The sequence below is a fragment of the Mesoplodon densirostris genome, chromosome 3 (genome assembly GCF_025265405.1).
Source record: "Mesoplodon densirostris isolate mMesDen1 chromosome 3, mMesDen1 primary haplotype, whole genome shotgun sequence".
In the NCBI taxonomy this organism is placed as follows: domain Eukaryota; kingdom Metazoa; phylum Chordata; class Mammalia; order Artiodactyla; family Ziphiidae; genus Mesoplodon; species Mesoplodon densirostris.
In genome coordinates, this window is record NC_082663.1 from 67,393,219 (window position 1) to 68,546,651 (window position 1,153,433).

General features: G+C 38.0%; 5 protein-coding genes, 2 non-coding genes and 4 pseudogenes across 15 annotated transcripts; 7 read left to right on the forward strand and 4 right to left on the reverse strand.

The window, feature by feature from the left end:
* The first annotated feature begins 188,365 nt into the window (after positions 1-188,365).
* LOC132487261 (U6 spliceosomal RNA) lies at positions 188,366-188,472 on the forward strand. The gene has a single exon (XR_009531556.1). It is a non-coding gene; the product is annotated as a U6 spliceosomal RNA (small nuclear RNA).
* A 68,196-nt stretch (positions 188,473-256,668) lies between these two features.
* Positions 256,669-256,964, forward strand: LOC132485290 (cytochrome c oxidase subunit 6A1, mitochondrial-like; annotated as a pseudogene).
* Positions 256,965-322,482: 65,518 nt separating this feature from the next.
* TMEM167A (transmembrane protein 167A) lies at positions 322,483-356,473 on the reverse strand. Its single transcript, XM_060093115.1, has 4 exons — positions 356,364-356,473; positions 335,874-335,983; positions 331,218-331,252; positions 322,483-323,463 (listed from the first exon to the last, which is right to left on the reverse strand). The coding sequence occupies exons 1-4, from the start codon at positions 356,364-356,366 to the stop codon at positions 323,393-323,395; spliced, it is 219 nt and encodes a 72-aa protein (XP_059949098.1). The 5' UTR covers positions 356,367-356,473; the 3' UTR covers positions 322,483-323,392.
* LOC132487308 (small nucleolar RNA U109) lies at positions 334,107-334,241 on the reverse strand. The gene has a single exon (XR_009531594.1). It is a non-coding gene; the product is annotated as a small nucleolar RNA U109 (small nucleolar RNA).
* Positions 356,474-356,652: 179 nt separating the features above from the next.
* On the forward strand, positions 356,653-747,720 carry XRCC4 (X-ray repair cross complementing 4). Of its 5 annotated transcripts, XM_060093118.1 has the most exons (9): positions 356,653-356,771; positions 383,570-383,718; positions 390,976-391,151; positions 486,126-486,292; positions 493,292-493,444; positions 494,324-494,430; positions 544,498-544,645; positions 609,815-609,897; positions 637,086-637,203. In XM_060093118.1, the coding sequence occupies exons 2-9, from the start codon at positions 383,580-383,582 to the stop codon at positions 637,112-637,114; spliced, it is 1,002 nt and encodes a 333-aa protein (XP_059949101.1). In that variant the 5' UTR covers positions 356,653-356,771; positions 383,570-383,579; the 3' UTR covers positions 637,115-637,203. The 5 variants fall into 5 exon arrangements, with proteins under 5 accessions (XP_059949101.1, XP_059949103.1, XP_059949100.1 ...); XM_060093120.1 differs by lacking the exons at positions 609,815-609,897; positions 637,086-637,203 and adding an exon at positions 745,256-747,720; XM_060093117.1 differs by lacking the exon at positions 609,815-609,897 and having other exon boundaries at positions 637,086-638,817.
* On the forward strand, positions 573,955-574,623 carry LOC132485796 (ATP synthase subunit a-like; annotated as a pseudogene).
* On the forward strand, positions 574,628-575,403 carry LOC132486223 (cytochrome c oxidase subunit 3-like; annotated as a pseudogene).
* LOC132485292 (large ribosomal subunit protein eL34-like) lies at positions 597,643-598,066 on the forward strand. Its single transcript, XM_060091797.1, has one exon. It carries the CDS (start codon positions 597,682-597,684, stop codon positions 598,033-598,035), a length of 354 nt encoding a protein of 117 aa, XP_059947780.1. The 5' UTR covers positions 597,643-597,681; the 3' UTR covers positions 598,036-598,066.
* A 1,461-nt stretch (positions 747,721-749,181) lies between the features above and the next one.
* On the forward strand, positions 749,182-871,589 carry VCAN (versican). 3 transcript variants are annotated; one of them, XM_060093121.1, is made up of 15 exons: positions 749,182-749,677; positions 761,147-761,222; positions 773,046-773,423; positions 776,832-777,006; positions 777,090-777,217; positions 791,657-791,950; positions 799,034-802,015; positions 821,056-826,290; positions 829,868-829,981; positions 832,197-832,310; positions 837,218-837,376; positions 838,627-838,709; positions 863,813-863,957; positions 869,287-869,469; positions 869,616-871,589. In XM_060093121.1, the coding sequence occupies exons 2-15, from the start codon at positions 761,153-761,155 to the stop codon at positions 869,741-869,743; spliced, it is 10,188 nt and encodes a 3,395-aa protein (XP_059949104.1). In that variant the 5' UTR covers positions 749,182-749,677; positions 761,147-761,152; the 3' UTR covers positions 869,744-871,589. The 3 variants fall into 3 exon arrangements, with proteins under 3 accessions (XP_059949104.1, XP_059949106.1, XP_059949105.1); XM_060093122.1 differs by lacking the exon at positions 749,182-749,677 and adding an exon at positions 750,730-750,835; XM_060093123.1 differs by lacking the exon at positions 799,034-802,015 and having other exon boundaries at positions 749,191-749,677.
* A 13,697-nt stretch (positions 871,590-885,286) lies between these two features.
* LOC132486784 (small ribosomal subunit protein uS19-like) lies at positions 885,287-885,728 on the reverse strand (annotated as a pseudogene).
* Positions 885,729-915,668: 29,940 nt separating this feature from the next.
* On the reverse strand, positions 915,669-989,453 carry HAPLN1 (hyaluronan and proteoglycan link protein 1). 3 transcript variants are annotated; one of them, XM_060093126.1, is made up of 5 exons: positions 989,020-989,453; positions 949,954-950,079; positions 929,240-929,608; positions 921,281-921,583; positions 915,669-919,244 (listed from the first exon to the last, which is right to left on the reverse strand). In XM_060093126.1, the coding sequence occupies exons 2-5, from the start codon at positions 950,051-950,053 to the stop codon at positions 918,955-918,957; spliced, it is 1,062 nt and encodes a 353-aa protein (XP_059949109.1). In that variant the 5' UTR covers positions 950,054-950,079; positions 989,020-989,453; the 3' UTR covers positions 915,669-918,954. The 3 variants fall into 3 exon arrangements, with proteins under 3 accessions (XP_059949109.1, XP_059949107.1, XP_059949108.1); XM_060093124.1 differs by having other exon boundaries at positions 915,670-919,244; positions 929,240-929,611; positions 989,020-989,451; XM_060093125.1 differs by lacking the exon at positions 989,020-989,453 and adding an exon at positions 969,837-969,890 and having other exon boundaries at positions 915,670-919,244; positions 929,240-929,611.
* Positions 989,454-1,153,433: the final 163,980 nt, after the last annotated feature.

Here is a 1,153,433-nt window from a genome sequence, read left to right on the forward strand (position 1 = left end):
TTTGGTGAAATGTTATGGAGAAAACTATATTTACTAAGATTTAATGGACTGAATTTTAGTAAAAAAATTATTTTGCACTAGAAACACATTTATCCCGAAGTATAAAACAAACTTAAAATATGTATGTGATCCTGAAGGCTGATGAGTGCTTTAATCTGAACAATTTTATGATTAAATTTTCACTTCAAATTAAAACAGGTATTCATATTTGGACTTAGAATCTGGATACCGTTTATATTGGCTTGAAAGCAGGGAGTTAAAAAAAAACTAGTTTCAGCAAAACTGTCTCAATCAATATGACTCCCAATATGGTGCCAAATATACTGTAAATTCACAAATAGTTTTTTTTTACTTTAAGTGTTCTTTGAATGTTATGTAACATCGTGGTCCCTTTTCTCTGTCTTGTGCATGTTTCCTTTATTTTCTTTTATTAGTAAGTCCATCTCCTTCTCTCAAACCTCACCCCTGGGATGTCCAAGAATCCCTCAGGGTGCTGGCTCAGGTCTTAGAGAGGGTCACCCTCACCTTGGTGCTGGATCCAACTTCAGCTAGGCCAGGGAACCTAGGAGGCCGATGAACTTCACAATCGTCTCTAGAGATAGTTGCTTCAGAAGGAGCTGCAGAAGATCTCAGGTCAAACTCATGGAGTTGTCCATTATCACCACTAAGACCACTTTTAACACTGTCTCCTATTAGACCGGAAATGCTGACCCAGGGGCTGAGCTTTCTGGTCCAGTGGTTGCCACTGAGGCTGGTGTAAATTCCTTCTCTTGAGACAGTGCTTCAAGAATGTGATACTGGCCTCGGGCAATGGAGTAGCTCTTTTTATTTGATAACACAACGATATTCTCGCTGGCTGCCTTGGGTGTTGGAACATGTTCTCAGGGCTAGTAGTTTATAAATGTGGGGTATCCATTCCACTTTGGTCCTCCTCACCCTCACACTGCATGAACAGTCAGCCTTTATTCCCGTCTCTCATGGGGATTTTATTTCAGGGCTCTCATTACCCTTCCCTGTCACTTGCCATTTGTAAGGATTATCTCATTTCACCTTGTTAGGTTTCAGTATAAATCTTTTGAATCTTTATAGAGATATATCAACCTTCTGCCCAACAACCTTCAAGATCTCCCTCCAACATGTACAAAATATCAGTTCTGCCTCCCTGGATTAGCCTCTACAAATATTTTCATTGAAGCAATTGTTTTCATAGAAAATACTGTATTTCATGAGCTTTCCATTTATGAAATTACAGTGTTTTAGGTTTTGGATAATGATCAAGGCTCAATTTAAAATTATCTGAAAGAATAGTAATTTAGTAGAAATGATCTTCATTTGAAAAAGTGTGATACCCTTTTAAAAATTCTTAGTTTGTCTCATTGAAGAAAATTGTACAATATATTCTGGAAAAATATGAAACCTAAATACTCATGAAACTGTACTTTATCACATTTCATGCAATAGCTTTATTATTTTACTTTTTTTCTCATTTGCTATGAGGATGACAAAATGAATATAAACAGTACTCACAAAATTTGACATGTTCACTTTTTTGACCTTCAAAAAAATCAGATAATACATGATAAATTTAAAAAACTAGCTCTGCATTACATGTGGTCTATTGGACACAAACCAAAATCAGTTGATGCTTTTGACAGAAAGGAACTGCAGACATAAGCGTACGGTAGGAGGCTCTCTGAGTGTCGTGGGCTGGAGGGGATGGGTTAGGAGTAGGTGACTTCAGAGTGACCATGGGTGAAGATGTGAACACTTTCCTTCCCATATGACCCAAAAAGATAGATGGAAGGCTGTTTGAATGTAGTCTAGCTTTGGATGATTTAAGATATATGATATCTTAAATATCATATATCTTAAACAAAAATATTGAACAATATTTTCAGAGAGTAGGGAACAGAAAAACATCTCCAGTTTAGTCTTTGACTCACCCTCAACGAGTTTCATGGCCATGACTATGAGATATTATAGCAGTCAAGGGTTTGGGACATCTCAATACCATGGGGTTAAAGTCAGCTGTCAGTAGGTATAAGCAAAGTCAGTATTCAAAACAGCACTTTTCATTAAACTAAGACAAATTAAAAATATGCATGCTTTCTTTCCCTTGAATAACACATTTGTAAAGAATTATTGGGCAGACCCTTTGAGGGAAGGGAACATCAAGCATTGCGTTATCTCAGGGATTTGGGGAAAGATTAGTTCAGTCAGGTTGTTGGAGGTGTCAGCAGGGGAAGGAGGCTGACTTTCACTATCTCTGGTTCTTCTTGATGGATATGTCATCATGGACTCGGAGTGATTAATTGGAGTGATTTTCACCTCATATTTCTTTGACTCCTTGCACTTGGGCACAATTTTACTGATTACTCTTGGCTCTGTGACAGCCTAAGATAGTTTAACACTTCAAAGGCACAGCCATTGGAATGGAACCCTGTTATTTTTTAATAGGAAGGGGCCCTAGTCATTGTTTAGAGCTTTACCTTTACTTTAGACCTAAGACACATACAAGTTACTTGTTACAAGGATAGCAGGAACAGCTAACATTTATGGGCATTGTGATAAGCAAATAACATGGACAATTTCATGTAATCCTCACGATGATCCTGTGAGGTCCCCAAAGGATCATCATCCTATAGTCCCCACTTTACAGCAAGAAAACTGAGGCACAGACAGGTTTAGAATCCTGCCCAGAGTCACACAACTCAAAAGAGTAAAAGTGAAATTTGATCTAAGTAATCTGGCTGCAAAGGCAAAAGCTTAAATCTTATATCAATACTATACTGCCTTTTTATTTTATGCAAAATATTACATGGCAGATTAGTGCAACCCAGGTTGTCTGCCTCCCAGTCTTCTGCTATTAATCATTTGATTGAGCAATGGTAATAGCCTCCAGTTTTAAATATATTCATTCATCTATATTATATATACACACACATGCACACATATAATCAGCAGTCCTTACTTCATTGTCTTGCCCCTTTCCTCTATCTTTCTTTCTTTTCCCAGCTTTACTGAGATATAAATAACAAATAAAATTGTATGTATTTAAAGTGTACAACTTGGTGATTTATGTATATATTGAGAGATAAAGTTACCACAATCAGGTTAATTAACACATCCATCACATCATATTGTTATGTTTTGTATGTGTGTGGGATGAGAACACTTAAGATCTACTCTTTTAGCAAATTTCAAATATACAGTACAACATTATTATAGTCACCATGCTGTACATTTTGTATTTTCCTAAAGACCTTTGCCATGAGTTTAATTTACTCACCCTAAAGAATTTTATACAACTGTTAATGTAAGTAACTGTTTGCAAACTAGGAGCATCTTTTTGTCCTTCCCAACCCCAATTCCCATATGTGAATTCTTTTTCCATTTGTTCCCCTTTCAACAAAAGGCTGTTTCTCTTCTGTATATTCCCTTGTTGATCAATTACTCTCCGTCAGTCCAAACACAAAATCCCACACTCTCCCAAGTACCTCTAGCAATTGATTTTATTTTTTGTCTTACTTATGAATTTATCATACAGAAAAGTGCATACACATAAGCTCCTTGACAGATTAATTACCATACAATGAAGCCACCCTGGTCAAGAAATCAAACATTGCCAACACTCAGAAGCCCTTTGTGGATGCTCCCTCATTATGCGCTCCCACCTCCCAAAAGGTAACCTCTATCCTCAATGCTGTGTTGTTTATTTTTTTTAATATGTAGTTTTACCAGCTATGTATGCATACATTGAGTTTAATTCGACCAGTGTGATTCTCATTGTCTTCCTCTTCTCTTCATCTCCTTTAAGATGTCCTATGTTCTTCTTCTTGTCACCTTCACATTTCCAGTACAGAAACTCTCTGTTTAATCTTTGCATCATGCATATTTGTTCCACAGTTTAATCAAAGTTTTCCCTCTACCATTGCGGTGTACATTCATCTCTTGTGAATTCTCTGCTTGCCTTTTTCTTTTATTCATTGCTTAATTTTGTCCTTACATCTCATCATTCCCTAACATCATGAAAAGAAAGCAGAAATTCAGAAATGTGTTAGGGAAGGAGAAGTGGCAGGGTATGGCACTTAACTGTTTCTTACCTTCAGAGATAAGCACTTGAGTGTGGATTCCACACTTGGTGAGCTCAGATCTCCAAAAGGCTGCATGTCAGCTGCTTGCACTCCTCCACAAAGAGCTGAATCAGTCCTTCCACACCACCCCACCCCATGAAAAATCCTAATGGAAAACGGAACACGTAACACATAGAACAAAACCTGGGATCTCTTTGTGCTTATTAGAAAAGGCCTATGATCTTCCCCATCCAAAAACATTTCAACATTGTTTCATTTAAAGAAAATGACTATGCAGCTATCCCAAATCATGTTTTGAAGACCATTTTATGATCTGGGGGAAGTGCTCAAATTTCAAATTTTTTACAGTCAGTAAAAGAGCAGGACCCCAGACTCTATACAGAGCATAATCCCAATTTGGTGAAATAAATGCAAGGGGAAGAAATGTGGAGGAAAATATTACAAAATATTACTGTATTTATCTCTGGGTGGTGGTGGGATTCTGAATTATTTTTTACTTTGTTCTTTACATTTTTCTGGATGTACAGGCTTTTCTATAAGGAGCATGTTACTTTGAAACCTGAAAAAAAATGTTATGTTAAAAAAAAAAAAGGAAAGAAAATTAATGACCTCATCAGGTAGTTTTCTGCATATTCTCTGACAAAAAGAAACAAACAAAAGCAAATCCGGGGAGAGTTATACAAGCCTCAGTGTTTGTCTGAGTCAGAGCCCTGCTCTACAGTCATCATGGACCATCGCCCCCCCAGCAAGACAAAAGAGTGCCGCCCCGGAGAACGAAGTCCCAGAGCTGTCTGGGGTCTTGACCTGGAGGAGATTTTGTTTTGATTGCAGACATTTAGGCTGGCACTGCTTTGCCCTTCCTGTTCCCATTCCTCAGGTGCCTTGATCTGGGCACTTTGGGGTCGTACTCAGCACCCAGACTTCTAACCTTACGTACCCCTAAGTGTTTCAGTAGGACCTGGGATCCGCGTTCCCCTGGTGAGTGAGGAGGCCGGGAGAAGCAAAGCGCTGCCTAATACTGCGGTCCTCGCCACCCCACACCTGCGTTCTCATGCCTGTGGGGGACACGTGGGACACCAGGGCATAGGGCGTGGCTGATTAAGGACACCCACTCTGTGGGTTCCTTTCTTCCTGCTCTGAGCTCGCCCCCCGCCCCGTACCCCCAATCGTTGGAGACTGCAAAACGATGGGCAGCGCCAGGAAGCAGCTAGAAATGTTGGGTCTCCGTGAAAGTGAGAGTTTGGGTTGCAAAGTTAATTGCAGTTTTCATCAGGATAAAGATATCCAGATGTGAGAAAGAATTAAGTCCTTGACCGTGCCATGGAACAGATGACTGAGCTAAAAGAAACATTTATTCTATGAAGGAAGAAAATGAATACACCTGCATTACTTTCTGTCTATTCTCATGTTTCTCAAATTAAATTAAACCATCAAACAGGTTATACTCGCTAAGGGAACAAATGCAATACTTTACTCAAGAGTGTTTGATGTAAATTTCTTAATGAAGGAAGGATAAAAATACATTTACATGATATTTATGGATGTTGTAAGCATTGCAAGGGCTTACACAAAACTTCTTATTTCCAAACCTATCATATAAATGTGCTGAATCCATTCGGTACATTTTATCCATAGAACATTTGTGAGAAGTTATGAGAACAAGTTTCAGGTGAGGCTTGTATCTCATTACTTTAAAGTAGTACTTTATAAGATTTTTGACTGAATCGGAGAATTCTGGAGTTGGATCTCAAGGTTGAGATCATGTAGTTAATTTTTTATATGAAAAAAAGAAACACCGAGGTCCAGAAATAAATATATATACATACCCATTACATATATATGACTTGAAACCTAAATTGAAGTTTATGGATTTTTCTTCACATTTTAAAATATCCTACAAGTTCAATGCTCTGTTATATCAATATTAATATTTGTCAGTTAACTAGTTGGTAGATTTTTAACCATGGCAAAAAAATAATATTAAGCAAGAGAAGTAAAAGGGGCTAAAAGAAAAAATATCTATCATGAAAGTGGAAACCATGGCTTGGCATATGAAGGAAATAATATGTTTTTATTGCTACTAGTTACACAGCATAATTTTTAGCAGTGTTCTCATCCCAGAGGACAGAAATCACCATCACACACTAAATAAAAGCATGGGCTGTGGATTTAGAAAAGACAGAGGGATGAAATTTGGGCCAAGTCTACAGTGAAGAGGTTCAAATATCTTATAGAGGATCAGACCAAACTGGTCTTTCAGAATTTGGGACAGTTTACTTTTGGCAAAGTCCAGTTTCCTGTTCACAAGAGCAATGGCTTCAGATTATTTTTTGAACATCAAACAGGCTTTTTTTTCAGGACCTCATTTTGATGAGTTCTGATGGGTAATCAGAAATACATGGATTAACTCTGCTTTCAAATAAACATGGGTTTAGCAATTAAAGAGAAGAAAGCTTGGCCCAGTGTGCTCTGAGTCATGCCAAACTCTAAACATGGGACTCGGCAGTTCAGGGTATGGGATGAGAACATGTGGTTGAATTAGGCCTCCTCCAGTATTATCTTAATAACCTACAGGTCACCCTATTTTGCTCAGGTCTATCCTGGAGGATGAGCAAACTCTTGGTGCCAGAATATTAGGGACTGTCCATCAATAGCCAGCAACACTTGTGTGGCAGAGATTCAGGTGACTGATCCTGTGCCACCAATTCTTTGGGTTTAGATGTGTTCCCACAAACCTCATTAGCTTTCCCTTCACATGACAGTACAGCGTGGTGGACGAGGGCATGGTTTCTGGAACCAGATTCCAATCCCAGATCATCTACTTCCTACTTATGTGGCCTTGAGCATTTTATTTAACCTCTCTGTTTGCTTACCTATTAAATGGGAACAATAATACTGCCTGTTTTATAGGGTTGCTGTAATGATTTTATGAGGTAATAAACAAGTGCCCAGTAGATGTAAGCCGTTATTGGTATCTATTTAAATTCTGAGAATTTGACTAAAATTTTTCAAAAATTTTGTCTCAGGCTCTTAAGAACAGACATGGATGGACCTAGAGATTATCATACTAAGTGAAGTAAGCCAGACAGAGAAAGACAAATATCATGTGATATCATTTATATGTGGAATCTAAAAAAAAATGATACAAATGAACTTACGTACAAAACAGAAATCAACCCACAGACATAGAAAAAAAAAACTTATGGTTACCAAAGGGGAAAGTTTGGGGGGAGGGATAAATTAGGAGTTTGGGATTAACATACACACACTACTATATATAAAATAGATAACCAACAAGGACCTACTGTATAACACAGTGAACTATATTCAATATTTTGTAATATCCTATAAGAGAAAAGTATCTGAAAAACTATATATATATATATATATGTATATATATATATTTTTTATATATATATAAAACTGAATCACTTTGTTGTACACCTGAAACTGACACAACATTGTACATCAACTATACCTCAACCAAAAAATAAAATAAAAAGACTAGACAGCACCGTTAACTCTAATGATGTGATACTTCCAGAGAGAGCTGGACTAGAAAAGCGTTAGCACTTTGAAAGGTCACATTTGATAAGAGACAGATATGGGAATGCGGCTATTCTCAGCACTCCTGGGTAGGGATTTACATTCTTCAGGAAGAAATCAAATTAACTAGGTTTTACACTGTCAGCAAAAATATGGATAATGAGTTTAATAGGAGGAAAATATGGATTTTTCTTAAAGGCTGGTCTACATTAATAAAGTAGATGCTTGATATGCATTTAGATAAACATTTCCCAAAGTTTGTCCTATGGAACACCAATACTATAAGATGCACCTTGCAAAAAGGGTTCTATGGTCCAGTACATTTGGGAAATGATGATTTGCACTATGCCACTATTATCCCACCTTAAAAATTCAAAAGGTACCTTAGCTTATGAAAGTCTCTGGTTAGTTCTGCTGTAAAGAAACCTATTTAACTTTAACCCAACATTTCCCAAAGTTATCTGACTGCAGATCCCAGGGGAATTTTCCATGGACCACACTTTGAAACATGCTAATATATATATCATCTAAGGAAACAATCATGGTTTCATTGTGCAAACTCAGGTGTACTGGAAGATTGGATTTCTTCAAAATCTTGCATATTGCTACCTCAACTGTAGGCTTTAAATCATTTAGTAGAGTGAACCTGCTTTGTTCCACCAGAAATCTGTGACTTAATCTGTCTTTCTTCATCTGAAGTTACAGAGAAACTGAAATTTCTGCAGGTAACTTCCCAATAGCTGCATTTCAGTACTTTTAGGTTCACTTAGATAAACATTCTTTCTCCACTGTGTTTCCTTAGCCTTTGAATTAATTGGGAGCAAGGAGTGGCACATTCAGACTTGTATGGACTGGACAGAGAGCTAGTGGGTGGAGATCCACTGGAATTATGAAACCAAGGCCATGATTTGAATAACAAAGTGCCAGACTCTCAGTTACTGGGAAGAAAGGCTCTCCCTCCATTTACCAACTGAGCAGATGGGATTCATCCCTGGATGAGACACTTTGAGGACCCCAGAGATGAGGGACAATCGCATCTATCACATGGCAGAGATGCTCAGATTTTTTTTTCCCAGGCCCTACAATCAGTGCCAGAGTCCTTGGGACAGGAAACAGCAATGAAGACCAAGTCAAATTCCAAGCCTCTCAGAATATCGGAATAAAGTGCCCTGTTTTTAGTCCTAGTCTGTGGATTAACAGCTGGGTGTGGCATTGGTGGAGCACAGACACAGACCTTCTTCTTCACTCTGTTTAGAGCTGGGGCTGTGGGGTGGGAGAGGGAAACACCAGGCTATTCACAGTGGAAGAGCAGCGCTTTACAGATGCTCATGTCTTCTCCAAGCTGTGGCGATAACAAGGGCAATGGTGTCTGGGGTCTCTAGGAAGTTCTTGTACTCAGTCCACAAGGAGGTTGTATGGGGGATAGTGACCCGGCATCAGGACCCCCGTGAGGAGGAACAGTACTTGAAATACCCTTGAGGCTTTTTATTCTTGCTGCAGCACTGCTGACATTCTGCCTTCTACCCTCCTTACATGTGAGTTTGTTTTCCCCACCAACTGCACGTGCCTTAAGATTAGACCTGGATTCTTCGTGTAATGCCTGCTTCTCTGCACACAGTGCCCTTCACAGAAGCAAGTACTCAAGCAGAGACATATAGATTAAGTCCATATCTCAGATCTTTCTTTAGCTTATCCTGGATGAGGCAGCACAGCCACTAAGAGAGTAAGACTGGCACCAATACAACAGTAGACCCTTGCAAAGGAGCAAGAGAAGGGTGTGGCACTGAGTGAAATGTGGCAGGTGGATTCACATGTGGCAGGAACGGGGTGCCAGTCATGCTTGGCAGAAGGTGAGACCAGCTGCAGGAGGAAGGATGTGCAGGGGTCCTAAATCAAAGCCTCATCATGAAATAATTCACCTTGCTTTTGTTTTGGGGTACTCTCTTATTCCAGAGATTAATGGGAACAAAGTGAACTTCAAAGTTCCACGTGTGTGTGAAGGCCTGCTCTACTACATATGAACTATGTTCAAGGCACTGCAGTGGATTCTGGGGCTCAGGCACAGTTCTTGCCCCTGAGGATCTCAGAGTTCAGGAGAGGGAAGCAAGACAAGTAAATGGTGGAGGCACGTAAGGAGAGGGCAGATCTGCTAGAGTGTACAAGGTAGAACAAGCCCTATGAAACTCAGCTTTTGCTGATATTAGAAAACTAGTGGCTAATCTAAATGATTACTAGGTAGAAAGGGCATGGTAGCTAGAAGGGACCTCATGAATGAAGAAAAGGAGGTGAACTACAACCATGGGTGTTTGGTGGGGATGACAAATAGTTGAGAGGACCCAGAGCATGAGTGGAGACGTTGGCACAAGACTGTAAAAGTAAAACAGAGGCAGGTTCCTGGAGGTCCTTGTCTACCTCCCTCAGGGAGGAGTGGAAGCATCTGACCACCTTTCACCTGGATCTGCAATGATTCATATGTGAATTTTTAAAAGACCACAGAGCTACAGAACATATAGAGGGCTAAGACTGCAAGACTAGAACAAAGAGATAGAAAAATCTGATAATAACTGCTATAAGAGAGAAGGGGGTCATAAAAGGATAGCAAGAGGGAAAGCAAGGAGAACCAACACAGAAACATGAAGACGAAAACATCAGAATGTACCTTCCTATTGGTGTCTTGGCTCCAGAGTCTCTCTGATCAAATGCCATCTCTTCCAGGAGGACACCCTTTCCTTGACCACCCTTTCTAAGACAGTATCCTCTACCTTGGTCCAGTCACCTTCTGTCCCTTATCTTACTGCATTTTCTTCACAGACCTCATCACTCCCTGGGGTAACATTTGTATCTTGTTTATTGCCCATGAGGGAGGGACTTTGCCTTTGTCTCTGTATTCTCAGCAAAGAGAATTGTGCCTGGTAAGGATAGATACATAATAAATACGTTGTGTAAGAATGAATCGAGGACAATGGGGTCATTCATTGAGATTCCCACTAGTAGAGGAGTAAGTTTTTAGGAGGAAATGAAAAGCTTAATGCTTGACATACTGAGTTTGAGAGGAATCATCAAATACGTATTTGTAGGAACAATGGAAGTGAGACCTCCCTCCATGAGCTATGGAGTGTGGAGAGGGCCATCATAACAACAACAACCACAGCTAATGTTTATTGAGCGCTTGCTATGTGCCAGAAACTATTGTAAGCACATTGCTTATGCTAATTCACTTAATCTTCACAGTAGCCCTCAGAAGGAGGTACCATTATTATTCCCACTTTATAGCTGAAAAAATAGAGGCTTAGAATGATTTCTGAAACTCCTCCAAGGTCACACAACTGAGAAGTGATATAATTGGATCTCTTAATAACACAATTATTTAAAAGTTGGACAGCAGACTGGGAACTGGTGAAGAATACTGGAAGAAGGAGGCCAGAGACATTAGTGGACAAGAGAGTTTAAGAAGGAAAAAGATGACATTATTAAATGCTGCAAGATGACAAAGGAAAAGAGTTCTTTAGTTTGGAAGTTTCATTTACATTTTTCAGAGCTTTTTCAGTGATATTTTCATCTGAACACACCAGGTGTCAGTGGTTTGAAGAGTGACTGGGAGGTGAGTAAGTTGGTCTCTCAGATTATTCTTCTGAGGAGCTTGGCTGTAAAGGGCTGGAGAGAGATGAGGAAATAACCAGAAGTAGACACAAAGTAGGAAGAGAATTTAAAAATAGATAATATAGATATTATGGGCTGCGGGGGGAAGAAAACAGAGATGGAAAGAATGAAATTACAGGAGAGAAAACAAAGTGCTGGTTTTGAAAAATGTGAAAAGAGATGGGACAGAGAACACAGGTGTCAGAGAGATGACAATCAGGGGCTTGGAAAGTGTGGTTCAAGACATGGCAGAGGAAGCTGGCCAGGACCATGTAAAAGGACTGCAGGTTTCTGGACTTTCAAATAAATTTAGATGATACATTTCTCATGGACTCCGTCTATACGTGTGTGTGTTTGTGAGTACATGTGTGTGCTTACACAATAATACTTAGCATTCTGTGAGTGGAAACTAAAAGGTCACTAATGAGATTGAGCCAAAGTGGAAGGCAGAGTGGCAGGAGGATCCTGAGGGTTCTGGCTGAAGTGATGCAATGGGGCCTTTGAGAGTAGAGAAGGAAACAGCCATGGGGAGGGTTACGGTCAATGAAAAAAGAGAGGAGGAGGCTTTGAAGATCTGAGATTGGAGAGCAGTTGCATTGGAATCGAGGGGGTGAGATTGCTGGGGCCCAGGACTGTATTCAGGGACCACTAGATGGAGCAACCCTAGGTGATGATGGGGCCCGGGAGGGGTTCATAAGGGTGGGTGGCTGGGGTGGAGTGCAGGTGAAGGTTGTTGGTTTCAGGAAGTGAGAAGCTCTGCGGGTGGGTGATGGACGTGTCACTCACAAGATGGTGGATGCTGTCCAGTGATGGCAGGACTTGGGGTGGAGAAGTGGACAGTGTATTCCAGGAATGGGTCTCAGGGGTGTGTGGGCTTGGGAGGTGTGTAGACGACATAACAGAGGCAAGATGAGAGGAATGGCTGGGTGACACAAGCTGCAAGGCAGAGAGGTCTTTCTACGAAGGAAAAAGGTTAACGTCCTGAAGGTGGTAAACGGAGGAATAAGCAAATTCTGGAAGCCATTTCCCCATCCTAGCTATTGCTTCAAACCAACTTAGGTACCTCTTGATTCTGCTCGTTTTAGGACACTCTAGATATACCTAAAAGAACCAGCCTTATGCTGCTGCTCCACCCCCTCCCCCCATCCACCTTCCGCCATATTCCACCCCCACCCCCATCTCCCCACCAGGGGTCACTTTCTTTGAGAAAGATAATGAATGCAGGTTTTCCAGTACAAGTGTCTCCAAAGAAGGCTAATATTTTAAGCTATCGTTGACTATGAACTGAGGTCTGATCACCTGTCCACTCAGCTAGGCAAGAACCTGAGAGACGAGAAATTGAATGAGATTTGCCAGAGAGTCTCCAGCAAAGAAAAGTTAGGTGCAGAGCACCTTCCTCTGGCTTGTGCCGGTGATCCAACCTGTAAATAGGAATTCTGACCCTGCAGCGTGCATGGGCTACGTGAACGCCCGTGGGAAACTCAGGGGCACTGGACAAACAGGTGACAAGTGGTGCTGCCCTGAGCCTGAGATGGATGCTCAGGGCCCTAATGGCAGGGCTGTGCAGAGACCTGGTTCCCTTATGAATATAATCTTCATGCTGTTTTTATCCTTTCTCACTCTTTTAACTTGTTAAAAATAGGAACAGAGTTATCTTTGCAGATGAGGCAGCACAGATAAGGAGGGACTGGGAAGGTTTTGTTAAGTCCCTATTTCTGTGTGTCTTGTTTGATGGGAGACAGGGCTCTAGGCTAGTCTTGGTTCTCCACCTATGGCTTTCTCTGAGCAGAGCTTCCTGACCCTGTGACTGGGCACTTCAGCAATGCCATTTGCAGTGAGCCCAGAGAGGCAGTGTGCCAGCCTGGCAATCCAGTGGGCTCCAGCAAACAAACTATTCTCCTCCATCGGTAAACTGCTGTCTTGTCCTCCATCCCTGCTCCCAGACAGAAATGGGGAGAGTCAAACCCCAGTGCCAGTGTTTGCAAAGGTGCTATGCAGAGCTGTAGCTGGATTGTAATGGAGGAATGAAACACACAGAGGTACTGAAGCACAAGTGTTCCTGGGAAAGAGTCCACCCAGAGACAGCAGAGAAAACGGCTCTCTAAATGTGCCTTCATTATCCCAGGTATTTTAGTGGGTTATCTCAAAACAGGTGGCAAAGCAAATACATAACTTCTGAGTGCCTGATTTTATTGGGTGACAAAACATGCTGGGTAGTGAAAAGTGCCTTGGGTGGTTTGAACACTGTAGACACATACCACAGATAGTTTGGTCCTAGTTTTTTCCCAGATGTACAGACTGATTGTTCACAGGGGGAGGAACTATGGATACCCAATAGTTGAGCACTGCCTGCCTTTTCAACTCTTGGAGACCTAGCCATTGATTTTGATTGGGGTCTCCCTCATCATCTTGATGAACCGTGAACTAGTTCAGCAGTCAGCCCTTCATATTTTAAAGAGAGCTCTCTCTCCAACAGGTGGGTCCACATATTCACAGGTCTCTCTGTTGCAGACAAAACAGGTCCGATTTCAAGTCTCAAGCCAGAAAAGGCCATTGTTATTGCTCTTACTGCAGGGGAATGGGGAAAGGAAAGGAAAAGCTAGGTAGAGGAACGAGCTGGCTGGCCGCAATCTCTTCTTTAAGGCTTCTCTTTAGTCCTGCTAAATTCGCTTGATGTTTGTTCATTCTGAAGGTTTCATATTTTGTTCATATATGCATTTAGTCACAACGAAGGCATTTTTCTCTTTCATATAATGTGGAACATTAAAAAAAAATAAGAGTCTGGTGATGCACTGGGGAGGTTTTCTTTTCCTAGTGTGTGGTTCTTGGCCCAGAGTGTATAATGGTTGGAAAAAAATCAACACAAGGCTGCTCTGTACAATATTATGTCTCTGGAAGAGAGTGGTTTGGAGGGTTTTATGGAGCACGGATCCTAAAGGTAAAAGCCTTTAACGAGTCGCAACTTAGAGACTGATGAAACCTTACATTCAAACCTTAGATAAATAAACTAAAAAATTTCCAAAGGAGAGCAAGTCACCAAGTGTTCATGTTTGATTTAGATATTGCATTTAACTATTTTCCAAGTTTGATATATTCCCCTTTTTGGCAAGAAATTAATAAAACAAACATACATACATGTTGGTAATGCATGTCTCTTATTGATGTAATATCTTACTATTAGGATTTTACTATGTCCCTTCTAAAACAACTTGTCACTCTTCAGTTTTCCCCAGGAGCATTGGGGAAAGACCATCAGGTACTGTTTGCTAAAGACTCTTTGAGCAACCCTCTCCATTAAACTTCTCTGCCTTTTATATTTACTGGTCTTCACTGACCCCGTATCTTGGGTTTCTTTCCCCTTAATGACATCACTTATATTCAGAGAATTCCGTAAAGCCCATCACTAGTCTGAGGTAAGGAAGGCTTAGCATGCACTTACGATTTTACATATACCTCATGTTTTAATAAAGGACTGAGGCAGAAGTAACAGATTCTAGGGATGTTGCTGGCCCTCTGTAAGGGATCTTAGTGCAAGGGCGGGGATGTGGCGAAGAGGCTGCAGCACTCGATTCTGAGGCTAAATTGGCAGAGTGCATGATTACGCCTGGCTTCCTTAAGTGCTGTCTCTGCAAAGACAGGGATTTATTGTAAGGAACTTAGGAGTCATCCCTGACTCCTCACTTTGTCATCATCCCCTAACATCCATTCATTTCCAAATACTGATTCGTCTAAAATATTCCTTGAGCCCAGGCCCTTTCATCCCCCCGCTTTGCCACGCTGAACTGCTTCTAAGCTGGATTGGCTGCCTTTGGTTGCCTGCCCTTTCCAGTCCATTCTCTGCTCTGTCACAATGAAATCTAAGTCTGATCACATACCCTTCCTGAGGAAACACGTCCGTGGACCTCCCATTGCCTACTGAATGAAGAACAAAATCCTTACAGGGCCCACCAGGCCCCAAACGATCTGCACTGCACCCACCTATAGCCTCATCTTTAATTAGAAAAAAAAGTAAACCTAATGAGAGAGAGAGAGATGTTTGGCTAACAACAAACGTGATATTTGCTTGACGTACAGTGCAGTCAAAGAAACAAATAGATGCAAACACAAGTAGACATTTTAGCATAAACCCATGTAGTTCCAGGAACAAGGCTAAATTTTTTTCCCTCCCAATCTGCCTTCTCCCTTCCTTTTACTTTCAGCTCCACCCTACAATCTCAGTTTGGGGTTCTTTCAGGGTCCATGTAAGGTCAGCAAACTGTCTGCACCATGAATGGCCAATAGAAATACAATGTGAACCACATACACCACCTTACATTTTCTAGGAGGCATATTTTAAAAAGTAAAAAGAAAGAAGTGAATTGAACACATTTCATTTAAATGTAATCATTTCAACATGTAATCAATATAAAAATGATTGAGATATTTTACATTGATTTTTTTTCATTCTAAGTCTTTAAATATCAGTGTGTGTTTTACACTTAGAGCTCATCTCAGCTTGTACCAATCTCATCTCAAATGCTCAATCAATAGTCAGATGTCTCATGCCCACGCTATTGGGCAGAGCATGCCTAAGTCATTTATAGAGCATTGCAGGTTGGCCTGACATAAATTCCCATTCTTCACTTCTGTTTTTAAATATTCTGTGTTTTACGTTCTGGGTATCTTTATAAGTTAAGACTATACCTCTGAGATTCAGGAATTAGGGTTGTTCCCCTAGAGGGCTCTGGAGCAGTATTCTTCCTTCTCTCCAACAAAATGGCCCCCAGATTCATTGTCCATCAGTCATTTATTTTGACAAGTCAGAGATTCCTAATATAGGGTCTGAAGTAATCACCCTAATTTTAGTTGCCCTCTGAACATCTGCATTCCAAAGTATCCAAGCATTGATGCTCATCCAGTGAGTGAGTGACTTAACAATGACTTGTCTACAAAAGGTATTCATGGTTCCTTATAAGAATCCTAAAATATGGAACTAGAAGGGATCATGATTATTATCTAATCCAATGCTGAGTTGTTAGGCAGCTTGATGAGGGAAATACAACCTAATAGTAGTAAGCACACATCTAGAACTTAGATTCCTGGACTCTTGGACCAGTGTGTATCCTGTCCATTACTTAGCATGAATATTGATGATTCACAGTCAGGACTCTGAGACCCAATGAACAGTGTTCCCATCAAGGGCCATACTCCTTGACTTCCTCTCAGCACATGATCAGTGAATGCAAATGTCATCTGGGTTAAATAGAAAGGCTGTGGGTAACACAGTATTAAGCCAACTATGCCCAAAGCAGCATGTCTTTTGGTATAGCTGAGTCAGGTATGTAGCCAGTCGTAAACCAAAATGAGGCCTACAGATTGTTGCTTTTCTTGAGATAAAAATGCTCTTTTCTCACGCACTCTACTACAGTCTCTTTCTCCCACTTAGTTATGAGTGAAGAATCTCTATATACAATGACAGGATTCCTTTTGGTGAGACTAGCTGCTGCTCAACCCATGAACCACCGCCAATATCCTGGTCGGAGAGCGAGAACCACTCAGCTACTTACATTCAATTTTTGCTTTTGTTCCAAGCTGCTTTTCTCTGTTTGAAAAGCACCAGTCCCCTTATTTGTTCCACTTTGTAGTAATGTGTGAAAAGTGCCATCATTACTGGCAATAGCTTCCCGGGAGCTTTTCTTATCCTGGTTCAGCAGTTGCATGTTAACTAATCTGAAAATTATTTCCATGTTAAGTTCTCTTTTATGTTAAAAATAATAAACAATGCAGCCTGCCTAGGAACTATTTACTTATTTTTAAGCAGGCTTAGTGGACACAGGATCTTGAAAAGATGTGAAAAGTGCTCAGTCTATGCCTGACTTATTCTAAATCATGAAGTGTGGAGAGCGCACTTAAAGAACTCAGACCTGAGCTGTGAGTTAGACGTGTATCTCCCATACAACATAATTGTAGGGTCTGAAAGGCGCGGGTTGCCTCTGTGGAAATACCTTGGAGAATCACGCGGGAGGTTTCTATAGCAGTGCTCTTTCCTGCAGCATGCCAGCGAGGCAAATGGCAAAGGAGGCCTGGGACATTAAACCATGAAAAGTCATTAGCACTGTCCTCTAGGCCAGATGCTTTTCAAAGATTGCAATGAAGATTTCTCCCAAAGAAGATTGTCTGGTGATTGACTATTTGGCCACTTGAATAATTGCAAACTCATTTCCTTATGAGCATGGTTTCCTTTGGGTTGGCTCACTTGGAATCCTAGGATGTCAGGATCTTACCATCGCTGATGGTAAGAGACGAACACGAGGTTTTATGACTTGAAAAGGGTCACTCAGCTGGGACTAAAACCCAAATCTATTCCTAATAGTTCCTCAAAACCAGAGGGCCTGGTGTGTTGCAGTTTGTTTTATTAACTCATTAAGAGAGCTGCCTCCTGGTGGAAATGTCAAAAGAGAATATACCAAATTCTTCTCTCTGGAAAACTATCTAAATACATAGTAGGCATTACTTCTAATATCTACAGTCTCCATTGAATGTAACAGAATACACACTTAGTATTTATATTAATTCTGGTTTTAAGCCTTCCCATCTTAGAACATAGGTAAGCCATTGGAACCAATGATGAGAAAACAGGTTATTCCCCGTCCAGCCACTCCAACCCAGGGATAAACTAGATTTGAATAACAGTGACAGGGTAGAATTTCCTTACTCACCTCCTGTCTAAAAGAATGTGTGGGGACTTCAGCCTCTTTAAATTCCTCCCAGTTAGCTTAAGAAATCCCTTGAGCTTATTTCCCTATGTGATCATGTAAACAATATTGCTGGCCAGTAGGTGGAGTCTTCCATTTTCTCCGGTATACACTTAAGGATGCTGTTCTGGTACCTCATAGAGAGGTAGCCCTTGCTTTCTCCCATCTGTCTGTTAGAGTAATGTTGAGCTCTCTGAACCCCATCTGATCCTCCTTGATGCATTATGACCTGTGGGACTCCTAATCAACTCCAGACGTAAACCAGACAGACTAGTCAGGCTTCTGTGCCCTCTCCTGCTTTGCATCTTGTGTTGGGTTCCCTAAGTCCTGGTTCGGCATCCTGCTGACGTGAAGAAAAATTCTCTATCCTAACTCGTCATACACTATTCCATGGTCACAAGGCTGGGCTCCCTCATGCCGTCAACGTCATACAGTGAGCTTAGGGAAATTGCATATTCGCTCCTGCTGCTGTCCTCTGCCTTTCAAAGGCTTCATCGTGTGGGACTGTGGCACAAAGCTGAAGTGGAGGAAAGAGCTAGAGGGCAGTATATATCCCAGTTGTGCTCACACCGTTGCCCTTGGTCCATACTTGGGTGAATCACATTTTTCTGTCCTTAGGATATGTTATTTCACATGGGGCTCTTCGTTTCCCCAGGCAGACATTGTCTTTGAGGCCCCATGCACGGTGCTCAGACAGATGTGGATTTATACGATGCACGTGGCTCAAGTCCCTAAGATGAGGATGTTTCCTTCTAGAACAACAGAAAAATGCATTTAATGTAAACGAGTTTCTGATTTCTACCAGAGTTCAAGACACAGAGAGACTTTTTGTCCTGTAGTTAATTTCTTTCGGTTCACAGTTATCCACAAAACTTGTAGTCAATAAGGTACTGTTCGTTGTACCACGTATGAACCATGGAACATTGTAGTCACTGGTATGCTGGTAAATTATCAGCAGCTACCTCTGGAGAGGACAAAAACCCTGATTTGTAGCATTTGTTGATTTCCCTGGTGTAAATACTCCCACCAGTGCCAGTTTTAAGCCACCAAAGTAACATCACTGAAGGTGGAATTGGGAAGAGACATTCAGGACCACACCATTATATAGTATTTTCACCACGTACAGTCAATAGTTATAAATAACCTCAAGGGCAGAGATATTAATAAAACGTAGTAAAATAATTAGGAAGTGGTGAATTTTGAGTATTTGTTACCTTTGCTTTGAATATAATTTATTTAATTGTAAATTTATATAACTTTTCAATAATGGCTGTGTTGAATAAGTGCTCACAAAATTTTTGAAAATTTAACAGTCGGTTCTTACAAGCCAGCACAGCCTGGCTCCAGCCCTCCGCTGGGTGTAATATAATGAGGCGAGTCTAATACTAATCTTCCAGAGCTGTGTGAGCTAGCACTGCAGATTGTCGTGAGGGAAAAATGAATGCATATGAAATAAAAATGTCTAGCATAACGCCTGGCACATTGGGGCTCAATAAATCCTGGGTGAGACCAGAATAGTCTTGGATAGTAGAAGAGGCAGGAATTAGTTTGGTGCACTGAAGCAAGTCAGAGCTTTCATCTTAATAATTCTGAGACTGTGTGCATATTGTGTCCCGCTCAGGGTGGATCAAATCCTGCAGTTAGAGACCGAGAAGGAGAAAGAGAGAGACCAAATGACATCATCTTGCTTATGCTCCTCAAATGGTCCTCATTAAGTTGACTGCACAGACTATAAAGAGGGATTTTAAGAGCCTGGAAAAGTTGAAGGCAGACAGTCCCTTGTTCAGAGGATGAAATGGGGGTAAACCATAACATATGTATCAAATAATATAGTCTTTGTTTTATGTAAAATTTATTTTCTTCCCTCCCCTTCCTGGACATGGAAGAGACCTAACTTGAGGTCAGTTCTCAGTACCCTTGAAAGCTGAAGAAAGGGCAGGACTGATTTGACGGCTTCTCTGGCAGGCACACGGCTGGAGTCCACTGCACAGTGGCAGCCTCGCCAGTTAAATTACGAGGGCTGCTTTGATGAGAGGATGTTTCGTGCTTTATGAGGCTGATAGCATTCAGCGTTTAAACCATTAAATTTGCATCTGGGAAAGCCTTGGTCAGGAAAAGGTAAAAAGGTCAAATTTTCATAATGGCTTTCAGAGCCAAAATGGTATCTTTCCTGAGGGGCTGGCTGGAAAACATTCAGCTTTTTGTTGTAATAGAGGTCTTGCTTAATTGAAAACCAGTGAGATAAAGAGATCTTTTAACAGGATGCTGGATACTTAATACTTAAACTCATTGACAGATATTTTCCTACTAATGATTGGGACTAGTGGCTAAATATGGGGCACTGCTGTAAACAGAATGAATCTCCACGTTTAAAGTTGTGAGGATCTATTCCCCTGAATTCATCTTCATTGATACTGGCAAATTAAGCAGAGAATTGCCACACCTCCCATGAACTTAGTGCAGTGTAGAATCAGACTTAAAGTCAGATTTTCCAAATTGCTTTAGATGGAACCCCAGAATTTAGTAGGGATTTTGTAATTTCATTGTGCCAATGACAGCTTATTTTATTATTTTTTGTTTGCTTGTTTTTTGGGGTTTTTTTTGCGGTACGCGGGCCTCTCACTGCTGTGGCCTCTCCCGTTGCGGAGCACAGGCTCCGGACGCGCAGGCTCAGCGGCCATGGCTCACAGGCCCAGCCGCTCCGCGGCATGTGGGATCTTCCCGGACCGGGGCACGAACCCATGTTCCCTGCATCGGCAGGCGGATTCTCAACCACTGCGCCACCAGGGAAGCCCGACAGCTTATTTTAAAATGATGTTTGCTGCCCTAATAGTTCTTAATTCTATTTCTCCCAAGAGCAGTTAGTTCTGCTATAATGTGACACGTGCATGCCTTAAAACCACATGCTATGCAAAATCATTTAACAGAAACCATAGAGCTTTGACACCAAAGCATGAAACACAAAAGGCAAAATTGACTGAACCTCATCAAAGTGAAAAACTTTTGATCTGTGAAAGACCCTGTTAAGAACATGGAAAGACAAGCTACAGACTGGGGAAAAAATTTGCCAACCACGTAGCTGACAAAGGACAAGTATCTAGGATATATAAAGAATTTTAAAATCTTAACAATACAAAAGCAAACAAGCTAATCTAATTAGAAAATAAGGAAAAGACATGAAGAGACATTTTACTGAAGAGGATATACAGATGGTAAATAAACACATGAAGAGACGTTCAACATTAGCCCTTAGAGAAATGCAAATTAAAATCACAAGAAGATATCCCCAAACCTGTCAGAATGGATAAAATAAAAAATGGTGACAATATTAAATGCTGGCAAGAATGTGGATTAACTGGGTCACTCATACCTTGCTAGTGGGAATGTAAAATGGTACAGCCACTCTGGAAAACAGTTGGACAATTTCTTAATAAAGTAAGCATGCAAATTCCATACAGCCCAAAATTTACACTCCTGGGCATTTATGCCAGAGAAATAAAGACTTAGGTTCACACAAAAACGTTTACATGTATGTTCATAGCAGTTTTATTTGTAGCAGCCCAAAACCGGGAACAACCCAGATGCTCTTCAACCCTCAATAGTTTGTGGTACATCTGTACCATGGAAGGCTCCTCAGCAATAAAAAGGAATGAACTACAGATATATACATCGTGAATTGCCAGGGAATTACGCTGAGTGGAAAATTTCAATCCCCAGAAAGTGATATACTGTAGATTCCATTTACATAACACTCTTAAATTGACAAATCCATAGAAGTGGAGAACAGATTAGTAGTAGCCAGGCATTAAAGATGAGGAGGGAGACCAAGAGGAAAATAGTAGTATTTATAAAAAGGCAACAGGAAGGATCCCTGTGGGGATGGAATCGTTCTCTAACCTGACTGTCTCAATAACAATATCTTGATTGTGATATTATACTATCGTTTTGCAGGATGTTATTATTGGGGGAACTAACTAGGTAAAGGATACACTGGATATGTCAGTATTTCTTACAATTGCAAGTGAATCTACAATTATCTCTAAAGACAAATGTTTAATTAAAAAAATGACAAGGGTACTTTTAAAGAATAATAACCTTATAAAACTGGTAGCACAGTTTTACACCGTGTTTAAGAAATACATAAATACCATGCTAAACATGGCACTTTACCTTAATGAAGAGCTGAAGTTTGCATGTGGAAGTAGGCTTTGCAGGGCTTGCAGTTGTGAGTTACTGTGATGTGGTGGAAGGAGGGTTGTTACAAATGGGATGAAGAGTTATAACACCAGATGCATTGGTGTGGCTCATAACACACGCAGTGAACTGAAGTAGCTGGTGATGTTTGAGACCTGAGATGTTGCACGTATGTGTTTTGTGTATTCCTGCTCGTCTCATCATTGAGCTATGTACAGTTTTCTGTGTTCACCTACTGTTTCTTCCAGTCAAAATTACACATAAACACAAAATCTATGTTATCCTAAAATTGTTTCCTGTTATATCAGTTGCTTTGAAACAAATTTGCATTTTTCAAAACAAGAATTAGAGCAGACCTGATTGTACATTCAGTAAACAAAAGTGATGGTATGTCCAGATAATTATTGGAAAGGGAAGAAAATCCGACTTCAAAATAGATGTCATCAAAGATTTCAGAGACTTTGGGTCATGTTGATCCTACATGTATTCCTTTCTACAACTGGAAAGTATGTTAAAATTTTGGCAAGATTTGGTTCTCTGTGTTTCTCCAATGTAAATTGATTAAACTTAAAAATAAATAAAACCTTCTAGATTTTGACTTAAAGACAGCATTAGGGTGGCATCAGATGTGAGCTAAAAGGAAATAACACAGTTTGAGAAAAGAGATTGGGCATAAAATATTCTTTTTTTCTATTTTGTTTATCTTACCTTTACTTTGGTCTAACATGTAAGGGAGAGAAAAACATAGATGTGGTGAAAAATGATAGCTTTCTTTTAAAGGAATTTGAAATTTATTATATTTTGTTATTAAGAAGTATTATACCTAATGAAGTAGATGGGAACATAAACAGATTGAATATTAGAGCACATTATTACAGAATAGAAAATTGAGCCCATGGTTGATTGGTTCACTTAGGTAGAAACAGAGTCCTAATAAAACAAAGGCCATAAGTTGGAGTCCTATGGCCAAGTTAACTGTTTATTTCTGTTGATACAGATGGCTCGCCTAACCAGACCTGCCATCTTGCAATACATCCTATTGGTCACAGAAGAAATTTATGAAATTATACATTGTTCAAATCTGTTGAGACCCTATTGCTTATAGATCAATAGTATAAAGGAATTTTAACTTAGATACCTAGGCAATGAGGCCGCCCATGACATTACTATAATCATGGATTTATTTTTGTATAACTGGTCTCAGAGCTCAAACACTGAAATATTATGTGGTGATACACAAATTATGGGGAGAAAAGCACCAGATGATTTTCTTGTTCCCAACTTAAAGTTAATAACCCCCAGAGATAGTGGGATAAGAAGCGGTTGTGGAGAAAAAGTCTGAGCTGGATGTTGAAACATTAAAAAAGATTCAGTTTTCTAGATGTGAGAAGATGATGGTAACAATGACAAAAAGAGGGAGATACATGTGGGTAGGTTACGCTCCAGAAGAGGAAGACACCACGGGTAAAACTCACACTCTTTCTCAAACCCAACTGTGAACAATAAATTAGTGAAAAACTGAAGGGAAAAGCTCTCCATTTTTAATAAAACAGAGAAATAACCACAACCTCAAACCACAAATTGTAAAGCAAACCTTCCAAATACTGAGAAATCTACACCAACGAAAACGAGAGGGAGCTGAGTGCCCAGACAAACCTTTTCAAACATCAGGCAGGAGACAAATTTCCTTAGAAGTCAGCGTTACGGTCCTGAAAGGCTCAGCCAATGATCCTTTAATTAAAGGGATAAGAGCTCCAGACTGTGGGCCAACCTAGGGGAAGTAAGAGTATTCCTTATAGACAGCTAGCTCAAATAGCTCAGAATGGCCAGGAATTACGTCTGCTCTAGCCTCTTAGCCTAGGTAAGTGATAGGGCAAAGAGGAAACAATCTGGCATTTGAGGGATTGTACTGTGAAGAACACTGGATTTTTGAATGCCAATCTTGAAGGAAGAGAAATACGTACCCAGATAAGAAGAGAAACAGACACGATGAGAAAGTGTCCAATATAAAGCTGTGTTGTAGAGTTGTTCATCTGTTTATTCAAATAATATTGAGAACCTTCTTTGTGCCAGAACAACTGCTCTCTGTTGGAGAAACATCTCAACCCTCACAGAGTCACCTTCCAGGGATGAAGTTGCATTCACATTCCCAACTCAAGAACACTCTTCATGACACTATTCTTTTTTTTTTTTTTTTTAATTTATTTTTGGCTGCATTGGGTCTTCGTTGCTCCATGCGGGCTTTCTCTAGTTGCGGCGAGTGGGACCTGTAGTAATCCTGTAGTCCTGTATTGGCAGGTGGATTCTTAACCACTGTGCCACCAGGGAAGCCCCATGACACTACTCTTTAGCAAAAAGCTGGCTCCATTTAAAAATGAGTAATCATTAGAAAAAAATGAAAATGGATCATACACATGAAAAGTGAGTAAAAATAAAGCAAAGAAAGAACTTAAACAGCAGGTAAATGAAGAATATTATCTTTTTATTTTTATCACTATAAATGTTAATTTCACATCAATAAAATAAGAGTATGTTTTTAATTCCCAGGGACCAAAAATGAAGATGGAACTGAAAACCTCTTCTAATGCTAAGGCAGCCCTAAAGGTGTTTGCCAGTACCAGAAACGCATGGCCATCGATTTTAACAGCTACGTACAGGACAGAAATAAGGCATTAGGTCTGTGCAAGGTGGGGATTAGAACTAAGAATGCTATAGGGTAGGCAATAAAAATTTATGCTTTTTTGAAAAGGGAGACAATAAATTAATTTGTCTTTACAGTGAAAAAGAAAGAAATTCTCTCCTGAGAATTTGTAACTGGAGACCAGCCATTATGTGAGTTTGGAGTTTTAAATTTGGACTACCTGTGCAGTCCAGGAAACCTAAAATAGGAAATTAATTTAAAGTGATCATAAGTGTTCCAGAGTCACTGGAAGAAACCAATGCAAAACTTCTCTGGAGGAATGTCTCTGCCGCTTAAACCCTCATGACTCCCACAAACATAGATTACCAAACTAGGAGCATACACTCAAATTATAAACAGCAAAACAAACCCCACAAATTAACAGAAACAAGTAAGGAATTAAAGCTCAAAGGACTTCAAATTTTGGAAGTATCATGTAAGAAACATAAAGTGATTATCTTTAAATATATAAAGAAATGAGTGAATCTAAGAGACTATGAGAGCAAATTAGAAATGAAATGAAGAGTTTAATGGACAGGTTAAATAGGAGACCAAATACAATTAAAGCAAGGAACAATAAACTGGAAGATAATTCTGAGAAAATCATGTGGAATATATGTCAAAGGGAAAGTGAGGGAAAACATGAAACTGAGTTAAAGAAACATAGGGAGGGTGGTAAAATGAGAAACTCAAAATCTACCTAATTAGATTCTTAAAATGAGAAAATGATAGGAGCCAATGTTAGAGATAACTGCCTAAGAAGTTTATATAACTCAAGAGAAACATCAATCCAAAGATTCAGGAATCCCAACAAATCCCAGGAAGAATACAGTAAAAAATACATATCTACACACATTGTTGTGAAACTGCACAACAGCCAAACCAAACTAAAGATTTTGAAAGCACTTTGAGAGAAAAGAAACATTATCTATAAAGGAAAGAGACACTGATGGCTGACTTCTCAACAGCAATAGAAGTTGGAAGATAGTGAAATAATATCTTCAAAATGCTGCCAGAAGAGTATTATTAGCTTGGAATATTTTTCCTAAAGAGCAAAATAGTCCACTTTCAGACAAATCAAAATGGAGATTAGATTACTAATGGACTTTCACAACAAAACCTTCTATGAGATGTACTTCAAGAAAAAAGAAATTGAACCCAAAAGTCCTCAGAGTCAAGAAGGAAAGATGAAGAAAGACATTTTAAACATGTAGGAAACTCCTCAAAAATATGAAGCATATAAAATAATAATGATTTCTTTAAAACAAGAGTTTAAGTATAGAAGCATAAATAACAAGATGGAAGATTAAATTGGACTTGTGGAATTTGTGTTCCAAGGTTTCTGTGTTGTATGACAGGGAGGTAAAGATGATTAACTTAAAAAATCACTACAACAGTGTTAGGGAGTACCAAACATGAGAAGACTCTGGAGGGTGGAGAGAAGAAATCATGCCAGCTAGGGACCTTGGGATCGTTCTTATTTTTTTTTTTTTTTCCTGCCTTTTCAATTGGCAGATTTCATGCTATTACTTGATTGAATACTTTTTTCTTTCATTTGTTCTTTTTTCTAAGAACAACAATGTATACATTGGTATTCTTTTTTTCTGCTTTTCATCTTTTTTAGAATCACTTTTATATCTTTTTCTTTTCCATTTTATTTTTATATAATTTTATGAAACTTTTCTATCTCTTGTTTACCTTTTATTGTTTTTAATGTAGCTTTCATCTGTTGAGGTTTTCTTTTTTTTCTTCTATTCTTTCCTGAGCTTTAACTATTTGTTGGTCTTCTCCTGATGTTTTATCATCTTTTCTTTAACCTTTTATATGATTTATTTGGGATCCTTTTTTTTTTCCAAAGGCCATGTTTCAATCTCTCAGAGAGTATGAGAATGATATAGATGCTTTCTCTTTCATATAAGGTTTTCATGTCCTTCTCCTTTGAGGTGTGTGTGTGTGTGTGTGTGTGTGTGCGCGCATGTGTATGTTTCTGTGCTCCTTTCTCATCTTTGGACCCAAGTAACTATATTAAAGTTAGTATTTGCTGATGAATAGTGTGGGGAGGGTTAGGACAGGGATCTAAGTCCATATGAGGCTTCAATTCAGGTTTGTTGTCTCAAACATCTTTCAAAAATTTGTTATTCTCTGCCATAGAGCTGCATATTCAAATCACTAATCAACATATGAAAAATGTTCAACATCCTTCATTATCAGACAAATGCAAGTTAAAATCACATTGTGATACACATCCACTCGAATGGCTATGATAAATTGACTGACATTATTAAGTGTTGGAGTGTCTGTGCAGCTACTAGACTATCATATACCATTGGTGGGAAGGATACATTGATGCAAATGTTTTGGAAAATGGTTTGGCCACTAAAGTTAAATATATATATATTCCCTGAGCTATACCAGCATTGATCTGAGTGTTATTATAATGATGGAATAGAGAAAGTCAAGGTGAAGAGTGGATTTAACTGTTACACCAATCTTATTCTGAGCAGTAAAGTATTAACACTTTATAGAGTAAAACACTAGTTTCTTATAGGAAAAAATTAGTATCAAGTTGATACAACAAAAGATACAGAAATAATAAACTTTTGGGTAGATAATTTCTTTATTCATGGAGTCGTTCTACAAATATTTGTTGAGATTTACAATGTATCCCCCAGTACAGTTGCCATTACCAGGAGCTAACATCTGGTAGTAGGAGGTAGCTATATAAACAAACACAGTGAAGTGTTGTGTAGTCGGGATGGATGTGTGCACACTTACAGTGAGGGCACAAAGGAGGAAGTGGTTGGCTTTACCTGAGACAGTCAGAAAGGGCTTCATACAGAAGGTTATCTTAAGCTGAGTGTCTGTGTAATCATTATTGTTATTGATATTATCATCATTATTAAAGCATATAATTTAGAAAGTTATAAGCATGGCAAAAATTACAAATTAATAGTGATAAAACTTGTATTTTTGATCTGTAGAGCAGCATCATACAATGGTAAAGAACAATAAAGAAAGCTTAGGAGAAAAAGAAAGAGATGGATCATTTTGGGGGGTACAAGCTTCTAATCATTACTTTTTACCCTTGAGTTTGTGTTTGTTGACTGTGATTCCAGTGACTAGGCACTGAAACCTGACAGTTTTTCAGGACTGCCCCTCCCCCTGTCCCCCTCCCCCATACTCCTTTCGTCAAAGCATGAGTAGACCCAGTGTACACACCTGTGAGATCAACTTTCCAGTCTAAATATCTTACATAAAAATCTTTTGAAAGCAACAGGGTGCACTCACTTAAAGCTTGAGGAATGGGAGCCAATTTTTAATTTGTTCCTCCTGTTTGCTGAAAATATAGTATTTTTCTTTCAAAGACTTTATTAGAAGCCTGGTTTTCTTATGGGAACACAGACAAGCAATTTACGGTGATAAATTAGTGATGATGGTTAGAGTCAAGAGTTTCTTCAGTTATTAGAGGTTTGTACTATTTTTCAAAAGCATTAAATTTGCACAAAGATTTCAAATTTTAAAGGAGCCGATTCCATAAAGAGAAATAAGAGCAGTTAATAATGACAGTCATGATGACAACAGGGACAATGATGACTACTACCATACCTCACAATGTGCCAAGAACCATACAAAGCATTTTGCATATAGATTCTCTTTTAAGGGTAAGTGCAAGTGAATGTCAGAGTCTTATTAGAATTATGTCAGGAAGTCTATTGTAAAAATGTTGATGGCAGAAGAAAAAACTTGCTTTGGGTTATTTTTTGAAGCCATAAAAGCAAAGGAAAAATAGGCCTGCTGCCCAAGGACAATGGTACAATTTTGGAGATACGAAAAGCTGAACTCCACATTCTATTTTGCTTCTCTTGTCCGTCAAGAAGAATCATCTATAGATGGAAAACGGTGAGATGAATATGAATAAGGGGAAATAAGCCCATTAAACACAAAATGATTCTAAAAGTGGCCCTAACAGCTCTAAAGGAGTCTACCTAAAGACCAGAATAAATTCAACCACAAGGTACAAAAAGAACTTTCAAAGGAGAGCAGCACCAATCTTGGAATACAGAGGACTGCTGAGAGACCAGGGATGTGTGTGTGTAACTCTGCTATTTTACAACAGGAGAAAAGTATACTCCATGAACTGCTTTGACAGCCTAGATTGTAAGAGAGATTATTATATTTTCTTGATTTTAAGTCACACTTTTCTTTTTTGCACATTAACATTTTGGAAAATGAGAGGTGTCTAGTAACCAAAGACAAAGTACACCCTCAAGCCACCAGGCCCAATATAGATTTTTAATGCCTACAGATGCATTAGTGATGATTAGTTACCACGTGTTCTTCTGTTAAGTTATTTGCATTTAACATATATGGTAGATTTGAACTCAAATTTGGTTCCTTTTTTGTCATATAAAATATCTTACAAACCATTTTGATCTATTGGAATGAAAAGCTATGGGGCATACAGAATATATATTACAAAGGAACGCAATGATGACTGGAAGGAATGGTCATGTTTTCTGGAATAGATCATAGAATTTTCTAAGTTCAAAGTGTTTCTTGCGCAGAATCTATGTGATGTCCTCTACCTGACAAAAACTTCAGAGTGCATTTTTAAATTTTGTCAACAGCCAAGCCTAAAAGTAACAAGAGATCAAGACTATGAGTGTGGGTTGTGAAAGAAGAGTATTATGGCAAGCCAAAATTATTCAAAAGAATTCTTAGCTTCTGAATGTAAAGAAGGCTGAGATTTTTTGAAAGTAGTATATAATTATAGGGTAACTATGGGCTAGTTTTAATGAAAGACAAAAATAATGTAATTCCCCCCAAAATATACTATTAAATTGATGTAATTTCTTATCATTCTGTTATATTACAATTAGATAATAATGGCATTAAAGATAAACCCTAACACTTAGGGTTAAATGGTTTTAGACAAAGGGGCCAAGAAAATTCAATGAGGAATTTTCATAAATGATGCTGGATGCTGGACAAAAAGGTATCTATATGCCAAAAAAAAAAAAAAAGAATTTAGACTCCTTTCACCTTACACAAAAATTACCTCAGAGTGGATCATCGGCATCCATATAAGAGTTAAAACTATAAAACTGTTAGAAGAAAACACAGAAGTAAATCTTTATGATCTTATGTTAGTCAATGACTTCTTAGACATGAAACCAAAAACCCAAGTGATAAAACATTGATAAAAGGGACTTCATCGGGGCTTCCCTGGTGGCGCAGTGGTTGAGAGTCCGCCTGCCAATGCAGGGAACACAGGTTCGTGACCCGGTCCGGGAGGATCCCACATGCCGCGGAGCGGCTAGGCCTGTGAGCTGTGGCCACTGAGCCTGTGCATCCGGAGCCTGTGCCCGCAACGGGAGAGGCAACAGCAGTGAGAGGCCCGCATACCGCAAAAAAATAAAATAAAATAAAATAAAATAATAATAATAAAAAAAGGGACTTCATCAAGTTAAAAACTTTTGTGCTCCAAAGGATACCACCAAGAAAGTGAAAAGACAGCCAGCAGAATGTGGAAAAATATTTACAAATTATAGCTCTGTTAAGAGACTTGTAGTTAAGATATATGAGACTCAAAACTGAACAATAAAAAGGCAACCAAATTTTTTAAATGTACAAAGGATTTGAATAGACATTAATCCAAAGAAGATGACTAATTAGCAAATGAAAAGATGCTCAACATCATTGGTCATTAGGGAAATGCTGATCAAAACCATGTGATACCACTTCATACCCACTAGAGTGGCTATAATAAAAAGTGTTGATGAAGATGTTGAGAAACTGAAGCTCTCATCCATTGCTGGTGGGAATGTAAGATAGTACAGCCACTTTGGAAAATAGTTTGGTCGTTCCTCAAAATGTTAAACATAGAGCTAAATATGACCCAGCAATTTTATGCCTAAGTATTTACCCAAGAGAAATGAAAACATATCCTCACATGAAAACTTGTACACAGGAGCATTATTCACAACAGCTAAAAAGTGGAAATAACCCAGATGTCTATTACTTGATAACTGGATAAATAAAATGTGGTATACCCATAAAATGGACTCTTATGCAGCAATAAAAATGAAGTATTGATACATGTACCACATGGAAGAACCTCAAAAACATTAAATAAATTTTAAAAAGCCAGTCACAAAAGAACACATATTGTGTAATGCCATTTAAAGAGAGTGTCCAGAATAGGCAAATATATAGAGACAGAAGGTAGATTTGTGGTTGTCTGGGGCTATGGAGAAGGTGAATGGAATGGGGCAGGGATGGGGAGTAACTGCTAATGGGCACAAGATTTCCTTGGGGGATGGTGAAAGTGTTCTAAAGTTACATTATGGTGATAGTAGTATAACTCTGTAAATATACTAAAAATCATTTAATTGTACACTTTAAAAGGGTGAACTTTGTGGTATATAAACATATTTCAATAAAGCTATGTTTTTAAAAGGCATTAAAAGTGAATAGTTTTCAAGCAAATTGAAAAGAAACCAGAGATCACAAGCGCCTGGACTGAGTTTACTAAAAGTAGGTCAAATTCCATTTTTCACAGGTGGGGTTACTCATCTACTAGATTGAGAAATGCCATTAACCTAGTGTATCTGAATTTTATTAAGGTATATTAGCAAGGTCTCTCATAAAGTCCCATTTGACAATTGAACAATTTTGGGAAATCAGACTTGAAATCATGGAGAGTTTGATGGATTCATAACAGAACAAATGTACAAAAAAGGGCTGATTGAGCTTCCCTGGTGGCGCAGTGGTTGAGAGTCCGCCTGCCGATGCAGGAGACACGGGTTCGTGCCCTGGTCCGGGAAGATCCCACGTGCCGCGGAGCGGCTGGGCCTGTGAGCCATGGCTGCTGAGCCTGCGTGTCCGGAGCCTGAGCTCCGCAACGGGAGAGGCCACAACAGTGAGAGGCCCGCGTACCGCAAAAAAAAAAAAAAAAAAAAGGGCTGATTAATGAATATATATCATTGTGAGAGGGATACTTTGTTGTGAGTTGCAGTATTATGTATCAAATATTCTGATTAGCATTTTTATCAATGACTTGGTATATGAATGATCGATGAGAATAATCATTTATTGAATTCTAGCAGCAAATGCTATCACTGACAAAAGATCTCAATACATTTGCTAATATTTATCTGGATACACCTAGTAAAAGAAGCAAGAGGAAAATGAAACAAAAGGCAAGAAATATTTCCTGGGATGAAATTTTTATAGCTTATCATGTATTCATATGTTCCAAGTAACTATAAATGTTAAAATTTAGAAAAATGGGTTCTCAAGTTAGCTACTTATTTTTCTCCAAAGTTCCCCCAAATTTCAATTCTGAACTGAGTAGCTAAAGCCACTGGGTGGTACACACATACTGAACAACATTGCTAGTCTTGGCCAGTACAGTCCCCCATGGACTAGAGCTGAAAGCCGGCCATAAAGGGTAGTACTGGGTTATGTTTCCAGACATAGAATCCACTTGCTAAAGCAAGAAAAGGCTAAGAGACTCTTGGGGAATTAACATCCTAAAAGAACCCATCAAGTCAACCCTCTGCTCTTCCAGCCAGTTTGAAACAGAACTGATGATTCTGTGCACATGTTGTCCTTCTGGCTTGCACGTTGGCTGCTCCATCATATTTACTAAAGGTGGAGAAACCAAGTACAACATGTTTTGGATACTAAATACCTGGTGTTCTGACATACTTTCTGGATGAGCCGTGAGTTAGTGGGTTCCTCACAAACATTGGTCTGTTCACTCATTGTTTACTGGGAAAGATGTTTGCTCTACTCTCTCTCTCTCTCTTTTTAAAATTGTTTGGTTAGAACAGATTTTTTCTTTGGACCTTTTGAATGAAGTTGGAAGTTATGGTTCTGCCAAAATGCAGGTTGCAAGGCACCTCTAGGTGACCTAAACTACTACACCAAGCATGAATCACATGCTTTCAACATTTTAGCAAGGGTCTTTCAAATACCAGTGTCTGTCCTATTCTCCAATGAAATAGATACTTGATGCTTTTCTCCCGGGGCTTCTCTCAGCAACCTACTTCCACAAACAATGCAAAGCAGAAAAGTGGTGGCATTTAAAAGGATGAATGCTGAAGATTACATTTCTCCTCTAAATAACATATACTATGTGAGGGCTTTAATAATTAATCTAAATTATTCATAACATAGTCATTTCTACCTAGAATTCTCTGATAACATCTCTTTCCTCAGTCATAAAATATAATTTAGGTCAAACCACATGATTGCCTTGATTTGGATATGGGATTACTTTGCCTTGATTCTAGAGTTTTCAATGATTCTAGTAATCCTAACAATGCATACCATTTATAGAGAAAAGTGCCAGGCAGTTATGCCAAATATATGCCGTGTAACGTGTCCAAACTTTTAGCATTTCTGGAAGATAATTATTACTGTTCTCATTTTCTATATGAAGGTGTTGGCACTCAGAGTAATTAACTCATGCAGACTCAAAGCTAGTAAGTGGCAGAGTCAAGATTTGAACCCCTATTTGTCGGGCTCCAGTCTATTACTCCCTCTTCTGAGTTGGGTAAGGCAGTCCCACATTCCTTTTCTTTCAGATTTGCAAGGCTTTGTTGTTGCTGAAGTGGGAATATGTAGATGATTATGTAGAGTAATGAATATTAGGTGAGAAAAGAATATTCCACTCAGGGGTGTTAACTATATGTGATTTTAAACCTTCATTTTATAAAAGTTGTAATTAACCCATCTGTTTATTCATAGCACAGATTATTTTCTTAGTCTAAACCCCTACCATTTTTCTACCTATATTAAGTCCTGAGTCTTAGTTTTTGATTTGATATTTTATTATCTTTTCTCCTTACTTATTCTAAACTATACATTGAAAAATAATTTATTTCTCTCATTTATTTGTTATCTCCAATTTCATATTTTTCTCAGACAATTCACACATGAGAAGAATATTGTGGACCACTAATATCAGAAAAGATAAGACTACCAAAAAAAGAATAAAAAACGCAATCCCTCCCCAAACCTCTATGTTCCTATTCATTTGTCCTGTCTTTTTTTTTTTTTTTTTTTTTTGTCTAGCAAGACCCATAGCAGAGATATTACTTCTGTCCTATTTGTGTCTTATAATCAAAGATTTAAGAAGTGCTAGAGCTGCAGTATTTTGTAAGTAAAAAACAAAAAAACACAAAAACTTGATACAGAGGAGGGGAGTAATAAGACCAATTTATGTTTTAGGAAGCATATTCTGGAGATATAGAGCATATTTAGGAGATCATTGTAATAGTTTAGACAAAAGCCAGTGAGGTTTGAACAAAAATAGAGGGGATAGGTGATAGAGGTATCAGATATGGAAGCTGTTAAGGAGATACTATCTACTGAACTGGATGAATGATTGTATGACAGGTATGAGAAAGAGGAAATGTTCTAAAGTGCTTTCAAAATGAAGAAGAGTAGGTTTAGGAGGAAAGGTGACACAAATAGATTTTTTAATCTATTTGCTTATCACTCTACCATTAGACTGTAAGAGTCAGTAGGACACGGACTTAATTTTGTTTAATGCCTGACGTTTAATAGGCACTCAATATAGGGTAAGTTTAGTTTTGGTTATGTTGAGTTTAAGGCGTTCGTGGGTCATATAGTTAGAGATGTAAAGAGACTAGAAGAAAACAACTAAAATACACTTGTAATTCACTCTGGTTGTTAGAATTATGATAATTTTCAATTTATCATTTTATTCTGAGTACCCCAAGTTTATTTTAGTATTTTATTTTGAATACCCCAGATAACTACAGTGAATATACATTTTTATTTTAAGAAAAAGGTAAAGCTTATTTATTGTTTCAAAAAAGAATAAGACTGGACAGACAAATATGAAACCATCAAGGCAGCCTATAGGGACAAATAATATATATCAAAGAAATAGCTAGAAATTTGAACAGCAAGTTTATACTAATTTATATTCCAATCAAAATTTTGATAGTGCCTGTGTCACCACACAATAGAGCACAGATGTCATAGCTTATTTTCAAATTTCATATGCTCCTTTATTATTTATTAGGAGGATCAGAGTTCAGAGCTAAATCACCTGGTCCTAAAGACTAAAAAAGCAAATAGCTGGTAGCATCCCTTACCCATCAGCTCCACTCTTAACATTATCCACTTATCCTTTTGTTTTGAGTTTCTGAAGTCTTTTGTTTTAAGGCAAAAGAGGTCACTATATCTGCCTATAACTGCTGTTAGTTGTCTTTCAAACCAACCTTTTACAGAAAAAATTTTTATAGCAGGCAGACTATTTTACAACAAAATGAAATATGAGGGAAATGAAATAAGAGCCACACATATAAATTAGATGTACATAAAACAGTTCTTTGTTTTTGTCTTTCCAGCCAGTGAAACTTTCAATTGAGTTTCTCTAAAACAGAAAGGGTAAGACCTAACTTTATATAAGTCAGTAAGGCTGCTTTTCACGGCAGCGTAAAGAAAGAAGAGAAAAAAGGCCGAAGAGATTTCTTTCAAGAACCATAAGAAACAAAGAATTAAAGGATGTTTAGTACCATAGAAGAATGGAAGAACTGTGATGCATTTGAGGAAACAGGAAAAAAAAAAAAAAGATTTAGCAAGGAAGAGAGTAGGTACAAACAGAGCAGACATATTTCCTCCTGGTTAAAACGTAAAATATTAAGTATTCATTGCAGACAGCAATGAGAGCAAAGTGAAGAGATGGAGAAGGAAAAAAAGAACAAAGGCTGTCAAATGTTATATCGTGTTTCCTGTCATTAGCTTGTAGGATTTTAAACTCTAACCAAGTGCATGATACTCTGTATGTGTCTGTAATGTGGACACACACATTTGATATTTCTGGAAAACTTGACTTTTACTATCGACACTCTTCCTCTGCAAGAGGTTTCTTAGATGCAGACGTATTTTTAGTGAGATATGACAGATTAATGATGTACCAAGAACTGAGAATAAAAGATCTAAACGGTTTCTAATGTCCCAAGAAGAGAAGAGGAAAAAAGATTACTTTGGGGGGAAAGCACAAAATTCAAAACCATCCTCATATTTCAACATTCAGAAAGAAGTTCAAAGACGTTATCAAGTGCCCCCTTCAGTATTTTACTGTGGGCATCTTCATTATAAAGTCACTAAGAATGTCATAAATGCCAAGTGTGAAAGAACATGATGTAAGGTTTAGAGACTGGGGAAATTCTTGAGTTACTTTTCAAAACCCATGTAGAGGGAAATAGTAAAAACTGCTGGCTGGAATATGTCATGACGTCAAGGATGTATATCATTCATGTATTTATGAGCAAAGGTGTTGCTAGCTAGGTCATCATGCACAAGAGACATGGCAATGTTACAAAAGTCAGCTGTGGACCAGTTTCTAGGCAGGTTTGAAGTATTTATAGAAGAATATAAATATAAGTAATAATTGTGACCAGGAGAGACTAGTATAAACCATCAATCACAACTCTTTTTCATAACAGTGAAAACCTACGGAAGATATATTTGCCCTTAGATACTCATCATAAATTTGGGTTTTACATGCACTTAATTTGACTTGTGCAAAATTTAAACATTTCAGTTATAGTCAACAGTGGCACACTATAACACGGAGAAAAATGTATATATTATATTATTTGCTTGGTAATGGAGTTTATATTTATTCCAGAAGAAAAGGAAAAATAGAAACAGTAATTAGGGTGAGACAAACTGTGAGAGAAATTGACAAATGCAGGAAAGGTGGTACAAGATGGCATTCAAGGGCAAAGTATGCATACATTAATGTATTATGATGCATGAAAGTTACTGGCCTAGGTTGTGAATTATATTATTAATAGCTTGCTAGACTCAGTGGCGATGATCTATTTATGTGTACATGGGTGTGATAAACTGATATCATTAATGGTCTCAGGTCTTCACCCTTCCCTAGGTCCCTGTCCTTTGCCGTGTGACTTTGCATGTGGAAGTGAAGTATATATCCTTGCTTCTTGATTCAGGCCCTCAGCTATGTAACTCACTTTGGCTGGTAGGATTTAGAAGATATGACCAAGCAGAGACTTGGAAAAGTGTTGGCATATTTCTGCTTGTGCTTTCGTCCTCTGCCATCACCATGACGACAACATGTCTGAGCTAACCAGGATGATAAGATCCATGTGGAGTAGAACTGAGTCATCTAAGTCACTCTAGCCACAGCCATTAGATCAGGCTTTAGCTAGCCAACCCTACACGTGCAAATGAACCCTGCCTGGATTACAGAGATGCTTAGCCGCAGGCCCTAGATGTGTGAGCAATTGATGCTAATTGTTGTATGCCACTGAGGATTTGTGATTGGTCATTATAGGGCATCTTTGTGGCCATAGGAAAACAATTCAATGGGCAAGATGATTATACTTGTAATATCCAGGGCAGCCAAATGATTTCTTATGGATAGACAGAGTGGATCATATACTTTCGGTTATCTGTCACTCCTAAGATTTGTTTTGAATAGTGGGAAATGATCAAGTTTTCAAAGACTTTTGTAAATGTCTTCCCTTGTAGAAATCAAATATTTAAAATATTTTATTAAATGTATTAAGAACTAATGTTAGCCATCTGGCCCTCTATTTTGAAGGAAGAATTATAAAAAATAGAAAAGACCCCATAGAAATTTTCAATTTCTATGTAGAACAAAAATTAAACATAATTTTTATCCATATCTATTTTCCAAAGGTTTATGTGCCTTACAATAGTTAACACTGTTAAGTGCTTACTGTGTGCAATATTTTAAGAGAGGTACTAACACTATAATTTACAGTGAGAAAACTGAGACCCAGAGAGGTTAAGAAACTTGTTCAGAATCGCTGAGCTAGGAAGTGATTGAACTAGGACATAATAAACCTCCACACTTAACCACCACACTTCACTAGCCTGAAAAATAGGGAATAATTAAGTGCTAGATTTGGCAATACACTTGTGGTTTTATTTTTAAGGCGGTATTTCAGTGTAAATGTATTTTAATCATTTATAAGTGCCCAATACTTGTAATTGCTTTTCTATTCAATAAAGTGAAAAGAAAGAAATGTAGAATAAGGCATTTGGACACCTGCTGCTAGTTCTAGCACCTTTATTTTTAGATATTTTTACACAAATTAACCACTTTTGTCTTCATTTCCATCATATACATAACTGGGGCAATAGCTTTTGATTCATTAAAAAAATAGTGCTTTGCATTTCCTACATTAAAATACAGAATAATTATCATTGTTATTTGTTGCATTAATACTTAAGAGATGGTAGTGATGGCAGTCACATGATGTCTAATCACATGATTCTGCAATGTATTGATAGAATCCTGATCTATTGATGGTACCACAACCATCAGTATAGATGCCAAGACCCTTTGTACATAGTGTCCCCAATCCTAGGCTGATAATAACCATGCTTTGCCACTTCTAGGCAGTCAGGACTAATACCATTTAGCTTGCAAAAGAGCTATGCCTAATGCAGGCAGAATATACCACTAATTTTTTTGGGGAAAAAAAAGGTTTTTATTGGAACTCATCTTAACATCAGATATACCTGGTGTTGGTTAGAAAGAACCATTTGTATATTTGATATTGATGGTCCCAAAACCAAACAGTGACTGGACATGATGGGGAAAGATGTTGAGAACAAAAACCTGATTTTGGAGAGGAAAATAAAAGCCAGTCAGATTCAGTGAGGATGCCAAACCTGGTACAACAAAATCCTTTTACAAAATATAAATTTATTATGAAAACCTGGAATTATAATCTGAGAAAGGGAAAGAAAGATAAAACAAAGCCAGCAGGAAGGAGGCAGGAGGAGGGAGAGAGGGAGAAAAAGAAAACAAAGGGGAAATGAGAGGAAAAAGAAAATATAGCTGAGCATGACAGAAGTGCAGAAACTTACCTGCCCAAATGGCATTAAAGCCTTGCTATGTAATCTCATCATAAAACAAAGCATGCTGGAATACAGTGCTCTACCTCCCATCCATTACACCACTTTTAGTTAGTTACTATGACTAACATTAAACCCATAAAACTTGTGTTGGCTGCACCTCCAACTACTGCAGAGAAAGGTTGTAACATGGGCTATGCTTGTCTTGGGTGGATCCTGGCATTGTAGAGACCTAGAAGAAAAAGGTGAAAACATCTCACACTGTTCTTAGGCAATAGCTGGAGAAAATGAATGATACAGACCATGAATTTTTACTACTCTTTCAAGAAGAGTTTTTCTAAATGTGTTCCTGTTATTCTTAAACAATGTGAAAGATCACATAGTGGAAAAATCATAGGTCTGAAGCAGAGGTTCTTAACTTTCACTATAAGTCTATGGTATTCTATTCTGGCAACCCAAGCTGACTAAGACATTGATAGTCACAGGAACTAGGAATACCACAGAAATTTGTTGCATACATTTAAAATGGAAAGAAATGTTTAGTTACAAATTATAAAATAAAGATATAAATTGGTTTTCCTATCCAAGTTCATGGATCTCCTGAATCAGAGTCATAAATCTAGGTTTCAATAAGGGCTCTGTCACTTACTGACTGTGCAAACTTTGTCATTTTAACTTTCCAAGCTGGGATTTTTAAAATCTGTAGAATGAGGGCATGAATATATACTTTATAGTGTTGTTTCATGATCAAGTGAGATAATAAAGATGGAAAAGCTTCATAAACTATAAAGCGATAACAAAATGTTAGCTAATTTTATTTTGTTTTTTTATACTTGCATCATTAAAACAATTTTAAATTTGGCTTGGATTCAAGCCAAATTCAATAAGGTTGGAATCCAATTTGTTCTCTCCTGAAGTCAAATGATTCTTCAATCTCCCATCACCTTCTATGTAAACAAAGGAATGAAAAAAAAAAGATGCAAGAAAAAGAGTTGAAAGAAGCTAAATAAAGTAGAGCAGGATCTAGTGAAAGGAGATTAACTGAAGCTAGTTCTCTCCTCTCTTCATTTTTTAAATGAAGTCAAACATTCATGTAGTCAAGTGCACAAAATGCACAAATTTTAGGATTATACACCTTAATGACGTTTTACTTATCTACAGACCTGGGTAACTACTACCTAGAGCAAATTAAAAACATTTCCAGACATTCACAGAAAGGGAGACAAGATGAAAAGGCAGAGGGCTATGTACCAGATGAAGGAACAAGATAAAACCCCAGAAAAACAACTAAATGAAGTGGAGATAGGCAACCTTCCAGAAAAAGAATTCAGAATAATGATAGTGAAGATGATCCAGGACCTCGGAAAAAGAATGGAAGCAAAGATCGAGAAGATGCAAGAAATGTTTAACAAAGACCTAGAAGAATTAAAGAACAAACAAACAGAGATGAACAATACAATAACTGAAATGAAAACTACACTAGAAGGAATCAGTAGCAGAATAACTGAGGCAGAAGAACAAATAAGTGACCTGGAAGACAGAATGGTGGAATTCACTGCTGCAGAACAGAATAAAGAAAAAAGAATGAAAAGAAAGGACGACAGCCTAAGAGACCTCTGGGACAACATTAAACGCAACAACATTTGCATTATAGGGGTCCCAGAAGGAGAAGAGAGAGAGAAATGATCCGAGAAAATATTTGAAGAGATTATAGTTGAAAACTTCCCTAACATGGGAAAGGAAGTAGCCACACAAGTCCAGGAAGTGCAGAGATTCCCATATAGGATAAACCCAAGGAGAAACATGCTGAGACACATAGTAATCAAATTGGCAAAAATTAAAGACAAAGAAAAATTATTGAAAGCAGCAAGGGAAAAATGACAAATAACATATAAGGGAACTCCCAAAAGGTTAACAGCTGATTTCTCAGCAGAAACTCTACAAGCCAGAAGGGAGTGGCATGATATAATTGAAGTGATGAAAGGGAAGAACCTACAACCAAGATTACTCTACCGGGCAAGGATCTCATTCAGCTTCAATGGAGAAATCAAAAGCTTTACAGACAAGCAAAAGCTAAGAGAATTCAGCACCAACAAACCATCTCTCCAACAAATGCTAAAGGAACTTCTCTAAGTGGGAAACACAAGAGAAGAAAAGGACCTGCAAAAACAAACCCAAAACAGTTAAGAAAATGGTCATAGGAACATACATATTGATAATTACCTTAAATGTGAATGGATTAAATGCTCGAACCAAAGGACAGAGACTTGCTGAATGGATACAAAAACAAGACCCATATATATGCTGTCAACAAGAGACCCACTTCAGACCTAGGGACACATTCAGACTGAAAGTGAGGGTATGGAAAAAGATATTCCATGCAAATGGAAATCAAAAGAAAGCTGGAGTAGCAGTACTCATATCAGATAAAATAGACTTTAAAATAAAGAATGTTACAAGAGACAAGGAAGGACACTACATAATGATCAAGGGATCAATCCAAGAAGAAGATATAACAATTATAAATATATATGCACCCAACATAGGAGCACCTCAATACATAAGGCAACTGCTAACAGCTATAAAAGAGGAAATCAACAGTAACACAATAATAGTGGGAGACTTTAACACCTCACTTACACCAATGGACAGATCATCCAAAATGAAAATAAATAAGGAAACAGAAGCTTTGAATGACACAATAGACCAGATAGATTTAATTGATATTTATAGGACAATCCATCCAAAAACAGCAGATTACACTTTCTTCTCAAGTGTGCATGGAACATTCTCCAAGATAGATCACATCTTGGGTCACAAATCAAGCCTCAGTAAATTTAAGAAAATTGAAATCATATCAAGCATCTTTTCTGACCACAACGCTATGAGATTAGAAATCAATTACAGGGAAAAATACATAAAAAACACAAACACATGGAGGCTAAACAGTATGTTACTAAATAACCAAGAGATCACTGAAGAAATCAAAGAGGAAATCAAAAAATGCCTAGAGACAAATGACAATGAAAACATGATGATCCAAAACCTATGGGATGCAGCAAAAGCAGTACTAAGAGGGAAGTTTATAGCTATACAAGCCTACCTCAAGAAACAAGTAAAATCTCAAATAAACAATCTAACCTTACACCTAAAGGAATAGAGAAAGAAGAACAAACAAAACCCAAAGTTAGCAGAAGGAAAGAAATCATAAAGATCAGAGCAGAAATAAATGAAACAGAAACAAAGAAAACAATAGCAAAGATCAATAAAACTAAAAGCTGGTTCTTTGAGAAGATAAACAAAGTTGATAAACCATTAGCCAGACTCATCAAGAAAAAGAGGGAGAGGACTCAAACCAATAAAATTAGAAATGAAAAAGGAGAAGTTACAACAGACACCACAGAAATACAAAGCATCCTAAGAGACTACAACAAGCAACTGTATGCCAATAAAAAGGACAACCTGGAAGAAATGGACACATTCTTAGAAAGGTATAACCTTCCAAGACTGAACCAGGAAGAAATAGAAAATATGAACAGACAAATCACAAGTAATGAAATTGAAACTATGATTTAAAATCTTCCAACAAACAAAAGTCCAGGACCAGATGCCTTCACAGGTGAATTCTATCAAACATTTAGAGAAGAGCTAACACCTATCCTTCTCAAACTCTTCCAAAAAATTGCAGAGGAAGGAACACTCCCAAACTCATTCTATGAGGCCACCATCACCCTGAAACCAAAACCAGACAAAATACTACAAAAAAAGAAAATTACACAGCAATATCACTGATGAATATACATGCAAAAATCCTCAACAAAATACTAGCAAACAGAATCCAACAACACATTAAAAGGATCATACACCATGATCAAGTGGGATGTATCCCAGAGATGCAAGGATTCTTCACTATACTCAAATCAATCAATGTGATACACCATATTAACAAATTGAAGAATAAAAACCATATGATCATCTCAATAGATGCAGAGAAAGCTTTTGACAACATTCAACACCCATTTATGATAAAAACTCTCCAGAAAGTGGGCATAAAGGGAACCTACCTCAACATAATAAGGGCCATATACAACAAACTCACAGTGAACATCATTCTCAGTGGTGAAAAACTGAAAGTATTTCCTCTAAGATCAGGAACAAGACAAGGATGTCCATTCTCGCCACTATTATTCAACATAGTTTTGGAAGTCTTAGCCATGGCAATCAGAGAAGAAAAAGAGATAAAAGGATTACAAATTGGAAAAGAAGAAGTAAAACTGTCACTGTTTGCAGATGACATGATACTATACATAGAGAATCCTAAAGATGCTATCAGAAACTACTAGAGCTAATCAATGATTTTGGTGAAGTAGCAGGATACAAAATTAATGCACAGAAATCTCTTGCATCCCTATACATTAATGATGAAAAATCTGAAAGAGAAATTAAGGAAACACTCCCATTTACCACCACAACAAAAAGAATAAAATACCTAGGAATAAACCTACCTAGGGAGACAAAAGACCTGTATGCAGAAAACTATAAGACACTGATGAAAGAAATTAAAGATGATACAAACAGATGGAGAGATATACCATGTTCTTGGATTGGAAGAATCAATATTGTGAGAATGACTATACTACCCGAAGCAATCTACAGATTCAATGCAATCCCCATCAAATTACCAATGGCATTTTTTATGGGACTAGAATAAAAAATCTTAAAATTTGTATGGAGACACAAAAGACCCCGAAAAGCCAAAGCAGTCTTGAGGGAAAAACACGGAACTGGAGGAATCAGACTCCCTGACTTCAGACTATACTATAAAGCTACAGTAATCAAGACAATATGGTACCGGCACAAAAGCAGAAACATAGAGCAATGGAACAAGATAGAAAGCCCAGAAGTAAACCCACACACCTATGGTCAACTAATCTATGACAAAGGAGGCAAGGATATACAATGGAGAAAAGACAGTCTCTTCAATAAGTGGTGCTGGGAAAACTGGACAGCTACATGTAAAAGAATGAAATTAGAACACTCCCTAACACCATACACAAAAATAAACTCAAAGTGGATTAGAGACCTAAACGTAAGACCAGAAACTATAAAACTCTTGAGGAAAACATAAGAAGAACACTCTTTGACATAAATCACAGCAAGATCTTTTTTGATCCACCTCCTAGAGTAATGGAAATAAAAACAAAAAGAAACAAATCGGACCTAATGAAACTTAAAACCTTTTTCACAGCAAAGGAAACCGTAAACAAGACGAAAAGGCAACCCTCAGAATGGGAGAAAATATTGGCAAATGAATCAACGGACAAAGGATTAATCTCCAAAATATATAAACAGCTCATGCAGCTCAATATTAAAAAAACAAACAACTCAATCCAAAAATGGGCAGAAGACCTAAATAGACATTTCTCCAAAGAAGACATACAGATGGCCGAGAAGCACATGAGAACCTTCTGAACATCACTAATTATTAGAGAAATGCAAATCAAAACTACAATGAGGTGTCACCTCACACCGATTAGAATGGGTATCATCAGAAAATCTACAAACAACCAATGCTGGAGAGGGTGTGGAGAAAAGGGAACCCTCTTGCACTGTTTGTGGGAATGTAAACTGATACAGCCACTATGGAGAACAGTATGGAGGTTCCTTAAAAAACTAAAAGTAGAATTACCATATGATCCAGCAATCCCACTCTTGGGCATATACCCACAGAAAACCATAATTCAAAAAGACACATGCACCCCAATGTTCATTGCAGCACTATTTACAATAGCCAGGTCATGAAGGCAACCTAAATGCCCATCGACAGATGAATGGATAAAGAAGATGTGGTACATATATACAATGGAATATTACTCAGCCATAAAGATGAATGAAATTGGGTCATTTGTTGAGATGTGGATGGATCTAGAGACTGTCATACAGAGTGAAGTAAGTCAGAAAGAGAAAAACAAATATTGTATATTAACGCATATATGTGGAACCTTGAAAAATGGTACAGATGAACTGGTTTGCAGGTCAGAAATAGAGACACAGATGTAGAGAAGAAACGTATGGACACCAAGGAGGGAAAGCAGCAGGGGGTGGGGGTGGGGGTGTGATGAGTTGGACGATTGGGATTGACATGTATACACTGATGTGTATAAAATGGATGACTAATAAGAACCTGCTGTATAAAAAAATTAATTAAATTAAATTAAAAAAAATTTTTTTCCATATGCCAGATGTTTCCTTCATGCCTTTCCCAGGCTTGTCCAACCCTTACCCTTGAGATAACCACTATTCTGACTTGAACACCATTGATGATTTTGCCTGTTCCTGAACTTCATATAATGAATCATATAGTATGTAGGCTTTTATGTCTAGCCTCTTTGCTCAGTGTCTGTGAGCTTCATCCATTTTGCTGCATGTTATCCATAGTTCATTGCTTTTATTTCTGTGTAGAGTCCCTTCACTTTTAGCACTGGTTTCATCTTGCTCAGAATCCTACTAATTCAAGTTATAATCTGTGCCTCCACTTTAGAGATGGTACAAATATGTTGACCAGTTGCCCTCTTAGAAGAAATAGTTTCCAAGACAGCTCATAATTCGCAGATCTTTCCAATTCGGGAAGAAAACTCTTCCATTTCTTGTGGGTATACTTTCTTTCTCTAGGTCTGGAATGCATGAAAACATAAATAATCTATAGTGTGAAACAAGATAATATGAACATTTTTGTGGTCTTTTCTGCCACCATCTTTGAGCAATTTCCCAATAGACCAAATCAACATTGAATCAATAATGACCATTGTTATAAATTAAAGGAAAAAAATCCAGATCTAACATTCACAATAGAAGAGCAGAAAATCATCTGAGACTCTAATACAAACCTCTTCGGGAATTTGTGAGTATAACTCTGGTTCCATCATATTAAAGATTGTTATGCTTACAGAAAAACTGAGACACTGGGATCTGTTTGCAATTACCAAATCAGAATGCAATTAACTAGTCACTGGGAACAAACAATGGTGTCTTTAAATGCCCTTTTGGAAATGTAGAATTGGTAACGGGGATCAGGTTCCCGAGGTTCGGATGTTTTCACTTATGAGTCTTCCTATAAAATATAGGTATGAGGGCCACTGTGGTAGTTTGTCTTAGGAGAGAGAGAGAGAGGGAGAGAGAGAGAGAGCGCACGCGATGGAAAACACAAAGTAAATGGCACTTCCATCTGTGTATTGGAGCTTCTCTTATTCTCAGAACACTTCAAAGGAAACTTTCCCTCCATCCCCTGAGTCATTTTGTTCTGACCTCACTTATGTATAAATACATTTCAACCTAAGGATTGAGGTTTGCTGGCACATGATCTTTTTTCCTTGTAAAATTATTATAGGAAATGTCTCTGATACAGCTGAGATGGGTAATTCAGGTTGAAAAAAACTTTGCTGCGTATGGAAATAAGAATATTTCATTTTTCTTTCTATAGCAGCATAGCTGACAAGATAGAAACGTTCATTTTCCCCTTTCTGTTTTGCAAAAGCATTTCTCTAGTGTATGATTTCCTAAACATTTGTTTAGGAAATGTGTGTTAGCTAATGATGTGTGTTAGCTATTTGATATGTCTCCCAAAATCGGTCTTTAGTCAGCTTTGGGCTCTAGCTTTTAGTGGAGAGCTAAAGCATTGAAATAGATACGTAATGGTAGCAATAATAAAAACAAAATAATAACATTTTCATACTTCCAATACTTACCCATTACAAGGGACTTTAACTCAGTGAAATTAATATCCATTTTCTTTATATTTCTCCTGATACTGTACTGATAGAGGTGGAAAAGTGTAGTACAATTGTTTAAAGTTGAGCAGGAGAAGAAGCAGTGAAGAGCCTGGATGATCCATGAGCTATTTCTCAGACTCAAGTTTGGTTCACTAATGGCCCTATAATGATGATCTCAGAGAGGATCATGGGAGCTGTGAAGGATTCCCCCGAATTCAGTTGACTTCTGAGGCTTATGTTCCACTCACTCAGGAACAGTGGGTTAATTGAGCCTAGGCACTTTATGCAAAAAAGTAGAAAAAACAATTATCTCTAAAGAGTGCTTCCTCAGCAAGAAGAAAGAAAGCAAGAAATCACTCCTAGTGATTGCAGGCCTGGGGGGAGAGTACAAATAGAGTATCTATACTGTTTCTCTAAATACTTAAACATGATACATCAAGAGAAAATACTCAAATAAAATATCCTAGCCTCCTACCTTAACAAATGTACCTTGATAACAAGCTGGAAAACCAGGTTAGAACTTGACCACTCAAGACTCCTGAGTTCCCAGCTGGCATGTGGCATATAAGGGAGGCTGGTCCAGGCTCTGCCCACCTCTCCCCATAACCCAGTCCCACTTCTCCTTCAAGCCCAGCTCCCTCCGAAATCTCAAGGTTTCTCATGGGTTCACGGGCAGACAAGCCCTCTGGTCCAAGCTCCATCCACAACCCCTGCAAACAGTCATCCCATGGCCAGCCTCCAGGCCTAGGGGTGTGTACATTATTGGCTCAGAGGGCCTCCCAGGAGATCAGACCTGCAGAAAGTGTGGCTCAGGTCCTTCAAAAAGCATTTGGGGCCATTTGTGCAGTGAATACCAGGGTCCATGTATCTACAGCATAGTGTAGAAACAAGGGGAGGGCCCTGGGTGGGTACGCCCCTCAGCCCCAAAGAAGCCTCACCCCACTGGGAGAGGCATGACTGCAGGAGGCCAGGGTAGAGCCCTTTACAGAAGGGGCCCCCCTTGCTTGGGTCTAAGACAGTACTGAATAGCTGCTCTTGATTATATGTTAAAGGATGTCAGACACTCGCCAAAGTCTGACCCTTAATGTACCAGGGACTGTGCCAGATACTGCAGATTCAGAGATGAATCAGTTACCACCCTTGAATGAATTATCCTCTTGTGAAAAGGCTACTGTGAAATGCAAACATTAACACAGGCAGAGAGGGGAGTTCCTTCCTTTCCCAGGACCACTGTAATGTGACTTTGCCCCTAAGATGGGCTAATTGTTCTATTTAATGGGTAGTACTGAAAGCCAGACCCTGGTCAGCACGGCCACTGATTCACATTTTCTGAGAGATATACATGGTCAGGTAAACAGCTCTTGACCTAGTTCCTGCTTCAGTCCTGGCCCACTGCCTGCTCCCCTCCCCTTCCTCTGACTGCAGTTTCCTAATCACAAACTGAAGAAAAGGGACACTCCCCTGCCAGCCAGTGCCCAGACTAACCCATCCGCAATTTAGAATCTTCCTGAACAGTAGACACACACACCAGGGCTCTCTCCTGGCCTAAACCAGAAACCAGGGGAGGAGGCGTCTGGGTTTTGATTTTTTTCCCATCCCCCAGACCCCCAGCTAGATTATCTGAATAACCAGAGAAACTTAGAAGGTGAGACACTTTGCTGGACTACTTGCCCTGTCCCGTTAACAAATTGAGGTCATAATAAAAAGATTGTATTTGAATAGAGACCTAAGGAACCTAATAACCAGATGAAATGAATCTTCTTGGATCCTAGATTTGACAAACCAGCTGTAAAAGTGTTTTAGAAACAATTGGGTAAATGTGAATGTGGTCTCAGTATTGATTGAAATGAAAATTTATTAAAAGGGAAAGATGGGGCTTCCCTGGTGGCACAGTGGTTGAGAGTCCGCCTGCCGATGCAGGGGACACAGGTTCATGCCCCGGTCCGGGAGGATCCCACATGCCGTGGAGCGGCTGGGCCCGTGAGCCATGGCCACTGAGCCTGCGCGTCCAGAGCCTGTGCTCCGCAACGGGAGAGGCCACAGCAGTGAGAGGCCTGCGTACCGCAAAAAAAAAAAAAAAAAAAGGGAAAGATGGAGATCAGTGATTGGGAAAAAATCAAGTTGGCAAAAAAATAAAAATAAAAAAGTACAACACTTGCAGAAATATCTGTAAAGATATGCTTAAGAATTTACAGTAGTAATCACTGGGTGGTGGCAATGTGAAGTTTTTATTTTTTTCTAATTATCTACAATGTCTGCATACTTCTATAATAAAAGTATTATTTAAAAATAATTAGAAGTTGTAATATTATATTTTTCTTTTTTTAGAGAATTACTACATACCTCTCAGCCTATTCTTTCAGACTAGCTCAGACCTGGTGCAGACCCCAGAGCAAGTTGTGATCTAAAAATCATGCATTCCCACAGGTATTCACAGGCAGAACCACATTAATCTTTTACCCCAAGTTTATTGAGTTAAGGTTAATGTTATTCCTTTAGCTTCCACAGAAATGAAATGGAAACATCCATTTGAAGAATGATTTAAAAAACTATAATAGAAGTCATTTTCTATTATTTCATGTGGTATCTCTTCAGTAAGTACCTAATTTATGAATTCTTTCTGGAGTTCAGTGCCTGGAAAAGAATGTTTTTCCTTTTATTAATTCTTTTTCTGGACAAGAGAATTCTATAATCTATCAGGTTTTCCTGTTATCTTGGCTGCTGGGGAACTCAGATGTAAATTTAGCATGTAATTACATTAGCTAACTAATTACCTCAGAACTCGCAAGAGTCATCTATTTTCTCATTACATTTCATTATTATTTCATATAAATCTATTTTTAAAACAATTCTAATTGCCCTTTTCTGTTCATATGATCATTTTCTACACCATTTGAAATTCATCTGGGGAGAAGGTAGACTATAAATAAATAATAGGACTGCCCTACAGATCTCTGTAGAGCCTGCAGGCAATTTAACAAGTAGTAAATAGATAGTGTTTTAAAGCATCTTCCCAGCCTGACACTCGCCTCACTTTCTCTGAGTTGTGAGGCCCCTGGGGATGGACCTCCCCCACCCCAGCTGCAGTTATATAACTGGATTGGATGGACACATGACCAGATCCAAGCGTGAGAGACTCTATTCTGGGCATTTGGAATTGATAAAGTGAGTCTCTCTGGTCTTGCTTCCTTACTCAGGATGCTGTGAGGCATAAGTAAGCTAACAATTAAAACAGTGTGTAGTTGTCTCTTTTTATCTTTGAAAAGAAATGTAACTTAAACAAATCGTGTTGAATCATCTTATTTTGCTTTTTCTAAAAGATGTTGGAATTAAGAGAATATTCTAAGTTCTGGAACCAAAGACAATCAAACACAACAGTACACTGTGCAGTGTTTCATGAAGCACCCTTAGTGAGGTGGGAGGGGCAGGAGTGAGGTGGCCATCATCATCACTTGGGCATTGAGGACCAACAGCACATTTCATTCCTGCATCCCCCAGTTCCCTGTAGACGAGGAAGATTTCAGGAAAGTTTGTTTTTTAAAGGCTACTGATAATTCTCAGGCCTGCCTGTATCCCTACTTCTTCCAGGAATGAACAAAGAAAGGATTTGTGTCCTTTTTAGTGATGACTATCCCACTGAGCATCATTGCAAAGGTAATGGTGTATGTGCAGTACAACAAAGTCCCTGCCAGGGAAGTGTACTTACTTCCCTACATATAATGATCATTTTCAATCAACTCCACCTTTGTAGTTTCATACAGCAATTTTTGTTGTTGCTGGTGTACTATGTGGCATTCAATGCACTGTGTCTCCAAGTTTCAGTTTATTATGAGCACCGGAGTTGTTCCCCCAAAACTAGGAATTACACCAAATCCATGTTTTGTCTCATCAATTTGCTCTCTCTAACTAAGTGGGTTAGAATAAGAGTTCTCTCTTCTCCCACCAGAACTGATTAGGTTAGTTTTCAATAAACGGTCACTGATTTCAGTTGAATTAAAATTAAGGTCACACTATTTTAAGTGGCATGAGATTGCAGCTTGTTAAATAAGTTCCTTCTGGTTTGGAAGGGTCAATGAGTTTCTCAGATGAGACAGGCTCAGTGCTCTTACAACTAAAATGCCCTGAATAGAGCAGTGAGAGGTGGCTGGGATAGTTAAACCTCCACCAGATCAAGGACCTACTGTGAATCCACTGTACTATCCCTCCCAAACCCCCAACTCAAATTCTCTGCACAGATTTCTGATCCCTCTATTTTCTGATTTTCACATGTCTGTTTTAAAAAAAAGTGATGTATTCTCAAAACAGAAACAGATGTGAGATCCAATTTCTTATTGGAAGTGACAAAACATATAAAGATTTGGCAAGATATGTGTTTCACATATTTCAAGATTTCAAAAATAGTCATCAAACAAATGCAAGAAGAGTTAGATAGCAGGGTGGTCTTTCTCTGGTTTCTTTGTTCCTTTTTCTAAGATTCCCATGATGGCCTATTGTCAATAAGATATGGAAAATACAGAAATGTCTCATATATAACAGAAAATACATACTATTAAAGTAATGATTCAAGAGAAAAAGCAGTAAATGTTCTCCTAGTTTTAAATAACTGAATATAATCATTTCTACATTTTAACGTGACCATAAACTTTCATCAAATCACTTTTAACCAAATGAGCTTTTTCTATCAAAAAGAGAAAAAGCTCAGAAATGAATAATTTTGCTCATTAAGTTCTAAGGGCAGTTGCTATACAGAGCCAAGAAGCAGGTGTAATAGCCTCTAAGAAAGAAAGGTGTGAGGAGGAGGCACACCCTGATGAGCACGTGTGATTGTGATAAGTGACTAAGCTTGCATTTATACAGCACCATTTCTCAGCATTTATACAGCACCATTTCTCAAGGGAGGCAATCAGTAATATATTTGCTACAGTGCAGGGCTCTGCTGTAAAACCCATACTAAAGAGAAATGATGTGGCTCTTTTTAAAATAAAGGCATTTGGGTCTGATGAACACTTATCTAGTTCTTACAATGTACCAGGCATCGGGCTAGATAAGGAATTCTTGCTGTGATTTAACTTTCACAATAACTCTCTTTGCTATCACTACCTCAATTTTTGTAAATGGGGAAACTGAGGGTCCAGAAAAATGACTCAGTCAGAGTCACGTATTTGGTGAATTGCAGAGCCCGGATAAGAATGCAGAACTTTCTGGGGCTAAAGTTGTTTTCACTCTACCCCAGTTAAATCAAGGGAAAAATGCTACAAATTTTCAGGGATTCTTATATTTGAAAAGCACTTAAAGTTTGCAAATTAGTAGGACTCTATGGTAGAGATGAAGAAGGGTTTGCAGAGTTTCAGGGATGTGCCAAGTCTGCATGGCTTGGCCGCTTTGGGGGACTTGGTTTAGTGCCTGACACTCTAGTCAAACTCAACCATAGAAATGTTACTGCATGTGTCGCATGAAAAATCTGTTCTCCTTAGAATAGTTGTCTTCCAACTGTGTCTTGAGGAGCCTGAAGACCACTTCAGAGAGTCTCAGGTGGGCGCCTGGGAGAGAAAGGAAACAGCAGCTAAAGAACAAAGAACTGGGGTGGAATCCATGCAAATAGGACTGTAAGCAACCTCTCCCCTTTAATTGAGGAGGCTTGATTTAATTTGCTTTGTATATTTATCTCCCTCTTAAGACTTTGCTTGAAGAAAAGGGTTCTGTGGCCTTAAAGTGTTTGAAAACTAGATATTGCATCATTTTAAAGGTTTTGTACATTATGTATCCAATGCATTTAAGGAACCCAGTTAAAACCAGTGATTATGAAATAAACAAGAAAGGAAGGTGGTGCAGAGTGTTTAAGAGTGCATACGGTTATGCGCTATTCTTCATGGATGTCACAGTCGATACTTACCAGATGGTTAATGTTTACCAGTAAGCAGAAAACTAACCAACTCTGTCCATGTTGAGGCTTCTGACATCAAACTTAATAGATGTTCTTAACGGGAGCCTTGTTAGTGTCCCAACAGCTGTCTGTGGAGCCTGAGGAAGTGAGCACGACACTGGTGGTTAGACTTCCAATTTTTAGAGTCACTGTGAGTCTTAAAAGTGAGTTGTGCTAAGATTTCTTACAGAAGGAGACAAATAAATAGATCTCATTGTAGACACTCTCTCCCAAATTATCAACCACTTGGGGATATTCACACACACGCGTACACACACACACACACACACACACACACGCACACCCTGTTCTTCTTACGTTGCTTCTGAGTCTATGCTCTAAAGAATTTTGTGCATACCGTTAGTGTAACCCCTACTATACAGCTAGTGGTGTCTGTGTCTGTTTCTCCCACGGGCCTGTCTGTTTCTCATAAAGATCAAATATTACTCATTGTAATCCCTGGAGTTGGCACTGAGCATGGCACACAGATGCTTAATGACAATTCTTTGAGTATTAAAGACTATATTAGAAAAAAAAAAGAGGACAGAAACATATCAACTCTCATTTGATCCTTGTTAATACAAAGAGAAAGAAGGTTTATCTTCAGGTCTTGAAAAGCAGTATGCTGCCTTACAACTTGACTATTATTCATAATTATTCCAATTTCAAAAGTATCTACAATTAGGAAAATTGGTAATGGAGTTAGAAAAATGCCAATTTCTTTTTCTGCAAGACATTTTGCATTAGCAAATATAAGTCTCAGAAGACTAGGTGGAAAGAATGTGTATAATCTGACTTTGTACCTTCCAAAGTCAGTTCGCATAATGATGCCTTTTTATAACAAGGGTGTTGACTGTTCTTTGCAGGAAGAAGAGTATTGGATGAACTTCCAAGCTTCCTTAATATCAAAATCAAAAACTATCCTGACTGTTGTACACTGGTTCTCTGTCATATTTCTTTTACTTTTTCTCAATTTTAATTGGGTTGAAGTAAAATGGCGTGGTTTCTATCTTGTGTGACTCAGAGTTTTCCCATTGACAATCCAGGCCAGTCTGAGCTCAGGGATGGGAACTCATTCCAGGGGACGGCTTTCCTTCTTTGGCACCCAGAAAGGCTAGTTGAGTCTGCTGAGAACAAGGGCCCTGGGACATGATCCTGAACCTTCCAAAGTTCTTACTCCTGAAAGGGGCCTCTCAGCTGCTACAGGGGCCATTGTGACCATTGCTCTATTCTGCTCCAGCTGCCCTTGGCACCTGCTTTATTCCCATGTTTAAATGTCCTTCCCCACTTTCCTCTGGGAGTTGAAGGAAAACATGAATACATCTACTTCTGAGTAAGTTGAAAGGAAAGATGAGAGACACCCTATTTCAAGGTATGTGTACCTCTCTGTGTCTTGACTAATCTTTCTTCTTCCTTTTTAATATTTACAATTGCATCAACTTGGCTCCGGTAGTTCAGAGTTCACCTTACACACTGTTCTCAGGAATGCTATTTTTTTTCATTTGAAGGTACCTGAGGCAAATGAGGTGGCTTGAATCATGAAGCACCTTGTAACTCCCCAGTTGGGTGGCTGGGACATGATAAGGGAGGTTTTAACAGCATATTCTGGAACAGAAGTTCTCAAGCTCGGTGGCCCATGAAGAGTGCCCCCTGCACATCTGCCCAATTCTCTACAAATCTCTGAGTGTGGAACCAAGGCATCAGAGTTTCTTAAAAGTTCTCCAGGGGATTCAAAAGCATGGCCAAGCAGCCACTGCTATAGAGAGAGAGGTATGATCTTTCAAAAATGGTGATTGGGGGTAATCCATTAAACACATTTTATGGTTTGCTTCTTGATGCTGTAATAGGCATCTTTCCATATCCTGAATACAGAAGTCCATCCTTTACGAATCTAAGTCACCACAAGAAGATTTGACTAAGCCAGATGGTTTTCTTTCAAATTTAGGTACATCATGTAAACAGCACAAAATTGAAACACTGTTCTCTCAGATGAACTCAGAGACCGATAATACATCTTTATGAGCCAGGAGTACTACAATTTAACATTTAGAATTCATTTTCACTGCCATTCAAAATAAATTGCTCAATCACTGATAATTCTAAATTCTTGACTCATACTAGATGATAGAAAACAAACGTGGGTGTCTGGTTCCCAAAAGCTTTCTCTTATAACCCAGTTTCTTCATTCTTTCCCCTCCTGTCAAAATTTGGTGTGAAGGATGAAGATTTATAAAGAAGTGGGTCTAGAAAATCTAATGTCAGTCCAAGAGCCATGTATGTTTTGAAATATCAGTGTCTTCTGTCATGGTTTTTAGTTTTAAATTCTCAGTCAGTGTTTTAAAAGGCATAACTCATTTAAATGGCCAAATGTTTCTCTTTTCAACCAAGCCCAGAAATATTTCTTTTACTTTTTGGAAACAAACAGGGTAGGGATTCTTGCTGCTTAGAACACTTCTTGCTGGTAGAAAGGGAAGGCCTCTGTGTTTAGAAGGAAGTGAAGAAAGATCTCAGAGACATGATGTCATAGAGCAGTAAATTAGGGAAAAAAAGGAAAAAACTATTTTCAGACATCATTTAAAAAAGAGAAATAGGCTAAATTTGCTTTGTCAGATTTGATGGACATGCCATAAGCGGAAAGCCAGATTTCTTTTCCTAGAGAACAAGGATTAGTCTCTGGTTGGTAGCTACATTCTGTGAAATACCTTTCTCTTTCTTTAAAGTGTTTAAGATTGGGTGTATGGCCTATAGTCTGGGCAGGGCATTGGGAGGGCTGCCTCACTGATTACAAAGGCTCCATCAGTATCTACCCAGTGACGTTATCTTTACAGTGGTGGGAAAGGACACTGCTTTCTCTCCTTTGGAAGCTGCGTGAGTTAATTAATTAGTCTGATAAACCTATGTTACTCTTATTTTCCACAAGAGAAAGGAGGGATAAATCTAGAAATAGCCTCAAAACTGTGCTGAGGGAGCTTCTTTCCTCCATACCCAGACAAAGCGAAACGAAGGGAAGTGAGCCCTTCTCTAGTTCAAAGAAATGGAATATGTTCCCTTTTATAACATGAAACATTTTTATTCCTTCCTTTCAGGAGAAGTTGGAAATCAAAATTAAGGTCACAGGGCCTCTCTGTTTCTGGTGTTGATTATGAACATAATCAAGATCTAATGCCACTGAGAGAAAATCCTTCTGTTAAATTCAGGAGGGCTCTGCGTAGAAGGAACCTCTCTTTGCTCACTCATCTTTAGACACCTCTCTCTATCACGTCAGCCCTTTCGGAGAACTTTGTGACCGTGACAAGGAATCTCTGCATTCCTGTTACCATTATTTAAAGTACTTTCATTTATAAAATGACATGGTTTGACTTATTTCTTTCAATTTGATTACTAACCTTCAGAGTTTACCAAAACTATAAGTAGTAGGTTACTTACTAAATTAAATAAGTCTTACCAATTTTAAGGAAAATCTGATTGCAAGAATAAATATTTAATATATATAATTAGCACTTTCCTATAGGTATTTGACTAGGCTCTCAAAAGATGTTTGTTGGTTAGTGGTTGATTGATAATAGGTTACCAGTTGAAATAAGACAAGGACAATTCTCTCTAAATACTCAGTGAGATACTTTTGAGTCTATCTGAACAGCATACATACAAAAGGAATGAAGAATGAGCCAGAATAAGATTTTTGCACCTGAGCTGAACTCCAAGAACTATAGCCCATTCCTGGACCTTAGGTGTATTGATGATGAGAAACAGGCCTTGAACAGGGAGTTGAAGAAATTCAAGTTCAAGTGGTAGAGAAGATAGATGGTGACCTAATCGGGGTCAGGGGTCCAGCTTGGGGTCTGAGATAGCCTTCCTCATGGGTGCACCACACCAGCCATCTAGCTGCTAGGTGCAGGGAGCATGGGAGCAGTCACATGTGATACTTTCTTTCATTTCTCTATTGAAGGAACAAAACAACAGCAAAGTTATTGTTGTTTTCTGAAGTTAGTTTGGGGAGGATGGGAAAAAACATAAAACTAACACATGCTTTTTGTAATAATTCCAACAATACAGACATGTTGTATAAAGAAAATGTTAATGTCTCACCAAAGCTACTCCATTCCAGTAAACAATGTTATCAGTCCAGTGTGATGATGTCTTATCCACCTTTTCCTATGCTCTTTATAAATATATACAAACACATTCTCACATAAGTCTTCTCCTCTATTATTTTTTTTTACAAGCATAGGACCATAACATATATATTGCTTTGCAAACATTCTTTTTAGTAATTACATGATAAATTATAGTATGAATGTCCCACAGTTAGAAGGGGGTGGTGGTCCTTTTTTTCATGGAGGATAGGGGCACAGAAGTTGCATTATTGGGACAAAGAATTATTATGTTTAATAGATACTTTTCAAATATGATTTTTATATGCATTACATATATTAAAATTAGCACAATGAAATAGAATGTCTCCATTTCTCATTCAGTAAGGTAAGGAAGTACATAAAGTGTGTAAGTTCTCAAGGTCTTTATCTCTACTAAAGACCTCAAAAGATGATGATGATGATGAGTGTGTGTGTGTGCGTGTGCATGAGTGTGTGTGTGTGTGTGTGTGTTGTATGTTAAAACAAGTCTGGCTTAATAGAGCTTGACCTGGGAAGTTATGGAATTCCTGTAGTTATTTTGTCAGTCAAGTTTCAATCAAAGAAGTAGAACCACTAAAGTATATTAATAGATCTATTGATATTTTATCTATCTATCTATCTATAGCTATATCATCTATAATTATAGATATCAATGATATAGATATTAATACAGACTTTTAGAGTGATCTGATCTTACACAATCATGAGAGCTGGTTAAGCACTCTCTATAATGCCATTGTCCTTGCATCTGATGCTAAAGCCTGAAGTCTGCAGGGCAGGCAGCAGGAAGGGAAATGGGGAAGAGCAAGCGCAAGTTGGAATATATGAGGACACACACGTCGGTTTTCATTGTCTCTGACCTTGCTGGTGTGTGTCCCACAGAAGCTGGGGATCCTTTGTCTTGAAAGTAAACATAGACACTGGCCCAAGAATCAGAGAAGCTGAAGAAGTTCCAGAGAAGGGGGAGCAGTTGCAGTCTCCAAATCCCAGAGAAGAATCTCTCATGGGGTCCACCTTAATGGGAAATGGACAGGAAAGGCAATTCTGGGAAACGTATTTCAGCCTAGCCAAGTTAACACTATGGTTATTATGCAAAAGGCTATAATAACGTCTCTAACCAATCCTCAGTATTCCAGCAACATTCTCATTTGGTTTTCTGGCTAGCCCCCAAGAAATTTTTTAGTGATCTAAACTAGAAAAAACATTCCCAGAAAGGTGAGATTGTTGTGACACAAACTTGCACATGGGCACACACACACACACACAAACATACACACATTCTTTGATTATGATTACTGCCAAGGTTCCTGTTTTTTTTTTTTTTTTTTTGCGGTACACGGGCCTCTCACTGCTGTGGCCTCTCCCCGTTGCGGAGCACAGGCTCCGGACGCGCAGGCTCAGCGGCCATGGCTCATGGGCCCAGCCGCTCCGCGGCATGTGGGATCTTCCCGGACCGGGGCACGAACCCGTGTCCCCTGCATCGGCAGGCGGACTCTCAACCACTGTGCCACCAGGGAAGCCCCAAAGTTCCTGTTTTAATGTCTAATTCATCTAAGTTTCTACTTTCACCATACACCCTGATTTCTATTATTCTACGACACCAATAAACTCCTGAATAATATAATTTCTGTGTCATCTGGAAGTTAAAATGTCATCATTTATTTTTATGCTTAAAATATGGTAAAATGGGCTTGAGGGAAATTTTTGGCTTTTGTCCAAAATATGCTAAAAGCAACTGCTTGCTGTTTGTGTTGTGTTGTGGTGTATTCATACCCTGTTGGACAAACTGTATGTCTCCAATCCATCAGCATTTTGGATAGAAGAGTATCAATCTTGTCTTATGATGTCAATAATGTCTTATTGATGGCAACATTGTTTCACTTCAGTGAGTCTTGATTCAAATGATTCTTCTGTCTTTTACGATTAATACTACTTTTAGCCAAATGTATCTTTGTTTTTGGATCAGTAACATAGGACATGTGTAAGTGGTTTTGAAGACGCAGGAAGCTAAAATCATAGAAATCCTTACGTGTTCCCTTTGGATGTTAGCAGAAGTATTATTGAACCCATACCAAGTGTGGTTGTGTTTATGAATGTCAAAGGGATTTTCTTTTGTATTGAATTAATGGTCTTTTTGACTTCCTGTCTTCTCATCCTCTATTGCCCACACTATACATTTCAGCTGAGATCACTTAAAAATATAGATAAACTCTTTCCCACCCTGTGTTCTGGGACCGATACTTTTCTCAGTCCTTCTAGACTAGCGCAGGTGAGGTGGCATCTAGTCAACCTTACCAAGTCTTGTTTAGACCTCATGCTCTTTTTTTCATTTTTACATAATATATAGTTATTATTTAAAATGCAAGACAAAAATGACAGCTTATTCCAGCAGAGAGAGCATAAGTGTACATTGGGAAAGATTTGGCAAATATCTCAGTCCAACTGCATAGGAAAAAGGCAATGATGGAACAAGATATTAAAAGAAAAATAGACCTTCTGCTCTCAGAGCTCCCACTCCTAGGCCATGTGTGGGAGAAGCTTCCTTTTTACCAAAACGGCTGGTAGAAAAAAGGTCCCAAAATATGGTATATGAATCATATGGCAAACTTTATAAATTTTCAGATCTCTAAGTCCCATTCCAAAAGTTCTTATTACCAGGTCTAGGGTAGGACCCAGGAAATAGTAAAGAAAACTTTCTCAGCTCTTTGAATGAATAGCTGGGTAGAGAGACAACTGACATGTTCTGTTGGTAAAGCAGCATTTCTATAGCCTCTGTTTTCTTTAGAGACTTACTTTCCAAGTAGAGAAAGTATCATTCTTGACCAGTACACTGTTGCTTTCTCCTGTTTTGATCAGGATCAGTCTTATTGGTAGAGAGTCAATTTCGTGCCTCTGTGTTGTGATTTTCTCCCATTAACTTGGAACCTTTACTAAAGTTTTATTATACTTTACAGACTAAGTTTAGATATGCAGGGGGGCAAGCCTTGCATTTTCCAGGACTTCCAGGGTTGCAAGTGACAGAAAACAACTCTTATTCACCTAGAGATCGTGAATTGGCTCCCAAAACTAGGAAGTCAAGAAGGGAGCTGGCTTAATTCATTGCTAGAAATAGAAATGTAGATGGTGTTGCTGGGGCCCTCTCTCTATCCATCCCTTGGCTCTGCTGCTTTTTGCCATGATGGTTGGATTGTCCCCCTCCTGCTGTAGCCCTCCCTATGGGGGCAGATGACATCCACTGGCACCTTGAGCCCCAATCTCTCCCCAGTCCTTATTTGTCCTTTGTATTGACAACCAAGCATTTGAATCCCAGTTTTAGAAAAAAGAATCTTTTCATATTCTATGTTCTTTATGCTTTGGATGGGAAGAAAAAGGAATAAAAATAGGCTTCTGAATTTAAGAAGAAAGATCATGAATATGACAAACTGCCTTCTTTATGAATTAGACAAAATACTACTTCTTTTGCAATCTAGGTAAGAAGACTGAAAATGTTATCAAATATATTATCACTGAACATTGCAATATCAGCTTCTGAGAGTAAAATTAAAAATCATTTTTATTAATTTTTAGGTAATTAGAGCAAGAAAGGAATTATAGTCGGGACCTGTGTTTTCTTAGAAAAACAAATTAGTGAGATGAAAATGTAGTATGTTTAGGCCATGAAAAGAGGTAAATCTACTTTACATCCACAAAGTGGCATTTCTCTTTCCCTTTCAAAAATGAGTCTTTTTCAGCTGCAAAGACCCTCTTCCCTCTGCAAACTGATATGATAAATGGGAATATGAAATCACTATAGAAGTAGAATTATTATTCCTGTTGTGGGATCTGCTTTTCTCTAAGGCATCATAACTCCATGTGGAGGAATTTAGGATTAACACCACTGGCCTCTCTCTGCCCCTCCCTTACTCCTGCCCAGGGGAGGAGGAGAGACTGCACAGGGCCTCAGAGCTTCTGGGTTGGCTCATCAGATCACCTGGTCCATGCTCCGCCATGTTCTCTGGAGCCTTCACTTCATGGGAGACCTGCAGCTGCTTGGCTCTGTCGGAAACTTTTGGAGGTGTAAATGCTGAAATATAAAATCACAAGCCATCTTGGCTGCAAATCAAAAGTCACATTGTCCAGTTTATCAGTAACAAAAGTAATACTTTGATCTCCATCTGTCTGACTCTTGGTTCTGTCTCTCAATTCTGCTTTGGAGTTCAGGTAGCAAAGAGAAGGATGCTAGATACTGATCCCCTAAAATCCCAACAATATTGTTATCATAAGCCACAGTAAAATTCATAAAATAAAGGACCGTGTCTTCTAAAGTTGTTTTTCACAGTAGCAAGTGTATGAACACATACATACAAATGGTGTTTGAAAGTGCAGTTTCCAACACCGAATTGGAACAGATGCCAAATAGTTTTCCTCCCTATGCAGCCAAAAGAGGAGAGTAACTCAGGCTAAAATCCAACATACATTTCCAGTCTCATGTGGGACTGAGACAACCAGAAACTGCCACTCACTTTCTGCTTTGCTAATATAATGTAACATATCTTACATCTTTATTTTTCTGAATAATCAGCTTATAATTTGACCAATCTTTAAAAAATCAGAAACATTTTTCTTTTTGTTTTATTCTAAATTCCCACTTCAATATATAAACTCCAATTTGTCCTGAAAAGGAGAAAGAATGTATTCCATTTGACAAATTGCACCGCTCCCTCCTCCCTTACCTATCTCCCTTCCCGATTCCTTGTAATTCAGTTTGCTTTGCAATTGAAAAGAAAATACCAGATCCTCTAGATTTTTGGGTGTGATCCAAAATTGCTTTCAAGGATCCCGCTGGTTCTTTTGGTGAAGGAAAATCTCAGTAGATTACCTGACTGAAATAACAGGACCCCAAGAGAATTGGGCACTAAGCAGTGGTGCTTAGCTGCTGAAGTGAACTGGCTTAGTTACTTAGGAAACAATGCAAGATTTAAAAGTAATAATTACACATAAGAACCACTCCTCCCATTTGTTTTAGATTGTTTTTCTTTGTTCTCCTAAGTTGCTTAGATTTGGTCCACTTCCAAGTCCATTTAGAATTCTAGACTCTGGTAACGGAAAAGCCCTTTAATTCATCACATCCATCCCTTGGATAACTCTTCATGTGTCGACTCAGACAGCTTAGCTGTACAACTAACACAGCATCACATACAAAGCCGACCAGAAAACAAACCCACCCATGAGCTTCCTTTTTAGTATTACTTGTTGATTTTCTCACTAACACTTGGCCGCGAGAATTCATAAGAAAATCTTTGAGAAGTCAGAAGTTTTTGTTTGGTCATTAATTTCAGCATGAAAGAAGAGTATAGAGAAAGCAGCAGAATCTGGGTAAATTTCCTTCTTCTTGATTCATAGTGCCTGAATAAAATGCATACAAGTTTACTTCTAGAAAGAACTCAGCTAGCACAATTAAGCTGACCAAAGAAAGCAGCTTTAATACGCAAGAATTGCCTCCAGCGTTTCACACCCCTCATCTCTTCCATCCCATTAATTCTTTGCCCCTGGATGTTTTTCTTCTCTGAGGAGAGTTTCTGACAGCTGAGGAGTGGGGAAGAGGGAAAGTTCTCTCATCCAGTGTTGGGAATTGAAGAGCTACTGGTGAGTCTTGAGTGCCTTTGGGACACAATGGCCTCAGTTAGCCAGCTTGTTAGAGTTGCTGTATTTATTTCTTCTTATTCATTGTACTTGCTTGGCCATCCTTTTAGCCTTTTAGTGTCTCCTTCTCCTTTGTGCTTGTTAACATCCTGCACAGCACACCCATGGATAGAGATGATTAGACAGCACAGTCTAGGCTGACGGTAATGGAAAAGCAACACTATCTAAATTCCAAGTCCCAGCTGCATCTCCAAAATCCAGTCATGTTGACTATCTTTTGTGGTTTTGCTACTTTAGATTGATTTTAGAAAGGGACTTGGCCAAAGAACCATTGTTACTCAAGAACTTCTTAATACGTGATGTGAACCATTTTGAAAATCCTAAGTTTCTGGGACTTGGCTTCTAGGTTGCCACCTCTGAGATGTGCTGTAATTACAGAACATTCCACTATCAACTAGAGTTGTCCCTTCAGACTGCACAAACCCCCTCCAATGTTTCACATAGAAATTCCTGGCCAGAGGTAAAAACAGCAAACAAATACAGTCCTTATCTTCTGATACTGGTTAGTTTGCTTCCAGTCCTCCTGTCCTATGAGAACCTCTGCCTTTCTCCTACTTCTTGTGATTAATCACACACACACAGACACACACACAGACACACACACACACATACCTCCCTGGAAAAACAGTCGTGCTGTTTTCCTTTCTCTGAGGCTAGTCAGTGATAAGAACCATATTTGAAAGCCAAATAGTACAAAGTTAACCTCCCTTATGGCTAAAACACAAGATGCTATTTAGAAAAACGTTGATCCAATCACCTCTGGCTCTGTTAAATAAGGGATCCCTAATGTGGCCCATGATCAAACTCACTTCCTCGTTAAGAGCAGGAGCATAGGAGAGACAGAGCCTCCTTTGTTTAACAGAGGCTGTGTGAACTCTGCCACGAGTCCCCAGACACCCCTAAGTCCTCTGTTCTGAACGTGTAATTAATTCTTAAGAAACCAGGTACCACAGCAGTCGTGGCTTGACAGTAGATTCATTCAGCACCAGCCAGATGTGAAGGGCTTTCAAAGGGACCAAAAGGCGAGCCTATTGCCTGGGGAAGCTGGAGATGGTAGCCTCTGGTTTGCAGCCTTGCCATCACCTGGTAATGCCATTTCTAATGTATTTCAGTTCACTCTTAAGAGTCACAGATGGTTTTGCAAAACCAAAGGTTATTGATTAACCCAGAATGAGTAGGAGGTCCCTATCTGAGTTCTTATATTTTTCAGCCTAAAATAACTTAAAAACCACTCAGTAGGAAATCCTGACATTAATCATATATTACTATTTTTTGTGCTGTTTTTCAAAGATGGTAATGAGTTATTTTCAGGGATTAAAGGAAAGACACTTTCTTTTAAAAATTGTAGGTTCTTTAGAGAATTTGCTTCATGGAGAGGAATCATAAGTTTCCTCTGGGGAAACTCCATCAGAGTGTCACTAGATTCAGTTCTATTCAACCTCTATCAGCAATTAGGAAGCTATAGCAATTTCCCCCTTTTTTTTTTTTTTTGGCAATTAGAAATGACACAAATACTTTGAAATACTTAATGCAATAAGCTAATTTGGAATGAAAAATTATCTTGACATTAGAATCAACAAAACAGACTTTATCAGCAATAAATATGTACACTTACATTCAGGATTTAAAAATCAATTATGCAAGAACAGGATAAAGGAGGCTGGGTTTCTTAGAATTCATATGAGTAAAAATCTGGGGATTTTACTTTTATCGAGTAAAATTCACTAAGAATTGGCCATATGGTTTGGCTATGAAAAAAATCTAACATAATTTTGGACTACATTAATAAAAGGTCATTTGTACATTAGTCACATTGTATTCTGCCCTAGCCAGAGAATATCTGCAGTATTATACAAAACTTGGGACATTGCATTTTTAGAGTGACCCAGCTTGTCCCGAAGGTGCAAATGGCAAGGAATTTGGAAACTTTGTCAGATTGTGTTAAATAAACTGAGTAGACATCTTCTAATACAGCCTCCTAACTGGTGTGACAGCATCCATGCCCAATTATCATTTATCTTTGGCTGTAATATGTTCAGTTATAAGGAGCTCATTACTCTACATTGTTGGGCAGCTTCCAATTTTAAAGTCTTTTCTAACTCTGCCTTCTGTATTGCACTCTTAAATCCTAGATTATTAGTAATCTATTTCTCCTGACAAGCCGTTATAGATTTTGAAAGCCTGTTATGACTTTTTCAGAGAATTTAAAGAAATTGTTTCTTTCCCTCAGAAAAATGAACTTGTGAGAAATCTTATCAATACAGTAATGAACAAAGATGTCTATCAAGTATTTAAAACACGAGGATAGGTAAAGATTGTAATTCTCATAGGTTGTTATAATGTTTGATAGATAATCAAGCTCTTTAAAGACTTCTTCACCTATCCTTATGTTTTGTCCTTTGAGACCCTGGCCTGAGCTTTAAACATTGTTAGCAAATTTATCAGATGTAGTGACCTTGAATTACTACAGCATTCTCCTCGGAGGTCATCTCTCTAGTCAATTTCATGATGCAAGTGAGCCACAGCTGGTAGTTTGGGAATGAGTTGATTTTTGTCTTTAGGAATATTTGGGAATATGACTGATGAAAGTAGTAATTTACTGTTTTAAGTTGGCCCTAACTACTCTTTACTCTTTACTCCGCTAAAGACTTACCACGAAATGGTGAAGAAAAACTATCGAAGATAATAATCTTCATGTTACACTTGTTCTTAATTATTTAAAGTCTGTTGAGAGAGAGAGAGATTGGTTGATTCAGACAGTCTAATATCAAGTCACATAAAGAAGGAAGAATGGGCAAGAGACAGGAGCTAAAGGATTCCGAATTTGAAGCAGCACTAATAACCCTAAGTATTAATACCAAGCTTGTTTACAAAACCTCACATATCAGCCACTCTCTGTTAAGTTTTACATCTGCCTCTGACAAAGACAATGATCTAGAGGGTAGTCTGGAATCTTTGGACTTATTTCCCCAAAGGTGATTTTTATCCAATGCTCCTTCACACTCTTTACACAGCGTCTGATTGTTCCAGGTAGGATTCTCTTCAGTCCATCTCTAACAAGAGCAGAAAATATGTCCTTGGCTTCCAAACTCAAGGAGACTAGTACAGAGAAATTCTGTTTGCTTTCATTTTTGCTAAATCTTAGTGGTAAGAGGCAAATTTCAGGGTCCCCTGAAGTCTATTTGAGAACTGAGGATGTCCCCATGTGAAATGTCCCCATGCACAAAAAAGGCTCTGGGTGATAAAGAGAAAAGAAAGGAAGAGAGAAAAGGAACCACACAGGGACTTGATGCCACTTGGATGGGAGCGCAGACAGGCAGTAGCTGAGGGGGAGGCCGTGGTTATTGCCCTGTTAGCAGGTCCCTCTGAAAATCCATCATTAGAGGCGAGTCCTGAAACAAGGTGTGGGAACTGAGAAAAGGAAAAACAGGAAATACACACCAACAATAAAAAGTAGGCTTTTTAATGAAAAACATATCTATAACGTCCAAAGATTCAGCGATGAGAGATGCCAAATTCATGGAAATATTTATTAGTGAAGTGAGTGAGTTCATGTTCCTTAGGATGATCTCTTTCCTCTCCTCAAAGAGAAGAATAAGGAGAAAATGCACAGAATGAAAATTTTATCCATAAATATATAATCCTATGAAGTATATTTCAAAGCATTGTACAGAATTAATATCTTTGCTACTTCCAATGCTGCAGTTAATTAGCTCAGCCTATGTGGAAAAATGAAAAATGAGAGAACAATGAAGTAAAGCAGGTGCCAAAGGATCCTGGAATGAGAACAAAGACAAGGAAATGAGACAATTAGCAGCCATAGAGCAGTAATCCACAGGCAAATTTCCAGGAGACCTTTATGGTGGGTAATTCAGAAATATTTATTCAGCATTTATTTGTTTAAGACTGTCCTAAGTACTGAAAAAAAAACTATCTAAAAATATGTACAAATAGGTAAGAAACTAAAGAACAAAATAAGGCCATTTGTTTCCAGTAATGAATGTGCACATGAATGAAAAAATTGTGTGGGTGAATTTGGCGTAGACATGGAAGGATCTAGAAATGATATAAATGTTCAAGGTTCTGAATTGCATTTCAGAGACCCTGATAGTAGAAATCATCTAGAAATGAAAGAGATTCTTTCCTTCTACTTTCTTTTCGATCTGCGTGTGAAGAACAGGGAGCCTTTGTTACATCGCCTCATATACTCAGCACGTAGATGGGGAGCATCCTGGGTGACTTAGGATGGAACAACCTCTGGGGTCACCAGCCACTCCTCTACAAAATGACACTTAGAATACTGTCACCTTAAGTGTGGCCTTTGCACTCTGATGGTTATTACAGTGGTTCTAAGAGAGCCATTAATGGTTTTTTAAGCTTTACATATACATTAAATAATTCTTGAACAACCTCAAGTTTAGGTTCTTTGCCCCCATTTATATCTCACAAATCTAAAGGAAAGCGACAGAAAAGCTTTCCCCATATTGGGAGTGCCAGAGTGACTAGAGGAAATGAGTCATCAAGATAATTTATGATCTTTCCCATAAGTTGCAATGCACGAACATAGTAATCCTTTGTTATCCATCCCCTCAGTGACCAGACTCCCAGACCTTGATAGAACATAATTAAAATAGGATTTCTGTAGACTCAGGCTCTGCTGCATATCCCAAAATGGTTTTACCTCATTGAAATATACACATTTAATAATATTTACTGTTTTTTACTTTCCTACTATATAATCACATTAAGCTAGCCTCAGTAAGAAATTGTTTTTTAGATGAATGAAATAAATTTCATGGTTTCTCAGAGCTTATGATCTATAGGAGAAAAAGAGAAGCCCCCCTGAGAACCGGAATACTCAGTAAAGCGTGCTAGGAGTTACAGGAGAGGCTCAAAGTATTGGAGGAGAGAGAGAATTTACATTCAAACCAGGGGTGTTTGTTCAGTTGTGGTATTTTAAGATTTGAAGCTTCTGGATCAATGTGTAACTTCTAATGAGGTATGGGTTTTAAAACTCTGGTTATTTTTGAGACTCTCTGGATAGGAAAGCCAAAAGGATGCTCTTCAACTCATTTGCAGGAGGTAAAATGTTTAAGAAATCTAAGAGATGGTTAAAGTCCTATATTTTAAATAATAGTTTTATATTTTCATATATTTGTAAAATTTCACTTTGAGTGTGTTTCTAGGTTTATCACATATTACCTTAAATTTTCCCCCACCCCTGAAATGTGATTTAGCCTGATTGGGTGTTGAGGGGTATCCTCCAGGCCCAGAGCAAGGATAGCCTTTCACATCCGGTCTTCTTATAAACACCCTATCATAAAGCACTTATCCTTAACACCTTGGAAAATTGGGTAAGGCCAAGCCTTTTGTCTGCCACGTTATTTATCATGTAGATGTAGACCATTGACAATTCCAGACACCACACAGGGGCAAAGAAATTTCTAAAGTAACACATCAACCTCCCTCTTGAACATCAAACTCTATTCTGTGTGGGAATATTTGCTGAGTCAAACTCTGGTTTGGTAAAAATATTTTCTTGGGTGGATCCAACTCAGCGCTTAAAAAAGTTATCTGACTCATGAAGAACACATTGCACATTGTTTAGTCCTGGATATGCCAGCCCATTACCTACCCTCCTGGAGACATTAGACCACATATCCGCACATGTGCACATGCGTGGTCCATGAGGTCAGCTAGCAATTGCTCATTGAAATACTAGGTGCGTTTTCCTAAAGTTTGAGTATTAACTAAATTATGTAAAAACCATAACGATTTAAAATATTTTCTTCTAGACAATGCAGTCCAATTTTTGGTTTAGAGAGTATGGTCACCATACAGTGTATATACAGTGATGCTGCTGACCCACCTTCAGTATGGCATATAAATCTTTGCAGTTCCCTAGTGATAATCTTGCCAACTTAAATGTCTGAGTAATAAATTAGTTAGTGAGATGCCTGGCTAGATTTTGCAACATTTGCTTAGCAAAATGGGTTGGAACCAAGTTATGGCCCTTTTAGGGAATAATCCAGGCAAAAAGGAGTATATGCTTTCTGAAGATGATGAGCTGAATGATAGGGAGAGAGTAAGATGCACAATAAATCCCAAGTAGAACAGAGATTCCAGAAAAAAAATAAGTGCAATCACAATACTATACCTCCACTTCTCTGTCTCTCAGATGTTTCTAATCTCTATTCTGTAAAAGGTTTTCTAAAATGTGATTCGCTTAAGGCACACAATTTGTGCTTCTATGTGCTGCTTCCCACGTTTGGCACTTCTATTTAGAAAGATTTCTGCAACATGTGGGATTGATTTTTAAGTTGTATACAGGTATAAAAAGAATTGGTAATTAGCCAGGGTGTTTAATAAACATAGAAACACCTAGACCTGATCATTCCAGTCTTAAATCTAATGCTACATTAGTCAAATTAACAAATTATTAATAATTATTTCCTTCCTTAAAGGGTGATGTGGCGTAGAGGAAGCAGAATTAATCTTTTTAACAGTCTACTATAAGTTATGCAGTTTATGCACAATAAGTGACTTCTGCTTCATGACAAATGCTATTCTTAGCATTATTTTACTAATGAGAGAAATGGAGACTCAAATTAATAACTAGCCCGAGGTCACAGAACTAGTAGTCAGCAGAGCTAGAACTTGAATTTTGGTAGGCTGCAAAATCCAGGCTCTTTTTAAAACACTAAGCTGCCTGGATCAATTGAATTGATATTACCTAAATGAAGATATTGATTGATATTGCCTAAATGAAGTTGAATTGATATTGCCTAAATGAAGAACAGTAAACCAAAAACATAAAACCAAGGAAAGATGGGAATATCCCTGTATGATCCAAATTTATTGTTTCTTCCTGGCAGCTATAACTATAGAATCCCTGGTGCTCCTAAGCACTCGAAGATGAATGCATAAGGTATGAAAAGTCTTTGCATTGAAGAGCTAACTGATCAACTAATCATTCCAATATGTAGTCTATGGCAGCCTCCAGTGCACTGTGTGGCCGGGGGAAATGAGATATAAAGGAAAGTACCACGGCTTCTTTTATTGGACTAGAAACATAAAAGAGGGGGTTAAGCAATAACACATATGAACATTCATTTGCAATTACCTCTCTTCTAACTTAATGTAGGGCCTTGGGTCATTTGATAAACTAGCAGTTTGGGCAATTCAAGGCATAATAACTTCCTCTCTTTTCATAGATCAGAGTCAGAGAATAACTCTCCCAAATCGTGCATTCCTAGAGGTCTCTACAATAAGCTTTTGGTGCTAACCAGTCTGGGATTTTTAGCCTTCTAAGTGACCTTCTAACACTTTCCTTCAAAACCTCATGCTTGTGGTTTGCTAAATCTTTCATGGGTCTTTTCATTAGGAACTGCTTCCTTTTCCTTATTTTGCATTGCTTCCCCTTGTTAATGGCAGTACTAAATTTACCAGTTGGGAATCTTCTTAAAGACAATGTGGAAATCAGTATTGGGAATTGAAATGAATTTCCAAAATGTTTATGTATCCAGATGAGTCCAAAAAGCCCAGTTAACAAAAAATGTCTCTGAGCTGTGGAACTGAATGAAGTACCATCCAACTTATCTCTAGTCATCATTTACAGCATTGTTAATATCAGGGGGAAAAATGTATTCCCAGTTCTATATTTATTTACTTAGTTAGTTAGTTAGTTATATAAGATATACTCATGAATGCCTTCTAAGGGCCAGGTTAAAGGGTAAGTGAATACCATGAGCTGCTCATGGAGCATTCAGTCTAGCCAATTAAACACATTAACACACAAACACAAGTGTGATAAGGGAAAGTACAGGATGCTGCTGAATACAAGGCAGGGGCATGTAACAGCCCAAAAGATGAACAGGAATAAGCAGGTGAAGGTGACAAAGAGGAGGAGACAGGTCACAGGAAGAGGGAAAATGTGTGGAAGATGAAACAGGAAAGAACACAGTTCACTCAAAGTGCTTAAAAAGCTGAGCAAACTGGAGCTCAGTCTAAGAGGGGGTTAGTGACCGGATGAAGCTGGACAGATGGATGTGGGTTGGGCCTCAAGGGGTTTAGGAACAAGTGAAAGAGTTTAGACTTTGTCCCAGGGAAAAGGGAAGAGTTAAAGTAAGGCAATAGCTTTGTCGTATATTCTTTTTAAGAGATGCTTGTCAAACTTGGGAGTGCATAAAAATCATCTAGAGAACTTTTTAAAATATAGTTTCTTAGTCCCTACTTACAGAGAGTATGAATAGTGGTCCTGAATGGACTTGAGATTGCTGGTCCAGGGACCACACTTTGAGTGGTCCTGTTTTATAGCGTTCGCTCTGACACTTTGTGGAATATGTGGGAAAAGGGCGAGACTGGGAATAAAGAGCAATCAAGAAATTCAAACTGTCATTTATTTGTTGGTTCATTCACTCATTCAACAAGTGTTTATTTTGGAACAGTCCATGCCAAATAGTAAACACAGGTGATATAGAAGTGAAGAAAACAAAATCTCTTTTCTCATAGAGCTTACATTCTAATCAAGGAAACAGACTCCCCCTGCAAAAAATCTGATAAATAGATAAACTATATGAGTTGGTGATTAGTGCTATGAAGAAAACTAAAACAGGATAAAGGGAACAGGGAATGGTGGTAGGGGGGTGATGCTATTTTAACTAGTGTAGTCAAAAAAGGTCTCCCCGAAAATGTGACATTTGAGTGGCGATCTGAGTGAAGTAAAGAAGCAAGTCGTAGTTGAAAGGAAAAGCTTTTCAGGCAGAGGGTTAGCGTGTGCAAAGGTCCTAAGTGGGAAGGTCTGGGGGGAGGTGTTTTGGGGGAGGAATAGCTAGAATGTCAGCAGGAGTCAAAGAGGGAAAGATGGGCATCAGAGGTATCAGCCAAGTCTGGGAGGCAGGAGACTGTGGTAGAGATTTTGGATTTTCTTTTGAGAGAATTTAGAGGTGATTGAAGGGGTATAGGTGTAGAGAGTTTGTTGTTCAATGTTTGAACAGAAGGAAAATTGCTAGTAGCGGTCACTGTGAAGAATGGGGAAAGCTGAGACAAGGGAAACATAGCAGGGCTGCTGGGAGTGCTTGAGGATGCTGTAGTGAGTTTAAGGTGCCCATCGATGTGGTTGTATGATTTTTCTCCAGCTGCTCCAGGTACAGGTGAAGAGAAGGGTGGCAGATAGATTAAGTATTTTGCAAGGAAGATGATATAATTTAAAAATGAGAAACTACAACAATAAATAAACTGAGCCGATCTCACCATGGAATATGACAATTTGTGACTTGTGTATTTTATAGATATACTTTCCTAGATGAGCATATTATTCAATGATTCCAATCTTCTGAGTGCTAATATTCACTAAACATATTCACTAAGTGCTAATATGAACACTTAAAGGCTTTTCCTAAACAGCACATCATCCAAAAGTAACTTAGTTTTGGATATCACTGAAGTTGTATCCTTGCTGACATTTGAGTGTAAGGTCTCCATGTTAAGCCCACCTATCAAGCAAAATAATGAACATACCTTTTTAAGGATGTGGAAGATGGAAAGAATACTGTGTCTTCACTCTATCCTCCTGCTTGGCTGATCTTTTAGTTCTGATTACATTGAAAAACTGATGCAAGCACCCCCAAAAGCTGATGATCTCTAAGCTTGCTTTTAAACACCATCCAATCAGCAGAAAGATAATGGTTTTGGTTTAAAAGAAAGCAGTATCCAATTCCAAAAAAGCTGGAGTAAACAACCATCTCAGCCTCACAATACTGAGGGGCGTGTGTCAGGAAGCACGGTGGTGGGATGCGGTAGTAGTGGCTTGGGAATCACATAAACTGTGTCTTTGCTACTTAAATCTGTGCCACACTGGGCAAGCCACAGTGGCTTGTCTAGATCTTGACTTTCTCATCTGTTAAAATAAGGGTGGTTGTACCGAGATTGTAATGTGGTTACAAAAAACAACATGTAAAAAGCCTAAAGCTAACAGAGTGCCTAGTTCATGGTAAAGCTGCATACATTTTTAGCTGCCATTATTTTTTTGTTGTCTTGATTAACGAAGAACTTAAAAGATGATGAAAAAATGAGTAGGAATGTGAATGGAAGATTTGTGAGAAATAGCCTATATTGAAGGCAATTGAGAGATGGATGAATGAGGACATTTACATTATCAAAATTGTGAAAAAACACATTCAAAACTTACTTAACATTGTTGCACTTTGAATACTATAATCAATGAATATTGATTCTACTGGGAAATAGGCATTTGATGTACTTTTAAGTAAAAATTTAAATTAAAAATTAGGATACAATTAATAAATACAGTAGAAACTTTGGGTTACATTGCAGTAAGTGCAATAAAGGAAATCACTCATAATCCCAGTGTCCAAAGAAGATGATCAAAGTTTTGGTGTATATCCTTTAAGCCTCTTACAAAATATACATCAATAATGTGGTTTATAAACAATATAACATTATCTTAAAATTAATTATGGCAATGATAGTGGTTTTATAGTAATGAGAGGTTCGATATCGTATCCAAGACAAAAGCCCATTCCATTGATTTCTTTTCTTACTGTTTATTCCTACTCAGTCAGAACTTCCTAACTCACAGTTATTAAGAATGGGACTAAGTGTTTGATGATTTTCTCAGATAACTCTGGATATTCAGATGAAACAATGACCCAGAAACCATGGTGCCAAGAGAGTCCAGACAATAGTCCAATATCAAAGTGATAAAAGCTTGCAAGATGAGAATGGCACCAGCATTGTTGAAAAGTTCAGTGGTGATTATCCCCAGCACACATAGTAGGATATACTGTTAGACAACTGGGCTCCCTGGTAGCAATGTGGGTAAGAAGATACTAATATAATAGAGGTCATATAGAGACTTAACTACCAGAAACAAGGTGGGTGCAAGTACAGCACTGAAAGGCAAGGTTAGAGGGGGTTATGGAGATAAAGAGAAGTTAGCATACCTAGCAGCAAAGTGAATGGAAAGGCAACAAGGATATTAATCTATACAATAAAAAGAAATGAAAGATAGATAGGATTAGATGGCCTGAGGGCAGCTGTCCAATAAAAAGTTAAGGTCCATTTCCCAGTTTTAGAAACTGAGCTGTTTTGGGGCTCAGAGCTCACTGACCATAGGATAAGGTAGGTCCCCAAGAGGAAGGACTGTGCAACATAACAGAAATACATAGAGTAACAATCCCCCAAGACCCTTCTCAAAGGAGGCCATTTACTCATGTAACTGTATTGTGAGAAAAGGAGAATACTCAGATGTTTTGAGGTCTGCTCTAACAGAGTCCAGGTTGACATCAACATCAAGGCACATAAAGCATCAAGACGGAAGGTGGCCCTATTCAAGGGCTTACAGAGTGTTCGATCCACTGACATGGCATCCTAACTATCATCCCATCAGACCAAGGATCCCAATTTAAAATAGAAAAGGGGAGGCAGTAGGCACATGCCTAGGCGATTCACTGATCCTACCCTATACTGTAGCACCCAGAAGTTGCCAGCCTGATAAAACAATGGAATGTCCTTAAGTTGGTGTAGGTGAGATCGAGTTTGGAGATGACACCTACTAGAATGAAGTATTATCCTTTAGAACAGAATATACCCCAAATTGATGACTATTACATGATGCTTTGTCCCCATGCAACCAATTCATGGTTCCAGGAATTAAGAGCAGAGCAAGACTGGCCCTACTTACTGTTGTGCCCAGAAACCCACCTCCTACGTGGCACAGGGTTCCCAAGCAAGCAAAAGCAGAAGTTGCAAAGACTTAGTAAGACTTAGGTCCGGAGCTGACACCATGTTGCTTCTGCTATATTTCATTGGTTAAAGCTAATCACAGGGCTAGTCCATATTCAACAGGTATTTACTGCCTTTCCAGAGTAGAAGGGGCTCAAGGTAGATAGCTTGCCATCTTGATGCATCAGGTCCCCTGATTATCAAAAAAACTTTGGACTGTGTCCAGCTGTTGTCAAAATATTCAGGTATTTCCCTTTCCCAGAATGCAGTCATATGAGTACACTGCCATGGGCCCCGTTGGGGAAGAATGAGGGGATTACTACTCTACATACTTATTATGGTGTTGAGGGGGCTTCCTACTGGGAACCTGGTTTGAAAATGTTGTTCTCTTTGGGGGCAACCAAAGGGCACAACTTCTAGGCCACTGGGAACCACCACTGTCACAGACTACAACACTCCGAAACAGCTCATTATTTCCCTTGGGTTTTCCATGGGAACCCAGGCTGTATCCAATTCCAAAGGTAGTGCTTCACTTGCCTTTCTATACCGTGTAGGAAAGCACCTCTAGCGTGAAGGAAGTGTGGGCTTCCCTTCTGAGCACATACCTGTTGTCTCCAAGGTAAGGGTTATAAACTTGGAGTTAATTAGTATGAATATCCTAGGCCTCTTCTTATGTGATCCTGTATTTCTGCTTTAGGGTCTTATTCGTGTTTTTGTCAGATTAGTGTTTTGTCAGATTTTTGTCGGATCTGCAGATCATTTAATAGTCCTAATACCTATCTCCTCTGGCACTTTACTTCTCTCTCCCATTTTTATTTATTAATATTTTATAGGCAGGTAGAGGAGGGAAAATCAGGAGTAAATAGTTTTCTGTCTTCATAATTAAGGATGAGTTTAATTCAGTCATTTGGAGCTGGGGTTGGTGAGGGGAGCCATTAGGGAGAGGAGAGGATGAGCAACATAATTAAGAAACTTTTCAAATTATGCACATAACTCTCTGGTGAGTTGGTAGAGAGGGGAAAGGGAAAAGTTTGAGGACCATCATCAGTACTTTTTAATGGAGAACATATTGCAAACATAATGCTTACTTTCCCAAAATTTATTGGGAAATGGGGAATATTCATCCTTAATTTTTATCTAAACCTTAATTCAACATTTACAATTTTTAAATTCTTTTTACTCACAATGTGTTTCACAGAATCTGACCCTTAGCAGTTAATATGAGCTATCATTGCTTTTTGTTGCAATTTTTCTTGTGTCTGTACCTACCTAATAGGTAACATAAAGTAAGTGATACAATTTCTGGAAATTTTGAAGATAGAAAGTTATTTAGAGAGAAAAATGAAATTTGATGAAAAGCCAAGTATTTTCAGCACTCTCTCCATGGCCCTCTTTAGATATCTCATATCCCTTTGTTTCTGATCAAGTAGCTCCCTCTTTGACTTAGGCAATTGTCCTTTACAAGGTGACTTGGAGGCCAAGTGATACTCTGGGTCAAATTAGCATTTAGTGAACTAGAAGTTTCTGCATACCACCACACTAGCTTGAGGCTTTGATCATGCTAAAAGCCCATTGTCCTAAGTCTGTCAATGCACCTCCGCCAGACCCAGAGTGAGAACTGTCTCCTTGGCAGTTCAATTTCCAATTGTAAATTCAACAATAAAAATAAACATGTAATATGAGCTGACAAATGGTTGATAAAATATGAAAATATGCCGGCCGGAGGAAGATGGCGGAAGAGTAAGACGCGGAGATCACCTTCCCCCCCACAGATACATCAGAAATTCATCTACACGTGGAACAACTCCTACAGAACACCTACTGAACGCCGACAGAAGACCTCAGACCCCCTAAAAGGCAAGAAACTCCCCACATACCTGGGTAGGGCAAAAGAAAAAAAGAATAAACAGAGACAATAGGATAGGGACGGGACCTGCACCAGTGGGAGGGAGCCGTGAAGGAGGGAAGGTTTCTACACACTGCAAGCCCCTTCGCGGGCGGAGACTGCAGGTGGCGGAGGGGGAAAGCTTCGGAGTAGCGGAGGAGAGCACAGCAACAGGGGTGTGGAGGGCAAAGCGGAGAGATTCCGGCACAGAGGATCGGTGCCCTCAGGCACACACCAGCCCGAGAGGCTTGTCTGCTCGGCCGCCGTGGCGGGCGGGGCTGGGAGCTGAGGCTTGCGTATCGGCTTTCAGTCGGAGCGCAGGGAGAGGACTGGGGCTGGCGGCAGGAAGAGAGCCTGAAGGGGTTAGTGCACCACGGCTAGCCCGGAGGGAGTCCGGGGAAAGGGTCTGGAGTTGCTGAAGAGGCAAGAGTCTTTTTTCACTTTCACTTTCGTTTCCTGGTGTGCGAGGAGAGGGCATTAAAAGGGCTGCTTAGGGAAGCGCCGGAGACAGGCGCGAGCCGCGGGTAAGGCGTGGACCTCGGAGACGGGCGTGGGCCGCCGCTGCCCGCCGCCGCCGCGGCCCGCCGCCGCCCACCGTCCGCCGCCGCCCGCCGCGGCCCGCCGCCGCCGCCGCCGCCCGACGCGGCCCGCCGCCGCCGCCGCCGCCGCCGCGGCCCGCCGCCGCCGCCGCGGCCCGCCGCCGCCGCCGCCGAGGCCCGCCACCGCCGCCGCCTGCCGCCGCCCGCCGCCGCCGCCGCCGAGGCCCGCCACCGCCGCCGCCTGCCGCCGCCCGCCGCCGCCGCCGCAGCCGCGGGGCCTGTGTGCGAGCGCGGGTCACTGTCCGCCCCGCCTTCCGGGGGACCTGTGCACCCCGCCACTGCCGGGGTCCCGAGACCCGGGGACGGCTTTCCCGGGAAAGCGCACGGAGCGCCACGGGCTGCTGCAACATCACGCCGGCCTCTGCCGCCGCAGGCCCGCCCCACACTGCGCGACCCTCCCTCCCCTCTGCATGAGTGAGCCAGAGCCCCCGAATCAGCGGCTCCTTTAAACCCGTCCTGTCTGAGCGAAGAACGGACGCCCTCCGGCGACCTACGCACAGAGGCGGGGCCAGGTCCAAGGCTGAGACCCGGGAGCTGTGAGAGCAGAGTCAGGGAAATCTCTCTGTGCAGCCTCGGAGGCAGCGGATTAAAGCTCCACGGTCCATTTGATGTGCCCTGCGTCTGTGGAGTGCATGAATGGACAGCGAATCATCCCAAATTGAGGAAGTGGACTTTGAGGACAAGATTTAAGACTTTCCCCCCTTTTCCTCTTTTTACAACGAATTATTCCAAAGTAAGGAGGTGGACTTAGAGAGCAAGATTTCAGACTTCTTGCCCTTTTCCTCTTTTTACAACGAATTATCCCAAATTGAGGAGGTGGGCTTGGAGAGCAAGATTTTTGATTTTTCCCCCTGCTCTCTTTTTGTGAATGTGTATGTGTAATCTTCTGTGTAAGATTCTCTCTGTATAGCTTTGCTTCCACCATATGTCCCAGGGTTCTATCGGTCCGTTTTTTTTTTTTTTTTTTTTTTTTCAATAATTACTTTCTAATTTTAATAATGCTACTATATTTCATACTTTATTCTATTTTACTTTACCTGCTCTTTCTTTTTTTCCTACCTTGCCTTCCTCCCTCCCTCCCTCCGCTCTTCCTTTCCTTCTTTCTTTTTCTTTCCTCCCTCCCTCCCACCCTTCTTCTTTCCACTTTCTTTTTCTTTCCTTCCTCCCTCCCTCCCTCCTGTCTTTCTTTCTTTCTTCCCTTCCTCCCTCCCTCCTTCCCTTCTTCCATTCACTCTTCCTTTTGCTTTCATTGCCCCCTCCCTCCCTCCTTTCTTTCCTTCTTTCTTTCCATCCTTCCTCACTCCCTCCCTCCTTTCTTTCTTTCTTCCTTCCTTCCTTCCTTTCTTCCCTTCTTCCTTTCTTTCCCTCTCTCTTTCTTTCTTCTACTAATTCTTTCTTTCTGCTTTTTCTCCCTGTTATTCTGAGCTGGGTGGATGAAAGGCTCTTGGTGCTGCAGCCAGGAGCCAGTGCTGTGCCTCTGAAGTGGGAGAGCCAACTTCAGGACACGGGTCCACAAGAGACCTCCCAGCTCCACATAATATCAAGCAGCGAAAATCTCCCAGAGATCTCCATCCCAACACCAGCACCCAGCTTCAGTCAACGACCAGCAAGCTACAGTGCTGGTCACCCTATGCCAAGCAACTAGCAAGGCAGGAACACAACCCCACCCATTAGCAGAGAAGCTACCTAAAAACATAATAAGGCCATAGGCACCCCAAAACACACCACCAGACGTGGACCTGTCCACCAGAAAGACAAGATCGAGCCTCAACCACCAGAACACAGGCATTAGTCCCCCCCACCAGGAAGTCTATACAACCTACTGAAACAACCTTAGCCACTGGGGTCAGACACGAAAAACAACGGGAACTACGAATCTGCAGCCTGCAAAAAGGAGACCCCAAACACAGTAACATAAGCAAAATGAGAAGACAGAAAAACACACAGCAGGTGAAGGAGCAAGATAAAAACCTACCAGACCTAACAAATGAAGAGGTAATAGGCAGTCTACCTGAAAAAGAATTCAGAATAATGATGGTAAAGATGATCCAAAATCTTGGAAATAGAATAGACAAAATGCAAGAAACAGTTAACAAGGACCTAGAAGAACTAAAGATGAATCAAGCATCGATTAAAAACACAATACATGAAATAAAAAATACTCTAGATGGGATCAATAGCAGAATAACTGAGGCAGAAGAACGGATAAGTGAGGTGGAAGATAAAATAGTGGAAATAACTGATGCAGAGCAAAATAAAAAAGATTGAAAAGAACAGAGGACAGTCTCAGAGACCTCTGGGACAACATTAAATGCACCAACATTCGAATTATAGGGGTTCCAGAAGAAGAAGAGAAAAAGAAAGGGACTGAGAAAATATTTGAAGAGATTATAGTTGAAAACTTCCCCAATATGGGAAAGGAAATAGTTAATCAAGTCCAGGAGGCACAGAGAGTCCCATACAGAATAAATCCAAGGAGAAATACACCAAGACACATATTAATCAAACTGTCAAAAATTAAACACAAAGAAATCATATTAAAAGCAGCAAGGGAAAAACAACAAATAACACACAAGGGAATCCCCATCAGGTTAACAGCTGATCTCTCAGCAGAAACTCTACAAGCCAGAAGGGAGTGGCAGAACATAATTAAAGTGATGAAGGAGAGAAACCTGCAGCCAAGATTACTCTACCCAGCAAGGATCTCATTCAGATTTGATGGAGAAATTAAAACCTTTACAGACAAGCAAAAGCTGAGAGAGTTCAGCACCACCAAACCAGCTTTACAACAAATGCTAAAGGAACTTCTCTAGGCAAGAAACACAACAGAAGAAATATACCTACAATAACGAACCCAAAGCAATTAAGGAAATGGGAATAGGAACATACATATCAATAATTACCTTAAATGTAAATGGACTAAATGCTCCCACCAAAAGACACAGAGTGGCTGAATGGATACAAAAACAAGACCCATATATATGCTGTCTACAAGAGACCCACTTCAGACCTAAAGACACATACAGATTGAAAGTAAGGGGATGGAAAAAGATATTCCATGCAAATGGAAACCAAAAGAAAGCTGGAGTAGCAATTCTTATATCAGACAAAATAGACTTTAAAATAAAGACTATTAGAAGAGACAAAGAAGGACACTACATAATGATCAAGGGATCGATCCAAGAAGAAGATATAACAATTGTAAATATTTATGCACCCAACATAGGAGCACCTCAATACATAAGGCAAATACTAACAGCCATAAAAGGGGAAATCGACAGTAACACAATCATAGTAGGGGACTTTAACACCCCACTTTCACCAATGGACAGATCGTCCAAAATGAAAATAAATAAGGAAACACAAGCTTTAAATGATACATTAAACAAGATGGACTTAGTTGATATTTATAGGACATTTCATCCAAAAACAACAGAATACACATTTTTCTCAAGTGCTCATGGAACATTCTCCAGGATAGATCATATCTTGGGTCACAAATCAAGCCTTGGTAAATTTAAGAAAATTGAAATTGTATCAAGTATCTTTTCCGACCACAATGCTATGAGACTAGACATCAATTACAGGAAAAGATCTGTAAAAAATACAAACACATGGAGGCTAAACAATACACTACTCAATAACGAAGTGATCACTGAAGAAATCAGAGAGGAAATTAAAAAATACCTAGAAACAAATGACAATGGAGACACGACAACCCAAAACCTATGGGATGCAGCAAAAGCAGTTCTAAGGGGGAAGTTTATAGCAATACAATCCCACCTTAAGAAACAGGAAACATTTCGAGTAAACAACCTGACCCTGCACCTAAAGCAATTAGAGAAAGAAGAACAAAAAACCCCCAAAGCTAGCAGAAGGAAAGAAATCATAAAGATCAGATCAGAAATAAATGAAAAAGAAATGAAGGAAACGATAGCAAAGATCAACCAAACTAAAAGCTGGTTCTTTGAGAAGATAAACAAAATTGACAAACCATTAGCCAGACTCATCAAGAAAAGAAGGGAGAAGACTCAAATCAATAGAATTAGAAATGAAAAAGGAGAAGTAACAACTGACACTGCAGAAATACAAAAGATCATGAGAGATTACTACAAGCAACTCTATGCCAATAAAATGGACAACCTGGAAGAAATGGACAAATTCTTAGAAATGCACAACCTGCCAAGACTGACTCAGGAAGAAATAGAAAATATGAATAGACCAATCACAAGCACTGAAATTGAAACTGTGATTAAAAATCTTCCATCAAACAAAAGCCCAGGACCAGATGGCTTCACAGGCGAATTCTATCAAACATTTAGAGAAGAGCTAACACCCATCCTTCTCAAACTCTTCCAAACAATTTCAGAGGAAGGAACACTCCCAAACTCATTCTACGAGGCCACCATCACCTTGATACCAAAACCAGGCAAGGATGTCACAAAGAAAGAAAACTACAGGCCAATATCACTGATGAACATAGATGCAAAAATCCTCAACAAAATACTAGCAAACAGAATCCAACAGCACATTAAAAGGATCATACACCATGATCAAGTGGGGTTTATCCCAGGAATGCAAGGATTCTTCAATATACGCAAATCAATCAATGTGATACACCATATTAACAAGTTGAAGGAGAAAAACCATATGATCATCTCAATAGATGCAGAGAAAGCTTTCGACAAAATTCAACACCCATTTATGATAAAAACCCTGCAGAAAGTAGGCATAGAGGGAACTTTCCTCAACATAATAAAGGCCATATATGACAAACCCACAGCCAACATTGTCCTCAATGGTGAAAAACTGAAACCATTTCCACTAAGATCAGGAACAAGACAAGGTTGCCCACTCTCACCACTCTTATTCAACCTAGTTTTGGAAGTTTTAGCCACAGCAATCAGAGAAGAAAAGGAAATAAAAGGAATCCAAATTGGAAAAGAAGAAGTAAAGCTGTCATTGTTTGCAGATGACATGATACTATACATAGAGAATCCTAAAGATGCTACCGAAAAACTACTAGAGCTAATCAATGAATTTGGTAAAGTAGCAGGTTACAAAATTAATGTACAGAAATCTCTGGCATTCCTGTACACTAATGATGAAAAATCTGAAAATGAAATCAAGAAAACACTCCCATTTACCATTGCAACAAAAAGAATAAAATATCTAGGAATAAACCTACCTAAGGAGACAAAAGACCTGTATGCAGAAAATTATAAGACACTGATGAAAGAAATTAAAGATGATACAAACAGATGGAGAGATATACCATGCTCCTGGATTGGAAGAATCAATATTGTGAAAATGACTCTACTACCCAAAGCAATCTACAGATTCAATGCAATCCCTATCAAACTACCACTGGCATTTTTCACAGAACTAGAACAAAAAATTTCAAAATTTGTTTGGAAAAACAAAAGACCCCGAATAGCCAAAGCAATCTTGAGAACGAAAAAAGGAGCTGGAGGAATCAGGCTCCCTGACTTCAGACTATACTACAAAGCTACAGTAATTAAGACAGTGTGGTACTGGCATAAAAACAGAAAGATAGATCAGTGGATCAGGATAGAAAGCCCAGAGATAAACCCACGCACATATGGCCAACTTATCTTTGATAAAGGAGGCAGGAATGTACAGTGGAGAAAGGACAGCCTCTTCAATAAGTGGTGCTGGGAAAACTGGACAGGGACATGTAAAAGTATGAGATTAGATCATTCCCTAACACCATACACAAAAATAAGCTCAAAATGGATTAAAGACTTAAATGTAAGGCCAGAAACTATCAAACTCTTAGAGGAAAACATAGGTAGAACACTCTATGACATAAATCACAGCAAGATCCTTTTGGACCCACCTCCTAGAGAAATGGAAATAAAAACAAAGATAAACAAATGGGACCTAATGAAACTGAAAAGCTTTTGCACAGCAAAGGAAACCATAAACAAGACCAAAAGACAACCCTCAGAATGGGAGAAAATATTTGCAAATGAAGCAACTGACAAAGGATTAATCTCCAAAATTTATAAACAGCTCATGCAGCTCAATAGCAAAAAAACAAACAACCCAATCCAAAAATGGGCAGAAGACTTAAATAGGCATTTCTCCAAAGAAGATATACAGACTGCCAACAAACACATGAAAGAATGCTCAACATCATTAATCATTAGAGAAATGCAAATCAAAACTACAATGAGATATCATCTCACACCAGTCAGAATGGCCATCATCAAGAAATCTAGAAACAATAAATGCTGGAGAGGGTGTGGAGAAAAGGGAACACTCTTGCACTGCTGGTGGGAATGTGAATTGGTACAGCCACTATGGAGAACAGTATGGAGGTTCCTTAAAAAACTAAAAATAGAACTACCATATGATCCAGCAATCCCACTACTAGGCATATACCCTGAGAAAACCATAATTCAAAAAGAGACATGTACCAAAATGTTCATTGCAGCTCTATTCACAATAGCCCGGAGCTGGAAACAACCTAAGTGTCCATCATCGGATGAATGGATAAAGAAGATGTGGCACATATATACAATGGAATATTACTCAGCCATAAAAAGAAACGAAACTGAGCTATTTGTAATGAGGTGGATAGACCTAGAGTCTGTCATACAGAGTGAAGTAAGTCAGAAAGAGAAAGACAAATACCGTATGCTAACACATATATATGGAATATAAGAAAAAAAAAATGTCATGAAGAACCTAGGGGTAAAACGGGAATAAAGACACAGACCTACTTGAGAATGGACTTGAGGATATGGGGAGGGGGAAGGGTAAGCTGTGACAAAGCGAAAGAGAGGCATGGACATATATACACTACCAAACGTAGGCTAGATAGACAGTGGGAAGCAGCCGCAGAGCACAGGGAGATCAGCTCGGTGCTTTGTGACTGCCTGGAGGGGTGGGATAGGGAGGGTGGGAGGGAGGGAGATGCATGAGGGAGGGGATGTGGGAACAGATGTATATGTATGACTGATTCACTTTGTTATAAAGCAGAAACTAATAATAAAAAAAATAAATAAATAAAATTAAATTAAAAAAAAAAAATATGAAAATATGCTTGACCTTTCTCATAATAAAATAAATGGAAATTAAAACTATACAGGACATCCTTTTTTTTTTTTTACTATTACATAAGCAAAACTTTTAAATATTCCTAGTAAACAATGCTGAATAACCTATAGAGAAATAAGCATTCTCATATATTGTTGACAGGGGCTTACCTTGAGTAATTTGAGATCCAACCATTATTTTTAAAGGCTTTCTTTGTTTTCTAGAAAATTTTCAGAAGGTGTTACTCTTCTATTATGTAGAGTATTCTAAAGAGTTGTAATTTTGCTATTTGATAATTTTATTCTGTAGGCAAGTTTTTCATAAAAACATTCCTATTGCCTTGGCAATATACATTGTTTGGGTAATTACTCTATAATAAAATCTTGAGAAAAAAATTGGAAAGTTTTAGAAAATCATACCCAGCATGATTTCTCTTCTGCCTAAAATGACCAGATATCTTACAACTAAATGTGTGTTGATTTACTTACTGATTACTAGTCCAAGAATTCAATCAATATTTTATATACCTTCTCAACATTTCAAGATCGGTAGTGTTCACATAAAAATCCATATTTCTGGCCATACTTAAACTCAGTCTGTATATTTCCATGAGAAATCAATGAATTGGAGCTGAGGTGCAGCTGGACACTTTAGAAGGAGCTATACTCTTTGAAGGGACACAATCCCACCCTGCCCAAGTTACTCTTTTATTGTTACCTACATGTCAGTTTATGGTGCACTTTCAGATTCCTACTGCTATTTACTGAGAGTTTCTCAACCTTGGCACCGTTGCTATTTGGGGCTGGATAAGTCTTTGTTGTAGGAGCTGTCCTGTGCATTGCAGGATGTTTAGCAGCATCCCTAGCCTCTTCCTGCTAGATGCCAATAATGCCCTCTCACCCCCAAACTCCATTGCAGCAACCCAAGATGTCTCCAGACATTGTCAGTGTCTCTTGGGGGGCAAAATTGTCACCAGTTGAGAACCTCTGGCTTAACTACAATCAAAACTGCAGAAAATATGACAGTTTTAATAAAACATACTTTTCAATTTACCTGTGGATACATGGTCAACCCACTATCTATCTAATATTTAACCAGTTGCAATGCAGTAAAAACAACTGTATTTTGAAAGTGATTTCTGCTAGGATCAATAGTCTCTTTCCTTACTTTACCTTAGATCATGCTGCTTCAGATGTTTTTAGCCATGGTTTATGAATTATGCTTGACATCAAGGTTCAGATTATTAGGTTAAGTAAAAAGCAATTTGAAAATGGTCCAGTGGTGGCAAAAATAAGATGTTTATGCAGGAATGTAAGTGACATAGGATCATAAGGTTGTAAAGAGTCAGCAGCAGCTGTTTTGGGAGAAAGTTTGACTGCGTATCAATTAGGTTCATTAAATGGATTTCCACCTCAAATTCGAATTTGCCTAATCCTGTTCAAATCATTATTCATCTCTGACAAGATAAAACAATTACTAAAGAAAGAAGGTCAAAAAATTGTTTTTCTACTTAATCTTTCTGCGTTTGGATTTAGACAAGTACAGGATAGTCAAAGCACTAAGCTAGGGCACCTCCTTTCAAGGGGCCGATGGTGGGGGAGAGCAGGAATGCGGTGTAGCTGATTCACTTTGTTATGCAGCAGAAACTAACACACCATTGTAAAGCAATTATACTCCAATTAAGATGTTTAAAAAAAAAAAAGCTTTAGTGATGACACTGTGGTCCTCCCCTCCCAATTCTTTTGAAGGAATTTAAGAAAAAAATACAGAGTGAAGTAAGTCAGAAAGAGAAAAACGAATATCGTATATTAACGCATATATGTGGAACATGGAAAAATGGTACAGATGAACTGGTTTGCAGGGCAGAAATAGAGACACAGATGTAGAGAACAAATGTATGGACACCAAGGGGGGAAAGCGGCAGGGGGGTGGGGGGGGAGATTGGGATTGACATGTATACACGAATATGTATTAAATGGATAACTAATAAGAACCTGCTGTATATAAAAAAAAATAAAATTCTAAAATTCAAAAAAAAGGAAAAAAAGGAATTGCCACCTAGTATTGGACAGTATCCTCTTGTGGCTTTATCCTCTTAGACTCAGCCTGACTACAGTGCCTGCCCTGCCTACCTCATAAGGAAATTTTCCACACCCACGGTCTTTTATGCCTGGTTAGCCCTGATTTGCATTTCCTGAAAAACCTCGCTAACAACCCCAGCTGATCAGAGGTGGACATGTGACCCAAGCACATCCAATTCCTGACAGGGGATTATGACATTGTTCCGGTCCTAAAAAATGAACTAGACCAAACATATTTCGTCTTGAGGATTTAATCTAGGAAATATACATAGGAAGTTGAAGTTAATATACTACATCGAGAAATTGGCCAAGGGGCACAGTGAGGGTGTTAAGATAGAGCTGTAAGGCATCATGCCAAATTAATGTTATGAATAAGAAAAACATCTATGAGTATACAGAAACTGAAATATAGAACAATCATATTCAGAATAGAAGAAAAGAATAACTCACTTCTTGACTAGCTATTTGGGAAAGAAAAAACTATTTTTGAATTTCCACCTCTCTCCTTTCATTAGAATTATTTGTAAGGATTCCAGCAAAAGGTAATATTGTCAAGTATGTCAGTTGTGGAATCAGGCAGCCTGGGTTCGAATCACAGCTTTACTATTTAGTAGCTGGAGTTTCATGGTTGTACAAATTACAAAACTCTCTGTGCTGCAGTTTTCTCCTTCCTCACAATATGGAGAGAATAAAGCTGAAAGGAATCATTTTAGAAATAATTTTCTTCTTAATGAGTGGGTTTTTGCATATGCTTACCTTCTTTTGTTCCAAGCTCTCAACGTTGTCTGCGGCCTTCTGTTTTCTTGTTACTTTTTTAGTTCCTGAGAATGTTAAAAACAACAACAACAGCAAAACCACCACCCATTGTGAGCTAGTCACTAGCTTAGGATATTATACCTTCCTGGGAGGCTTTTGGGCAAGTCATTACTTTCTAGGATACTAACTGCTCAAAACATCCCAGGTCCCTACACAATATAGCTCCACCTTTTCCAGGTTTACCTCCTTATTTCTTTTCTGAGATAATCACAGTCCTGAAACATTCACTGATTTCAGATACACCTCTCTCATTGCAGGCTGGGCAGTATGGGAGGCATTTTCTAAGATGGAGATGAATATGCTGGAAGGTTAGCAGGCAGCAGTCTTAGGATCAATGACTGTAGAAGGGGAGGGAAGGAAGCAAGATGAGCAGAGAAAGAAGCAGGGCTACAGAGCAGATCCAGCAAGGCCTGGGCAGGCCCGACGGGGGACATGGCAGCCAGGATAACCCTTCAGAGATTTCCCAAATCAGAGCAAGGGGACGAGACCTTTATACCCACGCTCACCCCATTGACCAGTTTTAGATGTGGGCGACCCCTGGAAGGGACAACTCTCATCAGCTGAATCAGCCCCCAGAGAGGCCCCACAATTGAGGTCTATTTGCAGGCAGCATCCCCAGCAGTTGTGAAAATACATCCTTCAGTCCTGAAAGGGAATCTTGGGGGGCATAGTCCAGGGTCCCAAACAGACCTCTGCAAAGATAAGGATATTGAGACCAGAAAGATCCAGTCTAGACTGTATCAGACAAGGTCCATATCAGTGTCACCAGCTGGCTTGTGACTCTTCAGCAGGTTTTCTCTTGCCCGTGTAATAAAGTACAGACTCTCCTACTTGGCAGCCAAGCCCCACTGTAGACCTTTCTCTCTCTCTCCTTCCTTTGCAACCCCCAAACCACTAGAATACTTTCTCCTGGGCTCATGTTTCTTCCTCTGTATGGAATACCCTTTGACAATCCAAGCTGTGTCCACCCTGGAAGCCTTCCCATTCGGTCCTTCACTGAACACTCACCCCAGCCTTGGCTACCAGTTCCTTCTGTGGCACATGTAGATAGTTCCATCTGCTCCATTCATCTGGGCCCTTGAATGCACCCTGCTCTGTGTAGCCATACATCTGGGCAATGTATCTATCTTGCTCTGCCTGTGAGATATTAAGCTCCTTGAGGCATGAACTATGTGTGTAACATCCAGCCTAGGGCCTGGTGCACGGTGCTCATCCAAAATACATTTACTCCTCAAACCCTGACCTACTTCAGATCAGCTGTGTAGAAGAAAAAAATCCTTGCTTCTTAAAAATGCTCATGAATGCCCTCCCTGAGCTCTCCTCATACCTGGGTGCCCCTGCTTCAAGAAGAACTCATAAGGCACTGCTTAGTAGACAAAAAAAAAAAAGACAAATAAAAGGATGAGGGCCCCGTTCAGATGTCCTCCTCACTCAGAGCATACTTCAGGACAGGAAATAAAGACTTCCTGCCCATTCAAATAGCATTATTTCTGTGTAAGCTTATCTACAGCCATGTAGAACGAAATACACACAAAGTGAGTTAATCATATATCGTATGAATTGGTTAAAATTGAGTTCAAGGAAATCAGAAATTTTTGAAGAATAACAAACTTCTGAAATTCACAGTCATTTCCTGAAAGTACAGTCTGGTAAAATTGGCTTATCACCTCACTTTTAATGCACATATACGATTTCCTTCTTACAACATTTCCCAAAGGGATGAGAAAAAAAAATATTTCACAACTAGGGAAGTTTTATAAGAGGGATTATCTATATTTCCTGAATAAGAAGACTTCTCCCTCTCCAAGCACACCTGCAGTTCCTAATAACCGACTTAATGCAGTTTTCCTCTAATTGAATCAAAATTGGCAATGAATGTTGTATATGTCTCAAAAGGTGAATTTTTCAATCTCTTATTTACTGGTTCATGAAACTGGTTCCCTCTAGTTTCCCAGTCTGGAGGGGTGGGTTTGCAAGGAGCAATTAGGGATAAGATAGCCAAAGAAACACAAAGTCGGTTGAAAAAAGAAATCTGTGTGTCTGGCTCTCTCTATGAATTATGACTATTCAAGGGGGAAAAAAATCTGAACCTTTGCCAAAAGGCTGGCGTGTAAAGGAACAGCTGGAGTTTTCTGTTAGGGGTTACAATGCATTGCTTGTTCCATAAGGGGAAAAGGGGATCACTTACCACAGAGACTACACATCGCATGAGACACTGGTACATCTCTACCTCGTGAAGAATTTTCTTCAAAGGAAAAGAACTAAATATTTCAGGAAGGTCATTGGAGATCTTTGGGTACAGACATGCTGACCTTCCTGGTAGAAATTTGTAGCCTTTGTGATGTGCAGACTCCGTCTCTATAGATGCCTTCATGTGCTATAACTTTTATATAGGATGTATTGTTTAAACTGCCAACCCTAGTTTCAGTTCTTTTCAAGGCTCAGGAAATTCTAAGTGAAATAAAACCCTATGGTATTTTTCCTTGGTTGAAATGCAAATAACATTTTGAATAAGAATGTAAACAAGCACATAAACACGGCACCAAGTTGGAACCTTCAATGGGACTCTAAAATTGAAATGTTTTAAACAGCAAAATACAAATGAGTGATGAAGAATGGGGAAAGAATGATAACCACATTTAAAAATCTATCAGAGAAACCAGAAACTCTGCCCCCACTGTGTTATGTCCCTGAATCTGTGCTCACAGTAGGTCTATCTGTTTGTTTATCAGCCCTGAGAACAGTACTAATCAGTGTAGGTTAAACTCAGAAGAACAGTTCTCCCCACCAGGGTCAAGGCAGAGACAGAGAAAGAGTCACATTTTTTCTAACACTACTTCTAAACAAACAAAAAGCTTTTTAAAGACTATTGGGCAAATCACGTTCAATGAGCTGTGATCAGTTTATTACATGTATTTGGGGTTAATTTCCTAAATTTCTAAAATCAGTGGAAGAGTCAGACTCCATCTTGCTGGTTGAGCATATTAATTTTAAAATTTATCTTTGACTTGCTTTAGGAAGTCACATGTTTAGATATTCATAATATCTATGGAGAGAAAAAGTAGAACTGATGAATTTAAACCAAAGTTGAGGGGTTTTTTTGTGGGGGGAGGTCTCAAACAAAGGGGAGCAGGTTTCCAGGATTCACTGTAGGAATCCTCTATCAATAGAAGGCTTAAGGGTGGAGCATACACCAGCCCTTGTGTCTTCTTGGATCATGGTCTCAACAATAAGCTGCACCAATGGGCCAGGGATTGTTCAGATTCAGGGGCAACTCTGAACCATTGTAGCAGGGAATATGCCACCCACTTGTCATTAGAGAACCCCTCACATATAATTTAGACGTCTGGCATTTGGGGTGAGACTTCAAAAGAAAGAAGTAACTATAGGAGACATGAATAATAGTTTCCAAAAAGGTTCTAGTTGCCTGACGGATTCCTATCATTTAAAATGTCTGTTGGCAGGTATACTGAATAAAAAGGATTTCTTCTCACCAGGATTTTACAAAATTGTTAAATGCTCATATTAATGTTAAAAGACTTGAAGGAAAATAAGAGGAGCCCACATTTTATTTTATGCTCTGTTTGCTCAGATCACATGTTAATGTTTCAGAAAGTAGCTTATTACCATTTCTATTAAGGAAGTCCCTTTCTACTTCATTTACCCGGTTGGATTTCTTTGTTATCCCACTGACAAAAGGAGTCTGTTTAGTACTTTTGTCACTGACCTTTTATCTTTGTTCATAGTTTACTCTATAATATCTTATGTGAGACTATGTATTTTTTAGAATGGGTAATGTCTGTAATCTTTTTTAATACCATACAAAGAAAAAAAGGAAGTCCTTAGTAGTAGAACTGTAGTTTTCGATCACATTTCCTTTTTTAAGCATCCTAATTTTTTAAATTGTGGTGAATACATATAACATAAAATTTAACCATATTAACCATTTTCAAGTATATAGTTCAGTATTAAGTATATTTCACAACATGCAACCAATCTCCAGAACTTTTTCATCTTGCAAAACTGAAACTGTACCCACATTCCTTCCTCCCTCCAGCCCCTGGTGACCACTATTCTACTCTCTGTTTCTATGAATTTGACTACTCCAGATATCCCATATGAGTGGAATCCTACAGTATTTGTCTATCTGTGACTGGCTTATTTCGCATAATACAATGTCCTCAAGGTCCATCCATGCTGTAGCATGTGTCCAAATTTCCTTCTTTTTTGAGGCTGAATAATATTCCATTTTATGTATATACCACATTTTGTTTACCCATTCATCTGTCAATGGACACTCAGGTTGCTCCACCTTTTGGCTATTGTGAATAATGCTCCCATAAACATAAATGTACAAATACCTGTCTGAGTCCTTTCAATTATTTTGGATATATAAGTGGAATTGCTGGATCATCTGGTAATTCTATTTTTAAATTTTGAGGAACCACCTTACTGTTTCCTACAGCAGCTATACCATTGTACATTCTCTCTAACAATGCACAAAAGTTCCAATTTTTCCATATTCTCATCATCATGTTATTTTTGTTTATATGATGAGCCATCCTGATGGGTATGAGGTGATATTTCACTGTAGGTTTTATTTTCACTTCCCTAATAATGAGTGATAGTGGACATATTTTCATATGCTTGTTGACCATTTTTATATCATCATTAGAAAAATATCTGTTGAAGCACTTTGCCCCATTTTAAATTAGGTTATTATTTTTTATTGTTGAGTTGTAGGACTTCTTTATATATTCTGGATATTAATCCCTTATCAGATAGATAATCTGCAAATGTTTTCTCCCAGTCTGTAAATTGCCTTTTCATTCTGTTGATTATATCCTTTGATGCTTTGATATAGTTCAGTTTATTTACTTTTATGTTTGTTGCCTGCAGCCATAGTCAGTCAATTGAGATTTGTACATTGTGTAGAGACTTACTAGATTTCTACATCCATAGTTGAATTTAATGCTGTTCCCATTTGGCAATAGTTTCTAGTAATTTTTCAAGTTTTTAAGCTTGATGGACAAGATGATGACTCTATCCCTTTAAAGGGTTAATTACGTTGATGAAAATACAGAGATTAGGGTGTATTTAGAGAACTGCATTTTTTTGTCCAGCCAAATTTATGCTACTCGTTTTTTTGCAGTGAAAGACTGAAGGGATTTTTCATTACTATATATTTTAGCTCTCTCAAGCATAGTAAAAAGGGAGAACTGATGCTTTTAACGTATAATCAGAAACCTATGCATTAGAACCCAACAGAGAAAAGCAAAAGATATTGTTCCTACAATATGTATTGTAACTACAATTAACACAACCTGCCTTCCTCCAAAAACCAAATCTTTTGATCTTCACTGAGACCAAACAAGAGTTTCTTTGTATAGTCTTAAAAGTCCTGAATGCTGAGAAGCTAACTCTGGGGGATAAAATATTAAAGAAGCTCTGTTTGTGTTAAGAGAGCTGTTGCTCAACATTTGTGCAAGACTTAGTTACTCCACTTTAGTGAAAGTAGTACTGTAGGATTGTAGTTTCCTGGTGGAAAATATGGTAGCAAAATATCAATAAAAATTATATGCATTTACAGGTAAAGGGAGAAAGAGCAACAACAACAAAAAAATACAAACACTTGTTATTCTTCTCAAATAGCTACCATTAAATTTTTCTTTTGCTTTTTTCCCCTCCATTTGATTGTGACACATGTTGAACTAATGGATCTACGGTGTGTAGCATTTATTGTTTTTCTTTACAAATCTGTATTTAAGCAGTTAGAAGTATTTCACTTTTCTTTTTTCTATGGTAATTCAGTAATTACTAAAATAGATAAAGTTTAAGGTCCACAGCTATCTGCGTTATTCTCTGTCTCTCATAGCAGACAGATTCTTACAGGTCAAATCTGAATTTGGTCTTTGTAGAAGTTTTAAGACCTCAAGGCTGTCTCACACTTGCTGTCATTTGCCACTTTTGACTCTCAACTTACTGGGAGAGGGTACATTTCTGCTGGTCATGGACAACTTTTTGTTCTCATATACCTGAGATTTATAAGGACCTGAGTAATGTCATGATAACTGTATGTCACCTCTCGAGATGCAAATCTGGTTGGATGATGCCTCTATGGCTTTTTCTGTGAATACTTGACCATCTATGGAAAGGCAAATTGGCTTATTACATTAAAAGGAATATTTCTTTTCTCTTTCTTTTTTTGTTACTTTGATATTAATACTCTTATTTTTAGTTTTGGAAGGCGAGTAAGTGTTACAGTGAGGAAATTTAGAAATAAACAGAAGGAAAAAATAGAAATAAAAGAAATGATGAAGAGTTAAGAGAAAAAAAGGAGAATGATTAGGAGGAGGAAGTTGGGAAGAAAAGAAAAAGTACAACAGAAGATTTTGATCTGCCCCTCTGCTAATTTCCTACAGTTTGGGGATTTATACTGTAATTATTATTCAAATGACCTTACACATTAGTATGGTAAAATGAAAAGAGTTGATTAATTGGGAATTCAAGCTAAAGGAGCCTTTGAAAGAACCTCATCTAGCTTAGCCCCACAGTTGCTGGGGAGGAAACCACACTGTGAAATGGTTTCGCCAAGTTCTTCCTGGTCATTAATAGTCGAACTGGAGTTAGAACTAATGACCAAGTCAGTATTATAAAGCGACCAACTCAAAATTTAACAAAGACCCCCCCCCATACATTATACACGCATAATTCATGCCACTGCAGTCTGTGTGAATCCTGCCCTAGGTGCTGTGCAACACAATGGAACTGGGTCAGAGGCCCTGGAAAAGGAATCAGAAACAAATTTAGGCCCTGACACAGTAGGCACATCTGTTCACTTTTCTGGTCCAAATATAAGTGTTGGACTGATGACTTCTAAAGTCTTTTCCAGGTCTGAAAATAGATTTCTAGGAATATATCCTCATTCAAACTCACATGGAACTCCCCACATGCTCAGTCCAGGAGCACTTTTCCCAGAGCAGTATTTGCCTAGTGGATCTCATCAGCACACAGCCTGCAGTGTCAACACAGTCAGCCTGGTTGGCCAGTCAGGTGGGGATAAGCTTTGCTATTTTACTCACTTTGAAACAATCAGAGTTACACTCTTCATCATCCACACCACCCAAGTGTGTATTCCTGATCGGGCCAAAGTTGTTAAATGGCTCAAAGGGGAAGGAATTTTTTCTTTTTCTTTTTAAAATTCTCAACAGAGAACAAAGTGAAGGATATTAGAAGACCACACACCCACAACTCCTGCGCTAGGCTCTGTATGTCATCCTAGGGAGGACAGGTCCCTCTTTCTCCAGCCCCCCAAAATCTAAAAAATAAACCTTAAATTTGTACAGCATGAAGTTAACTCCTTTGCACTGTGGAAAGAACCTCAAAAATAGACTTGGTTTACTGAAGAACAAAAGAATGAAAACAGACGTTAAGACTTTTGTAAACAGTAGAAAATGGTCTACAGATGGATGGATGGATTGCCATAAGAGCTGATGTACTTGTAACTAAGTGGAGGGAGCATACATCCTGTTTGGCCTGGGACAGTCGTGATTACTTCTCTTATCCCAGTGTAACTAACATCAGCACCTCCTTTCACTTCAAAAGTGTCCCACTTGGGACATAAAATAGCATGGTCATCCCTCAAATAGGCCACACTAATGAAAGTAAATCTTCCCCATTCCAGGAGGGAAGGGGACCGCTCTCTTCAAGGCTCTGTTTCAAGGTCCTCACCTTGAATTCTAAATTCAAGAACATTGGCCTCCTGTATATCCATTACCAAGTTGATCCTCTCACTTCAGTTGCCTATCTGTCTAACCATGAGAAAGCTATTTGATCATACTTCTGGCTGATCCTACCCTTATGTTGGTCCATATAAAGGCAGATTGCCAAAGGCAGCATCTTCTGAGCCGTGTGTCATAACACTGGGAAAAGACCTTCTTCTCTGTTGAGAAACATTGGCTCTCTACAGCTTAACAATTTAGCCCTTATTCTCCCCTTTATGAAGGAGAGTGTGTTAACTGTTAACACGTGCCATTTGCCAGCACCAATAAGAAGGAACAGTTTCATACTGGAACACAAAAAATTAAAAAGCTTGCTTGTGGGCAAGAGAAGTAGACTGTCAATACATTGTGTGTTTTTACAAACGTGAGCCAAAATAAATTTTCAGATGTTTTCTATGGATCATGTGACTGGGGAGAGGAATTGTTGTCGCTGGGCAAGACAGGGCTTCTAGCATCATCACGCATGTGGAAAGTCAGATCATCGCACTGGGGCTTCGAACCAGGAAGTGCTGAGCATCCCATGACACAGAGAAACACATGTGGATGAACAGGGCATCCTCCGTTCCCCGTAAATCCAGATACATCCTGGGGAGCAAAGGGAAAGGAGATGAACCATCCACAGGAGGCATATTTATTCTGCAGCTCCCTCTTTTTTTTTTTCTGATGGTTGGTTTTAGTTTTAATTTTTTAGAAGTATATGGTGAATAACCTGGGAAGATTCATTTTTGCTTTACAGTGTCTCTAAACAGGCAGATGAGATGTCTCTGCATTAGACAATAATCGTATCAGCTGTATCCTATGAGAAGAGCAAGAAGGATAAGATGTATATGACCTGTGATCATGTGTACAAGGAAAAGAAATCTCTTTTTTAATTTTTGCATTTTTTTCACCAGAAAACACTAACTGGAAATTTAAAGTGACCGTGTCTTACTCTGGGAGATTTTTTTTTTTTAACAGAAGCATTAATAAGGTGTTTTAAGACCTTTCAAAGTAACAAAACCAGAATAAATAATTCACTTGTTTTTAAGACAACAAATGTTAGTGTTATTATTAATAATGTTAATATTTAAGTAGAAGAAAAAAGAAGCCATTTATTATAAAAATATTTTAGCAAACTCAGACTTAGCTTTCTGAAAACACCACTCCCCAGTCAAGCTTATTCATCCTATCTAAAATTCTTGTTTTGTTTTTAAGAAATTTCTCATCATCCATATCCCTGAAGCCATGTCTTTCTATAATATTCCTTTGACATTTAAGTAAAGCTTTCCTTCCTAGTTCTGGAAGCCATTTCAGCTAACCTCTGAACACTTTTAAAATCACAAAAGGAGCTAGATTGAACTAAATTGTGTTCTTTTTTGACTTAAGGTAGATTCTGTTCCCTCAGTAGTTATTTAGCCAATAGTTCCCAGGGAATTTTCCTAAGATATAAAGTGAAGAGAATCAAATAGGAGACCCAGAATATTTGTACATAACTTTGGCATTGTATTTGCATAGACCTCCATGGAGCATGAAGTTTGCTTTCTGCCTAAAAATATTTGTTTGCTATGCTTGAGTTAATTTTTTTCTCCCAGTATCATGTCTTATCCCTCTTTGTACTCATTGCATCATTTATTAAAAATATTTATTGAGAGCGCAGAGCCTCAAATGCAGACAGCAGAGCAGCAGTGAGGAGGAAGCGAGAACCCAAGTCCCTCATGGGCCCCACACGGAGCTCAGGACCCCCAAAGAGGCAGCGGCAGGAGCGCACGGTGTACACCAAAGAGCAACTGGACGTGCTCAAGGAATACTTCCAGAAGAATGAGTACCCTGGCGACCAGGCTCAGCCTAGAGGAGCACAAACTGCAGGTGTGGTTCAAGAACCGCCGGGCCCAGCGCTCCCGGCTGCAGCGACTGGCCAAGGGCCGAGGCCAGAGGGCCCGCGATGCTCCCACGGACCCCGGAGCCCCCGGCGCCCCGGGCCCCGCGCCTGCCCCTGTCATTGCCGCTGCCGCCGCAGTTGCCGGCCCCGCATTCCCAGACGGCCCGGGATTCCGCAGGCCCCCTCTGCCCAGCCCCGCGGGGATGCTCCCAGCGCCAGAGCCCAGCATCTCCAGCCACAGCCCGGCCATGTGGGCCCCGGCACAAGGCGCCCAGGCGCCCGTCCAGGCTGCTTCAGCCCCGGCCCCGGCCCCAGTCTGGCCTCTGGACCCCTACGCCCCCAACTTTGGCCCAGATCCTTTTCCAATTCCAGTGATATTCTCACGCCAAGACCCTTCCTTCCCGACGTCTGGATACCAAACAGAAGATAGCTTTGTGGATGAGAACGACTTAGGCCCCGGCCGGTTACTGACTTTATAGGGTCATCTGTCCCCGCAAAGTCCTGCAGATCCCGCGAGGCCAGAGAGAACTAATGCGTTATGGGCGCAGATGCGGGAAGTGGTGGCCGCTTGTCTTCACAGCTGGTTACTCTCAGCCACTTGTCCGCACCTCCCTTGATCCAGCCTGGGGAGGGGGCATTTTTGTGTCACTGTGAGGCCATCAAGGGTCGCGCAGCTCTGAATGTCCCCCTCCCAGTTAGTATTTGGGGAACACGTGGGCATTTCTGTCAATGCCTAAGTCAGAGGTGGAATTACGTTCGCAGTGTACATTTTGCTTTCGTGGATGCTCCCAAGAACTTTCTATAGGACCTTCACCAGCCTCGCAGTGAATTTAATTAAAATCGTGTTAAATCTTTAAAAATATATATATATATATTTATTGATTATAAAACTGTCCCATAAATTGACTAATGAGAATAAATAGGTCTAAGCAGTCCTTGGGAGCATTTTCATCATGAAAATGATTTCAACTTTTGAAGGGTTTTTTTTTTCTTTTTCCATTTTTGCTTCAATTTTTGTTTTTGTCCATTAAAGAGAGTATTCCAAGTAGGATGCTCTTAAGTGACATTCTGGGGGCAGGTCACTGCTCACATTTTTTTTAACTTTTTGGTTTATCAAGAAAAAAAATCTAGAAGTGAGAGAACCAAAAGAGAGGAAAATGGCTTAGTTAGAGTCAGTGGAGAGTCTTTGAGGCATGCGAGATCATCACCTCGTCTCTGGGCTCCCATGTTCCCTGAAGCATGCCCTCTCTCGGGGCACCCGTCACCATCGTTCTAGCTACTCCTTACATGACTATTTCCCTCATCTTTTAATGGTTCAGTTGCTTTAGAAAAAGATCTTCCCTGAGCATATAAATGGAAAAATCATGAGGTCCCACTTCTCAAGATGTAATGACTTACTAGGATTTATAAATTTTTCAAAAATGAAATAAAAACCTGCAGATCCAGGCTGCATCATTGTCTCTTTTGCTTACAGAAGAGACTAGAAAGATTTGATGCCTAGTTCTTATTAAAACATCATACTGTTATAAAAATCCTTCTTAGCTGTACCAACTATCTGTAAATTAGATGCTTTCTTTGCCTTTAAGGCTGAAATAGCAGTCTTACTTTTCATACTGTTCTGTGCTTAGCCTTACTTGAAATAAAAATCATGTCCAATTTTCTCACACATCAGGTTTCTTCATATGTGAAGACATTTGCTTTCTTACTTCAGACCAATGATCTGATTACTGTCCTTTAAAAAATAATATCTTGGAGGGTTAGGGTTCATCAGTATTTATGTTCCATTTATTTGCATTCTATCCCTTTGAGAAAATGGCAAATCCCTTTGGTATGCCAGCAGGAGAAGGGATGTACTTACATACAAAAGCAGAAACAACTTTTGTTTTTAACAAATAATTTTTTTCATCCAGTTCAAACAAGGATTTCTGTACAATCTGTCAGTTGATCTTACCACACAGTAAAGCTGACTCACCTGTTTAATTGACAGGAATCGGGTTTGAATGGGCTTGGATTTTTTTAATTTTTATTTTAAAGAAAAGAACTCAGCCTCCAGGAATACCATTTTAAAAATCAGGGCTTAATTCCTCTTCAGAATTACAATTACTCAACTCTTGTGCCTTATTCATTTTTACATAGTAGTTTTCTAAATCGTTTGTTAACCATTTTACAGCCATTTTACAGATTCATGATGAAATGTATTAGTCTCAGTATATATTAGTGAATAGCTACTTATAAGTACTAATCAAAATGAAACAACCTAGCACTTGAATATTCATGCAGAGTTTTATCTACCGGATAAATTATGGTCACTTGGTTTGGCTGGTCTAGTATCTTAGGCATTAATTGCATAATACTCACCACTTTCTCCAACTCAATTTTGTTGAGAATTTTGTTGTGTTTAAAGGTATCCTTAATTAATACATAAATCCCAGTATAAAATGAGAGATACTAATCAGTACTGGAAAGACATTTTTCTAGCGATTATAATTTTTGTTGTTCATATGTTCTGTATTGATGGAAAAAAGGAAGCTATCTTCTGCATCTAAAGCAAAACTTATTTGTTTTTATTTTTGACAAAAAATTCTAAAACCATAGTTCCTGATAATACCAGAATCACTGAAGTTTTGATCAGACTTATAAAGAGAAGCATAAAAACGTTTTTGTAGTTTTTACAGAACCTTTTAAAAACTTTTCTCCTTATCAGTTTGATGATGATGCATCTTGGTATAGCTTTCCTGTTTCTTGTGCTTGAGGTTTATTGAGCATCTTGGATCTGTGAGCTTATAGTTTCATCAGTTTTAACAATTTTGCTCAATTATTGCTTCAAATAGGTTTATATCTCACCCCTTTCTTTCCTCTCCTTTGGGAACTCTAATTATATATATATATATATATGGTCATTTGAAGCCATCCCACGGATCACTGATACGTTGTTCTTTTTTGTTGTTTACACGTTTTCCTCTGTGTTTTTTCATTTTACTGCTCTGTCTTCAAGCTTTGTAATCTTTTCTACTGCAATTTTTGATCTTCTGTTAATCTCATGCAGTGAATTTTTTTTAATCAGACGTAGTTTTCATCACTCTAAGTTAAATTTGGGTTGTTTTTATATTCTTCAGTGGATGGAATGCAATTATAATAATAAATATTTGAATGTCCTAATCTAATTCCATCATCTTTGTCATCTAAAAGTCAGTTGCAAATGATTGGTTTATCTCACTATTTTTCTTGTTTTTTGCATACCTTTAGATTTCAGACACTGTGAATTGTACTTAGTTGGGTGCTGGATATTTTTGTATACCTGTAAATATATATATATATATATATTTTTTTTTTTTAGCAAGTGAGAGTGAATGGTTTCTCACTTTTCCTCTCCAGAACCTGCTGGCTCTCCTGCTGAATGTGTGAGCACTGCTTAATGACCCAGGGGGGACTGCCCCACTGGGGTAAAGGCTTTCATCCAGCTAAGCCTTCCTGATATAATTATTTGGAGAAAGTGGGTAGCAAGATTTGAAAGTGAATTCTTCACTGCAGAATATAAACCAAGTAAGGATAAACACAGCAGTTACTACATGACTTCCAAGTCTCATAAACAGAGTTCTCAGAGCCTAGGCCTCCAGAATGAAAACTGGTATTCTTTTATTTATTTATTCAATAAAGTCCTATGGAGACTACCAGGAGTTAGATAGTCGGGTTCCAGGGGTTCAAACAAGAAAGACTTGAGCTCATAATCTAGACAAAGGCCAGAGAACACATCTAATACAGTATGATAAGGGCCAAGTATGGCAGATACAAGGCCACATGGAAGCAGAGGAGAAGCACTTGTTTTTGTTTTGTTTTGTTTTGTTTTTTACATCTTTATTGGAGTATAATTGCTTTACAATGGTGTGTTAGTTTCTGCTTTATAACAAAATGAATCAGTTATACATATACATATGTTCCCATATCCCCTCCCTCTTGCGTCTCCCTCTCACCCTCCCCATCCCACCCCTCCAGGCGGTCACAAAGCACCGAGCTGATCCCCCCGTGCTATGCGGTTCAGGTAGTTTCTTCACACACATGCCCCAATCAGTACTCGGCTGAATGCTCCTTTGCAGATCCCTGGACATCTATCTCCTGGGCAGCTATCTCCTCTCTGGTCCTCGGCAATCTCAAGGTACCTTGGCTTCCCAGACTCAAAGCTGCCTCCTCAACACATGAACTCGCTGAGCCCTGCCTAGCTTCCCCCTCCTTTCCTGTGGCCTGGAAACTTTCTCCAGGCAATTGTAGAAGTCAACTGATGTGTTTTCCATGTCTGAGAGATCCTTCTCCACACGATGCCCAATGTTTTGAAAGTTGTTGTTTCCTATATTTTGTCTGCTTTTCTAATTGTTTCAGGCAGAAGGGTAAATTCAATCCTTATTCCTCCATCAGAAGCAGACTTTACAGGATGAATTTTAAAACAAAATTGCTTTATGTCAGCCCCTTAGCTCCAAATCTCCAAATAGTTTCCCTTGCAACACTCTTTGCCAAGGTCCACAAGATTCTCCATGATCTCATTACCATTCTTACTCCACTTGACTCTCATTAGTTGTCTGGCTTTTCTCCCAATATGCCAAGCTTGTTCTTGCCCCAGGGCCTTTGCTCTAGTAGACGTCTCCCCCTGGAACACCTTTTTCTCATATTTTCCGATAGCTGACTCCTCTTCACTCAAGGCTCTACTCAAAAATAATCTCCTCAACAGGGCCGTCCTATCTAAAAGAGTTCTGAACCTTACTTCATTGTATTTCCTTACACTGCTTTATTTTTCTAATGATCCCTTATTCCTGAAATTATATTATATAATTCTTTGCTTACTCACTTATGGCTGTTTCTCCTATAAAATAAGGGGAATGACTTTTTCTTATTCACTGCTTTATCATTGCCTGGCACTAAGTAAGTGCTCATTACAGATTCATTGCATGTGTGGATGGGTGGATGGATGGACATAACCTCGGAGTTAAAGGGTAGCAGAGGATCTATATAGGAATTTAGGTACTGATTAACATTTCAAACAACTCTTGTGTCATCAGCTGGTATAGGTGGCTGGAGAAAAAAAAACATTTTTTTGGTAGAAAATGGAAGCTAAAAAATTGCTCTCTTCTTCTTGTTCATTCAGAACAAGGAAATCCACAACCCAGCAGTCAGAAAATGCAAGTGGTTAAAGGTTTACTCTGATGACCTCCCACCCCTTATTTTTCTTCCTTTTCTTGTTGCTTCAGCTGTTGTTTCTCTTTCATTTTGTCTGACAAAATCCTCTCTGTGGCTTGAAAGGCAAGTTCCCTGCCCCATGATGGCTGCATTCACGGTTCTTTTGTCTTAAGTCATGTAGGGCTACTTACTTTTGCCCTGTATGGCCAACAGCCCCATTCCTTTGTGGAGACTGACACAACTTTGTCACTTTATAAGGCATAAAGATAAGTCTTCAGCTGCAGAGGACACATCCTGCCAAAACTCCTATACCATCTTTCAAAGTCATTTTTAGGAACACATTTCTTTCCACTAATATATCTATCACACATCTTCAGCTTGGCCGAAGTCATTCTGTCACTTGAGCTTGTTACTGAAGTGCCAAGCATCCTCAAAAATAGCATGTCCTACACCATGGTTTTAAGATACAAATTGGATAAGTTGATATTATTAAATACGATTAGAACTGATGCAGTAGATATCTTCTCTGAATGTTAAGTATAAAAGTCTAATTTTTTTTTCCAGATGAAAACAATCCTACTCGGAAATGAATATGTGGATTTCGTCTATGTCCCTCATTTATAAATATACACATTGGTAAAATATTACAAATTACTTCCTGGGGGAAAGGGTCTCTCACTCCCCACCCCAAACTCTTGAGAATAAACTTAAATTTAGTGACTTACCAAGTTATGCATGGATATCCTTGCCCTAAAATATTGCAATGGGAGGGGAGGGGAGACATCTGAGGAAAGAACATCTAATTCTGGGGGGAGAGACAGAGGAGCTGAATTTGCAAATTAAGATTTCCTGACTTGATAAACTCCTACTTCCATGATGGTTATAGATGATCACATCATTTCAGGAATATTTATGATTGAAGTTGTTCATGGATTGATTTGGGAAACTAACTGCCATATATATTGATAATACTGTTTCTATAGGAAAGTGTATTCTGAATTACAAATAACCACCTTATAGCTAAGCTTCTTTTTTTATAGCTAAGGTTTTGAAACACAATTTTCTATAATTTGGGGACCCTCTGCATTCAGGGAACAAAAAGACGTAATTGCCAGTAAGTGCCTCTAGTGGGGAAGAGAATGATTCACTCCCCTAGAACAAAGTAAATCCAAAGAAGGAATAGGTTGGTCTTCTTTCAAAAGAGAAACTTCTGGTAGAGTAGAGAGTGTGAATTAGATCAGGGGACCTGACTCATCATCCCAACTCTGTCACTCCTAGCCTCAGTTTCCTCATCTATCAATTCATGACATTAGCCTTGATCTGTTCTTTGATTCTTAAAGATTGAAGGATCGGAAGAGTGGTTGCATGTGGCCTTGTTGCTACACTGAATCTTGTGACCACTGAATCTTGAGTCTTCCCAGTGTCAGGAGTGGGACTGCCAACCTACAAGTCCCTTGAAGTCAGCAGTCTGCAGCAGTCATCCACTGGAACCAGCTCTAGGCTAAATTGAAGAGACGGCTAACTTAGTCTTCATTCCCTCTTCCCTGCTCTCATCCTAGTGCCGTCCTTCTTGGTGCCCTAAGACTTCCTCTGACTTTGTGGGCTTCTCTTCCTCTGTTGACACCCATAAATAATGGTTTAAATGATGAAAAAGGCTCCATACACTCCTTTCTGGAGTGTGTGCTTTATAACAGAGGACAAAGCCTCTTATTAAGTCAAAGGAATTCATCCCTAAGTGTTGAATCTTAGGCATTAATGTGTTGTTTTGGGAGAAGCTCAGGGGAAAGAGGATTTTTTCAGCACCTAAGAAATCATACTGCATAAATAACCGATTTATTCTACTAGCTTTTCAGAAGTTGATGGTACAGTAATGGTTTTCAGCTCTCTCTGCACATTAGAATCTCTGAGTTTTTAGAAAATATCTGAGGACATAAGTCCTGCCCACAAAGATTCTGACTTATTTGTTCCAGGGTGGAACCTGGGCACTGGGGTATTTTTAAAACTTTGCAGGTAATTCCAGTGGGAGACCAGGATTGAAAGCCCTTCTTATACAGGTACAAAAGCCCCTTTGCCCTTTCCTCCAGAGACCCCTTCTTTCCCATTCCCCCTGGCCCTGCCTCTAGGCCTCTAACAGGCCTGACAGTTCACCCCTCTCTCACCTCTGCCTCCTTGCTCCACAGGGCTGAGTGGGCCAGGGTGTCCACTCACTGCCCCAGGATGGAGGAGCAGCACTTCCCTGCCTGGAAAGGGGGTTTCTCTCAGAGGAAGATGTCAATGGGGCCCCTGACTTGCCTCCTATGTGGGCCTGAGCAGGTGGGCCCTGGCCCACTGGGGAGAATAACATGCTCCTTATTCTCTAAGATGATTTTTCTAGTAGATGGACTTACAAGGGGAATTTTCTGAACAATTTGATCAAATTACAATCTATTTCTGCTCCTGTAAGTACCACAAATCAATAACAGCAGTTTCTATTGCAAGTTAGTGAGTTTGAACACTGGTATTAATGTTTTATGTGCTGAGAAATCTGTACATTTACTTGGAGTCTTTTTCTGAAAACCTTGATCACAGCCTTTTTTCTGTGAGCTCCTAAGAAAGCCATGCACAACTGATGGGCAGTTAATTGAATCAGTGAAGTCTCCCAATTCTATAGCCCTTGATTAATTAATTATTTTTGCAGAGAACTGGATCCACTTAGGCTGGTCTCTTAATGGTTCTCAATTCTGACTGCACATGAATCACCCAGAGAGATTTTTTTAAAAATATCTAGGCTCTGTACAGAGAGGAAAGAAAAACCCTCTGAGGATAGGGCACAGAAATGGTACTTATGAACTGTGCCCCAGGCCAGGAGATTTTAATGTGGAGCCAGGGGTGAGAATTGCCACTCCTCCACAGAGCTTAGCAAGTCGTTTTGGGGACAAGTCCACCGCTGCAACAAGTCTACTCAAACCTGTTCCACACACAGGTGAATTCTCTTCTGAGGTGCGATGTTTGGTTTGGTTTGATTTGTAAATCCTATAATGCTGAATTTTGAAGAATGATGTTGACCAGAAGCAAATGTAAGCAAACCTTTGGGAATCATCTGTTTTTCTGTATTTGAGGAGCTGTTTTATACATAATGTCATAAAAATTATAAGTATTTTTGCTTTTCCTGCCCAACCATGCATTACGGAACTTTGCAAGAAAGAAGCTGGCCCATCGTGAGGATAGGACATTTCTTTAACACTTCTGCAACACGAGAATACTGGAGCAACACAGTGACCTCCTTTCCCCTGGACAGCAGAAGGGAGAAGGGCATCACCTGTGACTGGACACTAGAAGGGACTATCGGAGGAAACTTTCTGATATCAGAGATTATTTGGGGGAGGAATTTTTTTTTTTCTGTCATGAGAAACTGGAGTTTCCTTGCCTCTGGCATTTAGGAGAGCCCTTTAACTTCCTATACTAAAACTTTGGACAGTAGGATCTGAATGCTGTCTTTACCAGCCTTGCTGTAAATGTCCTATATGATCAAACGGTAATTTTCTTGGGATGAAGAAGAGAACATAATCTGATCACTCCTGTTTCCAGCGAGGCAGCCAAACAGTGTGTTAGGGCCCACAATAGGGAATATGTGCTCTGCAAAGACACAAACCAAATTTGATTTTCTAGTTTCTGTGGAAATCTAAAGATGACATTTAGCAACTACTTCTAGTTGGAATCTTATTCTAAGTAATTGTAAAAAAAAAAAAGTACACATAAAGTTTACATATATATGTGCATATGTGTATATGCCATTTTTGACAAAGAAGAAGAAAAACACTGTCAAGAAGAATGATGCTTAAAACATGTCAAGACAATTTTATCAAATAGAAAATAAAAGAAAGGGAGGAAGAGGGGCTTCCCTGGTGGCGCAGTGGTTGAGAGCCCGCCTGCCGATGCAGGGGACACGGGTTTGTGCCCCGGTCCGGGAAGATCCCACATGCCGCGGAGCGGCTGGGCCCGTGAGCCATGGCCGCTGAGCCTGCGCGTCCGGAGCCTGTGCTCCGCAACGGGAGAGGCCACAACAGTGAGAGGCCCGCGTACTGCAAAAAAAAAAAAAAAAAGAAAAAAAAAGAAAGGGAGGAAGAGAGGGAGGGAGGGAGGAAAGGGAGAGGGAGGGAAGGAGGGAAGGAGGGAAGGGGGAAGGGAGGAAGACAGGAAGGAGAAAAAGAAAGGGAAAGGAAGGGAGGAAGGAAGGGAAAGGAACAGAGGGAGGAAGGAAATCCTAGACTGTGAGAACCTGTCTGTCCAGACCAGCCGTATCCATCCAAGCCCTGTGAGGATGCTGTGAATTCAGAGTGATGATGACGTAGAACAAGGGTGGAGTCTGGGAGATCTCTTTCTGTCCTTTAGCATCTGTATGACCCCAGGCAGGTCTTTCTTCACCTCTGAGGGCCCCGCCTTCTGAAAAAGGACAAAATTTCCTTTGAGTTCTGAGATTTCCCAGGAAGAGGAATGAGGGGAAAAGTGCCATCTGAAGGCAAAAGGGAAATTTGTTGACAAAATTAGAAACATGCTAGTCAAATTTCAAACAAGTAAAGGCAGTAGCATATTATAAGACAAGGATGTATTCAGGCTCCCCCCATTCCTGATGTATTGACGTGAGTGATATCGGGGTATTTCAGGTTTATTTAAACAGAGAAGCTCTGCTATGTGCAACTGTATTGCTTATCAGCAGCCTGCAGAGTCCCAAGAAAGGAATGTTTTGAAAATATGGAAAAGAAATGTCAGGGGCAGAGTCTACCTTTTTGACCCTGAAACGAGATTGCCCTGTGTTCTCTGGCCATTTTTAGGAATCTGTGTTAGTAAATGGAGGCCACAGCATTCAGTTTTGAGGAAGGTGGGAACTTGTACCTCTTCCTTTCTCCTTCTGTGTCAGACCTTCTAGGGGAGGTTCTAGAATGATTAGGCTTTTTCCAGTATTAGTACGATGGCTCTAAAATCTAATCATTATTTAAAATCTGCTATACTGACTAGGTGTGAGTTTGGGAATATATAGCACCTGAATACCTAGGCGCGTCCTGCCTCACCAAGGAGACGCTGTTATGGAGACAAAGTGCTAAGCTTTCAGCCTTTAGCAAGGATGAAAAACTCCACGCAACCCGTTCTGTTCATCTGAGGTTTATAAGGCTCTTGCAATAATTAACGGGCGAGCCAGTTGACTTAGTGAGGTCTGTCCTCCTGGGAATTTGGGAAGCTGCCCACAAAACACTGGAGCTTTCTGCCCAAGCAGAGGATTACATCCTGATCCTTGGGAGAGACCCTCCCATTTGTCCTTTGAAGTGACTGCTTCTCTGCAGGTGTCAAGTAGCTAGCATCTTGGGGCTGGCTTGCAGATTTGGAGCTTTCTGCTAAGTACTCTCAGCAACGCTTCTCCACAGGTCTTTGGGAAATTTACTTAGTAATCCCTTAAAAGCTTTATGGATATCAGAGACAGTTCTGAAAGTAAAATCAAAGAAGGCTGCCCAGCACTCTCATTCCTGGCTTCAGTTTTTTTAAAGGTGGGGTAGCCCAGGTAAGGCCTGGAAGCCGACTACCTCCTCCTATTCACACATTCAGCACCCTGCCTGCCTGTTCCCAGTCAAGCACATGGGTCGTAAGTGGTCGTTCTTTGTTAAATGTCCCATACCAGGATTTACTGCACCCAGGAAGAGGCAGTAGGGGTGTGTCCCATTCCTGCAGCCGCCTTGGCTGACATCCCTAGCTCAGCCTGGGGCTCCAGGACCAGCTGTTCCACCAGAGCCAGCCCCAGGTGTTCACTTTTCCTGTTTCCCCTTTCTCTCCCCAGCAGCTCTTTCAACCCCCTCTTAGTCAGGAAAGAGACGTGATAGCCCTATTTGCCTCTGTGTGTATTTAGGATATTAGTATTTTCCATATTTTCTGATGATGTCCATTAGTGCTTTGGCAGGCAGGGCAGGACGAGGGGCCATGGAAGGTCACATCGCGACAGGATTCTTTGCTTCCTTCCCCAGCTGTCACTTTTTGAAGTTTAACTTCATTGGTTGTGCCCCTTTGTTTAGCTGTTTCTTTCAAAAATTTTAAAACTTCACCAGACTTAAATTTTATTTAAAATCTGTACATGACCAATTAATTATATTCATTTTACTTCATAGTACAGAAGGTAGATTTTTTGATGGTTCTTTATTTCACCAGTTTTGGTCAGAATAATTGTTAAATATTCTAAAAATGTCTAAATTTTTTTTTTGGTTAACAATAGACAATTTTATTTTCAAATAAGACTTGTTTGGTTTCAAGTCCTTGCCGTGTGACTTTGACCAAACTACTTCACCTCTGTAAGAGTCAGTTTCCTTAACTTTAAGAACTGAGATAATAATACCTACAGTCAGTGTTGTAATGATTGCATGAAGTAATGGTGTCCAGCTTTCAGGAGAACACCCGATCTATGGTAAAAAATCCATAAATGATAGTGGCTATGAGGATGATAAGTGAATGCTCTTTGTGCAGAGGAAGGCACAGGGTAGGTGGTAGAGGAGGAAATCAGTGTGTTGGGAATATGCAAGTTTGGAGCACACATGAAAGCAACAAAAGGAAATACTTTATTTAAAGATTACAGTGATAAGCAACAGAAAAGAGCTCCAACAATATGTATAACCAGTAGTGAGATAGGCTTTGCTGACATGTACATCACATGCCCAAACAAACACACACTCATTACCTCTCACCCACTTGCATATGCACACATATACATATAAAGTCACATACACATACCACATCCATGTACATACTCATCCACATACGATCATTTATGTATAGATATGTATAATGCATGGCTTGGAAAGCTATTGATAGTAAGGCTTTTATTTATTTATTTATTTATTTTCCTTTTTGCAGTATGCGGGCCTCTCACTGTTGTGGCCTCTCCCGTTGCGGAGCACAGGCTCCGGATGCGCAGGCCCAGCGGCCATGGCTCACGGGCCCAGCCGCTCCGCGGCATATGGGATCCTCCCAGACCGGGGCACGAACCCGTATCCCCTGCATCGGCAGGCGGACTCTCAACCACTTGCGCCACCAGGGAGGCCCGATAGTAAGGCTTTTAAAACTATGTGTTTAGCGTAATCAGTCAACCTGTCCTAGTCTTACTGCCACAAGTGTCCCTGGCTGTTTCCAGCACAATTCTATCCCAGATACGGGTCATTCACTTGACTATACATTGCATTGTCCTCGTAAACAAGCTTCTTTCCTTTCTGTGGCCCATGTGGTCTCTGTGGTCTTCTATTTTTTAATCTGTTAAAATACTTTGAAGTTCAGCTTTGTGGATTTGACATCCAGCTCTCACTGGAACCTAGTAGTGGTTTTCTATCTCTGGTTTATTGCTGAAGAGTGATCAAAAAGAGAAAGCATTAAGGCAAGGTCACTCCAATACACTAAAAAAGAAATATATCGATGGCGAACATTCCAAGGCAAAAAAAAAAAAAAAAAGAGGGCTCTCTCTCTTTCTCTCTCTCAGGGTGATTTCCTGTCTCTGTCCTGTCTTAGAAAATGAACTATAATTCTCTGAATTATTTGCCACATTACTTACTTTATCAACCATGATATTCCAATCTTTCTATCTGCTTGTAATTAAAGAGAAGAGTCTCTGAATGTCACCAGGACACTGGGGTACAGGCAATGGGACTTGTAAGCTGCTGTAGAAAGATTTTGGTTAAAATTTCCTGCTACTTTAAAACTCCACTACTCAAAAAAACAAAAACAAAAACAAAACCCATCTAGTAACACTTTACCCCACAAAGCGCTGCTAAACCTGCAGATCTGTGCCAAGCTGCTAACATGAGTATCTGTTCAGACAGATGATGTTTGTACAATCTGTCAAGCATAAAACCTACCTGCGAGTACAATATAGGAGAAGATGAGAGGGGAGAACTGATTATTATGCTCAGAAATGCTTGGCGATCCAAGATAAGAGTAAACACATCCAAATACAGGATGGTCGTGTTACCAACAGAGAGGGCATTTGAGAAGGGTTTGTGCACATGAATCTCCAAAGTAACGTGTGAAGTTTCCCCTGACAAATAGTGCTGTGGCACATGGTTTTGCGTCCTGCATGCCTGCTGTGGGCCAGCACTACTTCTTAATCTGCTTGGTGTGGATACAATCTATGAAGGTCAAGTGGAGGCAGGCAAAGACGAATACAAGGTAAATGTAGTCAAGACCAACCTGGTGCCTTTGCAAGCTGCTTGGGTACAAGCCTCACCAGAATGATCCCTGGAAACAAACCTTTTGGGGCTCTGAGGGAGCTGTGGATGGATGCAGATTCAACCCTAACAGCACCAATTGATTCCTGGGTTATGGTTGAGAAAGCAAAGAATCTAATGCAGAAGCACTTTGTAAGCACATCAAGGAAAGAAGATAAAGGAGTTTATAAGAAACCATTTTCTCTATGCGTTAAGAACAGCGTAACTCCAGACCTGTTAAGCATAGCTCTCTCAAATTCCTAAAACAAAAACAATCTTATCAAGTCTGATCAATTACCATCTGGTCTAGAATATCTCTATGGGACACCTTTTAAAGAGGGCTTCCTAGGGTATAGACCCATGAGGCAATCAATTGTTGTCACCAGAGCACCATTACAGGACATGAAATGTGACAACTTCTGAATCTTAGCAATAATTCATTTTCTCCTCACTCTAAATGAGGTCAGTGAAAAGCCGATACTTGGGCTGGGCCTCAAACCGTCATTTTAATAAAAACATATATGTAACTATATATGAATGGGAGTTGACAACCTCAGGGCTCTGGCCCTCTGTCAGTTGGCTCCCCAAATCACCTCTTTGGGGAACCCTTGAGAAAAATCCTATCTATGACAGACTTGCTGGCAAGGAAGAGTGGTGCAGAAGAGAGACCTGGAGTTTAATAGCAAACTGTGATCTTATTTAAGTAAACGTGTTCATAGATTATAGTCTGGATATGGGATTAAAAGGTGATGTGAATATAGTGATTCCTTTGACTTCAACAAGTCCATAAAATTTAGAAAGAAAAAAAATTTAATGTTGTGGAAAGAACTGGACACTGGCATTCTCATCAAGCTTTTGCCTCTAAGAATTATTTGACACAGACTAAGTAGTGCAGCCTCTCTAGAAGCCTGTCTTCACACCTATAAAACAGTGGGATTGGCTGAGAAAACCTGTAAGGCTTGCCAGTCACAGCCACAATAACTTAGAATTCTGGATTCCAAGTATATGGATGAACATTCTTCTGAATTTCCCCAATATGTTGCCTATTCAGTACATTTTGCACCGATAATACTTTGAAACTTTATCAAGTTCAAAATTTCCTATTCAGGCAGAAACTAAAGAATAAAGAAACATTTACAAAATTCCTCTTTTAGTCATTATCTGGCATTGTTTTATGCCATGTGGACAATTTTAACCACTTAAGAATGATACCTTTACTCCATAAATATTAAATGTGATACTAATCCATTGTAATACTAAGTGCCAAGAGTCACAGATAACCATGCTAGTACAAGTTTTCTGCATTATGGTGAGAGAGATGGATTATACAGCACAATGCACTGGGGATATGAGGAGAACATGGAATTAGTAATAGTGTTTGTGTCGCTTTATAACAGCTTTTTGGTCTTTTAACAAGAATCCTGCCATGTGTGCCCTTTAGTGCTAAAGACTTTGCTCAGTGGCTATCATTCCACTGCATTTTGCCCAGCATTGATATGTATGTAAAACATACAAAAGGATATCTAATCATTCTTTTGTAAAAGTATCCATCCTTTTGGGTTTCTCTCTGGGATTGGACTGACCGTGAAGTCAGAAAACTCATAATAACGCTAGTGTTCCGAAAATACAATGGTGTGTCTCCAACCCTAAATAAATTGTAGAATGATGAAACACAATCCCATTATTCCATTTCTTTACATATGTGTCACTCTCCATTAGGTCATAAAATAAGGTTGCAAATTTAAATGTCTCAATGGACAGGGAAAGAGTGAATGAGTGAAACAGCTAGGATTAATATAATAGGGAATGATGGGGAGTGAAGAAAACTGGAAAGTGTGTACCACAACCTAGAGAATGCAAATGAACTTTCTAAATGAAATAAAACAAAACCCCCAAAAAACTATGGGGCCAAAAACTTATGACACAGTTCTTTCCATGGATAAGCCACTAAAGTGGATGTGGACTCTTCAAGGTGGAGGAGGGTAAATACTAGTGACTGGCCGAGGTTTAGAAGAGTTTGCATGTCAAGGAGTTTCCTGGTTCCCTGTCTAGCAATATGTTCTACTGCCTAGGGGAGTAAACCACTGCTAATTGCCCTTACTTAAATTTCTATTATCTGAGAAAACAGGAAACAATTTTCATCCCAATACCTAATTGCGCACAGATTAATTTTACTTCCATAGAGAAAATCAAGTGAAGATATGATTCCTCATAAGTGCTATATGACTCTGCTTGACACCATACAACAGCTCTTTCTCATTAAGCAACAGGCTTAAATTCAAAATTTTAAAATATCAACAACATGTTCACATTTTATAGGCAACCATTGCACATCATGTGTCTAATTGGGATCTAAATTTGTGGCCCGTTGTCAGATAATCTCCTCACTAATGCTCACAACAAGTCTGTTATAGGATTTATTCATTTTGACAACATTACTTTCTTGGGTGTTTTCACTTTCTTTGTTAGGGGTCTCGCTTCAAACTACATTTGATGGAGTACGTGCTAAGAGAAATACAAGCCAGAAGTTAGAGCAATGCCACCAGTCAGATGTTGCTCTGAGGAAATCAAATCTTAGAACTTCCAAAGGAAATGTGAAGAACAAACAGTGCTCGTAAACTCTCGTTACGAGCTCGTTAACCCCAGAGAAGACTATGATGAGTGAACTCTGTTAGAATTTTAGATGATGCTAATGTCATTTGAAGCATCTGCTTAGGTAGGCAGTGAAGTGAGGAGATTAATAATACAGGCTCTGAAGTCAGAGGGCTTGGGTCAAGTCTAAGCTCATACTTAATCACTTAAGACTCAGGTTCTTCATCTGTAAAACTAGCTGCCTCATAGGCTTGTTAAAAAAATCAAGTGAGAGAATTTGCAAAGGATTTAGTGTCAATTCTGACACATAGTAGGACTTAATAAATGATAACATATACTACTATTAGTATTTGTCTGAAATTAAAGCAAGAAATCAGATGGCATTTAATTATTTTTGGGTCATAAAGAAGCTTACATTCTACTATTCCTTATGCTGATTGTTTAAAAACTTCAACATTTGTATTATATATATATGTGTGTGTGTGTATGTATATGTATATATATATTTATATATATACACACACAGACACACATATAGCAGTTTTTGTAAGATTATAGTTAAAAAATGATCATTTTACCTAGACTTACAATGGTGAGGGAATTATCTCCATGCAAACTCCATCAGCAGTGTTGGAAACTATGGCAAGAAACTAGTGTAATTACTACACATTCAAGGCCCTGCATTCTTCTTATTCAATTACTGACTTCACTGAACTTTCAGATTCTTATTCAAGCATGGTGAAGAGAATATAGTATGTTCAATCTCTAGTTGAGTAATTATAAATAATTAAATCTAATTAAACCCTCATTATGCATAGAGAAAAGCCTAGCATTTCCTTGGGTCTTGAGATGTTCATGCAGTCTCATGACTAGCTCGGCTGGCTGTACACAGCAGCACAAAACCTGACTTGATAAGAAACTTAAAAAATCAGCAGATGCCAGGAATTCCCTGGTGGTCCAGTGGTTAGGACTCCGCACTCTCACTGCCAAGGGCCCGGGTTCAATCCCTGATCGGGGAACTAAGATCCCACAAGCCGTGTGGCATGGCCAAAGAAAAAGGAAAAAAAAAAAAAAAACAGCAGATGCCACTAACTCACTTGTGCCCTTGAACAAGTCACTCAGATTCTGTTAAGACTTAACTTTCTCACCTACATAGCCTGGGGTAGGGCCAGTTCCTTCCAAGATTTCTTCCAGATTTCAAAGTCTGTGCTTATATGTTCACCTGCTCCACCTTTTTCATATCCCAACATAATTTAAGGAGAGCAGCACATTCCCATCATAGGCAGTGGGAGAAATCCTAAAATAGGAGGATAGGTGCCGCCTACTGGAGAGTATCAGAATTGCTAGTGGGGTAGGAAAGGGGAATTTGTGGTTTGAAGAAATCCCACCACCCCAAGGTAATCTTTCAATGCCCTACAAGAGGACTTTACTTCCCTCTTCTCCACTAACTGACTTACCCTAACCATCCAAATATTAAATTTTAAAGCTTATATTATTTAGAAAATCTCTAATCCAGGGGTCAGAATGGGGTGGCTCTCAACCATTAAGAGCCTGTATTTGTACTTTATACAGTCAGTGTTCTTAAGACATTTGAATTAGTTGTCAAAACTTACAATTCAGGAGAATTCACAAAAATCTGAATTTCTGGTTTCCTTTGGAAATTCAGGCGATCAGGCTACACTAGGCTCATGTTCCTGCAGAGCAATAATTGACTGCAGCAGAGAGGTAACTGAATCTCCCTGCCCTCCCACTGTCCACAGCCCTGCCACCTCCCATGACCTGCATAATGTTTATCACTCTGCATTGTTCTTTTTCTCTTCTAGTGGAGAAACATTTCTCTATACCCTAGCTCTATCGAAGGTAGGCCGAGTAAAGATAGACCATGCTTTTTACAACCACCCTGTTTCATTCATTTATCATCAGTGTGTCATCTTATTTGACCCTGTACTACAACCCCTCAGTTTGTTTCCCATGGACTGGCCAGTCCAATATCAATTTTTTTTCAGCTTTGTCCTTTTGAGAAATACTTATTTGACCATTTTTTACTTATATTCATACACTCTCAAGTTGATTGCCATATTTTTCTTTCCTTTAAATCCCATTTAACAAAGTATATTATTTGTACAGAAAAGCACACATATCATATGTATGTAATAGAACAAAATTCACAATGGACACAAATGCTATAAGGTAAATATAAGAAAATATAAGCAAGAACTTCATATAGAAGATGACAAAGTATCTATGAAAGATATAAAATATCTAATTATAAGGAACAATATGCCATATTCATAAATAAGATGCAATAATATAAAAACATCATTTAGCCCAAAATTCATTTATAAAGTCAATAAAATTCCTCCCAAAATTTAATATTTTTTGGTGAAACTTAATAAGATGATTCTAAAATTTACATATAAGTTTATAAAGGCCAAATCTATTGAAGAAAATTTTCAAAAAAGAAAAATGTAGAAGGACTTGTCCTAAAAATTTCAGGACTTTAAGCTATGGAAGTTAATATGATAAAGTATTGAAACAAGAATGAAAAAACAATACATAAATTGATACATCTGCGTTCCTAGTTTCTATATTATGGTCTCCAAATATAATTTCCTACTAAAATGAACCAGGGCTCCTTAGAGAAATAGCTGATTCTAGGTTTGAAGTAATACATTTATAAGATGGTCTAAAATATCTTGTCATCTCCAAAGCAAGGAAGCTCTCAAAACTACTAAAATCATGACAGAAGGATTTAGGAGCCAACTTAAAGAGGTTCCCACAGACCAAAGATAATCTGAGTATCAATAAGAATGACAGTAAAAATGATTGAAGTAAATATGTATATATCCTTGAGATCACAGTGATACTACACAACAATAACCACCATAACACACCTCACTCATCATTTTTAGGGGACGCTACAGAACCAAGTCATTTTGCCAAGTAGTATATAAAGGTAAAGAATCAAGCATTTATCCTGACTTTCCAATAAAAACAATAACTCAAGTGATCCAAATAGGTGATGAGAATTTATTTTTATAAAAAGTTTTCAGCTAATAAATGAAGAAGGAATGACAGAATTAGAATATCACTACTTTGTAACCCTTGTGGAAATAATTAATCTAGGCAATGATTACTAACATCACCGAAAGCAAGCAATGAATGAATCAATCAATAAATGACATGGCTTGCTTCCTAATAGAAGTACATGTCTCAAAAGTACCTGTGGGAGTTTTATACATAGAGGTGACTGAGTGAGGACATGGAGAGGCTTAAGGCATTGAAAGGAGAATTTTATCATTGATACTTACATGTCCCAAGAGGAGGGGGCATGCCATGCACTCGGGGTCATGTTGGGGAGCACCAGATTTGGTCAGGAGGCAGAAGGGACAAGGGGAAAGCATGGCCCATGGACTTCATTGTGTTTTCTGGTGGGAAAGCAAGAGAAACAGTTTAGGATTGGCTAGTTTGAATAATGTTGGCAGGCTCTGGTCTCTAGGGGTCATCTTTAGTTGTCCAGTACCTGGCCCTGGTAAGCAGGGATCTTGCCTCCTGGAATGTAAGGGCCAGATAGAGGAAGTGGTTCGGAGTCTGGGCTCTGAACTGGCTGGTATATATATGAAAGTCCTTTGCTATCTGTAAGGATTGGCTAATGCTGGGAGGGGCAGCCTCTCCCCAGTCAGCAAGGCCACAAATAACAGAGCATCAGGAATACAGAAAATAGGAAAAGATAGTTTATACAGTACACACTGCCGCATATGAAATATTATTGCCTCCAAATCGAACCTGAAAGGTATAAACCAGCACACACGAAGTATTATTACCAAAAACAATTAAGCTGATCAAGATTTGAGACCTGACTGCCAATTTAAAGGATATAGATTGCAAAGAAGAAATTGTTAAAGGACACCCAAGGATACATTCAGCAAAATCCAAACTATAGGAAACTCTGTAAGACAGATAACACTGTTTCTTAAAAAAAAACAAATTGTGAAAGTAAATAAATAAATAGGAGAGGGGGACATATAAATTAAGAGATCACACATCAATCAATTGTAATGTTTAGATCTTATTTGGATCCTGATTCAAATAGACAAACTAAAGATATACAATACAATTGGGAAAACTTGAACAGGAATTGGATATATAATATTAAAAGTTTTCATTAATTTTTTAGGTATGATAATGATTTTGTAGTTATTTTTAAAGAATCCTCCTATTTTAGAGACACAGGCTGAAATAGTTACATATGAAATAATATTCTGTCAGTGATTTACTCCAAAATACCCAATGGTGGAAATGGGGTAGGTGTATAGGGAGTGGGTGCATGCCTGAAACAAGACTAACCATCAGTTGACCATTGTTGAAGCTGTATGAAATGAACATCAAAGTTCATTATATTATCTTTCTACTTTTTAAATATGTTTACATTTTTTTAAATTTATTATTTATTGGCTGTGTTTGGTCTTCCTTGCTGCGTGCGGGCTCTCTAGTTGCAGTGAGTGGGGGCTACTCTCCATTGTGATGTGTGCGCTTCTCATTGCGGTGGCTTCTCGTTGCAGAGCACGGACTCTAGGCATGCAGGCTCAGTAGTTGTGGCTCACGGGCTTAGTTGCTCTGCAGCATGTGGGATCTTCCCAGACCAGGGCCTGAACCCATGTCCTCTGCATTAGCAGGCAGGTTCTTAACCACTGTGCCACCAGGGAAGCCCTATGTTTACATTTTTGCATAAAAGTTTAAAGTAAAAAGCTTAAAAAATAAAAAGCTGAGAAATTGAAATCTGACAATATCCAGTTTTGCAGGGGTGTAGAACACTAGGAGTATAAATTGATCCATTGACTGAATCAATTGGTAATTGTGAGGACAGGGGTACTCCATGACACAACATATCTGGTAATTGTGAGGACAGGGGTACTCCATGACACAACGTATCTGGTAATTGTGAGGACAGGGGTACTCCATGACACAACGTATCTGGTAATTGTGAGGACAGGGGTACTCCATGACACAACGTATCTGGTAATTGTGAGGACAGGGGTACTCCATGACACAACGTATCTGGTAATTGTGAGGACAGGGGTACTCCATGACACAACATATCTGGTAATTGTGAGGACAGGGGTACTCCATGACACAACGTATCTGGTAATTGTGAGGACAGGGGTACTCCATGACACAACGTATCTGGTAATTGTGAAGACAGGGGTACTCCATGACACAACAGTTCCGCATCTACTTACTCCAGAGAAATTTTTCACCTATACATGGGAATAGACACACAAGATTGCTGTTACTTGTTGCCAAAAAAAGAAAAAAAAGGAAATAACCTAAATGTTCATTAACATTTAGGAAAAGATAAATGAATCCATGTAAACAAAAGATACACCACAAATTTAAAAGACATGAATGAGAGCTTCATGCATCTTTCAACTCTTTTGAGTTGAAAGAAAGCAAGTTGCAGAATAATAGGTGAAATATAATTTACACATAGCTTATATAAAGCTTAAAAACAAGCAAAATTAAATGGTATCATATTTATGAACAGATAACTAAATAGTAATAATATATGAAATATATGTTGGTCTGATAAACTCCAAATTCAGGACAGTAGTTACTGCTGGGAAGGAAGGAATCAATACAGGATCTTGGAGAAACCTCTAGGAAACAAATAAATAAGTGATACTTTATCTCTGAAACAAAAATAAAACTAAAGCAAATATAGTAAATTGTTAAAATTCACTAACTCTGGATGGTGGCTACTTAGTGTTTTTCTATATTATTTTCCATAGTTGCCAACATGTTTTAAGTAGTTTATCATCCTAAAATAAAAATGGTGGTATGGGGAATTCCCTGGTGGTCCAGTGGTTAGGACCTGGTGCTTTACTGCTGGGGCTGAGGTTGGATCCCTGGTCAGGAACTAGGATCCCGCACACCACACGGTAGGGCCAAATTAAAAAAAAAAAAAAAATGGTGGTATGTTCTGTGTTAATAATGCAAGAATGGAATGTTGCAGCTGTTTCAAAATTGCCTTTAAATAAATTAATAATTTAAGCCAAGGTGAACACAGTAATCGGTCGAGGGAATTGAAAGTTTGAACCTCTAGGGTATTAAGTGAGTGTTGTGCTACCCAATTGGCCTCATAGCAAAGGTTTAGCTTTAACTGCTATTGAAAGGGGATAAACATATATCATTATACTAGCTTCTATTTTTAGTGCATACAATGAAGATTAGCTGTATTCCTTCCCTTGGCTTTTGAAAATCATTGTTTCCACTTGTAATGTAAAACTTTTTTTAGTACTAGCTTGGCTTTGTAGGGTGACTGCATTATTAGATGCCTCATATACACAAATGCTCTCTCCTAATACATTTTAAAGAGCCCAAATGAGACATTCACTTTTTCTTTTTACACTGCATTTGAAATTAGGCTGTAGAAAACAGACAACTTAGTGATGACTGTCTCCAAATACTGAAGGCAATAAGGAGCTGCAGAACAATCCGCTCCTTGTTAGTTACAATGGTTTCTTTCCAAATGAAAAAGATATTTTAAATACTCAGAGCTTGGGTTTTTTTTTTTCCTCCCTTTCAATCTTATTTTCTGTCTTTCTTTTTTGTCATTAGTATTGTCCTAGAAAGGAGGACCTGTGACATCTCTTCAATTCTGAGAAAGTTTCATTTAATACTATAGCCGTATTTTACCGTTCTCAGTTGGCACTTAGCATGTTCACTCTCACAGGAAGCAAGGTGTGAAATGTACTATAGAGCTGTCCCATATGCATGACTCCACAAAGATGCCTTCTGCTGCACAGCTGAAGCCTGTCAGCAGTATCTTTGGGGTGCAGCAGTAACAAGTAGTGGTAAATGGAGACAGAAGGCTAGCCTCCGAGCACTACAAACCCTCAGTGTCCGAGGGGGGCTATTATTTGTTCCTTGTTAAGAAAGCAATAGAGAGATTCCAATACACTTCGTAGAATCCCTGAAAGAAAGCTTAGTCAAAAATCTCTAGGATCCCTGCCTCCTTAATTTCAGGCTGGTAAAACAAGAAAGACCTAGCTCTCTGCTCAGGTGAGTGATGAGATGGCACAATTACCCAAGGGTGACAGGCTTGGAGTAGACATCACTTTTATAATGTTGGAAAATTGTACATGGTCTTCAGAAGCAAGACCCGATGTAGATGTGTGTGTGTGACATATGGGGGACATTAACCCAGTGCTCTCCTGTTCAGACAATGATGCAGAACAAAAATGTAACAGAAAATCACTCAGGTTTGGAATGAATCATCAGATTCTACCCTCCTTCCTTTTCTTATGGGAGCACGCCAGGAAAATGGCCTCAATTATACAGGGAGGGAGAATGTGAAAGACTAAAGCTGTGCTTAAGTCAATGCAAAGACTATCATATTTTCCCACTCTCCTCTGTTGCCCTTTCATCAGATTTCCTTCCTACCTAAACAGGGACTGAAATGGAATAGATACATGAACTCTTTAGTTTCTTTTTGTTAATCTGTACTTTTGCCTTCCATTTTATCTTCCTTGCTCTGTTCTCATCCCTTTCCTATTTTTCTTTCTCCTGCTTCTAGCTTGACATTCATAATAACCTTTTCATTTGGTTTTTACCCCAAACCACGTTTGCATATTTGTTCTTATAACTTCTGGTTATTGCAGTTGTCATAGTTCTTTGCTAGCTGTTTTCTCATCTTGTAACAGCTTCATCATAATTTGGATGTCTTCAACAAAATACATAAACTCACTCTCATACAAAACCACAATTTTTGAAATTAATCCAAAAAAATCATAGTATTTCATAAAATCCCCAGAGTTAATGGGTCAGTAAATAATCATAGGTTGTCTCCAAAAAAACCCCACAAAAAACCCAAAAAGTATTTTTACCAAAGTGAACAGAAAATACAAATGTTCCCTATGAGACTCTGAAAAATATATGAATAATTAATTCCTGTGAACAAAATTCTCCTCCCATGGTTGCGATTATTTTGACTGAAATCTTAAGATTTATTTCTGAGTTTTTCTTGAGTCTACAGAGTCTACCATCTAGTCCTAGGGGTCACAGTTTGTAACAGTTCTTGGAATAACAAGAAAATCACTGCATATGTTCAGCTCCTCTTTGTCTCTGTCAATGAACTTTCATTGGTCTAATATTTTGTCAACAGTTCATCAAGGTAGTGAATGAGCAGTCTGACAGTTCTATCTCCCAGGAGCACCATTTCCATCTGTGAGGTCTTCCAGTTGTCTCTCCACAGAAGAGTGAATGCATAGGATTGTTTTAGGGGCTGGGTGGAGGAGCATAGTCCTTTCATCCTCAGGAGTCTAATCCAATCATGGTAACAGGCCCAGGTCATTTATTCTTTCTCAGAATGTGTTTACAGAAGAATTTTTGTTTGTCTGCTCAAGCTCAGTTAGTTATGTAATGGTATGGAGCATTTAGCATCCAATTTTTGTTTCTGAAGGACTGACCAAGTAAGCTGACCAGACTGGAACCACATCTTTCTCATTGTTATACCTCCAGGGTTTAGCTAATTTAACAACACAATGTAGCACTTCACAGACATTAACTCATTTCATCTCCACAGTAGCCCTGGGAAATAAGGCTATTTCTTTGAATTTATCCCCCTTTTAAGGCTGAGGAAGCTAAGGCACAAAGATGTTCAGTGACCTTACTTAAGGTCACCACAGCAAGTAGTAGAAATTGGCTCCAAGTCTCCACAATTATGATGCTAGTTTATATGTCTCTGCTCTACTGCTTTTGGTGCTTCTACGTATTCAGTATAAGTCTATGGATGAGAGAACAAGTAGAAAAGAGAAAAGGAAGAAAGAAGGGAAGGTGAGGAGGAAGCAATTTTAAAAATATATGAATCTCTGGCTTCCCTGGTGGCGCAGTGGTTGAGAGTCCGCCTGCCGATGCAGGGGACACGGGTTCGTTCCCTGGTCCGGGAGGATCCCACATGCCGCGGAGCAGCTAGGTCCGTGAGCCGTGGCCGCTGAGCCTGTGCGTCCGGAACCTGTGCTCCACAACGGGAGAGGCCACAACAGTGAGAGGCCCGCGTAACGCAAAAAACAAAACAAACAAACAAACAAACAAAAAAAATATATATATATATATGAATCTAAAAATATTATTAATGATTCAGGGATAAAATTTGGATCTGAATTCCCTTGTTATTATGTAGCACCAGCTGGAATAAATTTATCTTTTTAATATATTTTGATAGCTAAAAAATATAGGTAATATTTATTTAAATTTTTTTTATTAAAAAAATTATTTAAAATTTAAAGCATAATACAATGAATGTCCACAAAGCTAATACTCATTCAGAAACTAGAATGTAAGTCTACCTATGTGTTACTAACCTACCTCATCTCATTCCCCTGGGAAGAAGTAACAGCTAAGTGAATTTTGTGCTTATGATTCCCTTCCTTTTTTTGTATAGTTTTATCACCTATATAGGTAGGCTGAGCAATAGATTGTTTAGTTTTGCCTGGTTTTGAGCCATATTAAAATGGTATGATACTGCATAAAATCCTCTATCATTTGCTTTTTTCCCTTCACATTCTACTTCTAAGATTCATATACGTTAACTCTTCTTTATAAAATGTCCTATAGTTTTCAATGCACTTTATGTAAATTATCTCATTTGATTCACATAAAAATCTATTGATAATAGATAGGTTGGTCTAATTTTTCCTATTCCTTTTATAACAATAGTATCAAGGACTACTCTGGCAGCCACTAACAAACCCAGATTTTTAGCCCAGCCACCATATGCATCAAGACCCACAGGTCAATTTGGGTGCTAAGACTTAACACAAACAGCAACACTACAAGCCTTCGTATCAATGAATATGTTTGAATGCTTGCAATTGTGAATTTGCTTTCCATGTGGTGTGGGTGTTCCCACATAATACTGCGAGAAAAAAAAGTAAAATGAGTCAACGCCCTTTTCTTAGGACTTCTTGGAATTTCATCTGATCTCCATATGTATGGCACATAAGTAAAGGTTTGTGTTCATTCCAAATATGACTGTCATGTCTAGTTCACCATATCCAATAGGATATGGTAAATAATAGCATATGTAAATTCCAAAATAATATATCTGAGCGAAGATTCTGTCTTCTATTACCTTCCAAATATCTTTTACAGACATTCTTGCAGCTGCCTGGCAAGCACGTGAGGCAGGAAAAGACCTGACGTTCCTGTGGTTGTCATGGCTTTTGTGTTACTTATTACTCAGTGATGTGCTAATATCTACTTTACAAAATAGTAGCAGGTCAGCGGAGAAATTAGAATTTTGCTTCCTACATGAAATGTTCAAAACAAATATGCCAATGGCCCATGATACCTGTGAGAAGATTAAGAATGCAGAAAACTTCTGTCAACTAAATTGAAAGGGTGCTAAATCCTCTGGTGGTTTCCTCCATGACATTGGATTAACTGATATCTCCCTGTCTAATGTGGTATATTTGACACAACACTGATGCTTTCTTCATGAGTTTTGACTAAAGTTATGTTTTTATAGGGGGATTCATTAATGAATTGAAGAAACTAACAGGGCAATTCAAAGCACCCTTCCCTGACTATTGGGAAAGGGGTGAGAGGTAAATTTTCCACATAAACTTTTCAAGTTTGTTCTTGTTCGTGGATTAATTAACTGCCTAACCACAAAAAAAAAAACAATTAGCCATTACATGCATATATGAGAAGCAGTGTATTCTGTAAAAATAGTGAGAATTGACTTGTGCTGAGACTAAAACAGTTACCATCCTACAGATAAGAACAAGTTGTCCTTTTTTTTTTTTTTAAGTTGTCCTTTTAAGTAGCCAAAAGAACTGCTCCCCTTTGAGTTTATATGACTTAAGAAAAAATGCAGAGCAAAAGTTGTTTCCTTTTGCCTCATTAGCCTACGGCACAGCAAGGAAGTTGAGGGCACTTGATTTGGAGTCAACCAGACTTAGGGTCAAGGCTCATCTTTGCCACTGATTAAATTTGGAGCTTAAGAAAATTACATAAGCTCTTTGAACCTCAGTTTCCAACATCATCAAATGGGGATATTTTAAATGGTCTTTATTTCATAGAGTTGCTCTATGAGGTAAAGCAGGTAGACCAGCTGACAGTGCCTGACATATAGCAAGAGCTTCCTATAATAGCGTGTCCTGTTGGGTGATGAGATCATCCTGCTCATTTAAAGAGTTCTGTCACACTTGCCATTCTAGGATAGTGCTTTCCTGCAGATGAAGTGCCAGTGGCCACACTCTTAGACATCATTTTGCATTTGGTTTCCATGTGGCCCCCCAGCTGGAGCAGAAGGACAGGCGTCAGTGCTCAGCAGCACCTGGGGAACAGCAGGTTTGCACTAGGGTTGCACTTTCTCTACTCAGCCATCTGAGGGGCCGGAAGGGTCCCTGCAGCCTCCTCTCCAGCAGTGTGACCCCTATGGAGAGTCCGTATACACAACCCAATTTCATTCTGCTTCCACATGGTGATCGTTGTTCCTTTCTAGGGCTTCGTGTTTTCTTTCTTACCAAGTCCTTTTCATGTTGAAGTTAGTCAAGATGCACCTCCACAGCAGGTGTGCTCTCCCCTCCTGATGAGTATCTACTTCTTGTTTTCATCCCACATGGTCAAAGCTGGTTGTTTTGTGAAACAAACAGGCTAGGCTAGAGTGAGGGCAAACAGGCTGTGTTCCCACTCAGTGGGTGGCATCTATAAAGGAAAGTCCCACGTTCGGTACGCTCTCTTACCCAATGACTCTGTTTGAAATGGTCAAGAAGAGCAAAGCAAATCTGGACAAAAGGAATAAAGTTCATGCAAGTGAGATTTGCTGGTTTTGATCACAGCCCATTCTGTCTCAGAAACAAAACTGAGCATGGTGTTTTAAAGACAAGTCATTTGGAAACTGTAATCAAGTAGCACAAATGTACTTACAATATGGAACTGAAGTGAGGAGTTCCATTCTGAAAACTGAATGATTCCAAGGGGCTTCCAATGACTGGTATTTAACTAAAACATGACAATTTTAGCTCACCACTGAATAATACACACCACAGGGAGGCAGAAGATAAAAAGCAAAGGAGAGGGGGACTTTCAGGTTCAGTTCAGGAATGGAAACCATAAAGAACAAGGGTAGAGTGGAGAAAAGAAAAACTGAAGGACAATGTTATGGAGTGTATTGAAGGAGCTATATGTTTAATGAGAAATGGTCATGCTCTGAGTTAAGAGTTCTCTGAACTCTGAAGTTCTCTGAAGTCTCAAGATTCCTCCTTGTTCGATGCTTCCCATAGGCAGTCAGCTGGCAACTTCCTAGGTTGCATGTTCCTCTCACAGTAGTTTCATCTTTGACTGTTTGGCTTATCATTTCTTTTTCCCAATATAGTTCTTGTACATACTGTCATTCTTGATGTCTATACAGTCAGCTGCATTGATTGAGACTGACTAGGATTTTCATCTTAAGCAGATTTTAAACTCATTTGAACATATTTCCAATTGAAATTATTTCAGTGCATTCTAGTACACTTTTTTTTTTTACTTTTGAATTTAATTTTATAAGAAATAAATTGAACTGTGGTGGTGGTTTTTTGAAACTGGACACTAAAAGGGTGAAATTTACTTAATATCAATTATACTTCAAATTTTAAAAAGCTTTAAACAAAGAGAAGTAAATGTTGCAGAAGTATCTGCTAAATTAGAGTGCAATAGATAAGCAAAACAAGTTGGGTATAGTATACTGAAGCTTAGAACATCATGAGCCCTAGATTTTAGGCCTAGCTATGCCACTAATTAACTGTGGGGCCTTGATGTGCAATTTAACCTCTAAAAACTCGGTTTATCATCTGTAAGATGAAGGGCTTATCCAGATTAGCATTTCTCAAAGTAGCATTTGGCAAAATGCTAGTTCTTCAGAATGTTTGGAGTTTTGTGTAAAAAAAAAAGGCGGGAGGGGTGGGATTCCTTTGTCAAATAAATTTAAGAAGGGTTACATCAAACAAAATCAAATAGGTTTATTTGGTGCTGGACTTCTCATGCTTTTTGCCTATATACAAAATGTGTACAAAATTCCCTAAATGTATTTAATCATCATACCCTTTATCCTCTCCACCCCAGCCTCCAGCATCTAGTGTATAAACTTTGGGAGACACTTACTAAACCCTATTATCTTCTTGACAATTGTTCTGATAATTTTCTCAGGCAATAATTTTACTGTAACACTTAAGTTCAAATATAATGAAGCATCAAGCAAAATGAAGTTATTAGTTGCTTATTATAATACAGTGATTTGTCACAGGGAATGAATAGTCAGGACCACACTTCATGTTGCATGTGTAGACACAGACATGTTCAATGTATTCATCATATAAATACATTTCAGGTTTGCCCCAGCATCTTTTGAGTGATTTCTATGTAGAAAGCAGGCTGAGGCTAGCAGAAATAAGAGATAACAGTACAAGTATGGGCAGAGTCAAACCAAAGTCTATTGGAAAATATAAATAATGGTAGGCCTAAAAAATGTTTGAACTCTGTTACAAACTTGAATCAACTATTTTCTCTTTCCTCTCCAACAATTGTAAGAGCCAAGTCACAGTACAAAAGAGATCTCATTTTTAGCCCTATTCTGGGAGCCCCTATACTTATTGTTGGGGTGCAAATCTGGAAATGGGAGGATCTTTTTGAACTGAATGAACTAGATAAGCAGTAGACTGTTTTTCCACACTCTGATCAGCAGCCCAGCTTTATGCAGTAGTGCTTCTAAGAAAAAGCTCATCTTAACTTTCCCAAAGTTTGTTTGGTATATATCAAATTATTTATATGCTGTCAAAAATTGGCTGAAACCCAGTTATTCACAGCTATCCACAATTGCTAGAAAACTTAGCATATAATGTTCCTGTGGCCTCTCTGCCTTTCTATGAGGAACTTATCTAGTTATTAATGGTTATTGGCCTCTTTTACCATTCTTTTGCAACAAAATCCTTCTGGACAGCACAAATATAGAAAATGTAAATAGGTCCCATATAATAAATGACTACTTTTACAATAGTTTGACTATATGCTGTATACGATGAACCCCAGCAGTCTTCTCTCTTTCCTAATTTTATTTATTAGCAAGAGTGGTTGCTTTTCTTATGTTACCAGAAATAATACAGAATTAAGCAATTCCCAACATATATTTCTTATAAGTTAAATCCAAATAAAAACCTTGCAATTAAATTAATGGCACCATTTTCTTGGAAAAAGGTTGAACAAATGCAATGAGGAAAATATGAAGTCCTCAGTCAGAGTTGCAGAAAATAAAATTATGGTATACACAATTGGAAACAGAAGGATAACAGAAGTTTGTGGCCCCTCCAAGGCAAAATTTCAAGAGTGACCTCACTGGTCCTTTACTTGAGAAAATAAACCAATTTAGGTGTCTTCTCCTTCACAATATTAGAGATACTTATGTTTCATTTAAGCTTAAGAAGAAAGGAGGAAAACACAAGCAGATATTATTGTTTTCTCCTGTATATTAGAGCAGTGTTTATCCATCAGCTAGTAAATAACTAATTTTTAACAGTAGGATGCTTCTTTCTACTACTGACTATACTTATGCTACTATACTCCAATCATCCTGTAAGGGAATCAGAAGTACCGATGGGGTCACTAATAAACCTCTGTAAATACCTTAAGTTGATATAACTCAACTTTGAATTAGTGAATTATAGTCTCACCTTCAGTCCCTAAACTATAACCTTTAACCTTTCCATAGTCTGCCTGGTCCCAGATGCTCCTCAGACCACTTGGGTGAAAACTGCTTTCATAATTGTAATATTTCTATACTTAGTTTGATATTGCTAACAAAGAATCAGATCTAGAGAATTAATACCATTAGCTTCTAAGACAGAGACATCAATTCTTGACCTAAATGTCAATAGTAAAAAATCTCATGGGATAATAAAATTGTATGGGCCTTTAGATTTTTTTGTTGTTGTTGTAATTTCCTTCAGTCCAGATATTTACAAAAGACCTTAAAAAGTAATATATTTGATTTTGGTTATACAAGATGGGTAAGTCCGAGAGATCTACTCTATAGCATAATGCCTACAGTTAACAATACTGTATTGTATACTTATAAATTTGATAAAAAGATAGATCTTATGGCAAGTGTTCTTATCACAATAATAATAGTAAGTAATAAAAGGACAGGAGGAAACTTTTGGAGGTGACGGACGGATAGGTTTATCGCATAGATTACGGTATGGTTTCACAGGTATATACTTACCTCCAAACTCATCAAACTGTATACATTAGTCATTTACAGCTTTTTGTATGTAAATCATTCAATCAATCAATCAATCAATAAGCAAACAAATAAATGGAAGAAATTAATTTTTAATAATAATAATATATTTGAACTTCTTCAAAAATAAAATAACTGCCAGTTATATATATCTTGTTCCTGTTCTGCAAAGAAAAAAGACTGAAAATGTTACTTGAAAGTTTCCAGCAATACATTCAAGGTACATAGTAAGAGATTTTAAATGCTTATTGAATTGAAAGAATATCAGCTAATAAGTAATAATTTGTTACACAATACCTACTAATCCCAACACTCAAACGTTGCCAAAACTAAACTATGGGCTGAAAAGTTTCAAAAAGCTTTAGGACAAAATAGGAACTGGGCTTTCTTCCTATTGCAGCAGGAAAACAGACATAATGTGTCCCAGCCACAGGGAACATTTTACTGTCCAATGAGTCTTCTACCTGCTATTAAATGCCAGCAAATTCTTCCCAGAGGGGGAATCATGGACATTTTCTGTATTTTGGGACAGAGCAAGATGAGTCTGTGCTCTTCATACCCTTGCCTACATGTCCCTACTATGTGCTAGGACAGGACTGCCATACTGGGTGACTGGAAAAAGGTGATGAGCTACATTTGAGGAGCAAGAGAGAAGATGCTCCTGGTCCTAAAATATCATCCTTCCACATTTCCCAAATGGGTGTCCTCAATTCCTATATTACTGCTTCATGCCGAGACCTTGAAGACTGTTAAAATGAAAATATTTGGGTTTGCAGCACTTTGGCAAATAGGTTTGACCCCATTTGATTTCTCTGATCAAGTGGCAGAGGCTGTCTGTAGTGTGCTGACCACCTCCAAACTCAGCAGAAAATAATTCTGTTTTTGATTAGCGATGTCTGCTATGAACACAGAAGAAGAAATCTGTAACATGTAAGCTGAGTATTTCCTGACCCTGTTGTTTCTGCCACCATTATCTTGATTTTCCTTTGAAGATTCACTTCTTCCCTAACATATCCATTTGCATTCTAAAATATTTGTATCTCTGTTTTTTAACACATTAAAATTCAGATCAGTTTGATTAAACAAGAAATGTGTCAATAATCATAGGTGTTCCCTCCTGTCAACCACGTAGGCAAGCTATTTGCTTGGTGCAGAGAAGGGAGATTTGCTCTAACTTCAGTCCTATAATAAATGCATTGAAGATGAAAATTTTGCGTTGAATCATACACTTTGTGAAAACGTTCAGCAGTTAACAGAGCATTTTGCTGAGACAGAAAGAAAGAAAGAGAGAAAGAAAGAGAGGAAGAGAGAAGGAAAGAAAGGAGGAAAGGAGGAAAGAAGGAAAGAAAGGAAGAAAGAGAGGAAGGAAGGAAGGAAGGAGATCAAAATATATTTCAAGCCAGTACAGGGTTGTTCAAGATATTTTAAAAGTGGTACAGAATTACATAACAAAACAATATATGTGTGTGTGTGTATATATATATATATATATATATATATATATATATATATGATATATGAGATAATCTGCAGCAGCAAATTTTTTTCTGAAAAATTAAAGAAGCTGTTTAAAAAGAAGGGCTATCTACCAGTGCAAGTTTCTAATACTGATGTGCTTGGTTTCTTCTGCGAAAGGATGTCTTATTTGATTTAATGTACTCCTAAAATACACTTACTTCCATGTTTATCTCTTTTTCTCTAACCATTTTTTCCATGACAGTTTGATCTTGCTATCTATGACACTTTTGAAGAAGTAAGTCCAGACTTTGTCAAAGGGGTGTTATATATCCTTTTCCATAAGAAAATCTTTGAGACTTTCCTAATAGAGCTTGATCTTGGGATCCATGCTTTCAAAAATGAGTTTAAAGATTTTCTTTATTGAGCTATTTATTTCCTCTGTAGCACTTACCTCAATCTGTAATTATTTTGTTATCTGTTTCCCCGTTCTTTGTCTACCCCATACACTACATGAGGGCAGGGACTTGTCTGTCTTGTTCACTGCATCTCCAATACCAAGCAGAGTGTCTGGCACAATAATTATGTGTGAAAAGGATGATGAATGAATGAATGAAGCTGATGGTGATAGAACAGAATACAGGTGCTTTTATTTTGCAAACAGGTTTCTTCAACAATTTAAATGGGAAGATCCTAAGTAGAGCATAGGAGTCTAGATTCCTAGGCCGCCACTCCCAGTGCATCCCTGCCATTCCTGGAATAAGGGATTATGAGCCCAAATCAGGTTTTCATGCCTCTGTTGGTCCTGACCCTGCCTGGAACCTTTATTCAGCAAAGCAAGCTATGGCACATTATCTTCTCATTGTTTTACCATTTGAGTCTACACAAAAGTTTGGGCCTTTCAGTTCTCTGCCAAGAAACAGTCTCTACACCATTCATAACATCTGGCCTACAGCTTTTAGTAACCCACAGGATGGCTTGACATAAGCAACAGCTAATTTCATATTATGCAAGGTTTTGGTAATATTAAAAAATGAGATAATATACATGAAAATGCTTTATAAACTATAAAACCCTATACAAATGAAATAGATAATGATCATGATTATTACTATGATCATTGTTGCTTTAGCTAAGACAGAAACCTCTTTGAAAAAGCCTTTTCACATTCTGTTCTTTTGGCTTTTAAGAAATATTGAGCTACATGCTTTCAAGGACATTGTTTCTTGGCATTAAAATAGAAAAAAAAATTTAAATCACATCAACACTTCCAAGTGCTATGTTATAAAAAAGAAGAGAAAAAACAAACAAAACCATTTCCTGTTGACTCAGATCCACCATTTATCCAAAATGTGGAGGACAGGCAATTCTGGGTAGTTTACATTTATCGGGCATATAACGTAAGGTTTGAAATATACTTTCATTTCCTACCATGAAGAATGAGGCTGATTCTCTTTTTACACAAATTGTCTCCTTATCCTGCTTCACAGAAACTATCTCCTCAGGGAAGAGACCTCGCTATGCGAATCAACACAACAGTATCTCAGATCACATCAGACTCATCATAAGAGAAATAGAAGTTGCCTTAAGTGTAACCTGAAGCATATCAGAAAGGTCCCCTAGACCCAAAGTCTCTACCTAGAGGTCTAGCCTTGAGTTCTGAACAGATGGAATAATAATCCTAGTCTCCCTGACTACTTTCAACTAACAAGCAAAAGTCACGCTAAGCAAATGGGAGTACAAAGATAAATACATACAAACATGCTTCTTTAGCATACAAACTGAATTACATGTTATCAAGAGAGCTCGCTGAAAAAAGGGCAGTATCAGAAAGGGTCTTGCAAACAAATTCATCTGTTTCACAGCTTTGACATTTGCTGTTCAAGAACATTCAGCTCTCTCCCACTACCCTGAGTAATATCACTATTTCCTAATAATCCAGATAAAATAAAATGTAGACCAAGAGTCCCTGAAAGCCCATAACTACTAAATAAATGATATAACAGGATTCTGAATAAGTTGATAGAGATGTCAAACATGAAACATACTTTCATGAGGGATTGTACTAGAAAAAATCTAGCTCATTAATTTTTGGACAAGCCAAAGCACTTTTCAAGGCTTATTTTTGCCACATCAGTTTCTCTTTCTTTAGCTCCCCTCTAGTTATGAAGAATCGGAGGGGAAAGTAATGAAATCTATCTCTGGTAAAAGGCATCTAATTAAAGAACCTCAATATTATTTACAAGCATTTGACACTGACTTGAGGTTTCACTGATGATTGGACTGGAAATTGGCATTTGTGAAGAAGCTCTTAAAAATATGTATAATTTAGCTTTGGTAGTTTGCTTAAAGTAGAGGTTAGGCTCTGCCAATGACCATTCATGAACCTCTAGGAGTGGATATTCTTTTGGTGAAAAGGTAAAAAATAAAGACTCCTTTTTCCTACCAAGGTGCTAATTATCCTTAAGTTTATGTAGCTCTGACTGTTCATGGGAGATCTTTATAATTTACTACTGGGTAGGTTCTCTCTGTGAAGCTTCTTTTTTTTTCCCTTGAGAGAAAAAAAATTTTTTAAACTAACATCCTTGCAAATTGGATAAGTGTGGCATTACAGTGGTTTGCAACCCATTGATAGAGGCCCATATACTTTGAGCTTTAGTAACAGCATTTGAAAGAGAGATTAAAATCCCCTTAACCAGCAAGCATTCACTTTCTAAAAGTTCCTATTTCCAAGGCATGAAAGCACTGCATTTTGAAAGCCATGTAAGTCCAAGCAAAGCAAAATGTACCTCTACACAAATGAGTTCAGTGGTGGTCAGGGCTTTCAGAAAATGACTTTTTTTGAGGCTGTCTGCCAAAAGAGCTGGCCCTTCACTCAACATCACAGCGTTCTTCTGCCATCATGGTAATTACACATGTTGCCAACCCAATTAAGATTGCATGGGGAGAGATGAGTATTCATTGTAGCCATTTCACTTTACAGTCAGTGGTAAATTCTGTGAGAAAACTTCATCCGGTGACTTTCCCATCCTCTTGGAAGGGGGGCCCTTGGTAGTCAGCCAGAAATATGCAAACCTATCAATATAATTCATGCTGCTTAGGGGTTCAAAAAAACAGATATTTCCCAAGGGCAAATTAGCCTTTGGCATTGGAGCTCTAGATTATTTATCCACTCAGGCACATCTATACAATGAGAAACAACTGCCTAGAAAGGCAATAAAATGTTGCATACAGTTCCCAGGGGAAGGCCTGCCTGATGAAGCATTTAATCAAGTAGGTCACAGAGCTGTTTGCCTTCTGCACGTGCAGGGGAGATAGGCAGTGAAGCTGGTTGAGAGGAAGCCATCTAGCCCAGGGCTTGATTTTCTCCACAGGGCTCCTCAGGCCAAGTCCCAAAAGTCCATCTTCAGGCTCTTGAGGGGGTGTTTCCAAGCTCAGAATGTCAGCTCTGCTTTCTCAGAAAACTCAGGGCAGGAAGGTGTTTATTCTCTTACACTCTTCTTGAACTTTCAGACTTGTGGTCAGAGCTTCTTGCTCATCATTTTGAGTGCTTTAGTTTTCTTTCCTCAATAATAATGTAGACTACACAAAGGCAGGATGATGACATGTCCCCCACAGCATCTAAAAGAGTGCTTAGATGGATAATTGGTTCTTGAAAAATATGTCTCGATTGGTCTATTTGTGGCTCCTCACCTAAACAAAATTTTTATTTGGAAATGGGAATACCCCAGTCACTTACGTAAACACTGCCTTCGCTTTCTTTTGATCTAAGCTTTTCCCTCAGCCCCTTCCACCTAATGGTTCCCTACTCTAAAGTCTCCTGGGTCCAAAATTTGCTACTTAAAAAATTTTCAGTGTATAGGTTTTCAAAGTAACTATGCATCAGAGCAAAAGCACAGTATCCATTTATCTAATAGTATTTTGCATTATAAGAATACAAAGGAAAAGACCTTCCAGAACTCTAGTTGATCATCTCTAGAGGAGTATCTGTACAGATTATCTGGCCTCCTTATTCAGGAAGCACAAAGAACCTTTCTTTATGTATTTGAGTATTATGGATGCATTTGTTTGTATAAAATGGGCAGGCTCTACAATGAGTTCTAGTGCTAACCCCCAGTTCCTCTTCACTGTAGAACTGCTGATGACTCATTTGGGGTCTCTGTGCACTCAGACATAACATAGGATAATTCCAGCTGTATTTTGGTCACATTATTTAGCTTTGATATCTCAAGTTTCCAAATCTGTAAAATGGAAACAGCGATAGTACCAGTTCAAAAGGCTGTTGGGGAGATTAAATGAGTTAATACATGTAAAGCACTTACTGCCTAACACTTGATGTGTACTCATCAATTAATAGTTTTTTTTTTCTTCCAGATTTAGGGATGTTCTGATGTGTCCTAGTAAATCTTGTCCCATATCAGCTAAGAGTAGTAGGGAGATGCCTCTTAATTTGGGATTCTTAGTGCTGAGTCCTTGACCTTTTATCATATACTTGTTCAAATGACAGGCTTCAAGTGATGACTCTATTTCTACGACCTCCAGATTATAACTTAGATTGAGAGATTCCTAAGGACACAAACTCTATCCTAAATTTCTTTGTATTACCCACCATGTCTAACACAGTATGTCACACAGAGTAAGAGCTCCGTATTTATTTTTTGTTGATATTTTTTTCTGTTTCTTCCTCTCCCGTTGTCCAAGGCTGATTATGGCAGTGTTCCACTCTTCATTCTCTTCTGCACCATGTGTGTTTTGATCTGTGAGGGGTTACAGAGCCTGTGAAGCATAAAGCAATGGGGAACTTAACACATCAGTAACCAAACATGTGATCCTTGCCAGAACTTTTGCTCTTTAGATGGAAGAAGGGGCAGAGATTTTTTTGGACAGATTTGTGTCCTGGGTCATGTTATTTGTGGGCTACTGGTGGGTTACTTATGGGCAGGCATGCTGATAACATTGGAAGGCAATACAAAATTTTCACCAAAAATCAATTGAAGCCAATATGAGAAACATTGATTTTGATTGTAGCAACTTTGGCTACAACAGTGGGGGAGACAGTCCATAAAGCTGTGTTTATGAGAAATGCTCCACCATGTGAATGAAATAATGGATGAAAAATTCAAATTCACTGGGATAGACTCCTTTCCACACATTCTTATGTGGTCCAAGTACAAAATACCTTTATTCTCACCTATTCATTGCACCTTTGAATACAAATTCGATAGTGAATTGACTTCATTCTCTCCAGAGGAACTGTTTCCAGTGCTAAAAAATTCAACCACAAAAGAAAACCCTTGTAGAGGAATTTCACTCCAGTGGGAAGAATCAACCCCCAAGCTACCAGATTGTTTTTTCATGAACTTTTTGGAAAGTCCCTTCTCTTATTTAGTCCCTTACCTCCCCATTCAGCCTAATCCCCTTATTTTAGTTTCCAGAGTTATCTTGTGATTATTATTAATGTTATTAACATGCTATTTCAGACAGCCTACTCTCCGGTCCATAAGAGTGAAGCATACCCTTTCTTTCCATCTACTGGCAAAAGACCTCTCTTGTACTTTTTTTTTTCTTTAAGTTGTGACTTTTCCTGGCACTTTGGTTTCATCTCATTTGTTCTGTGACCTGTGTACAAGGCATGTCTTTTTAGTTGGAAATGAGGTAGGGTTTTTGGTGATCACTTATGCATGTTGCCATTTTCCCTTTGTTTCTCTGCCTACTCCGTTCTAAACCCCTCACATGATAAGGTGAACTCAATTGATTTTGAACCAGGTGAGAATTGAACTTTGGACTAAAGTTTTAAACAAATGGGTTTTTCGAGTGAAGAGCTTTAATGGTTTTTGCTTTAAAATTTTGCTCTTTTCAGTCATGTACCACAATGTTCATTGCAGCTCTATTTACAATAGCCAGGACCTGGAAGCAACCTAAGTGTCCATCAGCAAATGAATGGATAAAGAAGATGTGGCACATATATACAATGGAATATTACTCAGCCATAAAAGGAAACAAAATTGAGTTATTTGTAGTGAGGTGGATAGACCTAGAGTCTGTCATACAGAGTGAAGCAAGTCAGAAAGAGAAAAACAAATACCATATGCTAACATGTATATATGGAATCAAAAAAAATGGTTCTGAAGAACTTAGGGGCAGGACAGGAATAAAGACGCAGTTGTAGAGAATGGACTTGAGGATATGGGGACGGGGAAGGGTAAGCTGTGAAAAAGCGAGAGAGTGGCATGGACATATATACACTACCAAACGTAAAATAGATAGCTAGTGGGAAGCAACCGCATAGCACAGGGAGATCAGCTCGGTGCTTTGTGACCACCTAGAGTGGTAGGATATGGAGGGTGGGAGGGAGACGCAAAAGGGAGGGGATATGGGGATATATGTACACGTATAGCTGATTGACTTCGTTATACAGCAAGTAACACACCATTGTAAAGCAATTATACTCCAATAAAGAGGTTTAAAAATTTTTTTTTGCTCTTTTCAATGCTTTTCTAAAACCTGGATGTTGTTTATCATTAGTAGAGGGCATTTGAACTGCATGACTAAAAAGATATCAACTATTATTCAGTGTGTTACATATTTTTTAAACACATAAAATCAAATCAGAATTACTTGTTCATTAGTTGGTGACTTAAATTTGCACTATAATGAGAAGAATTTCATGCTATTGTCCAGCATGAATTACTGAGGCAATCTCAAATAAGGAAATCTTCTTCCATTGGTCTGAACATCAGAAAAGGGGTAGTCATGTATCACACTAGTTTCTGTGGCTGCCAAAGGGGTCAGGAAGATCCTTCATGATGTGGGATGAAGGCAGTGATAATTGCAAGAAACAGAGTCTCCTTAATTTCTGGAACCTAAGACAAACCAGAGAGAAGGTTCCTGAAGGCAGGGATGAGATCTTTCTTTCTCATCCTACAAGCCCTCTCTTTCCCACCAGAATCAATAAGAGGGAATTTAAAAAGTCTAACATTAAATCTGAATTGAATTTTTAGTTTCAGTTAGAGTGAAAGCCTTTCAAATCTCCTAGAAATAATCACTAGGCAGTTGCTCCCTCCCCACCATAGCAAGTTACTTAATCTCTGTCTCAGTTTCCTCATCTTTGAAAGCTGTATAGCTTACCTCCTCCACCATCTCTCACATACCCAAACAAAAATATCAGTCCTGCTTGTTACTCAAGCTGTACAGCTTTGTATCTTCAATGTAGGCTATTTCTACACAACTAAAGTGTAACAGAGAATTGAAAGTAGTATGAAGAATTGAAGTCTCAGGCCCAGTATCACTCTTGCAACACTCGGAGAATGACTATCTTTTGAATAGCTGTTTAAGTGCCCTGAAACTAGGCCCTGTGGTAAAGAGAGAAGTAGATGGTATAGGTAATATACCTATACCATGATATAAGTAATACTACTTTACAACCCATTTGCTTCAAACTTCACTTCACTTCACACTTCACCCCAAGTTCACTAAAATGACTTGTGCTAAGACCAGTATCTTCCTAATTATCAAATCCAATGGAAAGCCAAGCTATTCCCATTCATTATCTTAAGTGACCTCTCTGGAGCATGTGGCACTGTGAAAACGTGGCCCACTCTCTTTATCTTGACTCTTTTCTTCTTTTTACTTTGGAGAGATATTATAGAAGAGACAAGGGTACCAAGTCTGGAATCACATGCCAACCCCACTACTAGCTGGTACTCTTAGGCATGTTACTGGGCCTCTCTGTGCCTCGGTGTTCCCATCTTAAAAATGGAAATAATAGAACTTACTTTATAAGGTTATTGTGTTGGTTGAATTAACTGAGCACAGTGCTTAAAAAGAGCTCTCCCACGTAGTAGATTCAATAAATATTAGCTTCATTATTGATAACACTGTTTTTCTTAGCGTTCTTCCTGTTCTGATCAGTCTCATGGTCTCCTTCAGGGGAACTAATTCCTTCGCCTAATCCCATAAAATCAGCATCCTTGTCATTCTTGCTCCACACACTCAGCTTACATGATCTCATTCACCCCAAACCTTCACTTACAATCAAGAGGTGAAAGCCCCTTCAATCTCAGTCTCCAGCCAGGCCTCTGAAGCTCCAAGCATATCTCCAAGTCTTTACTGTACAATTCCCCTTGTTTGTATTGCGGAAATCCCAAACGAACTTTTTGGCCAACCCAATGCTATCAGTACCTCAGATTTAATATGTCCACAGAGGAACTCATCAGCCCCTTTACAGAACTTTAACCACCAGAGACGAGGCTGTTCTATTCAAAACAAAATGGGCAACATGGGACGGGGCAGGGGCTTGGCGGGTGTGTGTTGAATGTTGACCGTTCTCCGGCTCAGTTCCAGCACAGGGTGGGCAAAGAGACTTCAAACCAAGAAGGTAGATTTGGCTCAGATTTTTATAAACCTTGCTTATAATTCTGAATCCCATTCCATAGGGAATGGGGGATCATTGAAAATTTCCGATTAGAACAGCACCTAAAAATGTGATCGCATGTTTCTAGCTCCCGTGTCAGCTATTAGACTCTAATGATATCATGGATGACCTCAGTCTCTTTCTCTGTCTTCTATGTACCTCTGTAAAGAGCTTCCTGCTGTCAGATTTTCTCTGAGTGAGCTGAAAATGTTTAATATGTGAACACGAATCCTTTCCACCATGGAAACTTGAAGACCAGCTGCTCGGGCTCCCTGCCTTTTTCTGAAATCTCTGCTGAAATGAGATTATCCAGTTGCAGTTGCAGGACATCAGGCCACTCTGATAGTTGTTGTTTCATGGCCTTTTAGACTGCACTATTTTAACTTGTACCTAGGAGGGTATTTTTCAGATTTCCTGAGTTATGATAACAGTTTAATATTAGATATCTCAATAGATGGTAGATTCTGATTTCTTTACTATCCATATATTCATGCAGCAAAAGACCAAAGGCCAGGGCCCAAACTGGTTGCTCACTGGTAATAATTTAAGCTACTCTAGAGAGTTAGCAGGGCAGCCAGACAACTCACAGGAGAGGCCCTCAAAGCATCTTTGCTTTATCTGGTAAGAAAATGTAGCAAGTCAAAGAAGATATCCTCACTCAAGACCATCACCTAACACAGTGCAGGACAAAAGAGGATCACAACCACACCAGGTTTGGATGGCATGGAGCATCCACAGCCAGGAAGAGAAATTTCTGACTGTTATATGCCAAGTACACAAAAATTACTCAGGAGGAACGCTGTTATTCACACCATTTCATTCAATATCTATTAATTTAGCACCTACTATATACCAATACAAGGCACTCTTCTAGATTCTGGGAATGTTCCAATAAACAAATAGACAAAAATCCCCATACTCGGGGAACTGACATCCTGTTGTACTGAGAAGGAATTTGAGACATAAGAGAAAGTTTGGTTGGAAATGTTTGCTTACTGTTCTTACTGAGACCAAATTTCTTAATTGTACATCTATGCTCTAGTGTTAAAACAAATAATAAAGCACACACACACACTGAGATGTATGCCTATATATGTATATATTCATACATAATCATATATATCAATATAATTAACAACACCATTCCCCTCACCCCACATGTATTTTTACAAGTAAGAAGGTATTCTCTCAGATGGTGTCACAGTTGAAAAGAAAAGCAGATGGTGCTTCTGGACGAGGCAGCTTGCTTGCTGAAATGTCATGGATATACAGAAATAAAACCGAAAATGAAAGGCAAGAAAAATTCTCATTTGAATAACGAACTATCTCATGTTTCCTCAGAGCCACGTAGCTCAGATAATGAAAAGAAACACTCTCAGACCCTTTGTTCTGCGTGTACAATAAAACTCAAACCACATGTCTGTCATGTAACAAGCCACTCTGGATAATTTCTTGAAGAATAATAATCACTATTTGATGGGACTACTTGTAAAATCCAGAAGGTACACCAGAGAAACTGGCACTCGGAGTAAACCATCCAAGGGGTAATTTGTGGGAACAAATGATACACCGAGTATTGCATTTGAACTTTGAAACAATCACTCACACACAAAAGAAAACTAATGTCTGAGCCCGCTCTCCACCCCAGCTTCCTGTCACTGTTCATTTTTCAGTGTTCCCCATAGTTGAAGGAAGCCCTCGGGACTCATGGCAGCAGATAGTTCAAAATGATGCCTATAAAGCTTTTATAATTATTATTATGTTAAACACATAATTTGGTGGCTTTGTTCTGTGACTATATGTGCTTATTTCAGCCTTATAATAGTTGCCAGATTCTGCTGCAGGATTTGTATCCTGCAGTGAAACACACAGACCAGGGGTTCTTTCCTCTGCACACACAGTTCCACCAGCACTAGGCACACAAACAATGCCCATCACTGTCTTCTGGGAGCCTTGTCCAGACCTGAAGTGACAAAAGGGAGTGACTTTGGACAAATCAACAGCATGTAATTACAGGTGAAGAGTTGGGCTTTACTCCCTTGAAAGGTCTTTGAGGCCTGGGATAAATTTTGACTCAACACCAGTTCAGCTGGTTTTAGGATCAGTTGTTTACTTAAATCTGTAACATCCAGATTTTACACAAGCCAAGAGACCCACCCTCAGAGCCTGCCCAGAGTGTACTGTCTTCCAACTACCTTCTGGGGCAGGGAAAATCCTTCGGGAAAGATGAAATGAACGATACTTGAGATGTGACCTTTAGCACTGTCAGGGTGGACCAGAACCAAGCGGTTAAGGCCCCTGGGATCCCAGTGATGTGGAAGAGGAGCCGACCATTGTATAAACCCCTCTGATTGCCGTCCCCCCCACCCCACCCCACCGGCTTCCTCCTCCCAAAGCTGCTTCTGGGAGCAAAGCAATTTGCCTGCTATTTGGAAACAAACCACCCCAGGTCTGAACAGACAGAACACACATTTCTTTTACGGAGAAGGTGAGATACCCTGAAAGCAATGTGAGCCAGCAAGGGAAGAGGTTTGGAAAATTGATTGAATTGTTTTCCCTTAAGAGTTATTTGATTGAATAGTGAGAGGCCAATTGTTAGGATTTGAAAACAATTCAGAAGCTGTAGAAATCCTTTGATTGTAACCTCCCTTGCCCAGACTTTGGTCTCATGAGAAAGAAAACGCTCCACAATTAGACTCAGCAAATAATGGCTCCACGAAGGTTCTCAGTAAGGGCAGATGAATCAAAGTCAACAGGAGGCAGCCGATAGCAGTGCTCTGAAGTCTGACAAATCCTGGTTTTAAAAATCAGGCCTCTCCTACGTTGTGGAGAAATCGGACAGCATATTGACCAGGTGGTCACAATTAAAATATCAAGGAAGGGCAGACAGACTTTGGTGCCTCTGGGTGTCATATCCTGAGAAGCACACGACCTCATCTCGGTAGTCGTCTGAACAGGACATACATAAAGTTGACTCTAATCATAAGGAAACATCAGAAAAATAATTTTGGAGCACTTTATTTAAAAGGGAGGAGTGAGGCTGGAGGCTTCACAAATGACAATGTGATAAAAGGCAATGAAAGGATAACGTGATCTTAGACTGGCTCCTGGATGGAGGGGGAAACGCTATAAAGAACACTGTTGGGCTAATTGAAACATGGAAATATTAATTAGAGATTAAAGTATCCAATGTTAAATGCCCTATTCTGGTTATGTAAGAGAATGTCCTTGTTCTTAGGAGATACACACTGAAGTATTTAGAAGTAAAGGGGCATAATATATGCAACATATTCTCAAACAGTTCAGAAAAAAATATACATATATATGAGAGAGAGAGAAGATGGGACAGAATGGAGGAGGAAGAGAGAATGAGAAAGGAAGGAAGAGAGGGAGGGAGGAAGGAAGGAATTAAGGAAGGAAGGAAGAAGAGAGGGAGGGAGGAAGGAAGGAATTAAGGAAGGAAGGAAGAAGAGAGGAAGGAAGGATAGGAGGACAGGAAGAAGGGGAAAAGTAACTGGAGCAGAATATGAACAATAGGAGAATCTTGGTAAATCATATAGCGATGTTCTTCGTACCATTCATGCCACTTTTCTATAAATTGAAATTAATTCTAAATAAATAGATTTTTTTAAAAAGCTTTTAGGATGTATACCAGGGTGTCCTTTAAGAGAAGGCAAATTGGTTCCTCTATTTATGTGTTCTAGTTTATTTCAGAATCTTCTCAGATTAAGGGTGATTAAATGATGAAGGAAAATATACATGGCATCCAGGCATTAGCTAAAACCTATATGAAAGGTTAAGTGAGTCTATTTTCTGATTATAATATTTGGTTAAGAAAGTATTTGAAAGACATTTAATAATTTTTTAAAACAAATCAGTAATACTATAATAGAGCATTTAGTAAACATAAATCAGTTTCTAAACTTAAAGAAAAAAAGCAGCCTCTTCAGCTTCTTGTCCAAGATACTCAACCTTTCTGGGCCATGGTTTCCTTAGAGTAACATGGAAAAAAATGCTACCTCGACTTCTCCTAAGGTTTACATGAGATAACATATGTATCGGTGTACATGTTTTACTGTAACTAAAAACATGACTCAAACTAGTTTAAATAGTAAGGGAACTTATTATCTCACAGAAGAAGGTGTTCCAGATCAGGATATTGTCTCAGAATAAATATGCTGAACTTACTCTACTCCCTCTTTTCATGTCCTGCCCGTGTTCCCATTGGTTAGAACCAACCGGAAGCCAGAGGACAAGACAACCCATCCATACAGGCGCAGACAAGTCGGTCTTTCACAGCAAAGAGAAGGGTGAGAAAAGTAGATGATGGCTATGCAGGGTGAAAGGAGGATATCTGCCCAGTGCAGTTTAGGTTTGGTTGATTGATTTAATGACTGTGGCATCAAGGATCTAGATCCTTCCATTAGATCCTTCTAGATCATTCAGAGTCTGCCACCCCGAACTTTGGCTTCTTCCCCCCCAAAATGGAAAAACTCATTACTTTCAGTCAGATTTCCCAGATTAGGTCTCATGCCCAGCCTAAATCCAATGACCCATTAGGTGAGTGCAATGCTCTGATGGGCTTAAACCTGGGTTTTCAGAAGCCCCTACAGGAGAGAGAATGGAATTACTGTGATGGGATTAGCCTGTTTAGAAACCATTCCTTTGTTGCTGCACAAAGGAAGGGGTTGGAATGGAGGTCAGAGAGTTAATCTCAGTGTCTACTATAGATGTAAAGCACCCCTACAATTCCTGGCACTGAGTGGATGCTTAATCATTTTTTTTTTTCTTCCTGCTGGGCAAGGCCCTCTGCCAAGCACTTTTCTTTCTTTCTTTCTTTTCTAAGATTTATTATTTATTTATTCTATTTCTTTACTTATTTTTGGCTGTGTCAGGTCTTAGTTGCGGCACGCTGTGTCTTCACTGTGGCGTGCGGGCTTCTCTCTGGTTGTGGTGGTGGATTTTCTCTTCTCTAGTTGTGGCGCGTGGGCTCCAGGGCATGTGGGCTCTGCCCTTGTGGCTCAAAGGCTCTTTAGTTGAGGTGCACGAGCTCAGTAGCTGTGGCATGTGGGCTTGCCCCGTGGCATGTGGGATCTTAGTTCCCCGACCAGGGATCGAACCCACGTCCCCTGCATTGTAAAGCAGATTCTTTATCACTGGACCACCAGGGAAGTCCCCAAGCACTTTTCTTGCTCCTAAACATTCTGGGCATTAGAATGTGACACATAATTTCTCTTTTTAGAGGATTTGCGATCCACATGAAGGAGATGAGGAATATGAACATAAAAAATATATAACCGAAGAATATCAGTGCAAAGTGGTATATTACTAGGGGCACTGATTTGGGGCATTTAGAATAGTGGTTTCCATGACATGGTCTCTTGTAGACGGGTGGAAAGAGTAAAGCATTACAAGAGTTTGGGAATCCAAGTGCTCATCAAGCATTAACCCTAGGTTTCAGGCTGTATGTGTTAATAGAATAAATATACACCCCGAGTGCACTCACATTTCTTGGTGGTGGAGCAGCCTTCAGCAGTCTCCCCTGCAAATGGGTTGGGTGGTCTAGCACCACCAGTCCCTTACACACCTGGGCTTTTGTTAGCCACAAGCGGAGCATGGCAGCCATGCTCTCCAGCAGCTGGCTCCTGGCTACTCCTTAGACGAGTGTTGGTGCTGCCTGGATCCCCCTTCCAGTAAAAGTTCCTGCAGAAGTGACAAGTACCCTGGGGAGCCATCCCTCACCACCCAGTTCCCCCCAAGGCAGGCCCTGGTGAGCCAGCTTGTCTTTGGAAAGTCCACTCTCCCCTCCTGGCCATGGTGTTGGAATCCCCAGAGCTCTCAGACTCTCCCCAAGGCTCTAGTGGCATGATCCTCTGTGAACTGGCTGGGGAAGCCAAGAGGAAGCAATTGGGTGGCTGGCAAGACACAACTGCAGTCACCAGCCTTCGTGTCAGAGGCAACAGAGCCCTAGCTAGGCAGGCCGCAGTGAGCACAGAAGCAGTTGGGTTTCTTTTTGCACCAAAACACCAAAAATGGGGCTTCCCTGGTGGCGCAGTGGTTGAGAGTCCGCCTGCCGATGCAGGGGACACGGGTTCGTGCCCTGGTCCGGGAGGATCCCACATGCCGTGGAGCGGCTGGGCCCGTGAGCCATGGCCGCTGAGCCTGCGTGTCTGGAACCTGTGCTCCACAACGGGAGAGGCCACAACAGTGAGAGGCCCATTTATAGCAAAAAAAAAAAAAAAAAAAAAAAAACCACCAAACATGAAGTCAAGAGTACACCACTGTTACTACCCAAGGCTTTCCTTATGCAACCAGCAGAAGTAAAATAATAAAATAAAAATATTATCTGCTGGTATTTGTGAAATGTTAGATACAAATTAAAGTATTATTATATTCATGGTAGCTTTTTGCTATTATGTATTTCACTCAAAACTAATATTAAATGAACAACCATTGTCGTAACACATCCCTGAAATGCTTTTCATGCTTATGAGATATCAAACTGGAAAAAGTTGAGACCCCTGATTTAGGAGTTCTTAGTTGCTTTTACCCTTAGTTGTTTTACCCTCCTCCTCCCAGCACACGTTCCTTGTCTTCCTATGGGAATCATACGGGCTACTTCATTCTTGTCATGCTGTTCTGTGCCCCGTGAACTTTCAGCTGGAGTTTGTATTAAAGAAAGTACTGAGGAAAGGGAGAGATGTGCCTGGCAGGAGAAACTGACCCTTTTATAAGCTTCTGCTACCAGATCCCACTCACTTTGGCCTGGGCTTCAGAGCATCCACTCTACTTTCTGGACACAAAAGTGCTCTGTCAGAACTCTTGGGTTGAAGACCCATCTTGCCAAGGAACTATTTTCCACTGACAAATCAAGAACCACATGTGTGAATTTTCTGAGGAAGAACATCTATTTTCCCTCATTTCCCATGCTCAAGAGAGCAATGTAATATTTTTCCTGTAGAGACAGAATTTCCTCTATTTCATTCTCTCTAGGGGATTTGAAATTAGATAGACTTTTTCCAAATCCTAACTCTGTATTTACTAATCGCATGACCTCAAGCTGTATTTTACACATCAGTAAAAATGGCTTATGGTGAAAGATAGGATATTCATCTTTACACCATCAAATACATATAGGAAGAATTCAGTAAACTGTTGAGTGTATGAAAAAATAAGTAAATAAATTCCTAAACATCCCTATCCCAGCCAAACTAGACCATGATCTTCTTTAAAGCCATAGAAATAAAACGTTAAGTGGCAAGTACAGCTGGAATGGTCTTGGGTGATCTGGAGAAGACATTCTCTTAATTGGAAACCTCTGGCTATTCCATTCTTGGTATATATCCCAAGGAGGTGCTCACACAGATCCAAGAGGACTTGTGCAAGTATGTCCACTGCAGCATTACATGTGGTGGCAGAGAGCTGGGGCGACATGGGTGCCTATCACTGGGAGTGTAACTGTGAAAAGAAATGGATTCAGTATACACATGGCAACATGGATGTATCTTAAAACAATGGTGCTTAAGGACAAAAGTAAAACACAAAGCAATTTACACACAGGCACACAAAACAGCTATAGTCATTTTGCCAGGAAAACATGCAAACGAAAGATTCACAATAAAAGCCATTGCCTTTCTTTCTTTCTTTCTTTCTTTTTTTTTTTACTTACTTTCATGGCAGGCAAGGTGTAAAAGGGGAAAAATCAGTTTTATTAATCAGATGTTACAAAAACAATATACTCCTTTTCACACAAGAATAAAAAGCAGGGGCTTCCCTGGTGGCACAGTGGTTGAGAGTCCGCCCGCTGATGCAGGGGACACCAGTTCGTGCCCCGGTCCAGGAAGATACCACATGCCGCAGAGCGGCTGGGCCTGTGAGCCATGGCCGCTGAGCCTGCGCGTCCGGAGCCTGCACTCCGCAGCAGGAGAGACCACAGCAATGAGAGGCCTGCGTACTGCAAAAAAAAAAAAAAAAAAAAAAAAAAAAAAAAGAATAAAAAGCAAATCCAAGAAATTAGTTTGTTTAGTATTTCTTCAAATCACTTGACATTGGCAATAAAACATTAGCTGAGCTGGTATCTATTATAATTATGCATGCTGATGTATGTTATTTCTTATTCCATGGAACACCTGGCAACTCTCCAGAAACTCTTGGTCTGTTATTATATTGTAATATTCTTCAATACAGAGGAAAACTTTTTTAAAAAAATTTTCCACTTTTGTTTGATATGATTTCCCATGCCTTTCATGGACCTTGGTAATGTTCCAATACTTTTCTAATCAATCTAACTTTGTAAGTTGTCAGAACAGATTTCCTTCCCTAAAATTTCTATGACACTATACAATTAATATCTTTTATACATAAATCCTTCTATTGTTTTTTCTTTGTATTGTTTCCTTTGTTTCTTGAGAGTCATTTTTTAAAGATCTATTGAGTTATCTCCAATTTTAAAAGCTTTATTAAATAAAGTAGCTCTAGAATTCTATTTTCAGAAAAACTGAATCTGTAAAATCTTTTTCACAATTTTCTATCATGTTCCTTGGGGTTTGTGACTCACTTCATTTGAAAAGTTTCTAAAAAGAGGGGTGTTAGAACTTTGAGGAGTATGAACTGTTTTGATTGAACTAGTTGGCAAATTCAGTCACATAACCAGAGAATTCTGATAAGAAGTTTGATGATTATGGGATTGTTTTGTTGTTCTTTTCATATATTGAGTGGCTGCCTTCATGAGTTTACCAAAACAGAAGTTTTGTTTGTTATGTTTTTGCCTCATTCTAGTCCATAATCAAAAACTAACTATATCGAACATAAAAGTAAAGATTAAAATTAAACAATAATTGTAACTTGATAAATGAAAGTTCCTTCTTCATGTAAACAGTTTACAAATCTCTCATGTTCAGAAGTTGTTTTCATTGTCTTCTTTGGCCCTTAGCATCACTGACATAAAAATATCACACTGCACAAGCTCTTTAATCTATCGACATAATATTGGCCTCCATTCCTAAAGAAAATCCTCTCTATGGTTTCTGTGGGTCATTGGATTTGATAATGTGAATAGAAAAATAACAATTGCCTGAAAACAGAATATAAGGGCTGCTTATGGTGTATTAAAATAATAGATCAGTTTATTGTCATTGGTTTGTTTTGTAGATTTTGGGTTTGTAATTGCTGTCATCCTTTAATCTCCACCTGCAGTGCAGTGTAATTTAGGAGTCACTGGATGTTGGTTCCATGTGGCTCATTTATGTCCCTGCTACTCAGTGTGGTCTGGGGGCCAGCAACATCAGCATCTGCTATTGTTTTTTGGTTGTGCAGACTCAGGCCCCAATATGCACTTGAATAGACTCTCCAGATGCTTTGCGTGCACTTGACAGCTTTGACCTTCTAACTGGCTTCTTCTTGCATTCATGCATGTTCCTAACATGACTTCAGTTTCTGGGATGAATTACTTGTTTGTTGCTTAATGAAAATGATTATAACCCCACCAGCAATACTGTTTATTTCTGTGGACTTCTTTTTCACTGTAAGCAGTAACACAAAAACAAACACATTGACTTTCTTCCCCAAGTTAATTAAATCAGCAGAGTCCCATTTAAATGCCCTTTACCTGAAGTTCTGTCTTTAGGAACTGCCCTTCTCTAAGATGTGGCCTCACTAGCAACTCAAAGCTCACCTCAAACATGTCTGTTAGCAGATGTTAAAGTTATAAAAACCAAACAGTAAAAGTGGGTCAAGGAAAGAATGCCTGCAGGAAGGAGGAGTGCTTCAGAATGCTCTACTCATTCCCCCTTTGGTCCAAGGGGATTTCGCAGGTATCTTAAAGGCAGAAGGATCTGGCTACTGCAATTTCTGCACAATAACTCTCCTTTGCTCCTTTCTTGAATTTAGCTCAGCAGTTCACAAACTCTAATGTGCTGAAGAATTACTGTACAGCAATCTTATGCAATAATATACATCTTGGCCTCGATGGCGTAGTGAGGAAATTTAAGGGTGGGTTTGACTTCCTGAAATTTTTATCTTATGTAGTCATTTAAAACCTAATCTCCATATAAAATGGGGCTGTACTTTATTGTTTTAAACATCAATAACTGAAGTTCCTGAAGTGTTTGTATCATGTGATTAAATATTCAGAATTACTAGATTATTTTGGCATCAATTTACCAATTTTTTAAAGTACATATGTTATGTAGGTAAAATAATTGATAATTCGGGGAAATGCTCAAATGTTAATAATGGATTATCTGAGTGGGATGTAAAAATAACATTATGTAACAAATTAAAGGTGGAAAAACTGTCTGATATTCACCACATAAAATACTATTCCTCTTTATATAATGTTACCTTAGCTGTCCAACTACAATTAAGATTTGAGCTGCATATTATATTTCAGTATTGTATTAACTTTGTGTGTTACTGATTGTTCTTTCAAGAACATACATTGGAGAATATATGCAGAATTCTATATATTGTTTGCATCTCTTAAAGATCCACCAACCATTGGGACATTGGGAATATGTCAGAATGGGTATGTGCTGACCTTGGAACCACTTACCTTTGTGTTACTCCTGTACATGCCATGTGGGGAAAAAAGGACTGAACATTAAAGAGTATGTGATTGACTGAGAACAGTAGAGACCAGCCAAGTCAGTGCTCATGAGTTAGTAAAAATCATAGTTATTTTGCAATATGAACCTTTCTGTTAATTTGGGTTTAAGGCTAAAGAAGCATTATATAAATACATTGACGTTAGACTGCTGACAAAGTAGAAATGTTTTGTTATCTGAAAACACCACAGACTATTTCTGAAATGTTTAGACTTTGGCATTAACCAAATGTACTTTCCAAGTACCTTTCCCCTATTTATAAATATGAATACATATAGTCCATATGTTTCTGATTAACTTGCAACTAATTTATCAAAATTGGCAAGACCTATTTGCTAAGCACAAGGTCTAGGGAGTCCATGAAAAAAAAAAAAGAAAGTTTTTTAAAATCTTCCTTTTGGATTCAGTTAATCCAAAGGGGATTCAAGCTCTGATTATGAGAGTTTATTAAAAGTTGAGAAGCCACTGCATGTTTCTTTTCACTTTATTTTTTTCAAACTTTAAAAAAAATTATTTATTATTTATTTGGCCGCGCCGGGTCTTAGTTGTGGCAGGCAGGTTCCTTAGTTGTGGCTCATGGGCTCTTTTAGTTGTGGCTCGAGGGCTTCTTAGTTGCTGCTCGCTGACTCCTTAGTTGCAGCATGAAAACTCTTAGTTGTGGCATGCGTGTGGGATCTATTTCCCTGACCAGGGATTGAACCCAGACCCCCTGCATTGGGATCGTGGAGTCTTACCCACTGGACCACCAGGGAAGTTCCACTTTATTTTTCCTATCTTATCTCCTTTGCCATTCTGAGAGGTCCCCAATTCTCCTATTGTTTGCTTTGCTCTCAGGATAGGTGGGACATGTCCATTAACAATATTAACAATGATAAATCCCCAAAATGTGTATTATGAATATGAATGCTTTCATCCCCCTTGATTCTTATTTTCCAAAAGAAAAAAGTTATTTGGAGTCAACTGTATAATAAATTCAGCACATGTGCTTTGAGTTTCTTCCATACTTAACTGATGGTGTGTTTCAGTCTAGATGTTCTCCACTTAAACATTCCCTAAGACCCAATACAGAAGCTAAGTGTGCATATTAGCAATGGAACAGCTGAATATCTACACGTCAATCTATCTGTTAATTAATCAGTTAAGAAATATTTCATATTATCCAGTCTCCCAAATGTGCTTTATCATAAGACTTACTTGAGCACTTCCTTAACATACAGAATCCCAGGTCCCTGCTCTGGAAGCTGTGGAATGGGTATATTTAAACAATGCCACAGAGTGATTCTTGACAATCTGGTCCCCAGAGACACTATGCTGGTTAATTATGCTGCTATGAAACAGAAGTTCTCAAAAGGCCTTGATTTGGGGTCATTTTAATCTTTTCAATGAATATTACATTTTAAATGTACAATTATATGTGATTTAGTATTTACATATCATAAGGCCTTTCCTATTAATATATTTATGAACTGGAAGATTTCCTGTATCAGACCGCTTGTCTCAATTTTTCCTTTGGAAAAATGATCAACATAATATTAAGTATAGTCTTTTTCTTCAAGAAAATTGAAGAAGCTGCTTAGACAGGGGACGTAATATGATGGTGACAGCCACAAACTAGCTTTGTGATTTTGGACAAGTTACTTCATGTTTTTGAAATTTATATTTGGCCACGAAGGCAAATATCAAAATTAGAAATGGAGTTGCATATACTTTGAAAACAAAGTAGCGCTATGTCATTGTTTTTACTTTATTTGGTCGAAGTATTTATTTTTACTTTGTATTTTAGGTAACATTAAAAGAGTGGTAAATGTGTAAGTTTACTGTTATAAAATGGGGGACATGGATTAAAACAGGTTAAGTATAGGTTTAGGCAGTGCATTTGTTTTCTATTGCTGTGTAGCAAATTATCACAAACTTAGCAGCTTCCAGAAACACATTTTATGTCATAGCTTCTGTGGATCAGAAGTCCAGGTATAGCTTAGCTGGCTCTTCTGCTCAGGATCTCATCAGTCTGTAATGCTGAATTGATTTGGAGCCTTGAATAGGGAAGAATCTGTTTCTAAGCTCATTCACATTGCTGGGAGAATTTATTTTGCTTTGGTTATAGGACTGAGGGCTCTTGCTTCTTACTGGTCATCAGCTGGAGGCCACCCACAATTCCCAGCCCTCTCCATTGGCAGTTTATACCATGGCCATTTGCTTTTTCAAGGCCAGCAGGAGACTCTCTCTCTCCAGTTCACTAAGATGGAGTCTCATATAACAAAACAATCAAGGAGTGACATCCAGCACCTTTGCTGCATTCTGCTGATTAGAAGCAAATCATAGGCTTTATCTGCTCAAGTGGAAGGAATTCTACTAGAAGCATGAATCATGTGGGTCACCACGAGTGGGTCCACTTCAGGGGTGTCAACTAGATGATCTCTTGAGTAAGTTATTTACTTAGAAAATAGTGTGGCTTGAAATATGGTCCCTAGGGGCATCCCTGGTGGCGCAGTGGTTGAGAGTCCGCCTGCCGATGCAGGGGACACGGGTTCGTGCCCCGGTCCGGGAAGATCCCACATGCCGCGGAGTGGCTAGGCCCATGAGCCATGGCCGCTGAGCCTGCGCGTCCAGAGCTTGTGCTCTGCAACGGGAGAGGCCACAACAGTGAGAGGCCCACGTACCGCAAAAAAAAAAAAAAAAAAAAAAAAAAAAAAGAAATATGGTCCCTAGACCTCATACTTGAGAAGCTCCTGAACTGCTTTCTAAAAATGCAGATTACTAGGTCCAAAGCCATACCTACTGAATCAGAATGTCTCGGAACAGGTTGAGGGAATCCTTGTTTTTCACAAGCTCCCAGGTTATTCTGATGCATATTAACATTTGGGGACATTATGATTCCTATGATTCTGTAAGTTAATTGTGGAAAAGTAACCTTTAAAAGGCAATGAGGATACCAAAGAAAAAATAAATTGGACTTCATTAAAATAAAAACGTTTGTGTTTCAAAGGACACTGTCAAGAAAATGAAAAGACAATTCACAAAATGAATAATGTACCTAATAAGGATCTATTTTCCGGAATATATTCTTACAACTAAAAATTCTTACAACTCAAGAAGACAAATAACCCAATAAAAAAGGGGCAGAGAATTTGAATAGACATTTCTTCAAAGAAGATATAAGAATCTTTCCTTAGGCATGTGAAGATACTCAACATTATTAGTCATTAGGAAAATGCAAATCAGAACCTCAATGAGATACTACTTCACACTCATTAGGGTCTTAAAATAAAAAAGATGAACAATAACAAGTGTTGGTGAGGACATGAAGAAATCGGAACGCTTGCATATTGTGGGTGACAAAGACCCCCTCCTTGATCAGACTTAAGTCAGGCTCCTCTGAGCCCTCATCTCCACTAGACATCATCCTTGGCCTGCCCATTCTTGGATTGATGAGCCCAGTTCAGCAAGAATCCTGCCAAGACAGTTTAGCAAGGATTACCCACCCTGATACCCAACTCAGATCCTCTTAATGATTTTCCATCCACCTACTCTCTCACCCTGCCAGCTGTCTGTAAATTCTCAGCTGTTCCTGTTATATCTGGAGTTGAGTTCAATCTCTCTCTCCTGTTGCAATAATTTTGAATAACTCTTCCTTGCCTATTTAACTCCATCCAGTACAATTTTTATATGACAATGGTGAAAATGTAAAATGGTGCAGCTATTTTGAAAACAGTTTGGCAGTTCCTCAAGAGGTTAAATATAGTGTTACCCCGCAATTCCATCTCTAGGTATATATCCAGGAGGACTGAAAAGATACCTTCACAAAAATAATTTGCACACAAATGTTCATAGCGTATTCATAATAGCCAAAAAACAGAAACAACTCAAATGTCTATCAACTGATGAGTGGAAAAACAAAAGGTAGTATATCCATGCAATGGAATATTGGTCATCCATGAAAAGAAATGTAGTAATAGATGTTAAAACATGGATGATATGAAGACATTTTGCTTAGTAAAAGAAGCCAGGCATATAAGGCTATATATAACATAATTCCATTTATATGAATGTCCAGGAGAATCCATAGAGACAGAAAGGAGATGAATGACTGTCAGGGCTGAGGGAGGAGGGGATTGGGGACTGACTGCTAATGGGTACGAGGTTTCTTTTCAGGATCATGTAAATTCCCTGGAGTTAGATAGTGTTAATGATTGTTCAATCTTGTGAATATACTAAAGGCCACAGAATTTTACACTTTAAGAATGTGAACTTTACGGTATATGGATTATATTTCAATTTTTTGAAGTACATTTTAAAAAGCAGTGAGGAAGAACCATCTTCTGAATGAACTTGCCTCATGTGTGTTTGTGTTGTGTGTATGTCTGAGTGTTGAAAATGAATATTCATTATGAGACTAAAATAGAAATACTGAATGTTAATATTTCAAACAAGTACACTATCAGAATCCCTTCTCTTTTCCCAATCGCTATACCTAACCTTACATTAAGCTTTTAAGGATTTGTCATCCCTAAATAATCAATAGAAAAGACACAGGGAACTAATATGTGTGAATGAACCTTTTCTGCATCACATTATCAGAGATACACACATCTTCTCAGGTACATAGCTTATCTCATCTGTGCTTCTCTCAAGCTTTATGTTATCCAGGAAAGGGGGAAAAAAGAGGAGGAGGGGAAGGAGGAGAAGCAAGCAGAGGGAGAAGGAAAAGAGATCAAAAAAGAAAGGCAGAGGAGAGAGTCATCGACGTGCATCCCCAAAACTAAGCTTTCTGGCTTCGTGCTTTGAAGCTACTGCTGGTTTTCTCCAACACCTTCTTGAGATTAGGCATTTTGGCTGCAGAGCATGTTATAATACCTTCCATAAAACATTCTGCAATATTCATTTGTAGCTGTTGAGTTACATAGCCAGTAGTTTGGAAGGAGAGAAATAAACCGGAGAGAAATAAACCAGAGAGAAATAAACTGCTTTGCATAAGAAAGAAACAGGAAACTCATGGGTGAGAGACAAGCAATTAAAACAGCCTAAGGAGGGGTGGGAGAATCTATTTAAAAGACAGGGTCCCAATAAAATGGTGAGATGTCCGGCTCCGCTCCGCGGCAGGGATTAGCCATTGAGAATGAGGAGGGACTTTTTAAGAACAGGATTCTCTAATACAATTGAAAGTCACTTTCTGAGTGGTGCTATAGTAAATACCACTTGCTTTCCCTCAAAGTCTGCTGAATGCACAGCCTTGTGCATGTAGTAGTGTGAGGGGTGAATAAAAGCCAGGGGTCAGGGAGAGACTCCAGTATACAGGTGAGGCAGTGTGTGGGTTGCAAATGAACTGCACATATAATGAGGTGAGAGAGTAGGGATGTGTAAAAAGCAGGAGATAAACCTGATGAGGGGATATCTTGACTGTATCAGAAGGACCCCTACATTTCCCAGTCTGTGTTCTGCTCAGCTTTCTTCTCAGAAGAGATGGTAATAAGGCCTCCTATGAGTCAACAAAGAGTAAAACTGAAAATATTAAGCTTATATGTTTCTTACCCTTTGGACCAATTGTGATTATTCCTGGTCTGATCTTGAGTAAGGACTTGTAAGAATTCAATGTGCAGCTTGTCACATACAGAGAATGACCCAAGTCCCTGCTAAAAGACCGGGTTTGAGCCAGAACACCCTAGCCTGCCCATCCAGCCATATTCACTGGGCAACTACAAAGTGTTTAATGCCTTGATCCATGTTTTGGCATGAAGATCAATAAAAGATGGTCTCTGCTATTAAGGAAATAGCTGATCTGTGTTTAAAATGCAAATATAACGTTAATGGTGCTCAAGTACAGTGCTACTCAGAGTGTGATCTGAACACCACTGCTAGTCCACAGATGTTTATTGTTTCAAGATAAGTACAGAAATTGAAAGTAAGTGTTTAAAACTTTTATTGTACATTGACAGAATAATTTTGTATCTGTTGAATCTAATGATTAATAATTGTGATTTTATTATACATCTTTTTATTTCATTTTTCTATGAATTGATTTGTATTGTATTTTACAAAATTATTAGTCCATGATAGATTGGAGCTAAAAAAATACTAGTCCTTCACCACTGATACTTTGTGAAATTCTGTTCTAAAAGAGAGATGTGGGATGCACTATAAACTTTCCCTGGAGAGTCAGGGTAAACCTCCCAGAGGAGATGATTCTTCAGGAGAAACCTCAAAGATAAATAGATTTGTCAGGCAGGAGAGGGAAGAAAGGCATTGCAGGAAAGAAGAAGTGCCTATACCAAGGTAGAGAGTCATCAGACAGCAAGGTGCTCTCAGAGAACTGCAAGTATTTCAGCATGGGTGCTGGGTTTGGGGGCAGGGGAAATTACCAAGATGAAATTGGAAAACGGCCTTATACCTAAGTTTGAATTTCATATTGCAGGCAATGTGTGAGGTTAGCAGGTAAGAAATATAGCTTGGCTTAGTCTGCTTGGGCTACCATAGCAAATTACTATAGGCTGGATGGCTTAAACAACAGGTGTTTATTTCTCACAGTTCTGGAGGCTAGGAAGTCCAAGATCAAGGTGCTAGCAGATTTGGTTCTTGGTAATAGCTTTCTTCCTGGCTTTCAGACCACCGCCTTCTCACTGTGTCTCTACATGGCAGAGAGAGGAAGCTAAGGGCACTAATCCCATTAAGGGGGGGTCCATCCTCATTATCTCATCTCCCAAAGGCCCCACCTCCTAATACAATCACATTGGGGGTCAGGACTTTACACATGAATGGGGGTGGGGGGCACAAATGTATCTCCAAACATTCAGTCCATAACATAGCTAATGAGTTGGCCATATCTTATTAGAGTAGTAATTGTACATCCAGAAGAGCTGCCCAGTAGGCAGCTATGTATACCAGCAAGGTACACTGCAGAGACTCAGCTAGGTTCAAGATTCGGTTTGTAAAGTCATCAACCTAAAGGTGATAGTTAAAGCCAAGGAAGCACTATGATGCTACAGATAAGAAATATAGAGTGAATAACGAAGAGGGTCAAAAACCATGGCAGCTCCAAGGTGCAGACAGGGAAAGAGGAATCTGCTTAGAATTCCATAACACTCCGTCAGAGAGGGAGGAGGAGAATGGGAATGCAGAGTCAAAGAAGCAAAAGAGAATTCCAAGGATGGGGAAGGGCTATTCAGGAAGCACTAAGAAATTGATGTACCCCCAGTGCCTCCTATTGGCTGGCCTTGTTGCTTAAAATTTCATCATCTGATCATCCCAAATGATGGCAACCTGGTGGTGGAAAGAGACAAGAGTATCTTGACTCGGCTTAGTTTCAGTTCAGACTTTGCTACTTATTGTGTCACCACCAGCAAATCATTTAGCCCCTCAGAACCATAGTGTGGTCATCTACAAAAATCAGGATACTGGGCCTCCCTGGTGGCGCAGTGGTTAAGAGTCCGCCTGCCGATGCAGGGGATACAGGTTCGTGCCCCGGTCTGGGAGGATCCCATATGCCGCGGAGCGGCTGGGCCCGTGAGCCATGGCCGCTGGGCCTGCGCATCCGGAGCCTGTGCTCCGCGACGGGAGAGGCCACAACAGTGAGAGGCCCGCATACCGCAAAAAAGAAAAAAAAAAAAATCAGGATACTATTGGATTGGCAAAAAAGTTCATCTGGGTTTTTCCATAAGATGTTATGGAAAACCCCGAACGAACTTTTTGGCCAACCCAATATTTCTAGCCACGTCTTCTCCTTCATGGGGTTGTCAGTATTGAGTGAAACCATATGTGTGATTATTAAAATGCTATATCTGGGGGCTTCCCTGGTGGCACAGTGGTTGAGAGTCCGCCTGCCGAGGCAGAGGACATGGGTTCGTGCCCCGGTCTGGGAAGATCCCACGTGCCGCGCAGCGGCTGGACCTGTGAGCCATGGCCGCTGAGCTTGCGCGTCCAGCGTCCAGAGCCTGTGCTCCGCAACGGGAGAGGCCACAGCAATGAGAGGCCCGCGTACCGCAAAAAAAAAAAAAAAAAAATGCTATATCTGCAAAGTGATAATATTTTAAAAGTCTCCTGCTAAGCTGCAACATCTTAACTGAGAAGAGTTAATCCATAATCATATTTATGGATAATTAGTTCTCATCAGCTTCCTCTCAGTGATGGAACATATGCTTAGGTGATCATAGGAAATGTCCACGGCAGGAAATACAAAGTTGGGCATCAGAGGGACACTGCAGAGATGGATGACAACTAAGGACAGGGGCTGTTGAAGAGGAAAATTGTCCTGGGCCAGAATCACTGGGAATAGAATGGGTCATGAATTCACAGCATTCCAAAGTCCCTGCAATCTGGTGAAAGGACAGGTGGTCCTTTGAACTTAAGTTTTAAAGTTACATTTAAAAGGCACATGCAGTAGAATAGGCCGTTTAAAAGAAATAATAGCTTAACTGTTGGCACAATTACCAGCAGGTTTTCTAGTGTTAAGTATACATTCTGAAAATAGAAAGGCCATTTCATAAAACTTCCTCTCTAGCCAAACAATCAAAAGCAAGTGTTAAAACTCTCAGACCTTTGGATGACAGAATTACTGAACTCAGGGAGGAGATATATTTCTTACCCTGGGACCTCTAAAATTACTGGTAACATGACTATGGAAAACGTGTGAAACAAAAACACCAACTTCAGACAACTTTAGTTCCCAATTTCCCCATGAAGAATATCAAATGTTTTAGACTTACTGGGCCAAACATATGCTCAAGTTAGGTAAAGAGAGTGTGTTATAATATTTTTCATTTCTCTTGCTGTGCATTTATTGTTAATATATTACAAGGAAAATGAAGGTGATAAGTTGACAAAATACAGACTAGATGTCTTGATGGTCAAATTTAGTTCTGATTAAGGCAGCTGCTATTAGGGAATTTCCCATAAAGGGACTTAAGTCTTCCAGCCTTGGGCTTAAGGAGAAAGGGAGTTATTGATGTAGAGATAAATGAAATAAAAGAATAGGGAGATGCCCTGCCAAGTGAAAGATTCTAAAGGGAGACAACTTTTCTTGAAAGCATGTATTCATTCATAAAACAAATCCACACTACAATTATTAATTAGCCCTTTTATGTGCCATACATGTTGCCAGTGCTGGGGAGAGAGCAGGAAGAACTTGGAAGGGGCCCCTGCTCTTATGAAGTTCACAGTATAGTTGGGAAGACTTAGATCAATCAAGCAATTAAACAAAGCATCACCTAACTGGACAGACAATGGAGTGTTGGATGGAGATGAATGAAAGGTCATTTGAGGCTATGGATACTGTTAATGTCTATAGCATCCCCTTTCCCTCCGATTCCTATTTGCCTCACACACTGTGACTCTGTTCCAGCCTTCCTTTGCTTTTAACAAAAAAATCTGAAAGGTTGCATGTCAGAAACCGAAGAAGCTCCTTGGCTCAGCATAGAATCAAGTGCAAGTTCCCTCACAGCAGCCAAAGTTCAGCCATCAAACTAATGACATGCGTACTACCTATTGTGCTTCATTGTAATTAACCTAAATGGTTCAGGGAAATCACTTTAACTTGTATTATGCCGACAGACTCAAACTACTTTTTTTGCTATTTTTCTCTTTACCTTTTAGTTTAATCTTGTCTGTTGTTGACATCATAGATCATGCTAGGAGACATCACTGTTTCTCCAATTTGCTACTGTCTGAAATTCCTTCCAAAATGATAAGAGAAAGGAGTGGTGTCTTGTATCCCATCAGCAGGGCTGGAATGAGTGACGTTGAAGAGTCAGAGCTCCATATGCATGGGCCCTTCCAAGCAACTTTTTGTATTTGTAATTGTGTATTCTTTTTTCTTGAAGAGTGTCCCCAAAACCTGGATCCACCCTCAAACAAGATTCAAACTAAAAAAACTATATGCCCCTGAGAATAAAAAATGTTGACTAAAGTATATTCCTATCATATCAACGGGGCATCACAATAAAAGATGTATTTGCAGGTGGGTCAGTACTGTCCAGGGAGGGAGGAAAAGGTATAGAAATAAACTTTACTCGTCTTCTTTACTCTTGCTTGGGGTGGACACTGTTCAAACATTCAATAATTCAACAAATAGTTATTGTGTGCTCACTCTGTGCCAGGCAGTGTCCTAGAAAAGTGGGATTTATCAGGAAAATGAAACAACTAATAATACCTGACTTGTAGAGCTTACGATCTAGCAAGGGAAGACAGACAATAAACAGTAAGCATAATAAGTAAACATCTATTACCTTAGAAGGTAATAAATACAATAGGGGGGAAAGGTAGAGCAGGATAAGGGAGACTGAGAGTGTAGAGTGAGAAAACAAGTTCCACACTGATAGGAAAAGACTGGTTATTTTTGTAGCTCTAGTAACAAGACAACTTCAGTGAATCAGGACAACTCACCTCTTTGAACACACTTTTACAAGCCAAGCAATCAGTGTCAATCCCTTTCTTCTAAAAGTCAGCCAATCAGAAAGGAACGCGTTCCAAAAAATCATACCTCTGAGTGCCAACCCACCAATCAACAGCAGTCTCTTGGAGTAATCTTTCTTCTACCAATGAATTCATGCCTCTGAAATTCTGCCAATCCTTAAACTTCATGTTTCCCAAAACTTTATGTAAGATTAACGTAACAGTCTGCTCTCTGCTTTGCTTGGAGAAGCTGTGGGTGATCTGCATAGCGCTCTCTGACCATAGTAAGGAAAACAATTGAGCTTTGTCTTTTTAATCTCTGAGCTGCTAACGAATTGATGGGTAGACAGTATCGGGTGGTGGACAATTGGACAGAGTAGATCCCATTGAGAAGATGACATTTGAGCAAAGATAAGAAAGCTAGAGAGTTGGCCAAGTGAATAACTGGAGACAGTACTAAGAAGGGATGAAAAAGGAGTTCACTCTTCCCTAGATCAGTTCCTGAGTTCTTCTCAGCAGGAGGTTAATGTTTAAAAACATGGACTTTTTAATGACATGGTTCTTACATGCAAGCTTACTACACTACTTGGTGTTTAATCAGAGAAACAGGAATCTATTCCAATATTGAAAGAAAAATTGACAGTGCTAGACATATTGAGAGATGGGCTGTGGGTCTCCAAAAAGGTAACTTCTTGAGGATTTTCATGGAAAATTTGATTATATCTAAATATCACTTTACTTACTGATTTTCAAACCTTATCATCAAGTAACATGCAATTCCATTTGTATGGAGACATAATGCTGCTAACACTATATTTCAGATACTATTAAGTAAGTTAATTTATTTAATCCTCATAATAACTCTATAAACTTATATGATGCATCCCTATACACATACATAAAAATCCTATGAAGTTTTCATTTTACTTATGAAGGAACTGAGGAACAGAGAGGTTTAGCAACTTACCAGTGTTACACATGTGGTAATAGCAGAGCTCGGGTTTCAGACCCAGGGAGTCTGGCTCTGGAGTCTGAACTTCCACAAGACTAGGATATACTACTCTCTGAATGCTTTTATGATTAAGTACTGACTTTTGCAAACTCAAAAATGGTTACTTTCTTGCAAGCAAAGGCAAAGTGTCTTCTCACCAGGCAATCTGAAGTCATGAATTCACTGTGTAGCCAGAAAGGTTAAGTGTTGAGAGAGTCAAAAGAAATGTAGAATGTACAGACCCCTGATGTTTAGAAAAAATGAAACTCTCTAAGACAATAGAGAAACCTTCCTTGGCCTCTCCAAGTACACCGAGGTAGCATTTTCTGGGAATTAATCATCTGCTCATTCACCATTCTCCATGCCCCTCTGCACATGCTGCATCCACCCTGCCCCTCCAGAATGGGAGCATCTGAGAAGGTAGAAATCTGCTGTCTTCCTCATAAAATCCTAGGTGCCTAGTATGGGGCCTGGCACAAAACAGAGTCTCAAAGTTGTTTTGAATGAAGTAATTAAATGAATGGGGAAAAAAAGGAATAAAATTGTCATTTACATGATGATTGACCTTTCTGTTCTTTTTTATATCTGTGTATGAGTCAAACATGCAACCATATATTATTCAGTAACCTTGAGGCTGCTGCTTGTCACTTTCATGGAGCCCCAGGTAATTATGCTGTCCTGAAAACATCCATTACTTATGTAAAATCTTCAGATGTTTATCTCTAGGGGCAGTCAACTTTAGGTGACCTAAGGCAATTTTTGGAAGCAGTAGCTACTAAAACTAGTAGAGAGTGGTTGCTCTCTTTTATGTATATGGTAAATTTGCTGTCTTTAGTGTTGCCTTCAGAATAAGAGAAAGTATGCGCTTTTAGGCTGAAGAGTAGAGATAATGAAATGGTGAGGAAAAGGCCAAATTCTTTGCTGGCTTCTAATGATTAGCAATAAAGACAGTTAAAGTTCAAGGGTGTGCTGTCTGAGGCAGAGTTTTTCACCTCAGGGCAATCTTTGCTTCTTTGTGAAACCAAACTGCCTAATTGGTACCCTCCTCTGGGTCCCAGGAGCCCTGTAAGTATCTAGGGCTCCCAGCTATCTAGCAATAATGGGGACAAGAGGGGAATAAATTATCATTAAAGACTCATTGTCCTCCAAAGCTGGGAGTTTCAGCATTTGAAAACATCAAAATGTGCTAGGTCATTTAATAATTCACTTCCTGAAGCGCAATCTAATCTTAATTGAAATGTATGTTCTAATTAGCACTTTGTGGGAAACCTAAAATAGAACCACACTTCTAAAGGTATTTCTTTGAGGAAGCCTGGCTTTAGTTTTATTGAACAGCTTTCCCTTCATCTTCATAACTTTGTAGTTCACATAGGTTTTATAAAGATAACTTTATTTTATAAAGTTTATTTTATAAATCTAAGGTGGGTTTTTTCCTTAGGATTTGTTCTCTCTCAGAATTCAGATGCCCAGCTCTGGAACAGAAAGTGAACATGAGTGCTTTGCAGATGATTTTTACTTATACATATGGCTATTATGTTGTACATTTTAAACATTATATTTAATGCAGTAAATTCAAGTGCTTTCCATATATTTTTTTTCCTCCAACTCCATGTGGGTTAGTTCTTCCTCTACTATTTCATAACCTTGAGGGATATATTAATAGGCCAAAGAACGACCACATACCAGCTTCAAATTGTATATAGTTAGGACTCTCTTGGCTGCAAGTAACACAAGACAGCTTAAACCATTAGGACAAATATTGTCTCATTAAATGGAAAGTCCAGAGTCAGGGCAAACTCCAAGTTTGATAAGCAGCCCAACAATGTCACCAAAGCCCTAGGTTCTTTCTTTCTCTCCTCTCTACTTAATTCAGTGTCAATGTCATCCAAAAGCTGGTTCCTCTTGTAGTACCAAGAAGGTTGACAGTGTTAATCAGGCCTTTATTCTTTCTTATTCTTGTCCAGCAGGAGAGAGAAAAGAGAATCTCTGCCCACAAGCAAGGTCTCTGCTGCCAGCCTGGCTGGGCAATCTTAGGCTCCAGATGAATTATAGTTTCCAAGGAAATGTAGTCAACTTAGACCTTCAGTGACCAATATGGTGGCCGCTAGTCACATATGGCTACTGGGCACTTTGAAATGTGGCTGGTCTAAGATGATATGTGCTGTAAGTGAAAAAGATACACTGGATTTCAAAGACTTAATATCAAAATTATATCACATATCTCAATAAGTTCTATATTGATTATATATTAAAATAATGTTAGATAAGATAAAATACATTATTAAAGTTAATTTTACCTGTTTATTTTTACTTTTTTAAATAATGTGACTACTAGAATATTTTAAATTACATATATGACTCTGTATTTCCTTTGGACAGTGCTAACTAATCTGGATTCCGCCTGGGGGGTGGGGAGGTGGGCAGGTATACATTAAAACAAAATTCAGGGGTCTTTTAGAAAAAGAAAGAATTGGTGTTCAGTAAACATATGGCCTACTACATCTGGAGAACTATTTCTTTAATTACTCTCGCTGTTTTTATTCTAATTGCTAATTGGTGGCTAGAGGATATAGGAAAATCAGTAGCCAGAGGTGGGTTTCATTTGGGACATGACAGTTTTCTCTAAGCATTCCAAACCTACAACCACTGTCCTGTCCGGGAGTTCCGAGAGAGCAGAGATTTCAAATACTCTTCCTCATTTACCTGCAAAACCACTTACATGTGGGAACAAAACTGGATTGATCTCATAGGCTTGAGTTCTCTTTGACTACTGATGCCGAAAACTCGGCCTTTGTGCACCAGTGCTGAATTGAATCTCAGAGATAGAGTTTGGGGTGAAGTAACAAAGAATATCTTTATTGCTTTGCCAGGCAAATGGGGGACACAGCGGGCTTGTGCCCCACCCAGAGGGTATTTGGTGAGGAGTTTTATCATGATGGTTCCAGGGTGGGGTTTCTGATAAGGATCAGGGTGTGAGCAGGGCCTGCACTCCTTTAATCTGTCCTCAGGTGGTCTCCTGATGAGCTTCTCTGGTTCCTTTAATCTGATCTCAGGTGATCTCCTGCTAAACTTCTTGAAGTTATCAAACTGTGGCCTTCTCTGGAATGAAAAATGCTAACATCTTCCACTTAAGTTTAAGTTCTGTAGAAGAGCTCAGAGATATTGTTATGTGTATCCCTTGAGGCATAACCAGGACCCTTCCACAAGGCTGCACTATTGTTTCTTGACTGTTCCTGCCTTGTCTCTGCATCCCCTCCCTTCCCTGATTAGCAACAGTTGGAATCTGCCTTTTGGAACTCAGGGAAGGTCATGGAGGCTGGAGTCTATTCCCTACAAACAAGAAATGGGAGGGCTACCCTGGTGGCACAGTGGTTGAGAGTCCGCCTGCCGATGCAGGGGACATAGGTTCGTGCCCTGGTCCAGGAAGATCCCACATGCCGCGGAGCGGCTGGGCCCGTGAGCCATGGCCACTGAGCCTGTGCGTCCAGAGCCTGTGCTCCGCAGCGGGAGAGGCCACAACAGTGAGAGGCCCGCGTACCAAAAAAAAACAAAAAAAGAAAGAAAAAAAGAAACGGGAGACAAAGAAAGGCTCCCAAGCCCAGAAGCCCCACAGAATCCTTCTCGGTTTCACTACTTAGGCCTAAACAATTTTATTTTGTTCATATGCAGTATTTATTGTTATTAAAGCTATATGTAACAGCAGCACCAACTGCATAACATTGATTAAAATGCTGTGGGGACAGGAAAATCATTGATGGGTATTGCTTCCTGCTTTTCTCCTCAGCACTATTTCTCTTTCTCCCCTTCTGTTTTCTTTCTCACGCTCATAGGTAGAAGGGTTCTTTTCCACACTTACCTTATTATGAGGTTATCCTTGTCTCTCTGACAGCTAATTGCACGACTGTTCTAAGAACAAGGATTCAAAAGAATTTGTAATCAGGAGAACTTTAGAAATTGGCAAAGAAAAATCAGTGTGAATTCTCAACAAATTATATGTTATGGTCAAGATTCTCAGTCATAAAGTGAAAACACTTCCTTTGAGAAAATTTCCCCTCTCTCTTCATTCAAGAAGTGCACATGGAGCAGAACTATATTCTCTTTTAGAGTCAACTATACCCAGAGCTGACATTCAGCTGGTGCAGCATACAGCACAGGCTATACCATGAGCTACAATACTGAAGTATTTGTGTAGTAATCAGTAAGTAACCATGGCCTCAAGCCCCCAGATGCCCTTTTTGCCACCCTGGCTCTCCTGGCCTCTCCCCTGCAGCCGTGTTTTTTTTCAAAAAACATAATTAACTTCCAAGATTAAAAGAGACCTAGTTAACCATGAGCATATAAATGCTGTAGACTCAGGTCATGAGGCCATAATGCCTGGGTCACTCTTCGCCTAAGAACTTCCTCATAGAGCAGGCAGACAGCTGTAATTAGAAGGAAAAGAATCAAGTTCTACAAGTGTGCATGCCAACCTAAGCCTGCAAAATGATGGCCAGCGTCCCAACCATACTTTAGCTTTAAAGTTGGATTGAGAATGAAGCAGCTCTTTGTTAAAGCCAAAGTAGAACAAAGCATTTTTTTAAAATCATGCTTGACGTAGATAACAAAAGAAATAAATCCAAATTATAGCATGTGGTTGACCTTTTTTGGAGTGGGGGTGAGGATGGAAGTTGTTGAATGTAGACTTTCCAAATGCATATTTGTTGCTTAGTAATATAAGGAGCAGCTTTTTACTAGGGGGGAGGAAGATGCAGGTGGGGAAGGCTTGAATCTGCTTTCAATAGGAACAGACAGGATGTATCTTCTCTGACCTCTTGCTACTCTCCTATTTATGTCAGGCCTTCTGGGTGATTGTGCTCAGATTCTTATTTAAATCCAATTAAATCTGAGACTTGAGTAAACACACATGTATATCATCCAGAAGATAGTATTAAAGGATTCTGCACTTAGGCCAGAGCAGCTGTATCTTTTCTTCTATTTAAGATTTGTTCTTTTTCTTGGGATCTTTGGGGGAAAAAATTGGCAGTAAATATTGGGGGTTTTAATTTCATACAAAACCAAAGTGTTGCTCTTTTCTGGTCTTTCCCCCTTTTTGATCTAGGCCAGACTGATTATATTAAAACAGAGTCTGATTGGGTCTCCCTTTTCAGAGTCTCCCCATCACCCACAAAATAAAATCCAGCCTCCTAGGGGAACTTCAGATTCCCTTTATGTTCTAGTCTCTCCTTGCCTGTCTAGCTTTATGTCCTGCCACTTCTCACATAGAATATTCCACCAAACCCAGACTCTTGCAATTTCCCCTGCTCAGAGCTATTTCATACCTGCATGTTTTACCAGCCTCGTTTATCTTACCCACATTATTACCATGTGTGTTTGTGTGTGACTGATCCTCATCTAGCTGGTGAGCTCTGTAAGGGATGGTCCTCCCTCCTAATTGCCTTATACTCCTCAGTGGGTAGTACAGTAACCAGTACGTACATGGTTGATGTTCTGTGAACGTCTAATGAAAGAATAAGGCATCATGTTCCTGAGGTATAGGAGCCTGTAGACACTTTCATTATTATTGGATAGTTTCTAGAAAGAAGATGATTGAGGGCTACCTGTGAAGGGCAAGAGTTTGAATTTACGATACTTGCTTACTCGCTTTGTGCCAAAGTAAATGATAAAAGGTCATCAGAAACTCTAGGACTTTATCTGGCATACAACTGTTTTGCACTTCATGGACATGGATGTGGAGGGTATCAATTAATCAAGAACTAAACTGGGAGCATAACCATCCTGAGAACCAGCTAAGTGACCTTGGGCAAGCTGCTTAATCTCAGTATCATCTAATCTGTAAACTGGGAGCAATGATAGACTATTTGCATTCCCCACCTTAGGTGGAGGTGTTAGAAAATGAGAGAATATAATTTTTGTGGACATTTCTGAAAATGTAAATAAGGCAATTCCTAGCAAGGAGTGATCTTGCCCCACCCCCCAGAGGATCTTTGGTAACGTGTGGAGATATTTCTGGTTGTTGTAACTGTTACTGGCAGCGGTCACTGATGCTGGTAAAAAAAAAAATCCACAATTCACAGGACAGTCCCCGGACTCTCAAGAAATAATTACCAGGCCCCAAATAACACTAGCTCTAAAGTTGGGAAATCTCTATGTAAGGGGCACTGTGACATTTCTTAACATTTGGTTCTGTTAATATTTTTTCTTACATCTTTATTAAAGACAACAAAGGATGACAATAGTACTTAAGTTTTACCAACTGTAACTTGGAGACACGCTGGATTTATTGAATTGTAGATTGTCAACATGCCATTCTCTGCCACCTTGGTTAACTAGCTGCTATCATTGAGCCAGGTGCTATTCTAAGCACTTTACCTGTATTAACTCATTTAATCCTCACAACAACCCTATAAGGTAAATAATTTATTACCCCTATTTGACAGATGAGGAAACTGAGCCAAATTGACAAAGCCGGGTTCGAACCCAGTCTTGCTCCAGGCATCATGACAAAGATTCAGCAAAGACTAAGTCTCTCCACCCTCCACTACGAGTATCTCACTTCTGGTCTTAATTTTTTTTTAAAGCTTGTGTGATTTTCTTTTCATTGTCACCTTTGGCAGGGAAATTAACTCTGGTTTCTCAGGTCTTCTTAACGGAGGACCTACTGGTTTGAGGTGCTTGACTAACTGGAGAGGAAAACGGCAACAGCATGGAAAAGGACATAAGGAAACAAACCTCTGAAGAATCTGGGATTTGAGCCTGGCAGTCTATGGAAAAGCACTTCATAAGTGGCAGGGCAGTGGTTTTCAAACTATAGCATATTCAAGAATTACCAGGGGAGCTTGTTAAAAATGCTGATTTCCCAGCATTACCCTAAGAGCTTCTGAATCAGAGGATCTAGGAGTCTCCCAGGAATCTGCCTCTTTAACAAGCTCCCACGTGAGCCTGATGCAGGTGGTCCAAGCGCACGCCTTGAGAAACACTCTGGTATATGTAGGGCTTGGGGACAAGCACTAGCTGATCCCAGAAGAAGATTTGGGTTTGCCTGCACATTAATTCAAACCACCTGCGAGGGAGCATATTCGTGCTGTTCTGGTCCTGTAATTCGCTAGCTTTAGGCCAAGGAGGTTGATTGAGAGGGCAGGGATGGGGAGGACGGAAAGGAGAAGAAAGGAGTAGGGCAATTACAACCACTTCCAGGGAGGTGATTGTTTCCCTGCTGACAGAGAAGGAGCTGTCACTGGAGACCCTTCTTCCTTCAGTGTCCCCCTAATTGGCTGTTGTGACTATCGTTCTGCCCCAAGGGAGTTTAATAGAATCAAGAAGAGAGAAGAAAAGGATGCCAAATAACTTGGAGCAGGAACAAAAGAGGAACGGGGCTCATTTCCACCAGCATGGAGAGAAGCCCTGATTTGTCCCTTTCCCCAAGGTCCTCTTTCACACCATCTCTGTCCGAGACCTTTCCCCTCTTTTTTCTTTTCTCCCTCCCAGGGACCAATAAATGCAGGTTGTCTGGACAAGCAGAGCTTTATAATTATACAGGGAAAAATTCCGATGGCCCAGAATTCTGCCATAAAGTCATGTTGTGCTATTGCAGCAGCAAAGCCGGGGATGTTTTAACCTTCTCGCTGAATCACATTGCTTTGGAGATGAACACCAGGCAGAGGCTTTTTTATTCTGAGCGTCTTTTCAAGAGATCAATTGAGTTATTTTTATTTTAATATCTGAGCAGTATATGACATGCGTTAACAACGTAGGCAACTTCCCTTTCCCTGAACTGAGTAACTTAAAGCCATTTCAGCAATATAGTGTAGCATAGTGATTAAGATTGCCTGGCTTCATTCCTAGCCCTGCAAATCCCTGGCTGTGTGACGTTGAAGATTACTTTACATCTCTAAGTTGCAGGTACTAATCTGTAAAACTGAGATAATAATAGGACCCCACTCTCAAAACACACAGGCGCGTGTGCGCGTGCGCGTACGCGCGCGCTCGCGCGCGCACACACACACACACACACACTTCAGTGGATTGTTGTGACCACCAGATGAGACAGTATATTTAAGATATTCTTCCTCTTTCACAATAAACCCACCGTGTTTGCCTCCATCATTCAGCTTGTTTTCCCTGAATTATTAATGTTTGATATTTTAAACCCATCTCTGGACAAAAATCAGCAGAAAAACATAAGGAAAAGAGAAACAATGAGAAAGGTGTTTCCACTCTCTTCGCATTGAATTTCAAATTGTGAGCTGGACAACAGATGACTTCCATCCGAAGGGAAGTACACAGAACTTGAGAAGCAGACAGAGGAGAACAAGATAAATCACTCAGTTGCCTACCACACACATCGTGAGATATTCAGTGTGGATTAGAAGTTTCTTACCAACAGTTTGGCCTCCATTTCTTGAGTGGTTTTATATTTCCAGACTGCAAACAAATGATTATATGTGTGAAAAAAATATGTAATAGGCTGGAGGACAGATTCAAGTGAGCCAGAAGACCAGGGGCTCTGGAGTTGCAGCTCTCTGCACAAGAAATCCTCTGAGTACAGAGTTGCCGCCAGGCATCTCATTCACGGGCAGCTTCCTCCCGGTGGTGGCTCTTGAGAGTAACAGCCCCCAGTCAGTGTCGGGGTTAGCAAGCAACTCATTCCCACTTCGACATTCCAGGAGAGAAAGTCTTGATTTTAAAAACAAAAGAAAACCGAAAAACCCTGCTGAGCAGACTTAATAATACACACACACACCCTTCTCCTTTAAGTAAATTAACCCTTGAGGTATTGTACCTTTACCAGATAGCACAACCTCCTGGGGAAATCGAGTTAGAAAGCAAGCTGCAATTTTCCAAAGTAACTTCAAGCACTGTCCTAAATTACTGCTAATAAATTTTATTTTAAAGTGGAACCTCTTATAGTGAATTATATCATATGCCTCATCTCTCAATTGGGTGCCTGAATGAAAAGCAACTATCATCATCTTAATAATAGTTTTAGGCACTCAATTAGCCAGTTTTTACTTTTGGACTTAAAGTTGCGCTATTTTTGTGTGTGTGTGTATTAAACAAGTCATACATGCTTATGGCAAAAATTATTACATTTAAAGTAGTTAATGCACAGATGATAACAATGAATAGTTGACTGGATCATGAGCTTATTTTAAGAATTATAAATAGATCTGTACATATTTGCATGTTCCCTACATACCCCCTTAGGAGGACACAACAAAACATTTTTGTGTTCTAGTTCTCACCTTGATTAGCGTTTATTAAGCATTGATGTGTGCAGAGCACTGTGCTAGACTCCAGGGTTGAAGCGGGAAAAGGAAGAAGAGACACCATGTAATGGCATAAGGTCCAACCACTCTAGGAAGTGTACATTTCAATGGAACAAATAGACTCATGCATAGATAAAGCAAGAGGTGGTGGGAAGAGGAATGAGAAAGCTCTTACTTATGTCATAATAATTGAAATTCCTAGCTTCAAATAGCCAAGTGATAGCATCACTGTTCTAACCTTTCCCAGGATTGGGCAGGAGAGCAGTACAGAGGGAGTGGGAGAGAATTAGAACTCCCAAGTAGAAATGAGCCTGGGTCTGACAGCAGGCTGTACCTTCTGACCTTTTTCACATCATGGTATATTACGTAAAAAAAAAAAACAAAAAAAAAAACACACAATTTCATTTTTACAACGGATCAAGGCAAAAGGACTTGTGTTGGAGGAGAATGAGGCACCAATGACCCAGGTCTTATCCAGCTGCTTCCAAGTCACCTCTGGAGCCAGACATACCCATGGGAAGCCCTGCACATTCAAGACATGCTGCTTACATGGCTTTGCCCACTGGGGAGCCAGAATCTTCAGCATAACATGAAGGAATGTTGTCCCTACAGAGCTAACTATGGTCTGTGGGATGTAGTGTGCTTAGCAAGGCAAACTGAGCTGGGATGGAACCCCAGCCTGAACACTCACTAGTTTACATGACCTTGGGCAAGTTAGCTCACATCTCTAAATTTAGGAAAATGTCTAAATTTAGGGAAATAATATGTAGTGCCCTGTTGAACCATGTTGGGGCCTGAAACAAAAGGAAGAATATACCCTCCTACATACACTTATCAAAATACCCTTCCATATTTTGAATCAAGTAGAAAAAGTTAGCAGAAGCTCTCCAGCGAAAAAACATGCCTTTTAATAAAGCTCTGTGTTGCCCAGTCCACTCACGCCATTACTAACTCTAATCAAGTGGCTGGTGGAGGACATGCTGACTGGGAATGACTGTTGCTATTGCATAATAGTACAGGGTTGTGAGACACAACCTGAAATTTTTATTTTTAAAAAAATTAAAAAAATTTTTTAAATTTTTATTTCAAATTATGTTTTATTCTTCATGGAGTTTTTGTATTAGTTTTGATTTTTAAAAAATATTACATGAAAATATTTTGTTAAGTACAGAGTTTTTTGATGCCGCTTTAAATTTTGCTTCTGTAGTGAGTACATCACCTGCCTCATCGTGGTCCTGAAAATAGGGACTTTGAAAGACTATTATAATTAGGAGTAAAGACTGTAAAATACCTTCACAAAATCAGTACTTAAAAAGAGTAGCCATTGTGCTTGTATTTCTACAAGACCTGCAGAGACTCCTGTAGCTATCACAGGACACATTGGCTGGGAATCCCTGAAGCAGCAGTGTGAGGACCTGCAGCTTAGTCAACAGCCTTGAGAAGATGGTCAGTGAATTCTGTGATCAGCCCCCAGACCCTTCTCATCAAGGAAGTGTTGATGATTCTTAACCAGAACCTGCAGGAGATGGGGTTTGGACCAGCTGGGATTTCTCTTAGGTTCTGGGGACTCTCTTGTGGATCCCAAGCTGCACGTACACCTGTCACTTTACACCGTAATGATTACACTCAGAGAGCTCTCAGTCTTCGCACCCAAAATAGTCTTAAGTACTGAGTTACCGGTAGACGTCTATAAAAAGCTCTGCTTCTCTCCTTCACATTCAGCAGAATGCAGACGGCCTGCTTGACTGTGCTGTAGGCCTTCTGTCTCTCCAGCTAAGTAACTCTTCTCTCTGGCCCAATATTGGGTCTCAGTGACAGACCTGGGGATTTTAAATCCCCCCTTGGCAGGAGGATCAACTCCCTGCTAGGAGTCTGCCCCAAAGCCTTCCCTGTTAGCAGCACTGGGCCTCTTCCTCCTCAGCAGGGGCAGCAACTCAACAGCTCTCCTGTCCAACCACTTCCCTTCTGATGGCTGCAGAAAACAAACCGACGCGAAACATCACTTACCTCTGCCTCTGAGAATATAGTTTGGGGGATTTGATGGAAAGCATCGTAAAAGCACCAGCGTGCAGTTACATTCAACAAACACTGGAAAATTAGCACACTGACTGCCTCTAACTACCTCCACTTATTCTCTAACGTGGTGTCTAGCCAAACAGTTCCTGGGTAACTTTGCGATATGCTACTTTCAGCTTAAGAAAGCAAACAAATAGGTACTTTAACTTTTCATTCCCTGGGTTGTTTGCAGAGGGAAAAAAAAGAAAAAATCAACCTACTCAATACTGAAAAAATTTTAGGCATCAAGAGAAAGCGCTTACCAAAGGAAGGCCTTGACAAAACGTAATATCTAGACACAACACAGGCCTTCTCGCTTCTGATGCGTTTGCAGCCTAAATAGTAAAATATGCTCTTTCCCATTTCACCTTCTTTCCTCAGAGATCAGGTGGACAAACAGCCCATCACCAACAGTTATCACACTTTGTCTGTCCCGGATGCCAAAGGCTCTGTAAGCAGAGAATGAACAAATGTGAAATAAATGTTAGCTGCTGATTTCATTCTTACTCAGAACCGTCCCTCTCTCACTTCTGAGTCACTATGGAGCTCTCAGATTTGCCTCAATCGGACTCATTTTACACTCTGGCTTTTCTTCGATCTGCTTTTTTCTCTTGGTGTGCAGTAAAAATAAAGTGCACTACAAGATGGTGCTGTGTTCTGCATTTGCTTGTTTACATTTTAATTCCAATTCCTTTATTATTTATTCTCATTACAAAGGCAATCTATGTGCTATAAGCTATTCCAAAATAGAAAGATAGAAAGAAAAAAGTGGAAAAAATCACTGATAATCTCATCATCAAAAAATAGTCACAAGCAACATTTTGATGTACCTTCTTCCAGATTTTTCCCTGCCTCCCCTTCCTTATTTATTTATTCTCTATCCATTTTTCTTCCCCTGCTTATTTGAAATGCTAATTATATTACATAGCAAATTCCCAACGATTTGTCAGTGTGTTTTCTAGACTCTATCCCAGTGATTTTTTTGTACTGACTCAGAGTTCTGAGGGCTCTTCAGAGCCTTTGGGGTGTGGGCAGGAAGCACATCCGTCTGCTGAGAGCTGGAGGTTCTGGGTCTCCCAGTCCCCTTTTACCAGACCGATTTTTTTTTTTTCCCAGACATTTGGGCTTGTGTGTGAGATTTTGTTAGAATAAAGAATTACATGGCAAAACCAAAATCAAATTCAGACTTCACGTATTCTGCTCCATTTTCCCATCAGGGTAGACTTTGATATAACGCTTTAGTAGCAGTCATTTTGGTGTGACTGCATTGATGTGACAATTTTGAAGTTAGGATGTCCCTCTATGGCCTAAAAAGCAATCATTCCGTGGATAACTCATCAGTGAGTACTGTGTGAAATAGACGTCCTCACCAAATTCCTGAGCCATCCCTGGGCACAGTTGTCCTTTTCTGATGTCCCCTGTTGGTGCCTCTCTCCATCCCAGGGAAAGAAAAGAGTTCTCACAAGGTCTCCATTCATTCCTGGCTGCTCTCCCCTCCCATTCGTGGTGATGTGAAAGTTGGACACACCCCATAGCACTAGAGGCCTCCACAGTGGCTGAACCTGACTTGCTACCCAGGGACTACCCACCTGATACACTAGTTTTCTTGCTGTAGTAACTGCCTCCATGTACAGATGGGACTACGGGGCCCCAATTGCTCTTTGTCTGTCTTCATAGGCCAGGGACAGCTCACCAACCCCATTGTCATCCCCTCCCCCCTCACATTCCCTCACTCGCTAATGAAACCTCTCAATGTCTCACTTCTGCTCCAAGACTAACCATTTCCCAGGATTACTGAGAGTAGGAAAGGACCCACTTCTATCAACCAGGATGTGGTCTTGCCTCATGACCAAGAAGGAAAATAACAGACAAGTTTTACATTGGTATATATTATATATTTAAAGTGTGGGTTATCTGTCCTACTCGTGACTACTTTGTCACATAAGCAAAGTAAGCAAAAAGTTTGTACATTTTCTGAGAATTTATTTGTATATTAAATGGTCTGCCTTTCAATACTTTCATTTCTCTATTTACTATGGCCTTTTTCATGTACATTCAATTAATAAGTTATTGAACTCTTTACTAATGGCACTTATTTGAAGATCTAAAAGATATACACCTCTTTTTGTAGACTTCCTCCTTATTCTAAATCTATCTAAATCAACATAAAGTAGATACAAGAGAGTATGTATGAGAAGGGGCGGAGGGGGACTCAGACCTAACACTAACATTTATACAACGCCTCAATGATATATGTGAATTATATGAAATTTATAAATGGGGTTAGAAGAATAGGATTAATATATTTGGGGAGGCTGGCTTATAACAGGCTTTTGAAATATTTTATTGAATTCATATGACTGTAAAATTAATGCATATGTAATTTTTAAAATCCCAACAGTGTAGCACTGAGTAAAGTAAAAGTTCTTCATTTTTGGTGTAAGGGTTAGAGATAGAATAAGGGTAAAATGTGTCTTTGGTACAAATTTCTTGGAAATAAAAGAAAAAAAGTAGGATCACTTTTGTAGGATCATCTTGGTGTGATTATGCAAGAATATTTCAGATTGAAGGTCTACACCAAAACCACACAGTTTTCATTGCTGTAGCTTTATAATACGATTCAATATGTAGCAGGTCAAAGACCCACTAATTACTCTTGCCCCCCATCCCCCCGCCCTCAGGATTTTAGTGATGACTCTTACTTGTTTATTGTTCACTTAAGAATCATTTGGCTAAGAATCGAATTAAACTTTGACCTTACAGAAACAGCATTTTTAGCAGCTAAGAGACATGACAATATCTAAAGTCCTAGTCTTTCAATGCAACACTATTATAGGCTATAGGCATTTTGCTTCTGTGAGCATCACCAGAAACTATCTTGACCTTTAATGCTTAACATTTGTCCTCATGATAAATTAGAATTTGTGAACACAGTTGGTGGTTCTTTCTATTTTTACACAGTTTTTCCCCCGGGGAATGTTTCAAAGAAGTGAGCGTGTTGTCCTGATCAATTAGCACTTTATTGGCACCTAAGTGCAGCTCTGCAGCTCTCTTAACAGGAATCGTAGGGTATAAACTTGGTGGGGAAAAGAGGAGGAAGAAACTTCACATTACAAAGTGGGAAGTGATCTCTTGAAGGCTAATTTTGTTTTTCCTGCAGGTTGCTCTTTGTAACTTCAGAAAATTTATTCAAATGTATCTATACACACAGTTTCTAGGTGACAACACAAACGTTTCCCCCATTCCCCTTCCTCTTCTCCTTTATCTTATGTTCTTGTAGGTTGTGATGAGCAGAGACTCACTCAAAATACTCAGGTTATTGGATTTTATTATTTTTTTTGCTGTACGTGGGCCTCCCACTGTTGTGGCCTCTCCCATTGTGGAGCACAGGCTCCAGACGCGCAGGCCCAGCGGCCATGGCTCACGGACCCAGCCGCTCCGCGGCACATGGGATCCCCCCGGACCGGGGCACGAACCCGCGTCCCCTGCATCGGCAGGCGGACTCGCAACCACTGCGCCACCAGGGAAGCCCTATTGGATTTTATTTTAAAGATATATGGGAAAATGAGGACTCTTTAAGCTCTTTCAGGTTACAAGGAACAGAGAACCTTGCGATGGCGGTTAAATATAAGGATGCCCACTGAAGTAAGAATAACAGGGGGAAAAAAAGAGTTTTATATTGGCATGTATGACATATTTTGAAGTGTGTGTTAGCTGTCCTACCTATGAATATTTTGCTGCGTAAGCAAAGCAAGCAAACAAACGAAAACATGAATTTTCTGAGAATTCATTTGTTTATTAAATGATCTGCCTCTCAAATACTTTGATTTCTCTCTTGACTTTACCATGGTTTTATTCATTTTTACTCAACTAATAAATTGTTTGAATGTTTACTAATAGCAGCTGCCCATTCAGGCCTCAAGGAACTAGAACATGTTCTAAAACGGCATCAGAATATAATGCTTCCTACTGTCATACGTCCTTCTAATAGGTCTCAAGTTATCTCTGCTTTCACTTCTTCTGAGAATTCACTTCTGACCAGCGCTCTCTACTCTTCTTTTTTTTTTTTTTTTTTTTTTGTGGTACGCGGGCATCTCACTGTTGTGGCCTCTCCCGTTGAGGAGCACAGGCTCTGGACGCGCAGGCTCAGTGGCCGTGGCTCACGGGCCCAGCCGCTCCGCGGCATGTGAGATCTTCCCGGACTGGGGCACAAACCCGTGTCCTCTGCATCGGCAGGCGGACTCTCAACCACTGCGCCACGAGGGAAGCCCAGCGCTCTCTACTCTTATCCTCTTTGCTTGTGAGCACCTTCTTACTCCTGGTACATGGCATCTCCCTATTGCCTCCTTTCTCTGTCTCCCTCAACCCACGCTACTCTACTCTGCCAAGTCTCTCTGGATATCTGGCGTTCAAATTCACCCAGAGGGAGAATCTGATTAGTTCAGCCTGTCACAATCCTTACTAAAAAGCTTTTGTAGTAGCCTCTAAACGGACTGCTTTTGTATCAGGCATCAGTCCCTGGCCCAGTTAACTGTGACCAGGGCAGGGTCACCTGGCAGAAAGCATGAGTCTCCATGCCAGGGAATCCCCCTGCAGCTGCTTTTCTCTGAAAGACATAATGCATATGACAGGCCTTCAGAGTGGAAGGGCCTGGTTAGTATGGGAAAATTTTAGATTTCTATTCATGCTCACTAAAGGGGTCAACAGTTATACGGCCACAAATACAGGTCTTGACATTGGTCATTGAAATGATAGAGCACCACGAATGCAGCTCAAAGTAGCACATGTTGGCAGCAAAGATTTCTTGGCCTTTACCACTCAAATACAGCAGTGAGTGATTCCAGCCAGAAAGGCATAGCTGATGGGGAGTATGGTATGTGATCTAGATTTCCCCAATCATACCAGCCTGGGGAAAGGACATCAACAGCAGCAGCCAAATAGCATTTGTCAGAGTCCATCGTTTTGTGCTCAGAAGGAACTGTTTTTTTTCACCAATGGAGCTTGCATTTCCCGGAGGGTTTCTCTCATGTGCTAGCAGAAATAAGCCTCTGGACTACTGTGGCGTATTTGAATTCTATCCCTCTTTTGTCGTGACTCCTTGTGATGAAGACCCTAACTGCAGCTGATGCCAAGAGTAGCAGCTGTGCCGCCTGCCAAAACCACCATTGCAGCTGCTTCTGCTGCTGCCGCTGCCTTCCAAACAGAAACTGCTCCTGCCTGCAGAAAAAGATGTCACTATATCCACACCAAGTGTAACTCTGCCCACTGTAAAGACATGGCAAACAGCCACAGCTGCAGCAAACTCCACTTGCACTAATGTTGCTGCTTTCATTGCCAGAAATGTTGTCACCACCACCAGTGCCACTCTTGGTGTCTACGGGCCAGATGCCTTGCACTCTTAATGTCCCAGAGAGATGTAAGAAAAAATAGCTTTTTAACTTTTACTTGTTAAGTAAAAGTAACTTTTACTTTTACATTCAAATTTTATCCTCCATAAACTTGGCCATGAGTCCATAGGAGCTGGGCCAGGGCATAATCTAGGTGACAAATTGTGTCCAGAATCATCCCTCCCTTCCAGTATCAGCTCACTGGCTCCTCTCCATCTCCTCATTGCTTTGGGATGAGTTCTTTCCCACAAACTTCTTGGTGCCTCATGTGTATAGGAGTACGATCGGCCTCAGGCAGCCCACAAGCTGCAGAGTAATTAGCCACTTCAGGGGAATTAGCTATACCTTGTTATGTGATTAAGTAATTTAGAGATCACCCAGACTAAATGATATAGTCTATAAGCATGTGTTTAAGGAGATTAGGGGATATCTTAACATATATGATTGATGTGAACAAGAATTCGAATTTCATCAGCTGTATTCTTCCCAGTCTACAGAAAGAAAGAGAAGGTAGGTGGTCTCCCTGCATTACAGAAATGGGAAGACCAAGATGCAGAATTTTTGCACTTATTCAACATCTTTCAGAGGAAGAAGACACTGAATCTGGCAGACAAAGATATCCCAATCATTACGAATGCGTAGTCTATTTTAGCATAAAAATATCTTCTTCTTCACCATAGCCTGAGTAAAATATCAATACTTCCTCAAGATTATTCAAGTATTTGCTCTACTTCTATGTTCATCAAGACATTCTTGTGGACTATTAAATACATTCACTTTGAGCATTAATAAATTTGGGACTCTGCAGGGAAATCCATCCTCATGTTTAGTGTTGGACACAGTATTAGTTTTCTGTATAATATTGAGTAAGTGTACACTATACTTACTGACTATATCCTACTTTAAAGTTTTAGAAAGTTACTCAAACTAAACTCTTTACTGCGAATTACGGGCACTCTTGATTCATAAACATCGTTATCTCCCTAAATTCATGTTCTTGTATATGATGCTTATTTTAAATGGGAAATTAGAGAGACATCACTTAGTTTCTTTAAAAATAATAATTTTTCTGAAACTATAGAGAATGTGTCTTTTGTGAAAAAAAGTATTTATGCTGTCTTTTTATTTCCCCTAGGGCTATTAAACACTGTGTGCTAGTCCTTTATCAGCAGTGTTTATACTGCATGATTTTGTTTATTTAGATGCTTGTATAGAGTGTAAAATTATGGGTTTGGTGGTTTGCAGCTAAAATTTGCTTCCCCACTTCCATTCTTGCTTTTACTTGAATTTTGAAGGTTGTTGTTTTTTTTTTTTGGTATCTTTTGTTTTCCTCTGTAAAGCAGATAAAGAGTATGTAAACTCCCCAAGGAACTCTCTGCAGATTGATAATTGGGGAGAATTCCTCTCCATTTGGGAGGTGCACAATTTTCAAGTCCAGTCATATAAAAGGAGTATAGCTTGGGTCAGGCTGGGAATTGGCCTTGTAATGTCTGTAGCTTTTCCAGACCAGGGTAGTTCTTCTGCTTGCCCTTCACCTCTCCCAGAAGAGATCCTATTCTCTTTTTAGTTTAGGAAGCAACTTAGGAAGGCTGATTGGCTCAAAGCTGTGGAGAATATCAGTTTTCAGTTCATTTATTCTTTACATGAGTCAAATATAAGCCTACTTTGAAAGAATAATCTAGAGCTGAGTTGTTCACCTCTACTCCTTTAAATGGGTATTTGCTATGCACCCTCTGACAGGGGAACACCGGCCTTGGTCAACTTCTTAGATTGTTCTCAGCTCATCCTGATTTTGTGACTTCTACACTCTTAAGTCTCATGGACTCTTCGGAGCTAAAGTCAGTTTGCCTTTCAGAAGTCTACATGAAGTTACAATTATTGAACCTAACTCAATCATGCACAGCTATACAACATCAATTATATTAGTTTTTATTTTTGTTTTATTTTGTTTTGGAGGGCTAGGAAGGTCTGTTTTTTGTTTTTGTTTTTTGGTCGCAACTAACAGAAAATCAACTTGAACTAAGCCAGGCAACCAAAATAGGAAAGGGGATTTATTGGTTCATGGAGACTAAAGACTGAAGAAACAGAAAGGATACAAATGCATCTGGGTCTTAAGTCAACAGGAAACCTCCATCTGGATTTTGCAAGGTCTCTCTCATTCTCATTCTCTCTCTCCCACTTTCCCTCTCCATGACTCTCCTTGGCTCTTCTCAGGGAGTTGCCTTCATTCTCTTTCATGGAAGTCTTCTCCATGGGGCAAGAAACCACTGATGGCTTTTCATTTCCCTGTGTGGTTCCTATATACCAGAGAGGGGTACTGAGTCTCTTCTTGGTGATTAGCATTGCTCAGGGAAGAGTTCGGAATGGCTTAGCTGGGAAGGTGCCCACCCCTGGACTAATCAAAGGACTAATCAACAGTACTGCTTTGTAAGAATTTGGTGGTTTCCATGGGAACCACGGGTTAGATGGGGAGGGAAGGAAGGAGGAGGAACAAGTCCCCCAGAAAGAAGGGGAGGAAGGGTGCATGGTATCCACAGAAAGGAAACAGTATATGCCCATTTGAGAAATATGGTATAGCTGTATGGACACAAGGTTATTCCTTTTCCTTATTGGAGTAAGCTGACGTATGTTTATTTGTCACTGCCCCACATTCACTCCCAAGATTAGATTTTCCCCCTTTGCAGTATGTGGGAAAAATAGGCTTATTTGTATGTACTTAACAATAATTAAGATCTTTTTCGTATTGTGGGATAAGTTATCTGATTAAATTCAACTTTTTACTTCATGAATTTGTCAGCTGATTGGTTGATTCTGCATCCACAAAGGAGTTTGAAGTGGGTTAAAGGAAACACATTCAGACTCCTTCCATTGTGTGTGATATGCCGAAAGTAAAACAAATTTTCCACACAGCCAGTGCTGAAAATAAACTATGATTTCAATCGCAGAATCAAAGAGTCATCCAGAAAACCACCCTTTAGAAGTCTCATAAAACTGACATTTGAGTTACTTTTTATTTTTTTCTGACTTTAAAGGTTATGTAAGCATTGTGCAGCTCATGGCTCATCCAAATATTGGACAAAGGAAAACTTCAGAAATCTCCCAGGAATTTCCTCTGGTTGTAAATTAATAGAAAGGATGGAATTTTTGACAGTCAATGGATAAATTTAACAAATGATTACTCATTAAAAACACAAACAAAAAGAAACCAAAGCCACCCTGGCTTTGAGCATTGGCCTCACTAGCAAGATTTTTTTCCCATTTTCTTCCCCTTTTGCTCTTATTTAGATGGCTTTAGAGCAAAATGCACTGTTGGAAATTGAACAAACCAGTTATCTCTGAATACACTTCTTGCTTCCCTTTTCCCAGAATCCATCTTTGAATGCATACTTGCAGAAAGGGTCTGTCTTGATAGGCAGAAGGACATTTTCCACCAGAGGGCAATTTGGCAATACTTCAGCCACGCAATCTACAGACACTTACTGAAAGCCTACTCGGTGCCAGCGACAGTACTAGGTGCTGGGTTACAGCACTGAACAATCAGGATAAGGACCAATCTTCATAAAGTGCATAATATTCTCCAGTTTCTCTTCTTCCTCCTGCCATCAAAGTTCTGTCCTTGAATTTCTCTTTTTACTTGATCTCCTTTGATCATCACACGTAATGTTCCAGTTGTATAACTTCCGAATCTATAGCTTTGTGTGTTAAATAGAGTCCCATAGATCTAATGGCACGTAAAACTTGTCTGTATTTCTGGTTACCACCTCAAATTCAATATGTCCTGAAAAATGAATCATCGCCATCTGCCTTCAGTGTCCTCCTTCCTCCACTTCTGATCATTTCAGTCCCATTATTGCCACCCCATCACTCAGACTTAAAATCCCAAACGTTATTGCAATGGGTTTAACAGGTCTTTGGCTCCCAATATTTCCTCTTTCTTTGATCCAGATTAAATTTTGATGTCAGAGGAAAATTCATGACGAAAAACCAATCATTAACTCTGATCACATAGGAAAGAACTTAGTAAATTACAAAAGTGTACCATGTTAGTTCTTTTCCATGTTCGTTATCATGTTACTACTCAGCTGAGGAGTTTTCAACAACTACCTACACTTCTCAAATTCTAAACTCTTGGACTGGACATTTGAGACCCTATAAGATCTACCCCCTGTCTATTTTTCATACTTATCTGCCTTCGATTTTTCTGTGCATTGTTCACTGTTCCTTCACAGCCACATTGAAGAGCCTCGTCACGCATGCTTTTCCTTTGTCCTGGAACACACATCTCCCAGTCCGTCCCTTCATGTCTCTCTCCTTGTGACCAACAATTGAACTCTGCCAGGAGGAGAGGCCCTAACGTGGGAGTAACGGGATTCCACAGGGCATAGGATAACTGTGACTTCATGGACCAGTTAATATAAACCTTTGTTTGAAAATGCCAGGCATGAAAAGCTACGAAGAAGTATTGTAATTCAGGGAGGGAAAACGGGCAAAAATTTTATGGGGCTTGAGCAGTAGGACGACAGTCAGCATATGCTACTTTCAGAAGTGGGAATAGAGGGACTGATCTTGGAGTCTGGGTGTTTGGACAGTCTGGAGTTTTGATATCAAGAGCTGTGGGGAGGATGAGTTAGGGGATACAGTCATTTGCAAGGGGATATAGGGGTGGGGAGGAACAGCTGCAGGGACCCAGGACATGTGAGAACTGCCGTGGAAAATTCTCAAGCCTCAGGTCCTTCTGGGTCTCTCCCAGTAGACTCATATCTACTCCACTGTGGATTTACCCTAGATCGGAGAGCTAATACGGCCTCCTCTGAATCATATAAACTGGCTACAAAATTTTCAGTAAAGAGAAAGATGAATAAATTAAATTCTACCCTTCTTTGTGTGTGTGGTTCATTTAACTTGCACAAAGAACAACTGAAATCTGGAAACTTCCCAAGGACTTATTGTTTGTGCTTGTCAGCACACCTGAGTAAAATCAAACTCCTAAGAATTATCTAATCTAACTTTACAGGTGGCTACAGGGAGGAATAAATATCTAAATGCTTAGGGGCAAGTCAAGTGTAAAATATGCTTTGTGAAAATGCCTGATGAATTATGACATGATATGCTTCATTATAATAATGAATGATCTGAGAGTAAAGGACCCTCGGGCTTTTGAAGCTCATTGGTGTCAATTTGGGGAACAAGGGTAAAAGATTTAATCTTCAAGCTTTGCTGTTACGCTTTATATTGGGGTCTTTTTAGAAATGTTTATGATTGTTATTCAATAAAAACAACAAAAAGTAGATCTGCTATAGAATTTTTATATGAAAAATTATCAAGCTATAAATTTATCTTGTGATATTTAGTCTATGCCAACTCAATTTTGAAAATAAATATAGAAAAGTTAGAAGTTTATTTCTTGATTATTCATATCAACTTTCCATTTGTAGTTGTGACAGATTTCTCAAATTTGGTATTTCTTACACCGAACTCCTGATCTCCCTCCACCAGCCTGATCTACCTGAATACATACATGTCCAGCTCAGTAAATGGCGACTCCATCCTTCCAGTTGTTCAGGCCATGATCTTGAAGTCACCCCTGACTTCTCTCTTTTTTATATCCCAACGTTCAAGTGATCAGCATATTCTATTGATTCTATCTTCACAATAGATCCAGAATCCAATCAATCACTCCTCATGTCCTTCATCATCACCTTCCTGGTCTAAGCAACCATCATCTACTGTTTATTGCCGTAGCCTTATCCTTCTTTCGGCTTTCCTGCTTCACTCTTCTTCCATATAGTCTACTCTCAAAAGAGCGGCCAGAGTGATCCTCTAAAATCTCACATTCTTCTGCTTAAAACTTTTCAATATTCTCCCATTTCTCCCAAAGTAAAGATCCTTCAAAGTCTCTCAGAGCCTCCAAGGCCCTGCAAAATCTACCCCCTTATCTCATATCCTGTTTACCTCTCTGACCTCACCTCCTGGCACTCTCTCCCCTGCTGAGCTTCAGCCACATTATCTTCCCCGCCCTTCTTCCATTCTCAAGGTGCTAGTGGTAGCCTCTGGGACTCTTCCCTCCAACGTGAGTTTTCTATTCCTGACCCCATAGGAGCTGCATCCCCTGCATAAGAATTCCAGCCTTGAAGCTAGCAGTGGACAGTCATCAGGAGAAAACGGTTCCTACCATACTCCTTTAAATTTCTTCTATTGAAGTCACATGTTTACTCTAAGTATGAAGAACAGCTAAATCATACGTGATGGAAAGAAAAGAAAGGGAAGATGAGGAGACCTAATGGAACTATAAATTTATGAGAATGGAGCCTTAAGCCACAGCTGAGATTAATTCCCAAAGTACTTCATATTATTTTATATTCTTACTTTTCATTAAAACGAGAAATTTCACATGAACATTTCTGTACCATTTAGAAGAGAGACATGAATATATAAATGTGCAGACTGTGGTTCCTAGGCACCCAACTAAAGCTGCCAGAGTGGGTTATCTTCCAGATTCTGAGAAACACTGGTCAGCTTTGGAAGATAGAAATATTTCATCATTGATACCTCTAGCCTAGGCAAACAACTGAATTAAGATTATGAATTTTAAGGTCCTAGACACTGACCGAAGAATAAAGGAAATGAAAAAGCAAAAAAAAATGCATGTTCTATGAGGTCCAGATTAAGAAACATTGATGAAATTGACAAAGCAAGCCTTGCTCTTTTTAGTATGTATTACACATTTTCTTAATAAAATAAGACTGTCCACATGATTCATCTCAGGTTTCCAGCACTGACTGCAAATATGTTCATCCTTTGGGAAAACAGGAAAGGATATCTAATGATGCAGAAATAGTCATAGAGCAGCCAGGAAAGAAAGAGACCAGAAGGAGAAGCGCGGACTGGATGGCAAAAGCTACACCCAAAGAGCTTGAAGTCAGCAATCAAACACCTCCTCAAACTATGCTTGACGATTTCAAGGGCTGGGGGAAATAAAAGAGTAACAGACATTGAACCTCACTCGTTTTTCAGATGTACTGTGATTTTTGCTTGACTTCATCAGTAAAAGTACGCATTACCTTTGTCTTTTATGGTCAATTCCTAGACTATTTTAAACTGATCAAATTTTGTCCAGAAACTGGCATTCTTTTCCTATGATTTCCATATTTTCCAGACTCCTGGAGTTTCCTGAAATTCCTAGCAAGAATTCTAGATATCATAGTGTTAATTTTACTTCTTGTTAAAAATATTTTGCTCCCACCATCCATCCCAAATCCCCTTCACATTCCTTTTTTTTACTTGTTTGTTTTATTGAGTTTTCGGTTTTAATAGACAAATAAAATTTTAGGATATTGAAAGGTAAAGATATTTACCTTCCTTGATTCCTGAATAGATACACTTTTATCTATTTTTTGGTTCTTCTGTTGTTTCTTCCTGTATCTCTAGATTATAAATTTACCTGCTAGCTTTTGATTTGTTCATTATAGTCATAATCTGCTATTAGCTTCCTGCTATGATGCATTATGATTTAACACATTTACATAATTATATTGCCAAATTTTATTTTTCTTTTAGTTTGCCTTTGTTGTTTATTTTTGTTTCTATCAACTACAAACAATATTCTTGACTCTGCTTCACTACTGTTCTTCCCCACTTTCAACCATCTGTACTTATTATACATGTATATTGTCAAATTTAATAACATTTCATTTTGTTCTGTGTCAAGAAATACTTCTATTTTTTTAATATATGGTTTGTTATTGTTTGGCTAACACCTATTGAGGACTTTCTATGTGTTAAACACTGTTACAAGTGCTTTGTGTAAATTAACTCAAGCCTCACGAGACTATAAAATAGATAACTTATTATTTCTATCCTACAGAAGGGAAATTGGGTAGTATAGAAATCAAGAAAATTTATAGATTCATATAGCCTGTAAGAAATTTAGAGATGGTGCTCGTAACAGCTGTGTAATACTGTCTCTTTAGGTTGTCTGTTCAAGTTGAAAGTCATTAACCACTATTTACATTCTAATAAGAAATCAAATGGAATCCATGGCAATGCCAAGTAGTGTGCTAGGATTATACTTAGTTTCTTATCTGGTCTGTTTTCTTAGAGTTCCTAAGTGCTTTTTTTTTTTCTTACTTTACCTTCCTTTTCTGTCTCCTAAACTGTTTTAGGATCTCAGGAGTAGTATTAAATCTTTTTTTCCTTTGATACCTTTTCCCAAGCCTTCCATTATTCTGCTCCAAGTTGTTCTGATTTGTCTCTAGGATGGATCATCACAGCCCCCCCACAGATGACTGGATCATCTGTTTGCTAGATCTCATCTCTTCTTGGTTTACTGTCTCATTGTGCTATAACATATTCTCAAGTAATATCCTAAGAAATAGGATAGTATCTTTCAGGGGATGTACATTTTTGAAGGTTTTAAAAATGTGTCCTTCTTTGGACAGTTGATTTGACTGCTTTTATGATTCTAAGTTGAAAATAATTTCCATTCAAAGCTTTGAAGGCTCCATTACCTTCTAGCATTCAAAATGGTTGACTGGATAACCAATGCCAAGCTTAAACTTATTATTTTTGTTGATATGCTCTTTCTTCTCCTTGAAAACTACTAGGATAGTCTGTCTCCATGGTATTCTGAAAATCTATGACAATATGACAATTAATCTGGGCTGTAATACGTGAGGCACTCTGGATTCACTGGACTTATTTAGTCTGAAGACTTTTGTCTTATATTCTAGGAAATCTCTGTTTTTGTTTCCTCCCTTCTATCTTTTCTGTTCTCTTTCTAAAATTCCTATGAACAGGCTGTTGAGCTTTTGAATAATTATATATGTGAATATATATCTTAAAGCTTTTTTCTCTTATTTTCTTTTTAGCCTTTTGATTTTTATTCTAGAAAGTTCACTCAATACTCTCTTTTAACCCTTCCATTTTTTTGATTTTCTATTTTTTAGTTTCAGACAACATATTTTTAAGTATCTAGGGATCTCTTTGGTCTCTGGTTTTTATTTTTCATTGCATCCTGTTTTGTTTTATGGATGCAGAGTCTTCTCTGATTTCTCTATATTAATTAGAAGTGTTTGGGTTTTTTTTTTTTGAATTAACTCTATGTCCTCTAGGATCATGTTTTCCTGTTTGTTAATTTTGATCTTTCTCTTTTTTTGTTGCAGGGTTTTCTCATGTTCAGTGTCCCTTGTTTTTCATTTATAGTTAAGCACGAGGCCACAGAAGAGTCAGTCTCTCTGGGGTGAGTGGGGCTAGTCAACTGGCCAGCTCTCACACTAGGGGACTCTAAAATGACAGAACAGAGGCATTTGCTCCAGTGCCCTTCCTGGCTGTCCTGGTTCTCCTTAGATTGTTCATTCAATACGATGGGAAAAGATCTTCCTCCTTTTTTCATTGGTGGGTTTGTTTGTTTAAGGAGTGTGTGCCTAGCTTCCAGGAGTGCTGTGTGCAGGGGAAGGGAAGGCTGCAGCAGGGTAGTCTATATTCTGTACTTCAATTCACTCCCTATTCAGTGCCCCCTGCTTCACCCCTACTCTCCACTGTCCCTGTGATTCTACGAGCCACATTCTCTAGTGCTGTGAGAGCTGATGAGTTTCCATCTGACCTGCAGCTCTCCCCTCCCCTTTCAGGCTTCGGCCTTCTCTCCTCCACATCAACAAATCCCAATCATCCTTGCCCTTCCAGGAAAGTATTGAAATGTCTATTCCGATGATGGCTCCCTTCCCATTCTCTTCAATGTTGAGAGTTTATACTTTCACTATTAATGTCAGACCCTGCAATCTTCACTAACAGAATGTGCTAAATGTTGTGGTTTGGCTATTAAGACATTTTATGTCGGCCCTTTTTTCTCAAAATATACCTCTCTTCAGCCTTGCAGGACTGAAGATATTCCTTTCTGGTTCTTCCACCACAGTGTAATGAAACCAGAAGTTCTGGAGTGAGCCTTAGTTTTGGGTGTTTGGGGGAAGCTCTGAGTGACTAGAACATGCAGCTGGGGCTGGAAGGACTGCTTTTGCTGGAAGCACAGAAGAGGCAAGCTGTAGTCCATCTCAGTGCTGATAGATGTCTCTGCGTGACCTATTTCGAATATTCTGCTTTGGTAGACATTTTTGAAAGACTTACTTGATAATATATTAAGTCATTAACTAAAGTTGAGAGAGTGCCGTATCAAGCTACTGAAGTGTTATCATCAAGTTCTGCTACTCGTCACGTGCAAGTAACTGTGTGTGTAATAGTTATAGGATCAGGACGTTGCTGACTCCTACTTTTCCATGGTGCAATAGGACGGAAAAGCCTCCTGTGATGTACGTCCACAAGAATGCAGGTCTCTGTGGGCGCTCATGCAATAAAGTCATGTTATGTCACTTTTAAACTTCCCATAAGGAAAAGTATGTATTTCTAAGTTAAGCATCTATCCCAGTTCAATTACCAGTTCAATTACCAGTAAATTACCAGTATGATAAGTGCCCCCCAGATACTATTAGAACTGTTCATTTTTAATGTGCAAGTTTATAAAACGTCTTGAAGCGTGATTGTGTCCCCTTGGCCAAAAAGCTCTGAGTTCCCTGCCCATGCCCCACTTTTACATTAAAGCTGCCACTCCTTGGAAGATAAGTTTTCCCAATATGAAAGAATTTTGAAATTCTAGTGTGTATCACCTGATGAGTTTATTAAAAATACAAAATTCTGGGCCTTGAGCTCAGAAAAACTGATTCAGTAGATGTGGCCCAGGAATCTGCATTGAATAAATTGTGCAGGTTATTCAAATGCAGGAGGTATTGAACCTTCCTTTGAGAATCACACTCTGAGGCATAGAGGAGAAAAAGGCAGATTAATTAGCAAGCCAGTGTCTTTTGATAAATACTTTAAGAGGAAACAGAGTAGAGAAAATCAGTATGTAAAGGTCTCTAAAGGACCTGAGTCCCACTAGTGCTAAATAGATGGTAATTCTTCACATTATACGTGTAAATGAACCAAAAAGATACGGAAATCATTATCAGGTTAATTTCATTTTTTAAAGAAAAACTCATTTACTTAGGTAAAGAACTTTTAGTTATCAAAATGCCAAACTTTGAAATGACAGTATTTTCATTCGCTTTGTGAAACCCTAATTCTACAGAATCATGCTTCTTCAGCATACAGGATTGACTTGTGTCTCCCAAACACAGAAGACACACAACCTCAACCTGCCCTTTTAAAATAAATAGCAGTTTTCATACTTGTCTCTTCCCAAGAATATCTCTTAGTCTCTGAACCTCTATGTGTTTGTTCGTTGTGTCAGGGCAAACCTCAGGCTCAAAGACAAAAGTGAACAGGTGAACATGTTGAAACTGGAGGCCTTTCTTTGCTGTCAACTATTTCACTCAGAGGAAAGATCACCAAAGGGGGATAAATGGTTGAAGACAAGTATTCAGATGAAGTCAGTATTACATTCAAGCCACTCTATTCTTTTTTTAAAGAACCTGAGCTATTTTTCACTATGTTATCATAAATGTAGGCAGGTAGAAACCTGCAGACTCAAACTGTGAGGGAAGTAAAAGTGACAGAAGTATTTGTTAGATACTTAAGTAGCTTGGCCCATCTTCCTCTAGTGTATATCCACCAGACAAGTAGTTATGATTGCTTTACAGATATCAAATTCTTCAGGAAGGTGACTCACTCTGATTGAAAAGCCTAGCATGATGGGGCCCAAAATAACCATGGCCAGATGCCAAGTGAAATTTCCCCTAAACATGACTATCTTGCCCATTTCCACAATCCCAGACAAGGGTTGCTTCAAATCGATTCACCACCCACCCCATCCCTCTACTGGTTAGAGCAAAAGTCCTTGACTTACTTTCCCAGTCCCCTAAATTGTCCCTTCTAGCCTGCATTTCTCATCTGGCTGTAAGTTTGTGGCCAGTATTTAGTGGCTGACCTGTGGACGGACTTAGCAAAGCTCAGATCTGCTCATCTTGCAGTTTTAAAGATATTTTGATTCCCAAAATGATTAGCTTCTTTTTATACATAGAAATGTCCTCAATTACGAGGCTCGTCACACAAGAGGGAGGAGAAAAGAGAGAAGGTAAAGGGAAAATAAAGGGGTCCCTGGAAGATGTCTGCTGTGAGCCAGCACTGGTTCTGCCTATGAACCCTTCACCCTCCTCCTTCAATAGGGTTTGGAAATTGGTACAAGTCTTTCCATTCTATTATTTACCTTGTGATTCAGATTTTATTTTTTTAAAAAAAGGATCAGTTTACCTATAACATATTGTGACCAAAAATAAAACTAAAATCAAGAGAAGTTTGCTAGTTGACTTATATTTTATAGGGTGATGAGAATATACTAAGCCTTATGCCAAGTGAGTATCAGTGTTTCAACCATCTTCATTAATTAAAACTGCATGTACTGATGGCCCATTCTGTGCCAGGCACTGAGTTGAAATAAAGGTCCCACTGTGCTCGCTTTGGCAGCACATATACTAAAATTGGAAGGAAACAAAGACAGTTAGCATGGCCACTGTGCAAGAATGGCATGCAAATTTGTGAAGCATTCCATATTAAAAAAAAAAAAAGGCAGTCCCACTGATCATTACATACATATCACCCAAACTTAAAAAAAAAAGGCAGTCTTAATTTCTACATGCCACTTGAGTTTATTTATTTTAATTTTTATAAAACAGTTTTTCATTTCTTGCCCTTTATTATCACTAAAGAATATTTTCTGTGTTTTCAAAATCTTCTATGATGGTTCATATGTCATCAGTCCTCAAACTGTGGTTGGTACACGCTGGGATGGAACTGCCATCCAGGGGCTTAGAGTCTGGTTGGTGAGAGAGATTAATCAAAATATGATGATCTAATGCAGTAACCATGTCTGTGATCCTAAGTTGAGATTTTACCTAATAAGTAATAACAATAATTACTTCCTCATTTTTTTCCTGGGTACTAATGATCAACTTTAGAGAGATGCTATATTAATATAGTAACACAAAACACTCAAAATATTTCCATTAGATTTTAAGTTTTTTCTTTTAATTACAGTAGAACATAGGTTTAGCTTTCTTCATTTCACAATACTTTAAATTATAATACATCTAATGAATGAAAGCAGGTGGTTCTCCCTGGCTCCGTGATTGAGTTTTCTGGGCCCAGGAGTAGAAACAGGCTACCCTGTGCAGACAGCTGAGAGCACCACAGCAGGTGAAGCTGAGAAGAGGAATTGAGGAGATAATTAGGCCTATGAGAGTGAACCAAGTAGTGTCAAGTAAATAATTTAATTCCATCCTTTTTTCATTAATATTAAAAAATTAGACAAAAGGGGAGTTTTGGCTGTCTCCTTCTGGTACCCATAAATTACATGTGTAGCATTAAAAATGTCAGTTCCTGGTCTAGGTTTTTAAAAAGTAGCTCAGGGATTAGATTAGCCATAGGAGGTCTGAGACTAATACCTAGGATTCTGACTCCTAAGGCGATGTTTTTTCACTACCATATACAATAGCCTGATCGTCAGCAAGAGATATCTTGCTGAAAGGGACTTTCTTATAGGACATAAAGGCGACTAATGATCTATTCTGGAATGCCCAGCAGAATCCTTTAGCTTTAGTCTTCAAGATTCAAGTGTGAGCAGCTGTCATAAAGAGCGAGTTCTCAGCAGAAACAAGGGCATGGGCACAGGGTGAGGTAGTGGTGGGAGGGGTAAGGATTGTCTCTTCTCCCCTGTCCTGCCCCAGGCCAAAATGTTCCCTTGACTCTCATTTCAGAATCACAAGTCAGAGGCAGCACTTGTAGAATGGCTGGATATTCACAAAAGCACTGCTCTTCCTTTCAGTACCCATCCAATCTGAAAACCAGAATGATTGTAATCTTTGATCTCTGGATTCAGCCACAGGGTTTAGAAACAGATGTACATGAAGAGAGACGCTGAGCTGATCAATTATTTTTCTAAGTCATTTTCTAACAGTCATATGAGAAATCCCATGACAAAACCCGACACAATTTAAACACAACTTTAAAAATTGCTTTCAGATATTATTATAAAAACACATCAATAATTAGTCGATAAAACTAACAATGTAATAGGGAGGTCAGAAATTGAGTTTTTACAATTAATAATAGAAATCACAGAAAACACACCATTCAAAGAAAATAAGTGCTATTTAACACGTTTTTCTCCTTTTCTGGAAATGAAGGATGACAGTCTCAGAACTTCAAGAAGTAGAGGTATTTCTGTGAAAAGCAATCAATTAGATGGGTCAAATGAAGCTATCAATCATTTACATCTATGTATTCCCATTAACATTTACAATCTGATCAAAGTTTTGGCTCTCCAGCTGGTCCCCATAAATTATATTCACAACACCCCAAATTTGTAAAGTGTTCAGTCTCAATTAAAAATAATTTGAAATTAAATTGGCAAGGGTGTGGTGGGTGAAGATTGAAATGCAAAGCAGTGCAGGCCAGAGGGTAAAGTTAAATTTGAACCAAAGCCACAGCATCTTGTTATAAATATGCTTAAAATGTAAAGTCTTTGTCTTTGTCAAATGATGTGGGAAACTGAGAAAATTCTGTGGGGATAATTAAAAGAAAGTAAAGAGAAATCCAAAGTTACCTTTGATTTGAGGTATTCAGAAAATTCAAAACCAAAAAGATTTTTGATTTCGTTTTGGCTTGAATTATCTAAACATAATTGCTATGCATTTCTCCACTTCAGTTATTATGTTTCCCTTAGAATAAAAGATAAAAGGATACTATTTAGAAGCATGTTTGTTGAACAACAGCTAGAGTGAATTAATAAGTATAGTCTATACAAACACATAAATCCCCACAATATTTCCTTTCTTCTTCTCACTTCTTTCTTGAGAATATCTGGAATTTTAATTGCCAATTATTCTTTTTTAAAGTAATAGAATACTATTTACACTTAACTATAAGTTCTATAGTTTTCCTTGCTCAATTATTATTTTTTAAACTCATAGTTTTTCTTATACTCATTTTTTTATTTTGCTGTAGCGTATCCCCTAGAAATTCTTTCTGAGAAATTCTGTGGGTGGTAAACTTCATGACTCCTTATAGGTCTTAGTATTAGTTTGCATTCTTGATTCAAAATTATTTTCCCACAGAAATCTTGAAGAAATTGTTTCACTATTTTCTTGCATTCAGTGTTGCTGATGAAAAGTCAATAGAACATATTGATCTAGCACAAAGTAGGTAGATTCTGGAATTTAAACAATGAAAGAGATAAAGGAGTTCAGCGTTTTTACAGTGAGTGATTAATCTGAGCAAGGAGTGAAGGGTGGACAAAATGGGGGTGATGAGAGTTTGAAAGTGGTAGGATCAATGGATTGGACTTTTTGACAAGGTCAAACGATAGATGGAGTGGGCATACAGAGTAGGTTTGATGATTAATTTTATGTGTCTATTTGACTGGCCCACGATGCCCAGATATTTGGTCAAACGTTATTCTAGATGTTTCTGTGAGAGTGTTTTTGGATGACATTCACATTTAAATTGGTAAATTTAAGTAAAGCAGGTTTGAGTAAAGCAGATTGCCCTCTGTAATGTCTGTCAGCCTCATCCAAGCAGTTGGAGGCCTTTGGACTTGAATTGCAACATCAGCTCTGCCCTGGGTCTCAAATCTGCCAGCCTACCCTGAAGATTTTAGACTTGCCAGTCTCCATAATTGCATGAGCCAGTTCCATAAAATCTCTCTCTCTCTCACACCTATCTATCTATCTATCTATCTATCTATTTATCTATCTATCTATCTATGTATCCAGGTACTGTCGATTTGGTTTCTCTGGAGAACCCTGACTAACACAATAGGTGAGCTGGAAGGAAGCACAGAAAGTCATGGTCAGAAGGTAAAATTGAGGATTTCTGATTGAATTATCTGAATAAATATATGTAATCTCTGATAGATTAAAAACATTAGTGAAAGTTTTCTAAAATGCTTAACCCATTCACAGGGCATTAATAAAGCAGCGGGAGTGTTTAGTTATATGCAGTATCCCATTTCCTTAGGATGTACTTAAGGTTAAGCTCTGTTCTTGAGGTTATACTTCAGATGATAAAAATAAATAATAGTAAGAGTGATCATGGTGATGACACTGGTAGCAATAGTGATATTAACAGCTAACAATAACAAGTGTTTTGTCTATGTCAGGCTCTATGTTAAGCACTCCAAGTGTCTTACTGCATTTAAACTTCACAGTAATTATGAGATAAGCACACTAGTGCACACTAGTTAGCATTATTTTAGAGATGAAGAAACTGAAACATATAAAGGTGAAACAAATTATCTAAGACCATATAACAACTAAGGGGCGATGTGGTCCTGGAAACCAGATCTGCTTTATCACTCCACTTACCTCTTTGTATATTTAACTTGGACACTAAGGTAGAATAATCTAGAATCACTACCTTATTCTTCTTCCCTTCCCCTCTACAATATCTTGCTCACGTGTTATTCTGTCCTCAGTCTTCTTCCTGGACTCTAGTGAGCCTGTGTCACTAACTAGATGCTCATCCCCGGGCAATTCACATCAGCCATGCAGACCTCGCCGTCTCATTCTACAATGTGAGGCTATCTTGGCCTCTGTGCCCCTTCTTGCCCCTCATCTTGTGAGCCTGTGCATTTGCCTAACATTTATTTCAGTAGCTGTACTTGTTTTCTTTCATTGCGTAACAAATCACCACAAACTTAGAGGCTTACTACAACACAAAGTTATCATCTCAGTTTCTGTGGGTCAGGAATTTTGGCACAATGTAACTGGTTGCTCTGTTCCGGGCCTTACAAGACTGAAATCAAGAGTCACCTGGGGCTGTGAGCTCATCTGAGGCTCAGGTCCTCTCCCAAGCTCACCAGTTGTTGGCAGAATTCCGTTCCTTGTGGTTGTAAAGTCCCTGTTTTCTTGCTGGCTTGTGGTCGGGGATCATACTCAGCTTCCAGAGGCCACCTGCACTTGCCTGACATGTGGCCTCTCTGCAGTTTGTGTTTTCGAATCCACCAGGAAAATCTCTCTGATGTGTCTCTCTGTCTTCTAGAACCTCTATTAATAGGGCTCATCTGATTACATCTGACCCACCCACACTCAAGGAGAGATTTTTTTTCTCCAAGCAATATGATTTAGAGGGCCATCCATTCTGATACATGTTGTTTTTGCTCATTTATTTTTTAGTTGCTATATTGAATCCCATTGTATGAACATACCAGTCATCCTTTGGATCTTAGTTCACATATTTCTTCAGGAAGGACTTTTCAGATCTGACAAACTCCCCCCAACACCTCCTTACCATTTAAATAGATAGATAGATATAGATCAATCAGGTCCCCTAATGAGGCACTCTCATAGCACTTGGTAGTTTTCTTTGTAATGCATTTTTACTACTCATCATTATTTGGATTACTTGGTTAATTTCCCTCTTCCCCACCAGTTCATAAGCCCCATGAAAGAAACAATCATGTTTATTTTGCTCACTATCATGCCCTCAGTTCCTAGCATGAAGGAGTTCAATACATATTTGTTAAGACTGTTCTGGTGCAAACATTTCTAACAGCTTGGTTCTGATAGAATTATATGGCCATGGGCATTGGTGAAATGTGGAAGAGAACTTCAAAGTCAAATCCTCTGTCAGTGAGAGCAGGAAACTGGAGGTTGGTGCACACAGGGCAACAGACTTTGGAGCTGCAATAATGCTGGATCCCTGCAGTGGAGGGACAGTCATTGCTTCTCTTTTCTCCATCAATAGAGAATTGTGTGTTTATGGGGCTCAAGGTTATTTTCTTTTGAGAGAGTTAATTGATGGAAGGTTAAATAAAGCCACAAGTTTTTACTTAAAGAAAACAGAGAAAATGAAGAATTATTTTAATTATGAGCAATGTGTCAAAAGAAATGTTTCCAAAATTAATCTTTTCTGGGAGTGTAAAAATTCTTCCTATAATTCATTTTAACTCCTCTTAAAAAAGGAGGGGGCTACATTCTACCCAATCCTTCTCTTGTAGACACACACACACACACACACACACACATACACACACTGTTCGGTTAGCTCCTGCTCAGATTACAACAAACAACATGAATTAATTACAGGCATTAAAGCTTCTCTTTCCAAGGTGTTTGCTTTCCAAAGATTAGTTTTTTCCGTGTTAGCTGCAGGAGGTACCCCTTTATGGTTAAAGAAGAGGCTCATTCTGGAAAGTGACTATAAAAGCCTTAGCACTGCTCCCCTCCTTCAAAATACCCCAAAACCAAGAGGTCAAGGGTCAGAAATGTTACACATCCAATTGTGTCTTTTAAAGACAGCTCAACTGAAATTCTCCTGGAGAAAGAGAGCAGAACAATCTTGGAATGGCTTGACTGTTAACATTTGTTCTTAATATATCAAAATTCTCCTACTCCTGTTCACAGAGTTTCTGAGTATTCTCTGAAACCTTTTCAGTTGAAAATCAGTCCAATCCCAGTAGTATGGGAGGATTTAAAAGAATGGAGAAGGTGTTCCATTGATTTCTTTTTTCCCTTCAATGTAGATTAGTGAGAACACTCTAAGACGTTGTTTCTTACAGGTCAGGGTTTGTTTGTTTGGTTTTTTTTCCTTCTTGGTCTCCCTAAGGGGAATGTGTTGGTAGGGGAGGAATTGTTGAAAAACAGGAAGGAGGAAGCGAAGTGTGGGAAGAGAAGGATCTAAGATTGAAGATGTTAAGTGTAAAGTGAAATTGTCAGGATTTAAGTAGCTTCATCTAACTAACCTGCCATGAGCTCTGTGTGGTGACATTATAATGGTCCTGCAACCTGAAACCCAGGAAAGGCAAGGAAAAACAGGGGGAAATTTGAGGTTTCCTATACAATAAATTCTGGCCAAGAGCCAGAAGCTTTGAGGGTTTTGCAGCCATTTTCAGACTGGTCATGTTTCTTTTTTGTTTTAACTTTACACTCATGCAGATTTTCTGGAAGTTCAAGGAGAGAGTTCACAATGTATTGGCCTTGGCTTCAGTGATTTGTGATAAACAGTAACCTTTTGCAGAGTTTAACAGCGGTGGGACAAAGCACACCGTAAAGAATACAGGGTAACTTCATATAGTATTAAGGAGTCATTGACATAAAAGTCCATGAAATGTTAGGTCTGTGAACAATGGCAGAGCAGAGTAGCAGAAAAACAGTTACTGAAGATAAGTGGCTAAACCTAACGTTGGATGTAAGGCAGGCAGCAGGGGATAAAATGTCAAAAGAAGCAGGTCATAGATCTCTATCTCTTGTCTCAGCAGAGGAGGTCAACCAGATGTATAAAAACAACTAAGGATTTGGAAAGAGAACAGCGGGTCCTTTCCTTCTCCCCACATGCAAGGGAAGTGGACATAGTTTTAAGAGAAATAAGTGAGGAATCGATATTCCCAGCTCCCCACATACCACCCCATTGTACTGACACTGATGATTTGCTCGGGGTCAGATGAATATCTTTAGAGGCTCTTAACATGGAAAATATTATGAGGTCCTTCCCACTGGCAATTTAAAACAATACCTAAAGAGTGAAACACAACTTGTAGGAATGCTGAAATTAAAATAGCCTCTTTCTAGATCTTTTTTAGTAAGAAAAATAGCTTTACTGAGGTGTAACTGACATACAATAAACCAGATGTTTTGATTGCAGGATCTGGCTGAGTTCACTGGAGCTTGACTTCTCTTATTGGTGTGGGGTTGGTGGCTCAGCTTTGTTGTTGCCCTGGACCCACAGTGAGTCTGCTTGTTGGTTGATAACCCCCTGGACTCCTTCCAGGTCCAAACAGGGGCTGGAGAAGGCAGAGGGAGAGGACCGGGGCACAGGAACAGAGCTTACACTGGATAACTGTGGAAAGCCTTCCAGAATCATCTTCCCTCTGAAGTGGCTGCTGGTCCCAGGCCTCAGCCCTCCTGGCCAGTGAGGAGGGTGTGAAGCAGTCCTCTTCCCCACATGGGCTGGGCTGCTGCATCTGAGGTGGTGTGAGCGAGGGGAGAGCCCTGACAGTGCCATGGTGGTCACTTAGCAGTTGAACTTCCAGGCTGCAGAGTCAAGCCACTGAAGGGAAAATGTCTGTACTTGAAGTAATCATAGGCTTTCTCCTCTAATACCAGCCTGTCCTGCCAGAGTGTCAGCAGCACAAAGGGCCCCAGTATTCTTCCTCCATCACAGAGTACATGGCACATCCCCCTGCCGCTTGGCTCCCAGCTCCCTGTCTGGACAGGAACACAGCTGGGCTTTCATCTAATAAGGGGTGGATTCAAGCTGATTACTTTTGTTTGGCCTTCACTGAAGACAACAGAGCAGGAGGCATTTTACATTTGTCTTGTATTCGAAGCCCCAGTGCAGGATGACTCAAGAACATTTTCTTCTCAGAGCAAAGGCTGCTAGTGAAAAATCACATTAAGAAAATGCTCAGAATTTTGTACAGAAGGCATATATTACTTGCATCATCAGAAAAATAAAACAGGATTAATTTAAAAGAGGCAGAAAGAGAAAATCATCTTAATATTTTCAGTAATTGTCCAAAAGATAAATTGCTCTCTTTTCCTTACTCTCTCCTTGGCAATATCCTCTACCCCCATGGCCCCAACATTCACCCATAGGCTGATGGTTCCCCAAATCTATATCCTCAGCCCAGTCTTCCATATGAACCCCAAACTCATATGTATCCAACTGACTGCTTGTTGTCTCAATATATAAATATATCACAGCTTCCTCAAACTTAACACTTGAGACACTGAAATTCTTTCTTCTTTCATGACCTTCCCCAAATCCTCACCTCCTTCTATATTCTTTCCTTATTTATCATGCACTCAATCAATAATCCAGTTGTTCAAGTTATCCTTCTCTCCTTTTTTCATTTCCCTTTATCCTAGCATTTCCTATATCCCATCAATTTTCTCCTTCTGGTAAAATTATACTTTCCTGTATAATAATACTGACACTTATTTAGCACTTGTGTTGTTCCAGATACTATTCTAATTGCTTTGTATGTATTAATTCATTTAACCCTCACAATGACTCTAAAAAGCAAGTACTATTTTAATCCCTATTTTACAGCTGAGGAAACTGAGGTACAAAGATGTTATATAACTTGCCATATAATGTCATACAACAGGTAACTAAAGGAGGAAGGGCTCAGACCCAAGTGAGTAACGCCAGGGCCTATGCTGTCAATCCCAGTGCTGTTCTGCCTTCTCAAATTATTTATTATATACATTATATACATATGTATTTACATATACACACTGCTCTCCGTCCTCACCACTTAGATAAAGCTCTGACCATAATGTATCTGAATGATTCCTCCTCCAGAATTAAGTTCCTAAACCACAAATGTGCCACACTCCTGCTTAATCTCAATGGATTCTTAGGAATGATTCTCAATCATTTTCTCAGATGGTCATTCTCACAGATGTGTTGCTGAATTTGAGGCAACATGCACGTGTTTTGCCTTATTGGTTCACCAGGGCTAATACTGTGGCAGTGACACCTATCACACAGAACACTGAATTGGGGTGATCATGAAATGATGGAGAAGGGGTGTGGGTTGCTAAGTAGCCTAGAGAAATGTTAAGTTGGGCCAAGGAAAGCACATGTCCACGGAACACGAGTGAACTTTTCCATCTTTGTATAATCAGGGCAGGATGCAGTTCTACTCAAACCGTTGGCAAAAAAGATCTGCCATAAATATGGATACAAGTTCATTTCTCTCAGGTGCCACCAGAAATCCAGTGTATAAACAGATGTGAGAAACTCAGACCTGTTAGGAAAAGCAAGTCTAGAGGATAAAGTTCAAAGTCCTTCTCACATCGACAATGCCATTTGTCTATTCTCTGGTCCCATCTACCATCACCCCACTTCTCCCTTCACCCCAAACTCTGCTCCAGCTTTAAGGACATTATGTCTGAGCACACATTCCTCCTTCATGCCTCCCTGCCTAAAGTTTCTATCTCCTCTGCCTAGACGGCCCTTTCTTGGCTTTCTGGAAGGTGTGTTTTTGTTTTTTAGGGCTTCACTCAAAGATCATCTCCTGTGCCTCGTCTACGCTTTGCACTGCGTAGATAAGCTACTATTCTCCCCTATACTGTGTTCATATACTCACCTAAATCAAATTCTATTACAGTGTTTCACAGAACATCGTAATCGTTCATTCTTATGTCTCCCTCACTAGACCAGTAGCTCCTTAAAAGTAGGGTCTTTGGTCATCTTTATATAGCAATTCCAAGCATACTGAATAACATATTGTAGATGCCCCATAAATACTGGAATGAAGGAAGGTACACTGTTTCTAAACTATTTAGTGAATCAGGTCACAAGTGTGTTGTTTTGGCTGAAATGACCTGTATAGCACATTCTCTTTGACTTTATCATTTTTATGCTACAAAGGAGAAAACACCAGAAAGCTTTATTTCAGCTAGTTGTCCTTTTTCCTCAAATAACATGGGAACACCTATTATAAAAAGTGCCAGTAAAGGGCCAGAGATGCTTTAATGGATTCTGAGGATGAAGGAAGGGAGTTTCCATGTGCCAGCAACTTAATATTTTCCTGCTTCAGCTGTCCTGCCAGAGACTATAATTCGGGAACTGATCTCAAGCTGAGCAGAGGAAAAAATTAGTTGCCTAATGAAAATGGCCAAATGTTATCAACAGCTATTTTGTGAGAGGAGATGTGTCAGGAGCCATCCCCAGGTAAAATGGACTTCTGCTGAATTCCAGCCATCTGCAGGCTTATGAAGCCTCGCAATACATCTCCTGAGGGAGCCTTTTCAGTTTTGTGCTTTTTCTGATGCTAAGAAATCAGACCCTTGTGATTTACTACAGGGCAGTTATAGGGATGAAGTCACCTATTTCCTAGGAAATCTAAAGACTGAAATGAGAAATTCAGAAAATAAAAATCTTTTCTATGTTAGAAAAATATATATCAGAAAGCTTGAAAAGTAGGAAAAAAATAACTGCGCTTAATAAAATGTAGAGTAACGAGAGTCTGAAAATCCTTTAGTTTCCAGTATATTTTTTAAATATCTAACCTATATTAGTTTTCTTTTTTGCCTGGGGAATTACAATATTGTGACTGTGTAAAAGAGTATCATTCTAAATAAATATTGTTAATTTCATTGAATATATCTTTGAAGGTTTAGTGTTTTGATGTTTGAGGTCTCCATAGCATATTATAGAGAAGGAATATAGCACAGAAGAAGTATTAAAGGGCTCCAAGTAAGAAATGCTAGTCTGGCTTTATCATTTACAAATTCTGTGACCTTGAGCAAGTCATTTAGTCCCCGCAAAGTTTCAGGTACTTCATCTATAAAATAATTTTTTGATAGTGTTTTAAAATTAATTTATTGAATTTATTCATTTCTGGATGCACTGGGTCTTCATTGCTGTGCGTGGGCTTTCTCTAGCTGCTGCAAGCGGGGGCTACTCTTCGCTGCAGTGCACGGGCTTCTCATTGTGGTGGCTTCTCCTGTTGCAGAGCACGGGCTCTAGGCACGCGGTCTTCAGTAGTTGTGGCTTGTGGGCTCTAGAGCACAGGCTCAGTAGAAGTGGCGCACAAGCTTAGTTGCTCCGCGGCATGTGCGATCTTCCCCGACCAGGGATCGAACCTGTGTCCCCTGCATTGGCAGGCGGATTCTCAACCACTGCGCCACCAGGGAAGCCCCTATAAAATAATTTTTAAAGATATCCCTACCATTCCACTCCCTATGTTCCTATCTCAGCTCATAAGGTGGAAATTGACCAGTACTTCTCACCTCATAGGCAATTCTTTGAGGCCAAACACAACTATTTTCTCTGCATTTTACTTTTCCTTCCCATGAGAGGAAGAAGTGATGTAATTGATTGATGCAATTAGGGAGAGTCTAATATCTATTAGTCTTGGTTTCTTTTTTGGAAGGGATAATGCCTTATTTTTTTCTGTTTAAATGTGGCCACTTTTTCGAGGTGGAAGGCTATTATCTTTGTTTTCAGTTGTTTCAGAATCAAGAAGAGGGGATGTATAATTAACTGGTAATCTCCAGTGATTCCCAACAATAACACTTGTGATGTTAGTTGCAGATCAGGAGGGCCGAACGTGCAGCAAACCTGCCATTGCTCTAAGGACTCGATGGAAATCCCAGTGATTTTAAGATATCATACAGCAGTACAAAAAAAATTTAATCTTATTAACAGAGAAGATAGTGAGGGGTTAGAGGTGGTAACATTCAGAACAGAGACTCTAACAAATTTTTGAAAATCTGAAAGGGTATAAAAGGCAATTGACATATGAAATAGAACACAGCAAAATGCAGGTCCAAATCCACTAATCCCAGACTGCAGTGGAGATGGAAGTGGGAGTCAGTTTTCCCACTGGAGGCCCCAGGCTGAAGGTGGCAAATAAGGAAGAGTGTGGGAGAGAGAAACAGAGCAAACAAAGATTTTCTGGAGGTCTGTGAACCAAATCACTGCCCAGTGTACCTCTCATCTCTCCTTCCTCGCACCAAAAATAGAAGGTCAAGTAGCCTAAATTGCTTGAACTGCTAAGGCTTATGTTGTGGTATACAAGTTTGAAACCTCTTTGTCCTAGCATTTAGAGAAACCGCAGCCTATCAGCTGATGTCCAGATCACTCACCCTGAAGCAAATCATTTTATTTGACACACCCTTGTCCACATACATAAAATTGTCCGTCAAATTTCAATGTAGTGGAGGGTACTTTTTGGGAAAAAACCTATTCACATACCAGCAGATGACACTTATACCAATCACTTAAAATAAAGAGCCTCATTCTTTTTTTTTAATAAATTTATTTATTTAATTTATTTATTTTTGTCTGCATTGGGTCTTCATTGCTGCACATGAGCTTTCTCTAGTTGTGGCGAGCGCGGGCTACTCTTCCTTGTGGTGCGCAGGCTTCTCATTGCGGTGGCTTCTCGTTGCAGAGCATGGACTCTAGGTGCGCAGGCTTCAGTAGTTGTGGCACACGGGCTCAGTAGTTGTGGCGCATGGACTTAGTTGCTCCGCAGCATGTGGGATCTTCCTGCACCAGGGATTGAACCCGTGTCCCTGTATGGGCAGGAGGATTCTTAACCACTGCACCACCAGAGAAGTCCAAGAGCCTCATTCCTTATTCTTAAAGTGATTGAATAACAAAAACTATAGGAAAACTAGAAGCACAGAAGAAAAAGGACAAAATAATAAAACAGAAAAATCAACTTGGCAGAAAACAGAAGAGAGTTTAATAACAGCACTTGTATAGCACTTATTTGATGTCAGGCATTGTTTTAAGGACTTTATATATATTAACTTACGTATTCCTCACAACTACCTTGCCAAGTATGTATCATCACCATCCTCATTTTACCGGTAAGGAAACTGAGGCACAGAGAAGTGCAGTGAGTTCCCCAAGGGCATCCAGCTGGTACATGGTGGAGGCATGATTCTAACAGGGGAGCCTGGCCCCAGAGTTTGCTCTCTTAATCAGTCTGCCAATTCTAATTAATATCCTACTGTGATGTGAGAAGACATTATATTCATGTAATAACAATAGAATGCAATATTTTAAGGGAATCTCCCTAAAAGTTGTTTAAAGATACAGAGGCAATCATGAGCAAGAGATACCATAGCTCCAATCTATTTGCCTAATTATATTCACAAACTGAATGTACAGACATTTTAGAAAAATTATGAAGTATTCTATTTAAACCATCCTACACAAGTGGAATCCATCCTAATATGGAAAGGTTGCCACAGAAGGAAATTCCACAAATTTCCTTTGTAAACCTTTGCAATATTTAACAACCCATATTATTAAGAAATTCTTCTTATATCTAACCTAAATCCCTCTCGCTACATTTTTAAACATTTCCTTGTTTCCTTATTTGGTGGAGATGGAGAACAGCTGGCCAGCATTTTGCATATTTCACCTTTAGGCCAAAATAATGACAGTTGTTTTAACTCTTCCTGGAAGGCTGTGCTCTCTATCCCTTTATTCCATTTTCTTAGATCTCTTCTGAATCCCCCTTCCATCTTCTCTGCATTTCCGATTCACCTTTAGGGCCCGTCTGGGAATTGAGCAATGCGAAAAAATTAACTCAGTCCTTTTTCAACATTATCAACACCAATTTCTAATTTGTAAACAACACTGTTAGAAGTACTTGAATTCATACTGAGTCATAGTGAGTAAGTCACATCCTGAGAACACTGATAATGAAAGAGAAATTATACTGACGCCTCCAGGACATGGGAACATTATTAAGGGGCAACACGGACAAGAGGGCAGCAGGAAAGAGCAAACCGTGGGTGTAGAGCAAGGACAATGAGTTGTGTTGGATGGGGCTCTGCTGAAAGTGGGAGCAAAGCTACACTCCTATGTCCTGGGTGTGTGTGCTTAGGGAGGGAAGCTCTGTGTGTGGTGAGGCAACTGGGTCACTTCCCCGGGGTGATAGCGTCTGTGCACAGCAGATGGGAGCTGGCAGAGGTGGGATGAATGAGCCGTTTGAATGGGACACACCAGTTCTGAGGATGACTCTGTCTTCCGGCTGCCAAGGAGAGGGCTCTGCTGCTCTGATGGGGTGAGAGCAGGTGTAGACGGTGGTGGTGTGGAGAGACTCGGATCAGCCAGGCGAGGGCCTCCGTGGAATCCAGGACCACTAACACCTTGTGTTTGCCCAGGATGGCCAACAAAGCACTTCCACATTCTTGATTTATGTCACACTTCGCCCTGTGATGTTAACAGGCCACACATATTATCACCGCTCTACTGGGAAAGAGAGGCACGCACAATCACATGACCAGAAAAAAAGGGAGGAAAGCCCCTTGCCTTTTTGCCTCCTCCTCTGGTGCTCTTTGCTCCACACCACCCTACCTTTCCTGCAAGAGTTCTCAGGGCACGTATCAGTGAGCATTTTGTTGAGATTCTTCTACAAGGAAGAGGGTGCTGCTTAATTAGCTAAAGACTTCCGGTACCTGAACCCAAGATGTGCAGAGAGCATGCTCCATAAACACTGAAAGGAGGTAATAACTAATATGATGAAATGGCAAGGAGGAGGAAGTTGTTTCATTGGCATGTTGAATGGTAGCCTGTAGACTCCCCCAAACAACTGATTACCCTCAGGAGACACCGTTTACTCTGGTTCAGGATTGGACAAAGCTACCTTAACCACTGTTATACTCCTTGGTGAATAAACACTGAACAGAAAGAAGACAAGTTCCTTAAATACATGTGCTCTTTAATCATATAAAAGAATATATTCGAAGAATTATTAACGTTATTTCCTATTCACAGTACCCTAAAACCAAACATTATCCCCATCAGGGTAAGCTGTGTACATTGAATTGTTCATCAGTCAAGTAAGAACTGAATAGTCTGTTGAAACCAAAGCAAAATTAGTTTTTTTTTTCCCACGGTAAGAAAAGGCTTCTTCTTCCCACTCCCAGAGTTTCCACACAGATTAGAGAATGGTCTATTTTATTTTAACAAAGCTTTTGGCAAAATGTTAACCAGCCACAAATGTGGCCTCCAAGCCCAGGAACCAAAGAAACTGATACTGTTCCTTTGAGAAATACATAGTTTGTCCAACAGATGAGAGAAAGTAGAAAACCCTAGTTTGTAACACCTAGTAAATTAGTAAATCCAACTATCCCAATTATAGTGTGAAATTTCTCATAAATCAGCTGCCATTAAGTCACATTACACAATATCACTTTTTATTTTTACCATATTTTGTCATGCTTCCCAATATAAATTAATGGCTAGCTTAGTGTGCTCAGTTGTTTATTCATTCAATACTCTTACAGGAATAGGGAAACATTCAGCCTGTACAAGTCAGTTAGACCACATGCAACCGCCAGTAAAGAGCAAGACAGATACATCTGGCCCCTGCTCCACAGGGCAGTCATATAGGTGGCCAGATCCAAATCTTCCTGACCAATCAGAAAGAACAGCTATTAGATATCTTGGAACCAACCATGGAAGTATAACTATGAGCAATAGAATAGAAAACTCATTCTAAATCCCATGAGGCTATCCATGGAAAAGTACAGAAATTTTTTTGTTTTGTATTTGACTTCATAGTTCTGCCATTTTAATCAAAAATGTATTCTTGGTCCTAGGAATATAACTTCTCTAAATGATATTCCTTATTCTGTACAAATGTTCTTTATGTATTCTGATTACTGTAGGCTTAAAACTTCAATCATGAGATGATGGTGTTTATGGTGGTTTGTGGACCTACGTTCTCCATCTCATATATGTCTGAAGAATATTCAGTCTTATTTGCTCAGGGCATCAGTAGTTATAATCTGTCTACACAGTGTATCAAAGCATTCATTTATCTTAGTTCATGGTGTAAATAAGGCCAGGTAGTATATTTGGTCCCTCTAAGAGTCATGCATTTTACACAGTGACAAACTGCTGCTTGGTCACCCTTGAACAGACCACAAAGGGAATTGGGCATCTTTGGATGGTTCATTCCAAGACCTATTGCCTGCCAATGAAAAATGAGCTCTTGGGAGCCACTAAATGTGGGTTCTGTTCCATTATGTTCATCTGCAACCTTCTAATCTGCTTGTGTAGCCATTGAAATGTTTGCCCATTTCACACAGCCAGTGATCCCAGAGAGAAGGCCCTTGGAGGGACCAGGAAATCAGTGTGGGTCCAGAGCTTCCACAAAGAGCCATCTTCACTGGCTGCACCACTCCTCTGTCCTGGCCTGGACTGGGTACCCTCTTTTGAACTCAGGCTGGGATGGCAGAGTTTCTCATCCCCTGTGATCATTTTTCCACACAGCTTTTATTAACTGAGCAGAGCAGAGAAATGCAACTTGCATTATAGCCAAACTAATATGTGGTAGAAATTCCCTGAGGGATTAGGGTGAACATACTGTCCCCTCCCTCTGAGAGACAAAGTCAGGAGAGTGACAAATCTGAGTTCTGCTTCATTATGCAAAATATACAATCCCCAAGGGCTTTATCTGAAAGGAATCTAAAGACTAATGAAATATAAAATTCCACCCTATAAATGAAGAAACTGACAAACCAAGAAGTTAGCAAAGTGATTAATGTAGGTCAGTGGTGGAATAATGTATTAGCTTCTTATTACCATGAGCTTAAAATACAAATTTATTTTCTTAGAGTTCTGGAGGTCAGAAGTCTAAACTGAACTAGCAGTGTTGTGTGCCTTCTGGAATCTCTACAGGTGCTTTTAGAGGCTACTGGCATTCCTTGGCTCATAACCCCACAGTCCCTCTTCAAAACGAGCTATGTAACATTATCAGGTATCTTTCCTCTCTGACCTCTGCATCTCTTGTCACCTCCCCTTCTCTGAGTCATCCTCTTACAACGACCCTTATAGTTAATAATCTCCCAACTCAAGATCTTTAACTTAATCATGAACGCAAAGTTTCTTTTACTGTGTAAGGTAGTATATTCACAGATTTTGAGTATATGGGGTGGGGGTCGGGGGGGAGGCAGGATATTATTCTGTCTGCCACAAATAACAACCAAAAAGTCTAAACCTCATTAGTGACTAAGGATCTAGCAAATACATGTGTTAATTTTGTTTTAAAAAGTTTAATAATTATTTACTAGATCTGGGATACTGTGATTGACAAGCATGGCAAAGCAAATAATAGGCCTGAAATTCTCTTTATTTACTTTGCAAAGGTATATTTTAAATGTAATTCGCAAGTAGAGAAGCCTTCTTAAGATCCTTAGAAAGAAAAAAAATTAAGAATAAAACTGTGCTGACATATAGGAAACAAAGACCTCATAATCCCAATATTTTAAAAAATGATCTTACAAATCAAAAAGAATGGGATGAACAACACAATAGAAGACATGGATAAAATGAGCAATTTACATAATAAAACACACAAATGGAAAATGCATATATAATAAGAAATCCTGTTTTACTTCTCAGATTGGCAAGATTAAAAAGATAGGTGATAATAATCTTTACAGTGGCCTACAAGGCTTGCATGATCTGCCTCCTCTCCCTCTCTGATCCTTCTCTCTCCCTCTCTGATCTGATCTCCTCCTCATCTCCACCTCACTTGTTTGCTCCATCCAAAAAAAGATGCCCTTTCACACACTGTAATAAAACAACCTTGCAATATCTACTAAAACTCAAATCTATATACCATTTGACCTAACAATGCACTTATAGCAATTTAACTTTCATAAATATTTACACAATGAGGTTGTATTACAAAAGTGTAACTAAAAAAACTTCCCTGGTGGCGCAGTGGTTGAGAGTCCGCCTGCCAATGCAGGGGACACGGGTTCGTGCCCCGGTCCGGGAAGATCCCACATGCCGCTGAGTGGCTGGGCCCATGAGCCGTGGCCGCTGAGCCTGTGTGGCCAGAGCCTGTGCTCCACAAAGGGAGAGGCCACAACAGTGAGAGGCCCGCATACTGCAAAACAAACAAACAAACAAAAAAACTTGGAAACAACCTAAATGTGCCTAATAGAGATTTGGTTAAATAAATTAATGTAGGTTCATAAAACAAAATACTATGTGACAACTAATTTGAGTATGTGCATGTGTATGTGTGTGTGTGTAAAATATTTCTCAAATATACCGACACGGGAAGATTTCTGAATTGTGTCATTTAAGATAACTAGTAACGTGTCTATTTTTGTCCTTCAGGCTGCTGTAACAAAAACATCATAGTCTGGGTGGCTTATAAACAAAAGAAACTTATTTCTCACATTTCTGGAAACTAGAAGTCTAAGGTCAGAGTACCAGCACGGTTGGGTTCTGGTGAGAACCATCTTCCAGGCTGTAGGCTGTCCGTCTTCCCATTGTCTGCTCACACAGTGGAAAGAGAGATGAGAGAGCTCACTGGCATCTCTTTAATAAGGGCACTAATCCCAGCTATGAAACCTCTGCCTTCATGACCTTTTTACCTCCCAAAGGCCTCTCCTCCTAATACTATGTCATTAGGGGTTAAGATTTGAAATTATGAATTTGGGAGGGGTACACAAACATTCAGTTCATAACAATGTATGTTATGTATTATATACTTATTCATTATACTTTGTATTACTTATAAAACAACTGTATCCTAATACACGTCCTTTCCAAAATACCTGAAAATGGCTGTAAGAGGAATGAATATTGTTTTCCATTTAGCTGATTATTGACATATATAAACTGTCTTAGTCCATTTGAGCTGCTCTAACAAATTGCCACAGAATGGGTGGCTTATAAACAACAGAAATTTATTTCTTACAGTTGTGGAAACTAGAAGTCTGAGATCAAGGAGCCAGCATGGTCAGGTGAGGGCCCCCTTCTGAGTGGCTGATTTATCATCATATCCTCACATGGCAGAAGGGGCTAGAGATTCTCTGGAACCTCTTTTATAAGACACTACTTCTATTCATGAGGATTCCACCCTCATGACTTAAGCATCTCCCAAAGGCCCCATCTGGTAATACCATCACATCACTTTTGGGGATTCGAATTTCAACATGTGAAGTCTGGGGGGACACACACATTTGCACCATAGCATAAACCCAGAGGAAACATTTCTTCAAATCATTTTTTTAATTCTCCCTTCTAGTCAGAGAGAAAAGACCTAGCAAAAACTGGCTTTGTCAAAATATTGGAAAATCTCATTCCTTGTAGTCTCTGTTTTAATAGTCAAAGTCACCACCGTCTGTTATACACATTATACTCAAAGCCCTTTGGATGTTTTCATTACATTACGTATTACATAGAGAAGACTTAGGCATCCTTAGAATTTTTATAAGCATATGTTCTTCCTTCCTTATGAGGAAATGTAGATCTCATTAAAGTAAATTTTTCTAAAATGAAATATTTTAATATATAAGCTTAGTAAGACTGCATCTGAAAGCCACAACTTTTGCTACAATCTTACGTATGACCAAATTGACCTACAGCAAATTTTACTAAAGACAGAGCAATAACAACTTTGTCTTATTCTTTAAGAAAACTCAAAGACAGTGGTCTTTGTGTAATTTCTTCTAGTTTTCACATGTATATTATTTTTGTTCTCACTAAAATGGTTTCTAATCATTAGTGTCACCAGTTAAAATTATTTTAAATAACCAAATTCTCTATTTTTACCTTTAATGGAGTCATTTCCAAACAATCATTTTCAAGGTTGTTTTTAACTTTTATTTTTCTGCAAATCCATACATGCAATGTTATAGACAATTTCCCTCTGGACAACATCCTCCTAGCCATGCATGTTCAGTTTGTTCTCAATGTTCTACAAAAAAAAAAGCACTGTGTAAGGTTAAGTTGAAGCAGATTAAATTTGAATTAGAAACACTTTTGTATTAACATGGAAGTGTTAGTCATATTTCCCCCTTCTACTCTTGGAAATCAAAAAGACAAGAAATATAAAAAGAACCCACAAACTCCATTTTGGCAAAACTAGGTAGCAGATTTAAATTACAGTCTCAAAAATAAATGTGAAGGCTACCAAAAGCAGCCAAGACCAGGCAGAAGCCACACATAAAACATGAGGAAAATAGCAAAGAGAGTCACAAGATGATCCAATGGCAGCAGATTTCAAAAAAACACACTTCCTGCAGGCGAGAGGTTCATTGAGAGGTGAGGAAGCTGTATCCATGTTGGCAGCAATGGATGTAGGACCTGTGTGAGTAGGGCTGGCAGCAGAAGTCTTCATGAACACAGTTAATTAGAGAGAAGCAGAGAAGGCGGGGTTACATAAAAAACACCCAGCTAAGCCATATTAGAAGGAAGAAGTCTGTCTCTGAGGAAGCAGAATAGGAGAGAGCACTGCATTAGGAAGCCTGAAAAGCTACAGTGGTGTTTCTTCTCCTATAGGAGCTTTCTATGAAAAGTTGCTCAGGAAAATTCAAATTGTTCATTAATAAAAGGAGTTGATACAGTATTGATACAAAGGTTACATAAGAGAAGATATGGAAAATAGCACTAAAACCTTCAAGTACGAGTAACATTCGCCAGAAAATGTTGCCACAAAGCAAATGAAAGTTGTAGCCAAATATTTCATTGTGAATTAAAAAATTTAATAGATCAGTTTTCTCTATAAAAGAAAATCATAAAGCAGAAATAAATAAGTAAATAATAAAGATATGGAAGACTGAAGTAACATGATAAATAAGACATCTCGTCAAATCAACTGATAAAGTGATATATGCAAGAAGAAATTTCTGACTATGGTAAACAAATGACTAACCTTTCTTTATATCATTTAAACATTTTTTCAAACATCTGTTTTATTCATTAGATTATTTTGTTTTCTCAACAAAGAGAATTATTTTTAAATAGTTAATATTTCTCTTTGGTTTACCATCACTTTGAGGAATTTGGTGCACCTAGGTCAGTGTTTCTTGAATTTCAGTAATATAACATTTTAAATGAAGAGAAAAGTTCTTGAAGCATTAATGTTAACTATAATTTTTATTATATTTTTTAATTGTACATATACCAAAAAATTAACTGTAAACTTGTCTCACAGTTGTGCTACAACTATAAAACCAAAGCAGACAAATCGATGTAAACAAAATTACAAACATGAAGAAGTCAAAATTGAAATTAACAGATTATGTGATAAAGTACATTGTGTGGAAATGAAGTCACCATTCACAAGACCAGTAGAGAGTTCACATGCCAACACCTCTGTGTGCCTTTTGAAGATTCAAGTCTCCTTCCAAGTCTTTTTCAATTTCAAATTATGCCTAATGATGTAATTTGTTCTTTACTTAGTGGGAAGCCATCATTTCTAAATTAAGTAATCTTTTGTTCTCTTTCTAACTAGCACACAACAATGACAACGTACTTTTTGGTACCAATAAGAAAGTTGAAAAAAATGCAACTGTAAGCACTAAAATCAGATGGTGCTATTCAGCTATAATCATTCAGAATAGCAAACTGAGCTTCTACTAATTTTATTTTAGCGTTTTGTGGAATACAAAACAGAACTTTGAAAGTTATTTTTAGTGTTCTTTCAAACCCCTGTTTGAGAAACATTATTCTAAATTTTTAGAAACCTAAAAATTCCCTATAACCATCTTTAGATAACCATACTTGGTATGTTCTTGGCAAGCCAAGTGTGATTTTATAACATCCCAGAATTCTTGCTGCCTGAGTCTCACATTACACACAAGAGTACTGTTTTGTGCCCTCGTTAAAGGACTTAATATCAGTGTGGAAATCTCAGGAACTTAATGTTTCACCTTTTCTGAGAGTAATAAAGACTCCAAAAACTCAGGGTATGATTCTTTAGATTTAAGGGGGAGTCAATTAGAAGACTTCAAGATTCCAGAATACATAGTTAGGGGTCAGAGTCTGAACCCAGTGGACAGATGGAGAACTTTGGAGCTGGGAAAAAATGAGAACATTAAGAACTATAAAGACATATAGTTTTATCTTCAGTACATATTACATACTATAGATGTAGAAGGGGAGATATGCAAATAATCAGTGATAGACTCAGAGTCACCCCCAAAAATAGATTGAGATTCCACCAGTCTCTTCTCCAAGCACTGAGGCTATAGAGCCTCTGGGCTTTCACAAGGTGCCCTCCACATAGAAAATTCCCCTGGATACAGGAACTCACAAATCACTTGCTGGTCACCGTTAAGTTTTCAAAGATGCCTCTTTATGAGAATTATCATGCCCTCTTCTTTACCTCCCATACTTTCTCTGTCCACTTGTTCTAGAAAGAACTGTTCTGGAAGTCCCTTCAAGTTACTGTCTTTTCTGAAGGAAAATGGATAGCAGCAGGTGCTTGAGAGGTGTTTTCCCCATGAGAATAGATGGGAAATATTCCAGGTCTCTCTTCAAAACTATAATAGAATTAAGTTAACATTTAAGGCGTGACTAAGAGCTATAGGCAGAATCAACTAGTTCTTGACCATATTCTACATGTGCTTGTAATGGACTATAAAAAAAAAAAAAAGTGTGCTCAGGTTAAGAGTTCCAGGAACTGGTTAGTCACAGTTTTCCATGCTTTGTCATGGAGAGCACTTTTAAGCAACGAGAACAAATAAAAATACTGATCCCAAACCATATTGTTTTTATCATAAAAATATGGTAAAAACAGAGCCAGTGCAGTAAAAGTGAAATAACTATACAAATGTTATCATGCGACTCTGGTTTATTGAAGGAAAACCTCAACAAAACTATCATGTCTAGATCCAGCATCTAGGTCTCCTAGTCATAATGCACTATAACTAACAGAAGTGAGGGTTTATTCCTGCATTTGCTTAAATTTGCTATACTAACTTAGCTTTTTGTTTTTTTTAAGGGTGTATCAAAATAGGTTTACTCCCTTTGGGCTTTATCTCCAAATTATGGTATTTAGTTCAGTGCTATACCCAGCCTATAATACACTAGCAATAACGTGTGATGTACTGCTAATATCCTGGAGAATTCTACTGGCTGTGTTCTTGAAGCAATGTAGCAACTTAGCACCATGCCTGTTGAATAGTTATGGATCACACGTGGGAGCAAATATTATCCTGTTACCTTTTGTTCTACTTTAGGTTTTTTCATCATGATGTCTCAAGAAATTTTACTATGAACTGCAAGTTTTCTTCTTTTCCTATTCTAGATGAGGAGATATTGTATGACACAGGTGTTTTTAGATGCATAAGTACACACATATACTTCTCATCGCCACAATCATTTTAACTGTCTGGACGGTATACTACCCCTGCACTTTACTCTTGGAAGTGGTCCTTGCTAACTAAGAAAATAGCTTTGGTTCATGTATTAGTCTGCTAGGGCTGCCATAACAAAATACACAGACTAGGTAGCTTAAACAGCAAAAATTGACTTTCTCACAGTTCTGGGGGTTGGAAGTTTAAGATCAAGGTGTCTGCAGTATTGGGTTATCCTTCGGCCCTTTTCCTTGGCTGGCAGATGGCCATCCTCCTGCTGTGTCCTCGAGTGGTGTTCTCTGTGCATCTCTGGTGTCTCTTCCTCTTTCTGTAAAGACACCAGTCCTGTTGGATTAGGGCCCCACCCTTATGACCTCATTTAACCTTAATTACCTCTTTAAAAGCTTTATCTCCAAACACCGTCACATTGAGGGTTAGGGCTTCAACATGTGAATTGTTGGGGGCATACAGTTCAGTTCATAACAGTTCATAATCTTAAAGAGATAATGGGCTGGTGTCTCAGTAATAGATAAAAAACAGTCACACATTTCTCCTCTAAAGTCTCCAGATCTTTTCATGATATGTATAATCTTGACCCCAGGGTACCGCATCACATCATGTGTCTTTCCAACCAACGTTATAATGGACACAAACATTTCCAGATGTTCACTGCTGGCTGAATCAGCCTAGAGCTGGATTCATGAGCCCTTTTCATGCCAGAGATTGGAGAAATAATTCTATTCTCTGCTCCAACTGGATCAATGCATAAGTGGCTGGAGTTATTTCAACTGGTATCATTTGATCTAACCAAAAATTAAAATATGGCCTCATGAAACAAACAAACAAGCAAAGAAAGTTGAAACTATTCAGGTTAGAGGCTATAGACCACTTTGACAGCATGATCTCTGCTGGAAGGAATGCTCAGGCAAGCAGATAGAGCATCTCTAATTATGAGGGTGTTATAATATCACTGTCCTAACAAGTGTCCTTTAAGTTAGAACTAGAAAGTCTCCTCCTGTGAAAATGGAAAGTTTGCTGGGATTATTAAATTTTCATAACATGGTAGAGTTAATCCACTTGTTCTAGAGGGCAGGGACTGGGTAAAACATGAAGACAAGGATGAAATCACTCAGTAGCCTGACTGAAGTCAGGAGAAGAAATCTGTGCTCTAAAATAAAAAATTTTCTCTGAGTACCAAAAAAATGTAAACTCTGTAGACTCCTTCTATCCCTTGTCAAAGTCCACTGGAAGATACACAGTGGACAGACCAGGTCAGGAAAACAGAAAAGAACAAAGGCAAGACTTCAGTTCCTCTTTATTAACCACCTGAGTTTCATTTTGAAGTAGAAGAGAAAAGGAACCTCCTCCAAAACAATTTCACCATTGTCGGTTACTCTTCAGATCTCAGCCTGATTCCCTCCTCAGTTCTCTGAATCAGAAAAGAGCCACATAAGACCATGAGTGCAAATAAAATCACACAGACCAGTAGGCTGAATGTTGATTTGGTGTAATTAGGCAGCCCCGAGAGCTCTCAGTAGAAACTGCTTTGATTTTTGACTTTTAGAAAGTTGTTCTACCAGAGGATTATTATGGTAATTGAAATTAGGAATAGAATTATGGTTGGACCCTAAATAACACGATGTGGATGCTAAAGCTGGTATTTAGCTGTTACACTGAACAATTTGGAACAATGGGAGGGACAGGGTGTACTCGTGAGGGCTCTAATTTTAATTTTGGGATTGCCAATTTGTTAGCCTTTCACTGTTTCCTTAAAGGAAATGCAGGGTCTAAAGGAACTTGTTCAAGACCTATATTTAAGTAGAAAATTATGAGCTTCACTTCCTAAGGAGGAGATATTTAACGTTTCCTTTCTTTGAGGGTAGTTCACATTCACAGTTCTCAAAACCTCTGCTACAAAATGAGAGATACTCTACGATGGATCAGTTGTAAGAGCTCATTACTTTGGGAGCAATCCGTTTTACAAGTGTTTGTGTAACCCATTTTTCTGCAAAAAGGGTGTACGTAGGGGTGCTACTATAAAGACATGATTTATAGGCAAATGTATGATAGAAGATCAAGACTAAAATTCGCTTGTCATAAAGCATAATTCTGACAGTTAATTTGCTCTTATCTTCATCTGCAGACATTTGAATGAATGTATATCAATGGCAAAGAGTTGTTATGTATCTTCATTAGATGATAAAGAGGATTATTATGATAATTGAATTCAGGAGTCACAAAGAATCAGATTAGAAATTAGAGTCACAAGGAGCAAATCAGTGAAAAGTAGGGAATATTTGTTTTGAAAAACAGAATAGGCGTGGCCTGTTATGTTTTCCCCAAATTGACAGTGCATCTCACTTTTGTCCCTACCTTTAAAAAAAAAAAAATGTGATATTCATACACAACAAAGCTAGGGGAGAGTCCTTGTTATCTCAGCCTCTGAGAGAGAAGCACTATTAACAGTGCAGTGTGTTATTTTTTCAAATTTATTTTATGTATATACTATCATATTACTATTGCTGTAAGAATGGGAGTATATATAGTACATGTTGCTCTGCGATATTTTGTCACTAAACATATCATAGGTGACTTTCTATGTCATTTAATGAGAGAGAAATGTACAAATCACAGACATGTGCTAATAAATACATTAAAAGTTTTTGGAACAAACAGGAAACTATAAACTGTGCTTTGCTCTACAAAGTGAAAATAGAGATGAGGACAGTGACCGCAAGACTTTTAATTCTCCATTTTGTTTTCTTTTAAATTATTAAAGTTTTATTTATAACCATGAATTATTTTTATCATAGAAAGCTAGAAAAGCAAGTGAGCAAGAAAGAGAAAAAGAGAAAGGCTAAATTTAAAAGGATAAAGTAGAAAAACAACCCAAGTTTCCTAGTTGTAATTTTTGTACTAAAAAAAATAATGAAAGATCAAATATTTAATCTATTAAATCTTTGGCTACTTCTAGAAAAGTCCATAAGCAGTAAAATTTTATCCAAACTCCCAGCGCAAATCGTTAGCTCTGGTACAAACCAAATCGACACCCCTCTCGTCCTCTGAGATGTGTTTTCATCGTGAGCTGCCCAATCTTGCTTTATTCATGTACTCTCCATGACAGGGAGGGATAATTCTAATACAAAGCATTGTTTTTTTGTGGCCAACCTAACTAATGACTCTAATGAACAGAAGGCCCAGTAAATTCCCTGAGAAGTTTGATTTCTACAGCCTACTTTTGGGTTCTTTTTTATTCCAAGGTAATGCCTGGACCCAGTGGAGGGAAATCTTTGTTTATTTCCTTTGATCTTACTAAGAGCTCATTTAAAGCAAAGGTCCCAACTGGGGACCTGCACGTGAGGACAAATATACTAAAAAGTATGATTTCTTGGCATTGCACATCTTTCCGGTACATTGCACAGCGTCTCCTCTATGAAGACTCCAGGGAGAAATTTCCTTCTGGTCTCAAGAACAGTTGAAAGCACCTGAGCAATTGATTTGTTTTTACATTATGGACAATGTGGATTTTCCAATAAGGCCTGTTTCTGGTTTTTATATTATTTAAAATATGTAACCTAGATGTCCCTAGATCACACTAGCCTAGGGGCACAAGTGAGTCACATTAAGATTAACTCCCAAATACTACTGGCTGATGGGCCTCAACCCATTGCAGAGAAGACCCCATGCTCCAAGCATTTCTGCATATCCCTCAGGGGGAATCACATGTGTTTACATTCATTGATTTTTAAGTAGAAGAAACCAACTGTGTTAATTTAAGCAAAGAAAAACAAATTTATTGCAAGCATTAGGACATGACCCGTAGAACCTAAGGGCAAGAATGCATCCTTGCCTCAGGAAAGACTGGAACCAGAGATTCCAGTGTCATCAGGATGTTTCCTCATCTCTGTTTCTTGCTGCCTAATATTCTCTCTCTCTCCCTCTTGCTCTCTCCCTCCTCCGCCTCCAACCCCTCTCTTTCTCTCTCTCTCTCTCTCTCTCAGCTTCTCCTGCTGATCCAACTCAGTAACAGAAAATAAAGACAACTGAGGGCTCCCAGGTTTATATGATGCGCGTCCAGCTACCTGGAAAGAGACTGAAAAATATTTCTGGGTCCCTATTCTGAATTTCTGGGGAAGGGATTGAGAGCTGATAGTCACAGCTTGAAGAGAGTACTCACCTTTGTTTGCTCCAGCCCACTGTGGCAATGGTGACAAGGACATGTGGCCTTGCAATGGCCTTGTGGCTAGGTGGGTGGGAGGGTAATTCCCAGAGAAGGGGATGAGCAGAGCTACGCTGACAGCAGAAGAGAGCTTCGGGGGGAAAGAGACTGCCCTCTGGATATGGTCACCCACCCCCATGGCCCCAGAGTGAGCTGCCGGGCTCATGCAAAACTCTGCTCTGCATTGCTCATCTGATCCAATTGCTGAGCAGTTTTAAAAGAGATTTTTTTTAATGAAAGCAATATTTACTGAAGATGTGACCTTTGATACTGCTGATTGGTGAAAAATCTTTCTGGAAGAAAATTTGGAAATAGGTATTTAAGAGCCTTAAAATGCAAAGATCTTTTGACCCATTTCTGGAAATTTATCTAAGAAAACAGACAGATATATGTAGAGGTTTATCACATAACGAAATTGTTTATGGTGGAAAATTGATATGATGTTAAAGTGTTATAGTAGTTGGATAAATTATAGCACATTCGTTTCATGGACTATAACATCCATCTAAACATACAGTATATTTATTAACCTGGAAAGATGGTTGTGTATAATAATAGATATGAAACAGAACAGAACACACAGCACAAAGTTAAATAGTCATTTCTGGTTGAGCAAGTATAGTTGATTTCTATATATTTTCTCCAGATTGGTTTATTTATGTTTTCTAATTTGTCCTCAATAATCGTGTCACTTGTATAATATTTTTTTAAGCTTTTGAAAAATCACACTAGTGATACAAGTTTTTTCAACACATAAACGTTACCCCAGCATTAGAAATAAATGTTTGTACATCCTTCTTTAAAAAACAGAAAGGACAGCTCTCATAGTTATAGAGACTATGCTATGTAGCCCTCTGTATATTAATTTCATAGTCAGCATTCAAAAATAGAAGAAGGACGTGAGAATAAAGAAAAACTGCACAGAGATCTAAGGAAAAAACTTCTCTCTTTAACACCTTTGTCAGCTCTCCATCCTTCCGTGGTTCTCCAGCAGGGGTGGTACCACTCCTAGGGGCTGTTGGGAGATATTGGGCAGAGGACATTTTTGGTTGTCCAGGGACTAGTGAGCATGACTGACATTTAGTGGGTCGAGGGAAGAGAGGCTGGCTACCCTACAAGGCTTGGAAAATCCAGAACAAGAAAGACTTGTCCTGCTCAAATGTCAATCACACCCTCCACTGAGAGACCCTGCTAAACTAAACCTCTCTGAACAAAATCCAAGGCCTTCACTCGCTAACCCCTGCCTATTTTTCTAATCTCCTCTCTCCCAGCTTCCCTTCCTGTTTTATACCCTGCTCTGTCCCACTTTAATTCCTTTTTCCTCTGTCCCATGCCTTAACCATATCAAATTTCTGGCAATTCTCATAGAGTGCCAAGAAGTATTATGCTTCTCAGCTTTCATTTGGTTTAGATTATTTGCTCTGCCTAGAATACTCCTTTCATAAAGTCCTACTTATTCTTGAAGATTCAGCTTAATCATCTCCTTTGTGGAGCCTTTTTTTGGATCATAATTCTTCCCCTTTTTTGCCCTCATTGTTACTTCTGTGCATCGCTATTGTAACACTTAAAACACCATACAGTATTTCATGTCCGTATTCTCCTACTAGAGGTACAAGTTCCTTGTGGGCAAGGAGGGAATACTTATTCATGGCTTAACCCCAAACAAGAGGAAAAAAATCTCATGTTGCTCAACAAATGCTTATTAGCTGGGAGAAAAAAAATGGAAATCAGCTTTTCTTTCTGTTGCCATTGAAAAAAATAGAAAATTTATTCAATCAGTAAAAAAAAAAGGGTTTGATTTCTGCCTCCAAATTATTTTCCATTTCAATAAAAATAATGTTGACATCTGCTTCATTACAATCACACAAAATGATTGGGGGAAAAAAAGGCAAGAAAATATATTTATTGGCTCCAAATGTGTCCAAAGGCTTAAATGCTAAGAAATCCACATTTGTGTATGGTATGTGATATATATGTGTATCATTCTATTTGTAGTACAGTTTATTCTATTATAATGTAGACCTGCTGGCAAATGCAAAGCAAGTTTAGGCTAAGAAGAAATTCCAATAATCTTTATGATTGAAGTTCAAGGAACTCCGAGGAGATTCATTTTTACTGACAGTTGCCTCTTTTTGCTTACAGAACATATGCTATGTTATTGTGATCACTGAATTTAGGGAACTGAGCTATAAAAACATACTGAGCAAATTAAAATTAAGAGTCAGGGTCCAGGGCTTCCCTGGTGATGCAGTAGTTGAGAGTCCGCCTGCCGATGCAGGGGACATGGGTTCGTGCCCCGGTCCGGGAGGATCCCACATGCCACGGAGCGGCTAGGCCCGTGAGCCATGGCCGCTGAGCCTGCGCATCCAGAGCCTGTGCTCCGCGACGGGAGAGGCCACAACAGTGAGAGGCCCGCGTACCGCAAAAAAAAAAAAAGAGTCAGAGGCCAAAGACAGTGATCTCACTTTTGTTTTATGTGTCTTGATCTTTAAGGTTAAATGTTTTCCCCCTTCTATTAATATAAAGTGTTTAGAAATATATTAGTCATTTATTAATAGGGCATCTATTAATTATGTTCATATTTTAGGAGACAAACACTGTTCTCTATTCTAATTAACAACTTGAAGCAATTAAAACATCAGATTTGTGAAGGGTGTCATAACCATCTAATGTTTCAACTGGCTATTTTATTCCACATCAGACACCAATCTTCCCCCTTGAAAATGATATAACTCCAATGTACTAAGCACTGTGTATATTACTGTGGCAGAAGCAAAAAAATAAGAATCTGAACGCTCCCTTCTAACTGTTCAAACTTTAGTAGAAGGAAGAAAATATACACATAGATAAAGTAAAAAGAGTAATGACAAATCAGAGGAGAATCTTCTGGTTGCAGGAAACGTGAGAACATCTGAGGTAAAAATTGAAAGGTGGATAAGTTTTGGACTGCTTCATTCATGTGGATGAAGACTATGACAGATTCAAAAGAAACAGTCCTTGCAATCATAAAGATTTCACAAATAGTAAATTATTTTATTTGAAAATTAGGATGTATCTGTTCTTTATTTTTAAAATTATCAGTAGGATTTTTGCTTCAGGTCAACATGGAATAACAGGGACTGGATCTACCCTTCTGCCTGAAACAACCAAAAATCAGAAAATACCTGAAACAATGGTGTTGAAGACACTGAACATCTTTCAATAAAATACAATGATTCCTGAGAGATGGGAAAGAAACAAAGTGAGCAAATTGCCCCAGTTTACTGCCAGGGACCACAGCACGAAGAAGGAGAACTTGGGTGGAGTACTGCAGATTCCCTGAGTTGAGGGAATAATGATGAGAGTCTGGGGAAATAAAAGCAACAAGAGCTTGAAGGACAGAAAAACAAAGGAGAAAATTGCACAGAAAAAGAACCCCGGAGGCTCTTCAGAGTATCTCCACTGAGTATTTAACAGAGTATTGATAAGTGCATGCATGAGGAAACCACCCGGAGCTAGGGAAAAAACTACCCCCAAAATAAAAAAGAATAGTACATGGGCTCACACAGGGCAAGAAGTATTGTCTGTCCCACCAGTCATACAGAAAAAACTCATAATTCAGAGGGCATCACAGAATACTTAGAATAGTCTTACTTCATGAGTGAACAATCAGTCCTAGTTTAAACATGGATCTAGTGCTGTTAACAAATCTTAAAATCAAGACCCAAAGGGATCATACTGTTTCCTAAGTAACTTAACAGCACCCCAGAACAAACTTCAAGAATATTCATAGGGGGCTTCTCTGGTGGCGCAGTGGTTGAGAGTCCGCCTGCCGATGCAGGGGACACGGGTTCGTGCCCCGGTCCGGGAGGATCCCACATGCCGCGGAGCGGCTAGGCCCGTGAGCCATGGACGCTGAGCCTGCGCGTCCAGAGCCTGTGCTCCGCAACGGGAGAGGCCACAACAGTGAGAGGCCTGCGTACCGCACAAAAAAAAAAAAAGAATATTCATAGGAATATAAAAATGTCTAAAACCAAATGCCAACTTGACCTAATTAATATATGTGAGATGTTGCTAAGGAAAATATATACCCCTAAATGCCTATATTAGAAAAGAAGAGAGGTCCATCTTGGAAAAAGAAAAGCAAATGAAACTTAAAGAAAGTGATAAATAAGAGAGTATGAGAGTGGAAATCAATGAAAACCCAAAGCTAGGTTTTTAAGGTTTGTTTGTTTTTTTTAGGAAGATCAAGAAAAGTGATAAACTTCTATCCAGACTGATTAGGGAAAAAAAGAAAATATAGATATTACTGATACAGATATTACCAATATTCTGACAAGATTTGCTCTTTTTTTCAGTGAAACTGTTACTTCTTACTTGGTAGTAAATGCTAAATGATCTTTGAACACAAGTATTTTCCTACTTGTCTTGCCTCTTATTGAAAACAGAAATGTCTTTACGTTTGTGTGTACGAAAAACATTTAAAATATATAACAGATTATCTTATCAAAGAAACTGAAATCTCCCAGCACCAGGAGATTATGTCTGAAAATGAAACTGCTTATGACTACCATCATTTCAAAAAATAATTGCTCTTCATCAAGTGACAGTAGTTGAAACCTGATTTTTCTTTGAATGTACATATGCTTTACCTCAAAAACCTGTGACATGTTGCTATGAATTGAAGAAAGTCTTTAAGTGCTCAGACCTCAAGTATAAAAATATGTCCACATTTTCCTCTGATCTTGAAGATTGACCTGTACATCTTCTAACTGTGCTCTAAACATTTCTATCCATATTTGATTGCTCCAAAAAAAAAAGAAACCCTCTGAGATTAGTTAAATAACAGGCAATCTGTTTAGGGTTTATTTCTGTCTTTTGGGCTTTATCAGGATGGAAGAAGCTTGTGATGTAAATTTCTCAAGTAAATATTCCTTGATTATCAAAATGAGATTTCTCACCAGCATTTTGCTTTTAACATCAGAAAGAAAGATGAAGGGAAGAAAGGCGATGTTTATACAGGGAAGCTGGGCAGTTGTTCAAGAATGAGTTCCAGATGCTATGGCCTTGAAGACCTTGGCTTCCATGGAAGGCCTTATGTCTTTCATGGTATGAGAAGCTCAGGAGAATAAATTTCCTTTCAAAACCAAATAACTCAATCTCTTCAGTAGTTGCAGCTTGATGGAAGAGGGTTTATTTACCCTGTCAGGTAATGTCAATACACCTAACAGGACCATGGTGCAGGCAGGTTATCGGAGAAACTGGAACATCTCCAAGGAATCTAGATGTATATAATATCAATTTATTATAGATTCTGCTGCTATTTCATTCATGATGCTAATTTATCACAATTCAAAAGAATGAGAAGTTTTCTCTAAGCTTATGTATGAAAAATGGGGGACTTCCCTGGTGGCGCAGTGGTTGAGAGTCTGCCTGCCGATGAGGGGGACACGAGTTCGTGCCCTGGTCCGGGAAGATCCCACGTGCCGCGGAGCGGCTGGGCCCGTGGGCCATGGCCACTGAGCCTGCGCGTCTGGAGCCTGTGCTCCGCAACGGGAGAGGCCACAACAGTGAGAGGCCCGCGTACTGCAAAAAAAAAAAAAAAAAGGGAAAATCCAGACTTTTTTGGATGATGTAAATCTTCAAAAAATTTTTGAAGATGTTTTCCTTAAAGAAGAGTTTAATGGCTCTATAGGTGCTTGTTAAATAAAAGATTATAATAGATACAAACACATTGAAAGACTTAATCCTATGAGAAACTTTCTGTGAATTATATCTTGTCTGCTATGAATTTTGTGTACATTATTAGGTTTAGATGAAACATTCTTTGTGTGACTCTATAATTTTGTTAAGAAGAAGGCTTTCTGTTATCAGTTTTATAGACCTGCCAAATCATGACAAATGTACTGAGCAGTAACTGTGTGGAGCACTGACCCTTGAACTTGTAGTTCATCCCTCATCTCTCAGTTTCCACCACTGCTCCCTGACAATCGATTCTCCAAACAAAAACAGTCAGAATGATCTTTTCTAAATGAAAGAATTCATATCTTACTTCTGCTCAAGACCCTCCAATAGGTTTCCATCACATTCAGAATAAAACCCAAACTCCTTATTGTAGCTTTAGAAGTTTTTCATATTCTAGACCCTGCTTACCTGCCCCAAAGTCCTTTCATTCTTCTCCCCATTCACTCACTCTGCTCTAGCTACCTGCACCCAATCAGCAGTGGGAGCAGAAGTTTCCATTTTTTGTGTGCAAACATGGAGACTTGGTACATATTGCACATTAACAAATAACATACATTGAAAGGAGTTATTCTGCAGGTATAGAATTTAAATATCTCTGGAGAGCATTCTATCCAGCTTTTCCTTCTAGGTATGGACAACGTACACTCTTACATTCATTTCCTCTTTATAGATCATTGTTATGATGGGTCCTCTGAAGAAGGAGATAGAGGGAAGAAGGAGATAGCTAAAAGTCCTCCCTCAAAACAGTTTTTAAAAATTGGTTTATTTCTTATTTCATGTTATATAGATCTCTTCTCAATGGTTTATGTCTACCTTCACAGATTGAGATTCATTCCATAGGGGGATGGAAATAATGATTTTGAGAAGCCTGGCCACATTACTCTCATATTATTTACATTTTGACTGGTTTGCGTTTGCTTACATATGGGGCCAGGAGGGGAAGGGGAAGTGTCAATTTGCCTTTAGGTTCATTTCTTCCAACTGCAGATATGAAAGATACCTGTCTCCACATTTGTATTTTAAGATGATCTGTTTTGTTATTTTAAGTTTCCTATACATTAAACAGCAAACTCCATTTTTCAGTTCAGTCTCCACCACCACTTCCAACTGTTGATTATTGGGCACTTGCTTAGAACTGGAATCTGATCTACGTGGTTTAAATGAAGCAGCTCACAAGTGTCCTGAAAGGGCAAATCGTGGTGGCCCTTTTACACTTGAGGAAACTGAGAGTTTAAGTGGTTTATCCAAATTCATGCATCCTATAAATACAACTGGACTGAACAACCAGGGAACTTTCTTTTGTCTTGGCTGGTAAAGTATTTGTGGCTGGTTAACTGGTTACCTAACAGCTGGTTAGAGGCTAAAGTTCAGTGCTAATGAGTTGAAAGTCATAAACGGGAAGTTTAAGTGCAGGCTTTCCTGTGATTCATAACTGAAAGTTCAACATTTAACCCTAGACAGTCAACATATACTGTTATTCACAAGGAGGACAGAGTGAAGGGTGGGTGGCTTAGTGTAATTCCATCACAAATGCAGGAAGCAGTACTCAGAAAACATGTTTCCTGATGAATAGCCAAAATCATCCTCTTTTTCCAAAAGCAACAATAAGTTACATTTAAGCTAGGAAATCATCAATAGTTTTCACTCTAATAGCCAGGCAATGGAAAAACCAGAGAATGGTTGAGCTGGATGCTACCAGCAGATCTCTCTAGTACAATCCCTTCATTTGACAGATAAGAAAACAAATTAAAATTCAAGAGCAGGGACAGGGGCAGGGATTACTGGATTATTTCCCCAATGTCTCTAAACCAGAAGTACAGAGTGGAGAGTAGAACTTGATTTCTCTGACTCTTGGTTTATGGTTCTTTCTACCAAACTAGGGAGAAGGTATGCTGCAGCCCCAGCCTGAGCCTGAGAGAAATTATTTTCTGGCTACCTCCTGAATGTGAAGAACACATAACTAACCTGCCTCCAGATGTAAAAGAGAGAATGGAATGCATTGTTTCCCTTAGGGGATGGCCAAATCAAGAGAACACTTTTTTTTTTTTTTTTTTTGATTCCCATTGAAAGCCTTTAGTTTTCCCTTAAAGCTTATTGAAATTTACATTTCAAATTTTCCTTTTTTTGCCTCATTAGTTCCCTTCTTCCTCTCAGAATCCTAAACCACACCATTCTCTGTGAGCAATGCTCCCAAGGTTGTCTTTCATGGATAAAACACCAACCAGCCTCTCCTAATGTCTGTGGGCACTTCAAGAACAGTGCCTGTTCCTTGTAGATTTCTTCTCTCTCTTCACATAGAAAATAAAAGAAATTTTCTAGAAAGAGATTGACTTTCATAGAAATACTGATTTCTAGCATATGTCTCTCTGTGTAGGTAAATTCTCCTTTCACCTTTAAATTGTGTAACTTGGCAGGATGTTGACAAAATAACAAACATGGAGACCAGGAAATTGTATAGAAAGAAAAATAAAGTAAAATAGGAATCTAAATATTTAGTATACATATATGATTCACCCTGTTTTCAGCCAGAGTCAACTTTTTATTCTTTGACTAAATTGAAAACAAGTGAAAAGAAAGCAATGTGATGGTGTAATACAGTTAATAAAGTCTTTTGTTTATATCACCATCACACTTTAAAATTATACTTTCTAAATTTGACTTCACATCTCCATGATACCTAATGAAAGCTGTAAATCAAGTAATTGTGTAGATTTTATTCAGAATTATAACACTGTACTCTTAATATTACTCATATGCTTAAAACAACTATGATGGAATTCTTTGTGATTTATTTAGACCAGTGGTTCTCAAATGTAGTGAGCATCAGGGTCACTGAGAGAGGGCTTGTTAAACACAGATTGCTGGGCCCCCATCCCCAGATTTTCTGATTCAGTAGGACTATGTGATATCTGAGAATTTTCATTTGTTAAGAAGCTCCCCGGAAAGGCTAGTCCTGCACATTTTGAGAGCCACTGATTTATACCAATACAAGTCTGAAATTCTTTCTTTATGTTGGTGTAAAGAGACACCTTAACACAAAAGCAACCTCAGACACAGACCATTTGGCAAGAATCAGATTTGGATTTTTCAAGTGTCTGGAGAAAATGATTGTGGACAATTTCACTTTGCCTCTTTTCAGCAAAGTCTCTTCATCCAGGTGAGCCTCAAGTGACTCCCAGCCAGACTGTCATATCTAACTCCAAATCCTAGGGTACTTGGAAAATACAATAAAATGTTTGTAAATGCAATTGATCTTGTGAATACATAGCAAGTGTCCTTAGAAACTAGCAGTTCATAGATCAAATTATGTAAATGCTGCTCAATGTTCATAATGTGCAAATGAGAAATACTGAAAGAAAGAAGCCCCACTCAACAGTTTGGTTATTAGGAACTACCTGGGTGGCACCCTTCATTCAGCCTTGTTCTCATCCTGAATGAAGTCAGTCCCTTTGCCCAGTAGTCAAAACAAACATTAGCAAGACAAGAAAAGAAGGAAACAATGAGGAAAGACGTAAATAATTACCTTATAGCTACTTGTAACATTGCTGCAGTTTTTATGCACAATAGAAATAGTCCCAGTTTTTCTTCCATTAAAAAAAAAAAAAAGATCCGAAGCATAAATATAAGTCGTGCTCATTTACTTCCTCCGTGACAGAGTCAGCTTCAACAACACAGCTGGCTGAGATTTATTGCACTAGACAACTGTTTGAGATCCATGGAAGCCGTTTGGGGAGCAGATAAGCACAGCCTAACTAGAGAAACACTAGGTTTACTTCGGTGTGGTCTGGTTGGTTACTCATTCTTCCTGGACTATTTCCTGAATGGAAGTAATCTATTTTGCAGTGGGTCTGAGTACCTTTTGTGAGAGACACTCTATGTTCTGAACCGTAAGTGGGAACTTCAGGCTTCACTGCCATCAGGCCTCCCCTGAAAGGCCAGTAGAAGCTACGAAAGGACTTGATAATTTAAGATGAAAAGGCATGATTATGAGTCTCAAAACCCTAAGTGCCAAAAAGCATTTAAACAGAAGACTGACAGGCTTGTCAAGCAGTAATGCATCTGTATTTGCATCTGACCTGAAAGCACTTTCAACATATGCAAAGAAAAAAAAAATCAACTGAAGAAAAGTTTTTTTGGAGCAAAAGGTCACCCCAGCTCTTCAGCTGTCACCCCAAATTAGACGTTGTTTGGAATAGCTCTGTCTTTAGGGTTATTTATTTGTTTTCTTGAAGGATAAAGTAAGAGCAAGAGGGACAAAAAGAATGCATTTCATGTCCTTTTAACTGCAGTGAATCCACAGGCACTGGTTCAAAGATGGAGACTGAGCTGTCTGTCAACTTGGGTAGACATCTCCTTTGTCAACACTTTTGTCACCAACTTCCGTCTGGTCTGCTCGTAGCATTTGTAATCATTTCCTAGTATAAGGGGTTGGAAAAAGGTCTCAGTTTCATTACATCAACCATAGGTCAAAGTCTCCGTTGATAAAGTGTGGATAGTAGAAGCCAAAAATATTTTAACCTTGGACTTTTAATTTTGTTCCAGCATAATAAACCTATGTATGAAATCAATCGAATGGGTCTTGCAAAGCCCTATGCCAATTAGAGAAAAAAAATTAAACGTTTCTCTTACTGTTATCTGCCCATTATTCTCAACTGTCATTGTGTCTGTAACATAATGTGGATTCACTGGGTTTAACTAGGAATTTGAAGGTAACCTTATACACTGTATATTGTAAATGTTGTAAATTGATCAAATATATATGCCTTTGAGCATATATATTTCTCTTAAGAAAGAGAACTTTAGAGTAATTTTACACTCTTTTCCAGATATGCTTAAGTCCATTTTCTGTTGTAATTAACATAAGGAGAGCTCTCTTGAAGCTATTTACAGAATGCAATGTCTCTAGGGGTTAGTAAATTGCATGCTTTTGAGGTAATTTCCTAAGGAAGAGGCTTTTATACCTTACGATGAAATCTCTTGGACACCTCCCATGGAGCTACAGTTGACTTTCATATACAACATAATGACTACATGTCAAAGAAAGAGTGAAAAACTGTACGTCTTCAAAGAAATAGGAGCCCATAAGCTTGCTTTCTTTCTTTCGACACATTTAACATACAGTTAGCCCACAAAGACATTTGAAAATATATTTTCTTTTGCAAAGATGGGTGATTGTTTTCAACATTACAAAGCAACTGTAGCTTCCTTGTTTAAAATGTTTTGTTTATTACTGTTTTGTCGGGGAAGAAGAAAATTCTTCAACAAAGTAAGGATTTTGTAAAAATATAGACCTTAATGAAAAATCATATTATGTTTTATGAAGAAAACAAGCAAAAAAAAAATCTCTTGGTCAAAGTTCCCAGGAACTTAATAATTATAGGCTATAATATATATATATATATATATATAATTTATATATATGAGCCCAGATCCTATATATCAGAACTTTAGAAATCTTAGACATTCTTCGTATTTTCAACTAGCATCATGATGCAGCTCTGTCCTATCTTCTATCTGTCCTTTCTGCAATGCTTTTTAATTTATACTCATTAGTATAAATGAGTGTCACTGCTATTCATGAAATGTTTCAATATCTGAGGGTAGCTTAGTGTAGATACATATATATATATAGTTATATTACAGGTCTGAGAGGGTTTTGTTTTTGTTTCTTTTTTTTGTTTTTTTTTGCGGTACGCAGGCCACTCACTGTTGTGGCCTCTCCCGTTGCAGAGCACAGGCTCCGGCGTGCAGGCTCAGCGGCCATGGCTCACAGGCCCAGCCGCTCCGCGGCACGTGGAATCCTCCTGGACCGGGGCACGAACCCACATCCCCTGCATCAGCAGGCGGACTCTCAACCACTGCACCACCAGGGAAGCCCTTGTTTTGTTTTTTTAATTACTGAGCTGTTCTAAGCATAACCAAATACTGTAAAAAAAGGTTTTAAGAAATAAATTATCCTGCTAAAAGCAATTTATATAAAAATATAAAATATTTTGAATGACCTTGCTCAATAGTAAATATTTCTAGCCATAATAGAAGCCAAAGAAATAATCATATTTTCTTGGGAAATTAAGTCAAAACAGGATAGGTTTTAGCTTCCTGAAGTTTAAAAAGAAAGTTATATTTGGGAAACTGGGCATCATAATAATATTATATTAACTTTCTGTAGTGCTTTTTGAGTTTGCAAAACACTTTCAGATATATTACCTTTTCTATCTTCAAAATAGCTTCATGAGACAGACAGTGCAAGTCATCATTTTCCAGATTGGGAGATTGATGCCCAAATTAGTTACCTGTCCAGGTTTATGCAACTCTCAGCCATGCCTCTGATTCCAGCCAAGTCATGGTGAACACGAGTATAGATTTTGACCCACTTCCTTCTGCCAGTGCCCATCCTCAGATATAAGCTCCTGAATGCTAGCTTCCTTCCAGGGGCTTCTCTGTCTCTCGTGTGGGATGTCCATTTCAAGGGAGTCCACGCAGCATTGAGTTGAGCCACCAGAAGCATGAGGGAATAAACACCAAGTGGGGCAATTCTCAAAAAATGGGGGAAGGCAGACAATGGATAAAGCCTCTTCCTTTCATGCTCTGTGTAGACAACTCTGAGAAGCCTTTTAGAAGGAGTTTTGTGTGAGCCTTTATAAGGCTCCTGAGAAGACCAATGCAACATAGCATTCTCCAACACCCTTAGAATAGCATTCTCTCCTTCCATTTCCCCTTTGTCTGGTCTCCAACTTCTGTTCACATCCCCAAATAAACTACCCTGTCTCAGACTCTGCTTTCCAGAGAGGACTCAAGTTAAAATAGTCACCTACATAGTCAGAGTAGGTAGTGGGAAGTAGTACAGTTTTGGACCTCAAGAGAGGAGTAGACATTTGAGATACGTAGTTGGAAATAATTGTTTATTTAGTTTAATTGTTTAGTATGTAGGGAATTCCCTAGCAGTCCAGTGGTCAGGACTCCGTGCTTTCACTGTTGAGGGCTTGGGATCAATCCCTGGTTGGTGAACTAAGATCCCGCAAGATGCGCATCTTGTCCAAAAAAAAAAAAAATAGTGTGTAAAGCCTTAGGAATACATGGTAGAAGAAGAGAAAGAAGAGGGAGAATCCTGAAAAGAGAGAAGAGCTACAGACAGAACGGTAGGGAAGAGCAACATCAACAAGATACATAGAGGAAAAGTATCTAGCAAAAGAGAAAGAGAAAGAATAGTCAGGGAAGTAAGAAAACCAGAAAAAGGTAGTCATGGAGGCCAAGAAAAGAATTTCTACAAGGAGCCATTTTCCACCTGGTTCAGTGCTGTGTTCCAAGATGCCCAACATGAAAGACTAAAGAAAAGTAGGAAAGATACAGAAAGGGGAAACAGTGTGCTATACTGGACACATGTTTGGTTTTTGTTGCACTACAGAGTATAGCACATGAGCACACAGACAATTCCAGTGCTTCTTCCCAGTGGCTGGTAGATGAGTTTCTAATTGTGACCTCCTATAACCTCAAGCTGAAAAACACACTTCACAGTGGTTATCTCTATGTATTTTCCTGAGTATGCTTTACAAAATAAAATGCCAATTGTCCAGGGAGCTTATCATCCTATCTGAATAACCATAAAATGATCTAGAATACCATAGCAAAATAATTTTTCAAGATTATTAGTTTTCTTCTTAAAAGCATTTGCTGCAATCCTACATGTGTGTATGTGTCTGTGTGTGTGCATTTAAAAAGTTTGGAAAAACATATGCCAACATAACAGTGGCAATCATTGGGTGTTGGGATTACTGGAATATTTTAGGTTTTTTTTGGGGGGGGTGAAGTAGAAAAGAATAGCTTTATTGCTTTGCCAGGCAATGGGGGACACAACAGGCTCATGCCCTTCAAAAACTGTGTGTCTCAACCAGAGGGAATTTTTTTTTTTTTTACATCTTTATTGGAGTATAATTGCTTAACAATGGTGTGTTAGTTTCTGCTTTATAACAAAGTGAATCAGTTATACATATACATATGTTCCCATATCCCCTCCCTCTTGTGTCTCCCTCCCACCCTCCCTATCCCACCCCTCCAGGCAGTCACAAAGCACCGAGCTGATTTCCCTGTGCTATGCGGCTGCTTCCCACTAGCTATCTACCATACGTTTGGTAGTGTATATATGTCCATGCCTCTCTTTTTTTTTTGCTTTATAACAAATTTAATCAGTTATACATATACATATGTTCCCATATCCCCTCCCTTTTGCGTCTCCCTCCCACCCTCCCTATCCCACCCCTCCAGGCGGTCACAAAGCACCGAGCTGATCTCCCTGTGCTATGCGGCTGCTTCCCACTAGCTATCTACCTTACGTTTGGTAGTGTATATATGTCCATGCCGCTCTTTCACTTTGTCACAGCTTACCCTTCCCCCTCCCCATATCCTCAAGTCCATTCTCTAGTAGGTCTGTGTCTTTATTCCTGTATTACCCCTAGGTTCTTCATGACATTTTTTTTCTTCTTAAATTCCATATATATGTGTTAGCATATGGTATTTGTCTTTCTCTTTCTGACTTACTTCACTCTGTATGACAGACTCTAGGTCTATCCACCTCATTACAAATAGCTCAATTTCGTTTCTTTTTATGGCTGAGTAATATTCCATTGTATATATGTGCCACATCTTCTTTATCCATTCATCCGATGATGGACACTTAGGTTGTTTCCAGCTCCGGGCTATTGTAAATAGGGCTACAATGAACATTTTGGTACATGACTCTTTTTGAATTATGGTTTTCTCAGGGTATATGCCCAGTAGTGGGATTGCTGGGTCATATGGTAATTCTATTTGTAGTTTTTTAAGGAACCTCCATACTGTTCTCCATAGTGGCTGTACCAATTCACATTCCCACCAGCAGTGCAAGAGTGTTCCCTTTTCTCCACAACCTCTCCAGCATTTATTGTTTCTAGATTTTTTGATGATGGCCATTCTGACTGGTGTGAGATGATATCTCATTGTAGTTTTGATTTGTATTTCTCTAATGAGTAAAGATGTTGAGCATCTATTTAGGTCTATTTAGGTCTTCTGCCCATTTTTGGATTGGGTTGTTTGTTTTTTTGTTATTGAGCTGCCTGAGCTGCTTATAAATTTTGGAGATTAATCCTTTGTCAGTTGCTTCATTTGCAAATATTTTCTCCCATTCTGAGGGTTGTCTTTTGGTCTTGTTTATGGTTTCCTTTGCTGTGCAAAAGCTTTGAAGTTTCATTAGGTCCCATGTGTTTATTTTTGTCTTTATTTCCATTTTTCTAGGAGGTGGGTCAAAAAGGATCTTGCTGTGATTTATGTCATAGAGTGTTCTGCCTATGTTTTCCTCTAAGAGTTTGATAGTTTCTGGCCTTACATTTAGGTCTTTAATCCATTTTGAGCTTATTTTTGTGTATGGTGTTAGGGAGTGATCTAATCTCATACTTTTACATGTCCCTGTCCAGTTTTCCCAGTACCACTTATTGAAGAGACTGTCCTTTCTCCACTGTACATTCCTGCCTCCTTTATCAAAGATAAGGTGACCATATGTGCATGGGTTTGTCTCTGGGCTTTCTATCCTGTTCCATTGATCTATCTTTCTGTTTTTGTGCCAGTACCATACTGTCTTGATTACTGTAGCTTTGTAGTATAGTCTGAAGTCAGGGAGCCAGATTCCTCCAGCTCCATTTTTCGTTCTCAAGATTGCTTTGGCTATTTGGGGTCTTTTGTGTTTCCATACAAATTGTGAAATTTTTTGTTCTAGTTCTGTGAAAATTGCCGGTGGTAGTTTGATAGGGATTGCATTGAATCTGTAGATTGCTTTCGGTAGTAGAGTCATTTTCACAATGTTGATTCTTCCAGTCCAAGAACATGGAATACCTCTCCATCTGTTTGTATCATCTTTATTTTCTTTCATCAGTGTCTTATAATTTTCTGCATACAGGTCTTTTGTCTCCTTAGGTAGGTTTATTCCTAGATATTTTATTCTTTTTGTTGCAATGGTAAATGGGAGGGTTTTCTTGATTGCACTTTCAGATTTTTTATCATATAGGATGCCAGAGATTTCTGTGCATTAATTTTGTATCCTGCTACTTTACCAAATTCATTGATTAGCTCTAGTAGTTTTCTGGTAGCATCCTTAGGATTCTCTATGTATAGTATCATGTAATCAGCAAACAGTGACAGCTTTACTTCTTTTCCAACTTGGATTCCTTTTATTTCCTTTTCTTCTCTGATTGCTGTGGCTAAAACTTCCAAAACTATGTTGAATAAGAGTGGTGAGAGTGGGCAACCTTGTCTTGTTCCTGATCTTAATGGAAATGCTTTCAGTTTTTCACCATTGAGGACGATGTTGGCTGTGGGTTTGTCATATATGGCCTTTATTATGTTGAGGAAAGATCCCTCTATGCCTACTTTCTGCAGGGTTTTTATCATAAATGGGTGTTGAATTTTGTCGAAAGCTTTCTCTGCATCTATTGAGATGATCATATGGTTTTTCTCCTTCAACTTGTTAATATGGTGTATCACATTGATTGATTTGCATATATTGAAGAATCCTTGCATTCCTGGAATAAACCCCACTTGATCATGGTGTATGATCCTCTTAATGTGCTGTTGGATTCTGTTTGCTAGTATTTTGTTGAGGATGTTTGCATCTATGTTCATCAGTGATATTGGCCTATAGTTTTCTTTCTTTGTGACATCCTTGCCTGGTTTTGGTATCAAGGTGATGGTGGCCTCGTAGAATGAGTTTGGGAGTGTTCCTCCCTCTGCTATATTTTGGAAGAGTTTGAGAAGGATAGGTGTTAGCTCTTCTCTAAATGTTTGATAGAATTCGCTTGTGAAGCCATCTGGTCCTGGGCTTTTGTTTGTTGGAAGATTTTTTATCACAGTTTCAATTTCAGTGCTTGTGATTGGTCTGTTCATATTTTCTATTTCTTCCTGATTCAGTCTTGGCAGGTTGTGCATTTCTAAGAATTTGTCCATTTCTTCCAGGTTGTCCATTTTATTGGCATACAGTTGCTTGTAGTAATCTCTTATGATCTTTTGTATTTCTGCAGTGTCAGTTGTTACTTCTCCTTTTTCATTTCTAATTCTATTGATTTGAGTCTTCTCCCTTTTTTTCTTGATGAGTCTAGCTAATGGTTTATCAATTTTGTTTATCTTCTCAAAGAACCAGCTTTTAGTTTTATTGATCTTTGCTGTCGTTTCCTTCATTTCTTTTTCATTTATTTCTGATCTGATTTTTATGATTTCTTTCCTTCTGCTAACTTCGGGGTGTTTTTGTTCTTCTTTGTCTAATTGCTTTAGGTGCTGGGTTAGGTTGTTTATTCGAGATGTTTCCTGTTTCTTAAGGTGGGATTGTATTGCTATAAACTTCCCCCTTAGAACTGCTTTTGCTGCATCCCATAGGTTTTGGGTTGTCGTGTCTCCATTGTCATTTGTTTCTAGGTATTTTTTTATTTCCTCTTTGATTTCTTCAGTGATCACTCAGTTATTAAGTAGTGTATTGTTTAGCCTCCATGTGTTTGTATTTTTTACAGATCTTTTCCTGTAATTGATATCTAGTCTCATAGCATTGTGGTCGGAAAAGATACTTGATACAATTTCAATTTTCTTAAATTTACCAAGGCTTGATTTGTGACCCAAGATATGATCTATCCTGGAGAATGTTCCATGAGCACTTGAGAAAAATGTGTATTATGTTGTTTTTGGATGGAATGTCCTATAAATATCAATTAAGTCCATCTTGTTTAATGTATCATTTAAAGCTTGTGTTTCCTTATTTATTTTGATTTTGGATGATCTGTCCCTTGGTGAAAGTGGGGTGTTAAAGTCCCCTACTATGAATGTGTTACTGTCGATTTCCCCTTTTATAGCTGTTAGTATTTGCCTTATGTATTGAGGTGCTCCTATGTTTGGTGCATAAATATTTACAACTGTTATATCTTCTTCTTGGATCAATCCCTTGTTCATTATGTAGTGTCCTTCTTTGTCTCTTCTAGTAGTCTTTATTTTAAAGTCTATTTTGTCTGATATGAGAATTGCTACTCCAGCTTTCTTTTGGTTTCCATTTGCATGGAGTATCTTGTTCCAGCCCCTCACTTTCAGTCTGAATGTGTCCCTACGTCTGAAGTGGGTCTCTTGTAGACAGCATATATATGGGTCTTGTTTTTGTATCCATTCAGCCAATCTGTGTCTTTTGGTGGGAGCATTTAGTCCATTTATATTTAAGGTAATTATCAATATGTATGTTCCTATTCCCATTTTCTTGATTGTTTTGGGTTCGTTATTGTAGGTCTTTTCCTTCTGTTGTGTTTCTTGCCTAGAGAAGTTCCTTTAGCATTTGTTGTAAAGCTGGTCTGGTGGTGCTGAACTCTCTCAGCTTTTGCTCATCTGTAAAGGTTTTAATTTCTCCATCAAATCTGAATAAGATCCTTGCTGGGTAGAGTAATCTTGGTTGTAGGTTTTTCTGCTTCATCACTTTAAATATGTTTTGCCAGTCCCTTCTGGCTTGCAGAGTTTCTGCTGAAAGATTAGCTGTTAACCTGATGGGGATTCCCTTGTGTGTTATTTGTTGTTTTTCCTTTGCTGCTTTTAATATGTTTTCTTTGTATTTAATTTTTGACAGTTTGATTAATATGTGTCTTGGCATATTTCTCCTTGGATTTATCCTGTATGGGACTCTCTGTGCCTCCTGGACTTGATTAACTATTTCCTGTCCCATATTAGGGAAGTTTTCAACTATAATCTCTTCACATATTTTCTCAGTCCCTTTCTTTTTCTCTTCTTCTTCTGGAACCCCTATAATTCGAATGTTGGTGCGTTTAATGTTGTCCCAGAGGTCTCTGAGACTGTCCTCAGTTCTTTTCATTTTTTTTCTTTCTTCTGCTCTGCAGTAGTTATTTCCACTATTTTATCTTGCACGTCACTTATCCGTTCTTCTGCCTCAGTTATTCTGCTATTGATCCCATCTAGAGTATTTTTAATTTCATTTATTGTGTTGTTCATCATTGCTTGTTTCATCTTTAGTTCTCCTAGATCCTTGTTAACTGTTTCTTGCATTTTGTCTATTCTATTTCACAGATTTTGGATCATCTTTACTATCATTATTCTGAATTCTTTTTCAGGTAGACTGCCTATTTCCTCTTCATTTGTTAGGTCTGGTGGGTTTTTATCTTGCTCCTTCACCTGCTGTGTGTTTTTCTGCCTTCTCATTTTGCTTATGTTACTGTGTTTGGGGTCTCCTTTTTGCATGCTGCAGGTTCGTAGTTCCCGTTGTGTTTGTTGTCTGTCCCCAGTGGCTAAGGTTGGTTCAGTGGGTTGCGTAGGCTTCCTGGTAGAGGGGACTAGTGCCTCTATTCTGGTGGATGAGGCTGGATCTTGTCTTTCTGGTGGGCAGGTCCACGTCTGGTGGTGTGTTTTGGGGTGTCTGTGGACTTTTTATGATTTTAGGCAGCCTCTCTACTAACAGGTGGCGTTGTGTTCCTGTCTTGCTAGTTGTTTGGCATAGGGTGTCCAGCACTGTAGCTTGCTGGTCGTTGAGTGAAGCTGGGTGCTGGTGTTGAGATGGAGATCTCTGGAAGATTTTCGCCATTTGATATTATGTGGAGCTGGGAGGTCTTTTGTGGACCAGTGTCCTGAAGTTGGCTCTCCCACCTCAGAGGCACAGCACTGACTCCTGGCTGCAGCGTCAAGAAACTTTCATCCACACGGCTCCTCAATTTGGGATGATTCGTTGTCTATTCATGTATTCCACAGATGCAGGGTACATCAAGTTGATTGTGGAGCTTTAATCCGCTGCTTCTGAGGCTGCTGGAAGTGATTTATCTTTCTCTTCTTTGTTACCACAGCTCCCGGGTCTCAGCTTTTGATTTGGCCCCGCCTCTGTGTGTAGGTCGCCGGAGGGCATCTGTTCTTCGCTCAGACAGACAGGACAGGGTTAAAGGAGCAGCCGCTTCGGGGACTCTAGCTCACTCAGGCCGTGGGGGAGGGAGGGGCACGGAGTGCGGGGCGAGCCTGCGGCGGCAGAGGCCAGCGTGACGTTGCACCAGCCCAAGGCGCGCTGTGCTCTCTCCCGGGGAAGCCGTCCCTGGATCCCGGGACCCCGGCAGTGGCGGGCTGCACAGGCTCCCCAGAAGGGGGGCGTGGACAGTGACTTGCGCTCGCACACAGGCCTCTTGGCGGTGGCAGCAGCAGCCCCAGCATCCCACGCCCATCTCTGGGGTCCGCGCTTTCAGCCGAGGCTCGCGCCCGTCTCTGGAGCTCCTTTAAGCAGCGCTCTGAATCCCCTCTCCTCGCGCACCAGGAAACAAAGAGGTAAGAAAAAGTCTCTTGCCTCTTCGGCAGGTCCAGATTTTTTCCCGGACCCCCTCCCGGCCAGCCGTGCCGCACTAACATCTTCAGGCTGTGTTCACGCCGCCAACCCCAGTCCTCTCCCTGCGCTCCAACCGAAGCCCGAGCCTCAGCTCCCAGCCCCACCAGCCCCAGCGGCTGAGCAGACAAGCCTCTCGGGCTGATGAGTGCCAGTCGGCACCGATCCTCTGTGCGGGAATCTCTCCACTTTGCCCTCCGCACCCCTGTTGCTGTGTTCTCCTCCGCGTCTACGATGCTCCCCCCTCCGCCGCCCACAGTCTCCGCCCGCGAAGGGGCTCCTAGTGTGTGGAAACCTTTCCTCCTTCACGGCTCCCTCCCACTGGTGCAGATCCCGTCCCTATTCTTTGTCTTTTTTTTTTCTTTTTTCTTTTGCCCTACCCAGGTACGTGGGGAGTTTCTTGCCTTTTGGGTGGTCTGAAGTCTTCTGCCAGCATTCAGTGGGTGTTCTTTAGGAGTTGTTCCACGTGTAGATGTATTTCTGATGTATCTGTGGGGAGGAAGGCGATCTCTGCGTCTTACTCTTCCGCCATCTTCCCCGGAAGTCGAATTTTTTAGTTTTAAAAAATATTTTTATTTATTTAATGAGATTTGTGGGAAGGGTATGTTTTTCTCTTAGAATTAATACAAAAACTATAAAAAATTTTTTAACCTAAATTGAATTATGTAAAAAATGTTTCCTTCATAAATTGTTGGCTACTTAAACCATCTCATCTTCAATATGTTGTCAACTCTTCTATTTGCAGCCCAGATAACTGGGGTTTTCTTCCAAAGCAGTTACCTGTAGATGGAGGTAAAAGTGGTACAGAAATGTCTCCCTGCTGGCTTAGTGCAAATAGATAAAGGAAGGAAAACTGCACACTCATGCAGTTCTTGTTTTCTGTGGATTAAAAGATATTAGTCCTTATTGTAAATATCTGGGACATCAACTGTGTATTAATTTTCCCCTTTAAGGAGAGGTGTGAAGGGAAACTCACAAAATTTAATCCTAAAAATGACCTAATTCTGAATCAGAGGTATTCTTCTTAGAAAGTGATGGTTGGATTTATTTTGTGTTTTTGGTTTTTAAATTTCATTTCATTAGGCTAACAGATGTGTCAACTTTCATGCTATCATTTGAAATACTGAATGGATTCAGCAGAAGTTAGTTGATTTTCTCTGATAGGAACCTGAAATGTTTTCTCTTTTGAGGGTTTGGAATATATAAAATTGATTATAAGAAGGAAAATTCTTCAGCAAAAGGCTTTAATTTACAAGAAACAACTTGCATCTCCAAAGATATAACTTTGAACCCTGCTGAAGATTTGGTGTTGGGTGAACCCTGACGGCAATAAGAGTCTTTCTGGTTTACTGTGCAGGGCACAAAATCCCTTCCATCAGTGGTTTTCAACTCCTCAAGGTTAAAAACTCATTCTACCAAAACTAAAAAAAAAAAAAAAAAAAAAAAAGACAAAACTCTCTGTAATAGCTGCGATTAGGGAAATATATAATGTAAGAGAGCTATTATAAATTCATTATGTCTTTGAAATAAATGTTTTATTTTAAAAAATTCCATCAGCATCCACACACATTCGAATATATGTCATTTATCTGGGAGTCTAAACAAAGAAAGCATCAAAAGTGGAAATTTCCAATTTTTCTCTATGACCATAATTTTTTTTAAATCTCCATTATAATAATTGAAGGACAATTTGTTATAATGCGTAATATTCAAGGAAGACATTGTGCGGTAGGAGCAAATGAGCAATATTGACAAATGTGGTATGATTCAAACAGGTGAAATGCCCACACATTGGTCTTGCTGTTTGTATATTTTGGCAAATAACAAATGTTTTAAAGATTTAAACTGCAATGGTTAAAATGCTTATTTTTATGCATCTTCTTTCTTAATATATATAACAGAAAGAAAACCCAAAAGAATACATCCAGAAAATTTGGAGTATACTTGTTTTGAATTGACGTATCTAAATTTTGGTAGTCATTAATTTGAAAGTGGTTATTTCCATTTAGTCTGAATAAACACCCTTCTACTGGGAAGATGTATGTGGAAGGGTAATTTTTTGAGATCTTAGCATCTGTTTTGTTTACTTTTTGATCTTTCCCTCCCCTGCATTGTGATGATGAAGCACAGTGTATCAGTAAAGACCATGAGTAAGAACTCTCAGTCACAGTGCAAAGTGAAATCACCACAAAAGCTTACTGATTGGCTTCCCTAGAAAGTCCAAGCATGGCTAGAACCTAAGCTCAAATGTTGCTAACTGTCTCTGCCTATCTCTGCTCTGCTTTTCTTTGGACTGTTTCCATTGTTTTGTGGGCTCCCACCCCAGCTCTCAGCAGCTCCAGAAAAAAAGCCTCTATCCCCATAGTTTCATCTATCCTAGATTGGGTCTTACTGGCCTGGCTTGGGTCTTCTGTGCATCTCTTATCAATCACTATAGTTAAAGGGATAAAATACTCTTATTGGTCAGGATTGGGTTATGTGTCCAGCTCAGCAAAAATTCTTCCCATATAAGCCAAACAAACTAATAGTGGGGAAGAGTTGTATTCCCCAAGGAAACCAAGGTACTGGTTACCAAAATAAGGAAAAGTTACAGGGCAGACAAAAGCAAATATATTCAAATCTCCCTGTCTCAGGAATTTTTACAGAGATGAAAGCAGATGTTGCTTGAAGACCACATTCCAGCAGGTCCTGAGCCCTTAGGGATCCAGGCAGCCTGGAGCCAGAGAGCAGTAAGCCTTGCAGGGAGACCAGTGAGAAATGCAGGGGCCTCCTCAGGCTTTGGTGCTACACAAAGACTGAGGACTCTGATACAACCAAGGGGAAGGAAACCCAGTGATGATTATGACAGAATTTCCCATCAGCCTAGTATGTTGGGTGCTTGGTATTTGATGACTAAGATTTATGTGACCACCCATATTATTCAGGAAACAGGAAGTACTTAGAGCATATGGACTCATGCCATCTTTGACAAAACTGACACTCTAGGAGCCTGTGAGCTCTGGGTTGGAAAGTAAATTCCAGATCCACTTCAACAGTATTATGCATAAACACACTGTTGTGAAACAGATCTCCAGAACTTTTTCATTTTACAAATCTGAAACTATACCCACTAAACAAAAACTCCTCTTTTCCTCCTCCAAGCCCCTGGTAACCACAATTTTACTTTCTAGTTTCATTCCATTTGTGATTGAAAAAAAAATACTTTGTGTGATTTTAATCTTCTTGAGTTTGTTAAGATTTGTTTTGTGGCCTAACATGTGGTCTATCCTGGGGGATGTTCCATGTGCACTGAAGAAGAATGGGTATCCTGTTGTTGGATGGAGTGTTCTGTATATGTCTGTTTGGTCTAATTGGTCTTTCCTATTGTTTAAGTCCTCTATTTCCTTATTGATCTTCTGTTTGGTTGTTCTAATTAACCTTTATAAGTCTCAGTTCCTCATCTGTAAAATGATGAAAAAAGCAGTACCGGGCTTCCCTGGTGGTGCAGTGGTTGAGAGTCCGCCTGCCAATGCAGGGGACACGGGTTCGTGCCCCGGTCCAGGAAGATCCCACATGCCGCGGAGCGGCTGGGCCCGTGAGCCATGGCCGCTGAGCCTGCGCATCCGGAGCCTGTGCTCCGCAGCAGGAGAGGCCACAACAGTGAGAGGCCCGTGTACCGCAAAAAAAAAAAAAAAAAAAAAAAAAAAGCAGTACCTACCTCACAGGTTGATATAAGGATTAAAAAAGCTACTCCTCATTAAGTGTTAATACTTGACATGTAGTAACTGCTCTTTAATGTCAGTTACTATTATTAATCCCAAAGAAAGCATGAAAAGGTCAGAGTATATCCATCACCATATTTCACACATCAGTGCAAGATGCTTAGCCAAAAGACCAAAAGGTCCAATTAGTTGAATTATTGAAGGACAGATTTGCCAAGCAGTGGAAAAGAGGAATATTACAAATTTCATTTGTATTTATTGTAACCCAGTTGTCAGCTGGATGCCTTCCTACCTCCACCTTCAGCCATCTACCAATCAAGAAGTCTTCCTGCTCTCACCTATATGCTCTCATCACAAGATTTAGGAATACTTGACATAAACTCCTAATTTTCATGACCCAGAAGGGTCCAGAGCCCTCCCCATACTTTCTACCGATTTGTAACAATTTGAATTCTAATATTTTCCCTGAAACTGTATAGGATGCCTTGTTTCAGCCTCTGCTGACCTAGATCCAAAATTCAATTTCTTAGCTGATGTCCACAAAAGATCAATTTGAGCTAACAATTTCATGCATTCTAAAACGTTCCTAAAGTTTCACAAGGTCATGGGAAGAGGTCACATCCCACTCTGCCATTTTCCTAGACCTACCCTGTTCATTCTCTCCTTCCTTTGCTCCAACCGCTCTAGAGTAATAAACAATCCTTACTCATATCCCTTGGAATGAACTTTTTACTTTCAAGTACAATTATCAAGATATATTTTCCAAGCAAATGTAGTTTTCTTATTGAGGAATTCTATTGCAAATGTTAGACAACTAATATTTTTAAGCCCATGACATTCAGTTAGGCTCCATTATATACTCCCATTCAGGAGACAGAAACTGTGCCCATTCTTCATAAAAGTTATAGAGCAGGAGCGAGACCTTTTTTTTTTTTGGCCACACTGCATGGCATGCGGGATCAAACCCATGCCCCGTGCAGTGGAAGCGTGGAGTCCTAACCACTGGACCACCAGGGAATTCCCAGGAGTGAGGCCTTGAGCAGAAATGCTACCACCTAATCTACTGCAAATGAAATAACATTACATGACACTGTACCAATAATGAACACCAAGAGTGTAATGAATCTGCAAGAATTTTAAAACGAAATATTACTATGTTTAAAACTCCAAATTATTATGACTATCTAAGTGTTTATAATTGCAGACTTACTTTTATCTCTATTTTCAATGCTGATATTTTGTATAATTTGTATATATTTCATTAAACTCTGGGGATTGCAACTAAGGCAAAGAACGTGATTTTCTGGTCTATAGGAGATTAAGATTCCTTCAAATTATCTGTGTTTCCAAGAGAAGATAACTCTGAGATTACAAAAGTATTTACTTAGAAAGTTAATAATAGATATAAACTCCAGGAAGGCAGAAACTTTTGTTCACTAAAGTATCCCAAGCTCATAGAATAGCATCTGGCAGGAACTCACTTCACTTTGGAAAAATTAATTAACATGTAATAATTTATAGAACTTCATTTATCCAACTTACATTTATTATGTGCCTATTTTATGCATGGCTGCTTCTAGGTGAATTAGACTTTCAATTTATCCAATTTTATTTTTAAGGTCCCCAAATATTGAAACTTCCATCACTTTCTTAGAGAGATTAACAGCTCTTATACTTAGGAAGCTTTCCCTGACAATTAAATATTTTATTTTTCTTTTTATTCTTTCACACAGCTCAATCCTTCAACTTCCTTCTCAGGTGATCTTTGCTGGCCTATGCGCAGCATCTTTTCTGTACAGTATGACTTGTGCTAAACAAAGCATCATGTTCCAGATGTGAACTCTTGAGTCATTTTGCAAGGAGCTATCAGTTCTCTGTTAAGCAAAATAATTAAGTGTAGTTTTTTGTGGCATTCAATTTTTATATTTTTATTGACATAATTGCTACTGAAAATTACCTTTCCTTTTTTCCCTTCATTTGGAACTTTTTCAGGATGACTGTGTTTTCATCAGTATATTACTAAAGCTAATATCTAAAAAACTTCTACAGCTAACTTTGAGAGTCATTTTACCTACATTTTCTCATGTAATTCTCACAATAAAATCTCAGTGATATAAATATTATTATTATGGCCATGATACAGGTGGAGGATGGGGTCACATAGCTATATTGAACTGAGATTTGAATCTGTCTGTTGTGACTCAAACTCTTAACTACTCTGCTATTGTTGTCACATGTTAGATCGAGTTTATTTACACTTAACTACTTTTGGTTTAATATTTAAACTTTCCTTAACTACTTTTGGTTTAATATTCAAACTTCTGTGCTTATTGTTGGTCTATATCTCAGGACAAAATCTTGGGATGGAAAGGTTCTTATTTTTCTCCACACTCGGTACAATAATACACGTTCAATTTGGAAGTAGATGTTTGTTGGTAGCCTATCAGGTATCCATTCCTGTCTTTCCCCTTCCTAAGAGCAACCAGATTTTCCTCTGGGGGATCAATCTTCCCCCATTGTGCAGCAAGCATATGGTTTGAATGGAACTGACCCCACTTCCTGCTCTAGGTGTGGACTGTGATATCAATCCACCTGTTCATCCAATCCCTGATGGTTGAGGAAGGAACAGTCATTTAGATTAAAGTCAATCAGAACATGGCATTCATTTGACTTCAGAGACTGGTTTAGCTTGGTCCAGGGTGAAATTCAGATGTTTATGATATGGTGGAGGGAAGAAAAGCCCTCTCTCTTGCTTTGGATAGTGTCATGAATGCTAGTGAGACCTGGAATTGCTGCAACTGTTTGGTTATCATGATGGAGGCCAGTCTAGACAAACCAATGCATAGAGTGAGACTGAGCCAGGTGAACTGATGGGAATTTCAGCCAACTTCCTGCTTAAACCATGACTGAAGCCTACTCTGTACAGATGAACTAATAGTTATATATGCCAATAAATTTCTTCTGTCTTTTGTTGCTTGGAACTGACATCATCCAAACTGATAGAACTACTCTCATTTTTATTTCTTCTTAATTTTCCTTTTCTGTTACTTGACCAAGAAGTTTCTCTCAAATTTCTACTTTTGAAGGATATATTCTGTGTTGAACTTTGTCCTTGGAAGCCCATAAATTTTAAAAACTCATTTAAATTAGTTTCTAGATTTCTCTAATTTCCTAGTCATTTCCTTTCTTGGTGCTTTATTCACTTGAAATCCTTTCCCTGAAGCCCATTTATTAGTGTACTGAATTATCACAGTTCAAGGTCACCATAGCAAAGTTGCCTCTTAACTTCACATTGCCAATCAATTAGTTCCTGCCAGTAAGCTGTAAATATAATATAAATATTCCTGTCAATAAGCTGTGGATACAGTATGACTTTGCATCCATTCAGAACACAAAAACCATATAATCTTAGTGGTGGAAGGAACCTTAGAAGTCATCTAATCCTGCTTAATTATTTTACAGATTGGAAAATTAGAGCCAAAAGAAATTAAATGACCTGCCTAAGGTCACACAGCTAATGGTAGGTCTCCTGTGATTCCTGGTTCTTTCCATTAAATCATGCCCCCCCATGTGCAATGAAGCCTACCAAAATTAAATAAATATAACCCAGTATTTCAGGAGACTAGTATAATTCCATAATGTCTCATGTAACCAGTGTGCCATAAACCTTGGAAGCAACATAAGAAGGGCACTGAATTGAATTGAATTGGTTTTCAAGTCTCAGTGGAAATTAATATAGTTTTCTGTGGTTAAAATTCTATTTGAAATTTGACAATCACTGAAGATTGATTTTTAATACATTTTGGATCATAAAGTTGACTTCTTAATGCTAAAAAATTTCACTGAAGATACAATGTAGATTGTTTTCATAAAACAACAGAAATATTAAGTATGAAAGAACATGATTTTGGGTGGACTCTTCTTTCCCTACTTGAAGACAGCAATATTTATATATTAAAATTATTTTTCACATACTTCCTATAGAGCAGATACACTCCTCTGTTGTTCTCCTCATATGTAGCATGGCTCTCATCAGAATCAGCCTGGGACAGTTCTAAAATTACAGATTCTCAGATGCATCTAGAACCAGAAGCTCAGAAGGAGAGCTCAGATATCTGTATTGTTTTAAAAGTTCCTCTGGTGATTCTGCTAGTTGGTCAAGTTTAAGAAGCACAGCTCTATAGCATTCTATAAAATATGTGTCTAGAAATGTTTTACTGTAAAAACAAACAAACAAAAAAACTCCAGTGTACAAACACACACACTCATTCTGTGAACAGTGGATGATGACTACAATACTTAACAAGATAAATAGTCACATCTTCTGTGTTGGTGAAAATAAGCATGCAAAAAAAAAAAGCCAAATTTCATTGACTCCAAGATACCATTGACTGTAAGATGCACCATTATTTATGTACCACTTGGGGGAAAGGAAAGTTACTAAGCTGACATGCCATCAGTTGTAACATGCCTTGTGATTTCAGAGATGATAAAAAACATGCATCTTAAAATGGATGAAGTACAGTAAGTTCTACTCTTGTAATTGGAGTTATAATGGTGCCCGCCAGGTTGAAAGTGAATAAAAGAGGGAGATTAACTTCTAGAATATTAGGATAAGGGGAAACCATATTAATGATCCTAGCAATGCTACTAAGAAATCTCTGTGGATCTTATATGCATCAACTTCCAAGGCTTTTCTGATAACCAGAAATCCATCCTGCTGAGATATGAGCTCCCATGACATCTTAGGGAGCTTTGGTTAAAATTGATGGTGGAACAAGGCCCTTCATCTACAGATCTGACTTGATGCACACCACCTCCACCCACACCCTGCCCCCCACATTCTTCTCAGAGGGGTCACAGAGAAGCAAAGTACTGAAAGCAGAACATGCAGAAGAAAAAGAAAGTGACTGTTCATAAGGGTGGCACTCAATTTTTATTGTGCATTGAGGTGAGAGAATCAAATTTTAAAGGGTTTCATATTATTGTTGCTTGGACCAAAATTGTAGTTGTATTTTCTGTTAGGCTGCTCAACTTGGTTCCTATAGCCAACTCTAGAAATGCTTTTAGTTTATCTCACAAAAGAAAAGCCAAGATTTATTGAAAGTCTTTGGTATTAATAGGTGAATAGTGACTGAAAAGTATGGACTGAACTTATATTCTAACCAAAGTAAACCTCTTATCCTTCTCCCTCCTTGATATTCATTGTAAATAATGATGCATTTGGATTTATCTGTCTTCAAAACTACCCATACTAATTTCATGGACATAATATCCTTCCTTGTTTATAATATTAATGTCATATATTTTAGCATTCCCTCTGGCTGCCCTGCTAACTCAGTTTCCTTTGGTCCTGAGGATACCGCCTCCCTTTATGCTGTTGGCTTTTCTTAAGTGTGCCTTAAGAAAAGGATTTTTTTGGATTGTGCCTTTATGTTTACCATTGGGAGTCCTTATTAGATTGTCTTGACACATCTATTCATGTAGTTTCTTTGGGAGAATGTGGGCACTGCTGTTGCAGCTTGCATGCCACGCTGCTTTTAGTGAGAAAGGGGGTAGGGCAAGATATGCCACTAGGCAGTAGCTGTTTTCGTGATCTGGGGTGATTCCTCCTTTAATCAGAGTGCCCGTTTTCGTTGTCCCTAACTGGAGGCAGACTTTAGATTTTGTGGTCCAAGGTAGGAACATGAATAGAGCTAAACATTCATTTCTACTCCTTATGACTGACTCCAAATAATGATCCTATCCAATGTCCCACCTATGCTTGGCTTCCTCTCACTCTGTCTGTGACCCACCGCTAGTGCTCCTCTGCCCACATCCTGGCCCACAATTTCTCAATTTAACTTGATGTCATCTGCTTTCTAACATTCATGGGTTCATCACAGGTTTCAGTCATCTGAGTTTTATGTCTTATTTTCATGAGCAGCTATATATTTATGCATGTTGTGTGTGTAATTTTAGAGGTTTGGTGAAGGAGGGTTGAATGTCAGTTTGCCAGATTGGAAGATTGGAGGAGGGAAAAAGTCAGGGTATTTCCCTTCCGTTTCGTCTGTTTTTTTTTTTTGGCATCTCTAGCAATAGTTCTGTTTTCTCTGCGGCTTCAATACCAATTTACCCCACGTTTAAGGATCCCAGACCAAGGCTAGACCAATAGCTGTATGGTTCTACCCTCTAAGCTCTGTTCCCAGAGCTTGTAAATAGTGGTTTCCTGCTATCGTATGCCTTTTATTTCTCTTAACATCTCCTCTTTTCCTTTCTACATTTTGATTGTGTGGTAACCAATCACCTGTACTAAATTCCTTTCATTTAAAAGGCCTGGGACTTTCCTGGTGGTGCAGTGGTTAAGAATCTGCCTGCCAATGCAGGGGACATGGGTTCAAACCCTGGCCTGGGAAGATCCCACATGCCACGGAGCAACTAAGCCCGTGCGCCACAACTGCTGAGCCTGTGCTCTAGAGCCCACGAGCCACAACTGCTGAGCCCGCGTGCCACAGCTACTGAAGCCCGCATGCCTAGAGCCCATGCTCTGCAACAAGAGAAGCCACTGCATTGAGTAGTCAGCTCACAGCAACCAAGAGTAGCCCCCGCCTGCCGCAATTAGAGGAAGTCTGCAAGCAGTAATGAAGACCCAATGCTGCCAAAAATCAAAAAATAAATAAATTTATTAAAAATAAATAAAATGCCTAGAATAGTTTGTTTTCTTGCTAGTCCCTAAATGATAGAGTAGAAGACCAAAGCACCTTCTCAATCCACCATCTTAAAATAAACATTTAGAAATGTTAATAATGTTTTAAGAGCACCGTTGAAATGCTATTTAAAATCATCTAGGAAACCACAGATCTATTTTCTGTACCAGGTCCACAACTCCCTAGCTGAGTAATTTGACAGAGCAGTTGGGACCATTCTGGTCCTTACATAGGCTGCCATTTCCAGGCATACCTGCAACTGTGCTTTAGTGACAATGATTATTATTTATCTAATACTGTTTATATCCATTTTTAATTTGCAACCAGAAGAACTGTTTTCAACCTGCACTGCACCTGTTTTTATGTTCAAAAGAATTTTGATGTCAACTCCAGCCAGCTGATGCAGTTTGGTGTTGCCATGCTTGCCATGAAAGGCATTACTTCAGCCACCAAAAGCCTTTAATTGTCTACATATTTTAATTTCTTTGGCAAGCACTTTGCCCATTTAACCCAAGAAATCAAAATTCTTGTATTTTCTTTGTCCAACGAGAATTTCCTCCCTGCATTGTCCTTGTCTCATGGCAAGTGAGGAAGAGACGGTTACCAAGGAGCCACTGTATGCAACTCATATTTCTCCAAGGCCCTTTTCTTCTCAAGAACCATCAGTAGCTCTTCTCCCAATTTACTCCTTGCTTTCAATTAAAATTTTAGGTTTAGATCAGTAATTACTTATTATTTTATATAGAATGATTTAAGATTACCCATTAACAAGTTCAGCATGATGGGTTTTTTTGGGGTTTTTTTTGCGGTACGCGGGCTTCTCACTGTTGTGGCCTCTCCTGTTGCGGAGCACAGGCTCCGGACGCGCAGGCCGAGCGGCCATGGCTCACGGTCCCAGCCGCTCCGCGGCACGTGGGATCCTCCCGGACCAGGGCACGAACCTGTGTCCCCTGTATCGGCAGGCGGACTCTCAACCACTGCACCACCAGGGAAGCCCAGCATGATGTTTTTTAACAAGAGATTTTTACAAGGCCTAACTTCTTTTTTTCTCATGAATATTTATACCTCTGAGCTAAACACAAGAGCTTTAAGTCATCCAGGTGATGATTTGTTCACAGGTAGTTGTAATTAAAGCAAATCTATTTTAAAGTGACCTTCCATATGTGGACACATCTTGTACCTGAATTATAAGCATTCATTGTAATTGAATAGGACAGCTAAAATTTTCAGTTTGGATCTTCCTTCTCTAAATTTCTAAAGCAACTCAGATTTTTTTATAGGCCCTGAGAAACTGCAGTTTGATAACCACATAGCAGCTTTTGAAAAAATAGGCCTCTGACAAAGCAGATTCCAAACACAGTTTCACTAGACTTTTAAGAGGACCATCATTTCTTTGTCAACTCACACACACACACACACACACACACACAAAAACTCAGTCTAAAATATTCCATAAGCGTAGACCCTTTGAAGATGGATGAAGAACAGCTACAAGGCAAGAAAACAAAGTTTTCATTTCTTCTGGAACTTAGAATAGCTGCTTCTTCGTTCTGCACAATCTCACCCACTAGTAGTTTCACCCACTGGTCTGACTGAGGCAAAATAAGTCATAGGCTGTATCTCAGCTATTTGTTCTGACGGTCAATGTCTTACTTCTCAAACAAGCTAAAATAAGGCACCATGAACTCTCTACAAAGGAAGTAGACAATATATATCACCTCTATACTGGTTTACTCACCCTTCCCCAGATTTCCATCTGGAAGCACCATTTTCAAGCAAGCATCACAAATATGTGGAGGGCCAAATTGGCTGGCTGTGTAAGTACTTATGCCTCAGAAAACCCTTTTATTCATGGCAAGGCTGGATTCCACTGGGACAGCCAATGTGGGCACATTTAGCCTTGGCTTTTAGTCCTGGCTCATTCCTTCCCTCCTGAGTTTCTGAGCCACATATATTTTAATCATTCCAGCACACTGATTCATTGAAAAATAAACACTGAGGCGATAATTAATTAGAAAGGCTGCATATTCTTCTCCTACAGCAAGTTGAGTCTCTTCCTGCCAGAAATTGACTGTCAGGAAAGGAGGTGTGTAATATCCTTATGTTTTGGTTTACATTGGTTCATTTTTCATCAGATCCTCCAAGCTTTGATACCTGTGGCTTAATATTCATAACATTTTGCTTGGATTTTTGACTTTATTCAAAACCCGTATAACTTCCACAACCAATTGAGACAAACCAGATGAATGATTTCAACCACATCCACTCATCAAACCAATTTGTTGCTGTTTTCTTAGGTTTCTGATTCCCCCATCTGTGTGGCTTGGTTCATGTGAGGCCAAATTCAGAAATGGGTGGGAACATATTGCCTAACTAAAGGAGTGTTAATCATTTCCACTAATAGAGGGAACCTTTTTATTGCTACTTTACTGATGGAATCTTTCCCCCAAGGCAAGAAACAATAACAAAATCCCTCCTACCTTCCTATCTCAAAAGAATTATAATCTGTCTGGGAAACAGCCATCCCCAAGAGATGTTTATTAAATGCCCTCAGGGGGTGGTACTCCTCTGGAAATAAGCAGCAGGTCAGGAAAGAGTAAGCACTGCACTTGGAGGCTCTGGGTTCCAGTTCTGGTCTGCCATTTATATCCGTTCTAACCTTGGAGAAGAACGGTCATCATTTACTGAACAGCTCAAATTTGCCAGGTATTTTCCATCCATTTAAAAAATGTCAATAGGGCTTCCCTGGTGGCGCAGTGGTTGAAGGTCCGTCTGCCGATGCAGGGGGCGTGGGTTCGTGCCCCGGTCCGAGAGGGTCCCGCGTGCCGCGGAGTGGCTGGGCCTGTGAGCCATGGCCACTGGGCCTGCGTGTCCGGAGCCTGTGCTCTGCAACGGGAGAGGCCACAACAGTGAGAGGCCCGCGTACCACACACACACAAAAAAAGTCAATAATGCTACAATAATGATTAAACCCCCATTTTATAGACTAAAATGAAGTAAGGCACAGAGAGGTTCAGTGACCTGCTCAAGTACTAATAGCTAGCTAGCAATTTGCAGAGCCAGGAGCTAGCCCTGGGTTTGATTTTTCAGACTCCAAAGCCTACTGCCGCTTCACTATACTATGACAAGTAATTTTCCTTTGCTGGGTTTTAGTTTTGATTTATTTTAATCTGAAAAAATAAGATGATTGGACTAAAATTTAAAAACCCCTTTGAACATGGATACCATATGGTCCTATAATTGAGCCTAAGCTTTAAACGTGTAGAGATTATAGTTTGGTTCAGTTCAACCCAAACAATACACATATTTATAAAATAAATTTGGGCGGCAGTGGGGAGGGGTGGTATGAGATTAAGGGTCTGGTATTAATCTGGGAAAGCTTCCAGCCTAAAGGGTTTTCATCTGGTACAGGCAGGAAGAGACACGATGTAGGATGGCAGATGGGAGGAGGTCAGCTCCAGCCTCCAAGGGTCTCTGGGCAAACGCGGTCGGGGAGGATTCAAAGTAAGAGAACATTAGCAGGTCTGACTGGCTGAATGACAGACTCTCTGGATCAAGGCATCCATGCTGAGGAAAAGGAAAATGGGTCCTTTACTCAGTATTCTTCCCTCCATGGGAATTCAATAAACATTATTGACTGACTAGCTGAGGTGAACTGAACTGCAGAATTGCTTTGAAGCCCATAGTTACAAGCTATAATTGAGAAACTGTCAAGAGATTCAAATTCATGGAAAACCAGGAAAGAATAATGTTTCCATGTTTCAGAGCTTGCCAAAATATAGTTCCCTTTCTGCTGTTCATTTCCTCCCCGGCTTCTAATTCATTTTTTAAAACTTTTCCATCAAGGAGAAGTCTATTTTGTAACTATGCATAATTACTGTTTAGCATCTTTCTTTCTTTTCAAAATGTTGAGAACTGTAACTTTTCTAGTACCCTAGGGGGAAAGGGGCACTAATTGTAAAGACTGTTCTATTTGTTTTCCCTGATAAAGGACCCTATTAAGAAAGGAATACTAATATCCACAGGATCACTAGCTACAAAATAACCATAAATAAATGCAGGTTGAGAACTATAGCCCAACTCTGTACAGTGAGTTCTTCCAGTCTTTTTCCTCTAACACTGTATTAATCGTTGGCTCCTGAGTGGCTTGAAATATGCGATCTTTGAACCTATAAAACAATCATATATACTATATGCCAGGCACCTTTTGCTAGACACTTTATGTATATTACCTTTATTTATTTATTTATTTATTTTTTGCGGTACGCGGGCCTCTCACTGTTGTGGCCTCTCCCGTTGCGGGGCACAGGCTCCGGACGCGCAGGCTCAGCGGCCATGGCTCACGGGCCCAGCCGCTCCGCGGCATGTGGGATCCTCCCGGACCGGGGCACGAACCCGCGTCCCCTGCATCGGCAGGCGGACTCTCAACCACTGCGCCACCAGGGAAGCCCTGTATATTACCTTTAATCTTTGAAGCAATTCGTTAAGGAAAAGGAAATGTCAGGGCAGAGTAACATGCCCATGGTGGTAAAGCCAGGTCCCAACGCTGGTCTTTTTTTTTTTTTTTTTTTTTCTTTTTGCGGTATGCGGGCCTCTCACTGTTGTGGCCTCTCCCGTTGCGGAGCACAGGCTCCGGATGCGCAGGCCCAGCGGCCATGGCTCACGGGCCCAGCCGCTCCGCGGCATATGGGATCCTCCCAGACCGGGGCACGAACCCGTATCCCCTGCATCGGCAGGCGGACTCTCAACCACTGCGCCACCAGGGAGGCCCCCAACGCTGGTCTTTTTGACGTCAATCCCTTTCTCCTTCCCCTCTGTACCTTACAGAAGACAGGTATCGACCAGCAGGTACCTGTGCTTGTCCTTCTGACAAAATCACTGATGTGATCTTTAATCATTCTTTCAGAGTATCTTTGGACTAGTCCTTTACAGAATCATGTGAAATGTGCCATAAACACAGCCACTTATACCCAGATATGTCCCGCACCTTGGTCTGGAAGCAAATTTTCCATTTTGAAGTTAATGGGTGAAATTTTAAAGAAAGGGCCTAGGTGTGAAGAACTGTTTACCAGAAAGTTAAAATTACTGTTTAAACAGACCTCTTCGTTAAGCGATAAAGGCAAACCTTGGGATGGGTGAGATCCTGCTACATTCTCATGCAGGTTAATAATTGCCTTACAAACGAGCACAGCACACGGACACTCAGTTGCTCCAGGTCAATTTCCTGCAAAGATAAACAATGACATGGGCACTACTAAAATCAAATGCATCTGCTTAAACATATATGCCTATATGCCCATAAATGTGTACATATGGTATATTAGGATGTTTTCATTCGACAATTTTTTAATTAATAAAATTCACTCACAATTTGACTCTCTAAGGAAAACCCAATGATTGATCATCTCTTAGGTTATCTAATTAAGTAGGTCTAAATAAAAGTTTGCTTTTCTCAAAGGATCCATGTAATATAAATATTAAGAAAAGTACAGAGTGGATTTGTCAGCTAACTCATCTTAAGTGAAGGAACAAGAGGTCTTGGAAATCACAATGATGTGTTCATTTCACTTTGTTGAATAGAAATGATAGATGCCATGGCAATTTCAACAAACAAAGCTAAGGAAACACAGTGTGAGGGCAGCCCATGAGGAAATTAGTAGAACATGGAGAATAAGCTTCTTGATCTACTGATTTTTGATCCATTGCAATTTATTATGTATCTTCATGCTCTTTGAATCTGTGATTCTCTGTGAAAGTTGTTTCTTTGTTCTTAAAGCAGAAGTTAGGTGCAAATACTAGGAATGAGACAGAAGTAAACCGATGTGGTTAGCCCATGAGCTCAGGGCTAAATCCCAAGCTATAAGTTTTTCAAGTCAAAACAAATGTGTAAACTAAGAAAAATGTCTTGGTAAATGCCACCAACCCAGCTATTCCCACAGGCACTCAAAAAGCCTCAGCTACAAAACTACTGTGGAAGAGTTGAGTATTTGGAGACATTAGCTAGGATAGCCTCAGTCAGCAGATAGCATTTGGATCAATAATCACTCCAAAAATTATCACTCCAAAAGCAGTCAAAGGCTTCTTATTGTTTACGTTAGATTTATTTGTGTATTTGCGCACTTACTCTTGCCACTAAAATAGCAAGTCTTTTGTTCAAAGTAGAAAACTGCCATTATTTTATTTATTTCATGCCTTCATGATTAATACATTGTCCTCCTTCTATGGCACCACTAATAAACTTGGTATGTTCTTTTTTGGCAAATTCTTGAAGATAAAAATTCAATAAAGACAGAAATGTTAAATATCTTGAAATCAATTTGGACCATTTTTCAGTTCTTTTCTCTATAATTCCTCCTTTTTAAAAAACACGCAAAGTTTAGACTCAGAAGAATTTTATTTTCAAATTCCAAAATTTAATTAGAAAACCTTACTTATTAAACAGTAACTGGATATCAGTTTAGAACCATTTTCTCCCAAAGGGCTGGCAGTATACGTGGGAGTCTTCGAAATTTTCTGGCACATCTAACACCTAACACCTTTAGCCTTTCCTTTCAGGGGAAGAACTTGCCCATAGAACTGTTTCACTACAGTTTTATTAAGCAACTAGTGACAAATAATATTTTTATATCAACCCAGGGAGGTAATCTAAGTACCTTAAATTATTGACTCACTGTTCTGAAAATGTTAAACATATATTGCCCTCATGTTTTAAAATGTATCCTAAGAAACAGACTTGCCTGGTCATTGCAGTGGACAATCTCTAGAGTGTGGACCACATTCACAGAAGTAACTGATATAATTGTCTGATATCTAAGTTATTGGTAACCTCCACCAGTAGCATACAAATGAACTTATTTACAAAACAGAAATGGACTCACAAACATAGAAAACAAACATGGATACCAAAGAAGATGGGGAGGGGGGAGATAAATTAGGGGGTTGGGATTAACATATACACAATACTATATATAAGAGAGGTAAACAACAAGGACCTACTATATAGCACAGGGAACTCTACTCGTATCTTGTAATAACCTATAATGGAAAAGAATCTGAAAAAGAATAGATAGATAGATATGTATAACTGAATCACTTTGCTGTACACTTAAAACTAACACAACATTGTAAATTAACTATACCTCAGTTTTAAAACTGTAATTATAAAGAAGAAGACCAAACCTTCACTTTATGGTACTGGATTAGGCACCACACAATCATGCGCAATAGACACAATCTGTTCCTGCCACTAGCTCCAAAAATAAAAATGACTGTGTCTTCATGTTATCACATATAATGTATGTTAATTCCATCAATGTGATTTGAGTCCTGATTTCTAGTCTGCCTTAGTATAAGAAAAAAAATGAAAAAAAAATTGGGTTGACCATAATTCTTTTCAGGGAAGACACTGAAATTCTTCAGAAAAACTTTCATAGACTCTTGGGATTAAAGGTACAAGTAAGGCTGCTCTTCAAACTGTTCTGCAAGACCAAGTGGAAGAATTTCCTGGTTATATCAGAGAGGTATGGACAGGAGTGGAAATTAAAGGAAAATGGAAGAAGAGGAGTAAAAAGAGTGCTAACAAAATTCTGTCACTCCACAGTGAGACCCCATTCACCTAATATCTTCCATAAAGTTACAGAACCCCAAGCTGCTTCAGTTCATGTAGATGAATCAGTAAATTTATTCACTTTTTAACTTAGTTATTAAAACAGGTGACAGGAGGGCAGCTGGGACTGCAGGTTTTAACAGAGAAGTGAAGTAGACAAAGAAAGAGGAGATAAACTTTAAATCAAATTTTACTAATACCCCAAGGGGAAAATAGGCCCCAAATGGAGTGTGGGTTGCATACGGTTTTTCCAGACCTTTCCAAACACTGTGCAGTGAGCTTCCCAAGCACAATAGTCTCATACTGTATATAGAAAACTATCTCCTGAAGGACACTGCTGTTTGCCCTAGTTTCATATGAACTTTTTTACTGACTATTCCTATATCATATAGACTTACCTTTTATGCCTATAATCCTGATATTCTTCAATTAGATTACAGCAGAGTTATGGACAAATAGAGGTATTTCAGGTGTCCCTTTACACACAGATTTCAAAATAATGTACATCTTTCAAAATGTTTAGAATTTATCATGAATTACATATTTTCAAGGTATGAAGATGAAGTAAATTAAAAATTCTCTTTATGCTATTACCATGTGGCAATCCCCACATGGGGGCTGATAAATAGAAATGCTTGTCACCCTTTTTGAATGATATGGGGAAATTAGTCTTGAATAATGCAGATTATTCAGGGTAATTGGGAATGTTTCTTTGGCATAGAGTATGATCACCCTGCTGTTAAAGAGATTGGAAAAAGCATCAGAGAGTAGCTGGCATGAGATATGGAACTTGAATGACAGGACTATAACAAGCAGAAATGAGAAGATATCATTTAGAAAGAGGGAAGACACGGGGACAAGAAATCAGATGTGTTTGGGGGAAGAGCCTACAGTCCCATTCATCTGTAGAGTGAAGTCCAGAAGTCAGCCTTGGGAGCCAGCTCTTGGCACAAGTGTCAGTGTTCTCATGATGGAACAGTGGTCAGCTCCTTCACTGAGCTTTTTATGAAGCAGGCGTTGACAAGAGGAAAGCAGAAAGGAAGAAGTTGGAAGATGCTAAGTGTTGACTACAGCTGGCAAATGGGTGTGATTGGGATCAAAATTATTAATGTATGACTGTTGCCAGCCTTTCCCATCCACCGACTGGCTCAAGAGGAGTCTTGCTTTTCTATGCCATTTCTTCCCTTTCTCCAGCCACCTAGGAGGCCCTTGCCTTGTCAGTTTCATTCTGTAGGTTCTCACAATCAAGAATGGAAAATAGACAAAAGAGCACATAATCAGAGAGGCAACAGAAGGCCTGTGCCATTGTTATTGGAATATAAAGGAGTACAGCAATCTTCAGGAAAACCCAATACACAAGCTGAAAACAGCTTTCTTTTTCTGTTTCTTTTTCTTTTTTTAATCCAAAGCAAAGTTAGATAATAAGAACCAGAAGTTTAAGGAATATCCTCTGCAGGGGGTAGCTCAGCACCATTGTAATTTAGACATAAATATAAATTATATTCATTGGTTAGTGGGATCAGGGCTATTATGGTAGGCATAAATAACAGACTGGGGAGATTTTGCTAAATTAGACAAAGACTAGGGAGACATTGAGGGCTCCTGAACAAGGTGGTGATGTGATTAGTATTCTTCTTTAGGAAAAATTATCTAACAGCTTTATCCACATAAAGGAGAGAGGAAAAAATTTGAAGACAAGTAAAATCAGATAGACTTTGCAATATGCCAGGTTAAAGGTAGTGAGGAACTAAAAGAGGAGAGTGAGGACAGAAAAGAGAAGATGGCAAGGTATTTGGAAAGCAAGCTCAACAGTACCATGATGAGAGGAAAAGGAAAAGAGATAACAATTTGAGGTTTCAGGCCTCAGAAATTGAGGGAATAGAAGTGCCATTAACAAAAGTGAGGATACCAGAAGGAAAAGCTGACTTCAGGGCAGACATCGTTAGGTCAATTTTACATACATTGTTTTTTATGTACATCTGGGTGAGAATGTCCCATGGACAAATGGAAATGTAAGCTCCAAGAGGAAAGGCCTGTGTGTGCCTTGCTCCCTTTGCCCCATGGTATCTCTGAAGCCCAGCATATAACAGGTGATCAATAAACACTGCTGAATAAATGAAGAATGAAAGTCTACCCAATACTCTGAGTTCTTATGATACATGATTACAATTTTTCATGCTTGTTTCTCTTTATTTATAGATTCTGCTTTATACACATGCGTCTTAGATCTCCATTTCCGAGTGCCCTCAACCCTTGTTTGTTGAATTAATGTTAGTAGATACTCTTTAATCGTAGTTTATGTACAACCCCATTCACAATTCTCATCTGCTTTTAGCATATTCAAATAAGATAAAACTCACTAAATGCCATATTAATATAAATAGAGAAATATACATATCTCTAATACTTATTTTAAGGAAAGAGCAACAGATATAAATAACTACAGGTATAACTACGTAAATAACCATCAGCATTTTATCTGGTTATTCTGTTTGGTTAAGAGCCTACTTGAAGTTGTCAACTATTACATTTCCTTTCAACTACAAAGAGCCTGAAAGGGCTTCCCTGGTGGCGCAGTGGTTGAGAGTCCGCCTGCCGATGCAGGGGACACGGGTTCATGCCCTGCTCCAGGAAGATCCCACATGCCGTGGAGCGGCTGGCCCCGTAAGCCATGGCCGGTGAGCCTGCACATCCGGAGCCTGTGCTCCGCAACGGGAGAGGCCACAGCAGTGAGAGGCCCGCGTACCGCAAAAAAAAAAAAAAAAAAAAGAGCCTGAAAAAGACTGTTGGGCAACAACTTGGAAAAGACTATTTAAAAGGTAAATATGGGTCCTGGTCGAAGATGGCAGCGGCAGCTGGAGCCCGTGTTTCTGGGCTGCTAGGTCGTTCCCGGCTGTTGAGCCAGCCTATGTCGAGTGGCGCCCACAGCGAGGAGGGCTCAGCTTGCATGTGGAAGGCCCTCACCAACTTCGTGGCGCTCCCCACGGTGGGAGTGAGCATGCTGAATGTCTTCTTGAAGTCACACCACGGAGAGGAGGAGAGACCCGAGTTCATCGCCTACCCCTATATCCACATCAGGTCCAAGCCCTTTCCCTGGGGAGATGGTAACCATACACTTTCCGTAACCCTCATGTGAATCCGCTTCCAATTGGCTATGAAGACGAATAAAGAGAACCTGGACCACTACCCAGTGAAGACCACAACACTGGTTTGGACCATTACTCTGCACACATGGACCAGAAAATTGTACGGGACCTTAAGCTCACCTCCTTGTATCCAGTGATGACCATTATACTTGATGACCATTATACTGATCTTCTGTCCCTTTGCTTATGGCTTAAATAAATAACTTAGTCACGAGCTGAAAAAAAAATGTAAATATGTTTTAATTTCATGAATGGCTGGAGACTCCCTGTACTCAGCAGTAACATATGACTCACATTTGTCCATGGCACAAACTTGTAGAGCAGATACAGATCACAAAACTGACTGTCTCACAAGGCTCCTGTGATACAAACTTTTCCCAAGGTCCTCTCTCTCCTCCTGCAGTGTGTGAGGGCCTTCATAAGGAACATGGTGTTTCTATTTCAGAAAAACTGCACATCCCATATTCTATTTTAAAGGATTTGACAATATATGAGCAGTGTATATATTTATATTGAAAAGGTCTCTTTGGTCATTATGGATGATTCACTGGAGATGTTCCTCATAAGCATGGATTTTAATCTGCAGTGATTCGCCTTACCCCTTGGACTGAGATGGCTTCAGAAAGTTAGATTTTTTTTTAAAAGGCAAACCTTGAAAACAACATCTGGTGTTGAGTTCAGAAATTAGAACCAGATATGCTTCCTTATCCATATTTCGGTTCACATGAGTAGGCTGCCAGGATGGTGAAAGGGAAAAGGTTTGCGAATTTAATTTTTGTCTTGTTTTTAAAGAAATAATAGAAATATTTTAATGCTCAAAGTAGTTATGGGTCTTTTTAAGTATACAGACCATCCCTGAATGTACATAAAGAAATATTAGAATTAATATAAATTTTAGGTAATAGTTAGCATTGTAACAATTCACATTCAAAGGATTCGCCAAGGGTTTCCTCTAAGTAACAAGAGCCAAACAGTATAAAGGCCTCATAGATTGCTTTTAAAACCAGTTTTCCAAATAATTTATGGTATATGTGTTCCCCCAAAAAACTGAGACAGCAAATAACTATTTGATTCAGCTATATTTCGAGCATTAGTATACATCCCATTCAGAATGTCAACATGAAAGAGCAACTAGAATTTTTGTTTTCTAAAACTTCAACAATAACTAAAGGTATGCACAGAAACGTTGGGGATGGTGATTAATAGAATTCTAATTTGGGGTTTACAATTTACCAAGCACTACAGAGCCTATTTTATTTTGCCTTTATAATAAGCTTAAAGTAAACCAAGCATATATTGTTATTTCCATTTAACAGATGTTAAAATTGAAATCTTCAAACATAATGTGTTACATAGTTACTTTCGTAGATCCAGTAAGTACTAGAACCTAGATCATCTGTATCTTAGAGCTTTTTCTATTATTTCATAATACCTTTCTGCATGATGAAAATCCAACAAACAGTGTCCCCAGTTGGCTGGTATTTGAAACCTTGGTTTTAACTGCACTCAATTCTAGAAAAATCGATCTGAGTGAAACATCAGCATTAAAAAACAGACATACTAACATTGCACTTGGAATATCTGTGTGATAAGGAATCCATTAGATCTGGAACTTATTACTTTGACAGGATATCTCTATTAGTGAATTTTTCTAATTGACTTTGTAAGTATGATTTTTATCTTCTACTTTTTTCAATTGTTTTACATGTAAGTTTCTCCATAATCTTTCCATTTCAAGCAATTCTACATCATGAAAATATGTCCTTTGTTCATCCAAGTGTAGAAAGGGTATAAAATTGTCTAATGCATATGCTACATCAATAAGATTTATTTTCCTTTTTTGGTGGGGTGGGGGTGAAAAGGCATCTTTTAAATTCTGCTCTACATCTTACAAATGAGAAAATTGAAATGGAATGTTTCCCTTTTTTAAAATAGGGTTTTTCTTGGTGGCATAGCCCTTTGGCTATTCTGTTGAGGTCAAAGTCTTATTCCAGCACTAGATTATTGGGTTTCCCAAAATGAGCATGACCCCTGGGACATTTTGCCTTTTTCTTACTCCCTCCCCAAATAACGGATAGTCAATCCGTCTCTTTATATGAGATTAATAGCAACAACAACAACAATAATAGATGTCTTTAATTATAAAATTTAGTGTTTCCAGGTGTGGAAAAACAGTAAGAAAGGATGAGAAAATTACAAAATAATGATAATGCATACTTTTTTTTGTACTTTATAGTTAATACAATTTGGCTGATTCCTCAAAATCTATGATGTAGACAGTGAAATTTTTATTCTTTCTGTGCTCAAGAGATAGAAATAGGGGCTCAGAGAAGATAAATAAGGTGTGCAAGCTGATATGCTCAGTAAATGGCAGAGGTGGATTAAGAATCCAAGCAGCTCTGCTCTGCTACTGATTTGCAGTGTCTATGCTACCAAGTTCTCTAATTCTGAAACTACATTCACTTTGAGTAGCCAGATGAGACAAGTGCAGACTGGTCTGAAATTCAGGAGCTCTGAATTCCTGTCTCCACCCCATTTGGCCTGATTTAGTATTCTCAAGTAGCATGACATCACAGTTAAGTGCATGGGCTCCAGAGGCACCCAGACCTGGCCTTACATCCCCATTCCTCCACTTAGCATCTCAAGGAAGCTTCACAAGTTAGTTTCTCCAAGCTTTAATTTCCTCATCTGTGAAACAAAAATTGTTATGAAACTTAAATATAACAAATGTAAAAGTCTTGGCCACAATAAGTATTGGATAAATCATTGCTACTAGCACTTCACTTTATGCTGATTTCTCTTTTCCCATTAATACATATATTTCTTGGAGGAAAGAAAGTGAAAACCCATATAGGTTTCATCACACACAAAATGCTGACCACATACAGAGAGCCCTCCCCCAGGCACTTACGTTCTACCTTGGACACCTTGGAAGTATTGCAAAGGTTCTTGAATACAGATGTACAAGAATAATTTCTTTGAACTGAATAAGTAGTATGTCTTACAGAGCTATGTGACTCTATTTCTTTTATCTCTAGGGTTTTGATCTCATAATAAATAAGCTGAAAATTTACTAAAAAGCTTTATTGAATTCCAGTATAGATTTTCTTGATCAACAGATGGTTAGAGTATTACCATAATTGTAGATGGGGTAGGAAAGCATTGCTTTGTGAAAATATCTGACATTATTCAAAAGGGATGGGAATCAATGTTAGTTTTCAAACCTCAATCAGCATGAATTCATAAGTATTTCTAAAATCAGATGGTACAATTTGATACTGATTCCTAGAGGCTAAAGGATTCCTTTTAATTTATGGCTTGGATTCATTTCCTTGAATGTATCCCAACAACTAAAAAAAGATCATGTTTGATGAAATAATCATAGTTAACAATGAATGCCCTGTTTTTTCCTTGTCTCCTTTTAATTCTGTTACCATTCCAAAAATATAGGATTGGAAATCAGTAGTAATAAATGTAAAGGTGAGAAACTCAATTATAATTCCAAGGGACTCATTCAAAGACACCCCAAAATCTTTACACAAATATTAGTGTTGATAACTCCATTAATATACTTATGTACATAAATTCAGAGTATTTCTATATCATTTACCATGTTCTCAGTCACAAGTAATAGGAAGCTCAAAATGGATTAAACATTAAGGAAACTATTGGCTTTCATAGCTGGAAATTCAGAGGTAAGGTGAACTTTGGAGGAGGCATTATCCAGTGGTTCTGGTTGGGTTCCCTGACAGTTTTCTCTGCTCTGTCCCACTCCTCAGGATGGAGCAGAATAGCTTCAGAAGATACAAACCCCACAACAGCAAATGACCACAGCCAAGAGAAGAAAAAAGTAGCTTTCAGAACTCTCTCATAAAAGAGAGAGAACTTCTTTCTGAATCCCCCCAAAATTCCCCCTCAAATGTGTTTGGTTGAAATTGAGTTGCATGCTCATTTTTATTCCAGTGTTTGGGGTGGTAGAGTGATGGAATTATGGCCACTCAAGGTCAACTTTCCCTGAGGTACTTGGCTGTGTAGTAAAAGGGTAATGAATGAAACAAAACTGAGATTCTCTTGGGAAGGAATAAATGGAGAATATGTACCTCTACATAGGCAACGATCAGTGTCTTCTGCCTCTTTCAATATCTACCCATTCATTTTTCAAAGAGGTATTAACTGAGATAGTTAACAATATCTACCCATTCATTTTTCTAAGAGGTATTTACTGAGATAGTTAAGATCCTGAAACAAAAATACTCCTGATATACTCTTGGAAGAAAAGTACAAATATTTTAAGTATTAAATAAATTGGCTTGAGCTATGAAATTCTTTTTTTTTTTTTTTTTTTTTTTGCTGTACGCGGGCCTCTCACTGCTGTGGCCTCTCCCGTTGCGGAGCACAGGCTCCGGACACACAGGCCCCGCGGCCATGGCTCGCGGGCCCAGCCGCTCCGCGGCATGTGGGATCCTCCGGGATCGGGGCACGAACCCGTGTCCCCTGCATCGGCAGGCGGACTCCCAACCACTGCGCCACCAGGGAGGCCCTGAAATTCTTATATTGCTGGCAAGCAACCATGTCACAAGTCATGGACAAGATTAAACTTTAAGTTTAATGGCTGGGATAATTCCAAGTATAAGAAAGGAGCACACTGCAAATATGTTTCATGCTCATACAATGGTGCATATCACCTCTTAAAAATGTAAACCAGAAGATTTCATGCAAACTAAAACACGTTTTCTCATAGAAAGCACTCAGTTTTGGGATAGGCATTCAGGAGTGGGATGGTATTAAGATTCATATAGTGCCAGATGCTACTATGATCCACAAATTAATTTTAACCAGTGATCTGTCCAGAACCCAGTAACAAAAATACTTCCCTGGAAATGAGATTTTACTTAAAAAAAGATTTATATATGACTGTTAATGTTTACCACGATTTTTAAAAATGAAAAATGAAGATTTTCAGAGGTCTAATGAAGCCAAGAGGAAAATAAAGACTTTCTGGAACTGGTGTTTTGGACAGTGTTGACTGCATCAAAGGAAATTTTTTTTTATTTTAGAATTTCTTTTTATTCATGCCCTATAATTATTTTTAAAGCACTTACAAATCTCTTCCCCCAAAAAGTTTGGGCTTTTCTTTTTTTTTAATATATATATATTTTTTAATGTGACTTTATTTGGAAATAGGGTCTTTTAATCTATTTAATTTATTTATTTTTGGCTGCATTGGGTCTTCGTTGCTGCACTCAGGCTTTCTCTAGTTGTGGCGAGTGGGGGCTACTCTTCCTTGTGGTGCACAGGCTTCTCATTGCAGTGGCTTCTCTAGTTGTGGAGCATGGGCTCTAGGCGCACGGGCTTCAGCAGATGTGGCGCTTGGGCTCAGTAGTTGTGGCTCACGGGCTCTAGAGTGCAGGCTCAGTAGTTGTGGCACACATGCCTAGTTGCTCTGCAGCATGTGGGATCTTCCCAGACCAGGGCTCAAATCTGTGTCCCCTGCATTGGCAGGTGGATTCTTAACCGCCGCACCACCAGGGAAGCCCTGGGCTTTTCTTTAAAACTAATTTAACTTTGAAAAATTATTGTTTATATTAATTGATTAAGTATAAAATGGATACTATACCCAGAAAGAATTAAAATGCATAGTCCTGCCCTCAAGAATTTAAAATCTATTTGAGGACATCAATCCAAAAATATAAGAAACAATTAATAAACAAAAAATGATAGCATTTAATTAACCACTAAATTGTGAATTAAGGCATAGTCATATAGAAAAGACCAGATGAGGAAAATCATGTACTTCAGAGAAGTTGCAGAAGCCTTATTAACATCATACTAACATCTATTGAATACTCACCATGTACCAGATATGTTTAATAACATATCATTTAATCCCACTACAACCCTATACATTCCAATCATTATCATCAATATTTTACAGACAAAGAAATTAAGGCTTAGAGAGATTAACTTGCTCAAGTTGAAAAGTTAGTAAAAAGCAGAATTGGGAATTGAGCCCATATAGTCAAATCCTACCATGTGGTTACTTAGTTACTAAGGTATTCTGCCTCCATGGAATATGACAAACGTGGTGAGCACTTTCAAGACTTAGAGGTCCTTCTAAATCAAGGAGGATAGAGAGAGGTATTTTAGGAAGGAGGACCAACACCATTGAAGGCATAGTTGCTGGAGTGTCCATGGTATATATTAGGGCCCTTAAAAGAAACTGCGCAGACTGAGTCTAAAGTTTGAACCAAGTCAAAGAGAAGAAAAGGTTGGACAAATTCAGTGGAGTTGGGTTACAGAGATTAACAGAGGCATTGATGGTTTTACAAAACAATTTCTCAATATAAAATAACCATTTGAGGGACTTCCCTGTTGGCGCAGTGGTTAAGAATCCGCCGGCCAATGCAGGGGACACGCGTCCGAGCCCTGGTCCGGGAAGATCCCACATGCCGCGGAGCAACTAAGCCCGTGCACCACAACTACTGAGCCTGAGCGCCACATCTACTGAACCCCACATGCCTAGAGCCCGTGCTCCACAACAAGAGACGCCACTGCAATAAGAAGCCTGCACACCGCAATGAAGAGTAGCCCCCGCTCGTGCAACTAGAGAAAGCCCGTGCACAGCAACGAAGACCCAATGCAGCCCAAAATATAAATAAATAAATAAATTTATAAATAAAAAATAACTGTTTGAACTCTTTCCTCCCCTCTCTTTCTCTTCCTCAGCTGCATCTTCAAATTCCAAAAAACTTGAAATGAATCACCAGAGACCACCCAACATCTTTCAGACATTTAGATTAAACTCAAAAGCATAGAAGTGTTCTTAATAGCTAAAAGGTTAATACTTTTCAAATCCTGGGTCAGCCTACCCCAGAGAGAAAGCAAGAGACATCCTGGTGACCTGGAAAGCCCCCAGGCCCCCAGGTGACCTTCCAGGGATGCTCCTCCACATTCCACATATTTTGCAGTCTAGCCTTGCCTTGTCAGTTCGAAATGGAATGTTTATAAATACGTGGTTAATCTCTGGGCTAAAAACTGGCCATTGTGATTGCCTCAGGGAAAGATAGCTGGATGGTTGGGGAACATTCAAAGAGAAGAGACTTGCTTTCCTTCTCCCTACCAACCCCTTGGATGTTTTCAATTTTGAAGGCTATACATGTTTATGCAATATGTTTATTGCAAATGAATTAACTTTTTAGTGGCCTTTTTGCCTGTCTCAGAATGCATTCAAAGCACAATTGCCAGCCAAGTTCCCAAAAGCACAGTTCCCATCACATCCTGCCCCATCCCAAACCTTCAGTGCATGCCCATTACTAATAATAACTAACTCACAAGGTTCACAAGAATTGATTTACTGATATCTTTTATGTTTCACACCACACTTTGAAGTAGGTTATGCCTCATATGACAAGTAGTAAAATGGCATGTAGTGAATTTAAAAGATTTGTTCAGGGTTACACAGCTAACTGGTAATGCTGCTGAGACTTGAGCTTTTAATACATGCCACTTTCTGTGATATCATGCAGCCTCTCACATACAGCATAATCAGATCAAAACTCTTTAGCCTACCATTGATTTCTAACCTTCCTTGGAAGTTTTCTCATGCAAATCCCCAACACCTATCCTTTGCTCCAGGTAAACTAGTACTTAAACACTGGTTCCCCAAATACCTCTCACTCTCCTATCACTGTATCTTTTCTCATGTTCTCTCTTTCCCCTTAGAATGTCTCCCCACTTCATTTGTCACTGAAAATCTTCCAGTTAACCACAAATGGTCCCCCTTAATGCACCTTTCCCAGAATCCCCCAGTTTTCAATTATTCTCTTCTCAGTACTTTATTATATCTCTCACAAAACTACATGTTAGTCTTAAATTGAGTTGAATTGGTATTTGTCTTAACCTCACTACAAAACTAAACGTTGAGAACAAAGATCATTGCTATCCATGTTCGTTTTTCCAAATATCTAGGAAACTATTTTCACTTATTAGAGGCTCAGAAACATTTGTTGAATTCAGTTTGATAACTGATTTTTCTGGAACACCAGGGGTGCGTTGTAAGATGAAGCAAACTTTGGAGAGAACCCAGAAACTGATTTTACAGTAGAGATCACGAACTGGTAGTTTGTGACACTCTGAAAGACATGTGTGTTGTTAGCACAGGGTTTGTTTCTTTGGGGGTTTAATTTTTTTTTTTTTTTTCTTTTTGCGGTATGTGGGCCTCTCACTGTTGTGGCCTCTCCCGTTGCGGAGCACAGGCTCCGGATGCGCAGGCCCAGCGGCCATGGCTCACGGGCCCAGCCGCTCCGCGGCATGTGGGATCCTCCCAGACCGGGGCACGAACCCGTATCCCCTGCATCAGCAGGCGGACTCTCAACCACTTGCGCCACCAGGGAGGCCCGGGGGGGTTACTTTTTAATTTGAATTATTTGCCAGCATTTAAAATCAGAAGATCTCATGTAAAAATCTAAATTTCTAGCTTTTCTTGAAAATGGGAAAATCTAGCAACACTGAGCCTGCTCTACCACATGACAAAATTGGCTAGAGTTGGTAAAACCTGCCCGTTTTCAACAAGGTGCAGGCTGTCTGGTGTGCCACAGCCCACCATTCATGGTTGTCTCACACCGAGGGGGCTATACTGATTTGTGATACCTGTTGGATGCTATACATTTACGTTTGCAATTCCTACCAGAAATGTTGATCCTTTTTCCTTCAGAAAAAAGTCCCTAAGGCTCATTACCTCTACCCAGAGCTCTACACCTATTTCAACAATGGGCTGGTGAAAGCAATTTTCTCAACCATCTTTGAAAAAGTAGCTTACCCTCCTCATGTAGGAAAACCTCAAGGAGAAGTTAAGTCAGTTGTTACATTCAGGTGTATTAATGGAAATACAGAGAAATTCTATACACAGAAAGAAAACTGTCATTTGAACTACAGGATGTCACACTGAGACATTGCCAGGGAAGCTATTTACTAGTGTCCCACAATTAGGGGGGAGCAGAATACAATGCAGGTGACAGAATCCCATAGCAAGAAGGGATCTAAAGAAAGGCAATCCAATGCTTTAATTATTTTTATGACATTCCTACCAAATTGATTATTTATATCTTCAGCTCTCTGATGAGGGTAAGCCCATTTAAATTTTCACAATTTGTACTTCAAAAGCATTCTTTTTTGCATGTAAGGAAAAGATGATTTATTGTAACTTTCCCTCATTAGTCCTTCATTTACCCTCTGGGGTAACAATAATCACATGTGACAAACTTTTTTTATATTTAAAGACAATGGTCATAGTTGCCTCAAAGTCTTCCATTCTTCAGGTGAAACACATTTGGTTTCTGGTTAGTAAGACTATTCACCCCCTGATTATTTCTTCTCTGGTTCATTATATTCCATCAAAATTCTTGGCACCCCAAACTGGCCAGAGCATTACAAGTATTGTCTGGTCCAACAGAGCACAGCAGAGAATACTGAATCACTTTGTTACAATAACTTTATTTATGCATTCTTGAAGTTTAATTAGTTGTTTTGGCAGCTACAAATCTCTGTTGACTCACATGTGGTTGCAGTCAACTGGAACCGAGTTGCACCACCAAGTTCTGTTAAAGCTCATCTTCACCATCGTGTGCTTCCACAATTAGCCTTCTGGACTTCATATTTATCCCCATTAAATCTCATCATGTTTATATTGGCCCATTATTCCAACCTGTCAAGGTCTTTTTGGATTTGATTCTAGAACTCTCTCTCCTTGATTTCTATCTCTGAAAATTTCATGTGTAGTCAATTATTTCCTCCAAGTCACTAGAAAATAAGCAGAGCAGGAAAGGACTGTGCTTCAGGTCCTCCTTCCTGGTTTCCATATTCAAGCTGGTCCCTCAATATGTTTTGAGAAGAGCCATTTACCTGTCAGTGATCCACCCAACTCTATTGTTAGTTTTCTTTATCTGTCTTTAAGAATACTATGGGAAAAGAAATGTTGAATCCCTCAAGTGCACATGCATACACAAAAATATATACTTTCCTCGGGAGAGGATTCATAGCTTCCACTAGATCGTCAGAAAGTTTCCTGACATAAAAAAGATTAAGACCCATTAACTTATTAATTCTCCAGATACACAATATATTAAAATAGTTCTATTTTTTAAATCTCTGATGATCATTATTTATTGAGTGCCTACCTTGTGCCAGGAAAGCTCTAAATATTGAGATATCAATGTGAACATAATAGACCAATCCTCTGCCCTCATGGAGTTTACATTCTAGTGAGGCAGAACGTTGACCATAATGACCAAGATTAATAAGGAAGCCAATAGTATGTTTAATAGTAATTAGTGCTAAGGAACAAAAATAATATAGAGTGAGAGGATATGAAGTGTTGAGTGAGAAGGCTGCCTCACTGAGAAGATGACATTTGCATAAATACAGCAGCAAGTGCAAGGCACCCTGTTAGCAAAATTCTTAGTCTACCCAACGAACAGCAAAACTGCAACAGAGTAAGCCAGGGGAAATAGTAGAGATGATTTAGGAGAGGATTGTGGGTAGGGAAGCCAAAATATTTCTCCGACTTGGAGGGAGTTTCCCCTTAGGGTGCAGCTAGAAATGTGGGAGAGAGGTTTTTTAGTTGTCACAAGGACTCCGGGACCCTACTGGCACTTAAGGGGAGCAGAGGCACTCTGTGGGACTCTTTTGTATGGTGGAAAGCTGTTTTGCCCATTGACAACAATGGACTTTACTCCAAATGAGATGGGAAGCCATTAGAGATCTCAGTGCAGGAGAGTGAGTGGTCTAACATATTTATCAAGGCTCAGCGTAGCCGTCATGTTGGAGATGAAGAAGACCACAGCAGAAGCACAGAGACCAGTTAAGAGGCTGTCACAATAATCCATGTAAAAGATGATGATGGCTGAACCAGGGTGGTAGAAAGGAGGAGATGACAACTGGTTGGATTCTGAATAACTACTTAAGAGTGAGTCAACAGGTATTGCTGATGCAGTAGAAGTGGCGTGAGAGAAAAAGAAGAGTAGAGGATGAATCCAAGATTTTAGGCCTGATTAGTATCTATCATTTGGAAGGATAGAATCGTCATTTGTGGTTGTGATGGAAAACTCAGAGGGAACACAATTTTGGTTGGAGGCAGAGGGAGTAGGAAGAAAGGCCACATGGCATAGCCACTTAGACTGATGGATGAATGCAAGTATATAAGGATATGTATTGTATGTAGATACAGTTACAGAGAGATAAAGATACAGATATGAGTACTGACACAGAAAAAATATAGAGATGGGGATGTAGGAAGAAATCTAAAAGAGACCAAAAATGTTAACACCAGCTATCTCTAGCTTTTTACTTCATACGAAGATTTTTCTCTTAACATGTTTCCTAGATTATTTACATTAAGCATGTCTTAATTTTGTGAAATGTAAAAATTTTGAATATCTACAACACTCATTTATGAAAGCAACAGAGCTCTGATGTGGTTTTTCTTTTCAGTAGACTACTCCTCCCTCTCCAACTGCTTAGGCATCAGTTAGCAATGGACTCCCCACTTGCGAGGCCACTTGTAGGGATTTTAAATCTCAGCCTTACTCTACTGTGGTCATTATAACCATGCAATACATTTCCAGACCCCCAGGATTTTCATTTCGATGAGAAACGGTGGAATTGTTAGCAGCTGGATCCTCTTTGAAGGAGCAAGGCACACATATTTATAGAGCTTTGGAGGATTGTAGGAGGAGCGAAACAATTGTCACTCAGGTCCCCTTTTCTGGCAGCACCTCAAAGGTTACCAAGTGAGAACAGCAGTGCCCAGCTGCCCTGAAAATCCAGAGAGAGTGAAATTTAAAACTTGAATTGCCTCTCTCTTCTCATTATGTATTATTTGTCAATCATGGATAAAAAGTGGTTTTTGCCCTCCAGCTGCTAGCCCTGGGGTGCACATATCACTCAGTGGTGCCACTTTCTTGTGGAACATTGCAAGAAAAATCAATGATTACACCTTTCTTTGAAAGGAAATGTGGTCTTTCTTTTCCTCATTTTTTTTTCTTTTTTCATTTTAACCTGATGGCTTAAACTAAGAAGGCAAGTCACTTGGAAAAATATAAATAAACTTTGTTGTTATGGTGATAGACATCTTAGATATGGAAATAATATGTATTAGAACACATACACTTTCCTTTTTCCTATTGGAGCCAACATGTCTGAAATGTACTGAATGACTACAGCCTGGTGGGAGAGGGATACTGTACTCCTTTGTACCGGACCTTGCAAGTGAGCAATAAAATGCACATTATCACTCTGTATGAAATTCAGACCTTTAAAAATAGATTCATTTTGATGCCCGCCTTTCAAGCTTGTTTTACAACATCAAAACACATCGCCCTCATTTGTACATTTCACTCATGTGACGATGGAGTGCTTTTAAAAATTTTTTAGCACCATTTTAGGACTCAGTAACTTTTTATTGTGCTCTGCAGGGAGTGAAGATACAAAGCTCAAATACGTTTTCAGTTGATGTGATAAATACGCATTAAGCCATACTGTACACAACTTTCTGTCTAATGTTCTTAAACAAAGTACCAAAGCATCATCTCAGTTATTCAAGCACATTCAAATAGGAAACATTAGCATCTGTTTGTTTCTAAAATTTGCACCTTTGGCTTGTATAAAGGAGAAAAGTCCCAATAGAGGCAATGCTGAACTTTTTAAAAGATTTATTTAGTCAGGAAAAGGACACTAAAGGCATCAGTTGTCACAGTTTTATTCTTTTGTAAGTTAAATACCACTCACCAAACAATTCAAAATTGTGGTTAAAAGTACACATTTTATAGGTGAATCAAAATGCTAACATAATTGATAACCTACAATGAAACAGATCCTGTTAAATTAAGATAAGACGATATGGTCTCCCTCTCATTCTTTTCTTTTTGTCATAATTCCACCTAGGCACAGACATTGATGCCAACTGGAAAAATCCAATAATGGAAGCCCCAGCAGGTTCAGCTTCCCCTTTCATGCTCTAATTGACATGGAAATGTGAGGTGATCACATATGTCATAAATTTTACAGAATGTAGGTTTGGGCAGTAAGGACAATCCAATAGTTTGGGCCCACCTATTTCTTCAAGCTTCTTATTTTCTGTGGGCAGGATATGCACCCTGCAGTAAGCTCAGGTTCAGATGGAACACACTGAACTGACTGGGTTTCTGGCCAAAGCTGTGCATTGCCATGGCATTTCATATGGTTTCCACCTGAGTACTGAGGATGTCTGTCTGTACCTATGAATGTATGTATGCAGGCTGCCACCTCAGCTGGTTCTGATTTACACCTAATTCTCTACAGGATCCCTAGAAGTGAACTTTGGTGAACTTTGTACAAGTTTGACCTTCAGAACAGACCTGAAATCCCAGTTTTGTCTGGGATTCAATTTCAAAGTGAGGACATCTTTCCAAGTTACATGTTTCCAACTATTGTTGATTATTTGGCCCCAGTATCTATCATGTTTAATATTGTACATTACTGAATATCTAGACAGTGTTAAAGAACTGGAACTTAGAGGACCAGCACCATGGAATGGGTGGTTGTAGAACACCTACAGTTTCAAAGTGTGTCTCATTAAAGAAGCTTCCAAATACGTGAGGATTTTGTAGTGGTCCTTGGCAACAAGTATCTACTAGTTGCTTTTAATGATCCTCTTTTTCTCTTTATATCTCTTTACTCTTCCCAACTGACCCATCAAAACTGAGATAATAAGTCAACCAAACTGAATGCTTGCTCTTGCTTTGTTGATTGTCTCTGAGTTCCCAATTTTATGCCTTTGTTCTCCTGTCCTTTACATGGGCTACCTTTCTCTTTTTGCCATGTGTTCATAACCTCACTAATCATATGGCTCCATTTACAGCCTCTTCATCCATGAAGACTTTCATGACCCTGTCAACTGGAAATAATCCTTCCTTTATCTGAGCTTCCATAACTCTGATGGAGTGGTATCATCATCATCATGTATATACATGTATTATCTCCCACACTAGACTATAAGATGCTTGAGGGCAGGACCAATTTTTTAAAAAATTTTTTATTGAAGTATAGTTGATTTACAATGCTGTGCCAATCTCTGCTGTACAGCAAAGTGATCCAGTTATACACATACATACATTATTTTTTTAAAATTATTTTCCATTATGGTTTATCACAGGATTTTGAGTATAGTTCCCTGTGCTATACAGTAGGACCTTGTTGTTTATCCATTCTAAATGTAATAGTTTACATCTACTAACCCCAAACTCCTAGTCCATCCCTCTCCCTCCCCCCTTCCCCTTGGCAACCACAAGTCCGTTCTCTATGTGAGTCTTCCTATTTTGTAGAGAGTTTGATTGGTACCATATTTTAGATTCCACATATAAGTGATATCATATGGTATTTGTCTTTCTCTTTCTGACTTACTTCACTTAGTATGATAACCTCTCATTGCATCCACGTTGCTGAAAATGGCATTATTTCATTCTTTTGTATGGCTGAGTAGTATTCCATTGTATATATGTACCACATCTTCTTTATCCATTCATCTGTTAATGGACATTTAGGTTGTTTCCATGTTTTGGCTATTGTGAACAGTGCTGCTATGAACATAGGGGTGCATGTATCTTTTTGAATTATAGTTTTGTCTGGGTATATTCCCAGGAGTGGGATTGCTGGATCATATGGTAATGCTATTTTTAGTGTTCTGAGGAATCTTCATACTGTTTTCTATAGTGGCTGTGCCAACTTACATTCCCACCAACTGTGTAGGAGGGTTCCTTTTCCTCCACACCCTCTCCAGCATTTATTGTTTGTAGACTTTTTGATGATGGCCATTCTGACTGGTGTGAGGTGGTACCTCATTGTAGTTTTGATTTGCATTTCTCTAATAATTAGTGATGTTGAGCAGCTTTTCACATGCCTACTGGCCATCTGTATGTCTTCTTTGGAGAGATGTTTATTAAGGTCTTCGAGGGCAGTACTAATTCATCTTCCTATCACTCAATTGTTAGAAAGATGATAGAGTCACTCAAATGATTTGTTGAAAGAATAATGAATGAATAGATAGATGAATATTCATTATATTCATATATAAAGGACAGGAGAACTTAAATACAGGCAATAAGTATCATAAGAGAAGGCTGCAGTGATAAGAAGTATTTAAAGAGGAAAGACATTTTCAGGGACCTCATTGCTCTTGTGTACTGTCTAGTTAGTGCCAACGTCACCACCACTGTGAGCCTCAGAAGGACAAGCACCTCATGGTCCTCATTCAAAGCTACATCCCCAGTCCCTAAGCCCAGAAACTGGCATATAACAGACACTCAATAAATGTTTTTTTTTTGAATGAATAACATGTTGAATTTTTAAAAGCAAAGACTCTTTATATAATGTAAGCCTCTGGGCTAGAAAGAGAAATTTTAGGGACATCAGAAGGAGAAGATTTAAAAAACACACACAAAAAAAACCCCTAAAGCATCTTAAGGCAAAAAACTAAAAATGTTCTCCCAATATCTACCTGTCTGACCTTGTCTGAGCCTCCTTGAGCTTTGAGTTCTCCCCCTGTTCAATGTCAAGTTGATGAGACAGCCACAAATGATAAACTCAACCACTCTCTGTGTAAACTCAACCACTCTCTCATTAGCCCAGAAACAGATTAAAAACTGATACTGGCTCTTGAGAGTTCTTCTGTTGAGCACTCTCTTATTTCAAGAGTAGCTCCAAATTTGATAAGATCCAAGCCTTTGGAGGAAAGATTAGCATCAAGCCCAGTGGGGATTTTTAATCACATTAAAACAAGATAACATGTTATCTGAGAGAAAATTAATCCTCACATCTAGGCCATGTTATTTATGCAACTTGACACATGGGTATTCTTTTAAATAGTTATCTGGTCCATTTCATTTCATAGACTTTATTGCCTTGACACCTAAATATCTTTAATTTATGAGCATTTAAATGTTTCTTGATTAAAATAACTAAAAATTTTATTATTTCTTGCTTCATAAAATAAGTCATATAGTCAAACTCCTAAAGAGAGCATGTTGATATCATATTTCCAGGTTTATAACATCAGGTAACCAAAACTGACAACATAAACAAATTCATTTAGTTCTGCACTTACAACTTAATATTAGTTGGAAGAGATCTACAGAAAATTACCTGGTGGCTGGTGCTCATTCATGAAGTGATGAAGAAAGGTGGATGCATGTTTGAATGAACTTTGTAAAACAACTAACTGCTTGTTTTGGTATCATATCCTACTTCAAAGTATGCAAAACCTTTATTTATTTATTGAACTAGCTATTCACAACTCTTTCCACAAATGACTTTATTTTTTTTAACATCTTTATTGGAGTATAATTGCTTTACAGTGGTGTGTTAGTGTCTGCTTTATAAAAAAGTGAAACAGCTATACATATACATTTATCCCCATGTCTCCTCCCTCTTGCATCTCCCTCCCACCCTCCCTATCCCACCCCTCTAGGTGGACACAAAGCACCAAGCTGATCTCCCTGTGCTATGAGACTTCTTCCCACTAGCTATCTATTCTACATTTGGTAGTATATATATGTCCATGCCATTCTCTCACTTCCTCCCAGCTTACCCTTCCCCTCCCTGTGTCCTCAAGTCCATTCTCTACATCTGCATCTTTATTCCTGTCCTGCCCCTAGGTTCTTCAGAACCTTTTTTTTTTTAGATTCCATACATATGTGTTAGCATACAGTATATATTTTTGTCTTTCTGACTTACTTCACTCTGTATGACAGTCTCTACTTCCATCTACCTCACTGCAAATAACTCAATTGAGTTTCTTTTTTATGGCCGAGTAATATTCCATTGTATGTATGTGCCACATCTTCTTTATCCATTCATCTGTCGATGGACACTTAAGTTGCTTCCATGTCCTGGCTATTGTAAATAGAGATGCAATGAACATTGTGGTACACGACTCCTTTTGAATTATGGTTTTCTCAGGGTATATGTCCAGTAGTGGGATTGCTGGGTCATATAGTAGTTCTATTTTTAGTCTTTTAAGGAACATCCGTACTGTTTTCCATACTGGCTGTATCAATTTACATTCCAACCAACAGTGCAAGACGGTTCCCTTTTCTCCACACCCTCTCCAGCATTTATTGTTTGTAGATGTTTTGATGATGGCCATTCTGACTGGTGTGAAGTGATGCCTCATTGTAGTTTTGATTTGCATTGCTCTAATGATTAGTGATGGTGAGTGTCCTTTCATGTGTGTGTTGGCAATCTGTATATCTTCTTTGGAGAAATGTCTATTTATGTCTTCTGCCCATTTTTGGATTGGGTGGTTTGTTTTTTTGATATTGAGCTGCATGAGCTGCTTCTATATCTTGGAGATTAATCCTCTGTCAGTTGCTTAATATGCAAATATTTTCTCCCATTCTGAGGGTTGTCTTTTTGTCTTCTTTATGGTTTCCTTTGCTGTGCAAAAGCTTTTAAGTTTCATTAGTTCCCATTTGTTTATTTTTGTTTTTATTTCCATTTCTCTAGGAGGTGGGTCAAAAGGATCTTGCTGTGATTTATGTCATAGAGAGTTCTGCCTATGTTTTCCTGTAAGAGTTTTATAGTGTCTGGCCTTACATTTAGGTCTTTAATCCATTTTGAGTTTATTTTTCTGTATGGTATTAGGGAGTGTTCAAATTTCATTCTTTCACATGTAGCTCTCCAGCTTTCCCTGCACCACTTATTGAAGAGGCTATCTTTTCTCCATTATATATACTTGCCTCCTTTATCAAAGATAAGGTGACCATATGTGTGGGGGTTTATCTCTGGGCTTTCTATCCTGTTCCATTGATCTGTGTTTCTGTTTTTATGCCAGTACCATACTGTCTTGATTACTGTAGCTTTGTAGCACAGTCTGAAGTCAGGGAGCCTGATTCCTCCACCTCTGTTTCTCTTCTCAAGATTGCTGTGGCTATTCGGGGTCCTTTGTGTTTCCACACAAACTGTGAAATTTTTTGTTCTACTTCTGTGAAAAAGGCCATTGGTAGTTTGACAGGGATTGAATCTGTAGACTGCTTTGGGTGGTATAGTCATTTTCACAATGTTGATTCTTCCAGTCCAAGAACATGGAATATCTCTCCATCTGTTTGTATCATCTTTAATTTCTTTCAGCAGTGTCTTATAGTTTTCTGCATACAGGTCTTTTGTCTCCTTAGGTAGGTTTATTCCTAGGTATTTTATTCTTTTTGTTGCAGTGGGAAGTGGGAGTGTTTCCTTAATTTCTCTTTCAGAATTTTCATCATTAGTGTATAGGAATGCAAGAGATTTCTCTGCATTAATTATGTATCCTGCTATTTTACCCAATTCATTGATTAGCTCTAGTAGTTTTCTGGTAGCATTTTTAGGATTCTCTATGTATAGTATCATGTCATCTGCAAACAGTGACAGTTTTACTTCTTCTTCTCTGATTTGGATTGCTTTTATTTCTTTTTCTTCTAGGATTGCTGTGGCTAAAACTTCCAAAACTATGTTGAATAGCACTGGTGAGAGTGGACTACCTTGTCTTCTTCTGATCTTAGTGGAAATGGTTTCAGCTTTTCACCATTGAGGACCATGCTGGCTGTGGGTTTGTCATATATGGCCTTTATTATGTTGAGGTAAGTTCCCTCTATGCCTACTTTCTGGAGGGTTTTTATCATAAATGCATATTGAATTTTGTCAAAACCTTTTTCTGCATCTATTGAGATGATCATATGGTTTTTATCCTTCAGTTTATTAATATGGTGTATCACGTTGATTGATTTGCATATATTGAAGAATCCTTGCATTCCTGGGATAAACCCCACTTGATCATGGTGTATGATCCCTTTAATGTGCTGTTGGATTTTGTTTGCTAGTATTTTGTTGAGGATTTTTGCATTTGTGTTCATCAGTGATATTGGCCTGTAGTTTTCTTTTTTTGTGACATCTTTGTCTGGTTTTGGTGTCAGGGTGATGGTGGCCTCACAGAATGAGTTTGGGAGTTTTCCTTCCTCTGCTATATTTCAGAAGAGTTTGAGAAGGATAGGTGTTAGCTCTTCTCTAAATGTTTGATAGAATTCACCTGTTAAGCCATCCATTCCTGGACTTTTGTTTGTTGGAAGATTTTTAATCACAGTTTCAATTTCAGTGCTTGTGATTGGTCTGTTTATATTTTCTATTTCTTCCTTGTTCAGTCTCAGAATGTTGTGCTTTTCTAAGAATTTGTCCATTTCTTCCAGGTTGTCCATTTTATTGGCATATAGTTGTTTGTAGTAATCTCTCATGATCCTTTGTATTTTTGCAGTGTCAGTTGTTACTTCTCCTTTTTCATTTCTAATTCTATTGATTTGAGTTTTGTCCCTTTTTTCTTAATGAGTCTGGCTAATGGTTTATCAATTTTGTTTATCTTCTCAAAGAACCAACTTTTAGTTTTATTGATCTTTGCTACTGTTTCCTTCATTTCTTTTTCATTTATTTCTAATCTGATCTTTATGATTTCTTTCCTTCTGATAACTTTGGGGTTTTTTTTTTTTTTGTTCTTCTTTCTCTAATTGCTTTAGGTGTAAGGTTAGGTTGTTTATTTGAATTGTTTCTTGTTTCTTGAGGTAGGATTGTATTGCTATAAACTTCTGTCTTAGAACTGCTTTTGCTGCATCCCATAGGTTTTGGGTCATCATGTTTTCATTGCCAATTGTTTCTAGGTATTTTTGGATTTCTTCAGTGATCTCTTGGTTATTTAGTAGTGTATTGTTTAGCCTCCATGTGTTTGTATTTTTTAAAGATTTTTTCCTGTAATTGATATCTAGTCTCATAACTTAGTGGTTGGAAAAGATAGTTGATATGATTTCAATTTTTTTAAATTTACCAAGACTTGATTTGTGACCAAAGCTATGATCTATCCTGGAGAATATTCCATGAGCACTTGAGAAGAAAGTGTAATTTGATGTTTTTGGATGGAATGTCCTATAAATATCAATTAAGTCAATCTTGTTTAATCTGTCATTAAAGCTTGTGTTTCCTTATTTATTTACATTTTGGATGATCTGTCCATTAGTGAAAGTGGGGTGTTAAAGTCCCCTACTATGATTTTGTTACTGTCAATTTCACCTTTTATGGCTGTTAGCATTTGCCTTATGTATTGAGGTGCTCCTATGTTGGGTGCATGTATAATTATAATTGTTATAACTTCTTCTTGGATTGATCCCTTGATCATTGTGTAGTGTCCTTCTTTGTCTCTTGTAACAGTCTTTATTTTAAAGTCTATTTTGTCTGATATGAGAATGGCTCCTCCAGCTTTCTTTTGATTTCCATTTACAGGGAATATGTTTTTCCATCCCCTCACTTTCAGTCTGTATGTGTCCCTAGGTCTGAAGTGGGTCTCTCGTAGACAGCATATATACGGGTCCTGTTTCTGTATCCATTCAGCCAGTCTATGTCTTTTGGTTGGAGCATTTAACCCATTTACATTTAAGGTAGTTATTGATATGTATGTTCCTATTACCATTTTCTTAATTGTTTTGGGGTTGTCATGGTAGGTCTTTTCCTTCCTGTGTTTCCTGCCTAGAGAAGTTCCTTTAGCATCTGTTGTAAAGCTGGTTTGGTGGTGCTGAATTCTCTTAACTTTTGCTTGTCTGTAAAGGTTTTAATTTCTCTGTCAAATCTGAATGAGATGCTTGCTGGGTAGAGTAATCTTGGTTGTAGGTTTTTCCCTTTCATCACTTTAAATATGTCCTGCCACTCTCTTCTGGTTTGCAGAGTTTCTGCTGAACGATCAACTGTTAACCTTATGGGTGTTCCCATGTATGTTAATTGTTGTTTTTCCCTTGCCGCTTTTAATATTTTTCCTTTGTATTTAATTTTTGATAGTTTGATTAATATATGTCTTGGCATGTTTCTCCTTGGATTTATCCTGTCTGGGACTCTCTGTGCTTCCTGGACTTAATTAACCATTTCCTTTCACATATTAGGGAAGTTTTCAACTACAATCTCTTCAAATATTTTCTCAGTCCCTTTTTTATTCTCTTCTTCTTCTGGGACCCCTATTATTTGAATGTTGGTGCATTTAATGTTGTCCCAGAGGTCTCTGAGACTGTCCTCAATTCTTTTCATTCTTTTTTCTTTATTCTTCTCTGCAGTAGTTATTTCCACTATTTTATCTTCCAGGTAATTTATCCGTTTTTCTGCCTCAGTTATTCTGCTACTGATTCCTTCTAGAGAATTTTTAATTTCATTTATTGTGTTGTTCATCATTGTTTGTTTGCTCTTTAGTTCTTCCAGGTCCTTGTTAAGTGTTTCGTGTATTTTCTCCATTCTATTTCCAAGATTTTGAATCATCTATACTATCATTACTCTGAATTCTTTTTCAGGTAGACTGCCTATTTCTTCTTCATTTGTTTGGTCTGTTGGGTTTTTACCTTGCTCTTTCACCTGCTGTGTATTTCTCTGTCTCCTCATCTTGCTTAACTTACTGTGTTTGGGGTCTCATTTTCACAGGCTGCAGGTTCGTAGTTCCCATTGTTTTTGGTGTCTGCCCCCAGTGGCTAAGGTTGGTTCAGTGGGTTGTGTAGGCTTCCTGGTGGAACAGACTGGTGCCTGTGTTCTAGTCGATGAGACTGGATCTGGTCTTTCTGCTGGGCAGGACCACATCTGGTCGTGTGTTTTGGGGTGTCTGTGACCTTATTATGATTTTAGGTAGCCTCCCTGCTAATGGTTGGGGTTGTGTTCCTGTCTTGCTAGTTGTTTGGCATAGGGTGTCCAGCACTGTAGCTTGCTGGTTGTTGAGTGGAGCTGGGTCTTCGTGTTGAGATGGAGATCTCTGGGAGAGCTTTTTCTGTTTGACATTATGTGGGGCTGGGAGGTCTCTGGTGGACCAGTGTCCTGAATTTGGCTCTTCCATCTTAGAGGCTCAGGCCTGACACCTGGCCAGAGCCCCAAGACCCTGGCAGGCACTCGGCTCAGAAGAAAAGTGAGAGAAAGAAAGAAAGAAAGAAAAAGTTAATAAAATAAAATAAAATAATTAAAATAAAAAATATTATTAAAAATAAAATATATAAAAGTAATTAAAAAAAGAAAGAAAGAACAACCAAACCAAAAAACCAATCCAACAATGATAATAAGCACTAAAAACTACACACACTAAAAAAACAAAAACCAAAAAATGAACAGACAGGATCCTAGGACAAATGGTAAAAGCAAAGCTATACAGACGAAATCACACAAGGAAGCGTAAACATGCACACTCACAAAAAGTAAAAAAGTAAAAAATATACATATATAAAAAAGGAAGAGGGCAACCAAATCAATAAACAAATCTACCAATTATAATAAGCTCTAAATACTAAACTAAAATAAACATAAAACCAGAAACAAATTAGATGCAGAAAGCAAACACCAAGTCTACAGTTGCTCCCAAAGTCCACCACCTGAATTTTGGGATGATTCATTGTCTATTAAAGTATTCCACAGACGCAGGGTACATCAAGGTGATTGTGGAGATTTAATCTGCTGCTCCTGAGGCTGCTGGGAGAGATTTCCCTTTCTCTTCTTTGTTCGCACAGCTCCTGGGGTTCAGCTTTGGATTTGGCCCCGCCTCTGCATGTAGGTTGCCTGAGGACATCTGTTCCCTGCCCAGACAGGACAGGGTTAGAGTAGCAGCTGATTAGGGGGCTCTGGCTCACTCAGACTGGGGGGAGGGAGGGGTACTGTATGCGGGGCAGGGCTGCAGCAACAGAGGCCAGTGTGACGTTGCAACAGCCTGAGACGTGCCACGTGTTCCCCCTAGGAAGTTGCCCCTGTATCACGGGACCCTGGCATTGGTGGGCTGCACAGGTTCCCAGGAGCGGAGGTGTGGATAGCGATCTGTGCTTGCACACAGGCTTCTTGGTGGCTGCAGCAGCAGCCTTAGCATTTCATGCCCGTCTCTGGAGTCCGCGCTGATAGCCGCAGCTCGCGCCAATCTCTGGAACTCGTTTAGGCGGTACTCTGAATCCCCTCTCCTTGCGCACCCTGAAACAATGATCTCCTGCCTCTTAGGCAGGTCCAGACTTTTTCGGACTCCCTCCTGGCTGGCTGTGGCACACTAGCCCCCTTCAGGCTGTGTTCATGCAGCCAACCCCAGTCCTCTCCCTGGGATCTGACCTCCGAAGCCCGAGCCTCAGCTCCCAGCCCCCGCCCGCCCCAGTGGGTGAGCAGACAAGCCTCTCGGGCTGGTGAGTGCTGGTTGACACCGATCCTCTGTGTGGGAATCTCTCTGCTTTGCCCTCTGCACCCCTGTTGCTGTGCTCTCCTCCGTGGCTCCGAAGCTTCCCCCTTCTGCCACCTGCAGTCTCCGCCCGCGTAGGGGCTTTCTAGTGTGTGGAAACCTTTCCTCCTTCACAGCTCCCTCCCAGAGGGGCAGGTCCCATCCCTATTGTTTTGTCTCTGTTTTTTATTTTTTCTTTTGCCCTACCCAGGTACGTGGGGAGTTTCTTGCCTTCTGGGAAGTCTGAGGTCTTCTGCCAGTGTTCAGTAGGTGTTCTGTAGGAGTTGTTCCACATGTAGATGTATTTTTGATGTATTTGTGGGGAGGAAGGTGATATCCATGTCTTACTCCTCTGCCATCTTGAAGGTCCCTCCCACAAATGACTTTAAATGGATTCTTCCCTGATATGATTTCATTAGAAGTGAAAGGGAAAGTTTACCATTATTTAACAAACTTTACCTGGTTAGTGAAAATGAAAAGTATAAATGAGATTATAAAGAGAGAGTTTAAGATATGTCAATACCTCAAATACCTTTAACAATTTAATAAATATCATTCATATATCAATTACCTAGCCAGGAAACATTTCTCAATCACTAATATTAAATGAAGCAAGTACAGCCAAAAGCTGTTTAAATCCAATAATATGAAAATTAACATTATTACATTATAACCAAATTACATCCAGTGAACTACCAGTTATTCTTATTTACTTATTATAAAGAAAGCTAGTCCCAAAAGCTCTCTCTGTTACCTGGGTTGTTACTATTTATAACTGTAGCAATCAAGTTCCTATAAAGTCACTTAAAGCATATTTAATATCACATTCTCAAACTAAAATTTTACAACATCAATTACCAAAAAGGTGAGAGTACAAACAAATTTATTTAGTTTAGTCACTTATTTTACTTTAAAATGTTCTACTTTGTGTGTGATATGCATTCTAGCAAGCTACTCATAGGATGCATTCTAATTTTCAGATACAAACTACAAAGGCCTGCATAATTACATTTCTGATTTGGACTAATGCAGTAAAACAGTTTCAAAATTCTGATAAGGAAAGCATTCACTCAATATTTTAGGTAATCATTAATTTTTCACCTGAAAACACAAAGTGACTACCTCAATGATGAGTTCAAGCTTAATCATAGGTTCCAAAGTGTTACGTTGGTTAAAACATGACAAACAACCACAAATCAGCATTTCTTTTCTACCCTCACTTATTCATGGAAATGCTATGACCAGGCTTAAACTACACTATCACATATTCCCTCTTTTTTGAAAATTAAAACCAATAAAGTAGGCAGAACAGGCATTCTCACTCCATTTTACATATGAGAATTTTGAGACTCAGAGATCACACAGTTGGTAAACAGCAGACCCAGAGAGCCAGATTGCTGGGGAAAGAATTTGCCAGCAAAAATTAATGAAGCATTTTGCATTCAGGTCAATCATAACCACTAGCTCTTCATTTCCTATATTTTTTCCAAGAACCCTTATTTGCTTTCCTATGGATCAACCTAATTTGTTTCTACTCTACTCATATAGTAGCATGTCTACTATATGTGATCCATTTATTCCAGTCAGATTTCTATTTTCCATTGTCCTTGGACTCAAGTGTTGGTATCCTTAAACAGTTTTGGGGTTTTTTTAGGTTGTCAATCAAAGGTCTTATAAGTTTTTCTACCTTTCAAAGTACCCTGTACCTGAGAAAAATTAGAAGAGCAGAAATAAAATTCAGCCAGGTCAAAAACATATCTTAAGAAGAAATTTGCCTTGTGTACTGCCATTTACCAAGTACTCACTTGATTCCTACCATGTATCTGACAATGATTGAGGGAGTCATTACCTAACAAGGAAGACATATAATAAGCCAAAGATGACTACATGTACCATGGTATGTGCTCTAATAAAAGCAACAAGTTAGAGAGCTTCTAGGAGGGCGTATGTAACACTGGGGGAATTAGGGAAGGTTAATAGAGAAGGGTCATTGAAAGATGAAAAGGAATGAGCAAAGAAGGCCAATCCAGGTGAAGAAGAGAGTTGCCCAACCTGGTGTGGCACTTTTAAGAACCTGCCTCTTTCTGGCAGAATGTGATGTGTCCCACAGTGTAGAATTTCCCATTGCATGCTCAATTTTACTAAACTTTTCTTCTTGAAACTCCATTTTTCACCAGCTTTGTATGACCTATCTGCTACCATTCTATACCTTGGCCTCTACCCCATTGGCTCGATAAAGGAGCCAATCTGTCTTACACCTTGACCCTAGCAATGGTTCATATCTCAGCATAATTGTGGGAAATTCTTGGACAACACCACCTCCATTCAACCCAAAGTCTAGCACCTTCCAATGATTCATAGCTCCTTAAATCACTTCTCTATCAAGTCTGCCTCTTCCTCCTGGGCAGGACCTGAAAAATGGTGGGAAATCACAGGATATCCTCCAGAGACAGACAAAAGTTGAATACAGCTAGAAAATGTTTGGGAAAAAACAAATACTAGAGCTAGAAAAGTAAAAACAACAACAGTAATAAAAATTTTCAAGCATTGAGCAGCAGCTATCTGTTAGGCATCATGTCAAGAATTTTTGTGTTATCTAATTTAATCCTCATAACAATTTCACAAGGTAGATCCTCTTACTTTCTCTATTTTACACATGAAGTGACTGAAGTTCAGAGTGGTTCAGTAATTCCTGAAAATCACACAAATGGTAAAGGAAACAGTCAGGCTCACCCACACTCCAGAACCCACACTCTTAAGCTATATGCCTCCCAAATGTAGATCGGGTTAGCTTGTAAAACCCCATTTCATGCTTCATTAAAAATCTGAATTTGATTCTTATGCAATGAGCCATTGAAGGTTTTTAAGCAGTGGTGTGTTTAGACTTGAAATTTAGAAAAGGTCATTCTGGGGACATAGGATAGGATAGAGAGAATGGAGAGAGTTCAAAGAGCGCTGCAGGACCCCATGGTGATGAAATGAGGCCCTCAACTTGTATGGTAGCCATGGCAAAAGGAAGTGACAAGAAATATTTGAGAAGTAACTTACCATGTGTGAATGGATGAGGAAGGGGAATCAAAGAGCATTCCAAAGTCTTTCATCTAGCTGGCTATTGGTGGCTGCGAACAGTATCAGCAAAGAGAGAGAACACAGAAGGAACTGGTTTAAGAGACAGGATAAGGAGTTGTATTACAGCCCACCACCAGACACACTTCCCTCCATGATCAAGCTTGCTTGATCCAGATTGTTCTTCCAAGTCAATTTTATAGCTGAAATTTTTTTTTAAAAAGTAACTTTCTTGGAGATCTTTCAAAGAGTATAAAATCCATGGAGACTAAGAATTTGTGGACAGTCTGTTCTGATGGGTCTGGCTTCACATTCCCTTCCTACTCCGTTTTCTAGAATATTTGTAGGCACCACAAAGAGAATCCACTACTATCTTCCAAATCAGCATCCAAGCCTTACAGGAAAAAGCCCACCCAGCAGGTTTTTAATTACCTCTACATCTAACAACCCAAATATCTTCATTATCTTCTCTTTTTTTTTTTTTTTTTTTTAATACCATGACTCATCAGACCACCAGGTAAAAAGCCTCAGGTCAGCAAGCCAGCAGCCAGGGAGAGCACAGAAAGGAGAGAGAATGGCTCTTAAAGTCTCTCACTTCAAAAAGCTTTTGTAGCTTATTCTTGCAGAGCAGAAAGCAACTTTTGAGTAGTCCAATTTATTGAGATACCACAAGGCTGACACAGTTGAAAATCAGTCCTAATATGAAAATATAAATTGGCTTCTCATGCTGAGACAAACATTTCCACAGAGCCAAATATTTCATCACAAGAACTAAAGCCTCTGTCTTAGTTCTAAGTCATGTGTCAATAAGAGGGTTGCTTATTTTTTAAACCTTGTGTCATGTGACCCAACTGCACCATCTATAATGATTTTCTGGAGTGAAACAGACAACCAGGACCCTCTCTCAAACACAAATACTGAGGCCAAGTCAAATCAGCAGCTGCTCTGTTTCTGAATGAGCTGTTGTAATTTAAACGTCTCATTCCATTGGGAACTAAGGGAGGTGACATAACCCAGAAGAAGCTCGGAAGTGAGAGTGTTTGTGGGGGTGGCTGAACTATGTGACCTTTAAGGTCACCTTTAAGGTCTGCCCTCCAATTCTGTCTTCAGGAGTCAATGAATGTACTTCAGGAGTTTTTGGTGCTCAGGACAAGCTCCTTGAGATTTTAATTTGAAAGAAAAAGAAAAGTGAGGTTACAAGTAGGTGGATATGATGAAAGGTTTTTCTTTACATCACCTTCCACAGAAAGTATTTTTAAGTAGCTAGTTAAACAGTGGATGTCTATTATGCTCTGTATTATGAGAAAACAGGAAGTTCGTTTTCTTGGACCAAATCCATACTACAATGAAGAGTGCTTGAGTAGCAGTAACGGGCAGAGATCAAGTTGATTCTAGGACTTTGCTTTAACTCAGCTAAGACTATCACTAAGCACTCTCTGTATTTTATTGTTTAAAAAACAAAATAGAGATAGTTAAAATGGACTTGGAACATGATACACAGACTGTCACTTCAGTATGTGGTCAAATTTTCTCATGAAAGGTGGATCTCAGTTTTTATTCTAAATTGTACACTGAGTCCATTTTTCTGTTTACTAAATGGTATCATTCAGTTAGCATTCAATAATGCCTAATTTAAAAGATCATATAATTAGCTCAATAGATGCAGAAAATCATCTGACAAGATGATAAGATTCAACACCCTTTCAGGATAAAAATCTTCAACAAACTAGAAATATCATGTAGTCTTAAAAAGAAGAAAATCCTTCTCGTTTGCAATAATATGGATAAAACTGGAGGACATTATGCTAAGTGAAATAAGCCAGACACCGAAAAATAAATACTGCATGATCTCACTTATATGTGGAATTTTAAAAAGTCAAACTCTTAGAAGCAGAGAGTAGAATGGTAGTTACCAGAGGATGGGGGTGGGAAAAATGCAGAAATGTTGGTCAAAAGGTACAAAGCTTCAGTTATGCCAAATGAGTACATTCTGGAGATTGAATGTGCATCATGGTAACTATTGTTAAAAATATTGTATTGTACACTTAAAATCAGCTAAGGGAATAGATCTTAATCTTTCTCACCAAAAAAAAAGATAACAATGTGAGGTGATAGGTATGTTAATTAGCTTGATTGAGTGTGGTAAACATTTCACAATGTATACATTTATCAAAACCTCACATCGTACCCCTTAAATACTTACAATTTTAGTTTGTCAGTTATACCTACATAAGGTTGAAGAAAATAATGGAAAGAATGGCTAATATACTTCCACTTAGAATTTGGCTTGTTGTATTATATTCCAGTTTGGGGAGGAGGGTACAGTATAAGACATAACTCTTCTAATTGACTAAACATTCCAAGCAGGGTTTTTACCATTTATTTTTAATATTCTTTAGAGAAAATTTATCAGCATGATCTTTTGGTTGGGCCAAGAGCATTTTACAGATTTATATTCATTACATTGAATAGTAGTATGTACAATAAATATCTTAGAAATTTTCCAGCTAGTTTAGGCCTCTTATCCTAAAGTTAAGATTGCTATCAAAGCTAACATTTATGGAAAGATCATGATGAGATTAAGAAAGTATTGAGATTCTGTCTTTGTAAAAGCATATAAGGTCCCTGGGTATAAGGGTCTAATTATCATGGTATAAGGTCATGTGCCATATCCTAGACCTTACCATGAACTCTGAATTTATGTCTCAAGTGATATATGGTGCTAATTTCAATTCCAAAGGATCTAGAAGTTACTCATATTTAATCATTTATGTTATATATTGAACCAATTTCTCACCCTCTATGAGAACTGCCTGGGATGTTTTATGAGCCTGAAATTCCCCCATAGGCCATCTAGTGTGTATCCAAGTGTTCTGTGTTACTTGGATCAAAGTACTCTATTTACAGCCTTTGGAATACCACACAGCTTCCAGTGATTTCTGACCTTCTGTGGAAGTTTGGATATGGGAGTGCTTGTCAGATTTGTCTAGTGGACACCGCCTAGACATGGGGTCCGGTCCTCCTCTGTTCTTGCCCTCCCTTGACCCCCAAATCCAGGATTGCTGGCAGAGTAGTTCATACATAGCTCAGCTTGGAAGTGGAGCACACCCATCCAAGCCTTAAGGACTGCTTTCAAAATGACATTTTGAGAGTAAATTTGGGAATCTTCTCAGGCCTTCAGCTGGGACTCTTTTCCAAACTAGTGCTGCTGCTTATTTGGTGCGCTCAAATTGGAACAATTTCTCAGGTACTCTGAGGCTGTCTTTGACCGTGAGGAGAGAAGCAGAAATGAAACCACTGCCTCCACTGATCTCAAAGACAGAAGTATCCTAACCAGCAGAGATGATTCAGCCATACCAATCTCTTCCTACTTCTTCTGGCCTCTGATCGGCTTAGTCTTGGGTTCTGGTTTTTTTTCTTGTTTGGGCTTTGTTTCTATTTTCTAGCTCTCAACTTAGCTTGGCCCTTGTTTTTTATTGCTTAAATAGAGCTGTTTAAAGAACACTGATTAATGGATTAATGTGAAACTGGAGGGAGCTTTTCAGAAACCTGTGCAGAGTATCCTTTGCCCTATTGTCATATTCACCTATTCCAATGGCTTGGATAAGACATTATGCTTGCCAAAATTTCAAACTCTACATGGTAGAATTGATATTAATATTCTTTATATTTATTCAGGGCTTTGCTGTTTTAAAAAGTTTCTGCATATAGTATCTCATTTGATTCTAGGAATGATGGGTGCAGATGATAAGATAAATTTCAGTTCAGTATGAAAGACAGCTTTCCATAAATTGACCTGTCCAAAAATGAAACAGCAAGCTTCAGAAAGAAATGAATTCCAGGCAGTGGAAATGTTTGAGTAGATGGTAAACAGTCAACTCTCAGGGATTTTGTAAAAAGATCCTTGGTTTGGGTGAAATCTTGGATTAAATGACACTGTGATGAGAAAGAGAGAAAATGAGAGGAGATACATATTAATTCAAATATATTGTCTCGGGAGAGAGAAAAAAATGAGAACACAGGCTACAGTTTTCTTAAAATCTTTGGCTAGATTATAGAACTCCCAAATACAGCTTTAATATAGCACATGTAGTTGAGCAATTCATCATTTTTTAGGTTTTGTTTCAAAAGTTCAATAAGAATCTGAAATAGTATAGGCTTAAATCGTGGTCTCAGGATTACAACAGGGATGTGTGATTTACTTCTCCTCAGACCAAAATGACCTAAAACTGAAGAGTTAATGGGAATATCTGAAGGGTTAAGTGTAAGTGGGAGCAAGATGCATGTGGAGACTGAAGACACTGCCCGGGTACAGATAGAAGGATGGGGGTGGGAAGGTTAGCTGGCTGTGGAAAATGCTGGGGTGGCCAAAATGAAGAGAGTAGAATTACCAACCCAGCATAGGGCAGGGCTAGAATGAGGTCACTGCCCTTTTGAATAAGAAGCAAAGGAATCAAACAAACAGCAGAACTGGTTTGCATTAGTGCTTCCATAGTTGGAAGAAATGCCTCCCTTCTTCACTCCAAGACCAGCTCCAGTGGAATGTTTTAGTAAAATATTCACTTGGCCTAGTCCAATGTTACCTTAAGAAAGAAATCTTTTTGTAAGTTCTTAGAAAAAAGTTTTTAATGATTTTATGGTACTGGGACGGGCAGGTAGGGCAAGGGACCAACACATTTTCCTTTCTATTTTACTGAGGTGATTTTTTTGGGGGCGTAATATACTATAATGTAACATAAATAACATTAAATTCAAATCACTTGCTGTCTTTCATATCTGACTCACATCACACACAAAAAAAGATTATGAAAAGTGTTATTTGCTTGGCTTGGGTACATTTTCTATCCTACACCTGGATTGCCATTGACAGGAATGCCAGGCTAAAGATGCTCTTCAAATTTTACCATGTGTAAATGTGTAACTTGGAAAACGTTCAGGATAGTTGCTCACTTTTTTCAGGGGAAACTGATTATAAATTACTAACAATGCTTTATAAAATGATAAGTACCTAGCAATCAGATCTTGTTGTTTTTGTTTTGTGTTTTACCATTCTCCAATAAAAGAAACCAGGGCTGCTTGGAGGAACATCTGATTCTAGGACTAGGACAGGAAATATATAAAATGATCCTGGAACATAGTGCCAGAAAGTAAGGAAGTTCTCAAAAACAAAACAAAACAAAACAACAAAACAAAAAGAATCTAAAAAGACCACAATGATGGGGGGGGGGATGTCAAAGAGATACAGGCACCAACTGAAAGCTTCCCAGTGGCCCAGCCAAAGCGGAAATGATTTGAGCAGCCAAGTAAATAAAGTTGTATTGGATAATAACCCAAAGTATAAAGTAAATATTAGTGAGTCCAGACAGCTATAAGAAAATAGGATTGGTTAAAAAATAATAATAAATTGGGTAAAGAGACAAATCTTTCATGCAAAAATAATTCCAAATAATTTATGTAGCTATTCTGCCCTCAGGGAGGTGGAGCATAATTCCCTACTATTTTAGTTTGGACTACACATAGTAACTAACTTCCTGCCCAAGTGTACTGTATGGAAAAGGTAAAAAAGAGAAGCTTTAGAGTGTAGAAATCTGACAAACACTGCCTGAACCAAGTGGTCAAGGTTAACATCACAGTCATAAGTCATATGCATAGTGTGTGATGAGAAGGGCACTTTACATGTGTGCTCTTCCTCCCCCAAACTCATAAGCTCAGTCTAATGATGAAAACAAAAATCAAAGAAATCCCAACTGAGAGCCATTCTACAAAATGCCTGACTAGTGCTTCTCTGAATTGTGAATGTTTTTAAAAACAAGAAAAGCCTGAGAAACTGTCACAGCCAACAGGAGCCTAAAGAGACATGAAGTCTAAATGTAACGTGGTAGACTGGCACAGAAAAAGGACATTAGAAAAAAACTAAGGAGATCTGAATAAAGCATGGACTTCACTTCATAACAATGTATCACCATTGGTCTATTAATTATGACAAGTGTACCATACTCATATAAGATATTAATATTTGGGGAAACTGGGTTCGAGGTGAATGGAAGCTCTCTGTACTATCTTTACAATTTTTCTATAAATCTAAAAATACACCCCAAATAGCTGGAATTATGCTACACTAAAGCAATTTCTCTGAGATGATTTTTGCTGCCATGAAAAACCACCTACCGAGATAAGAAGCTTTCTTGACTTTTCACGCTTATTAGCTTGAAGATTACATGTAAGAAGGGACGCTGGAAACCCACTTCTTGAAGGACTTGTCAGTGAGAAAATTTAAATGTATAATGAACTATGTGCCACTGTGTAGAGCACTTATACCAGCGCTTTTATGGGTTTACCTCTGAAGTGGAGATGTCGCTGCTTTCATATTCCACTTGCAACATTTTTAAAAGCATGAAAGTGTTCTAAGGCAGTAGTATCCATATTACAGCAAAGCAACCAGTCGAAAAATAAAATAATGACATATCAGTTGTTTGGACTGTAGAGGCTATCAGACAACCAGGGCGAACAATTAACAAGAGCCCGCTTAGTTTGCTAAATGTAAATTTCTTCTTGAAAGATGAGTGAAGAACAGGCTTCAGCTGGTATGGAAGGCAAATATGTGTGCTTTTTCATTTCGAACAAAATTTTGGCTTTTAAATTATTCTTCCTTGAGTGCATTATCTTGAGAAGAAAGAAATGAGAGCCACACAGAATGTTTCAGTTTTACATAGCAACATAGGTAGATCTGATCATAAAATTTCTAAATTTAATTAAAGTTTATCACTGTAAGCAAGATAAATCAATTGCCAATAAATATGGTCACCTTCTGCTCTGAGAGGCTCTTAGCCAAAAGGAGAGAAAGCCCTGTCTTTTTGTGGAAGAGCCTTGGGAAAAGAGGTTCAGTGAAGAATTTGTCTTACTCTGATGGGTAGAATTGAGCATGAGACGTGAGAAGGGGACAGCATAAAAACATAATTTATGTTACAATTTATAACCTGACTATTCATACAATGGCATCTACACTGGCACTGCAGGAGATTCATCTTGAAATTGTAGACAGGAGCCCAGTAACCAAGACTAGCAATCTATGTACCTAACACACACAGGTGAGAAAACAGAGGCACAGAAAGCCCAAGTTATTTGCAATCATACAGTCATGCAGGGGGTCCTGGACTGGGGCTCTGTGACCTTGGGTCCTTCCTAGGAACGATCCCTGCCTCTTTTACAAATATCAACCTCAGCAGATAGACCTAACTAGTGTTCTGGGAGGCTACAGAACACCTAATGTCAGGTTAAAAAAAACCTGCTCACAAAGTTCAGGTTGATTGATCCTGATTCTTTTCTTGAAGCAGAAGGAAGAAAAGATGCTCCTACCCTTTCACTGTGTCTCTCGCTGAGACCTCAGAGTTAGGAAAGCTCTGTCTGAATGGTGTCACTCTGCCTCAGAAGTTCAACTTGATCAGCTCATATACCTATGCAAACCCCACCAATCTTCTGAAGCAATCACACGAGGGAGTCTAGACATGTTCTGATGCACACGAAGAGCAGGAAATGTGTCCTGCGCATCTCAGCATCTGTGCGGGATGGATACGCTCACTGTCTCTGGCAGAAGCCAGCTCAGCGTGCCCCCTTGATTCCAGCTCTGAAACCCAAGTCCTGTGTTAAGGGCCAGAGGAGGGGGGCTCCGTGCTGCATTAGGCCAGCCCTGCCGTGCACGGCTGGAGGAGCACATCAGTAATAATTTAGCACTCAGCAGCTGCAAGAGCAGGGGTCCCTGCCAAGTGCCAGTCTTTGATTCTCCTCTCTACCAGGCAGTAGCTAGTTCATTTCCTGGGCACCCAGCCACATTTCAGAGAGAGCAGACACACAGCCCCCTGAACAAGTAACGGCTATGAACCAGCCTGCACCATTAACAGTGTTGAAGAATTGAGCTATTAGCCATAACTAAGAGGATACGGGGAATGATTCATTTATAGAATTGTAGAGTCAGTAAAAATGTAAAAAGTTCTAAATAAACGCATTATAATAAGCAGAACATGATTTAGAGCCCCAGCTTACAGGGTGGCTTCTAAGGTAAGATCCAGTTTTGTTTACATGGATTCTGGAGCTCAACTGGTTTTATAATTAAAAAATAAACAATCCACCGTTTCCTGTCAGATCCCAGGGTGGTTCCTTGGAGTCAAAGGGGCATCAGTCATTCCAAACATAAGATAATCAATGGGTAGGAGTATGTATGTGGGAAGTAGGGTTTATGAAACAATGGCTGCCTCGGCAGTGTGTGAAAGGCTCCTCGAATTACCACTGCCCAACAGAAAATCTCATTCATATCTTCCCTAGTTTTTCACCATCAATCTCATCTAGATCAGATCTATGATTTCAACATCAAGTCCTGTTCGTGGTGGCATTATTGCAGCACTCTGTTTTTATTGGAAATGGCAGCTCTTATTTCAACAGACCCCCTGGCTTCTGTTTGTGGCAGTCTGGGTTTGTGTTCGTTGTCAGCCTAAGGGTTAAAATTCATTTTAAATTACAGCATGATGGATGCAATCCTTCTTTTCACTTGCTTCAGGAACCATTTGGTAATTTGCATTTAGAGTCACAGACTCTATTTGGGTTTAAAAGCAAATTGTATTACAATTAGTCTTTTTTTTGAAGGTACAAGGAAAAATAAAATCATTATTTAATCGACAGTGAGCTAACCTGGCGTGTTGCTGAAAAGTTTTTGAATACTAACGATAAGTTAATTCTGTAATTTAAGATAGATGACAACGCAATTGCAGTCACCATGTTTTGAACATCTGTATGCATATTTTTTCAAGAAAGAAAGAACCTTGAATCATCCTGGCCTTAACCCCTTAGAAGTCCTAAGGGATGCCTGAGCCAATTAATAAGGAGCCCCTTCACTTGAAGTATTTGAAAAGCCAACATTTGTGGTTAACAGGGAACATCAGTTAATCACATATTAGGGATGATTCCTTTGTTCACTGTATAAAAGTGGTTTCTAGCAGATATTCTTATATTCCCATACACAATATTTATCTTCTCAAAGCCAAACAAATTCCAACAGCCAATGTGACCTTTAAATAGTATTTTTTTCTGTCTCTTAGAAAACAATTTTAGGGGTTTCACTATATTAGTGGGATTTTCCCCTTTTTTTTCTAGTCTTCAAAAGATTTTACTTTCATCTTCTTTTGCTTTCTCTCCAGCTACAAAATGTGCTCATTACGGGCCTGTCTGCCAGCTACAAAAGGGAGGAGACTCCTATTTCAGCAGGTCTGAATCTCAATAGCCACTTTCATCTCCCGAGAGTTCAATTCTGCTCTATTTAATAAAACCCAACACTTCAGTTATCAGAGTCATTAGGAGGAAGCAGGATTGGAAGAAGGAAAGCCTTCATTTATTTCAGTGCCATATATAATTACACCATTTATTTCCCTAATGGGGTCTACACTTTTCCACTACCTTTTTTCTCCTTTCAGAATATTTCTAAGGAAAGCTCATCATTTAGAAAACAAAGACTAGGCAGTAACAAAATTTTAAAAAACACTCCTTCAGAAACCAAAGTAGTTCTAGTACCAGGCAGTTAACACCAAGTAAGTGCCAGGATGCTATTCATCCCTAAATAAACCAAACCCCCCTGAATATCATTGTCACTTTGTTTATTGTCTTTTCCCTTCAACTAAGGTGAAGTATTTTGATGAGCCAAGTTTTCCCTATGACACAGAATAAAAGGGATTTAAGTTTGATAACTCTAAAGGGCTACAAGTCTCTGTGGACTGCAGATATGACCGATAAAAGTTACAAAATGCATCTCCTGAAGGTGCAATCAGAAATCCAGTATTACATTAGCACATGAAAACCAAGCTCAATTAATTAATTATTTCTAATCATCCATCCTTTGTTTAAGAAACTAAAAGTTTCTCCACAGAAGATATACAGACTGCCAACAAACACATGAAAGGATGCTCAACATCTTTGCTCATTAGAGAAATGCAAATCAAAACTACAATGAGATATCATCTCACACCAGTCAGAATGGCCATCATCAAAAAATCTAGAAACAATAAATGCTGGAGAGGGTGTGGAAAAAAAGGAACACTCTTGCACTGCTGGTGGGAATGTGAATTGGTACAGCCACTATGGAGAACGGTATGGAGGTTCCTTAAGAAACTACAAATAGAGCTACCATATGACCCAGCAATCCCACTACTGGGCATATACCCTGAGAAAACCATAATTCAAAAAGAGACATGTACCAAAATGTTCATAGCAGCCCTATTTACAATAGCCCGGAGATGGAAACAACCTAAGTGTCCATCATCAGATGAATGGGTAAAGAAGATGTGGCACATATATACAATGGAATATTACTCAGCCATAAAAAGAAATGAAATTGAGCTATTTGTAATGAGGTGGATAGACCTAGAGTCTGTCATACAGAGTGAATTAAGTCAGAAAGAGAAAGACAAATACTGTATGCTGACACATATATATGGAATTTAAGAAAAAAAAATGTCATGAAGAACCTAGGGGTAAGACAGGAATAAAGACACAGACCTACTAGAGAATGGACTTGAGGATATGGGGAGGGGGAAGGGTAAGCTGTGACAAAGTGAAAGAGCGGCATGGACATATATACACTACCAAACGTAAGGTAGATAGCTAGTGGGAAGCAGCCGCATAGCACAGGGAGATGAGCTCGGTGCTTTGTGACCAACTGGAGGGGTGGGATAGGGAGGGTGGGAGGGAGACGCAAAAGGGAGGGGATATGGGAACATATGTATATGTATAACTGATTAAATTTGTTATAAAGCAAAAAATAAAAAATAAAAAAAATTAAAAAAAAAAGTTACAAAATGCATCTCCTGAAGGTGCAATCAGAAATCCAGTATTACATTAGCACATGAAAACCAAGCTCAATTAATTAATTATTTCTAATCATCCATCCTTTGTTTAAGAAACTAAAAGTTACAATTAATTGAAAGTGCAAAATATCCTGAAAATTATCTGTTAGGTCTATAAGGAAGTGGTTTTCAATGGTTTTCCACCAAGGTCATCCATATCCTGATTCCCCAGAGTTCTGTGAGCTATGAGATAAGCCATCAGCTCTTCCTGATTGATATTAATTCAGATGATTTAAAAAATGAAATCACATCATCCTAGAATTTTTTAAGCAGAAAAAAACCCCCAAACCCATATAGTTTGGAAATTGCTAACCTGGAGCTCATAACCTCCTGAATATATAAGCATAATTGTTTATAGGTATGTGCATACTTTTGGGAAGAGGATCCTTGGGTTTTGTCAGCTTTCTTAAAAGATTTATGACCCAAGGAAATGTAAAAATTATTAATCTAGTTCATTCTCCATCTCTGCAAGAACTTGCTATATAATAAAGCTGTATTTTTTTTCTAATGTTCTGAGCTAATCCATGATTGATGATCAATCTGCATACTGTCAGCCAGAATTGTGTAATATTCTCCACATACAGTTGTTGGTTCAGTGCATTTAATGAACAGAATCAGAAACTTTGCAACACAAAGCAAAATGTGCTCTAACTTGCCCTTGGTCTCCTGGGTCAAGAGCTTTATTATAGTCGTATAGATTAATCTGACAATTTTCTTTCTTCAGAAATCATTGCTGGTTCTTATTCAATCTCTCTATAAAATATAATAAAAACTAATTTTTATACCTTTTTCATATTTTTTCAAAGCCTTATAAAGGTATGCTGAGCTATAATTTCTAGTCTTGATGGACTGAAACTGGAAATGTGAATTTCATTGAGGAGTGAACTGGAAACCTGTAAAGATTATGGATGACATGTGCACCATATGGAAAACATTGTTCAAAATTCAAATTGTTCCTTTCAAGTGTCTCTCACATCTCAACATGGCTTTGTTTTTCTAACATAAAAAGGTCAGATCCCTGGTATGAGGTGTCTTTTGCCTAGATTTGACATCCTGCAGCACCAAGAATCTTTTTTTGTTTTGTTTTTCTACTACTTTTCCTGGTGTTAGTTTACTCCTCATCTCTTCCCCACCTTCCGCATCGCATGTATTCTCCCCTTCCTACTCAGGCTTACCAACCAGAAAAAGAAAATAAAACTTGTAATGTCATGTAAAAGTAGACCAAAATGAACTATCCTAACAATTATGTGAAAAACAACAAAATCATAAGTCATTACAATCTATATAGTAAAGCAAAAGTCAAAGACTCCCAGGCATCTGAAAATGAAAGGAAGGGAAAATCTTACTTTTTAAATTTATGTGAAATGTATGAAGACAGAGAAATAGATTTTAACTGGTGGTCACAAATGGTGGTGGTTTCCTCTAGATTTACTCAAGAAAAGGCTACATGTCTGGTTTAGCTGAAGCTAGTTCCCTGGCAAGAAGAAAATGGAGTTATAAGTGCCTCTACTTTGTATAAATGTATACACTGATTTCAAAACTGATGGTGTCCATGTGTCACTTTCCTTTTTCAGTAACACTTCCATGTATCTAGCTTACAGAATTCAGAGTCATATCACATGAAAAGGTCTAACCCTGGTGTCAAACCATCTAAGTCTTAGACTAGAGCCACCACTTACTAACACTGTAACTCGTCTCTTAATCTCCTGAAGCCTTCATATATTTAGGTACAAAATGGGGATAATAATAGCAACTACTTCAGACTTTTTGTGAGGTTTTAATAAGATCATGAATGTAAAGCAAAATGTCTGACACACTCAAGTTTGCCATAAACATTACCATTATTAGTACTGTTATTTTTATTATTATTAAGTTCCGTGCCTTGTGCTCTCATTTCAGAAAACAAGCCACAGTGCCCTTCTCATTGGGATTCCAACGTCATTCAGATCATTTTCATCTTAACATCCTTCTATACCAGTGGTTCTCAAACTTCAGCCTGCATCAGAGTCACCTATCTGGCTTGTTTAAAAACACAGATTTCTGGGCTCTGTTCTCATTGTTTCTAATTCAAAAAGCCTGGGTAAGCCCAAGACAGCATTTCTAACAAGTTTCCAGGTGGTAATGATGCTGCTAGTCATGAATCATACTTTAAGCACCAATGCTTCTATATCAGGGTTGGCAAACTTTTTCTATAAAGTACCAGGCAGTAAATATTTCAAAAGCAGCCCTGGACAATACATAGATAAATGACTGTGACTGTGTTTTGGTCAAAGTATATTTAGGCACAGTGATACCCTGCATTTTATATAAGGAACTTGAGCATCTGTGGATTTTGGTATCTTGGGGGGGTTGTCCTGGAACTAATTCCCCCGTGTATACAAGGGATGACTGTACTTGTATTTTATATAATTTTTATTTCATGAAATATCATTCTTTTTAAAATGTTTTAGTCATTAAAAAAATTTAAAAAACATTCGTAACTTGTGGGTCATATGGAAATAGACTAGGGGCCATTTTTGGCCTGTGGGCCATAGTTTGTCAATCCTTATTCTATGGAGACCCAAGTGCTCTTTACCTGCCCAGTCTGAAGCAGAGTCATCGACCTTCCTCCCTGGCTCAGCCTGAGCCTGGTGGTTTACTCACTACCAATTGGCATCTCACCAGCAGGTTGGATAAATTACTGGTTTTTTAGCCTGCTCACTACTGCCCTTCCTAGAAAGTGCTACTTCTATTACTCTAGCTTATTAGCTGCAGCTTCGGCCTCTCAGAGCATATACTTCAGTATGTGTAGAGGAGTCGGTTGTCTCTCCAGTGCTGATATCCCTCGTCTTCTAACAAGTTTACACTAATTTCCTTTAGGGTGTGTACTTAATTTCCTCCACTGGTAATGGCCCTGTGATTTGGGTAAGTTAGGCCAATCAGAGCATCTGATTTCCCCTGGTCATGGTGATTGGTTTAGGACCTCATTCTGGCCAATGAAACATGAAAGGACTTTTGCTGGGGAATCATGGGAAAGGAGTTTATCCACTCTTCATCAGGAGCTAAGGAAGAGGTCCTTTCTTTCCCTGTGTACTGCGTGGTAAGGAAGCAAATTCCGTAATTGCTGTAGCCATTAATGTTATTATGAAAGAAATAAGGGTGAGGCAAAAGCAAAAATATAGAGGATAGAGCTGAGAAAACTATATGTAAACAACCAGAGTCTTATTCACAGTTCGTGATCACACTTCTGGATCAAGCCACATCTGAATCAATTGGATTACTTATTAACTGTGATTAAGGTTTTTTATAAGATTCTCTGATTTAAGCAGCCATTGAAAAACTTCATCAATTTTTCCCCTCCTCTTTTCTCTTATGGGATATACTTCAATTAGGCGTTACACCCAGGGGTAAGGGATAAAAGAACAAGTAATTAAACCGTTGCTGTAATCTTAATTACCACTAATTGAATGAACCCTTGGTGTGGCAGAATAAGATTGTTTCTTGCAGTCTTTTTTATCAAAAGGCTATTTGATGGAGTGGATGGATAGTCAAGGCAAAGCTGGCAGGAATTATAAATATTCTTTGATTCCCTTTCTCATTTGTTTCTCATTATAGAAAGATGACCTATGACTTATTTAGAAACATTTGGGTATCTTGAGGCATATTCTAAGAACTCTCCTTATTATAAGACTTGAATATATACAAAGTGCTTGAGAAATAAGAAGCATAATTATGACTAGAGTCATAAGTAGCGTAGATACCACTTCAGTCATGTCTTATGTTTTCCAGTGTTTAAAAAGATCAGTTAGCTGTTGTTTGACTTCATCTGGGTGTCCCTGTCCTTGTTAGAAGATGGGAAGCATTCAACCAGCCACCTATTCTGGAGGATGTTATTAGAAGGAGCACTTGACAATGAGCTCTTCCTGGATTCTTTAGTGGGTATAAAATAACACTGCGTAATTGTGAGAGTCTGTGGGTAACTTGCATGTCCTTGAACCCCAAGAGGAATGTGTTGGAATAGTTATTTTAGTTTCAAACAACAGAAACAAAATACAGCTAATTTAAGCAAAAATAATGATAATATTAAAATAAAAGGAGTAGGAAAGTTACTAGAAAGCTTTTGAGGGTTTTCATGAGGATCTCACCAGAATGCTGCCATTAATGCACCTTAACTCCACTTACTCCAAGACTCACTGTCTCTCCAAACTAGATTTCAGATACCTGGGGGAAAGAATCTGGTAGTCTCTCCTAGCCAGGTGTCATCCACACCTGGAAAATTCAGCCCTTTGTGGGGTATTCCCAGAGAAGCAGGAAAACTAAGCTAGGCTGGCAATCAGAAAGGGTCTAGCTCAGGAAACTTGTATCAGGTACACATCACTCAAACTCACCTGATCTTTAGGAAAATGCCCGAGTTGGGGGCAAAGATCTAACTTCCATAAGAAGGAAGAAGTCTATTTCTTGTCGAATTCAGTCAGACTTAACATGTTTGGTTTTTTGTGGGGGTGTTTTTGTTTGTTTGTTTTTGTTTATTTTGCTAAGGAAAAATTCAGTATTAGGCATACATCTGCATTTTGATGGCCAGGGCACAGCCTGTTCCTCATTGCCTTGGTGTTCAGTACCTCATGTCCATTGAACTGGCAGAAAGATAGAAGCTGTTTAAGATGCTCCTTAGGAAGTGGGTGATGTTAATGAAAGTTTTGAGCCTATTTCTTACCTAGAGAAATCAGTATAATGTATGGTCATCAATAGCAATAGCAACAGCTACTTATTTACAAATTGACCTCTCCATGAGTCACTTTTGCTATACCAGTAGCAGTATAATATCTGGCCCATCTCTAAGCCTAGCAGTATTTTCTGGTGAATGACCCTGTAACTCTCTCCAGCAACAAGCTAGGTGAACCTAATCTGATGGTGGGGAAATGCATCTGAACTCAACTTCCCATGGGAACTTGGATCTGCAAAGTCTCCAGGAGCTGAACAGCTATCTCTTATTATTGTCCTAAACAACTAATGGCTTATTTTGCTTGGCAGCTGAGTCCAAATCATGTGTTCCTCCAACTAATGTTACTTTCAAACCTGACCTATGAGAAGGAAGAGCAACAGGGGTCAAGGTCCATTTCCTGGAGCACCCTTTATATTAGCTATGCACCAGCCCAAACATGCCCCCCTGAAGGATGTGGGGTAACTAGTTACCCATGGACAGCTCACATTTCTGCCTCTACATTCTTGTCTTCACCAAGTAATACCACTTGGGTTAACTCTAAACTTTTTGCCCAACACATAGATATGCCTGAAGTTACATTCAAGAAAGTTGTAGAAGTCAAGAGACTAGAGGTAAAATCAGACTAGATTTGCCCCAGATTTGTTTTCGTTTCTATAACGGTGCTATCAACCTAATGATTGTTAAAATTCTTAAGAGAAAAGTGGTGTTTGGCAGAAGATTTCCCTGCTTTTTTTTAAGGAGTTTAACTTTTGCTCCTGGGATATGTGCATGTGCAGAGAATTGAACACCTTCATAAATGAGAGTGTTCCTTTCTTTCCTTGTCACATATATTTACTTCCAGTAAATCACTTGGGGTGTGAGGATGAGAGAAGAATAGCATATTGATTCAGGGTTCTATGTAAAGACAGGACAAAGGTCTTACAAGTATGATCATCTCATTGTCATTATTCTAGAGAAAATGATGTTTTTTCCTTTTTCCTACATGTAGCCCAAATCTCCAAATTCCTACTCTGATTTAGTCTCCACTTTCCAGGTATGCCACTTCTTTACTGTCTACTGAAACTCCATGGAAGGGAATGGGAAAGCATAATGACTGGGCACTTTTGATAGATATTTGTTGCTTTGATACCTGCTTAGCATTTGAACCCCCTCCCGGTAGGTCCCTTACTCCCCTACGGAAGTAGAAAGGACCAGATAGTTGCTCTACTCATCTGCATGGCAGCCAGGGCACTATCAGAAGACCTAAACTTGACCAGTAGTAATTGCCACTGGAATAAATTGAAATATTAGCCCCAATTCTTCATCCCATCCTGTGTGTGTGACTTTTGCTATGTCACTTCACAGCTCTTCTCATTAGAGGTGGAATGTTTTTTGTTGTCCCCTTGACTTTGGGCTTGCCATGTGACTTGGATTTGCCAACAGAATGTTAGTAGATTTGATGTTGCAGAAATTTGAAACATACTTATACAGTTTGGCTTGCCATCTTGAACTTCTGCCATCACCGTGAGAAGAGATGTCAGGCAGCTGACTGATGCAAAAAAAAAGAGATAAGGAGTTTTAGTGGAACCCAACTTGAGGTTTGGAGCCAAGTACAGCCAAGTATAGCTTAGATCAGCTAACCCCCACCTCACCCACAAATGAACAAAAATAAAATACTGTTATTTTAAGCCACTGAATTTCGGAGTGCTTTGTTATGCAGCTCTGGTGTGGGAACAGTTGACCAATACACTCAGCTTGGCACTTTGAATCTATAGCCCATGATGCAAAGGAACAGACACTGAAGAATTTATCTCCTCCACAGAGAGACTGTATTCAGGGACAAGTGATGAAGTGCTGAGGACAAGGCTCAGTGTGCAACCAGGGCATTAACTTGGCTAAGATTTTGGCTACCCAGCTTCCCTCTGTTCTTGTTTGATTTCCTTCCCTGGTTTGTTGGTCTTCTCGGTTATTCTATGAGATAACTAATATCCTTCCAGTGAACTTATTTTCTGCTTAACTAGGTTTGGGTCAGTATGTAGTGTTTGCAAATAAGAACCTGTCTGAATCAGCCCTTATATTTCACTGGAAGTGGAGGATATGGAAAAGCAGAGAGTGAAACTGGCCAAGAGTGGAGGAAGCAGGGACATTAGTTCATGGGTCCACAGTTCTGATGGCAGGGTGTGGAGAATTTCTGCATAGTGTAAGGTGGGGTTTTTATTTTATACTTCTGAGAACTTTCAATGATTCCCACTTTCACATAGAGCATGTGAGTAATGGGGTCAGTGAGTAGGCTTTCTTTCAAAAGGAGTGATCAAACTTTTTCAGTCAGTAAACTATGTTCATCAACAATCGTAAAACTAATAAATTATGTCTCACTGACACTTCTATTCCTTATGTAATTGTGTTTTTTTCACATCTTTTTGGAGTATAAATGCTTTACAATGTTGTGTCAGTTTCTGCTGTACAACAAAGTGAATCAGCTATATGTATACATATATCCCCATATCTCCTCCCTCTTGAGCCTCCCTCCCGCCCTCCCTATCCCATGCCTCTAGGCCATAAAAGAGCATTGAATTGATCTCCTTGTGCTATGCAGCAGCTTCCCAGTAGCCATCCATTTTACATTCCGTAGTGTATATATGTCAATCCTACTCTCTCACTTTATCCCAGCTTCCCCTTCCCCACCATGCCCTCAAGTCCTTTCTCTATGTCTATGTCTTTATTCCTGCCCTGCCACTAAGTTCATCAGTACTGCTTTTTAAAATTCCATATATATGTGTTAGCATACAGTATTTGCTTTTCCCTTTCTGACTTACTTCACTGTGTATGACAGATTCTAGGTCCATCCACCTCACTGCAGATAACTCAATTTTGTTCCTTTTTATGGCTGAGTAATACTACATTGTATATATGTGCCAGATCTTTATCCATTCTTTTTTTGATGGACATTTAGGTTCATTCCATGTCGTGGCTGTTGTAAATAGTGTTGCAATGAACACTGTGGTATATGTATCTTTCTGAACTATGATTTTCTCAGGGTATATGCCCAGTAGTGGGATTGCTGGGTCATATGGTACTTCTATTTTTAGTTTTTTAAGGAACCTCCATACAGTTCTCCATAGTGGCTCTATCAATTTACATTCCCACCAACAGTGCAGGAGGGTTCCCTTTTCTCCACACCCTCTCCAGCGTTTATGTTTGTAGATTTTTTGATGATGGCCATTCTGACTGGTGTGAGGTGATACCTCATTGTTGTTTTGATTTGCATTTCTCTAATGATCAGTGATGTTGAGCATCTTTTCATTTATTTTTTGGCCATCTGTATGTCTTCTCTGGAGAAATGTCTATTTAGGTCTTCTTCCCATTTTTGGATTGGGTTGTTTGTGTGATATTGAGCTGCATGAGCTGCTTGTATATTTTGGAGATGAATCCTTTGCCAGTTGCTTCAGTTGCAAATATTTTCTCCCATTCTGAGGGTTGTCTTTTTGTCTTGTCTTTGCTGTGCAAAAGCTTTTAAGTTTCATTAGGTCCCATTTGTTTATTTTTGTTTTTATTTCCCTTACTCTAGGAAGTGGGTCAAAAAGGATCTTGCTGTGAGTTATGTCATAGAGTGTTCTCTCTATGTTTTCCTCTAAGAGTTTGATAGTGTCTGGCCTTACCTTTAGGTCTTTAATCCATTTTGAGTTTATTTTTGTGTATGGTGTTAGGGAGTGTTCTAATTTCATTCTTTTACACGTAGCTGTCCAGTTTTCCCCACACCACTTATTGAAGAGGCTGTCTTTTCTCCATTGCATATTCTTGCATCCTTTGTCAAAGATAAGGTGACCATATGTGCAGGGGTTTATCTCTGGGCTTTCTATCCTGTTCCATTGATCTATATTTCTGTTTTAGTTCCAGTACCATACTGTCTTGATTACTGTAGCTTTGTAGTGTAGTCTGAGGTCAGGGAGCCTGATTCCTCCAGCTCTGTTTTTCTTTCTTAAGATTGCTTTGGCTATTCGGGGTCTTTTGTGTTTCCATACAAATTGTGAAATTTTTTGTTCTAGTTCTGTGAAAAATGCCATTGGTAATTTGATAGGGACTGCATTGAACTTGTAGATTGCTTTGGATAGTATAGTCATTTTCACAATATTGATTCTTCCAATCCAGGAGCATAGTATATCTCTCCATCTGTTTATGTTATCTTTGATTTCTTTCATCACTGTTTTATAGTTTTCTGAGTACAGGTCTTTTTCCTCCTTAGGTAAGTTTATCCCTAGGTATTTTATTCTTTTTGTTGCAATAGTAAATGGGATTCTTTGCTTATTTTCTCTTTCTGATATTTTGCTTTTATTGTATAGGAATGCAAGAGATTTCTGTGCATTAATTTTGTATCCTGCGACCTTACCAAATTCATTGATTCATTCTAGTAGTTTTCTGGTAGCATCTTTAGGATTTTCTACGTATAGTATCATGTCATTGGCAAACAGTGACAGTTTTACTTCTTCTTTTCCAATTTCTGCTCCTTTTATTTCTTTTTCTTCTCTGATTGCTATGGCCAGGACTTCCAATGCTGTGTTGAATAATAGTGGTGAGAGTGGACATCCTTGTCTTGTTCCTCATCTTAGAGGAGATATTTTCAGTTTTTCACCATTGAGAATGATGTTTGCTGGGGGTTTGTCATATATGGCTTTTATTATGTTGAGGTAGGTTCCCTCTATGCCCACTTTCTGGAGAGTTTTTATCACAAATGGGTGTTGAATTTTGTCAAAAGCTTTTTCTGCATCTATTGAGATGATCATATGATTTTTATTCTTTAATTTGTTAATATGGTGTATAACATTGATTGTTTTGCATATATTGAAGAATCCTTGCATCCCTGGGATAAATCCCACTTAATCACAGTGTATGATCCTTTTAATGTGTTGTTGGTTTCTGTTTGCTAGTATTTTGTTGAGGATTTTTGCATTTATGTTCATCAGTGATGTTGGTCTATAATTTTCTCCTTTTTGTGATACCTTTGTCTGGTTTTGGTATCAGGGTGTTGGTGGCCTCATAGAATGAGTTTGAGAGTGTTCCTCTCTCTTCAATTTTTTGGAAAAGTTTGAGAAGGATAGGTGTTAACTCTTCTCTAAATGTTTGATAGAATTTGCCTGAGGAGCCACCTGGCCCTGGACTTCTGTTTGTTGGAAGATTTTAAATTTCAGTTTCAATTTCATTACCTGTGATTGGTCTGTTTATATTTTCTAATTCTTCCTGGTTCATTCTTGGAAGGATGTACTTTTCCAAGAATTTGTCCCCTTCTTCCAAGTTGTCCATTTTATTGGCATATAGTTGCTTGTCATAGTCTCTTATGATCTTTTGTATTTCTGTGGTGTCTGTTGTAAGTTCTCTTTTTTCATTTCTAATTTTGTTGATTTGAGTCTTCTCCCTTTTTTTCTTGATAAGTCTGGCTAAAGGTTTATCAATTTTGTTTATTTTCTCAAGGAACCAACTTTTAGTTTTATTGATCTTTGCTATTGTTTTCTTTGTTTCTATTTCATTGATCTCCACTCTGATCTTTACGATTTCTTCCTTCTACTAACTTTGGGTTTTCTTTGTTCTTCTTTGTCTAGTTGCTTTAGGTGTAAGCTTAGATTTTTTATGTGAGATTTTTGTTGTTTCTTGGGGTGAGTTTCAATTGCTATGAACTTCCCTCTTAGAACTGTCTTTGTTGCATCCCATAGGTTCTGGAGCATTGTCTTTTCGTTGTCATTTGTTTCTAGGTATTTTTTAATTTCTTCTTTGATTTCTTCAGTGATCTCTTGGTTATTTAGCAATACGTTGTTTAGGCTCCATGTATTTGTGTTTTTTACTGTTTTTTTTTTTTTTTTTTTTTTACTGTAACTGATTTCTAATCTCATAGTATTGTGGTCAGAAAAGATGCTTGATACAATTTCAATTTTCTTAAATTTTCTTAAATCACAAAGGTTGATTTGTGACCCAGGATATGATCTATTCTGGAGAACATTCTGTGTGCACTTGAGAAGAAAGTGTATTCTTGTGCTTTTGGGTGGAATGTCCTAAAAATATCAATTAGGTCTATCTGGTCTATTGTGTCATTTAAAGCTTGTGTTTCATTATTTATATTCTGTCTGGATGATCTGTCTGTTGGTGTAAGTGGGGTGCTAAAGTCCTCCACTATTATTGTGTTACTGTAGATTTCTCCTTTTATGGCTGTTATCATTTCCCTTATGTACTGAGGTGCTCCTACGTTGGGTACATAAATACTTGTAATTGTTATGTTTTCTTCTTGGATTGATCTCTTGATCATTATGTAGTGTCCTTCCTTATCTCTTGTAACATCCTTTATTTTAAAGTCTATTTTATCTGATATGACTATTGCTACTCCAGCTTTCTTGTGATTTCCATTTGCATGGAATATCTTTTTCCATCCTCTCACTTTCAGTCTGTATGTATCCCTAGGTCTGAAGTGGGTTCCTTGTAGACAGCATATATATGGGTCTTGTTTTTGTATCCATTCAGCCAGTCTTGTCTTTTGGTTGGAGCATTTAATCCATTTACATTCAAGGTGATTATCGATATGTGTGTTCCTATTACCATTTTCTTAATTGATTTGTGTTTGTTTTTGTGGGTCTTTTTTTCTCTTCTGATCTCTGCTTAGAGAAGTTCCTTTAGTATTTGTTGTAAAGTTGGTTTGGTGGTGCTGAATTCTTATAGATTTTGCTTATCTGTAAAGCTTTTGATTTCCCCATTGAATCTGAATGAGATCCTTGCTGGGTGGAGTAATCTTGCATATAGGTTTTCCCCTTTCATCACTTTAAATATGTCCTGCCACTCCCTTCTGGCTCTCAGAGTTCCTACTGAAAGATCAGCTGTTAACCATATGGGGATTCCCTTGTATGTTATTTGTTGCTTTTCCCTTGCTGCTTTTAATATTTTTTCTTTGTGTTTAATTTTTGGTAGTTTGATTAATATGTGTCTCAGTGTGTTTCTCTTTGGGTTTTTTTTTTTTTTTTTTTTTTGCAGTATGCGGGCCTCCCACTGTTGTGGCCTCTCCCGTTGCGGAGCAGAGGCTCCAGACACGCAGGCTCAGCGGCAATGGCTCACGGGCCTAGCCGCTCCGCGGCACGTGGGCTCCTCCCAGACCGGGGCATGAACCTGCGTCCCCTGCATCGGCAGGCGGACTCCCAACCACTGCGCCACCAGGGAAGCCCTCTCTTTGGGTTTATCCTGTATGGGACTCTCTGTGCTTCCTGGACTTAATTAACTATTTCCTTTCCCATGTTAGGGAAGTTTTCGACTATAATCTCTTCAAATATTTTCTCAGGCCCTTTCTTCTTCTCTTCTTCTTCTGGGACCCCTATAATTTGAATGTTTGTGCATTTAATCATGTCCCAGAGGTCTCTGAGACTGTCCTCAATTCTTTTCATTCTTTTTTCTTTATTCTGCTCCTTGGCAGTTATTTCCACCATTTTATCTTCCAGCTCACTTATCCGTTCTTCTGCCTTAGTTATTCTGCTATTGATTCCTTCTAGAGTATTTTTAATTTCAGTTATTTTGTAGATCATCACTGTTTGCTCTTTCATTCTTCTAACTACTTGCTAAACGTTTCTTGTATTTTCTCCATTCTGTTTCTGAGATTATGGATCATCTTTACTATCATTACTCTGAATTCTTTTTCAGATATGTTGCCTATTTCATCTTCATTTATTTGGTCTTGTAGGTTTTTACCTTGCTTCTTTGTCTGTAACATATGTTTTTGTAGTTTCTTTATTTTCTTTATTTATTTTTTTTGATGGGTGGGGCTGTATTCCTGTCTTACTTGTTGTTTGGCCTGAGGCCTCCAGCACTGGAGTTTGAAGGCAGTTGAGTAGAGCCAGATCTTGGTGCCGAGATGTGGACCTCCGGGAGGCCTCACTCCGATTAATATTCTCTGGGGTCTGAGGTTCTCTGTTAGTCCAGTGGTTTGGACTCAGCGCTCCCACCATAGGAGCTCGGGCCTGACCTCCAGACTGGGAACCAAGATCCCGCAAACTGATAAGAAATGGTGTGAATAATTTTTCTCCACTGTAAGTATAGCTTATTGTCCAATATGCCAGCCACTAGCCACATGGAGCTATTCAGCATTGAAAGGTGGCTAGTTCAGATTGAGATGTCCTTCACTCTGTTCAGTGGCCACCAACTGGATCCTTAGTTTCACTTAACTTCTTGGAAAACGCATGTTGTTGCTCACAAAGAGAACAGGAGGGCGTTGAGGAAATGTATCACTTCTAACTGTGCTCCTGACACTGGAATCCCTGCCTCACCCCATGGGCAAGCGGCCAAGCAGGCCCCTTATCTAATTGTTAATACTTAGAGGGCTTTTTGATATTCTAAGAACTCCTAGTGAGGAAGGTGGAATAAATCATTAAGTGAGAAGGAAGGCTTCAATCATTAGCCACAACTCCTATATTATAGGCTTCTTCAACATGCCATTCATTAACCTGGTTTCAGTAATTAACAGAATTATAGAAAAATGTTTTAAATGTCCAAAGCTATACATAACTGCTACAAAATCATTCATGCTCAGATTTTCTTACTAAGACTTGTCAAGTGCTTCATTTTTTCAAAAGCCTGAAAGTATACATAATTGAGTGGTGTAATAAATACTAAATTCTCTAGTATTGTATTAAGTATGTAATGTGAATGGAGATATGTTTGCCATTATTTTCATAAACCAGAGAGTCAGGAAATTTTATAAAGTTGACATCTTTGTGTCATGTAATTGCAGATAGATGCATATAATTCCATTTAAGATAAAAAAGAATTGAGTTTCATCACTTAAAAAAAATAAATTCATTTACTTAGCATGAATTTTACATTCAATGCAAGACATTTATTTCTGGAACTTGGATCACACTCACTGTGTTGTATATGTAAAACCTTCATTGACTAGTATATACATTTTAAGTTTATTATCTTTTGCCTTTACACAAAACCCTTGGCAGACTAGTCTTAATGCATACATGTTGGAGATAACTGAGTCTGTTTCTTGTCAGTTCTAAATTTAAATGATTTACTTTTCTTGATGGTTGAAAATGCTTGAAGTTGGGGCATTAGGGGGTAAATTCAGGCAATTTGTGCTTCTTCAAAGAATTTAGGATTTACATGATAGATGAAAGGTTACTAAATACTGTTCACATTCTGGATTTAGAGAGGCAAATAGGAGTGCCCATCCTTAAATATATTAACTTCATATGAAACATCTAGTTTGAGAAAATGAGTGTGGGAGGAAGTGGGAAAAAGGGAAGATTAGAGCAACATATTTGGAGAGAAAATGACAAAGACCTTTTATATTCTCATGGGAATGAAACAAAGAGGGGAAAAATATCAATAAAGCAAGTTGCAAAGAAAGTTTGATGGCCTGAAAATAAAAGCATGAAGAAAAAAAGTAGAGCATGAAATTCAAATGTACATTTGTTGCCATTTATTTTATCATGTATGTTTACCATAAAAATGCAGATTTAAAAAATAAAAGGAAAGAGAAAAACACTGTCATTCCTACCCCTAGAGAAAGTCATTCTTAGTATGTTGGTATATATTTTTACAGTCTTTTCCTAAAAATGTGTGTGTGTGTGTGAGCACACACGCACATACACACTTACACGTAGAGGATTTTTTACACTAAGGGATCTCATTCTATCAAGTGTTTTGTAACATATTTCATCACTTAATATATTGTGTGCATCCTTTCATGTCAAAAATCGACTTCAATATAAATACACTTAATGGCTGCATAAATATTCCATTTTGTAGAATAAACAAATAAATGAATTCTATCAAAATATTCTGTAAATTGATCCCTCACAACTTCCATTATTAAAATGGAGCTACAGCCCCCCTACTCCCTGAATGACTGAAAAACTGTGGAAGCAGAGGCATCAGTAGGCTAGAGTGCTGTTGCATACAGGAGTGCTTTGCTTAGTCTGAAGGATCTACAGCACTCCCACAGCCTCAGCTCACTGTTCAGTTTCCTGTGTCTGATGTTATTCAGTCTCTCTCACTTCCCAGATGCCTAATTTCTTTTGCCCAGCCTGGGGAACATCTCTGTTTTTCTCAGTGTCTTGCAATGTTTGATAGAACTGGATTCAAATATGGTACTTCAGTGGCTGATTCCCCCATCTAATGCATGCACGTGCTTCACTGAAGACTCATGGTCTTGGGGGAGGGAATAATTTAAAATGCATCATGATCAACTCTAGAGAAAACTGATAAAATATGAATGTTAAGCTTTTTAAGGGTGTGATTTCAGTTTGCAGGTAGAGGTGAAATGGAGAGATATTTCCAAGTGCCCTTGAAATAATCAGAAATAAGCAGTCAACTCTTTTGCATACATGTGCCTCTTATCTTGAACAAGAGACCTGTTCATGCAGACCTAAGTGGAACTTTGGAATATCCATTTAACTTAGGTACCTGTGTAATATACATTAATCTTAGAGGACACTGATATGATTTGTGCCATGCTGTCCTTTTAAATATGTCATTACCAAAGTGGAAACAATATACTTATCCAATAACAGTCTATGGGTTAGATAAATTATGTTGTATTCTATAGCAGAATACTCTCCAATTATTTTTAAATGGTATAATAGCAAAAATCTATAATTTATGTAAAGATGTTCATGATGTATTTTTTTATGTTTTAATTTTTTATTATTATTAAAATTTTTTTAATTGAATTTTCATTTTATAGTTGATTTACAATGTTGTGTTAGTTTCAGGTGTACAACAAAGTAATTCAGTTATACATATACATATATTTATTCTTTTTTTAGATTCTTTTCCTATATAGGATATTACAGAATATTGAGTAGAGTTCCCTGTGCTATATAGTAGGTCCTTGTTGGTTACCTATTTTATATATATTAATGTGCATATGTAAATCCAAAACCCCTAATTTGTCTCTCCCCTGACCTTTTCCCTTTGGTAGCCATAAGTTTGTTTTCTATGTCTGTGAGTCTGTTTCTGTTTTGTAAATAAGTTCATTTGTATCATTTTTTTTAGATTCCACATATAAATGATACCATATGGTATTTGTCTCTCTCTCTCTGACTTACTTCACTTAGTATGATAATCTCTAAGTCCATCCATGTTGCTGCAAATGGCATTATTTCATTCTTTTTTATGGCTGAGTAATATTCCATCATATATATGTACAACATCTTCTTTATCTATTCTTCTGTTGATCGACATTTAGGTTGCTTCCCTGTCTTGGCTATTGTAAATCATGCTGCAATGAGCATTGGGTTGCATGGATCTTTTCAAATTATGGATTTCTTCAGATATATGCCCAGGAGTGGAATTGATGGATCATATGGTAGTTCTATTTTTAGTTTTTTAAGGAATCTTAAAAATTCCTTAGTGGTTGTACCAATTTACATTCCCCACAACAGTGTAGGAGGGTTCCCTTTTCTCCACACCCTCTCCAGCATTCACTGTAGACTTTTTGATGATGGCAATTTTGACCAGTGTGAGGTGATATTTCATTGCAGTTTTGATTTGCATTTCTCTAATAATTAGCAATGTTGAGCATCTTTTCATGTGCTTTTTGGTCACCTGTATGTCTTCTTTGGAGAAAAATCTATTTAGGACTTCTGCCCATGTTTTGATTAGGTTTTTGTTTTTTTGACATAGAGCTGCTTGAGCCATTTGTATATTTCAGAGATTAATCCCTTGTCGGTGGCTTCATTAGCAACTATTTTCTCCCTTTCTGAGGGTTGTCTTTTGATCTTCTTTATGGTTTCTTTGCTGTGCAGAAGCTTTTAAGTTTAATTAGATCCCATTTGTTTACTTTTGTTCTTATTTTCATTACTCCAGGAGGTGGATCAAGGAAGATGTTGCTGAGATTTATGTCAAAGAGTTTTTTGCCTATGTTTTCTTCTAAGAGTTTTATAGTGTCCGGCCTTACATTTAGGTCTATGATCCATTTTGAGTTTATTTTTGTGTTTAGTGTAAGAAAATTGTTCTAATTTCATTCTGTTACATGTAGCTGTCCAGTTTTCCGAGCACAACTTATTAAAGAGACTTTCTTTTCTCCATTGTGTATTCTTACCTCCTTTGTCATAGATTAATTGACATAGGTGTGTGAGTTTATTTCTCGGCTTTCTGTCCTCTTCCATTGATCTATATTTCTGTTTTGTGCCAGTACCATACTGTTTTGATGACTGTAGCTTTGTAGCATAGTCTGAAGTCAGGGAGCCTCATTCCTCCAGCTCTATTTTTCTTTCTCAGGATTACTTTAGCTATTTGGGGTCTTTAGTGTTTTCATACAAATTAAAAAATTTTTTTTTCTAGTTCTGTGAAAAATGCCATTGGTAATTTAATAGGGACTGCATTGAATTTGTAGATTGTCTTGCGTAGTATAGTCATTTTGACAATATTGATTCTGCCAATTCAAGAACATGGTGTATCTTTTAATTTGTTTGTGTCGTCTTTGATTTCTTTCATCAGCATCTTATAGTTTTCAGAGGACAGATCTTTTGTCTCCTTAGGTAGGTTTATTCCTAGGTACTTCATTCTTTTTGATGTGATGGTAAATGGGATTGTTTCCTTACTTTCTCTTTCTGAACTTTAATTGTTAGTGTATAGGAATGCAAGAGATTTCTGTGTATCAATTTTGTATTCTGCAACTTTACCAAATTCATTGATTAGCTCTAGTAGTTTTCTGGTAGCATCTTTAGGATTTTCTATGTATAGTGTCATATCATCTGCAAGCAGTAACAGTTTTACCTCTTCTTTTCCAATTTGGGTTCCTTTTATTACTTTTTCTTCTCTGATTGCTGTGGCTAGGACTTCCAAAAGTATGTTGAATAAAAGTGGTGGAGGGGACATCCTTGTCTTATTCCTGATCCTAGAGGGAATGCTTTCAGCTTTTCACCATTGTGAATGATGTTAGCTGTGTGTTTGCCATATATGGCCTATATTATATTGAGGTAAATTCCCTCTATGCCCACCTTCTGGAGGGTTTTTCTCATAAATGGGTGTTGAACTTTGTCAAAAGCTTTTTCTGCATCTATTGAGATGATCGTATGGTTTTTATTCTTCAGTTTGTTAATATGGTGTATCACATTGATTGATTTGCGTATATTGAAGAATCCTTGCATCCCTGGGCTAAATCCCACTTGATCGTGGTGTATGATCCTTTTAATATATTCTTGGATTTGGTTTGCTAGTTTTTGTTGAGGATTTTTGTGTCTATGTTCATCAGTGAAATTGGCCTGTAATTTTCTTTTTTTGTGGTATCTTTGTCTGCTTTTGGTATCAGGGTGATTGTGGCCTCATAGAATGAGCTTGGGAGTGTTGCTCCTGCAAGCTTTTGGAAGAGTTTCAGAAGGATAGGTTGGAAGGATAGGATAAGATAGTTTCAGAAGGATAGGATATCAAACATTTATCTCTTCTCTAAATGTTTGATAGAATTGGCTTCTGAGCCATCTGGTCCTGGACTTTTGTTTGTTGAAAGTTTTTTTTAATCACTGTTTCAATTTCTGGTGGGCAGGGCCATGTCAAATAGTGAGCTGTGAGGTCAGTAAGGCTCTAGACAGCCTGTCTGCTGATGGGTGGGGCTGTGATCTTATCCTGCTGGTTGTTTGGTCTGAGGTATTCCAGCACTGGAGCTTGTAGGCTGCTGGGTAGGGCCAGGTCTTTATGCCAAAATTGCAACCTCTGGGAGAGCTTACACCCATCAATATTCTCTGGGGCCTCTGTCACCAGTGTCCTTGCTGCCCCAGTAAGCCACAGCTGATCCCCTCCTCTCCAGGCAACCCTCCAAGACTCATAGGTACGTCTGGCCCAGGATCCTATGGAGTTACTTCTTTTTGCTGGGTCCCAGTGCACGTGAATCCTTGTGTGCACCCTTCAAGAGTGTATTCTTTGTTTCCCCTAGTCCTGTGGAGCTCCTTTACTCAAGCCCTGCTGGCCTTCAAAGCCAAATGCTCTGGGGGATCCTCCTCCTGATAGCAGATCCTCAGGCTGGGGAGCCTGACATGGGGCTTAGAACTCTCACTCCTATGGGAGAACCTCTGTGACACAATTATTTTCCATTGTGTGGGCCACCCACCCAGTGAGTATGGGATTTGATTATATTGTAGAAGCACCCCTCCTACCATCTCGCTGTGGCTTCCTCTGTGTCTTTGGGTGTAGAATATCATTTTTGTAGGTTCAAGCTTTTTTCGTTGATGGTCGTTCAGCAGTTAGTTGTGACTTTGGTGTTTTCATGAGAGGAGGTGAGCTCAAATCCTTCTACTCCGCCATATTGTCCAGGAATCTCCCATGATGTACTGATAAACAGGGAGGCTACAAAATAGCATGTGCTATTTTATAAAAATAAATTGTATGCTTTATCTTTACATGGCTATCATTGCATGAATATCTTTACATGAATTATTAATGGTGGTTGTTTTAGACTGATAGGATTATTGGAAACTTCTATTTTTTTTCTTTTTGTGTATTTGTATTTTTTAAGTTTTCTGTAATTCATAGATTTCAATTTTGTAGTGAGATAAAAAAATTTGAAGGGGCTCATTATACCATCTCTCAAGCAGATGGCTTGTCATTCAGAGGTTGCCATTCTCTTAAAAGGCAGAATCAATAGCAGAAATTAGAAGTATCTCCTGCTGAGTGACTCATACTGTCCTAGGGTGATGAGAGGTAAGGGGCAGCTACATTAGCATGTTTCCTTGGATTATCATGAGTTAAAAACATTTGGACAGCAGAGAGTAGGGGGAAATGATTAGCAATTCAAGGCCTAAAAGTTATTTTCTTAATATTTTTTTCCTCCTTCTTTTCTTTCAAGTTGATGTGGACATTTCCCTTTGCATGGTGTAGCTAATGGGTGAGCTGATTCTTGCTGATATTCATAGAATAGGTTAATCTCAGGATTAGGTTTAAAAAAAAAAAAAGGAGCAACAAGCACATGCTCCCTGAATATTTCCTACTGAAATAACCACTGTTCAAATCACAGAATGTCTCCTGTAACTCTTTAAAATGATTGAAGTGAGTCCTTATAGAATTTCTGGCAAGGTGAATTCCTGGGTACATTTCACAAAGTAGAATTTCCAACCACAGTGGGATTTCCAAGAATATGTCTAGAAGAAAACAAATGAATCTTCACTCTCTAAGAGCTCTTTTTCTTTGTTTAACCAACTGCTGAGAAATATAAGTGGGGGCCAGTGAAGAACAGCTTGTGCTATAAATACGGGATAGTCATCGGTTTTTAGAGCTGGACAGGCTTTTAGAGATCATCTAACTCAAATCTGAGAAAGATGAGGAGACTCGCCCCAAAGTTTTGTATCTATCATACAGATGGCGGCTCCCTTCTCACCACTTTCCCATTATATACGTGGAAAAGGAGGACTGCATTCACTTTCTTAGGCTGAAGCTCTGTTCCTTACTCATATTTTCTCATTATGCCTTTTGGCATTTGTGCCGCAACTGCAACTACATATGCTTCAGTAGATGGAAGAAGTGGGAGTAGGATTTGTAACATGAGCTATACCTAGATTATGTGGACGAGAATATTAAATAGAATGTACTCAGAGATATTTGTCCCCTTTCAAAGAAAATTAAGCATAAGAATTCAGTTTATTTCAGTTTTAAATCTCAGCAAGTTTATTCTCTGAGAGCCAATTTCTCTAGATTTCTGTGACATTTTCAGATGGAGCAGAAAAAGTCCCTATGGAATAGATTAGAGAGTGTTAATATGCTTAAGTAGAAAGAAAACCTCTATAGAAGAATTAGTGCACGTGACTAAGGTTCTGTGAAGTCTGCTGATTGTACCAGCACCAGCTCACCAGTACCTTCCAATGACCACTTCTTTCCTTGTAACTCCATTGGGTATGATTCAGATTGACCAAGATCATCTATCATTTCGTTGGACTTCTTCACAGCCCCTCTGCTTCCTAGCTGAGTTATTTATGTAACATTATTCCACATGGGAAAGTCCAGCTGTTAAAGTTTTAGAATCGGGAATAAGAACAGATTTTTATTAGATCTTTCATCTTGTCTACAGTGTTTTTCTTGGTTTAAATAATGATAACAGCATGCTAGCACCTCTGCCATAACTCACTCTCCTGTACGTGTCTTTGGAGGGGAGAATGCCCTTGTACTTCTGGAGTTCCAGAATGAGGCTTATATAAAACTGAATCTGAAATCAATGTGTGGGATGGTATAGTCACCTGGTGAGTTTGAACTCATATGCCTGGGGTAGGCACTGCAGAGGTAAAAATGATAGAACTAAACTACAGATTGGCGGGAGCAAGGGAGGGATATGAGAGAGAGAAAAGAAAGGAGTTTAGGGGATTAGGAAGTTTCTATCATAGAAGGAAAGTTGTACTGTTTACAACAATAAGGAAACCCAGACAGAAGCAGATTTAGAAGGGATAAACAGTTTTGTTTGGCATATGTTTTTGACTTGCTGGGAGGCGATCCAAGTGGGTCTTTAAGAAGATGTGATGCCCTTGTGTCAGCTTGGTTAGGCCATCCTACATTTCCCAGAACTCCATTTCCTCTAAGGTTTGGTTAGAGTGGGCCACAGGAGAGTCTCATGTGAAATTTGAGGGCAAAGGTGCAGCAACCACCGTTTTGTTAGCTCACACATGTTGTCCCAGGTGTGCTAAACTTTTTAGCATGAGGCAATGGCTGGGCCTATAACTATTCCACTTTCTCCTTCAGTTTCTCTAACCCTTGGCCAGATGTGTGTTTAGCTCCAAGGTGAAGGGCACTGGCTTCTTTCTGCAGGACGTCCACAGCACCAAGGTCAGAGCAATAATAACTGATGGGTTTCAGTCCATCCTGAAGCTTCTAGCCTTTCCTTCCCAATTACCTGCCCTGTGGATTTCAGTTCCAATACGAGATCCAAGGACAGCCTGATAGACACTATACCTGCTCCAATTTTGCAAGCAGGTATTGACTCATCCTTTGCATGAGTCTGCCAGTCTTCTCTATGGCTCAAAGCACTGCATAATTTGGCTTATTTTTCTATCCAACTTCTACCATTCTTTGTCTTATTTAGTTCATGCTTGTTTCCTATCAACTTCTCCACTTCAAGTCCCAAGCTCTTTCCCATCTCTGGGTTCTCAAGTATGCTGTTCCTTCTGCCTCCTGGCTCATGCTCTTTTCGTCTGCAGGTCTTAGCCTAACCCATCAACTTTATGGACTGGCCATCTCTGACCACTCCATCTAAAATCATCCTTTGTTTGGTGTCTTCAAGGTCCTTACTAGAAGTTGTGTATGCCTATCTAATTATTTTGATTAGTTGGTCTTCATTAGACTCGAGGTTCTGTGACAGGAGGAGCTGTCTTGTTCCACATTGTATATGCTGATGCTGGCACTGTATCTGGCAAACAGCCAGTTCTCAAAGGATTCTTCTAGAAATAGAAAGGAAGATGTGGAGGAACCTACTTTGTGGGACAGCCATGTCAGAGGGATTAATTTTACATTCCTTGGAGGCATAAAGACTATCCTGAATTCTACCCTTATTTCTGTTATTCATGGCAAGTCAAATAATTGCCTAGGGATTCAGGAACCATCTCAATAGTTTCCTATGTCCAATTTCTGTCTTAACAGATTCAATTACGCCTCTTTGAAAGGATGCTTGTGATAGTAATACTTAAAAATAAAAACAACTAGGATTGGAGTTGCCAGTAGTATGAATGCAGTTTGAAGTTATGGGTTTTAAGTTCTGTTACTGTATGTTATTTTAGCTTTGATTCACTTAGAGCTCAAAACAGTGACCCATTAATAGAGATCTGAATGAGGTTTAGATTACATACTCATAAAACTAACTTTTCTGAAAACTCATCTAACTTTATTACCCTATATTTTGTGTTCCACAGCTCTTTTAATTTCATACTGTAAACTTCTTAAACATATTTTATAAGTCAAAGTACTCTCATCACTTTCCAAGATTTAATAGAGGTTCCTCCATTTGTGAATAACATTAGCTAAAAAGCAGGCAAAGAATAAACAATACTTTTATTAAATAAAATCAAAAGGAAAATCCTATCTTGTTTTTCTAAGGCCCTAATGAAATGTTATTGAAAGAGTATTCTATCTTCCTTTCAGTCTCCAAGATCAAATCTTTTGGTGTTACCCTGAGTCTGCAGATCATTTTTCTTTAAAACTTCACTACTGCAAATATTCCTTCTTTGATGCCAGCCTTCTTGAAATCCTTCATGCCTTAAATGTGTCCTTATTTCTTTTTAAGCAGTCTAATATCTTTGCACATTACTTTTCCAGCATTTAGCCTACACATACTACGTGATCAAAAGTGTTGAAGTGGCTCATAAATTAGACGTTTTTGGCAATTTGGGTACAAACCTTCGATTACTACACATTTGCTCCCAGGCTACCTCCCTTGCCAAATAAAGCTCAAACAGTAGTGGTGTCTGGGTATTTTGAAATTCCTGAGTGTTCTCATCCTCCACAAAGTGTGTGTGAAGTGACGTACCCTATTTCCAATATTTATGTTTCTCTCTCTTTTTTCCTCCCAGCAAATCTGTTATGGTTCAGGATATTAATGCAAACCCTCCGAATAGAAAACAGACTTTGCTTTCCTACTGTGTTAAACTAATGGTCTCAGGCAAAGCCATTTTGAATTCTTTTGATCTAAGTTAGAAATCAGAAACTTGGTAATTTTTCTCTATAGTCTCACATCAACTCGTAGTTACAGTGGAGCAGTGAGGGAGGTTTATAATATACACTGAGGATACAACTAAGATACTGTTTTTCTATTCGTATATGAAGTACTTTTTTTTTTTTTTTTTGCGGTACGCGGGCCTCTCACTGTTGTGGCCTCTCCCGTTGCGGAGCACAGGCTCCGGACGCGCAGGCTCAGCAGCCATGGCTCACGGGCCCAGCCGCTCCGCGGCATGTGGGATCTTCCCAGATCGGGGCACGAACCCGCGTCCCCTGCATCGGCAGGCGGACTCTCAACCACTGTGCCACCAGGGAAGCCCTATGAAGTACTTTTTGAATTCAAAACTCAACTAAAAATATAGTTGTTGCAATTCACTTAGTTAAGTCAATTATTTCCGGTAACAGGTCTAACAAATGTTTGTGTGTTAACTGGGTGCTGGGAAGATAACAGTAGAAAGACCATGCTACCCAAAGCAAGGTACACAGTACATGGTTTTTTTTTCCATATTTCTCAATAAATGGTATAAATTGGCTGAATAATCTCACTCTGATGGTCACTGCTCACAGATTTTGATAGCTACTTGCCAGAAGGCTTGGGCATCTGAAGGCTCTCAGTTGAGGACAAGTTGAAAGTCACTGTCAATAATTAATTGTTGGGTTTCCCTGGTGGCGCAGTGGTTGGGAGTCCGCCTGCCGATGCAGGGGACACGGGTTCGTGCCCCGGTCCGGGAAGATCCCACATGCTGCGGAGTGGCTGGACCCGTGAGCCATGGCCGCTGAGCCTGCGCGTCCGGAGCCTGTGCTCTGCAATGGGAGAGGCCACAGCAGTGAGAGGTCCGCGTACCACAAAAAAAAAAAAAAAAAAAAAAAAAAAAAAAAAAAAAAATTAATTGTCACTTGTACTCAGAATCAGATTTCCACCATCTCTGGAGGGAATTCATGACTTCACATCTAAAGCAAGTCATTAGACTCTTGAAGGCTCACTCAAAGAAACAGCAATATAATAGATTGAACAGCTTTAAGATGTAAAACAATATAAAAATAAAACTTCCCCAAACCAACCTTGACCAGCCATGAATTAAAATGCAGGTAAAACAAACAGAAACATTTCTCTATTCCCATCTTACTCAAAACATGGCAATTTCAATACTCTAACCAACCCCTAAAAAACCTTTCACTCATCTGACAATAAGACAAAACTAGGAGGCTCTTGCAAGTTCATTTTGATTTTTATTACATACCACAGACGTATGCACTAACCATAGAGTAGGATGATTTTTTATATTCTCAAGACCACAGGAAATATATTTCCACATACCCTTTTTTTTTTCTGATATTGGAGTGGCATTTCAGATAACCATTTTGGGACTGGTTGAGGGCAAAGTAAAAGAAACTGTGGAAGGCAATGTATAGATTACATAATCATGAAGCTATTTTTGGAAGCTAGTAGTAACTTATTGAGAATAACAGGGCTGTGCAGTACTCACAATGCTGATATTATACAAGTACTTATATTTTGTTCATCTACTGTTACTGGATACCAAAGAAAGTAAAGAGGGGTCCCTAAGAATCTTCCATTCTCGTTTTCAGTTTCCTATGATCCAGTATTTCTCAAAGGCTTTGAAAGGAGCACATGTCCTTGTTTATTAGAAATCTTTTCTGTGCACCCTGGAAATGTAGAAATTGCAACCACCTTCGCTTCTTATGCACATGCGTGCTTTAACAATCCTGACTACTTCTGGCACTGATAGAGTATGAGCTACTCAGAGTTCCTGAAAATACTTGACCTGACTGGTAAGTTACCTTGGCTTTATGCTATGCAGGTGCCTCTGGAGAGGAGAGTAATGTATTCTTGGTCCAAAATAAGGTTGGCATGGATATATTCAACCTTGTTTACACATACACCAAGGGAGGATTTTATTTTTATTCTTGAATTTTTTTGTCAGGCAGTAGGAAGCATATTCAACTTCAATTCTGAGGTAGATAATAGATGGAAATGAGAAAAATACAAGACCCTCTAGGATCTAACCTCTCTCCACCTTTCTAGGCTTATATCGTAGTGTAGTTGACCCTTGAACAATGTGGGGGTTAGGGGCGCTGACCGTCTGCGCAGTCCACACTCCAGGGATATCCTACAGTCAGCCATCCATAAGCGAGGTTCCGTAGCCACAGATTCGACCAACTTGGGATCGTGCAGTACTGTAGCATTTACGATTGAAAAAAACCCAACATATAAGTGGAGCTGCACAGTTCAAACCTGTGTTGTTCAAGGCTCAGCTGTACTCCCCAAGTGGCTGGCACGACAAGCTAGGTACTGATGGTCCATAATATACCCCTGGTGCTTTTGCATATTGCTCTTAAATTCAGCTTAAGCCTTGCTTCTCTGGAAGGAAGTTCATACCCCTGACTGAGCTGTCACCTTTTTATTTTCTTCTAGAATCCTGGTGTTATCTCAAAAATAAATGCTATCATATTGCACTTCATATAAAATAACCTAATTTCTCTCTCACTCACTACATTATGAACTGCTAGAGGGAAGAAAACCGTGTACTTGTGTTCAGTGATAATAGATTGAATGTACTCTCTTAATGCCTCTTAAAAATGCTGAGGGCTTCCCTGGTGGCGCAGTGGTTGAGAGTCCGCCTGCCGATGCAGGGGACGCGGGTTCGTGCCCCGGTCCAGGAAGATCCCACGTGCCGCGGAGCGGCTGGACCCGTGAGCCGTGGCCGCTGAGCCTGCGTGTCCGGAGCCTGTGCTCCGCAACGGGAGAGGCCACAGCAGTGAGAGGCCCGCATACCACAAAAAAAAAAAAAAAATGCTGAAATATAAATATTCTATTTACAAGTGGTAGGTCTTTTTCACAAAACCAGGCAGAGATCTTTTTTTTTTTTTTGATGCGGGTAGGAGTTAATTAATTAATTAATTAATTATTGCTGTGTTGGGTCTTTGTTTCTGTGCAAGGGCTTTCTCTAGTTGTGGCAAGTGGGGGCCCCTCTTCATCGCGGTGCACGGGCCTCTCACTATTGCGGCCTCTCTTGTTGTGGAGCACAGGCTCCAGAAGCACAGGCTTAGTAGTTGTGGCTCACGGGCCTAGTTGCTCCGAGGCATGTGGGATCCTCCCAGACCAGGGCGCGAACCCGTGTTCCCCTGCATTGGCAGGCAGATTCTCAACCACTGCGCCACCAGGGAAGCCCCGAAATCTGTTCATTTTTGATTTTGTGAACTTGAAAAAGTTACTTCACTGAAATCTCAATTTTGTGCTAGGTTAGAACTAGACTGATCTGCATTTTACTAAGATGATGGTGTCTATTACAAGTTACATATTACTACTTTTCCCAGCATAGGACTGTTTTGAATCTGACGATGTAAGAACATTCAGGATAGTAGTGTCTGGCACAGCAGCATAGGCATTAACAAAATACTGGACTTGAATCTAAACTTTTTTAAGCCACAGAGGGAATTCAGCAGACTATGTCTTCTTTTGATTGAACATCTTTTAAGACTGCCTGGAAAGAAGGCATGCTCCTGCCATTGGCAAAGCTGAGGCCAATCAGGAACTAAACATCAGCACAAAACAAATTCCAGGCAAGATGAAATCAAAAGATTCTGGAGCCAGGAAGGAGCTTAGGGAGGGTATTTGAATCTAGCAAGCTGTGGACGTTAGTGCCCATCATCCCATCTGGCCCTGCACCAAGACTATGTGACAGAGGCCGTCCATCTGATGTTTAAATTGATCCTTAGTCCTCTTCTGCATCTTACCACCTCACCAAGACCACAAAAGGAATATCTGAATATTCTGTGGGCTTAAAACTACCTACACCACCCTTTGGGTTAGAGAAAAGGATTTAGTGGTAACTCTTTGGAAAAAAAATACATTAAAGAAAATGCTCATTGCTTTTCTTCACAGGATCTTGTGTCTTTCACCACCTCCCAAAGAGCTTGTGTTTCAAAAGGTCAGAATGTCTGGGGTCAGAAATAAGCTGCTTCCCCTTCTGTTCAGCATCTACACACAGTAAAAAAATGTTTATGTTGCCACAAATTTTCCAAAAAAGTACTTCTTCCTCTACTTTCCACCGACCTCCTCTGAAATGCCAACTTAAAAGAAATGTCCTAGAACTGATTATCTAGAATAGTCCTCCCTTTTTCATATTAGATTTGTGTTAGTATATAAAAAATCAGTTGATATAGCTTTTGGAAAGTCTAGTTGGCAGCAGAGCTGGACAACAGATGGCCACTCAAGAAACTAGACCCAGAAAGGTGACTTATTCTGCACGTATATGCTGATAAGAATCCTATTTTGGTGATACCCTGAAAATCCTTGACCTAATGCAAAGCCCAAGAGACAGTGCAGAGTAGGAACAATTATCATAACCTGATTAACCCATTTAAGGCAAAATATACCATTTTAAATCAGCTATAGATAAGCCAGAAATGTACAATAAACAAATATACTGACAGCCAAACAGCAGCTTTTATCTTTTGCAAAAAAAAAAGCAGGCAATGTGTAACAAGATTTTCTTAGATGTTTCCTAGAATTCTAAGTACTTTAAAGTGGTCCTAAAAATAGGTAACTTTTAGTTCCATACTTTGTTTCTGCAGAAACAGCTACTGGAAGGCTCGTTTAAAAATAATTCTAAACAATTTTTTTTCTTAAAAAAAAAGTTTATTCTTTTTATCTTTATGGGGAATTAACAGCTGACAACAATATCTAATTAATACTATGTATAATGGGCAATTTTTAGTTAAGAAGTTCTCCTTCGCTTTGAAACTTTAACTGAATTTTGGAATGTTAACCATAAATGTGTAATAACGGCTCTACTACAAAATTTATGCCACATTTCCAATGTTTCTCTTGCCTCAGTGAAAATTACTGAAGGTCCTCCTTTATCATCAAAGCTCAAAGACATTTATGCCATGGCATACGGTAAGTAGATGTGAAAACTGTTTATCATCATGTAGTAAGTTACACAAGATTCCAGTTCAAGTTGATAGACAAAACACAAACTAGATTTAAAGTGCTGTATTAAAAAACAAAAACACAGTTTGCATTTTGGGGTAATTAAAATGTAGAGACCTAACACTAAAAAGAATGAAAAACACGTGTAAGATTATCATTCTGTTTAGCTCTTTTTTACTCTAAGCATGTAGTCTTATTCCAAAAACAACAGTTAGCTGGTCAAATTTATGCTTAAGACATTGATCCATATACTTAACCAGAGGTTTCAGAGGCGATAACACCAGTCAGGTATTCTGAATTCTTTTATGTTAAATAGGAACATTTTCTCAATAGCACTCTTAAGTCACTTCTCATTTATCTTCCTCCTTAAGAACTGCATAGGCTTGTTTTAAATAGTTTAAATACCTGTAATAAACTACAGTTTGCTAACAGTAGAGGTACTCTGGTTAATGCTCAAAATGATGTGGCCAGAGGAAAAGCAAGCATTATTAAATATGAAGGCAGTCCTTTCCAACACGAATTGAACCTTTTTTTTTTTTTCCAATAAAAAAGCTAGTCCAAAAAGTCTCATTCTATAAAGATTTATCGTTTCCAAATCACGGTGAAAGGAACTTAAGTAATTTACCAATTTTGTTTTCTCTTATATGCCTTAAAGATACCTCACTAAAAACTGGTATCTGACACAATAGAATGACATATGCAGAATGTAATATTGTAGTGACAGTACTGAGGTTGATTGTTACAGACATATTTAAACTCTGAGTATTAAATGGTTACATCCTAATTATTTATATAGAACATTGGTCCAATAACAAAAATAGAGAACAGCAGCTGAAAATTTATCTCATTCAATGTTCAGAGATAAAAGGGTTAAACATTCTTTCCATTATTTTCTGCAGATAAGTCCTTTTTTTCATATTTAAATCTGATTGCAACTGAATTCTGGCATTTTTCCAAGCTACTGTATGAAGAGGATGCTGAAGGCCATCACAATACAGCATACCGCAACATAAGGACTCTTCCGTTCACCTGTTGGAAAAAAGGTAGATATATTCACGTTGGTTAGCATAAGGTTATTACTTACTACAGGAAAGGGGCATACAAAAAACCAAGATAAAATTCTTGCCTATGAAGCCCATATATTTAGGGGCAGGGGTGGGCAAAACAAACTACATGCAACATAAAAATGAGTATACTCCAGAATGAGCTAAACTATACTGATCTATTTCTAAGACCACCTCCTTTTCATGCCTTTAGAAAACCCTTCATGAGCCATTTCAGTGTCACTGCATAAACCCAGATATTAAAAAATATAACACAGAGTGTAGGCTAAAGAGCCAAATGAAATTATCTTAAAAACTCAATTAAAACCAAAGAAATATTGCTTGTTTTTTCCCTATAAAAAAGGGAAATTTCCACCTATAAAAAGAAATTCAACATACAGTTTCTAGCCATACTTTTTTTCTTCATTGATAGCAATTCATGACAATTATAAGGGGTAAAAAATAAGCATTCCTAGATGAAAATAAACAGAGGGTGTTCAATCAAACTGCATTTACAAAATCAACATAATGTAGAATGTTTAATAAAAACATATCAGAGAAAACTAAACTATTTCTGAAATGGATTTCATATTAAATCTTTTACAGTATAATTACTCTGGGTTAGAGATGTAGAACTTAGAACAACCACTTCTGTATTAGTCAATTTTCACATGTGTTTAAGGAGTGTTTGTTTATACTCAGAGACTTTCCTTTGCATGAAGTAGATCTGGAGTTGGCTTGTGAAACTGTCTTATAAACAGAGATCCTGCAATTGTGAGCTAACTCAAACTCATCTTGTTCTTTCCTGTTTCTTCAGTAATTGCAAGGCTGCACAAAGCACCAGGCATTTTTATGCTTCCTTGAGGGCACGTAAGAAAGGAAGAAGGAAGGAGAAAGAGTGATGTGCTACTTCTAGGAATAATCCTGGGTATGTACCTGGTTCCTTTACAGAGATGGTTTATACTCACCTCACCTGTGTTTTTTTATGATGTTTAAAATAATCTTTTCTAGTAACTAAGTTCCGTATTTCACTAGCAAGTTCAGTTAACTACTTCTGGAAAATGTCAATCTTGACCACTCTTATCAACTAAAACCTTGAAGGTCACCTTCATTTTCAGAGCTTCCTCACTGAGATCATAGTGATACAGTCAAAAAATTTGTATCTTTGTTCAATGGTAATATTCACAGAAGACATTATACACATACAAATAAAATAAACATTTGGTGTTTTTCTGAAAGTTTTTTTCTATCTGTAGACATTTAATGGCCTGCATTCCAGCTAAAGGAAAAAATCTAGAAAGTGAGAAAATACAGTGTTTTTACAATATTATCTCAACTGGAAAAAAAAATCTTTTGAAACTAAAAAAATACCGTGGTTCCTCATTTTTTTAGCCATGCTGATTCTTTCAGGGTAAAAAACTCAAGTTATCCAACAAAACAACAACAACAACAAAACAATCAGACCAAAATTTCTGGGAGATCTCATAAGGAAGCCTGTCACTCACCATAGGGCTAGATACTCTCACTGTCTAATATAGTCTTCTTAAACACTAAAAGAAGAAACTAATATTGTCCTAAATTTTCCATCTGCTGGAAATTAATTTTTGAGGAAGTTCTTCTCTTCCTCATCCTCCAACTTAGAATGCTATAATTTACATATGGGTTTCATTTTCCCGTTTTTAATTTTCTTAAAAGAGACTGCCATGTGGTAGAGGCTAAACATCTTTGGTTGAACTTGGGTTAGAATGTTACTTCTTGTCTGGTCTTAGGTCTCTATAAGTGAATGTGAAACAGTTGCTGTAATGTGATGTGTAACATGATAAGATGATCTGGCTGGGCCTTTTCCCATTAAAACTGTTTCCTTTCTTTGTGGATATATTCTGTGTCAAGATAAGAGAGGAGCATGTGGTTGAGAAAGCAGCATATCACCATCAACATTTTCTAAACCACTTTGCCAAAATGAAAAGCTAATGCTTTCCACATAATTGGCAAAAATGAATAACTGAACCATTTAACCTATGGTATTCATATAGTCAAGACAGGAAAATGGAAATACATGGGCAAACAAAAAAAGGCAGTTTATAATTAGACATAAAAATAGGTAGTACTATAGGATAACATGAAGAAAGCTATAAACTAGATGTCTGAAAACTTTAGCTATACTTTCAAGTAAAAATTGTGAACAAAAGGATCACCTGGATTGGCTACTAAATGGAGTTGTACATCGTTTTCTAATTTATTACACAAAAGGTGGATTTAAAATATCTTAATATTTTATTCATGAGCTAGCAACTTTAATGTTAGTATGACTCTAATCCAGTGATATTCTCTACTCCCTCAAACTGTCTTGCTCTTCCATATGTTCTCTCTCTTTTTTATTGAAGAAAAGTTGATTCAATGTTTCAGGTGTTCAGGAAAGCGATTCAGACACACACACACACACACACACACACACACACTTATACATATACTCTTTTCCAGATTCTTTTCCATTACAGGTTATTACAAGATATTGAATATAGTTCCCTGTGCTATATAGTAAGTAGGTCCTTGCTATTTCTATTTTATCTATAGTAGTGCGTATCTGTTAATCCCAGTTTCCTAATTTATCCCCTCCCCTTGCCCCTGCCTTTCCCCTTTGGTAACCATAAGTTTGCTTTCAATGTCTATGAGTCTATTTGTTTTGTAAATAAATTCATTTGTATCATTTTTTTTTAGATTCCACATATAAGTGAGATCATATGATATTTGTCTTTCTCTGACTTAATCTCTAGATCCATCCATGTTGCTGCAAATGGCATTATTTCACTCTTTTTTATGGTTGAGTGATATTCTATGACTGCAATGAACATTGGGGTGCATGTATTGTTTTGAATTATGGTTTTCTCTGGATATATGCCCAGGAGTGTGATTGCTGGATCATATGGTAACTCTATTTTTAGTTTTTAAAGGGTTCTCCATAGTGGCTGCACCAATTTACATTCTCAACAACAGTGTAGGAGGGTTCCCTTTTCTCCACAACCCCTCCAACACTTACTATTTGCAAACTTTTTGATGTTGGCCATTCTGACCAGAGTGAGGTGATACCTCATTGTAGTTCTGATTAGCATTTCTCTAATAACTAGTGATGTTGAGCATCTTTTCATGTGCCTGTTGGCCATGTCTGTATGTCTTCTTTGAAGAAATGTCTATTTAGATCTTCTGCCCATTTTTTGATTGGGTTGTCTCTTTGATACTGAGCTGTACAAGCTGTTTGTATACTTTGGACATTAATTCCTTGTTGGTCACATCATTTGCAAATATTTTCTCCCATTCCATAGACTGTCTTTTCGTTTTGTTTATGGTTTCCTTTGCTGTGCAAAAGCATGTAAGTGTGATTAGGTCCCATTTGTTTATTTTTGTTTTTGTTTCCATTACTCTAGGAGTCGTATACAAAAATATATTGCTGCGATTTATGTCAAAGAGTGTTCCGCCTATGTTTTCCTCTAGGAGTTTCATAGTATCTCTTAAAATGGATTAAACAACTAGATGTGAGTTTATTTTTGTATGGTGTTAGAGAATCTTCTTAATTTCATTCTTTTACATGTAGCTGTCCAGTTTTCCCAGCACCACTTACTGAAGAGACTGTCTTTTCTCCATTGAATATTCTTGCCTCCACTGTCCTAGATTAATTGACCATAAGTGCGTGGGGTTTATTTCTGGGCTTTCTATCCTGTCCCACTGACCTATATGTCTGTTTTTGTGCCAGTACCATACTGTTTTTATGACCATACCCGTAATAGTCTGAAGTCAGAGGGCAAGATTCCTCCAGCTGTTCTTCCTTCTCAAGATTATTCTGGCTAAGCGGAATTTTTGTGTTTCTATACAAATTTTTAAATTATCTGTTCTAGTTCTGTGAAAAACACCATTGGTAATTTGATAGGGAATGCAACTGAATCTGTAGATTTCCTTGGGTACTATGATCATTTTAACAATATTGATTCTTCTAATCCAAGAACACGGTGTATCTTTCCATCTGTTTGTGTTATCTTCAATTTATTTCATCAGTGTCTTCTAGTTTTCCGAGTACAGGTCTCTAACCTCCTTAGCTTTATTGCTAGGTATTCGATTCTTTTTGATGAGATGGTAAATGGGGAAACTACTAGAGCTCATCAACAAATCTGGTAAAGTCGCAGGATACAAAATTAATATACAGAAATCTGTTGCATTTCTATACACTAACAAACAACGAAATACCAGAAAGTGAAATTATGGAGACAATCCCATTATATTCTCTCTTTGTAGTTTACGTGAGGTATTATTACCAGCCTGTTCCTTAGCGAGATTACTTTTTTCCTTGAGTGACCTGGACCTTGAAGCAAGGAGTTTGGTGTATATATATTTACATTTACCATTAGCTATCAGCATTAGCCCTTGAGGGTGCTTTTTTGTCTCGTTCTCTCCCTCTTCTTGGTTACTTTTGAAGGGCTTAAGATTTCTTCTGTTGTTTCAGGGTTTGCATTGGGACTCTGCAAATGTGAACTAAAAGCATCAGAAAATACTGTCTCTTGGGGAGATTGGCCAAGATGGCAGAGTAGAAACACCCGGAGCTCACCTCCTCTCACAAGCACACCAAAATCACAACTATTTGCAGAACAACCATCAATGAAAAAGACTGGAACCTACCAGAAAAGATCTTCTACAACCAAAGACACAAAGAAAGAACCACAAGGAGACAGGTAGGTGGGGAAGACTAGCTGTATAGTCAAGTCCCATACCACTGGGTGGACAACCCACAAACTGGAGAATAATTACATTGTAGAGATTCTCTCAAAGGAGTGAAAGGTCTGAGCTGAACATCAGGCTCTCCAGCCTGGAGGTCTTGCACTGGGAAGATGAGCCCCCAGAGCACTGGCTTTGAAGGCCAGTGGGCCTTAATTTCAGGAGTCCCATAGGACTTCGGGGAGAGAGACTTCACTCTTAAAGGGCACCCACAAAATTTCACACATTCCAGGACTCAGGGCAAAAGCAGTAATTTGATAGGAGCCTGGGTCAGACCTACCTGCTGGTCTTGGAGAATCTCCCAGAGGAGCAGGAAGCAACTGCAACTCACCCTGGGGACACAGACACTGGTGGCAGCCATTCATAGAGTTACTTCTACCACGGGGACACTGGTGCTGGCAGGTACCATTGTGGAATCTTCCCTCTAGCTTATTAGTGCTAGGACCCAACCGTGCCCTGGCCCAACAGTCTGTAGGTGCCAGTGCTGGGACACCTCAGGCCAAGCAACTCACTCAGTGGGGATAGAGCCCCACCCATCAGCAGACAGGCTGCCTTAAGACCCCCTGAGCCCACAGCTGCCTCTGATCATGGCCCTGTCCAGCAGGGTCCCAGCACCCAGTTCCCCAACCAGTGGGCAGGCACCAGCCCCAGAAACTCCTGGAGCCCAGCCCTGCCCTCAAGGAAGCCTGCTCTAGCCTCTGGACCAGCCTCATCAGGTGGCAGACACCAAATGCAAGAAAACCACAATCCTGCAATCTGCAGACAGCCTGCCCACACCCCTCAGTAGGCCAGACCCTGCCCTGGGACCAGTTGGGACATGGTCCTGCCCACTAGCAGGCCAACACAAGTTTCAGGACACCCTGGACTCCATACAAAACTGTGTCAGGATCCCCTCCCCACCCCCCTCAGTGGTGCTGGGAAAACAGCTACATGTAAAAGAATGAAGTCAGAATAGTTTCTCATACCACATATAAAAATAATCTCAAAATGGATTGAAGACCTAAATGTAGGACCGGAAACCATAAAGCTCCCAGAAGAAAAACTAAGTGGAACACTCTTTGACATAAATCATATTTTTTTTGGATCTGTCTCCTAAAGCAAAGGAAACAAAAGCAAAAATAAACAAATCAGACCTAATTAAACATAAAAGCTTTCACACAGCAAAGGAAGCCATCAGCAAAACAAAAAGACAAACTACACAATGGGAGAAAATATTTGCTAATGATATGACTGATAAGGGATTAATATACAAAATCTATAAACAGCTCATACAACTCAACATCAAAAAAACAAACAACCCAATTAAAACTGTGCAGAAGACCTGAATAGAAATTTTTTCAAAGAAGACATAGAGATGACCAACAGGCAGATGAAAAGATGCTCAACACTATTAATCATCAGGGAAATGCAAATTAAAACCAAAAATGAGATGTTATCTCACACCTGTCAGAATGCCTATCATCAGAAAGAACACAACAAATGTTGCTGAGGATGTGGATGGTGGTGGGAATGTAAATTGGTGCAGCCACTGCGGGAAACAGGATGGAGGTTTCTCCAAACAGTAAAAATAGAGCTACCATATGACCCAGCAATCCCACTCCTGGATACATATCCGAATAAAACAAAAACATTATTTTGAAAAGATACATGCACCATAATGTTCAAAGTAGTATTACTTACAATTGCCATGATATGGAAGCAACCTAAGTGTCCATCAACAGGTGAATTGATAAAGATGTGGCGCACACACACACACACTCTCTCTCTCTCTCTCTCTCTCTCTCTCTCTCTCTCTCTCTCTCTCTCTCTGGAATACTACTCAGCCATAAAAAAGAATGAAAATTTGCCACTTGCAACTACATGGATAGACTTGAGGTTTTTATGCTAAGTGAAATAAGTCAGACACAGAAAGACAAACACTGTATGATATCACTTATATGTAGAATCTAAAAAATAAAACCAAATAGTGAATATAGGAAAAAGTAAACAGATTCACAGATCTAGAGAACAAACTAGTAGTTACCAGTGGTGAGAGAGAAGGGGGGAGGGGAAAGACAGGAGTAGGGAGTTCAGAAGTACAAACTGTAATGTGTAAGATACATAAGCCACAAGAATATATAGTACAACACAGGGAATGTAGCCACTATTTTATAATAACTATAAATGGAATATAACTTTAAAAAATTATGAATCACTATGTTGTACACCTGTATCTTATGTAATATTCTACATCAACTATACTGCAATAAAAAAAGAATACTGGCAAATAAAATGCATTTTAATTCATTTACTTACCAATCAATCATTTGAGAGTCTACTATGTGCTGGGCACTGTGTTAAATGTTATTATATACATAGTGTTATGGGACAATGTATAGTATATATTGTTATCTAACCATAAACACAAACACACTTAAGGTGCTACTAATCTTATTATGAAAAGTTAGAAGATATCCACATTTACACAAAGCTCAAGTATGACCACATACATGGATTCAAAAGATGAAATAGTTCATGTTTTCTAAAAGCAACCAATAAGATTCTATGACCTAGCAGAGGGCGATTAGATGGTTGCTCAGCAAGCCTTTCATTAAATGGAAAAATCATCCTGTTATCAAAATGGTACACATTATACAGAATTGCATGCTCTATACTAAAGTATGTATGCATAAAACTATACATATTTGTCTGAAATCTCTCCAAAACCAGGAATGCATAGTATTTGATATCTGAATTAGAGAGACTTTTGTCATATTTTCCATCTCCCTGCTAATGAAGTATTATGAGCTATCTATGAAGTCTAGTTTTAAATAGTGTCAGGAAAAGAGTTAGGTGGAACTCTACAAACTACTGCAAAATGCACATAGTTGGGAAGGCTGCACTTTAAAAACTGACATTTGATTTGTTTGAACACAACAAGTAAATTGGCCAATAATTTACAGATGAAGAAGTGGAGAGGGATTATAGATAGATACTCACCAATTCTGGCACACTTCCAAAATATACCCAACAACCTGCAAAAGAATAAAAAAAAGTAGCTACTGTTTACTGGGAAAGGTGAATTATTCAGAACTATATGGAGAATTTATTATATACTAGTATTTTAACTGCTGATGCTTTGCTTTAAACTGAAATGTAGTTGATGTTGAGCCACCACTTATGGAGAAAAGCAGGACACAATAATAGCTTATCAACCATCAATGTATAGAAACTGTCAGAAACTGAACATATGTTGCGTCACAGGTTAAGCCCAAAGTAAATTAATGTGAGAGTGGCAAAAATTTGCACCAGGGCTTACTATCAGAAGATTGATTCAGTCAACTTCAAGTGCTTTACCTTCAAAAGCAGAAAATACATATGCCCATTTAAATAAATGTTAACTTTGAGAAAACAGTAAATGGGAACAGTTGGTTCTGGATAAATTTTGACATTAAAAAATAAAACTCATACTGAAAAAACTTACTTCTTACTGAATATAGTTCTTTATTTAAATGATCTATAATCATGAACTCCAATGATAGCATTTACATAACTATAACATTAAATAAGGAGGAATACAAAAATATGAGCCTATATTTCAGTGTAATATATTCAGTATAATATAGTTCAACATATATATTTCAATGTAAGTGGAAAACCCTAGTTTCATATAATTGTATATGAAATTAACTAAATATGCCATTTAAAACACATATACTCTGGAAATAAGAAAAATTAGACTAATGTGTCCATTTCAGTTCTATGAATGAATATATTATGAATACATATTATATAGATATATCACTTATTTTGCATGCATTAAAAAATACCAGCTTAAAAAAAAGGACAAGTCATTCAATGAATAGAGATATTTTGAAAAAAAAAAACACACTGTAGACAACTATTTTGTTGGTGTGACAAAAGAATAGAATTATAGTTACACATGGTTACAAATCAAGATAAATTAACATTACTTATTAGGACTGGTATAAGAAAATCATAATGTTTAAATTACAGGGAAGGGCCTCCCTGGTGGCGCAAGTGGTTGAGAGTCCGCCTGCCGATGCAGGGGATACGGGTTCGTGCCCCGGTCTGGGAGGATCCCATATGCCGCGGAGCGGCTGGGCCCGTGAGCCATGGCCGCTGAGCCTGCGCGTCCGGAGCCTGTGCGTCCGGAGCCTGTGCTCCGCAACGGGGGAGGCCACAACAGTGAGAGGCCCGCATACCGCAAAAAAAAAAAAAAAAAAAATTACAGGGAAATTTATAATTTTTTTTTTTTTGCCCAAAGAGATGGCTGGCAATGAATCGCTGTATTTGAATGGTTAAGACTGAAAGAAAATGCTGATTTAATTAAGTTCTATACACTTTCCTCCTTCGAAGTGTACAGTAAATTCCTGACATCAAAGCAAGAAGTCTCTTAGTACAGATTAAATGAAACGGGCAAAAATACAAGTTTATTGTGAGGGATGGGCATTCTGACAGGTGAAACAATTTTCTTCTCATAGGAATAAAAAGGACAAAAATCATATACATTCTTGAAAGCAAAGGATCAGGGCTAGATTGTGCCTAAGTTCAACCCTACTTAATTGGTTGCATAACTGTGGGCAAGTTATTTTACCTCTTTTAATCTCTTTATCTCATCCTCATAGGGTTGTTACAAGGATTAAATGAGTTATTACACAGAAAGTCTTTAGAATAGTGATTAACATGCGCTGTGTTCAGTATTACACAGGCTAAAGGTGTATGTGACATAACTCCAGGTATCACTTAAATTGGCTTACATTTCATCAAAAAATGAAAGACAACTGGTTAGTGATCTGCAAAGCCCTGAATACTTGATTCTAAAAGTCTATGGATTATAAAATGCATTACTGACTTAAAGCTTCTCTGGCTGAGGTACTCAGAGGCAGGACACCTGAAGTTCCTCTATGCTTAGGGCCCCACAGAATAATCTGAAACCACATGACCACAGTCAAGGTCTTTTCAGGTCTTATAGTCTAGAAATAACTAAAAGCCTCATTAGGAAATTGGTATAACACACTTAGCATATTGAAAGCTATTTAAATGAAAAAAATTTCCCAACTTGGCAACTTAAGAGATTAATTGGTACTGCTTTGGCCTTTTTCATGTATTTCTCTAGCTAGACATTTCTGTAATATCCCAAATGCTAAAAGGAACTTTCTTAGCTGGTAAAAACCAATGCAGATATGCTGCTTAGTTTCTATGGATATAAGCCAATAAGTGTATCTGCTGATAAAACTATTAAGTCTACGAAAATATGAAGCAAGACAAAGTAGCAATCTTTCTTTGCTGCTTTTTAGTTCTATATTATTTGAGGCAGCAAAAAATTAATTTGTTATTTTCAACAGTGAAGTTATCAAGAACTCATTTTATCTAATTGGTCCAGATTATCTTCACTTTAGCATGGAATACTCACTATAATGAAAGGAAAGCTTATTTTTTTTAAATTTATTTTTTGTGGTACGCGGGCCCCTCACTGTTATGGCCTCTCCCACTGTGAAGCACAGGCTCCGGACGCGCAGGCCCAGCGGCCATGGCTCACGGGCCCAGCCGCTCCGCGGCATGTGGGATCCTCCTGGACTGGGGCACGAACCCGTGTCCCCTGCATCGGCAGGCGGACTCTCAACCACTGCGCCACCAGGGAAGCCCGGAAAGCTTATTTTGAGTCTCATAAAAATATGTATTACAACAGAACAATGACCAGTAAAAATTTCTTCTACAGAAAATACTTCACATGTACAAGTCAAAATAAAAGGGGCTTAACATTTATATAAATAGAAGCAAAGTTTTTAAAAAAAGCTTTGAAACTGTTGACTATATCATTATATATTTTAAAATGTGAAAATAGGCATGCTATTTCTTTGGTTTTTATGTAGGAGAAATATACTACTACTCAACCTCTACTGTAAGGTTGGCAGCCCTGAGAACTCCTTTTTTAATGTAGCATGTTATGGATGTATTCCTGCTTCCAAAGGAATGAGGAGCAGACATTTCCACATGCAATCTACTTTTTTTGTCACAGCATCAGAAAAGTACAAATACACTGTTCTGCCACTATGAGATTATTCTTCAATGACATAAACACTTAAATTCCTTATTAGACATTATGTATTACATTAGAAATCTAAACTAATGATCAATGATACTGTTTACTGGATTCTACCATATGCTTTAACTATAAGTTAATCGTTGGGGGTTGCAGAGGAAGGGTAGGAGGAAATAAAACTGGCTGGGTAGAAAGGCTTCAGGCACAACTAAGCAACAAAGAAGATTATATAATTTCAACAAAGGGACAAAGTATTGAGTGCTGAGTTCAGAGAAAAAGGTGGACTGATGAGAAGATAATGTCTACAAGGAAGTGAGGCATTGTCAGAAAAACTGATGGACAAATAACATTTATTTTCACCTTCAGTAGGTTAAATAAAATCCCTCATGCCAACAGAGACAGACAATCAGTTTATTGGAACAGGATTATAGATTTTCATTATTCAAAACTGGTTAGGGGTTCTATTTATATCTTTATAGACGTTCAAACAAACCTATGTAATAAAAAGAAAGGAACAGTAACAAAAGCCAAATGATTTAGATAATAGGATGTTTGAATAAATGTTAATTATGGCTCCAAAGATATAATAGAGTTGAACGAAAGAGAATTATTTCCTCTCATGGTTGAGTATCTACTACCTGGCCTTTTGTAGGGGCTTTTTATTAGTGGAAAAGCAGAGTTTGACCTTGCAGGATCTTAATTTGGCCCTTTTCCTTTCATCAAAAACAAAAAAGGTGCTGGAGATAATTAATTATTTGTATGTGAAGTATTCTACTATTCCATCCTATTATTTCTTAAGATGATTAAGTGAGGTACAGGATCTTACCACAAAAGAATTAAGACAACTGTGAATTCAAGAAATTAATAAATCTGTAAGGCAAAGAAAGTCTGCATAGTTTTCACCACATGGTCTCTGTTTTTTTACATACTTGTCCTTCTGGTTGAACTCAATATGCATTTCTGTATTAGGAACATGGCACTTAAAAATTTTAAGTCTTTGTGGTGTCATTTTAAGCTTAAATTTTTTGGGGGTGTGAACATATAATTAAAAGTGATATGACATGCCCAAGACTTAATTTTCATTACTTTTTAAAGTAAGCTAAATAAATTTCTCCAAAGATGTTTGCTTTATGATACAGATGAGGAGCCTATATGATTAGACCAATCTTGGAATGAAGAGGCAATGTCTATATTATTATTTTTATGGACACAGTGCTAATAAGATGTTTAATGCTTTCAAAATATGATAACCGATTTTACTAATATTCTATTAAATACTAAGGCCAAACACTGTCTTTGAAAGTACTAAATTGTAGCTTCAATCTCCGAAAAAAATCTATCACATCTTTTAAAATACACTTTTTTTTTCAGTCCAACACATTTCAGGTCACTTCTGATACTTATATTTTTATTTAGTGAGCTTCTGTGAATATAAAGATTTGGATTTTTTAAAATAGGGAAAAAATAATATAAAAAGTTATTACAAACTAAATTACATACAGAAATTAAATTATTTAATGACTTTCAATAACTGACATTCAATATCTCTAAGAACTAATTTGGGTGATTAGACATTATTAGTGACATACCCAGTTTTATTCCTGTCCAGGAGGCTGGGTGCCAAGGATCGGATATAAGCACAGGTACATATAAGCAGCAAGATTACAGTCAACAGACTCTGAAAATTGAAAATGGCAGACTAAAAAGAGAAAAAGAAAAATTAATGTCACAAGATAAACTGCACAGGTAAAAAATGTCAATTTCATATTAAGAATCATACTTTTTTCTTCAAAAAGGCAAACAGAATGACATGTCTGAGAACACTTTAAAAGCAAAACCACAAGGTATTTTGAGAGCATACTTTCGTCTCCATTCTTTGGGCTAAGGAATTCAGAAGATGCAACAAAAATTCTAAATTCAAGAACTTAAAAACACTACCAAAAATGTCATGAATCCAAAACAGCTCACCAAAGCTTAACCAATAATTAATAGAGATATTATTCTAGGATCCCAGACTACTAGGCAGGACATGGGGTCTCCAAGCTCTGCAAGTAAGCTGGTTATATGACCTCAGTTGACTATTGGCCTCTCTAAATCTCTGTTTCACATCAGTAAAACTGGGTGAAGAATGGGGAGACAGACTCAATGCTGGCTCAAGTTTCTTTAAATTCTGAAATTCTTTTAGAATAAGAATGCTTTAAATTTAAGTAATCATGTTCTATTTATTGACTAATACTACTAGCCTATTAGGTTTTGGTGAAAGAAAAGAACTTGCTCATTCACTGCTGAATTTTTAAAGTTATTAAAATAAAATTTAACACAGGATTCTGTTCCTGAAGAAAACTGTTATATGTTTATCACAATACTCATCCCTGAAGAGTGGACATTGTCTATCAACTCTGAATCTCCAGCACCTGACTATGTGCCAGCCGCACAGTGGGAGCCCAATAAGAGATGACTGAATAAAGAAAACAATTTTTAAAAAGTGCAGGAATACTACTGTATGTATAATAAAGAATAACATTTCCATTATATACAGGCAGCTAAAATATATCAATCTCACACAGTAGCCAGCAATATGCTTATTTAGTAAATTCAGAAGTACTTCCCGAGGGGGATCACGATGGCAGAGTAGGAGGATGTGAAGCTCACCTCCCCCAACAAACACATCGAAAATACATCTACATGTGGAACAATTCTCACAGAAAACCAATGGGAAATGGGCAGAAGATCTATACAACCAAAGCTGCAAGAAAGACCTCCATGTAAGTAGGTAGGACAGGAGAAGAAAAAAATGGATCAGGATGGGACCTGAGCCTCTGGGGGGGATGTGTAAAGGAGAAAAGGTCCACACAGGCAGGCTTAGGGAGACCCCTTGCCTGCTGGGACAGACAGAGGGGCTAGAGAAGCCTGGACTTTACTTGAGAGGAGTATGCGCAGGCTGGCTTGCTAACAGTCACGGTGGAGGGAGACTGGTGCTGGCACCTGTACCTCACCACACTTCCCAATCAAAGTGTGAATCTGGTGGGGCTACAAATACCTACAGCAGCTAAGCAGTGAATCTTGGCAGACAAACCCTAGGGAAAGACTCCATTTAGCTGCAAGGAGCTAGTCCTGAGGGTCTGGGGTGTGGTCCAGGTCTAACAACAGAGCGCACTGTCCCGATGTCAGCACTCCTAAGGCGGGGGTGGGGGGAAAGGGGGTGGGTCTGGGCTTTGTCAGCAGCACCTGGTGGAGCACAGAAAGGCATGTATCTGGTACAAAGCCTCTTGGGAGGAGTACTCAGTGCTCCAGTTCTGCCAACCCCACACCTCTGCTTGGAGTTGGATCTGGGGTGGACAGGTCCTGGGAGAGGCCTGCCACAGAGGCCGTCAAGGTCCCAGGCAGCAGCCCAACCATCTTGATTCATGCAGCCACAGCACCCTGGCCCCCAGCGCCAGCCTAGTCCATACCACAGCCTAGCACTACATCTAGGACGAACACAATGGAAAAAGGGAAGCAACTTTGGACTGCATGGGAGGTACATAGGTTCACCGTGACCACATGGGCCTCACCTGCTTCAGCGGTCACCTCCTTTGGGACAGGGAACACACTCAAGGGCAATGGAGCCTCATCAAATCCAACCCTCAGGGCTTCTACTCCAACAACTGGGGAGGAGGCCCTGACTCCAGCAGGCCATGGAGCAATGAGGGGGCTCTGCCTAACACCCAGTGCAGGCCCTGGACACCAAAACACCAATCACATCCCCATCAAGGGGATGACAGCCAGCAGACTCTGGGGAGAAGAGGTGGCTGGCATCCATACCAAAACCAGCCCTCACACCAAAAATACTGGACTCACACAGAGTACATATGATGCTCCCACGTTGAAAACACCCCTTCAAGACCACAGTAGAAAACGTTTCTCCTAAATTCAGACAGAAGTTAAGCAAAATGAAAAAGGAGAGAAGCTACTCCCAATTAAAAGAACAACAGACATCCCCTGAAAGAAATGAAGCAGACCTCACCAGTCTCCTAGACCCTGAGTTCAAAAAGAAGATCAGAAAAATGCTAAAGGAATTAAGATTACCAATAGAAATGCAGACCACTGTAACAAGGAACTAGAAACTACAAAGATGAAGCAATCAAAATTAGACAACTCAAGTGCTGAGATAACAACCAATCTAGAGCAATCAACAGCAGACTAAATAACACTGAAGAACAAATAAGTGATCTGGAGAACAGAATGATGGAAATCACTCAATCAGAACAGCTAAAGAAAAACAAAATTTAAAAATGAAAACAACTTACGAGATTTCTGGTATAACATTAACCATACTAATGTTCACATTACAATGGTCTCAGAAGAAGAGAGGTAAAAGGGGATTGAAAATTTATTTGAGGAAATTAGGGCTAAAAATTTCTCAAGCCAAAAGAAAGAAACAGATATCCAGGTACAGGAAGCACAGAAGGTCCCCAAAAAGATGAACCCAAACAGACCTATACCAAGACATATCATAATTAAAATGGCAAAAGTTAAAAACAAAGAGAGAGCTCTAAAGGCAGCAAGAGAAAAACGAAGAGCCATATACAAGGGAATCCCTATCAGGCTATCAGCTGAATGAATTCTCTGCAGAATATTACAAACCAGAAGGAAGTGGCATGATATACTCAAAGTCCTGAAAGGGAAAAACCTGCAACATACTTTACCCAGCAAGAATATCATTTAGAATAGAAGGAGAGATAAAGAATTTCTCAAACAAGTAAAAACTAAAAGAATACAGCAATACTAAACCTACCCTAAGGTCTCCTCAAAAGAGAAAAGTAGCAAGAATTTATACGAAAGTGAAAATTACAATAGGAAAGGCAAACATATAAAAGGATTGAAGATCATTTAAATAAGACATTACATTGATTAAAAACAAGAAGGGACTTCCCTGTAGCGAAGTGGTTAAGAATCCACCTGCCAATGCAGGGGACACAGGTTCAATCCCTGATCCAGGAAGATCCTACATGCTGCGGAGCAACTAAGCCTGTGTGCCATAACTACTCAGCCTGCACTCTAGAGCCTGCATGCCACAACTACTGAAGCCCACGCACCTAGAGCCTGTGCTCCGTGACAAGAGAATCCAACACAATGAGAAGCCCATGCACCGCAACAAAGAGTAGCCCCTGCTCACTGCAACTAGAGAAAGCCCACGTGTGGCAATGAAGATGCGATGCAGCAAAGACAAAAACAAAAACAACAAAAAAAAAAACTGTAAAAAGCAAGTAGAGATAGTTATGGATCAACATACTTGAAAACCCAGTTCACCACAAAATAAAAAACATACGATAGATTCACAAAAATCAAAAAGAAAGGAACTCAAGCATAATACAAAAGAAAATCATCAAACCACAAAAGGAAAAAGAAGAAGAAATCAACAAAGAAGTACAAAATTAACTGGAAAACAAGGTTTAAAATGGCAATAAGCACATACCCATCAATAACTACTTTAAATGTCAATAGACTAAATGACCCGATCAAAAGACACAGAGTGGCAGATTAGATAAAAAATAAGAACCTACAATATGCTACCTACAAGAGACTCACTTCAGGGCTAAGGAGACACAGACTGAAAGTGAGGAGATGAAAAAAAATATTTCAGGCAAATGGAAATGACAGTAAAGTGGTGGCAGCAATAATCATATCAGACAAAGTAGACTTAAAGTCCATAAAGAAAAAGGACATTATACAATGATAAAGGGATCAATACAATTAGAGGATATTACACTCATTAACATATATGCACCCGGTATAAGCACCTAAATATATATCAATAGAATACTAACACATAGAGGGAGAAACTGGCAGAAATACAATAATAGTAGGAGACTTTAACATCCCACTGACATCAATGGACAGATCTTCCAGATAGAAAATCAGTAAGAAAACAGATGTCTGAAATGACACAATAGACCAGTTGGACTTAATTGACATCTACAAGACACTACATCCCAGAAAACCAGAATACACATTTTTTTTCAAGCGTACATGGAACATTCTCTAGGATAGACCACATACTGGGTCACAAAACAAGCCTCAACAAATTTAAGAGCATAGAAATTATTTTAAGTAGCTTTTCTGACCACAATGGTATGAAACTAGACATCAACCACAGGAAGAAAAATGGGAAAAGAACAAACATATGGAGACTAAACAACATGCTACTAAAAAAACCAATGGGTAGGGGCTTCCCTGGTGGCGCAGTGGTTGAGAGTCCGCCTGCCGATGCAGGGGACACGGGTTTGTGCCCCAGTCTGGGAAGATCCCACATGCCACAGAGCGGCTGGGCCCGTGAGCCATGGCCGCTGAGCCTGCGCGTCTGGAGCCTGTGCTCCGCAACGGGAGGAGGCCACAACAGTGAGAGGCCAGCGTACAGCAAAAAACAAACAAACAAACAAACAACAAAACAAAACAAAACAAAAACCAATGGGTAAAGGATGAAAAAAGAAAAAAAATCAGAAAATACCTTGAGACAAATGACAATAAAAACATAACTTTACACAATCTATGGGATGCAGCAAAGTTGTTCTAAGAAGAAGTTCATAGCAGTACAGGTCTTCCTCAAGAAATAAGAAAAATCTCAAACAAACAACCTAACCTACTATCTAAAAGAATTAGAAAAGAACAAACAAAACCCAAAGTGAGCAGAAGGAAGGAAATAAAGATGAGAGAAGAAATAAAGATTAAAAAATCCCCAAACTAACAGAAAAGATCAGTAAAACGAAGAGCTGGTTTTCTGAAAAGATAAACAAAATCTACAAACTCTAGCCAGGCTCACCAAGAAGAAAAGAATGGGCCCAAATAAACAAAATAAGAAATGAAAAAGGAGAAATAACAATTGATACCACAGAAATCATAAGAGAATACTATGAATAACTATATGCCAAGAAATTGGACAACCCAGAAGAAATGGACTAGTTTCTAGAAACACACAGCCTGCCAAAATTGAGTCAAGAAGAAACATAATTTTAACAGAACAATCAAAGTGAAATAGAACCTGTAAGAAAATACTCCCTGCGAACAAAAGTCCAGGGCTGGATGGCTTCACTGGGAATTTCTACCTAACCTAGAAAGAACTTAAACCTATCCTTCTCAAACTGGTCCAAAAGGTTGAAGAGGAGGGAACTCTACCAAATTCATTCTATGACGCCACTATCACCTTGTTACCAAAGCCAAAGACACTACAAAAACAGAAAATTATAGGCCAATGAATATAGATACAGAAATACTCAAAATGTTAGCAAACTGAATCCAACAATACATTAAAAGGATCATACACCATGATCAAGGGGGATTTAGCCCAAGGATGCAAGGCTTTAACAGTATCCACAAATTACTCAATGTGATATACCACATTAGCAAATGGATGAATAAAAATCACATGATCATCTCAATACATATAGAAAAAGCAAACAAAATTCAACATCCATTCATAATAAAAACTCTTGTGAAAGTAGATACAGATGAAACACATCTCAACACAATAAAAGCCATTTATGACAAACCCACAGCCAACAATACTCAACCCTGAAAAGCTAAAGGCCTTCCCACTAAATTCAGGAACAAGACAAGGATGCACACTCTCACCAATTCTATTCAGCACAGTATTGAAAATCTTAGCCACAGCAATCAGACAAGGAAAAGAAAAGGTATCCAAATTGAAAGGGAAGAGTAAAACTGTCTCTGTTTGCAGATGATATGATACTCTATTTAGAGAACCCTAAAGTCTCCACACAAAAATTAGCAGAATAAATGGGGCTTCCCTGGTGGCACAGTGGTTGAAGTCCACCTGCTGATGCAGGGGACAGGGGTTCGTGCCTCGGTCTGGGAAGATCCCACGTGCTGTGGAGCGGCTGGGTCTGTGGGCCATGGCTGCTGAGCCTGTGCGTCCGGAGCCTGTGCTCCGCAACGGGAGAGGCCACAAGAGTGAGAGGCCCACGTACGGGGGAAAAAAAAAAAAAAAAAAAATTAATAGAATAAATGAATTCAGCAAGGTAGCAGGATACAAGATTAATATACAGAAAGCCATTGCTTTTCTTTTCACTAACAATGAACTATCAGAAAGAGAAAGTAAAAAAACAATCTTGTTTAAAATCATCTCAAAAAGAAAAAAAAAAGGAAAACCCTAGAAATAAATTTATCCAAGGAGGTGAAAGACCTATATGCTGAAAACTAAAAAACACTGATAAAGAAAACTGAAGATAACTCAAAGAAATGGAAAGATGTCCCATGCTCTTGGATTGGAAGAATTAACATTGTTAAAATGGCCATACTACCCAAAGCAATCTACAAATTTAATGCAATCCCTATCAAAACACCCATGACATTTTTCACAGAACTAGAACAAATAACCCTAAAATTTACATAGAACCACATAATTCCCAAAACTGCTGAAGCAATACTGAGGAAAAAGGACAAAACCGGAGGCCTAACACTTCCAGACTTCAGACAATAGTACACAAAGCTACAGTAATCAAAACAGCATGGTACTGGCACAAAAACAAACATACAGATCAATGGATAGAACAGAAAGCCCAGAAATAAAACCACACACCTACGGTCAATTAATCCAGAACAAAGGAAGCAAGAATATATAATGGAGAAAAAACAGTGTCTTCAACAAGTGTTGTTGGGAAAGCTGGACAGCTACACATAAATCAATGAAACTAGAATATTCCCTCACACCATATACAAACTCCAAATGGATTAAAGACCTAAATACAAGACATGACACCATAACTCCTAGAAGAAAACATAGGCAAAACATTCTCAGATATAAATTGTAGCAATATTTTTTTTAGATCAGTTTCCCACGGCAAAAGAAATAAAAGCAAAACAAACAAATGGGACCTAATCAAACTTAAAAGTTATTACACAGCCAAGGAAACCATCAACAAAATGAAAAGACCACCTATGGAATGGGAGAAAATATTTGCAATGGATGAGACCTACAAGGGGATAATATCCAAAATACACAAACAGCTCATACAACTCAATATGAAAAAAACAACCCAATCAAAAAATGAGCAGAAGACCTAAAACTAAATAGACATCTCTCCAAAGAAGACATTCAGATGGCCAATAGGCACATGAAAAAATGCTCAACATCACTAATTAGAAAAATGCAAATCCAAACCACAATGAGATATCACCTCACACCCATCAGAATGGCTCTCATCAAAAAGTCTACAAATAACAAATGCTGGAGAGGGTGTGGAGAAAAGGGAACCCTCCTATTCTGTTTGTGGGAATGTAAATTGGTGCAGCCAGTATGGAAAACAGTATGGAGTTTCCTTAAAAAAGGAAAAATAGAGCTATCATATGATCCAGCAATCCCACTCCTAGCCATATATCTGGAAAAGATGGAAACTCCAATTTGAAAAGATAGATGCACCCCAGTGTTCATAGCAGCACTATTTACAATAGCCAAGCAATGAAAACTAGTCAAGTGCCCAACAACAGTGGATTGGTTTAAGAAGATGTCACACACACACACGCACAAACACACAATGGAATATTACTCAGCCACAAAAAGAATGAAATACTGCTATTTGCAGCAACATGGATGAACCTAGAGAATATCACACTAAGTGAAGTAAGTTAAAGACAAATATCATATGACATCACTTATACGTAGAATCTAAAACATAATACAAATGAATCTATATACAAAACAGAGACAGACTCAGAGACACAGAAAACAAACTTATGGTTGCCAAAGGGCAAAGGTACATGGGGAGGGATAAATTAGGAGTATGGGATTAGCAGATGTAAACTATTATACATAAGAGATAAGCAATAAGGGTTTATTGTATAGCAAAGGGAGCTATATTCAATATCTTGCAATAACCGGTAATGGAAAAGAATCTGAAAAAAATATATCTGAATCACTTTGCTGAACACCAGAAACTAACAGAATATTGTAAATCAACTATACTTCAATTAAAAAAAAGTATTTCTTGTAAAGTCAGGAGTTAGACAAAAAATAAGAGTTGTAAAAAAAACTATTTTAAGGTGAAATTGTTACTTGCAAATATAAAGTGTTACCTGAAAAGCCCAAAAGAATCTAGTGAAAAATGATTACAGACCATAAGGGAATTAAAATTGATTAAGGTGGCTAGGCACATATTTAAAATACTTAAATCAACAATCATCAAAATTACAGTATCAATTTTGAGAAACAAAATGGAAAAAAAGGACTCCATTTATAACAGCAATTAGAACAAAACACTAAAATATATAGGAATAATCTTAACAAGAAATCTGTAATATTGGCATCAAAGGCCAATTGACAAAGCCTTAAAAAATACTGAAGCATACAAAAGTAGAATGGAGTGGTATGCCAGGTTCTTATATTGAAAGGCAATACTGTAAAGCTAATCTATAAATTTAAAATGAACCCAACTGCAACAAGTTACTTTTGTTGAAATTGACAACTGATACTGAAATTCATATGGAAAAATAAGTAAGGAAGAATAGCCAAGAGATCCTAAAAAAAGAATTAGCTATCAGAAACTGTCATAATATTTTTTAACCTTTTACACATTTAATGATTTTTATTTGCTAACTATTCAAAACATTAAAAAAATTATACATGTTATTTGCCAATATTTTAAGGACAAAAAAATGCTTCTGTACAATGCTACGTGATGGAAAAACATGATTTCACAATCGGTATATCTGTAGCTATGTAAACCTTTATGCAAAGAGAAGACAATGAAGTGATTATCACTGGAAGGTTTTCAACCTAATTATCAACTTTTCTGGATTTCTCAAATTTTCTAAGTGTTACGATTATGGTCTGAAGAAGGTAAAATTGATTTGTAATTACTATTTTAATAACTGTTCTCTGTGCAAATCATTTCTTCATGGATATAATAAGGATAAAGTTTAATATTTCTTTTTTTTTTTTTTTTTTTGCGGTATGCGGGCCTCTCACTGTCGTGGCCTCTCCCGTTGCGGAGCACAGGCTCCGGATGCGCAGGCCCAGCGGCCATGGCTCACGGGCCCAGCCGCTCCGCGGCATATGGGATCCTCCCAGACCGGGGCACGAACCCGCATCCCCTGCATCGGCAGGCGGACTCCCAACCACTGCGCCACCAGGGAGGCCCTAATATGTCTTGTTTTTAATTGAACTGGATTTTAACCTTGCATCTGTGAAAGCAAGTAATATATACTTTTAAACTTGAAATAAATCAATAAAGGAAATGGTGATCAACTCTAGAGAGAAATCATAGTATCTCACAATGCTTATTTTTAAAGGTCATATTTTGAACATGTATATGAATCTGTCGATGAATAGTATTTGATAATAATCTAATAAAATATAAAGCACAGGTTTCCTCCTAGCCAACATAACTAAACATGTATTTGATATCTACTTTGTCTGGAGCATGAGGGTAGACACTGGATTAAAAAAAGTACATAGCAAACCAGGAGACAAGATGGTGGAGCAGAAGGACTTGAGCTCATGTACTCTCATGAAAACACCAAAATCGCGACAAACTGTTGAACAACCCTCGACAGAAAAGACTCCAATCTACCAAAAAAGATATTCTACATCCAAAGATGAAGAAGCCACAATGAGACAGTAGGAGAGGTGCTTTTGGCAGGTGGGCGACCCACAAACAGGAAAATACTTATATTACAAAGGTTCTCCCACAGGAGTGAGAGTTCTGAGCCCCACGTCAGGCTCCCCAGCCTGGGGGTCTGGCAGTGGGAAGAGCAGCCCCCAGAGCATTTGGCTCTGAAGGCCAGCCCGGCTTTAATGTAGGAGCTCCACAGGACTGGGGGACAGGACTCGACTCCAGGAGGGCAAACACAAGGTATCACGTGCACTGAGACCCAGGGCAAAGCAGTGACTCGATAGGAGCCTGGGTCACACCTGATTATGAGGATTGGAGGGTCTCCTGGGGAGGCAGGGAGTGGCTGTGGGGGCAAGGACACTGCTGGTGGAGGCCCAGGGAATACCCACTGGCTGCCATGTTGGCCTCAGCCAATGGCCTGAAGGCTCCAGAACTGGGATGCCTCAGGCCAAACAACCAACAGGGTGCGAACACAGCCCCACCCATCAACACACAGGCTGCCTAAAGCCTTACTGAGCTCACAGCCAGCTCTAAACACACCCCTTGACACGGCCCTGTCCACTAGAGGGACAAGACCCGGCTCCACACAACAGTAGGCAGGCAACAGTCCATTCAACCAGAAGGCCTGCACAGACCCCTGGACCAACCTTACCCACCAGGTGCATTCCTATACACTAATAACGAAAGATCAGAAAGAGAAATTAAGGAAACAATCCCATTTACCATCGCATCAAAAAGAATAAAACACCTAGGAATAAACCTAGCTAAGGAGGCAAAAGACCTGTACTCTGAAACCTACAAGACTTTGATAAAAGAAACTAAAGATGACACAAACAAATGGAAAGATATACTATGTTCTTGGATTGGAAGAATCAATATTTTCAAAATGACTATAATACCCAAGGCCATCTATAGATTCAATGCAATCCCTATCAAATTACCAATGGCATTTTTCACAGAACTAGAACAAAAAAATCTTAAAATATGTATGGAGATACAAAAGACCCTGAATATTCAAAGCAACCTTGAGAAAGAAAAACAGAGCTGGAGGAATGAGGCTCCCTAACTTCAGACTCTACTACAAAGCTAGTCAACAAAACAGTATGGCACTGGCACAAAAACAGAAATATAGATCAATGGAACAGGATAGAAAGCCCAGAGGTAAACTCATGCACCTATGGTCACCTAATCTATGACAAAGGAGGCAAGAATACACAATGGAGAAAAGACAGTCTCTTCAATAAGTGGTGCTGGGAAAACTGGACAACTACATGTAAAAGAATGAAATTAGAACATTCCCTAACACCATACACAAAAATAAACTCAAAATAGATTAAAGACCTAAAGGTAAGGCCAGACACTATAAAGTCTTAGAGAAAAACATAGGCAAAACACTCTGACATAAATCATAGCAATATCTTTTTGGATCCAATTCCTAGAGTAATGGAAATAAATACAAAAATAAACAAACGGGACCTAATTAAACTTAAAAGCTTTTGCACAGCAAAGGAAACCATAAACAAAACGAAAAGACAACCCACAGAATGGCAGAAAATATTTGCAAACCAAGTGACTGACAAAGGATTCATCTCCCAACCTAAACATCCACCAACAGAAGAATGGATAAAGAAGATGTGGTATATATATATAATGGAATATTATTCAGCCATAAAAAAGAATGAAATGCCATTTGCAGCAACATAGATGGGCCTAGAGATTATCATACTAAGTGAAGTAAGTCAGACAGAGAAAGAAAAATATAATATCACTTATATGTGGAATCTAAAAAGATGATACAAATGAACTTATTTACAAAACAGAAACAGACTCACAGACTTTGAAAACAAACTTATGGTTACTAAAGGGGAGAGGTGGGGGGGAGGGATAAATTAGGAGTTGGGGATTAATATATACACACTACTATGTATAAAATAGATAATCAAGAAAGACCTACTGTAAAGCACTAGGAACTCTACTCAATATTCTGTAATAATCTATATGGGAAAAGAATTTGAGAAGAATGGATATATGTACATGTATAACTGAATCACTTTGCTGTACATCTGAAACTAGCACAACGTTGTAAATCAACTGTACCCCAATATAAAATAAATATTAAATTTCAAAAAAGGACACAGCATGATTCCTTCTTTTCAGTTTATAGCTGACAACAAAAATAACTGATATTCACGGAATTCTTTTTTTTGGTTATCCTATCTATCCTCATATTTGAGGCAGTTGTTATTAATATCCTTCTTTTATACATGAGACAACTGAAGCACACAGTAGTTATAATCAAGTTAGAATATTAAACTTTAAAAACTCAATAGCAACTCATAGCATATGTAAATGATAAGTCAGCAATGCTCACAAAAAAAAGAAAAAGAAAAAAAAAAGGTCATTTTCCCAAAGAAAGGTCAGGAGAATCTTCAAGGAGAAGGCAGGAACTGAATCAAGCCTTAAACGGCACAGTCACATGGCAAAGAATAGAGAGCAGGCTCCAGAGGAGACAAAAGCATGGAAAACGTCCCCACAGAATCAGGAATTCGCAAGTTCAGGGAATAATGAGCAGACTTATTGTTTTAAGCAAAGGATTCACTTAGTTAAGTGGTTGGAAAAGAAATTTGCAAAGTAGGTTTATCATCTTCCTAATAGAGTATCTAAATTCATGATTTTGCAATGTATACTTTTTTTATTCCTTGAATGTCTTGTTAAAGAAACATGCTTACATGCTATGTCTGGGATTGGTTTCTAAATAATCCAGTGTGTATGGTGGGAGGCGTGGGGCTGATGATGTAACACTAAGTATCTGAGACTTAGTTACACTCTTCTTTCTTCCTTTGTATGTTTGAATTTTTTCAAAATAAAAGATTTTTAAGAGGCACTTAAAAACATACTATTATTAAAGAAGTGGGGTGTGTATATCTGTGTGTGAAACCGTTTACAACTGAAAACCATTTACAAGTATGCACTATATGATACATACAACTTTGTTCCTGGGGTTTATAGACCCTTAAATTTAAACAAATAACCTTAGGTGGTACAGTCTTTTAGATGTACTCAGTCTCTGGTCAAGAGTGTTTCAAACTCACGGACACTAGCCTACCATTGCTCAGCCTACCTAAGCATTCCTCTTAATGCTTAGCATCTGTTGCCCACTGATAAAATTTTAGTCTCAGAGTTAAAGGAAACAGATGTTACTGTCCTTTAGAAAAATAATTGAGATTTTCAATACGAAAATGTTATTAAAGGGAAGGGAGGAAGCTAAGAAGCAAGCAAACATTCGATCACAATATAGAGGGTAAGATGATTAAAAAAAAGGTGATAAGGGAAGTAAAATTCATTTACTATGTTTTTTTCTCAGATCCTTCAAATCATGCAACCTTTTTCAAGGTACTCTGTGTTTTTGTACATGCTATCTATTTTTTTCAACCTTTTGGTCTCAACTCAAGAGTCACCTCTTCTGAAAAGTGTTCCTTGTCCCTACTCCCCACACCAAGCAAAGTCTGTATCTTTGTACACCTATGTGTTACACACATACCTGCCACCCACCAAATTGTAGTGTAATTGTCTCCTCTATTTTATTGAGGTTCTTATCAATCCCCTGTGCCTATTAAACAAAATAGTGCACAGTAGTCACTGAAAAATGCTGAACTAACAGGAACTTGACAACAATTGCAAATAATGAACATTTCAACAAATTCAAGAGAACATTTTAACAAATTCAAAAGCACACTTAGATTACAAATTAACAATGCATGCTATGTTTTCTTTAAGAGAAACCTCCACACATTGCTTTGCATGTATATTTACTTGTCTGATATTTTGGAAAATTCAGAATGAAGAAGCAAATATATTTATGTTTATGGTAAGGGACCAGGCTGTAGGGTTTCTCCTCAGCATCCAAATCTTTTATCACTAACTGGAATTCGAGAAAGTTCAATTGAGCAGCCAGCCTCGAGGTGCCTGCATATGGGAGTGTGTTTTTCTGAGTTCACTTAATTTGTAAGAGAGACACCCTCAAGAGTTCTGGATGCCTGAGTAGGCAAGCTGGCTGGCAGAAAATTCTTGGACCTGAAATAGTTCTCAAACCTAAGGTTTACCTAATTTTCATCGAGTACACCCAGTGGCAATGCCCTGTGACAATGCCAGGGAGTATACAATGGCACGCTATTCAGTTTAATAAATTTAGCTAACTATTAAATAACACACATTGGAACTAAGGAGTTATAAAACACAAGACAATGTGTTTGTTCTGGAGGCTGTAGGGAAGAATCTCTTTTCTTGCCTTTTCCAGCTTCTAAAGGCTGCCCGATTCCTTAGCTTTGTGACTTCCTGATCACTCTGACCTTGACAACTTCTTTTGTTACGTTATGACTGTCCCGCCTCCCCCTTACAAGGATCCTTGTGAATAAACTGCCCCGTCTCCCCATAATTCAAGATAATCTTCCCATTCCAAAATTCTTAACTTAATCACACATGCAAAGTCCCTTGTGTCAAGTAAGATAACATATTCACAGTGTTTTTTTTTTTTTAAAAACGGGTTGGGGAGAAGGGCATTGTCTACCACACCTACATTTCCTTTTTATAAAGAGGTATCCAGTAACATTCCCTAGACTCAGGGCTGCCTGTAGCAACTTCTGGAGCACATCCTCAAATACAATCAGAATGGTAACCTTTGGGGTCCTGGAATACAGGAGCCCTGCCCTGACCCTAACTGGCAATGAAAATCCCAAACTTTTTTTCTCCAAAGGCCCCTTTTACTATCCCTCCATATTCCAGACCCATCATACTACTCAGAGCTGATTAGAGCTTCTGATATGCTTCAAATCATTGTACTAAACTAACTTATCCAAACCAGAGGAAATACACTTAATGACTCAGTCACTTTGTATAATCAATCTGAAGTAAATCGCAATTTGTTAGGCCACTGAAATAACAAAAATAATTCAGACTTTCAGTTGGTCACCACTAGATCAAACTGTTCATCAATGAAAGAGAGATTGGCCAATGCAAAGCTTAGTTTCCAAACATGAAATAACCTCTAGTGTTGACACATCTCTTTAAAATTCTCTGTTCTCAAGTCAATTTGAAAAGTTAGGAATATTTATTTCAGATTCAATTTCTATCATTTTATCTATAAAGATATAATTTCTTATTTTCAGAGTCATTCCTGAACGTTAAAACTATACTAAGTATGGATATAAGGGCAAGAATTCAATACAGAGTTTTGTTTTTCGCTGTAGAAATAAAAATGCTTCTAAGTAAAAGAATACCCAAAACATTAGGAACAGAGGAAAAAACGGCGAAAAGATCCAAGCAACAGAACATAACAAATAAGGAAACATTGAGAAAAGCAGAAGAAATACACATATTGATATGCTAAACAGTGCTCTGCCCAAGATGCTAAATGACTGGTTTCTAACTGTACTTAATTGGCAGAAAGACTTCGACTAAGCCTCCAGTATATTCATTAGTCCTGGATCACTTGAGCTTCATGGAGCTTATTTACTTATTTTTAGGATTAGCAACACAAATTATTTAACCAATGTATTGATTAAGGCCCGTTTTTATGCATAACACTGTCTAGGAGCTTCAAATGTTGACTATGTGGGAAATACACTTTTACTGACATATTAACTAATTCTTCCAGTTTAACTGAATACCAAAATTTTCTAAAACTGCAAACACTAACAATTTTACTTGTTTTAAAAACCTACTGTTTTTACACAAAACTAAAGTCACTGATCCCTTTCTGGAGGTGGAAGGAAACCCAGAAATGACATTCCTGACCTAATTGTGATAGAAATTATACAGCACTGGAAAAGTGGGTCAGCATTTTATCATTTACAAATCTAGGTGAGGTCAGCATTTCCCAACTAGTTTCTACTTGTAAATTCATATGCACCACTATTATCCCTTAAAATGGAGAACGTGGAAATACAGGGACAAATGTAAGGTAATATGTGAATGTGCAAAGACACCCAACACCCCGTGTGCCCAAGATAAGTGACCACAGGTGACTGAAAAGATTTCTAATAACACACAGAAATATTAACATTTTCTTTTGCACCTCAACTCTATTCTCCACTGGCAACATTGGTGGTCATTTGTGCCTATTTTCATCTCATTGTCATGGTACCTAGAGTGCATTTGCTATATTTGTGCTGCTTAATTTGAGCTATTTTATGGACACCTCACATCTAAATATAAAGCAACAAGAGTGTCACAGGTATTAACAAGAGAAAGCATACATATAACTATGATTAATAGTAGACCTAAGAAAATGAAGATGTAAATGCTTCACATGTCCTTGATAAATTGATAAGATAATTGATAAGAGATAAGATAATTGATAAGAGAAACTATTCTGAAGGAAAAGTGCAAATTCTGCTATGAAAAAAGTACTCTGATCATGCAGTCAGATAAAGACAAAGAATGACAAAATGGAAAAACCTGCAAAAATATCAAGTCAGGGTAGGAACCCTGGCTACTCATTAGAATCACCTAGAGCTTTTAAAAACAATCAATGCCCAGAAATTTGGACTGAATTGGGTGGGCATATAGTTTCTCAAAGTTCCCTGGGAGTTTTTACTTGCAGTCAAGGTTACAAGTCACTGTGCTACAGAAGACCAGCATCTACTTCAGATACCTACCTATTAGCCTGAGGTAGTAGTTTTCAAAGTGTAGTTTATGGAATCTTTTCATGGGTTTATGCCGTCAAAACTCCTTTTATAATGCTAAGAAAATAACCTTCCTTTCTACTGTGATGTCATTTGTATTGATGGTGCAAAAGCAATAGTAGCTACAGAATTGTCATCTTAACAAACTCCCTCCACCCTCAACCACTGAGGCATACAAACACTGCTTTTTCTCTTGAATTTCCTGTGGAATTATCGGCATTGTTGTATAATAAAAAGGGCTCAAGGTTTGGTGACAAACAGAGCTGTTAAGTTTAAATTTGAGCTTCACTATTTATCAGCAGTATGGTCTTGGGTAAGACACTTAATCATTCTGCGCCTTTTTCTTCATATGTACACTGTGGCCAATAATGTAAGTTTTCAATAAAGCATTGTATGTAAAACACATGACAGAGTAGGTGCTTAATCAATATTTCCTTGCAATCCAACCAATTATCTAAACTGGAGTTGTGCTTCACCACTCCTTACTAAGCACCATCAAAATGATTTTATTTATCCTTATCTTTCAAACCTAACTACTATTGTCAAGAGTTAAGGCATTCAATCATCTACTATCACTGTATTTGTTTCTAAACTAGTCTTCCAGATTTTAATCTTCTATGTAAATAGACCCTGCACATTGTTACCAGTTGGTTTTCCAAAATGCACACCATTCTTTTCCCTGCTCAAAGTCTTTATCAGGTACACAAACATCATCAAAATAAAAAGGCCTTGAAATGACTTCAAGATCTGGCCCCAATCTTTCTAGTCTCATCTCTCATCATTTCACTGCTTAACTCCTGTTCCTGCCAGTCCCCAAGCAACTATTCGACTTCATGCACTTTGTGTCCATAACTACCATTTCCTTTATCTGTCTGAAGGATAGAAAATGCTTTCCCAGCTCTAGCTAATGATTCCTTCCCTAATCCCTACTCACTCCTTAATATACAGGTCAGAGTGTTACCTCTTTGGGGATGTCTCCCCAGCAGTTCTGAGCCACAATTACTCTTTGCTCTGTTTCTAACATATTTCCTATGTATCTCAGCTACAAGATGAGGGAAACTATCTCACACCCTTTCTCTGATATTTGATTTAACTATAAAATGGGGGCAATAGGTCCTACTTTGCAGGGTTTATGAGCATTAAATGAATACATCTGTAAGTCACGTAACACATCAACAGAGGAAGAAATGAAGACAAACTTCCTCAGGTTGATCAAGCAAAGGCTGGGCACTGGGAATGATTCTAACCCTGTTTGGCTCAGTCTAAAGCCCATGTTCTTTCCACCACACATGTCGTCTCTCTACGTCCTAGCAGCTAACACATAAAATTTACTTATTTAATACTCGCCCCCACTGGACTGTAAAATCCTTGAAGACAATGAGCACGTTTTACATGACTTTGTATCCCCAGACTCTCATTCATTTGAGTACCAACTCTGACACTGTGATGTAGAGATTAAAAAACGCAGTTCCTACTTTAAGAGCTCTGCCTAGAGAAGGGAAAAATATAGGCAACACTTTACTGCTGTTTTCTATGCAAGAGAAGCACTGGGGGTATATACATGGAGTACAGATGTCCAAATAGATACCTAAAAGGAGCAGAAGAAAACAGAAGGTACAGGGAAGCCTTCTTGGGAAGAGACGAAATTAAAAGTATTAATTCATAAATGATATAATTATCAGACTGTTTATGCTTTGATACTTGTAAATTATTATTGCTGATAAACATTTTATGGTCTTCAAATGCATTTTAAAAAATGGATTCATTAAAATACAGTAATTCAGATTTAAGTCATTATCACTGGGCTACCTCACAAATATACCAAGTGTAGGTGGTACAAACTCAAAAAGAAACCTCATTGTGTAGCTCTTCCAACTACAATGTACGTTTTCTGAAATGTGGACAACTTAAGCTCACAGGAACAGGGCAGGAATGAAAAATTAACCACCGGGCAGTTGTTTCTATTTTCCCCCATGTCTGATTGACATGTTATATCTGATAGCAACAAATCATTACGACATATTTTATCCTCAGTTATGTTGTTTTTATTAACAACAGCATGAGGACTTCTGGCATCTGAACATTAAAATAAGTTTGAGTTCTGGCTTCACTACCTACTAGGTGTATAACCCCAAGCACGTCAGTCTCCTTGTGCCTGACTTCCATTGCCTGCAAACATATATTCAGTTTCGAGCCTGAAATAAGACAGTGCTTATAAACTGATTTTTCAAATGCAGCCTGGCACATAGCAAGTGCTAATAAACGAGAGCTATTATAGTTACTTTGAAAAAACAAGTATGGCCAGATGATTCAAATACTATTAATCTTAAACACAGTATGTCTTGCTTCTAGATAGCACATAAGACAGTAAGGTGATGAAAAGAATAATCTATCTCTGACTGTACTATGAGCAAAATAGCCCAACTTCAGCCTCGAAGAGCATATGCAAGAATTAAGAGTAACAGTCTCTCTACTCTTTTTGAATTGAAAAAGGAACCACATTTTCTAAGTTAAATAACCGCTCACTCATGACACAAGTGTATCCGTCCTATCATGTGGTAGGTGGAAAAAGACGCTGGCCAAGGAAGGAATAACCCGCTAATAAACTGCCATCTCATCTATAAATGGTAAACTTCTCCAGGGAAGACACTGTGACTTATGCCCCAGCTATAACCAAAGTAGCTGGCATAAAGCAAACAACAATTAATGAGTTTTCGATTAAATGTCTAAGGGTTTTGTGCTGTATGGGATTCTGCAGGAACTTCTGGGAACACAAGCTCAGCAACTTTTCACTGTATAAGAGCTTTTTTGTCATGGTTGCTTTTGATACCATAATAAAAGGCATGCATCTTTTCCCCATAAATATGCTCATAAACGCAAATCTGGCACATGGACCTCATACATTCACCTCGAGGCCTGGTGTAGAGGCTGTTGGCATTTACCGTAACAAAGGTGAAATGCCTGCAGACATAGCTTGGGAGATTTTTGCTATTACTACTGATTATTACATCTGTCCTCTGCCTATGCTGGCTTTATTTTTCTCAACCTGGAGACGTAAGCATTTTGCGAAATTTTGTGACTTATTTCAAGCTTTTCTAAAAGGCCCAAACTATTAAAGGAATCTGCAATAAGACAAAGTAACACATAAAACCTTCCTAATGTGCGGAAGGGGAGGAAGGCCCGAGGCCAGACACACTCCAAGCACATTAAGCTCCTAGAAGAGAAGCCACCTCCGCAGACAACTCCAATCATTAAAATATAGCTCATAAAGTAGCATCTCTAAAGTTGAAAGAATGGAGTTGGAGGGACCCAAAAGGCCACTAATTCAACATGTGAAAATTAAGGTGTAGCACTTGGGGTTTATTTGACAGCAGGGAAATAAAAACCTGGATCAGGCCCGCAGAGAGATAAGGCGCCGCAACATAACAAGCGCAAACCCGGGCAGCACTAATGCCTCAAAATGACCACAAAGAGTCTAAGTAACTGATGGGTTAAACCAAACCAGCGCACTTCTTCGAAACAAGTCAGGAAAGTGGCCTCGGCGTGTGAGGAGGGGTTCCGCGGCCCCGGGGTCTTTCTTGGGCTGCCGGCCCTGGTTCTCCCTGGTTGGACGTGGAGGGGCCACATGGCTCCCGGGCCTGTGCATCCTCCGAGGCCCGGGAAAATCAAGTTAGTGACAGGGTTCCCTAGCCGGGGACCCGGGATCGCCGCCCAACCCTCCAGCCCTTGTGCGGGCCCGCAGCCCCTTCACAAAGCTCAGCCGCGACCCCAAAGCCCCGGTTCTTACCATAGTGAGGCCGGCGAAACACCAGCCACATCACCCTTCCGGGCCCTGGGCGGAAGAGGCGTGCTGGCCCGACTTGCCTTTCTCGCTCCTTCCGCGGTCTGGTTGGGCCTGTCAGGGTACCTCCTCCTGAGCCGCATGTCTCAGACTCTACGATAGGCTCCTCTGTACCGGAAAGGGCGGGGTTTAAGTGACGTCATTCAGCCCCGCTGAAGTAAATGACACTCTCATTGGCTGCTGGTCGTCTGCCTGTGGGAGCGGGGCTTTTCGAGGAGACCGGAAGTGGAATTACTGACAGGTAGGGTCCTGAAGTGGCGACTGCCTCGGTAGTCCAGTTCTTTTCTTTTTTAGCTTTGTAGAACTCCGCAGCGCGCAAATTTTTTCCTGCTTGGATTCCCCCGCCTACGATGTGTAAGCTTTTGGCCCTTCTGTTTATGGACTCTTCGGGAACACCTGGGTTCCCTGGGCTTACACGCAGGGCGTTCATCTCCTGGGCTCCCTTCTCAGTTTCTCCCTTTGCACCTGAGAGAGATTCTTTGGAATGTAAAGCGCCTTTGAAATGCCCTGTAAAGTTGTGGGATTAGGAGGACACTTGAATTCGGTGGGTTGTGTTGAGAAGGTGTTGCATCATTTCTCTAACATTGGCGTTCTCTCTCTTCCAATCCCCAGTTTTTTGTAAATTGTAAATGGGTTCCATCTGGGGCTGAAACGTACTAGGCCCGTTGGGGTCAGGAAAGAACTTTCTGTGGTAACAAATGGAAAGGAACTGCGTTTCCTGAGTTCAGTAGTTGATTAGGTACTTCAGAGAAGGAGTCCAGCTGTAAGATCAATAACATGCCAACTTTTTCTTTTAATCAGTAGTATTATTATTTAGCTTTCTCTAATTTTAATAATCCCATTAGATAAGACTCTATTCCCCCCCACCCCGAGATTCTTTTTAAAATGTTATCAGTTTTTTAACGCTTTGACTTAAAGTGGGGTAGAGAAAAAGAGGAAAGGAAACTCACATGAGGTGTTGATTTATGTGCTGTTCTTGGCCAAACTATGAGACCCTTCTATATTTAGGGCAACACAGTGATTAGAACATTTGGGTTTCTCCTGTGATTACATCGTTGGCTACAGCCCAACACGTTTTCTTTTTTGTTTTTTAACCATAACTAACTTTACTTTTGAATCTATTGAATTGTTAAGAGTTGGTCAAATACACAAATTTAGCAAGTATTTAGCTGAGCTTTATTCATGGGATCATGAGAGTGCAGTAGAGGAATAAAGATGGCCTGTTCCTTCCAGAAATTTAATGGGCATGGGGAAGAGAAGAATAAGAAATGTATAAAAACGTACTGTACCCTCCTCCTATCAAAAAACAAGCCATAGTGCTCTGGCTTGTGATTGCTTTAGAGTATACCTTGCAAGTCTTGCCATTCAAATTAAATAACCTTGGCTTAGTTATGGGAAATTATGTTGTGCAACTCATCAAGCTTGGCTTCTAAAGTAGTAACTGTGTCTGCAGACATTTTGCTTTCATGTGAAGATTGTCTTCATCTTTAGGAACGCTTAGGGTAATATGTAATACCTGAAGTGCACCAGGAAACTGAAGTTGTTAGAGATCACAATTTACTATATTTATGGATTTGAATTAATTTTAGGCCATGGGCTCTTATGTACTTCAGTTTCAAAATAGGAAAGAACAATGTCAGTTATTTTAAAGTTACCCATAGAGGAGCCCACATAGCAATAGATAAGGCTGAACATACGTAAATGTGTAGTTTGTTTTTCATGTATCACAGCAAACAAAGTTAATCTGATGTGTGGCAAGATCTCTAGGGAGGTGGTAATTGAGCTATATGGTCATTAAGCACATAAACTCCCTGCTCTTGGTTTTCACTGCCAGTGAACTAATGTAAGTACTATCTTACATTGCCGTTTCCAAAGTCTACTTTCCATAGCTCTGCTATGGATTCTCATTTCAAACTATCTTGGATCATTTTCTTACTTACTAAAAATGAAATCTGACTCTATCATTTCCTTCTTCAAAAATTATTGTCTCTCCTGCATCCAGAAGAGTATTTTAAACTTTGGTTTCATGGGTTCAGTAGGATTGTATGCAAAAATAGTATGTATTTATGTTTTTCTGTGGAGAGAATGCATAGGCTTCCCCAGTTATTGTAAGGATTAAATGAGTTATTACAAGTAAGTCATCTAGCCAGGTATTTGACATACACTAAGCACTCAGTAAGGGTTGCCTGTTGTGTGCCTGGCTTGCTTTCTTCACTAAATTAAAAACTCTTTGAAGGGAGGGATAATGGTGGAGGGCTGATTGACTTGCATGTTAAGCACTCAGTAAAAGGTTTTTTAAATTAATGGTTTTTAAAATTAAATTGGTATTGCTTTTATACCACCAGACCACTTTCTTCCCTCTTCTCTTTTTACTTTGTGTCTAGTATTGATAGCGTTGATTATTTCCTTTTATCTGACTTCCTTTTTTCCCCCTCATTCAATGATATTCACATATGTTAGAAGACAATGGTTTTACTTAACTCGTTTTCTTTGATCCTCAACTAGTCTCCATAGACTGAGGTTGAAGTTCTTTGTTATCTAGTGTTCGTCTTTGTCCTTTTTTTCTCCCTCTTTTTTTTTTTTTTTTTGCCGTACGCGGACCTCTCACTGCCGTGGCCTCCCGCGTTGCGGAGCACAGGCTCCGGACGCGCAGGCTCAGCGGCCATGGCTCATGGGCCCAGCCGCTCCGTGGCATGTGGGATCCTCCCGGACCGGGGCACGAACCCGCGTCCCCTGCATCGGCAGGCGGACTCTCAACTACTGCGCCACCAGGGAAGCCCTCCCTCTTTTTAAATTCTCTTTCCCCATGGCTCTTAGATTAAGACCCATAAAATTTTGATTGACCTGCATGTTATTTCTTTCACCTTAAGAAATGCTTCTTTTAACTTTTCTCTACTTCCAACCCCATTTATTTGCTCCTCTGAGCAAAAATCCTTTAAGGAGTTTCTATGCCCCAAGTCCCAATTTCCCTTCTACTGTTCTTTCTTGAGATCCCTTCAACATGGCTATTGCTCCCCCAAATGCTCTTGTTAGCGTCAGCAGTCAGTCTGAAACTGTGAATTGTTCATTTCCATATATCATTGCTATTTCTTGTCTCCAAGCCTTTGCTCGTGCAGCTTCTTCTACCTGGAATGTGTTTCCTTGTCTTTTTCCTTCCACTCCTAAACCTTTTCCACCTTTTAAGATTTATATCAGATATAACTCAAGGAAGCCTCCCCTGAAATTTCATGCTGGTTAACGTGCTACTTTTCAGACGAGCTCCCACCCTGCCTCTGCACTTTACAAGCTTGTATAATAATCCTCTTTGGGTGTTTCTATCTCACCAGAGAGCTGGGGATATATCTTACTCATCTTTGAGATATGAAAGCCTGGTACATAGGATGTAGTCAGTGAACATTTTAATGCATTAATGGCATGTCCAAAGTCACTCAGCTACGAAGCTATAGAGTTTTGATTTCAATCTGGGTCTTCTGAGTATAAAATCAATGCTTTATTTGCAATACCTTGCTTTCAAGAAAGAATGTGGCTATCTTCAAGCTAGTTCTTTTTGTACTAGTAGGAGGTAATTAATGCATTTTATAGCCCTGGGCAGTTTGTTCCTTGTCCTTTGTGAAGCTGATGAGAAAGTGAGTTGTGTCTCTTTCTAAAACACTGGCAGAAATCAGTGAACAGAGGGTTATTATAGTCAGCAATTTTTTTTTTTTTTTTTTTTTGCGGTATGCGGGCCTCTCACTGTTGTGGCCTCTCCTGTTGTGGAGCACAGGCTCCGGACACGCAGGCTCAGTGGCCATGGCTCACGGGCCCAGCCACTCCACGGCATGTGGGATCTTCCCGGACCAGGGCACGAACCTGTGTCCCCTGCATCGGCAGGCGGACTCTCAACCACTGCGCCACCAACGAAACCCAGCAAATTTTTAATATTGATAAAATTGGGCTCTTTCTAGAAAAAAAAACACCACTGAGACTTTCGTTGCCCAAAAGAAAAAATCTGTGTGAGATTTCCAAACTGTTGATGAGGCATTCATGCTTTTACTAGATGCCAGTATTGCCAATAGCTTTAAATTAAACTTTTGCTTTTGTGCTATTGGGAAATCCCAGGGTATTTACAAGGTAGTGCACAGATTTTCTCCCAATGATGGAAATTTGCTCTTAAGATTGAGTTAATGATGGTTAGTTTGTTAACATGATTTCTGATACTTGGCACAAAAGTTAGGTACACCAATTTTGCATATAAAACACTGTTTAATTCTAGATAATGAGCCAGACTTTCCAACTACCTTTTATGGCAGGCATTCTAGATTCAAACTTCTCTCTGAATATCATCATCATTGTTGCAGTCTGTAAACCAATCTTTTATAAATTTGTCTAGCTTTTAGGACTAACAAAAAAGGAAATAATTTAATTCGATAAATTCTGAAAACGCTTCGGCGGCTTTCACCCTTAGCAGTGGGGTTGAAAATGATGATCAGGCTTGGAATTGCTGCAGTCAAAAACAAGTATTACTTGGAGTACACTCCTGAATTTGTGCCTTGTTTCTTTGAGCGTTACTAACCCTGCAGAAGTGACCAAAATGTTGAAATAAGCAAGGAGTTCAGTCTGGTCTTTGTGTGAGAGGATGCTATTAGCTTACTTGTAATTTTGTCGGAACAGTTAGTGAGAATTTTATTGAACAAAGAAAGATCTTGCTCAGTTGGAACAGAAACAAGTGGCTGCCAAGAAATAAGATGCAGCCATTCTTGAAGAGACTCATCAAAGTGTCCTGACAGTATAAATATTGACATGCCGAGATATGTCAATATTTACCATAGAATTTGGAAGTTGCCAAGTTCCTGTTTAAGAAATGTGACCCTAGCATTGAACACAGTATATCAATAAATAAGGAGCATGTCCAAATGAACAGCTGCTCAGAGAAAATCTCAGAGAAAATAGGATAACATCTGTCTAAACTTTAGGGCACTTCAAAAGTTAAATTTTAAAAATTTATTGATGCTTCTTTGGTAATTTTTAGGTAGATACATGTATAATATAGTATATTAATATAGTTCTATATGTAGGTTTAACTTAAGTGTTTTTTAAAAAAATTACCACATGGTTGCAATTTATAACTTTGTAAATTAGTGGTGCTGTGATACTCATCTCTAAAATGAATAAAAAATAAATCTTGCCATAATATTGTGTTTAAGAACCAACCTCTTCATTTTAAGCATTATTCTTACAGGAATTGGCTCGTCATGGCTTAGATATTACTTTTGGGAACCAAAAGTTTGTGCTCTGAGAATTTAGCAATAGAGAAAACATAAGCTTCTGAAGTTTAACTGTAATGAAGAAATTTGTCCTGGTTATTATCTGAAAACTATGTCTTAGAAGAAAATCTGTAGGGTAATGAGCAAGTAAAGTCAATATGTTTGGTTGAGTATCACAGGTCACCACTGTTAATTCCCATATGAATATCACTGTAATATAACAGAGCACTTGGTGAAAAACAGATGTTTGAAACCTTTATATCAAGTCATTGGAACCACACAAACAACGTGACATCTATTTTGCAGACTTCTAGAAGGTTAAACTTAACATTCTTAGAATAATAATAGTCCAAGCAGTCCTAGAAGAGCATAAACCATGGGTATTGGGACTGGTCCTCTCATTGCTTCTCTTTTCTGATAGCAAAGATTGATTTTGTACAGTAATCTAATCATGTTACCATATTGTAATGTTATGTTTATATTGTGAACAGTGAATCCAAAGTACAATTGAGGTCATATATTCTTGCAGAAGCTACATTTGTTTCTATAAATAACTTGATAAACATGAAGAAACAGCTTTGCTTAGAGGTTCATAAAAGGCTTTTGATCTATTTTCAGTGTATTAAAGACAGAAGCAAAAACACAATTTTAAAATTTAAATTGACTGGATCCCTCTTTTGGGGAGGCTTTGCCAATATTTTGAGGTAAGATGTTGAGTTTTAAGGAGAAAACATTAGAATATTAATTAGTGATTTTTAAAACTTGGGAAACATTTTTTGCCCTGTAACGAAGACTTGAACCTTTGTTTTGAATAGACGTTTATGATTTTTTTTCTAGAATCATTAGCGCCTTATGCAAAATATTTACCAGTTGTCTTCTTGAACCACCTGTTTACTGGTTATTTATTATGTAGTGACAACAAAGTCCCAGTGTTTTTGAAATGCCATGTGTTTTGGATTTGATAAGAACGGAAGCATATAAAGCTGAAAATGTAAAACCTCCTGTTTGGTATTGAATATTATGTTTAATAGAGTGTTTCCCAAAGTGTGTACTTATACCACTGATGGAGTATATACATTTGCTTACTTACAACTGTTTTGCACGTACTTTGAGATAATTCACGTAACCAATGAATGACAATGAAGATTCGTCCTGAAATATGCCTGATTCCAAAGACTGACACAGGTAGCTTAAGGAAAAAGGAATTTCTTGGCCTCACACCTAAAACATTCACAGTTAGATCTAGATTCTGGTGCTGCTGAAATCAGATCTGACCTGCTGGCCACCCCTCAGTTCTACTTTCTGCTCTCTTGGTTTTGTTCCCAACAGCTCCAGTCTTACAGCGTCGTAACACCAAATCCAGTAGAGAAGAGTATCTATCCTTTATATTCAAATAAAAGTCCTGAAATTGAGCCTTACTGGCCTTAGTTGTCCTAACTTGAATCACGTGCTCATCTTTGAATCAGTTACTGGGGATTAAAATGTAATGTTGGTTTAGCCCGGGTCTGTGTTCTGCTGGAACTTGGGGCCAAAAGTCAGCTTGCTCATAGCCTGTGGATAAGAATAGCAGATGTGAGGCGGGGGGGGGCGTCACTCGAAGTTTTATTGCTACCAGTAGGGAGTCTGTATTGGGTAACAAAAATCAACAAATTCTCTCTAAATGTTGGGTGAATGAACACTTTTAACCTGAATTGTGGTGGGGCATGGACCAAGACACTGATGGCATTCTCTGACCGATGTTTAGTGACAGCTAATAACACAGAGCTCTTCAGTTGAGAATGGAGGAGGAAAAGTATAAACTAGAGTCATTCCAATTGGTACAGATTAAATGAGTTCAGCCATTTAAGTTAGAATCGTTTATTGATTACGAGTCAGGAACTATAATAGGTATTTGACTTATATTGGTTAGATAAAAAAATCAAAGATGTCATGAGTCTAATGATGTGCCATAGGATGGGAAATTTTGGAAAGTTTCAGTACAATTATTACTTCTGGTTTCTTTATTGTGGATATTCTGTGCAATCTTTGAATATACTTGTGATTCATATTGAATATTTTGTTCAATTAAAATTTTTTACACATTTTGGCCTTAAGACCAAATTACTATTTTTTTTAAAATGTTTGTTTATTTTATTTTATTATTTATTTTCTTTTTATTATTTTTTGGCTGCGTCAGGGCTTAATTGTGGCACGCGGGATCTTTGTTGAGGCATGCAGGATCTTTTTCGTTGTGGCGTGCAGGTTTTCTCTCTCTGGTTGTGGTGCGTGGGTTCCAGAGTGCATGGGCTCTGTAGTTTGCTGCATGCGGGCTTTAGTTGAGGTGTGCGAGCTCAGTAGTTGTGGTGCATGGCCTTAGTTACCCTGCGGCATGTGGCATCTTAGTTCCCTGACCAGGGATCAAACCCACGTCTCCTGCATTGGAAGGCAGATTCTTTACCACTGGACCACCAGGGCAGTCCAAAGACCAAATTATTAATGTATAGCTGATAAATATTGAAATAATTTAGGTATTTTTATTATCACCTTTTCAGTTGATTATACAAAACAGATTTTTTATCCTTAGTATCTTTGATTCATTATTGTATAATAAAATTCAACAATGCATTATGCACTAGTATCCCTGGTGTAATGTTTATCAGATAGGAGTATTTACTAGGACCAATAATGAGTTCCATACTTCTTTAGATAGGCTCCTAAATTTTGAAGTATTAAATTATATATGTAAGAATAAACTTCTAATAGACGACTTTTTCTTTTTTACAGAAGTACCCTATACAAACAATTATCCTGATGGTCAAAGAACACTTTTTGAAAACACTTTTCTTTTTCTTTTTCTTTTATTTATTTTTTAACATCTTTATTACAGTATAATTGCTTTACAAGACTGTATTAGTTTCTGCTTTATAACAAAGTGAATCACTTATACATATACATATATCCCCATATCTCTTCCCTCTTGCATCTACCTCCCTCCCACCCTCCCTATCCCACCCCTCTAGGTGGTCACAAAGCACCGAGCTGATCTCCCTTTGCTATGCGGCTGCTTCCTACTAGCTATCTATTTTACGTTTGGTAGTGTATATATGTCCATGCCGCTCTCTCACTTTGTCACAGCTTACCACTTTTCTTTTTATACATTTTATTATGGAAAATTTCAAACATATGTAACAGTAGAGAGAATAATGGATTCCTATTATCTAGCACAACAATTATCAACTCATGGCCCATCTCATTTCATTTATATCTTACTCAAACTTCACTCTTCTTTTCTAAATTATTTTTAAACAATCCCAGACATCATATCACCTGTAAATATTCTAACATGTATCTTTAAAAAGTAAGGACACTGTAGAAAACATAACCACAATTCTATTAACATAGCTTAAAAAATTAACAGTAATTCCCTAGTACTACCAGGTACCTAATCTGTCTTCAAATTCCTCAAATTACTACTTCATAAATTTTAATATTTTGTTGGTTGAGTCAAGATTTAAATAAGGTCTTTAAATTGCAGTTGCTTGTGGCTTTTAAGTCTCTTTTAACTTAAATAGTCCAACCCTCCTCTCCCTTTTGCACTGAAGTTTACTTGTTGAAAAAACTGTTAGTTGCCCCATGAAGTGTCCCACTGTTTAGATTTTGCTGATTGCATCCCTTTAGTGCCATTTAACATGTTCCTTCATCCCTTGTGTTGCCTATAAATTGGAGGTTTGATCTGATTCTGTTGAATTGTTTTTTTTTAGCATGAATATATCATAAGTAATGCTATGTAGAGTTTTATGGCTTTTACCAAGGCAACCAATGGGTTATGAGTTCTTTTTTGTATTGGTTAAGCCAGTGGGTTTTGAATTCTTTTCTGTTTATATCTCAAAATACAGTAAGTTTGACGTTAAGACAGAATTTGTATTAGGAAATAAAAGAAGTCAGGATGTGGGGAAAGGGAAGAGGAATACTTATATATATAGATATGTTTACTGGCCATAAATTTGTCATTACTGTAGTAACTCTTCACTTCTCTAATTTTAAAACAAGTGATGTTAGGAGTTCCTGTCTTGAGCCATATAGACTCAAAGAATGTTTTTCTTTAGAATTTCATGAGTTCTCATTAGTAGAAGAAGGATTGGCTCTATACTTTGAAAATTCTGTTTGTGGTTAGAATAATCTAAAATAAAGCAGTTGTTTGTAGAGAAGGTATGGTAAAGTTGTATAAAGAACTTACCCTCTACTATTTGAAGTCTGTACCTGGGTTATTTTGGGTTATACATCAGGTCATGATTTAGATTTGTGTTAATACATTGTGATACTTTGTTCATAGGTTAAGAAAAAGCAATTCAGTACCTTGATAGTTATAAAATGAGAAAATTCAGAGAGAGGCTGAGAGCTAAGAAGTAGAGTTAAATATGAGACTCATAAAGAGGCTGTCTAGGGTTGAGACACTTTTAAGGCAGTGTGTTGGATAGACCTAGTTTTGAATACACTTCTATCTTTACTACACCTTGCTGAATTTCAGTTTTCTTGTTTTTAGAATGGTTCTGAAGATTAAAACAATATATGTAAAATTCTCAGCACAGTTCATGACATATGCTCAGTTCATTTTTGTTCCACTCCCTCACTGACAGCCATATAGCTTGAGTTTTTAGGATAAATTAATGACTTAATAAAGCTCTATCTGTATCGTACATTTTAATTAGCTATATATGTACCTTAATTTTTGTGCTTATCTAGTTGTTTTTGTTCTCAGATTATTACCACCCTCTTTTTCATTTTGTCCCGAGTCTAAGAACCTCCTTAGATATTAAACCAGATATACCTGAACTGAATGTTTTCATCTAACTCTCTAACCATGATCTTCATGTCCTAGAATAGTCTAACTTGATTGAATCTTATTGGCCATCAGTTAAATAGATACCTCTATTACAGATAATTTCCAAACAAGGTTTAACCAAAAATTAGGCATTTCCAAATAACACCAGTTCTGTAAAATTGGTCATGGTCATCATTTGTCTATGTTTTCTGAGCAAGCAAGATACCATACTAAAAGACACAAAAAATTTAATATGATTTTGTTTTTGAAAATTTGATCATTTATTTTGATGTACGTCTTTATTTAGTTTGGAGCTAGGTCCCTTTTTATAATGAAAAGCATTTATATCAGTGGGCATCTTCCTGGATATTTTGTGCTATGTTTCATTGGACATTCTTGTATCTTGGCCAAAGAGGAGTATTCATGCAGGAAGAATTGAATTTACTAATATGCGTTTCACTTGTTAATTAAAGATAATTTTCAAGGCATTGGATTACATTGTTGTTGTTTTTAGTGAATCTACGAGTTTATTATTGGAATTTTATTTTATAAACATTGGATTCCTCATATGGACATACTCTTAATATCTCTTGTTTTTGTTTATTTTGGGCCTGTAAGTTTTTTTTTTTTACATTATAAAATGTAGCAACTTCATATATCATCTACCATGTATTTAAGGTATCTCCTCCTTACTTTTTTATTATTATTTTAGCTCCCATCTAGCAAAATTATATACTACCTTGTATTTTAGTTATAATTTTGTAGAACTCTATTTTGTCGTGTTCTTGTAACTGGATTAAAAGCTCCTGAGGGAAGGCATCATTCCTTTTTTTTTTTAATTTGCTGGTGTTCTTATTGAGCACAAAGTTTGCACATAATGCTTCCTCAGTGAATGTTTGACTGGTAATGGAGTGGACTTTTTTTAACTGGCTTTCCTCAAATTGATATCAGTTCATTATTTCAATTTATGGAAAGTTTTGGTTTTGTTCTATGTACTAAGTGACTCTGAAACTAACTTTACTTTGAATGGCTTTTCAGATCAGCTCTTTAAATTCCTCATTGCAAAATTAAACTTACTTCTCTTCCACAAAGTAGCTTCATTTGTTACTAAATATTTTATTAATTCTTTGGGGAAAGTGTTTGTTTAAAAGATAATTATTTCTAAAGAATGTGATATTTCCAACTTCTTCCTAATGAGAAAAATCATCATTGATGACTCTGTAGTTTGAATTTTGTTGATGACTTTAATTGTTTTATAGGATGAACATCTCTGATTCAGTGCTATTTCATAATCTTTTTAGGATTTAGTTTCAAAATTGATGTTTTGTTGTAGTCAGAAAAAGACAATGGATTGATTAATCTTTCTGATTAATATGGTAATGCAAAGAGGCTCTTTCTTAGCTATGTGACCTTATTTTTTTGCTGCCTGCTACAGATATTGGCTGCCAGACACTGCCATTCCACACTGTAGAAGCACAGCCTCCAAAATTCTGATACCTTAATAACAAATGACTTTTAATCTAGGTTAACTTCATTGCTTGCTTTATTCAAATGTTGTAGAAGTCAAACCATAGGAAGTCAGCAGAGTGGTACTAGAATTCTGAAGCTGTCAAAATTCCATTTCAGAGTCAGAAGCTGTATACTCTAAACTCACTGTTGAGTGATTCAATGGGCATAATTCAGCTCAGGCCCTCTTCCATCAGGAGGAAGAGCTGGAAGAATCTCTCTGAACACGATGATCCTGATATCTTCTCTATATTAGACCTTCTTTCTTTTTTCCCCAGTTGGTGAATAAGATGATTGACAGCTGGGATCCTTGGAGGCTGATTCTAACTGCTTTCAATGCTTCTGGACCTTGAAAGGATGGATAGATATTCACAGGTATAGACCAGAGGTAGATATTTTAGGAGAGGGAATAGCATAAGCAAAAGGGCAGTTGCAAGGGTGGATTCAGAATTCCTACTCAGCCTTTAGGTCTTAGATCTCATTTCCTCTAGAAAACTTCCCATGACTGTCAATCTGGGTGTGTCTGATCTGGGTTCCCCTCTTGCCTCTTACTGCCTTTTTATGGCTCTTAACCTCAATGTTTTGTAACATGTGTTTATTTGACTTTCTCTTCATGAGAGTATAAATGTTCTGAGGTCAGGGGATATGTCTATTTTATTCATAGGTCTATTCTCAGCACCTAGCATAGTACCTGTTGTCTGGCAGGATCTAAATAAATATTTATACATGACTCGTCATATTTCAAAAGTCACTTTTTTTGTGAGAGGCCAATCTGGGCCTCTTTATCCAGTGACATTAGAAAAGACCAGATTTCTCAGGTAAAGTTTCCCTATTCCAAGAGCTTGGGGACAAAAGAATTGATTTCCGATTTAGTGGAGGATATACACCAATAGCCTTAAATAAAGCTGGACTAAGGCTATTTTGTTTGGCACATTGGGGTGTTTTCCAGCACCAATAACCAATTCTCCAGTTCTCCAATACCAACTAGGTGTCCGAAAATTCAATTTAATTCTTACACTGCCTACCTGGAGTTAGTGTCAGTTTCCATAGGTTAAAGGGTTCAGTCCCACAAGACTGCTGTCACTTCAGATGCCAGTTGCAGGTCCCGGGTCACCCATACTTCTGACCTGCTATAAATTGGGGGTTCCCATGACCATCTCCTCAGATTTGATAATTTGCTAGAATGGCTTACAGAACTCAGGAAAACACTAAAACACTTTACTTTTTAATTTACTGGTTCAGTAAAAAAGATACAGCTGAGGAACAACTGGAAGAGATGCATAGGACAAGGTATAGGTTAGGGTGCAGAGCTTCAGTGTATTGACTGGGTAAGCCGCTCTCCCAGTACTTAGATATGTTCACCAACCCAGAAGCACCCCTCCCCCAATTTCTTTGTTCCAGAGTTTTTTTTTTTTTTTTTTTTTTCTTTTTGCGGTATGCGGGCCTCTCACTGTTGTGGCCTCTCCCGTTGCAGAGCACAGGCTCCGGATGCGCAGGCCCAGCGGCCATGGCTCACGGGCCCAGCCGCTCCGCGGCATATGGGATCCTCCCAGACCGGGGCACGAACCCGTATCCCCTGCATCGGCAGGCGGACTCTTAACCACTGCGCCACCAGGGAGGCCCTGTTCCAGAGTTTTAATTGAGCTCAATCTCCAGTTCCACACTCCTCTCTGGAGTTGAGGTGGGGGTGAGGCTGAAAGTGCCAACCCTTTAATCTTTCGGCCTTTCTGGTGAACAGCCACATCCTGAGGCTATCTAGTGACCCCACCCTAAGTCAACTCATTAGCATAAACACTGGTATGATTGAAAGGGGCTCTTCATGAAAAACAAAAGACACTCCTGGTGTTAGGACTTGTACTCTTCATAAATTGTACAAGGCTTGATTTAAATTTTAGGGATACAAAGTTTCAATTCAATTTGAGAATGCATCACATAAGGGGACTCAGAATTGAATCTTTTCTTTGATCTTGGAATCTCCTCCCACTAGAGTTATCCACAGTATGTTCAGGGATGTGTTTGAAAGTGACTCAGACTCAGCAATTACAGCATGGGAGATAAGTGTGTAATTATTCGTCCAGTTAGGTATGTTAAGTAATCATGTGCCATTTATAACTTAGTATAATTTGAACCATGTGAAATTGCCATTTTTTTATAGGTTAAAAAATGTGAAATATTGGCAATTTCATATGGTTCCTAAATTCTTTTGTTTGGCTGAATTAGGTAGGGTCACCAGTTGAGGATATGTTGTAGGGTTTTTTTTTCAGGGTTAACTCTCATTTGTACCCCAGTCTTATCATTCATCCCCTTGTTTGCCATTAGAAAATAGGCAGATAAATGGGTATAGTTTTAAGTAAATGGTGGATTTGTGAATGGGGGAAAAGTATAGTACAAGTCTTGTTTCTTTTCCATACAAGTGCTTTTAGTTACATTTCAGTTCTGAGCAGGACATTTTTCTAGTAGAAGGGGCTTGAATCTTTTGATCTTTTTGATCTGGCCACCCAAGATGTCTATTCTCTTGATCTGTACATCCCCTGCTTAACCAGTGCCTGCTTCACCTACACCCTCCTCACAGGACTGACCTTCTTACATACGTGCCCCTGCCCCAGCTAGTGATTGTTCACATCAAGGGTCAGTGAGGGGCCTGTGCCCCTCTGCTAGTTTCCCTGGTAGTTGAGGAGCCCACCTGATGTCAGTTCCCCCTGTAACTGGGAACTTCCCCCTTCCCACCCCCCTGGAGCGAAGCCTGCCATCACATCCTGCCTGCTGTCTGCCACACTTGGTGAGGTGTTGCTCCAGGATCTTGCTTCAGACATGTAAGCTCCCCTTATACATTAAACCACTCATGTCTCTGTTACTGACTCCAGGCTCTTTCTTCGGTCTTGAAGCTGGGCAAGTACAGGCCTTGCAGGCCTGCATGGTGTAGCCCAACAACTTTGTGTAAGCTTAACTGATGGTGTTTCATAGGAACCTCTTCACTCTTTCTGAAATTAAAATATGAAAGAGGGTCAAAATTTTGAGGCTTAAGAAATCATAATTGTTAAATTCTTAATGAAAAAATACTGTTGCTTAAGCTAATACTATATTTGAGGTACTATCTTCTTCATTTCTGTTAAGTGTCTTTCTCATAAGAAACTGCAATCAGAATGGAAGTATTGTTGTGAACATTTAGAAAGTTTCCAAAATGTTAAGTATACTCTCATTCTTTCTGCCAAAGTTGTTTGTAATCAAAAGTGTCCATTTGATGAATATAAAGGAAATCATAGTCTTGGAACTTTGAGTCCAATTCTAGGTGTTAGATTTTATGTGGGAAATTTATTCAGGCCATTTTATTGTTTTTTAATACTTCATTGGGTAAGAGAAAAGAAAGGAGAGGAAGTGGAATTTGAACAAATCACTGAAACTAATGATTATTAATGGTGTTTGTAAAAGATAAGCAGAGGAAATGAGCAGTAATATGATATTTGGAATGCCAGCAGCTGGCATTCCATACTCATAAGAGATAATTGAAAATAGTCTGTAACCATGGCAAAGATACTTTAGGTTTAGACTTATTTTATTGTTCTAATGCTTTATTCCTGAAGCATCAGATTGTTTATTTAATGTCTTCTTTGAATATCAGCTGTATATTACAAGTGTTTGAACAAGATTATACCAACAGTCTTAATTATATTTTGCTCTTAGGGTAACCAACCATCCTAGTTTGCCTGGGGTTGTTGAGAGATTTCCTAGGACATGGGACTTTCAGTGTTAAAACCGGAAAAATCTCAGGCAAGCCTGGACAGATGGTCTCCTTACTTTCATTTCAAATTTAATCGAATGGAGAAAATCCTGACATAATTAGAAAGGTATTTAAGAATCCTGTAAATTCTTTACCCTTAACGTTTAGAAAATTCTAACTTGAAAACATTATTTCAGGAAAGCATTTCTTCTATAGAAGGTTAGTTTTGTTTTAATTGCTTTGGAAATTTAAAGGTAAATTGATTTTGTGGTCATTTTTCAAAAAGACCTTAATTTACCCTTTGGTCACATAGATAACAACCAGCAAATCGACATGCTATTAATAATGAAAATGCTAGGAATAAATTATTAATTAAAAAATACTCAGTGTGGGAATTTTGATAAGATAAACAGGAATAGTCATTGCTTTTAAGAAGTTCTGAACAAATAAGAAAATAGTCTTCTTTTCTGAAATTGTTATATGATGTTTGTCTTAAACGTAAGTAGCTGAGCGGCTGTTGTATAAACCTTTCTTTCCTTTTTATATATCCTTGAAGTTTTGTAACATGATAAACTTTTAAAAATTTATCACACTTTTGGTTTACAATTTATATTTTTTTCTTTTCCTCGTTTTTAAAAAAGGGAAGGTCAAACAAAATAATGTGATCAGGAATCTAATTACAGACTATTAACAGCATGTGCATGTGCTAATCTTTATTCTGAACTCACTTTAGTTATCAGCCTACTTTTCTCAACAAGGGGGCACTTAAGTTAATTGCTTCATTAGAAACATGCTTTTACCCCTTTCTGATCCATAAGTACGACTCCTTGGCAGAGCTGCAGAAGTTTGAACACCTGCAGCCCAAGCATCTTGAAAGGAAGCCATAACTCACTATAAAGGAAAATAAAAGAAGCTCAAGTTCAAAATGGTGTTATCAATGATACAGTGTTGTCACTAACTTGAGCTGACCTAAGAGAATTGGCTTCTGCATTGCTTCTTATCAGCATCCAAAAGGGCATACAAAATTCTTTGTAAACTAATTTAAAAAGTGTCTTGTTTATTCAGAAGCAACTGTGAATGGTATTTGTTCAGAGTCTAGATCACATCAGCCAACAACTTATTTCTCTTCTAAGAGAGAAGCCAAGTATCAAAGACACAAAGTACTAAAGATAAGCTTCTCAATTCTCAACTGTTCTGAGCTCTCAATAAAGCTACTGATGTACAAATTGGGGTGGGACCCAACTGTTTCCACCTGCAGGCTTGTCTTAGATCCTTGGCTCTGGCTCGAGAGGTGCTGATACTAGTCTGACCTTTAGTGCCCTTAGAAAACAAAACACAGGCTTTCTTATGGCCCTAATCAATCATTCCTTCTGAAGATTCCATCCCCTTTCTTCAAGTACTAGTCTTGGGGCAAAAAACCCATGGCTGACTATTCCTATTTACAGTGCTGGTGAAAGCAGAGATCCTTGATTCGCTCTTAGGGAATCTTAAAAGACATTATAAGTCATCCTTTTTCCTGTTTCTATGGTGGAGTCTTAGATGATTTGTATTTGATATTTAATGAGAGTGTGACCTCAGTAAGTAAAAGAATGAAGTGCTTTCAAAACTGGTTCAAATAGTATATTATCAGGAAATTAAGACTCAGTTGATATAAAGAAAACATTTATAAGGCTATTGAGGTATAAAATACTTACAGGATACTGAGTTGTCACATTTGAGCTATTAATATGTTACGTTCCTAAGTGTGGCCAGCAGGTAGCATCCAAAATTTCAAATCTGAGTTAACTAGAATAGAATCTTTAAAATAAAATCATTTAGTTTCTGTGATGAGTATCTAGAGTTAATCAGAAAATTGGAAAATATTTGAAACATGAATAATTCAAAGATGTTAGAACTAATCTGACCCCTAAATGTCTTTTTAACATTATTATGACTAAAACCTTTTGTATCATTGTGAAAGTAGGATTTACTGATAGGTATCTGGAATATTGAATTTCAAATTAACTTGTTTCTATAATTAGAAATTTGTCACTTGTTTCAAACATGCTAAGAAATAACAGTGAAACCAATTGCTGTTTTAGAGTAATTCTAAGTTTCATTAATGCTAAAAATAGCCAGGATTCTTCAGGCACATTTAAGAAAAAATAATCTGCGTAAGTGTGTGTGTATCTTTGTGTGTGCATATAAATTCTATACAGGCAAAAAACTTCATCAGTAGTTTCTATTACATTCTTCCCTCCCAGAATTGTGGTTTTGGGCCCATTAGAATTATGTAAGCCTATAAGTATGTCTTTTTCAATGATTGGCATAGAAAAACAGTAACACATATTTTCCAGTAATTTTCGAATTTAAGAATTGCAGACCATGTGGGTAATTTACTGCATGTTAAATGTATTGACTAATTGATCTAAAGAAAATATTTACAAGTGGATGAAGCATTTCAGAATTAAGTACATCTAGGCAAAGAAGAGCTCAATGTAGGAAAAATTTTTGACTAAGTGAAATATTTAAAAATAATTATATTTTTTCAGTGATTATGATGTAGTCAAATCTACAAATTTCATATTTAAAAATATTAACATAATTGATGTGGCTACAAATATGGTTATTTTAAACTGTCTTTTTCTTCTGGGAAGAAGAATAATTTTCTGAGTAAACTTTAGGTAGATATTAGAATGATTGATAACTTATCAATTTAGAGGTATCTTACACTTTTTTTTGGAATTTTTGAATTTTATTTATTTTTTTATACAGCAGGTTCTTATTAGTTATCCATTTAATACATTTTAGTGTACACATGTCAATCCCAATCTCCCAGTTCATCACACCACCCCCCCACCCCACATTGCTTTCCCCCTTTCGTGTTCATACGTTTGTTCTCTACATCTGTGTCTCAGTTTTTGCCCTGCAAACCGGTTCATCTGTACCATTTTTCGAGGTTCCACATATAGGCGTTAATATACGATATTTGTTTTTCTCTTTCTGACTCACTTCACTCTGTATGACAGTCTCTAGATCCATCCACGTCTCAACAAATGACCCAATTTCGTTCTTTTTTATGGCTGAGTAATATACCATTGTATATATGTACCACATCTTCCTTATCCATTCACCTGTCGATGGGCATTTACGTTACTACCATGACCTAGCTATTGTAAATAGTGCTGCAGTGAACATTGGGATGCATGTGTCTTTTTGAATTATGGTTTTCTCTGGGTATATGCCCAGTAGTGGGATTGCTGGGTCATATGGTAATTCTAGTTTTAGTTTTTTAAGGAACCTCCATACTGTTCTCCATAGTGGCTGTATCAGTTTACATTCCCACCAACAGTGCAAGAGGGTTCCCTTTTCTCCACACCCTCTCCAGCATTTGTTGTTTATAGATTTTCTGATCATGCCCATTCTAACTGTTGTGAGGTGATAACTCCTTGTAGTTTTGATTTGCATTTCTCTAATAATTAGTGATGTTGAGAAGCTTTTCATGTGCTTCCTGGCCATCTGTATGTCTTCTTTGGAGAAATGTCTATTTAGGTCTTCTGCCCATTTTTGGATTGGGTTGCTTGTGTTTTTAGTATTGAGCTGCATGAGCTCTTTATATATTTTGGAGATTAATCCTTTGTCCGTTGATTCATTTGCAAATATTTTCTCCCATTCTGAGGGTTGTCTTTTCGTCTTGTTTATAGTTTCCTTTGCTGTGCAAAAGCTTTTAAGTTTCATTAGGTCCCATTTGTTTATTTTTGTTTTTACTTCCATTACTCTAGGAGGTGGATCAAAAAAGATCTTGCAAAAAAAAAAAAAAGATCTTGCTGTGATTTATGTCAAAGAGTGTTCTTCCTATGTTTTCCTCTAAGAGTTTTATAGTGTCTGGTCTTACATTTAGGTTTCGAATGCATTTTGAGTTTATTTTTCTGTATGGTGTTAGGAAATGTTCTAATTTCATTCTTTTACATGCAGCTGTCCAGTTTTCTCAGCACAACTTATTGAAGAGACTATCTTTTCTCCATTGTATATCCTTGCCTCCTTTGTCATAGATTAGTTGACCATAGGTGCGTGGGTTTATCTCTGGGCTTTCTATCTTGTTCCATTGATCTATATTTCTGTTTTTGTGCCAGTACCATATTGTCTTGATTACTGTAGCTTTGTAGTATAGTCTGAAGTCAGGGAGTCTGATTCCTCCAGCTCTGTATTTCCCCCTCAAGACTGCTTTGGCTATTTGGGGTCTTTTGTGTCTCCATACAAATTTTAAGATTTTTTTGTTCTAGTTCTGTAAAAATGCCATTGATAATTTGATGGGGATTGCATTGAATCTGTAGATTGCTTTGGATAGTATAGTCATTTTCACAATATTGATTCTTCCAATCCAAGAACATGGTATATCTCTCCATCTGTTTGTATCATCTTTAATTTCTTTCATCAGTGTCTTATAGTTTTCTGCATACAGGTCTTTTGTCTCCCTAGGTAGGTTTATTCCTAGGTATTTTATTCTTTTTGTTGCAGTGGTAAATGGGAGTGTTTCCTTAATTTCTCTTTCAGATTTTTTGTCATTAGTGTATAGGAGTGCAAGAGATTTCTGTGCATTAGTTTTGTATCCTGTAACTTTACCTAATTCATTGATTAGCTCTAGTAGTTTTCTGGTGGCATCTTTAGGATTCTCTATGTATAGTGTCATGTCATATGCAAACAGTGACAGTATTACTTCTTCTTTTCCAATTTGTATTCCTTTTATTTCTTTTTCTTCTCTGATTGCCGTGGCTAAGACTTCCAAAACTATGTTGAATAATAGTGGCGAGAGTGAACATCCCTGTCTTGTCCCTGATCTTAGAGGAAATGCTTTCAGTTTTTCACCATTGAGAATGATGTTTGCTTGGGTTTGTCCTATACGACCTTTATTATGCTGAGGTAGGTTCCCTTTCTTCCCACTTTCTGGAGAGTTTTTATCATAAATGGGTATTGAATTTTTTCAAAAGCTTTTTCTGCATCTGTTGAGATGATCATGTGGTTTTTCTTCTTCAATTTGTTAATATGGTGTATCACTTTGATTGGCTTGTGTATATTGAAGAATCCTTGCATCCCTGGGATAAATCCCACTTGATCATGGTGTATGACCCTTTTAATATATTGGTGGATTCTGTTTGCTAGTATTTTGTTGAGGATTTTTGCTTTTGTTGAGGATCTATGTTCATCAGTGATATCGGTCTATAATTTTCTCTTTTTTGTGATGCCTTTGGTTTTGGTATCAGGGTGATGGTGGCCTCATAGAATGAATTTGGGAGTGTTCCTTCCTCTGAAATATTTTGGAAGAGTTTGAGAAGGATAGGTGTTAGCTCTTCTCTAAATATTTGATAGAATTTACCTGTGAAGCCATCTGGTCCTGGACTTTTGTTTGTTGGAAGTATTTTAATTTCAGTTTCAATTTCATTACTTGTGATTTGTCTGTTCATATTTTCTATTTCTTCCTGGTTCAGTCTTGGAAGGTTATACCTTTCTAAGAATGTGTCCATTTCTTCCAGGTTGTCCTTTTTATTGGCATAGAGTTGCTTGTTGTAGTCTCTTAGGATGCTTTGTATTTCTGTGGTGTCTGTTGTAACTTCTCCTTTTTCATTTCTAATTTTATTGATTTGAGTCCTCTCTTTTTCTTGATGAGTCTGGCTAATGGTTTATCAATTTTGTTTATCTTCTCAAAGAACCAGCTTTTAATTGTATTGATCTTTGCTATTGTTTCTATTTCAGTTATTTCTGCTCTTATCTTTATGATTTCTTTCCTTATGCTAAGTGGGTTTTGTGTGTTCTTCTTTCTCTAGTTCCTTTAGGTGTAAGGTTAGATTGTTTATTTAAGATTCTTCTTGTTTCTTGAGGTAGGCTTTATTGCTATAAACTTCCCTCTTAGAACTGCTTTTGCTGCATCCCATAGGTTTTGGATTGTCGTGTTTTCATTGTCATTTATCTCTAGGTATTTTAAAATTTCCTCTTTGATTTCTTCAGTGATCTCTTGGTTATTTAGTAACATATTGTTTAGCCTTGATATGTTTGTGTTTTTTACGTTATTTTTTTCCCTGTAATTGATTTCTAATCTCATAGCGTTGTGGTCAGAAAAGATGCTTGATATGATTTCAGTTTTCTTAAATTTACTGAGGCTTGATTTGTGACCCAAGATGTGATCTATCCTGGAGAATGTTCCGTGTGTACTTAAGAAGAAAGGGTAATCTGTTGTTTTTGGATGGAATGTCCTATAAATATCAATGAAATCTATCTGGTCTGTTGTGTCATTTAAAACTTGTGTTTCCTTATTAATTTTCTGTTTGGGTGATCTGTCCATTGTTGTAAGTGAGGTGTTAAAGTCTCCCACTATTATTGTGTTACTGTCGATTTCCTCTTTTATAGATGTTAGCAGTTGCCTTATATATTGAGGTGCTCCTATGTTGGGTGCATATATTTTTATAATTGTTATATCTTCTTCTTGGATTGATCCCTTGATCTTTATGTAGTGTCCTTCCTTGTCTCTTGTAACATTCTTTATTTTAAAGTCTATTTTATCTGATACGAATTTTGCTACTCCAGCTTTCTTTGATTTCCATTTGCATTGAATATCTTTTTCCATCCCCTCACTTTCAGTCTGTATGTGTCCCTAGGTCTGAAGTGGGTCTCTTGTAGACAGCATATATATGGGTCTTGTTTTTGTATCCATTCAGCGAGCCTGTTTCTTTTGGTTGGAGCATTTAATCCATTCATGTTTAAGGTAATTATTGATATGTATGTTCCTATTACCATTTTCTTAATTGTTTTGGGTTTGTTTTTGTAGGTCCTTTTCTTCCCTTGTTTTTCCCACTTAGAGAAGTTCCTTTAGCATTTGTTGTAGAGCTGGTTTGGCAGTGCTGAATTTTCTTAGCTTTTGCTTGTCTGTAAAGCTTTTGATTTCTCCATCGAATCTGAATGAGATCCTTGCTGTGTAGAGTAATCTTGGTTGTATGTTCTTCCCTTTCATCACTTTAAGTATATCATGCCACTTTCTTCTGTCTTGTAGAGTTTCTGCTGAGAAATCAGTTGTTAACCTTATGGGAGTTCTCTTGTATGTTATTTGTCATTTTTCCCTTGATGCTTTTAATAATTTTCCTTTGTCTTTAATTTTTGCCAATTTGATTACTATGTATCTTGGCATGTTTCTCCTTGGGTTTATCCTATATGGGACTCTCTGCGCTTCCTGGACTTGGTTGGCTATTTCCTTTCCCATGTTAGGGAAGTTTTCGACTATAATCTCTTCAGATATTTTCTCGGGCCCTTTCTCTCTCTCTTCTCCTTCTGGAACCCCTGTAATGTGAATGTTTTTGCATTTAATGTTGTCCCAGAGGTCTCTTAGGCTGTCCTCATTTCTTTTCATTCTTCTTTCTTTACTCTGTTCCGCAGCAGTGAATTCCAGAATTCTGTCTTCCAGGTCACTTATCCGTTCTTCTGCCTCAGTTATTCTAATATTGATTCCTTCTAGTGTATTTTTCATTTCAGTTATTGTATTGTTAACCTCTGTTTGTTTGTTTTTTAGTTCTTCTAGATCTTTGTTAAATATTTCTTGCATCTTCTTGATCTTTGCCTCCATTCTTTTTCCGAGGTCCTGGATCATCTTCACCATCATTATTCTGAATTCTTTTTTGGAAGGTTGCCTGTCTCCACTTCATTTAGTTGTTTTTCTATTTTTCCTTCATGCAGTAGAAATCTGTCTGACTTTTCATCTTGTCTCTGTTTCTGTGAATGTGGTTTTTTTCCACATGCTGCAGGATTGTAGTTCTTCTTGCTTCTGCTCTCTGTCCTCTGGTGGATGAGGCTATCTAAGAAGCTTGTGCAAGTTTACTGATGGGAGGGACTGGTGGTGGGTAGAGCTGGCTGTTGCTCAGGTGGGTAGTGCTCAATAAAACTTTAATCCACTTGTCTGCTGATAGGTGGGTCTGAGTTCCCTCCCTGTTGGTTGTTTGGCCTGGGCGAACCCAACACTGGAGGCTACTTGGGCTCTTTGTTGGGGCTAATGGCTGACTCTGGGAGGTCTCATGCCAAGTAGTACTTCCCAGAGCTTCTGCTGCCAGTGTCCTTGTCCTCACGGTAAGACACAGACACACTCCGCCTCTGCAGGAGACCCTCTAGCACTAGCAGGTAGGTCTATTTCAATCTCCTATGGGGTCACTGCTCCTTCCCCTGTGGCCCAATGCACACACTACTTTGTGCCCTCCAAGAGTGGAGTCTCTGTTTCCCCCAGTCCTGTCAAAGTCCTGCAATCAAATCCCACTAGCCTTCAAAGTCTGATTCTCTAGGAATTCCTCCTCCCATTGCTGGACCCCCAGGTTGGGAAGCCTGACATGGGGCTCAGAACCTTCATTCCAGTGGGTGGACTTCTGTGGTATAAGTATTCTCCAGTTTGTGAGTCACCCACCCAGCAGTTATTGGGTTTGATTTTATTGTGATTGCACCCCTCCTACCTTCTCACTGTGGCTTCTCCTTTGTCTTTGGATGTGTGGTATCTTTTTTGCTGAATTCCAGTGTCTTCGTGTTGATGATTGTTCAGCATTTAGTTGTGATTCCGGTGCTCTTGCAAGAGGCAGTGAGAGCATGTCCTTCTACTCCACCATCTTTTTTTTTTACGCGCAGGCTCAGCGGCCATGGCTCATGGGCCCAGCCGCTCCGCGGTATGTGGGATCTTCCCAGACCGGGGCACGAACCCATGTCCCCTGCATCAGCAGGCAGACTCTCAACCACTGCGCCACCAGGGAAGCCCCCTACTCCACCATCTTGAACCAATCTCATTAGACTGTTAATTTTAGATTTTTTTTCTATCATTCTGGAAGTTTCTCTGCTTCCTTGTGCTTTTTTCTGTAAGATAGTACAGCTCTAGCCTTCTATGATTAAGCATGCCTCTCATCCCCCAGAAGATAGAGAACTTAGTTTTGTTTTGTGAAGATCTGACAGAATGAGTTGTTTTGATTTTCATATTCATTTGTTAATTGAGAAAAATATGATGCTTTATTTAGGAGAACATAATAGTTTTAAATTGAGAAAGCAAATTAAAATGACTTAAAAATTTGGCTTTTATTAAAACTTAGTTATCAATGAAATGTCAGTTAATAATTTACCTTTGGATTGTCACAACATAGTATTTATATTGGTCATAAAACTTGGAGGCAATTTTATACTCTTATCTTTTTTAGGATCACCTAGTAAGAGATTCATGCTATGTGATTGAAGAATAATTCTCTCTAGTTTTTCATCTTTGAAGTGTGTGCTTTGTTCCGCATTTTGACTTTTTATAATGTTTTTTCTTTGCATATTTGTAATTTTTAGGGTATTCCTTTAGTTTTGTTAGCATCTATAGCTTAAGTATCTCTTAATTAAATGTACATGGGCAAAGGATATTCCAGTATTAGAAAAAATATAGTTTTTTGCTTTGAACTAAATAATACGTGGCATATTGCAGTCTGGTAAGTTTGAGGTCAATCTGGGCAAGATTCTAGAGTGAATTACTGGAAGAATAGTTTTTGAATTAATAGAAAAATAACCTGTAATCATTAGAAATGAGAGTGGGATCACTAAGAAAATGTCTGTCTTAATTTCTTTTCCCTCCCCTCCCCTCCCCTTCCCTTCCCTTCTTTTCTTTTTTTTTTTTAATAGCACTCCTAGACTGCCAGAGTAGGTAGGTTTTACGAAGGACCATCTTGATATCCTTGTGACTTAAATGGAGGTATCAGCAGTACACCCACCTAGTAGTAGTGATTGATGTCTAAGAGAGGCTTGTTTCTAATGGCAGGCCACAGAAGTCTATGCTTGAGCTTATTCTGCCCAACATTTTACATAAATGATTTAATACTCAGAAGGGAGGTTTATTAAACTTTTAAATGGCAGGGTCAGCAAGGGATTATAAATGTGCTGGATCACAGTAACAGAATCACTATTCAGTGTAACCTTGACAAGCCAAATGTATAATATTTGAAATTGCTCACCTGCAAAGAATGAACAAAACAAAAATTGAACCTTGTACACATATTCGGTCACATGATTTATGACAAAAGTAACAGCATTGCAGTAGGAAAGGGTAGTCTTTAATAAATAATACTTGGTCAATTTGATATCCATTTGGAAAAAATATATTTTGACCCCTCCTGACAATTGATGTACAAAAATCAATTCCATATGGATTGCAGTTCTAAATGTGAGAGGTACAATTATAAAGCTCTTAGATAAACATAGGAGAACATCTTGGTGACTAAAGAGTTCTTAAGTAGTACAGAAAAAGTATAACTATAACATACAGATTTTGATAAATTTTAACTTCATGAAAATTGGAAACTTCTTTTCATCCAAAGATACCATTATGAGAATGAAAAGATAACTTACAGAATGGCAGAACTGTACATATATCTGTAAAAGGATTCATAATCCAAAAAGTAAAGAACAAAACAAAAAGAAAATAATATATCAATAAGAACGTCAATAAGAAAAATACAACTGAATAAAAACATTGGCAAGATTTAACAGATACTCCACAAAACAGGATGTTCAAATGCACAATCAAGATATGAAAGGGACTCAACATCATTAATCATCAGGGAAATGTGAATAAACCATTGTGTAATACTACATACCCACCAAAATGGCTAAAATTAAAAAGATGAGAAATGTTTGTAAGGACATGGAGTGATCAGAACTGACATACCAAGTGTGTAAATTGGTGCAAACCTTTTAGAAAGTTTTTGGCTGTGTACTACTAAAACTGAACATATGCATATCCTCTGGTCCAGAAATTTCACTCATGGGTATATACTCATAGGTATATGCCCAACAGAAAAGCCTAGATATTGCTAGCATATTTATGGAAGCACTATTTATGCTAGTCAAAACCTGGAAAGTACTCAAAAACCTGTCGCTAGTAGAATGGATGAATAAATTGTACTATACCCACATAATGGAATATTATACAACTATGAGCATGATCTACAATTCTAAGAAGCATTTCTCAAACGTAATGTTCCATAAAAGAAGCCAGACACAAAATAAAATGTGCTGTATGATTATATCTACATGAAAGTACAAAGATACTCAAAATTCTAATCTGTTAGGAAAGTGGTTATTTGGGGACACAGTGACTGGAAAAGGGGCGTTGTGAGAATGAGTTCTGGGGTGGTAATGTTCTGCTTCCTGATCTAGGTACTGCTTACATGGATTTGCTCAATTATAAAACTTCCAAGTTAGGTTTTAGATATCTGTACTTTTGCCTGGATATGATACTTCAATATAAAGTTTTAAAAATGCAAAAAGTTTATTAGCCTTAGGCTCTAATAGCTTGATATAATCCATCTCCATTACAGGGTACTTCTATCTCAGTGGACAGAGTGAGTCCTGGGAACCCCTTTCTTAGAGAAGATGTGATAGGTATTGCCAACTCTTGGGTTCTGAGATTTTCTTTTCCAAATCTTTATGCTACTCTCCTTTTTCATTTACACAGTCTTTCTCCAGACAGAGACTAAGAACTTGATCCAATTTATCCTCACTAATTATAATCAGATTCCAATCCTGAGATTACTCCCAGATCACTCACACAAGTTCTTGTGACCATTTGTCGTAGAGAAAGAGGCTTTGGGGAAAATGTGATCTTCATATTGTTGGAGATGGTCATTTTTATTCAGCTACACAACTTGGGCAAATCATTTATGAGCCTCTGCTTTCATCTGTAAAAATTGTGAATCAGTATTGAACAGAACTGTGATTTACTGAGTTTGATGGTTGGCTATTATATAGCTTTTTGTTTTACTTATTTCCTTGGTGCTTTGTATAGCTGAGAGACCAGTACAGAAAGCATCATTATTTGATAGTCACAGTTTCCTGCAAAAATATTTTTTTTCTTTTATAACAGGTGATCAGAAATGGAGAGAAAAGTAAGCAGAATCTATCTTGCTTCTGAACGTGATACAATTCATTTTCTACAAGTTGCTTGGGAAAAAACACTAGGATCTGGTTTTGTTATTACACTTACTGATGGGCAGTCAGCATGGACTGGGACAGGTAATGTTAAAAGCGAATTTTTTAAAGAAAAATTTCAATAATGTGCTATTCTTCAGTCCTCAGTGATACTTCAAATTAAAGTGTTTCTTTAATAGATATTGGTTAAGAGGAACATGATTGCTTTTACTTGTTACTGCTGTCTGATTTACACACAGATTTGTAATATTAATATTATTTTCTGTAAGTAATTAATAGAAGGATAGAGAAATAACCATTTGAGTCATAGTTCTTGGAGTTGGTCAGAGTTTTTAAAATGATCTCTTTATACAAAACATAAATAGTACTTTTTATATGTATCTTTTCTTAGGACCCCAGGGAAATATTGGGAGGCACAGGAAGGTGGATTGGCTGGGCCAAGGCTTGGGAGAGTGGGGTGATGGTGGTTTTCTTTTTATTTCATATACTTACATTGTTGAATTATTTTCCAGTGAACATGTACTACATTTGTAACAAAATGAAGCAGAACTAGTAGCCTAAAACTTTGTAAACCAAAGTTCAAACCCATATATGGGATTTTGGCTGTTATTTTATGAAATAGACTTTTGCTTTTTTTATCTTTGGTAATAATCTTTTTAAAGAGGTTAATGACCCTGAAATCATTTATGGAACATTGCAGGTATAAAGTCAAAATATCTAGAATTATGTTTTACTCATATAGCAAAGTTTTGTTGATAATATACTTCTAAAGTGTTTTATTGAAAGATTTAAAAAGCTATTTCTACAGTTATGAAATAGTCATTTCTAGAGTTATGTTGTAAATGATGTTTTAGGTAAAATAATTTTGTCATGTTAATTTATGTGCTATTTGTATCTTCTATCAACTTTTGAAATATTCCCCTAAAATTTATTACTGTAATAATTATTATCACCTTTTAAAATCACAATACATTGTGAAGTTTTGTTTTCTTCTTGAGTATTACAAATTCTGTTATACAACATAGTCAAACTGAATTTGTACTTACAGGGTTTTGGTTTTTATTACTCATTTTTTTATGACAGAGAATGAGGAATGGTAATATAAGTATTACTGTAAAATAAAGAAATTTCAAGGATAATGTTTGTAGTACCTGTTATGGTATCTATTTAAGCTGTAAATTTCTATGTAAGATAATTCAGTTGTTGGTTTGTTGTTGCAGTGCAGAACTGGAGGAAAATTTGTCAGGTTAGCTCTATGTATGCTGGTGAAGGTATACCCAACTGACAATAACTCTGTTTTGGGGTAAATGGTACACAGGGTTGAAGACAATGGCAGTAGGCTAATGCCAGTTTTCAGGGAGAAAAGAACAGTTCCAACAGCACAGCCCAGGAGGCAGGTCCTAGGTGATGTGGTTGGTTGTATGTAAGGAATTTATAACTTAGATATTTCCAATTAACCAATAGTTTATTCTGTATAACAAGAAGTTATGGTCAGACGGATGACCTTGAGGTATTTTAAGAGCCTTAATTATCAAAGAAAAATATTAAATTTTGATGTAGTCAGTAAACCTCATTCACCAAGACAAAGAACAATATTACGTTGTTTGAATTTTTTTTTATACCATTAAGGACTGGGAAAAGAAAAAGAATACTGTGGTTAACTCTTAAATCTTAATTTAACCAGAAATTTAAATTAACTTCAAATTTATGGAACGTTTTGTTTATGTCATACAAAATGTGCTGGCAGTTGTTCTTAATATTGTTAACATGAATATTGTTTCACTAGCCTACATTCATTGAGAGCAAAGGACACATCTGATTTGCCAACCACCGTTCATAAGTATTTCTATCAGTACATAGGACATACATGCCTTGATGGATATTCTCTGAAAGAAAAAATGAAAGGATGCCTGAAATATATAAAATTGGTTAGGAAAAAGAAGAAAGTAAACTACTCATTTTAGAGTTAGCATATATTTTAATGAAAACTCCAGTTTCATATTTACTTGTTGGCATTGATCATAAATGCAGTATGTTTTACCATTTGTTTTTCAGCTAATGAAATTTAGTGTGACAAAAATGTGATATCAAACTTCTGTATCCCTTGGTGGATTGTTAATATTTTGGCTTCCTGTACTGAACAAGCTTTCAAACAGAAAATTTTATAGTACACTGGATCTGGTCATTTATTTTCAAAGATAATGAAGTTTTAAATCTCACAAATGTTTAATGCCTTTTATTACTCACTTGTGTGAATTTCAGGGACAAAATACGTAACCAAATAATATAATATTGTTTCCATGTTTAGTTAAGTCTTATACATAAATATAATTTAGTTTGGCACTTTATAGATAGACAATAAAATAATTAAGAATATTGAAACAATTAAATAATTGAAACATGAAAATGAATTTCCTTCCTATACCTCATCCTGTTTTTTGTACAACTTTTTGATTTCTTCAACCTTCAATTTGGATAATTTTTTTTCTCTTTTCATTTGAGTGAAATTAAAAGGATGTGGGGTTCCTTTTAATCTCCCACACACTAAACTCACTGATTTCTTTTCCATTAGCAATGTTTTATCTAATGAATGTTTTGGGGTCTAATTATCATGTGGTCTATCATCACTTCAGCATTATAGAGGATTGTATCACAGGATTAAGTCACAAAGTGGGTTAATGATCGATGACTGTTATTTGACTTTCATAAGAATTGCAGTCAGCGGTAAGAAACTTATATCACCCATCTCTGGAGTAAAGTTCATTGAAGAGTAAATTAAACTTTTTAATGCATTTATTATCAAATAATTATATCCACCTATATTTGTTCTAAACACTGATATGTTTGGTGACCTATATGGAGATTATGTGACAGAGCTCAGTAGAAAAAGGATTTTTAAAGAATGAAGTAGAAAAGTGGGTCCGTGATATGATGACTTATTAAGTCTGTGTGTCTTCTCAGCTCTGACACAAACTTAGGATATGCAGTCTTTTGGTTCATTATACATAAGGATCCAAAGTAAAGAATTTTCTTTCCTTACTTATATCTTCACCTACCCACAAATGGTGTTAAAGTGATGCTTTCTTGGATCCTATCTATCCGAGAACAATTCCTTGTTTTTTGGTCATCTTGGCCTGCTCACTTTTTATGCCATATTATGTTGCTCATCTGTATCCTTGCTGAATTTTATTATTTCCATGGCTTTTATCCGTGGTCACTGAAGTTTTTAAAGGAGCTTTGACTGCTTACAGCTGTGCTTCCTGCAGCACAAAATTCAAAACCGGTGACCAACTTGTTTTTCTAGGATTGAAGTTCTAAATAGGCAGTCAGAATTTCATATTGACTGTTATAGGAAATGTTCAAGTAAATTTTTCTTCTTAAACTAATACCTTTTTTTTTTTTACAAAACATATTTTTTAAAGGAGAGGCATAAATAGAAATAATTTCCTTTCACATGTTTTTTTCCTGTCAAGAATGAAATATTTTGAAACACTAACCAATGCAGCATTCATAGATGGAGTAACATACTAAGAGGGTATCTGAAAGGTTATCTAAGATGTCAGCACTTGAATCAAGGCTCCATAAGCCTGGCATTTTTGTCTGTCTAATGGTTGTGTCCCTCGTGCCTAGAATAGTGCCTGGCACATAGTAGATTCTCATTAAGCATTTTTGGACTAAATGAATTGAATCAATAAATTCTATTAAATATTTTCAGACAGGCATCTTTTCATTGTAATGAAATTTAGAATACTTTTTACTAGATGTTCTATCAGACATACTTTATTATTTTTTAATTTAATATTTATTTTATATTGGAGTATAGTTGATTTACAATGTTGTGTTAGTTTCAGGTGTACTGCAGAGTGATTCAGTTATACATATACATATATCCATTCTTTTTCAGATTCTTTTCCCATATAGGTTATTACAGAATATTGAGTTCCCTGTGCCATACAGTAGGGCCTTGTTGGTTAGCTATTTTATATATAGTAGTGTGTATATGTTAATCCCAAACTCCTAATTTATCCCCTCCATCCCACCTTTCCCCTTTGGTAACCATAAATTTGTTTTTGAAGTCTGTGAGTCTCTTTCTATTTAGTAAAGAAGTTCATTTGTATCATTTATTTTTTTTCATGTTTTCTTATAAGTTTTTCTATAGTTGCATTAAAGATAGTTTCTACAGATTATTTCCTATTTCTCTGAGAAGTAATTTCTCTCTCTCTAGGTACTTATAACTCTTCAAAATTATCCAAACACAAAATATGAAATTATTCCTCAGATAATATGCATTTGCCTTCTTACTTTTATGTTTTTTCAGAAGAGCTAGTAGGGTATTTGAAAGGTCAATAGATTTGATAGTGGTGATCATCTTAAATATGCATATGCTTCAGAGAGAGAAAAAAGTATGTTGAAGTATTTTAGAAGCTGTAAAATTACACAAGAATATTTTTATTCTTACCTTTTTTCAAAGGCTGTGTTGAGACTCATATTTCAGTATTAGAATTTATCAAAAACTGATCAGGAAAAATATATGGATGCATTCCCAGACTCTCTTCCTCATTGCCTGTCATGGGGCTTCCAGACCCTTGATAGCACATGGACCAATGTTATGAAAAGCTGTTATATATATATATATATATTTTTTTTTTTTTGTGGTATGCGGGCCTCTCACTGTTGTGGCCTCCCCCGTTGCGGAGCACAGGCTCCGGATGCGCAGGCCCCGGATGCGCAGGCCCAGCGGCCATGGCTCACGGGCCCAGCCGCTCCGCGGCATATGGGATCCTCCCAGACCGGGGCACGAACCCGTATCCCCTGCATCGGCAGGCGGACTCTCAACCACTGCGCCACCAGGGAGGCCCCTGTTATATTTTTAGGGATTCTTTTTTTTTTTTTTTTTTTTTTGCGGTACGCGGGCCTCTCACTGCTGTGGCCTCTCGCATTGCGGAGCACAGGCTCCAGACGCGCAGGCTTAGCGGCCATGGCTCACGGGCCCAGCCGCTCCGCGGCTTGTGGGATCTTCCTGGACCGGGGCACGAACCCGTGTCCCCTGCATCAGCAGGCAGACTCCCAACCACTACGCCACCAGGGAAGCCCTTTTAGAGATTCTTTAATCAAGATTTTATTGTTTCTATATTATTTCATACCAGTGTGTTTTCTTAATATTATGGAAGTAAATAATTTAGCTAATGTCCCATATCTCTGCTTCACCTCAAACCAGAACAACCAGAGAGATATAAGTATGACCCCAGTTTTACCACTTACCTACTTCATGACCCTAGATCATTACTTGATCTCTCTGAGCCTCACTTTTATCATTTGTAAAATGAGAATATCTATCTTTCAGTGTTGTAAGGAATAAAATAGATAAATGTAACCTTTAAGTAAAAATGTATAGAACCCTATGAGTCTTTCATCATCATTTCCTGAGTTGATACAGGAAACCACCCAACCATACGTACATTCCAAATAAATATTAGATTAAATCTTGTAATTTTAAAAGCAAATAAAGAGACACATTGCAGCCTTTGAATGTAAGAAAGGGAATCCCCAGGTGCCATGTGTGAAGAGGTATCTGAAGACCGAAGTGGTTAATGGGAACTAAAGAACTATAAGTTCATGGAATATCTGAACTAGTTACACATCTAAGTGACTGTGGTTGTAATACCTGAGTGGAGTGGCATGTTGAGACTGCAGGCCTCTTAAGGAATTTCTTTATCTCTAAAGATAAAGAAAGTAACCTGGAAGTGATCCTGTTAGAAAAATCTTTAAAAAAACAAACAAAAAAATTACTCTGGCTTGGAGATGTAGAATCAGAGTAGTCACGAAGGGTTATGAGTAAATTAAAAGTCCTAACAGAAATCAGAATCCTGTCTGTGTTATATAAGTGTGAGGGTGGGGGGTTTAAATTTGAGCTCTCTTAAATTTGCCACAAGTGTAAAAACCAAGTGAAGAAATTAACTTTCAAAACTGGACCAGAACTGGTGAAACCTGTAGGGACTACAAGAAAGGCCAACCAGCAACCTTCATTTAAAGCCTTAAATGAAGGACTTCCCTCCTGGCACAGTGGTTAAGAATCTGCCTGCCAAGGCAGGAGACACGGGTTCAATCCCTGGTCCGGGAAGATCCCACATGCTGCGGAGCAACTAAGCCTGTGCTCCACAACTACTGAGCCTGCACTCTAGAGCTCATGAGCCACAACTACTGAAGCCCGCGTGCCTAGAGCCCATGCTCCACAACAAGAGAAGCCACTGCAATGAGAAGGCCACACACCACAACGAAGAATAGCCCCACTCACCACAACCAGAGAACAGCCCACGTGCAGTGAAGACCCAACGCAGCCAAAAATAATAAAATAAAATAAAATAAATAAATTTATTTAAAAAAATAAATAAAATAAATAAGTAACATCTTAAATGAAGACTTTCTGCTGTCCAGAGCACTTGATACTCTGGCTAGAGGAGAGTCATGTTCACACCTCACAAAGCAGGAAAGGAAAAAAGGCAGAGCAAGAATGTGTCAGCAGCTAGAAGAAATGGCATTCATACCCTAGGAACCACGCAAAGAGAGTGATCTGAATGAGATCTTAAATATATTTAAATCCTTCAAATATTGAAAATAAGGGTGTGGCAAGAACAAGATATTATGAAAAAGAAACAGAGGATATCTAAAATTGAACATGTAATTATTGAATTAAAAATCTCTATGGATGAGTAAAACATCAGCTTTAAATGTACCTAGATGAGAGAATTGGAAGACAGATATATAATATAACGCAAGCTGTAGAGGAGACAATAAATATTAATTCCCTTCCCTTTCCTTCCTCATCGACTCCCTTCATCTACTGTTTTTATTGTTGGCACATAATTAGATGAGAAGAATGAACTCCATTTTTAGTTTAATTTGACTCTGCCCATGTGAGTGAGAAATAGACTATAGACTATTTAATCTCTTTAATAATTGAGGCAAGGAAGAAAGATGTTTTAAAATATTGAGCTTACTAATCATTATAGGAAATAATTGCTATGACCTAAGATCAGGTGCACAAGATGGTTGTTTCTTTGGTAACTTATAATCCATGTATTTGATCTGAGGACAGAGAAAGAACACAAGGAGTCTAATGCTTTCTGATGAGATTTGAGACTAAATTAATGTCTCAAAAATTGCTAGTTCAGTTAAAAGGTATAATTTGACTTAAAAATGTGTGGTGCAGACATTGATTTTACTTTTTGTTTAAATTTCTGTTACATAAGTAATAAATTAGTAGCAACAAGTAAATATGTTTATTCTTAGGTTTAGAATTTATTTTCAAGTAAATAAGGCTTTTATTACTGTTTCTCATAGTTTGTGAATCAGAGATTTCCCAAGAAGCTGATGACATGGCAATGGAGAAAGAGAAATATGTTGATGAACTGAGAAAAGCATTGGTGTCAGGAGCAGGACCAACTGACACATACAAGTTTAATTTTTGGAAAGAGTCTTGCCACTTCTCCTTTGAGAAAAACTTGAAAGATGTTTCAGTAAGTAAAACTTTCCATAATGTTATAATTGGTAAAATGTTAGAGAATACTTATTGAGAAATTATTTAAGTAAGTAGCATATTATTCCCAGAATAGCTCAGAAACAAAAGTTTAAAAAGTACTTGGTTTCCAAGTGGAAGAATGCTTCAAAGTTATATCATTAAATGCTTTATATTAATGGATTGTGAAAAAAATTATTGGAAAATATATTTCATTTTTAATGCTTTAAGACTAAGTACTATTGAGATAATTACATGAATGAGCAGTATGAAAAGTGGCGTCAGAAGTTTTAGACCGTGAGACAAGGCTTACTGAAATGAGTTTGGGGAAATACTGATTTTTGAGAAAGAAAATAATATATTTTTCTTTTAATATTTAATAATTATAACCTATTCTTTTTTTTTTTTTTTTTTTTTTTTGCGGTACGCGGGCCTCTCACTGCTGTGGCCTCTCCCGCTGCAGAGCACAGGCTCCAAACGCGCAGGCCCAGCGGCCATGGCTCACGGGCCCAGCCGCTCCGCGGCATGTGGGATCCTCCAGGATCGGGGCACGAACCCGTGTCCCCTGCCTCGGCAGGCGGACTCTCAACCACTGCGCCACCAGGGAAGCCCTAACCTATTCTTTATTAGCATGTATTTGCAATTACAAAATTATATAGATAAGTGTAGTAAGACATTTGATTAGAAATTAAGGTATTTTATTTATATTATCAAAGTTAGAAGTATTAAAATAGAAAGAAATAACTTTCAACCCAAGCTTTCTTAAGTTTAGTTATTGAACAGTTTGTGCTGAAACTAAATTGAGTTTAAAAAATTCTTTTTAAAAAAAAAATCTTTAATTCAGAATGATTAAAGGGATTTCACCAATTAGAGAAACATTTGAAGCAACAGATGGAATCATTAATTTGAAATATATATTATCCTGTATAGACTAATACAGAGAGCCTGGCTTCAGTAATTATTTCTGAAAAATTTAGAATTATTCTGAATTGTTTAGAAGATACATACTTACAGTACTTAGCTGCCAATTTATGTAAGTTTCAATAAGCTGAGGTTCTTAAGATGATAATTTAAATTAGGGTAAGGTTTGAACTGACTATTGAAATTTTGTTATTTATCACTAAGTGCTCTTTCCTGTGGCTCAAGTACAATCAAATGATGTTATATACTATGGAACTGCTGACTGTTTCTTCTAATATTTTGAAGCAGATCATTGTCAAATTGGTTATAATGCCATTTCCCACTCAACAAGCATATGTATGAATGACTAACATTATTTCATGCCTCCAGTTTCTGGTTTTCATATGTTTTGTGTACACTGGTGCATAACAAATTAAGAGTGTGAGAGTACTTTTGAGTACTTGAAAGGCTTTTGGTATCTTTGACATGGTGAAAAGGAGGATTTGGATGGAGTACTTGCCATGCTTAGCTATACATTGGAACTTGCTGCCTTGGTGAAGAAAGTCCTCATGACTTCAGTTGTTTACAATTGGCTTGGCATGTATCAGACTCAAAAACCGTGACAATAATCCTGGAAGATAGCTTGCTTACTACCCTGATATTAATCAACTTTATCGGAGCCAAAGGCTTGAACCACTAGCTTTTCAACAGGTTTTCTCAAAAAATAGAAACAGAGTAAGAGATTCCTAGTAAGGCAAATGAGTGTTGGTTCCCTAACAAATATGCCCTAAAGCACTACAATGCAGTTTAGATACCTGCCTCACTATTTATTCATTTATTAATTTGCCTATGAGAAAAAGAAAGGCTACTTTCAGAATGGTTTGATGAGGAGGAGTTCATGACTTGGCTTACTTGAGAGATATTTTTGGATGTTTGAATGAGATAAAACTTTCAGTATGAGGTGCTACAGTCAGCCTTACGGATGCAGATGAAAATCACAAGTTTATTTGGCCAAATTTCCGTGGGAATCTTCTAGTGCTGTAGGATGTGCTTCTGCAAATTGAATTTTAGAGTGACAGTATCTTTTAAATTCATCTGCTGGCAAAAATATGCAGACAGTTGGAAACATGGCAGAATACTTTTTAAGGCTAATTTTGCTTTGGATAACCTAAAACTTTAAAAGGAGTTTGTAATCCATTCCTTGATGACACAGATGTCTGATTGTTGCCAAAAATGACCTCTTACACTTAGAAGAAAAGAATAAACATAGATTCACCTCAAAAGGTTATAGTGAATTACGTTCTGTTGTTGATATAAGGTTACTCTCCCATGACAAAGAATATTCCATGAGTTCTAAGTACATTTGCTACCAGTTTCATACCTCTTAGAGTCAGGGTTTTTGGGCATTTGTTGTCATCAATTCAAGAAGTTTTATCTGTCTAATTCTGTGTTGAAGATCGCTGCATAATTTGAACATTTTGAGTATTCAAGTCATATGACTTATTTGAAATTTACATTTCTATCAAAATTTTTTTTCCTATTTTTATTTTTTATTTTTTTGCCGTACGTGGGCCTCTCACTGTTGTGGCCTCTCCCGTTGCGGAGCACAGGCTCCGGATGCACAGGCTCAGCAGCCATGGCTCACGGGCCCAGCCGCTCCGCGGCATATGGGATCCTCCCAGACCGGGGCACGAACCCGTATCCCCTGCATCGGCAGGCGGACTCTCAACCACTGCGCCACCAGGGAGGCCCCCTATTTTTAAAACAGAAGTAACTACTAATTTTTATATTCAAGAAGACCTGTTTTTTTTGAAATATTACCTTGTGTTTTAATTGTCCATTTCCAAAGCAATGAAATATTTAATATGTATAATGTATATGTTGATGTTTATATACATTTTTTGAGGGATGGGTCCATAATTTTCATGAGATTGCTTTTGAGCTCATAATACTCAAAATTTCATTTTTGCTCTCATTGGCTTTTCCTTACAGATAACATAGACTTTTAATTTTAGCTTAATTCTCATTGGGATAAATGTTGAATGGCCAGTTGGACGCTAACTCTTTTTCTCCGTACAGTACAAACCTCTGGGACCCTTCCTGCCCCATCACCAGGACACTTCAGTTGGCAGTAGATTGTTCTGGATGACAGCATACTCTAGTACAAGCCCTTAGAACTCATTATCTCTTCACTATAAGTACTGTCGCCTACTCAAGAGATTATCATGTACTTTGTGTCACCGCTTTCCCTCTGCCTTTCGCAGTTCATATGGATTTTGCAGTATATACTTTGTCATGCAAATAATACATCTTAATTAAAAATGTCTTCCTCTTCTTCTCTCATAATTTGCTCTGTTCTTTCAGAAAACATTTTCATTCATGAGCCATGTATAAAAGACCTAATTTTTTTTGATAAGAGTAACCCTGGGGGGAGACAAAATACCTGTATGCAGAAAACTATAAGACACTGATGAAAGAAATTAAAGATGATACAAACAGATGGAGAGATATACCATGTTCTTGGATTGGGAGAATCAATATTGTGAAAATGACTATACTACCCAAAGCAATCTACAGATTCAATGTAATCCCTATCAAATTACCAATGGCATTTTTACAGAACTAGAACAAAAAAATCTTAAAATTTGTATGGAGACACAAAAGACCCCGAATAGCCAAAGCAGTCTTGAGGGAAAAACATGGAGCTGGAGGAATCAGACTCCCTGACTTCAGACTATACTACAAAGCTACAGTAATCAAGACAATATGGTACTGGCACAAAAACAGAAACATAGATCAATGGAACAAGATAGAAGGCCCAGAGATAAACCCACGCACCTATGGTCAACTAACCTATGACAAAGGAGGCAAGGATATACAATGGAGAAAAGACAGTCTCTTCAATAAGTGGTGCTGGGAAAACTGGACAGCTACATGTAAAAGAATGAAATTAGAACACTCCCTAACACACACAAAAATAAACTCAAAATGGATTTGAGACCTAAATGTAAGACCAGACACTATAAAACTCTTAGAGGAAAACATAGGAAGAACACTCTTTGACATAAATCACAGCAAGATCTTTTTTTTTTTTTTGCAAGATCTTTTTTGATCCACCTCCTAGAGTAATGGAAGTAAAAACAAAAATAAACAAATGGGACCTAATGAAACTTAAAAGCTTTTGCACAGCAAAGGAGACTATAAACAAGATGAAAAGACAACCCTCAGGATGGGAGAAAATATTTGCACATGAATCAATGGACAAAGGATTAATCTCCAAAATATATAAACAGCTCATGCAGCTCAATATTAAAAACACAAACAACCCAATCCAAAAATGGGCAGAAGACCTAAATAGACATTTCTCCAAAGAAGACATACAGATGGCCAGGAAGCACATGAAAAGCTTCTCAACATCACTAATTATTAGAGAAATGCAAATCAAAACTACAAGGAGTTATCACCTCACAACAGTTAGAATGGGCATGATCAGAAAATCTATAAACAACAAATGCTGGAGAGGGTGTGGAGAAAAGGGAACCCTCTTGCACTGTTGGTGGGAATGTAAACTGATACAGCCACTATGGAGAACAGTATGGAGGTTCCTTAAAAAACTAAAACTAGAATTACCATATGACCCAGCAATCCCACTACTGGGCATATACCCAGAGAAAACCATAATTCACAAAGACACGTGCACCCCAATGTTCATTGCAGCACTATTTACAATAGCTAGGTCATGGAAGCAACGTAAATGCCCATCGACAGGTGAATGGATAAGGAAGATGTGGTACATATATACAATGGAATATTACTCAGCCATAAAAAGGAACAAAATTGAGTTATTTGTTGAGACGTGGATGGATCTAGAGACTGTCATACAGAGTGAAGTAAGTCAGAGAGAGAAAAACAAATATCGTATATTAACACATGTATGTTGAACCTAGAAAAATAGTACAGATGAACTGGTTTGCAGGGCAGAAGTTGAGACGCAGATGTAGAGAACAAACATATGGACACCAAGGGGGGAAAGCCACGGGGTGGGGGGTGGTGGTGGTGTGCTGAATTGGGCAATTGGGATTGACATGTATACAGTGATGTGCATAAAATTGACGACCAATAAGAACCTGCTGTATAAAAAAATAAATAAAATTCAAAAATTAAAAAAAAAAAAAACAGTAACCCTGGGTTCATAGTTTAGTTTGCTCATATGTCTGTTTTCTCATCTATAAAGTTTTGAAGTGATTTCTTGGATTCATTCCAGGTCATCTAACATACTGCAGTTTTATGTTTCTAAAAATAGTCCTAATGAAGGAAAGCCATGAGGTTTGAAAGAAAATTAAACATGATAAGCACACATACACACACCCCCACACACACTATAAGCATACACATGAAAATTGGCTTTAGGTTTCTATTAGAATTAAAATAAAGTCTTTTTGCATTTCTCTCCTTTCCTCTCTCCTGACCCCACCAGCAGATATTGGCTTCGGATACAGTTAGCCTGAAAATTTGATGACTTAAATAGCATGGAGGTTTGCTTTTCTCTGATGTAATGATCCAAATAGGCAGGCCTGGGTTAATAAAATGATTTTATGATGCAGGGGCCCAGGCTTCTTCAATCGTGTTGCTTTACCATTTTTAACAAGGAGTTTTTATCTCAGTGTTACTGTTATGCTCACCTTTCAGGCAACAAGACTGAGTTAAAGAGAAAATAAAGCACACATGCATTTTCTTTGACCATCACTGTAAAATTGCATGCATTACTTTTGCTTGCATCCCATTGTCCAGAACTGTCACATGGCTTCACCTAGCTGCAAGGGAATCTGTGAAGTGTGATCTTCAGCTGTGTCCTATGCCCAGAAATTTTCATTACTGTGTAAAAATGGGAAGGTGGATATTGAGGGACAAGGAGCAATCTCTGCATGTTACAGTTTAGGAGAGATTGAAGTGTCATTCAATCATTTAGAAGGGTTTACTTTTATTGTTACAAGGGTCTTTCTCTAGAATTTTCATTATAGATAATTGTTTCAGTTGTTTAAAAAATGTTGCAACATATAGTAAGATATAGGTTAGTTTGTATCTTACTATATATCATAACTTTTTTTAAGTGGAAGTTAAAAAATTTCAATCAACCTCCCTACATTTATTTAACTTACATTTCTCAGATATAGAAAAATGAAGTAAAATAAGTTAGCCCAAAGCAGTCAAAGTTGTTTTTAAAAACAGCAGTCTAGGGGCCTCCCTGGTGGCGCAGTGGTTAAGAGTCCGCCTGCCGATGCAGGGGATACGGGTTCGTGCCCCGGTCTGGGAGGATCCCATATGCCGCGGAGCGGCTGGGCCCGTGAGCCATGGCCGCTGGGCCTGCGCGTCCGGAGCCTGTGCTCCGCAACGGGAGAGGCCACAACAGTAAGAGGCCCGCATACCACAAAAAGAAAGAAAAAAATAAAAAAATAAAAAATAAAAACAGCAGTCTAAAATCCTATATTATTGCCATGTGTCCCTGTGGTTTGGGGGACTTTGAAATCAAATGGGTATTTCCAGATGAAGTATCAGAATTGGAGCTTTTGTTATGGTACTCTGCCAAAGAGTTTGTCAAAAATAGTAATGATTTTCAGGTTTGTGGGAGTATGGGTTGCAAATGTGTTGCTTGAATGCCTCAAAAAGAAATTGTAGTATTCTTTATTTCCATGATAAAAGTATTTGTATACATACGTCTGCCATTTTTGTATTAAACGCTTTATAATTCCTGACCTTTTGGAATGTGGGAACTAAATCAGTAATGTAAGTGGTGCAGAAGTCCTGATCAAAGTATATGTTTTGTAGCTAAGTCATGGAAAAGACTTTAGAATTATTACTTAAAAAAATTAATTTTTAGTTATACAGTTTTGTATTTGAGAACTCATTTTCCTTTTCTTTTTTCATATTGCTCTGCTTTGATTTAAAGTGTTTTCTTCTTTTATAAGAAACACCTCAGTCATTATATTTTAATTTTTTCAGTTATTCCAGGATTTTTCAGAAAATAAACAACTTAGAGCAAAAACAGAAGTAGGAAGTAGCATGTAAAAACTATGCTCTGAGAACTTGTGAGTATTAATATTAATATTTGCTTATTATTTTTCAGTTAATCTCCTTTTCAGTTCACATGTACTCTCGCTTCATCATGTGGCGTTGGCATCGTCACTCTCTGTATGTGAGGAAACAGTTGCTAAAAGCATAAGCAAGTTCCTAAGGAAAGCACAGGTAGTAAGTCAGGTAGGGTAGAATCCAGGTCTCTGTCAAAATCAAGTAAAATTATTGTTGTTGTTGTTTAGGTGTAGTGTACATACAATAAAATGTACCTATGTAAAATTCAAAGTTTTCATTACTCTAGACAGTTCCTTTGTGCCTCTTTGAGGTCAATCCCCAATTAGCCCCTTTCTTCCTCACTCTGCTTACTCTCCAGGCTCCAGGCAGCCACTAAACTTTTAAATTTATTTGGACTTATACTGAGGCTCCAGATATAGTCTCTCTTGTTCAGTGGTCTTTGAACACTTGAAAGAAATGTTTATTCTGCTGTTGTTTGGTGGATTGTTCTATAAATGTCAGATCAAGTCAGTTGAGCTTGTTTAAGTTTTCTATATTTTTGCTTATTTTCTATCTACTTGTTGCACCAATGACAGAGAATGTATTCAAATCTGTAACTGTAATTATGGATTGGTTTATTCTCCTTGAAGCACAATCAGGTCTTGCTTCATGTATTTTTGAATCTTTGTTATAAAGTGCAAAACATTAAGGTTTGTCTTGTCCTCGTGATGATTTGACCCCTTATCATTATGAAATGACCCTCTAACACTTAAAATTCTTTGATCTAAAATCCACTTCCAGCTTTCTTTTTTTTTTTTTTTTTTTTTTTTTGCTTTACATTATTTTTATTCTTTACTCAATTTAATTGCTTAAAAATTTAAACAACTAAGGAAAGAATGTGATATAAAGTTACTATGACAGTATATTCCAGAGCCAGTTACTGACATTCTTGATGATAAAATTAAACAATATTTCCACAATAGTCTTATGCTCTTGTCTTTTTGGTAATCATGATTTTCTCAAGATTTTTGGAAGCAAGTTGTGCCAGGAATAGCAGATGAGTCATCACAAACACAAGTGACCTAGATTATTTCTTAACACAAATTTTCTTTTTCTCCATTGACTTGCTGGTGTGAAATACTAGTTGTAGGCAACCATATCATTTAGGGCATTTCCATGCTATCCAGCAGAATTCCCTTTTAAAACATGTTTTAGAGGACTCAATTTTTTTGTGTTTTTGAGGCACAAGAATTAAAGCTGCCTCAAAATCATAGAACCTGTTGAAGCTCAAAGACATAAAACTGTCCTCAGCTCACTGATGATTTCATGTGTATGATTTTAAAATTTCATTAAAACTGGGTAAGCAAGCTTTATCTTTTCATAATTCACCTGACTTTTTTTGACTGAAAACTTGCCTGGAATCATGTTTGTCCCATGGAACGAGCAGTCAGTACCATCCACTCTCAAATAAATTATCCAGAAAATACTGAAAACAGTGTGAACCAATAATCTGTTAGCCCAGAGCAATTGCAATAAATTTTCAGTAAGAAAATAATAGTTATAAAAATTAAATGTAACCTGAAAGCTCTTTTGGAAAATATTGCAAAATAAAAAATCCTTTCCATCTCTTTCCAAATACCCAGTCCTAAGGAAAACCATAGAGGCAGGATATTTATATAATGATTTCTGTAAATTATAATTATATCACTATTTCCAGAGCTATTTGTTTTTGGATGCAATGTCCTATAAATATCAATTAAGTCCATCTTGTTTAATGTATCATTTAAAGCTTGTGTTTCCTTATTTATTTTCATTTTGGATGACCTGTCCATTGGTGAAAGTGGGGTGTTAAAGTCCCCTACTATGATTGTGTTACTGTCGATTTCTCCTTTTATGGCTGTTAATATTTCCCTTATGTATTGAGGTGCTCCTATGTTTGGTGCATAAATATTTACAATTGTTATATCTTCTTCTTGGATTGATCCCTTGATCATTATGTAGTGTCCTTCTTTATCTCTTCTAGTAGTCTTTATTTTAAAGTCTATTTTGTCTGATATGAGAATTGCTACTCCAGCTTTCTTTTGGTTTCCATTTGCATGGAATATCTTTTTCCATCCCCTTACTTTCAGTCTGTATGTGTCTCTAGGTCTGAAGTGGGTCTCTTGTAGACAGCATATATATGGGTCTTGTTTTTGTATCCATTCAGCCAGTCTGTGTCTTTTGGTGGGAGCATTTAGTCCATTTACATTTAAGGTAATTATTGATATGTATGTTCCTATTCCCATTTTCTTAATTGTTTTGGGTTCGTTATTGTAGTTCTTTTCCTTCTGTTGTGTTTCTTGCCTAGAGAAGTTCCTTTAGCATTTGTTGTAAAGCTGGTTTGGTGGTGCTGAACTCTCTCAGCTTTTGCTTGTCTGTAAAGGTTTTAATTTCTCCATCAAATCTGAATGAGATCCTTGCTGGGTAGAGTAATCTTGGTTGCAGGTTTTTCTCCTTCATCACTTTAAGTATGTCCTGCCACTCCCTTCTGGCTTGTAGAGTTTCTGCTGAGAGATCAGCTGTTATCCTGATGGGGATTCCCTTGTGTGTTATTTGTTGTTTTTGCCTTGCTGCTTTTAATATGATTTCTTTGTGTTTAATTTTTGACAGTTTGATTAATATGTGTCTTGGTGTATTTCTCCTTGGATTTATTCTGTATGGGACTCTCTGTGCCTCCTGGACTTGATTAACTATTTCCTTTCCCATATTAGGGAAGTTTTCAACTATAATCTCTTCAAATATTTTCTCAGTCCCTTTCTTTTTCTCTTCTTCTTCTGGAACCCCTATAATTCGAATGTTGGTGCGTTTAATGTTGTCCCAGAGGTCTCTGAGACTGTCCTCTGTTCTTTTCATTCTTTTTTCTTTATTTTGCTGTGCAGCAGTTATTTCCACTATTTTATCTTCCACCTCACTTATCCGTTCTTCTGCCTCAGTTATTCTGCTATTGATCCCATCTAGAGTATTTTTTATTTCATTTATTGTGTTTTTAATCGATGCTTGATTCGTCTTTAGTTCTTCTAGGTCCTTGTTAACTGTTTCTTGCATTTTGTCTATTCTATTTCCAAGATTTTGGATCATCTTTACCATCATTATTCTGAATTCTTTTTCAGATAGACTGCCTATTACCTCTTCATTTGTTAGGTCTGGTGGGTTTTTATCTTGCTCCTTCTCCTGCTGTGTGTTTTTCTGTTTTCTCATTTTGCTTATGTTACTGTGTTTGGGGTCTCCTTTTTGCAGGCTGCAGGTTCGTAGTTCCCGTTGTTTTTGGTGTCTGTCCCCAGTGGCTAAGGTTGGTTTAGTGGGTTGTGTAGGCTTCTTGGTGGAGGGGACTACTGCCTGTGTTCTGGTGGATGAGGCTGGATCTTGTCTTTCTGGTGGGCAGGTCCACGTCTGGTGGTGTGTTTTGGGGTGTTTGCGGACTTTTTATGATTTGAGGCAGCCTCTCAGCTAATGGGTGGCGTTGTGTTCCTGTCTTGCTAGTTGTTTGGCATAGGGTGTCCAGCACTGTAGCTTGCTGGTCGTTGAGTGAAGCTGGGTGCTGGTGTTGAGATGGAGATCTCTGGAAGATTTTCGCCGTTTGATATTATGTGTAGCTGGGAGGTCTCTTGTGGACCAGTGTCCTGAAGTTGGCTCTCCCACCTCAGAGGCACAGCACTGACTCCTGGCTCCTCAATTTGGGATGATTTGTTGTCTATTCATGTATTCCACAGATGCAGGGTACATGAAGTTGATTGTGGAGCTTTAATCCGCTGCTTCTGAGGCTGCTGGGAGAGGTTTCCCTTTCTCTTCTTTGTTCTCACAGCTCCTGGGTCTCAGCTTTGGATTTGGCCCCGCCTCTGCGTGTAGGTCGCCGGAGGGCGTCTGTTCTTCGCTCAGACAGGACAGGGTTAAAGGAGCAGCCTCTTCGGGGACTCTGGCTCACTCAGGCCGGGCGGGAGGGAGGGGCACGGAGTGCGGGGCGAGCCTGCAGCGGCAGAGGTCGGCGTGACGTTGCACCAGCCCGAGGCGCGCTGTGCGTTCTCCCAGGGAAGCCGCCCCTGGATCCCGGGACCCCAGCAGTGGCAGGCTGCACAGGCTCCCGGAAGGGCGGTGTGGACAGTGACCTGCGCTCGCACACAGGCTTCTTGGCGGCGGCAGCAGCAGCCCCAGCGTCCCACGCCCGTCTCTGGGCTCCGCGCTTTCAGCCGCGACTCGCGCCTGTCTCTGGAGCTGCTTTACGCGGCGCTCTTAATCCCCTCTCCTCGCGCACCAGGAAACCAAGAGGGAAGAAAAAGTCTCCTGCCTCTTCGGCAGCTCCAGAGTTTTCCCGGACTCCCTCCCGGCTAGCTGTGGCACATTAGCCCCCTTCAGGCTGAGTTCTCGCCGCCAGCCCCAGTCCTCTCCCTGCGCTCTGACCGAAGCCCGAGCCTCAGCTCCAGTGCCGCCCGCCCCGGCGGGGGAGCAGACAAGCCTCTCGGGCTGGTGAGTGCCGCTCGGCACCGCTCCTCTGTGCGGGAATCTCTTTGCTTTGCCCTACCCAGGTATGTGGGGAGTTTCTTGCCTTTTGGGAGGTCTGGGGTCTTCTGCCAGCGTTCAGTAGGTGTTCTGTAGGAGTTGTTCCACGTGTAGCTGTATTTCTGGTGTATCTGTGGGGAGGAAGGTGATCTCCGCGTCTTACTCTTCCGCCATCTTACCCGGAAGTCTATCCAGCTTTCTTTTGATAGGAGTTAGCATGGCGTATCTTTTTCAATTCTTCTGCTTTTGACTATTTTTGTCTTTATTTAAATTGGGTTTCTTTTAAGAAATATATAGTTGGATTTTGCTTTTTTAATCCAATCTGGCCATCTGTGTCTTTTAATTGGGGTGTTTAGGGCATTTACAGTTTATGTAATTATTGATGATGGTTTTAAAATCTGCTGTCTCTTTCTGTTTCACCTTATTTCCTTGTTTCTCTTATTGTGTCTTTTTTTGGACTACTTTAGTATTTTTTTATGATACTATTTAATCTTTTTGGTTGGCTTATAACCCATTTTTATGCTATTTTAAAGTTTGCTTTAGAGTTTATAGCATGTATCTTTACCTTATCACAGTCTACCTTGAAGTGATATACTGTTTTACAGATAGTTTAAAACTCTTATAGCAATATACATTATATATACACACACACATTATACATCCATTTTTTCTCTCCTGGCCTTTATGTTATTTTGGTCATACATTTTACTTCTATTGATATGTATGTTATAAACTCCACAATATAGTATAATAATTTGTGTTTTTAACAGCCAATTAACTTTTAAAATCTATTTTGAAATAATTTTAGACTCACAAAAAGTTTCAAAAATAATACATAGAGTTCAGGATACCCTGCACCTGGGTTCCCCAATGATAACAATATATAACCATAGTACATTATTAAGAGCAGGAAATTGACACTGGCACAATATTATTAACTAAACTACAAACCTTATACAGATTTTGCTACTTTTTACAAGTAATCTGTTTTTTTGTTATGCTTTTTTGTTTCATTTTTGTGTGTTTATAGTTATATGAATTTTATTACATGTATGGATTCATATAACCACTACCACAATCAGGGTGCAGAACTGTTCTGTTATCACAAAGAAACCTCTTCGGTCCTTTGTGCTACCCCTTTATAGTTGTACCCGCTCTCCAATGTAACCCTCAGCAAACACTTATCTGTTCTTCATTACTGCGCTTTTGTCATTTCAAGAATATTACATTAATGAAATCATACAGTATGTAGCCTTTTGCGATTAGCTTCCTCCACCCACTGAGCATAGTAATGCCCTTGAGAGACATTCAAGTTGTTGCAAATATCACTAATTTATTTTTATTTATTTCTGAGTAGTCCATTGTATGACTGTATCAGTTTGTTCATCCATTAATGACTTAAGAACATTTGTGTTATTTCCACTTTTGGGCTATTACAAAGCTGCTTTAAACATTCATGCATAGGTTTCTGTGTGAATATAAGTCCTCATTTCTCTAGTGCAGAGATTGGCAAACTATATCCTGTAAATCGGCTGCCCATTTTGGTAAAGTTTTACTGGGACATAAGTGTGCCCATTTGTTTGTGTATTGTCTGTGGCTGCTTTTGTGTTATAATGGCAAAGTTGAATAGCTGCAACAGGACACTGTGGTGTGTAATGACTAAAATATTTACTTTTGGTCCTCTTAGAAAGAGTTCGCTGATCTCCGCCTTAAGATAAATATCTAAGATTGGGAATACTGGGTTGTGTGATAAGTATGTGTTTACCTTTATAAAGAAACTGCTAAACTGTTTTCAAAATTGGGTGTACCATTTTATATTCCTACCTGAAATGTATGAAAGATCCACACTCTTTCCAGCACTTAGTGTTGTCTGTATTTTTTATTTGAGCCATTCTAATAGGCATGGTATGTATGGTACCTTATTGTGGCTTTAATTTCTATTTCCCTAATGGCTAAGGCTGTTGGTTTCATGTGCTTATTTGACATCTGTATAACCTTCTTGGTGAAGAGTCTTTTCAAATTTTACCCATGTTTTTAGTTGCATTGTTTGCATTTATTTATCAGATATGTGATTTGCAAATATCTTCTAGTCTATCATTGGTATGCTCTTTTTTTTTTTTTAAGAGAAATTGCAGAAGAAACCAGAAGTTTCTAGGAGGTTGAAATGAGGGTTTTTTTTTTCTTTTTAAATTTATTTATTTATTCATTTTTGGCTGCATTGGGTCTTCGTTACTGTGCGTGGGCCTCTCACTGAGGTGGCTTCTCCTGTTGCAGAGCATGGCCCTAGGGCGTGAAGGCTTCAGTAGTTGTGGCTCACGGGCTCTAGAGCGCAGGCTCAGTAGTTGTGGTGCACGGGCCCAGTTGCTCCGCGGCATGTGGGATCTTCCCGGACCAGAGCTCGAACCCGTGTCCCCTGCACTGGCAGGTAGATTCTTAACCGCTGCACCACCAGGGAAGCCTTGGTATGTTCATTTTATTAATAGGGTCTTTTGTAGAGCAGAAGTTTTAATTTTTGATGAATGGTCCAATTTGTGGATTTTTTTTATTTTTATGGATTATTCTTTGGTGTCATGTGTAAGGACACTTTACCTATCCCTAGGTCATGAAGATTTTCCATGATTTTCTTTAAAAAAGTTTTATAGTTTCATGTTTTACATTTAGATCTGTTATCTGTTTTGAGTTCACTTTTGTTTAGGTTAAGGTTCATTTTCTTGGATATAAATGTCCAGTTGAACTAAGACCATTAGTTGAAAAGACTCTCCTTTCTCCATTGAATTGCTTTTGCCCTTTTATTAAAAATCATTGGCTGTACTTGTGTGGGTCTATTTCTGGACTCTGTATTCTGTTTCATGAATCTATATGTATATCCCTCCACCAGTACCACACTGTCATAATTACTGTAGCTACATTATAAGCCTTAAAATTAGGTTGTGTAATTCCTCTAACTTTATTCTTTTTTCAATGTTGTTTTAGATAATTTAGTTTCTTTGCCTTTCCAAATACATTTTAAAAGCAGCTTTACTCTATTTACAAAAAAACCACAATTGAATCTTCTAGTCCATAAGCACAGTATTTTTTAGATTTTCTTTGATATCTTTCATCAGTATTTTGTAGTGTTTATTAGCACACAGATCCTGTACGTGTTTTGTTAGATTTATTTCTAGTTGTTTCAGTCTTTCTGGAATTATTATAAATGGTTTTGTTTTTTTAAATTTGAGTTTCCAATAATTCCATTACTCATATATAAATATAGTTTATTTTTTTGTGTTGACCTTATAATCCCCAACCTTGCTAAATTTCCTTATTTGTTCTAGAGTGTTTTGTTGTTGTTGTTTTATTATATGTGTGTAATTTTGTTGGTATCTTTTACTTATATAATAATGTCTGCCAGTGGGTATAGTTTTATTTCCTTTTCTCCCCCCCAATCTTTATGCCTTTTATTTCCTCTCTTTGCCTTATTTCACTGGCTAGGACATGAAACTACTATGTGGAATTTTAGTGGTGAGAACAGAAATCCTTGCCTTATGCCCCATTTTAGGGGGAAGGCATTCAGGCTTTCACCATTAAGTATGCTGTTAGCTGTAGTTTTATTTTTCAAATGCTCTTTATCAGATTATGGAAATTTCTTTCTATTCTTAGTTTGCTGATTGGTTTTATTATGGATAGATATTGAATGGTCTTAAATGCTTGTTTCTGTATCAAGTCGTGGTCATATGAGTTTCCTTTTTTAGACTGTTAATATGGTAGATTACAAAGATTGAGCTTTTGCCTTGAATTCCTGGAATATACTTGATCATGGTGTATGTTTGTGGTACTGGGGAGAAGAGTGCCACCTGATTAGTGCAGGGTGAGAATGGCTGGATGTTAAGTCCCTGCCCACCATTTCCATGGCCACAGCCCCAAGCAGAGAGAGGAAGGGACTTCACCTTCTGAGTTCAGGGTGAGGGTGGTAGACTAGGCTCCACCTACAGCCTCCTGTCTTTAGTACAGGATTGGGATCAGGATGGGGATAGGCATGTTTCTTCTGGGTTCTTAGCCTGAACTGAGAGGGGAAGGGTTTTAGGCAAAAGGCTTCTGCCTTTCCTGGCTACCCTTTTCTACTTACCACAGCCAGACAGAAGTAGTTTTTCTTTTTGTTTATTTGTACCCACTGGTGTTTTCATGTTGCAGGCTTCTTTAATATCCAGGTTGGATATATGAAAGTCAACAAAACAAAACCAACCAGGGAACTTTCTGCCAGTCTTTCCTCAAGTTCCAAGGTTCCTAGTAAATCTGCTTTCTTTTCTCTACCTTAAAGAATCTTTTAATAGTTGCTTTAGGTCTTTCAGGATTTTTGTTTGTAATTAGTGAGAGTAATAGAATGTAGTGAGCTATCTCCATCTTGTCCAGAATCAGAATTCTGAGTTGTCTTTTAAAGTGATTTAAATATTTTGAAAGTCTTCTATATTTACCCACAAATTTACCTCTTCTGGAGCAATTCATTATTCTGTGTAGATCCAGTTTTCCATGAAATATTATTTATGTTCTGTCAGAAGGACTTTGTTTAATGTTTCTTTTCATGAAGGTCTGCTTGTGATGGATTCTGTCAGGTTTTGTGAATCTGCAAAAGTCTGTATTTCACTCTTCTTTTTAAAAGATATTTTCACTGGGTAGAAAATTCTAAGTTAACAGTTTTTTTCTTTCAGTACTTTAAAAATGTTGCTCTATTGTCTTCTGGCTAGTCAGTTGTCACTGTTCGTATCTAAGCAATGTGCCTTCTTTCTCCAGCTTCTTTTAAGATTTTTCTCTTTATCACTGTCTTTGAACAATTTGATTATGATATGCCTTAGTGTAGTTTTTTTATCTTTATTGAGCCTCTTTGATCTGTTAGTTTATATTTTTAGTCAGTTTTGGAAAAATTTGGTCATTATCCAAATAGTTTTTCTGTTTCCCTTCCTTCCTGTTTGGAGACTCCAATTATATATATCAATACATGTATATTATGTTGCTTGAATTTGTTCTATAGCTCCTTGAGCCTCTTTTCTTTCTTCCTTTCTTTTTTTTCTCCCCATTTTTATTTTTGAATAGTTTCTATTGCTCTGTCTTCATATTCACTAGTTGTTTCTTTTGCTATGTGTAATATGCTGTTAATTCCATTCAGTGTATCTTTTATCTCAGAAATTGTGGTTTTCATCAAAGTTTGATTTACATCTATTTAATGTCTTTTCTAACTCTTCTTACCATGTTTCTTTTACATTCTTGAATATATGGAATAAAATTATAGTCACTTTCAATGACCTTGTCCATTAATTTGGTAACCTGTATTATTTTGGCATAGGTATTGATAGATTTTTCTGCCCTATCATATTTTCTGTGTTATATTTTCCCTTTTTGTTGCATGCCTGCTAATCTTTGATTGGATGCCAAATATTGTAAATCTTACTTGGTGCTGCATATTTTTGTATTTCTATGAACTTTTGTTTTGTTCTGGGACACAGTTTAAGTTACGTTGGAACAGTGTAATCCTTAGGGTCTTGCCTTTTAAAGCTCTGTTAAAGAGGACCAGAACATTTATTTTAGGTCCAATTTTACACCCTATTGAGATAAAAGACTTCCAACTCCCTTATCTGATTCCCATTCTTTCTACAGAGGGTAGTAAAATGAAGAATTTTGCGATTATGTGTAGCATGTTAGCTTTGTCTGTCAATTACAGTACCTTAAGTTAGATCACATGTTGTGATAATGTCTCTTAGATTTGTTGCTTATTTTGCCCCTACAGAAACTTTTAAAATTTGAGATGGTATTTCCCCCCTGGGTAGGATGGCATGGTCTTCTAGGTATCATGATGCATTGCATCATGCCATGCACTTAAGACACTAAGGTTAGGAAGAAGATTATCAAGACACCCGAGTTGTGATAATCTTCATTATTTAGTTACTTTTTTTGAATTTGGATTTTCTTTTAATTCTCATGACACTCCAGCTTTAACTAAGTCATTAAGTTATCATCATTTAAAATTTGAGTCTACTAAGGATAAAGTACTTAAGGTGATTCTAGGCCTTTGACATTCTCACTTCAGAATTTTAAATTTGCAAAATATTTTTAGGTCACCTACATTCTTTTTTTTTTAACATCTTTATTGGAGTATAATTGCTTTACAATCACCTACATTCTTAATACTGTTTTAAATTATTGCATAGAAAAAATTAAAATTAGTTATACTTAGACAACTTGATTTTCTGAAGCTATAAAGACCTATGGTCTTCTTTATCAATTTAATCAAATTACATTCAGTTGTTTGTTTTCTTAGATAGGCATTGCTTTTTTATTTCTAGAAGAAAATTGTTTATTATGAAATTCAGTCAAGAATCAGATTTTCATTGACTGTTACTATCCTGAAATTGTAGGTAAATAACCAATTGAGAAAATTAATAGAATCTAAAATATTTGAGGAACATGTAAAATCAGATGGTAATGATGATGATGAAGGTGGTACATACTTTTGTATTAGCAGGAAAATTTGTGGAACATAATTGCTAATTAAGTTGATATTAAAACTAGGTATTTTAAAAATGAATGCAGAACAGAAATCTTTAATGTTGATAAAAAATCATAACTAATGTAATAATTAGACCACGTAGGATATTTCAGTGGTTAGGTTTGGAAGAGATGCAGTGTAGTATAGCTGTATGTACCTCTTCAAAAAATATTGAATTTAGGAAGTTAATAGAGAGAGAAATACTGTTCAAATGACTTTGAAACTATTATACATTTTTTAAAGGCTATACTTTTATACTTTAAAAATTCACTACTGGGGCCTCCCTGGTGGCGCAGTGGTTGAGAGTCCGCCTGCCGATGCAGGGGATACGGGTTCGTGCCCCGGTCTGGGAGGATCCCATATGCCGTGGAGCGGCTGGGCCCGTGAGCCATGGCCGCTGAGCCTGTGCGTCCGGAGCCTGTGCTCCGCAACGGGAGAGGCCACAGCAGTGAGAGGCCCGCGTACGGCCAAAAAAAAAATAAATAAATAAATAAAAAAAAAATTCACTACTAAAACAGTTTATAGCCTACTGCACCTATGTAACCCATTCTGGACATGCTACTGTCCCATTGCCTGATGACCTGATTTGGATCTCAGGTGTGAGACTGTGGGCAGCTTATTCAGTTGTTTGTCCTCAGTTTTTCTCTTGTAATTCAGAAATAATACTAATACCTGACTTAGTGATTGTAAGGATTTAATGAATTAGTGTATAGGTGTGTGTGTGTGTATACTTTTTCTAGGACAGTTCTTGCTTATAATAGGCACTTTATAAATATTTGTTGTTATTAATTATTTACTTGGGTGTCTCTTCCATTATACAGTAAAATCCTTGAGGGCAGTGACCATGTCTTAGCTGAGTTTGAAATTCCAGCAAATCTGGATGTCTTGGGAGTGACCTTTTGTTGAGAGGAAATGTGGCATAATGGAAAGAGCTTGAGATCTTGTCTTGAGTCTTGTATCTATTTCTAATTATATGGGTTTCAGCAAGTCATTTGTCTTTATTTAATGATGAAAAAACTGAGTTCATATAGGCTAATAATGAGAACACCCAGAGTTTATGGCTGTAGGCAGTAAGATTGATGTGTGTGTGCAGATCTTTGTTAACTGTGAATTGTATGGTTTGTGACCTGTCCCATCAGGTTGATGCCTTGTATTCAGAAGGGCCTCCAGCATATACTTCTGATATTATCTATAAATGGGTTTATACACATTGTCTTAGCAGATATTCTTTATGCCAGTTTAAAATTTTATCCCATTTCAAGCTATATCATTTGAAGCACACTATAAATAAAATCAATTTAAATATGATGATATAATTTTTGTAATCTTGATTTCACTTTTGATGTGTCTGGAGATTAAAAAATTGGGAGTGACGTAGAACTCCCTTGACCTCAGAGAAGCCTTGTTAAACACATGTTATTGTTATACTGTATGCTCTATCAGATGTAAGTATACTGGTGGATCCAGAGCTTCGTTTTCTCTGTTGAATTTTCTGGTATAGTAACATAACATACGTTGATTAAAATTGGCCCCATAGTAAATAATTTTTATTCAAAACAGGAAGCATGCAAAAAAAAATTGTTTAAAAAGGTATACCATTATAACAATTAAAGATTAATTGCTTTATTTGTGCAGCTTCTGGAGAGGGTGTGATATTTCTGGCTACAAATGATCCAAAACCAGTCCAATAGTGGAGATATGCCCATGTGACTAGAACGATAGTGGTGGATTATAATGATGTTTTTCCTGATTTGTTATGGTTCTTGATCAATTTATATCTTTTGACAGCTATCTTTTTTAACACTTTAATTTTAGACTTATAGAGAAAGTGGCAAAAATACTAAGGAGAGGGACTTCCGGGTAAGATGGCGGAAGAGTAAGACGCGGAGATCACCTTCCTCCCCACAGATACACCAGAACTACAGCTACACGTGGAACAACTCCTATAGAACACCTACTGAACGCTGGCAGAAGACCCCAGACCTCCCAAAAGGCAAGAAACTCCCCACATACCTGGGTAGGGCAAAGCAGAGAGATTCCCGCACAGAGGAGCGGTGCCGAGCGGCACTCACCACCCCGAGAGGCTTGTCTGCTCCCCCGCCGGGGAGGGCGGCGCTGGAGCTGAGGCTCGGGCTTCGGTCAGAGCGCAGCGAGAGGACTGGGGCTGGCGGCGAGAACTCAGCCTGAAGGGGGCTAATGTGCCACAGCTAGCCGGGAGGGAGTCCGGGAAAACTCTGGAGCTGCCGAAGAGGCAGGAGACTTTTTCTTCCCTCTTGGTTTCCTGGTGCGCGAGGAGAGGGGATTAAGAGCGCCGCGTAAAGGAGCTCCAGAGACGGGCGCGAGTCGCGGCTGAAAGCGCGGAGCCCAGAGACGGGCGTGGGACGCTGGGGCTGCTGCTGCCGCCGCCAAGAAGCCTGTGTGCGAGCGCAGGTCACTGTCCACACCGCCCTTCCGGGAGCCTGTGCAGCCTGCCACTGCCGGGGTCCCGGGATCCAGGGGCGGCTTCCCTGGGAGAACGCACGGCGCGCCTCGGGCTGGTGCAACGTCACGCCGACCTCTGCCGCTGCAGGCTCGCCCCGCACTCCGTGCCCCTCCCTCCCGCCCGGCCTGAGTGAGCCAGAGTCCCCGAAGAGGCTGCTCCTTTAACCCTGTCCTGTCTGAGCGAAGAACAGATGCCCTCCGGCGACCTACACGCAGAGGCGGGGCCAAATCCAAAGCTGAGACCCAGGAGCTGTGAGAACAAAGAAGAGAAAGGGAAACCTCTCCCAGCAGCCTCAGAAGCAGCGGATTAAAGCTCCACAATCAACTTGATGTACCCTGCATCTGTGGAATACATGAATAGACAACAAATCATCCCAAATTGAGGAGCCAGGAGTCAGTGCTGTGCCTCTGAGGTGGGAGAGCGAACTTCAGGACACTGGTCCACAAGAGATCTCCCAGCTCCACATAATATCAAACGGCGAAAATCTTCCAGAGATCTCCATCTCAACACCAGCACCCAGCTTCACTCAACGACCAGCAAGCTACAGTGCTGGACACCCTATGCCAAACAACGAGCAAGACAGGAACACAACACCACCCATTAGCAGAGAGGCTGCCTCAAATCATAAAAAGTCCGCAAACACCCCAAAACACACCACCAGACGTGGACCTGCCCACCAGAAAGACAAGATCCAGCCTCATCCACCAGAACACAGGCAGTAGTCCCCTCCACCAAGAAGCCTACACAACCCACTAAACCAACCTTAGCCACTGGGGACAGACACCAAAAACAACGGGAACTACGAACCTGCAGCCTGCAAATAGGAGACCCCAAACACAGTAACATAAGCAAAATGAGAAGACAGAAAAACACACAGCAGGAGAAGGAGCAAGATAAAAACCCACCAGACCTAACAAATGAAGAGGTAATAGGCAGTCTATCTGAAAAAGAATTCAGAATAATGATGGTAAAGATGATTCAAAATCTTGGAAATAGAATAGACAAAATGCAAGAAACAGTTAACAAGGACCTAGAAGAACTAAAGACGAATCAAGCATCGATTAAAAACACAATACATGAAATAAAAAATACTCTAGATGGGATCAATAGCAGAATAACGGAGGCAGAAGAACGGATAAGTGAGGTGGAAGATAAAATAGTGGAAATAACTGCTGCACAGCAAAATAAAGAAAAAAGAATGAAAAGAACAGAGGACAGTCTCAGAGACCTCTGGGACAACATTAAACGCACCAACATTCGAATTATAGGGGTTCCAGAAGAAGAAGAGAAAAAGAAAGGGACTGAGAAAATATTTGAAGAGATTATAGTTGAAAACTTCCCTAATATGGGAAAGGAAATAGTTAATCAAGTCCAGGAGGCACAGAGAGTCCCATACAGAATAAATCCAAGGAGAAATACACCAAGACACATATTAATCAAACTGTCAAAAATTAAACACAAAGAAATCATATTAAAAGCAGCAAGGCAAAAACAACAAATAACACACAAGGGAATCCCCATCAGGATAACAGCTGATCTCTCAGCAGAAACTCTACAAGCCAGAAGGGAGTGGCAGGACATACTTAAAGTGATGAAGGAGAAAAACCTGCAACCAAGATTACTCTACCCAGCAAGGATCTCATTCAGATTTGATGGAGAAATTAAAACCTTTACAGACAAGCAAAAGCTGAGAGAGTTCAGCACCACCAAACCAGCTTTACAACAAATGCTAAAGGAACTTCTCTAGGCAAGAAACACAACAGAAGGAAAAGAACTACAATAATGAACCCAAAACAATTAAGAAAATGGGAATAGGAACATACATATCAATAATTACCTTAAATGTAAATGGACTAAATGCTCCCACCAAAAGACACAGACTGGCTGAATGGATACAAAAACAAGACCCATATGTATGCTGTCTACAAGAGACCCACTTCAGACCTAGAGACACATACAGACTGAAAGTAAGGGGATGGAAAAAGATATTCCATGCAAATGGAAACCAAAAGAAAGCTGGAGTAGCAATTCTCATATCAGACAAAATAGACTTTAAAATAAAGACTACTAGAAGAGACAAAGAAGGACACTACATAATGATCAAGGGATCAATCCAAGAAGAAGATATAACAATTGTAAATATTTATGCACCAAACATAGGAGCACCTCAATACATAAGGCAAATATTAACAGCCATAAAAGGAGAAATCGACAGTAACACAATCATAGTAGGGGACTTTAACACCCCAGTTTCACCAATGGACAGGTCATCCAAAATGAAAATAAATAAGGAAACACAAGCTTTAAATGATACATTAAACAAGATGGACTTAATTGATATTTATAGGACATTCCATCCAAAAACAACAGAATACACATTTTTCTCAAGTGCTCATGGAACATTCTCCAGGATAGATCATATCTTGGGTCACAAATCAAGCCTTGGTAAATTTAAGAAAATTGAAATTGTATCAAGTATCTTTTCCGACCACAGTGCTATGAGACTAGATATCAATTACAGGAAAGGAGCTGTAAAACATACAAACACATGGAGGCTAAACAATACATTACTTAATAACGAAGTGATCACTGAAGAAATCAAAGAGGAAATTAAAAAATACCTAGAAACAAATGACAATGGAGACACGACGACCCAAAACCTATGGGATGCAGCAAAAGCAGTTCTAAGAGGGAAGTTTATGGCAATACAATCCCACCTTAAGAAACAGGAAATATCTCGAATAAACAACCTAACCTTGCACCTAAAGCAATTAGAGAAAGAAGAACAAAAACATCCCAAAGTTAGCAGAAGGAAAGAAATCATAAAAATCAGATCAGAAATAAATGAAAAAGAAATGAAGGAAACGATAGCAGAGATCAATAAAACTAAAAGCTGGTTCTTTGAGAAGATAAACAAAATTGATAAACCATTAGCCAGACTCATCAAGAAAAAAAGGGAGAAGACTCAAATCAATAGAATTAGAAATGAAAAAGGAGAAGTAACAACTGACACTGCAGAAATACAAAAGATCGGGGCCTCCCTGGTGGCGCAAGTGGTTAAGAGTCCGCCTGCCGATGCAGGGGATACGGGTTCGTGCCCCGGTCTGGGAGGATCCCATATGCCGCGGAGCGGCTGGGCCCGTGAGCTATGGCCGCTGGGCCTGCGCGTCCGGAGCCTGTGCTCCGCAACGGGAGAGGCCACAACAGTGAGAGGCCCACATACCGCAAAAAGAAAAAAAAAAAAAAAGAAATACAAAAGATCATGAGAGATTACTATAAGCAACTCTATGCCAATAAAATGGACAACCTGGAAGAAATGGACAAATTCTTAGAAATGCACAACCTGCCGAGACTGAATCAAGAAGAAATAGAAAATATGAACAGACCAATCACAAGCACTGAAATTGAAACTGTGATTAAAAATCTTCCATCAAACAAAAGCCCAGGACCAGATGGCTTCACAGGCGAATTCTATCAAGCATTTAGAGAAGAGCTAACACCTATCCTTCTCAAACTCTTCCAAAATATAGCAGAGGGAGGAACACTCCCAAACTCATTCACCTTGATACCAAAACCAGACAAGGATGTCACAAAGAAAGAAAACTACAGGCCAATATCACTGATGAACATAGATGCAAAAATCCTCAACAAAATACTAGCAAACAGAATCCAACAGCACATTAAAAGGATCATACACCATGATCAAGTGGGGTTTATTCCAGGAATGCAAGGATTCTTCAATATACGCAAATCAATCAATGTGATACACCATATTAACAAACTGAAGGAGAAAAACCATATGATCATCTCAATAGATGCAGAGAAAGCTTTTGACAAAATTCAACACCCATTTATGATAAAAACCCTGCAGAAAGTAGGCATAGAGGGAACTTTCCTCAACATAATAAAGGCCATATATGACAAACCCACAGCCAGCATCGTCCTCAATGGTGAAAAACTGAAACCATTTCCACTAAGATTAGGAACAAGACAAGGTTGCCCACTCTCACCACTCTTATTCAACATAGTTTTGGAAGTTTTAGCCACAGCAATCAGAGAAGAAAAGGAAATAAAAGGAATCCAAATGGGAAAAGAAGAAGTAAAGCTGTCACTGTTTGCAGATGACATGATACTATACATAGAGAATCCTAAAGATGCTACCAGAAAACTACTAGAGCTAATCAATGAATTTGGTAAAGTAGCAGGATACAAAATTAATGCACAGAAATCTCTGGCATTCCTATATACTAATGATGAAAAATCTGAAAGTGAAATCAAGGAAACACTCCCATTTACCATTGCAACAAAAAGAATAAAATATCTAGGAATAAACCTACCTAAGGAGACAAAAGACCTGTATGCAGAAAATTATAAGACACTGATGAAAGAAATTAAAGATGATACAAATAGATGGAGAGATGTACCATGTTCTTGGATTGGAAGAATCAACATTGTGAAAATGACTCTACTACCCAAAGCAATCTACAGATTCAATGCAATACCTATCAAACTACCAATGGCATTTTTCACAGAACTAGAACAAAAAATTTCACAATTTGTATGGAAACACAAAAGACCCCGAATAGCCAAAGCAATCTTGAGAACGAAAAACGGAGCTGGAGGAATCAGGCTCCCTGACTTCAGACTATACTACAAAGCTACAGTAATCAAGACAGTATGGTACTGGCACAAAAACAGAAAGATAGATCAATGGAACAGGATAGAAAGCCCAGAGATAAACCCACGGACATATGGTTACCTTATCTTTGATAAAGGAGGCAGGAATGTACAGTGGAGAAAGGACAGTCTCTTCAATAAGTGGTGCTGGGAAAACTGGACAGGGACATGTTAAAGTATGAGATTAGATCACTCCCTAACACCATACACAAAAATTAGCTCAAAATGGATTAAAGACCTAAATGTAAGGCCAGACACTATCAAACTCCTAGAGGAAAACATAGGCAGAACACTCTATGACATAAATCACAGCAAGATCCTTTTTGACCCACCTCCTAGAGAAATGGAAATAAAGACAAAAATAAACACATGGGACCTAATGAAACTTCAAAGCTTTTGCACAGCAAAGGAAACCATAAACAAGACCAAAAGACAACCCTCAGAATGGGAGAAAATATTTGCAAATGAAGCAACTGACAAAGGATTAATCTCCAAAATTTATAAGCAGCTCATGCAGCTCAATAGCAAAAAAACAAACAACCCAATCCAAAAATGGGCAGAAGACCTAAATAGACATTTCTCCACAGAAGATATACAGACAGCCAACAAACACATGAAAGGATGCTCAACATCTTTACTCATTAGAGAAATGCAAATCAAAACTACAATGAGATATCATCTCACACCAGTCAGAATGGCCATCATCAAAAAATCTAGAAACAATAAATGCTGGAGAGGGTGTGGAAAAAAGGGAACACTCTTGCACTGCTGGTGGGAATGTGAATTGGTACAGCCACTATGGAGAACGGTATGGAGGTTCCTTAAAAAACTACAAATAGAACTACCATATGACCCAGCAATCCCACTACTGGGCATATACCCTGAGAAAACCATAATTCAAAAAGAGACATGTATCAAAATGTTCATAGCAGCCCTATTTACAATAGCCCGGAGATGGAAACAACCTAAGTGTCCATCATCGGATGAATGGATAAAGAAGATGTGGCCCATATATACAATGGAATATTACTCAGCCATAAAAAGAAATGAAATTGAGCTATTTGTAATGAGGTGGATGGACGTAGAGTCTGTCATACAGAGTGAAGTAAGTCAGAAAGAGAAAGACAAATACTGTATGCTGACACATATATATGGAATTTAAGAAAAAAATGTCATCAAGAACATAGGGGTAAGACAGGAATAAAGACACAGACCTACTAGAGCATGGACTTGAGGATATGGGGAGGGGGAAGGGTAAGCTGTGACAAAGTGAAAGAGCGTCATGGACATATATACACTACCAAATGTAAGGTAGATAGCTAGTGGGAAGCAGCCGCATAGCACAGGGAGATCAGCTCGGTTCTTTGTGACCGCCTGGAGGGGTGGGATAGGGAGGGTGGGAGGGAGACGCAAAAGGGAGGGGATATGGGAACATATGTATATGTATAACTGATTAAATTTGTAAAATAAAAAAAAAAATACTAAGGAGAATTCCTGCCTATCTTTTACTCTATATTCCCTAATATTCACATTTTGCATAATCATGGTACAGTTATTAACAATCAAGACATTAACATTGACACAGTAATCTACAGATCTTATTTGAATTTTCCCATTTTTACCACTCTTAGTCTGCCCTGGCTTCCATAACAAAATACCATAGACTGGTGGCTTACACAGCAGAAATTTATTTCTTACAGTTCTGTAGGATGGGAAGTCCAAGATCAAGGAACCATCCAGTTCAGTTCTTGGGAAGAACCTGCCTCCTGGCTTGCAGTCGGCTGCCTTCTTGCTGTATTCTTACGTGGTGGACAGAGAGCTAGCTCTAATCTCTTCCTCTTCTTTTTTTTTTTTTAAATTTAATTTAATTTAATTTTTTTATATAGCAGGTTCTTATTAGTTATCTATTTTATACATATTAGAGTATATATGTCTTCCTCTTCTTATAAAGTTACTAATCCTATCAGGGGACCCTGCCCTTGTGAATTCATCTAAACCAAATTACCTCCCAAATGCCCCACCTCCAAATACCATCACATTAAAAGGGGTTAGGGCCTCAATGTATGAATTTTGGGGAGAAACAAACATTTCAGTTCATTATGCTCACTAAAGTTTTTTTCCTGGTCCAGAATACAAGTGTCTCACATTGCATTTGATGGTCTCCATTATCTTTTAGTCTGTGAAAGTTCTTCAGTCTTGGTTTTCCTACCTTTGAAGAACACTGGCTGGTTATTTTGTCTGATGTTTTTTCATGGTTAGGTTGAATTTATGGATTTCTACAAGAATATCAATGAAATGATGTTCTATCCTTCTCAATGCAACATATTATGAGGTACATGTTATCTATCTGCATTATTACTAGTGATATTAACTTTGAATACTTGATTAAGGGAGTGTCTGCCAGGTTTCTTTCCACTGAAAACTTGCTATTTTTTCCTTTTGTTGTTAATAAGTATCTTGTGTTTAGGTAATTTTGAGAATATACAAATATCCTATTTTTCATCATAATTTTACCCACTAATTTTAACATGCATTGATGATTTTTGTCTCCAACAGTTATTAGTCTGATATATCTAATTATGATTTTCTAGTTTCATCATTCCTTTACTTCATTAATTGGAATTCTTCATTAATTGGAATTCTCCTGTAAGGAAAAGCTGTTTCTTCTCTTCCATTTATTTATTCAATTATTTATTTATATGAGTGTATAATCTTATGAGTACATTTATTTTATTCTGTGGGTTAAATTACTCTCATTATTTGTTGCTCAAATTGTCCTCGATTTTGCCATTGGGAACTTCGTCAACTTTCAGGTCTTTGAGATATGTCTCCATTACCTTGAGCCCTTCCTGACTTTCTGGCACTGCAAGATGTACCAGGCTCATCTTGTCTTTCCTGACTCAGCCCTGGAATCAACCATTTATCCAAAGAGCAATAGTTCCTTTTATTTAAGATTACATTTTATAATCAACATCTGGATACTAGCTGGGCTTCTTGCTACTGCGGTGCCATTGCTTCTGGGTCCTCTCAGTGGACTAGCAGAGCTAGCAAATACATGTGTAAACTTATAAATATATGTGCACACATCTGCATTTCTCCATTTGTATATATGTTAAAAGCCTTTAGTTCAACCCAGTGTCACAGAGTTTATGCTAGCCTTCCCCTCTTGCTTATTTGCCACTTCCTCTGGCAGTGAAAAGTCTGGCTTTCATTATCCACAATATGTTTACTTATTTACTCAGTCCTAGTGTAAATGTAAAGTAGTTTCAGAGTTGTTTACTTATATCACAGTGAAAAACAAATTTTCTAAATATAGTGCACTATTTGTATATAGTTCTTTTTGTCTTTATCCTTACAATGTACATTTAAAATACGATTTTCCAAAATGTCTTAAATTAGTTTTGTTCCTTCCCATCCTTTCAGTGTTCCTATTCCATTTTGGGTTCAACTCACATTCTGATTGATATTATTTATTTAGTTTTTGGGATGTGAACAATTGCCAAGAATCAGCTATATACAAAGGTATATTCAGAAAAGGGCCACTTCTCCCTCATCCCTACTACCCTCTTCCCATTCCAATACTTTTTCCATTAAGTTCCCAGCAGCTCCTCTAGGTAACCAAGCTCATTAGTTTCTGGTTTATATGTCCCGTATTTCTTTTGTATAAATGAGCATGTATATTTTTTCACATTTTATTCTTTCTTATATTAAGTGTAGTATGCTGTAAACACTTTTTTTTTGAATTTTTTATTTTTTCACATAACAACGTTTCCTGGAAATCACTCCATGTCAATTCATAAAGATTTTCCTCTTTCATCTTTACAGGCACTTCATATTCCATTGTGTGGTAATATAAAATTTTCAACTTCTCTCATATGTATGAGCATCTAAGTTGTTTCCAGTATTCTGCAATTCAGAGAGTGCTGCAGTGAATTATCTATGTATTTTTGCATTGTTGGGGGTTTATCTTCAGGGTAAATTCCCAGATGTGTGATTGCTAAAAAATAAGTGCATATATTGTTTTCTTAGATATTGCCAAATTCCCCTCCAGAAGAGTTGGACCAGGTTGTATTACCATCAGCAACATATGAAATTGTCTGGTTCCCCAGAGCCTCACTAGCAGAACATACTGCTATACTTTTTAATTTTTTCCAGTCTGATAGGTACAAAGTGGTACCTCAGTGTTAATTTGCATTTCTCTAATTTTGAATGAATTCGAACACCTTTTTATATGTTTATGGGTCATTTTTGTATCTTTTTTTTATATATGGTCTGTTCATGTATTTTACATTTTTTTCTGTTGGATTTTGGTCCTTTGTACTTGAAATGTTAAGAGGTCTTTCTGTGTTAGAGGCATTAGCCCTTTGTGTGGGTATTCTTTTAAAGTGTTGCAGTGAGATTTATTCAGTCAGTGTGCTTCTTTGGAGTTAAACTTCCCAAAATATTAATCTGAAACAGATAAATATATAAATAGCCTTGTGCTGAAAAAATAATGCTATTTCAATCTCTTTGTGACAGAAATGAATCAGATATTTTGATCACCTCTGTAAGGCCCTTGTTATTCTCTAAATACCTCTTACATATACTATCTTATGAAAAGTGCATATTTTTGTGGGTATGTGGAAATGCCTTATTCTTCAAGAAGTTTTCACTTACCTTCTTTTTTTTTTCAAAACTGGTGTCACCTTTCTTGTTATTCCTATAGGTCATCGAATTATTTCGTAATTCGATTTACACTGAGTTGAGTTCAATTTATAGCTGCATAAGGTCTGGGACATTGTAATTGTCATATTTCATTATTTTACTGTGCTTAATAATGAGAATGACCTCTGTATGCCATACATTATGCCACATGCAACCCTGATGATTTTATGAAATAGGTCCTGTTTATTCTCACTATTATGGATGAGGAAACTAACATTCAGTTGTGTATTACTTAATTCGGAGCCAAATAGCTAGTGAGTGGCAGAGTTAGTGACTTCAAAAGCGTGTGGGCTAATTACCATGCTCTATATAATATCTCTTAATTTTGGATGTAGTTAATGTGCTCAAATTTTTATTGAATTGATTTATTAAAGTTCTAAGGCATTCACTATATTCCAGGTGTAAAGTTGGGAGGGCCTTGGCTAAAGGAGCAGCAGTAAGTGAAAAGAGTCATGGCAAGACAAATTGCACATCCACATGCAGCCAGTATATACTGAGCTTATGTTGCCAAGTTTGTAAGGATCTTTGAAGTTTTGTCAGGGTAAGCTTCCTTATTTTTAAAGAAATTATCATTAATTTTGATTACACTGGTAAAATAGCTCATTCTGTACATGGCAACTGGGTAGATGACATCCCTGAGATGCCCATTTCCTTTGTATGTTGTTTCAAAATTGTTATTTAGAGATCCCAGCTGTGATTTTATTTTTATTTCTAAGTGCTAAATGTTAGACATTATTAAAATCTCCTTCAGATAAATTACTTGTTCAAATAATTTTTACAAATCCTGTTTAACATACATTTTTTTCAATAGGTTTGCTTGTCTATTTGGGATACATTACTTTTGATACAACTTCATTTATATTATGTGATCTTTTACACTTCATACCACTTAAATATAGAGATTCAAATAGTTATCAGTGACAGAATACTTTTTGATGAAAAGTGACAACTTTTTTTCATGTCATTTTACAGCCTCCTTATAACCCTGTGGAATAGGTATGATTATTTGTTAAGGTGATTCAGAGATTAAATGGTTTACCTATTCCAGTGCTGTTTTGATTTTTGGAGAATCACTTTTATTAGTTTTTTTTTTTAAATTTACTATTATACTTAGGTATAGTAAAGTCTGTTGAACATTTAAATTAAATGAAAATATAGAAATGTAATGTAAAACAGCTGTTACTTAATTTTTGGGGGGGAATAGCTGTTACTTAATTTTAAAGATATTCAATATAAGTTAATATTACAAGTTCACTCAAGTTGATTAACTTTTCCTCTTAATTAAAAAAAATATGACTGCTAAAAGCAAAAATTTTAACTTTATACTGTGGGATTGCTATTTACCATTTCTTTTTGCTCCTTATTCCTTCCTGCTGATCTGTATTCTTATCTGGTATCATTTCCTTTTAGCCTAAAGATGTTGCTCTAGCATTTTTTGTAGTGTAGGTTTGCTGGCAATGAGTTCTCTTAGTTTTATTTTATCTGCAGTTGCCTTTATTTTGCCTTCAATTTTGGAAGATCTTTTTGTTGGGCAAAGAATTCTAGATAGACTTTTGTTGTTGTTTTAGAAATTTCAGTGTGTTAATTTTCTGTTTTTCAACCTGTTGTTTCTGATGAGAATTTAGCATTCATTTGAATTATTGTTCTCCTGTTTATAATGTGTTTTTTTCCTGGCTGCTTTTAATAGTTTCTCTTTATAGTTGGTTTTAAACAATTTGACCATGATATGCCTAGGAGTGGAGTTTAAAATTACTTCACAGGGGTTCCTGAGTTTCTTGAATCTGTAAGTTTATATCTTTCACTAAAATTGAGAAATTCTGGGCCATTATTTCTCAAAAAAGTTTTATTTACTGTCATTCTCCTTCTTCTTTCCTTCTGAGACTTCAGTTAAAGGGTCCTGAGCCTCTATTTATTTAAAAAATCCTTTTTCTCTCTGTTCTTCAGATTCAATCATCTATATTGATCTTTCTTCAAGTACATTGTCTCATTTTTCAATTCAATCCAGTAGTTTTTGAATTTAATATTTTTTATTTGTAATATTTCCTTTAGGTTCTTCTTTATAACTTTTATTTTTCTGCTAAGATTCTCTACTTTTTCATTTATTATCATCATATTTTACTTTAAATCCTTGATCATAGTTATATTGGCTGACTTAAAACCCTTGTCTGGGGCTTTGCTGGTGGCACAGTGGTTGACAGTCCGCCTGCCGATGCAGGGGACGCGGGTTCATGCCCTGGTCCGGGAGGATCCCACATGCCGTGGAGCGGTTGGGCCTGTGAGCCATGGCCCCTGAGCCTGCGCGTCCGGAGCCTGTGCTCCTCAACGGGAGAGGCCACAACAGTGAGAGGCCCGTGTACCGCAAAAACAAAACAAAACAAAACAAAACAAAACCCTTGTCTGCTAATTGCAACATCTGGATAAACTCATGTCAATCTTCATTGATTGTATGTATTCTATTTTTAATATGTTTTTGTTTCTTCATTTGTTGAGAACTTTCAGATTTTGTCCTGGACATTGTGAATGATACATTGTAGAAAGTGGATTCTGTTAGACTCATTTGAAGAATATTGAATTTTATTTTTGCCTGTTTGTTTTTTAAGTCATTTAACTTGGCTGTACTCCAACTTCAAATTCTGTTTCCCATGTGGTGGGTGTTAGCTGAAATTTCAGGTCAGTTCTTTTAACCTTAGGAAGGCTGCTTGGAATCTTTGTCTTACATACTTGTTTTGAGGATTAGCAAGAGACTTGAACAGTTTATCCATAGAATTTATTTTTATTTATTTATTTATTTTTTTTGCGGTATGCGGGCCTCTCACTGTTGTGGCCTCCCCCGTTGCGGAGCACAGGCTCCGGACGCGCAGGCTCCGGACGCGCAGGCTCAGCGGCCATGGCTCACGGGCCCAGCCGCTCCGCGGCATATGGGATCCTCCCAGACCGGGGCACGAACCCGTATCCCCTGCATCGGCAGGCGGACTCTCAACCACTTGCGCCACCAGGGAGGCCCTATCCATAGAATTTAGAGCTTCCCTTCTCTGGTTCTCTACAGAATTCTTCCCCTTACTTTCTTGCTGTGGTTTCCCTGGATTCTGTCTTTCAATTCTATAGGAGAGTAAGACTACTGTTTTCTATTAAATTTTAACTGCTCTTCATGGCAGGGATTGGGGTCCTAACTCAGGCCATAAAAATGAGAATCTTACTCAGTGCAGTTTCCTTTTTTCCAAATTCAGCCTGCTTTTGTTCACTTTCCTGTGCCTTCAGTTCTTTTTTTTTTTTTTTTTTTTTTCTGAACTATTTTATTCAGAGTTTATAATTGTTATCTAGGGTAGGGTTGGTTTTATGGGAACTATTTGACCATGACTAGAAGCAGAGATCTGTACTTAGCTTTTGAGTTCTCCAGTCCCTTATGGTCTGTGGCTTTTCTCCATATTTCAAAAGAAGTATGTTTATATTGTTGAACTTTATGCTTGTTCAGAAATTGGTGCTCTGGCCTAATTTCTTAGAATCAGTCTCTCTGCTGTCCTAGTTTATGCCTTGTCTAATTAAAGTCATGCCTGTATTTGAAAAGTGGACAATTTCCAGGGAAAGTGAGCAGCTGGTATTGACACTCAAAAGAGTTATGAAATGAAAGTAAGCAAAGGGCCAGTTCGGCTGAACCTCAGGAAAAAATATCTAATGGTGAGATTTGTGAGACTAAACAATCTGGCAAGGGGACTTTCTCTGAGCTGTTTCAAACTGAATTGGAAAAGTCAGAGGAAAAACAAGTAATCAGCCCAGGTCATGTATTGGCTGATGGACAGTTTATATGATCTCATAGTTACCTTTCCTAGTGGCTATTTGACTGTGTGGTCATTATCAAGAAAGCCTTTTAGGTTTTATTTTATTAACATGCGTGTCTGCATTGGAGTGACAAAATGGATTCCTCTAAAAAGTTTATAATTGATAGTAAAAATTCTCCTGGAAAGGAGGAAATAGTATGATATTAATTTTATATGTTCTTTATATAATTTTTTGATATCAAGGACTTGAACTGTTTATCATTGTATTCCCAACACCCAGGATAGTGCCTGGCTCATAGAAGGAATTCAATAAGTATTAGTATCCTTTGTGCTTTTATTATGCTTACTAAAAAACAACCTAATCTCAAATGAATGTCAGTTATTGAAAGTGACAATTAAATTTGATGTTTTCTATTATTTCTCTTAGTCTTCTCTGTTTCTGTTTCCAACCCTAAGTCCAGAGGCCTGAATTTAAGATGTTTAGGTGTGCTTTGTAGTTTTGGTCACAGGAAAAAACAAAAGGTTAATTTTGTTGTAACTGTGAAATGCACTGTAGGAAAACAGAAAATCAAAGTTTTTTTTTTTCTGGAAGAGAGAGTATTAAACAAAGTGGTTAACGGTACCAGATATGAAGTCAAATAGTTCTGACTTTAAATTCTGGCTACATATTACACTCGCTTGTGACCTTTGAAAACTTCCTTAACCTCTCTGAACCTCAGTTTCATCATCTTTAAAAAATGTGGATAATTAATACCTATTTCATGTAGCAGATGAGAGTTTAAGATGAGATTATTGTATAAAATGATTTAGCATCATACCAGATACATGATAGACACTCAGTAAAAGCTGCTATTTTGTGGCGATTCTTCTATTCATCTTAATCTTCTTTGTAGTTTCTTCTTTCTTGCTTTTTAGGTAATTTTATATTTTAACATGGGACCACTTACTTGCTCTGTGACCTTGAACCTTTCTAGTTTACTTTTGATCCTCAGTTAAAATGTTTATGAAATGAGGAATTGAATTAACTCAGAGTCTCTCCCTTGTGCCATCTCTGATTGATGGGAGCTTCTTGGAGCTCTATTCTTCAGAATACTCTGGAGCTACTTTCATGGTTCACTAGAGGACATCCTGTAATGATATGAATCTGAACCAGATTTGACATCACTTATCTATTCATAGGCTCAGTCTTCAACTTCCAGTAAAGGAGAATGTAAAACAAGTCCTTAAAGACATGTTTATGTAACTTTACATTTTTAAAGACAAATACTTATTGAGTGCCTGCTTTATATAATGCCTTGTGTTAGGTGCTTACTTTGGGTTTGTGAGGGGTGAAGATATCAGTGAATAAATGACTTTCTGTGGAATAGATAGCTTAATTAGGACATTCAGTATAATAATAATAAAGAAATTATAGTAAAGACACAAGAAAATAAGACACAAAGAAAGACACAAAGACACGAAGAAATTGTATTAAATGTACTCTAAATAGATATGCTTTTTAACAGAATATTTAACAAGCTGTAAGAACTTTAATTCCTACCAGCAAAAACAAGAGTTTATGATATTTTATTTTTTCAGTGTTGTACAGTGAATAGCCCTATCTAAAACAAGAAATTTATTATTAAATCAGAATACTAAAATATAGTGCATTTTGTATTTAATTATCAGATCATATAGTTGATACGTCAATATGACCATATTGATTTATATTTTTATTTCCTAATGGTTTCTGCAGCCAGGCAGAGATTTGGATCAACCCATTGATGGTTCTTTTTGATGGATCTTGAAATGTGAGAAAAGTCTCCACTTTACATAGTATTCTGGTATTCATAGAGTTTATGTTGGGCTCTTGTTCTGTTTAGTTAATCAGGGTTAGCATGTATTCTTCAAATGACTGAAACACATTGAAATGTGTTATATTACCTTACTCTTGGTCTACAATATTTTAATTTTTATTTTTTTGAGATATAGGAAACATGTAATGAATGTGTCATTACATGTTACATTGTGTTACATGTTATACTTTAATAGCAGCATAATGATTAAAGGCAGCTTTAAAGCAAAATGAATAATTTATTCAACACAACAAGAAACTCCAAATATTTTTAGTATTCTAATTATAATTCTTGTTCTCCTTTCAATTTTTTGAAGCAGTGATCAAAGAAGTTGCATTTCTGTGTGATTCAGTATTTTGAAATATTTAGTCCCAACCAAAGTAATATTTCATCAAAAGAGATGGTGTTGTTAGAACTGATTTATAAATGCACTGATATGCTAATCCTCTAAGCTGCTATCTGGCAGGTTGTAAATGTTTTATATAGGAGCACTTTTTTTGGGTTTTGATTAGAGTGAGCAGAGGATGTTGTTTATTTCTATTAATGTAACAGTTTGGTATACTGTGGCTAAACTGACTGCAGTGTCAAAATGGACCACCCACAGAGAGTCCAGTGAGGGCTTACTGAGGATTGGCTGCTTAAACTGCTGCCACTTACCCAAATAGCATTGCTGATTCTGTGACTTAGTGCTTGATCTAAGTTAGTGATTACTTAGAAATGAATCTTTCCAAGTGCCTGAACTGCTGATATTCTATATTAAAAAATATAGGAAGAATCTTCTTTGGTATAAATCTAAAATCTGATAAGTAAATTGAATCTTCAAATTGTGGCTATTCTCTTAAATATTAGCATGGAAAACATCTTATTATTTTAAATAATGTCTAGCTTTCTATATAATGCTATCATTCTTCATAAAATATTATATTTGTATTGTCTGTCTCTGTGTTTTGCCACTACAGTGGGATTTTTGAGAATATTAAAAAAGCAGTTATCTCTCTGATACTAATTTTATTTGGTGTCCTTGAATGATGCACATTCATAGCAGTCTACCATAATGAAGTAAGTGTTTTACTTTGCAGGAGAAGCCTCTTGGTGTTAAATCTTCCTAAGAATGATGTGGTAGATCAGGGTTTGAATGGTAGTATAACTGTTTGGTCTGAGGATATAGTGTTTGGAATAGCAGAGGTCACTTGGAGTTCAGAGTGTTTCTTAGGTAATTTAACTAACTGCTCAATTAAGGGAAAAAGGCTTGCTCTAAGATGAAGTTGTTTTTATTAGTCACAGAAAATATAGGTACAATGAAGATATTTGTGAGTATTTACTACTTACTGAGGGTTTAACATAAGTACACACACACACACACACACACACACACACACACACACAAGTCCTCGCACTGTTGGTATATGAACAGTGAGAAAGATTATTGGACTTGTGCGCTATGAAGTTTTTCCAAAAATTACTCTGTGCTCTGTCACACAGCTATAAACTAGTGTGAAGGATTTCTAGGATTTAGTGTGGTTGGAATTGTTACTTTCATGATAAACATAAACCTAATTATTCAGGGAATTGGGTGTTTGTATAATTCATAGTCTGCTGGTCAAGAGAATTTTTTTATATTGAAATATATGTCATATAAATAGAGCTTGTGTGTTTTTTTAATATAGTAAGTTTTAAAATAAGATTTGTTTAAAATAAAAACAAAATTCCTACATAAGCATTCTTATGTAAACATAAGCATATAGCACTTTTTAAGTGGTTTGTTTGTCTATGGCCCTCAATGTAGAGAGTGGTAAGTTAAGTGAAAATGAGTTAGTGTAAATTATGGTAATTTATGTTACAATTATAGTGGAGTCTTGAATGAGGGCTAAGTTTTAAAATCAGTTCCTAAGGTAATAGTTGAATGTAATAAAAATTACCCTCGAAAGTCCTTTAAATTGGTCTTAAGTATAACATCTATGGCACTATCTAAAATAAGTCCAGCATAGGCAGTTTTTTCCTCTAGTGATAAAAGATATTACTGCTTCTTTCACTGGCCACCAGGTAAAGTAGTAAAAGCTACCTTTAGTTTAGGTACTTTGTACCAAAAATATTTGTTTGTATTTTTTTACATAAGCACATAGAGTTGATTTTGCGTATCTTAAGTATGTGTATGATGTAACTTCACAGTATTGCTTGTGGTGATAGCCTAAGGTAAGTATTTATAAAAAGTTGCCAAGAAGAAAGGAACATAGAGGAGCTACAAACAACAGCCAGAAAACAATTAATAAAATGGCAATAAGTACAAACCTATCACTAATTACTTTAAATATAAATGGACTAAATTCTCCAGTCAAAAGACATAGGGTAGTTGAATGGATTAAAAAAAGAAGATCCTGAGCTTCCCTGGTGGCGCAGTGGTTGAGAGTCCGCCTGCTGATGCAGGGGACACGGGTTCGTGCCCCGATCTGGGAAGATCCCACATGCTGCGGAGTGGCTAGGCCCGTGAGCCATGGCCGCTGAGCCTGTGTGTCCGGAGCCTGTGCTCTGCAACGGGAGAGGCCACAACAGTGAGAGGCCCATGTACTGCAAAAAAAAAAAAAAACAAAAACAAACAAAAAAACCCCCTGCTATTTGCTGCTTACAAGGGATTTACTTCAAACCTAAAGACACTAACAGACTGAAAGTAAAGGGATAGAAAAAGGTATTCCATAAAAATCGAAATGAAAAGAAAGCTGCTTTGTTAATACTTATGTCATAGAAAATAGACTTCAAAACAAAGACTGCAAGAAATGACGTAGAAGAGCAGCATAATGATAAAGCAGTCAGTCCAACAAGAGGATATAAAACTTGTAAACATTTATACACCCAACATAGGAGCAACTAAACATATAAAGCAAGTGTGAACAGAAATAAATGAAGAAATAGACAACAATATAATAATAATAGGAAACTTCAGTACCCCTCTTACATCAATGGATAGATCACCCCGACAGAAAATCAGTACGGAAACACTGGCCTTAAACAACACATTAGGGCTTCCCTGGTGGCGCAGTGGTTGAGAGTCTGCCTACCGATGCAGGGGATGTGGGTTCGTGGCCCGGTCCAGGAAGATCCCACATGCTGTGGAGCGGCTGGGCCCGTGAGCCATGGCCACTGAGCCTGCGTGTCCGGAGCCTGTGCTCCATAACGGGAGATGCCACAACAGTGAGAGGCTCACATACCGCAAAAACAAAACAAAACAAAACAAAATAAACAACAACACATTATATGGGATTAATAGATATATGCAGAACATTCCATCCAAAACAGCAGAATACGCATTTTTTTCAAGTGCACGTGGAGTATTCTCCAGGATAGATCACACTTTAGGCCACAAAAAAAAAAAGAAGTCTCAGTACATTTAAGAAGACTGAAATCATATCAAGCATCTTTTCCAACCACAGCACTTTGAAACTAGAAATTAATTACAAGACGAAAACTGGAAAAAACACAAAATATGGAGACTAAACAACATGCCACTGAACAGTCATTGGGTAAACAAAGAAATAAAAGAGATCAAGAATACCTTGAGACAAATGAAAATGGAACCACAACTTTCCAAAATCTATGAGACACAGTAAAAGCAGTTCTAAGAAGGAAGTTCATAGTGATATTGGCCTACCCCAAGAAACAAGAAAAATCTGTAATAATCTAACTTTATATTTAAAGGAACTAGAAAAAGAAGAACAGATAGAGCCCAAAGTTAGTAGAAGGAAGGAAATAATAAAGATCAGAGTGGAATAAGTGAAATAGAAACTAAAAGTAAAAAATAAAGAGATCAATGAAACTAAGAGCTGGTTGTCTAAAAGATAAAATCGACAAAACTTTAGCCAGACTTATCAAGAAAAAAAGAGAGAGATGCAAATAAATAAAATCAGAAATGAAAGAGAAGAAATTACAGTCAGTACCACAGAAATACAAAGGATCATAAGAGAATACTATGAACAATTATATGCCAAAAAATTAGACAACCTAAAAGAAATGCATAAATTCCTAGAAACATACACTTTTCCAAGACTGAATCATGAAGACATAAAAAATCCAAATAGACCAATTGAATAAATAAAATTGAATTTTATTTATAATAAAATTGAATCAGTAATCAATAAAACTCCAACAAAGTCCAGATCCACATGGCTTCACAGGTGAATTTTACCAAACATTTAAAGAAGAGTTAATATCTATTCTTCTCAAATTATTTCATAAAATTGAAGAAGAAGGAACATTTCCAAACTCATTTTATGAGGCCAGTATTATTCCTGATACCAATACCAGACAAAGACACTACAAAAAAAGAAAATTACAGGCCAATACCCTTGATGGAAATCAATGCAAAAATCTTCAACAAAATATTAGCAAACCAAATTCAACAATGTATTAAAAAGATCATCCACCATGATCAAGTGGGATTTATTCCAGGGAGGCAAGTATGGTTCAACATCCACAAATCAGTCAATGTGATACACCACATTAACAAAACAAAGGATAAAAGTCATATCACCATCTGAATAGTTGCAGAAAAAGCACTTGATAAAATTCAACATCTATTCATGGTAAAAACTCTCAACGAAGTGGATATAGAAGAAACATAACTCAAGATAATAAAGGCTATACATGACAAACCCATAGCTAATACACTCAGTGGTAAAAAGCTTTAAGGTTTTCCTCTAACATCAAGAACAAGACAAAGATTCCCACTCTGGCCACTTTTATTCAACATAGTATTGGAAGTCCTAACCATAGCAGTTAGGCAAGTAAAAGAAGTAAAAGTCATCCAAATTGAAAAGGAAGAAGTAAAACTATTACTGTTTACAGGTGGCATGACACTGTACATAAAAAACACCAAAGACTCTACCAAAGATATGATTTGAACTAATAAATTAATTTAGTAAAATTGAAGGGTTTAAAATTAAGATACAGAAAACTTGCATTTCTATATACTAACAGTTATTAGAATGAGAAATGCAGAAAACAATCCCATTTATAATTGCATCAAAAAGAATAAAATACCTAGGAATAAATTTAACCAAGAGGTGAAAGACCTGTACCCTGATAACTATAAGACATTGATGAAAGGAATTGGAGGTGACACAGATAAATGGAAATATATACTGTGATCATGGATTGGATGAATAAATATTGTTAAAATGTTTATACTACCCAAAGCAGTCTACAGATTCAATATAGTTCCTATCAAAATACCCATAACATTTTTCACAGAACTAGAACAAATAATTCTAAAATTTGTATGGAACCGCAAAAAGATCCTGAATAGCTAAAGTAATCTTGAGAAAGAACAAAGTTGGAGGTATCACATTCTCTGATTTTAAACTACACTACAAAGGTACAGTAATCAAAACGGTATGGTACTGGTACAAAAACATACATGTAGATTAAGGGAAGAGAAATGAGAACCTAGAAGTGTAAAATGTTGCCAATATGTAATCAGAAGAGCTTGGGCTTTGGTGATAGATAACTCCCGTTATCTATCACCAAAGCCAGCCCATTCACTCAGTGTGTGGCCTAGGGCATTTTCCTAAACTTCTATGCATCAACCTACTTACAATGGGAACAGTAATATTTCTCTGATAGTGTGTGAAAGTGGTCTAGTAATAAGTTAACAACAACTACATTTCTGTTTTCTTTTTCTATTTCCCCATGAATGTAACTACAAACACTTTTGAAAAGTAACTAGAATTACATTGGTTTTTTTAAGTGCATCTAATTTATAAAGACTTTTTAAAGCCAAATAATTTGTTATTAGTCATAACACATTCTGTATCCCCTTCCTGCTTAAAATATTTTAACAATTCTCCAAAGTTTTCTGATAAAACTCAAGTTTTTATCATGGCACATGAGGCCCTTCCTGATCTGGTGTTCTCCAACTTTCCCTGTCCACTTTCACGAAGAAACTCTTTCTGCTGGTGCTGCTAGTTCTCTCACTATCCTTATCCTGACTAACTGCCAGCACTTTGACACTTATCAACATATGCCCCTTGGTTTCTCAAGTCATCTCATCTCCACCCTGTCTTCTCTTACAGGTCTGAATTCTATTCCTTCTATGTATTTCCACAACACCCTGTATGTTGACATAGGTATTGTAAATATTTAACCTACCTCTTAAATGCTGTGCTTTACTTTATTTGAGGTTGTGGACCATGTATACACAATACGCAGCATAAGTATGTCAGATCATTAACCAATCTTTGGCTCAATTAAAATGTGGAATTTTGAAAAATAGAGAAGAGTTTATTTGAGCACTGCTCTGTTCCTTTGAAATAGTTTTTGAGACCCACAGTTTTCAGTTGCACACTAAACTGTGAATTTTTTATGGACAGTCAAGATTCCAACTATATCGTATTTTTATGTTACAAACTGAACATCGTTGCTTTTTGAGAACTGGTGGTTTCCCATGAACAATACAATGGGCTTGAAAATGTCTTCTATGCTTTACTCAGAGGGTTTATCACCCTTTTAATTCTATTGGCATCAGAAGACAAAATAATCATCATCAGTAGTCAATTTTTGTCTGAGCATCTAGACATATTAGTCAGAAGCACTTGTGAGAAACTGGTGCGCCACTGTAATTAACTAACTGGGTGTTGCATGGAAGCAGTTGGCAATGTCACAGTCAAGAAATTTCAACTGTGATAAATCTGCAGAGTGGTTTGCTTGTAAATATGGGTGCTATTTTAGGAAAAAAATTGAGAACTGCTTTTCTAAATCAATGTTCAACTAGTCTGTTGGCCAGATACCGCCTGTCTGCTGTTTTTTTAAATAAAGTTTTATTGTAACATAGCTACGCTGATTTGTTTCCATATTGTCTGTGGCTGCTTTTGTGCTACATGGCTGAGACAAATCATTGCAACAGAGAACTGCATTGTCCTCAAAGGCTAAAATATTACTATCTGACCCTTAGCTGAAAAAGTTTGCTGACCCTTGCATTAGGTATTTTGCCAGTTTTACAGTTTGACAAATGTAGAGTGAGAAATTTATATATACATACTCTAGCAAGGAAAGTAAACTCCCTCAGATGCAGGTTAGTAAAATGAAACCTACTTTTGGTTTTTATTATATCTATTAAAAGTATACCTTTGGGCTTCCCTGGTGGCGCAGTGGTTGAGAGTCTGCCTGCCGATGCAGGGGACACGGGTTCGTGCCCCGGTCTGGGAAGGTCCCACATGCCGCAGAGCGGCTAGGCCCGTGAGCCATGGCCACTGAGCCTGCAAGTTCGGAGCCTGTGTTTCACAACGGGAGAGGCCACAACAGTGAGAGGCCCGTGTACCGCAAAAAAAAAAAAAAAGAAGTATACCTTCAAAATGTAAAAATCATGACTCTCCTATAAATATAAAATGAACCCATAAAAATTTCTACTTATTAATTAATGAGGGAGCCTATGGTAAAAATATTTCAAAGGAGAATATTATATATATGTGTATTTAATCAGTAATTCTGAAATAAATTTACTAATCCACATAACACTGCATAATATTTTATAGGGCAATGTAATATTTGGAATCATATTTTCTATGGGTGAAAATGAGTGTATTTGTTCCAGACAAAACTCATTTCTGTGTACAAAATCATTAGCACTGTCAGTTTTCTATAACTTACCAAATTATAAAAGAGCCTTGTCTAAGACAGTTATGTTTGTACACCTCTATAGAATCAGATAACTTGGAAGGCTCTCTAGAGAACATCCCGCATTCCATTGAAAAGACTGGGAGATATCTCTTTGCCTATTTCAAAGTCTTTAACAATTTTCCCAATCAAATATAAGCCAGTTAAAAAATACTTTGAAACAATAAAAATGTAGGAATTAAAATAAAAAATAATGCTATTAACTGTTGTTCCAAAGAAAATGAAATACTCAGGTATAAACTTACTAAAACATGTACAGAATCTATATCAGAAATCAAAGAAGATCTAAATCAGTGGAGAGATATATTATGTTCATGGATTGGAAGACTACGTAGTAAAGATTTCATTTCTCTCCAAATTGATCCGTAGATTTAATTCACTTTCTATCAAATTACAGTAAGTTTTCTATAGACACTGTCAAATTTATAAATTTTATTCAAATGGAAAGGCATAGACCCTAGAATATCTAAACAATCTTGACAAGGAAGAATAAAGTGAGAGGAATCACTCTACTTGATATGAAGGCTTGCTATAGGCTACACTAATCAATACAGTATGGTGTTGGCAGAGACATAGACACAGATCAATGGAACAGAATTGAGAACCACTGAAAGACCCACACAATTATGACATTGATGTTTTCAAGAAACGATTTTACTTTAATTCATTAAGTGTTGTAATCAAAGTAGATATAAAGTCCTGAGACAGGAATTATCAGGGAATGGTCAACTGTGGGTCAAGCAACCAGGAAGTGCCTCAAGAGGTGAGCATAGTAATTAAGATGGCTCTGCTCCACTTTGCATCATTGTTTAAGATTTATGCTAATCTAAAATTAGCATAAATTAGACTTTTTTTTTTTTTTGCTCTGGCTCTCCTTGAGGAAGATGGTGAAGAGAAGTGAAGTGGCTACTACTACAGCCACCTGGGACTGCTCCCCAACCTTATTTTTTTTTTTTCCAACTGATTTTGATAGAAGTGCAAAAGCAAGTAAATGGAGGTAGGATAGCCTTTTCAACAAATGGTGCTGGAGCATCCATAGGCAAGAAAATGAAGCTCAACCTAAACCTCATACCTTATACAAAAATTAACTCAAAATGGATCACAGGTTTGTTTGTTTTTTTTGCGGTACGCGGGCCTCACTGTTGTGGCCTTTCCCATTGTGGAGCACAGGCTCCAGACACGCAGGCTCAGTGGCCATGGCTCACGAGCCTAGCCGCTCCGTGGCATGTGGGATCTTCCCAGACCGGGGCACGAACCCATGTCGCCTGCATTGGCAGGCGGACTCTCAACCACTGCGCCATCAGGGAAGCCCCGGATCACAGGTTTAAATGTAAAACATAAGACTATATATATTTAGAAAAGGTGACATAAGGAAAAATCTTTGGGATATTTTTGGGATCTAGGTATAGGTAAAAAGCTCTTAGACTTGATGCCAAAAGCATGATTCATGAAAGGAGAAATTGTTAAAATGGAACTTAAAAAAACTTAAAATATTTGCTTTGCAAAAGACCTGTGAAGGGCTTCCCTGGTGGTGCAGTGGTTGAGAGTCCGCCTGCCGATGCAGGGGACACGGGTTCGTGCCTCGGTCCGGGAAGATCCCACATGCTGTGGAGCAGCTGGGCCCGTGAGCCATGGTCGCTGAGCCTGCGCATCCAGAGCCTGTGCTCTGCAACGGGAGAGGCCACAAAAGACCTGTGAAGAGGATGAAAAGACAAGCTATAGACTGGAGAAAATATTTGCAAACCACATTTCCCACAGAGGACTAGTGTCTAGAATATATAAGGAGCTCTGAAAATGCATTAGAAAAAACACAAATGATTAAATTATAACAATGGGTAAAAGACATGAACAGACATTTCACTGTTCTGTTCACTGAAGAAAATATTTAAGTGGCAAATAAGCACATGAAAAGATGTTCAACATCATTAGCCATTAGGGAAATTCAAATTAAAACCACAATGAAATATCACTGCACACCTATCAGAATGACTCAAATAAGAAATAGTGACAGTAGCTGATGCTGGAGAAGATGTGGAAAAACTATCAGGTGCATTGCTTTTGTGAATATAAATTGTCACAGTCACTCTGGAAAACAATTTGGCTGGTTATTATGAAACAAAACATACACTTATCACATGACCTACCAATGATACTCCTGGACATTTATCCCAGAGAGATGAAGACTTATCTTTACACAAAAACTGTTCAATAATGATCATGGTAGCTATGTTCTTAGCCAGAAACTGGAAACAACCCATATGTCCATCAACAGGTGAATGGTTGTACAAACTGTGGTACATCTAAAATGGAGTACTACTCAACAATAAAAGTGAATGAACTATTCCTATACACAGCAACTTGGATGAATCTCAAGGGAATTATGCTGAGTGAACAAGGCCAATTGCAAAATGATGCCATTTATATCAAATTCTTGAAATGACAAAATATAGAGATGGAGAACAGATTAATGGTTGCCAGGGTTTAGGGACAGAGCAACACGAAGGATTCTTATGGTTGAAGAAACTGTGGTAATGGAATGTGCTCTTGATTCTGGTGATGGATACAGGAACCTACACATAAAATACCAATACTTAGAACTTAATATACACACAAAAATGAATACATGTAAAACTGTAGATATCTGGATGAGTAGAGTATAGCAGTGTCAATTTTCTGGTTGTGATATTGCACAATAGTTTTCCAAGATGTTACCATTTGGGAAAATGGGTAAAATCTACAGAGGATCTCTTTGTACTACTCCTACAACTGCATATGAATCCACAATTCTCTCAACATTAAAAATTTAATAAGGGGGCTTCCCTGGTGGCGCAGTGGTTGGGAGTCCGCCTGCCGATGCAGGGGACACGGGTTCGTGCCCCGATCCCGGAGGATCCCGCATGCCGCGGAGCGGCTGGGCCCGCGAGCCATGGCCGCGGAGCCTTTGTGTCCGGAGCCTGTGCTCCGCAACGGGGGAGGCCACAGCAGTGAGAGGCCCGCGTACAGCAAAAAAAAAAAAAAAAAAAAAAAAAAAAATTTAATAAGAAGAAAAGAACATGGATCTTTCCAGAACATTCTTTTAAACTTAAAACAGTTATTTAAAATAAATATGTTTGAAGCCCTAGAACAATTGTACTTCTATATACAGGTAAATATTCTTAGGTATTAAGTTTAAATTAGGAAGGGGGGAATCTCTTAGTTCCTTAAAATTAAACAAACGTGGATATATATTTTTTAATTTGAATAATTAGAAATCAATATTTATCATTAACAGCAGTGAAATTAACATTTTTAATCTTTTATAGTTTGGTAACAGCTAATTCATTACTTTAGTTACCAAGAACTATTGTATCATTTAAAAATTGCTATAAAATATTAGTTATAAGTTAGTATGTTTTGTACTATATAGGCTTAGAAAATAATAAATAATTTTAAGCCATTCTTATGGAATTATAAGTAGTTCTGTGACTACCTGGCTAACTATAGCTCCATTTTAGAGTACTCCTTGGGATCAGTCCTAGTGTCTGTAGTGACAAAGTGCTTTAGCAAGGGAAATGATGCATATAGAAAATATTGTAGTTATGTATGGATTTGGATAATTTCTACTGAACTGAATGTGTATTATAAAACTTGACTGTTTTTATTCCACATTAAACCACATATTCAGGTTACATTATTATGTACTGACATCTAATTTTTTCTTTGAGTGAGTTCCTGACTTTTCCCTAGTGGTGCAATTTCAGCCGAAATGTATTAATCGGAAATAACAGTGCACATAGACCCTTGGTAATCAAAATGGAAAAATGTGTGTCACTGGTTTTAAATGAAGTTTTTTTATTGTTCTTAATAGAAGCACAACTAAAATGAAAATAGCTTCCTTCATTTTTATACTAACTGAAGATTTTATAGCTTTCTTGGAAATAATTTCTGTTCATCAGCTTTTAGAGTTAGATAAAAAATAATATACATTTAAAAACTTTTCATTGATGAGATTTTCTATAAACCTTCTACAAAGGAAAAGATAATTACTTTTGGATTCAGTTCAGTGACAGTTCTTGTTCTTCATATATCACTTTTTTGACAGTAGGTAAACCTGGTATACCAGGAAGAAAGCCACCTGCATACTAAATATCATTCTGGTCTCTCATCTTATTTTCTCCAATGTGACAGTCAGTGGCTATACTATTCTTATAAAACGCTATCTTGTGAAGAAAATACTGTCATGATTATGATATATATTTTCCATAGAGTTCTGAATCTAATTTCAAGACACTGTTTATTCTGAAAAGTAAAATACACATTAATGATTGTTTTAATTTTATGAAGACATTTGGTATCTTTTCCATGTTTGCCTGTGTCTAAAATTTATAGTTAGATACATAGATACAGATATATATAGATATCTCCTTGCTACTTTACAATACAAGTTTTTTGCATATAGTAGGTATTAGTTTTCTATGGCTGCTGTAACAAATTACCACAAACTGGATGGCTTAAATCAAATTTATTCTCTCACAGTTCTGGAGGCCAGAGGCCCCAAATCAATGTGTCTGTGTAGACAGGGCCATACTCCCTCTAGAGGTTCTGGGGGAAAATCTTTTCCTTGCCTCTCCCAGGGTTTTTTTGTTTGTTTGTTTGTTTGTTTTTCCAGTTGAAAAAAACTTGTGGTGAAAAATCATGTAGCTAGTTAACCTCTAAAGTCTGACTGTACGATCAATTTTAAATGCTACAAAGAAGTCTGATTGGGTTTGTCAGCTCAGGACCTTGGATGAGCTACTTACCTCTATATGCCTCACTGTCTTAAAAGGTGGGGATTATAGTAGCACATATCTCTTAGGCTAATAGGGAGAATTAAATGAGTTAATTCATAATTAACTGTGAGCTATTATTATAATTATTATATGAAATGTACACAGTTCTTAGGGATCTACCCTCCCAACTAGAACATAAATACCACGAGGACAAGAAATTTGTCTTGTTGGTTGCTGGGACTCCAGAAGCTAGAACAAAACCTGACACACACTAGACCCTCAATAAACACACCTTGTTATGTTGTCTTTTTCCAGCTAACCTATTCTTTTAAAATCAACATTATTAACATTTTTGAAATTTAACTTTTATCTGCATATGAACATCTAAATACATTTACTACCTCCATCTGTGTCAGAGTTTCTCAGCCTAAGCACTGCTGACATTTTGGGCTAAATAGTTCTTTGCTGTGGGGGTGGTGGGAGCTGTTGTTGTAGGATGTTTAGCAGTATCTTTTTTTTTTTTTTTTTTTGCGGTACGCAGGCCTCTCACTGTTGTGGCCTCTCCTGTTGCGGAGCACAGGCTCCGGACGCACAGGCTCAGTGGCCATGGCTCACGGGCCCAGCCGCTCCGCGGCATGTGGAATCTTCCCGGACCGGGGCACGAACCCGTGTCCCCTGCATCGGCAGGCGAACTCTCAACCACTGTGCCACCAGGGAAGCCCTTAGCAGTATCTTTGACTTCTACTTACTAGATGCCAGTAGCAACTTCCCAGTTGTGACAACCAAAAATGTCTCCAGACATCGCTAAATGTCCCTGAGGGTCAAAATTGCTGCAGTTGAGAACAACTGACTTTAATTCAGATGTCTCTCTCTAGCTGGCATTTCCCTTCTCAAATGTCCTGCTTGACCCCAGGAAGTCTTAGTCCCACTAGCTTCCCCTCCTGCGGCTTCCTAGAAAGTTTCTCACACATTGGCACGGTCCCCTGCCTTAGTTCCCTATGTGATAACCAGTATGCTTTACAAGGAATTACACAGAGAAAACCACTGAGTGCTGAATATGGCTGTTCTGAATTATCACATTGCAGGAGTTAACAAAAACAACAAAAAAAATGGTGAAATACATGTAACATAAAATGTACCATCTTAACCATTTTTAAGTGTGCAGTTAAATGACATTCACATTATTTTATTTGCCTTTTCTCGCTTTTATAGCTGCTGTTCCTTGTCTTGTGGCCACATCACTGTAGTTTCTGCCTCATCTTCATCTCACCTTCTTTGTGTGTGTACGTGTGTGTGTGTGTGTAAACTCCCTCTCTCTCTTATAAGGAGGATAAGCTCTTTCTCTCAAGACCTCTAACTTAATCACATATTTTGCCATATAAATTAATATTTACAGGCTCCAGGGATCAGGAAGTGAATATATTTGGGGGGAGCCCATTATTTGAGACCATCACAGTAGACATTCATTAAATATTTAATTATAGACAAAATATGGAGTTACTTTTAGGATTATTTTATGTAAGTGATTTCTTTACATATCAACTTTACAAATCAACTGGACAAGTCACGAGGTAACTACAAAGTGCCTCTTGGTCCCCTACAGGATATGGCTCAAACTTCTTCACATAGTCTTTAAGGTGCCTGTTACTTGGCTTGTGTCTTCATCCCCCTTCATCTCTAATCTTTCCCAGTATTATGGATTCTTATATATCCAGATAGATGCATGTGGTCTACCCAGAAACTACTCTGTTATTTTATTCTGTACTCTTGCTGAAGTTCTCAACTTATCCAGAATTCTCTTTTTTAGCCCTTCATGCATTCTTTAAAACAAATAATTCTTAGGTTTAGGGCTGAGAAACAAGGAAGAAAATGGATATAATTTAAACAAGCATATCCAGTATTATAATAATCACACATTTGGAAAAGTAACAGTTTGTTTCTTTGTTTTAAATTTAAATTACCACAGTTTATTTATCCAGTCACCTACTGAAGGACATCTTGGCTGCTTCCAAGTTTTGGCAACTATAAATAAAGCTGCTATAAACTTATGTCCACACAAAGACGTGAACAGGGATGTTTATAGCAGTTTTATCCATAATTGCCAAAACTTGGAAGCAACCAAGATGTCCCTCAGTAGGTGAATAGATAAATTAGCTGTGGTACATCAGATAATTTAATATGTTGATAATGGGGGAGGCGATGCATGTGTGGGGGGGTAAATGGGAAATTTCTGTACCTTCCTCTTAATTTTGCTGTGAACCTAAAATTGCTCTAAAAAAGAAAGTCTTAAAAATTTAATTTCTAAAAACAAAGCTTGTCAGATCTTGCTTGCTAAAAGTATGCTCAAGATTTGATTCTCGATCAGACCTCCTTGGGGGAGTCCTCATTAAACTCTAAAGAGAACCTTGATGTATTTCTAAAGAGGGAAAGGATTAAAATACTTTAACAAAATATTACTTTTGTCACCTTTAGACAGTTAACAAAATATTACTTTTGTCACCTTTCCCTCAGTTCCTACATTCAAGCAAGTAGTATACAAAACTATTAATTGCTCCATACATACCTGTCACCTGCCAGTTGTATTTACTAGCCTAAAGGGGTTTCATGTGATCTTACATTATGTGAAATTGGAAACTAATAAGTTAGATGTAAAGTACAAAATAAATGTTTATTGAGTCTCTAACTCTGTCCTCAGTGGATTTCATTCCAGCAGGTGAAGATTCATTTTAAATTATCCTCTTCTAGAATTATTTAGAGTTGAAATCAGGAAGCAGCTCTTAGATGATCATAGTTTAGGCCTTTTTCTAATACATCAAAAAATGAACCTAAAAATGCTGTTCAAGCTGTAAGAATAGACATGATTAGAATATGATTAACTAATAGTAATTTAGCATGTAGAATGCTTTAAAATCATTTACACAATTTGAATGTCAGTATTCATTTTGGTACCAAGAAAAACTTAAGAAAAGTCATTTTCAACACAATGATTTCTTTCAAAAATCATTTAAAAACTAGAAACTTCTAGGATATTTTGTTTGAAACTTTTATTTTAGCTGTTTTTTCTCTAGCTTTATACAGGCAATATGAACTGTAATCTTCATTTTTTTTTTTTTTTTTTTTTTTTTTGCGGTACGCAGGCCTCTCACTGTTGTGGCCTCTCCCGTTGCGGAGCACAGGCTCCGGACGCGCAGGCTTAGCGGCCATGGCTCATGGGCCCAGCCGCTCCATGGCATGTGGGATCTTCCCGGACCGGGGCACGAACCTGTGTCCCCTGCATCAGCAGGCGGACTCTCAACCACTGCGCCACCAGGGAAGCCCTTCATTTTTTTTTACATGTTAATTTTACTCTCATTAGTTAAGTGCTTTCTGGAAATTGGTAGCTTTAAAATGGAAGAGTAAATTAAACAAGTTATTATAACTGATAGGTCAGTTGTGAATGAAATATGTTCAGTGCCAGAGAACTCTTAACTATTTTATTTCAAAATTTTTAGAAGGGCAAACTGGAAAGGATATAACCTTTCATTCTGAAATGAGGTCTTCAAGCATCATTTATTTACAAGTATATTCTTCAGGGAATGTAACCTATCTTCTTTGCCTTTTGACAAACAGTTGAAAATTTAAGACATTCATCAAAGCAATTCCCCGGCCAATAATGGTCTGGTCCAAATGGGATTTTCTCAAGTGCTTTGTCTGGGCTAGTTCTCAGATGTGATCAGGCTTAAGTGAAGGGGCGTTCATTGCATACCTAGGGAGATTATTGCATCATTTGATAGACTTCACTTTAAGAAAATGTTTTGCTTTGTTCGGATTTATATTGTTATTGTAGTCATGCCCTTTAAGCCACTTCTATTTTTTCCTTTTACTCATCCTCTTTTTTGCCCCTACTGCTATATTTACATTTGTTTCAAGGTGATTTATTCATTGTATAGAAAGCAAAATGTCTTTTATGGAATGATTCACATAGTACATGTGAGTCTTAGGAACTGAATTTAGGTTTCTAGAGGACCTAAATGCTAGTAATAGTAATTTCTACATATTATTGTTTTTAAATTATGTGTACTTATAGTATGTTTCATAGATCTTTTTCAGCTATTCTTTAATAAGTAAGAACTTTTATTTTTTGAATTATTTGAATGTTTTATATTTAGGAATACTCATACCTCTTTTGATACATGGAATACAAACATGGAAGAGAAGGGATTATGGCAGAATTACTGAAAGTTTCCTAAACAGGCATACATAATGTTATTTAATTTTGAGTATGTATTGTAAAATCATATTATTACTATATAATATAATTATGTAATTATATTATGAGTTTGTGCTAATATCATCTAAAATAAATGAACAAATATAGTTACCATTGTATTTTTGCTTGTGCCAAATGTACATTTTGTATAGTTGAGTAAATAATAATTACATAACAGACATCTCAGTCCTAGTTACTGTATATGTCTTTACATTGTGTATTTCATGTAATAGCTTATTTCTGGCTGAGGGTTTTATGCACTTTGATTTCTTTTTGTCTCATCTTTCTAAACATTGTTCTTTTCGTGGATAATATGGGGTACAAGTAGTTTAAAAAAACTAACTGTGGGCTTCCCTGGTGGCGCAGTGGTTGAGAGTCCGCCTGCCAATGCAGGGGACACGGGTTCGTGCCCCGGTCCGGGAAGATCTCACATGCCGTGGAGCGGCTGGGCCTGTGAGACATGGCCGCTGAGCCTGCGTGTCCAGAGCCTGTGCTCCACAACGGGAGAGCCCACAGCAGTGAGAGGCCCGCGTACCGCAAAAAAAAAAAACAACAAAAAACTAACTGTGTGTTCTATTATCTTAGTGTTTGTAGTGTAATTAGAAAAACTTAATAAAAACATTAAAACTAAATGATAAAATTCTCGATGAAGACTATGACTAAAGGCCTATAGCTCTGAGTGTATCCTTGGTATTCAAGAATTTACATTGTTGTGCTTCCAAAATTTGTGATGTAAAATAATTTCTTTCTCAAGGCACAAATTCAAATCCTGTATACCGCAAAGGATCTTCTGTGGAAGTTAAGTCACTAAGTGAGAGAGTAAAATTGATAAATTGATAACTCAAAACAATTTTGTCTTTTTGCAACCCACAATGTTATAAACAAAAACTATTATGAAGTAATAAAACTATTTCTTTGTGAAAATCGTTATTCACAAGGAAATGAAAATGTGCTAGTGATGAACTGGCATTAAGAAATAAAATGTAAAAAATAAAAGTTAGGCAAACTGAGCACTACCATGTGAACATGCCATTTATTGCTTAGGCTATGGTAGTTATTCTTTAAAAGGTTACAATATTTCGTGAGCATTAAAATATTAATATATTCTCAGTGATATACTTTTTTTTTAACATCTTTATTGGAGTATAATTGCTTTACAATTGTTTGTTAGTTTCTGCTTTATAACAAAGTGAATCAGTTATACATATACATATGTTCCCATATCTCTTCCCTCTTGCGTCTCCCTCCCTCCCACCCTCTCTATCCCACCCTTCTAGGTGGTCACAAACCACCAAGCTGATCTCCCTGTGCTATGTGGCTGCTTCCCACTAGCTAGCTATTTTACGTTCGGTAGTGTATATATGTCCATGCCACTCTCTCACTTTGTCCCAGCTTACCCTCCCCCCTCCCCATATCCTCAAGTCCATTCTCTAGTATGTCTGTGTCTTTATTCCTGTCTTACCCCTAGGTTCTTCATGACCTTTTTTTTTTTTTCCTTAGATTCCATATATATATATGTGTTAGCATACGGTATTTGTTTTTCTCTTTCTGACTTACTTCACTCTGTATGACAGACTCTGGGTCCATCCACCTCACTACAAATAACTCAATTTCGTTTCTTTTTATGGCTGAGTAATACTCCATTGTATATAGCCACATCTTCTTTATCCATTCATCTGTTGACGGACACTTAGGTTGCTTCCATCTCCTGGCTATTGTAAATAGAGCTGCAATGAACATTTTGGTACATGACTCTTTTTGAATTATGATATACTTTAAAAATAATCAAAAGTCATAACTGAGAAATACTATCATATACATCAAATTAAGTTCCTTAGTGAGATAATACTTTTAGGTAGTGAAGAGGTCTAAGAAATTGATGAATCTTACTTAAAAATTAGTTTTTATTAGTTGAACAAGGAAATGTTGAAACTAGGGAGTATCTCTCAGATCTATGTCTTAAACATATCTAAAATCAAAATCCTCAGTATTTATTTGGTAAAATATTAATTATTGCAAAACCACCTATTTTAAGGTACATATAATCTTCAATATGAAATATATCACTAATCTTATGGCAAAACTTTTGGTTATTTAACTAGCTGGAGATATATATACACACATATGTATTTTCTCTTCCTTTCTTTCTAATAAAATTTATATGCAGTGAAATGCACCTATTTTAAACATACAGTTTGATGCCTTTTGAAGATGTATACACCTATGTAACCACCACCTCAATCAGGGTACAGAACCTTAACATCACCTCAGAATGTTTTCTTGTGCCCCTATCCAGTCAATCCCCAGCCCCTATAGGCAGCCACCCTTCTGATTTCTCTCAAGGTAGATCAATTTTGCTTGTTCTTGCACTTCACATAAATAGAATCATACAGTATGTAATCTGATATGGCCAGCTTCTTTTGCTCAGCATACCATCTGTGAGATTCATCCAGTTGGTGCCTGTATCAGTAGTTCATTCCATCTCATCATTGAACAATACTGTGTTGCTTTCATATACCAGAATTTGATTATCCATTAACCAGTTGTTGGACTTTTACATGGTTACAGTTACAACTAGATTTGGTTTATCTTATTTCTTTAATTGTTTTTTTTCTCATCAATATTTTTAGAGCAGCTGTAGGATCACAGCAAAATTGAGAGGAAATTACAGAGATTTTCCGTATATGTATAGCCCTATTCCCACGCATGTACAACCTCTTCAGTGATCAACAACCCCATTTGTTACAATCAATGAACCTTCATTGACACATCATTTATCATCCAAAGTCCATAGTTTATGTTAGGGTTTAGTCTTGGTGTTATACATTTTGTGGGTTTGGACTAATGTATAATGACATGTATCCATCAATTACAGTATCATGTAGAGTGTTTTCACTGCCCTAAAATCCTCTGTTCCTCTGCCTACTTATCCTTCTCTCCACTTCAGTCCCTGGCAACCACTGATCTTTTTATTATTTCCATGGTTTTGCTTTTTACAGAATGTCACATAGTTGGAATAATACAGTATGTAGACTTTTCAGATTGGCTTTTTAAATTAAGTAATATGCATTTAAGATTCCTTCATGTCTTACACAGCTTGATAGCTCATTTCTTTTTAGTACCAAATATTATTCCATTGTCTGGATATACTACAGTTTAATCATTCACCTACTGAAGGACATCTTAGTTGTTTCCAAGTTTTGGCAGTTATGAATAAAGCTGCTATACACATCTATGTGCAGGTTTTTTTTGTAGATAAAGTTTTCAAGTCCTTTGAATAAATACCAAAAAGTGCAGTTGCTAGATTGTGTGGTAAGAGTATGTTTAGTTTTGTAAGAAACCCCCAAGCTCTCTTCCAAGGTGACTGTACCATTTTGCAATTCCACCAGCAATGAAAAAGTTTCTGTTGCTCTATGTCCTGTCAGCATTAGGTGTTGTCAGTGTTCCAGATTTTGTGCTTTCTGACAAGTGTGTAGCGGTACCTCATTGTTGTTTTATTTTGCAGTTCCCTGATGACATATGGTGTGGAACATCTTTTATATGCTTATTTGCCATCTGTATATCTTCTTTGGTGAGGTGTCTGTTAAGGTCTTTCCCTTATTTTCAAATTAGGTTGTTTGTTTTCTTATTATTGAGTTTTAAGGGTTCATTGTGTATTTTGGTTAACAGTCTTTCATCATATTTGTCTTTGCAAATGTTTTCTCCCAGTCTGTAGCTTGTTTTTTTATTCTCTTGAAATTATCTTTTGCAGAACAATTTTTTGTAATGAAGTTCAGTTTATCATTTATTTCTTTGGTGGATTGTGTCTTTGGTGTTGTATCTAAAAACTCATTGCTGTACCTAAGGTCATCTAAATTTTCTTCTATATTATCTTCTAGGAGTTTTATAGTTTTGTACTATACATATAGTTCTATGATCCACACTTTGAGTTAATTTTTGTGACGCATATAAGGTTTGTGCCTAGATTTTTTTGTGTGTGTATGGACGTCCAGTTGTTCTAGCATGATTTGTTGAAACCAACTGTCTGTGCTCCATTGTTTTGCCTTTGTTCTTTTGCCAAAGATGTTTTTCATTAATTTTTGAATGTCAGAGACTATGTTTATTTAACCACTGTTCCTCAAACATTTCCATTCAATTATTCTTTTTGGCTAAAGGGAGTGAGCTGGATGTATGGCCTATTAGTTAGCATAAATGCAAAATTTCCTTGAAGTGTATTGCTTTAAATATTTCATATGATGCTTTCTGTTAACATGGCAGAAACTCAGTATAAATTCACAAAGTTAAGAAGAATAGCAGAGGATATCTAAAAAATAGATCAGCTCGGTGCTTTGTGACCACCTAGAGAGGTGGGGTGGGGAGGGTGGGAGGGAGACACAAGAGGGAGGGGATATGGGGATATATGTATATGTATAGCTGATTCACTTTGTTATACAGCAGAAACTAACACAACAATGTAAAGCAATTATACTGCAATAAAGATGTTAAAAAAAAGAAATATCTATACAATTTTTGAAGATGGGAGACAAACAATTTGTAACTCAGTAAGTGGAATGGAAAAAGGGTCTAATTCTTTTAGGAGAGGTTGCTACAGAGGCAAACAGATTCCTAAACAGAAAGCCTCAGGAATTGGAGGTATCAGTTATATACCTCCAAAGCTAAGGGTATAGAACACTGTTAAAATCATGATAATTTGTTTAAGGCTAATAAGGGACACTTAGACCACCCAGGTAGCCATGCACCTAATTTTTCCTCTTCTCATTCTCAGAAAAAAAAAAAAAATCTGGGTTTACAGACACCAAACAAAGCTGAAGAAAGGTTGAGTGACTTTACTAAAAACATGAGGATTAAATGAAAGTCTCCATAATGAACACTGGGAACAGGCTCCCTTCCCTTGCTTAATTGCAAGAATATAAGCAGCCAGTCTTATAACTCCTAAGGACAAGGATGAGCTGATCAAGAGTAAAGACTCGGATATCGGCAGATGGTGGGGGGGGGTCTTTGAATACAGTGACTCTGCATGACCACACTATACTGAGGCCTCCCTATACAGAGATTACAATCAGGTTTTAGTTTTTCACTGTCAAATACAGATGGCTAGCAAAGATTGCCAGACATTGGGGGAAATCCTGTAATATAAAACACAGTGATCAAATCAAATAAAAAATATAAAACAACTTTGAATAAACAGAGATACTGAAGGGGAAAGAATAAATTTCTAATAACTTATAATTAATATGTTCAGATAAATAAGAGAAGTTTGCATTAGTAAGGCAAAGATAGGATATATGCTATTAAAACAGAGCTGTCAGAGAAAGGGCAAAGGGTCTGGGAAATTAAAATAAGTTTTAAAAAATATTAGAATAGTGGAAGATAAACAAAGGCAGTCTTCTAGGAAGTAAAATTATAAGAAAAAGAGATTAACGAAATGGGAGAGGAAAGAAAATTTGATCATCAATCCAGGAATTGCATTCTCTAGTAAGGGTTCCAGAAAGAAATAAAGAGGAAAATGATAAAGAAAAAGTTAATTTTTTAAAATACATTTATTTATTTATTTTTGGCTGTGTTGGGTCTTCGTTTCCGTGCGAGGGTTTTCTCTAGTTGTGGCAAGCGGGGGCCACTCTTCATTGCGATGCGCGGGCCTCTCACTGTCGCGGCCTCTCCCGTTGCGGAGCACAGGCTCTGGACGCACAGGCTCCGGACGCGCAGGCTCAGTAGTCGTGGCTCACGGGCCCAGTCGCTCCGCGGCACGTGGGATCCTCCCAGACCAGGGCTCGAACCCGCGTCCCCTGCATCGGCAGGCAGACCCCCAACCACTGCGCCACCAGGGAAGCCCCGAAAAAGTTAATTTTTAAAAGACAAAATACAAGAATATTTGTTGGATACGTGAGACATATATAACATATATGAAAGTGTCCAGCACAATGAATGTAAAAAGACCCATACCAGCTCACATATCATTGTGAAATTTCAAAGCACCAGTAATATATTGATGAGCGCCCAAAAATCTGGAAAAGGAAGAAAATAGATAGAATAAATATACACTAAACATTGGGAATGAGAAAATATTTGTAATTCTCAATAGCAATACTGGAAGCTATCAAGAAGTAGACCAAATTTTGAGGGACAATAAGGTTTAACCAGGAATTCTTTCATAACCAACCAAACTGTCAGTTGTCAATAAGGATACTTGCAAATATTCAAGGTCTCAGAAATTTTATCCAACAAAAATTCCTTCTCATTAAGTTTCTTAAGAGTGTGTTTCACTAAAACGGGAGTACACCAAGGAAGAAGGAAAATACAGGTAATTACATCATAAATAGATATCCAAAGAGAGAAGCAAAGGGAAAGATAGGTTGATGGTGATGGGGTAAAATCCCAGGATAACTGCTTTGTTTCAGCCTTAGGGAGTAACCACCTGAGAGTTGACAAGATGATGGAGGGCTTTAGGAAGGTTTTACCCAGGGGAAAATGTATTGCCTAATTAATGGTTGTCCATGTTGAGAGACATTTATAACTCTGTTGGAGACTTTGGGGATGAATTAGTGATAAGCATGTAGAATACAGGTGCAAAAATGAGGCAATAATTAATTCAGAGAAAACAAATAAAGTTGACCCTTGAACAGTGTGGTAGTCAGGGGCACTGACCTCCTACCCAGTCAAAAAATCTACCCGGAATTTTACAGTTGGCCCTTTATATCCACAGTTCCTCTGTATTCTCGCTTCCTCTGTATCTGCAGCTGTGCATCCCTGGATTCAACCAATCTTGGATTGTATAGTACTATATAAGTGGACCCATGCAGTTCAAACCTGTGTTGTTCATGTTAACTGTTGCTGTACAAGAAAGAAAATAATAAAACATAGTGTATTATGTAGTTCAGCCATGAACAGTTTTACACATTGCATCATTATGTAAACACTGAAATGATTTATTAAGAAGTTTAACTGTGGTGAATGAGTGGAAGCAGAGAAAATGAATTAGGGGTGAAGAGTGGTAAAAAGAGTTAAATTCACATCTTGCATAGTGAGGAGATTGAAGAAAGACTATAAAGGAAATAATTAGTGAATGGCTAAAATTGGCAAGTTGTGAAAAGTAGCTAAAAGCATGAAAAGGGATGCTTCTCTGGAGCTGGAATCTGGGTGTGGGAGTGGAATGGGGCTTTTTCAGAATAAATCTTGTAGAACTCTTTGACTTTTTAAATTACATGTGTGCATTATTTTGGTTAAAAATGGAATTAAAATATGCCCATGACTTCAATATTCTCTTCCATATTGTACTTGTAATAGTTTTAATATTAATAAAAATTTCTACCTCTCAAAATGCCTGAGTTAAGTGTTCACTGGATGTGCCAGCTGAATATGTGGATTGCTGTGCCCACTTCCTTGGACCATAGCCGCATGCTTCTAATACGATATAAAACCTAGTCTGAGAAGTATAGATTTAAATTTTTTTTACATAAAAATCGTGCTGTGAACATTTAAGAACATGAATACATTTTAAATAAATAAAGTTATGATAATGGCCACTAGTGCACAAATGAAAGCTGTTAAGAAAAACACAACACCCCCAAACTTCGGATATTCTGTGATTGAAAACAGCAATCTTTGTTTTGAAATTTGTTGTCCATCCAATCTGCTGTTTATCAAGAACCTACATTTAGGTGGATAGTACATTGTATGGTGAAGAGTTTGCTTATTCAAATACTATTTGGAAGTTTTTGTAAATAAAGATATGACTGCTTTATAATAATCTCATTGTATTGAGGAAGCACTCCCTAAATCTAAGTGCTTATGTGGGATTTTTATCTCTTGAAAACAAATTGAGAAAAGCTGACTGTATTCAATAACTTTAAATTTGTGAAACCATGGGATTTCTATCAAGTAAAGGACTAGGACATCATCTTCTGTAACAATCTGTCATGCTTCTGGGCTAGGAATAAATCCATGACAGGAGATGGATTAGATGATCTAATAGTTATTTTTCCTTTTAAAAATTCTTGTTTTCTTTTTAATAAATTAAGAAAAACAACCACCCCTCATATGACAGGGATTAGATCTCCTTCTAGATTGTGAAAGAATTATTGTCTATATTTTAGAAACAATATAAGAGGATTTTATATTGATAATTAATGTAAAACCATTGCCAACCTATGAAAGAGACTTTATCTTGAATGTATTTAAAAAAATAAACCAATAAAATTTACCTAATATACACAAAATAACAGTTACTTCATGCAAAGATGATAGTAATGTCAAATACTGTAAAGTATTTGTAAATCCTGTAAAATACTGTAAAAAATGAATTTTGAGAAACAAAAGAGGAAGGTAGGGGGAAGTAATTTATGATTGGGCAAAGACAACTTGATGTTTGTCTTTTATGACTCATAATGAATATCACAAATTTGTTTTTCATGAGACTGGCATATTAAGCTGGAGAACTGTAATAGATTTTAATCGTAGGAGACAGAAGGGAATGTTGCCCAGTTTTGCTGAGAGAAACTGTGCTTTTTTCTTTAGTTATGAAATAGAAAATAGGATAATCATAAAGAACTAATCTTGTGTGTACAACATTGAGCAAAAAGTATTTATTTTTTAATTCTTATAGTTATGTTCATTCCTTTCTTAGTTTTCTTATACCGCTCACCAAATTGCATTACTTCTCCAAGTAAAGGTATATATACTTCTCCAAGTAAAGATATACTTCTCCAAGATATATGCCACTATGACACAGACATCCAAATTAAGAGAAGAAGACAAAGTATTGAGTAGAGTTCCCTGTGCTATACAGTAGGTCCTTATTAGTTATCTATTTTGTATATAGTAGTGTGTATATGTCACAAACTTAGACTTTTTTTTAACATCTTTATTGGAGTATAATTGCTTTACAATGGTGTTAGTTTCTGCTCTATAACAAAGTGAAACAGCTATACATATACATATATCCCCATATCCCCTCCTTCTTGCACCTCCCTCCCACCCTCCCTATCCCACCCCTCTAGGTGGTCACAAAGCACTGAGCTGATCTCCCTGTGCTATACAGCTGCTTCCCACTAGCTATCTATTTTACATTTGGTAGTGTATATATGTCCATGCCACTCTCTCACTTCATCCCAGCTTACCCTTCCCCCTCCCCGTGTCCTCAAGTCTGTTTTCTACATCTGCATCTTTATTCCTGTCCTGCCCCTAAGTTCTTCAGAACCTTTTTTTTTTTTTTTAGATTCCATATATATGTGTTAGCATATGGTATTTGTTTTTCTCTTTCTGACTTACTTCACTCTGTATGACAGTCTCTAGGTCCACTCTAGGTCCATCCACCTCACTACAAATAACTCAATTTTGTTTCTTTTTATGGCTGAGTAATATTCCATTGTGTATATGTGCCATATCTTCTTCATCCATTCATCTGTGGATGGACACTTAGGTTGCTTCCATGTCCTGGCTATTGTAAATAGAGCTGCAGTGGACATTGTGGTACATGACTCATTTTGAATTATGGTTTTCTCAGGGTATATGTCCTGTAGTAGTATTGCTGGGTCGTATGGTAGCTCTATTTTTAGACAAACTTAGACTTTTTTTTTTTTTTTTTGCGGTACGCGGGCCTCTCACTGTTGTGGCCTCTCCGTTGCGGAGCACAGGCTCCGGACGCACAGGCTCAGCAGCCACGGCTCACGGGCCCAGCTGCTCCGCGGCATATGGGATCTTCCTGGACCGGGGCACGAACCCATGTCCCCTGCATCGGCAGGTGGACTCTCAACCACTGCGCCACCAGGGAAGCCCCAAACTTAGACTTTTTGATGATATTTTCAAATAAGAGTTTACCTACAGTTCCAGAGACACCCTGACAGGATAAAAAAATAATATTTTTTTATCTTACTTCTTAAAATTTGAGTCCCATTGTCAGATTAGATCACCTATATTGCACTATAAATATTGTTTATTATTGTAAATGCATGATTTTATTATGACTAGACGTGCATAGAATTTTATATTAAACCATTGTAAAGGCACATAATTTTATGTTAAATCAATAATTTGTTAAATGTAAACATTTAGAAGAGTTCCTTATATTTAAGACTGTGTTTAATATTTCTCATTTTCAATATGTCGTGAGCTAAAATTTTAAAAATAAAAAAGAAGTGGAAGTGGCTCTGAATCTTATCTTCCAAATTTTACCCTATTTCTGAAATTAAATTAAAAAATTAAGCTTATTAAATAATTACATTTCTGAGAGCCCTGTAAAAGACTAACTTTTAATGATAGGGTATGCCATTTGAATTGTATCAATCAGATAATATTAAATTATTTCAGGGAACACAAAAGAAAAAGCTTAAGGAGCCTATGCTTGTGATTGTACAGCAGTCAGCTTTCAAATTCATGATCAAACACATAAATCATATTCTATAGATCTTTGATGCATTATTATTAATTATAATTATGTATGTGCAGTGTCTATTTGGAAAGTAGTCTAATCAATTCTGTTTCATTTACTTGTATTTCCTTGAAACGTTCTAGTAATAGCCTCTTTGTTCCAAGTTATCAAATTTTTTATAACCAAAATTAGATATTAAGTATGTGTAGTCAGCTATCACCAGTGTACCATATAGGATGATTGATAACTTTTGTTTATATTATTCTGTGAAGTTCTTTTGTTTATTATTACTTCAGATAGTGTTCTTTCAGAATTCTAATCAGATGGCATTTTCATGTAGGAAGTCAGATTGCCTGTCATTAGAGTGTTCCTGCTTTTCTTCTCAGTGTATCTTCATGACTTATCTTTTGGTTGTTTATAGACTGCTATCACCTCAGTGCCATAAGAGATAGTGTAGACCTCTATGTCTTTTGTCCCCCCACTTAAGAAGACCAAATATAAATTTGATTACTTGGAGACAATTATTTTTAAATTTTGTCACATGATAGTCTATAAGTTGTCATTTTTCAGGCACTTAATATAGCATTTATATGAGCTAGGATTGTTATAAGTGCTATATCAGCTAATTTAATAATAACAACTATATGCAGTTGATACTATTTATTTATTTATTTATTTGGCTGCATGGAGTCTTAGTTGAGGCACACTGGATCTTTTAGCATGCAGGCTTTTAGTTGTGGCATGTAGGATCTAGTTCCCTGACCAGAGATCGAACCCGGGCCCCCTGCATTGGGAACACGGAATCTTAACCACTGGACCACCAGGGAAGTCCCTTGGTTGATACTGTTATCATCCCCATTTTACAGATGAGGAAGCTGATACACAGAGAGGCACATAGCTAGTAAATGACCATTGTGCCCTCAGTTCTTTTTATTTTTATTGGATGAATAATAAGAAATTTTTTTTTTTTTTTTTTTTGCGGTATGCGGGCCTCTCACTGTTGTGGCCTCCCCCGTTGCGGAGCACAGGCTCCGGACGCGCAGGCTCCGGACGCGCAGGCTCAGCGGCCATGGCTCACGGGCCCAGCCGCTCCGCGGCATATGGGATCCTCCCAGACCGGGGCACGAACCCGTATCCCCTGCATCGGCAGGTGGACTCTCAACCACTTGCGCCACCAGGGAGGCCCAGAAAATTTTTTAATAGTGTTTATTTTTACTTGTTGACAGTTTGCTTTATTTATTTATTTATTTTTGGCTGTGTTGGGTCTTCGTTTCTGTGCGAGGGCTTTCTCTAGTTGTGGAGAGTGGGGGCCACTCTTCATCGCGGTGCGCAGGCCTCTCACTATCGCGGCCTCTCTTGTTGCGGAACACAGGCTCCAGACGCGCAGGCTCAGTAATTTTGGCTCACGGGCCCAGTCGCTCCGCGGCATGCGGGATCCTCCCAGACCAGGGCATGAACCCGTGTCCCCTGCATCGGCAGACAGACTCTCAACCACTGCGCCACCAGGGAAGCCCCCAAGAAATTTTTGACCTTAAAAAGCGTCCCTATGATTACAAATCATACCTTTTAATAGATAAGAATAAAAACAGTATCTGGTTAAAGAAGTCTAAGGAATCCCTTTAATACTTATTAATATACTCAACTTCCATTTATTTTATTTCAATTCAAATCAGTTGCATTTTTCTAAGCCTCAATAGAATTATGTGCTAGTAGAGCCCTGGGTTGCTCCAGGTTACTCATGAAGTACTGTTCTTTCCTTCACTAAACATATTTGTTCATTTGTCTTTTCTATTAGAAGTATAAAGAACTTTAATAAGTAGACTATATTTTCTATATTGTCCTTGAATCTGGATTCATAATTTCATGTGAATTTGCTACTTTTGGCTTACTTATACCAGCAACTGTTTTGTACTCTTACCTTAAATTCTAGTTTGGCATATGCCTTTAAATCTTAGTCTCTATGAGTAGATATTGAAGTCCAATGCTTATGTAAAATTTAAGTTCATTTATTTTCTGCAGTGAGGATGCTAATTCCCTCTTATGTTGGGTTACCCTGCTTGCTGTTGTCATTTTTAACTAAATAGCTATGGACTATCCGAACTTCGCATGGCTAAGCATTAGTTGATCAGGGGAAAAAATTAAATTAAATTGCGTTTTATTTCCTGTCTTATCTTTGGATTTCTATTTTAATGACAATCAATTTGTAATAGTGGAGTTTATGGAGTTTACCAATTTCAGTAAACTCACAACCCACCTCTTCAGCTGCTTTGATTATTGAAAAAGGAAGGAAGAAATATATCTGGAAGGCTTTTGATTAACTCTTAGTTATATACCTACTAAAATGTATCACACATTTTGCCACTGGGACATTTTATAGCTGTCTCCTTTTTGTTTTTAATACACTTTTTTCCCCATGTGAAGACATCTCTGAAGTTACTGGGTTTCTAGAAACATAAATAGAGAACAGATGGCCACTCACACCTTATGATGAATACAATGGGGACAGAGGACTTTCATCACGTCATGGGCAACATGCTAGCTGTCATGTGGTGGACATCTGTGACTGAAATAGTCCCTGCTGCTGTTGTGGAGTCTCTCAGGTCTGGTGTCAGTCCTTTTTACAGTAGCTTATTTTCAAGCAATTGGGTTTCTCAGTTGTTTATTAGTCTGAAAAAAAGAAAGATAACTCTGAATAAATAAGAGTTAGGAAGTGTCCCAAGTAAAGTTGTTTTTCTTTTAGATTGTCCTGTAGTTCTGCAAACTGATTCGTTAATGTTGACTGATATCTCATTACTCATCAGCATTGCCAAATTTGGGAATTGAATTTCATTAATGAAACGATCTTAATGGACACATTGCTATACTTGTATACCTGTGGACAGAGCACTGTAAAACAAAATAAAGCATTGCAATTTAGATTAACTCAGGGAGAAGACCAAAGGTAAAAGTTAAATCATGAATTATATCAGTAGGCTTCCAATATTTATAACTTTAATATCCAAATCATGAGCAATCCCTAAAGGTCTATGACAGGACAGAAATGATCAGTAATTTTCTGTAACTATGAATTTTAATTTTTCATCGCAGATTCTTAGATGGCAGAGTTTCCTCTTTATCCACATATAATATGATATTTTGTTACAGTAGCCTTTGAAGTTTCCAAAACATTGTGTCTTTATGGAAAAATGGTCATCAGATCAGAAGGAAAATTTTGGTGAATATTGAAAATGCTCTTAACTTGTAACAAAACATATCTGAAACACACCTCCTGAGAGCAGTGTGGCTTTGAAAATGTTAGGAGCTATTAGAAAGGTTTATGTTTTGTAAATGTGAATTCCTAAGGTCTTAGAAAATCTAACCATCATGTCAAAGGTCTTGTATGAAATTTGTAAATAAATGGTATAATAGAGGGCATTAAGGTTCTTAAACAAAACAAAGCAAAAACAGAGACAAAACCAAAAATTACTGGTTGTTAACTTAAAGGATAAGTTTTAAAAATTACCTGATTCTTAGAAAGAAATTTGAACTATTTGGAAGTCTTATCCACTCTAGTGACCTCTATATAAGAATTTACTAAACAGAAAAAAATCTCAGTTTTATACTATCTAAAGTACCATGAAATTTGAAATTGTAGAATATATAGTAATTAATTTTATTCTGTCAGCAGAGCCTCTGAGTGAATTTCACATATTTAAGCTGTTCTTCAGAGAAATTTTTGTTACACATGTTTTACAGTAACATTTTCAATAGATTATTCTTTGGAAAAGTCAAAAATCATTACTTTTTAGATAGTATGAAGATTAAGGACAGGAAATTTTAAAATTTTACACTTTGGTATATATTTTGGGCATGTAACATATTATATTAAAGTATTTCCGTTAAAAAAAATTCTTTCAATCTCTCATATTTTCTCCCAAGCTAAATAAGACTGCATCTATGAATCACATTGATTTTATTTTGTTAAAGACTGTAAGAAATTATTAGGAGTAAACTCATAATTATAGCTGGCAATATAAAACTTGTTAGGAATATGAATTTGCTTTATGGAGGATGTATAAGTTATGATTGTATATCGTTTGATGTGTTTATTTTGATATGTTTATTTAATTTTAAATAGTAATTAAAATTGTTTTTCAATGCTCTAAATAATGTGAAATGTTAAAGAAACTGTTACCTGATTAGGTAAGGGTTTAAGATAATCCTATTATACAATAAAATAACATCCTAGAACTTTAAAACTTTGAACAAACATGCAGAATTAGTTACCATTTTTCAATTCAAAATGAAAACAAATGTGAAAGTTTCCTGATCCAGGGAATAATGAAATAACCCTCCTTTCTAAATAGGTATAACCTCTGAAAGTAAAATTAGTTTCTGTGAGGAGATATTCTTTCTGAAAAGTCTCTAGCATTTCTTGAGGTGAAATACATGTCTATGATTAGGGTCTGGACATAATTGATTTTATTAGATTTATCTTAAAATATTATGAAGAAGACACTATGGAATTAGAGGATTTTATGTTCTGGATAGAAAACTGGAATCGTGGTAATACTGCATGTTGAAATCGCTGAGGACAATGATGCATAATCCTCAGGCCTTTTGTAAATCCAAGTGGACAGAGAACATGACCTTCTTGTCATTCACATTTGTGCTGAGCTGATCACTCAATAAAATACCAAATGATATTCATGAAAGTAATGTGAGTGATCAGAAAATTGTTATATGGATTTCTAGGACTGACCTATGATATAAGTCTCCATCCCATTCCAGGTACATAGAAATGCTGAGACATGAAAAGAGGGGTGAAATCTCCAGGGGACAGAAATGAAAAGATAACTTGAAGCTGGAGTTTTGCTGCATTGGCCAGAGAGGTCATTTGGCCAGTATAGTTCTAGAGACTTGAATTTAATGTCTACATGGTGATAGGATACTAGGGATTCACTGTGGGAGGCAGGGCAAGGGTGAAAAGGAAGGGAGCCTCTTGTGCACATGTTTAAATGGAATCAGAGTTTATAATGTCCCCACAGCACAGGGATCCCAGGCCAAGAGTTTGTCATAAATAATTTCTCAAACTCTTGCAAAAGCAAATGCTAATCTATATAGAAGCTAGTGCAAAGCCCATGCAAATGGGAATCTTATGAAGAGAATACCCCTTCTGAAGACGAGTTCAAAATAAAAAATTACAGCCCACATGAATCATCTAACATGACTAACATGATACAGTCAGCAACCACAATAAAAAGGGCAGTTATTACCATGAAGTATGAAATAATATAAAAAAGTAATATAAACTAAGCATATTTTGAGTGATTAAGCATATTTTAAAGGAATATGAAACAATAAAAGGGAGCAAAGGAAACATAAAGACATAGAAAATAGAGGAACAAAGTAAGATGGTAGAAATAAACTGGTAAATCAATTATGTGAATATTAACTCTCTTAATGAAAGAGATTCTAGATTCTACAAAATGCAAAATCCAACTTTATGCTGTTTATAAGAAAGACATCTAAAACATAAGGATCAAAATGATTGAGAAGAATGATAAAAGTAATGCACCAGACAAATATTAATCAAAATATAATTTATGAGGGAATTTTATTATTATACCAAAAATATACCTGAAGCCAATAAGTGTTGCTGGGAATAGGGAAGAACTAGAAAAACATAATAATTCTGAGAACCTGTATTCAACAGACAACATAATCTCAAAATTCATAAAGTAACAATTAATTGACTCAGTTACAAGTTGAAATTTAAAAATCCAAACTCATATGGAAAGTTTTTAAAACATCTCTCTCAAAAATCAATATATTAAGCATATGAGAAAACAGCAAGAAAACAGAAGACGTGAACAGTGTATTTTAACAAGATTACTCGGATGGGTGGATGGATGGATGGATGGGTGGATGGGTGGATGGATAGATAAGCAGATAAGTAGATAGATAGATAAATGGATAGATGGATAAATAGATCTATCTAAATGTGTAGATGGATAAATAGATCCCTTTATCTAACATTAGAGAATATACACTTCTTTTCAATCTTACTAAAGCATGACAATATTTAACTATGTACTAGGCCACAAGGGACTAGTAAACTAGAGAATCAACATGCAGTTCTAGTTTTCTATAAAGAGTTAATTACGAAAAGATTGTCTCTGCCACAAATATAAAGCATACACATATAAGAAAATTCATGGGCCAGAGAAGCAATTTAAAGAAAGTTTATGTAATATTTAGAATTGAACAGCAGCCAAAACACTGCATATCAGAACTTGAAGCTAAAGAGTTAGCATAGTTTTTAAACGCATATTTTAGCAATGATTGAAGATTGATGAGCCAAGCTTTCAATTCAATGCCACGCGATCTGAGAAGCAGGGTGTACAACAAAGAGAATCCTCAAGATGATGCTGAAGGGAGATCCAGGATGACTGCACTACAGTTGACTTAGAGAGCATACGTCCATCTTGGAGTAGTGGTTGGTCAGAGAGCCAAGAGGGATGAATCTGAGGGGGCTGGTAGTGGGTGTGATTATTTGTTGTGTTGGATTGTTTTGAGTTAAGAGTTGAAATTTGCCAAACGTAAGTTGTTTTTAATATTTCCCCATTATCATTTAACATCTATTTTATCCTTCCATTTTTTTAAAGAATATGTTTCAGATTTATCTTCTAATGTTTTGTAAAATAGTCATTTTTTCATAGTTCATTTCCTTTTTAAAATTATGGATGATTTTATGTTGTTTGACTAAGTTTAAAGGGAAGTGCTTTTGTTCGGTTTAGAATATATGCTGACTGGATAGCAAAGAATACCACCTTGAAACTGTTCATCTGAGGACAACTCTAAATTTTAAATACTATTTTCTCAAAGATTGATTTTCTTATATTCCTTGATTTGGAGTAGACTTTCACTTTTAATCTAGAGGGAATTGTTTTGTTCTCTTTAGGGAAAGAGAGTTGAACTTTTACAAGAGGATTATGAAACACGAAGCGAGTGCTGTACTTGCTAACATAAAATGAACAAAATGGACACATCATGTCACGGGCTGCTTGTCTCCCTCAAGAGACAAAGACTAGGCCAATCTGGGCTCTCCTTCTATGAAGTTAGAACAGCTGGAGTTTGACATTTTTCTTCTCTAAATCTAAAGACTGGATAATGTTCATATTGGATCTTACTTGTCTTTCCCACTTTTGGTCTCCTGTGTTCTTTTTGGCTTGGGATCTTGGTTAGTGTGCAGGATAAGCTTGAGAAAAAAAAAATCCTTCTCATTTCAGGATGAAATATTTAAAATAAACAGGCTGTGTGTTTATTACTGTGGAAACCAGACAGTAAGTATGACTGTAAACAGAGTGATTTCAAAAGACTAAGTGATTAAATGCCAACAGGACTGCAATAATGCTATCATTCTTTCATAGCTTTTATTTCTACCGTAATTATTGAAATGCTTTCTGAAATAATTTTATGAAACTTACGTTAACCTTTTGTCATACATACATGATTTTTTAAAGAGTTTTAGAAGAAATGTCATTTATTTTACTAAATGGAGAAACTTGAAGTATACTTGTTTTCAGCAATTATGATGGCTAGACTCTTCTGAAAGTGTTAACTTCTCAGGAATCACTTGATAACATTTTTCATGTTTGTTAACCACCAGTGAAATAGTGATTTTGTATCTTGTGAGTTTGCTGCATCCATCTGCTTTCTTCTCCAGTCTTTTCATGGGAATGCATTCTGAAAACCTAGTTGTAACTGTCCAACTCCTCTGATATATAACTTAAGATTTTATGTAACACAGGTTATTTCTCATTCTAGTGAATCATTTTGTGCCTGATAGGACATTTGGGTAAAGCTTAATGAAACCAAAGTTGCTAGAAAATGAATTCGGCTTGACTCACTCATGGTAGTTGCACCAGCCTTATCTTGAATCAGTCCCTGTTGTTTCATTCAAAAAAAACTGTATTTTCTATATACTAAGTACATTAGTTTTCTATTGTTATATAACAGATTGTCACAAATTTAGCAGCTTAAAGCACCATCCATTATCTCACAGTTTCTATAGGTCAGAAGTCCAGCCATGGCACAAGTGGGTTCTCTGCTCAGGATCTCACAAGTCTGAAATCACAGTGTCAGCCAAACTGCATTTTTCACCTGGAGCTCAGATTCCTCTTCCAAGCTCAAGTGGTTGATGGCAGCATTTATTTCCTTGCTGGCTGTTAGCCAAGGATTGTTCTCAGCCCCTGGAAGCCACTCTTAAGGCTCCCTCCATCTTCGAATCCAGCAACAGAGAACTTCCTTCAAGTTGACTCCTTTCTCTTCACAAAGATCCCAGTCCATTTTGAGGGCTCACATGCTTTGCTCAGGCCCACCAGAATAATCTGTCTTTTTAAAAGTCAGCTGTGCTATATAACCTAACCTAATCATGGGTGTGACTATCTCATTAAATTCTCAAGTTCTCACGCAAAAGGAGAGGATTACACGGAACATGTACACCAGAGGACTGGAATCTTGAGGTGCATCTTAGAATTCTGCCTACCATTAAAATAATAGAGGCTGTTAGGTATGTATTTCTTCAGTTTCTTTTTTCTATCTTCATCTGTGTCTGTATTCTTTTCTTCCTCTAGTTTCAGAAAAGGAAGACTCTTTATTTGAAGTTTAAATTCTTCCTTCCTGGTCTTTCCCACCCCTCCTTGAATTTGCTCTATTAGACCTGCATGTGTTCTCACCCTCACACTCAGCTTTACTCTTGTATTTTCATTTCTCCCTGTCTATTTGCTCCTTCCCTTCAACTTATATGTTGCGTGGTCCTCAGTTCTCTTCACTCAAGTGAATCTGACTGCACTTTTCTATGGCTCAGGTTTAAGTCCACTATCTTTTTTGAAGGAACTTTTCCAAACAGCTGATTTTCCTGTCTCTGGTCCTCCCTACTCTCATCTACTACCAGAGGGACATTCTAAAATGCAAATCTAATCACACTATTCTGCTTAAAAATCAGTGGAAGTCCCACCTTGTTGCCTTTACCAGAGGACCACATATGGACTACAGACAGGTTATGTTTGGCCCTTATATGCAGAAAACACTTTAAACCAGTTTCCAAGAATTTAAATCAGGAGCTTATACCTAAAAATATGGATTTCTGGCCTCTCTTGAAAAATTAGAAATCTGAGTAGTCTGGCCTACATTTCTACAAGGCAACTACTCCTTCCACTGTTACTACTACTAGCTGCCCCTGTAGGTGGGAAATGCTCTGTATAGTTTTGCCAACCCATCAACTTTATTCATTTACTTTACCTGCCTAGCCCCTGAAGACAGTGACTTTACAAGCCCTGACCTAGAGAATAAAGACTAAATGTCTTAGCATTTATCATTTTTCGTAACATCATTCCATTCATAATTTTCAAATCACGTTGCATCTTAGTTGACTGATTACGTTTCAGTTTCTCCTGCCAGATTATGATTTCCATAAGGACAGGAAGTATGCTTTGTTTATGCTTTCACTCTCAGCCCCTAACAATTTCTAACACATACCAGGAACTCAGTGAAATTGATTTAAATGGTGCTGATTGTACTTTCACACTTACATACTGATTTTATGTGTCCATATAAATTGCTAAAAAGGCAATACAGGCAAAAGTAGGTATCAACTCTCTAGCACTATTGGAAAATCTTAAAGCATAACTTTATGGTCTACCAAAAGTGAATCAATAGAGTCATTTTGACTGACAAAGAATAATCCATTGTAATACTGTTATAGTGGCAGTGGTGGTGGAAACCCTTCAACATTTTCAATGTCTTGTTCCTTTTATACTTTCATTGGAGTATAGGAATTTGGACTCCCCTGACGGTGTTGTATGTTCAGAACATAGAGAAAATAGGGCTTCCAGTTAGCTCTTGTTCCTTTCTCTGTAAGATACTGAAAGGCTTTCTCTTTGTTTACATCCATCAATCAATAAATATCTATAATTTTTCGAAGTAGGTTTCCTAACCATTGCTATTCATTAAAGAGCATTTTAAACTATGATTTTTTAAGGTGTTTTGAGAATGATGGTTTTGGTTATTGGAGGTGATTAATAGAATTTCCACTGTAATTCTTTATGATTGGATTAAAACATGAAAATGTAAATGGGATTATTGAACATACATAAATCTAGAAGGATGAAGTTTGTAGTGCTTTGTGTACTTAAATTTTCTTGTTAGGGTTTGTCTGCAGATTTTAGTTCTGTTTTTCAGAAATGTCATATTGAACTACTTTAAAAAAATCTTTCTCTCCAGTATCCCACAGAAGCATACTTGCATGGAATTAGAGGTAGATACTCATGTTAAAAAGAATCATAGATTGTTGTTGGCAATGAGAGGGAAATCATATTTAATCCAAGACAGGGTGGTTCCTCTAGGTTACTCACTGATGAGACAAAAACAATGGAAAAATTTGCATCATTGCTCTTTTTCTCCCTCTCAGTAAAATTGTGAACAAATTCTTTTTGTGATCCTGTTTTTGTGTTGATCTCACAAGTTGAAAACATTCTGGACTGTTCCCTATTTCAATGGTAGTTCACAGTGATGACGTGAATTGTCTACAAGAAATTGTTTTCTGCATATGTTCCAAAAACAGTCATTATTTGCGATATTCTCTGGTTTTATTTTTAATATTGTTTCAGTATTTCTTTATTTTGTTATTTATAATGTTCAATCAACACTCATTAAAAAAACCCCAAAAACCTGGATAAAGGTAGTGCTTACCCACTTCACGTTTTTTAATTTTTTTAAATTGAATTGACCAAAAGATAATCAGGGCACAGTGGGGAAATTTAAGAAATGAGTTATCTTTAGGACATAACCATAGGCACTATAAGACTGAAATACTACCTGTATTAGAGTTTTCCAGAGGAAAAAAAATATATCTCCTATGTAAAGTATCTATCTATATAGATACAGATATCGTAAGGTATTGGGTCACACAGTATGGAGGCTGAAAAGTCTCACTATCTGGAGACCCAGGAAAGCTGGTGGTGTAGTTTAAAGGCCTGATAGCTGGAGAGCTGATATTGAATTTCCAGTTCAGGTCTGAAGCCCTAAGAACCAGGAGAATCAAGGGCAGGAAAAGATCCATGTTGCAGTTCAAGTTGTCAGGTAGAGAGTGAATTTAACTTTCCTCTGCCTTTTTGTTCTATTCTGGCCCGCAGCTGTATGGATGGTGCCCGCCCACAATGGGGAGGGCAATCTATTTGACTTAGTTCAGTAATTAAAATGCTAATCTCTTCCAGAAACACCCTTACAGACGCACCCAGAAATAATGTTTAACCAGCTCTCTGGGCATCCAAATAAAATTGACACATAAAATTAATCACCACACTAGCTATTGCCAATCTTGATATTGAGAGTCTGATTATGGTCCTATATATTGATATCGTCCTTAAAATTTCACACTGCTACTATAATCCCCAAAATGTACCCATCTATTCTGAGATTGATGAACTTGTGAAAAACATTGAATATAATGAGCATTTTTAAAAATTGAAGTATAGTTGATTTACAGTGTGTTAATTTCTGCTGTACAGCAAAGTGATTCAGTTGTATATATACATATATATATTATATTCTTTTTCATTATGGTTTATCACAGGATATTGAATATAGTTCCCTGTACTATATAGTAGGATCTTGTTGTTTATCTATTCTATATATGATAGCTTGCATCTTAATGAGCATTTTTAATAACACTTCTCATATTATATAACAGGTACCTTTTTATAAGAGTCTCTTTGTGGGCAGGAGCACTGTATTATTTCTTTGTACCTTTGATATATATATATTAGTATTTGGTGAAAAATTCCTTTAAACTGTTAGTTGGGTTAAAAGTGTGAGAATGAACAATTCTTTGAAGTTACATATTAATTTTTCTTTTTCTTTTTGAATGTCACTCATATATTACCTGGGAATTAGGGTAAACAGGTTGGATGATAGTATTATTTCAAATTTTTGAAGTTCAAAGATCAAGGTCACAGCTTGTTGGCAAAGCAACCTCATCCTAGACGATAATATTTATATTTTGTATATCTTGTTCTGGAATTTAAGTACCAAGAATGCGGATAACATAAAGAAGAGAATTTCAAATTTTAGAGCCATTTTGTGACACATCCCGTTTTTCTTCATATTTTTAGCTTCAGCCAAAAGGAAAATATACATAGGAAGAAAGAAGTGTGTTAAGAAAAACCAGAATTCAAATCTAATTGTCAATCTTTGATATCACATTTAGGTCTAAGAAATGGCTATTAAAACCAATTTAATTGTTACATTTGACAACGTCAAAATTGTAAAGTAGACTTTGAATTTATGCTCAATAAAAACAGTTGCGGGCCTCCCTGGTGGCGCAGTGGTTAAGAGTCCGCCTGCCGATGCAGGGGATACGGGTTCGTGCCCCGGTCTGGGAGGATCCCATATGCCGCGGAGCGGCTGGGCCCGTGAGCCATGGCCGCTGGGCCTGCGCATCCGGAGCCTGTGCTCCGCAACGGGAGAGGCCACAACAGTGAGAGGCCCACATACCGCAAAAAGAAAAAAAAAAAAAAACAAAAAAAAAACACAGTTGCTACTAAGATACAGAGTTGTTAAAAGTAAAAATCTCAGTTAAACAAATGCTAAACAAATAGGAATTTACATTTCAGAAAGCTATTCCAGTAGATATTCAAGTTCAGAAAATCTTTCTAGATTGCAGAGTCAAGGTGGCCAGATTTCTTAAAATCATTAAGAGGAGATCTACACAGATGACCTTTGAGGGTGGAAGTATATTAGGTGTATCCATATGGATGAGAGTATTTTGGTTAAGGGGAAGATAAGGGCAGAATAAAAAATAGCCTTTTTTAGCCCCCCAATAATGCCTGGTTTCTATTTCCTATGAGACTAATGTGCAATGAACTAAAATATTAGCTCTGTCCAGTTTAGGAAAACAACCTAACCTTATGGGAGCCATCTTCTATTTATTTACTTAAAATTACTACTTCCGTAGTGATTCTAAGGAACATGGAATGTGATGATTGCTGTCACTTAATATATAGAATCCCTTTGGGAAGAGTTTAGGTCAAATCATTTCAAAAGCAGTTGGCCATCCCCATGTAACTTTCTTTGGCTTATGCATTGGCCCAGTTAGCAATACTTCAGTGGCAAATTTGAGTTTATCCAAAGCATGAACTTGTAAAAAAGCTTGCCATGAACTTCAGAAGTGTACTTACCCAGTTTAAAAATTAAATAAACCTGTCAGAGCTCCCTTTCCAATGAGGAGCTCTGTATGTGCACACCAGGCATTATGGCCTCCTTCTTCAATTTATAACCAAACACTGATTTATAAAATTAAGTCATGGTAATTTTTAAAGAGTCTACATTCTGTGGTTTTCTGAACTGGCTTATTAAGGGGAGTGCTTTTTTTTCTCCGTTAGTATGTTGTAACCTTGACGATAAGTGCCAAAGCGTTTCTCATAGCTAAATATAAACCTTTGATCTGACCTTTTGAGTCAACAATCAAAGAAAAATTATTCTTTAAAAATTTTATGATGGGCCTCCCTGGTGGCGCAGTGGTTAAGAGTCCGCCTGCCGATGCAGGGGATACGGGTTCGTGCCCCGGTCTGGGAGGATCCCATATGCCGCGGAGCGGCTGGGCCCGTGAGCCATGGCCGCTGGGCCTGCGCATCCGGAGCCTGTGCTCCGCAACGGGAGAGGCCACAACAGTGAGAGGCCCGCATACCGCAAAAAGAAAAAAAAAAAAAAATTTTATGAAATATTCATTTTGTGTCTGACATTATTTCCCCATTGGCTGTGACTTTTCATGTAACCATATATCTCAGTATACACGGTATTTTCAGAATGCCACCCTCCCTTCCATTGCTCCCTCACTTGAGTTTTAGAGATTCATCCCTTAGCACCCCATTGAATGAATGGAGATTACTACATTGTCAAAATACAATAACTGCTATACCATTTGGACATTTTTGGCAATGGGTAAGTGTTCTCATTTGAGATTGCTTCATAAGAAACAGTTCACAGAAGTGGAACTACAGTATGCCAAAGCAGTTGATTTCTTTTGGACTTAACTAAGTTTCTGGTTTTAATATTTGCTAACAGCAAGGTGCTATTATATGTAACATGACTTATTTACATAATTACCACAAAACACTTGGTATTTCATCTAGTAATGACATTATTTCATTGAAAACAGTAATTTTACTACTGCAATATTTTGACATTTTTGTCTGGCTACATTTACACTTTGAGCTTTTAAAGGCTGAAAATTCATGGTTGTAGTATTATAGTTTGTATCAATTTTTCTAAAATTAATCTACTAACATTGTAGGCCTTATAAAATACTACTACCCTCTTTACATTTATGTAAAGCAGATATTCTATCTGATTCATCTTTCCGTAATGTAGATTGCCTTGTACATATACATGGTAGGAACTAAAGAAAGAATATTTAATTGAATTTCAAGTCTTCATGTAGGATTCTACAGAAACTTATTGACCATATTTCATATATTCCTTGTACTACTTTAGTCTTAGATCCAGAGCTCAAAATCTGAATTTATTACGATTAGCCCCAGAGAAATATAATTTGATTTATTTCATCACATTGAGTGGTGAAACATATTCTCTGAACATGTCTTTATTATTTTGAGGACATTAATTCATTGACTTCTGGTATCCAACATTGCCATGGAAATCCAGTGCCATTCTAATTCCTTATAACTCATTCACAAGTAACCTATTTTATTGCTCTGTAATCTCTTAGGATTCTCTTTTTGTCCCATATGTTCTAAAATTTGATGATGCCTTGCCTTGCTATGAGTCCTCTTTTGATTAAGAGTGCTGGGACCTTAGTAGACCCTTTCCATTTGGAAATTTAAATCTTTCAGTTCATGTATTTCTTCTGCTTTTTAAATTCCTTCTCTGTTTTGTTGTCTCTTTTGGCTAATTCTATTATGTGGATTTTAACTCATCCTGTACTGTACTGATCCTCTCATTTTCTCTCCTATTTTCCATCTATTTACTTATTTGTGTATGTGTGTGTGTGTGTGTGTGTTTAGCCCAGAATTCCATTCTTTGACACCTCAAGTCAGGAAGAGAGGACTCTACTTGTTCTACATGAGCTCTAGGACCGGACAGTGCCATGTGAGGAACAGTCATACAAACATGGATCTCACCCTATTTGAGTACTTTCTAGTTGCTGCCTGTTTTCTGTCATTCTTCAGTCCTTGAAATAGGATTTTGTTTCTTGGGTGTTCTTTTTTTTTTTTTTAAGTGTGGGGGGGTGTCAGAGTTTATAATTGTTATCTCCAGGAGGGCTTAGTCTAATACAGCTTACTTTGCTATTAGCTGAACTAGAACTATCTCAATGTTAACTTTTAATTACATTTTTCTTTGTGAGAAAATTCAGTTCAATGCATGGTTACCCTCCAATTGTACTCTCCAATTCTTCTCAATCTCATTAAAAATAGTTGTTAATTTTTATACTTTACAGGCAGTTTTCCTATTAGGTAATTATCACCTAAAAAAAACTACCTTGAAAAATTTAAAATGTTTTTTAGACCAGTAATTTCTTTTTATCTTGTCTCTATGTCAATAAAGAAATAAAGTAAATATTACTAGTTTTCTATATAAATATTTTAGATTGGAAGTTGTTTTTTAGAGATCTGCCATTAAATTATAATAAGTATGCTTGTTAGGATTCTTAGTAAATATATTTGGATGAAAATCCTGACAGAAGAATTTTTTTTATTATTATTTTTTTAACATCTTTATTGGAGTATAATTGCTTTACAGTGTTGTGTTAGTTTCTGCTGTATAACAAAATACATCAGCTATATGCAGACATATATCCCCATATCCCCTCCCTCTTGCATCTCCCTCCCACCCTCCTTATCCCACCCCTGTAGGTGGTCGCAGAGCACTGAGCTGATCTCCCTGTGCCATGCAGCTGCTTCCCACTAGCTATCTGTTTGACATTTGGTAGTGTATATATGTCCATGCCACTCTCTCACTTCGTCCCAGCTTACCCTTCCCTCTCCCCGTGTCCTCAACTCCATTATCTACATCTGTGTCTTTATTCCTGTCTTGCCCCTAGGTTCATAGAACCTTTTTTTTTTTTTAGATTCTATATATGTGTGTTAGCATATGGTATTTGTTTTTCTCTTTCTGACTTACTTCACTCTGTATGACAGATTCTAGGTCCATCCACCTCACTACAAATAACTCATTCGTTTCCTTTTATGGCTGAGTAATATTCCATTGTATATGTATGCCACATCTTCTTTATCCATTCAACTGTCGATGGACACATAGTTTGCTTCCACATCCTGGCTATTGTAAATAGAGCTGCAGTGAACATTGTGGTACCTGACTCTTTGAATTATGGTTTTCTCAGGGTATATGCCCAGTAGTAGGATTGCTGGATCATATGGTAGTTCTATTTTTAGTTTTTTAAGGAACCTTCATACTGTTTTCCATAGTGGCTGTACCAATTTACATTCCCACCAACAGTGCAAGAGGGTTCCCTTTACTCCACACCCTCTCCAGCATTTATTTGTTTATTTTTGGATGATGGCCATTCTGACTGGTGTGAGGTGATACCTCATTGTAGTTTTGATTTGCATTTCTCTAATAACTGGTGATGTTGAGCATCTTTTTGTGTGTTAGTTGGCAATCTGTATAACTTCTTTGCAGAAATGTCTATTTAGGTCTTCTGCCCATTTTTGGATTGCATTGTTGTGGGTTTTTTTTTTTTTTTTTTTTTTTTTTTTTTTTGCTGTACGCGGGCCTCTCACTGCTGTGGCCTCTCCCGTTGCGGAGCACAGGCTCCGGACACACAGGCTCCGCGGCCATGGCTCGCGGGCCCAGCCGCTCCGCGGCATGTGGGATCTTCCGGGATCGGGGCACGAACCCGTGTCCCCTGCATCGGCAGGCGGACTCTCAACCACTGCGCCACCAGGGAAGCCCGGGTTTTTTTTTTTGATATTAAGCTGCATGAGCTGCTTGTATATTTTGGAGATTAATCCTCTGTTGGTTGCTTCATTTGCAAATATTTTCTCCCATTCTGAGGGTTGTCTTTTTGTCTTGTTTATGGTTTCCTTTCCTGTGGAAATGCTTTGAAGTTTCATTAGGTCCCATTTGTTTATTTTTTTTTATTACCATTTCTCTAGGCGGTGGGTCAAAAAGGATCTTGGTGTGACTTATGTCATAGAGTGTTCTGCCTGTGTTTTCCTCTAAGAGTTTTATTGTGTCTGGCCTTAATCTTTAATTATCTTTAATCTTTAATCTTTAATTAAAGACCTTAGATCTTTAATCCGTTTTGAGATTATTTTTGTGTATGATGTTAGGGAGTGTTCTAATTTCATTCTTTTACATGTAGCTGTCCAGTTTCCCGAGCACCACTTATTGAACAGGCTGTGTGTTGTCCATTGTATATGCTTGCCTCCTTTATCAAAGATAAGGTGACCAGAGGTGCATGGGTTTATCTGTGGGCTTTCTATCCTGTTCCATTGATCTATATTTCTGTTTTTGTGCCAGCACCATACTGTCTTGATTACTGTAGCTTTGTAGTATAGTCTGAAGTCCAGGAACCTGATTCCTCCAGCTCCATTTTTCTTTCTCAAGATTGTTTTAGCTGTTTGGGGTCTTTTGTGTTTTGATACAAATTGTGCAGTTTTTTTGTTCTAGTTCTGTGAAAAATGCCATTGGTAGTTTGATAGGGATTGCACTGAATCTGTTGATTGCTTTGGGTAGTATAGTCATTTTCCCAATGTTGATTCTTCCTATCCAAGAACACAGTATATCTCTCCATCTGTTTGTATCATCTTTCATTTTTTTCATCAGTGTCTTATAGTTTTCTGAGTACAGGTCTTTTGTTTCCTTAGGTTTATTCCTAGCTATTTTATTCTTTTTGCTGCAATGGTAAATGGGAGTGTTTCCTTAATTTATTTTTCAGATTTTTCATCATTAGTGTATAGGAATGCAAGAGATTTCTGTGCATTAATTTTGTATCCTGCTACTGTACCAAATTCATTGATTAGCTCTAGTAGTTTTGTGTTAGCATCTTTAGGGTTCTCAATGTATAGTATCATGCCATCTTCAAACAGTGACAATTTTACTTCTTCTTTTCCGATTTGGATTCCTTTTATTTCTTTTTCCTCTCTGATTGCTGTGGCTTAACCTCCAAAACTATGTTGAATAATAATGGTGAGAGTGGGCAACCTTGTATTGTTCCTGATCTTAGCAAAAACAGTTTCAGTTTTTCACCATTGAGAACAATGTTTGCTGTGGGTTTGTCATATATGGCTTTTATTATGTTGAGGTAAGTTCCCTCTATGCCTACTTTCTGGAGGGTTTTTATTATAAATGGGTGTTGAATTTTGTCGAAAGTTTTTTCTGCATCTATTGAAATGATCATATTGTTTTTATCCTTCAGTTTGTTAATATGGTGTATCACATTGATTAATTTGCGTATATTGAAGAATCCTTGCATTCCTGGGATAAACCCCACTTGATCATGGTGTATGATCCTTTTAATGTGCTGTTAGATTCTGTTTGCTAGTATTTACTTGAGGATTTTTGCATCTATGTTCATCAGAGATATTGGCCTGTAGTTTTCTTTTTTTGTGACATCTTTGTCTGGTTTTGTTATGAGGGTGATGGTGGCCTCGTAGAATGAGTTTGGGAGTGTTTCTCCCTCTGCTATATTTTGGAAGCGTTTGAGAAGGATAGGTGTTAGCTCTTCTCTAAATGTTTGATAGAATTCTCCTGTAAAGCCATCTGGGCCTGGGCTTTTGTTTGTTGGAAGATTTAATCACCGTTTCAATTTCAATGCTAGTGATTGGTCTGTTTATATTTTCTATTTCTTCCCAATTCAGTCTTGGAAGGTTGTGCTTTTCTTAGAATTTGTCGTTTCTTCCAGTTTGTCCATTTTATTGGCATATAGTTGTTTGTAGTAATCTCTCATGATCCTTTGTATTTCTGCAGTGTCAGTTGTTACTTCTCCTTTTTCATTTCTAATTCTGTTGATTTGAGTCTTCTCCCTTTTTTTCTTAATGAGTCTGGCTAATGGTTTATCAATTTTGTTTATCTTCTCAAAGAACCAGCTTTTAGTTTTATTGATCTTTTCTATTGTTTCGTTCCTTTCTTTTTAATTTATTTCTGGTCTGATGTTTATGATTTCTTTCCTTCTGCTAACTTTGGTTTTTTTTGTTGTTGTTGTTGTTCTTTCTCTAATTGCTTTATGTGTAAAGTTAGGTTGTTTATTTGGGATTTTTCTTCTTTCTTGAGGTAGGATTTTATTGCTATAAACTTCCCTGTTAGAACTGCTTTTGCAGCATCCCATAGGTTTTGGGTCATCTTGTTTTCATTGTCATTTGTTTCTAGGAATTTTTTGATTTCCTCTTTGATTTCTTCAGTGATCTCTTGGTTATTTAGTAATGTATTGCTTAGCCTCCATTTGTTTTGTTTTGTTTTTACAGTTTTTTTCCCTGTAATTGATATCTAGTCTTGTAGCATTGTAATCGGAAAAGATACTTGATATGATTTCAATTTTCTTAAATTTACCAAGACTTGATTTGTGACCCAGGATATGGTCTATCCTGGAGAATGTTCCATGAGCACTTGAGAAAAATGTGTATTCTGTTGTTTTTGGATGGAATGTCCTATAAATATTAAGTTTGTCTTGTTTAATCTGTCATTTAAAGCTTGTGTTTCCTTATTTTCATTTTGGATGATCTATTGGTGAAAGTGGCATGTTAAAGTCCCCTACTATGATAGTGTTACTGTCAATTTCCCCATTTATGGCTGTTAGCATTTGCCTTATGTATTGAGGTGCTCCTATGTTGGGTGCATAAATATTTACAGTTGTTATATCTCCTTGAATTAATCCCTTGATCATTATGTAATGTCCTTCTTTTTCTCTTGTAATAGTCTTTGTTTAAGTCTATTTTGTCTGATATGAGAATTGCTACTCCAGCTTTCTTTTGATTTCCATTTTCATGGAATATCTTTTTCCATCCCCTCACTTTCAGTCTGTATGTGTCCCTAGGTCTGAAGTGTTTCTCTTGTAGACAGCATATGTACAGGTCTTGTTTCTATATCCATTCAGCCAGTCTATGACTTTTGGTTGGAGCATTAAATCCATTTACATTTAAGGTAATTATTGATATGTATGTTCCTATTACCATTTTCTTAATTGTTTTGGGTTTGTTTTTGTAGGTGTTTCCCTTCTCTTGTGTTTTCCGCCTAGAGAAGTTCCTTTAGCATTTGCTGTAAAGCTGGTTTGGTGATGCTGAATTCTCTTAGTTTTTGCTCATCTGTAAGGGTTTTAATTTCTCCGTCAAATCTAAGAGAGGTGCTTGCTGGGTAGTGTAATCTTGGTTGTAGGTGTTTCCCTCTCATCACTTTAAATATGTCCTGCCACTCCCTTCTGGCTTACAGAGTTTCTGCTGAACGATCAGCTGTTAACATTATGGGGATTCCCTTGTATGTTATTTGTTGCTTTTCCCTTGCTTCTTTTAATATTTTTCCTTTGTATTTAATTTTTGATAGTTTGATTAATATGTGTCTTGGTTTGTTTCTCTTTGGGTTTATCCTGTATGGTACTCTCTGTGCTTCCTGGACTTGATTGACTCTTTCCTTTCCCACATTAGGGGAGTTTTCGACTATAATCTCTTCAAGTATTTTCTCAGACTCTTTTTCTCTTCTTGTTCTGGGACCCCTAGAATTCGAATGTTGGTGCATTTAATGTTGTCCCAGACGTCTCTGAGACTGTCCTCAATTCTTTTCATTCTTTTTTCTTTATTCTGCTCCCTGGCAGTTATTTCCACCATTTTATCTTCCAGGTCACTTATCCATTCTTCTGGCTCAGTTATTCTGTTATTGATTCCTTGTAGAGTATTTTTAATTTCAGTAATTGTATTGTTCATCACTGCTTGTTTGCTTTTTAGTTCTACTAGATCCTTCTTAATAGTTTCTTGTATTTTCTATATTCTGTTTCTGAGATTTTGGATTATCTTTACTGTCATTACCCTGAATTGTTTTTCAGGCTGCTTGCCTATTTTGCCTTCATTTATTTGGTCATGTAGGTTTTTACCTTGCTCCTTCATCCTGAACAAATATTTTTGTCGTTTCTTTTTTTTTTTTTTTTTTTAATGGGTGGTGGTATATTCCTGTCTTACTGGTTGTTTGGCCTGAGACATCCAGCAGTGGAGTTTGCAGGCAGTTGGATAGAGCTGGCTTTTCGTGCTGAGATGAGGGCCTCCAGGAGGCCTCACTCCGATTGATATTCCCTGGGGTCTGAGGTTCTCAGTCCAGCAGTTTGGAGTCGAGCTCCCACCACAGGAGCCTGGGCCCCACCTGCGGCCTCAGAACCAAGATCCTGCAAGCTTCATGGCACTGTGAAAAAAAAAAAAAAAAAAAAAAGGAAAAAGGAAGAAAAAAGAAGGAGCAATACAATATCAAAGAATAAAAAACAAAATAAAATTAGAAAGATAAAAAATAAATTAGAAAAATAAAACTATAATTGAAACAATTGCAACAAGGTAAGAAAAAACCACAACAGGAAAAAGAAAAATAAAGGGGGAGAGGGCAGAGAACAAGCCAGAAGGAGAGATCACTAACAAAGTATAAAAATAAAATTAGAAAAGTGAAAGGTTTATAAACGAATCAACAACAATGAATCAATAAGATAAAGCAACCCCAATCTAAAAGAGGAAAAAAAAAAAAAAGCCTTGGCTATAGGGGCAGAGTTTAGGCAGGGGGTGGAACTTAGGCAGGGGCAGGGTTTTGGGTGGCAAAGAACCTAGGCGGATGGAGGGGTGATGGTTGAGTGTGCGGCGCGGTCTCTGCTTAGGACCTACACAGAAGGGGAGAGGTAGCATGTTGAAAGGAGGGCCTTTGGATTGTGGAGTTTGGAGTTCTGGAGTTTGGAGGTAGGGCCCTGGGTGGGGTGTGTGGGTGGGGTTTAGGCCCAGCGTTGGAGGGGGTCTCCGAGTGTAGAGGTAGGGCACTGGGTGGGTGGGTGTAGGGGCGGGGCTTGGGCTCTGTGTGGCAGGAGGGAGGCTCCAAGGGCAGAGGATTAGGTCCTGGAGCCCAACAGGCTTCCTGTTGCCTAAGTGGACAGGGAAAGCACAGGCCCCGTTCCCTTCCGTTCCTTTGCACCCCTCCCCCACCATCTCCCCCAGGGTCTCCCCGTCACTGCTGGACCCCTAACCGTGGGTGGGTCCCGCTGGGTGTAGGAACTCCTTCCCTTCCCCAGCCGCCCCTCAGGGGTGCCGGTCCCGGGGGTCCGGCCTTTACTTTTGCTCCCCCTCCTCTCCCTCCCACTCCCTCAGGACCCGTTCGGCTGGAGGGAGCCTAGGTGGGCAGAGGATCAGGCCTGGGATCTCAGCAGGTTCCTAGGAGTCCAAGTGGGCAGGGGAAACCTGGTCACTCTCCCTTTTGATCCTCTACCCTCCCAATGGTTCCTCAATTTCCCCCTTCAGGTGTGGGATCCCTTCACCTCCCGCAGCTGCCCCTCAGGGCCTCCAGTCCCATCCCGCCTCCACTTCTCCCCCTTCACTCCCCCCACACCCCACGTCCTACCTGGTGACCTACTCTGGGGGTTCCTCCCATCCCCTTAGGTGTCTGTGATCCCCCACCGGTGCCTGGTAGGTGCCCTAGTCATGAGGAGGCGCGAATTCCGTGTCCTCCTAGTACGCCATCTTGATTCCGCCAAGATGGAATTTTTTAATCCATAGTTTAAAAAGACAGTTATTAAGCTTTGTGAGATTTTTTTTGAAAGAAATTCATATACCAAACAAAAAATGGACATATTTTTTCTGGATTCCTATATTTTATCATTTCATTTAAACTAGGATTTTAAAATCCTAGTTGGTACTTCTATGGCTTTTTAAAGATCACCCCTTTTGAGTTTACTAGTTTATAATAACTGCTTTTAAGGAAATGCAGTTATAGTTAACACAATAAGTGTTTATGATTTTCTTTGTTTGTTTCCAAAAATTTCTAATGTCAATATAATGCCTTTTAACTAGTCAAGCTGTTTCATGAAATATATATAGTTCAGTGCTTTGGGATTGGGAGAGTGGAGGTTGGCTTTAAGTTTCTGTAATTTTTAACTGATTAAAGTCCAGGATTCATAATCAGAAAAAAATGTAAGATTCTATTGTTTTCATTTAATTTTCCTAGAGAATGTTAGAGAGACCTAAGCAGTTGTTACTAAACAGTGTAAACTGGTTTAAATTCAGAAATAAATAGTCCATGATATTTTGTACTATGTCTTATTAAGATATATTTCCTAAGTATCTCATAGTAGATATTTTATCATATTGTAAGTTTTTTTTCCCCCAGTGTTGGCTTGCTTATTGTTTCTATGAGGCCTTAGGAGCTAAGCAATAGCACACAGTGATTCCAGCCCCAGTGAGATTTTTCTCTGTCATACTCACTCTGGAATGCTACTGTGTTAAAGTAATCAACCGTTTTTAGAAGACAAATCAATATCAAACTAACTTAAGAGAGTGGAGTTTTTTGTGCCGTTTGGTATTATTTCTGTTGTGGCTTATTTGTAAAATCCTTCATGCCCAGCCCTTAGATTGTGTTCATGAATGTCTTATAGGATAAGTCATTATTTTGAATACAGTGGTTATATTTGCTTGTTCACGACCCACTTCAAATAAATGTCAGTATTGGGATTCTAAAATAGAGACTGCTAACTTTCCCAAATACCATATAATCCTTTTGATATGACCAAGGAATTCAAAATAACAAAAAATAAGACTACTAAGTAGGCAGTTACATTCATATTTCTACCTACACATCATTTGGGAGTCTTATCAGCTACAGTGTAGGGAGTTTGATTAAAAAATAAGCAATTGGTACAGCCACTATGGATATAAGAGTATATACATTCCTCAATAAACTAAAAATGGACCTACCATCTGATTCAGCAATTCTACTCTTGGGTGTATATCCAAAGAAAACGAAAACACTACTTTGAAAAGATATATGCACCCCAGTGTTCACAGCAGCATTATTTACAATAACCAGAATATGGAAGCAATTTAAGTTTCTATCAAGAGATGAATGGGTAAAGGAGATATGGTACACACACACACACACACACACACACACACACACACACACACACACACACACACACACACACACACTGGAATATTACTCAGCCATAAAAAGAGTGAATTTTTGCCATTTGCAACAGCATGGATGGACTTGGAGGATATTATGCTTAGTGAAGTAAATCAGACAGAGAAAAACAAATACTACATGTGTTCACTTAAATGTGGAATTTAAGAAATAAAACATGAATGAATGTAACAAAACAGAAACAGACTCAACAGATACAGATAACAAACTAGTGGTTGCCAGTGGAGAAGAGGGATTGAGGGAAGGAGCAAGATAGGAGAAGGGGATTAAGAGATACAAACTAAGAGGTATAAAATAAATAAGATACAAGGATATAATGTACAGCACAGGGAATACAGTCAATATTTTATAATAACTTTAAGTGGAGTATAATCTGTAAAAATATCAAATCACTATGTTATACACCTGAAACTAACATGACATTGTAAATCAACTATACTTCAATAAAAATTTTTTTAAATGAAAATAGAAATGAACAAAAAATTAACAATGAGAAACTTAACCAAAGGATATAAAAATAACCCTTGATTAGATAAAGAAATGCAGTGGTCCTGAATGGAGAAATTACACTGTAATTCATGTTGGAAATAAGTTAATTCCTTATAAAATAACTTGAAAATGAGTGTAATTCCAAACCAAATTCCTAGTATATTTTTTATGCTTCTTTGTTTGTTTTTAGTTTGTCTGAAATTCTGATATGTGTCACTTTTGCCATATTCTCTTAGTTAGAAGCAAGTCAGAGACCTGCCCACACTCAGGCAGGGGGAATTACATGGGGCCTGAGCACCAGGAGGTTGGGATAATCGGGGGCAATCTTAGAGGAAATGCTGAGTATTCTGTAAGCACTTGTTTTTCTGCCTGTAATCTTCTGATGGCTTTTTCTTTTTTGTTTGTTTTTTTTTTTTGCGGTATGCGGGCCTCTCACTGTTGTGGCCTCCCCCGTTGCGGAGCACAGGCTCCGGACGCGCAGGCTCCGGACGCGCAGGCCCAGCGGCCATGGCTCACGGGCCCAGCCGCTCCGCGGCATATGGGATCCTCCCAGACCGGGGCACGAACCCGTATCCCCTGCATCGGCAGGCGGACTCTCAACCACTTGCGCCACCAGGGAGGCCCTGATGGCTTTTTCTTAGAATAAGTTCTGAACTTGTTACTGTGGCCTACAAAATCCTATATGATCTACTCTCCTGTATACCTTTCCAATCTCGTCTCTGTTCTCTACCTCAGTTTTTGCAAGGATTGTTCCCTGACCACTATATCTAAGCATACTCTGCCCTCTAGTAGCTATCTTATGACTCATTTTATTTTCTTCATTGAATTTACAACTGTGTGAAATTATTATTTGATCATTTGGCATCATCAACCTCCTCTACTAAAATATAAGGTCCAAGAGATTGGACACATTGTTTTTCTTGTTCACAACAGTATCTCCAATGCTTAACATATAGTACATACTCAGAAAGTCTGATAAATGAAGGAATGAATACATTCTATGTTTAACCATGTAAGAATGGGGATACTAATTTGAGTAATATGTAGCCCCTATCCCTTTGCAGCTTTCAGACTAGTACAAGAAAAAAAAGTTAATATTGTAATGCTATGATAATTGTCCATGTTCACCCACTAGACTACCCAAGTGTAACTGAATGAATGTCTAATGGAAAGTACAGGGAGGAGTTAGTTTAGTAGTGAGAGGAATGGACAATGAATTCTGTCTTAGCATTTGAAGTTTCAGGTCTGTATAGGACATACTGGTGACATCACTCCAAAAATGAGTTAAATGTTTATAGAAGTCTGGACTTTAGGAGAGGTACCACCTGTAGATACACGTTTGGCAGTTTTCAGCTTATCTGTAATAATGGAAGCTGTGATTGTGGATAACCCTAAAACTCTACAGAGAAAAAAGAGAAGTAGGTCAAGGGACCATTCCAAGAAATATTACCATTTAGGCTCTAAGTGGAAGACAGAGAAGCATACTATGAAGATATGATTAGATGAATATTATGAGATCTAGTAGAGTGTCAGGAAATCCAAGGCAATATTTCATCAGAACCTAATATCAAAATTAAAGTAACAGGCAAATAATAGGCAACTCCTGCCTTCTACCTACCCCACTACCCCCAATTCAGTTAGCTATGGGAAAAGCCTTTTAGTTGATTCTAAATCCATGTATAGTAAAAATTTTCATTGTTAATTATAACCCCTAATTAGACCAGATAAGTCTTCTAGTTTTTACTATATTTTCCATGAACCAAAAGGCTCATCATCTCTATTTCAAAACATAATGGAATGAACATTTACAGTCATTCAAAGTAAAAGTAACTTCTGAGATACTCTTATCACGTGAACCTTTGGGCTTTTCATTCTCAAGGATTCTCTGACTCCCACAATGAATTTTGCAATTATGAATACCAAATAATTCTTAGATGGTACTTAATATATTAAAGCATATAGCATGGCCTTAAAATCTAATAATTTTTATCCCTATAATTAGAGCTCAGTGTATTTTCACTTTTAGATGATTGCATTTTGATTGTAAGAACCTATAGGATCTACAGATCTACAACTTTGCATATGCAGAGCCTTGTTTGATCATATAATCATCTTGAGATATTTAAACATTTTTAAATAAGCTTTAAGAAATTTGGTCAAGAAAATAGTTGGAAAGGTGAGATTAATAGTCTCACAATAAAGCTCTCTTATCTGTTTAGAAAGTCCTTATCAGTATTCTTTTCTCAGTTCTAGCTACCTTGGAAGTTAAATGTGACCATTGTCAACCTAGGTATGTCACTGCTTTAGAAGATTCATTTGTAATATTTTTTATTTAAATCTAAAATAACATTTCAGCAGGTCACAAAACCAAAGAGTTCATGATACTAAGATCTTAGTAAAAAATAGTTGATTCAAAATACTTACAGTTGATGATTAACATAACTAGGCCAAAGTAATACAGTTTAGTTTCCTTTTTACTACATAACTTGACTGATTGCCTTTATTACTAGAATTTTACAACTATGTATTACAACAATGGTATATTTACAACTATGTATTTGTCTACAATAGACAAAATATCCTGTATTACAAACTATAATTGAATAGGCTTTACTTTTTTAGTGTATACATATCTAGACACAGCTAAACTTTTTTTTTAATACTAATAAATTTTAAAACACATACTGAAAAAAAAGGAGTTCCTATCTGACCATTATTGCCTAGGAATCACATCAAAATATCTTTATTCCTCCTTTTCGTTTAGCTTTACATCTTGGTTCCCAGGACAGTAACGAAGATTAATTTTGTAAGGTTATTTAGACTACTTTGATAACATATCAAAATTCAGCTCTTTAGTTGATATATTCTTAGCAGAGTATCAACTCACACCTTGATAATCCTCTTATCCCCAGAAACATTTGGAATGACCATAGACAATTCCCCTGGAATTAGTGTTTATTTAGTGTATTTTACCAATACTGTATATTCTCTTTTATCTGTTTGGCCACTCCAAAGAACCTGATAACTAAGTACATATATAACTTTATACATTCTTTAAAAAAAAAGTATGTTTTTAGGTTTTTATAAACTTATGTATTATCACAGTATTGAGAGCTATTATGCAATATTTTAACCATGCCCTTTTGGTTGAAATTATACTATTCAATAAAATAAAACTGTTACATCCTTAAACAGATTAAAATATTTCTTAATTTGTATTCAGAGAATCACTGTCCCAATTATTTCCTTTACCTGCCACATTATAATTGTATTCTCTTATTAATAAGGATCATTGCAATTTTTAAAAATTCGTCTTTATTGAGCACTTAATATATGTCTAGAACTGTATAAGACACTGTGGAGACTAAGGAAGACATAAGACAGGGTCTCTGACCTCAAAGAGGTAGAAATTTAAAGAAAAAGACTGCATTTCTGAAACAACAAGAGAAAAATATGGGGAGGATGAAACTGAGTGAAAAATTGTGTGAGACAAACTCTGAAGTATCAAGAACAGAGAAGCCAATGTAGGCTAAAGTAGTTAAAGAGAATTTGATCTGGACTTTGAAGTGATGAGTAAGGGGGTGTGCCATTTAATCTTGGATTTAAAGAATTGACAGATAGGTATCCAGAATAAAAGCCTGGCTAAAGAAAATGGATAAGTTTTCTGAAATTGAGAATTTTTAATGCAGATCAGATCAAAGATGCTATCTGTTTTGCTAGTTAAAATAATGACAGTTTAGAGTCAACTAGTGCAACCTACTATGATTACCAGTATTTAAGAAGTTAATTGTTTTCAACTTTTTTTTACATGGAAAAATAAAAACATAGCTTAAAATCTTAGATTATAGACTGAATGAGATGCTTAGTATAGGTCTGTGTACACTGAATTCTCCATACGATCTTGAGAACTAACTACAAGAAAGAAATTTATTTTTGCCCATGCCTCTAAAGAAGAGATATACTTTCAAAATGTCTTTAATTTGTGGTTTCTGACTCTGGTGTACCATTTGAAGTCCTGATTTCATATTGCAGATTATTTTGAAATTACAGAACTAATAAAGAACATCTGTGTTAATAGTCTTACATGTCCAACAAAAAACTAAAGTAAAAGATTTTTAAATTGACAAAAACATACAGTGTAACTTTTGTTGGAATTTGCTAGTTTTAAAAACAATACTTTTCTAAAGTTGTCACTTCATTTGAGGGATGGTATAAAGATGGGCTGAATATAGAGTTAGAGCACAAAAGTATTTTATGCTTCTCAACTCATTAGGCCTGATTTGAGGCCCTTCTGTAAATGCAGTTCACATGGGCATGTGGTCCCTTGCATCTGTGAGGTAGACAGGCTGGAACAGAGGTAGTGAGAGTGGAAGGGTGCTTCCTGCCTTGGCTCTGAACCATACAGACAGGATGGTCCAGCAGACTCAATCTCTCATACATTCCAGAATTTTTCTACAAAATAAGCAAATATCTCAAGTAAAATATTTTTCTTGGATTGAGTTTTAAATACTTCTTGATTATTTTTATTGTTTGGAATAACAGATGTTCACGCCTGTTAAAGGACCCCAAACTAGTGAATATAATTAGAAAAAATAGAAACTGAAAAATACTTGCCTACTCTTAAGAGGAAATGACATTTTAAGTTTATTCTATACCGAATAGCCCAGAATAAATTTAAGAATTCTCGTTTGAGAATGGACTTGAGGATATGGGGAAGGGTAAGGGTAAGCTGTGACAAAGAGAGAGTGGCATGGACATATATACACTACCAAACGTAAAATAGATAGCTAGTGGGAAGCAGACGCATAGCACAGGGAGGTCAGCTCAGTGCTTTGTGACCACCTAGAGGGGGATAGGGAGGATGGGAGGGAGATGTAAGAGGGAGGAGATATGGGGATATATGTATATGTATAACTGATTCACTTTGTTATAAAGCAGAAACTAACACACCATTCTAAAGCAATTATACTCAAATAAAGATGTAAAAAAAAAAGAATTCTCTTTTGGAATTTTGGATATAAGGATTTGAATGATATTTTGAAAGAAGTTTCTTGTTATTAGTGATTTAAAATTACTCCCTTTTTCTTTTGCCATCTAAAATAGAATGTTAGGGGGCTAGACTTGTGTTTACCTATACATTTGTATTTTACTGATTACTGTATTCAGGATCAGCTTGTGATCCTGAATATCACACTTTGAAATGGATAATGGATCCTTATCCATTTGACATTGTTGAAACGTCCAAGTGATGAAAAACTCTTTTCTTTCTAAAAATGTCCATCTTAGTCAAAGCTTCCTGACAATTGTGATAATGCGAGAATACAAAATCACGGTGTGGGTTTATGTTTTACTGATAATGTAATCTATTGTCTAAAGATAAAATAAGCTTAATTTTTCTTCTGTATCGACTCAAAAAAGTAATATTCTACAGCTAATCTTTATTTTTTGTATGTTTGTTTGCATAAGAGAAGCTTTAAAAGGTTAGTGCTCAAATTTACTTTCAATTTATATATTCTTTACTTAGATAAAACTTTCCTATTGAAACTTATATACTTGTTAAATGGACTCATTATATGCACTTATATGCAAATGTTTTTGGCCATTTGATTCTAAGTATAAGAGAAATAAATCAGATGTGACAAATAGTCTGAAATAATTTAAAAATTCTTAGAATTTTTCCAAGTCTCTTTTGGGTAAAGGTTTAATAATAATAATTATACTATTTTAAAATAATAATTTTACTATTAAAATTAGAATTCAGCTCTAATTTAGGTTTTATTTATCTATCTACACAACTGGATGTACTTATTGAAATATTGAAATAAAGGACAATTTTTCTTAATCTGATTCCATTATTTTGTTAAGAAAGAGAAAGAGGTGAGATAAAACAGATAAAACAAATTAAAAGATTAAGAAGACATTGTGACCGCCTCGGATTTCAAAAAAAAAATTACACAAATACATACACAATTTCTTTGTGACTAAACCAGTACTATTCAGTCCTCTAAAATGTGCCTATAATACAAGAATGTAAATATCCTTTGTTTTCCTTTACATTTTAAGAAAGTATATATAAATGTTTTTCAACACCTCGGAATTGTCAGTGTTTAACTCTTTTCACAGGGTTTCTAATATATTAAGTAAAACATCTACCTGTGTTTTTGATCTGAAAATTTTAAGTAAATTGGTAAATATAATTCATCCAGAAAAGTTTACTGTGTGGGGTTAAACAACTAAATGCTTCTAAATTATAGGAATTAACTGAAATGTTTTATAAATTGCCACTCAGATTGCAAACATTGAATTTTTACTGTAGTGACTTTTAGTTTTATTTGTAAATTGACTAACAGTGATTTGTCTCAGAATTATCAATCACTGTTAAATATTTCTCAATCTGTATGTAACATATTTATAGAAATACTCCTTTACAAGCAAGACATTTTAGAAATATTCCTATTAGTGAATGCCATAATAGAAATTACTGATCCAGGAGACAAACAACAACACAAAACCAAAAAAACCCTTTTGTACTCTCAATTTTGCCACCTACTTAATGCCTTTAAAATATCTCTTCAGAATTATGTATAGGTTCTGAACCTAATTCTTCCTCTTACTTGTTTGTTTAACGTACTCATTTATGTCAGGAAACAGTGTAACAGGATAGTATAGTAGGATCTTGATTTTATTCCTTCAATATATTAGATAACTACTCTGAACCTCACTTTACTAATCTATAAAATGGATATAATAATAGTTCCATTTTGGTAATGATTAGATTAATTTGTATTTGTGCTATGCTTGAGTTATACTTCAATTATAAGGTATGGTGGCTATATAATTATAATTGTCATTTAAAAGCTTATTTTAGTTACAATAATTCTCATTTTAATAGTAAGGACATTATAGTTATTAGTAAATCATTGTGTTTCAGTATCTTTATCTACCAAATGAGGAGAGCCTGTGTTCCTTTCAGAATTCCTTAACTATAATAAAATTGTATTACACTGTTTTATTTTGTAGTGCCCTCTAACAGAGAAATTAAGATATTTTTATGTCTTACCTTTATGCAAAAGTACTCAAGTTTGACATGTGACATTATTATTTATAAGTTATAGTAATAAATTGTTGTTTTTTGATAAACGTGGTAACAGTCATTACTCCTTTATCTGTTTTTTAAAACCTGTTTTTTTAAAACCTGTTTTTTATATTTTTCTTAGATATTACAAAAATTTTTCTCTTCACAAGTAGCTTCTGTCAGTTATTTGATTTTACCATCAGTACTAACAGAAACTAGAGTTACGAATCTTCATGTAGGGACTTCCCTGGTGGTCCAGTGGTTAAGACTCTACGCTTCCACTGCAGGGGGCACAGGTTTGATCCCTAGTCAGGGAACGAAGATCCTGCATGCATGCCACATGGCCAAAAAAAAGAAAAAAAGAGTCTTCATGTATAATTTCTTTCCTTATTCTGAGCATAGTGACTTAAATTAGGTAGTAGCAAACAGATGGTAGTATGCTTATATGGTATTTATGTTGTTTTCTTTGCTGCTAGGAGGTGGGGGAATGACTTACCACTTAAAAAGAATTATTCTTAGGTTATATGTTGATTTATATGATAAGCTTTAGTAAGAAAGTAGGAAATTGCCCAGTAATTTTGTTCATTGTATTTATATATGGTAAATGCTCTAGATTTAAATCTTTTACCTTTTTTCCCCTCAGAAGAAAATATGTGTATTTAAAACTGGGCCACTCAAACTTGATATTCTCCCCCAAAGCTAATCATGTTTTCCTTTCATCCTAGTTCAGACTTGGTTCCTTCAACCTACAGAAAGTTGCAAACCCAGCTGAGGTCATTAGAGAACTTATTTGTCATTGCCTGGACACCACTGCAGAAAACCAAGCCAAAAATGAGCACCTGCAGAAAGAAAATGAAAGGCTTCTGAGAGACTGGAATGATGTCCAAGGACGGTGTGTGCATAATGTGCTTGTATCATAAAAACACTAAGTTCTTTATATCATTGTAGCTATAAGTTAATGATTTATACATTTATAATATATGTAGACTAGCATATATTTAAAATGAAATCTGTCACTAATTATACCTTTGCTTAATATGATTAAACTAAATTATTGGTCATTATTGTACATTATATGAGTACATTAACACTTTTAGGTCCTTAGTATTTGGTGGCACCGGCAAACTAATAACAATAAGGAGTAATTGGACAATGAGAATCAGAACCCATTAATACTAATCAAAGTTTAAGAAGTTGATGTTTATAAGGATTAATTGACTTCAAGTTATAAGATTAATAATGAATAAAAAAGACATGAAATATAAATAAGCATAGTTGATTCCTTATTTGGAATCTTTATGAATGGCATCTATTTCAGGTGAAGTTTGTGTTTGGTTCCTAATAAAGACTTATTTTTGCTGATTGATTGAAAATTCATACTATCAGCATTTTAAAAAGAAGTAGTTGTTACTACTGGATAAGACATTTGAAAGTTTATTTTCCTGATTTTCTCCTTATCTTTTAAACGATGAAGAAGAAAGTGACCTATCTTCTCAATTATGCATTTTCTCAACTATATCATAATCTAGGCTGGTCCAGGGTGTAGCGTGTATTACTCTATTATGTAAAAGATGTTTGAAGGAAATAAAATATATGTTCTGAATATTTGTATCTCTATAAAGATATATTAATATAATATGCATGCATTTGTATATATATACATTGCAACATTTGAAATAATTATGTAGAATATATAAAATAATAATTATTATTATTACATCCAGTATGTAAAGTAGATTTTTTATCTTCCATTCAAACCAGTTGCTCTAAAACATAAGAACATTTATCCAATTTAGGGTCTTTTTAGGGCACTCACTAAGATGTTCTTTATGGACATTAGTAAGTATATGGGGGAGTGCATGAAAAACGTGAAGAATTTATCATCATCAATATATGTATGTGAAAATGAGGTTGACTAGAGGAAATTGTTTCTATACATTTACTTATATTTATTAATTAATGCAAGGCATCAACTTAACACCTATCACCTAAAACTTGGTTCTATTTGGCTCTCATTTATTACATTAATAAAGTATCTTGTTTTCTTTTAGTTTTGAATTAATTTTTATCTCCAATTATAGAAAGTGATTAGACCAAATCAAAATTATATAAATGTTAGGAAACCATACAGAAAAATAATTTAGCGTTTCTCTTTAACTTTCTCTTTAAAATTCATGTTCCTATGAATTAATATCAAATATTTGTTCTAGAAAGCATGTTTTGGGGCTCATGTCAGTAGTTCGGGTGTGTTTTTCTATTTTATATACAAAATAAATCAAATGAAATGAGACGTACTCTGGTCGTGATAAGCCATTATATTAAAAACTCAAAATACCCTCAGGATGATTGGAAATTTGATTCACAAATTGCCCACAAAAATGCAGACTGGGTACTTGGTACTTGAGCAAATTGCTTTAAAATGTCTGCCAGAGGTTGAAAGAGGTATTATCTCATCAGTATTCAACAACACTGCCATAGGATGGAAAGCAGCAGGGAACAAAGATGAGACAGTGGAGACAAATATACTTTGTGCTGTAAAACAGCATATGAGGGTATATATAATATGTGCCCCACGGATGCTTGATTTGCTATTTCTGAATTACCCAGAAAATTCTTTTGTGTTATTGTGGCAAAAAGTTACCTATTTGATCAAAAGCATAGCCATGTAGCTTATCACCAGTCTTATTATGCTCCAGCTATTCTTTTTTTTTTTTTGTAAATACTGGATCACATATCTTCTTCAGGAATTGAAGATGTGTGCCCTTGGAGTGGCCCTTCAAACAGAGGAAACAAAATCCATTCCAGAGAATTCTAGGCTCTTGGTTGTATTCTAGATGTTGGATTAGTAGATTTATCTATTTTCCAAATTTGGTTTTCTTTCCTATCACAGAGAAAGTGGCCATTTTAAAGAACTGTAAATACACCTTGGTCGTGGCCAAGCAGTATTTCCTGAAGTGTTCCCTCTCCAGAGCCTTAGTACACTGGGAAATGAGTAAAGGATTTACAGCTCCTGCTTCCATAAGGCAGTAGTACTGATCAAGAGTCTTTAGAGAGATTAGAAATAGGATACAAACATAGTGAGTCAGGTAACTGACCACATAGATAGTAGAGTTGAGGTCATCTCATTAGGCCTGGTCACAGTTCAGTTTCCTGTGCTGCTTCTGATTAGTCTTATATCAGTGTCCATTCATGATCCAATCATTTCTTCCTTATCATTGTTCAAGACTGTGTGTGCCTGGGAGAGTGGGGGTGTGGGGCACAAAATAGGTGCTGAGAATTCCCTTAGAAGCTATGGTACATAGGTCTGAAATATATTTAATACACAATAGGATATTATATGAGCAAAAAGCAGTCATATACATGTGTGCTTATACCATGGAAAATGTTCATGATGTGTTGAGGTGAAATGTGAATTTCCAAAAATATGAAGAGTATCTCATGTTTTTTGTAAAATATGTCTTTAGATAGAGAGTATCTAGAAGGAGAAAATTCAGTGATAATAGTGTGTGTCTGAAATTGTGGATTAAATTTTCCTTTACTTCTTGGGAGTATTTTTTGCATATATTTTTATATTTAAATATGTATCATTATTATAATCAGAGCCAAATCTAAAGCTATTTCCATTTGGGATGACAGTGGAGAATAAATAAGGTTTGAGTAAGGAGTGAGGAATTACAGTAAGAGTAAAAAGAATGAGCTTTAACGTGTAGACTTTTAACATATATATTTGCTGTTATTCTTTTATTTGCTATTTAATAATTGCAGTCTTAGCTCCATTTTAAACAAGTGACATTACTGGATTAATTTAATTCTGTATAGTTTAGATAACGGAGAAGACATTAGAAATATTGTATGTAAATCCTTAGGTCATTAGCTATATTTATTTCACTGGTTTTTCCTATTTAGTTTCAAATAACAACTCTCAAGTTCCACGTTACTGAATAGGTCTTTTGTTTGCACTCAGACATCAAGTTAGAAACTCTCTAGCTTTGCTCTGAGTTATAGTTATTAAACCTATAATTGAAGGCAGTTTTCAGCATTTTGAATTGGATTGGCACTCATGGAATCATTAGAATAGAAGAGACCTTGAAAGCTCTTCTACTTCATGTCTCTGCCTTCAAGCTAGGATCACATTATAGCCAGATGAATTTAGTCCAATTTTTAAAGACCTCAAGAGATATCTTCAACTCCCGTTGGTAGCCCATTACATTGTTTAAGAACAGTCACAGGCAGAAAATTCTTCCTTCCATCTATTGGTAATCTGAGTCCCTCATGGTGTACTGAAGGCCATTTCCTCTTGTTCTGTCATCAGAAAGGATGAGGAACAGCTGTTTACCATCTTCTTCAGTACTTAAAGGCTTATTAAATCTCTTTACCACTGCTTGCTTTTCCGTTTCTTTTTAGCATTCTTTGTCCTCTGAACTCTATGTAGATTTTCTTTTGCTGCACAACCCTGACCTGGATATAAATTTGATCAGAGCTGTAAATACAAGGATTACTGCACTGTTTCTAAGTACCACATGTTCACATTTACATATACATTGTTTTATTTTGGGTTATCATTTACTCTTTTATTTTGGATGTTATTTCTCCATGAAATTACCTTGTTTCTGCTCTCATTTTTGTTGTTTTTTTTGACATTTATTCTTAAATTCTTTGTTTTCCCATCCAGAAATATTTTATTTTGAATATTCAGTGTTTTCCATATTTAGTTTTTACTCTTTTAGTTTTTTTTTTTTTTTTTTTTTAAGTACTATCATTTGGTCTGAGTTCCTAGATAACCTCAGTCCTAGGCTGCTAATTAAACTTTATTGTTCTGTTGTCCCAGTCACTGTTAAAAGGATAAAGCATCATTAGGCCTTTCCTGTTTGATGTTTATGGTTTCATCAGGTTTGAGCTTTGCTTTGTAGATGATCCTTGGACTAGCTGTGGTCTGATCTGGTTGTATGTGAGTTCTCCTTTAGTACTGCTAAACTTAGCAATGAATCCTGTATGTCTCACTTACTAATACCTGTTCATTTCTTGAGGTGGAGGGTTGGCAGGAGGCAAGTATCAATAATATGGAAGGCATAGTAACATCATAATGCTGTAAGGGAGGAATGGCATTACAAATGTGATGGGAGGATGGTATGTACCTGTTAGTTACTGAATATTAAATAAAAAGATAGAGTTCTCTGAATTTGTTAATAATTAATAATCAAGAGTAAATTCATATCCTGAAACTATTCACAATAATACTATTTCCTAGCCAACCCCCACTCCCCAGCTTTGTCTAGGAAGTGTTATTCAGTTAAATGATTAGAGGTTTGGTTGTAATAAAATCCTAAAGCTTTGCTAAAACCAAGCAAGGTTAACTCACAGAATGCCATGCATTCTACTGAGTTTGCTTTCCTATCACAGAAATGTTGTTACCATTGACAATGTAGCCGTGACACTATCTATTTAGATAAATAATATTCTTTAGACAAAAAAGATATATTTCATTTTGATATCTATTTTCATTTTTAATTCATGAGTTATACCAAATGTTAATTTTAATAAAGGTTTGGAAATTTGCTTGATAGTTGATAAGTACACATAATCTTTCAATCAAGAATTATTGAAGTGATTTATATGGAAATTAAATATGCCTTTAAATCAGATAAATTACTAATTGGTTACTATTGTTATGGTTTTACATATTAAATTATTATACAAGATTTTTATTTTAAATTTTTATAACTGATTTTTCCTTTGTATATGTTTAAAGTATTTTATTGTACACTCAGGTGTATGTTCTAGTTATCATTTAACATTTGTTGTTGTGTTACATTGGAAAATAGTACAAGAAAGTAAGAATATAATGTTTACAAACACTCTGCATCTGAAATATAAATGCAGTAACGTCCCAGCTGAAAATAAGCCATCAGTATTGGCAGCTTCTCCTCAACTTTGGCTCTATTTTTTCCCCCACACCTTTTGGAGTACTTCTTTCTCAGAGAGCTTTGCTTGATGATAGAGGTACTGCTATATTAATATTTATCACAGTTTTTTTGCAAGTGGATAAACAATTTTTTAAATTAAAGTTAAGCCTGTATAAAATGTTCAGCAAGTACAGATGAGTATGAAATTAAAAATCCTCTATCCTTAGCCTACCCTTGGAGGTAATTAATTTTTAGAATTTCTATTTTCATTCTTTTGGTGATTTGCTACATATACTTATTCACTCTACTTCTTAATGTTCTGAAATTTAAGATTTACTTGTTTGCTCCCTGCTATAAGATTAGGAATTTTGAGCACTTCCCCTGGTCTTGTTTTTCTCCCCTGAACCGCATCCCAGGTTTCATTTTAATTTTACTTTCATGCATCTTTTGGTCACAATTATTTATTTTTAAGTCCATTAGCCTTTTAGGCAATGTAATTGATTCCCTCTTTACAAAATATAAGCATTAAGCATCCCTACGCTCTTTCATTTATTTTCTTCCTTTCTATGCCTAAACTCTTTTAGCTGTACCATTATGTGCATCACTTAAATATCACAATTTTTTAGAAGCTTGAAGACAATGAAAAATATTACTGTTACAATAGTGAATAGCTATTAAAGGAGTGAAAAATATAATATTCAGAAACACTGGTTTTCCATTTCTTTATAAGATGTCCATATTAACTTGCTCACTTCATTCATTTATCTGATAAATAGCTATTCAACATGTGTTGAATGCCAAACACTATGCTAGGCACAGAGGATAAAGCAGCCAATAAAACATACATGCTCTCTGCCCTTATGGAGTTCACAGCCTTGGCAATGACTACGGTATAAGACTGCTGTAATTGGTCCCAGAAAATATAATGCCATATGTTCCCTTTCATCCCATGAGAGGCCCTAATTCTTTGCATTTCTAGCTAGGTAGTCTCTTGAAAGTATAAGGGCATGTATATCAAATTTTGACATTTTTGTTTCTAATTATTTCACTGAAAAATATATATAGTTAAATAATATATATAATGAAAATACTAGAATACCTGTATAGAACAACAAGTATAATTAACAGTATGGTAAAGAGAAAACCAGGCAGAGCTAAACTACTTTTAAAAGAATGTATTACATGAAATAATTTATATTTGAATCTTTAAAATAGAGGTTTATTCATGGTGTGTGTGTATGCACATATCAAGTATATACAACCTCTGCTAGTTTGCCTTCTTTATTTTATATATATCTGAGAGATTAAAATTAGTAAGTCTCTTGTTAGCTCATTTGAACATTGTAGGAAGAATTATAGATAGAGAATTTTATGTTTTGTCTTACATATCTAAAATTTAAAATGTATAGTGTTTCACATTTGCTGTTTCATTAATCTCCTTGGAAATTTCAAGTTGGATAAATGTGTGTGTGTGTGTGTGTGTGTGTGTTTGCTGGGTTATAAGATACAACTGGGTATGTCATGTTCTTGTTGTGGAGCAGTTCATAATCTATTTGGGGAGAACAGATTAGGTAAATCAGTTAATCACAAAACAAGATCATGGTTGCTATTATAGTAATATTAACAAAGTACAAGAAACATAGGCTATAGTTACTCTTGTTTGAAATTTCTCCCACAAATATGTGCTTTTGGAAATAAACCATAGATGTGAATAAGTTATTACATTTAGAGGTTTAGATGTTTTAAAAGCTTTTTTGCTATCAGTTTCCAATTTCTATCCTTTTCTCAGTATGTAAACTACAAACGCTAATGAACAATAAGTTCTAATTATTTGTTTACCTGTATAAAACTTTAAATCAATGAAAACATGTTTAAATGATTTTAATGGTATTTTTCTTGAAAAATTTTCTTGAAATTGTCTTCAGTATTAGATTGAATAATGCTAAAACAAAACACATGATTTATTTATTTGTTTATTTATATTTTAGATTTGAAAAATATGTGAGTGCTAAAGAAGCTTTGGAGACTGATCTTTATAAACGGTTCATTCTGGTGCTGAATGAGAAGAAAGCAAAGATCAGAAGCTTACATCAATTGTTAAATGAAGTTCAAGAACTGGAAAAGAACATCGAGCATAAAAGGTATTTTGACCTTTCTGTTTTGGGATGGCAGATGCAGACATTTTAGTGGAATTTCTTCCCAAACTTAATGAAAGTTAGATGCCAACTTTTTAGTAATATGAGATCATTTGATAGTCTGGGGTTGGATGCTCTGGTTGTTAGATGCAGTGGACTGGAGAATTCTCAACATGATCTCTCCATGCCTGCCCAACTGTCACACCTAGATTTAAATCATAAAACTGGCATGAGATTTACCTAAATAATATTAGTTTAATTCTTAGGCATCACTAAGAAATATATTAATTAAAAGCTTTCATCTTCTGCAGAACCATAGAGTTGGGCACACATTTGTAATTTCGATGTCTAAGCAATGCTTAATTTTAGAATCAAGTGGCTCTAAGTGTGAATATGTACTTGATTTTTAAGGAAGAATCATAGGTGACTTATGAGTGGTATGGCTTGGACAATCCTTAAACTCTCTGTGCCTTACTTGGATATCTTCGTAATAAGAATAAAGGTACCCATCTCAGAGTTTTGGGGAGACCAAATGAAAGGCAGAACTGCTTTGAGATCAGTAAAGTACTGATTACTCTGTGACCCACAGAAAGTAATTTAGAAGAATAGTATTGTGATTTGATAGATAAATAATAAATGATAATAAACTGACTCAAGAATTAATTATAGTGAGCACTAAACCACATTTATATAAGGTAAAAGAGAAACTTGTTCTTAAGAGAGTTAACATATAGTCTTTAAAGTGCTTTCATCCTAATTATATATATTTCAATATATATTTGTTTAATTATAATGTTTTTCCAGGGATATTTTCTATAATTACTTACTGGTGAATTTGATACCTAGCCAGGAATGAACCATAAGTCTACCTCTCTCTGTTTCTAGGGAAACTCCAACATGTTCTGAAATGACTACTGACAGAGATGCAATCTATGATGAAAGTACTGATGAGGAAAGTGAAATCCCACCTAATCCCTCTGGGTTAAGTCCAGGTAAAGTAAATACATTTATTTCCTTTGTTGAACATCTCACTTGGGCTTATTATTTATTACTTATTATGATAATAAACCTTAAAGAAAAATGTTATGAAAATAATTTTTTCTACACACATTCTTTAGGGTTTTTAGTCTAAAACCACAAGTACTTAATGTTAAAAATTAATATTTATTATAAAATGCAGCAACTCATTGGCAACAACAAAACAAGCAAGCATGCACATGTATATACATACACACACACATATACATCAAGGTATACTATTCCTCATTAAACAAAGATGCATAAGCGATAAGCAAGATATGTCTTCACGTCAAATATGTACCAGGAACTCTTCTATGCAGCAGAGAGCAAAACACAAAAATTTCCTCTTTCGTGGAGTTTAAATTCTAGCCAGGGATACAGAAATAGCAAGATGAGTAAATTAAAGTGTGTTAGTGATAAATGCTGAGGAGAAAAATAAACCAGGGAAGGATGATAAAAAATGTCAGGGTGGGAATAGGGATAAGGGTTGTGATTTTAGCTAAGGCACCAGAAAAGACCTCGGTGAAAAGGTGTAAGTCTACCTGTGGGAAGAGCGTGCCAGGCAGAAAAAGCAGTTAAGTACAAAAGCCCTGATGTGGGAGTTTGCCTGATGTGTTCAAGCAATAGCATGGAGAGCAGTATGCATAAAGTGGAAAGATGAAGATAGGGAGTATTAGGAGATGAGGTCAAAGAGGCCAGATGATGTATAAGGTCTTCTAGGCCATTGTATGGATTTCAGTTTTCAATTTGAGTGATACTGGAAACTGTTACAGAATTTTAACTAGTCAAGTGACATGATCTGACTTGAGTTTCTTTTTTTTTTTTTTTTTTTTTTTGCGATACGCGGGCCTCTCACTGTTGTGGCCTCTGCCATTGCGGAGCACAGGCTCCAGATGCTCAGGCCCAGCGGCCATGGCTCATGGGCCCAGCCGCTCCACGGCATGTGGGATCTTCCCAGACCGGGGCACGAACCCATGTCCCCTGCACCAGCAGGCGGACTCTCAACCACTGCGCCACCAAGGAAGCCCCTGACTTAAGTTTTAACAGGATTAATCTGTTGTGTTGAGAATATAGGATGATAAGTGCAGAAGATATAACAGACAGAAAGCTAGTTCAACAGTGAGTGAAGGATGAGAGGGCCTTAGACGAGAGTGAAAACAGTGAAGGTGGTAAACAAAGGGCAGATTCTAGAAATGTTTAGAGGCAGCAGAATTTGCTGATGAAGTGGGTATGGGTCATCAGAGAAAGATAGCGGTGATGGTAAGCTTTTTGGAATGAACTATTGAAAGATGCAGTTGACCTAGCAAGGTGGGGGAGACTGCGAGGGGAAGGGCTGGAACTCAGTTTTGGAAACATTAATTCTGAGATATTGAGTAGAGAGATGGATATACAAATTTGGACTTTGGGGGAGGGCTCCTGCTGACAAATAAGATGGTATTTAGAGCTGGCTGAGATCTGAAGGGAGTTTGAGAAGACTGAAAAGAGCAGTGGTCCAGGGACTCAGCCCTAATACACTTGAGTGTGCAGAGGTCAGGAAGATGAGGAGACCAACGCAGAAGACTGAGGGAGCAGCAAATATTGTAGGTGTGGGATCCTGAAAGCCAAGTCGACAAAGTGTTTCAGGGAGGAGACTGTGATCAGCTGAGTTGAATGCTGCAAATTGGTCAAGGAAGAGGAGGATGAGCACTGACTGCTGTACTTAGCAATATAAATGTTATTGGGGCTCTTAATAAAACATTTTCAGTGGAATGGTGGGGAATAGAATAGGAGGCACAAAAGGAATGAGAAGAGAGAATTGGAGAAGAGATAGCTAATATAAGCAACGTTTTTAACAAGTTTTACTGTAAAAAAAAAAAAAAGGAAAGACCCAGGTCAAGAGCTCGAGGGGGAAGTGAGGTCAAGAGGGTTTTTTTTTTCTCTTAGATGAGAGAAATAATGCTTTGTTTGCATACTGATGGGAGTACATAAGGAGAGAGAGAAAAAAATGTCCAGGCAGTAGACAGAGGTAAGAATTGCTAGAATACTGTCTCTAAGTAGATAAGATGGGATCAGATGCACAAACGGCAGGATTCATTTAGCTAGGAGCATGGGCACTTCCCCTAATGACAGGAAAGAAGGTAGAATAAATGAACAAAGACACAGGAAAGTGTCTAATTACATTCATGGAAACGTTCTGTTGTTGATTAAATTAGTTGATTGATTAATCTGATTCTAATTAGATTTGAATTGGGTCAGTCACACACAGACTCTCATTTTGCACATGAGAGTAAAATTTCATTTGGAGGCTATGCTTGGTTTACATTTGTGGCCCATTTAAAATGAAATCCTTTTTTAAAATAATCAGATGTAATTGAAAGCTCACAAAGAAAGAGAATCTGTACTCTTTCCAATTTGAACGTTCTGAATTTTTATTAAACACAATGGCCTTTGATTTTGTTCCCTATTCAGAGTATCTCACGAAACTTTGATGTAGATGAAAATTATTTTTGAAGAGAAAGTATACGGTTAAACATGGGTACATGAGAATGGGGTCCTTTATGTGTTGTCTCTTTTAAGCAAAGCTTTACGTTATAATTGTACTCTTTTAAATTTGGCAAAATTTCTCTTCAAAAATGTTTAGGTCATTGCATATTTTTTCTATATTTTACATGGAATTTTTTCTTTAACTCATATCTAGTTCACAACATATTTGACCATAGGTCTCTGATTCTAATTTTTTTGTTTTGCATTTAACTTGCTTTTTACAAGTTTTCTATGTCAAGAATTAAGAGCATTTTTTATTAGAAGTTTTAACTATTCTTTTCTCTCTGCTTCAGCAAGAAGTGTTCATGAAACTGGTTTGCTAAAGGAAAAAAAAGTGAATCTTAGATCTAAAATGCTTAATTTTGCATTAAACACTAGATTCCGTAGATCTGAGGAAAAACATTATACATGTTAAACAATAAAATCAACCTCATAATTTACCAGATTCCATAATCTATTCTTTTATGGAGCCAAAATATATTCTTAGTCCATGAGTTTTTTTTTTTTTAATCACAGTTTAGTCTTTTGGTATTTTATATATTACTACTATGTGTTTGGGGTACAACAGTGAGAATTTCTTCCCTATTCTGCTGTCTTGACAATAACTTCTTAGAGTACCAGTAAATACATGAATTTATTTTAGATACTGCAGGTTCATGTGTGTTTTCTGTACAATAAAAACTAGAGGAAAACAAATCGATGGGATTTAATACATTTATCTTTCAGAAAGCCATTTCTTTAAATGGCTAGATCTGTAACTTGATAGTAATTTTTATTATAAAATATATTTTCCTTATTAATTATTAAAATCACCAGATTTCCTCATGAGTTGTTTACATTATTACCTCATTCCTGCATAATGAAGAGGTTTAGTGAGCCCAGAATCGTTTAGTGGTTCCACAATATTCATTCAAGTAAAAGATTTGAATGAATATTGTGGAACCACTAAACAATTTTTATGCATATACCCAGAAGTAGGGAAGGGATATTGTAGTTTGTAGGAAACTGATAGGTAACATTTTTATGAATAAGCAATCTGTTTTATTACTTTTTTCCTCCAAAGTTTTTAAATTTCCCTCATCGTTAGGATTGTTGAGGAAATAACTAATGACAGGTAGTTCAATCCAATAAGTGACATCATGTTCATATGTACTACACCATATTTAAAGGTTTAAGAAAAACCTTTAAAATATTCACTAACAGTTTATTAGCTAAAAGTAGATCTCTGAAGTATTCTAAAACTTGAACATCACAGTCGATAGCACCCCACGACTATGTTTTATGTTTTTCTCTAGTAAGATTTGCTTTCTCCATGTCTTAATTTCCAGAATTTCTAGAGAAGTAGCAGTTGTTTTACAGACTTTATTTTCTAAACTGTGACTGCATACTGAAGCCCTAGAGTTCATAGATATTCACTTTGTTTCAGATTAAGATTATGACAGATAAACTAGTTGCTGTGTTCCCTATTTATAGCTCAATTCCTGGATTACAAAGGAGGATGGGTCACTTTCATTTTCATCTAGTTGGTATTAACTCCTTGTGGCTTTCCTGGTTAGTCTGGACTCCTCCTACCTCCAGAGTTGTTTTTGTTTTTTAATTCAATGGAAACGTATTGGGTTATTATAGATATTATTAAACAACCTTCTCTACAGGAAATCCTCTGTTTCTTTAGTTACAATTCAAGGTAATACCTGAGGTCCATCGCTGTGGAGAAACTTCAAGTTGAACTAGGTCCACTGAATAACAGAACCTCACCAAAATATACAGAGATATAAGTGTAATTGGTATAGCATTTTAGTGACAAAAGGCCACTAAGCAGCAGTGCGTGCAAGTGGCCTTTCATTTGCCCCAACAATAGCTGATCTAACCTAAGAAATAACTTAGGGTTATGCAGATTTTTATATTGTTTTATAACCATTTTGATACTGCAATAAAAGTAGAATTATGTGAAAACAATTTTTAAATGTATGTGAATGTTCTAAGAATTTTGGCAATTATTACAAAGCATTTCTTAGTCTTAACAGAATTCAAAATGCATGTGAATATTTAGGGAAAAATTGGGTTTATTTTATAGAAATAGGATCTTTATGTGAAGCATTTTGAAAACATATGGTTAATTGGCTCCTACTTAGCCACCACAAGAGGACTTATTTTAACATGTCATTAATTATTTTTAATATTATTTAAAATTATTTTCATGAATAACCAGTATTTTAAAATTATAGTTATTTCTATTAGAAATTGACAAATTTATAACATTTAGAGAACAATTAAATCAGCCTTACCAAAAGTTCAAATAAGAAATATACTTATTCTAGAATGTTTTAGCCTTCTTAGCTTCATATAAAGGTGCACAACCACTAAAAACTGATAAAATAAGCTTTCTTACCACTTTTCTGCATAATTATTAGCCCGAGATTTAGCACATTCATTTAATTAGTCCTCCTTCTTAACCAACAGGTAGGTCCCTGTATAACTGCTATCAGTAGTTCAGGCTTCTCTTAGTTGGTGGGCTTCCTGAAAGGAAGGGTAATTATAGAATAGCCTTTTTGAATATAAATGAATGGCCATGTCAAACAGTTGATGAATACTGATATAGTAGCTTTTAAAAATAGAACAGAATGCAAAATTTCCAAGTATCAAAGAGCTCGTTGCTTTGAACACTGAATGTCTCCTCACAGAGGGGATAACAGCATGTCCTGCCAAAGAGATTACTCAGAATTCAGCTTTAGAATCACAGACTCTGCCCTTAATATTATCCAGCTTGTTTATCATAGGCACACTTGTTTATAAATTCTGAGTAAAAAAGCTTTATTTAGTAGAACCTATCACAAAACTGGAAAAGCAATTTGAGTGTATTTCCTAGCGATCATGGGCTCTTATATATAAGCAACTTTGCAGAGGAATGATGCCATATATTTGAGAAATCTAGATCTAATATAGTTCTAGATCTTCTAGTACAAGCCCATCATTTTTCAGATGAGGAAACATAGGCCTAGAGATGTTAAGTACATTACTTTTGGCCACACAGGAGAAAAGAATGAGAAAATATTTGCCTTCTGTAACAATAGAGTGCCCACTTTTGCACATTTCTTTTTGAGGTATTGTAAAAACCCTTGGGACTTTGCTAGCACTAAAGAGACTGCCACTGATGCAATAGAATAATGAGAGCATTTTTTTCTTCTAAAGAGAAGAGAGATCCTATTTATACATAAATTTTCCATAGAGGTAGTCAATATCATCAGATTAAACAAGCTAGGCTTTATGATGTAAAGCTTGTGGAGAAAATTCCAGAATGTACATATTTCTATTGAGGTCATCCCTCTGTATATTTTTTTTAATTGAGATATAATTGACATATAACATTGTGTAAGGTGTACAATGTGTTGATTTGGTACATTTATAAATGCAATGTGATTACCACTGAAGAGTTAGCTAACACCTCTATTACATCACATATTTATCATTTCTGTGGTGAGAACAATTAAGATCTAGTCTCTTAGCAACTTTGAAGTTTATAATACAGTATTATTGACTGTAATCACTCTGCTGTGCATTAGATCTGCAGGATTTATTGATCTACTAGTTGCAAGTTTGTACCCTTAAACAATAACTTCCCAATTTCCCCACCCCCAGCCCCCAGTAACCATCATTCCACTCTGTTTTTATGAGTTCGGCTTTTTTAGATTCCACATATAAGTGAGATCATACAGTATCTGTCTTTCTCTGTCTGACTTACCTCACTCCCTGTGTATACTAATTGCTTTAGATTTTGACTTAGTATTTTATTTACCTGAGAACTCTCAAATGTACCAAAGCTATTTAGCAAATTTGTGATAACTTCTCTATACCCCACTATTAAAATATAACTTTGATATAACCTCCTAGGCAACTATTTCTACATTTTTTTATGTTCTTGGAGAGACAAAAATAAATTCTGTTAAGGATATTTGTCTCCGGCTATGGGTGATGAGAAGGTTGGCAGAATCTCTCCTCCAAAAGTAATTATGTATCTAAAATTGCCAAAAAAGAAATAAACATATACTTCATTGCTCTGGAAATGAGCAAAAAGCAAACAGCAATATTAGAAGTATTTATGCTTAAAAAAATTACTGAAATTCAGGTAAGAATTGGGAGTCTGTGGAGTTCTTGCCCCAGCTACCCTCGTTGCTGTTCCCCCATCCTCTGTTTCCTGAACTTGATAGATATGGAGTTCTGTCAGGACCTGGGAGGACTGGGTACTGTTTCCAGCCATGAGGACTGGAAACTGTTATGCCTAGACCAAATAGGTCTCACTTAATTATCAGTGGAAGGTGATACCCACATCCAACAGTGTTGTTGGTGGCAGTAACTATCTTGCCAACAGTGGCTAACTGGGTTGGGCCAGTGAATCTAAATAACGTGAGGTTAGCCTGCTATGTGGCTACATTTATACCATCTTTCTCCAAGTATGTATGACTAGGATTTTACAGAGTATGGCGACTTGACATAAGTAGTCATCTACATGATGTTTCAATGGGTAATACATATGTGAGAAAAAACTATGTGGTCACTTATTTAACTTAAACAATTTTTTTCTTTCCTGCATAATCTCTCCTAGTCTCTAATATGTTAATGTGCATAATGATGAAAGATAGAATGTATTGTGAAACAGATCTCAAAATTATAAGACCTTAGGAACTTTTAAAATGGGCTTTATTATTCTGTGGAACCCAAGTGAGAAACTCTGCTTTATATGGTTTTGAATCGTATATGAATTAGGTGAGAAAAAGGGAAGTATCTAAAGAAAATAAATATTTTCCCATATTTCTGTATGTCCCAATTTTAAGAGGACATGTACTAAACATGAGCAGAAGATCATGTAAATAAGGTTATAGTCTCAAAGTGTAGCATAACCCATGAGAATCATATTAAACCTTAGAACATGCAGTGACTTGCAGGAATTCTGAGAATAATTTAAAAATGTTATTTTACCATTCTTGTGGTAAGAAGCCTGATCTGAGAATGGACTTAGGACAAATGTTGGTTGATATAATTAATGTTAATAAGTGACAGAAACACTACATAAATGCTTTTTAATTTGTTCAATCCAAAGTGAGTTCTTAAACTCTGGTTCTTTTTCTTATTTGTTTTTGTTTCGTTTTTATAAATTTATTTATTTTTGGCTGTGTTGGGTCTTTGTTGCTGTGTGCGGGCTTTCTCTAGTTGTGGTGAGCGGGGGCTACTCTTCGTTGCAGTGCATGGGCTTGTCATTGTCGTGGCTTCTCTTGTTGTGGAGCACAGGCTCTAGGCACGTAGGCTTCAGTAGTTGTGGCATGTGGGCTCAGTAGTTGTGGCTTGCAGGCTCTAGAGCTCAGGCTCAGTAGTTGTGGTGCACAGGCTTAGTTGCTCTGCAGCATGTGGGATCTTCCCGGGTCAGGGCTCAAACCCATGTCCCCTGCATTGGCAGGCGGATTCTTAACCACTGCTCCACCAGGGAAGCCCAACCTCTGGTTCTTAAAGAATGTTTAGTGGGGAGATCTTTGAGCCTTTTGGAATTATATGTAAAATTATATGTATGTATGCATGTATTAGTTTGCTAAGGCTGCTGTAACAAAGTACCACAAACTAGGTAGCTTATACAATAGAAATAAATTGTCTTAAAGTTCTGAAGACTAGAAGTCTGAAATCAAGATGTCAACAGGGTTGGTTCCTTCTGAGGGCCATGAGGGAGAAGGATCTATTCCAAAATTCTCTCCTTGGCTTGTCAATAGCCATCTTCTCCCTGTGTCTCTTCACATAATCTTCCCTCTATGTATACCTGTGTCCAAATTTCTTCTTTTAATAAGAACACCAATCATATTGTATTAGGACCCACACAGATGAGCTCATGACTTTATTACCTCTAAATACTCTATCTCCAAGTGAGGTCACATTCTTAGGTACTGGGGATTAGGACTCTAAAATATCTTTCTGGGAGGGGATACAATTCAACTCATAGCAATGGAAATGTACGTTTTTCTGAAGCAAGGACCCAAACTTTTTATCTTTTCAATAGGAACCATGTTCCAAAAAAGATTCAGAACCATTGACCTAGGAAAACGATGTTTAAACCAGAAAAGATGGAATAAGACTCATTAAAAGGAAACTTAAGCTTAGAATAAATGAGAAATTGAGGTGAAAAGAAGAGAAAATAGCCATGTTCAGACAGAAGCTAAGTCACCATCTATTAATACATTGGACTGGAGGTTTGTCTAGAGCTGCATTGTTCAATAAAATAGCCATCAGTCACATGAAGCTTTCGAACAGTGGAAATGTGGCTAGTCCAAATTGAAATGTGCTGTAAGGATAAACCACACATTGGATTTCAAAAATTTAGTATGAAAAAAATATAACATGTCCAATAAATTTTGATATTAATTATATATTAAAATAATATTTTAGATATATTTAGTTAAATATAATATTACTATTAACTTCATCTTCTTTTTTACTTTTTAAAATAAGGCTAATAAGAATTTTAAAATTCTCTATGTGACTCACATTGTATCTCTATTTTACACACGTAAGATCGATTTGATCTTAATGTTTAGAAACCTTCCATCTCAGGCTGATTCTGTGGTTCTAGAACAGATTTAGAGTATTGTGAAAAAGAAATCAGATTTTACTAGCAAGTTTTTATGAAGCTCTTAAGGTAAGTCATGAGACCTTTGGGTGAGTGTAGATGATTGTGGGTGTAATTGAGTATTGTAATACCTAGTAAACGCAAAAGGTGTTACACTGTTTTTTGGATTCATTGTAGTAAAACAGATTTCAGAAATCTGTTTTACTACATTTATCAATTTGACTGAGAAAAATGAAGCTAAACATTTTCACTGGCGCTGTAAAACTGCAAATCCCTGTTGAGACAAAGGGGTGTAATGCATCAGCAATCTCTAAATCAGCTGAATGTCTATACAGTAATATGTAGGATTCTCGTCTCTCTGTGATTGTGACAGGGATCTCTACCACAGACAGCACATCTGGTTCCTTTAGCCATTTCATCAATATCACCTATAAGCCATATTTAAGATCAAAAGGATAGAGAAGGTTACCAGTGATGAGGTTCTGGAATGTTGCCAGCCCACCAGCATTGACAACGATATTTGCTGCAACTTAACTCTGAGGGCCTGGGGATGTGTGAAGGATGGATATCAGCAGGCTTGCTAAGCAGAGTCTGAATGCATGATGCAGTGAAAGAGAACAGTTACAAGTAGGGTAGGCAAAAGAAGTACTCAAACTGAGACCCTAAGTGCCAAATTCAAGCCTTGTAAAGCTCAAGAATGCTGAGAAATAGTAGCTGCAAATATATACCTATTGGCACTCAGGATTTTGTGGGGAGAGGGGAAGGGTTATAACTTGGGGGATGACAGAACAAAAAAAACTTAGGGTACTTTCAAGCACAGTGACTAGCTATATTAACAACCATATTAAAAAAAAATTAAATGCATAACTTGGACTAAGCCAGAGGTTGTAAACTGTTGATCCTTGTTACAATCTAGGTCACATACTTTGTTTTTCCTCGGTGATATCAGTGTTTCAAATAATAAATTTGAATGCATTTAAACAGGGCATAGGTTTCCTTGTTTTCTGTAGTCCTCAACACTTCTCTTAGATCTGGCTTACTTCATTCATTGATATCACTTGCATGATTTCTGGAAGTATTTGAGTGTGTGGCCCCTGGAAATTGATGGTTATACTGACAATGAAGACTATCACAATAGTTCTTCTATCTATCATAACTATCATATCATTACTACTACTACTACTACTCCTACTACTACTACTACTATCACCACTACCACCACCACTACCATTACTACATCTACTTCTATTACTATTACTGTTCTGTTATGGTTCCACTACCATTATTACTGGTAGCATCATCACCACCACCACAACGACTACAGACTCATAGTTATTTTTCTCACAGCCCTTATAAATGGGTGCCAGAGTCTATTCTAGGTTTCTTAGATGCATTGTTTCATTTACATCTAATAATAATCCTACAAAGTGTGTACTGTGATTATGACCATTTCACAGCTGAGAGAACTGAGGCACAGAAAGATTAGAGAACTTGCCCAATGTAACAAGCCTAATAAGATATGGAGTTGAGGTTCTAACACAGGCATCTAACCACAGAGCTCATCTCTGAGAATGCTTCCCATGCTAAAATTCTTCATGTTCAGTAAATAGAACACTAATTTATTAAAATCTTAAGAGTTCTGTATGATTTCATATTTTAATTCAAGTATATTTGATGCCTTCATTTTTATAAAATAATTTAAGCCTCCTAAAAAAGGAAGCATGGAATATTTGGCCTCCTTCTTACTTAATAGAGTGGGCACACATTCTACTAGAAAAGCTATAGCTTGGTGACATTAATGCACCGTTAAGATGAATGAGAATGTTCATGTCTCTGTTGGAAGTTGTGTTATGATTTGATGGCAAAGCAAATAAGGCAGGAGAATGGTGATTTATACTCAGTCCTTGTTTAAAAGCCTTGGGTAAAGTGCTAAATAAATATTAAGTAACACTATCAAATGTCCATATGGACATTAAAAAATATAGATTTATAGTTTTAAGTATAGACTTATTCTATATGCTGTTTATATATTATTTGGTGGATAGAAATTTTAGAATTGTTTTATCTTTCTGGTGAATTGACTTTTTCTTATCATTATGAAATATCTCTCCTTATGTCTAGTAATGTTTCTTTCCTTAAAGTTGTCTTTGTCTGATAATAGTATAGCTATAACTTTCTTTTCCTTGCTGTTTACAATGGTTTATCTTTTTCATGTTTTTCCATTTTTTTCAACCTTTCATATATTTAAAATCTGTCATTTGTTAGCAATATATAGTTGTTTTTAAAATCTACCCAGATAATCTTTGTCTTTTAAATTGGTTTGTTTACTCCCTTTATAGTTCAAGTAGTTACTTATATACTTAGATTTAGATCTACTAAGACACTATTTGTTTACTTTTATTATTTAAACTTCCCCCTTGTTAATTGTGCATTAACTTGTTAATTATGCATTCTTGTGGTGTTTTTTTTGTTTTGTATCTTTGTCTTAGTGATTACTCTAGAGATGGCAACATACATATCTGACCTATTACATTCTAGTGTAAATTTAACTTTCATACTTCCTAGATAATGCTAGGACTTAGGGCACTTTAACCACTTAGCCTCATCACTATTTTGCATTATTGTAACATGTATTTGAATTTGTCATATATTCGAGACCTCATAAAGTATTATTATTGTAACTTTGAAAAGTTAATATTCATTTATGTTTATCCATATCTTTACCTTTTACTTTGTTCTTTATTCTTTTCTATGCTTTCTGTTTTCATTCCAGATTATTTTTCTTCAACTTAGAGAATTGCCTTTAATATTTCTTTTAGTGTACTTCAGATTTTGACAAATTCTCTTGGTTGTGGTTTTTGTGAAAGCCTTCAGTTTTTTAAGGAATTTTTGCTGGTATGGATTTCTAGGTTGACAGTTGATTTTCCTTCAGCACTTTGAAGATGCCGCTCCATTGTCTTCTGGCTTCTTTTGCTCCTTGGAAATGAGTCAGCTCTTAGTCATATTGATGCTCCTATGAAGTTAACGTCTTTTTTTTATTCTTGCTGATTTTATCCTATGGCTCTGGTGTTTAGCAAGTTTCCTCTGATGTACCTAAGTGTGGTCTTCTTTTTATTTTTCCTGCTTGAAGTCGTAGAGCTTCTTGAATTGGTAGCTTGGCATCTTTTGTCAGTTTTAGAAAATTATTGGCTGGTAATTTTTCAGATATTGACCCTATCCTGTTCTTTCCCTTCTCCCTTTCTGAGAATACGATTACACTGATATTTGAGTTTTCCACATGTTAGAGTTTTCACCATGTTTCACACATTTCTTATGTTCTTTTCCTTAATTTCAATCCTTTCAGATTTCTGTGCTCCAGCCTAAATATTTTCAACTGATCCACTTTTGTTTATTAATATTTCCAATATTTGTTAATTTGTTCTTTACTTATCTCCCTTTTATATCAGGAGTCAATTAGGGAGGTATTTTAATCTACTATGAAGATATGTTTCTCTCCATTAGGTTGTTAGCTGTTCGAAGGTGGTGGTCCCTCATGGCACCTAGTTCATTCAGTGTCTTGCAACTAAAAGGAATGTAGTAATTTTTAAAAAATAATTTATTTAGTAAATTCAATTATGTGTATGCCCCATATTGTTTTACTGAAGAAAGATATATGCAATGTACTTTGAAAGTGTTTTTTCTCCATTGATGATATAAAAGTGCCGAAACTAGTAATAAGCATGTTGTAGTCATATACTAAATGGGTTTGTAGTAAACTGTTCATATAATTAAGAAGTAATTTTCTTAAATTATCTATATGGTTTTCTCTGGTTAATACTGTGCTCTGTGACATGCATTTTCAACATTGTTGTCTAAAGACAGATATTAGCGTGTTTTTCAGTTGGGATGATTTCAGCTGCAAGTATTACAAAGACTCAGTTTTAGGTAGCAACAAGGAGTTTATTATCTCACATAGTAAGTTTGAACATAAAGAATTTCCATGGTTGGATAATTCAGTATGTCCACACTGTCATCAAGAACTCAAGTTGTTTTTATCTTTCTACTCTATTCTCTTCAGGCTTTTTCTTTCATGTGGTAAAATACTAGACGGCTGTCATTGCTTCAGCATATCTATCATATGTGTATGTACATTTCTTCTCAGGGCTTCTTAAAGAATTGCCACAAACCCTTTTCTGAAACCATCACTTGTAGGGAGAATGACATACCTTCAATGATTGGCTTAACTAGTTAAGCCTTCATCCCTAAGGCTCCCCTGTGGAAAGTGAACAAAAAGCGTTATCTGTAATCAGAAAAGAAAGGGGCTTCCCTGGTGGCGCAGTGGTTGAGGGTCCGCCTGCCGATGCAGGGGACACGGGTTCGTGCCCCGATCCCGGAAGATCCCACATGCCGCGGAGCGGCTGGGCCCGCGAGCCATGGCCGCGGAGCCTGTGTGTCCGGAGCCTGTGCTCCGCAACGAGAGAGGCCACAGCAGTGAGAGGCCCGCGTACAGCAAAAAAAAAAAAAAAAAAAAAGAAAAGAAGGGATGTTGGAATGGCTGTTGGCTAGACGTGGAAAAAAGCAAAACTAAGAGTCATCTCCTGAAAAAGTTATATTTTCCATGCCACTGTCAGGAATCCTTCATGCTTGGTGAAGTGAATTTATCAAGGGATTTCCTAGGAAACAAACTGGGTATCTATATTTTACAACTCTGCACTTTATTTATTAAAAAGGTCTTTATTTGGGCCTCCCTGGTGGCGCAGTGGTTGAGAGTCCGCCTGCCCATGCAGGGGATACGGGTTCGTGCCCCGGTCTGGGAGGATCCCATATGCCGCGGAGCGGCTGGGCCCGTGAGCCATGGCCGCTGGGCCTGCGTCCGCAACGGGAGAGGCCACAACAGTGAGAGGCCCACATACCGCAAAAAGAAAAAAAAAAAAAAAAAAAAAAAAGGAAAAAAGGTCTTTATTTAATCTCAGTTCTGTGATCATTGAAATAATGTATAACAATTTTTACAATGAAGTATGTCTGTTGTTCATAATTTTGAATATATGTGGTAGACCAAACGTTGGTTTCATGCTGAATCTCATTGTGATACTACTTTTAGATATGTCATCTTGATTATAAATTACTTGAGAGCAAAAACCAGGTACTTTTCTGCCTCCAAAGTTTCTATCTGAAGTAGGACTTGCATAAAGGTTTTAAAGAGGTAAAACTAATCTCTAGCCTAAGCCAACACTTGAAAAGCAATTATTGATAATATTTTCAAGAATAACTATAATAAAATCACCAGTGCTCAGTTGCTAGAAAGTTGAGTCCACATCTAGGGTTTTAGATGCTGGCCAATAATTAATGAGCATCCATTCATAATAGATATCTACATTTCACTATTTTAAAAAACACTATTTTGGAAGATTTTTATTGTTGTTTTATTTTTCATTTATAGCATGTAAACTTTGGTGGTTAACTTCCTTCATTAAAAAAAAGAAAAAAATGTTCAGAACTGAAGTGCCCTAGATGCTGATTTTTCAGGTCATCAGTTTTGGCTACATTCTCTTCCATGAGGCCCTTTATGATATTCTGCTTTTTCCTTTACCTTAAACATTTACAGTCTCTTTTTTTGATTAAGATATATTTAGGCACGATACACCTTACCATCCCTATATTAGCAATATGGGATTTATGTGTGTCAATAATAGCCAAATACTGGCAAGTCTGTGTGTTTCAACCAAATATTACAGCTCCCTTGGTTCAGAAAAACAGAGACCAGCTTGATTTGCAGAGGATTTGTCAAGTGCAAATTAGCACCTTAATTGAATCCCAGCAAAAGATAATTAAAATCAACATAAACAACTCCAGAATTTAAACACTGTTGTTCATTCTTTCCATGTCTCTTGATATAATGCTCCACTGTTTATCATTGGAGGTGGGCTTTATGGCATTGGGAGGGAACTAGGAATGGTGTTGCAATGTAAATGGGAATTTTAAAAAAATTTGGTGTGTAAGCTGGCCTTGATATGAGGCTTTGACATATACCATGATACTCTTAGGCATTATGATGGCAAATATTGTGATGACTACAAGATGCATTAACTAAGATTATACAAGTCAGGCTGAACTCTTTCCTCAATATATCACTTTGGTGACTCCAAGGTTATTAAAACTGCTGAGGCCAGTAGTGTTAACAGTTGGTGATAGGATTTCAGGGATAATTCTATTATTGTTGACCCAAAAGGCCAGTGACGGATTCTGAAGAATGCCTTCCTTTGAATACATTTGTAATGGTTTTTATTTGGAAGAAATGGTTCAGTTGAGTACTAACAGGAAGATGAATTTGAACTAGAGAAATATCTTCTGACAGATGATCTTCATTCCATTAAAAATATTCTAACAAGAAATATTAACATATTTTTTGCTAAAAATGAGTTTTGTGACCAAATAAGTTTGGAAAACACTGAGTTAATAAAAACTAAACATGTTTCTTCTAAATTGTTCAGTCTTTAATATGGTAATTAGTATGCACTTTTTAATACAGCATGCACTATTTTCCACATTTTACCATTTGAATGATTAGAAAGTTAATTTATTTCCAACAGAACATGAGATTATTGAAAATTAAATAAAGTGCATAACAATATTTGATATACTTTTTAATTTGCCTTCCTATACTGGGATTAATTTCATTGATACTAGATTAAGTTTTTAATAACAGTGTTTACTGAAATAGAGGATCTGTGCATTTATCTTTATTTACTTTTATTGGTTATTCTTTTTCATAGATATATTGGTAGCATACTTGATTTAGAAGTGCAAAATTATGAAGTTAGGTAATATTTTTAAAATAAAAATTTTAATAGTATCAATTTTTGAGAGATTAAAAAATGTCAAATAGGTTTAGTTTACCTGACAAAACACTTGGCACTTTCCTTAATAAAAAAGACTAATTTCAAAGGCTAATTAATGTGACTTTCTTCTTGAAAACTCTGAAGGCTTCTTTTCATGATTTTTCAACTGCAGATCAAGACTTCACAGATCTTTCTCTGCTATATTATGGTATAGCTTTCCAAAGTGAAATAAAATAGACTATGCTACCACTAGAGTCAGAATTCACGTGAACAATATCTTTAAAACATGGTGTGCAAAGTATTTTATACTTGCTGTAATTTCCATTACAAAGGAGATTAGCAATAATGAGTCATTTCTTTAAAAAATTTAATTGCTTTTTAAGTGACAGCCTTTCTTTTACATTTTATTTTAAACTCAAAGATAAACAAAACAAAAAAATAGCATCTGATAGTTAAATGGAGAGCCTCCCATAGTCATGCTGTCAGTTGGAAAGCCTTTATTTTCAAGCCAATTTCTTATAGCTCAAGTTACAAAGAGTGTGATTGGCAGCTCAGTCACTTGGTAACTCAGAAGTGTGTCGCTTTAAAAACATAAGATGAAGGTGCTGCCACTTTATTAGCATCTTTGTGTTGCTTCATTCACTTCATGCTTATTTAGGACCAGAGAATTAAAAACCAAAAATTAAATACTTTAAGAACTAATCTGTGTGGCTCACTTAGAAGGAAATTTGACATTTGAATTCTGAAAAGTCACCCTCTTGTAAGAATTCCTTTTTGCCTAAGGTTGCTTGTGTATTGTTCTATCTGCTTATTTAAGTATCACATAAGTGGTAACAACCCACATATTTTAGATGGTACCTCATTTTAGTGCTACTTCTTTATTTGATTGTCAGCATCATGTAAATAAAATACATGTTCATAAGGAGAAGCATAGCCTATTTTAATGGAAAAGATTTAGACAGTGAGCTGAGAGCTCATATCTAATCTTCCCTTTATTATTGTGGATAAGGATACATGTCCCTTACCTCTGTATCAGGCAGGGATTCTGGAAGCCATGTATCAATAATATATATGAAAGTGTTTGCACTCTCTAGAGCACATGGACTAGTATTATTCTTGTCAATGTTACTCTTTCATCTAGGAGATAACGTTTTTCTTTGTTTCCCATACTCTTTGTTCTGTGTTCTAAGAGGTAGATGAGTTAATTTACTGTTATTCCTGCATCACCTAGCACAGAGCCTTGCTCACAATAGAATTTTTATATTTGTTTATAAAGTGGTGAATGCATCCTTTACAGTATAATTGAATATATTTGACATGAACATAATAAATGCAGTTTACATTGGATTATTATTTTAAATTCATTTTACCTGTCATGTTGTTTAAACATCATTAGTAAAATTTCACAAATTTGGTCTTTTATTGTTGTTACCTGGCATAACATCAGGACTGCCTCAGAGTTTATTTTAGCATCGTAATATTGCTAAACAAAGCCCAGCAGTTATGACTTTTATTTGGCGCAATTTCCTACCTATTTCAGAAGGATAAAGTATGGTTTATTCAGTTGTTTTTCTCTACGCTTCATAACACTTATTTAAACATTGTGTTATATCAAATTAGCCTCAAAGACTCCATTCATTCTCTGTTCTTTGGCTGGTGTGCCACTTACTCACAGATTCATTGACTATGATTGATTATAAACTGCCTGTGAGACCCACTTACATGGATTCGTCATTTGTTAGAGTTTAAATGAGTCACAATTCCCTCTGCTATTGGACTTTACGACGTGTTATAAGGTGTTTTTAATGACTTTCCCTGCAAAATACACTTCTTTCATCTGCAGGTCAGCTTGGTTTAAATCTCTATTTTGTTGGACATCACCCCAAAGAAAACTTTTATTCTTCATTATTCTTTTCTTTCCACGAAATATGTTCTTTCCTAAAATGTTTTAAAAGCCAAAGTGCAAACTAATTATGCTTCCATAAAATATTTTCACATAAAAGTTGCAATATTCTACATCAGCCTTTTACATTTTCTGCATTCCTGATCAATTTTAGAATGTTCAACAAATGCCACCAATTTAATCAGTTGTCTACTTACCTGATCATGAGCTCCTAAAGAAAAGGGATAATCCCATGGTTTACTCTTGCTTCCCAGCATCAGCATAGTGCTTTGTACCTAAGGGGTAACCAACATTTTTTGTCACACTGAATTGTCCTAATATTTCCATAAAAGGTCTATGAAAGATCTTCCTAGGGAGAGCTCCACAAAAGTCTTTAGTAGAACTATTGCCTCAAACCAAAAATTCAAACAATAGCTGAGCTGTCACGTTTCTTAGGTGGCTGTGCAAAAGACTAGGCATTAGAGCATTAGGACTTTCATCTGAAACTACTCGTACAGTTTGAGGTTGAATATGTGGAGTTTTGTCCACGTTCATCTAGATAACCTCTTTTATGCCCCTTTCATTCTAATATCTAAATTAGGATAACTAGGATTATTTTAATCAAATTCTGTTCAAGAGCAAGGTCAATGAGTCTGGTAAGTTTCTGGTCCAAAGAGTAATGGGAAAGTGAACTAACATTGATTTTGTGCTGCCCTGTTGGGATGCCATGCTGTGTGCTTTACGTAATTTATCTCATTTAATCTTGACCACAATCAATATTAGGCCTTAGAGCTCTCAGTTCAAGAGAGGTTAAGTAATTTGTCCAAGGTCATTCACTTAGTAAGATAAACAGCTAAAATTTGAACTCACTTGTGGCTGACAACAAAGTCTATGCTTTTTAATTACTAACTCTGTTATTCAGGTTCTCTTATTATCAAGTAATAACTAGATTTGGTTGTTAAATCTTATTTTATATGGGTGAACTGACAAGATTTAATATAAAGAATATTGAAGTCAGAAAGCTATTTTGACATTTATTATACTGGAAAATAAACAGTTATTTAGACATTATTTATTATTTAATTTGATGCATAAAAGGATCAATCTGTAAAGAACCCCTTATAGTTGAATAATTCCAATGTCAATATAAATCTTATTTCTCTAACTTTGACCTGCATACCCATGTGTTCTGTGTCTGTCTGTGCAATAGGCAAATGGAAGTACCCAACCGATTCAATTCTGATTTTCTCTGGATGTGAATCCAGAGAAAGAATAAAATCCTCCTCTACTCTTCCTTAATCTTCAGCACTATTACTGTTGTTAATAATTGGCTAGAGTCCTTCCTTGGTATCTGTGGGGTATTGGTTCTAGGACCCCTGTGGATACCAAAATCCAAGGATGCTCAGTCCCTTATATAAAATGGTATAGTATTTGCATATAACCTATGCACATCCTCCCATATACCATAAGTCATCTTTGGATTACTTACAATGCCTAATGCAGTATAAATGCTATATAAATAGTTGCCAGGGTACAGCAAATAAGTTTTGCTTTTTGGAACTTTCTGGGATTGTTTTGCCAAATATTTTTAATCCACAGTTGGTTGAATCTGTGAGACCAACTGTACATCACTTTTGAAGCATTAATTTAGTATAGTATAATTGATTTTTTGCTTACTGATTGTTGCATTAGGGGCAACTCATTCTTTCCCAGAAAAGCACAGATCTCTCTTGAATTAATATATTATCCAGAAATGTTTATTTCCTATAACTTCCATTAAAAAAATCTTATATACCAACAATAATTATTGAGTGATTTATACCGCAATTATTTACAGCACTATGAAACCTAGGATTCCACTGTAGTGCTACCAATACCTTAGTTCTTTCATCAAGGCATTTTTTGCTAACCTCTTGCATCTCGTTTTTCTCATCTATAAAATTTAAGGAGAAAATTAGATGATCTCTGAAGTTCAGCCAACTCTAAATTTATGGTTTTCCAATGCATTTAAAGTCTACTGTTTGTTCTACAATATAATGAGGTCAGGGGAAGTCTGTGGTGGCCTAGGAGATAACTATGTAATGCCATTTGGTAGAAGCATATTCCTAAGTTTTCTTCTACCTACTGCCATCCCAATAATTCTGAAAAGAATTATATAAGTGACTCACTGCTGAAATCACAGCTTTATTTCCCTCCATCTGATTTTTGGAAAGTCCTAAGGTATTTGATAATTCCGCCCATCAGAAATTATAAACTAGAAATATAATCAAGGGGAAACTTAAAAGGTATAAAATTTATCAGCCTGGGCTAGAACATTTCTTCTGTGTCACTAGGAAAATGTATGTTTTACCTTATTTGTATTGCTAAGTCGGGGCAGGGGATATATTAATGGAGACTACTATAAGTTCCAAAAGGTTTAAATTTAAACCTCTTTAAATAAATCTTTATGATTTACATATTTATATAGTATTAATTATACCTTTAATATAGTATCCATCAATACTCAATAAAAATTAGCTGAAGCTAGCATTATTATTAATATCGCTATTACTATTGGTAGTGGTCATGGTAAGATGTACCATTGTTAAATATTATATTTTATTTAAATTTTCAAAAAATATCTAAAGAAAATGTTGCCAATAGCATTCATTCTAGAAATTCAAATATTTATAAAAATATTCTTGGAATTTAATCTTAGTAGAATTTGATGAGATTTATGAAGAGTTATAGTGGCAGTACTCAGAAAATAAGAGCTTGCCTCTTGAACAGATACTTTTGATTTTGGGAAAGGATCTGCCAGTCTTCAGAGAAATGTAAATTGTTAGGATAAACAATGAGCCTTCATCCCTGTGTGCCTTTCAGAATTTGGACAAAGCTGCTGTGTGCTAATAATCTTTTAGTGCTTATTTGTATCAGTAGATGTTATTAAATGCTCACATAGCTCTTTCTTGAGCAAATTCTGTAATTTGCAGATTGATTTTAAATATCACAAAGATAAATATTAAAGGATGAGCTATGAAATAAAATAATAAACACTAATAAATGCCAGTAGACCCAAAGCATTCATCTATGTGTGTATATGAGCAAATAAGAGAGAATTGTATTTACATATGTGATTTTGCTGATGTTGAAGTAAGTTTGATTTTTCCATGAGTCAATTTATTCTTCATAAAAGAAGCAAGCTTACATCATACCTTTTAGCTATATGGTTCCCAGGTTCATTAGTAATAAAAAAAAAATTAAACCATTTTCTTAGGAAATGTAAAATTTTTTAAGATACAGAATTTTTGAAGCATAGAAACTAGGCAAAATAGGGTTAACTTTTTCTTTCAGAAATAGTTAGTTGCTAAGAGACCACCAATAGATGTAATGATTCCAAGTTTCAGGCATCTCTTAAATAGGCTTGTATCTCTTTATCAAAGTTGTTTAATTCCTGTCACACTAGACTGTGTCATTAATAATTAAATGCCTAATGATTCTGTTCTCAGAAAATTTTAAATTTTGTTGGGGAGAAGAAAATAGTGTGTTAGAAAGCATCAAATTAATTTATTTACTTCAACATTTGTTAAGTGCCTGTTAGGTGTTGGGCCTGATGTCTGGCTCCAGGGATGCCACATTGAACAAGATGTTGTTTCTGCCTTTTAGGAGTTTAACTTCTATTTGAGGAAAGGAACAATTAATTACAATGTAAAGTAACAAGTGTACATCATAGAAGGTACTTAGTATATGGTAAGTGAATGAATGATTAATGAATGAATGTTTAAAATGCTATGTAGAAAGTGCCCTGACCTGAGGTAAAGAGGATGGTTTACAGAGATGGTGAAGTTTGAGCTGTATATTGAAGAGTGAGGAGTAAAACTAAAGAGTGAGAAGACTGAGAAGGTAGTACAGGACATTCCAGGTAGAGAAAAAAACATATGCAAAGGCATGAAGGTGCTTTGTTTTTTGTTTGTTTGTTTTAAGAAGAATAAAAGAGTAGGACAAATTCAAGGAAGGGAGACAAGTTGTATGTGACTGGCTCCGAACATGTGTGGCAGAGTGGTGAGAAGTGAGCTGGACAGGAGGTCTGAGAGTGTTACGATTAGACTGACATTTTAGAAAGAAAACTCTGGTTAGAGTGTGGAGGATGGGCCAGAAAGAGGAAACCCAGAAGGCAGAGATGAATTAAAAGGGTACTGAATAAAAACAAGAGAAAATAGTATCCTCCAGAATAGAGGGGAGAGAGACAGCAGGCTGTTGGAGATAAAATTTGACAGAACTTGGTGATTTCTTCCACACGAATGGGAGCATCCTGACTTTTAGGTTTCCATCGTAAGTTAGTAGGTAGATGGTAAAGCTAGAAATCAAAACTAATGAATTAAAATTTTCACATACTAAATTTATGTTTGGGAGACCATATATATATATATATATATATATATATATATATATTTGGGCTGCGTTGGGTCTTCATTGTCGCACATGGGCTTTCTCTAGTTGTGGTGAGCGGGGGCTACTCTTCGTTGTGGTGCGGGGGCTTCTCATTGTGGAGGCTTCTCTTATTGTGGAGCACAGGTTCTAGGCACACGGGCTTCAGTAGTTGCAGCACGTGGGCTCAGTAGTTGCAGCACACAGGCCCTAGAGCACGCAGGCTTCAGTAGTTGTGGTGCATGGGCTCAGTAGTGTGGCACGTGAGCTCTAGGCTTCAGTAATTGTGGCATGCGGGCTTAGCAGTTGTGGCTCGCGGGCTCTATAACACAGCCTCAGTAGTTGTGGTGCATGGGCTTAGTTGCTCCACGGCATGTGGGATCTTCCTGGACCAGGGATCAAACCCATGTCCCCTGCATTGATAGGTGGATTCTTAACCACTGCGCCACCAGGGAAGTCCTGAGACCTCAGATTTTTCAAAAATATACTGGAAACAGTTGGAATCCTGTATCCAGAAAGCACACAATGGTAGATGCTTGTGCCTTTGTGTGTAGGTGGTTTCTGAAGCTGTGAAAGTGGGCAGGGTCTCCAGGGAGAACCAGTACCATGAGATACTGAGAGCTCTGAAACTTACCCTCTAAGGGCACTGTCAGAAAAAACAAAGATTATTTTTGAGGGGTTTCTAAAGTAACCCAAAATAAGTAATACAGATGTGTGAAAACCAATCTTTATATTTGACATCTGGTTAATGTCCCACAGGACTTTCAAAGAGTGATTCATTCACTGTGTTAAAAATTCAGCAATAAAAAATAAAGAAAATAAAAATTTGAGTTGTAAGATTTTTAAGTTAATACATTTGTTAAATCATTGGATTCATATTATTTATTTTAAAATCCAAACAGCCCAAGTCTGTTTTTCTTGTAATGAATATACGTGTGAATTAATTCTGTTAAATAGAGTAATACTTTCCCAGTGCCAGTTCACTGATCCTTTTTTCTTCTCACCTCAGAAGAAAAGTCTATCTCTTTCAAAAATGGCTTATGCTCTAAAATAAGTCTTTCAACTTTTACTTATACAATAAGAATATATTTCACATATCAACTGAGTAAACACATTTGTCTGTATGTGTGTGTAAAGCTGACACACATTTTATGAAACACTACTTACGCTTGTTATATCTTATGATCTCTGACATTCTCTAGGATATTTTATTTTTTAAAAATCTGAGTACCGGGCTTCCCTGGTGGCGCAGTGGTTGAGAGTCTGCCTGCCGATGAGGCGACACGGGTTCGTGCCCCAGTCCTGGAATATCCCACATGCCGCGGAGCGGCTGGGCCCGTGAGCCATGGCCGCTGAGCCTGCACGTCCAGAGCCTGTGCTCCACAACAGTGAGAGGCCTGTGTACCGCAAAAAAAAAAAAAAAAAAAAAGTAATTTCTGTAACACCACATTGCTGTTTGTATTTGCAAACAAGACACCTCTCTCTCTAGAAGTAGCAGTAGTTGGTAAGTGTTCTGGTTATACACTTGTCTTCGAGGGATAAGAATGATGTTTTAAGGGCTGTGGTGTCATTAAGTTAGTTTTGCAATGATGAGAAGGTTGAGTGAATGTTCCAGCAAAAAATGAAAATATATTCAGGAGTGTACTGGTTTGCTAGGGTTGCCATAGCAAGCCTGTGGCTTAAACAACAGAAATTTATTTTCTTACATTTCTGGAGGCTGGAAGTCCCAGATCAAGGTGTCATCAGGTTTAATTTCTACTCTCTTGTTTGCAGGTGGCTTCCTTCTCGCTGCGTCCTCATGTGGCCTTTTTTCTGTGTGTGCATATCCCTGGTGTCTCTCTTCTTATAACGGCAACAGTCATTTTGTATTAGGGCCACTCATACAATCTCATTTAACCTTAATTACCTCTTTAAATGCTGATCTCTAAAATCAGTAGCATTCTGAGACGTATTGGGGATTAGGGCTTTAAAAATATGGGTTTGGGGGGGACACAATTCAGTACATAACAAGGAGTTTCTTATCATGAAAAAAAGGTAATCTCCTGCACGTAGTTACCTGGATTGTGGATCAGTTTAATGAAAATGAGAGCTAACAAAGAGATATTGACAGATAGAGCACTGATCCTGAATAGTGATGTCAGCAGGATAAAGGAGGCAATAGGTGAGGAAATTGGAAGCACATTTTTATGATGTGGAGAAAGGAAGGACAAGACAGGAAGATGTGCTAAATTTGTTAGCCTAACCAGCCTCCCTAGATGCAAGCATAAAGTTGATGTTCAGAGCTCTGCAAAGTTTACATCTTGCTTCATGCCAGACACTGAGAAGGTCTAAATTAATAGAGCATGGAGTAAGTGATAGTAGGGATGTGGCAGATGAAGGCAGGCTCTCAGAGCATATCTTTTTGAGCTAATACATAAAGTTAAAATGTTTGGAATATGTGTGTAATTTGAAGATACTGTTTTTCTAAAATTCCAAAGATTGTACTATTTTACATGGTGAATGTAGTAGAAAACTGAATATAACTCTCCTCATCATGTACTTTAAGTATTAGTTATTTCTTCCTTATTATGGATTAAATTTTCCTATTTTACATGTTTAGTAATTTTTTTTTATTATATACTAGGCATTACGATCTTTATGTTGTTGAGAGTCTAGAATCTGTTGTCTTTCTTTAAAGAGTGTTGAATTTTGTTCTGGCAGGCAGTTAATTTACTGGCAAACAAGTTTGACCCTTTTCTTTTCTTTTTAAGCTTTCTTAAGGTGGGTTTAAACATTTCAGAAGTATCGTTGAATGCTCAGCATTTTCAATGTGGTGTTTTACTCTGCCTGTCAGAAGTTCTACATCTCTCAGTATATATTTAACATCTGGAGTATCTATTCAGCTCACAGCTCTGGCTCATCAGCTATTTTCTGCTGAGCTTCACAGTCTTGCTCTCTGCACTTGCAGCTGGTTATTCATCCAATAACTTAAGGTGACCCTTTTGGGGGCTCATTTTTTGTGCAGTTATTTCTTTTTCAGTACCCAGCCCCGCAGGTTACAACTATTTAAATGACACCAGACTCTGATTTCTGCCTCTTCAGTTGAGTGAAATCATTATGCCGGGCTTGAGTTCCATCTACCTCCCTGTGCTGTGGCCTGGAAAGTGCCACCAGTCAGAAAGACAGAGTGGTCCTGGGCTCACCTCTTTTATCTCCCTTTTTTCTGGAAGGATAGTCCTGCATTAACTACTGTCCAATGTGGAAACCAATTATTTCTTCCTGAGGAATTGAAAACACCTTTAACCTGAGTTATGATAAAATTAAATTCAGCTTTGTAGAGGTTATTTTTTTGCTGAGGTTAATTTCATATATTCATACTAATATTACTACTGTGTTGAAGAAGTTAAACATGGCTATATGTTAGCAACATATCAAAGATAAATCACACCAGTTTGAAACATTAATGTAAACCACTTTATAGGAACCCCATCCTGAGAAGGAGAAGCATGTTAAAATCGCTTGTGTTGAGAGAGGTGTTCTGAGGATGGTTCTACTAAAGAAAGTTTGTTTTCTTAGCTTTTGATGTCCTTGGGTAACAAAGTCAACATTCTTCTGTATTTAATGAAAATAGGTTTGGAAATAGCAACAGGTGTTTTGGTAATAAAAAACTATTCATGGCTTAAATCATTAGGGTGCCCTGTTTTCTTTATTATAATTACTGAAACAAGAGATTTTGAAATTAAACTGTTGCCCTGTAGACTTGAAGAAGGGAGTCTAGGAAGTGACCTTATTGATCTTTGGACCTATCATGTTTAGTATAACAACTTAGAGTTAGTAGATTTTAAAATAATTTATTGTCCAAAAACGTAAACAAAACAGAAACATGTAGCTAGCTACTAGAAACCTAAGAATATCATTTGTATTGTCATCATAGAAATAACATATTAATAAATATAAAATAAATAAGGAAAAGTTAGACAAATTACTTTTTGAACGACTGTATAAGATTTTTTTCATGAATGTCAAAATGTGCCAGTTTATTTAAATTTCCAATTTAAAAATGTTATGTGATATCTGTATTTAAAAAGAATGATTATTTACCTAAAAGTTACATGGATAGAATAAATAACTGTTTGAGAGATATTTAAAAATATTTCATGTGATCAGTGAAGAAAAACATATAAATTAATTTTAGATAGAAGTTCAATAAATATTTACTCCTTGGTCTGTCTTTTCTCCCTCCGAATCATTCTCCTCCGCCCCCTCTTCACCCTTTCTGTTCCTCTCTCCCCCTCCCTGCTTTCTGACTTTATTTTAAAAATAAATACATTAATTTGGATCTAATATTATTGTGTGTTATCGTGATCTACTGAAAAAAAAAAGCCTTGAGGCCAGGTCTCCCAAAATGGTGAGATAGTGATCTGGGTAATCAGGCAGAGGTTCCAGTTACTTCCCTGAGAGATAACATTTGCATTTTGCCAGTGTATCTGGATAATTGCCTCTAAAGCCTGATTTTCTGTAACTGTAGAGGCATGGCATGAAGGTGTGTTCATACCATCCTCTTTCCCAACTTTGATACTTTATGATTGAATTGCTTATTTTTCCTTATTTGTGTTCTTTCTACTTCCCTAAATTCAGGATTCAAGGCAATTGTTTGAGTGTCATGATGGGCTTGACATCTATGTTGTTACACTGGCAGCCAAGGTCCAGCTCTTGGCAAGGTCTTAAATACTGCATGATTATAGTGGGAAGCAGCAGCACAGCACAGGGAGATCATCTCAGTGCTTTGCGATGACCTAGAGGGGTGGGATAGGGAGGGTGGGAGGGAGGTTCAAGAGGGAGGGGATATGGGGATATATGTATACATATGGCTGATTCATTGGTTTCTGTACAACAGAAACTAATGCAGTATTGTGAAGCAATTATACTCCAATAAAGATCTATTAAAAAATATAGTAAAAAATAAAAGTTTTGACAACATACAATATGAATGCACTTTAAAAAAAAAGAGAAAAATTTAAACCTTACAGAATTTCTAGTTGCTGCTTAAACCATTTTAAAAATGTACCAAGGGGCTTCCCTGGTGGTGCAGTGGTTGAGAGTCCGCCTGCCGATGCAGGGACACGGGTTCGTGCCCCGGTCTGGGAGGATCCCACATGCCGCGGAGCGGCTGGGCCCGTGAGCCATGGCCGCTGAGCCTGCGCGTCCAGAGCCTGTGCTCCGCAACGGGAGAGGCCACAACAGTGAGAGGCCTGCGTACTGCCAAAAAAAAAAAAAAAAGTACCAAGTGTTAAGAAAGGAAGGTGATTTTTTTTTTTTATGTCTATTTTCTATTCCATTGTTGTTCCTAGATTATTATCCCTTATGGGTAGAGATTGTGTCTATTAATTTTTTTAAAGGGCAATTTTATAAAAGGCTGGTATCTATTTAATGCATGGTTTTCATGACATATATATTTAACTAATGATCTATATTAGTTTATCCATAAAGAACAATTACAGGAGTCTGTATACTGGCTCAGCCATTTATTAGCTTTGTGATCTTGGGTACTTAATGTCTCTTGAATGATTTCTCATATGGAATATAAAGATGATAATAGTGCCTATCTCATAGAGTTGTTGAGATTCAATGAGTTAATCTAAATGAAACACTAGAATAATGTAGCTAGGTATTTGCCATTATTATCAAAATAAGAGCTAATTTATTCATATGCTAATATGTCTTAAAGTCTTACTGTTATCAGTGTTCTATGTAAGCAATCGTACATCCTATGTGCTTCCTTATATAAACAGTAAATGCAAAGTATATGCATTCTGCTATGATCACAGTGTTTGTCCCCCCAAGATTCATATGTTGAAATTCTAATGCCCAATGTTTAGAAGTGAGGGCTTTGGGAAGTGATTAAGTCATGAGGGTGGAGTATTCATGAATGGGATTAGTGCCCTTATAAAAGAGGTTCAAGAAAACTCCCTTGGGGGACTTCCGGGTAAGATGGCGGAAGAGTAAGACGCGGAGATCACCTTCCTCCCCACAGATACACCAGAAATACAGCTACACGTGCAACAACTCCTACAGAACACCTACTGAACGCTGGCAGAAGACCCCAGACCTCCCAAAAGGCAAGAAACTCCCCACATACCTGGGTAGGGCAAAGCAGAGAGATTCCCGCACAGAGGAGCGGTGCCGAGCGGCACTCACCAGCCCGAGAGGCTTGTCTGCTCCCCCGCCAGGGTGGGCGGCGCTGGAGCTGAGGCTCGGGCTTCGGTCAGAGCGCAAGGAGAGGACTGGGACTGGCGGCGAGAACTCAGCCTGAAGGGGGCTAATGTGCCACAGCTAGCCGGGAGGGAGTCCGGGAAAACTCTGGAGCTGCCGAAGAGGCAGGAGACTTTTCTTCCCTCTTGGTTTCCTGGTGCGCGAGGAGAGGGGATTAAGAGCGCCGCGTAAAGGAGCTCCAGAGACGGGCGCGAGTCGCGGCTGAAAGCGCGGAGCCCAGAGACGGGCGTGGGACGCTGGGGCTGCTGCTGCCGCCACCAAGAAGCCTGTGTGCGAGCGCAGGTCACTGTCCACACCGCCCTTCCGGGAGCCTGTGCAGCCTGCCACTGCCGGGGTCCCGGGATCCAGGGGCGGCTTCCCTGGGAGAACGCACGGTGCGCCTCGGGCTGGTGCAACGTCACGCCGACCTCTGCCGCTGCAGGCTCACCCCGCAATCCGTGCCCCTCCCTCCCGCCCGGCCTGAGTGAGCCAGAGTCCCCGAAGAGGCTGCTCCTTTAACCCTGTCCTGTCTGAGCGAAGAACAGACGCCCTCCGGTGACCTACACGCAGAGGCGGGGCCAAATCCAAAGCTGAGACCCCGGAGCTGTGAGAACAAAGAAGAGAAAGGGAAACCTCTCCCAGCAGCCTCAGAAGCAGCGGATTAAAGCTCCACAATCAACTTGATGTACCCTGCATCTGTGGAATACATGAATAGACAACAAATCATCCCAAATTGAGGAGCCAGGAGTCAGTGCTGTGCCTCTGAGGTGGGAGAGCGAACTTCAGGACACTGGTCCACAAGAGACCTCCCAGCTCCACATAATATCAAACGGCGAAAATCTTCCAGAGATCTCCATCTCAACACCAGCACCCAGCTTCACTCAACGACCAGCAAGCTACAGTGCTGGACACCCTATGCCAAACAACTAGCAAGACAGGAACACAACACCACCCATTAGCAGAGAGGCTGCCTCAAATCATAAAAAGTCCGCAAACACCCCAAAACACACCACCAGACGTGGACCTGCCCACCAGAAAGACAAGATCCAGCCTCATCCACCAGAACACAGGCAGTAGTCCCCTCCACCAAGAAGCCTACACAACCCACTAAACCAACCTTAGCCACTGGGGACAGACACCAAAAACAACGGGAACTACAAACCTGCAGCCTGCAAAGAGGAGACCCCAAACACAGTAACATAAGCAAAATGAGAAGACAGAAAAACACACAGCAGGAGAAGGAGCAAGATAAAAACCCACCAGACCTAACAAATGAAGAGGTAATAGGCAGTCTATCTGAAAAAGAATTCAGAATAATGATGGTAAAGATGATCCAAAATCTTGGAAATAGAATAGACAAAATGCAAGAAACAGTTAACAAGGACCTAGAAGAACTAAAGACGAATCAAGCATCGATTAAAAACACAATAAATGAAATAAAAAATACTCTAGATGGGATCAATAGCAGAATAACTGAGGCAGAAGAACGGATAAGTGAGGTGGAAGATAAAATAGTGGAAATAACTGCTGCACAGCAAAATAAAGAAAAAAGAATGAAAAGAACAGAGGACAGTCTCAGAGACCTCTGGGACAACATTAAACGCACCAACATTCGAATTATAGGGGTTCCAGAAGAAGAAGAGAAAAAGAAAGGGACTGAGAAAATATTTGAAGAGGTTATAGTTGAAAACTTCCCTAATATGGGAAAGGAAATAGTTAATCAAGTCCAGGAGGCACAGAGAGTCCCATACAGAATAAATCCAAGGAGAAATACACCAAGACACATATTAATCAAACTGTCAAAAATTAAACACAAAGAAATCATATTAAAAGCAGCAAGGCAAAAACAACAAATAACACACAAGGGAATCCCCATCAGGATAACAGCTGATCTCTCAGCAGAAACTCTACAAGCCAGAAGGGAGTGGCAGGACATACTTAAAGTGATGAAGGAGAAAAACCTGCAACCAAGATTACTCTACCCAGCAAGGATCTCATTCAGATTTGATGGAGAAATTAAAACGTTTACAGACAAGCAAAAGCTGAGAGAGTTCAGCACCACCAAACCAGCTTTACAACAAATGCTAAAGGAACTTCTCTAGGCAAGAAACACAACAGAAGGAAAAGAACTACAATAACGAACCCAAAACAATTAAGAAAATGGGAATAGGAACATACATATCAATAATTACCTTAAATGTAAATGGACTAAATGCTCCCACCAAAAGACACAGACTGGCTGAATGGATACAAAAACAAGACCCATATATATGCTGTCTACAAGAGACCCACTTCAGACCTAGAGATACATACAGACTGAAAGTAAGGGGATGGAAAAAGATATTCCATGCAAATGGAAACCAAAAGAAAGCTGGAGTAGCAATTCTCATATCAGACAAAATAGACTTTAAAATAAAGACTACTAGAAGAGACAAAGAAGGACACTACATAATGATCAAGGGATCAATCCAAGAAGAAGATATAACAATTGTAAATATTTATGCACCAAACATAGGAGCACCTCAATACATAAGGGAAATATTAACAGCCATAAAAGGAGAAATCGACAGTAACACAATCATAGTAGGGGACTTTAACACCCCACTTTCACCAATGGACAGGTCATCCAAAATGAAAATAAATAAGGAAACACAAGCTTTAAATGATACATTAAACAAGATGGACTTAATTGATATTTATAGGACATTCCATCCAAAAACAACAGAATACACATTTTTCTCAAGTGCTCATGGAACATTCTCCAGGATAGATCATATCTTGAGTCACAAATCAAGCCTTGGTAAATTTAAGAAAATTGAAATTGTATCAAGTATCTTTTCCGACCACAATGCTATGAGACTAGATATCAATTACAGGAAAAGAGCTGTAAAACATACAAACACATGGAGGCTAAACAATACACTACTTAATAACGAAGTGATCACTGAAGAAATCAAAGAGGAAATTAAAAAATACCTAGAAACAAATGACAATGGAGACACGACGACCCAAAACCTATGGGATGCAGCAAAAGCAGTTCTAAGAGGGAAGTTTATGGCAATACAATCCCACCTTAAGAAACAGGAAATATCTCGAATAAACAACCTAAACTTGCACCTAAAGCAATTAGAGAAAGAAGAACAAAAACATCCCAAAGTTAGCAGAAGGAAAGAAATCATAAAAATCAGATCAGAAATAAATGAAAAAGAAATGAAGGAAACGATAGCAAAGATCAATAAAACTAAAAGCTGGTTCTTTGAGAAGATAAACAAAATTGATAAACCATTAGCCAGACTCATCAAGAAAAAAAGGGAGAAGACTCAAATCAATAGAATTAGAAATGAAAAAGGAGAAGTAACAACTGACACTGCAGAAATACAAAAGATCATGAGAGATTACTATAAGCAACTCTATGCCAATAAAATGGACAACCTGGAAGAAATGGACAAATTCTTAGAAATGCACAACCTGCCAAGACTGAATCAGGAAGAAATAGAAAATATGAACAGACCAATCACAAGCACTGAAATTGAAACTGTGATTAAAAATCTTCCAACAGGGCTTCCCTGGTGGTGCAGTGGTTGAGAGTCAGCCTGCCGATGCAGGGGACACGGGTTCGTGCCCCAGTCTGGGAGGATCCCACATTCCGCGGAGCGGCTGGGCCCGTGAGCCATGGCCGCTGGGCCTGTGCATCCAGAGCCTGTGCTCCGCAACGGGAGAAGCCACAACAGTGAGAGGCCCGCGTACCGCAAAAAAAAAAACAAAAATAAAAAATCTTCCAACAAACAAAAGCCCAGGACCAGATGGCTTCACAGGCGAATTCTATCAAGCATTTAGAGAAGAGCTAACACCTATCCTTCTCAAACTCTTCCAAAATATAGCTGAGGGAGGAACACTCCCAAACTCATTCTACGAGGCCACCATCACCTTGATACCAAAACCAGACAAGGATGTTACAAAGAAAGAAAACTACAGGCCAATATCACTGATGAACATAGATGCAAAAATCCTCAACAAAATACTAGCAAACAGAATCCAACAGCACATTAAAAGGATCATACACCATGATCAAGTGGGGTTTATTCCAGGAATGCAAGGATTCTTCAATATACGCAAATCAATCAATGTGATACACCATATTAACAAACTTAAGGAGAAAAACCATATGATCATCTCAATAGATGCAGAGAAAGCTTTCGACAAAATTCAACACCCATTTATGATAAAAACCCTGCAGAAAGTAGGCATAGAGGGAACTTTCCTCAACATAATAAAGGCCATATATGACAAACCCACAGCCAGCATCGTCCTCAATGGTGAAAAACTGAAACCATTTCCACTAAGATCAGGAACAAGACAAGGTTGCCCACTCTCACCACTCTTATTCAACATAGTTTTGGAAGTTTTAGCCACAGCAATCAGAGAAGAAAAGGAAATAAAAGGAATCCAAATGGGAAAAGAAGAAGTAAAGCTGTCACTGTTTGCAGATGACATGATACTATACATAGAGAATCCTAAAGATGCTACCAGAAAACTACTAGAGCTAATCAATGAATTTGGTAAAGTTGCAGGATACAAAATTAATGCACAGAAATCTCTGGCATTCCTATATACTAATGATGAAAAATCTGAAAGTGAAATCAAGGAAACACTCCCATTTACCATTGCAACAAAAAGAATAAAATATCTAGGAATAAACCTACCTAAGGAGACAAAAGACCTGTATGCAGAAAATTATAAGACACTGATGAAAGAAATTAAAGATGATACAAATAGATGGAGAGATGTACCATGTTCTTGGATTGGAAGAATCAACATTGTGAAAATGACTCTACTACCCAAAGCAATCTACAGATTCAATGCAATCCCTATCAAACTACCAATGGCATTTTTCACAGAACTAGAACAAAAAATTTCACAATTTGTATGGAAACACAAAAGACCCCGAATAGCCAAAGCAATCTTGAGAACGAAAAATGGAGCTGGAGGAATCAGGCTCCCTGACTTCAGACTATACTACAAAGCTACAGTAATCAAGACAGTATGGTACTGGCACAAAAACAGAAAGATAGATCAATGGAACAGGATAGAAAGCCCAGAGATAAACCCACGGACATATGGTCACCTTATCTTTGATAAAGGAGGCAGGAATGTACAGTGGAGAAAGGACAGTCTCTTCAATAAGTGGTGCTGGGAAAACTGGACAGGGACATGTAAAAGTATGAGATTAGATCACTCCCTAACACCATACACAAAAATTAGCTCAAAATGGATTAAAGACCTAAATGTAAGGCCAGACACTATCAAACTCCTAGAGGAAAACATAGGCAGAACACTCTATGACATAAATCACAGCAAGATCCTTTTTGACCCACCTCCTAGAGAAATGGAAATAAAGACAAAAATAAACACATGGGACCTAATGAAACTTCAAAGCTTTTGCACAGCAAAGGAAACCATAAACAAGACCAAAAGACAACCCTCAGAATGGGAGAAAATATTTGCAAATGAAGCAACTGACAAAGGATTAATCTCCAAAATTTATAAGCAGCTCATGCAGCTCAATAGCAAAAAAACAAACAACCCAATCCAAAAATGGGCAGAAGACCTAAATAGACATTTCTCCACAGAAGATATACAGACAGCCAACAAACACATGAAAGGATGCTCAACATCTTTACTCATTAGAGAAATGCAAATCAAAACTACAATGAGATATCATCTCACACCAGTCAGAATGGCCATCATCAAAAAATCTAGAAACAATAAATGCTGGAGAGGGTGTGGAAAAAAGGGAACACTCTTGCACTGCTGGTGGGAATGTGAATTGGTACAGCCACTATGGAGAACAGTATGGAGGTTCCTTAAAAAACTACAAATAGAACTACCATATGACCCAGCAATCCCACTACTGGGCATATACCCTGAGAAAACCATAATTCAAAAAGAGACATGTACCAAAATGTTCATAGCAGCCCTATTTACAATAGCCCGGAGATGGAAACAACCTAAGTGTCCATCATCGGATGAATGGGTAAAGAAGATGTGGCACATATATACAATGGAATATTACTCAGCCATAAAAAGAAATGAAATTGAGCTATTTGTAATGAGGTGGATGGACCTAGAGTCTGTCATACAGAGTGAAGTAAGTCAGAAAGAGAAAGACAAATACTGTATGCTGACACATATATATGGAATTTAAGAAAAAAATGTCATCAAGAACATAGGGGTAAGACAGGAATAAAGACACAGACCTACTAGAGCATGGACTTGAGGATATGGGGAGGGGGAAGGGTAAGCTGTGACAAAGGGAAAGAGCGGCATGGACATATATACACTACCAAATGTAAGGTAGATAGCTAGTGGGAAGCAGCCGCATAGCACAGGGAGATCAGCTCGGTTCTTTGTGACCGCCTGGAGGGGTGGGATAGGGAGGGTGGGAGGGAGACGCAAAAGGGAGGGGATATGGGAACATATGTATATGTATAACTGATTAAATTTGTAAAATAAAAAAAAATTAAAAAAAAAAAAAAAGAAAACTCCCTTGCCCCTTCTACCATGTGAAGAAGGAGAAAAAAGTCAGCAATATGCAACCCAGAAGAGGGCCTTCACCAGAATCTGACCAATCTTGCAAAATCAGAATTTAGAGGCAATTATTCAGATACACTGGCAAAATGCAGTCTTCACCAATCTGACTAGCCTCCAGAATTGTGTGAAATAAATCTGTTGTTATGAGCTACCCAGTTTGTCATACTTTGTTATAGCAGCCCTAACAGACCAAGATACATTCCCATTTTCTTACATAATATTATTTTGTTTCTGTTTGATTAAAAACAATAATGCATTTTCATTTAATAGTCTTATTAGAATTTAGAAATGTGACCTTTCAAAGTTGATTTTCTATTTTTGAAAGTATTTATTTCAATATATTTAAATGTTACTACACAAAGTGACTTAGACTTAGAAATTAGAACACAATGATCTAGTCTAACCCAATAATTTTTGAGTTTAGGAAATTTAGGACTAGCAGAGTTACTTTTTAAATTTCACTATTAGATGGTGTCTTAGATGAGGATTAAACTGTGATCTCCTAATTCACATCTAGTGTACTTTTAACTACTCTGTGCTGATATTATAGGGCTCAAAAAAGGGGGAGAAGGTCTTTGCTGTCCGAATATTTGAACAGAAATATATTTAAAATTGTCTAAGATATCTGATTTGGATGATAAAGTTTGTGGGTATGTGTCTTTCTCCTGCCTGGTAACTACTCTCTCTGTCACTACCCTTCTAATAGCTCACAGATTAACATACGTATCTAAGAAAGAATTGTATATTATGAGCAAAGAAACACATGCCTAATTGCTTTTGCTGTGTAAAAATGTACTCTTTTTAAGATGTGAAATATTTATGAATTGACAATAACAAATCTGCTAGAAGATTTAAAGCACTCCGAACTTTGGTTCTTTGACTCTACTCTGAGGTTATCATTGGTAACTGGTATTTGAGTTACTCATCATTAGCACTGCTGTGCTAATGGATTAACACTTGTTGAAACTTTTCAAAAACATAAGTAATAACCTATGACTTATTGCATCAGAATTTTTAACAGGTGAGGGCTGGGGTTTTACATTTTTTACGTGCTGAGGATTATAAAATGCACCTCCTGTTGAGAGCTACTGCTATAAAAGATAGTTTTGGTAGTTATGGGAAACGATTTAAAAAAACCCACCACCTAAAGAAAGTATGGTCCCTAGGTAATCTTTTATACTATTGCTACACCTGTATAGGAATCTTCCAATAATATCATTCCAAATATGTTGTAAAGAACACCAGTTCCTCAATATGTTAATAGGTTTGAGTAGGGAAGTTGGGGACGTATTCTATAAAGTTTTAGAATTACAAGTTTCAGAAAACACAAACTTCATATGTTTAAGATCTTCAGAATGTTAAAACAGAGTTGTTTCCCAATTCTTTTATGGATTCTTTTATGGTGGTTCTTTTGTATGTTCTACATACCAGAAACACATAAAACAAAAAAGCGTGGGAATATTCAGACTTAAAACTACATTAATTCTGAGAAATATTCCCACCAGAGGGATGACTGTGGGCAGGGGGACACATTAAGGTTACTGAATAAAAAATGTTGACACTTTCTCTCTATTAATACCAACTTAATTTGCCTACTTCTGAGTAATTATTTGACTCTTTTCAGTCATGATGAGTCAGAATGGAACTCAAAACCTTACTCTTCCCATTCCTGTTTCTGCTGAATCTGTACTCATCCTGAAAAATCATTCTTATACAATACTCTAAGATACTTTTACTAAACTGTTAGAGTTGGCATTAAAGATGATATCCAAAAAAAGTAAGTATTTTTTTTATGTTTCTGTTGAATCAGTACCTGAACCAGAAGTTTAAACAAACATTTTGTGCTGAGTCCACTCTAAGACAGTAACATCAGCTTTTACTCAAATGATTTATGAACTCATTAAATTTACCTTTTTTTCCTCTGCTGTTTGAATTGGTAAAATAAATCCAATGGCAATTATTTAGACAGTGAGTTTAACTCTTTGTATAGTCATCTACAATAATCATGTGACCAACAAGAAATGTGTTACTGTCTGTTGAATACTCATTCTTGAAAGTCTCCATTTCTTTCACCCTCGTGTTTCTATATTTTCTCTATCAAGTTATTTGTCTAAGTTTCTGACCAGTTATTTTTTTTTTTATCTTTGGCCTTGGTTAGGCATAATACTTCTCACTTTTATTTAGGGCATTTACAGTTTTTGGTTTTCTAATTTATGTATAATCTATATGTATTTATATAGATATGGATCCATTTATCTATCTGAATAAACACCAACACAAGTACAGACTTTTTTTCTGCTTCTGTACTTTCCCGGCTGTGTTATGGTAACTTCCCTCTGTAACTGTGTTTCTTGGCTAAGATGTCTGGTAACCATTATTTACAAATAATATACTCTTTTGTACAAGGTTAGAATATTCTCCACAAGGGCATTTTAAATGCCAACCGTAGTTTAATGTATTAGGTTTTGAATTCAGTGTTTGCTTTATAATGAATATTACAGGCTGTTTTTTTAGAAGTTATGTTTATGGATAAACAAATCAGTCAAACTTTTATGTTTTTTTTTAAACTTATTTTTATTGGAGTATAGTTGATTTACAATGCTGTATTAGTTTCAGGTGTATGGAAAAGTGAATCAGTTATGCATATATCCACTCTTTTTTAGATTCTTTTCCCATATAGCACAGGGAACTCTACTCAATATTCTGTAATGGCTTATTTTGCTATTTTTGCTTATGTTTAACTGCAAAAGGTTTGCTCTCTTTTAGAGTCTATTTATAAAATCTTCAGTATTTTCCTTGGTGATATTTTCATTCAACAATGATATGTTGAGCACCTACAACATACCAGGCAACATGATGAACTATTTTCCTAAATGTCAGTTTATTATGGATTAATTATAAACATCAAAAATGTGGGGATACACAGCATTTACATCATTGGAAAGACATTACTTATATTGGTAGTCTTATCATTTTTTTCATTTTATACAAAATTATAATGCCTAAAAATTTCTAGCTCTTCATAGTAACAGTTTGTCCATTTTCATTTTTGACTAAACATTATGGTAAGTACATCTGTGCAAAAGCTTGTTTTATGAATTTCAGGGAGAGTAAGACGCATAACTCTGTGAGGCCAGCTATTGGTATGATGTCCCTACTTCCCATTTCATGATTAAAATACCTTGAGAGATTGAAATTTGGACTAGTCGTTTATGAATTATAGTGAAGTGGCATCATATATATACTTAATTTAACCTTATTTAACTAAATTTTCTAGATAAATATAGATTTTACAAATGAAGAAAATCACAGTTTTAAATAGTTCTGCTGACTGCCTGCTATTCTACTTAACAAGTCTATGTCTACAGTGGTGGATATAATTAAGCCTGACAAGAGTAAATACCATTGTGAAAAACCTAGGAACAAGTATGACTAACTTTAAAGTTTGGGGCTATTGACAAGGAAACGGTAATTACTGATTTAGGTAGCCAAGCAAATAAGGTGATAATGTGACCCAGGAAAAAAAAAACAATGAAAAATTAATTTGGAACCAAAAAGAAATTTGAATAAGGAAGCATCAGAGGAACTGATACATCTTTCATAGAAGGTTAAGATAATGACATTAAACTAGAAGAAGTAGGAATTGAATCTTTCTGTATTGATGATGTGTTTAGATTATTGAAAACCTGGGGTGATTTTCTTTCTGAATGTAATTTCTCTATGAAACTATGTATGGTATTCATTAAGTACTTATGTATGAACATTACCATACAGAGTTATATATACTGTGTATTATTGTACTTATTGGACAATTTAAGGAATTTTCAAGGGTAGTTTTGCTTAATTGTGATTGTTTGCCTTATTCACTGACTTTACAATAAAATTTAACCCCACTTTATCTACTTCTCCTTAGGAAAACCCAAAACAGTTTTTCTCTGTTTTCCTTCATCTGTGACCTTAATCACTCTTCTATACTGCAGTGATAGAAGGAGTAAAACGTACTATGAAGGCACAGAGAAGGGATATCTAATTGACACTTCTAAGGCCTCCTGACAGAGTAATATCTTTACTGAGATATCAAGGATGGGTGTGAGTTAGCCAGTGGGTGGTAGATGGTGGAACACTATTCCTAGAAGAAGATCACATGTGCAAAATTCAGGAGTAGAGAGAGAGGTAGAATGGAACATCAAACAAAATTCAGTAAGGCTGTAAAAGTAAGCTGAATCAGGAAAAGTAGGAGACAATAAAGTTTATTAGGAATTTTATCTTTTTCTTCAAGGCAGTAGAAGAGTACATGACTTGATCAAATTTGTATTTTTGGAACAATGCTCCTAGATATTTTGTAGGGAATGAAGTGTAACTGCTTTGGCCATTTATAAGCTATAGCAGTAATCTAGGTAAGATATTATGGACGTACTGGGGATGCAGAGAATTATTAGACAAATTTAAGAACTTTTTAGGAGGTGCTGATTGGATGTGTAAGATGAAGTTTTGGAAGGCATCAAGAATGATTGTTTGGCTATTGGCAAGTTGTAGGGATAATGGCATTATGAAGGCTTTGTCCTGAGACTGCACATTACGGAGCAACATGTTGAAAATGATTGCTAGACAAGCTTCATAAACATGTGAAGAGTATATATTCTAACGTGAAGATCTAACGTGAAGAGTATAGATTCATAATAAACTAATAACTTTCTGAAATATTATTTTCTTTGTCAAATCAATGCCTAAAATATTTTTTGCTCTTATTTGTTTACTTTTGAGTATTAAGATGAAAGAATATACAAATTATTTGTTTAAAAATAAACACTTTACAGGGTTTTTATTGAAAAAATTAAAAATCCATGAGCATTATGAAACAGTGTAAAATGTTTGGAAATGTAGATGTTTGGAAATGAAATTTCTGAAGAAAAACTTTCTCATTTGGGTAAAACATTTAACCCCAAACTAACTTAAAAGTGCTTCAAAATGGTCTGAAAGCACATTTCTTTTTCTTACCAAATTTAGATAATATTAAGGTAATCATTTTTTAAAAGCATAATAGGGCCTCCCTGGTGGCGCAGTGGTTGAGAGTCCGCCTGCCGATGCAGGGGATACGGGTTCGTGCCCCGGTCTGGGAGGATCCCATATGCCGCGGAGCGGCTGGGCCCGTGAGCCATGGCCCTGGGCCTGCGCATCCGGAGCCTGTGCTCCGCAACGGGAGAGGCCACAACAGTGAGAGGCCCGCATACCGCAAAAAGAAAAAAAAAAAAAAAAGAAAAAAAAAAGCATAATAACTTAAATTGTAGAATCAAGGCATTTTTTTTTCCACCGGAAATAACTATTTGGTCTAACTTCTCCACACCTGATTTTGTGGATTAAAAATAAAAACCTTCAGAATTGTTATGGGATTTACACTAAGTCATTAAGACGTTGATTAACAGAGTCAGGTTTAGGATCCTTGTGAAGTATTTTGCTAATTCTGTGTAAATGTTATCTTAGTTATTTGACCATTTGGCACATATTTTTTTCTTAATCCTTCTTAGTGAAAGTATTACTTTAATCACATTTGGTTTGAAAGATAGTTGGCACAACATGCCTAGCACCACAGATCTGGGAATCTCCCTTTTGAAAAGCATCCCACAGTTGTCAAGGGACACCTCGGAAATTTAACTTCATATTTGCCTCTTCATACAACTACTCCAAACTGGCTAAGTGATACCAGAGAGGCATTTACCTCATTGTAAAGGAGTTTAAATAAGTGCAAATAAAGCACTTTTTCTTAATGTATCAAAGTTATTCTAAATCTAAGATTAAGCAAATACTAGCACAATGAAGTGGGAAAGTCTATCATGTCACAGAACCACAGTCAAGTTCTTCTTCTTACCCCTGTGAATATTCAAAGAAAGGGTTTGTGCTGCAGGTTAATGACTCTTACCTACCCAATTCATCAGAAGAGGAAATAGAGGTAAGTTTAATGAGTTCATAAATCATTTGAGTAAAAGCTGATGTTATTGTCTTAGAGTGGACTCAGCACAAAATGTTTGTTTAAAACCTCTGGTTCAGGTACTGATTCAATAGAAACATAAAAAAAAAAACTTACTTCTTTTTTTTTTTTTTTTTTTTTTTTTTTTTTTGCGGTATGCGGGCCTCGGGCCTCTCACTGTTGCGGCCTCCCCCGTTGCGGAGCACAGGCTCCGGACGCGCAGGCTCCGGACGCGCAGGCTCAGCGGCCATGGCTCACGGGCCCAGCCGCTCCGCGGCATATGGGATCCTCCCAGACCGGGGCACGAACCCGTATCCCCTGCATCGGCAGGCGGACTCTCAACCACTTGCGCCACCAGGGAGGCCCTAAAACTTACTTCTTTTGGATATCAGCTTTGATGCTAACTCTAATAGTTTAGTAAAAGTATCTTACGAGTATTGTGTAAGAATGATTTTTCAGGATGAGTACAGATTCAGCAGAAACAGGAATGGGAAGGGTAAGGTTTTGAGTTCCATCCTGACTCATCATGACTGTAAAGAATCAAATAATTACTCAGAAATAGGCAAATTAAGTTGGTATTAATAGAGGGAAAATGTCAACATTTTTTATTTTGACTTGCTAGTTACACTAGTGATCTTGTCCTAGTTCTAACCAGTTCACCTAGAGTCACTGCAGATAATATAATGGTAACACATTATTAAAATAGAAACAAACTGGAAGATTCCCTGTATAATTTCATTAGTTTTTGTATTTCACTTATTTTTGTCCATTTTTTTCAGTTATACTAGTTCAATAAAATCCTCCTGAAGCTATGTAAAATGTCCAGGTTTTATTAAAAGTTGGCCAACATAAAAGAGGATGAAAATTTTAAAAAGCTTTAAATCTATTAAGAAAATGCTGGAAAAAATGTCTTAAGTTGACAGAAGTCCATACCTGACTCATGTACAACAATGAAAGCTTTATGTTGTCTCCAAACATTGCATGATGTAGGTCATAGGCAGAGACCCCTTCATAAAGCTGGTGAAAGCTGAAAAATTGTGGTTTTGTTTTCTGAAAGCTTATTAACCATTAAAATGACTTTCCAGTGTTTGTTATTTTGAATCATAAAATAATATAAATTGAAGGCTAATGTTGCTCTTTCATAAACTGCTTTTCCCTACTAATATTTTTATTTTCTTAATGTTAACTGGACTGGCAGCAGCAGGCATAGCTAATCGATAGTGTAGTATTTTATGTAGATTTAAAATAATTTTTTAAAAGTTATTTTTAACTCTATTAGTATTTGAGAATTTATGCCAATCAACTAACATTTATTGAGGAATTATTATGTATTAGAGACCATGCTAGTCCCTCTTATACCAACAGTGAATTAGACAAGCTCAGCCCCTGCCTTCATGGAGTTTTATAAATATTAGATAAATTATTAAAAGTATGATGAAATCTACTAAGGATGTTGTGGGGACTTATGAAGGACTACTAGTCTTTTAATTTTCTCCTTTGGGAAACCTACTTCAGAGCTGGCTGATACTAACAATTATGCTTTCAAAAGAAATACCCATACAAGAAAAAAAAAACAAACCAAAAACCCAGAATGAGAAATCAGGTTACAGTTGGTGTTTCATAATGAAAAAAGAGGAATTAAATCTTCACAGATTAATTTGGAAAACAGTAAAAGGTTGGAAAATTCTGCCTACCTTAGAACTTTCAAACCCGTGCCTTTATAGTTGCTTGTGTAACTAATGGCTTTCTTGCAAAAATAGTTGTGTCTTTCTGCCCTTCAATTATACACTTTTTGAATACATGGTGATGGTGTCTTTGGGATAGTGCCTGACACATAGAAGCTACTCAATAAATATTTGTTGAATAAGTGAAAGAATAAATGAATCCTTAAGATTTCAAGAACTGAGTTCATTTAATATTAAAATTCTTAGAAATATATTTTTAAGTGGATTGTTTTGTAGATATGGAACAAAACTTAGTATATTCAACTTATATTTTTTTCTACACTGTGAACACTTCTGAAGCCTGTATTTTATCTTTAGTGGCCCACCCTGCCTCTGACATTGAAAGTATTGGATTTCCAAAGATGACCTTTTGGGTTATCCCAGTGTCAGTAAGTATTTGTCATTAAGTCTGACTCCCATCTGTGCTGGCTAAAAGAGGAGCCTGACTTTTGGAAAAGTGTATGCACATGGATGTGTGTACATACATACACTTTTAAGTGTTTAGTGAGATGTTAATTATCAGTTTATTTGGTGATTGCTAATAATAGGTTAGACCATTGACCTTCCGTGTAAGATGGTCATCAGTTATTCAGGTTAGATTGTGAAAGCTGGGTAGAAACTGATTACAGATTTAGAAAAGGGCTATTTGACGGTGAGGAAAAAATAATGTTTGCTTGTTTGGTCAGATTAGAAATTTACTACCTCAAGATAAGTCACTTTAAGATACTGCTTATTGAAGTATGGTGTGACTAACCTTATCTAAGCTTTTTTTGCTTATCTTTATACCTGTCAGTAAGACAAACTACAGAGGCACATTGGTTGATTATTTTCCTTGGTGAAAGAAAGAGTATGTTTTTTGAAGTTTCAGATCTACTTAGGGTAGTATTTTAAGGTTTGGATTTTGGTTTTTCCCCTCAATATTTTACATCTTTCAAAAGAAAACACAATGACTTATTGATTCTAACACTTAATAAACATTTATGAAATGAATAAATGAATAAAATAGAAAAAAACAGCCACAGCAGGCTGGCTGATCTATATTCATAACAGATGATAGTTCTGTGACAGTTGGGTTATTTTGAATTTGGAAAACCATGAATTTATTTTAATTTTTTAAATTTAATTTTTATGTGCCTAAGAAGCTATAGAAGATAGCCTGAAAGTTCTTCAGATTCACCTAAATGAATCTGAGTATACAGGTGTTGAAGGGCACACACATTTTGTTAATAGTACTTATTGCTGATATCAAATATTTCTGACAATATCAAATATTTCTGACACTATGATTTATAAAACAGTTATATTATCCCATGTAATCATGGTTAATACATTTTTTCACAGAGGAACTTAGAGATTCTGTAATACGTCAAAGGTAAATGGCAGAAATAAAGATTCCAACCCAGGTCTTCTGATTGGATTTTTCCCTATACTTCTTCTGAGGTCCATAAGTAAATAAGTTTTGATTAAAAAAATAAGATACACATTTCAAAATAGGAGTTCAAGTCATCACATTTCTCATGTATAACACGATTGGGTAATTAGGAATATAGCAAACTATAAGGCATGGCCTCTAGCTGTTGAGTGTTCATAATCTATTTGGGAAATAGGAGATATACATAAAAAGAATAACAATACAAGATAGTATGTGGAAAATGAATGGTTCAAACTATAAGCCCTATAGAGAAAGGAGAGATTGCTATGGATTGGAACTACTAGGGGTGACTGAAATGACTGAAATGGGCTGTGCTGAAGGGGAGCACATAGTTGAGCCAATAGAGGATTGGAGGACATTCAAGACAAGGAAAGTAAGGAACAAAAAAGGAAGATGTTGGAAGCCTGGAGTCCTTGGAATAGTTTATATACTATGGTAGAAGGTTTGTGGGAGGTATGGTCAGAGAGGCAGGTGAGGGTCATGTTGTAGGGAGATTTGAATGTAGGACTAAGATCTTAGGACCTTATTTTATAGGTGATAGGGAACCACTCAAAGTTTTTTGTTTGGATATGGCATATTGTAAATAGCATACATTTTTTTTCTGCTCCAGGGACCTGAAGATCAGAGCCTTCTTCATTCAGTCATTAAAGAGCTAAGGAGCCATTGCCATGAATAACATGCCTCAGGACATTAATTTTTTTGTGTGGGAGGGAAGTGGGTTCAGGGGCTGGAGATAGGTGTATATGTTTGGTGGGGGACCAGAAGGAGAATGGTGACAATCTCCATTACAGTTCCATAGACTCTTTGTGTATGTGAAGATATGTATATTATGAAGAAGGAAAAAAATCCATAGATATGAGATAATAAAGAATCCCTAATAAAATTAATTATAAATCTGAAAAATGATTTTTAAAAATATCAATATTTAGGTGTTTAATCATCAGAGACTTAAGTTTACCAGGTAGTTTAACTCATGGGGCTTAGGCAGTTTAGCCAACAGTGTCATTTCACTTCAACATTGAGAGCACCCAGGAAGGCCAAGACTCTGCCCCGCTCATGTCTGAACCACTGCTGCCAAGCTCCTGTAGTTCTTCTATCAGATGAGAAGAAGTGTGGCTTTCTGTGGAGCCTCCTTTTACAATAACAAGGCTTGTGTAAAGATTCCCCATTTTCTAGATGCAGTGAAGCTAATTAGAAATTGAAATTCATCCCACAGCTCTGCCAATCAGTATTTCAGCTGTAGTAAGTTAATTGGCAATAGTTTTTTCTTTTCTTTTCTTTCTTTTTCCTTTTCCTTTCTTTTCTTTTCTTCTCTCCTCTTCTCTTTTCTTTTTTTTTAATTTCCTGGAAATGGTGAAAGACACATTGTTATGACAAAGAAACTGATGATAATATTAAAAACTGAGAATTCTGGTTGTGGAATCTCAGAAAAAAGCTCCCCTGTCAATATCAGATTCATACTCTTCTGCCTGGATTTGAAAGCTTGCAAATTTATTTAACATGTCTCTCTATCTTCTTTTTCCTTCCTCTCCTTACCTGCTGCCCATACTTATCCAGTCTCATTTCCTGCATCTTTTTCTCTCATGAACACTCCTCCAAACAGGCCACACTCCTTCTCATTACCCTTTGAACATTTGTTATTCTTTCCAACTATATTCAGACTCTTCCTCACAGCTAAAATGAATATGTATTACCTGGTAAGCTTAATATGAATTGATTTTTTTCCTTAAAAATGGCATGCAAAACTTGAAAGTGAAAACTTTATCACCATTAAAAATATGTAGGGTTATGAATAATATAGACATTTTGGAAGTTCCATATTTGGCTTTGTGTAGATGTAGTTCAGATATCTTCTGTTGTATATAAAACAGCTTTGCTTGTTTTGAGATCCAGAATCGTTGTTCAAGGCATCCAGAGTCAGAATAGAAATAAAGTATACAGCCTTGAGACCAAATGGAATGTGAGGACCAAACATCAGCACAAGTAGTGGAGAGAGGTGGGATGGCTTGAAATTTGAGGAGTGCTCGAGCTGAGCAATTTAACACGTAGGTACCAGATGTTTGGAGTAGCGCCTCATTTTCCTGGTTACTGGCATTGTAGTGCGAAGAGGAAAGGATAAGATGGAATGTTTTCCTTTTTTAAAAGGCTATATAATTATTATCAAAACTTCGTGTTAAAGACATATATATTAAGTGAATCTATTACAATATGATTCGTTATTGCATGTATGTAGTAAACTGAAGGGAAAACTGTTTCTCATGGTGCAAACACAAACCAGAAAAGATATATTTGGTTTAACCAGTAATTAAGCTTATATGGTAGTCATTTTTCCTTATGGCAGTGTTACAGAGAGCTACACTGTAACTGTAAAGAGAAAGGAATAAACATGGTGCAGTAAACTGACGTGAAACTCTTGGTTATACAAAACTCTTAAGTTCTTTGTGGTACATAATGGTAGCCACCAAGAAGTTTAAACTGTAGGAATAATAATTATCAGATTAGGTTTTCCCACATATACAATTATCAGCTAAATATTTACTAACAAGTAAAGACAAAATAATTCATGAACTTGTTCTATAAGCTTGAAGAAGTTCCAGCTGTGTGTCCTTTTAGGTGTTCCAGTCACCCCCTCATATAAAATGTTCACTTTTGACAAATATAAAGATTCCTGAGGTAGGAATGGCAATTTTTCCTGGCATCAGGCAACCATAATCATCCAGAGTTCACAACTAGACACAGAACTACTTGAAGATTTAGCACAGGGCATCGTCTCTAAGAGTAAACAGACCTCATTGGATTCTTATAGCCTGTTCATAAAATGGTGGGGAGTATCTCTAAAATATTTTAGCCAATTTTTGTATCTTAAATGCCTTTAATTTTACTCATGAGAGCTCATATGCAATATTCATCATGCATATTTTCATACCTTGTTTTCACCAATAGATACACATTTTTGTCATTCAGTATACTAATTAGTGAATCATCAGTTATTGAGATGTAAATAAAATAAGTGCCTCTAGTAGCCCCCTCAAGTATATAGACTTTATTATTAGAATCCCAGAAAACTACTCCTGGTCTGTAATTCTTGAGTAGATACCACGCTCTTACCAATACACACCTTTAATCACATTGAATTTTAAAATAAATTCTAGGCATTATAACAAATAATATAACCATTTGACGTATAAAATACCCTATTGGGTGCCAATGCGTAAGTTGTTACCTGGAGTTTTGAAATGAATGGCAGAACTTTTATGTAACTTTATTTTTTAAAAGTTCACCGTAGCTTTTAGTTTAAACTTAACATTCTTCCCTCATAATGTCTAACATGTCATTAAATGCAATCTTTCTCCATTTTACAAGTCTATCTACAGTTGAAGCATCCTCTAACTCTGATAATTTTGCTAGTTTTATTCATAGACAAGATTGTACTTTGTTGATTGCTTATGTGATTGAGTAAACCCTGTGTGAGAGCTGACTGGGTGAGAAATCAGAATTATCTTCCTTAGTCACCTCATAGCTTAATAAAAATCAGGGTATCATTCAGCTGGAATACATTCAGAGAAAACCCCCTTTTTTTTTTTTTTTTTTTTTCACGGTACGCGGGCCTCTCACCGCTGTGGCCTCTCCCGTTGCGGAGCACAGGCTCCGGACGCGCAGGCCCAGCGGCCATGGTTCACGGGCCCAGCCGCTCCGCGACACGTGGGATCCTCCCGGACCGGGGCACGAACCCGCGTCCCCTGCATCGGCAGGCGGACTCTCAACCACTGCGCCACCAGGGAAGCCCGAAAAACCCCTTTTTATTTAACTTTCTTTATTCCCAATACATTTTTAGAGGTTAATAAAATAATGTATAAGAAATCTAATGGAACTTACATGTCTTAATAACTTAAGCAGCTTTGGAAAGTAAAATATGCTTTGATGAACATTCAGTTAATATTTTATCAATAAGTAATTTGCCTACCAAGCAGAAATATTTTTTAGTTGTCATAATGATAAAATATAAAAGCAAAAGCTGGGCTTCCCTGGTGGCGCGGTGGTTGAGAGTTTGCCTGCTGATGCAAAGGACGTGGGTTCGTGCCCCTGTCCGGGAGGATCCCACATGCCGCAGAGCGGCTGGGCCTGTGAGCCATGGCCGCTGAGCCTGCGCATCCAGAGCCTGTGCTCCACAACGGGAGAGGCCACAACAGTGAGAGGTCCATGTACCGCAAAAAAAAAAAAAAACAAAAAAACAAAAAAAACCAAGAAAAGCAAAAGTTGTGTGATTTGGGCAAGTTACTTAACCTCTCTAAAGTCTTGGTTTCCTCATAAATAAAATGAAGTTAGTAAGTACTTCACAAGGTTAAAGATGAATAAGATAATATTTACAAAACCCATAGCAAAGTGTCCAGCACATACATTCTCAAAAATGGTTGTTAGTTCCAGGAAAAAAAATCCAAAGAAGCATTTCAAGAGGGTGGTCAGTAGTGTCCAAGTGATGTCAGGTTACTCAGAGAAACCTGGACTGCATAGAATGAGAACTCAAAATGCAGACTTTTCTTCTAGAATGTGATATATGTGTGCCTGAACAACTACTCACTCTGCAAATTAGCACACTAAAATTAATAGGGCTTATGGGGAAAAAAAGTTAAGTTTTGGGCAGAGCACTTAAAGTCTATGCAGCTTTACATTGTTGTTGTTAGTTTTCCAGTTACAATCCTAATAAAAACATCAACTCCATTAAATCTCTAACAACATTTGCACCAAGCATCACAGTCGGCTAACCCTTTGCATCATCATACTTCCTTTTAAACGGAGGAGATAGGAGGTATTGAATGCATTTGATTACACTAGTTTCATCAAAATTAAACATCTGATTTGAGATACAGGGAGAAATGTCTTCACAGCTCTTTAGGTGTAATTGCAGCTTCAGCAGAGAGCTTAACTTTTGAAAAGTATAGGGTTCTTGACTCCACTAAACCAGCCCGTTTGTGCTAACGGGATGGACTTGTATAGGATTTTTAGACACTCATCTCCACTTTTTAAGGCCTTTATACATTGCTAAGGTTTTCTCTTTAATTGGGGTGAAAGCTTGCCCCTGATCACTTTTAAACATTAACAAGCTGGAAAAAAATCATATGAACCAACAGGACATCCAGAGTCCAAATTATACTGATATTGTTCATGATTTACCAATAGCAAAGGAGCTCTTTTTTACAGAAATATGTGTTATAGAAAATATACTGTGTATTGGATGAAACAATGAATATTCTGAACTCCCCTAAAGCTCTTGGCAATTAAGTTTTTCATAGAGAAGGAATATAAATCAAGCCTGTTTCTATTGTTGCTTCTGTTTCATGTATATCAAACATTTTTCAGAGTAATTTAATGGTTTAGCCACATTAGAGACATCTGATAGTATTTTCTTACATTTTTCTTGTGCTTATTCCCTACAGTTGGCTAAAAAGTTTATGAAAATTATCTCTGGATCACTAGAAGTCCCCATTCCTGCTAACAATTACTGTTTTGCTGTCAGTTTGATTCATTATTTCCATAGCAGTATCCCCCCCACCAAATACCTTTTAGAGTTGCCTCTAATTCAGTTTTATCTATGCATTTGAGAAGGTTGTTGTTCAAGATAGGCAAAGACTGTTTTGATCACGTTGTTCCGTGTGTACAATATACTTCAGATTTTATATTGGTATTAAAGTATTATATACTATCTAACTAGCTCACTTCACCAAATCTGAATAAATTAAAAAGTAATTTTGCTATATTTCAATGTGTCACTTTATATCAGTGCTCAAGCGGCAAGTTGATACTGTGCTCAAAAATTATATGCATAATTTTGTTGGGTCACATTTTTATGTGATTTTATTTTAGCTACTGTAAGAAGAGATGATTCCATTATTTCAAGTCCTGATGTCACTGATATTGCACCAACTAGAAAGAGGAGGCAGCGGATGCAAAAAAATCTTGGGACAGAGCCTAAAATGGCTTCTCAGGAGCATCAGCTTCAAGAAAAGGAAAAGTAAGTCATTTTATTCTTTGCCAAATAGTGAGATGACATTTAAAAATCTAATATATAATCTTAAAATTATATTTTTATTTCTGAATTTACTTATGGCTATTTTTAAGAACAAAAATTATGATTTTGGAAATTGTAAAATGTTTGAATCCATTTATTTTCTCTGGTTTTTGGTTAATTCCTATTAATATTTAAAGTGGAAGTGCTAAAAATATAAGTAAATTTTTTTCCTTGTGGTTTTATGGATTAATTAGAAATGGCATGTAGGATACTAAAAACATTAGAATCCAGCTTGTGTTCAGTAAAGAACTTCGATCGAATTTACTGCTTTAAAGAGACTCATAGAACATTCGGCTTAGCCACTTGATTTGATTATGTTTGGTATTTTTTCAAGTAAAATGTCTCTTTGTAGTAATCAATTTATTCCTATTAGATTTTGGAATTATAAACTGTATTTTCGCTGTTTTTCACTTTTTGCTTCAGACTTCCCTCCTTCAGTATACATCCCAATTTAGTTGTCATATGTTGAGGTGTTGGGATAACTAACATTTCATTGCAGTAAAACAGTCTGCATTTATAAGGAATATTATCAGTTGAATCCAAAATGAATGTACAAATCATTTGTACGTGTGTGTGATATATATATATATATATATATATATATATATATATATATATATATGCCCTAAGGTTTTATTTCTTTTTCTCTAAACTTTTTATTAATTTAGCAACTGGTAGTTGAAAAATAGCCTTGTGACAGATGATATTACAGACCACTGGTATTCAAAGTATAGAATGAGGATCTGAGGGTTCCCAAGGCCCTTTGTGGTGATCCACAGGGTCATCCCTTCTTCAGTTCCATAGCTATGTGAGGCCAGATTTTCTTCATATATTTTAATTAAAATAATTGTCATATCTGTTTGAATGCAGAAGCTAATGAGAATCTAACTGTTTTCATTCAAGCCAGCCATCAACAGATTTGCAAAACTTTGACCTCACAAGATTTTTTGTTTGGGAAATACAATGATTTTTGTAAAGAATGTGTTATTCATGTTATCATATACTCGGTTTATTATTTTTTTTAATTATTTAATGCATATTTTAAGTTTTTCTCAGTTTTTATTTTGAATATGGCAAATACAGTCCACATGAACAAAAGTTCTTGAGGTCCTCAAGAACTTTTGAAAGTGTAAAGGGGTCCTGAGAGCAAGAAGTTTTAGGATTCTGTTATAGACAATGAGGATGCCAAGACAGGCACAATCCATGCATTCAGGAAACTGAGCCTGATAGGAGGAAATTTTCGAGTTTCTTGCATAAAAGTTTGCATTGTACAGTTAATAGTGGCATTGTTTTGTTGTCTGTTTATCATTGGGTTTTGAGTTTATAGTTGCATTACCATGGCTTATTAACCATTATATCCCATTAAATTTAGCTAGGAAGCCTGACTTCATTACTTGTTTTCAATTCTAAGCATATGCTGGATTTCAAATATTTCTGTCAGTCGCTCACAATGGTATTTCCTCTGTATCTCCTGCAGTAATCTCTCAGTAGAATTTACATTCATTGTATGACTACCACATGATTTCACATTGTCTAAGGAAATGCCCAGTAGTTACTGTTGTTTGTTGAGAACAAAATAATTGTGGCTATGGCCTTCCCTCATTCATTCGTTCATGTATCATTCTTTTAACATATGTTTACATGCTGAGCAAACTTGACACAGTCCCTGATGTCATAAAGCTTAGTCTACGTGAGAGGAGACAAGCATTACTCATATGATTACATAGATACGAGGAGTACAGTAGTGGAGTAGAGAGCAGAGATTTAGGCAGAGGAAACAGCCTGTAAACATGTGCTGAGGTGGACTGTGTGAGGGTGAGGGCAGTGGAGAGGGAGCAAGGAAGGGAGGGATTGCGATGAGGCTGAAGGCTGCTCAGAGGCCAGTCCTAGCTGGGCTGTGTGACCCTTGTTAAAAATTCAGCCTTTTCTCATGTATATGATAGCATTTCTGGTTCTCACATCGCAGAGGATTTTTCTTTTGGTTGTCCCTACCTTTTTCTGTTTTTGTTTGCTTGTTTGTTTGTTTGTTTTGTGGTACACGGACTTCTCACTGTTGTGGCCTCTCCTGTTGCAGAGCACAGCCTCCGGACGCGCAGACTCAGCGGCCATGGCTCACGGGCCCAGCCGCTCCGTGGCATGTGGGATCTTCCCAGACTGGGGCACGAACCCATGTCCCCTAAATTGGCAGGCAGACTCTCAACAACTGTGCCACTAGGGACGCCCAGTCCCTACCTTTTGATATTGCTTTTTGACTCTTCTTAAGTGTTATCAAAATATTAGATTGACTAGAAGTCTCTGATATTTTAGTCATTATTGTGTCGTCTTAGATATAGTCATTTAAAATTATCTAAAGCTATCGTCCTTCCTTTCTTTTTCATTTTTTAATTCTGCTTTCAAACTGCTGAATGTTGTACAGTTTTGGATTCCCAATAATAAAACTTTAATTCTTTTGAAACACAGGAAACTAGAAAATTGAAAACATACTGAAACTTATGTAGAGTACTCACAAGGATAATAACCTAAATTGGCATGTGTTAGCAGTCCTGAGGTGCAGAATTGTACTGACATTTTGCCTTTTTCTTTTTTTTTCGGTAAATATAAATTGTTTTCAGGAATATTTTTAGATCTTTGATGATCTCCCGCTTTTAGTAAGACTCTGAAGTCCTTGAATCTGGTATCTATTGATAAATATTCATTAAAATTTTTAGTGTGACTAATCCACACAATATGATTATACTTGGGGAACCCTCATCCTGTCTGTCAACTAGCGTCAACACTAAGAGTTATTATTCAACATAACCATGTGGTATACATTCCTTGCTATTTACTATCTTACATCACTTGAAATTATGATTTGTAGAGTTGTTTGGTATGTCCTTTTAATTCTACATATTAAACAAAGTGAACCAGCTGACAAAGACTACAGAAACTGTGAACTTATTTTCATCCTTATATACTTTATTAATATCATCAGGTAAAATTCTGAGTGTAAACAATTTAAAATCACTTTCTATAAATATACAATGGCATGGACTTCCCTGGTGGTGCAGTGGTTAAGAATCCGCCTGCCGGGCCTCCCTGGTGGCGCAGTGGTTGAGAGTCCGCCTGCCGATGCAGGGGATACGGGTTCGTGCCCCGGTCTGGGAGGATCCCATATGCCGCGGAGCGGCTGGGCCCGTGAGCCATGGCCACTGAGCCTGCGCATCCGGAGCCTGTGCTCCGCAACGGGAGAGGCCACAGCGGTGAGAGGCCCGCTTACGGCAAAAAAAAAAAAAAGAATCCGCCTGCCAATGCAGGGGACACGGGTTCGAGCCCTGGTCCGGGAAGATCCCACGTGCTGTGGAGCAACTAAGCCTGGGTGCCACAACTACTGAGCCTGCACTCTAGAGCCCGCGAACCACAACTACTGAGCCCATGTGCCACAACTACTGAAGCCCATGTGCCTAGAGCCCATGCTCTGCAACAAGAGAAGCCACTGCAGTGAGGAACCTGTGCACCGCAATGAAGAGTAGCCCATGCTGGCTGCAACTAGAGAAAGCCTATGTGCAGCAATAAAGACCCAATGCAGCCCCAAACAAATAAATTTTGAAAAGTAAATTAAAAAAAAATATATATATATATATATATACAATGACACAATATGTATTTAAATTAAATAACACTATATTTGGGCTTTATTAGACACCCAGCTTAAATTTTTAATGCTTTATCATATAACATAATAATTGAGGAAGAATTTTCATTTCAATTTTTTAAATTTAAGAGCTCTTATTAATTCTTTCAACATCCTCAGAAAGCTAATATAATAAAAGTCTGTTAATACCATTTTGTTGGTATGACATGAAATCATTATGGCTAGGTAGACTAGTTGGATTATTTTAACAAAATGATTAATCCAGTCATTATTCACTTATTTGTCTAAATTGAATCAATGTCCCAGTCTGTTGAAATTAGCAACCAGTTAACAAAGTCAGCCAATAAACAAAATGCTCAGTTTAAGTGATTTAATCAATACTTTAATGTCTGTTACTTCTTCAACTATTTCAGCTCATTTCTCCCCACCTGCAAATTCTGCTTTACCTTCTTTTGGCTGTTCTGTTTCTCATTTCTGTAGATTTTCTTTATCAAAAGCAAACTACTTTTTTAAGAGATACTGAAATTTGTATCTGAACAAGGGACCTATAAATGAAAACTTTCTCTTAGAATCAGGGCTCCAGACCCTGGGAGAGGTGACCAAGAAGAGAGCCAAACCCAGGTTACAACCAAATCATGTTTGTACTGGAGACCAAGACAAGGAGCCAAACACAGGGCTACACCATGCAGACCTAGTTACCAAAACCGGGATATGAAGTTCTTATTGGAGCAGGAACAAGGGTTATCGCAAATCTCAAGCAACTCTAACTTAATTCTGAGCTCCTCCTTAAATGACTCTTGACTAGAAAAAGCATTAGCTTCTGTAGTTAGAAGAGCTGCTAAATATATAGGTGGAACAAAATGCCTCTAGCTCCAAGATTTGAATAGGGGGGGCAAGAAAGCTCAGACGTTTATTCAAGTTAAATGATATTGAGTACAGAATTTATTCTTTATGATAGCATTCACAGACTGCATTCTACAGAATTATATAAAAGGAGATCTTAATAGGTATCCCACAGAGGGTTTCATATTCAAATAAATTTAGAAATTGCAATTTCTAAATTCAATTGGAATTTCTAAACTTATTTGAATATGAAACCCTCTGTGGGATACCTATTAGTAAGGATCTCCTTTTACATAATTCTGTAGAATGCAGTCTGTGAATGAGAAGGAAATCCAAAAAAGAGGGAATATATGTATACGTGTAGCTGATTCACTTTGCTGTACAGTATAAACTAACACAATATTGTAAAGCAACTATACTCCAATTAAAAATAAATAAATAAAACTAAATTTCCCTCTCAAAAAAAAAAAAGAAAAAGAAATTGCTGCATACCACGCTCCCTTATGCTCCAACCCCTAAAACTTGGAGATTTATATGTTAAAGGATCTAAAAAAATCCATAGTAAATAATTCATTTGACTTGTTTAATCATTTTTCAAAAGTACTCAAGCATAGCACCATCATGCAGTCTGCTTTCCTCCCTCCCAAAAAGGGATTAGTGACAGTCCAAGAGGTAGCATTCTTTAGGGCCGTAGTTTGGGATATGAACTCTCAAAATTATCAAACATTAGTGATTTTAAGTATATAAGATCCTTTCAACCATAATTATAGGGTTTTAGGCATTAAATGTATCTCAAGAACAAAATGTTAGTTTGTATATAGGACCTTCCTCCCCACCTCCCCATCTCCCCACAATCCTACTGCTTAGAAAACCTCCTACTTGTCCGAGCAACTGCCCTTCTGGGAGCAGCAGGGTCATTTTCTAAGAGAATTCTAGTGATTGGAACACATTCGTACACCCCTAAAAGAAGGAGTTCAACATCATCTCAGCTGCAGGATAAAATCATTAAAATAGTTTGGGCCAAAAGTACAAAAAAATACTTGTATAGTCTTTAGACACTTTTATGTAGTCTTTGTTTCTGCAGGCTAGCAAGTAAAAATATATAGGTTCACATATCTCGTGTAAGGCACACAGACATGATTTAGTCTTCTTTGTGATGGATGTTTTCTGAAAACACAGAGTTCTAACACACTGTTCCAAACAGCCTTAAAAATATTACCAAATTATAACTTTTCACAGATGTTGCTTCTTGAACTGTAAGGAAGAAGTTTTAACTGTGTGTTCTGAATCAACCTTTAAGTGGTCCCGTTAAGCAGTTGTGTAGCTGCAATATTTTAGGTGTTAGGTTGTAAATCAACATGTGCATCCGCACGCACATGCAGAGTCACGCACCCCTACGTTAAGTTCACGATTTAATTAGCCAAGGTTGCACAATCTTATCATAGTCCATGTGGCTGCACAGAGCAGGAAAAGGTGCAGCACATCTTAGCACAGTATTTCTTCACCTCCTTGGAGTGGGGTGAGGTACTACACAGCCACCACTGATACAATTTGTTTAAGATACAATCTTCCTCGACTCAGAAAAGCTCAGTCTTTCCTTTTTATTCTAGAAGCTTACAGCATCATCCAGGATGAAATTGCACAATCCATGCACTTTTGTTTAGAGGAATAATTATACACATCAGGCTCTCCTGGCTCTGAACCAAAGTTCTCATGTCTATCAGAGCTTTCCAGGGTTCTAGAGAGTCCACTTCCCCACTGTAGCCCAATTGCAGTCAAATAGAGTTTAAATGAAATATTTACTATTACTAAGATTCTTCTTAGGATGATGTGTTGAAGAAAGTTATTTGCCTTCTTCCTGTGTTTCTGTTATCAATGTTATAGATTATAAAAAACTAAATAAAACCTAACAGTAGGGAGGGAAAGAGCCCAGTATTTATTAATTAATTATCTTGCTTACTTTATTTTTTTTAACATCTTTATTGGAGTATAATTGCTTTACAATGTTGTGTTAGTTCTGCTGTATAACAAAGTGAATCAGCTATATGCATATGTATATCCCCATATCCCCTCCCTTTTGCGTCTCCCTCCCACCCTCCTTATCCCACCCCTCTAGGTGGTTGCAAAGCACGGAGCTGATCTCCCTGTGCTATAGCTGCTTCCTACTAGCTATCTATTTTACATTTGGTAGTGTATATATGTCAGTGTTACTCTCTCACTTCATCCCAGTTTACCCTTCCCCCTCCCCGTGTCCTCAAGTCCATTCTCTTTGTCTGTGTCTTTATTCCTGTCCTGCCCCTAGGTTCATCAGAACCATTTTTTTTAGATTCCATATATATGTGTTAGCATACGGTATTTGTTTTTCTCTTTCTGACTTCACTCTGTAGGACAGACTCTAGGTCCATCCACCTCACTACAAATAACTCAATTTTGTTTCTTTTTATGGCTGAGTAATATTCCATTGTATATATGTTTTAGGGTAGTTTTAGGTTCACAGCAAAATTGGGTGGAAAGTACAGAGAGTAGCCATCTACCTCTGTCCCCACACATGCACAACTTCCCCCACTCTCAGCAGCCCCCATCAAAATAGTACATTTATTACAATTGATGAACCTACCTCGACAAATCATTATCACCCAAGGTCCGTATTTTACGGGTTCACTCTTGGTGTTGCACATTCTATGATTTGGACATATATATAATGTATATAATATAATATAATAATTTGGACATATATATAATATATATAATGTATCCATCATTGTAGTATTATACTGAATTGTTTCATTACCCTAAAAATCCTCTGTGCTCCACCAATTTACCCCTCTTTTCCCTTAACCTCTGGCAGCTACTAATCTTTGAAATATCTCCATAGTTTTGCCTTAACCAGAATGTCTTATAGTTGGAATCATACAGTATGCAGCCTTTTCAGATTGCATTCTTTCACTTACTAATTTACACTTAAGTTTCCTACATATCATTTGATGATTTGATAGCTCATTTCTTTCTGGTGCTGAATAGTAATCCATTGTCTGGATGCACCACAGTTTATCCACTTACCTACTAAAGGAATCCATTTCTTTCTCAATAAAATGAGGTTCATCTTCTTTGTTTCCCAATTGTAAAAGCACCGCATGCTTATCTCCCTCCCAAAAGCAGAAAGTATACAGAAACAAAATGGTAGCTAGGAAATGCATAATCCCACCCACATGGAGACCACCACTATTACCACCATGGTATTCTGTATATTTGCAGATCTCTTCTCTTCCACACTTTACGTGCAAAACAAGGCTCATACTGTTTATGATGTAGCCTGCTATTTTATTTTATTTTTTGTGGTACGCGGGCCTCTCACTGTTGTGGCCTCTCCCATTGCAGAGCACAGGCTCCGGACGCGCAGGCTCAGCGGCCGGCTCACGGGCCCAGCCGCTCCGCGGCACGTAGGATCTTCCCAGACTGGGGCATGAACCGGTGTCCCCTGCATCGGCAGGTGGACTCTCAACCACTGCGCCACCAGGGAAGCCCGAAGCCTGCTATTTTAATATTTAAATATATATCTCTACTTTAATAGATACATTGCTTCAACATCATTTTATATTTATAGTGTCCCCTTGTGTAAATGTATCATAATTTCTTTAACCATTTCCCATACTATACATTTAGGCCTTATCCACATTTGTCCTATCACAAAGAATGTTGTATATACTTGTACATTTCTACTATCGCAAAGAATGTTGTATATACTTGTACATAAATTTGCATATATGACTGTTTCCTTAGTATGAATTCCCAAAAGTGAAATTACTAGGTTAGTAATGTACTTATTAGGCATATGTACTTGTTAGTCCCTTGTTATGTTTTGACAGAGTTCCTCCAGAAAGCTATCACAGCTGGTACTCCCACAAGCAGTGTTTGCCTTTTGTTCTTTTGTTTTCCAATTCATTCTGATCATTGCTGGGTCATTTTAATCATTTAATCAATAAATAGTATCTCATTGTGTAAGTTTTGTACCTAGCCTTTAGAGACATCCTTTTTCTCTGACATTTATTGATTATTGACATTTCATCTTTTTTTTATTACCTATCCATAACCTCAGCTGATTTTCAGTGGAGGTCTTTGTCTCCTATTGCTTTATATCTAAAAGTATTAATTTTATTTTACCCAGACTATCATTTGCCTTTTAATTTTTGTTAATGATATTTTGTATTTACATAAGTTATTAGTTAATCAAATCCATCTATCAATAATAATGATAATATTTAACATTCACTGAATACTTATGTCCTAGATACTGTGCTAAACCCTTTATATATGCCCTTTATATGTCTCACTAAACTATACCCATTTTATAGATTAGGAAGCTCAGTCCTAGAGAGATTAGATAACTTGCCCAAAGGCAATGCTACGTCTGTGATTTTGAATCTAGGATCATCTTATTCCAAAGACCATACTTTTTAGCTACTTTATTATACTGCTTCAATAAGTAATATTTAATATGATTAGTGTGCGCCAGGGGTTGTGTTAAGCACTTAAATTCCTTTAATTCATTCATTTAATTCATTCAATTCTTACAGAAACTCAGTGAATTAAGAGCTGAGTAAATATCAGATTCAGTGACTTTCGACTGTTTGTTCAAAATTTCTACAGTAACACAGTAGAGATAGAACTGCAGCTCTGTGAGTACAAGGACTGGTTTAATAGTACCTCCTGCCTGCCTTTCAACATGGATATGAGGGTCAGATGAGATCACATGAATGAAAGCACCATCTAAGTAGGAAGCTCTAAGACTGTGATACACTGTTATTTTTAAAGCACTGTTTTCCCAGGGCTTTTGGCTAAATCTTGGAAATCTCTTCCTGGAAAGGAAACTTTGTTTATGGAGTTTTTAAACCTGTAGTGTTTCCTTTCCTCATAATTCTTATGGAAATGAGGATTGCCCATACCTTTCTATGGCACATTTGCTGAGTGTTAACTCAGCAAATCTTCTTTCCTTCCAATTAGCAGTCAATAAGATTATATTGAAGGAAAATAACACAATTGGAAGACCAGGTTTTAAAAGCAGTTGATAATAAGTAAGTAAATAAATAGATAGATATTTACATATATTTACATTATATATATGCATTTGTATTCTATCATTTTGTTTCATTCAAAATTTAATTTCTAACTCATTCAAACATTTACTCATTTTTTACAGTTTATTCATTTGCATCTGCCAATTTAGAATATGGTAGTTGACCATCCTATTCTTTCAAAAAGAAACTATTTTCATGTTTATACCTTGATTGCTTTTTTTTCTAATTTAAACCTCAACATATCTGATGTGTGTGTGTGTGTCTGTGCACGTGTGTGTATTTAATTTTCGTGGATAATATAATTTATCAGATTTAAATATCTAATTCTTGAAGGTTTTTGGTAACTGAACTTTAAACTTCTCTAGTGTCAAATTAGGGACATAAAATGTATGTGCAATTGCTATATATTTGCTTTGGTCATCATTAGCAAACCTCATTTTTTATACAACTTTAATTTTATCATAATGTTTATCTTAGATGCAAAAGTAAACACAATGGTGGTTTTAAAATGAGATAGGTTTTTATTAACTTCACTGTGTGTTTACCTAACTCTTCAGGCTGCGGCTCTCACTTTCCTTGCTGCATGTTTTGATTAATGGCCCCCTGGACTTGTTCCAGAATATACTGATTATGGTCAGTGCATTTCAAAGATGATTTATTAGTTGTGTTTGCAACTCAAAATAATTAAGTAAAGATTGATCATATGCATTATTATAGGTTTGCCAATAAAATCAGCAGTTACACTTTAAGATACAGGTTGCCTGAGTGGACTTTTTTCGCTATACAGAAAGGACAAAATATTAATATTTTTAAAAAACATATTCAATATCAACCACAGCTTTATGGCCTTTTAAAGCATGATTATTAAATATGTCCGAAGCTTAGGCTTATAAGTACATGCACTTTAAGTTCTTTTTTAACATAATTTCAAAATAATATGTTTCAATGGAGATTACATAGATGTTTAAATAGAGTATTTCCATGTTTATAGCTCACCCTGGGAACAACCTGTACTACAATTCCCTCAGGCTATTACATGCATTTAGATTTCAAATTACTGACAGACTTGGATTTCTGTTTTAAAACAATTTTAATAAGAAGCTATTATAATCTTTCTGTGTTTTAGGTAAAGGGAATTTATCACATATTTCATATATATTATATTTCTGTCACTTGAAAGACTTTCTCACATAAAATTTTTCCAAATTTCACTTGATAATCATTATTGTTTCAGGCATTTTAAGTACTCTACCAACACAGAATAATGTGTAAATATTCATTATACCTGGTCAGAGGGGTTATTAATCAAAGGAAGTGACTCCCTGTTCATAATTTATAGTTTAATATTCTTTTTTTTTTTTTTTTTTTGCGGTACACGGGCCTCTCACTGTTGCGGCCTCTCCCGCCGCGGAGCACAGGCTCCGGACGCGCAGGCCCAGCGGCCATGGCCCACGGGCCCAGCCGCTCCACGGCATGCGGGATCCTCCCAGACCGGGGCACGAACCCATGTCCCCTGCATCGGCAGGCGGACTCTCAACCACTGTGCCACCAGGGAAGCCCTCATATATATTATATTTCTGTCACTTGAAAGACTTTCTCACATAAAATTTTTCCAAATTTCACTTGATAATCATTATTGTTTCAGGCATTTTAAGTACTCTACCAACACAGAATAATGTGTAAATATTCATTATACCTGGTCAGAGGGGTTATTAATCAAAGGAAGGGACTCCCTGTTCATAATTTATAGTTTAATATTCAAAGAAATATAAGAGCATTTATTTTTTATTATTTGGCATACTGTATTCAAAATTTACATTTTAACAGTGAAATTCTATAACTTAAATCATCTACTATGATATGTAACTGAATGTTAAATTGGTATTTGTTTTGTATTAAACATCCTGAAATGAAATAAAATGGCTGTTTCATGTTCTAAGCTTGTGTGAAAGCATAAACTACTTATGTCAAAATAAGAAGATATAAACCCACAAGTAACTGAGATCTTGGCAAGTAGAGTAAGGAAATCAAATATGAGGATAAAGAAACAAGAAATGAACAAACAGAAAACCTAAATAAATTAAAAGTATATAACTATTCATAAGTATTATTCAAGGATTTTGTTCAGTTTTGGTAAATCATTATGAAAGGACAAAGAATACAGACATGCTTTGTTTAAACATCATTATTAAAAGTTTTTTCAGTAAAATTTTAGGACATTGTTTACTTGAAAATCTTTTACAATAATTTTGTTTCTAAGTAATTCCTTAAATTATAATTTATCAGTGACTTGAATAAAGCAATGTTATCATTACCAGCATTATTGAATGCCGTCTTCTGCATACACCACTTCTAGAAATACAGAATAAAGACTGTGTCTTCTACAATCTTTGTATAGGAAATAAAACAATGAAGGAAGATTAATCAATAGCATACATTTATCTTTTCCTTTTTGGCCACATTATTTTTCCTGACAGACTATCTTTAATATGTATATAGCTAAAATGTGCTAAACTCCATAATAGGTACAAGAACTTTGAAATTTCAGAGAAGGGAGAGTTGATATTCCATTCGGAGCACTATGGAATAAGCAGATGTGATAAGATCAGAGAAGACTGGCTAGAAGAAGGTGATATTTGAGTTTAGCTTTGTAAAGTAAATGGGGGTGTCTAGAGACAAAAACTGAAGAAAGATAATGCAGAAACTAATAATTGAATCCAGGCTCCCAACTCCCCTTCTTTCTTTTAGTAATAGAACCCGTTCTGCCATCCCATGCATCTGCGTGTTTTAACAGGGCACATGGCTCCCAGCCTAGAGGATACATTTCCCAGCCTCCCTGGCAGTGAGTTATGGCCATGTGACACAGTCCTTGCCAATAGGATGTGAATGGGAATGATGTGTACAATTTGGGGATCTTGCCCATAAAATGATTCGACACACATTCTTGACAACCCTGTCTCTTTCTCCCTTCTCAGCCCATCTTCTACCAGGCATTTAAGGAAAACATCCTAGGAGGTGCTAGAGTAAAAAAAGAGGAAGAATTGTAGTCCCTGGACAATCTTATGGGGCAGGGCAGCATATCCACCACGGACTACCCACTACCTTTAGACTATTGTGTGAAAGAGAAATAAATGTCTAGCTTGATTGAGCCATGGTGCTTTTGGGGTCTGTTACAGAAATGAAATATCTCCTGACTAAGAAGGGCCTTCCTGTCAGAGGAACAGAGTGCATAAGTAAATATATGGAGGAAGAGTCTGGAAGATAGGGAACCAGTGACCTTATCATGAGATGCAGAGAAATGTGAATAAAACTAGCGAGGTAGATGGAATTTGGTACTTAAATGCTAAGCTGATTTATTTGGACTTCTTTTATGAAAGCAGCAAGGACCTGTTAAACATTTTCAGCCGAAGAATATCATAATGAACAGTACGTTAGGAACATTTCTTTGGAAACCATACATTTGATGGAGGGAATGTTTACAGATTGGCAGTGAAGCTAGGATATTACAGTAGTCCAGGAAGAATTATCTGAAGAAGAATAATGATTATAGGTGTGAGCATGATTGAAAAAAAGGGAAGGGATGGATTGAGAAACACTTAAGGTTGCTATCCTCTTACTATGGAAGAACTGGGAAACCTCATCAGTTATTGAAAGCTATTTGTTAAACATTGTCTTTATAAAAGTAAGTCATCTGTCTTACTTTAGAAATCAGCCTACCGCAAAAACTGGATAAACAAAACTTGGTGGTCATGGGCATTGACTTCCCAGAAGACTGGAAAAGTTTTCTTTGTCAGGCTGGGATATTTGTACACTCAAGTATATAGACATATACTACATTAATTTTATATTATTTTACTTCTTTTTATTTATTCAATTTTTAAAAATTAATTTTTAGCATATAAGAAAGTATTTTAATCAGTAGACTATGTCCAAGTCACATTTTTAAAATTTATTTATTTATTTATTTATTTTTATTGTTGTCCAAGTCCCATTTTTAAAAAAGTTGTCATTCGGGAATGTGTACTATAGCCTCTGGAAGCCTTCCTTGATGTAGGTGGGGTTCTTGTTAGCTCCAATCCCAGGAAGTATTCCTTTTGGACATGTACTTTCATTGCAGTCTGAAGTTATGGGATTTTTCTTACTTGGAGATATATTCTACTTATGGACTACAGAGAAAATCAACTTTTTCACTGTCACAATCTGTTATGGATATAGTGCTGATTTTATAAAGTGTTTTGCCTAGGGCCAAAATATCTGACTTTGTAGGAATTTCCAGACTATAGGGGATAAAATAGGAATTGTACTCACAAATGAATTTGGCAAACTAATGAAGTTATGAGATAATGATATAAAGCCAAATGGACCTATATATTCAGAAACCGTGAAAATAATACTTTTTTATTTATTGAGGTTTATTTTTGGTTAAGCAATAAATGACACCATATAAAGCACAGAAACTGTTAAAGAAAATATTTCATTTGTTTTCAACTGCTATGTGTGCAGGTAAGACAAACGAAAATCTCCATATTCTTACTGAGTAATAAGATGGTCTTTCAGTCTAAAGTATACTTTCAGAGTCTTCCATATAAACTGTTAGGAACATACACCAGTAACTTCTAAAGGAGGAAAATAACCCAGCATAGGAAAGAAAACTAACCATTACAGATTATCATTAGATATGGTTATAGGCCTCTGTCTTTTATCTCCTCCTTAATATAGGAATGGAGTACCTATTATGTGTCAATTACTGTGCCTGGTGCAGGGCTAGAGCACCAAACAAGATAGAACAGGTACTTTGCCTTTGGAAGGATATGATATAGTTGCAGAAACAGATCAATAAATAATTACAGTCCAGTGTGATAATGAGGCCATGTGATATGAGGTCCAGATACATTTGGAATGCCTAATTAAAATGAATACTAGAGGTAGGCACCAATAACACAAAGGAAAAATTATTACCTTTTTTCCGTTAACCCAGGATGGACATGCAGATAAGTGACTGCAAATAAGAAAGTATATTACATTAATAGAGTTCAAAAATTAACCTCCAAAACTGGGAATTTCATACAAATCAACCATTACAGAAAAGAAAATATTCTACAACTAGCATGATACCTGGCACATAGTTGGTACTCTATAATCATCAAGTAAATGAAGTAATAAACAGGTCTATAATGAGATAAAGGAGATATCAAAGTAGATCTCAGGCGGTTGAGTCTTCCCATTTTTTGGTAAATGTTTCTACCATCTACATAGTAATGAAAGCCTGAAATTGAATCATCCTGAACTTCTCCCTTTCCCTCACCCCACATCCAGTACAACTGCTCATCTCATACATTCTGCCTTTAAAATATCTCTTAAAATCTTTTCACTTGTTGCCCGTTTCTACTGCTGCTAAGCTAATGTAAACCACAATCATAATTTACCTAAATACTGCCGCCTGCTCCTTCTTGGTTTCCGCGTTTCACTTCTCCATCCTCTAATCCATTCTCCACATACTGAACTTCAGAAAACAGAAATTTGATTATATCTTTATACTTCTCACTGTCTCTCCCACTTCCTATACTTTCCCTAAAATATTCCAGTGGCTTCCCATTGTACTTAAAATCTAAACTCATTACCATGCTCTGAATGACCTTGCCCCTGCCTCTTGAACTAATTGTGTGATTCATTCGTTTAACAAAGATTTGGGGACACAGGCATATATAGTCAATTCTCATTCACAGTAGTTATGTACTATAAAGTTGCTGGGGACGCTGAATTAACAAACACTGTGTCATTGTCTCTAGGGGAAATACAGGGTTAGGTTCCTGAAGCCTCTGGTCACATTTTTGCCAACCAGTCAATACATAACCTGGTTTTATGTACATTTCTGTTTAAAGACACCATATTTGATATATATTGTTGATTTATTAACATTGAACTCATGGCCAACAGCACTATAACTCATGCTTGGATGAAGCTTATCTAACGTATATTTTCTCCTATAAGGAATATCATAGCCTTCTTGTGATTGGGAACATTAGGTAGCACTCCAGTTCTATACTTGGGGGCCATTTAAAAAAGCAAAATCAGCAATAAAAAGCACAAAAATGGAAAAAAAGGCACTAAATACACTGCAAAAAGGACACTTGTGTTTACAAGTATGAGAGGTGAAACTGGAAGATGCTAACCTTGTTCCACCTCAGCTGGCCACATGTACTTCAGGGACTCAAATTTTTCACTGCTCCATGCATGAGCATGTCTGCAAATGACTGAGAGAACACTTTAAGTGTAGATTTGAAGGTTGGAAGTAAATTTTAGCTAGTAGGTGAATCTGGAATTCATGAATAATGAGGATTGACTGTAATTAGTATTTAAACCATGGGATCAGAGAAAATTCTGAATAAAGGATACCCATGACTGAACCTTTAGAATGTTTGTTTCAGGATTTGGGGATTAGGTTCTACATATATCATCAATGAGAGGCCAAGCTCTGAGAAAGGGGGACTATTACATAGGAAGAAGATGAGGTGATTATGATTTAATAGAAGCTAAAAATATGTTTTGAAAAGAAAAGATCAACTCTCAACTGCTACTGAGAAATCAATAAGGACAGAGACGCTACCCGGGTCTCAGGGAGTTTTGAGACAGATGACTAATTAGAGTGGAATGAGGTGAGAATTAGACACATAGAATATGGGTAAAACTTTGAAGGAGTTTTGCTCTAAAAATGAGCAGACAAGTAGAGATGTAGCCAGAGAGGGCTGTAGGCTTGCTTTCTTGCTTATTTAATATAGGAAGTAAGAGAATGTGTTGTTATGCTTTTGTTGATGACCAAGTCAAGTAGAAAATAGTGATCTTGACCAAGTTATTCAACGTTTCTTGGCCTTACTTTTTCTTTCTAAAAAATGTAGGACTTAACCAGACAAAATTATCTTGATTTACTTTATATGTAGTGAAACACCATATTATAGTGATTTAGAGTATGGATGCTGAAATCCAACTGCCTGGGTCTGTGTTTTAGCTTCACAACTTACCACATGTCAGCTTGTGGACATCACACTCAACCTTTATATGCTTTGATTTCCTTATCAGTAAAAAAAAAAAGGGTAATAATAGTGCCTACCTAGATTTGTGAGAATTTTTAGATAGTGCATGTAAAATTCTTAGCACAGTGCCTGGCACAAATACTAGCACTCAGTACATGTTAACTCTTTTCTATTTATCATCATTTTTATCATCTATCTCTAATATGCTATCATCTGTGAATTTCATGTTTATATCACTTGTTCTTTCAACTCTCTGCACATGCTCTATAGTATATACATAGTGTGGAAATGTCTTCCACCATTTTCTGTAATACTTTTATAAACAATGATAATTTCTATTAGTGAACCAGTAGGAAGTCCCATATTTAAAGCAGGACTCTTTGGAGGAGATAGTTTTTCTAATAAAAAAATTATTCAGCAAATATTTGAAGGCCTAATATTTGCCAGGCACTGTCTTAAGTGATATAATAGTGAACAAAACAGAGTCCTTGCTTTCACGGAGCTGAAGTCTTAGTTGAAAAAGAGAAATCTTGAACTCATCACAAATTTCAATTCCTTTTCGAAGTCCTGTAACATGTGTCTTTGAAAATTTAGAAAATCATGTTTTAAAAAAAAAAGGAAAGGAAAGATTTTTGGAAAGAAACAAATGTCAGAGGAAGAAAGAGAGGGAGTAAAAGGGAAGAAAAGAAAAAGGGAGGGAAAGAACCTCAGTATGATAATGTGTAAAGGTTAAAAGTTTATTTTTCTGGTTGTCTGGAGTCTTGTGTATAGCTGCCAAATCCTCCTTCAGAAGTTCGCTATTAATAATTTTTTTTCATGATTTAAACATGCTGTCATTTTAAAAAATCATCTTCTAACTCTAATCTTAATGTTACCCAGTCAGTGGTGTTCGCTAATATGTCATATATATCTCATCTCAGAATTCAGGCCCATATTTACTGAGTACCAGACACTGTACCATTCCTTTCTCTCAAGGAGCTAGCAGCCAAGTCATCTAGTTAAAAAGATAATTTCTACATAATATAACAACTTTTAAAATACAGATATACACAGGCTACATATAGGAAAACAGAAGGGATTTTATTTAGCCCTTTATAATCAACTGCTGACTCAAATGTATTCCTGAATTATGTTTCAGAGGTAGTATTATACCTTGTCTATTCAGTGAACCCAACTGAAATTTTCTTGTTGTTAAAGTCACCTGAAACTTTGAAAAATCTTGTTTCTTTTGGCATTTATATTATTTTATTTCATTTTCTACTGTCTTTTGCACTTTTCTTTAAACTTTATAGTTATTGTAATTCTATTCTTTATTTCAAATAATTTATAATGATAAGGCATCCAATCCAGTGACTCATTCAGTCTGAACTTTAGAGATATCATAGATCACTGATTTACTCTAAGATTCTTAAATTTATTACTTATTACACTCCCATTTGGATTTCAAGCAATGAAGGGGACGCTATTGTGCATTATGTAAAGTAGCAGACTGTAATTCTTTTCTTCCTACTATTTTATTTTCATTTTGCCCACTTGCTTCAGATAATTATTGTATTAGTATTGGAATGAAATTTATTATCTAATCCAAAATATATGGTCATGTAACCTTTATATAAATATTTTGTGGGACAAAAAAGTTTTACTGCTTTAAATGAAAGCCTGTTTCACATGCCAGTGTCTACCTATTAGCCCTACTTCTTCTGCCTTCTGTGTCATATCAGATATTCTACATTAAAGTCACTCATATAGTATAGTGGAGTTGTGTTCTAAATGCAAACAGCTTATGCACATTCAGCATACACTCTCCATTCCCCTCTCCCACCATAAAAAGGGGAGGAGGAGGGAGATAGGAAAAAGAACAATTTAAACAGTTCAGGGCATTCTACTCAAACATGCCCAGGAGTGGATGTCAAGTGGGAAACATATCTTCTTATCCCCTGTTTTCTCATTATTCTTCCATAATATGAGGAGCACATCTAAAGAGAAACCTTTTTCATACAACTGGCCACTAAACACAAGATAACTACTTCACAAAAAGCCATTTATCAAAATAGAAGGAAAACCCCGTGGTGCTGGACCAACTGAAATTGGTATATCGTGATGGAGTATAATATTTTCCGAAGGGTTTTTCAGGATAACTTGATTTTCACATTAAGACATACCATTAAAACCCAACCCCTAACTATCACTCCATTTAATTTGGAGACCATTTCATCCTCTGAGTTTTCTCCTGTGCACACTAGAAGAACCTAAGTTTACCAGCACTCCCCAAGTATAGCGTGGTTTTACATGGGCAGTCTCTTGGTTGGGGTTGCCTTTCACTGAACGTGTATAGTTTGCCATCGCTCCATTAAAGTCGTGTTCCCAGAGTCCCCTTATATTTCAGATGTGGTGTGATCTATACAGAGAAGAATGAGACACCACACTTCTGTTAATATGGGATGTTCCGTTGCTGTTACACTTTTTTTTTTTTTTTTTTTTGCGGTACACGGGCCTCTCACTGTTGTGGCCTCTCCCATTGCGGAGCACAGGCTCCGGACGCGCAGGTTCAGCGGCCATGGCGCACGGGCCCAGCCACTCCACGGCATGTGGGATCTTCCCAGACCGGGGCACAAACCTGTGTCCCCTGCATCGGCAGGCGGACTCTCAACCACTGCGCCACCAGGGAAGCCCGCTGTTACACCTTTTATTCTTCAGATGTCACTAATTTTTTTTTTTTTTGAAAACCTACTTAAAAAGGTAAGTACGAATGCCCTGAATTTCCTAAACTTCAGTTGTGCATGGGCCACCATTTGGATTTGCATTGTATCTGAGTTTCACCGCCTCCCTCCACGATTTTTGCCACTTCTTGGTAACAGTTTCACTATGAGTTAATTATTGATTAAGTCACTTTACTTTTTAAATTAAATAAACTTATTTAAAGAAGAAGCTACACTTTCTTATCTTAAATGGAGAACCAGTATCACTTGAACGTAAATGTAAATTTTCATACAACATAAAGTTAATGAATACAGTAAAATTTGATCGTTATCTGAAGGCTCTGCACCTGTCTATGGTTCCCTCTCTATTAAAAGGTCTACCAGCCATCAGCTCTTTGAGAGAGAGATCACTAATTTTACAGCTGTAGCAGCTGCTGCTGCTTCTCAGTCAGGACTCCCCAGGTAACTGCCTTCTAAGGACATGCCATGGAGTAAAGAATTAGAGATAGATTAATATCATAACTCTGTTCGATGCTGTGTGATTTGGGTCAAGATACTTTATCACTCTGAGCCTTAATAGTCTAATTTCTAAAGTGGGAATAGTAATACCCACCTCATTAAAATTGATGAGGGGACTAATATAATGTGCCAGTCACGTGGTAAATGCTCAGCAGTGGTTACTACTGCTACTCGGTTCTTGTTCATTTTCTTTTTCCCTTCCAGTGTCTGACTGTCTAGGTTTGAATGCAGATTGTCTTCCAAGTTAACTACTTGTGATAAAATTATACTATGAAAGCATTTAATTTACGTATTATTACGTTTAATAATCTATAATCTAATAATTTTTATCACTGGAAATTCCAGAATAATTATAAAGTGGCCAAAGATTAATTTAGAAGTGTTATGTTATGTAACATTTGTTTCTTGCTTGCTGATACCGTGTACCTTGTACATACTCAAATCATAAATACCTTTTCAACAGATATTTGCTCAGTACCTAGCATGAGCCAGGCACTGATCTCGTCACAGAGGATATGGCACAGCACAAAACAGCTGACGTTACATTCTAGTGGTGTGAAATAAGCAAACAATAAACAAACAAGGACACATCAGATAATAATCAAGAGATATGCAGATAATTAAAAGAGGGTGACATGGGCTTCCCTGGTGGCACAGTGGTTGAGAATCTGCCTGCTAATGCAGGGGACACGGGTTCGAGCCCTGGTCTGGGAAGATCCCACATGCCGCGGAGCAACTGGGCCCGTGAGCCACAACTACTGAGCCTGCTCATCTGGAGCCTGTGCTCCGCAACAAGAGAGGCCGCGATAGTGAGAGGCCCGCGCACCGCGATGAAGAGTGGCCCCCACTCGCCACAACTAGATGCACAGAAACAAAGACCCAACACAGCCAAAAATAAATAAATTAATTAATTTTTTAAAAAGTAACAAATGTGCAAGTACAATTGGTGTCTTTAAAAAAACAAAAAGAGGGTGACGTAAAAGATAGTGATAAGATGGTTCCTCTTTATATAAAGAGGTCATGGAAGGTCTCTCTGAGGAATTGATATTTAAAAACGGAACCTAAATGACAAGCAGACATTGCTGCAAAGACTGGGAGGAAACAAGTAATGCAAAGGCCCTAAGGTGAGCCAAACCTGGCATGCTGAAGAAAAGAGGGTCCATGTAGTGGGAAAGCAAGGGAGTGGTATGTATCGATAATATAACTGTGTGGTCAGTGAAATGGATTCAGTCAGGTCATGCAGGGCTTTGCGGGCCGATATTCTTTAAATTTTAGTCACAGTGTAATGGGAGATTTTAAGGAGGGAAATGTCATGGTCTGATGTTTGTTTAAAAGATTGCTATGACCACTATGTTGAAAACGGATGTAGAGGTGGGGGTTAGTGAAAACAGAAGATCAGTTAGGAGGTTTTACGGTAGTCCAGGTGAAAGTCGGTCACGGCTCAGGCTATTTGTGGGGAGAGCGAGGCGTTCTTAGACCGCGGGTATGCTTTAGCAGTAAAGTTGCCAGGACTTGCTTCTAGGTTTGACTTAGAAGAATAAGGGATGGAGGGGAATCAGGAGGATTCCTATGTTTTTAGCTTGAGAAACTAGGTTAGTGGTGCTGTTTTCAGACACAGGAACGACTAAGAAAGCAGATTTGCAGAGCAGAAAAATGAAAAGTTCTGTTTTGGCTAGGTTATGTTTAAAATACTTAGTAGACATCAAAGCAGAGATAGCAAGATATATGATTCTGGAGTTCCTGGAAGAGTGAGGTCTGGAGATAAAGATTTGAGAGTCCTAAACATTTGGGATTTATGGCTATGATCTTAAAGTGAGAACACTTGGCATGAGTGAGTGTTTCTCTTCAGCAGTGCTTGAGTGGTTCCTAATGTGGAGCTTTAAACAGTAAATACAGTAAAGGTAAAGAGAGATAATATTGTAGTGTCAGAGTTCCAGGCTTTATTCTTTAATAGATTGTAACATCTGTGGAAAAATGAATTCAGTCCATTTTTGATTATCTATTTTATGATTACACCTGGCTTGCATAGCCAGGTGATTACTTTCTGGGCTTGCAATTAATCTGAATAATTTTGTTATCTATTTCTGGCAACTTTACTGTATCAGAACTGAACTTTAAAATATAGTATTGGGGGAAAATTTCCAAAAGGACATAATTACTTTACTGAAATCACACTTTAATCAAGCTGTTCTCTTCATGTACTGGATCAAAAGAATTTGTTGGGAGCCTTTTAAGTCATAGGTTCTAACTTCACAGTCCAGCCAAGTAGAGAAAACAAAGATACATGAAACCATAATAGACCAATTATTTGGGTGACTGTGATAGTCATTAGTTCTGTTCACTAAATACTTCCAGTTCTCTGTCATCTGGGCACATGGTAAAACTGAACTTCATAGCTATAGCTGAGTGCAGCTGTGATTCTAGTTCTCACCGGCAAGTTTTGATTAAAAGTGAGCGTCATGTGTAATTTCTGAGCCAGAGAACTTTCTTTCCTTCTGCCATGGTGACTGGCAATGCTGGTAACTGCCCTGTCATCCAAAGTCCTAGAATGAGGACAGCACAGAGTGGAGCCCCCAAGCTACCCGTGATGAACATATGGCACTAATGAGAAATCAAAGCTTTGTTGTTTCAAGCCACTGATTTATTGGGATATTTGCTACTGTGGTGTAACCTAACCTATTCCAACCGATAGAATAGAGTGTCTAGTCTACATATAGCATATTCTTAGTACCATCACAGTACAGCTTAAAAAAATAACCATAAGACAACATTGGTTGAAAGTTCAATACCACTCCCATGAAGTAAACATTGACACCCTTGCCATAAACAGAGTAGAGGGTCACAATAAGCCACTGTTTAGCTACATTATTACAAACTTATTACATTACATTATTACAAACTTAAAATATATAACATCATTCCAGATGTTATGATCGGGAAGTTTTATTTTCTCTCTGTACCAATGTAATTGCATAATATGGAAACTTTAGGAAACATCAAATTCTCAACAATTTTGCAAAGTAATATCTTGTTTAATAAAGAAAAATACAGCATTTTCAGCTTTTTCTCAAGCAGGTAGTAGGGGTAGATTTTATTATTCACAGAGCTATTTAATAAATGCTCTTTTATAAACTCATCTTGTGCCAGTCAGACAAGTGGAGTCCAGCTCCCATCCAGAAGGTTAAGAGAGAAAACACTCAGAGATTTGACATCACTTCACCCCACCTAGTGACTTCACTTTCCACTTGACTTGCTTGTTGTCTGGCTCCGTTATTCATTGAACTAAAAAATGTACTAACCAAATTAAAGCTGTAGTCTTCACTTGCACTAAGTGTGCAGGGATTAACCACAATGCCGATGACCCAGAAACTCATTAATTGAGTAATTTTTAGTCATAAAATTTTTGAGGCAGGAATGCAGTAAGATAGTCCCTTCTTTTCCTTTACCAAATACTTAATAATATCTTCATCCATTGTTTAGTTGTAAACTGGCATAGAATGTTAGCCAGTGAAGCATGGTAGATGGGCTTTATTCACGGTCAGTGTCTGTGCCCACTGTCTATCTCCTCATGATTTCTCTGTATATCCTCTTTCCTGGAGTTTACTTTAGTGTAGAGTTTGCCTACACTATACTAATAGTATCTATAGGAAAAAATTCTGGTGTTTCAAGGTAATGTTTGCAAAGAATCTCCCCTGTAACTTATTAATTGCAAACCAAATAGTATTCTACTCAAAAAGGCATCCTACAATGTTGGTATAGTTATAAGAATATCAAGCAAGGGAGTAGGAGACCTACGTTCAAGTTTCAACTGTAATTTACTAAACTGTTTGCCTTGTTTAACATCTTTCAAATCTGCCTCCTCCGTTCCGTGTCCCTGTCACCACCTTGGTTTAAGCACTTGTTACATAGCAACCTTCCAGACTTCACACAGCTGCCAGAGTGACCCTTCTAAGATGTTAATCACTTCAAGTCTTTTAATGAGTCCCTACAGTTTTCAGGATAAAGTCCAAACCCCTCAGCTTAGTACACAGAGCCTTTCATGAGCTGCTCCTGGCCTAACTCTCTAGCCCCGAGGTTATAAACTGGCAGGCTATTAGCAAAATTCAACTCACATATGTGTTTGGTCTTGTTTGTACCATGTTTTCTTTAAAATTTGGTACCAACACTTATTTAAAAATTAAAAGATTTCTGGCTTCTCTTCAGATTATAAGATTATCCCCTCACATGGTGACAATTGGCTATACTGACATTTGCTCTTTAGAGAGGACATTAATTTACCACAGACCTCATCCATGAAGTTTCACCCATTTATGTAACTTGTGTGCATTCAAATTTTAACCCCCTAGTGTTCTCCTCTCCAGCCACTTTTTAAGGTTTATCCTTTAGAGTACTGAATTATTCCCAGTTCTTCCAAAGTTTTATGCTTATCCTTGCCTAGAAGGCCCTACGGCCTTTCCATTTCTTTATGTCACTGGCCCATTCACTTCCTTCAAAGTACAGTAAAACTGTTGCCTTCTTCAGAAAATTCTTCCAACCTATCCTTCTGAGGTACCTGCATTACCTTATTCTCCCATAGCATCTATCACACAGGATAGTGTTGCTGATTTGTTTGTTGGTATTCCCGCTAGGCAGTCAACTCCTTGGGGACAGAGATAATGCATAATTTGTCTTTGTGTCATAATTTGGGCTCTAGGAAGCCACTGTGGGCCTTAGTATCATCATCTATAAAATGAAGAACATAGATAATCTCCAGGGTCTCTTCTTATTTGAAAATCTGCTTTATACTGTTCATTTTTGGGAATCTGGGGTCAGAGACTGCTTTGAATAGATTTTAACCAAAGCTTAGATATAACAAATAAGACTTAAAGTAAGGCATGTTGTGCCCTAAGGCACCAAGTAACAAAGATATTCCCCTCCAAAGGGGACTATATGCTTTGGTTGGTCATTCCTATATAGAAGCTGACTGCTTGACTGATCATTGTCCAAAGAAAGCAAAAGACTAATACATTGGTGGCATTTAACAAAAACGAATTATTGGTGCTTCGAAGAGGGCACTTATTTAACCTTAATAGCAATCTGTTTGGCATCATGAGGAAGAGACAGAGAAGAAGAGGAAATATGTCAGAGAGAAATAGAATCTGATTCAAATGTTACACATGGGTTAGTTACCGTTAAAAGCAGAACAGAAATTGGGTACCTCCTGCTGGTGTCAACTGGTTTGGGTGTATTGCTAGCCTGAATTGGATCGAAATAAATATACTAGCCATTATCCCCATTATAATAAAAAAACTTTAACCCACTAGCCATTGAAGCCTCCACTAAGTATTTCTTAACACAAGCTACCACATCCATGCTACTTATAAGAGCAGTCATCATTAACTTACTATATTCCGGCCAATGAGCTATTACAAAAATATTCAACCCAACAGCATCAACAGTAGTAACAGTAGCCCTGGCCATAAAACTAGGACTATCCCCTTTTCACTTTTGAGTGCCCGAGGTAACACAAGACATCCCATTAATGGCAGGCCTAATCCTATTGACATGACCAAAACTTGCACCTCTATCAATCCTTTAGCAAATCTCACCATCAATCAACCTAAACCTAATACTATCCCTATCCATACTGTCCATTCTAATTGGAGGGTGAGGTGGATTAAATCAAACCCAACTCCGAAAAATCATGGCTTACTCATCAATCACCCACATAGGTTGAATAACAGCCGTCTTACTATACAACCCAACTATAACAACTCTAAACCTAGTAATCTACACTATAATAACCCTCACTATATTCATATTATTTATTCACAGCTCGGCCACTACTACACTGTCACTGTCACACACATGAAACAAAACACCTGTGATCACAACCCTTACCCTAGGCACTCTACTATCAATAGGGGGACTCCCACCACTATCAGGATTCATGCCTAAATGAATAATTATTCAAGAAATAACAAAAAACAATAATAGTATTTTACCCACACTTATAGCCATCACAGCACTACTTAACCTGTACTTCTACATGCGACTCACATACTCCACTGTGCTGACCACGTTCCCCTCCATAAAAAACATGAAAATAAAAAGACAGTTTGACTCTACAAAACAAATAATCCTCCTACCAACTATGATCGTAATATCCACAATACTTCTGCCCCTCACACCAATACTATCAGTGTTGGATAGGAATTTAGTTTAAAACAGACCAAGAGCCTTCAAAACCCTAAGCAAGTATAATTTACTTAATTCCTGCCTAATAAGGATTGCAAGACTATATCCTACATCAACTGAATGCAAATCAAACACTTTAATGAAGCTAATCCTCACTAGATTGAAGGGATACATCTCCCAAGAATTTTTAGTTAACAGCTAAATACCCTAGTCAACTGGCTTCAATCTACTTCTCCCGCAGCAGGAAAAAAACAGCGGGAGAAGCCCCTGCAGGGTTGAAGCTGCTTCTTCGAATTTGCAATTCAATATGAACAATTCACCACAGGGCTTGGCAAAAAGAGGACATCACCTCTGTCTTTAGATTTACAGTCTAATGCCTACTCGGCCATTTTACCTATGTTCAAAAACCGCTGATTATTCTCAACCAACCACAAAGACATTGGTACTTAATATTTGATATTTGATGCCTGAGCTGGAATAGTAGGTACCGGCCTGAGCCTGCTAATTCGTGCTCAATTAGGTCAGCCTGGAACACTGCTCGGAGACGACCAAATTTATAATGTGGTAGTAACAGCTCATACATTTGTAATAATTTTCTTTATGGTCATACCCATTATGATCGGTGGCTTCAGAAACTGGCTACACCTCTAATAATTGGAGCACCTGATATGGCTTTCCCCCATATGAATAGCGTGAGTGAGTTTTTGACTACTCCCTCCTTCTTTCTTATTGTTGCTGGCACTGTCAATAGTTGAAGCCGGGCCTCCCTGGTGGCGCAGTGGTTGAGAGTCCGCCTGCCGATGCAGGGGATACGGGTTCGTGCCCCGGTCTGGGAGGATCCCATATGCCGCGGAGCGGCTGGGCCCGTGAGCCATGGCCGCTGGGCCTGCGCATCCGGAGCCTGTGCTCCGCAACGGGGGAGGCCACAACAGTGAGAGGCCCACATACCGCAAAAAGAAAAAAAAAAAAAAAAAAAAAACTTAATAGTTGAAGCCAGTGCAGGTACAGGCTGAACCGTATATCCACCCTTGGCTGGAAATTTAGCACGTGCAGGAGCTTCAGTTGACCTTGCTATTTTTTCCCTACATTTAGCTGGTGTGTCCTCAATTCTAGGGGCTATCAATTGTATCACCATTATTATTAATATAAAGCCACCACTATAAACCAATATCAAACACCATTATTTGAATGATCAGTATTCATCACAGCAGTATTACTTCTATTATCCATACCTGTACTAGCAGCCAGAATCACTATACTGCTAATTGACCGAAACTTAAACACAACATTTTTTGACCCTGCATGACCCTGATATAAGATGGGGGAGATCCCATCTTATATCAACACCTGTTTTGATTCTTTGGACACCCTGAAGTATACATTTTAATCCTGCCCGGATTTGGAATGATTTCACACATTGTAACCTATTACTCAGGAAAAAAAGAGCCTTTCAGGTACATGGGTATGGTATGAGCTATAATGTCAATTGGATACTTAGGGTTCATGTATGAGCCCACCACATATTCACAGTGGGTATAGACGTTGACACACAAGCATAGTTTACATCAGCTACTATAATCATCACTGTCCCAACAGGAGAGAAAGTGTTTAGTTGACTGGCAGCACTCCATGGAGGTAACATTAAATGGTCCCCAGCCATGATGTGAGCCCTGGGTTTCATCTTCCTTTTCACAGTCGGTGGGCCAACAGGTATTGTCCTAGCTAACTCATCATTAGATATTGTCTTTCATGATACTTACTATGTAGTCGCATATTTTCACTATGTACTTTCAGTGGGGGCTGGTTTTGCTATCATAGGAGGGTTTGTGCACTGATTCTCACTATTCTGAGGATATACATTCAACTCAACATGAGCAGAAATTCACTTTGTAATCATATTTGTGAGTGTCAACATAACTTTCTTCCCACAACATTTTTTAGGTCTATCTGGCATACCTCGACGATACTCCGACTACCCAGATGCCTATACAACATGAAACACTATCTCATCAATAGGCTCATTCATCTCATTAACAGCTGTCATGGTGATAATTTTCATTATCTGAGAGGCATTCATATCCAAACGAGAAGTCCTAGCAGTAGAACTTACTACTACAAACTTAGAGTGGTTAAATGGCTGTCCTCCACCATATCATACATTTGAGGAGCCAACTTAACGTCAGTCTAAAATAGTCAAGAAAGGAAGGAGTCGAACCCTCTTTTATCGGTGTCAAGCCAACATCATAACCACTATGTCTTTCTCCATAAATGAGATATTAGTAAAATTTTATGTAACTTTGTCAAAGTTAAGTAGTAAAATTTTATGCAACTTTGTCAAAGTTAAGTCACAGGTGGAAATCCTGTATATCTCTACGGCATATCCTTTCCAACTAGGGTTTCAAGATGCAACATCACCCATCATGGAAGAATTACTACACTTTCACAACCACACACTAATAATTGTCTTCTTAATTAGCTCTCCGGTTCTTTGTATCATCTCACTAGTGCTAACAGCTAAGCTAACACGTACCAGCACAATAGACGCACCATCTGAACCATCTTACCGACCATTATCTTGTTTTTATTGCCCTGCCATCGTTCCGAATCCTGTACATGATAGATGAGATCAACAATCCATCTCTTACTCTAAAAACTATAGGCCACCAATGATACTGAAGTTATGAGTACACTGACTACAGAGACTTAAATTTTGACTCCTATATAATCCCAACATCAGACTTAAAACCATGGGGAGTTACAACTGCTAGAAGTAGATAACCCAGTAGTGTTGCCCATAGAAATAACAATCCGAATACTGATCTCCTCTGAAGATGTATTACACTCATGAGCCGTACCTTCCCTAGGCCTGAAAGCAGACACAATCCCAGGGCGCCTAAATCAAACAACCCTAATATCAACACGACCAGGTTTGTATTACGGACAGTGTTCAGAGATTTGTGTATCAAACCTTAGCTTCATGCCAATTGTCCTTGAATTAGTACCCCTAAAATACTTCGAAAAATGATCCGCATCAATATTCTAAACTCATTAAGAAGCTAGATAGCATTAATCTTTTAAGTTAAAGACCAAGAGCTGAGACTCTCCTTAATGGCATGCCACAATTAGATACATCAACATGATTCATTACCATCTCATCTGTGTTTCTAACACTGTTTATTATATTTCAACTAAAAGTCGCAAAGTACACTTAATACCCCAACTCAGAATCAACACACACCAAAGTGTAAAAACAGTCCACCCCTTGAGAAACAAAATGAATGAAAATCTATTTGCCTCTTTCATAACCCCAAAAATAATAGGACTCCCTGTAGTTATTTTAATTATTATGTTTCCAAGTATTTTATTTCCAACATCAAAATGACTAATAATCACATAATTTCCCTTCAACAATGACTAGTCCAACTTACATCAAAACAAATAATAAGCACCCATAATCACAAGGGACAGGCTTGATCATTAATTCTAATATCACTCATTTTATTTATTGGGTCAACCAACCTTCTAGGACTACTACCCCACTCGTTTACACCCACCACACAACTCTGAGTAAATGTAGGAGTAGCAGTTCCCCTATGAGCCGGCACCGTGATTACAGGTTTTCATAACAGAACAAAGGTATCTCTAGCTCACTTCTTGCCGCAAGGCACACCCACCCCCCTCATCCCCATACTAGTGATTATTGAAACTATTAGCCTGTTTATCCAACCAGTAGCACTAGTTGTGCAATTAACAGCCAATATTACAGCAGGACATTTATTAATACATCTAATTGGAGGGACAACTTTAGCACTAATAAGCATCAGCACTACCACAGCTTTTATTACATTCATCATTCTTACCCTACTTACTATCCTCGAATTTGCCGTTGCTATAATTCAAGCCTGTGTTTACCCTCCTAGTAAGCCTATATCTGCGTGACAATAATAATGACCCAGCAGACCCACACATGCCGCATAGTAAAGCCCAGTCCTTGACCCCTTACAGGAGCCCTTTCAGCCCTCCTAATAACATCCGGCCTAATCATGTGATTCTACTTCAACTCAATAATCCTACTAATATTAGGCCTACTAACTAATACTCTAACAACATATCAGTGGTGGCAAGAGAGAGAGCATTTTCCAAGGCCACCATACACCAACTGTCCAAAAAGGGCTTCGATATGGGATAATCTTATTTATCGTCTCAGAAGTCCTCTTTTTTACCAGCTTCTTTTGAGCCTTCTATTACTCAAGCCTCGCCCCTACTCCTGAATTAGGCGGGTGCTGGCCACCAACAGGCATTCGCCCTCTAAACCCCCTAGAGGTACTGCTTCTCAACGCTTCCGTGCTACTAGCCTCTGGCGTGTCTATTACTTGAGTCCACCACAGACTTACAGAAGGAAATCCGCAAGCACATACTCCAAGCCCTCTTTATTACAATTGCCTTGGGTGTATATTTTACACTCCTACAAGCCTCAGAGTATTATGAAGCTCCACTTACAATCTCAAACGGAGTATATGGATCAACTTTCTTCATGGCCACAGGGTTCCATGGCCAGCATTATGAGCCCATAATCATTGGGTTCACCTTCCTTACTGTCTGTTTTCTGCGCCAATTAAAATTCCACTTCACATCCAGCCACCACTTCGGCTTTGAAGCCGCTGCTTGATACTGATATTTTGTAGATGTTGTGTGACTATTCCTTTACGTATCCATCTATTGATGAGGCTCATAATTCTTTTAGTATTAATTAGTACAACTAAATTCCAATCAGTTAGTCTTGGTACACTCTGAAAAAGAATAAGAAACTTAATAATAACCCTACTAACAAATACAGCACTGGCTTCATTGCTCACACTCATTGCCTTCTGACGCCCTCAGCTAAACACTTAAACAGAAAAAATAAGTCCCTATGAATGTGGATTTGACTCCACAGGATCCACCCACCTGTCCTTTTCTATAAAATTTTTCCTAGTAGCAATTACATTCCCCCTCTTTGACCTAGAAATTGCCCTCCTACTGCCCCTCCCCTGGGCAACTCAAACAAATAATCTAAAAACAATACTTACCATAGCTCTACTTCTAATCGCATTATTGGCAATTAGCCCAGCCTATGAATGAACTCAAAAGGGGCTAGAATGAAAAAAAAGGGGGGGGGCTAGAATGAACTGAATATGGTACTTAGTTTAAAATAAAACAAATGATTTCGACTCATTAGATTATGACTAAACTCATAACTACCAAGTGTCTTTAGTGTACATAAATATTATTATAGCTTTCACAATATCCCTTGTAGGGCTGCTAATATATCGATCCCACTTAATGTCCTCACTATTATGTCTAGAAGGCATAATATTATCACTATTCATCATGGCAACCCTAATAATCCTAAACTCACACTTTACCTTAGCCAGCATAATACCAACCATCCTACTGCTGTTCGCAGCCCGCGAAGCCACACTCAGATTATCCTTGTTAGGAATAATATCAAATACATATGGCACCAACTACGTACAAAACCTTAACCTCCTCCAATGCTAAAATTTATTATCCCTACGATTATACTATGCAATGGGCGATCCTTAGGATAAGTTGGTATGACAATGAATACCTTAAAACCATTTGATCCAGAAATTTAGCCTCCAAGAATTATCCTAAGGAAATAACCATGACTGTGCACAAAGATCTGACTTATTTATAAAAGCAAAAACAAACACACAAACAAACAAAACCACAGAAACAGTGTAAATGTCCAGCATTAGGAAATTAAGTCAGTGGTTTTAAAACAGTACTTGTTTGAGTACAGGGCTCCATAGAAATGTGTTGACAATCACCTCAGAAAAACCCTGGCCCTTCATCACCATTTCAGAGTATTTTCATTTTTATTTCTTGTACATATTAAGGTTACATGTGAGATTTTCTTTAGAAAAAAATGATTCTGCGCATAAAAAAATTTGAAAACCACTGGATTCATTACATTACAGTAATTGATATAACAATAGATATGGAAACAGGTATGTTAACAGATCAGTTTATCTTTGGGTAGTGATTATAGGTCATTCTTTTTCTTAGTTGGGTTTGTCTCTATTTTCCACATTGCCTACAGATAATGTGTAATTATTTCTGCAGCCAGACCCCAAAAAAATGGTTTTTGAAAAAAAGAATTAGTTGACAGCAATAAATATTCCACAAGCCATTAAAAATTTCCCAGGTTACCATTTTTGGCATTCAAATCATAGGTTTTATAAGCCCACTACCATTATGAAATATATCCCATGAAATATCATAGGCTGTAGAGAACATTGAAGACATAGTCCAACCCCCTTATTTTATATTTGAAGAAACTGTGATCCAAAATGTTTTAGTATATTGAAGCTAGGGCTTAGAGCCTGTGGTCTTGTGAGATTCCATGTGCTTTTTCTGCTGTTCACCTAATTTGTAGAATGGATAGTTATAATTTTCATTTCTCTCATTTTTGTGTACCTAGTCTGAGCATCTGTCATTGTGTTATTGCTTACTTTTTCCTATGAGTGAAAATTTGAAGTACCAATGGTCAGAATTTCTCTATTTAGAGAAATTGGCACAAACTATAAAACATTAAAATGGGTCTTAAAACTGTCATATGACTCATTGTTCTGATTTATACAATTAGAGTTTTATGATCTACTGTATTCCACTAATTCATTAAATGTGTATGTTCACTTAGATTTATAATTTAGAGCTGGATTAAATTGACCTCAAATAATTCTTACAGTTCGCCTTCACTCTTGGCATCTAAAAGGGAGACATTAGATACATGTTCCATCTGCCCCGCCTTCCTTCTCAGACATGAATGTACTTGGAAATCACTCTTAGTTGTGTTTCACGATCTTAACTCAGCTCTGAGTTATCTTGCTATGATCACATTGACACCCCCCAAAATGTTATGGCTTTGTGTAATATTTTTTACATATATGTATATACGTCAGTACTTTCCTATGGTTCTTTTTTTTTTTTTTTTTTTTTTTTTATGACTCCGTGTGTTTGGGACTTTGTTTCTAGGGCTGCTGGAGACAGTAGTGACACCTCCCATTGAGAGGTGTGTTTGCCAGTTTAGTCATTTTCCAAATCAAACCAGGTCCCTCTGGGAGCCCTTTGTGATTCTTTTATTTATTATTTATTTATTTATTTATTTATTTATATTTTAACATCTTTATTAGAGTATAATTGCTTTACAATGGTATGTTAGTTTCTGCTTTATAACAAAGTGAATCAGTTATACATATACATATGTTCCCATATCTCTTCCCTCTTGCGTCTCCCTCCCTCCCACCCTCCCTATCCCACCCCTCTAGATGGTCACAAACCACCAAGCTGATCTCCCTATGCTATGGGGCTGCTTCCCACTAGCTATCTATTTTACATTTGGTAGTGTATATATGTCCATGCCACTCTCTCACTTTATCACAGCTTACCCTTCCCCCTCCCCGTATCCTCAAGTCCATTCCCTAGTAGGTCTGTGTCTTTATTCCTGTCTTACCCCTAGGTTCTTCATGACCTTTTCTTTTTTTTCTTAGATTCCATATATATGTGTTAGCATACGGTATTTGTTTTTCTCTTTCTGACTTACTTCACTCTGTATGACAGACTCTACGTCCATCCACCTCACTGAAAATAACTCAATTTCGTTTCTTTTTATGGCTGAGTAATATTCCATTGTATATATGTGCCACATCTTCTTTATCCATTGATCTGTTGATGGACACTTAGGTTGCTTCCATGTCCTGGCTATTGTAAATAGAGCTGCAGTGAGCATTTTGGTACATGACTCTTTTTGAATTCTGGTTTTCTCAGGGTATATGCCCAGTAGTGAGATTGCTGGGTCATATGGTAGTTCTATTTGTAGTTTTTTAAGGAACCTCCATACTGTTCTCCATAGTGGCTGTATCAATTTACATTCCCACCAACAGTGCAAGAGTGTTCCCTTTTCTCCACACCCTCTCCAGCATTTATTGTTTCTAGATTTTTTGATGATGGCCATTCTGACCAGTATGAGATGATATCTCATTGTAGTTTTGATTTGCACTTCTCTAATGATGAATAATGTTGAGCCCATGGTTCTTTTTTGTTTTAATGTTAAGCAGTGAAAATTAGGTAGCCCTTTGAACTTGGAGATGCTGAAGAAATAGTGTGAAGTAATGTGTTTCAAATAAAGGAAATTGGATAGGTTGAAAAACATGTCACTTCCTCAAAACCTTCTCTGAACCCCCAGCTCCCCCCTCCCCACCAAAAGTGAGTAATTCATAATGAAAAGCAAACAGAACAAATACATGGCAGTTTTCAGTTTAGGTGAAGGTGATATTGTTTGTTATTGAAAAAAACTAGAAATGAGGAGGACTTTGTAGTGCATTCTTTTTAAACTATTTCCCCCAAGAATCTTAATGTCTGAATTTACTTAAAATGCAGACCCTCCAGGCTTATATCTTATAAAGAGCGTTTTGCTAAAAAGAGTTGTAACTTAAACTGAAATAATTTACACAGTTGTTTTTACTAAAATAGTAGATTTAGCATAAATTTTAATATATTTTTAAATGTCATAGTTTTGCAAATCTGTTTTCTGATTTCGTTATTCTAACTGTTTTAATACATTAGGGCTGCTGTTCATTTACTCTCGGAATCAAGCACAGAAGCTCACAGAATTAAAAATTGAATCAAATTTGTAAACAGTTTAATAACTTAAGCTTACATGCAAATTTATTTTCTCATGATTAAACCTTTGATGTAATGCTTCCAATGAAACATTCAAAAGCTAGGAATGCTATGCCACTAGCTAAATGTTTCAATATTGTGGCACTTCTTGGTTAAAATTTTGAGTTAAATACCTATAGTATATAGTTTTAGAATAGTAGCACTACCTGATTTTATTTTCCAGATAATATTTAAGAAATCACATTTTATTTATATATAAAACTGTACAGCTTTTAAAACACACACACATATTACTTCATTTAGTTTTTACACAAAACCTGTAAGAGAGGGAGATGGAAGATTATTCAGAAATGAGGATAGTGAAGTTAGTAAGGGACCCAAAATTTCATGGTTGTGCACAGGTTCTTAGAACCTGCTGTGTGTCCACCATTGTTTCCACTAATCTTTTAGCCTCTATAAATGAATATGTGTACCCTAGAATTTCTTACAACTTAATAAAAGCAAGTTACAAGATTGTACATACATTATAATGGCAATTGGTAAAAAACAGAACAGAAAATGGCAAGTATTTTCTATTGGTGAATAAAGATTTTGAAAGGTTACATATACACTGTTAATAATGGCTACCTCTGATGCAGATGGGGGTTGGAATTGGGGGCGAGGGTGAGTATCTCAAACGAGATTTTAGCCTTATCTAAAGTACAGTCTAAGTACATTCATGTATGACTTGTAGAATTTAAAATAATTTTTAAAAACTGTAAGGAATGTAGAGTTGGATTCTGGGAGTTATTGGACTATATCAGGAAAGAGAAGGGATAGATTGAGAGGTAAGTGGGGGAGTTACTACATTTTGTAAATAAAAACAGGTCATCAAGCTGTCTTTGGAATCTCTGTGTAAAACAAAGGAATGGAAAGTAAGTATCTTTTCAGAATCATTCTGATTTGTTCATAGTTTTGGGAAATACTCTGCAAAGAGAAACTGGCTGTGGTGCTATATTGTGCAACAAATTAATATCAATCAAAGTGAGGGGGGATGTTTGTTTCATCACAATAGCTTTGGTAAATTAAAAGTAATAAATCTCGCTGAGAACCATGAGTATGTTCTTGTAATTCTGTATTGTATAACTTTCTGGTCCTGTGGGTAATTCCTTTGGCCTTTATTTAGAGGGGTGGAGGCATGGACTGTGGTTACCTCCGCTTCTCTCCACCCTCCTGGAATGTAGCGTCTGATTTACAAAAACTTAAAAACATGACTTTTCACAGGAGCTCGCTATTACCTTTTTCAAAGTTTGCTTGAATCAGAAGTGGGATTCGTGTAAAATACCCCCTGACCTTGTCATGTGTTCCTTTAGAAAAGCCAGCAGATCCAGCCCTTAATGCTTGGTTAGTAAGAGAATATCCATAGCTGGGTGAGGTTCTAGAATAATTTAGCATCCACCACACATCTCTGACTGAAACCTAAATGTGACTCTTGGGACCAATGGACTATGACTTGGTCTGTCTGTGTGAATTTCAGTATCCTTTCTCCACTAATCAATTTCATGCCTAAAATCTCTAAAAGAAGCTCCCTGTTACAGTTCTTCTCTGACCTTTCTGACTCACACATTCACTTTTCCGTCTGACAGCTTGTCACCTTTATTCCACGCCCAAAGCAGCCAACTGTGGTCTTCACCCTCACTTAGTGGCTCTCTGAAGTGATTCTCCAAGATCCTCTCTTTATAATACAGGCAACTCTCTACATTTATTTGTGATAACAGTAATAATGATAGCAATAATAACAGCAGCCATAATTTATTTAGCACCTACTATGTTTTCACCATTCACTACATAGATTCTCTCTAGTCTTTACAACAGTCTTGCAAGGTAGGTCTTGTTATCCTCATTCAACTCATGAAGAAACTGAGGTACAGGGAGCTTTTCCAAGTGAACTTTCCCAAGGATATGGCAAAGTAAGGATATAGATCCATGTCTAAATAGTATACTCCAAAATAAGTGTGCCTGATAGCAGATCTCACTCTATAGTGGTAACTGTGAGGTTCCAATGAACACATATTGCTATCAAAATCAGTTTTTTGCCACGCATCAGTTTCTTGTTAATTTTGATGTTTGCTATAAATTAAACAGATATGAGTTAAACTGTTGAAAGATAGTTACTATTACCTTTTCCTGGCATTTTCTGCTTCAAAGTCTATATTAAATACTATTTTCAGATATTTATACTAATCTGATTATCTGCTAGTCACATTCCTATCCTAGAAATTGTTCAAAAGAATTGCGTACCAGTGGTCTCTGTTCTTCAATAACTACAACAAAGTCAACATATAGTCAGTCACTGGTTTGGAAAGGTGGAATGAATTCTATTCATTCAAAATCATTTCTTGGTTAAATAGCAGTTAAGAACACAGGCTTTAGAATCATGAGCTCCCAGCTTTTTTGACCTCAGGCAAATTACTTCATATCACTAAACTTTTTTCTTCTCTGTTAAAGGTCATATTAAGAGGTCATAGCTTGTAGTTTTTTGTTTGTTTGTTTCCTCTTGTTTTGATGTTGAATGAGATAATCCATGTAAAACACATAGCATAGTGTATATCTTATGATAATAAATGTTTCTCTTTATTATTATGTAATTTTTATCTGAAAATAATTGTTTAGCATTTGTAGCTATGTAGCATAATGACTTAACACACTTGACATACTGTAAAAATTTGTTGATTTAGATCATAAAACATTGCAAGGTTTTGGTGAAAGTTTTTCTTATTCTTAGCTAGACTGCAAATACATACTAATGTGTAGTATATATCTTGAAGCCCTTATAAAAAGGCTTCCTTAAAAATTTCTTAATTGGTAGTAAAGATGGAATTAAGAACAGAATTCGTTGCTTGGGACTTTTATCATGTGAAAACATATTTTCCCATTGCTGCTTAGATCAGATGAAAATAAAAAGTTATTGAACATCATTATTCCAGTAACATGAGCCATCTTCTTGGTCCTAAATGTCAAAGACCTAAGCATTGCATCAGTGTCACTGGGAAGCCTAAGGCAAAAATGAACAAATAGAAAATTTTGTGTCAGTCAAGGTTCTCCAGAGAAACAGAACCAACAGGAGAGGGGTGTGTGTGTGTGTGTGTGTGTGTGTGTGTGTGTGTACACATATACACTTTCATTCATACATATATACACACATATGTATATGTATATATATGAATTGTGTGTGTATATACATAATATATGTATGTATACACACACAGTTCTAGTCAACATATTCTTAGATAGGCAATTGGAAATGAAAGGCATACATACTAGATCTGTCAGTGGATTTGGTATTCGGTCCATTCATAAGGTTTCAGGGACAATATGAGGAAGAAAAAGAAAAATCTTCAGTGCAAAATTATTGGCAGAAGCTTATCCATCTGACAAGGAAATCTATTTTCAAACAACGTACAACTCAACATGCCAGGGCAACTGGGAGAAGATAGCACAGCTCTCTAGACCTTATTCTGCAAAAGTTAATCCAAAGGGTTGAAAAATAAAGCTGAGTTAAATCTTATTAATGTTGATGTTTGATTATTTCAGCCTGACAATTTACAACACCATTTTATAATGCAAATAGTTTTCTTTGCTAACCTTATAGATGATTCAGGATGGAAGTGCAGACAGGTATCTAGAATCTAATCATAAAATCCTTGTGATATATCTCATCCGTAAATTATGCAAAAGACTGTGGATTGCTGTCAGTGTTTTCACCATCTGTACTATGTTCAGTCCTCCCCCAAATTTGAACATATTTTAAATTAATGAATAAATTCAGTATTATATAAAATATTTACAGTTCACAAGGTACTTCCATATACATTGTCTAAAGTAATAATTTTTTTTCATTTTCTCATGAAACAGCTTTTGGTTTAATTGATTTTCTCTATTGCTATTTTGTTTCCAATTTCATTGTTTTTTGCTCTAATATTTACTGTTTCTTTTCTTCTTGTTGTTTTAAGCTTAAATTAGTCTTCTGTCTCCTCAAATGGAAGCTTAGGTTATTGATTTTAGATCTTTCTTCTTTTCAAATATATGCATTCAAAGCTATAAATTTCCCTCTAAGTACTGCTTTTCATCCATCCCACAAATTTTAATAAGTTGTATTTTCCTTTTCATTTACTTCAGAGTTTTAAAATTTCTCTTGAGATTTTTTATTTGACCCATGTGTTTAGAAGTATGTTGTTTGGAAGTAATTAGAAATATGTTGTTTAACCTCCAAATACTTTGGAATTTTCCAGCTGTAACGTTTCTGTTACTGGTTTCCAGTTTATTTCCATTATGGTTTAAAAACATACTTTGTATGATTTCTGTTCTTTTAAATGTGTTAGGCTATGTTTTATAGCCCAGTGGATGGTCTATCTTTGTGAATGTTACTTGTGAGCTTGAGAAGAGTGTGTATCCTGCTGTTGTCGGATGAAGGATTCTATAAATGTCATTTAAATCAAGGTGATTGATAGTGCTGTTCAGGCCCACTGTATCCTTACTGATTTTCTGCCTGCTTGATCTGTCACTTACTCAAATAAGGGTATTGAATCTCCAACTCTAATAGTGGATTTTTCTGTTATACCTTTCAGGTCTATCAGTTTTGCGTCTTGTATTTTGACCCTGTTATTAGTTGCATACACACTTAGGATTATTACGTTTTGTTGTCTATTATACCTTTTTTTGGTTTTCTGAGAAAAGCATTATTTCTCTGATTTTGAAGGATAATTTCACTAGATATAGACTTTTAGATTTTTGGGCTTTTTCTTCAACACTTTAAATATTTCACTCCACTTTCTTTTTGTTTGCATGGTTTCTGATGAGAAGTCCACTGTAATTCTTTACTTGTTCCTCTCCAGGTAAGATATCTTACCTGCTCTTGCCTCTTTCAAGATTTTTTCTTTGTCTTTAGTTTTCTGCAATTTGAATATGATATGCCTAGGTGTATGTTTTTTGTTTTATTTTTTTTTCTGATGTTTGTCTAGTTTGGTATTTCCTGACCTTCCTGGATATGTGGCTTGTTTTCTGTCTTTAATTTTGAAAAATTCTCAGACATTAGTACTTCAGATATTTCTTCTACTCTGCTTCCTCTTCTTTCTTCTTGTGTATTCCAATTATTCATATGTTATACTTTTTGAAATCGTCCCATAGTTCTTGGATATCCTGTCATTTTTCATTCTTTTAATGTTTCATATTTCAGTTTTGCTACTTTCTGCTTACCTGTTTTCAAGCTCACTGATTTTTTTCCCCTTGGCTGTCTGCAGTCTGTTGATGAGCCCATCAAATATATTCTTCATTTCTATTATAGTGCTTTTGATTTCTAGCATTTCATTTTGATTTTTTTCTTAGAGTCTTCATCTCTCTGCTTACATTGTTCATCTGTTCTTGCAAATTGTCTACTTTTTCCATTAGCACCCTTAACATATTCATTGTAATTATTTTGAATTCTCTGTGTGATGATTCCAACATCTATTCCATGTCTCAGTCAGGTTCTGATGCTTGCTTTTACTCTTAACACTGTTTTTTTTTCCTTGCTGTCTATCATGCCGTGTAATTTTTTGTTGAAAGCTGGACATGTATTGAGTAATAGGAGCTGAAGAGGACTTTAATGTGAGGATTTATGTTACTGTGCTCGGAGTTGTGCTGTATCTAATGTTTATTGTCAGAAGCTTCAGATTCCCCCGGTGCCCTTGTTTTTGTCTCTCCTCTTATCTTTGGACTTCCCTGAATACTTCTCCTCAAAGAGAGTCTGAATCTTCCAGCTCTTTCAACTCTAATCAACTGTGTTTTACTGAAACCCTATTGGTGTGATGGTATGGTGTAGGAGAAAGGCATTCTACCTTTTTATGATTAAATATCAGTCTTTCAGCAGGCCTGTGTCTTGAGGCTGTGAGTTTCATAAGTGTTTATCTGGTGTTATAGCTCTTTTTTCCCCTCTTCTCTTAAGTGAAATAAGAAAGGGAGGGAGGCTGGAGCATGAGAAATATCCTTACCCGATGTGGGAAGAAACTCAGATCAGGTCTTTTTCCCTGGAGAGTAGGCCTTTGCTACAGAGAGTCTCTGGGTGTATTTCACAAAGATGACTCATTCCCTCCCCCCTGCTAGAATCAGGAGAAGATCTTTCTTGGATCTTCACTATGAGAACCTGGTGGGATTCCTGGAGGCAAAATCCAGGAAAGGGTGGGGATTCCCCAAAATGTGCCCCCCACCCCAGGAGTTTCTTAATCTCCAGCTAGTCTACATTCAGTCTCCAGCAATGCATTGCCATTTAACCAATTTATGGCTCCCGGGTCCTCAACTCCAGGGAAACAGATCTCAGCCTTGATAATCTGGATTAACCTATCTCTCCAGATTTTGAGGTGGTGGTTTCCTCTCCAATCTCAATTATCTGATTGGTCCAACAAACTGATTTTCAGTTTGTTCAGCTTTATTTGTAAGGATAGGAGTGATGACTTCCAAGCTCTTTACATATCAGAAATGAAACTGGACATCTCCCTTATGCAATACATTAAATTTACTTAATCCAAAACAGAGAACTGAAATATTGTTGACTAAATTCAGCTTTAACAATTGAGAAATTATAAAAATGTGGTTACGTATACATTATATAAGAATGATATATAAAGTGGGTACTTTTATTAATTCTGTTTAAGAAAGTCAAAACTTAAATGTCCATCTGTATTTCATTCATTTTATAAATACTTATTGCATGATAACTACATTACAAGTACTCTGATTATATTCTGTACCATGTGATTTATAAGGATTCTCTGCTAAAAATAAATCTTCATTACTTGGACACTTAAAAAGCACATTATTAAGGCTCAAGCTAGCAGTTTCTTGACTGAAAAATAGTTGGGAAGAATCTGTTTCACCTTATTATTTGCATAAAAGGAAATTTTTCATTATTTGTGACTTCTTGTTTAAGAGCTCATGTAGTAATTTAGAGAGCTCAGGGATTTTCTAAATTAATACAAAGAAGTCTAAGTTCTCTACAGTTTTCTTTTCTCTAATCTAAATAAATTGAATTTTTATCCTTTTGTCAATAGTCACTATTCAGAGATTTGTAGAATGCTACAAAATTACCAATTCTTGTGAATATTGGCCGGTAAAGATGTGCTTTTCTTTAGGCATGATAATAACAGTATCACTTTTTTTGGGGGGTGGCTGTGTTGGGTCTTAGCTGCAGCACCTGTGATCTTTGCTGCGGCACGTGGGATCTTTTGTTGCAGCACACGGACTCTTCGTTGCGATGTGCAGGTTACTCTTTAGTTGTGGCATGCGGGTTTTCTCTCTCTAGTTGTGGCACACAGGCTCCAGAGCGCATGAGCTCTGTTGTTTGCGGTACGCAGGCTCTCCTGTTGTGGCATGCAAGCTCAGCAGTTGTGGCATGTGGGCCTAGCTGCCCTGCAGCATGTGGGATTCTAGTTCCCCAACCAGGGATCGAACCCACGTCCCCTGCACTGGAAGGCGGATTCTTTACCACTGGACCACCAGGGAAGTCCCAATAATAGTATCACTTTTGAAGGAGAAATGTACACTCAAAAATCATTACTTCGTCATGTTTTGTGGTCATTCAGCTTAGGTAGGTTATGCGTGTGTTGTCAAGACTTCAAAATCAGCAGATGAATATGAATAAATTCAGAAAGGAAATAAAATAAACATTGCTGGTAACTTTTAATATTTAGACATGTAAGTATGTAGAATACAAGCACAAAATGTATTACTATATCTTATTTTTCTGCAATGTGTGAAGATTTTCAAAAGCAAAACAGGGCTTCCCTGGTGGCACAGTGGTTGAGAGTCCGCCTGCCAATGCAGGGGACATGGGTTCGTGCCCCGGTCCGGGAAGATCCCACATTCCATGGAGCAGCTGGCCCAGTGAGCCATGGCCACTGAGCCTGTGCATCCGGAGCCTGTGCTCCGCAACAGGAGAGGCCACAGCAGTGAGAGACCCGTGTACTGCAAAAGAAAAAAAAAAAAAGCAAAACAAAACAAAAATGTGGGAGGCACTCTGGTGAATTGGAAAGCCTAGGGGACAAAGAGTTGAAAGATTTGGGTTTTAAGCTCTGGTTAGGCAATGTGTTTATGTGACTTTGAGTTCATTTATCACCTCTCCTTCCTTTTAAAATTTCATACATAAATGAGACTTTTGGATCAGGTCATTAGTAAGAGTAGTTTCAGCTCATAAATTATATAATTCTACTTCACAGTTCACACTAGGATTATGCAATTATAAATTTTATAAAATATGTATAAAAAAAGTTTTGTCATTTTCCTATAAAATTTGCCTGAATTTTCTTTCTCTCTTTCTTTCTTTCTCTATTTTCTGTTTCTTTCTCTGTTTTTTTCTTTTGTGTTGGGAAGGGTAGAAGAAGAACATTGAAAAATTTAAATACTTTTCCCAAAGAATAATAGCAATGCTTTCCTTGGATAAAAATTTGTTACTGGACTTACACGTAAACAAGGTGGATAGATGCTTATGTAGAATAGTTGTTGGATCAGCAGAATAGAACATCTTCCCTCTGACTTAATCCACCTTCAAACTTCATTTACTGTTTATGGTTTATTTCTTTAGGTTAAGACAGATAGGCCTGTGCTTTTAAAATTTCTGTACACCTGATTATTACCAACTTTATCTGCCAAATCATTTTAATTTATTAGGTGCTTTTCTATGACACCTGATTCAGAGGCACTATGTGTTAAGACTTTTGATTTGGGAGAAAGGGAAGGAGAAAACAACTGGATCCTGGGGCATTGCTCAGAGAGGGTAAATTTTGATAGGTAGATAGATATGAAAGATACATACATACTTAAAATTTTGTATTTGTATAAATGCGGCATATATATTGTGTCTATGTGTGTGTATTTATATATATTTGAGGTGTAGGGCAAGATGTGGGACTTGAGGACATTCTGTGAATAAGACATAAAGAAAGGTGAAGCGAAACTACCAAAGTTTGTAGGGAAAACTGAATCCCATCATTTCTCATAAAGCAACATCTCAGAGTTTGTTCCTTGAAATAGTAAAAGGAACTGTCCGGCAAGTAAGAGGTTCCCTAGCCATCTGCTTTGGGGAAACTTTGCAGGCTATAGCCCTTCCCTGAGATTCACAGTGAATGTTTACGTGTTAGCTTTATTGAATCAACATTTCCCAAATGTGTTTGAATTTAAAACACCTTTTACTGGAGTGTCTCATGGGATTTTGGAAAACACTTGCAGAGAGCACTTTCTGTTTACAATTATTACAAATTCTAGTAAGTATCCTCCTGAATAATTGGGATTGACTAAATATTTTTCTGCTGAAGAATTCAGTGTTTTGTGGTATTCATTAGCAACAAACTTAAGCTCTAGTATCTAATTTGAAGTAAATCTTTAAATATGTATTCAACTTTCCCACTGTTTGCCTTATGGTAATGAAGTGGCATTATTTTACTTCATATAAATGAAATTTTAAATTGTACCATATTTCCAAAATTAATGAAATGATTTATTTTTGTAGATAAAATAATTTATAGTTCTGCAAGTTAAACACAGCAGGACTCTTTCTTTATTCTCATACTTACAGGCTAGTTAACATCCCAGTGAACTTAATGGACCGGCAATTCTTTCTTTCCTCCCCCCAACCTTTTTTATTTTTTGGTTTAGTTGTTTGACCAACCGCATATTAATGAAATTATTTTTTCATAAATTTACAATTTCATCAAATGTGTGTCTTTTGTTTATTTTCTAGACTAGCTGACAAAAATATATTTTGGATTTTTCTTAGCTCACTAGAAAAGAGAGGAACTTAAGTCTTTATTTTATTGTAGATTTAGTGACAGGATAAAGTGATCTTTTAAAACTCAGTATATAGTATATATAGGAACTAGAATTAGTTCCTATTGTCATAAAAATAGAAATAATAGTGAGATTTATTATTGGCCCATTTCTTGCTCAATGTAATTTTATTTAACAGTTATAATTTAAACTGTAAATAAAGATATGGATCTCCATTTTTGTCATCTGACTAAGCTGTTCTTTTCATGGATACATTCCCACCACACCAGCGACTTTGTCTCTAGTCATAGACCCAGTAGAAGATGTTCTCCACTCCTCATTATTTGTCACCAGTCATATTCGTCTTATATATCACTATAGCTTCTTCCCTCCTCTCCCAAAGAAAATGATGTCCTTTTTCATGACCAAACCTCCACAGTCTTATCTCCTAATACTACCCTATGCTTTACTTATCAGTTACTGTTCTCAAATCAGACTTACTGAAATTCTGTAAATATTTCTCATCTCTTCACTTTTATGTTTTTGTTTTGCCTAAACTCTCTGCTTGAAAATTCTTATTTCCTATTCTTTTATAGTCCTAGCCTTTAAAAGTCACCTCTTCTACCAGACCTTCCTGGAAATACTGAGTACAGTCTTTCCTCTTTGAGCTTGTAGGCTATTAAGTACATCATCTAATTTTTAATCCATTTTGCCTGGTATTTATGTATGTGAATTACCTCCATACTAGGTTTTTAAGCTGCTTGAATGCTGAGGCAGTGCTCCGGCACCTTCTGTATTCATAGAGCTTCCATGTTAGGAAAGTAACTTTGTAAAAAGTTGACAAATATAAAAACTAATCGTACACTATGATGTATGCTAAAAACAGGGAGTTGAGATACGTGGTCAGGAAAGACTCGAGGCAGGTAATATTTAAGCTTCATGTAAATAGAAGGAATAGGCTTTTAGAAGTGAGGTATTCCGTGAAGAAAGAAGGGTATATGCAAATGTTCTAAGGTGGATAGAACCTCGGCACGGTTAGGTAGTAACATACACAGGAGGTTAACACACACACACACACACACACACACACACACACACACACACACAGAGGTAGGCAGGCCAGATCATGCAGAGCTTAGAGCCCAAAGTAAGGGAGGTTGGATTTTATTCTTTGTGCTTTGGGAAACTTGCGGGGTTTTAAACAGTGAATTTTGTTATTTGATTTACATTGTGAGATCACTTTTTCTGCTCTATGGTAGATTGATTGAAAGTGGTCCCAAGTGGAACTCTGGAAGACCAGTTAAAAGGCTGCTCTAATCCAGATGAAAGATGAAAGGGGTGATGTATTGTCAGATTCTAGATACAGTTTGATGCTTTGCAGTGGAAGATAAGAGAGAAGTAGCAAATAAGCATGACCTTGATCTCCTTTACCTTCTCTGCTCTTCTTTCCAGATAGCAGCAGCAGTGATATTTAGCATTACTTTTTGCCAGAGTGTAAATTATATAAATTACAAATCTCTCTTGAGGTTGACTTTATTTGATGTAACGTTTGGAAGAGTTCCAAAATGATTGGCAGAAACAATGTGTAAAATCGCTTGGAATCACATCTACCTCTTTGCCTGTTCCATCCATCTTATTCTGACACTATTTCAGCACATCCTTTCATTTCGAATGAATCTCATTTTCTTTTATGACACTCTTGTATAGGACATGCAGATGAAAATTAATTTGGTACTATGAGAAATGAGAACTATTTTAGCAAGGATATGTCACCATGGCATTCTCTGCAATAGCTGTCCTTATCAGCACTATCATTTACACTAGCCAAGTGTTATTCCCCCTAAATTTAAATCTTGCTTCCTACCACTTATGGCCTTTGAGTCCATGATAGAAAAAGCAAAAGCAAAACTAAGGGGGGGACCTCTTCCATATAGAATGTTTATGCTACACAGACATTATTCAGACTAATTTTAACTTCACTTACTCAAACTTAAATTACATATACTTTTATATGTTAGCCAAATTCCAAGTAAATGAAAATTATAAAGAAAATAGAGTTTTCTTTAATATTCGCTTCATTTGTGTTAACGAACTGAATGGCCTCAAAAATCTGTGCATAGAAATATTTTCTCTTGAGTTTTCTAAGATTATTTAGAGAATACACTAATATGCAAATATTTTAAGTATCTGTTAATAGCAAGTAACAGAAATATGCAGTGTTTACTTTGGGGGATTGGCTGTGAAGAAATACCTAACAGTGAGGATTATTAAACTTTAGACGATATTAAAGAGTGAGATCAGAGAATACTTTAAAAATAGACTTATTTAAAAAATAAATCTATATCTGTTATCTATATAGTATATGTATATACACACAAATAAAATATACCATAGCTCAGTTGCTTTTCCGTGTAGGTCATAGAGATATTGCCTTAAAGACTGCATCTTAAATTCTCTCTTTTTAATGAATGAAAAAATTGTGTGCTTTAACATTTTCAGTTATTCACCAAAGAATTTTAAAGTAATAGCTATATATTTAGTAGACCTAGTTTCTGTTAGTTCTCTTTGGCACTGAAATTGTAAACAGGAAGGTAAATATCTGTGAAGATATGTCCTTTCACACGCTCTTCAAGCCCTCATTATTTCTTATCTGATGTATTATAATTTTTCCTAACACATCACCCTGCTTCTAGTTTTCCCTTTCTCTAAGCCATTCTCTGTCTTGCTGCCAAAATGATCTTTCTAAAACATATCTAATCATGCCATTCCTTGTTTAAATTCATTATTTTAAAATCCAAACCATCTCTCATTGCGTGTAGGACCCCTCAGTGCATCATCTCTTTCTGTTTCTGGTTACACAGCTGATGTATACCATTGTTACCCCATTTTGAAGTTAGGAGACTGAAGCTCAGAAAGGCTAAAGAACTTCAGCAATGTCACAAAGCTAATAAGTGACAGAGTTTAGGTTACATGTTATATGAATTCAGTCCTTTGAAGTTTGTTGAAAATTTTCTTAGGCACCATAAATGTTCTATATGTGCTAGAAGAGAGTATGTCTGCATTTGTTGGGTGAAGTGTTCTATATATGTTCAGTGGGTCAAATTTGTTAATCTTCTTATTAAAATCTATATCCACATCCATTTTCCTCTGGTTATTCTATGAAAAGAGATGTGTTAAAATCTTTCACTACCATAATAAGCTTGTCTATATCTTATTGTAGTTGTTAATCTGAGTCTATGTTATTAGATAAAATAGTTTATCTTCCTGAAAAATGGAATCTTTAAATTATTATAAAATCACTCTCATTATTTCTAGTAATTCTGTTTATCTCAATAAAAGATATTAATATAATCACATGAGTTTTCTTTTTGTTAGCATTTACCTGGTATATATGTTTTTCCATCTTTGTTACTTTCTACCTTTAGATATCCTTACATTTTGGAAATCTCTCTGGTATACTGCATTTAACTGCATTTTTTGTTTGTTCGTTTTTGTTTTGTTCTGTTTCGTTAATCTCATCTGATAGTTTTTGTCTTTCAACTTTTGGTTTTTTACTGTTTTGGAGTAAATATACTGTTTCTCTTCTTTTAGTGGCTACTCTACAATTCCAACATGTTTTCTTAACTTATGAAAGTGTAGAAGTCAATCATGTACCCTTTTGCTCCCATCAGAGAACACAATATTTGGAACACTTGAATTCCTTTAAACTTTAATTCCTTTAATACCTAAATCCCACAAAGTTATATGTTATTTTAATGTATTTGAGGATAGTTAAATTCTTTTTTTTAAAAGACATTCTTCTTATTATTTCATATATGTAGCCAGTGATCATTTAAATTTATCTACAAATTTATAACTGTCACTGTTCTTATTTTCCTTCTTGGATTTAGAACTACTTGCATTTTAGAACTACTATCTGGGATTATTTTCCATTTATCTGAAATACATTCTTCAGAATTGCCTTTAATGAAGCTCTATTAGAGGCAAACTTTCTCAGTTTTTTAGTGGGTTGAAAAATGTCTTTGACTTTTGCTCTTGTGAAAATTCTACTGGAGCTAGAATTTGGGTTAGCAGTTATTTTCTTTTAACATGCTAAAGATTTAATTTCATGGGAAATTGAACATTTGCTGACAGTCTCACAATCACTCTTTGGGAGGCAATCTGCCTTTTCTCACTGGCTACTTTTAAGATTACCTCTTTGTCTTTGGTGTTCTGAAGTTTCACTCTGGTACATCCAAGTGTGAATTTCTTTTTGGTTATTTTGCTTGTGATTTGTGATTTTTAAGGAGAATGATTGGTCACTTTCATTGGTTCCAAAAATTTCTCAGTCATTATTTCTTCAAATATCTCTTCTGTCTTATTCTCTCTGTCCCTTTCTTTTGGAACTCAAATTACACTTAGGTAAGGCCATCTTACTCTATTTTCTATGTCTCTTAACCTTTCTTTGACTTCCTATGCTGAATTCTGCATAATTCCTTCTAGTCATGTTTCAGGTTACTAATTCTCTCTTCATATCTGAAAACCTAATCTCTGTTAAGCCTGACCATTGAATTTTGAATTTCAGGTATTATATTTTTTATTTCTAGAAATTGTATGTGGTTCTCTTTCAAATATGCTTTATCATTGTTTATAGTTTCCTGTTACTATTCTTAAGAGTATCTTTTATTTCTTGAAATTTAGTAAGCATTGTTATTTTATTGCTGTCTGTTAGTTCTAATATTTGAAATCTTTGCAACCAGTTTCTGTTGTTCTTGTTTCTACTGTTCTTGTTCATAAGTGTTGTTTCTTTATGAGTGAAGTAATTTTTTACTGTGTGATACTCATTTTTTCTTAGAAAATTACTTATAGGAGTTCTTTGAGACCTAGTATAAAGGTGTTTTCTCTGAAAAATATTTGTCATTGCTTCTGCCACAAAGGGGCACACTAATGGTCTTCAACTACTTTAAACTACCTGGTTTGAGGTGTTCTTGTTTATTTTTCATTTTTATTGAGGTATAATTGACAAATGAAAGTGTAATGTATTTAAAGTGTACAACATGACGATATGTATATATTGTGAAAGAATTACCACAATCCAGCTAACACATTCACCGCTGAGGGTTTGCTTTTGTTTGTTTGTTTTTTAAACTACCCAAGTCACATTAATTTGAGCTGCAAATACACCCAAGTGTAGGTTTGTGGTTACTAAATGAATCTTGGGTGACCCACTTCTATGGGGGAGGGTCTCCTCTTTGGGCAATCCCTAAGCTTTGTCTCTGTACCCCTGTGCTCCGCAACTCTGTGAAAACTGCAGCTTAAGGTCACAAAGTTCCAGTAAATGTCCTCATGCAAAAAAAGGCTTTAATGCATTTTAACCCTCTAGGGTACTGCCTTCTTTAGATTTTCTTCTCATAATTTCCCTAGTACTTTATCAGCTCTCCAATGCTATTAAGAAAAAAACCCAAATGTATGTATATATATACACACACACACACACACACGCACACACTCACACTCCAGCATGTTTAGTTCTTTTAAGCAAGAGATATTATGCAAACACCTAGCCTTTCAAATATTGGAAACAATCATTCAAATTCATAAGCTAAAATTTAGTAAGATTTATATTAAAGGTATAAGTAGAATAACTTAATGGGTAAAGTTAATCAGATGGCTATAAGGCAGCTTATTGTGACATACAAATTTCATCTTTAATAGAAAACAAATTGTGGAAGACCTAATTCAAGGAGAAATAGCTCATAAGGGTTCTTGGGAGGGTGAAAAATAACACCAGCAAAATTAATAATAGCTAATACTATTAAGGGCTTAAAATGTAACAATTTTTCAAAGTGCTTTACATGCATTACCTTAGTTAATCCTTCCACTAAGTCTATGACATACCTAGTATTTTTATCCCCATTTTATACATGAGAAGACTGAGATGCAGAGAATCACAGATTATAAGTGGTATAAAAGGGAGTCAAACCTGGGTAGTAACAGTCTAAAATCCATGCTTTATCTATTGATACATTGCTGCCATAACAGTAAAGGAAAATGATGGATATATATTTTTAAATTTATGTGTGAAGAAAGGTTTCAACTATATCTCATTGTGGGTAAAATTAAAGCAAAACATGCATTTGAAAGAACAGTTATTACATAGTATAGGAGAAATCACATAAATGTTGGCTGGTGACTGAATGTTCTTATAAGAAAGCTTTGATTATTATTGTGATAGTATAATATAAAGTATAAGGAAAATAAGTAACAGCAATAATCTACTATACTTCCAAATTGTAAAAAAGAGAGATTATTTTCATGGCAAATTTTAAAGAATGGGTCAATTAAAATAACTTTAATTTTATACTGCAATAACTTGTGAAAATCAAGTATAATCTAGCAAAAAAACCTACAAATAACATAATAGAAAATTCAATTAAAGAGACAAAGAATACCACATACCCTACTTATATTTAGTTAATATTATGTGGAGTAAACTATTTAAGAATGAAGGATTTGAGGGAATGATTCATCTGAGTGCAACTTCAAGTTAAAAAAATGGTTACAAATATAATTAGGGAAAACTGATAATATTTGCAGATGACACATGGCAAATCAGGAAACAATTTGAGAATATAGTAAAACTAATTACTTGGAACTCAACTACATTCAACCCTTGTTTAACTGGCATAAATGGGGTGACGAATAGATAGAAAGGAAACCACAGACTACCCAGAATCCTGGTTAAAACAAAACTGTAAAACTAATAACAATATGACATAAAACAAATTTATGAATAATCTAGTAGTTCAACACAGTCCACAGATGTTACCCAAAAGTGTAAAAGAAATACAAGTACTTGGATTTAAGACCATGTAAATTATCTGCCAAAAAAGTACTGGGCTGTTAAACAACTCTTAGTAAAGATCCTTGTATTTATGAGTCTTGAATTAAGCAGACACATGCCTCCTTTCTCTTTCATTACTACCCTTAATTAGAAGTTCAACCAAACTTCTTGCTCAGTGGTGTTAGAATACAGGCATACCTTGTTTTATTGAGCTTCACTTTATTACACTTCTCAAGTATTGTGGGGTTTTTTGTTGTTTTGTTTTGTTTTTTACACATTGAAGGTTTGTGCCAACCCTGTGTCAAGCAAGTCATTTTCCAATAGCATTTGTTCACTTCATGACTCTGTGTCACATTTTGGTAATTCTCAGAATATTTCAAACTTTTTCATTATCATTATATTTGTTATGGTGATCTATGATCAGTGATCTTTGATGTTACTATAGTAGCTGTTTGGGGCTGCCATGAACCACACCTATGTAAGACAACAAACTTAATTGATAAATGTTGTGTGTGTTCTCATTGCTCCACCCACCAACCATTCCCCCATCATTCTCCTTCTCCTTGTGCCTCCTTATTCCCTGAGATACAATAGGATGTTGAAATTAAGCCAATTAATAACCCTACAATGGCCTCTAAGTGTTCAAGTGAAAGAAAGAGTCTTACTCTTTCTGTAAATCAGAAGCTAGAAATGATTAAGCTTAGTGAGGAAGGCATGTCAAAAGCAGAGATAGGCTGATAGATAGGATTCCTGTACCGAACAGTTAGCCACACTGTGAATGCAAAGGGGAAAGTTCCTGAAGGAAATTAAAATCGCTTCGCCAGTAAACACACAAAAGATAAGAAAGCAAAACAGCCTTACTGCTGATATGGAGAAGGTTTTTGTGGTCTGGATAGATCAAACCAGCCACAACATTCCCTTAAGCCAAAGCCTAATCCAGAGCAAGGCCCTAACTCTCTTCAATTCTGTGAAGGCCGAGAGAGGTGAAGAAGCTGCAGAAGAAAAGTTCGAAGCTAGCAGAAGTTGGTTCATGAGGTTGAAGGAAAGAAGCCACCTACATAACATAAAAGTACAAGGTGAAGCAGCAAGTGCTGATGTAGAAGCTACAACAAGTTATCCAGAAGATCTAGTTAAGATTATTAATGAAGGGGGATACACTAAACAACAGATTTTTAATTGTGGACAAAATAGCCTTATACTGGAAGAATATGCTATTTGGACTTTCATAGCTAGAGAAGAGAAGTCAATGCCTGGCTTCGAAGCTTCAAAGGATTGGCTGACTCTTGTTAGGTAGAGGCTGGTGCAGCTGGTGACTAACTTGAAACCAGTGCTCATTTACCATTCCGAAAATCCTAAGGCCCTTAAGAATTATGCTAAATCTACTCTGCCTGTGCTCTGTAAGTGGGACAACAAAGCCTGGATAATAGCACATCTGCTGACAATATGGTTTACTGTTTTAAGCCCACTGATGAGACCTACTGCTCAGAAAAAGATTCCTTTCAAAATATTACTGCTCATTGACAATACTCCTGGTCGTTCAAGAGCTCTGATGGAGATGTACAACGAGATTAATGTTGTTTTCATGCCTGCTCACACAACATCCATTCTGCAGCCCATGGGTCAAGGAGTCATTTTGACTTTCGAGTCTTATTATTTAAGAAATACATTTCAGCTTTCTTCTTCCTCTTCTGGGGACGGTACCTAGAGGCATTCAGGATGGTTCAGCGTTTGACATACCATCGTAGGCTGTCCTACAATACAGACTCTAACAAAACCAGGCTGTCCCGAACCCCTGGTAATAGAATTATTTATCTTTATACCAAGAAAGTTAGGAAAGCACCGAAATCCGCATGTGGTGTGTGCCCAGGCCGACTTCGAGGAGTTCGTGCTATGAGACCTAAAGTTCTTATGAGGTTGTCTGAAACGAAAAAACGTGTTAGCCGGGCCTATGGTGGTTCCATGTGTGCTAAATGTGTCCGTGACAGGATCAAGTGCGCTTTCCTCATTGAGGAGCAGAAAATCGTTGTGAAAGTGTTGAAAGCACAAGCGCAGAGTCAGAAAGCTAAATAAAAAAATGAAGCTTCTTTGAGTAATAAAAAAATCAAAAAGAAAAAAAAAGACATACATTTCATAAGATGATAGCTGCCATAAAGAGTGATTCCTATGATGGATCTGGGCAACGTAAGTTGCAAACCTTCTAGAAAGGATTCACCATTCTAGATGTCATTAAGCATATTTGTGTTTCATGGGAAGAGGTCAAAATATCAACATTCACAGGAGTTTGGAACAGGTTGATTCCAACCCTCATGGAAGACTTTGTGGGGCGAAAGACTTCAGTGGAGGAGGAAACTGCTGATGTAGTGGAAACAGCAAGAGAACTAGAACTAGAAGTGGAAGATGTGACTGAATTGCTGCAATCTCATGATAAATCTTGAGCAGATGAGAAATTGCTTATTATGGATGGGCAAGAAAGTGTTTTGAAATAGAATCTAGTACTAGTGGTGATGTTGTGAAAGTTGTTGAAATGACAACAAAGGATTTAGAATAAATATAGCACTAACTTATTTAATAAAGCAATGGCAGGGTTTGAGAGGATTGTCTCCAACTTTGAAAGCAGCTCTACTCTGGGTAAAATGCTATCAAATAGCATTGCGTACTACAGAAAAATTGTTCATGAAAGGAAGAGTTAATCAATGTGGCAAGCTTCACTGTTGTCTTATTTTAAGAAATAGCCACAGCCACCCCAACCTTCAGCAACCACCACCCTGATGAGTCAGCAGCCATCAACATCAAGGCAAGACACTCCACCAGCAAAAAGATTGTGACTCTCTGAAGGCTCAGATTATGGTTAGCATTTTTTAGTAATAAAGCATTTTTAATTAAAGTATATGCATTTTTTAGACATAATGCTATTGCACACTTAATAGACTACAATATAGTGTAAACATTTATATGCACTGGGAAACCAAAAAATTCATGTGACTTGCTTTATTGTGATATTCGCTTTATTGCAGTGGTCTGGACCCCAATCCACAATTATCTCTGAAGTGTGCCTGTACCCCACAAGTACTTCTGTATGAGCTGAGGGATAGGGCCTAGTCTATCAGGCTATCTTAGATAGCTCTGTACCATTTATTTATTACTACAAATATCTTTTGGTATATAGTTGTTTTATTCATAGTAATTTTCATTTCTTTACAAATATACTCTTTATGATTAATTATTACTTTAGTTTATCTTCTACCAGGTAATCAAGAGTTGACTGCCCTCCCAAATATATAATCATTTAGGTATTGTCTAGAGAAAATTTACCTTTGCTTTTTTGCTGTAAAAATTTCACATAAACTATAGATTTTTGCATAAATTGATATTTAGATAAAACTCTAGGAATAATGTTTCCTTTGTTTCAGAAAACAAAAACTTTGTTTCCTTTAAAGACACACTCAGATTGGTTGGTATGATATAGCAACCTAAAAATATTTATTAAATTGAATTACTGAACTGAAGTTGAATGTCTGAATTAATAACAAACATGGAAATAAACTAATTATAACTAATTCATATCCTGAGAACATTTTATACTGATTGGGGAAAAAAGAAAAAAACCCAAACCTTACTAATCATTTTGCAGCTGAGAAGACCATTATACTGAGCTGACCAAGACCTCACAACAGCAGCCTATTAGAACGGAATCTTCAGCTTCCAAATGAACTTTTTTTTTTATGATGGACTATATTTTTTAGAATAGTTTTAATTTAGATTTACAGAAAAATTGAGAAAATAGTACAGAGTATTCCCATATATACCCCCCCTCATCTTCTATTATTCACATCTTGCCTTAGTTTGATACATTTATTACAGGTAACACACCAATACTGAAACCCTTATTTTCAACTAAGTCTATAGTTTAATTCTGAAAATCACCCTTTGGAAAATTCTGTCCTACAACATACCATGGCCTACCACATTAACTTAGATTGGGTTAATATATAAATCTGAAAGCATTAAAACTCAGTTTCATTAGAATTATCTCTGGAAGTGTAGCTAAGAAATTAATAATAGCAGTTAGTTCTTAGAGAGAGTTATTGGCTGAAGGTATAAAAATGAAGGGAAGATCTGTTTCTTGTGTACCACTGTGTACCTTTTAAAGTTTTTACCAAGTATATATATTACCTATTTAAAAATTAACAAAAATTAGGGCTTCCCTGGTGGCGCAGTGGTTGAGAGTCCGCCTGCCGATGCAGGGGACACGGGTTTGTGCCCCGGTCCAGGAAGATCCCACATGCCACGGAGTGGCTGGGCCCGTGAGCCATGGCCGCTGAGCCTGCGCATCCGGAGCCTGTGCTCCGCAACGGGAGAGGCCACAACAGTGAGAGGCCCGCATACCAAAAAAAAAAAAAAAAAAAAAAAAAAATTAACAAAATGCTATAAATTCGATTACTCTGTAATTCAGTCTGTCCTGGAAAAAAGGGTTTACTGTGTAAATATGGATTTTGTTACCATAACATTTATAATACATGTCCACAGCAATAAAACATTGTTGCTAGCTAAAATCATACACATATAACCTGTTCTCAAATATAGGATGGTAAATTGTTTAACATAAAGCAATCAGTATAGGAGTATTTTAGAAAATAACTAACACACGATGTTCTTAGATAAGATAGTGAGAAATCAGAGAATTATACTCACAAGACATGCATGTCTATAATTTAATAAAATAAATAGTGTAGTATGCCTTATTGATTTTAGTTTTTAACGTAATATGAGTAATATGTTTTTAAAAGTTGGTTATTCTGGAGAAATTAACCCAAATTTGCCAAAGAAAATCAAAATAAAAGTTCATTAAACAATGTGTTCTGCAAGGAGGGATTCATCATAATTTAGCCTCTGTGCAAGCAGCAACTTTCTCAGCCATTTCACTGGGAAATGCCTATCTAAATAAAATTGTTGTAAAATACTTGGCTAGTGGGGTCTATACTATAGCATATTATTCTGATTTACAATAATAAAATTATAGCCTACTTTCATTTATTTTCCATATATTTATACTGTTATTATCATTATTATTATTTTACCCTTTCAGTAGTCCTGGGAAGTATACTTTTTTTTTTTTTTTTTTTGCGTTACGCGGGACTCTCACTGTTGTGGCCTCTCCCCCTTGCAGAGCACAGGCTCTGGACGCACAGGCTCCGGACGCACAGGCCCAGCGGCCATGGCTCACGGGCCCAGCCGCTCCACGGCATGTGGGATCCTCCCAGACCGGGGCACGAACCCATGTCCCCTGCATCGGCAGGCGGACTCTCAACCACTGCGCCACCAGGGAAGCCCGGAAGTATACTTTTGATGCCACTTTCCAAAGCAGGGGACGGACACAGCAATCAAAGGTCTTTTTCTAGGTTACCCAGAGATCTCAGAGCATCGTCAACTCTACTTTCTTGACCCAGGTCAAGGTACCCCCTCTTTATATTATACTCCCTGACTGTAACTACAGCTTAATTATGCAAAGCCTTAATAATTAGAAATTCAAGCAGAATTAATTAAAAAAGAGAAAGATGATATTAAGTATTTTTAAAATAACAGTGTTCAAGGAGCTTCAGAATAATCTCTCAGGATCACAACGCAGTGAGAACTGATTCTCAGGATGATCACATGATGGAGATGTTAAACTTTAATCTGCAGGCTCTATTAATTAAATCAGGAAAGTAGGATGTATTTCACAAAAGTTTTCAGTGAACATCTCTTGCATTAGTGCTCAGTTATCCCGAAAAAACTCAAAACTATTAACCATACCAATTTTATCCCTGAACAGTCCAGTGAACTTTCTACAGAAGATTGCAAATTCTTAGTGAGCAGAAACCATGTGGTCCTCATCAAGAGTTGTTATGATACCTATATGTACTGTTGCGTAATCAGTGCTTGTATCTATACATCAGTAAATATTCATGAGGACCAAGAAGTAGGAAAATGAGTAGTTATTAAAAACCATGGAATTTGTCATCACATTAAAATTTATTTGAGATTAATTTGTCATTCTATCTTCATCTCATTTTAGACATGTAAGGAGAAATATTTCAGTAGATGAAATCACAGATTATTGAATTCCCATGTTAGGCTTTATAGTCACAATTTAAAGCGGGGCCAAACTTAAAAACATTCAGGTAATCAGGTAAATCTCTTAAGATTGTGGACTCTTAAGATTGACTTCAGGGCCTCCCTGGTGGCGCAGTGGTTAAGAGTCCGCCTGCCGATGCAGGGGATACGGGTTCGTGCCCCGGTCTGGGAGGATCCCATATGCCGCGGAGCGGCTGGGCCCGTGAGCCATGGCCGCTGGGCCTGCGCGTCCGGAGCCTGTGCTCCGCAACGGGAGAGGCCACAGCAGTGAGAGGCCCGCATACCGCAAAAAGAAAAAAAAAAAAAAAAAGATTGACTTCAGGTGCCAAATGTTTAAGATTTTATGTTAACAAAAATAATTTTATGATCAAAGGAGTGTCAGTGTCATAGAAATGGAGTGATACAGTTCCCAGCCATTGTTGTTTTAGACTTTGTATAGTTTAGGATTTTCAGCAATACCTGGCACTGGTGGAGAGTGGATGATGTGTGCAAAGCCACAGCGGCAATATCCCTCCCCAACTCCTGTGAGAGGGCCGATTAGGCAACAGGAATCTGCATCACTGAAGTGCTTCAGCCCGGCCAGTGTTTCTATCACAGAGGCTGGAAACACTGATTCATCTTTGTGCCTTCTTTTCTTCCATTGTGAGGCACAAAATACAGAACAGAGAACAGAGCACAACAAAAAACAGGGGAAAGGAGAAAGGGAAATGTTGTAACTCTAAAATATTTAATTGTTCAATGCTTTGGCCAGACCTTATTTCTGCGACAGTAAGTAGTCAGAATTGCTCGTGTTGGGGATTCAAGGCTATTACTACACCAGGGGAGAGCACAGTTTCCTTTATTCCTGCTCCCCCTGTTATGTATTCTAGCCTCACCCTGGCCAGATATTGAACAGAAGTACAAGACTTTTTCCCAAAGTATTTCAGTCCAGCACACTTTTTTGCTAATGGAAGAATTTGAAAAGCGCTCAGGGAATTCTGATGGGATTTTTAATTTTATTAATTCAAACTAGTAATGTTTACTCACTTTTTTCTAAAAAGTGGTTATACATGGTTTCTGCCAGTTGTTTGGCATTTGGGGGCAGTGGAGGAATTGTAGAGAATAGGTAATTTTTCTATCTATGGCCCTTCCATAAGCAATTCTGAAAGATCTCACACTATACTCAACACAGGGGCTACCAGCTTTCCTTAATGTTAACTCCCTAGACATAGCTATAATTTAGCTGAGAGATGAACAAGTACACAAAATCTATACTTCAAGGCAAAATAGAACATATATCTTAAGAAAACTGTAAGAAAATATTTTTATTTGTTAAGAGAATCATAAGCAGGGTGTCATAGACCGGGTGGAGGGCATACTGAAAGTCATGACTATCAGGAAGCTTTATACCGAAGTGGTAAAGAGCTGGGTTTGTGAATGGTGAAGGCAAGGCAGAATCCCAACAGAGAATGACAGATTTAGAAGCACAGGAATAGAAAAACAAAAAATATGTGTGAGGGGCAGAAAGCAGTTAGCAGTTCTTTTTTAGTTGAAATGTAGGGCATAGCAGGAAGATTGAGAGAACTGCGTAAGTAAGGTGAAAGCCAGGAGGCATTATGTGGTTATGTATTCAGTTCTTTACTACATGTACATGCTATAAAGGATTGGCTGTCTAGAACCATGTGGAATTCCAGATAGAAAATTCCAGATCAAATAACTGTAAATGATTGAACCTTACATTTTAACTTTTGTGAAGAAAGCCCTTATGAAACATGCAGTATACTCTACGTCTCACTAAAGCATGTTATATATATTCCCCCCTTTCTGACTGTGTTTCATGAAGCCCTAAAAATTTGTCAGATATATTTTGGAGGACCAAGGGAGCTGGTGGTAAATGAGACGGTCTTCCTGCTACCTCCTCTCCCTCATTCCCAGAGCAGTTTAACGTTTTACTGTTTTTCTTGTTAGATTACTTCTACAAGATTTCATTTGAAGAAGGAGTTCCACCAATAACATAAAGTTTGAGTCCAGTGAGAAACCCTTGTGTAGTCAGATTACTAAGAAAGCATTGACGTATTGTAAGCAGTTTATTTTCTTTAATGTAATAGACATAAATGTCGTAGATAGATGAATAGATAGAAGCATAGGCACATGGATGGAAGTAGTAGTACATGGTAGGGGATATTTGAATGAAAAAATATGTGTGTGGGAAGAAGTTAACATCATATTATAGAAATAGACAACTTTTAACCATTTATCTTTTGGAGAACATAGAGATCTTGTTTAATATATGGATACAGGCATTTACAAAATAATTACCTGGTTTCCTTAGAAGGGTCAGTGCCGAAAGTCCTCCACACTTTTGAACATGTTTTTTGTCCTTAATTCAAAAGTTCTCTTTGAAAATTTTTACATCCTGAGAAAATGTAAGTACTTGTAATATTTGGCATGTTTGTTACCTAATAGAAAAAGATTCTTATTAAATAATATCTCCTAAACTTAAAACAATAGTAAATAGAATCCTAGTTGTGTTTTTTAAATGAAATGTTTCTAACTTTTACTCCTTGTATAATCCACAAGCCATTCATTAAATTTTAACTTTCATAATCATTAAATCGTTGTGCAACTTAGTCTTGATTCATAATTATTTCAATTAATATTTTTATCCCAATACTCAAATCTGACTTGAGTTGTCCATAGTTCCATGTTTAGGAATTCATGATATGAAAACCATCCTTTTCATTTCTTGCATAGCAAGATCAACTCTTAAGAGAGTATTATCCATAGAAAATGTAATTTGCCCTTTTGAGATGGCTATTTATGGCGATCACATTAAATTACAAACATTGAAATATTAAAATAGAAATTTTCTCCGTGCTCTGATAAGCTACTTTTGTTAATATTTAGAGGAATGTGATTTTCTGTGCTTTTTTAACAGAAAGAATTATTTTGGGTCTTCTCACAAATGGATTAAGGATTTAGGAAAAAGGAACTTTTACATTCTATCTACTGTCATCTCTTTGTAGTTGGTGACTGGTCTAAGTACAAAGTGAAAGCACAGGAAATTAATAAGAATTTTTAAACTAATGTTTATATAATAGGAAGTTTAGAGAAAAATACACATATTCTATACATATAAAAATAGGCATATGCTAAAAAATGTATTAAACCTCCATGTTGTATACACCTCAAATTTATACACTGTTACATTCGGTTATGTCTCAGTTTTTAAAAAATCACTGTTTTAAAAAGGTAAACATGTTTTTTAAGCTTAGTAGCATGAATTTCCTTTTGCTGTATTCAGGAATGACAAATAATTAACTGCCTGTGAATGCAAACTAGAGTATCTGATGTCCAGGAGCTTACATTCCTTCTGGGGATAAAGATGTGGTCATATGTGAAGATAACTGCACACAGTCATAAATCTTATGATGGTAAAGGCAATATTACAGGATCCTAAAACTCTCTGTAAACTGAAGTGATGGGGGAAGATTTTAGGGAGTGGGAAGGATTTCTGTTGGTCCTGGCAATAATGAGGGAGAATTGAGCTGTAGGGAGAGGAAGGAGGAGGCCATTCCACCTCCTTCCAGATGGGGGAAGTTCATGTAGCCACTTGTGGACGCTTGATGTGCTCTAGCAGGAGGTTTATCTAGTACAGCAGCAGGAGTCCAAGCTAAATAGGAAGGATGGGCCAGATGTGGGGAAGGTGATAAAAGAAAAAAATCCGCCTGGCAGCATTAAAAAGTTTATTTATTTATTTATCTATTTAAAAATTTATTTATTTATTTATTTATTTTTGGCTGTGTTGGGTCTTTGTTTCTCTACCAGGGCTTTCTCAGTTGTGGCAAGCGGGGGCCACTCTTCATCATGATACACGGGCCTCTCACTATCACGGCCTCTCTTGTTGCGGAGCACAGGCTCCAGACGCACAGGCTCAGTAATTGTGGCTCACGGGCCCAGTTGCTCCGTGGCATGTGGGATTCTCCCAGACCAGGGCTCGAACCCATGTCCCCTGCATTGGCAGGCAGATTCTCAACCACTGCACCACCAGGGAAGCCCAAAAGTTTATTATTTTTATATCATGTTTTCACATGTGTTCTATACCTTTCTGTGGCAGGTAGGATAATGCTTCTTCCCACTCACCATCCCAAGATGTCAGCTTCCTAATGCCTGGAACCTGTGACTGTGTTATCCCATGTGACATGTGAAAGAGGAAAGCGTAGTGTGGTAGGCTGAATAATAGTCCCCAAAGACATTCAAGTCCTAATCCCTGGAACCCATGAACGTTATCCTATATGACAAGTGAATTTTGTAGTTGTGATTAAATTAAGGATAATTAGATGCAGAAATTATTCTGGATTGCCCAGATGAGCCCTAAATATAATTACAAGTGTCCTTATTTAGGAGGAGGAAGAGGGATATTTCAGACAGATGAGAAGGAGGCTATGTGATGAAAGCAGAGTCAGAGAAGATGCTGAGGTGCTGACTTTGAACACACAGGAAGCGGACATGAGCCAAGGAATACAAGAAACGTATTTCTGTACACTGGAAAAGACAAGGAAATGGATTTATTCTAGAGCCTCTGGAGGAAGTTTAGTCCTGCTAACACCTTAATGTGAGCCCCATAAGACTCCTTTCAGACTTGTGGCCTCTAAAACTGTAAGAGCATAAATTTCTCTTGTGTGGGTCACCAAGTTTGTTATAATTTAGCCACAGAAAATTAATACACATAAGGTGTCATGTGCTCATAAAGTCATTGGAAAACCTGGACTGTGCTCTAGTGGACTTATAAGAATGGTCTACCTCAGGCTGCCATGAGAACACAAGAAGTCATTACCATAACTCTAATCCAGTTGCCAGGAACCTCCTCTGCATGACAGCCTCAAAATTGGTGAATGGCCACTGGAACTTGTATTCTGACTGTCCTCTCAGCCACAACGACCTCTTGACACACAGCTGAAAAATGGGCACAGGAATCTGCTGCAGGAAAAAAAAAAACCAAAAAACCCCCCACCTCTTAATTTTCCATTAAGACTTTGCTTTTGGGGGTATGGGGGGACAGTAAAATAAGCCAAGAAGCTGTCCTTTGCCTCCTTTTCACCTTCTAGATATCTCAGTAGTTTTACAAAGGAGACAGAAATACAGTTTTTTAGCTTTCCAGCTCCTGCAGTAGTAAAAAGTTATCCTAGAAAGAGAATGAATGAATGAAAGATGAGCAGAAAAATCCACAGAATTTATCACAAAGGTTTTGAGGTTATTTACATGACCACTCTGGCCTCCATCATTCCCTATGCTTTTTATAAAATTACAGTTGACCTTTGAACAACATGAGTTAAAACTGCGTGGGTCCATTTAAATGTGGGTTTTTTCCAATGGTAAATACTACGTGATCTGCAGTTGGTTGAATTTGCAGATAGAGAAAAACTGCATTTGGGGGGTGGATTTTGACTGTGCAGAGGGTCTGTGCCCCTAACTCCCCATTGTTCAAGGGTCAACTGTACTTTCTAAGCAATGTGAATTAATAAAATTGCCAATTAATGCAGCAACATGAACAGAACATCTACTGTGTGCAGAGTATCATATGAGGTCAAGATGGGAAGATACTAAGGAAAGGAAAGACTTGGTCCCTGTTCTTTCAGAGAGTACATGCTTAATGTGAAACAGAACTGATGTGTACATATAGGTAATACAGGATAAATTGTGTTTGGAAGTTCTGAATGAATTCAGAGAGTCGTCATGTGGGAGGAGAGTTTTGAAAGAAGAGACTTTCTCTGAGAAGAGTAGAAAATGCACCTCTGGATGATTGAGAACTTAGCTTATCTGTAGGATGGAGGCAGGAGGGAATGTAGTCATATGTGTGATTCTAGCTGGTTGGCACACAAGTAAGCATGGAGAAGTTATGGAAATGAAAGTGCTAAGGTTGACATTGTTGCTAAGTAGCCAAGAGGAAATTGAGGAACTGATTTTTCTTAGTGAAAAAGTTATTATGACCTGGTAAAATCATTGGAATAAGCTCTGAGAAAGGAAGTTAGGAAACAAGAACACTTGCGAAATTCATTTAAGGATGCTGAGATGGCATCCAAACTGCAAAAGGCAAAACTCTTACATCAACTGCTGATGAGGTTTGACTGAAAAGAGACCATGCTGCAGATACACAAATAGCTCTTTTTCTTGTATTTTTAGAGTAAAAGTAATGTGTAGAGAAGGTTTTTTTAAAAGTACAGAAAAGTGTAAAATGAAAAGTAAAAACCTCTCTCATACTCCACTCCACTTCTGGATCTTCTGTCTAAAGGTTCCTGCTATTAACCGTTTCCTATGTATCCTTTTGGAAAGCATTTTTCTGACGTAAAGACCACATGTAAATATACACAGATAGGATCATGGTATTATACAGTGCTTACCCTGTCCATTGAGATCTTTTAATACCAACACATTTAGATCTAACCTATTCTTGGTATGACTCTAAAAGTATCTCATTGTACAGAGTTCTCATGATACATATAATCAGTCTACTACTGCAGGATATTTATGTGGGTTTTTTCCCCCCAGTTTTTACCTATTTGTCCCATTTACCTCTCTGAGCTCATCTACTCTTCTCCCTAGGGCTCACTCTGCTCCAGCCACACCAGCCTCCTGCATATTCTTCAAACACATCAGTTGTAGCCTTGCTTTTGCACAAGCATTCCTCTGCCTAGAATGCTCTTCCTTTACATATCGACTTGCTTCCTCCTTCACACCTTAGCTCACATTTTAACTTCATTTTTTTTTTTTTTTTTTTTTTTTTACGGTACACGGGCCTCACTGCTGTGGCCTCTCCCGTTGCGGAGCACAGGCTCCGGACGCGCAGGCTCAGCGGCCATGGCTCACGGGCCTAGCCACTCCGCGGCACGTGGGATCCTCCCGGACCGGGTCACAAACCCGTGTCCCCTGCATCGGCAGGCGGACTCTCAACCACTGCGCCACCAGGGAAGCCCCTCAACTTCATCTTTGATTGTGCTATATGATATTGTAATTCCATCACACTTCCAGTCTACTTCCTTTTAAAATTTTTCTCCATAGAACATTTCACTCTCTAAAATATCATATGCTAATTTATTTTATTTGACTCTTTTTTCCCCTAAAATTTAAGTTTCATAAGGAGAGTAATTTTGTATGTTATTTGTTACTAATACCTTTAGGAGTTAAGAATTGCTAGACGTGTCTAGACAAGAATATAATCTTAAATAAAATCTTATTCTCAATCAAATTATTTAATTATTGTTTAATCACATCTTTGCTCCATATATCTCTCTTTTGATTTTCAAATATCTCCTAACACTGTAGACTTTTCCTTTTAGTAGATATTACTTTTATATTCCTTTAAGGAGGATGATCTTAGCACATAACAGACACCAGTTTAAAAAAAACCCTAAAACTGTATTAGTCAAATAAATAAATCATGCCCCTTGCTCTAATAAAGGGACAAAAGTAATATAGTCCCATACTCTGATAATTATCCCTTGACACCATTTATAGGTAATACCTGACCTAGTGAAAGAAAATCATTTGATTGCACAAAAGAGTTCTAATTGCAGATAAAATTGTTATGTGTAATAGTCTGGATTCTCTGTACCCAAAATTGAAAGAGGGAGCAATTTAAATGATGTAGATGATAACAGCTTTCAGTGGACACTCTTGTTCCAATATTCAGTAAACAATAGTTTTGAGCATTATGGGTGCTATAAATTTATATCAGTTTCACTTAATTTTTTTCAAGTTGCAGAATTTGCCACAAATTTCATCAGATATTTTGGAATGACATAGCAGGGTGCATCAACAAAATACCCAAATCTTTTGACGGTAAGTGCTTTCAGAGTTTTAGATCCTTCTCCTTCATGGAAACTTTTATATTATTAACATAGAAAAACTTAGATTAAATTATTTTCTTGGTAGCTTGGTATGTTCTATTAAGCTACAGCAAATATTTGTTAATAAGGTTAACAATAATTAAATAGTTGTTAACAATATTCACTTTTTTATTTTTCAAATTGCTGTTAATCTCAAGTACACTTTGGAGAACAAACATACAAACAACTTGATACCTCATAATATAAAGTATGTGGGTAAGTTAGATCTGTCTACCTTCCAGGCACAAGTATGGAGGGCTTATTTCATGGCTTTAACTGGAATTGTGGAATACAGGTAGGAACATTAAGGTAATTGCAGAGATGTAGTGATCCCTGAAGAATGGCCTCTATCATGACATTTATCATCCTTGATCAGGGTGTAAAGAAACTGTAATGTGCTGTGATATTTTCTCTTATTACTCATGATTAAGTCACACCAAAATGGCACGAAGACCAGGAAACCAGTTAGATGTTCACCAGTGGCATTCATATTTAATCTCTGAGAGATCCAATTGACTTCTATGAGTTAGTTAATAGTTCATTACCTAGTATGTATGATTTTCAAATAAAACAACCCTTTTAAAGATAATAATTGCAAATATGTGAACTGTATTTTTAATTAGAAAAATAGTGAGCTTGTACTGGTAAGCTATTTCTTATCATATGTTTGGTGCTGTCACACTTAACAGTTATTTAATTATTTGTAAATTTTTCTGGTTGAAAAATTTTTTCCTATTTGATGTCAGCATAGTTTTTGAGTGTTGTCAGACATTAAATGGGAACCTAATTATAAAACAAATTCAGCTGTTCAATATATATGGCCAGGGCTTCCCTGGTGGCGCAGTGGTTGAGAGTCCGCCTGCCGATGCAGGGGACACGGGTTCGTGCCCCGGTCTGGGAAGATCCCACATGCCGCGGAGCGGCTAGGCCCGTGAGCCATGGCCGCTGAGCCTGCGCATCCGGAGCTGTGCTCCGCAACAGGAGAGGCCACAACAGTGAGAGGCCCGCGTACCACAAAAATAAATAAATAAATAAAATTTAAAAATATATATGTATGGCCACTAATAATGCTATTATTAGCCTGTGAAAGCCTCTAGTCAGTTTTTCTTAATACTGAATTCTACTGAACACTATAAACTCACAATTTTGCATGACTTTATGTACAGTTAAAACCTCAGTGAAATTATGTATTTGTTTATTCAACAATTATATAGCATTTACTCTGCACCAGGTAATGTACTAAGGACTGAAGGTATAAACATGAATAAGATACCTCTCCCTCACTGAGTGTGATAGACTGAATAATTGCCCCCTAAGATGTCCATATCTTAATCCCTGGAACATGTGACTGTTACATATACAGCATGGTACAGACTTTGTAGATGTGATCAAGTTAAGGATCTTGGGATTATCCAACGATTATCCTAGAGTATTGAGGTGGACCCAAATGCAATTACACATATTCTTTTAAGATAGAGGTACAGGGAGATTTGACCAGAAAGAAGGAGAGAGAGCAGTGTGACGGTGGAGGCAGAGACTGGGGTGACATGCCTCCAAGCCAGTGGATGCTGCAACACGTATAAGCTGGAAGAAGCAAAGACCAGATTCTTCCCTAGTGAGTATGGAGGGAGCTAAGCCCTCCTGACCCCTTGATTTTGGTCCAGTGATACTAATTTTAGACTTATCGACTCCAGAACTGTGAGAGAATAAATGTGTTTTGTTTTGTTTTTGGCTGCGTTGGGTCTTCATTGCAGTGCATGGGCTTTCTCCAGTTGTGGTGAGCAGGGGCTGCTCTTCGTTGCGGTGTGCGGACTTATTACGGTAGCTTCTCTTGTTGCAGAGCAGGGGCTCTAGGCACGTGGGATTCAGTAGTTGTGGCACATGGGCTCAGTAGTTGTAGCTCGAGGGCTCTAGAGTGCAGGCTCAGTAGTTGTGGTGCACGGGCTTAGTTGCTCCACGGCATGTGGAATTCTCCCAGACCAGGGCTCGAACCCCTGTCCCCTGCATTGGCAGGCGGATTCTTAACCACTGTGCTACCAGGGAAGTCCCCAATGTGTATTGTTTTTAATCATCAAGTTTGTGATAATTTGTTGCAGTAGTCACCAGAAATGAATATACTGAGGTACTCAACATTTAGTGAGAGACAGACACAAAAACTAATAATTATTGTGCAGTGAGAGTGCTATGGGAGGTATGTGGGAAAAAGGAAGTGGGAGGACAGGTGTGGAGCACTAACTCTGACAGATCAAGTTCTTATAAAGCTACTTAGAAGATCTGGACTGAGGCTTGAAGTAAAAATAAGAGTTTTCCAAGCAAGGAGAGGAGTACAAAATGGCAAAACAAAAAAAGTGCAGTGAGTTGTATTACAAGACCGTATTTTGAATTGCATATTTTATTTCAGGAAATACTAAGTGCTAACATAATTTTCATTGACTTTTAATATTTTGATTAGTTGTCATTTATCAAAGAAGAGCATAAGGCTGTATGAAGCATTCTTGGAAAAAGTAATATCATATATACTACAAATAAGATAAAAGAATAATCCAGTGTTACAGAAGTAAAGAATAATTATTATTTCCTGTCATTGCTAGTAGCTGGGTGTTTTAGAGAGGTTATTACATGGAAATTTTGATTAAAGTCATCTCAACAGTGTTGTAGTGTAATCAGTTGGAGAGAGAGATCATTTATTCTAGTTATACAAATAATCACCAGCCACTCAAATCGTAGTAAAAATAAGGCAACAATTTTAATAAAATCTTTCTCTTATCTTCTTTCATTTTATTTGGATTATTAAGAAGTTTTCCTAGAAGTTTTGGGCCAAGTAAAAAGTAGAGAGAGGTCATTTCTCTGTATTCTCTTGTCAAAATTAAACAATAGAAGTAGTGATGATGACTGAACAAAACACCTGATACTGTGTTGCGGACCCCTAGAAATTTTGCAAACTGAACAGAATCTGCATGAGTTTTGAAATCTATTTTCAAAGTTGAATTAAGTATTAGAATGATAACAAAAAGAGGTCATAAATCAAGTGGATATTTATTACAGCGTGCATCAGGTATCAGTGATTTGGCTGTGAGAACAAGGTAAAGACAAATAAATTATAATATAAAGGACAATTAGATTATCCAGGATGACAAGAAAAGTAAAATTTAAAAAGCAGCTGTTGGTTTTAGTTCTTTTCCCAGAGCCAAGAAACTGGATTAGCTGATCACTAGATACTGAGAATTTCATTCCCACACCCTTCACAGCATTAGGCATTATCAAACTTTTTAATTCTGTAGGGAAAGAAGCCAAATACTGGCACTTCCCAAAACACTAGGGAAAACATTTTTTTAAATAGTGTTTTAGCCATATTCACTAGGCTTGCTCCCCTCCTCAGCATCTCCAACTCACCTGAGGGCCGTGGAGCTCACAACCCCTCCCCAGACCTTCCTGGACTCTGACCCAAACCCTAGGTAAAATGAACCATGTCTACACCCCACTCAAAAATAGATTTGTAAACTCAGCCACTCAGGGAGGTCTAATTTCACATTTCATTTTGGCAGAGGGTTTTCTGGGATAATTGCCTCCAATACAGTCTAAACAACTTTGCTATTAATGGAAATCGAAGCAGAACTGAGAAGGAGATCAGAATTAATTTAGATGGCAATATTCTGTTTTGTTTTGTTTAATCAATGGTCCAAGAGAGCTTTCCCATTGATACAACTTTAAAAATACTTTAATCATATGCACAGTAACTATACTTGAATAATGGATGGCGCTTAGTCTAGGAAATCCTCTTTCTCCTTATTTCTGTAAGCGGTTTCATTTTTTTCCTGTATATATCATTTTTTCCTCTATATCCTATAAATATAATCAAGGTAATAGTATACTAGTATGATAACCTATAGGAACAGTACATATGCTAAAATTCACTTATAGAAAAAATTTATTTTAAATATTTTACAATTTCTACTTCTCATTTTACTGCAAAACAAAAGATTTCTATGATTATCCTAAAAATATACTTATCCCTTAGTTTTGTAATGAGATACCTAAGTGTTTCATGTACATTGGTAGTATCATCTGTTTACAGAGGCATATACCTTTCCATTGATTTTTCAAGGATTTTTCATAAGTTATGTCTGTCAGCTACTCTGTTAACAAAAAATATAGTTTTATGCTGTCTCTATCTCTCTGGTTTCTATCCACATCAACCTAAGTCTGGAAACCAGTCATTACAAAATTATTTAGTCTGCTAGTCTCTAGACAACAAATTATTTCAGTTAGTTACCATTTGACAATAATAGGGAAACTAAGCTGAAAAGTAATTACCAGTTTAATCAGCCAATATACCAATGTGAATTTTACAAAAGTCACAGTTGTACTTGGGATACTGTGTTAATTTATTTAGAATGTTAACAGGTCTTATCCTTGCCCCAGCCTAACAGATGTAAGAGAGAAACAGTAAGATGTCTGCATCAATGCTTCTTTTTTTTAAGTACATAAGATGGGGTTGGCTTTTGCTATCCCTGCAGCTTTTTGTGCAGCTAGAAGAAGGAAAATACAGTTTTTATTATTCTAGGAAGAATAAAGTATGCTCTAGTAAATGGGGTCTATTTGACATGAGGTGGTCACCTTAAGAGGGTAAAGATTTTGATTGACTCAAGATAATATACCTACTGTCACGATTTAAATTCAAAAACAAACCCACTCTGTAAAAACAGACTAAAAATCACTTGAAAATAGAATTATTGGGAACTCACAAGATTGATTTGGTCTCGGGTCATCAACTATAATGGGATCTCTCCCCACTTTTTGCTACTTTCACAGATAAGATAGGAGCCCTTCAAGTGATTTTTTATGAAGTTGCTTCCTAGAACAATGTAGAACAGTATAGTCTTTCTTGACATGTAGGCATTTCCTATTCTATTCCCTACTACGATCTAATTCCAAAGTCAATATTCCCTTTTTGCAGTGAGGCTGGAAATGTTTCTGCCTTATAATCAAACTATCACATAGTTGAGCTTATTGTACTTTTAGAAATTGTGACTTTACTTGCTTTCAGCCAGATTCTCTTGTTACTAATAGGCAGTTTTCCTCCAAATTCCATTTTATTTATTCATGATAGAATCTGTGTCTAATTTTTTAAGTATGATTGAAATAAATTAAGTAATCTTTCTAACCAGGCGTGAGCCATTTCACATTTTATATTCTTTATGGGAAAATCCGTTTTGTATCTATATATTCTATTAATACCACGTTTTCCACTCTTCCATTTTGAACTACAATATGGTTTATTTCTTGAAGTTTGGCTTTGACAAGTGTAATTTTGTCATTGCATAACATGAGTTTTTAGTACTGTACATTTCATTTGGTCTTATAGCGAGTAATTCTTGCCAGAAAGCATCTCATAATCTATGTCTTAAAGAGTGTAGAAAGAAATAGAAAATCTTAAGAAGAAACATATTCAACATCCCTTGACAGTTTGAAACTAACAAGCCCCTTTCCTTAATCACTTTCCTCCATTACCAGAGGCTTGGTAAGGAACTCTTATTGCTATTCCATGGATATGTATTTCACAATTAACAATACACTGTATTTTTTTAATCAGTAGATTTTAAAAATAACTAACAGCATAACTCTGTATGTTAATCAGAGATGAAAAGCTCATCGTGAATATAGCTTGAAAATGCTCTTTCAGGGGAAAGATTGCTACCTGTTTTTAATTTGTATGTTTTGCTTATTGAGGAAAAATTACCATAAAGTAAAATTAAGGATTCTTAGTTGTATAGTGCTATGAATTTTGACAAACAAACAATAAAGCTAGGAAATATTTCCATCATCCCAAAAAGTGTCTTCACGCCTGTTTGTAGTCAATACCGTCTTCCCATACTCAGCCCTGGCAACACTGATCCATCCCAATTTTTGCTTTTTCTGGACTGTCATATAAAATCATGCAGTATGTAGCCATTTTTGAGTCTGTCTTCTTTCACGTCGCATAATGCCTTTGAGATTCTTCCATGCAGAACTGTCAATGTTTCATTGCTTTTAATGAGTAGCACTCCATGTGTGGCTGTATCATGATTATTTATCTATTCACCTTATAAATTCTCCCACTATTAATTATATTATTATTGTTATTATTATTTGGCTATTATTTTAAAGTACTTATGGCAAACTTTTTACATAATTTGAATGATTTAATGCCGCAAATTATAGCACAGTGTTTTTTTTTAACAACAGAGTCAGACTTCAGGTTTGACTCCTATCTCCTCCACTTATTAGTTTTATGGCCTTGGGCAAGTTACTTAACACCCTTTAATTTTACACAACTATGCAAAGGTGATGATAATAATACTACTTCACAGGGCTGTTGTAAAGATTAAATGGGTTAGTACCTATGAGTGTTTGACTCTTAGTGTTCAGTAAATATCAGTTATATTTTGTAGGGGTTAGTCCCCAATTTGAAGAGGAGACAAACTCAGAAAAGTTCAGACTTCCTCAAAATCACATGATAACTAAAGTGGAAGATCCAAGATTTTAATCCAGCTTTATCTGACTCCAAACTAGGTACCTCTTCCATGACAAGACATTATTTATTGTCAGATTGAAATCACTGGATCTTTCTCTGATATTATGGCAAACTAGACATTCTGAGAGATCCACTAAAATGTAAAATGCTGAATTATGAATATACATATTTTTTCTAGTGCACACAAAAATGAGATTAAAATTATAAGAATCTTCAAGACCAAAACAGCAAGCTGAAGCCAAAGCAGGCACCTTGCTACAAGCAGTAAACAAACTGAAAAACTGTGCTGCCCTGAGATAAACATGCTGATTGAATGCAGCCACTGAAAGACTACATTAGGCCCTGAGCACCCAGGAGTAGTACCCCCTGCTCTCATTAGAACTAAACACAAATCCTCTCTGGAGGAAGGTCCTCAGATTTTGCAAGGAACGAGTCATTTTAATATTATCAAACTTTTCTGGCAAAGTGAATGGGAGAACACTCCCAACTCATTCTATAAAGCTAACATAACCTCAGTTCTGGAACCAAAAAAAAAAAGTAACAGCTCGACACAGAAAATTACAGACCCATATTATTCCTGAATATAGGTGGAAAAGAAAAATCCTGACTGGTATTAGAAAACTAAATCTAGCAATGCATATTTTAAGCATAAAAAATATATGATGAAAAAGTTGGGTTTATTTCCAGGAGGAATAATTATAATATATCACATTAGTAGATAAAAGGAGAAAAAACATATGATCAACTCAATTGGTGCATAGAAACTTAATGAAATTCACCACCCAAACATAACATTTCCTTGAAAATTAGGATTTATAGGAATTTCCTTACGTACCTAACAAAAGCTCATGAGAAATAGCAGTGTTGTTTGTATTAGATAGATAATAGATAGATAGATAGATAATGTGTGTACATACACAACTATAATATGTATACATATGTATATAAAATCACACAATATAATATTATACAACAGTGAAAATGAATGAGATGGAATCATAGTTACTTAATGTTGAGTGAAAGAAGCAAGTCACAGAAGGCTAGCCATAGTGTGATTCCATTTTTATAGAGCTCAAAAATAAAGTAGGATTTATACATTATTTAGGAATCTGTACATGTGTAATAAAACTCTCCTTTTATGGCAAAGGAATGACTGACACATAATATAGGTTACAGTTATAACTCTGTGGGGAGGCCAGGGGAGAAGGTTGGGGAAGGAGCATGTTGGATGTAACAATATTAGTAATTTTGTATTCTTAAATTAAGCTGTAGCAATGCATTAGTTTGATTTATTATGATGATTTTTATATGTATTTATATAGTATGTATCAAATATTACATAAAACTATTTTTGAGTTATTGAAAACACTGAGTAATTTAAGGTAACAGGTTTGAGTTTTCCCTTTTGATGCTGGAGAGAAAGGGGAAGACACAGCAAATCAATCTGCCAGGACATTTTTGACTATGTAGTCAAACAATAAAAGAAAACCCTGGAGCTAAAGCATTAAAATACAGCTCAGTATTATGTCCCAAGGGCCCAGGTTATTTGAGAATACTTACAACTGTTTCTACCTCAGCCTTAAACTACAGCAGGGCTGGTTGGATACAATATTCTAGATGCCTTTGATGCTGTGTGCCCACCTCGTGTATAGTTTCCTAACCAAAGTGTTCCATAGAAGTAGACTTTGGCATGCTGATTTTCCTTGTTTTAAAGGGTCTCCTTGAAGAAGAAAATTAAACTCTTAAAAGGCTTTGCTGTTAACTAGAGAAGTCCATCTCTACTTGTCAGATGGTGCTCTGACACATGAAGAAAACAAGCAATCGATTATGTAAATAGGTAGACAGCTTTATGAAACACAGACTAGTGACCCTTGGAGCTCAGAGAGTCAATGTTGTAAAACATAGATGATTCCTGACAGCTTTTACATGGGTTTTGTTTATCTGCAATGAATCCATATATATTGAATCAACATTTAAACTATATGCAAAAGAAAACATTTGTAGTCGTTTAATACTGAGCTCACATTCTGAGGTACTGTACATGAATACTTACCCTAACAGTCATTAATTAGATCTATAGGAGTTGTATGGCCACTAAACATTTTATTTTCTGTTGAAGTAAAATCCTTTGAAAAGGAGAGGATATAATGTAAACTTTATTGGCACAATCTTTACTAATAAAATGTAGCAATAGACATCTGTCCCAAAGATATTTGACTGAACACATATAATCATCACTTACCTCACCACAAGGATAATATAGCAAAGCAGCAGAAGAAGAGTTTATATTTTAACATCTCAAAGTACCCATTTTTGTATTTTCCACTACTTCAGGATGGATAGTACCATATGGCTTCCACATAAGTGAACCTGTTACCAATAAACTAGGACCAATGTGTAATTACATTTTCAGTGATTCATCTGTGAAACACCCTGGGTTATTTTACATGGAAGCATCTGGTTCACATGTGTACAGTGGTTATTCTGTGGTGATTGACATCTGTATTCTTCTAATAAAGTCCCAATCTCCCAGATGTGAGCCATTGCCTTCTTTCTTATACAGACAAAACCTGCGTTTGAAAAATCCTTACCTCAACCCTGAATATGAACACTTCAGCCTTCTACACACACACACACACCACTTGCACTGTGACTAGAACATAATATAAATATTTCATGCAGTGTATTTCAATTGTTGAACAGATGTATGTGAGCACCTTTATCTCTTTCTATGTTTGTTTATACCATGACATCTGTTTTAGATTTTAAGCTCAAAGAGGGCAGTGACCATGTCAATTGACTATTATGCAGACAATGTCCAGTAAAGCATAATTCACTCTCAAATGTTTATTAAGTATTTGTCCATTAAGATGGTGATGTTAATGACTTTAAGGAAAAATAGAGCTTATAATCTGACTGTAAACACCTTTTTGTGCTTTAAGAAATATTTGCTGTAAATGGCCCTGCTTTCAATTTCACACATTATAATTAACCAGGTAACATATAAAGCTATGTTGTTTTGAGCAGAATTAGTTTACTTTATGTTAGAATAATTCTGTAGTGATGCATGATATGAGATTTCAAAGAGGCAGAGTTCAGGTCAAGTTTCATGAAGGTGTAGAATTTTAGCTGAGCCTTCAAGATTAAGTAGAATGTGGGCATGTAATAATGAAGGAAAAGACATCTGAGGCAAAGGGAAAAAGGGAAAGAGGCACTGGTTAAAAGCATGGAGGAGGCCAGCAGGCCTGGGCTCAAGTCTTGCATTGGCCATTTATGAATTGTGAGAACTTGGGTGAGTTGCTCAAATATCTAAGCTTTTGGTTTCTCATCTGGAAAATAGAGACTATACAGGATATAAGATTATTGTGACAATTACATGAATCAGGAGTTTAACGCAGTATCTGGCATAAGGAGAACGTGTTAGCTGTTGTTCTCAGTGATAGATTAGCAACTTTGAATAGACTTTCAACAGAATTTTGAATATTGAATTTGAGAAAAAACAAGACAGGGAGGGCAGCTTCAGACTGTGTTGGAAGATCTAAAACTTCCAGGTGGGATTCTTATTTGTACCAAGAAAGGTCAAGTTTCTCTTCTAAAAAAGTTATCTTTTTCCCTCTTAAATTATTCTCTTCAGTTACATATGTGGCAGAGTGACATCAGAGCATGATTATGTATGCTTGAATTAAAATATCAGTATCTCAATGAATAAAAACTTTTCAATGAGTTGTCACCTTTGTTTTTTGTTTTTGTTTTTGTTTTTTGTACTTTTACTTATCCTCTGCACACAAGGCTCAGAAACATTGTCTGCTCTGACTCTCCCTGAATTCTGTGAAAAAACTCTTTGCCTTATCTCCAAATTGATAATAACCATTTATTTCATGTGTAAGAAAGAGAATTTGGCCCACACGTCAACTAGCAGACACAAAACACTTATCTTCTGTAACAGGTCAGATGACCTAATCTAATTTCCCCAAGAAAAATAAATAAAACTAGCAGTCAGTATATAATATTTATGAGGTCCACCTCTGAAGTCCAATAGCAAAACCTTTTGACTTAGAAGCAAAGTGAGGGTGGTCTTCAATGAGAAACATAAATAATTTCTAACTATTTTCTATGTTGGTAATATTTTATTTATTTTATTTTAATGAGTACTCTTCACTTTCCCAGGTTTTTATTTTTGTTTTGTTTTTAATAAATTTATTTATTTATTTATTTTTGGCTGCATTGTATCTTCATTGCCACATGCAGGCTTTCTCTAGTAGCGGTGAGCGGGGGCCACTCTTCATTGTAGTGTGAGGGGCTTCTCATTGTAGTGGCTTCTCTTGTTGCAGAGCATGGGCTCTAGGAGCATGGGCTTCAGTAGTTGTGGCTCATGGGCTCTAGAGTGCAGGCTCAGTAGTTGTGTCACACGGATTTAGTTGCTCCGTGGCATGTGGGATCTTCCCAGACCAGGGCTCGAACCCATGTCCCCTGCATCAGCAGGCGGATTCTTAACCACTGCACCACCAGGGAAGTCCCAGTTTCCCAGGTTTTAATCACTATTTTTTTCCAGGTTTATATATATTGTTACTGTGTTTGTTCTTAACATAGAACTTTCATCTAAAAATAATTTAATTTCCAGGTAGTTAAAATACATATATGCTACTTTCTTCATTGTGAGCTGTACTTTTCCCCTTAGCATTCCTAAGAGTAAGAAATTTCAGGAACTATAGTCTTATAGTCAACCATTTTCATTTAGAATTAAATAGACCTGTTGTCTTAACATTACTTAGAAAGAGTATATTTAAGGATGTTCATTTAAATATAATTTACAACAAGTATTTAAATTATTTCTAGTATTTGTCTATGGATCAAGATTAGTTATAATTTTAAGGTAGCTCAGTGTGATGGAATACTATAAGGACATTAAAAATGATTATGTAGACCCATAATTGTTGACAAAGAGAGGTATTCCTCAATTAATTTTTAAGAAAAATATAATAAAAAGTACTTTTCATAGTACTTATTTTAAAAAGACTTTGTATATATAATATCATGTATATAAATTCAGAAAAGATATACACTAAAATATCAACAGGTGAATGAATAGACAGAGGATAATCTTTATTTTATTCTATTTTGATGAAATTTTTGAAGTCTTTGTAATATACATATATATTACTTTATATACTCCCAAATAAATAATTTTTTTGTTGCTTGCATCTACTAGGATTGTTACAGGATTTTTGAATTTCTATATTTGAAATCTAAGTCTTCTTTAAGAAATGATTAGGAAATGTCATTATTTCTTTTTACCAAATATTTAAGAAGTAACAATTTCATGCTAAGGAATTTTTTTTTTTTTTTTTGCGGTATGCGGGCCTCTCACTGTTGTTGTGGCCTCTCCCGTTGTGGAGCACAGGCTCCGGATGCGCAGGCTCAGCGGCCATGGCTTACGGGCCCATCCACTCCGCGGCACGTGGGATCTTCCCGGACCGGGGCACGAACCCGTGTCCCCTGCATCGGCAGGCGGACTCTCAACCACTGCGCCACCAGGGAAGCCCAGGAATATTTTTTTTATTATGATTCAACACCCAAAATAAGTTAAGGAGAGAAGGTTATACAGAAAATTCAGATTCATAACTTTGGATGAAACCTAAAAGTTGCACTAGTCTCTTCTATCCTGAAAATACAATACTAGAATTTTGGTCCTACAAGGGAAATTCAGATGTGGAAATAGCCTTTTAACCCCATCCCACCTAAATGTTGGATATTTGGATTGGGTTTGTCTGGATAGTGTCTATCATTATTTTAATAAAATTCTCATGAGTATAAATAAATGTTTCCCTTAAGTATTCAGTGTTCTGATACAGCAATCAATTCCATTTTCTTTATGAGAAAAGTTGCTTAAGGAAAGAAAACAGTCATTGCTATTGTGAGTAAAAATTACTTTTAATCGTTAATAATCAAGTATCTCTTCAAGAGTTATGGGAAATTACCATGTAGTAAACATCAAAATCTGTCACATGTTAATTTTTATGTGTACAACTGCAAATACAAATAAGCCTTCCATAAGCACAGATGTGTTCCTGACATCTAGATTTGGAAAGTAAAATATTTTTTTAATCTTATAAATCAATACTTTGTACATACTTCATCACACATGTTATATTTAATTATTCAAATACATTTTTGTTCAACTGGACTGTGAGATTTTCAGAGTCTGGGATTATGTTTTATTTGTTGATCTCAGAAGCTGGCACAGTGCCTTACACTGAGAAAATATTGCTTGAAGTAAGAAATGTATGAAAAACAGATTTTTATAATTACGTTGACCACTAGTTCTCATCATTAATACTTTCTAATAGTTTGTCTATATCATAGGCTAAATAGACTTAGTGGAATGATCTGAGAAAATCTATTATTTATAACATTTCTAAAAAATGTATCCTGAGTTTGTTTAAAAACAAACTCTATTAAGAACAATTCTTTCCTAAGTTGTAAATCTCCTATATGTGGTTAAACTATACAAAGATAAGCATGGTTCCTGCCTTCTGGAAACTTAACACTCTTAAAAATGGAATTTTTAAGTGGTCCTTCTAGTCACTTCCAAAGTTCTTAGTTATAGAAAAGTGTCCAGTGATAGATTAGGAAATGTCAAATATCTTTCTTCTTTTGCAGTATGATAAGCGGGCCTATTTTTACAGAAAGCAGTAAAAGAATGCACTGTAGACAGCAATTTAAATGAATTAAGATTTAAGATTTTCTCTGATTACCAATCCACAGAGGCCTAGTAACATTTTGAGGGGACTTTGGAGGTTATATATATTTTAAGGGAAATTATGATCAGACTGTAGAATTTAGCTGAATATTTTCCATGCATGGTTATAGCCTGTTCAATTTTCATGGTTGTCTTTTGGAGCTGCATGTGAATTTATGGGTGACAGCTTTCCTAATTCCAAACAACTGTTAGAATTTCTTGGTTTAACATTTAATATCTGTTTATGGTTTCTGATTTTTGAAATCTGATTATTCTTCTTCATTGGTCATTGAAGGTGAGATTGTTGGTGGTAATTCTGTGTTGCTAACAGGGGTCACATTTCTTCTCAGAATAAAGGATGTATGGAGATGAAGATTTTATTTCACTTCTGACTTTTACTTGCATTAGTAATGAAAGTGTGATTGCTTCTTACTGTTGTTGTTTCTCAATAACCAGATAGAAGAGGTTTAAATTAACTAACACTCCTAAAGCTTAAGTAATAATAATAATAACTTAATGAAACTTAAGTTAATAGAAAATCCAACTAACTAGATCCTTCTAGTAGTTGAGTTCTGAGTGTGTGTTTATTTAGAAGTTGACCAGCATTTGCTAGTGAGGCTTTTAGCCATGAGGATTGAAACACCATTCATTTAACCATAGATCTCCCTTCCCAAACATTCCAGTGAAGTGGAGTATAACTAAACTAATGGTATTGTGTGAACTTGTAAGCATATAAATTTATAAACATCCAAAACTACTTGGAAAAGTAAATAATTTAAGTTACTTAATAATGGAAAGTGAGCTAACTAGTGGCCAGCAAAAGTTGTCAGAAATTAAAATTTCCTTGCTGAAGTATAAATTTTATGTGATTGCATTTCTAAAAATCTATATAGCTGCCCTTCTGATCTGGAATGGTTTTTATTCTGTGTAAATTGTATATGAAACTAGCTATAGCTTTTTCATACTCAGCTCTTAGAGAAAAAAGGCAAACACCCTCAATAAGACACTTCTTAGTCAGTTTCAGTGCACATAGTTCGTTATTCTAGGAATTGTGCCAGATTCTGAAAGAAACAGTAATTCTAAATCATAGTCCTTGTTCTCTGATTGCTTACAATGTAAGTGACAAAGATGTCCAGAATTAAAGTCTGAGGTTGATATTCCTTCCTTTGAGAAGTGGTTTCTATATCCCCTCCCCTTGTATCTAGGTGGGCTTTTGACTCTTTTGTAAACAGTAGAATGCAGGAGAAGTGATGCTCTGTGATTTCCAGAGAGGCTAAGTCAACAAAGGCACCTCATGCTTACAGCCCTAAGCTTTCATGTAAAAAGTCTGACTATCCTAGGCTGCCAGGCTGTAAGGAAGCCAAGCCACTGAAGAGTCTCCAGGAGCCAGTCCTACTCTTTCAAGGCTCCCAGCCAAGCACCAGATACGAGTGAATGAGCTTTTCAGAGGATTCCAGCTCCCAGCCATCATGTCAGCCCCAGTTTTTCTGGTATCCCCAGTTAAGGCCCTGATACCATGGCGCGATGACAGACCATCCTCACTGTGCCCTGTGAGATTCATGGAAAGTATGAGCATAATAAAATTGTCATTGTTTTGTGCCACTAAGTTTAGGGTCGTTTATTACACAGCAATAGGTATAGGAACAAAGAGCTGCTTGATTTAAGATGTACTATGGGAGAATAGGAGATGATTAATTCCTCTGCCTAGGAGGGTTTCCCAGAAGCAGTGACATCTGAACTTGGCTTTTAATGATGAGTAGGAGCCTGCTAAGTAAAGAAGGCAGGAGAAAGAGTCCTCAAGCTGAGGGAACTGTATGGAAAAGTATGGCAATGAAGACAGAATGATGCATTTGGTGGATGACAAGAAGTTTGGTGTGGAAGAGCATTGGATAGCTAGAACCAGAAAGGCAGACATGAAGCTAGAAATTTTGTGATTTTTTGTTTGTTTGTTTGTTTTGCTATGCCAAGGGAGTTTCAACTACAGCCTTGTAGGAGTACAAAGTAATAATCAGACTTGTGTCGTAGAAAGCATTTGCAGCAGTTGGAAGATGGGCTGAAGGAGAAAACAATAAAAGGCAAGGAGAAATGTCAATAATTGTACAGTTCAGGGCTTCCCTGGTGGCGCAGTGGTTGAGAGTGCACCTGCCGATGCAGGGGACACGGGTTCGTGCCCCGGTCCAGGAAGATCCCACGTGCCGCGGACTGGCTGGGCCCGTGAGCCATGGCCGCTGAGCCTGCGCGTCCGGAGCCTGTGTTCCGCAGTGGGAGAGGCCCCAGCAGTGAGAGGCCCGCGTACCGCAAAAAAAAAAAAAAAAAAAAAAAAAAAAATTGTACAGTTCAGATGGCAGATGATCAAAGCTGAGATATATAGCTTTCTTATAGTAGCAAAATAAGATCAGTTAGGTAACAGTGGTCATTTAAATTGCTGATCAGTTATTTACTGAATGTGTCTGTTCCAGCCTTAATAATTAAGTGCTACAGCCAGTCCAGCATTTTGGCAAATCAAACCAATGCCTTTACAAAACACTGATCTCATTACATTTGTTAATGATAGTTTAGTGCCATGTAAAATCTTCCTCCACTATGAATTTTGGAGAATTATGACTAAATAATACTATTTTTACATTTTTTAAGACATAGATTGCAATGGGACATTTAAAGGAATGAGACCAAACTGTACCAGTTAATACACTAATGGAACCATATGTGGCACTTACTCTACTCCCTCAAAATAAACATTAGTTCAGTAAAAAATCTTGAAAAAAAATGGTAATTTATGTAATCATAAAGATATCACAATGAGAAAGGTATATGGTGCACTTAGTAAAGATAGTTATCTAAACATAACACACAACTGCAGTCAACAGCTTTTTGTGTGGATTGGATTGTAGTTTAGCAGTGATATTTGAACTTTCTTTGAAATCATAGTACCATACATCTAATAAACTTTTCCAGGGCAAAAAAGGTTAGATAGGTCTTTCTCCAGTCATTCTGAGCATATAGACTGAATCCTCCATGGCTTATACTGCCTTATCTCACAGTGACTTGCCACCAGTTGTGAGGTATAGTGATTTGTTTTAAAAACATTCTATACAACTTGGTTTCACTTTACACTTTGGTTATATTTTTAAAGTCAACTGAAAAATTTAATCTTTTTAATTAAAAATCAAAATCCACAGAATTTTGTAGATTGTTTCCATCTGCCTTCTTGCAGTGCTCTGACTCCTTTCTGGCATGTTTCTTTAAGACAGAACATCTCCCAGAATTTGAGCAGAGACTGTCTTTACATTTGCCAATAATACCACATTGAGTTAGTATGCTTTGTGAAGAGATGTTTTTTGTTTGTTCATTTTATGTATCAGTTATATGATACTCATTTTATCTAAAAGTTATATGATGTTGGTGGTGTTACAAAGTAGTCTGTCTTCTTTAAAATGTCTGGCTGCCACATGATCCTTGGTCACCCATTCCATGAAAAGCTAGGAAAATATTCAGGAAGGATTTGGGGCAGACTGATACTCAACAAATCAAAAGGGAAAGAGATAGGTAGGCCACAGCACAGGATGGCAATGATGAGAGGTTTGCTGCTTTGTGAGCCAAGGAATTAATTAGAGTGGGTAATTTTGAGAACACTAAGAATCAAGTCCACTAGCTAGGACTAAAGTAATGGAAAAATCTGTTAATTAAAATAGAAACTGAATTCTCTTACTATAAAACAAAAGACAGTGGAGTTTTAAAAGAGAGAGAGAGAGAGAGAGAGAAGGCAAGGGAGGAGAAGGAGAAGCCTAACAAAGCGGAGTATTTATTTGCCAGGAAACTACATTCATTCTTATTAATTTACAGGTCAAAAAAAAAATTACCAGTGAAAAAATTCACCAAGTAGTTCCCTGAAGAGAAAAAGCAAGTGCTTTTCAAGTGTTAAAAAGGAGGTTTACTGGTGGTTAGGCTAATTAAGGATTAAAACTCCATTCTGAATAGGACAGAATGAGTCCATACATCAGTACAAAATTAGTTTAAAAAAAAAGTCCCATTGTTTATTGGTCCAGAATAAGTGTGAGCAATTGTTTAGGTTCAGTTTGGGTCTGGTGTATGAAGGTCACTGAAAGTGCGTGGTCTGGACAGACTACAATAATTTGCAGGACCAGTGTAAAATGAAAATGCAGAGCCCTTTTGTTCAAAATTATTAAGAATTTCAAGACAGTGACAACAGACCATTAAAGCAGTGATGAGGCCCCTCTAAGCTTGTGGCCTTGTGTGACTGACAGCACAGTAACACACCCATGAAGGTAGCATTGTCTGTGGTTCTTTAATAGCCTCACTCGTTAGAGCTTCATAGTGAAACAGTCTCTGTGTTATCCCCTAGACAAGGGTTGTAGTTAGTGTGTGTTCAGGGCAGCTCAGCCGCTCAGGGTTACCTCTGCCTTGGACCATTTGTTTGTTCCCTTTATATCCCAAGCATCTTGCACAGTCTCTGACCCTTGGTAAGCACTCAGTAAATAGTAGACACGGTAGGTGATGGATGATGTAGTTGACAGCCTATCTCAATGATTCTGGTTCAGTTCATCTCTAGATAAGGAGCCCCAGTGTGGATTCTTTTGAGTTTCAGGTCATATTGCACAGACCTTGCAGATGCCTCCTCCAGCCAGCTTGAAGGTTTCTTTTAGCTCTGGGCCTTGTGGGTCCTGCTCTTTCTCAAAGCCTGTTTCTCTGTTAAGTGATCCTGAAACATTTAAACTGATAGATTAGAGTAACAGTTGAGCCCTAACCAAGTTAAGGCTGGAGCGGTAGGCAGAATAATGCGTTCCCTACCCACTGCCGCCAAAAAAGGATGTCAAAGTCTTAATTCCTGGAACCTGAGACTGTGTTAGAGCACATGGCAAAAGGACATTAAGGTTGCAGATGGATTAAAGTTGCTAATTAGCTGACCATAAAAGTAGCTAAATTATCCTAGATTATCCGGGTGGGTGCATTGTATCACAAAGGAAGAGAGAGGCAGAAGGAGAGTCAGAGAAAGATGTGACAAAGGAAGCCGGCTCAGAGTGATGTGATGTGAGAAGGTATCCACCTGCCATTGCTGGCTTTGAAGATGGAGGAGGGGAGTAGCCTCTGGAAGTTTCTCCGCTAGAGCTTCCAGAGAGGAGCACAGCTCTGCCAACACCTGCATTTTAGCCCAGTGAGACGTGGGTCAGATTGCCGACCTCCAGAACTGTAAGATAATGAATTTGTGTTGTTTTAAGCTGCTATGTTATGGTAATTTGTTACAGCAGCAGCAGGAAACCAACAGCTGGTTCCACATTGTGGTGAAACTATCACTCCTGGTCCCTGGTTCATTAGAAGTCACTAACCTCCATGGCTGGGTATTATTTTCTGCTCATGCTTTTTCCACTTCTCTTGGTAGCCTGAAGTAGAATTCTTTTTTTTTTTTTTCTGTGTTTTTTTTTCCTTCATTTGACCACTACATTTTTGGGTTCACGCTAGTAGGTATTGTATTCTCAGGAAAGCAAGCAATGCAGGCTGTTCTAGAAATACTCATTTCTTGAGATATTAGTAATTGAGAGATAGTGAGAAAAGAGGCTTTGACTGCCAAATTCATTTGTAAAACTGAGGATAAACAAGCTATTTTTTTCTTAAAGCACTTTAAAAAGATATAATCTGTGTATAAATTGTTTTTTTTAATTTCAACAGTTTAAGAGACTATCCAGCAAAAATTATCCCTGGCCTTCAGCCCAAGCTCCTCTCTCCAGAGTCAGCCATTGCTGGTTTCTTGTGAATCCTTCCAGAGATACTCTGATATTCTATATACATATAAATGCACACATACACACACACACATATAAATTTGTACATATATGTGTGTGTGTGTGTATATATATATATATATACACACTCTAATTTTCTACACACACTCTCCTGCACCTTGCTTTTGTTTTACTTAATAATTTAACAAGTTTATGGAATGACTTTAATAGCTTTAAATGTATAATATGCACATGAAACACTTAGAGGACTTAATGGAGAAAAATAAATACTTTCCAAACATTTTAGACTGCAGATTTTATTTTTTAGAGTGTCTCATGGAATTACTTTTTCAGACACACTGCACAGCACCAAGTTGCCTTCCTCTGCAGTAGAAATAAGAATTAGTGACTCCCATATACTGGTATAGTAAGAAGGGTATGGATTTCGGAGTGAGGGAAATCTAGGCTAATACCCTGGCTTCATTGTTGACTTGCCTGCCTGCTCACATTCATGTTTATTGGCTGTGTGGCTTTGGGCAGGTTGCTTAACTTTATTGAGGCTTCTTGTTAATACTGTCTACTTCATTCATTCAATCATTTGTTCATTAATTAATACATGCAATCATTGGAACGTTTATGAGCCAGGTCGTATAAAGCAGAGTCATTCTACTTGAAAAGCTTCTAATCTAGTGAGGGAGGCTTCATTTGTAACACACCAAGTAGCAAAGAGCAATGGCCTGTCTTAAAAGTAAAGTTGTGGAAAATCATTTTTTATTAAGATGACAGTTTTCTGCTTTTATAGGCACAGATCACCAGTAGCAAATGTCACCTATACCGTTTCAAAACTTGCAAGGGATACAGGAAGTTTAACATAGGGTTTTTCGGGTATTGAGTTTTTAAAGCATGTATGGGCTTTGATATTGCTGATCTAATGAATTATCACAGTAATGTTACTTATCTAAATAAAGTAGAGTAAGAATGACAAAATCTTCCAATTTATTATTATGAAATTCCTACATAAATTCTGGCATCCTTGTGGATTATGGACATATTGATCCTAATGTTTGTAACTTTAAATGTTAACTTGGATAAAACTAGAGAATCTTATTTTCAAACCCATAATATGAATATTTTACAGGGAAATTTTATAATTATTATTTCCCAATATCTATAAAGCATGTAAGTGCATTTTAACATTGTGTATTTACTCTTCATAAGTCTCTATTCTATGTTTTATTCAAAATTACTTATTTCAAAAGCCTATTTCTATTTTATTCTTTTTCTTGATAAAGTTAAACAGCAAAAGAATATTCATTAGAAAAAAAAATATAGGAATTTAGTTGAAAATAACTAACGCAATTTATTTATTTGCCATTTTGGTTGCCAGAAAGAAAGTTTCAACTTCTTTTCATTTTCTCAGACTAGTGAAATGCTGTTCTAGGCCTATTGAATTCCAGACAATGTTTGGAATTCACTTGTTTTACTGAATCCTGATGACCTCAGTCTGTTAATTTATTTAGGAGATGCTTTTGGTTTTTATATGGTCAACTAGAAATGTGTAGCTATTTTCCCATTTATTCAAAGTTCAAATATTTTTTTAAATACTAAAATTTAATTTGAAAATACAGTGGTAATGTTGGTGATGTCAAATCTTTAAGCCCATTATTTATAACTTTTCCATTTAAAAGATATTTCTCTAATTGAGTTTGTTCCATAATGAGAACTCTGTTAAGGCCAGTTCAATAGCTGTCTAGTTATTTAATAGTAACAAGTACATAATACTTTGACTTGGCTGTTTTTGTGGTCATTTTGATGAAGGTTTGATTTGTTACATCCTAAAAAACAAACCATTAGATATTTGGCTTTTATTATTACCATTTGGTAATAATATTCGGGTCTGTTTCTCTCCTAATACATTGCCCTTACCTCATCTCTTGCCACACATCTGACCTCTACCCCAGTCCCAGGGGAAAGTCAGAGGTGAGGTGGGTAGATGCCAGGGAAGTTGCTAGTAAAACAAAGCTCTCTTTCTCTCTCTCTTTCTGTCTCTCTGTCTCTGTCTCTCTCTCCCACTCTATCTATCTATCTATATACATACATATATATATAAAATTATTTTATCATAATGTGAGAGAAAGAGCTACTTACGAATGCTTTGCTTTGGTGGCCAGGCAGTTGACCATTAACCATTTTGCTAGATTTTTGCTCGGACGGCTGCAGTCCAAGGGTTTAAGACTTTCTTCCTCCCAAAAGAAAACATTCCCTGTTCTTCTTGTCTGTAACGAATCACAAGCATAGCAGCATCCTTCCAGCTTATTCTTCTCAGCTCCAGATAATTCTTAGTGGGTGAAAATAATTTACCTAATATGTGTTTACAGATTCAGCAGTCAAAGTTGTATAGAAAGCCAGCATTTGGGTGGCAAATGGGAGTACCACAAGCTGTGGGCACACAAAATAAACTTGGTTCTTGGTTGCCACAACAACTCTCTTCCCTGGTTCTCCCCATATCTCTTGAATCATTCTATTTCAGTCTCCTTTTATTCATTTCTCTCTCTTGCCATCTGCCCCTGTAATTTTAACATTTCCCAGGATTCTATATTAAACGTTTTTTCTCTGGTAGACTCTCTCTGGGAGTTTCTTCAACTCATTTGAAGATCTCTTCAACTCATTTGTCTTTAGTGGCCAGTAGTAATGGCAGTGACTGCTATCTCTGTACATGTAGTCCAGTCATCTCTCCTGAGCTCTACATCTATACAAGCATTTACCTACTCAACATCTATCTCCATTTAGATATCCTGCGGTCACTTCAGAGTCACCCATTATACCTGAAATGGAACCCTTTATGCATAGTACTCAACCTGCCCCTTCTGTAAAACCATCTTCACAATTGCCAAAGTTACAAGACTCAGAAATCTGAGAGCATTGTCTTGGAAGAGCAAACAAGATCCAGAACTATTATGTACGTACACAGATACACACACACACACACACACAATCAGTGTTCAAAGAGTAATATTTATATAGTTTTGCATGTTTTTGACTTTAAGTAAATAGAATCATATTGTGTATTATTTTGTGCCTTGCTTTTTTGTTCACCCATCATGTTTGAGATTCGTGCATGTGTGTAGCTGCATCATAGTCCATGGTGTGAAAATTCTATAATTTACTTGCCCATCCTGTGAAGAGACATTTGGGTAGTTTTCAGTTTTTCACTATTATAAATAATGCACCTGTGAACATTTGTGCACATATATCCTGACACACATATGCAAATATTTCCCGGAGTATGTAACTAGAAGTGGAATCCTAGTTATAAGTACATAAATCTTCATGTACCTGGACAGTTATTGCCAAATTGTTATCTAAAGTAGTTTCAAATGTTTACACTCCAGCCAGTAGTAATTCATCTTGTCATTTCATGTTCTCTGTGATCTTTGCTATTGTTGGACATTTTCGTTTTTGCTAATCTAGTATAAAATACTTCATACTGGTTTTCATTTGCACTTCTTTGGTTTCTAATGAAGTTGAGCTAGTTATCATATGCTTATTTGCCTTCACTGTTCCCTCTTCTTGGAAGTTCTTGAAGTCTTTGGCATATATTTTTTAATAATGTTGGGTTTTAAAAAATTGTAGGAATTCTTTAGATAATCCTTTGTTAATAGCATATGTTGCAGTATTTCCTCTCAGTTTGTGACTTGTCTTTTCATTGTCTTGAAGATGTCTATTGATGAATAGGAGTACTTACTTCTAATGCTTCTTATGTAATTGAATTTATCTATCTTTACCTTTATGGTTTCACTTTCCACCTTAAAAAAAACTTTCTATCCTAAGATCCTAAAGAAATTCTCCTCTGTTTTCTTCTAAATGCTTTAAAATTTTGCCTTTTCTCATTTAAATGTTTAATTCACCTGGAATTGAATTGTATGTGTAGGTAGAGATATAGTTAAGCCACATACAAATTGACTTTTGGTTTTTGACTTTAGAACCATTGTTTGTGTCATAGTCAAAGGAAAATGATTTTTCAAGTGTCACAGTGCCATCAATCATTACACCTTTTCCTGGACCTCTCAGTCTGCTCAAACTGGCACCTTGACATTTTTCAGAAATATTATTTTCAGAATATGTTATAAAATGCAAGTAATTCACTCCAAACAATACTAATGATTCTCATTTAAATAAGAAAAGATTGATACTCCAGCCATGGTAATACCAATATTAAACGTGGCTGAGAAAATGCCTTTACAAAATGAGCCAATAACTGGAAATAATCATTTTAAAAGATGTCGGTAATTTAACTCTCAGAAAGTTAGAAGTCAATCATTCCTTCTAACATTTAGAGAAACTTTCCCAGGATGAGATATTTCTTTTGACAAATCTAACTTCTGATCTACACTATTTACTTTTAATTAGATGGTGGTAATGCAATTTTGATTCAGGTTATAGAGTGTGTGTGTGTGTGTGTGTTTTAATGCAGTGTGAAATCAAGTAATAAAACATAAAACTCTCTGCAAATTATTGAGACCATAAGCCATTTTTTAATAAGGCTGTCATCATCTGGAGAAGTTTCATTTATTCACTTTATTTGAAAAGTCCTTATACTTTAGCCTTTAACTCTACAAAGACTATTTCTTATTCTGTCATTAACCTTTCCTTTTTAATTCACCTTTTTTCATTTATTCCACAGGTATTTATTGAGAGCCTGTATTTTGCAAAGTAGTCTATTTGAGTATAACTGTCTCAGAATTTAGGGACTGAAAGAACTTCCAAGATCATTTATAGTAACCCTAACTTTCTACAGCTTAAATCAAGACAGAGATCCAGAAAGGTGCTGCCACCTGACCAAAATCTTAATGTGGTGAAGCATAAATAAAGATCGCCTAAGCTTGGATTCAGGATTCTTCCTTTTGAACCATGTTGTCCATAAAAACTATCTAAAAGTCTACTTGAATCCTATATACTGATTTAATGTTTATAGAAATTCCTAAAGGGATATATCACTGTGAACAAATTATATTACAGAGTCGTTGCCTTAAAGCTACTTATAAAATGTTTAGGGTGAAAAGACATATTTGAAAAGAAATTAGAGAAAGTAAAAAGTTTAACTGAAAGATTCCTGAGGGCAGAAATTATGTGTTACCTTTATCAAATTTGTTATATTTTCCTAACACAATGAGCTGATCATAGTACATACTTAAATATTGATTAAAGGAAAAACTAGTATTGAAATATTGGATGCAGACATTTGGTACTTTAAATGATTAGAGAAAATGAAAATCAGCATCAATGTGGAAAGTTAAAAAAAAAAAGGAAAAAGAAAAAAAGTCTTCATGGAAGATTTAGAATTTAAAATGGGCCATAACTAGTGCTTGTAACTTAATTAGAAAGAGAGGAACTCCCAAGTTTCAAATTGCTTGTTTAGCTCACTTTCTATTAAGACTTCAGGTACAGGTTCTCTGAGTTATTTGCTTTCAGATTTCACCTATAAGCGTGAATGCTTGGAATAAGCATGCTCGTGAAAAAATAATATGATAAATATACTAAGATATAGGTATAAGGTTATTGATCGTTGTGTTGTTTATAAGAGCATTAAGAAATGGAACCAACCCAAACAGTCATCAGTGTATTCTTAGTACAAACAAATTAAAATTAATGATGAGTATAGATCTAAATATATTTTTCAACATGCAGAGACATTTCTAATATATTTTAGAGTAAAGACATCAAGCTGAAAAATTATATATATAATCTCATGTTTGTAAAAAAAAAAAAGACATGAAAATACAAATGATGCAAAGTAGGATGATGGACATTTTAATTTTCTTCATGTTTTTCAGGAGTTTTATAAAGTCTTACAATAAACATTTATTACTTATAAAAATGATTAAACTATTTTTTTGGCTGTGGGGAGAGTTCTAAATTTACTCTGTTGACTTGCCACAGATATGAAAGCTGTACAACAATGATCTCCATTCATGGAACAGCTTTCATTGAGCACCTATTATGTACTAGACACTAAGAACAAAAGAGTCAAAATCTATATCTTAGGCTCCCCGTAACTTTAGAAGGAGATGGGAATCTTAAATGGAGAACCAGGGATCTATTCCCTTCAGATTTGTAACTTCACAGTGGTCCTTTTGTCATATGCTGATTTTTTTTTAACTAAATTGATCACTCTTTCTGTTCTGGTTGTACAGTGTCTAGACGATGAATGAAATTACAGAGGTTTTTCCATATCTGGCTTTTTAATTGAAATAATTCAATTCTCTCTTTTGCAAGGAGGAAAAAAAGCAATTCTAAGATGTATAATGTGTTTTGAGTTGACATTGAAAACTTATACATGTAATAATTATACTTCTGTACTGTATCATTTTCTCCTTCTATGGAATATATTTTTAGATATTTAATTACATGTTACAGTAATTATGTCAGTTTATTGTTAATTTTAACACTGAAACTCCCAGAGGGTAGTACTTGTCATCTTGACAATGCATTAATGCGTAGCACCTCTGCATTCCTGTGAGGGTTATGTTATCTTAACTTGGCTTGCTCAGGATAAGATAGAACATGTCCCAGGCCTAGTAGCAGCCAACCATGGTTAATTGTATGCAGTCATGAGGCCAAGGAGGACCCTGTGGTGGATTCATTTTTAATAATCTGTGCAACTAAGTATGGGTGCAGGCTTTTGGAAGTACTCATAATCTAAACATAACATTTGGGGATCTTTAGTTGATTAGTCTTTTAAATTAAAGAAACTATTAGCAGGAGCTCTTTTGTAATTTATGCAATATTAGGAGCTAATAATAGTAGTTTCCAAATGTTTTGTGGGAATTTACAAGCATTTTCATTTATAACATCTCATTTAATCTTTAGACCACCTCTGAGGTGAGAGAACAGAAGTCCAGTTAGGTTAAATGACTTGCCTAAAGTCACATGGCTAATAAGAAATAGACCTGGATTTAAACCCTATGTGTCCTGACTTCAAGTCCTATTCTTTTTGTGTATGTGGGTGGCTGTGTTGGGTCTTTGTCTCTGTGCGCAGGCTTTCTCTAGTTGCGTCGAGCAGGAGCTGCTCTTTGTTGTGGTGCACAGGCTTCTCATTGCGGTGGCTTCTCTTGTTGTGGAGCATGGGCTCACGGGCTTCAGTAGTTGTGGCATGCGGGCTCAGTAGTTGTGGCATGCGGGCTCAGTAGTTGTGGCTCACGGGCTCTAGAGCACAGGCTCAGTAGTTGTGGCACACGGGCTTAGTCGTTCTGCGGCATGTGGGATCTTCCCAGACCAGGGGTCAAACCCATGTCCCCTGCCTTGGCAGGTGGTTTCTTAACCACTCACCCACCAGGGAGGTCCCTCAAGTCCTATTCTTTTTTAGCTGTACCAAACTGCTATGATGCTTCTGCCTTTGTAGTTGGAAATATGGGTATTTTACTGAGTATTACTGGGTTGATTCAGACAAGCTTTATACAAGGTTATAAATATACATTCCTAAGGTCTTCTTCTGATTGAGCTTTGTTACCCTCCAGCTCACCATTTTTGAAACACCAATTATCTGTTAGTGATCATGCCTTTTATCCTAGGACTCAGAGAACATTTACATAAATATAGAGATCAGTCCATTCATTTAGTAACTACAGTACTGAAACTGAATAAATTCACTTACTAAATGAAGATATGTAGATTCAGTAAATGAATGTGGACCAACAGCATTTCATCAACAACTGTAAAAACGTGAAGTCATTATATACACACAATCAAATGACCACTAAAAGAAATTTATGTGATCAGAACTTCCTGAATGTTAATAGTTAGAATTTAAGGGAGCCGAAGGAAAGTGTAAATTGTGATGGAATTATTAAAGAAATGGCTTGAGAAATCTTCAGTATCTTGGCATAAAAGTACAGCACAGAGGATATTTTATTTCTTGACCTTAATTATGAATATTGTTGTAGGCCCTTGAATTTTCGTTAGCTCAGAATAGAGGCAGATTAATTCCAAAGCAGTTAAAGAAATTAAATGCCTTTCATCTCTCTTTATGTTAATGCAGCAGTTTGGAAACAGGGTTTAACTTTTATTTCACTTATGTATCTCTTAATTTTCTTTTACTCTGTATATAGTTTTTCAAAATAAAATTATCTTGATTTTTCTTTTTACTCTAGGCTTGATCCTCCACTACCTGAGATGCTGAAAAAGGATCACAGCCCAGCTGAAAACATGTCTTTAGAAACTCTAAGAAACAGTAGTCCAGGAGACCTCTTTGATGAGATTTAATTGTCTCAAAAAGTACTTTGATGTTCACAAGACTGTGTTTTCTATTCATTTCCTTAAATGGCAAAAGAAAAATTTCAACTCAGCAGCAGCTCTTAGTGTGCTTTACAATGTAATTACATACACACTGAGCTGAAACCATTATGCAAAATGGATTACACATGTATATGAAGATATGATTTGATGACAGTAGTGCATTATTCTAAGCTATTCATTCAGCATGCCTATAATTAGATAAAATCTCAGACCTTTTTGTTGCAAAGGTCACATTTACCTTATTCAGTTCACACATATTATATGTAGTAGCTATCTATTCTGTCTCAGAAGATTTTGAAAATATGACAAAGAAAACGTCTACAAATCCTTTTTTGAATAGTCATTCTGAACACTGATGTTTGAACATTTTAATTTGTGGAATGATGTGTAAAATCTATTTTTAGTTTGTACACAAACAACCTGAAAATCTGATGATAAAACTTTTGATTGAAGATTTTGTGTTCTTAATAAAAGATGTTATTTAGTTTAACTTTTTCCTGCAATATAGTAACAGGTCTTTATAGAGTATATATTAATATAAATGTAACCCTGTTTTGTATCAAAGAGTGTTTTTCAGAGATTGTTGATAAAAGCTTTATCTTATAGGTACAAGGGCCCTCTTTGAAGACAAGGACCTTGTTGTATCCACTTATCTACCCCCATTTACATCTGGCACAGATTTTTTTTTTAATATTCATCGTTTCTACTTCCTGACCTCTCATTCACTTCTATCCAGCTGAACATCCATTCCCTCTATGCCACTCAAGTTAACAATGACCACCATGTTGCTTGTTGGTCCATTCCCAGTCCTCATCTTACTAAGCCTCTCGGCGAAACATTTGACAGAGCCAATCACTTCTCCTTAAGAAACATTTTCTTCACTTGACTTTTGCAATAACATATGCTATTTGTATTTCTCTTCCATTCTGGCCACTAATTTTTTAGACTTCTTGGCTGAGTCCTTCTCCTTGTCCAACAGTTAAAAGTTTCAGTGTCCTGGGCTTAATCTTTAGCCTTTTCTTTTCATTATTTACATTGTCTCCCTAGATTATCTGTGGTTTTAAATACCATCTATATGCTAATATTTCCAAACTTAAAATGCTTCCCTTTCTTCCCTTCCCTTCCCTCCTCTCCCTCTCTCTCTTTCTTTCTCTCTCTCTCTCTCCCCAACTCCCCCTTCCCCCCTCACCCCTGTTTCTCTGTCTCCCTAGAAAGTAAACCCCATCCTAGCAGAGGCATGGCCATCTGGTTTATCTCTCTACCTGCCAGTACCTAGGACAGGGCTGGATTCATAGAGACTTAGTAAGTGTTCGTTGAAGGAATAAATGCATGTCTATCACATAGTAGCCCCTCAAATCATCTAGTTTCTTTAAGTTACTAGATCACTTTGAAAAGAAACTCATTAAAAGATTGAAATTTAGCTTGATGATTTGATACAAAGAAATAGTTGTTCAGAAAGCTCAACTACCTTTTGTGATTAATTATAAATAAATATACATATATGTTTATGCATAGGCTTGACTACAGAGAGGGAATGAGAAGGAAATTATACATTATTGTTTATATCAGAAATAGGATTGTATTAAGTCAATGGAACAACAAAATATTTTAAATAGAAATTTTACTGTATTTTTATTTCTATACTAGCTTCCATTTAAGAGGAAAAATTTTAATTAAATGTAAATATAAATATGTGAAATATAATTATAAAATTCTACTCAGTCACCTAGGAAATTCACTATAATAATGAATTAATATAATCCAAGATTTACCTTGGATCTTTCCAAGGAGATTGTGTACATAAAGTACCAGAATCTCAAGATAATGATACCACATCTGAATAGACCACAAATGACTAACCAAAATTAGCATACATCAGTGTATATATGTATGTATATATGTGTATGTTATATATATGTATATATATATATTTTTTTTAAGTGAAAGAGAAGAAGAAGAAAACAGAATATTGGCTGTTAACTCACTAGTGGTGAGAAAGGGATACATGGAAATTGTTTCCTAAGTAATCATAACAAGGGAATCTGTAAAGTTCATGGTACAGTTGACCCTTGAACAGCATAGGTTTGAACTATGCAGGTCCACTTATAAGCGGATTTTTTTCAATAGTAAATAATATTGTACTACACAATCTGCAGTTGGTTGAGTCTTCAGATGCAAAACTGCAGATATGGAGGATCTGAAGATATGGAGGAGCCACAGATAAGAAGGGCTGACTATAAATTATACTCAGATTTTTGACTATCTGAAGGGTCAGCACCCCATCCCCCATGTTGTTCAGGGGTCAGTTGTATTTTTTCAGGGCAGTGGATCTTTTCAACCACTGCTATGTGTCAGATTAATTCAGCTGGTTAGAACAGAAAAGAATAAGCCCATAATCATAGTTTCCTCTTTTCTATCTCTTGTGGTTTTAAAGTTCTTGTCCTTTATAGACAGATATCTATAGATTTGGTTAAGATGTCCAGATTCTATCATTCCATGCCATGATTTTTTTCCCGCATTTTTCCATTGTCTATACTCTAAAATAGATTTTTGTGGAAGACACTGAAATGGAAGGCACAAGAATTGAGTTATAATGCAGCATGGCTTTTTTTTTTAACATATATACAATTTTATTTGCCAATTATACCTTGATAAAATGGGAAAATTACCAAAGGATTTGAATAGATATGTTTACAAAGAAGATATAAAAATTGTAAGAAACACATGAAAAGAAGCACAACTTCATCACTCATTAGGGAAATGCAAATCAAAACTATATTGAAACCCCAATACATAAAATAGATAACTAATAAAGATCTACCCATAGCACAGGGAACTCTACTAAATACTCTGTAATGACCTACATGGGAACAGAATCTAAAAAAGAGTGGATACATGTATACATATAGCTGACTCATTTTGTTGCACAGCAGAAACCAACACACATTTTAAATCAACCATACTCCAATTAAAAAAAAACTATATTGAAACCAGGTCACACATACTAGGATGGCATGAAGACTATGCCATATTGTCCTTATGCTGGCATAAGGACTCCTGTACAACCAAGGCTATAAGATAGATATACACATAATTGGGAAAAATGGAATGAAAAGCAATTGGGTCAGGACTTGTGCTCCTGTGAGGGGATTCAGAGAAAAAGGGAGATTGTATGGGTGGGCACCCTCCCTGGGGAGTGGGTGGGTCGAGAGCCACAGACCCGGTGTGTCAGTTCCCGGGTCCTGTGTAGGAGACCAGCACCCTTGGCTGGTTGAAGAACCTCTGGGACAGATAGAAAGGCTGGAGAAGCCTGGACTCCTTCTTAAGGAGTGCACACATGCTGGCTTGCCACCAGACAGGTGCTTCATGTATTTCAAATATTTGTTCAGTTAAGATACCTTTGACATCTTCAGCATTATTCTTTCTGGAAATGTATTTTGTTTTGAAATTGATTTTATTTGATGTTAATATAAAGACTCTAGCCTTATTATTATTATTACTATTTGAATTGTACATTTTTTTCTGTCAATTTAGTTTTAACCTATAATATTTTAGGTTCTATTGTGGGAAGCATAAAGTTAAGTTTTTTTTTAAAACACATTCTGTTAATCTCTATCAGTAGATGGTGTTTAGACCATTAGCAATTAGTTTGATGTGATAGTTATGATTTTGTTTCAGTCTACCAATTCATTTTTTGTTTTATAAATTATTTTCTTGTTGATGATAATGATTATGAATATGATTTTGTTCTCATTTATTTATTTATTTATTTAATACCTTCATTGGAATATAAGTGCTTCACAATGTTCTGTTACTTTCTGCTGCACAACAAAGTGAATCAGCCATACGTACATATATATTCCCATATCCCCTCCCTCTTGAGACTCCGTCTCACCCTCCCTATCCCACTCCTCTAGGTCATCACAGAGCATCGAGCTGATCTCCCTGTGCTATGCAGCAGCTTCCCACTAGCAGCATGGCTTTTTTGATCTTGGTGCCCTCACTTCTAAAACAAGGTGATTGCATTTCTGAAGGTTTTTTCAGCTTAAGATTTATAATGATTGACCCTGGCATCAGATGGTATGGGTCATGCTTCATTAGGGAAGTTCATGGAAGAAAAAAAGTCCCATCCCAGGAAGAGAAATCTTTATTATGTAGTTTTAAAAAAGGTCAGAAAACTACTTAAAACTTTTTTCTTAGTGGTTCATAACTCAAATTTATAAAATACTAGATCCCATGTTTTGGAGCCAAGCAGCTCTTGGGTAAGTTTGTTTCAACAAATGTTTCTAAGAGATTAGTTATGCACAAAATACAGAACTGAGCCATGTGGAGAATTTAAGGATAAATCCATCCATTCACCAGATATTTGTTAAGCGCTTGCGTCAATCTCTGTTCTGGGCACTAGATGAGGCAATGAATAGTACAACTGCTCTGTTACTGTGGAGTTTATAGTGACGTGAAATTTGGGGTCTGCTCTCCAAGAGTGGAGTATATGAGTGAGTATATGAGAGTGGGGTTGAGATTGGGCTCGAAACCGCTGTATGGTGAACTATAATATCAAGGAGTAGTAGGATAAGTGGCTTAAAGAGAAGGATAAAAAATTTAAAGTTGCGGGTGAGGATCCATAGAAGACAAAGGATCCAGTTGGGGGCTTAAGAGAAATTGGTAGGGGTTGGGGGAAAGTCAGCTGAGGGTGAAGCTGTCTTCCAGGTCAGAGGAGAGTACAGAGGGTCCTGGGGGATCAGGTGTGAGGTTAATTTCCAAGTTTGTAATTGTGAATCATCCGAATGAAGAAGACAAGTTAAAAGGTATCCCAGGAGGAATGTTGGCCCGGAGCGTTTAAGAATGTGAAACTAAGTTATATAATAAAGATATGGAGAGAATTGAGCTCCATAGTTCTAACTGGCACTTCCTTGGGAAGGTATGGTCTGCCAGAAAACTTCAGGTCATGGAACCCTTCCTGGGCATCTGGGAATGGGAAAGGAAGGCCAGTCAGTAGGCCCCTTAGCAGACATTTCCCTGAGGTGCAGCCAACCCTCATCCTTTTGTATCTCTCTCATTCTTTTACTCAGTTATATTTGTATAGAATCCTTTTTTAATAAAATGAAATTAAATAGCTGACATCTAAATTCATGAAAGGCCTCATGAACTTACCTATAAATCAGGAAATTTAAAAAAATAGGTAGTTAACACATTTTGTAAGGGTGAATGATATAGTCACAAAAGAACTATTCATGCATCCATGTGTAGCTATTGTCTGAATTAAAACTTTTCACTGCTGATCTGACAGCTTCTAGTAAATGCTTCTCAGGAGGGCAGATTTCATTTGCAAGTGTTCTGTGCTCAAACCTGAAATGATTTCCTCTATTTTAATAACTGGAAAGGATACCTTGGAAAATATATGACAGGCAAGCACCATCTCCTGTCCTGTCTCCCAGCTCTCTTTTACCTACTCAACCTAAAACACTCTCCAGCCTCCCTTTTTTTACTCATTTTCCCCCTTTCAAATATCCACATTCCCTCTCATTTACCAACTATGATCCTCACTTTTTGATTTTCCTCTCCTCTATTTGAATAAAATTCAATATGAATTTTATTGTTCATATGTTGGTTTTTCTTCTCTCTTCTGGAGGCCCTTCATCCTAAACTCTCATCTCACAATCTCACTGAGAACTATGCTTTCTGAGTAAGGGTCTCTTTGTCCCTAAAGGCTCTTGGTTCTACAGAAAAAAGACAGAGATTTCCTTCTTGACAGTAGATGTTCCTATTAATGGCAGGAGCAATTTTGGTGGCCACTGTTCCAGTAAACAGAATGTAGGTTAGTCCTGAAACACTTACTTTTTTTTTTTTAAATTAATTAATTTATTTATTTTTTATATTAGTTTCTGCTTTATAACAAAGTGAATCAGTCATACATATACATCTGTTCCCACATCCCTTCCCTCATGCATCTCCCTCCCTCCCACCCTCCCCATCCCACCCCTCCAGGCAGTCACAAAGCACCGAGCTGATCTCCCTGTGCTCTGCGGCTGCTTCCCACTATCTATCTACCTTACGTTTGGTAGTGTATATATGTCCATGCCTCTCTTTCGCTTTGTCACAGCTTACCCTTCCCCCTCCCCATATCCTCAAGTCCATTCTCAAGTAGGTCTGTGTCTTTATTCCCCTTTTACCCCTAGGTTCTTCTTGACCTTTTTTTTTTTTTTTTTTTAAATTCCGTATATATGTGTTAGCATACGGTATTTGTCTTTCTCTTTCTGACTTACTTCACTCTGTATGACAGACTCTAGGTCTATCCACCTCATTACAAATAGCTCAGTTTCGTTTCTTTTTATGGCTGAGTAATATTCCATTGTATATATGTGCCACATCTTCTTTATCCATTCATCCGATGATGGACACTTAGGTTGTTTCCAGCTCCGGGCTATTGTGAATAGAGCTGCAATGAACATTTTGGTACATGTCTCTTTTTGAATTATGGTTTTCTCAGGGTATATGCCTATTAGTGGGATTGCTGGGTCATATGGTAGTTCTATTTGTAGTTTTTTAAGGAACCTCCATACTGTTCTCCATAGTGGCTGTACCAATTCACATTCCCACCAGCAGTGCAAGAGGGTTCCCTTTTCTCCACACCCTCTCCAGCATTTATTGTTTCTAGATTTCTTGATGATGGCCATTCTGACTGGTGTGAGATGATATCTCATTGTAGTTTTGATTTGCATTTCTCTAATGATTAATGATGTTGAGCATTCTTTCATGTGTTTGTTGGCAGTCTGTATATCTTCTTTGGAGAAATGCCTATTTAAGTCTTCTGCCCATTTTTGGATTGGGTTGTTTGTTTTTTTGCTATTGAGCTGCATGAGCTGTTTATAAATTTTGGAGATTAATCCTTTGTCAGTTGCTTCATTTGCAAATATTTTCTCCCATTCTGAGAGTTGTCTTTTGGTCTTGTTTATGGTTTCCTTTTCTGTGCAAAAGCTTTGAAGTTTCATTAGGTCCCATTTGTTTATCTTTGTTTTTATTTCCATTTCTCTAGGAGGTGGGTCCACTTACTTTTTTTTAAATTTATTTTTTATTGAAGTATAGTTGATTGACAATGTTGTGTTACTTTTTGCTGTACAGCAAAGTGGGTTCTCCCTCTCCCTCCCGCTTTCTCTCTCTCTCTCTCTCTCTCTCTCTCTCTCTCTCTCTCTTTCCGTCTCTCTCTCCCTCCCTCCCTGCCTCTCCTAAATGGTCCGATTGAAAACCTCATGAGACTTCTAGAATCCCTACTGGGACAAAATGGTGGTAGAGATGATGAGAGAAGTAGGCTTGAAAGAGGTGGTTTTGTCCTTATGCTTTGCAAACATTTAGGGAACTCAAGCATGTGAAATTTTCCAGAGCCCCTACTAAATAATATTGGAAACAATCTTGTTCCACTCCCCTAAGAGATATAATGTATCTCTCTGAGGAACTAAGTTTACAGAGGAGTAATTAGATTACTATGAAAGATTAAAATATTGTCAATAAATTTTTGCTCTTCACCACCACAACTCAGTTGACTTGCTTTGGCTGATAAAATGTGGATGAAATAACAATATACACGTTTTTGAGCCTAGGAGTTAAGAGGCATTACATGTTTCTGCTTTTCGCTTTGGGAGATGCTGATCTCTGCCATGAGACAGACACGCCCCGGGTAGCTGTCACCCTTCCTGCCTGGGCCCCTCGTGAGCTACAGAGTGGAGTTGAACTCAGTGCCAAGCTGGAGCCAAGCTCACTACCCTGAAACCTAGAGAAGAGCCTTCCGTCTGAGCCCAATCTAGATAAACTGAACTATAGTCAACCGTGCTGATTGTGAGCATGAGAATAATTGCTTTCTACTCAAAGCCACTGAGATTTGGGATAGTTTGTTATATAACTATTTTGATAAGGGCTGACTAAAACAGTTAATCACATAGAATAACAAAGACAATTTTGCATTTGTAATAGCTTTCAGTGTATACATGGCACAAAAATCTGGTGTCTTCTGGCTAGAACCTGATAATAGAATAAATAGGAATTAGGAATGTGAATTTGGGGACTTAAGCCAGGTTTCTACTCTGTGTCTGCCAGCTGTTAACTGTCTAACCTTGGGCAAATTCTCTGAACTTGAGCTTTCTTATCCATACATTGAGAATTAAGTAAGATAATGCACAGTGCCTGCTTCACAGTAAGTGAAGCACATAAGGAAGATCGTATGATTGTTACTGTTGTTCTGTCTTATGATGGTTGTGTTGCACATAATGAATCAGCACAGTTATGTACCACCAGATTATCAGTTACACTGACCCTCTCTTTGAAATTTATTAGCTCAAGCTCCTTGTCCCTGATCCGTTCTAAAGTCTGATGCTTTTCCCAAGAATTTTGTGAATTCCTGCGGGGTTTATTTTCATGGCTACCTCTGCTCTGAATTCTGTGGGGCTGAGCCTCATGTTTTATCAACCCCAATTTTCTTTTTTCTCCCATCCATGCCAACTCAGCCATGGAACTCACTTCATTTTCTTTGATTTACATGACAAAAGCACTGAGGAATCTCTGTGTATAGCAGAATATATTGAAGGTGTGGGTCAGAGAGGCAGTTTACCTCAAAATGAGTACTTATATTTGATTTTACCATAACTCTGTTCTTTAAAGTCTTCTGGCTTTCCTACTCATGAATCTCCCATTGGCAACTTGTCTCCATAAGATCCAGCCTGCTGCCCCGTTGTCCATCCATCCCTTCCCTCTCTCCTCTCCTCTCAGCTTTCCCCCAATTCTTCTTATTTTCTCATGCAGAACCACTCAGCTATTATCTCTTTCTTTTAATTGTTCCTTGTTTTTATCAGTCAGGGAACATGTTTTCATATTACATTTTCCCTAGTATTAAATGTTAAAATAATACTGTCTACCCCCCACCATACCTGCAATGTCATTTTTTAAAAATGGCATGACTTCTAGGCAAAGCAAGACCTGATTGAAGATATTGACCTATCTAAAGAAATAATGTAACTGTCAGAAGGGAGGTGGATTGGCCACTGAAATATAAAAAATGAAGAACTCCAGAGGAAAACACTTTAGGTGTCTGTCCAAGTGCTTTCTAGGGAAGAGAAAATCTATCCCAGAGCTTTAAGTATGTTCATGTATTCACTCATTAATTCATTTATTCATACTCTCCCTCAAAAGATAAAATTGCAGTTCTTCTGTATTGGCCATAACTGGTTATCTTTCCTTATGATTAGAATGTCAAAATTCTGACTTAGAGACAGATCTTCATACTTAACAATATATCATCTGGAGGTCATGTTTGTTTAATAAGAATTTTATATTCTGTAAGAATTATGGAATTTGAGGAAGGTGAGAGAGAGAAAAAAGTATATAATAAAACAAATACTAGTATTTTCTTGAGGAATTTTATATAAAATATTTACATTTCTGAAGGGCATTTCTTTTTTAATTAATTTATTTAATTTATTTGTTTTTGGCTGCATTGGGTCTTCATTGCTGTGCGCGGACTTTCTCTAGTTGCGGTGAGCAGGGGCTACTCTTTGTTGTGGTGCGTGGGTTTCTCATTGCGGTGGCTTCTCTTGTTGTGGAGCACAGGCTGTAGGCACGCAGGCTTCAGTTGTTGTGGCATGTGGGCTCAGTAGTTGTGGCTCGCATGCTCTAGAGCGCAGGCTCAGTAGTTGTGGCGCACGGGCTTAGTTGCTCTGAGGCATGTGGGATCCTCCTGGACCAGGGATCGAACCCGTGTCCCCTGCATTGGCAGGTGGATTCTTAACCACTGTGCCACTAGGGAAGTCCCTGAAGGGCATTTCTTTGGGTTTTTCTATTTCAGCCCTAACCTGTCATACATGACATCAATAACTTTCATAATTTTTTAAAAATTTTTATTGGAGTATAGTTGATTTACAATGTTGTGTTACTTTTTGCTGTACAGCAAAGTGAATCAGTTATACATATATATATTTACACTCTTTTTTAGATTCTTTTCCCATATAGATCATTACAGAGTACTGAGTAGAGTTCCCTGTGCTATACAGTAGGTTCTTATTAGTTATGTTTTATATATAGTAGTGTGTATATGTCAATCCCAATCTCCCAATTTATCCCTCCCTCCACTTAGCCCCAGGTAACCTTAAGATTGTTTTCTACATCTGTAATTCTATTTCTGTTTTGTAAATAAGTTCATTTTTACCATTCAGTAACTTTCTAATTGCCTACAATCAGCCAATGTTGAATTTCTTTTGCTGATAGTAACCCAGTGGTACTTTCACTTTTACTATCCTTTGTATCAGTCATCTTATTAAACTTAAGAATTTGAAATTTGGATTCTGAACAAGGATATGGTACCTTAAGCTTACACACAATTCTCACTTATGGTTAGAACACAAGTCCTGACGTGTATATGTTCATTCATTCATCAAATGTCTACCCAACACTTTGTGCCAAGCACTCTGCCAGGTACTGGGGCTAGAAAAATAAATAAGACATCACTTTTGTCTCTCGGTGTCTGGAAGTCGAGACTAAGAAAAGAGGCAGAGCTGTACACAGACAATCAGGGTGTGGTAAGTGCCGTGAAAGAGCTGTGCCCCGTGTACTCAGTGCACAGGGAGGATCAATCTGATCTTATTTTGTTGGGAGAGTTCAGGGAGAAGAGGCTGTAGCCAAGGGAAACTTGAAAGAGGAGACAGAAGAAGTTTGAGCTGAATTCTGGGATGACTCTGGCCTTGCCAGTTGGCTGAGGGATCCTCAGCCGTGTGTGAGGCTCTGAGGAACGGGTGAGTGTGGCATCTTCTGTGCCTTGTGGCTTCAGTGAAGGGAGAGAGAAAAAATGAAGCACGAGGCTGAGAGGGTAGTGCAGGCTACCTATTGGTTTTGACTTGAGTGAACGTCTATAGAAGGATCTTAAGGGAAGTAAGGGGTGACCTGATTAGATTTGTACTTTGAAAGGGAGCACATAAGGGCATAACCACAGGCACCCAGAGGTCTCCCACCTCTTTGCGGCTTGTATAACTCCATGATGCTTTGTCAAAACCCACTGCATACCACCACAGATTAAACCTTTCCGATAATCTTTGGAAGTTGCGAGTCTCCTGTTAGAGCGACATGACGCATTCACAACAGATGAACCCCTTTCTAGTGCCTGGGCCCAGGCCTTTGGTACAAGCAGAAATGGTTTCATCATTTCCTCTCAGAGCGATTTCAGGATATTTTTAAGCCTCTTGTGGAACTAGCCTCTTTCTTGAACATTCCCAGCCCTGCTTTGACTTCCCATTTCCTGCAGACTGCGGCTTGTATACACCTTTGGAGGAGCTGCCGTCGCTGTCCTCATTAATTCACTTCTTGCACCTCTTTCTGGAGGCTGTAGGTGCAACCACGCTACTGGAAGCAATATTCACATTTATTTCCTAAGGCTTCAACACTTTGTACCTGTTCTGGATCCAAACCTCACTGGGGGAGGGAGGGCGTGGATTTCAATACACTGGTGCCATTCAATGGATGTTAAATAACATAAAGCATCATGAAAGAGGGGCTTAAATCCTGGAAGGAGACATTGTGAACTAACCCTTTATTCCCTGGGATTCTGATCTCAGGACAGTTAAGAGCTATAGAGTACCTTTTCCCCAAATATAAAGTGGCAGAAATAACACTTTTTGAAAAATCAAATTATATTTTGTTTTCAACTTTCAACAGAAAACTTGAGACAATATTTCTCACTGTCTTTCTAGTAGATACATATTTTGGCCACTATTTCTCCACAGATTTCAGTGGGCAAGTGCGTGAGGAGGTACTTTTTCCACCTCACTGATGATTTTCTCAGTAACTGAACTTTATAAGAATATAGAAAATCTTCACAAGTCAGTCTTCCAGTGCACTTGAAAATAATTAGGTGTTCTATCACTTTCCTTTATCGCCTTATCAGAGGAGCATTTGCAACCAGGCCTTCTATGAATGTGGCTAAATCATACCATAGAATCATTGAGAATGTCTTAAATATTAAAACAAGTATCAGCGTCCCCACATCAGTCCTGCTAATGGAACAACCCAGCAGCCTGTTATAAAGAAATGTGAGGCTTAGTCCTTATTTTATTCCATTTAATTAGAGAACAGCTGAAAATCCTGTCTTGCATTTTCAACACATGTTTCCAATTAGTGTAGCGGAGCAGGACCCTGAATGTGATAAAAGCACTGATGTGTACCTTTGGTGCCTGTACAATGTACTCTTTCATTTTACAAGGTGGCTGAAGTGCAGTTTTAAATATCTTTTTTTAAATGTTAACAAAAACCCAGGGGTATAAACTTAGAAAAAAGTGAAGAGAGGCAAACACAATTTTGTTTGAATTGCTTGCCTAGACTTTTAGAACCCTGTACGCAGAAGGAAGCTTATTTGGTAAAATCTGCACTGGGCATTTACAGGCTTGTGTGCAAAAAGCATTATGGTTTATGCGAATTGTGCTCAGAGGCCATTAGACGGGAGATCCATCACCTCAGGAAATACCACTTACTGTACTGTAAATTTGCTTCATGTGACCGATCTGCTTAAAAGGCAATGGAAATCCCATTCAAATAAATTGTTTCAGACCATGCTATAACTGATAGGACATTTGCCTTCGGTGAAACTCTTTCTGGGTAACTTTTGGAAGTTCATATATCTTTAAGTAGGAAAGTAAAACTGGTGTTCAAGAATCTGGGAATTAGATGTGGAAAAGCGTAATTTAGGTCATCACATCCCACCTCCTGCCAAAATAAAGGGAACTAGCAAGAGGAAAAAGTAAGATAAAACAAGTAAAATATTTTATGACTCCTTCACATGGTGTGTGTTCCAAGCTGTGCCAGGAACAGTGGAATGATTTTCCATTTTGGGTCATGGGAAAGCACGATGTCTTTAGTCCAAGAAGGTAGAGACACTTATACTGTTATAGGGTCCTACATGAAGATTAAAAACAAACCTCTTTGTGCCTGAATTTTATTTTCAAAGCTACCATTCCAGTTTTGGTTCATAATTCACAGACTAGAGAAATGTGCCCATCAAAAACAATAAACTCCATCTCCTAGACTCATTACCAATTACTTTATTCAGAAATAACCAAAAGTGCCAAGATAATAACAAAAATCTGAATAGAGGGCTTCCCTGGTGGTGCAGTGGTTGCGAGTCCGCCTGCCGATGCAGGGGACACAGGTTCGTGCCCCGGTCTGGGAAGATCTCACATGCTGCAGAGCAGCTAGGCCTGTGAGCCATGGCCGCTGAGCCTGTGATCCACAATGGGAGAGGCCACAACAGTGAGAGGCCCACGTACCGCAAAAAAAAAAAGAAAAAAAAAATCTGAATAGAATAAAACTGAGTAACTGGATTCCTCATAACTAACTTAAACTTAAGAAAAAATAACTCAAGTGAGAACACTTAAGATCTACTCTCAGCAAATTTCAAGTATATAAAACATTATTATTAACCATAGTCACCAAGCTGTTTATTAGGTCTCTAGAACTATGTATCTTATAAACTGAAAGTTTGTGCCCTTTGATCAATATCTTCCATTCCCCAGCCCCCCCCACCAGCCTATCATAACCACCGTCGTACTCTCTGTTACTATGAGTTTGGCTTTTTTTTTTTAGATTCCACATATAAGTAAAATCATATGATATTTATCTTTCTGTGTCTGGCTTATTTCACTTAACGTAATGCCCTCCAGTTTCATCCATATTGTTGCAAATGGCAGCATTTCCTTCTTTTTAAAAGCTGAATAATAGTCCATTCTATATATAAATATATACCACATTTTCTTTATTCATTCATCTTTTGACAGACACTTACTTTATTTCCATATTTTGGCTACTGTGACTAATAATGCTTCAATGAACTAATTTTCAACAAAGGTGCCAAGAATACACAATGGGGAAAAGATAGTCTCTTCAATAAATGGTGTTGGGAAAACTGGATTACCATATGCAAAAGAATGAAAGGAGTCTTATCTTGCACCATACACAAAAATCAACTCAAAATGGATTAAAGACTTAAATGTATGCCCTGAAACCATAAAACTCCTAGAAGAAAACAGGGGGTAAGCTCCTTGATGTTGGACTTGGAAATGAATTTTTTGGAATTGACATCAAAGCACAGACAGCAAAAGCAAAAATAAACAAGGGGGACTGCATCAAACTAAAAAGTTTCTGCACAACAAGGGGAACCGTCAACAAAATGAAAAGGTGACCTGTGGAATGGGAGAAAATATTTGCAAGTCATACATCTGATAAGGGATTAATATCCAAAATATATAAGGAATTTCTACAACTCAATAGCAAAAACAACAAATAACCATATTTTAAAATGGGCAAAGGTCTTGAATAGACATTTTTCCAAAGAAGAAGTAAGATGCCCAACAGGTATAAGAAGAGATGCTCAACAGCACTAATGATCAGAGAAATGCAAATCAAAACCGTAATGAGATGTCACCTCACACCTGTTACAATGACTATCATCAAAAAGTAAAAGGGGGGCCTCCCTGGTGGCGCAAGTGGTTGAGAGTCCGCCTGCCGATGCAGGGGATACGGGTTCGTGCCCCGGTCTGGGAGGATCCCATATGCCGCGGAGCGGCTGGGCCCGTGAGCCATGGCCGCTGAGCCTGCGCGTCCGGAGCCTGTGCTCCGCAACGGGGGAGGCCACAACAGTGAGAGGCCCGCATACCGCAAAAAAAAAAAAAAAAAAAAAAGTAAAAGGGGCTTCCCTGGTGGCGCAGTGGTTGAGAGTCCGCCTGCCGATGCAGGGGGCCAGGGTTCAATCCCTGGTCAGGGAACTAGATCCCACATGCCGCAACTAAAAATCCTGCACGCAGCAACAAAGATCCCACGTGCCTCCACTAAGACCCGGCACAGCCAGATAAATAAATATTTCTTTTTTAATAAAGTAAAACATAACAAGTATTGGTGAGCATGTGGAAAAAAGGAAACTTTTGTGCACTGTTGGTGAGAATGTAAACTGGTTCAGCCATTACGAAAAACAGTATGGAGGTTCTTCAAAACATTATATATACAACTGCCATACAATCCAGCAATCCCACTTCTGTATGTATCCAAAGAAAATGAAATCATTATCTTGAAGAGATATTTGCACTGCCATGTTCATATTAACTTTAAATATCCAAAATAAAGATCTGAGCCTTCACCTTATGTGACTGTTGGGCTCTTCTCTCTACAGGTTCTCCCTGGTCATCATTTATCATTTCAACCAACTATCTGGCTCAGAATTTAGGTCTCACTTTCTTCTGTGGGCCACTGATCATTCCTTTGTCTTCCTAGAATGAGTTTCCTTAAGCTGCCACTGCCCCACCATATTGCTTCATCCCCAAAAGGGGCATCAAGCCTTCTTTGATTCCCCACAGTGCAGCAGAGACCAGGCTGTTACTTTAAATAAGTCTTTATCAAGGTCCCCAGAGAATTCCATATTGGTAAATTTGGTGGTCATTCCATGCTACAACCCTGATTACTTGAAAACCTAAAAAGTTGGCAATTATGCATGGGAAGTACACCACACTGACTAATTTAATTACCATAACCAGACCTATAGTGAGTCACCAGTGACATGCGAGCATGTTGCAAGAACCAGCTTATCATCACATACCCTCCAGCACACATATATGCACCCCCCTCAATGGGAGTCTCCCCTCCTGGCCCAATTATCTTGAGGCCCCAAAGGAAAAAGAAGTCATCTTAAGTCAGCTTCCTGGCCCATCACTGCATATCCCAGGATCTGTCTCTTTCCAGGATGATTGTGTTCATTCTCCAAGGGAAGCTCCATACTCTACCTGAACCAGCCTTAACCTATATACTTCAGCAGACAAATGTTTCAATATCAGTATATTTCTCCCAAACTGTGACTATTGAGCCATTTATTATACCAAGTATGGACATCTGTAACCCAATCAAAAGTCTTTTATAAAATGTCACGTTCAGACATACCCAACTTTCCTGCAGTCTTCAGATTCTCTGATACAAGGATCTTGTATGGGAACAGTAACGCATAAACACATGCATTTATGTACACAAACACACACACACACAGGCCTGCATGCTCTGAGAGGGTCTTCTTAACAATAAACAATATGCTATTGTAAAGCAGCATAAATCTATATAAAGAAAAAAGTTGTCTGCCCTGGATTCTGCCCTCCTCCACCACAAAGAGTATCTTCAGAGAAAGAGAAGTCTGTTAGATTATATTTGATTTATGTGACTAAATGGACCTCTGGGTTTAAAGTATCTGAATCCAGGTTATTACTTTTCCCCCAAGAAGAACAGAGGGTAGTTACTTTCTTTATTTTTCAGAACTGAAAGCCATATTGGATAGCTTTTCACAGAATCAAAAATCTGTCTGCTCTAGGTCTCACTTCTTGGGATATAAAAAATTACTTGCAGCGTCAAAGTGGCAGATTCCTCAGCTTCTGCCTTTTGGTGTACAAGAACTTTGAAGTACAGACATGCAGGAAGTCCCATTGCATTTGATTTGCTGAGTGTTTGTGGTTTATACACATTACTTCTCTATAATCTGGGCTTCCTTTATCTATTAGATAATAGTGATGCTTTGCTTCCAAAAAGTTTTCATGCCATACAATAAATTCTCACAACATCTTTTCTGAACTGGGAAATGATAGCTGTCTCTAGAAGGAAGATAGTAATGTTTTTCTAACTGTAGAACTGTCATTAGGAAAAATTATAAAGAGACTTGCCATGTAGTTTCTTAGAGTGGCCGCTAAGAAATTAAATCTGATTAATTGCCTTTCAAATAAACTGCAATGCATCAGAGCCATCTCTTTTTTTTTTTTAAATTTCTTCTATGTGGGACTAGCGCATTATGGAAAAAAAAAAAAAAGCTTTTCCCTCATTTGTCCCACTTGATCTCTCATGAGCTCTTCAGTGGGTCCCCACTGTTGTAACTATCTCTGACCTTCCCACTAACAAAATATACCTGCCCATGTCTTCTGTCCTGGGACATTCCTGAATGACAAGGTGACTAATAAATTGATGCCAAAGATAGATGGGAGTTAATTTGTACTGGGCTACCCTTTGTCTTGTCATATGATCAGTTTGACAGGCCTTCGTTGATCTAACCCAGAGTTACTGACGTAAGATTTTAGGCTTTGTAGCCAATCAGTAGGGTTTTTCTTTTCATCAGTCATTTAGTGGCCCTCGAGTGCACAATGCAGGCACTTCTGGGTTCCATTGCAGTAGAACTGCTTCAAATGCTGCCCAGAGACAACAGAGTCAATGCAGGCCCTTCGAACTGTTTTTAAAACATGGCTGTGGACCCTTATTTCAATAAGCTCTGCATTGAACCTCAGTATATAAAATAACAAAAGAAGAGTTGCTTGGTTGGGGTAGGATCCTGGAGCTATGCCCCTTCATCCTTTGGGAACAAAGTTGCAAGCCATTGGTCCAGTGATTAAGGGGACAGATTCAAGAGTCAAACAGTTGAGTTCAAACCCCAGTTCTGGATGACCCTTGGGAAATGTCTTCCTCTCCTTGAACTTCAGTTTTGTCATTTCTAAAATGCAGCCAATAATCCCACATTGCAGGTGGTTCTAAGGATTAAATGAGATCATGTAAAACAGCGTTTAGAACAACGCCTGGTGCACAAGAATAGCTGCATGAGGGATACAGGTTATTAGTGTTAAAATGCCACTTCCATTGCAGCCAAAATTGTTACAGAGGAAGGATGGGGACTGTATGATGTGGGACCAACAAAAGCTGATGCTGGTGACTAACTAAACACTCCCCTGAGGATAGTGGAACAGTCTTATAAACTGAGCCACACTCCCTGGTGTGGCTGACAATGAGTAATTCAGCAGAAGGGAGTTGGCCACCCTTGTCAGGAAGTTGACCTGACTCTGTGTATAGAAATTCAGGTCACTGATGAGCCCTAATCCCGTAGCTCCTGCCACAGTTCTTAACTTAGAAGAAATGTACTCATTTGTAGAAGAAATTTCAACCCTTAACATACGCTAATTATAATTTTTCTGGGCATTCCTAACAGACTTCCTAGAGTGAAATACACTCAATTAATGGTGTATTGATAGCCTGTTGATGAGGCAGGTTATGTTGGAAATATTTTATGGGTAAAAATTATAAATATTTATAATTATAAATAAATACTTTATGTGTAAAATATTAGCATGGAGAGAGACAGAGGATGTGATAGATGATAAGTAATGGGAACGTGAACTGGAAAACTCATGTTGAAAACAGAAAAATGGTCCCCTTGCACCACAATATTTGAATTCTTTCATTTTTGTCCTGCTAACAGCACAGAGAAGCACAGTATTTCAACTAAGTGTGTTAGAAAGGTATTGGCATTAAACAGATATCTAGCAATTTGAATGATTTCTTCAAAGTGACTGAAATACATTTCCTCATTTTTTCTTTCATTTCTACATATTGCTTCAGATAGGATTGCACAAGCGATGATCTTGCAAGAAATAAGACCTCCACTGCAAATGGTTTGCACCATTAAAATACAAAAGAAAATTCACAAGCCAACAAAGCTAAGATGAGAAAAGTTAATATTTTTCTTCCCATACATCCAATCTGTCTAGACTCATTTCAACTTGGTCTGATTTGCTGCTCCCAAACCTGGATATATTGCTTAGATCTTGCCAGGATCCTGAGAAAGGACAAGAGCCCCCCACTCAGGTTGTAGCTATTTCAGGGCTGCTTCTACTTCCCCAAACTCCTTACCCTCTATGACCACTGAGGCCTATTAAAGCCTATTGCTGAGAACTTGGCAATGAGGTCATGTGAGCTTTGGCACTAAGTATCTGATTCTCATTGCAGAGTCCTGATACCCCAATTCTCAAAGCCATGGCTCTTGAGCGGTGGCTTCTGTCTGACTGTCATGGGAAGTGTCCTCCCACTTAGAAGAAAGGTAGATTCCCCCTAGAAGCATGTCATGCCCACTCTCCACGTCATGCATCATGGGTCACTCAGATGTACCCCCTGAGATGGTTCCCAGGAACAGAGACATCATCATTATTTCCTCCTTCCTTTACTTATACTTGAAAGAGACAGAGGAGAGCCAGTATCTTTCAGGGTCCCCACTTCCTGTCTGTGTCTCTGCTTGTGAAGAGTGTCAACAAACTCAACGGAACTCATAATCTCCCTTCTGCCTTTAGCCACATCTTGTTCCTACTTGGGTGTTTTCCAGATGGGTGAAAGGCACCAACCTTATCAGGATTATTAATGACTCTTACATCTCCCTGACCAGATGTTGTTCCCTATCCTAGGCCCCAGCCAATCACCAGATCTTGCTGTTTCTTCCTTTGTAATGTTTTTTCTGTTCCATGAATACTACCACCATCTGTTGCCTGGATCAATGCGACAGACTCCTAACAAGTCTTCCTTCCTCTAACCTTGCCCCATTCCAATCCTTTCTTCCACTTCAGTCATTTTCCAGCTCAACGTTCTTCAGTGGCTCCCCACTGCCTTCAATGAAAGAGTCCAGTCTTCTTAAATTGTCTTACAAGGGCTGTCATATGATTCCTCTTCCCTCCGGTGACATTTTTATCATTCCGCCTTTGTTACCCTTTCCCCCCAAATACTCTACATTTGACTGGCACTAAACTACTCCATCTCTCCACAATCTCTCTTCACCTCCAAGCCCCTGCATCTGCTCTTTTGTTTGTCTTGGGTCCCCTTTCTCACTTCACTTTCTCTGTTCTCTTCCCCTCCTATTCATCTTTCAAGTCCTGAATTAGATTTCACTTCCTCAGGAAAGTTTCCGTGCCCTTCTACATCCTGATTAGGCATTCCTCATAAGTCCTTTCTTAACGCAGTGTTTTCCCCACCTTAATACTAATATCTAGCACACTTTATTGTAACTGTGTATTTCCCTCTCTGTCTCTCTCACACTGTCATTCATAAAGACAAGAACCCACTCCTTCTTTTTCACTGTTCTATTCTTTGTACTTAGAACAAGTCTTCCTGAATGAATAAATGAATGAGTATAGTTGATACAAACTTAAGTATTCAAAGGAGTGTCAACATGTCAGATGCGCCTTAGAAAAGCAAGTGAGCTGACAACCAAAAAGTGACCTTTGGGCTCATATGGAAGTGGCTTGTGATCATGACAAGAGCACTTTCAGTGGGACAACGGAGACAGAAGTCAGAGTAGAGTGGGTTGAAACCGGCTAGGATGTGAATTCATGTAGACAGCAAATATAGACAAGTTTATTGGAAAGCTGTGCCATGGTAAGAAGGAGACACTGTTGATGCAGGAGGGAGAGGGGGCACCTGTAGGAAGATACCCATGAAAGACTGGAGAAACTGCCTGTGAGAAAGTCAGAGCTGTCCTTAGGGTCACACACAAGGCAGCCACAAAAGAAGCGAAGCACAACTGGGCTAAAGTCTACAAGCACATTTTGAATCCCAAGTTCTGATGCCATTTGCTAAGACAAATGAGTTGAAATTCCATAAAGCACTCAGAAAGAGGTTTACAGTGTTGCTTAGCTCTGCTTTGTATAGCAAGTAAGAACTTTATTGGTAGACTTTGTTGGCCTATGGTGATTATATATATATATATATATATATATATATACTTTTTAAATTTATTTATTTTTTGCATTTATTCTTGGCTGCATTGGGTCTTTGTTGCCGCGCGGGCTTTCTCTAGTTGCGGTGAGCGGGTGCTACTCTTTGTTGTGGTGCGCGGGCTTCTCATTGCGATGGCTTCTCTTGCTTTGGAGCACAGGCTGTAGGCGCGTGGGCTTCAGCAGTTGTGGCATGCAGGCTCAGTAGTTGTGGCTCACGGGATCCAGAGTGCAGGCTCAGTAGCTGTGGCGCACGGGCTTTGTTGCTCCGCGGCATGTGGGATCTTCCCAGAGCAAGGCTGGAACTGTGTCCCCTGCATTGGCAGGCAGATTCTTAACCACTGCGCCACCAGGGAAGCCTTTTTTTTTTTTTTTTTAACTGAGATGCAGGAAATCCTTGTGCTTTCATTTATTATTAAATATGGACGTTTCAAAGGTATGGAAAGTCATGCAGCAAACAACCGTGTATCACCACCTGCCTTAAGGAAGAACATATCGTTAAATGCAGTAGTGGACCTGCTACATCTTGAATTTAAAACAACTCTTCTAGTTGTTCAAGTCTCTATTCAAAGCGCAATTCATTTTTTATCATGAAAGAAAAAAGTTTCCACTGCGAAAGTCATAACCAACTTGTTGAGGTTTATACAAAAAATATTTTCAGTAAACAAATCCAAGTACAGGGTTTCAGGAAGAAAGTGTGAGGGTCATGATGATAAAACCAGTGGAAGTCCAGATGTGCCCCAGGCTTTCCTCATTGTCGTCAGTCATAAGCCTGTCCTACCCTGTGGTTCCCAACCAGTAGGTCTTGGGCCCCTGGGTGTAGCAGAATTTATTATAAGGGGCCTATATATCCGTATGCACATTTAGTATAGTAGACTAAATAAATAATATGTCATATACACACACACTACTATTTTTTTTAGATGTCTATAGATGAAATTTTGAATAAAATACCAATTTGCTTACTTGCTTTACTGAATTAATAGCAGCCTTTGGTCACTGTGTGTTTTCTCAAATCGTAGACATTGAAAATATAATGTATAGCATGATACAGTCCTCATACTCAAAAAGGTTGGTCTCTTGGTATAGTTATTTGCTAGAAAGCCACTGGATGATGATTTAAACAGGAGGCAAAACGTGTTCTTTAATATTTTAAAAATTGTTGGCCTTATAAAAATCTGTTCTTCAAAATACTTGCAATATGTTTCAACACACAAAATTGTTTTATTCACAAACGTATGGACACCAAGGGGGGAAAGTGGCGGGGCGGGGGTGGGTGGTGGGTGGTGGTGGTGGGATGCATTGGAAGATTGGGATTGACATACATACACTAATATGTATAAAATAAATAACTAATAAGAACCACTGTATAAAAAAATAAAATTCAAAAAAAAAACTTGTTTTATTCAGTCTTTGCTTCTGCAGGATGCTTTTGTGCTAAAGCCCATCTTAGTCCATACTCAACACAGCAAACACCTCAGATCTTGCACCATCAGAGCATCCAAAGGCCAATTCTTTAGGAGTCTGAGTGGGGTTTCTCTCCTTCTTTGACCACAGATAGTATTTCCAGAGGCAGAAAAGTAGGATCAGAAATCCCACCTTCCTTTTACTTCCCTTCTGCTTGCCATGCCCTGAGGCCCACTGGGCTGCTTCTATCAGACATGACTCATTTCTGATTTGCCCAGAAGAAGCACTGTTTTGTGTGTTATTCATGCAGAGGAGCCCAGGGGCTTCTTATGTGCTTTCATCTGGCCAGAAACTTGGATAAGAACCCTTCATTGAGCGTTGATTTGTTTACTCGTTATTTGTTTCAAATATATTTGCCCCTCCTCACCAAGAGAGCAAGCTACTCGAATAGCTGAGCACATAATTCATATTGTGTGTCGAGTGGCATTGACTGTGGAGGAAAAGCAACACCCAACCTTGTCTCCAGTTCTGTTCCTCACGAGCATCTAATTGAGCAGCAGAAATGCTCTTTCAGTCAAGGCAAGTTTTACAGAAACTCTTCCCTACAGTATTTCCCAAGTTGAGAGAGTACACAAGATGGCACAGTGACCCAGCATCATTACTCTGAATCCTATAATGAAAAATTGATTTCTTTATCAATTTTCTCTCAATCCTCTGATCACACAAAAGAGATCTTAAGTTAGTGCTGGCATGTGTTTGACATTCCTTACAGTGTCCCCTGCCCTCTCTCCACTTTTCTTTTCTTTCTATCTTTTTCTTTCTTTCTTTCTTTCTTTCTTTCTTTCTTTTTGACAGAGAGAGTATCTAGGGCTCACATTCAGCGTTTTTAGCACAAGGTAACAATATTTACCTAAACTTTAAAGCATTGTTTTATATTCATTATATATTTTATAGCTACCTCCTATTTAAGGCAAATAATATACTCTAACCATTTACAGTAGTGATGTAATCTTTTAAAATAGTAGAAAAAGTGGGTCAATTTAAAGAAGAGTATTATATAGATATTGGTGGTTTCACAGTACAGCAAAAACCATGTGAGTTATTCAAGATCAAAGTTTGTGAGATCCTGTCCTATCACAAAGCAAATAGATTACTAGGAGACACAGAATACTAACCTGTGAGCACGAAGTAGTTTATCAAGGTAGAAAATCCACTCATCACCCAGCATCCTTAATAAGAGGACCCAGAATAAGTCAGTGTTATGGCCATAGGGCTGTGAGTTCTGATTTGACCCTTTCTGCCACATTAGCAGACGCTGTTACCACTTGCATTGGCCCCAGCATCTCTGAAAGTGAAGAAGAATGATAAAAGCAGTTTTTCATCATGTTTTTAACCTGGCAGTGTATCATTTTTCCCATGCCACAGTGTCACAGGCTCCATTAATATAAGGGGTTAAAGATTATGTTCTGAGTGGCTGGCAAAACAGTTCTCAAGTGCATTACTCAGCTCAAGGCAGACGTCACAAGGGGAACTGGCTATCGTTTTCAAGCCAGTGGGTGTAAAACTTACTGTTCCTTTCTATTTGTCTGTGAGATAATTCTGGCTCTCCCTTTCCCTCCAGGATATGGCTGCCAAAACGAATTAATCCCATACCCCATTCGTTATGACCTCCACAACAGAAGTAAATGTTTCTTACTGCTAACTGGAAACATTTCCCCCAAATGATCGCAAATAGCGTGAGTGCCTGTTCCATAATTCCAGCAACAGTTTTTTTTTTCAGCAGAGTGGAGGTAGCGTCACAGTGGGATCAAATGGGCTGGAGCCACTAACTTTGATGTTCCAATCCTGGCTCTCCCGCTTCCTAGCTCTCTCCTCTCCAGCCAGCCACTTAACCTCTTTTTGGAAGGCAGTTTCCTCCAGAATGAGACCTGCTCATATGTACTTCTTGTCTGGGCGTGGATAAGGCAGATGCTGTACAGAGGCAGTAGCCACAGCCTAATCAACAGTGCAGAAGTGCTTTCCAGAAATTTTTATTTTCTAAGTGATTTCTTAGATCACTTAATTTCAAATACTCCCCGCCAGTGCCCAAGACTCCAGCCAGACAGAAAACCCTTGCTTGTACTGAAGAACATCCCTTTGCCTGGTTGTGGGCTCATTAACCACATAGCATGATACACTTATAGAAATAGTGGACTTGCTTTTCTTACTATCTCTACGTTGGAGGATATCATCTAAGTGGAAAATTTTTCAGTTTTTTTGTTGTTGTTTGTTGTGTTTTTTGTCTTTGCTTTTGTTTGTGCTTTGAGACTCTGAATTTCCAGATACCTGCAGAAACCGGAAAAAAATACGCCTTACTTCCCAGAGAAATAGTTTTTATAAAACAGAGATGTCTAGGACTTCCCTGGCGGTCCAGTGGTTAAGACTTCGTTTTTCCACTACAGGGGGCTCAGGTTCCATCCCTGGTCAGGGAACTAAGATCCCACATGCCACACGGCATGGCCAAAACAAACAAACAGACAGAGATGTCATTTGTTATCCACAAAACATGCTTTGCCTTTTGACATCACCTGGAACGTTGACAAGATGTACTCATGTGTCTACTTGGGCTGAGAATAGATAGCCAAAGTTGATCTTGGAAATACATAAAGATGTCACTGTTATCTTTCACCTCAGCCATTACCAAAGAATTGGATTGGGTTGGAATAGGTATTTGCTGAGCAGTAAGGAACACTGAGAGAACAGATTTTATTTAAAAGTGGCAAGCTAGAAGTGGTATCTTGCATGGACAAATTAGTTTGTGTGCTTGAGCCAAATAGTTAGCAGAGAGCAAGAGGCACCTAGCTTTTCAGAACCCTGCCCCATAGGCTGTTGACTCCTGGTAGCTATTTCCTACGTGATACTCTAGTGGACTGAAAAAGCCAAGTGACTTCCAAAATTTACCCTATGTTTACATAAAAGCACAACATACATGGAATGTTTTAGTCACACTAAATGCTTTGGTGTCTCATCTTTAATAAGGAGCTAACTGGATTAAATTTAAATCTCTCAGGTATAAAGTAAAACATACATTTAGAGCATTTTTACAACTTTTGTGACTATAGAAAGCAATAAATGTAAACCAATTTGTGAACCTAACCTTGATGCCCAGGGTTCAAAGGAACAGGTTATAATGGACAAGACTGATGAGAAACCACATGTGTAGAAGATCATGGTGAAATGAAATAAAAGAGGCCTCAGAGACATTTTTTGTACCTGATTTGGCCCTATCTATTGACCACTTTGGCTTTTCATCTGTCTCACTGGAAATAATTTTCAACAAATATGTCCATTAGACAAATTACAAATGGTGTGTTAATGTGTTTGATGAGGTTTTTCGTTTTTCTTTCTTCGAAGCTCTGAAAACAACTTTCTGGTAATTATTATAATTGAAGTCCACTTGCAGACTGGATTCCCTTTATTTCTTATTAACCATGATTTTGGGCTGAATTTCCACCAAGGGAAAGTAGCACTGGTGCTAATCCCAACTTGGCAGAATTACTGGGTTCCACCCCAGCAGTCACCAAAACATTTGGGTTTAGTCAGAACACCAATTCATCACTTCCTAAAACCAAATCTCTTCTCCATCCTTCAATAACCTGTTCATAGACCATAGGGGGAGTGAGAGAAATGTGAATAGACTCATTGAATAATAGGGCCCAGGCCTCTGAGGTGTCAAGAGAGATCTGAGCCACTTTCATTTTTTTGAGTCTCCTGGAATATTAAAAAAGAAGACGAAGAAATGCCAGAACAGGATAGCAGAAATTGTATCACATTTTAAGTACTTAAAAGCATGCTTTAAACACATAAAAAATAAACTAACCTTTTTTGGAATGCAGATCAAAAGGCCAGATTTGAGGCCCTTTGTGAATATAAGGCCCTGGCTAAATGGCTCTCCTGAAGACACCTATTTCCCCGCCATTATGGCTCCTGCTCTGATCTGGATGGAAGTTCCAGGATCATTTAGCCTCATTTGATAGATAAGAAAACTGAGGCCAAAGAATGTAAATTATGTGCTTTGCAGCACAGTTAGTTGATGACAAACATATCTCGGTTTGCTCTGTATGTAGACAGGAGGCACAAGAGGAGGTCTTGCATGGGTGGAGTGACTACCAGCAACTGATCAGGTGATGCGTATTAAGAGCATTATTGCAGGGAAAATAAAAATATTGGTCAAAGGCACCATAAAATGGACTGAGTCATGGCCAGATGTGGCTAATCAAGACTCCAGATTTAAATATCCACACAATTTCGGTGAGTGCTGTAGTTGTAATGCTACTCCGTAAGTGGAACCCAGAAGTTCCTTATTTCTAATACTCTTTCTTACTCTGTTTTTAGTCCTCTGGTTGGGAATCTATGTGAGATCCCTGTGTAGAGAGGAGACAACTTTTTCCAATGAATGTCTAAGCTAGGAAGCAGGAACATTAGGAGTTGATTTTGACTCAGTCTTTTGTGAGACACTCTCTTCTCTGAGTCATGCATTAATAATTTGGATCTCAGCAAGGATTTTATTTATTTAGGGGAATTTTACTTTTCTAGACAGCCAGAATAATTCCTCCCTTGTAGATATCAGAAGCAGACACTGGAAAAGCTGCTTTCTGTGTCTTTCTCATAGTGCAGGGATTCTGGGCGCCTTGGTAACTTGGCCAGCCATCTTGAATCAAATGTTAGACAAGTATTGGCTCTATCTACTCAGAGATCATTTCCAGCTGTTAGCGCAACACAAATATGAGATCTTCTAAGCCAAGTAAACTTGAAATTTGTATTGGATCCCCCATACAAAGATTGGATGCAATGATTAAAAGGAAGTGTCAATCCCCTGTGTTTTGAGGGTGACAGGATACAGGTATCATAACACTGTTAGTGGAAATGTAACTTGATGCATACACTTTAGTAGGCAAATTAGCAATATGTATCAAAAACCTCAAAATGCATATATTTTCCAATTCAAGATGGCAGACTGAACACATGCATTGGCCTCCCATTTCTTCAAAGACCTCATTGAATTAAAAGTATGGAAATATAGAATAGAATATCCCCTTTATATCTATATCTCTCAGAATTCAGCCAGAAAAAGTTGAGCCAAATAGTTCAATAGAGAGAACTCACCATGGGGAACTATTTATGAAGGTGTAGGAACATGTTAAAAAAAAAAAAACAGATACATTAGCAACATTGGGTGCTACTATCAGCACTAGGACTCAAAAGACCAAAGAAAAAGTTATTACCCCTGGAACCTAGGAGCCAGGGCTATGTGGCAGGAGCTGGAACCATGCGAAAAGGGGCTGCTTGGGGTCAGGACATATCGGACAAGATGGAAAAATGTAGCCACTTTAGAGATATTGTCCAAGGCAGAAAGAAAAGAGAGAAATATCCTGCCTTCTCTCTTCTTCCTTCTCTCCAATATCCATCCTATCAGTTTCCCACTGGCTGAACCTAGGTGGAAGCCAGTTGGCATGGACATGTCATTTGCAGGAGTCACTTCCCTGTGATGGAGAGCAGAGCAGAGGAGTGGTGAATAATGGCTGAAAGCAAAGCAAGAAGGCAGCTGCCTGGCACAACAGACAGGGGAGCATGTGGGTGTGTCTGTGTTACTAAAGGGTGAGATATTTAATAACTTCTGGACTACAAAATATAGACAGGAGCCATTAGAGGAAAAGGGCAGAGAAATCATCAGCTTGGAGGAGACTCTGTCAGCTCTGTACGTAGAGGAAGAAAGCTAATCTGCCCCGTGGAACCCCAGATGCCTTTGGTACAGAGTCAGCAGACATAACAGAGGGAGAGAGTGAAAGATGGAGCTAAAAAGAGAGAGATTACTTAAAGGTCTGAATATGTTCTGAATTCTTCCAGTCAGCACCCCATCTCCAACATGTACACCATGAGCAGGCGGCCAGCAATTTACCCCCAGGCAAAACATGACCACTCCTCTCTAAAATTAAACAAACTGGGAAAAGATAACATTTCTAAATTTGTTGGTGCCTCAAAGGGAAGCCATTATCATTGGGGCATTTTGCAGGCACTCAGCCTGACAGCCAGTTCCCATTCCATTGATCCTCAGTCAGAGTTCACCAGTCAACACTGCCTGACCTATCCTAGGAAGAAATTTCAGAAGGGAACACACCCATTAGGAAAACAGTGTTATTCATACAGAAGCAGAAACATCTATTCCATCTACCCAAGCCTCCTTTTTTAATAACGGAGAGGAATCACTAGAATGTAAGGAGAACTAGCAATATAAAAAGAGAAATACCAAATTTTATAAAACAGAAAAGCAAAAAAGAACTTTAAAAATCATCCTTATGTCCTCAAAAAGATTCAAGGAAGCATTACATCTACAAAACAATAAATAGAACAATGAGGGAACGAGAAGAGGTATTAGCAATTTAAAATGTAATTGCCAAAATTAAAAATTTAGTAGAGATACTAGAAAAATAAAAAAGAAATCTTCCAAAATATTAAACAACAAGCAAAAGAGGGAGAATATGAGGAACAAATTGAGAGGACCTATATTCAACCAATAAACACCTGGAAAGAGAGAGAGAGGCAAAGAAGTGTTGAAATGATTCAAGCAAATGATAAAAAGATATGTACCAGAGCCAAAGAAGGATAGAATCTTTAGTTTGAAATGGCCCACTGAATGTTTAACCCAATGAATGAAAAAAGACCCCCACCTAGCCACACTGTGGTGAAACAGTTTCAGAACAATATAATTAAAAAGAAGAATCTAAAAGCTTCTAGGAAGAAAAAGGTCACAAGTTATTGCAAAGCTGCTTGAGAGTACTTCAGCAGCACAGATCAGCAACCTAGGAAGGGAGGAACAATAGATCTGACCCAGGAAAGGAGTAAAGGGATGTCCCAGGTTGCCACAGGTCTAGGGGAGTGAGACCATAGCCCAGGGATAGGCTTCTGGGACGATCCATGGCTTGTGGAATAGCGAATATGACTTAGAGTGTGGGAAAACTAAAGGACAAATAACAAAAGGGATGGGGTCGGGGTGGAAATAATAGGAATTCCAGGGGAAAAATTGTACTTGATCAAAGTAGGAAGTAAGCTAAATGCTGTGATTTTAAGGAATCGGTGGACCTTCATGCTAGGAACAGTATTCTTTGGGTGGCCCAGATTCCTGAACGAGGGCCCACGGGGAAGGCATTGAAAGCCTAGTGCATCACTTTGCATGGCGTAGATCTGTTTTTGCATTAAAGCCTGACACCAGCAAATCTGTTTGTTGGTTTTCTGCTTTAAGAAACAACCCAAGGACATAAAACGGCAGATTTATCTGTGGTTCCAGGAGAGAACAGAATAGTAACTACCTGGATTATTTATATGTCAAAGCAAAGCTAACAAAAGATGGAACAAAATTTTTCTGAGAGGAAAGATGGAAGGAAAAATAGGATACTAATCATCTCATCTTTTAATGGGGGTTGAGTATCAAGAAATACTGTCAATATAGGAGAAAGAAACTGGAATTTAGTTATATTATCTAATAAAATTACAAAAGTAATCAATAGTAGAAGTAGAAGTAATAATATAACAAGCATTGAAAGAAGGAGGTGAGAGGGAAGAATGAAAAGAAGCAAACTCTGTCTTTAACTCAGGGAGTCACTGCCTGTTGTCGAAAGGAGTTAAATAGAAGAATATCCGTATTATCTAGCTCCTCAATACACCGAAGTGTGGTCTGCAGACCAGAGGTTTTTGGTTTTTTTTTTTTTGCGGTTGTTGTCGCCTCTCCCGTTGCGGAGCACAGGCTCCGGACGCGCAGGCTCAGCGGCCATGGCTCGTGGGCCCAGCCGCCCCGTGGCATGTGGGATCCTCCTGGACCGGGGCACGAACCCGTGTCCCCTGCATCGGCAGGCGGACTCTCAACCAGTGCGCCGCCAGGGAAGCCCAGAACAGAGGTTTTTTGGGGTTTTTTAAAACATCTTTATTGGAGTATAATTGCTTTACAATGGTGTGTTAGTTTCTGCTTTATAACAAAGTGAATCAGTTATACATATACATATGTTCCCATATCTCTTCCCAGACCACAGGTTTTGACATCACCTATTAGAAAAGCCGAACCTCAGCTCCTCCCACCCCCGACCCCTTGCAGAACTACTGAAATGGAATCTGCATTTTAACAAGTTCCATCAGTGTATCATATGCACGTTAGAGTTTGAATAGCACTCTTCCAAAATAGTGAGTCTCAGGTTTGGCTATGCATTATTAGAATCACCTAGGAAGATTTTTAAAATATTATTTAATAAGGGGCAAAGCCCAGACCCCACCTTAGGAGATTATGCTTTAAATGGTCTGGGATAGAGTCCAGAAATAAATAATTTTTTAACAGCCTCTAAAGTGGCTGTAATGTATAGTTATGGTTGAGAACTTATGATCTAGAATGACTGTGGTAAATGACCAAGAGAATGGAAAAAAAACAATTTCGAAAATGTGCTTCTGGATCTATCTGGTCAATGGACTGAGGATGGGGAAGCATGGGAAAGAGCACGATTATTTTGATTGTAAGAAATTTTGTAATGTTTGATCTGTACCTTGTGAATGTATTACTTTGAAATATACGTTAATTTTCCATGCATATACCCTTTGACTCAGCAATTCTACTTCTAGGAATTTTCTTAAGAAAATAATTCACCAATTATACAATTATTTAGTTCATAGAAGTTCATTATAATGTTCATAATTTTAAGAATTATAAACTATAAATACTGCACACCCATATTTATAGCAGCACTATTCATGATAGCTGAGAGGCAGAAGCAACCCAAGTGTCCATCAGTGGGTAAATGGATAAACATAAAGTGGTACATACATACAATGGAATATAATTCAGCCTTATAAAGGAAGGAAATTCCTTTACATGCTGTATGATGGATGAACCTTGGAGACATTAAGCTAAGTGAAATAAGCCATTCACAAAAAGACAAACACTGTATGATTGCATTTATATGAGGTATCTAGAATAGTCAAATTCATAGAAACAGAGAGTGGTACTTACCAGGGGCTGGGGGGAGAGCTGATGATTCATGGATGTAGAGTTTTAGTTCTGCAAGATGAAAAAGTCCTGGAGATCTGTTTCAAAACAATGTGAATAGGGCTTCCCTGGTGGCGCAGTGGTTGAGAGTCTGCCTGCCGATGCAGAGGACACGGGTTCGTGCCCCGGTCCGGGAAGATCCCACATGCCGCGGAGCGGCTGGGCCCGTGAGCCATGGCTGCTGAGCCTGCGCGTCCGGAGCCTGTGCTCCGCAATGGGAGAGGCCACAACAGTGAGAGGCCCACGTACCAAAAAAAAAAAAAAAAACAATGTGAGTAAACTGTGCACTTAAAATGGTTAAGATTGTAAATTTTATGTTATGTGTTTTTCATCACAATAAAAAGGATGTATTTTGGTAAACAACTCTGTGTGTTTGAATGCATATTAAAAATTACAGAAGCGGGGCTTCCCTGGTGGTGCAGTGGTTGAGAGTCCGCCTGCCGATGCAGGGGACACGGGTTTGTGCCTCTGTCCGGGAGGATCCCACATGCCGTGGAGCAGCTGGGCCCGTGAGCCATGGCCACTGATCCTGCGCGTCCGGAGCCTGTGCTCTGCAACAGGAGAGGCGACAACAGTGAGAGGCCCGCGTACCGCAACGACAACAACAACAAAAAAATTACAGAAGGGTATGCAACAAATTGGTTGTAATGCCTAGCACAGCTACAGTTAAGACCTCTTGTCTTACCTTTCTAGATTCTCTAATATTTATAGAGTAAGCACAAAATATTGTTGTAATTATGAGGAAAATACAAAGTTCTTTTGATTTGAAAATATAAAACAAAACTTCCATTGGGGCTCACTATGAGTGAATGACTCATGTACTGCAATCAAATCCCTTATTTTCCAAGGAAGCAATTCCATTCTCCTGAGAAAGTCAAGGCTTCACAACCCTGTAGATCTTTGAATACTGTCTGGATCTTCTGAGACTTCTGCAGTTCTGTCTAGTCTTGGGAAGAAGAAACAAAAGCTAGTTAGCCCTCTTTCATGTGAAGTAGTAAAACTCATTATCTTCAAAGAACAAATCGTGTTTCATAAATTGCTTTAACTTCAAGGAACCATGAAGCAGAGGTAGACATTGGGGAAAATAAGAGGTAGGGGGCCTAGGGAGGACATTAATTGCTTTGGACAAAATGGCCCAGCCCAAGTGTAAGTTGACATTTTAGCTTTGTGTTAACAGCTGTTTTATCTTGACCTCGCCTGTGTATCCTGAGCCACAGTGACAAACAAGTGGGTCATTACATCACAATTGTTTTACTACTATTTGTGTATTTGCCTTTTGGCACTTGAGGCTGTGGTCCTTTGCTACACTATATTGTGCTGAAAGGGGATCATTAATCATTTTTCTTTTATTTTAAAAGATTGGCCAGATGAAGTATCTATGAAAGTATAAGAAAGAGTTAAAGATTTAAAGAAAGTTAAAAAGTTCAAGATTATTAAAACCAAATGTTCAGAAAAGGAGTTTCCTGTGAATGTCAAAGTCTCTCTGTGGCTCTGTAATGCTTTTACATTCTACCAGATATTAAAGTTCATCAATAAGACAATGTATATCTCAATCAGCAAAACCCATGGATCATACCTGTGTGGGACTTCTTTTGTGGGGTTTTAAGCATTCTAATACAAATGGCTCCAGACACCAACGCTGAGTGCTTTTTAACCTCATAAAAATCAGATGGTATGCAATAGTCTTGGCAATCAAGAGTTTAAAAAAATTGATAAAGGTATCATAGAATAAATATAGCAGTTAGATATATTTGAATCAAAGAATTTAACATGGGCTTCCCTGGTGGTGCAGTGGTTGAGAGTCTGCCTGCCGATGCAGGGGACACAGGTTCGTGCCCTGGTCCGGGAAGATTCCACATGCCGCGGAGCAGCTAGACCCGTGAGCCATGGCCGCTGAGCCTGCGCGTCCGGAGTCTGTGCTCCGCAACGGGAGAGGCCACAACAGTGAGAGGCCCGCATACCGCAAAAAAAAAAAAAAAAAAAAAGAATTTAACAAATCTTATCTTCAATCTAACATTAGAATTGTGATCCTAACCTACTTCTATTCTTGTTATTAGGCTTGAATATACAGCTTTGGTTTGTCATTCTCATTTTTTCCTCACTTTTATTTTTAAGGAATAACCCTGAAATATCACATTTCTGGTTCATCTTTTCCTTCCTATAATCCATTACTCAGTTTAGAATACAACTTCCATTTTTTGAAGAGAATGAATGTAGTTGCTGAAGATAAAATTGTTTCAATAATTCAGTAATGATTTTTGCAGTATAAGTGACCCAAGTTTTTATATACTTAGTAATCTTTCATGATATTGGTTGTTGATATTTTAGTCATGAAAAAAGAAGGAGAGGGGGGATAAAAGTAAATGAGAGAGAACAGAAGCAAAGAAAGGAGGGAAATGAGGAAAAAAAGCAAAATAAGAAAGGAAGAAGGAAGGAGAGAGGGAGGGAGGAAAGAAGGCAAACAATCAGAGCTGACTTTTCAGATATGTGTTTCTTCCGATATTGGAGCTAGTCCAGAGTAATCAATTGAATTTCCGCACTAAGTCCAATTTGAATAAATGTTCAGATCTGTAGAATAAAAGTAAAACACATACAAAAATAGCCCCAAGTTGTTTTATTGAATCTAAGAGAATTTCTTTTTTTAATCTTAGAGGTAAAATGTTGCTACAGTGTTTCAAAACAACATTATAATTTTTAAATAATGTCATGCAAAGGGAAAATAAATTTTCTTATTGCCTCCAGGATAATTTGGGTAGCAAGCCACACAAAATTTTTGAGTGGATTTGTGCTGACTTAGAAAACATTCTCAATATCTGGGTCTTAAAAAAATTGTGCTAAGCTTGCAATTCCTTAGCAGATCAAGAATAAGAAATGTCTTAGGCCATTTGTTGGTTTTTCTTTAGTTTATATGTAGCCAGCTGGTTTCTGACCTCTTTGTGTAAATATCCAGCTTTTCACATAATCAGACTCCATATTACCTTGTTATGACATCATTCAGGGCAGACTTTGATCCCTTACTAACTTTTCCAAACTGTACACAGAGACTTAAATAACAATAAGAGGATGGCTGCTTATCCACTAAATACCACTGCTGGTGGTGTAAAAAAATGTATATATGTATACATATACATACTGAGAAGTATATCCTATTTGATACTGGATTACTGAATTTTCAAAAATGTATATCTCTAGTGAAATATACATTTAAGTTCCCACTTTCTGCAATAGTAACTGATATTTTTGTTCAACTGATATTTTTAAAGCAGGTGAATTGAAATATAGGATTCAGAAACCCTGTCACATATTATTTTTCTACATGGATAGATGAAAGTAAAGGTTAAGCTGTATTCTTTGGTGATCCAGGAACCATGGTATAAAACAATGATCTCGTAAATTATTAAAAAACGGCTTATTTAGTGTCTGATCAAGATAAATGACACAAGGCAGGTGTAAAAAGGATTCCCACTAGCCACTGACCCATAAACAGTAGTGTCATTTTTCATTTTTAGAGAACCTAAATCAATTTAAAATAATACCACATCTTTAGATATAGAATTAAATGTCCTAAATTCTGCTTCACAGGATATTTTAATTAATGTTATTTTTAAATTTAAAAATACATTAAAACATTCTGATTTCTATAGAACTTGGATGGCTATTAAATATGAATCATCTTTCTCTGGGCACACTGTATCCCCAACACCTAGAACAGTGCCTGGTACATAGTAAGTGTTCAATAAATATTGTTGAATGAATGAATATGAATAACATATTAACTCATGTGGAGGTTTGGATACTAAAAATGTTGTCACACACACAAAAGATAAATATACAGAATTAATAGACACATAATAGTAATGAATACTTATTGGCCACTTTTTATGTGCCAGGTATGATGCTAAGTGCTCTACCTGTCTTCTCTTAAATAATGATCAAAATAGCCTTATATAAAGTGGTGGTTAGGCTATCTCACATGAAAAACTGTGGCTTAGAAAATAGTAATAATATGTTCAAGGTTACACAGCAAACAAATGGAGCCTCAGTTAAAATTCACACCATCCCGGCTCTAGGGCATACATGTTTTTAACAAGTAGGTACCACTCTCTTCGACACACTGGTTTCATGGTGACCTTATGTTCTCTAGGATCAGTCATAGACTACAGCTACAAAGAAAAGAAAAACTACATTTTCTACTTCTAGAAGAATTAAGGCTCTCATGAAGTATTGTTTTCCATCAACAGATTAAATGTTTCCATTATTATAGTATGTAGAAATTTTAAAATCGATTGATCATATTGTGCTTTTTCTGCTCAATACATAGGAATTTATCCTGTAAGTACATTTGCACAAATGGGAAAAGAAGTAGGTATAAGGATTTAATGGTTGTGTTTTTTCGTAATAGCACGAAACTGGCAACAGCCTCAATGCAACTCAGTAGAAGTCTGATTAAGCAAATTATGAATGTGTAGTGGATGGCTACACAGTTATTAAAAAGACTGACAAATGAAATTCCAAATTTGAAAAAGAAAATAGCAAACTGCACATGGGTACCACAGACTTGGAATCAAGTGGATCTGGGTTCAATCCCAGCTCATGCCCACTTACCAGATGTGTGACCCAAAGCAATTATTTAACCTTTGTAAGCCTCATTTCTTTCATCTGTAAAATGTGGATGCTAATAGTATCTACCACATGGAGTTGTAAATGGCACTGGTGAAGAAGGTGTGGGGGGTTGCGGGAGGGAGTTTAAATGCTGATCCAGCATATATTTTTCTGTCTCCATGCTGCAGTATTTGAAGTATCTGGATCAATATCACTAGATAATTACCAATGGCAGTCATAGGGAAAGATGACCAAATTGCCGTGCAGAGTTACAACATTCTCAAATTCCTTTTTATTTTTATTTATTTATTTTTTTAAACATCTTTATTGGAGTATAATTGCTTTACAATGGTCTGTTAGTTTCTGCTTTATAACAGCTATACATATACATATATCCCCATATCCCCTCCCCCTTGCATCTCCCTCCCACCCTCCCTATCCCACCCCTCTAGGTGGTCACAAAGCACCTAGCTGATCTCCCTGTGCTATGCGGCTGTTTCCCACTAGCTATCTATTTTACATTTGGTAGTATATATAAGTCGATGCCACTCTCTTACTTTGTCACAGCTTACCCTTCCTCCTCCCCGTGTCCTCAAGTCTATTCTCTACATCGGCGTCTTTATTCCTGTCCTGCCCCTAGGTGCTTCGGAAACTTTTTAAATTTTTTTCAAATTCCATATATATCTGTTAACATATGCTATTTGTTTTTCTCTTTCTGACTTACTTCACTCTGTATGACAGAATCTAGGTCCATCCACCTCACTACAAATAACTCAATTGCATTTCCTTTTATGGCTGAGTAATATTCCATTGTCTATATGTGCCACATCTTCTTTATCCATTCATCTCTTGATGGACACTTAGGTTGCTTCCATGTCTTGGCTATTGTACATAGAGCTGCAATGAACATAGTGGTACATGACTCTTTTTGAATTATGGTTTTCTCAGGGTATATGCCCAGTAGTGGGATTGCTGGGTCATATGGTACTTCTATTTTTAGTTTTTTAAGGAACCTCCATACTGTTCTCCATAGCGGCTGTATCCATTTACATTCCCACCAACAATGCAAGAGGCTTCCCTTTTCTCCACACCCTCTCCAGCATTTATTGTTTGTAGATTTTTTGATGATGGCCTTTCTGACTGGTGTGAGGTGATACCTCATTGTAGTTTTGACTTGCATTTCTCTAATGATTAGTGGTGTAGAGCATCCTTTCATGTGTTTGTTGGCCATCTGTATATCTTCTTTGGAGAAATGTCTATTTAGGTCTTCTGCCCATTTTTGGATTGGGTTGTTTGTTTTTTAGATATTGAGCTGCATGCACTGCTTGTAAATTTTGGGGATTAATCCTTTGTCAGTTGCTTCCTTTGCAAATATTTTCTCCCATTCTTAGTGTTTTCTTTTCGTCTTGTTTATGGTTTCCTTTTCTGTGCAAAAGATTTGAAGTTTCATTAGGTCCCATTTGTTTTTGTTTTTTTTAAATTTCCATTTCTCTAAGAGGTGGGGCAAAAAGGATCTTGCTGTGTTTTATGTCATAGAGTGTTCTGCCTATGTTTTCCTCTAAGAAAACAGTTTTCTTATATAGTCTTTGTGATTTCTGTCATAGAGTGTACTGCCTATGTTTGCTTATAGTGTCTGGCCTTACACTTAGGTCTTTAATCCATTTTGAGTTTATTTTTGTGTATGGTGTTAGGGAGTGTTCTTTTTTATTATTATTATTATTTATTATTTATTTATTTATTTATTTATTTATTTACTTTCTGCTTTATAACAAAGTGAATCAGTCATACGTATACATCTGTTCCCACATCCCTTCCCTCATGCGGGAGTGTTCTAATTTCATCCTTTTACATGTAACTGTCCAGTTTTCCCAACACCACTTACTGAAGAGGCTGTCTTTTCTCCATTGTATATTCGTGCCTCCTTTATCAAAAATAAGGTGACCATATGTGCATGGGTTTATCTCTGGGTTTTCTATCCTGTTCCATTGATCTATGTTTCTGTTTTTGTGCCAGTACCATACTGTCTTGATTACTGTAGCTTTGTAGTATAGTCTGAAGTCCAGGAGCCTGATTCCTCCAGCTCCGTTTTTCTTTCTCAAGAGTGCTTTGGCTACTTAGCATCTTTCGTGTTTCCATACAAATTGTGCAAATTTTTGTTCTAGGTCTGTGAAAAATGCCATTGGTAGTTTGATAGGGATTGCATTGAATCTGTAGATTGCTTTGGGTAGTAGAGTCATTTTCACAATGTTGATTCTTCCAATCCAAGATCATGGTTTATCTCTCCATCTGTTTGGATCATCTTTAATTTCTTTCATCAGTGTCTTATAGTTTTCTGCATATAGGTCTTTTGTCTCCTTAGGTAGGTTTATTCCTAGGTATTTTATTCTTTTTGTTGTGGTAGTAAATGGGAGTGTTTCCTTAATTTCTCTTTCAGATTTTTCATCATTCGTGTATAGGAATGCAAGAGATTTCTGTGCATTAATTTTGTATCCTGCTACTTTACCAAATTCATTGATTAGCTCTAGTAGTTTTCTGGTAGAGTCTTTAGGATTCTCTATGTATAGTATCATGTCATCTGCAAACAGTGACAGCTTTACTTCTTCTTTTCCAATTTGGATTCCATTTATTTCTTTTTCTTCTCTGATTGCTGTGGCTAAAACTTCCAAAACTATGCTGAATAATAGTGGTGAGAGTGGACAACCTTGTCTTGTTCCTGAGCTTAGAGGAAATGATTTCAGTTTTCCCACCCCTGAGAATGATGTTGACTGTGGGTTTATCATATATGGCCTTTGATATGTTGAGGTAAGTTCCCTCTATGCCTACTTTCTGGAGAGTTTTGATCATAAATGGGTGTTGAATTTTGTTGAAAGCTTTTTCTGGCTCTATTGAGATGATCATATGGTTTTTCTCCTTCAATTTGTTAATGTGGTTTATCACATTGATTGATTTGCATATATTAAAGAATCCTTGCATTCCTGGGATAAACCCTACTTGATTGTATGGTGTTTGATACTTCTAATTTGCTGTTTGATTCTGTTTGCTAGTGTACTGTTCAGAGGAGTTTTGCATCTATGTTCATCAGTGATATTGGCCTGTAGTTTTCTTTCTTTGTGACATCTTTGTCTGGTTTTGGTATTAGGGTGATGGTGGCCTCATAGAATGAGTTTGGGAATGTTCCTCCCTCTGCTATATTTTGGAAGAGTTTGAGAAGGATAGGTGTTAGCTCTTCTCTAAATGTTTGATAGAATTCGCCTGTGAAGCCCTCTGGTCCTGGGCTTTTGTTTGTTGGAAGATTTTTAAACACAGTCTCAATTTCAGTGCTTGTGATTGGTCTGTTTATACTTTCTATTTCATCCTGGTTCAGTATTGGAAGGTTGTGCTTTTCTAAGAATTTGTCCATTTCTTTGTGGTTGTCTATTTTATTAGCATATAGATGTTTGTAGTAATATCTCATGATTCTTTGTATTTCTGCAGTGTAGTTGTTACTTCTTTTGCATTTCTAATTCTATCGATTTGAGTCTTCTCCCTTTTTTTCTTGATGAGTCTGGCTAATGGTTTATCAATTTTGTTTGTCTTCTCAAAGAACCAGCTTTTACTTTTATTGATGTTTGCTATTGTTTCCTTCATTTCTTTTTCATTTATTTCTGATCTGATCTTTATGATTTCTTTCCTTCTGCTAACTTTGGGGGTTTTTTGTTCTTCTTTCTCTAATTGCTTTAGTTGTAAGGTTAGGTTGTTTATTTGAGTTGTTTCTTTTTTCTTGAGGTAGGATTGTATTGCTATAAACTTCCCTCTTAGAACTGCTTTTGCTCCATCCCATAGGTTTTTGGTCATCGTGTTTTCATTGTCATTTGTTTATAGGAATTTTTTGATTTCTTCTTTGACTTCTTCAGTGATCTCTTGGTTATTTAGTAGTGTGTTGTGTAGCCTCCATGTTTTTGTATTTTTTACAGTTTTTTTCCTGTAATTGATATCTAGTCTCATAGCATTGTGGTCGGAAAAGATACTTGTTACAATTTTAGTTTTCTTAAATTTACCAAGGCTTGATTTGAGACCCAAGATATGATCTATCCTAGAGAATGTTCCTTGAGCACTTGTGAAGAAAGTGTATTCTGTTGTTCTGGATGGAATGCCCTATAAATATCAATTAAGTCCATCTTGTTTAATGTATCATTTAAAGCTTGTGTTTCCTTGTTTATTTTCATTATGGATGACCTGTCCATTGGTGAAAGTGGGGTGTTAAAGTTCCCTACTATGATTGTGTTACTGTCCATTTCCCCTTTTATGGCTGTTAGCATTTGCCTTATGTATTGAGGTGCTCCTATGTTGGGTGCATAAACATTTACAATTGTTATATCTTCTTCTTGGATTGATCCCTTGATCATTATGTAGTGTCCTTCTTTGTCTCTTGCAGTAGTCTTTATTTTAAAGTCTATTTTGTCTTTCATGAGAATTGCTACACCAGCTTTCTTGTGATTTCCATTTGCATGGAATATCTTTTTCTACCCTCTCACTTTCAGCCTGTATGTGTCCCTAGGTCTAAAGTGGATCTCCTGTAGACAGCATATATATGGGTCTTGTTTTTGTATCCATTCAGCAAGTCTATGTCTCTTGGATGGAGCACTTAGTCCAGTTACATTTAAGGTAATTATCGATATGTATGTTTCTATTACCATTTTCTTAATTGTTTTGGTTTTCTTATTGTAGGTCTTTTCCTTCTCTTGTGTTTCCTGCCTAGAGAAGTTCCTGTAGCATTGGTTGTAAAGCTGGTTTGGTGGTGCTGAATTCCCTTAGCTTTTGCTTGTCTGTAAAGCTTTTAATTTCTCCATCAAATCTGAATGAGATCCTTGCTGGGTAGAGTAATCTTGGTTGTAGGTTTTTCCCTTTCATCACTTTAAATATGTCCTGCCACTCCCTTCTGGCTTGCAGAGTTTCTGCTGAAAGATCAGCTGTTAACCTTATGGGGATTCCCTTGTATATTATTTTTTGTTTCTCCCTTGCTGCTTTTAATATTTTTTCTTTGTATTTAATTTTTGATAATTTGATCAATATGTGTCTTGGCATGTTTTCCTTTGATTTTTCCTGTATGGGACTCTCTGTGCTTCCTGGACTTGACTGACTATGTCCTTTCCCATATCAGGGAAGTTTTCAACTATAATCTCTTCAAATATTTTCTCAGTCCCTTTCTTTTTCTCTTCTTCTCTGGGACCCCTATCATTCGAATGTTGGTGCATTGAACGTTGTCCCAGAGGTTTCTGAGACTGTCCTCAGTTCTTTTCATTGTTTTTTCTTTATTCTGCTCTGTGGTAGTTATTTCCACTATTTTATCTTCCAGGTCACTTGTCCATTCTTCTGCCTCAGTCATTCTGCTATTGATTCCTTCTAGAGAATTTTTAATTTCATTTATTGTGTTCTTCATCATCATTTGTTTGCTCTTTAGTTCTTCTAGGTCCTTGTTAAGCATTTCTTGTATTTTCTCCATTCTATTTCCAAGATTTTGTATCATCTTTACTATCATTACTCTGAATTCTTTTTCATGTAGACTGCCTATTTCCTCATTTGTTTGGTCTGGTGTGTTTTTACCTTGCTCCTTCATCTGCTGTGTGTTTCTCTGTCTTCTCATTTTGCTTAACTTACTGTGTTTGGGGTCTCCCTTTTTGCAGGCTGCAGGTTCGTAGTTCCCATTGTTTTTTGTGTCTGCCCCCAGTGGTTAAGGTTGGTTTAGTGGGTTGTGTAGGCTTCCTGGTGGAGGGGACTGGTGCCTGTGTTCTGGTGGATGAGGCTGGATCTTGTCTTTCTGGTGGGCAGGACCATGTCCGGTGTTGTGTTTTGGGGTGTCTGTGACCTTGTTATGATTTTAGGCAGCCTCTCTGCTAGTGGGTGGGGTTGTGTTCCTATATTGCTAGTTGTTTGGCATGGGGTGTCCAGCATTGGAGCTTGCTCGTTGTTGAGTGGAGCTGTGTTGTAGCATTGAGATGGAGATCCCTGGGAGAGCTTTCACCGTTTGATATTTCATGGAGCCGGGAGGTCTCTAGTGGATCAATGTCCTGAACTTGGCACTCGGCTCTCGCACCTCAGAGTCACAGGCCTGACACTTGGCCGGAGGACCAAGACCCTGTCAGCCTCATGGCTCAGAAGAAAAGGGAGAATGGAAGGAAGAAGGAAGGAAGGAAGGAAGGAAGGGAGGGAGGGAAGAAAGAAAGAAAGAAAGAATAAAGGGAGGAAGGAACAAAGAAATAATTATTAAAAATAAAAAGATTAAAATGTAATTAAACAAAAGAAAAAAGAACACAAAGAAAGAAAGAAGAGAGCAACCAAACCAAAAAACAAATCCACCAATGATAACAAGTGCTACAAAGTATACTAAGAAAAAAAACAACAACAGACCGAACCCTAGGACAAATGGTAAAAGCAAAGCTATACAGACAAAATCACAAAAAGAAGCATACACATACACACTCACAAAGAGAAAAAGGAAAAAAAAATATATGTATATATTAAAAAAAAGGAAGAGTAACCCAATGAAAAACAAATCTACCAGTGATAATAAACTCTAAATACTAAGGTAAACATAAAACCAGGAACAAATTAGATGCAGAAAGCAAACTCCAAGTCTACAGTTGCTCCCACATTCCCCCGCCTCAACTTTGGGATGATTTGTTGTCTATTCAGGTATTCCACAGATACAGGGTACATCAGGTTGACTGTGGAGATATAATCCGCTGCTCCTGAGGCTGCTGGGAGAGATTTCCCTTTCTCTTCTTTGTTCGCACAGCTCCTGGGGTTCAGCTTTGGATTTGGCCCCACCTCTGTGTGTAGGTCGCCTAAGGGCGTCTGTTCTTCGCTCAGACAGGACGGGATTAAAGGAGCCGCTGATTCGGGGGCTCTGGCTCACTCAGGCCGGGGTTAGGTACGGATGCGGGGCGAGCCGCGGCAGAGGCCGGCATGACGTTGCACCAGACTGAGGCGCGCCATGCGTTCTCCCGGGGAAGTTGTCCCTGGATCCCGGGACCCTGGCAGTAGTGGGCTGCGCAGGCTCCCGGAAGTGGGGGTGTGGATAGTGACCTGTGCTTGCACACAGGCTTCTTGGTGGCGGCAGCAGCAGCCTTAGCGTCTCATGCCTGTCTGTGGGGTCCGTGCTGTTAGCCGCGGCTCGCGCCCGTCTCTGGAGCTCCTTTAAGCAGCGCTCTTAATTAATCCCCTCTCCTCGTGCACCAGGAAACAAAGAGGGAAGAAAAACTCTCTTGTCTCTTCGGCAGCTCCAGACTTTTTCCTGTACTCCCTCCCTGCTAGCCGTGGTGCACTAACCCCCTTCAGGCTGTGTTCACGCCGCCAACCCCAGTCCTCTCCCTGCGCTCCAACCGAAGCCCGAGCCTCAGCTCCCAGCCCCGCCTGCCCCGGCGGTTGAGCAGACAAGCCTCTCGGGCTGGTGAGTGACGGTCGGCACCGATCCTCTGTGCGGGAATCTCTCCGCTTTGCCCTACCCAGGTACGTGGGGAGTTTCTTGCCTTTTGGGAGGTCTGAGGTCTCCTGCCAGCGTTCCGTAGGTGTTCTGTAGGAGTTGTTCCACGTGTAGATGTATTTCTGATGTATTTGTGGGGAGGAAGGTGATCTCCACGTCTTACTCCTCCGTCATCTTGAAGGTGTCGTCCTCAGATTCTTTTTTAAAAGACTATTTCTGGTAGAAATATTAAATTTTACTAACAACTGTATCTTTTTTACTTACCAGTCCAAGTGCTTCTTTATATGACATAGTCAATGGACCTCCAATCAGATTCTTTTACTGAATGAGGAAAATGTTCATGAAATACCTTTCAAGGGAGGAAGAGCTGTCTGACAATGCCTTTTTTTTCCCCTTTTAAATCATTAATACTGTTAATTACATGTCAGTAAACAAAAGAAGAGAGACAAACATTTTAAGCACAACAAGATCAACTGTCTGCATCCAATACTTAAACTCCATTTTCAGTTGCAGCTCTCTGCCTATCAGTGGACAGTGAAAACATTCAGACTTTGGCCATAGAACTGGCTTCAGAAAAAAAAAAAAATCTAAATAAGCCAGCTCTCTGAGCCAATCTTATTATCAGAAGCACAATGAACTCATTAATCTTATTCAGAGTTTTACCTTTTGTCATCATGTTTTTTGTTTACTTTCCTTCCTGAAGTAAAACATGTTTTCAGTTCTGAATCCAAATTCTTGATCATCTCCTCCCTTTGGAAAAGCTAGTCTGCATCTATATAAGGAAAGCAGAGCTTCAAAGGAACTTCCTAAGTTCACTTCAACCTCAAAATAGGAAAATTAAAATTACATTTCCAAAGTTTACTATTTTACTTCCCTGTGGTTCACACTAAAAAATTGGGACATAAATGTAGGTAAGATTGGGAGCAGGTGAGACAAAAGCTGCTGGGACTCCCAGGCCTTATTGTAGGTAGTTTACCTGAGGAGAAAGTCCACAGACTTTAACACGGCATACACAGCTATTCCTGATGGGCCCCTGACACTTCATTCCAATTTCAGGTTTTGACTTTTCTGAACATACTTCATTTCCTCACATGCTTATAGGCCTTTCAAAGTGCAATCCCTATTGCCTGGAACTATTTGCACCCTTACCTGTTCTGTGTGACTTCTCCTCTTAACTCCTACTTATTATTGTTTCTTTATCCTTCAGCCAAGATGTCACTTCCTTTGTGAAATCTGCTGGGGCCGTGATTGGCTGAGGTAGCTCTTCAGTATGCTTCCATGGCTCTGCATAGTTTTGCTGTCTTGATACAGTTATCACAATATATCATAGTCCTTCCTGTTCACTGATGAATTCCCAGGTCTTAGCATAGTGTGCTGAGACCAAAGGAGGAGTTTAACAAGTAGATGAATGAATACTGCATTTTCTAATACTGAGTAAATAAAATATGTCTCTACTCCAGACCTGCAGAAGAAAGCATAAGACAGGTCACTATTGAAAAATAGAATTCTTATGTAAACTATTGATTCATACAACAGCATGCATGAATCCTAATTGCATTTTGTTAAGTGAAAGAAGCCATACATAAAAGGCTGCATATAGTGTCAATATGATTTCATTTATATGTCATTCTGGGAAAAGCAAAACTATAGGATCAGGAGATAGATCAGCCATCTCCAGGGGTTCTGGGTAGATGGATGGGGAAACTGTAAAGTGGCAGCCCAGGGAAATTTAGGGTCATGGAATCGGTCGTTGTGGCACTGTGGAGCTGGATGCATGACTCCATACATTTGTCAAAAATCATAGAGCTGTACACTGTGCAACCTGTATGCAAGTGTAAAAGGATTAATCAGGATGTTGAGAGAACCCAGGATGGGATGCAGAGTGTGACAAATGAATCTAACCATTAAAACACCACAGTACCTGCACCGTAGGCAGTGACAAATGCCGAAATTAGTGGGTGGAAACTTTAAGGAGGAATGGAATGTTTGCATCACTTTAAAGTATCTCCTTTATTTATGAATTACTGTGGTGGTTTTAACGTATGTCCATAAATTCAAGAAGTTGAAACTTAATGTCCTCCTCTGGCTGAACTTGGTGACTTGCTTCTAACAAATAGAATATAGAAAGGGAAAAATAGTAACTTCACATTGGAGAAATGTAACAAACACTAGGTTAACCTGCATGTCACAGTCAACATCGCCAGTGATAAGACCTATCAAAATCCTGTACCTCTTTTTTTTTTTTTTTTTTTTAATATTTTCTTGGCCGTGCCATGCGGCATGTGGGATCTTGGTTCCCACGCCCTTTGCATTGGAAGCATGGAATCTTAACCACTGGATCTCCAGGGAAGTCCCCAAATCCTGTACCTCTTGACGTGATGTATTGAGAAGGCACATCACTTCTGTGGATTCCTCTTCCAGGATCCATAAGCTCAGTCTAATCATGAGAGAAAAACACCAGACAAATCCAGATTGAGGGGGCTTCCCTGGTGGCACAGTGGTTGAGAGTCCGCCTGCCGATGCAGGGGACACGAGTTCGTGCCCCGGTCCGGGAAAATCCCACATGCCGCGGAGCGCCTGGGCCCGTGAGCCATGGCCGCTGAGCCTGTGCGTCCAGAGCCTGTGCTCCCCAACTGGAGAGGCCACAACAGCGAGGGGCCCGCGTACCACAAAAAAAAAAAAAAAAAAAATCCAGATTGAGGGGCATATTGCAAAATACCTGACCACAAATGTGTCACAGCCATAAGAGAGATGAGGAAAGACCAAGAAACCGTAACAGACTGGAGGAGACTGAGGAGACAGGATGAGTGCATGTAGTGTGGTGTCATGAATTGTATCCTGAAACAGAAAAAGTCATTAGTGGAAAAACGGAGGCAACCTGAATAGAGGTTAGTTAATAGTATTGCACCATTGTTAATGTTGATAGATGTACCATTGTTATGTAAAATGTTAATATTAGAGGAAGCTGAATGAAAGGTATATGGAAGCTCTGTTTACTGTTTTTGCAACTCTTTTGCAAATCTAAGATAATTCCAAGGAAAAAGATTTAAAAAGGAAAAAAAAGGGTACCAGATAGTTCATTGATTTGCTGAGATCATAGGAGTAGCAGGCTCAAAGGCCACACAACCAGAAGCACTGTCTCAAATGCTGTGGTGAAACTGACCTCCCCAGCATATGGCTCTCTCTGCTGTTTGAACTGCCAACACCACTGGCGCTGATTCACCCTGAGGGAGCCATGGTCCCTGCTGCCCTGGGAATGGAGTCTTGTTGCAATAGTCACTGACTCTAGAAAGAATTCCCTGAGCTCCTGCTTTGTATCAATAGCCTTCTATTCAAAATATGGCATATGTATGTGATTAGTGGATGTCAGGTCTTATGCCTATATCTTGCTTAGAGAAACTGGGAAAGTGAGTGTCTGGCCTTTTTTCAGTTTGTCTAATGATGGATAGATAATAGATGAATATAGGAAGGGAGTTCAGATACTTGGCAGCCAAGGATAATGAAAAAAACCTGCTATATTTTGTGAATATAATGTTGGTACAATTAGAACATTCAAGCTATTATAAAAGAAGTCTAAGAGCAATTCGATTCAGCATGTCTAATTGTATAAAACAGAAAACTAAGTAGAAAGACAAGGTAAACAGAAGTGTTTTGTTTAAGTTTTGAAAGATATGTATTTTGATTTAACTTCCTAGTATTCAGTCTCCTACAACTCATCATTTTTCTTTATTGGCAATCCTGCCCCTTCACTTTAAAAAAAGGGGGGGGGGATGCAAACAAAAAGCTCTGCATCGTCTGTTTCCAAGTGAAAATATTTATTCCTCTCTCATTGAAGACAAGTTTTTGTCGCAAAGGTTCTTCTTAATTTTAAAAAATGCATCACTTATAAATCACTAATAAATATTTCAGGGATTTAATTTATGAAACAAACCAAATAGATAATGACTTGTACTCAAGCTTTAAAAATCAAATGAGCATATGCTTTCTTTTTTCTTTTCCTTTTCTTTTTTTTTTTTTAATCTTCTGTGAGCAATGAACTCAATGCAGACAGTGTGGGCAAGTCTGAGCAATTATCATCATCCCAATATCGACAAGTTTCCCTTTGTTGTTACCATGTACCTTTGGTCACATTCATGGTCTCTGCTTCTACCCCATCTGTTATCTTTTTAAACTTATGGACAGTTAACTGACTTCTGAAATGGAGAGAAATGGAACTGAAACACTCTGGCCAATAATTACTTTTTAACCTTCATAAGCGAGTCTGGCTGCCTCCATGATAAAGTGTCCAATGAAAGAGAAAGGGCAACAATGTCCTTTCAAGCATTAATCATTACCTATTGCCAGGGATTTGGAGAAAAAATTAAGAATGTCTTAATGTGTGAAAATTCATTATAACTTCCACCCCCCTCAACCAAAATCTTGGCTCATGATGGAGCTACCCATTCCTTACAACCATGATAGGAAAACTGGCCTTGAACTTCCCACTGTAACTCAGCCACACTGAAAAATGTGGCAAAGACTGGGTAGGCTTAGGCAACAGAAATCTGAACTCAGATTCATGCCTTGTAAAAATGCCCTTTCAGCAGCAGGAAGGGGACAGACACATCCACCTGGACCCAGATCTCACCTCCAAGTTATTGTTGCCTGTGAGTGTCTTAAGCCAATTCAAATTTAAAAGTTTTCTTGGGATTTCCTTGGTGGCACAGTGGTTAAGAATCCGCCTGCCAATGAAGGGGACATGGGTTCGATCCCTGGTCTGGGAAGATCCCACATGCCGCAGAGCAACTAAGCCTGTGTGCCACAACTACTGAAGCCTGTGCACCTAGAGCCCGTGCTCCACAACAAGAGAAGCCACTGCAATGAGAAGCCCACATACTGCAATGAAGAGTAGCCCCTGCTTGCCACAACTAGAGACAGCCCGCACGCAGCAACGAAGACCCAAAGCAGCCAAAAATAAATTTTAAAAAATAATAAAAAGGTTTCTTTTTTATAAATCTGAAAGTAAAAAAACCAAAAGATTCTTCCCTTCTGACTGTGTGAGAACATAAAAGAGTGAACTCAAAGAATAGAAATATAGTAAAAGAAAAACTTTATTACTGCCTCCCGGCATCCCTAGACATGGAGAGAAGAAGAGAAGGTGAGAGAAGGTCCTTTGCCTAGAAAAGATGTAAGAGTTATAAGGCTTAATATTCCAAGCAGGAGGGGAAGAATGACTCAAGTATTATGATAAAAATGCTAACAGTAATAACTAACATAGATTGAGTGCACACCATGTGCCAGATACTCTTTTAAATGCTTTATATTGCTTAACTTGTTTAGTCCTCAAAACAACTCTATGATATAGGTATTATTATTTTAATGACTTAACAGATAAGAAAGATGAGCACAGAGATTTTAATCAAATTGCCAAGTGACTCAGCCACTAAGAGGTGAAAGCAGGATTGAACTCAGGTAGTTTACCCAGACTCCACCACGTGAGTCTTTAAGGAGTCACAGGTCCATAGGATTTGAGAGGAGGGCAGCAGGTCCCTCAGCAGGTTCCAGCAGATTTAGTGGAGAGAGAACCAATCTGACTACATGTTCTACTGGGCCAAAGTGGTTGCTGGGAGCAGTCATGACTCTTAACAGGATCAACCAGGCCTTTGCAGGTGAGGCCACGTGTACAAGTAACACACCCATTTTCCCCAACACACATCACTAAATACCAATCATAACCTTTATTTAAAATGCAGCATTCGCTCCAGTGTTCATACTCCAGGACTGTTTTAGTTCAGATAAATAATGTTAGGTGCTGTTAAAATCCCAGTGACCTAATAAAGTAAAACTTATTCTCACTCTCGCCATTCTCTGATGCAGGTTGTCAGGGAGCCCCTGCCCCACCCACTTGATCAGGGACCTAATTTGCTTCCTTCCTCAGCACAAGCTTGCCTAGTGTCATCTAGTAGGTGGATGAGGAAAGAGAATGAGAATGGAGGATCCCAAGAGAGGTTGTTAGAGACCAGGCACATGACTTCTACTCATGTTTCATTGGTCAGAATGTCAAGAGGCCAGGAAGTACAGTTTAGTGTTGGTTCCAGGTAGAAGAGGAAAGTTGTGTGTATATATAGGCACTGGCGTTCTGTGCTACAAAAATTCTAACCGATTTTACCAGTATGTTTATGTGGTAGGGTGTATAGGCTTCAACTAATTTAGGAGATTATCTGGGAACCAAAGGGAGAAATTCTGACTTCAAAATAGCTTGAAGTATCTGCAGTGCACACTTGTCTTCTGACCACTCTTCTTTGCTATGTTCTCTTGTTTGCTCATGGGATCAGTTTATGACCTGGCTTCTGGCTTTACAATGGTTTGTTCTTCAAGCTCATCTTAATCCCTTAAATTCTGTCAATGAAATGTCCCTCCATAGATTTCTCCACCAGTAAGGTACCCATGATTATATTTGAGACTGTGTTTTTTTGTCTCCCCAACATTGTCTTAGAGTGAATTGCTATTAACTACACAAATATTTCTTATTTTGATTTTATTAAAAATAAAATATGACTGATTCCTTAAAAGGTATATTTTGTCACTAACTTTATAAAATACCAATACATCACAATATAAGATATTCTGAAATCATAATTTTTAATATTTGTGCTGAGTGATATGGGCTATATCCAAACCTTCAGAAAAATTCTCTAAAATTAAGAAATCATGAATATGTTAAGAGAGCAAAATGACTCATAATGGATGGGTCACTCCATTAAAGCATTTAGCATTTCTTATTATATTTGCTTTGGAAAGTATCAACCTTGCTTTAGTGATGAAAGAACTTAGCTGATCTCCGGTGATTACAGGAGGGAGTAAAGGTTAAGAGCTTAGACTCTGGTGACAGACTTCTTGAGTTTTATTAGCTCATGTTTTGGGGCAAGTCACTTAACCTTTCTGTGCCTCAGTCTCCTCAGCTATAAAACAGAAATAAGAATAGTACTTACCCCATAGGGTTGATGTAAGAATTAAATAAATAGTAATAAATAAATTTAAATAAATAAGTTAAATAATTGTTATATCTTCATAACAACCTAGTGGGGTGGCTACTATTATTTTATACCAACATGTGAAAGCACTTAGAGTAGTGCTTGGCCCATACTAAGTAACCAATAAATGTTAGCCACAATCATCATCAGTATTATCATTATTATTATTTATTATTACCCCTGCCAATCAAGAAATAATTTTTGCATTTTTAGATAAAAGCTTTATTTTTATTTTGAGATAGTTGAGAGCCAAAGTATTAGACTGTGGTCCAGAAGAAATACTGCACTGAGGATTAGTTGTTAATACACCCAATGGTCAAGAGTCAACCAGCTTGAGCCCTCATTCTCAACTATAATTTATTCATTCGTTTGTTCATTCAATCAATACTTATTGCATTTCTACAATGTGTCAATATTATAGCTCTGCCACTTAGCAGCTGTGTGAACTGGAGCAACTTTCATTACCTCTCTGAGCTTGATTTTCTTCATCTGAGAAGTAGAATAATAATATCTACTTTTATCTCTGTTGTGGAGAGTAAATTAAGTAAGAAATTTTATGAAGCACTGGCATAGTGCCTGGCCTGTAATAAGCACTCAATAAATAAATTATTATTTTTACAAAAATTAATATTAAAAGGTGTTTGTCCTGAGATATGGTTCTTTCATACAGTTTTTCAAAGTGCAGATCTTGATCCATTGGTAGGTGGTAAAATCAATTTTTAACATAAAATCATCACTTTTAAAAAACAAAATTTGGGGGCAGAGTCAAGGTGGCATACTAGGAGGACACGGAATTCACATCTCCTCACAACTAGGGCACCTACCAGGCACCGGTGGGGGACCATGGACACCTAAGGGGACGGGAGGAACCCCCAGAGCCTGGGTAGGATGTGGGGTGTGGGGGGAGTGAAAGGGGGGGAGAAGTGGAGGTGGGATGGGACTGGAGCCCCTGAGGGGCGGCTGGGGGAGGGGAAGGGATTCCACACCCGAAGAGGGAAACTGGGGAACCATTGGGAGGGCAGAGGATCAAAAGGGAGCGTGGCCAGGTTTCCCCTGCCCACTTGGGCCCCCAGGAACCTGCTGAGATCCCGGGCCTGATCCTCTGCCCACCTAGGCCCCCTCCAGCCGAACGGGTCCTGAGGGAGTGGGAGGGAGGGGAGGGGGAGCAAAAGTAAAGGCTGGATCTCTGGGACCGGCACCCCTGAGGGGCGGCTGGGGAAGAGAAGGAGTTCCTACACCCAGCACGACCCACCCACGGTTAGGGATCCAGCGGTGACAGGGAGACCCTGGGGGAGACGGTGGGGGAGGGATGCGAAGGAACGGAAGGGAATGGGGCCTGTGCTTTTGGAGCCTCCCTCCTGCCACACAGAGCCCAAGCCCCGCCTCCATAGGCAGAACACTCTATGACATACATCACAAGATTGTTTTTGACCCACCTCTTAGAGAAAGGAAAGTAAAAACAAAAATAAACAAATGGGACCTAGTGAAACTTAAAAGCTTTTGCACAGTAAAGGAAACCATAAACAAGACGAAAAGACAATGCTAAGAATGGGAGAAAATATTTGCAAATGAAGCAATTGACAAAGGATTAATCTCCAAAATTTACAAGCAGCGCATGCAGCTCAATATCAAAAAACAAACAACCCAATCCAAAAATGGGCAGAAGACCTACATAGACATTTCTCCAAAGAAGACATACAGATGGCCAACAAACATATGAAAGGATGCTCAACATCACTAATCATTAGAGAAATGCAAATCAAAACTACAATGAGGTATCACCTCACACCAGTCAGAATGGCCATCATCCAAAAATCCACAAACAATAAATGCTGGAGAGGGTGTGAAGAAAAGGGAAGCCTCTTGCACTGTTGGTGGGAATGTAAATTGATACAGCCACTATGGAGGACAGTATGGAGGTTCCTTAAAAAACTAAAAATAGAAGTACCATATGACCCAGCAATCCCACTACTGGGCATATACCCTAAGAAAACCATAATTCAAAAAGAGTCATGTACCACAATGTTCATCACAGCTCTATTTACAGTAACCAGGACATGGAAACAACTTAAGTGTCCATCGACAGATGAATGGATAAAGAAGATGTGGCACATATAGACAATGGAATATTACTCAGCCATAAAAAGAAATGCAATTGAGTTATTTGTAGTGAGGTGGATGGACCTAGAGTCTGTCATACAGAGTGAAGTAAGTCAGAAAGAGAAAAACAAATACTGTATGCTAACACATATAAATGGAATCTAAAAAAAATTTTTGTTCTGAAGAACCTAGGGGCAGGACAGGAATAAAGACACAGACGTAGAGAATGGACTTGAGGACACCGGGAGGGGGAAGGGTAAGCTGGGACAAACTAAGGTAGTAAGACTGACATATATACACTACTAAATGTAAAATAGGTAGCTAGTGGGAAGCAGCTGCATGGCACAGGGAGATCAGCTTAGTACTTTGTGACCAACTAAAGGGGTGGGATAAGGAGGGTGGGAGGGAGACGCAAGAGGGAGGGGATATGGGGATATACGTATGCATATAGCTGATTTACTTTGTTATACAGCAGAAACTAACACAACACTGTAAAGCAATTATACTCCAATAAAGATGTTAAAAACAAGAACAATATTTTAAAAATAGACTAGGCTACAATAGAATAGTATACATGAAAGGAAGAGGTTAATATAGAGCAATACAGGTAACAGTGTATCACATGTACTGAAACATTAATTTTACCTATGAAATGCCTACATGTATATGGATATTGATTGTGTGTAAAACATATTTCTTACTATGGGTTGCAGTCAAGAAACTTTGAAAGCTTTTTAACAATATATGATAGTGCTATGTTGGTACCTTTAATTGCCCAGAAGTCAGAAGATTGTGTTTGTTATGAAGCTAGTTCAAAGAAATATCTTTACCAGCATGTGGCAGAAATTGCACATATAGAATTTTTAACTCAGTCAGTGCCAAGCTTGCTTGGTTTGGTGGAAAGGATTAAAACCATTATCTAAAAAGGAAAAATCAGCATTATTGATAAATTGCATTTTTATGTGCTACTTCTGCCCACTGTCATTCTGTAAAATTTAAAAAGTCATTTATCATGGAGATAAGTCATATGAATGTATGATACCTTCGAAACATTCTGCATTAAACCTGCCTTCTCAGATGCGAGGGGAAATCCAGCAGTCCTCTGTTGTTCCTCGTGTTTAGCCATGTAGACTACAGGGAAGAGAGCTGTCACCAATCGCCTGAAAAACTAGGTGAATAACTGCCACCTTCTCAGGAGTGTCCTTTGCCCTAAAAGCCTTCAATTCCAGATCATCTGTCTTTAGAGTTTCTTGGCCACAGAGGCTTCCTGTCTCTTTTTCCAAATTAAGGGCACTCAACAGAGCTGCCACACTGGGCACTAATGAATTCTCTGAGACTAATCTACACAGTAATGAGAACTGGTATCTGTCACTCACTCTCCCAGGAGGTAACAGTTCACACGCCATTACATCACCCTATTAAAATAACTTATTAGCTGTGTTACTTGTCCGCTACTATTCACTAAGAAGGTGCGACCAAAGAGACATGTATTTGCACAAATGATGAGATTTAATTTGATTTCTTCTCCATTTTGTTTTTATGGCTGAGTGCACACATGCTGTAAGTAAATGTAAGCATTTTATACAGATCATCCGTATCTTAGGGAAGCATCAACACAATTATGACTTTTCACCAATTAGATGAAAAACAAGTTAGATAAGACTCTGCATCCCATTCAAAATGTGTGAGGAACTCGTATACTCCATTCCTTGCATTTTTGTATCCCAGGAAGTATTTATATTTTTGCAGAGGCTTTCGTTATAGGCATAATACCATGAAACCACTGATAAATGATTCTGAGAGCTAAATTAGGGAGGGTAATTTTGGATGGAGTAATAGAGAGTTGGTACAATTTTTATCACAAACTCACCAAATTATGTAAACATTTCTTTGCTGTTTATTTTTGTCAATGTAATATCTCAGTAAGAGCATGGGCTTTTGTCCTTATATGGAGGTTACTTAAGTCCTGGCTTTTCCTTTTGGTGGTTGGTTGTGTGATCTTAGAGGAAATTACTTAGATTTTTATCCTCATTTACTTCATCTGTAGGATGAGAGTAAAATAATATCTATCTCATACCTGAGGTCATTAAGAGGATTAAATGTGTTTAAACAGTGCTTGACCCACAGTAAATACTGAATAATACCAATTATTATTATCATTATCCAGTCTTCCTCCTTAAAGAAAAAGTCAGAAAGAGATTTTTTTGCATTTTTGCTATATTTTAAATTTTTCTTTTGATGCAGTTGTCTGAAAACTATCGAGTGTAGTTCAAAAAATATTGGAAAGCAGCATCAATGCTTTAGTAAGCTCAGTGGCCCCATCAATTGCCCTGCAGGTCCATCCTCCAACACCGTTCTCTGAAGAAAAGCATTTCTTCCACTTATTGCTATGGCTCTGCCAGTTATTAGCTGTGTGATTATGAGCAAGCTTCTTTAAATCTCCAAGCTTCGTGTTCTTCTTCTTTGGAAAGGGGATAATAATACCTCCTTCATTGTATTGCTATGAAGATTAAATCAAATTAAACAGACTTTGTAAAACATCTATCACTGTGTCTAGCAGGTGTAAGTATTCAGTAACCTGCAATTGTAATGATTATTATTACTCATAATGCCACTGACCCATCATCTGTAAGAACAGTTCTGAATTACTTTCTAACAGTTGCATAGATGCACACTCTATCCTCCCCACCCTTGCCTAGTCTCTCTTGTGTCCTCAAAAGCCAGCAGTCCCAGGAGGCTGCCTGGAAGTGCACTTATTATAGAACAGAGCTTTTCAAGCTAGACCATGTCATACTTAAATAGAATCTATAATTTTGGCCTCATTTGCTCAACATTAGAGCAAACTATACAAAGTAGCCTATGTTAGTGTCCTAGTTGTTTTATTATTATATCATTAATTGGATTAACTACTATTTAAAAATGTTTTAAAATAACATTTGTATTCATATTATCAGTGAACAACATAAACCACTCACAGGCTTTCAAAACTACTGGAATTAAAAGGATATTCCAAAAATATCAATCACATAAGGCCAATTATTCTATAACATAATAGGTTGAAGAAGAGATTTGATAATTTTATATTTTTCAGAGTCAAGCTAAATTCATGAACAACTGGCAATTAAAATTGTACCCAAATGCTATTTAAAACAAACCAGATTCTTTCCTGCACTTTGGGACTTGGCATGAGAATGTTTTGGGAGTTTTATAGCCGCATGGTGCATACAAAATGAGGTGCTGAGTTTCTGTCATTCTGCATGAAATATGTCTTTCCAGATTTGTGTTTCCCACAAATCTTATCACAGTTTTCTAAAATGCAATATAGTTTGGTTAAAAGCAAATTCTTAATAACAATCTTGAAAATACATATAAAGAGTTATCTCCACTTTTATTTTTCTTGTCTAGACTAAAACATCCTTAATAGATAGCTCACCATCTTAAATTAGAATAATAATAATAATAGTAATACGGTAATAATAGCAAATACTTCTTCCCTACTTCTACATCCTGCATAAGCCGCTTACACATATTTAATCCTCATAGCAACCCTATGAGGTAGGTACTATTTTTGACTCCATTTTACATTGCAGGAAAGTGAGCCCAGAGGAGTAAAGTAACTTGCTGAAGGTCACACAGGAAGTGGAAGAACCATGACTCAGACGTCAGGTTTTTACCCTAAAATATCATCTGGCTAAAATTGTTATGTGGTCAAAACTTACTCATCAATGTCAAACTTATGGCACATCAGTTGGTGATGAAGACCCCTGTCTTGGAATGCAGTACTCGTATATAATCCCTAACTAGGAAGAAAAATTCCTTCTTTTCTATGGCCTGGTTTCTCTCATACTAAGCTAAATTTCTTTCCTGTTTGCATGATCTGGGCTACTTTACATGACTAGTTTAGTTAAAGCAAGTAAGAGAAGATACTTTTAAAAATCACATTAGTATAAATTTCTAACTCAAAATTGAATCGTTTATTGGCATTTGAAAGCAACATGGTGACTGTATCAAGCTAATCAAAAAACAATATAGGTCTTTTAGAAAAAGCTGGTTACAGGGATAGTGTAATTGACCTTCTAACATGCAGCAGCCATGTGGTTTGGGAGCTGACCCTAATTCTGGAGGCAGGTTCTGATTCGACTAAGCCAATTATAATAATCCTATCTTCCTTGCCAGTATTTCTTGAGGAACCCGTGCTTAAGCCAATCAGAATACAGCATTCCTCTGGCTGTCATTTGCTGAAGAATGAGTGACCTAAGTTGGCCCAGTCAGACTCAATGGGAGGGACTTACGGTTGAGAGGAGCTGCCTTTACTCCCACTGGAGAAATAGAAGTGGGATGAAGTTAATACTGTGGACAAGATAGAAGAATGAGAAAGAACCTGGATGTTTGATGACATTCTTAAGTTGCTAAATCCACCAGCCCTGAAGGCCACACTACCTTGAACTTCATCTTGAAGGAAAAAATACATTTTTTATTACAGTTTAAGTTTGTTTTAAGTCTGGCTTTCTGTTAATTTTTGCAGCTCAAGCACAGCTAGGAAACACATTTTCACCCCTTAGCACCTGCCCTATAGTCTTGGTTTTAAAGGGGCAGTTAGGATCTGTGCATTTTGAATCATTGATAATTTGGTTCAAACATATGAACCGACCCAGATTCATATCTATATTTATTAAGCACATAATGTAACACATGCCAATAAAACAATGTAGACACTTTCGTATACATTATCTAGAAGTACCTTCGCAACAGGCTCAGGGAAAGAGAGATCATTATCTGCATTTTTTAGGTGAATAAGTAGAATTCAGAGTGGTTATGTTACTTTCCTCCCATCACACTATTAGTTGTTGGAAAATTCTTACTTGAGCTCAGGTCTTTCAAATCCAGTTTCCATTACCCTGGCACTTTGATTCAGTGCAGGAAAGATGGGGATGCATGAAGAACCCCATATTGTATCATTTGGAGGCAATTTCTTTTCATGGGATAGACCCCTACTTACTACCATGAACCTTATACTCTAACACTTTTTTTCCCTGTTGTATCTTGTGGAAATTTACCAAAATCATCATGTGTGTAACATTCTATAATTCTATGAAAATTGAAGTAGAAATATCTATTCTGGCACAACTAACACATTTCTGAAGTTTCTTTGCAGTCACATAATAAAATTATGTGTATATATATGTATGAATATATATATAATATATATAGAGAGAGAGATAGTATATCTGAAGCATACTTAATTTAGCTTTTAATTTCTTTATTGTCTCACGCTTCTCCCTTTCTTGGATTTGCTAACTTAAAACATTCTAATGCCATTCTAAATGGGAAATATTCCATACTCATTCTAGGGCCGCATGCTGAATTAGGTTTGAATAACATAGTAAATAAAGATGATTATCACACAAGAGAGTGAAACAACGCAATGTCAATCTCAGATGACAAGATCTCTGTAGAGCTCTGCTTTTTGCTTTTAAAAGCCTGAAGTTCTTCAGAAAGGGCTACTGCAGATTCTCTTGATTCTTATAAAATAATTTGTCTGGAAAGATAAAAACTCAAATAATCAAAAATTTTTTCTCTTCCTCTCCCATCCAGCGCTTTCTCTTGAGTGTTTCTTTTAAAGCCATTGCATTTGTTGCAGTTTTGGACTTTAGCATGAAATTAATTTTTACCATAGCCAACAACTGGTGTTCAAGCCCAAGTGTGGCATGCAAATTGTCCAGAGATGTTGTAAACCTAGATCTCAACCATAAGGCTGGGGAAACATAGAACTTGGGGAAGCAGGATAAGTTCAGACTTTGACCAGTCATACTAGCAATGATTTAACTCAGCGGTCCCCAACCTTTTTGGCACCAGGGACTGGTTTCCTGGAAGACAATTTTTCCACGGATGGGGGAGGGGGGATGGTTCAGGCAGTAATGCGAGTGATGGGGAGTGATGGGGAGCGATGGGGAGCGATGGGGAGCGGCAGATGAAGCTTCCCTTGCTTGCCCACCACTCACCTCCTGCTGTGCAGCCCCATTCCAACAGGCCACGGACCAGTACCAGTCCACGGCCCAGGGGTTGGGGGATCCCTGACTTAACTTCAAGGAGCTCAGTATGAACTAAGAGGCATTGTAAGGCTGCCCAGAGTGTGCTGGGCTGAATAGAAATTCCATTGGATATTGATAGGTAATATGTATTCCATGGATAGTAAGTACTCTATGGATAGTAAGTATTCCATGGATACAGGATGTAGGATTGCCTAAATTTATTTATCCAAAGAACCTATTGTGTGTGTGTGTCTGTGTGTCTGTGTGTAGCATCTTAGCAGACCAGTGCTCTACAAAACACACATGGGGAAGTGTAAAACACACTGTATAGAAGGGCTCCATTTGAAATAGGTTAACTACATGAAAATAAAGAGGATACAATGGAGAAAACATTTCTTTTTAACTATTTTTGTTTGGAAGTTTTACTTTGAATCTTTTCATTGAAATAATAACATTTTGTTTAGTGTAAACACTACTTTTTTCTAAATAAATCCCTCTCCATTTCTTCTTTTTACTCTCAAGGAAACTCTGAGAGGATAATTAGGACAGTTGTATTCTATTTTACAGTTGAAGAAACTGATGCAGAGAGAAGTAAATGTCTTTTACACTTAACATAGGCTAGGTAAGGGCATTGGAAAACTAGGGCCAAATCTGGTTTGCAGCTTATTTTTGTGCAGTCTGGAACTAAGAATTGTTTTAAAGGCTTGTTAAGAAAAATAAAAAGTGGAATATTTGCTATCTGGCCTTTTACCAAAAAAGTATGCCAACCTCTGGACTAAGTTATGCTGTGGTAACAAACAATACTTATATCTCAGTGGTTTTGTCAGACAAAAATGTATTTCTTGCTGACACTGCATGTCCAACACAGGCTGCTGGGAGTCTCTGCTTCCAGATCACTCAGGAAGCCAGACTGACAGAGACCTTGTGTCATTATATGCTTCTGTGGCTGCCACAGCCACTGGAAGGGAATATGATGAGATGAACACTGGCTCTCAAAATTTCCACCTGGGTGTGAAACATACCACTTCTGCTCACATTTCACTGGCCAAGCAAGTCACATGGTGTCATCTCACTTCAAAGGGACAGGGAAATGCTGTCCTACCTTGTGTGTACAAGAAGGAAATCCAAAAATATTTGGTGAACAATCGCACTAATACAGGGTACACATACTCGCACACACACATATGTGTGTAGAAAGCTAATTCAAGAAACTATATCCTGTGAAACTTGATTTATTGATCCTTTCTCTCTCTCTCTCTCTCTCTCTCTCTTTCTCTCTCTCTCTCTCTCTCTATATATATATATACATACATACATACATACATATATGTGTGTAGCTATCTCTATTATATATATAGAAATCTCTATTATATATAATTCTTATCCTATGTATAATTCCATATATATATCTCAACAAGTAATAGTTATCTCTTTATATAGGTAGACCTATGTATCTATCTGTTGACAAATATTAACATTAGAAGGAAACCTACAGCTGGTTCTAAGGAAACTTTTTCTATTTTATAAAGACAGGTGAGATTAATAGTGACAGATCCAAAGTGCAAGATTCTTATCAATTTTTAGGTTCCCGATAATCTCTTGAGTACTTCTTCCTGTACATTAAACTTCTTCTTTTCTAAGTAAAAGCCTTATATCATTTTGAAATCATGCTAGATAGATTTGTTTGTTTGTTTTTGCGATACGCGGGCCTCTCACTGTTGTGGCCTCTCCCGTTGCAGAGCACAGGCTCCAGACGCGCAGGCTCAGTGGCCATGGCTCACGGGCCTAGCTGCTCCGTGGCATGTGGGATCTTCCTGGACCTGGGCATGAGCCTGTGTCCCCTGCATCGGCAGGCGGACTCTCAACCACTGCGCCACCAGGGAAGCCCTAGATAGATTTTTATATGTTCTCATGTTGTAAGTATTTGCTCTGTGTGACAAAGAGAAGTCTGCCTATCCCCAACCCCCACCATCCCCCCACACACAGCAAAGAACAATCTTGGTTTCCAAGAGTCATTGTGAATTGACAGTGTCCTTACTACATGCCTGCATGCACAAGGTCAAACTGTGCTCTGAAATAATCCCACACCTGAGAGCACAGTGGCCACACTCTTCCTGGCTCAGTGGCTAAGCAAGAAAATTTGGGGTGATAAGGAAGTGAAGGAATCATTTTTTTCCTCTTCATGTATGTGTCCTTCCTTCAACCAGAGATTATTGGTGGGTTTGTCTCCTTCCATCTTCAGCCCTTTCTCTTTACATAGGAGATGCCAAATGAGAGAAACATCAATTGTAAGGTTTCTTAACCATACACTTGGCCATTCCATCCGTGTACACTTTGTCCCTAGAGAGCTATTACTGCAAAAATGGCAAGTTACAAATAACCAATTCCTGGTGAGGGGAAAAAAACCTGAAAGGGACAATTTCTTTTCGGGAGAATAAATCATAATATTTAAAAAGGGGAGATCTTGGAAAAAGCCACCAGTGGAAGAGTCCAAGCAGGTCTTCCATCTGTGTTTGGGGAATGGTTAACAGCAATATGTGGGAAGTCAAACAAAAATGGAGAGCAGAGATTTTCTTTGCTTATTTTTTTTTTAAAGGATGTTTGTTTAAGGAAAGTATGCGTGGGGGCAGGAATGGGGAGAGCCATGGCTCCAGTGAAAGAGATGAGTCTTGGTGAGACAAATACCAACAGTAGTTCAAAGGACTTCTTGGCATGAAGATAGTAAATAAATGAAAAAGGCAATTTTCGTAAAAAATATTTGCCCAGCTATAGAGGGAAGACAGTGAAATTGTAAGGTTGCTGTTCAATAATTAAATCCATCATGTAGGGCTCAACTCATGAACATCACTGATATCCATCTCAGTTGGTCTCTGGGTTTTTCCATTTTTTTCTCTGAAAGTCTCCATATTTCCATTGAATTTCTTCTGGAATTAACCTGTACCTCTGAGAAATGTGATTAAACTGCTTTTAAAAGCCCCTGGTTTCCATCAGGAAAGAGAAAATATAAATGCAAAGAGAGTGCAATAGCTCCTAGCTCTATTTCCACGGCATCTGGATGTCAGCAAGTTGGAGAATAAAGTAAGGAAGGCATTTTATCAGACACTATGGAAAGTGATGCAGAAATCCCAGAGAAGATAGCAACTTTTTTTTTTTTAAGGAGCACGAGCATCCAGTTATAAAGGCTACATTTTGGTTAAAGATTATGTCTGCTGAAATGAAAAGAGTTGGAAGAATCATTTTATATGACTTTGTTGGCTCATGAATATAATCAACTTAAAAATATTGTAAACTCTTACTTTGAAAGGACCCAGTAATAATTTTATTATTTGTCTTCAAAGAGAAACAAGTTTAAGATTCTCAGTTTTTCACTGATGAAATTACAGGCTATCTGGTTCTCTATGCAGATGATAAAGGAACTTATATAAAATTTTATCCCCACATATTTAAACCTTTCTTATTATTGTAAATTCAAGTCAATATATGAAAGTTAAAACATAGCTCATATTTGGACTGAAATTAAACTTATTTCAAAGAAAATATTCAAATATACAATGTATCATTCAATTTCAGAAAATAAAAAGTCTTCAGACTTTACATATTGCAGGCTTTATATGTTAGTGGATCATACTTAATCACTGAAGGGTTAATATTCTATGCATACTGTAATTAAAAATAAATAGATTTCTAAGCCATCTTGTTCTCAAATGTGCCAGATGAGGCAAACATTTCACTTCTGTAAAAATAACTTTCTAATTTTGAAGCATTAGTTGAGCCTCCCATCAAGGAATTCTGTGGTGTTTGTTCATTTATCTAAGATACTTTTTTTTCAGACTCATGAATATTTATGAACTACTGGGTTCAACTAAGTGTTATAAGAAGTGAGAGGTAGTGGCTTCCAGATGTAAAGGGTGCTTTTAATTCTATTGCTTCTCCAGATATTCACTGGCATCTTGTCATGCTTGAATGAGCCATTCAAAGTAGAGCTGCCATCTAATCGAAGTACCTGAAGTGCAAAGACGAGAGGAGAATTTAATGAAGCATAAATTGTCTGTTCGGTTGGAGATACAGACTCCTTTACCATAGCACAATTAAATAAAGCATAGTGAAGGCTTCCATTTATCAACCGCAGCCACCTTCTGTTTTGCAGACACAAAACCTACAAGATCAATTAATGTCTTTATTATGAAGTGTGATGCATGGACAGTAAATGTGTTCTGTGTGTGTGTGTGTGTGTGTGTGTTTATAATTAAGAGTGTACTTTGGGCTTCCCTGGTGGCGCAGTGGTTAAGAATCTGCCTGCCAATGCAGGGGACACGGGTTCGATCCCTGGCCTGGGAAGATGCCGCGGATCGACTAAGCCTGTGTGTCTCAACTACTGAGCCTGTGCTCTAGAGCCCGTGAGCCACAACTACTGAAGCCCGTGTGCCTAGAGCCCGCGCTCCCCAACAAGAGAAGCCACTGCAATGAGGAGCCCGCACACCACAAAGAAGAGTAACCCCCGCTCACCGCAACTAGAGAAAGCCCACAAGCAGCAGCGAAGACCCAACGCAGCCAAAAATAAATTAAAAAAAAAAAAAAAAAAAAAAGAGTGTACCATGACAGATGTACCACTCTGATGGGGGATATGTGGGAGGATAGTGGGGGGGAGGTTGTACATGTAGGTTCAGGGGATAAAAAGTAATTCTTTGTATATTCCACTCAATTTTGTTGTGAACCTAACTAAGACTGCTCTAAAAATGAAGTCTATTTTAAAATATGAAAAAATAATAATAAATAAAAGAGCCTACCATGTGTAAGACACTCTGTTCAGTGCTGGTAGAGGATACTAAGATTAATCAAAATGGTCCCACCAGCTATAGGAAACAATAGCCCTTATCAGGTACCAACAAACTGGCTTATTGTTTAACAACAACAACAAAAAGTCATTATGCAGCTCTTCAGGCTAAGGCTGTGAAAAGTGCAGGCATTGGAATTTGGAGGAATGGCAACTAGAGTGGCTCAATGGAAAAAACCTCATCTATTTTTGGGATAATGAACTTTCTTCTGGTTGTGAACTGTATTGAATTTCTTAGTCTTATGGGTGTGTCCATGGGTGACTATGAGCAAGAAAGTCAGAAGCTTAGTCATTAAGGGGAGAGAAAGCAGAGGGCTGTGGGAGGAGTAGCAATGGTCAAGTACACACTCTCCCCACTTGTAATTCTATGGGAACCAAGCAGCTCAAGACATGGAAATGACAACTGGCTGAGAGACCAACCAAGTTCAGGAAATGGGAATGGCAACAAAGAGATCTAAAAATCCACCAATAACATGCTATTCATTCATATATTCTTTAGTTTAGAAACTGTTTCTTGAGGACCTATACATATATGTAAAGTGTTTGGGGTGCTAGTCACCAGGTATATAGTAGTGAACAAGACTGACATATTTCCTGCCTTTTTGTCATTGATAATCTAGTGGTGAATGGTTGGCTCTTTGTGCCAGGAGGCTGTATCACCTGCCACTTTTCCTCTTACCATCACGGAGCTCCAGGATCCAGTTCAGGATCATTCATTGCATTTAGTTGTTATATCTCTTTATAGACTTCTTTCATCTAGAATAGTTCTTCACCCTTCCTTTCATTTTCTTGACCTTGACTCTTTGAAAAATACAGGCATGTTATTTCGCAGAATTTCCCTTAATTTTGGTTGTCTCATGTTTCCTTACAATTAGAATCTTGTTTTCCTTCCATGGCTCTATAGATTGGTCCTCAGCCTAAGACTCAAGGGGACCCTTCTGCAGATCCAGAGCTTTCTGTCTGTGCAGTTCCTTCCTCTGGTAACTCTGTCGCATGAATTCTAACTCCTTGGCTTTCCTAAACTCAGATCTCTATCTCCTGAACTCAGTGAAACCAGTGTGCTTTGCACATTGCACATTGTACTGTGCTGTAACATGTAAACTACCTCCAGGAAATAAGCTCTCCTCTTTCTTGCCCTTCTCTGGGATAATGGTATGGTGATTCCTGTTGTCCAATGTCTTAAAATTATTGTTTCACATGTTTTCTCATGTTCTCTGATTGTTTAAGAAGAAAGAATTTATTTGGTCCTTGTACCCTATCATGACCAGAAGCCGAAATCTATTATTGTCTTCTGACAATTGAAACTACAGCATAAAAATTTAGTGAGTTGACAGATGCTAAATGCCTAGATTGACTGTAGTTTCCTTCTTCAAGTATATGTGTCTGGAACCTAGAGCTTACTCCTGATCAACTACTCCAAATTGGACAAGTCTTTTCAATAAAGAATTATGGTACAAAAAAAAAAAGTCCTGATGGGTCCCAACTGTGTGGCAGGGGACGATCCCCCATCCCAACACCTGCGGGTACATGCACAGAATGCCCATGGTGCCAGGGAGCTCCTGAAGGGACCGCAGCAGCCACAACCACACATGTAAATGGATTAAACGCAACAACCAAAAGACATAGACTGGCTGAATGGATGCAAAAACAAGACCCATATATATGCTGTCTTCAAGAGATGCACATCAGGGACTTCCGGGTAAGATGGCGGAAGAGTAAGACGCGATCACCTTCCTCCCCACGGATACACCAGAAATACAGCTACACGTGGAACAACTCCTACAGAACACCTACTGAACGCTGGCAGAAGACCCCAGACCTCCCAAAAGGCAAGAAACTCCCCACATACCTGGGTAGGGCAAAACAGAGAGATTCCCGCACAGAGGATCGGTGCCGAGCGGCACTCACCAGCCCGAGAGGCTTGTCTGCTCGCCCGCCAGGGCGGGCGGCGCTGGAAGCTAAGGCTCGGGCTTCGGCCAGAGCGCAGGGAGAGGACTGGGGCTGGCGGCGAGAACTCAGCCTGAAGGGGGCTAATGTGCCACAGCTAGCCGGGAGGGAGTCCGGGAAAACTCTGGAGCTGCCGAAGAGGCAGGAGACTTTTTCTTCCCTCTTGGTTTCCTGGTGCGCGAGGAGAGGGGATTAAGAGCGCTGCTTAAAGCGGCTCCACAGACGGGCACGAGTCACGACTGAAAGCGCGGAGCCCAGTGACGGGCGTGGGACGCTGGGGCTGCTGCTGCCGCCGCCAGGGGGCCTGTGTGCGAGCGCAGGTCACTGTCCACACCGCCCTTATGGGAGCCTGTGCAGCCCGCCACTGCCAGGGTCCCGGGATCCAGGGGTGGCTTCCCTGGGAGAACGCACGGCGCGCCTCGGGCTGGTGCAACATCACGCCGAACTCTGCCGCTGCAGGCTCGCCCCACACTCCGTGCCCCTCCCTCCCCCCAGGCCTGAGTGAGCCAGAGTCCCCGAAGAGGCTGCTCCTTTAACCCTGTCCAGTCTGAGCGAAGAACAGACGCCCTCCGGCGACCTACACGCAGAGGCGGGGCCAAATCCAAAGCTGAGACCCAGGAGCTGTGAGAACAAAGAAGAGAAAGGGAAACCTCTCCCAGCAGCCTCAGAAGCAACGGATTAAAGCTCCACAATCAACTTGATGTACCCTGCATCTGTGGAATACATGAATAGACAACGAATCATCCCAAATTGAGGAGCCAGGAGTCAGTGCTGTGCCTCTGAGGTGGGAGAGCCAACTTCAGGACACTGGTCCACAAGAGACCTCCCAGCTCCACATAATATCAAACGGCGAAAATCTTCCAGAGATCTCCATCTCAACACCAGCACCCAGCTTCACTCAACGACCAGCAAGCTACAGTGCTGGACACCCTATGCCAAACAACTAGCAAGACAGGAACACAACGCCACCCATTAGCAGAGAGGTGGCCTAAAATCATAAAAAGTCCGCAGACACCCCAAAACACAGAACCAGACGTGGACCTGCCCACCAGAAAGACAAGATCCAGCCTCATCCACCAGAACACAGGCAGTAGTCCCCTCCACCAAGAAGCCTACACAACCCACTAAACCAACCTTAGCCACTGGGGACAGACACCAAAAACAACGGGAACTACGAACCTGCAGCCTGCAAAAAGGAGACCCCAAACACAGTAAGATAAGCAAAATGAGAAGACAGAAAAACACACAGCAGGAGAAGGAGCAAGATAAAAACCCACCAGACCTAACAAATGAAGAGGTAATAGGCAGTCTACCTGAAAAAGAATTCAGAATAATGATGGTAAAGATAATCCAAGATTCTATTTCCCAGATCTAAAATCTTGGAAATAGAATAGACAAAATGCAAGAAACAGTTAACAAGGACCTAGAAGAACTAAAGATGAATCAAGCATTGATTAAAAACACAATAAATGAAATAAAAAATACTCTAGATGGGATCAATAGCAGAATAACTGAGGCAGAAGAACGGATAAGTGAGGTGGAAGATAAAATAGTGGAAATAACTGATGCAGAGCAAAATAAAGAAAAAAGAATGAAAAGAACAGAGGACAGTCTCAGAGACCTCTGGGACAACATTAAACGCACCAACATTCGAATTATAGGGGTTCCAGAAGAAGAAGAGAAAAAGAAAGGGACTGAGAAAATATTTGAAGAGATTATAGTTGAAAACTTCCCTAATATGGGAAAGGAAATAGTTAATCAAGTCCAGGAGGCACAGAGAGTCCCATACAGAATAAATCCAAGGAGAAATACGCCAAGACACATATTAATCAAACTGTCAAAAATTAAACACAAAGAAATCATATTAAAAGCAGCAAGGCAAAAACAACAAATAACACACAAGGGAATCCCCATCAGGATAACAGCTGATCTCTCAGCAGAAACTCTACAAGCCAGAAGGGAGTGGCAGGACATAATTAAAGTGATGAAAGAGAAAAACCTGCAACCAAGATTACTCTACCCAGCTAGGATCTCATTCAGATTTGATGGAGAAATTAAAACCTTTACAGACAAGCAAAAGCTGAGAGAGTTCAGCACCACCAAACCAGCTTTACAACAAATGCTAAAGGAACTTCTCTAGGCAAGAAACACAACAGAAGGAAAAGACCTACAATAACGAACCCAAAACAATTAAGAAAATGGGAATAGGAACATACATATCGATAATTACCTTAAATGTAAATGGACTAAATACTCCCACCAAAAGACACAGATTGGCTGAATGGATACAAAAACAAGACCCATATATATGCTGTCTACAAGAGACCCACTTCAGACCTAGAGACACATACAGACTGAAAGTAAGGGGATGGAAAAAGATATTCCATGCAAATGGAAACCAAAAGAAAGCTGGAGTAGCAATTCTCATATCAGACAAAATAGACTTTAAAATAAAGACTACTAGAAGAGACAAAGAAGGACACTACATAATGATCAAGGGATCGATCCAAGAAGAAGATATAACAATTGTAAATATTTATGCACCAAACATAGGAGCACCTCAATACATAAAGCAAATACTAACAGCCATAAAAGGAGAAATCGACAGTAACACAATCATAGTAGGGGACTTTAACACCCCACTTTCACCAATGGACAGATCATCCAAAATGAAAATAAATAAGGAAACACAAACTTTAAATGATACATTAAACAAGATGGACTTAATTGATATTTATAGGACATTCCATCCAAAAACAACAGAATACACATTTTTCTCAAGTGCTCATGGAACATTCTCCAGGATAGATCATATCTTGGGTCACAAACCAAGCCTTGGTAAATTTAAGAAAATTGAAATTGTATCAAGTATCTTTTCTGACCACAATGCTATGAGACTAGACATCAATTACAGGAAAAGAGCTGTAAAACATACAAACACATGGAGGCTAAACAATACACTACTTAATAACGAAGTGATAACTGAAGAAATCAAAGAGGAAATTAAAAAATACCTAGAAACAAATGACAATGGAGACACGACGACCCAAAACCTATGGGATGCAGCAAAAGCAGTTCTAAGAGGGAAGTTTATAGCAATACAATCCCACCTTAAGAAACAAGAAACATCTTGAATAAACAACCTAACCTTGCACCTAAAGCAATTAGAGAAAGAAGAACAAAAACATCTCAAAGTTAGCAGAAGGAAAGAAATCATAAAAATCAGATCAGAAATAAATGAAAAAGAAATGAAGGAAACGATAGCAAAGATCAATAAAACTAAAAGCTGGTTCTTTGAGAAGATAAACAAAAATTGATAAACCATTAGCCAGACTCATCAAGAAAAAAAGGGAGAAGACTCAAATCAATAGAAGTAGAAATGAAAAAGGAGAAGTAACAACTGACACTGCAGAAATACAAAAGATCATGAGAGATTACTACAAGCAACTCTATGCCAATAAAATGGACAACCTGGAAGAAATGGACAAATTCTTAGAAATGCACAACCTGCCAAGACTGAATCAGGAAGAAATAGAAAATATGAACAGACCAATCACAAGCACTGAAATTGAAACTGTGATAAAAAATCTTCCAACAAACAAAAGCCCAGGACCAGATGGCTTCACAGGTGAATTCTATCAAGCATTTAGAGAAGAGCTAATACCTATCCTTCTCAAACTTTTCCAAAATATAGCAGAGGGGGGAACACTCCCAAACTCATTCTACGAGACCACCATCACCTTGATACCAAAACCAGACAAGGATGTCACAAAGAAAGAAAACTACAGGCCAATATCACTGATGAACATAGATGCAAAAATCCTCAACAAAATACTAGCAAACAGAATCCAACAGCACATTAAAAGGATCGTACACCATGATCAAGTGGGGTTTATTCCAGGAATGCAAGGATTCTTCAATATACGCAAATCAATCAACGTGATACACCATATTAACAAATTGAAGGAGAAAAACCATATGATCATCTCAATAGATGCAGAGAAAGCTTTCGACAAAATCCAACACCCATTTATGATAAAAACCCTGCAGAAAGTAGGCATAGAGGGAACTTTCCTCAACATAATAAAGGCCATATATGACAAACCCACAGCCAGCATCGTCTTCAATGGTGAAAAACTGAAACCATTTCCACTAAGATCAGGAACAAGACAAGGTTGCCCACTCTCACCACTCTTATTCAACATAGTTTTGGAAGTTTTAGCCACAGCAATCAGAGAAGAAAAGGAAATAAAAGGAATCCAAATTGGAAAAGAAGAAGTAAAGCTGTCACTGTTTGCAGATGACATGATACTATACATAGAGAATCCTAAAGATGCTACCAGAAAACTACTAGAGCTAATCAATGAATTTGGTAAAGTTGCAGGATACAAAATTAATGCACAGAAATCTCTGGCATTCCTATATACTAATGATGAAAAATCTGAAAGTGAAATCAAGGAAACACTCCCATTTACCATCGCAACAAAAAGAATAAAATATCTAGGAATAAACTTACCTAAGGAGACAAAAGACCTGTATGCAGAAAATTATAAGACACTGATGAAAGAAATTAAAGATGATACAAACAGATGGAGAGATGTACCATGTTCTTGGATTGGAAGAATCAGCATTGTGAAAATGACTCTACTACCCAAAGCAATCTACAGATTCAATGCAATCCCTATCAAACTACCACTGGCATTTTTCACAGAACTAGAGCAAAAAATTTCACAATTTGTATGGAAACACAAAAGACCCCGAATAGCCAAAGCAATCTTGAGAACGAAAAATGGAGCTGGAGGAATCAGACTCCCTGACTTCAGACTATACTACAAAGCTACAGTAATCAAGACAGTATGGTACTGGCACAAAAACAGAAAGATAGATCAATGGAACAGGATAGAAAGCCCAGAGATAAACCCACGGACATATGGTCACCTTATCTTTGATAAAGGAGGCAGGAATGTACAGTGGAGAAAGGACAGTCTCTTCAATAAGTGGTGCTGGGAAAACTGGATAGGGACATGTAAAAGTATGAGATTAGATCACTCCCTAACACCATACACAAAAATAAGCTCAAAATGGATTAAAGACCTAAATGTAAGGCCAGAAACTATCAAACTCTTAGAGGAAAACATAGGCAGAACACTCTGTGACATAAATCACAGCAAGATCCTTTTTGACCCACCTCCTAGAGAAATGGAAATAAAGACAAAAATAAACACATGGGACCTAATGAAACTTAAAAGCTTTTGCACAGCAAAGGAAACCATAAACAAGACCAAAATTCAACCCTCAGAATGGGAGAAAATATTTGCAAATGAAGCAACTGACAAAGGATTAATCTCCAAAATTTATAAGCAGCTCAGGCAGCTCAATAACAAAAAAACAAACAACCCAATCCAAAAATGGGCAGAAGACCTAAATAGACATTTCTCCACAGAAGATATACAGGCTGCCAACAAACACATGAAAGGATGCTCAACATCTTTACTCATTAGAGAAATGCAAATCAAAACTACAATGAGATATCATCTCACACCAGTCAGAATGGCCATCATCAAAAAATCTAGAAACAATAAATGCTGGAGAGGGTGTGGAAAAAAGGGAACACTCTTGCACTGCTGGTGGGAATGTGAATTGGTACAGCCACTATGGAGAACGGTATGGAGGTTCCTTAAAAAACTACAAATAGAACTACCATATGACCCAGCAATCCCACTACTGGGCATATACCCTGAGAAAACCATAATTCAAAAAGAGACATGTACCAAAATGTTCATAGCAGCCCTATTTACAATAGCCCGGAGATGGAAACAACCTAAGTGTCCATCATCGGATGAATGGGTAAAGAAGATGTGGCACATATATACAATGGAATATTACTCAGCCATAAAAAGAAATGAAATTGAGCTATTTGTAATGAGGTGGATGGACCTAGAGTCTGTCATACAGAGTGAAGTAAGTCAGAAAGAGAAAGACAAATACTGTATGCTGACACATATATATGGAATTTAAGAAAAAAAAATGTCATGAAGAACCTAGGGGTAATACAGGAATAAAGACACAGACCTACTAGAGCATGGACTTGAGGATATGGGGAGGGGGAAGGGTAAGCTGTGACAAAGTGAAAGAGCGGCATGGACATATATACACTACCAAACGTAAGGTAGATAGCTAGTGGGAAGCAGCCGCATAGCACAGGGAGATCAGCTCGGTGCTTTGTGACCGCCTGGAGGGGTGGGATAGGGAGGGTGGGAGGGAGACGCAAAAGGGAGGGGATATGGGAACATATGTATATGTATAACTGATTTAATTTGTTATAAAGCAAAAAATAAAAAAATAAAAAATAAAAAATAAAAAAAATAAAAAAATCTTGGTAACATTAAAAATAATAATAATTTAAAAAAAGTCATTTTTCCTCTCAAAAAAAAAAAAAAAGATGCACATCAGACCTAGGGACACATACAGACTGACAGTGAGGGGGTGGAAAATGATATTCCATGCAAATGGAAATCAAAAGAAAGCTGGAGTAGCAATTCTCATATCAGGCAAAATAGATTTAAAATAAAGCCTATTACAAGAGACAAAGAAGCACACTACCTAATGGTCAAGGGATCAATCCAAGAAGAAGATATAACAATTGTAAATATTTATGCACCCAACATAGGAGCACCTCAATACATAAGGCAAATGCTAACAGCCATAAAAGGGGAAATTGACAGTAACACAATCATAGTAGGGGACTTTAACACCCCACTTTCACCAATGGACAGATCAACCAAAATGAAAATAAATAAGGAAACACAAGCTTTAAATGACACATTAAACAAGATGGATTTAACTGATATTTATACGACATTCCATCCAAAAACAACAGAATATACTTTCTTCTCAAGTGCACAGGGAACATTCTCTAGGATAGATCATACCTTGGGTCAAAAATCAAGCCTTGGTAAATTTAAGAAAACTGAAAGCATATCAAGTATCTTTTCCGACCACAATGCTATTAGAGTACATATCAATTACAGGAAAAAAACTGTAAAAAATACAAACACATGGAGGCTAAAAAATGTGCTACTAAATAACCAAGAGATCACTGAAGAAATCAAAGAGGAAGTAAAGAAATACCTAGAAACAACTGACAATGAAAACACGATGACCCAAAACCTATAGGATGCAGCAAAAGCAGTTCTAAGAGGGAAGTTTATAGCAATACAATCCTACCTCAAGAAACAAAAAAACTCTCAGATAAAAAACCTAATCTTACCCCTAAAGCAATTAGAGAAAGAAGAACAAAAAAACCCCAAAGTTAGCAGAGGGAAATAAATCATAAAGATCAGATCAGATATAAATGAAAAGGAAATGAAGGAAATGATTGCAAAGAGAATAAAACTAAAAGCTGGTTCTTTGAGACGATAAAAAAAAATTGATAGGGGCTTCCCTGGTGGCGCAGTGGTTGAGAGTCCTCCTGCCAATGCAGGGGACATGGGTTCGTGCCCCGGTCTGGGAAGATCCCACATGCCGCAGAGTGACTGGGCCCGTGAGCCATGGCCACTGAGCCTGCACGTCCAGAGCCTGTGCTCCGCAATGGGAGAGGCCACAATAGTGAGAGGCCCACATACCGCAAAAAAAAAAAAAAAAAAAAAAAAAAAAAAAAAAATTGATAAAATATTACCCAGACTCATCAAGAAAAAAAGGGAGACAAATCAACCGAATTAGAAAAGAAAAAGGATAAGTAACAACTGACACTGCAGAAATACAGAGGATCATGAGAGATACTACAAACAACTATATGCCAATAAAGTGGACAACCTGGAAAAAATGGACAAATTCTTAGAAAAGCACAACTTTCCGAGAGTAAACCAAGAAGAAATAGAAAATATAAACAGACCAGTCACTAGCACTGAAATTGGAACGGTGATTAAAAATCTCCCAACAAACAAAAGCCCAGGACCAGATAGCTTCACAGGTGAATTCTTTCAAACATTTACAGAAGAGCTAAAACCTATCCTTCTCAAACTCTTCCAAAATATAGCAGAGGGAGGAACACTCCCAAACTCATTCTACGAGGCCACCATCACCCTCATAACAAAACCAGACAAAGGTGTCACAAAGAAGGAAAACTACAGGCCAAATTCACTGACGAACATAGATGCAAACAAAATACTAGCAAACAGAATCCAACAGCAACTTACAAGGATCATACACCATGATCAAGTTGGGTTTATTCCAGGAATGCAAGGATTCTTTACACAAATCAATCAATGTGATAAACCATATTAACAAATTGAAGGAGAAAAACCATATGTTCATCTCAATAGATGAAGAAAATCTTTTGACAAATTCAACACCCATTTATGATAAAAATGCTCCAGAAAGTAGGCGTAGAGGGAACTTACCCCAACATAATAAAGGCCATATATGATAAACCCACAGTCAACATCATTCTCAATGGTGAAAAACTGAAACCGTTTCCTCTAAGATCAGGAAGAAGACAAGGTTCCCACTCTTACCACTGTTATTCAACATAGTTTTGGAAGTTTTAGCCACAACAATCAGAGAAGAAAAAGAAATAAAAGGAATCCATGGGCTTCCCTGGTGGCGCAGTGGTTGAGAGTCCACCTGCCGATGCAGGGGAAATGGGTTCATGTCCCGATCCGGGAGGATCCCACATGCCGCGGAGTGGCTGGGCCCATGAGCCATGGCTGCTGAGCCTGCGCGACCAGAGCCTGTGCTCCACAACAGGAGAGACCACAGCAGTGAGAGTCCCGCGTACTGCCAAAAAAAAAAAAAAAGGAATCCAAATTGGAAAAGAAGAAGTAAAGCTGCCACTGTTTGCAGATGATATGATACTATACATAGAGAATCCTAAAGACTCTACCAGAAAACTACTAGAGCTAATCAATGATTTTGGTAAAGTTGCAGGATACAAAATTAATGCACAGAAATCTCTTGCATTCCTATACACGAATGATGAAAAATCTGAAAGAGAAATTAAGGAAACACTCCCATTTACCATTGCAGCAAAAAGAATAAAATACCTATGAATAAACCTACCTAAGGGGACAAAAGACTTGTATGCAAAAATCTAAAGCACATTGATGAAAGAAATTAAAGAGGATACAAACAGATGGCGAGATATACCCTGTTCTTGGATTGGAAAAATCAATATTGTGAAAATGACTATACTACCCAAAGCAATCTACAGATTCAATGCAATCCCTATCAAACTACCAGTGTGATTTTTCATAGAACTAGAACAAGAAATTTTACAATTTGTATGGAAACACAAAGACCCCAAATAGCCAAAGCAATCTTGAGGGAAAAAAACGGAGCTGGAGGAATCAGACTCCCAGACTTCAGACTATACTACAAAGCTACAGTAATTAAGACAGTATGGTACTGGCACAAAAACAGAAAGATAGATCAATGGAACAGGATAGAAAGCCCAGAGATAAACCCACACACATATGGTCACCTTATTTTTGATAAAAGAGGCAAGAATATACAGTGGAGAAAAGACAGCCTGTTCAATAAGTGGTTCTTATTGTCCAGTGGAAAACTGGACAGCTACATGTAAAAGAAAGAAATAGAACACACCCTAACACCATACACAAAAATAAACTCAAAATGGATTAAAGACCTAAATGTAAGATCAGGCACTATAAAACTCTTAGAGGAAAACATAGGCAAAACACTCTATGACATAAATCACAGCAAGATCCTTTTTGACCCACCCTTAGAGAAATGGAAGTAAAAACAAAAATAAACAAATGGGACCTAATGAAACTTAAAAGCTTTTGCACAGCAAAGGAAACCACAAACAAGACGAAAAGACAACCCTCAGAATGGGCGAAAATATTTGCAGATGAAGCAACTGACAAAGGATTAATCTCCAAAATATACAAGCAGCTCATGAAGCTCCATATCAAAAAAAAAAAAAATCCAGTTAAAAAATGCATGGAAGGGCCTCCCTGGTGGCGCAAGTGGTTGAGAGTCCGCCTGCCGATGCAGGGGATACGGGTTCGTGCCCCGGTCTGGGAGGATCCCATATGCCGCGGAGCGGCTGGGCCCGTGAGCCATGGCCGCTGAGCCTGCGCGTCCGGAGCCTGTGCTCCGCAACGGGGGAGGCCACAACAGTGAGAGGCCCGCATACCGCAAAAAAAAAAAAAAAAAAAAATGCATGGAAGACCTAAGTAGACGTTTCTCCAAAGAAGATATACAGATTGCCAACAAACACATGAAAGGATGCTCAACAATACTAATCATTAGAGAAATGCAAGTCAAAACTACAATGAGGTATCACCTCACACCAGTCAGAATGGCCATCATCAAAAAATCCACAAACAATAAATGCTGGAGAGGGTGTGGAGGAAAGGGAAGCCTCTTGCATTGTTGGTGGGAATGTAAATGGATACAGCCACTATGGAGAACAGTATGGAGGTTCCTTAAAAAACTAAAAATAGAAGTACCATATGACCCAGCAATCCTGCTACTGGCCATATACCCTAAGAAAACCATAATTCTAAAACAGTCATGTACCACAATGTTCATTGCAGCTCTGTTTACAATAGCCAGGACATGGAAGCAACCCAAGTGTCCATCGACAGATGAATGGATAAAGAAGATGTGACACATATATACAATGGAATATTGCTCAGCTCTAAAAAGAAACGAAATTGAGTTATTTGTAGTGAGGTGGATGGACCTAGATTCTGTCATACAGAGTGAAGTAAGTCAGGAAGAGAAAAACAAATACCATATGTTTACAGATATATATGGAATCTAAAAATATAAAAAATAAAAAAATGGTTCTGAAGAACCTAGGGGCAGGACAGGAATAAAGACGCAGAGGTAGAGAATGGACTTGAGGACATGGGGAGGGGGAAAGGGTAAGCTGGGACAAAGTGAGGGAGTAACATGGACACATATACACTACCAAATGTAAAGTAGCTAGTGGGAAGCAGCCGCATAGCACAGGGAGATCAGCTTGGTGCTTTGTGACCACCTAGAGGGGTGGGATAGGGAGGGTGGGAAGGAGATGCAAGAAGGAGGAGATATGGGGATATAAGTATACGTATAGCTGATTCACTTTGTTATACAGCAGAAACTAACACAACAATGTAAAGCAATTATACTCCAATAAAGATGTTAAATAAATAACTAAATAAATAAAAGTGCAAATGAAAAAAATGTACTAACTTACTGTACAAAAAAATGTTAAACAAATTTGTAACAGAGGTTAACAACTTTTACATAGTAGTTGATTATTGGCAGAAGAAAATTTGATCTGTGTATCCTGATTTCCAGCCTGAGCTTTTTTATATAAACTAAATAAAAGTTATTTCATAAAGTTTTATGACAGTGAAACACTTTAGAGGTAAGTATTAGGGACTAGGTTTTTCTCTAGTATTTTTTTTTTTTTTTTGGATGTGTTGGGTCTTCGTTTCTGTGCAAGGGCTTTCTCTAGTTGTGGTGAGCTGGGGCCAGTCTTCATCGCGGTGCGCGGGCCTCTCACTGTCGCAGCCTTCTCTTGTTGCGGGGCACAGGCTCCAGACGCGCAGCCTCAGTAGCTGTGGCGCATGGGCTTAGTTGCTCCGTGGCATGTGGGATCTTCCCAGACCAGGGCTCGAACCCGTGTCCCCTGCATTGACAGGCAGATTCTCAACCACTGCGCCACCAGGGAAGCCCTCTAGTATTTTAAGTATATAAAATTATAAACTATTTTTGAATGTTTTAGACTTTTGTTAAATACAAGTGATTTTTGTCAAGTACATTTTCTTTGTGTTTCTTTTTGGATTCTTCCAGGCTTTATTTCCTTAAAATGAATGTTTAACCTACTAGATTCACTCACACAATGACAATTGGCTTTCTAAGAACTATTAGATGGGCAAGAAACCTTTGAGCCTAATAATAGTTCATTCTTAGAAACAGGAAACAAAACTTTGCCAAGATTAAACAAGACCAAACACCAAAGGTTCCAGGTCAGTTTGAAACAGAAACCACAAATTTTGATTGGATCTAAACATGGCAGTGTAAGACTCTCAAGGATTGTTTCCAGTATTATATAGAGGAGATATATATACACAGTCTAACAAAGGGAGACAGGAAGGCCAGTTTAATCTAGCAGAACGTTCAGGGAAGGATTGAAAACTCAAGTGTGTTGTCATGAACATATACCTGGAGCTCCGAGTCTCATGTTCTGTCACTAACACACCTGGAGTAAGTTAACAGAAGGACAAATGCTTTTGGAGACGTCAACTAACTTTTCTGAGGTGAATGAATGACATACAGCACTATGCCAAGTACACCCTCCTCCTCAGAGAGAAAGCAAAGCTAAGAAATGAGAGTTCAAAGGATAGAGTTTAAACATGAAAAAATTAATTTCAGAATTCTCATTTTCTTAATTTATATGATGTAGTTAACTGGCCAGCATCCCCTCATTTGGTTACCAGGAGGCTAAGAAAAGCAAAAAGATATTCGTGAAGTGTTTTCGAGTCACTAAAAAGAAAGTGGAAATATACATTAAAATGCTTTACTTTTAAAGTGCAACTATAAAAGAAATTGTTATTATACAGCTGGAAACCAGTTTTTCATTGTCAGTGGAACTCAGGGAATACGACTCTTGGGTTTGTTAGCACTTCACTGTGTTTCTTAAAGGGCCTCACAGATTCAAAAACACAGACCATAACATTTTTTAAGCTTCTTTTTTTTTTTACTATGAAATATAATGCACATAAAGAAAAGTATAATATATAAAATAACATTATTATAAAACAAAGTAACATGGAACCACCACATACATCACGAAATAGAACAATGTCAGCAACCCACCGGTCCTTCCCAAGGTTTGTGACATATTGAATTGTTCGTTAAAATAATCCATAATGTTTTCAGAGGATAAAAACATCATAAATCATGTCTTCAAAAATTCACATCCCAGATAAGAGGCATGTTCCAGACTCACTTAAACACGGTAAATTCAAACCAACAATAAGCCAAGATTTGTATTTGGTTTGAGTGAAACATGTCAAGTTAGGAGTTAGAGATAATGAATACAGTCAGTATCCAACAGAAAACTCAGCTCTGCCCTCCTGGTACTTTGCTTCACGATGAAATTATGCTGTTAAGATCTGAGACCCACCTACGGCTTTTGGCGGGGAGAGGCGCCTGAGAAAACAGGTAAATATCATAAGGCCTGGAGGCAAAATTTGTGTAGGAGTAGGTTAATATTGGCCTGATCTGGCATTCACTTTCTAGAGTAAAGGAAGAACTTGTCTTTCTTACAATTTACTTGGTGTTCTTGCTTCCATCTTTCCCAGACCCAATGCTTCCTCTTAATTGGAAATTGTTTCTGGCAGCAGGTATGTGGTCACGCACAGCTAGAGAGTCTTCACAAATGGATTCCAAGATAGCTTCTCTTCAAAAGAGGCCATGTGCCTACTATAATATCTTTTCCTCACCTCTTCTTCACCAAATCTTCTCCCGTATGTTTTGAGATGAGCACAGATTTCTGAAATTTTGCATACCAAGTTTGTTAAACTTTTGATAAGGATAACTCCGTAGCTGGGTGCAAGTGTTAGGTGAGTAAACTCAATCTCTCTCTGTATATGTAGCTTCATCAAGAAAAACAGAATAAATGAATAAGTGAATGAATGAGTGAATGGAGTCCTACTTGTGTGTGCTTTCCAGCAGATTCTGGGCTGCTTATGTCTTGGAACTATTTCTTGTCCCAGCAGAAAGCATATTAGAAGCTTCCTGACTAGGACAAAATTGATTTGCACACCAGATTCTTGTATCCTTACTGGTTACCTGATCAACTGCTGCCCGTCTTCGCTGTCAAGGTTTTTTCCTCATCACCTTGCCTAACCTCTGGCTTCCCTCTTGATTGCCTCATGCCATCTTCCTGGTCTCTACTCACTTGCCTGGGCTTTAGCTTGTGTGGCATCTGACTCCAACATGGATCCTGCAGCTAACCTGGTTATGGCACAGCCTTGCTGTTAACCCCTGGCACTTATGTTTTCCATTTCTAACCAAACTGCCTTACCTTTGCCTTTGTTTGAGTCCTTGACCAACTTCTGAACTCACCTCCTCTCCCACACCCTCAGCCTTGCCTCACTTTTCTCAAGGCCTGCCTTTGCCTTGTCACATGACACATTCTGTTCGGAGCACCAGGCACTGGTCATTGTTTAATGCACTCTCTGTATTTTTATGGCCATGAGATTATTTGTTTCTCCAGCTATACTATAAGGACTGATTTAAGACAGGTGCCATTTCTGCACCTGCAGCATCTAGCTTTTTGCCTAGAGCTTAATGTGCCTATATGTACATTTGTTGACGAAAGCTTTTAACCTGGACCAGGATGATGCAAGTGACATGGAGTCTAATCCCTATCTAATACTATAACCTTAGGCAAGAGATTTGATATCCTTGGTTCTCAGTGTCTTCACTTGCAAAACAAGGATGATCATTGGGATGTCCAGCTTCAAATTCTTCAACTGTGCTTGATACTTAGAACCTTAATTATGAAATCTTCCATAATGATAGTACTCAATTTTCATCCTAAAAGGGGGATCTGCATTGTTCTCACCATTATTCAAAATTGATTTTCATAGAAAAGTGATTTTGAAGGCAAACGATCCATATTTACCTTTCTCATGCCCATCACAGTGCTTAGCAGACAGGTTCTTCCATCCTAGGACTAATGTAAGAGATGAATCGCCACCTAGTGGACATGTCCCTAGCCTGTGCACTCCCCACCAGAACAAGAGGGAGCTTTGTTCTCTGTGGCTGATGGATCCTACCCACAGCTTCTTCCTCCACCTGACATGCATCTCAACCTTGTAACTGCTTTTGCTTTCTAAAAAAAAAAAAGTAACAGACACGTTCATTTTGGTAAGAAAAATGTATTTATTTTGACCATATTTGATTTAATTTTTACCTGTTTGTGTTTCACAGTTACAGTGTGGTAGGCATTTTAGGGAAAAAAGATAATGTCCAGCAAACTCAGACTGAATCTTTTTAGTCTCTTATCAGTTTGGTTTGAAAACAGTCCTTGAGCATTCAAAGACACCTTGGCTAGACATGCAGAAAAGGGATAGTAGAATTCACACGTCTCCCAAGCAGAACAGACTATAGGTAGCCCAACTTTTCATCCAGTTCATCACCAAAGGCTCAGAGTTTTACAGGTTTTTTTTTTGTTTGTTTAAAGGAAGACCATTTAGAGGCTAATTTAGGGCTTTGGATTAGTAGTTATTTCTGTGTGGAGTGGAATCTTCGCCTGGATAATGTTTTCACTGAGCTTAAGGAAATCTAAGTGACCACTGCTTAGAATGAACAAAAGGATATAACTGCACTAGTTTTTCTTTCTCCATCTAGGAAAAAATAGCCATGAGTTCTGTCAGTGGAGGTTCAAAGAAGCTTAGGAGAGGATGGTCTTAGTTAATTAATGCAATAGCAAGAGAATTGCTACAGATCTTCAACACAGCTTCTGATGCCTCTAAGGTACTTAATTATTTTAGCAACAGAAACATATTCATTTAGCCAGCGCTAATGATTCCTTCCAGCAGCCCCAGATTGTCCAGCTATTCATACTGTAATTGCAGCACAAGGCTCTACATTTCTCCCGCCTTCTCCACAAACACATTTTCCCCCTTTTCATTAGTTTTTCTTTGCCAGCCAGCTCATGACATTCTGAGAATTTAATTCCTGTTTCCTACAACCAACAACCCAGAGCAAAATTTCTTCACTTCTCCACAGACTTTTGTTTAATTTCTCTCTCTGATATCTCTTACTATGTCTCAAAAAAAACTTTGGAAGTTCTTTGAACCTAAAAATAACTTTTCTATTGATCCTAATATCTATTCAAACTAAAGTTCTCTCCACCCTCCCTCCTTACCCCCTTCCTTCCTTCCTTTCAAGATAATCGTTCCAAACAGTTCTAACCAAGGTATTATTACAGTCTCCCTGAGTTCTACAGACATATTGCCCAGTGGCAATCCTGTAGAGCCTCAGTCCTAACTAAATCACTCAAAGGATTTTGTCAAGATTTCTAAGCCATGTTCTTGTACCTTGCTCTTGAACAGACTTTACAGGCTTGCTCTTTTTACCTGTATTTTCTAGAAGCAGGTATGTAAGTCAATCCAAATAACCAAATAGAAAGGACTCAGTAGGGGGTGGAGGGAGGAATGAAGAAATTATCAGCCTAGAGCTAGTCTTACTCATGCTTTCACACCCGACCCCCCGAAGGAAAATATACTGTCCTACAAAAGCTATTCTTGTTCCTCTGCTACATTCATACTCTTAGCAAAATCTCTACAGAGATCAGGAAAAAAGACTAATTTCAAAATGAATATACTAATTGATAAGCAATCAATAAATATCTGTCAATGTGCGTTAGGCTGTCTTAGGTGTTGAGTAGAAAAGAGAAATAAATGTAAAGCACTGTACTTGGATTCTCAGAGCTTACAATATTATTTGAATGTTGAACTAACATTTAAATATTCATGGAAAACATAAGCAGCCATGTCATAAATCACATGTAATTTTTTCTATAGAAATCATGGCAGAGTTAAGCCTTGTGTTGTTGACCAAGGACTTGATGCTCAGCCCTTCATGGAATTAAAAATGAGAGCCACATTAAGTATAAATAGTATAAATGTTTCTAAGAGGTGTATCAGGAGATCAAACAGTGAAATGTGGTATATTCTGTCAGATGGTGGACTGACAAAAAAAGTATATGTTCACATCTTAATCCCCGGAACCTGGAAATGTGACCTTATTTGAAAAAAAAGGGTCTTTGCACATGTAATTAACTTAAGGATCTTAAAGTGAGATTACCCTGGATTACCCTGGTGGGCCTTAAATCCTATGACAAGTATCCTTATAAGAGAAAGAAGAGAAGACACAGACACAGAGGAAAAGGTTATATGAACACAGAAGCAGATATTCAAATTTTACAGCCACAAACCAAGGAACCCCTGGTACCACAAGAAGCTAGAAGAGGCAAGGAAGGTCCATTCCTAGAGCCTTCAAAGGGAGAGATGCCCGGCTAACAACTTGATTGCAGACTTGTAGTCCATAATTGTGAGAAAATAAATTTCTATTATTTTAAGCCACCAAGTTTGTAGTAATTTGTTGTGACAGACACAAGATTTTAATACACATGGTAACCAAGTACATAAAACCTTTCGATGGTCTTATTTTACTTACCATAAATTCTGCCTGACCTTTACTGTAATTAATCAGAAATTAAAGGTATAGCCATATAGGATTAACGAAATTCAGTAGATTTTCTCTGGGGAGTGTGATAGCATCTTTGAAGGGATGTGTGGGGATGATAAAAAAGATTTACAGAAACTTATACACATGTATCTGCTTTGCTCTCACCTTTTTCTTTTCTTTTTTTCTAAGTTCTGGGTAACACCTAAAGGAATTAGGGAGTAAGCTTTGGCTCATCTGTTACTCTCAAACCCAAGTGTGCCTGGCTTCTTGAGGCAAACCTAATTTAAAAAATTGTGTTGTTTTTCTTATCTGTAACACATTTGAGAAAACCAGATCACAAATCTTTAAAATATTCGAACCAATCCTTTAATTTACCACAGCATTACTTCATCATTTTGGAATCCTTAAAGCTATGTTTGGATTTGATGACCAAATCGTTGTCGAAATTTGATCCTGAATGTGTATAATTAAAAGCATTTGTATCCTAGTCATAAGACTAACTCTTTATCAGATATTGTTTGTAATCATAATCATTAGTCAATTTAAGGGAAATCCAAGATATAATCCTGAAGTAATGACATTGAATCCTAAACAATGCCAGGTATATAGTAGGCACTCAATAAATATTTGTTCAGTGAATGAATTTATTCCGCTAAAAAAGAGTTTGACTTCAGGTAGTCCTCTGGTTAGAATTGCATAATAAAAATAAACCCATTAAAGCTGAGGATACCTATAGAAAGTCAGAGACAGTGATAAGATAATACAATGTAGAAGAAACAGCTGCAAATCCCTGAAGAGGCTGGAAGAGTGACGCTGCCTGGAGTGAGATAAGAGAGGGGTTGGGACTGGGGTAGCTAGAGGGCACACACTGTCTTGAGGGAGCAGCCACTACTCAGCTGTAGCCAATTGTCCCCATGCAGAAATTTGAAACTAATTAACCATTCGTCTGTATTTTCAAGAGAAGCCAGAAATATAGATGAGAACACTTGCCATTTTAAAAGTTGGCAATGAATTCACTTTTTAAAAAAATGCTCTGTGATGACCAAACAAAACATCTGCTGGCCAGATAGGGCTAGAGCCCTCCAGTCTGGGTCTCTGCTTCCCAGCATCTTTCCCTTTCTCTACATCCCTCGGGTTTCTCTCTATTTCCTCTTTCTTTCGCTTTCTCTCCTCAGCCTCTTGAACCACTAATTGTCTAGAAACTAATGTCTCGGATAAAAGTTGTGCAGGGCAAAAAGACCGGAGAACTGGATGGGTTCTGAATGTCAGAACAAGGCTTACCTTGTGCAAGTCAGAAAACAGACCAGGAAGCAAGTAAATGGGCTTTGGATGTCATAAATGCTGGGGTTTAGTACCTAATCTAATGAATATCTAATCACTGGAACATTAATTCTTTGGTTCTTAGTTTCTCCATCAATAAAATGGGGATAATTGCACCCATGTCAACTGCACCATTATTATGAAACCAAATGAGATAATAGTTTTAAAAGAGCCGCATCAATATAAAGGGCTGTACAGTTAGTAATCATACAGTAGTTACTAGTAATGAGAGGCATATTTGTGTGCTGCATGTTCGTTATCATATGATGGTTCTATTCACAGAGCACCAGAAATGTGGGTAGCCAGAAGTCAGATAGTCATAAATCAAACATGCTGTAGTGAGTTCTACAAGACAGTGTATAATTCAGTGCTAAATTATGTGGTAGAGACTAAAAGTGCTATAAAATTTCAGAGAAGATTGATGACAACTAGAGTAATAGGAGAAAGAGTCCTCAAGGAAGCTGGACTTATACTAGACTTTGAAGGCCACAAAGGATACTCATAATATTATTGGGTTGTTTCAGTTGTCAAAACAAATTTTACTTTAGAATCACGTTTTTATGAATATATCCTATGTAGAGCAACAAACAAGTTTAGTTGTTGGTTTCCCGAACTTCATTCAGTCGTTCATCCATCCATCCATCCATTCATTCATTCAGCTGACACTTATTGACATCTATATGTGCCAGGAACTTTGATAGGTGCTAGGAACACATTGTCTGTGTCCTTGGGGAGCTTACCATCAAGAAGTTTGGAAAATGCTAGGTTAATCAAGATAAAACCTTTTTGGGTGAGGTTACTGTGTGTATGTGTATGCGTATATATATGTGTGTTTAACTGAAGAATTTTCAGATCTTTTGATATCCTTGAGTCTGAAAATATATAGAAAATGGTGTATTGAGAGTTATTTTACAGATTAGCAATTGGACCCAGCATTTAGCCACCTGAAAAATTGTCTAGAGGTTGAAGAAAAATATTGTATCATTTGAAAACATAATATTAGACTCTTCAAACATAAATTGATCTTCTGTTTCCTGCATGTATAATAATAGCCAATTTGTAGATTACAGAGATATTTGAAGGTATCCAGGAACTCATCTATAGTGAGGTATCTAGGAACTCATCTAGTGTCACTGGTTAATAGGGCTTGTACATATGTCTGACCACTGTGATCAGCAAAATACAAAACCATTTAAAATTGTTCAGTCATATTGTTATTATGTAGTTGGTCAATTTTTAGGATGTCTATCATGGAGTTGCGCTCAATTTTTAAATTTTATTTTAGAATAGGATTCTCTGACATACGTTACCACCAGTCTTACAGACACATTACAATACTTGTGTAGTTTATTTTGTTCTACTGTTTTCTTACTAAAACAAAACCTCAACTTTAGGAGCTTCAAAATTTATTTGGAAAAATATTGGTCTCATGTAAAGCTGACTACAGTGGCAGGTCTATATCTTACCAATAACTTAAATTTTGAAACATGGAATTTCTGTGAGAGATTTTGAATGAAACTATTGTTTCATTCTTCTCTAAGTCCATAGTTCATTCATTATCCCATGCAATCACCAATAAACAGGCACCTAGTATGTGCAAAGAGCACCAAGGTTTGAGGTAGCTTTTTTTCAATAATGACCATGCATTTTAAAATAAGCTTTCTACTTGTTTGCTCTAATTTCAACTTCATGACTTTGTTTTTTTATAAAAAATGCCAAGTATCTCTCCATTTTTGAGAGATTAAATAAAGAAGCATTTAAGTGATAGTGTTTTTAAAGTAGAAAAGTAAGTTAGATTTAAGAAAAACAGACCCTAAGGAAAAATACAGAGGAAAAAATAGGCATAAAACATAAGCAGCCTGAGCCAATGATTTTCAAGCAAAATTGTTTTCCAAAAAAATAATTTTCAAAGTTTTTCAAAAGGCATCTAGGTTTCTTGAAGATAAATTATATATTATAACATTTAAGGTAAAATTCAGCTTCTTTTTTATACATTAACCTTTATCCATTAACACAAATACTAATTGAATTTAGTTTACTAAACTCTAACATTTTTTGAAAATTAAAAATAATTTTAAAATTAAATTTAAATAATATAAAGCTTTATAATTTCTTCAGTAATTTAAGCTACTTTGAAGCATAGTAGTATTCTCTTTAAATTCCTTTAAGAAACTATCTTGTTTGAAAGCAGAATGCAGGAATGCCGTAATTTTTGTCTCTACTTTTCCTATAACTGCAAGCTCTTTGCTCTAGCTATCTCCATACCAATGATGTAGGTTTCTAGTAAGGCAGCCAGCAGGTTTTTATTCCCACTTAACAAATGTTAGTAGTAACAATGGTAATGGCCAATACATAAAACAAGCAAATCCACAAATCAAACCAAACCTAAACAACAACAGTAACAAATAAAGTTTTCACCTGTTGAGCCTAAAGGTGGAGTATGAGACTAGTAATCAAAGATGTGCTTATTAAAAGGAGAATAAACATTATTTATCACCTGACAGATTAGTGTAGATTAAAAGTAATATTTTATTTGATGATTCTGAGGGCACAGAGAAACGGTTGCACTAAATAAGTAAACTTCTGGAGGGAAATGTAAAATGTGTGCATCTTTGCTACCTGGTACTGAAATGTCCATCCCAGCTTTGGTTTCAGCAGACACCAGTTGGAACTATGCAAATAACCAATAGCAGAGGACTTGAGTACTAAATCACTGTACATCCAGACAGAAGCTTAAAACATTTTTAAAAATGTTCAGTGAAATTGGTTTTTCATGAAAAATAAGTTCTTTTCAAATTATTTTAGCTATTTAGTATTACTAAGTATTATTATATTAATGATGTTAGTATTTAAATAATTTTACTCAGTGAAAACTGAGTAAAACATACTACAGAATACTTAGGGTGTTTAAGATGCTAAAGTACATTATGGATTTTCTAAAGGAAGGTTAGTATTTAATGTTTATGGGATCAGAGAATCCTTTTTCCAAGACATAGGTAACAGAATTAGTGCTCTAGGAAACTATATTCTCTGCTTTCTACCATATAACCTCTCCTTTTAATTCTATATCCCTGTTATTTCAACATTTTTAAAATTATAATATTTTTGAAGGTAAAAAAATCATAAAACATTGTATAAGGTGTAGTATTATTGTTATTTAATGCACTTAAAATATATGAAGTACATATGAAAAAATATGTATATATACTATATATGAAAATATGTAAATAAAAGTGTCTAGAAAGCTATGCATCAAAGAATTTGCAGTGCTTATCTCTGAAGAGTGGCATGACTAGTAATATTTCTTTTCTTAATTATATTAATATTTTCCTGTAAAGTATATGTATTGAGATAATTATTTATTATTTATTTCTTTAAATTATTGTTTCAAGAGTATAACATATAAAGATTAGGAAGGTGAGTAGTATGGGCTTAAACTTGAGATTTATAGCAGAGCATTAGGAGACACATAAGAACAAGATAGGGGTCATTAGGAAAGCAGGTGCCTTAACAGGAGGGTGTCAGAGGGGAAAGCTGTATCTCTTGCAGAAAATGTATAACTTATTCACATTGGAACTGTGGTTCAGTTGTATCCATTTGTGAGCTGGATCTGGCTTGTACCATCATCATAGGGCCAACTGTGTGCACCTCTTCCCAGGAACTCATTCAGTGATACCACACTGATAACTCAAAATTGGCCACAGTGAGAGTGTTTAAGCCATGAAAATTGGGAAACACTATAAATCAGGGATCCTGCACCTCTGCAGAGAGCCAATTGTTAAACACTTACCATCACAGTACTGGTTATATGCAAGTTGTTCATGCACCTAAAGTATGCTTTTCTTTTTATTTTTAATAAATTTATTTATTTTATTTATTACTTTTGGGTGTATCTTCATTGCTGTGCACAGGCTTTCACTAGCTGCAGTGAGTGGTGGCTACTCTTTGTTGTGGTGCGTAGGCTTCTCACTGCAGTGTCTTCTCTTGTTGAAGAGCATGGGCTCTAGGTGTGTGGGCTTCAGTAATTGTGGCATGCGGGCTCAGTAGTTGTGGCTTGCAGGCTCTAGAGCGCAGGAGCAGTAGTTGTGGTGCACAGGCTTAGTTGCTCCATGGCATGTGGAATCTTCCCAGACCAGGGGTCGAACCAGTGTCCCCTGCATTGGCAGGCAGATGCTTAACCACTGCACCACCAGGGAAGTCCCCCAAAGTATGCTTTTCTTACTGCTACCTACCACACATGTATCTCTTATGGTAAACCACCTCTGCTTACATGACTTAAAATCTTTAGAGGAAATGATTAGGTTGGTTTGGTCAATTTCAAGTTGATAAAGCAGGCTTAGGAAAAAAACTTTGAAGAGTGCTATCTACTAAATATGGAGATATTTCTTCCTCCATCTTGACTCCATCCAACAATTCACCCAGCCAGCCATCATTATAACCCTCAGAAGTAAAGAAAAAAGAAGGCACTCAACACAAAGACTAATCACCTTGGATTATTTCCACCTGGAATACCTGAGGAGCTAAGGGTGTTTTCTTTCACTTGACTCTGTGAATTGACTCTTATTTTAGATTCAAGTTATTTCTGTGGCCAGAGATACTTATTTTATTTCTATATTTGGTGTTAATATTGGTATCTAAACTAACAACAATCCTAAAAAAATTAAGAAAGCAATTCTATGTACAATAGCATCAAAAAGAATAAAATACTGAAGAATTAATTTAACCAAGGAGGTGAAGGACTCATATAATGAAATCTACAAAACATTGCTGAAATAAAGGAAAGATAGATAAATGGAAAGACATCCCATGTTCATAGATTGGAAAATTTAATATTGTTAAGATGTCAATGCTACTCAAAGAAATCTACAGATTTAATGCAATCCCTATCAAAATCCCAATGCCTTTTTCTGCAAAAATAGAAAAACCCATCGTAAAATTCATACGGAATCTCAAGGACTCCAAGTAGCCAAAAAATCTTGAAAAGGAAGAACAAAGCTAGAGGAATCATATTTCCTGTTTTCAAAACTTACTACAAAGCTACAGTAATCAAAATAGTGTGGAGTTGGCATAAAGACAGACATTCACTTATGTGAAATACACAGAATAGTCAAATTCATAGAGACAGAAAGTAAAATGGTGATTCCAGGGGCAGGGGGCAGGGGGGAGGGGGAAGGTGGACAGAAGAATGAGAAGTTATTATTTAATAGGTATAGTATTTCAGTTTTGGAAGATGAAAAGAGCTTTAGGGATGGGTGGTGGTGATGGTTGCACAATAATGTGAACATACCTGATGCCACTGAATTATACACTTAAAATGGTTATTTAAAATAGTAAATTTTTTGTTATGTTTATCTTACCACAATACAGAAATTGGGGGAAAATAGTAAATTGATTTTTCAATAATTATGATAAAACATTGACTTTGGAGTTTTTAAAGACTTCAGCCTACACCACTTGAGCTTTCTCTTCTTTCTCACTCTTCACTATTGTTTTTGTTTTGCTTCACTTCAGGGCCTTTGGATCCAAAAAGTTCATGTTCAAAACTCTTGAAACATGGGCACATTTATTTACAGGCCTTTTACACACAGTGAGGGTGTTTCAGTTGCCCAGTTCCATCACCAGTCTGAACCTGCACTAGAGGGATTTATTACAAATGAACACCTTGTAGTCAGGGCCTCCTCTTTGCCTCAGGACACTCACCATCTTGAGAGGCTCCCCCAGAGGTTGCTCAGCCTTCTGGGAACCATTTTACTTCCCCCGGAGGGCTGCCACTTTCCACACCACCACCTCCGATATGTGCATGTCAGTGGTTTCACCCAAAGGCTAGAATAATTTTCTCCTCTGAATTGGCTTTCATTTGAAACAATATAAAGATGGAAGAATAACATGAGGGGAATGGATACTTAAAATGTGCACTAACGAGAACCCTCAGATCCACAAGTCCGTGAACTCTCCACTCTGTGACTTCCCAGAAAATGATAGCCAGTGACTCAGATGAGAGCGTCTCAGGGCTGACCTTCCTTTTGAGTTGTCAGAGAGCGGCATTTAAATTGCCCTAACTCCCCAAAGCTAGGAAATCTACTCTTCACAGACAAAACACCCTGCTGACACCAGAAAAGACACAAAGCATAATGTGATCTGTTAATCAGCCACCAGAGTACCTAGGGCAAGAAGGTTCTTTACAAACCCTATTTAATGAGAGTTGCTTGATAAACCGCATCAGATGTAAAGTATAATAAAGTGAAAAAGTCCTTAGAGGTCTCTCTTGCGGTTTAGCTGATGTGTAACTGGGTTTCTAAGCTACCCATCTTCATTAGTAAGTTCTTACAATTGACTGGGTGCGGCTCTTTTTCATTTTGCAATTCTGGACACATTAATATGTTTGTCACTCATATTTCAATAAAGCTGTTGGAGGAGGGGGAGTAGAAGGAGGGGGAGAGAAAGGAGAGGGGAGTCGCCACAAAGCTGGGATTTCCTTCTCAGATTTTAAGAATGAAAATAGATTGTCAGACACTAGCCTGATAATTGGTCATTGTTCCCATGGTCTGGGCCTTGGGCAAAGTCCTTTGTGTACATTATATCCTCTAATACCCACAAGAACCCTATGAGGTAAGTAGTGTCATAATCCCTATTTTACAGATGAATACACTGAAGACTTCTCTTTTGGGGAGATGGTAGAATTAATTTACTTTTCCAGGTTTACTTAGCTAGTAAAGTGGTGAAGTCACATTTCAAACCCAGGCAGTCTATTGCTATTTCAACCTTTATATGTCTATGAATAATTTTTTAATGACGACAAAATAGGTGCACTAAAGAGTTTATTTCATTTTGAGAACTGAGAAGGAAACAAAAGAATCTCTGAAGTAGAAATTAGATGTTCTTTCTCATCATTTATTTTTTTCACCAAATAATTTTTCAGGTTATCTAGATGTCAAACGCTGCTCCAGAAATCTGAGACACAGGTATAAAACAAAAAAAAAACAAAACAAAAAAACAAAAAAACCATGATCCTTGCTTTATAGTTATGTAACCCATGAATTTTAGCCTTCTGGGATAAATGTAATAATGGAAGTACATACAATTTATAGTAGCAGATTCCCTGGTTAAGAATCCGCCTACCAATGCAGGGGACACGGGTTTGAGCCCTGGTCCAGGAAGATCCCACATGCCGCGGAGCAACTAAGCCTGTGCGCCACAACTACTGAGCCTGTGCTCTAGAGCCCACAAGCCACAACTACTGAGCCCCCATGCCACAACTACTGAAGCCAGTGCTCCTAGAGCCCGTGCTCCACAACAAGAGAAGCCACCGCAATTAGAAGCCCGCTCACTGCAGCAAAGAGTAGCCCTCACTCGTTGCAACTAGAGAAAGCCCGCGCACAGCAATGAAGACACAACGCAGCCGAAAATAAATAAATAAATTTATTTATTAAAAAAATTTTTATAGTAGCTACCTCTTCTGAGAGGCAGCAGGGGTGAGGTAGGGGTGAGCATGGTACTACCTCAGAAAAACTTCATGGAGCACTATAAACTTAATCTAGGTCTTGAAATTTTGGTCACTTTTTTCCAGATAAACCAAGGTGGGAAGCAGAAAAAGAAGTTTACAGGCTATAGAAACAACATATGAGGCAGGCAGGGTGGTATAAAAGAGCAGATGTTTTCAAAGGTAGAAGCCAAAAGGAAATTAATTTTTAAGTCAAATAAGAAAAATCATCCATATTAGAGTTGGAAATTTCTGGAACATGAAGAGTGTCCATTAGGCTATAGTAATTTCCAGAAATAAACATGAAACCCATTGTGCTTTACGGCCAAGATGTGAAAAAAAAAAAAAAAGATGAACTTGAGGAGTTTAGCTGTGATAGACACTTCAGGTCACAATGTGTGACCTAGGATTGCTCAGTGCGTGGTATCTCAGTAAAATGAAAATAATTTGGGTCTGGACTAAACTTTTCCTGGTAAACTAAATTTTACATGGCAACAAGACCACCTCAAAGATATTTTAATAAATGAACTAATGTTTATTAAACCTGCTTTACAAACTTTACACTTTTATGAAAATGTCATAAACTACTTTTCTAAATCCCACTTTCTCTTTAGGAAAATGGAGCACTTGAAATGCCCAAACTTTTAATGCTCATTTTCCCCTTACAGAGTCTTATTCTTATGAAATTGCTGTCTTACTTTTGTTGGAAAATTTTAAGTCTATCATTTTTAATACCATATAAATGGACGTTTCTTAGTTATCTTCTTAAAGAATTTCTGGTTTTATTTTTATAGATTATTGACTTAATTTGTAAACATTGAATTAACTTTAAAGAAACCTCCAAAGACAGTTTTTTGTTTTTGTTTTTTTTTTAAGGCCAGAATTTCCTGAAGATTTTGAAACTTCAGTTCATGTTTATTATGACTACCTCAGGGACTGATAGGAGTCTGAGAACACGGATAAGTTATTACAGAAAGTCCTATTGAGCTTATTTCAAGAACATTTCTATCTGTGAGGGCTAATACCCAAGGCTGATGCTATCACGTCGTGTTACTTTGAAGCTTGGTAGGGAAAAAAGAAAAAAAAAAAAGGTGAAAAGAAGCATTTAATTGACTAAAAGCAATGGAACAAAACACCGATTGATTTTTCTGTGTTCTTGCATAAAACTGAATGAGGCAGAAGACAAATTATCAAAATCAAAATAATACGTCCCCAGAACAGAGTTTATCATTATGTCCGGGATGGTAAGGATTTACAGAGCGCTTAACTAAGTCTGAGGCCACTTAAATGTGATAAGCAGTTTTACCACACACTTCCCTTCCTTTTCCTCTTTTTTCTTTTTCTTTTTCTTTTTTTTTAAAGAGGGTGGGAGTAGGGCAGTCCCTGTTCTGTTCAGCCTCAGTTTAGAAAAGAAAAAGGGGAAGAAAGTGGCCCTCTATCTAAACAGTAAGAACTTCCTGGGAAAGTTAAAGAATACTTATTCTTTGGAAATTCAATTGTAACCTTTTCCTAGATTAAGTTTTGCTTTGGACCTGATGGTGTCTCAGGTCTGAGAATAAAAAAAAAAATTTGTCACAATCCACACTGTCATGCTCTCATAAGACAGATATGAACTTGTTTGCTGTAATCTCACTCTTGCTCTCTCTGCCCTCAGTCCCTTTCTCTATCTCCTCCAAAAACTGTATAGAGACATATATGGTATGTTGTACATGGACATAGCAGAGGGGATCAGTCATATCTTGACTGCTTGAGGTAGTGTCTTTTTCCTCTGAACTTCAGGTTTCCCTTCTGTAAAGCTAGAGTAATCATAACTACTCTTCAAGATTATTATGAAGATATGCTTGGCTTATATTAAATACTCAGCAGTTGGTGGCCATTATTACTGTTATTTTTATTATTGTCATTATTATTCTTTATTACTACCATAATCATGTTTGGAGAATGAATGAAAGAAATTTAGAGCTCCTCTGAGATTGTAGTACCTTTTGTATCTTTTAGCCACACACTTTCCTGGAAACAAAATATTTTGGTTTCCATAACAAGAAGATAGAATAATGATTAGACTTATCACCAAAATAGAAGTAAGAAATCAATCCCAGCCTTGTACATTTACCTTAACCAAGAAGAACACCCTTTTTCAAACCTAATGGTGGTTGCCCCATTCAGTTTAAAAACTAGTTTTGGCTGCAAACTTTTTGAATGTAACTTTAGCCAGCATTTTAGGTTAAAATTGTTCTAAAATCATTATTTCAAGATAGCTAACAGTACTGCCCCATGCCAGCCACACGAAGCCAGCACTCCCAGGGGCCTTCACCTCAGGCCACAGGCCCTCCTGCTTCCCTTCTTGCTCTCAGGAAGAACTGGAGACCATGTCAGCCATACAAAACGCAAAGCTAATTTGCAAGCAATATGAGAGTATTTGAAAGCACTTCTACTAATTACAACTTATGACATAGGAGATATAGTAGTATTTTGCTTATAGTAATACAGAACAAGTTAGAGTAGGAAAACTTCTGAATCAATAAAGAATGCTTGCTTTTAAGCCTATTCCATTTCCTATGAAACGTACTTGAACAAGAGGGAAAAATATATGACTTTTCAAGGAAGGGGAAAACTTGTGAATTAAACTATGAATTTTAGGGTGTTTTTAGAAAAGTATCTCTTCGGTCTGTGGAGGCAAAATTCAGTTTTGCAGTTGCTATTATTATGCATGTGTGTTTTAGAGCAACTGGCAGATAATTGCAGAATATTGTTACAGTGCATATAAAATTTTGACACTATTTTTCTTACACCTGCAGAGTTGATATGATATATCCTATTGATGAAAATATTTTATACTTGTTTTCTTCTTACAAATTAATTATCTCAATCATCACTTAACTACATCTCCCAATTAAAGCACAATTTTAAGTACCGAAAATCAAATTGGACCCTTCAAATAAATGAATCCCCCAATATCACATGTTCTAAATAAACTAAATTTGAATCCAATATCTAATCTTTCTTTCATAAAAAAAGTCTCTAGTCATTTATGTCAAAATTGGACCTCCACAATGGAGTTCCTATGTACCTATTTCCGTCCTCAAACCACTCATTTGGTTCACAAATCACGTAATTATGAGTACAAAGGGATCTTGGGAAGTGCAATCACTTTACTGGCACATGTAAGTAAAATATGGCTGCTCAATTTCCATCTTAATGCATGCAAATGATAGACCCACACATCCAGGCATCATAACTGCCCCTGTGCACAGCCAGTCATGTTGGCTATCGAATTTAAGGAGATAACCCTGCTCCTCTGAACATGCTGAACAGCATTCGGCAGAATTGTCTCCAACTCTATTTTTGTTTAAATGTCTTACTTTTATTTCTAAGTAGGTAAATATTGAATTCTAGTAATTAACTTTTTTTTTTTTTTGCGGTACGCGGGCCTCTCCCTGTTGTGGCCTCTCCCGTTGCGGAGCACAGACTCCGGATGCGCAGGCTCAGCGGCCATGGCTCACGGGCCCAGCCGCTCCGCGGCATGTGGGATCTTCCCGGACTGGGGCATGAACCCGTGTCCCCTGCATCGGCAGGTGGACTCTCAACCACTGCGCCACCAGGGAAGCCCTACTTAACATATTTTTATCTTTTGCCTAAGAAAGTTGATGTGTTACTATATTTTATTTTATAATGAAACTACCACATTGTCCTCTGTCAATTCTATAATCCTTGTAAGGCTTTGGATCTAAGATTTGCTAAAGGTGTGGCCTAACCTCCTTGAGCTTTGCTGTCCTCATTGGAGAAACGGAACTGTATTTAGGGGTGCCACGCGCAGCACAGAGGCTGTACGCTGTGCAGTGTGAAAGATGCTTGCACAACTGGACACCACAGCTCAACTATCTATGTTAGGATACAGGTTTAATCTTTGTAACAGAGGCTCAAAATTAGTGACTTAACAAGCTATCAGTTGATTTCTCTCTCATGGGTCAGTCTGATTAACTGAATGTAAGCCAATCAACACTGTCACGGCAGAGTCACAGATCCTAGGCTCCTTCCCCATTGCTTCTCTGCCATCCCTAGGCTGTTGTCCTATACACATGATCCAAGAAGGCTAACTGCCACATCTGCATTTCAGGTGGCAGGATGAAGGAAGAAGGGAAGAGGGGCCATGTTGCCATCCTTGAAGGACATATCCTAGAATTTGCTCACATCATTTCCCCTCCTGTCACATTGGCCAGAATCTGGTCATGTGGTCCTTTGTGATTGCAAGAGACTCTGGGAAATGTTTTCATTTTCCCAGTAGTGATAATCCAAGTATGCTATGCAAGAAGGAATGACCTATTGGACAGTTAGTTGGGGGGAAGTACACCGACTGTATTTCTTTATTTTCTATGTTCTTGACACTCTAGCATTTGGGGCCTTGATCCTGGAGGGACTGCTCCTCCTGGAGCCAGCTAATTCCAAAATAAGAGCATGCCTCCCATTCAGAAACCAACCAATCCAGAGCCCATACCCTCAACCATCTCTTGTATCAAATGCTCACACACCAAGCTAACACAATCCCTACATCTTCCCAGAGCCAGGGGCTGAACAATTAGGGACCACCTCTACAGCCCAGGGCCTGCCAAACTATTCAAACTATCCAACCCCAAAGTTACTCAGTGAACCTACCCTGTCTTGTCCATACCTCCCACAAAGTAATGATAATAATAATAATAATAATAATAATAATAATAAAAGGCTCTGGATCATGTTCTGCTCTTGCTTCTCTTCTGGCTTTTGACCATCCTGGTCCTTCTCCAGGTGACCCTGTGGGGCATGCCGTTCATCTGTTTCTAGGGATCTGCAAGTACAAACTTCTTCCTTCATGACAATCATTTCCATGTCTGCTGTCTTACTATACCTGACTAAAACTAATTCTGGGTACTTTTTTTTTTTAACATCTTTATTGGAGTATAATTGCTTTACAATGTTGTGTTAGTTTCTGCTTTATAACAAAGTGAATCGGTTATACATATACATCTGTTCCCATATCCCTTCCCTCTTGCATGTCCCTCCCTCCCACCCTCCCTTTCCCACACCTCTAGGTGGTCACAAAGCACCGAGCTGATCTCCCTGTGCTATGCGGCTGCTTCCCACTAGCTATCTATTTTACGGTTGGTAGTGTGTATATGTCCATTCCACTCTCTCACTTTGTCCCAGCTTACCCTTCCCCCTCCCCGTATCCTCAAGTCCATTCTCTAGTAGGTCTGCGTCTTTATTCCCGTCTTGCCCCGAGGTTCTTCTGACTATTTTCTTTCTTTCTTTCTTTCTTTTTTTAATTCTGGGTACATTTTTAACATAGGGAGCAACTAGGAGTCTCTGCCAGAGGGCCTGTTACTATCTTTCATATATACTACACAGGGATAGTTCAAGGATTAAGTCACTAGTGAACACTAACTTTGTAACTTTGTAAATACTAACATTCTATACAAATATAAAGACAGTTATACAATCCAAGAGTAAAAGATCTTTAATATGAAAATTTTTAATATTAATATTTATTGTGTCATGCAGTTGAAAGTAACATCCCTCACCACTAACTTTTATTCTGATTTGGCAAACGCTGTAAAAAAGAATGGCCAGATTTGAGATGTGGGAGATGAAATCTCATCCCAGTGCTTAACGGTGAAGGGGCAAGTAGAAACTAGATCCCCCAAGTTTTAGACACCTTCTATAGAGCCTTCTTGTCTTTATTTTGGTTGATTGTGGGGACAATGGTAATAGAAATTTCTTCCATGAATTACTAAAATTTTCCTTGGTTTTCCTTGTATTACCTTTAATTTTTATCACTGAGCACACTAATAAGAAAACTAGAAAGACAGAATCTTCCATTTAGTTGCCTTTAACAATTAACGCTGAGAAAAGAGGTGTTTTTTTTGTCCAAACTGTTTCTCAACTGTTGAACTTCAAATGTGCATGTATTACAAGGAAAAATCTCCCAGCAAAAGCTACAACCCAGATATAATACAATTCATTTGTAGGACAAAGTTTTTGTGTGGTTGACAAACTTGATACAAATGAGAATGACCCAGTGTACTTGTTTATATTGCGCATTCCTGAATTTCACTCACAGAAATTCCAATTTAGTGCGTTTGAAGAAGGGCTCCGGCACCTGCAATTTTACAAGCATCACAAGTAATTTTTTAATATACATTTTTGTTAAGACCTTTTGAGATATAATTCATATACCATACAACTCACCCATTTAAAGTGTACAATTAAATGCTTTTTATTGTATTCACAGAGTTATGCATCCATCAGTGCTAATGTAATCCATAACATTTTCATTACCACAAAAAAGAAACACCATACCCATTAGCAGTCAACCCCATTTCCCTGTACTCCCCAGCCCTAGGCAAAGCACTAGTCTATATTCTCTCTGTATACATTTGCCTATTCTGGACATTTCATGTAAGTGGAATCATACATTATGTGGTCTTTTGTGTCTGGCTTGTTTCCCTTAGAGTAATGTTTTCAAAGTTCATCCATGTTGTAACATGCATATATCATTACTTCAGTCCTCTTTATTGCTGAATACTATTCTTTTATATGGACATACCATATTTTATTTATTCATTCATCAGCTGATGGGCATGTAGATTGTTTCCACTTCTGACTACTGTGACTAATGCTTCTACGAACATTTGATTATAAGTTTTTGTGTGGATATACGTTTTCATTTCTCTCAGATATATACCTAGGAGTGAAATTTCTGGGGCAAATCAGTAACTTTATGCTGAACCTTCCGAGGAATAGCCAGACCGTTTCCCAAAGTGGCTGCACCATCTCACATTCCCAACGCCAGAATGTGAGGGTTCTGAATTTCTGCACATATCACCAATGCTTGTTATCTGACATTTTGATTCCAGCCATCTTAGTGGGTGTGAAGTAGTATCTCATTGTGGTTTTGAATAATATTTTCCTGATAGTTAATCAGCATCTTTTCATGTGTTTACTGGTTATTTGTATATCTTCTTTGGAGAAATACCCATTCGGACACACTGCTCATTTTTTAAAATTAGGTTATTCATCTTTTTCTTACTGAGTTGTAAAAGTACTTTATATACTCTAGATACAAGTTCCCTAAGACAGATGATTTGCAAAAATCGTCTCCTATTTGTGGATTGTCTTTTTAATCACAAAAGTTTTCAATTGTCGTGTAGCTCCATGTTTTCATCTTTCTGCTATTGCTTGTGATTTTGGTGTCAGAGCTATAAATTCCAAATGATTTTTTGCAGTGACACAAGATATATCTTGAGAAATGCTGACCTAGTTGCAGATGGTCCTTGACTAGTTTATTCTTTTTTTAAAAAAATAATTAATTAATTAATTTTGGCTGCATTGGGTCTTCTTTGCTGCACGTGGGCTTTCTCTAGTTGTGGCGAGTGGGGGCTACTCTTCGTTGTGGTGCGCGGGCTTCTCATTGTGGTGGCTTCTCTTGTTGCAGAGCACGGGCTCTAAGTGCGCAGCCTTCAGTAGTTGCAGCACACAGGCTCAGTAGTTGTGGCGCACGGGCTTAGTTGCTCCGCGGCATGTGGGATCTTCCTGGACCAGGGATCAAACCCGTGTCCCCTGTATTGGCAGGCAGATTCTTAACCACTGTGCCACCACAGAAGTCCTAGTTCATTCTTTTGGAGGCTGCTCTTGTGGATGTATTGAGAGCTATCCTCAAGGAGAGCTGGGAAGATTAGCCTAAGCACCCCTGTTACAAGACAGTCTTCCATTTAGTCATTCATCTAGTAGCTATTAAAGTATTACAGACATTATGAAAATTAGAAAGAGGTACCAGCTGTGGGAAGATAGAATCTTTGGTACAAGTCTCAGTGGTAGGCTTGTGTCAGATGTGGAAGACCATTTGCCCCTTTCTCCTGTCCTGTGTAACCCTGTGCTGGGTCAGTGGCTTAACTAACAGACCTTGGGAGCTATTTCAAGCCCTGCTTATTCGCTTGGCTGGACACTTGTATAGTGCACAGCTGTACATGGTGGCCTGGCCACTTTATTGAGTGCTTTGTTTTGTTATCTCATCAAATCTTTGTGTTAACACCTCTGTTGTATAGATATTGTTACCCCCATATGGCCAGTGAAGATATTCGGGCAGGTCAATTGACTTCCTTAAGTTTACAAAACTTGTACGTAGTAGTAGAACTGAGATGTACACCCCCATCTGGTGACTTCGATTCTAACGGTCTTTCCATTATGCAACTTTCTTGTATTCTATGTGTCACTCAACTTTTAAGACCTTAAAGCTTAGTAAATTCCTCTATCTGAAACCAGATCAGGAACTACTTGACATGTCGGGAACCTATTTACCTTGCCTGAGTCTGAACTCAGATCACTACTACCTTCCCGTTGCTTCCCTACATCAAACACCTGCCCTTTGAACTCAGGGGCTTGGCAGTGTTCCTCTTCCTGTGCTGCTGAACCAGAGGAAGAGCTCTTCTACTTTCATGGAGTTGCCAAAATGCTGTGAATCAGAAGAAATTCTGGAATTTGGGATGGGATTACCTAATCCCTGGAATGCCTGGAAGGTTTTTATTCAAATGAGACGTAAAGGTCTGGGATATGAAGCTCATGAACACACACAGGTACACAAGGGCACAGAAAGAAAACCAAGGGGCTATGGCAGAGGAGACTGGAGGAAAGGCTTTTATAATTCCTTTCTTTGCCGGCAAATCCTTTTTTCACCCATGAGATACATATGGCTGCATCTCTGGACAACCTGACAACTTGTTGTTCACCTCACTGATATCTCTCACACTGCTTTCCACCTATACTATGTTTCACTGTGTGTGAGAGTGTGTGTGTGTGTGTGTGTGTGTTTGTGGAGAGAGGGGCTGTCTATTTTCTCTCTTCTCCTCAAGGGAGAAATAAAAAGGAGGCTACAAGAGAATGATTCACAGAAATTCAGGATGTCTGTAGGAAGTAGAACTCAGCATAGGTAGTGGATTTGTTGCTCATCCTTGTACCTACCTGAACAGGAGCAAAGGTATTTGGAGAGAAGTGATTGGAAGGACAGAGGGCATGGGCAGCCTGTGTTCCCACTATGTGGTCTGGGAATAATCAGGGTTTGGGGTATTTTGATGGGCTAAGTGACAGAGCAGAAAGCAGCTGCACTAAGCTGCCTTGCTGGGGTCCCAAGGGTGGCCTGTCAGACTAGGGGACCACAGCACCAGGGGATATGGGGCATATCAACTGAGATCAAGTGGAGGAGGGTGAAAGAAGCACAGCTACATCTCCTAGGGCAGGGAATCGCACAGGGGGATGTCCCTTAGAGACTCTTGGAAAGTACACATGTGTCCTCCGTGGCCAGAGTTGGGATACCTGCCACACCAAGGGTATCAGCTGTCAGTCACTGTTATCCAAGGAAGCTTTCATGATTCCAAAGAGGATTAGAACAGCAGCCACTTAAGTAAGAGGCTCTTGTTCCTTTCCTTCACCCTCTCTTCTGCTATTTCATAACAAAGATGCTGAAGCCAGGAAAAGACCAAAAGCAGGGTCTCAGAGCAGCCTGCCCGGTCACATCCTCCCCTCCCCCATTCATGTCCCTTGAGCCACAGAAATAGAAGCTTTGGTAGAAAGAAAGCCTTAATTCATATATGAGGTTAGCATTTTAAACTCTGTAAAAACAGGCATAGATTAATGAAAAGTGTACACATAGTTATGAAATCTGCCCAAGGTTCAAGAACTTTATTCTCAATGTGAAGGGGACTTTTGATATAGTAGTTTGGGTAGTGACTGGAAAAATAAAACCCAATAACTTCCAGGTTTTTATTTTTTCACCTCACTGAGTAGAGTCTGCCAGATAACCTGGTTTTAAGCAAACTAATTTTGTACTCACCTTTGCTCTTTACTACTCTCCAACTGTTTTCCAAACATCATCTACTCATCTGTTCCCAAGTTAACGCTGTCCTCCCTCAGGTTCTTCTGTTTGTGATCAATACCTTCTGTCTTCGTTAGGCATCTCTGGGTCATCTGAGGAAATAATTCCCAATTACAATCGAGTTTCTGGCTTATTGCTCAGGTGTGAGCATTCTTTTTTTTTTTTTTTTTTTTTTTTTTTTTTTTTGCGGTATGCGGGCCTCTCACTGCCGTGGCCTCTCCCGTCGCGGAGCACAGGCTCCGGACGCGCAGGCTCAGCGGCCATGGCTCACGGGCCCAGCCGCTCTGCAGCATGTGGGATCTTCCAGGACCGGGGCACGAACCTGTGTCCCCTGCATCGGCAGGCGGACTCTCAACCACTGCGCCACCAGGGAAGCCCGGGGTGTGAGTATTCTTGATCTCTACTTCTCCACTTCTTCCGCTTCTAAGGACACAATTCTCTTTCCCACAGGAGGTATCCTTTCCTATTTTGTTTACAGTCTGATGTGCCAGTCTCTTCTTATGAATAATGTAAAATTGTTCTTTCAGATCTCAGAATACATTGTCTCAAAGATTTTAAATCATGTGGAGCCTACTCATTGAGAGTATACATTGAGGGGTGCAGAATTAATGGTATTATTGTTTACAATTCCCATATGAAAATGCAACCACTGTTCCCACTTGGTTTGCTGGGGATTTGGATTCCTCAACTGCAAGAGGAAAAGGGGCTCTCTTGGCCCCTGGAACTGGGGCTCAGGTGGAGTCAGGGCTGCTGATGGCACATGGTGAGGACAGATGGCTCAAAAAAAGGGGAGCTGGGTAGGTATGGGGAATCTTCCCTGCCTGCTACATTTTGGCCCCAACCTTTCTTATTTATCAGGGCATAGAACACACTCAGCAGAGTGTTCATTCCACATCTATTCAACACATATATGCTGAGCACCTATTATGGGCCAGACACTGGGCTAAGGAACTGTATGTACAGTGTGAACCTAACATATAAAGGCCCTGTTCTCACAGAACTTCCACCAGTGACTCCATGTCTGAAGTAAGAGGACTTTGCAGAAAGTGAATTTATAGTCCTTCTAGACTGTAACTTCCATGAATTTAAGATTCATTTACGATTTCCAGGACAGCAATTTTTAGGCCTCATCTGGCTAGTTCTTCCTGGAGGTTGAGTTGTATGAGGGAGTCAAACTAGATCTGTGGGCGGGAGAAGAGGCACTGAGATTCGGGCTGGGGATTCTGTTAACAAGACAGCACTGGGTGTGGGAAAGGTAGCAGTAGGGATGATGCTGGTGTAGGTGGAAAGTGGCCTAAGAGGGAGGAGCTGCTGGATGGATTCACACTCCTCCCTGATATCCTAAGACTGTCATCTCATCTTACCCCAACCCAGGTAGAAAACCTGTTGTTGTCAGCCCTGCAGTCCTAGCCAGTGCAGGTGGTGATTAGAATATAGAGAATTACAGCAGCTGTAATTGGTACCCCACCTGTATCCCCTTACTGTTATCATTTCCATGCATGCTGGACCAACTTCTCATTGCGGACCCAGCATCATTTAACCTGAGAGCTTTCTCTGGCCACCAGAGCCCAGTCCGCCTGCACCCATGCAGAAGTGACAGACTTACCCCCTTGGAAAAGCCCTCAACCAATGACAGGTGTATAAATATTCCAGCTCCCTCTCTCTCAGATGGGATACCACTGAGGTTCATGTTCTGCATGGTTTCTCAGCATCCCCTGGTGAGACCAAGCTCCAGTTGCCCGTAGTGACAATCTGCTTGAAATGCACCCTTCATTAGCCTCCTTCCCTGCTCTGTCTCATTCCCTACTTCTCTATAGACATTTCTTGGCCTTGCCTCCCAAATAAACTACTTGCACTCAAATCCTTGTTTCAGGGCTTGTCTCAGCGGGAGCCCAAGCTAAGATAGACATTGTGTTGTTCCTGTTTCTAAAAAATGTCATTGAGGTTTTGATAGGGATCCCATTGAATCTATAGATATCTTTGGGTAGTATGAACAATATTAACTTTTCTAACCATGAACACAAGCCATCTTTCCATTTATTTGTGGCTTCTTCAATTTCTTTCCTCAATGTCATTTAGTTTACAGTGCATAGAACTTTCACATCCACAGTTAAATTTATTCTTAACTAAATATTTTATTGTTTTTGATGCTATTATTTTCTTTATTTCTTTTTCAGATAGTGGTTACTGTGTGGAAATGCAACTGGTTTTTGTGCATTGATTTTGCATTCTGCAACTTTACTAGTTTATTAATGCAACAGTTTTTTGATGAAGTCTAGAATTTTCTATAAACAAGATTGTGTCATCAATAAACTGAAACAATTTTACCTCTTCTTTTCTGATTTGGATACATTTTTTTTCCTTTTTCTTGCCTAATTGTCATGGCTAGAACTTCTAGTACTATTTTGAATAAGAGTGGTGAGAGTGAGTACCTTTGTCTTGTTCCCGATCTTAGTGGGAAAGCTTTCAACCTTTCACTTTTGAGTATGATGTTATCTCTGGGATTATCATATATGGCCTTTTATGTTGAGAGTAGGTTGGTTGTTGCCAGTGGATGAGAGGTAGGGGAAATGGGGAGAGATTGGTCAAAGGGTACAAACTTTCAGTTATAAGACGAGTAAGTACCAGGGATCTAATGTACAGCATAGTGACTATAGTTAACAACACTGTGCTATATACTTGAAAGTTGCTGTTAGAGTAGAGCATTAATATTCTCACCATAACAACAAAAAAATAGTAATTATGTGAGTTAAAGGATGTGTTAACCAAGCTTATTGTAGTAAACCTTTCACAATATATGCTTGTATCAAATCAGCACATTTTACACCTTAAACTTATACGATGTTATGTGTTAATTATATCTCAATAAAACTAGGGGAAAAAAGAAATAGATATTATGTGAAATCGTATGGGAAGGAGGAGGTAGTCACAGGCAGCTACCAACAGAGAGAAAAAGAGATAAAAATTCCCCAAAGGAGTTGCAGAAATAGGGCATGGGAAGGGCCATTATACATTCACAACTGCATTTTTGGGTGAAACTATAAATTTGATACTATATTTAAAATAAAATTATTTCAACTTTCTGAGGACTAAGAAGAATAACAGTTTTTAGCACAATGTTCTTTTCTCTAGTTTTTTAATGTCTACATTTGACACTCATGTTCAACAGCCAAGGACCCTAGTGTCCTTGGGGTGAGCAATTTCCTTGAATTCTTTTCTTGTTAGAATGACATTTAATGCTTTCCTTCCACCTTTTAACTGTTTTTTTTAACATCTTTATTGGAGTATAATTGCTTTACAATGGTGTGTTAGTTTCTGCTCTATAACAAAGTAAATCAGCTATACATATACATATATCCCCATATCTCCTCCCTCTTGCATCTCCCTCGCACCCTCCCTATCGTACCCCTCTAGGTGGTCACAAAGCACCAAGCTGATCTCCCTGTGCTATGCAGCTGCTTCCTACTAGCTATCTGTTTTACATTTGGTAGTGTATATATGTCCATGCCACTCACTCACTTCATCCCAGCTTACCCGTTCCCCGCCCCTCACCGTGTCCTCAAGTCCATTCTCTCCATCTGCGTCTTTATTCCTGTCCTGCCCCTAGGTTCTCCAGAACCTCTTTTTTTTGTTTGTTTGTTTCCATATATATGAGTTAGCATATGGTATTTGTTTTTCTCTTTCTGACTTACTTCATTCTGTATGACGGACTCTAGGTCCATCCACTTCGCTACAAATAACTCAATTTCATTTCTTTTTATGGCTGAGTAATATTCCATTGTATATATGTGCCACATCTTTATCCATTCATCTCTCGATGGACACTTAGGTTGCTTCCATGTCCTGGCTATTGTAAATAGAGCTGCAATGAACGTTACATGACTCTTTTTGAATTATGGTTTTCTCACTGTATATGCCCAGTAATGGGATTGCTGGGTTGTATGGTAGTTCTATTTTTAGTTTTTTAAGGAACCTCCATACTGTTCTCCATAGTGGCTGTATCCATTTACATTCCCAACAACAGTGCAAGAGTGTTCCCTTTTCTTCACACCCTCTCCAGCATTTATTGTTTGTGGATTTTTGGATGATGGCCATTCTGACTGGTGTGAGGTGATACCTCATTGTAGTTTTGATTTGCATTTCTCTAATGATTAGTGATGTTGAGCATCCTTTCATGTGTTTGTTGGCAATCTGTATATCTTCTTTGGAGAAATGTCTATTTAAGTCTTCTGCCCATTTTTGGATTGGGTTGTTTGTTTTTTGTTTTTTTTTGATATTGAGCTTCATGAGCTGCTTGTATATTTTGGAGATTAATCCTTTGTCAGTTGCTTCATTTGCAAATATTTTCTCCCATTCTGAGTGTTGTCTTTTTGTCTTGTTTATGGTTTCCTTTGCTGTGCAAAAGCTTTTAAGTTTCATTAAGTCCCACTTGTTTATTTTTGTTTTTATTTCCATTTCTCTAGGAGGTGGGTCCAAAAGGATCTTGCTGTGATTTATGTCATAGAGTGTTCGGCCTATGTTTTCCTCTAAGAGTTTGATAGTGTCTGGCCTTAAATTTAGGTCTTTTATCCAGTTTGAGTTTACTTCTGTGTATGGTGTTAGGGAGTGTTCTAATTTCATTCTTTTACATGTAGCTGTCCAGTTTTCCCAGCACCACTTATTGAAGAGGCTGTCTTTTCTGCACTGTATATTCTTGCCTCCTTTATCAAAAATAAGGTGACCATAGGTGTGTGGGTTTATCTCTGGACTTTCTATCCTGTTCCATTGATCTATATTTCTGTTTTTGTGCCAGTACCATACTGTCTTGATTACTGTAGCTTTGTAGTATAGTCTGAAGTCCAGGAGCCTGATTCCTCCAGCTCCGTTTTTCTTTCTCAAGAGTGCTTTGGCTATTTGGTGCCTTTTGTGTTTCCATACAAATTGTGCAATTTTTTGTTCTAGTTCTGTGAAAAATGCCATTGGGAGTTTGATAGGGATTGCATTGAATCTGTAGATTGTTTTGGGTAGTATAGTCATTTTCACAATGTTGATTCCTCCAATCCAAGAACATGGTATATCTCTCCATCTATTTGTATCATCTTTAATTTCTTTCATCAGTGTCTTGTAGTTTTCTGCATACAGGTCTTTTGTCTCCTTAGGTAGGTTTATTCCTATGTATTTTATTCTTTTTGTTGTGGTGGTAAATGGGAGTGTTTCCTTAATTTCTCTTTCAAATTTTTCATCATTAGTGTATAGGAATGCAAGAGATTTCTGTGCACTAATTTTGTATCCTGCTACTTTACCAAAATCATTGATTAACTCTAGTAGTTTTCTGGTAGAGTCTTTAGGATTCTCTATGTATAGTATCATGTCATCTGCAAACAGTGACAGCTTTACTTCTTCTTTTCTGATTTGGATTCCTTTTATTTCCTTTTCTTCTCTGATTGCTGTGGCTAAAACTTCCAAAACTATGTTGAATAATAGTGGTGAGAGTGGACAACCTTGTCTTGTTCCTGATCTTAGAGGAAATGGTTTCAGTTTTTCACCATTGAGGATGATGTTAGCTGTGGATTTGTCATATATGGCCTTTGTTATGTTGAGGTAAGTTCCGTCTATGCCTACTTTCTGCAGGGTTTTTATCATAAATGGGTGTTGAATTTTGTCAAAAGCTTTTTCTGCATCTATTGAGATGATCATATGGTTTTTCTCCTTCAATTTGTTAATATGGTTTATCACATTGATTGATTTGCGATTATTGAAGCATCCTTGTATTCCTGGGATAAACCCCACTTGATCATCCATCTTTTAACTTTGATTTTTTTTATCAACTCTGGAAGACTTTCAGAAACTTAAAATGAATTCTGAGTACATATCATCTAGCCAACTGTTTTTATTATGGGAAAGTAAGAAACACAGTTTCTTCATCTATAACTAGATTAATACCCAGGATTCAATGTCAGTAGAATGTGTGTGTGAAGAGATTTTCTAGTAAAGGAAATATATTTGTTGGGCTACCATTCTTCCCTGATCCATTTGTAGTCAGTGGCATGTTTTTAAATGATGGCTGAGTGAACCAGCCAAAGGACACACCCACACAAATACTTTTTCCCCCTCTACGTTCATTTGTCATTATGTAGGTCATAAGCTTGACTACTCTAATAAATTAATTTTTTCTATAGAAATTATAAACTTCTTTAGGATGGGAAGCATTTCTTACCTTTTGAATTATTCCTGCATACCTAAGGTCTAAAACAGTGCACATAGAAGGTGCTCAGTAAATGTTTGTGGACTTGAACAAAGAAAATAGAAACAAAATTGAGAGCAGTCTGTTTGTGACAAGTATTTGCTGAGTCTATAGATGTTCTTCTCTTCTTTTTTTCTTGATGAGTTATAGCAAATATTTAATCTCGTTTGTATCACAGGGTTAAAATGTGGTCACTCATATTTTGTGACAAGAGCCTAAAGTCCCTGACATTCATCTCGTCCTTCAATTCTTTTTACTGATAGAATAAAAATAATAACTGCTGTTACTTCTACTCCCTGTTCTGATACCTGTACTAGAGTTCTCCAAACATTCTTCTCACTCTGCAGAACGTCCTTTGTTTTCTGTCTTACTTCCACCTTTGCTCACAGGAGACAGTAATGATGCTATGTTGGCTTTTTGCCCCAACCATGGTGCTTTCATTAAGCTTCTTGTCCTCTGGGTCCCATTGTCTTCTAATTAAATACGTGGAGCCTGGTACTCACTGAAAGTACACAGCAACTGCTAAAGTTTTGCCTCTTAAGAAAACCTCTGCGTTGCTCTCTGCCCTGCCGCATAGATTCTAAGATCTCTACCGCTTCCTTGTGTTCAGAAACAAGATTCTTCGGTTTGCCTTGGTTCAATCAGACAGATGCTTTATAAAAATAAATTAAAAATAAAAACCCTTATACTTGTCAGTCTGTGGGAGGAAAAGAAAAGAGATTGAGAAAGTGACTAAGGAGAGGAGTAAGGTTGCTATCTTTGATTCAATTTAGTTGGACTGCTTTATTTATGCCTTGATCTTTTCCTTTACAAAAACGATGGCATTTTTGATACTCTCTTCCAGGCAGCCTCCCCAGGGCAAGTGCAGATGTGCTGAGCCATTTGGCTGAAGCGTGGACCTACTCAGAGAGCCTCCCTTCTCCCCAATGAAGTCATCTCCTCTCGGCAGCCCAGCGTTTCCCATCACTCCATGTTGGAACTTGGCTTTGGCTTGCATAGTTCTGTCATGATGTAGATGGTCTTCCAGTTAAGTTCTGGAGAAATCTACCCAACCATGAACAGGACATTTACAGCAAAAAAAAAAAAAAAGAGCCCTTTTATTGAAAGAAACATTTTACTGTAACATTTTGATTTGGAGGTTGGGGAGCAAAGGCTTGGTATCTGATTTCTGGGGGGGGAAATCGCATTCTTCATGGCTTTCTAAGGATATTTGTCTGTATTTAATTTCTCTGAGTAATTTATATACTTCAGGCTAAAGTGTAATGAGCTTGTCACCATCACTTTGCCTTTTGTAGGGTTTCTTTTATTTTTTAAAGAAAGCAACAAAAACCGTATATTATTGAATAGTTCTGCATTTCCTAGAAACCAAAGAAGATTTGAAGTGTTGGGTAAAATGTCTTTCCCTAATCTGTAATTTTTTTTTTTAAAGCAATCTTAGAGGGTTGACTTCCTTTTTCTAGGGTCTTTCACATTTTTAATCTTTCACATTCTTTCACCACCCAGAGAGGATATTTGCTTCATTGTGCCTAGGATCAGCCAGATCAGGGACTTGAAATGTGAACTCTGTTTTTGGAGTGTGGATGGGACTGGAACCTTGTCATTCCTAGTGCAGCAACAGATAATACGATGTCTAAGAACACTTCACCTGATCAATAAAAAAGGAGAAGACTGAAATGTGATCCTAAAGGACCTCAGAAAGAGGTTTAGATAAAGATAATGAAATTCTCTGGAGACCCACCTGACATCTACACCTTTCTTCTCTAAGTCTTTGGCTGTCTGCCCTCTGACCTCAGCCAAGTTCCTAAAGACAAGATCAAGGCAATGAAGCAAGGCACGTAGCTTCTGGCTTCTGGTTTCTTGTAGACACCAGCACTGGGAATGAAGAGCTTGTTTTATCTACACCTGGGACCATGGAGTTTACATACAGAACATCCCCAGTACAAGGACATGATTTAAAGGGGGATGCACAGAATGATATTTTAATTACTGTTTAATTCAGACAAGTGTATTGGGCAAATATAGTTTTAGTTATAAAAGCTGCAAATATATATTTTCTCATTCAAGGACTTTTGATGATTTTTCAGACATAGGAGAATAAGAAATAACTTTCTCTCATTCTCTTTTTCTTGATTAAAGAAAGAGAGAAAGGAAGGAAGGAAGGAAAGAAGGAAGGAAGGAAAAGGAAAAGGGAAGAAAGGAAAGGAAAGGAAAGAAAGGGAAGGGAAGGAAAGAAAAAACAAAGAAAGAGAGATAAAGATGTCCTCAAGGAGAGTTACGTATAAATAATACAGCTGTAGACTCTATCCTGGATGTACCAGGTATGCTTTCCTTTTTATTCTTTCTCTATCGTAAATAGCTAGAGGGTGAATTCTGCCTTAGAGAAAGAAAGCAGATATTCAGGGGTGTCATTTCATTCTGGTTATTTGACAGCTTGAAGAAGCATTTAATTTTCTAAATAATAATGTTACAAGCCAAGGTAAAGAAAAGGCATGCAGTTTAAAGCTTTTCAACTTTGTCCAAGTTCTGACTAGTTATGTCTGCCTGAGAAAGTGCCTTTGCCCCGTAGAACTACTCAATCAAGAGTTGTAATGTCTATGGACATTACAAGGAACCAAAACGTTGGAGGGCTGGAGGAACACATTTGGCAAGATAAAGGAAAATATCTCAGTATGTAAGGAGTAGCTGACCCATAATTTTAATCATGTTCCATTATGTACAGATGGTATTATTTGTAGTGAATGTTAACCATTAACATTTGCTTGAAAATGGATATTAATCTGCTATTAGTTTCTTGTTTCTGCTCTAGGTCTCCTTTGTAGAAAAGTTTTACTTAACTATATTATGAAGGGAGAACAGGGTAATGGAGAGATAATAAGCTTTTCAGATTGGCAGATCTACCACTTAAAAAGTGGCCATGGGCAGGACACTTAAATTCTTTGGAACTCAACTAGGTTCACTCAAATTTAAAAATGAGAATAATAATATATACCTTGAAGTGTTTCAGAGAATGATCTAACCTAATGCCTGGGTATAAACTTCAAAAAAAACTCTTTTATTTCATTTTTCTCGGTTCCTGAGTGAGCTCATCTTGGTCATAAAGATGCTATGAGGAGCACTGAAAAGACCACTGGGCCAGGAGTCAAGAGTTGTGTGCTAGTAACAGCTTTGCTATTAATCGTGTGATTTTAGGAAAGTCGCTTTCTGGGCCTTAGTTTGCCTATCTGTTAAATGTAAAGGTTGAACTCCAATTCTGTTCTATGGCTCTGTTATTCTAAATATATTTTAATGGACTAGAATCTCAATGTTGGAAATGGTCGTACAATAACTGTACTAAGAATAAATAAATCATTGTAAAAACAAATAAGTTGATTTCCAAATCCTAGAATTAATAGTTACATCGCTCACTGTAGTGAGCTCATAGATAGACAGATAGATAGACAGATAAATAAATAATGCACATTCTGAGGACTGAAGTTCTCCTAACAAATCTTGTACCTGTTTATTAATTAAAATCTATGATCATGCAGAACACATACAACTTTCAAAAGAAACATTACAACAAGAGTCTAGGCTGCTACAAGTTTTAAAGTATGAGCTTAAGCCAACCTACTCAAAGAAATTCAGAGTGAAAATGGACTTTCTCCTTTAATCATCACTCTGTGAGGTGTTGTGTTTGATATAATTTTATAAGTAGGGACTTCAGAGAGAAGAATTATCTCATTTTCCATATTTGTAATACTTCCATATTTGTGTAGAAAGAAAAGTTTGCTCTCCACTCCAGTATCCCCAGTGTTAAACTGATGTGCACCTTGGATTTATTTTGTTTCCATTATATAAACTCAATACTTGACTTCAAAGAAAAGTAAGATACAAAGTCCCTCTTTTCTAAGGGGCAGAAATCCTTTGTGTCAACTGGTTGACCCTTGCTCTGTCAGGTCCTATTGGAAGTCTTTTGTAACACAATGCAGGGGACTCTTCCATGTGTTGATGCTGTTTACATAGTCGGGTGGACCCGGCTAGATATAAAAATCACATAAACTCATGAAAGATTATGGTCCCGTTTCCTGACCACAAGGATGGTGATTGATATATCCAAGGAACCTCTGTTACTCAGAAAAATTGCTAAATGTTCTACCATGAGGGGCACTTTGAAACACTGAGGGAAAGAAAGAAAGAAGAAAGCTGAATCTAGACTTCTGTAGGTTTGTGGCAGGGGAAGAGGATCTGTTTGAATCCGACAAGGGATTTGCTTCGGGGAATTTCCTGTCCAGCCCATTATTACCGGGGTCTTTGTAGATTGCGCAATGACGTTGGGTTCCCCGTTGGGCAGCTCCTGGGGAAAGCAATGGGGAATCCTTACACTTTCCCTCTAGGTCTCAGAAGGATCTCGTTTTCTCAGTGTCTCTTTCAGGTTGGCAGAAGCCAGGAGCCTGACACTTCCCTCAGATGGGACAGGCAGGCTCGGTGGCCGCGTAAACACACTGTAACCAAGTTCTTTGCTGATTTTACAGAGTTTCATTTGTTCCCAAGAAGCACTGACGGTACTCAATTGTCTAGTGCTGGCCTGCCCCACAGGAGCCTGGGGGCTCCTTTCCCCTAACCCAGAACTAGCAGCACGGGGGGCGGGGAAGCGGAGGTGGGGAGGGGTGGGAAGGCAGTGGTTTCCTTGCGCACAGCGCGATGTTACTTAGTGAGTCGCTGAATGGGGAGCGCTGTTGTCCCCAAGCCGATTGGTACTTCTTGTCAGGAAGAAACGCCGAGAGGTGGGAGTGCCTGGGGAGGGAGGCAGGCGGTCCCTACCGCAAGCGCGGGGAGCTGCCTTTCCGCTCCTTTGCCTGCTTTCCAAGCCTGGGCTTTTAGGAGTGGCTGAAGCTGCGGAGTGCTTGAGGAGCCTGTGAATGAACCCTCCTCCTCTTCCTCCTCCTCCTCCTCGCTGAGTCTCCTCCTCGGTGCTGACGGTACTGTGATATAATGATGATGGGTGTCACAACCCGCATTTGAACTTGCAGGCGAGCTGCCCCGAGCCTTTCTGGGGAGGAACTCCAGGCGGGCGGGCGCAACAGCCGCGAACATTAGGTGCTGTGGACAGGCGCTGGGACCGGGCTCTGCGGTCAGCCCCGCATCCTCCCGCATCCTCCAGCACCATCCCGCACCCTTCCCCAGGCCACCGCGCTTCCTATGTGACCCGCCCCGGCAACGCCGAGCCCAATTCGCGCAGCGCTGAGGTGAATTTTTCCCCTCAACTGCAGTAAAGCCGCCTTTCAAGGTAATCACGTTTCTTTTGTTCCCCCTTAAAAAAAAAAAAAAAAGAAAAAGAAAAACTTATAGGAAAAAAATCGAGTTTAGAAAAAAGAAGTACGTTGTAATTGGTAGAAGGCTTTTAATTAAGGCTAAGAGAACTAGCTCTGAGAAATTAAGAAAATATGTGCACTGTAAAAAATGCAGGTAACTTTCAGAAGGATGTTTGGAGAGAAGAATACAGAGGGACCTTGGTGCTGAAAAAGATCCAGACAAAAGAAGCCCGGGGTGGGGTGGGAGTAGAAGGACAAATGGAATTGGGGGAAGGGAGGGAAGGGAATGCAGAGAACCCCTAGAAACGTCGTGGGGTCTTGAGCTGGAGAGGAGAGACCCGTGGCACCTTGATCCCTTTTTTTTTTTTTTTTTAACCTGCTCGAGGCAAAAGTTTGAATGGGGACCACCGAGACTTGCCTACATACAAGTCCCCGAAGCCGCCTTGGTGCAGGCCACCTGGTTCCCGGTCCCTGATGTGTGGTCAGTGCCCGGCGTTCCTGGAAAGCTGTTCCCAAGCAGCTTCTGACAGGGCGATCCGGGACCTGCGCGGACGTGACCCCCTCAGCCCGCGGGCGGTCTGGGAGGAGGTCCGGTCGGGGAGGTGCAGGGTCCCCGGTCCGCGTCTCTTCGGCAACGCGGGGGCTGTCAAGGCTCTCTCCGGTGCCCCTGGGTTCTTTTGTCCTACGCGCGGTGCGCCGGAGCCGGCCGGGAGGGAGCAGGGAATGGGGGTGGGGTGTTTGGAGCGCCGCGGAGGTCTGCAAGGCGCCAGGGCGGGAAAAGCTTGCCCCGAACCAGTAGGGATGTGCAAGAATTTTATCTCGCCCTGAGGAGCGAAGTGGAGGCTTTTGCTCTGGTCTCAACGAGCAAACCAGCGCTCAGATCGCTCTTCAGACAAAGGTGGCGCGGGGACCCGAATCTGGGGCCTCTAGGACCAGCCCTCTCGCCCGGACTACTGCAGCCCTCCTTTTCCTTCCATTTCCCCACCCCCTCCCAGCCCGCGGCCCTAGTTGAGCAACTTTACTGGCGGGTCTTGCGGCGGCGGAGAGCGAGTGGCGGCAGCTCCGGGGGACGCCCTCGGCTGGAGCGCCCCACCGCCCTGCGGAGGCGTGGGCGCCGCCGGTCTACATCCCTGGTGCGTGAGGGCTGGGGGGCATCAGGGTTGTCCAGGCTCACTGTCTGTGTCACTGGGCGTGGAGCAGTCAGTGGGTTAGGCAGTGTAGAGCGAGGTAGAAAACTAGTGTCATAGCTTAAACTATTTGCTCTCGGATCCAGCTGCGCCGTAGCAAGTCCTGCAAGTCCCCGGGAGATGCTACGGGAGGGAGGAGAAATCTACGCGGCGCCTGGAGAGCTGTCCCGCGGTGCGCACACCCACAGGCGGAAGGATAGTCTCGCTATCTGTGTCCCGTTTCTCATCTTTGTCTCTCCCTCTCTGTCTCCATCTTCTCTGCCTCTCTTCCCCTCTTCCAGCCTCTGCTTGGTCTCTGTCGCTCCTGCGTCCCCTCCCCCCACGGCTGACAAATGAATGGCTAGTGTGAAATCCCTGCCTCCTCTGTCCGCGGAGGCTGGCAAGGAGGGAGGAGCGAGGGAGGCGGTGCGCTCCTTCGGATCTACCCCCACTTGCAGTGCTTCGAGCTTGCAGAACCCAGATGTCTAGGAATAGGGAGTTTCTTGGTGGGTGTGGGCGCCCCCTGATGGAGAAATGAAGCACACGTGGAGGACAACGAGCCCCCCGCCACCCCAAACCAAATGAGCCGCTTTCACAGCCATGTATTCAAGGATGGAGCACCCTAGCTTCCCCTTTAGTTGTTAGTTTTCTACTTCGGAATCTGCGACGTAAATCTAGGGGTTTGGAGGGCCCAGGAAGGAGACTTGTCTTTAAGGGCCGAAGCGCCTTCTCCCGAGTCAGCTGGGACATGCGCGGCACTCTGGGCCAAGCCTGCAGTTTGGTGGACTAACGCACGTGGCCAAGGGAGGATCCAGGTTTCGGGGGGCTTGGCGCTCAACCTTGGACGTCACTTTAAGAAAGATCATACAGAATGCCTTACTTTTGGAAATTTTATTAAGGCCCACGACCACTCGAACCCGAAACTAGAGCCCCGCCCCAGACCATTGCCTAAGAAGGGACCCTAATCCAACGTTTAAATTTCCTCAATTTCCCAACACTCGCCGAACGTGGAAATTTGGGAGGAGGGAGCCGGGAGGAAAAAGGAGAGAAGGGAAGGAAAGGGACGGTGGGGAGAAAGGGAAGAAGAAAGGAACAGAGACGGGGCACATGCACGCAAACAGCCGGGAACGGACCGGCCGGGTTCCTTTCAAGGTTTTGGACTAAATTTCGCGTCTCCTTTTAAGCCATTGTTTAAATCCCCAAAGCGATAATAAACCCTACTGAAGCGGCGTGCTGGGAGGGAAGGCGGAGGAACTAGCCCCTTAGAGAGGCTGAGGCTGGGGGCATCTCTCCACTCAGCCCGCGCGAAGGGAAGAACCACACCGGGCGCTTCCCGCAGAGCCGGGGCTCACCAGCCGCCGCCACGTGGGCTGGGGCTTCAGCTCCCGGCCCGAGACGGGTGTGACTTCTTGGGCTCGGAGACAGCTGCACTGCGGGACCGGCAGTCGCTCAGCGCAGAGGCTGGCGGGGCGCCGCCTGGGTCCCCGCCCAGAGGCCAGTGGGGGCGTGGCTTTAGTCCTTCCGCGGGACAGGGGCGGGGCGGGGAGAGCTGAGCCGCTGGGCGGGGAGAGCGGAGCGGCGGCGCACCCAGCGCTTAGGCTCCGGGAGGCTGCTGGAGCCGACCAGACTTCTATCCTGACGGCGCTAAACACTCTTATTAAATAAAAAAAATTTGAATTTTTTCTTGCCTTGCTTCTTGGGAGTGGTAGGAGGAGTTTTCCCCTTGCGGCAGAAAAGAAGTAAAGATTTACTCCAAGCAAACATTTTTGGCAGAAATATGAGACGAGTTTATCCTGTGATCCATATATTGACTTTAAAGATCACTTTTAGTCAATTACAGGATAATCACCTTCCATACGTCCTAAAGAGTTCGTCTAGCATGGCGAACAATTGCCATTGACAGGACTGATAGATTCCATGACCGCAAACCTTACGGGCTGTGAGTGTAACCCTGGTCCCTTTGCATCAGGAACTTTATTTTAGCTTGGGCCGGCCCATAGTGGGAGCTCAGCTCATATTTATGAAATGACTGAGCTAGTGACTTGGGGGAATACGGCTCAGAGTTGATGCCGCCACTTAGTGCTACATTTTAGACCCTCCTATTTCTTCGCTTTATCTTGGAAGAACAGAGTTTTAATGATCTATTCCATCTCCAATTCTGACATCTAATTGATCCCCTTTCCCTTCCTTTTTGACTCCTAAAAGCTGTGACCTAAATTCTTTTAAATACTGCTTGGCAATTGTGCCAACCCTACAGTGAAAATATTCCTCTAAAGACCTAAAATGGGATGTTTTGATTCTAATATAAAAATAGGAAGGCGTCAAAGTAAGCAACAACTAGTTTTCTGAGATAAAATCTGTTCCAGTTTGGAGAATATGTAACTTGGGATGTGAGGGCATATCAAGCAGAAGGTCTCAGAGGCTGACTTCTGGTTCTGCGTTCTATGTGAAAAAAGGAAGATTTTACAATTGTATGTGCCTGTCCCAACTAAACTGCAAAGGGTTCCATGGATTCCAAAGTGGCTGAGCAATTACTTGCTCCAGCAGAAAGTCCACGGTCCTTCATCTAGTGGGTGGTGGGAAGAGGGAGGAGATTCAAGACAATTGCTAAAGATTTGTGTAAGATTCAAAGTTTCGCTTTGTTTTCCTTAGTAAATAAAAAAAAGAAATATAAAGTTAGCCCTAAATTGTATTTCCTGCTTTTAATTTAAAGTTTAAAAAGAATTTAATTTTAACTTTAATTCAAATTTAAAGTTCGAAAAGAATCCCCCTAGATTTATATATGTTTACAAGCATAGGTTTCTTCTTTTTCCCTGTGCCTACAAACTGGAAGGAAATACCTGTGCTATCCTAAGATACCTATATCTGCACCCTTGTAAATTGTTTGGAAAGGACCTAAAAAGTTAAGTTAAGGCTGAATATGATTAATGTTAAAGATATAGTCATTGTTCTTTCTTTCCTCACATTATTACTCTTAAATACTTTGTGGTTAATGATTGGTCAGTAATTGAACATCAGAGCCTTTGAGAGCACAAAGATCAACCAACACTGTCACCCAACAGCCATATAACTAAGCTCTTTTTGCCTAGTGGGATTCAAACATTTTTGTTGACTTTATTCATGGACAAACATCACTAGATACTGTATTTAAAATGGGATATTGCCCTGTGACTGAACAGAACTTCTCCAGACCCATGGTTCTTTTGAGGAAGAGAATGAATGACTGTAGTAGGCCATTATTCCACCACCCACCTAGAGAAACCAGTTAGGACTCACAAATACTCATTGTTGGGGGTTACTGGCTCTGGTATGAGAAAACATGCTGATTGTTGCATAGGTCTGTACTTTACCAGAAAACACAAGGCCCGTACTCTCTCTGATTTGGAATCAGAACAAGGAGAAGTAGAGATAAATGTCTTGGCCAAGCTCCACTTCAGTTAGTGAACGTTTGCCAGTTTCCTCTGGTAGCTTAAATGTGGTTAATTACTTATATATACATTTATACATTTATATTATGTATATGTTCTCCAGGGTACTTGACTGCCATGTTCTTATCACTGAATGTGCCAGAGGTGGTTCTATTTCAGTGGTCAGTGCAAAGCATCTTTATGTAATGTGTTTGTTTGTTGTGTTTGCCTGAAATGCCTCTGGATAGATCTATCATCTTTAAAAGGGTGTAAATGCAGATCCACATTTAAATTTACCTTTTTCTCTGTATACATCCTTTCTTTTTCTGTGTACATCCTACCTCATTCTTCTTAAGAATTTTAAGAGGTGTTTATGTCTGTAAACATGAGATTACATAGTTTATGATAAACACATATATAATATATAAGTTATAATGTTTTTATTATTAAATTACTGAGTTGGTATTACCTGTGGTGTAGTGGAAGGAGCACTAGGCTTAGAATCAGAAAGGTTGAGTTGCATTTCCTCATTGAGAAAACCAGGTTAGACACAACTTTTAGACATTTGGTGTCAAAAATCTATTAAATGGACATGCAGTTATAAACATCAAAAGGGTGAATACCTGTGAAAGGGCTTTGATAAATGAGAACTCCACAAATAAATGGTGTTAAGATATATCCCTGGGGCTCATATTGATCTAATTCTATGATCTTAATAATAACAGCATTACCCAAATCATGTATTTCCTACTAAACCTACAAAATGTGTTAGAGAGGGACATACTGTTTTAAGAATTGTCTAGTTTCACACTTGTATGTGGAATCTAAAAAAAAACAATACAAATGAATTTATTTACAAAACAGAAATAGACTCACAGACATAGAAAACAAATTTAGAGTCACCAAAGGGGAAAAGGGGAAAGGGATAAATTAGGAATTTGGGATTAACAGATACACACAACAATATATAAAATAGATGAACAACAAGGACCTACTGTATAGCACAAGGAACTATATTCAATACCTTGTAATAACCTGTAATGGAAAAGAATCTGAAAGAAGAATATATATATGTGTATATCTATATATCTGAATCACTGCTGTGCACCTGAAACTGACACAACATTTAAAATCCACTATACTTCAATTTAAATAGAAAAAGAATTGTCTAGTTTCATTGAACAGAAGACAGAGTCCAGAAACAGGCTCAAACGAACATGGAAATTCAGTGGAAATGAAGAATTATTCAGTGAATGGATTGGGCACAGTGGATTGGTTCACTCAAAATACAAGTCAATCTTTACCTCATTTCTTATCCCAAAATAAAGTTAAGATAGATCTAATATAAAATGTAGGTAATGACATTTAAAAAAATAACTAGAGGAAATTATAAGATTTTTAAAATAATAAGCTAGGAGTAAGGAAACCTATGCTAAGGAAAAGGTGAAACCCGTGCTAAGGAAAATGTAAAACCCAGAAGCCATACTAGAAAAGATTAATAAATCTGACCAATAACAATTAAATTATTTACATGAAAACAAATAACACATCTGGAAAATATTAGCAACATATGAGAGACAAAGAGCTAACAACTATTTTGATATGCCAGGACCTTTTACAAAAACTAAACCACAATCTATCAAAAAGAAAAATTATCAAATGTTTTATGCAGGCTGCTAACAGAAAGAGAAAAATAAATGTTTTAAAATCATCTGAAAAATTGCTCAGTTTCATTCATAGTTAAAGAAATAGTAATTAAAACAACAATGATATTCTGTACCATTTTTTCATCAGTCAGAGCTGTAAAGATAAAAAAAGTTCAATGAAAGTTTGTGTTGGTCAAGTTGCGGGGAAACTGGATCTCTCATATATGTAAATAGGTTCATCTTTGTTAGAAAGTGATTTGGTAATAGCTATCAAAAAATTTTTTAAATACATATACCTTTTGACCCAGCAATTCCTCTTCTAGGTATTGTCATATAGACATTGGTATGAATGCCACCCAAAACAAATGGCCAAGGATGCCCTTTGCAGTATTATTTCATAGCAAAAATTTGGAAACACCTTAAAGGCTCATCACAGGAACTGGTAAAATAAAAGATGCTACATTTATCTAGGGGAAAACTATGCAGCTGTTAAAAATGACACAGACAAACTGTATTAGCTGATTCAGAATATTCTCCAAGATAAACTGTGTTTTAAGTGAAGAAAGTAATGTACCACATAGTGTAAAATATGCACCCAATTATGTACAAAATGGGCATATTCATTCATTCAACAAATATTTACTGGGTGTCCTGGGCATTGTGGATACAGCAGTGAACAAGACATCAAAGGCTACATTCCTGGAGCTTATATTATGGAGGGCAGAGAAAGGCAATTCCCAAATATACATATACAATGGGGAGATGTGCTATGATGTAAATAGAGCATGAGAACGGGAATGGAGAGTGCAGTGTGTTGTAGATCAAGGAGGAACAGGTTCTCCAGGCAGAGAACAGAGCAATGCTAAGGAGCAATGACATGAAAAAGCTTAGCCAAGTCCAGGTGCAGGAATCCAGTCACATGTTAGCGGTATATTCACACGATGCCATTATTCCTGTGAAGCAAATTCATGACACTTCATGTTTAAACCATGATATCTCTCTCTGCATTACAGCGTTTCCTCCTTTGAGAAAGCACTCCGTAGCAACATGATAGACAATGCTCTTTACATCTACTTTGTGGCTGAGGTATCCTGGACAATTGGTTGTCTAGGGTAACTAATTCAAAAACTAGAAGACAAACCACTGTGTCTGCATCCTTAAGTCACCCTTTGCTCAGTGGAGCTTCCCCAAGATCAAGGGAGAATACTAAATATCTGTTTACTAGAACCTTGGCTCTCTCTTTCTCTGAGGCAGCCCATAACCGGCCTGAGCATTATCCCCTCTGCAGACACCTCTTATGGATAGGAATCCTGTTGACCTTGTCTCTTGTGTCTCCCAGGCAATTAAACAGCTTCAGTCAGCTGTGACTTGATTGTTCAATGACTTTTTCCTCTTCTCATTGACTTCACTGGAATAGAAGACTAAATATAGGCACTGGCTGTCATATCTCCCAGGTCTTTCTGTGCAGACAGACTCGTTATCACTAACAAATAATGCTTACAAGACCCACACAGAGAAGAGCAGGAGAATAGAGATGGGGGTCGGAGTGGTGCTCAAAACAAAGAAGCTCCAGAAAGTTTCTCATTTAGTAAAATCAAAGAAAGCAAATGGTGTGCTTTAACAACCATGACCATGAACACAGTCTTATAAAAATTACAGAAATAGAATGACATCCATGGGCTCTAAGGAAGAGGCAATGGAAATATAGTTCTGAGGTCAGAACTTGGTGCATTTGAGTTGCAAACTCTGGTGACTACAAGGAACAGGCATGGAGTGGAAATGGATGAGAGGCCAAGAGGGGCCAGTGCTAAGCTTGAGTGCACAGAGCCAAGGCCAGAGGCTGCTGCTTGCTTAGTGCTAATGATTGGCCAGCTAGAATATGGACCTTGAGCTGCTAGGTCTGATTTCCCAAAAAAAGTCAGAGATCTGGGACTTAGTGTGAACTCTCCAATTTTTAAATGTTGGCAACTTATTTAAACATATTTTTGCAAATATATTTAAAACATGACTGATCTCTCCCTTGCACTTTTAATGCACTGGCTCCTTCCCTAGCCTTGTCTTAGTGACAGTCTTACTTGAGCAAGTGATGAGTATACTTGTTATATAGATGAAGAACTGTTTCCTCCCCTCCCTCGAAAAAAAGCCACTTTTGTGAGGATGAAGTATGGCACAGAGTTAGACTTTTGAGTATCTGCCTTGGACAGGAGATCAGGATGCAAAAGACCCATTCCTGGTCAGGATTACATCTTCCCCTCTGGTTTTGTTATAAGATCCAACACTCTAGATATTGACAAACATCAGATATTATTGAGTCACAGTAAATATTAAATGTATTTCAGGTGTTAGTTGGCCCACTCACCCATGTTTAAAGAGATTGTTGACACTTCTCTTCAAAGTGTATTTCTGAATAGGAAATAGGGGCATTGGTAACACATTTGGTCAACAAACCTACCTCAAGGGTCTACTCTGAAGCTGGCACTGTGGGTGAAATATTGTGGGAATTAATAAGCTGAATGTGATACCGGCTCTGCCTTCCAGAAGCCTACTGTTCTACATAGGAGATAAAACATGTTTCTAAATAATGATTCAGAGCACATAGAAATAGGTTATAGGACAATTTACTGTGAGCATGAAGTTGTACACAGCTATAGTAGTAACCCAGGTTATAATTTTCAAATCTAAGAGCTTTAAATACTTTTCTTTTTACTACTAGTGATATGAAACCAGGAAAAGAACACTGGTAGAAAGCTTGAATTAGAAATTTTAATAATAAATATTGAGTACTGAATATGCTGTGTATCACTGAACTATATTTTATATACATTCTTTTATCAATTCTCATTGTACTGCTTTTCATTATTAAATAGCTACTGGAAATGAGAGAGTTAGTAACTTACCCAAAATCACAGAGTATTAGCAGAAGATTTTGAACTTGAATTCAGGACTATTTGACAATGGAAATAGACTTTTAACAGTAAGCTTATAAAAGTTTCCTGAAAAAAAGAAAAAAATTAAGAAAAATTTTTCTTGAAGGACAATAAGAAATTATTGTTTGTAAGCACAATTAAAGAAAAGTTTCTTATTTGGATTCAGTTAGTACTCATGGAATACACTGTCTTTAATAGCATTGTATGATACAATCTAAAATTTCATTTTGTTGAAAACTAACTGTAGGGTATGTGAAGTTGATATCTTAATTTTTCCCTGAAATATTGTTATAGTATTGAGATATAGGTATATACTTCCTGCTTGCTGTGGTATCTTATTAAAAAAAAAGAAATGTAGAAACCTAATTTCCCAGTTAGTGTGTAACAACATCTATTAGCATATCTCAGTAATTATATGATAAATAAACTTAATTATCAAGGTTACTTTAGGATTATCAACTGTATATTTTTCATTGTGAGTTGTCAAATGGCCTATTGATGGAAAATATGAGACATATAATATATTAGGTAAAAAAATGGTCTTCAGGACATATCTAGAATTTTTTTAGAAAGGTTCTAACACTTATTTCAATATATATAAAATAAAGCAATCAGGTAGAGAAGAATATCAAAAGTAAAGTTATAGCTGTCATAAATTATGAAATTGAATTTGAGCCCAAATTTGGACTTGGATTCATTCTTATAGCATTTACTTCTTTTTAATCTAGGTTTTCTAAATCATACACAATTTAGATATTTTCTAAGGCAGTTATGCAGGGCACCTACTCAAATATGTGTCTGTTAGGATGCCTTCAGCGACAAGCAACAAAAATCCTTGATTTTATTGGTTTAAATAATAAAGGAATTTATTATCTACTATAAAGAAAGTTCAAGGTTATGGTTGGCTGTAGGTCTAATGCCTGAGCACTTCAGCCCTGCCTCTCCTGATTCTTTCTCAGCTTCATCCCAGAGGGTATCTTATATACTCGTGGGTGCAAGATAGATACAACAGTTTCACGAGGTATATCCTATCTTGATAATGTCCAGTGAAGAAAAGCAACCATCACTTCCTTTTTTCTCCTCTTAAAATGAATATACCTTTCCCAGGAGCAACCCCTCCATGCAAGATCCTCTCACATCTCATTGGCCAAAATTGCATCATATACTCATTCCAAAACCAGTCATTGGCAAAAGAAATGGGACCAATGTAATGGACAAAGAATAATCAGGATCATCCCCTTGGGCTGGGGTTTGACCCAGGTTCCATTAAAGTACATGGCTGTGTGAAGGAGGGTAGATACTAGAATGGAATTAGAGTTTTGTTAGAAAAGAGAAAGAGGAATGGCTACAGGATAGCCAATCCACAATGGTTGTTATAGAACAGTCCTAAATGTAACTGAGAAGGGAATAACTGTGGAGATCAAATAACCTTCTGCAGTTCTTCTGAGCTTAGCTCTTTGATTTCTAGATGGTCCCCAACAATGGTACTTATCCTCCTCATAATGATAGCTTCATAGATATTTGAGCTGGAAGGGACCATGCTGAGACCCAGATTTGTTAAATGTCTTCACACAATAAATTAATGGCAAAGTCAGAGCAGGGTTTCTTGACTCAGTACAGGGTGTTTTCTTTCATTCTTTACCCTCAGACAGTTGAAACTGCTTTAAAGCTCATAGCAAGCACTGGCCTTTTCTGTAATTAACAGCTTCTTATAAAATATTTATTTTGTTTGCTCAGCCTCCTAGAAACTAAATTGAGTTTGTGCTTTAAAAAGCCTGCTGAGATCCTTGTTCTCTGTTCTGATACCATGTGCATGAACCACCAATGGGTTTCCTCCTACCTCACATTTGATGTGAACCCCTTTCTTTTAACATCTCTCTCAATTACTTCCCCATCTTCTCTTGCTCCATCTATGACCAACTTCCTGTTTCTAAATAGATTTTGTGGTCGCCCCTCCCTCCTTGTGCCAGCTCCTAGCCACTAGTTACTTAGGCTGTGGTCTATATTGTTCTTCCAACAGACTACCCTGTTGTGGTTGCCCCACACATCCACATTGTTATATGTCCCCAGTTTGGGTTCTGGGATTATTTTGGTAACTACCACATTGGGTGAGAGTCAAACTAATAATTTAAAGTGTTGGGACAACTTCTCCTATTGCAAGTCTCCTCCTGTTTTTACAATCCAAGAGGAGCTGCTTCTTGTACTCGTATTACCTATAATGCACAAATAGAATGTGATGTATGGCCTCCCACAAACCTGAATGCTTATGATTTACTTTGTGTTTTTCTTCATTTCTAGGACAAGATGTTGATAAATATAAAGAGCATCTTATGGATGTGCTCTACCTTAATAGCAACCCATGCACTACAGAAAGGTGAGTGTGTTAACAATTTTTTTAGGACTAATTGAAATAAAAATTGAAGTACTGGGGCATGGAATGGGATTATGGAATCATTAAAATAAAGGATGAATTTTGATCTATTCATTGCTGAACACTTTTAGCTAAAATATTATTAGGTTGAAAACAGTGGTTTTAAATAAATCAATCATAACAAAATAATGAACCAGGTGCTAAAGAAGCAAGTGGGCTTTCAGTAACTTCCCAGATTACTTTCAGACTGTGCAAAAAGGCTCACATGTAGGGCTGGGCATATTTTTAAGTTCTGCTTTCTTCAACACTGCTCAAAAATTTTCTATATTAAAAAAAAAGACTACTAAACATTCAGGAGGATAGAGTTTGAAAAAAGTAAAGAAGATAGAGAGAGGGCTGATAGCCAAGTTTTTCCCCCACCTCCATTTCTTTTTTCCTTCCCTCCCTTCCCCTCCCCTCCCCTTCCCTTCCCTTCCTTTCCCTTCCCTTCCCTCCCTTCCCCTCCCCTCCCCTTCCCTTCCCTTCCCTCCCCTCCCCTTCCCTTCCCTTTCCTTCCTTTCCCTTCCTTTCCCTTCCCTTGCCTTTCCCTTCCCTTCCCTTCCCTCCTCTTCTCCCCACCCCCTTTCTAGTAACTGGATAAGTACACATCCACTGTTTTTGTTAGCTGTAAATTATATATCCATCTAATGAAGGTTCTGTGATTCCAAATTTGTGGACTCTGGTCTATGGAAAAAGATACTGTGCTGAGTTTCAGTGATCTGCTCCCATCAAGGGTCTCTCCAGACTCAGCTTCCACTTCTTTCTCATACCCACTCTATGCTTCTGGTCTCTGCAAGAATTTACAATTCCATTCATAGACCTTCTTAATCCCTTTTTTTTACATGCAGTTCCTTCTGCTTGACAGTCCCTTCTCTTGTTCTCTACAGTTCCACTTCAGTTCATTCTTAAGACTCAAAATTTAAGTATCATTCCATCTATTCATCCATCCATCCTTCCCCCTATCCATTCATTTATCCATCCATTGACAGTGTTGTTTGAATACATTCTGTGTGCTATATGTTAGTCTGGGTCTCCAGGGATATATCGGTGGATGAGTCATACATAGTCTTGGATTTCATTAAACCTAATCTCCTTAGTTACGTGAGGTAAGCGATAAACAAGTAAACAAACAATCCAAGTACTTCCGAATAGATGAATATAAAGCAGAATGACATCATAGGAAATGGCTTAGGGTGGGGGGCGGGGGGGGATAAAGGGTCTTTGAGAAAGTCATACTTAAACTGATGTGGGAATGATGAGGAAGAGCCAGCCAGCTAAGATCTGGCCCAAGTTAGATAGTGTGTTTGAACAACAGAAAGTTCACTGTAGTTGGAGAGCAGTGATCAGGAAGAAAGTAGGAGACACAGACAGAGAGATAGTCAGAGGTCAGTTCATATAAATAGTAACAATATCTAATACTTAGAAAAGAGCTTCCTATGAGCCAAGAACAGTTTTAATGCTTAACATTAGCTTATTGAAACATTCATTATCCATAGAGGAAACTGAGAACCTAAGAGAGTTGCTCAAAGCCACACAACCAGTAAGTAGCAGAACTGGGAGATAAACCAAGGCTGTCCCAGGAGTGTGTGAGCTTTACCTCTGTTACATTTCTTATATATATAGGGCATTGTAGCTTTAGAAATGACTAGATTTTGTTTCCAGGAAGCACTGAAGGAAGCGCTGAAGGGTTTCAGCAGGTGAAAGACATGAGTTGATGAATGTTTTCAAAGTTCCATGTTTGCTATTCTATGTAGATTTGATTGTAGGAGAGCAAGAGTGGCAGCAGGGAGATCATTTAGGAGGTTATTGTGGTCACCTGTGTGTGAAATGGGGGCGTGGCAGAAGAGCTGGAGAGAAGTGAATTCTCATCTCTCCAACTTGGAGATGGAGGATTCAGACCAACAAATGGATTGGATGTGGTGTGGTGAGGGCAAGAGAGGAATCAAGGGCGAGCTGACTTCGGACATGGCTCTCATTCCCCTTTCCAGCCAATTTAAAAGCCCTTTCTCTATGTTCCCATTGTCCCCTGTGCTGTGACATCTGTTATAGCCCATACCACTCGCTATGATAAGTTATGCTTCATTTTTCTTCCCAAGGGGAGTGTAGGTTCAAGACAGCTGTTTTTTATTTTCTAGCAGAGTTCCTGACACACTGCTAGCACTTAATCAATTTATGTGTTGAGTGAATAAGTGAATGAATAAATAAACAATGTGTGAATACCACAGTGAATGACCTGGATGGCCGTTAGAGTCTAGGCTCCACCAATCCAAGAGCCCAGGAGCTGTCCTTTTCAGCGTTTTCAGGAAGTAAAGGTTGAAGGTCACAGAGAGGAAAGGACAGCGGCATCCAGTGAAGAAGGAAGACATAGAAAGGAGATAGAGAAAAGGAGTTGGTTTGGGTGGGAAGTAATAGGAGGGAATTATAGAGAAAGTAGTGGGAGAACTTTGAGGAACAGGGCAACTAACCCTCCACTTAAAACAAAGAAAGAACTCATACAAACAGTAGGGAAACGAACAAACAATTATGGTATAGCTCCTTGATGGTATTTTAAAATAGTAGTAATAGCTAACAGTATTGAGTGATTTCTACGTTAGGCCTCGTTCTAAGTATTTTACTTTGTTAACCTTTTTTAATCTTAGCTCTCCGATGAGACACATGCTTTTATTCTCCCCATTTGGCAAATGAGGAAATTGCAATACCAAAAGATTTAGAGACATAGCTAATGTAGAAGATCATACATCAATTTAGTGATTGAGCCTGGAGGCGAACCCAGGCAGTCTGGCTCCACAGTCCATGCTCTCAACCACTGTATTGTACTTTATCCCAAGCATCAAGTTCTTTGCAAATCTGCAATCACTGTTAAGAGATGTCATTAGTTTGGGGCTAATTTCAGAAGAATTTTTACTTTTTCATGTGAGGGTTAAAAATTGAAAATGTAAGATCCATATGAAACAGGTTTGCCAAGTTCATAGTGAATCACAGAGCAGTAACTAGTTGAGTCAACACGAGTACTCTTATCTTAAGGTTTTCTCTATTTATGTCTAGGCATGCAAAAGGTCAATAACTAATGAACACTCTGTCTATTGTTTTCTGGATTTATTTTAATGCATGAAGAGCTCTTTGCTTTAAAAATACCCTTTATATTGATTATCTAGCATTCACCCAGTTATTTGGATATTCCTCTAATATTAATAAATGCAGCAATGCACAGTTATTAGTAAATGAATGAACAAGAGAGTGACATTAATACTTGAGAGGGTGATAAATTCCCCTATACTCACTCTGACAATTATTTGGCCAAGGTCTGTGTGTGTGTGTTTGTTCAAATTGTGTAGATAGAATTTGCATCGTCCTTGCTCTGCAGAATTTATTGGCAGAGAATGAAACATAACTGATCATTCATTGTTCAGAGATTTCTCCCTTGCTGTATTCATTTAGACAACAAACTATCTGGTGGGAATAGTGAATTTTTTTTTAAGCAATTATTTTTTTTTTGAATTTTACTTTATTTATTTTTTATACAGCAGGTTCTTATTAGTCATCAATTTTATACACATCAGTGTATACATGTCAATCCCAATCTCCCAATTAATCACACCCCCACCCCCACCCACCGCTGCTTTCCCCCCTTGGTGTCCATACGTTTGTTCTCTACATCTGTGTCTCTATTTCTGCCCTGCAAACTGGTTCATCTGTACCATTTTTCTAGGTTCCACATATATGCGTTAATATACAGTATTTCTTTTTCTCTTTCTGACTTACTTCACTCTGTATGACAGTCTCTAGATTCATCCATGTCTCTACAAATGACCCAATTTCGTTCCTTTTTATGGCTGACTAATATTCCATTGCATATATGTACCACATTTTCTTTATCCATTCGTCCATTGATCGGCACTTAGGTTGCTTCCATGACCTGGCTATTGTAAATAGTGCAGCAATGAACATTGGGGTGCATGTGTCTTTTTGAATTATGGTTTTCTCTGGGTATATGCCCAGTAGTGGGATTGCTGGGTCATATAGTAATTCTATTTTTAGTTTTTTAAGGAACCTCCATACTGTTCTCCATAGTGGCAGTATCAATTTACATTCCCACCAACAGTGCAAGAGGGTTCCCTCCCTTTTCTCCACACTCTCTCCATCATTCGTTGCTTGTAGATTTTCTGATCATGCCCATTCTAACTGGTGTGAGGTGATACCTCAATGTAGTTTTGATTTGCATTTCTCTAATAATTAGTGATGTTGAGCAGCTTTTCATGTGCCTCTTGGCCATCTGTATGTCCTCTTTGGAGAAATGTCTATTTAGGTCTTGTGACCATTTTTTGATTGGGTTTTTTGTCTTTTAAATATTGAGCTGCATGAGCTGTTTATATATTTTGGAGATTAATCCTTTGTCCGTTGACTCATTTGCAAATATTTTCTCCCATTCTGAGGGTTGCCTTTTCGTCTTGTTTGTAGTTTCCTTTGCTTTGCAAAAGCTTTGAAGTTTCATTAGGTCCCATTTGTTTATTTTTGCTTTTATTTCCATTACTCTAGGAGGAGGATCAAAAAAGATCTTGCTGTGAGTTATGTCAAAGATTGTTCTTCCTATGTTTTCCTCTAAGAGTTTTATAATGTCCGGCCTTACATGTAGGTCTCTAATCCATTTTGAGTTTATTTTTGTGTATGGTGTTAGGGAGTGTTCTAATTTCATTCTTTTACATGTTGTCGTCCAGTTTTCCCAGCACCACTCATTGAAGAGGCTGTCTTTTCTCCATTGTATATCCCTGCCTCCTTTGTCATAGATTAGTTGACCATAGGTGCATGGGTTTATCTCTGGGCTTTATATCCTGCTCCATCGATCTATATTTCTGCTGTTGTGCCAGTACCATATTGTCTTGATTACTGTAGCTTTGTGGTATAGTCTGATGTCAGGGAGTCTGATTCCTCCAGCTCTATTTTTTTCCTTCAAGACTGCTTTGGCTATTCGGGGTCTTTTGTGTTTCCATACAAATTTTAAGATTTTTTGTTCTAGTTCTGTAAAAAAATGCCATTGATAATTTGACAGGGATTGCATTGAATCTGTAGTTTGCTTTAGGTAGTATAGTCATTTTCACAATATTGATTCTTCCAATCCAAGAACATGAAATATCTCTCCATCTGTTGGTATCATCTTTAATTTCTTTCAACAGTGTCTTATAATTTTCTGCATATAGGTCTTTTCTCTCCCTAGGTAGGTTTATTCCTAGGTATTTTATTCTTTTTGTTGCAATGGTAAATAGGAGTGTTTCCTTAATTTCTCTTTCATATTCTTCATCATTCGTGTATAGGAATGCAAGAGATTTCTGTGCATTAATTTTATATCCTGCAACTTTACCAAAATCATTGATTAGCTCTAGTAGTTTTCTGGTGGCATCCTTAGGATTCTCTACATATAATATCATGTCATCTGCAAACAATGACAGTTTTACTTCTTCTTTTCCAATTTGTATTCCATTTATTTCTACTTCTTCTCTGATTGCCGTGGCTACGACTTCCAAAACTATGTTGAATAATAGTGGCAAGAGTGGACATCCTTGTCTTGTTCCTGATTGTAGAGGAAATGCTTTCAGTTTTTCACCATTGAGAATGATGTTTGCTGTGGGTTTGTCATATATTGCCTTTATTATGTTGAGGTAGTCTCCCTCTATGCCCACTTTCTGGAGAGTTTTTATCATAAATGGGTGTTAACTTTTGTCAGAAGCTTTTTCTGCATCTATTGAGATGATCATATGGTTTTTCGTCTTCAGTTTGTTAATATGGTGTATCACATTGATTGATTTGCATATATTGAAGAATCCTTGCATCCCTGGGATAAATCCCACTTGATAATGGTGTAGGATCCTTTTAATGTGTTGTTGGATTCTGTTTGCTAGGATTTTGTTGAGGATTTTTGCATCTATATTCATCAGTGATATTGGTCTGTAATTTTCTTTTTTTATGGTATCTTTGTCTGGTTTTGGTATCAGGGTGATGGTGGCCTCATAGAATGAGTTTGGGAGTGTTCCTTCCTCTGCAGTTTTTTGGAAGAGTTTGAGAAGGATGGGTGTTAGCTCTTCTCTAAATGTTTGATAGAATTCACCTGTGAAGCCATCTGGTCTTGGACTTTCGTTTGTTGGAAGATTTTTAACCACAGTTTCAATTTCATTACTTGTGATTGGTCTGTTCATATTTTCTATTTCTTCCTGGTTCAGTCGTGTAAGGTTATACCTTTCTAAGAATTTGTCCATTTCTTCCAGGTTATACATTTTATTGGCATACAGTTGCTTGTAGTAGTCTCTTAGGATGCTTTGTATTTCTGTGGTGTCTGTTGTAACTTCTTTTTCATTTCTAATTTTATTGATTTGAGTCCTCTCCCTCTTTTTCTTGATGAGTCTGGGTAAAGGTTTATCAATTTTGTTTATCTTCTCAAAGAACCAGCTTTTAGTTTATTGATCTTTGCTATTGTTTTCTTTGTGTCTATTTCATTTATTTCTGCTCTGATCTTTATGATTTCTTTCCTTCTGCTAACTTTGGGTTTTGTTTATTCTTCTTTCTCTACTTCCTTTAGGTGTAAGGTTAGATTGTTTATTTGAGATTTTTCTTGTTTCTTGAGGTAGGCTTGTATAGCTATCAACTTCCCTCTTAGAACTGCTTTTGCTGCATCCCATAGGTTTTGGGTCATCATGTTTTCATTGTCATTTGTCTCCAGGTATTTTCTGGTTTCCTGTTTGGTTTCTTAAGTGATCTTTTGGTTCTTTAGTAACGTGTTGTTTAGCCTCCATATGTTTGTGTTTTTTATGTTCTTTTCCCTGTAATTCATTTCTAATCTCATAGTGTTGTGGTCCTAAAAGATGCTTGATATGATTTCAATTTTCTTAAATTTACTGAGGCTTGATTTGTGCCCCAAGATGTGATCTATCCTGGAGAATGTTCTGTGCGCACTTGTGAAGAAAGTGGAAACTGCTGTTTTTGGATGGAATGTCATATAAATGTCAGTTAAATCTATCTGGCCTATTGTGTCATTTAAAGCTTGTATTTCCTGCTTAATTTGCTATTTGGATGACCTGTCCATTGGTGTAAGTGAGGTTTTAAAGTTCCCCACTATTATTGTGTTACTGTCTATTTCCTCTTTTAGAGCTGTTAGCAGTTGCCTTATGTATTGAGGTGCTCCTATGTTGTGTGCATGTATATTTATAATTGTTATATCTTCTTCTTGGATTGATCCCTTGATCATTATGTAGTGTCCTTCCTTGTCTCTTGTAACATTCTTTATTTTAAAGTCTATTTTATCAGATATGGGTATTGGTACTCCAACTTTCTTTTGATTTCCATTTGCATGGAATATCTTTTCCATCCCGTCACTTTCAGTCTGTATGTGTCCCTAGGTCAGAAATGGGTCTCTTGTAGACAGCGTATGTATGGGTCTTGTTTTTGTATCCATTCAGCAAGCCTGTGTCTTTTGGTTGGAGCATTTAATCCATTCACGTTTAAGGTAATTATTGATAAGTATGTTCTTATTGCCATTTTCTTAATTGTTTTGAGTTTGTTTTTGTAGGTCCTTTTCTTCTCTTGTGTTTTCCACTTAGAGAAGTTCCTTTAGCATTTGTTGTAGAGCTGGTTTGGTGGTGCTGAATTCTCTTAGCTTTTGCTTGTCTGTAAAACTTTTGATTTCTCCATCAAATCTGAATGAGATCCTTGCTGGGTAGAGTAATCTTTGTTTTAGGTGCTTCCCTTTCATTACTCTAAGTATATCATGTCACTCCCTTCTGGCTTGTAGAGTTTCTGCTGAGAAATCAGCTGTTAACCTTATGGGAGTTCCCTTGTATGTTATTTTTCATTTTTCCCTTGCTGTTTTCAATAATTTTTCTTTGTCTTTAATTTTTGCCGATTTGATTACTATGTGTCTTGGAGTGTTTCTCTTTGGGTTTATCCTGTATTGGACTCTCTGCACTTCCTGTACTTGGGTGGCTATTTCCTTTTCCATGTTAGGGAAGTTTTCGACTATAATCTCTTCAAATATTTTCTCGGGCCCTTTCTCTCTCTTTTCTCCTTCTGGGACCCCTATAATGAGAATGTTGTTATGTTTAATGCTGTCCCAGAGGTCTCTTAGGCAGTCTTCATTTCTTTTCATTCTTTTTTCTTTAATCTGTTCTGCAGCAATGAATTCCACCATTCTGTCTTCCAGGTCACTTATCCATTCTTCTGCCTCAGTTATTCTGCTATTGATTCCTTGTAGTGTATTTTTCATTTCAGTTGTGTTGTTCATCTCTGTTCGTTTCTTCTTTAATTCTTCAGATCTTTGTTAAACGTTTCTTGCATCTTCTCGATCTTTGCCTACATTCTTTTTCCGAGGTCCTGGATCATCTTCACTATCGTTATTCTGAATTCTTTTTCTGGAAGGTTGCCTATCTCCACTTCATTTAGTTGTTTTTCCTGGGTTTTATCTTTTTTCTTCATCCAGTACATAGCCCTCTGCCTTTTCATCTTGCCTATCTTTCTGTGAATGTGGTTTTTATTCCACAGGCTGCAGGATTGTAGTTCTTGCTTCTGCTGTCTGCCCTCTGGTGGATGAAGCTAAGAGGCTTGTGCAAGTTTCCTGATGGGAGGGACTGGTTGTGGGTAGAGCTGGCTGTTGCTTTGGTGGGCAGAGCTCAGTAAAACTTTAATCCACTCGTCTGCTGATGGGTAGGGCCTGGTTCCCTCCCTGTTGGTTGTTTGGCCTGAGGCGACCCAACACTGGATCCTACCCAGGCTCTTTGGTGGGGCTAATGGTGGACTCTGGGAGGGCTCACGCCAAGGAGTACTTCCCAGAACTTCTGCTGCCAGTGTCCTTGTCCCCACAGTGAGCCACAGCCACTCCCCCCCCCCCCCGCCTCTGCATGGGACCCTCCAACACTAGCAGGTAGGTCTGGTTCAGACTCCCATGGGGTCACTGCTCCTTCCCCTGGGTCCCAATGAGCACACTCCTTTGTGTGTGCCCTCCAAGAGTGGAGTCTCTGTTTCCCCCAGTCCTGTCAAAGTCTTGCAATCAAATCCCACTAGCCTTCATAGTCTGATTCTCTAGGAATTCCTCCTCCTGTTGCCAGATCCCCAGATTGGGAAGCCTGACTTGAGGCTCAGAACCTTCACTCCAGTGGGTGGACTTCTGTGGTATAAGTGTTTTCCAGTTTGTGAGTCACCCACCCAGCAGTTATGGGATTTGATTTTATCATGATTGCTCCCCTCCTACCGTCTCATTGTGTCTTCTCCTTTGTCTTTGGAGTGGGGTATATTTTTTGGTGAGTTCCAGTGTCTTCCTGTCGATAATTGTTCAACAGTTAGTTGTGATTCTGGTGTTCTTGTAAGAGGGAGTGAGAGCATGTCCTTCTACTCCACCATCTTGAACCAGTCTCTCCAGGAATAGTGAATTTTTGTTAGCATTCATTTTTATTTCTTGCATTGTCAGAGTTTCAGACAAGTTCTTGCAGGTAGCAGTTTTTATCTTCTTTTTTTTTTTTTTTTAGCATGCACAGTTGGTAAACATTATCCTCTGAACTACTAAATTTCTCTCTTAAAATATTTAGATTTGGCAAACTTAGTTCTTTTTACCCAGTGCCTTACGACCCAAGATTTCATACACAAAAGACTTGGCCACACAGCTTTTTGTTCATCCTGCTATTAAGACTGGATTCTACATGAATATTTATTTACATCCAGCTGCAGCTTTTAATTTTCTTGTATCTGTAAACACCCAGAACAATAAATAACCCTTGGGAAAATGCCTGTTGATGTAAGTTTGTTCTAATATATTTTTTCATTACAGCACAGTTATTGAGTAATGCTCCAAGTGTCAGAAACCTCCCAATCAGATAGATAGAGGTGAATCTCATATCTGCCCCTATACCTCTAAAATTGTGAAAAGAACTGTAATTTAGTAATAAATATTAAGGAATTGAAAGTCACTTATCTTAAACTCATTTTAAAGGAACCCATAAAGGGTCTTATAATTTATATCATAATTGTTGTTGATGGTAAAGATGTTTATTCTCCATTTAAAAAGCAATATTTTGAGGCTTCCCTGGTGGCACAGTGGTTGAGAGTCCGCCTGCCGATGCAGGGGATATGGGTTTGTGCCCCGGTCTGGGAAGATCCCACATGCCGCAAAGCGGCTAGGCTCGTGAGCCATGGCTGCTAAGCCTGTGCATCCGGAGCCTGTGCTTCACAACGGGAGAGGCCACAACAGTGAGAGGCCCACGTACTGCAAAAACAAACAAACAAAAAAAAAGCAATGTTTTATTTGTGAAGTTAATGATCTATAATTCTTCAGGAAGGAAGATCGGATTTCCTAGAACATATGATGAATATAAATTAGGAGATTTTTAGTTCATAAAATTTTCACCCCTTCCCTTCTCAGGACCCCTCTTCTTGGCAAAAAAGTACAAAATATCTTTTTGTTGTCTTCATCTCCCTAATGGGATCTAATCTTTTTGAAGTTAAGTTTCATTCCTTAGCATCTGTATCATTTCTAATGCATGTCCATTTTGAGATGTGTGTTACTAATGCCTTTAAGCACTAATACACCAAGTGTTAGATACATATCATTTTGTTGATTAACATTATTTCACTCCACCTAGAGGCTACTATTACTATTCATCATATTTGCATGAACTGGGAGTTCCTTGTGCACTAATGATAATTTCTATTCTTATTACCAACACATTGTCTACCCAACTAGTAGAGACTGGAAGTTGGGGGAAAAAGGGAGAAGAGAGGTATAGATTCCTATAAGAGTGAAACAATGTGGGGTTTTTGCATGTAATAGTATTAAATTGTAGTCAATGTGTTCTTTCTCATTAAAAGTTTAAGGGCTTAAACAGACAGGCATTCTGTAGATTAATACTTTCGAAGTTTAGGTGAACAGACGCTAACTCCCCCGCCCCCTCAGGATATAATCTAGAGGTAATGTTTCACTGCAAAGTGATTGCAGCTGGATTTCTCATTACAATGAAAGTCTTTGGTTCAAACACTGAACCAAAGAGCATTCTTCAAGTTCTGGGCTTCCCCCTGTTCCAGTCTACTGAAGTATGTTTTAAAATTTTCACTTCCCCTTTGAGTTGTTTTCATTTCCTCTAAGGTAATGTGGCAGTTATCTTAATCATTTTTCTTCTTCAGACCTGTAGACTTAAATTTGTTTTTTTTTTTTTTTTTTTTTTTTTTTTTTTGCGGTATGCGGGCCTCTCACTGTTGTGGCCTCCCCCGTTGCGGAGCACAGGCTCCAGACGCGCAGGCTCCGGACGCGCAGGCTCAGCGGCCATGGCTCACGGGCCCAGCCGCTCCGCGGCATATGGGATCCTCCCAGACCGGGGCACGAACCCGTATCCCCTGCATCGGCAGGTGGACTCTCAACCACTTGCGCCACCAGGGAGGCCCTAAATTTGTTTTTTAACTGTTCTTCCTAACATTGGTCCAGTCTTTTAAACCTGCATTGCTTAAGTCTAGTCTTCTCTTGCCCTTGATTGCTTGTCTTCCTACACTTGCCTTATTTTATCACTTATTTTGTTCATGTTAAACACTAAGTTACAAATACTTTAAAATGAATGCCATATTTTTAGTACATAAAAATATAAGCATTATTAATCCCTGTCTTTGTTATAAAACATTACTAAAATTGTGTACTATTCTCTGTATATAAAATCATTCTAATTATTTCACATATTGAGGATGTAACCAACCCCCTGTAATGGTTCTTATCCATTCACATATTTAATAGACTCAGTTTGTTAATTTAGTATTTTCTCTTTCCTCTAGTCAAAGTGGGAAAAAGCCCACCTGTTAAGGGCTCCCTCTCTGGAAAAGTCAACCTACCTTGTCATTTTTCAACCATGCCTACCTTACCACCCAGTTACAACACCACCAGCGAATTTCTCCGAATCAAATGGTCTAAGATTGAACTGGACAAGAATGGAAAAGATTTAAAGGAGACTACTGTTCTCGTGGCCCAAAATGGGAATATCAAGATTGGTCAGGGCTACAAAGGGAGAGTGTCGGTGCCTACATATCCCGAGGACGTGGGCGATGCCTCACTCACCATGGTCAAACTGCTGGCCAGTGATGCAGGCCTCTACCGCTGCGACGTCATGTATGGGATTGAAGACACACAGGACACAGTGTCATTGGCTGTGGAGGGTAAGGCTTTGGGAATCTAGAAGAAGGTAGTATAACACGATACCTGGTTCAGAAGTGTGGTGAAACAATATTCAAAAGTAGCCATTGCTCAGGGTTTGGACAAGGGGAAAAAAATCAATCAACACAACAGTCCATGTCTTTCACAAAAAATGAACTGTTATTTGTTCAGGAATCAAGGAAGGTGACTTTATACTAGATATAATGAATACCTCAAGACATGGTTTATAGCTCAAGAATCTTTACTTCATTATTGAGACCCATAAGTGGTTATTTTTTAAGACTGTAAAGGCTGTTCTACATTTTGTTTTAATTTTAACATATGTGTATATGTGCATATACATGCATACACATACACACATATAGATATATACATACACACACACAGGAAAAAACCTCTTTCCTCCTTTTTCTCACTCTCCTAGCATGATTATTAAAATCTTTGAATTTGCTTTTAAGAAATATAAATTATATCTTAACTTACATTGAAGAAATAAGGCACCTAATAAGTACCATGGTATATATCACAGTGCTTTGAGAAAGCTAGGACTCAAACATTTGAATTGGATCAAAACAAGAACTCAGTGAATTTTTTTTAAGGTCAATGCACTGGTTGTTGTCCAGTGTCTTGCAATGAGACATTTTAGTTTTAGCCCACATTGAGCGGTGGTTTGTATGTCATTTGAATTTAAGTTAGGAGACAAAGCAAAGAAAAATTGCTTTAATTGGGTACACACATAATGCCATAGCTCTTGGAAGAAAAATATTTTGGCAAGTTATTAAGCAAAATTCTAATACCCAGACATGATGGAACAGATTTTTCTTCCAACCCTCCACTTCCCTATAAAATGTTTACCTTTCAGAAATATATACAAAGGGTTTTATTAAAACTCTTTCTTGTGTAGCCAAAAGGAAATATTTTGAATTTCAGATGTGACAGATTAATTTTCTGAACATCCTTTTCCATTCAGATTCTATTGCTCCCTTCTATAAATCTATTTTTATGTTTTCCAGGCATCCACTAAACACCCTGGGCTCTTTGCTCTTTTAACCCTTTTATCATTTACTTTGGTTTGTCTAGTATTGTTTTTTCTACTGATCTCTCTCTTCCTCTTTTTGTATAATGTAACATACTATATATATATATATATATATATATATATATATATATATATATATATATATATATATGGTGTTAGATACACATTGCATATAAATATATATATACATATATGTTTTTAAAATCCCACAAGAAGTTTACAACTTCTTACAATTTTCATCATTAAAGAATTAGCAGTGGATTTGCCCCTTGCCCCCTTTGAAACAATGAAAATCCTCCACTTAATCTCCTTAGCCCCATGAGGTCTTCAAATTATCCCAGCAATTGCAGATACTTATACAGCCTGGTATTCCCTGCCTTGGTCATGGAGGCCCCTTTGTGCCCCCTTACTACCAATCTTCAGTGCACACGGAAGATTTTTAATTACCAAGAAGGCTATTTGAAGCTTTGATCAACATAAGACTAATTTAAAACCATTCAAAGTCTGGTTTAAACCTTAGAGATCATTATAAACTATCTTTCATACTTACTAGATAGCACCATATATACTTCCTGGTAATTTTAGAGTCATTCTACAAAGCTACAGATTTTATGAAAGGCATTTGATCAGTTTTTTCTTTGCAATATCAGAAATGGGAAAATGAATGTTAGTTGTCAATGCATCTACTTGGTGCCTCTGCAGGTCTTTCTGTATTGACACTGAGCAGAGGTGCTTATTTATGACATGGCTAGTCTGTTCCCTGTAGATATTTTATTGGCACATACCTGTTTTGGAAGAGAGAGACAATCTAAGGATAGGCATGTGGGAGACAGTCTTATAGCTAGAAGTCAGGCTGTAAGAGAGAGAGAAAGAGAGAGAGAGAGAGAGAGAGAGAGAGAGAGAGAGAGACTTGTCAACTCCAGGAAATTACTAGGAATAAAAGGAGAGTAGAAGATATCTTGGAAACCAAAATTAATTCCACCTAACAAAAAAGTGGTCTTAAATGGTATGACTCAATAAAATCTCATCCATAAGACCCAATTACCCCAAATTCTATTTTCCAGTGACTTCCTAGGCACATCTGCTTGACTCACTTTGCTCTTTTATGAAAATGAGTCACCATATTTACTCCAGTTAAAAATGGAGATGCTTTTGGTAAAGTAGGAGAAGAGGACCAAAGCTCCACCCCCTCAGCTGCTCTTTCTTCAGGCCTTTGACAATTCTTTGAGCCCTGAAACACAGTTCAAGAACCACTAGTTTGGGCCTCCCTGGTGGCGCAGTGGTTGAGAGTCCGCCTGCCGATGCAGGGAATACGGGTTCGTGCCCCGGTCCGGGAGGATCCATATGCCGTGGAGCCGCTGGGCCCGTGAGCCATGGCCGCTGAGCCTGCGCATCCGGAGCCTGTGCTCCGCAACGGGAGGGGCCACAGCAGTGAGAGGCCCGCGTACTGCAAAAAAAAAAAAAAAAAAAAAAAGAACCACTAGTTTATGTAACTCCTAAAATACAACGAAGTGGAATTTGAGGCACATATCAGGATGCCTGGCTTCTGCCCATGGGAGTCTGGAGAATTTTATTTCAGGCCTCCTTTGGGATAAAAATCATACATCTTACCTGTCAAAGCGGAGACCCTAAATTATGAATATGATAAACATTTATCACAGCAGCCTAGCCAACATTTTTAAATTCTTTATCTAATTTGACCTTCCTATCAATCAAATAACCTAAGCAATATTAGTTATACTTTATGAAGGGGGAAATTAAGACTTATATATGATTAAGGAGCAAATTAGAGATTGGAACAGGCCTTCTCACTCATACCTAGTCCAGCATCTTTTCCATTTTAGTATATTGTCTCTGGAAGTAAGTATTACAATACTTCATGTTTGTAGGAAGTGGTGCTGGTGAAGGCTCCATGTGCTTCTATTGAGTTGGCCCTGAGTAAAAACATGAAGTAGGAGAAGTTGATCTTGTGGCCCCCTTAACTCTTTGTATCTCTTGCAGCACCTACTCCATTTAATTGTCCAAGGTTCCCATAATAGCCTGAATACTACCTGCAATTAGGACAACTAGTCACCATTTGGGATTTAGTGACTTAAATCTTTTTTTTTTTTTTAGATTGTTTACATGGGAACAGAAAATTCTTGAAACTCTCTAATGGAGCAGAATAGAACACCTAAGTGAACAACATTTCTGGGGCTCCTCAGATCACCATAATTTTGCATAATGCTACATAAAATAAAGTAAAAATAAAGAAGTATCATGATGTTATTACCGAGATAGCAAGTAATTTGATGAATTACTCCAATGAGAAACTGCACGGTATGGTGGGAGACTTGAACTTGCCCATAATTGTTTGCTGCTATCTTTGCAGGGGTTGTGTTTCACTACAGGGCAGCGACCAGCAGGTACACTCTGAATTTTGAGATGGCACAGAAGGCTTGTTTGGATGTTGGGGCTGTCATAGCAACCCCAGAGCAGCTATATGCAGCCTATGAAGATGGATTTGAGCAATGTGACGCAGGCTGGCTGGCTGATCAGAGCGTTAGGTGAGCGGTCTGGGGCCACCAGCTTTAATTCATCTATTTGGAGCGAGAATAAAGTGCTACCTACTAGTCCTTTATTTCCCCAGGTATCCCATCCGGGCTCCCCGAGAAGGCTGTTATGGAGATATGATGGGGAAGGAAGGAGTCAGGACCTATGGACTCCGTGCTACGCATGAAACTTATGATGTGTATTGTTACGTGGACCATATAGATGGTAAGATGTTCAAATTTCTATAGCTTCATTTGACCTAAGAAAATTGAGGAAAGACTGGGAGCACGTGGGGATAGAGCAAGTCTTCATGCTTGTTTGGATTCCAAACAGCAACATTTAGTTTAAATAACCGTATGATTCTGTGGTGAAATAAGCTTAAATTAAAGTGGAAAGAGAACGAGGGCTTTGTAAATGGTTATGTAGGTTTGAAATGTCTTTAGTTAATGGCAGGTTTGCTTTCAGTCATGCTGCCATTGGACTGTTTCCAATACACTTTTAGAGCATTAAGAATAGAAACCTGTAAGGGTGGTACCTATTCTTGTAAGAACTTCAGGTAAAATCCTGTGATGACAAACCACTGTGAATCCAAGTGCTGATAAACACCCCGAAGTGCAGCTGAGTAAGGCAAACTAGCCCAGGAAGGATTTTCATGGTTTGCTTCTCCTTGTGTTCACTTTGCTACACTAATATTTAGAGCAATCATTCATTCCTTCAACCAGTGAACACATTAAAAGAAAACACCTACTGTGTGATAGGTACTCTGCTCGTACTTAGGACTATGAAGCCGAGTAAGATATAAGCCTCGCTTTAGAGATGCTTAGAGTCTGATTGATTCTGGCACTATCATTTCTCACTTAGCATGAGTTAGATTCTTAGAGACAAGTTTGAGTTCTCTTGTGGTGATGTAATCTAAGGACACAATGCAGTTTTATTATAAGAATAGAAATTTCTGTGACTTTTGAAGTGGAATTTCATTTGTAGCGACAGGTATCTTAGAAGCCTAAATATATAAATAGAAGTATTACATTGAGTTATACTTTTAATTTTGGCTGGCTCCACAGAAAAAAAAATGATCTCAATGTTCTTATGTGTAAAATAAGGAAGTAGGACTAGATAACTTCCATAGTCCCTTCCAACATTAAAATTCTATGATTCTATGAATTGAAAAAACAACCTCAGAGACTGAAAGCTAGAAAATAAGCAGCTTATATTTGCCTAATGCCCTAAATTTGAATAGGATGGCCTGCTTGCAAGAAAGCTGCTAAGTGTGGTTCTCTAGCATCTTAACATTCTTATTATAACTATTATTTAAGACTGATAAATGTGTTTTCTAAACCATAACTTTGATACTAACAATTTCTATTTTTTACAAGGACAAAGGGAAAAGATATGTAAAATCCATGCTATGAGATATAGATAGATAGATATAGCTTAGCTCCTTCCTTTAAATTTAATTTTATTTTAAATTTAGTTAACTTTTTTCATAGAATAGGAGATGGTTGGTGGGATTCTGGTTCTAGGAAATAAATTTGTTATTGCTATCTCAGTAAGATGGAAATTTGTATTCAAATTCACTAGGTGGAATTTGTTTTATCACTGTGGTTCTCCTTTGGAATAATATCTATTAGAGTGATAGTTATAAAAATTTCTGGAACACTGGTAATGCTGGAACTAAACCAGAGATAGTTTTTGAAAAAGTATACATAACTTCTAATTACCTAAAAGATCTTTACCAAATATAATTGAAATGTGGTTTTCAAGTATAAATCCATGGCCAATTTGATCCCAATATGAATAAGCATCACAAGCCAGACTCCTTGATGGAAAGACAGGCTTAAGTATTTACAATGCTCCCGGAAGGAGCACCTAGGGGCCCCTCTGCATGTCTCTTCTTCAGTCTTATCCTGAGAGAGCTACTGAAACCCCAGTCTCTAAGGCTGCAGAATCCCTAACTTCTTTGAAGGCCAGAGGACTTTCTGCTTCTGCAGAAGTTCCAGAAATTCCTTGCCCTGTACAAATTCTGTGTGAGATACTTTTGACAGGTCTTGGTGGTAAAAGCCCTACCAAGGATTCCTAGCCACATTGTACCCACTGAGAGCTGGTTTCCCAAAATCTGTTCAGAGGATCAAAACCAGTGTTCAGGGAAAATTGACCTCTGTCAGAAGAGTCATTCTGAGGATGTATGCGTACACCACAATGAGAAGGATTTATTAGTCATACAGGAACACCTCCATAAACATCGCCACTTCTAGGGCAACTGGTATTGGTCAAACCAGTCTCTCCTCCAGTGTAACCCAACTGTATTTCATACAGTTGTGTATTTACTTGGGATAATTGTTCCACATATTTGATAACTGAAAACTTGTAATGTGTAATATAGCATAACTTTAGTTGGAGTATTTATACCAAAACAACAGAATTTGAACTTTTTTATCTTATCACATAACAGCTGGAAGAAAAAGATAAAAGAATAAGTATAAATAGGAATTCAAGCACTGGCTGAAATTTGTGTCAGCAGAGTAACAAGACGCCCTGATATGGGCAACCTTGGGAACCTATCGCCTCTCCTTCTCTGGCCTATATTTTCCATGTTAGCCCTACCCTTTGGCTTTTCTTTCACCTGGAACAACTACCACCCTACCATTCCAATTCCCTGACCTTCACACAAGCTTCCCAGCACTTGGATGTGTCTGTATTATGGGCTCTCACACTGATCCCATATCCCGTTCCTAAGTCCTAGTTGGTCTCTCTCACCTTTACCATCTCCAATCTTTGAATGTGTGACTATAATCACCCTCCTGCAAATGTCTGCTTATTCCTCCATCTCTCCTACTAGACCATGGATTCTGGGAGGGAAGGAATCATGTGTATCCCCACTATGTCCTTGGCACATAGTAGGTGCTCCATAGATGGAGTTGAATAAAATGAGTGAATTAATAAATTAACCTCCAAACTCAGTGCCAACTCTACTCACATGGCTTTACACTTGCACTTTGGATAACTTTACACATCTCCGGGCTTCATCACAATTCTACTTCCCAGTTTTTCTTTGCTCCAATGTCCTTACTGGTTCATTTAATTTCACTTTTGCTCTTTTGTATGTAAATAAGTCAAATGCCTTGTGGGATGAACAGGGCACCAAGAGACACCAAACAAACAAAAAAAATGAAAAATGATAATTTTTAGTTTTGCATGTCTAGCCCTGAACTCTCTTCTGAATTCCATACCCACAGTTCTATTTTGTGAATCATTTTAAAAATAAATTTACTTATTTATTATTATTATTATTTTTGGCTGCATTGGGTCTTCGTTGCCACACAAGGGCTTTTCTCTAGTTGGGGCAAGCGGGGCTACTCGTCTTTGCGGTGCGCGGGCTTCTCATCGCAGTGGCCTCTTTTGTTGTGGAGCATGGGCTCTAGGCGCACGGGCTTCAGTAGTTGTGGCACACGGGCTCAGTAGTTGTGGCTCTGGGGCTCTAGAGCACAGGCTCAGTAATTGTGACGCACAGGCTTAGTTGCTCCGCGGCATGTGGGATCTTCCTGGACCAGGGCTCGAACCTGTGTCCCCTGCATTGGCATGCAGATTCTTAACCACTGTGCCACCAGGGACGTCCCTGTGAATCATTTGTGTGTCTTATCTCTGGTTTTCTGTTTTATCTCACAAATAATCCCCAAGCCTTTAACAGTTCTTCAGGGGACCTGTTTTATGACCATCAAAGCACATAAACACCATGGCCATTATCATTCCCCTGCTCAGCGTTGTGTAGTGTGAGTTTCCTGTTGCCTTCCTCCTCAGGCTAACTCTGCCTGACCTGCAAAGCCCCTCAATCCTGGTTTGGGAGTAACCTATTCAACTGTGTTTCCCTCTCTCCAATATGATGCCACATATGTGCACCAGTCATCCACGGACCCTCTGCTACCTCCTGCCAGCAGTCCTGCTTTGATCCTCTCTGAAAACACAAGCCTCTCACCTTTCCAGCATTCTACTCTTCCCTCTGCCTATGAACAGACTGCCTCCAAGAGCCCGTCTTTGCCTCTTCCAGCTCACACTGACATTTCCTGATTCTGAACTCCCACTTTTCTTAGAGTTAGTTCCACATATCTGGTGTTTAATTCTTCTCTGGTTGCTTTATGTTCATCAGACACAAACTATTACCTGTTATTTTTATTTCTGAAAAACTTCTGTAAGCTCCTGATAGAGATAAAGCCATAGTCATCTTCTGTAACTTTCCCAATGACAATGAAGAACCTATTCCAGTAATAGACACATCATAGTTATTCAAGAACTACTTGGTGGTAATTGCAGTATTTCTCGAGACTTTGTCTCTTTCAGAGGCTGTCTCCACCATACTACCATTTCTACAGTGCTTGAAAAAAATGCCAAGCTTTGTCCACCAAACTTACTAAAGATCTTTTTTTTTTTAATTGGATCACCATGATACTAGTTTTTTCTCTTTGAATTTCTCCTCTCACTCTTTTCTGTGGTGTCTCTTAGAAATAATTCCTTCCTAGAGACACTCTTTTCTCCTTTCCAGCCTCTCACAGTCATGGCCCTTTCTTGCCTTCCCAGCCAATTGTCCTCTCTGGCATCGGTTCCTTTGTCCCTATTCACAAATTACAGGTTTATTTTTCTACTGCTTCCTCATGTCAAAATCCAGGATAGCTCTATCACCTCTATGACTTGTCTAATGCCTCCACGTCATGCTTGTGTCTGACCTAGAACCAAAAACAACCTTTCGTTTTTCTCTTAATGAGCTGCTTTAGATATGAAAAGCTAAAAATTTAGTTAAAAGGCTGAATGTCATTAAACAGGTCTTAGAGCAAGGCTTAGTTCCAGCTTCTTTAGAGTCTTTGATAGGATCAAAATCAAATATATCAAATCTGGAAACTGTGTGATTTCCTGCCTGTGGATGCTCAGATTGACTTAATTTTGATGGAATTTACAGAGTACTTCACCAATGAGAGTTATTTAAGAATTAGTGATAACTTGGTTTATTCAGTTAAAAAGCCCCGTGTCAGCTAGAATAGCTTCCTGCACACTCTGGTTCAGCAGATGGGTTCAAATATTGATTTTGGATTATAGAACCTCTCCACATTGGTTGAGGTTGGTGCTAGAAGATGCTGAAACTTTTTAGTTATTCTCTGTAGAACTCACAGAATCATAGATCACAGTTATGGCTGTAGGTTCCCAAATAGACTTTAGATATTAACACACCTTGCTAAGGATTTGAAACTGAACTTGGAGTTGTTTTTGTTTAAGTGTTTGAATGGTCTAGCTAAGAGCCACTGAGGAAGGTGACCAGGCATGGCACCCTGCAGCACCTATGGAAAATGCGTCCTCATTCAGTATGGTGACTTGAATAGATTAACTGTGAGGTAGCTCCATAGGTAGGGTAAGGAAAGAAACTATTTATTATATGGTTGCATTGCCATTTAACTTAATTCTCACAAAAACCTTGACAGGCATTTATTTAAAACCTTTATTTTTACACATAAGGAAACTAAGGCACAGAGGTTAAGTGACTGGATTATACCCTTTTTCCTGTTCTACTGTAGTAACTTTTCAGGACCACCAAAGATTCCCCACTAGAGCAACAGGCAGTCTTACAAACCAAGAGGATGCAAACTGCTCTTAAAGCTCCCCCAAATCTCTGATTTCTCACCCAAAAATATCCTAATTCCTAAATCATTACTCATTATTTGAGTAATGACTGCATTCCTGTTTGGATTGCAGTGATTGGAATTGCTGGGTTAAATGAGAACTCTATTTTTAACTTTTTGAGGAACTGTTTTAAAATTCTTACCAGCAGTACATTAGGGTCCTGATTCTTTCATTCTTGCCCACATTTGTTTTCACCTGACTTTTTGATCATAACCATGCTAATGTGTGTACAATGCTATCTCATTGTGGTTTTGATTTGTATTTCCCTGATAGCTAATTATGTTGAGCAACTTTTCCTTTATGACTATTGGCCGTTTACCTATTTTCTTGGAGAAATACCTATTCAGAACCTTTGCCCATTTTAAACTGGGTATTTGTCTTTTTGTTATTGAGTTGTAAGAGTTCTTTGTATACTCTAGATTCAAGACAGCCTATTCAGATACATGATTTGTAAATATTTTCTCCCATTTGCCGATCTGCATTTTTACTTTTTTAGCGGGATCCTTTGACACACAAAGTTTTTAATTTTGATGAAGTCCAATATCTACTTTTTCTTTGATAGTTTGTGCCTTTGGTGCCATATCTAAGAACACATTACCAAATCCCAAGTCATGAAGACTTACTTCTGTGTTTGCTTCTAAGAATTGTAGTTTTAAGTTTTACTTTTATTTTTATCTATTTTGAGTTATTTTTTGTATATGGCATAAGGTTAGAGTCCAAATCCATTCTTTGGTATGTGGATATTCAGTTATTCCAGAACTATTAGTTAAAAAGACTATTCTTTCCTCATTTAAGGGCCTTGGCATCCTGTTGAAAATCAGTTGATCATAGATATATGGGTTTTTTTCTGGACTTTCATTGATCTATATGTCTATACTTATGTCAGTGCCACATTGTGTTGAATACTATTGCTTTGTAGTAAATTTTGAAATTGGAAAATATGAGAACATATTTTCTGGACAGAACAGAATTTTCTGTTCTTTCTGAAAAAGAACAACTGTGTTCTTCTTTTTCAAAATTGTTTTACTTCTGGGCCCCTTGAGTTCCCATATGATTTTTAAGATCAGCTTGTCAATTTCTACAAAGAAGCCAGGTGAGAGTGAACTGAATCTCCAGATCAATTTGAGGTGTATTTTCATCTTAACAATATTAAGTCTTCTGATCCATAAACATGTGATTTTTTTCCATCTTTTTTTAAGATTCTTTACTTTCAACAATGTTTTATAGCTTTTATAGCTTTCAAAGTATAAGTTTTGCTGTAATTTTATTAAACTTAATCCTCAATATTTTATTCTTTTTGATGCAAATGCAAATGGAATTTTCTTTATTTCTTTTTCTGATTGTTCATTGGAAGTGTATAGAAATATAATTGATTTTTTTTTTTTTTTTTTTTTTTGTGGTACGTGGGCCTCTCACTGTTGTGGCCTCTCCCGTTGTGGAGCACAGGCTCCAGACGCACAGGCCCAGCAGCCATGGCTCACAGGCCCAGCCGCTCCGTGGCATGTGGGATCTTCCCGGACCGGGGCACGAACCCGTGTCCCCTGCATCAGCAGGTGGACTCTCAACCACTGCGCCACCAGGGAAGCCAAATATAATTGATTTTTGTATATTGGTCTTATATACTGTATCCTACAACCTTGCTGAAATTGCTTATTAGTTCTAATAGTTTTGTTAATGGAATCCTTAGGATTCTCTATATACAGTCCCTTTTATTTTATAATGTTACCTTAAATAAGTAGAAAGTAGAAATGTCTTGACATAAAACCCTTGAAGCATGTGACAGTCATTTGCTTTAAGGTTTTGATATCAATTTCTGGAATTCTAAATCAGAAGAGCTTCTTTGGAAATACAGTGGCCATTTAATTCAGCTGTGAAAAGTAAAAAAAAAAACTAGGCTGATTCTCCTGTGTTGACCTGCAGCCATACTGAGCCTGTCAAACCAAATAACACACTCAATCTCATATATTTTGAAGACTCAGACATCCAGAAATGTTTTAGAACCTCTTTCTCACTCTAATTAAAATCTTACTGCTCTGTCATTGGGAAAGAATGAGATCCGACATCCTGCGAACCATAAAAATATGTTTAAATTTTAGTAGGATTTCCTGTGTCTTTAAACTTTTCAAATGACATATATAAGATCTTGTGTAATAACACATTGACAAATATGTGGATTCCCTTTCCCATGAATATGATCTGATTTAGAGAATGTTAACTGACTATCACAGCTGACTGATGACAATTCTCTAAAATTAATTAGAGGTTAAAATTTTCAAAAGTGTCTATGCTTTAAGCCACATTATGCGTCTACTTCAGCCTAAAACAAGTGAGAAATTTGAAAGGTGCTGACCTGGCTTTCCAGTCTCATTACCCCTCAAATGAGAAACATTGCCAGCCTAACACTAGAATTGGATGAAGTTACCTTGGCAGCCCCAGAAGTTTTCTTGTCACTGTTAACAGAAGGTTTGTTTCTATATATGTTAAAGGATCAGATCTTAGGGGGAATTGACATGCTTTTGAATTACCTACAAATATTGGCTGTCAAGAGATTATATAGTAGTGTAGGTTAGCTGTTAACCAACAACGTACAGCTGATGGATTTTGTGATCCCGGATAATGAGTATTAGTCTTTATTGCTTTGATCTTGTATATATAGACATGGGCAAAAAAAAGAAAGATAGAGAGAAAAGAGAAAAAGAAGCTTCCTTTGAAAAAAAATAGAAGTCCAAAACTTTAAACCTAGTAATAATTATGTTGAATTGTCTTTATCACCATAATACTTGCCATATATTCTAAGTGGTTTTATCCTATGGGCATTTCATGTGACTGTTTCCAGTTCACACACCATATCTACTTTTGCACACATTTATTACTCATATACCATTTTGACCCACATTGCAATGAAATGTAGTAACAATCACAAATCTTGAACTTCCTTACAGTGAACAAAAAATCAGGAAGTTCTGTTCTCAAATGGGCAAAGGGACTCATGATTAGTTTATAAGAATTAATTTTCAGACCAGACAGTTCAGGATAGAAAGGTAATGAGCACAAATAAACAGAATAAATATAAACATTGATCACACTACCCAGAAAATAGATGCATCTAGATAATTGTGGTGATATATCAGCTTTGACTACCACAGGCAGCGGCCCATCAGCTGCAGTCCAGGAAAGAATTGAATAATTATCTGTGATCTGCTGATGCCAATTCCCCGTTTCACCTTGGTGATCTCAGGGAATTTTCAGTGGAAGAAAAATATCCTATCTTAGCTTTGCTCTGGACCCAGGCTCTTGCATAATTTTTCTGGGCTACTCCTGAGTGTAAAGTCTAGCTTTTGAACAGTGTAGGTCATCTTAATGTTTTGATTTGTTTTCATCATTGCTTGCCATTTTAGTATGTGTCATTCTAAAGTCTGCTAAGAAATAGCTTTTCCATTTAGCAATCAGAAGTGTGGAAAAATAACATGCATGGTCCACTTTCCAGGGAGTGTTTTAGCAGTTACTTGTCAAATTTAAGTATTTTTTTCTTAATATTTCTGATGATGTTAATTCCTATGATTAAGACGATTTTAGTTTGTAGAATGTCACCACATATTAAAGTCTCATCAGCAATGTCTTCCAGTTTCTTCTAGGACATCCCTGGAAAGTTGGAATAACAGGAATAATTCAAAGCCAGATCATTTAACTTGAAATTTTGGAAAATTAGAGGTTATATATGTTTTCCATATGAACATGCAAATTATCCTGTGTGTGAAATCCTCTGTTCTGCATTATAGTTTATGTGTGTACTAATGCAAATATATGTGTATACATGTCAGTAAATTCTTACTTACAACAACTTAACTTGGCATTTTACCTTAAGTCATGCATTGTTTTGTGTATAAAGGATACTTTGTGTATTTCTTTCCTGACATTTTATTTGCTTTCCTTAATCAGCGAAAAAGTGATAGATAATTTTTATTATTTAATTATATTATATCATAGATAATTATTTATTATCTATAATAATCTATGAGAGATACAATTATCTCATAGATAGATAAAATTTAGAAACATGTTTCAAATCTGTATTCTTGTTACAAATTTGATAATAAATGTCCTATAGATGTAACTGTTTTGATGAGGCAACTTCTGGAACTGAATAGTAGACTCCTTGTTAACTTATAAAAGTGATGCTTGTCTTCCAGGAAGGCATATATCCAGTAAAGCTAAAATATATTCAGTTGTTCAGTCACAGTATTCAAGAGTAGAGCTAGAACACGGCCTTGTCCGACGCTAATAATAGGTGTTTTCTCTCTCAAGGAAGGCTTTGCTCTCTCTTCTCACTCTTAAGGTGATACTGTGATAAAATTCAGAAGGAACTTTTATTACTTACATCAGAGGCCAAAAGGTGCCTTTAAGATACCCTCGGGGTAGGAACTTATACAACCTGATCAATGAAGTCCTGTTGGAGAGAGAGAAGCTAAGCAAATGCACTGAGTTGCTTTGCTTGATTTCCCATGTTTGCTTTCTCTTTCTCTGTTCCTTTGGTTCCTGGTTTGGCTTTGCCTCTGGACTTTAGATTTTATCTCTTGGTATTTCCTCATATGATCATTCATTTTTGGACCAAGCCTAGGCTTACATTCCTGTTACTGGGCCAGACTTAATTTCTGTCTAATGTCATTAATGCTATGAATGACTGATATTAGAGTTTAGAACATATAATTTGACCTATAAATAATTCCTGACTATAGATTTTAAAACTGAGAGTAGATCAATAAAATCTTTGAAAATCTTAACATCTTGACTGCTCTTCTCAGTGTAAAAGTGGACAGTGTTTAGCCTAAAACCTGCATTTTTCTATGGGATATGGGATTGAAAGACTTGCGCCTACAGTTAGTGACTAAGGAGAAAGACTGCTACTTTTTTCTGCTCTACCTTGCTTGACTTTTTGCAAGAACTTCTTTTTAAGAAATGAGACACTTCTGTGTTCAGCTTAAATATGGTCTTGGACACTTTATCAGGGTCCCTGCTCTGCGCCAGATTCCTTTGCTCCCTTGCAGTCTCTGATACACCCTTGGGAGGCAATGGACTTCATATGCCCTTTGCTTTGTTTTTTGGCTCCTGCTTTGATTCTGTCTGATTACCTGGTCTACGCAGTCTGCTTCTATTTCGAGCAGGTTAACACATAGGCTACCAGAAACTTAATACTAAGTTATCTTTGTTATGGCTCAATTGAGATTCCTTTTCCTGATTGAAACATACATGTCTCTAGAGCAGTGTTTTCCAAACTATTCCATGAAACAGATCCATGGACTGTTAATTAGTCTTCTATGAGAAAAGGAGATTACTCTGGTCAAATGGCTTAAAAATCCTAAGTTCTTTGTGGGGACTCCCAAATAAATACTATAATATTAACTACTCTGAGAAGCCTTACAGAAAGGAAGACCTGTCAGATGACTTGTATTTGTTTCCTAAATGCCAATGTCCACGAAACCTCTTTTCTTTGGAATACCTACTCATGTCTCAAGGATCACCAGAAAACTGTTGAAGACATTTTTGGAAATTATATTCTTAGAACTTGGACCATAAGTTAATAACCTTTCCAATCCACATCTTCAACAATAAGCTTTTAACAGGTTAATTCTGATTTAAACAGCAGATCTCCTTACATTTCTATTATGTTAGATAAAAAATATATAATGTCAAAGGATTATCTGTTTGAAACCAGGCAACTAATGAATCAAAAAGTACTTGACAGGAAGTTATTTTAGTTTTGTCAATAAAATGTAAAAATAGATGTCTTAGAAATCAAGGACACAGTAATATGAATTAGTTCAGTTATTGCTATCTGTATATTACCTATTAATTCACTTTTTTTTTCTTTCTGGTTTTGGTTTTAGTATGAAACTGATGCCAGGATATTCTGGCATATTTGAGAAAAGTAGAAGATGTCTGGCTTTAATAATTTGAGGTTGAAACATAGGAAGGACAAAGTTTAGATATTCAACTTATTGCTTTCGGTAGAGATTGAGTGTCAATTCTAAAAGCTTTAAGACTCAGTAAGAGAATTCCATAGTGTGGATGCTTCACTATATCATTAGATTTTTGAAGTGGACAAGGTAATGTTTATGTTAAACAGTTATGATTTAGGAAGGCTTAGACTTTTTTTTTTTGGAACAGAGTTAAAGTAAATGTTTTTCTTTTCCTTTTCTCATTATTTTGAAATGAAACAATTATGACATATATGATGACAGGCCACACATTATCTTTAGAGATGAATTGGTTTGATTCTCACCTTAGGCTAAACTCAATGCCGTTAAATCTTCCTTTTTCATCTGAGTTACATGAAACCCAATGGTGATATCTCTTTCAATAAGCTTTTAAAATTTTATTTGCAATGTTTGATAAAATTTTACATATAAATGAAAAGGAAAATAGGTGGCTTTGGGATAACAGAATTTAGTTAAATAAGTAAAATCATTATTTTTTGGAGATTGGATAGATGGAAGTTGTATCCTCCAAACAAGTGAATTAAATCACTGTTTTGATATAAAGTCAGATTTAACAAGAGTTTTTATATGAAAAGTTCTATAAGTAGTTCTTTATTGATTTAATAATAAGGGTACTCTCTTTTTAACCTGCCAGCACCTACTAAAGCCTTTCTTTCCTTTAATACCCCGAACATGTTTGCTATTTAAAATAGGGAAAGCAGTTACTCAGAAAATCATGCCGTCATTTCTCTTCATTGGCCCTTTGGTATGGCTGTGTTTGGAGAAGTTGATTTCTTCCATCATGTGGAGTAAAATTGCTGTTTGGAGAAGCAGAGTTTTATTCAGTTAATTATATTTCTCTGTCCTGCTCTGGTTGGCTGATCACTCTTGTTACTGAAAAGGAACAGTACTCTTGCCTCATTGTAGAAGTACCTCACAATGCAGAAAATGAAGGCAACAAAACTGATATTCCAGCTGTAATAACAAATCCAAGTGTTCCACCTTGGAAGGAAGTGTGCTGGCCTGCTGCCCTCTTTCACACTTACATTCCTTTCAGACCAAATGCAACTGTAATGCTGAGGTGAACGGGGCTGCTGAGGCTGCTTGGGGTGATGCAGTCTCTCTTGTCTGCCTTTCCCCAGGTTGCTTTGAGCCAAATCCATAGGTGAGAGAATCGCCTGTCCCAGACAGCAGCTACCCAAAGGTCTGCAGCAGGGTTAGTGCTCTTTAATGTGCTGCTTGGGAAGGATGGAAGAAAAAGGACCCCTTGTTTCTGAACAAGAACTTGAAATGCCATTCATTTAACAAATTATTAAGTACATATTATGCAACTGGTCCTGTGACCCTTAAGCTTTTCAAACTTAGCGGGAAGGGAGACATTCTAGGAATGGGGAGGGGGAATCTTTGTTCTTATAATATATTTTTGGGTGTGAGATTACTGTCCTTTGCCAGCCTAGATAATTAAGGACAAAAACCCATTCTCACCTCTACCTTGCTTTTTTCAGTCAGGTAAAAGTCATTTTTCTTTCTCTTCTTCAAATAGCTCTTATTGGGATTTGGCCTAGTTTCGTTGGTAGCATTTTTAGATTTGCAGTGAGAAGAGCTGATATGGGTGATTTGGCCTTTTTCCCCTGACTGATTTTTCTTGTGTTATAAAGCTAGGACACACGCACAGAGAGAAATGGCTCTACTCATTTTAAACAATCCCTTGTTACATATGGATTTAGTTAGGTGAAGATCCAAATCATGAGAGCTCTGCATCCCAGCTGTCTAATGTCTCATAGAATCAGAGTGGCCTCAGTGAGACAGAAACAGGACCCACAGCTGCTGTAATAATGGCCTATCAGTATGTTAGCTTCCTCTCTACCTCATTTTATACTTCTCCCCTTGCCTGCTATATTTGCTTAGGTATTCTCTAATTCTGTCTCCTTTAGCCACTTATGTGCTCATGTGTGAAAAGCATCATTTAATTCACATTGCATTTATTTCAGCAAGTTATTATGTTAGTTACCCAAGTAAAATTCCAATTTAACAAACTCTCTGGCATTTCCAGAATACTTTATTGTGACATGTTAAGTGATAATGAACATACTAATTGGGTCTAATTGAGCCTGGTGATGAACAAAGTAAATGTTCTGCCTTTCTTTGTTCATCAGTAAGCAATGTAAGAGTCTCTGCAACCTAGTTAGGTCCCCTGCTAGCACATACAGTAACTTTGTGAGAACCGCAAAGGGCGCTCCTTCTGGGCAGACAGATTGCAAAAGGTATCCACCCTGGGCAGAGCAAGCAGAAAAAGCGTGCCCCTTCCTCCAGGGAGGCTTTGGTACCTTTGGCTGGTTGAATGGGGTACTGGCCCCCATACACTCTAAGCCCTGCCCAAGTGCAGGCCATGACCTGCATAACTATCAAGGCAGCCTTGTGCCTAGGACAGGAAGGCAGGAAACAGCATTCCATTCTGCCTCTTTCCCGTCCCCCTCTTCAGACCCTGGAGGTCTTCTTGTTTTGTTGTTTGCTTTGATGGGAGTTAATCCATTTTGATGGTAGAGATAGATGAGAGAGTCAGAGAATTACTATTTGATTTTAGGGTAGACAAAGAAAAATAACCTCAGTGACATTTCAATGCAACTTTCTCTTTCCAACATGCAATGTTAATAAGTACATCACAACCTTTTTCATTCAAGAGAAAACCCATTTCCTGGCTGGTAAACCAAAGAATAATTTGGAAAAGATTGTTCATTTTAAAGAACTGATTGTAACTTTATTATCAAATGACTGCTTCTACGGCCTATGGGAATATATGTATATAAAATGAAACTTTTCTGGCATGTGTTCTCTTTTTTTATTGTGTTATTTCTTATCATACACTAATAATAACAAAATTGCGGTAACATTGAGTTTTCTGCTTTAAAGTATAGAAGCTGCTACCTTGCCATGAAAAAAAGAATTACGTGTTTTTCCCCATCTCCCATAAACAGAAATGGACTGAATAGTAAAATTTAGACCCTTTTTCCTCTTCTGATTGCAGGTGATGTGTTCCACATCACTGCTCCCAATAAATTCACCTTTGAGGAAGCTGGAGAAGGGTGTGAAAACCAAGATGCCCGCCTGGCGACAGTGGGGGAGCTCCAAGCGGCGTGGAGGAGCGGCTTCGACCAGTGTGATTACGGGTGGCTGTCGGATGCCAGCGTTCGCCACCCTGTGACTGTGGCCAGGGCCCAGTGTGGAGGTGGTTTACTTGGGGTGAGAACCCTGTATCGTTTTGAGAACCAGACAGGCTTCCCTCTCCCTGATAGCAGATTTGATGCCTACTGCTTTAAACGTAAGTGTTTGGTACCTTTTTAAACATTACAGATTTTTAAAAAAATACTTCGAAGCCATGCAATTGATGTTCAACTAGCCATTGGAATGATTCCATGTCTTGCAGTGTGTGCACGGAATGGAAACAGTTCAGTGACTTTCAAAACCAAGGAAATGCAACAACAGTGATACAGTTAAAACAAGAAGTTTGACAAATGGGTGTTTTTAGAGAGGATGAGGAAATGTCAGGTGAAGGCCTTAATGTGATGCATTGCACTTAGAACCATAGAACATGTTTCTGCATACTTATTTTACATTAATTGCAGTCCTTCAATGCAATTAGATTGTTGATGCTATAATGCTGGGACCAACTGTGGCTGAATTGAATCCTTGAATTCTGTTTATTTCGTCTTTGTTTGCTGTCACCCTTTCTTTTAAATGGCGGAGGATTTAAATTTCAGTAATTGCAGGTGAGTACTTGGAGCTGACATGGATAATACCTAAAAATGAACCATGCTATAAATAAAAATCTTATTTTATCTCATTTTATTTCAAATAATGGAAATGTGTGCCTTCTAATGCTTAATTCTCTAGTATCACATTGAAGTACAGTATATGTTTTTTGCAAACTCTAACATAAATAGGCTATCTTCAGTCAGGTTTACTACTTAAAATGGATTTTAAGTAACATTTCTCAGCATTCATGATATAATTATTTTAATTCTTCAGATGTCCTTAAATTATTTTAGCACTAGTAGTCACATGCTATAGTGCTTGTAGAATGCTTAATTAAACAAGCAAGTAATCCAGAGTCTCATTGTGATATTTAGTAGGATCTATATTGTGCCAGCAAAACAAATATCTCCTAGAATTTTTGGTGACCTTGAGTGTATTCAAGATAGAGCCACGTTATATTGAAATACAGTGAGAACTTTTTTTTTTTTTTTTTTTGCGGTACGCGGGCCTCTCACTGTTGTGGCATCTCCCGCCGCGGAGCACAGGCTCCGGATGCGCAGGCTCAGCGGCCATGGCCCACGGGCCCAGCCGCTCCGCGGCATGTGGGATCTTCCCGGACCGGGGCACGAAACCGTGTCCCCTGCATCGGCAGGCGGACTCTCAACCACTGCGCCACCAGGGAAGCCCCAGTGAGAACTTTTTACTAAGTTTCCAATATATATTTTTATAGCGATACATACAGTCATCCCTTGGTATCCATGGGAGATTGGTTCCAGGACCTTGGGAATACCAAAATCTGCAGATGCTCAAGTCCCTTATATAAAGTAATAATTGCATATAACCTACACACACCCTCCTGTATACTTTAAATCATCTCTAGATTACTTATAATACCTATATTATGTAATAGTATATAATACCAACTATGTAAATAGTTGCTGGCACACAACAATTTCAAGTCTTGCTTTTTGGAACTTTCTGGAGTTTTTGGAACTTTTTATTTTTTTTAATCAGAAGTTGGTTGAATCCTCGGATGTGGAACCCATGGATATGGAGGGTCAACTGTAACTGAAATGAGTAGAAAATACACTAGCTTATTTTGTAATTGGTTTCTGAAGTGAAATATACAGACATTCTTCATCAACCAAAAAGACACAGAACTGGTATGTCTGAGTAGTCAGGAGAATAGATGTTAGTGCAACAGAAAGGTATGATTTTACATACTGCTATTTCCCAGCTAAGATACTTCTGTTTGGATCTCTCTGTAAACTCAACTTTCTGAGTGTTAAAGCCATGTGTTGTGTATCAGTGTGATACAAGCTGGCCATGAAAAGCCATAGAAAATATTAGTTTTTGTTCCTAGGCCCTGAAACTACAGAAAAAGTCTTAATCATTTTTAGGAAAACAAACAAACATCAACAATAATAACAAAACCTTATCCCTAGAAGTAGAAAGAAGTAGAAAGATATCATTCCTTTAAGCCATATACCCATAGTGGGTTATGGGTATATTTTCAAGTAGTTCAAGCTTTAAAATCAATTTTACACTAAGTGACTGATGTGATTAAGGAAGAAAATCAAATCTGTGTGTGTGTGTTGGAGAGGGGATGGGGACAGGTGGGTTAGAGAGGTTAAATTAAGGAAGGAGTTGAATTATCCAGCATGACTACCTTGTTTGATTTTATTTTCTTGTGCTTTATAAACCTGGAACTAGAAAACTTTTAAACATTTTTGTTCTCCTTGAGAACAAATTTAAACCAAAGCCTGTCTGTAGCCACAAAGAATTCATCCTGATGTGTTTTAAATTATTTATTTAAATAAGGAATTCACATGAATGTGCAAAATAACAATGTAGTTAGATTCAAATAAAATAAACACCTACTAAAAATCTATATAAAATATGAATAAAATTTGAAAGCTTAGGTCCATTTTTTTCTCCCTAATTCATTTGAATCTATATAACTTAGAAATATATAACTGGCAAATATAATGGATTCAAATTTTCATTTTTCTCCCCACCTAAGCTAAAGGCTAGATTCTTATTTAGTTCTTCTGTAAGACTCTATCATACTCAAAATTTATTCAGCCTATAAAAGTTCAAGAAAGTTTAGTCATACATAAAAGCCTTCCTTAAATCACACACAATGCCAACAGCCTCCCTAAATTTCTAATTCATTTTTCAAAGATTCTTTTAAAATATACATTTTTTTTTACTTTGAAAAATATTCTCAAAATGACTTGCCTGCTGTCCAGTTTCCCACATAGTTGAGTAGTGACTAAATTTATGGAGTTAAAGTTGGTAAGAGTTATGGCCTTAAGGACAATTCCAAAAGTGATTTCAGAGATGTACAGCTGGCTGGTTAGGTAGAAGAATTTAGAAATATAACGATATTTCTCTTGTTTGCTTTTACCAAATGTAGAAAGTATTTTTAAGGCCACTTCATGGTGAATAAACAATACCAGATCTCATTTTGCTATAATTCCCTTTTCCTTCTAAAATCACTGAATAGAACACTAACAATGTCTGATGATAAATATAATTAGAACCTGTTCTTGTCAAATAGATTTGAAAAACAAGTAAATTAATGTCCTTGTGAAATAAAGTTTTCCTGCACATTTCCCCTTGATGGTTAAATTGTGCACTTTTCATTTTTCCTTGACCTCAGAGTTAAGCAAGTTCTATGAAATAGAGTTATGCAGGGCTTTGAAGGATCATCCATACTACCCAAATTTAAGTGAATCAAAACTATTGAAGACTCATAATAACCTCTCACTTAATATTATTAAAGATCTCCAGGAGAGGGAGATAGGGAATATTTCCTAGAAAACCCATTCCAATATCCTATTACTATCACTCTCAGTTTTTCCAATTATCTAAATCCTTTGCATTAGAATTTGAGTTCATCTTTCCTTCTTAAGTTGGAGACCAAAATCTAAATTACAGCATTTCTACTATTGAAAACAACTGTTTGGTTGTCCCTCAGTGTCTCCCTCAGTTGAAATAATTTCCTTATTCTGAAATTTTAATTTCGAGGCCTCTAATCACCTATGCCATCTTGCTTTGAACCCTCATTGTTTTTCACGTCCCTCTGTTGGATTAAACTTGGAGCTAGAGATAGTGGTCTAGAGAAGGCTAAATAAGTACCCACCACTTCCTATGCTATCTTTCTTATATATTTGTTCACTTCTACAATTGACCTGCCCTTCTAACCAATGGTCAGTATATTATGTTTTTTTGTGCCCTAGATCATAATCTGACCATAGGTGTCAAAACTTATCCTTCCCAAACTGGTATTTTTTAAATGTCTCTGTTTCTTGAATTTGAATTGGTTAGCATTCAATCACTTGTAAAACTTTAAAAATTAGTTTGAATTCTAATCTATCTCATTGTTCCAAACTTTACTCTTTCTGCAACCATGAACCCGGAATCAACTTATTGAATATCCAGTGATTTCCCTATAATGTAGGCAGTATGGGTATAAGTTAAATCGACCATCATGGCTGCTGATAGGGTTTTTATCTTTTATTAGGAAAATCTGCCTCATGTCTCACAACAGAAGCACTGGAGAAGATAGTCCATAGGATATAAAATATCATAAAGTACAGTGATGTGAAACATCTGTGTGGCAGACAGCTGCAAATGTTGGAAGGGAGCTTTTGTGGGAAAAGAATCCTGCTGCTTTCTGTTGGCTTCCTCGATAATGAAGTTGAAGGGACACTGGTAGTTTTCCAGGGCAAAAATTTCTCCATGTGATCCTCCTTCTGGAGAGACACTTTTAGAATAATCTGGAGTTGTGCTTTCACCTTTGTAATAGTCATCATTAATACACTGGCATTTATTCTTAAGATATTTCTTTGTAAATATTTGTGTTTTTTAAAATTAGTTCCTTTGTTTTGGAATGGTTGAAGCAAATGGCTCAGATGCTCAGATATACTGAGTTGTGATGGAAATCAGCTGTTAAGTTGATGAAAAAGCAACCCAACCCCCAAAGGAAGTCTGAGGTTTTCCATTCCAAATAGTAGAATTAATCAACTTAATTATAAGCAGGCTTTTAAACAGGGCTCTCAAATTATTGAAAACCCTTGTTTTTGAAAACAAAGTCACATAGATCCTAGCTTTGTAAAGGAGATTCTCTGAGACATACTACTGTCATATTACTGTGTTCCAGGCCTAGAGGAAGGCAACACCAAACAGTTCAGTAATAAATGATAATGACAGACAGTTATGTAGTTTTTGAAATCTGAGTCCTTCACTTTTAAAATGCTATAAAAGTAATTTCATAGCACTGTGGAAAGTTGCTAATGTAGAACTTGGGTTGGAGCATAGGAAGACCTGATTCACAGGCCCTCTTTTGGCCCTACTGCAGTTATCACCTCCTTTTAAGTGAATTTCATCAGCTATGGAACTACTCAGAGGGAAAAAGCAAAATTAGCTTTTTTGTTGTTGTTAATAATAATATGATTAAATTTTCTCTAATGTGCAGTGTGCTAAGTGTTTATATTATGTTTCCATGGGAACTTTCTCTGTATGTACATTTTACTGTTTCCCCAAAGAATGCAGTTATAAAACAAACATGATATTTGGCAGTTAAATGAGGTAACAGTTATGGAATTTCAGAGGATAGAGAATTGAATGAAAAGAAAAATAGTCGACCTCACTTAGGTTCCTTAAGTTGTTCATGTTAATCAAAATAACAAAAGCTTCTTCCAGGAAATGAATGCAGAAAAAGCTTTCTTTAAAAAAAGGGGGAAAAAAGTTATTTAACATGTTTTTGAAGAGTGAGATTCTTTTTTGTTCTGTTGTTTAGTTTTGTTTTAATACAAAGGGATAAAAAGTGGCAGACTGAAGAATTTTTAACTACATCATAATGAAATGGCCACCAAGTTTTTGTTATAAAATTGATGAATCTGGGCTTTAAAATGGTCTGGGAAATGACCACAGCTCATACCAGACAAAAAATGAGGAATCTGTTACAGCTCAAGTCTGATTTAAAACAAAATCATATCATTTTATCATTAAATTTTTAAAATAGACTTTCTTTATTAAAGTAGTTTTAGGTTCACAGTAAAATTGAGTGGAAGATGCAGAGATTTCCCGTATGTTCCCTGCCCGCATTCATGCACAGCCACCCCCATTATCAACATCCCCCATCAGAGTGGTACGTTTGTTACAACTGAGGAACCCACATGGACACAACATAATCACTCGAAGTCCATAGTTTACACTAGGGTTCACTTTTTGTGTTGTACGTTCTGAGTTCGGACAAATATATAATGACATGTATTTGCCATTCTAGTATCATACAGAGCAGTTTCAGTGCCCTAATATCATTAAGTTTTGATGGAGTAGCTGGAGCTCAAAAGTATCCAGTTTTGTTTTCCAAGGACTCTGGTTTGGGGATTATTAAGAGTAAGCCACAAGATATTGCAGATACTACAGATATTACAACTTTTATCAGGGGAACAGACATTACCCATACAACTAGTTTTAAATCATACAGGATGTAGCAAAACAATGACTACAGACTTCCTCAGATCAGTTCCTTCTGAGTCTAGTGGCAATCAGTTTTTGATTTTTGAAAATCTGAATTTTAAAAAAAAGAATAACAAAATCTTTATGTGCTAAGCTGCTGCATTTTCTTTATGTTGAGATGGAATCTTATCTACAACACTCTCACTTTTATACACAACTTAAATTTCTTTAAACAGGCCAGGCCATTCTCTGTAAATCTGGAGGCATTATAATGTAGCATTTTATGATGACATGTTACTTTTTATTGCCTGAGCCCATTCTTTCTGATGCTCAGGGTTGTTTCCAGTGATTTGTAATTACAGAGCTAAAATATATCATGTGGGTACTTTACTTCCTGTTCTATGTTTGCATTTCCTGCTAAAAGTAAGGCTGGAACCAAGACCCTTAAGAGTTACAAACATAATGGGTAGAACATAGAACAAGATGTAGAACTACAACAAATGCCAAGCAGCCTCGGCCAGAGGCATTTTATTATTTATTATAAACAAGGCTACTCTGCAGACTTGAAAGGAATATGAAGACAAATGTCCAACACCAGGGATCAAGTGAATAGTGGTGTTAATATCCTGTTTTTATGAAAGCCTCCACGTTATGGACAATGTAATCATTGATATGTAACTCGTGTTCATTTGATGTGGCTTTTTTGTTGTTTTGCAGTCTGAGGCACTCCCTCTCCCCAGAGACATTATGTAGCTAGAGACAGAAGCCTCCAGAATAGTAGCACTAAGTTCTCCTACTAGACTTCAAGTTGGTGCTATAGTTTCTGATAAATAACGTACCTACTCTTTCCAAACTCTGCATTTATTTATTTATTTATGTTTAACTTCTCCTTATCTTAAAACTACATAGTATTCACTTCTCTTAGCCAAGAACAGTCATTCATACCTATGGGTAAAAACAGTGTTAACCCTTTCAATATAAAACAAGTAATCATTTGTGATGATTAAATGTTCAATTGTCTGTCTTCGGATTAATTTAAGTATAGTTTTTAGACTCCTCTCCATCAGAAAACACTTTGGGGTCGCCCCAAAGTACACAACAGCACTTAACAAACACACTGGACATACAACTTTTTATTAGTGACTTGTCTAATCAACTCTTTGAAATTATTTTCTAGCTAAACAGAATATATCAGAGGCTACAACCATCGAACTGAATATGCTTGCAGAAACTGCCTCACCCACTTTATCGGAAGAACTACAAATGGGACCCGACAGAACTACACCAATCGTCCCTTTAATCACCGAATTACCTGTCATTACAACAAAGTTCCCTCCTGTGGGAAATATAGCCAATTTTGAACAGAAAGCCACAGTTCAACCTCTAACTATCACACACAGAATAGCCATGGAATCACCCGCGCCTGATAGGAGTACTAAGAAGCCTTGGGATATGGACTATTACTCACCTTCTGCTTCAGGACCTCTTGGAAAGCCAGACATATCTGAAATTAAGGAGGAAGTGCCCCAAAGTACAACTGTCATCTTCCATCATGCTACTGATTCATGGGATGGTGTCAAGGAAGATATACAAATACGAGAATCAGTTACACAAATTGAACAAATAGAAGTGGGTCCCTTGGTAACATCAATGGAAATCTCAAAGCACATTCCTTCCAAGGAATTCACTGTACCTGAAACGCCATTTGTATCTACAACAATGACCCCGGAATCCAAAACTAAAAAGAAAGCAGTAAGCACAGTCTCTGAATCAGTGACCACAAGCCACTATGGGTTCACCTTGGGAGAAGATGATGGTGAAGACAGAACATCTACAGTTAGATCTGGTCAGAGTACCTCGGTCTTTAGCCAAATACCTGAGGTCATTACAGTATCAAAGACTTCAGAAGACACCACCCGCACTCAACTAGAGGAGGTGGAATCAGTCTCAGCATCGACGATTTTTTCACCTGTAACTATGCCCGACAGTGATGGGTCATCCATGGACCACTGGGAAGAGAAACAAACTAATGGTAGGATAACTGAAGATTTTCTTGACCAGTATATGTCCACCACACCTTTCCCATCACAGCATCATACTGAAGTAGAATTGTTTCCTTATTCTGGTGATAAAAGACTAGTTGAAGGAACATCCACAGTTATTTATCCCTCTCCACAAACAGGAAGAGAAAGAACAGAAACACTAAGACCAGAGATGAGAACAGTTACTTATACAGATGATGAAATACAGGAAAAGATCACCGAAGATTCATTTATAGGAAAAACAGAGGAAGAAGGCTTCTCTGGAATGAAGCTCCCTACAGCTTCTTCAGAGCAAATTAATCATACAGAGTATTCAGTGGGAATGACCAAATCTTTTGATTCCCCAGCCCTGACAACAACAAAGCTAAGTGTGGCACCGGCAGAGGCAACAGATGTGGAGAAAGACTTTACGACAACTCCAAATGGATTAGAAACAGATGGCTATCAAGATACCACAAAGTATGATGAGGGTATTACAACAGTGCATTTGACCCAAAGCACTTTAAATGTGGAGGTGGTTACTGTATCAAAATGGTCATTGGATGAAGATAATACAGCATCAAAGCCTTTAGGGTCCACAGAACATGCAAGCTCTCCAAGATTGCCGCCTGCCTTACTCACCACTATGGGAGTGAGTGGAAAGGATAAAGAAATCCCAGATTTTACTGAAGATGGAAGAGGTGAAATCGCTCGTATCCCAGATAGTACTCAAAAGCCATTAGAGGAGTTTACTGAGGAAGACACAACAGACCATAAAAAATTCACAGTCAGCTTTCGGCCAACTACGTCAATTGGTGTCACAGAAAAGTCAACTTTGAGAGGTTCTACGACTGAAGAAAGAGTTTCTCCTATCACAAGCACAGAAGGCCGAGTTGTTCATGCAACCATAGAGGGAAGTGCTTTGGATGAAGGAGAAGATATGGATGTCTCTAAGCCTGTATCTACTGTCCCCCAATTTACACACACTTCAGATGTGGAAGGATCGGCATTTTTAAATTATAGTAGCACCCAGGAGCCTACTACTTATGTAGACACTTCCCATACCATTCCTCTTTCTGTAATTCCCAAGGCAGAATGGGGAGTGTTGGTACCTTCCACTCCATCAGAAGGTGAAGTTCTAGGTGAACCCTCTCAAGACATACATGTCATTGATCAGACTCACTTTGAAGCTACTATTTATCCTGAAACTATAAGAACAACAGAAATTACACAGGAAACAACTCAGGAAGAGTTTCCATGGAAAGAAGAGACTCCAGAGAAACCAGTTCCTCCTCCCAGTTCTACAGCTGACACAGCCAAGGAGACAACCTCACCCTTGGATGAACAAGAGAGCGATGGGTCAGCATATACAGTCTTTGAAGACAGATTGGTGACAGGTTCTGAGGGAGTCCCAGTTTTAGAAACAACTCCAACTGGAAAAATTGAGCAGAGTATGTCTTATCCACCTGGTGCTGTCACTGAGCCCAAAGCAAAAACAGATGGAGTGGTAACACTAATACCAAGCATGGAGCCAAAGGTATCTTTAAGCCCAGGGCCTGAACAAAAATATGAAACAGAAGGTACCAGTCCAAGAGCATTTGTATCACCTTTTAGCACCAGTGTTACCCAGCTTATAGAAGAAACCACTACTGAGAAAAGAGAGAAAACATCCCTAGATTATACAGATTTAGGCTCAGGATTATTCGAAAAGCCCAAGGCCACAGAACTCCCAGAAGTTTCAACAATTAAAGCCACGGTTCCAAGTGATATCACTACTGCTTTCAGTTCAGTAGACAGACTTCACACATCTTCAGCATCCACTGAGAAGCCGCCTCTCATTGACAGAGAACCTGATGAAGAAACAACCAGTGACATGGTAATCATTGGAGAATCAACATCTCGTGTTCCTCCCACTACCCTTGAGGATATTGTAGCCAAGGAAACAGAAACAGATATTGATAGAGAATATTTCACAACTTCAAGTACTCCTTCCGCCACACAGCCAACAAGACCACACACTGTGGAAGGCAAAGAAGCCTTCAGACCACAGGCACTTTCCACTCCAGAACCCTCAGCAGGGACAAAATTCCACCCTGACATAAATGTTTATATTATAGAGGTCAGAGAAAACAAGACAGGTAAGTCTTTGCTTTCTAGACATACCAGTCAAGGCAACCAGCATTTTATCTTGAAAATTACTTTTGGAAAAAAAATATCAACATGCCAAATGCTGCCAGTAGAAGATAACTGGAGTGTGAAAAAATTGTTTTAGCTTCATGTATTTGTACAAGAATTGGAAGAATATGTTAAACAATTTGGAAGAATGTTAGATATTATTTTATTTTAAAAGTCATAAGAAGCCCTGCTTTGTCATCTAATATAACCAAATCATCACTGTTACATCACTTCAGAACATGCAGAACAAAATGTTTTAATTTCAGTGTCTTTCCATGTGTTACTACTCAAGTGTAGTACTAGACTGTGTTAACATTCCATTGGTCTTTAACTATTAACCTTCAGTACTTACACTGTGGACAGCTAAAACCGTATTGCATATGCCTAGGGCTGATAAAAAGACATCTAAAGGTTTGTTTTGGGTTTTCTTTTGCAGGTTTATTATACAACTTTTGGGGTGGGTAATGTGGGTCTGTAGTTTAAATGTTATTTTAAAGAAAGTTCAACATATTTTCAAGCTGTTTTCCTTGGGGTTTTTTTGTTTGTTTGTTTTTGTGGTACACGGACCTCTCACTGTTGTGGCCTCTCCCGTTGCGGAGCACAGGCTCCAGACGCGCAGGCTCAGCGGCCATGGCTCACGGGCCCAGCCGCTCCGCGGCATGTGGGATCTTCCCGGACCAGGGCACGAACCCGTGTCCCTTGCATCGGCAGGCAGACTCTCAACCACTGCGCCACCAGGGAAGCCCCTGTCCTTGTGTATTTTAATGAGGCTTTACATATTTAGAACAAATACAATCTAGCTCAGTTCTAGGAAATGCTGTCATCTATTGTGTCAAATATAATTTCATAAAGTGGATATGTCAGCATTACCTCTGTTCCCTAAAAACCAGGCTGTAATTTTATTTATTTTATAATTTAGTTATTTTATCTCTAGGAATATTCACAGTGCCTTCTATTCTGTTCAAATATTTTATATATCTCTCTGGCAAAGTTCTTAAAAGCTGTTTCTTTACATTGATTAATACTTGCAATTTTTTTTTTTTTTTTTTTTTTTTTTTTGCGGTATGCGGGCCTCTCACTGTTGTGGCCTCCCCCGTTGCGGAGCACAGGCTCCGGACGCGCAGGCTCCAGACGCGCAGGCTCAGCGGCCATGGCTCACGGGCCCAGCCGCTCCGCGGCATATGGGATCCTCCCAGACCGGGGCACGAACCCGTATCCCCTGCATCGGCAGGCGGACTCTCAACCACTTGCGCCACCAGGGAGGCCCAATACTTGCAATTTTTATCATCAAACATAACTTATTCCTTCCTAAAGGTCAGTCAACTGTATCTTCTAAATTCGGTAAGCTGAATTGCGAATACATAGTGTATGCAATTCAATAGATCTATTCAGGTTTGTTTGTCTTTTTTTAATTTAGAAGTTAAGATCATTGATTTTAGTTAAGTTGCTGTGTTTTAGTTTTAATATGTGGATTAAAGGAATAAATACTCATTTTCCCTTGACCTGGCTCTGAGAAGTCAGGCTAGAAGAATGATCTTGAGCAGGTTTTCTCCCTTAATGTTGGGCTATACCCCTCAAGGTGTCATTTTTCTTAAGAGGGATGCTACCCTCATTAGCCCGCTCAGGGGTGCACCTGTTGGGAACACAGGTGGCTCTAATGTCAAGTCATCTGGCTCCCAGTGCTGTTAGATGGTAACTTGGCTTCTATCACCCAGAACTTTCTCAGTGTAAAAATTCATGTGGGGCAGTGAACAGTAGAGAAGAGAATACACTCCCAGAATATTGACGTTAATCTCCACTTCCCAATACCATTGAACGAGGCCAGGATTGGAGCATTATTTTCCTGCTAATAATGCTGTTTCTTGGAAATCATAACATATTTCTTCTCTCTTACATTCCTCTTCCACCTCTTGGAGCTGGAGTTGGAGAGAGAAGGAGAGCTGCCAAGTAGTGGGAATGAGGATTCTGGTTAGTAGGGTTGGAAAAGTGACAAGAAGATATTACTGTGAAGAAGAAAGAATTGAAGAGAAGCATAGGGATTACTATGAACGCTTAATTTGAGAATTAAAAAGAAATACTTGAATGACTAACTATACAGAAGTTTTTCCCAATTTAGATTACTCTCTTCTTAGGGTAGATACTACATTGAATCAAATGATATAGAAAACAGTAAAAAAAAAATGTTCTGCATTTAAAAACTCTTCTAAATGGGAAACTGTGCATTCAGGTGAGGGTGATCAAATTACAGAATGGAAAAAGTGAAAGTCAATCTCCGTGGAAGAATTGGCAGTCATCAGGGAAAAACAAAATCTAAGTTTATAAATGCTTACTTGAAATGGAATGGAGGATCTGAGTAACCTAACTCAGAAACCATTTATACAAAGCATGTATTTTCATCTGAATTGTCAGCTTAATTCAGCTGGGTCTGGGAAACACAACTAGGTGTTTCCTCCTCTTTCTTCCACTTTTAAAACATGTGACCATGATTTCCCTTCAAACTAATTTTCGTTCAGCATTTATAACAATGGGTCAGAAAACTCTGTGGAAAGGGAATACTTGGTTATCTCCTTCGGCATGGGGTTCCAGTGAGTGGTGCGGGGTCTAGGGGTGAGGATAGGACATGTCTCTATCTAGTTCCCTCCCTCCATCTCTCTCTTTCCCACCACCCCAGCCCCCTCATCTATCTGGCTTTTTCGGGTGCTTTATACATGCCATTCTCCTTAAGAATAAAAACACTGTATTGTCTTGATAAGACAATGAGCTTGACTCAGATCCAACTGCTTTACTTATACTCATTTGTTTCCTATGTGAAATTTAATTTTTCAAGGATTTTTCATTTTGACAAGGGCAAACCCTAAAGCAGATGTTAAATTAATGAGTTTTAGGGCAGGTGTACATTAATAAGGAAAAATACGTATGTGCCTGGAAAACCAACCTTTTTATGTATTAAGGCACATTTTTCCAAACTGGAAAATCCTTGGTACATGTACAAATTTATATAGATATTTTCATAAACATAAAATTGAACTCTACACATACTGTATATTCAAGTAAGCAAAAATACCACGCATGCTACAGTAAACCAAGGCATTCATAATTTTTTTGCTGCACTCAGCAAGTCATATAAATCTTGATTTTCTAGAAAAAAGTTTTACTATTATGAAACAAAACATGCTATGCAGGACATGTTTATGTTATATTTGTTCCAGTGGATCTTAATAGCAACTTAGGGTGCTATTGCTAGAGGGCAACTGTAGTTAGCAGTTAAACAAAATCTGAAGGAACTTTTCAGCTCATAAAACTTTTATGAGCTGAAAAATGCTATAGGGTGGGTTTAACAGTGGTTCAGGGGATACTGAAAATATGACTCCTGTCTATTTCAGGAGTAATTTGCACACCTGCATTTGAAAAATTATTGAAAGGTTTTCTTTGTGAACATGTATGAAGTCTATAGAGTTTAAAGGCATAGGAAGAGTTTTATCAATTCTGGACTTTTTTTCCTTTTTTTTAAAGAATGTTCCTTGAAATCATCTGAAATGTCACAAGTTAGTGTAACAGGATTCTGAATGTTTTTAAAAACTGATATACTGTACTTTTAAGTGTACAGATATTAAATTTAACATTATTACGCAAATGTTCATGGTTATAACCTTAAAATAGGTGGCTTATTAGTTTTTTTAAACAAGTTTTAAACAAGTGTATACTACATACTATTTGTCAGGCCTGCTTGTTATTATTTTCTTGCCAGGTGTTCCTTTTTGCTAGTTTTATAATTTATATCTATCCAAATCTAAGTGTAAGACAGGTACTAAGCCAATATTAAACTAAAATGATATATATATATTAAATATTGATAAAATTATTAATGAAATGGCATTAAAGATTAATGAGATTTTGAGAAGAATAATTTTGGCCTCTAAATTAGAGTTCATTTTGCTTGTTTCCTTATTGAGAATTATGGTACTTTATTGCTGACATCATTCAGAAATAATTCCCATATGATTAATCCCATCTGCATTTTTGTTTGTACATTCGAGAAATGTATATAGAGATAAAGATTTATTTTCTGAATATGATGCTGTTGAGGAGAGGGTAAAGAATAAGGGACATTAGTTCTGAGAACAGGGGATATCTGGGTAAATGCCAATATTTATATCATTGATTGTACGGTCATCATTTTTTAAAAGATAATATTAGCCCAAGATAGCCTCAGATAATTTTTTTAAATAACATTTTTCATTTTTATAGAATTTATTACGTAGGAAAATTATCTTCAGAGTTTTAATTATAGGATCAGATTCCTTTCTTCAAATAAAATGTTATTCAGAGCCTCTATATTTTGAGTAGATAAAAAGAGTGGCTGTTCTGGTTAGTGTTTGAGGGGGGTATCAGGAGGCCCACTTTCTTGGGACCTCTCCCTCACCCCCAGTGACAGTTTCTAAAGTAACATGTACCTCAGCTAAAGTAACATGTAACACAGCTAGAAAGAGAATGATAACATGTAGGTAATTCAAAATAAGCAGCAACATTTAATTCCTGAATGAATTGATTTTTTAAGTAAAAACATTTTCTAAATTGGCCTAATTATCTATCTATCTATCTATCACTATAATGATACACATTTATTAACTTTTACCTTTGAATAACTCTGTATGATCCCATATAAAACAAATTAAGCAAATCTAGCTTCAATCTTATTGATACCTATGTGTAATCAAAATCATAGATAATTACATGTCAGAGTATGTGCAGAGCAAAGTCATCAAGCACAAACTTAGAGCTTGATACTTTCAGACCACTTTTTACATATTTTATCATGTTTAAACCTCAGAGATAATTTGTGAGGCAAGTAGGGAAAGTATCGCAGATGGGCAAGGGGAGGCACACTGGGTCTGACGCTTTGGCACTGGTCTATGTCTTGGCGCTCCTTGGTGCATTTTTGTAGTGAGGCAATTCTCTCCCCTGATGAACTCACAGGAATAATGACTCTCTATTGGCTCAGGTGCCACCCTGTCCATCAATTTCTGAAAGAACATAGACTCTGGAAAGACTGGCTTCTCGTTGGCATTCTATTGGTTTAAAAGCAGATGGCTTATATTTAGTTTGCTGCTAATATGGGACACTGTGTATGCTATTCAGATACCTGCTATTGCAAGAGAACAGCATGCTGAAATCAGTAGCTCTGATTCTGGGCTGTTTCTCTCCTGCAGAATTTTGGAGCACTTCCCTGAAAGTGGGTGGGGTGGGTGCCTGCACATTTGAGTGGTTCCCTTTGCTGGGCTCCAGCTGTGGCTCCCTTCCAGAGAAGCACATTTTTTTCTGCAGGGAATTAGGATGGCTTCCCCCATTTCTTCTTGGCTGTCTAGAAAAGGATTGAGTTCTTCTATTAGTCAAATAGTGAAAAAAGAAGAGACGGTCTATCTTCCTTTCGCTTCTATAGTAGGAAAAACAGAATTGACCTTAATGTTTCTAAATTATTAATGAGCTTAACGCTGCACTACAGACCAAAAGTTACCTTTTTACAAAGTCCTCCTAAGTGAAATATTTTGTATGTATAACACATACACACATGTGTGTCTCCCATAGAGACACACATGCAAACATACATAGAGTCTCAATTTTTTAAAGCTTTTTTAAAAATTTATTTTATTTAATTTATTTTGGGCTGTGTTTGGTCTTTGTTGCTGCACCCGAGCTTTCTCTAGTTGCCGCGAGCAGGGGCTACTCTTTGTTGCGGTGCACAGGCTTCTCATTGCAGTGGCTTCTCTTGTTGTGGAGCATGGGCTCTAGGTGCGCAGGCTTCAGTAGTTGTGGCTCATGGGCTCAGTAGTTGTGGCTCTCAAGCTCTAGAGCGCAGGCTCAGTAGTTGTGGCGCACGGGCTTAGTTGCTCCGCAGCATGTGGGATCTTCCCAGACCAGGGCTCGAACCCGTGTCCCCTACATTGGCAGGTGGATTCTTAACCACTGAACCACCAGGGAAGCCCGACTCTCAAATTTTTAAATGCTCTATAAATATTTTATTAACCCACTAATCTCAAGGAAAAATTTAAGAAATTGAAATTGTATTTCTCACAGGTTGAATTTTACTAATAAAAGAGATGTTCCATAGATAGCTAGAAGGAACTTGTTGTCTTCTTCCTAACATGAACCAATGCCTATTCTTTCTGAAAATGGCATTTGCAATTACAAGTTGCTATTATCAAAACTACTACTGAGGTAGGGCGTTAACCAAAGGCAGATACCACTTAGTTCTTATTGGCAGTGACCTCTAGAGAAAGGCATACACTGTCTTCCAGCATAGTGCAGTCAATCAAGGGTTCTCTTCAGGTAAAGCTACAACATGCCTTGTTCTTTAACAGAATTAAAAGGGGCACAAACTAAACATAAACCATAGGCCCTGCTCCCAAGGATTTTAAGTGCATTTTGGGGAGCCAATATTAACACAATCAAATATAATTACAGTACAGAAACACATAATTACACACTTGGTATGAGGTACTAATTGTGAATGGCAGATGAGGTCAGCAAAGAAGGAATCAATGAAGGCAGGGGATTCAGAGAATAGTTCATGAGGAGGAAGATATATAAGTTAGTCCTTGTTGGAGGGGTAGATCAAAAATAAATTACCAGAAACTAGTTATTAGCCAATTGCTTCCCAACAGAGGCTCACCAGTGGGGCTAAGGAGCCCCAAGTACGATCAGGCATTTTTCCAGATAGGGCTGGGATGACAGAGTGGGCATCCCTCCTTCAGAAGATGAATGCCTTCTTAGGATTCACCTAGAAACCTATACAGATTCATGGATACCAGAGATATTCAGGCAGCTTCCTCAGGAGGGATTGTTCTCACATTTTTCTGTTTTTTAATGATTGATACTTTTTGATAAAGATAGTGTCTTCTGTAAGTTAAATACGTTGAGCTTTTCAAAATACATCCCTATGAAGTATCACGGTTCAGAGTTACACACTTGTAAAATTAAATGACAGAAAACTACTCTTTAAAGAGTGGGCTGCATGTTCTAAACGGTGATCTATAGGTTTATGATATCTTAATTCAAGTGAAATTTGAATCACTAATATTACAGAAGCAGGTGCTGTAAGTTGGGGAATCTAGAGTCAGTCTCTCCTTTGATTCTCGGCAATGCGGACCCAGGAATTTCTCAAATTTTCTGTCAGAATTTTTTGCCAGTAAAATGGATGTAGTGGTGATTATTGTATAAAAAGAATAATATTTCCTAAATGCTGACCCATACTCTTTTTTCCAAACCACAGGGATTATGAAATAAAAAGATGATTATATATATATATAAACACATATATGTATCCAAACATATATATAATATACACGTATTCAACAAATAGTCAAATAATTGCCATACACTAAGTACTACACTAGAACTGGATTTTTGAAGCACACTCTGTCTGTGATATTCTGAACGACCATGGATAAGTAGTTGGTTTGCTCCATGGGATACATGGAAGACGCAGTTGATGTAGTGGAAAGAACCTTTGGAAACAGACCTGGGTTCATGGTCAACATTGTTATTTCTGATCTGTTTGGTCTTGAGTAAATTGCTTGATCTCCATAGACCTCAGTTGTTATATCATTAAAAATACATGCTAATACTACAAACTCACCATATTGCTTAAAGGAGAAAGGATCTCTTCCAGGGTTTGCCAGTCATGGTGGCAGACACATCACACATTTAACACTCCTTAAGTGACTAGAAAGCACCAAGCACAGTGCCTGGCACGTGGCAATGACTTAGTACAAATTAATTCCCTCTCAGCTTCAGCACTTATTTCATTCTGAACTTCTAAATGTAGGAAGATTTGGACTGTTTTGTATTAAATAGGTTAAAAATGGAATTATCTTAAAATTCAAGATGATTTATACCAGGGAGCCAAATATAATTATACTATAGTATCGCTTAACTACAAGAGCTTGTTAAAACTTTAATCTTCTATGGATTGTGTTTGTCTAGGATGATGCCATTTTGGGTGCAAATCAGAAGCAGCTGCAGCCCTTATTTAAAATTTAAATATAGTTATAGTATTGATTCTATAATATCTACTTGTAGAATTCACTAGCTTTCTGCTCTTTTTCATGTGTGAAAATTGGGCTTGTGATTTTTGATAACTACCAATTTAATTTTGTTTCAAAGAAAAGATCTTTTTACGAATTCTTTACAAATTTTTCCAGGTGCTGGGCCAGGCCTCTTCTTGCATATTCATAGAAAACATGGGCATTCCCTGCTGTCTTTTTGTTGTTGTCAAGGAAACCCCCCAGTTCTCTACACAGGGATTACATTCTTCTTTCTTAATAGCTCTTAGATCATTCATTTGTGCAATGAATAAAAAATGTATTCACGGGCCCAGACAGTGTTCAGATCTTTGGGGGGGGGGAAGGGGAGGGGCGTAGCCAAGGGGAGAGACGTGTGGTGAGAGGAGCAATAGGGATAAAAGAAATGGAAAAAGAAATGCTTTGTGAGGTTCCATTTTAATGAGGTAAAGTGAACAATTTATTTTGAAAAAGGCATTACCTGTTTTTGTCAGTTTACAAAATTTCTAACATTGCACCTCATTGAGGCCAGTTTGTCACGTACAAATCGAAAAGCTGGTGAATAAGTGGCTTTATTGATAGGATTCCAAGAATGGGGCCCTGGTTGAGGGCGTGGGGATGTGTTTTAGTGAAAACTGTTGTATATATTTTTTCATTTGTATGGAAGTACTTTGATTTTTTTTTTAATAACACAATTGAGGCAATAGAAAAGATAGAATATTCTTTCAACCTAGGGCATCATGTGGACAATTGAGAACCTATTTTATTGCATTAGAAAGTGTGCTCCTTAGAGAGATATGCCAGTGTTTAGACCTTGAGTATGGATCAGGAGGGAAACATTGATCTATTGGCATGAAGGCTGTAATTATTCTTAACAAGAGTGGTTTGATTTGGGGGAGGAAAATAAATTATGGTGAACCTTCTAAATACTTGCTAGAATTATTGTGATAATATATAAAGCATTTTTCCATGAATAATTTGAAGTCTAAGTAGGAGATCTGAAACTGGAAAGAAAGGATCTGTGGAGTGAGAGGAAAAGTTTAATTGTATTTCAGCGTCCGTGTCTATGAAAATCTGACGTATTGTGTCACAGTACTATACCCGGACTTGCTTGCACCCAGTATATAATCAGCACACACTACCTTGACTGGCTTCTAGTGACTTTATGTTTTCATTTTAATACCACAGTATTCCTGGCGTCTCACAGGGTGAGTTAGTTTCTTTGGCTGTATGCTGCGCATAGTGGTTTTTCTAAGTTGAGAAAGGGAAAAGAAAATATACTAATGTATGCTTTTGTAGAGTACAATGGAATATACTAAAATTATCATTTTTTATTATGTTGTGATCTTATCTTGCTCTGCTCTGCTCTATAGGGGAACCATTTTACTCTCTGCAGATAAAACATTCTCTGCCCATCTCTTCACACTCACCTCCAGGAAATATTTTAAAGGCTTGTTGAAATAAAGTCATTCAATCAAGCTGCTCTGTGGCTGGAGGAAAGAAAATAATGTCATCCATAGCTTAGTTGGGAAGGCAACTTGAAATAATTAGTAAGCAACAAGAGTATGCAATAAAGGCTAGTTGGTTGCTTTAATACAAGGAAAAATAGAGGTGATATGAAGTAAGTTAATATAAGCGGCACCTTTTAGCAGGCAAAGTCTCAGAATTGACCTCACAGGAACCTCTGGGCATTTATCCCCTCACTGAGCAGCCATCCATTTTACTCAGGAAGACCCAGAGTAGCACCAACCAGGCATCAGCCAGCTGGCCAACAATGATGCCATTCTGTAGAGGGGTTTGAGGAGCACCAAGAAATCTCCCAGGGCATAAATTTTGCTCACACTGCTTCTCAACCTTGGCTCTATATCAGAATCACCAGGGAGCCTCCAGATAAAAATATCCACTACCCTATCCTCCACCAGATAATTTGAATCTCAATTTCTAGTGATAAGGCTTAGGCCTTTGTACTTTTCTTTTTGTTTCTTTTCTTAAATTTGCTTTATTTATTTATTTTTAATATTAGGTATCTGTATTGTTAAATGCATGTGATTTTGATGCCTAGAGAATGTTGAATTCTACTGGTAAAGTAAAGGCTTTCTGACCTCAGACAGAGGCTGAAATATAGACATTCCTGGGGAAGGGGCTGCTTTAAGCCTCTGCAAGTTTAAATTGTATTTTACCATTTTTAAGGAAGAAATATATGCTTAATTTAGTCTCCCCTGAGTGAAACTGTGGTCTTTGATCATGTTTTGGGAAGTGTAGCTTTTCTCACAAATGTTAAATGAACCTTGGCATCTGTAAGTAAGGAAGAAAGTAGAATTAACTATCATTGAAATATATGTTTTTTAAAGTCTCAGAATAATTGTAATTGAATCAAAAGTGATAGTGAAGAGTGGAAAATACATCTGGAATTACCCAGAACTGCATACCTCACTTTGCTGTACCCATATTACCTTCTCTCTATCAACATGGAAATTAAAAGGAAATAAATATGCTTATAGCTTAAGGACCCTTTTGGCTATACTGCCAAAGTGAATTTGTTCATTATATATTTACATTTGAGAAAAACAGTGTGATAAGCCTATACAGCTTCTAGATTTGGAAAGAAAAAGAATGATAAAAAGAATATTGAGACTGTGCCTGCATATTTACATTATCTGATTTTTATAACCATAGAAGTCTTTAGTATTTGAGTTATCTGTATGCTGTTTTAGTTGTATCTCAGAATTTGAGCTATTATTGCAGCCAAAAAACAACACTTTTTCAGTCCAAAAAAAAAAGGCAAGTCTTTCAAAGGAAGTATCAAACTAGTAAATGTAAACTTTTCCATTCTTTTTTTATAATTAATTTTTTTTTTTTGGCTGTGTTGGGTCTTCGTTGCTGCACATGGGCTTTCTCTAGTTGCGAGGAGTGGGGGCCACTCTTTCTTGTGGTGCGCAGGCTTCTCATTGCAGAGTACGGGCTCTAGGCATGCAGGCTTCAGCAGTTGTGGCACACGGGCTTCAGTAGTTGTGACGCGAGGGCTTCAGTAGTTGTGGCTCATGGGCTCTAGAGCGCAGGCTCAGTAGTTGTGGCGCACAGGCTTAGTTGCTCCACAGCATGTGGGATCTTCCCGGACCAGGGCTCGAACCTGTGTCCCCTGCATTGGCAGGCGGATTCTTAACCACTGCACCACTAGGGAAGCCGCAATTTTTCCATTCTTGATGATAAATAAATGTGTAGACATTCATCCAACTAAATTCCCAAAAGAAAGGCTAAGTGGCTAGTGTAAGGAGAGCATTACATGTTTAAAGGATCCCTTCACTTTAATTATGGAATATAGAAGTTAGTAAGGAAGGTGAAACAAGTATATAATAACAACTAGGGAAGTTATAAATAAGAATAATATGACATAAGTCTTATGGCATACAAATTAAAGATACAGCCAATTTGGGCTGATGAGTTTTAGTGAATAGATATCTAGGGGCTTCTGCTGGATCATTCATAAATGCAGGGATGAAGTTCAAAGGAGGGTTTATGAAGATTCCAAGTTGGGGACAGGAATGTTCTTGTTGAACAGAAGTGTGAGTTGGGAACGAGGAGGATCTTGAGATGGGGGCATGGATTCTCTGCATGCAACTTAGAGATGCAGAGAATGAGAACAGAGAAAAAAGGCAGAGGATAAATGTGGGTACAGTGATGGAGCTGTTTGAGCACCCTATTGAAGAGGTCAGGTGGCAGAGATGACTTTTGAAGAAGGGGTGGTGTAATTAAAATAAAATGGTGTTTGGTAAGTTTAGTTTAGTACCTATAATTTGAGGGCTTAAAAGGAAGTATATATATATATATATATATATGTATATATATATATATATATATATATACATATATATATATACATATATATATACATATATATACACACACATATATATGTATATATGTATGTATTTATGAGAGGCTTTGTTTTACTTTAGTCAAAGCTTTTTTACTTAAATTTTAAATCCTTGATTTTGACCAAAGTACTTTTCTGGTGTTAGGACGTCTGGTAATTATTTGTCTATTATCTATCTCTCTGGCATCTATTTATCTATGAAAAGCTTTGACAGTCTTAGAGAACTAACATGAAAAAGATAAGAAAAGTACTGTGGTATTGTTGGTTTTTGTTTATTTGTTCTGCTTTCAAAGAAACACTTAGAAACCAAAATAACCTGGATTTTCTTTCATATAGCTCTTTATCTTACTGTTCAAAAATGCTTGAAGGGCCCAAAATTACTTGATTAAGCTCTCCAGGAAAACCCTTACTCTTTAAAAACTGGAAGTTAGGAAGTCCCTTGGGCCTCTTCTATAAGCAAGAAAAGCCCACACTCAGTGATAACTCCTTAAGGGCACTTAGACCAGATGACTGTATCTAAACACATTCTTTCCACTTGAAAGAACAGCATTATTAGAGAATTATCTGAATTTGGGAAAAGAGTTGATTCCCACTTATCATCCCCATATCATGTCTGCCTCAAAAGTGAGGCCATCAGAAACACTTATATTGTTTATTACCCTTTCTGGGTGTAAAATTCATGAATTGAAAAATATGGAGCTCCTCTCTCAGCAAGAGGGAGCTGTCAGTGTAAGACAGCATGCTTGGGTGGTGCACCAAATGAACCTCAGCTAGCAGAGCTAATAGGGAGATGCAGGTCACAGAATCCAATCTTTCTTTCTTTTTTTTTTTTTTTTTTTTTGTGGTACACGGGCCTCTCACTGCCGTGGCCCCTCCCGCTGCGGAGCACAGGCTCCGGACGCGCAGGCCCAGCGGCCATGGCCCACGGGCCCAGCTGCTCCGCGGCATGCGGGATCCTCCCAGACGGGGGCACGAACCCGCGCCCCCGCATCGGCAGGCGGACTCCCAACCACTGCGCCACCAGGGAAGCCCGACAGAATCCAATCTTGATCTCCCAGCCTCTAGTGTAATCTCTCACCTCTGGAGGAATTGGGTATTGATATAAATATCATGTGATTTTCAATTATTAATGTAATTAAGTAAGCAAAAACAACTGACAAGATTTGGGGAGGATGTTTGTATCTTGATCACTAATGTCAGTTCTTTTTTCAACATCCTGAGTTGGCACCATTTTTAGTGCCTCAAATTTTGAAAATGATGGGGAATTTAGGATGTCTGAGACAATCTAGTTGAAATGCACATTAGGTGGTTTTCTTTGCTTTATAAGGTGCCAGTTAGCATTTTATTTTAATTAAGAACATATCAAAAGGTGAATGAAATTGAAGCATTTGTTTATGTCTGGTTCTTAGATTCATAGGTATATGTCAGAAAGCTTAAACATCTTAGAGAACTTCCAGTTTTCTCTATTTTAGTTCTATAAGTGTTTCTTAAGTACTTCAGTATGGCTGTCTATTGTATTTTTTAAATAAAGAACCAAAATCTTTTTTGATGCACATTAAGATGAAATCTATTTTAATAAAGAAATGTGATCCTAATATCTCTTTGCTGAGTAGATTTGTATATAATTACATTTAATTAAAAGCTCTTAAATTGTAAAATTCCCTATAGAGAACATGAACTTTAGCCAGCTGCCTCTGCATCTTAGCAACTATGTTTTGTGTCTGCTAACAGTAAGACTGGAAGACTTGTGCTATGTCTACAAAACTCTGCCATGAAGCACTTAAAAATACTTGGTGAATAATTTGAGGTCAGCTAGCAGTAAGGCTTTGTGTGAAATGCCATTAAAAAAAATCTATTAACCGTGGTACTAGTATATTCAAGTCAAGCTGTTAACATACATTCATGTAAACATAGAAAAGATTATACATACACCTTGTGGAGTTTTGTGGTTTGACTCTTGCAATCCAAATAAAAGTTATATCACCCTTAGAATAAAATTCTAAAATAGAGCCGTCTTTTATAAGGACTTGTTCATCTAAGAGCTGGGAATATTAATTACTCCCTGAGGTTGCACTGTTGGTACAAAGTAGAGCAGATCACAACTTTGTAATGAAATACCTGCTTTCACGATAGCACAGGTGTCCCCCTGCCACACCCTACAAAGAAACTTTTCTGGTTTATAATAATTATAGCTCTTGCAACTCTCTCATAGCATGCGTGGTGGGTGATGGTGGTGACAAGAAAGGGAGATGAAGAAGTAATTTCAGAAACTAAATAAACAAAGAGGAGCAAATAGGAATATGGGTGAGATGTAGGTGGCAGTGGTAGGAAAGAATTCACCTATCTATACTAGGTAGGTTTCATGAAATTTTAAAAATATGGAAACAAACTAGCCACGCTGAGAATGAAATGTAGATTTATCTGTAGAGAATCTGTTGGCAGAAAAAAATATCTTCAAAGCCCTGGGCAATGAATATTTTCGTCACCCTCAAACCAATACTAAGAAAACGGAAGATACCATTTGGAACACAACTTATTTTAATAATAAATACTAGTAACTTAATTGTGAGAAGATTCCTCGGGAATCTTCCTTCAGAAAAAAGAAACTAATTCCAACTCACATTTCATATCTTCGTTTTATTTAAGAATTCTCATTTAGTGAAATATTTTTACAGTACATATCCAGTGAGCACTTTTAAAATCACTGTTTATTACGATGTGCTGATAGTTCTTTGGTCAGTGCCAGCTTTAAGGTACCATGAGAAGCATAAGATGAAACAGCTTAAAGTATTTCTGTGTTTTCTACCATTCTGAGGCAAGTCAGATCAGATGCTTGTAAGGCAAGTGGAAAAAGGAATCCTAATTTAAATTTAATGATTGGTACATTCGCAATCTGTACACTGAAAAAGTGTCCTTTTTTTAAAAAAAAAAATAGGGAGAAAAGAGTTATAGTAAGGTCATTTCTCTAACCTATTGGCAAGAACATTTGTTTCAGAGAGAAAAGAGAGAGATTTAGAAGATACCCTTGGAGGTCTTAGGTCTCTGTAAAATTGGTAAACATGTGTCTGCCATATAGTCTCATAGATGATAGGTACTCAGTAAATTTTGTGCAATCAGTTGGTCCTGGGGAGATAACATGTTTAGGTGCCATGCATGTTTGTGGTGGTATGTTTAATTTTGCATGCAAAAACCAGTATGATGCCGAGCTGTGTTGTGAAGTATATGCAAAGACCACTCTCTGCTGTGTTTGTATGGCTGTGATTGAAATATTGTGATATTTATTTAGGTTAGAAAATATATTCCATCTAACATTTGAGTCTTTTGGTGAAATTTTCTAATACAATGGTCTAAAATACTAAGAAGTCCTCATAGATTTATGAGCAGTAAGAAATGTCAGAGTTCCTTACCCACGTGGAAAATGGACTAAAAGAATATTATCCTTTGTTCATTGAACTAAAACTAGAGAATATAAAGTGAATGTCAGGGACATTAATTAATTGAATTAAGTAGACAATAAGAGTTGATAGTCAATGAAATTACTATATAAATTGTTGATTTACAATGACTTCTTTGTTTTCTTTGCTAGAAAAACATTTTATTTTAAATTATTCATTCCTTTGTAAAACATGTAAGTGAGCATCAGGGTGTCAGTTCCTTTGACATGCTGACATTTGACACACTGACATGCCTCTGTGTCTTTTCTCTTTCTGCTTTATTCCACCCCACTTATTTTTAGAGCTACCCAACATGATACTTAATGAAACCTCTATCTATAATTATTCACTAAGAAGATCGTGGGATATGTTTATATCAGTTTTGTTTTCTAAAAAAGTAAGGAATTTATTTAGAAATCCATACAAATCTATAATAACATTGAGTATTTTTACCCTATTGCTAGCCTAGGAGTTTATAAATAAAGAATACCAAGCAGTTATTTCCTTATCCATCCTTGTGTTTGGCTGGAGAAGCTTGGCTGAATGGTTAGTTTAATCTCCACTATTTGCAAAAAGGTACAAAATGTGGTGGGGATTTTTTATGTTTTTGACACAGACCCATGCTTCTTATTGAAATTCTTTCTGTATTTAAATATAAGATGCTGTGGGAATTTAGCAACTGTATGTGTGATAATTCTTAATAGTGAATTCTCATTTACACCTAGTGAAAGCTAATGAAAAGTGTTGTAGGTAAAATGACACTATAAGCAATTTAAGATAAGCGTATTTTTGAAGTTCCTGTTAAATCCTACAGAGTTGAACAGAATAGTTTAACTGAGTGTGGCTTAATTCTACTATGTTCAAATAGTATTAACAATGAGAGACTACTCGATTTGGTGATTAGATAAGATTGTCAATGTGATATTTCAAGAGATTCATTTGTACAGAAAGCATTTAAAGATGTATTCTCATATACCTATATATGCACATGCATATATAGTCTCTCACATTCTTTTTTCTTAGTGAAAGGTAGCCTTCAACACAAGCCATATTAAAAGGTGTTTATCATCTGAAGATGTTTTCTTTTAAAATATATACACCATGAGGCAATATAAGATTACAGTAACAACTTCAGTGATCTAATATTGAACAAACTTATTCTTTTTGGGAAAAGAAAGGTAAGGCATTTAGCCATTTCCTTAAGTTTGGCAGTTAGGAGTAGTTGTAACATCTGTGGCAGAAATCATCTGTATTCATTTTATATTTTTATAATATACTGGAGTTATGTATTGACCTCATTTCTCTTTATGGTAGAAATATTTTTCATTCATTTGAATACGTATACTCCTTTGTTTACATAGTTGAAAGGCTGAATGTATGGGGTAGAGATATAAGGAATGATTTGTAGTGTGTGAAAGTTAAATAGGATGGATATATATGTATATATATATATATATATATATATTTAGGGAAGAGTATCCCACTCCAACACAAATAGTGTTTTATGGAGACAATACAGTGAAAATAGGATACAGAAAAAAAAAAGAGTTTTCGTTTTTGTTTTTTTAGAGTGAAAGGGATAAATGTAAATATGGTATATCTTCCAGTTACATAAAAGTCTTGTGGTCTTTGGGGGGTTTTTTAGCAAACCATAGTTAAAAACAGAAGGAGCTCCGTAAAGTTTCTGTTTTTTTTTTTTTTTTTAAGTTACCTTTTTTTTTTTTTTTTGGCTGTGTTGCGTCTTCGTTGCCATGCGCGGGCTTTCTCTAGTTGTGGTGAGCGGGAGCTACTCTTCCTTGCGGTGCACGGGCTTCTTATTGCAGTGGCTTCTCTTGTTGTGGAGCATGGGTTCAAGGCACGTGGGCTCAGTAGTTGTGGCACACGGGCTCTAGATCTCAGGATCACTAGCTGTGGTGCCCGGGCTTAGTTGCTCCGCGGCATGTGGGATCTTCCCAGACCAGGGATTGAACCTGTGTCCCCTGCATTGGCAGGCAGATTCTTAACCACTGCACTACCAGGGAAGCCCCGTAAAGTTTTTATTGACAGTTCATATACTTCTTATATATTTATGTTGACATAAAGAATATAAACAATATTGCTACCTTTTCAATAGAGTATTTTTCTTTTTTGACATCGGTAAATGCTAGATACTGATCCTTTCATGCGTGGAAGGGTGCGGCTTATTTATTTATTTATTTATTTGTCTGCGCCCAGCCTTTGTTGTGGCGGCATGCCCCACCTTTCGTTGTGGCATATGGGCTCTAGCTCCCTGACCAGGGATGGAACCCAGGCCCCTGCCTTGGGAGCGCCGTGTCTTGACTGCTATCCCACCAGGGGCATCCCAGGAGCAGATTCTTACAACAGGAGCCATCTCTCTACCAATGGGGGGCAGGGGTGATTCCGTCGTAATTATTCCCCCTCTAAGTTCTCAGGTTCAGCCTAAGTGTATGTGTGGCATGGATTAGGGCTAGGCTGAAAGTTAAGTCTGCGACAGTGTTCCTGGGGCCAAAGGAGGAGACACGGGGCCATCCCCCGTGCTTCTCTTTGTCTTCTTCCTGGGTTAGCACATCCACAGGTACCTTTTTGCACTGCCGTGACACTGAGACTAGGACAGCTGCAGTGACAGGACCCTCTCCTAGGATGACTGAATTCCTCTCTGATGAAAGTGAGGGTGCAGAATGGCCTCCCTCCTGGTGTTTGCACAAGGAGCTTTGCTGGTGGATATCTGGAGACAGAAAAGACAATTGGGCTTAGTGGCTGGTACCCTGTGGCAATCTACAATCTAGGAAATGTTCTGAGGATAAGTGTTATTTAAAGTATGCTAGTTCTAATGTTTAGCTGTGACTCCTGAACTTCCTTTGGAGAAAAGGTTAATAAAAAGAATGATAACTGACCGAATCCAGGTCACCTCTCATGAAGGATAAAGGTGTAAATGTGTGGAGGGCTCTTCTTTCCTGGTGCTTTCAGTGAGCCATCCCTGCATGGAGACCACCCTCTCCCTCCAGGACTTTCTGCCTTTGTGTATGGGATGTGCCTGCAGCCTATGCAGCTAAGTCTTGTCTCACTGTTGCACTGGGGTGGGGTTGTCATCAACTCTGAAAGGGCTATAAAGAAATCTCTCTTTTGCTTTTCTAAAAACAGTCTTCTCTAGGACAAATTATGACAAGAGTCCAGAAGGAATCGCTTCTCATTTCCTTATTGAATAGAGGGCGTCTAAGCATCCTCCTACATTAAGGACAGCAATCAGTTACTTTTTCTGTATGATCTGGTGAAGTGGTCTTAACTTTTAACTTTTTTTCAGGTCACACAAAGATGAATTCCTATATTTCATGATTACAATGTGTGTATGTGATTCCTTGTTCCATTTTAAGGACATTGCTGTGTTAAACATGTTGAAGAGTTTTCATAACCCGTTGCTACAATCAAATTAGATTTATTTTTCCCATTGCTAATATCAAACAGCAAATTCGAAGACTGAGAACCATGTATAGAAGGGTGATTACTCTTAATGTGAAAAGATTTGAATCCTTCTTTTTGTGTGAGAGTGTGATCAGCCAGCCTTGCTATCGATTTCTTCTGTCGTACGCTGCCAAATCTTCTATTTAAGTATTGTGAAAACTCTTTGTTTTTTTCAGGTCGAATGAGTGATTTGAGGGTAATTGGTCATCCAATAGATTCAGAATCTAAAGAAGATGAGCCTTGTAGTGAAGAAACAGATCCAGAGCATGATCTAATTGCTGAAATTTTACCTGAGCTAATTGAAATTGATCTATACCACAGTGAAGAGGATGAAGGAGAAGACGAGGAGTGTGCCAATGCTACTGACGTCACGACCACCCCATCTGTGCAGTACATAAATGGAAAGCATCTAGTTACCACTGTGCCCAAGGACCCAGAAGCGGCAGAAGCTAGGCGTGGCCAGTTCGAAAGTGTTGCACCTTCTCAAAATTTTTCAGACAGCAGTGAAAGTGATAGTCATCAGTTTGTAATCACCAAAACTGGAATGCCTACTGCCATGCAACCTAATGAGTCTAAAGAAACAACCGAATCCCTTGAACTTACATGGAGACCTGAGATTTACCCTGAAACACCAGAGCATTTTTCAAGTGGCGAGCTTGATATTTTCCCCACAGCCCCAGGCCGTGAGGGAGAAGCCACAGAGGGGCCAGAATCAATCACAGAGAAAAGTCCTGACCTTGATAATCTGGTACATGAACATACTGAATCGGTACCTCTGTTTCCTGAAGAGTCTTCAGGAGATGCTGCCATTGACCAAGAATCTCAAAAAATGGTCTTTTCAAGGGCTACAGAAGGAACATTTGGTGAAGAGGCAGAAAAAAGTACTTCTACCACATATACTCCAAGTATAGTTGCAAGTTCTGTACCAGCGCATGTTTCAGAGGATGTATCATTTACCTTAACAGGGACTCCACGGCCTGATGAGCCATTGTCCACAGTAGAAAGCTGGGTGGAAATAACCCCTAGACAAATTGTAGAGTTCTCAGGAAGTTCTTCAATTCTGATTCCAGAAGGCTCTGGGGAAGCAGAAGAAGATAAAGATAAAATGTTTGCCATGGTAACTGATTTATCACAGAAAAATACTACAGATTCTCTCATTATTTTAGACACTAGCAAGATAATGATCACAGAGAACCTTTTGGATGTTCCTGCAACCACCATATATTCGGTTTCTGAACAATCTTCTGCAGTAGTGCCTACCAAATTTGCAAGGGAGACAGACACTTCTGAGTGGGCTTTCAATACATCTCTTGAGGCAAAGACAAGGAAAGATGAGAAGAAGGGAACTACAGGTATGGCTTCTACAGCTGAGGTACATGAGCCCACACAGAGATCAGATCAATTAACTTTACCCTCTGAATTAGAAAGCTCAAATGAAACTACATCTAGTGGTTCAGTATCTGCTATGAGAAAGAGTTTTATGTCCTGGATGACACCCACACAGTCTGAAACAGAAACAGCAAATTCTACTCTTGTCTTTACAGAAACAAACGTTTTAGACCATCTGGGGGCACAGACTGCTGAGCCCAGCCTTAGCAGTCAACCTGGGGTTCGGGAAGTGCCACCCACTGTCCCAGGTAGCCCCGTCTCTGTCTTTATGGAGCAGGGCTCTGGAGAAGCTGCTGCCGACCCAGAAACCACCACTGTTTCTTCATTTTCATTAAATTTAGAGCCTGAAATTCAAGCCAGAAAGGAAGCAGCTGGCACTTTGTCTCCACATGTGGAAATTGTATTCCCTTTTGAGCCAACTGGACTAGTTTTGAGTACTGTAATGGACAGAGAGGTTGCTGAAATTAAAAGCCAAACATCCAAGGAAAACATGATTTCAGAGATCTCAGGAGAGCCAACTCATGGGGCAGAAATAAAAGGCTTTTCTACAGATTTTCCTTTGGAGGAAGATTTCAGTGGTGACTTCAGAGAATACTCAACAGTATCTCATCCCATAACAAAAGAAGAAACATTAATGACGGAAGGCTCTGGGGATGCAACATTTAAGGATACCCAGATGTCACCATCTGTAATACCTACCTCAGACCACAGTAATCACACAGCTGACTCAGAAGAGCCTAGTAGCACCTTGGTCAGCACTTCAGCCTTCCCTTGGGAAGAGTTCACAGCCTCAGCTGAGGGCTCGGGTGAGCAATTGGTCTCAGTAAGCAGCTCTGTTGACCAAGTGTTTCCCAGGGCTGTGGGAAAAGTCTCTGGGACAGATTCCCCATTTATTGACCAAAGATTGGGTGAAGAAGGTGCTATCAATGAAACTGATAAAAGATCCACCATCTTGCCAACAGCAGAAGCTGAAAGTACTAAAGCTTCAAAGGAAAAGGAGGAAGTGAAGGTCAATGGCACAGTTTCAATGGACTTTCCTCCAACTATGGAGCTGGACAAATTATGGCCCAGGAAAGAAGTCAACGCTGTAAGGCAAGGAATTGAAAGTGAAATAGTGTCAGAGGAAAAGATTCAAGAACAAAAATCTTCTGAACCCCCTCAAAGTTCTGTTGCACCAGAACAGACAACTTTTGATTCACAAACACTTCCTGAAACTGGACTCCAAACCACAGATTATTCTACACTAACAACAAAGAAAACTTACAGTAACAATAAGAAAATGGAGGGGGAAAGCATTTCCTCAGTTGACGTGTCTACTCCAAACCTAGATTCAGAGGGCTTAGAGTCATATACTACTCTCCCTGAAGTTACTGAAAAATCCCATATTTTCTTAGCTCCTGCCTCGGTGACTGAATCAATACCAGCTGAAAGTGTAATTACAGGTTCAACAATCAAAGAGAAAGAAAGTATAAAACACTTTCCCAAAGTTATGAGACCAATAATTGAAGAGTCAGATACGGATCTTTTATTCTCTGGACTGGGATCAGGAGAAGAAGTTCTGCCTACTACAGTATCAGTGAATTTTACTGAAATAGAACAGGTCATTAGCACATTATATCCCCAGACTTCTCAAGTGCAAAGTTTAGAAACCAGTATCTTAAATGACACAGCTGGAGACTATGAGGGAATGGGAAATGTGGCAAATGAAATCAGACCACTCATTTCCAAAACAGACAGCATTTTGGAAGCCAGTGAGACAGCATCCAGCACAACCTTACTAGAAATTTTAAGTGACACCACAACAGAAGGACCCTTCACAGCAACTCTCACTTTCTCTACAGACATGGAACATCCTCAAAATCAGACACACAGTTGGGCAGAAGAAATCCAGACTAGGAGACCACAGCCTACGACTGATCAAGTCTCTAACGAGAATACTTCAACAGCAGAAACTAAAGAAACAGCAACCTCTTCCACTGATTTTCTGGCTAGAACTTATGGTCCTGAAATGGCCAAAGGATTTGTTACATCAACACCAAAACCATCTGACTGGTTTGATGAACATTCTGGAGAAGGATCTGGGGCATTGGATGTGGTTGATTTAGTCCACACTTCTGGAACTACTCAGGCAACTAGGCAAGGCAGCACCACATTTGTTTCTGATAGATCCCTGGAAAAACATCCTGAGGTTCCAAGTGCTGAAGCTGTTACTGTTGATGGATTCCCAACAGTTTCAATGGTGCTGCCTCTTCATTCAGAGCAGAATGAAAGCTCCCCTGGTCCAACTAGCACACTGTCAAGTACAGTGTCATATGAAACGTCCACAGAAGGTGCTGCAGACAGTTTCCAAGACCATTTTGGGGGATTCGAGGATTCCACATTAAAACCTGACAGAAGAAAAGCCACTGAAAATATTATTATAGATTTGGACAAAGAGGACAAAGACTTAATATTGACAATTACAGAGAGTACCATCCTTGAAATTCTACCTGAGCTAACATCAGATAAAAATACTATCATAGATATTGATCACACTAAACCTATATATGAAGACATCCTTGGAATGCAAACGGACTTAGATACAGATGTACCCTCAGGACCACCTGGCAGTAATGAAGACAGCACTCAAGTTCTAGAGAAGTATGAGGCAGCTGCTAACCTCTCTTCAACTGAGGAAAACTTTGAGGCCTCTGGTGATACTCTTCTGGCTAATTACACTCAGGCAACACATAATGAATCGATGCCTCCTGAAAACAGAAGTCAGTTAGATCACATGGGCTTTATCTTCACACCTGGAATATCCATCCCTAGCCCAGAAACAGAATTAGATGTTTTGCTTCCCACAGCAACATCACTGCCCATTCCTAGTAAGTCTGCCACAGTTAATCCAGAGATTGAAGAACCAAAAATTGAAGCAAAAACCCTGGATGACATCTTTGAATCAAGCACTTTGTCTGACGGTCAAGCTATTGCGGACCAAAGTGAAATAATATCAACATTGAGCCATCTGGAAAGGACACAGAATGAGGATGAAGAAAAGAAACACGTGGGTCCCTCTCTTCAACCAGAATTCTCTTCCGGGTCTGAGGAGGCACTGATAGATCCTACACCCTATGTAAGTATTGGTACTGCCTACCTTACGGCTCAGAGTTTAACAGAGGAACCTGATGTGATGGAAGGATCCAATCCCCCAGCATCCACGGATACGTCAGCAGTTTTAGCTGTTGCAGAGCTGTTCTCTCAGACACCATCATCTCCTCCACTCAGTGTCCACTTAGGCAGAGGAGCCTCTGAGTACTCAGAGGACCCCCAGCCAAGAGCTCTGCCAAGTACAGATGCCAGCACATCCCCAATACCCCCAGGAAAACTTGCAAATACTGAAGTGACTTTCAAACCCTCAAATGAAGAGGACTTTCACATAACTGAGCCTCCATCCATATCTCCTGACACAGAGCCTTCAGAAGATGAAAGTAAACCTAAATTATTAGAACAAATGGAGGCTTCTGCCACAGAATTAATTGCTCAAGAAGAAACTGAGATTTTCCAAGACTCTCAAAACAAAACCAGTGTTCAACTTTCTGGAGACCCAGTCAAGGTATTTCCCAGTATTGAAACACCTGAGGCTGGGACTGTTGTCACAGCTGCAAGTGAAATGATGTTAGAAGGTGCTACACTGTGGCCACATTCTACTTCTGCTTCTGTGATTTATGGGGTCGAGGCAGGTGTGGTGCCTCAGGCCAGCCCACAGACTTCTGAGAGGCCCACCGTCCCTTCTCCTCTGGAAATAAACCCTGAAACACAAGCAGCTTTGATCAGAGGGGAGGATTCCACAGTAGCAGCACCAGAACAGGAAGTATCAGCGAGGATTCTTGATTCTAATAATCAGGCAACACTAAGCACCGCAGAGTTAAATACTGAGCTTGCAACACCATCATTTTCCCTTCTGGAAACTTCTAATGAAACCAGTTTCCTGATTGGCATTAATGAAGAGTCAGTGGAAGGCACAGCAATCTATTTACCAGGTAAGGGCACAACATTGATAAATCTGTTTCCAAGCTTGGAAACAGTCCCTTGGTCCTAACATAGATGTGTATATAATTTTTGCTGTGATGTTAAAATCAGTGAAGGTTTTTGTATTGTTCATGTAACAGCATGACAGGCCGTAGTACTTATTCCATAATGAGATGCAAAGAAAGTAAGTATAGACTGTTTGGGGGCTTTAAAGATATGCTTTGTATTTTTCTGGGTGTAAGAAACAACATACAATTGCAACATGGAAAAATTGAAATTGTTAATGGTATAAAAATTCAATTTGGTTTTACCCACAACTAAAGTATTGCTTTGTCTTATATCCCATAGTTATACATCTTAGTTTTAAAAACAGGAAAAACATCTTATTTTTAAAAAATCTCTCATGAATGGGTGCAATTATGGCAATATCAAAATCTGTCAGGTCTTTGAAAATGAGATTAGTAAATAACTTTAATAAACACTTCACATAGTTTATGCAATATTGGTTATCAGTTCATACTTTTGTGTAATTCCCGTGCTCCAGATTGTCTACATAATGCTTCTAACACAGTGCCTAGCCATAGGGAGTATTCATCCAGTATATATTCAAGCTCTGCCTGTTGAGAGAAGATTTCTGTTTTTTTACTGAATGAACAGGAAGCACGAATTTGATGCTGGTTCATGTAGACTATGTCATTTAAGCTTCACAAAAAGGCTACAATGCACACGTTATTATCCGCATTTAAAAGGGTAGGATGTGGAGGTTCAGAGAAGTTCTGTAATTTGCCCGGGGTTGTAGCCACACACATCATGGCGAAAGTGGGATTTGAACCCAAATCAGCCCCACTCCAAAGTAGGTGTTTTTTTCTACTGGTCTTTGGTGGTTTCCTATTAATATAGTATAAAAATGAATAATTGATATTTAATGATATGTAAGTCAGAAATCTTGGAATGTTTACTGTGTAGAATTTATTTTCCTTTTAATCTAGCTTGATAATGTTGAAAAGTTCACTTTAATGGTGTTTTCCAAGAACAATGGAAATAACAATGTCAGTGGAATCCACAAGTAGCTATCACCACCTAGTTGCTACCTAGAAAAAGAAAAAAAAAAACCAGTACTTCTAGGACTGTGTTGGTTGAAAATATGCTTTTTTTTTTTTTTTTTTTTTTTTTTTGCGGTACGCGGGCCTCTCACTGTTGTGGCCTCTCCCATTGTGGAGCACAGGCTCCGGACGCACCGGCTCAGCGGCCATGGCTCACAGGCCCAGCCGCTCCGCGGCATGTGGGATCTTCCCGGACTGGGGCATGAACCCGTGTCCCCTGCATCGGCAGGTGGACTCTCAACCACTGTGCCACCAGGGAAGCCCAAAAAATATGATATTTTGATATCATATTTATATGATATCAAATATATGAAAATATTTTAATTAATATGTTTTACAGCATGGCTGTACTTAGAATTATTCTTCTGATCGTTTCAAACTTATCTTTTGTGCTACTAATGCTTCAGTTTGTTGTGCTTCAGATAGAGTGAAATAGTCATAAAGTGTAACTTTCATAAATGACTTGAAGTATTTCGTGAATAAAATTGATCAAAGGTGGCTGATGGATTTTTTTGTTGTCACTCTTTATTTAATCTGTAAATGATAACCTAGTAATCTGGCCAATATTTATTCTTTTGTAATTTAGTTGAAATATACTTCAGGTTAGATAAAATATGATATAGAAATCACTGGTAATAACTATATATAGAGAGAGTGTTGGATTTGACAAATGAATGAGAAATGTGTACCAGTTATCCAGTCCACAATGTTTACCTAGAATCAGAGCTTGCGTCTTCATTGCAAAACACATTGTCACTTTAGGCTAATTCAGTAAACAGTAGCTCCCGTTGGATTGCCTGGTCTATCTGTTGCAGTTTCAGCTTTCAGAGATGACTAAGAAGTGTTTAGGGGAGAATAAAATGCACAAAAACAAAACTATTCTAATCTAAACTACTTTAACTTCACAGCCCCCTTCCTTGTCAACTCCTTGTCCCATACTCTCGCATGGTGTCTCGCGTCTGTGGTAGGAATAATGCTGTACTTCACATTTGTGTGGCACATCGCACTTTACCAAGCCCTTTCACTTAAATGTCATTTTGATTTTGCACTAAGAGCAGCATGTAGATGTGCTGTTGACCATAGCCTTGTCATCTAGGCAGTGTGCTTTCAAAAGCAGAAGGCTAAAATGGCTAGGGCGATTTTAAATATCTTTAGAACTATAGGAGAGTCTTAGCAAAATTGGGGTCGCTTTTGAAGAAGTAGTTGCAACCATCTGAGTTAACCTAATTTTCATGTTGAACCCACACCTGTGAATGTGTATCTATCAAGTCTTTCTAGTAGTCCAGAATTTTCTTAACACTCAGAAAGTGTGAGTTTGACTTTCCTGGGTGGGAAAGGCTCAGTTATCTTCTATAGCAGTACCTGTTTATCCAAATATTCATGTTTCATAAGTAGACATCTTTTCTTCATGTACATTATTTCAGACTTTCAGGACTTCAATTTTTGACAATATGGTTTTTATTCCATATATGACCTATTTATTTCAATTCTTTTGTAAAACATTTAACTCTCATTTGGATTCTTAAACATTTGAAGCAAGCAATTCTGGAAAAGTATTCAAATAATATATATAAGCTATTAATGTAAATAAAGTTATCCGTGCAATATAACAGAATAATATAATGTATATATTACACAATTACATATGTAATAATATATATATTACAGAATAATAATAATATATTACAGAATAATATATAGTGTAAAAGTACTTGCATTTAGAAAATACGTATTAAACTGTTTTCTCCTCATAAATTTGTATCTCTGGCCTTTATATTGATCCTCTAGGAGTGTCAGTTTTGTGTTTTAATAAGAAAATTGTAATAAAAATTTGGGGTTTCATTTAAGGTGAGGTTTTTGTATTTGGGTTTGTTTTTATACAGTAGAATTTAATCCATGTGTTGCTTTTCTTCAAGTATAGTTTAAAGGAGTACATTTGGAACGTGTTTTTGGAAAAAGCATATTAATGTAGCAGAAGAGACTTCAGTGCACACTTTCGAAGAAAAAGTTTCTGAGCATTAAGTGGTAAAAGGCAATAATAATTCAAATGATGGTAACAAGCCAATGCTAAAAAGAATGCATGTTCTGTGTATCCAGCCATTTCACATGAACTAACCTCGTTTAAAAGAATACATTTTCCATTCACTGTGCACATACGTGTAATCATTTTGACTAAAATCAATTGCCATTATCATGCCAACTAAATCTGCAGTAGAATGTATTAGTTGCCAGATACCATACAAAATATTGTTTAAAATAATGATGATTGAATCCCAGAAATGAATAGATGCAATTTGTAATAATTAGTTATAAAGCCAAGAAACACTCCAGAGAGAAAAGTTAATGTTAATTTTTAATGTGTAGTATCTCTAAATTGCTATGGTAAAGCTTATGTTATGGTAGCAAGAAGTGGCATTTTATGCTAAAATATGTTGAAACTTAGAGATGAGCCTAATTGCTTTTCTTTCTTTCCTGAACGTGGTAGGACCTGATCATTGCAAAACAAACCCGTGCCTTAACGGGGGCACCTGTTATCCTACTGAAACTTCCTATGTGTGCACCTGTGTGCCAGGATACAGTGGAGACCAGTGTGAACTTGGTAAGATGTTCTCGCGTGAAAGACTGTAGTGCTTTTCCAGAAGATGTACTGGGGGAGAATTTATATTGCTTGAATCAATCAGAGGATTTCGGAGAAACCTATGTGTAGATGAATTACATGTTAAGTGAAATTAAAATCATAGAGTAACTTAAGTAGGGTGTGGGAAAGAGGGATAGATATTTACTGAATTTTGTTGATATACCCAAGACTCAGTGAAGCTTACTGGGGTCAGCTGTGTCTTTGTGTGTTTTTTACACATAGGCTTTACAAATGTAAAGTTGCTTTAAGTATTGACAAAAAATTTTAATCTGTCCCCACATCTGCATATCAATAAATTATCAATTTAAATACAAATTTTGTAAAAAAGCTCTATTTAAAAAATAGGGAGTTTTTCTGTTTTGAGATAACTTGTTGCTCTCAGGTGGAACGGGAAAGCTCCTTCTCTGGCTGTCCCCGGAGACCAGCCTCACCCACCTCTCCCTTAAGAGCTTGTGACATTGTTGTCTTCCTCCTCTCTTTTGGGTTCCAAAGAATATCACTGTCTCTTTACTAAATCAGCTCCTTTTACTCCCATTCTTATTTAGGTTTCCTTTTCCTTAAAAAAATTTTTAAAAAGGACCCCAGTTTTTATTTGGCTGAATATAGATGTTGACTCTAGAAAAGAAATGATGGGATCTACTGACTAGGTGCTCCTTCTGGCAGCACCATAATGGTTTACTCATAATGATCGAATTAAGAAGGCCCATGGATTACACTTTAGATTACCCCAGCATTCATGTTAAAAGAATACTTATCATTAAAAAAAAAAAGTCAACAGAGCTAGTAAGCTCTATTTGTGTACTAATCAGTGAGGATATAGAGATCGCAATAAATAACATTTAAGAAGTAATTATATTTTAAATATCAAATTTACATATATATGTGGCCCCCATTCTTTTTCACATTACAATCAGTTAAAAATAATTTAATGAGTTATTATATGTGAAGCTATTAGATCAGTGTGGGCTCTCAGCGAACACTATAAAAGTATTTGCCATCATTATTATATAATATTTTTCCTAAGGCCATTTCTTTAGGGAAGAATACAGTATATACCTCTTAGAAATTTAATTTACTTTATATATTCATCTTTAATACTTAATATAAACATTAATTAAAATTTTAGTGGAATTACAAAATGCTATGGAATAAAGGCATTCATTTCATCACGAAAGATCATAGAGGTCTATGTTAGAAAGGGTGCATTTGATGTAGATTGAAGTTGGGGAAGATTTTGATAAGAGGAGAGGGGGACTCAACACAGCAAACAAAAGCACAGAGACCACAAACTGCAGAATGCATCTGAGGGGCTACGAGTATTTAGGATGCCTACTTAGGGGTTTGTGAGAGAGAAACATTGGGAAAGAATATTGGAAAGCTGGTTGGATCTAGATAGGTCTAGGAAGGTCCTGGATCCAATGTACTGAAGAGGTTTACTTCATACTCTAGTCAAGTGATTCTGAGACTTTAGCATGCGTGAGAATCCCTTATAGGGCTTGGTAAACTACAGTTTGTTGTTCCCATCCTCCATAGTATCAGAGTCAGTAGGTCTGGGGTGGGCCTGGGAACATGCATTTCTAATCTCAGGTGATGCTGATACTGCTGGTCCAGGGACCACACTCTGAGGACCACTGCCCGGGATAATTGGGGCCCTTGGAATGTTTAGAAGTCAATGAGTAAAATTATCTTGATTGTGTCTAAAGAAGATGACAATCAGCAGAGTGAAGGATATATTGGAGAGGGAAGAGCCCAGAGGCTATGCTCAGTTAAGCATTTTCAGTGTTTCACATGTGAGGTCATCAGAGTGTGAGCTGGGATAGGGGGTGGGAAGGCTAGGGGGATTCTTTATTGGTTTTAGGACTCATGTGACTCATCTAAAAGCAATGGAGATAATGACCCTACTCTGAATATATTTGAAATTTTCTTCCGGTTGCCAGATTTAGCAAATAAAAATATTAGAAGATCAGTTAAATTTGAATTTCGGATTAAAAAAGATAATTTTTTTAGTATAAGTATGCCCTTAATATAGCATGTGACATACTAAAGTTTCTCCTTTTTTTAATCTGAAATTAAAATTAACTGGCTATCCTGTATTTCACCTGGCAATCTTACACTAAATAAGATCCTTTGACCTGTTTTGAAAGTACTTTTGTGGCCTTTTATGATTTTATTTCAGATTTTGATGAATGTCACTCTAATCCTTGTCGCAATGGAGCCACGTGTGTCGATGGGTTTAATACCTTCAGGTGTCTCTGCCTTCCAAGCTATGTTGGTGCACTTTGCGAGCAAGGTAAGAGCTCTTGCAACATTTGTATGATGAACAGGTTGATACTTCAACTGTTAATTATAGACAGCCCTTTTTTTTTTTTGAGCAATTTTGGCCATGCTGCAAATTCTTTTTTGCAGAGGAAATTCATAGGTTGCCTAAACACATTAGGTTTCCTGATGTGTTCATAGCTCACAACATCTGAACAACAGTGTTGATTTGATCATTGTTGTTTAACTGATAGAATGGAATTGCAGACAGGCACACTGAGCTGAATTTAAGGACATCTGTCCACCTAAAGGAATGTTGTTGTATGTATTCCTCCTGGGGACAAACTAGGCATTGATCTTAATCCATGTACGTGGCTCGTACCAAGGAGTATTGAATTCAATGTTAGTTGCCTTTATTTTCTCCCCCTAAGCATGTGAGACTCAATGGGCTTATTGTTCATAGTCGATCATCTCTGGAGAATGAGTTAATACAGTTGTGTGAATACGTTCGCCTTGGCTTGGCAAATACTACAGAAAAGATATTGTGAACCAGGTTTCTTTCCTACTGAAGAAACATCTACTTTCATTCAGAAACATCTGAATGAAAGAAAGGCTTAAATTCATGATGGCTTGAATCATGTGATCCCTGTAATTTGCATTTTATGGCCAACATGAGATGTATTTTGGGTGGTTAATGGTAACATTCCTGAGCCCATCAATCAGAAACAGATTGCATACTCAGCACACTCAGTTTTGGACCATCGATTTCTTCTACTTAAAGTCATACGGTGGTTTGGCTTTGACAAAAGTGCTTAATGCCAAACTTCCATTCCACCAGACAAAACGAAAATGAGTGTCTAATAACTCAGGCACATTGGGTCTGGCCTCACATTCAGCTTTGCAGCATTAATCTGGATGGCACCACAATTAAAGCAAAACTAAAAGGAGCATGCATTGAATTGCCAGTGGAAGGGGATGGATGGTGCTTGGGTTTTTTAGGATTTTTTTTTCTTTTTCTTTATTGCATAGGATGGGTCTGTTTCAGAATTTTAAAAGGTAAATATGATAATTGACCAGACAAGATCCTCTTCTTTAAGAAAAACAGTAAGAAAGATGCTATTTGTTGAAGAAAACAAAAGGGTGAGATACTTGAGACATTCATATATCTTATTGATAAAAACGATTCTGGCTTCGCTTTGTTCCAAGTATAAGGAGTGATTCAAAAAATCATTTGTTCAAAAAGTGTTTATTGAGAACCTACTGTCTTCCAGGCACTGTTCTGGGCACTGGCAATAGAGCTCTGAACAAAACAATGTCTCTGATCTTCCTAACCCAGAATAATTCTTGGCAGGGAATAAAAAGAGATAGTATTTGTTGGATACTTTATAATTTACCATATGCCTCCAGGGTACACCATTTCCTTTGGTTGACAGCAGTATTTCTGTGGGTTAAGTGGGCCAGAAATTGAGGCTCAGGAAGGAAAAGTGATGTGTTCAAAGTCACACAGCTAGTAAATTAGACAGTGGGCAAAATGAACCTAAGTGGCCTTGGAAAGCCCAGGTTTTTCTCAGTATCTTTACTCTTCTAAAATAACTTTTAAATATAAGCATTTTATTTATATATGAATCTGATAGATTCAACAGTAACATACTTGGAAGGGAGTTTGGGACCAATTACCTTTTTCTTCTCTTTAAAAGAATATTAAAAAGGAAGTTTTCATTTTTTTTTCCATTTCTGGTACCACCTGTCAGGTATATTCTATTTTATCTTAAAGCAAGTTTAACTTTCATCCACAATATTTGCTGAGAAACAGCTATCCCAGTCTGTTTACCAGATGCAGCTGTGCTCCTGTGATTTATTGCCAGGACACTGATTTTTTTTTCCTCTTTCCAGGTTGCCTAAGAACAAATGTTTTCTTCATTAACAGCAGCATTGTTGTCTAAACAGTTTTCTATCCAAATTTCGGTGATGACTGTGTTGTTTCTTCAGCTGACCTATTCTGTTCTCTGCTTTAGAAACTTCACAACTCCCAATAACTCTGAAATAGGGGACACATTTGGTGGAATGATAACAGATCTTAAAATCTAGAAGAAGGTCTTAGAACATTGGAGAGACAGTTCTGTACACAGTTTGCCCCCAAAGTCAAGATACAGCTTGCCAGCCCGAAGTGCTGAAGTGTTGACAGTTTCTTAAGGCTTGAGAGCTATATGTCAGAAGTGTTGAAAACATTACCTATATAGCATAAAGAGAATAGATTTTGAGTGAGATTGTTTAAGAGTGACAGTTTCAGCTTCTGTGGTCATGAACAAGTGTTGTCGTACCCTTCCCCACCTCTCCCGAAACACACAGGCAAAATTAATCTGGGACCTCGTAATGTAACCTATGCACTATGGGAGTTTTAAAGTATAAGAAATATTTCCCAATGTAGGATAACACTTAAGAAAACATCAATTCAAATGAGTTGCCTTTTAATAGATGATATGTATGTCACATTATTTTTAAGTAATTTGAAAAAAACAGACTGCTTCTGAAATTCTCCTTTCAGAATAGCCTCCTAGAAGATGCTGCTTGATACATAGTCCTTAATTACATATATGATGAATTCATGAATAGTAAAAATTAGGTGAATCAATGTGGATATTTGGCTTTTTAAAAAATAAAAACTCATCTGTTGTGTGATTTGCACATTATCTACAATCATTGGGAAGTTATGAGAGTACAGATAAATAATCTGTCCCTATTTGGTTTTAGCAGAACCACTGCCTCTATGTTTTGGACCCATGTCCTGATAGGAATATACACACCTGCTAATTGAGGAAGGTATTATAACAATGTCATTGTCATGCATCTAAATTTTAGGATCCTTTGGTTTTTTGTGTGTAAGAGGAAAAATACTTAATCTATCTTAGTGATAAAAGACAAAGAAAGAAAACCAGTCTAAAACCATTTGGGTTAATAGAAGATAAGAGTGTATAGAATAATTTTTTTCTGATATATTATTCAGTAAGTTACGGCTCCTCTAGAATCTTAAACTGTGTGTCTTCAAACAAATGATAATTTCCAAGGTTAAGGGAAGCTATGCTATTACAATATCATATCATTGACTTTGTCAGTAAGGGTAGTCTAAAAAATTTTCCAACTCTCCTCCCCTATAAACTAACCCCTTCATATGTGAAGATCTGTTTCCTCCCCAACCTTTCCCACCTCACTTCTGAAATCTTCCATGTGAACCCCCCCCCCAAAAAAAATCACTACATCCAAGTAGCCAAAATATGCTTCACTCTTGGGTGCCAAGTGCTACTGTTATACCAAACCACCTAACTGTGTCTTGAGTCCTTTCCTGTGAAATTTGGTGGTGTCCAAACAACTCTGTAATATAACTCAAAACTTCCGGTGCACATTGTTTAAATCAATTAGTCAGCTGGCTCTAACTAAGCAACAGGCCTGATAGACTAAACTGAAATAAAGACTGCTCTCAGAGATAAGCTGCATCTGTTGTATGATTATGGTCTAAATCACTGAAGCCAGGAAAAAATTAACTCTCTCACCATGCAAGCTTTCCCAGAATTACAGGACGAGGAGGAAATGCAGTGAGAATCAGGAGACAATCTGACTTTCAACTTGACCACCAAGTCAGACATATAAAACGAGCATTCATTTCATCTAGTAGAGTTTTATCTTCATCCATCAGTAAAATTAGGGGAGGGGGGGATGATCATTAGATAATCTGGAGTTTTCACAGTGTCTCCAATTTCATAAGCTTTGCAGTTTTGTTAGTTTTTACACGTAACTAGTTCAGTATCTTTGTGAGATGTTTTGTGAAAGTTAAAATTATTTCTATTGATTGCTTAATACATACAGTTTAATCTCACCTGTGAGTGGTGGGCAAGTCCGAGGGAAGATTACCAATGAGAATGCAGTTCTAGGGACTTCCCTGGCGGTCCAGTGGTTAAGACTCCACGCTTCCACTGCCAGGGGCGCGGGTTTGATCCCTGGTCAGGGAACTAAGATCCTGCATGCCATGCGGCACAGCAAAAAAAAAAAAAAAGAGAATGCAGTTTTATGAGCAAGACTGCTTTCCTATGAAATACTTAAAAACTGGCAATCTAGAAAGTATAGCTGAAGCTTACTGCCAGTGCAAAATTTAGACATATTTGAAAAGTGTTTTCATCTCACCAGGATACTGGTTACAGTGTGCTTGTTGCAAAAGAGAAAAAAATATATGTATATACACATACACATATGCATATGTGTATATGGCGTGATGGAATGAGGGGTACTAAATTAAAGTCATTCTTGATAAACTTCAAATCCCGATGCTTTTGCACTGGGAGTTACCCATATTGCCTCTCATTTTGGGAAAAAGGCTCATAGTCCTTAGCTATATCCCAGAAGCTGCCGACTGATGAATTTTTTCCCTCTTAGTAAATCTTACAAGAGCCTGTGGCCATCCAGCTCTCTCTTCGGGAAGTGGGAAGGGACTATTTCCAGAGCCTTTGAAGTCCTTAAGCAAATAGAGCATTCATAATCCTTTTAACCAGAATTCTTATCTTATCACTTGAATGATGCTCTTTAGAAAAGTTGTGTTGGTAAGGAATTAGCCCCAATTGCTTCACAAGTGAGTCAGTAGACACTGCAGTCTAAGGAGGTTTTGAATGGCCCCTGTTCCAGTTTTTCTCCTGCTGAAACTGGCTTTCATCAAGGAAAGAGCAGTTCGATAGTGCCTTTCCAGTCCTAAGATATGTTGCCACCCACTTGGCAGGAATCATTTGGGCTCTCTTTATCATAATTTTTTTGTCATCATGACCAAAATTTGTGAATCCCTTGCTTTGAGGACGTTGCATTGATATTGGTTTGGGTCTTCTATGAACTTTTGGATGGGTGAACCAAGTCTGAATGACATAGATGAGTTTAATAAGCCCCTGCCTTGTTTCTTCCCAGACACGGAGACATGTGACTATGGCTGGCACAAATTTCAAGGGCAGTGCTACAAGTACTTTGCCCATCGACGTACGTGGGATGCAGCTGAACGGGAATGCCGTCTGCAGGGCGCTCATCTCACAAGCATTCTGTCTCATGAAGAACAAATGTTTGTGAATCGTATGTACCAAATATACATGGGTTTTCTGAAGCTTCATTCATTCTTACCACCTTTTTAGTTTTTCCTGTATCTAACTGAAAACAAATAGCTTTCTCAGTTGTGACTCAACTTATTAAATCCTTCATCTGTGAACTGAAATCATCTCTACTACATGAGCCCCCTACTTTGAAAAACATTCAACTGTAACATAGGAAGGCATTTCATGGTTTGCCAGCAGTAATAGTTGAAACAGCATGCTATAGGTCAAATCACATATGAAATTACTATTTGATCATATTTTGACTTACAGAAGTGACCACCTCTTATGTTTCCAATCTAATTCTTCCTAGGCTTTTGGTCTCTGTTTTGAATATGTACATATGCTGTCTAAAGTAAAAGAGAAAATTGCTTTCAGTTATTTTTATCCCACTAATTAAAATTGAATTATAAATAGCACCCTAATCTTATCCTCTGTGCATAATTGGTTCTCATCCAAGTTTCTAATTATTTTAGACCATAGAAAGTGGGCCTCATATTAAGAACATGAATTGAGGGAGACTGAAAGCTAATGAAACTTATCACCAGAGCTGTTTAATAACTCCTTAGACTATAGCAAAGAGGAGGGCAGCTAGCTTTTATGTAGAAATTTTTTGCTCATGAAGCATTGTTTGATGCTCTATTAAATATGTTCTCGTGATGCCTGCTCTCTCTTAGAAGTTTGTTAATTTGCAATCTGAGTAGAGGTTCATTTAACTTTTTTTCATGGTGTCTTTGCCTGTGACTCATTTCATGGTGAAAGTAATTATTTTTGAGGAAGTTTTGCAGATCTGTCCAGTCTAGGTGTTCACCATTAAAAATGCTTTGAGAAGAAACATGTGGCTTCCAAAATGAGGCTAGCATGGGTGAGATCTGTCACATTTTATTGGTTCACTGAATTTTTGCCAATTGCCCAATTTAATAAAAAAGTAAGTGGAAAGTTTGTATCATGAATAAAGATGGAAAAAAATACTTAATTGTCGTGCACTGCTAGGGAAATAATTGTCCATGTCTGATATTTTAATGTTTCACGATATTTGTAAACTAGCTTTTTGGTTTGAAACACATTGGGCAGAAGAACAAAAGATAGACCATGAAAGATTTTTATGAGCAACTAAACAGAAATCCAGCCAGAAAAGAGGATGCATGATTCCTGCCAAAAATAGTTTGCTTCGATACATTTTGTCCATATGTGGGAAAGATAATAAAATGTCTGTGTTGTTCCCCTTCTCAGGTGTGGGCCATGATTATCAGTGGATAGGCCTCAATGACAAGATGTTTGAACATGACTTCCGTTGGACCGATGGCAGCACACTGGTAAGTTACTGATGAAAATGATACTGATTCTAGAACTTGGTACTGTGGGTTGATTGCAGAGGCACATTAGACTGGAGACCAGTTAAACATCTTCCTCAGGGTCACTCGGTGAACTAGACGGGGGTTAAAAATAGAGGTAGTTCCCTGAGAACTGATCCATCTACCAGTGCTCTAGTCAAGGTGGCTCTCTTAAAAGAAGAGTGTATCCAATTTCCATTGAACCCGTAAACCGCAGGCTCAGCAGAATTGCCTCAGGTCTGTATTTCAGATGGTTATCTTTGTTTTGTATAGCTTCAAAGCAAAAAGGAAAATAATACACAAAAGAGAAAAGGTCCTTTAAAAAACACCTTTTCTTCTTACATAATTGCACTGCAAATCTGCTATAAGGCATGGCTCATTTTTATCCAAGCAAACATGCTCATTTTTTACATCTTAAAAAAGATTGTTGAATTATGATCTTGTAAATTTCTTTCCATTCACTCTGCTGACTAATTATATGGTTTTTTAGCTTTTTCTACTTCTTGAAGAAAGGAGTGATTTGATACCCACATCCTTGAGTAAGCTGCAATAAGGGTCTTAAGTCAGGATGGGTGAAGCTGTTTTGAGTCACTACTAGTAAATACACAAGTCTAATTCTTTAGAACTAGTTCAAGTGTGGTTAGCTATAGTGGTGGTTCTGGGCGCTGGCTGTTCATTAGAATCACCTGGGGAGCATAATTAAAAAACTGGTGTCTAGGCCTCAGCTCAAATTCATTAAAGCAAAACCTCTGGCAGCTATATTTTCTAAGTGTTCCCTGGGTGATTCTAAAATGCAGATAGAGTTGGGATCCACTGGGCTAGACAGTTAAGTGTAAATTCAATTCTAACTTAGACAAACAAGAGGAAGACTTGAAAATAAGCACACACAAAAAGAGTTTAAAAATTAAGTTTCATTCATTACTGCCATTCATCTGCATTTAATGAGTTTGGCAAAACGTAAAGTTCATTCTAGAACAGAGGCCAAACAAATAATTGTTTTCAGAAGTTCTGCTCTGCCTGTTCAGGAAAGCTTCTCTGTGCTCTCCTGGATGTGCCCCTCAGTTTATGTCTGTGTCACTCATTGTACTCAGTGCTTTGCACTCATTTATTCTCCACAGTAACTTTAAGAGAGGCATTAAGTGTTTTGTAGGTAAGGCAAGGGATGGTCAGTTAGGCTAAGCTATTTGCCCACAGTCACAACGCTATTAAGTGGTGAAGCCATAGGCTTTCTCCTAGCTGGCACCTCCTTGACTTTAAAAGGCGTATCCCTTATCACATTTTGCCTTTAGGAACCCTAAAATAAAGCCTGGCTTGCCCTCTCTCTGTCATCACTCCTTATGTTTAATCAGCACTGTTTGTCATTTGTGTGCCTGAGTAGATTCTTTGGCAAGATGCAGAATAAGTAGGGAAAGTAGATTGTTCATAAAATATATTCCCTGTAAGGTATAGGATTACATCTTCTACATGAATAGTCTCATTTTCTTCTAATTGTCCTGGGTGGATGGTATATCTGCAACTGTTGTATCTGTATGTTTTCATTTTGCTGAAATGAATAATAATTTCAGGGAGATAATTTTAGTCAGATTAATAGTGGTTGGTATAGCATGACTTCTTATGTATTCATTTTATTTTTATTTTTTTTATTTATTTTTTATTTTTTATTTTTTTATTAGTTTCTGCTTTATAACAAAGTGAATCAGTCATACATATACATCTGTTCCCACATCCCTTCCCTCATGCATCTCCCTCCCTCCCACCCTCCCCATCCCACCCCTCCAGGTGGTCACAAAGCACCGAGCTGATCTCCCTGTGCTCTGCGGCTGCTTCCCACTATCTATCTACCTTACGTTTGGTAGTGTATATATGTCCATGCCTCTCTTTCGCTTTGTCACAGCTTACCCTTCCCCCTCCCCATATCCTCAAGTCCATTCTCAAGTAGGTCTGTGTCTTTATTCCCGTTTTACCCCTAGGTTCTTCTTGACCTTTTTTTTTTTTTTTTTTAAATTCCGTATATATGTGTTAGCATACGGTATTTGTCTTTCTCTTTCTGACTTACTTCACTCTGTATGATAGACTCTAGGTCTATCCACCTCATTACAAATAGCTCAGTTTTGTTTCTTTTTATGGCTGAGTAATATTCCATTGTATATATGTGCCACATCTTCTTTATCCATTCATCCGATGATGGACACTTAGGTTGTTTCCAGCTCCGGGCTATTGTGAATAGAGCTGCAATGAACATTTTGGTACATATCTCTTTTTGAATTATGGTTTTCTCAGGGTATATGCCTAGTAGTGGGATTGCTGGGTCATATGGTAGTTCTATTTGTAGTTTTTTAAGGAACCTCCATACTGTTCTCCATGGTGGCTGTACCAATTCACATTCCCACCAGCAGTGCAAGAGGGTTCCCTTTTCTCCACACCCTCTCCAGCATTTATTGTTTCTAGATTTCTTGATGATGGCCATTCTGACTGGTGTGAGATGATATCTCATTGTAGTTTTGATTTGCATTTCTCTAATGATTAATGATGTTGAGCATCCTTTCATGTGTTTGTTGGCAGTCTGTATATCTTCTTTGGAGAAATGCCTATTTAAGTCTTCTGCCCATTTTTGGATTGGGTTGTTTGCTTTTTGCTATTGAGCTGCATGAGCTGTTTATAAATTTTGGAGATTAATCCTTTGTCAGTTGCTTCATTTGCAAATATTTTCTCCCATTCTGAGGGTTGTATTTTGGTCTTGTTTATGGTTTCCTTTGCTGTGCAAAAGCTTTGAAGTTTCATTAGGTCCCATTTGTTTATCTTTGATTTTATTTCCATTTCTCTAGGAGGTGGGTCCAAAAGGATCTTGCTGTGATTTATGTCATAGAGTGTTCTACCTATGTTTTCCTCTAAGAGTTTGATAGTTTCTGGCCTTACATTTAAGTCTTTAATCCATTTTGAGCTTATTTTTGTGTATGGTGTTAGGGAATGATCTAATCTCAAACTTTTACATGTCCCTGTCCAGTTTCCCCAGCACCACTTATTGAAGAGGCTGTCCTTTCTCCACTGTATATTCCTGCCTCCTTTATCAAAGATAAGTTGGCCATATGTGCGTGGGTTTATCTCTGGGCTTTCTATCCTGATCCACTGATCTATCTTTCTGTTTTTATGCCAGTACCAGACTGTCTTAATTACTGTAGCTTTGTAGTATAGTCGGAAGTCAGGGAGCCTGATTCCTCCAGCTCCGTTTTTCGTTCTCAAGATTGCTTTGGCTATTCGGGGCCTTTTGTTTTTCCAAACAAATTTTGAAATTTTTTGCTCTAGTTCTGTGAAAAATGCCAGTGGTAGTTTGATAGGGATTGCATTGAATCTGTAGATTGCTTTGGGTAGTAGAGTCATTTTCACAATATTGATTCTTCCAATCCAGGAGCATGGTATATCTCTCCATCTATTTGTATCATCTTTAATTTCTTTCATCAGTGTCTTATAATTTTCTGCATACAGGTCTTTTGTCTCCTTAGGTAGGTTTATTCCTAGATATTCTTTTTGTTGCGATGGTAAATGGGAGTGTTTTCTTGATTTCATTTTCAGATTTTTCATCATTAGTGTACAGGAATGCCAGAGATTTCTGTACATTGATTTTGTATCCTGCTACTTTACCAAATTCATTGATTAGCTCTAGTAGTTTTTCGGTAGCATCTTTAGGATTCTCTATGTATAGTATCATGTCATCTGCAAACAGTGACAGCTTTACTTCTTCTTTTCCAATTTGGATTCCTTTTATTTCCTTTTCTTCTCTGATTGCTGTGGCTAAAACTTCCAAAACTATGTTGAATAAGAGTGGTGAGAGTGGGCAGCCTTGTCTTGTTCCTGATCTTAGTGGAAATGGTTTCAGTTTTTCACCATTGAGGACAATGTTGGCTGTGGGTGTGTCATATATGGCCTTTATTATGTTGAGGAAAGATCCCTCTATGCCTACTTTCTGCAGGGTTTTTATCATAAATGGGTGTTGAATTTTGTCGAAAGCTTTCTCTGCATCTATTGAGATGATCATATGGTTTTTCTCCTTCAACTTGTTAATATGGTGTATCACATTGATTGATTTGCATATATTGAAGAATCCTTGCATTCCTGGAATAAACCCCACTTGATCATGGTGTATGATCCTTTTCATGTGCTGTTGGATTCTGTTTGCTAGTATTTTGTTGAGGATTTTTGCATCTATGTTCATCAGTGATGTTGGCCTGTAGTTTTCTTTCTTTGTGACATCCTTGCCTGGTTTTGGTATCAAGGTGATGGTGGCCTCGTAGAATGAGTTTGGGAGTGTTCCTTCCTCTGATATTGTTTGGAAGAGTTTGAGAAGGATGGGTGTTAGCTCTTCTCTAAATGTTTGATAGAATTCGCCTGTGAAGCCATCTGGTCCTGGGCTTTTGTTTGATGGAAGATTTTTAATCACAGTTTCAATTTCAGTGCTTGTGATTGGTCTGTTCATATTTTCTATTTCTTCCTGAGTCAGTCTTGGCAGGTTCTGCATTTCTAAGAATTTGTCCATTTCTTCCAGGTTGTCCATTTTATTGGCATAGAGTTGCTTATAGTAATCTCTCATGATCTTTTGTATTTCTGCAGTGTCAGTTGTTACTTCTCCTTTTTCATTTCTAATTCTATTGATTTGAGTCTTCTCCCTTCTTTTCTTGATGAGTCTGGCTAATGGTTTGTTAATTTTGTTTATCTTCTCAAAGAACCAATTTTAGTTTGGTTGATCTTTGCTATAGTTTCCTTCATTTCTTTTTCATTTATTTCTGATCTGATCTTTATGATTTCTTTCCTTCTGCTAGCTTTGGGGGTTTTTTGTTCTTCTTTCTCTAATTGCTTTAGGTGCAGGGTCAGGTTGTTTACTCGAAATGTTTCCTGTTTCTTAAGGTGGGATTGTATTGCTATAAACTTCCCCCTTAGAACTGCTTTTGCTGCGTCCCATAGGTTTTGGGTCGTCGTGTCTCCATTGTCATTTGTTTCTAGGTATTTTTTAATTTCCTCTTTGATTTCTTCAGTGATCACTTCGTTATTGAGTAGTGTATTGTTTAGCCTCCATGTGTTTGTATTTTTTACAGATCTTTTCCTGTAATTGATATCTAGTCTCATAGCATTGTGGTCAGAAAAGATACTTGATACAATTTCAATTTTCTTACATTTACCAAGGCTTGGTTTGTGACCCAAGATATGATCTATCCTGGAGAATGTTCCATGAGCACTTGAGAAAAATGTGTATTCTGTTGTTTTTGGATGGAATGTCCTATAAATATCAACTAAGTCCATCTTGTTTAATGTATCATTTAAAGCTTGTGTTTCCTTATTTATTTTCATTTTGGATGATCTGTCCATTGGTGAAAGTGGGGTGTTAAAGTCCCCTACTATGATTGTGTTACTGTCGATTTCCCCTTTTATGGCTGTTAGTATTTGCCTTATGTATTGAGGTGCTCCTATGTTGGGTGCATAAATATTTACAATTGTTATATCTTCTTCTTGGATTGATCCCTTTATCATTATGTAGTGTCCTTCTTTGTCTCTTCTAATAGTCTTTATTTTAAAGTCTATTTTGTCTGATATTAGAATTGCTACTCCAGCTTTCTTTTGGTTTCCATTTGCATGGAATATCTTTTTCCATCCCCTTACTTTCAATCTGTATGTGTCTCTAGGTCTGAAATGGGTCTCTTGTAGACAGCATATATATGGGTCTTGTTTTTGTATCCATTCAGCCAATCTGTGTCTTTTAGTGGGAGCATTTAGTCCATTTACATGTAAGGTAATTATCGATATGTATGTTCCTATTCCCATTTTCTTAATTGTTTTGGGTTCGTTATTGTAGGTCTTTTCCTTCTGTTGTGTTTCTTGCCTAGAGAAGTTCCTTTAGCATTTGTTGTAAAGCTGGTTTGGTGGTGCTGAAGTCTCTCAGCTTTTGCTTGTCTGTAAAGGTTTTAATTTCTCCATCAAATCTGAATGAGATCCTTGCTGGGTAGAGTAATCTTGGTTGCAGGTTTTTCTCCTTCATCACTTTAATTATGTCCTGCCACTCCCTTCTGGCTTGTAGAGTTTCTGCTGAGAGATCAGCTGTTAACCTGATGGGGATTCCCTTGTGTGTTATTTGTTGTTTTTCCCTTGCTGCTTTTAATATGATTTCTTTGTGTTTAGTTTTTGACAGTTTGATTAATATGTGTCTTGGTGTATTTCTCCTTGGATTTATTCTGTATGGGACTCTCTGTGCCTCCTGGACTTGATTAAGTATTTCCTTTCCCATATTGGGGAAGTTTTCAACTATAATCTCTTCAAATATTTTCTCAGTCCCTTTCTTTTTCTCTTCTTCTTCTGGAACCCCTATAATTCAAATGTTGGTGCGTTTAATGTTGTCCCAGAGGTCTCTGAGACTGTCCTCTGTTCTTTTCATTCTTTTTTCTTTATTTTGCTCTGCATCAGTTATTTCCACTATTTTATCTTCCACCTCACTTATCCGTTCTTCTGCCTCAGTTATTCTGCTATTGATCCCATCTAGAGTATTTTTCATTTCATTTATTGTGTTTTTAATCGATGCTTGATTCATCTTTAGTTCTTCTAGGTCCTTGTTAACTGTTTCTTGCATTTTGTCTATTGTATTTCCAAGATTTTGGATCTTGGAAATAGAATCTTGGATGATCTTTACTATCATTATTCTGAATTCTTTTTCAGGTAGACTGCCTATTACCTCTTCATTTGTTAGGTCTGGTAGGTTTTTATCTTGCTCCTTCACCTGCTGTGTGTTTTTCTGTCTTCTCATTTTTCTTATGTTACTGTGTTTGGGGTCTCCTTTTTGCAGGCTGCAGATTCGTAGTTACCATTGTTTTTGGTGTCTGACCCCAGTGGCTAAGGTTGTTTCAGTAGGTTGTGTAGGCTTCCTGGGTGGGGGACTAATGCCTGTGTTCTGGTGGTTGAGGCTCGATCTTGTCTTTCTGGTGGACAGGTCCACGTCTGGTGGTGTGTTTTGGGGTGCCTATGGCCTTATTATGTTTTTAGGTAGCCTCTCTGCTAATGGGTGGGGTTGTGTTCCTGCCTTGCTAGTTGCTTGGCATAGGGTGACCAGCGCTGTAGCTTGCTGGTCGTTGACTGAAGCTGGGTGCTGGTGTTGGGATGGAGATCTCTGGGAGATTTTCGCTGCTTGATATTATGTGGAGCTGGGAGGTCTCTTGTGGACCCGTGTCCTGAAGTTGGCTCTCCCACTTCAGAGGCACAGCACTGGCTCCTGGCTGCAGCACCAAGAGCCTTTCATCCACCCGGCTCAGAATAACAGGGAGAAAAAGTAGAAAGAAAGAATTAGTAGAAGAAAGAAAGAGAGAGGGAAAGAAAGGAAGAAGGGAAGAAAGGAAGGAAGGAAGAAAGAAATGAGGGAGGGAGGGAGGAAGGATGGAAAGAAAGAAGGAAATAAAGGAGGGAGGGAGGGAGGAAGGAACGAAAGAAAGAAAGACAGGAGGGAGGGAGGGAGGAAGGAAAGAAAAAGAAAGTGGAAAGAAGAAGGGTGGGAGGGAGGGAGGGAGGAAAGAAAAAGAAAGAAGGAAAGGAGGAGCGGAGGGAGGGAGGGAGGAAGGGAAGGTAGGAAAAAAAGAAAGAGCAGGTAAAGTAAAATAGAATAAAGTATGAAATATAGTAGCGTTATTAAAATTAGAAAGTAATTATTAAAAAAAAATGGACCGATAGAACCCTGGGACATATGGTGGAAGCAAAGCTATACAGAGAGAATCTTACACAGAAGATTACACATACACATTCACAAAAAGAGAGCAGGGGGAAAAATCAAAAATCTTGCTCTCCAAGTCCACCTCCTCAATTTGGGATAATTCTTTGTAAAAAGAGGAAAAGGGCGAGAAGTCTGAAATCTTGCTCTCTAAGTCCACCTCCTTAATTTGGAATAATTCGTTGTAAAAAGAGGAAAAGGGGGGAAAGTCTTAAATCTTGTCCTCAAAGTCCACTTCCTCAATTTGGGATGATTCGCTGTCCATTCATGCACTCCACAGACGCAGGGCACATCAAATGGACCGTGGAGCTTTAATCCGTTGCCTCCGAGGCTGCACAGAGAGATTTCCCTGTCTCTGCTCTCACAGCTCCCGGGTCTCAGCCTTGGACCTGGCCCCGCCTCTGCGCGTAGGTCGCCGGAGGGCGTCCGTTCTTCGCTCAGACAGGACGGGTTTAAAGGAGCCGCTGATTCGGGGGCTCTGGCTCACTCAGGCAGAGGGGAGGGAGGGGCGCGCAGTGTGGGGCGGGCCTGCGGCGGCAGAGGCCGGCGTGACGTTGCAGCAGCCCGTGGCGCTCCGTGCGCTTTCCCGGGAAAGCTGTCCCCGGGTTTCGGGACCCCGGCAGTGGCGGGGTGCACAGGCCCCCCGGAAGGCGGGGCGGACAGTGACCCGCGCTCGCACACAGGCCCCGCGGCGGCGGCGGCGGCGGGAGGCGGCGGCGGCGGCGGCCCACGCCCGTCTCCGAGGTCCGCACCTTACCCGAGGTCCGCGCCTTACCCGCGGCTCGCGCCTGTCTCCGGCGCTTCCCCAAGCAGCCCTCTTAATGCCCTCTCCTCGCGCACCAGGAAATAAAAGGGAAAAAAGTCTCTTGCCTCTTCAGCAGCTCCAGACCCTTTCCCCGGACTCCCTCCGGGCTAGCCGTGGTGCACTAACCCCTTCAGGCTCTCTTCCTGCCGCCAGCCCCAGTCCTCTCCCTGCGCTCCGACTGAAAGCCGATACCCGAGCCTCAGCTCCCAGCCCCGCCCGCCACGGCGGCCGAGCAGACAAGCCTCTCGGGCTGGTGTGTGCCTGAGGGCACCGGTCCTCTGTGCCAGAATCTCTCCGCTTTGCCCTCCACACCCCTGTTGCTGTGCTCTCCTCCGCTACTCCGAAGCTTTCCCCCTCCGCCCGCGAAGGGGCTTGTAGTGTGTAGGAACCTTCCCTCCTTCACGGCTCCCTCCCACTGGTGCAGGACCCGTCCCTATCCTATTGTCTCTGTTTATTCTTTTTTTCTTTTGCCCTACCCAGGTACGTGGGGAGTTTCTTGCCTTTTGGGGGGTCTGAGGTCTTCGGTCAGCGTTCAGTAGGTGTTCTGTAGGAGTTGTTCCACGTGTAGATGAATTTCTGATGTATCTGTGGGGAGGAAGGTGATCTCCGCGTCTTACTCTTCCGCCATCTTCCTCCGGGAGCCTTATGTATTCATTTTAATTGAAGATAGACAATTTTGTTTTTACTAATTTAATTTATAAGTGAACATAAAAATTAAAAGGTTTTTTTCCTTTATATTACAGATAGTTTTTATAGACTTTTTATAATTTTATTAATGTATATTATAAAGTATAGGTATTTAGTCAGTTTTCCCTTGTTGAATGTAGGCTTCATTCCTGTGGGAGAAATTAGGTCTAGGATACCCACTATTAAGACTTCCTCCCAAAGACTTTCCCTTATAAGCGGTCCAGTAAAAGTACAGGTTCTTGTGAGCTGTAGTGCAGAAGTTAGAATGCCAAGGACTCGGGTGGCCAGTTGCAGTTGCTACTTCCTTGTGCCTTGCAGACCTGGACCACGACTTATCTCAAAGTGTAACTGTTGGCTGGGTGCCTGTATGGTCCTGCCCTGAGCCTAAAATAGTTGCATTTGCCACAGTGAAGTGAATGTAAAGTCTGTCATTTGCAACATACTGACCTGATAGGCCAAGTCCCTGACTGTTTCCAGTCTGTCCTTGGTTATATAGAATTGATTTGTATATTTTCATTCTCAGCATTTTTCTGTTTTACTAGGTGTTTATTCTGGTCTCTCCATTAGCAATTCAGCTCTTCAAAGAAGTGGTTCTCTTGCCTGCTTTCTATTTCTGAAGGTGTGTAGGATAAGGCCCTATGCTTCTCGTGAGCTTGGTTAATGGGACTGAATATTGGCTTATAGCTGGCAGATGAGTGAGGTCTGTAAATTATCTTAGGGAATTTATCTTGCCTGTCAGGTGCCATCCAGGTGTGCTTGATTTCATCAGATGTCATTATTCCACTATGCTGAAGTAAGCCAACTCAACTCATGTTTTTGTCTGTGTCCATTAATTTTTAATGGACTGTGCTGTGAAATATACTGTGAAAAAAATAACTTAATTACAATTTCCATAGTCTAGACTGGTTCTAAATTTGGTAAATAAGTGGGCATTGCACTTTGTCGAAGGAGAAATATTGATCTTCCTATGAAATTTTCAGAGGAAGATAACATAACCTAAGATAGATAACTATACAACATAAACAAGAAACGTACCCTTAATTCATTCACATTTTCTAATTGGAACCTAAGGGTTATGGAGAGAGCACCAAGGAAGGGCCTCAATTTGAAGAGGGCAGCAAATGGATTACATACACAAGGCAAAGTTTATCAAAGAAAGGAGACAAGTAAATCCAGGAAAAACTCTGACGGACCCTTGGTTTCTTCTTAATTCACTCTTTGTGTAAAATAAAAGTGTGCTAAGGAGTGTCCTTAACTTTGAATATTTTGGAACAGAAGAGACCATCTGCCCAACAGCCTGTCTCCCTCCCATTTGACTGATCTCTGGCCCACTTTCTGCTTTTCTAACCACCCTTGCCTCCATCCCTTCCTTTCAGAGACAGCCTAGGTGTCTCTTAAACTTGTTTGTAGTTCTCTCTACAGCCACCATCCCCTTAACAGGTTCCATATGTGCTCAGGCCTTTGAATAAAATAGTTCTCCTTTGTTTCGCTGTTTACTCCAAGTGTCTTGCTTTTGAAAGTAGCCCTAATAGTAAACTCTCCATCGGGAAAAGCAGTATCTGCTTACAATTGGGAATGGTGTTAACTTGACTGTGTGCAATTTCAAGAACTTTGTTTATGTTTTAGAGTGATTTCTCCCCTCTCCCCTCCACCCCCATTTTTTGTTTGAAAGGTTTATTAGAGCTTATCCTTCTTGGGAGGTAGAGCAGTATTAATACAAAAAGAACCTTTGATATTTACCGTATATTATCTTTTGTTATTTAGTCTTAGAGTAAAAACAAATAAGTTTATAGTAGGTCTCAATTTCAATCATTTCTTTTCTTGAAATAATTAAACTTTGCTTCCAATAAACTTGTAGTGTATCGTATTTAATACGATTATCCTTTATAGCTAGACTAATCAGTTTATATGCTTATACTAAATTAATAATTTTATTTGGCCAAGTTATCTACTTTGCCCTTATTCTTCAGATTCTGATGGATTCATCCCACATTATTGGTTTCTATAATAGGATGTTGATATCACTAATAAAATGCCAAATTCTTGCTTTTATTGGATCTTTAAAATCTTTTTTATTATTTATTTGGGGTGTTTACCCAATAGATTTCACAAAAGTGTACTCATGAACAAAATTGGTTCTAGCCTTACCCTTGTGATTTCTATTAAGGTTATTTTCTCTTAACACATTTCAGTTTTCACTTTGTCACTTGGTTTCCTACTAAGCAGTCACATTTCAGTTTGTCCTTTGGTTTTCTACTCACCGGTCATTCTTTAACTTGACTATAGATTTCTAACAGCAAAATGCCCCAAGTGCTTATTAGAAAGCCTGACAAATAACTTCAATAATGAATTACTTTACTTGTCACCCAAGTAATGTCTTCAAAGACACTAAGTTAAACCATCCAAGTTAAATACACATTAAAGCTGGCGAACTTAAACAAACATTTCTTATCTAGCTTCTGTACTATTAGCTGACTTTTAAGTTCTTTCTTTAACCTATTGTTAAATGAATGACTAGTCTGAAGTGTTTTCCCCTAGATCTGTTTTCCAGTGCCTGTGACCTTCCTCTCCCCTTGCTCTGAACTCTTGTTACTCCCTTTTTAATTTTGCAAATATCTTCCTCTTGCCTTCAGTATAAAATTCTGTAATTATTATCAAGGCATACCAAGCCCACTTACTCCATCTGCTACTTCCTAAGCTGTCTCATCTCAAAATACCCACAGTTCCAGGAATAAGCCATGACATCTCACTTCTGCTGGTCTTTGCATCCACTTGCCCTTGTGCTTAGAAAATGTTCTCACCTCTTGCCCTAACTTCATTTGATAAATGTTTGAATACCTTGTTTAGCCAAGAGTCACCTTCTTCCAGGAAGCCTTCCTAGTTGGGTGTGACTAAGAGCTCCTCCTGTGTGTTCTAGAAGCCCTTGGTACCCTCTTCCCATCCTACCACTGGCCTCTATAGAGTTAATTTCCTGACACTGAGCTTTCTGAGGTAGGGATTACCTTTCATCTCTATTTTTTCTGCACCTAGCAGAGTGGTTGACAAAAAATAGATATTTGAATGATAATCAATATCCACACATTGCTCAACAAATTCACTTTGTTATCTTTTCAGTCCTGAAAGGACCAATTAAGTCTTTTGGCTGAATCTCTATATGACAATTTTTGTTTATCTAAATTAAATATTTTATTTAAAGTTGTATCAGTATGAAAAACATTAAAACATAATAGGTGGTACTTCAAATATGACGAAAAGAAAACAAATGTTTCTCAGAAACAGAAGTATGTAGCTGAGCATAATGCACTTACAAAAGTTATTAACCCAAAGGAAAGCAGATGTTCCTACTGGAAATGATGACAGTTTTGTCCATGGTTGTCCCAAGAATACATAAGCTTTGGGAAGAGGAGATGGAAAGCAAACTTGTCGAACGTTTAAGTTATATCAGGGCAGATTTTCCATGAAGTTTTAGGAAACTGACAATTACTCAAAACTTTGACTTAAAAAAACCTTATTATCCAAATCCAAAATGTAGTGAAACAAGCAAAAGGAAATCTCACTCCTAAGTGTTCTCAGCTCATTTCATTTTTTATAGGTTGCTTGACCAAGGATGACTTGGTTGCCTAAGGTTGGACAGGGCTTCCTTTATTTATCCACTATTTGAGTCTGTTCTTTCAAGCACAGAGGGAGCCAGACATCAGGGAACACTATGGAATCATTTATGTTTCTTCACCTATGTACATCCTGGCAAAATCATTTTTACAACTTGCTTTTCAACTACAGACTGTAGTGTGCACAGTTAGGGAGATATTGGAAACCTGTAGGTGCCTTAATCACATTACTTTTTATAACATGACTTCCTAACCAATGGTTTAAAATCAAGCTGTGGACCTCAGAGATTTAAAGCTGTTACCGTCTTGCCCCCTCCTCTCCCTGAGCCCCAGGAATAAGATTCTCGCAGTGGCAATTCTCCCGAGGTCTGTATTGCTCCCTTCTGTGTTCTCTTTAGTGAGCTCCTGCAGCACCTCAAAGCTCAACCCTCACCACTGGGGATCGGATGCTTCAGTGGATCAGATGAAGTTACTTCAAAGGAAAATGTCACCTTAGGTTGCGTTGTCCAGAGGTTGAGGATTGAGTAGAACTGACAATCCAGTTCTCTTCTAAAAATGTTGAGGAGCTTTAGGAAAGTTTGATTTGTGAGGGAAAAAAAACCCCAAAAAACCTCTGACTTTATCCTTATACATTAAAAAGAACATTTTCTACATCTCTTTTACATTTTCCATCTGTCAACTCTATTTTATCAGCACTCAGTGTCAACCCATGCAAGGCTGCTGGCTTGTCAGCTTCCTGGGAAGTAGTCACGGCCTCCTTCTCACTCTCCAGTGTCCTGTTTGGAGAAAACAGAGACTTCCTTTCCTCTGCACTTTCTGGATCTAGTCAGAAAGTTCTCAAACAAGTTACTAATTCACAGATCCATAAATGTCTTATTTTCTAGCGCTAACCAACTTATCTTGCCCCTTGTTAGTTAGGATATAGATTCCAAAAGGCTAATTGATGGCCTTTTGTGCTTAAAAAATGCTACATGAAAAAAATATTTCTGGAAGATAATTGAATTCGGCATTTTTTTTTTTCATTTTGATAAACATGGTCAAGCATTGGCAAACTGGCACACCTAGAATTTGGGACACCCACTTGCCCTCCTGGTTATGCTGCAGAGTTAATGAAGGAAAATAGCCAAATCGGATGTGGAATTGACTTTAAATCCAGAGACCCATTTTCTCCTTTCATAAATAAACATGTCAGTCTGTCAAGCAAAGTATGGTGAGAAAAAAAAAAACAGCTTTTAAAAAGGTAGAAACAATAAAGAAATAGCCCTTAACCCAGGAAGAGACACCTAAAAAGGAGTAACTCGCAGGCCATAAACCATTATTCTTTTTTCTGCAGGAATGTATTATTATTACCCTTTTATAGACACAAAGGTTCATATCCTCCTCCCTCTCCCAGATGTCTTGGACACTGAAAAGAGAATCAAGAGTATTAACTAACTCCCTGTGTTTTCTAAGCTGGTTTGTAGGTTTGTAGGTTTGAAGGATTGCAAATGATTTGGCAGAAAACAATGATGCAAAACAAAACCCCCAAACCAAAACCTTAAGTTTTACTTTTTCTACCTGAAAATCTTAGAAGACTTCCTGTAAAGTGTTTGCAGATGGGTGTGTGTCGGCTGTGCTGTGGTTTTAGCTCCAAGTCAAATGCCACTTCTCTGTGAGCAAGTCACACCGCATATCAACATTAATTTAATTATGTTAAATCTCACAGGCTTCATTAGATTAATCTAAAAGCCAAGGAAAACATATGCTGTTTCTTCATTCTTTAGCACATTACTCACCAGTAGAAGAATTTTCACTTTCTTTTCTGAGAGACCATTGAGCTCTTAGTGAAAATTTTTACTTGTGTTGCAGTTCAGTTTGATTTGAAACCAAGAACTGGTTCTTCTGATTCTTCACATAAAATATATCGAGCCATAGTGTAGTTCTAGAACACAAAACCCTCATCTCCGCCTTTCCCTTCCTTGAGTGCAGATGGCTATTGATGGGCAAACAGCTGGAAGAACAATATTTACCCACCCCTGGAAAATCATTTCATATTTGACAAGATTCTCCTTGAAAAACAGAAGAATTTATCAACGTGGTAGTTCCTTTTCACAGATGCTTTTCCAACAGTGCTCTGTGAAACCTTAAAAACCTTATAGCTAAACCTTAAAAATCACACATGGTTATTTAAATTTAATTGCTAATTAGTTTACGGCCATGCATAACCATGGAAAAGGCCAAGAAAATGTTGAATGGGTTTGGCAGTTTCAAGTTGCATTTGGATCGTGAGCACTTCCTGACTGAAGACCTGTACAAACAAACTTGGGGTGAAGGAACCCACTGGCACCATTCATGGTGGGGATTAAATGCCAGTGGCTTAGTGGGGCTGTGCCTGGGACCCCGTCTCCAAGTGCTCTCAGAGTGGGAGGAACTCACATCCTTTGGAAACTGCTGTGGATAATTACTACTTTGTAGGGCAGTGAGCTCACGCTATTACACAAGATTAGTGCTGTGCTCCAGAGCTGGCAGATTGTCTCTCCCGCACAGAGATTTGCCAGCTAGGAAAATAGTGGGCATATTGCCACTTTCACAGCTATCAGGAGACCCCGAGTTAGTTTTTTTTCCCTTCGACATATTCATGTTTGTAGGATCCCACTCCAGGCTGCCAGCCTTGGGCAGTGACACCAAAACAAACGTCTCTTTCTCCTTTAAAACAAAGCTGCTCTTTTCCTTTTGGTTGTTCAACTAAAAGACAACAGCCAAACCATAACCTCCTTTAAAACATAAATAAACAAGGACCCAGACCAGAGTAACCCGCAGCAAGTACGCGGATCAGAGGAGGGAGGGTATATTTCTACCTTGCAGTGAGGTCATTTGCCCCAACAATTTAAAGAAAACAAAATTAAATATAATCCCCCACAGACTGCAAACAAATGCCTCTTATGACCACAGCCATCTAGGGAAAAAAGGCATTTTAAAGTTAACACATGTTTTGATTTCTCTAATAAACAGTCCTTCTAAGCTCCGGGCAGATAACTGTTTGACCTGTGTTCTGAAAGGTGAGGGCCGGGGGATAAACCCAGAGTGGTTATTCTGAGTTCTTTATTTAGTGCAAAGGTGGTTTCTTATCAGCATATGTTTCAAAAGGGTAAGCCGTCCTCTAGGGACTGTGTTTTCTATTTGGAGTTTGCTTTTACCCTTTGGTGGTTATCTGCTTACCCCTGGCATCGACTGCATTTGGATGTTATTTGTGGCCATGTGAGTACAGCAGTGGCGCTACCGGTTCCAGGTGATAAAAGGAGTTTGAACACAGAGAAGCTCAGCTTTTAGTACAGGTGTCATGTTTTTATAGCTAATCTACATAAGTTTTTACCTAAAAACAGACTAAACCACATGCAGACATTAATTGTGTGCCTTGATGTTTATTTATGATCTGCCCCATCCTAAGGATTTTAGGTGGCTATTATAGATTTGGCTTTGCTTCTGATGCAACTTCACTGTTGATGTAAATCATCTGATAATTTTAAAAGGACAAATAGAAAAAAATAAATATTGTAGTTGAACGTTTTAGTCAACTAGAAAATTCAGATTATAGCTATATTGGCCTGTAGCTAAATAGAATGGAGTTGGTAAATACTGTTTAGCTGAGGTCTATCTTTTAGCAAAGTGTTCTCTTCTTACTTTTCCTCACAAAACTGAGGGGACATATCACAGATAATCCTTTAATCTTTTTTTCCATATGGAGGAAATAATCATGGTTTGGGGCGGGGCGGGGGTGGGGGAGGACATCTACATTGCTTTGTTAACAGTGACTTAGTTGGTAATTCAAAATCTAATGATGGATGGATATCACCACCTAGTGGCCATATAGTATTTTGCGTTTCAAAACTTCACAGTCCCAGAACTCCACTTAGGTCTCTGCAGGAATAATATTCTCTGTGAATTAAGTCCCTATAGCTTTGGGTTTTAAAATTCTAGTATGAATTGCATTATATCATGAACCAGAAAGTTAAATGTGAAATGAGATGATTTTTCAAATGCAGCGTAAAACTAATACATGGAGTCACATGCTTAGTAAAATCCTAGCAACTGAGGTAAGCATTAGGACCAATCTTTCCCGTATCTTCACTTTATACACAGTAATAGCAGTGGAAAGTTTTCCTTGGCTGGTTCCCTTGGCATGTGAACCTAGAGGACATTTTTGGTTTTCTTATGAAAATTTTTTTACAGTGAATTAAATCAGCAGCGTTTGGGGGAATAGAGAGTAGGTAGAAAGCAGAGACTGGACTGTTCACGGAAGAAAACTCCAAATTATAGCTGGAAGCCTTAATTTCTCCCAACAATTACCATAATATATTATGTCAGAGCATGGCTTTACTGGACAAATGTCAAGAGCGGTTTTTATCAATGGAATGTGTGTGGTTAATTGTTTAAACATACTTGGTAAAACTCATAATAGTTCTAAAACATAAAGCCTTTAATTGGCCATTTAAGATAATCTAAATTACAGTGAATTTAAAGAATAAAAGGTGACTCAATCTAAGCTGAAAAAACTATAGGTAAATATGTGGGTAGGTACAAGGTCAATGATAGAGTAGGCCCTTGGCAGATGCAGATTCAAGATTTGTAGTTTCAAATATACATGAGAGACCCTGAAGATCCACAAATATGAACTATTTCGTACTTTTTGCTCAGGCACAAATTTGAACTGTACCCACTGGCTGGCTAGTCTGTAAAAATCATTCAATTAGCTAGCAAGTGTGTCCAATGGACAGCTCAGTTTTCCCATCTCTAGGGGTCTGTTGATGTTTATTCTACTAACTATTTAACCATTTTGGACCTTCTCTATTGTATTTATGGTGGGGACCTCTCTGCTACACAGGTCTGTGTGAACAAGGGCATTCCCAAAGGTCTATCCTAGATATATCCTTCCCTGCTGCCAAGAAATACTGTATTTGTAGGGGGATGTGTATGTGTGTGTGATGGTAGTAAATCTCAAATTTGTGTCCCACAAAAAGATGAACTTTAATTGTATCTAGTGTGTGAAAATTCCATTTTCTTTTTATTAGAGAGGAAAAGAAACTAAGAGATTCTAAACAGAGTATCTAACTGTTTAGAACTTGTTAGTGCCCATCGATTATCCTTTATAGTTATTTGACCAAATTAAATGGTAAAATCTCAATGAAAAGAATTTGAAATGGGTCAAATATTATGGAGAAGGGCTAGTTATCAACTAAGTTTTGATAAGCCCAGTTGCTTTGAAAACTTCTTAGTTTTAAATTCTGATAAAAGGGATTTAAAAACAAAACTCTTTCATGTTCCGGGAATTCTTTCTCTACTAGAGGTTGCAGCATGACCTTATTATCTTCAGGGTTTTGAATTTTGAATTGACATTATCTTCTAAAGACAAAAAGAATCTTGATGTGGAAAAACAAATACTGTTTTGGAATGTTGCATGAAGGGTAAGTCATTCTACGGTTCAAGAGCCTTCCGTGATCCAGCCTTTTCTTTTCACCATCCAGCTGCTTGCATATTTCCTCATAAATCAATTTGCTTATATATGTATCATATAAAGGACCAGCTGGGACGTGACTGTCACAGCAGTTAACTGACTAATACTGTATGGTCTTGTTTCCTTTCTGGAACTGAAAGCAGTGCTCAAAGCTGAACCAAGCAAACTCCTTTTGTAAAGCAAAGCAAAGCAAAGCACCTGATTTATTTTTAAATCTTGTGTATTTCTGAAATAATGCTTTTTTAAAAACTGAAGTATAGTTGATTTACAATGTTGTGTTACTTTCAAGTGTATAGCAAATTAACTCAGTTATATGTGTGTGTGTGTGTGTGTGTGTGTATTTTTTTTCAGATTCTTTTCCATTATAGGTTATTAAAAGATACTGAACATAGTACCCTGTGCTATACAGTAGGTCTTTGCTGTTTATTTTATATACAGTAGTGTATATCTCTTAATCCCAAACTCCTAATTTATCCCTCCCCACCCTTTCCCCTTTGGTAACCATAAGTTTCTTTTCTATATCTGCGAGTCTATGAAACAACACTTTTTTAACCTTAGAAAAAAGACAGTGATCCATCTCTAGTTCAATTACATTACAGTTTTTTTTGGCGGTACGCGGGCCTCTCACTGCTGTGGCCTCTCACGTTGTGGAGCACAGGCTCCGGATGCGCAGGCTCAGCGGCCATGGCTCACGGGCCCAGCCACTCTGCGGCATGTGGGATCTTCCCGGGCCGGGGGCACGAACCCGTGTCCCCTGCATCGGCAGGTGGACTCTCAACCACCGAGCCACCAGGGAAGCCCAACATTACAGTTTTATCTTCCATTTATTTTGTACATGCTTGTGATACTAGTTATCTGCTGAGATTTCAGGGCCATTGATCATGGTGGTGTGTATTTTAAAGATAAAAGATCATCTGGTATCTCTGAATGACAGTTGGGACTCCTAGATACTATATAGTCAGAGTCACCTTGAAAGGATGTAAACCCTGTCTGACTTTAGTAGGTTGCTGGTAACTTTCAAAAGCAGAGACCCTACCCCCATCCCCAAACACAACACACACCTTTTCCCTCCCCATATGTTGATTGAATTAAGTTGGAGACTTTGCAAAGAGCTGGGAAGGAGAGAATAACTCTTCAGCCATTCTGCTTGAGAAACCTAAGTCAAGTTTGTCTTAGATCTGTGGAATTGAGATCACTCTCCAAGAGTGGAGAATATTGGCAGGCAGGGGAATCCCATGTGCTCCATAAGACCTGCAGGATAATTCTCTGCTTTTATGTTAATATAAGGCAGAAGTAAGTTTTTGACAATAAAATACAGATTATTTGGAATAAAATAATCTAAGCATTTGTAAAGTTTGATAGATTGTAATGAATAACTTCAGTCTGCTCTGACTTTGTCCTCTCAATATTAGGATTGGTTCAAAATGAATTCTCTGGTTTGTGGAGACAATTTTCATTCAAGAGAAAGGTACTTAGCTATTAGATTTTGGCCAGGATTTTTAGAATCATTTTATGCTTTTGGCAGCTAACTTGCTTGAATCTGATTGGGGGGAAAGGAAAGAGAAAACAATAATTGAAAAGTTAATAAATCCAGTTTAGTTGAAATGGTTGTCTTTTGGGGCACTTTTTTTTTTTTTTTTTTTTTTTTTACACATACAAAGAGGTAATCATTTAATTGGAACACTACAAGTAACTTTTTCTTATAGTGTACAGCATTAAGCAGTTCATACTAGGTATAAAAAATTACTTCTTAATAAAATGCATGTTTGTTATAGAACATGTAGATAAGTTTACATCTGAGCTGGCTTTCCTTTACATCAACTACGTGACTTTTATGTCGTAATTTTCTCTGCCATCAGAAGAGAACAAAAATGCACAGTAATTTAGGGGTTTCTTTTCAGACATGGGATTGATCTAATTCTGGTCTCTGGGGGAAACAATGAGAGTTCAAGGTTTGGAATGGAGAACATGAGTCTCTGAGACAAAGACAGGCTGAGGTCTGATCAGCATTGATTTTTATCCACAGTGTTAAAATGAATTCTCCCAAGCCATGCTGGCTTTTTGGAATAATTTTAGTTTGCCCATCCAGCCCTAGAAGAGGGTCGACCTGGGCTAGATCACCCAGGATGTTTGCTTATAATCCCAGTGAGGAGAAAAAAATCCAGATGGGAGCAGAGAATTTTTCTCTGCTCATTCCAAGAGTCTACATTTCTGTATGTATGAGACACCATCTATGTGAGAGAGGCTCGATTACATTCTTATAGCTCAGAATTGATTTCCTGAGGAGAGATCTCTTCCTAACATTTAGCTTTAGTGAAAAAAATACATTATTGAACCTAAAATCAATGATTTATTTTTTCTACTCTGTTTCTCTGCAAGTGATATTAAATAAGGCTATAAGAATTCAGGAGAAAACAAAGAAAGTTGTTCAGAAAACTGGAGTTTCCTTTGCTAAGTCAGTTTGGCAGTAACATGGAGCAAAATCAAAGCATCCTAGCCAAAATAAATCTGCACAATGGAGCAATCAGATATGAGGTAATAGTGTGACATGCCTGTGGGTATCAAACATTCTTGTAAAAACCACAGACTTAAAATTTGGTCCTGCACCATTAAGCCACAGTTCTGCCAAGCAACAACACAGATCACTGCTGCAAGCCAAATGCAATTCCCACCCAAAACAATTAAATCTTTTACCAGAGGTCTGAGCCTGGGAAGCTTAAGGCCTGAGAATTACTTTGGTGGCATGGAATCAGAATCTCATTTCAGTGTGAAAATGAGATGGTTATTGTTCAGATCAGGAGGAAATGTCAGCTGCAAAATACATGGCAGTCGAGGGACTTGGATGACTTGAAGTGATGTTTGTTGCGGTTAGATTTAAAAAGTGTTAGCTAAGAAATCGGTAAGTTCTTTCTGATCACTACATAGGTCATGTTATAATGTTCATTTTTACTGATTAGAAAAGTAATTCATGCTCATTCAAGGGAAGTTGGAAAATCTGTAAGAATATATAGAATAAAGTATTACCTTAGTCTCATATCACTAGATATAAACTTTATAACATTTTACTGTATTTTCTTTGGGTCTTTTGCATACACACACACACACACAGCTGCATTGAGAGTATGCATAAAATTTGGATTATTGTACATTTTTAGCACTTTGCTTTTTATTTAAGTTAACACTTCTTTTAGTATCTTTCATCTCCTTATATAGTCCTCAAAGCCAAGATATTTGATGGTTATATAATGTCCCATTTGTCTGGCTATACCATGATTTATTGAATATATATTTGCTCTATAGATTTTTCCCACTTACTGCTAGTGTAATATTTTAGATAAAATGTTGTTCATACCTCTGATTATTTTTTAGGATAGCATTTTAGAAGTAGAATTATGAGGTCCAAGAGTAGGAACTTTTTAAGGCTCTTAGTATGTATTGCCAACTGTTTTCCAGACCAGTTATTTACTTCTGCTGACTTTGTGATTGTCTTGCTTGCTGTTTGCCAGCAGCAAACAACATTTTCGAGCAGGGGCAGGTATGGATAGGGAGGAACGCAGCACACTCTGGGGTTCATTATTTCTAAATATGAAATTATTAATTAAACAACACCAGTATGTGCCAGGCATAGCTCCTGTCACTGGGGATACAGGAGTAAACAAAAGAAGCCAAAATCCCTGTCTTCAATGAACTTACACTCTACTAAGGAGAAAAAATATAATAAGGAAGTAAAATGCATAGGATATTAGAAGGTAATAAGTGTTATGAAAAAAATAAAACAAAGAAGGGAGATGCATAGTGTGGTAAGGACAAGGAAAGGGGAGCACTGCACAGTTTACACATGGTATTGGGATGCTGGAAAATTTTCCACCTTTGAGGACATTCACTGTTTTCCTGAAAGAGGTCAGTTAGAAAGTAAACTAGAAAGTATTGAACTCTAAAATCCAAATTAAGTATATGAGGAACTCTGGGACCTTTCACCATAAAAAGTATTAAATGTAGATCTTTGTTAGTTTTAAGAAATTCTTATTCTTTTATTAATTTAATTTTTAATTTTATCCTGCTTTAATTCATCTGTTAAAGACAGCTTAGTTATACAGCAGCAGCAGGCTGAATGTGACATTTATATCTGTATTGTTACTCCATTTCCTTTTGTTATCTATTAAAGGAGGGTAGCCGGAAAAAAAAAAAAAGGCAAAAATAAGGCTTGGTGGGTGGAGGATAAGAGATGATAAGGAAAGGAAAATAAGCAAAGAAAAGGAAAATAGAGAAATAATTAGAAACCCAGGTCAAATCAAATGTCAGTTCACGGTCGCAGGAAGACCTGCCAGACAGAATGCTTTGGTGAGTATGGTCCTCTGAGCATCTTTCCCAGGGTCACCTAGGGGGTAGCTCAGTGGTACCATTCAGGCTACTAGAGTTGAATTTAAATCCATATAATTCCTGGATTTCCACCAGAGAAATAAAAACACCCTTAATTCTGTGTTTTGGGGAAAAAGTCTTTATTAAGCTTCCCTTGGTTCTTTGAAGTTTTATCACTTTTCAGAGACTCTTCTTTACATAGCAGAGGTCTCTTGTCTCCTATCTTAATTTTGGCATGATTGAGGTGTATTTCAAAGCAAAGCTAAGCAAAGAGATTGAAGGAAAAGTAGAAGGTCTCTTAATCCTGAGGTTTTCAAACTTAACGTCTTCTTCTCACAAATTATTTTATCAAAGATCTAGGTTTTTACCATATTTTAAAGCTTTAAAAACCGCATTATTTTCTGAGAAGAAAGAAAAATTAGAGCCATTCTCTAGTATATTTATTATACATTTTTAAAAGACATAAAGATAGCCATGGTGCTTTTGGGAGTAACTAGCAGGACTGTTTTTTGGCATGCTCTGAATTGGAAGCAATTGCCTTAACTCATATACAGTTCTTTCTTCTCTGACTTTGTCTTTTTCAAATAAAATCTCTTAACTCACTGTTTCAACCACAGACTCATATTTTTTTCCCCTTGGTTCTTTTTTTTAAAATTTTTATTGGAGTATAGTTGATTTACAATGTTATGTTAGTTTCAGGTGTACAGCAAAGTGAATCAGTTATACATACACATGTATCCACTCTTTTAGATTCTTTTCCCATATAGGCCATTACAAAGTATTGAGTAGAGTTCCCTGTGCTATACAGTAGGTTCTTATTAGTTAACTGTTTTACATATAATAGTGTGTATATGTCAATCCCAACCTCCCAATTTATCCCTCCTCCCCCTTTCCCCCTTGGTAACCATAAGTTTGTTTTCTACACACAGACTTATTTTAAATTTAATTCAAGGAAAGACTAATAGATCTGTAGGCCCAGAAGAAACAGTCACATTTGCCATTGTCACATAAATCTGAATACGTATTTCTTTCATATGAAGGAAATTTGTCTCCACCAGTCTGGTCAGCATTAGATGTGATTTAAACGTGACAGTAGGCAAAGCATATTGGGAAAGCAATACCCAAGTTGAGCCAGAGAGACAATGAACAAACATGTCCCATATCACATTCTAGTTAAGAGACCAGAGGCTAGAAAGCTTCTCTCTTATTTATGGTCCAATATTATTTTCATCTCACTAAAGTTTGTTATTTTTGAATAGGCATAAGGACTGTGTTTTTCATATAATTATTGGTTGATATGGAGGTTACATTTTAAGGCAACAAAAAATTGAATGTAAACCTAAAAGTCCTGGGTGTTTAACATTGCTAAGTTTCAAGTTATTCCCAGTCTTGCTGGATTACTGTTAGAGATAATGCAGACCAAGTACCAGAAGAGGGCTTCATTCATTACTGGTGCTGAATAAAAGACATGTATTACTGTGATGGAAGGCAAAAGATATTTCTTGTTATATCTCATTGCTCAAACTACGGAATCAAAAGGTATCATCTAAAGATGTAGATATAAAGGTAACCAGTAGAAAAACATCAGGTCAATAAAATTCCTTCTAATTATCTGAACACACATTAAAGAAAAGCAAACATATATTTATAGTAAGACATATATTTTAAAGCATTATCTTGTATATTAATATGCATAAATGTGATAAATGTTCCTATTAAAACAACTTCCAGATTAGATCATAAAGCAAAACACAACTGGATGGTGCACATAAGAATCATATCTAAAACAGAATTACTCAGAAAAGTTGAACATAAAATGATGGGCACAGGTATATCGGGTAAACAAAAAAATAAATATAGCAAATATATCAATTTATATATATATCAACATAGCAAAGAATTTGGATGAAAACAATTACATTCAATAAGACAAAGGTACTTTATAGTGGTAAAAACATAAAAGAAGGAATGACCATTTTATTGCACTATAATCACCTCTACATAAAATTATATGTGCACATAGGGTTTGGAAGAAAACATGACAGATTAGAGTGATGAGATTATGAATTTTTTTCTCTAGTCGTTCCACTTCCATTAATGCTGTTATAATTAATAATAATGACATGGTTAAAATTCTTAAATTGAGCATTGATTCCTTAGATATATCTCATCGCCAAAGGAAAAAATATATATATTTGTTGAAGAGAGACTTTGAGATATATACATTTTCCACTCAGAGTGTAAAAATCTTTTTCTTTACCACCAGAATTATTTCAGCTAGATGGTTCAACAGAAATTGTTGAGTCCCTTCTAATTTAATCGTGCAGTAATGGCACTGTCGCTTTTATAATATGCTTCTCTTTGACTGTCAATAGTTATCTTCTCCCTCCATTTTTACAGCAATATGAGAACTGGAGGCCCAATCAGCCAGATAGTTTCTTTTCTGCTGGAGAAGACTGTGTTGTAATTATATGGCATGAGAATGGCCAGTGGAATGATGTTCCCTGCAATTACCATCTCACCTATACCTGCAAGAAAGGAACAGGTAATGATTACTCCATTAATAATGTATACTTAATCTGCATTTCAATTATCAAGTAAATTCAGGAAGAATAAATGTCATTCTGTTTTTTTGGGTTTTTTTTTTTTTTTTTTTTTTTTGCGGTACGTGGGCCTCTCACTGTTGTGGCCTCTCCCGTTGTGGAGCACAGGCTCCGGACGCGCAGGCTCAGCTGCCATGGCTCACGGGCCCAGCCACTCTGCGGCATGTGGGATCTTCCCGGTCCGGGGCACGAACCCATGTCCCCTGCATCGGCAGGCGGACTCTCAACCACTGCGCCACCAGGGAAGCCCAAATGTCATTCTTTAAGACATAAGCTGGATGTCACATATGGCGTCTCTTATTGCTCTGGAATGGTTTACTTTTTCAATATAATTGAAAAGTTTGTTTTCAGTAATGTGTTCATCTTAGATTTCAAGTGCTTAAGATAACAATGTGGCATTTATGTAGAAAAACTACCTGGCAGTATTTTTAAGAAAAACAATTGCCAGCCCAAGGGCCTATAAACCTGTTTATTTTGATGAGGAGAGCATTAAAAAAAAAATAGTTGTAGAATAAATAAATAAATAAAAATTTTAAAGAAACAAAAAAAATTTTAATTAGTTGTCAACAATAAAAAACTGGTATGTATCATAAAATAATGTGAAGTTTTTACTTAAAAAAAAAGAACACCTGGTGCCATCTGGCCCATGTTCAAATTTATCAGTGGTTTAAATACTGCAGCTGAAAACTACCACCCTCCCTTGGTGGGACTGTGGTCTCCAATTCATTGCAGTCCTCATTCAGACCTTTCCTCCTTTTTGGTTAAGTTCCTGGTCTTTATAGACATTTGAGTTTTTCACTCATTCCCTTTGAAGCTCCATCTGTACACATAAACCATAGAACAAAAATGCCATCCCTATATCTATTGTTGAATACCTTCAAAATATGATACAATAAAAACATTTATGTTTATAAGTTAATAATATAATGAGAATTGCTTAGTTGATATTAAACAGATAAAATTAAGAAAGCTGATTTTTGAAAGTGTTTATCATTGACCAATATGTTCAAATTCTAAGGCACACTCTATAGACTTCTTCCTTTAAAAAGTAGGATTTCCATAAAAATTTATAAACCTATTTGCAATTGATAATGATGTTAGAACATGAGTATTTAATCTCTATACTCAGATTTTACCCACCTCAATTAAACATACAAAGTACAAATGCAAAATACAAAATCCATTTGACTTATTTTTGAATATAAAAATAATAAAACTAAAAATACACTCTATAGGTATTTTAGGAAAGGCAAACACCACTAGAGAAATTCTATCAGAAGAAAGAGAACAGTAAGATACACAAAACTGAGATGAAACTCAGCTGTTATCCATGACTACTATGCTCTGCCATTCTCTTGTCTAAAGCAGAATTTATTCTGAATATCTTTTATGTGTGAGCAGCTTTCCTGACTATGTACGTTACTTCCGCACTTATGCGATGGAACTTGTGAAAACAGCAAATCAAGTTATTTGCTCTTTTCCCTGTTTCTAGTGTAAGAAGTCTTTAAAGAACTGTTTGTCTTTATCCAAATGTCATGTTTGCCCTCTTAGATCTCCAAATGTTCCCTGGAGTCATGCTTTTCATTTTGTGATCCAAACATTCTTTTATTTCCGGTGTTGTTTTTTCCTATGCCAGGGTTTATTAGCAGCAGCACTATTAACATTTTGGGCCAGACAGTTCTTACTTGTTGGGGCTGTCCTGTGCATTGCAGAATGTTTAGCATCATCTCTGCCCTCTATGCACTGAATGCCAGTAACATTCTCCTCCACTCCACATCCTCCTTTGCTTTGTGACAACCACCCATGTCTCTAGCCATCACCAACTATCCCTGGGAAAGGAGGGAGAGGAGGAAAACTGCCCCAGGTTGAGAACCACTGCCTTATCTAAAAAGGATTCACAAAAGTAACATCATGGTAGACATTTACCAATGGGGAAAGATTTACAAAACATTAGGTCTACCTCATTAAAGGAGAAAAATAAAACAAAACAAAATTATTCATATATTTTATCTCCCTACTGTCTGATTTTTATTTGTGTAGACTTAATTCTTTGTTAATCAGTACTCTGGGGAATGTTATGAATTTTATAAATGTCTGTAGACTTTTATAAATGACACTTATTTTTCCTTTCAGATATTTTAGACATCTTAAACATGCAGACCTAGGTCGTTTTAATTAAACACTTGCAAAGAAGGATTATATTATATATAAAAGACTTTAAAAAAAAAAAACACCACCTCGTTTGATACTCTCTACACATCTTTGGGGCATCCTGCAGGTTCCTTCCAATCCCATCCATTTACTCCCCAAATCCAGCCATAGATAATGACTTAATCCCCTTTCTTTTCTCTTTAGAATTATCACATATGCTTGTATCTGTAAACAAATTTTTTAGTTTTGCACATTTTTGAACTTTAAGTAGAATCATACTGTTTGTATTTTGTGCATTGCTTTTTTTGTTCAGCATTATGTTTGTGCAGTTTATCCATGTTGATGCATGTAGCTGTATTTCTTCATTTTGGCTGCTGTGTAGTATTACAGTATATGACTATATAACATCTTATTTATCAGTTCTCCTGCCAGTGGACATTTGGGTTACATTCAGTGTTTTCACTATTATAAACAATGTTTCTTCGACTATTCTTGAACTTGTTTGTGGTAGATCTCTGCAAGTTTCCATAGGGTGTTTTTCCAGGAGTGAAGTGCAGAGTCATAAGATACATGTACTATCAAATTCACTAGAAAATGCCAAATTATTTTCCAAAATGGTTGTACCAATTGTCACTCCCACCAGCAATGTGTGAAAGGTCCCATTACTCCACATCTTCTCCAGCATTTGATATTAATGGACTTTGAAATTTTTGCCAATCTGGTGGGTATAAAATGTTATCTCTTGTGATTTAATTTACGTTGTCTTGGATACTTCTCCCTGGATATCTTTTCATACACTTTTATTTATAGCTCTTCTTTTGTAAGGTTTCTGTTCATGTCTATTGTATATTTTAAAAAATTGATTGCTTCTCTTTTATATATTGATTTGTGAGAGTTTTTTTAAATGTCCTGGTTATTTATCCCTTGACAATTATATGTTGCAAATATCTACTCCCAGTTTGTAGCTTGTCTTTCCCCATGGCATTTTTTAATGAACAGAGTTCTTCATTTTGTTGAATTTTCCTTTATGGTTTAAACCTTTTTGTGTCTTAAGAAATCTTTACCTATCCTAAAGTCAGAAAGCTATCCTATGTTGTTTTTAAATGTTTTATAGTTTGTCTTTTACATTTATATATTTAAACCATCTAGAATTGATCTCCCATGGATTCTCTGAGGTAGGGAACCAAATACATATTTTTTTCCATATGAATACCCAATTGTCCAAGTGAAAAAACTACCTTTTCCCCACTGCTCTGCCATGTTGCTTCCATCAAATATCAAGCATATATATGTGGATCTATTTCTGGTCTGTTTGCGTGTCCTTGCAAGTACCACACTCCCTGAATTATTTTAACTTTATAATAAGTCTTCATTTATAGTTTTGGAAGAAATCTGTATATTGCTTTCCTCTCAAATTTAAAGACAACTTTTAATTAGTCAGAATCAAGTATAGTGAGTTATCTAATTGATAATTTTTAACCTTCCGTATCACTTCCATCTCATTCTATCTGAAACTTGCTAGTATCTGGACCCTAGTATAGACTTTCCATATTACAATAAAAGAAGTGTAGATATCCAGATGCGGGTTTTCATTGAACTATATACATAGTGTAGGTTATTAATTGCAAATGACATATTATTATAGAAATCTCAGTTTATCTTCTACGAATTTGTAAAAATCAAATACATACACAAATGTTTCTAATTTCTTAGTTATAGATAGTAGGACTTTATAATCTATTTTTAGGTTATGTCTATCTGAGTGACAATTTCTTATGTGAATGAAAATATATGCTTGGATTGTGTTTCATTAAAGACAGCTTTGTTTGCTATGGGTCAATACATTCTAAGCTGTTTTGTCAGGCAGAAGTAAATTAAAGGAACTAAATATTTAAGTTAAACCTACATTTGTCATTTCAAAAGAATATGGTTATAAACAGCCTTTTGAATATGTAAATAAATTTAATATTCATGAACTTTTGACATCCAAACATCTTGGTACCAAGGTTTCTGGTAATCATCCATCCTCCCATTGAAGATTTGCATTATTTCATGAGAGAATATGACATGCTTATCAGGTGGGCCTCATGATGGCATTCTTAAAGTAAACTATTGATAGGAAATGTCATTTAGGGAAATTATATTGAAGTGAAGTTATATTTTTATTAGAGATATATAGCAAAACACAATCACTTAATAAAAGTTAATTTTTAAAATATATCATTTAAAACAAGTACACTAATATTGAATAAAATTACAAATTAATACAAATTCAGTTGAACCAATTTTCCCAGCTTCTTGAGTTTCGAAATTGTGAAGTTTCTTTTACTACTATTTCCTTTTTACTATTTCTACCATCACTAAGTTTGTTGATATACAGAATTTTTTATTGTGGGTTAAAAATGATGGTTATATATTCCAAGATTTACCTTTACTTACCCTGCTTAAGAGTTGAAATTTATATTTATAAGGTAATTACAAAATTGAAGCATGAATACTATGTCCTGACTTGCTCCATGTCTCTGTACAGAAGACAGAAAAGAGCAAATAAACATAATTGAACCTGGAGATATTTTATTTATACTGAAGAGTCGGTATTTTATCCATATTTTGGACATATTTTGTCCACATTTTGAAGCTATGATGTTATTATAGATTGTAAGTTTTTTTGGGGGAAGTGACAATAATAGTTAATTATTACAAATCTTTTATTATTTGAAGTGAAGGTGGGTAATAAATAAAAACATTGGGATGGTGGTGAAGACAACATCAACAGGCCACATGGTGGCATGAGACAGGAAATTCCAAATTCCTTTTAATTTAGAATTTTTTTCAGAAAAGTAGCACCTCCAAATGGACAGATGAATGTATGACCATATGCCCTATGGTTCTTTAAAAAAAAAAAAGCACAATTCAAGATGACAGAATCTGAGATTCAAACTAGGCCCAGAGCCTTACTGTTTAGTTTTGTCTTGAAAATTTTCAATTTCTTAATCTAAATGACTGCTGAAGGTGCTTGATTGGGTATAATAAAGAAGGAAAGGGAAAAAAAAAAAGAGAAACTCATGCCAGTAGAAATACTTAGATTATTTGGAAATAACCCAATTTACTTTTCTTTAGTTGCTTGCGGCCAGCCCCCTGTTGTAGAAAATGCCAAGACCTTTGGAAAGATGAAACCTCGTTATGAAATCAACTCCCTGATTAGATATCACTGCAAAGATGGTTTCATTCAACGCCACCTTCCAACCATCCGTTGCCTAGGAAATGGAAGATGGGCTATGCCTAAAATTACCTGCCTGAACCGTAAGTGGTCCTTTAGAAAGAATGGACAACCATGCTATAACAACTACTAGACACCCTCATTTTACGGCTACGGTATTGGTAGTTTAGGGTATGGAGCAAGTAATATTGTTGTGTTTTCTTTTCTTTCTTTCTTTCCTTCCATGTAGCATCTGCATACCAAAGGACTTATTCTAAGAAATACTTTAAAAATTCCTCATCAGCAAAGGACAATTCAATAAATACATCAAAACATGATCACCGTTGGAGCAGGAGGTGGCAAGAATCAAGGCGCTGATCCCTAAAATGGCGAACATGTGTTTTCATCATTTCAGCCAAAGTCCTAACTTCCTGTGCCTTTCCTATCACCTCGAGAAGTATTATCAGTTGGTTTGGATTTTTGGACCACCGTCCAGTCACTTTGTGTTGCTGTGCTCGAAAACATTTTAAATGAAAGTATTGGCATTCAAAAAGAAAACAAACAAAAGGAAAGAAAATAAGGGCAGAATGTAACCATTTCCAGACTATCTAATTTCTTTAGTTTTCTATTTGCCTCCAGTGCAGACCATTTTATAATGTATACCAGCCTACTGTACTATTTAAAAAGCTCCATTTCAGCACCAATGGCAATGTAAATAAGATGATTTAATGTTGATTTTAATCCTGTATATAAAATAAAAAGTCACACTGAGTTCGGGCATATTTAATGATGATTATGGAGCCTTACAGGTCTTTAATCATTTGTTCGGCTGCTTTTGGTAGTTTGTTTAGGCTGGAAATGGTTTCCCTTGCCCTTTGTCAGCAAGATGGAGGATGGCTTTTCCTGGACTATTAACAAACACAAAGTTTTGTAGATCACTGCACCATTTCCACCCTAGGTACAGCCAGCTTCCATGTGATGCTGAAGCCTGGCTGGCTAATGGGATCCCAACGGAAGTAGAGACTGCAACGTGGAACTCTCTTTTTGCTGCATTCCTTTTTCTTCACTTACAAGAAAGGCCTGAATGGAGGACTTTTCTATGACTAGGAACATTTTTTAGGGGTCAAAGTGCTAATTATTAACTCAACTGGGTCTCCTTTTTAATGGCTTTTATAACACTAACTTGCAAGATTACAGATCAACAACATTTCAAATGGATATAGACCTAGGGCTCTGGAGGGAGGGGTTTTGTTAAAGCAACACACATTCAAAGAAAGAAATTTTGTATATATAACCATTTTAATCTTTTATAAAGTTTTGAATGTTCATGTATGAATGCTGCAGCTGTGAAGCATACATAAATAAATGAAGTAAGCCATACTGATTTAATTTATTGGATGTTATTTTACCCCAAACCTGAACATTGACATAGTATGTTAGTTATTTTTCAGTGTTAGCCTTTATACTTCCCTCACACAGTTTGGAACAATATAATCTAGGTACTCTGTCCCTGATTAAATAATGGGATGGATAGAATGCATCAAGTGTTTATTATAAAAAGAGTGGAAAAGTGTATAGCTTTCAGCAAATGATGTTTGCCCATTCTAAGCAAGGAGCATATATATAGAAATAGTGTGGGTGTTGCTTCCTATTAGGTGGAGTGTATGTGTTAAAGTTTCTCCCTATCTCTTCCCACTCTGTTTTCTCCCCTTAATTTGAATAAAATGACTGCTGAAGATGACTCTGAATCATTATCCACTTAATTTAATGTTTAAAGAAAACCCTGTAATAGAAAGAAAACATTTAGGAGTCTTTCCCTAATTTTAGTTAGAATGATCTTGAGAGGACAACAAATAAAATACAAATAGAAGAAGAGCAGACCCAACATGGATTCTTTTTCACAGAACCTCTTTTGACTTAGAAGGAACCACAGTAGCCACAATCATACACACTGTTTTTAGGCAAGTTCCCTTGGTTGCTGCGTTAAATGTGATCCACCTTTGGGTGTTCTAGAGCACAGAACAACTCTGTTTCTACCTATTAGGTTTTAATTTTTCCTCTTTCATTACAATGCACATAATACGTTCCTGTATTTATATTATAACGTGTATAGTGTAAAATGTGAATGACTGTTTTTTTTGTGTGTGTGAATGAAAATCTAAAATCTTTGTAATTTTTTATACCTGCTTTTGTTTCGCCAAAGAAACCTAAAATCCTTCTTTTACTATACTGTGACTGGTCTGGTTATTTACAACTTTAAACCCTAATATGCACCAACATTTTTACATTCTAGAACTATCATGAAGTACAAGCTGCTGGCTTGGATGAAATTATTTTATGGCTAGCAGAGAGGTGATTATAAATGTCCCTGCAAAAATTGAGATAGTAATTCTGATAATGTTTACATATACATTCTTAGGCTTTAATCTCAAATATGAAGGAAACATGCAATAGGAAAAGTGATAGGTCACACTTACAGAATTCTTCCTATTAACCAGGCCAAGTGTTTTATGTGTATTATCTCCCAACAAGCCTAAGAGAGAGGCTGTTACTGTCTGATTGATGAGGGATCAAGCATAGAGAATTCAATTCATTTGTCCCAAGTTACATAGTTTGTTTGTAGTGGATGTAGGTAATCTCCAGAACCTGGAGATTAATAATACTCTCAATAAAAACATAAAATATTATGTTCTCAATTGTTATACATTTAGGAGGTTAATTTATTATTGGCTAGAAGATCATATCTAAAAAAAAGATCAGAAGATGTCAAAAACACCAAGTTCCTATCCATCCAGATATTCATCCACCCCTTTATTTTCATTCATTCACTATTACTAAGTACTTACTATGTATTAGGCACTGTACTAGGCCCTGGAGATTCAGCAGTAAATGAGCTAGACAGGTCTCTGCCAATGTAAGATTTTTATACTGGATGCATCCCATGGGAGTTATTTTACAGCCCATTCTATTCAATCTCTTTATTGATAATTTGGAAGAACAAATCCATTATATATTCTGCAGCTGTATAGAAGATATCATAAAGGACAAAGGTGAGTGGAAAATTATTTTGAGGTTTCTTTCTTGGAATGTCAAAAATATGTGGGAAGTTAGGCATGAATAGATACAGAAGAGATTCTTTTCCTTGCTTAGCTTGTCCTTTTAATATTCAATCTGTCATATCTTTATACAGAACTTTAAATAGAAATTACCCAAGAGAGTATATAAGAATTTGTATTACTTGTGCATATACACCCTTATTAGATGTTTATAAATCCATCAGATAAATTTTTATTGATCTAGGTGCAAATAATAGAGTCTATGGGATGTTCCATTACCCACAATGCTGGAACAGAGTGAGAAGTTTAAGGAGGCTCAACACTACTCAAAGTCAGCCAGAGGTGGTTTTCTATTCACTTCTAAAAGTTAGGTTGCATATCAGGGGAAGAAGAGGTGTTTTCTTGGGTAGCTGAAATGGAAAAGAGGTATGAGAGATTGTATCGGGAGGAATACATCATTTTAATGTGATAGCAAGTAGAACTTTGCTGATCTTAAGTGAATTTTCAATTACGGTACAGGAAGTAGGAACTGGATTAGCCTTGAGCTAATTGTGCAGGCGTCATATATCATGCAAAATAAAGTTGTGGAGTTTGAAAATGGACAGAAAAAATATAATAGGTTTCAAAGAAGTTCAGAGTTGATTTTGTGCATGCCTGTGCAAGACTGTCTCCCAAGAAAAGAATCTGCAAGAGAAAATATATCTTAGATAAAAGCAAAAGATGTTATTATCAAGAAGGTAAAGACTCAGTGATGACTTCAACATTTTTTAATGTGTTTCTTTTTATGTTTCCCAGTATTACAAATGCAGTGAAGTGGTTTTTGAAGGAAAAGGCCTGCAGTGATGGTTTTGTACCATTTGTGCATCCTTTCTTCTTTTCTTTTAACTGTGCTGCAGTTCCCATTTGCTAAACAAACCAGAATTCACCCAAATGATTCTTTTCTAAAACAAGTCTATATACAAAGTTTATAAAGGTCTTTGAATGAGTCATTCAGGAGTGTATAATCTTTTCCCATTATTACTCATTTCTGAGTGTTTGGATCCCAGCTGGACAAGAAAGAGAAAATGCCAAACAAGAACAAGAATGGTTTTTGTTGAGATGTTTACAGAATAGGCAAAGCCTGGGTTTTCATTGGAATTTAAATTCACAGTTCTGTCTGAGTCCATCAAATGATCCCTGCTGAAGATTAAAAGTTGATTGCCTTAAGGCAGTAAGTCGTAAGTGATTTTTTGATAGTGTGTACTCTAAAATAAAATTTTAAACTCTGTATCCATCACATTTTAACTTGTCAACCAAAATGTTTTTCATCATAAAGCAAAACAGTTGTAAAGGATTTTAGTTTTGGCATATTCTAAATATTGCTGTTCTAAAATAAACATGTAATATCACTCTTTTAAATATATTCAGTGGATTCTAAATACTGTGATAGTTTGATTCCCACTATCATCCATCTAAAAAATACTTGAAGAAAAATACTCTTTTAATAGTCAGATATTTTATGTTTTTATTTTTGGACTTGCTTTTTTAATTTCAGTTCCCCCATGGAATTGTATCTAAATATTATACATTTATGTGCTTGAAAGTCTTCTATTGATTAAGCTATCAACATATATACATCAAAATTTGTACTTTCAAGTGGAAAATTAATTTTGTCTTATGAACATAAACATAAAGGTATAAAAGTTAAAAATCCTCTCCTGGATTAAGTTATCATTGTAATTTATAGGTATATAATTTCTCAAAACAATATTACACTCTTACAAAATCTGAAAGCTAATTACACAAATTGTAACATTTTATTAGAAATGTATCTCAATGAGATGATTAGGGCTGTTTTCCCCAATTTACATTTCCATGAGTAAATATTACCTAAAACTAGAATGTGTCATGGCTTAGCATCAATTCTATTCCTATTTTATTCTTACAGATTTAAACATTGAAAAAACTTTCTCACTTAAATAAGTAAATGGAAATGATAGTTTTATTATGCAGAACTCAATATTTTTAAACTTCTTTCTGAATTATATGCCAAAAATCATATAGTGGTCTGTCAAAAATTACTTTCAATTACCTTTCAGTTGACATCTCAATGAAGTCCTTCTTAAATTTTTTTGGTAAACACCTGACTTAAAAAACGTGTTGATTTGTACACTGTCACCAGAGTCATTCATTTTGATTCATCCTTTTCTCTGTTCATAATTTTTACATCCCATGTCAATGCATCCTAAGACTCAGGATGGATGAAAGGTGTGTTCGATGTGGTGGTTATTTCTTTATGAAGTCAGAGTCTAAAGCCTTCGGCTTTCAAAGCTTGTTTCCTGAAACAACAACATTAACATCACCTAGGAACTTGTAAGAAATGCAAATCCTCAGGCCCTGCTGTACTGAAATAGAAATTTGGGGGAATGAGGAGAGCAACCTGGGTTTTCACAAGCACTCAGGATGATTCTGATGAATTCTAAAGTTTATGAGAACTGGTATAAAGAAGATGATATCAAAAAAGTTGAAGTTATGGAAATTTCTTCCTTTTGTGTGCCCATGTACCCCCCCCCACAGAGTCTTTATTTTGCATGATACATGACTTCTGGACAATTAGCTCAAGGCTAATCCGGTTCCTACTTCCTGTCCTGTATTGAAAATTCACTTAAGATCAGCAAAGTTCTTATCAAGCAACCCTGATTTGGAGACCACTGCTTTAAGATACACAGTCCTTAAAGTATTTTTAGATTTTTAGTACATTATCTATCTGTACTTGTGAGCATGTTTGGTGATTGCTTTCCAAATATTGAATGGGCCTCTGGTTATACAAGAAAAAAGTGAAAAGCTTTCTCTACAGGGAAAGCTGAATAAAGAGGCATGGTTAAAAATAATCATTTCTTAAAAGACAGACCTGAAACAAAGCTTGAAATGAAAGAATTAAGACAAATTTAAAAACTGAGAAATAGTAGAAGCAAAAAAGATAAAACTTCCTAACAATAGCTAGCCAAGAAAAGGAACTTCAAATTCAGTGGGGAGCCCTAAAAGAGGTCTAGATGGGAGAATCAGAGTGAATTGATCTATAAATAGCTCCAGTTCCTAAATCAGATGACCCTCTCCAATGCCCATTAGCCAGATTGAACTCATCATTCATTCAATAATGTATATCGAGACTTACCATGTGCCAAGCACTCTGCTAGATATCGGGGATACTGTTATAAACAAGATAGGCCAAGTCCCTCTCCTCACTGGAATTTACTGTCTGATGGGAAAAATTATCAATGGCACTAAAGCAGGAAGAGATCTGAATTCTCAAAATGTTGTTGCTAAAGTCTCCATTCTTGGCCATCTCTTTGCTCTGTTCTCCATCTTCACCCGATTCCAACCATAACCATAGGCCTTAACTCACTCCTACATTATAATTTCCATATCTCTTTCTTCTGTGGGAAACGTATGTATCCAGCTGGTTGGGTTTCAGCAGTACATTAAGTTCTATATGTCCCCAATTGAAATATCCACCCATCCTACTGATTGTCTACACATTTTTTTTTTAAACTAGGAGTCTAAGAGTCATCCCGGACTCCTAAGTTATGCCCATATTCAATCAAGAACCAGATTCTATTAATTCCACCTCCAAAATTTTCTCATATTATCATCTTCTTTCTATCCCAACTGTCCACACTATCTCATATAGTATTACTGTCTCTAGATGCATCACTTTCAAAATGATCTTTTAAACTACTACAGAGTATTTTTTCAAATGTGCAATCAGAGCTTGGTGTCCTACAGCTCAAAATTCTCCAGAAGCTATTGTTTACAAAATGAAATTAATTTTACATGCATAGCAAAATGCTTTGGGGGGAAAAAACTGTCTAGGTATTATGTGCTTGAGAATAGAGGAACTGATTTAGAAATCTTAAGTAAATCAACAATTAGATTTAAAGAATTTACGTTTTAATCAATTAAATTTAAGTTTTAGTTTTTTTCTTCTAATTAGATCCGTTTGGCTTCCTGTTCAGTCTCTGATGAAAAGTCAGTTTCCCCTTGTAGCGATTGTGTACAAGGTAAAAATGGAAGACCAGAAATGTTCTCTAACTTAATGGGACAGAGGGTTTACCCCTCCAGATACACTCTCTACCCTTCTCCTTCTGCTTTGTGCCCTGGGAGACTGACACCCGTCCCCACATAGCCCTCTCTACCTCTTATTCTCTACTGCTGTCTCACCTTGACCCTTCAGGACTGAGGGAGTAAGAGCTCTCCACTATTACTGGTCCATGGGTACTGCACTACAAATTGTGATTTCCTTAAGCTACCCATCTGTATATTAAAGAGTCCTTTTGTTAAACTCTCTTCATCTTGCCCAGTTTGATTGTGTCATCTGTTTCCTACTGGACTCCTGACTGACAAAGAGTTTTTAGATGCAGCGCTTCAGGGAAGTTATGGAAGTAACCCAGTCCCTATCAATCACAGGACGGGCATGCTACATTACAGTCTGGAAGCGACCACGTTGGTTCTCTCGGTTTCTTTCATAGCATCTTATTGTGAGGTTATATCTTTAGTCCTTCCTTATAGCCACTAAAAGCTAAACGTGTGCTGGTTGCAACTGCCAGCCATTTTTCTGCCTCAGCTATGCATAAACATAGCCACGCTGCAGACTGCTTGGTCCTAAGGCTGTGTTCTCTGGCTTGATTTCCAAAATTAAATGTGATACTTCTCAGCTTGAAATCACAGTCAAGTTCAGTAATCCATGCCTGTCTTATAATAAGGAGCAAAGAAAAGAGTAGGTGTCAAGGTTTACATGTGCATAGCTTTCTCTGAGATTAAATCCCCAATATTTTTGAAGTTTTATGACCACACATGGGGAAAGTGGGAAGAGAAAGGAAGGGAGACTGGTATTTTAAAGCTGCCAGACCATTTTGTTTCTCTGGATAGAGGTCTGCTTCTGTCTTTCAGAGAAGTTTTTTCTCCCTTTGTTTTTGGAGGAGCCATTCCGGGGGGGTGGGGGGGTGGGTCTCTAAGTTACACAAGTTTAAGACCAAGCTCCTACTTCAGAATGAATTGGTAAAAAGAGAAGCTGAGTTGCTCTGCATTAAAAAGTGGATGTTATCTTCTCATGCAAAGTGGTGTATTTTTAGAGTAAATTTTTACTTTGAGAAATATTCTGTTTACCTTCTCTAGGGTCTTGATTCCAAGGAGTGGAAAATTATTGGCAGAAGGGCCTTCCTGTGTCGAGGAGGGAAGTTAGTTTCAGCAACCTGGTAGTAGATGTGCTGAAATTAAGAGAAACAGGTCCCCACCTATGGAGGGGCCTGTAACCTCTGTAAGTAGTCGATAAACTGCACAGTTCTGAGTTATTTAGCTGTGTAAGAATTCTTTACATTTCCTCACGTCCTCAGCATAGTTTTCTTAAGTTAGGGCTTAACTGAGCTTTTCAGAATTAAGGGATAGGCCATGCCCTCCTATGGGAAGAGTGGAGAGGTAAAGAGATCAGCAGCAGCCTTAGAAAGCCAAGCACAGATGGCGTGATGGGATCTAGAGTCATGTGCCTGGTACCAGAAGGCTGGCTGGGGTCAGAATGACATGCCAGGTGGATTTATGGGACTGGGCAGTGCGCCGGGAACATTTGATGGAAGGAATCTGCTAAAATGTTTAATTTTTTGTCAAGTAACAAGTGGTCTTGGAAATATTGTTTGAGCACTAAAGGGAAGTACAATTTCTTAACATTAAATGTGGGAACATCTGTTTACACAGGCTTTTTTATAAGTAATATGATTGTGTAATACGTGGCAATACTTATACTTTTACCATGGAGTCTCTTCTACCTTAAGATGTGAGGTGAATTAACAGATTCTTTTATTTTGCATAAGGATATGTAGGGCAAAATGAGTAATTTGGGAACTTAAAAATGAACACATAAGCAAGAAAAAAAAGTAACCCAGTAAAGTGAATAGAAGAAAATTAGCTAAGTAATTCCAGAAGAATGAGAGTAATAAAACAATACTATGCTTTTGGATAAGGATTTAGGAAAGGAAGAAGACTTGCTGGGACTTTGGAGGTTGTACTAATCTAGGCAGAGACAAAACATGTCATTAAAAAGCAGGCACTGGGATTTGGTGATGCTCTGATTATGAAAGAGGATAAAAGAAAAATATTAATTATAGCATTTTGAGTACAGCATTAGGGAAAATAGTAATGCTACAAAGAGTTCATGCTAAAGAGAGAAGGTGATTTACCTGAAAAACCAAGCAATATTTGAAGCTCACTAACAATGGGCAAATATCAGTTGCTTGGGGGTTTCTGATTGTATAAGAATGAAAAATGAAATCATTTAGAATGATTTTTAATTAACTGAGTTCTTGAACACAAAGATACCAGTCCTGTCCATCCAAAGGAGGAGGCCCAGGATGGAGACTAGACCAAAGGATGAGAGATGCTGAAGTTACCCAGCATAAATGGACCACTGTGCAAAAGCTGGAAAATATGCATCCAGGCTGAAAACCGTGTGGGCAAGTAATGTTTGTTGAATCATTTCCTGAATCATAATTCTCATTTTTAGATGCCATGAAAACACTTTCAGGTATTTGTTAAATTATGTCATTGCTCTTTTATTGTTCTTAATTTATTACCTAAGTAATCCCTGCTCATTGTAAATGCATTGGAAAATTCAGAAAAGCACAAGTAGGAAAATAAATGTTCAAGAGAATATTTGCTTGAGGTCACTATTTTTTTACCCAAAGAGTGCTCAATAACTATGTGTTGAAGGTACTATTTACTGGGTGCCAGTCCCTCTCATAAGCGAATTGCCATCTGTCTTCTTTCATGAGAATGTAAGCTCCGTAAGTACGGGGACTCCTCTGTCTTGATCATCACCATGTTCCCAACACCTGCAATAGTGCCTGGCATGCAGCAGGCACTCAATAAATATTTGCTAGATGAATGACTAAATCACCTCTCTTAATATTCATGTCGATTTTACTGTCATTCCTATTTCCTGGTGGAGATACAGAAGCCCAGGGAGATTACACTGACAGCCCCAAGTCTCCTAGTGCATACTCTCGGATGTGCACCCAGAAAGCCTGACTCAGGAACTCATTGATACATTTGGCCGATACTCCTCAGATAGAGGGGGAGCCTGTTGAAACTAAGGTCAGTGGGATGAATTAACAACGCCATACTGAAACCAAGACAGAAATCCCTTGTCTCCTTGGCTCAGGTACCACCAAGAGCCTGTTATGTTATACTCATTGAGCAGTTCTATTAACTAGTAGCATCAGCATCAGAAGCTGAGGACAGAAAAAGAAAAATGTGAAGCCGTTTCTCTCTGTCTCTCACCACTCTTTGCTCCAGAAATATGCCATCCACTGTTGTCTGTCACCTAAGTTAGTGGCTGGCTGAATGGTTTAGCAGATGAGAAGCTGTTGGGAATTCTAGAAAATCACGTGAATGTTTGGAAAAATGCAGCTGCAATTTGTGTCTAAGTCTGCAGAGTCATGCAGAGTCAGTGAATGTCAGTGTCATTTCATGCTAGATGTCAGTCCGTTGTGACCTTCACTGTTGCCTATTTAACCAAAGTAAATATTTGCCATTAGAACAGAACCAGAAGTTGCTTTCCAGCAACATGTGAACAAATCTCCATGCAGCCATTTAACTTGATCCTGGAGACCAAGAAATTATTGCATGAAATTTGCAGATACAGCCATGTTACAGCATTCACAGTAGTCACTGATATGTTTTATCATGTGTCCTGAGAATGTTTATGTATGTGAATAGGTATATGTATGTGTATATATATATACATATATATATATATATATATATATATATATATATTTTTTTTTTTTTTTTTGCGGTACGCAGGCCTCTCACTGTTGTGGCCTCTCCCGTTGCGGAGCACAGTCTCCGGACATGCAGGCTCAGCGGCCATGGCTCACGGGCCCAGCCGCTCCACGGCATGTGGGATCTTCCTGGACTGGGGCACGAACCCATGTCCCCTGCATCGGCAGGCGGACTCTCAACCACAGCACCACCAGGGAAGCCCAGGTATATTTTTGAAGTGAATGTTGAGATTAAATAAAATACCCAAATTACTGCTTCAAAGAGGATGTAGCAGAAAAAAACATGAAAATAACGTGCTCTAAATTTTCATAACCCTTAAAAATTTAATTAGATTTAGGGTACAGATTTAAAAGTACACATTTATTCATTTGTGCACTCACTTTTACATTCATTCAACAGATATTTTTTTGAGCAGGAACTACACTCCAGGAACTATTCTACTGAATTTCTTAGATTCATTTCAGACTTATTATGTTGTTCTGACAATAGCACAAGGCTCTTCTGGTTTTTAGAAGTTACTCCCAACAAATGAAAAATTTCAGCTTTCCAGAAATAAATTGAGAACATCCTACACCTATACTGACACACTGAAAATATATATGATCGGCCTCAGGATTAAAGATGTTTCAGAGTAAAGCAAGCTGTGTTGGCAGCTAGAAATAGCCTGTGAGTTCAGAATGGAAATAAATGTTTGGGGGTAGGGAGGAAGATTTGTATCTAAGCAACAAGTCGTTTGTAATAATTCTGTGATAAATAAGGACCTTCGTCTTGAATACATTGCTTCAAATATTTCTTTTAAAGTCATGTCTTCCACCATATTGTAAGGAGATTTACAGTGTACTGACATGGTGCCAAACAATGTTTAGGCTGAACTTTCTCTCCTTATGTCTCCCAGTTCATTGTCTGGGAGTTGGGAACTGAATACTTATGCTCCAAGTGGATGGCAGAGCCCCCTGCATATCCTAAAAGCCACTGAAAGATCCTGAGTTGACCCTGCAGAGGGTGCCTTCAGGGGGAGGGGTCATTATCAGACCACAGGCACTAGAGGCAGATTAGGTATGGTAGAAAGTAGATCTGCCTGAAATCAGAAGGCGTAGGATCAGCCCCCAGCACCTCTATCTACCATCTACGAGGCTTCTTGAGACTTGGTCCCTATGGGACTCAGTTTGCTCACACAGTGTTGCTGGCTCCTAACTGGACCTAAATGGTGTTTAGGATTTGGTGATGTCTGATACACCATGAAGAGATTATTCTTAGGAATCAAGTTTTATGAATACATTTCTACGGGGAATTTTGGTTTAGCTGAAAACTAAGGCAAAGATGTTTTCTTTGTTTTTTCCAGGTGAGGAAGTGAGAGGACAGGGACCTACCCCATCCATGTCTACCCCATGAGGCATAAGCGGAAGGCTCTATTTTTATTAGAGAACCTGACATCAAGGCTTATTCAGTGCTGTGCTTTAGGGACAAAACAAGCCCATAGTTAGCGGGAGAAAAGCAGAGAAAGTTGAGTGGCTGCAGGCCAGGCAGCAGTGGGAATGTTGAGACACGCCAAAAGAACCAGAGGCCACTTTGGGAGCTAGGGATGTTGTGAGGCCCTCTGAGCATAGACAGAGGCAGGAGTCAGACCATTTTAGCTATTTCAGCCAATGTGATTCCCTCTGAAGCTGTTCTAGTGAAAAGGGCAGGAGAAGAGGCCACTGGTAGCAGAAGAACCCTTCTTACTGTGAAAGGTTATTCCAAACCATGAAAGAAGAGCTCTCTGTGTCAAAAGGGGGAGAACCAGGAGCTGCCTGCTCAGCACACCAGGTACCTATATATATTTTTTTACAGCTCCACCAAGCTTCCGATTTGTAGCCAAGGCTGGAACCAGTGTCTTCGAGTAGTGCTTCTCAAACTTGAATGTGCCTGCAAATCACCTGGGGACTTTGTTAAAATGCAGATTCTGCTTCGGAAGGTCCAAGATGGGTCTGGGGTTCTAACAAGCTCCTAAGTGATGTTGATTTTGCTGGAAGATAAAACACACTTTTAATCGTAAGAGCTTGGAGCACTGGTTCTCATACTTTAGCGGGCATCAAAGTCTGCCAGAGTCCTTATTAAAACACAGATAGTTGTGCCCAGCTCCCAGTTTCCAATTCAGTTGATCCAGGGTAGGGCCTGATAATTTGCATTTCTAATAAGTTCACAGGCAATGTAGCTCTGGACATGATCCTGTACGGCAGTGGTTCTCAAACCTGCCATAGCTGGGAAACTTACAAAGCATAGTCAGGCGAGGCCCTCCACCCTTCCCAAGCCTCCCCACCTCCCCAAACCCTGCTCTCACAGAATCTGTTCTAAAGCCCCCTGGGTGATCCTAATGCGCCCTCAGGTTGGAGAACCGTTGATAGAAGGCTTCATGGGTCACATAAAGGCTTCACATTTTATTCTAAATATAATACCATGTACTAGTTGGCTCTGCTTTTAGAAATAATTGTGACTGGATATAAAGGTGTTTGAAGGCAGATCACTGATGAAATCCTGACGACTGAACTACATGCCTTTATCTCGAAAGGTGAATGAGTAATCTCTATGAGGCAGACACTATCTTCACTATCTCTTTTATTACAAATAAGGGAGACTCAGAAAGGTTAATCAGACGACTCTTTAATTCCTGTGGAGATATATATTAAAAGGTACACAAATTGGTTAATTTTGAAATCTACTCATGCCAAACTGGCTCAGTAGATTTGCTCCCACTTTTCTATTAACTTTGGTCTGTTCCATTATGTGTTATGTGGCAGAAGCTAATTACTGGGAGCCTGTAATTTGAAGTGACAGGTAATTGAAACTTGGGTTCTGTAGGAATATCTGTGTAATGCATAATACATTATTAAACACGAATTATTTAAAGCACAAGTGAAGCCAGTTGAAGTCATCTCCAGCAGTTGGCGGTTCATAATAAAATTGAAACTACAGATAATTAGCATGGGTCCAAAAAAGCTCATTTCAAGTTGGCCTGCAAAAATTATTTTTCATCATTTGATATTAATTATGACATGCTAATATGTCTAATTTTATTTGGCCCATCTACATTCACCTCATGTACTCAGAATGAAAAGCAGAACGAAGCTCTAAATCCAAGAAAGAAAGAAAATGATCTATCCCACACTTCTGTTAATATTTAATCTTATTTACTGGATTAATACTCCGAGGTTGCCAACACAAACCTCAGTGGAAATGGTGACTCTTTTGAAAGAATGTGAAATCAGATTTTAGTTTCAAATGGAATATTATTATCTTATAAAATTTGATCACTTGATTTTTTTTAAATGGAGAAAAGCCTCATTAGAACAATGGGATGTGTATCACCAGTAGTTTATATATTACACACTACAGTAAATATAATAAATATGTAACATATAAATAATACATAACATAATGTATAATAAATATGTACATATAATATAAAATACCTAGCTCTATATGTATCTATATAATTTCCTTCCTGGTCTTTGCTTCTGAAATTGTCCATCTGAAGCTTTGCATCCTGCAGGAGCATCACTTATAATGATGCTTGTAAAAGAGTAGACAAAATGTGCAGATTTCATAAAGTATAGTCAAAGTAATAGCTATTGATGAACGTACCACTGTGAATTGCAGAAAAGCCTCCAGAATCATGCAGTATGCATTTCTCCAGTACAAATAATGCCATACTGCTATGAAAATAACAGCTCTGACTTCCTCTGCCACCTACCTGCAACTTGGGGCACTGGCAGTAAAATCCACTTCTAGCCCCTTTTACCATCTTTGTGGGACCTTTAAAACCCTAACCATCAGTATTTAGTTTTCTACAAGAGCAGCAATCTCTAAGGCTAGTTATCTTTGTAATGGAAACAAACTTACCATAGGTGTAAATATTTATAGTTATAAATGTAGCTAGAAACTACAGACCTTTCTGACCCCAGGTCTTTCTTGTTGGTGATCCATAAATAAATAAATAAATAAATAAATAAACAAACAAATAAATAAATAACAAAATCTCTTCCTAGTCCACTCCTTACCAAAAAAAAAAGGCAAAATTTTCCTAAGATTCTCTGGCCACAGAAGACACAACGCCTGTGTTTTATGCCAGGTACATTTGATCCAGTTGATCAGTCATTTAAACTCCTGCAAACACTTCATTCACTTGACTTCCAGGAATCACATTAACTTGGTTTTCTTCTACTCCTTGGGCATCTCCCTTGCTGGTCCCTCCACATCTTTTCTATTTATACTCTTTCTCTTGTTGATCTCATCCAGTCTTGTGACTGTAAACGCTATATATGTTTATGACTCAGCCTGGATATTTCCCTTGAATTCCAGACTTATATGGCCAATTGCCTACCCTACATCTCCACTTGAATGTTAACAGATATCTCAAATTTAGCGTGTCCAAATACAAATCCCTGTTCTTCCCTCCTACTTCATCCAAGGAAGAAACTGAGCACTGTGAGGAAGAATAACAGGGGGGAGGGTATTTACTTTTGATGGAATGGGAAGACCACCCTGAGGAGGTGACATTTAAGCTGAGGGGAGGTCTGAAGGATGAGAGGAAAAACAGGAAAGCAAAATATAAATCTGGGGCGGGGAGGGCATTTCAGGGAAAGAAAATCTTATGTGAAGACCCTGAAGGAGTAAAGAACATGGCATATTTGAGAAACCAAAAGAAAGCACATGCGACTGAAGTGAGAGATTGGCAGTTATTTCCTGTAGGTTCTACAGTATCTGTGATGGTTAAGAGAGGAGTCCTAGAGCTGGATTCCTGAGGTCAAAACCAGGTTTCGCCTCTTAACAGCTTGTAATATTTGACAAGTTACTTTACTCTGTAGCATATATTTTAGTATAAATGGGAACATCTATTTTGAATTCAATTACTTCTCCCCACATCTAAAACTGCCACTCTGGTCCACCATCATTTCTGGTCCTCCTCCTAAAACTGCCTTCCATTTGATCTCTAGGTATTTACCCTTAACCCAATACAATCCATTCTCCAACAGAAGTCAGGGTGATTTTTTTTTTTTAAGGGGAGTCTGTGTCTTTATTGGCCCGCAGGCTGCGTGAGGGGGATGAAGCGGGAGGAGTAGGGTCCCTGATGCCAGGCAGCCGAGCTTCACGGGCTTGTAGGTGATGGAGAACTTGCCTAGGTAGAAGCTGATCATCTCAGGGTTGATTTCCACCTGGCTGAAGGCCTGGCCGTTGTAAACATCCACCATGCTGCCCCGCATCTCGGGCGAGATAATCACCTCGAGCACGGGCGTCTTCTCCACCTGGGGCTTTTCCGTGGGCGGTGCCTCCTCCCTGGCCTGCGCAGGCGCTGCAGCAGCAAGTGCGGCTTCCTCCGCAGGCCAGGTCTCAGTGGCGCGCGCTGTGCAGCTGCATCCGCTGCTCCTAGGACGGATGTCCGGCAACTGGTTGAGGTCCACACCGAGGCAGGTGAACTTGCGGAAGGTCCGCTTCTTCTTCGGCTCCACTTCGGCCATTTTGTTGGTGTTGCGATAAGCCAGGGTGAGTTTTTTTTTTATAGAAATGTAATCATGTCGCTTACCTGCTCAAAACTTTCCTAGATTTAAAGCAGATTCATTGAGACTAAAATACGAAGGTTTTCCCTGGCCCTCAAGGCTTTCCACGCTCTGACTCTTCCCTGCCATCCTAGACTCATTTTCTCCCGGGTTCCCTTCACTCACTATGTTTTCTGTCTCGTTCGCATTCTCATCTCCTGGCCTTTATATGTCATGTTTTCTGTATCTAGAATGTTCTTTCTCTAGCTCTCCACGCCTTATTTTTCAGGTCTCTGCTCAAATGTCCTCTTAATGACTTTCCTGATTATCACATCTATGCAGGCACATGCTTTGTCCTCGGTCCCTATGAAGCATTTACTGTTTTATGTTTTACTTTATACTCTTCATCAGCTGAAATTTTATTACTTATTTCGTTGTTGCTTGTTTCTTGCTTGTCTCCCTTACTAGCTCTCAGTGTTTGTAACTGTAACATACTGGAGACTCAATACCTATTTGTTGAATGAGGGGATGCTTTTCCATATTCTGGAAAATGAAAGAATGATTGAGGATATTTGCTTGGAGTTTGTGAATTATTTCCACTTGTCAGAGATTCAGATGGAAAGGTTTTTTTTTTTTTTCAGTTGCCTCACCTGTTTCTCCTCTATCAAGGATTGTGGTCTGGTGCTGCCTGTTGTTCAGTATCTGAAAACCATTGTTTTTCTATAGCTTATCTGTTTGTTTTTTGTTGTTTAAAACAAAAAAAGTAAATCTGGTCCCCATTTCTCTATCTTGGTGGGAACTAAACAATTGCACGTATATGATTTTTATGACTCCAAATGGTTGTTTATACTTTGTATGGACTTTTACAAATAGAGAGCATCTTACATAAAGGCAATTCATGCAGATCATTGTGTCCTTTCTCCATTTGTCTCCAGGTTCTTAATACCCAAGTCACTGTGCTGCCATCTTGGGATACCATGCATGATAATGGAAGTTATATGAATACAAATTTAGAAGGGTCTGATAGCATTTCCTTAGTTTTTTTCCCTAGAGCTCATCTCTGTATGTCATATCTAGTTGGTTGAAGAGCCAGGGCAGATCCCAGAGGAGATGTTTCTGGAAGACCCATAATCCGAGATGTGACTGAACCCTACGTGGTGCTTTGAACAATTCTTACTTATTTTTCACTAAACCAGATAGGTTGTTTCAAATCTGAATGCTAGAAAAGGGAACACGCTAAGTGAATATCTGCAAGAATTTAGTTGTTCTAAGAGTCAACCCAAGATTTTTATTGTAAGAAGAGTTTCCGCCTCCCCATCTTGGAGATATATTTAAATAATAAAATTGAATGTATGTGGAAATTTATTCAATAGGTCTATACTTGGAAATTTGGATTACAATTCAAAACAATAAGAAATATTTTCTATAGAAAAATCAGGCTTCTATTACATGGATTTCTAGTCAGAATATTTCAACTTAAATATCCTGGGATTGCCTTTCTACAAACTGAGAAGTGGATAATTAGATACGAATTAATCCTCTCGCACTTGTAATTTCTATTTTCATTTTGAACAAAACATTTTCTCCATCAGTTAAAAGGCTGAAAATGAGTGATTTTATTACAGCGTAGAAAATTCTGTGTTATTTAATCCTTTGTGTAGTGAAAGGGAAACACGTAAAGAACTTTGAAAATGACTTTGCTGTTGGTAATTGTTCTGATGTGTGGTGCCAATTTCTGCATTCAGACCTGGTGTGACGCCAAGAAGTTGTGTATGGTTACTCTCAATGTATTTTTATTATAATAGAAATAAGGCATGAAGAACATAATGATACCCTGGAAGGAGGGAAAAACCTAATTTAGAATGAACAACCAGTTCTGACACAAATGAGGGATATGAAGTAGTGAATTTTTTATAATGTAACTTGAGTTTAGATGTAAATATAGCATTGAAAGTTAGTGTTCCACACTACTAGGTTAACTCTAAGGGCTTGACATCAATGTCTAGCTTTTAGGGACTAACTTTTAACTTGGATTAAAAGCTTTGTTGAAGTACTGATATTTTGGTTAATGAGTTGTTTAGAAGACTTTATTTATGAAAATCTCATTCACCAGAAGTCTCTGGGAGACACTTGCTATTTGTTGGGTAGGAAAAAGAGGGACAATTATGACAAGGAAGGAAAAGTAAAATGATTTTCTCAGTCAGACTTACATGGATCAGTCCCCAAATGATAGGTCCAAATTGCCCTGAAAATATTTCCATGACACTGGAACAAAATGTGAATTACGTGCATTTATTCAAGAAATGTATAAATATATGATATGCAGGAACTATGCTTCAGTCTTTCTTCTAGATATTTTGGAAACATCAGTGAACAACAAAATATCTCCATAATTCCTGCCCTCTTAGAGCTTAGGCCCTATTAGGGGATAGATACACAATAAAAATAAACATAACTGAATATATTACAAAGTAGAGAAAGTGAAGGGGGCTTCCCTGGTGGCGCAGTGGTTGAGAGTCCGCCTGCCGATGCTAGGGGACACGGGTTCGTGCCCCGGTCTAGGAAGATCCCACATGCCGCAGAGCGGCTGGGCCCGTGAGCCATGGCTGCTGAGCCTGTGTGTCCGGAGCCTGTGCTCCGCAACGGGAGAGGCCACAGCAGTGAGAGGCCTGCATACAGCAAAAAAAAAAAAAAAAAAAAAAAAAAAAGTAAAGAAAGTGAAAACAACTTTGGGAAAAATAATAGTTAAGTGGAGTGGGGGCAGGCAAACTGAATGCGTTGTCAATGATGTCTGAGTAGGTCTCATGCAAAGCGCAATATTTGATCGAAAACTTGGAGGAGATGAGGTCCTTGGCTAAAATGATATCAGAAGAACTAGTGGTTCCAAGGGAGTGGTCAGTACAAAGGCTCTAAGATGGGAGATTCCTTGAAGTCAGTAGGAAACAGCAAGAATGGTGTGTGCAGAGCAGAATGAGCAAGGGGGAGGAAAAGATATTATCTCAGAGAGATAACAGGGAGCTAGACCTTTGGGTTTTACTCTGAGGAACAAGATCCACTATGTGAGTCTACTCACCTACCCGTTCTTAAAAGCTTCTATCCCAAGAGACCCATTTTGTTCTACAGGTCTAAAATTAATTATGTACATCGGTCACTATGACTGAAACTGTACTACTTCTGATTCCAAGCACCAACCACTGTCTTCCCTCCCAGAGCATCAGCATCATCACTTACTTTATATTAAGGAGTGATAAGTCAACAGTACTTAACCAGTTGATGAAGAAGTCAATAGCAAAGAGAGCTTCATAAATTGCCACAGTCAAATTTCTTTTTGCAATGAGCTAGGACGTGGGTCAGCAAACTTTTTCTGTAAAGGGGCAAAGAGTAAATACTTTTGGCTTTGCTGGCTGTATGGTGTCTGTTGCACATACTCAGCTCTGCCCCAGTGGTGCAAAATGTGTAAACAAATATGCACGGCTGGGTTCCATAAAACATTTATTTACAAAACCAAGTGGTGGGCTAGATTTGGGCCGCAGGCTCTAGTTTGCTTTCCGTTATGATAGAGCACAGGGAATATATTAGCTTTGGAGAGCAGGGCATTAGCTGAGGGAGGGTGCAGCATGGTGCAGGAGAAAGAGCAGTCATTAAACTCTGGACTCATATAGACCTGTCCTTCAAGCTCAACTCTTCTACTTACCCAGTGCACATAGCAGGTGTTATGGGGTGAATGTTTGTGTCCCACCCCATGCAGGGCTCCTTTTCTGAATTTCTCTCTCATAAATCTGTTTCTGGAGTGTCCTGCCCTTGCAAGACGGCCACTGTCTACTTAGGCCCTGTTTCCCCATGCTTGAATGTGTGAAACTACCTCAGAGGAAAATCCAGGGGGGACGTGGAGCTCACCTTCTATGCTTCCTTCTCTCAAGGATTACAGCACCTATATTGCTGGTTCTTCAGTGTCAAGCAGTTGTTTGGTATATTTTATCCAGTTCTCATAATGGCCTCAGCCGTAGCGTTAATCCAGTACAAGATACTCTGCCATGGCCAGAACTGGCTCCCCTTTATGCTTCAACTTACTGTAATATAATTTCCATCCCACTACCACATTGAAACTGCTCTTGCTAGAGTCACCAATGATTTCCATGGTCCTACTCCAGTGGATTCTTTTTAGGCCTTATCCTGTTCCATCTCTTAGTAGCATTTGACACAGTTGACCACTTTTTGTCTTTGGCTTTCACACCATACACTCTTGGTATTCCTTCTACCTCTATGGCCATTTTTTCTCAGTCTCCTTCATTGACTTAATTCTCCTTTACTCAGCCTTTAATGTTGGAGTTCCCCAGGCCCTCTGATAGGACGAGTCTTAAGGGCTTTTTTCTCCTCACGGTACGCCCCCTGTGTAGGTGATCTCATTCAAATCTGATGATTGCCATAGTATGCTGGAAACTTTAAAATTCATATTTCCAGCCCAGGCCCCACTTCTAAGCTTCACAACTTAGATCTAATGGCCAACTTGAGAGCTCCACTTGGATGTCTTACAAGGTTTCCAAATTTAGTATGTCTAAAATGGAACTATTTTTGTGCTGTATGCCGACCTCCCTCTTCCAAGTTCACCATCTTAGCACAGGGCATCCTTCACCCCTCTCCACCCTGTAACTCTTGCCAAGCACTTGGGAAGAACCCTTGATTCTTCCCTTTCACTTTAATCCACCAGGTTTCAGTAGCTCATCTTTTTTTTTTTTTTTTTTTTTGTTTTTTTTGTTTTTTTTTGCTGTACGCGGGCCTCTCACTGCTGTGGCCTCTCCCGTTGCGGAGCACAGGCTCCGGACACACAGGCTCCGCGGCCATGGCTCGCGGGCCCAGCCGCTCCGCGGCATGTGGGATCCTCCGGGATCGGGGCACGAACCCGTGTCCCCTGCATCGGCAGGCGGACTCTCAACCACTGCGCCACCAGGGAGGCCCAGTAGCTCATCTTTTAATCAAACTTTCAACGTTATGAGAATCCATCTCTTTGCTGGCTGATGACCTTAGTTTGCTTTGTCCTGGGCCAAGTGCATTGTTCTGGAGCCATCGGAGTCTTTTTTTATTAGGGTATGTGAGGGTATAGGGACACAAACCCTGAAATCTCACTGTATGGCAGCATAGGATACATACAGATATTCACAGGCAAGACCAAAGTCATCAAATAAAGACTAATGTATGTTCTCTATGCTTTAAGACATTTAGCGCATTTATGGTTAGTTTTTAAGTAATTTGTAGGAAATTTTAGAAATTTAGAGGCTAATTTTCTGTAGATTCTGTAAGGCTCGCCTTATGGAAAATAGTCTCCATCTAACAGAACTGTATTTACAATTTGTGAAACAGCTGCTAGCTAGATTGGCTTTCAGTTTATATTACACAGGCTGAAATTTTAGGGTTTTTTTAGTTGTGGGTAACTGGGGGTTTTAGATGTATGCATGCCATGTAGTCTATTAAATATCTTGAAAATTAAAATGCTTATTAGAAAGAACAATATGTTTTAACTAATGAGAAATGGTCTAAGTAAAATGGTACTCATATTTTATATATTTCCTTCAGAACCCCTAGTCACAGCACAGTACCCACTGACCGTGAGTGACCTTGGGTATGTCACTTACCTCACGTATAAAATGGTGATGGTAATAGTGTCTGCCTCATCAGTTGCTATGAAGCTTAAGGGACTTAGTATTTATAAAGTGCCTAGAACAGTGCCTGGCCTAGGACAAACATGATAACCATTTGTTAAGTAAATAAGGTATTCCTAGCTTCTCCTTTTTAGTTTCTCTATTGTTTTGTGAAAGAACTAAGGAGTCAGGAACCCTGGATTCTTACCTCGGAGGTGTTATTGCTTAGCTGTGTGGCCTGTGTGCCACTTAGTGTCCCTTAGCTTTGATTCTGCATCTGTAACATGATAAGTAACACTTACTGGCTACTTTTCTTGTGCCAAGTACTCCATGAAGCACTTGACCTACATCATCTCATTTAATTCTCACAACTACCTCAAGATAAGTGATAAAATAATAACTTTCATTTCATCTGAGACTTAGAAAAGCTAATAACTTGCCTGAAGTCGCACAGCTGGTAAATGTGGCATCGGGCAGCTTGTCCATTTCCAGAGCACAAAGCTCTGACCTCTGCTCTGAGCTCCTGAGCCTCACTCCTCATTCTTCCCCAGTGGCTGGCTGCTTGTTTCTTACAGAGCTTTTAGGCATTGAAAAGCAGCCGGGGTTTCATCCAGGCCTCTGCCTCTGCAAACTGTCTGCAGTGTTGTCCATGGGAGGAGTCCTGGAGATTGTCTCCGTGTCGGAGCGAGACTTACCCCTTGTCTCCTGGAGCAGGCTGGGGTCCAGCCCACTTCGGCAGCTCACTAGTTCTCTCCAGAGATGAATAGTGGGAGCCTGGGTGGGCCTTTGTTCCCTGGCTTTTGGTTTTTCTCTGTCATTGCTTTCTTTCTAGGATGTATTTGCAGTTATAACAGAGAAATCATGCAGACCCAAAGCCCTGTGCTGCTTCTTTGGCATTTTTCTTCTCTGAACCAGGTCCTGGTTTCCATTGGCAACCATGTAACTTGATCCCCCACAAAGCAGTTCTCCCTGTAGTGTTAGCATTTCAAAACTGAATCCCTTGTCAATATAATTGTTTGTTGTCCAGAATCCAGATTGTCCTTACAGTGGCCTTCAGGAGACAACGTGTATGTCTATTTGTTGTTTAATACCTTTGTGACCCTAATGGTCAAAGGAGCAGGCCAGGAAGGAAGGAGGCAACACAAGGGAAGAGTGTCCTCAGCCCAGCAGAATCTTGTGATTCTTCTTAAGCCACACTGTGTGTAGGGGGATGGGGGAAGGCTTCATCTGTTCCTCCACTCAGGACCAGTAGAATCATTCAATGTCACCGCTAGAAAGGATCATAGACCGTATCCCAGCCACCATGAAGATGAAGAAATCAAGACCATTATTAGTGGCTACTTGCCTTGCTCAAGGTCTCACGTCACCTTAACATTGGACTGGGACCAGCCTTCCTGACACCAGCGCTCTTAACCCTGTGTGGTGTCACCTCCTCCACATCAAACTCGTGTGTAGCAGGTATGGATCCCAGACCACAGATTCAGGTGTGCAGTGGGTTGAATTGTGTCTCCTCAAAGAGAAGGGACCCGGGTATCTGTGAATATAAATGTATTTGGAAATAGGGTCTTTTCAGATATAATCAAGATAAGATAAGGGCCTATTGATTAGTGTGGATCCTGAATCCAGTGGCTAATATCCTTAGAAGAAGAAGAGAGGACACCCAGGGACACGCGAAGACGGAGGCGGAGACTGGAGTGAGGCAGGCCTGCCAGCAAGCACTAGAAGCTGGGAGGAGTCAGGGGCAGGCGTCTCCCCTAGAGTCTTGGTGGGGAGGATGGGCCTGCGGCCACCTTCATCTTGTGCTTCTAGCCTCCAGAACGGAGAGATTAAATTTCTGTTTCTGCAAGCCACCCATTTTGCGGTAACTAGTTGTGGCAGTCCTAGGAAACTACTACAAGGTGGCTATTAAACATAATTTTATTTTTCTGTAATTCAGCGTGATGTTTATTTTGTCCTTCAGTTCTGCCAGGGGGTAAACACTTAAACCCAGGCAACTGAGGTTCCTTCCACCTCCCAGGGTTGTGCCTAAACTACAAGTTGGGCCCAACCCAGTTGTCTGGGAACATGCCTTGTGTCCGTGCCCATGGCCTCTACATCTCTGATGGCTCCAGGGGCCTCCAGAACACCGCAAGGCACAACCGTCTCAGACAGGCAGTTTGCACTCATGTAAGCCTGATTGAGGTGGTCTGGACATTTCTGCAGGAGTGCTTCTTTGTCATTGACTCAGCCAGGGAAAAAAGCTTTAGGGCCCCTCCTTCCAAGACCCACCTGTGTCTGTTCTCTCATCTGTACCCCAGCTCTGCAGTTATGGAAAAATAATTATACCCACTTCGCTCTACCTCATTTCTTGGCTCTCTTGCTACGCTCATTATTGACGCCTTGATCCTCTTACTTCCTTACCTAGACTTTTGGGGTACAAAAGCCCAGATATTTGCCAGGTCTTTCAGCTTTCTGTCTGGCCACACCCCTCCCCTGAGGCAGTGAACCAAGAATATCTACTCTAGGGGAGGGGGGAGCAAGGAAAGTGGAAAATAGCAGTGGAAAAACAAAGAACATTAGTTGGTTTATCAAAACTATTATCTGGATGAATGTGATATGGAAGAAAAATGTGCTCCTGAAGCCAAAGGGACATGAAATCAGATGCCAACAATGCTACTTTCTAGCTGTAAATAGAGCAAGTTATATTTAGTCTCTCTGATCCCTTGTACTCTCACTTACCAAAATAGGGAATTAAAGACCTACCTTCTGGAGTTGTAAGGATTAAATTTAGTGAGATAATATATGCAGAGTCGTAGTACTTCCATTTAGCAGAAACACAAAGAGGATACCAACTAGCCAAGCCAACATTGTCACAGAAATGACTTAAGAGTGGGTCAATGTCCCAGTTCTTTCCTAAGCAAGCAGCATCCGTGAAGATGCCAGCTATTTATTTAGCCTGAAGATTCATTCTGTTGTGGCCTCCCACTACTAAACAAGATGCCGCTATGGAGGCTGGCCAGCTGCTTAATTGTCTTTCTTGTGCTAAGGAATAGCCTGAGGATAGGAACTAGATTTTCAGTTTTTCCCTATCATCATCACTTTCAGGCTTTGGTGCACTTGGTTTTTTGTGCTTTCCTGAATCCAGATAAATACTCTGCAGACAGACAAATGCCTTATATTTTAATCCACTTGGCTCTTAAACTGGAACACTGCTGAACTCTTGTGGGGAATGAGGAGTGCTCTGGTGTTTTTTCAGGAGCTGGAGGAATCCAGCAGAGCCCTGCTGATGTTGCCAGTTTTCCTTTTCTGGCTACGAAGTTGTCATGAAGATGCAGAGCCGCTAGATGTCACCAGTGGGGAACCGTTCCGCCCTGCTCTCTGTGGTCTCTCCTGCGAGGAGAGGTGGTGATGTACTATAAGCCTTCTTTTTAAAAAATTGTTCTAAAAGACTTAATTTTTTTAGGGCAGTTTTAGGTTCATAACAAAATGGAGAGGAAGGTCAGGAGTTTCCCATATACCCACTGTCCCCAAACATACCTGGCTTCCCCTATTATCAACATCACTCACCAGAATGGTACTTTTTCTTTTTAATCAAGGATGAACCCACACTGACACATCATTATCACCAATAGTCCATAGTTTACCGTAGGGTTTACTCATGTTGTTGTATATTCTATAGGTTTAGACAAATGTATAATAACATATATCCATCATGATACTGTCGTTGCTATGGTCTGAATGTTTGTGTTATCCTCCCAAATTCATAGGTTGAAATCCTAACCTTCAAAAGTGATGGTTTTAGTAGGTGGGGCCCTTGAGAGGTGGTTAGGTCATGAAGATGGAGCCCTCATGAATGGGATGAGTACTCTTATAAAGAGCTCCCTAGCCCCTTTTGCTTTGTAAGGATATAAGGAGAAGTCAGCCACTCAGAAGGGGGCCCTCGCCCTACCATACTGGCATCCTGATCTCAGTCTTCTAGCCCTCAGAACTGTGAGAAATAAATTTCTTTTGTTTGTAAGCTAAGCAGTCTGTAATATTTTGTTTTAGCAGCCTGAGTGGACTAAGACAATCATAGCAGAGTATTTTCACTGCCCTAGAAATCCTTTGTGCTCTATCTACTTATCTCTTCTCCATTTCCCTCGCCCCTGGCAACCACTTATCTTTTTTTTTTTACTTTTTTTTTTTTTGTGTGTGGTATGCGGGCCTCTCACTGTTGTGGCCTCTCCCGTTCCGGATGCGCAGGCTCAGCGGCCATGGCTCACGGGCCCAGCCGCTCCGCGGCATGTGGGATCTTCCCGGATCGGGGCACAAACCTGTGTCCCTTGCGTCGGCAGGCAGACTCTCAACCACTGCGCCACCAGGGAAGCCCACCACTTATCTTTTTACTGTGTCTATAATTCTGCCTTTTACAGTGTCGTATAGTTGGATTTATACAGTATTGTAGCCTTTTCAGATTGGCTTCTTTCACTTATTAATAAGGTTACTGCACGTCTTTTCATGGTTCAATAGCTCATTTCATTTTATCACTGAATAATAGTTCATTGTCTGGATGTGTCATAGTTTATCCATTGACCTACTAAAGGACATCTTGATTATTTCCAAGTTTTGGCAATTATGAATGAAGCTGCTATAAGCATCCATGTGTAGGTTTTTGTATGGACAGGAGTATTCAACTCCTTTGGGTAAATACGAAAGTGCGTGACTGCTAGACCATTGGTAAGAGTATGTTTAGTTTTGTAAGAAGCTGCCAAACTGTCTTCCCAAGTGGCTGTACCATTTTCCATTCCCACCAGCAGTGAATGAGAGTTTCTGTTGCTCTACATCCTTGACAGCATTTGGTGTTGTGAGCGTTCTGGGTTTTGGCCATTCTAATATATGTATAGTGGTAACTCACGATTGTTTTAATTTGCATTTCCCTGATGACATATGATGTTGAGCATTTTTCCATATGCTTATTTGCTATCTGTATATCTTCTTTGGTGAGGAGTCTGTTAAGATCTCTGGCCCATTTTAAAAATCAGTTTTTTTTTTTTTTATTATTGAGTTTTACGAGTTCTTTGTATATTTTGAATTAAAGCCTTTTATCAGATGTGTCTTTTGTAAATATTTTCTTTAGTCTGTGGCTTGTCTTCTCATTCTTTTAATATTGTCTTTCACAGAGCAGAACTTTTAAATTATAATAAAGTCCAGCTTAACAATTATTTCTTTCATGGATCATGTCTTTTGTGTTGCATCTAAAAAAGCATCACCATACCCAATGTCATCTGGGTTTTTTCCTATATTACCTATTAGGAGTTTCATAGTTTTGTGTTTTACATTTAGGTCTGTGATCCATTTTGGAGTTAATTTTTGTGAAGATGTGAGGTCTGTGTCTAGATTCAGTTTTTGCATGTGGATGTCCAGTTGTTCCAGCACTATTTGTTGAAGAGACTACCTTGCTCCGTTGTATCACCTGTGCTCCTTTGTCAAAGATCAGTTACCTGTATTTATGGGTGTCTATTTCTGGACTCTGTTCTGTTCCATTGACCTATTTTCTTATTTTTTCACCAGTACCACACTGTCTTGATTACTGTAGCTTTATAGAATATCTTGAAGTTCGATAGAATCAGCCTTCCTTAAATATTGTATTGGCTATTTGGGTCTTTTGCCCCTCCATGTAAATGTTAGAAGTTTGATGATATCCATAAAATAACATGTTGGAGTTTTGTTTTGTTTGAAGTTTGCTGATATCCATAAAATAACGTGTTGGAGTTTTGTTTTGTTTTGTTTGAAGTTTGCTGATATCCATAAAATAAAGTGTTAGAGTTTTGTTTTGTTTTTTTAATAAATTTATTTATTTAGTTTTGGCTGCATTGGGTCTTTGTTGCTGCCTGCGGGCTTTCTCTAGTTGCGGCGAGCAGGGGCTACTCTTTGTTGCTGTGCATGGGCTTCTCATTGCGGTGGCTTCTCTTGTTGTGGAGCATGGGCTCTAGGTGCGGGGGCTTCAGCAGTTGTGGCGCACGGGCTTAGTTGCTCCGTGGCATGTGGGATCTTCCTGGACCAGGGCTCGAACCCATGTCCCCTGTGTTGGCAGGCAGATTCTTAACCACTGTGCCACCAGGGAAGTCCCCGTGTTGGGGTTTTGACTGGGATTGCATTGAACGTATACATCAACTTGGGAAGAATTGACATCCTGTGTATTATGCCAGTCTCAGCCTTTAGATAACCCATGTGGTAGCTGGACCCACCCTTGTGGTTCTTACTATGATTGCAGAACACTATCAGTAATAAACATCAAAGAACTTAAAAAAATGTTTATTATTTACAAGTCCTGGAAATTACATGGCACATCTGGGGGCACACAGTGAAGTCACAGGTAGAGAGAGAGAGAGAAAGCACAGACCCGCTTTTATTGGGGTCAAGGGTGCAGGCCTAGGGAGGGGGCCTAGGGTTTTCAAGGCTCACTCTGTATTGGTGAATTTAAAGCATAAAAGTGGTAATTAAAGGCTCAGGAAGAGAAGAAATACAAGCAGTGCAAATGGTTAGTTATTGAAATCAACTAAGATGTCTAAAACAAAGGAGTCTGGGGGAAAGGTAAGGGAGGTGGCAGCCTGCCTCTTTACCTAGCCGTGTGGCTCTTACTAAGGACAAATGCTGAAGAAGTCAAGAATATGGTTAAAGGAAGGCACATGGCTCTTTCCTCTAGAATGGTGATGGGGCAGAAGGTGGGAATGGACCGAGCATTTCAGGACTGGGGCTGCCTGCGGCTCAGTGTTCCGCCTTGTCCAGGGACACACCTTCCCGGGGTGCCCACAGCCAATGACTGACTGGTGTATAAAGGGTCCGTCATTTCAGTGCAATGTGGGACAACTCTGCAGGGCCATCTTAACTCCAGAACTCCCCACAGGGTCAGCTGAAGCCGTTTATGAGGCCTGCATCATAGCTTGGCTTCTCCCTCAGCTAACCCTCCTTCCTTCTCCTCCCCTCCACGGGCACTCCCTAGTAAACGTTCTACTCCGAGCCAGCTTCTTGCAGAGCCTCTCCCACATCTGTGTGCGTGGAGAGACAGCTCATGCTCCACAGTCAGGGTTCCCTTCCCCGCTGGGAGCAAAACTGGGTATTCCCCAGTGTGAAAAGGCAGAGAGAGCAAAATAACTGACTAACCTTGAAGGCTAGCTGTGGTACCTCTTAGCTGGCTATGGATGGAGGTAACGTCGAACACAAGCGTATATGAAGAGTGGTGCCCCACACAGAACAGTGGGCATTAACTCCCTAATTCCAGTAGGAATTCATATTGTATAATTTTCTAACTCAAGATAATTAGGCGAACTCCTAGTCCTTTTCAAAATTCAGTTTAAATGTCACTGGTCCTGTTATTCTTTCTGTAGCTTCCTCAGAAAAGGTCTATCTCTTCTTTCACTTTGCTTATGCAGCACTTGACATCCGTGTCATATCAAGGAGATGGGAGATCGTGGATGGGGGAGAGCAGTGTGCCCTGGAGGCAGGCACAAAGGGGGTACATTGTCTGTGGAGAATTTAAGAACAATAAGAAAACAGACTAAGAGTCAGCCTGCTTTCCATTATCACCGGGCATTGGCAATTCTAAACAATGTCAGTAACAAAATACTGCTTCCTCCAGTGAGGAGTGCTCCCTCTCCCACCCCCGTAATTCATACACTCCTTCCTACCTCTTGGTCAGGAAGACATACGACTCACTATGTACCTTAATCATGGCACTTTGTATTATACTGTTTACCCCAGACTGTGAGTTCTTTATGTCTAATTTAAGTATGGCTGATCTTTGCCCCCTCTTTGTCATCTCTGTATTATCCCTATTATAATTCCTGGCCCAAAGTAGTCACCAGTAATACTTAATTGAATGAGTAAAGGGTAGTAATTCAGTTCTTCATCTACATGTGGGAGTAGCAAGTTATTACAGAGATAATAAAGTCTTCTAGCTGTAAAGCTCAATCAGTGTCCTAAGTCAATGTCATTATGATCCCCTCAAACTTGATTTTCTTTTAATTTTCCACAGTTATTAAATCAAAATTCCGCTTTTCCTGGTACCACCAGCATATTGGAATCGATGAAGTTATGTAACAATAATAACTTAAATGTCACTAGCCCTTGTCCCTATCTGCCTGCTCAGGACCAGACCCTATTTATTCATGTATTCAATTGTGCAATGGACGAGAATCCATATAGTAAATAAATATTGACTCCCATGTGCCAGGCCCTGGGCTAGCACCTCTGACATCTCATCCAGTTATGTCTGAGAGTTCCAAGTAGATGTCTTAGCCATGATCACAGACAGAGTGAAACTTAAACACTCTTACATTTCTCTTGCTAATAGTGACCTCCTCCCATAATGAAACTTCAATGCATTATTTAATAGCAATGTCTCTGACTATGAATGAGTCTTTGCAAAGTCTCCTTCCAAGGATGAGGAGAAGAGGGCAAAAAAAGAAAGAAAATTCTCCCTAGCCACTCATCACCCTTCATTTCTCCAATCAATCCTTTACGTTATGGCCAGACTCTCTTCCAATGTCTATATATAAGTTTAAGTCATCTTTCTTCATCAAATTTCATCAGTGGTTTCCCATTACTACAAAATACACCCCAAACCCCATGACATTTAACGCTAGTTGAAGAATAAAAACATACAAATAAATGTCACAGAACCAAAATGACAAACATATGGGAACTCTCAGGCTTTTTTTCTCCCTGCCAACTGAAGAGTGGTCTGGCTTTCCCCTGCTCAGTTTTTTCTTTCCTTTTCTCTTTTGGGGAGAGTTCTCCCAATGTCCTATGCACAGCTGCTTGTTGTTAGGTATAGTTCAGGGGCAAGAGGGAGAATGGGCCTGAGCTTCAGTGTGTGCTCAGCCTACCGAGTGGTGCCAGGAGATGACGGTCCATCCATAGGTGGCAGGTTTATCTTCTTTGCGCAGAACTCCTGCAGAGTTGGCTTTTGTGAATCAAAATTGGGAGGAACGATGAGAAGGCTGAACAAGAAAAGAGAAGGAAAGGTGCCAGCGAGAGGATGGCTAGGACTGAAAATGGAGTTTTTAGGGTGGTTACTTTGGGAAAGGACCAGAGCAGCTGTGGGTTGGGAGGGAACTGGATGGGGGAGAAATGGGATTTTAAGAAGTATTGCTCAAATAAAGAATCTGAGTTACTTTGAAATTTCTTTTGGTTGCTGGATGGTGTTTTCTTTGTCTGCCATAGTGTTAGAAAAATCATTTTACATTCCAGACTTCACGTCTCAGTTTAACTAGCTAACCAGTTAACTAAGGTCTGCAGCTGCCTTCCAGGTGAATGAATGCTGGGAGAAGAAATACTCTCATCTTCGCATGTATCAGCTGTTTGACCTTTTGGAAGTTAACACTTTTCTTAATTTCCATGTTTTCATCTGCAAACTAAGGTGGTAATAGCACCTGCCTCGTGGAATGGTTGTGAGGATTAAGTGAAACCGTGCGCATCTACAGTGCTGTCCTCGGTGTTTCGCGTAGTGTGAGTGCTCAGTGAATGACAACATCCTGTTACTGTTCATGTTGTTAGCTGGAGAAACTCAAGCAGAATCCTTGGAAGTCTCCACAAGGAAATTATGTGTCCTGGCAAGCTAGATGGGCCCAAGAATAACCCCGGGGCTTGCTGAATTACAGTGACTGGCATCAAAGCATTCTACGCCTTGCAGTGGTTCCTGTAGTCTGTAGACACAGCATATTTTCATATCTAACTTCTAACATGTCAGATTTCCTCTAAGTAGTAGTTTCTTATGCTAAGCCTTTCATATAATTTTAACATTTTTCTGCATCTCATTTGCTTAAGTTTGTTTTTCTTTTTCCTTCCATATGCCGTCTTGTTCGCTTTCTCCTACTCAACCTCACTTCTAATAGAAGGATTGAAGGATCGCAAAGGGCTCCTCCAAATTTGAATTTGAGGTAGAAATATGCCTGTCATCTAAGCTGTCTTCTCCATACGCCATTGCCTTCTTCCCTTTCCTGCTCCCTATTTCTCCTATGGACAACTTACTCTGCAAGACCTCAGCTCTTTCACCTTCAGAGGGGAAAAGGATGGAGACCTTTAGTCAGCTGTATCAGCTGTTTTTGTTTCATAAGGAAGCAACAACAATAAAAACAAAACCCGCACTGCCTCAACACCTACTTGTAATTATAAGCCAGATACAAATTAAAATAAAAGTCAAACAAACACTGGGGCGAAAGCTCCTTGAACTAGAGTGTTCCAAAGGGACTGTCTTTCCCTTGGTTTTATTTCACTTTCTCCTAAAGCTTGTTCTTTGATTATTGAATTGCAGGGTTCTGTCCTCTCATACCATTTTCAAAGGCTCAGTGTTCTTAATCTATGGCCTGAGAATACCAGCACGAAAGCTCTCTACTGGAATCATCCATGGAAGTGTTTCAAGGGGATAAGACCCTTTATAACTATCTTAAAGACGTGTGTGTGTGTGTGTGTGTGTTCATATGTATAAACAGACCATTTTCTGGGAAAAGGCTCATATCTATTAGTAAAATCCCAAAGATCCCTCCAAAATTAATCACAATTGGTAGGACTTTAATCCTTCATCCAAATACTTAATTCCATTTCTTTCTTTTTTTTCTTTTTTTTTTTTTTTTTGCGGTACGCGGGCCTCTCACTGTTGTGGCCTCTCCCATTGCGGAGCACAGGCTCCAGACGCGCAGACTCAGTGGCCATGGCTCACGGGCCCAGCCGCTCTGCGGCATGTGAGATCTTTCCGGACCGGGGCACAAACATGTGTCCCCTGCATCGGCAGGCGGACTCTCAACCACTGTGCCACCAGGGAAGCCCCATTTATTTCAGTTTTGTTCCTGCTTCTCTCATTGCAGTTATATTTTCTTTTTACCCTAGTAGTTCTATACAGGCATTTTAGATCTCGAAGCAGAAATATTTCTTCCTTATTCACTATCATTTGAGAGGATTAACTCCCAGTTTAGGGCCTATGTAATAGACATTTCAATTAAAATAAACTTTTCAAAGAGTGTGGATGTGTGGTGATACAAAAGGTCATGAAGCTGGGCTCCTGCTGTCTAGGAGTCTATAAGTAAAACAGGAAGGCATATATATTTTTTAAAAAATGACCATCAACAACAACAATCACAGCAGTGCAGAGTCATATGGGGAATAATGGGAAGGATAGATGAGGAATTTCTAAACCTATCCGGGAGAGTTAGGATGGAGCTGTTGAAATAGGTGATATTCATATGTATCTTGAAGGGCCTTGAGGAATTTTTATAGGGAAAACAGGTGGGAATGAGCATTCTTGGCAGGAAGGGGGACAACAGTTAGTTCGGGTGTGTCTGGGGCCTGAGGTAAATGGGTCAGTGCGGTGGGACCTGTGACTGGTAGGGGACCTTGGAGTCAGGTGAACGATCCCAGGTGGATGACTTGGGATTTCAGGTGAAATCATCTATGCATATATATGGGGTGTGTGTGTGTGTGTGTCCTTACATATATGCCTATCTAGAGAAAATGTACTTTGGGTGAAGTCTGCTCAGTTGTTGAGAACTTCCAGGGCGTGGGATACGGGAAAACAGAGGGTGAGCAGACAGAGACCATATGGGAATTGAGGAGTCCAGGATCTAGAAAGGCACGTCCAGGTCTAAGGTAGAGACACGGGGACAGTTCCCTGAGACGTGAAAGAGGACCCGAAGCTGCCAGAGGGGAAAGAAGCCAACACTGCTGTATACACTGTTTGATTCTATGAGGACTTTAAAACGCAACAATGAATATAGACCCTTAAACACTTCAGTTTGATTGTTTAAATTGGGAGCTTTCAGCTTATTTTATCAAGAAGTATCTCGGGTTTTGTGAAGAGTATTGTGCAGAGTGCAGTGGTTTAGGTCATGCAGTTATGTTCCAAATGAAACCCTATTATTCGCTGGTAAAGGTCAAATACAAAATGACTGTTTTGAAAAGGTGACTCATACATAATTCCTTTGCATTTTAATAAATAGCATGTTCATAGATACTTTATCCTGAGCATGTCTTTGGTGCCTTGGCAAATAGGACCACATAATATTTTCACTGATAAACACATTACCGATGGCAGAGCCTATAGACCACAGAAAGCAAGACTAAACATTGTAAAGTTGTTTGTACGTTATGGCTCTCTGAGAAAGAACCAGACGTTTGTATCCTTTGCCTAGGGCTGCTTAGAGACAGTTTAGCTGTCACATAGTTACTAAATGGGCTTTTAATTTACTATATATATCTGAACCTGAGGATAATGTTGTGAGTATTTGAGAATTGGCTTGTGGAAGAAGCTACATTTGGCTGTTATCACTGCTAAAGGGGCCAGTTTGCAGAAAAAATATTTTTAAGGTGTGCTGAGATAATACATTTGAATTAAATTTAGTGGGCAGAGTATGGAAAGAGTTTGCTCTGAAGATAGCTTTTTATCTAAGCCCTTTTTTATGATAAAGATAGAAAATTTTATAAGCTGTTGTTTTATTTGGTTTTTTTCCTCCATCAAATAATATTTACTAGTTATCTTTTTTGATGACACAGGTCTTGTTTCTTCCATTGTTACCCTTGATGATTTTGTCTAAGCATGTTGCCAGTGTATACCCTTAAATCAAGAAACCCCAGGGTCTTGCTGGCAGAAGGAAGTGTGATAATTTTTTACAGGATATAGTCACAGATTATAGGATTTGTTAGAAGTGGGGGGAGGGAAGAAACAGCCACCTGGAAGTTGCTTTCCGCCTCTCAGAGCTGCAGCAGTCTGTGGAAATGGTGACCAGTACAGTCAGAGAGAAGACCCCCTTCCTGAGTCCTCCCAGGCATCCCCAGGAGGACACATTTGCAGATGGGAAGTAGCAGACAGTGCACCTCTTAGGGTCTGGCCCTGCAGGGCTCTGGACATTTCTGTATGCAGACTTTTTCCAGAAAAACTGAACTGTGTTAATAATGACTAAAAGGTGTTTCTCCATAGTTGGTTGTTAATAATAAACTGAAAAGCAGTTTATTAGTCTGATTTGACATCTTGTCATTACCACTTTACTTAGATGCTGATCCGCTACATTGATTTTTAAAGCTTTACGTATCCTTTGCATTTACATTGTTAGCTAAAAGCATTTTGTCGAAAAATTTCACCATCTGGCAATTTAATTCTTTCCAAGTGTCTCTTGTTTAAATATGAAACCACAGCTTACACTTTTATCTAGCAACCACTTAACTTGAACACAGCTATTTAAAATTTTTAAACTGTGGATAAACCTAGTCACATAAAACTGTAAATACTGTATACTTCAAAATATTACCAGCTTCTCCTAACAAAATTTAGTATCAGCAATGCTATTGCCCTGTGTGTTAAAAAAACAAACAAACAAACAAAAACCAACCCCGTATCTTGTTTAGAAAGGTTTTTCTCCTAAAGACAAAGATGCCATCAATGCTAGCTCGGAAGGATCCGTTTAACAGCTGGTGTGTGGCATGCAGTGCCTAAACACTTGTTACATAAAGATGGCATGAATCTAATAAATAAAAGTTATTCAAATGGTCATAATTTTAAATGCAGTTAAATCAATGCATCTGGGTACATAGCATTTAAAAAAATTCTCTCTTCATCCGTAGCCTCATCTGGAGTTACTTAGCATGTTTGTTTTGAATCTCTGACTGCTAACCTTAATCCCATTTCTCCAGCATTCTGCTCAGCAGTTGTCCTTATATTATCATGAGGTTGTTGCCAATACTGAAAGTTTAGAATTTGCTTTGAAATTTCAGGATGTTTCCCTGCTCTCAGCACTATAAAAAAATGTATATATGTGAAAAAAAAGATTTTTAAGTTTCTCTTCAGTGCTTATAGGGAAACTGTTTACCTGAGCACTTGGGGGAGAGAGGAAGTCCTCAGGGTGTGTGTGAACAAATTCAGTATTTGGGAAGAAAGATGCCAGCTGATACTTCAAAATATTGCACTACATCACGAATGTCTGTATTGTTTGTTATATGTGAGGTGGCATAGCTTGAGAACTGCTGAAATACATAACATTGTATGACTCGACCAATTAAGAAACATTTCAGTCAAACCTGGAAGTTGGTCTGCTTTTAAAACTGGTAGGCTTTCACAAGTTCCACTGGGACAAGTTACATGCATTTCCACTCCTCTATTTAGCAACCAGAGGAGCACCTGCAGACTTGGAAATTTGTCTCATGACCCTAATTTCTTCCCATATTTACCAAGACCAACTCATATTAAATTGCCCAACAAAACCTGAACAAGCATCAATAATATTTTCCTGTTACACAATTTGCTTTTCATTAAAGGCTACATGAAGAGGAGAAACTCAATTATTTTAAGATAAGAAGTTAGATTAGGTGGAACTCTGCAGATATGCCAGCCATCTGGTTCTGTCACAGACTCCCTAGGGATCCTGAACATGCTTGCAACTGAAAAGAATTTGAACCTGAATGACTTTCTTTTTTTTTTTTTTGCGGTACGCGGACCTCTCACTGTTGTGGCCTCTCCCGTTGTGGAGCACAGGCTCTGGATGCGCAGGCTCAGCGGCCATGGCTCACGGGCCTAGCCGCTCCGCGGCATGTGGGATCTTTCTGGACTGGGGCACGAACCCGTGTCCCCTGCATCGGCAGGTGGACTCTCAACCACTGTGCCACCAGGGAAGCCCTGAATGACTTTTTTTTTTTTTTTATAAAGGTGTCACATTTTATTTATTTATTTATTATCTTTGGCTGTGTTGGGTCTTCATTTCTGTGCGAGGACTTTCTCTAGTTGCGGCGAGTGGGGTCCACTCTTCATCATGGTGCGCAGGCCTCTCACTGTTGCGGCCTCTTTTGTTGTGGAGCACAGGCTCCAGACGCGCAGGCTCAGTAGTTGTGGCTCACGGGTCCAGTTGATCCGTGGCATGTGGGATCTTCCCAGACCAGGGCTCGAACCCGTGTCCCCTGCATTGGCAGGCAGATTCTCAACCACTGCGCCACCAGGGAAGCCCCCTGAATGACTTTTAAATTGGGACATAAAATGTGGCAACCCAGACTATGCACAGATACTTAGCAAGGACTAAGGACTACCAATTTTCAGGTTTATGCTCCATGATGTTTTCTTCAGAGAGAACTAAAAGGGATGCAGACACTTGTTAATAATTGAATAAAAACTCTTTCCCTAAAATTAAACCATACCTATAAGATATACATATAGATAGATAGATAGGTAAAGATATATTTTAATTTTTATTGGGGTATAGTTGATTTACAATGTTGTATTAGTTTCAGGTGTACAATAAAGTGAATCGGTTATACATGTACGTTTATCTACTCTTGTTTTAGATTCTTTTCCCATATAGGCCATTACAAAGTATGAGTAGAGTTCCCTGTGCTATACAGTAGGTTCTTATTAGTTATCTATTTAATGTATAGCAGTGTGTGTATGTCAATCCCAATCTCCCAGTTTATCCCTCCCCCTGCCCCTTATCCCCTGGTAACTGTAAGTTTGTTTTCTACATCTGTGACTCTACTTCTGTTTTGTGAATAAGTTTATTTGTACCCTTTTTTTAGATTCCACATATAGGCAATATCATATGATATTTGTCTTTCTGTGTCTGACTTACTTCATTCAGTATGACAATCTCCATACATGTTGCTGCAAATGACATTATTTTGTTCTTTTTATGGCTGAGTAATATTCCATTGTATATATGTACCACATCTATATGATATATTTTAAATTATTCCAAAAAGTCTTTTGCTCTGAGTGACCTTTCTCATTTGCCAGTTTGCAGGGAAACACATTATCAGTAGTTAAATTCTTATGTAAGGAAACTTCTGTAAAGAAAATCCAAAGTGTTATATAGATTAGTCTAAAGACTATAAAGTAACAAATCTCATTTTCGTTGTAGAATTTTTCTTTTTATTTTTTTAATTGAAATGTATTTGACTATAACATTGTATAAATTTAAGGCATACAACATGTTGATTTGATATATTTATATATTGTAATATGATTGTCATTGTAGTGGTAATACCACTATCACATTACATAATTATCATTTCTTTTTTTGTGGTGAGAATAAAATAAGATCTAGGAAAGGATTATTTTCATTTTCACATCAGACACCTCTTCAGCTGTCTCTCCCTCAGTCAAGCTGCACTGTTTTTGAGATCTGCAGTGAGCAGTATATGAGAGCACAGGCTGCTGGACCATATAGGAAGTGGAGAAGTGTGCAGGGTGTTTGATCTCAACAAACTTGCAGTTTTTCTTTATCAAAAATGTCACATGGGCCTCCCTGGTGGCGCAAGTGGTTGAGAGTCCGCCTGCCGATGCAGGGGATACGGGTTCGTGCCCCGGTCTGGGAGGATCCCATATGCCGCGGAGCGGCTGGGCCCGTGAGCCATGGCCGCTGAGCCTGCGCGTCCGGAGCCTGTGCTCCGCAACGGGGGAGGCCACAACAGTGAGAGGCCCGCATACCGCAAAAAAAAAAAAAAAAAAAAGTCACATGTCAGAACACGGGTCCTATGTCAGAACACAGCTGACTTTGTAGTTTGTCTGGCAAACACCAATTTTAGATCTTTTAAAAATCATTAATAAGGACATTGCCTCCACAGCCTGCCACAATCCCCCATTAACTACCAAAATTGCATTTACCTCCACTAAGGGACTGCAGTCTGTGCCAACACAGGCCTAGACAACAGATGTTCCAGGATGATCATTTAAAGATGTCTCAGACTTTTCATGTATGTAATTGACAGTGATTTTGAGACTATTGACTCTGATTTTGAATCCTAGAGGGATGAGCTCTGATCAATGGGAAAAAAGCTTCACTTGCTACAGGAAGATATGCCAAGCCAGGAAAATTTTTTTGGTTCAAATGTCGCTAGAATTATATATTAAGAAAATTATATATTCAAGTAGTTCAGCCCATGCAGAAAACTTCCAAAGGAACATGTACGGCATAAATCTTACATTGTATTTGATTTTACAATTCAGTAGGTGTTTGTAAACACAAAAGACCACGAATAGCCAAAGCAATCTTGAGAAAGAAAAACAGAGCTAGAGTAATAGGCTCCCTGGCTTTGGACTATACTAAAAAGCTACAGTCATCAAAACAGTATGGTACTGACACGAAAACAGAAATATAGATCAATGGAACAGGATAGAAAGTCCAGAGATAAACCCACACACTTATGGTTACCTAATCTATGACAAAGGAGGCAAGAATGTACAATGGAGAAAAAACAGTCTCTTCAGTAAGTGGTGCTGGGAAAACTGGATAGCCACATGTAAAAGAATGAAATTAGAACACACCCTAACACCATACACAAAAATAAACTCAAAATGGATTAAAGGGCCTCCCTGGTGGCGCAGTGGTTGAGAGTCCGCCTGCCGATGCAGGGGATACGGGTTCGTGCCCCGATCTGGGAGGATCCCATATGCCGCGGAGCGGCTGGGCCCGTGAGCCATGGCCGCTGGGCCTGCGCGTCCGGAGCCTGTGCTCTGCAACGGGAGAGGCCACGACAGTGAGAGGCCCGCATACCGCAAAAAAAAAAAAAAAAAAAAAAAAATGGATTAAAGACCTAAATGTAAGGCCAATACTATAAAACTCTTAGAAGAAAACATAGGTAGAACACTCTCTGACATAAATTGCAGCAAGATCTTTTTTGATCCACTTCCTAGAATAATGAAAATAAAAACAAAAATAAACAAATGGGACCTAATTAAACTTAAAAGTTTTTGCACAGCAAAGGAAACCATAAAAAAAATGAAAAGACAGCCCACAGAATGGGAGAAAATATTTACAAACACAGCAACCAACAAGGGATTAATCTCCAAAATATACAAACAGCTCATGCAGCTCAGTATCAAAAGAAACAAACAACCTAATCAGAAAAGGCGTGGACTATCTAAATAGACATTTCTCCAAAGAAGACATACTGATGGTTAAAAAGCACATGAAAAGATGCTCAACATCACTAATTATTAGAGAAATGCAAATCAGAACTACAATGAGCTATCACCTCACACTGGTCAGAATGGCCGTCATCAAAAAATCTACAAACAAATGCTGGAGAGGGTGTGGTAAAAAGGGAATCCTCCTACACTGTTGGTGGGAATGCAAACTGATGCAGCCACTATGGAGAACAGTATGGAGGTTCCTTAAAAAACTAAAAACAGAGCTACTATATGATCCAGTAATCCCACTCCTGGGCATATATCCAGAGAAAACCATAGTGCAAAAAGATACATGCACCCAATGTTCATTGCAGCGCTATTTACAATAGCCAAGACATGGAAGCAACCTAAATGTCCATCAGCAGAGGAATGGATAAAGAAGATGTGGTACATATATACAATGGAATATTACTCGTCCATAAAAAAGAACAAAATAATGCCATTTGCAGCAACATGGTTGAGTGAAGTAAGTCAGACAGAGAAAGACAAATATCATATGATACTGCTTATATGTGGAATCTAAAAAAAAAAAGCTGCAAATGAACTTATCTACAAAACAGAAATAGAGTTACAGATGTAGAAAATAAACTTATGGTTACTGGGGGTAAGTGGGGGAGGGATAAATTGGAAGACTGGGATTGACACATACATACTACTATATATAAAATAGAAAACTAATAAGAACCTACTGTGTAGCACAGGGAACTCTACTCAATACTTTGTAATGGCCTACATAGGAAAAGAATCTAAAAAAGAGTGAATATATGTATATATATAACAGATTCACTTCGTTGTATACCTGAAACTAACACAACATTGTAAATCAACTATACCCCAATAAACATTTTAAAAATAAATAAATGTTTGTAAAAACATACATTTGTGAAGAATTTTGGTAATCCTTTTGAAAACTACATTGTCAAGGACAGAATCATTGTGTCTATTAGAAATATGGATACAATTTATGAGGCCCAAATTTTGACTGTGGGGCAAGAACTGTTTAGGTCTTAAATTGATCATCACCAGATTGAAGAAGGAATAACTTGCTTTGCACAGAGCATGGTATATAGTAGACTAGAGGGCAGTCATTATAAAGTTGCTATTTGATTTACTGTGCTTGAAAAGGAAATCACAAATAATGATTATGATGATGATGGTAATGACGACTAATGATGAATATAGCATTTCTTGAGCACCTACTAGTGCCAGGCACCCTTAGAAGCCCTTAACGCATTTAGTCAGCAAATAACCTTAACCAATGGGATAAATGCTGAGATGAGTTTATTTCCCTCCTAATCTCAGGCATTCATAAATGGACCACTGCCGATAAGATATTAGAGTTGGGTAAAATATTCCAGGACTTTTTGGAGAAGGTCAACCTTGACTGAACACCTGAGAGGTGGCTGGTTTTTCGGGAGAAGCACACTCATCTAGCTTGGGTGGATATTAAGGCAGGAGCTTGGTTGTGGCCACCTTATAGCAGATGTAGCAAAGCTCCACTGGGGCTTGAGTTCCACTGGTTTGTTTAGTTCTCCTTTTACTCTGATCATCCACCTTATAATAGAAAACTCAGGCTGTTCCCCAAAAAGGCAGTATTGCCTATCTTGAGTATGTATGGAAACTTGTGTGGTGTGTTTTGAGTTATTAGATTGATTGGAAGGGAGTAATCACTGGCAGTGAGTGGCTGGAAGAGTGAGGGATGTTAAGTGCCCTGAAAGGTGAGATAATTCCACACAGTAAAGAATCATTTTATCCAAAATGCGCATGGCACTTCTTGAAATGCAGTGCAGGTGATTCAGGTCCGCACCAAGAGATAGCCAGGGTGGCTTTATAGTGGCAGACCTGGAATCGAGGATGGTACAGTGGGCAGGAATTCTTAGAATCAAATCTGGAATACTTTTTTCCAAGTTTTTTGGAAATTGTTAGACTCCAGTGAGAATATGCTAATGTTATGGCACATGAATTTGTTAAACAATTTTTGCATAATGCACCCTTGCTGTGGAAACTTCAGAATTAGAAAGAAAAAGGATAACCCCTTTATGTTATGAGTTTGGTAGTATATATCTTGTATGTTATGAGTATGTTAGTGTATATCCTTCCAGGCTTTACTATGCATATTAATAAATTGACTGCACAAAGATGAGATCATAAAGACAACACACTTTCTTATTTGCCATTTTTGAGTATTTGCATGGAAGGGAATAAGTTTCATAGCCTCAGATAAATACTATATGCTTGTAAATTTTTGATGTTTTTTAAAAATTCTGTATGTGAAGAGACATAAATATTTAGGTTTCAAGTAGCAGTAAGCTTTAGTGATATTTTAAGTGTTTTATTTGTCTTTGCTTTATTCCAAACAAGATTGGAAGTGGTTCATTTACATTACATGTCAGAATTGACTTGTGAAGTAGTGCTTTGGTGAGTAAGATAAGGGCATTTCTGCAGACCACTACCACAGGGATAGCTTTCTTCCACAGACTCTCTAAGGCATTAGGCAGCAGTCTCTAGATACTGTTATTCTGTCTATTGCTTTGAGAATTTCTAAGTTTCCAAAGTTCATCCTGAGCCGTGCTCTCCTATCAAACCCTCCAGACCCTGATTCCTGAACTTTCCTCCAATGACCCTTTAATAGGGAGCCAGTTCTCAAGGGATTTGTCATCCTTCAACAATTTCTTCTATCTTTTTGGTGGCAGGTAACTGTTATATTGTTAGTGCAGTTAATTTGTTATTAACTGTTAGTTAATTTGTTTTTTTCTTTAGAATTTAGAATTTTTCTTCTGGGTGGGGAGGATACAAAACAGAGCTTTATGCTTTCTTTTTGCACAGGCAGTATTCTGATAGAAAGCCTCCATGCCTTGAGCCACTAGTCTTTCTTTTGTTAGTCTAAAGCCAGGGAAGGAAGGGCCAGGTCCCACTCCCTCTGTGAATGCTAGACCATTGGCCTCTGTGCTCTCTGGAGGGGCCAGGAAACTAAGGAAGCTGAAGAATGGCTAAAGGACATTTCAAGCTAATTTATTATTGAATTGTGTTGTTCAAGTCTTTCACTTGCCTCAAGGTGAGTTGCAGCTGACTCAGCTCTGTCAGATTCATAGGCCAGTTAGGAAATCACTTATAGCTTTATTAATGACATAGTTCATACATCTTATATTTACTAGAATTGATGAATCAATTAATTAATTGATTTAGCAAGTGTTTAATTAAAATCTGTAATGATGACTTAATTTTTATCAAAAACCATGACCTTTTCACATACATAATGGAAAATATGATATAAAATTTAACAGTATTTTTTCCCTGAATGTTTGGATTATGAGTAATTTTCATTATCTTTCTTCCCTATTTTACCAGCATTGTGTTAGCTTGTTTTTTGTTTTGTTTTGTTTTGGGTCTGAGGGCTCATGTTGTAATATAAAGCTCACAGTGAGCATAGGTCTTTTTCCCTGAGATAACTAAATCTCAGAAGCCACTGGCTTCAATGTGGAGCTTGAATTCTTGTCCCCAAAATGTTTTACACAATTATTGTTATAGCTCTTGGATTTTGGTACTTTATATGGGAAAGAAGAGTTTGATATTAGGATACATGTGGCTTAAAGTAATTTTTACAGAAGTGACAATAATAAGGCAGGCAGGCAGATAAATAGCTTATTACAACACATTTGCTACTATAATGGGAACTATTACTAAAGAAAAAGAGCAAATCAAATGAATTAAATGTTTACATTTGAAGAATTTCTAAGTTTGATCAAATTCAAACCAATTATACTATTTTAAAAAATTATTTTTAATTGTGAACTATAAATATCAATCCAATCATATATCAGTGGGATGGCTTTGATTTTTCCTCCTAAGTCTGTTAAGACCAGTGTTTCTCAACCCTGGCTACTTATTAGAATTAACCAGGGGTCTGTGGGGGAAGGTTTAAACGATCCTGATGTCCAGGTTGTACCCTTGAGCATGATCTATGGAGAAGAGACCCAGACATCAAAGTTTTTCTAAAACTCCCTAGCTGATTCTAATATGCTTACAACTGCTTTGATAGATTATTGAATTTTTATGTATATTGAACTGAAAGATTGGCTTTTTTTTTTTTTTTTTTTTTTTTTTTTTGTGGTACGCAGGCCTCTCACTTTGCAGAGCACAGGCTCTGGACGCGCAGGCCCAGCGGCCATGGCTCACGGGCCCAGCCGCTCCGCGGCATGCGTGATCCCCCAAGACCGGGGCACGAACCCGTGTCCCCTGCACCGGCAGGCGGACTCTCAACAACTGCGCCACCAGGGAAGCCCTGAAAGATTGGCTTTTAAAAAACATTTTTTTCAATTAGAAACGCAGAATTTGCTTCTCAGCCGCTTGAAATTTGGCTCCTACCACAGGAATAAGTATCTTCCCATGGAGCAAGGATGTTCAATTTGGCTGACCTTAAGTACAGGGAGAGCCACAAAGGACTGTATTTATCTTTCCCCGGGCTCATAGCAGTCATTACACGCAAATATGTTTATTTATCAGAATAATAAATGAGTGGTTCTGCAGTTCTGTTTCAGATTCACATGCAAGATTCTCAGTATCTTCAAAGAAGGGCCTTTCAAAGACTAAAACCTCAAACTCCCTTGCTTTTTATCTTTTTCTGCTCTCTACATATATATGAGTTTTGGCAGGCAGGATTTTCATTGACTAAAATCAAAGGGAGAAACTTTAAAAAAAATTTAAAACAACAACAGAAGAATCCCAGATATTTCAAGCAGGATGAAGAGCTGGCAATCGGGCTCCTTCCTTAGAAAGAAAAATATGGGAATACGGTATTCTTAGAATTCTATCCCCATCCAAGAATCTTACATTTGTTGATCAAACCAATAGTTTCATTGTTAGAAAATGAAGAATCTAAGCTTTCTCTCCACCTTGGGAATACTCTCCTGAATAAACGGACCTCAGGCTGTAGCCAGATACCAACTGAATGAAAGAGCCATCTTTTAGTAGCTGAGGCATGTGAAACTGGACAACCCCAGTGAACAGAGATAAGCTGAAAAGGAAAATTGTTTGATTTCAGAAAAGACATGGAGTTACCCTCTGGGCTGACCCAAGTTGTCTCAGATGATGAGTGGCTATGGAGGTGACAAAACTTTATTGGCCTGTAGGAAATATAGACAAAATAAATAAGCTTCATTTGCTCTTAGTGAAAAAAAAAATGTGTGTGCAGTGAATTTCCTCCTTAAGATTGGAGTGAGTAGCCTGCTGTCAGTTTCCTAAATATATCACCTATAGAGAAGCACAGACTTCAGAGCCATCTTAAGCTCTGCCCCTAAATAATCCTAAATGAAGGGCCCAAGAAATCATACTACCCAATAATGCTTTAATGTAACGCTTAAGTTTTTTTTTGTTTTAAACTATCCTTGCATATCTGACCATCCTGGACAGGGTTGCTTCTACTCAAGAATATTCTTAGTATTAAGCCTTGTCACCTGGTAGAGAACCAAGGCCATCACATCTGAACAGTGAACTTGTTTTTATTTAAGCACTATGAAAACCCATAGGACCCTTCAATATTAGTACCAAGCAGGTTTGTATATGACCTAGCCTTAATAATACAAGAGATTTGCTGGAAAAGTGAAGGTGATATCTTTCATCTGTGTGAGAACTTAAACACTAAAAGAAGATGATTTAATTTTATGTTATCCATGGACTTTCTTCTCCAAGGTTGTTCAATGTATTCCAAATAAGTATGGACAACATTTTAAAGTTCATTTTTCTGTTTGAATGTCAGTGACCCAAATTGCTTTAGGTGTGCTTGCATTCAAGTCATTGCATCAGCAAGAGACTCTTGCACCCAAGAAACCATTTTTAAATACCAGGAATATCCAGAAACTGTTTTCCACGTTGAAAATTCAGGAAGGAATGGAAATATTGAAAAATATGTTCCTTGTTATTGGAGTGTAAAGTGCTAGAAAGACTTTAGTAAGAAAATTAAAACCTTTTTAATTCAGTACTACTAATTAAAGTCATACAGTATCTCAAGTATGTAAATCTAATCAATGACACCACAGATTCCTGGGATTGCTGACCTGGTGAACAAAATAAATTGTACTTTGACATATAAAAAGCCAGTAGATTTGGGGATACTACTCTTGCTGATTTAACAACAACACAGATGTATACTCTGTTTTGTTGTTCTTATTAACTTTACAAAATATAGGAAATGGGAATTCAATTGTGTTTACAATTTGAACTCAAATGTATCAGAACAAGGTTGGGTTAAATGTCTTTTCTTGAAATAATGTATTTATAGAGTTTGACACAAAGAAAAGTAGCTAAGATTCTATAACTCAGAAGAATCAAAAGATACTGCAGTAACACAAAATTAACTTTTAATGTTTGTTTACCAGTTCATTGTATCTTACAGAAAATGAAAACATTTTTTTTTTTTTTTTGTAATACAGATTGGTTCTTCTCAGATTTGTACTCGGTAGGTATTAAATGCCTTGAAATACTGACTTCCTTTTAATCAGGTGGCATAATGGCTTTTGTATTTTTCATTTCTCTCGTTGTACATCATTGCTGTGCTGGCAGTAGTGAGCTATGATACAGTTAACTTCTCAACACAACTGTGTCAGTTATCCATCGATCATTCTTGATGCATTCTGTGCAGAGAATGGATGGGTAATTCCCTTTTCATCCTTCCCTCTTTAGTGGTCAGCTACTCCTTGAGACCACCATGTTCTTTGGAGCATTGAAATCAAGAAACCCAGTATGGCTGCCAGCAACCAAATTGGAGTCTCCTTTGAGACTACTTCTAATTGCCAAAATAATAAGTGACTATATTACTGCATAAAATAAAACTTTAACAGGTACCGGCCCCCTTTCTATGAGAGAAAGTTTAAATTTACAAATACCATATTTGACTAGAACTTACTGTGATAAAATATGGCAGCAGTCATTAAAAGATGGCTTCCAGTGTTAACATGACTAACTTGTTTTTCTTCTTATACTGTCTTTTATACGAATCGTTTCTTTTTGTTTAGGTTTTCCCATGTAGGTGAGTCAGTGAAATGTGCAGATATACTTTGTTCCTTAAATGGGCCAAGTGTTAATTATGGACAAAATGATCAGAAGATTTCCTAACCCAGACTCCCATCTCATCCCTCTGATACTCTTGGTACCCAAGTCTGAGGAGCAATTTTCTGAATTAACCAGTGTTGTACCGACATTCTGTTAGGAATTGTGTTAGGATAACCTTTCTTTTTCTGACATTCTCAGTGAGATACCTTGAGGAATTAAGTAGGACAATAGACATTTGGTGGAAAATGGCAAAATAAGAACATTAAAAAGAAACTCTTATTCAAGGAGGAGTCCAAAAAGGTATGGGAACTCTGATCCTTTGGGGGAAGTCAGAAGAAGATAAAAATTCTGCCCAGCAGTATTCATTCTTTTAAGACATATATATATATATATATATATATATTTTTTTTTTTTTTACAAGCATGGAAAAATGGTGTGCAGTCAGTATAGATTTTAATCAGCTAACAGTCACTCCAGAGATTTTGATCAGCACCAATTCCTGTACTAGTAAGTATTCAAAAGTTAAGAAATGCTACTATGCTTAATATTATAAAGGTAGAGTTCTGCAGCAATAACTGAAAATTATATATCTGCTTCAATAGAAATTTGTGTCCACTCGCAATTCCAATAAGATTCTTGTAATGTGGGTAATAATCACTCAAGTATGGGTTTCCTCCAATGAGCTAACCCCCATATTTGAGGTACTAGAATCACTATTTTGGAGATAGTCCCTCTTTGAATAATATATTCATCTTATCCTAGACCATTCAGGTATTTTTAGTTTAGAAGTTTGAGTTCTATTTGTATTAGCAGTGTTTGAGTTAAACCTCACAATGTCTTTGGATTTATATTTTTTGTACAATTTGCATATCCAACCTAATGTAAAAATGTGCATGCATACATTCTCATCTTTTAATATGAAAGCATCTGAAAACTTCCAGATATGCTTTTGGTGGAAGAAATGATCTACTTTTATTTATAATATTCTGCCTAGATAATGTATGCATATAGTTATGATTTCATGGAATTCCAATTGTTCTATACCTTCCACACACATAATTCTACATTTATAGAGTAAATTTATTAGAATTATTACAGAGCTTTGAATGCAACCACAATCAATTCAGGAAACAGATTTATTTACTCACGTTCATGGGAGGAAAATCTACATAAAAACATTCATGAAAGCATACGAGCTATGTCATACTTGGATTATTATACTAAATCCCATTTATTAGAACTCATTGTGAAACAATGGGAAACCATGAAATGTAATTTGAATACAAATATTGGTCCCTGTGGGGTCTCAACCATCATAAAAATATAGGAAAACTGAGCTTTATTTAAGATTGGAGCTGCTAACAGGGAAAATAGTTTTCCTGAAGCTGTTCTTACCCTTTCGTTTAAAGCCCTGAAAATTTTAGTGTAAACTCTTTGATGACAGCTTCAGCATTTCATTTAAGCCTAATGATGATCAGCAAGAAAAGTGACATCACTGACCACATTTTCTATATGGAGAAAGGTTTAAAACTACTTTGTTGACTTTTTCCCCCAAACACAGGCACCATTTGGGCTTTCTAGTATATATACAAATAGGAATAATAAGAATTTTTAAAGTTGGGTTCTTATTCCTTGGTTAGACAAGTATAGTAATTCATTCCTTTTATGATTTAAATTTTTGTCGTGTCATGTAAATAAAGAAATATTAAATATTTTAAAGTTATTTTTATAGGACAATAACATTTCGTAGGCTAACATAAAATCAAGCTGCTAAATTTTACAATTTTTCTGTCCAGCAGTTTATCTATATAACTGCCCTGAGTAGATGCTAAATGCTGCTTAGCAAACGGCCCTTAGAATTTAAATATAACTCAGTAAAGCTACTCAAAAGATAAAACAATTCTTCTCAGGCATGTGTAATTTTAATTAGAAGAAGGTAGGAGTCTCATTGGTTAAATATTACTTGCTTATTTTAGTTTCATACTTCATATAAATGGGATTATTAAGGGGTTTTAACTGTGCTTGTTATTATACATTGGAGTCCATATGAATTTTTTTTTTTGGTCAAAAAGGCAGGATTTTAAAGAGTAAAATAATTCTGTCTATTGGAGCTTTGAAATATTTTAGAAAAGTGTAGATTGTTCCCTTGTGAAACTAAGTTTTGTGCAGCCTCTCAGAATCTCAGTTTATGTAAAGAAGCCTGTATTTCAAATCTGTTGCTCTAATCTGTTTATTGTAGTGCATTTCAAAATTGTACAAATGTGTAAAATTTGTGCTTGTGGCAGCTGCTACTCTGAGTAGCTTTACTTTCCTTAATTTAATCCTAGCAATCCTTAAGCTATTGCATGCCCCGATCATGAAAGGATACTTCATTGGGATGATGTAGCCTAAACAGTTTGGCTCTAAAGCCTCCTTATGTAGTGCTTCCCTTAAAATTATATTAATTTATAATATATATTGAATGATAGCTTTACAAAAACAAATTAATGAATTGGTCTTTATGAAAATGACTTTACAGTAAGTAAAAAAGGGTTATCACAGTTTTGGTAACTTGCATGAGTTCATATTGAAAAAAAAACCTTTCACATGTTCTTAATGACTTTAAAACTGACGTGCTCTAGGGGCACGCTCAGTTGTATGCTCTGAAGCAGTAGACACCATACAGCTTATGCTTTTTATCTGGGAAACCCACGAAGCGCACTGCAGCCTCAATAGGACTGCAGCGCCTTCTTGGCCTAGAGATGGGGTAGCGGACACTGCCGTCCGCCATCCAGCCTGCATCGCAACGGTCATATCCCAGAAGTTTCCAGGCAGCGAATATCTGGCCCACTTTAGCGATCTGAGCACCATCATTGAGACAGGCCTGCACCGCTTCGTCGTAGGTCAGCTTGGTGGGGTGGATCAGGTAGTAAAACCGGCCTGCGGAGAAAAGGAGAGAGGGTCAGTGGGCCTGCCTGTGGCTCAGCCCCACAGAGGTGGAAGGAGCCCTAAATGGAAGTGTTTCTCAACGAAGGGGGATATAGAGCAGTGTCTGTAAAGGTTCTGAAACACAGGATCGTCAGTTAAATGTAGTGCCCCTAGGTTGCTCTCCATTAAATTAGTTTTTTCCTTGCCCCTTAATGTGTGTCCAGACATGCCCTTTTAGAGCTGTAAAAAAGAAAAGGGAAAAGACAGATAGGTCTCTTTTAGCTAATTAGTGGCAAAAAGGGCCCTTCTGTGGCACTAGAGAAGACAGGATTCCATGTTAAAAGCAAGAGCTATTTAAATTCTAGCTGTAGCAAGACTGAAGCCCAGCACAAGTTTCTAGAGAGGCAAAATTTGAATGTGAAAGGATCAAAAAACATTCCTGACAGAAAAGTCCATTTAAAAATAATCAAAAGCCCTCAAGTCCTTTTCATTACAGGTATCAATAAGACATTATTCTTATTCAAAGACTACAGTATGAAAATGCAAAACATACAGGAAGTCACTTGCCATAAATAATATGGACTCAGAATGTGAACTCAGTTTGTTCACTCGCTAGCAAAGAGGAGGAAGTTAGTTATTTTTTTCAGTTTCCCTCTGTGGGAGCTCTGACCCCTAACCATTTCTTGATTTTACAAGAAAGAGCAAGTTAGTCTCAACCACGAATTCAATTGTGTTAATTACTGAGATTCCTTCAGTTTGTATCAAATATGCATGAAATGTATAAAACATGACATCAACTGACTAAAGTGATACCCATCAGTGCAAGATTTTCTCAGACTTTTAGTTTCAGGCAGAATAGAATCAGACTGTCTAACCTGATTACACATTGTAATGTGATACCCTCCTGCCTCTCTTTAAATACAGATGATTGAAGTCTAAATTAATGCTTGCCTGTTCTTTCTAGACTAAGAGGATATGATTTGGAGAAAGGGCAGCCGTCTCGGGAACATTAATAAGAGGGTTAGTTCTATCATCTGTAGCTGAGGCCGCAAACTACAGCGCACGGGTCCAATGAGGTTTTATTAGAACGCAGCCCCACACATCTGTTTAATATTGTTCATGGCGGCTTTTGTGTTATAACGTACAAAGCTACATGGAGTAGTTGCAACAGAGACCATATGGCCCACAAAGCCAAAAATATTTACTGTCTGACCCTTTACAGAAAGTTTGTTGATCCCTGATCCCTTGCTGTTTTTGCCAAAGCATGTCACCAGGCACCTGAAATATAAAATAATGGGGCCAGGGCCAGCCTCGTGGGTTTGCGACCTGTACAGTTACACTGGGCCGCACGCGTGATTTAATGCTTTACTGTGTCATCTTAAAATTCTTAATAATTGTTTAACAAGGAGCCCACATTTTCATTTTGCACCGGGCCCTACATGTTACGTCACTGGTTCTGGAAGGAGCAAGATAGGGTTGGGAGCTGTGTCGCATTCAATGAGTCAGTCATCAACACTGATACAACCTGGATCTCTCACTTCCGCTTTCACCTCCAATGTTATTTCTACTTAATTTTCTTGCAAAGGTCTCTTTATCCTGAGCCCTCTCTTTATCAGAGAGAGAATGCTCTCTCTTTATCCTAAGCTTTGCTGATCATCTATGAATGAATTGACATTGTAATTTAGAGAAGAAGACCATGACACAGATGTCGTCCTTACTTCAGTGGAGAGGTCTCTGTCCCATGGAGGACACACAGTGGCAGCCTCATCTTTGGCAGTAAGAAAAAGACTCCATACAACATGACAGTTAAGCTATTTCATAGTAACAGTTGGATGCAATAAAACCAGAGAATCATGGAAATATGTACTTTTGCTTGATGTCTGTGGATTTTAAAAAATTATGACATTTACGAATTTCTTATATCTGGAGCAACACTTCAAAGCTTTTTTTCTTTTTTTGTAAGTAGATAGGATTAAAAGTTTAATGTCACATCATAGTATGTATTGGTCTCTGGGATAGGAAACAAGGCAGTATGGTTAATATCTTACCATTGAAGTTGGATGTAAAACAGAAGACATCGTATCTGCTTTTATCTTTGTCCCAAAACCCGTAGTTCCTGACTCCGGGCACTGTGTTCTGGCCTCCGCAGGGTTCTCTGGGTTTTGTGATGGGATACTGTACAGACCCATCACTAAGCCAGCCAGCATTGCACCAGTCCAGCCCACCCCTCCAGGCATCGTACAGCTGGTCAAAGGAGGCGATCACAGCATCCTGATCCAGACAAGCCTGCTGTGCCTCGTGAAAATTGAGATTGTAGCGCCCCAGTCGTGGAAAATAAGGAAATACCACACCTGTCCAAAGGAGAAGGCAAGGAATCGTTAGTGGCACAGATAGTAAGAACTATGAGCAAATCCCACTTGAGTGGGGAAAAACCTAATAGAATCTCCATCAGATGAAGAAGCTGTTTTTGTTCAACTTGCAGTGTTTCCTCATGGACCCATTTCCCTTCAAACAACCTCTCAGCATCTCACAGTTAGCTCTTTGGTCTGGTAACTTCAGTGATTTACCTCTTTTGCTAAGAGTTCAGCTCAGTCCTCACAATTCTCCTTTCCGAAACGATTCGTCTGCAGATTATAGCTTCCAAATAGCGCTCCCTGAGAACTTACCTATTGCATATCTGGCAACAACACAATTAAGCGGTCTTATTTCATATTAATAAGGTAACTTTTTACAGTGAGGCACTTCCGTAAAAAAACATCGTGGCTCTCTTATCTGTTTCAGCTTTTAGTGTAGTTCTTAATCTTATTTAATTCTGTCCTTGAATAATGTGACTAAAATAAGAGCTTTCGTGTTTTTTTGTTTTTTTTTTCTTTTTTTTGCGGTACGCGGGCCTCTCACTGTTGTGGCCTCTCCCGTTGCGGAGCACAGGCTCCGGACGCGCAGGCTCAGCGGCCATGGCTCACGGGCCCAGCCGCTCTGCGGCATGTGGGATCCTCCCGGACCGGGGCACAAACCCGTGTTCCCTGCATTGGCAGGCGGACTCTCAACCACTGCGCCACCAGGGAAGCCCAGAGCTTTCGTTTTTAAAATGTTTCCATTACTATTTTTCAGTTTCCATATTCACGTATTGCAAACAAACTAAGCTTTTAAAAACATCTTTATTGCAAATAGGAAAAAAAAAAAAAAAAAAAGCTTCCAGAAGCTTGTCCTGTGCAAGGTAGGTACAAAACAGACATCTGTCAAAGTTATTGCCAGAGAATTAAATATTTTAGAGGACAAAAACCCTTAGTATATGTAAACACTGTGACTTGGCACTTGACTTTGGGAAGATGCAACAGCTTTCCAAAAGCATTTCTTTCCATCAGATAATCATGGGAGGTGTCTGAGCTGTTTCACAACTTTCTGCACAGTTTCTTTAAAGGATAAGGATTGCATCATAAGAAAGCAAAGTTGTATCATTTGTTGGACTTTATGAAGGACCACTATCAAAATGTCTCCCCCATGGTTGCTAAAAGACAATTAATTTCAAGTGATTATTCAAGGCTTTGCCTTGAATTTTTAAATATAATTAAAAATAATTCATATTTTAGTGTGTGGAATGTAAAAAACTGTCTGCTGACGCAGTAATTTGGTGGATTATACCAAATGTGCTATTTTATGAGACTGCAGACCCTATACAAGATGGGTCCACAGTCCACTAATAGTGTAACCAGTACACAGGAAATGTATTCTTTTAGAAATTGTCCTGGAAGACTCTACAAGAAGAAATTTCAGTAGCCTAAATCAAGTCACATCCACTGAAAGTCTCTGCTGGACACGTTTGTCCCTGTAGGGCAGTCCAGCTGGCACCATCCACTAGAGGCAGAGATCCAGGAAGGCTTCCTGATCTCATCCTGCCTTCTCAGGTTCTTGGCTGAAGGATCTGTAAGCTGAATCGGAGCCAAAAGTAAGGAGGAAAAGACTCCCTTCGTTGCCTTTGCCCCCTGCAGCAGTGGGCGGAATGGAGGTGGGGAAGGCCTGAAGATGACTCCTTCTAAGAAGTGCTGTGCCCAGGCCTCCAGCTAAGACTCAGTCAGCACTGGGAAGGAGCTGCTCTAGTGCTCCCCGTCCCCTCATGCCTTCCATCCTCTTTCTCAGCAACCCCAGGAATGCCAATGAAAAGGAAAATATTTAATTTATCCAGTAGAGGTTTCCTTGGCAGCTAGACCTTAAGTGAGAGACAATCTCAAAGTATTTAAACCTAAATTCAACCATTTAGGTTGAATTCCATTTCTCAGATAGCTCAAGATGGTAACAGTGGAGAATGTAGACTATTTTAATTTATAATAATTTTAAAGACCTAGACAACCTCTCAGTTTAAATTCACCAGACTGTGTTTGGTGGCCTTCCATAGGCATTGTGAAAATTTTTTCTTTAGTAATTTGTCCTTGATTAACCACTGAGTTATGTTTGATTCAGTTCCAAATCCATTGTAATATATTTCTGAGTTCCTTTCAAATTTAACATAATTTCATGCAATCATTACTCAAAGTGAAACCCTATATTAAAATTTTACTATTTTTCAATTGTAAGAATAAATGATCAACTTACAGTAACTCAAAGGATTTACTTAGCAGATTTTAATTAATGGTTGATGATGCTGAAAAGAACACATTCCAAGTAAATCAAGGTCAATTTCTGTGTCCCCACCAACATTTTAAAAGTTTCACTGTATTGTACACATTTGGTGCATACATTTCAACAATCAAATGTTTCGTGAAAGTGTGGGCATTTCTGGAACTGCACGTTTGTTAGTATTTTATTTATTTGCTCATTTTACTTTCAGCTAGTTAAGATGTCAACATCTAAAACTATAATTACAGAAACCTTCTTGGCTCTGTGGAAAAAAGTGCAATTCCTACAGCTGAATTATGGAGCAAATGGTGATTGCTTTCATCCGGCATTACAAAAATAAGAAAAGTTAAACCTTCATGGGTGAGAAAGAAGGGTATATGATTATTTTCCAAATATGATTATTTTATACTTATATGTCAAAATATAATCAGAAGCTCTTTTCCATGAAGGGCTGGTATACATCACTAAAAAGGGGATTAATAAGGAAGATACCTCACATGGAAAAGAATAATATCAAATGATGTGGGTAGTTCAGTCAACTGAAATGTTTTAAAAACATTCTTTAAGACTTACAGTTGCACAGACCAGTTCATCCTAGTGGTTGGCAAATATCAATTTGTTGGATATATGAAAGGTTTTCATGCCATGGTACATATAAAAGCTTAAAGAAATTTCAGTAACTCTACAAAGTAAATATTTTTAGTAATAAAAAGGTAGAGACCATGCAGAACAATTTTACCTTCTTCAGTGCCTCTCAGAGTACCTTTCAGTGCTATGTACATATCTGAAATTAGCTTTCTATTTCTAAAAGTTCTCAGACTATATTTTTGTGTATTTGGCCCCATTTTCATCAATGGAACACCAATACAGTGGGAGATTGGAAGCACAAATATGTTTTTCATATCATTATCTATATGTTTATTGATTGCACAAATGAATTCTGTATTGGGCTACTCATGAATGTCTAGTGACACTCTCCTTGTTATATTCATATAAGGCTTGTCTCTTGCTGGGTGGTGTTGTTTCTAGCAGTGTGGGTAATTTGGTAGTAATCAGAGGGCTTTACCCTATCCAAGATGCTATATGAAAAAAAATTGTGTTTCCACAGCTAATTCCAACTCATATGTAGGTCAGTTTTTCAAAAGGGTTTACTTTTTTTTTAATCAGTGTGATTTGAAAAACAGATCTTAAAACACAACTAAGAGCAAGGCATTGCGCTCAGTACTCTAGGATACCTTGAGTTTAGAGTGTGGCCTGTTTCTGCAAAAAGTCTATGATTTGATACATATACTGTGGATATATAAATTTGAATCCAAGACAGAATAAAATCTTATAAATACAAACCATACAATTTGGGCATCTTGAAGAAGAACGATATTTTTCTAATTGGGAAAATTCTTCAAAGCACATAGCATTTAGTCTGGTATTAAAGGACCAATATGATTAAAGGCATTGTACAATTACAGTTGGAAAGGCAGCTTAATTATGACATTCAAAATGATACACTTCCCTGGTCTTATTTATGCATGTTAGAAGATTGACAAGGAGCTTGAATGAAACTTGCTGATTGGTAGATGGTCCTCTATAAGGATGTAATTGGTAATGGAAAAAGGTCAGGACCTGGAATAAGAGCTAGTAAATGATAACCACAAGGTATCTCTTGTGCTACATGTGGTTTATCATAGCCTTCAAACTCTTATGTATATAATTGCTGCACCTTGAGCATCTACCCCAGACTAGGTGGAAATTGTCAAGTCCCTCACAGTGTCCATCCTCAGGTAGCAATCAAGGTTCCTCAGATCTTATTCTATAATTAAAATGTTGTAATTTTATTTTAAAATGAGTTCTTATCTCATGTTGAAGTATAGATAAAATAATGTCTTGAGAGTTTCTTGAAAATTATTCATTGGGGGTGGGAGTAAATAAAGCAAGATAAAATAAGATTGGCTATATCATGACATTTTTTGAAGCTGGTGATATATAGAGATTCATTATACTAGTCTTTCTACTTTTCCGAATGTTTGAAATTGGCTATAATAAAAAGTTTAAAATTTTTATCCCACCCCGTTGCCATGCTGAGCCTTAAACCAGTCAAGGTGGATGCTAACTGTCTGTGGCATCTGTTATTCACATTTTGGCCTTTGAAGAGTTTCTCCTCACACCTGTGATGCCCTCCTTCCCGCTTTGTCATGCTCTCTACCCCTTGAAAGAACCAGGTTCACCTTTCATGGTCCAAATCAAATGTCTCTTCCTTTCCACCGCCTTCCATTTCATGCAGGCTTTTTTGTACTTGAAAGTGTAAACCCACTGTATCAAACATTCACTCACCTATAAACTATTTACTGAGCACCGACTTTGTTTTGGCACTTGACTGCCTCAAGTAGATCCTATTTAGCAGGTGAAGATGGACAATTTGCAGATATTTACAAAACAAAATGTCATTAGAATTACAATGGAAATCTGTAGACTGTGCTCAGAGAACATCATAGCTGGGGGTGGAAGGGGAGGGCTCAGGGTAGAGTTCATCTTTTCTTTTTTAAAAACTAAATTTATTTATTTATTTATTTTTGGCTGAGTTGGGTCTTTTTTGTTGCGTGCGGGCTTTCTCTAGTTGTGGCGAGCCGGAGCTACTCTTCGTTGCGGTGCGCGGGCTTCTCATTGCAGTGGCTTCTCTTTTTGCGGAGCACAGGCTCTGAGTGCACAGACTTCAGTAGTTGCAGTGTATAGGCTCAGTAGTTGTGGCTCGTGGGCTCTAGAGTACAGGCTCAGTAGTTGTGGCACACGGGCTTAGTTGCTCCGCGGCATGTGGGATCTTCCCGGACCAGGGCTCGAACCAGTGTCCCCTGCATTGGCAGGCAGATTCTTAACCACTGTGCCACCAGGGAAGTCCCTTTGATCTTATTCTTGAGGAATGTATTTTCTCCAGTTCAGAAATGAATTCATGTATATAATGTTAAATATGGAAATGTCAGTTATTTCAAGGCAGAGCCTCTGAGTAATGACTGCTTCTTTGGCCAGAACAGTACAATGACTCCTTTTTATAGTACACAAGAAAGATGGAAAAACATTCTCTGCAGTGAGAATGGGCACACCAATTAATGAAGTATGACCAAAGGACAGTCCCTAGGTCATCTCCCAAATAACTCTGGGGCTTTTGAGAAAACTTCAGAAGAACTGAGGCTGTCAAACACCACTGTCTCTCTGAAACCTCCATTTTTTCCCACCCCAACAGAAGCTTTCTTCTTCCTGCAAACTCTCAGATCATAGTAGATAAAAACATAGACTTCATTCAGTGCCCTTGGTATCAAATTCTAGCCCTAGCTCTTACTCCTAACCATGTTATCTTAGAAAAGGAGCTTTCCCTAAGTTTCAGCTGTCAAGGGACATTACTGAAAGTGAGCAAAATAAATATGCATATAATTAGAGCAATTTGTTTTACCTACTTACTTTACCAAATACTACCTTATTTTAAAGTACTTACTTTTGAAAGTATCTTAGAATCTTTAATGGACTGTAAGATTGTTGAATGAAAGGAACCATGATTTGGAATTTTTTTGTTTCTCATGGTACCAAAACAGCACTTGTAAAAATATTTATCAATTAAATTGGTTTCTTGGACACATTTACTTAGCTCATACATACGTATGTGCTATATGGTAGAGAAGTGTTATGAAAGCATGGAAAACATGGAGATTTGGGAGAGTGCAGGGCCTATGCAGGAAAAATTACTCTTCTTACAATTCCCCTTCAACACCTCTGATTGTGTCTTAAAGGAAGTCTCAGTTTGACTGTAGAGTGTATTATCTTCTAACACGTGTTAAATCTGCTTTTCAAGAAAAGGGAGAGCTGGCTTCATGCTCAAAGCCACCAGCAAGCATGTATCCATTTATAATTAGAAATATCTTATGTTCACTGTACTTATTTTTATGATTTCCTTCTATTTCTGGCAAGTTATACTGGTTTCTATTTATTTAAAATGTATTTTTAAGTAAGTGTAGGGAGATAATAAATGTGGCATGTGAATTACTTAAGTTTAAGAAAAAGTAACTTAACAGATAATACAGTTCAACCTATTATTCATAGATTGGAAGCCAAGGTACAATAAGGATAAGTAACTTGCTCTGGTTACAAAACATATACTGACAAAGCTGGGACTAACATAAGCATCTTGATACTACTAGCGTCCAGTGCCTGATGCCCCTTTGATAAAAGAAAGTGACCCTCAATTAATATTTGATGATTGACTGTCTTCTCTAAGCCAATTACTTCTTTCATCCTGAATAATGCCAATGTTCATGGATATGGAAGCGAATCAATAAAAACTCAAAGTATAAGGTGGCATGCAATCAGGAGCCAAGAACTACAACTAAGAGAGACAAGAGAAGGTCACAAAAATGAACTTTACAACATCAAGCAATGTATCAGATACATAAAGCTAATAAACCTGCACGCATGTGATGGCACTCTGTGGGATTCAGAAGGTCACATCTTCAATGAAGTGCTAGTGCGCCAAACATATTTTTCCAAAAGCCACAAATCTGGCCTAGAATGTGGAAGGAGCTTCTAGCAAACACACACCTATAGTTTATTATAAGGAAGGAAAGTCTTCTATTAATGCAGCCAAAATTCATCCTTCCATGTAAAGAAACACTGAAATTCATGAATAAAGGGTGTCTTGAGATACATGAGAAACTAAGGAGAGGCCTAAAGGGCTTTGGGCAGAGGGGAAAACAGGATGGCATGGGTACATTTTATTGTTTAGCTTTGTATACACTTTGATCTTTGAACCTACTGAATGTATTACATATTTAAGAAATAAAACTCCCCCCACAAAATGCCTTGACCATTTGGTATTCAGTGTCTAAGAGACTCTGGACCATTAAAAAAAATTACATCTTTACAAGAATATTTAAATAAATCTAGAGTCTACTTTTTTGTTAAATTAAGTTTTCAGTTACTTTACAGAATACAATTAAATGTATTTTAGTTAGCAGACGTCCTTCACAAAACTTGCCATTATTTTGCAACTGAGATAATTTTAGAAGCATAATAAAAAAGCCTCCACTCTGAATTTCTTAATAACTATGTAATGAGATTTAAATTTTGAATGGCATAAGGCAGTTTCTGAATGTTGTTAATTCAGTTCCACTGCATGTTTCTCCTACTTGCAAATAGCTTCAAATTTGCATATAACCATTGTGTGTACATTTCAAATATGAAAGCTGGAATCATAGACAGATTGCAGATTACAAAAGAACAGAAAAACCTTCTTTACATGGACTTTTGATTTCTCACATCAGCACTGTGGTAACCATTAGACATTACTTGTCATGAAAAAAAAAAGCAATGATTAATTATCATTACTAAGTTTAACATGATTTATAGATACTTACCTTGTAAATCTAATGCTACCACAGCAGTATCATCTTCTAATCCTTCAATCACCTCACACTTGTATCTCCCATAATCCTCCAGAGTAAGGTCTGTGATCACCAGAGAAGCATCATTATCACTGCCTCCTTTCAGAAACACTCTACCCTGGTAGCCCCCATAGGTTTTCTTGTGGTATCCCATGGAAACAAAAACATCCACTTCCTTGAGGTAATCTGAAGTTAGCTTGGTCCACTTAATTCGGATTTTGTGGGTTCCTGAGCCAAGTGCTGTAGGGTCTCGGTAAAATTTACATGGCAGTGTAATATTGCCACCTCTGTGTGAGAACACCTTGGCTTGTTCTGCTTCCACAAGTAGATGGGGGCCATTTTCTGCTATAATTGAAAAGAGAGAAAAAAAGGAAAGAACCATTAATATGCTTTTAGACTTTTTTATAATATGAAATATACTACCTACACAGGGTATCTGACAAAGAGTAGCATTAGCGATAAGCTTCTCTGCATTGTTGAGCAGTGATATCCTTTGAACCACATAGAAAGGTACCTTTAGTAACTAGAGGGCATCTACAAGGTAGTCATGTCTTTTAAGCTACTGAAAAAAGGAAGGGTGTACATTGTAATCAATGAGAAATATTGGCTCTAATACTCTATAGTCATCCGAAGTTTGAAGATGTCATTGTAAATTCTATTTATTTTTCTTCTACAGTTAAATATTAAAAACGTAGAAACGAGACCAAGAGAAGTGACAGGGAACCATAACTATTTCGTCAATATAAACCCAAAACCTTCAAGCTAGGTAAATTGATCTCTCCCCAGCTGAGCTTTCTAATACGATAAATCTGTATTGTATTTCTAGGAAAAGTATACGGCAACATGATTAACTTTCATTGTACTGTCTGGCCAAAGAATTAGAATGTCCTCCCATCTCTGGCTTCAATTCAAATATACACCTGCGATATGCCGTTCTGGAGCATTTCAAGCAACATGTATGTATTATTTTCACACAAAGGCCAGACATCAGAAAGTTATTTTTAGTGAGTGCTTTTTAAAAAACTCCAGATTTTGAAATATATTCCTCAAACCTTGGATGTTAAAAGTGTATCCAAAGTTATATTTATTTTCTAATTAACCAGATAATTATGTTTCTTTATTCCCTTAAATCTCCTTCTACACGCCCCCCCCCCCAACCGCCACCGCTGCCCCTGCTTTCTGCTGTATCTTGGTTTACAGAATCCTCTCGCTTTGCTTCTGCCTTGCCATGCCTTGCCCTTTCGCTTCTCTCCTCCCTCCTCCAAGGATTTTATTGCCTTCCTGGGAGCACCACGATATTCCTAGACTGCCAAGTCAGCACGGCCGCCCGGCCTCTGGAGAGCCAGCTGTTATTTTCAGATCTTGGCTTTCTCTGGGGTTTCCCCTGGTTCACTCATTGCGCTTTTGACCTTGACAAGGTCTCTTGAGGATGCGCAAGCTTTGAAAATGAGAAAGCGATATAAGAATTCCTGGACACACATACCTCATCCACACACAGCTTTCAAAGGCTGCCAAAGCTGTCTTTCAAGCAGCCCTTCCTGCTTTAGGCTGGAGGTTCTGAATAAACCTTGGTCACGAATCGTTAACGATAGTACACAGGTCATCAGGAGGAGTAGCCAGTCATCTCCAGACAAACCTCAAAACTTAGTTATTTAATGGCGTATGTAGGATTCAGATTTTAAAATAAAGGGTCCAAGAATAGACAGTGGTTATATTTTTACCATAGAGCAATCTAAATTCATATTAAAAAATGAACATATTCATGTCAGCCCCAGTCCTCAGAAACTGAACAGTTTTACCACTTTTAAAGCCATCAGTGCCCCTACTTTGAATAGATCATAAAATGAGAGGATAATGGCTTAAGTAAAATGAATCACAAATCCAGCTCATTAAGCATTTCCTTTAGATTCTCTTCTTTATCTTCTTATTTAGGCCCATAGAATCATAAGACATAAAAGGTAAATGTATCCAACTCTACCCTATGTAGAATATTCCCCCTGCAATATCCCCAGGGACTGCATCCATATTCTACCTAAATATTTCTAGTATCTTCTTTCTGGGAGGAGGAAAAGGTGCTGTTTAATAAGTCTGCTCAGCAATGCCTGAGGCCCTAGGGAACATGGATCTACCCACTACCTTGGGAGGACACCTGAAGCTCGGCCTTCCCATGCTGGGACTTGAGTTTAGACAAGACATGAGGCCTTCAAAAAGTTGCAGTTTCATGATTCTCTCAAGCTTTTTACTTTAAACTCAGAACTAATGCCCAAGTGCACTGGGCTAAAGGGGAGCTACAGTAGTTAGGAACATGGGCTTTGATGTGTTAGAGACGTTGTTCTAACCTCACCTCTTCAATTTGCTAGCTCTGAATCCTTGAGCAAGGTGTGCAAGCCCTAAGCCCCAATTGCCTTACATGTGAATTAGGGAAAGTAATATCTACTATGTATAGTTGACCTAATAGGCACATAAAGCACTTAAAATAATGACAGACCCAAACTGTTACTACTGCATAGTTTTTCCCCTGTATTTCTCCTATATGATACTACCTAATATTGAGCATAATTTTGACATATATTAACCTTCCGTGGTTCCACTTACTTATAAAGTTTTTAACCATGTGGAGTAAAATAATACATACAATGCCACCTGTGTTATATAGGAAACTTGGAAATTATTGTGTGGTTTAGCATAATCATAAGGTATTCCAGAATGAATACAAGGCCTGTGTGTTTCATAAATTAAAGAGTTAAAGCACAGATCAAAAGTCTTGTACAAGAGACTGAAATTTCTAATTTTTTTCTGAGGTTAACTGTAAATCATCTTGTAGTATTCTAGAAGTATAAGCTTCTGATTATTTTTTAGGTACTATTTACTTATACTCTAGCATTCTGCGTAGATGATGACTTATGTGGTATAATGTTGAGAACTAAGCAGACACCAAAAATCCATTGGCTTCCCACAAAATAATTTTTCTAACAAGTCTGCTAGAATGTATAAATTTCTACCATTCTTATTTTGGGGGCAGCTGGGGTGTTGAGGTAGTAGATGCCACGAGGCCCTGGATAAAATTCAAAGAACCCTAAGAAAGTTGGGTAATGTGTAACACTTTGAGTGACTGAGGGCCACTAATGTTCATTAACCTAAATCCCCAACATGGCCTTTAGAACAATGTGTTTTATTAGTTTGCTTGCTTTTAGAAGCTCAACATTGCAGATTATACAGCATTGAGCATTGCTGGTGGGAGTGGCCTGTTGCAGAGCAGGTAAGATGTAAGAAAGAGCACTGGCCAGTGAGTCAGGAGCCCTGGGTTCTGTTGCAGGCTCTAGCAGGGCTTAGCTGTTTGAGTGACAGGTCTACATCATGAGAACATTGAGCTTAAGATTCATATCTGGCTCCCTATGGCAGGTTGTCATGATAGGGATCAGCCAGGAAACACACTAAGAGGGAGAGGGTAAAGGGCTGGAACAAAGGGGGCCTATAATGCTGATGGCAAACTTTGCACAGTCTTGTCTAGAGTAATCTGATCATTGGGTTAAAAATGTGTATTGGTTTGAAATTAATGTTTAAGTCAAAACTGTTCAATCAGCAGGGCAGTTGTAAAACAAATCAAATGCAAAAGATAAAAATAAACCTTGATCATCAGAATGACTATTGCTTATCCTTTTTTTTTTTTTTTTTTTTTTTTTAAATATTAACTAGAGAAAACCAAGCAGCATACATGTGCTCATTTTAGGGGGACTGAATTTTTTTTTAAAGTTCAATCTGTAAGTTATAGGAATTTCATATTTTTATTAGTGAGTGTCAGTGACAGTGATGAAAGATTTGATGGCCTTCAAAGACCACAGTTGTCTCCAGGGGAAACAGCAGGGCTTCATTATTATTTTACAGTCTGCTGTGAAATCCAGAGGACATCATTCAGTTTCACCAAATGATGAAAGCAATGGCATGACCAAAAAACTGATCTTTGTATCACTCTGTAATTTAGATGAAATCTTTTAAACAATAGGACAAAAACAATTTAGAAATATGGTATTGGACTATTACCTATTGTTCTTAGTTCTACTAAAAGTTTAAACATTTGGGGGGGCAGTTCATTGCCAAAGAAATAGAGGTAACAGAAAGAAAAAAAAAGGGATTATGGGTCAAAGTTTGTCTTTTAAAAATAAATAACTTTTTGGATTGTACAAAATAACCAGTCTTGGTGTTGGTTACTTTCTCACTGGTGTATAATGAAGGAGCCTCTAGACTTTTGGTTTTCCTAGACCAATAAAATGTAAAAAGAACCCAAACAAACAAAACTGAGGAATATATTTAAGATGGTTAAACAAAGACAAAAAAATATTCCCCTCCCAAGAAAAAAATTCTACCACCATCATTTGATTTTTTTATTGTGGTAAAATACACATAACATAAACTTTGCCATTTTAACCATTTTTAGTGATTCAGTGGCATTAATTACTTTCACAGTGTTGTGCAACTGAGGCAGGAGATAGATGGGCCACAGGCTGAGCAGCTGGAGTTTGTCCCCTCTGGAGAGATACTTCAAGATGAAGATAACAGCAGGAGCGGGGAGAAGCTGAGCCTGCCCAGGTAAGAGGTACAGAGACCACATATTTTTCATTCTTGAGGTCAAGGAGACCTTCCCGACTACACCTGTGCAGAAAGCCTCCTCAGGGGTCAAAAAGGGAGGGAGTGCCACCCCACAGTAGGTGATGTCATCCTACCCATAGGCCTCTTCGCTAGAATCCATCTTGGCTAAGAGATGCGCACGCACACAGGGGAGGACCCTGAGACAAACCAAAGATGGACTCAGAGCCAGGCAAAGCAAGATGACTGGCCAGAGGAAACCCAGAAGAAATGCCCCATATAAGTGATTCAAACTACCACGGGGGCGCGACTCTCTCTCTGAGTCTGCCCGAGTGTGTGTGTCTGTTCACACATATTCTTTTTCCTCCTAATAAACACTTTACTTGTTTCACTACTTCCACCTCTTTGTGGAAGTTCATTTCTACAAAGCCGATGGGCCAGGGGCCTTGTCTCTGGCCACTGGCCTTGGTGGTCTGGTGGCTAGGATTCAGCGTTCTCACTGCCTTGGCCTGACTTCAGTCTCTGGCTGGGGACCTGAAATCCTGCTTCAAGCTGCTGCAGGCCGAGGCCACCTGCGATCACAACCACCACCACTATCTATTTCCAAAACTTTTTCATCGCTCCAAACAAAAAACTAATTCCTCCCTGACATTCCAAACTAGTAGGCAGACACTCAAGTGCCAGCTCCACGATGAGTCATTTGAAAGTGCTGCACAAGGATTTAAATATGGTTCCTTATTTTTGTGGCATCTGTTACCACTTTGGTGGGTTGAGATGTGTAAGACTAACACTTTGGAAGCCGTTACTTCCTTTAGGATAGCCAACCTGCCCGATGATGAGCAACCAGGATGGATTTGTATCCTCATCGTTGTGCTTACCACAGTCTACTGAAAACAGTCACTCTGTCTCCCTAGTCCACGTCTTGTTATATTGTTCCTCCAGCATCAAAATAGTGCCTGGCATGTGATAAGTGTCTGTGACTGAAATAGACTAATGCCTCCCAGAGGCTGTGCTCAGCTATGGCAGTAGACATAGACCCCTGCCCTTGCTTTATACCATATTGCTCTAAAATGAAAACACTTTATAAAAACAGGTAAAGAGGGCTTCCCTGGTGGCACAGTGGTTGAGAGTCCGCCTGCCGATGCAGGGGACACGGGTTCGTGCCCTGGTCCAGGAAGATCCCACATGCCGCGGAGCGGTTGGGCCCGTGAGCCATGGCCGCTGAGCCTGTGCGTCCGGAGCCTGTGCTCCGCAACGGGAGAGGCCACAACAGTGAGAGGCCCATGTACCGCAAAAACAAAACAAAACAAAACAAACAAACAGGTAAAGATACATATTCAAGACACAATATTTAAAAAGAATACATAATTTAGACATTTGTCTCTCATCTTACACATTACATTTGAGTAGGATACATCATTTAGGAAAAAAATCATCTTACTCATTAATCTTTAACTTTATAATTACAGTCAGCCCTCTGTATCTGTGTGTGCCTCATTTGGGATTCAACCAATCAGAGATGGAAAATATTTGAAAACGACATTCCAGAAAGTTCTGAAAAGCAGAACTTCAATTTGCTGCTTGCCTAAGTATTTACATAGCATTTACATTGTATTTACAACTATTTACATAGCAACATTTACATTGTTTTAAGTATTATAAGGGATGATGCCTGTAGGTTAGGTGCAAATACTGCAACATTTTATACAGGGGACTTGAGCATCTGAGGATTCTGGTATTGGAGTTGAGTCTTGGAGCGAATCCCCAGTGGACATTGAGGGGCAACTGTATTTTGTTTCCTTCAGACTGGAGTAAATCCCATTGTTCCCGATGTTGCTCACTGGGACCAGACGCTCCCATCAGTGGTCTTGATTCTGCTGTGTCTTGTCAGCTTTGCATCAGAGATGTTTACAAGGGCCCTCCCCACTGCCCCTCCCTCTCTCCATCTAGTCTTTACTGTCCTTTCAGAGGGATTTTCATTTATCAGAGACAGAGCTTTAGTTTCTTGCCCAGCTGTTCCTCAATGTAAGGACTCTGAGTCTCTCCTCTATAACTCAGCACTTCAGGAAGGGTGACCTGAAGAGGGCAGGAAAGAAACTTTAAGGAGGATCCATGTCTGCCCTCTGCCCTCTACTACTTGACTTGGGTTTGAAATCCTGTTGTATTTATCCCTGGCCCATCTTTGCTTTTACCTGGAGTTCAAATGCTGACCTGAAGACATATAAGAATATGTGTGCTTCTTACCATTTGTGTAACTTGGAAAGAAATGTATACTTACATAAACTATATCTGAAGGAATCACTAGAAACCCATGGAACTAATAACCATGGTAGCCTGTGGAAAGAAAAGGTAGATGTCTGGGTCGAGAGCTCCTGGGATATTTTCACTGTGTATACTCCCATATTTAAAAATTTTTGAACCGTGTGCACGTATCACCTGTGCACGTACTAAGTAGAAATGGAATAAAAATATAAAAAATGGTTGACAAAAATTAACAAAAAACTCAATTGACAAAGATAAACAAAAAGCTTTCCCTAAAGTGTCTCTAGAAATACATACAAGAAGCTGGTAGAAGAAGCTGGTAGCCAGAATTGCAGTATATTGTTATAATTGGAAGTTTATATTTCTGTAGAAGACCTATGGCTCTGTTAATAATAATGTTATATTTAAACAGGTCTTCAAAACGTGAAAATTTTACCTCATTTTTTCAATTCCTTTAAGATACTTTAAGGTACTGACTGTCTTCTAGTTTTGACTATAAAGGAAAAGTCCAAAGCTGAAAATAAGGTAAGTGAAGGTTGCTCTTTGCTGTAAAGTGATTATTACTGCTGTTTCTCACCCTCTGTGACCCTGTCTTTTGGCCTCACAGGCTACAGGAACATACTCCTCCCAACACCCCTCTGCTGGGGCCTACCTGCTCTCTAAGCACTGTATGGTCATTGTGCCCTGCTAGTTCCTATCAATCTACAGCTGAGCCAGATTACCTAGAATTGTGTTTCCAGTTTCCTTAAATGGTATGTGACCTGCATTATCTGATGTGATGCGCTGTGGAGCATTCCCTTAGGTATTGACCACATCCATCTTCCTTCCTGTATGGTCAGACCACTCAAGATGGCTGTTCTCTTGCTTTCTGTACATCCCCTGCTCGACCAGTGCCTGCTTCACCTACTCCCTACTCTCATGACTCACCTTCCTACACAGTTGCCCCAGGCCCCAGCAAATGATTATTCTACCTTTAGATCAGTCTCCACCATGATAGCTTATCAAAGGGGAGGTGAGGGGTGTGCTCCTCTTCTGGTTTCCCTGGTAACTGATGAACCAACCTGACATCAATTCCCCCTATAAATGGTAACCTCCCCTCCCCCTGGGGAGCTAAGACTGCAGCCAGGTCCTGCATGCCCTCTGCCACACACAGTGGGGTGTTGCTCCAGGACCTTGCTTCAGACGTGTAAGCTCCCCAACCCATTAAACTGCTGATGTCTCTGTTGCTGACTCTGGGCTCTTTCTTCAGTCTTGAAGCTGGGCAAGTACAGGGCTTGTAGGCCTGTGGGGTGCAGCCCAACACTTGCCTTAGAGCTAAATTGATTCTGTGATGGGAGACAGCCCAACACCAACATATAGTGTTGTTTCGGGTGATGTTGATCATGAATGTGTACCATGTTATTATATCCAAGTTTCATAGTAAAAAATAAGGATAAGTGCTATCACTATTTTAGAGCCTGAAGGTTTTTTCAGGGACAGTGGAAATTTTTCTCCCCAAAGGATACTTTAGACAGATCTTTGCTATATAAAAGTTGAGCTTCTTTGCTGGAAATAGGCATCAAGAACCTCCAAGTAGTTCTAGGGGGTCCATTGAACGTAGTTCAAAAATCTGTGTTCTGAGACGTAAATCTGAAACTGGGTTACTATCTTGAAAAATATTGTCTTTTTAGTTCCTTTTTCTTCATCTTTTTCAACCAGGAAGAAGTAAAGTGTGATGAGGGTGTTTAGCTCTGTTCTACTAAATTCTTTGTGGCTTTTGTCTTTCCACATTCATTATTGTTTCAACTATTTTCTCAGCAGCTATAGTTTATTGGCTAAGCATGTGGACTGTGCCTCTTACATGGTGTCACCTAACCTTTATGTGCTCAGTTTTCTCATGAGTAAAATGGAGTTAAGCCACCTTCTTTGCAGGGTTCTTGGGAGGGTTAAAGGAGGTGATATGCTGAGAGCTTAGCCTAGTGCCTGGTACCCTGAGTGCCCAGTAAATGTTGGCTGTTACTAACAAACATTTACTGAGTGTCCAAAGTGTGCCAGGTATGCAAACCAGCTTCTGTCTTCGACATTTTCTTCTTTCCTGTGCTCTTTCAGAAGACAGTTCCTAGAAAGTACTGATTCCTGAAAACTCGCATCTCATCAACTGATGATGATTCTCCTAATCTAGTGGTTCTTAATAGAATAGGAGCTCATTTCAGGACCACCACGTTAAAGCCTTTTCAAAAAATACCCTGTATCTAATCCAGCTTCTTCCTGCTTCCTCCTCACGTTCCTTGGGGGTTCCAGAAAATCTTCGTTTGGGTGTAGAGGTGGAATGTGTGTATTGGTAGCTGTCACCTCACCTTGCTCCTTGAACTGCTTTTCAGAATCACTATGGTGGCCTGAGGAAAAGTTTCTCCAAGGCTTGAGACCAAATCTTTTTCTCATAGTGATTTGATTTCTTCTGGAACATAATTATATCAGTTGAATGGAATAAAATGGGAGCTGTTTTTACCCACTGCTTCACTCAGAAGTTTTTCAGAGAAGGCGTAGATAGAGGCTGTATGGTTCCTGGTGGGTCAGGAGCAGAGGAATCAGCCTGCCTGAGTTTGAATCTCAGCTTTACCACTTAACAGCCATACGACCTGGGGCAAGCGACAGACCCTCTCTCAGCTTCAGTGAGGATAACCACCTTTATCCAGTGTGGTGGTGAGGGCTAAATGAGATGACCTAGGTAATGAAGTTTCTATTGTGTATCACACAGAGTAAGTGGTTTTAAATGTTAATATTAATTTATCAGTATTATTGCCATTGGTTAAGTCCAATATAACTGGTCCCAATACTTGAGACAGTCATACTAGCTTTGTCAACTCGGAGTTGTCTGCTCTTGCTAATAATTTTCAGAATTTAAATTTATGCATGTTATCAAAGATTTCTGGGTAAAGAAATAGCATTTGATTTCTATTATTTTAGTCTTAGAAAAAAAATAGTTATCACAGATATAGAGAAATTAAGGAATACATTATAAGAAAATAAAATTTGAATGTTTCACTAATATAGTAAGTGACAATCTTTGAAGAATCATACTTTCCAGGACTGTAATACAGACTTCTTTCAAAGGGTGTGGAGAAACTGAAACATTAGCATGAGTCATTCTTCTTCATTAGGCTGTAATTAACCACACAGTCCCTAATATTGGAAATGTGTTTTTATGTGGTAAAGGACTCAGATCTACTTGTCTCTGCTCAGACTATTTCCACTTTGTGGTAAAACGTAAGGTCAAGTTATCCATAATTTGCAGAAAGGACACTGTACGTTTTATACATTGGTATGCTTAGTGTCTTCACTTAGTGTGAAAGATATCAAGATAGTACTATACAGAGTCAGTTCTGGAGGCAAAAGAGAACTTCTGATTCTTAATCAACAATCATGAATTGATAGCCTATAATGTGTCAAGTATTAAGTTTAGTGCTGAAACAAAATGAAAGGTAAGTCGAACACAAAAGCCCAGGTGGGCAAGGCTGAGGGAAAATGAAGGGAGCATCATGGTCTTGAGAACACAAGGAGTGAAAGGGACCGTACCATTGCTGGGTGCGCGCACTCCATGCTCACAGGGAGCAGGTACTCGTTCCCACTGATGTTGTCCAATGGGAATGCAGGCTGAAAAGCAGTAGGTCTTTGGATTTTTCAACAGATGCTAGAAATACACTTTTTTTTTTTTTTTTTTTTTGGCTGCACCTCGTGGCCTGTGGGATCCCACTTCCCCGACCAGGGATCAAACCCCCACCCTTACACTCTTGGCAGTGAAAGCGCAGAGTCCTAACCACTGGACCACCAGGGAATTCCCTAGAAATGCACATTTTAATGTGAATATCTCCTATTTTTAAATACTTGCAATTAATTTAGATTTTTTTAAAAAGTTACCTGGGGAAAAAAATTACCACATATCAGTGATCAGGATTTAGACTCTGGGAAGTGAATATGTGACCTTTGTATCCTCCTTTATCCCACCTGTTGTTGCTGAGGGTTTCCGAATTTCAGACCCAGGCGATCTCCTTGTCTCTGCTTGCATTTCCTCCTTCTCCTGTGATCTCATCTAGTCCCATGGCTATAAATGTTGATGCGCTGGTGATTCCAAAACTTTCTAGCAGTGTACTTTTTCCTGATCTCCAAACTAGTAACTCCAATGACCTGCTGGTCATATATTGGATGCCAAACAAATAACTTGAGTCCTCCTCTCCTGCCCAGACTTGTTCTTCTCCTAGTCTTCCTCAGTTCATTTTATGCCTCCGTCATCTGTCCATTTGTTCAAGCCAAAATCTAGCAGGTGTGTTTGATATGCCCCTTTCCCTTAATCCCTACGTCTAGTCTATCAGCAAGTGCTGCCATCTCTACCTCATTTTTTTTTTTCCAAATTGGTTCATCTCCATCCATCTCCACTGCTACCATTGTGGTCCACACCACCATAATTTCTCACCTCAACTACCTCAAGACCCTCCTAAAAGTCTCCTCACTTTTACTCTTGACCCACCATAATCCAGTAGTCACCTGGTCTTTTGTACATGTAAATCATATTACATCATCCCTTTGCTCAAAACCTTTTAGCCATTTTCAAGCACTTTTAGAATAAAATCTGAACTCTATACTCTGAACCAAATAAGAAGTACAATGGTCTCACTCATGCCTCCTCTTCCAGTCTCATCTTAAACCACACGCTTTCCACTTCCAGGCTGTAGTCCCTTTAGCTTCTTTCTGGTTTGAAAATACCATGTGTATTCCCATCTCAGAGAATTTGCACTTCCCATTCTTTCTACCTGGAATGCTCTGTCCCTGGCTTTTGATGTGACTGGCTTCTGCTCGCTATTCAGAGCTCAGCCTAGCCCTTCCTAATGCCCCTCTATGGGGTTCATCCTACAGCCCCCTAAAGGCTCTCTCACAAGATTTTCCCCCTTAAAAACACTTTTATATTTATTGTTTATATGTTCATTTGTTTTTATTTATTCAACTACATATGGAAGCCAAATAAATAGTTATAAGAAAAGAGGCCAAAACTTGGTTTGGGAGCACACTTTGATTTTAATGTATTATGGGCAGCCTATAAATAACTGTTATATTATACATCTTTTAAAATAAGATATTCCGTTTACATGGAAACATCTCTATGAAGTATTAACGTCCAATCAGCTTTTCAGTATTTTAAGCTAATTAAGACCCTTTGTTAATGATTGTGTGATAAAAAGCAAGGCAAAGTGAGGACATAAAATAATCATATGTAGATTCTGGAGATTTAAAACCTTTAGGTATAATTTATGACACTTTTCAAGAGAAAATAAGAATTGTTCATAACCCACATTATTCTAGGGAAGAAAACTTTAGAATTTTCCTCTCTATTCTTGAGAAAAGCAAAAAACAGAAAAGGAAAAAACCCTTGTGTGGGGCTTCCCTGGTGGCGCAGTGGTTGAGAGTCCGCCTGCCGATGCAGGGGACGCGGGTTCGTGCCCCGGTCCGGGAGGATACCGCGTGCCGCGGAGCGGCTGGGCCCGTGAGCCATGGCTCCTGGGCCTGCGCGTCCGGAGCCTGTGCTCCCAAATGGAAGAGACGGAAGAGGCCACAACGGTGAGAGGCCCACGTACCACAAAAAAAAAAAAAAAAACCCTTGTGTGAGTGTTCATTATTTTTTACTAGCAATATTATTGGTCACAGATAATCATAAATCCATTGTGAAAAAATGTAGCCATATAACTAAGAAAATAAAAACTGTATGTAATACATACTGTAGTTTATAACGAAACCTGTCTTTAACTTACATGCCTTTCACCTGTTTCATCTGTGCCTTCCCTACCATTCAGAAACTCTGAGCCAAACGGACAAACGTCATTTCCAATGCTTTCCAGGAACAAGGCAAAGCAAGGAAGCAAACAAACACCACTTCAAATAGAATCCTCTAGAAGTGGAAATCTCCTCACTTCAAGGATATGTTTTCAGTGGTGTTTCTATTTTAAATTTATGATCTCTCTTTAGAAACAAGAAACGACTCTCCCTTCTTTCCACCCGCTTCACCTAATCTGAACCCTTGACTGTAGTAAATGCTCCCTGTTCTAACTTGCTTTGTTAATTTTGTACTTGATGGACTATGGTCTTTCTGTGTTTTTATCTTTAATGTCCTTGTCTTGTTTGAGTGGACAGTGTGTGGGAAAGAGGTAGAATTCTTGTTTCACTTAATATTCTTTAGTACATTTCACAGCATAATCCTTGAGTATGTAAAAACATACTACTCAGAGCTTATACATGTGGTAATTAGTTACCCAGTAAGCAATCAAGTCAAGCAACCAACGTGTTTAATTAAAACAAGATTAAAATGACTCCAATTTGTACTGACTACTTGATAGTCATTTTTGAGAACATATGTATTTAGTGCTGCTACTACATTGTAGCAATACAAAATACACAAAATGTTTTTGAAGTGATTTGTATAGAAATTTTAGATTTCTTATGCTTTCAGTGTCTTCATTTTGAAATAAAAATATTTCTGTAACAAAGATCCCCTCCCACCCACTGTATATTTTCACTTTGATACTTCTTAATTAAATATTTTAACTTAGCACTTTGGTAGATTTTTGTACTCCGAAATACATTCCTAAAAGAGTAGTTTCCATTTTCCATTTAAAATAAAGAGCCAAAGCAATAAAGAAATCTAACTATTCTTTCTTGGTAGCTGGGAAAGTCAGAGAAATATAGCATGTTGAAATTACTTTAACATTAAGCCATTCAGCTATAGGTCAGTGCTTTAGCTGAGTCAACACTGGTTCCAGCAAAGCTGCAACCAAAGAAAAAGGCTTCTCTATTTAATGGATTTTTCTGGGGGAAAAAAAAAAAGCTTTGGGAAAGTTTCCAAACAGTCATTGGCTTCCTGCATAATTTGCCAATTTCAGCACTCAGGATGGAACAGAGAAAGCAATGGCTGTTAGTGTGAATTTGTTGCTACCTGAAAATATTAAATATAGGTTTTTATACCTGGAAATATTCTAAAATTCATTGTTTTAATAGATGCATTATAGAATAACATAGAATTCAGCATTTTAGGCTACTCAACAACAAGTTTAGAAATATTCTTAAGGTGTGTTTTATGGGTTTAAAAAGTGAGTATGAATACAAAATTCTAAATAGTAGGATATTTTTGTTTGGTAACTAATTATTCTTTTCTTCATATTTCAACCTCTATATAACACTTATTTTATTGTTTTTTGTCATCTTTGTCGCCCCGATAATATTATCATTAAGCTCATTGAGGAGATGGTTTGTTCTTCCATAGAGAATAACTCAGTATTTTGCACAAAGAAGGCCAATGTTTAGCAAATGCCCAAATGAGTAGATTATTTCAAAAGGACACACAAATACAAAGAAGACTGGGCAATGGGCTAGCAAATGCAAAGTTGCATTTCATTCCTTGCTTTTTCTATTTATAACCATTGTGTATGTGTGTATAAATGTATAAACTATATGTGTGTGTGTGTGTGTGTGTATCTAGTGTACCAACTATATAGTTGAGAAAAATTATTGCCATGCTTGACTTATAATTTAAAGAAACTGCTTTATTGAATGGCAGTTATCACAGTTAGTAGTTCTATATTCATAGTAATGTCTGCCTTTCACTAGGCCATAAGCTTGATGAAGACAAAGACCATGAGTTTTGGTCATCATTCTATTCCCAATGCCTATTAAGGTGCTTACTGTAGATGACACATTTGTGCCCCCCCCCCCAAATTCATATGTTGAAACCTGATTCCCAGTGTGATGATATTTGGAGGTGCAGCCTTTGGAGGTGATTAGGTTATGAGGGTGGAGCCCTCATGAATGGAATTAGTGCCCTTATACAAGGGACCCAGGAGTGGTCCCTTGTCCCCTTCTGCCATGTGAGGACACAGAGGAAAGACGGCCATCTCTGAACTAGGAAGCCAGCTCTCACCAGACACCAAATGTGCCAGCACCATGATCTGGGACTTCCCAGCCTCCAGAACTGTGAGAAATCAATTTCTATTGTTGATAAGCCACCCAGTCTGTGGTATTCTGATATAGCAGGCTGAATAAGTGTATATATGTATGCGTGCAGTATTTTTACACATGTATGTATATGCCTATATACATTTTCCTTCTTCTCTTTTGGTTTTATTTATTGTATTTATATGGTGATATTTTTATTCTGATCAAATGATAAGGCTGTGTTTAAAGCAGTAGGTTCTTATTAGCATATTTGGTTTCACATCCTATAGTAAGTTAAGAAGAGATTTTAGAATTAGGATGTTGCTTATTTTTATAATTTCATGATGAAATTCTCTAATATTTTATTTTTTTATTTTTATTTATTTATTTATTTTTGTGGTACGCGGGCCTCTCACTGTTGTGGCCTCTCCCGTGTGGAGCACAGGCTCCGGACGTGCAGGCTCAGCAGCCATGGCTCACGGGCCCAGCTGCTCCACGGCATGTGGGATCTTCCTGGACCGGGGCACGAACCAGTGTCCCCTGTATCGGCAGGTGAACTCTCAACCACTGCGCCACCAGGGAAGCCCTCTAATATTTTATAGCTCATAATTTCTAGATAGTATTATTAACAGTGTATGCATTTAGCCAAATGCAATTTGGAAAAGATAGTTGATATTCATGGATTTTGCATTTGTAGCTGCAGATAGCGTACTCTGCCTCGAAAAGAAAAAAATAAATTATAATTTAACTTTTAGTAACAGACTCATGGAGTCTGAGTCCCAACAAGTTTTAAGTGGAAGAGAGAATGCTTATCTAGCTCTCCCATTAAACTTTGGCTCTGTAGATGGTTTATGATCATCCATTATTAAATTCACTTCACTCCTTTTGATCCTCTCTGCACCACCAGATCCCAACTCTTGCAGATATTACATAAGGAACACAATAGCATTGCAGTGACCAAATGTAAATCAAATACTCTCCAAAGCTTCGTGCACACATTAGGATTGCTGCATCCTGCCTCTGGTGGATTCTCCTGGATTGTAAGACGCTATGTGCAGTGTGGGAGCAATAAAAAATGACCAAACAAAAATTGCTATTGAAACTCAGAATCCTCTTCCTTATCTGCTGCCTCTCATCGTACAAACTGTAAAGTTTCCTGAGATTTGGAAAGACTGACTAGGACTTGATTAGGAAAAGTTCCTAGATTTTGGTCCTGAATTTATTTAACAAGTGTATTGATTACCTATACTATGTGCCCAGTATTAGTTTAGGTGACTGGGATACATCAGACAAAGATCCCTGCCCTCGTGGAGCTGATATATGTTCTTGTGGCAGAGATGGACACAAACAATTGCATAAAAATAAGTAAAGTAGATATCCAGGACTACAGAGAAAAGGAAAAGAAGATCAGAGATAGATCGGGATGCCAGAGGAGGGGAAGAGCACAGTAGTCAGGGTGCATTCATTAAGAAGATGAAAAATGATCCCAGATTTGAAGAAGGGGGTTAGCCAAGAGAAACTGCTCCTCATCAGCCATGCAACCTGGGCCAAGCAACATTTAAGTGCTGGGTCTTGAACAATGGCGTATTGATCTCAATGATCTATATTAAAGTCCTTTTAAGTTCTTAAATTCTGTAAACTATGATTTACTTTATGCCAACATTACAGAATGAAAGCAGTGATCTATTAATGTACATTAGGCCCACACAATGTGTCATGTGTTGCTAAATGCCATGGATGCCACAGGATTTGAGAAGTGCTCATTATGATAGTGGCAATTTAGAAGTGTCTCATTGCACTCATTCATGTATTCAGCACATATATTAAGCACCTACTATGTGCCAGGCACTACTGTATAGCTGGAGTGTTACAAAGCTGACAGTCTGATGCTAAGCTAAGATGGAAGAGTGGTTTGGGGCACAAGAAGGGGGAACCAACCACATTGAGTGGAGAGTGTCTACTTCTGCGAGGGATTCTAGATCTACATTATTTTTGCCACCCACAGAGATGAACTTCTGACAACACTTTCTTTAAAGAAATCTAATTGCTTTATCTTTTGAGAAAAGTGACCATAAGTTTTACTTATTATAAAGAAGGGAACTGTTTTCATCTCTTAAGATTTCCTCTTATTATTCTTTTAAAAAATTTAATGTAGCTTATTTGTGTTCACCTAATAAGTATATTAAGGGGAATAGTACTTAAGTTTGGAAAGCTTCGTTTTCTACACGGAAAGTAAAAGTGATCAGATAATGTTTAATACTATTGGAGAAATTTAAAACTGGAATTAAGGAGGGCAAAGAAGGCCACTTATAAAATGTTTATTACTTCACTAGAACTAAGGTAATGATATGGTTCTGCTAGCAAATGAATTTGAAAAGCATGACCTTTTCCCACCAGTATTTGTGCTCCTTTTTCTATTTAAAAATCAGTTTTCCGTAACAGTGAAGAAATAATCAACGTGGCGATAACAACTATCATCTACTGGAGCTTATTGTGTTCTGGGTACTAAGCACTTTTCCATATATTATCTAATTTAATTCTCACAAAGCTTTATAGAATAACAGTGATTATACCCAATTCTATAGATGAGATAACTGAGACTTGAAGAGATTAAGTAAATTGCCCAAGGTCTAAAGCCAGTAACTGGCATTAGGGGAAAAACTCCTGAACTTGTCATCAGAAGACCTGCACTTGGAATGCCAGAGGCAGGAAACACTGGATCGCTGACACGGATAAGATCAGGCGGTTACGTATTCAGTATAACTATAATTGCTCTGCAGCTATTTTGGTTAATAGGCAAATGGTCATAAAGTTTCTCTGCTGTCCATATAAATGTCTTTTTAAAAGTTGTATTTTAAAAAGTATATTCATCATCTCTGAACTTCTCCTGGTAATTGAAAGTCTACAAAGAGTTTTTTTAGACCAGATCCAAATATTTTAAAAATTGTGCTTTTGTGTGATTTAGTACTCCATATAAAATTCTTCCTAATGAACTCAAGTTTCAAAGGATTGAGAAGTTGTTTGACTAGGCACATCATGAAACGAGGAGTATAATCCATTAGTTGAGATTGTTATGGAGACAATGTCAACAGTTATCTCTTCCTGTAGAAGTATTTGAGGAAATTACTATCCCCCACACTGCAAACAGTATATGATACAGAAGCTGATATCTTGATTGCAAATTTTTAGCAGACTCCATGGACAAGTGTAGTTTACTTTCTTATGTAACCAAGTTGATTCAATAAAAAAATTAAAGGAAGTGAATTAGTACAAGTGCAACTTTATCTAAAGCTTTTCAATAGAAACACTTTGCACAGGAATCTATACTTGCCATTTTTTCTCCTGGTATTCTGACTTTTTTTTTTTTAAGCCAGATTAAAAAATTTTTTTTGCCTATATCTCTATAGAATCTCCCACAACTAGATAAGGAGGAAGCCTTCAGAAAAAATAATTAGGTAACTCTTATGCATAAGAGTTAAGAACGTGCTAACAAAGTGTTCAGCATCTTTATCAAGGCAGCCAAGGAGAATTTGAGGATTATGTGCATTATTCCCCTGGTATTATTTAAGCCTGGGAAACTTGAGGTACAAAAATAAAAAATTAATTAAAAATGAGAGATAGAAAAGGTGTTTTTGTAGTAACACGAATTTTGAATAATTTTCTGTCACTGAGAGAAGCTCATACTGCTTATCAGTACAATTTGGGAATTTGAGATTCAGATTACTAATTTAATCATTTGATTGCAAAATTCTTATAAAATTTTATGAAGGCTTCAGCTCCCTTAAATTCCTTCTGGGCCATGTTTTTGTTTTGTTTTTGGAGGGCTGTGTTTGATAAATAAAAGTTTTAAATATGAGAAAATAATCCAGTATGTAAGTAATGAAGGTTATCTGCTTTAATGATTATCTGCTGTGCTATGGATTTATTTTTGTGTTATAAAAGGCAACTGAAATTATGGCAGGCCATTTGGAAGTGTTTCTCTGAAGGGCTGAGAACATGAAAGTTCAATCTGAATGCTATAATAAAGTAAAAAGAAAACTTTTTGTTGGATAAAAACTTATGAGAACAGGTATTTGGAGCAATTTTTAAAAAAAATTTCAACCATGGACATAGCATCATAATATTGACCCAAATCACATATCAGTGTTAATTTCCACAAGCAAAATGTAGGCCTTGTAGTTTTTTGTTTCTTGGGGTTTTTTTTTTTTTTGTAGTTTTATTACTTGAAAGCTCAGAGCAACTTTCTAAGAACATGAATTTACAACTAAAATGAAGTGGACTAGCAAGTGATTTTTTAAAAAATTGGATAGTGTAGGCAAATAATCTGGATAATTCTGATACCTTGTGTCAGCAATTCCTTTGCACTAAATTTCAACAGAGTATATGGGAATGGAAAGACTGGAGCAACAGAAGTTTTCCTTGCTGAGAAAACTTGAGTCTGACTTACAGGCTTCCTTCAAGAGTCACTTTTAAAACATTAATATAGTTTTAAAATAATATTTTTATACTCTGCATGAAATTTAGACTAAATGATTTATACATCGATAACAGGTATCTAGTCTAGTAATGGCTTGAAACCATTGCTAAAGTATATCCTCCATCGGATTTAAAACTGCTATTGTTAACAATTACTAGGTATTACTGTCTGGCTGAATTGACTTCTGTGACTTGATGTTAAAAGGATGTTCTCCCTCATCAGAAATCTCTATGTGTAAATATCTTAAGTCTCTGGGAAACAGCTTTGATTCTACTATATATAGTAAAGGAAACAGCTGAGTCAGCAGCTTGCATAGTAAAACTTATGATTATGTAATTCCTTTTTATGGTCCAACAGTGAAAATCGTAAAGCTGTTAGAAACAAAGAGAACTGAAAGAGAAATGCCTAAAATAGCTAGACATTGTCAAATTCAGAATTCTATCTGGGTAGTTGTAATTCATGCAGGAAAATACTTTCAGCCAGACCTACACTATCATTTGACCTTCACAAGTCATACTTTTCAACAGTGGATGCAATTTTCTGAGACTACACCTTTGACCTTGAAGCTATAACTTGATGTTTTATGTCTCTTAGCAAACTTATAATGCCTCTGGTCCCCAAATTGAATTCATCTAAAATTCATACCATCATATGTTTAAACTGTTAAATCCTGTAATTCTTATTTTAATTATTCAGCATACAAGGGCAAAGAGAGAAGCTCCAGCTCCTTTAGAATTATACTTTTCTTATTGCATTGAAATGCAACATTGAAAGCTAAGTCTTATTGAAAGCTGTCTCTCAGCTTTCTTAATGCAGGATGTCCCTCATCTGAAGCTGGGGCTGAGGAAATAGCTGCATTGTACTGCAGCCTGAAATCCTGCTACAGCTCCCAGGTTTAGGATTCAGCTGAGCTGAAAAGAAATATGCAGAGCAATACATTGGTCTATGGGAACTAAAGCTTTACCGAAGGAGATTTTAATAGGGTAAGTTAATTTTTCCTGAACCTTAGCTTGTCTGACTTTCATTTTCATGTTGTTTTTCTTAATGATGATTCTAACAAAATGACCTTACATCTTAAGTTTTACTTCCTATTTCTCCCCCCCTTTTGCCTTGCCTCTAAATAAACTTTCTACCCTCCATTCTACTTAGAAGATAGCAACTGAAAAGCCTTGAACAATTGCATCAACTCCCTGCAGTTGGACATTCTTAAGCCAATCCACTTTAATTGTCCCCCGATTCTTAACTCTACTGTAATGCAATAGCATTCAAAAGCCAGGGAGCATGATCACCAATTCGCTGAAAGGGAAAGTCAATGCAGCAGAACTAAAATTAAGAAACACTAACCAAGCATCTCAACTCTAAGTAACTTGAAATGAATTTGACTTTCATAAGAGAAGCTGTGTTTTCTTACCTTGGATGTGAATAACTCTGTCATGATCTACAGTATAGTTGTCTGAATGATGATCGGCCCAGCAGATTGAAATCAGCACCAGAAGAAGGAGACTCTTCATCTTTGTAGCCCAAAGAATCTTCTTCACTGTGAAAGCATCACATACAAAGAGGCTTGTGAGATTTGGAACCCTTTGGAGTGTTGCACTGCACAACTTATTACTGCCTTATCATCATAGAATGGGTCTGTAAAAATATTTAACCCAATGTGCTCAGAAAGTTACTGTAGCTGTCTTTGGGAGCTGAAGACTGCAGCTTTGAACAATTCCAATTTCTCTTATGTAGCCAGAGTCCAAACAGTGTTTAACTCTATCTTTGCAGAATTGTAAATCTAGAAATTTATTTAGAACAGTATAGTTTCAATGTAGAGAGTTATAGCAAGTTACAAAAAGACATGGCAAGGATATAAACAGACTTTTCAAAAATATTTAAACCTCTGAATTTGAAGTATAAGTTAATAAAACAGTCTGATATAGCTACATATGCATATTTATCATCAGGTTTAATTCGGAACTGAATCCATTCATTTTACATATGGCTTCCTAAGCAGGTTAGATTTGCTTGTTCTAAATAGAAAAGAGGACACACAAAGAACGCCTGATTAAACAGAAGCAGCACATTTGTTACAGACTCACCATCTTAAACACTGCTTGGGTCTATGGTGAATAGTTGAAAATTATAGGCAAACTAGGTTAGAGTTGTGCATGCTACCGGTGCAGTCATCCTGATTGATTTTTCATTCATTTCTACCTAAAATGCTGACGCATCAACTTGGAGTGCCAGGTAGGGTCTCTGCAGTCAGCAGAGCCACGGCTGCAGGGACCGTTCCTGCCAGCCTCCCAGGGCAATTAGGCAAATAAAGAGCTGAAATAGACAGCCAGGCGCAGCTCTAGTCCTGAGTGAAAGAGGCTGAGCCATCGCCTGGCAGTCCTTTATTGCAAGACCGATTTGACAAAAAGGGACACAATCCCCCCAAAACTTCGTCATTCTAAGGACCAAAAAGTGATTCCAAATAATACAAACCAGACGACCTTTGCAGTATTTGCCAGGCAAGATTTTCAGTGTAGCTCCTCTTTTAATGTGGAAGCTGAGGCAGATATTAACAAGAGCTTTCTTTTTCTCTCATGCACACAGCAGCCTTAACAATACTTGGCTATTTTTAAGACTGAAATTGCACAGTAATGACTTCTCACACTAGTTTGTTTTTTCCAGGAAAGCCTGACTCCCTGCAATACTTATTAAAGAGCTCTGAGTCTGTTCCTGGAGGTCCTTGCAGGCCAGCCTCTTCTCCAGGGGCTACTGCACTACTCACAGACGTCCCCCAAGTCTTGGGTATTGGGACAGCAATACCTCTCTGTCTTCTCCCCTCTAAAAATCGGCATCGTTGTGATGCTTACGGATTCAGTCTCTCATGTTTGCTTTAACCCTTTTCTTTTTCTTCATTATGTCACAGAAAGAAGATGGTGGATGAGCAAATTGAGAAACTTACTTTCCCAGGAAACTAAAACTGTCACCTGCAAAATTCTCTCCGATTTACTCATCTTGTTTTCAGGAGTTCACTTGCTTGCTCCTCTCAGGTTTTTTGGGAAATGATTATTTTTTTGAAGCAAGTGACTTTTTTCCATAGGAATACTGTTAACAAATATTACCTGTTTTCAGCCCCGAACTACGCTTTGGGTGAACAGATATAATAGAGGTGACCTTTTGGAATTTGGAATATGATTGACACAGTTATAGACAGACACATAAGACAGTGGGTCAACGGGTATACGAGGTGTCCTGTGCTCTTTGCTCACCACGGGAATCAGAGGAGAGGGGGAAATGTGGAAGAGAGGGTGTGAGAAAAACATACAATTTTGACTGTTAAAGGAGACATTCTAGGGCTTCCCTGGTGGCGCAGTGGTTGAGAGTCCGCCTGCTGATGCAGGGGACACGGGTTCGTGCCCCGGTCCGGGAAGATCCCACATGCCGCGGAGCGGCTGGGCCCGTGAGCCATGGCCGCTGAGCCTGCGCGTCTGGAGCCTGTGCTCCGCAACGGGAGAGGCCACAGCAGTGAGAGGCCCGCGTACCGCAAAAAAAAAAAAAAAAAAAAAAAGAGAATTTGCTAGATTATCTTTCACATTAGGGTGGACATCTACAGTATAATTTATAGGGAGTTGTGTACTCCCCCCTAAACACACACACACACAGTTATGCATCCTACCACAGAAGTCACCCTGATTTTTACTCATTTGTACCTAAAATATATCACACACAAATTTATCTACTTTAATTCCATATCATAGTATTAAAAATTATATCACTAAGGATTCATTCCATTGTGTCACAGTATTAAGTATCCAACGACCCAATTTTAAAATGCAAACATCCTGGGGTGGGGGCAGTGCTGGAGATAAATAATAATAACAGCAGTTCCTTTTAATTGAATGTCTACTATGTGCCAAGTGCTCTGCTAAGCACTGTGCGTGTAATGGCTCATGCAGTCTTTATAATAATCCTGTGAGACAAATCTTTCCATTTTTTCTGACACAGTTACCTTGCTGGAGGTCACACATCTAAGAAAGCGACCATGTTTGTATTTGCCTTAGGCAAAAGCAACACCTACTTTGAGTTGCACTTATTTTTCTGAAAGAGAAAGTTGTTTGTTTTGTTGCCTTTCTTATTTAGGCTCTTTTACTTGAATGTAGGTGATATGAAAACTTTGACTTGTTATATGTGAGTATAAACTTTTTTTCCCAAGGCTTGCATATGAGAGTCAGATGGCACTTTTCCTGGCAAGGTCGTGCCCTGCCTTGTTTACAGCACCACTCTGGTGCCATGAGCACCACCACGGTGGCTCACATGTGGGCACACACACGTGCATTCACACGTGCACCATCTTTAATTAAAATAGCTGAGGACATTACACATCCTCAGTGCAAATACCCCTCCACGGGCATCAATGCAGTCCAGGTAGGAGAAAGTGGAAATGGTCTCTGTTACCCTGGCGGTATAACAACTGTGTCACCAAAAGACATGAAACTAGGAAAGCAAATCTCAGGGACACAATTTTCAGGTGTTTAAGCAAACTGCAAGTACACAAGAGGTACTGCACACCAGGTTGAGCTTCCTGAGGATGAGGGCTGTGCCAGCTGTCTGTGTGCTGGTCCTCAAAGGAGAAGGACACTGAACCCTGTTTATTTGCATTTGTAATGATGTCTTCTCTGAATATCCAGGTATTTTTGGTTAAAATTTTTCAGTTTTTGATAAGAGCAGAATTTAGGAAATTTGGGGGCTTCTATAGAACCAGTTATTGCCAGCCTTGAATTAACAGTCTTAGTTCACCTGCAGCTCACACACTGCTGGTCTCTTTCTACAGCCTACCAAACCATGCCACCATGATGCTATAGCCAGCTTCAAGATGAGTTCAAATTGAGATGTGTGTGTTCACAGTCACAGGCATGATAGTACTGTGATTTTACAGTTCTGCTTTGGTGACAGTTGAACCACTATTTGGAAGCGAGATATCTGCCCAACCTGAAAGTCTAATAGTTTGATAGACACAAAGATATACAATACCAATAAGTCTAATACCAAAGTGGCTGACTGCTATTTCTTAAACACCTACTTTGTTAAAATTATTGTATTAGGCAATGGGGAAATAAAACAAAGTGGAAGGCATGTATGCTATTTTCTGTGTCTTGAGAGCTAATGCCACATATTTCCTGAACTAATATTACAGTGGGCCCTCTTTATCCATGGGTTCTGCATCCTCGGAGTCAACCGACCTCAGAACAAAAATGTTTAGGAAAAATATTGCAGAAAGTACCAAAAAAGCAAAACTTTAATTTCAAATATTTTCATAGCATTTACATCGTATTAGTTACTATAAGTAATCTAGAGATGACTTAAAGTATACAAGAGGATGTGCCTAGGTTATATGCAAATATATTAGGGACTTGAGCATTTTATTTTATTATTTTTTAATAAATTTATTTATTTATTGGCTGCATTGGGTCTTCGTTGCCGTGCACAGGCTTTCTCTAGTTGCAGCGAGTGGGGGCTACTCTTTGTGGAGGTATGCGGGCTTCTCATTGCGGTGGCTTCTCTTGCTGTGGAGCACGGGCTCTAGGTGCACGGGCTTCAGTAGTTGTGGTGCATGGGCTTAGTTGCTCCGCAGCATGTAGGATCTTCTCAGACCAGGGCTCGAACACGTGTCCCCTGCATTGGCAGGTGGATTCTTAACCACTGTGCCACCAGGGAAGCCCTTGAGCATTTTATATAAGGGACTTGAGCATCTGTGGGTTTTGGTATCCACAGGAAATCCTGGAAGCAATTCCCACAAGAACTCTGGGGACAACTGTACATGCTTGGTACTGTCCTTGAAGCTTCACCAACTTAACTGTTATTTCTCAGAACAGCTCAATTGAAGTATGTTAGTATACACATTTTACAGCTCTGGAAACACGTCAGAGTGGTGAAGTCCACATCATGTAAAGTGAGAAGCTGGGGATCTGGGCAGTCTGTTGTGACCCCAGAGTCTGCACAATCCACTGCCATCACTGGTGTCCGGTGTACCCTGAGGAATGCCATCAGCTCTCACAACTCTTTCAAGGCTTCACACAAGCTGGAGTGCTTCTCCTCATCCTTCTCTCACTGGGTTGTAGGCATAGCACTGATCACAGCACTGTTGGCACAAGACGTGTGTACATCCAAAGTTGGAATGCTTTCCTCACTGCACGCCCATCCTGTGTGCCAAGAGGAAGTGTGAATGGAAAACTGGACCTGGGAGAAACCAGGACTCAAGGAGCCAAGACTGAGGTGAGTTTTTACACTGTTTAAAGATCACGTGTGTAGTTATATAGAGGACAGGTGAAGAGTTGTTTTTTTCCTCCATTGAGGGCATAATTAAATACACCAGGTTTCAATTCAGCACTTGAAATGTAGTTTACAGGTTACGAGAATCAATACAGAGGTTGCTAGAAACCGAATGAGCAAACCATAGAATCTGATTGGACAGAATTATTTTACAATAGACTGAATTTTCTCCTTGATACCTTTCAAGTCTGATCTAGTTACAGGCAGTAGACGGTCCATGATCAGTGGTGCAGTGAAATGAAAAAAAAAACCAAGGGACTGCAAAAATATACTTTTTCATTAGGTTAAACTAATTCAACTTTTTAAAATTGTTCTTTTTTTCTGAAGAAACTTTTCTGACTATTTTTCTGTTAGAATGGCCTTTATTTCATGGAATTATAACTTTGAGACTTTTTAAAATTGTAGATTATTTTATACTTACTTAGCAATATATTTTTAATGACAATCTTATTCTGACTCATCATGTGTTTTGTTTTTGTTGGTTGGCTTTGTTTTCTCTTTTGACTCTGCAGGTATGTAAAATCCAGAAGTCAGACCACTGACCCAAATGATGGCTAAAGAACTCAGACTACTGATGCATTTGAATTGTTCAGTGTGCGGAGGGACCCCTGGGTGTTTACCTAAGCCCCAGGATTTACTGCACACAATGGGGCAGAATGCAGAACTGCTTGGAATATACCCAATGATTAAAAGAGAAGCCATGAATGAAAAAAATCTGTGTTCAATTATACAACAATAACTACCCTCAGGGAGTGAGTCTGTATAAACTCCAAGTGAACAAAACATCTGCCCTGTCATCTTGCATTGTTCTATGAAAGTGCAAACTACTGAAGAAGTAGAAGAGAATTTATGATGCCCTGAATTAGATGTCTAGCCACAGACATTGTGGTAACCTCCTTCTCAGGCCATGGTCAGTCTGCTTGCTTCCTTGGCATGATCCTTTGGCAACCTAAGAAGCTGGAAAAAGTCCTAGGTCAGGAGGAAGAAAACATGAGTTCTATACCAGGTCTCCTAATCAACACATCAGGTCTCAATTTTTTCACCTACAAAATAATAATAATTTTTTTCCCCAAGGTGAAAAGTGTTTTTGGAAAGTATAAAAACTATGTAGACTAAGGTATTGTTATCAAGCTGGCATGGCTCACCTCAAACCTGATTAGTTTTCATGGATAAATGTAAGAAAATAGCAAACTAAAGATATTTCCTTCTCAGAGGCAGGTGAGTTCTAAAAAGCTCACTATCGCTTGTATGTGGAATCTAAAGATGATACTTTAGATTTAGATAAATGAACTTATATACAATACAGACCCACAGACAGAAAACAAACTTATGTTTACCAAAGGGGAAAGGTGCGGGGGAGGGATAAATTAGGAGTTTGGCATTAACATATACACACTACTGTATATAAAATAGATAACCATCAAGGGCCTACTGTATAGCACAGAGAAGTCTGCTCAATATTTTGTAATAAACTATTGCGGAAAAGAATCTGAAAAAGAATATATGTGTATATATATATATATCTGAGTCACTTTGCTGTACAGCTGAAACTAACACAACATTGTAAATCAACTATACTTCAATTAAAAAAGAAGTTCACTATTTGGAATGAGTGCAGGAATCAAAACACAGAGGAGGGCCTGAAGCAGCAGCAGTAACAGCACCAGGCAACTCGTTAAAAAAGCGAATTCCCTGGGCCCTACGACAGATCTCCTAAATCAGAAACTGGGGGTAGGGCCCAGCTGGCAGTGTTTCACAAGCCCTGCCCCCTCCTCCAGGTGAGTCTGACGCAGGCTCAGATTGGAGAACCACGTGTCTAAGCCTTTAAGAATACCAGGCGTTCTTCATTTCGTGCTTGAGCTTCAGGGAGTCAACGCTGAGTTAGGAAAGGAAGGATCGCGCCAAGGACAAGGAAGCAACAGACTGACCGTTTCTAGACTACGAGGTCACCACGGTGTCCGGTAATGTTAAAGCCTTAGAATAATTGAGCATAGGGTCCTCACGACTCTCAAAATAAGCTGCATTTAAAATTTTATGACTTTTTTCCTTCCTCCTCCATACTTTGAAATCAGCCTATTTAATTTCCATTTTGCCCCTAAATTTTTCATTTCAAAGATGTTTTTTATCTTTTGCTTTTCTGCTTCTATTTCTCCATTTGTTACCTACAAATCTTACCCATCCACTGTAACTTCATTTTTTCCTCTTCTCTTTTCCCTGTATTTATTATATTTATTGCATTATTTGATATTTGATATGATCATATGATTTATCATCCAAACCAGGGCAGAGAGTGAACAGAAGAACTATTTATAACTGTATGGGAAACCAGTACCATGTAAATGGGGGCTATCCTAGCGAGATGGTTAATATGTTATGAGTGTGATGGAGGAAAGGCAGAATTTAGTTTCATTCTTTGCTCTGTCATTCCAGTTGTGTGACTCTTAAGTAATTCAACTGCTTCAGGGTCAGGTTTTTTTTTTATCCATCAATTAGAATAGTTGGTGACAAATGTCAAAGTCTTCCACACATTCTTTGTTGTTATTATTCAACTTTTTCTTAACGGAGATGTCAGGCCCTCCATTCTACTTACATTGCATTTTAGGACTGTTCACCTCAAAAAACAAATTAATGGATTTTTAAAGGGATGACATCAATAATGCTTGTTTAAGTAGCTTTTTTTTTTTTTTTTTTTTTTGCGGTACGCAGGCCTCTCACTGCTGTGGCCTCTCCCATTGCGGAGCACAGGCTCTGGATGCGCAGGCTCAGCAGCCATGGCTCACGGGCCCAGCCGCTCCGTGGCAGGTGGGATCTTCCCGGACCGGGACACAAACCCGTGTCCCCTGCATCGGCAGGCGGACTCTCAATCACTGCGCCACCAGTTAAGCCCTAAGTAGCATTTTGATTCACTTATTGCTTTTTGGCTGGTTATTCTTTGCCAGCTGTCTCTTGGAGGACTATTGATAGAGTTTGGGACAAACTCAGCAACTCTTCACTTAATCAAAGCACATTTGCTCCAGCTTCTCATTGACCCATCTGAACCTGCTTTAGATAATTCCTGAGACAGGGGTTAGACCTCTCCAAAACCAGCTTTATGAAAGGGTTCCACAGTGGTTTTGTTTGCTGATTGCTTTTCTAAAACAAACATAAAAAGCATATAGAAATTAAAGCACAAATTATATTTGGTGTTTATAGTGTTCAGTCCTGCAGGTTTTTATTGAATCCCTAGGGAGTATGGGGGAAAGCAGTGCATATACATACTAATAAGCACAGTGACATATTTGGACTTTTCTTGTTTCTGAGTATCTAATAGCCTGGCATTGCTGAACGAATAAATGAATGAGGCATATACAGCAGGATTCTGACACTCCCAGGTTATAGACGATGTGAAACCCTAACCTTATAGTGATGCTTAAGAGCTGGGAACATTTCATTCAACGTTTATTTACATGTAATACCTTTGGTTGGAATTGTATTGGAGAGTAGGCAGCATAAACTACGCCTCTCCAATCGTGTGAGATACCAGTGGACAGGTAGATGTCAAAGTCCACTCATATAACAAGATGGAAAAAATATAAGTTGTAACTATAGTAATGCCTGCGCATTTACACGGACAGTCAGTAAGACTGTCTTCCCAGGTCATGCCAAGGAAATTCCAGACTTGCTCTCATTGTAGTCCAATATTCTAGTTCTAATGCTAGTGGATAATTCACAATCTGTTGGAGAAAAAATTAGCATAAGATATGGGCAGGACTTAAGGTCTCAAAGCCCTGGAGTGTAGTGGACGTTGGTACAGTAGCTTGGGCATGTTCCTGTGAGCTGTCTGTGTGCCACCTGCAGCGTTCTCACATCTACTCAAAAACCTTTCAGTTACATGAGATTTCTAGGTTTTTAGGGTTGGGGCCATAATTAATAGTTTGTTTCTTAACCAGAGAGTTATTAGTAAAGGAGGTCAATAAATGTGAAGAAATACATTTTGATGATAATGGTGAGATTAAAAGAAAATGAATCTTTTACCTTCCCTTCTGTTTACCTGTGGGGAACTTATCCTACATTTGTTGCCCTAAAAAAAAAATCATGATTTTACCATAGAACATTAAAAATTAGACTATAACTGATATGCATATTACATTGCTATGCAATTAAAAATGCATCCTTCATAGAATGCAGAAAACATTCATTTTCTATCATTACATGTAAAGAAAATTTTCAAAAATCAAATTGCCTCACGAGCAATTCTTAAAAGATGATTAAACCTGTTGGTATATAAATTAGCAATGCTGTCACTTCCCAAGCTCACTCACAATTTCTTTTATAGTTTGATTGCTAAATGCTGCCATGCTAAATGGTGTCTTGGCATTATAATCATGATCAAATTATGGGAATAATAAATCCACATGCTAGAGGTAATTTTGACTAAAATTAAAATTTCACTAAAATTTTGTTTCTGGACTAGAATAATCTCCTCAAAAACCAAACAAGAAAAACTTGTACGTATGTTAGCATTGTTCTGAAAAAAGTTTTTTTACTCTAAAGCATGTACTTGCTAGTCATACTTGTGTAGGAAACACATCATTTTATAGATTCATTCTTCCTTGAGTCCATGATCAAAATTCTCAGTAGCATCAATAACAAAGCATTATACTGAATAATATTAAATGTTAAAAATATTTTTCTTAATGTATAAAATCAAATGACTTAACTGCCATTCTCAGTAATACTAACTGATTTTTGAACGCTGACAAGGAATTTGGCACTAAATTTAAAACTCTACAAAGGTAAACATATTCCCTAGTGAATTGCAATGCAAATAGAACTTAAACACAGGCATTTTAAAGAGATTGGAAGGCCCCTTTTAACCAATGATGTATAGTAAACAGTTTTTCCTGAAGCAATGTAAAAGAATGAATATATATATATATATATATATACCTATATGAATATTAAGAGCTTAGATTGCTATCTCATTGTTTCCTAACATAACAAATCTAAAAACACATAAGTGAATAAAATAAAACAACTTCCATTTTTATTAATCTTTTACATCATTTTAACACCATGGAAAATAACTCTTTGTATTTTAATGTGCAAATATGAATAAGATGAGGTTAGGACTGCTTTTAAATGTAGGTTACATAAAAACAAGTTACTCTAGCTCATATTCACACAACTAAATGAATCTAAACCTCTTAGCTATAGACTTTATAATTTGAAAGTTTTTTTAAACTAGAAGTAGAGTTTATACATATAGAAAACTGATCATAACATGAATTTCAACTAAATTGCTTTTGAAAGTTTCTAATTAAGCTAGCAAAACAGTATTTTAAGGCTCCATTTCATTTAAAATGTTAGCATTTCTTATAAAGTTCAAAATTTCACCAGCCGTCAAACATTTTATTAACACTAGATCTAAAAATACAACTGCAAATTATCTACAACACAGCTTTGGTGCATCACAGATGCGACAGTAACAAGTTTTCAACATAATGCAAAATCCAACTCTAAGCTCCGCACTGAATCCTACATGGAATTCTAAACTAGCTGACAACAAGAATCAGGCAACTCAGATATTTTAAATGATGATCAGACTCTGAGAAGGTGTAGAAAGATTTTAAATATATGTCAATTCTGATTTTTTACTGAATGCAATGAAGAGTTTTATGATCAATGTTTTCCTGAGGTATCTGATCATACTAAGTCATGATAAAAACAAAAATAAATCCATTAATGATCTTTAGAGCATAAACTTCTCTCCTCTTTGCTTGATGAAGTCCCCCAACTCTTTTGGCTGTCACTTTTAAGATATCTTCCAGGGCCTCCCTGGTGGCGCAGTGGTTGAGAGTCCGCCTGCCGATGCAGGGGACACGGGTTCGTGCCCCGATCCCGGAGGATCCCACATGCCGCGGAGCGGCTGGGGCCGCGGGGCCTGTGTGTCCGGAGCCTGTGCTCCGCGACGGGAGAGGCCACAGCAGTGAGAGGCCCGCGTACAGCAAAAAAAAAAAAAAAAAAAAAAAAAGATATCTTCCAAGACCCTGAAGCAGGTTTACTGTTGGTCCACATCCTACGTCAAAGCATGATCTCATCAGAATTCCGTTCGTTGGCTTATGAATAACAAAGACTGTTCCAGTCTGAAAGGCTGTGTCTACACAGCACAAAAAGGGAGAATCCAGTATTTTCCAATTAACTTGGCAAATATTGACTGCTAAGCTCATTAAATCAAGTTTCCACATTGGTTTTGAGATACAAGATACAACCCAAGAATATGTCTTAATAGATTAAGTTACAGTGATCTTTCAGTGTTTTTTAAGCTTTTAAAACTAATCCTCATTTACATCTTCTTTAGCTGAGGAGTTTTTTCATTCTGAAAACATCATTTAATCAACCTTCTTTATAGGCACTGAAGCTTAGACAGTCAGAGCTCTAGACTCTAAAAATAGCTACATAATTTATAACTTTCATAAAGAAGAATGCCATTTAAAACTTTTATGTAATATAGGCATTAGTCTTGCCATTGACTTAGAAGTAAATAATCATCTGTGAGTATAATGCATAAAAATATGGGCAGTATTATCAGAAGTATGGAAAGTAGGTACACATAAATCTCAAAGGCTTTTCAATGTCCTAAATACCATAAAATTACCAACCCGAACCCTGCCACAGACTTTCAATCTCCCTCCATATTCCCACCATTAGAATTACCAATACAAAGTTGCCCAAGGTCTTTTCCATTTCAAACTTGACCATGGTTTTGTAAGATATTATGGAGAGACTCAAGTCCATGCTAGTGAGAGCAATGTAAAGGTGACAAGAGTTCCTGGGTGGGTGCTGTTAGAGTTAAGAGGAAAGGAGCAACCATAAAAACTAAGTTTCATAGAAAGAAATGGCTGTTCATGAACAATTGCCTAAAGATCAGAATTCTCATCAATGCCGGGTAAATGACAGTTGAGGATTATTTGTGTACTAATGACCTTTGAATAATCTCATTTTGCTAACTTCAGCAGTACACAGATCTATCTGTATCTAGGCGATAAAATGTAATCCTGAGAATAAAGTACCTAGAAAGCAAGGGAAATGGTAACACTGTACAACTCCTCAAAAAAGGAACTGCTATTAAAAAGTTGTAGAAAAACCTCACCAACTTAGCTGTCAGTCATAACCCTCAGGTGTTGGTAATAACTGCAACCTGAAAATCATTTTTAGGGTACACAATACTGCAAATACTGAGAGAACCACGAAAGGTATAAATGTCATGGGAAATAAAATGTCAATGGCTGATTCAGAGTGTGCATTTGCAGACAAGCGTTTAAAAGGCAAAAGCTCCTACCACTGAGAAGCAAGCAGAAAAGAACAAGAAGAGGAGGAGGAGGGAGAAGAAAACAGCAGCAGCTGGGCGGTGGCGAAGGAGCAGTGTCCTTAGAGCTAGTGGACTCCTGAAAAAGGCAGCCAGCAGCACAGCCACTGGCGATGGGAGGAATGACTTGAAAGACAGATATCCCCATAGAGAAAAAATGGCCAGATAGGTTAAGTGAACAACCTGAACAGATCCAGGGAGGGAAAAACCAGCCTGACATATCTTGAGGGCTCCTAATATGTACCGTGCCATGTGAAGCCATAATTCAAGTAATTATCCATTGAGCGCCACTTCATGCCAGACAAGTAGAAATAAGGTTCAGCTTCAGATCGCAAAGCAGTTACCCCTTGGGAAGCTGTGAAGCAGTAGACAGAGCAGGATGCTAAGCATATATATAGAGAGAGGCATCCCCGTAGGATACTACTGAAGAAGGAGGAGATCTCTGGTATGCAGAGGGAATGGCACCCCCTGGAGCTGTGAAATGCAGCAGCCTTGGCAGGCACCTAATCCTGTGCCTGGGAGGGGCTAGGAATGATTTCACAAAGAAGGTGACTGCTCAGCTGGATCTGAAAGAGAAGGAGATAGAGAAGAGGGAAAGGGATATCGCTGTCTATTAGAAGAGCACATGCAAAGGAAATGAGCTGTGAGAGGCTTGGGCTGCTTGTGTGACTACATGTAGCTCCCTGTGACGGGAGAGTAGGATAATCAGAATGGACTGGCTGGAGACGAGGCTGGACAAGCGGGCAGGGGCGGGGACAAGAAGGCCTTGCATGTCATGCTTGTTTGCATTTTTCCTGATGCTCTCAGCTCTTCTAAACAAAGTGCCACAACCACCGAGAGTTATTTATCTTTACACATCTCACAATAATATTCTCAAAATACAACCCTGTTAGAGCATATTACTAAGAGGAATTTTCTTTTCTTTTTCTTTAAGTATAGTTGATCTACAATGTTTCAGGTGTACAGCAAAGTGATTCAGTTATACATATGTATATATATATATATCCTTCATTTTTTTTTCCATTATAGGTTATTACAGATAATGAATACAGTTCCCTGTGTTATACAGTAGGTCCTTGTAGTTTATTTTATGTATAGTAGTTTATGTCTGTTAATCCCAAATTCCTAATTTATTCCCCCCTCCCCTTTCCCCTTTGGTAACCATAAGTTTGTTTTCTAGGTCTATGAGTTTATTTCTGTTTTGTAAGTTCATTTGTATCATTTTTTTTGGATTCCCCGTGTAAGTGATATCATACATAGATAGTATTTGTCTTTCTGTGTCTGACTCGCTTCACTTAGTATGATAATCTCTAGGTCCATCCATGTTGCTGCAAATAGCATTATTTCATTCTTTTTATGGCTAAGTAGTATTCCATTGTGTGTGTGTGTGCGTATATATATATATATATATATATATATATATATATATATATATATATATCACATCTTCTTTATCCATTCATCTGTCAATGGGCATTTAGGTTGCTTCCATGTCTTGGCTATTGTAAATATTGCTACAGTGAACATTAGGGTGCATGTATCTTTTCGAATTAGAGTTTTCCTCTTTTCTGGATATATGCCCAGGAGTGGATTGCTGAATCATAAGGTAGTTCTATTTTTAGTTTATTAAGGAACCTCCATACTGTTCTCCATAGTGGCTGTATCAATTTACATTCCCACTAACGGTGTAGGAGGACTCCTTTTTCTCCACACCCCAAGAGGGATTTTCTTAACCATGTCATATATTCTCTGTTTACTAAGGAAGATGCAAACATAACATGCTTTAAAAAGATTTCCAATTTTTTATGAAAGTAACATGTAAAAATTTTTTTAAGTAACGGGTTAACTTTTAGTATTGGATTCTCACACTTCAGGAACGCCAGATTAACATAATATTGCTATAAATTCAATGATCAGTGTAATTATGGAACACACTCGAATTGTAATACATTTTCATATTGGGTTATAGCAAAAGGCTGTCAAGCCATGTACTTTAAAGTGCTTCTAGGAATATATTTTATAGGATTTGAGAGCAGAATCCAGCCCATTGCATGGATGCATAACAGCTGGAATGCAAGCTCCAAGAAGGTAGAAACTGTGTTCACCACAATACCCTCTGCACACAGTAGGAGCTCAGGGACGCTGGTTTTGCTTTGTGCACTGTAGGATGATGAATGGCAGCCTCCAGTGCTATATAGTACACAATCTGCACAACCATATGTTATAGCTCTCTAGATATTAGATATGCCACACACACGCACACATACACACACACACACACACCTATTGGACAAATCATCACATTTCATACAAACTTAGAAAACAGTCATTTAATTTTCAAATGATAAATGAAGCACCTAGAAGTGTTCGATTCCATACTAATGTTACAAAAGTTTAAACCCCCTGAGGACAAAGTATGTATTTTATTAGTCTTTGTACTCCTGGCACATAGTGAGTTTTCAGTGAGTGTTCAGTGAATGAATTAAAAAGATTGGCATTTCTGTGGTTCTAAATGCAGCTGATGGAGGGTGTACTAGAGTTAACTAAGTAATTACTAGAGTCACTACTAGTTACTCCATTTTTTTTTATTTCTGTGACCCTTTCTGGCCTGCCTCAACCTCAACCTGTCATCTTTCAAGTTTGCTGCTCATTTGAAAAGATAATCTACATAATCTGACTTAAAAGGACCACTTTTGGCCAAGAGCATAGGACTGCCTGTATCTTCCGGCAAGTGTTTCCACCCAGGTTCTTGAAGTTCATTTGTAGAACAACATAAGGCATAAAATCTTTAAAGGCATTTACGTGGACTCTCATTGCTGTCTGCCTCCTCTACCCCCACTGCTAATCCCCAGCCCATCTTATTGATAGAATATTCTCACACTGATAGAAAATAAACACCATACAAGCCATTGAAGGCTTCGTATGAGTAGAATTGATTTTTCATCAGCACTTCCTATTTGATTTCTTCACCCGGTACTATGGAGATTGTTTGAAATTGTACTACCACCAACAGCAGGCTCAAAGCAAAAACTATAGATGTAAAATATAGTCAAATAGGGGCAAAAAAGGGAAAGAGCAAGACCTGAGGACAAATTATCTATCTCATTTCCTCCTACTTGCTAATTTAAAATTTGCTTAAGGATCATGACGTTTGATGCACTCCTTACACAATTATCCGACCTCTGTCATGAAAAGAGAAAGGTGTGACACGTAAAACAAAGAAGCAGCCATTGCTAGTGGTGAAAAAAAAAAGAAAAGGGAACGAGACCAGTCTGTCAAACGTAATCACCTTAGTGAGGCTCTCTGAACTCTGCTGTCCTTTTCTGCCAGGCTAATGGAAGCCTCCCTGGGCTTAGAGGAGAGACAAAGAGAGTGAATAGTAAGAGCAGCCATGAAGTAAGAAGGTTCAATGTCATTGGACTTCAGGTGGTCGTTTCTAGCAATGAATGAGTTCAGGGGCAACCACGTCACCTCTTCATTCTGCTAATGCCGAAATGCGTCAGATCCAATGCCCACACGGGCATATGCTGCAGTCCCCACTCCACCCCGCCATGTTAGAAACAGTCTACAAGTGAGCTTAGAAACGCTCAGTGAATCTATGATGCTGGGCCAAAGGGGGTGGTGGAAGAGAGTAAAGCAGGTGGGGTGCAAAGTACCACAAAACCGAAGGTCATTTAAATTTCAGGAAGTTCAAGGGCAGGATAATGTTTATTTTCTTCACATCTGGAAGGGTGTGTCATTTTTTTCATTCATTCCTGAATTTCAAGGGAAGAATTTCATTCTGTCAAAATGCCATTGCTTAAAAAAAAAAAAAAGGTTAATAGGTTAAGTTGGCTGTTCGACAGTTAAGGTAGTTAAGGTGACAGGTATTTTGGAATAAGATTTAAGATTATGATTTCCTCTTCCAAGAGAGGAAATGTGCTTAAAGTATTTAATAAAATGTATACAATAAAACTGGTATGAAAAAGGGCAACTTGTCATTGAAAAGCAAACAAACAAACAAACAAAAAACCCCACAGGAAAAGAGGAAGAGACAAGGATCTCATTGAACCATTAACTTCTATGATCTGGTTTAGGCAAAATCAATTTTTAAGAACTGCACAGTTGGCAAATATTCTCTCAGTATGTAGTGAATGGCCAAAGGATACATCTGCTGTTTCTCCAATTGAGAAGAAGAGCATAGCCTGCTGTTAGGAACCTCTTGACTACGATTTGCATTTTTAGTGATAGTTTAGGAAGGTCTTTGCAAAATAACCCTTTCAGCAAAAGCATAAATTTCTATTTAATCATATGCAAAGGCAGAATAAATAACTACTTACTGGCATCATGTGAAAAACATTTATTCAATAATATTTTAGAGGCAAGTATATAAAATGAAGTCTATATCACCATTATGGAGACCAAACCAGGAAGGACCTCTTTAAATCCCACTGGATCGCATTTGGTGTCATACTGATGTGATTAGACACTCAACTTCTCCAACTAGGATGCAGCTGCCTTGATCAGAGCAATGCCTACATTGTAGTACCTGTCCTTGAATCTTCAGCACGCAGGCTGGAAGAATACCCTCATGACTATCTTTCAATTTATATCTGTCAATTTTAATATTTTGGAACACCCTATTCTTTAATCTACATAATGGAAAGAGAAAAAAGAGAGAAAACATCAGGAGGATTGATAAACTTTTATTTTGTGCTCTTTGGTGTTGGAATATCTAAATTCTGGAAATGCATTTATATAGAACATTCCTAGTTAGTGCTCTTCAACTGAAACATCAAAAGAATATTTCTATCCCCTTGGTTTTCTTAAAGTACAAATATTAGCTAGACAAGAATTTCTAAGTCACAAAACAGGCCAAGTGGGACAAGCTAAATTTGCTCCTGCATCCCTCCATGTCTTCCTTTGTTTCCATCTTCTTCTTTCTCTGTTTAGAACACGCTTGTGTCTGGGGCATTTTAGCTACTCATGGATCTATACTTCCAGGCTCCCACCTCAGACCTGCTGTCCTGACCCTCTCCTCCCTTGAAACCAACACTTCCTTTGTCTTGAGTCTTCTGATAACTATTGCTTCTCTACTAATGCTTTTGCTTCAAAGGTTTATCTTTCACAGTGAGCATATTAGGCAATGGGAGAAATATTTTGTCCAAGAAGTCATCCCGTTGACCACTGAATCACACCATCCACCTTGGCTGCCTGTTCTGGGGCACAGGCTCCATTTATCTCTATGCAGTAGCATAGCTCCTGCCATTCTTTATTTGGTTCTCTTGACAAATTAAACTTTTTGGTGCCCACAATGGATCTGGCATAAGCTCACTGGCACAGTCCCACTTTAAGAAGTTCACATTCTCAACAGCAAAATCAAGCTGCTTCAGAATACTAGCATAATTGGCAAATCAAATTCCCTCCAATAATTAAACACACATGAAAAGCAAATAGTGGTTGACCTCTTTTGTTGGCATCCATGATTTTGGATAATTTCCTGGGATGGTATTTGCCAAATGCAGATTAGAGTCTTTGTGTGTGTGTGTGTGATAATGGGTACTTTAGGAAAGCTTATTTAAATGGGAGACATTTATATAGACTTGAGAGACAACAGCCCTAGAAAATGATGCATTCTGGGCAATGGTGGAGAGAAACAGGAAACCTTTTGCTTATGGACAGTGAGAAATAGCTGCTAATAATTCCACTAATAAAACAATGAGACAAGAAAACTAAGCTGAAGGCCATGACAATATTCATCTGCCAACCAAAGCTCCTTTGGCCAATCACTGATCAAGGTCAGCAGCACCATGGAGAACTTAAATTCAGTGTTCTGTATTCAGGACAATTCTTAGTACAGACATTGTATTTACACAACCAGAAATGCCATTTAGAATGAATTTGCCTGAAGGGTTTGCAAAGTCTACAATAGGCAAATAGTCTACCTTATTTAAATTTGCTCAGTCCACTAGCCAACCACCCCAATTTTTAAGTCCCTGTTTGTGGAAGGTTTTCTTTTTTCATGAAAGAATTCATTTGACTATCCTTTCTATTTGGGGTGGGTGGGTGGAGAGGGTTTGGGGTTGCTGGATTTAGCCAAGACCAATATTGAGTGTTCTGAGTGCTAAGTGGTGACAATTTTCACTGTCAAACTGTTAGACTGACACATCTAGTGTAGTACTGAAAATCAGAGTTACAGGCATTTGAGTAGTGAAGATGACTAATATTGTCAGCCTGTCCTGTGTTTCTCTGGAGGGAATAGCTACCTAAATGGATATTTTTTTCAGGGAAATAAAAGGCCTCACAACTGAAAGACAATTTTTTTTTTCACTGACCAGCCAAGAAGAGTAACAAGGAAAAAGGAGTCTCTGGAAGAGAATGGAGTGCCCATAAAAGCAACTTCAACTACTTTAGTATTTTGCCTAGGGCAAGCTGTAATGGGGGGATAATATTGAAAGAACACATAGGGGTGATTTCAGACCCAAAAGTGGAAATGAAATGTGCAGGCTAAGTAATAGCCAATTTTCTCAGAATTGCACAGAGTTCTGTATTTACCACATGTCCCAGATATTTTAAATTTATTATACACTGATTTTAATATAGACTGCAGAATGTGTGTATGCATCTATTTACATATAAAAATAAGCAAACCATGTAGTTTACACACACACTCTTAATTAATTAAACTTGGCTAATTCTAAGCCCAAATATATACACATCTTTTTAAAAAGAATTTCTTCCATTGGATTTGTATAGAATTTTTCACTCTTCAAAGTCAGAGATGGAAAATTCTATATGAATAAACAAAAAACATTGAATTTCTCTTCATTCTTTCTTAGATTCAAAGTTAAAGGACTAAAGTTTTTTTTTTTTTTTACATTTATAGTATTATTAGTTCACTACTTTCTTCAAAGAACTATTTTTAAAAAGACCACCCAGAAGTTTCAACTAATTGAGGAAGCAGTCTTCAGCTTACTTAAAAAGAAAGGCTGCATGGGACACATTCCTGGCACCAGTACTCTGTCATATCTGTTTGGGCTGGATATAATGCAAAGGACAATCTTAAATTTTGAAAGGAACTTGGTATTTTCTTTTTGCCCCTAAAACACCCAAAGCAAGAAAATAGTTAGGAATTTCTGATAACTTTTTCAGAGAGATTGTTTTATAATTTGAGGTTTAGTAATGCCAGGGAAAAAATGAGCCACCCAAGGAGATCATAAAAGCCAAAATCACAGATGTAGAAACAGGTTTTAGTAGTGTGATGAGTTTCCGAGTTTGGGGAAAGTATAAGATGTTATTCAAAGTGGATCATTTAGGCCATGGAATTCTCATTAGCTGTTTGGTCATGAGAGAAACATCTGTAAATGGGAACTAAAAGGCTTTATGAAAAATATTTGATGAATACATTGGGACTTGCAATAAGAAAAATCTTGGGTAATGGTAGAATTAAGTTGGAAATCAATAACAAAAAGATATGTGGAATATATCCATGTATTTAGAAACTAAACTACCAACCTCTAAATAATCCAAGGGTCATAGAAGAAAATCAAAAGGAACATTAAAAATTATTTCCAACTGAATGAAAGTGAAGATTCAACATATCAAAATTTCTGGGATGCAGCTGAAACATCATGTAGTGAAAAATTTATGGCTTTACATACCTACAGTAGAAAAGAGGAAAAGTCCCAAGTCAATGACTTCAGATTCCACCTTAAGAAACTAGAAAAAGAAGAGCATATGAAACCTGATATAAGCAGAAGAAAGAATTATAAAGATCAGCACAGAAATCAATGAAGTAGAAAACAGAAACAATGAGAAAATCAAAAACCAAAAGATGGTTCTGTGAAAAGATCAATAAAATTGATAAATCTCTATCCAGGCTAATCTGATGAAAGATAAACAATAGGACTAACCATACCAAGTGTTGGAAAGGATGTGAGCAACTGGAACACTGTCACACACTGCTGGAAAGAATGTAAAATGATGTGATCACTTTGGAAATTGTTTGGCTGTTTATTAAATAAATAAACATAGTTGGATAGTTGAAAACTTTCTGGGTGATGAACGCTTTTATTATCTTAATTGTAGTATTAGTTTTACAGGCATATATACATGCAAAACTTATCATTTGTTCACTTTGAAAATGTCCTGTTTATTGCATGTTGATTGTACCTTAATAAATGTTATAAGTTAATATAATCATCTGTAATTCCAATGGAGATTAATTTTGTTTGCATTTTATTTCATACTTATCCAAACATTTTAGCCAAATATAACTGCTTTTTATTTCTGCTGAGATGGAACAAAATTATATGGCCTTTTTAAAAGCGATTTTTAAAACTGAATATATCATGGGCATCTTTTCATTTCATTAAATCCTCTTTTACATAGTTTTTAATACCTGCGTGTTACACTATTGTATGTGTATGTCAAAATATTTTAAATAATTACCCATTTTTGGATATTTAAGTATATTTGTATTGTTTTACTAATAAAAAACATTATTACATAGCTTTAGGTAAATATTTTCTTCAGCTAGATTCTACAACGTGAGGTTACTAAATTAAGATGTATATCCACAAAGTTGTGCAGCCATTACTGCTATCTAATTCTGGAACATTTCATCACCCCTAAAAGAAACCCTGTACTCATGAGTAGTCACTCTCCATCCCCCCCTCCCCATTCTCTGGCAAGTATTAATCTACTTTCTGTCTATGTGGATTTATCTATTCCAGACATTTCATGTAAATGGAATCATACAGTATGTGGTCCTTTAATGACTGGCTACTTTCACTGAGCATAATTTCAAGGTTCACCCATTCTGTAGCATGTATCAGTACTTCATTCTTTTTATGGCCGAATAATAATCCATTGTATAGATACACCACATGTTGTTTATCCATTCAGCAGTTGATGGATATTTGGGTTATTTTTTCACTTTTTGGCTCTAGTGAATAATGCTGCTATAAACGTCCATGTACAAGTTTTTACGTGAACATATTATACACCTAGCAATGGACTTGCAGTTCACCAGTTTATATTTCTACCAGTGATGCATGAGGGTTCCAACTTCTCCATGTCCTCACTAGCACCTGTTATTGTCTTTTTAATTATATCCTCCCTAAGTGGGAGTGAAGTGGTATCTCATTTTGTTTTTTATTTGCCTTTCCCTAATGACTAATGATGTTGAGCATCCTTTCATGTTCTTATTGGTCATTTACATATATTCTTGGAAAAAATGTCTCTTCAAATCCTTTGCCCATTTTTAATTTTTTAAAGTGTTGTAAGAGTTATTTATATACTCTAGATACCATATCCTTACTAGATATATGATTTGCAAAATTTCTCCCAGTCTGTGTGTTGTCTTTACATTTTCTTGATATTGTCCTTTGAAGAAAGGTTTTAATTTTGATGAAGTCCAAGTTATGTATTTTTTTATTGGTTGCTTGTGCCTTTGTTGTCATGTCTAAGAAAACATTGCATATTCTAAGTTCATGAATATTAATTTCTATGTTTTATTCTGAGTTCTATAATTTTAGCTTTTATGTTTAGACCTTTGCTCTATATTGAATTACTTTTTGTGTGTGATATGAGGTAGAGGTCCAACTTAATTCTTCTGTATGTGGCTACCTAGTTGTCCCAGCATCAATTTTTAAAACAAGTATACCTTCTCCATTGAATTGTTTTGGCACTCTTGTTGAAAAGATGGTACTAATTTTTAAGAACTCTTTGTATATTAAAGATACTGCTCCTTTGGTGTATGTTGAAGACATTTTCCCTCTATTTTGATTAATAGTGTTTTCTGTGTATAGAAATTGTGAACATTTATGAAACTAAGTGTATTAGTATCTTCCTCAATGATTTCTTCTGCCATTATTAGATAAATATTTACCTATATTTCCTCTTAGTAGTAGTTTATGAAAATAATATAAATAGTTTTATATGGTGCTTTACATTTATTATCATGGTAGATTCTCAGAACTACAAACACTATGAGGCAAATACTATCAATCATTCTATTTTAAAATGGATAATGAAACTCAAGGAGCAATTTGCACAATGTACATAGGTGGTCACAGTAAAATCTGAATTGGGATTTAAGCTCAGGTCTACCTAACCCCATAGTGCAAGCTCCAAAATAACTGAAATAACTTAAATTTGAACTTCATCATGGATATAAAAAGTTGCCCCAATACTTCTCTAATGCGGCAACCTTATACATGATGCTCAATTCTATTTAAGGATTAGCCTCTCTTGATTAAGGGAAATATAACATTTTTAGTGTAGAGTATGCTATTTCAAAAAATTTTAAACATGTTTAATAAATTTTTAATCCCCATGTAATATATTAGTTATGAAAAATCAAATTTACTGTTGTTTGTAAATTATCAATGATTTTAAAAAAGAGAATGCTAAGTCAGTAAAAAGTAAACTATCAGTATATAAAATAAAGTTGAGGTTTTAAAAACCATAAAGTAGCCAAACAAATGTAAAATATTTAATACAATGTATCTTACCATCAATAAACTATTGTAGGTAATTTTTTAAAAAGTATTTATTTATTTATTTGTTTTGGCTGCACCGGGTCTTAGTTGCAGCACACGGGATCTTCGTTGAGCATGCGGGATTTTTTTTTTTTTTTTTTTTTTAGTTGCAACATGCGACTTCTTAGTTGTGGCATGGGGACTTCTTAGTTGGAGTATGCATGTGGGATCTAGTTCCCCGACCAGGGATCGAACCCGGGTCCCCTGCTTTGGGAGCTCGGAGTCTTACCTACTGGATCACCAGGGAAGTCCCTTGAAGGTGATTTTTGTTTTTCATAGAATTGATTCTTTCTGTCTTCTATCTCCTTCCATACTCCCCCTTGAAGTAAGTTTCTAATCCCTGTTACGCTTTGTATCTCAGCCCACAGGCAAAGGTTTTATAGAACCCAAATGTAAAGATCTGGCTTTATAAATAAAGGTCCAGTTTGTCTGCATCTCCCTTCACCACTTTTCACTTGGCTGTTTAACCAGTTAGTAAACCACCAAGGGCAGATAATCTTGACAGAGATTATTTTTTATCAAGTGTGTGTGTCCAAAAACTGTTTTGGTGACCTTATATGATGACGACTATTATTAGGGCATCTTACATAGAGCCTGTTCATGCTGAATGACAAGCACTTTTCTGGTTGTCCTTAAGGAGCATATATACAGTTCAAATTGTAAAATTTATTTATTGACTGATCGATTGGCTGCATTGGGTCTTCATTGTTGCACGCGGGCTTTTCTCTAGTTGTGGCCAGAGGGGGCTACTCTTTTGTTGCGGTGCGCGGGCTTCTCATTGTGGTGGCTTCTCTTGTTGTGGAGCACAGACTCTAGGTGCGTGGGCTTCAGTAGTTGTGGCTTGTGGGCTTAGTTGCTCCGCAGCATGTGGGATCTTCCCAGACCAGGGATTGAGCCTGTGTCCCCTGCATTGGCAGGTGGATTCTTAACCACTGAGCAACCAGGGAAGTCTGAATTGTAAATTATCAAGGCCCAGGATGCCTTTGTTTTACTTCAAGGAGAAATACTATGGGCTGTGTAGAGAGTTGCTCTGCTCCTGAGCCATCTTCCTTAATCAAAGGCCCATAGGCATTACACAAAGCACGAGTGCAATTACATCAAAATCTCAACTTCACAGGAAGTCAATACACTGTAAGGCATTTTTGTGTATGCTTAGGTAATTTTCAATTATATGTCAGGGCACAGATGAAGGGAAATGTTTTTGAATTCATTCAAAATTAAGTTTCCTATACTGTTCACGCATGCACCAAAAATTCAGATTTGTGATTCATGGGAACATTCTGTTACATAAATGAAAAGTGTAAACAAAGAAAGAACTGATTCCCAATATATTTAATAGTAAATCAATCCTGTTCCACAGTTTAGGATAATAGGTTTAATGAACCACCGATTAAAATGTTGGTAATAATAGGACCATAATTCAGGCTACACTTCTACTTTAACATCAAGAGCAGAACACTGGAATTCTGTTGGTAGGTTGAAACAAATGCTTTATTTAAAATCTACTGCTGTACTGTGTAGAAACCAAGAGGTTTTTAAAAGTGGGAGGCCTGGCATTCGAGGTATTGCAGATGTCTCATCTCTGAATGACCCTCTTGCCTTCCATCAGTGTGAGGTGACAGCTGCTGTCCTATGGCAAATCCATTACCTTTCAGAATTTACAATTATTATTATTCAGGAGTCACAGATTTTTCACTTCTCATCCTTAGCATGGATACTGCAATACTGGTGCAGACAAGGAGGATTTGGGTGGAGGGAAGCATTTTTTCAAAGAATGTACAGTAATACAAATTAATGTCTCATTTTGCTTTATACCAATTACAGTAAATTGGTATTTTCTTTTAATGTTTAGATCTCATATTCTTCAAAATATTTTATCTTTGGGAAATTAGTGCATTACCACTAATCATAACTATTAGACAAGCTTGGTTTCAGTTTTTGATATCCTAACAGTTTAAGGATATAGATATTCAATGACGGTACAATGCTGTTTTCATTCTGCTATCTGAAGATTAATTTGAAATAGTAACAATACGTAATGAAGTGAAGTTCATAAAAGAGTGCAGTTGATCAATGCCTTCTGTTTTCAAAAGAAAGGTTTTCAAGTCTCATTGACATTTATTTTCCGTTTCTCTGGTGCACTGGCTATTTGTTTAATAAAAGGAGACCTTTCCAGTTACAAGGACATTATCTTACTCAATTTCAATAATTCTGTGAGCACTATCAATCAAGAGGTTTGCTTTCAAGTCACGTTAATATAAACGAAGTTTTTTCTTTCAGAGTTTCAAGGCTCAAAGCCCACAAGGGCCATAAAGCCTAATACTAAGAGTAGTTGAAATGTGGCTTAGAAGCTACAAGAAATAAAATGATCTGCAGAGTTTGGAATGATGTGCCCAAAATAATAAAATTTTACAGAACATAACAGTGTTTTGCATTTAGAATTAGATTGCTCAGATATAAACTGGGGAAGGTATTAAACTTATTCAATGTAACTTCACAGGGCAAAACGAGAACACGTGGATGGAAGTTAAGGAAGCCAGTTTTGCACAATGTCGGGAAGAACTTTTTTGGTAAGTCCTCTAAAAGTGAAATGAATTGCCCTGTGAAATACTAGTGCTTTCTGCCGCTGCAGGTGTTGAAGCAGATCAACAAACATCTGTCAATTATACTACACAAGGGATTCCTAGAGTGGGTGGAACATTGGAACAGATTTGGTTCTTTGAACTCCAATTCCCAATCTAACCTTTCAGGTCAGAACTCTTTAGGACATCAGATGGATAAACAATCTGCTAACAAGAAAGACATTTCAACAATTAAATACAGTATAACACATAGAAAGTGTGCTAAGTAATGGTGATACAAATAAAATATTAAGAAAGAATTGAGAGAAAAGTGAATTCCAGCTAGCAGTACAATGTAAAATCACTTGGAGGAAGTGCTATATGAAGGATCCTAGCAGGAGTCGTATTTCAGGTGGGAGGAGTAATGTGGTAAGGGATGCCCGCCTGAAAGGAGGGCATGAGCAAAGAATTAGAAGAGTGTAACTCCATGAATGTCTGGTAAGAGAAGAGAAATATTCTGGAGCTTTTAATTATCAGAATCTTTGTGATAAATTTGTATTTATTTTGGCTGCCAAGACCTGTCTTTCAATGCCTTAAACAAATAGTTATAACATTGTAAAATATCTGGCATACATAAAAATGAATGAAATAATGCCATTTGCAGCAACATGGATGGACCTAGAGATGATCATACTAAGTGAGTCAGAAAGAGAAAGACAAATACCATATGATATCACTTATATGTGGAATCTAAAATATGACACAAATGAACTTATCTACAAACCAGACTCCCAGACGTAGAGAACAGACTTGTTGTTGCCAAGGGGAAGGGAGGGGGGTGCGGGAGGGAAGGACTGGGAGTTTGAGATTAGCAGATGCAAACTATTATATACAGGATGGCTAAACAACAAGGTCCTACAGTGTAGCACAGGGAGCTATATTCAATATCCTGGGATAAACCATAATGGAAAAGAATATGACAAAGCATATATATATGTATAACTGAATCACTTTGCTGTAATATACAGTAAGTCCCCTACATACGAACCTTCACGTTGTGAACTTTCAAATATGAGAACGTACGTTTGCATGTCCAGTCATGTAAGTTAGTTCACGTGTCTGGCGTACATTGTCACATGTGGCCATCCTCTACAAGTGGTTGTGCTTTTGTGTACTTTACAGTACTGTATAGAGTACAGTAGTACAGTGTCTTTATTTTAAGCCCAGGATGTCCGGAAGCAAACGTAAAAGCAGCGGTGATGTAGCTAGTACCACTGTACTTTTCAAGGTAATGTACTGTAAGATTAAAAATGTTTTCTTTATTTTTTGTGTTTGTTTGTTAAGTATTATTTGTGTGAAAAGTATTATAAACCTATTACAGTACAGTACTATAGCGCCGATTGTGTTAGTTAGGTACCTAGGCTAACTTTGTTGGACTTACGAACAAATCGGACTCATGAACGTGCTCTCGGAATGGAACTTGTTTGTATGTAGGGGATTTACTGTGTGTATATATACACACACACACACATATATAGATAGATATAGGTATATATATATGTATATATATATGTGTGTATATATATCACCGGCATAAATCATCAACTTCTCAATCATATTTATTTCTTCTTTGTAATCTAAAATAATCTTAGTGATAAAGATAGGAGACTCCCAAATTGCTTCCAGAATTTTCCTAGATAGCAATAGGACTGTACAGCATCTGAGAACAGATTGCAGGAACTGAGTCACCACTAAGATTTATCTCAGTGCAGCTCCTTTGGGGAACCAGCCACACTGCTGTCCCTCTAGGCTTGAAGACTTTGCTCTCAGAGAAAGTAGGCTGACTCGATAAGATCCACCCAGAAGACGACCAAGCCAACCCACTGATTTTTGGCATTTTCCTAAAGTGAAAAGAAAAGCAAAATTTCCAACTAGCTAATTTTGCTACTTGTTAGTCTATCTGAAGTCTTCTGTTTCTGGAAGTTTTTAACATTCTCTCTTTGTTTTTGTCAGCAGTTTTTCTATATCATGCCTGGCTGTGAGTTTTTCATTTTTTTATTTTCTGGTTTTTATCCTGTTGGGCTCTGTAGTGCTCCTTGAATCCCTGACATGGACAGTCACAAGTTATTCTTTCTAAGAGATTGTTTCTGCCCCACTTGCTGATTCTCCTGATGGGACACCAGTGTCTATACCCCACATGACTTTTACTTTTTTTCCCCTCCAGTATCTTTCATCCTTTTTCTATCAGGTTTCAGTCTGGTTATTTTTTCAGAACTATTTTCCAGTTTATTAATCATCTCCTCAATGTATCTAAACTTTTCATAAGCTCATGTATTGAGTTCTTAATTTTGGTTATTACATTTTCTCAGTTCTAGAGTTTCCATTTGAATCATATTTTTGTAGTTTCCAGTTCTTTGCTAAATTTCTTAGGACCCAGTTTCTTAAAATAAACATAAAATCTGCATCTGATAACTCTAATATTTAGAGCTATTGATCTGTTTCTACTGTTTTAATTTTTCTGGTCATTTGATCCTGTCAGCTGGGATGCCGGGTCACTTTAGATGAGAGATGAGGCTGGAAAGGTAAGCTAGAGCTGGTCACTGAGAACCCTGCCAATCATATTAAAGAACTTGGACTTAATTTTCACAGCAATAGAAAGGCATTGAAGGGATTTAAGTAGGCAAGTCTTTTCCATTTACACTTCAGAAAGTGTGAGAGAATGTGGGAGAATGCATTAGAAAAAGCAGTAAGACTTTCTAATCTAGGCAGTAAGACACAGAGACCAATGGGTAAGGTTTATAGGAATTTGAGAAGAGAGGGTGGCAATTCGGGGTAAGGTTTATGCTAATGGAGATAAAAAGGGTGTATATATCTAAGAGATATTTATGGGCTAGAGTCTACATGATGATTCCCATGTTTCTGGTTTTTGGAAACTGAGTGAAGAGAAGATGGTGCCATTTACTAAACTAGATAAAATTGGGGGAAGTTCAAATTCAGGAGAAAGAAAAGGAGTTGATTTGGGACCTGTGGAATTTGAGGTGTTAGGGTGACTTCCTAGTTGTGAGATGTTTGTGGTCCGGACACTCGGGAGAAAATTCTGGGCCAGATGTAAAGCTCTGGGAGTCATCTGCACACAGGTGAGAGTGGTGTAATGCAGAGGAGTAGATGGAAGAGCACAGGTAGGGTGAGGCGTCCTGGGTGGAAACTGTTCGAGTACAGAGCTGCCAAGGGGCAGGCAGGCTCTTGGAACCCTGAAACAGACTGAGATGGAGTCAGAAAAGAAGTCTGTGGCAACTAGGGGAGTGGCTGTCACAGAAGCCAAGGGTAGAGATTGTTGTGAAGGGAACGTGGTCACCAGCATGAAATACCACTCAGCAAACATACTGTAAACAGCTCATTGGTGACCCTTGTGAGGAGTGTTCCACTGGAGTGCAAGGAGAGAGCATGTTGCCAGTGGGCTGAGGAGTGGATGGGTGAAGGGGTGGAGAGTGTGCATGGGGTGCTTCTTGCCCTCAGAGTGAAGTCTGGCTCTGAGGGAAGGAGATAGCTGAGTAGATAGGATGTATGTGAGGTTAGGGAATGTTTGATCATTTTAGGACCAAAAGATTTGACCATGATCAAATGCCAATAGGAGGAAATTACCAGAGTGGGACAGGGTGAAGAATACAAGAGAGAAAAAACCTAATTAATAGCGAATATCTTTGAAAAGACTGGGGACTTCCCTGGTGGTCCAGTGGTAAAGAATCTGCCTTCCAGTGGGGGGACACGGGTTTGATCCCTGGTTGGGGAACTAAGATCCCACATGCTGCGGGGCAACTATGCCCATGTGCTACAACAAAAGAACCCACAACGAAGATCCGGCATGTCGCGACTAAGACCTGACACAGTGAAAAATAAATAAATAAAATTTAAAAATATTTTTTAAAAATTAAAAAAAAAAAAAAGACTGGAGGATTCGGGATCAAGAACTCAGGGGGCAATGTCTGCCTGAGATGCTTAGAGGCAAAGGAGAGAGATCCTTTTCTGTTGTTTTTCCTAACAGAAGGGAAAAGAAGGTTGTGTTAGGGACTAGTTTTGGTGACAGGACAAAGAGGGAGCTCTTTACAGATGGTTTCTCTTTTTAGCAGGATTAGGGAGGCTTGGATATCTGCTGCAGGCAGTTGGAGAAGCAAAAACTTTCAAGCAATATGGTAGAATGGCCACATGGCATTAAAGATTCAGCTGAAATCAGATACCATGAAGTTGTGCCCTGGCCCCATGCTGCAGGGTGATGAGTTCTCCCAGCAGTTGCCAGCAGTTTGGAGCAGCTGTGGAGGAAAGGGACTGTTAGATGTACCCTGGAAAAGGATTTGAGCCTGCTGGGCCCCTCTGCAGACACCAGGACAAGGCTAATGAGAATGTTGACAAGTGTGATGGACAGTGGAGATGAAAGGGAGCAAGTAGGTAAAAGGAAGTCTGAGATGGAGGTTCCAGGTCTGTTCGATGAAACAGTAGTCTGTGACTCCACATTTTCTAGTTTGGGTGATTGGGATTATGATGATTTTTAACTTATATATAAGAAGACCGGTTTGCTTGAGACAGTCTTGGTTTATACCTGTTTTGCTGGAGTAATTAGTAAGGCACCCCATTTCATTTCACTTTTGAAAGTGTCCTGGTTTGGATAATAAATGAAATGTCTTGGTATCTATATAGAGATGACATGGACCAGGCTTGGTAGAAGGGAGATAATGAGTTTAATTTTGGACATGTTGGGTTCAAGGAGTTTATAGGAAATTCAGGTTAAAAGGTTAAGTAGACCAAACATACAGGCAGATACAACCTATACTCACCCATAAAACATAAATTAATACAGTACTAAATGACTTATAATTTAGTGATTATCTCAAGGGATTTACTAATTTGCAGGTAATACATTAAACTCCTAGAAAATATTTGCAGTAAATACTTGAGGGTCCTTTCTTGGTATTAAAATATGTGGCCTTTCTGAGTGAAATGGAAAATATTAATCCTGTGAGGAATCATTGTAACATTGACCAAATTGTCAATCTGGTACAACACATTAATGGACTGAGTTAAATTGGGTCATATCTCAAAACATCACAAGGTGGCAGCACAACTACAATAGGACATATAATTAAGTGAAAAGATCTTTTCAGATATTCTGCAGTTAGAATAGTTAAGAGTTTATAGCCATTGTACATTATACAAATTTTTCTAAATGTATTCTCTTTCATTTAAAAGCAATTAATTTGTTTTATTATTATTGCCAACTTGAAGATGTGAAAATTAAAAAGTTTTATTTTGAAACATACATTATTTTTAAATATTTTAAATGGACTAAAACACATCACTGATAGACACTCATGGCATTCTTAAGATAACTATTAGTATCCAGGGTATATCATACAGTAGTTATAAATGTTTTATAAATTTTCATCTTGATTGGTATATTGTAGTTAGATCATTTTATTTACAGTATCTTTTTAATGCATTTATGTCACTCATGAACATTCACTCAGTAACTTCATTTGTTGGCCTTTACAAGGGGAGTGTTCAGAAGTCTCATGAAGAAATTCTTGTTTGCCATATTTTGGCTTTAGTAACACAAATGTGGGAGGTGGGTAGGGTTATCTGATTTAGCCAATGGAAAATACAGGATACCGGTTAAATTTGAACTTCAGATAAACAGCAAATAATCTCTTTAGTATAAGAATGTACCATGCAATACTTGGGACATACTTATACTAAAAATTACTCAATTCTTCAATATAGTTTACATGGTAACCCAAGTAGGGGGCAACAGGAGGGAGAAGAACTAGGGGGAAAAGTAAAGCAAGTTGCAGAGAAATCCAGGATTCTAGGCTCCAAATCTGACCTAAGATTTAGAGGTCTTCAGGACCAAGGAACCAGAAAAAGAATTATAAATGGACTTGAACTAGGCTGCATTCTGTGGCGAACTCATTTATATGTTAAGCTAAACAACACGGGCTAAGACTAATCAAGTACTGTGGTGAATTACTATCTACACCACACATTGGTTACTGATTTTCAAACAACAAAATGCAGCAACATATATTTAAAGCTAGCTCAGTTTTGGACAAAATTGAATAAATAACTGCAATTCAGACATTTTGGGGGCTTACCCATGCTCAGGGTTATCATTATGAAAATCTGTCATTAGAGCCTGAAGGCTCGGAAATGCCATTTTAATTTCATTTAATTCAACAAACATGTCTGGCACCTTCTGTGTGCAGAGGACTGACTAAGACTGTGAGATAAGAATTAATAAAACATTGATGTTATTCATCTCGGTGGACATTTATTGTTGATAAAATGAAAGTGAAAATCATATGTAAATAATGGCAAACTCATTCTTACCAATTTTTTCCTGGGTTTTAGTCCTTGGTCAACTGTTTCTCCCTTTTTTCTTCCTTGGAATGAACTCCTTTCTCTTACGTATGATTTGCAACTACCATTTTAATACTAAAGACTTCCAAATATCTATTCCAGCCATGACTTCTCCCCTGTACCTAAGTATGTATGTTTAACTAATATGAGTTCTTGGCTGTCCCATGGGCACTTCCTATATTAGACTCACCGTTTTCTCCAGAAACTTTTATTCTTCCTTTATTCCCAATCTTAGTCAATTGCTCCCCTCTTCATGTTATCATCTGCCCTTGAAACATTCACACAATCCTCAAATTCTCTCCCCCAGCCAGTGTATCCTTATTAGATCGTGCCTATACTGTTCCATGTCATTTCTAAACTCATTTCCTCCCTCCAGTCTCAATTTCCTTAAATTTAGAGATTTATTAAAATTATCAATTAATTTTATTTACATTATTAATTTGATACCAATAATTATTTTTCAGTCTGAGAAGAGTTTATGAATTTAATGACATTGAAAGATAAGAAGAAGACTGATAAGGAAACAAAGGCAGAGTCAGGGAATGGCCTGGGGTTGGGAGGTGTTCAGACATCTGAAATATAGGCACTTGGAAGAGAAGGCGGGGAGACCCCTCAAGTCTCAAGTTCAGCACGGTACTAGGCACTGATAGAAACAACAGGAAGCATTTATAGGGCACTTACTGAATGTCAGGCACTCATATCCCCCAGCTAGGTGACTGATGCAGGTCAAAGATCACTATCCTCTAAGCTGCAGGGAAGTAGGGGAAGGAAACCAAGTCTCTCAATCTGAGTCATTAGTCCTAGCAATTTAAAAAGTGATGAACACATCTTTATATTACAGGAGCATCTTACAAGAGCATCAGTGGTGGCATAATCAAAGGAGTATAATCAAAGAAAACATAAATAAATCTGAAACAACTAATAACGTGATTATCCGTATGCCCTATGTCAAATATAAAATAGGAAAATATTTAAACAAATGACTCTGATCATTTGTTTAAAAAGCCAAGGCAAATTTTCACTGTTTTTTTTTGCTTCCTCCAGTTAGTTTTCCAGAATCTGTAGTTAGCATTGATGTTGAAATTTCTCTGAAACCAAATGGAAAGTACCTGAGCACACATTTTAAAAAGATGCTGGCTTTGACCCATATTTTCGACAAGATGGCTAATTCCTGTGCTTGTCTTATGCATATCCCTGTCTTCCTCCTTCAAAACCTTGACTTAGAGGAGTTCTGGACTGAATATGTGGATTCTCACTGCTCTGTCCATCTATTTGGGGTGACATAGGGGCTCAAACAATAGAACATAAGAAGCTATAGGTGTTCTACCTGTCCAGGGGAAGCCACCCAAGCATGGAAATAAAGGGCTTAGAGGACCCAAGCAAAGAGAACAGGAGGTTTCAAGGGGATGGGCTGGGATGCCCCTTGCGGTGGGGGAGGGAGATTGTGTCTGGGCAAAGCACTGGGGGGAGGGTGGAAGGACAGGTTGATCAGGCCGTGGGTTAGCAGGACCCAAGGTCCTGCACACTTCTAGAAACAGGCCTTGAGGGAATCTCTGTGGCCTCACATATGGAATGGGGATAACAGATTGAAGACCATGGAGGACTAAATCGGCTTAATTATACACTGTGGTGTAAGGAAGGGAAGGCCCCCAGATGCTTGAAATTCTTTTCACAGAAAACAAAACATTTACTTTACAGAGATAAAAGGCTTGAAATGTAAATGCATGAGTGAAACTCATTCACACTTGGGTGTAATCAGTCAGTCAAGAAATCAATAAACAGAGAAGTATCAGATTCTTGGGGTAGGGAGCGGAGAGCAGGAGTCTCAGTTCAAGAGGTGGGGCGGGGGTTGGTGGAGGATTTGGCTAAGTGCCACAGAAAGAGACCCAGGATACTAGGAAGGCCAGCTTCACCTACTTGGCACATTTTACTAGTGATTCATGAGGTGCGTCCATCTGTCTTCTCCACTGGCTTGTGAACTCCTTGAGCCGGTGACTCTGTAACACCTAGCATGGAGCCTGGTGCAAATGCTAAGCACGAAATCATTCTGTGCTCAGGCTGAATTTTAGTTCCCAACTGGTGGACAGCAACTGTGTGCAAATGAACTTTTGCTTTTCCTGCCCATCCAAATAGACAGATTATTGGAACCCTTGCCCTCCTGGGGTTTTGGAGGGTCAGAACTGCCCTCTCAGGCCCATCTGTGCCCACACAACCAAGAAACAAAGCTCTTACTCAGCTAGGAGACGGCAAACAAGGGAAAATGATTTTAAAGATACATGCTCAAAATTCTCCTAATACAAAAACTATGAGGCGAGAACAGTTTGGTTGTTTCTGTCGCTTAAAATGTACCTCAGGATCTTGCAACATTTTCCATTCATTATCATCAATGTGGGCTTTTTGATTTTTTTAGTATCAGTTTTCATGGTATAAAGTGAAGGGCCCAGCACGCAGAGCTAACACAGTGCCTGGCAAATAGCAAATGTTCAATAAATTTTTGTTGAATGAACAAATGAACGCATGAATGATCGATTGAGGTGATCCCCAAATTCCAAATAAGAGAGTCAAAGTGAGGAAAATTCACATCATATAGGTGGAGACTAAGCTGAAACATTATCCATAAAACTTTGTGAAAAGTTGAGGAAAATCCAGATTTATCATTAAAATAATTGAATGTTATTAACTTAATTGGATTTTATTTAATACAGTAAATGGAATTGGAATATAGTAATCAGAATTTTGGAACCAATCAAGTAAATTGTGTTCTCTTTGGGTTAAGCAAGGTTGGCCAAAAGGGGAAATTTCTGTTGTCCTTATAAGACTGAGGACCTATCCCTGAACTTCCGTTATTTTTCTAGGTTATTTAGAAAACTCTGTGAGTTTGTTTGTTTTGTTTTGCAAATAGCCCCCTGGCTTTCTTGCAATACCCCCATCTCAGATATCACTCCCCTATCCCCTATTGAGCTATAAAACAATTAATAGAAGCTCAAAATAGTCCAGCAACATTTGCTATTTTAAACAAACCTGGTTTTGTCTGAACATAGCTAAGAACTCTTAAGCCCCAGCAAAGCCCCCTCCAGGTCTCCACCACTGGAAAAAGCCGTTATGCAGAACTCCTACAATACAGCCAAGAACCTAGTAGCATCAGACTATTTCAGAAAGCTTGGCTGGTTCTCTCTTGTAGAGTTTGTTCTTCTCTAGTATCAAGTCTCCTGAAACCGTTAAAACTTCTCGTAACGGTTTTCCAATTCATGACTAAATTTCTACTTTGAGGACCTCTGACTTTTAGGCAATCTCTCACTAAAATGAATCTATGATTCACGCTGAATCACAAGGATGATCAGATGAAATCGTTAACAGAATGCTGTGTTTCTGGTGGATAATAACTCATTGGAAATAAGAATTAAGATAATATGCTTTATTTTACATGATTGCTGATGTTGATTCCAGCCATTACCTCCGATCAAGTCAGGATATAATTTTGTGGCATTAATGAAGAAAGACTTAATGAGCAGCTCTCCTTTCACAGCATAGGTCTCCCTGTTGTACACAAAACCAAAGTCCCCTAAACAGGAAGGTTGCATTCCACATGAGCAGGCCTAACTCAATTTGTGGATTACACCTTCAGAGCTCAGCAAGCAACAAATTAATCATTTTTTTCCCCGACTGAGGCATTTTTCTTTCCAATCTGAATTTCACAACTTGTCTTGATTAAGGCTGATGTGCTGAATGCTGTTGCCATTAAGTCATGTATCTTGCAAAGAGCCAATTGGAGTAATAATTCATATATCTCCCAGAGTAAAGTTTTTCAAAAGTCTCTGTGCAATATTCTGATGGATTAATCTCCTATGATATCCTGATGCTTTTAATTAATTAATTTATTTATTTTTGGCTGTGTTGGGTCTTCGTTGCTGTGCGGGCTTTCTCTGGTTGCCGTGAGCAGGGGCTACTGCTCGTTGCGGTGTGCGGGCTTCTCATTGTTGTGACTTCTCTTGTTGCGGAGCACAGGCTCTAGGCGCACAGACTTCAGTAGTTGTGACACATGGGCTCAGTAGTTGTGGTTCGTGGGCTCAGTAGTTGTGGCTCTCGGGCTCTAGAGCACAGGCTCCGTAGTTGTGGCGCTCGGGCTTAGTTGCTCCATGGCATGTGGAATCTTCCAGGACCAGGGCTCAAGCCCGTGTCCCCTGCATTGGCAGGTGGATTCTTAACCACTGTACCACCAGGGAAACCCCTGATGCTTTTTTCCAACAGTGGCTTTCCCTGTAATTGTTCTTGCTTAAGATTTTTTTCTATCATGTCGACTTAGAAGCAATGTTCCTGCTTCAAAACTACATATGAACAACAGGTATAGATGAAGTTGTTCTACATGCTGATCATTAGTGTCTGAGAACAATATTCTGTAAAACATACCTCACTACCCAAAAGCAATTTTTACTCTTATCCTTTTGCATTTAGTGAAAAAAATCTAAAGAATATGTAATAATATGTGCTAGTATCAGTGTGCTAACCTTTTAAGCTAATCATTAGTTACCCACTTAAAATCAGTAACAGTAAGCTTTATAGAAATTTATTTCCATTTGAGAAAGTGATTCAAGATTCAAACTCTCCCCACCCTTTTTTAAGCTAGGTCATGACATCTCTGCCAAAAACCAATCCTGTATTAGAAGCGAGTTACGGTTATTAAACTGTATCCTCATGGAGGCAGAAAGTTGATGGTAAATTACCCAGTAAAGAGTAAACTGATTTTAAATGCAGCTACCGGGAATTTAATCAACCGTTAAGTGGTGCCTTGATTTTTAAATTATACAAAAGTCAGCTGCTGTATTTTCTACTCTGAGCACCTACCCCAGCGTCTGGCCTGCAGTTAGTGTTCAATGACAACAAAATAGAAATCTCAGAATTTTTTACTAAGAGGCTGGTGAGAAAGCTTTCTTTGACTCGTCCACTAGGTGGCACGTAGGGACCGTGCTTCACACGTGGAACCTTCACAGACCCTCCCATTCATAGTGTAAATAAAGAGCTGCATTATTAATTTATACCATCGCGTCCACTCTACACCTAATATTTGTTTAACCAGCTGTTTCCTCGAATCCTCCTTAAACACTATTGATTAAAATCCTAAGAATATTCAGGTTTCCATTCCAGTTTTTCCCCAACAATATATTGTTACCTTTAAATAACAGACTAAATATATTTAAATACCATAGGCTAAGAACTAGGGTTACTAATAAGGAATACAGGAGGTCGGAAAATTAACTGAAGGTAACAGAAGACTATAATGTAAAGGTTATTTTCAAATTTCCTCTGCATTTTGCTGGAATTTTAACTGGTGGAATACCATTATTTAAAAAATATAACCTGGAAAATAAAACATGCATAGGGCGAAAGGAAATGAAAAGAAAACCATTTCTGAAAAAGGGAGTTATTTTCTGAATATGCCTCTTGTTCATCTTTACAAAGATGAAGTGCTGTGCTACCTTAAGATTCAAAGACTTCTTCAACTACTCAGAAAATACCGACATTCCACATCCAAGATGCTAAAAGGCAGGACTGTTTAGTAGACCATCTATTCATAAAGCATCTTTCTGAGTTCGCCGAATGTATTTATCCTGGATGTGTTACCGGCTCCCAAAGGAAGGAAAAGGAAGTGAAACCACTAGGGATATAATGAATCGATTCTTCTCTGTGAAAGTATCTTCAGTTCTTCTAAATTACAGTGTCAGTCATTCCTCTGAGAGACAGGGCCTAGCTGACAATAAATGGCTCACTTTATAAGAACATGATGTTCTCCTCTTGCTTGTTTCTCACAGAAAGCCCAAGCCCACTGAACACTCCTCTTTGGAATACTGGCCTCTAGGTTCATTCTCTTTGGAGACCAGTGGTCTGGAGGTTGTTGGGTTTCTCTTGATCATTAAGTTACATTTAAACAAAATTACTTCTTATCTAGTTTTCCCATTTTTAAGCTGTTTTCAATTTTCTGAAGAGATTACCAAAACATGTAGTCATTCTCTTAGCTTAAAAATTAAATTAAGAACATATAGTCCCAAAGTGTCTAAAGGCTAAAGCTTAAATGCTCAACCAGCATTTGGCATACATTCTATTTTAGTGAATGAAAGAAAAACTTCTTTATCCATAAAAATATATGGAACTGAAGTTAAAAACTGATGTAAGGATTAAGAGATATCACACTAAAAGTTATCCAAAGAGAACTACTATGATGTATTTTTGGTGGAACAATATTCCCATTTTATGATTCCATTAAAATATCTAAGTCACTAAAGTGTGTATAAAATTACTGCAAATTTAGTACACTGAAATAATCAAATAGAAATGGTTACCAGAAACTACATTTGTAATGAATAAATATTACATTGCATTCAGAAATTAATTCACAGGCTTTATTTCTTAAGAACCATTAACTTCCAAGAGGTATGTTTGATTTTATGACATCACACTGGAACGTGTACAGGAACACTTTCCACCCTAAAAACTCCCAAATGTATTGGCTACTTTGTGTATTTTTCCAGGGGTAAATGAAAATAAAATAACTTATTTTCAAAATAATAAACCATCTTATTTGGAACACAACAGTCATAGTCAATGGAAGAGAACAACTTCATTTCAACCCAAAAGAGTTCAGATTTGCTTAAGATGGTAAATAAACAGTCTCAACACAAATAATTCCTTTAAGCAACTTTTAAAAGTAATCTTACCAACCATGACTTAAAAAATCTTTTTTTCAGTGCATTAATATTATCTACCAACATCATTCTATATATGAAAAGCATCATAATTCTATGATCTTAATTTCACAATTAAGTTGAGAAGAGTGGACCAAAACTGGTAACATCTCAAAGATGATCAATCTAACAGGTATTACCTATGATTACAGTAACTTTCTTTTTCACATAAACTTACATATTCTCTAAAAGAAAACTCATACATGTGGAATGGACATTCCCATTCCTCAGCATTTTCTTCAGTCTATACTATCCGTTTTTTCAGGTGTTATAAAAATGTTTGTTGAAATACAGATGGAAATGCTGCCACTTGGAAACCATGCATCTACCAGATTTATAGTAGCACTAGCAAAAGCTGGGATACTGGACTTAATTCTTGCCCCAGTCGAGACTGAGCTTGTTTACTGCAGTACAGCATTTTATCTGACAATATGCATCTTAAAAAAAAAGTTGAGATGTCATGTTAAACTCAAAAGAAAATTAAAGAAAATGAGTTATTTTAATGTATACATATACCATGATATGCATTGCTCTTTGATATCTTAAAGGTATCAAGGTTTGACAGAAAGAGTAAAAAAATTATGGAAGTTTTACCTTGTCCTAAAATCCAGAAGTTCAGATGCTCTCAAGTCCTGCTGAAGTTGGAGCCTGGAGATCAAGTGAAGCTAGGGCTCTTTCCCCTCACCTTAAGTTTGTCTCTGGGTAAGTGTGTGTGCTTGTGTGAGTGTGTGTGTGTGCCTGCGCCGCGCAGAATGTCTCTTTGTGGCGCTGGATGGCAGAGGTCCTGGTCCTGGGAAGAAGGAGGCACTTTCTCACCAAGAGCAGAAGAAAAGCAAAGCAGCGTCACCAGGAAAGTTCTCCTCCCAGATCCCCTAATTACAGCCTAACGTGCACTTCATGCAAACTTCAGGGAGGAAAGGAGGGGCAGCTCAGTGCCCAGACCTTGTGAAACAGCAGCCTGTTAGATGACTTTGCCCTCTGCTCCGATCCCCGAGTAACCCGCTCCTCGGGGGTTCAGGCAAAGCGGTAGCTAAAACCACAAGCCCCCCACTCACAGCACACCTCCTGGATCTGTCCAGAGGAGATGGGGCAAGGGGCTTGTGGAATGATCGTGGGGCAGCGGGGTGAGGCAGACAAGCGGGGACAATGAATTTTCATTTTGCTTTTTAGCCTCTGCTTAAAAGGAAAATCCAAAGGTAGGAGAGGTCCTCGCTTTCCCGCCTCCCTCTCCCCCAAGTAGATCCAGGGTAACCAAGTAGAAAGGTTATTATGACAACAGCGGATAAAGCTTCCTAAACTTGAGGTACCCTTTCACCCAAATTGCCAGAAGTATGCTTTCTTGTTTACTGGCCTCAGTATTGATATTGAGTTTGAATCTCCGCTAACAAACAACTGCTGTCGTATCCCTGGATGACAGAGCTCAAAGATCCTAGATTTATTTATAGAGTGAAGAATGCGAGGGGCATACAGGATGGGTGGGGTTGGCTTATGGATCCATACCCAGGATTAGAACCAGATGGGTACAGGGCGCGCGCACGCACACACACACGCGCGCGCGCCCCTAAAATAACCACTGGGGAAGATGCTGGGACGCGCGGGAAAACGCCTCCTGAACAAATAGACATTTATTTATAACTTCTGGGAGAGTATATAGGTCCATTGATTCCCGCTTTGAGTAACCAAGGGTTTTGGAGAGGAAATGGCTTCATATTTCAATAACAGAGCCACCTTTGATGGAGCCTAGGAGAGGAAAAAAAGAAACACACCGCAGGAAGCAAACGGCTGTTGCAGCCGCCGGGAGGAGGGAGCAGGGCTGGCCCGGGGATGAGGACAAGCAAACAAGCCCAGAGGCCCCTGGCCAGGGAGGAGGCGAGACGCAGGCCGGTCCGCCTGGGGGCCTCGGGTGCAGGCACCCTGGGCGCAGGGCGCTCAGGGGCGTCCAAGGAATCGGGGCTGCGCTCCCGGCTCTCGCCCTCCGGCTTGGGAGGCGCAGGCCGGGCTGCGGGCTCGTCACGTCGGCCGCCGCTCAACTGGTGCACTGGAAGGGCAGGGGAACCGGTGGGGCAGAGGTTCTGGAGAGCCAGAGGACTGATGGAGCAGAGGGGTTGGTGGGGCAGGGAGACTCTTGGGGAGATGATCTAGTGGGGTGGGAGGCACGGGGGCCAGTGAGGCAGGGACGCCGGTGGAGCAAGTGACTCGTGGGGCCGATGAGCTAGCGCGGCAGGGGGACAGGTGAGGCAGGGGCGCGAGTAGGGCGGTGCGCGCGGTCTGAGCTGCGCTGGAGGCGGCGAGCGGCGCTATTGTCTTGGAGATAAAACCTAAGCAGTGTTGGCGGCTTCCTCTTAGAAGAGAGGCGGGAAGGAGGTCTTTAAAAAAAAAAAAAAAAAAAAAAGTCTTCTTTCCCGCTTTTCCCTGATGTATTTCACCGGTTCCTGCCCCCAGGCTCACCCTTGCCATTCGGGTCTTTGGTAAATTAACAAGTGCCTCTTGAAAAGATTTTATTCCAAAGACAAACCGAACACCCACAAAGTCTGACTGGATGAATACAGTTATATTCGAAATGAAATAATTAAAAACGAATCCTGCAGCAGGCAATTCTACAGTTTTCTTGTAATTTCAAAACCTGGGCAAGGCGCCTCTTTTCATTTTTTCTGTTTGTCCTCACAGGGAACAGGCCGCTCTAGGCTTTGCAATTTTATGTCGTTAATTTCGTAGCTATTGAGACAGCTGTTACACTGTAGGCCTCACATTAACTGCCAATAAAAATAAGATACATCTCTGCCTTTCAACTGTGAAAAGAGTTTTTATGCTATTTCTTGTAAACGTTCAGGATGGTATGTATTTTAAGGAACATAAAGGAATTGGACTTAAGAACAAATATCCTACATTTTTCACATTAAAGCTCCACAAAGGTGGTGAAGCTGGTGGTACGTGGCTATGAAATGATATAAATATAGTTAGAATACTGATCTTGTTCCCTCTGCTTAAACACCTAATCTCTGGGAGTTGCCTGGGCAGTAAATCAGATTAGCTGGTCCATCCATCATGGCACGTGTTTCTTATTCTGCGGTCTTCTCCATCCATATACTTATTCCAGCAGAGCATTAAAACAATGTAATGTGTTCTCTTCAGAAATTGTTTATTAGCTACATAAAACCATCCGTTTTGCATTTTAGATCACAGTGAGTTGTACCAGAATTTTTTTTTTTTTTTCCAGGTAAAACCATACCAATTGAGACAGGCTTCCAGAGTCTTCTCGTCAATCCTTCCTCACCCCTATTTCCTATCTTCCCAGATAGGCCAGTTGCTAGTTGTGTAGTCAGGCCACCTGAGATGGCTATTCTCTTGCTCTCTATACATCCCCTGCTGGACCAGTCCCTGCTTTACTTAAATCCTACTCACCTGAGAGATCCTCCTACAAACTTGCCTTTAGCCCCAGCTGGTGATTGTTCTAATCTTTAGATCAGAACACCTCCACCAGGATAGCTTACTAAAACGGTGGTGAGGGGCCTGCCCCTCTGCTGGTTTCCCTGGTAACTAATGAGCCAACCTGACTTCAATTCCCCCTATAATTGGTAACCTCCCCTTCCCTCCGGAGCCAAGACTGCTGCCGTGTTCTGCCCGATGCCTGCTGCACTTGATGGGGTGCTGCTCCAGGACCTTGCTTCCGACATGTAAGATCCTCCCCTCTCCATTAAACCAGGGGCCCCCAAACCCTGGGCCGCGGACTGGTAGGAACTGGGCCATGAAGCCGGAGGTGAGCAAGCAAATCTTCATCTGCTGCTCCCCGTCGCTCCGCCCCGGTCTGTGGAAAAACTGTCTTCCCTGAAACTGGTCCCTGGTGCCAGAAAGGTTGGGGACCGCTGCATTAAACCACCGACGTCTCTGGCACTGACTCCAGGCTCTTGCTTAGGTTGAGGCTCAGCATGTACAAGGCTTGTAGGCCTGTGGGGTGCAGCCCAACACTAGCCTTTGTTAAAAGATCCCCAGTACCGTGTTTTTAATCACAAGTACTTAAACCTGTCAGTAGTGTATATTTGATTTTACTGATATTGACGCATGTATTGATATTATATACATTTCGATTCACTTGGGGGTTCACATGGTGTACTAATTACTTAAAATTTACACTGGAATTAGCTTTAAGTCTTTTAAAAAAGATTTTTGTGTTTAGTTAATGTTCAGTTTTGTAACTATTTGTAGAGGTATACGTTACTTTGATCAGTCATTATAATTATGCATCAGGGCAAAGTCATTATAATAAGCTTTGGTTTAAAAAAAATCAAATCAGGGCTTCCCTGGTGGCGCAGTGGTTGAGAGTCCGCCTGCCGATGCAGGGGACACGGGTTCGTGCCCCGGTCTGGGAAGATCCCACATGCCGCGGAGCGGCTGGGCCTGTGAGCCATGGCCCATGGCTGAGCCTGCGTGTCCGGAGCCTGTGCTCCGCAACGGGAGAGGCCACAACAGTGAGAGGCCCGCGTACAGCAAAAAAAAAAAAAAAAAAAGTATTCTGGGTATGAAGATTCCTTCTAATTATTAACATTAATAATGCATGTGGAAATGTTCCCGAATGCAAGTTTGTGTGCCCCATGCATGGTGAGGCCAAACAAACAGTGGAGTTTGGAGCAGAGAAAGGTTTATTTCAGGGCCAAGCCAGGAGAACAGGTGGCTCATGCTCACAACCCCAAACTCCCCCATGGTTTTCTCGGAGAAGGTTTTATAGGCAAAATGTGGAGTAGGGGCTGCAAGGTGTATGACTTTTTTCTGATTGATTGGTGGTGAGGTGACAGGGTGTTGCTTCCTGGAACCTGGTCCTTAGCCTGAAGTTCCCATCCTCCACCAGGGTAGGGATCTTAGTTCCTGCAGAACTCAAAGATATTGTTATGTATATCCCTTCAGCGGGGGGCGGGGGGCGGGGAGTGGGCGGGGAACCGGGACCCTGACCCATTGCTGCACTATTGCTTCTTGACTGTTCCTCCCCTGTTTCTGCATTCCCTCACATCCTTGATTAGCTATTGTTTGAATCTGACCTTTGGAACTCAGGTGAGATCTAGGAGGCTGAATGAAACCTATTTCCTACAAACAATAAACTGGGGACACAGAAAGGATTTGTACCTGGGAGGGCCCCAAAGGGTCCTGCTGAATTTCAGAAACATGTCTTTCATGGCCTAATGAAGTATTTTGTTTTTGTTTTGGAGAAGGCAGGGAGAGCAGCTTTCTTAAATTACAAGGAAAAAAAACCCCAAATATTTTCTTCAAAATTAATTTTCAAAGCGACTTATATGCTTAAAATTCATGTGAAGTTTTACCTTAAATTACCTGGCTAAGTGCTAGAGATACAGAGCCTAGAAGTTAAATGACAAATCAAGGTTCTGGAAAAGCCAATACCAATTTAGAGCTAATGGATATTGAAAACACCTTGTTTTGCATAATGCAAAAGTATTTTTTAAGAGTGAAAAATAGGCCAGGGCTTTCCTGGTGGCTCAGTGGTTGAGAGTCCGCCTGCCGATGCAGGGGACACGGGTTCGTGCCCTGGTCTGGGAAGATCCCACATGCCACGGAGCCGCTGGGCCCGTGAGCCATGGCTGCTGCTCCTGTGCGTCCGGAGCCTGTGCTCCGAAACGGGAGAGGCCACAACAGTGAGAGGCCCGCGTACCGCAAAAAAAAAAAAAAAAAAAAAAAAAGGTCAGAATGGTGTTATAAAATGTAACTTTGCCTTCTTTTGCTAATTGTAAGACAATTTGAGTAATTGGGTTGAACCAGATAAAATGGAATATTCAACCATTTTTGACCTACCAAAAAAGGCAATTCATCTGGCTTAACCTAGCACAGACTTAAATATGTGTATAGTATAAACATAGCAGGAATATTTTCAACATTTAAAAAATATCGGTATAAAATATCATGAATCTTTAATGTGTGATAAATTTGCAAGCAGAGTGGTATTCCTCCTGGCATATTACACTTCTAGTGAAATATACATTTATATTCAAATGGAGATTATCTAAATTCATCTCCTTTTCAAACTCTGAAAGTGGCTGCTCTATTATCTACTGAATTTCAGAGAACTCCCTCCCAGTGAATTTGTGTTTCCTGGAATTTTTGCCTCAGACTAATATCATAACTGGTGGAACATCTGCTAGGAAAAAGGTGCAGCTATGTGCACTCTGAGGTACTGGGATGGGGGTGGGGAGGAAAGCCATTTGACCTTTCCTGTCTGAGGGCTCAGAACTTCATTAAAGCATGCATCCCTTGGGCTTAGGGGCATAACCATGAGAAAGACATCATTTGTAATTAAGTCGTTCCCACTGGCTATATTCCTGTTGAACTCCATGATTAAGATACAAATTCAATATTTTAAATGGTCACAAAGCATTTGATAAAAGGTTATTTTGCTTTTAATGCAATGGGTGGGATGACTTTCCAAGGGCCCACTTTTTGTACTCTCACTCTTAAAAAGTATCCCGCAGAGAGACTCTTCAAAGGGCAAATGAAGTAATTAGGCAATAAATTGTTCAAATGTTAAAAGCAGAGATGTTCCAGAAGCTAGTGAGGCCACATGAATATCATACCAAGTGATAAATATCCTCAGCTCCTGAGAAGTTAAGTGCCTGCATGTTCTCTGGCTTGTCTGTTGGATTGGTTTTGGTTTCACAGCATCTTTCTTGTAATCTATTGTTCCCTCAGTGTGTTTCTTTTGTCCAGAATGCCCAAACTCTTTCTTTAATTTTTCAGTACATTGATGTCTATTTGATTATTAACTAGGTTACTAGGTTATACTCATTTTGCAGTAGGGCCCAGATTTAGTCCCATCTCCTTTGTTGTGCTGTTAATTGTTAAGAAACTTCTTCCCCCAGTCACAATCCCATATTACTCTTAAGAGCACTCATTGGCCAATTTTATACTACCTTGCATTTTATTTATAATTTCATATATTTAGTTTTTTTTTAAATCAGTTGTACTGTAAACTCTCTGAGGGGCGATATAATATCTTTGCATCTTCATTTTCTAGCACACAGCCTTGATGGTAGAAGCTGTTCAAAAAATATTTATTGCTGTTGTTGAAGATGACAATGTCATCTTTTATATTCAGGAGAGACAATAAGAACAAATGAAGGAAGCTAGTTATTGAACAAGCTAGTTCAGGGTATTTTGCATCTAATAGCCAGTGGCATAAATAGTAAATCATCAGAGGTTGATTAATAATTTGTATCATTGTTATTGATCTCATAGAATTAAAGGAAACATAATACATATTTTTCTTCCATGCTTGGCTGATGAGTGATTGTATAAATGATAATCAACAAAGATAAGATATTTTACTCTTAAGAAACTAGGTTGATGTTAGTCATAAAATAAGGTTATTGTCTTAGAATTACAATATCAGCCACTTGAATATTGATTTTTTTGCTTGTATTTATAGTTATTTTAAATTTAGGCCAATTATAACTATCAATAAATGTAGTCCTTATTGTATTTTCTTTTTGCTCCCTATAACCTTCAGAGAAAAGGATGTCAAGTCTAATTGAGCTGAAGTGATTTATATACAGTTCTTCTTAGGGTAAAACGGGTGAATTAGCTAATGCATCAGGTTGGCATAGGGCAAGACTACTCAGGAGAGACTAAAGTGTAGGGCTTTGATTATTGGGAAGTGAAGGAAAAGTCCAGCCTTGTCAGAAAAATGGAGAGAAAGACAGGAGTATATTGTATCGGAAACCTATGGAGAAGAATTTCAAAAGGGAGAGACTGGTAAAGTGCCAAGCTTAGAGACAGTTCTACTAGAGACTAGAAGAGAATATTAACCTAAATACTTAGAACAGCATGCCTCTTAGTAAATTTTGACTTAAGTGGTTTGGAATAAACATCTGGATGTTTTTAAAATCATCTATATCAGTCTATGTTTTTAAAATCGTCTATATCGGTCTATGCTAAACTTGATAGGTAAAATCTATTTTTTTCTTAATATCACCAGAAATACAGAATTAATTCTTTCTTTACATCCAGGTTTTAGGCAGGCACTAGGCAGTATTTAAAATAGCTAATATACCTATCAATATCTTTATATTCATGTATCTATCATATGTATATATATATATATTTTTTTTTTTGCATTAAGTTCATTAGAAAGCTCACTTGTGGTCTATTTTAAGCATTGAGGAAGTAAAAGGATTTTGGAGGGAGCCTTTGAACAGTACATGCGGAAATAGTCTTACATATGCATTTATCTTAAACTTCCTTTCACAGACTAGTTCAGCCAATTGATTCTACTGTAAATAGGAAATCTGCACTTCTTCCTTAACCACAATCTAGTTGTTCCAACATATGGCTAAATTAAGGTACGAAAGGTTAAATTGGAAGGAAGACTCTTGTGAATAAACAAAGAAAGGAAAAAGAGGAAGTATTTCTCCATTTTGTGTCTAATTGCTACTGGCCTTGTTGCTGAATGCACCACAGTTCTTCAGTAATCCTGCCCTAATGGCAACTAGAGAATATTCGCTTGCTGGTGCAAATGCCTGGTGTTGGATCTCTTTTGAGCTTAAAGGCCGGTAATTTGGGAACATGAAAAATTTGCAAAGTTGAGGTGCCTATTATCTCATCTTGTATATGGAAAGAAATGTCAGTAACTTTAGAATCTGGTGATCTTTAGGAATTTTTTCCCTATTAATGTTCTCTATTCTAAACTCTGTTGACCCCCTTCCAGTAACACTTAAATAGAAATAGAAAGTGTTTAGAATGAAAAGTAAGCTGAAACGATTTAATTCAATCCTTCACTTTCTGGATGAGTAAACTGAGTCTGCTCAGATTAAGGAATTGTCCCCAAAGTTACGCACATATCCGGATGTAAGTCTGTGAATTGTCAGAGCTACCCATTTCTGCAAATCGGAGTAGTATTAGGATGCAGTTGTGACCAATGTACTTCTTTTAGAACATAGCTAAGAATTAATTATTTCTTCCTCTCCATTTATTATCTTATATCTCTGTTATGGAACTTTGCACAGCTCAACTCATCAGTTGGGTATATATCTATCTCTCATTATACTGTGAGCACATTGCTTGTTCCTGTCTAATTCATTCTTAAATCTTCCAGTGTTGCCTCCACCCCGTCCCAAGCACAGTGCCTTGCCCACGTAGGGGTAGAGAAAAGCTTGCTGAATTGAATCACGTCAAAACCATAGAGAAAGCATGTTAACAGGGAGAAATCGGAAAGTGATTTCTAGTCGAACTTTTCAGGTTTATCTTTCATTAAAAAATAGCCATACATTTTGATTTAAAACCCAGCTTGACTCATTTTTATGCCCTTTATTTCTTCCCTCTTAGTTTGTCTCTTCAGCATCTTAATGCCTCGCCACACAAATGCTTGATCTTTCCTGCTAGTTGGAAATTACCATGTCAGTAATCTGTTGACTCTGGAGGGAAGTCTGAAATGTTTCTCACACCTGTCACCTCTTTTGCATTTTGAATATGCCTTTCTTATTTGATCTCTACTCTTTTGTAGTAGCATCCTGGTGCCTTCCCTGACTTAGTTCTTCTTTGCAGGGGTCCATTTCTACATGCCTGTAATACTATTTTCCTCTGCCATAGCTCTGAACATAGCACTTCCTTCATCAAAAACTTTTTGATAAGGCTTGCAGATAGCTGAGTTCTAAAAACTTAAGATGTGTATTTAGTTTTGTGACCTATACATTAAAATCTATACTGCTTTACTGTAGTTGGCCTGAGAGTGGCATTCTTTACTCTTTGAATTAACTGCTTTCTTTGGAGGCTATAGAAACTACCTCTGGATCAAGTTGAGTGAATATTACCAATAGTGGTTCATCAGACTCTGGCAACTCCTAAAATATATTTTTTTCATTACTAAATTACTGTGCATGAATGTTTCTTAAACAAATACGTCTCTGCTGAATGGAATTTTGTACTCCAATTTCATAGACAGTCACTATGCTCCATTTCTGTATATCTAGGCTCATAAAATAATAGACAAATATTTGTAGAGCAAAAAATATGCTTGATAATTTTGTATTATGGTTTGATCACTTTGTGGATTTTCTTGTGGATAAAAGGCTTTGTGTTATTTGAGTATTACTTATTATTTGAGTACTACTATTAGAATTGTGTGCAGAGAGTTCAGAAGCCCCCTCCCTCAACTGGAATATTTGTAAAAAGCTAGCAAGCAAACAAACTGTGTGCATGGCCTTCTTGAGATTCTATTTCTTTTAAAAAGACAATTTTTTAGAGCAGTTTTATGTTCACAGCAAAATTGAGAGGAAGGTATAGAGATTTCCCAAATATCCCCTGCCCTGACACACGCAGAGCCTCCCCCATTGTCCACACCCCCCATCAGAGTGGTATATTTTTACAAATGATGAAACTATATGGACACATTCTTATCGTCCAAAGTCCATAGCTTACATTAGTGTTCACGCTAGGTGTTGTATATTCCGTGGAGCTGGACAAATATGTAAGGACATGTACCTGCCATTTCAGTATCATAGAATATTTTCAGTGCCCTAAAAATCCTCCGTGTTCCACTTACGCATCCCTCCTTCCACCTAACCCCTGGCAACTGCTGACTGAGTTTCCATTTTTAATGCCTCTAGATAATTTAAGAAGCTAACAGTGAGCTTCTGTGAGATCCCATACTGAATGAAAATTTAGAGTCCTAGAAGCCACTTAAAAAACACAAATTAGGGAGCTTTAAATACATGTTATTTATTTCAAAATATGTCTAATATTGTCTAGTTCTATATAGAAGGGGAAAATAAAAGTTTTGAGGTAAAATAATTCAGTATATCAGGAGTATATTCCTGGCTCTTAAATGAGAGTAAAGCTTCATTACTGCCTAGTAGACTTTCACGCAGCCTGCTTCACTACTACTGATATTCACTAACTTTCTTTCAATCTTTATTAATGGTATTATTTTCTATTTTGTAATTTTGCTATTAAATATCATGAATTGTTTTAATCAACTACGTAACTTAAAGTGAAATTAAGGTTCACAGCATTATTTTCATTTCAATGTAAAATATGTATGTCATTTGTGACTACCCTTTGATAAGCTAACTATGAAAATGACTTCTTTCTACCACCTTTTTTTTTAAAATAATTAAACTTGAAGCATATTTTGTCTCAGTTCTGGCTGTCAAAAGATATCTTTTTCTTTAGAGGGAAAAAAGCACTCAAATAATAAAATACTTAATTTTAATGCCTGTATTCTTTCTGTATGCTGATATTATCAAAGAGTAAGAAAAATAACAGGCCCATGACTGTAATTTCCATTCTTTACTTGACCTCTAGGAATGAAGTAATTTGATGCAATACATGTTTGTTGTTTTGATGGGATGACTATTTTAGTTGAGGTTAATTGACCAATCAGATAACAATCTGTTCTTAATGCTTTAAATCGTTTAGTTTGTGTTCTTGTATCAAAATATTCATCAACAATTGTTCAGGCTATTTTCATTTGTTCAATCATCATGAGACAATGAAATAATAATAGAGTAAAAGCATACATGTACATATATGCTTTTATTCTGTGGCGGGAACTGGAAAAGGGTGCATTACAGTAACTGAATGGTTTTGAGGTCACATGCTTAGTTGAACTTGTACTTTATATATTGGTAAAATGATTCTCCATAAAAGCCTTTGCATCCTCCTGTCCAACAGAACACATGTTCCGTCAGGGAAAGGTTTATAATTATGAATCTTTGATGCTTGGAAAAATTCCAATTGCACAGTAATTTTGGAATCCTAATTGTCTTGCTAGGTAAACTTTTGTTGGTTTTTCTCAAAGACATCTTATGATTCTCTCTTCCTAAAAAGTGTTTACAAGCACATTGATAAAAGGGGCTGTAATCATTTCTGGTTTTTATTGGTACTTGAGGAATAGATTTTGGGAAAAGTCATCCATTTAATCTGCCAAAATACTGAAAGACTTCTGCTTATGCGGTCTTAGAATTTCAGTCTCTATAAAATGATATTTTATACCAGATTAAGTTGTTATCATTATAATACATAAGATTGCTGCCTACCGAGGTCTAACCATTTTTAGGAATTAAGAGTGCAGTTACAGGGCTTCCCTGGTGGCGCAGTGGTTGAGAGTCCGCCTGCCCATGCAGGGGACGCGGGTTCGTGCCCCGGACCGAGAAGATCCCACATACTGCGGAGCGGCTGGGCCCGTGAGCCATGGCCGCTGGGCTTGCGCGTCCGGAGCCTGTGCTCCGCGACGGGAGAGGCCGTGGCAGTGAGAGGCCCATGTACCGCAAAAACAAAAAAAAAGAAAGAGTGCAGTTACATATGAACAAGAAACAGAAAAGGGCCAGAACTTTAAGTTTTCTTTTGCTCCCATTATTAAGGTATTCTTCATATGAGGGACGATAAACGATGGAAAATGTAATAGATTTGGAAGTGAATGTTATCTAAATTTTTTGTCTTAAAGAATTACAGCTTGAGGTTCTCTGTCATATACTCCCTTAGCATCCTGAACCCCTTAACAACATATTTTTATGACTTGTTTGATATCTGTCTTCCTTGGTAGAGTTTAGGCTACCCTAGGGCAGAAACTAAGTCCATTTTATTCACTGCTTTATCTTCAGTGCCTACCATGTGGTAAGTTATTGACAAATATTTGACAAGTATTTTAAAAATAAAGTTTATTTTAAAAGTAATAAAAATAGAAAAGAGCAAAAGCTCCTTAACTAAATTGAGGTTTCATGTCCAGGTGTCTTTAATTGAAGCTTTGAATGAAATTAACATTTGAGGGAAAAATGTTTCCCTACCCTAATTTATATATTCCTCCTCATAAGTCTTCTTCCAGATCTATTAATAAGAAATGGTATTAAATTCCTTTGAGCTGGGATGATCTAACTTATAAACAGAGTGGGAGGCAATGTTAGTAGTATAATTTGAGGGACAGCAAGAAGTAGGTCTGTTCAAAAATAGCTCCCACCTGCTAGCCAGAGTATTTGGTATCCCCATCATTGGAGTTGTTTTGTTGTTGTTGTTAAAGGGTCTCTAGGAGAACCATTTTAAGTTTATATCTTCTGGTCATTATGAAAACAAGATGACATACTACCTCCTTTCTGGGGCAGGACTTGTAATTAGGGGTTATTGTGTGAAAGGTAACAGAAACTTTTGATCAGCAAAATGATATATGATGGGCTATCATTTTGTTGGATAGGCAGAGATTTTCTACCTGAAAAAAATTTGAGAAAGAGAAGAAAACATCTCTGAAAAGTTCTCTTAAGCGTCAGGTAAGGATTAGAAGCTATTCCTTTATGGAGGGTAAGCAGAGATTAAACAATATTAGCTACAAGATTATTTGTGGAAAATTTAAAGAAATAAAAGAAAAATGAAATATTCCTGAAGCATGAAAGAACCCATTGAATATGGACACTCAACGTATTATTTATGTATTTGGATTATGGAATGGGTAGGATGACAGGGCCAGAGTTTGAAGAGCAGTGATGGGTAGGACACATACAGGGGTGAGGAAGGGGTGTTGCTTAGCAACCCAAAGGCCATCAAGGCGAGGAGACCTTTTCAGAAGAGATGCCCTGGCTTATGGAATCACCATTTGCCCACTTACTTAAGCCAGGAAACGAAGGAGAGGTGGGAGATTTTACTTGTTTTACTTAAGGCTGACTGTGATATCGTGATTTATAATAAGCAATATATCTTTGATATTGGTCCTCATTTCTAAAACCCTTGGAATTCCCCAAGTGATAAGACAGACAAATGTGTCTTTTGTTATGTTAATGAGGTGGCTTCTGGACAGCAGCTAGGGCTGGGGGCTGGTTGTCAGTGGAGCCAACCAGGTGATTAGAGGGTTGGGAATTTCAGTCCCATCCCCTGACCTCCTGGGAAGGGAGAAGGGGCTGCAGGTTGAATCAGTTGCCAATGGCCAATGATTTAGTCAATCATGTCTTTGTAATGAAGCCTCCATAAAATCCCCAAAGTAGAGAATTTGGAGCACTTCCAGGTTGGCCAACACATAGAGTTTGGGGAGAGTGGCACCTTCTGAGAGGGTGTGGAAGCTCCCTGCGCTTCCCCACACCTTGCCCTATGTATCTCTTCAGTCTGGCTGTTCCTGAGTTATATCCTTTTAGAATAAACCGGTAATCTGGTAAGCAAAATGTTTCTCTGAGTTCTGGGACCTGCTCTAGCAAATTAATTGAACCCAAGGACAGGGGTTGTGGGAACCTCTGATTTATAGCAGTCAGAAATACAGGTAACAGGGCTTCCCTGGTGGCGCAGTGGTTGGGAGTCCGCCTGCCGATGCAGGGGACACGGGTTCGTGCCCCTATCCCGGAGGATCCCACATGCCGCGGAGCGGCTGGGCCCGCGAGCCATGGCCGCGGAGCCTGTGTGTCCGGAGCCTGTGCTCCGCAGCGGGGGAGGCCACAGCAGTGAGAGGCCCGCGTACAGCAAATAAAAAAAAAAAAAAAAAAAAAAAAGAAATACAGGTAACAACCTGGACTTCTGCTTGGCATATGACGAACAAGGAGGGAGTCATGGGAGCCTCCAATCTGTAGCCAGTGGGTCAGAAGCACAGATAACCACCTGTCTGATGTGGGAGGGGAGAGGCAGTCTTATAGGCCTGAACCCCTAACCTGTGGAATCTGATGCTCTCTCTGGGCAGATGGTGTCAGAATTGAGTTAAATTGCAGGATCCCCTGCTAATGTTCTGAGCTTTGCTTGGTGATGTGGGGGAAGACCGTCCCCCTCCGCAAACCACAACTGAATTGGGTGCTGTTTGTTGGTGTGGGGAGAAACCTCCACACATTCGGTGACTGGAAGTAAAGTGTTCTGTGTGGCTGTGTCTGTAGCATGAGAGTAAAAGAAACACAGGGGGAAAGACTGGGTTTCCCCTACACAGGTAGATGGAACTGCGTTTTTCCCATTTATTGACTCTCCTGTTTGGCATTTACCTTTTCTATTTTCTGCTTTCTCTCTGGTAAAGATGGTACTGTGTTCTGTGGTGGGTAGAAGGCAAACTCAGGAAAGAAGGAAGGAAGTAATTCATGACTTATTCCCATGATAAATAGTCAGGCTTCTGAATCATTAAGAATATGAGTCATTTGCTACTTGTTTTCTTAACCCAGCTTTTCCTCCACTGAATAAATGAATGGTGTACAAGTAGAGGAAAAGCAAAGGATGAAGCCACTACCTGGTACAGGTTATTTATATTCAAATCTGGGCCCTGCCCCTCCCCAGCAGAGTCCTCACGCAGGTCATCTAACCTTTGTAAACTGAAATGTATCCGCTACAAAATGAAGATCATAATGGCTGCTGACTGCCCGACTATGTGAGGGTTAAAAGAGCATGAAGAGAGCATAACCGGAGCCATGTGTTTGCAAACTGCTTGGTAAATATCAGCTGTTATTCCTGAGGAGACAAGAACCCCCAAGCCTGGCCAGGCTGGAATGATCTCTAAGTTAAAGATGACCCAGAAATTCCTGATGTATTTGGAGATTCCAGTTTTGACATCTTTCTAGCTAAATATGGGAAATTATCCAAAAACAAAAACCGCTGAGGGCTCCAAATGGCATCAGGAAGTAACTGCCTCACTGTCACAAATATGAGGAAAAGGAAACCTTTGATCTCTAACAAAAGTGACATTTCATTGAGCCAGTTTTCTCCCTAGAAGATTTGAATCACGGGTGGTTTGTTTCACATGAAGTTAATGCTAACTCATAACTAAGTTAATAGAGAAATGTTAATGAACTGTAATCACGGAGAATTTAAAATACTACACGCTGGATAATTAACTTGACAAACAAGTCATGCTGGGCAGACTAATTTAAATACTCAACCTTTTGAACTTCCCTCTTGCATGTTACAACAGACCTACTTTTTTTTTTTTTTTCATTTTTGGTCTAAACTCTTGTCACTGTTTCAAAATTTTCCTCGAGAAGCTTCTGAAAGTATCTTCTTTCCCTCAATTTGAATGCCCAACCAACTGTAAGTTTGGCTGCTGCTTCATCCGCTTTGCTGCTCTCCTAACAGCATCAATAGTGTCAGCTTTAAAACCAGTGGATACTATTCAGTCATCATATGCTACTTTTATACTGTTGTCCACATTACATGTTTTTTCAGATTATTTATTCCTTTCACTTTGGTGATGATATTCTCTCCTTGTTCTCACAGATCTCTAACCACTGCTTTGTTTTGCAGGTTTTTTCTCTTCTGCCATCCCTTTAGTGTTTCCAAGGTTTAATCCTTGGTCTGTTGCTCTTTTCTTTTTACCTGTTCTTAGATAATCTCGTTTATTTATTATCAACATGTCAATCACTGCTAAATCTGAATCTCCAGAGTTTAGACCCTAATTTTCAGATGTATGGCTGACCATCTGTCCCAAGTGAACACCTGCACCTAAACCAGCCCCCTCCTTCTCTTTATCTCTTGTCTTGGCTTATGGACTCACCACCTACCCATTCACCTACAGCAAAAAGCCTAGGAATCATTCTCAGCTACTCCTGCATCTCCACCCATCTCAAAGTCCAGTCAGATTTACTTCCCAGTATTTCTCATTTCCATCTAAATGCCTGAGTCTTTACTGACTGAGTCACTGTATCGTTATTATTTTAGTAGCCTTCTAAACGCTCTCCATTCTTACCTTTTAAATAATGATGATAACAAACCCTGAAATAGCAGTTACTACTTGCCAATCTCTGTTCTAAATGCTTTATTTATATTAACTCATTAAATTCCCAAGATAAGCTCCCAAAGCAGGTACTCTTACTATCTGCTTTTTACAGATAAGATCACTGAGGCACATAGAGGTTAAATAACTTGATCACAGAGCTGGTGGAGGCAAGAGGTAAACCCAGGCAGTCAGGCTCCAGAGTCCAACCTCCTCACTGTTACCAGAGTAATGGATGCACAAGGACATTTAACTATGTTGTGTGCCTGGTGCCCATAGCCCAAAGAACAGAGCTTAATCTCTTCAGTGGGGCATAAAAGCTCGGTCTCTACCTGTCTGTATGGCTTCAGTTGTCACCTCCCACTTCACACTGTGTTCTAGCCACACTCACCTGATGCCATACTCTGGCAATAATCTCTACAGCAATGATGTATTCTCAACCTTTGCTTGTCTACCATGCAGCTCAGCATTCATTTTCTCTGTTCTCATACTGATATATTTCTTTCTTTTTTCTTTTCTTTTTTTTCTTTTTTGCGGTACGCGGGCCTCTCACTGTTGTGACCTCTCCCGTTGTGGAGCGCAGGCTCAGCGGCCATGGCTCACGGGCCCAGCTGCTCCGCAGCATGTGGGATCCTCTTGGACTGGGGCACGAACCCATGTCCCCTGCATCGGCAGGCGGACCCTCAACCACTGCGCCACCAGGGAAGCCCTGATATATTTCTTAAACACACAGTTACGAATGCTGTAATATTTCATCCAGTTTGTTGAAAGGGTATTGCGCCAGACAGAATTCCAGGATGCCCCTGTCTTCCCCAGTTCCTGACTTTTGGTGTACCTATAGCTTCTCCCAGCTATTCAAACAGACACTAATCTAGGTATTGCTATGAAGGGATTTTGTAGATGTAACTAGGGTACCAAATCAGTTGACTTTATAGTAAGGAGATTGTCTTAGTGGGCTTGACCTAATCACATGAGCCCTTTAAAAGCAGAGCGTTGTTTTTTTTTTTTTTTCCCCATCAGGAGGAAGTCAAGAGATTCAAAGCATGAGAAAGATTGGATGTGCTATCACTGGCTTGGATGGAGGAGGCCCCATGGCAAGGGCTGAGGAAGGCCTCTGGGAGGTGAAACTAGCCCCTGGCTGAAAGTCAGCATGGAGACAGGAACCTCCATTCTACAAAGGCAAGGAACTGCCTTGTGCCAACAAGAATGAGCTTGGATCTATTTTTAAATACAAGATCACACCATCTGTGAGTAAAAACTGTTTTACTTTCTGATTTCTAATCTGAATGAATTTTATTTCTTTTTCTGCCTGATTTCCCTAAGTAGAACTTCTAGTATGATATTGCATAGAAGTGGCAAGAGTGGTATCCTTGTCTTGTTTCCGAACTTAGTGGGACAAACTTTTTTTTTTTAATTTATTAATTTTTGGCTGCGTTGGGTCTTCGTTGCTGCGCGTGGGCTTTTCTCTAGTTGTGGTGAGTGGGGGCTACTCTTCGTCGTGGTACATGGGCTTCTCATTTGCAGTGGCTTCTCTTGTTGCAGAGCATGGGCTCTAGGCGCATGGCCTTCAGTAGTTGTGGCACGCGGGCTCAATAGTTGTGGCTCGCGGGCTCTAGAGCACAGACTCAGTAGTTGTGGTGCAAGGGCTTAGTTACTCCGTGGTATGTGGGATCTTCCCGGACCAGGAATCGAACCTGTGTCTCCTGCATTGGCAGGCAGATTCTTAACCACTGCACCACCAGGTAAGTCTGGGGGCAAACTTTATTTAATCTTTCCCCATTAAGTATGATGTTAGCTTTGAGTTTTTTGTAGATGCCCTTTTTCAGTTGAGGAATTTCCCTTCTCTTCCTAGCTTATTGAGGTTTTTTTTTTTTTTTAATGAAATGATGTTGGATTTAGTGAAATGGTTGTTCCGCATTGATTGAGGTGATCATGTGTTTTTGTTGTTTACTCTATTGATATGTTGTATTACAGTAATTGATTCTGTGATGTTAAGGCTATTTATTTCATTCCTGGGATATATTTCATTTGGTCATAGTGTATAATCCTTTTATATGTTGTTGCATTCAGTTTGCTAATACTACATTGAGGATTTTTGTGATTCATAAGGAACGTTGGTCTGTAGTTTTCTTTTCATGTCTTTGTCTGGTTTTGGTACGATGATAGAATAAACCACAGTAGAATTATATTATAAATCAATAAAAGAATGAAATTTAGAAAATTCACAGATATGTGGGAATTAAAATAGTCATAAATAACCAATAGTCAAAGTTGAAATCACAAGCAAAATTTCATTAAAGATGAGTGAAAACAAAAACACAACATGCTAAAATGTATGTGATGCAGATAAAACAGTGCTTTGAGGGAAATCAATGCTGTAAACACATAGATGAAAAAAGAAAAAAAAATCTCAGATCAATAACCTAACCTTTTAACCTTAAGAAGCTACAAAAGAACTAGACTAAACTCAAACTAAACAGAAGGAAGGAAATAACAGTGATTGAAAATAAATTAAATAGAGAATAGAAAACATTAAAAGAAATAAAACCAGAAGTTGGTTCTTTGAAAATATCTACAGAATCTATAAGCTTTCATTTATAGAATGACCAATAAAAAAAAAAAAAAAGAGAAAGGGCTCAAATTAGTGAAATCAGGGTAAAAAGAGAACATCACTATCTGAGCCCTAATTTCCTCATCTGTAAAGTGAAAATTATAATATATGCCTCATCAAGTTTTCATAGATATTAAATGTGAAATTACTGGCTACTGTGCCTGGAATATAATAGGCTGTTATGAGAGGTTGTTTCCCCCTTCCTCTTTTGTACTTCTAGTTCATTTTACACTGTTTAATTCTTTCCAAAGTCTAGCTTAGAAAACCAGAAGTGATTATCCATACCTGTTAAAATCTACTTCACTGCTTATCTTCAGTGCCTTCCATATTCTAATCCCAATTTACCTTTTCATTTATAGTCCTCCCCTACACTTTGGCATTGATGCTTAGCTTCAGCCAAACTCTTTCATTCACTTCTCCTTGGATTGTAGATGATGTAGGGATTTATTTTCATGTATTTATCTGTTTATTTTCTGGCTCTGGCTTTCCCTTTATCTCTGTTTTTTCACTGGTACTCTGCAGACTATTCTTTTCCCCTCCAGCCCAGACCAGAGCAGAGCAGAATCAATGAGTCAAGGCATTTCTTATTTGAGTGAAAGGCAGAATCTTTTGGCTTCTGCTAGCAGATCTGTTTCTGGATCCCCTACTCCTTATATAAACAACCTTCAAATTTTTCTCTGTCCCCATACTATATACCATTTAGGCCCTCAAGTCCTGCATCCCTCTTTAACTTTTCTTTCATGTCCAGTTTGAAGCTCGTCCATTTCTGAATGTGATTGCAATCAATTTACTCAATTATTTTATCTTTTGATTTGTTTAATTGCTTCATGACCAAAGCTTTAGTAGGGTGTGTATACCAGTGTATTGTTACAATGTTACCTTGGATTGAATTACAAATATCAAAAGAAAAAGCTCAAAATTTTAAAAGGTGTGAGTATAAAAGTAAACAATATTTCAGAGAGGGGTTAATAAAAGGAGTTTTTATGCAGTTCCTGCATAATTTTGCCCACAGCTTCTAAAATAAAAATGAGGTATCGTTTAAACAATGCCATTCAGAAAATGGTAACTTCAGACAGATCTACTGCATACCTGCTGTAAAAGATTAGGAAATCAATCACACACATTTTCCCACTTCCTATCAAACAACTTTGTCCTGTTTTGTCAGGCTTATTATTATTTTTTACATTTTGAGGTTTATAGTCTTGACCTAAAGATAAATTGACTGCCAGTTAATTCCCCAGCAAAAATGGGTGTGTTCGAGATCAAAAAAGAATTGAAATTCGGGTCTGCAACCGTGGCGAGCCATATGCAAGTCCCCAGACAACAAGAAGAGAACTGTTTTAAAGAGGGTAAAAGGAAGTTGGGAAATTTGTAGTAGACAAAGTGTTCATTGGCAGAATTGAGATTTCGAGATGTAGTAGCTTTTCATTGGCTACATAGTGACAGTCTCTCATTGGCTGAGCTCTTGCCAGCCAAGAAGAGGAAGTCTTTCTTCTTCCTGTTGGCCTCTGCTATTATGATAGGGTTTGAGAGCTTCTCCTTCTAGCCTCCTGAGTTTATTTTAATAGAGGTTTCTGTTTAATTTTTATAAGAGTATACGCATTCTTGAACGGGCTTGTTAAAACTAAGCAACAAAATGTCTACATCCCTTTGAGATGATAAATATATTTTTCAGTATTTGTTCTGTGGATGCATAGTAGATTCTGTTGTATGGCTGTACCATAATTTATGTGACCTAAGTATTATTATAAGACATGTATGATTTTCCATTTTTCTTATATAAACAATATTCTGATGATCATTTTTATAGGTAAATTTTGCTCATATATTTAATTTTTTTCATTCTTTCCTAAGTCTATCAAGATAAACAAAGGCAAGTTTAAAAATATAAGTCTGGGTAGTCATTGGCTATCATGTTGACCAAGCACACAGGAGTTTCAATTAATGTATATTAAACCTACTGTAGTTCACCGGTAAAATTAAAATGTAATGTGTTTTTCCCCAGGGTTTTGAAAGTTGCATTTAGATAACATCTGAAAAAGGTATGCTATCAAACAGTGCAGAGTATTACTAATTTCATTGTTGAGGCAGTTTTATGAAATCACTGCCCCCACAGCACAGCTTTTATGCTTTATTACCTTTTGACGTAAATGACTACTCACAAAAAATGAAAACACAATGAAAATGTCAGAACAGTCCTGGTTTCTACACATCCTTGGCTTTATAGACTCTAGCACATTGTGAGGTTTCAAGTGTGCTGTCATTAAGAATTGCTGACACACATCTCTTTGGAAAAATACAGGGTAATGACTTTTCCAAATATTTCCTTCACTGACTGTTGTATTCAAAATTCTAAATCTAAAATTTTATTTTTATTTATTTAGTTAATTAATTAATTTTTGGCTGCATTGGATCTTCATTGCTGTGTGCAGTCTTTCTTTAGTTGTGGTGAGTGAGGGCTACACTTCCTTGTGGTGTGCGGGCTTCTCATTGCAGTGGCTTCTCTTGTTGCGGAGCACGGGCTCTAGGTACGTGGGCTCAGTAGTTGTGGCTCATGGGCTCTAGAGTGCAGGCTCAGTAGTTGTGGTGCATGGGCTTAGTTGCTCCGCGACATGTGGGATCTTTCTGGACCAAGGCTCGAACCCGTGTCCCCTGCATTTGCAGGCAGATTCTTAACCACTGAGCCACCAAGGAAGTCCCTAAATCTAAAATTTTAATATGCAGATTATTGTTCCCACAATTGCTGTATAATCCCACCCATTTTAGTGATGACATTTTGTGTGCTTAAGGAGAAACATTGTCAGAGGCTCTACATATGCATTGTAAATATAGAGACTAAAAGAATCACTGTTAGCTAGGTAGTACTTTTCATAATATTTCCAATAACAATGACTTCACAAAATGGGTGAAGTTTGGAGGAGTTTATTTTTAAGAATCTACCTGAATATGTGCTTAGGTTAAAGGAGAGGCAGTGTGCATTAATAATTCAAAATGCTATCCTTTATACTTGCCTAATTAAATAAGGCTCTTCACTGAATCTGTCGAGTGGAGTGGCGTGTCTGTATGCTACTAATGTCTCCACATCATTGGCTTTCCTCTTCTATTTAGAAGTGTTTAACAGAGAAGCAAATACTATTGTAAATATGCCATGGCTTTGCAAGGGATAGACAGGTAAACAAACATTTACTGAGATCCTACTATGTAGTGGGCACTACGATACTTGGTAGAGGTCTTAAGATCAATGCTCTGTGGTTTCTGTCTTTGAGTTTACAGTTTAGGGGGAGAAATAGACACACAAACAGGCCATCTCAATATAATAGTTTTAGATTAGTATTCAGGCAGAAGCATTCAAAGTATTTTGGGAAAGAGAGTATTGACCCTGTCTGGTAAGGTAAGGAAGGCAATGCCTGAACCAGGTCTTCAAACTTAAAAGCTAGACACATAGAGGCCAGTCCATGCAGCTGAATGGATGGGAGCAGTTTCCACCTGGTTTTATCTAGTCCTGCCTTGGCCAGTGTGCTGAGTGCAGTTGTTCAGGCTGTGCATTGGAGTTCAGCCCATGCTGCCCTCACTTGTAATTCATCTGCCTAGAGGGGGCACCTTTCTGTAACTCCCCCATCCACAGAGGTGCCTTTTTCGATTTGTTCACTCAGAAGGACCTGTTTTCTTGCAGTTTTACAAAGGTGTTATACTTTTAGCCTTGTACTGCTGGTCAGAGAGCAAGGCTTGCTCTTCATACCATCTTTAACTCACGAGTTTTCTAAGCATCTAACAGTCCCTCATCCTCTTTTCTGAAAGCTTCCAAGTGTCCTAAGTTTTCTACCTGTGGGTTGCCAGCAGCTAGCGAATTGAGAAGCAGATGGAGAGGCTGGCTTGCACCCCGGGCTGTCTCTCTGTGGTCTAGGTCAAAGTCAATACAAACCAAAAGAAATGTGGACAACTGGCTGCCCACTCAGGGAGTGTATCTCAAAAGGGAACAACTGCACACTGAGTTAGCTTCCAGAAAAGTGAGCTCCCAGCGACTCGAATTTTCTCCACTATCTTCTCATTTCTACATGGTGCCTCCCTATCTTTTTATTCTTTCCTCCCAACTGTTTGCTTCTATAGACTCTGCCAGTGGAAAACTTCCTCTGCCATAAGCCTCCAAATCGCTTTCTCTTGCATTGTTCTCAGGCTTTGTTTATCTTCCTGCAGTAGGTGATCATATCTACCTGTCCCTGTGCAAGCCTGGGAAATGGAAGAGGTCCCCTGGGTGGGGGATGGAAGAATTCACTAAGTACAGGGAAGGTGTGGATGGTAGGAAAAAGCAGGTTAAAATTTAGAAATATATTTATTACCGCGTGTGTATATGCTGGAAATCACTCACAAAAGAACTTTCAGGGACTACCTAGGGTAGTGGCCAGTACGTATAGCCACTTGTTTTATGACTCCTTCATTCAGGTAAACTCAGTCTCTGAGAACTAGGTCTAGTACTGGTACTGAACAGTGTCCCAGTACAATTTCAGAACTCCAATAAGCAAAGAGATGTGCTTGGTCAGCACCTGACTATCTTTGAAGTCGTTTAGCAAATATTAACCCTGTAGATAATAAAGGATGATGATAAATAGTTTAAATTCCTTTTCTACTCCTTGGGGGAGACATAAGGAGGCCCCTAAGTGTATTCAAAAGCCTTTGAATTTCTTATTTAGTATCTCTAAATAGAGGCATTCCAAGGAAAGGTTGCAGCCTGGGAAGCATGACTTTGAACAGAAGTTGTGTGATCTTCGGGGAAGTCCCAATCTAGCAAAGTCCTGCTTTACTTAGAAGTTGGACACAAAAATCTGATCCTTAGCCAAGAAAACCAGCAGTAGTTGTTCAGCAGCAATCAATTGGCAAGTAAAATATACATTTTGGAGAGGAAAAGTACTGGGATATTATCTAGACATTATCTAGAATCATCTAGGCAGATTGGACGAGAGTAAGCAGGTGCAAAGTAATTTCGGTAAGGTGAACAAAAGTCTGCACACTGCCATCACCCTATGCACAACCTTATGGCAGTGCTTCATAGGTGTAGGCTGAAGACCACTGAGAGCACAGTATCCTGGGATACAGTAAAGTGTCTGATTCCTGGATCCTACCCTGGCTTAATGGCATCAATCTCTCTGAGAGTGAGACTTGAGAATCTGGCTGTTTTTTTATGACCCTGAGTAACTCCTGGGTCTAACATTTAAGAATCATTGACTTATAGAATACTATGTACTGTATACAATACTAACAGGCAACCTTGTGGGAGTCTATTTACACAGAGAAGCTACAGAAGTAAACTTGAAATGTAGAAATTCCATGGTATGCACGTGTCTCTTCATGGGAGGTCTGCGGAGATATATTGCTACTTAAAAATATGAGCACTCCTACCAAGCCAATATGTTTCTCAATTAGGTTTTTTCCTCCGTTAAAAAAAAATTAAATAGAGAGGTTTTTTTTTTTTTTTTTTTTTTTTTTTATGGATGAACTAGGAGTAGATAGATGATGAGGAAGGGAAGAAATGTCTGATTTTATAACTGAAGTGATAAATGTGGGTATGTAAATTGCACTGAGTGCTCTGGTGGTATGCTGGTAAATGTTGAAGCACTAGCTCGTTGGGGAAAAAGTCCTGATTTGTAGAATTCACTGATTTTTGTGGTATAAATACTTCCAGATTTATCCATTTCAAGCTACCAGTGATTTAACAACCAGCTAACAAATTTCCTAAAATTTTAATATCAGTTATTATGAACCAATACAAGCCTACCAGCCAGCTCCACTGATTTTATACAGATGCTAGTATATTTATATCTATTTTTCAAAGTGAACTTTGTAACTTATTTATTATATTGAACAGTACATTGTATCCTCTCCAAGTCCCAGCCAACATTTGTGTGTCAACGTATTGTTTCCCTTTTGTTGTGCTTTTTGCATCATTATGACTTTGATATGTTAACGTGGCCAGTGCACTTTTCATTCAATGTGATTTTCTAGAATTACATATTCTTAATGTGCTTTGAAAAGGAACAAAGAGACTTTATAACAGTAGCGGAAAATGAACTACAACTACTATATGAAGTAAAAGTTATGTTTTAGAAGTATTTATAAAACTAAATGGCACCAATATATCAGATACCAATCTGATTTGTCTTAAAAAAATTTCTCCTTTGCCAAATAATTTGTTCATAGACTTGGAGGATAAAGAGGTATCTGGTTCAATTGTTAGAAAACTCTGGCAGGCAGTGCATCTGTCACGGAAATATTCGTTGTATAATTTTCTGAAAGGAAAGTAAAGGCATGAGGAGAAATTTGGGAAGATCTGTTAACAGTATCTACAGATATCCACATACAACTTTTCAGAGCTGGAGAGGTTAGTGAGAAAGACAGGTATATTTTGGGAAAGCTTCCCGTGATAATTCTGATTTAATTATTATGTAACTGTCTACAGGCTGTGCTCCCTGCATCTGCCCAACTCACTCTCTCTTCAGAAGCACTTTGGTAGGATATAAGCAAATATTGGATTAGAGCTATGATTATAGTAACTTGGTTCTACCTGAAAATGCTATTTTTAGAGGAAATTTGGAATTAGGAATTTAATTTTTCAGAGTGCCATTAAATTGTTTTACTGAGTAATGCAGCTAAAGCAATGTGGGCTAAGTAGCAGGGAGGAATTGCATGGGGATATTGGTTAAAAATGGTAAACATCTGGATTATGTGTTATGGACTGAACAGTGTCCCCCCCCAAAATTCATAGGTTGAAGCCCCAACTCCAACCTATGACTGTATGTCTTCCTGCTTCATGACGTATGCAGCTGCATATGCAAAAACATTATTTTGAACATCCAGCATTACCAGGTGGTATGAGTTAATCAGAAAAAGTAAATCAAAATCTGTCTTCAGTGAGTGTCCATCATAGTTGGCGAGCAAATTCTAATATACTCTGGAGAAAAAAATTTAATATAAAGAAAATATATTTCAAGATTGGATGGAAATAATTTAAGGTAGGACTCTATTGTCCATTTTTCTGTATTATTTTAAATATAAATTTAGCTGTTTCCAAAATAATTTAAGGTAGATTTTAAAATACTTATGTACATAACTGATAAGTTCTTCTGTATATTGCTGTATGTGGGAGTGTTAAGGAGAAAAAGGGAATCACATGGTAAAGGAAAAGTAGTTCTGCTCACCAGGGATAACACGGTCTGCAGAAGTGCAATTAAATTGGCTCTGGGAGTGTTGGTATTTCAAGGAAGGAATAATCTAATAGCTTGCATAGATCTCCTTGTTGGTATTACTTGCTTTATCACTTTGCAGTACATTTCATTGTCCAAACTCTGCTTAACATTCTTCTGTAGAACAAAAATAGCTGATTTCTAAGAATGAATCATGATGGACTGTAGGGTTTCATCAGTTCACTTAGGTGCAGTTTTTCCTTGTGGCCCTTAGCTTTCCCTTGCAGCTGGGTGATTGCAGTATCCCACATATTCTGGCTTCATGAAAAGGAAGAACGTGCTTGCTACTGCCCTATTTTCTTTTTTTTAAAGTATCTGTATCTAATATATGTGTATATTTCCTGGCTAAAACAAAGGGTGACAAAGATCCTTCCTGTTTTGCTATCTTTGGTCTCTTCCTGCATTCTTCCCTCTGGCTCCCCAGCTTCTTCAGATCCCGTGTTGCCCATTTGCTTGAACTTTGACCTTCCATCCGGCACCCTCTGTATTAGTCATGCTCTTGTCTCTGACTGTGTAAGATCTTTAGTATTTTTGAGGATTCTTCTTTTCTTTTTTATCATAGATAAACTACTCAGGTTAGTTTTGGGTTCCAATAACTAGAATTCAATTTATTGAATTCACAAGTTCAAAAACTTGTGAGTTCAATAAGAGTAAGTTATTGTTTTTAGCTTACAAATCTTACGATTATAATTTTTAGGTCCAGCGACTTTTGACCATCATTTTTGTATCATTTCGAACTTAGTTAACTAATAAACACCTTTAAATATATTTAGCTGAATTTATAAATTAAATATATTCAATATTCTTCTTAAATATTTCAGTCGTCCAAAAGACATGTTCAAAGTTAAAAGATCATCGTTCTGAATAGTAAATATTTCCCGTTAATGTGACAAATTCTTTCAATTCTCTTTATATAAAACAGTTTAACTTTTATTGAACTCTATCCTGGGACACTTCATCTTGAGACTGAAGGTTTCTGCTTGGTTCTACCCAGCTGTCATGTGCTACTGAGAATTTCCTTTAGAGGAAAGCCATCTAAATATGGATATCTCTCAGTGCAGTACCTTCTTCAGTTTCTGCCTGTTTTTGATCCCTCTCCATTGCTTTCAAATAGTTGTTTTTCATAATTTGTCCAAAATTTTAATTGTTTTCTGTGGGAGAGTTAGTCTGATACCAACTACTTTATCATTACCTGAGCTGGACCTCTTGTATCAGAGGCTCTTGATTTGTTAACCTGTCACTGAATATAAGGTGAAGGCTGGGGAAATAAAGATACAGCAGATAGTTACCAAACAACAAATAATGTCTTCTTTCATAGGCAAAGCTGGAAAATTAAATGCAGACTTCATACATATCTTGTGTCATACCAATGAAGTAAAATGTCTGAAAGTCTATTCTGCTGCCAGCAAACTGTTGACCTACTAACTAGCAAGACTAAAGAGAAGCTGTCTTTTCATTAGTGTGACCAGCAGTGCTCTGCACTTGGCAGTGGCCCACAGCTGGTCTTTCAAAACTGTGCCCTAGAACCAAAGTTGTATTTTGTTCTTCTTCAAGTGGCTCAGATACCTGACAAATGGCAGATTATTGGCCTTTTAGCCTGCAAAAAATAATGGATATGTCTTTAGCATATTGAGACACTTATTCAGACTTCAATAACTGTAAATTCTGTGAGTCTAAACCCATAAGAGAATTTGTCATTACTCCATTTGAAACGTACATGCTATTAAAATGCCTCATTAAATATGATGGATAAAAAGTAGCAAGGAACAAGTACAGAGAAGGATGTGGGGGAGAAGATAATTTCCAACAGAACATTACGCATAAAATGTATCTGAGAAAAAGGTACAAAGAAAAGTAGGGAGATAGGATAAACCATCTCCAACAAAAGACTAACACCTTTTGTGAACTAATCTAAGTCAATTTAACTGGCCAACAATGTCACCTCAGATGAATAGGAATATGTAGGGGCTACGCATTCCCACCTTTGTGTTACCAGGTGATGTTTTATGAGAAAAGCAAGTCTGGGGGCCTCCCTGGTGGCGCAGTGGTTGAGAGTCCGCCTGCCGATGCAGGGGATACGGGTTCGTGCCCCGGTCTGGGAGGATCCCACATGCCGCGGAGCGGCTGGGCCCGTGAGCCATGGCCGCTGGGCCTGCGCATCCGGAGCCTGTGCTCCGCAACGGGAGAGGCCGCAACAGTGAGAGGCCCGCATACCGCAAAAAAAAAAGAAAAAAAAAAAGCAAGTCTGAACCTCGAACCCAGTTCTGCCTAATGTACAAACATCTGTTAGCAAACAGGAACAAATACAGTCATATAATACATTCTTGTTACTTCTGGAACATCCATCTCTCTGTCCTCAGCCCCTCTGACATGCATCTTACTGAAGCATTCAGCCAGAGGCCAGTGTAACCAACACTTACTGGGGTCAAATGACAGGGCTGTCCTTGAAATGGAGTGGCCCAAGGCTGTTGGAATTCTAAATCTCCAGCGATTCCCAATTTAGATTTGCTGAATTTTTATGCCTTCTTTATTTAGTCTCACATACCCTTTCTAGCCAGTCATATATTTCAGGAACCTTTTCAGCAATGAAAACTTTTTTTTTAAGATGATACACATTTACTACTATATTTTTTAATCATGTGGTTAGAAATTACAGAAAGGATTTTGGATAGGCCTTCTACCAGAAGCAAATTACTTTCTTCAGTTTCAAGTTGAACAGTTATTACGTTTGCTACACTTCCAGAAATAAAAACTGAAAACAGCCCCCCCCCCCGAAGAGATATCTCAAGCTTTTTGCAGATGATTTACTACATTAATCACATCTGTTCATTCTTTTTTTAAATTAATTTTTATTGGCATATAGTTGATTTACAATGGTGTGTTAGTTTCTGCTGTACAGCAAAGTGAATCAGTTATACATGTACGTACATCCACTCTTCTTTTAGATTCTATTCCTGTATAGGTCATTACAGAGAATTGAGTAGAGTTCCTTGTCAGCAATGAAAACCTACTGCTAAGATTTCTTTGTGATTAGTAAAGTTTCTCGTAAAGATTTTGATAACATATTAGAAGGGCTTAAGTGCACTTCCAGAGTATGGATTCCTCTTTAAACTATTTCAAATGGTAACTAAATGCCCCACCTTGAGGATTAGAGTTAACCTATACCTGTATACATGACACTGCTTACAGCTGGATTTTAAAAGTAATTTATTACACAGATAATATAACGTTCTCAATGACAATCAGATTTGTCTAGAATCTCTTAGCCCAAATGAATAGATTTGAATCACCACCCATGTACTGAGGGTAGACACTGCTAATGAATAATTAACTGCTTTTCTTCTAGGATTAAATGTAGATTCAAACCTTCAGTGGCAAAGGCAGTGACTACTAGTCAGAATTTTCAGTCAAGATATAACTTGTCATCCTAACCTTAGTCCTTCCTCAGTTTAATATCAAACATTTATCTTATTTAAACATCGAAGTAATAACCAACATTCCCCATTGCACATATTGTATGGCAGCAGCTTCAGCAATACATATCTGACATTTGCAGTCATTAAGCTTTTTTTTTTTCTAGTAGAGACAAAGTGGAAAGCAGTTCAGTTCTGAGCATCACAGCCTTAAGAGAAGTCAATATTGCAGATGATTGCTTGGAAGTTGTAGCAGCAAGAGACCACCTATGAGGAAAATAGAGATAATTACAAACAACAATCACAGCTGTTAACGACAGCACTCATAACACATCCTCAGCATGAAAAGATTGCAACTGATGCATCAGATGTTCAGCCTCATTCAGTTACTGTGATGGACCCAGAGTAGAGACAATCTATAGACGAAGCCAACATTAACAGCAGGAGACGTCAGAATTAAAGTCCAGAGCTTTCCTTGCATGAGAAATTTTTAATCATTTCAGAATTAAGGCCTAAAGTCTTAACGTATTTTGCATAAGAAATATATTACCGAAAGTTTACTTATCAATCAACGCTGTAAAATTTCTTACCATACTTTAACATTTCCTATAGATGGCACTTGAATCATTGTGCTTATTTTTCCCAACTGCATAAAGAACCACCCTTCATGCAGATACTGTGCTCTGCATTCTTGACTTCCAAAGCCATTTAGGAAACATTTCATTGTTCCCAGACAGGAACATATAATTTTCAGTAGCCAAGGACTAAAGTATGTTGGATTTTTCTCCAGAAAAATAATTAGGATTTATTGAAGAATATTCATTTTTGGAAACACTTATTCATTTCATTTCCTGTAAAGCATATTTAATATTGGAGTTGTTTAGTGTCTTTTATCCTCTAATTTCTTTTCTGTTAATATCTTACCAAGCGCAAGAAATAACCAGCCACCATGACAAGTAATACAAAAAAATAAACCATGCATAAAAATAATAATAGTATAAGTCCAATAGACTAATTCAAATTCTGATAAAATCACATATAATTTAAACATAGTTAATACTACTTTGAAATAAGCAGCATAATCAGAATATATTAAGATTTATAAAAATGATAGAATAAGATGATATTACCATCACCTCTTTTCTTTGTGTCCCAAATCTGCATTTCCTGTTAACATGAATTATATGCATTTGAACTGTTTATTGTCACACACAAAAAAGATGTTTTGCCTTAGGCAAAATGTTAGTATACAATGTATTTGCTTAAGGGACACTGAAATGCAGGAAAATATTGATGAATTTAGTTTTTGTTTGAAGTCAATGCGGGTTAGCTGGTCTGTAGTGAGATTTAGCTGGAGGTATCTATTTGAGAGACAAAATCCTGCAGATTCGTTGCAGCCTTGGCCAGAAAGGAGCTTCTACAGGGAATGTACAGAGGAACATCTATCCTAAGTGCAGAGGAAGGCAAATAATGATGTGTATAGAGTTAGACAACTTAAAAGAGAGAAGCGGGTTATTAAGAGAATTCCTGTGTCATATATTGTTTTCTCTTAGATGAGAGGTGAGGTCAGTTAAAAAACCCATAGTGATAATTACTTAGAAGTCTAGAAAGTAGCCCCATTTCTTTTTCAAGCCTTAGTTTTTTCCCCCAAATTTGTTTTCCCTCCTGCTGATGGTGATTTTGGGGGGGACCTTAGAAAAACTTACTTTTGCCATACACCTGGACCCATATCAATGTGGAGATATAACAGTGGGAAAACTGATTTCTTACCTTCCTTAACAGATCTTCCATCTGTGTTAATAAGTCAACAAGTTAAGCAACTTTCGAGTATATCCGAATGCATTCTCCATGGAAGATATATTAAAGTTTTCAAAGCATTGTCACATTTAGTATTTCTCTTGATCTGAACAACAGTCCTAAAAGTAGAAAGGAAAGACATTCTTGTTATTAATAAGACACTATCAGCATCTCATATTTATAGAGCATATAAATAATATGCAAAATGTTTTCATGTAATTTTCTCATTCCAGCTTCAAACAAATTATCAGAGTATCAGAACAATTTGCAATAGAATAAATATGAGTAGTTAATATTCACAAAAGTTGTTCAAGATCACTTAAGATCAAAGAAGTAAAAACTAAAATTACCGAAAAATATTTTCACCTATCAAATAATTGAGGGAATGATATACTCAATTTTTTCAAGGGCGTGTGTTGGCAAAACAGGTACTGTTAGGTGCTGCTGGGAAAGTCGTAATTTGTTATGCCTTTCCTGAATGACATTTTGGCACTAGAAATTTATTCTGAGGAAAAATGGGAGCTATAAACAAAGGTTTACCTGTAAATGAATTCATTACAGAGTTTTTTTTTGTAATATAGAATATTAGAAACCACATTTATCTGGGCAAATGTAATTTGAGGCAGTCATCTTGGAACATGAGATCTTGGGAATGTAGACCCTATACTGTGAAACCAAAGTTGGAAGAAGGTTGGGATCATAGCTGCCCTAATCATCTACACTGACATCCCTAGAGTTTAATATGAAAAAAATAAAATACTTATGTAGGGCACTATTCTTTGGGGACTCATTTGTTACAGCCCAACCTAATTTTAACTGGCCTAGGTATACTTGCTTGCTTATGTATGTATGAATGCATTTATTTAATACATAAAAATGTGTCCTAGGAAAACTCTCAATCTCTTTATTATAAGCATAGAATCTGTGTTATTAAGGAAATTGTAGGAATGAGCCTACAAGGTAATAACTTTACCCATTGCAAAGCCAATAGATTTTGAAAGCCTAAAGTTATTTTTAAAACTATCAAAATGTATGTCTCTGATTAAACTGGCTTAGGTAATATCTTTTATTCTGATTCTAGGACTTGATGATCCTGAGATTTCTTTTAGCTTTATGAGTCTATGGCTGATTTAGCAGCCACATTTATTATTTGGAGAAAATGCGAAAGATGGTGTTAAATGTTCCTCAAAGTGGAATTGAGGTTTTAATTATTACAGGATATATGGGGAGAGAGACACTGAACAGCTCAATTCTAAGCCTGAGAATTTTTCAGTGAATATTTAAAAATACAACAGTGTGGCTGTTCAATTAGAAAGCTCTTGGTATTTGTTTGTTTGCTTTCACTGGGCACAAATTTGGCCACTCAAGTCATTACAGCACTTCCAAATTAATAAGGAGAAAACTTTTTTAAAGCACTGATTAAAACTCCCTTAATTTTCACTTAAAATCAATGCTATAAAAACTGTAACACTTTTGGCTATGGATGCATATTTTGTGATGTAAAATAAAGGCCACCATAACAGTTAGTGAAATCTGCAAAGTTGAATTCAGTGTAATGGGCTGTAGGAAATCCTCAGATTTCTTCTCTTCCTGAATTATTATAGTAAAAATGCAGACTTCTTAACTATTAAAACAACTTTATTTAAAGAATACAGAGTCTCTTCCACAGATGTCCTCTCAGCAGACTTTGTTCTTTTCTTTGTGACAACCCTCATGCTGTTTAACTCTTCTATAGCACCTTACATTATTTATTATTTTATCATTTCTCCCTCTCTCCCTCCTTTCCTTCTTTCTTCTTTCTCAGTTATTGAGATCAAAATGTCGGTGCTACTATAGATAAGGACAATGGGAAATTGTAGCTTCATTTGTGCAGCCAAATGGGCCTAAAATACTCCCTCGAATGAATTTTTGCCCTGGACACTGACGTAGATGAACCTGCAGGGTAGTGTACCTGTCATGTGTGACCTGAGGACATGTGGCTGCAGAGGCGAGCTCTGCCCTTTTGGAAATGCCCTCAACCCTTAGTTTCTGTCCCAGCTCACTATCCTGTTCTTCTCTTCCCTCTCTCTATCTCTTGGATGAAGCTTCTTTCTTCCCTGCTGCCTTTTTTTCCTTTACCATATTATCTTTAGGCTCAGATAGTCCTAAGGTTCGGTCTTCTTCTATATACCTACTTCCTTTGGGGCCTCTTTTTATCCTTGTGGTTTCACCTATTATGAAGGCAGACACCAAATATATTTCTCCAGTTCCGACTTCTGGGCCCCTCACTGGACATCAGTATTAAAACTCGTTTTTAAAACCAAACTCTTTCTCTTTCCCCTTTATAAACCATTCCTTTGATGTCACATTTTTGCTACTATATCAGCACTTTTCCAGTCCCCCAGACGCAGAAAGTCCGATATCCTTTCCTCTAATCAGACATTCCTTTGCCATATCTCCAGCATCCATCCTTTCCTCTCTATTTCCACTGATACCAGGCTGGCTCCATTCACTGTGAGATCAATTGCACCGAATCTGAAAGGACCACACAAAGATTAGTTTATGCTCGCTGTGTTTTCAGTCTTTCCCTTGTCCAGCTCACCCTGCATACGTCTTGTCTTTTCTAAGATTAATCTTCTTTGCCTTTGGGATTAAATCCCTTTATACTGCATTGGAGGGTTCACACAATTTACCTTTTGTATACCTTTGCAGCTAATCTACTTCTCTCACACAAACTTTCCATTCCAATCCAACTTAACTAATCGCTATTTCTTTAATATTGTTTTTCCTCTATGTCTTTGCTCACTCTGTTATCCCTACCTAGATATATTCAGTACATTTCTCTAGCAAAATCGCACCCTTTCTTTAAGGTCCAACTTAAACTTCACCCCCTTTCGTGAGCTTTTCTCAACATAAAATTACATATGCTGCCTTTTGAGTTCAGTGATGAGTTTTTATAACATTTCTTGTTATTTATCAGTTTTATGATGCTTTGTTGCTTTGTATATTTTAATACATTTTATCTCTAGTTTTACATTATAAGCTACTTGAGGGCAAGGAGTTTATTTGTATTTTCCACTGTTAATAGGAAGGTTCAACATATCAGTTACTGATTGTTACCTAGGGATTATGTCATCTATTATAAAAACTACTAACCTCCTTTCTTTCCATGAATGATGAGTGATTCTGAAAGTTATTATTCAAAATAGCTACCTACATAATAGGAACTGAATTTTTCTTGATGACATATCTACTTAGTTTTTCTTTCCCACTTAAATACTGATGTGGGTTTTACTCTATTATTAATTTTATTCAACTCTTGGAGGACTCTCAGGGTCTTTAGAGCTCTAGGGCTCTATTTATCCATGGTAAATAATATCATCATCCAAAAAAGGAAATCAGCAAAACAAATTTCCTCATTGTATAACCACATGTAAAACTGCCAGATTTAAACTATCTGAGAACAGGAACTACCCCATAAGATTCCTTTGTTAAAATCCATAAAGCTTTGAAGACATTTCCAAGGCTAAAAGTAACACATAGTCAAGTCCGGGGTCCAAAAAAACTAAGGAAAAGACTTTTCCCAGAAAGACAGTATAGTTATTGCTGTCCTGAGACATGATCTTTTTCTCCCCCTACAAAAAGGTGTGTGTTGATAATTAAGCTAAGAGTAGATTCCCTTTCAGTTTTTGAAAGCAAGGGTTGGTAGCTGGAAGTAAGAAAACTAGTATAATGACAGCAATTTCCTAATATAAAAAGTCACATTGCTTAAATTTCAGCATGAAATCAAAAATTTCAAATAAATGGAATTGATGTTCTAAAAAGCAGTTCACATAATTTGCAGTACTTACACTATTCTTTTGCAAAAGAAGTGTAGGAGAGCCTGACCAGAAAATGATGTAGTTGCTGACAGAGAAAACCCTTTATTCTCAAATGTGAAGTAATTTGGACTTTTTATATATTAAAAGCAGCATTGAGTTACAGCCATGCTGGAGTTGTAAAGATCTATAGAGTCCTCTCTTTAAAATAATTTTTACTGCTTCATCTATAAGCAGAAATATTAGAATCCAATTTTCCATAAACTGCACTCATCAAGTATTCATTAAAATATTCCATGCATATTTCCCATAGCCTCTTTTTTGCATTCTCTTTTCCAGGCAAGCTAAAGTAGTAAGTGCTCGCTTGGTATAATTCCCCATCTCTGAATTTCTACTCTTACTGTCTTTCCCTCGGAAGTCCCAGGGGATTGCAGTACATAGGCAACCCAGTCTTAAGTCATTTAAGACACAACTAGCCACACCCTTTCTAACAGCAGACAAATATGGATTCAAGTTCACCCTTAAGTTATATCAAAGTCATCTAGCACATACTCAATTCCAGCTACTGAATAAACATCATCTTATATCTAGCAAAGGTAGGAGCTCTAAATAGTTAAAATAGTGGGTGTATAAACCACCCTTGTAGTTTGAACAGTGATCTTGGAAAAATATCACAGTCTCTAATTTTTGGATCTTAAGATACTTGCTGAAAGAGCAAGAACATAGAGTTTTTAACATCTAGATTTCATTTTCAGGGCTCCATAGAGCATTTTTGTAACACACCAAGTCTGTAGTCATTTCAATGGCTGTTTATGTCCTCTGTCTCAGCCAGTTCAAGTGGAGGTTAAAGTTGACTGCTTCAATGGTGCTTCCTATTTTGAAGTGGACCAATTTTCTGTTCTTTGGCAGTGTGACTTTTTAGCACTTCAGTGTATTGCTTGCGATCTGTATTTTGATTGCTAAGGTTTTCAGACTTTGTTTTGGAAGTAAGAACTTTTGATTATTTCTTTGAAAGTTCTAGCTTTAACTGATCATGTTTAGCATGTGCTTAGAAATTAAAGAAACAACATCTGATTAGATGCTTGAGAGACTGCTGAGCAAAAGACAAAAAGCTGACTTTCAAGTCAGTAGGTGAAATGCCTGGACTGAATTGGCTTATCTATGTAAGGAAGTTTCTTAAAATATAATTGCTGAGAGTCACTGTGTCAGGTAATTGGCTGAAGTTATCTCATGTATTTGTCATGGTGACTCTGTAAAATAGGGATGAGTAGACCATGTTGTGGACGTCGGCTGCTTTTTGAATTGCTTTCATCTTTTTCTTTCGGAAACTACCTCTCCACGTAATTCAAGTGGTGCAGTAAGGTAATTGTGCCTTCACTTCCATGTGACGTAGATGAGATTTGCCAGTCTGTACTAACCTCAGTAGCCAAAGTTACTGTCCCAAGAGAAAGCACTCAAGAAAAGCCATCCAGAATCCACGTTGGAGATTCATGTGGTTCTTAGAGGGGAGATACCTTGCCATTTTGTCTGAAGTTTCTAATATTGAGAGTATGTATACTTGGAATGGCAAGGGACCATCTTTGCTATTCCCTGGGAAGAATATTCCTACAAATGAAGCCAATCCAGAGGAAAGCAGAGCCAAAAAACTATGTTAACCAGTACTCTTTTTTTTTTGTTTAATGCTGAAGCCAATTTTAGTAGGGTTACTGACATTTACAATCAAAAGAATTCTAACTAATATTCCCTTCCAATTTTGTTACATGAAAAAGGTTACCTAACTTTGCCATATATACACAGCTAGTAGGTGGCAGGCCCAGGATTTGAATACAAGTCTCTACGATTCTAGAACCATTGTCACATAATGACACTTAGAGTAGCTTGGGGAATCTTGGGACCAGTCAGCTACTTAAGACATCCAGATGGCCTTGGACTCTGATTCCAAATTGTGCAAACCATTTTCTTCCCAAGAGGTTTTTGTGTGTCCCCAAATGATAAGGGGACTAGTTTTTGAAGAGTGGATGTAGCCCCACAGATTCTCACACATCTTATCTATTTTTGTTAAGACAGTCTTACAGCATGTTTGCTTATCTTAACCTTGGCAAGTGAGAATGTTTTGTAGAAATTGACTCTTTACCTCTATCAGTTGGCTTGCACTGGTTAAAAATCCTGACGTTTACTGTTGTACAAATAGTCAATGTAATCTGGTACCGAATGATGGGAGTTGCTGAGAGAATCCCTGGATTTCGATCACCAACCTCTCCTGAGATGGACCTTCCCACTTTCATAGGTGGAGCAGGGCTGTTTCTCCTCTCTGGCCCCCGCTGTGTTTTGATGACCCAGTTGGTAAGAGGTCTCTGCTTGGATGGCATGGATAACTGTAACGTGGGGAAGCTGCTTCTCTGAAGTCTGAGACATTCTGTGAATTCTTATACTCTGGTAAATATTCATGGACCACTAAGTATATCCCCTTAGGTTGAGATAAAAACAGCTATAGGAATTTCAAAAGATTTCAAAACCCATTGTAAAATTTCCTTAACTTAATATGTTGGAAAAGAAGTTACAGTGTTAAGATAGATGGTAGTTGTAAGGAGAATTGCCTTCATTTCTTTCTTTATTTCATTTCTTTCTTCATTTAAAGAAATTTAAATCTCTTAATTTATGGGGATAGGGTTGCAGGTATTCAATTAATTTAAGTGTCTCAGACTTAATACATACAGTGAGAACTTAGGAATGGTAGATTGTTCAGGTGTCATAGATGTTCAGGTTTTTGTTTTATTTTTTGGACTCTTTTGTTTACTCCAAAGCATGAAGAAAACTTTCAATACATTGATTCCAAAGGCTAGGGTTCAAATATTCAATATTTTTCAGAGTGCACATTTTAAACTCAGTTTACCCAAGTTCCAGGACAGAGGCTGAGTTAAGTACCTTATCAAAACTACTCTAAAGTGAATTTGTATTGCCTGCTATCCATTCATATTTAGTTAAAAAAAAAAAGAAAGCCTGCAACTTTCTTGTTAGAAAATCTGGTGTTTGGGATTACAATAAATAAGCAGACATGGCTAGTTTAGCCTCAATATTAAAGTCTATTAAAGTATACTATAAAATGCAAATTGGAAAGTTAAACACAGTGAGTTGCACAAGCATTAGCTTCTGTTCCTTCCTGAAACTGCAATAAAATGACAGTAAAGGAATTTTTTTAAGGTTGTAAATAAACAAGGACAATGAGAAGAGATGAGAAGATGTCAGTAACGCAATGTTGGAAGCTGAAGAACAGATGGAAGGGTTATAACTGACTTAGCAGATCCCAGAAAGCTGAGTCCCAATCACACAGTGGAGAAAGCAAAAAGCAAACTGATTTATACCATGGGACCTCCAAAAGGCTCCAGAATTGCTGTTGGTGGCTAGTGCTGGAAGTGGAGATGCAAGTGCGCTGAAAACAAGGGTTTGGGTTGAAAGTTTTTTAAGAAAGTTAGTCCTCTAGTTCTTTCCTCATCTCTGTGAGGCTCATCGCTGCTCCTCCCCAGTGTGGCAGGTTTGCTCTCTATAGAAGGTCTCTGTCCTGTTTCCGTTCTAAGGCACACGGAGAACAGAATGCCCCATGTAAACAGGGAATGAAGTGAAGATTTATGTACTCTATGTTGACCTGCTAAGCTTGGCTGTTAGGCTTATATCCTCAAGCAAGAATTGAAGAAGCTGTCTCTGAGGGATCTGATTGGTCACCCAGTGGACTAATTTAGGCAGACAGCACTGAAAAGAATTCACATTCAATACCTATCAATACCTATGGAGGCAGCTCCATGTAAACCTTCTAATCAACAGTTGATGGCTCAGTCATAAATTTGAGCAGTCAAGGATCACGAAGTATTTGAGAAAGCCTCCAATGTGAAAGCCATAAACCAAAATAAAGAAACAAAACAATTAAGAAAACCCAATAACTTGGAGGAAAGAGATACATGAAACAAGGAGAAAAACAATAACGACTCAAACCCAGTTCTCTTCAGAACACTTAGAGATAAGAAATTATGTTGTGTCCAAAAAATAAAAAAAGAACACCAGTAAAACAAGACACTTTCATAGAATATAACAGAGCTCTTGGGAATTAAAAATATATGAAAGAACAGAAATGAAATACTTTGTAGAAGTGTTGGAATGGTTGAAAAACTCCCCCAGAAAATATAGCAAAAAAAAAAAAAAGAATAAAAGATAAAATTAGAGCACCAATGTAGAAAGTTCAACATCTGAGGAGTTTGGGGTGGGGGAAGTGGGAGAAGATCACAGAAGAAATAATTTAGTGAAATTCTGAGCATTGAAAGTTATGAGTTTCTAGATTTAAAAATGTATACTGTATCTGATACAAGGAATGAAAAAAAAAAGGCCTCATACCTAGACACACTATTTTGAAATTATCTTGAAATTTCACAACATTAGAGACAAAGAGAATAAACTAAAAACCACTTTACAATTCTGATGGGAAAATGGCTTCTAATCTAGAAATCTGTGTCCTGCCAAACTATCACTCAAGGTTGAGACAAGATTAAAGACATTTTCAAAAATGTAAGACCCCCAATATTTTAGAACCCATGTTTTTCTCCAGGGATATTAGTGAATTGTATGCCTAAAATAAAGAAATAAACCAAGAAGCAGAAGACACAGGATCCAGGAAAGACATCCAACATAAGATAGAAGAAAAAGGAATCTCTAGGAAAGAGTTCAAAAGAATAATTGGCCTTTATTGAAGCTTATCATCAGACTCTAGGAAAAACTTTTTCTAGAAAATATATTTGAGTGCCTAAAAATTTTCAATTAATTTAGAGGAGATTTAAGTAATGGGTGGGGGAATAGTATAGAAATCAATTAATAATAAGTTATAAAGAAACAAAGTGCACAAAAATAAGATGCTTATTAACAATAGAGACAGTAAAATGTTGTGTAGAAAAGGCAAAGTAATCATGGTATATACTAAATAGTATACTACAGCTGAAAAATGAACATTGATCTAATAAAAAATATGTTTTGATTGTCTTGAGCGAAGGGGAGATGGCAGGATAAATGCATGTGATGGGAGCCTTGTCTGCACAGTGGGAAGTCAACAGTGTCTAAAACTCAAAGATCAAGAAGAAACAATTTAAGTAAATTAGTCAGAATAAAAATTAATTTAAAAGTTTTTAAATGATTTAAAAATGGTTGCCTCTGAAAATCAGGAAGTAGTGGTACATGGGAAGTCAGAGGCGTGCTGTGTTTTAGAACAAGCTATTAACTCTAAACTGTGTTCAGGTATAACTTTTCAAAAATGAAAAACCAAATTAAGAATAACAATAAGGAAGGTACATGCTGGAAAAATGTGTCAAAGGATACATAAGCATTTGGAATACAATTTTCATGGACTTCCTCCCTGTTCTATGTCATAACATGTAGTCATGATTCTGTGTGTATATAGACATACATATTGTACACACATAAATATATTTTCATATTTCTTTTTACTAATGAGAATAAATCTGCAGTGAATATCCTTAATCATGTAACTTTATTCATAAATATACACATGTGCACACACATGCTTATACATATATCCAAATAACTATCTTGTAACTTAGAAATGAGGGTCTCCAGAAGGGAAGACAACAGAGAAAGTTCCAAAATCACACCAGAGCACCCTCCAGTACACATAAAGCATGAATTTTCATTCTTACCCATGTGTTAGGTCAAGCTGAAGTGCCACTTCTTTTTTTTTTTTTTTGGTGATTAACATAATTTTATTCATTTATTTTTTAAATTTAATTTTTTTTAATATTGGCATATAGTTGATTTACAATGTTGTGTTAGTTTCAGGTGTACAGCAAAGTGATTCAATTATACATATCCATATATCCATTCTTTTTCAGATTCTTTTCTCAATAGGTTATTACAGAATATTGAGTAGAGTTCCCTGTGCTATACAGTAGGTCCTTGTTGATTATCTGTTTTATATATAGTAGTGTGTATGTTAATCCCAACCTCCTAATTTATCCATAACTCCCACCTTTCTCCTTTGGTAACCATAAATTTGTTTTCTAAGTCTGTGAGTCTGTTTCTGTTTTGTAAATAAGTTCATGTGTATCTTTTTTTTTCCTTTAGATTCCACATATAAATGGTATCCTATGATACTTGTCTTTCTTTGTCTTACTTCACTGAGCATCATAATCTCTAGGTCCATCCATGTTGCTGCAAATGGCATTATTTCATTCTTTTTTATGGCTGACTTATATTCCATTTTATGTACGTGCTGCATCTTTATCCATTCCTCTGTCAAGGGACATTTAGGTTGCTTCCATGTCTTGGCTATTGTAAACAGTGCTTCAGTAAACATAAGGGTGCATGTATCTTTTCAAACTATGGTTTTCTCTGGATATATGCCCAGGAGTGGGATTGCTGGATCATATGGTAATTCTATTTTTAGTTTTTTAAGATGCCTCCATACTGTATGTTCTCCATAGTGGTTGTACCAATTTACATTCCCACCAACAGTGTAGGAGGGTTCCCTTTTCTCCACACCCTCTCCAGCAATTATTGTTTGTAGACTTTTTGATGATTCAAATGCCACTTCTTTCATGAGCCTTCCCTGACCTATCCATCTGAAAGTGAAGTGTACTGTCTGTGCCCTTCTCTGTCTTACCTTTTGGTGTCATAAATGATTTTTTTTCTGTTTCTTCCCTCTAATCTTCTGTTACCACTGATAGCTCCCTAGCTTTACATTCTCACAAATTCAGTCTCTTGGTGAGACTGCTTGATTATTTCTTTGGTTCCAAGTTCAAAACCAGCTTGGGTCAGGTGCCCGTCTCTATGGCCAGGGCTTAGGGAGGATTTCGTTGACCATAGTGGCTCCTCTTAAACTGTGCGTGAAGGAGAAAGGCTGTTTCCATAAGAAGGTGAAGGTACTGGACAGATGCTCCCTCAAGTGTTTTCTCCACTGGTATTTATTATTATTGCTTTGAGAAAGAGATTATTGAAAAGATCACATTGGGTCAAAACTGTTAATAGTACGAGATGTAGAGTATGTATGCATGTATGCATGCATGTATGTATGTATGTACGTAGAGGTTTGGTAAAGAAACTGAGCCGTGTAGCCTGGTTCAATGCTGCTCTATTCATTACATTAACTTGTTCCTTTGTTAGGTTTAATTAATATTGCATAACATTATTTTTAACAATTTCCATTTTGCCATATACAAATCTGGCAGTCAAAGCAATAATTTGATGAACTATTAATTCTCTTTACTAATAAAATTTATCCAACACAGCATCTTCAGAGGCATGTTCTGAAGTGTTTAAATCTTTTTAATTTCTGTAGAAATTCCAGTGAAAGGTTAGGATGAATCATTATGGAAAAATTAGATTAAACCAGCATCTGTTCAATAGAGCAAGGGACATGACTATAGGAAACAGAAGACACTGGGGGGAAATGTACTGTTTACCAGTTTAACGTAGCAATAAAATTGTCCAGCACAACCCATTGATTCAGGAATTATCGTTGCACATCCTGTAACTGAGCAACAAAGTATGGCAAGAGAGCTTTTAGAAAAATCTATGGGATGTTTAGATTATAAATAGAAATGTCAACTTATAAATACTCGTTGGAGGGGCACTCACCTCACTGAGAAATGATTCTCGTGAACAACATATTCAGATTTGTTGTTATTTCATGGTTCAGGTTTTCACACTGAAAATACCTTGTCCTTTCTTTGTCTAAACATGTGTCTGTTCATTTATACTTAGTCCTGAACAGAATGACTTAAACATTATAATTTTCTTTAAAGAAAGTTGTATTCTTTGAGGAAAAGTTGCATTTTTATGTTGGATTCCTTTGTAATTAATGGATTAATGTTGAGCTCTCCTTACTTCTGCATAAATGAGTATCTGATTGCGTATGTATTCAGTGTACATATTCCTAATTTAAAATATAGAACCTAATCATCTGATTTCCCCTGCTTTGAGAGCCTTGCTCTCCCAGCTAACCATTCATCATTTAAATTGCTGCAGGCACACAGAAAAGGATTTCCTTCTTTATATTTTCTTAGTATATTTTCACAGAAAAGAAAATTAATAGAAGTGTAAAAGACTCCCTGAGAACTTCTGGGCCACTGCGATTTAGAAATGTTACTGAAGTGGTAAAAAAAAAAAAAAAAAGTATGAAATAAAAGAAACAAAAAATGAGGCTAAGGAAACCTGCAATTTTGATTTTTAAAGTATTTGTGATGAGCAAAAAAAAAAAAAAAATTAAGGTTCAGGTTGCCAACCATAGTGTTTCAAAACCCACAACTAAGCTGGGACTAACACATTCTCATACATCCTCTCACTAACACAACTGCTAGATGATGGTGGCAAACGCAGACACACCCACTTTCATTCTTAATGAAAGACAAGTAAATTACAACTGTAATGAAATACTGTTTCCAGCTATCACACTGGCAAAGTTAAAAAGGCTTGCTTATATGCTTCGAGGGTAAAAGTGTGGGGAAGACAGCTTTCTACCTTCACACACCACTGGTGGGAATGTAAATTGGAATGATCTCCACTGAGGATGATTTGACAGTATTTACCATAATTTAAAATGCTCATACTCTTGGCCTAGAATTCTACTTCTAAAAATGTATTCTTCAGAAAATAGATCCACATGTACAAGGACATTCATTGTGACTTTTCTTTTTGCAAATAAAATAATAAACCAGGAAATACCTTAAATGTCCATCAATAGACTGCTGGTAAATTTATGATAGGGAAAGTCTATGCCATAGGCAAGAGGTGTTATTAAGTGCAGAACAGTGTGTAAAGGTGAAACACTACCGTTCATGGGTTATTTTTCTTCCTTCATTTTTTTTTCTTATTTTTAAGGGTTTATGGAAGGCTTCAGAAAAGCTACATAAAAAACTATTTACAAAATTTGCATTGGGAAGGGGGGCTTGAGGAGGACTGGGGTGGTCTGTTTCCATATATCTTTTTGTATTGTGAAAAAAAATGATGCCAACATAACATTTTCTGTTCAGTTAAATCTTCAAAACAAAATGGCAAACCCAGTTCCACGGGCTTAAGTTCCTACTGACAGTTGCAGCTCTCACCTCTCACAGGTACCCCTAAATGTCCACAGGGAAGCTCTGGAGGTGCAGGGAAGGTGGAAAACAGTTGGATGGAGCATATATTGTGACATGAGTAACATTAGGAACTGTGATGTTACCTCACATTTTTTGAACACTTACAACATGCCAGGTGCTGGTCAGTTTTCCATGCATTAACCTACTTAATCCTCACATCTATCTCAGAAAGTATGTATAGTCATCATCTTCATTTTACAGATGAGACAGGCCTGACAGACAGGGAGGTTGCAGAAACTGCCCCAAATCACATAATTATGAAAAGACTGCCTACAGTTTCAAGGACTACAAGCACTGCGCTGAGCAGAGCAAAAGGTCCCTGCCTTCCCACCAACACTCTCCTGCCCTTTTATGACCAACTAGATCCCCAGTCCAATAAAAAAGGTATTTTTCTCTGTCAACTCATTCTCAAAAAGGGATACCTGTTTTGATTCATTATTTGGATTTACAAATATTTGCAGAGACTGTGTGGGCACTATTAAGACTAGTTTCTTGGAAATTGGAAGGCTAAACAAACAAAGGAATGAGTGAAAGTTATGCCAGGCAAATGCCAAGAGAAGGACAGTGGGTTGTCGATATTAATATCAGAAAACACCATGCAAAAGTCATAATACAGGAGGAAAATTTTTAAAAATATTGACAGAATATTAAATTTTCACAGTGAAAATATCCACAGCCATGAATGTTGAATTGTTAAATATGTACAACCAAAGATATTAAAAATTCAAGAGGAAATGGACAAAACCACAGTCAGTATGGCAGATTTTGACACTCAGCCCCTTCTGTCTCTGTCACATCAAATAGATGACTAATGATGATATCAATAATAATAGAGGAATAAAAGAAAAAGGAATTAAAATTATTTACTGCCTTAAAATGATTACAAATCTATCTCATAAAATTTGAATATGCATTTATTAAAATTTTTAGTGGTCTAGGGATTTTGATGCTTCCTTTCCCTATACACTTTCCTGATGATAGAATAGATTATATTAAAAGGTAGAAAAAAACATGAGCATACTGTAGGAATTACGCTCAGATGCAGACAACAGTACCATTCTTAGTAAGATAGAGAAAAGAAAGTCTCTAATAAAGTATCTGGAGTCACACCGTTAGATACTGTCAATCTTAGGGGTAGACGGATATTTGCCTTGTAGCTCTTTCACCCTGTTGCTGGACCAGGAAAAGTGGAATTTCTTTAACATCCTCCACCTACAAGCAGGCCCTGATGTAATCATCAGTAACCAAATGACTGACAACCTAGGCCAGAGCCCATGCCAAAGAAGCAGAAAGATGCTGATGGGAGATCAGAAAGGATAAAGAACCATGGAGGGAAAGATCACATTTTTGTTGATTGAGCACCAGGATTTCTTCTTCTGCAAATTGGCTATTCCCAATCTTATATCCATTTTAAAATTAGGTTATTTTTCTTTCACTTACTGGTTTATAGAAGCTCTTTATATATTATTTATAGTAACTATTTATATTCAAATTATACCTATTATGTCCAAATATTTTAATATTTCTATTCCAATAATTATATCTATTGAATGTTAATGTTATTTTATATACAAATATATCTAGCATATTCACATATTTCCAGTGCATTTTCCGGTTTATTTTTGTGTAGACTTTTTGTCTACAAATGTTTTTTTTTAATTTTTTTAAAAAATTTTTTTTTTATTTTACAAATTTAATCAGTTATACATATACATATGTTCCCATATCCCCTCCCTTTTGCGTCTCCCTCCCACCCTCCCTATCCCACCCCTCCAGGCGGTCACAAAGAACCGAGCTGATCTCCCTGTGCTATGCGGCTGCTTCCCACTAGCTATCTACCTTACGTTTGGTAGTGTATATATGTCCATGCCGCTCTTTCACTTTGTCACAGCTTACCCTTCCCCCTCCCCATATCCTCAAGTCCATGCTCTAGTAGGTCTGTGTCTTTATTCCTGTCTTACCCCTATGTTCTTGATGACATTTTTTTCTTAAATTCCATATATATGTGTCAGCATACAGTATACAAATGTTTATATTTGATATAGTGAAGAGTGTTTATTATTTCCTTTATAGCTTCTGGGTCCTTGTTTTGTTAAGCAAAATTTAACAACTCCTCCAGATAATATTTTTCTCCCAAACTGGAATTTCTAAATTATATCCTGGTAGTTCAACTTACTGCTCCTTTAGGTGTTTTAATTATTACATGGACCTCCTTTAACCTTCCGCATCTATTCCTTACAGTAACTTTGGAGTTAACCCCTCACCCAGGGCTCAGTTTGGAGAATAACCTTGGTGACTCTTCTCTTCCTTGGTCCACTTCATTTTCATTTTCTCTTAGCCGTCTGTGTTATGCAGTCTGTGCTCTGCTTGGATGTTCATTTCCTAAAACCTGTCAACAGGGAAGAAATAACTATAACTGCCTTGATCCATAGAGAGATACAGAATATCTTTATTTCCGTGTCAGATTTTATTTTTCCCTATTGCAATTTATAATTTCAAAATTTTCATTATCTAAGCAACACATCAGTAAACATACAAGCATATTAACATGCCCTTGATTACTCTCTTCCTGTGGGACATACACCCTGCCACATCTCTTCACTGATTCACAGCCCTCAGCTGATGTCTTTAAGTGGTATCTGTCACCCCAATGGGGCGGTTGATGCTGTCTCTGCTCTGAACCCCATATTGAACCCCACCACTCTTCGGAACTGCTTTGCAAGGGCTCTGTTCTCTCACTGTTCTATCAATCTTTCTCTACTTGTCACCACCTTGAATCTTCATGGTGCTGGGAGGTTTTTTTTTTTGTGGTACGCGGGCCTCTCACTGTTGTGGCCTCTCCCGTTGCGGAGCACAGGCTCCAGACGCGCAGGCTCGGCGGCCATGGGTCACAGGCCCAGCCGCTCCGCGGCATGTGGGATCCTCCCGGACCGGGGCACGAACCCGTGTCCCCTGCATCGTCAAGCGGACTCTCAACCACTGCACCACCAGGGAAACCCTGTGCTGGGAGCTTTGAGAAAGTCTGGCAGAGTGGGCAAAGGGTCTTTCCTCCGGCTTTGTATTGTACCCTTTTAATGGAATTCAAAAGCTGAGTTATTTGGACCCAATGATACATGGAGTTCAGTGAGTATCACTGTTTGGATTCCTCAAAAGCCAACTCCAGGACAAGGATTTGGGAGCAGGTTGGTGATTTGTGAGATATTCCAGTAAGCATGAGAAAAGGAGTGAGGGAGAGAAAGAGAAAAGGAAGAAGCACTGATCAAGGTTATGATAAGCTGGTTATGTGGAGAAACAGGGGCTCCATCTGACTAGGGGCGGTCTGAGATATTGGGTGGAATACACCACAGACTTGTCCGCTGAGTATCTAGGAAGCTTGGGTATTTATCCGCTGACTCCCATTTCTCATTTGTTGAGGGGTGCTCCTGAGGGTGTTAAATCTCCAGCATTTCTGAGCTATGCTGCAGCCCTGGGAAAACTCCCACGGCTTTGGAGAAAGCCCTAAGACTGAGAAACAGAGAGCTGGCCGCCTGTGTGGGAATGTCCACCATGGCTACCAGTAAATGGAGTGGGCATGGGTAGCACCTGCCACTGAGGAACTGCACCTTTGTTGTATACGTAAAACTCCCTTCTACCGTCACTGCAAATGTATGTTCCGGTGTGTTTTTTCTGAGCCAAGTTCACCGCGAATGCTGCTGTCCTTTGTGGGATGCACTTGCTGTCAGCACACTCCTCACCCTCCTCCTGTCCTCCCTCATTCACTCTGTCTGCTCCTCCGGTTTTCCAGGCAGACCTGAGATGTCCGAACCCCACAAATGGATACAGGTTCAGTTATTTCCTAGGTGTCCCATGAGGCTTCCATGCAAATAGATTTCCCAGTAGTTCACAAGCTGCGGCCCATGACATATTTGAACTCTCAGCAGTGGACACAGCCGTGGTCAGGCTGAGCATCACACCATACAGCCTTAAAATAAAATTTAATCTTTTATGTCTTTTTTCTTTTCTGAACTCCGCCGACTGGTACTTAACTTATTCTATATGATGTAACGTAGATTTACTTACAGTTCTTGCCAGGTTTCCCTAGATACCCTTAGCAACCGGCTTCTTAAAACTTGCCTAATGTGCAGACTTCTGTCTTTTAAAAGGACAGAAAATTAATCGGTTCTATCATGCATAGAATGCCACATAATTGTTGTCTCTGGCTTGTTATATACAGCCTCTTCCATTTATTTACTTAACGATGACTTTGGAAGAAATGGCATTCAGTCAGAACCGTTCCAAGGACAGAAGAGAATGACTGGGGCTCAGATGATTACTGAAGTCCTCCCTCTTCTGTTGATTTATGCTAAAGCTCCAGGCAAGCAGGCCAGCTCCTCTATGTTGCATTTCCCTCAGTTTTAATATGGAAATGCTCATGTGCTAAAGGACTCCAGGGAAGGAAAACCAGGGGCAAGATGAGTTGCCCCTGGCAGAATTGGAAGTGGAAGGACTTGACAGAGGGACAGTGTGTCAGAGTTTGCAGACTCTTGTTAGCAATTGACATTAGGTGAAATTAACTTGTGTGTGGGGTACCTTCCCAACTAGCCATGCATCTGAAGTATCCCTTGTAGGGTTGAAGGATTTGTTGTTTGAGTTATTTGACTTCTAATATTGGTTGCAATCTGATTGGTGTCTCCTCTAGAGGACTTAGTTTAGTGCTTTATCCATGGTATACTTAATAAATGCCAAGTGATGTATTGCTGTACATTGAGGCTGTATTAAATAGCCTCAAACCCCTATTTAATATTTTTCTCTGTATTCGGGGGAAGGGTGCGATAAATTCACAGAGAAATAGAGAATTTCTCTTTTCCTCTAGTTCTAGAACTGAGGGAAATAAAGCAATCAGTCTGTTTGTTCATTTCTCTCCAGTTCACATCTCTGTGTCTCTGTTTACCCTATTTCACACACACACACACACACACACACACACACACACACACACACACAATATGTAGATTCTCTTTTCCATCCCAAGGACATTCCTCACACTTAAAGTTGCCCTGTCTTGCCCTTTTGAGATCCATGGTAGAGGCAGTGTGGAATAGTGTAAAGAGCTGAGGTTTGTTTGCTTTTTGTGGTACGTGGGCCTCTCACTGTTGTGGCCTCTCCCGCTGCGGAGCACAGGCTCTGGACGCGCAGGCTCAGCGGCCATGGCTCACAGGCCCAGCCGCTCCGAGGCATGTGGGATCCTCCCAGACCGGGGCACAAACCCGTGTCCCCTGCATCGGCAGGCGGACTCTCAACCACTGCGCCACCGGGGAAGTCTAAGAGCTGAGGTTTTGACAGTAAACAAACAGTTTTGAATCCTGGCTCTGCTACTCAGCTACATGGCCTGCAAGTTACACAAACTTTCCTGAACCTTCCTTCTCTGAAAGTCCAAATAGTTGCTACCTCTTGCAGTGAGAGAATGAAACATCCCTTCCCACGGTACGTGGCTCATGGTACAATCTCCCTAAGAGAGGATTAGATTTCCAGCCGTTATGTCCCCCTTGTCCATGTATCTTGCTTTAGCCAATAGAATGTGAACAGCAGTCTTAGGAGCCATGTTGTGGTTCCACTATTGGTCTTTTCTCCTGTCACAAGATGAGTATGTCCCAGATAGGGGCTGTTCCTTCAGCTTTGGTCCAGAAGAACAGATGACATAGAGCACAGACACAGTGGATCCACAATGGAGGCCTATGATGTGAGCAGAAAACAAACTCTTATTGCTGTAAACCAATAAGACCACACAGCACCTTAGCCTAAAGTGATTTATACATTTCCTTATCTGTAAGATAGGGATAATAATATCCACTCTGCAAAGCTAATGTCAAGACAGAGTGAGATAACTATATAAAAGCCCAGCAACTGGTAGTCAATCAACAGCTTGGAGATGGCGGTTTAAAAGTTTTAGGAGCTAGAAAGGAGGAATTTCTGGAGCCCCTACTGCATTATTTTTGAAGGTGCTTCTAATCAAAGGAAGGCCCTTCTTTCTGAAGTAATCTCTTTCCTCCTTTCTAGGAAAATGTCAGCATATAATTCAAGTCACCGTTCGAATTTCACATCCTCAATAAAGCTTTGCCCAACCCTCTGTCCCTGCGCAAAATCAATTGCCTCTGTATAGCCATAGCAACATTGTATTATACATGTTGACATGCTGAATTTCCCATGATACTGTGCAGACCTTTAAGGTAGAAACTGATTTTCATATTCAAACATCCAAAAAGCAATGGAATGGGTAGAAATTATAGTGGAACCTCATCATAGAAACAATTTTAATTTTTGCTGAGAAACATAACAAAATTTGATATTCCATTATCTTGCACAATGACAAACACAGCTAGTAATGTGCATTCCAACGATCGGGTTTATGGGGTAACGGAATGCAGTAGGCACTGCATATAAGAAGAGTGCCTTAGAATTTTTCATCCTACTCTTCATCACTGGGATTAGAAGCAGAATGGTTTGAGTGTGTGCATATTTTCCTTTTGTCTTTTTTTAGTCTCCTTTAGTGGGTCTCACAGTATGCTCTTTATAAGAATGTCTGTGTGTAATATATGTGTGTTTATTGTAGTTTAGGGGCAAGTGAATGGGTTTTTAAAGAAAAATTTTTAATAACTTTATTGAAGTAAAATGGACATGTGATACATTGCACAGACTTAAAAAGTACAGTTGAAAAGTTGTAATATATGTTTATACTAGTAAAACCATCACACAATCAAGATAAATCTATTCCAGTACAAGTTTTCCTGCGTCCCTTGTAATCTCACCCTCCCCCCCATTCCTCCTCACTGGCCCTTCCATCCCTAGATGCCACTGACCTTCTTTCTGTAATATAAGTTAGTTTGCTTTTTCTGAGCTTTATATAAATGGAATCATACAGTATGTACTCCTTGTTGGGCTTCTTTTGCTCACTATAATTATTTTGAGATGAACATTTGGGTTTTTCCCAGTTTGGGGCTATAGCAAATAAAGCTTCTTTGAACATTCATGTACATGTCTTTGTATAGGCGTATGTTTTTATTTATCTTAGGTAAATACCTAGGAATGGAATGGCTAGATCATATTATAAGTTTATATTTGACTTTTTAAGAACCTGCCAAACTGTTTTCCAAAGTGGTTGACCATTATGCATTCCACTAGCAGTGTCTGTGAGTGCCATTTTTTCTACATCCTTGTCAACATTTGGTATGGCCAGTCTTTTTAGGCATAGCCATCCCAAGAGGTATACATCTCATTGTGGTTTTAATTTGCATTTCTCTAATAGCTCACAATGTTTAGCATCTTTCCATATGCTTATTTGGTACCTATATATTTTCTTTGGAGAAGTGTTCAAAATATTTTTTCCATTTTTTTTGTTATTTGGATTTTTACAATTGCAGTTTGCAAGTTCTTTATATCTTTTCAGTACAAGTCTCTTATCAGAAATATGCCTTGCAAATATTTTCCCCATCTGTGGCTTGTCTTTTCATACTCTTAAGAATGTCATTTAGAGAGCAGAAGTTTTTAATTTTAATAAAGTCTACTTTATCAATGTTTTCTTTTATGGATATACTTCTAGTGTCTAAAGAATTGGTTCCTAACCCAAGGTCATTTAGATTTTCTCTTAAATTCTCTTCTAAAAGTTCTATAGTTTTAGGTTTAACATTTAGTTCTGTGATCTGTCTTGAGTTAATTTTTATTATAGTGTGAGTTAGGCATCAAAGTTCATGTTATTGCATATGTATTTCCATTGTTTCTGCCACTATTTGTTGAAAAGACTATCCTTTCTCTACCTTTTCAACTTTGTTAAAAATCGATGGTCCATACCTTGGCAATTGTGAATAATGCTGCAATGAACATGGGAGTGCAGATACCTCTTCAAGATAATGATTTTGTTTCCTTTGGGCAGATACTCAGAGCTGGGATTGCTGGATCACATGGTAGTTCTTTTTTTTTTTTTTTTTTTTAATTTCTTGAACAACCTCCATACTGTTTTCTATAGTGGCTGTATCAGTTTATATTTCTACCAAAAGGGTTCCTTTTCCTGGACATTCTTGCCAGTATTTGCTGTCTCTTGTCTTTTTGATAATAATTCTAGCCGGTATGGGGCAGCCTCTCACTGTGCTTTTGATTTGCATTTCCGTGATGATTAGTGATATTGAGTACCTTTTCATGTACTGTTGGCCTTTTGTAAGTCTTCTTGGAAAACTGGCTATTCAGGTCCTTTGCCTATTTCTCAATTCAGTTATTTGTGGTTTTTGCTATTGAGTTGTATGAGTTCCTTGTATATTTTGCATATTGACCCTTTATCAGTTTTGTGGTTTGCAAATGTCTTCTCATATTAATTATTAGGTTGCCTTTTCATTTTGATGATGGTTTCCTTTGATGTGCAAAAGCTTTTTAGTTTGATTTAGTCCCACTTGTTTATTTTTGCTTTTGTTGCCTTTGCTTTTGGTGTCAATTTTTAAAAAATCATTGCCAAGACCAGTGTCCAAAGGGGCTTACCCTCTATAAAGAAAATGTGGTATGTATACATAATGGAATATTATTCAACCTTAAAAAAGAAGGAGGGCTTCCCTGGTGGCGCAGTGGTTGAGAGTCCGCCTGCCGATGCAGGGGACACGGGTTCGTGCCCCGATCCCGGAGGATCCCACATGCCGCGGAGCGGCTGGGCCCGCGAGCCATGGCCGCGGAGCCTGTGTGTCCGGAGCCTGTGCTCCGCAACGGGAGAGGCCACAGCAGTGAGAGGCCCGCGTACAGCAAAAAAAAAAAAAAAAAAAAAAAAGAAGGAAATCTTGCCATTTGGAACAACATGGATGAACCTGGAGGGTTAGAATATCTAGTATAATGTTGAACAGAAGTGGTGAGGCTGAACATCCTTGTCTTGGTCCTGTTCTTAGGAGGAAAATATTTAGTCTTTCACCATTAAGTATAATTTAGCTGTAGTTATTTCATAGATATCCTTTTTCAGGTTGAGGGAATTCCCTTATATCCCTATTTTGCTAAGAGTTTTTATCAGAAATGACTTTGATTTTATCAAATACTTTTTCTGAATTAATTTGGATGTCACATGATTTTGACATGTATATGAACAACTAGGGTGAATTACCTTGATTGACTTGTGACTGTTTAATCAACCTTGTTTTCATAGGATAAACTCTATTTTGTCATGATGTATTTTCATTGTTTAATGTATTGCTGGATTTGATTTCCTAAGATTTTGTTTAAATGTTTGCATCTCTATTCATGAGGGATAGTCAGCTCTATTTTGCTTGTTTGTTTTTGTTTTAGTTTTTGTAATGCCTTTGGGTTTGATTAAAGAGTAATGCTAGCCTCATAGAAGGATTTAGGGAGTAGTCCATTCTCTTTAATTTTCTCAGAGTTAAAGCAAAATTGGGATGAATTCTTCCCTACATGTTTGGTAGAATTCACCAGGTAGACATCTGGGCTTGGAGTTTTCTGTGTATGAAGGTTTTTACCTACAGATTCAATTTCCTGACTAGATATTGGGTTATTCCTGTTATTTCTTTCTTTTCTTCTTGAGTGAAACTAGGTAGCTTTTATCTCTCAAGAAATTTGTTCAGTAAAGCAATTATACTCCAATAAAGGTGTAAAAAAAAAGAAATTTGTTCATTTCATCAAAGTTGTCATATTTATTTGCATGAAGTTGTTCATAATCCTGTCATTTAAAAAATATATGTAGAATCTTTGGTGACGTTATCTCTCTAATTTCTGATATTGATAATTTTGTCCTCTTTTTTTTGGGATCAGTCTGACTAGAGGTTTATTGCTTTTATTGATCCTCTCAAAGAACCAGTTATTGGGACTTCCCTGGTGGCGCAGTGGTTAAGAATCCGCCTGCCGATGCAGGGGACACGGGTTCGAGCCCTGGTCCGGGAAGATCCCACATGCCGTGGAGCAATTAAGCCCCTGAACCACAAATACTGAGCCAGTGCTCTAGAGCCCGCAAGCCACAACTACTGAGCCCATGTGCCACAACTACTGAGCCCGCGTGCCTAGAGCCCGTGCTCCGCAACAAGAGAAGCCACCTCAGTGAGAAGCCTGTGCACTGCAACGAAGAGTAGCCTCTGCTTGCCACAACTACAGAAAGCCCACGTGCAGCAACGAAGACCCAATGCAGCCAAAGATAAATGAATAAATAAAAATTAAAAAGAAAACAGTTATTGTTTCATTGGTATCTAGTCTGGCTGGTGGGAACAGGTGCTATTCCCTGTCATGTCTGAGTTTCAGGAACTGTTCTCTCTTATCCTTACAGGTGGTTCTGTCTCTGTCTGTGGGCAGTTTCTTCACATGCACACACTGATCTAAACTGTAATGAATATTCAATAGCGACCTTCTGCAGATCTCCAGTGTTCTTTTTCTGCATAGCTCACTTCTCTCCAGTACTCTGTCTTGAAACTACATCTTCTTGGTCTCTTTAGACTCTCAGCCTTATCTCTTCACCTCAGGGAGTCCACCAAGCTCCACCTGGATTCCCCCTCCCCGAAACACCATCTGGAAACTGTCTTGAGGCAATAAGCTGGGCAGTTATAAGTATCACTTCATTTATTTCCCATCCACAGGGATCACTATTTTTCTTTGCCTGATGTCCAGGGTCCTTAAATTCATTGCTTCAAATACATTGTCTGATTTTGAGGATTGTTTTAGTCAGGAGAGTAAATCTAATCCCTCTTCTGAAAGTCTCTCTTCCAAGATGGCAGAAGTCCCTCAAAACTAATTTTGATTTTGTGATTTTTCACCTCATTAAATTAAATCTGTGAAAGTTAATTGATTTGACTAAGGTTTTACTGCTAGTAAGTAAAGCCTAGGTAGGAGCAGTTAGACCTAGAACTCACAACTAGTCTGTATTTCATGCAGCTGTCAATCCTCAACAAACTTTGTTTAAAACAATTGCATGTAGTCAGATGTATGTTTGGGCACATATGCACAACTATACCAATTTTTGGTGCTTGATAACTTAATTTCAAGTATTTTACACATATGCCAGTAAAAAGTAGTGAGCGCAGTAAAATGATTTTTGCAAAGAAGATCTATTCCTGTCTGTATGCCTACAGTTACTTTGGTGTAAATTTACCATAACCTAGAGTTACAGAGCTAACAAATCTAATTTTACGGAGTTTTTCCAACACTAATCATACAAAACTGTCAGCTGTCAGCTGTGAGCTATATGTTTATTTTGCATTAAGTATATCCTAGAAAGTGAAAACTTGCATCCACATACCATGGTTTTTATGCAGAAATAATACTTAAATTGACACATAGGGAGATTTAATTTCATTTGCATATTTTAACATTATGAGACATTATATCTGCCAGATTTATTGGTGAAAACAATGTTGTAGATTATTCTAAAAGTAAAGTTGGCTTATTTTTGTCTGTTATTGGCAAACACATAATATTAATTTCTTCCATCTGGGAAAAGCCCTAGTGCTGAATGGAATGTATCATAGGAGAGTTTCTGGCAAGTGATATATATACTCAAAATATATTTATTGAGTGAATGAATGAATACTTGCATGTTTCTTCAAGTTCCTGCCCCTAATTTTCTTTTTTTTTCACACACACACATTGTATTTTTTTTCCCAAGAGATAAATAAACTGACACCAAGCATTGTAAATGGATGACCACAACAAAAGCAACAATGATTGCAATTACCAAACATAAAACACACTCATACTATATCATAATAATGACATTCAGTCCAGTAATCCTCCACTGTAACAGCTCCTTTACTTTGCAGTGAAAATTGATTTGTATATTTTTTGCCTCTGAGTCCTTGTGGGATTTTTTTTTATTCAAACAGAAAGTCACAAAAATTATAATCATCCTCATCAGTTCACTCAGTCCCATGTAATTAATTTCTTTTTCATCTTGATCTTTTGTTAGCACTTTTATGAATTCATCAGTTTTCCATTAGAGTTCTGAAAATGCTTATTCATTCAGTTCAGCAGTATAGTCAGTTACCAGAAACCTGTACTTGTCAGAGTCTTTTACATGAATTCCTTGAAGATGAAACCCTTTTATAGGAACATTTTTGCAAAAACTGATCAGAGTACACCCAGAACTGTCTGTAAATGACAAAAGACTTAAAAATGACCATGGTTAAAGATTTGATGAAAGTTCATAATAATGCAATTGACAAGGAAATTTAGTTATTTCCAAAATATACATTTTAAAGTAAACACTAGAATTATGACTTATAACATTATACCAGAACATACAAGATTTTTAGAAATTTCATGTAATGTTTGAAACATTTATATTAACATATTTCCATACAAATAACGTAAAGAAAGTTTAATATTAGTTGCTTTTTTTTTTGTTTCTTTGTTTTTTTATACTGCAGGTTCTTATTAGTCATCAGTTTTATTTATTTATTTATTTATTTATTTGCAGTACGTGGGCCTCTCACTGTTGTGGCCTCTCCCATTGCAGAGCACAGGCTCCAGACGCGCAGGCTCAACGGCCATGGCTCACAGGTCCAGCCGCTCCGCAGCATGTGGGATCTTCCCAGACTGGGGCATGAACCCGTGTCCCCTGCATCGTCAGGCGGACTCTCAACCACTGTGCCACCAGGGAAGCCCTAGTCATCAGTTTTATACACATCAGTGTATACATGTCAATCCCAATCTCCCAATTCAGCACACCAACATACCCACCCGACCACGGTGTTCCCCCCTTGGTGTCCATATGTTTGTTCTCTACATCTATGTCTCAACTTCTGCCCTGCAAACCAGTTCATCTGTACCATTTTTCTAGGTTCCACATATATGCATTCATAAACGATAGTTGTTTTTCTCTTTCTGACTTACTTCACTCTGTATGACAGTCTCTAGATCCATCCACGTTTCAACAGATGACTCAATTTTGTTCCTTTTTATGGCTGAGTGATATTCCATTGTATATATGTACTACAACTTCTTTATCCATTCGTCTGTCGCTGGGCATTTAGGTTGCTTCCATGACCGGGCTATGGTAAATAGCGCTGCAATGAACATTGGGGTGCATGTGTCTTTTTGAATTATGGTTTTCTCTGGGTATATGCCCAGTAGTGGGATTGCTGGATCATATGGTGATTCTATTTTTAGTTTTTTTAAGGAAACTCCGTACTGTTCTTCATAGTGGCTGTATCAATTTACATTCCCACCAACAGTGCAAGAGGGTTCCCTTTTCTCCACACCCTCTCCAGCATTTGTTGTTTGTAGATTTTCTCATGATGCCCATTCTAACTGGTGTGAGGTGATATATCATTGTAGTTTTGATTTGCATTTCTCTAATAATTAGTGAAGTTGAGCAACTTTTCATGTGCTTCTTGGCCATCTGTATGTCTTCTTTGGAGAAATGTCTATTTAGGTCTTCTGCCCATTTTGTGATTGGGTTGTTTGTTTCTTTAATAATGAGCTGCAGGAGCTGTTTATATATTTTAGAGATGAATCCTATGTCCGTTGATTTGTTTGCAAATATTTTCTCCCATTCTGAGGGTTGTCTTTTCATCTTATGGTTTCCTTTGCTGTGCAAAAGCTTTTAAGTTTTATTAGGTCCCATTTGTTTATTTTGGTTTTAATTTCCATTACTCTAGGAGGTGGATCAGAAAAGATCTTGCTGTGATTTATGTCAAAGAGTGTTCTTCCTATGTTTTCCTCTAAGGGTTTTGCAGTGTCTGGTCTTACATTTAGGTCTCGAATCCATTTTGAGTTTATTTTTGTGTATGGTGTTAGGGAGTGTTCTAATTTCATTCTTTTACATGTAGCTGTCCAGTTTTCCCAGCACCACTTACTGAAGGGACTGTCTTTTCTCCGTTGTGTATCCTTGCCTCCTTTGTCATAGATTAGTTGACCATAGGTGCCTGGGTTTATCTCTGGGCTTTCTATCCTGTTCCATTTATCTATGTTTCTGTTTTTGTGCCAGTACCATATTGTCTTGATTACTGTAGCTATGTAGTATAGTCTGAAGGCAGGGAGTCTGATTCCTCCAGCTCCATTTTTTTCCCTCAAGACTGCTTTGGATATTTGGGGTCTTTTGTGTCTCCATACAAATTTTACGATGATTTGTTCTAGTTCCGTAAAAAATGCCATTGGTAATTTGATAGGGATTACATTGAATCTGTAGATTGCTTTGGGTAGTATAGACATTTTCACAATATTGATTCTTCAAATCCAAGAACATGGTGTATCTCTCTATCTGTTGGTATCATCTATAACTTCTTTCATCAGTGTCTTAAAGTTTTCTACATAAAGGTCTTTTGTCTCCCTATATAGGTTTATTCCTAGGTATTTAATTCTTTTTGTTGCAGTGGTAAATGGGAGTGTTTCCTTAATTTCTCTTTCATATTTTTCATCATTAGTGTATAAGAATGCAAGAGATTTCTGTGCATTAATTTTGTATCCTGAAACTTTACCAAATTCATTGATTAGCTCTAGTAGTTTTCTGGTGGCATCCTTAGGATTCTCTATGTATCATGTCACCTGCAAACAGTGACAATTTTACTTCTTTTCCAATTTGTATTCCTTTTATTTCTTTTTCTTCTCTGATTGCCGTGGCTAGGACATCCAAAACTATGTTGAATAATACTGGTGAGACTGGACATTCTTGTCTCGTTCCTGATCTTAGAGGAAATGCTTTCAGTTTTTCACCATTGAGAATGATGTTTGCTGTGGGTTTGTTGTATATAGCCTTTATTTTGTTGAGGTAGGTTCCCTCTATGCCCACTTTCTGGAGAGTTTTTATCATAAATGGGTGTTGAATTTTGTCAAAAGCTTTTTCTCCATCTATTGAGATGATCATATGGTTTTTATTCTTCAATTTGTTTATATAGTGTATCACATTGATTGATATGCATATATTGAAGAATCCTTGCATCCCTGGGATAAATCCCACTGGATCGTGGTGTATGATCCTTTTAATGTGTTGTTGAATTCTGTTTGCTAGTTTTTTGTTGAGGATTTTTGCATCTATATTCATCAGTTATATTGGTCTGTAATTTTCTTTTTTGTAGTATCTTTTTCTGGTTTTGGTATCAGGGTGATGGTGGCCTCATAGAATGAGTTTGGGAGTTTTCCTCCCTCTCCAATTTTTTGGCAGACTTTGAGCAAGATGGGTGTTAGCTCTTCTCTAAATGTTTGATAGAATTCACCTGTGAAGCCATCTGGTCCTGGACTTTTGTTTGTTGGAAGATTTTTAATCATAGTTTCAATTTCATTACTTGTAATTGGTCTGTTCATATTTTCTGTTTCTTCCTGGTTCAGTCTTGGAAGGTTATACCTTTCTAAGAATGTGTCTATTTCTTCCAGGTTGCCCATTTTATTGGCACAGAGTTGTTTGTAGTAGTCTCTTAGGATGCTTTGTATTTCTGGGGTGTCGTAACTTCTCCTTTTTCATTTCTAATTTTATTGATTTGAGTCCTCTCCCTCTTTTTCTTGATGAGTCTGGGTAAAGGTTTATCAATTTTGTTTATCTTCTCAAAGAAGCAGCTTTTAGTTTATTGATCTTTGCTATTGTTTTCTTTGTTTCTATTTCATTTATTTCTGCTCTGATCTTTATGATTTCTTTCCTTCTGCTAACTTTGGGTTTCATTTGTTCTTCTTTCTCTAGTTCCTTTAGGTGTAAAGTTAGATTGTTTATTTGAAATTTTCTTGTTTCTTGAGGTACGCTTGTATAGCTATAAACTTCCCTCTTAGAACTGCTTTTGCTGCATCCCATAGGTTTTGGATCATCATGTTTTCATTGTCATTTTTCTCTAGGTATTTTTTGATTTCCTCTTTGATTTCTTCAGTGACGTCTTGGTTATTTAGTAACGTATTGTTTAGCCTCCATGTGTTTGTGTTTTTTACGTTCTTTTCCCTGTAATTCATTTCTAATCTCAGAGCGTTGTGGTCAGAAAACATGCTTGATATGATTTCAATTTTCTTAAATTTACTGAGGCTTGATTTGTGACCCAAGATGTGATCTATCCTGGAGAATGTTCCCTGTGCACTTGAGAAGAAAGTGTAATCTGCTTTTTTGGATGGAATGTCCTATAAATATCAATTAAATCTATCTGGTCTATTGTGTCATTTAAAGCTTCTGTTTCCTTATTTATTTTCATTTTGTATGATCTGTCCTTTGGTGTAAGTGAGTTGTTAAAGTCCCCCACTATTATTGTGTTACTGTCGATTTCCTATTTTATAGCTGTTAGCAGTTGCCTTATGTATTGAGGTGCTCCTATGTTGGGTGCATATATATTTATAATTGTTATATCTTCTTCTTGGATTGATCCCTTGATCATTATGTAGTGTCCTTCCTTGTCTCTTGTAACATTCTTTATTTTAAAATCTATTTTATCTGATATGAGTATAGCTACTCCAGCTTTCTTTTGATTTCCATTTGCATGGAATATCTTTTTCCATTCCCTCACTTTCAGTCTGTACATTTCCTTATGTCTGAAGGGGTCTCTTGTAGACAGCATATATATAGGTCTTGTTTTTGTACCCATTCAGGAAGCCTGTGTCTTTTGCCTGGAGCATTTAATCCATTCACATTTAATGTAATTATTGATATGTATGTTCCTATGACCATTTTCTTAATTGTTTTGGGTTTGTTTTTGTAGGTCCTTTTCTTCTCTTGTGTTTCCCACTTAGAGAAGTTCCTTTAGCATTTGTTGTAGAGCTGGTTTGGTGGTGCTGAATTCTCTTAGCATTTGCTTGTCTGTAAAGCTTTTGATTTCTCCATGGAATCTGAGTGAGATCCTTGCTGGGTAGAGTAATCTTGGCTGTAGGACTTTCCCTTTCATCGCTTTCAGTATATCATGCCACTCCCTTCTGGCTTGTAGAGTTTCTGCTGAAAAATCAGCTGTTAATCTTATGGGAGTTCCCTTGTATATTATTTGTCATTTTTCCCTTGCTGATTTCAATAATTTTTTTTTCTTTAATTTTTGTCAATTTGATTAATATGTGTCTTGGAGTGTTTCTCTTTGGGTTTATCCTGTATGGGACTTGCTGCACTTCCTGGACTTGGGTGGCTATTTCCTTTCCCATGTTAGGGAAGTTTTCGACTATAAACTCTTCAAATATTTTCTCATGTCCTTTCTCTCTCTCTTCTCCTTCTGGGACCCCTATAATGTGAATGTTGTTGTGTTTAATGTTGTCCCAGAGGTCTCCTAGGCTGTCTTCATTTCTTTTCATTCTTTTTTCTTCATTCTGTTCCACAGCAGTGAATTCCACCATTCTGTCTTTCAGGTCACTTATCTGTTCTTCTGCCTCAGTTATTCTGCTATTGATTTTTTCTAGTGTAGTTTTCATTTCAGTTATTGTATTGTTCATCTCTGTTTGTTTGTTCTTTAATTCTTCTAGGTCTTTGTTAAACATTTCTTGCATCTTCTCGATCTTTGCCTCCATTCTTTTTCCGAGGTCCTGGATCATCTTCCCTATCATTATTTTGAATTCTTTTTCTGGAACGTTGCCTATCTCCACTTCATTTAGTTGTTTTTCCTGGGTTTTATCTTTTTCCTTCATCTAGTACATAGCCCTCTGCCTTTTCATCGTGCCAATCTTTCTGTGAATGTGGTTTTTTTTCCACAGGCTGCAGGATTGTAATTCTTCTTGCTTCTGCTGTCTGCCCTCTGGTGAATGAGGCTATCTAAGAGGCTTGATGGGAGGCACTGGTGGTGGGTAGAGCTGACTTTTGCTCTGGCGGGCAGAGCTCAGTAAAACTTTAATCCACTTGACTGTTGATGGGTGGGGCTGGGTTCCCTCCCTCTTGGTTGTTTTGCCTGAGGCAACCCAACACTGGAGCCTACCTCGGCTCTTTGGTGGGGCTAATGGTAGACTCTGGGAGGGCTCATGCCAAGGTGTACTTCCCAGAACTTCTGCTGCCAGTGTCCTTGTCCCCATGGTGAAACAGAGCCACCCCCTGCCTCTGCAGGAGACCCTCCCACAGTAGCAGGTAGGTCTGGTTCAGTTTCCCCCGGGGTCACTGCTCCTTCCCCTGGGTCCCGATACTCAAACTACTTTTTGTGTGTCCTCCAAGAGTGGAGTCTCTGTTTCCCCCAGTCCTGTCAAAGTCCTGCAATCAATTCCCACTAGGCTTCAAAGTCTGATTCTGTAGGATTTCCTCCTCCTGTTGCTGGACCCCCAGGTTGGGAAGCCTGATGTGGAGCTCAGAACCTTCACTCCAGTGGGTGGACTTCTGTGGTATAAGTGTTCTCCAGTTTGTGAGTCACCCACACAGCTGTTATGTGATTTGATTTTATTGTGATTGCACCCCTCCTACTGTCTCATTGTGTCTTCTCCTTTGTCTTTGGATGTGGAGTATCTTTTTTGGTGAGTTCCAATGTCTTCCTGTCGATAATTGTCCAGCAGCTAGTTGTGATTTTGGTGTTCTCGCAGGAGGGCTGACCCTACTTTTCATTCTTTTTATTTTTAATTGTACAAATATTCACTAAGTTCTTAAGTACCAGGCACTGTAGAAGACACAAACATGAATACATTTTAATTGCTACACTTCAGGAGCTGATGGTCTAGTAGATGGCATTAGTCAGGAGGCACATACTATAGAGTACAAGCTGATATGTGTGAGGTTAAAGCCATAAAAGTGTACAAAGAAAGTTCTATAGGGACTGATCATCTCAAAATCAGGAAGCAGTCACCTCCACTTGAGAGAAATTGGGAAAGTAGACAAGGCATTTGTGATGGATTTGGAAGTATGGGTAATGTTTTGATAGGTGGGAATAGGGATGCAGGAAATTCCTAGCAGGAGAATAACATGTACTGAGATATTGCGTTTATCTAGTGAACAGAAAAACTGCAGAAAGAGCTGAGGGATGAAGCTAGAGTGATAGGAAGGATGAAGTGGCAGTTATATTGTTAGCAGCCATGAAATGAGCAGGAGAGTTTATATTTAACATCATTAGACAATTGGAAGCCTTCACATATTTTAGTAGGAATTTAGTGTGTGATCAGGGCTGTGTGTGTGAATATAAACTGACACTTGAATTTAGGAAAGAACTGGACAGTGATGAGAGGCGTGGAAGCCCAGTTACGGCAAAAGCAAAATAATTCTTGGAAGAAATAGTTGAAGTATAAGTTGGGGAAGATTGTAAAGATGTTCCAGAGGTAAAAATCTACGTAATTTGGCAACTGATTAAGTACAGTTATTAAAGTGAAAGGGAAGGAAGAGATTTATTTAGCTGCAAAGAAAGAATTTTACAAATTCAATTGAGTTTGAATTTATGTATTCAATTTGTTTGTACTAACGTTTCCAAATTAGAAACCACAGAATACTGAACCCAGAGATGAAGTATGTGTGAGAACATGCTAATCTGAACGTAAACTTTGTCCTTAATATCTGTACACAGAAACCGAGGCCAGAACAGTTAAGCCAACACAACAGGGTAAATAAACTTTTGAAAAGTACTCACATTAGTAGTTCTTTTTTTTTTTTTTTAAGACATGAATGACTTGGCAGTTCTGAGCTTACTTGGCTAGTAGAGTAGTCATACTATTAACAGAATCTGGAAATCTAGTGAGTAGGCTAATAAACTGATTACTACTAGTCATATGTTCTTTGACTCTGAATGCACTTGGACCACCAAAGCAAAATGAACAAAAAACAATATCTTTCTTCTTTTTTTTCACCAGGTATAAAATTGTATTCAAAATACCAGGTCAAAGACATGAGAGGGAGTTGCAGATGTTTATAGCAAATCAAATATAAAAGAGTTCGAAGAACAGATTATGTTTCAAAAGGCCACGTTTAAGTCTATTCATTGCAAGGTCCATATAAAACTATGCAAACACCTGGACCTTTCCTGAGTTAACACTGAGCTCACAGACACCTGATACTGAGACTCAAACATTTTTTGATTCCAATAATCACTTTTGTCTCTTACTCCTTTTTGAAGATTGTGTGGACACCATACTTTTCTCATTCTGCACGTGAACCCTCTTTGGCTTTCAGAATTATTCCTGATTTCAAAGATTTCATCCCCTACCCAACCATCACCATTTTTCATAACTCTCAATTATTTTATGATCTTTTATTTTTAATAAAAAATATCTCTCTTTTTACCAGCACTTTTAGTATTTCCACTGAATTTTCATATATCACACATGATAGGATTTATGTTCACGAAGCATGACAACACCTTCTACTAGCAAGTACTGTGACAGACAACACTAAATGAATGTACACAACTGCCAAAGTCCTCCTTGTTTGGGTGCAGAAATGAAACAACCTTTGCTTTGGCTATGAAAGTCAGTAGGTTGAGAAGTTCATGAGTACAGGTGACGTGTGTGTACTCTGTGGCCTCAGGCCTTCCGTCTTCTGAGAACATACAGGAAGTGAGTCAGTCTTTTCCTGCAGGTCAACCATGACAGTGTAAACTAAGCAATTCAAGCCTTTTCTCTCTCTGTGAAATGAAGAGACAGGCTCAGTATGATAAATATTTCATTAATGTTTGGGCAGCATCTGAATTCCCCCATATGAGAAAATCACAAGAAACATCTATGAAAGCATTCTTATGAGGGAACTTCTCACAGAGAAAATGCATCCATCCCACAGCTCACCTGCCTCTCTCTCAGGACTTGGGACTTTTGCAAGGCTCAGGTGGGTGCCACGTGAGGGTGGGGTGGGGACTTTCTTCTCATCTCACAAAGTCTGTGCTGGGACAAAGTCCAGCTGTCCACAACACTTTTCCCATCCAGGGAAAGAAGCAAGTATTGTAATATTCTCCTTGATTTATATTCCTCTTTGTAAATTTCTTTTATTCTTTCCCTCCACTACTTAAGTGTTACTTTTCTTTAAATTGCACCGGTTCTGGATGTGCAAAGGAAGGGAGGGTTTAGAGGGAACTTCAGGGTCTTAAAAGGCATCAGTTAGAAACCTAGAAATTAAATGACAACAACAACAAAAAAGCAAATTGTGAGGCTGGAAATTGAACTAAAATATATAGGAGAATAGTTTGCATGCAATATAGTATTGATTAATTGTCTTTTGTTCTAGAAAGCAAAATTTTAGAAAGTTACTTTTGTATCTGGAACAATGTAAGTTGCATTTTCCAAGTCCAGTATTATGGATGGTTTCAGAGAATTGAGTGAGACTCAATATTTAATCAGATTTCATTTTCCCTATAAGGTTAAGTGGAAAATTGAGAAAAATGTCTCTTTTCTAAACACTCAGACTTATTCATACAGAGAATAAAGAGCAATAGGGAAACCTATGTAAAAATAAAAATCCATCTAGATAAATATGACTCCATTTTTTTTCTTTTTTGCGGTACGCGGGCCTCTCACTGTTGTGGCCTCTCCTGTTGCGGAGCACAGGCTCCGGATGCGCAGGCTCAGCGGCTATGGCTCATGGGCCTAGCCACTCCGCGGCATGTGGTATCTTCCTGGACCGGGGCACGAACCCGTGTCCCCTGCATCGGCAGGTGGACTCTCAACCACTATGCCACCAGGGAAGCCCATGACTCCATTTTTTAAAAATAATATATCAATATACTGGAGAAAATTTAGGCAATAGATTGCCTACTGACAGTGGCTAGTATCTTCAAGCCAAAGATTTGTGTATGGTTGTGGCATTGTTTTGTGTTGATACTTGAGCTTTTTTTTTTTTTTTTTAGTTTTAAATAACTAGTAACCACATGCTCAGGATTTTGTAGAACTGTCTTGATTTAAAACAGCGCTCTCAACAGGGTGATTTTGACCTCCCTCCCCTGCCCCCTTCAGGGGACAACGTCTAGAAGCATTTTGATTGTTACGAAGGGTTGGTGCTAATGGCATCTTGTGGGTAGAGGCAAGAGATGCTGGTGAATGTACTGCAATGCACAGGACAGTCCCCTACAACCAAGAATTATCCAAGGCACAAGTGTTATTGTAATAGTAATATTCAGTGGTAATACTCTGGCTGAGAAACCTTGATTTAAAATATTCTATCCCATCGTCTTTCTGCATGCTCATCAGCTCATGTAGTCTGGCATTCCTAATCTGGAGTTCAATAAGTATGATCCAGTCATTTTATTCTACAGTGGGCTTCACTTAGATCACGTTTTATAGCAAAAATACTTAAAAAGTACAATTTTACATGTAAAATTGTTGCCTAATATAACGTATAAATTTATTTTTTTGTTTTAGTTCAACTCTGTGTTAACATTTTGATACAGTTTGTGCAGGCTTATTAAGCCAGTTAGCCATGGAAAACACATTCTAAACTGACAACAGAATGTTTATGCAAACATAGGTTGGAATACCAAGTTAATAATTTTTATTACAAGAAAATCTCAAAAATTTAAATCAAGAATTCCAAGCTCTAAACCATGACTTTGTCTCAATAGCATTTCATTTGCTCTGGCTTTCTATATAGAACAGGTACTGACATTCTTCAACATGGGCTAAAGATCAACATTTTACCCAGTGGTTGCAGAATGACTGAACATACTGTTCCTCCTTTCCAGGCCCTGCTGTTTTACAAAGAGGCCATTTTGAGCAACATGTACCTGATAGTGGGTGTGCAGCTGGGAGCTTTGAGTGGGTGTGAATAATCTTTCTGTGGGTTGAGTTGTACCCAAGAACAAAGTAAGACCTGAGCCTCAGAATGTAGCCTCTGTACTCTCTTTTGAAGAGTTTTGTTTATCTTTAGGTTAAATAACATTCTAGAATATGTAAGCAAAGTCCCTGAGGCACACGGTGTAGTAGAACGATTGCACAAAACTGAAGCTTTTATTAGGCAAGCTGTGTGACTGGTGCTCAATGGACATTCCAGTATCATATGCATTTTCAAAAAAACTTAGATGTTCTAGCAGTAAGCTAATTTTTGAGGGGCCACAAGTGTTATGCATCTGGAAATATAAATGTAAATTCCCATCAAACATAACTGGTCTGTTAAAGGTCAACAGAATTATTACCCATCCTCCCACCCTTGCCACCTCCTTGGCCTTATGATCAAAGCTCACTGTGTATTGACATTTTAAAAATGAATGTGACAAAAATTTATTTTGTTACTATCCTCCCAAGTTCCTATTCTTCAGGGAAAACTAGTTGTCTAGGGTTGCCATCTTTTGATCCATGATAAAGCATTCAGGCTTCAACTGTATGTTCAGTTTTTTCTATTTATTCAGTCAAAAAAAGAAGATCGAAATATATAACCTCAGAAATATCAGAGTCACTACAAAATGCCCTCAATCAAGTCTAAACTATTTTATTGTTATTTGTGGAGAAATAAGGTGCATAATACCAAATTTCAAAATATACGTATAAAATTGAAAATATAATACAGGTATTGCTTTTCAGTTCTAGATCATATTATCTTTGGAAACCATTTAAGGTATTTTAAGAGTTTTAACAAAACTAAGCCTGACTTATTCGCCAGGACAAGCAGAGATTAAGTCTTGTTTATGATGAGTTTTCTTATTGGCCTCCTTAAGAACAGTAGTTTTAAAATCAGGTTCATTGTTTCTATGGGGTAAGAGAAAGAATTGCGAGGAGAGAGGAAGGTATGGAGGATATAAGGGAGTATGACAGGAACAGAATTTTCAAGGTTCTTGGGGCCCAATATTTGTCCATTTCTTATCGTCAATACTTTTCATGGATTCTCTTCCTTTTTCTTTTGTCTTCTTTTGGGTTTACAACTTTCTGGTTTGACAAATTAACAAACACATAACTGAAATAAACTTTTCTGTGTTTATTTCTCCCTTACTTCATTGCAAGTATTTAAATATTCAGTATAAGACAGTATATGGCCTGTGGGGATAGAAGATATGTGGCCCGTGGTACTTGTTCCAAAGAGAGCTCTGCACATATGCAAAATTGGCTGACTAGCTCTTAGAGAGGTGCAAAAAGATAGATTCCCTTAAAATCCTCCTTTTGCTTATGCACTGCCCTCCCTTTTTAGCTTGACTTCCAATTTCCACCTAGAGAATCACTGTTATTCATGGCTGCAAATTTACCTAAGCCAATTTAGCTGTTTAGCAAATGTCAGGGTTTTTTGGTAAATATCAGAGAGGTAGGGGTAGTTACTGATTTTCTGCCAGCCTCTCTATGAACTAATGGCCAGATGGTTAGTTACAATGAAAGCAAATCTGAGACCAAAGTCTGCCAAATGTACCTGCATTTATTAGTGAGCTGTCACAAAAAGTATCAGAGACTGTTCTCAAAGCATGGGGAAACATCTATCCTTAAACTTTCTGACTAGTACCATGCATGAAAAGTTTACTTTGAGGAGGATGCAATGGTATTTTTTTTTCTTATTTTTTATTACTATTAAGATATAATTAAAAGACAATCATAAATGTTAGTTTGTTGCATTTTGATAATTTTATATACCCATGTAACCACTGTTACAAATAAGATACAGTTCGATATGTTTTCATCCCCCCACCCCAGAAAACAACCCGATGCTCCTTTCCAATTAATCCCCTCCCCCAACAACTGTCTGGTTTCCATCCCTGTAAATTGGTCTGTGTGCATTCACATTTCATATAGGCAACTGTATTCTAAATAAGTTTGTAGTTGATTCGGGACAGAATCCCTCAGGATTGAAGAGTTGCACTGCCGGATGGGCTGGATTCTTACTCTTCCAATCACACCAGGGATGAGGGTCTGCAAAGTCTTTCTAACCAACTGTATCTTAAATATTACTCATTTCACAAATGAAGAACTATTTCTTATACTCATTATACTATTTAACCAATCCACTGGCATAGATTTCAATAACAATACATGAATCAGCTCTCTTGAGTAGTGTATTAAAGTTTTCCCACCCCTATTACATACTCGGGATTGATAGAGGAAATTGATAGAGGAAATTGTGATGATCTTGCTCCTGGCTTTGCCTGTTTTCCTGAATAAATCCTACTCACCCTTAAATGCACAATTCAATAGCCCTTTGTCACCATCAAAGCAGGGTTTATTGTTTCTTCCATTTCCCATGGTTCTTTGTAAGAACCTTTATCAAAGCACGTATAAACAGTGAATTTACCACATAATGTGCTCTTTCTTGGCATGTAGATTTTCTCTTCAGGAATCATATCTTAGACATCTCTGTATTTTCCATGTAAATCACTGTACCCTCCAGCACAGAGTGCTAAATAAATATTTGTTGCAATGATAAATGGATAGATGGATGACAGATGAATATAGTTAAAACACTCATGTGTTATCTGGGGCTTTTTGTTCAAAGAGTAGTTTATCAAGAATTCGGGACATTGTTGAGTTTTGGGGAAAAGAATGTCTTCATTGGGGGAATTTCAACCACAAATGCTCTCTGGATGTGTGGGCCAGAATGATGCCACCTCATCAGGAAATATACTTCCCTAGGTCACTAAAAAGAGATGGATGATGATGAATTCTATAAAAATAAATTTCTCTTTTCTCCTGATTTTTACCGAGGGTTTACATTGCTTCCTTGCCATGACAATTCTCCTTCCTTCCTGCCTTAGTCTTTTTTTTTTTTTTTTTTTTTTTTTTTTTTTTGCGGAACGCGGGCCTCTCACTGTTGTGGCCTCTCCTGTTGTGGAGCACAGGCTCCAGACTCGCAGGCTCAGCGGCCATGGCGCACGGGCCTAGCCACTCTGCGGCATGTGGGATCCTCCCGGACCGGGGCACAAACCCGTGTCCTCTGCATCGGCAGGCAAACTCTCAACCACTGTGCCACCAGGGAAGCCCCCTGCCTTGGTCTTTATATGAGGTTTATTATATTATTGGAGCATATGAGGTTAATCATGTCAGTGAACTAGCTAGAGTTCATTGCAAGATTTTATCTCAGAGATATTGAGATGACTGGCTTAGAAAGAAAAGATTCCTGGAAAACAGTGATTTGGATACCTGTGACCATCTCCCTCCTAGCCACGACTTTTGCTTCCTGCCATGGTAGATAAAGCTTTCCTCTGAACAGAAAATCTTAGGTACTGACATATCTTACTGGACAAAAAACTCAGCCCGGGTTTTATTTGCTTCATGATGCATCAGAAAACAATAAAATTCTCAGTGTCTGTGGCAAGTTATCAGTTAATTGATCCTAACTTGCCATAATCACAATTAATTTTTTCTTAATTTTTCGCATTGGACATGTGCTCCTCTGTAAGTAGAGAGGAAATTTTTATTGCCTAATAGATTCTTAGCACTAATTAGGGTTATACAGTTATAGTTCGGTGAACTAAAGAAGAATGCTACTGAGAAAATTAGCACACTAGTCAGAGTTTTCAATATGAAATGGAAAAATGCCTTTACCGAAAGAACATCAGTCTTATACCTCTCCTTCTAACTCAGAGAAACATTCCATTTCTAGCTACATACTCCTTCTCTGCCTCATCTTCCAAACTCATGACTCTCTCCTTCTGCCCTGGTCCCCTTTGAACTATTTCAAACCAGATGTCAGAGCGATTCTGTTAAACTGCAAATCAAATTATGTCACTCCTTCGATGAAAACTTTGTAGTGACTTTCTGTCTCAGTCATCCCTAAAGCCTATCACTATCAGTTTATCCAAGGCTGTAAGAAATGTGGACCTCGCTCTGGAACAAGAGACTGTTTCTTCCAAGTCTCTTCTTTATCTAAACATCCTTGAGAAAATAGCCCAGAACAAAGGCAGTCAGTACCTCTGACCACATGATGTGTGGAAATGTGAGACTCATGGAAAATTATTTCTCAGCAGCTATGCATTTTGTCTGTCTTGTTTGTTGCCTATATCCCCCATTACATTTTAAACTCCATGAAGTTAGGGGCGTTTCTCTAGCCCCTAGAAGAGTACCTAATAATAGATACTTAACATGTGGTGTTGACCAAATGAATTAATGTCTAGTCCTTCATTAGAGGTTACAAAGGAAGCTGGCTGACAGAACCCTCCTCAGTTCAATGATGTGAGTATGAGGCAGGCTTCTATCCCAGATAGAGATATTTGACCACCGATTCCCTCTTTTATTTTATTTTTTTTTTGCGGTACGCGGGCCTCTCACTGTTGTGGCCTCTCCCGTTGCGGAGCACAGGCTCTGGACACGCAGGCTCAGCGGCCATGGCTCACGGGCCTAGCCGCTCTGTGGCACGCGGGATCTTCCCAGACTGGGGCACGAACCCATGTCCCCTGCATTGGCAGGCGGACTCTCAACCACTGCGCCACCAGGGAAGCCCTGATTCCATCTTCTACTGCTTAGAAAACTGTCAGGCTCATGGTAGGCATTCTGTAATTATTTGTTGTATATATATGATTTATTATTGGATCATGGGATTACAAAGCTGAGAAGTCCAAGATGTTCAGTGAGCAAGCTGGAGACCAGGAGAGCTGATGATGTCAGTTCCAGTGCAAATCCAAGGGTCTACAAACCAGGAGAGCTGGTAGTTAAGTTCTAATCTGAGTCTGAAGGCTGGAGAAGACCTATCTCCCAGCTCAAAGATAGAAAGAATTCTTTCTTACTCAAGGTTTTTATTCTATACAAGCCTTTAACAGATTGGATGAGGTCCACCCACAATGGAGAGGGCAATGTGTGTTCCAGTTGCTTAGAGGAGAAAGTGAGGGGTGAAGGTCAGGAGACGGGGTAGTCTGTAGGATCATGATTGTGACTAGGAAATAACCAGGGTGAAGAGAAACTTGGGTGGAGTAGGGAAAATGCCTTGGGGTTTCCTACCAGGTCTGAAAGATACAGAAACCTAGTATGGCACTCATGGAAACTTCTGTGTTCTTTTCTTCTGCTAACCCAGGGAAGGCCTGAGAAGAAGACTTCCTCTCTCAGTTTGTTCTCTGTGCTGGGAATTTTAGACTGGAGCCCCACCTCTTCAGCTAACTACTACTTTCTTTGTGATACCAAGGGCCTCAAACTGGAGTGGGGAAGGGGGACAAGTGTGAATCTACTGAGTGAGTGTGGAAACCATATCAGGCCAAGGGCAAAATTAGGACTTCTCTATTAAGTACTTGGTCCTACATATATCACACAAAAGGCTCTAACTAGAAATGTAATAAAGTTTTATGTTTAGAAATTAAAACTTTATTTGAAAAACAAATCTCATCTCATCTAAGAAGCACCCTGACAGAGGTACCCAGAAATAATGTTTAACCAAATATCTGGGAATGGGTCTCAAAACTGGCAAGTTCTGGTAACTTGGAAGTGAAAGAAGAGAGACTGTCTCCTGGAGTGTATATCCAGTTGAGTTTGGAGAAAAATGGACAAAGACCATTGAGACCACCCTGGGCCCAGTCAAGATGACACATAAAACTAACCATCATTATTGCTATAGTTCCTCCGATTCTTAACAGATACTAATAGATAAATAGCGGTGTTCCAAGGATCTAGTGAGTTCAAACCACTGTGTTCTGGGTCATCTTTACCACACACAAAACTTAGGTGGTCAAAGGTGACAGAGGGTTAGTCCTATTCAGCAGATCATGGCTGTGGATGGTGATACGAACAAGCTCACACTAAACTAACTGAAAATAAGGAATTCAGAAATACACGGAAGACAAAACAATTATCTCTAAAAGGTAGGAAGGATGCTATAAAGATAATCTTGATGTGTTTGATTGCCCATGAAGTTGACATAGTGACAGAAATAGAAGCATTGTGCACTGCAAAAACAACATCTCCTTGATTTGTTGTTATTAGATATCTGAAACATTGGAAAGTGCTGAGGTAATGGGACCCAACAACAGGCAAGTTCTGGTGGGTTGGGAGTGAAAGAAGGGAGATTGTCTGGATCTGGAGAAAAATGGGCAAAGACAATGTGAGGATGAACCACCAGTGTAGCTAATAGCACTGCATCATCCAGCTGTCCTCTTTACTCACATAAAAATGAAATGAAATCTGCTTGCTTTCTAATATCTCTTTTTTTTTATCATGGACAAATGAATTTTTTAACTCTCTAGTAACTCAATCATAGAACTGCATCTCATTTTATTGTTTCCCTTGGGCTTAGGGTCATAGAATATTTTCAGATTCTTTTCAAATAATTCTTTTACAGAAGGTACTACTCAATATTTGATTTTTTCCCCATATAATACAGTAGTGCCAAAAATAAGTCAGAGTGAAGCTCTAAGTAAACAAATTATTAGAGCTGTTTACTTTTTTAAATGAAGGTGTTTGGCAGATAAATTACAGTTTCATATGTACCATCTATTTATTTAAAGATACATTGCAATCATTATCCAGGTGTCTTGTAATAAAAAGTTTTAAAAACAGTCTGTACTGTTGCTTTTTCATTCTGAAGGAATCACAATTTCACATGTTGAAAATTACCCAAAGTTATTTTTTCTTCTGGAAAGAAAACTGGCTTTGACTCATCAAAATCTCACAAGACTTCAATTCATTCGAAGCTTTAGCTTCCCTTTTGGTAATTTATTCATGACTTATTCACTACTGAGAGTGGCCAATCTCCTAGGTAGAAATGACTAGATTTCTAGAAATGGTGCCTCAGTGAGTCATCATTTTGGCCTGAAAATCCCATTTCCAGGGGTAGAACACCAGGGATGGTGGCACATCCATTATGAGACGTATGTTAGTAAGAACTGAAGCATTTGTGCATGAAAATTTTTTTCCTCAAGTTTTTGGATGTAAAACAGAGAAATTGAACTGAGTTAGGAGTCATTCAGTGGCAGTGGTCATGTACTGTTTTGTGGAACAGGATTAGGCAACTACAGACTAGCAGTGCTTCAGGGATTGGTTCCCTATGGGGTTAATGATATAGGCTTGGAAGTAAGACCAGAGTTCAGGACCAGCCAAAGCCAGTTACTAGGGAACTGAAAATCCAAAGAGCCAGATGGCATGGATTACAGAATTATAATTGTGAATGAGCAGTTATGATTGGGAACCAGTTAGAAGCAAATAAGTCAGATAGGGACTCAGAAAATAAATGTAAGACATTCTGATGAAATCTGGCTGATACAGACTTGCTGGCTGAGTTTACTTTAAAAAAAAAAAAAGGCTTCTTATGGTCCTCATAAAACTCAAATAATACTTGTGGGTATACATTTAAAAATTAAGGGGAGAATTGACGTCTTTGCAATATTAAGCCTTTGCATCCATGAATATATCTTTACTTATTCAAGTCTGTTTTAGTATTATTCCTCTAAAAGTCTTTCTATCTTAGGTCTATTCCTGGCTTCATGGTGATTTTGTTGTTGTCGTTGTTTTATTATGGAAAGGAATTTTGTTTCTATTACATTTTCTAATTGATTATTATTGGTGTATAGGAACCTTAATAATTTTGATGTTGACCTTGTATCATGCACACTTTGTGAAATTTCCTTTTAGTGAAAATTCCACAATAATCACATAGGTAGCCAATATATATAATTTCCTTCTATATCTCCAGTATATTGCATTGGCTAAGATTTATAATCCAATAGAGGAATTATCTTCATTTATTTTTAAAATGTATTTAAAAAATCATAAATGTTGAATTTTATGAAATGCTTTTTTTCCTGCATCTGTTGTTATGATCATGTGGTTTTCTCTATCATCTGTTCACTAATGTAATACCTAATAGTTTTCTATTATTGAACTCTTCTTATATTCCCAGAATAAACAGAATTAGGTCATGATGTATTATTTTATACACAACTTTACTCATTTAGATAATATATTATTTAAGATTTGGGCATCTATATTTTTGTTAGATTGGTCCCTAAATTTGATTTGGTTTTAAAATGTGCTTTATAAATGTAGGTCTGTCTTTTTCGTTCCTAATAGCATTTGTGTATTTATTTATTTTATTGATTAGTCTTTATTCTATTTGTTTTTTGGCAAAGCATATTTTGATTTCACTGGTCATTTCTTTTCTTTCTTTGCTTTTTATTTCACTAAAACCAGTTCCTAACTTTATCATTTTCTTGCTTCAACTTTTCAGATTTATTTTGTTTTACTTTTCCTAGTTTCTTGAGTTAAATGCTTAACTCATTTAGCTTTTTAGGAAACTCAGTTTCAAAGTACTTTCCTTTTCAAAGAAATGAATTTATACATTTTTCTTTGTAGTACTTTCATTGTCATTTGCTTCTAAGTATCTCATAATTTCCATTGTAGTTTCCTCATTATCCTATGAGCTACTTAGGGTGCATTTTAAGGTTTTAGTGTGTGTGTGTGTGTTTATACACGTGTGTGTTTTCATATAAGAAAACAAAGTCTGTATAATATTAATCGAGATATTTTGAGACATACTCTATTCTCTAGTTTCTATCTCTGGGTTGTGGTTTTAAGGTTGCTTCTACCTATTCTTATAGTACAGAACTAGGTCTTAAATTTACGGTTTAAAGCTTCCTCCCTGCTTTAAGTGGAGGATACAGAAAATCTAGAGACCAGTCCTACAGGTCTCTTGATTTAATACTTGATCCTAACTGTATCTATGTTCCTTGCCTTCCTAAGTCAGCTGCTCCATGGAAACAGTAACCCTAGGAAGTGGTTGGGAGTAGTTTTTGTTGTTGTTATTTTTAAGTGTGTTTTATGGGATGGAAACACCTTTCCTGTCTGCACTTTAAGCAGTGGTCACTGACTCACCTGGACCAGATTTTGGCTACCTGCTCTCAGGAGCTGAACTCTTGGCTATTGCTGCCTACTCTTGGACACAGGGCTCTGATGACCAATGGCTTGGGACCCACTCAGTGTCTTGAGTTGTTCATTTGTTTGTTTGTTTCTGATTCAAGAGAAATTTTATTTTGCTTTTGATCCTACTATCCCATTTTGGTTTTTCCTTTCTATATTTTATTTCTATGTGTTCAGATCAGAGGGAGTTCACCAAAGCTTTACTGGGCTTTTTTTTTTTTTTTTTGAACTTTTGGAGTTAAAGTCACTTTGAAAGGGGCACAGTCTCTACAGTTAGATGCACTCCACAGCCTTCTCTCTTACTGGCCCTAAAAGCTGAGTGTGCAAATTCTTATGTAAAATGCAGTTCTTTAATTTTCCAACTCATAGATGCCATTATTTTTGACTCATTAGTATAAAGGATTTTGAAAAATTTACTTCGCAAAATATCATCCCCCGAATTTTGCCTGCATATAGCTTTACTCCCTTTAGATTGCAAACAGAGTATCTACAGAAGAAATGGTTAATGGCTAGTCTCAGAGTCTGCATAAGTATTGGGAGCAATAAATGATCTTTTAAAGATCACTGAACCTTGCTTGGCCTTAACTCCCTCATCAGTTAAAATGAGAGAAATGGATTTATCTGACCTTTGAGATTCATGTAGGAACATGGCTGGGTCTATATCCTGAATCTGAGTAAAAAATATAATAATACTAAACAGCACTTGAGAGAACCTACCATATGGTGTGTAACTGGGTGTGATGCTATGTCTAATCCTGTTAATTTAAAATTCCTAAAAAACGATTAGTGAGTTGGAAGACAGGGTGAAACACATATTAATTACATGGGCAAATGATGCTACATAAGGAGGTGTTGCAACTGTGAGGGAAAAGAGAAATGACAGGTGTGGTTTATTACCTATGCATGGCCAAGAGAGAGCAAAGGACTCGCTGACTGATGCACACATTGTTTGTTATTCTAGCACAAATTTTTCTTAATGACCCAGGTTCTCCCATTGTTTAAATTGTTCCCTTAATTCTTCCAAGGCAGTTGGCATACCATGCCCTGGAGTCTCAAAACTGCCTTTGATGTTATACTGATGCCCCAAATGTTATACTTCTCAAAGTGTAGTTTAGGCAGTTGAGAAGATCTCACTCAATTTAATGTTTGGTTTTAAGTACCAGGGGCTTTTGCACAATATCTTGTTTTCTCCCTGGAGAGTTATATTAATTGCAATAGGAACACCGAAGTGGTAACACACTTAGCATTATTTATCTCTGCATTGGCACATGGAGGGCCTATTTAGCTAGTGGGGGCATCGGAAGCATCATTTTCAGTTTCTAAAGAAATCAAGTTTTATTCCCAATCCTTTGCATTTCTTAGCAAACTTCTCTGTAGACTTAATGATCTATTCACCTTCTCAAAAGAGCACTAAATGTTAATAACGAAATATCCCAAAGAGACCAACATTTTGTTGACTTCTAGTTTTCCTAAATTTTTAGATTTGCTGATTATGACATAATTTTGGTTACTTATTCTTTCATATTTGTTGTTGTTGTTGTTGCTGCTACTTTGTCGAACCTCAAAGCAATTTCATAACTTTGACTGGCATGCTACCACTTCCTGGTGCCCTGAAATGTTTATTTCAGTACACATGCTCACAGTTGCCATAGCTCAAGTTCAAGACTAATATATCATTGTTATCAAATATTTGCCCTTCACATTCCTTTCCGTTCTCCAGGTTTTGTTTTAATTTTGACTGAAATGAATTGAAGTTACCCCTTGGGTAACTTTACCCCCCAGCCCCCATGAAAAACAAGAAGACAAGTTCTTTCACTTTTATGTTTTACAGCTATTCACTATATAGTGTAGCTGAAAGGAAACATCAAAGATGAACTAAACCACATTTAAATAGACTTTCACACATTTTTATCTGTATTCTTTTCAAGGAGAGAGAGAACAGATTTTTGCCTTTCTCTTTTCTACCTTCCTCTTTGAGTGGCCATCATCAAACATCCTTTTTTCCATTTTCACACATTAAGCCAGTATTTATCTGACAAACCATTTCTTCTCTTTTATCTATCTTATTTTGAACACAAGTAATGCATACTCATTGTATACATTCCTGAATAATATGAATTCTTGAAAGCACAAAAAAGATTCAAATCTAAAACAATAAAATCCACCCAAATTTGTACTCCTCTAAGGCACCTACTGCACCGTTTTGCATGCTTACGCACTGTCTTCTACAAATCTTTTCTCATATACACGTGGTTCACAAGGCTTTGATCAACTTTGCTGTTATCTTTGAAGAACAGTGATAGTTGCCTACCAGGATACGTCTACTACTCTGAATTTTAAACGTTTGAATTTCATTTAAAAAGCAAAATGATCCATTACATCATCATCTGCTGGAAAAGCTCAACCAAGGCCAGTGTCGTCAGGATCAGGCTTCTGAGAGCTTGAAGCTGCAATAGAGAAGTGCCCCAGCCACGTTTGCCTGCAGGTGGGCAGTCAGAGGGACCAGTGTATGTGGACATAGGGAACGGCTCTGGCTTCTCCAGCAAGTCTACACATCTGAAAGAAAAATAACCACTTCCCAGACTATAAACATTAATGAAATAGCATTTTACTTCTTTGGCATCAAACATTAACTGACTGTTACATACAGCCCTATAATTTATAATTCTAAAAAATCATAAAATATAATCAGGTTGGAAAAATAATCTTAGTTTGGTTAATCTTGTGATTTCTCTCCAAAATATTTCTGGATTTAGTCACTGGTATCCTGTTACACCCCAAAGATATTTCACTGTACGCATATTTGAATCAGGTACAGAATTTCATGAGTTGAATCTTCTTTATCTTCTGCCTCAAATCATGTTTCACATGACTAAAACTCTTCGCACAATGTCTACCTACATTGTCTTGTGTATGCAGGATTGGGTGAGATCAGAGGACACCAAATGGAAAGCAATGGGCCAGACCTGGCTCACAATTATCTTTTATTTAGGTCTGAATTTTTTAAAAAAAATTTAAAATAAATCTGTTGCCAACATTTAAAAACGGATAGAATGCACATAAATATATGGATGCCTTGCTTTTCAAAAGACCAGACAACGCTGGGACTATATTGAAGTCTAACAACCGTCGGCTTGGATCACCATGTACGTGGGGCGCGCCCTCTCTTGCTATCAGCCCACCACTTCCAGGTCTTCCACACCTGGCTGCTGTTACTCATTCACCTCCATCTGCTTTCACGTCTACACTTCTTCTCTCTGTGTTACTCTGCTTCCCCCTCACCACTGAAGTTCTTCACGGGCTCATAGTATAACCACACCTTGCAACCAATTATTTTTCCTTTCTTAAACTTATTTCTACTTCTGGAATATTCCTTTTGTTGTTGCTGGGTTTTTTTGTTTGTTTGTTTTTTGGGGTTTTTTTTTTTTGTTTTTTGTTTTTTTGTGGTACGCGGGCCTCTCACTGTTGTGGCCTCTCCCGCTGCGGAGCACAGGCTCTGGATGTGCAGGCTCAGCGGCCATGGCTCACGGGCCCAGCCGCTCCGCGGCATGTGGGATCTTCCCGGACCGGGGCACAAACCCGTGTCCCCTGCATCGGCAGGCGGACTCTCAACCACTGCGCCACCAGGGAAGCCCTGTTGTTGCTGTTTTGTTTCCATAGGTCATTTCTCTATTTTCATAGTTGCCTCGTGTCACATTTTTATATTCCAGTTAAACCATTTGCAGTTTTCTGAAGTTTCACATGGTCTTACACATCACAGAATTCCTTCAGCCTGTGTTCTTTCCTCTTCTCACAATGCCCGTGTTCTTCCCATCCATCCTTGGACATCACATAGTCATCCTCCAGGAGTCAGTACCAGTGCTGCCTTTTGCTGGCACAACCGGTCCCTCTACCAGCTAAGTTAAGGGTCTCTCCCTTTGTCTGCCAGAGAAACCTTAGACACAGTTCTATTAAAACACGTGTCCCATTTATAACTCTAGCGTGTGCCTGTTGATCTGTTTATCTGTAGCCCCTCAGCCTCTCTGCCCTAGACTCATTCCTTGAAAGTCAGGACCAGGTATCCTCAAGGCTCAGTGTGTTCACACTCAACAATGTGCTCAGCACATAGTAGGAGCTGAATAAAGGAATGAGAAGTAAAGGATGCACTTAAAGATACATTTGTGGTTCTCTAATTGTTTCATTACATTTTGCTTTATTTGATGACTTTTACTAAACTCACACTTCTAACATTTGATGGCATAAGATTTCTGCTATCCTCTTCTCTTCCCTTCCTTCTTTTCTTCCCTTCCTTTTACAGGCTGAAAGCATGCCCATGTACACACACACACACACACACACACACACACACACACACACTGCCAGCACCACCACTACTATCACACAGCAGAGTAAGTATACTTAAAATGGTTCACTAATTTGGAAAGTTCCAGTAGCACAGAAATGGAGATCCAGAATTTGCAATATAAATATCAGACTTATATGCTATAGTGTCTTATATACTTTATTAAATTTTATGTTTAAAACTTGCTCTAAAAGTAAATAATAATAATTAGAGGAAGAATTTCATGTAGAGATAGAATGAAAGGAAATTCTGAAGGCTCAAAAGACTGCTAGTTACTATGGATCATGTAACTGTGGCTGCTTTCAGAAAAGATGTTAGAAACTTTTAGACAAAGCTGTAAAGGAGTTGACTACAGAAACCTTCTTCATGATTATAGTATCATGTCTACTTGCAAACATGGGCCATGAATACCCTCATCTGTGTGCCTACTTTGGAGCTGTTTGTCTTTATAGGACTTTACACAGCTGCCAGCTAATGCAGACCTTTATATGCAAAATCTGACACTGATATTTTCCCCCAAATGACACTTCAATTCATAAATTATATGAATGCGGGTAGCACTATTCATTTATAAAATAATGCAGCTATCACTTAGTAATGCAATTCAAAACATCCTTCACTTTATTTAGCCATTTCCAACCCCATTACATGTGATGATGAAAAGAATAAAAATTGATTACACGAGGAGTAAAAAGTGGACAAAAACATTTCCCGGCATGTTGCCTGCCTCGTGGCAAAATGATGGAACTGTAGCATTTTATTTCCTATTGAGGAGATGTTTCTTGCTTAGGTGGCCTGTTTCTGATTAAAAGCATGTTTGTAATATTGCATTTCACTTCCATAAACAGAAAAATATGTCTGTGCCAGGAAAGAGTCTGGTACTAGCTGCAAAAACAAAGGAGATGCTATTGTGGCAAGACAGAATATCCCTGCTTCCAAAGCTGGTAGGATGGCTGGTTTTGAAAATGTAGCACATCTTGTCTCTTAGCTTCTAATTTCTCTATATTGGGTCAGGGATTAAAGTGGTAGTGGTAACAATAATAGTTGCTAAGATAACAATAATAGCTCTAAGTTTTGGAACTTTTTCGAGTGTGTTACATTACAGATAAATATATTATCTGTAATTGTCAAAACAACCTGGAAATGTGGACTTATTGTCCTAATTTACAAACGTGGGCTCTGAGCCTGAGCCCAGTTAAGTGACTTCCCTGAGGTGGGCAGTGAGTGCCCAAGCCCAGACTGCTGCTCTCAACCCTTTCTCTCTCATTCTTGTACCTTCCTAACTTAGGGGCTATAGTTAGCGTTCCTTTGTGAAAACTAGGAGGTTTCTGTTGACTGCCTTCCTTAATGTAGTTTGTGGCTCTGTGTGATGGGGGCACTCTTTGCTTGCTTCCATAAACTTTTTAGACTTCTGAAAGTATTTTGCTGTTTAGAATTTTCCTTTTGAATTTGGGAGAACTGGTCTGGATGCAGGTCTGCTCTGTCTGTTTCAGGAGGGGCAGGGAGAAGGCACATCCATCTCTCCTGTGGTACTTGGGGAGTGTCATCCTGGCAGGTCATCCATCATGGGAGCATTCAGGACACAGCCGCTGGTGTACTCATTTACAGATGCTGACTGAGAAGCAGCTCAAATTAGAGTTCGATGAAAAATAGCTTGCTAAAGGGCAAGGGAAATATTTCCCATTTACTTTTCCGATATGTGGTGCTAGATATGGGGACCTTGCATTCTGAGCAGAAGGTTGCTAATTTCTCACATGATCTTTATCAAGAAGTACAAAACCAGGGAGCAGCATACAGCCAGAGGAACGCATCTCAGGTGGCTTGTGAATTACACAGCCAGATCGCCTCAGCTGTCCAAAGACTGTTCCAAAGTCATACACATTCTTTATTCATTAATTTAAAATTTTGCTTAACATTTTTATAGGCATAAGTCTATTCTGCAAGGGGAAAAATCCATTCCAATGAGAAGAAAAAGAGTAAATTTGGACATTATTTGTTTCATAGGAAAGACAGTCCTATACTTACAGAAAAAGAGTAAGTGCTAAGATGATATATGTGTTCAAAATACATTCACAATGTGTTTTTGCATCTCATTTATCAAAACTATTTAAGTCTCACCATTATTTCCCTCTTCCTAAGATCCTATGCCTTATTAGTAGCAGATGGAGCCCTGTAGACTAAATGTTCGGTTTTAAATATAACATGAAGCTTATTGCATAGAACTGCTTTCCTTGTCCTCTTTTAGTTTACTTCTTTTTCTTAATCCTAAATGATCCTGATATTGTATTTTTAGTCAGTTGGACTCTTTACCAGTTTTATACAGAAAAAGGTACTGAGTTGGATCTCAGGGTGAAAATTTGATAGTTGGAAGTAAAAGAAAGGATTTAAGGAACCATGATCAACACCAGAAAAACTTTATGTTAAATATAGACAAGAAGATCATAAAATAATGGCTGTAACTAGATAATGTTTTTTTTTTTTTCAAAAACCCCACCCTCAGGAATGCCCTGGCCATCCAGCAGTTAGGACTCCGTGCTCTCACTGCTGAGGGCCCAGCTTCGATCCCTGGTTGGGGAACTAAAATCCCACAAGCTGCGGGGCACAGCCAAAAAAAAAAAACAAAAAACAAAAACCCAGCTTGATGCTTATCACCATAGTATAATTTCTGAAGCAACTGTCATGGATATATTATGGAAGGGCAAAGGAAAATGAATCAGATATTTTTTTGCATTTATGTGTCTACTCATTCGATCGACATGTTCTTCCCTCTGTTTGGCGTAATCTGAAAGTGGTACTTTTGAAATTATTAACACAGCACAGATGGCATGCTCTCATCAGTAGGGCCTCTACACAATCCATGAACAGACCATGTCTGTTCCACTTCCAAGAGTTTCATTCTGAATCTCTCTCTTCACCTGTCCCTGTTCCTGCCCTCCAGGGTAGCACACAACTCTCTCTCACTAAGCCTTTTCTGGGGAGCCCAGTCTTCCCCTGCCTCAGAAAAAGTGTAGCATTTAATTACATGTTGCTTAGTCCTCTGCTATGTTCCTCTTTGGTATGAGTCTCTCTCTGCAGCACCTAGACCGTGGGTCCCTTGAAGATAGGGAACATGGCATCTGCATCCCTCAGCACAGAACGGGGCATCAGCTCTCAGCAGGAACTCATTGATTCAGAGTCTGCTTTCTGCTACTTTACTTTTATTATTTAATTGGGTGAGATTCTGCAGGGCATAAACTATACCCTTGAAACCAAGGCACCCTTGGGACTATATTACCTTAAGGCACACAGGCCTTATTTATTTACTGTTTCAATATACTGAGTTAGCTGTACTATCAATCACACCATCTGACAGTCTTAAAAAATGCAGTGCTTGTACACTTTTAGGCTTTGCTCCTTCTCTTATGGCCTTTTTGAAGCAGTGGAGAGGGACTAGGGAGGAGGAGTGCATGTCATGCTCTGTCAGCTTCTAGAACCTCAATTAGAAAACTCAAGGAGAACAAGAATTCCTTTTGTCATATACTTTTTTTTTTAAATAATAAAGAAGTACCTTCCTATAAGTATAGAAAATCCTAGTATTTCTTTTCACTCTTACAATTAGAGGCATGGAATGAGCCGGTGATCCTTCCCTTAGGGTGGCATTTGTCCAGGTGGATCTGTGGCTATGCTCCTGCTTTCTCTTTTCATTTAGAAGCCATCTGGTTCTAGTGCATCTGAGATGGCACAGGTGAGTGTTTGGGGGCTTGTTTAGGGGTGAGTCCTCAGGAACTCTCAGCCAAAGGACATTTCCAATGAAGTATTCTAAACAGCACTTCCCTGGCCATCAGGTTTTCTGGGAGCTCTGGATTTGGAGGATGAATCTAGGGGCAATGAGCTGAAAGTAAGTGTAAGAGGGAAAAATTAATCCCAGGACAGAACCACTACAAAAACAGCCAACCTAAAGAGGTATACAAATTTTAGATGTATCCCGGTTAGTGTTGAAATACCCATTGTTTGAAGGGTGTCTGCGCAGAGGGGAAAAAAAAAAAAAAAGGTCAAACCTATCTTATGTAAGGAAAACAGAAAGCTGGGTCCAGCCCAGGCACAAGGGACTGCTAGGAACTTTGTGAAGAAACTAGGACAGTGGCCACTTTAGTTGAACTAGGACAGACCCTGATCCTAGCAGAAATCTTGGGTGAAAACCCAACACTTGGGTAAAAGATTCATTAGGGAAATCAGATACACACGAAGGGATCTGCAGTCTTATGCCCTTACAAGTACTCTGAATGCTAAATGTATGCTGAAACTGGTGGGGGGGCATCTGGCAGACAGGATCCCTGACATTCTTTGCTGGATTGTGGGAGCTCTCAAGCTACTACGTGACATGACTCTGATTGCCTCAGGGTCCTGCACTCCACACACCGTTATTACTGGCCTCAGGGCAGGACAAGTGTTGGCCGGAATTCTTATAAAGACTCCTGAGAATTCAGGTCAGTTTGGCTTTCAGTTGAAATGGCACTAGGGTGGCCTCAGACTCTTGGGCCCAACCTTGTTCTTGGGTCTGCCCTAGAGTGAACCCAAACCCTCAATGCCTAAATTACTTGGATGTGTCCTCTGGCTTTCAAGACCACAAGGGCCCTCTCTAGGCAAGAGCAGACTCCAGGATTAGCCCAAGCAAAATGTATTTCTTTGGAATCCATCTAGGATGGAAATAGCCTTCCCAGGTCTGCAGCTGTGTGTGGTACAGCACTGCTCAACCCAGCACATTCTCCCTAATGTATGACTTCAGAGCGAGGGCGGCGCTAAGGCGGAGGCTGAGGGGAGAGGTTTCTCAGAAATGTCAGTTTCACAAAGCAGCTCTTTTTCTCAGTTGAACAACTTTGAGCCTATTGCTTTCATTTCCCTCAAATATCTATCAGGGCTTTGTAACTTATGAGCAAACAAACTGAGACAGAAAGCCATTTTTTAAGTTAGTTTTATATTTGGTACAGGATTAGAAACTGGGCTCTGTTCACACGCCAGCTATAGCCTGTAACACAGAAACTGTGCCTGCTCTTCCAACCCATTGCAGTGATGTTCGGTTGGAAGGGGATTAAGGATAAGAAAAGTAAAAACAAGGTCAGTTTCTATTTGTAGGTAATTCTCAGTGTCCCCTCTCAGAATCTCAACTACTTCTTTCTTGTTTTCTTTTCCATGTGTCTCATGGCCTTAAGACTCATTGGAAACACTAACGTCCTACGTTCTCATCAATGGCCACGGATCGTAGCGCCACACACTCACGTTTTACTGCAGTGTCCTGAGCTGCCCAGTCACCTCATACTAAATATAGGATTTAAATAGAGTATTTTCGTTGCAGCACTACTAGAAAGCAGCTGCAGTAAGGATAAATGGTTCTGCTGCTTTTGTATTGCTGAAATGGGAAGCATAATTTTGAGAGTTACTTTTTGTTCTTTTTTTTAATTCCAAGATATTTTATGGGAAAATAAAATATTTTCCCACTACAGCAGGGGCAGACTACCCCCTCAGATAAATGAATTCCTTAATTTTTTTTAAACTAAGCAAATATAGAGAGAAACTAATTCTTTTCTTGAGCGATTCTGAGTAAATTAATTGTATATCCAGATCTAGACTCCAAACCAGAAGTCCCAAGTTGAAACAGTGGTCATCCTCTCAGCCTCTTTAGTACCCTTGGCTGTTCAACTTCGCGTGTCTGGTGTTATTCTCTAATGATTCATACGGATGCATCTTGCTCCCCAACAAGTACCCTGAGGAGAAGGACAGATGTTAGTCTTCCTCAGACTCTCTCATAGCACCTGCCATGGACCTGGGCACACAGTGAAGCCATCAAGAAATCTTTGCTAAAGGGATGTGCCCTGTTGGCCTAAAACGATAAAAACAGACAGTTATTTTACCAGAGCAGAGTGGGCTTATTCAGTAACAGAAAAGAATCACAATTCGGGAAACGCAGGTTACGGCGAACCACAGGCAAGTCCAGAGACCAAAGGAGAGGAATGTTCTTTTATAGAGAAGAGGGAGTTGGGAGGAGCTATTATAAACAAAGAGTCCATTGGAGGAAACTGGGAGTTCAACGTGTAGTGGCATTTCATTGGCAGAGTTGTGACAGTCTCTCATTGGCTGGGCTGTCGCTGGGCGAAGAGGAATCCTTCCTTCCTCCTGCTGGATAGTAAGGTAGTAACCTTCTTGCTGCTGGAGTTGCAAAGGTTCCTCTCTTTGTTTTTGGTCTGTAACTGATCTCAAGTAGCAGGGTGTGAAATATTTCCCTTCTGCTCTCCTGACTCCATTTTAAATGAGGTTTCTGTTTATTAGTTTTCACATCCTTAATATGAAATTGACATTTTAGAATCAAGACTTACTTTAATTTCTATTCTATGACCTCATCTGGACTTTCTAATTTGGAGTTTATAATAAAACTTGATTATTTTGGAGAATAATAAAAAGAGACTTACTTTAAAAAATAGTTTTTTGAACATATACAAGTATAAAATATAAAAGCCGCTACAAAATATAAACTTAAAAGGTAAGGCTGCTTCTTACCTCTATCTTCTAGTCACCCAGTTTTCTTCTGAGAGGCAAACAGAGGCCTCCTGTGTAACTCTCTAAAAATACTACATTCATTTACAAACACACAGAGAAATATATATGTACATTATCAAATTCTAGCAAAATATGTACACTGTCCTGCAATTGATTTTTTTTTTTCTTTTACCTAACAGTATATTCTGGAGAATTTTCTGACAACACATAGAAAGCTAATGCATTCTTTTTAAGAGCTGCATAGGATATATTCTATGGTTGTATATTTTCCCAGACTTTTCACTATTATCAATTACATAGTAAGAATATCTTTGTATATATGTCATTTTATAAATGGGTAAGTATAGCTAAATGATAAATACCTAGGAATAGAACTGTTGCATAAAGGCATTGACAAATTGCTTTGAGCCAACTTTCTCTCCAGCCAACTTACAATGCATGTAGTGACTGTCTCCTTGACATGCCCTGTGATACCCAAGTAAAGAAAGTCACATTATTAATGGCAAATGCTTACATAGCACTCAGCCTGCACCAGGTGCTGGTTTATGTGCTTTACATATATTAGCTCAAACAAGACTCACTACAACCTTGTGAAGGAGGTACTTTCATCATCTCCAATATACAGATGAGACATTTTGCCTCAGGTCACCCAGCTAGTAAATAATAGATGACAGCTGAGCCCAGGCTGTCTGGCTCCAGGAGTCAGTTCTTGTAAGTATGACCCTAAACTGCGCTAAATCATGACAATTTTTAAAAAATATTCTGTATGAGATATAAAAAGAATTTCTCAAGAAATAAAAGTTCAACTGTTGAATAATCATTGCATCAGACTCTACCATTGTACCCTCCTTGTTGCAATCTTCCACAGCACCCTGAGCCCCTCCCCAGCATTTCTTGAAAGCATTAGTTCCTGGTTCGCTAGTACATTTGTTCATAATTTGGCAGAATATCAATGCTCATGTAGATGAAACTTGCATTGCTCTGGCTTATCAGTTTCTCAGTCTCCTCTCCCTCAGTTACCTTACCTTTCACCTTACCTCAGCTCTTTTTCCTGCTATCATAACCAAGATCTAGATCTTGTCATCATCAATAACTGCATCTCATTTATAATGTCACTTTCAAGCATCCTACCTTCAGACCAACAGTTCCAATGTTCCTACTCACTTCCTCTAATACCCCTACTCCACCAGCTCAGTGACCTTACTGAGGTCTACATTCTATTGATACTGTGAACAAAGAAAGAACAAAGAGCATCACTCATCACCCAGTTATATCAGAGTTAAATCATAACCTATGGCAGTTGCTCACCAACAGTGTACCGTGAAAGGAATTCAGGATGAAAAACAGGATAAGGCACTCTCTGCTTTGGATAAACAGCCCCTAGATAGTTGAAAAGCACTAAAATCATTAACTTGATTTTATACATACATAGAAAAGCACTAAAATCATTAACTTGAGATATCTGTTCTTGTATGCTTGACTACATGTATTTCCTAGACAAAAAAAATCATATATATGCTAGCTTCTCCCCTACCTCTTTGGACCAGTTCCTCAGAGCTGTCTTCTGGGCTATAGTCCTCAGAAAGACCCTGAAAGAAAACTTAAACTCATAACTCTTATGTTGTGTGCTTTTCTTTAAGTCAACAATACTGTCATTTTTTTCCACTGTCATCCCCACATTGGTGCCCTCACTTTTCCCATACACAGTAACTTATCTTTCACAGTTCATTGCTGTAATCAATTTTACCCAGAATGATGCATAGCCTGAAAAATCTCTCTGCTCCTTTGCCCCTTTCTATATATTCTTAAAACAGCAGCCGACTCTATTAAAATGTAAGTTAGATTAAGTTACATGTTAGTTTAAAACCCTCCAATGTCCTTCCATTTCACTCAGGAAAAAGGCTAAGTATTTTAGATGGTTTATAAGGCTGTATACAGCCTCTCTGGCTGTTTCATACCACTCTACTTAAGCCACATGTTTCCACCCGAAGTCTTTGTATTTGCTTTGTGACTTTGCCTGGAATATTTTTCTTCCAGATATCCACAAGGCTCTCTCTCTCACTTCCATGATCCCAGGAAAAATAGTGTTACAAGTATGATAATTTCAGTCACAAAAATCAAGTGTGCAAATGTTAATTTTGTTCCTTTTTTACTACTGAGCTCAACATAGTGTATTTCCCTTCATTAACTGAACTTTCAATCAAGCTTTAATCACTTACTGTTAAAACTTGGTGTTAAATTATGTCTCTCACACTCTTTCTCATGAGCTTTTCCTCATAGGTAATACAAATTCCTGGTTTTGGAGAGGTTTACTTAAGAGATATGACATGGGAATGGGGATACATTTGTTCCAGAGCAACAGGCTCTGCCAAGACTAATTTTTGCTTGAAGTGTATACTTCGTATTTGTTTGCAGCTTTGTTTGTAATAACAAAGAACTGGAAACAACTTCAGTATTCCATAAGTGGAAGATAGTGCTTGGCACACTTATACAATGAAATGCTATTTAGCCGTTAAAAAGTAATGAAAGTGTATCTGAAAATGCTAATTTGGAAAGGTCATCAAACTAAGTGAGAAAAACATATAGAGAAAAAAGATATAAAACAGTGTATACAGTGTAGATCCTGTATATTTTCTCTAGATATAGGTGAATAATAGAGTTATAGTTAGTATAATATAAATAAATAAATATATTTCTTTTAGTATACATAGGCAACCACTAAAAGAGTTCACTCTGGGAAAAGGGAGGCTGAGGAGACAGTTTTCATTCAATTTCTTTTTTTTATAGCTTTATTTAAAAACCATACACATTAAAAAAATTTTGTATTTAAATTTTAACGTACATTAAATTATTGAACTGAGTCAGTTAGCATAAACTTATTTGTTAGTTATTCAGTAAACAACAGATAACTCTTAGACTTTTACTGTGAGCATCGTACCATGTCAGGTGCGGGGGAGGCCATAAAAGAAAAAGAAACAATCACTGACCTAACAACACTTAAGATAAAATAGGAGAAATAAGATTCACAGAAACAATAAGAGAACAGCATAAAAATCATATAATTCAGGCTAATGTCTATGAAGTGGATGATGGATATTATGTGAACTGAGACAAGGAGAAGACAAGTTGCCAGGTATCATCAGGTAAAAAAGATATAATTTGAATTTGGTGTTGAAAGAAATGTAAGGATTAGATTAGGGGAAAGAAGTGGAGAAGATAATCCAAGAAGGAGTAACATACATGAGGCAGCTTTAGTAAGCTCACAGGTAACAAACCAGCAAGGTCAAAATGTTTTAGGTCAGTGGATTGGCACGAGCATGAGAGGTGATAGAAATGGGTAGAGACTGGGGAGGAAATAAGTTTGAAGACTAACATAGAAGTCAAAGCCTGAGTATTTCAGTCTAAAGTGGAAGAATAAAATTTGGATGCAAAGAAAAGGGTGAATCCAAAATATGCTGGAAAAGAAAAAACACTCTTACATTGAGCCTGATTAAATGTAAGCACTGCGAGATAATTTTCAGAAAATTAATGTTTCAGAAAAAAAGTTTCTACTTACTTTGGGTACATCTTGATATAATATATATTGATATAATATCATGTCTATCCAATTAAGAGCTGAAGAATAGAAAAAATAGATTTATAAAATGTCTGTCGATATATTACAAATAACTATAAATCTGTTTAATAAACCTGAAAGTAAATTCAAAACTCAAAAGAGATAAAATAAAAACATAATGTATTAAGAATAACCTAGATGCAAAATTTAGATATAACAAAAAATATTGAGAAACTAGGCAGATGGAATGAGAAAAATAAAAATACACTGCTAACTCATTTTCTCTTGACGGACTGGAATGTTTTTATGCAACTCTTTTTTTTTTTCCCTCCCGGTACGCGGGCCTCTCACTGCTGTGGGCTCTCCCGTTGCGGAGCACAGGCTCCGGACGCACAGGCCCAGCGGCCATGGCCCACGGGCCCAGCCGCTCCGCGGCATGTGGGATCCTCCCGGACTGGGGCACGAACCCACGTGCCCTGCATCGGCAGGCGGACTCTCAACCACCACGCCACCAGGGAAGCCCCTATGCAACTCTTAATACACCGTTTCAACCTTGACTCCAAACATTGGGAAACAGTGTTGACTCCCTGCTACTTCCTCTGGATTGGCCCAGCTCTCCAAGGTGGTGTTAAGAGAAGGGAATAGAATCCAAGGTCTAGACTGATTAGATTGCCCTGAACCCCTACACAGAACGCCAGAAGACTGAGCATCTGCTTTTGCTCAAGGAACATTTCTTTTTTCTTTTTTTTTTTTTTTTTGCGGTACGCGGGCCTCTCACTGTTGTGGCCTCTCCCGTTGCGGAGCACAGGCTCCGGACGTGCAGGCTTAGCGGCCATGGCTCACGGGCCCAGCCGCTCTGCGGCATGTGGGATCCTCGCGGACTGGGGCATGAAGCTGTGTCCCCTGCATCGGCAAGCGGACTCTCAACCACTGCGCCACCAGGGAAGCCCCATCAAGGGACATTTCTTAATAAATAAGGATTCCTTTTAAGCAACAATGCCACAGTAACTAGATGAGGCAACTTGGATATAAAACTACAAGATTTATTACTTAACATCTATTCCAGCCTGGGTTAGAAAGAGTTGTAATAAGTCTGCAATGCTCAGGTCTCTCTTATATTTCTTTTTACAGATGTCACACTCTTTCCCTTCATTGACATCATTCTTTGTCTTCATCAAAAATCCTTTCCAAACTCCTCCCAGACTCTCCCCCAATTAGGCACTCTATAGGCCACATGAGCCCCCCCCAATTATTGTTCACTTCATTTGCATGTGGGTTTTCCTATTATAATTCACTTTCATAAGGTAGGATCCTGTTGTCAGATCAGTAAAATAAAGCTTTGATAAGAACCTTAATGCCACCTGGTCTGATTTCTAATACATTCTCACTTGCCCTTCTGTAGTAAGCTGAACAAGGGCCCCTCAAAAATGTCTACTCTGTAGTCCCTGGGACCTGTAAATATGTGACATTTCATAGCAAAAGGACTGTCCAGTGTGATAAGGGTAATGGAATTTGAGATGAGGAGACTATCCCTTTGAGTCTAGTCTAATCACATGAGGCTTTAAAAGGGGAGAATCTTTCCCAGCTGAAGTCAGACAGACACAGTGTGAGAAGGATTCAACCTATCATTACTGACTTTGAAGATTGAGGAAGGGGACTAGAAGCCAAGGAATGGAGGTGGCATGTAGAAGCTGAGAACAGCTCTCAACAGACAGCTAGCAAGGAAACAGAACCTTAGTCCTATAGCTATAAGGAACTGAATTCTACCAACTGTCTGAATAAGCAAGGAAGTTTTTTTCCCCAGAGCCTCCAGAGAGGATCACAAGCAGTACCAACACCTTGATTTCAACCTTGTGAGACTCTTAGCAAAGACCAGAGCCCACTGGACTTCTGACGCATAGAAACTGTGAAATTTATAAATTTGTGTTGGGTTAAACTACTCAGTTTCTGGTAATTTGTCACAGCAACAGTAGAAAGCAAATATACCTTTGTCGTGTGGTTAAGAGGGTGCAGGTTATTCCATGGGTTTTACTTGTCTCTGTTCTTGTTCTCCTTCCCTTTTCCCCTCAATAGCTAGCTGATAAGCACAATTCTTTGACAAGCATAATCTAACTCCTTCAATTGCTTCTGGCAAATTCTGATGCTTGTCCACCTTTATTGTACAATAGATTCTTTTTCTAATCAATGCATCCCACTCAACAGAGAAATTAAATAATTTTAAATGTAAAAAAATATTCATGAATAGGATTTAGAATATGATACATATGGTCTAAAACAACAGGAAATATGAAAACAGACAAACAAGAGTCCATATGGCACAAATTAGAAAAAAAAGAAAACATTATAAAAAAGATAGAAATCATTTAACAAGTAAGTGGAAGTAAGGCCAAATATTATTACAATTATAAATCTAAAAGGGAAATTAGACTCTAAAACAAAATCCAAATGACATACTTAAAGAAACACAAAAGGGTTAAGTATTAAAGCACTTACAGAAGCATATATAATGCAATCAAGTTATAAGACGGCATTAGTTACAGTAATAACATCAGACAATGAATTAAAAACAAAAAGCATAAAATAGAATAAAGGTCTTCTTTTTATATTTTAAACTACATAATTTATGCAAAAGATTTAAGTGATATGAATCATCTATTAAATAAAATTTTATTGAATTATATAAAGCAAAAAGTTGTAAGGAGGAATTGAAAGAAATAAATTGAAGATTTAAAAATATCATGTAGAATTTGACAAAAGAATAAAATAATGATGCAGGTGCTTTGAATTAAAGAATAAGATTTATTTAAATTACTAAAACGTATGCCTTACAATAGAAATGCAACTTCTTTACCAGTGCCTATTAATTGGCATGCCAATAAATTCCTGAAAAGAGACATTTTATGAGTCATATTCCTATGCAAAATGCTTTAATTTATATTAGAAACCTGCAGCAATAAATTAACATTAAAAATCTAATCATTTAGAAACCTTAAAATAATTTACTTAGTATCTATTGATTCAAAACAGAAATACAGGGCCTCCCTGGTGGCGCAAGTGGTTGAGAGTCCGCCTGCCGATGCAGGGGATACGGGTTCGTGCCCCGGTCTGGGAGGATCCCATATGCCGCGGAGCGGCTGGGCCCGTGAGCCATGGCCGCTGAGCCTGCGTGTCCGGAGCCTGCGCGTCCGGAGCCTGTGCTCTGCAACGGGGGAGGCCACAACAGTGAGAGGCCCGCATACCGCAAAAAAAAAAAAAAAAAAAAAAAAAAAAAAACAGAAATACAACTACAATATAGAGTATTTAGAAATCGACAACCATAGGAAGGTATATGGAATCTGGTCAAGGGAGTAACTCAGAGGAAAATTCATAGATTAATAACTGTATAGGACTAAATAAAAAAGCAGGACAGAGTTGCACTGAAAAGGATCATAAAATAAGAAAATGAAAAAGATGGTTAGATATGTTATGCTTTTCTAGAAAAATATAAATTACCAAAATTAATTGAAAGAAGATATGACTGAATCAAAAGAGATAGAAGCAATTCTTACCCCAAAATTGCCTATATGAAGGGTCTCTTGATCCATTCTAAAAACTATTACTGTGGGTCAAAATGCCATTCTAACAAGAGGATGGGAAAACAATGTACATATGTAGGTGCAATAGATGGTTTCCATCCACGATTAGTTCTAGCCAGTATGAGCAGACTGCTCTGACAGAGATGTGTCCCCAAATAATGCACAGTACCCCACCCATAAGAGAATCATTTTGCTTTAAAAATTCAGCCACCCCTAAAAGGTGTGAACCAGAAAGGCCCTTATACCTAGATGAGTTTGTCCAGTTGCTTTGCTCCGCACGACAAGAGAGGTGGGTCCAAATGGACATTAATGTGGTTTTGGGAACACGTCCTTGAATTGGCTTTCACTCCTTCCCTGTTTCTTCAGTTCCTCTGACCTTCATTCCATCTCCCTGAATCACTTTCTGAACAATCTCCCACACTGAAGACTTTGTTGTAGACTCAGCTTTCTGCAGGACCTGAGTTAAAATGTGAGAGAAAGATGGTGCCGTCCTGAAAGGAAAGATGAGATTGTGTTTTACCTGAGTCTAGCTTTTTCTATGGGTGCTAGAAATGACTGCAGAGTAAAAATTTAAGGGACCTAAATTTATACCATGTAGACTTGTACTGCTTTTGGTGGATAGATGGAAAGAGTATTCTTCACTATTTCACTTTTGCTTTCACTCATTACTATTACATAGTGAGACTAATTTGAAAACCCCTTTACACATCCATAAATAAACTTTTCCTTATGAGAAAACACTCCCCTCCAATTTTTAAGAATAAATCATGCCTGATGTTGTTAATGCTCATGAGCTTTACTGGTCTTTAAATATATGTAATTTTTTTGGAATGCCTTAGGTTTAGAATAAAAGATTTGAAAAACAAATTTCAGGAAAGTCAGGGATACAATGGCAGAAGCTTTGCATGAAAACCCTTTGGCATTCTTTCAAAAATTTTTTAAACTTATCATTCAGCAAGAGAGTCTGTTTAACACCCTCTGTGCTTTCAGAGAAATTAACACTTCAGCGGACGCCAACGATGCTTTTTTTTTTTTTCCTTTAAGTGACAGCCTTGCTCAAATTCAAGCTTTAGAGCAAATTTTCTAAATGCACATCCATAAAACATTTATGGACTATAATGAACACCTATTGTAGGAAATGTCTAAATTACAGGTTTGGGGAGGGGGAGGAAAAATTAAAAGCAAAAGGATGAAATAGACCAGTGCCGGTGCTTGACATTATTGTTCACTGTTTTTTTCTCTCCTCAGATTAGAGCTTTCTTTACAGCAGGCCATAAATACCTATTTTTATTTTATAATGCATGTGCTACTGCACCATGGGTAACCAAAAGGAGTTTTTCCTGTTGACTGCTACCTGTCCGTCTTGCTGACGCTGCTGGAAATGAACAGGGATACAGACCTGAGACAGGTTACCAATCCTGGGGAGAGTAATCTGCTCAGAATTTAGGGGCCCCGTTGCTCTGAGATTAGTCTGGATCTGTACAATTATAAGGTCAATCCCGAGAGAGAAGACCCAGAACCTGGGGAGGAAAAATAAGCACAAAGCTGGAGATAATTTCAAATAGTCAGAAACTGTGGTAAGCGCCGACCTTGAATGATGTTTTAGATAACTGCTTCATTCTTCTTTTCTTCACTGTGAAGAGACTTTGCAATTTTATGGCATAAGTTTTCAAGTCTCCATTTTGGCTATGGGGAAAAGTGTAAGAAATCTGATTAGATTTTACACTCAGATGTACCCTTTTTAGTAAATCTCCCTTGTGGGTCAAAGGAATTATATATGAACCCTAACTAATTGCTTAGAGGTTAGAGATATCTATTATTAATCACCAATGAGTCCAGAAATACAACCTATTTTAGGATCCACGCTCTATTCTAATTTCCTTTGGGTGCAGGGAGGGCACACCAATGGCACAAATTAAAATTTTTGTTCCATAGGGAAAACAGTGTCCAAGAACCAAATTGTTTTTCTTTGATCACCAAAAATAATCAGATCTCCAGCTGGTCAGGTTCCAATATGAATTTCCCTCCTAATGCAAAAGCTACAGAGGGGAAGGTGTTAAACATACCTTAGGGTAGAGATGACATTATCCTGCAGGGTAGCATATGCATACCATCTCTCTTCTAGATTGCCAGAGAGCACTTTATAAGAAGGATCTGGTGGCGCTTTTAAAATGCTTTACAATCTGCAATGTATGGGACTTCCTTTTCTTACTGTTTTATATTTACAGACTAAAAATCTAAACAGCCTGGCAGCTTTCTAGTTAATTTGATTATTTGGGACAGCCAGATTAAATAATTCAGTTCCCAGCTGGAATATGATTGACCTGAATGACCTGGTTTGGTGGTCTGCAGTTATCCAGTTGACACACATATTGCCAAATCTCCACTTCATGGCAGCTTTACAGCGTTTGGAACCACTGCTTTAAGTATCAGTCCCATGAGACTTAAGCTGGCTCTTGCTGCTAATGAGTCTAGTTACACGTGTTGCCCGCTCACAACCTCCTTTACTGCCCAAAAAATCCAGTTATAGAAGTAGATAAAAGACAGTGGGAGGGGCTTCCCTGGTGGAGCAGTGGTTGGGAGTCCGCCTGCCGGTGCAGGGGACACGGGTTCGTGCCCCGGTCCGGGAAGATCCCACATGGCGCGCAGCGGCTGGGCCCGTGAGCCATGGCCGCTGAGCCTGCGCATCCGGAGCCTGTGCGCCGCAACGGGAGAGGCCGCAACAGTGAGAGGCCCGTGTACCGCAAAAGACAGTGGGAGAGTTAGAGAATCAGGGTTAGATGGCATTTCAAAGGGTTGAGCAAGGTCATGCCTTCCTGGTGAAGGAGGAGCCTGATAATTTCCATTTACTCCTCGGCCTCACTGGGGACTTGGGTTAAAGCAGCCAACAGATGCACGTGACATCAGCAGTGACTGACAGCAAGCTCCTTGTATGGTTCATTCCTCTTGGGTCGAGCGTTTCTCAGGAATCCTATGAGAGTTTTCACTTGCAGAGTTCTGGGGAAACAGCAGAGCTGCCCGAGAGCCCCACCCTCCTGGAATATTCTGGTTGGCAAGGCTGCCAACCTGAGTGGCCCTGAGCCCAGGCTGAGTGGCCAAAGCCACCCAGCCTGGCTGTGGAGCCAGGCAGAGTCTGCAGCTCAGCAAAGCTCTGCTTCCAGACATTTTTGGTCATAGATTTAATTTCTACTTTCAAAAATAGCCCTGAAGCAAGCAGGGAGCAGTCCATAAGAGATCTTTTCTGTCTTTTTCCCCCTGCTTCTATATTATTCACATCTAATTAAGAGGCATTTTTTCCCATGGGCTTACTTTCAAGTAGAACACTCAGTAGGGAAGTAAAGTTACGATATAAAATTGTTCTGAAAACCAAATTGGAGGAATCAAGTCACAAGATGTGCTTTTACCTCAAGAATTTTCCTCATCACCACCCTTGGTGCTGGAAACCACCCAGGTACACACCACATGAAGAAGCATATTTGTAAAGATTGAACTGTCACTCTAACTTAAACGTCAAAAATGAATGTGCATGGCAGCCGCATAGCACTCGGGAGATCAGCTCGGTGCTTTGTGACCACCTAGAGGGGTGGGGTAGGGCGGGTGGGAGGGAGACGCTAGAGGGAGGAGATATAGGGATACATGTATCTGTATAGCTGATTCACTTTGCTCTAAAGCAGAAACTAACACACCATTGTAAAGCAATTATACTCCAATAAAGATGTAAAAAAAAAAAGAATGTGCAGTGCTAAGTGATTTTAATCTTATAACCAAGGTAAAAACCATCTAATACCTTTATCTAAAATATAACAGAAATAGACATACATGTGTATAAGTGTACGAAGAAAAGCAATATGTAAAATATTGAAACAAGATGAAAAAATTATCTTAAATTGCAGCCAAACTTGAATTACATATTAGAAACTTTCTAAATGGAATGTTTTACTGAGGAGAAAGAGAGGTTGTCGGAAGATTTTTTAGGTAAGGTTTTATTTTTATTTATTTAAAAAATTTCAGAACATCTTGTTTATGTAGAAGTAGAGGTAGGAACTAAATGATTTTTTTTTTTTTAGTTTCTGCTTTATAACAAATTTAATCAGTTATACATATACATATGTTCCCATATCCCCTCCCTTTTGCGTCTCCCTCCCACCCTCCCTATCCCACCCCTCCAGGCGGTCACAAAGCACCGAGCTGATATCCCTGTGCTATGCGGCTGCTTCCCACTAGTTATCTACTTTACTTTTGGTAGTGTATATATGTCCATGCCGCTCTTTCGCTTTGTCACAGATTACCCTTCCCCCTCCCCATATCCTCAAGTCCATTCGCTAGTAGGTCTGTGTCTTTATTCCTGTCTTACCCCTATGTTCTTCATGACATTTTTTTTCTTAAATTCCATATATATGTGTCAGCATACAGTATTTGTCTTTCTCTTTCTGACTTACTTCACTCTGTATGACAGACTCTAGGTCCATCCACCTCATTACAAATAGCTCAATTTCGTTCCTTTTTATGGCTGAGTAATATTCCATTGTATATATGTGCCACATCTTCTTTATCTGTTCATCCGATGATGGACACTTAGGTTATTTCCATCTCTGGGCTATTGTAAATAGGGCTGCTATGAACATCTTGGTACATGACTCTTTTTGAATTATGGTTTTCTCAGGATATATGCCCAGTAGTGGGATTGCTGGGTCATATGGTAGTTTTATTTGTAGTTTTTTAAGGAACCTCCATACCGTTCTCCATAGCGGCTGTACCAATTCACATTCCCACCAGCAGTGCAAGAGTGTTCCCTTTTTTCCACACCCTCTCCAGCATTTATTGTTTCTAGATTTTTTGATGATGGCCATTCTGACTGGTGTGAGATGATATCTCATTGTAGTTTTGATTTGCATTTCTCTAATGAGTAAAGATGTTGAGCATCCTTTCATGTGTTTGTTGGCAGTCTGTATATCTTCTGTGGAGAAATGTCTATTTAGGTCTTCTGCTCATTTTTGGATTGGGTTGTTTGATTTTTGGTATTGAGCTGCATGAGCTGCTTACAAATTTTGGAGATTAATCCTTTGTCAGTTGCTTCATTTGCAAATATTTTCTCCCATTCTGAGGGTTGTCTTTTGGTCTTGTTTATGGTTTCCTTTGCTGTGCAAAAGCTTTGAAGTTTCACTAGGTCCCATGTGTTGATTTTTGTCTTTATTTCCATTTCTCTAGGAGGTGGGTCAAAAAGGATCTTGCTGTGATTTATGTCATAGAGTGTTCTGCCTATGTTTTCCTCTAAGAGTTTGATAGTTTCTGGCCTTACATTTAGGTCTTTAATCCATTTTGAGCTTATTTTGTGTATGGTGTTAGGGAGTGATCTAATCTCATACTTTTACATTTCCCTGTCCAGTTTTCCCAGCACCATTTATTGAAGACACTGTCCTTTCTCCACTGTACATTCCTGCCTCCTTTATCAAAGATAAGGTGACCATATGTGCGTGGGTTTATCTCTGGGCTTTCTATCCTGTTCCATTGATCTATCTTTCTGTTTTTGTGCCAGTACCATACTGTCTTGATTACTGTAGCTTTGTATTATAGTCTGAAGTCAGGGAGCCTGATTCCTCCAGCTCCATTTTTCGTTCTCAAGATTGCTTTGGCTATTCGGGGTCTTTTGTGTTTCCATACAAATTGTGAAATTTTTTGCTCTAGTTCTGTGAAAAATGCCAGTGGTAGTTTGATAGGGATTGCATTGAATCTGTAGATTGCTTTGGGTAGTAGAGTCATTTTCACAATGTTGATTCTTCCAATCCAAGAACATGGTACATCGCTCCATCTATTTGTATCATCTTTAATTTCTTTCATCAGTGTCTTATAATTTTCTGCATACAGGACTTTTGTCTCCTTAGGTAGGTTTATACCTAGATATTTTATTCTTTTTGTTGCAGTGGTAAATGGGAGTGTTTCCTTGATTTCACTTTCAGATTTTTCATCATTAGTGTATAGGAATGCCAGAGATTTCTGTGCATTAATTTTGTATCCTGCAACTTTACCAAATTCATTGATTAGCTCTAGTAGTTTTCTGGTAGCATCTTTAGGATTCTCTATGTATAGTATCATGTCATCTGCAAACAGTGACAGCTTTACTTCTTCTTTTCTGATTTGGATTCCTTTTATTTCCTTTTCTTCTCTGATTGCTGTGGCTAAAACTTCCAAAACTATGTTGAATAAGAGTGGTGAGAGTGGGCAACCTTGTCTTGTTCCTCATCTTAGTGGAAATGGTTTCAGTTTTTCACCATTGAGGACGATGCTGGCTGTGGGTTTGTCATATATGGCCTTTATTACATTGAGGAAAGTTCCCTCTATGCCTACTTTCTGCAGGGTTTTTATCATACATGGGTGTTGAATTTTGTCGAAAGCTTTCTCTGCATCTATTGAGATGATCATATGGTTTTTCTCCTTCAATTTGTTAATATGGTGTATCACGTTGATTGATTTGCGTATATTGAAGAATCCTTGCATTCCTGGAATAAACCCCACTTGATCATGGTGTATGATCCTTTTAATGTGCTGTTGGATTCTGTTTGCTAGTATTTTGTTGAGGATTTTTGCATCTATGTTCATCAGTGATATTGGCCTGTAGTTTTCTTTCTTTGTGACATCCTTGTCTGGTTTTGGTATCAAGGTGATGGTGGCCTCGTAGAATGAGTTTGGGAGTGTTCCTCCCTCTGCTATATTTTGGAAGAGTTTGAGAAGGATAGGTGTTAGCTCTTCTCTAAATGTGTGATAGAATTCGCCTGTGAAGCCATCTGGTCCTGGGCTTTTGTTTGATGGAAGATTTTTTATCACAGTTTCAATTTCAGTGCTTGTGATTGGTCTGTTCATATTTTCTATTTCTTCCTGATTCAGTGTTTGCAGGTTGTGCATTTCTAAGAATTTGTTCATTTCTTCCAGGTTTTCCATTTTATTGGCATAGAGTTGCTTGTAGTAATCTCTCATGATCTTTTGTATTTCTGCAGTGTCAGTTGTTACTTCTCCTTTTTCCTTTCTAATTCTATTGATTTGAATCTTCTCCCTTTTTTTCTTGATGAGTCTGGCTAAGGGTTTATCAATTTTGTTTATCTTCTCAAAGAACCAGCTTTTAGTTTTATTGATCTTTGCTATCGTTTCCTTCATTTCTTTTTCATTTATTTCTGATCTGATTTTTATGATTTCTTTCCTTCTGCTAACTTTGGGATGTTTTTGTTCTTCTTTCTCTAATTGCTTTAGGTGCAAGGTTAGGTTGTTTATTCGAGATGTTTCCTGTTTCTTAAGGTGGGATTGTATTGCTATAAACTTCCCCCTTAGAACTGCTTTTGCTGCGTCCCATAGGTTTTGGGTCGTCGTGTCTCCATTGTCATTTGTTTCTAGGTATTTTTTAATTTCCTCTTTGATTTCTTCAGTGATCACTTCGTTATTAAGTAGTGTATTGTTTAGCCTCCATGTGTTTGTATTTTTTACAGCTCTTTTCCTGTAATTGATATCTAGTCTCATAGCATTGTGCTCAGAAAAGAAACTTGATACAATTTCAATTTTCTTAAATTTGCCAAGGGTTGATTTGTGACCCAAGATATGACCTATCCTGGAGAATGTTCCATGAGCACTTGAGAAAAATGTGTATTCTGTTGTTTTTGGATGGAATGTCCTATAAATATCAACTAAGTCCATCTTGTTTAATGTATCATTTAAAGCTTGTGTTTCCTTATTTATTTTCATTTTGGATGATCTGTCCATTGGTGAAAGTGGGGTGTTAAAGTCCCTTACTATGATTGTGTTACTGTCGATTTCCCCTTTTATGGCTGTTAGTATTTGCCTTACATATTGAGGTGCTCCTTTGTTGGGTGCATAAATATTTACAATTGTTATATCTTCTTCTTGGATCAATCCCTTGATCATTATGTAGTGTCCTTCTTTGTCTCTTCTAGTAGTCTTTATTTTAAAGTCTATTTTGTCTGATATGAGGATTGCTACTCCAGCTTTCTTTTGGTTTCCATTTGCATGGAATATCTTTTTCCATCCCCTCACTTTCAGTCTGTATGTGTTCCTAGGTCTGAAGTGGGTCTCTTGTAGACAGCATATATATGGGTCTTGTTTTTGTATCCATTCAGCCAATCTGTGTCTTTTGGTGGGAGCATTTAATCCATTTACATTTAAGGTAATTATCAATATGTATGTTCCTATTCCCATTTTTTTAATTGTTTTGGGTTCGTTATTGTAGGTCTTTTCCTTCTGCTGTGTTTCTTGCCTAGAGAAGTTCCTTTAGCATTTGTTGTAAAGCTGGTTTGGTGGTGCTGAACTCTCTCAGCTTTTGCTTGTCTGTAAACGTTTTAATTTCTCCATCAAATCTGAATGAGATCCTTGCTGGGTAGAGTAATCTTGGTTGTAGGTTTTTCTCCTTCATCACTTTAATTATGTCCTGCCACTCCCTTCTGGCTTGTAGAGTTCCTGCTGGGAGATCAGCTGTTATCCTGATGGGGATTCCCTTGTGTGTTATTTGTTGTTTTTGCCTTGCTGCTTTTTTTTTTTTTTTTCCGGTATGCGGGCCTCTCACTGTTGTGGCCTCTCCCGTTGCGGAGCACAGGCTCCGGACGCGCAGGCCCAGCGGCCATGGCTCACGGGCCCAGCCACTCTGCGGCATATGGGATCCTCCCAGACCGGGGCACGAACCCGTATCCCCTGCATCGGCAGGCGGACTCTCAACCACTGCGCCACCAGGGAGGCCCTACCTTGCTGCTTTTAATATGATTTCTTTGTGTTTAATTTTTGACAGTTTGATTAATATGTGTCTTGGTGTATTTCTCCTTGGATTTATTCTGTATGGGACTCTCTGTGCCTCCTGGACTTGATTAACTATTTCCTTTCCCATATTAGGGAAGTTTTCAACTATAATCTCTTCAAATATTTTCTCAGTCCCTTTCTTTTCCTCTTCTTCTTCTGGAACCCTTATAATTCGAATGTTGGTGCGTTTAATGTTGTCCCAGAGGTCTCTGAGACTGTCCTCTGTTCTTTTCATTCTTTTTTCTTTATTTTGCTCTGCATCAGTTATTTCCACTATTTTATCTTCCACCGCACTTATCTGTTCTTCTGCCTCAGTTATTCTGCTATTGATCCCATCTAGAGTATTTTTCATTTCATTTATTGTGTTTTTAATTGATGCTTGATTCATCTTTAGTTCTCCTAGGTCCTTGTTAACTGTTTCTTGCATTTTGTCTATTCCATTTCCAAGATTTTGGATCTTGGGAATAGAATCTTGGATCATCTTTACTATCATTATTCTGAATTCTTTTTCAGGTAGACTGCCTATTACCTCTTCATTTGTTAGGTCTGGTAGGTTTTTATCTTGCTTCTTCACCTGCTGTGTGTTTTTCTGTCTTCTCATTTTGCTTATGTTACTGTGTTTGGGGTCTCCTTTTTGCAGGCTGCAGGTTCGTAGTTCCCGTTGTTTTTGGTGTGTGTCCCCAGTGGCTAAGGTTGGTTTAGTGGGTTGTGTAGGCTTCCTGGTGGAGGGGACTAGTGCCTGTGTTCTGGTGGATGAGGCTGGATCTTGTCTTTCTGGTGGGCAGGTCCACATCTGGTGGTGTGTTTTGGGGTGTCTGTGGACTTTTTATGATTTTAGGCAGCCTCTCTGCTAATGGGTGGCGTTGTTTTCCTGTCTTGCTAGTTGTTTGGCATAAGGTGTCCAGCACTGTCACTTGCTGGTCGTTGAGTGAAGCTGGGTGCTGGTGTTGAGATGGAGATCTCTGGAAGATTTTCGCCATTTGATATTATGTGGAGCTGGGAGGTCTCTTGTGGACCAGTGTCTTGAAGTTGGCTCTCCCACCTCAGAGGCACAGCACTGACTCCTGGCTCCTCAATTTGGGATGATTTGTTGTCTATTCATGTATTCCACAGATGCAGGGTACATCAAGTTGATTGTGGAGCTTTAATCCGCTGCTTCTGAGGCTGCTGGGAGAGGTTTCCCTTTCTCTTCTTTGTTCTCACAGCTCCTGGGTCTCAGCTTTGGATTTGGCCCCGCCTCTGTGTGTAGGTCGCTGGAGAGCGTCTCTTCTTTGCTCAGACAGGACAGGGTTAAAGGAGCAGCCGCTTTGGGGACTCTGGCTCACTCAGGCTGGGGGGGGAGGGAGGGGCACGGAGTGTGGGGCGAGCCTGCAGCGGCAGAGGCCGGCATGAGATTGTACCAGCCCGAGGCGTGCTGTGCGTTCTCACAGGGAAGCCTTCCCTGGATCCCGGGACCCCGGCAGTGGCGGGCTGCACAGGCTCCTGGAAGGGTGGTGTGGACAGTGACCTGCGCTCGCACACAGGCCTCTTGGCAGTGGCGTCAGCAGCCCCAGCGTCCCACGCCCGTTTCTGGGCTCCACGCTTTCAGCCGCAGCTCGCGCCCATCTTTGGAGCTCCTTTAAGCAGCGCTCTTTTTTTTTTTTTTTTTTTTGCGGTATGCGGGCCTCTCACTGTTGTGGCCTCCCCCGTTGCGGAGCACAGGCTCCGGATGCGCAGGCTCAGCGGCCATGGCTCACGGGCCCAGCCGCTCCGCGGCATATGGGATCCTCCCAGACCGGGGCACGAACCCGTATCCCCTGCATCGGCAGGCGGACTCTCAACCACTTGCGCCACCAGGGAGGCCCTAAGCAGCGCTCTTAATCACCTCTCCTCGAGCACCAGGAAACCAAGAGGGAAGAAAAAGTCTCTTGCCTCTTCGGCAGCTCCAGAGTTTTCCCGGACTCCCTCCCGCCTAGCTGTGGTGCATTAGCCCCCTTCAGGCTGAGTTCTCGCCGCCAGCCCCAGTCCTTTCCCTGCGCTCTGACCGAAGCCCGAGCCTCAGCTTTCAGCGCCGCCCGCCCCAGCGGGCGAGCAGACAAGCCTCTCGGGCTAGTGAGTGCTGGTCGGCACCGATCCTCTGTGTGGGAATCTCTCCGCTTTGCCCTACCCAGGTACGTGGGGAGTTTCTTGCCTTTTGGGAGGTCTGGGGTCTTCTGCCAGCGTTCAGTAGGTGTTCTGTAGGAGCTGTTCCCCGTGTAGCTGTATTTCTGGTATATCTGTGGGGAGGAAGGTGATCTCCGCGTCTTACTCTTCCACCATCTTCCCTGGATGCAAACTAAATGATTTTTATGAGCCCTTGTAAATCTGTAATTCAGTAGTCTCTGTCCTGATAAGTCTGCCTGCCATGTGTAGCTGGGGCACTAAAACACAAAAGGGCATGATAGTCTCTTACTATTCTTTATTACGTCTAAAGATATTCACTTTCTCAATATTAAGAAAGTCCTTCTTGGACCCACTGAAGGGCATTCAGTAGAAAGTACTTCAGTTCAAAGTGGTCCCAAGAATCGGCAGTTATGGCCACACTATAGTGGCACGCTAGGGTATACAGATCCTGGATTTCACTATAATTATCTTTTCTCTTTCTCCCCATCCTCCCTCCCCAATCCAGTCTGAAAGCAATTTTGCAACCCCATCATCCTTAGGATAGTCATTATTGACAGGAATTTGGATTTCAAGTCTTGAAAGGATTCTTGAATTGTTAAACAAGGATAAGAAGAATGTTGTTTGGTGCAGGAGGGGAGGGGATTCTAAACACCTGGATGTGTCAGAAAGCCAGCAGTGTCTTTAAGATGCCCATTGTGAAAGCCCCTGGGAGTGGGATTTGCCTAGTAATTATCACTCCAATGAAAGGCTTTGGGAAAGATGACCTAAGTAGTCCCAGACATCATTCTCTTTCAGACTGGTATATCTGTCTCTTCCATTGGGTTCCAAATAAGCCTTGTTCCTGGTGTAAGAGTGCCAGCTCTCTGTGGTATATCAATAACTACCTAATTTTTTGAATTCTTTTTACTCATCTCTGTGTTTTCCACAGACTTCTGGAATGTAGGTCAACATGGCATCAATTATATATACTTGCAGAGACTCAGTAGCTTCCTGAACTTCATTTTCATCTTACTCTTTCTCAATGATTTTGGCAAAAGACAAAGAAAATAAAAGTTCATGAAAACAGGGAAAACCTGGGCTTGAAGCGTATTGAGGACAGACATACTGTGAACTAACGTTAGATACAGAACAGGACACTGTTATTTAATGTTCAATCTAGAGTATGCCAGAATACTCCTCAAAATACAGAAACTCATTTTCATTGGACTGTTATTTTATCAAAATTAGACTAAATGAGACTGTCAGAGGCTCTGCATTCTCCTAGTAATTGCATATGCCATCTGTACTGTGATTCTTAGCAACGGGTTGTTATTATTAAGCATAGGGTATGTTAAATGCCAGCAGTGTCCCCATATTCTATGGATATTTTTTAAAAGATATGCTTTCCATTCTGACTGTCAAATAAATAGGAAAGCAGAAATTATATAAGAACATAGCCAAAACCAAGCAAAAGTTACATGAACCTTCCTTAACTGTCATTGCTCTTCGTGTTTGAAACACCCGTATTCAAGTATATTCCTTTTGCTATTTTATAATCAGATGGGCTCTCATAGGTGCAATTCCTAGGGGTGGGTACCATTGCTGATATGTGTAAGTATTCTTGCTGTGAACTGGACCCAAAGTACAACCCTATAAACTTACATTCCCCTGGGGATAAGATGAAGTGTTTGCTACCAACACTTGGAGTGTGTGTCACTGTCCTCTCCAAGTTACTTCCCTGGGCCAGCTTCAGGCAAAGATATGAAGCGAGTAAAATGTGCTTTCGGTGCTCTAAGCCGTCTCATTTTTATTCTTCTGCATTCGTCAGCATTCACTCCCCTTAGCTTCTTAGCCTTGTCAGAATCTACTCTCAGAAAGAGAGCTCCTTGAAATCCTTTTAAGTCTTAGTATGAAATTCTTTGTGTCACCTCTCCCAGGGTGACTTGTATGTTAGTTTCTAATGCTAACTATAGAATGAAATGCTCTTCCCCTTCTGAGAAATTCCATGCATCATTGGGCAGGTTAGGAAGAGATTCTGGAGGGACACCAAAGAAAGCCTTCTCATCACTGTGATACATACCTTGAGTTCACACACACACACACACACACACACACACACACACACACACACACACACAGTGTAAGAAAACACTAACAGGCATCATCTCTCCAGCATATGTTAGGAGGCATAGTAACAATCATTTGTATGTTTCTCACCAAATTCTGTACTGTTAGTAAGTAAAACTCAAGTGAGGGGTCAAGTGATTTTGTCAAGGTTACACAACTATTCCATACAAGATCCAGAATAAAAAAAGCTCAGCCAACACCCAGTCTCTTTTCTTTGTATGTTCTAATCTTTTTTTTTTAATATATGAATTTTATTTTATTTATTTTTTTATACAGCAGGTTCTTATTAGTTATCCATTTTATGCACATCAGTGTATACATGTCAATTCCAATCTCCCAATTCCTCACACCACCATCCCCACACCCCCGTGGCTTTCCCCCCTTGGTGTCCATACGTTTGTTCTCTACATCTGTTTCTCAATTTCTGCCCTGCAAACTGGTTCAACTGTACCATTTTTCTAGGTTCCACATATATGCATTCATATACGATATTTGTTTTTCTCTTTCTGACTTACTTCACTCTGCATGACAGTCTCTAGATACATCCATGTCTCTACAAATGACCCAATTTCATTCCTTTTTATGGCTGAGTAATATTCCACTGTATATATGCACCACACCTTCTTTATCCATTCGTCTGCTGATGGGCATTTAGGTTGCTTCTGTGACCTGGTTATTATAAATAGTGATGCAGTGAACACTGGGGTGCATGTGTCTTATTGAATTATGTTTTTCTCCGGGTATATGCCCAGTAGTGGGATTGCTAGGTCATATGGTAGTTCTATTTTTAGTTTTTTAAGGAACTTCCATATTGTTCTCCATAGTGGCTGTATCAATTTACATTCCTACCAACAGTGCAAGAGGGTTCCCTTTTCTCCACACCCTCTCCAGCATTTGTTGTTTGTAGATTTTCTGATGATGCCCATTCTAACTGGTGTGAGGTGATACCTCATTGTAGTTTTGATTTGCATTTCTCTAATAATTAATGATGTTGAGCAGCTTTTCATGTGCCTCTTGGCCATCTGTATGTCCTCTTTGGAGAAATGTCTATTTAGGTCTTCTGCCCATTTTTTGATTGGGTTTTTTGTCTTTTAATATTGAGCTGCATGAGCTGTTTATATATTTCGGAGATGATTCCTTTGTCCGTTGATTCAGTTGCAAATATTTTCTCCCATTCTGAGGATTGTCTTTTCATCTTGTTTATAGTTTCCTTTGCTGTGCAAAAACTTAAGTTTCATTAGGTCCCATTTGTTTATTTTTGTTTTTATTTCCATTACTCTAGGAGGTGGATCAAAAAAGATCTTGCTGTGATTTATGTCAAAGAGTGTTCTTCCTATGTTTTCCTCTAAGAGTTATATAGTGTCCAGTCTTACATTTAGGTCTCTAATCCAATATGAGTTTGTTTTTGTGTGTGGTGTTAGGGAGTGTTCTAATTTCATTGTTTTAAATGTAGCTGTCCAGTTTTCTCAGAACCACTTATTGAAGAGACTGTCTTTTCTCCATTGTATATCCTTGCCTCCTTTGTCATAGATTAGTTGACCATAGGTGTGTGGGCTTATCTCTGGGCTTTCTATCCTGTTCCATTGATCTGTATTTCTGTTTTTGTGCCAGTACCATATTGTCTTGATTACTGTAGCTTTGTAGTATAGTCTGAAGTCAGGGACTCTGATTCCTCCAGCTCCGTTTTTTCCCCTCAAGACTGCTTTGGCTATTCAGGGTCTTTTGTGTCTCCATACAAATTTTAAGATTTTTTGTTCTAGTTCTGTAAAAAATGTCATTGGTAGTTTGATAGGGATTGCACTGAATTTGTAGATTGCTTTGGGTAGTATAGTCATTTTCACAATATTAATTCTTCCAGTCCAAGAACATGGTATATCTCTCCATCTGTTTGTATCATCTTTAATTTCTTTCATTGGTGTCTTATAGTTTTCTGCATACAGGACTTTTATCTCCCTAGGTAGGTTTATTCCTAGGTATTTTATTCTTTTTGTTGCAGTGGTAAATGGGAGTGTTTCCTTAATTTCTCTTTCATATTTTTCATCATTAGTGTATAGGAATGAAAGAGATTTCTGCGCATTAATTTTGTATCCCGCAACTTTACCAAATTCATTGATTAGCTCTAGTAGTTTTCTGGTGGCGTCTTTAGGATTCTCTGTGTATCATGTGATCTGCAAACAGTGACAGTTTTACTTCTTCTTTTCCAATTTGTGTTCCTTTTATTTCTTTGTCTTCTCTGATTGCCGTGGCTAGGACTTCCAATGCTATGTTGAATAATAGTGGTGAGACTGGACATCCTTGTCTTGTTCCTGATCTTAGAGGAAATGCTTTCAGTTTTTCACCATTGAGAATGATGTTTGCGGTGGGTTGGTTGTATATGGCCTTTATTATGTTGAGGTAGCCCACTATGCCCACTTTCTGGGAAGTTTTTATCATAAATGGGTGTTGAATTTTGTCAAAAGCTTTTTCTGCATCTATTGAGATGATCATATGGTTTTTCTTCTTCAATTTGTTAATATAGTGTATCACATTGATTGATTTGCGTGTGTTGAAGAATCCTTGCATCCCTGGAATAAATCCCACTTGATCATGGTATATGATCCTTTTAATGTGTTGTTGAATTCTGTTTGCTAGTATTTTGTTGAGGATTATTGCATCTACATTCATGAGAGATATTGGTCTGTAATTTTCTTTTTTTGTAGTATCTTTTTCTGGTCTCGGTATCAGGGTGATGGTGACCTCATAGAATGAGTTTGGGAGTTTTCCTCCCCCTCCAGTTTTTTGGAAGACTTTGAGGAGGATAGGTGTTATGTCTTCTCTAAATGTTTGATAGAATTCACCTGTGAAGCCATCTGGTCCTGGACTTTTGTTTGTTGGAAGATTTTTAATCACAGTTTCAGTTTCATTACTGTGATTGGTCTGTTTATATTTTCTGTTTCTTCCTGGTTCAGTCTTGGAAGGTTTTACCTTTCTAAGAATTTGTCCATTTTTTCCAGGTTGTCCATTTTATTGGCATAGAGTTGCTTGTAGTAGTCTCTTAGGATGCTTTGTATTTCTGTGGTGTCTATTGTAACTACTTCTTTTTCATTTCTAATTTTATTAATTTGAGTCCTCTCCCTCTTTTTCTTGAGGAGTCTGGCTAACGGTTTATCAATTTTGTTTATCTTCTCAAAGAACCAGCTTTTAGTTTTATTGATCTTTGCAATTGTTTTCTTTCTTTCTATTTCATTTATTTCTGCTCTGATCTTTATGATTTCTTTCCTTCTACTAACTTTAGGTTTTGTTTGTTCTTCTTTCTCTAGTTCCTTTAGGTGTAAAGTTAGATTTTTTTTTGAGATGTTTGTTGTTTCTTGAGGTTGGATTGTATTGCTATAAAATTCCCTCTTAGGACTGCTTTTGCTGCATCCCATAGGTTTTGGGTCATCATGTTTTCATCGTCATTTGTCTCTATGTATTGTTTGATTTCCTTTTTGATATCTTCAGTGATCTCTTGGTTATTTAGTAACATATTGTTTAGCCTCCATGTGTTTGTGTTTTTTACATTTTTTCCCCTGTAATTGACTTCTAATCTCATAGCATTGTGGTCAAAAAATATGCTTGATATGATTTCAATTTTCTTAAATTTACTGAAGCTTGATTTGTGACCCAAGATGTGATCTATCCTGGAGAATGTTCCATGCACACTTGAGAAGAAAGTGTAATCTGCTGTTTTTGGATGTAATGTCCTATAAATATCAGTTAAATCTATCTGGTGTATTGTGTCACTTAAAGCTTGTGTTTCCTTATTAATTTTCTGTTTGGATGATCTGTCCATTGGTGTAAGTGAGGTGTTAAAATACCCCACTATTATTGTGTTACTGTCAATTTCCTCTTTTAGAGCTGTTAGCAGTTGCCTTATGTATTGAGGTGCTCCTAAGTTGGGTGCATATATGTTTATAATTGTTATAACTTCTACTTGGATTGATACTTGATCATTATGTAGTGTCCTTCTTTGTCTCTTGTAACATTCTTTATTTTAAAGTCTGTTTTATCTGATATGAGTATTGCTACTCCAGCTTTCTTTTGGTTTCCATTTGCATGGAATATCTTTTTCCATCCACTCACTTTCAGTCTGTATGTGTCCCTAGGTCTGAAGTGGGTCTCTTGTAGACAGCATATATATGGGTCTGGTTTTTGCATCCATTCGGCCAGTCTATGTCTTTTGGTTGGAGCATTTAGTCCATTTACATTTCAGGTAATTGTCAATATGTATGTTCATATTACCATTCTTAATTGTTCTGGGTTTGTTTTTGTAGGTATTTTCCTTCTCTTGTGTCTCCTGCCTAGAGAATTTCCTTTAGCATTTGTTGTAAAGCTGATTTGGTTGTGCTGAATTCTCTTAGCTTTTGCTTGTCTGTAAAAGTTTTAATTTCTCCGTCGAATCTGAATGATATCCTTGCTGGGTAGAGTAATCTTGGTTGTACGTTTTTCCCTTTCATCCCTTTAAATATGCCCTGCCACACTCTTCTGGCTTGCAGAGTGTCACTGAAAGATCAGCTGTTAACCTTATGGGGCTTCCCTTGTATGTTATATGTTGCTTTTCCCTTGCTGCTTTCAATATTTTTTCTTTGTATTTAATTTTTGATAGTTTGAATAATGTGTCTTGCCGTGTTTTTCCTTGGATTTATCCTGTAAAGGACTCTGTGCATTTCCTGGACTTGATTTACTATTTCCTTTCCCATATTGGGGAAGTTTTCAACTATAATCTCATCAAATATTTTCTCATTCATTTTTTTTTCTCTTCTTCTTCTGGGACTCCTATAATTCAATTGTTTGTATGTTTAATGTTGTCCCAGAGGTCTCTGTGACTGTTTTCAATTCTTCCTTTTTTTGTTTTCTTTATTCTGCTCTGCAGTAGTTACTTCCACTATCTTATCTTCCAGGTCACTTATCCATTCTCCTACCTAAGTTATTCTGCTATCGATTCCTTCTAGAGAATTTTAAATTTCATTAATTTTGTTGTTCATCATTGTTTTTTTTTTTTTTTTTTTTTGCTCTTTAGTTCTTCTAGGTCTTGTTAAACGTTTCTTGTATTTTCTCCATTCTATTTCCAAGATTTGGATATCTTTACTATAATTTCCCTGAATTATTTTCCAGGTAGACTTCCTATTTCCTCTTCATTTATTTGGTCTGGTGGGTTTTTACTTTGCTCCTTCATCTGTTGTGTACTTCTTTGTCTTCTCATTTTGCTTAAATTACTGTGTTTGGGGTCTCCATTTCACAGGCTGCAGGTTCATAGTTCCCATTGTTTTTGATGTCTGCCCCCAGTGGGTAAGGTGGTTCAGTGGGTTGTGTAGGCTTCCTGGTAGAGTGGACTGGTGCCTGTGTTCTGGTGGATGAGGCTCGATCTTGTCTTTCTGGTGGGCAGGATTGAGTCCAGTGGTGTGTTTTCGGGTGTCTGTGAACTTAGTGTGATTTTAGTCAGCCTCTCTGCTAATGGGTGGGGTTGTGTTCCTGTCTTGCTAGTTGTTTGGCATGGGGTGTCCAGCACTGGAGCTTGCTGGTCGTTGAGTGGAGCTGGGTCTTAGCATTGAGATTGAGATATGTAGGAGAGGTCTCGTTGATTGATATTATGTGGGGCTGGGAGGTCTCTGGTGGTCCAGTGTCCTGAACTCAGTTCCTCCACCTCAAAGGCTCAGGCCTCACACCAGGTCAGAGCACCAAGACCCTGTCAGCCATACAGATCAGAAGAAAAGGGAGAAAAAAAAAGAAGAAAGAAAAATAAAATAAAATAAAATTAAATTAAAAAGTTATTAAAATAAAAAATAAATCATTAAAATAAAAAAGTAATTAAAGAAGAGAGCAACCAAACCAATAAAGAAATCCACTAATGATAACAAGCACTAAAAACTATACTAAGATAAATATAAAAATCAGAAACTAATCAGTTGCATACAGCAAACCCCAAGTCTACAGTTGCTCGTAAAGTCCACTGCCTCAATTTTGGGATGATTTGCTGTCTATTCAGGTATTCCGCAGATGCAGGGTACATCAAGTTGATTGTGGAGATTTAATCCGCTGATCCTGAGACTGCTGGGAGAGATTTCCCTTTCTCTTCTTTGTTCGCACAGCTTCTGGGGTTCAGCTTTAGATTTGGTCCCGCCTCTGCGTGTAGGTCGCCTGAAGATGTCTGTTCCCCGCCCAGACAGGATGGGGTTAAAGGAGCAGCTCATTTAGGGGGCTGTGGCTCACTCAGGCCGGGGGGAGGAGGGGTACGGAACACAGGGTGAGCCTGCAGCAGCAGAGGCCGGTGTGACGTTGCAACAGCTTGAGGCGCGCCGTCTGTTCTCCCAGGGAAGTTGTCCCTGAATCCTGGCAGTGGTGGGCTGCATAGGCTCCCAGGAGGGGTGATGTGGATTGTGACCTGTACCTGCACACAGGCTTCTTGGTGGCTGCAGTAGCAGCCTTAGCATTTCATGCCCATCTTTGGTGTCCATGCTGATAGCCGCAGCTTGCACCCATCTCTGGAGCCTGTTTAGGCGGTCTTCTGAATCCCCTCTCCTCATGCACCCCGAAACAGCGGTCTCTTGCCTCTTTGGCAAGTCCAGACTTTTTCTCGGTCTCCCTCCCGGGTAACTGTGCCGCGCTAGATAGACCCCTTCAGGCTGTGTTCATGCAGCCAACCCCAGTCCTCTCCCTGGAACCTGACCTCAGAAGCCTGAGCCTCAGCTCCCAGACCCCACGTGCCCCAGTGGGTGAGCAGAAAAGCCTCTTGGGCTGGTGAGTGCTGGTCGGCACAGATCCTCTGTGTGGGGATCTCTCTGCTTTGCCCTCTGCACCCCTGTTGCTGTGCTCTCCTCCGTGGCTCTGAAGCTTCCCCCCCGCCATCCCCCTGTCTCCGCCAGTGAAGGGGCTTCCTAGTGTGTGCAAACTTTTCCTCCTTCACAGCTCCCTCCCAGAGGTGTAGGTCTCATCCCTTTCCTTTTGTCTCTGTTTTTTCTTTTTTCTTTTGCCCTACCCATGTACGTGGGGATTTTCTTGCCTTTTGGGAAGTCTGAGGTCTTCTGCCAGCGTTCAGTGGGTGTTCTGTAGGAGTTGTTCCACGTGTAGATGTATTTCTGATGTATTTGTGGGGAGGAAGGTGATCTCCACGTCTTACTCCTCTGCCATCTTGAAGGTCCTCCCAGACTGATTTTAATGTCTGAAGTCTTCATTCATTCTTTTTTTTCCGTTTCTAAAGAGACACTTCAGTTATCATCTTTGTGTCATTCTTGCTTTGGTTAATGGATGGTGTTACTCTTTGATTGCTGACTGATCTTTCATAACCTCTGTGCTATGAGGCATGAAACATTTCACATCACAAAACATGGCATTCTCACTATGGAGTAACTAAATATTTATTTCCTTGGAAATGTTCAGCAGCATCTGGGTTGTTTTGTTTTAGTATTTTCCAACTTTTCCCCTTTTGTTGATTTCATTATTACTGTCAACATTTTGTCATAAAGTTCTTTTCTTGAAAATCACACGTAAAACTAATTCAATGTTTTTCATCAATGCTACTGCCTTCTCTATTCCCTATGGAATGAGTGTCCTATTGTTAGATGGACTTATAGGTACCCACAACAGATAAGAAGCCTTTGTTATTGAAACTTCTCAATGTTTGACATTCATTCTGCATTTACTGCTCTTTAATTACCTATGTCCATCCTAACAAGGACAAGCCATAAACATAAGTTCATACTTTAATTATTGCTGTATTAAGCAAAGTGTATTTTAAAATAATAGATGACTTCCATTAGCAATGCAGGTCATGCAGTTTGAAAACTGTTTTCACTTATGTAGCAAGTATTGATAGCCTCCAATATTACACATGCCAGGCACTGTTTTAGAGCTAAGGAAACATTGATGAGTAAAAGATGCAGCCCTGCTCTCCTACGGGCTAGTTGGGGAAATAGGTATTAGCCAAATGAGAATGCAAAAGAATGTATGATTACAAATGAAGATATGTGCTTGGAAGCAAGGGAAGGAAAAGAAGGAAGGGAAGGAAGGGAGAGGAGGGAGAGAGGAAGGGAGAGAGGAAGGGAAGGAGGGAGGAACTTCCTATGTAACAAAGGAACCTGGCCTAGAATGAGAATGTGAGGAGGTTAGGGAAAGCATTCAGTGTTCATATGAGGCAGTGGGATGAAGAAGAGCTTTATAGACAGAATGGTAAGATCAAAGGCCTGGCATTTGCAAAGAAAGTGGAGAATTTAGAAATTGAGAGAAGACAGTTTGGCCTGAGCTCATAGACTGAGTGAGAGAGTGATGATTACTGAGACTAGGGAGGTAAGCAAGGGGCAGGCCCAGTGGACCCTGAATCAGTGCTATGGATGTAGTTGTTTAGTGTAACAGTGGTGGGAAGCTACTGCAGGGTTTTAAGCTTAGGGGTAACATGATTGATTGGCTTTGCATTTTTGAAAAGATTCCTTTTTGCTCCTGGCAGACTTTGAACTTGGTGAAAGGGAACTCAATTATCAATTTTGTTCTCTAGTGTCCAATTATTGTTAAGATTTGGTGGGACAGAAACATGAAGAATATGTTCTATTATGCTATCAGGGAATTTATCTCTGCTCTTTCTCCCCTCCCTCCTTCCCTCCCTCCTTCCCTCCCTTCTTTCCTCCCCTCTTTCTCTTTCTTTTTCTTTCTTCCTTCCTTCTTCCCTCCCTCTCTCCCTCCCTCTGTCTCCTTTTCTTTCTTTCTTCCTTTCCTCCTTCCTTTCTCTCTTTCTTTCTTTCTTCCTTTTTCTTTAATTATTACTATCAAAGCTGGCTTATTCAAATAGAAAAAATCTACTTAGAAAAGGCATCACTAAGCTTCACTTATAAAGATGTATAGAAAATTTTGAATTCCCATACAGAAAGAGAAGAAAGACTGATTAAATAATAATCAGTGGCCACATACAGATTTATAAGCTAGGAGCAAATTTCTTTCTCATGTGAATATAATGTTGTACAGGGAGATGTGATATACTTCCTTATTTACAAAAGTATTTTAATCATCTTTGGAATGTTCTTCTAAGAAATGTGGCTGTTTTATAGAAATATGAAATCTCTTTACCCAGAGAGAAGTACACTGAAACACACTGGCCAGATGTTTATAAGATTTCTCTTAGTGTGAAAAGAGGCTCATATTTGATTGACTGATTCATTCACTTATTAAACACATTTTTATGGATGTCAACCCTGTGTCAAGTACTGGTTCTAGAGATATAGTAGAGAACTAGAGATAGTTTCTGTTCTTATGAGGCTTATATTTTGGGTAGGGTAGATATTAAATAGTCAAGTAAATATATAGTATGTTAGATGGTATAAACAAAGGGGGATAGGATTTCATGACTGTGATTGAAGGGTGTTTGTATATGTGTATACATTACCAATAAGGTTTTCTCTCAGTAAGCACATACATACACATACACATACACATACACATATGTATATCTACATATACTTGTATATGTACATATGTATATTGAGAGAAAAATCTCACTGACGAGGTGGCACTTGAGCAGGTCAAAATGCTGACATCTTAAATCAAAGAGAATCAGAGAAAGCACTTTCAGAATTTTCTCTCCACCCATTGGTGAAAGACACACAGAGTCGCCTTAATTGTTATTTTTTTTAAACATCATGCTGTAATGGTTTTTTGGTGTTTGATATTGAGAGATTATACCACTGCAACCTCACCTCCAACTGCCACCCCCTCTTCTGCTTTATTCTTAACTCCTTATGGCTGATCTACTTCTGGCTCTGTCTGGAGTGCCTGCCATTTGATGATTATGGATGCTATGAGTAGCATGTTTGGGAAAAGATCCACTTCATTTGCAACACAGTTTAATTATAAAAGAAGTTTTTAAACTAATGTTTGCTTGCTAATTCCTTTCTCAAACTTGGTCTCTCTCTTTTGTTTAGCAGATGTGTTTTCATTACACACCCATTTGGCAATTTCAAAACAAGTTCTCAACAGACCCCATTTTCTAAACAAATCTGCACAAATATGCAAACTATGAACTTAACATTCAGCTTTACAGCTGCAACAATTGAAGGATAAATAGTTTTGTTATGAATTACCATCATGAGATGGAAGAATAAAATTCACTTTCAGGGAAGTATCATCAAACACTATTACTTGTCTTAATATCTGGAAACAAAATTATATCATATTTATTTGTAATAGCAGTGATTTCAAAGTATTTAAGAATCTATTTTTTCAATAGTATGAAAATATGTCAAGTCTAAGCACATTTAAAAAATCACTTTCATGTAAACACTTTAAAGTCATAAGTCTGTCATTGGCTATAATACCTCATAAATTTTTTTTTAAATGGATCAAATTTCTGAAAGCACACATATGGGGTTGCATTACAAGCTGTATCTGCTATGTTAATAAATGAACTCAGTGATAAAAGCAATGTGACTGAAATACTAATCTGTATTTTCCATGTAGAGTATCAGAATAAGGAAGAAAAATTACAAAAAAGAATGTGGCAAGACACATACACTACTGGCATTCAAGTCTTCTGGTTGGGTACAAGCAAGTACTCAAGAAACTGACATCACAGGGGCCCCAATTTGCCTTGAAGACCCTTAAGATTCACAAACACAAGCAAATAAATTGCCCACCTCAGGCTTGCCTAACTTTCAATAAGGTTTGGTATACTAGGCAATATATTAAGGAAAATCAAAGTTGACATCTCACCATGGTGGTGATATTTATTTATCACCTGAAATTTTATTCTTTTATTTTAAAAAAAAGTATATGGAAGTTCTACAATATTTATTAATTTATTTTTTGGACCAGCATAGAATTATCTGAGGGGCAATTAAAGAACCTACATGAACTTATTGGTATGATTTAAATACTTTTTTTTTTTGTAGAATTCTGAATAGCATGATATAGAAAGTTGGATTCAAAAACAGTTGTTATACCACGAAAGTGATCACTGTAATTTTTCCAAGAATAACATGCAGGATTTAAAAACAAAAAAAAAGCAGTTGTTAAACATGGTCTGACTTAGAGTCATGACTAAAAGTAAATTTCCTCAAGGATTTATGAAAGATAAATTATGAAAGATAATTCACACATACGAATTTTTTCCCCTGTCCTTCTATAACCTAGAAGTGAAAGGTAAGGTTACATTACAAATATTACTGTTACCCAGAGACTAAGGAAGTGTGAGGAAAGTACCAAATTTAGTTTCTGAGTTATATTTAAAATTACATAGGTGTTTGACTCTTGGAAAGTCACTTTCTCTCCTCATTAATAGGGCCCATAATAATGTTATAACTTGCCCTTAAATGTCTGTTAAATAGCAATTAATGATTAATTACTAGGTTTTCCAAAAATTTTAATGGTTCACTATAGGAGATAGCAAACACTAACTTAGCTCCTGGTCATGTTTTCTTTTCATATTAAATTACATTAAGATCTAATTCTATCTCAGCTGAAATGAATCACGCACTTGAATATGATATCTTGCTCAGAGGAAAAAAAAGTCTCAAAACATAAAACACCTACCATATACAATTCAGTTAAATGTGATTGAGAAAAATTTAAGTGATATCAATTCAGGACCCTCTAGTGAGTTAACCTTTTTCAGTTTGATCATGTACCTTTAAGTTCTTTTAGGTGGATAAGAATGCCATCCTACCAAATTCTCTGTGTGTATGCATTAAACCTTAACCAACATTCATTAGCAATAGGCACATACTTTCATGCCATCTCTTCTTTAAACTCTACGTTCTTTTAGGGGCTCAATTTATATAAATAATCAATCATCAATTTGTATAAATTATCACACACAGCAGGCCAAGAGCAGACCTAAGAAGACAGCTGGATACTCATACTGCTTCTGCATTCCTATTGCCATATGTTGCTTTGGTTGTAGTATATAAAAGGAATCTGCCTTCACACAGATATGTCATTGGAAAAAGGAGGAGCATTTTAATAGCCTTTCCTATTGTGAATATTATTCTTTGATACTATACCAATACTTGACCAATACTTGGTGGTTTCTTTAAGGTCAGTTGCAGTGTAGAATTTGCAATCATATCAATGAGCTTTTTTATAGTCTGTAATATTAAAATCCATAGGTTTGTTTAGCATTTTGAATAGATCTGTTACACATGTATGAATGATTTTGTAACATCATACATTGGTTACCTGTAAAATATTGGTTTATTGAGTTATATAGATTTTCAAAATTTTTTCAAATTTTGCACTTTACAATGTTAAAAAATCACATTCATTAATATCCCTACCGATCCTTTCAGAAATGTCTATAAGTTTAGGGACACTTTCAAGTTCACCACAGTGGATACAGTTTTTCAAAACAAATTTCCACTTGGAAGTCATATTTTATCACTTGCAACAAATATTGGAAGTTTTTTTCCTGAACTGACAGATTCACTTAATTCACTTTTGAAAAAACATATGCCAAATACTTAAGTCTGTATAACCATAATTTTTCTTCAGTCATTCTTTCAAGTAAAAATGGTATTCTCCAAAAAAAGGAAAGAAAAAAAAAGAAATTGTGTAAGTGCTTTTCCTGGAGAACAGTCATATTATACTTCTATGTGCAGTAAAAATGCTTTATGTGTATTTCATACTGAGTTGCACAGAATGTTAAAAACATGTTCACTCAGGAACAGAACCTTAATAAATGAAATTCATTTTATTTATCAAGGACCTTAAGTAAAACTGACTTTTAAATTTTTTTAAACTGGGATTACATACAGATAAATAATACACTGACCATTAGTAAAGTTTGGTGCTGCTGCCCTGATTTATGCCAACACATCTGTAAGTTTATCTACAATTGCTTTTGCAACATCAGTGCAAATATCAACACAATGAAAATAAAAATAACATTGTAGTATTATAGAAATACCTTTTACCTCTCAGATACCCTGGAATAGTCTGGGGGACTAAGGACTCCACAGAACACACTTTGAGAACTACTTACTGTTCTATATCAATGATTTTTACCTTTGTTTTGAGAGTAAAAACAAATAACACTGTAATATTGAGAAATTGATTTTAAAAATTACTGTGATAGTAAGAGCTGCCATCTGTTTAGGGCATCTAATGTGGCAAGTATATACTAAATATCTTAGACACATTATCTTATATAATCTGTACTGGAAAACAGTGAGAGATGTATTATTGTAAATGAGGAATATATGAGGATATTGATAGTCTTAAAAGGTTAAGTAGTTTTCCAAGATCATGTAACTTGTAATTTGCAGAATCGAGACTAGAAAGCTGGAATTTCTGATATAAACCCTAGCTACTCTTAACCACTATGCTAATTTATTTTTCAATAGATATACATATTTGAATATAAATTTAAGGTGATTCGAGGACCCAGAGAAGTCTAATTATATAAACAATTATTGTTCTGGAATCTAGATCACTTATAAACATTCCAAGGAAGACTTCCTAAGATGGTTTCTATAGAACAACATCATTTACACTTTTTCCTGTAGAAAACTCCAATTTTTGTCTCATCCATTGATTCCTATTTGTTCATCACTTTCCACTCTTTGAAAATTTAGTCTCCCATTCAGCGGAGCTTTACTTTTAAAATTTTGATGGAGAACATTGATCATGTCCTTTTTAAGGCCTAGGTCCTCTTTGAAACTGATGGAATTTCAATAGTTCATGCTCACTTGAGACCCTCATACCACTGTAGATTAATCAGGCATAACTAACTTCCTTTTCCAAAAGTGTGTTTTCTTTCAGATGCTAAGCCTATGGGAACAGGAACTTGTTTCATCCCTATATTGTCTCCTGTGTGACGTAATTGGTGCTACTGCTGATTAGGAAGACAGAGTGATAAGGGGGTGTCCCCTGCCAGGGATTGATAACCCAGCAAAGTCTGTTCATTTCCTAGTTGAGTTGATTCTTCCCTCTCAGATAACAAGGCCTTGGAATCTGTGGGAACTATTCTCCAAGAGTGGTAACCAGGAGCATGGTGAATCACTGACATCTAGGCTGAGAGAGTTTGACTGATCACTAGATGTAGCAGATGCTAGCTATGTGAATGCCACATTTTCCCAGCACTTATTTCCCAGGGACTTATTGCAGGCACAGTGTTAGAAGCCAGGAAGCAACAGTGAACAGGACAGTAGGTTCCTGCCCTCAGAAGGCTTGCTGTCTTTGGGAGAAGTCAAATAGTCAATATATAATTAGACACATAGTTATTATTTACAAGCAAACGTTTTAGTGAAGTTCTTACCCTTGCTTGGTTATAGGAAAAAATTATCTCAGCAAAGAGGAAAATCTTCCTTTTGGGTCAGGACCTGCTGAAGCCACCTGTCTGGTCTCATCCTCGGCTTCTGCTATGAGTACCAAGTTGCCTGCACACAAAACCTCTTCCTGACCATTTCATGCCTTCCTTTGCTTGGAATAACTTTGCCCTCAGGCTCTTCTTTCTTCACCTTTCCAGACAGAGCAAACTAGCCCCTCTGTTGTGTTCCCCGAGCATTGAGGAAGCCAGAAAGTGCACGCTTCCCTTCCGAGGAGTCAGAATCCAGAATGCTTGGGTTTGAAGGCCAGCTTTGCTCTATCTTACTGTGTGATATTAGACTAGTTGGGTAAACTCTCTAAGCTTCAAGTTCCTCAACTATATTATAGGATAGGTGGACTGCGCACATTTCTGAAATAACCTGGTGCATAGTAAGCGCTCAGAGTTTATTAGCTAATATGTCAGTGATTGCTTTCATTCATTGATGGAGCTTTGTGAATCTGTGCGTGAACACTTAAAAGCAGAAGTTACAGCACTTCTCAATCTGCTTTAACTTCTACCATGGCTCCCCTCTTACTCAGAGTAAAAGTGAAAGTCATTCCAATGACCTATAATAGGGCTGTAGGTAATCTATTTTCTTTTATATCTCTGTCCGCACCTCCTACCACTCTTTCTCTCCCTCACTCTCCTCCAGCCACACGGGCTTCTGTGTTGTTTTACACTTCAGTGGTTTCTGCCTTCGAGCCTTTGACTCCTGCGCTTTCCCTGGAATGACCTTCCCTCCTGGATTCCTCCTTTATCTCCTCCACCATCTTTTCTTGAACTATCCTTTCAATGAAGAACCACCAGCCTCAGTCATCTACCATTGTTCTACTCCTCCTGATGTTACTCCTTAGCCCATTTAGCCCATTTTCTTGCTTTCTTTTTCTTTATAGCTTTCTTTCTTTTTTTTTTGGCCGCACCATGAGTGGCTTGCAGGATCCTAGTTCCCGGGCCAGGGATTGAACTCAGGCCCCAGAAGTGAAAGCGCCGAGTCCTAACCACTGGACTGCCAGGGAATTCCCTTTATTTTTCTTTATAGCACTTATTATGGCTGTGCATCTTGTTTATTGTCTACTCCCGTACTAGAGTAGACCTTATGATGTAGACATTTGTGTCTTTCATTCACCACCCAAATCCTGAGCACCTAGAACAGTGCCTGCATCTAGTACGTGCTCAGTAATTATCATTGAAAGAAAAAAGAAATGGTTTTCCTCCTTCCCTGAATCCCTTCATAGTTTCATTTACAGGAGATATTCAGCAAATACCAGTTTAATTTATGCAAATACCTTGCAGTGAGTGAACTGAATTAAAAGGTTACCTAATCAATTTTTATCTTTAAAAATGACTTTGAAAGATGCTTTCCTGTGTGAACAAGTCTTTCTACTCTATGGAACTATGGTTTTTCACTGCTTGTACCAGGATCATTTTCAGAAACCCCCATGAAGGTACTTATTATTTAATGCTTCCCCCTCCCCACACCCATAACACTCTACAGCTCAAAACTGTAGAAGGTATTATTTATTTGACATTCAGTTGTTTTGTTTGAGTCTGGAGGCTTGAAAGAAGGTAGAACTTACCTTCGCAGTTGTGAAATTTTTATCTGGGCTTCTGAATCATAAGAATTTTTCATCAAAATGTTTAAATCACCCATGACCAGTTTTCACTCCAAGAAGCAGTGTCATATTTACATGGGCTTCAAACAAGTAATTAATTCTAATGCAGCATCAGGTTGCAGCCAGTCTTTACAGGAGTTGGCTTCCCCATCACTCCATTGTTATTACCATTCAAGAATTAAATCTATAGCCAGGTTGCTGTTTCATTCTTTCTCATTTGCTCAGTATTTTAAAATACAGTATAAATTATGTAATACTATTTTTAAAATATTCACTCTCAATTGTATCCATTCAGAACACATCTTTCAGTCTTAAAAACATCAATTTGTATCTTAATTCTATTACTGGAAGTCTTTTGCTCAGAATACAGGTGATGTGCATATACACTGTACAGAACTCCAAAAATACAAATACATAGCTAGAAAAGATGAATACGTAAGGGTAGAATATGAGACTCTTTGATAGCAGGGGAAGTGAATAAGGAGAATGTTAGTGGTCCTTAGACAACAGTTACTCTAAAAATACATATTATAAGTCTCTAATACTTAATTCCTAAAGTGGCTACAGAGATTAGCGGTAAGAGAACTTGGGAAGAAACCAGATGAATTTTCTATTGTGTTTTGTTATCATTATGAATTTTTGTTTTATCACTGAAGAAGAAAAAAATAGTTCTTTTACCGATTCAGTAATTTAACACCAAATGTAAAATGAGTCATTAAAAATAAGTTATAAGTACATGGGCAAGAAATTGCAAAATTTAAATGACTATAATCTTGAAGGAAAAAGCAAGAAGTACAGAAATGAGCCTCAGTTGGTTTGGGAAATTTGCAAACGTGGATGCTCTGAACTCACTTGCAAGACTCTCTTCTTTGGTGCTCTTTCCTTTCTACTGATCCTTTGGCAGCAGAAATGGCTCATTACTTTCTGAAAAGCAGCTCGCCAGCCAAACTCTGTCTGCTCAGCCTGAAAGTGAAGGTTAAGGGTGATATATGAAGGCTGACTTTCTCATCAGGGCTGAGGTTAGGTCTGTGGGCTCCAACTAGTCAGGCATGTCAAGAAGGATTGAATATGTCTTGTGTATGCCAGCTTTAGTTTTGTTTAGCTGGTTCGTTCTATGGTTATTGTCATTACTGTTACCTAATTACACTTTAGCAATTGTATACAGGACTTTGTTTCACATTAGAAAACCAGAGACTAGCAAGCGTGAACCTTATATGTATATTTTCTTTTCTCAACATAATGTTATCATCTGTTGGAGACAAGAAAACATATTCCAGGGAAAATGGCCATCCACTTTACCAGTTGTGAAACCGTGTACAAACTACTCTCTCTGGGTCTCAGTTTTCTCATTTGTCAAATGGGAAATAGTAAGGTGATTGTGAAGATTAAATGATTTCATAAGTGGAAAACACTTAGAATTATGCCTGGCTCACAGTGTGTGCTCAGTGAACATTATCCACTTTAGTGTTGGAGTGGCTGTAATTTTCTGTTTAATGAACTTGCTCTAAATATAATGTCACGGGTAATAACACTGCCATTGGCCAAACGCTGCAAATGAACAAGTTTTTGGAGATAAAATTATGTCTCCAGCACTTCCTTGGTGGCGCAGTGGTTGAGAGTCCGCCTGCCAATGCAGGGGACACGGGTTCGTGCCCCGGTCCGGGAGGATCCCGCATGCCGCGGAGCAGCTGGGCCCGTGAGCCATGGCCGCTGAGCCTGCACGTCCGGAGTCTGTGCCCCACAACGGGAGAGGCCACAACAGTGAGAGGCCCGCGTACCACAAAAGAAAAAAAAAATTATGTCTCTGCTACTCTACCCAAATCCAGTTCTTTACCTTTATCTCTGGTAATACCATCACATTTTAGTGAACACATCTAGAATCCAAGGCATACTTCATTATTCACTGGAAGAACTTCAGGTATCTCTTTTTTTTTTTTTTTTTTTTTTTGCGGTATGCGGGCCTCTCACTGTTGTGGCCACTCCCGTTGCAGAGCACAGGCTCCGTATGCGCAGGCTCAGCGGCCATGGCTCACGGGCCCAGCTGCTCCGCGGCATGTGGGATCTTCCCAGACCGGGGCACGAACCCGTATCCCCTGCATCGGCAGGCGGACTCTCAACCACTGCGCCACCAGGGAAGCCCAGGTATTTCTTATAGATAAGTGGTTCTCAAACTTCAGTATACATCAAGAGCACGTGGAATACTTGTTAAAACACGGATCGTTGAGCCCTATCCCCAAAGTTTCTGATACATTTGCCTGGGGTAACGCCCAAGAATTTCCCTTCCTAACAAGTTCCCAGGTGGTGCTGATACTATTGATACATGGACCACACTTTGAGAACCAAAATGAAGTGGTGCGTTTGTTTAGGTGTCTTATAATTCCCTTTGTATTCCCCCCCAATCTGTGTGTTTGTCTTTACTTATTTATATCTAGAGCTCTTGATTTCAGGTTTCAGATTAGAAACTAGCGAAGGCTAGGTCCTAGGAAGCACTGAAAGAGAAGCAAGAACAGAAGATCACAAAAGACAACAGAAAATTTGACAAAATGGCATTCTTTACACTTCTAATATTGCGCTTTAAAAATCGCATTACATTTTCTTTCCATTTTATAGCTGCTTTAAAAATCTTACAGAGATTTCCTCTTATATCTGTCTTGTGGGTTACATGGCCACCATTTCTAGCCCTGGGGAGCAGCACAAAATATAAGTAATAAAAATGATTCACTCTACATATTTCTTTCTAAAAAGGTTAAAGCATGTTTTATTAATCTTTCTTTTGCTTTACTAAAATTTGAGAATCCACATTGCCTAGCAAATCAGGTTTAGAATCTAATGTGATATAGTACATATTAGACCCAATATGTGAGCAGCAATTCTATTTTTCATCGCTATTTTCTAAGTTTTTGTGGCATATAAGAACATTAGTAAGAGGAATGGCAACATCTCAGTTCTAAGAGTACTTTTTAAAAAAATTCAGCATTGGATGAGTACTTCTCAGGTTGAATATGGCAATCTCAAGATAAGTCACAATGTTCTCATTTTTTGAAAATTAAAAAAAAAAACCTCCAGTTGATGAAGTTCAATAAACGTTGGGCCGTTTGAAATGAGCAATTGATGGGTGACAGATGATCTATTCAGCTAATCATAGGCAATATCTAGAGACTGTCTCTTCTTACAAGTAATTTGCTATTTTGCAATCTTTTAAGAAGTGGTTATCAATACAAACTACAAAGCCTTTTCAAGTCCAAAAATAAACTTACTCACTTAACATTATAGACTTTCCCAATACGGGGATGTACAGTTTCCATCACACCTGTAACTAAATTTGACCTTGTATTGGAAACACTTCACCTTGTTGGGTATACACATTTTTAAAAAACACACATTTTAATTTGAAACATCTAATTTATTAAATTTAACCCCACGTTAATACTCAGGAGATCCTCTCCCAAACACCTCAATCAGGAGGCCATTTGTAAGACATCCAAAGACAAATGACCACAGGCATGAGGCCTGGGAAGGGAGTTTGAAATAACAGCCAAAGAAAACTGCATCTTGTTAAATAGGCATGTTATTTAGAAACAAAGTTGCCCTTTTGAGAAGTGTACTTTTGGAATGTTTCCAACATTGGGGTGACACTAAGCAAAATAAGAGTTAAAATGGAGTCCTTCAACCTTGTCTCATGATTTTGGAGGTTAGGCATCAGGCTGTCCACCGGAGGTGCCATTTTAGGACTGGAACAGGGAAGCAGCTGAAAGCAAAGAAAGGCAGTTTGCTGAGACAGGATGTGCCTGTGTGCTAGCTCTCCACAGCTGTGTCCTCAAAGAGGATAAATGAGGGCATATTCATTTATTAATCAACCAAGAGGATCACACACACAGAAAAAGGCCCCGATCGAGTTGCTCGGATGTTTTGGTCTTTAAGCGCAATCACTAATTGCCTGGAAATGTGCCTGCAATTCTTAGAGTTGGCCCTGGGCCTCTCTCATTGTGAGTCCAGTCCGAATAGCAAGAACTAGCTCCCCAAATCCTGTCTACAGCTGGAGCCTCAGATCTTCACACACTCAGCTGCTCTTACTGAATTTGCCAGAAAGTGGCAACCAGCTTTCAAGTGGCTGGAGAGATGGGGCTGGGAATGAAGTGGTGGAATGTCCCATCTCTTTCAGAAGAGTCTTAATCACTTAGTTTGGTTCCTCTCTGGTTTTTGTTTGTTTTACATCCCATGTAGCTTTCATTCCTACATGAGAGAGGTTGAAGACGCCACGTTTAATGCATGTCAATGAGACAGTGCAAGTCCGCTTGCAGCTGAGTTCCATATGAGCCTGAGAGAAGAGCTATTTCCAGTTTGGAGTGAGTTATAACATGAAGTTGTGCTGTGAGACCCAGGAAGCACTTCTTCACAGCAAGAATTTATTATTTAAAGACAAGCTCAGAGATGCTTTGATTTGCTATGCTGTAAGGGGCCCTAGATTCAGTCTCTGATCTTGCTCTTTGTTTTCCCTAAGAGGAAAGGAGGCCGGAGAGGGGCAAAATCACTTACAGAGGTTACTCAGTAGTGGATCCAAGACTAGTTCCCAAGGGCTGTGGTTCTCAACTACAGCGCTTCAGTTTGAAGTGAAGTGAATTTCCAAATCATTTGTATTCAAACGTGAGAAACAAAATACATTCTGAAGTGAAAGGTAAAGGATTTTCCCCAGAACACTTGCTTGCTTTGTCTTCATTAGGAATAGTCAAGAATTAATTATTATTTGCAGTGTGTATTTTAAAAAGGGAAGAGGGAATGATTAAGGCAAATGTATACCTATCCTGTAGGTATAATGGGGAAATAACATTTTAGAAACACTTTTGAAAGAAATTTAGAATACCTTAATTAATACTCTGAATTTTATGGCGTGGTTAGGCAAGATGTGGGAAGGTAGGTTTGGTTGGGGATTGAGAAAAGGCAAGACTTTATTATTAAAATTCTCTTACCTTTTTGCATGCATGTGTTTCCCTTCAGCTCTCTAAACATCACAAAGGTTTTTTTTTTAATTTTTAATTTATATTGGGGTATAGTTGATTTACAATGTTGTGTTAGTTTCAGGTGTACAACAAAGTGATTCAGTTATACATATACATATATCTACTCTTTTTAAGATTCTTTTCCCATACAGGTTTTTACAAAGATGTTCTTACATCCTCTAAGCCATATGGACAAGAGCGTGAGGTAGGGTTGAGTCTCCAAGCTTTGGACAAACTGCGTAAGCGTCCACTCAGGCATACGTGTTTTGCTGAGACTTACAAAGACCTTTCCTGGGAGAAAGGCAGCCCCAAAACTTAAACATCAAGATGATAACAAACATACAGATGTTAACACACTTTTAAAAGAGACACTGTATATAACAGAAAAGACAGGAGAGATTCTGCCTTTGTAAATTCTGATGTGACAGGTAGGTTTTCCTCAATAGATTTTTGACACCATGGAGTAGAGTTTTAATGTTCATATATGAGGTTTGTTTTGGAAGGTTCTATAACTTTTACCTTCTTAGCAGCCATAATTTTTCTTCAAGAATGTAATCTTTATAATTTGAGAAATTACTATATATTGAACCCAGGTTTACTAGTGCCTCAAAAGAAAGACAGCATGAACCATAAAGCACACAAAAACCATTTCAAGGCTATTCTCATCAATAGAGCTCAATAGATCACTACTGGGGTGAAGGGGCTAAAGGATTGTCCTTGGCAATTTAGCTCCATTCCACTCCACCTCTTTAGATTTCCCTCTCCTTTACTGTCAGCCATGTTTGCTTTGCAAAGATAGGATTTTTGAGACTTTAGGATGGCATTGCTGGTGGTAAAGGTTGGGGCTAAGAATAAGCATGGTAGGTAGTTATGTCAGGAAGCACATAAGTTCTGGGGTGGGCTAGAGTGGAGCTGGAATATACTATGAGGAAGGGAGAGAAGTGAGCAGGAGGGGCCAGGGCTGACTCAGAAGTTACCACTCAACTCAGCAAGTGAGTCTTGCACCAAACTGGATTTGGAGAGAAAAGATTGTCTTTATAAATTCTCATTTTTTATGCCTCCCTGTAATAATTTAGTAGTAATAACCTTTGACTATATTAAAAAATTAAAGTAGATATTTCTTTTGTTTAAAAATAAGCACATGATCATCATAAAACACTGTTACATTTTAAAGTCTTCCTGCCTATTTGTTGTATGAATACATTTTCAGAACCATGCCCAGGTGGAGACTGATGGGAGAGGCCACCCAGGTTTCAGGCTATCAGGGATCCATTGTCTGTGGAGAATTTAAGAGCAATATTAAAACCTTTAGTGTATCTGCTTTTTATTAACACCATTTGCCTACAGTTCCAAAGAATGTCAGTAATAGAATATTCCTCCTCTCCAAAGAGGCCCACTACCACTGTCTTGCCCTTGCTACACTACTGTTTTTCCTTTGATGAAATTGGATCATTCTATAAATATTTTTTCAATATTCAATGGATCTTGAACATTTTCTTTTATCACTAATCCGTATGCTTCTATATTATACATTTTGTATTTGCCTATCGTGTCATCATTTATTTACACATCCCCTGTTTTTGGTTAATTTAGACTGCTTCTAATTTTTCTTTTATATTTAATTAGTTGTTTGGGTTTTTTTTGGGTTTTTTTTTGCGGTACGCGGGCCTCTCACCGTTGTGGCCTCTCCCATTGTGGAGCACAGGCTCTGGATGCACAGGCTCAGTGGCCATGGCTCACGGGCCTAGCTGCTCCGCGGCATGTGGGATCTTCCCAGACTGGGGCACAAACCCGTGTCCCCTGCATCGGCAGGCGTACTCTCAACCACTGTGCTACCAGGGAAGCCCTAATTAGTTGTATTTTAAAAGTGGAACTATTATTGAGTCAAACTGTATGGGAAAAATTTAAGACTTTTAATACTGAGAAAATTTCACTGTAGACAGTTATTACTATTGACAATCCCACCAGCAGTGTGAGAGAACAGGCATTTCCCAACAGCTGTGCCAACACTAGAATTTATCTTATAACAAAACGACATAAAAACCTAAATAAAAATTGGTCAATTTGATAGACTGGTGATTGTGTTTGATTGTTGTAATTTACATTACTTTGACTAGTTGTGGGGCTGATCATTTTGGTGTGTTTGTTATTTTTAATTCTGCTCTTATAGTCCACCTATTAATGTCTTTTAATGATCTCTGCATGTGTATATACGTTCACACATTCATAAAATCTGTGTATGTTAAGAATGTTACCTTCTGTTCATTGTATATGTTGCAGATATTTCTACAAAATTTATCATTTGCCTACTGATTTTGCTTCTGAAACTTTGGGTTAACCAAATTTTTAAAAATTTAATACTATTCTATTCTCTCTTTAATATTTTCCAAAATCAGCAGTGGGATCATATACCCTCAGTATTTCTTCTAGCATTTTTCTTCTTTAAATTTAATGTTATACCCCATTGGGAATGTATTTTGTAGTATGGTATGTTGAATCAGTTAAGATGCTTTATGGAATAATCATTCCATCCTCTCCCCTCAGATATATAAAGACACACTATATACACTGTATGTGTAATGTATATACACAGTTGGATTTAAGGGGTTTGTTTTATAGTCTATATATTCTATACTTATGATGGTGTCACTCTTTCCTAATTGTTGCTCTTGCATATGTTCCTGTGTTAAGTGCAGTATGTTCCCCTTATTAATATTCTTCTAAAATATTTTCTTGAGTTTGTCTATCATTTATTCTTTAAGATGTACTGGAAAATCATATCAAGAAATTCAAAAAGGAATTTTTATTAGGCTTTGTATTGGAATTATACTAGTTTCTAATTTAATTGCATGATAATTTTATGACATTGAAAGATGTGTATTTTTTTAACTTAATGAGGTTTCCCCTATAAATACTTCATGAATACTTAGAAGAATATGGGGGGTTTTTTGGTAGAATTATTATTGTTAATTCTGTTTTCCAAATTTCTGTATTTTCCCTCTGCTGTCCCTTACCACTTCTTAGTTTATTATTAACAGTCAGTTTTATGTTTGTTATTTTGATTCCTATTCATCCCTTTGTGAGTTGGAACACATTATCAATAAGTTTTCTATTTTTTAAAAAAGCCATAGAGAAGTATATAAGATATATTGGGTTTTATTATTTATAAATTTCTTGTATTTCTCATTTTTTTTTTTTTGCGGTATACGGGCCTCTCACTGTTGTGGCCTCCCCCGTTGCGGAGCACAGGCTCCGGACGTGCAGGCTCCGGACGCGCAGGCTCAGCGGCCATGGCTCACGGGCCCAGCCGCTCCGCGGCATATGGGATCCTCCCAGACCGGGGCACGAACCCGTATCCCCTGCATCGGCAGGCGGACTCCCAACCACTTGCGCCACCAGGGAGGCCCCAATTTCTTGTATTTCTGACAGTTTAATTCCATTTATGTTGCTATTTTATTAAGTGACATCTAAATGTCAATGATTGTTGTATATTTCTTGAGAACTATTAGCAATATAAAATAGTGAATTTCTATCTCATTTAATATTTGTCCTTGAATTTGTTTCTTTTGTAGGCTATTTATATCACTGCTTTCTGGTTATTTGCATTTTCCTGATAAGTCTGTGCTCACTCTTTTATTTTGAATCTTTTACTTAATTTTAGATACTTCTCATGTAAAAAGTGTTTTTATAACAGAGGAATATAGTTAATTTAAAACCCAAATAGACTAAAACAGCATCTGTCTTGAGGAACTAAGGGAGGATATGGGAATGGGTGATGGACTAATTTATATTCGGGGGGAAAGTAAAATCTCTAACTCCCATGCACTTACATGGGAACAGGGAAAATGAGTAGTGAAATTTCAAATCCCATTCTTCTGGATTGCTAAAAGGCGAGACCTAGAGTAAAAGGGCTGTTTGAGTAGTGATATTAATAAGACTTTGGAGAAAGAAAAGCAGGATAAAAGACTATTTGTAGTTCAAAACTAGATAAACTGCCCTGTTTAATGAAGGGAGGATAGCTGAAATTTCTATAAGCACAATATTGAGGGGTTCTTGGAAATCCGAGGGGCCTGGAGATATGCAGGGCGTCTTCAGAACAAAAGAACATGCAATAAATAGGTGTGTTGTGACCTTGCCATTGTCCCAAAGCTTCAGTGATGTCTGCAACCCACACCATTGCTTGTCTAGGGAGTTGGGTGAGGGAAACCCACCTCAGAGCATTGATCTTCCTGTAAAATGTGAGATAATACAATGAGTGTTTGTTTTAATCGCATCAGAGAATATGACCTCACCTGACACCTAGATTACATATGTTTAAAATTTTTGTTTAACCTAGCCTGGTCATCTTTGCCTTTTAATAGGAAGCATAATCTACTTATATTAATCATCATATCTGATATATTTGTACTTATTACCATCACATCATTCTATGCCATTTTAATCCTTATTTGTTTTTCCATCCTACCTTTCCATTCATACATATTGTGCCTAGTTTTTTTTAATCTAAAATATCAAGTAGTTTTCAGAATGGGTACATGAGTGGATACATATGTTTTAACCACTTGACTGACTGAAAATGTCTTTTTATAGCTTTTTCACATGAACAGAATCAAGGATGGATAAATAAATCTTGGGTTAAATTTTTTGTTGTTTACTTTTCAAAACTCCACAAACATTGCTTGATTTGCATTAGTGTTGGGAAGGCGATCTCTAAATTCAATTCGAATTTTGTTCTTTTATAGATTATCTGCTTTCCTATATCATAGTTGAATGTCTCCCACCCCTCTTTTCTATGAAATATGTCATAACTAGGATATAATACAATAATATCTCTTTTAATTATTTTTATCTTATATTTGTTCAATCTTTTAGATAAAGAATCAGTCTTTCTTCAGCTTAAACATTTTTTTTTTAATTTCATCTATTACTGATTTTGTGATTTCTTAAAAATGGTTTTCCTTTTTCCTGGGATGTCTCTTATAGGTTAGATTCTCTGACTCTTTCCTCCATAACTAACATACTTCATGGTGTTATTTTCATCTTTTTGTCTTTATTTTCTGAATTCAGTGTTGATTTCTTGGGTTCATCTTCTACTACATTAAAATAAATATGCAAAACCCCATCTACTGTTCACTCTCATTATCAAGGCTCAGAATGCAGGTAAATAGGCAGTATGTTTTCTGTAGACTTTAAAAACAATAATAAAACCAACTAAAAGTCACTTTGCTTTTTCTTATCACCACATGGTAGGAACTATAATAATGCTGGCTTAGGGTACAGATTATGTCTCCAATCCTAGTAGGACTACATATTTCTGTGCTAAAACAGTGAGTATAAAAATTAACAAATATACTTTTATTTATGTCAAATCTTGCTTTCTACATGGCCAATGGAGTTGTTATTTGTGTCTAGAATTTAAAGCAGTGAAACAGAGTGTGAACTACAGGTGTGATATTTTTGATTGGTAAGTGAAAATTTTAGCTTATACATAAGACATTTTATTGCATTTAGATAATATTAAAAAATAAAATCTATTCTTTTAAATGATAATTTTTTAAAAATCAGTAAAATAATGATTATAACTCATTACTACATGATTGTGGTTTTTGTCATATAGAGGAAGGAGATATAAATCTGTTTTGGTTGTCAAATATTCTAGTCATGTCACTGCCAACCATGATGATAGTTAGCTTTTTGCAGCAGCTCACACCATGAGGAAGTTTGATCAATTAGGTTTTCTCTTTGGGACAGAGATCTATTCTTCAAAGAAGTCCCCATTTGCTGATATTTTTTCCTTCTGGCTGTTTACTCTGGGATAAAACCCTATTAACATTGACATCCTGCTTGGTGTGGCCATCTGGTCTACCCTGCCTGACCTCCTTTCTCTGCCTGCACCCTGATCCTGTGTAAATGGAACTATGTGGGATGTTTTATTTTTATTTATTTATGTTTAAATTAATTAATTAATTTTTTGGCTGCATTGGGTCTTTGTTGCTGTGCGCAAGCTTTGTCTAGTTGCAGCTAGCGAGGGCTACTCTTCGTTGTGGTGCATGGGCTTCTCACTGCGGTGGCTTCTCTTGTTGTGGAGCACGGGCTCTAGGTGCGTGGGCTTCAGTAGTTTTGGCATGTGGGCTCAGTAGTTGTGGCTCGCAGGCTCTAGAGCGCAGGCTCAGTAGTTGTGGTGCACGGGCTTTGTTGCTCCATGGCATGTGGGATCTTCCTGGACCAGAGATCGAACCCATGTCCCCTGCGTTGGCAGGTGGATTCTTAATCACTGTGCTACCAGGGAAGTCTGTATGTGGGATCTTTTTAAAGTCTCATACCCTTATTTCCCAGACAAACTGAATTTTTGCAGGTCTCTACTCCTCTTTTAGTACAGTCCTATCTGCACTCCCTCTTTAAGAAATTCATCAAAGCTTTCAATTTTTGATGGCACCCTTTCTAGTTTCCAACTGGGTAGAAGTTTTCCTCTATTTTATTTTATTTTTTACTTCCATACACATCAATGAAGATGGTGCAGAGCCAACAATGCTCATGTCATTATCTTTCCCTCAGTTCTCTGCTTTTTATTGATTTAAATTCCCCTAGCTCTTACTCACATTAAATGCATATCTAGAAGAAGTGTTAATAAGCAAGATGTGTGTGTGTGCACGCAAGTGTGTTCAATGGTGTGCATATATGTGTGTGTGGATTAATTTTAAAGACTTGCGGCTGTTAGAAGGAAGCTCTTGGGTAATCCTGTAATTACAGTGTACCAAATAGTTTAATGAATTCCTGCAGTTTTATTTTTCTTTCTTTTAAAGGAGTTAATGTAAGAATTTGAATAAATGTACTGTTATAACAATTTCTTGACAGAATTTTTAAAGTTTATACATGCTTGCATTCATAAAAGAGGAGACCCAGAAAATCACTTTGACCAGTTCAGGAAATATAGCCTTTATGTTCCCAAAGAGAACAACCACAGCAGCGTGTAGAGGTAGCAGAGAGGCTTAAGAATTATTGTTTTGAAGCTGAAAGTTCAGAATCAGTTTAGGGAATTGTGGCATACCTAAGACTTTAAAACTCTTTATTTTGATCATATATTTCAGAGCTGATGTTTTTCTCCTCTTAGATTTATCCAATGTAATGTACCTTTGATAAAACTGATTCTACAGAATGTGACTGAATCCCTGGCTTCTGAGGGAGTACTAGCAAGTTTATAATATTGGCTGCAAGTACAGAAAGGATATAAAACTCCTGGAAAACATCGGCAGGATTTAAACAATTCAGTACTAAAATGGGGATCTGGGATTAATAGGTAAAATCCTGTTACTGAGATAGTATTATTTGCCAAGTTCAATAGTTCATTTAATTGAAAATTAATATCTATGATGATTAGGAGGTAAGTCCATAAAGAATGGAGAAGGAAGGCTATTTCATCGTGACAAATTTTTAAATAAGAATAATAGCCTAGGGTGCAAAAGCAAAGTATTTGTGTGTGGGGGGAAAAGAAGACATTTGAAATTTTGGTTCCTTGTGGGGTCTCTCTGGTTTACCTTCTGAGAGTAAGTCTCTCATTCCTCTCATATGAGGCCACCACCTCATATGTATATCCTATGATCTATCTCCAATGAACTGTGGATCATTTCCTGAACACACGTTTCTTTTCATAGCACTTCTCCTTTGTATATGCTAATCCCTCTTTTGGAATGCTTTTCCTATTCTTGCCTGCCTGAAAAACCCTTCCTCATGTATCAGAGCCCAGTTCACATGTCCCCTCTTCTGTTAAATTTTCTTACCAATTGTAAGTAAACAGTAGAAGTTGCTATGATCTCTGTGCCTACGCCCCTCCATCACCTTCACCAAGCCCAGCAGTTTGTTTCCACCAGTGCCTACCATATTGTTTACAGTGTTTGTCTTTTTCATGTCTGTCCCTACCAGACTGCATGTTCCTTGAGGACTGAACTGCGTCTTATTCAGCTTTGCATCTCCAGTACCTTAAATAGTGCTTGGTCTTTAGTAGAAGCTCATATATGTTAAATGAATGAAGGAGTGAAGAAAACAATCCTATAATGTTAGATTTAACTCCATAACATAGAGTTAAATTAACTTGTCTAAGATAGGTGGACATATAACTGCATTTGTTTTATTCAGAAATAAAGAAACTTTGAGTGCTGTGCAGCTTCCTTTGGGAGATGGGCTTTCTAGAACAATGGAAAATTAGAGTTACAGATATTGTTCAAGGGTACTTGGGTACTTGACAATATTTTCTCCTTATAGATGAGAAATCCCTGTTTTATGCTGTTTGTATCAGGAACAGGATATTTGTAAATAGTTCCTTCTAAAGAAGAATATAAATCATTTGTGTAAGTTTTTCTGGATTGGACATGAAAAAGACTGAGGACACTGACATAACTATTTTGCTTCATTCTTAACACTTACCAGAGCCTAAAAGGCTAACGTGGAAGCTCCAAAGGGGAGATAGAAAAAACACACTAAGAGTACTACGCCTGCAGCATCTTCTATAATGCTACGTAAAAGTGCTGCATAAATTAAGAATTCATAGCACGTGTACACGTATGGTCTTTCCCTGCCATCTGTGATCCACCGGCAGTGCTGCAAAGTATTTATACTGAATGCACTGATCACTCTCATCCATACTGCGCTTATCAAAATCGTCCTTACAATGAGGAATGTCCTTGATTTCACAGAAAAACTCTTCAGGTCTCCAGCTAAGTATTAATGGAAATGAACTTAATATGCACTTAATGTGTATCTGTAAATGAGCGTCCACTTTTGAGGTATTCACACACATGTCTGTGGGCTGATTAAGAGGATATTCTGAGTCAAAATAACACAGTTAACCCATGGCCTAATTGATCTATCTGCTCATGAACTCATCCTCTTCACTGTTTTGCCCGTCCTTCTTTGTATGCTAGCTCCTCTTTCTAAAATTGGTTGCAATTTAAATGGAATGTTTCAGAATCTGCCTCTGCCTTGGAAAACTCTATCTATAGTAGCTAGTTATAGAGAATTATGTCATCGCTTCTCAACTATTGTGCTAAGAAACACTTGTCTGTCTACAATTCCATCGTGTTATGCTGAGGTACTGATTTCTTCAATCCCCAGCATAGCCAGAAAAAAAGCCCTGGGCTGGTACCTCTGGCCACGAGCAATCCCAGACTTATATTCCAATCTGCTGGTCAAATGTGATCATTTTTTTTTTCTGTGCCATCATGTGAAAAAATTCAAGAAGGATTGAATTGTAGCATGTTGGTATAAAAATCCATGAATCATACGTGCAAGAGAACTACAAAGAAGCTGAGAGTGTCATAGTATAGTGGCTGGGAGCCTGGACTTGATGTGCTGGGTGTGAGTTTGAATCCTTAGTCTGTTCTTTACTAGTTGTGTGGCATTAGACAAATTACTTAGCTTCTCTATGCTTTATTTTTCTTATCTGCAAAATGGAGATAATAATAGAACCTAGCCTATTGGACTGAGAAGGTAAATTAATATAGCCAGAGTGCTTAGAACATGCCTGATATACAGTCAAGGTGATGAAAGTATTTACTATTATAATTTATTTTCTTGTTGAGAAATAAGCTCAATTATTGTAGAATTGAAAAGAAAGTTTGTCTCTAACACTTAGTATGCTATCATTAAGATGCATTCATCTCCAATACACTATAAGCAAGTATAAATATTTATAGTTATTTATAAATAAGTACAATATATTTACAGTTATTCATGTCAAATCCATAGCGCTAAGGACTTCCCTTAAAAGTCTCATACTCTCATTGACATCACTTTGTAAGCAGAAATTGCTTATTCTGGATGAGTATTATAAAAATTCAAAAATTTTTTTCTTGGGCCAGACTTAATGGCTTATAACTAGATACATGGTAGAGAGGAAAAAATGCTGGTGAACAGCAACAGTTTGTTGGCTAGATAATTCAGCTCACCAGAGTGTTTTAGTAGAAAACATTGGGGGAGCAAACTGGACACTGGAAGCTCCATCATTCCTACAAGGGCAGTCAGGTTGATGGATCAGAGCATTTGCTTGGGAGAAGAACATGGACTTTTATTTGATAGGTTAGTACAAGGTAGAGGTCCCAAACAGAGCTGAATTTGTGATTTAATTGACTCAAACTATAAAGTTTCATACCTAAAAATAGAAAAAATGTGATGGTTACAAGATTCTTTTTTAAACTATAGGTGGCGCATGTGTAGTTATTTTGATTTGCAGTTAAAATTGACAAGGATTTAATACTTCAATAGCATCTTCATTAGTAGTACCAAAAGAATTGCTGTATACTTTGATACAGTTCAGGGATCTTTCTTTCTATCTATGCGATTATATGTTTGAGGAATACTAACAAAGATTTTTTTTCATTTCATACTATCAACTCAATGCTTCAGTTCACTTCTATCCAACACACATCCAATAACTGCTTCTTCCCTGAAAATTAAGTCTACCTATTAACTAACATTGTGATCAAACCATAAATTAATCATGCAGTTTATTCACCCCCCCCCTGCTGCAGTCATCCACCAGTAGCAACTTGGATGCCTCTGAGAGTGTGTTGACTATGGAAGTGCACAAAATGGCATCTTAATGACCTGAAAGAGCTAATACCCTTCTGTAAGTACCTTGCTAAATATCACAGAGTGACTTGGATGCTGGGGAAAGCTTGTCTCATTATTCCAACCTGCTGAGCTAAATCATTTGGGTTCTCTTTACTTGCTGTTGGCCTTTCTCTTTTCCTTTTGCTGCTCATGCATTAAGGATATTGATTTAAATAAAAGATACTGTAAACATGCACTTTGTTAGGGAAATCTGACTATGCAAGTATAATTTCAAAGGTCAGAGTTCTAGCAATGCTTGATTTACATTAATTTGTGCTTGAGGAAAATGCCTACTTGACTAAAAATAAATAAATAAAAAGAGAGAATTTGATTCACATATTGCTCTGTGTTTTTCTATCATGTTCTCCCAGAGCTGATCAAAGAGCAAAATCATATTTATCGGAAAATCTCACACTTGGGATCACTCAATGTAGTACAATAGATTAAACCTCTGGGAAAAATATATAGTCTGAATTTAAGTCTGAAAGAATTTGGCACCTCCATCCTAAAATGATTGCCATAGTGAAGTCAACAATTTGTATTTTTAAAGATTATTTTACAGCTTTTTCTATGACAACATACTTGTTTAATTCCGTAAAGATATATTCCATAAAGGTGTATCTTTACTGACACAGAAACACTGAGAAAAAAAATTTAAAAAGATGATTATATGCTCCATGTATTGCAAAAATGACAAATAATTTAACTCTTTTGCATACTCCAGTAGCAAATCTGCCTTTAAATGCCCTTACTTTTTGTACATAAATTCACCTTTTAGTGCTGATTTGCTTATATTAAAATGTACTTCTATTAATAAGGTTAATAAACATTTTCTTAGAGTGCTGTTCTTCTTAAAGTATTTTCAGAATTGTTTATTTACCATTTGTTACTTTATTCTGTGTAGTCAAAAGATAAAAATGAATTAAAACTTTGTAAGTTAATGACCAAATGAAGTTGACAAGTGTCATAAGCATAAAATCCCTCTATGTAATATCATGTATATTTTTTTAACTTGGGATTTTTTTTTTTTTTTTGGCCAGATTTGTTTCCAATTTGCAGATTTACCTCTTACTGGCTGAACTGTGAAAGGGAGGTAACAAGTACTACCTTATACATTTTTGAGGAAATTGCTGATAATAAAAGTGATCATTTAGTGATCATTTTATTGTGCTCACTCTCCCTGTAGGGTGTTAAGGCTCATACTGTTCCTTTTCATCCTTATGACAAACCTTTAAGGTAGGTAGCTAGGTTGTTAAATTTATTGATGAAACATTGGAAGTTAAGAGAAGTTATGTAATATTCAAGGTCACATACCTAACAAATTGCAGAAACAGGATTGGAATCTTGGTAGTCTGACTTACACACACACACAAAGCTGAACCACTGAAGTGTATTGTTCCTACCTATAGGGATATAGAAAATTATCTGGAATCTGATAGATTAATAGTTGATTACTTTTCTTAAATATCATTATTGCTTTGATATTCAATAAAAGACATTTGAATGATTAGAATTCAAAATGAATACTGGAGTTAATGAGTTTTTACTTGTCTTGGTGGTTGAAATTCTAGACCTACAATTGGCTTTGTTTATTGTTACATTGATTATCTTTGATGGCATGTACTTTTCTGTGCTTGAATTCTGACTTTAAGCCTAATACCTCCCTTCATTGTCAAATCCTCTGGAATTATACATACTTTTGACAGATTTATAATCTTTCAATTATCAGATGCTAATACAGTATATAGAATCAATTTTATTTCTGTTTGAGGTATATGTGGGTTATTTATCCTTCCATGCCCATAAGATTTCCTTAGGCTTCCTGTGCCTAGTTCATGAAACTTTTCATTCATTTGTATTATTCCCCACCCCAATTTACATCTCTACACTTCTGCTGCTTCTTTTTCATTGACTCCATACTCATTTCCCCCCATAAAACCCTTAGAGTAAAAAATATACATAATATAATTTTTATATTGCTGTAATATTACTTTAGTATTTGCCTCTGTCTCCACATTTTGCTAAAATCCTCAATAACTTTTCCCACAGGAGGATATTAGAGCCCAGATAGTTTATATAAAATGTTTCCTGAATATTCTTAATCATTATTCAGGTATTTGTAGTCATTTTGTTCCAAGGTGAGCATAACCTTTTGTTGTCTCATGTTATGGCTCATTTTTTTCTTTATAAATGCCCAGTGTATTGTGCACAGATATGGAATCATGATGAGGTTTTGTAAACTTGAGGTGTGAGTTGTTTTCAAAAGAGTGAAAGCTATTTTGTCCTAGGGATATTCCTGGTTATCCTTGTAAGAGTGAAATGAATGCTCATTGCTAGTTCTAGTGCTGCTTAAATTATTATACCTTGAATTTTTTCTGGAATAGAGGGGGTGAACAAAGGTCAAAAGGCTACTTGTTTAATCTCTGTAATGACATATTCTGTTTGTATCCATTACACACTGGAAGTTTATTCATTAAAACACACACGTTTAAGAAACATAATTGGAACAAAATTTACTATCTGTATCGATATATATCTATCTGGGGTTATAAATACTTGTGTATACATAAACATACATTATATACATTTTCATATATATGTGTGTATATATACAATCACATAAATTCTACAGGAATTATATTACTATGTATATTATATAAGAGAGAAAATATATTGTATATAATTCAGTTGAGTAGTTCCTTTCATTTAAAAGAGCTAGATAATTAACTGTATTTTTATTTGGGTTCAATTATGTGGCTAATAGCTCTAGTTTTCCATTTCCCTGTGTGCATTTGTGTATATGTGCATCTGTGGAGTCAATTTATTTATGCAATAAAACCTAATCATAAATAGTTTTTCTATATCATCTTTTCAATTATATCAATGCAACAGAATATATTTTGAGGGTTCATTATGATACTGGGTAGTTCTCTCTCATTTTAAAAGCAAGAACCTGAAAAATGGATCCATGTCCCTCAGTATCACGTATTTCTTAATTACTTACATTGAGCATTTGGGCTTAACTTTATCATTATCCCCATAGTTTAAAAATTATAACAAAGACCCAAACAGAGTCACTGAACTCTAGAGTTGCAGTGAACTCTACGGGTCGTTAAATCCAGATTCTTCATTTTATATATTTTAAAAGGAACTTTGTGTATATATATATATATATATATATATATATATATATATATATATATATTTTATATAAAAATATAAAAAATTAGAACAAAATGCTTAATACTAAAGTGTTAGAATTTTTTTAACTTTCAGAATTTTCTGTGACATTTTAATGAGAAAGGAAAAATTATCTATTACTTAGTTTTAAGTTCCTCTTTACAATTTTATAACAGCATCACTCCTTGGGAAAGAATCTTCTAAAATGGCCTCAAGTAACCTCTATGGGATAATGGTTTATAAATATATTTTAGTTGATTCAGTGGTAATTAGTGACACATGAGTGAAGAACCATATTTTAAGTTCCTGGATACTGAGCTTAGTGAATGATGTTTTGCTTTATAAGAGTCTGTTGGGGGCTGTTATGAATAATAATGAGGAAAGAACATATATTTGCATCTACAGTGAATGCCCCCCGAGCAGCAAGGCCTTGAGAATCCACAGTGTCCAGGTACCACTGCCTGAGTGACATCCCAGACTGTGCCCCCAGCACAGCAAAGCTGCAATCAGTGTGTTGCTGCAGGGATCATTACCTTTTTGACACCATTTTCATTGCTTCTTTCATTCTAAATTTCTCTGAGAATGAGTTTTATTCATTCTATAAGTATAATACATCTAGTTTTGACACTTTTTGTCAGTAATTACAAAAGAATCAGTAGACTGGAATTTGGAGCAATTCAGATATTGTCTAACTCAAGTGTAACTCTTGCTTTTGGAGAGCTTCCTGTATGAAATAGGACAAGCACACTTTCCTGCCTTGTACGGTAAGGTCCAGAGAGAGCATCTGCTCCAAATCCCTTCATTTAGGCAACCTTTGGACACATTTTCTAAACCAACACCTTTCCCATCCTTCTCTATGTTCTTTCCCTGCTTATGTTCCTTCTAGCACACATCACTCCCTAACATACTATTTAATTATTAATACTCTCTCTCTATCATTTTCCAGTGGAATGTAAGCTTTATGGAAATAGGATTTTGTCTATTTTATTTACCTTTGTATCTTTAGTACTAGAACACCGGCTGACACATTATTGTCGGATAAATGAAGAATGATGAGATTATAAGAACTTTGAAGCTGCTTATATATTTTCCCTTACAGGTTGACAATTCCAGGACAGTGGATTTCAGCAGTTATCCCACACTATGTGCTAGGCATTAGGATAAGTGAAGATGAATAAGATAGAATTCCTGCCCACACAGAACTTACCAACTCATAGGACATTCTGTTAATCTGATTTTCTGGGGATGGGTTTTAAGACTGCATAACTAGAAGAGGTTCCTTTACCTACAGAGTAAGAGGCTGAATTTGAATGTCATGAAAGATAGTTACCACAAATCCCATAAGAGAATTACTTTTACGAGTTAAGCCATTGTTTGTATCAGCTGTTGTTGAATGCAAACATGTTAGCAAGGGGTGGTAATTTACTAATGCAATGGCACTTAATAATAACAGTTTCATTAAAATTTTTTTATTGAATCTACTCTGCACCAGGTGTATCTATTTCTATACTCACTTAGAAGAGGCACAGGAGAAGATCAGGTTTGTGGAAGGCAGAGGCTAAGGGCTGAGAGAAGTCTAGGTGGAGCATAGTGTTTTGTTAGGAGTCTCTGTCTTACCAAGGAGGAGGACCTGGGTTAAGCAGCAGAAAACATGAGGCCAGAGCACCTGGTAGGCAGGCATTAAAGGGAAGGGGAAGTCAGATAAAGAAGTGAGGTTTGCCAAAGAATAATATTTATGATTTAGGACTTTCCATAGGACTGTACAGTAAATTCAGATATTAGAAATCATCTAGGTCAACCCTGCATCTATTTTTTTTTTTTTTTTTGGCTGTGTTGGGTCTTCATTGCTGCGTGTGGGCTTTCTCTCATTGTGGTGAGCGGGGGCTACTCTTCATTGTGGTGCATGGGCTTCTCATTGTGGTGGCTTTTCTTGTTGTGGATCACTGTCTCTAGGCATGCGGGCTTCAGTAGTTGCAGCACGTAGGCTTAGTAGTTGCCGGCACGCAGGCCCTTGAGCGTGTGAGCTTCAGTAGTTGCAGCACACGGGCTCTAGGGTGCATGGGCTTCAGTAGTTGTGGCTCGCAGGCTTTGTTGCTCTGCAGCATGTGGGATCTTCCTGGACCAGGGATCAAACCTGTGTCCCCTGCATTGGCAGGTGGATTCTTAACCACTGTGCCACCAGGGAAGTCCCTCTATTTTTAAATTTATTTTTTTTATTGAATGAAAGATTCTTTACATTCTATAGTGTTTTACAATTTTCAAAAGTTTCACACACGATTTCATATAATCCTGTAATAACCCTTTTTTATCCCCTACTCCTATATTGCCCCTCCCCCTTCCCTTTCCACACTGTTAACCACTAGTTTGTTCTCTGTATCTGTGAGTCTGCTGTTTTGTTTTATTCACTAATTTGTTGTATTTCTTTAGACTCCACATATAAGTGATATCATACAGGATTTGTCTTTCTCTGACTTCTTAATTCAACTTGGCATAATGCCCTCCAAGTAATCCATGTTGCTGCAAATGGCAAAATTTCGTTCTTTTTTATGGCTGAATAGTATTTCATTGTGTGTGTGTGTGTGTGTGTGTGTATATACACATCACACCACCTCTTCTTTATCCAGTCATCTGTTGATGGCCACTTTCGTTGCTTCCTTACCTTGGCAATTGTAAATAACGCTACTATGAACATTGAGGTGCACATATATTTTTGAATTAAGGTTTGTGTCTTTGTCAGATATATATCCAGTACTGGAGTTGGTGGGTTATATGGTAGTTCTCTTTTTAGTTTTTTGAGAAACCGCCATAATGTTTTCCATAGTGGCTACACCAATTTACATTCCCACCAACAGTGTAGGAGGATTCCCTTTTCTCCACATCCTCGCCAACATTTGTTATTTGTGTTCTTTTTGGTGATAGCCATTCTGACAGGTGTGAGGTGATATCTCATTGTGGTTTTGATTTGCATTTCCCTGATGATTAACAATGTTGAGCATCTTTTCATGTGCCTGTTGGCCATCTGCATTTCCTCTTGGGAAAAATGTCTATTCAGTTCTTCTGTCCATTTTTTTTTTATCATACTGCATGGTGAATTTATTTTTATCTTGGCAAATTGTATTTTTAAAAATCCAAGTATATGCTGTATATTGAGATACACCTAAAATATAAAGACACAGAAAGGTTGAAAGTAAAAAGACAGAAAAATATATATACCCAGGAAATACACCCCCCCCAAAACTGGTGCCACAATATTAGTATCAGGCAAAGTACACTTTAAGATAAACACTATTAGGCACAATATGGTCACTACATTATGATGATATGAACAATCCATTAAGAAAGTATAAACATTCTTAACCTGTATGTATCTAATTATATTATCATTAAAAAGGCAAACATGGAGAAAATTACAAGAAGGATAAATACATTCAAATAGGAGAGATGTAAACATACTTCTCTTCATATTTAAGATACTATGCAGACAAGAAATTAGTAAAGCATAAAAAATGTGAAAGCACAATTAATAGTCTTTCTCTACTGGTTCTGTCCATTTTTTAATCGATTTTTTTTGAGTTGTATTATCTGTTTATATATCTTGGATATTAACCCTTTATCAGTCATAATCATTTGAAAGTATCTTCTCTCATTCAGTAAGTTGTCTTTTCATTTTGTCGATGGTTTCCTTTGCTGTGTAAAAGCTTGTAAGTTTAATTTGGTCCCATTTGTTTATTCTTGCTTTTGTTTCCATTACTCTAGGAGATGGATCCAAAAACCTATTGCTGCAATTTATGTCAAGGAGTGTTCTGTGTATGTTTTCCTCTAGCAGTTTTATAGTATCTGGTCTTCGATTTAGGTCTTTAATCCATTTTGAGTTTATTTTTTTATATGATGTTAGAAAATGTTTTATTTCATTCTTTTACAAGTAGCTGTCCAGTTTTCCCAGCACTGCTTTTTTTTGTGTGTGTGTGGTATGCAGGCCTCTCCCATTGCAGAACACAGGCTCCGGATGCGCAGGCTCAGTGGCCATGGCTCACGGGCCAGCCGCTCCACAGCATGTGGGATCTTCCCAGACCGGGGCACGAACCCGTGTCCCCTGCATCGGCAGGTGGATTCTCAATCACTGTGCCACCAGGGAAGCCCCCCAGCACCACTTATTAAAGAGACTGTCTTTTCTCCATTCTTGCCTTCTTTGTCATAGATTAATTAACCAAGTGTGTGGGTTTATTTCTGGGCTTTCTATCCTGCTCCATTGAACTATGTGTTTGTTTTTGTGCCTGTACTGTACTGTTTTGATTACTGTAACTTTGTAGTATAGTCTGAAGACAGGGAATATGATTCCTCCAGCTCTGTTAGTTTGGCTATTTGGGGTCTTTTGTGTTTCCATACAAATTTTAAAATTATTTGTTCTAGTTCTATGAAAAATGCCATTGCTAATTTGGTAGGGATTACACTGCATCTGTAGATTGCCTTGGATGGTATGGTCATTTTGACAGTATTAATTCTTCCAATCCAAGAACACAGTATATCTTTCCATCTGTTTGTGTCATCTTCATTTTCTTTCATCATTGTCTTATAGTTTTCTAAGTACAGGTCTTTATCCTCCTTAGGTAGGTTATTCCTAGGTATATTATTCTTTATGATGGGATGGTAAATGGGATTGTTTCAACCCTGCATCTTAAATATGAAGAAAATAAGGTCTAGAGAAATATTTGGTGACTTGCCTATGGTCAGTTGCTAGAACTGTGAGTATTTAATTGCTATGGTTTTATGACTGTTCAACAGCTACTTTTTTCTTTTGGTAGCAAACCCTGAGTTTGCTTAGGGATCTGCCTTCCTTATATCCCCAGCTCTTGTGGAATAGTGAGCCCCGTTCACAGATTCCATGGGTGGAGTATGAGATGTCAGCCTAACACAATCAGAATAAGCCATCTCCCTGGACACACTGAGGTCTCACTGTGACTCACACTGTGTGACTCAAGTGACACTTGCTACTCCAAGTCTTTTCCTGGTCCCATGAGGAAGTGTTCTTTATTTCTAGTTGACTCAAACTTGAAAGATGAAAGACTAAAGCTGCTTCAGCCATCTTGTTGCCCCCAGGTAGAGCCTACCTGTGACTGGAGCCAAGGTTGAGGGCTTGGAGCTCAGGAGGAGGGAGGACTCAGAGCCTGGTGTCATTGTTGGAACCTCTGTACCAGGCAGTGCCTGGAGCACAACAATGCCTCCTGGACTTCCCAGTTTCCTGAGCCATTGAGCTCCTTTATTCCCCCCCTTCTTTTTATACATGCTTGGACTAAAGATTGGGTTTGTTTGTTTTTGCAATGCAAATGTCCTCACTGATACACTGGTGGATTTCCAGTTCAGTTCTTACTTGTTTGGTGTTTGAATGTGTTTCTTGAACCCTGACATAAGGACAGTCACATAGGTGAGTGTGTCTGTTTGGTATAATTTGTTGGAACTAGTTTTAGTTCTAATGATATGGCCACAAAAAATTAGTATAGTACAGAGGTTAATAATACCAAGTTTGGAGTAGAAAACCAGGAACTCAAATCCCCTTTCTACTTCTAGGATCTTCAGTAATTTCCTGAAACTCACTTCTTTCTAGATCTTTCAGATACACAGTAAAGATAATATTTATCCTTGCCTGGTGGGATCCTTGTGAAGATTAAGTGAGATTATATGCCTATACCATGTAACAGAGTGCAGCACATGGTAAACAGAAGTATGCTATGGTGATTAATATTATGTTAACAATTGCTTAGTCATTGCAAGCTAAATGACAAGTTGAAAGATTGTTTTAATTTGGGATCAGGGGCTTCCCTGGTGGTGCAGTGGATAAGAATCTGCCTGCCCGTGCAGGGGACACAGTTTTGATCCCAGGTCTGGGAAGATCCCACATGCCGTGGAGCCACTAAGCCCGTGTGTCAGAACTACTGAGCCTGCGCTCTAGAGCCTGTGAGCCACAACTACTGAGCCCATGTTCTTCAACTACTGAAGCCCGTGCACCTAGAGCCCATGCTCCGCAGCATGAGAAGCCACTGCAATGAGAAGCCCACGCACTGCAACAAAGAGTAGCTCCTGCTCTCCACAACTAAAGCCCCTGCACAGCAACAAAGACCCAGAACAGCCATAAATAAATAAAATCAATCAATCAATCAATTAATTAATTAAAAATTGGGATTAGAAGAATTGACTTTATTCTCTCCTTCAAAGATTTTATTTTTTAATTCTCATTCTGGTCCTTCTCCAATTTTGTAACCTTTATTTAGGCAATTTTTTTTAGGCTCTCATTTTCTCATATTGTTCTCAAAAGACTCTTTTAGGATTTTATTTCCATCCTTGATTTCCTTCTGCATGGCCAGGCTATTTAATAGATAGCCTGCCTGCTAATAAAACATGCTCAGAGAAACAGTGTCTATTTCATTTATTTTTATTTCCAACTTGTTCTTATACAGTCTCTAATGATGCTACTTGCAAGTTTTATTTTCAGAGATCCCAATAATTATTTTTTGGCCTAATAAATACCATTTTATGCTTTTGAAATATATGTTAGAACAGGTAGAAAAATAGATCTCTACTGTGTTTTCAGTTATGTTATCTTCACAAGGTAAAGTTAAAACTCCTTTTGCATTGATAGAACAATTTCATATATATATTTTTTGTATTTAAGGTTTATCCTCATTTTTGGTAATTATATATTCGGGGGTTTGGAATTCTCTGAGTATGTGTTAACAATCTCTCATCACTTTGTGTTAGCATGTACCAGAAGCATGATTTTAAGTGAGAATGGACCACATGCTGAGGAGAATGGGATAACCTAGGCAGTGAGAATTTAATAAGTAGAGTAACCTGGGACTCTCCTTTATTCTCCTTACTGGGTGATTAATGAGAATCTGTGTATATAAGGTAATCCTAAGGCAAGATTTTCCAATTACTTTTCTTTTGTTCTACATAATAAAATTTTGTGTGTGTAACTGATGTTTTTTCATATTCCACCAAAACTCCAATAATGAAGAATTATATTTTTATTTTTTTATAAATGTATTTATTTTATTTATTTTTGGTTGCGTTTGGGTCTTCATTGCTGTGTTCAGGCTTTCTCTAGTTGTGGCGAGCAGGGGTTACTCTTAGTGGTGGCACGCACGGGCTTCTCATCAGGGTGGCTTCTCTTGTTGCGGAGCACGGGCTCTAGGCGAGCAGACTTAGTAGATGTGGCTCCCGGACTCTAGAGCACAGGCTCAGTAGTTGTGGCACACGGGCTTAGTTGCTCCGTGGCATGTGAGATCTTCCCGGACCAGGACTCGAACCCTTGTCCCCTGCAGTGGCAGGCAGATTCTTAACCACTGTGCCACCAGGGAAACCCTGTAGAATTATTTTGAAGAAAATTATTTTATTTATAGGTCTTCAAACAGAACAACTTCTACCATACACTAGGGTCTGAGCTCCTAGGACCTAAACAAAAGCCTACAACTGATTTAGAATTCAAGAATATTTTTCAGAGCATAGGCAAACTAGTGGACCTGACAGCACTTCTATCAACTAGAGTCTTGAGTGGGCCACTTGGGTAAAAGCCCATTAAATATTTTTGTCAGTGATACAGGAAAATATAATTTTTTAGGATTAAAAAATTCTCTGAATCCATGTGATCCAGTAGCTTGAGTGACAGATTTTTATGAATTTAGTGCAATCTAGTTTGGGAATTAAAACGGTGACATCCATAGTTGTACAGATTTATCCTCTAGTAAATTTCTCATTAGCATAAATGGGATGTCTGAAAGAGGAAAGTATACTTAAGTAGTCTGGTTTCTTTCCACAACTAGAGTAAGTTTATCAGTCAGGGTCTTAGCTGCAGAAAATAAAATCCATTCTAGATGGTTTAAAATCAAGGGATTATTATGACTCATATAATCATTGGTAGACCTGTTGAAAGAGACACTGGGAGTTTTCAGGAATAGATTCCCAAACTGTATAGCAGAGCTGGACTGCAAAGGGAGCAGACAACTCTTCAAGAACCCAGGAAGCTATTGCCACAACTGTCAACTCCAGCCCCCTGTACTTCTGCCACTATCTGTACCAGAGAAAGGTATGCCGTATACCCTACTCCTCTCCTCCTCTGAAACTCAGCTTAGATTCAGAGTCTCTTGGGATTACATCTGATTGACAGGGCCTAAACTGTTTGGAATGTTAGCTGCAAAGGAATCTGGGAAATCTAGCCTTTGGCCTTCAAGCCACTGCAGATGGGAAGGCAGGTAGAAGCGGGTTGGAATGACTGCTGAGTGAGCCAGCTACAGTGTCTGCCACGTTGGACTGGAGGTGCACATATTTTAATAATTTAAGAATCTGATGTGTGACACCCTTAGGAGCAGATAATTCAGATTAAATTCCTGATGTGTGGGTAGTAAATATCTGATGATTTGGCTGAGATGCATAGAGGCAAGGGAGAGAGATGGGAAGGAACAGGAAGGGATTAACAGAAGCCATGATCCTAAGATCAGACAGATTCATGTTGGTGAGATCTTTAGATTCTTCAGTTTCCTTATATCCCTATTTCTGCCCTACTTTCTTCATGAGCAGTCGCTTACATAAAACATCTTCTTGCTTTACCTCTTTATCTTGCTCATTCAACCTCTTAGCAGAGGACAGAAGCCACTTATCTCCTTGGACAAGACAGAAAGCTTTTGTCTGTGAGTGAGGAATAGTTGTCTCTGTGGCCCTTTCATTTTCTATATAACTAACATCAATTGCACCATTAAATACATTTCCATCACCACTACACAAGAAGAGGGTTAAACTGGTTCCTTACCAGAGGTGTGCACTTCATGCATTTGGAGCTTTCTTTGCAGAGATTCGTGCTACTACCAGGAATGTCTGCTTGGGGAATGCTCAAAAACTGGTGGAATTTGGCATTGGTTCAACTACAGGGACCGGAATGTGAGATTTTAGCAAACATCTTATTGCCCTGCACCAAGCTCTTAGTTCCCCAGCCCTGCTGAATTAGCTGCTTCTTTCCTCTGCTCTAGTGGCAGCATCTGGACAGGGTCTTCAAGATGAGGAGCATCTGTTCCCACCCTTGAATTTTTAGTTTCTCCCTAAAACTCAGACCCAAAGCCTAGTGCACAGCTGAGCCCATCAGCAAGTTGTGTGTTTGAGTGGCAAATTGGGGTATGAGTACCCCCTTTCTGAGCTGTTTTGCAGCCTGTCTCTTAGTCATGTTGCACATCTGGTCCATTGTCTGTGGCTCCCTAAGACTGGCTCTCTGCAGGCAGGGAAGCATTTTGAAGGCACTGAGTTCTTTTAGAGCTTCCTTTTGATGCTCTCTTGATTCTAATTATCTTTAAGTATGAGAAACTGAGATATCATGATCAAGATTGGAAAAGCCACCCTCGTCCCCCTCCCAACACTGCAAGTATTGGGAGACGTATTTTTAGGCTTCATTGGAGTGTTTGGAACAAGTATTTTCAAAGAATTATCTAGTAGCCCTTAGTAGAGGGCTTCTGAGCATTTTTGTTTCCCTTATAAAATAGACAAACTAATAGGAAAGCTATGTCAATTGTTACTTCAAAAATTCTGAATCCTCTGTGATTTTTTTGTTTTTTTATAAGATACCAGGCATTATCAAAGGTCTACAGAATAGGCTGTTACCTCGCCCACATGGATGACCTTGTCCTTTTAAACAATTCAGTACAGTTGGCTGGGTGAGCCAATCCTATTAATGTCTGCTATCTGGTAGAAAGTAAATGGTCATTTGAGTCTAGTAAAGGACAATAGTTATCTTCTAATAGGAACAGGCAATATTAAATGTTGGCTTTAACTGTGGAAGTGTCAATTGTATGTCAATTGGACAAATGCTCTTCCAAGTGAAAGGAAAATTCAGATGGTTAGAAATGTTTCCTTTTTCAGAATCATAGTCCTCAAGTTAATAAAATTTAAATTCAATAAATAGATTTTCACATGAATGTAATGCTGAAAATGTTTGTCTAACACTTGACTATTATCAACTTTAATGGCATTTATAACAAATATGCATTAATTAAAATGTTATGCAACAATAATTTTTTTGTGTCTATTAGTGTTAACTGAATTTCTTTGAAATAAATAGCCTTTGTAGAGGAAGGTTGGAGGTTTTATTTACTGTAGTAGGATGCAATCAGTGTAGTAAAAAGCCTACAGATTTTGAAATTCTGAATCCTATTATTTGGGGAAATTTGGGCAAACATTCTGCATCTGTTTTGTCATAGGTAATATGAGGATAATTATTCTGAAATTAAAAATTTATTGGGGAATTAAATACAGTCATTGATTTACTCAATAACAACTTATTGGGTACCTACTTAGTGCCAGGCACTAAGCTATTATTCTGAAACAAGACTCATTATTGCCATTAAGAAGCTGTAATCTAGAGTATGAAAAAGCACTTTGGATGTATAAAAGATGTTAATCAAATACATGTAGTTACTACTAAAAATGTAAAGATGAAGTAGTTATCTATTTTATCTTTGAGATAAAATATTCAGTGCTCTAGTCTTAGTCTTAAAAATACCTTAAAGAGCAACTTGTCAATGTTAGACCAGTTTGGACAGTATCTGCTCTCAAAGAAAATCTCTACTTTTCAGAGAATCTATCAAAAATAACTACAATAATAGTATCTGTCTAATCCTAACTGTCACGTGATTCAAGCAAAGCCTTGACTGTCTCACCAATAACTAATTTCCAACAAGGCAAATCACTAGTTTTGCTAGTCATAGCCTGATTCAGCTTTTGTAGTGCCTGAAGCATATGCAAACGTGGGGATCTCTTTAAGAAAGCAAATCCAGTATCAAAAATACAAAATTAGGTTCAAGGGCCTCCCTGGTGGCGCAAGTGGTTGAGAGTCCGCCTGCCGATGCAGGGGATACGGGTTCGTGCCCCGGTCTGGGAGGATCCCATATGCCGCGGAGCGGCTGGGCCCGTGAGCCATGGCCGCTGAGCCTGCGCGTCCGGAGCCTGCGCGTCCGGAGCCTGTGCTCCGCAACGGGGGAGGCCACAACAGTGGGAGGCCTGCATACCGCAAAAAAAAAAAAAAAAATACAAAATTAGGTTCAAATGTAACATAGATTTAGAATAAAATAATAAATCAAATGACAAATATTTAAAAAGGCATCAGATACCACAAACATCACAAAATTCAAAAATAATGCTTTATTAATTAATTTTCTCTAAAAGTTAGGATTTTTTTCCTATAATTTTGGCAGCCTACTCCTTGATCACCTCTCCATATGGCGATAATTTTTTTTTTTTTTTTTTGGTACGTGGGCCTCTCACTGTTGTGGCCTCTCCCATTGCGGAGCACAGGCTCCGGACATGCAGGCCCAGCGGCCATGGCTCAAGGGCCCAGCTGCTCCACGGCATGTGGGATCCTCCCGGACGGGGGCACGAACCCGTGTCCCCTGCATCGGCAGGCGGACTCTCAAGCACTGCGCCACCAGGGAAGCCCGAAAACTGCTTTTTGTTAATTTAGAAATGTTTCTTTCAACTTCATAGCTCTCTACTGAGGTTGTCATATACATTTTTAGGATTCCTATCAAATTGGGGAAACTTCTATCGAGTGTCTTTGATACATGAATTATACAGTTTGGAAGAATTTTCTGTGGTCCAGTCCATTTCAAACCACCTTTCTCTTCGACTGCTCATACCTTCCAGGCACTAGAATAGAAGTTGATATTCTGATCCAGTCTCAGTTCCTGGGCCTGCGTGTCATGGAGCTGGATGAGTTGGCAGAACTAGGGGTAAATGTGTTCCTGAAACCATTCCTACACTGGATGGTCAGCGATAACTTAAGCATATGGGTAAATAACTGAAACTATATATCTCAACTGAAGTGAGTCCTGAGAAGAGAAGATCAGGGATAAAGTAATGGTAGAGCCAGCCCTAAAATATTGGCAGAAAGAGTAGGAAAAACACGTAACATATAGGTGAGCACCTTGGTGCAATAAATTGACAAATATTTCTAAATATCATCTGGAGGCTGACCCCAAACTCCCAAGATCAATTTGAAGTGCAGAAAGTTAGGGAACGAATGGCATGACTTTTATCCCAAAGATTTGACCTACTGGAGCTGGCAATATCATTTCAAAATAATCTTTGAGGCATTTTTTGTACTTTAGTTGTTCTAATTAGTAACTATCTACATGTAGAATTAGATCAGCATTATTACTCTAATTTTAAAAGCTCTCCTTTGTCTTCTAAGTATTTCTCATTTATTTATTCATCCTGTGTCATTGATTTCAAGAGGTATTTTTCTCCTTGAAACGTAGCAGTTACTTAAAAAAAAAACTTTCCTCTTGTAAAAAAGTCATTCTTGATATTGCTGAGTAAATATCTTTCTAATGTTATAATTATAGGACAGATACTACTTTATTTTGTAGTTAATTAAACCTTTATTTTGACCTTTTCATGTTTCCTTGGGGTATTTTTCTTTACACATTGTTATTTTAAGGATAGCAATATACCAGTTTATTAAAAATTTTAGTCCAAATCAGAAAACAACCAGAGCAGAAGAAGAAATGTGGGGGCTTCCCTGGTGGCGCGGTGGTTGAGAGTCCGCCTGCTGATGCAGGGGATACGGGTTCGTGCCCCGTTCCGGGAAGATCCCACATGCTGCGGAGCAGCTGGGCCCGTGAGCCATGGCCGCTGAGCCTGCGCATCCAGAGCCTGTGCTCCGCAACGGGAGAGGCCACAACAGTGAGAGGCCCGCGTACCGCAAAAAAAAAAAAAAAAAAAGAAGAAATGTGATGCTGGTGTGTTAGAAAGGCACTTGGTTCTATTCAGTATTTTGTTTTTAATAATAATCTTGTTATGTTTTCTCAGTATTATGTTATTATTTGACTCAACAACTGCATAAATATATCACTACATATAGAAGTAGAATTTATAGTCTCTAAAATTTGACTTGGATAAACCTATTATTTTCAATTGGAAATAAGGTTAGTAATGACAAATAAAATATGATTATAGAATAAATATGAGGGAAGTGAAAGAATAAGACTTGTGGAGGTTCTACTGGCTAGGAGATAAGGTTAACTTTTGGAATGGGGCATCAAAATATTATTAGCTTAGACGATTTGAGCATGTGTGTATACAGATGTAGTATATAGGAATATGTATGTATATGTGTGATTATACATAATTTTATATGTACAAATAATATATATTATGCATAAATATATTATTTATATAACATAACATAAATTATCTATTTTATATGGTAAATAATATACATTATTATCAGTATGTTATACACATTTTATATATTGTATATGTATATATATAAAACACATATAACAATAAAATATCTTTTTTTGAATTTTATTTTATTTTTTTATCCAGCAGGTTCTTATTACTTATCTATTTTATACATATTAGTGTATATATGTCAATCCCAGTCTCCCAAATCATCCCACCACCACCTCCCCACCCTGCTTTCCCCCGCTTGGTGTCCATACGTTTGTTCTCTACATCTGTGTCTCTATATCTGCCTTGCAAACTGGTTCATCTGTACCATTTTTCTAGATTCCACATATATGCGTTAATATACGATATTTGTTTTTCTCTTTCTGACTCTGTATGACTGTCTGTATGTAAAATAAATGTGTGTATATATTTATTTATTTATTTCCAGGAAGAAAGCTAGTGGAGTCATTAAGCTTTATGGGCATGGAAGCTATTTTTAAAAAATTAAAGAAATCAAAGCATGCATTATGTCTTTAAATAATGCACTTGAGCTGTAGTTACTTGATTCATCAGTTTAAGTAGTCCTTATTGATCCCTTGCTATAAAATGTGGGCCAATCAGGGCACTAAACCTTTCTCCCACCTTCTTTCTACCATTCCATCTCCCATTTTTTGTTAGTTATTTAAGTTATTTTTGCATCTCAAAATTCCTAAGGTTATGCTTTGATTTGCCCTTGGAAACATGGCCCAAAGCAAAAGCTATTTTACTTTATATGAGTGTTTTTCTCATACTATACAATATTTTCTTCCAGAGCAGAAAAAATCTATTGCTTATAGCAAAAACAGGTAAAAGTCATGAAACAAAATACATGAAAATAATCACTTCATAATACCAGGACGTCAAACATGGTAACAGCTTCATAAAAAGCCAGGTTCTTAGAGACCTCTGGAAATATTAGTGTTACTGACCTGTAAAGTATTTATTTACCCCATGAATGGCAGCAGGTCCTTTGTACTCTGAGGGTGGGTTGTCAACCAGTATATCTTTGAATCAATACCATTTTGAAGGAGACACCAAGCTCATTTATCCTTTGTCTTCTCCAAACAGATTGGCAGCTAGGCAGACAGCAAGAGTGTAATCCCATGTTTCTTAAAGTGAAATAGTTTGTAGAGGATTCTAGGTCACTCTAATTGCTATCACTCTAACTTAAACGTAATGGCAGGTTGCCTTTAATTCGGAGTCTGATGGTGTAAAGGGATTTGAAAAACGAAACAAGATTTTAATCCAGTGTGTTCGCAGAAGGTTGAATTGACAGTCACACGGGCAGAAGCAGGGGCAAGCTTTGAGTAAAACTAATAGAAATAATACATCTTTTTTTTTTTTTTTTTTTTTTGCGGTACGCGGGCCTCTCATTGCTGTGGTCTCTCCCGTTGAGGAGCACATGCTCTGGACGCGCAGGCTCAGCAGCCATGGCTCACGGGCCCAGCCGCTCCACGGTATGTGGGATCTTCCCAGACTGGGGCACGAACCCATGTCCCCTGCATCAGCAGGCAGACTGTCAAGCACTTCGCCACCAGGAAGCCCAGAAATAATACATCTTAATTTCCATTTTCCCATAATTGTGATTGTCATGCTGATTAATCATAGACCATGTCATGAGTATCTCAAGATTTAGGGACAGGTAAAATTAGAATAATGCCTTTCATCAAAGACTGTGTGTTAATGGTTGTACATGGAATCGATCCTCTTGTACCATCTCTTGTCACACAGGAAGAAGGTTCATGCTTGATCCTCTTGAGCCCTGTTTGGTTGAAGCATCTACTTCCATTGGCTTTGACAGGAGCACTTTCCTAATGGAATCTCATTTTCCCCTTTTCCCTTCTAATTATTATTCAGAATGTTTCCATCCTTCTCTTAGCTACCTGCATTGGAGCAAAGCTGTGTTCAGTGATTTCTCCAGAGATGAAGCTCAGCTGGCAACTCACAATAGACAACGCAGATGTGACAAGAAGTTATCTAAGAATTTGAAACTATAAACGAAAAGAAATGTATACCCAAGCAGCTTAAGCAAAGAGGTTATCTATGTAAATAACTTTCCTGATGCTTCAAAGATCTCCCAGAGAAGGAGCTTTTATTATCTTGCACACACTGGGTGCTTAAACTTGGCATCTTGATACTACCAATGATTGTTGTAGCTCTGCCTCTTTAAAAGGAAATACAATGTAGTAATTGTAGTCATCTAGCTGCTGAATTGCGTGGCCTTGCAAATTTTCTTAGCTGGTTATTCAGTGTTCCTTAATGTTAGCTGCACATAGAATAACATGGGGAGGTTTGTTTTGTTTTGTTTTGGTTTGGTTTGGTTTGGTACCTGGGCCTCTCACTGTTGTGGCCTCTCCCATTGCGGAGCACAGGCTCTGGATGCTCAGGCTCAGCAGCCATGGCTCACGGGCCCAGCCGCTCCGCAGCATGTGGGATCTTCCCGGACCGGGGCACGAACCTGTGTCCCCCTGCATAGGCAGGCGGACTCTCAACCACTGCACCACCAGGGAAGCCCAACATGGGGAGTTTAGAAATATTGATGCCTGGATTCCATCATTAGAAATTCTAATTTACATGGACCAGTGTGTATCCTGAGCCTTGGGATTTTTAAAACCTCCCAGGTGATACGTACCTGCAGCCAAGGTTGAAAATCATTGTCTAAATTGTGTTAGCTGGCATATACTGAGTGCTTATTTTGTTCCGACACTGTGCTAAATGCATTACATATGGCATCTTGTTTGCTCAGCAAAACAACTCTCTGAAGTTGCAAATATGTAGTATCTCCATTTTACAGATGAGAACACTAAACTCAGGCTAAGTGAATTTCTCAAAGTTACATACATGTCTGGTGAGTAGCAGAGAAAGGATTTGAACCATGTCTGCCCACAATCCTGTACTGTTGACCATCCTCATTGGTGGAAGTTTTGAGGCCAATATAGAAGAAATGGCTTATTACAGGTTAAGTATGTGGTAAGGGCAGTTTCCTCACAGGGCAGGAGATTGAGCTGGCCAATGTTTTCCACACCCCTTCCAGCATTTATTGTTTGTGGACTTTTTGATGATGGTCATTCTGACCGGTGTGAGGTGGTACTTCATTGTAGTTTCCATTTGTTTTCTCTAATAATTAGTGATGTTGAGCATCTTTTCATGTGCTTTTTGGCCATCTATATGTCTTCTTTGGAGAAATGTCTATTTAGGTCTTCTGACAATTTTTTTGATCCTACAGCCCATTTTTAAACATTTAACAGCACACCACTGCTTAAGCATCCAAAGCTACTTACACAGGGTATTAACATTTCTGCCTGGAAAAGTCAAACCTTCACTTAAGATTTATTTTCCAATATTTTGCAGACTTTCAGTTTTGGTAAGATTTTACTTTAAAAATATTCAAATATAGGAGATTAGTGCCCAAAGTTTGAAAGATAGAATGCAATGCTATTTCTTCCTGTTAAGTTTTAAGTGATGGTGAATTTGGTGGAACAAAAGGAAATGATGTCTGTATTTTACAGTTCACATATCTAAAGAGAAGTAGGTAAATTTGATCTAAAAAATTCTGTAGAAGCCCAACCTAGGCTCAACCTAAACCTCTAGGTACTAATGTGTTATAATGCATTCATTTTTTAATGAAGTGCTTACCCAAATAGAAGTTTCACTGCAATCCATGATGGAAATTTGTTTCATGTTTACTTCATTAGGGTTTAGTATTTCTAAATTTCTATCTTGGAGACTTTATGACATAATCAAATATTTTAAGGGTTTTAGAAAAAGTTTCTATTTAAAACAGAAAAAAATACCTGCCGATTATAAAAGCCATGTTACATGTGAAATCAGGGTGAACGTAGCTAAATCAAGCTTCTCAGTCAAAGACTAGACCATTTCTGGACTTCCCTGGTGGAGCAGTGGTTAAGAATCCGCCTGCCAATGCAGGGGACACAAGGCTCAATCCCTGGTCTGGGAAGATCCCACATGCTGCAGAGCAACTAAGCCCATGTGCCACAACTACTGAGCCTGCATGCCACAACTACTGAAGCCCATGCACCTAAAGCCCATGCTCCACAACAAGAGAAGCCACCGCAATGAGAAGCCCATGCACCGCAAGGAAGAGTAGCCTCTGCTCGCTGCAACTAGAGAAAGACCGTGGGCAGCAATGAAGACCCAACGCAGCCATAAAGAAAGAGAGAGAGAGAGGGAGGGAGGGAGGGAGGGAGTGGGAGAGAGAGGGAGGGAGGGAGGGGGAGAGAGAGGGAGGGAGGGGGAGAGAGAGAGAGAGAGAGAGAGGAAGGAAGGAAGGAAGAAAAAGAAAGAAAGGGAAGGAAGAAAGGAAGGAAGAAAGAAAGAAAGAAAGAAAGAAAGAAAGAAAGAAAGAAAGAAAGAAAGAAAGAAAGAAAGAAAGAGAAAGAAAGAAAGAAAAAGAAAGAAAGAAAACAGAGAAAAGAAAGACTAGGCAATTTCTACTCTCTGCACCCACCAAACTATTCATTTGGCACTTAACACAACACCAAGAGACCTGTCTGTGCAAGGTTGGCTTTCAGGTTTCTTAAAATAGCTTCTGTCTTGTTACAAATCTCTTGCTTTGATATTCATCTTATCATGCATGTTGTTTTCTTTTTCTTACACACACTTCTTAGAATCCCCAATTCCATAGTATCTTCTGTTTTGAAGAGATTGTAAAGGTCTCCTTTCAACACCTATTAGATGAGATCTCCTCATGAAGTTTCCTCCTTGGAACTACGTAGTCATTGAGCCAGAGTTGACTTTGAGGGTGTGTGACCTGTGTGGTTAGATGGGGCTCCGTGTTCAGAAGGACCTCACACTTTGTTTAATGCTCTGCTGTTGTCTCTTGAAATTCTTCATAATTTTTGGACACTGGGCCCTGAATTTTATTTGGTGCTGGGCCTGTAAAGTAGGGAACCAGTTCTGCATCCAGCTGTTGATCCCTGGAGAACACTGACTGCCTCTTTCCTTTCTGTATAATAGTCCATTGCTCAACCTGTAATGATTGCTTCTTAGTTATTTTCTCATTGTGCGAAAAAGATTCCCCACTGATCCTTGCTGATCCCACCCAGGAAGATAGAGTGTAGGGGTGTGTCCAATCTCTATGAACGTAGCAGTTTCACAATGGTAATGGCTTTTATTGTGGAATTAAGTGGTTTGATGTTAGACATAGAAAAGGAGACTTTTCAGGTAAATAAACATGTTACATTATCTGATCAGGTAACTAACATTAAAGACAATTTTTATAACACTAAACGTTAATGTTTTAGGCTTTGTGCATAATGTCGGTAATAATAATTTACACTAAAAATACAGTAATAACATCAGGAAAAATCCATTTATTTTTGGATAAAATGAGACAAGAAAATGAGATTTCCTTGTCTCATTTTCACTTAAGCCTGAAGGTATTAAAAACACCAGTTGGCAAATGTAGGTTCCGAATAATCAATTAGCAAAGCCTAAACCATTCCTTAATGTTTCGTTAAAATTTAAAACAAAAAAAAAGGAAAAGATTTTTATCAGAGACTCAGACTGAACTTATACTGCTCAGTGGGAAACTTTAATCAGTTCATTATTGTGTTATGTTATTTTCCTTCATTAGGTAAATGAATATTGAAGAATAAAATAATGAGCAAGAAAGTGGTCTTAGGTCTGTACCTTGAAAACCCAACAAAAGGTCCACCAGCCATTTAAGTGCAGAGTCTAATAAAATTGGAGCTTTTGATTATTGTATTTTGATGTTTGGAGGTAGAATTGGTGAGCATGCATGACGAAAAGAGAAATCCTTACTGCTGTTTAAGGTACTTCCTCAAATACTGAGGTATTATCCAAGCAGTTTTATTTATGCCATATACATATTAATAAAACACGTCTCACTTTTATGTGGAGAGTTGCATAATTGAATGAAAGGAAATACTTAATCATATGTAATATTGTTGTAATAGTGTATTGACTTCCTAATGTGGGTAATAATACTGTTTTATGTTTAGAGAATGAACAAACTAAAAATCTTTGATATCTACTGAATTAATTTAGCCTGCCCTGAAATCATATAATTGAAGGAAATTCGACTGCATTATATTTTAAAGACGGAGGCTATATATACATAATTGTAAACACTGTAGGGACAAAAAAGGCATTACATTAGCAACCATTATTGTAATATTGAAAACGTACATTTTCTGACTGTGCAGGTAGTTTTCTACTCAAAATCCAGGTTACCAAACTGTGGGTCAGATTCTCCCTTTGTCATTTTTATCTATTCAAGTTCCATGCTGAGAAATATTACAGAGTAAGTGTTCAACAGTAAGCATTATACTGATGATTTCTACCTAGATGTGTACTTTGTCTAAAATGAAACCATTTATTTGGCTCTGAAAAATCTGAGATTTTAAGAATTAGATTGGATGCATCATTCCTGTTGTTAAGTGGATTGAAAGAGGCAGCGCTCTGAATTTTTAAAAGTTAAGGAAAAATTATAAGCTAATTTTTGGTTTAAATTGTGAGAGAGCTCTCATAGACATGTAAAATGTACTGAAAAATAGTGACTTTACAAATAAGTTAGTTGACAGTTCCTCCCCACCCCAAATACTGCATTCTGTTTTAAATAGTTAGGATTCATATATACGTCCATTCCTTTGGTAGACTGTAACTCCTAGTGGCAGGGCTAACGTCTGTACAATTTTTGTATATAATACATTTGCTAAAAATACGTTTGTGAAATGAATTGTTGGAGGTTTTTTTCATATTCTTTTCCATTATGGTTTATTACAGGATATTGAATATAGTTCCCTGTGCTCTACAGAAGTAGGACCTTGTTGTTTATGCATTCTATATGTAATAGTTTGCATCTACTAATCTCAAACTCCTAATCCATCTCTCCCCTTTGGCAACCACAAGTCTGTTCTCTATGTCTGTGAGCCTGTTTCTGTTTCGTAGATAACTTCATTTGTGTCATATTTAACATTCCACATATAAGTGATATCATATGGTATTTTGTCCTTCTCTTTTTGACTTACTTCACTTGGCATGGTGCTACAAATGGCATTATCTCATTCTTTTTTTTTTAGTTTTTTTTTTAACATCTTTATTAGAGTATAATTGCTTTACAATGGTGTGTCAGTTTCTGCTTTATAACAAAGTGAATAAGTTATACATATGTCCCCATATCTCTTCCCTCTTGCATCTCCCTCCCTCCCACCCTCCCTATCCCACCCTTCCAGGTGGTCACAAAGCACCGAGCTGATCTCCCTGTGCTATGCGGCTGCTTCCAACTATCTATCTACCTTACGTTTGGTAGTGTATATATGTCCATGCCTCTCTCTTGCTTTGTCACAGCTTATCCTTCCCCCGCCCCATATCCTCAAGTCCATTCTCAAGTAGGTCTGTGTCTTTATTCCTGTTTTACCCCCTAGGTTCTTCATGACATTTTTTTTTCTTAAATTCCATATATATGTGTTAGCATACGGTATTTGTCTTTCTCTTTCTGACTTACTTCACTCTGTATGACAGACTCTAGGTCTATCCACCTCATTACAAATAGCTCAATTTTGTTTCTTTTTATGGCTGAGTAATATTCCATTGTATATATATATGTGCCACATCTTCTTTACCCATTCATCCGATGATGGACACTTAGATTGTTTCCATCTCCGGGCTATTGTGAATAGAGCTGCAATGAACATTTTGGTACATGTCTCTTTTTGAATTATGGTTTTCTCAGGGTATATGCCTAGTAGTGGGATTGCTGGGTCATATGGTAGTTCTATTTGTAGTTTTTTAAGGAACCTCCATACCGTTCTCCATAGTGGCTGTACCAATTCACATTCCCACCAGCAGTGCAAGAGTGTTCCCTTTTTTCCACACCCTTTCCAGCATTTATTGTTTCTAGATTTTTTGATGATGACCATTCTGACTGGTGTGAGATGATACTTCACTGTAGTTTTGATTTGCATTTCTCTAATGATTAATGATGTTGAGCATTCTTTCATGTGTTTGTTGGCAGTCTGTATATCTTCTTTGGAGAAATGTCTATTTAGGCCTTCTGCCCATTTTTGGATTGGGTTGTTTGATTTTTTTGTTATTGAGCTGCATGAGCTGCTTATAAATTTTGGAGATTAACCCTTTGTCAGTTGCTTCATTTGCAAATATTTTCTCCCATTCTGAGGGTTGTCTTTTGGTCTTGTTTATGGTTTTCCACATCTTTATCCATTCATCTGTTGATGGACACTTAGGTTGCTTCCATGTCCTGGCTATTGTAAATAGAGCTGCAATGAACATTTTAGTACAGGACTCTTTTTTTTTTTTTTTTTTTCGGTATGCGGGCCTCTCCCTTTGTGGAGCACAGTCTCCGAACGCTCAGGACCAGCGGCCATGGCCCATGGGCCCAGCCGCTCCGCGGCATGTGGGATCCTCCCGGACCAGGGCACGAACCCGCGTCCCCTGCATCGGCAGGCGGACCCTCAACCACTGCGCCACCAGGGAAGCCCCAGGACTCTTTTTGAATTAGGTTTTTCTCAGGATATATGCCCAGTAGTGGGATTGCTGGGGAGTATGGTAGTTCTACTTTTAGTTTTTTAAGAAACGTCCATACTCTTCTCCATAGTGGCTGTATCAATTTACATTCCCACCAACAGTGCAAGAGGGTTCCCTTTTCTCCACACCCTCTCCAGCATTTATTGTTTGTAGATTTTTTGATGATGGCCATTCTGACCGGTGTGAGATGATATCTCATTGTAGTTTTGATTTGCATTTCTCTACTGATTAATGATGTTGAGCATTCTTTGATGTGTTTGTTGGCAATATGTATATCTTCTTTGGAGAAATTTCTATTTAGATCTGCTGCCCGTTTGTGGATTGGGTTGCGTGATTTTTTGATATTGAGTTGCATGAGTTGCTTGTATGTTTTGGAGATTAGTCCTTTGTCAGTTGCTTCATTTGCAAATATTTCTCCCATTCTGAGGGTTGTCTTTTGGTCTGGTTTATGGTTTCCTTTACTGTGCAAAAGCTTTGAAGTTTCATTAGGTCCCATTTGTTTATTTTTGTTTTTATTTCCATTTCTCTAGGAGATGGGTCAAAAAGGATCTTGCTGTGATTCATATCATAGAGTGTTCGGCCTATGTTTTCCTCTAAGAGTTTGATAGTTCCTGGCCTTACATTTAGGTCTTTAATCCATGTTGAGTTTATTTTTGTGTATGGTGTTAGGGAGTGATCTAATTTCATTCTTTTACATGTTGCTTTCCAGTTTTCCCAGCACAACTTATTGAAGAGGCTGTCTTTTCTCCACTGCATATTCTTGCTTCCTTTATCAAAGATAAGGTGACCATATGTGCATAGGTTTATCTCTGGGCTTTCTATCTTGTTCCATTGATCTATCTTTCTGTTTCTGTGCCAGTACCATACTGTCTTGATTACTGTAGCTTTGTAGCACAGTCTGAAGTCTGGGAGCCTGATTCCTCCAGTTCCGTTTTTCTTTCTCAAGATTGCTTTGGCTATTCGGGGTCTTTTGTGTTTCCATACAAATTGTGAAATTTTTCGTTCTAGTTCTGTGAAAAATGCCAGTGGTAGTTTTCTGGGGATTGCATTGAATCTATAGATTGCTTTGGGTTATAGAGTTATTTTCACAACTTTGATTCTTCCAATCCAAGAACATGGTATATATCTCCATCTATTTATATCTTCTTTAATTTCTTTCATCAGCATCTTATAATTTTCTGCATACAGGTCTTTTGTCTCCTTAGGTAGGTTTATTCCTAGATATTTTATTCCTTTTATTGCAATGGTAAGTGGGAGTGTTTTCTAATTTCACTTTCAGATTTTACATCATTAGTGTATAGGAATGCAGGAGATTTGTGTACATTAATTTTGTATCCTGCTACTTACCAAATTCATTGATTACCTC

Bases quoted from the DNA above. Each gene is read 5' to 3' on its own strand.
- TMEM167A (XM_060093115.1), bottom strand. The intron at 331,253-335,873 runs GTATGTCACTAA...ATTCTTTTGCAG, and splicing joins CTGGACAGGAATAAAACTGG to GTTGTTGGGTATATTTTGGA. The intron at 323,464-331,217 runs GTGAGTATCTAT...TTTTTCCAACAG, and splicing joins TTGGAAGTGTGCCAGAATTG to GTGAACGGAAGAGTCCTTAT.
- XRCC4 (XM_060093116.1), top strand. From the start codon at position 395,179: ATGGAAGTAAAAACAAAAATAAACAAATGGGACCTAATGAAACTTAAA. The intron at 395,941-410,981 runs GTAAGTCAGAGA...CTTTAATTTTAG, and splicing joins AGACTGTCATACAGAGTGAA to ACTTATAGAGAAAGTGGCAA.
- LOC132485292 (XM_060091797.1), top strand. From the start codon at position 597,682: ATGGTTCAGCGTTTGACATACCATCGTAGGCTGTCCTACAATACAGAC.
- VCAN (XM_060093121.1), top strand. From the start codon at position 761,153: ATGTTGATAAATATAAAGAGCATCTTATGGATGTGCTCTACCTTAATA. The intron at 777,218-791,656 runs GTAAGATGTTCA...TTCTGATTGCAG, and splicing joins TTACGTGGACCATATAGATG to GTGATGTGTTCCACATCACT. The intron at 837,377-838,626 runs GTATGTACCAAA...TCCCCTTCTCAG, and splicing joins AGAACAAATGTTTGTGAATC to GTGTGGGCCATGATTATCAG.
- HAPLN1 (XM_060093124.1), bottom strand. From the start codon at position 950,053: ATGAAGAGTCTCCTTCTTCTGGTGCTGATTTCAATCTGCTGGGCCGAT. The intron at 929,612-949,953 runs GTAAGAAAACAC...TTTCAATTATAG, and splicing joins CAGAGTTATTCACATCCAAG to CAGAAAATGGCCCCCATCTA. The intron at 919,245-921,280 runs GTAAGATATTAA...TTTTCTCCGCAG, and splicing joins TTTTACATCCAACTTCAATG to GCCGGTTTTACTACCTGATC.